We start from the raw sequence: 1153408 nt of genomic DNA, 5'->3' as shown, positions 1-1153408 counted from the left end.
CTGTATTATCATTTCAAAATGCTTTTCTGCCACTGAGGTTAAACTAACTAGCCTGTATTTGCTGGGCTTATCCTTACACACTTTTTGACCAAGGGTGTAACATTTGCAATTCTCCAGTCCTCCAGTACCACCCCAGTGTCTGAGGAGGATTTGAAGTTTATGTCCGGTGCCTCAGCGTCCTTGAATGCATCTCATCCAGTCCTGGTGACTTATCAACTTTAAGTATAGCCAGCCTATCTAATATCTCCTCTTTTGCTATGGCTTGTGGGAAAGCAACTTCTTTCTTCATAAAGACAGGTGTACTCATTTAGTATCTTAGCCATGTCCCCTGATTCTATGCTGGAGCCTTTGACCTGGAAGCAGTAACAGTAAAATTTCTAATTAAAATGTTCAGGGAATCTGTAATTGTTTATACAAAAAAATGTGAAAATAACTTTTAAGAGTTTGTACTACTTGTAAAGGGACCAATTACAATTTTTGGTTAATAAATAGTGGTCCATGTAACCTGATTACCCTTGACCTGGAAGCAACACAACAGAAAGGAAATTAAAATATGGAGGCTGTATGGCTCATAGTTATAAAGAGGAAAAGGGTGAGCTGAAGAGAGGAGACAGTTCTGGTGGTTGAGAGTTGAGAAGGTTCCATCAAGAACACACTATATAGGGAAGATTGCACAGGCCGAACCCTGTTTTTGTGGAAGCTGCTGCCTGCAGAGAATCAGCTAAGTCCTTGAAGGAAAGAGACTGGAATTTGGTTTGGAAGAACTGTGTGGCTGAAATTGGGGCCATACAGGCAGAGTGCATTGCCTAGAAAATTAGTTGAGATAGTCTCTGTTGTATCTGCTTTTCCATGTGAAATTTATTGTTTGAACCCAATGTGATTTTAATTTATGCTGATTCTGTTAAAGTAAAAATTATAAAAAGTGAAATCTTTCCTGGAATTATTTTCAGTTGGAAGATCATTTGGTAAATTTGGTTAGTTTGGTTTATGGATCCCCACATGGATCGTAACAAAATGTAAGCCCATTTTTAAACCCCTATCCTGCCTTACTCCTCCTTTTCTCTCTACCTAATGTCCTTTATCTGTGGGTTGCTTATTATGGCTCAGGCCATGATACCACAATGTAGCAAGGTGAGGAGGCAGGCCGCAAGAATTACCTCAACCAGCATAGGATTGAACCTATGCTGTTGGCATTTTTCTGCATCACACTCTAGCCAACTGAGCTAACCAACCCCTTCATTCCTCTTTTTACCACCTTGTACTATTTATATGGCTTTTGTCATAAAGATGTGCTTTATGCTAAATAATGATGTTTAATCCACCAGCTGGAAACACAAATTGAACATTTAAAAGAGAGACTTTTTAAAACACAGACTAAAGTGACTTGAAGTCACAGCCAAGATAGATAATTTGCATTACTGCATATTCCACATCCCAACCTCACTGAGAGGGAGACGGCATGTCTGCAAACACCCGTCAAAGACAATGACCTCAGAGGAATGTGAATGAACCATATTTCCTATTCCATTATTAGCACAACATTCAGATACTCAACTGGGTGGAGACAAACCACAAAACCTAATCACTTGAACAATGAGACACTGGCTAAGAGGGGAAGTCCCAGACCTGACCTAATCAAGTTACAATTATAATACATGATCATGCTTGAATTACTGATCAATTGAAGGGGCCTGTCACATGACAAGCCAACTCTTTGTATGTTTTAAGCATATGTTTTCTCAGCAGAAACAAGTACAAGCAGCTGAGAGAGATCCTTCCTCCCTCTCTCTCTTTCTCTCCACCCAACTTGCAAGTTTTTTGGGCCCTCTCTGCTTATGTTCGACTCTCTCTCCACGTATAACAGAAATTTTAGAAAGAACTCAACTCCACAGCTGTGTTTCCAGAAGAACAGGTACCTCATCCATCTATTGTTTTAAACTGCCTTGATGCTGAAAGCAGAAGACAACTGAGTGAAAGCAGCAAAACCACCGGATTCAGCCTGAAGCCAGACTAATCACCAGACTGCAGATTAAATTCTAATTTGGCCAACCTATCCTTCCCCATTCTGTAATCTGTATTTGTGTGTGAAAGAACTTTGAGTGTATGCATGGGCAGGAAAGTTGCTACTTATTTTATAATTTTATCTTAAGTATAATAAAGCAAACGTCTTTTTTATTAGATTCAAGAAAACCTGTCTTAATAACTCTTTTATGATCACGTGCATTAACAGTTAAGTACTAACTGAATTGGCAAGTATATCCTTTTCAAACAAAAAACCTGTTGTGGTCAAACAAGGAGAGGGCAAAAGGGGGAGCCATTCGACCCCTCCTCAGCTGGTTGTGATGCTATAGAAGACTTTTAGATTATGTTTTATGTTAGCTTTTTTGTTAGCTGCCGGTCTCTTTTTAAACTCTCTCTTTGCTTCTCTTATTTGTTTTTTCACTTCCTCTCTGAACTTTCTATATTCAACCTGGTTGTCAATTGTATTAGCCATTTGCCATCTGTCACATGCACCCTTTTTCTGCTTCATCTTACTTTCTTTCTTTCGTCATCCGGGGAACTCTGGATTTGTTTGTCCCATCTTTCCCCATCATGGGATTGTGCCTTGACTGGAGCTGAACTATCTCCTCTTTAAAGGCTGCCCATTGTTCTGTTACAGTTTTGTCTACCAACCTTTGATTCCAACATACTCAAATTGATATAAAACATTGACATTTGTTGAAATGAGGAACATCTATAAATGCTTATATAATATCATTACAGATAGCATGTTCATTTCAGAGATATTAATTAAAATGTTAAGATAGTTGAAAATATTGAGATAGTTATGCTGCATAATCACAATGTCACAGCACTGAATGCAACCTCCTCTACAAACCCTCTCACATAAAAGTTTGACTCTGTAACAAGTGCTATAGAGTTCCAACTAACCTGAAACTTCATTAAATACCTTGGAATTTTACAAATGCATTTTAACCTGATTCTGCCCATGCTTTCCGAGCATATTAAAATATATACTCATCGAGGAGAGCATGGATACACAAATTTCCTTGGTGTCTAACCTTAGTGCTACACCTGGTTAAATATTATCAACAATATAATTCCTGGCACACCACAATTCACACTATCCATCACAGACCAGTAACTACAGCCTTAAATTTTGTAGTATACAATTTATTCATTGGTATCTACAGAAGTTATGTCTTAATTGTTTATCTTTTTAACGTTTTGAATGCTTGCGGATTTCAAATTAATGTTAATTTAAATCTGTGATGTATTTGTATTTAGAATAAATTATTCCCATATATAACCTTTAGGGGGCAGTGTATGATAGTACATATGTATATTTTTGACCTTATGCAGTGCTTAACCAGCTTTGGTAAGTAATGATGAGCAACGACCATGTTATGATTAATTCAGTTTTAAAAATTGTACCTTTTTTGTAATTTTCAACTGCAGTCACAATTTATTATAACTTAAAAGAATTTGTAGAAAAATAACATAATTTTAACAAATACTATAATAATGATCCTGTCTGCATGTAGGTAATTCAGATGAATTACTAACAGTGCTGACATTTTCATTTTATTTTACTTATTCCCACCTTTGGAGTTGCTCAAGATTAGTTGGCCAGTAAATTGCTAACTGTATCCTGAGTCTGCATCATCTCTAGCAGGAAGCAGAAGTTCACTCTCATTTTTAAAAATTCTTTCATGGAATCTGGGCATCGCTGGCATTTGTTGTCCATCTCTAATTGTCCCTGAGGTGGTGATGAGCCTTCTTCTTGAACTGCTCAAGTCCATCTGGTGCAAGTACACTCAGTGCTGTTAAGAAGGGAGTTCCAGGATTTTGACCCAGCAACTGTGAAAGAAAGGCAATATAGTTCCAAGTCATGTTGGTGTGTAGCTTGCAGGGGAACTAGTAGGTGGTGGTGTTCTCATCTTAGCTAGTCTTCCAGGAATTATAGAAGTATTTGTCAGTAAGTCTTCAAACCAGGATCTAGAAAATCATAAATTAAATCTGAATTTCTGTTACTGCTAGCAATTCTGAAAGTAACTAGGAACTATGCTAACATGTGAATATGATTGCTCATTTATCACTAGAGGGCATCAGCTCATCAATTGTGTTGTATTTCTTACCATTAAGACAAGAAACAGCTTTAAAATGTGTACAGGTATAAATTTTAGGTGTTTTGCATTTAGGTTCATGGATTTTACTATATTACAAAAGAATACGGACATTCTCTGATGTGTTTATTTTGCAAGAAGAGTATAAAGGGCTGGTTAGCTTAGTTAGAGCCTGGTGCTTAATAATGCTGATGGTATGGGTTCATTGTACCAGCAGAGATAGTTCTCCGGGCCTGCCTCTTCCACTACCCCATTGTGATATAATTATTGAGCCATGATTAGCAACCCTCTCACAACAAGAATGGGACAGAGGGGGAGAAGAAAGAGTAAAAGGACAGGACTGCATTCAGTAGATGATAACTGAAAAGTTACACACATAGGAATTTATTTTTGTTTGTGTCCAAATGAATAACTGAAATTTGAAATATTTTAAAGTAAATCCTTGGTTGGGTTTGGGGGGGCTGCCTTGCTCACCGCCCCCGGAAGAAAAGTCAGTTGTACTCAACTGACTTTAAGTAAAGCCGCCCCCAGTGTTAACACGGTCTGGGTGGCCTAAACAAGCCCTCTAGAAGTCCCAGAACTCAGTAGTGGGCGCTTCTGGGACTGCAAGCAGTTCCATAAAGATCGAGGAAGGAATCGGGATGCAGGTAAGTGCCAGGCTTTTTGGGCAGGGAGTAATTGGGCACCCTCGGGAGGGCGGTGAGGGTACGAGTTTTTGGAGGCTGAGAGGAGGCACAAAAAGGGGGGAGGGGGTAACATCTTAGTGGGTGCTCTGAATGATGTACTCATCATCCTTCCTACCTTTATAACAAATTTGTTAAAAAAAGACCTTTGCACTCTTACCTGCCTTGCGCCGCCCAGTGTTTTACAGCAGCGGTGATGGATTTAGAGCCTTATGTGTGCAATAATTGGCCACTTAAGGGCATCAATAGGGCAGGTGGGCTAGTGGACAACTTACCCATGCCCCATATTATGGGGACTGGGTTGGGGGTGGATTGCAGTGGTGGAGGGGGCAGGGGTGGAAATCATAAGATCCGGCTGTTTAGGAGGCGGCACGGGTGGCAATTTCAATCTAACTTGCACTGTGGGAAACACACCAGATCAGGCTGAATGTTCATTATAGGCCCTGTCCAAAGTTACTCATCAACTTTGACGGTGAGATCTTAAACCAAAACTGTACTCAATCTCATCAGTTTCCTGACCAGTGGGTTAGATTAGAATTGGCTCCAATGGGCAGAGAGTAAAATCAGCAATTAATCTGATCTGGTGGGTTTCCCACCTTGCGACTTGAGTTGAAATTTCCCCCATACTTTCAATTTGCACCACACCAACATTTTCTAATTTATGTTGGTATACCAAATATTTGATTAGGTCTTTTTAATACCCAAATTTTAAGTCTTTTTAAATTTCTGTATAATGGGGAGATGTATTTTTCCTTTCCTCTTCAGAACTATATATTCAAAATGTATTAATAACAATGACCCACAGCTGGAAGAATGTAAAGCTTCAGCAATTTATTTTCATTAGAAAATCGTTTCCCAATCATGCATTTATCCAATCACACATGAAATATTTACTGACATTATGATACCAATATATATATTAAAATTGAATTTAAGCAATTGTCAGTTGAAATGTTGCAAATTATTCTTAAATTATTTCATTTGTTACCTTATTACAGGGTCCAAACCCTAAGCAGTTGTGATGAGTACACTTGGTACTTGATATTAGATGTGGATATTAGGAATATCAAAGTGGATGATGCTTTGCAAAATGTCCCATATTGATTTTTCCACCATGTTTAAGACAGTTGACCCTTATATAGTTACTGAGGCTTGCAATAATCACTGGAAGATGTTTTTTGCAAGTTAAATATAAGAAAATGCACTCATATATCCAGGGTTTGGGTATCTACCATGATTTTGTTGCAGATAGGCAAACAGTTGTTTGCAATTCCAACTGTTAGAATCATTGCTTAAGGTATGTCTAAACTGTAGTCAGGAGAATGGTGACAATGCAGTCATATTTATAGTCAGTTGTAAGTTGAACTGTTGACCACATCAGTGGTGAGGAGATCCTAGTACCTGTTGTCTATGCTTCATTTGTCTAATGACTAACAAATGACAACCCTCTTGGAGGGAGGTAACTTGGGTCTCTTTGAGGTTACAAAGACATTTAAATTATATACCTGCAAATGAAAATTCCAAACTAGATCACAAGTCTAACCAGTGCTCTAAAATGTACAGTAACTTTACAGCCTTCCGGACTGAATATTGAATTCACCAACTTTAGGTCCTGAACTCTCTCCACCATCCCAACCCCCTTCCTGTTTCTTCCCCCTTCTTTTTGTTTTTTCCAATAAATTATATAGATTTTTCTTTTCCCACCTATTTCCATTATTTTTAAATATTTTTAAATCTTTTCTGCTCCCCCCACCCTCACTAGAGCTATATCTTGAGTGCCCTGCCATCCATTCTTAATTAGCACATTCGTTTAGATATATATCACCAACTTCAACATCTATGTGTTCTTTTGTCTGTGACATCTTTTGATGATCTGCTTCTATCACTAATTGATTGTCCCTACAACCACACCACCCCCCTCCACTTCTCTCCCCCAACCCAACCCCCCCACCCCACCCCAACACACACACACACACACACACACCCCCTAAACCAGCTTATATTTCACCCCTTCCTTGGATTCACCTAGTTCTGTTGAAGGGTCATGAGGACTCGAAACGTCAACTTTTCTTCTCCGCCGATGCTGCCAGACCTGCTGAGTTTTTCCAGGTAATTCTGTTTTTGTTATAGTAACTCGGCAATGCTGTGTGCTGGCTGTTTGGTTTTATCTGATTTAACTGGAGCAGTACCCCATTGCACACTAGGACCTTCCTAAGCCTTGACTCTGCCAACCTGCACCTTAGCTTTCTGAACTTAGATTTGTACAATGTGCATTCTGATCTAATCATTGCAAACTGAAACTGTGTGTGGGTTTCTCTATAACTTGAAGACTCAAACATGCTGACGTGTTTCTGCACCTAAGTGTTGTCTACAGAATCCTTCCTGGAAATCCATTCCATGTTTTAGAAAGTAGGTGTCTCCAGAACACAAAAAAAACCCATCAGGGGATTAATTTTGGATTGATCTCTAAACCCTGCCCAAACTATTGTGGTGAAGCATTATGTCCAACAACACTCTGCACAAATAAATTTCTCCTACCCCTTTTCTCCCTCTCTTTGTATCAATTTTAAAATTAAAAATTCTTTATCAGTCTCTAGGCCAAAGGAAAGTTTATCTTTATTTCCCTAATAAAACTCTGATAATTTTGAAAACATGGAATGGATTTCCATGTAGGGCAGCATAGGCAATTCTGTCATTTCTTCACGCTGTGTCTTCAATTTAAAAAAACTATAGCATCCTATAGTTATGATCACTCTGCAAAGTGCTTGAACTTCTTCCTTAGATTTTGGTGGCTGAAACTTTCACGTAGCTGAAGGTGTGGTGTAACAGGAGCACCACAATTTAAGCATGACTTCTTTAAACTTCTGCTGTGTTTTGGTTATATACCTTAGTATGGGATAGTTGTTCCATAATGATTAAACATCCCAACTATTGAGCCTACTAATACATGACTTCCCATATTCATTGTCCTTAGATATTTGGTTACCATTCATTGTGAATGTACCTATTACGCATGTTGCCCATTTTTCTTCCCAATTATTTTCTTCCTATATAGTACTTTACATTTGTATTCATATTAAATTCATCTGTACTACCCACTTACATTTTTGTGTAACTTATCCATGGCTGCCTGCTCAGCTTCAACTGGCCCACTTCCCAAATTGTCATCATTTTTGTAAGGGTACATACTTAATTTGGATTCTGCGAAAATGACATTTGCGCTATTAAATCTGGTCCCATACCCTGGCTGCAAATCTGGGTCTATAATTCTGCCTCTGGAACAGGGACACACAAGGTCTAGTTATAGAAACATAAGGAACTGGATTAAGTATGTATCTTTTAAAATCCAAATTAAGGAAACATCAATATAAGAACAGTCCAAGTGGTTAATGGAAATTAGAAAGAAAAACATTTGAATCAGTGATCTCTTGAGCATTCAGCATTCACCCCACCTCAACTTCACTCTTCCAATAAAAGTGCCTGCTAGTTTTTTACCTTTATCCAATTTCCTAACTAGACCCAGATTTTAGCTTAAATTCTAACTGTTTTAAGTAGTAGACTTCAAATCAGAACTTGAGGTTATTGGAAGTTTAGCTATACCACATCATATCCTTCTGTACAATACACTCAATATTTGGTGGAGGCAAGAACAGGCTGAAGTTCGGTCAACTAGTCAAAGAAGAGTGTTTCAAAGTGAGTCACCATACAATTATATGACTGTGAAGCTTCCAAACTTTACTCATCACTGCTGGAATAGTGAACTCATGGGTAATTTTAAGTTCAAAGCTCACATTCAGCTACTTTGCAGCTCAGCATGTAAGAACACTAACAATATATGCAAACAGCTATCTCAAAAGGATATATAGTAGTACATATATGTAATATTAGAACCCAGAACACGTGGCTAGATTAAAATATAAGCTTTCTTTAGAAATCAGTCAATCACATTTAATTTCACTAAACACAAGTTTTTAAATTTGAGTGATAATCATAGATTGTGGTTCTGCAGCAATGTAATTTTTCACTATGAATTCCTATTGTAAATTGAATAACTGTCAACTATATATGTAATCCATTTAATATCTGCATAAAATACCTCTATATGCATCAATTTAATCAGGTTCTAGAAATTTAATAGGGGACTATTAAGAATCCTCAGGTGAGGTTTATATGTAGCTAAGCTACTTAAAACGTAGTGGGTAAAAATTGGTCTCAAATGGTGGCCCAAATCAGATGGTATTGATCAGTCACCAATTTTATGCAGTGTCCACTATTCAGTTTTATTTGGAACGGAATATCAGGCACTGTGTATAAAGGGCAGCTGAACTAATACAGCCTGATTTGGTCCACTGCCCAAGATGAAGTTCTACCCCTATTGTATATACACAATAAAGTTAACCTCAGTGCAGTAATAGCACTGCTTTATTTTGTTAACTTTGCTAAAATTGAATTAATTTTATTCATTTTTTAAGGTTGCTTTTATTTCAAATATTTTAGTGACATGTTCACTAACTTTAGAATGGAATTATTCTCTGCTGAGAGGCATGTATCACATATTACTGAAAGAAAGAACATATTGGTTTATTATACCTACAATTAAGGAAATGTCTACATTACAACAAATTTAAACTCTAGGAACAAATTGTCATTAGGAAACAAATTTGCAGCAGGAATACCAATATTGCACAACACACCTTATGAAATTGGTGCTGTATTGGGAGAAAAGCAGTTGTCAAGCAGATGAAGATGTGAAAACAGTTAAAGAATAACTTTGCTGATACAACAGAACATAATGTAAACACTGCAATTACAATTAGAAACATTAATAAAGAAATAACTTAAAATTACAATGACCATTATCCATAATGAATGTAGCACAAGGATAGAAAGAAAACTACACACATGCCATGCCTCCACTTAACTCTTATGCAATTAGTGTCTTGCAGTTCACAACTTAAAATTTATCGACCTCCTCCAAGGACCCCTGTATGAATGAATGTCAAAGAAACTGACACTGGAGTGTCCTGGGGCAGCTTGTCTTTGCCATAATATTAGTGTCAATGGAATTCATTTTACTTAAAATCAATTCAGATTTTTTTCCCCTAAACCCCCACAAAATGTTTGTTATTTTTAGAAATATTTCATATGTTTTTAAAAACATACCAAATGATAACCATAAATATGACACATGATCTTATTACAAGTTCAACAAGCTCACCACAGTTCCTACCAGGGTTTAGTTTTAGTTCCAGTATAAAAATCCATTGGCATGCAGGAAAATGTTTATTACAGGAGATTTTTAACAGATGTTCTATTATCTACAAAATATGTAGATAAAAATTCAGCCCAACTTACAAGCTATTTAGCCATGTGAGGCATTTCTTCCTGTTTGCTATAAATTCCCTTTACCTGTGAGAAATTGTAACAGTGGCATTTGTCTATTACCAATTGTGCTATGGTAGTTGTGAGAAAACATTTTATTTTCATGAGATTTGACAATTCCTGGTTCAAAAGGACAGTTAACAGTATGACTTATTGGGAATCAGATAAATACCGCATCCAATTAACTAAACTATTGAAGATAACACTTTGTAATCAACAAAAAAATATTTCTTTTGTATCCTTTTAGGATTTTTCCATCAATTTTACATATAGAATGGATGAATTTTAAAGCTTCATTTTAAATTGTTCAGATGATTGCTCTTCCTGTTCAGTCAGGAAGAAAAGTTTGCTAGATATTACATAAATGACAGCATTAAATTACCTTTAACTCTATCACAAGTGCTTAAATATATGTTGTAATATTATGTTTAAAATGTTTCATGTCATTTAACAAGGATACTTAATTGGCAGCTGCGAGACTGAAGTAGCATGATTAAGGATGAAAAGTATTATCCATTACTATGAACTACAACCTACAATCACAGAAGTAAGACCTTGAGCGCAAACTTTTTTTCTTACTTCCATTGCTTTCCGGCTTATGTATTATAGAATGTGTATTATAGATTAATTATACACAAGAGCACAGGAATTGTGAAGATTTAGGAATGTTATCCTGGCAGTGCATCATAATCAAAACTACTTATGCAAATTAAAAGACCAGTAACTGCTAACTAAAGTTCAATTAGAGAAATAATTCCTGGCAAGAGAAATGTCAAATTTTGTTTGAGTCTCAGTCGATCACTTGTTGTTTTTCATCTTTACATCAACTGTATGAAACAGGCTGAGACTTTTAACCCCCAGGTCATGATCTAACTAAAATTCCTTTTTTAAAAAAATGGACTTGTGGTATTTTTCGCTAGCTTGCTATTTTTCACAAATCACTACCCCACACTCAAACTAGAGTTTTAAGATGGATAAAATGATACACACAAGCCTATTTTCAAGTAACTTTTAAAAGTTAATGCATTTGTTTAAAAAAAGTTTGCCAGTGCTCAAAAGATATTTCCTATCCATGCACCAGCATCAATGAAACTCTAATACTGACATTTTTCAGTAATCTCCAGAAAACCAAAGCAAAAATAGACAAGTTTGAAATGCTATCCACTACGGCATTTCTTTATACATATTGAGCAGGTACAAGATTAGTGACAATCTACATATTTTACAGGGAGATTATGACTGACACTTTTATACATGATCTGCATAAATTAAACAATATTTACAGATAAGCTGTTAGTATGTTTGTCATCCAAAACTAAAGTTCTCTGTACATATATTTTCAAAAAGTATGAAATGCCATTCTTTTAGAACTCAGCATAGTAAGTTAAATTTTTACTTTGTAAGTAGTATAACTTTTGATACATAGTTGCCATGCAACTGAAATACAGTGTCTTCACTGAGCAGATGTCATGTTTTCATTTCCAATGCTGAACGGTCAGCAATTTGGAAGATTTCATCCTCCAGAGGTAAATATTATGCCATGGCTTACAAACAATGCAAGCTATTTGTAATTTTTAATTCTTTGTAAAATCCTAGAACAAATTTAAAGTACAGCTATTTTAGAGTATCATGCTATTGACCCCTATAAAAGTACAAAGTTTTCAAATGTTCATTTTGGAATGTTAGTATTCTACTTTATACTGTTTAAACTCTTCCTGATATAATGTTGTTACCATAAGATTTCATTTCAGTATTATTCCTGTTCCTCTGAGTTTTCCTTGTTGCTCTTTTTATATTTGTTGAGGTGCTGATAACATTCTGTATTTTGAGGAACCACCTAAATTATTTTTACAGTGGTTATAGTCTTTCTAAACAAAATGACCTTGTCTTTCTGGACTTCAATATTTGCTTGGTTCAGTTCACTGATACAAGTCATAGTATATTGAACATATTTTCTTCTGAACTGAATATCCAAGCATATTTGGTTTTCTTTGCAACTATGCTTGCTCACTGTTGTAATGCATCAACTGCTCATTAAGGTTAATAAGATCACTTGACTCTAATAATATATTCCTTTAGCCGAAGGCTTCTTTGAGTTACCCTTGTTCTGTGTCTATTCAGCTTTGCACTCTTTATTGATGTCTTGCAGCTACTTGCAGGTGTGCACGTCAGTCATGGTCTCACATCTCCGACAGCGCACGTAACAGCACCACACAAACTTGCAGTCACACCGCTCCACATGCCGGACTACGTGTGTGTTATATCCCCGGCCACAGCACAGCAAATTGCAACCATCAGCGGCCGGTGAGGTGCGGTTGCATTGCCTCCCTCGGGTCCCGTGGATCCCCACCTTCTCATCCTTCACACAATAATTGGGTGACTTTTTAATATGCACCAGGTCCTCTCTGTTCACAGGCACTTTCCGCTGCACCTTGTCTTTGCGACGCACTTTTTTCTTTGACCTGTCCAGGATCTGGACGCTGTGCTCATATTTCTCTTTTAGATATTGGCCGATTTTGTCAAAGGAAGACATGGTCTTCCAACAAGTCTTCACAGCACATGAGCCGGACACACCATGACAACGGCAGTTCACAGACATCAATTTGGACACTGCCTGTCAGAGCCAACAAAAAGATACTTTAGCACTAGAATCTTTCAAAAATTGCTCAGGAACCAAGCTAATTAAAACAACCAGCAAAGTTAAGTGGTCATTTTCAGTACTTTAAGTTTGTGGTTATATAGCAGTTACTGATCTCCAAACACAGGAGTCATTGGAATTATACTGTTAACTGTGCCTCACTGCCCTGTCACAAAATAACATTTCTTGTGAGTCCTTTGACATGTGCTCAGTCTCTGAATCGTTACTTTTAAAACACGAGTAGGGGAGGGGAGCCTCTACTATCTAACATTAGAAAGTGATTTTATGAAATCGTAAAATGTGGCATTGCACTTAGCTGGGATTATACTGCAAACTCAAAGGTGTTGTGAAATTGTCTTCTAGATGCTCCCCTCAGTTTAGGTCCATTCACATTCAAATTTATTGTAATTGGAAGACCTTTAGCCTTACATCAACTCAAAATTTGTGGAGTGTAAATCATGTTTCAGGACAGGAAATTACTCCAAACCAACAGGAAAAGGTCACTCCTTTTGGCACCAATACCAAGTTGGGCCTTGAATAATGGATTACAGTTGAATTTACATTTTAACTGCAGAATTAATGCTAAGCAAAAGTGCTTTGTACATTATAATTCCAGAGTGAATATATCCATAATGTGCTCTGGATTCAGGGCAGGACCTGACACCCCAGTTAGACTGGCATTGGAGCCCTGGTACTGTTTTAGGTCAGTGCAAAAAATGACATCAACCACAGCCTAAACAGGGCACTCCAAGTTACATTAGTACAATTGTTGATTACATTGCTTTAGCTATAACTATTACAATTGTTAAGGTATGAGCAATACAGATCATAGCTTTAAACTAAATTAATAAGCATGTAAAGTATTTCAACTATTAACTACTAAACATTAATGACAGACTGAATGTCAAATCAAGTTGAAATATCCAGTAAAACTATTAACAGAGTAATATATTGTTGATATAATTAAGGAATAATTGTAAAATTCATCAATGTGCATATTCTCAATGTGCTGCTTAATAAGATAAATTTCCCAGGAGCAGTTTGAATTTTTCTTTGCTTTTCATGATGAGAAGTAACAAATGCAAGTTATAATCTCAACACATTGAGTTCTACCAGTTTTGTGCTATCTTCCTCCAGTATTTACAATACAATATTTAGATACCTGTAGGGATCAAGTTTTCACATAAACCAAGTTGCTAATACTCTCTGAATGATGCTTGCAACATTCAAGCATTACAAATATAGCATCCAGATGGAATGGGAACCTGTTAAACCCATTCAAATTTGGACCCAGCCTTTGGTTTAGTGGTGAAGGGTTCCAATCCCACTCAAGACGGCCCTGGTGAGTGAAGATCGGGTTAACCGCCAGTGGCTACAAAAGATTGGAAGGAGTAACCACAGGATCAGCGATAAAGTTCTGTCTGAGAGTCAGAAGAGTTGGGCTGGGCTCCTATTCCAGACTGCAAGCTGAGACAGGTGCACAGGTTAACTTGCACCTGATGGGTGTGTGGGATCTTTCTTTCCTTACCAATCCCTAGTAAGTGACTCAAGAACCTCATGTGAGAATAGAGTTAGGAGTCATCTGGGAGCGGGTCGCAACGGTGTGGATTCCTACGTTAGGTACCAACCAGTTAAAATGTGCACACTTTTGGGAAATATCATCCGATAACATTGTGTGTTCCTTTCCTGTCTACTTTTACTCATAGATGGGGAGTCTGCCACATAAGTTGCACTGGCGCCAATTTAATTTGGCGAACCTGACTTTCTCCTCCCTCCCTCCCTACCTGCCGGCCAGCCTCGTTGTTATGCAGGACCATGGTTTCCCGGGCTTCTTTCTCGCCCCCGATTTCATCGGTCGAGGCTTCCTCGGTCGAGTGGATGAATTTCCTGCTGAACACCATGCCGTACTGGATGTCGTCCGAGCAGCCACCCCAGTGCCAGCCCTCGTCAGCGGATCCGCCACTCTGCAGGCTCCTGTCGCAGGAGCACTCGGTCAGGTTTCCGGCGCTACAGGCGCGGGTCACCGAGTGCACAAGGCCCGCCGCCATCACCGCCTGAATGAAGGCGCTCTCCTTAGTACCTGAGAAAGACAAAGTCATCGTTACTGGGAGGGAGCAGCTTCCTCTCAAGCCTCCCCAATAATAAACATAATCACCAAAACTATCACCAGCCTGCAATGGTGCCAAATTTCGGGCGCTGCGCATAACGAGCTTGTTTTGCGCCACCCCTGAGCCGAATTTCGAGCGACGGCGGGAGCCGGCCGTCCATTCCCGCGCACCAACCAGGCAACAGGCGCGAAGCAGAGTCAGTGAAGCAGACACTCTCGTTACAATACACGTGTTGGGTGAGTAAGGTTAGCGCGTTTTCCTGAATGAATATTTAACAAATGATAAACTATTATCGGCTTGTTTTATGGCTTTGGTTTACATTTTGAAAGGTTTACGAGAGCAAGGGGGCGGCAGCTACTAAAGAACCCTGATTAGCCTGCAGATCTTCATTTCCATTTTGCTGAAATGTGGTCGGATGACTTCCTGTGCAAACTACACACACAATGCTGGAGAATGATATGGATCAAACACTTCACGTGAATTCATTATTCCCTTTCCCCAGCTGCGGGCTGTGCACTGAACCGCGCACAGAAATGCAGCCTTTCGTGAGATTATGAATGATGGGAAAGGCAGCTTTTTCTTTTGGTGGAAACCTAGCGAGTTTGAAATACAGTTTTAACAAACTTCACCTTTTGTTATCTATCCAAACAAGCCACGTTTCTCTGTATTAAAATCTCAATTCATTACGCCATTTGTGGACATTATAATTAATAATTGGTCGTAATACTTTGATTTAAGACATTAGCAGAGGTGTAGTGATTGTGCTATTAAAATGAAGGAAATTTATATTTAGTACACTTTAGAAAGTAAAATTTAATTCAGCAACTGTATCCTACAGAAAAAATTGTTTAAATAAAATAATTTCATGATCGCTTTTAAAGTGTCAATGCCCTGTGAACGCCTGTAGATTTTGGTTTAAAACTGTACACGCTGTTTTCCTCTAATGCGAGTCTGGGTGAAATACTGCTTATTTTCGTTAGAAATTCCCTTGAACTGTTTCCTTCAGCTTCCTTGCGATTTCTTTCTCCGTGTTCTGAAACTATTAGCATCACAATACAGACACTTGATCAGGGTTAAAACGCTTGTTGAGAAAGTTAACAGAAACCACATGGGGACATTCTGATGAAGCTACATAATGACCTGCACAACAGCCTATTGCAGCTGTTCGCTAAGCAGAATGACTTATTTGATGTTTCACGAGGCAGTCAAGTTAATACACTACCTTAAGAGTACAGTAAAATACAATTACGACAATGAAAGTACTTAGCAGCTGCTGTATTCTATATTACAAAGGCGGCATATGATATGTAATCGATCATGAGAAATATTACATTTTCGCTTTTGTACAGTTAATCATATTACAGTTTGTTCCACGTGATTTATCTGTTTCCGCTTAATTATTAAAACCAACAATTTCGTGCTCTCCCACTTAGAATCCTGAAACATTGAATACTGATTTTTAATCCAGGTGTAAAGACAAAGTATAGATTTGTACATTTGACTTACCACTGGTTAGCTCGTAGCCAAACACAGAGTAGTCATTTGTAATAGAGCAGTTCCACCTCTCGTGTTTAAACTGATTCTGGCATTCGTAGATACCAATGCGTGCTCCTTCTTTAATGGTCGGCAAAAGATTGGGCTTTCTTTTACACAGATCTTTCTGTTTGTTTGAAAGTGGCAAACCTAGACAACCCATCTTCTCCGTAGCTCCACTGGCTGTGGTTCCCAGCCACCTGTCGCGATTATATAGAAACGCACATCACTAACACACAAACAGTGCATCACAAATAAATACTGAATCCGACTCTTTCAATGATTAAGGTTTACTTACATCCAATTTCCTTGACAGTAGTAGGGAAAGAGTGTTAGAATTATTGCGAGTAACACGCAACACCGAAATAATCCAAAAGAAGCCCCTTTCTCCATGACAGAATCATTTATTATCTTGTGCCACGCGAAGGTGTCACGGCTGTTAATGTAATTGAAAATCGGCCCAGATTGTTGCAAATTTATGGGGATTATCCTTCAGAATGGCCACACTATCCATGCTGTAATCCTGTGAGGTTTAACAAAACAGGATTCTGAGACAGAGTGTGAAATAGATTCAGAATAACAAATTCGCACAGAGAGATAACATTTGGGGCAAATCCTTGAGAAAGCACGAATTCGATTCGGCGTTGTGTTGCCTCTGTCTGCCAATCCCCTAGTTCCCGCCCATCCAAGCTTTTCATTGGGCAAACGCAAAGTTAAAATGAAATAGACCGATGTGGCGATTGGTCGATTGTCCTGTGACAACCACTGCTCTTAACAAGTGGTGTTTCATCCAGTTTACCCCTTTAATGTTAACCTCGACCACGAGGGAGCATCAGTCCTGGTGCGGGTGGGAGTGAACTGTTTGATATAAGTATCTCAAGTTCAATTACAGTTGAAATCATTGTTGATGTTCTTAAATTCTGAATTAGATCACAGACTTGTTATCTGCTCTCTTTCTGCGCCATTTATACCGCATTTTCCTCATTAGAACATTTTCACGGGAAGCCACCCCGTCTATCTCGACAATTCTTTCAGTGAATAAGAAGAATTTTCAGCCAATTAACTCTCCATATTTCCAGCTTGAAAAGGTGGAATACAATACCGACTGCAACAAGTGCCATCCAAAAGCCTGTTGAAATGATATACTGTATAATAATATTTAATGTAAAGCAATTCCCCTGACGCCTTGTGCGATTTCTAGATGAAAACGACAATGATTATGCAGAAATGCTTTGGAAGATTGCTCCATTCGTTTCTAAGTTGTAGAGCTAGCGTAGAGTAGTCATGGATTTGGACAAGATGACAAGACGCAAGGAGTGTTTGCTAAATGTTAAACCGACTTGGTTGATGGAAGCGTTCTTTTTAACCCCGCGGGCATAGAATGATATTTCAGCTGTTAGATATCTCACGTTCATTGCAGAGATATAATCTATCAATTTGCAGCTTTTTATTGGAAATATATGTTTTGTAAATATTGAGATAATCTACATCTCAACCAATATATAGAAAGTTTAGGTTAGTTAATACATATGGTTAATTACATATGGTTTGTAAAATGTGGAATGTGGAACATTTCTACAAAACATCTGACTTCATTTTATCTAGAAAACTGACTTCTCTTCATATTCCTGCTTCTAGGTCAGAATGGGATTGTATTTGACAATCAGTTTTACTAATTGTACCGGCGTAGTAGTTTAATAATCATTAACATTGAAGCTGGTGTTTAGTAAAGTGATCGCTATCTAAAATCTGAATTAACATTTGAATGTAAATTGTGAAACTGGTAAGAAAGTTCGATTGCCCTATGTTGGTAACTGTGAAATGTCTTCAAGGTGTTGACGGTGCGGCGTGTTTTCAGCCACTTCAATTTGTAGAACATTTGAAATAGTTGAGCATATCGAACATTTGCAAAGCCAATGGGTTTGAAATTATATACGTTTCTGATCTTTCACTCTTGCATTTCACAACTGGAATATCAATTCTTAACCCTTCAATCCTTAACCTGCACCACTTTCTTATTCAAATTATGGGCACATTGGACCACGCCGTCACCGCACATTTAAGCAATAAGTAGTTTCAGGCTTGATAGAAATCCATTTGCAAATATTAGGTAACCTGAGTTTTTTTAATTGAATATTCGTATATTAAGATTTTTAATCCGAGCCTCCTTTTCGTAACGTTTGTCATTTATCTGTTTTCCTTGATGTGTCGGATCGTTTCAGCGTGGTCCGGATTTCTTGACCAATCTCTCCACAGCACAGCGCCTAATTAATCATTCACTAAAACAATACCTCAGTCAGCATGAACCATTCTGCCAAAGTGATTCATTTGTTACTCGGTATGAGAGAGCTAATATTTCCACAAAGCGTGCATAGGCAATGCAGATTATTCGAGACTTTTTTTGATTTTGAACATACTTGCCCATATTTTTTAATGTTCCTAATTTGGTAGAACTGATTGTTATTAATTTTCGAAGCTGAAATTTCGTAACCCGGAATTAACACCTTGGACACTTATGTTCATTTCCATTTATTTACGAAAGGAAAGCAGAAATATGGCTTGACGCAAGTGCAGTTGGTTGATTTTGTTTCCTAACACGTTAGCGATGGGTAAACGGTTGCTCAGGAACAAGCAGTCTTCCATATCTGACAGATTGACTCCAAGGAGCAGTAAATTTGCACCGAGTACACTCCCAACTTCTCGGCGAAATGTCTTAATCACAGAATCAATTTGTCTCAAACATACGATAGGAGTCAAAAGTGGAGTGAGACACTTGGTTATTTCAAGTCAAAAAGACTTAAAACAAGTTTCATCTTAAATATACAATTAGGAAGAATGACAGAATTGGGGGGTGGGATCGGGGGTCAGAGGATACAGTAGCATTTGAAAACGGTAGTAAAATCTGAATGTATTAGGTAACCACTTCTAACATTTATATTATTTATTATATTGTATTAATATCATGGATCTCCCAGTTATATTTTTATACAATATAGTTCAGGATTACAACTCTGAACGTTGTTAGTGATGTAATTTAATCAGCCCCTTAAGAATACGTTACTAAACTAGCGGATTTTATTAGTTTTTTTTAACAACAATCATAAAAGAGCGTGTTCTCAAAAAAGATACAATTTGTTTTTTTCTCGGCAAATGCTGCAATATAACAATTATACATGCAGCTAAAGTAGTAATTTGAAGTGAAAAGACTGCATACATTTATCAGACTCCATAATTAAGCTTTTCTGTTTTATTTTTACATGCATATATGTATATGTCTTATATTTCACATCATTGTTAAAACATACACATGAATCACTCAGGTGAACCATCAAACTTTCTTAGTAGTCAGCGAAATGTTATTGTTTTATTGCATCTAAGGTTTAAATTATTTATGCAGCGCAGATTGGATTTCCAGAAATTGTTCTTTGTAAACCTTTACCTTTTCGGATGAATTAATATTACAAAGCTAGCGAGAGCTTTTGTACACCTTCCCCTAAATATTCCCTTAATAAACGTCTGCAATTAGCGAAAAATGTTATACTGTTTATAAGCTGTGCCCAATTTATTGTTCTATTTTATAATAAATTTGAATATTAGTGCTTAAGACTAGTGGAAAATGAGGCACTTAGGAATGTCATTGTTAGGCCTGCAAATCTAAATGCCAAAGAACTGCAGTTCCCTATCCATTGCATTTTAAACGCCTGTTGGGCCGCCTAAATAACTACATTTGCCAGAAGTTCTGGATAGTACTGTAGTCCTCCCTCATCATGGGGTATCTGCTAACACCTTCTCAAGGGCAATTAGGGATGGGTAATAAATGCTGGCCTAGTCAGCTTCGCCCACATCCCACGAATGAATACAAATAAAATCCAAAGTTTAGGTTTATCGTCCTATGCATTTAAGAAAGTACGAACCAGTTTAACTTCTTGCTGCCCAGATCAATATTAAGCACTAAGATTGAGAGACACATTTTACTGCAGAAGCATCGATGGCTGTTTTCATGGCACGGTGCCATCTGCTCTACGAATGAAATTAAATATATTTTACCCGCATTAATAGGACTTCAAAGAATGGCATGTGGCATATACCTGTAAATGAACACACTGCATTTGACATAAATGCTGTTTTAAACGGTGGCGCGGTGGGCGTATTCTCTTTCGTCTCCCATTTAGGAATATTCCGCAGTGAAGATTAGCCTAGCTTTTCAAGCGTCTTGGGGGACGATGAACATTAGCAGAATTGAGCCGCCTGGTATGGGTTACTTTGATTTAAGTTGGCGTAACGCTGCTAACCACTGCTTTGGAAAGGGTGATTTACACTGAAGAATTGATTTTAAAACAAGTGTCGACAATTGTCCGCGCCGTTGGGTTGAAACCACTGATTGTAATTGTTACCCATGCAATAATTACGAAAATAATGCTGTAAGATGTACTTTTTAGAAAAGAAAGTTGCTAACGGGCTGCTGCCTGGACTACAGTATGCATTTCACTGTAAAGAGCTGAACGAATGTTCATTGGCGTCACTCCAATCCAGTCAAACGTCAATCTGTTTAACGCTGCTTCCATACGAGGTGAATTGTTTTTAGTCACATTCGGGAAGTTTTGTTTCCATACGGTGTCATGCCTTATTCTATAACTTTCAACAAGGACTTGATCAAATGACTCGAAGAAACGGTTCAGACAACTTTTGCGGGATCGAATTTCTTTTTTGCAAACCAAGTCACTCAAATACAGCGAACACAAACCTTTGCTATACCTGCCAGGATTCAGTTCATTTGCCGTAATTCGGTTTATTTGCAAAACGCTATTTTATTACTATAAACTCAAAATTACAAGTTAAACCGTGTCTGAAGATTTAACACAACCAGAAAGTGTTTTCTATTTGCAGTAGCCTTTGCAAATAAATTATCTGACTGCTATATATTCTATGTACCAATAATGATATATGCAAGCAGTGTGATAAGTAAAAACATAAAAATAGAATTTGTGCATTAAAAGTCTAAATTTAGTATTCTCTATGGAAAGGATAGTACTTAGCATGCAATATGACAATTTGCTTCAGAAAACACTGAAAAACAAATTCAGTTACTTCATATGCTTATGTTTCATCTTAATGAGGCTCCAAAATTCTGCTTGACAATCTCCTGAGGCTCACCTTGCATGAAGTCCAGTTATAACATGGGTATTAATCCTGCCTTTGCCATCCTGCACAGACTTCCTACATTCCAACTGACTTCAAAACCCTTATCTTTATACAAATCCTGCCATGGCTCTCCTCTGCCTACCTTTGCAAATTCCTCTAGCAAATTTTAGTCTTCCAGCCTTGGTTTCCACTGACTAGACTCTAGAATTCTCTTTCCCAAGCCTTTTATCATTCAGTATCTCTTCCCACCTGGAAGAGTCTTCGCAGAATGTATCTCTTCAAATAATTCTTTGTTTGCAACCCCCCCCCCCCCCCACCCCGGCAACCCCACTCCAATTCTTCTTTAATTCCTATTTGGAATCCATTCTCTACCCCTTTTCTGAACTACATTGGCATGTGTTACTATGTTCAAAAGCAAAAGTTCATCATGTTGCTATTGCTGGTGTTATAGTCTAACCTCACCAGATGAGTTGACCAAAATTAGAAATATTTGAGAGAAGTCAGTATAATTTACTCCTCTCCTCTGTGTCCTTCACCCTCACCACCAACAATTGCAAGGAGCTCAAGGACTTCTTTGTTGCCTAGATTGAAGCCACCTGATCAGCTGCTTCTGTTGTTTCATTCCTTCCCTTAGCCCACTGGGACAAACTTTCTCCAAGGATTCCCCTGAACTCACACATTTTCTCTCCTATCTCCCATCATGCCCTCTCCAAGCTCATCTTGTCCATGAGATATACCTCACTCAACCCTACTCCCATTAAACTGCTGACCACCCAACTTCCCTTCGTGGTTCTCATGTTAGCTGATATTGCTAATGGCTCTTTCTGCTCATATGCTGTCCCCCTCTCCTTCAAATCTGCCTTCTTCTCATGAAACCAACCTTTAACTTCACTGTCCTCTGCCTAACTCCAACCTTTCTTTCCTCCCCTCAAGCCCTTAGAATAACATTTACAACATGCCTATCTATGACAGAAGTAAATGATTCCTCCTCAACCTGTTTGCAGCCTTTGACACAGGTGACTACACCATCCTCGTCCAAAACATCTTTACCATTGTCCAGTTGGGTGGGACTGTTCTCAGCCGGTTGTATTCTTATCTATCTAAATGTGGTCAGAGAATCACCTGCAATGGCTTCTCTTCTTATTCTCGTACCATTACCTCTGGTGTCCCCCAAGGACCTATCCTTGGCCCCCTCCAATTTCTCAACTACATGCTGTCCCCTGGTGACATCTTCTGTAAACAGCGTCGGTTTACACATGCATGCTGACAACACCCAATTCTACCTAACCACTACCTCTCTTGACCTCTCCACTGTCTCTAAACGGTCAGATGCTTGGATGAGCATAAATTACCTCCAACTAAATATTGGAAATAATGAAGCCGTTGTCTTTGGTCCCTGCCACAAGCTCCATTCCTTAGCTACTCATTTCTTTCTGTCCATGGCAACTCTGAGACTGAACGAGACTGTTCACGGCTTTGCTGTCATGTTTGGCTCAGAGCTTAGCTTCTGACCACATATTCATCACCAAGACCACCTAATTCCAGCTCCATAACTTTGCCTGACCCAGTCATTGCCTCTGCTCATCTGTTGCTGAAACCCTTATTCATGTCTTTATTACTTCCTAGTCAAAGAGGTAGACTTGATTATTCCAGCACACTACTGACCAGCCTCCCAAGTTCTATCCTCTAAATTTGAGATCATCCAAAAATTATCAACAAAGCTGTCCTAACTTGACCAAGTTGTGCTCACTGATCTACATTGGCTCCTGGTTAAGCAACACCTCCCTTTTAAAATTCTCATGCTTGTTTTCAAGTCCATCTGATTCTTGTCACTGCCTATCCCTGTAATCCCTTCCAGCTTTACAACCCTTTGGCCTCTTGAGCATTTCCGATTTTACTAACTTCATCATCCATGGCCATTCATTCCTAAACCCTTCCACCTCTTTTCCTCTCATTCCTCTTTGATGACACTCCTTAAAACCTACCTCTTTGACTAGGATTTTGGTAATCTGTCTTTATGTAATTTGGTGTTAAATTTTGTTCCATAATGCTTCTGTGAAGAATCTTATACGTTATCATAAACTTTGTACAACATTAAGATTATGTAGGCAATTCTTTGAGGGATAATCCATTTTGCATATGACAAAATCCTGCAAAGCAAGTGAATGCCCAAATAATCTGTTTCTGGTGATGTCAGTTTGAGGGAGAAATATTGGCCTGAGGACCAGGAAAACTCCACTTGTTTGAGTGGTGCTATGAGATTTTTTTTTATCTTTCTGAGCAGTTAGATGGGGCCTCACTTTAAAATTGCACTTATAAGTTAGCACTAGCAACAACAACATAGCATTTCTTCAGCACTGCACTAAAGTATTAATCCAAATTAGTTTTTCAAATCTGCAATGGACTTAAATACATCAGCTTCTGACTTGGAGGGGGAAGTGCAAACTACTAAAATAGGTCTATATAAAATATGTCGTAACTTTTCTCATAAGATTCTCTATTTTGTTTGTTTGCATGTCTTTTTAAACTTAATTTGTGAGGATAAAATGCAATACCAAATAAATATGTGTAAATTGTAATAACAACTTTCTAAAAGAGTACTGAAATAAAATGTATATAGTTGTACAATAGATTATTGCATTTTGTAGCTGTGCAGTTTTATTTTCCATAAGTGTGTTTGTGTATCTAAAGAAATATGTCTAACTATCTATTTATTTACTTACCCACACACACACACACACGCGCACGCACGCACACAGGCACACACACATACACACAGGCACACACACACACAATAGGGCCGTAACTTCCAAGCCCCCCAGTGTTGGATTGGGGTGCGGTAGTACCCCAAAAGATGTGCTACAGAAGCCCACTCGGACCTTCATAGGTAGGGTTTGCACTGCAATTGCCTAGAAGTGCCAACATCCCCTGGACAAATGCCCTGCGCTGGGAGCCATCCGAAAATGTGATTTAAATCACAAACTTGGAATGGCTTTGACTAGGTTATTACAATAGTCACCCAGAAAAAGTTAGAAGAATCAAAACCTCTTCTAGCTTCTGGGTAATTACAGACTGAACCCCAATGGGACTCGCCTGAACCCCCAGGGGACTCCTCCCACTCCGACCAACCTCCCCCGCCCCACAGGTTCCCCCGCACCTGCACGGGATTCGTCCCCCCTCTCCAAGCCTGACCAGGCCCAACCCGAGGTCCGATCCCCCTACCCCAGACCCTCCCCCCCACCCCCACCCTGACCGCCCAACCCAACCTGACCAGAGGCCAGACACATCCCCCCAACCAAGGCGACACTCTCACCTCTCCAAGGCCCAAACTACTCCCCCCTCCCATAAACTGCGACCCGACTTCCCCCAACATGCGATCCCCCTCCTCTGACCTCTGATCCGACCTGCAATGCCCCGACCTCTAATTTTTCCTCCCTGACCTCCAATCCTCCTGTGACCTCCAATCCCCCGACCTCCAATTTTCCCCTAACCTCCAATTTTTCCCTAACATCCGATTCTCCCCTGACCTCTGACGTCCCCCGAACTCTGACACCCCCCGACCTCTGACACCCCCTACCTCTGACACCCTGGACCTTTGATCCCCACTGACCTCTGATCCCCCGATCTCTGATACCCTCTGACCTCTGATCACCCTGACTTCTGATCCGCACCCCCCCCCTTGACCTCCGATGTCCCCACCCCAGAAATCCTATCCACTTACCTTAGACACTTCTTCCTAGCCCATCAATTTCAATTGATTTTAAATCTTCGCTTGTTTACTGCAGCTAGTGCAGTAAAACAAAGGGATGTGGCCTCTTCACTTCAAGTCTTCCGCACTTCGATGATGGGCCTTGAGGACAAGCTGCACTGCCTAGATTTCACCCGGCCTGAGCTGGAAGCTTGGGTAAGACAGGCTGGAAAGAAAAGACATAAGTAATTGGGCACGGAGTGGCAGTCGGACTCTGATAAGGGAGAACCAGTGGATGTGGTGCATTTGGATTTTCGCAAAGCTTTTGATAAAGTCCCAGATAAGAGGTTAAGTGTGCAAAATTGGTTAGCAGACAGGAAACAGGGACTATGAATAAATGGGTCTTTTTTGGAATGGCAGGCAGTGCCTAGTGGGGTACCGCAAGGATCAGTGCTTGGGCCCCAGCTATTCATAATATTATACTCAATGATTTGGATGAGGGAACCAAATTAAATATTTCTAAGTTTGCTGATGACACAAAGCTGACAAAACACGTGGGGACGTGAGTGGTGAGGAGGATGTTACAAGGCTTCAAAGTGATTTAGACGAGTTGAGTGAGTAGGCAAATACATGGCAGATGCAGTAAAATGTGGATAAGTGGGAAGTTATCCACTTTGGTAGGGAAAACAGAATGGCAGAGTATCATTTAAATGGTGATAGATTGGGAAATGTTGATGTACAAAGGGGCCTGGGTGTCCTTGTACACTAATCACTGAAAGCCATGATCATATTGAATGGTGGAGCAGGCTCAAAGGGCTGAATGTCCTACTCCTGCTCCTATTTTCTATGATTGCCACTACGAGGAACTTCAGGCCCATGATCTCTACAATTTTGCCTGCATAAAGGATAATAAGACTAACCAATTACATAGAAGGCTGGATGTTGCAGTAGTTATCACATTTCCTCTGGAGCCTAAATTTGAAACTAATTCAAGTACAAGGGAAGCAAATCAGCAGAGGCATTAGTGGAGTACAGAAAGTGCAGGGTGGAGCTTAAGAAAGCAATTAAGAGAGCAAAGAGGGGATATGAGAAAGCTCTGGCTGATAAAAGTGGGGAAAATCCCAAGATATTCTATAAGTATATCAATGGGAAGAGGATAACCAGGGAAAGAGTAGGGCCCATAAGGGACCAAGGGGGCAATCTATGGGTGGAGCCAGAGGACATCGCTAGAGTGTTGAATGAATACTTCACATCCGTCTTCACCCAACAGAATGAGGATAAAGGTATAGAACTTGGGGAGAGAGACTGCGAGGTTCTTAAGCAAATTGATATAGGGAGTGACAAGGTATTCGAGGTGTTGGTGGGCTTAAAAGTGGACAAATCTCCAGGTCCGGATGATTTGTGTCCCAGTCTGCTGAGGGAAGCAAGGGAAGAGATCGCAGGGGCTCTGACCCAAATTTTTAATTCCTCTCTGGCCATGGGGGAGGTGCCAGAGGACTAGAGAACAGCTAATGTGGTTCCGCTATTTAAGAAGAGTTGTAGAGATAAGCCAGGGAACTACAGGCCAGTGAGTCTCACGTCAGTGGTAGGGAAACTATTGGAGAAAGTTCTGAAGGAGAGTATCTATCTCAGCAAGGTTTGGTCAGGGATACTCAGCATGGCTTTGTCAGAGGGAGGTCATGCCTAACAAAGTTGATTGAATTTTTTGAGGAGGTGACCAGGTGTGTAGATGAGGGTAATGCAGTTGATGTAATTTATAGGGATTTCAACAAAGCCTTTGACAAGATCCCACATGGGAGACTTATAAAGAAGGCAAATGCACATGGGATACAGAGTAATTTGATAAGGTGGATTCAAAATTGGCTTAGTTGTAGGAGACAGAGGGTGATGACAGAAGGATGCTTTAGTGACTGGAAGCCAGTGTCCAGTGGCGTACCATAGGGATCTGTGCTGGGTCCCCTATTATTTGTCATTGATATAAACAACATAGATGATTATGTGGGGGGTAGGATTAGAAAGTTTGCGGATGACACAAAAATTGGCCGGGTGGTTAACAGTGAGGTTGAGTGTCTTGGGCTACAGGAAGATATAGACGGGATGGTCAAATGGGCAGATAAGTGGCAGATGGAATTTAACCGTGAAAAGTGTGAGGTGATACACTTCGGAAGGAGTAATTTGACAAGGAGGTATTCAATGAACGTCATGACACTAGGAAGTTCTGAGGAACAAAGGGACCTTGGTGTGTGTGTCCATAGATCTCTGAAGGCAGAGGGGCATGTTATTGGGTGGTGAAAAAGGCATATGGACCATTTTCCTTTATCAACCGAGGCATAGGTTACAAAAGTAGGGAGGTCATGTTGGAGTTGTATAGAACATTGGTGAGGCCACAGCTGGAGTACTGTGTGCAGTTCAGGTCGCCACATTATAGGAAGGAAGTGAATGCACTGGAAATTGCAGAGGAGATTCACCGGGATGTTGCCTGGGATGAAACATTTAAGTTATGAAGAGAGGTTGGATAGACTTGGGTTGTTTTTGTTGGAGCAGAGAAGACTGAGGGGCAACCTGATTGAGGTGTACAAGATTATGAGGGGCGTGGACAGGGTGGATAGGGAGCAGCTGTTCCCCTTAGTTGAACGGTCAGTCACAAGGGGGCATAAGTTCAAGGTGAGGGGCAGGAGGTTTAGGGGGGATGTGAAGAAAAACTTTTTTACCCAGAGGGTGGTGACAATCTGGAATGCGCTGCCTGGGAGGGTGGTGGAAGTGTGTTGCCTCACATCCTTTAAAAAGTACCTGAATGAGCACTTGGCACATCATAACATTCAAGGCTATGGGCCAAGTGGTGGTAAATGGGATTAGGCTGATAGGTCATGTGTCAGTGCAGACTGGAGAGGGCCTCTTCTGCACTGTGATTCTGTGAATTCAGATAAATAAGGTGAGAAGCTGAAAGAATCCTATGTCATGAGTTTGGACGGATCCAATTCACTTTCCAGTGGCTGTGAATTCACAGTGGAAGATCTTTCATAATTTTGAATAAATAAATGCTAAATTGGAAATTTGCTCCAAGGCTCCACAATGATAGTTCTCGTGGAGAGTGGAAAATGTTTGGTGTTGGATTCCGCACCCCATTTATAGTTAAAGTTTGCTGCTGATTACTTTGTGGTATTCAGAGCAAATTTTCAATTTAAATCTGAAGCATTAACTTTATTTCTTTCTTCACAGTTGCTGTTAGACTTGCTGAGTATTTCCAGTATTTCCGTTTTTATTCCAATTTGCAGCATCCACAGAATTTTGCTTTTGTTTCAATCTAAATCCCTGGCGAGTTGAAAGTTGGAGGCACCAAGTATCATTAAAGCTGACAGTTTCCAGAAATAATTCCAACAACAGTGTTGCCTGTGGTGGTTGTGTGAAAAGTGGCACAGAGAGCATCATTGAGAACATATTAATGGACCCTTGATGTTTGCCAGCATTAAATATATTCAACTTAAGAAAAGATTTATACCACAAATCAGGTAAAAACTAACACAATTTAGTTCAATCGAGAGATCCAACTTATGGCCTCCCATTTTTCACCCATAAAATGGATGTTCGTTTCGGAATTTTGGGTTGCAACCTTTATAGATTTCCTAATTTTCCCTAGTAAATTGAAGTCATTCATAACAACTGCATCTTTTCCCAAACACACTCATTATTTCTACACTATTTGAATGCAAAGTGCTTGGTCCACTTGCTCCTAGAATTTTACAGCATAACAGGGGGCCATTTGACATATTGAATCTGTGCTGGCTCTTTGAAGAGCCCCATTCTCTCGCTTATATGCTTTCTTTCATTCTTGTTTTCAAATATTTATCCACTTCACTTCTAAAAGTTGTTTTGAACACTGCATGAAATACTGTTTCTGCTGGGGGATTTCATGTACTCAAAATTTTCCATTAAAAAAAATCTGCTATCTTCCCTTTGTTCTTTTGATAATGATCTTAAATTTGCCACCTTTTTACTGACTCACTGGTCTGCGGAAATATTTTCTTCTGATTAACCATTTCATAACCTCCTTTCACCTTCTGATCCATAGCAGATGCCCACAGTTAGTTTCCTTCCCCTCATGTCTCTCATTCTTATCAATAGGATTTCTACCTTGTCTGTACTTGGAACTGTTACATCCATCTCCATAATAAGCAAGTTCTCCTGTAGAGACTGATAACTTTTAAAAAGAAATATGAATTTCTCAGCAACTGATGGAAAGAAGCACACAAGATTTCACATTGTAAGACCTTTACTGTAACAAACAAACAAAAATCAAGATCAACCAGAAATTACTTAGTAGGCAACTAATGCACTAAATTACGGAAAAGGTACTTTCCCCATTAACTAATTAACACAACTGAAAACCCCACACCACGTTTATATGTTATTCCACACTCTCAGAAGATATGAAGCCTTGTAGATGAAGTCCCAAACTCCTCCCAGCTATTCAACAGGTTGTCTGCTCCCTGCTGCATTGGGGCAAGTCTTCTAGTATGCTTTGAAAGTCCCTTTACTCAATCTCCTTAGCATCATCGAACTGACCTCCAGCAGCAAGGCACCATCTGGGTGTTCCTGGGTCTTTAAATCTCTACTAGCCTTGTCTCTTCAAATGGGGAATCCATTCTCACCATTCTGCTTGGTGGTTAGCCCAAAAATAGTCTTTTCTTCTGCTTGGCACCTTGGCAGCTATTTTCGATGTTTGTCTCCAGGTCTCTCTGTCTGCTTGAGTCTGAGAATCTGTGTCCAGCGAGACCAGCTGCTCTGTTTTGTGAAAAGGTGTGAAAACTGGCAGTTGAGTTTCTATGTGTCCCCATGGCAACTGAATCACATGGGCCTGTCTCCGGGCAGAGTTGAGCATGATTTCACCATCTGGTCATTAGTGGGCTGGCACAAACAGAATAAACACAAAGGCTATTTGATTGTTTTAAAAATCAACTGGTGTACAAACATCCTTCAAGGAAGGGAATTTGGCCAACTAGTCTCTCCAGTCCCACAGTATATAACTGATTCTTAATACTCTCCGAATAACTAGGAATGGAAAAGAACTACTATCTGACCAATGTAGAAATGTTCCTACATTAAATTTTTTTCTACATTACAATAATGACTACACTTTGAAAGTACTTCATTGGCTATAAAGCACTTAGACATGCCCTGTGGTCATAAAAATTGCATTACTTTCTTTTCATGGTGTGTTACAGAGGAAGAGAGGAATAGGTTGATTGAAGGCTTGGTTAAAGAAATGGGTTTTCATGAGGTTTTTAAAGATAGAAGAAAAAGTAGTACAGGGTTTAGAGAGTGAGTTCCATAGGGTAGGATTACAGTAGCTGATGATACTGGAGTAAAGGGAGGGGAAAATCCACAAAAGGCCAGAATCTGAGGACCAGAGGTCATAGAAAAACTGCTAAGGCCATAGAGGTAAAATGGGACGAGGCACTGAGGGACTTAGAGTTGGGGACATGATTTTAAATTTGATGTACCGTGGGAACAGGGAGTCATTGTAGATCAGTGAAGACAGATATGATGGCTGAATGGGATTTTGTGTGGTACAGGGGGTGGGAAACACAGCCATTGAGAGCAAATGTTAAAACTTTTCAAAAAAAAAATCTGATTCTTCCATTCATAGACAAACACTTACTGATGTTGATGCTCAGTTGTATTATTATGCAACCACTGAATTCCAGATCTCCTCATAACCATGTGAAGTACATTTAACTATATTTTTTATGAGAAATTTTTACTAAAATAAAAGCTTGTGGCCAAACTGGTGTCAGTATTGCTGCACCGGTGGCTAGTCGACAATTTTTATTGAACAACACCTTTGTCAAGCATGAGGAACCAACCACTTCTTGTGATACTGGCACCAGTGATGTACTTAGAAAGAGCCCAATAAAAAATTTCAACACAACAAGAAATATAAACTCAGGAAGCACGGTGTTAAGAAAGAGAAGGTTGATTGTGTCCAGTTTAGAATTGGCTGTGATAAAGTAAAATGTACACTGCCAGGGTGCATAAATTTTGCTGTAGATCAGAGTCACTCTGGAAAGTCTGCACATATTTGGAGCTAACACCTTCATTCTGGTAATGATTATTAGCAGAATCATGTAGGGGGAGAAAGAGTGCTGATGTGTTGTGTTGTAAGGTGGGCAGTGGATTGAAGCAATGTCCCTTTATTTGAAAGTGGTCAGGAAGGAGGTATGGCTGTGGTGCCATAGGTGGACTATGTTCCACGGAAGACCTCAGTGATGAGATGTGCTGTGATGCATCTTGCAGTAAAAGCAGCCTATCCTGTACTACTCTTTTTTTTCCACAATAATGACACAAAACTGTATGCTCGTAGGGAATGTCACACCTGTTCCTAAGAAGCTGTCAGCGTGGCTAGGGGATTGGGAGTATTAGGGGGCGGTTTGACTGTGGGAAGTAGTAAAAAAGAAGTCTGGGCGTATATTGGCAGCAAGATGAAAGAAAGATCATTGAAAAATTTACCCAGCTGCAGAAGATAGTGAGGGAACCAACAAGAGGGAAAAACATACTTGACCTCATCCTCACCAACCTACCTGCCACAGATGCATCTCCATGACAGTATCAGGAGGAGTGACCACTGCACGGTCCTTGTGGACACAAAGCCCTGGCTTCACATTGAGGATACCCTTCATCGTGTTGTGTGGCACTACCACTGTGCTAAATGGGATAGATTTCGAACAAATCTAGCAACTCAAGACTGGGCATCCATGAGGCGCTGTGGGCCATCAACAGCAGCAGAACTGTACTTGAACACAATCTAACCTCATCGCCTAGCATATCCTCCACTCTATCATTACCATTAAGCCAGAGGATCAACCCTGGTTCAATGAAGAGTGCAGGAGGACATGCCAGGAGCAGCACCAAGCATACCTAAAAATGAGGTGTCAGCCTGGTGAAGCTATAACACAGGACTACTTGCGTGCCAAATAGCATAAGCAGCAAGTGATAGACAGGGCTAAGTGATCCCACAACTAACGGGTCTGATATAAGCTCTGCAGTCCTGCCGCATCCAGTCGTGTATGGTGGTGGACAATTAAACAACTCACCAGAGAAGGAGGCTCCACAAATATCCCCATCCTCGGTGATGGAGGAGTCCAGGACATCACTGCAGGAGTACCTCAGGGCAGCGTCCTTGGTTTCACCATCTTCAGCTGCTTCATCAATGACCTTCCTTCCATCATGAAGTCAGAAATGGGGATGTTCGCTGATGATTGCACAATGTTCAGCACCATTCATGACTCTTCAGATACTGAAGCAGTCTATGTCCAATTGCAGCAAGACCTGGACAATATCCAGGCTGGGCTGACAACTGGCAAGTAATATTTGTGCCACACAAGTGTCAGGCAATGACCATCTCCAGGAAGAGAGAATCTAACCATCGTCCCTTGATGTTCAATGGCATTACCATCACTGAATTCCCCCACTATCAACATCCTGGAGGTTACCATTGACCAGAAACTGAACTGGACTAGCCACATAAATACTGTGGCTACAAGAACAGGTCAGAGGCTAGGAATAGTGTGACGAGCAACTCATCCCCTGACTCCCGAAAGCCTGTCCACCATCTACAAGGCATAAGTCAGGAGTGTGATGGAATACCTGGCACTTGCCTGGATGAGTACAGCTCCCACAGCTTGACACCATCCAGGATAAAGTAGCCCGCTTAATTGGCACCACATCCACAAACATTCACTCCCCCCCACCACCACCGACGCACAGTAGCAGTAGTGTGTAGTATCTACAAGATGCACTGCAGGAATTCACCAAGGTTCCTTTGACAGCACCTTCCAAACCCACAACCAATACCATCTGGAAGGACAAGGGCAGTAGATAGATGGGAAAACCACCACCTAGAAGTTCCCCTCCAAGTCACTCACAATCCTGACTTGGAAATATATCGCCTGCTCCTTCACTGTCACTGGGTCAAAATCCTGGAACTCCCTTCCTAAAAGGGTGTACTCACACCACATGGACTGCAGTGGTTCAAGAAGGCAGCTCACCACCACTTTCTCAAGGACAACTAAGGATGGGCAATAAAAGCTGGCACAGCCAGCGAAGCCCACATCCCATGACTGAATTAAAAAAAAACCTCGAATCTTGTGTGTTAAAAGCTCTTCACTCTACCTGCATCAGCTAGTACATCTCATAAATCTCAGTCTAACTACCCAATCTTATTAGCACTGTAAAACTAGGGGCAGAACCAAACACAGCTGGCCCTCATATGAGAATTTTCCCTCCCATCTCAGCTGCCATCCCATGGGCAGAATTTAATGAGCTGGCCGGAGCAGGCATGATGGCAGGCTGAGTTGGAGGGGGGTGGAGGTCACTGGGAGAATCAGGCAGGAGTATCTACGTCTGATTGCTGGTGTCAGGAAAACTGTTCCCCAATTAAGTTGGGGGCAGGAAAGGCTCGACACGGGAATCCCGCCTGCTGGTGGTGGCATGTTAATTAGGTTCATTTTTGAGCCACTTGACACCAATTATCCCTGAGCCCGCTGGAATTTAGCTGTGGCTCAGGTATTAAATGGGTCTCACATGGATCTCCCTTGGCTCCTGAAGGCCACCCAGCAAACCCTGTTGAGTTTGCTGGTGGCCTCATTGGCAGGGATTCCTCATTGATAAGGCGCTCAGTGCCTGATCGAGGGACCTGACATCGGGAGGGGAGGAATGGTACACCTTGCCCCATGCTCCAGTGACCCGCATCCTGTCCCACTAACTTGTTTTCAGGGATACAATCACAGGTCTCCCCCATAGAAGTCACGCAGAGCTCCCACTTGTTCTTGAACCATTGGGGAACTAAATCTCAGCCTGTTATCTTATCATTTCAGGTAATCTTCTCATCTATCATGCTTTTATCTTTGTCAAAACCATCTCCGATTATTTAATATTCTTATACACTGATGTTTGTCCAAACTAAGCTGTATAATGAACTCTCAGCTTTTTGCAATAAGTAAATACACTAGTAATTGTTGAAACTTCAGATCATTGTTTTTTCAAATATCAGAGTTCAAAAAAAACAAATTAAACCAGCAATTAAATACAAGGATGAAATATAGAGATCACAGACTCCTTCAATCTTATGTTGTGATTTTACTCAATTCTGAGAATCTGGGACTGGGTGTTCTGGGACTTTGATTTTGTGGTAAATTGTGTAGTTCATGCCAGTTTGAATAACTGAGTATAGGACTTTTATTCCCAATTGAAAATGTATCAAAATTAGTGGGTCATTATTTCAATACAATGACCTTGATTTCAAACCAGCAAAAGAGAACAGGCCAGTTGTTAGACTCGCAGGAGCTTTGCTCAACTGGAAGGTCCATCATTTCATCGATGTCCAAATGGTGTGTGATCACCACTAAAACATTATGGAAGTCTCTGCCAGTTTTATTACAATAGACAAAATGTTTTATTCCTTTTATACTCATCTATTCTTCCACTATTCTATCCCTGATGAAATGTTGAAAGTTGGCTGCTAGGAGACAAGAAATACCCAGTCAATGTTGGGTTGATGACATCTCTCCATAACCTTACCACACCTTAGCAGCCCCGTACAATATGACAAGGGGATCATCAGGAACAAGTTTAAACACCACTGGCATCTTGAGGCTAAGTTTCCAATGATTAACACAACACATCCTTTAAACTGAATTTATACTTCCAAGTCATTTTTAAAAAATCTTTCATGGGATGTGGACATCGCTGACTAGGCCAGCATTTATTGCCCATCCCTAATTGCCCTTGAGAAGGTGGTGGTAAGCCGCCCTCTTGAACTGCTGCAGTCCCTGTGGTGTTGGTCCACCCACATTTATTTCTTATGCTTTGTGCATCTGCGTACAAAACTCTTATTGGTTAACAGTTCTCATCTTGCCCATATGTTGCATGGGTCTTTTTCTCATACATTTTGTCTTACAGGGGTAGCTTTTCCCTTAAGCAGACTTTGGCCCAGTTCAAGGTCTGAGCCTCATTAGCATCACAATGGTTGGCCAGAACTGGAGAATGAGCACCTTGGGGCCACCTTCCTTACTCCAGGTATGAGAAAGGTATGCCTGTATGTAAGGCCCCGATATTGGGCGAGATGGTGGGGAGATGTGATGGGGGGAACTGCCAGAGGGATCGTGACCCAAACTTTTTTTATGGATCTTGGAGGAGCAGACAAAAAAAATCTCAAAATGTGACAATCATATACTGAGGTGAGTGGAAAATATATATTGTCTCATACTGCACAAGAAAGATAAATTTATATTACAAGTGATGGTGAAGATTAAATATAAACCCAGCTGTGACAATTCCTTTAGATACCATTAGGTTGCACAGTATTACTATTCTGCACAAATTACTCAATGTTTTAAAGCATGAAGTTTGCATGCACAACATGTGGTTCAAAATAGAATTTTGAAAAGTGAAAATTTACACATCTCACATTGACATTACTTTTAACCGTTGAATTGCCTTTCATGTTTTTCAAACCACTTTTTAAACGGTTTATCTGAATATCTCAGGCTCTTCCAATAACCTAGGCTTGAACTTGATATTTTTCTGTTGTATCTATGAACAGAACTTCTGGTGGATGAAGAGTGCAAAGCTGAGGTAATAAATGAGTACTTTGCATCTGTCTTCACCTGAGAAGAGGTTGCAGTCAATGTAGCAGTAAAGAAGGAGATAGTAGCAATAATGATAGAATTAAAAATAGATAAAGAAAAACATGTTAAAGGTTGGCAGTACTCAAAATTGAAATACCACCCAATCTGGATGGGATGCATGGCAGATTACTGAGGGAAATAAGAATCAAAATTGTGTAGGCTGTAGCCACTATCTTCCAATTCTTGTTAGATATTGGGATGGCAGGAAGGTTACAAATGTTACATCCCTGCTGCACAAAGAGGATGATAAACACTGCAACTATAAGCGAGTCAGCCTAACGTTCACGGTGGGGAAACATTTAAAGACAATGGTCAGCATTTTTTCTATGGCAGGCAGGAGTGGGTGGGGGTGGGCGCGGAGCTGACTGCAACCTGCAATCGGCTCCGCACCACCATTTTACGCTGGCAGGCCAATTAAGGCCCTTCCAATGTAATACGTGGTGAGTAACGCTCAGTGCTACCTGTGCAAGTGGGGGGAGGAGGGAGAATCGGGGCCACCGCTTTTTCACGCATGTACATGAAAGAGTGCAGCAATCTCTCTGAGGTACAGAGCTGCCTCAGGGAGATTGAATGGATATTAAAATAATAGAAGAACTGATTTTGAAATTTATTTAAACGGGTCCCCTCATGTGACTGTGAAGCTTTTATTAAATAAATTGATTAATTTTCATGAATGTAAAAACATGCCCCCACTCATGTGACATGTTTTTATATTCATGAAAAATAATCAATTTATTTAATAAAAGCTTCAGGAAACCTCATCCCGTTCGTGGATGAGGTTACCTGAAAAATGTGAAGGCCGCTTAGGCTTTCGGCCTGCCCGCCAACCTTAAGATTGGACAGGCAGCTTTCACAAGTGGCTCAATTGATTACTTAATGGCCTTAACAGGCTGTTTACATTTCAGCCGGCACGCAGCTGACTCCAGCACGCTCCCGTCAAACGAAATATCGCAATGGTGTACGATGATGTCGGGACACATGCCTGATGTCATCGCACGTTATTTTACATGTCGGCATGTCGGGCCTGCCCCTGCACGCCGACCAGATGATTCTGCCCAATAACCTGAGACAAAATTAATTGGCATTTGGAAAGTATATGCAATTAATGGAAGTTAGCATGGATTTCTTGAAGGCCAATCATGTCTGACTAACTTGATCGAGTTCCTTGAAGTATTAAAGAGGGTTGATGAGAGTAGTGCAGTTGATGTTGTGTATGTGGAGTTTAAAATATGTTTGACAAAGCAAAAATTAAAGCACATGGAATTAAAGAGACAACTGCAGCAAGGGCAATTAGGGCTGGACAATAAATGCAGGCTTTGCCAGCAATGCCCGCATCCCATGAATGAATTAAAAAAAGTTAAAAATTTGCAGAGGACACAACTTCGAAAAGCAATAGACAATGAGAAGAATCGCAACAGATTTCGGGAGGCCATAGACAGACTGTTGGAATGGGCAGACACATGACAGATGAAATTTAATGCAGTGATGCGAGAAGAATGCAATACTCTGAGGAAAGATCAAAGAGTTGGCACAGGCAGAATGGGTCAAATGGCCTTCTGCTGTGCTGTAATATTTTTGATTCTAATAATATTATAAAGAATATTAATCACAGAAAGAGAGTGTATGCTCTCATCCTAATTTGCTTTCCTTTTATTGACAAACTGCTGACTTTTAAGGCAAACAGAAAGCCTTTAATTATCACTTATGTTTTGTTAATGGTTCTGAGCGTAGTCAGAAACAGATACAAAAATTGGCAGATGGAGTGATTGTGCTAGCTTCATTTGCTGCCTGGTCTTGCGTATATCTATGTGTGTGTGTGTGTGTGTGGGGTGGGTGGGAAGAGGGGGTGCCCAAAAATGACACCGTAGCCTATCCTCAAACTTCTGCCAACCAAAGAATTTATCATGATCCTGAGGACAGGGCAGAAATTTTAACCTCCCTTGGATTGATAAGTCTGTGTAGGACTTTTTGGCTGTCCAATTCGATTAGCTTTTCAGGGGCGATGTCAGAAGGCACTTCATCACACAAAGGATGGTGGAAATCTGGAACTCTCTCCCCCAAAATTAAAGCTGTTGAAGTTAGGTCATTTGAACATTTGAAATTGAGATTGATAGATTTTTGTTAGTTAAGGCATTAAGTGAAGGTAAATAAAGTTATTCAGCTGTGATCTAACCAAATGGTGAAATAGACCCGAGGAGCTGACTAGCTGAATAATCCTGTTCCCATTTTCCGTTGTATGTGACCCTGAGGCTGGACTGGAACAGTTGCTCCTTTCTATCACTGGGTAGGAAAGGGAGGGCAAGAAAATCAGCCTTCAGTATCATTCCTCATCAGAATTTGAGTTTCTATACCAGATAAGAAAACAAATGAGTTGATCTTTGACTGGGAATTGAAAAAAACTAATTATTATCTGTATTTTGATGATCACTGGAGAAATGTGGGGCTGACTGCCCTGCTGACCTGCACTCCCACCTGCCATGTCCAAACACATTGGAATCCATCGAGAGTTCAGCGTCCTTCCGTGGCAGACTCCAAGGGGTGCATGGGTTGCTTTTGAATTGGCCGCCAGGTCGCCATTGGACCTGGTGGATATCATGCCGCCTCCTGCCCCCTCTCGTAGCTTCTCCAGCTGCCTTTCACGCTGGGCAGGCTTTAGTAGGCCCACCAGCATGAAATCGCGGTCCATTCCCTATCGCGGGCAGCAGTTGGCTTCCTGACTGTCCCCACCAAGCCCGCCTGCCAAGGGCTGAAAGAGAGAGAGAGATACATCCAGCAAAAAATATAAATTGTCTGTGAGGATCCTTTACAAAGCCACAAGTTGCGCTGCAGGATATTGGATTCCTCACACCAAGTGCTGTCAAGACTCTGTCCTCAACCAGCCAAGCCAAACCTCATCCTCAGCTCTGCCAAACCTCAGGTTTGGCTTCTATAGATCAACCAAGCCCCGGATTTCCCTTCCACACAAACTCTCTCCTCTAGACTAAAGGATCGACCAGTCTTGCCAAATCTCAGTAGTTCCACTGCAGTTGTTGAAGATCCAAGGTCCCTACCCAAGTTCTGCCAGATCCCAGGACAACTTCCCAGTGGTACTAATGCTCAGGACCAACATCCACTGCTACCAACCCCAGGGGCAGAATTTTGCCCTTGGCGGGTGGGCTCAGTGAGGGTGGGCGGGAATTTGACCACTGCCTGCAATTGGGGACGGACCGCGATTGCATGCTGGTGGGCCAGTTAAGGCCCGCCCATCGTGAAAGGAGGTTGGGGAAGTTCCGAGAAGACGGGGGCAGGGGCGGGGGCATGATGTCTGCTGGGTCCAATGGTGACCCGACGGCCGATTCAAAAGATACCCAGGCAGCCCCTGGAAGGCTGCCACAGAAGGACGCTGAACTGTTGATGGATTCCAATGAGGTTGGTCACGGCAGGCAGCGGGGGAGGGGGGGTGTGGGGCAGGTTAGCGGGGCCATTCGCCCCATATTTCTCTGGTGAGTGCCTCGCTGCCCTCTTGGAGGAGGTGGCAGTGCGGAGGGAAACCCTGGTCCCCAGGCACCTGAGGAAGAGGCCCACCCTGCCTCACCAAAAAGCCCCCAGAGGAGGTGGCATCCAGGCACACATGGGTACAGTTTTGGAAGTGCTTCAATGATCTGCTGCGATTGGGAAGGATGATTACCTTGTTGGCATGGGTCACTTTGCAGAACAGTTAAAGGCTGGCCATCCTCCTGTGGACCTGAGGGATGTTAGTGTGTGAGTGGCAACTGCCGATGATGCCGGAGCTGGCCAAGGGGGTGAGCCCTGGCTACTTGGACTGAGTGCCTTGTGGCTCCAGGACCACAAATCAGCCGAGCCCTGCCAGGTATTCCTCGGGCGGGTATGCACAGGCTGCAAAGGCGATGCAGGTAGAGAGTGGACTAATCAATGCTCATATATCCTTTCAGGAGAAGACAGCCCATAACAATATTGAAAGGTCACGGACTGGCGGCCTCCTCACAAGCTATGAGCAGGAGGCCCTGGAGCTTGAGAGACGGCACGCGGTGACGTCAACCGGCTGTGGTGACGTTGAGGTGCCAGACGAAGGTAAGAGTGCAGTGCACTGAGGTGAGAACATCCATTATTGCAATCACTCTAGTGTAATTTCTATATTGACGTGAACTTCAAAATTGGAGTTCCCATTGATAATCAAAAGATATGGGCACCATGATGCAGATATCTGTTGTATCACCAGGGTGCCTGGCATGCACAGTGACAGTGTAATGACTTAAACTAATGACATGTCCTTCTTGTCCCTTTTAGGCTCACCAGCATTCGGTCGCAGTTAGGACCCTGAAAGCCCACCCCTGACCCCAGAGGAACACCGTGCATAGCACACACCTGCATCACACCCTCTCTGTCAAGCAAGCACAAATACAGATACTAGCACCTTGGCGGGCATAAGATTGCTGTCTAGTATCTAGGTGCACATTGGTGAGGGCAGCTTGAGCTGCAGGCAGAGGCAGAGGATGTCCCGAGCGCTGGCAGTCGGAGGATTGGAGACCAGGACGATGCTCAGTCGATGGCTGATGATGTGTCTCTGGAGTCTCCCATTAGGCAGCAGATGCTGGCTGTCCAGCAGGATGTGCGGGATGATCTGGTGGAGATACATGAGGGAATGCATGCCATGGTGTCCGCTGTGGAGGAGTCCCTGAGCATGATCACTGTGTTGATCCTCATGGCTGAGCGCAATGCCTCTTCCATGGAGAGAGTGGTGACTCTCATGGAGAGGCTGCTCCAGGAACACAATCAGGGGTCCCTGGGGATGCACTCGGACCTGCAAGCCCTCACACCGGCAATGACCTCAGCTGGTCAGTGTCAATGTGGGAGATGGATTGAGAACCCAGTATCCCAGCTAGGTGCCCATCCATCATTGGTGAGCAGGGAGGTCCAATGCGACCACACGTTGATGCATGAGCTGCTTGGTGTCTCTGCAGGCTCCTCTCAGGGTGCTCCAAATGATGCCAGCAGCTCCTCCAGCCCTCTGCCAGTGACCTTGGCATCTGATGAGGCTGCGGCAACTCCCTCCCAGGCGGGGCCTTCACAGGCTCCACGGGCCAGAGGATAACTGCCAAGGTCATCAAGGCCAAAAGGACAGCAGAGTCAGCAGGCTGCCTCCAATGCCGGTTCCAGTGAGGGGAGAGCACCTAGACGTAGCACCCACAAACGTAAATGTAAAGCACCTTAAGCACAAGATGGACTTATCACGGGTGATATTTTGTTCCCCATTTTGCTTTAACATTTTTAATGGTGTGATAAGCCACACCGGTTAATATTTATTTCAACTCCATTTCACATGCACAATTAAATGAGATTTTATTTTTTGCTGTTGACCTCTATAAGCTTCATTTGTTCAGTAGGTGGGGAAGGCTGTTATGCAATGATGGACTTGTGTCTCTTGAAACTTTATTGCACAGGCACAGAGTGTATGTTGCTGGCCAAGGAAATGGTCCTCCCTGGGATTGAGTATGGAGCCGCAGCCCTGGCATGTGGTGGTGGTTCTTATTTGGTAATCTAGCTGAAGAAGTGTTGGATCAAAGCGTCCCAGATGTCCCTGCCTCCCTGGAGATTACCCAGGTCAGCGTCCATGCCCTCAGTGTTCTCCTCAACGTACTCGTCCTTGGATTCACTACTGGACTCATCACCTGTTGCCTGTGCAGCTGCATCAACATCCCCTTCCTTCTCTGGGTCCCCCCTTTCCAGTGCCAGATTGTGCAGAGCGTAGCATGCAACCACTATCAGTGACACGCACTCTGAGGGGTATTGCAGTGCGCCCCCTGAACGGTCCAGGCATCGGAAGCGCACCTTGAGAAGACCTATGGTTCTCGCTACAATCGCCTTTGTGGAGGCGTGGCTCCTGTTGTAATGCTGCTTGGCCTCTGTTCTTGGATGGTGGAGAGGCGTCATGAGCCACCTTTTGAGGGGATAGCCCTTGTCACCCAGCAGCCATCCATCCAGTCAGGCTGGAACACTGAGGAGCCTCAGCACCTGGGAGTGCCTCAGGATTTAAGTGTCATGGGACCTTCCAGGGTACCTTGCACAGACTTGCAGGATCTGCATCTTGTGATCACACACTATCTGGATGTTCATCAAGTGGAATCCCTTCCTGTTGACAAAGGCACCCGGCTCACCTGCCGGTGCCCTGATGACCATGTGTGTGCTGTCGATGGCAACTTGGATGCAGGGGAACCCAGCAATCTCTGCAAAGCCTCTGGCTCGCTCAGCCTGGTTGGCCTCATCCGTACAGAAATGAATGAAAGTCAATGCACACCTGAACAAAGCTTCTGTCACCAGCTTGACGCAGATGTGGACATCTGATTTGGGATAATCCAGACAGATCTCCCAATGAACCCTGGAAAGAGCCGGTGGCATAGAAGTTGAGGGCCACTGTGACCTTCAGAGCCACTGGCACAGGGTGACCACCAACACAGTCGGAGCTGATCTCAGGCCCAATCATCTGACAAGTGGAGGTGACTGTCTCCCTTGAGAGACGGAGCTTCCTTTGGCATTGCACCACTGACATATTGAGGTAGCTGCATCACCGCCAGTAAATCCTGGCAGCAGGATAGTGGCATTTTCTGTGGCTCCTTCCCCCTTGAATTGCTGCTGGCCCTGCTCCCTTTGTGCCTGCGCCTCTCCTCCCACAGGTCATTCCCCCGGAAGCCGCACTGGGGCACCTGGCCTCCTCTCCCTTCTGCCCCTCTCTTCCTCCTCAAAGGAGATGCCTCTAGCAGAGACCACAATCCCCATTACCGGGGTTATGGAAGACTGTCTGATACCTGGAAGTGCCCACATGGTGTAAATCCTCCAGGGATCTGGAAGACAACAATGAGTCAAGAAATGAAGCCTAGAAATGCTCAGAATGCAGCTCCAAAGCGAGATGAAGCTGTCCAGTTCACAAAAGCAACCAGCAGCACATGATCTCCAAAACTCCTCACAACTCACATTGACAATGCTGCTGACGCTTCTTATTCCACCCATGGATGAGCTTTCACAAATTGTGGCCTGCCCATTTTGCCCGTGCGATGGCCGAAAATTTGCACGGGCTACGTAAACTCGGAGATAATTGGTGTGTCAAGGGCCTTAACTGACCTCTTAATTAATAGTAGGTTCTGCCTCCATCTCCCTTGCACGCCTGCCTAGCGAAATATTGCTCGGCCGACATCAATGCATTTTATTTCACACTCGAGCAGTTGGGACGCACGCCTACCCGCCAAGCGAAAAATTCTGCCTCAGGACTGCACCACTGCCAAGCACTGGGTTGATCCCACATGTAGTCAACCTACCCAATACTAATACAACTAAATACAGTATATACCACTTACTGGTCTATAATGTAGGTTCAGAATTTAAAATGGTATGGAATAAAAAATAAATGCACAGATAAAGGAATAATCTGAGAATTTCATTTAATAGAGATAGAAGTTGAAGTCACTGTAATTTAATGGCACTCACAATATACCCTGAATGGCATAAATACTCCAATTGTTATAAAACAACATATCCTTTAATTCACCATTAGAATGTCAGGGAGATCTACTAGTTTATTATAACATGTGCTTAGATTTTTTACGTGTGCTTAGATATTTTTAGTTATGTAAAAAGATTCAAGATAAAAAGAAAGACAACCCACAATGCGACTGAATGATGCTTTTTAAAAACAAATTATACTCTTTATTCCTATTTTCCAAATACAGTGATAATTAATGCATTCACAAATGATAAAAAAAATTGTCTCCTGTAGTGTCACGTCCTTAAACACTATCAACTTCCATAGAAAAAATAAAAATATATAGAAAAACAGTATTAAAAGTAGATGTACAAAAATATTAGAATTTTGTAAACATAAAACGTCTCTGTGTGTAAAAAGTTTTAAGACATTTGAGAATACAGTTTTCTAAACTATTTTTTGCAGGCCAAAAATAAAGGCAACATAAATACAAACAATGTGAGGTATATATAATTCGATATCCCCAGCAATAGCTGGGGAATGTGATTTCTAGTGAATAATACATACAAAAATAAAAGCTATTCCGAAATACAGCATTATATTGATTTGGCAAAAATAGTGCAGAAAGTGAATGAATATTGCACAGAAAGGATTAAGTAGCTTCCTTAAGGACTTCAAGTCTCTTGTGTGCGTAATCTTCTGCAAAAGACTTTGTTTCGGCTACAGCTGTTTATGCAATTCATCCGGCCAGACAGCGAGTCACATCAATTTTCTGGCTTTCCATCTGCCATTCTGAAGCCTCAAATTTGCAGGGGCACATATTGATTTCATAAAGGTTTAAAACGTGTCACATGTCTTTGATGGTAGCATTCGTAGCCAATCAGAGAGAAATGCAATACACGCCGTGTGGTATTTTGTACTGATCTCCAGGGAAGCAGTAAATCTTAAAACTGTAAAAAAAAAGTCCATTTTTTATAGCTGAGTGGTCATAATATGCAATCTGTTCACACAGACTCTGCTGAGGAAAATTTCTGAATAAGCCTGGTTTATTGGACCATGGACATGATAGTGTGATTTGAAAACAGATAATAAGTCTTGTACCACTGACTGCTTGTTATGACTTGAGTTGTCCTCTCCTGCAAAGGAATAGGTTGAGTGTCTTATTTTTCTACGTATTGTTGATTGGGAAAATTCAAATTTATCTACCTAAAAATAAAGAGTTAAAAGCACAGTTAATTTGTATATTCGCAAAAGAGCATTTATTCAAGATGAGATTCAAATTGTATCTGGTCAAGACTTTTTCAATTCTACAGTCAAAGTAATGCATTTTTTTATTTGAACCAGTCAAATCTGGAACATATTATTCTGGCATCAATGACCCTTCTGCTTGGATTTAAAATATTTAATCAGATAGCTCTAGGTCTTTGGCTTTTAACTGTTGCAATGTCTCTCTGCTTCTACTGCTGTCATTTCATCCTTGTTAGCCTTTTCATTGAAACTGAAGCAGAATTATCTATTCCATATCCCTGCCGTTTCAGCAGTGTCTTCTTTGAGATTGTATTGCTCATCACTTTGTGGACCTATCTCTTAATTCTCATTTTGTTACTTTACTGTTTCTTTTTATATTCTTCCTTATTTAAATTTCATATTTCTTCTTTGCCATACTAATTATTTTTTGACCTCTTTCCTAAGCTTATCATATGCTCTTTTGATATCTCTTAATCCCCAGGGGCAAAAAACTGCAAATTTTCATAATTAAGTTGTCTACTGGCATCTATGCAGAGACACGGTTGTCAAATGTACAGCTCTGCAGACGAGTCCTCATAGGATCAGTGTGGTTTGTACACACGTTGTTGATTCGCTGGCCTCCGCTAAGCTGGTTGATTCTCTTGGCCTGGACATGCTGCTACTGCAACATTGCCTCTACTATGATGGTATAGAGTTGTTTGTCCAGGGAAAAGCCATCCCATGTCTGAAGTTGATTTGAGAGTGGGCTTGGAGGTGGGAGAAGTCCCCCCAATCAATTTTTGGGAAGTGGAAAGCACTACCACAAACTGAAGTTCAGTTGTGAGTGGTTAAACAAATGTGAAGGGAACCTTCCCTTGAAGCCTGTAATAAATAGGAGAGGTTTATGCACTAATCAGCCCACCAACTCCTCAATTACTTTTGTTGAAGTGCTTGGGCGAGCTAATTGACCTTTTTTTGGGCCTAAAAATTACACCAATATCAGGAGGAGCTTAAACCCAAAAACTTTTGCAGACTTTAACAGTGCAGCAACGCAGATGAACTCTCAAGTGGTGATGGGTTTAAGATTTGCATGGTTATAAAGATTGAGGAAATTTGCATTTAGCACAATAAATGCATAAATGCAACCAAATGTGCGAAAATACAAATTTCCTTGACCTTTTCAGTAAAATAACAATGTAATAATGTTGTAAGTGCTTAAGACAATGAGGAAGTTCAGGGCCAATTTTTTTTAAACTTCACCCTGAGATGCAGCAATGCATTTTATCCAACAGCCTTTAAAAGCACTGACAAAACTCACCTCAACTGTAGGATAGATGGATTTGAATAGGCTCAGCACAGGACATTTATACTCGTTGAATAGCAGTATGTAAACACACATTTGCTAATTTTTACATATAACTGGAAAAATATATTGTTGGCGGTGCTACAATATTTGCAAACTTAAAAGCATCTAAATGAGTTTTACTTAAACAAACTATGTTTTTTATCTTTGCTTAATAAAACAGTTAAAGCAAATACATAAACCTAGCTGTAAATTAAAGCCCTGTAATTTAGCAAGATAAATGAACTTAAAATGTCAGTGTAACATTTTAATTCCAAGAAAGCCTCAAGAGAAACACTTCTGAAAAAAGCAAGTTTAGTTACCTCATGAAAATGACATGCACACTTTCCCTGAAGAAATTCTTTATAGCGTCCCATAGTGATACTAAATGTATCAATAACATCATAACCATAGGCCTTTGCTTGAGAAAGTATTTCTGCATTTTCTTTCCACAAATTTTGTACTTCATTCTATAATAACAAAAATGTCAAGCATATGAAAATCATATTAGATGTTTCATGTCTCCAGCGTATTAGCTAAAATGCAGCCTGGTAACTGATATAGTAGACCAGCCTGGGATTAGTTTAAAACTCTCTTTTAGTGACCTATATAGATGCTTTCATTTGTTCTCAGAATGTGGGCAACATTGACAAGGCCCACTTTATTGCCCACTGCTGGATGCCCTAAGAAGTTGGTGGACCTTTTTGAAATGCTGGGGTCTCAGGATTGGCACCCTCTGCACAACTCACTGATTCACAGAATGAAAGTGATTCCAGACTGCTGCAATTTTAAACCAGTTGTATAAATACTTTGTAGGTTGAGTAGTTTTGTAATTTGCTATCATGTGGAGAAGTAAGTCAGTTCTGCTTGAAGATCAGATCCTGGCACCCAAAAGTAAATGTGTTCTTTAATTTGTAAGACATTGTCCTAGTGCCCTTTGGAAGGACAGCCTTAGTTCTGAACTCGAGCTATGTTATGAAACTCTAGTGTATAATGATCTTCACCACCTCTACTAACCATTGAAGGAGGGAAGGGTGGAATTGGCCCCATATGTCTGTTCTTGGGTTAAGGTTTGGGGACAAATTTCCGGGTATGAGAGATCTCCCCCAGAAGTTCCCAGGCTGCCCTTCTAAAAGGGCAACCCTTGAATATGCTAATCAGTGACACAATGCTTGATTTAGTACCCTGCTACTAAATGTGCATTGAATGCTCCACTGAGTTTTCCTGGGTCTATAATGGCTTGTGGCCATCAATGGAAAGAGAAGTAAAACTAATTTTCATTTGTGTTAATGTGGAGCAGAGAAGCAAGAGTGTTCCTCCTGGCTCCAGGACAGAGTAGTACTGTAGGCCACTAACAGCATGGTCTTGCTCTTTCACTTCCCATTCACCACCCCACCCCCCCTCCCCCCCCCTCCCCACGCTCCGCCCCAGGACTTAACTGCAGGTCAATTCCACATCAAGACTGGTCTAATTTTCCAGGGCCACGACCAGTGAGCTGTATCAAGATGCCTGATTCATGACCATAGCACACTGAGCAGATGAGGGCAAACCTAAAGTGAGCCTTTGGTATATATCTTCAGATGCATGGTCTAAGTGCACCATCCACTTATTGCTGTTTTTTGTGTTCAAATATTAATGGAGTATCCATGTATATATCAGATTATCAGGAAAAAATTATGTGCCTGGATGCTATTGGAAATGCTATTCCATCTGTACAAGGGTGGCATTGTAAGAAGAGCAGTAAGGCTGTTGAAAGTTCTGCTTGCCTCCATCATAACTGGCCACAGGGATATCCCTAGCGTACTGTATTTTCTTGCACTGAATTTCCTAGAAATTACAACATGGAAACAGGCAGTTTGGCCCTGCCAGTTAATGTTGGTGTTTATTCTCCAAAGGAGGAAAAGCTTAGTTTGTGAAGTCTCCTGAGATGTATGATGCCAAAAGCAGCAGTACTTCACATTTTAACTTGTCTTACAATACAGGATACTTGCATGTCTTACTCATGTTAAAAGCCTTAAGGTAAACCAAGGGTTTTGCTATATGAAAAAGCAATGTAGTTAACTGGACTGTAAATCAAATCCATTAGTGTTTCCATTTATCACACCTGTTGCCATATCTCCAATGCAACTTTGAGACCATCACACAGCAGTTAAATATTTAATCTCCTGAAATTATACCCAAGGCCTAATTCCATTAGCTTTAGAAAGAGTATTCATTAACTTATAAAATGACCAAGTGGCATATGCAAAGTATGTAGTACTACAAATGTGTTGAGACAGTACTTAAGGGTTTCTTCATGGTTGTCTCCACTTTTTCTACAGTGTTGTAATATATCTGCTATCTTGGACTTAGGGAGTTTGTACATCCTCAGAAAAGCATGAGAAACTTCAGTTTTGGTTCCATTGTTTCATATAAAGGATCATATTTTCTTCTATTTGACAATTTTAGTGAAATATAGACATAAAATGAAAATATAAACAAACAGCATGTGTTAATAAAACTATCCATCAATGTTTAGTGCTGCTATAAAAGTGAAAGAAAACTGATGCAGGAAGTCTCTGCTGCTGTCTGTGAGTCTATACTGATGAACTGATGGATAGATAGTTGCTTAGTGGTAATGTCACTGGATGAGTGATCCAGAGACCCAGGCTAATGCCTTGGGGACAAGGGTTCAAATCTCATCCAATTATGTTTAAATCCAATTAATTACTAAATCTGGAATTGAAAGCTAGACTTTCGTTACCTGGTCTGGCCTAGATGTGACTCCAGACTCTTAACTGCCTTTTAAAATGGTCTAGCAAGGCACACAGTTGTACCAAACAGAAAAGTCAAAAAGGAATAAATCCGGATGCATCACCTGATGGACAACCAACTCAGGCACTGGAAATGACAACAACATACCCCACCCTGTTGATCCTGCAGTGTCCTTACTAACCTCAGGCCACGTGTCAAAACTGGGGGGAGCTGTCCCTCAGACTAGTCAAGTCCACTGGCAGGACAGAGCCAACAGAAGTGGTGACACTGTGGCATACAATTGGGAGGGAGTTGCCCTGGAAGCTCTCAACATTGACACTGGATCCCATGAAGTCTGATGGCAGCAGATCAAACAAGGGCAAGGAAACTCCTACCATTTTCTTTCAGCTGATGAATCAGTACTCCTCCATGTTGAACATCACTTGGAAGAAGCACTGAGGGTTTCAAGGGCACAGAACATGCTCCGGGTGGGGGACTTCAATGTCCATCTTTAAGAGTGTCTCGGCAGCACCACTACTGACTGAACTGGCTAAGTCCTGAAGACAATAACCTGCTCACTGACGCTCAGTTTGGGTTCGGCCAGGGCCGCTCAGTTCCTGACCTAATTACAGCCTTGGTTCAAATATGGACAAAAGAACTGAATGCAAGAGGTGAAGTGAGAGTGACTGCCCTTGACATCAAGGCAGCATTTGACTGCATGTGGCATCAATGAGCCCTGGTAAAATTGAAGTCAATGGGTATCAGGGGGAAAACTCTCCACTGGTTGGAATCATACCCAGCACAATGGAAGATGGTTGTGGTTGTTGGAGGCCAGTCATCTCAGTCCCAGGAAATTGCTACCTCAGGATAGTGTCCAAGGCCCAGCCATCTTCAGCTGCTTCATCAATGACCTTCCCTCCATCATGATTACACAATATTCATTCACAACTCCTCGAATGTTGAAGCAGTCCGTGTTCAAATGCTAGTAACATTTGTGCCATACAAGTGCCAAGCAATGACCATTTCCAATGAGAAGAGAACCTAATCATCTTCTCTTGACATTCACTATCAACATTCTGGGGGTTACCACTGACCAGAAACTGAACTGGACCAGCCATATAAATAATGTGGCTACCACAGCAGAAATTCCGAGGTGAGTAACTCACCTCCTGACTCCCCAAATCATGTCCACCATCTACAAGGCACAAGTCAGGGTTGTGATAGAATTCACTCCACTTGCCCGGATGAAGCTCAACACCACCCAGGACAAAGCAGTTCGCTTGATTGACACCCCTTCCACCAACTTAAACATGCACTCTCTCTGCTGCCACCATGTGTCGGTGGTAGTGTATACTATATACAAGATGAACTGCAGCAACTCACCAATGCTGCTTTGAAATCACCTTTCAAACCCTTAACCTCTACCAACTAGAAGGACAAGAGCAGCAGAACATGGGAACACCACCGCCTGCAATTTCCCCTTCACGCCACACACCATCCTGACTAGGAACTAACTGTTGTTCCCTCACTGTCGCTAGATCAAAATCCTGGGACTCCCTTCCTAACAGCACTGTAGGTGTAACTACACTACATGGACCGTGGCGGTTGAAGAAAGTGGCTCACCAACACCTTCTCAAGAGCCATTAGGGTTGGGCAATAAATGTTGGCTTTGCCAGCAATGCTCACATCCCATGAAAGAAGTAACAAAAAATGTTGTTGATTTTTAAAAATATTACACTTTAGGCCAGCCTTGTTGGTTACCGACTTTAATGAAGGTGAAGATTTCAAAGTATCATCACAGCAGTGGTAGAAATTAGTAATGCACTGGTGTTTGTGGTGAGAGTGCATGAATGTAGCAGCTATGGTTGGTTATATTGTAGTAGAACAGGGACAAAGGGTGGCCCATGAAAGCAGATGGCAGTGGAGGTGTACAATTCACAGTGGTCTGCGCCTTAGCCAAAATAACACTTGGACACTGGAACCGGAAGCCCTGCTCCCACTTCTGACAGATCCTATTTTCACTGGGAGAAGGGAAGGGGGCAGGATGTTATTTCAAACTGGGGAAACCCGAACCCAGCCAGGCTATTTGAACTCAGTGCTGAGTTCAAACAGACTCCAGAGTACCTAACTCTTTCATTACAACTGGGACAAAGTGGGCCTTTTAAACAGGCCGCCTCTGCACTCGACAGCCCCTGTGGAGCCTGCAAACTGTTTGCAGGGTGGGCAGGCCTGACTCCAGCACGCACCTGACCCCGCCCCAGAACAAAAATCCAGATGTTCAGGGATGTTTCTCCGGAAACAGGGGCTGGGATTTTCCAGTCCTGCCTGCCACGGACCTTTGGCTAAGCGTCAGATTTTCCGTCCCACTTTGGATAATTCCCGCTGTTGGTGGAACTGGAAAATCCCACTAGGTATGTGTAGTAATTGTAGCTTTAAGGAATGTAGTGACTGTAGCTTTAAGACTTACTGAGTTGTATAGTATCACATGACAGTGTGAATGAATTAGCTCTAAGAGTGGGAATTCTTCTTCTGGTTGTGGAGCTTGATGGAAGCATGTAACTGCTGCTGCAGTCTGTAAATAAAGTTCGATGTTTCTAATGAGAAACCTGTCTGGAAAAGCAAGTCCATAACAAACTGGCGGCGAGGATAAATCGGGTCTGACATTGTCCCTCGCCCAGCGACAGTGAGTCTCTTGTTTAAACAGAGGAAAAGGAATATATACTCACCAGATATGCCGCATTTTGGCAGGATTTACTCCTTCGAACCATCCATAGAGGATTGGTGTCAATATGTAGAACACCTCGGGTTCTATTTCTAGGCAAACAAAATACCGTGGGAGGAAAAGAGGAGAGCAATTCTCCTAAGCATTTGCAGGAGTAAAACCTATAAGTTAATCCAAATTTTGATGGCTCCAAATGCCCCCAATTCAAAGACCTTCAGTGGTAGACTTCATTAAGGGACACTTTCAACCTAAACCCTCAGTCACCATGCAGAGGTTCAAGTTTAATTTGAGGGTTAGAGCCTTGGGGGAGAACATTGCTACATACGTGGTGAAATTGAAACAACTGTCTGAACAGTGTGATTTCAGGGAGACCCTAAGCGATATGCTCAAAGATCATTTGGTCTGCAATGTGCAAGATGATGTCATTCAAAAAAATAATTGGAAATAGCACTCGTGATGAGAAGCACTGAACGGGACGCACAGCTATACAAGGTGCACAAAATGACGCCGTTTCCAGTTGGGGCGGGAACAGACAGCCAGGTGTGGCGTGAGAAGCCAGGACCCTGCAGCAAAGCAGGAGACAGTCCCCGCTACCCGAAAATTTAAAATAAATACAGGAAACAGCTCAGCAGCAAATCTGAAAATGAATTGTTACCAATGTGGGAGCAATCGTACTCCTGAAACTTGCCATTTTTGCCATAAAAGAGAGCACATACTGAAGCATTGTAAAGCAAGATTGAGACAGCAAACTAAGTTAATCAAAGTACATAATGTGGAAGAACCTGAAATCACCAATTCTGATATTTACTACCTATTTAATGTAAAAGTAAGGAAGACAGAGCCAATCACTGTTACTCTGCAAGTAAATGGAAAACCTTTAATGATGGAAGTGGACACTGATGTTTCAACCATTGTAGTGGGAGAGCACACCTTCAAATACTGAAACAAAAGTACTCAACAATTGAATTTTGAGCAGACTTAAGCCAAATTGAAAACTTGTACTGGCGAAGCTATCCAGTGAAGGGTATTACTGCTGTACCTGTTTATTATAAACATCAAATACCACAACTCCCAGTAATGGTAGTAGAAGGCAAAGGACCAAGCCTCTAGGTCGCAATTGGTTGAGGGAAATTAACCTTGATTGGCCAGCAAAATTTCGAAAGGAAGCAGGAAGAGTTCCTGAGTTGGAAAAGGAACAAGGCAAGGTACTTCAGAATGAGCCTGGAGAGTCAAAGGACCTTAACAGGATGTGAAAGGAGTGGGTAGCCATTCAGAAATCTGAGGAAATGAAGACTGTCTTAAACAGCAGCGTAGAAGAACAACAGAAGAGACCAAAGGAGACTCTATTGAATTACAGAATTCAAGATGAAGCAAGTGAGCTCCACAAAGAAAAGGAAAACCTGTTGAAGGACCTTCACACACTACAAGGATCCCTCAGGTCAAAGTTTGTACCTTTGGAAAATTACAGAAGAAGCAGAAAGAATTTAATGCCACTCTGAACAGACTGAAGAACCAATTGGCAGAGAATGCGCAGCAATGTTCAAGGTTCCAGGAGGAAGCCAACAGATACAAGAAAGAGACAGAAGAGCTGAAGAATCAGCTGAGGAAACAAAAGAGGCATTAGAAGGATAAGTTGTGGAAGTTTCCAAATGCAAGTGGGTGATGAAGCCATGGGTAGCTCAACCTCTGAAGTTGAGGTTTTGCCTGAGAGAAGTCTGGCCGACTGTGAAGTAAAAATGAAGGACAAGACTAAACTCTGTGGTAGACAGAAGACAAGATGGAAGATGGTTAAGAGAAGACAATGATCAACCCCCACCCCCACTACTACAGGTTCAACATTTTCAGAGTTATTTACGAAGCAACACCTTCAAACGAATTAAGCCTGATAATTCCTAATTTTGAGGGGAAGGTGGAGGAAAGCCAAGGGAATCAAAAAGCAACTCATGATTTGCACAGTCGTGAGTGAGAATTTACTGTAGGTGAAGCAGTATACATATGAAACTTCAGTGGTAGATCAAGTTGGTTACCTGGTGTAATAACTCCTGTGACCGGATCCTTGTCATACCACATAGAAATGGAGGGCTGGATCACCCCCAAACGCAGATCATCTGAGAAGAAGGGAGATACCCCAACAAAATGATATTCCGCCTGTAGCCATTGAAGAACCTACGGTCCCTGTTGAAGTTGTTCAACCAAGAATAAACATACCAGATGTTTCTGTCAGAGTAGATAACACTGAACTGCCTGTGCCTAAAAAGGTACATGATGTTGCTGTGGTTCCAGGTAATGTGGATCCTGTAAGAGATTTGAAAGTAGTGGAGCTACGACATTCCACCCAGATCAGGAAACCTAAGAGAATGAACTTATAATTCCATGACCCATGTATATTTATATTTGTATTGTCATGAAGGTAGATGTCCTTGTAAATACAAACTGTACAAAAAAATTTAAAGGGGGAAGAATATAGTAATTGTAGCTTTAAGGAATGTAGTAACTGCAGCTTTAAGACTTATTGTGTTGTATGGTATCATATGACAATGTGAATGAATCAGCTCTAAGCATGGGGAACCTTAGAGTGGGAGGTCTTCTTCTACCTGTGGAGCTTGATGGAAGCATGTAACTGCTGCTGCAGCCTGTAAATAAAGTTTGATGTTTCTAATGAGAAACCTGTCTGGAAAGTCAAGCCCATAACAGTATGCCAAGCTGGGAATTTTCCCAACTCCGCACACCTGCCTTGGGAGTGAAAATCCAGGCCCGTGGAAACCACACCAGACAGCAGATCTCTAAAAGAGTGTCAGCTTCTTGGGTTTGACAGAGGATAATGAGAAATCACAGAAATCTTTTCAGAGAATGATAGCATGCATATTTTAAAGTCTAGCGTAGAGGAAGGTTCTGTACATAGTGAGGCACTAGGGTCAAGTGTGCAGGAGCAAGGGCTGGGGTAAAGGATAGCTCAGGTTCCAGCTTGCTGGAGAAAGCACACTAGCTCTGTTGCAGAGGAGTCAGACAAGGACTTCAATGGGCCAGGCTGATGGACGTACACAATTAAATTCTTGCTGAATTGGAAAGTCTGTGCCCAATTTCAAGAATGGAATTCAGCTCCAACTTGGCACAGGGCTTTTCACAAAAAGAGCTAATTCTTTCCAACATGGAACATGTGGTCTTTCATCAGCACACTTGTGGAACTCACCATGATGTAGTGATGCACTGTCTGATGATTGATGTCACAATTTCCATTGCAACACAAACAACTTCCATCAAAGGTTTGAGTGCTGCATTGAAAGCTCAAACTGCTGCCTTGCAAGCTCAGACTTTTTTTTATTCATTCATGGGTTGTGGGCATCACTGGCTAGGCCAGCATTTATTGCCCAACACTAATTTCCCTTGAGAAGTTAGTGGTGAGCTGCCTTCTTGAATCGCTGCAGCCCACATGGTGTAGGTAACAGTGCTATTAGGGAGGGAGTTCCAGGATTTTGACCTAGCGACAGTGAAGGAATAGTGACATATTTCCAAGTCAGGCTGTTGGCACGGTGACTCTGGGCATCAAAGCAGTTCAATAATCTTTTATGCAACAGATCAGTTGGATTACTGAGACAATCAAAAGGTGGCTTCAAATCAGCATTGCACACTCATTCACTTCATCATCTCATTGCTTTGCGTGGTGTTGGCGTTTGTTCAGCACATGCACATGCAAACCCCTTTAGCATCCTATGCCCTTCTTGGAAGTGCACCTGCAAACTGAGCCCCATTTTTGAGTCTTATGTGGTCATGTAACAGCTAAAAAATGGTGCTCCATAACTCAATTTATTGCCCATTCTCTTTATTGTTGTTTCATGTACAATATTTTTTATTTATTCTATTTTTTTATTTATTCTTTCATGAGATGTGGGCAGTGATGGCAAGGCCAGAATTTGTTGCCTATCCCTAATTGCCTTTGATATGAGTGACTTGCTAGGCCATTTAGGCCAAATGTAATTTGCATAACATTGCAATTCTTTCTTCTAATAACTTTCTTCCAAACATATTTTTGTAATGGACCATTTTAGTTATATATTTATCAACACCATTGGTAAAATGGCTTATTTACTGCTTTGGAAATAGATACACTGTGATTGTCTAATGATAGTTTGCTCCAGCTAGTGAAATTAGGGTTTAAATTTAGGTTGTAAGTTATGAGAGATTTTTCCTATTTTTCTCAAAGGAAAACAAATAATGACGAAATATCTTCTTGCTCTACAAATAACAATCCAAGCTTTTTGTTTTGCACTCATCAGGACACTCAAGAATACCAATATAAGGGGGAAAACAACAATTTATACTAGATGTGAAGAGAGTGCTGATTGGTTGGCAAGTAGCGTTGCCATGAAGAATGCACCACTGGTGGTGACTGACAGTTAACTACCAAGCATTGTTTGAAATTTAAACCAGGCAATTTGACCTCGAATGGTCAAGGCATTGCCCTGAGGAATGAGTCAGCGAATGGCTATCACTTATTTTATTCAGCTGAAACAGGCTGAATGTGTGTACATGTTCTTTCTGTCTGCAAAGAACAGGGCCATGTGTATTAATATATGTAGCTTCCAGTATATGCAAATGTGCCACATTGTGAGCCTGACTGACCATTTTAAATTGTCAGCATATTCTTGGACATTGAGGATAAGTGATGGCTATTCGCTGACTCATTCCTCAGGGCAATGACTTGACCAATCAGGGTCAAGCTCCCTGGTTTAAATTTCAAACAATGCTTGGCATTTAACTGTCAGTCACCATCAATGGTGCATTCTCCATGGCAACACCACCTGCCAGCTGATCAGTACTCTCTTCACATATAGCATGAATTGTTGTTTTCCCCCTTATATTGATATCCTTGTAACTGTCCTGATGAAAGACGAAAAGCTTAGACATGTCCCTTTTTTTCAGCAGTACTCAAGTTCTGTACTACCAAATGACTATTAATAACAATCCAGGTTTTAAACAAGGATATATTGGCCCATAACTTCTGTGGAGTTGCAATCAGTCGGATTGCCACCCCTGCCCTTATTTACTTACCTGGAAATGAAGCTGCTCCTTTCCCATCCAACTTCCAACTTGGGCCAAGGGCAGCAGATTCCCAAGACCTTGAGTCAAGGGCAGCTGAGTCGGAGGTAAGGAAGCCACGACCCATTTTTTTACGGTACTAACTGCTGTAAAACAGTTAATTTTAAAGATTCAGCCACTTTGAGAAGCTGGGGAGAGGGTACGCTTGTAAGGTAAGTGGGTAGGATTCAGGGGTCAGGGTCAGGTGGTCGCTAGGAGGGGTTCAGGTAGTTAGAGGTGGTCAGTGGGAGGCGGTGTTCAGGTAGTCGGGGGGGGTCATGTGGTCAGTGAGGGGAGAGGATAGTCGGGTTGGGGGGTGGTGGGCAGTTGGGAAGTCCTGTGAGGGATCAGGGGGCTGTCAGCGGGTTGTGTGGGTGTCAGGGAATCCCATGGGGATTGGGGGCAGTCAGGGGGGGTGTCGGAAGTGTCGGTGGGGGGAGCACATCTTTGGGGTATTCCGAAATTACCACGACCCAGAGCTGTAAAATTACGCCCCAATATTCTCCCTTTCTTCTTTTCTTCTCTGTTAGCATTTTTCTCTAAGAGGGTGATCTGGAGACCAATATTCTCTGTAGCTGGCTGCTGGGAAATTATCATCCAGCTCCAATGGCAAATACTCCAGTGTCAAATTAATATAGAACTAACATGCAGAATTACATATACAGTTAGGCTACTTGCAATGACACATTAAAAACAACACACAATGACAAAAATTAAATGCCAAGGATTCAGTGACATTGCCTTAAGTCACAACACTATGATAAAGGCTTGGCCAGAAGTGCCTTCAGCATTACAGGAGTTGGTATTAACTTTCATTGATACAAAACATTTTGTAGACCTGCTTTTCGATGAAAGCAAAGAGTATAGGGGCAACATTTTCCCCCCACTGGGGGGAAGTGCGGGAGTGAGTACAGGCGGGCAGGCATCCGATTGGTGCCCTTGGTCAGGGGTGCGCTGCTATTTTAAGTGGGTGGGCCAATTAAGGCTCTTTTGCGTGGAGTGCACAGACCTCCCTGAGGCAAAGTGCTGCCTCAGGGAGATCGGCTCCAATTTAAAACTTTCAATAAAGGTCATTAAAAAATTTCCCAGTCATGTCTCCTCATATGACATTGTCACATGAGTTGGGACATGTCCATAACTTTTATTTAAACATTTAATAAAAATGTAAATACCCTCATGAAACCTCATCCCACCTGTGGATGAGGTTTCATGTTTTTTCCAAAGGCTGCCTGCTCCAGGCCTGCCTGCCAACCTTAAGGATGGACGGGCAGGTCCATCAATCATGTTAATATAGTTTTTTAATGGCCTTAGTAGGCCGTTGACAGTTTGGTGGGCGCGCAACCGAGTCGGATGCATGCCCGACGTATCCCCGCGTCATTTTATGTGTCGGTGAGCGGGCCCTGCCCTCGCTCGCCAACCGGAAATCTGCCCCAGATGCCTTATATTGAGAAAGTAGTAGCTGTGACTGTAATTTTGAAGGAAGGCATAATAGTAAAGTGATTGGTTCTAAGCAAAGGTGGCTTATTGTGGAACATAAATATGCTTGCAGTAGTTATTGATTACTGCAAGCATATTTTAGTTAATAAATTAAATTTTGTAATTATTGAAAAGATATTTTAATGCTGATCTAGCGACATTAAGCTCCAATAGATTCAACAAACATTTCAGTTTTTTAAAAAGTTAATTCATTTTTTGTAAAGATGCAATGTCATTTTTTTCTGTTTATATTTTGCTTCCTGTTTTCTCCTGGCCTTTTGGAATCTTCATTAGCTAAGCAAAAAGGGTAAGCAGCCAACCTGCTCCTTAAGCCTTTGGCAGTACTGGTCTGAAGTGTCAGAGAAGCACAGAGAATAGTCTGGAAATGACTGGCCTCTTTTTGGCATTCTTCCACTGAGACACAGCTGAGATTGAGTACAATACAGTAATTTCATAGCACTGTTTGTCTTAGGAGTTTATCGGCCTGAGTCTCTCACAAATAATTGAACTTAGATCCTAGGTTGGCAATCCAGTGTGGCCTATTGAGGTGTGCATAAAAGCTAAAAAAATGGGAAGGCAATATAGTTGGTTTTCTGGAAGGTTGAGATCAAATGGGCTGTAAGGCCATCTTCATTCAAATCTACAACACAAACTTAAATGTGACTGATTGAACGTACCATTCTTTGAAACACAGCCTAAGTTATTATCTTGGTCTGTGTATTAATCCCGTATGGTAATATTTAATTACATATAGATTTTCTAAAGACCCGCAGTAATTACTTATGAAAATAATTATCATTGCTGTTGGATTCTTAAAATTTGTGCCAATAACTTCAAAGGCAGAAATCTCTAATACTCCATACCATGCTCTTTCCAACACAGCTAGCCTATAAAGAAAATGAAGATTGGTTCTTGGACGCTGCTGGCACAAACAGCTGTTAAGTGTTTGCATGAATTGAAACAAAACACAGTGTTACAAATATTTTTTATTAAACCTTTGGGACATTTTGTTCTGTTGTACATTTATGTACAAGGATATGTATATTTTCAATCAATCACTCAGGTTTGCCGGTATTTATTTATCTTTAGAATGAATTAGAATTTAGAATATGAATTATGATCAGAATTAGCTTCATTCAGGTGACCAACTTCCTAGCCACTTGATAAAGTGTTCATCACTACCAATTTATAAGATTAATGAGCCGGTCTGCTTTGAACATCAATATTGTAAGAAACAGACATTTAATTGTTAAGAAAATTAAATAACTGCTAATCTTTCTGGCTTTATGATATTGATTCTAAGTCAAACTTTCAGATCTTTACATAACTTACTGAGTTCTATTGCAATTAAAAAAGGTTTTGTAACTTAATGAATTGTACCAGCCTAGAAATTACAGCTGGCAATAATAGCAGATAAATTTTAAAATGGTCATATGACATTCTTTGGTTCACTTTAAGGAAAAATTTTAACTCAGTTAAAATAAATTGACTAATGCCTGCACCATAAATCTTAAGCTATATTCTATAGCTACAAATGTTATACTTTTTTGGATTTTGGTTTCATTGCTAATGAATACAATGTACGATCAGATGAATTGATTTGGCAAGGCTCCAGTGGTGGTGTGCAATATGGAGATCAAAGCTGCTTGGATGGGGGTTGCAAACAGAAAGAATGGAGCCTCCCAACTCCAAGGGAACAAAAAAAGGAAAAGTTTTGTGGTATTAAGAGTGTCAGTATAATCAAACCCACATTTGAATTTTACTTTTGGGACAGCCTTTTGAAGGGAGCAAAAGGCTTTCATGATATCTTTTGAGACTCTACTGAAAATCTTGCAAGGACTAGAGGAGAATGTGTAATGGTGCACCTCTGACCTCATGGCCCAAACCAAAATTGTAAGCCACAGCACTCTCAAGGAGGTAACATGTAAAACATGGAAACAACATTTTTTCTTTTCTGCACATTCATTATAGAGAAGACATAGCACACACTTTTTGGAGGGCATATGAACAATGCTTACTGAAATTCAAATTTTGAATGGTGTGCTGAGAACCAACATTGCTACCAGCAATGAAATGCCTGACTTATTAGAATGTGTACCAGGAAGGATGTGTACTGACCATGGGGTTGGATAACTGTGTGGCCTTCCAATATCTAACTTTTGGATGTTTTGTTTTCAAGATAATATTACTCCTGGCCATGGTAAACAGGTATACTCAGGTGGAGGATTACCCATTAGAAAACTGATTTGAAGAAATGATGCTAGACATTTTTGATCTGGAGTTATTCGGTTACCACGCAGCCAATATTCTTCTTTAGCGACTCACTTGATTTGCTTAGTAACAACGAGCTATACATTAATAGTAGCATGCATTATCTTCTCTCTCTTAGAATGTATTCCATTATTTCTCTTTCTATAAAGCCTTTCTGAGATGAGACAGTGACAGTTGATGGCAACCACATTCTGAGAACTTCACAGCAGGTTGCATCACATACTCCTCCTGGCATGAGAACCATCCCAATTTGAGGAGAGTATACTGAGGGGGAAGACACTGAATGGCGCACCCATCACAAATGAAAAGGAATAAATGGAAGTGGTAGAGTATATATGAGACCCAAATAGTTCCTCTAATGAAGGCTTTGAATGGAGCAAGGAATGTCTGTCTGCCGCCTTCAAGACAAATGATGGCCCAGATCTGGTGGTTCCAAGAGGCACATGGTCATGGTTGAGTGGGACCTGGCTGGATCCTTCTCCAACAGCCCCTCCTCTTCCACCCCAACTACACCCCCACCCCCCACCTCCAACCATGTGGGTTCCACTGAACATTGGCAAGCAAGAGCCACAGCTGTGTCTAAGGTGGCATTTGTGCCTGCTTGTCCCATGTAAGTAAAGAACCTTTGTTTTTTATTAGGCAACCCAGTTGACTTTTCTGTTACTACTCACTGTACTTCTATTGGAAGCAAAAGATTAGCCAGAAGGAAACTTCACTTCCTTTCAGAAGCAAGCCAAGTTCTGCTGCCTTCTGGATTTTCTGCACCGCCCCACCCCTCCAGGCAATCATGCTGCTAGCCAGACACCCAGCTGACATTTCTCATGCACAAAGAAATCCGTTAAAATTAGGAAGAAAGACTGGTCTTGCCAAATTGCCTTCCTCACTGTCAGTGTAGATTCACCCAAGCCATAGGTGACACGATCCCGATTTTGCTTCCTTCATAAAATATAGTCTACCTGCATTAAGCAGCCTATTTGATACATAATGCCTCCCTCTGTATTTACTTATTCAACCAAAAAGACCCTGTAAATATCAGTCCCCTAATGAGCCAGATGCATAATTGCAAGTAGCAGAACAATGCCATGGAAATGCCATTAACCTCTTTAAAACAAAGTAAAAGAATTTTTTACGTCATGCAATATAATGCATCCTGTGTTAATAGAAAATCTTGCAGAGAGAACTTTTAGTTTACACCTATAATAGGCTGGGAAATATAATTTTCCTTGTGGCCTAAATTAAATTACCTAATGGCTAATACAAAGATGCCCTTTGTCACTGAAACACTTAAAACTACACTTATGAATGAACTGTGTAACAATGAAGTGCAAATAGAGTGACAGGTAAACTTAATAATTTACTATTCCATTTGATCAGCTAGTGTATCATTTGTTATGTTATACCACCTATTGATCATTTGAAGGCTTTTGACAGACTGCAAACTTGAATTGAAAATGGTAGTTTAAGACTGTAAAGCATGGACAGCAGGACACCACAAAGGCGACCTGCCTGATATAGAGGCCTCTTTGATTTGTATGCACAACAAAACTCAGATAAGCTTCAACCAGACTCCGGCCTCCAAAAAATGTTAATGGATTTAGGCACCAGTAACTTCAAAAGTAAAATAAATGAACTAAAGATCCTGTAATGTTGAGATGAACTCTTCAGGAACAATTGCAGTAACCATACTCACATAATGGCTTCCTTGTGGGGTGGGTCTATAGTATAATGCATAACATTAAGCACAAACACATTGGGAGGAATTTTCTCAGCACCTTGGAGGCAGGTTCGGAGATGTGGGGACCAGGATAATATGCCTATCTCCTCGCACTTTTCATTGGTGGCAGTTTCAGAGCAGTGACACCAATTTGCCAGGCAGCAGCGGGAATTGAGGAGGTAATCAATAGTGATTTTCATAGGACTTCCAATCTTCCCAGAGACGACTGGGACCACCACAGTGTGAAGAACTGGGCAGCCCACAGAAGGCAAGTGAGTAGTGGGAGGTCCCAGCTGCTTGACAGTTGCATGCGATCTCACCTTTACTTGCTGAAAACAGAAAGGCTGCAATCATACCCAGGCACAGGCCTGCCTTTCTAACAGTCGCTCATGAAGGTTGCTGCGATTGATGGTGATAGGGTCGAAGAAAAGTCTTCCAGTGCCTTTAACCTCCATCTCCCTTTCCTCTCACAGCATCCTGTTGCGTCTCGGTCACTGTAACTGCACTCCCACTGCAGCCACAGTGAAGGGGCTGCTGGCCTCCTTCGCATCTCGCAACTTGATTGGCCCTTCCACATCCTTAACCTGCCAGCCATCCCTAATTGGATGCCCATCCTGGAGGAGGGTTCTTAATTGGCCACCTCCCATAAAATCCTCCTGAACTCACGCAGCTGTAGTGAACAGGCTCGGGACTTGAAAATGATCCTGACACCCGAAAATATTGAAAGTCCAGAGGATTCAGCCCCTTGCATCCGACAATTGCATCATCTAACTATTAAGTGGGCTTAATGTTAGATCTTCTCATGTAACTAAGCAATGAATAGATTTTAAGTGATATAAAGCAAGGAGCCAGGTTATCTTCCATGATCCAACCTAAAATTGAGTAAACTTACAGTTGAGAATCCTTGAAAATATGAGCAGTAAGGCATACCCATCACCTCACCCAAACTACCTGTCTCTCCACTACTGCCAGGATTTCCACTAGCCACTCCTTCCCAGCCCAAAATATGGAAGTATCAGTGGTCCCAGGTTCCAGGAGTATTTCCCTTGATTTTCCCCACACACTGTTGCTTCCTGGTGCCACTATAGGGAAGCTGGTGTTAGGTGCTAGGAGCCAATGGTATTGACCCTGAATTTTCCCAATGGAGGGAGAGAGCTTTGTAGCAGTCTCTGCTTCCTCCATTCTGGTCGCACTTGCTTTCTCTTGTAGACCTAAGTCAGAGCCAAATCCTACATGTATGCTTCTAAACCTTTAACTGCAGAACCATCAGGATTTCACAGGTAGGAAATGACACGTAACCCTTTAGCAGCAGGAATGCCACCAGGAACTTTTTGTGTATAGTGGATGATCTACAACACAGGAAAGTAGGTTGGGATCCTGGAGTGGTGGACAGAAGTTTCCCAGCACCACCCACCACCACCACCAATTGCTGAGATAGTATGCCTCATGATGGCAGCCAATCTTTTGAAGCATTGTGCCGGAAATGTACTTACTCTGTACGTGATACAATGATATTCTGGAAATCATGCCTCCACATGTAAGTGCTTTGGTAAACACAAGCTTTGGTGAATAGACTATGCCCTACTCAACTTAATGTAACAATGAGTATGCAGCTTTTCCTTGATCTGTGAACATATTTTGGGAGAAAAGCAAAGTATTGTGGATGCTGGAAATCTGAAACAAAAACAAAAATAGCTGGAAAAACTCAGCAGGTCTGCCAGCATCTGTGGAGAGGAACACAGTTAACGTTTCGAGTCCGTATGACTCTTCATCAGAACTGAGGGAATATAGAAATGAGGTGAAATATAAGCTGGTTGAGGGGGGTGGGACAGGTAGAGCTGGGTAGAGGGCCAATGATACGTGGAGGCAAAGAAGAGATTGCCAAAGGACAAAAGGATGTTAATGGTGGTGATATTAGCTAAGAAATGTGCTAATGGTGACTTTAAAGGTAGAAAGCAGGACGAGCAAGTAACAGATAGCCCTAGTGGGGGTGGGGTGGGGGGGAGGGGATCGAAATAGGCTAAAAGGTGGAGATGAAACAATGGATGGAAATACATTTAAAAATAATGGAAATAGGCGGGAAAAGATAAATATATTTAAAAAAAATACTGGAAAAAGAGGGATCGGAATGGGGGTGGGGATGGAGGGGAGAGTTCATGATCTGAAGTTGTTGAACTCAATGTTAAGTCCGGCAGGCTGTAAATTGCATAGTCAGAAGATGAGGTGCTGTTCCTCCAAGTTTGCGTTGAGCTTCACTGGAACAATGCAGCAGGCCAAGGGCGAACATATTTTGGGAGTTGGTAGCTAATCATAAAAAATATATAACTGCTGCAAGAACAAGGGAAACATGAAGGTAGACTGATGTTACATGTCTTGCAGTAAGAGAGGCTCTAGGCAACAGCAGTTGCATTTGCAATGCTGTGCAACAGTTACTAGAAAGCATGACTACAATACATATGGTTTGACTCAGCTTAGCAGGTGTATACTCATGTTGCCAACTTACATTTCTAGATTTTAGGAGTTCTGGCAGCACTGATCTATAATATTAGAATCATTCACTTAAATTAAATGTCAACTGTGTAAGATGTATATTTTCTGGTCATGGAAAAGAATAAACTCAAAAATGTTATCTCCTGATGTCTATCTATTTTGTTCTGTCAGGCACTGTTAAGGGAGGCATTTTGTCTGCTGGTATGTTTATTTCTGTCAGGGGGAGGTGGCATCTATACAAAAGGACCAGAAGTGAGGTGAGTGACTCAGTGAACTTCACAAAGTGAATGTTTTAAAATTCTTCAGCTTTATTACATTTTCATGTATCTTTGGTACTTCCCGTTACATGTTATGCATAAAATCTTAATATTCCTTTTAAGGAACAACCTTAAAAAAATTATTCCTGCTCATGAATTTTAAGAAAATAAGCTTTAAAGATTGATCTGAATTTCTGTTTCATTTTAGGAAACCATCAGAATTTTAATGTAATGCAAATGCCATAGAAATAAATGATTCTAGAGATCTCTGAATGATTGATAATCAGTTTTCAACCAAGTGAACTAGTGAAAACTATGCAAGGTTAAAATGACCTTGTGAATGATTCTTATGATAAATTAATTCTGTTGAACAAGTGAACCTTTTGTTGACCCTATCCTAACTGTACATATTTCAAAATTTCTACAACACAACACATAAGCTTGCGAGGAGCAATTTTTCTCCTCAGAGCTGTGACTGCGACTGAGTATGCTTGATTCCATATAACAAAACAGTTTACAGTGTTATTGGATAACAATTTCAATGTATAGGAACAGTTTCGCTGGCATTCAATTTTGTAAAGCTATTTTGTCATGAACTGGTGACACAATAATGGAATCATTTAATAGTATAAAATTTGTGAAATCTAAAGCCGGTGAGACCATTCTTATGCTTTTTTAAAATCTAAAAACTCCAAGATATTGTAAGATCTTTGTAATAATACTTTAAATAAATTTACTGATATGCAAACCTCTATTATTCAAGCTTTGGATAAAAATGTTAATTGCACCCAGTCAAAATTGACATTAACTGGAATCAGTTTGAGACAGCTGTAAAATTCCCACATGCTCTGAACAAAACACACACTTTTTAATGAAATTAGGGGTTTTCCATTAACTGCCTTACAAAGCACAGAGTTTAATGCTGGAAGAGGATGGGATCAAAAAGATATGCCAGCGAGATTATCTTGCAGCAGAAATAGACTGCCTGCATCCACTATTATTCTCCACTAAACCTACCAGACAATAATCAAGCAAAAGTGCCTCCACAAGCTCTGGGTCAGCATGGAGTCAGTTACAAAGCTGAGCCATCTGCTTCAAGGCAACAGCCTCAAAATAAAAAGGGAATTACCAGTAAGGTCTTTCCTGAAAGAAGCCTGGGTTTGGACCTCGATCAAAGGGTGCTTCACCACAGAGGGCTCAAGAGTGGCCACAGTCTCCATGGCATTTAACATGGTAAGCTGGGCAGGAAGTGCTGGAGGTTCAATGGCTGCACCAAACTCTATAGGTGATCTGGAGCTCCTGAACTTTAATCTACATTAGACTGTCTTTTAAATTAACCTAATTTAGGAATCAGCTTGAGATAGCTGTAATAAATATCCAGACTAGGATTGACTGGTAGAGTGTCCCTTTAAATTCTGTCACAATATGAAGGCTCACATTTTGCTCTCAGCAGCAAATGAACAGAGGCAGCTCTTCATTACACTTACACTTGCCCACAGTCTTTCTCTTGTGGCTCAGTTTGTAATGCTCTTGCCTCCTGAGTCAGAAGATCATCTGTTCAAGTCCCACTCCAGGAGTTGAGCAGAAAAATCAAGGCTGACACTCTGGGAATGTTTAGAAATGCACTGGAGGACATTTCCATCTTCCAGTTGAAATGTTTAACTGAGGCCCCATCTGCCCTCAGGTGAATGTAAAAGATTCCATGAAACTACTTTGAAGAGGAGCAGGAGTGTTATCTCCGGTGTTCCGGCAATTATTCATCCCTCGATCAACATAATAAAAATAAATTACATTGCTGTTTGCGGGAGCTTGCTGTACACTAATTATGTTTCCTACACTACAACACTGACTACGCTTCAAAAGTACTTCATTGACTGTAAAGCACTTTGAGACGTCCGGTGGTCATGAAAGATGCTATATGAATGCAAGTCTTTTTTAATGGGTATTTGCACTGGAATTCATTGGATTCAAAGGATATTTTGGTGCAGTGCCCTCTCTAAGTGATCTGGTTTCTGAGTGAACAGGACAAGCAATTATGTATAACCAAGCAGATTGGAGAATCCTTACGTGTGTTGTTGTGTGACTGCATGCTTGAGCAGGAGGCACAAAATTGTGAGAGACCATGATGGATTCAAGCTAGCTTGCAGAATTTATAGCCTACCTGTACCTCCTGAAGGGGAGGTTTTCTTGAAGCAGGTGCTGTAAGTCGGTCTAAAAGTGAGTTTGACCCAGGAAAGACACGAGAATGACAACATGGTTGACAGCAGGCTCCATGATTTTATAATGGTGCACTGGGGCTTTGATCAAGGAGGTGCAAAGGAGTAAAGATGTCAACTATTTGCAACTTTCTGTTTAAGTTGCCAGATGTATCAAATCCACTGAGAAAACTATTTGAAAAAGACCATTGAAAAAACCATTGAAAAAACCCATACCATTAGATTGTTGAAAATGATGGGATTTTGAATTGCATTGGCGTTTATTGGAATCCCAGTGTTGAAAGACCGCACAATGTCCTAAGCAGTGAGGATTTGTGTGAATGGACAGAGTAATACTAAAGGAGGCACTGCCTATAGTGTACGACTCATAAGCATTCACACCAGCTCAATTCAGTTTTTGCCTAAATAGAGAAAGAACTTGTAGTTACATACATATTTAGTTGCAAAATGTTCCAATATGCAGACAAGAAATTTTAGTATTACTGAAAAAAGTGACATGCTATCAAAGCTTTTCATCTTGCATTCATCAGGTTAGCTGGCAAGAATTTTCCAACCGTAACAGGGGAACAACAATTTATACTGCATGAGAAGAGAGTGTTGCTTGGTTGGCAAGTGGAAACCTTTGATAGCATGTCTCATTTTTCAGCAATACTAAAATTCTGTGCTGCCAAACCACTACAAGAAATTTTGTTGAGTGATCAGAGACCTCAACATAATTATAAAAAAAGCCATCAATATCGTACAAGACTGCAGGACATGACATTTAAAGTTACAAAAGTAAATTTTGATAGCAGAATGGAAAACAGTTGTGTTTCATACTATTTGCACACTGGGACCTACTGACAACTTCCCATGTCCAGCATTCAGAGACTGGCAAAGGGTACCTCAGGTATAAGATAAAAATGGGTTTGTGCTAGCACTTTGAAAGGATGGCCATGCACAGGCTCCATAAATAAAATTAGAAACGGAGGGCGGAATTTAATATAGGCGACAGAGAATTTAATGTTCACGCCAGCTGGAGAACTGGCCTCACATCATCTCTTTCCAGGAAGGCCGTCGCACTAGATGTCAATCACTTAACTGAGCAGCAGCTGGCCTTTCCCAACATCACGGACTCCAGGGGTAGAAGTCCCACCCACCAAGAGTTGCCAGCCCCTCAGAAGCTGCAAGTACTTCATTGCTCAGCAGCACCATTGGGGAGGTGCTGGTTGCTGCTATTAGTGCACCCACCTGAAGTCCAGGATTGCCAAGGGACCCAGGCCACAGGTGAGTGATGGTGGGAACGGGGGACTGCGGGATGGGGGTTTGCAGGGGAAGAGGGAAAGTGGGTTGGCAACAAGAGCAGGGGGTCCCTCAATGAGGCACTGAGCGTCTTTGCCCCGACAGACTTTGCTTTTCGGGCTTTCTGCATGGCGAGTCCCCAACTGCCACTGGGTGAATATCATCGACGGCAGGATGAGGCCCTTAAGCGATCATTAGGGCCTCAATTGTTGACAGAGCAGGAAGACCGACCACAAACATTTCTGCCATGGTCCTAATCAGGATGGAGGCAGGAAGGTGGTGGGGTCCCCACTCACCACACTTTGGCCTGCCCCCCGCCACCAAACTCGCCATGGGGAGAGGGCATTACATTCTGCCTGTAATGTTTATTTTTAAACAGAATCATTGGTCACTATTTCTTTCTCTGCAGCAGCAGCTGCAGCCTACTGTAGTGTTCCAACCCATGCTGGTGATGTGCTCTAATCGAGGGGTAGGCATGGAAAGTCTAAGCCATGGTTTATCTGCAGCTCTTTAAACTTGCAGCAGCACAGGAAATGTCTGTGTGCATGTTCCCAAAAACACTCAACCACAGGGGCAGAACTTGCTGTGAAAAATTAATATGAGCAAAACCCAGAGGTTCAGATTAAAATTTCTGCACACACTATGTCATGTCACTTGGGCGCCAACTTCCCTCTTGGTGCATATCTATTTGAAATATATAACATTTTTTAAATGGGTTGACAGGGTAGATGTTGAGAAAATGTTTCCCCTGGCTGGAGAGTGTACTCTCTCAGAATAAAGGCCAGCCATTTAGGATTTGGATGAGGAGAAATTTCTTCATTCAAAGGGTTGTGAACCTGGAATTCTCTATCCCAGAGAGCTGTGGATACTCAGTCATTGAGTAAATTCGAGACATAGGTCGATACATTTTTGGGATATGGGGGGATAGTGCAGGAAGTTGGAGTTGAGGTAGATCAGCCATGACCTTGTTGAATGGCCTGCAAAATAAGTGGCTGCAGGCATAGTGGATGCATTGGTTGTAATCTTCCAAATTTCGCTAGATTCTGGAAAGGTGTCAGTGGATTGGAAAACTACAAATGTAATACTGCTGTTCAGAGGAGGGAGGCAGAAAGCAGGAAATTAGGAAATTACAGGCATTCAGCCTAACATTTGTCCTTGGGAAAATGCTAAAATCCATTATTAAGGAAGTAGTAGCAAGACATTTAAAAAAAGTAATGGACAGGATTTTTCAGTTGGCTTCCGGGGGCGGGCCTGACACGCTGACACGTAAAATGACGCGCAATATTTTGATCGGCGGGTATGCACCAATATGTAAACGGCCTATCAAGGCCATTAAGAAAGTAATTGTTAACACTGCCCGTCCAACCTTACTGTTGCCGGGCAGGCGAAAAGGCCAAGTGGTCTTTGCGTTTTTTTAGGAAACCTCATCCACGAGTGGGATGAGGTTTCCTAAAGCTTTTATTAAATAAATACATTTTTTTTCCAAAATATAAAAGCATGTCTCATCTCATGCAACACAGCTACATGAGGGGACATGTTTAAATACATTTTTGAACCATTTATTTAATTTTTTCGATATCGATTCAATCTCCCCAAGGCAGCTCTGTGCCTCAGGGAGTGCACGAAAGAGCGCTGGCCCTGACTCTCCTTCCTCCCCCCGCCTGCACAGGTAGTGCTAAGCGCTACTGCTTGTGTATTATGCTGGACGGGCCTTAATTGGCCCACCCCTGTAAAATGGCGGTGCAGAGCCGATCGTGGGCAGTGATCGGCTCCATGACTTCCCCCACCCACTCCCGCCAAGCCCACCTGCCATCTGAAAAATTCAGGCCAATAATACAAATCATACAATCAAGATAGTTTTGTGTAGGGAAATTATTTTTGACAAATTTATTAGAGTTCTTTGAAGATGTAACAAACAGAGTGGATAAAGGGGAACCAGCAGATGTAGTGTATTTGGATTTTCAAAAGGCATTTGATAATATGCCACATAAAAGATTACTGCACAAGATAAGAGCTCATGAAGTCCGGGTGATGTATTAGCATGGCTAGAGGATTGGCTAACTAACAGGAAACAGAGGGTCAGGATAAATGGGTCATTTTCAGGTTGGAAAACTGTAACTAGTGGAATGCTACAGAGATCAGTATTGGGGCCTCTATTTATGATCTATGTTAATAACTTGAATGAAGTGATCAACTGCATTGTAGTCAAATTTGATGATACGAAGATAGGTAGGACAGCAAGTTGTGAGGAAGATACAAAGATGTTAAGTGAGTGGGGAAAAAACTTGCAGATGGAGTATAACTTGGAAAATGTGAGGTTGTCCAATTTGGTAGGAAGAATAGAAAAGCAGAATATTATTTAAATGGAGAGAGTGAGGAATACTGCTATACAAAGGAATCTGGGTGTCCTTTTACATGAATCATAAAAAGTTAGCATGCAGGTACAGCAAGTATTTAGGAAGTTAAATGGAATGTTGGCCTTAATAGCAAAGGGGACAGAGTATAAAAGTGGAGAAATATTGCTACAACTGTACAGGGCATTGGTGATACTGCACCTGGAGTATTGTGTACAGTGTTGGTCTCTTTAAGGAGAGATATACTTGCATTGGGAGTAGTTCAGAGAAAGTTCACTAGGCTGATTCCTGGGATGAATGGGGTGTTATATAAGGAAAGGTTGATCAGGTTGAGCTTATTCTCCTTGGAGTTCAGAAGAATGATTGAAACAAGAAATACTCTGAAGGGGCTTGGCAGGGTAGATGCTGGGAGAATGTTTCCCCTTGGTGGTGGGTGGGGTGAGGGGTGGGGGGGTGGTGGAATCTAGAATTAGGGGACGTAGTTTAAAAATAAGGGATCTCCCATTCAAGATGGAGATGCGGAGGAATTTCTTCTCTCAGAAAGTAGTTGGCCTTTAGAATTCTTAATCCCTGACAGCAGTGGAGACTGGGTCATTTAATATATTCAAAGCTGAATTAGACAGATTCATGATTGACAAGGGAGTCAAGGGTTATGGGAATCAGGCAGATAAGTGAAGTTAAGGCCACAATTGGATCATCCATGATCTTATTGAATGGCAAAGCAAACTCAATGGGCTCAATGGCCTACTTCAGCTCCTACTTCTTATTCAGAAATAAATCGGATTGAGGGACATTTTTGATCAGTTAATAATTTTCTCTCAAAACAAAAAAAGCATACCATATTATATAGGAGGACCACATATAATTTCAATATTTCTTAAGCATTTCACCACAAATGCATTCAACATAATTATTTATAAAGTTTATCTTGTGATTACATTATCACAAATTAATAAAACACTGTCTAAATTGACCATCTTAGCTGTTAGTATGCGATAGTAAGTTCGGCAGCTGGTATTGGGATACCAAACACTAAAATATTCAGTGCAACAGGTGGAGTTCATACCATATCCCTTCATAGAGGTCCCAATTTTCACCTATGTATTTCAGTTCACATCAATGCACACATTTTGGCTCAAAGAACCTTTAATTGTGGGCTCAGAATACAACTGAAGAAACCCAAAATAAAAAAATCAAACTGACATGAAAATCCCGAGCCAAGCAACACATCCTCTAAATCTTTTTGGAGCGCGTAGGAAGTTTGTTAAAGTTTGCAGCCCCTTTAAATTTTATTGTGTAGTGGCACACACACTGTAACTTAAAGGGCCAACTTGTGTGTGGCCTGCACAGCTTAGAGGGAACTTTTCACACAAGCCCTCCAATCAGTAAGTGATCATCAGGAGATTTAATACAATCATGCTCATTTTATACACTTCAAAGTGGAGGAAAGCAACTTCTTGCAATAAGCATTAAAAATGGTGTTTTACAATAGTCTTTATTCGCCAATATTGGGTGTAGCATGCAGAGGCCTTGATCTGCTAGCTTTAATGTTCACAGTTGTCTCTGAAACAATTGCCCAGAATGGTTGAATGCAGAGACAAGACTGGAACATGTTTATTATGTAGTTCCTTTAATAGCTAAACAATACAGAGTCACTTAGGATAAGATCAGTCAAAATAAACCAACTTTGAGGATCAAGCAAAGATAATGTTGAATCGAAAATGTTATTGTAAAAGAACATGTTGTGCTGAGGGACAGAACTATATAGTATAAGCTCAGCTGCAAAAATAATAGCTTGCTTACCAAAGACAAGGATCGGATTCCATCCACTGGCAGGTGAAATCCCATTCCTATAGATTTTATGATTACAAGAATATTCAACAGATTCTCTCTGCAAAATATAAATGACAACAACAAAGTTAAGATTTACAGTTAAATTAAACAATTTATTATTGTGTACTTTAATAATTCAACATGTTGTACAGTTCTAAAAATAAAAACAAAAATAAACACAAAAAACTGCGGATGCTGGAAATCCAAAACAAAAACAGAATTGCCTGGAAAAACTCAGCAGATCTGGCAGCATCTGCGGAGAAGAAAAAGAACTGTTGAAGGGTCATGAGGACTCGAAACGTCAACTCTTTTCTTCTCCGCCGATGCTGCCAGACTTGCTGAGTTTTTCCAGGTAATTCTGTTTTTGTTTTAAGTTGTACAGTTCAGTTGACTTATTCTTCACTTAAAATACTTTGGGGCTGATTTTTTGTTATCCCTTTTGGGGATGGACAAGCTGGTATTACTCCGATAGTTGTCTTACCACTGCCCATCTCCTATCACCACTTTGATGGTGGTGGTGGGGGGGTGTAGAGCTGCAGTGCTTGTGAAGGGCAGCCAAAGTAAAGTGTGCACCTAGTTATAGTATTTAAATAAGGCCGCAATGAACTCTTCAAATACCAATGGATGGAGTTTGCAAAGTACAAGGTGCGCCTGATCCACCACCTTAAACTTTTACAACTTCCACCAGCGACATACATCGGCAGCAGTGTGTACCATATACAAGGTGCACAACATTAGGAGGACAAGGGCAGTAGATGCAAGCGACCACCATCACCTGCAAGTTCCCCTCCAAGCCACATACCATCCTGATTTGGAACTATATTGACATTACTTCACTGTTGCTGGGTCAAAATCCTGGAACTCACTTCCTAACAGCATTGTGGGTGTACTACACCACATGGACTGCAGTGGTTCCAGAAGGCAGCTCACCACCACCTTCTTAAGGGCAATTAGGGATGGGCAATAAACGTTGGCCTAGCCAGCGACGCCCACATCCCGTGTACAAATTTAAAAACATAGGTTCCAACTAGTAAAAGGTAAATTAGGACATATAACAAAAGATTCTTTTTCATGCAGGGAGTGATGAATATTTGGATTGATGGAACAGTTAGGAAAACATTCCTGGAATCATTTATGAAACAATAGGGGCAGAAACGCCAGGGATTCTGGGGTCCTTCTGCTTTCTTCATTCATAAGTGGTTACATAAAATTATGCGGCCTAAGCAAAATGCAAAATAGTCAGGTTTGAATAGACGTCTTTGGTAACAATAACTTATATTTGTATAGCTCCTTTAACGTAATGAAATGTCCCAAGGCACTTCACAGGAGCATTATGAAACAAAGTATGACACTGAACCACATAAGGAGTCATTAGGTCAGATGACACAAATCTTGTCCAAGGAGGTATGTATTAAAAAGTGCCATGGAGAAGAAAAGCAAGATAGAGGTGGAGTGGATAGCTAGAGAACAGCAAATATCTATAAAGTTAAATACAACACAAACCCTTAGGGTGGAATCATCCCAGGTTTGCACTAAGCGTGGTAGCAGGCAAGAAAAAGAGCATTTTTCCTGCCGGCTGCAATGGTGGGTTTTCACACTGTATCGTCCCAATCCTGCCTCATTAATCAAGCATTCCTGGGAAATACTCCATTTTGATGGCAGGCTGGCCTTCATTCGCCCTTCATGCCGTCACCTCACTGTTTCATCCCGTCAAGCGCCATATTTAAAGTGCAGCCACGCATACACCTCAAAGTGCTTCCAGCCCAGGACTGCTGCACAGAAGACATAGACATGGTGTGAAAAAGCAAGACAACTGCACCCCCCTGCCCCCCTGCCCCCCATCCCGGTTTCATGACGCATCCCTCGAGTGCCTTTTGGATGCCGTGGAGGCCTGCTGTGATGTCTTCTACCCCCGCTCTGGCTGCAGGATGGCCAGCAATATCACCAGTCAGGCTTGCGAGGAGGTGGCAGTGGTTGTCAGTACCAAAGCCCTGCAAAAGAGCACAGCCAGTGTCACAAGAGGATGAACGATCTCCTGCGTTCTGCCAGGTAAGTCAGTCTTCTCATCACTTCCAACTCACACAATCACAAACCCATCACACATCCACAGGAATCTCACTTACTGTCATTTCAAGGGACATCAGCATTCACTGTATCACACACATCTTCATTGTCCTCATCCTGTCCATGGGACCACTCACCATCCACACATGCCAGGCATACTTATCGTCTGGCCTGACAGACATCCCGCTTACACACTCCCCATCTCATGCAGGACAAGCTGGCACACAAAAAGAGGGAAAGTTCACAGATTGGTGGAGGAATGCCTGAAATCAAGACTTTGGAAATAGAGTCATCCAGCTGGCCGGCAAAGATCTGGACCATTCCTTTGCTGACAGTGAGGTCAACAGTGCTTAACCAAGTGAGGATCCATCAGTGCAACATCCATCAGACAACTATGCTGTGAGTTAGTTCCCTATTCACAGTCCCCTGCCATGCAATAATTATCTCTCCTTGCTTTCATAGGCACATCTGGGAGACAGCCGACAGAGCCAATGACCCAGGGCCTCTAACCCCAAAGAAACCTCTGAAGAGGAATCTGAAGGCACCTTAATTTAAGTCCCGTCACAGTGCTCACCTACACCCTCCACCAGCACAAAGACACACACCTCAGTGGGACCTAGCCTTAGAGTAGCCTCGGGATCACAAGCAGTTGAATACATCCACAGCAGGTGGAGGCAGGGGTGTCCCTGGTGTCTGGCACTTGGAGGACTGCTGGAGATCAGAAATCTGCTGAGCCCAAGTCAGATGACGAGCTTCTGGAATCAGTTGTGTCTCAGTTGCTGGAGCTGCAAAGACAAGCTCTGGACCATCAGGAAGGGATGTCCGCTGCACTACTTAGTTGCAAGGCACGATAAAGGAGGCTGTCCGCCTGCAGTCTGAGGTGATAGTGCCAGCATGCTAAAGCACCAAGGTCAACACTGGTAGGATGGCAATCGTCATGGAGACCTTGGTCCAGGACATAGGTCCTGCACTGCTGCAAGGGCTGAACTCCATTGCTTATGCCATAGTTGGCCTCCAACAGTGTGTACTTGAGAGAAGTGTGGGGCAGCTTGATCTTATTCCAGCTCCTCCTTCTCCTCAAGGAGTCAGCCAGGAGCCATCGGGCACTCATAGGGAGTAGGACCAGCTTGACACCCCGGGCCCATCCACCCAGGTGATCCTGGGAGTGTCTGTAGACTGCCTCCACCTCCACTGTGGATGTTGGGGGAGCAGCAAGACGTAGTGACAGGGTTAAGAAGATTAAGAAGATGTAACTCTTTCAGAGTCAAACAATTAAACTAAATGAACAAAATAAGGGATAAAATAAACACAACCCCTAAGTCAGGTCAGCTGTAAAACCAAGGAGTTAAGAAGATGTAACTCTTTTAGAGTCAAACAATTAAACTAAATGAACAAAATAAGGGATAAAATAAACACAGCCCCTAAGTCAGGTCAGCTGTAAAACCAAGGAGTTAAGAAGATGTAACTCTTTCGAGTACAAACACGTTTCCATCTGTTTCAGATGAAGTTACATTGTTTCATAGTTTGCCATTGTGAGAATTGAACTCTTGATCTTGGGGTTACAAACCCAGTACCATAACCACTTGGCTATTTAGGCCAAGCCAGGTTAAGAAGATGCAGTTGCACAGCCTAGGCATGGGTGTCAATCACTTGTACATAATGTTCACTAATGCAAATAAACTCCAAAGAATGTCTCCTTGCCTACAGCTCTTTGTTATGATGAACAGTGTTCCTGTCCCTCAGGTGTGAAACCTTGGTTCCTGCACAAGATAAAGGAAGGTATCTCAGTCCAGGGCCTCTTCCCTGTGCTTTGTTCAGCCTTCAGACCAAAGTGACTCACACTCACTGGACACATTACTAATGCCTTGATGGTGCTTGTCATTGCTGCCAGAATGTTGTGGGCAGCTGTCACAGATTTCTCAATTCTCTCTATGTGCTCTCAGGTGGGGCTGGCACCCATCTCATCAGTACCTGTGACCAGTGACACTATTACTGAAGGGGTCAGGTGTTGAAGGCTGACAAAGGATTAGGTGCATTTAAAGTTTCACGGCTGCATCTCTATGATGTGACTGATCACAAAGCACAAACGATCTGCCCTCGGCCAAACAGGAGTCAAACGTTCACAGATGCAATGTGAGGATCTGTGGTGTCTCCTCACTGCCTGTCATCATCATTCTCCACAAATCTACCAGCTATGAGGGACTCCTGAATGTGCCTGCCTCATCTGGCCAATGCGATGGCCTCATCCCCATCATTGTTGCCTTTGAGGACCTCCTCACCCTCATGCCTGGCGACATCCTCCAGCTCCTCCATCACCTCCTCAGCAATCTCCTCTCCCTGGTGCAGCACCAGGTTGTAAAGGGGGCAGCAGATGATGATGATGAGTGACACCTTCTGTGGACTACATTGCAGGGCTCCACCAGACCGGTCCAGCCAACGTAACCTCATTTTCTGCATCCTAATGGTTTGCTCCAACAAATTGCGAGTTGCAGCATCAGCTTCATTATACCTTTGCTTGGCTGCAGCCTGAGGCTATTGCATGAGTGCCATAAGCCAAGTCCTCTGCAGGTAGCCCTTGTCCCCGAGGAGCCAACCTTACAGCCTCCCTGGACCCTGGAAGATTTCAGAGATCTGAGACCTGATAAGGATTTAGGAGTCATGGACACTCCCTGGGAACTGTGTGCACACCTGCAGGATGCGTTTGTGGTGGTCCCACACCAGCTGAACATTCAGCGAACGGAAGCCCTTGCGGTTGATGTAGTTGACTATTTGTTACCACGGAGACCTGAGTGCCACGTAAGTCAGTGGCACCCTTCACCTGCGGGAAACCCGAGATCTGGGCAAATCCAATTGCTCTTGCATCCTGGCTTTCCTGGTCCCAGGCTAAATACACAAAATTGTGTGCCCTCGCGCAGATAGCATCTGTGACCTCATGGATGCATTTGTGGGAGGAAGCTTGCGATTTCGCAAGCCTGTGGAGCCCTGAAAGGAGCCACTGGCATAAACATTGAGCACCGTGGTCACTTTCACAGCCACAGGCAGTGGATGCCCTCCATGTCCCCATCATGCCAAACCCTGCAGCAGCTGTCAGATGTGACCGACCAGTTCCCTAGACACGTGCAGTCTTCAGCGACACTGGTTCTCGGTCATATGGAGGAATGAAAGACGCTGTGTAAAGAGACCCTGGGTCTAGCTATGTGCCAACCAATTACAGCTCGCTGTGGCTCTTCAGTGGCATGTGCAGGAGCCCCAGCTTCCCCTTCTTCCTGAGGGTGCTGCTCCTCCCTTTGCACAGCCAGGCACCTCAGTCGCTCTCAGTCTCTTCTTCATTTCCACCCTCTGTAAACCGTGAGGCATACAGCGAGGTCACCAGGCTCCATGCTCCTGATGTACACCTCCTAAAGGATGAAAGAGAGAGACACATGGGTTAGCTTGGGTGCACTCAGAACCTCTCTTGGTTAATTCTGAAGGCCACTTAATGCATCTTGGAGAGTGCTGGCCACCACTTGGATGACCAGAGTTTAGTGCGCTGCATGAGACAAATGGGTTAGCTTGGGTGTACTCAGAACCTCTCTTTGTTAATTCGGAAGGCCACCAATTGGATGACCAGAGTTTAGTGTGCTGCATGGCTGCCCGAAAACCAACCCACCTCCGCCCCACTCCACCTGACTGATTGGCGGCAGCTTTGGCCACTGGACTGCATGCTGTGCTCTCAGCTCAGGCACGGGCATTCTCCTAACCCACACTGCAAGCTGCACTGTTAGCTTGAACCATGGGGGAGATTGGTCCAAACCTGAATGATGACATTGCAAGGGGCTGTGAGTGCCTCCACCAGTGATTGCTCCATGGCCAACTTTAGCAAGGAGATTGTGACAACGTGCCCAGTTGTCCAACTGTTCTGCAGTCCATAGAACGCCCATTAGTTTGCAGTCTGTGTCAGAGGGGTGAAAAGTTCAGGAGCATTTGGTGGCACTTTCATGCCTCTGCGTTGCTTGAGTGGGCGGATAAACTAGAGGCCCAACTCCAAGCATGTCAATGCGGCTGCGCCTGAACTGTCTCAGCTGCAGAGGAATGGTCACTTTAATAGGCTTCCCTAATGCGTGGCTACTTCCCTACCCCCACCCTGCACATGCTTGTGCTCTACCAGCAACTGCAGTGCAGCCCTTGCCCACCCCCACACCCCCCAAGTCACCTTGGAAAGACAAGTATGGGGGCTTCTTGCTTGTGAGTTGGAGACTGTTTAGTGTTCACAGTACTCAAAATACAGAACAATATATGTAGCTACAAAATTGAATACTGAATTTCTAAAAATGAAGAAGTCTAACAAAATCCTGATTTATCTTAAATAAGAGGTACTCCTACTTGAACAGCTTTTGCCCTGGACTCCCACAAATGCACGGCTGCAGCCTGTTTCAAATGCCACGATGTTGGATGGGGGTTTTGCTGTTATTATTTTGATTTATCTTTCCTCTGACAGAAAAAATAATGTTTTCTATTGGAGATGAAAGTGACCACGCAATCTACAGATAGGTGGAAAGAATAGCTCTACATCAGTTGGAATTAATGTAAATTCTTCTGGAATTACAGTATCAAAGGTAATGAATGTCCATGGAGGCTGCTTCCACTCTGTGGCCATAACTTTACTGAATTTCTGATGCAACTCCAGCAAAGTCATAAGTGGCACAGGTCCTTTACTTAATTTAGCCTTCATTCATGTAGCAATCCCACAGATTTTCTAACATTTTGCTTCACAGTTATTTCTTGGACATTGCAAATAGCAATTTGTGACCTACACTGACCTGTGCCTTTCACAAAATCATGTTATCCATTGTTGTTATTATTACATGTAAGCCCTTGTTGGTGCACAAATCTATATGCTCGTCTGCAAGCCTCAGAAAAACTGAAATAAAATTCAGTCCTCGGCTATATAAAGTGGGTATGTAAAAGAAAAACAAAGGACTAGAAATTGTTGGAAAATTAATGATGAGTGCATGGCACCCTCCATTATTAGTGCTCAGAAAAAACAAGAAATTTGTGGTGAGGAAGAGATATGTCATGAGCTCCAGTTTGCCACAAATTGCTGGCCAATTTCCACCACTTTGCCATTTGTTCCACACAAACCAATAAATATTAGCATCTCGCCATGAGCCTTCCCATTTGCCATTTCTGTTCGCCTGACCATTCCATTGATAACTTCCTGCAGTGTGCGAAATAGGCTGTGGGTGCTAGTTAAGTTAGTTCTACCAGGATCTACACTTTAAATATTAGACTGACCTTTCTTTTGTCAGATGTTAATAAATTTGCCAAGGTCAGTCTAATATTTAAAGTGTAGATCCTTTTTATGGCCACCCTTCCTTATCTCTCCTTTGATTTAGTGTTTAATTTTGCTCTTGCCTATGTTTAGGTTTCTGTACATTAAATATGTTATATAAATGGAAGCTTCTATTACTGGTAGAACTAACTTGACTAGCACCCAGATGTTAACCTTTCTTTTCCTTAAGAAGCTTATGCACCCACTGTCTATTTGTAGCCGTGGCGGGGTGGGGGGGGGGGGCCTCCATGACCACTGATCTCCTGCTCAAGTTGTCCTTCCATTTTGTGGGTGAACAGCAACAAGGGCAGGGCAACAAGTGCTGGCCAGTGACACCCACGTCCCATGAAAGACTGAATTTTAAAAAGCCTAAAAAATGGCTGCTGCTTGCCCTCTAAATTGGTCCCACCTCCTTTCCAATCCTAGTCAGGTGGCAAATGTGACTCCTGGTCAATTAAGCACAACAAAGTTGAGGCAATTCTGCATTTCCAGGCTGGCATGGATCGGGACCAGGAAGTCCTCATGATGTCAGGATTATGACCAGGAATTGAAATCCTGCCCACTGTGTGAATTTTCTCTTCCCATTCCCCTAACTAGTTTGTTATACAAATCAAACAACTGTAAAGGATCAGTCTTTTTGCATGAAAAGAATAACAATATCTTAGTTTAACCACTAGTCATCATACTTTTCATGTTACTGTAAGGTTTCTGGTGCAGAATAAAGTCAAAGAGTCTGTATATGCAGTGAAAGCAGTAATTTGGAAATATTTTGGCACATAAACAGCTGCTTAACGCTTACAAAAAATTCTTTCAAGGGATGTGGGTGTCGCAGGCTTGGCCAGCATTTATTGATGGTCAGGATGGTGTGTGGCTTGGAGGGGAACTTGCAAATGGTCATGTTCCTGTGCAGCTGCTGCCCTTGTCCTCCAAGGTGGTAGAGGTCATGGTTTGGAAAGTGCTGTTGAAGGAGCCTTGGTGAGTTTCTGCAGTGCATCTAGTAGATGGCATACACTGCTGGCACTGTGCCTCAGTGGTGGAGGAAGTGAATGTTAAGGTGGTGGATGGGGTGCCAATCAAACAGGCTGCTTTGTCTTGGATGGTGTTGAGCTTATTGAGTGTTATTGAAGCTGCATTCATTCAGGCAAGTGAGAAGCAATCCATCACACTCCTTATTTGAGTCTTGTAGATGGTGAACAGGCCTCTGAGGACCCAGAAGGTGAGTTACTCACCACAGAATTTGCAGCCTCTGACCTGCTCTTGTAGCCACAGTATTTACATGGCTAGTCCAGGTCAGTTTTTGGTCAATAGGTAACCCCCAGGATGTTCATAGTGGGGGTTTCAGCCATGGTAATGCCATTGAACGTCAAGTGAAGGTGGTTTGATTCTGTCTTTTTGGAGATGGTCATTGCCTGGCACTTGTGTAGTGCGAATGTTACTTGCCACTTGTCAGCCCAAGCTTGGATATTGTCCAGGTCTTGCTGCATTTGGACATGGACTGCTTTGATATCTGATGAGTCACGAGTGGTGCTGAACATTGTGCAAACTTCAGTGAACATTTCTACTTCTGACTTTATGATGAACCGCAGGCCTTTGATGAAGCAGCTGAAGATGGTTGGGCCATGGATACTAGTGATGTCCCAGGACTGAGCTGATTGGCCTTCAACAACAGCAATCATCTTCCTTTGTGCTAGGTATGACTCCAACCAGTGGAGAGTTTTCTCCCTGAGTCCCATTGGCTCCAGTTTTTCTAGGGCTCCTTGATGCCATACTTGGTCAAATGCTGTCTTGAAATCAAGGGCAGTCACTTTCACCTTACCTCTTTTGTCCATGTTTGGATCAAGGCTGTAATGAGGTCAGGAGCTGAGTGGCTCTGTCGGAACCCAAACTGAGTGTCAGTGAGCAGGTTATTACTGAGTAAGAGCCATTTGATTGCACTGTTGACAACCCCTTCCATCACTTTGCTGATGATCGACAATGGACTGATGGGGCAGTAATTGTCCTGCTTTTTGTGGACAAAACATACCTGGGTAATTTTCCACAATGCCAGGTCAATGCCAATGTTGTAGCTGTACTGGAACAGCGACTTCTGGAGCCCAAGTCTTCAGTACTATTGCCGGAATGTTGTCAGGGCCCAGTGCCTTCAGCTGTTTCTTGACATCATGTGGAGTGAATCGAGTTGGCTGATGACTGGCACCTGTGATGCTGGGGACCTCAGGAGGAGGCCAAGAAAGATCATTCATTCGGCACTTCTGCTGAGCATTTTTGCTTAACACAAATGCATGCTAAATTGAAAAATAATAAGGCCTTGTGGATTGGTTTAAGCTGCTAATAGATTAATTGATGATGTAAATAGTGTGATTAGCTGTTCTCTAATTGGCATTTTTGGATCATTGTGTAAATTATTTTAGTGAGATATTAATCTTGCAGCAAGGGACCAGTGTAGTGTAGCCTCAGTAAGAGTTGAGCCTTAGGGAGAGTTTAGCCTTGGGTTGCAGTTGTATGAAAATTAAATTAAATTGCTGCATTTGAATTTATCCTTTTTTAAGAAAAGGGAAACAATTTTATTTAATATGTGGGACAGCTGAAGTCTTTGACATACAATACCCATATGATGTGGAAAGTCCTGATTGTATTTTGTGTCCCAGGTGATCACATGCACGCAAATATCCCAACTATTTCTGCTCAAGTTTAAAGTTTCCCAGTTTGAGTAACATTCCATCACAGAGGAAGTTGATGGTTTCTGGAATGCACATTCATGAGGAATGCAGTTGATAACCATAGGAATAAGGGAAAAAAGCCAAGATGCACTGCAGAAATCTTCTGAGAATGTTGAATTAACAACCAGGTAATACCTGTGACAGTAACAACAGTGTGGAGAAGGACAACCACAAAAAATATCATGTTATTGTGCAGTAAATTACTGTAAGAGGAATAGGTCTTAAGAACATAAACATTGTAATAAAAAAGCTTCTGTAATTTGGAAGAAGATAGGCACTAATAAGAATGAAGCTCTTGGGAAGAAACAATAAGATATTCAGCCACGTTCAGTAAGAAACAAAAGTTCATGTGCTATTAAAACAATGGATCCATTATTATTATTATTATTGTCTCTTCCTACTAGACTCTCTCTGCTGGTACATGTGTGTATGGTAGGCTTAAGTGGACAAAATGCACAATGCAATTCTCATACACTCTATATACCACAACCAAGAGTCCTGAATACTAAGTTGCCTCCTGGGTACCAGGGTAAGGGATTTAATGGAATGGTTAAAAAAGATTTTAGAGTGGGCAAGAGAATAGCCAGAAATTTTGGTTCATAGTGAACAAATGTTATAAGAAGAAATACAACAGAATGAAATTTTGCAAATGCTGTTTCAATAATTAGGAGACAGATTAAAGAATTAGAGCTTAGTGGTTGTAATTTCAAGATAATTCTCAGTGTCACCTGCTAGTGAATATAGGAATAGCGAGGGAGTTAAAATCATGGTGGCTAGATGGTGTTCATTCCTGGGATGTTGGGATGATCTTTGGAGATGGATGGTTCTGATAGGATTGATTGGCTTAACCTTAACTAGGCTCGGGTAGGATTTGAAGCACTATGGCTTGCCGAGGAAATAAGAACAAAATGAGGAAGCAGAATGGAACAAGGAGGATAAGGAAGGTAAAAAGGAACAGCAGGAAATTGTTAATAGATCAGGAGGAGGTTTAAAACAACTAAGATTGCAAAAAACAACTAAAACAACTAAAACTGACAGAGGCTGGTTTGAGTTGTTTGTCCATCAAAGAACAAAGTATTGCAAATAAAATTGATGAGTAAGAGACACAAACTGTACTGAGGGAATGTCAAAATATTCAAGGAGGGTAGAGTAGAAATAAAAGTAGGGATGCCTGTGTTAAATATAGATTTCACTACAGCTATAGAATCTTATCTTCTAATAGGCATTGTGAAAAAAAGTTTTACGTGTTCTGCATTACCTTTGTAATACTTTTTGTATAATGTGCAAATGATGTGTATTTAACCATTGCACACCACCTACAACCAGAACTGTTTGATCGCTGTTTTCTAAAGGATGTGACCTGAAAGCAAAAACAGACAAGATTCTCAAATTACAGTAACTGCATTGTATTATGTATATTTGCTCACAATTGACTATATAGTTATATGAAGTACTGACAATTTAATAAAACCTTTAAAGGCAAGGTATCAAAATGCTCCCAGTGTTCTATATATAATTACTTTGGAATTGGATTCGTAATGGCTCAGTGCAAATTTACTGAATGATTTAATACAATGCAGTATAGACCAGCAAGATCCCAGCTTTGATACCTGGTCTAGATGATCTCATCCAAAATAGTGGTATGAATTCTTCAATTGGCTATAATTGACATTCTGGGCCATGGTTCTCAAGTGTGACTAGCGGTGAGTATTTGGTTGTCAGATAAGGTAATATCAGCTAGCCCTTGCTGCCTTCATGGTAGAAATGGTTTGCCATCATTCTCTAATTTCACCACAAATTGGGTGAGGTAACACATGACTGTTGGAAACTGTGGAACTGTTTAATAGCTTAGGTCACTCCCTCAAGAGTGAAAAAATAGAAAAAAAAAAGTAAATTTCTTTCAATATTTGCTAGCCAACAACTTCAGAATTTCATTCTGTTTTTAAATAACAGCCAAGCTGCATTACAATTAAGGAATGCCCTAAATTCTGTTAAAGTCAATTTTATTAATTTACAATTATGTGAGTAGTTTTATTTTGTATTGCAAAATTACTGCCTAAATCAATAACTAGTTTCTCAGTTTTCACATATGTTAAACAAAGATCCAATCTGCTTACTTGGGCTGGAAGGGAAAGGTCTTTGAAAAAGAGTAAGGAAGTTATCCTTGGTGTCCTGGCCAATATTTATCCCTCAATCAATATCACCAAACAGGCATTTGGTCAATATCACATTGCTGTTTGCAGAAGTTTGCTGTGCGCAAATTGGCTGCCGCATTTCCATTACAATATTACTTCAGAAATATTTCATCGGCTGTAAAGCACTTTGAGATGTCCGGCAGTCATGAAAAGTGCTACATAATTGCAAGCCTTTCTTTTATCTTCTGTGTGCTCTGTGCCACTGAAGTAATCAAAAATACAAACAGCACCTGAAATACCTAAAATTAGAATATACTCTAAAATATACTTCACTGTTGTAGAAAAGATATTACTGAAATGCTCTTATGTCCTCTTAGCACTTTTCAAATTTGTAATATTTTATTAAAATTGATTTTTTTTTCCAACAGTATTTCTAGAGATTGAATTAAGACCTGAAATTGCTACTGGTGGTTCAGTAAGTTTAGTCAGTGAGTAGTTAATTCACACCACAGGCAGTCCCAATGTAACTATTTAGCCAGATAGCCTGCCAATAGTCAGTGTCAAAGCTTAGATATGCATAATAGCTATTTAGGAAAGGTACTGGCGAGCGCCCATGAAACCAGGCCCTGGCCAAAGAGTCAGTAGATTCATGAGGAGGGGAACAGAAAAACTGGTGTGAAAAAAAACTGAAATTAGAGAAGATTTGTAGTACCTTTGTACAAGTTGCTCCAAAGTCTTTTCAAATGTAGGCCTCTGATTTAAACTCAGCCAGAACTGGGGATAATAAGCATAGCTGGTGAATGTCTTTCCTCCATTTAAATTGGAATAGAATTTAGTGTCATGAGCTTTGTCCCATTCCTGAAGTGTTTCATTTACTTCCTCCATAAGATAGTACATCATTCCCCTGTTGGTTGAATCTCCAATAAAAAGAACCTGATAGGTGAAAAAGAAAAATACATCAAATATGATGTCATCAAATAGTCCCAAGCAAAAACTGGCAAGTAGAGTAACACCTTAGGACTCTAAAAAATGACACATTTTTCACAAACACGATTAAAGAAGAGCAAATGTCTGTAATCAGACATTACAATTAAGTGGGAAACAGGTTTGTCGTATAAAATAAAAACAGAAAATGCTAGAAATACTCAGCATGTCTCAGACTATTATCTGTTTTACTCTCTGCAGGTACTGCCTGACCCACTGAGTAATTATAGCATTTTATGTTTTGTTTCAGATTTCCAGCATCTATATTATTTTGTCTTTGAACAAAGATTTGTTTAACTGGCTTTAAACCTACTATTCATCCCGTATCCTATCCCAGTTTAATTTTGATTATACGTCCTGTATAATTTTTGTTTAGTTACAAAATTCTGCTTTCCTTTCCTTTCACCTGTAAAGGCTGACCACATGTAGTGCTTCAGTTTGGTTCATACATTGTAAAAATGTCTTCATTGTTAGAAGATGGAGGACAATCTTTTGTTGTGAGGAGAGACTAGTGAACTTGGATTTGTTTCATTAAAATAAATGAGTACTAATAGAGAGGCTAAAAATTTAAAGACTCTGATAAAGTAAAGGGAGAAAATCATTTCCACTATTCAGTAACTGGAGAGCTTAAATTTAACAATCAACAAAAGAACAAAAGGAGAGGTCAGGAGAATTTCTTTACACAGAAGCTTGTCAGGCTGCGGAATGGTCTCCAAAAGATTAAAGTAGAAACAGTCCCCATAATGGTTTTAAAAAAAGGAAATGGATCAATACTTGAAGAAGAAAGATGTAGAAGGGAATGGGAAAAAGGCATGCAGGGACCAAACTTACAATTCTTTCAAAGAGCTGGTGTTGGCACAATTACTTCCTATGCTATAAAATAATGATTCTAACAACTTTTATCACAGAGTAGTAGCGTGTAATACTTGCATGCTCTTAATATATTCAACCTGCACTAAATATTCAGTCAGTACATTGTAAAGGTACAATTTTTATTCTACATTTGTGTTGTCTTATTTTCTACAGGTCCAGATACAGTTATTTTACAGCAGTGAAAACAAAAGATGACAGAACTGTTTGCAATTAGCACACAAATCTCTGGTGCATGTTAGCTCTGGTTAGGCCATAACTAGAGCATTGCATTCAGTTCTGGTCACCACACTTTAGGAAGGGTGCGAGTATTTTTGAGAGGGTGCAGAGAATATTCACCAGAATGGTTCCAAGGGTGAGGAATGTTAGCTACAAGATTAGGCTGGAGGAGCTGGAGTTGTTCTCAGAGCAAAGGAGATTGAGGGAAGATTTGACAGAGGTGTACAAGATTATGACAGGTTTAGATAAGATAGACAAAGAAAAGTTGTTCCCATTAGCTGATTGTATAAAGAGCAGGGGACACTGATTTAAGGCTTTGGGCAAGAGATTCAGGGGCTATGTGAGGGAGAACTTTTTTTTTTACACAGTGAGTGGTACTAACCTGGAGCTCACTGCCTATGAAAGTGGTGGAAGTGGAGACGGTGAATGATTTCAAAAAGAAACTAGATGGACACTTAAGGGTAATAAACTTGCAGGGCTACAGGGATAGAACAGGTGAATGGGACTGATTGGATTGCTCTACAGAGAGCTGGTATGGATTTGATGGGCTGAGAGGCCTCCTTCTGTGCTATTACAACTCTGTGTTGTGTTGAGACAGTTATAGCCACAGTACAATTATCAACACATTACAAATTTGCCCACAACTTCTGTTATGTCTTTCTGATCTCACAAATCAATTTAATATATTGTTACTAATCCACAGAACAATTCTTTGGGTATTTCCTCTCCATATGATTACCTGCAGTTACCTCTGCCTCACAAAGCTGAATGTTCCTCCACGCTGTGACAGTGCTGTAATGATGAAACTTTCTATCACAATATTGAATACTACAAAGTAGGATTCAACAAATTTAAAAATCTAAGTTCCGAGTTTTAATTCACAGCATTCATTGAGCGGATTAAAACAAATTCTAATTTGGATTTGAGTGTAAAAATGTTAGAACGGTCATTCAAGATGAAATCATTACATTCACTTGTTTTTTATTCAGCAGGTCCATTCAGAATATACTGTAGTAATGGATATGCTTAAGGTTTCACCACATGGAACATGCAAAACAAACCTTCTTTCACAGAGGTTAGAATTAGGATGTATGGTTAAAACAATTTTATTAACAAAATATAGGTAGTGAAATAATCCCTGTGTTGTTAAGTTCTAACATAGTGAATATCCAGCCTATAAGCATTTAGCATTGGGAAACACATAGCTTAGAATGTTCTATTGCTTCAGCATGTCATGAAATGAAGATAACTTCACAAACTACAATATCAAATTCATTGTGATATTTTTTGACATCATTGTATGTTTTATTTCTTCTTGGGACACAGTACTAAATGATAAAGACTTATTACATATTATTAGCATTTTACTGCATTACCAGAGTTCAGACACAAATTAAACACTGCCTATTTGGAACAATTTTTATTTGAAATTTTACCTTTATTTTCTTTGGCAAAGCCAGTTGGTTACTTTAAATTGCAAGTTAAAAAGAAAAGTTAACTAACAGGTTTGTGCCAATATCTCATAATAATTCACTTTGTGGGAGTAAAAGTGCTTTGTGTGTAATTATTACAGGGTGTCTAGGAGTGAATTTTGTTGTGATTTTTATGCTTGCATTAGCAAAGCAGCCACAATTTCTTTTGTCCATACTCCTCAAATTTCTCACAAAATTAAAGCAAGTGTAAAGCACTTTAATTCACTGATCCGGTGTTAATCTTTTATGAACATAAGAACATGAGTAGCCCATTCAGCCCTTCAGGTGCCTGGAATGCCATTTAATTTAATTAATTTACAAAGACAGGTTTAATTAATAGTTTCAACCCAGTATTATCTTGGTAAATCTGCACCCCCCCCCCACTAAGACCAATATATCTTTTCTGAGGTGCTGTGCCCAGAAATATGCATAATATTCCAAATAGGATTTGGCTGTGACTTTGTTAAGCAGAATCCAATTGGGTCTATGGAAAATGACTCAGAGTTCACTGCAAATGCATACTGTAAGTGGAATTTAATCTAGCCTTAATTAGTGCCTGTGCAGGAAAGCTGTCCACGAGCCTTCCTGCGCCAAACCTAATTGGGTGGGTGAGAAGGCATTAGGGCACCCTCCTGCCCGATTAAATGGCCCCCCACTTTTGCCGCCAGGGGCATTACTTTCTGCCCTATATTTCATAGTTCTGAGGAAAGGAATTAAAAGGAGCAGGATGGTGGCTGACTGTACTGGGAAAACTCTGTAAACTGAACTTTGAATGGCTATGTAAAATTTCACTGTATCCCATGCACTTGTTTTGCTCATCTTCTGTTGTGTGCAACAGCATAGCAGACAGGAATAAACAGTCACCACCTGCCATCTATCTGAGGGCGCGGGACAGAAATATTATTGGTGCTATGCCTCCTATGGAGGAATGTAAGCATGTACTTAAATGCCAGTACACTTACCTTGGCAATTTTCCTTACATTAACAAACTTATTCCTTATTTGGTCTGAGGTACAATGGACTTGGGTATCAAACTGAATCACTCTTTGGCCTCCATCCAGGTAGCTGGAATATCTGCTTGAAGGGTTGGGTTGCTTTTAACTGCAAAGCCCTTTATGACTTGCTGAATTACCCAATTTTGTCTTCTGGTCAATCAGCAGCATTACTGCCTTCCCGCATGTCTTCCATGCATAGATAATCTATCCAAACAAGCGGAAGGGCTTCCCAATGCAACTTTGACCGATTGGGTGCAACATTTCAGGATATACAAAATATAAGGACTTAAGGACCACTGGGATGTAGAGGCATCATGAAGGGCATTTTTGATACTGATTCACTTGTTAATTCCATATTTTGGACAGTTTTTACAGCACTGTAATATAAACAAGAGTTCAATTCCAAATGCTGCACCCCCAACATTTTGGAAATAAACCTTTGGAGGGTTTGATATGATTGGGTAATTCTTAGTTAGGCGACTGGGGTTGTTTGGTTGGGGTGGGTGGGGGGGGGGGGGGGGGGGGGGGGGGGGGGGGGGAGGGGCGGGGGGGGGGGGGGGGCGCGGTGTGGTCATTTGGTAAATTTTGTTATTTTAGTTTACAGTTCCCCCATGGGGATCGTAGCACCTCCTTTAAAATGTCCCAATTTTCAGTGAAGTCATGTTACTTCTTCTTCAACAATCAGAGAGACTTATGACAGATGTTAATAGCAAGATTCAGTTACTAACTGCAAGATTATGGAGAGAATTTAATAAAGTAATGTGGAATTCAAAGAAAGGTTATCAAGGAGCATTAAACTGAACTCTAAAACATTTTATAAACGTACAGGGGGTAAAGGTTGTTCCTGTAGTGCCATTTTAAGCGCTACGCAGACTACTTTGGTTCCTCAAAGGCGTACAGCACCATGGGCTGCCACCTGCTCAGCCTATGTTCTTCAATGCTATCAGCTTGCTGTGCTTTCTGCCCTTGGGAATCGACCTCGGCTTGAAATGGCGCTATGCAAAACAAATTTTTTCCCCCATAATGTGTAAGTGATTAGCTATCGAAAAATTGGAGTCCATTCGGGATCAAAAAGGAAATTTTCCTACAGGGCTGAATTTTCCCTCTGTCAGGCGGGTTGTGCAGGGGCAAGCGTAAATCTAATCGGTGCCCCCAATCGAATGCGCGCCGCTATTTTATGTGGGCGGGCCAGTTAAGGTCCACCCAGTATGACGCACACCTGGAAGGGCTGAGCGCTCCCTGTGTGGGTGGGGGGTGGATTCCCAGAATCGGGGCCTGCACTCTTTCGTGCATGCACGCAAAAGAGCGCAGAAATCACCCTGAGGTACGGAGATGCTTCAGGGAGATTAGTTTAAGTGCTGAAAAATTTAAGAAAGGGAAAAATAAAACTTTAAGGACATGTCCTCTCATGTGAAACTGTCACATGAGCTGGAACATGTCCATTAATTTTTTCACAATATTTTATTTGATTAATAAACCCTTCATGAAACCTCATCCCGCCTGTGGATGAGGTTTCATGAAAAATGTGAAGGCCGCATGGGCTCTTTGACTGCCCACCAACTTTAAGGTTGGACGGGCAGCATGCTTAACAAATTTAATCACTTTCTTGATGGCCTTAACAGGCTCTTGACAGTTCGGCGAGCGGCTGCACGGCCACTGAACTGACATCTAAATGACGCGCGGTGACATCGGGACGCATGCCCAAGTCACCGCGCATCATTTCACACATCGGCAAGTGGGCCCCACTCCCGCTCGCTGACCCGAAAATTCTGCCCATAGAGGCAAAAGACAGATAAAGTATTAAATGAGTACTCTGCATTTATCTTCATAAAGGAAGAGGATGATTTGAAGGTTACGTGAAAAGAGGTGAGGAATGTTATGGACGGGATAGTAATAGATAGAAAAGACATACTAAAAAGCTTAGCATTACTGAAAGTTGAAAAGTCAGCTTGTCCAGATGAAATGCATCCTAGGTTCCTGAAAGAAGAAAAGGTAGAAATGGGAGAAACTTTGGTCACAATCTTCCAATTCTCATTATTTACAGGTGTAATGCTGGAGGACAAGAGGATTGCTAATGTTATACCAATATTCAACAAAGGGGAGAGGGATAAACCAGAAAACCACAGGCCAGACAACCTAACATTGGTTGTGGAAGTTATTGGAAACCATTATCAGGGGTAAAATAAAATTTCACTTCGAAAGGCATGGGTTATTCCAGGTGTACCAACATGAACTTGTTAAAGGCAAATTATATCTGACTAAACTTGAATAAATTCTTCGACAAGGCATTGAATTATTTGAGAAGGTTGATCAAGGTACTTTGGTAGATGAAACATATCTTGACTTTTAGGTGGCGTTTGACAAAGTGCTACCCACGAAGCTTATTAAGAAGATGGAAGCCCATGGAATTATAGGGAAAGTCATGGTATGGATTTAAATATAAAAGTGACCGAGTTAACACTGTCATCTTTTGACTGTTTAATGTGCTATGATTGCAAAGAAATTAATACGTTAAATGAAGCTATTGTTCCTTACATTTAATTCACTTGCATCTAAATTTTAAGTAAATTAACAAAATAATATCCTTATTATGCACAAGTATTAATTGCGATCCAAGTCAATTGATTTAAGAGTATGACTCTGATTTACTTCCATTCTTATACAAGCTATTTTCTACTAGTAGATTCCTTCAGCTATGGGAGTACAACAGTCCACCATAGCAACACCACCTAAAATCACAATAACACTGCTCTATGATTAGTGCAATAGGAGAATTTCTTTTGTTTCAGTTTTCTTCTTGAAGTAGTCTGTAAGGTAGTCCATCTCCATTCAGCACAATACCCATCACTGTGTTGTGCAGTTTTTCTATACCAGTAGAATGCATCATTAGGTGGTTCAAATCTACAATGTTATTTCATTAGGGTATAGCTTTCTATTAAACTTCAATTCATTACGTGAAAAATTTTTTAGAAATTTTTGTCATATTATTCTACTTTGCAGTACATTATTGAATAACGTTGCTAATGGCAGTGAAAAGACATATAGAACAAGCCCTTACCCTCCTTCCATTCATACACTGCTGAAGTTGACTTTTGGTCAGTGTAAAATGTTGACATTTGTCTGGCTGCCACCGTGCCTTCTGCCAATCACAAGTTTGGTTGTCAGAGCAGCTCAGACAAGGAACAACCCACTGCCCTGAAACAGTAACATAAAGAACCCAATTATTATCAAGGAATTAATTTTTGATGTCTTGATAAGATTGGAATCATTTTTAATCTGTTGGCAAGAGTGGAATCATTGGTGCACCATTATACTATACAGTTAAAAACACAGAAGAGGATGCCATTGTCTCCTGTTTTGGAGCACAAAACAACCACTTTCAGAGTGCCAAGACCCTCACCTGAATGATGCTACAATTACACCTAATGCCATATTGCTTTGGGTGATATTGAGGTGTCCTTGGCAACAGCCTAAAACAAATGGTAGGCCCCTTGAATGTGATACTGAAGGGCCTGAGGCCTATTTTACAAGCTTATTCTAGAATTTAGCAGAAGTGGTGGGCATACTCTATTCAGTTTTTCAGATCCTTAGCAGTCCTCAAAGCAGGCCACCATTGCATGCCATAATGTGGGGTCAGGTGGAACATACCTGTACCTCCTGATTCTGTAAATATACTGTGCTCTGCTTGTCAGGCCATTTTACTCCACTCCTGCCCTCGTCTGGCCTCCTTGCCCCAGCCCAGCCCTGGAGACTGGAAGTGACCCTCAGATCAATGTCACAGCCTACCCAGTAAACGAGCCTTAGGACTCCACCTGCTCTCTCCACCGCACCCCCCCCCCCCACCCCCCCCGCCTCACCCCCCACTTCAACACACTTTTCTTTTGCAATTGTGAAATGACAGCACTTAAGGTTGTTAGAAGAGATTACAACAGAGTAATACAATCAACTGGTTCATTTCATTTAATAAGTCTTGAGCATGGTCATCTCGGTCTTGAGAGTTTGAAAATAGCAGAGTACATTTTGCAAATAGTGTTACATGCAGGACTTCGATTTTGACTAAGGGTGCTATTTTGGTGTATAGAAGGCAGGGCAATCAGGCCTGGACTTGCTTCAAGGGCCATCCAATACTCCTAATCATGATTGGACTATTTGCTATTTTTTTCATATGCAATGCTAGTTTGAGTGAGATGTAAGAAGCAGGCATGGTCTTGAACGAAGTTGCAAAACATGCTGTAAACAAAGGAAAATCTGGCCTTATTTATTTCAGCCAATTCATACAGTGGAATGTATGAGAGGCGCAAACCATTTTGATGGTTAGTCCTCATTTGTCTAAGATCGGCAAACCGCCCACAAGTTTTCAGGCACTAACTGAGACTTCACCAAGCAAGAGATTTCCAGTGGTCCTCTTATCAACAGGCCTATCAAGTGATGCTAACTCACCAATAATTTCCATGATGCTCAATTTTACTTACAGTGATGGTTAACAAAATATTTATACTTTATTGAACAGAAATGCATAAATGTTGTATCAGGATCTTTGCTAATATTTTCTACAGGTTATACCTATGCAATCAGATAGAACTGATCAGAAAATTTACCCTGACATGTGAAGTATCCCGCTAGCACAACTTGCATCTAAATCTGGATGGTATCTGTAATATAGCAGTATTGAAATCTAATGGAATGAGTGACCATAATGTGCTTAAATTTAAGGTTATGTAGCGATCAGCTAGAACAAAAGTATTAGGAATGCAAGTGAACAGGGCACTAAGTGGAGCACATACCTCCACTACACTGCATTGATTCAATGTTATCACCATTATGCAGCTCTTCCTTGAGGCTCTGTAGCTACAAAGCCGAAAAAAGAAATATTTTTATTAAGAGCTTCCATCTCACTAAGGAGGTTTCAAGTCAATGCACATCCAACAACCTCCTCTGAAAACTCTGCTCACATTTTGACAGTTGTGACAGTTCTACCACAGCAGCTGTGGCAATCCACAACATTCTAAAACATCAACACCATTCCAAATAAAACAACCCACAACATTCTAAAAAAGTGCCTTTCAAAACTTCTCAAAAGTGCTATTCAGCTACTGAAGTACTTTTATAGTCAATGTTGTTATGTAGAGAATTCTGATATCCAATTTTCACTTAGCAAGACTCACAAACAGAAAAGACCAGATGCTGGGGAATTGGATTTTGGGCGTTATGAGGTCCCTTAAAGTTTCAAAATGGGGTCCATGACACATGCGCACACTTGTGAGTCTGAGTATGCTGAATGCAATATGGGTAAATGGTTTAGTGACCTGATGATTCCTGGAAATATTCAGAGTAGGCAGATCATGACACCAATCAATGAGTAACATTGAACAGGCATAATTGAGGGGAGGGTTACAGGGCTTGGGGGCATGGAAAAAGGAGAAGCACCAGGGCCCCTTGGTTTGTCTCCCTGGCCCTGCCCCCTTCCCAACAACGATCACCTAGAGACCACCCCTAACCCTCGCATCACCAATTAATTTATGCCAGCACCATTTGCAGGAGCACCTGTGAGCAGTCTCCTGCCGATCAATATCCCAATCCCACCTTCCAGCCAGTTAGGACTTCTATCTAATTTTGAATGGGAGACTCTGGACCAACGTATAAATGCAGTCCGGGAGTTAAAATTACTCTGGGTCTCAGGAGGCGCTGTGATGTGAATTTCTGGTAGCCCTAGCCCGTGCATGCTGTATCATGCCCCAGTTAAAATGGAGTCTATAGTATGTACCTTGAAACACTCCTTCATACAAGCAAATCTGAAGGGTACATCTACAGTGGAAAACAGTAATAATTTGCAATAGATCAAACATCAGATCAAATAGAGTCCTGTCAGCAGAGAAGTCATGAAAGGTAAACTGCAAAGTCCTAGTCCTTAAAAGTTAATGATCTGAGTACAGGAGGCTGTTTGGGAAGGTCAAACAACTCCTAACATCTCCCTAAAGGTGTTGCACTTGCAAGACAAGACAGTGCAAACTATCAAGCAATAATCAGAGCTGGCAGCGGCTCAGTCATGTTCACACAGCTCACTGAGAATCAAGAGATCTCAATACTGACTCACTTTTTTTAATGCCCATGGCAGTGGCTACACTTACAAAGGAGGTTCATGCTGCATAAAGTAATGATTTTCCGTGCCCTCTGGCATCCGGTGTGTTTGGCGGTGTGAACGGACAATATGGCAAAGAAAACCAAAAATTGGTTTCATGATGTCATGAAACCAGTTTGCAATCATCCGCTCTACCCATCAATGTTGGGTCACATTTCCCACCATCGGACATTGGGAACCTCATTGTAATACATCTGCATATCATTAGCCCAGCCTGCCAGAATCATCCCCCCACTCTGGATTGCCCACCCATGTCGGCGGGAAAACACACTGACATGCTTCACAACAGCATAAATAAGGTGTGCACTTGGCGGGCTGCATTTTGAGGGGAACTCGGAGGGAGTGCACATTAACATTGTTCAGCACTCGCGAGGATCGCCTGTTGGACTTCAAGGTTGAGGCACTGTACAGTCTGGTGAGGGCACAGGCAAGTTGCTTTTTCCTGCTGGCTGACAGTGTGGTGCCGGGGCAAGGGCGGCGCTGCGGTTGAGGCAATTTTGGAGGGGGGGGGATCCTTGCATAAAGTTACCATTCCTCCACAGCTGAGACAGTTCAGGCGCAGCCACATTGACATGCTTGGAGTCAGGCCTCTAGCTTGCCTGTCCACTCAAGCAATGCAGAGGCGTTAAAGGTGCCACCAAGTGCTCCAGAACTTTTCACCCCTCAGGCACAGACTGCAAACTAATGAGCATTTTAGTGGATGGCAGAACAGTTGGACAACTGCGCACATTATGCAATATCCTTGCTAAACCTGGCCAAGAAGCTGTCACTGCTGGAGGCGCTAACAGCCCCATGCAATGTCATCATTTAGGTTTGGACCAGTCTCCTCCACGGTTCAAGCTTAAAGCACAGCCTTGCAGTGTGGATTAGGAGAATGCCTGTGCTTCAGCTGAGAGCACAGCATGAGTCTGGTGGGTGAAGCTGCCACCAATCGGTGAGGTGGAGTTGGGCGAAGGTGGGTGGGGTCTTGAGCAGCCATGCAGCGTATTAAACTCTGACCATCCAAGTGATAGCCAGCACCCTCCGAGGTGCATTAAGGGACCTTCAGATTTAACCAAGAGAGGTTCTTAGAACACCCATGGTCACCCACACATCTCTCTCTTTCATCCTGCAGGAGGAGTACATCAGGAGCAAGGAGCCTGGTAACCTAGCTATATACCTCGTGGCTTACAGAGAGTGGAAACAAAGGAGATGAGAGTGACGGAGGCACATGCCTGGGCATGAGGGAGGAGCAGCACTCTCAGGAAGAAGGAGCGGCTGGGGCTCCCGCATACGTCATTGAAGAGCCACAGGGAGCCATCGTGGTGGGAACCTAGCTAGACCCAGGGTCTATAGACACCACCTTTCATTCCTGCAGCTGACTGAGAACTAGTGTTGTTGAAGACTGTGCACATCCAGGAAACTGGTTAACCACATCTGCCAACTGCTGCAGGATTTGATGTCAAGGGGACATGGAGGGCATGCACTGCCCGTGGACGTGAAAGTGTCAATTTTTACACCCGTGGCTCCTTTCAGGGCTCCACAGGTGACCTCTGTGGAATATTCCAAGCCTCTACCCACAAATGCATCCATGAGGTCACGGCCGCCATCTTTGCGAGGGCATAGAACTTTGTGCATTTTGCCTGGGACCAGGAAAGCCAGGATGCAAGAGCGATTGGATTCGCCCAGATCTCTGCTTTCCCACAGGTGCAGGGTGCCATTGAGTGCACTCAAGTGGCACTCAGATCTCTGTCGCAATTGTCAATCACAAGGGCTTCCATTCGCTGAATGGTCAGCTGATGTGCGACCACTACAAACACATCCTGCAGGTCTGCACATGTGAGAGTGTCCAAGGCTCCTACATCCTCAGTCAATCACAGATCTCTGACGTCTTCCAGGGTCCACAGAGGCTGCAGGGATGGCTCCTTGGGAACAAGGCCTACCCACAGAGGATGTAACTGATCATGCCCCTGTGGTGGCCTCAGACTGCAGATGAGTGAAGGTATAACCAGACTCATTTTGCAACTTGCGCCTTGGTGGAGCAAATTATCAGGCTGCTGAAAATGAGGTTCCAGTGCTTGGACCGGTCTGGTGGAACCCTGCAATATAGTCCATAGGAGGGTGTCACGAATGGTTGTCACTTGCTGCGTCCTTCACAACCTGGCGCTGCAATGGGGAAAGGAGCGGGTTGAGGTGATGGAGGAGCTGGACATCTCCTCTGATGAGGAGGACACTGATGGGGATGAGGGTGAGGAGGTCCTCGAAGGCAACGACGACGGGAATGAGGCCCTTGCACTGGCTAGACGAGGCAGGCATGCTAAGGAGGCACTCATAGCTACTAGATTTGTGGAAGATGATGATGAGATGCAGTGAGGAGACACCATAGATCCTCACATTGCATCTGTGAATATTTGACTCCAGTTTGTCTTATGCCAGCTCCTGTCTTGGAGATATAGTGGAGGCCCTAATAGTCACTCAGTTGCAGGAAGATGATAATGACATGTAGTGAGGACACTCCAGATCTTCACATAGCCTCTGTGAACGTCTGACTCCTGTCTGGCAAGGGCAGATTGCTTGCACTCTGTGGTCAGGGTCATATCATAGAGACGCAGCTGTGAAACTTTAAATGCATCTGATCCTTTGTCAGCCTTCAGCACCTGACCCCTTCAGGAGAACAGCATCACTGGTCGCAGATGCTGACGAGATGGGGACCAGCCTCACATTAAAGTTACTGAGAGCACACAGAGAGAATGATGGAACTCTGTGATGCCTGCCCATGATATCATGGCAGCAATGACAAGTACTGTCGAGGTGCTGGCATCACTGATGTGTCCACATAGTGTGAGGCCAGTCCATCGCTTTGGTCTGAAGGTTACACACTGCACAGGAAAGAGGCCCCAGACTGAGACACCTGACTTTATCTGGTGATGGAACCAAGGTTTCACATCTGAGTGACACGAACACTGTTCATCAGAACAAGGAACCAAAGGCAGGGAGACATTCTTGGAAGTTTATTTACAATAGTGAACATTATGTACAAGTGATTAACACCCATGCTCAGGCTGCGCAGCAACATTTTCTTAACCTTCCTAACCCTGCCGCCAAGTCTTGGTGCTCCCCCAAATCCACAGTGGAGGTGGATGCAGCCTGCTGACTGCTACACCCTGTTTGTGGTGACTCTGGTGGGCATTCTCTGGAGGGCCGAGACCTGGAGTACCCAGGCCTGCTTTTGGGGTCCTGCTGTGTGGCAGTGGCACCTTCATCGGCCTGTGGAGCTGGAGCTGCTGGGATCACAAGGAGCAGGGATTTGGATAGACCTGGGTGGATAGCTGTGGGGTGTGCACCTGCTAATCCTCCTCTCTATTGGTGCCTGAGAGCTCCTGGCTGACTCCTTGAGGATAAGGAGTAGCTAGAGTGAGATCGAGCTACCCAGCACCCCTCTTGCATACATACTGTTGAGGTCAATTAAGGTGATGGTGTTCAGCCCGCGCAGCAGTGCAGGTCTGATGTCCTGGACCAAGGTCTCCACAGCGGCCGCCATCCTACCAGTGTTGCCCTCATTAACATACTGGTGCTATCACCTCAGACTGAAGCGGACAGACTCCTCTATTGTGCCTTGCAATCTGAAGAGTGCAGTGGACATCCCTTCCTGATGTCCCCGAGCTTGCCTTTGCAGCTCCAGCAACAGGTTAAGTCCAGTGGCTCATTATCTGACTCAGACTCAGCAGATATATGGTCTCCAGCAGTCCTTTGAGCGCCAAACACCTGGGAAATCCCTGCCATTGCCTGCTGTGGATCAGACAGTGATGTGCTCACCAGATTGTGATCCTGAAGCTACTCTAAAGATGATTCCACTAAGGTGCATGTCTCTGCGAAGGTGGAGGGTGTGGGTGAGCGCTGTGACAGGTCTTCAATGAAAGCGCCTTCAGATTCCTCTTCAGTGGTTTCTTTGGAGCTTGAATTGAGGCCTTGGGTCGTAGACTCTGTCAGCTGTTTCCCAGATGTGCCTCTGAAAGCAAGGAGAGATAATTAGTGCATGGCACGGGACCACAGAACAGGACATATCGCTCACAGCACGGTTGCCTAATGGACGTTGCACTGCTGGATCCTCACTTGGTGGAGCATCATCGACCTCACCATCAGCACAGGAATGGTCCAGATCCTCGCTGGCCAGCTGGATGGTTTCAATTTCCTTGAGGACCTTGATTTCAGGCACTCCTCCAACAGTTGGGACCTCTCCCTCTTGTTGTGTGCCAACTTATCCTGCATCACCAGAGAGGGAGAGAGTGTAAGCAGGTTGCTTGCCAGGCCAGATCATAAGTATGCCTGGCATGTGTGGGTGATGAGTGGCCCCATGGACGGGATGAGGACAATGAAGGTGTGTATGAGAGATTGAATGCCCTCGAACCGGCAATGAGTGGGAGCCCTGTGAATGTGTGATGGGTTTAAGAGTGTGTGAGTTGAGAGTGATGAGATGACTTACTCTGACAGAACAGAGGGGATCATTCATCCTTTTCCGGATCTGGGTGGTTGTCCTGTTTTGCAGGATGTTGGTGCTGACCACTGCTGCCATCACCTCCCATGCAGGATTAGTGATGTTGCTGTCCCTCTTCTGGCCAGAGCAGGGGTACAGGACATCATGGTGGGCCTCAAATGTATCCAAAAGGCGCTCGATGGATGCGTCATTAAACCGGGGTGGGGGGGGGTTCTTCCTGCTGTTTGGGGTCATGTCTTCTGTGCAGCAGTCCTGGGCTGGAAGCATTGAGAGGTGTGTGCTCGGCTGCACTTTAAATGTGGCACCTGGCATGATGAAGCTGCGAGGAGATAGTGTGGCGGGCAAATGAGAGCCCTGCCCACCATTGAAACGATGTGTTTCCCAGGAATGTATAATTATCGTTGCGGGTTTGGGACAATACAACGTGAAAATCTGTCATTGCAGCCAATGGGGAAAACGTTCTTTTTCCCGTCCGCTACCACACCTAATGCAAATCTGGGGCGATTCCACCCTTTGTCTCTTTTTAAAGGCATTTGCCTTGAAATCCATTTTCTTTTTCATTTCCTGTAGAATTTTCTCCAAATCAGGACTCCAGAACAAATGGCGCCATGTCTCCTGGCACAGCAGAACACATTGCATCATTCACATTTCCTGCCCCTAGTGCCAACACTCGTAACCCAGGGAGAGAGGGAAGCGTACCTTATGAGAGCAACTCTTAAATTAAGAAGAGACAATGAAGGAATTGGGGGGAAGAAGAGTAAAAAAAACATGGCCACAATGTATGGCTGTTGTTTTGGCAAGGGACTGGCATTTGACTGGGCCTTCCTTTGGGCAGTAATTCTGGAGTAGAAGACATTTTCCATATCCTTTTGAGGCCAATATAAAAAACAAACAGCAGCTGACAAAGAATTTGCAGCAGTGCTTCTCAGATATCATTGCAATTAGTTGGAAATAATTTATGGAACTTGTTTTTAGAAATTATGACTCAAGAGTCATATGGACTCAAAATGTTAACTCTGTCTTTCTCTCCACAGATGCTATCAGACCTGCTGAGATTTTCTAGCATTTTTTGTTTTTGTTTCAGATTTCCAGCATCCACAGTATTTTGCCTTTACCTCAGTGCATAGTCCTGGATCTTGGAATGTGCTGGAAGACCAGCAAGTTTCAAGCAGACCAAAAAGCGTCCTTCAGCAAGATGCCCGCCATCACTAAATTCACCACCTTATTTGTCACAATGTTATTGTGCTGGAGATGTTCTGAGGAAATTCCCACCTCCTTTAAAAAAGATGGCCATGAAAATCCATATTGCCCTTAGCACTCTGATTATATCAACGAGTCAGCAATTACATTCTCAGCTGTTTAGAAATTTCCAGATCTTCCAATCTGCATTAGCAGGCCAGGGGCACTATTCATATGTATCATGGGAGTAATTCATTTGGACAATAGCCTAAGTGTGAAGCAGGTACTCAGGGGGATTATGACCATTTTTTTGTAAAAGCCAACATTTGAAGAAGACTGAATAGTAAAATATTAAAAGAAGCCAACTTTCATCTTTTTATCTACTAATTGAAACTTGATGATCTGAGTGATACCAGGTCAACTTTACCAATCACTGCTCCACCTTTCTTATGCTACTGAGCACATAAAATCTTATATTCTTCAGCTAAGTCAGATGAATCTAGCCAACAAAGAGGCGCCTGGAATTTCCACTGAGGTTTTCCAGCAAATACCTTTCTCACCAAAGCTTTTTGAAGGTTCACATATGAATTGCATTCTGAAAGTTCAAATCCAATGATTAGTATTGTCAAGATGTCTTATTCTTTTCCATGTATTTCAGCTTGGCCCTGTTAATACTTAATTCAACCACACCTTCCTTTAATAGGATATGAAGGCAGAAACTACTGTCAACTTATTTTTCTATGACACACATACTCCTGCAGAGAAGAAAGGCATTGAGGGCACGGTTTAAATGATATATAATCAGAAATTTTATCTGTGCTTTACAACACACTACAGGGATTTCCTGCCGACTACAATTTTTATGAAAAACGTCTCGACTACATAGTGATGATTACCAACCTTTGGCATCGCCTGTCTTGCAGTTTAGAAGCTGCTTCTGAGCAACTGCTGAGAAGGAACTGCTTGACACTGGCTGCAGGCCACAAGGTTCACCAGGCCGAATTATCAATCCACAGTCCTGCATGAAAATAAAGAACAGGATGCAAGATGATTGACTTTCTAATTCATGCAGCATGTATTTTTAAAAGAATAATAATGTCAGGTAGCCCAGTAGTTTTAGGAGTATTATTAGATGAGAAGAAGCCATTGGCAGGGATTGTGTACAGCAGGCCAATTCATGGATTCCACCTCCGTACTGAGTCCCTTAATGGAAAAATCTTACATAAATACTTTCTAGTTTGTCAGAGATAATTAAATGAAACTCCAGAATATTTATCCATGCACACCTTACCACTTTTTAACCTTAACTGGTTTTCTTCACAGAAGATACCCTCCCTCCCCCTCCAGGTCTAACAGTACAGGAACCATTATGTACTGTAGTCAATCATCCCTTCAATCACTTATTCAGTATTTACATATTCAGTCACTTAAACCCATAACTTTCAAATCCACTCCTCTTCCAGTATATTTATCCAACGCTTTGGTTCCTATCCACCTGCTCCTAAGGATGATGGGTCATTGAAAATTATACAAGTACATTTGATACCCTGATCAACAACAGGAACCCTAGAAAATGTTCAGTTATTTTACAAAATAATTTGCCGAACATGAGTTCAAAACATGAATATAGTGGTGGATTTTTGACCATTAACATTAACAGATGGAAAATTATGAAGAATTCCTGGTGTGACTCATAGCATGCAATGCTCCATTGTAAAAGCACATTTTCATAAAATTATCCCCCTATTATCTCCTTGTGGTCGGAATGGCTTAGTTACTATGGCTAGACGGGAGAGATTATTTCACACCCTAATATCTCCTTATATGGCTCTGGGTCAAATTCTGTTTGGTAAAAGCCCTGTGAAGTGTCTTGGAATGGTGTACTATGTTAAATATGCTCTATAAATGCAAGTTGTTAAATGTGCTCTATAAATGCAAGTTGTTAAATGTGCTCTATAAATGCTAGTTGTTATTGCAGTTGTGAAATCAGATACCAGAGGAACTTTCAAAAGGCAAATGAACACATGTTCCAAAAGAACTAATTTGCAGGGTTATGGGGAAAAAGCTGGGGTGTGAGATTGAATTGCACAGCTCTTTCAAAGAGCCAGCAACAGCTCAATGGGCCAAATGACTTCCTTTTGTGCTATGTGCTATTGTGATTCTACTTACTAGGTAAGTTCATTCAGCCATATAGTGGGATTGATAAGCTACCAAACAGATATTTTATTACATTCTTATAGCATTTTCTTTGTTATGTGAAGTCACACAATTGAACAAAGAAACGGAATACGACATTTGTATTTCTAAAGTATTTTTCATGTAAAGATAGACATCCGAGAAAGCTCCACAGGATAATGAATAGCGTGCCCGCTAACATGTAAAGTACATTCATTTAAATAGATGATTATGTCAATAGTTATATCATCACAGGAAGTGATATAATGTCACATGATGCAGCCACTATCTTAGTTTGTGCAGTTAGCAGCACATGTAGCAGCAGTGAGAAGAAACCACCATTAAAGATCTGTGTTCAACCTCCTTCAGCTTCGTTTGCATTAGTCTAGAAAGATAATTTCTACCACAGGTATCATGCCCAGTCTTTGGACACTTAAGTATGTAGGAAAATGAGATGTGATCAGAAGATATTTTTAATAAATTGTGCGAGTGTGTTTTTACATGGAATGTACAGTACAGCATCAGGCCATTCAGCCCAATTGATCCATGCCAATTTTTATGTTCCACACCAGCTGAAGCAATGCTTGAAGTACTGGTGTATTGGACATCCTCCATCTCTTTAATTTTAAATGTTAAATGGCAAAATGACCAGTCTTTGCTTTTGAACTAAACAGGATGTCTGCCAGTATAAATATTGATAGAAGTGTAGCACTTTTTTTGACTTTTAACTGCTATAGCTTGAAATACGATGTGGCACATGTAGCTGGACAGACTTCAGTAGCAGTTGAATTTGTTCTTGGCACAAGGCCTCTTCTGTTTAGCGATATGTGGATAGGTCAGACAAGATGAATCATACTGTGATCAATTGTGTCAGACAGCAATGTTCATTTAGTGTCTAGAGGACTGAGCTTTACTATATTTATTTGGAGGAATTACTCAAACTAACACGGACATCAGAAAGTTCCTACCTTGCAGCCTAACAATTTGCACAGGGCTTCGCAGGGCAGCACGAAATTTCTGAACATTCTGTGATTGCTCTCAACAAAGTGCAACAAGATAACTTAACAGGGATTTGCTTGTTCATACTTGTGCACTGAATGGTTTATGTGTCAAACACAAAATCACCTTAGATTGTATATAAGAATATTCAAGAAATAAAAACATAAGCTGAAGTACATCAGTCGTGATCTTATTGAAAGGCGAAGCAGGTTTGAGGGACCGAGTAGCCTATTCCTGCTCTTATTTCTTACATTCCTAGAAACAAAACTTAATTGAAAGACAGTTTCTCCCTCATTCTCTTCAAATTCGCCTTCTAAAATAAATCACATTTTGATCATGGGTCAGGGGACTGAAATTTTCAATTTCACTAATTTTAGATTAAAAAATAGCAGGTGGCTGCATTGCTTTATCTTTCTTCAATGAAATTGGCCAACACTGGAAATTTGTTATTGTGGTGATAAAATGCAACCTGGTTTATACCTTCATTAGAAGCAAATAATTATAATAATACTTTCTGAACGAAAAAAATGTAAAAGCTGTATTGCTAGTCTTTTCCTTTTGGTTTAATACATTCTGTTTGCACAGCATGCTAATCTCTTCTGATCAAAGAGGTTTCTAATACAGAACGATAAGAGTAGAAGAGGTTCAGCTATTGCTGGAGGTCAGGATATACACATTAACTATCCCACTAAGACATACATTATGGGTTTTGTTAACAGCTTGTGGATTTGTCATGTCATCAACAGGTACTGAGGTGCCATGACATCCCTGTTGCCTTGCATAGAGATGAAACAACTCACTATCTTAGGTATGTTTGCAGACTATCATTCATACTAAAGATGAGATGTGAGCAAGCAAACTAATGCAACCCTTTTTACAGTGACTATTTCTATTAACTCATTTCTGGAAGTCAGATAAAAATAGGTGTCTGGGTTGGGATCAAAAGGGATGAAAATAATGCAGAATAAGCATTTATAAATGTAGATAGATGCTGCTGAATTTATTTAAAGCTCATCCACTGCAATTAATTACGTACTGAGTTTCTGCTAGTGTTCCCTAAGATATCACAACACAGTAGGTGATTATTACAACAGATCTTTCTAATCAAATGCTTATCATAGTTTTCACATGCAGATGCAAGAGCTAAAATACTAATCCAATTGTTGTAATTTAAAACACTATTCTGATTTCACAAAATCAGCTTTAAAATGGTGCCATATGAAGAAGTTCCAAAACTGGCACAGTAAATTCTAACTCATAAATGAAATTGCAGACCATATAAAACTTCCCTATGTCTAAATAAAAAAGCAAAAATGAAATGAAAGATCAAAATATAAGCTTGCACCAGAAGAGAGTTCAAATGTAAATTATATTTTAAAATAGAATAAAAGAGTCATTATTTGAGGACAAAATTTCCCTTCTGATTATACTCCAGTTTTATTAAAATTATCTTTGTGAATATTCAACCACATATAAGGTAAAGCAGCTCTGGGGTTTCCTGAGGCTTAAAGATGTATTGTGTATTGTAAATACATTTGCATTTGCATATCATGAATGTCTTATGTGGGAAAATAGATAATTAAAATAAAATTACATTAATATTTTCAATTTTTATCAAGAATATTTCTCTACAAAGAATGGAATCTAGATTAAATCTATTCCATAATTGGTGAACCAATGAACTCAGTTATGTTTTATTAAATGGCAAGGATTAGGTTGACAAAACAAGAATATATTTGTAGCACACAACTGCAACTTCTCAACATACCAGCCCAACCTAATCAACGCACTCCCTCCAATTCCAGGTGAAACATTTTTCTTTAAGCCAGCTGAACACTAAAAGATATACATTTCTCCCCTTAGAACTATAAAAACTATAGATACATTTGATGACATAAAGAAAGTGAACCAATTGCCTTAGATATATTGTTAATTTATTGTTAATGCATTCATTATGAATTCTCCAAAGTAACATCTTAGTTTCAAGGAAAACAAAAGCAAATTAAATGGAAATGACAAAAAACCGACCAATAATAAAAGTGTAAAGAATAACACAGCAGAAAGAGAAACTCACTATAGCAAGTAGATTGGTAAATTCTGTGTGCCTCAGAATTCTTTATCAACCTGTGACATCATAACAAAATATACAAGAGCTTCATTGAAGACTAACATCCATGCAAATTAGTGTATATAGCTGTTGTGCTTTCCCAAGCTTTTTTCAGGGAATACATTGATACTGCATGAGCACTGGTAAGAAGTGGAATTATTTCCTTTTAAAGTTGATCTTAAAGGTGTGTGCTTCTTGCTAGACTTGAAAATTAGGGGCTAGAAATTTGTGTGCCTCACTTTTTTTTTGCTCTGGGGCATCATGCTTCACCATCTTGTCTGTTTAGATTGAGGTGCGTAACACACCAAGTTGGTGCACCAACTTCATCTGCATGATAGTAGCGTCTGGCTGAGTGATGCCTGCAATGCTACCTCCTTGGGATTATCCCCCATCAGTGGTACCTTCACAAGATCCTCCAAAGAGAGGCAGTCCAACAACACTATCCTCTCCCAAGCCAACATGCCCAGCATCAAGGCAGTCATTCATAACCAGCTTCACCGGGTGGAACATGCCTGACACCAGATTCCCGAAGCTACTGCTCTACTTGGAACTTGATTACAGTAGGAGACTCCAGAAGGGCAGTGGAAATGCTTTAGGGATACCCTTAAAGCATTCCTGAAGAGGTCAAGCATTCCTGCCGACTGATGGGAGTCCCTGCTTGTAACCAACCAAGTGAGAGAAGGCTCATCCAGGAAGGCACCGAGCACATTGAGAGACTTTGTCAGGAATGGGCAGAGGTGAAGGGAATGCACAAACCTCCAAACAACCCATCTACCTGACCCTTCAAGCACCATATGTCACACATGCGGCAGAGTATCAGCCACTTCAGAATCCATCAAACTGGAGTGGAAGTAAGTCATCCTCAATCCTGAGACTACTTTCTTAATGCTGCTGGCTACCTCTACACTCAATAGGGGGGCAATTAGCATTTTTCAAAAACGATGTGGTGTAGCAAGTATGCTCTTCTTAAAGGCAAGATGTCCTGCGTAAAGGGAAGCTGCCCTGAAGAATATCGTTGCAATTTAAAAGATGGAAAAGTGAACACCAAGGCAGACAGTGGGTTCCTGGGCTGCAGAAGTGGTGCTGGAAGCATTAGTAATGGAGGTGGACAAGAGGAGAAATGTTATGGTTCTGCAGGGCGCTACGAGGAAGCCTCCAATTTCTACCTCCTCCAGGATCAGCAACTCATGCAATCGATCTGCATCCCCCACCCCTGTCCCTATAGACCCTCTCTCCCTCAACTCTGTGATTGCCCCACCTCCTGATGGGAACTCACCTGGGGTGGAATCGTCCCAGATTTGTGTGAAGTGCGGTAGCGGCCAGGAGAAAGGACGTTTTACCTGCTGGCCATAATGGTGGCTTTTCACACTGTATCATCCCAATCATGCCTCATTAATCAAGCATTCCAGGGAAACACGCCGGGTCACAGGCAGGCCGTCCTCTCATTCACCCGCCCCACGTCACATCAGGCCTTCGATAAACCAGGCACTATATGTAAAGGCCACCCCTGCAAAGAGCTAGCACTCCAAGGGATAGGAAGCTTCTGCGAACTGATGGCAGCCAAAGGAGGAAATGTGCTGACGCCTCTAGATTTAGCAATGCCTCCCTCGAGCACCTACTGGAAGCAGTGGCGGCCCGCTACGATGTCCCCTACCCCTGCTTTGGGTGAAGGCCAGCAAGCAAGGTCACCAAACCTGCATAGGTGGCAGGGGTGGTCAGCACCAATGCCCTGCAAAAGAGGACAGACACCCAGTGTCACTACAGAATGAATGGTCTCATACGTTCCACCAGGGTAAGTCACTTTTCTCATCTCTTTCAACATTCATACTCTTAAACCCATCACACATCCACAGGGACCTCACACCTCAAGGGACACCACCATTAACTCTCTCACACAGCCTCACATCTCCATCAGGCTCACATCGTCTGGAGCTTGTGTACTCATCCAGTCCATGGCTCCACTCACCACACAGACATTCCATGCAGTCCCATTTGTCCTGCTCACACTTTCTCCATCTATTTTCATTCAGGAGAAACTAGCTGACAACAGCTGGGAGAGGTCCCAGACGAGGGGGAGTGGCCCAATTAGGCCCCTCGCTCACTTTGAGGAGTGTGCATCGCGCTGACTGGTGAGGGCGTGGACTGTACCTGCGGTGACAGTGAGGTTGGCAGTGAACACCCACATGAGCTGCACCACATCATTCCTCTCTCAACGCAACTGAGTGCTTTCTCTCCTGCTTTTGACTCTGCTGTAATGCACTAATCATCTCTACTTTGGTTCACAGGCTCCTCTGCTGAGTGACCGACACCCTCAGTCAGCCAGTCCCTCACCTCCAGCCAAGAAGACACCTCCTCCATTGAAGAGCTGGAAATAAGCAGCCTGGAAGACCTATCACAGTGCTTACCCACAACCTGCGCCAGCACAGAGACAGACACCTTGGTGGGACCTAGATCCAGAGCAGGTTCGGGTTCACAATCTAGTGGTCACCACACAGACGTGTCCGCAGCAGAAGGAGGCAGGTTCAGCCAAGTTCCCCGGCACTCTGAGAACTGCTGGGAAAGAAGCATCTGCGAGGTCCGGCCTCTGGATTCGGCCTTCCAACTCATTCTGGAGAGTCAGCAGAAGGTGGGGGAACATCACACACAGCTGTTGGAAGCCCTCAACAGAGTGGCACGTGAGTTGGAGGAGTGCATCCACCTGCTCTCTGACGAAGTGGTGCCCACATGTCTCCATGGGAAGGATGGTGGACGTCATGGAGACCCTGGTCCAGCAGAACCTGAGGATGTATGTAGACCTGCACTTCATCGCAGTAGCCACGGGTGAGTTCCTGCAGAGGCAACACGAGGGAGAAACTGGGTACATTGACATCCCTCCAGTGCTCCTTCCTCTCAAGGAGTCAGGCCGGGGTCTTCGGGCACCTGAAGGGAAGATGAGTGGCAGCTGGACACCCCTGGGTCATCTACTCAGGAATCTCAGAGGCTGTCCTCTCCGTCTGAGTCCCCTTTGCCTGTGACCCCCCCTCAGCCTTGTCCTCTGTCACTGCAGTTGAGCAGCTGGCCGATAGGGGGACAACTAAGGCAAGCTGGGCCCTAAAGGCCTCAGCTCCCAAGTGGAGCTATGCCAAAGTCATCAGAGGCAACATGGCCAGCTATTGCACAGACTATTTCCACCACTGCAGTGGGTGCCAAGGCAGCAACTAGTAGAGGTGGTAGGCCTAGAAAAGTTAAGAATTTCTGATCACGTGGTTGCATGGATGAAGACATTTTGTTACTTTATAATCTGAAAATATATTCATTTCACTGAATAACGTGTGATGTTGTCTTTCAGGCCTATTGACAGGCTTTGTGAGTCCACCCCCTGCCCCCCACTTGCAGTTCAGCTGCATGCAGCTGACCCACCAGTGATTCTGGAGAGAGAGGTGTGTGTGTGTGTGTGGCAGGGCCTTTTGGAGCCTCATGCAATCACTCTCCTACTCATGCAGATCCTTCCTCCATCACACTCATCTCAATGTCTCAAGCATTTTTAATGCTGCCTGCTGGGGTTCTCTTTCAGTTGTCCAGCTGAGCTGACCTGCATCTCCACCCACCCACTGATCCACTCCCATGATGCACCTGCTCCTGTCCAACACGAGGCTCCACTCACTTTTGATTTTGCAAGATTATACTGAAGTATGTTTTTAGCTCCCCCGTTCTTTCCCCTCCCCGAGTCACCCATGACCTTTCCCCCAATCACTGCTGACCCCCCCTGACATCACCTTCCACCATACTCTACCACTGCCACTTACCAGCCAGGACCCTTTTCTTTCAGGATGTCCATGTAAATGTGCACGTTCCCTACCTTCCTGAGAATCCCGCCCCCATCCACATTGACCTCCCCGACCTTGTCCTTCCCACCCCCAGGGTCCACGTCCGCCTCCGAATCCCCACCAACTGCCCTCACTGTCCCTTCTACCGCCCCCATCGCATCCTCACCCTCCCAACACTACCAGCTCACTCTGCCTCTCTCACTCTCATCATTCCCCCCTACCATGTCTACCCTCATTAAGCTCCCCAGGAGGCAGTCATCAACTTCAGAGACCCTCCCTTGTACATTTACCTGGACACCCCCCACTTACTCCTTCCTCCACCCTTGCTCTTTCCTCCCCTGGACTCCTTCCTACCCTTGGACATCTTCCCCCGGCAAACTCCTTCATCCTCCCGGACTCCTCCTCCCTTTGAACTCCTTCCTCCCCCCAGACTCCTTTCCCCTTGCAAATTCCTTCCTACCCCTAACTCCTTCCTCTCCCTGGACTCCTGCGCTAACCCACTCCAAACTCCTTTCTACACATGAAGCCCTTCCACTTCTGAACTCCTTCCTCCCTCCGACCTCCTTCCTCCACACCTTCCTTGCCCACCCCCCTTACACCTTTCTCCTCAGTTGCCATATTTTGCCCCATTACATCCTCCTCCCCCCATACTCCCTCCACCACACCCCCCAACAACCTCACCGCCCCCCAAGTACACCTTCCTCTCCCAGTCAAACCTAGACCTTCCCCTCCCATCCCCCCGAGTAAACCACCTTCTCCCACTCACAGCTGGACCTTCCTCTCCACCCCCTCAACAATCATCTGCAGCAGTCCACAGCTGACGTCCTGAAGCAGACCCTCAAAGGTGACCTTCCACCTTCCGTGAGCTGCTTCATGGCAGAGCCATGTCCATGAGAATCTACCCAGCATGTGATGTGTGTGTTCCTCCAGGCCCCGGTAGCTGTAGGACTGCAGCATTTTCTGCTCCTCGGGTATCTGTGACCTGAGCAAGGCCCTGACGTTAAGTCCAGCATCTGCACGTCACGCTTGTCAAGATGTGTTCTGCGCCAGCATGGGTGGTAAATTTGATGTGGCGGGGATAATTCCGGCAAGCAGGGCTTATAATGATATGCAGACGTATGAAAATGCAGTTCCTGACATTCGGCGGCGGGAAAGGTGGCCCACCATTGACAATCGCAAATGTGAAACTGATTTTTGGCCTTCCTGGCACATTGTCCGCTCACTCATGCCCACCATGATGCCCAACACTAACGGGTCTTTGAAATGTGTGTGTGTGTCTCCCTCTCTGCAGCATAAGGGAGAATTCTGTACAACAAATATGTATCTTCACAATACAAATTGCAACGCTTAGTGAGGAAAGCAACTCACATCAAAATTCAGTTCTTCATAGTGCATTATAGTTACTAAACAAGTTTGCTGAAGAAGATTATTTAAAGAATAATTATGTCAAAAGCTTGTGGTGGAATTCAACTGCACCTATTACAATTTAAATAATAAGTTATATATACTGAAGTTGAATGTGTTACAAGATACATAATATGCATCTTAATATTTATTATAAGAAAATATTGGCATTTCTCAGTTTTCATATCACAACAATATTATTCCAGAAAAGTTAGGGAAAGAGGCAATTAAGCCTCTAATAAAAGTTGTGACATTTACACAATTTCTGATGTGGGGCAAAACCAATAAGACTTTGCTGATGTTTTCATTAGGTACATTTATTGTAATGCGGGACTCGGTTGAACTTATTTTAACCTCTGAGCTTTGGTCACATTGTTGTAATGTCATGAAATGGTGTGAACATTGTGACTAATGAGAGGGAGCTGAAGTTAGCCACACATACGACCATTTGCTGCTGAAGGAGGAAAAGTAAAGAGAGGAAAAGGTAAGTGCAGGAGGGAAAGAAAAATAATTCACTGACTCAACACAGTAAAAATTGAATCGGAGACACTCCATAGCTTGTACAGCTCAGCTATTGAATGGAACACCTCATTGGGCCACCAGGGGAACCTAAGTGAGGGAGGAGCTGATGGAAACAATCATACCATGGTTTTAGGGCTTTAAATTATTCAAGCCATCTCCTGATCACTAATTGTATTTTGCTATTACTTCCCTCCCTTCACCACTGCTTTAAACTTTTTCCCTTGAAGAGCTTTAGTCATCACACATTTTCAATTTGAAGTCTTAACAGAGTCAATTTGAGTGAAACATGGGATTGCGCAGTTAGGTGCGGGTTGTGATCACAGCCAATTGATCAGGAAACCTGAAAATGGGATGCTAATACTGTGGCTGAGTTAAAAGGCCAAGACAAAACTTGCTTCCTGACCAGCTGCCATTCTCCCCCTCTGTGAGGGCATCAAAAAGTTAAAGTTCTGCCCAACAGGTTAGAATTTGCTAGCGCAGGGAATCTTGCGATGTGTCCGGTTAGTTAAACTTTATCCTGCGCCTTTTAGCTCAAAAATATTTTGTCCTGTAAATTACTGGAAGCACAAACAGATAATGATGTAGCAAGGGCAACGAGCATCTAGGGTCTTGGTGAACAATGAGATTTAAGGTTTGAGAAATAGATTGAGGATTGATTGAGAAGGATTGTAATTAAAGTAAAATCAGGTGCAGCAAGAGAAATTAAGGGAGAGAAACAAAGATTGGAGAGAAAAAAAAGTGACAGACTTTGTAAAAAAATGTGAAATTTTATATTTTTAAAATCTCCAACTACAATTCATTCCCTGAAAAAATAAGACTCCACACTTTAAATTTTCATTTCTGGGCCAGAGAGGTGGTTTTTGTAATCATTAACAATTATCACATTGTTAAAAGGGTACTTACAACAAGTTGTTGTTATAAAAGGGTACTTAAACTATTAATTACTTAATTTTTTATGACAAGTTTAATGGGCACTTAATGTGAAGATGAAGCAACTTCATGACACTCACAGGCAGTTCAGGGTGAGATGTCATTTTTGCAAAGATAAAGTAGTGCAAATCACCCAGCAGCCTGTGGCGATTTGTAATTCATGGGGTATCTCTTCCTCATCATGAGTTACTGGCCAATTTACATATTAATAATAGTGTGCAGCATTCACACACCATTATTTTTTCAGCAAATTCTGGCCCAGTTTAAAAATTTTACAGGGCTATGGGGAAAAAGAAAGGGGCTGGGATTAACTGGATAGTTCCACCAAAGAGCAGGCACAAGCATGATAAGCTGAATGGTCTCCTTGCTGTATAATTTTATGATTCTGATTTCAATGCACAATGGGTAGGATTGTGGCAAAAGCGACCATTGCCGGATTTTCCAGCTCCCATTCATTTGCTCCATCGAAGTGCTACTACCTGTATAGAATAGAGAATCTACCCTAAAGCGAATGAGGGAATCTTCTTCTGGGGGAGTGGTATCTTATCCTGCTCTACATGGTGAACGCTATGGCAGGACACCAAAATAGTTTGTACAAGTACAAAAGAACAACTAGTTCAACTGTGCATGTATACCTGACATTTTTTAAGTAATCACAGAAATGGTAGAGTGCAGAAGGAGGCCATTCGGCCCATCATGTCTGCACCAGCTCTCTAAATGAGCATAATGACTTAGTGCCATTCTCCTGCCTTTTCCCCCCACCCTTGCAAATTGTTTCTATTCAAATAATCATCTAAGGCCCTCCTGAATGCCTCGATTAAACCTGCCTCTAACACACTTCCAGGCAGTCTATTCCAGATCCGAATCACTCATTGTGTGAAAACGTTTTTTCTCACATCACATTTGCTTCTTCTGCAAATCACTTTAAATCTGTCCCCTCTCATTCTCAATCTTTTTATGAGTGGGCACAGTTTCTTGCTATGTACTCTATCCAGTCCCCTCATGATTTTGAACATCTCTATAAAATCTCCTCTAAGCCTTTTCCTCTCCAAGGAGAACAGTCCCAACCTCCCCAATCTATCTTCATAACAGAAGTTTCTCATCCCTGGAAACATCCCTGGTGAGTCCTAGGTCCAGTATGAGACCAATTTGGGTCACATTTAGTTATTAAAGAGCCGTTCCAAGATATCTCAATTTGATTCATGTTCTCAATATGGCTTGGTACTCAACGAGGACCCTCATCTGTAATAGTTACATGTCTACCTAACTAAGCTACATTACTCTTGCTGTTCTTTTATCACCATGTGATTGATAATAAGGGTGAAGTCCTTCCTAAACCCAGTACAAAGATCTGAAAGAAATAAACTATTGCTTCACCACCTCAGCATTTCTACAGTGAAAGGTATTTTAAAAGCACATTTTTCCCACAGTTTGTAATTGCCATGCTCGGGTTAATAAGGCACGCCTGCGCCCGGATTTTCATCCCAGGGTCGGGTGTTCAGAGTCGAGAGGTTACCCACCTCGGTGAACCCAGCCTTCAAAAATAGCCACCCGCAGGTTGGATTTTCGGTCGGGGACATAGAATGAAATAAAAGTCAGGATGGATGACTCCGGAATAAACATGGAGGCTGCCAGGTCTGGGTGTAAAGTCTGCCTCTGTGCTTCAGCACTGTGTTTAAATAAGGAAAAAGTAATAAAACAAAAGACATCCCTCCAGCCCTCACCCCTCACCTCATTCCTCCACACATTTCCTATGTCCTTTCTATGCTAACCTATGCCAACCCATTCCCCTGCCTGCCATGGCCCCATACCCCCATGCCCCCTACCCATCCCCATACCTCCATGTCAACTTTGTGTCAACCCATGACCCTCACCCCACCACACTGTGCCCTTACCCCCTCCATGCCAACTCATCTAGCATCCTTAGACAGTTCTTTAAGCTTTGGCACTTCCTGGACAACTTTGACAGCCTTGATAGCTGGACAATTCTTTGACAGATATTCTTTGAACAGTTCCTTGACAGCTGGGCAGGTCTTTGACAGCTTGCAGTTCCAATGAGTTTGTGCGTAAAAAGTGCATAATTCACTTTTAACAATCCCAAAGGGTGCCTTACCTCTTGCAAAGGGATACCCAGGCTATCCAAACAAATCCACCAAGTTCAGACCTCCTCTTACCTGTTCTATTCTGCATACTCCAGGTTTCACACTCCTGGACTTCCAAAGTCCCACTTCAGAAGAGGCAGCTGGTGATTTAAATGGCCAGCTGCCTATGTGAGTCACGTATGCGTGAACCTCGGCCCGACTCCAGTCTCACGCCCGTGAAAATGGGAAATACCAGGTTCAGGGGCGGGACTTAGAAATTTCGGCCACTTCAGGGATTTGCACCACGATGGAGAGCCTCTCTGTCGTGGGGAAAATCTGGGCACGAGGGAATTAAGCAATATTTTGAACTAATGCATTTTTTTCTCTGATGTGATAACCCAAATTGAGTCTTTAAAGAGCAATATGAAGGAAAAATAGGTAATAATTGAATCTATAACAAAATAGGCAATGCATACAAACAAGTAATGCAAATTGCCATTTGATTCTTCTCATATGAAAGCTACGTTAAGATAATCTAAGAAAGGACACCTATACGTTCCTTGCTGTGTTGCTATAAATATATCCAGGTAGCTTTAAAAGTAATAAAAACAAAATAACTGCGGATGCTAGAAATCCAAAACAAAAACAAAAACAGAATTACCTGGAAAAACTCAGCAGGTCCTCCTTCTTCCTTAACCAAGGTTTTCCACCCACGGTCATTAAGAGGGCTCTCAACCGTGTTCAGCCCATCTCCCGTGCATCCGCCCGCACGCCTTCTCCTCCCTCCCAAAAACATGATAGGGTCCCCCTTGTCCTCACTTATCACTCCACCAGCCTCTGCATTCAAAGGATCATCATCCGCCATTTCCTCCAACTCCAGCATGATGCCACCACCAAACACATCTTCCCTTCACCCCCCACCGGCGGCATTCCATAGGGATCGTTCCCTCCGGGACACCCTGGCCCACTCCTCCATAACCTCCTACTCCTCAACCCCTACTTATGGCACTTTCCCACGCCCATGCAAAAGATGCAACACCTGCCCCTTCACTTCCTCTCTCCTCACCGTCCAAGGGCCCAAACACTCTTTTCAAGTGAAGCAGCATTTCACTTGCATTTCCCCCAACTTAGTCTACTGCATTCGTTGCTCCCAATGCAGTCTCCTCTACATTGGAGAGACCAAACGTAAACTGAGCGACCGCTTTGCAGAACACCTGCAGTCTGTCCGCAAGAAAGACCCAAACCTCCCTGTTGCTTGCCATTTTAACACTCCACCCTGCTCTCTTGCCCACATGTCTGTCCTTGGCTTGCTGCATTGCTCCAGTGAAGCCCATCGCAAACTGGAGGAACAGCACCTCATCTTCTGACTAGGTACTTTACAGCCTTCCGGACTGAATATTGAATTCAATAACTTTAGATCTTGAACTCCCTCCTCCATCCCCACCCCCTTTCCATTTCTTCCCCCTTCCTTTTGTTTTTTCCAATAATTTATATAGATTTTTCTTTTCCCACCTATTTCCATTATTTTTAAATCTTTTACGCCCTGCTAGTCTTTCCACCCCACCCCCACTAGAGCTGTACATTGAACGCCCTGCCATCCATTCTTAATTAGCACATTCATTTAGATAATATCACCACCTTCAGCACCTCTTTGTTCCTTTGTCTGTGACATCTTTTGATTATCTGCTCCTATCACTGCTTGCTTGTCCCTACAACCACACCACCGCCCCCCCACTTCTCTCCCCCCACCGAATCCCCCCCCCATCTTAAACCAGTTTATATTTCACCCCTCTCCTAATATTCACACAGTTCTGTTGAAGGGTCATGAGGCCTCGAAACGTCAACGCTTTTCTTCTCCGCCGATGCTGCCAGACCTGCTGAGTTTTTCCAGGTAATTCTATTTTTGTTTTAGCTTTAAAAGTATTTTATTTTCAGTTGATAACTTTTTTCATCAGTGAATACCTTATTGAACATCTGTTTCTACTTTGTAAAATTATATATATGATGGTATTTATTGCTCACCCAAAAACCAAACCATCACATAATTTGAGGTAAACAATGATAGCCTACCCAGATAGCTATAAAATGCAAAAGCATGAGGAATGAATAGCATAATAACAGTTTATGATCATTACTCAGCTGAACCTTATTGAACTGCCTTGTTTCTCAGAAGTCAACAATATGCATTTGGTTCTCTTTCTATCTGCAAAAGGGGAAAAGAAATATATTATTTTCCCTTTATTAAACATCTCAGACACACACACTCCACTCATAAAATGCTCATTTCCTTTGTAAAATATTTCTTATAAGGTTCTTCAGAAATATTCTTATAAAAGTCTTCTATTGGGTACTATAATATTTTTATATTTTGTTAAATTGATTTTTTTTGTTTTACAAAATCATAAACCAATCAAACACTGTCAAAGAGCAGAAGTCAAAAGTAAATGGAAACATTAGCTTAAGGAAGCTGTCACGCTATCAAGATATCTGACAGATCTTATCCAGAGGATGACTTAAGAATTGTTAACATTCTTCTATCGCATTAACTATCACAGTGAGAAAAGAAAAGCAACACTAATATAGCTTAGTTGGGTAGGCACGTAATTATTACAGATGAGGGTCCTCATTAAGCTACTCATATATTACAGATACTGCTCTCAGAGAGATACTTGTATAGTCTTATCAAGAGCTAACAGTTCCAAGTTCTCCTACGATCTGTTGCTCACATATCAAGCCATTTAATTGAAGCTCCGTGCTTGCCCCCAAGGTAGGCATTTTTTTTTCACTTTATACAAAAGCAAATGGGACATTTGTTCTTTTGTACCAATAGAAAGATTTTAGACTAAGTTCAAAAAATCTGCTGTAGGTAAATGGATTGCCTATATATTGTTAAAATCTGTTTTTATACTGGACAGGAGATATATGGCATCTGGTGTGAAGCTCAAATGATGTGAGATTATTTCGCAGAGGTGGTCTGCTCCTTGGCTCAGGAATCAATGCAGGATCTGACTGCCAAGTTATAGAGCTACTCTTACATAATGCACACCCAAAGCCACTTCACTTTGATATAAAAACTAAAGTATAATGTCATTGTAAATTATAACAGAAATCTATTTTCCAAGGAAAACAGAGAAAGGAATTAATTTCAATATTTTTAAGCAATTATGGTGTACATTCCTGGTTAACAAAGATGAGGACAATGTTGCTGAATATTCCAAAATGTTACCGCTTCTGGTACTCATTGTTAGGATCAATCAGTACTGGGTCACAAATTGATTATTTATAAGCACAAGCCCACCTCCAACCTCCCTTTCCTCTCCAAAGTCCTTGAATGTGTTGAAGCCTCCCAAACCCATGTCCATCTTTCCCAGAACTCCATGTTTGAATCCCTCCAATCAGGTTTCTGCCCTTCCCCACCCCAGTACCAAAGTGACTCCTATCAAAGTCACAAATAACATCTGTTGTGATTGTGATGAAGTAAACAATTCCTCCTTGTCTTTCTTGACCTGTTTGCAGTCTTTGACACAGTTGACCACACCATTGTCCTTCAATGCTTCTGTGCGGTCATCTAGCTGATTGGAACTGCTCTCACTTGGTCCTGTTCTTATCTATCTAGTCATAGGCAAGGTATCACTTGTTACAGATTCTCTTCCTGTTCCTGCACCGTTTCCTCTGGTGTCCCCCAAGGATCTATCCTTAGCCCCTCGCCCCTCCTATTTCTCATCTACATGCTGCCCCTCAGCAACATCATCCGTAAGCAGTGTTAGTTTTCACATGTATGTAGATGACACCCAGCTCTACCTCATCACCACCTCTCAACATCTCCACTGTTGCTAAATTATCAGACTGCTTATCCGACATCCGGTACTGGATGAGCAGAAATTTCCTCCAATTAAATATTGGGAAGACTGAAGCTATTGTCCGCTCCAAGATCTGTTCACTAGCTTATCCATTCCATTCCTCTCCCTGACAACTGTCTGAAACTAAATCAGACTGTTCATAATATTGGTGTCATATTTGACCTCGAGATGAACTTCTGACCACATATCTGCACTTTCACTGTGATCATCTAGTATCCCCCTCCCTGATCTCACCCAAGTTCACTCCTTCTCAGCTCATCTGATGCTGAATCCCTCAATCATACCTTTGTTACTTCTAGACTTGGCTATTCCAACATAGTCCTGACTGATCTCCCACAATGTATGCTCCAAAACTCTGCAGCCTACGTCCTTATGCACACCAAATTCCATTCTCCTATCACCCCTGTGCTCGATGATCTACATTGACTCCCAGTGAAGCAGTGCTTTGATCTTAAAATTGTCATCCTAGTTTTCAAGTTCCTCCATGACTTCATCCCTCCCTATCTCTGTGATCTTCTCCAGCCCCAGAACCCTTCAAGATATCTGTGTCCATCTAATTCTGGTCTCTTGAGCATCCCAGTTTTTAATTGCTCCACTATTGATGGCCATCCCATCAGCTGCTAAGCTCTGAAATTCCCTCACTAAACCTCTCAACTCTCTACCCCTCTTTCTTCCTTTAAGGCACCTGTAAAACATACTTCTTTGATCAAGTTTTTGGCCATCTGCCCTGATATCATTTTATGTGGATTAGTGTTTAATTTTCCTTTATATCACTCATGTGAAGTGCTTTGGGATGTTTTATTTAATTTAAGGTGCTAGATAAATATAATTTGTTGTTGCACTGATAGTCAATTTTGCCCCACAGTTCTCAGCATTATAATTGGGATTCACAATAGACCTTTATTTGTTTACTGTTATATTAGAAGAGGTGGAGCAGCAGGGGAGGATGGTGGAAAGGAGAGTGAAGCAGCATATGAGATGGATGCACCCTTCAAGATGTGACACCTTCCCAAAAGGATTTAAGGGCCATGTAAATTCTAAAATATCTTAGTGAATTTATGTTAGAAGAATGCACTTCATCAAATATGGAGAGCTGTTCAGCCTACTGTACAAAGGCTTGCAGCCAATGACATTGGTTCAGACATGTTTTCTTGTGGCTGTAAAGGTTATGACTGTATTTAAATTTCATGCCACAAGTTGTTCACAACAGCAACTTGCACTTATGCAGCAACTTTAATGTAATCAAAAGACTCAAGATGCTTCAAAGGAACAGGCAGGTGACCTAAAGTTTAACCAAGAGATAGATTTTAAGAAGCACCTTAAAGGAGGTAAAAAATGCAAAGAGGTCTAGGGAGGCAATTTCAAAGTTCAAAGTCTAGTTGGCTGAAGGCACGATCATGATGTTGGGTGGAGGAAAGCATGGGGGTGGGGGTTGGGATGCACAAGAAGATTGAGGTGGAGGAATGTCGAGTTCTGGGAGAGTTGCAGGGCTGGAGGAGGTTATAGATATAGTGAGAGGTGAGGCCACGGAAGCATTTGAGCACAAAGATATGAACTTTAAAATTGATGTGTTGGTGGATTGGGAGCCAATGTGGGTCAGCAAGCACAGGGGTGAATGATATTTGTTGGGAGTTAGAGTAAAGGTAGCAGTCATTTCAGGTTATGTGGGGATATGCGGGTATCTATGAAATGCCAATGAGGATGCCAACTGGACATGTCGCCATCAGGTAACTGACACTCACTCTGGGAGCTGGGGATTTCATCCAGCGTGACACTGCAGCAAGACAGCAGCTTAAATAGGGCAACCCAACTTTAAGGCATTTCTGGGTTTCCAAAAGTGCACGGTCCAATGATGGCCCCTCATTGCTTCACAAGCTCCTACTAAGCATCTTCAACTATATGAACAAAAAAGGCTCAATTTCCAGATTGTCTGTGAAAACTGCAAAATATCCTCCATGTGAAATTTGTTGGAACTTGCCAATGTTTTGGAATTCTGTCCACCGTGAACTCTTCAAGGAAGATAATTTTGAGAATAGATGGTCTGGTAGGTGATAATTCATACTTCTTGCTGCCATAGCTAATAATCCCTCTAAGAACTATCAGAAAAGCAGCTGAGGAACTATTTGATAAACTATTCTAATAGAGACTTGTGTGTTATGAAAGAGCTTTTGGGAACTTAAAGAGGTGCATTTGCTGCCTTGATAGGTCAGAAGGGGCTCTGTGATATCCACTAAATTTCATGTCCTAATGTGCTGCATACAACTTTTGAAGTACTTAGAACTCAAATTTTGGAGCATTCTCTGTACAGTTTCAGTTGTCCAATAAACAAGTAGCCCAAAAACTAAGTTTTAATTAATTTTTGTGCATTGGCAGGAGTAGGTATGCTCAACCTGGGCAGGAACAATGTGAAACACTTACCTTTTACCAGGCTGTGTCTGGCTAGGTCCACCTAATAGCATGATGGCCCTGAACTGGTGGGCTGCCCTGGGAGCTCTCATTTTCCACCCAAAGTCTGCTGAACATCATGCTGATAAGACCTGGCCCTTCCTTTAGGACAGTCGGTTGGCCAACCAGCTATCGAAACACCTCTAGGGAGAAAATCCACCCCCAAAGCTTGATTTAAATTACTTGTGTTTCTGACCATCCAGAAATAAAACCATTTCTAATGCTAATACGGTTAAGTTAATTATTGAAATGATTTTTGAATCCATAGGGTGCTTCTTTAAATGCTTCTGGCACAGAGCTCCATTTTTGGACCACATATTTGGAATTTGGTTGTGGGCCCCCATGAACATGTAGTTCAGTGCCAGAAACACTAAAAATAAAAAAAATGACCACCATATCTTTTATAGTGGCTCTTAGTTATGTGTAGAAGAGTAAAAAAGACATAATGGCCTATGCAGAATGCAAATTCAGTCATGTCCCTTGAGCTCTGTTGCAATGTAAATATTTGTCTTACTAGAACCATCATTGTTTTCTCTAGTCTTTCCATGCAACCTTTCGAAAAATAATTCTTCCAACATAAGTCACTGCATTGCACAATTCTACTTTATGTGCTGGAACTAAAATGCAACAAAACATTTTAAACCATGATAAGAAAACTTGCATGGAGCAGAAAGAAATGAGCTCAAATAGCAGCTGGACTACTTTCATCAAAACAAAAAAAGGTAGAACAAAAGCAAAAACACTGAATATAAGATTAAATCAATTGCAATTTGTCAATATTGTTGGCTAATGAAATTCCCTTTGATTGTAAGATATGCAAAGTTATTTCTTTCCACAAAATTACTGCAAGCATTGAGAAGGCCAGAAAGAAAACTTTGAGTCAGGCACTCTATACTATTATTCATGTTGGACATGCTCTTAGCAAAAAATTAAATGGTTGTGTTAAGTATCATTAAGATTACAAATTAAGACTGCACTTGAGTTATATATGGGCAAAAGGTTTTCCATCAGCTGAATCTCCCCTTCCGTGGCCTTGAAAGTAATCTTACAGTGAACAAATTACAGATCTAACCCTAATCTGCCTGAAGTTGTGCCACTTGCTATCAGTCAGCAAAGCTTACAAATATAGCTCAAAAGGATCCTATTCCTTCTTTTGTGGGCTTAAGCTATGAGGTCGGCTGGCATTTTAAGGCAGTGATTCTTTGAGAAATTGGTCGTAATAATATTTCAGATAAAAACTAGGAAAACCAATTGAAGATGTAAGTTGACCCTGCAGCGCAGTCAACATTAAAAAAAAAACTTCAGCTCAATCTCCTATTTTAAACAACTTGGTCTGTAATATGCTAAAATGCTTTTTTACACATATTGCCAAAACTTACAAATGTTTACAGTCCTATTTGTGGACTGTCCTGGTGGACTCATTGTTTCAGCCTGTTTCACCCCCACTGAACTCATTTCTTCTTATCTTGACTCTATTATCTCTCCTCTTGTCCAATCCCTTCCTACCTATGCCATTTTAACAATTTCCAGTTTCCTAGTCCTAACCAGCTCCTCTTAACAATGGACGTCCAATCCCTCTACACGTCCATCCCTCACCAGGACAGTCTGAGGGTTCTTTCTTGAACAGAGGCCCAAACAACCCTCATCCACCACCACCTTCCTCCGCATGGCTGAACTTGTTCTCTCACTGAACAATTTTTCCTTGAACTTGGCTCACATCCTCCAAATAAAAGGTGTGGCTATCGATATCCACATGGGCTCAGGTTATGCCTGTCTTTTTACGCAGTATGTGGAATATTCCTTGTTCCAGTCCTACTCAGGCCTCCTCCCACAACTAGTACATCAATGACTGTATCAGTGCTGCTTCATGCTCACGTCTGGACCTGGAAAAATTTATCAATTTTGCTTCCAATTTCCATCTGTCTCTCACCTTCACATGGTCCATCTCTAACACCTCCCTTTCCTTCCTTGACTCCTCTGTCACCATTTCTGGTGATAGATCATCTACCAATATTCACCACAAGCCTACTAAGTCCCACACTACCTCGATTTCACCTCCTCACGCCCTGCTTTCTGTAAGGACTCCATCACATTCTCCCAGTTTCTCTGCCTCTGTCGCATCTTGCGTTGCGATGACGCTACCTTCCAAAACAGCGCTCCTGAGATGCCTTCCTTTTTCCTGAGCCGAGGAATCCCCCTGACTGTGGTTTAGCAGGGCCCTCAACCATGTCTGACCCATCTCCCATACCTCAGCCCTCACCCTTCCCCTCCCTCCCAGATACATGATAGGGTGCCCCGTGTCCTCACTTTTCACCCTACCAGCCTTCGCATTCAAAGGATCATTCTCCACTATTTCTGCCAATTCCAGCATTTTGCCACCACCAAACACACCTTCCCCTCACCTTCCCTGTCAGCATTCCATAGGGATTGCTCCCTCCATGACACCCTGGTCTGCTCCTCTATCACCCCAACACTTCACTCCCTTCCTGTGGCACCTTCTCATGCAATCGCAGGAGGTGTAACATGTTGACTTGGTGACCGCTTTGCGGAACACCTTCACGCAGTCTGCAAGTATGACCCTGACCTTCCTGTTGCTTTCCATTTCAATTCACCATCTTGCTCTGATGCCCATATTTCTGTGCTTGGCCTGCTACAATGTTCAAGTGAAGCTGAACGCAAACTGGAGGAACAGCACCTCATCTTCCGATTCGGCACTTTTCAGCCTTTGGACCAAACATTGAGTTCAACAACTTCAGACCATGAACTCTGTGCTCCATTTTGATTTATACATATATATTTTCTCAGCCCCTCTGTCCACAGGGCCAGTTTGTAACTTGTTCTTATGTTTTGCTTTCAGCGAGTGTTAACCCTTGTTCTGCTATTAACATATTATGCTATCTGTTCTTTATGCCACTATTAGCACCTTCCTTAGTCTTTAACGCTATCATTACCACTCTCTTTGTCTTGTGTCCATGACATCTTTGTCAAATCTCTCCTTGACCTTCTCCTTTGATCCACCTGCTCCACCCCCTTTCTTCAATAGTATAAAACCCATCACATTTCTGCCTCTCTTTAGCTCTGAAGAAGAGTCATATGGACTTGAAACATTAACTCTGTTTCTCTCTTCACAGATGCTGCCAGACCTGCTGCATTTTTCCAGCATTTTCTGTTTTTATTGCCAAAACATATTGTGCTTTCACAATACATTAAATTAAATAGATAATATTTAATTGCTTTTGTAATCAAGAGTCACGTCAAAGGTTATACTTAAATGTTCACTTCACAGTCTATAAAAACTAAAAGTGGACCTTTTATAGCCTAAAAGTAGGCGGTATTGTGAACCACAGCAGACTTAGATCAGTCTGAACAAATGGACAGAAACAGATTGCACGAAGACAGTGCCAGTAAGCCAATTTAAGCTGGCAAACAGCAAGCTATACATAGTATACAATAACCCAACAGTTGCTATTTCATTAAGCTCAAAAGCTCAAACAGCATTTGAGTTTTATATACAAGACACACATTTATTTATATATATTGTTTGGTCTGATCAGTTTGCAGCCATTAAATTACTAACGGCTGTGGCTTGAATGAAAAGGATGTGCAACTGGTATGCTGGGGTGTCCGCTGTGTACTGAGCAACACTCAGAAAGGAGTTGGGATCCCTCACCCCAGACTATCCGGCCCTGTATTAGGGTGAAACCTGAACTATTATGATCTGGCAAAATCCCGATGAGTCGAATCCCAGGGGATTTGCCCACAAATTAGTGTTAAGCGGAAAGATCAGGGCTTGAATTTCATGCTTGGCCTGCGTGCCAAGTCAACAGGCCCTGAAGCGGTCACAAAATACGCTTCCCCCAACCCCCACAATTGGCCCTGAATGCAATTTCACGCTAGCTTGCCAATTAACGGCCAGCCAGTGTGAAATGCGCACTGGGAAAGCTTCGGTGCTGCCGAGTGCAGCAGGAAGAGGGTGGATGCTGACAAAAGTGAGGGTGCAGGTGGGTGCTTCTAGCGAGCTCCCTGAAGGCAGACAGATGCTGCAGAGCTGCCTCAAGGAGCTGCAGACCTGTACACATTAAATGAGAAGAAAAAAAATACAGCAAACTATGTGTGTGTGTGCAGCACATTCAAGCACCTGACAGCAGAACTCAAAAAACATCAGTCCCCAGATATCATTTCTTTGTTATATTTCACCCAGACATTTCATCCCGGCCTTAGGATGAGATATCTTTAAAAATGGGCTGTCCGCTTGCCCGTGCGCTGAGCATAAAATTGCATAGGCAACGTAAAACCATGGACAATAGGATTTTTAATGGCCTTAATTGGCCCTTTAATTGTCGGTGGGCACAACTCCGAATCCTACGTGTGCCCTCTGATCTCAATATTGCTCGTGTGTGCGATGACATCAGAAAGCATGCCCGATGTCATTTTGCACAATTCCGCGTGCATTTGGTTTGGGTGCACACCCACCTGATCAACATAAGTTTCTGGCCCAGGAACTTAAAATGCAATAATATTTTTAAAGCAACTTGAATCTATTAAAGGTAGGTTTTTAATCTTGTTTCATTGTAACACTGCCCATTTCAATGCTTAAAAAACATATCACTATGGGTGTTAAAAACTATAAATGGCTAAATGCTTTTCCCTGCAGACATTAGTACTTAAAAAAAAGTTTTCTGGGGTGAGGGCACCACAAGTGAGGCTGCATTTATTGGCTGGATTTTAATGCAGGAGGGCTTGCCCGCTGGCAAGAGAGCCAGTGACAACCTTACTGCAGCCATTCCACACCAGCCCCTTCCCCCCCAACCCAATTTACTGCAAATTAGGCTCTTACCTGGTCAGAGTCGGAGTCCTTGTCATCCTTGGGGAATTTCCACCTCAGAGCTGCTGGCCAATCAGAGGCCGGCAGCTCTCCAGTACCAGCAGTGCTACCAGGAGCGGTGGCCACTGCCGGTACTGAGGGAGATCCTTGATGCAGGATCATTGCTGGAGACTGGAGTGAAGGTAGGTAAGGTGGGCTCACTGGGGCTAGTCAGAGAGGCCCTGGCGAAGGGGATTATCATTTAGGGCAGGCATGAGGTCTTCACCCATGGGTGGCCCCTGCCTCTGACGGTCTCCATTAAGCACGGGCTGCTCAAGTGGGAGGACACTTCCACCAAGCTGCAGGCATAACTGCCAACAGGTTGCCACATGGCGTAGCCCCCACTGCTGCTGGTTGAATACCAGTGGTGGCTAGATGAGACCCTTAAGTAGCCATTTAAGGGCCTCAATTGGCTTGGATGGGAAGGCTATCCTCACGCCTTCCTCCTCCAGATTAAATCAGGGGGAGTCGGGAAGGCCATAGGGTCTCCACCCTGCATATTCCCACCCAATTAAATGGGCTGCCCTACCTTCCAGCTCACCTCCAGGGGGAAATTTTAATTCCACTCATTGTCATCCCTAGTTGCCCTGTGAAGATAATGGTGTGCCTTCCCCTTGAACAAAATTTCAGTGCTTGTGGTGATGGGATTCCCACAGTGTGTTTAGGGAATTCTAGGATACTGACTCAGTGACAATGAAGGAATGATATATGTCATGGTCAGGATGGGATGCGACTTGGAGGTGAGGTATTTCTACAACTTTCCAGCTCTTTTCCTTTTCAGTGGCAGGAGAACGAGGTACTGCCAAAGTAACCTTGATCAGTTGCTACAGCGCATCCTTTAGATTGTACATACTGCAGCCATGGTGCACCTTTGTTGGAAAGGGCAACAATAAAGTAAGCTGTTCTGTTTTGGATGGTATCAAGTTACTTGGAATTGATTTTGTCTGCATTATAGAGTGAAAGAAGCCTCAAAGTGGAGTCAGTAGCCCCCACCCTGTTAACACTGGCACCAATTTAAATGGGGCCTATTGCCAGATGTCACCTAATTCAGGAAATCGGACCTTTTAATGTGACAAACATTTTATTTATCACCATGTTAGGAACTGGCCAGAGTCCTGGGAACCCCATTGTTGCGAGCCCTCTCTTTCACTTTAAACAGCAGCTCCAGTCTGTTTCTCTTTGTCAAATATAGTGAGCTGTACACCGCCCTGCCGAACAAAATATCGAAATGACACATGATGACGTCAGGACACGTGCCCGGCATCATCGTGCGTCATTTTACATGTCGGCATGTCAAGCCCGCCCCTGCACGCCAATGGCAAAATTCTGCCCCAGAACATTTTGCAGTATTAATTGGTAATAAAAACTATACAATTTAAAATTACAAAGAATATTATGAATTTATAGTTGTTTCGTCTTAAGTTTAGAAAACTGAAGGATTTTGGATTTTCAATATGCACTTTTATTCCCAATTTCAAGGAATAGTAGAAAGATTGGATAAGAAACCCTGGATTAGTTGCAAAAAGCAGAATTTAGTTAGCAGTATTAACAAAGGACAGAGCACAGAACTGTTAAATTTGACTGCTCAAGACAGCATGTTAGGAAGTTTGACCAAGATTGAAATTACTAATTATTGAAATAGTTGTTACTATTTATTATTTTGCTTCAGACAATGGGAAAGCTAACCAAGACATGGACTTCCATTGTCCATTGACAATGAGGTTAAAGATAAGACAGCTGCTTGGCTAGGCCTTGAAATACTGTGAGAAACTGTCGTAGACATGAGCAAACTGCTTTTGCATGAGCTAGAGAAGACAATTACTGGCAGCCTGCTTTTCCATCAAGTACATTATAAAACCAACTAAGATCGAGGAGGACGACCCGGAGGAGAGACCAAAAAGGATGTCAATAAAGAAGTAATCCCTAAATTCCCTAAAGTAGAAGAATTTGACTGATTTGAGTTTTAAGTTGCATTATTAATTAAGTTTGTAAGCACCTCTGTCTGTAAGACTGTTGTGTTTTAACATCAATAAAACCAATTGTAAGAAACATTAAGCCTATGTTGATCTTTGACTGTGGGGACAGTTGTAGAAATTGCATTAGCTCTTTGGTGAGATCCTGAGACTCATGGTCAGCCATTTCTGAAATGTCACTTTTTTTTAAAAAAGGTCTTCTGTCCCAACAAGTGCCGCTCTTCCCCCTCAGGTGCAGCAGTGTGACTAAAGGTTGCTCCCAAGCATCGATAGGTTCTCTCTTGCTGACCTGGATCACACCAGGAGCCCACCCTGCATAAATAATCAGTTCCGAACCAGTAGAAAGAATTGGGATTGAGGGAAGTGGTGGTGGGGGGGGGCGGGGTTTGGGTGGGGGGGTGAGGCAGAGAGGAGGGAAGGGCACACAAGGGTTGACATAGTGGGCAGAAGTGCAATCTCCTGACCGTCTTGCTTGATGGAGACCTCTGCATTCTAATGAGCCAGAAACAGATATCCGACATCTTGATTATAATCCACAAGGCTGATTTTGTGCCATTAATGCAAATCAAGTGGAAATGGCCAAAATTCAAGCACAAAGCTGGCAGCAGGCGTCCTTAGTGTGTGTCCATGTGCTATCATTCAGGTTAAACTAATGAAACGAGTTATTGGAGCTTAGAAATGATTGTTTATAATACTAGCACGTAAACACCCACCCTATATTTACCCAAAATTTTAACAGAGACATTAACTAATCTTGCCTGCATTAAAATAAGTCTGGGGAATGCCATATGAAGACCTTATGTCAGGGGTGGCTAAACTGCGCCTTGTGAGCACATGCAGATCTTATGCACATGGAGTGAAGCTCATTCCTTGCTCTATGAAACACTGGAAGGAGGTAAACAGCCAGGTGCAGCCTCAGCCACAAACTGCTTCACAGAGGGAGAGAAGCAACACTGGGAAAAGGGTTACAAACAAGATCAAGAAATTTGTTTCAGCTCATCTTGAATTTGCTCTGCTGCCCATTGAGGCCATGGTTGATTCGGTCTCCACCCCAGCCCTGGTGAGATTCCTATCGTAGTTTCCTGCTGATCTGACACTTGACCTGATCAGCGCCATTATGGAGCAGCCTCTCCGGCTCCCTAACCCACCCACTCACTGCTCTCCCTCCATCCTGAGGCCTCTTTCCGGGAAAGGAGATTTCTAAGCAAAGTTTAATACAAAACATAGGAATGTAAGCAGTGATTAGCCCTGATAACTGAGAGTGTCATCTCACTGAAGGAATGTCACTATTCTGACAGTTATATAAAATAGAATTTAATTTAAGCAAACATATTAATTGAATGTAGGTAAAATATAACAACTAATTCAGATTTAGAATCTGTGGTATATGTACTTTATGGTTATTGAAGTTATGAGAAAACTTAAAGATAAATAAATACATACAGTAGTAAACATTCTTGCATATATATACTTTTAATACTTTTTGCACTTCATTTTTGTTAAATATATTTCCTCACAAAAGTGTGGGCAATAGTGATAAAAGTGTGTCTGTAAAGGTTGTCCCTGTCTTGTGGCTCTCGAATGTCTAAAGATTATAGTATACGGCTCTAAGGTTCTGAAAGTTTGGCCATCTCTGCCTTGTGTTCATCCGCTGATGATGTAAATAGCAATTTTGAGCCTAATAGTTCTTCAAGATACCTTAATTTTATTCATTTTAAAATAATGAATTTCATCTGGTTCTTTATAAAAGGTCCCTTCAGAAATCAATCCCTTCATGCATTACAACAGCAATTCAATTTGCCCATTTCATTAGTGTCTTTAAATATAGAGTAAAGTAGTCCTGGTTTCCATTGACCCTGATGACTAAATGTTCATTCATCATTTCTCATTTATCATACATCTTGGTCCACAAGCCACTTAGAAATCGGTTAACTTTGTTACATTAAAGTTTTGTCAGTTCACTTAATGTAATAAGTCTGTGTGCTATCAGTAAACAGCAGTCTTGGACCTGGAAAAAGAGATGACTGGACAGAGGAATGTAGATTGTGCAGATTGTGTAAGGAGTGGAAAAGAATACTGCTCTCCACCTCCTTAAAGAGGAGTTAAGCTTAAAAATACCAGCAGGCTATGCTAACGGCCTCTTTCCAATAAACCATAATTAGGGGATTTCATGGACTGACAAAGACCACTTCTGAAGGTTTGTCATTGCAAGGCAATCCTTGGAGATTGAACCTTCTTGCTGAGAAAATTAGGCATTTCTTCACACCCTTGAATGTAGGGTGAAAAACAAACTTCAAAGGAATAGTGGTTTAATCAAAGCTTTGCTAATGTAAAATGCAAAGTGTCATCACAGTACTTCGTTAAAAGAAACAATATTATTATGATAGATTGTATTTTAAGATCACCCTTTTAACCTTTGAATCTCCTTTTCATCTTTGAACATATATTCTAACATATGATATTTTGTGAGAATGTGGTCTGTAGAATCTATTGGTGAATATTAAATATACACAAAAAATACAAATCTTATTAACTCACCATGACTCTGGCTGCAATACCAGATTCAATGAGCACAGTTAGTAAATTCTATTTGCTGCAGATGACTTGCAAAGTGTACTGCAGAAATATTGAGTGTACATGGACAATATGCTAATTATTTAGTAAATTCAAGTTTGAACGCTGATGGCATGTCTTGTAAAATTTTCTTTGAAACATTAGTGAAGTAATAGATAGTAGTTTACTCTTTGTTAATATACTTTCTCAAGTTTTGAGAGTCTTTCACTCTCAAGTTTTATATATATTTACCATATTTCTCACTTCAGTAAAGGGGAACTACTTGTATACAGATATTAATTGTCTGTCTACATTTTGGCCATGTTAAAAAAAAGATGTTTTTAAGTTGAACCAATGAAATGGTTAGTAATGGCAGCAATGGCAATGGCAATGGCAATGTCCAGTGGCATTACCATTACTGAATCCCCCACTGGCAACATCCTGGAGGTTACCTTTGACCAGAAACTGAACTGGACTAGCCATATAAATACTGTGGCTACAACAGCAAGTCAGAGGCTAAGAATAGTGTGACGAGTAACCCACCTCTCAACTCCCCAGAGCCTGTCCACCATCTATAAGGCACAAGTCAGGAATTTGATGGAATACTTCACAGTTGCCAGGATGAGTGCAGCTCCCACAACAATGAAGAAGCTTGACACCATTCAGGACAAAGCAGCTCACTTGATTGGCACAACATCGACAAACATTAATTCCCTCCACCACCGACGCACAGTAGCAGCAGTACGTAGCATCTATAATATACACTGCGGGAATTCACCAAAGGTCCTTCAACAGCACCTTCCAAACCCACGACCGTTACCATCTAGAAGGACAAGGGCAGCAGATAGATGGGAACACCACCTCCTAGAAGTTCCCCTTCAAGCCACACACCATTCTGACTTGGAAATATATCACCCTTCCTTCAATGTTGTTGGGTCAAAATCCTGGAACTCCCCTCCTAACAGCACTGTGAGTGTACCTACACCACATGGACTGCAGTGGTTCAAGAAGGCAGCTCACCTCCACCTTCTCAAGGGCAACTAGGGATGGGCAATAAATGCTGGTCCAGCCAGCGAAGCCCACATCCCATGAATGAATTTTTAAAAAATGCAGCAGATTAATTCATGAGAACTAACTCTGGTCTTTCTAGTAGTAGATTATACATTTACTGATCCACTGATATTAGGCAAGTATTCAAATAAAAAATAGGTGATTACTTACCTTTGAAGCATGCTTATAATCATGACATTATTGCTAACAGAGTCAAAGGGAGGAAATAGAAATGGCTACAACTTTGTTTTTCTTCCTTGCAAGTGGAATGCATGGTAGGTGATCTCTTAGTGAGAAAATATTTTCTGTAAGTGTTCAATATTTTTTAAAGAGAAAATAAATTTGTAATATTCTGAGCTGTTTTTATGTGGAATGACTTTCATTGGCTATCAGAGGAAAAAATGAACTAAAAGGTAGCTAGTATTCCTTAAGTTTAACATTTGTTGCTCCTCTGAATTACTGATCAAAATACAAACAAGATGAATGTTAGTTTTTTGGCCTTTTAAGTGTGTGTACTGCTGAATTTAAGGGCAGAATTTTGCCCTTAGCGTGCGGGCTCGACGGGGGATAGTCAGGAAGCTGACTGCTGCCTGCGATCAGCACCGCACTGCGGTTTCACACTGGTGGGCCAATTAAGGCCCGCCCAGCATGAAATGTGAGTGGCAGCGCTCTGGGCTGCCTGTGCGGGGTGGGGGGGGGGGCGGGGTGGTGGGGGGAAGAGGACGAGCGAGGTGAGCGCTTGCGTGTGAGTGAGCGCTTCATAATCTCCCTGAGGCACAGAGCTGCCTCAGGGAGATGAAGAGGTATATAAAAATAAATGTAATAAAACATGTTCCCTTATGTGACTCTGTCACATGAGCAGGGATGTGTTATTAATTTAATTAAAAAACTTTTATTTTATTTTTATTTGCTTTTTGAAACCTCATCCTGCCCGTGGATGAGCTCGGTTGAAAAAAAAATGCAAAGACTGCTTGGCCTTTTTGCTTGCCGCCAACAGTCAGGTTGGTTGGGCAGTGAAAAATTTAGCTTAATTGATTATTTAATGGCCTTAACAGGCCTTTTAATTATCGACGGGCGCACTGCCGACTCTGGCGTGTACCCGCTGACTGAACTATCATGCAACTGTTGATGTCGGCACGCTAGGCCGATGTCAATGCGTCATTTCATGTTCGAGCGAGACGGGCACGCGCCCACCCACCGAGTGAAAATTTCTGCCCTAAGTGATAAAGGAATTGAATAATCCTCTCTGGTTTTAATTTTAATTATTTTATAGCAATAATAAAATTTAAACCTTTAAGACTAAAAATTGATCTGTTATTTGCATATGGAGGTCATGATTGGTGATCTTGTCTGTGTCAGTTCCAGTGGAGGTAAGCTGCATGCAAACAAACTGGCAGTTTGCATCCATGATTGTAGCATAGGGCCGGTCGAGTGTCAGCTGTGCTTCTGGCTGCCTCTGTGTTGAGTGGGGAGCTGAACAGCATTCACTGATAGACTGTGGGTGCAGCCAGCCTCCTGTTCTTAAAGGCAGTATTTCCTAAAAGGAAGCTGTACTGTATTACAGAATGCTGCTGCTAAGAGCCATGGATATGGTGCTGGAGACCTTAGTCTCCTGACAGGAGGAAAGACCCCAAGGTTCCAAGGTGGGGGTGGGGGTCGGTGGAGAAGGGGGGGGGTGGTGTTGTATAGGGGGCAGGAGGCTCTAAGGCCCACCCTCAGAAGAAATTGGAAGCAGGTAGTTAGGGAGGTCAATTCCTGGCATTTGGACCCAGGACCTGGCAACGGTGCCACAAGAAATCTAATGACTTCAAGCAGGTGGTCAAGCTTAGTGAATTAATCTTTACATGATGTCTCTGATGCATCGCCCCGCCACCCTCTCATGCACACTCCCATCACTCACCCAGCAGTTGGTCCCTAGCACTCAGGACTCATGCTGAACATCCAGATACTCCACCTTACCCTTACACACCTTCCAATGATACAAGCCTCACACCCACATCTCACTGCCTCCACAGATTTCCAGTTATTCAGTTGTGACAGATATCACACAAACACAGTGCAATACAATAACTGACATTCATCCCACTCTCTTGCAGGTCAAAGTAGCACAGGATAGAAGGGTACTGAGCAGAGATACCTACATCTTCTAACCCTGCAGAGGTAATGGTTCTCTCCGCATCATGGCGTTGGCTTCAACAGAACTGGTGGCATCCACCATCATTGAGAACATTGAGGATTATGGTATGTTCCTACCATTGGGCATGATGTTCAAGCTGCAGACGGTGCAACCATGGATCTCTGGCTTTCCATCCCAATCACTTCTGTCACCCCAACCTTCCTTTCTGATTTTCTGTTTTCAGACACCCAAGAACTGCTGTCTGCTCAGTCACAGCAACCCCAGGCATAGGGAGATAGCAACAGCTTAGCACAGACGAAGAGGATCTATCACATGATCTGGCACTCATAACCACGAGCTCAGATGCTGGCACTGCACATACCTTAGAGGGTGGTATAGGGTTGGAATCCACATGTGGCCAGTCAGTCAGGCATGTAGGTTGCAGTCCCACAAGAGGGAAAGGATGGTTCGTATGCCAGTTCCCTGGAAGGTGAGGTGACAGATCAGTTCGGCGACAGAAGATTCAGATGAGGACCTCAATGGGGCAGCATCCAGGACAGCAATGATGGGCATGCACACCTAGATGCTGGGTGCTTTCGCTTCTGTCAAGGAGCAAGTAGGAGATTGGCCCCAAGTTGGCACTGGTCATCATGCAAAGCTTACCCTTTCCGCAGGCTGTACTCCATCCCCCTGTTGCATAGCAGACCAAGAGGCACTGAAACTGCAGCCTACATACCTGTTGCAACCTTTATATGGACAGGTGACCTACTATTCTGCCATCCCGGTGAGGATGCAACTCCTGCTAAATCCAGCAACTCACCAAAATGCTTCCAAAAACACTCCTCAGTACTTAACAGACATTTTGAAATGACAGGAACTCCTCAACGTTACCTTGCCAGCAAGTTAAATGTCTAGACCTTTGAATAATGTTAGTGTTAGATCCCTCTTGCAGCTGAATGCTGGATCTTTGCTCAGTGCTGTCTGAATTCTTTGAATGACCTGCCTGAACCAAATTTAGAAAATGGCATCTCATCAGCCAGTAAGGTTGTGACCAGTTCATTTTCATCCACTGCTCGCAGGGGGCACCCACATAAGTGCCCTCCTCAAGATGGTGTGCCCCACAAGTGCTTGGCAGTGCAGGCTGCCTCAGCAAGGTATTTGGCTTAAATAGGACCACCTCCAGCTGCACTACTGATCCAAATTTCACACCTTTGGCATCTAATTTGTCCAGACATTCAAAAAGTTATAATACTAAGGGCTGAATTTTCTGTTCGTTGGGAGGGCAGGCCTGACCCAATCGTAGGCAGGTGCGGAGCTGATCGCCGCCAGCGATCAGGGCTGCACCGCCATTTTACATGGGCGGGCCAATTAAGGCCCGCCCAGCGTGACGTCTGCTGGGAAGTGCTATGTGCTCCTTGTGCGGGCAGAGGGGAATACCTAAAATCGAGAGTGCGCTCTTTTGCGCATGCGCACGAACGAGCTCATTCTTCTCCTTGAGGCTAAGTGCTGCCTCAGGGAGATTGCCTTGACTTTGAAAAATATTAAAAATACGGAAAATAAAAATCCCTTACATGTCCCCTCATGTGGCAATGTCATAATTCATAATTCCCAGAACAACTTTATTACAATTTTTAAAACCCTGCATGAAACCTCATCCCACCGCTGGATGAGGTTTCATGTTTTTTCTAGTTGTTGCCGGGGCTCCTGGCCTGCCTGCCAACCTTAAGGTTGGACGGGCAGATCCTTTAATTGCTTAATTGATCCTGTCAAAGGTCTCAATTGGCCATTGACAGGTCAGTGGGCTCGCAGGCGATTTTGCTGCGCTCCCACCTTCCTGAAAACTTAAATGGGGCGGGATGATGTCAGGGGTTCTGCTCGATGTCATCCTGCGTCATTTTACACGTTGGCAAGTGGGCCCCGCCCCTGCTCGCTGACAGTAAAATCCTGCCCTAAGTGTACTTAACTTCAATTATATACTGTATCTTGCCCAGCATCTCCTCCTTTGCCAATGGGCACTGGTTCCCATACCCCAAAGTTTCAAAATCCAAATCCTTGTCTGCATCCATTAACTTCAATGAAAGTAAAAATTGGGAGAGATGTGAAATGAGCTGTTGATTCATTATCATCCATTTTACACTATCACACAAACTCAACAGCTATAGCTGCTTCTCTGCCTTCTAAAAACCTTCATATTTTCAGCAAGCCATTTTGGATATGCCAAAATTTGAACTTTGAGCTACCATTAATTCTGAAATCTTGATACCAAATTATTTTTTATCTAAATGCAATTGGGCTGAATGCCTTTTCCCTTGCCAATCAACTACGTGAAGTGCACGTTATATATTTATTGAACCTTTCTTGGAAATTAATTCAGAATTGCTGGAGCTCTTCACCAAATTTTAACATTTGTGTTTCTTTCTGGCTGCTAAGAGGCCAATTTTGGGAGCTTTAAGCAATCAACTTGGATAATCTTTGACACTTCATAGAAGATAGTAACTTCTGAAAGCATTTTTTAACATGTATTAATGAATTAAAATATCTGATAAGCTATCAAGATTTATTTATCCACATAAATATATTTTTAAGTGATATGTAAGTGAATTTGTTTTCACCTCATTAATTTCATATGTTAAGAGCTCAGATGATAATTAACTGATAGATTTATTTGATAATTTACATCCTTCAGGTGAGGATCTTTGTTAATAATGACTCTCCTACATCAGTTTATCATTTTTTCAGTCAAATATTTATTGACACAAGATTCAACTATTTCAGTAATTTACATATGTATGAAACATGGGATTTTCTGAAGTAACTTTCTAGTTACCTAGCCCAAGAGGAGAGGCTTGGGTGGACATTGACTTAACACAATACTTACAAGAAGAATCAACTTTCTAAAGTCATGAATTCCCAGTGTTTATAGCTTCCTCCCTTCCTCATTTGCAGTGAATTTATAAAAGGACTTGGCAAAGAATTCATACTTTGAGATGGTTTCACCAGATTATTTCACAGAGAATTATTTAGTGGCGAACTTGCCTCAGTACTGTGCACCTGAATGGAACACAATCTATTTTGCAAGAAAAAAGGAGAATGTTCTCACAGGAAATAAGAGAAAGCTTCACATTGACTTTAAAGTTGCTCGGAGTAAGTGATCTTAGAATAGCTAAATATCTACTCTAAGCTGGCAGCTTTGCATTTAGTATAGTTATGATGTTAAAAAAAGTTAGACGTTTTATAAGAAAAGAGCTTTAAATTAAAATGTCTTGGTGAATTCTGGCTCTCCAAGGGTCAATCCTCTGAATGGGATCCAAAATAATCAATGTTTCCAGCTGCACCTGCGCTTGTAGCATGGCAGCCGGGCCCTGCTGGATTCCATGAAGTTGGATAATTTATACAATCTGAATAAGCCCTCTGCACATTTTTCCCATTCACAAGGAGTGTTCAGTCACCTTCAGAGGAGGGGAAACTGTAGTCCTATAATGCTAAATAAGCTGTTGCACTTGTAATGATAGCAGCCATTTTTGTTTGGAGGTTGATTTACTCTTCATGGCTGGATGATCTGCCACAGTTACTCCTTTCAAAGAGAAGAGTTTGGAGATTTTAGCAAAGGGATTTCCTACAAATAGAGCTGGTGGACAGCTGCATGAAGCACTGAGCACTGTGTTCTCAGGGAGCACCTAGTGGCAGCAAAACTGGCATTGGAGATTTGCACCAAAAGAGTGCTGATTTGCAGAAAACCTGTGGTAAGTAGCAGAAAAACAAACCAGATGCAAAAAGCATGATGAGCAAAGTTCACTTTGGCAAGTCAAAAATAGGAACAAATCCAAGTATCAAAAATCAGTCAAGATAGCTTTAAATAATGAACTCCTGAACTGAACAGCGTGGAGGCCTCTCAGCATCTGTTATAGTGAATGCAATCAGTGAATCAGGAGCTGCACTGCAGAAGACCATAAAAAAATTTGTCATGAGACTAATTATAATGAATTAACATTATTCTGTAAATTCCGTGGAATTCAAGAGCGTTAGGCTACCATTGAAGCAAGCACACCTCAACAACTGTCAAAACTTCTCCAACTGAGTGGGGAATGAAGCACTAAATATGCTGAGGACTACCTGTCCCATTCCATGGATTTTTGAGGGACCACTTCCTGAAAATGTCATTGGGGAAACGACCCTTACTCATTTTGTCATTCTTCTTTGCACTTCTTCTGATTTGCTTTGATTACACAACCTGAAAATGTTTCATATTTATTATTGCTATACTATTTCCATTATGTTGAAATATTCAAAAGCTGCATGATTGATTGAAAGGTTCAAGTTCAATTTTTTTGTTCCATTAATGAGCTCATACTTTTATTGTTATATTAATTACAGTTCTTGCAGCCTGTGTAATTTAGTCCCATCCTGTCTGATGCAATGCTACACATTGAAAAGTAAAACCACGATTTGTTTACAAAGAACACAGAAAACGTTCACTCATTATTTCGTACTAATGATCAACTGGAGCCATCTAAATAATAAACCAATTCATTCACAATTATGGAGGGATACTTATATAACTGCTTAGTGAATAATTAACAAGTGGAGTCAGTGGTTCTGGCTGTACTTTAGATAATTGAGTTAAAGAATTGCAGTGCTTGGGGATGAAAAAAAAAGCAGAATTTTACCAATCCATCAGATGGCCAGAAATCGGGAGGTGTGTGTTGCCGGCACATGTGGGCAACCGGCAGGGCTTGCCCCTGAATGCCCATGCGGCAGCCAATCATGTGGCGGCTGCCAAGGTCACTGTCCTCTTCAGGATGACAGCCCATCCCCAACAGCTGCCGGTTTAATTAGAAAGATCAGCAGTGGCACCAGGAGCAGGGGCCACTGCAGGTGAGGCAGGCTGGAAACCTAGGGCTGGATTTTCCCCTCCCACGACTGACCAGAATTGTTGGGAATGGGTAAAATCAGCCAAATTTCAAACTTACCCCACCATTCCCGATCCCCTAGTTGGGAAAGGTGCCGGGTTGCAATGAAACGTTCCTTTATAAAGACTTAGGGGAAATTTGAATTCCACCCCCACACTATTTTTGTTGTGATGATAGGGATTTGGAAGCTTGTGGGAACCACATCAGATCAGTCATATCATGAACCGTGGCGGCTGAGAGGAGCCGGCTGAGGAGTTGGGAACCCTTTGACAGGTAGGTTTTACCATAAAAAGGTGTCTTTTGGTGCAGCTTGGAGATATCTGACAGCACTAGGGTCTAACTGACTCTCTATTTCTCCTCCTCCCCTCCTGTTTTTCACTCATCCATGGCACTGTGGCTCAGCTTGGAAACCTGCAAGATAATTACAGATAAGGCAGGCATTTGGCCCTTCTTAATTTGACCATCAAAACAATCCTACTTCTTCCATTGCTGCAACTAATTGTTTTGAATTAACCAAAATGTTTTAATTTCACCACACTTCCCAGAAACCCACTCCAAATGTAGTTTCCTATCTGCATGTAAACGTGTTACTGGTTCTAAAATAATCTTTCATTAACTTTAACCTAAGTCCCCTTGTCATGAACATTCACAGTTTAATTTAAAGTCATTTTCTGGATGAACATTCTCCATACCAATTACTACCTTTGCATAGTTATAAGATAACCTATCAGAGGGTCATATTTTATTATGCCATGGCACAATACCCTTATGAAAATGCAATACCATCAGTCCACCGTGGCCATTTTATACATATACGATATAAAAATTCCTCGTTATGTAACGTGATCAGCATTGTAGATTTGCCTAAAATTCTGAGGCCATTGAATTTAATCCTGTAAAAATACTTTTACACATATACAGTTTATTTAATTGGCTAGACATAGTGTTCAAATGAGTCAATCATGCAGTAGTAAATAGATCGATTTATTTTCCATTACTACATCAACAATATTGCAACAAGACTGGGGGCTAAGCTCAGGAATTAATGTTTCTAAGTGTTAAATGCCAATGAAGGGAAATCCCTGTGTACATTAATAAGGAGAAATTAAATAAAAAGTTAGTGATGTGAGATAGATAAAATTAGAGCAACCAAATCCAGGAAAAGAAAACTACTTTTTGTATTGAATATTTTTACAAATGCTTTCCCTTTTTCAGTCACTATCACCCCTTAATCTTTCTCTGCTGAAAATAGTGACTCATGACAGGATATTGTTGGCAGGAGCAACACTTGACTGCCTTGTCCAAACAGCCATTACTCATAAGACCATGCAGGGAGTATTTGTAGGCTATTCAACCATACAGGTTATGACAGCCAAATCAAATTGAATGTTCACCTATTATCCACACATGTTCAGTTGCAGCATTAATCACTAGATCATTTACCTAGAGAATGGTTAAAATGTGGAACTAGCTACCACAGGATTAGTTGAGGAGAATAGCATAGATGTATTCAAGAGGAAGTTAGATAAACATATCAAGGTGAAAGGAATAGGTTAGTCTGGGAGGGCTGGATGAAGAGGGGTGGGAGGAGGCTCATGAAGCATAAACACTGGCATAGACCAGCTGGGCTGATTAGCCTGTTTCTGTGCTGTACATTCTATGTAGATAATGGTGGTGAATGGGAATCATGGCCATTTCTTCTGTCTAATCCTAGGCCTCTGAAGTCAGGTGCATCAATCCTTAATTATACCAACTGAGATCGGCTAACTCAGCACAGCTGAAGGATCGAATAACAAGGGTATTTCTAGACTCAGTATCCATTTGGAATGGCACCATCATGAGACCAAAACCTCAATGGGAAAATTATGGTTTGGACCTTGAAATAGTTGCCCACGTGGGACCCACATTATTATATAGAAATTGTGGCTCGATGATCTACATAGAACCCTAACGCTGGGCAAACATCCACAATATGCAAACCCTCTGCGCCGTCTCACCACCCCACACCCCCACCATAGCAGAACGTATCCAAACCAGAGGTCACTGAAAAAGTTCTTTCCACAATATCAACACCATTCTCCCACCCGCTTATTTGCCTTCAGCCACACCCACTCTTCGGATTGGCCTGATCCTGTTTTGCTTTGGAACTTTCAGATCAGCCTCACAGATGGGCTACTGGATTTCTCCCTCCCTCTGATTGGTAAAGTGACCAATGTGCCAGAAAAGCAGCATGTCTATCATAATGGCTCAGCCCACCCCTTTGGTAATACCAGGTATTCCAATTGCTTTGCCCACCAGCTGCCCAATGCACACTGTGCGGAAATCATCTATTGTGGGTATAAATCACTTAACATAGCACCCACGGATCAACCAGGAGAATTTCCAGCTTTTTCTAGTCATTAAGAACCTCATTAGTAATTATGTAAGAGCCAAAACTTGCACCTTCTCAGCTTCACAGCAGAGCAGGGAATACAAATAAAGCTCACTGTTTGAACTGTGGTGGAAATGAAGTAATGATGTATTCCTTGTAATAATGCAATTCTGGTGACTTGATAAATTGCCTCATACTATCACAAGTGAACTGTTTTGACATTTGAACAGTCACTGTGACATAATAAAGAACGTGAAATATTGGTAAAAATGATCCTTCGGAAATTACATCATTATGCATCTGGTATAATCAGAATTCAGCATTAAAATAACTTGTGTAGTCATGTTCAGGAATTATCATCCTTATTGGCCTTAAGAGCAAAGAGAATCTGTTTCCAATAAAATTTTGGCCACCCGAGCATTATTTCAGATGTTCTTGATTTCATTTCCACCAAATTTGACAAATGTCTGTTTCACACAGCAGGAAGTACCTCAATAAACTCTAAAGGTTTCAGGGCTTTGTGAGCGCTGTTTAGCTTTTAACTTTACTTGGATTTGCTGCTGTACAGCCAGTTTAAGTAGAGAAGAAATGCTTTCTGGTTCTTCTTATGATCTTTCAACTTCAAAGTTCTCAACATTTTATCTTATGGAATGATTTATTGTCATATTATATCTTGATTAACATACCACAGGATAAACATATGCTACACAGCTGATAGAAACACTGAAATTGTTGAAATGTACTTTCCCATACATGTTTTCAAACAGATGTGGCACACTGTATCTGGCTGACAGCCATTTCGATAAGAATAAATTCTGAAAACTATGAACTATACAATTTTCAGACAGGAAAGCACTTGAGCACTGATTTGCTTAACATATTCAGCATATGTCCCACTATTTAAACAGAAATGTTGAACTTTAGAGCAATAATATTGCTCCAGGTTATTTTGAGGTTTCTGAAATATGGGGCTGCGGTTTTGATGTGTAACATACATCAGGTGGGCAATGAGCTAATCATTTGGCGCACCTACTCTATGTTGAACAGCAGGAGGCCCGATCCAGTTTGCTTAACCTGGCCTGAGTCAAACAATCCAAAAAACCAACACCTTGGGCAGGTTTTTGTGCTGAGCGGGTGGGCATGCGCCCAACCCGCGTGAGCATAAAATGACGTGCGATGATGTTGGGCAAGCGTCCCGACATCATCATGCACTTGCGTGATATTTTGGTCAGCGGGTGTGCGCGGGAGTCGACAGCGCGCCCGCTGACAATTAACAGACCTATTAAGGCCATTAAAGTCATAATTAATTACAATTTTTTAGCGAATCGGGCAGACGGCCTTTGGAATTTTTATGAAACCTCATCCACGGGCGGCATGAGCTTTCCAACAGAAATTAAAAATACAACAAAAATGTTCAAATCTCATTTATAACGTACACTTGCTCATATGATGGAGTCACATGAAGGGACATGTTTTTAAACAATTTCCAATTCTTTATTTATGTTTGTAAAAATCTTCAGCTCCCTGAGGCAGCTCTGTGCCTCAGGGAGCTTCCAACGCGTGCACTCATGTATGCGCAAACTTCCATGCTCGCCTTCCTCCCACCCCCACCCCAGCTGTGCTCAGCGTTGCAGCAACGAGGTTCACACTGGCTGGCCGTTAATTGGCCAGGCAGCGTGAAATCGAGGTTGGGGCCCGAGGTTGGCTTCGGGGCTGCTCCCGGGCCTGCCCGCCCGCCGAGATAAAAATCCTGCTCCTCATTTCTTTCAGCGGCCCCCATCCCCTCCAAGGGATGATGGTCTTGCTGCATCTCACTATGTTTGTTCAGCACCTGTACCGCATTTACCCGTCAGAATTTGCATTAGGTTCACTCTGTATCCACCAGGACCCATGCTTACCCAGATCAAAGATAATAGCGACAAAGTGCCTGTCAGTTTTCATGGGCAGAAGTAAGATGGCGGGCAGGCCCCACCAGCTCGGCGGCGGGCGGGCAGCCGGCCCCCCCCCCACCAAAACGGGGCCCACCGCCATTTTGAGTGGGCGGGTCAATTAAGGCCCATCCAGCGGCCTGTCTGACAGGAAGCGCTATGCACTTCCTGTGCAGGGGAAGGGTGGGGTAGGGAAATCCCAACTGTCAAAGTGCGCTCTTTCGTGCATGCGCGCACATCTCCTTGTGACTAAGTGCTATCTCAGGGAGATCAGTGACAGGTAAGAAAAGTCAAAAAATAGAAAAATTAAAAAATTATTAACATGTCCCCCCCAAGTGACAATGTCACACGAGATGGGACATGTTAATAAAAAGGAAATCAACTTTATTAGACTTTTTAAAACCGGACATGATACCTCATCCCGCCAGTGGATGAGGTTTCATGTTTTATCTGGAGCCCGCTGGGGCTCCTGGCCTGCCCGCCAACCTTAAGGTTGGATGGGCAGGTCTTTAATTATCTTAATTAGCCTGTCAATGGCCTTAATTGGCCACTGACAGGTCAGCGGACGGACAGCTGGTTTCACTGTCCACCCGCCTTCCTAAAAATTTAAAGGGACTGGGATGACGTCGGGGGTTCCTCCCGACATCATCCCTTGTCATTTTCCCGTCGGCGAGTGGGCCCCGCCCCCAAATCGCCGACGGGAAAATTCAGGCCTATGAGTTTTAGCAGTGGAGTAGGCAATAAGTTTCACTTTTAACTTCCACCATCAGAATCAAGGGTAGAATTTTCCCCCCGTCAGGGGGGTTGTGCGGGGGCTGGCGCGGACTCGATTGGCGCCCCCGATCAGGTTTGCGCTCCCTGTGCGGGCGTGGGGGGGTTCCCTGAGTCAGGAGTTCACTGTTTCATGCATGTGTGCGAGGGAACGCAGAAATCTGCAAGGCACAGAAGTGCCTTAGGGAGATTAGTTTTAAGTTTTAACAGTTCAATAAAGTGTTGAAAAAATTTTTATGACATGTCCCCTCATGTGAAACTGTCATATGAGCTGGGACATGTGCATTAATTTCAATAAAAATTTGAGAAGATTTAAAATCATTCATGAAACCTTATCCTGCCCGTGGCTGAGGTTCCATGAAAAATGTAAAGGCCGCCTGGGCTCTTTGCCTGCCCACCAACCTTAAGGTTGGACGGGCAGCTCTGTAAATTATTTTAATTGGTAGTTAAATGGCCTTAATAGGTCTTTGACAGTTCGGTGGGCGCACAGCCAGCTTGGCTGCGCACCCGCCGAACTGAAAATCTAAATGACGCGTGGTGATGTTGGGACGCACGCCCGACATCACCCCGCATCATTTTACGCCTCAGTGAGCGGGGGCTGGGCCCGCTCACCAAGCCAAAGATTCTCCCCCATGTATTCCTAGGCAGATTAATATGGAAGTTCAATGTAGCACCAGGATCTTACTATGTTTCTCCACAGAGTTATTTAGACAGATCCTCAAAAGAGTATCCCATTCCCCCCATATCAGTGATATTTCTATTTTACACTGTAAATAAAAATGACAATTATGGTCAAATTATGTTAACTTTTATACGATGATTTTAGATCCTCCGTAACTAATCAAACTTATTTCATTTGAGAAAGAGAGAGAGAGAGAATTAGAGAGATATTTAATTGCACGATCAACTGGATAAATTCCAAGGCAGGAAGTGAAAGGGCAATGCTGGAAGTCATCGTGTTGTCACCATGAATTAAATTTTGGTATATCCACACAGAACTTGATACTTGAAACTTAAATTTTGTACTTTTAAATAATAAATATGTTTACTACAAAGAGCAGGCAATCTAATTAATCGATAGGGCCCACTGCCCACCTAGTCATAATGGTGGGGAGAAGACTGCATTTCTAATGCATTCCAGTCTGCAACTTAACACGTCTCAGGCCCAGAACAGCCTCTTGCCCAAGCAGATGGGTCATTTTGACGGTCAAACATCACTACCGGACATTGCGACACCATTTTAATAAAAACATTCGGAAGGTCCTTATGGGACCAAACCTACCAATTTCATTTAAATATTGCAGCATTGTCATACCCAAGCTGGCAGAAGTGATATCAAGATTGAAGGCCAGAAACAGAAATAGGAAAAGGAGTCCAAGATTGCCAGGTTCCAAAGGGCATGAAGTTAGCAGTAATGGTTTGCAAGTCTGAGGATGGGGTAGCCCAAAGACTCCTTTTAGGGCCCAGGGGAGCACTCTGCTCCTCCAGGTTCACAAGGATTCCACAGAAGATCTAAATTTGCAGAACTAAACCAACTGTGCCACCAAGCCCTTTGAAAACTTCAATTTAATCATAACCATAAGAAAGATTTTCTGTCCACTGTAAAAGATATATAGTGCTAAGGTAGATAGACTTTAAAGGTTTTGTTGGCCTTAATCTTACACAATTGCTTGCAGATGTTTCACATGGACTTCCTTGGATCTTCAGTGGCTGTTTTGCAATTCATAATGCTAGATTGGGAGAGAAGATTTTGTTTACCATTGTGTGACATTTTTTGGTGCAAGGCATGAACTAATCCCATTACTGATAGCTGGAGGTGTTCACATGCCTACTGGTGGTTTGTCTTTGTCAACGTGATATTTCATTTCACTTTGCGCTTGGATATAATATTTTCCTTGTCACAGTGATGTTCAGGGGAATACTTTAAACATGTCTCTTCTTATAAGTTTCATTTTATTTCAATTTTTTGAAATCTTTGATTATAATGATTTTCTGTTGTTGTGGCTGAGATCTCAATGTCTTTCTCCAGATTTGCAACTTTGCATCTCAAGTATTTCACTATATTTTATGTCATCCGTTATTTATATAACACTGCAGGAACCTCATATCCTCAAGGGCAGAACCTTCTGTTTGGCCCCGACATCACTGCACGTCATTCTGTTCTACCATTCGGCGGGCGCGCACAGGAGTTGGTTGCGTGCCCGCCAAACTGACAAAGGCCTGTTAAGGCCATTAATGAATTAATTAAAGTAATTGTCAGGGCTGCCAGTCCAACCTTAAGGTTGGCAGGCAGGCAAAGAGCCCAGGCGGCCTTCGCATTTTTCATGGAACTTCATCCACAGGCGGGATGAGGTTTCATGAAGGGTTTATTAATTAAATAAATTTTTTTTATGGAAATTCATAAACATGTCCCAGCTCATGTGAGGACATGTCTGAATAATTTTTTTTTCCATCTTTATGACTGAACTTAATCTCCCTGAGGCTCCAACTCTCCCTCCTCCCTCTGCCCGCACAGGTGGTGCTGAGCGCTTCCAGGTGCACATCACATTGGGCGGGCCTCAATTGGCCCCTCCCATGTAAAATGGCAGCACCCAGCCGATCGCGGGTGGCAATCAGCTCCGTGCCCGCTCCCAACTGGCCCGCCCAACGGGGAGAAAATTCTCCCCCAAGTGTAGTTTGTTCTGTTGAACAGGCTCTGAGAAGCAGGATACAAATACTTCTATCGTCATTCTTTTCCACCTCTTAATTTCTTAGGATATTGATTCAGTTTTCTCAAAGTTTATTAGTTTGTTTTATATTTTTATATATTTATAGGATTGATAATAGGAAAGCTGATGTTTCATGTGACTCTTAATTTCTCCAATGTATTTCCATCTAAATTTTGATGCTACCATGAATTAATTTCTTGAGAATATTTTACAGATTAATGCATTAGATGGCATATTACTTTAAATTCACTTACTAATGGAATGAGATACACAATGGCAAGAATATTGTTAAACTATCTATTTAATCCACATTATTTGAAAATCCTGGCTTTATTACACCTCTTTAATTTTTCCACTTGAAAATGCCAAACTCTTACAATGCATTATGGACATACTCAAATAACTGCCAACCCACCTAACCTTTCAAATTCTCTTTCCACCTAGTGTAAACAACAAGCTGCAGCACTCAATGTTCTGTTTAACCTTATATCATTAGTGGTGTAAACAACAGACTTCTGCAAAGCAAACTACCCTAAAGTCTACCTTTAAATCAATTAATTAAAATGAAGTAAACTAATTAAACTATACAAAACTTATAGGGCAGAATTTTCTGCCTGTCAGGCGGGCTGGTCGGGAGCGGGCGCAAGCCGATTGCTGCCCACAATTGACTGCGTGCCGCCATTTTACGTGGGTGGGCTAATTAAGGCCCGCCCAGTGTGACGCATGGCTGGTACCGCTGAGTGGTACCTGTGTGGGTGGGGGGAGGAGGCAGAGTCGGGGCCTGCACTCTTTTGTGCGCAAGCATGAAAGAGCGCAGAAATTTCCCTGAGGCATGAAGATTAAGTTCATTGGGAATGTTTTAAATTAAGAAAGATAAAAATTATTTAAACATGTCCCCTCATGTGACAGTGTCACATGAGCTGGGACATGTTTATGAAATGTGACAAATTTATTTACTTATTTAATAAAACCTTCAGGAAACCTCATCCCGCCTGTGGATGAGGTTTCCTGAAAAATGTGAAGGCCACTTGGGCTCTTTGCCTGCTCGCCAACCTTAAGGTTGATCGGGCAGTGTTCTTAATTATGTTAATTGGTTTTTTATTGGCCTTAACAGGCCTTTGATAGTTTGGTGGGCATGCAGATGCCTCCGGCGCATGCCCACTGAACAAAAGATCTGAATGACACATGGTAGTATCGGGACACGCCCGATGCCACGGTGCAACAATTTAGGTGTCGGCATGCCAAGTCCGCCCCCGCGAAAATTCTGGCCATTGAATAGACACACTATTTTGTGGAATAATGGTGGTTGTCCCCAGAAAGTAATGTACCACTAATGCTTTAGGTTTTAAGTAAGGAATGGAAATCGATTCTAAATTTATATGGATTTTCAATATTGCGTCTTGAATTGCAATATTAAAATTGTCTGACAGTTTGACCTATTGACTATAAATGTTTGGTCCATCTAGTCAAATATGTTTAGAGAAAGTAACCTCCCATTATACTCATTCTCAAACTTATATTCACCAATTCTATGTCCCCAGCAGGGAGCTACATTTACAAGGAGCACAGATTGAAGAATTGGCACTGATTGTACTGTGGGCCTATCTCAAGACTTGCATTCATCTTGAGAGCGGAATTAATAAATGTATTCAGTGAGTCATACCTTAGTTGCATTCTATTCATTTTGATGACTACATTCAAAGAGGAAAGGGTTGATTTTCAGATTGGAATATTGGGCGCGGCGCCCAGTGCTGTTGGCAGGAGACCCAATCGATTTTTGAGGATGGGCTTCATTAGCATTATATAGGCAGCTCACTGTTTAAGAGGGCAAAAAAACCTGTAGGACAAAGGCAAAGCTACCCTTAAAGGGGACGGCTATAAAGTTCGGGGAAGGGTTAATAAAGTAAGAGGTTGAAATTAAAATAGAAAATGCTGAAAATACTAGACAGGATCTGTGAAGAGAGAAACAGAGTTAATGGTTAGCAACTCCACTGCAGCCATTCTGGGCCCCCCAACCTGATTTAATGCTAATTAGGCACTTACCTCATAGGTGACAGAGTCCTCGTTGTTTTCAGGGGGAAATTCTTGCTTCCAAGAGCTGCAGACCATTCAGAGGCCAGCACTCTCCGGTACCAACAGTGCCACCAAAAGTGGTGGGAGTTGAACTTCGGGAAATATTCAATATGGCTTAAATGTTCTGAAAATATGAATAAGCCATTACCAGACCTATGATTGATTGCAGCTTAATATTCCTTTAAGTGATATTGTAAAATGTCTGTCTTCTGTCATATGACAGTGGATGTTTGGCATTGCTTTGAATATGAAAGGACATGCATCCACAGGAAATAATGACAGAAGCTTGTTGGCTGATACAAGCGATAGTATGGATTGAATTCAACATTGGAAAAAAAGCACAATTATGAGATATTGTTAAACACAAACTTATTCTTCTCCCTGACTCACAACTATATATCCTCTGCCAGGCCAATGAGCAAGAAGGATATTCTTGTCTTCGAATTTTTTCTGCTGCCCTATAGCCAGGAGTTAGATCATCTGCAGTTTTAACTTGCATAATCCTTATTTGCAAAATTCCCCGCCTCGCAACCTGAATGATAATTACAAAATCTACTTCTCTAAGGTAGGCAGACATGATGGACAAGAAGTGCTGGGACCTGACCTGTGATCTTATCTGTTGTGAAGAGTTTTTAAATGCAGAATACCTTTACAGGACTTTAAAAAAAATTTTTAAAGGCTGGCTGGGCCAGCATTTATTGCCCATCCCTAGTTGCCTTTGAGAAGGTGGTGATGAGCTGCCTTCTTGAACCGCTGCAGTCCACGTGGTGTAGGTACGCCCAGAGCGCAATTAGGGAGTGAGTTCCAGGATTTTGACCCAGCAGCATGAAGGAATGGTGATATATTTTCAACTCAGGATGGTGAGTGACTTGGAAGGGAACTTCCAGGTGGTAGAGTTCCTATCTATCTGCTGCCCTTGTCCTTCTAGATAGTAGTGGTCATGGGTTTGGAAGGTGCTGTTGAAGGAGCCTTGGTGAATTCCTACAGTGCATCTTGTAGATGGTACAGGTTGCTGCTACTGTGCATCGGTGATGGAGGGAGTGAATGTTTATGGATGTGGTGCCAATCAAGTGAGCTGCTTTGTCCTGGACGGTGTCAAGCTTCTTGAGTGTTGTTGGAGCTGCACTCACCCAGGCAAGTGGAGAGTATTCCATCATGTTCCTGACTTGTTCCTTGTAAATGGTGGACGGACTTTGGTGAGTCAGGAGGTGAGTTACCTGTCACAGGATTCCTAGCCTCTGACCTGCTTTTGTAGCCACAGTATTTATATGGCTAGTCCAGTTTAGTTTCTGGTCAATGGTAACTCTCAGGATTTTGATAGAGGGGGATTCAGTGATGGTAATGCCATTGAACATCAAGGGATGAAGGTTGAATTCTCTCATATTAAGATGGTAATTGCCTGGTACTTGTATGGCGCAAAAGTTACTTGCCACTTGTCGCTCAAGCCTGGATATTGTCCACGTCTTGCTGCATTTGGGCATGGACTGCTTCATTATCTGCAGAGTCGTGAATGGTGCTGAACATTGTGCAATCATCAGAAAACAGCAGAGGATAATCTCTTCCTGAGATATGCTGAGTACCAAACTAATACCTGATCCTTTTGCATTGCAGATTGTTTTTTCAAAATCACAACAAACTCTTTCATAGTAGAATTCAAGTAGATCTTCATAAGAAAACATTCAAAATACTATATCAAGGATGGGATCGTGGTATTTTTCATAGTGTCTGACGCAAGTTGAAACTATTTTGCCCCTTTCATGCCATATTGCATGAGTAAATGACAGCCTGCTGCAGTTTACATTGAAAACTATAAAATATTACATGTGGAAACTGAGGGTGTTACTGTGGTGACTTGATTAAGGGAATTTGGGAAATGAATAAGGACAGAACTTATTTCATCTCTCAGATTTATAAAGTAATTTGAGATGTGAGAAGGTATTGTCTAACTTTAATATACGTGATTGTAAAAAAGTGATAAACAATTTTTTGCTAGGTTAGATTAGGAATTAAGAAGGTGAACACCCTGCATCATCTCATAAGATGCAGATGACAAGGAGATTTCTTGGTTTCTTGTTGGAGTTTTTCAAAGTACTATCATACCGAACTAGGACAGGGATGTTTAATCTTTTGGAGACATGGCCAGTTACTTATCATCAAAACCAATGACTGGGCTTCGACTCTCCCTATCCCTGTCACCTCCTTCAGGACCTAGAACTTTGTCCCTGCAAACTCTTAATTTTTCTGACACTAGATTTTTGTACATTCCCCTTCCCTTTGCTTGTTTATTGTCAGTCATACCGTTAGTTGCTTTAGTCACTCTGAAATTCTCTACCTGAACCATCTGAGTCTCTCTTTTCCCTAAAGACCTTCCTTCTCTCTGACTAAGACCCATCTCTTTGACTACTTTTCTGATCAGCTGTCCTAATCTCCTCTTCTTTGGCTCAGCATTTATGTTTTCCTTACACCACTTTGAGGCATCTTGGGGCATTTTTACACATTAAAGTCATGGTATAAGTGCAAACTGTTATTTGGAAATGGAATGGCAAGTCCTATTATTGGTAGTATAATTAGAATAATTTATGAATACGCAGGAGTTATGTTGAGGTTTCTGGCTTTTTTTACTTCACTATTAGATAAGTTTTAATTTACTCTAACCATTAATATTTTGCCACCACATTCTTGTTCCCTGAAGTGGAAAACAGAGGTTGAAATTCATCATCTGCGTCTTCCAACCTAACTGACTCAGTTAACAGTTATGCATGCAGCACCAAGTCTTTTTTTTACATTTCCTTTAGTCTTCCTTCAAATCTTTTTCAGTAATGTTTTTCAAATGCCATTTTCTTCAACAGCTGAAATTTCCAAAGCCCAAAACGAGAGTTTGGACAAAATTAAAAATTAAAAACTAAAAAAAAACATATTTCACACTAACATGTTTAGATTTATCCATTTGTCTAACCATTTGCCAAAAGCCTGAGCTTAGACTAGATACCTACGCCCAAAGCTACCGCTCCAAAATGCAGATGAGGATGTACAACGTAGCTAATTTCCTAGGATGCATCAGCACCAGCCAGGCAGCTATACTGACAGAATATTTTTCTTCAACTTCTAACAGTTGCTGCTCTGTAATTGATTTTGCATCGAATTTTGCTCTCAGCAGTGACTGGATGGCACCAGCCATTCATTGCACTTGCCCACAGACTTTGTATAGGACTTTGCATTGGAATTTACTGTAATTTAGCAGTCAAAAATTGCACAGCACCCTCTACTGGAGATCTGGGACCTGTATGAACCGGGCAAGCACCTGCGTGTCTCCTTACCCAATCAGATTGAAGATTTGCTGATGACCAGCAGAAGTAGGAACAAGGAACTGGAAGTTAGAATACTGAATTCAATGTCATATCAGGTACAGAAAGTGAAATAATAAGAATGAAAGAAAGATGGAATTAAGAGATAGATGAGAAGGAAAGAAAAAGAAAAATCATGCTATTTACATTTTCTTTATTTTCAAAATACCCCACAATAAAATCTGAAGAAAGTGACTCCACACTTGCGAGAGTTAATTGTCAGTGCCAGGGAATTTGGCAGTAATTAAAACTTAACACCCTGTTTAAAAATTTACTTCCACTGGAATGGACAAGCCTTAGTCTTTGTATTTCACATGGGATTTCTCAGTGAGATATTAATATCGTGCAGCTTCTGGAGGAGCAAGATAACTTGGACAGCAACTTCCTGATTTCCACATTTAACTGCACATATGCAGTCGCCAGAAGTTGCTAACCGATTTAAACTTTAATAATGGTGAATGCTATTAGTCTCACCATTGTCTCTACAACAAAATCCAGCCCACTAATTTGGACAAGTTTCAAAAATTTCAAAAATTTATAAGTTTCTTAAACAAAGTGCATGTGTGTATGTGTGAGTGAGAAAAATTATCAGTTCTCTTCTTACACATGTTGTAGCTTTTCCCTTGTGTTCTATAAATTTCTGAAAGAATAGTAAGCTGCGTGAGAGAGACATGCACACATATACATTGGGGTGTGTGTGTCAGAGAGAGAAAGAGAAAAAAGGCAGGGTCAGAGGGAGATAAAGGAGAAGAGGGAGTTTTCCTTACTTAATGTTAATCTTGTTATTTAAAAAAGCAGTTGAATTACATATATATGCCTAATTCAATGTCTCTACCGGCTAACCCAACTTCTAACTGAAAACTACACCTGGGGGGGATAAAATTCATCAAAACAATTTTGAGCTCAAGGTGTCATGATATGTGATCAGCCCTGTGCCTGGTCCCATTGACAGACACTTCATACTGCCTCATCTTAATGATTTTAGCCTGCAGCCCAGCTTGAACGTGCTGCTGACTGGCTGCACACTCAACAGGGGCCCAGAGCATTCATTGCTTGCCTACACCCCCTAAACGGGAGCTGCACTCATTTACTGACGTTGCAGCAGACTGTCTGTGGAAGGAAGCAAAAGCACAGTAATTGGAGTAACAGCGAGAGCGAGAGCTCCCAGGTTTTCTGATGCAGCACTGAAGGCTTTATTCCAGGAGGAAGAAAGGAGGAACGATGCAATGTTTCCACATGACAGTACTTGTGGATCCACTCATGGCTGGTTTTTCAGCTTCCATTGCAGCATAGGCAGAAGCCACCAAACATTTCAGTGCTGCAGTGGAAGCTCAGACTGAGGTCTGAGCTTCCAATACATTTTTTCACTTCCATGATTTTTCTCACTCACTTTGGAAGGAGTAATTTGTCAAGGAAGTATTCAATGAACGGCATGGCACTAGGAAGTTCTGAGGAACAAAGGGACCTTGGCACGTGTGTCCATAGATCTCTGAAGGCGGAGGGGCATGTTAGTGGGGTGGTGAAAAAGGCATTTGGGACACTTGCCTTTATCAATTGAGGCACAGATTATAAAAGTAGGGAGGTCATGTTGGAGTTGTACAGACAGTGATGGCCACAGCAGCAGGTAGTTCTGCACTGGGAAAGGGGGCAGCAGAGGACCGGGGCGGGGGGGGGGGGGGGGGGGGGGCGGGGGGGGCGGTGCCTGGGGGTGATTCCAATCCTGGGTTGGGGCAGGGGTGTAGGTCAGGTCTTGAGGGGAGAAAGGATCAGAAGCCGCAAGAGGCGGGGAGAGTTGGGGAAAGAGAAATTGGAAGACTGGTGGGATTACAGAGAGATCAGCGGTGTCGGGGCGGAGGGAGATGGGAATCAGGGTTTAGTGCATTGGTAGTAAATATGGGGGGGGTTGGTGCAGTGGGGAATGTCAGAGGCCTCAGAGAAAAGGCTGCTCCAGGGACCCAATCATGGAGAGTCCTCAGGCAGGGATCCAGAGGCAGGGCATAAGTGCTTAACTCCTAAATCCACCAAGTTCTTGCCAGCTTACCCAGCACTCAGAAAACTCAACTTACAGAAGTTAAAGTTGAAAACCAGAATGACAATATGGTCCGCAGCCTTATTATCATACTTAAAGTTGCAACCCACCTCCTTAAATGGTCGCCCATCCACGCTCTGGTCTCAGTTTAAGCTGGAAATGGGTGGGCTGGAGTTGGATTTGGGTTGGGAAACAGATTTCTGTCACTTTAACCCCCACAACCTGTTTTTTCTGGTAAAAACTCAGCCCAATATGTGTAAATTATTGCACAAATTAATGTAAATGATGCTCAAAGTGTCGTTACTATATCAAAGCAGCTTCCTGCAGGCATAGAGATTAGCGCTACATGTAGTTCAATCCCTTCTCCATAACAAATCCCATCCTTCTATGCTCATACATTAGAGTCCAAATCAAATCACTAATTTTGTACTGAGTCATGTCAATGCATTGTCATAGTCCTGCAGAATTAAGTGTATTAAATAACATTGAACAAAAAAGAAATTTTTTCAGTTCATTATTTGGTTTGTTTTCCTGAAAAATATTTTCTAACACTTGCAATATTTGAAAACCTAGATAACAATTTAACAATGAGTTACTAGGCATAAATAAAATGGCAATGATTAATGAAAGTGTGCAACTCGATATTCCGCAGATTTCCATCAGCAAGTTGTACAACGCTCTAACATGTAATACTGACTGACTGTTGTTTCCTATCTGTGTAATCTGACAGCAGGAACCCTTGCTCCACTTAATTATCGTTTATAGTACTTACTCATTGCTTTGACTACCCGGCAACATCGCAATTCAAGAAAAGGCTACAGTTGGGTCACGGTAGGGTTTTTATACTAACTCTGGCATCTTGAATAGTTAGTAAGAAAACTTATGGGATGTGCTTGGCTGATCTGGCTTCCATTGCTGAAGTTACAGGTTCTTAAATGATCTTGGTTATACTGACACATTAAAAGAACTCGAAAGGTACCGCATATCTCCATAGCCAATCAGACAGAAATTTCAACCTAATGGGTGAATTTCAAATAAGGAAAACACACTTCAAAATCTCAAATAGCTGGCTTTCACTCTTTGGAAGTTATATGTTCTGTGATTGTAGGATTAAGGTTGTTTCCCAGCCTTCCAAAGGGGCATTCTAAACAAATTATGGATTGTTCTCTAACCTGACAATCAAAGATTAATCTACAGTCTTCAGACATGGTTCAAGATAATATGTTGAAAATCTAATGTCAAAACAATGCACACTTCTGTCACACTGATTTTCTTAAAGAATGAAGAAATTCTGCAATACTGAATTTCTAGTCATCTGATTCTTTTTTTTACAGTTTCTAACCACTGATGACATAGTTACCATTGTATTACCATTTTGATCCTAGTCTGTTCCCTACTGCTTTCAGACTTGGAGGAAAAGTTTCCCAACTTTTTTTTTTGGCAACTTTTGTGCTGCTCTCTGATTTCATGACCTCTGAGTTAATCCTTCTATTCTTCCTATTAGCAAGTCTAAGCAGGCAAACTTCAAACAGCTTCTGATGGGTCACAAGCTTTAATGGGAAGATAGATAATCATCTAAATTACATTTTTGGGGCTGATGAGCTAGACAGGACTACAGAGTAATTTTGCCAGCTTTCACTCCCAATCAGCAGGGTTTGTGCGACCCGGTATCTGCTGTTGCCTACCTCCCCAAGGGGCTGGGACGTACTGACTGATCAGCAATGGCAGCTGCAGAAGCTTTCTGCTCTCACAATATGCACCGCAGAGGCCTGACAGACATGAAAGGCAACTGCTGACACGTCTCAAAGACCAAAAGTTTCCTTCCCATCAATGTGACATAATGTGTCCATTGGCTGTTGATGATGATGATATTCAACTGAGCAGTTGCTGCCAATTTTGGAATCTGTTAATAGTTAGGGGCTACTAGAAAGGGAGGATCTGCTTACACAACTATAGTGTATTCTCTTGGGAAAGTGTCACAGAATACTGTTCTTCCTCTGAAGGCATTATTGTTTCTCCTACGTTGTATGTGTTTAGGATTTAAGCATGATTATCAGGACTTTCATATTTATATTTAACTAGGAAAAATAACAAGACTGGTGCTAGATAAAGAACTAATCCTATCCTTATGATAAAAAGGATGGATAGCATAGAACTTATAAATTAATAAGAAAAATAAATATGCATTATCAGCAACTTTAATTGCTTCTGTTAATTTATTTTCATCATTGCAATATCCGTCTACAATAAAAACTGAACAATGTTTGTGGGGAGGGGGGAATAAAGTACACTGAAAATAAAAGAAACTAATATTCTATGCCTCCATACCAAAGTTTAAGACACTCAAAATAAGTGAGCAAAAACAATAAAGCTCTTTAAGCTTGGTTTACTTTATATTGTTGAAAGTTTTGAAATTTAATGTGCAGAACACTGAATTAATTCAGCAAAGTTTAGCACCTAATATTCACCTTCACACGTGTGACTGCAACACCAACTGAACTGAGCTACACTATTTACTATGCTATGGTAATTTCTATCTTTCTGGATCAGGATGATCCCATTATGTATCAAACACAGAACAAAATTAAAATGAAATGGGTAGCCACACTTGCAACACCATGCACATTCATTAATTAAAACCAGCATGCGCAGCAAGATGGCAGTCAGTGGACATTGGCCAGGATTTTCTGGCTCTGTTGGCATCCAGCCTCATGGCGGACAGGGGAGTGAGGACAATGTGACGAAAAGGCCAAAATTCGGTTTCATGTCAGCGTGGAAGCAGAGCGGGATCATCTGATGGTGTCCGCCATGACGGGATGCCAATCCCACTGGAGGTAGGCGTGAAACAAATTTGATTCCCAGATTTACCAGATGCTAGATTTGGGAAAACACGCCAGCCCAGAACACATCTGGACAAGTGTGAAGTGCAGAAGTTGGGACATATCATTAGGGCCTGGCTCAGATCACGGACATCCGAAGAGCAGAAGATGCTAGAGCCCTACAGCTACTGGATCCTTGACGAACACATGCGTCACATGCTGGATGAAGTCTCATGTTCATGGCTCAGCCATGAAGCAGCTCATGGCAGAAGTGGTCTCCTTTGATGTCTCGAGTTTGCTTCAGAACATCATGGTCCTGGCCATGGGCTGTTATGAATGATCAGCGAGGGGTGAGAAGAGAGGAAGGTGTACTGGAGGGGGTGGGAGAGGAAGGTCTAGGTGTGACTGGGAGAGGAAAGTGTACTGGGGAGCATGAGGTTGGGAGGGGGTGAAACTAAGGTGTCAGGGGATGATGAGGTTGGGAGGTGGGAGGACGGTGTAATGGGACAATGTGGCAAGTGGGGAGGTAGGCGTTAATGGGGAGGATGGTATATGGGAAGGGGCTTAGAAGGGGCAAGGTGTCCAGGGGAAGGAGGGAGTTTGGAGGGAGAAAAGAGTTCGGGGGTAGGAGGGAGTTCGGAGGGGGTAAGGAGTCCTGGGTGGGAGGGAGTTCGGAGGGGGAAAGGAGTCCTGGGGAGGAGGAAGAAATTTGAAGGGGGAGGTTCCCCAGGGACTGGAGGGAAGTCAGGGTGGGGGGGAAGATGCCTGGGGGGGTGCACAAGAGTAAGGTGGAGGAGGGAGTAAGGGGTGGGGAATGTCCAGGTGAACTTCCAGTTGGGGCCTGTGGAATCAATGACTGCCTCCTGGGGAATGCACTGAGGATGGGTATGGTAGGAAGGAGTGGTGAGTGTGAGAGGGGGGCAGAGGGAGCCGAAGGGTGGGAGGGAGAGGGTGCATCGGTAGCAGTAGAAGGGACTGGTGGTTGGTGGGGACTCGGAGGCAGACATGGACCCTAGGGGCAGGAATGAGGAGGTCAATGTGAATGGGAGGTAGGCTTCTCAGGAAGGTAGAGAATGTGCACATCCACCTGGATGTCCTGGAAAGATAAGGATTTGAGTTGGTAGGTGATGGTGGGGAGATGGAAGGTGATTCCTGGGGGTTGACAGTGATGGGGGAAAGGACATGGGTGACTGGGGGAGGGGAAGGTACGGGGGAGCTGATCGAAAACCTGACCACGACCATTGTTGTCGAAATCAAAGTGAGCGGGGCCTCATGTTGGACGGGCATAGGTGCTGAATAGGAGTGGGTGGGCAGTGATGCAGGTCAGCCCTGATAGACAACTGAAAGCAAACCCCAGCAAGCAGCATTGAAAATGCCCAGGACAGTAAGATGAGAGTGATGAATGAAGGCTTCGCGTACATGGGAGAGTGCTTGCACGAGGCTCCGAAAAGCCCTTCCACACACACACCTCTCCCTCTAGAATCACTCATGGTCCAGCTGCATGCAGCTGAAGTGCTAGTGGGGAGGACTGCCTGGAGCAGATATGAAATAGGTGTGCGCTCTGGTGTTAGCAAGGAAGCACTTGGTGTGGCAGGCAAATCTGAGCCTGCCCGCCAGAGATCCAGAGTGTTTCCCGTGAATGCATTATTAATGAGGTGGGACGTGCCAGGAATGGGACGATATGGTGCAAAAACCCGCCAGAAAACAGCTTTCTTCCCACCTGCTACTGCACTTTGTACAGATTCTGCCCATTTGGTCAGGGAAAAGGTACCGTTAGGTGAGAAGAGGGTGTTACGAAGCTGCTCTTATACACATGGGTGAAACTGAAAAAGACACTAGAGGCTCAGGTTAGGAAGTCGTCTGTAATCAGTGAGAAACACAATTGTTACACAGTTGGAATGAAATGGGTGAACTGGGATTGTGGCCTGGGTTTATGTTGGGCTGCTATACCCCGACAGCACTTGGGAAGAAGGAGATCAAGGGGCACTGGGATTATTTTTGGGATGCTTTACTTTGATAACCATGTTTGTAATATTTCCAAATGCAAAAACATTCCAGCCTGCATATTCTGCTCAATTGTCATGTCAAAGGAACTGCAGTGAGTAGGGGCTTCTGTGCCACAAAGATGTGCTCCTGCTACCTGCCAAATTTTCAGGATCAAAGTAACTTTAATAATCTCATGGGGTCTTTTTTGGGGACCTGCCTAGTGGCAAGCTAAAGAGTGGCAAGAATGGAAATTAGGTGTGCCAAACTGGAGAGTCATGCCACAGTGTGCTTTTATTCATTTAGTCTTTAAGTTTTCCCTCTATGGTGCACAGTGGATTTTCAGAATTGTTTTATTTGACCCCCAACTGAGCCTCCGCAAAGACCATATACTTCCACCTCTGTAACATTGGTTGCCTCTTGTCCTATCTGGGCCCGTCTGATTCAGCTATTCCAATACTCTCCTGGCCTGTCTCCGTACTACAACCTTTGTAAACCTCACATCCTTCTGTTCAAATCGTTTTATGGGCTCACCTTTTCCAATCACTATAAACTCCCCCAGCACAAACTCCCTTTTCCTCTGACTCTTGCCTCCTGTGTATCATCCACTCCTTTTAGCCCATCATTGGCAGATTTGGCTACAGCTGCCTAGGCCTCATGATCTGGAATTTTCTCCCTATATCTCATCCTTCAAGATGCTTCTTAAAATAAACCTTTTTGACCACAGTTTTAGCCACACGTCCCAAATAGAGATTGCAATGGAATAATTCAAATATAAATATTTTTCTTTTATTTAAAACTTGCCCCACTGAAACACTGGCTAGGGTGGGAATGGAAAACATGGAGAGCCAGCTGTAAGCCCATTGACTTTCGGCAGCACCAGAAAATTCCAGTCACTGGCAGGGCTGGAAAATTCCGGCCATTGTTTCCATAACTTTACCATTCAGAAAGGCATGCCAATATTACCTTGGAATTCTGTAACTCTTTGACTAACCCATCCTTGGCATTTATTAAGGTACACCTGTCCAAATATGAATTATAGATCAAGCTCCCGGTACCGTAAATACCCTCACCCAATCAACAGTTTGCAAAGTTTTGACCAACAATGGTTGATTTTAACTTACACACCCACCCCCCTCCCTGAGCTCTCAATCACTCTCTATCCTTCCTCCCATTTAGGACAGACAGCTGTCTATTTAGACCAAACGTCTAAATAAAGTTTAGCAAATGATCTAAGGTTTGACTTATTTAAGAATCCAATATGCTCCGGACTAAGGTCTGATTGGATGGATTCTATTTAAATGCCCAGTTAACATTATGTGTAGCTTTAAAAAATACCCACTATTTTCAAATATGCTTGTGCATGCCCATGCACCTAGCATATATATAAAAGTTTAAAATTTTAAAAAAGCTAATGGGGAGGCTATTGGTGTGGAGGGGTAGAGGAAGAGGAAGCAATAGTCATGATGAAATTGAAAGTGGCAAACAGGAGTATCAGGGACTGTCGTCCATTGGCATTTTTTATTGGCAAACATACCTACCCTTGACATGTACCTCATTCACCCTGGTACCGAAAGAGGAGTGGAGAGTTCAAGTAATTTGTATTGGTAAATGAAAGCTAAATTCCAGAATTAATCTGATCTGCTTTTGTAAATATGTCTGAGATTTGGGGATGGAGCCCATATTAAACAAAAGCATTGTATATTACTGTGTAATTTGTGTTCCATCCATTCTCCATTGGTGATATTCAGCTGCACCTTAATTCATTCAAAGTAATGGCCTGGATTTTCACAACGACGGAGAGCCTCTCTGTCGTTGGAGAGGAAGTCCAACAAAGTCCCACCCCCAAACACAGCAACTCCCGTTTTTGCGGGGACGGAAATGGGCCCAGTTTGAAAAGATGCGCAAGCAAGTTTTGTGGAGGCAGCTGCCCATATGAGTCAGCAGCTGCCTCCACTTATGTCCAATCCTGATAACCGAGGTGTGTGAAACATGACCTGCACAGGTTAGACCTGGTAGGAACAGGTCTGAACTTTGTGCAGTCCTTTGGAGATGTGGGGTACCACTTTGTGTATGGTCCTGGGATACTTTTGGGGGAGGTCAGGTGCCCTTGGGGGAGGTCAGGTGCCTTTGAGTTTGTTAAATTTAGGCATGAATGTGTGTAAGAAGTGCATAAACTCATTAACTGTCAAGCTCACTGGAACTGTCAACAGGGTCAAAATGTCAAAGGCAACTGTCAAAAATGTCAAAATGAACTGTCAGAAGCAAGTGTCAAACTGTTAAGGCATTTAAAACTCCTGCCCTTTAAATCTTGAAAAAAAACATGTCCGGAGTATAAAAAAATCATTGCTTGCTATTTCACTCTGTCTGTCGACATAACCCTGAGGTTACCTTTACTGGATTTGTGCTGCATGACTGATTGCATAACCTTCCCTCATCACAATAGGGTGCCTTCCATTTCACAGTTTGACTGACAGCTCTAAGTACTTATAGACTTTTTGAAGTGGAACTATAGATTTCAATGTTTGTTTTTTTTATATGAGATTAAGCACTTGAATGAAATGTTTGTTTTTAATAAGGGGACAAGCACTTGAATGAAAGTTTGTTTTGTAAGGATGTAGTTGAAGGAATGTAAATGTAGTGAATGGGTTTTTACGCATGAGTTTTTAAAAAAAATATAGTCTGCAATAGAAGCTTAGAACCTTATTTTATTTAATCTCAGCATTGATTCGGAGGTCTGCCCATGGTGAATACTAGGTGAGTTGACATGGTAGGTGTAAGGGCAAAGGCTGGTAGGTAATGGAACAGAGATTGGTATAGAGGGTATGAGGGGCCATGGGGGCGGATATAGAGCATGAGGTGGCATGGAGGGTATGAGGGGCCATGGTGGGGTGAGTAGAGGGGCAAAGGTTAGCATAGAGGGTATGAGAGGCCATTGGGGTGATAAGAGGTCATGAAATGGCATGGATGGTACATGGGAACTGGTGTGTGGGGATGAGAGGGAATGAGGGCTAGAGGAGCATTTTATTGTTTTATTGCTTTTTAAAAAAAATCTTGGACCCAGTGCTGGAGTACAGAGGTATGCTACCACCCAGACTGCCTCCGCACCTGGCAGCCTCCACACTTGCTGTGAAGGCGGTGGGCTGACTCCCAGAAAAACCTCTGTCACCATCGCAAAACCCCCCACCCCTTACCCGCCCCCTGCCCCCCACCCCAACCCTAGAATGAAAATCCCAACTTCCAGAGCCACTTTTTCCTGGATTCGGTTTGTGGAGCCAGGAAATGTCCCGACTTTGCGCTCCTGAACCAGGAGCAAAAATCCAGGCTGTAGTTTGACCGGGTGATTTTTAACTTAGTGATGCTTTGTAATACATTTTGATTGCAGCAGTGAGGCTAACTTTAGCTGACCTCCACCGAAGTATGCAACTCAAAAAGGTGATTACTTTCAGTAAATAAGGTACGTGGCCCTTCGGAACTGTGAAGAGTTCACAGAGGATTCCATCTCAGACTGAGGACACTCCCAAAACAAATGTAGCAGAATGTATCTACCCTCCCGCATTTCCATAATTTATCAAGGCAAATTCATAGTCCAATTTATAATTTGAATAATGCATAGCAGAGAGCAGCTTGGCTGCAATGTATGTATTCTTCTGCAAAGCTAGAAAAGCAAAAACAATATGATGTAAAAGATCAGTGAGGAGATGACATAAGGAATGGTAGGATCGATAGACAGCCATCTAGACTGTCAAGGAAATGAAGACCTCAGATGTACATCGATACAGCAAAGCACCATGGAAATCAGACTGATAATTCTCCCCTTCAAGAATTCCATGGGGGCAGATGACTTCTGGTGCAGGTGCATCTACTCACCACAATAAAAATTGGTATTTTGGACACAAAGGGTTGAAATTCTCTCTGATTAGTGGAGGGTAGGACTTCCATCTGCCCGCATGATAGTGCAGGGAACCTGCCGTATTTTCTTGAAGTGGTCAGAATTCATATGCAGGGTAATTTTATAGAGATACCCTCGCTTCGGATTGGTTTACTGCCTCTGGAATGAAGGCAAAGATTGTTCAGTGGCAGCATTTAAAAGATTGCAACTGATTATTGGGCTAGAAGCCCTTGAATTTGGGGAAGAGAGACAGAGGGTGGGATTTTCCGCACCTGCCCACTGCCGGGATCTTCCAGTCTCACCACAAGACTTCTGGCTGGGGTGCCGCCTCGCCTGCGGTGGGTCCCACCCGTGATGGGGCCGGAAAATCACGGCCAGAGAGTAGAAGCAGGCTTGCAATTGCATTAGGGTGGGCAGCACTGGGGCTGTCAGCAGTCGTAGGAGTCCCAGTGTTTCAGATGAACCTATGGAAGTGATACTAGCTGAGATAAGGGCAAGGAGGAACTGGCTCATTGGCACCTTTGAATGAAAGGTTCAGAGACAGGTAGTTTAGGCAGTATGGAGGGAGGTGTCACAGGTAGTCAGTGATAACACAACAATCCCACAGATGGCAATGGCGTGTCAGAAATGGTTCAATGGCCCCGCCAAGTTATCTAATGTAAATCAAGTCATGAGTACTCATGCACAGCTTAAGAGACTACATGATGCACTGCATCTCTGCCATGCCCCCACAGTGTAATCTAACTGATGGATGATTACTCACAAAGGACTTCACATCCCACACACACACTCCCCTATCCCACCATTCACAGCCTCTTATTGCATACACGGATAAAGAAAATGCAGTTATGTTAAGAGTGAAAAATTGAGATTGATAGCGTGCACTTGAAAGCATTCTCTTTGTGGAATGTCTCCAGATACCTGAGCAAAATTAGTCAATCAATTCTCTTACTCAAACTATATTCTCCACACAAAGGAAAAGATCACTGACATTCAACTTGGAAGAAATGCCATGAGGGGAGGAATGGCATCCATCAAGCCCTTAAGTATCCACAAAGAGGAAGCTCCTGAACTCCATAGCACACATGCTGAGAGTGCAGTAGGAGATCAAAAATTGAAGGGCAGTAGCCTGAAACAGGATGGTAATGGTGTGGATCATTTACAGTGCAGTGAGTTGTTAACCTCTTCATTCTAAAGCCTTCTATTATTGTTTGGCCCATTTATCTAAGTTAATGAAAGAATTCCACCTCCTTAAAGCATTCCCTTGTAAGTGGAACATTGCTAAAGCTGACCAGTTGATAGAGTAGCCTGACAGCTTCATAGCAACCACTTATATAGTATCCTCACCTACTCTACCCCAGCATTCCAACAGTAGTTTCAATACAGTTACTCAAGTAAAGGTAGACTGAGAAGAGACATATATTACAAGGTGATATCCATAACATAGGCAAGAAGAAGTTGGAAGAAGAGCCCTCTTGAAGGAAATAAGAATTACTGCCCTTGACTGAGCTGCCTAGAGGCCTAGATCCCAATATGACAACTATTAAAGACAAAGGGTCAGATTATCAAGTCAGAGAGAGAGGGGACTAAATCTGCCATCGTGATCACGCCTTTGTCTGTAGTCTGCCAGCAGTCGGAAGTTTCCAAAGGTCTAGGCCCTAAGTGGCCTGGAGACAGGTCTGCAAAAGGTCTGCCTCTGTTCCCAAAAAATCTCAGCCCAGTGCTCCTGATGCAATCAGCAGCTCATCTATATGCAGTTGAATGTTCTGATCACTTTAAACCCTCTTGCACCCTACATCTTACCAATTCACCCCATCGCCTCTCAACCTCCTCATCCCTTACCCATTATCCATTTAACGTACAGAACACACTGGTCCTATTATAGTATTTGGAATCCATTGAATGGCCCATAAAACTCACCAAGTAATCAAACAGACTTCAGAACCGCTATCTCAATAGATATCTAGACTTAAAATATAAAAGCAATGGGAAAATATTAAACATTTACACATTGTTAGGCTACCCTTTCAAAAGTGTGAAATGTACTCTACATCCATTACATGAACTTTCTTAAACGCAGTTAAGGTTTTTCCACATTTACAATGTTAATCGTTTACTTGACTGCTTGCTGGTTGGCAGATGTAACTAACAATCTGACAAACACAATGTTTAAGGAGTAGTTACATCTCCTAATCACAATACTGTCATAACTCACCTTAATGAACACAGACACAACACATGCTACAGCATTTCATGATGAACTGTAAAGGCGGCAAAACCATTTTATTTACCTTCCAAACATTCCCCCCTCAAATCCATGGTACACATCTCCATGCAGATGGTGTAAAACCCGACAGCTACTAAAGTCTGGCTGCCTCTATGAAAGTTAAAAAAAAACATACCTAAGGCAGACTCTCAATAAGCCCACAATGGTGCCATTTGACTCCTCAATGGGAGCAAGCAGGTTCCAGGACCTGCTTCCTCCTACATCATCGTGAAAATAATAAAGGGCAGAAGTGCTGTTGGGAATTCTGGCCACCCTGCTCAGTGGCCATCTTATTCCGGTCCCGATCGAAACCATGAAAATCCAAATGGTCAAAATACATCGGGGAGGACTTTTGGGTCATCAGGTGGACGTGGTGGGTGGGCCTGAGAATGGCCAGGAAATAGCTCGCCGCTTGCGATCGGCCCCAGACCATGATTTCAAACAGCTCTCATTAATTGACCAGCCAGCGTGAAAGGCGCGCTGAAAAGCTCAGCGCTGCTGGGGTGGGAGCGGCGGGGGAGGGCAAGTGCTGACATCAGACCGGGCGTGGGGTAGCGTGCAATGAAAGGTCCTTGAAGGCAGAGAGCTGCCTCAGGGAGCTAAAGAATTTAAAACCAAGAAATAAGGATGTAAAAATGTTCACATATCGTACTCACTCACCTAAACATATAGGTAATAAAAATTATGTCCAAACATTTTTATTTTTTAAAAAATTGTTATTGAAAACCTCATCCTGCTCTTGGATGAGATTTCCTCAAAAATCTGAAGGCCGCCTGGCCGATTTGCCTGCCCGCCAACCGTAAGGTTGGACGGGCAGTGGAAAATCACTGCTAATTGAAACTTTAATGGCCTTATTAGGCCCCTTAATTTTCGCGGGCACACTGCCAAATCTCTTGCGGGCCCACTGACCGAAATTTCATGCAAGTGTCACCCGATGTAATTGCACGCTATTTTATGCCTTATTGGATCGGGCATGGGATGTAAAATCCTGCCCATTATCTCATACTTCAACATGGATATGATTTCCTTGTATGTGGTGGATTAACTGGATAAGTTGGAGAAATCCATTACCTGCATCTGTAATATACACAGAAAGTTTGTCTGGTCCAAGAGAATGGGGTAGCCCAGGCCATGTTTGATGTGATGAGGCATCAAAATGAGGTATTGTGACTTCCATGGTAGCAAATATGACTACTTCCACAGATTCCTCACAGGGCAGACTTTACATAGCATAGGCTTTCAATACTTAATTGGGACCACCAAGTCTATTCATTAACCATTCGTCCAAATGAACAGTTGAACTACCAATGGGTTAAACGTGTTGTCACTGATTTTTTTTAATCCAGTGATGTATAGACAATAAAGACTTGTATTTAATATAGTACTTTTACAATCTCAGGACATCCCAAAGTGCTTTACAGCCAACAAAGTGCTTTTGAAGGGTAGTCACTGTTGTAATGTGGAGAACAGCTAATTTGCGCACAGCAAACTCCCAAAAATAGCAATGTGATAATGACGAGATAACCTGTTTTAGTGATTTTGGTTGTGGGATAAATGTTAGCACAAACACCAAGTGGATCTCTCCTGTTCTTTAAAATAGTGCCATGGGGCAGAATTTTCTGCCTGTTGGGCGGGCGGGCCTGACCCAATCTCCAGCTGGCATAGAGCAGATCCCCGCCCTGCCATTTTACGTGGGTGGGCCAATTAAGGTCCAGCTAAGTGCAGCCTCAGGGAGATTGCCTGGACTTTGAAAAATATTAATAATAGAGAAAAAAAAATTCCCTTGCATGTCCCCCTCATGTGACAATGTCACATGAGTTGGGATATGTTCATAATTTACAGAATAACTTTATTAAAATTTTTAAAACCCTGCATGAAACCTCATCCTGTTGCTGGATGAGGTTTCATGTTTTCTCTGTTTGCCGCCGGGGCAGGTCCTTTAATTGGTTAAATGATCCTGTCAATGGCCTCAATTGGCCATTGACAGGTCGGTGGGTCTGTAGCTGATTTTGCTGCTACCTTCCTGAAAATTTAAATGGGGTGGGATGACATCGGGGGTTCCGCCCAACGTCATCCCACGTCATTTTATGCGTCAGCGAGCGGGCCGCGCCCCCTGCTTGCTGACGGCAAAATTCTTCCCATGGAATCTTTTACATCCACTTGAGCTGGGGCCTTGGGTTGACATATTCAAAGTGCAGCACTTCCTTAGTATTACAGAGAGGTGCCAGCCTAGGTTTTGTGTTCGGGAGTGGGATTGTGACACTTCTGTGCCTTCCCATTTGCCTTCTGATGCTAGCATATGGAAGAGATTTATACCAGAGCCCAGTAAAAATAAAAATGGTTTGCAGGTGGTGGTCCTTCAGGGACCAGAGCTTCACTGAAATGACTCAGCTCATTTTTGAGAAGCTGCAGCTGCAGAGTCTCAGCTACTCCTCTCTCAAAATTCTGTCACTGAGGGTGGGCCACATATTGAGGTAAGCGATTAGGAGAATGTATTTGTAGCAAAGGAGGCACAAGGGATAGTCAAACCGATATGAAGCAGAAATAGTCACGCGAGACTTACCGAATTGAGAATTGTCAGCTGATATGTATGATTGCGCTATTCAATTTCAATTCATGGATTTTTGTTTATATATGTTCATTGACAGCTCTTTAGTGTAGAAAGTGGTATGAATTTCATCCTTTTTTTTTAGGTATTAGACCCTGCTCCCAATCTGCAGCTGCCGCTATAATTGGTCCTTGCTGATTTTATGTTATCCTGGCATCACCTGAAAGCAGTGTTGTACCAACTTAAAATTGAAATGAATGGTTCTGCACCTGTTTCAGAACACTTCTGCAAAAAAACTAGTGAAAAGCTAGCTGGGTATAGACTATGCATACTTGGACTAGTTTTCCAGGTTCATATCAATCTAAAAGGGACTACTGGAGACCACTAAAAAAAAAGGTTTTTTTTTTACATCCCCATTATGGAGCCAGAAAGAGAAGATGTGCTCCGTCCTGTTCCACCACACTGTTGTGGGTTGCAGCTGGCCCACTCTTAAGCTTCCTGGGTTTTCCTCCTACACCAAGACTTACCTGGGAACTGCTGCCTGCGAAGTAGCAGCAGGCCTAAATTCAATCCCCAATGTCTGCTGAGTTGCCTCTGTAGGCATGGTGGACAGTGGCCTCTATTAGTGAAATAAGGCCAATGGCCCAATTTTGGGTGAGCATCAGTCCTCCGGTTTCACTGGCAGTGAATCACCAGAAAACCGGGCCAAATTTCCACTCCATTCTGCTTAAGGTACATGTATTTTAAGATGATTTCTCACATAATATATTGCTTATCTTATCAGAGAGATAGATAGGCTAGAGGGAGCCTCTGCAGTTGATCAGCAATAACCCATCAATGAAGGTTAATAATCAGAGACCTTGGCCCACAAATTAATTTTGTTTATTCTTTCATGGGATGTGGCCATCACTGGCAAGGCCAGCATTCATCGCCCATCCCTAATCACCCTTGAACCAAGTGGCTTGCCACACCATTTCAGGGAGCCATTAAGGGTCAACCACATTTCTGTGGATCTGGAGTCAATGTAGGCCAGAACAGGTAAGGATGGCAGATTTCCCTCCCTAAGGGATATTAGTGAATCATCATTACTGAGACTAGCTTTCAGTTCCAGATTTATTAATTGGATTTAAATTCTATCAGTGCTGTGGTAGAATTTGAACCCCAGAGCATTAGCCTAGGTTCTGGTTACTAGTCCAGTGACATTGCTACCATGCCATCGTCACCCCGTCATAAACCGAACATTTGTAAAGGTCCTGGAACTTTTAAAAATGTAAACACATCACCCCCCATTCCTAGCTAGTCGCTTTTCCACTTGATATTTCTAATTTCCTCAGCGGGTGGCCATCTTTGATTTACTCCTAGTGCACTCACACCTGCCTTTGCCATCTAAAAGAATGGAGTCCTCACTTAACCCACAAATAAAGGCAGTGTCAATGGCAGAGCTCCCAGCAGATTGAGGGCCAAACTTATTTCCTACAAGTCATTGTATTTTTTGGTGCTGCGTGAAATACTCTTCTTTTTTGAGATATAAACAGGTGTATGAATTACTCTCAATCCAATACATATGTAGCACCATTGTAAATGTTTTTGTGAAGATTTCCACTGTTCATCATTCTTATGTTTAAAGATACTGTTACGATCCCGATAGGGATGATAACATTTAAAAGGAGTTTTGAATTCCCAGTGATCGACTCAAAAGGATCACACAACAAAATTTCACATTTTAAGACTTTTACTGAAACGACCACTCTCAAAGCAACATGGACCAAACATTACTCAGTAGGCAACGACAGCAAAGATAAGCCCTCGCTCCACCCCATAACTGCCTAACAGGGCCAAAAAACCCATGCCACCTTTATACTTTATACCACACTCTTCCCAGAATTGTAGTTTTTACAGGAACCAATCAGAAGTTACTCCCAGCTTCCTATGGGGTCACTTCTTGCCATTTCGCTGGGTCTTAATGTCCAGTGCCCATTGAAAGTTGTTTCACTCAGTTTTCTGAGAATCTCTGAACCAACTTCCTGCAGTAAGGCCAATTCAGCAGCTTCTTCACTTGTCCACACCAGGGCAAATCTTCCAGTGTCCTTAAATCTCTACTGATTCCGACCAGAGAATGTGCTCCCTCCTGCATTCTGCCTGGTGGCTATCAGAGAATATTGTTTTCCTATGCTGTTTGCAGCAGCTGCTGTTCCCATCTCTCTCTCTCTCTCTCTCTCTCTCCATCCCTCTTTCTCTCTCTCTCTCTCCCCCCATCTGACCTGGGTCTCTGTGTCAATAAATTTGAGAGTCCAAAAGTCTATAAAAAGCAAGGCCAGCTGCTTCTGCCTTTGTGTTCATGTGTGAATTGTGGCACACTTGTTTCAATAGGAGTTGACCTAGGTCCCCTGGGTCCCTATGGCAAACAGGTCACATCAGCTTATCGCCAAGTACAACTTGGGCGGGGGGGGGGGGGGGGGGGGGGGGGGGGGTCACTTTTTAAAAATTCATTTACGGGCTGTGGGCGTTGCAGGGCTAAGCCAGCATTTATTGCCCTCAAGAGGGTGGTGATCAGCTGTTTTCTTGAACTGCTGCAGTCCATGTGGTGTAGGTACACCCACAGTGCTGTTAGGAAGGGAGTTCCAGGACTTTGACCCAGCGACAGTGAAGGAACGGCGATATATTTCCAAGTCAGGATGGTGAATGGCCTGGAGGGGAATGTCCATGTTGTGGTGTTCCCATCTATCTGCTGCCCTTGACCTTCTAGATGGTAGTGGTCGTGAGTTTGGAAGGTGTTGCCTAAGGGGGTTTGGTGAGTTTCAGCAGTGCATCTTTTAGATGGAACATACTGCTGCCACTGTTAGTCGGTGGTGGAGGGAGTGAATGTTTGTGGAAGGGGTTCCATCGATTGGGCTGCTTTGTCCTGCACGGTGTTAAGCTTCTTAAGTGTTGTTGGAGCTGCACTCATCCAGGCAAGTAGGGAGTATTCCATTACACTCCTGACTTGTGCCTTGTAGATGGTGGACAGGCTTTGGGAAGCCAGGAGGTGAGTTACTCACCGCAGGATTCCTAGCCTCTGACCTGCTCTTGTAGTCACACTATTTATATGGGTAGTCCAGTTCAGTTTCTGGTAACCTTCAGGAGGTTGATAGTGGGGGATTCAGCGATGGTAATGCTATTGAATTTCAAGGGCAATGGTTAGATTCTCTCTTGTTGAAGATGGTCATTGCCTGGCACTTGGATATTGTTCAGGTCTTGCTGTATTTGGACAGAGACTGCTTCAGTATCTGAGGAGTCACAAATGATGCTGAACATTGTGTAATCATCAGCGAACATCCCCCTTCTGACCTTATGATGGAAGGAAGTTCATTGATGAAGCAGCTGAAGATGGTTGGGCCTAGAACACCATCCTGAGGAAATCCTGCAGTGACATCTTGGAACTGAGATGATTGACCTCAAATAACCGCAACCTTTGTGCTATCTATGACTCCGCCCAGTGGACAGTTTCCCCCGATTCCCATTGACTCCAGTTTTGCTAGGGCTCCTTGATGCCACACTCGGTCAAATACTGACTTCATGTCAAAGGCAGTCACTCTCACCTCACCTCTACAGTTCAGCTCTTTTGTCCATGTTTGAACCAAGGCTGTAATGAGGTCAGCAGCTGAGTGCTAAAGGAGACGATTTAAAACAGAACCATCTTATAAAACCTCACACTTGTAACAAAATTATAAAAGAAGTGTTTATAACTACCAAACAGAAGTAATCTTCACAAATGCATTTAAGATGTTGTTGTTCAAAGCAACAGCAAATCATTTTTTACTGCAATGTAATAAGCATGTTTCCGAACTGTTTTTCACTTTTGTTGTTAATAATCATAAAACATTTCTGTCCGCTGTGAATAGCAACACCAAAAGTGCGGATATTAACTTCAAGCAAAATAAATGGCATTTCAACAAGTGACTTAACTCACTGTCTATCCCACTAAACTACACATATGGGAATTAAATTATCTGGAGGTTTTTCATACATTCTGTTGGCAACAAAAGTACTGATTCATAACGCACATTCTTTGTGTGACCAAAAGCTGAAACCTAAATGCAAAAGAATGTCACTAAGTTTATTACTTTCTTAAGTAGATCAGACTCTTCAATCAATGTCTAATGAGATGCAGACATTAATGTCTGGCAAGAATTTCTATACAATATTAACTCTTCCCTAACTGAATTAGGTCTCTCTGTATAGCTGTTCTCAGTTCATCAAACTGAAGCCATGTTAGATAAAATGGAGGTTGGCTTGACTTAACTTTGGAAAGATGGGAAGAAAAAAGTCAAAATATTTTCTTGGAAGATGAAATAGATTGGGAACCATCCACAAGGATAATCATGGTCTGTGGATGGAACAGGCTTATGTTCCAAGCGGCTTGTGTTCCAATCTTTGTATTGTTTCATTGAGATCACAAGCAAAGCTTTACCTTTCTACCTGATCAGTAACAAAGGCCCAATCTTCCGGTTTCCAGATAATCGGAGATCGGTCAAAGCCCTCAAGGTGCGCTACGCGATGTCTCGGAAGTCCCAATGCAATGACTTGATGGGAATTGCCTGGGAAATTTGAACTTCCGGTGGGCAATTCCCGGGACCCTCCGAAAATGTCTCCTTTAGTTAGAGTAAGAGACTTGGGACACTTTTGACTTACTTACCTGGGCAGTAAACCCAAGCTGACTCCCCCCGACCCCATGAAACAAGCCAACCCAACCACCTGACCACTCCCTCTGATCCCCCACAACTTGACATGACCTGACCTAATCTTCAACTACCCCCAACCTGACCTCAACCCCCCGACTACCTCTCCTGACCCCCTCACTCCCTTCTGATCCGACCTCATCCTCTGATTAGCCCCCCATTCCCAATTAGCCCCCTGACCATCTGACACCTCCTTGATCCTCGACCTGACCTCAGCCCGACTACCCCCCCCACTGACTCCTAATTATCCCACTAACCCCACTATGATCCCGACCTGACCCAACCTCACCACTCTACCCAATTGCCACCCTACCCCCTCACCCATCCTACCACCTCGCCAACCCTACTGCCCATCTACCTCCTTACCTCACCCACCCTACCCTCTTTCCCACCCTACCCCCTTACCTTACCTAACCTACCTCCTTACCCCACCCCCTACCCCCTTATCCCACTCACCCTACCCCCTAATCCCACTTACCTTCTCTCTGTAGCTTTTCAAAGAAACTTTGGGACATTTTAAACTCTTTACTTACCAGAATACGGCAGCTAGTGCCATACAAAGAGGGCATGGCTTCTGCGCCAATTCCCTTTACTGATGTCTCTGAGATTTCCTGTGCTCATTCAGTTTGGAAGGATCCTCCATCGATCAGCTGCCCAGAAAAATCGGAGAAGAAAAGCAAGTTTTTCTTTGTCTGATCAGGGCCATATTTGAATCATTCAAAACCAGAAGACAGCTGAACTGCTGTTTATGGGACAGAAACTGGTGTATTTCAGTAGCACAGGGTTCACTATTTTTTAAAAATGCATTTATTAGCAAGAATGGCACTCTTTCCATTGTTCTTACAAAACTCTCATGATCGCGCATGTCAACAATTGCCAGATTGGTTGCCAGGTGGGGCAACAACTTCTTGCTTGTATTATTTTTTTGGTTGAAGTTTATCATGTCAGCAGAACCATATAGAAGATCTGAGGTCAAGGAGCACACTGCAGTCTGTTGATTGCTCTATCAAATGGAGGAAGGTGAAAGGAGATGGATGATTAATCAAAAGGGAGGAAGACCAAAAAAATAAATAAATCACAGCAGCAACAGTACTTCAACTTTAGAAAAAGATTCCTAATAACAAAAATAATACTGTACATGATAAAATAATAGAATAAAACATTAAGCTTTTGCTACATTTAGAAGGGATTATAATTGTGTTGCAGTGCGCCCTCTTCTGCAAACAAGCAGTACACTAAATTAACTCTTAAATGGAGTGGATTGAGGAAATTATGTACTCGCCCCACCCCTGCTACCTTTAAAAAATATTACTGTTCACACAATTTGATACTGATACTTAGTATATTATTGCAATAACTCTGCAGATATGTAATCACACCAATCTATCCATAATACATTGAAAGTCTTCTGTTTACTAATGCACATTAATCTTACTTTCTATATCACAGCAGAATTTTAATTGCTGGGCAGGGAGGCTCGGAAACAAGTCCGGAGTGGCGGTTAAAGGCCCAGAAAGTAGCATTTGGATCGGAAACCCAGCACGATCCTGCTCACTTGCTGATTTAATTTCACAGGAGTGTTATCGAACAAAAGCTTTACACCAAAGAAATAATAGAAAACCGAAAGCTTGGTCAAAAGAAGTAGGTTTGTGAGTAGAGAGCTACTGGGGTAGAAAAGTTTAGGGACTGAATTCCAGGGCTTAGAGCCTAAGCAGCTGAAGGCACAGCCACAACTGGTGGGTGATGGAAATCAGAGGATGTTCAAAATGCCAGAATTGAAGTACACAGAGATTGGAAAATTGTCGCTTTGGTGGATGGCACAGAGACAGGGAGAGGTGAGGCCATGGAAGGATTGAACATGAGGATGAGAATGTTAAATTCGAGCTAGTGCCAGGTCAGAAGCCAATGTATGTCAGCGAACATAGGGATGATGGGTGAAAAGACTTGGTGCAAGTTGGGATATGCGCAGCAGAGTTTTGAATGAGCTTAAGTTTACAGACAGAGGAAGGCAAGAGGCTGGCCAGGACAGCACTGGATTAGTCGAATTTAGAGTAATAGTTAGTAAGTTCAGTTAAGCAAACAAACTAAAAACGTCACCAAAAATTGACCATACTATTTTAAAGTTATTAAACTTAAGACTAGAAATAATGTCAAAACTAGGGCAAATTCAATAACAGCACACTTATTGATGAATGCATGAACACCTGCTAGCTAATACCAACCATCTCTCTTATAGTCCATCCTAAACATCAAACAAAATTTAGATCAAAAAAACTAATTCCATCTTAATGGCACTTGATCCATGGGCAACTATAAATACCATTGTAAAAGCTTTTGTTGGACTCCAGTTAAAAGGCATTACTGGAATGATTTAGACTAGCTCACTCAAGCACAATATATCCTCAAATATCTCCTTCAGGGTTATCGTTTAAGTACAACATTGAATTAAAAAATTGAAAGCTTTTTCAGTAGTCATGTTGCAAAATGTGAGAAAGCTTGGAAGAAGAAACACAATTGTTGAATTGGAGAAACACATTGGCTGATGTAAACTGACTACTTGTTTAATCTTCCATGTTATTTATTCATCATAGTTTGGCTTCTAAACTCAAAGATTAACGGTGCATGAAATAAACTCTTGCAGAATATTTTACTTTCTTTTAATTCTCTTGAATTTGAAATATTGATGCAAGACATAACTCCAAATGACATACGGGAATGAGAAAATGACCCACTCACCTGAAGCACACAGACTAAAATTTAAGTTGTAGAAATCTCCAAATAGTATTTGCAAAAAAAAAGTCATAGAGATTGAAGAGGTTAGGAAGCTGAGACTAGAAGAAGATACTGGGTCTGAGTTTGCTGATAATTGCTATGATAAATGTGTAAATTGGCCAGCAACAGGTGGTGAGGAAGAGCTATTCTGTGACATGCAAATCGCCACAAGTTTCTGGATGATTTGCACTGTACCACCTTGCAAAAACAATATCTCATCTTTAACCTCCCCATAAGGTTCATGAAGTTGCTGCATTTGAACATTCAATTCCCATTAAATGCACCACAGAAGGTTAAATCTAGTAATTAACAATGTAAGTATCCTTTTAACAATGTGATGATCGTTAATAACAGCCAATCAACTTTGCTGGTCGAGAAAGTGACACGTAAACTAATTCCCTCAGGTAGTGAATTCTTATTGGATTTTTTTTTAAATGCCAAATTTTAATTGTTAACATGTTAAAATTTACCTTTTTTTCACACTCTCTTAACCCAATCTTTCTTTACTTCTCTTCCCTCTTAGTACTTGACTTGATATCTGGGCACAGCAGAAATTTCAAAAATGCTTATCTCCATGATATCAATGGAGAATGCAACATGGTCCATGTAGGTAGCAGCCTGCAGCACCACCTGCCCTTGGGAGAATCATCATAAGTTTGCATAGCGCTGTTAGAAGTGGTGCTACACAAACACATTTCTCCCCTTTAATTTGAGGCAATTCTGGGCAAATAGTCATTGTACTCAGGCAAGTGTCCAAGGGAGGAGCACATCATGTAAACAAACACCTTTTGGGATTTGTTCAAAGATAAATTTGATTGGCAAGCGTTTAAAAAAAACTTACCAAATTTACTTGAGCTAGGAAACAAAGGTTTTCATTAATCTACCTTTTTCAAATCAGAGAGCTGCCTGCAGCCTTCATAGAGAGAGAGGTTTAAGCCAAATAGCTTCTGTAAATGGTGAGGACAAGGACTAGATCAACTATGTACGAATATTACTTATTTTGTAGATTAATACAGTAATTTCAAACTATTTATTTTTTTTTTACTACACAAAGAGCTAACCACACTCAATAACTAAAGAAAAGTATATGTGATGCTATGACTATTATTCACTCATACATTTACTGTTTAATATTTGTTTGGGAGTTAAACCTAACACAAAATGTTGCACCACTCTGCCACATTTTGAAGACAAGGAGAATCACATGAAGCAAAAGCTAAAACCAGTAGCTGAAATAAATTGAAGAGGGTTCTCTGCTTGCTCCCTGAGCATGCTACAGACTTATTTAGATATATAGTGAAGAAAACACATTCTTATAGATACAAGCATCTAAGGGATCACCTATAAAAATAGTCTGAATTACAGAAACCAAAAGTCTAGAATAAAATTTCAAAACATTTTGATTAGACAACTGCTGTGTATAGAATGAATTGGCTCTTGGCAAATGTTCTCTCTGACCTAACATTTTATTAATGAGATGCTTGGTAACAAGCTTCTACAGTGTTCATTACTAATTTGGTTTACAAAAGGTTTCAGGACTTAAAAAACACCATACATGGGAAAAGCACAGGCAGCATAATGTGTTCCTCTTAGAAGCTGTGTTGCTATGAACTGCACACTTTTTAAACTGAGTGGCCTTGAACTTAATCCAGGATTACTCAAATGTACCAGTAGAGGGGAAACAACATCCTTTGCTTCTGTCTTTGTAACCTTCAGCATGGTATCAGTTTGCACTGAAACTTGAATATCCAAATGGGATTAAACATAAAAGAAAACTAGAAAGAAAGGCCCTGGATTAGAATTTGAACTGCTCCTTACTGTGAGAAAAGGCCACATTGCTGTCATTGACCTTTTACTCCTGTGCATGATGCCAGTTGTGCTTAGTCAAGTGTCTAAGGAAGCCTTTATCAATTCACACCGTATTTACCCTTTTGCTGCTGGAACAGGTGTTTGGTTACTGAAGGGACAAGCGTGAAACTTGTTGCTCATTGGCTAAGCAATCCTGCCAGTCTGAGTTACTTCTTCTGTGGGAGAAGAAAATGAACCCAGTGCTGTGATTCAACACAAGCAAAATGATACAGCAACTACTGAGACTCTGCTGTCAGTGGAAGCTTTCATCACTGCTTACAAATTGCACTCATAAAAAATGTAGCATTTGTTTTCAGTCTCAAGAAACAAAGCTTTACACACATATACATGCAGCACTTGATGCAAATATGAGTTACTAAAAATTATGTATAAAGAAGCCTTAAAAGTCTAATAGTCACCATTTCTGTACAAGGTCTAAAATTTAATTTTGAATATGCGTTCATCAACCTTTTGCTTAGAAGGGTTGCTCTAGTTTAAAGAGCTAGAGTATTTAGAGTAATCATCTATTAGAAAATTTGTATTACCTTAGGGCAAAATCTTAACTTTTCAATAAGGGCACAGGAAATACCAAGTGGTTTCTTTTGCTAATGTACATATTTATAGGACAACCATCCCTTGAAAGGATAATTACAGCTAACAATAATCTACAACTTTGTTCAAAAGTGTAGTATGATAGGTACACTATAAAAGTTGCATCGCAGACATACATAGTCTTAATCAAGTTTTGACTAGACATTTACAAAAGTTACTCATTCATACATGCATCCAGCATTTGGGTTTCTTTAAACAAATCCTGAAGACATGCAAACAGTCAAAAATAGAGGAAGCAATAGTCCTGTTTGATCACTTACAATACCTACTAAATAAACACATATTTAGTTCAAGATAATCTAGATAATTTAAAAAACTTTTTCTAAAATTCATTTTTCTCCATTTTGTTTTGATTGACTTCTTTCTGAGACCTTGCACCATACATTTTTCTCTTGCATAAGGGATAGACAGAAAGGTAATCAATGCTGCTTTATAATCAGACTCTAGGGAAGGATGATTCTGGATGACTTGTCATTTGATTTTCCTTCCACTTGCCCTTCAAAGCTATTTGCCCCTGCCTAGCATTAGCTCCTGGCAGAAAAAAAAAGGTCAAGAATACACCACACAAGAATTTCAAGCTTAAGCCTACCCATACAACACAGTGCTGCCAGATTCACTTCTCTAGTGAACAACTAAAGAGCTTTGATTAATATTTTTCTATAATTCTCAAGCATTTTGTGCATTCATTTCAAGTTCTAAATACTAGTTCATTAATCACTCCATCTAAACCATGTTTAGTGATAAGAATTGGTCAAAAATACATCAAAATGGTTACCTGCACAAAACTGCACATTACACCCCCATCAAACACAGGCAGGCTGTGCTGACTGTGCCGGTAAACATTGACAGTGTAAGTTGCTATAACAGTAGGTTGGGCACGAGACTCATCCGATACCAGAATGTGGATTCTGTTATTTCCAAGGCCAAGAGGATAATTGGCAATGCTGAAGTTAACAAAGAAGAAAAAAATGAAGCTGTGCAATATGCTGGAACCTGCAAACTTCATCTCACTTTAGAAACATTATAAATTATAGAACGATAAATGCAATACATTATAAGTTCAGAATGAAACTGAGATTTAAAACTTGCAGCTGTTCATTGTAAAGTTTAGTTGTATAAAACAATCATGCAATATTATCACAATTTTAAGACATGATCTTCATAAAACATGTAAAATGATTTAAAATAAAACAAAATGGTTTAGATTTTGCACTTGTTCTTGCAAAGAAGTGAAAGCTTTGTTGCTTTGCTTCATGATCCACTCGGCATACCTTCTGCAAGTATCATCAGCCTTACTAACATGCAAAGTTATTCTTTAGTACGAAATGTGTACAAATTGCAATTTTTCCAACATATTTAATGCGAGGTGAGATAAATATCTTGAGCTTTGATTTTCTAATTGTAGACTAAATGGGCTGGATTTTCTAGCAGCCAAGAGGGCAAAGGAAAACAGAATGCAATTAGGCAGTGAAGCCTAGCTCCATTTTCCAGTCCAGATCTCAGTTTCCCTCAGATTGACGGGCAGGCTGCAAGATGCCCCCTCCCTGCTTGTTCCAGTCACATGCTGACAAGGCAGCAGGGCCTGGAGAGCCACCCCTTCTTTGTCTCCTTTCATCTTGGGCTCCTTTCAAGCTGTTATAGGGGCTATCACCCAAAACAGCAGTCTTCAGTGTACAGCTGCATCAAATAGGTCACCAATGTCCTACCTGGGATGACAAACCAATCTATCAGCTCTCCCATGTATGCCAGTGCTCAGAATGAGAGATCTCTGAAACTTGCAGCAGTGGTCAACTTCCCTCATGTCTATGGTGTTATATGTTACACTCATGTAGCCATCAAAACACCAGAAGGTGAGCTGGTAGCTTTCATGAACAGGAAGGGTTAACACTCAATTAATGTCCAGCAGCACTGTGATTGCTGCAGAAGGATCTTGGAGCTTTGTACAAGTTTTGCAGGTAGCTGCGATCTTATGACACATTCGTTCCCCCTACTACCAAATTAATAGTATGGCTGTATGGGGACAAGGGCTATACTCTTGACACAAGGCTGAAGGCACTTTTCCACAACCCTATGGCCCCTAACTTGCTCAGGTACAATCACAGTCATGGCATCACCAGGAGCATCATTAAGCACATTATAAGGTTACAGTTGCAAAGGTTCAGGTGCTTGGATAGTTCTGGTGGTTCACTGCAATACATTCTACATATAATTCATCACATGCATCATTGTAGGGTGCCATGTACATGATAATGCAGAAAGGTTTTCAGCTGAAGGAGGCAGAGCAACAAGAAGGGCATCACCCAATGAGGAAGAACTGAATGAAGGCCAGTGACTAATAGAACTGCACTTCTGTGACAATGTTAGAAATACAGGTCGCTTTAAAAGTAAACCAGGACAAGCTTCAGAGTGAATTGAGAGTAGGTGATTCTCATTGAAGCCTGTACTTAAGAGGTGGGTTTTCCCCCAGTAGTTAGCTAGTTTCTGGACAAGGAGAGAATCCAGAAGGGAAAAGTGGAAATTGGTATTTATCCTGAACTATAGTTTAACAATAAAATAGTTGTGATTCACAGAATGTCTTCTGTTGCCTGATTCGAGAAATGGATACCACTTATTAAACATTCCCTGAAAAGTGACAAAAAGCCCTTCTGTTACAACCTTAAAGTGAAAGCTCAATTGCTATTCTTGTGTATCGATTTCAGATGTATATTTGCATATTGTTAGCTGAATAAAATTACTCAAACTTATTATTTAATGTAAGAAATGTTTTGAAAGATCAGAGGATTCTATGCTTGAACATTTCCTCACTATAATCAGTGGTTTACCTGGGTCCTTTTTTCTCATCCAAGTGTACCTGGCAGTGGCAGTTGGCAGCTTCGGCTCTGATCTTCACCATCACCACATCAAAAGGCACTTCAGAATAGTACACTTTGATCTTTGGTGTAAAGACTGGGTTCAAGTTTAACTGTGGACTAGTAAGGATGTGAGCAATGTATGCCAGAGTATGCTTAGCTGTTTAAAACAAAACAAGGAAGTAAACCAATTAACACAATTAAATTCTCTCAAATAAACAAAAGATATGTGATTGTTTAGATTGTTAATGGCAATTAGGTCTGGGTAAATTCCATTAAGACAGGTAAAAAAAAATAGTTTGCAGTACAGTTACATTATTAGTTGATGTACTTTGGCAAATACTTAGGTCATAACTCAACAATGTTCACCTGTTATCATTAAGCTTCTATTTTAAAATGTGAACCCACTTGTGCGATTAAGATCAGTTGTTTTTTTTTAAAAGCACAGCCTAAAAAAAGAGAGGCCCTGACAATTCTCAGCATTCCAGTCCATGTCCCACTGGAGTCTGGTGGAAGCCCCTCCAAAACAGCGGAGACCTTTGTGGGAATTTTGCTTGCCGCTTAAGAGAAGGAACCTCCATCAATTCCTTATAAGGCAAATGATGGTAAAAGGTATAACCAGGGTCAGGTACTCTATACCAGAAGTTCTTGCTCCTCAGCTGAGATGCGACATATCAATGGAAGACAATACATCAAGTACTTATCAACTGGTAATGAAATGCCACAGCCTCCACTTACCCCACAAACTCTGTCTGGTCAGTGAAAAAGTTCAACAGCAGGGTTGGGGCCTGTGGATTGTTGGCCTAGTTATTTTGAATGTAAAAATTAAATATTCTTGCTCATTCAATCCACAACTTATTGTTACCCTTTACGTCAGTAAATTAAATACTGCATTTTCAGCTCAAGGGGCCTAATACAATTTGAGTAGATAACAGTGGTTTCATTAACGTAATCACATGTATGGGTTTAGTAACATTGTCACTCAGCAAAGCATTGCTATCATGACCTTTTATGACTCAATAGGATTTCAAATTTGTACTGCTATCCAAGTGAAAGGGACTTGATATTATCACAGTGCATATGTGGTTGTTTTTTTAAAAATTCAGAACATTGGGAAGGGCCACAAGAATAGGATGACGACATGAATAGAGATGACACAGGGACAGGGGAAGTGGGGCTAAAATATGAGTGAGAACCAGTACCCAGTAATGCACCACTCCTGTCCTGTGATTCACCCGGTGCTCCTTCTGTAAACTCATTGACCTGGAAATTGAATAAAGCTAGCCTGTTGGCAGGACCTGGGTCCAGGGAATGAGCCTTGTACAGATAGTTGTAAAGCACACCTGATCTTGGACCTCTGGCCTCATTGAAATGAAGCAAGCTGCAGACACATGCTTTAGTGTCCTGGAAGATGCTTTTTCTGCCTTTAATAAGAAGGCTGGCATAAGAATGTGCATGTATACAGAAGAGAGACATTTCCATTGAGTTTACATCATCAATGAATGAAGAGCCAGCAGATATGCAAAAGTTGGCACATCCAACTTGGCACTTCTCCCGATACCAGAAAATCTTTTTCCCATCTTCTCAAAGATACAATAGCTATTGAAGACTCCATTTGATCTCTGTCATCTCTTTCTTTGCAACTTGTAACTTCAAGAACAGTCACCTATTCCAAAAAGATTGCTACGTTTCCTGTAGCAGGACTTTCGAGGCATCACCAGCAAAGGTGGGTTCTTTTGCCCAGACTGCTGCATGTAGCAATACCACCAGAGAGAAAATAGGTTGTTTTCAGAGCTAAAATTTGTCTCATTTTTAAGGGCCAGTGCAGTTTTTTAAGAGCTATTGCATTTTTCCACTGGCATCCAATAGGACTGCTGACCATGTATTTTGTGCACGGGAAGTCTCTTCTAATAAAGAAAAGGGTTCTCCTTTGCAAGATAAGGGCAGCATTCTCTGCTATCAGAGTAGCTTTGTTCATTCTATAAATATCCTTGGGAAATTTAGGTTACAATGTGTTGAAATACTCTTTCTTTTGTGTACGTTATTAGTGCTGCAGTCAGTATTGAAATACATGTGGGAATTGCATTACATTTAAGGTCCACATTAGGCATGTGCACTTAAAAGGGCAAAAAGAAATACATCCCGTTCATTTAGAAAATAAATTACTAATGTTCATGTATAATTTCTTGATTTTACTTCACATTGTTTCTAAGACAGTGCAACTATCTTATCACAGAAACTACTGGAAAGTCAGTAAAAAAAAAAGTTAATATATCTATGTTGGCATAGATCTACCTGAAAATCTCAGTGAAAATGTTCCTGCCATCATGTACTGTTGTTAGGGATTATCACTGAACTGATCGACACAGATTCTATTGCTGTATGAAAGGGGTCATTGTAAAGAAAAGACTATAAATGTGAGTTGTGTAACAGAGTCACCTCTCAGCGTGACTATTTGTTGATTTATTAGCCTCCTGATCAACCAGCTTTCAAGAAGCCAGAAATGCTGCTCTTACATTAGAAATACTAGGCAATAACTTTTTAAATTGCTTTAGGTAGTAAATAAGAGATAAGAAAGAGTGATTATAGGGAACTAATCTCATTGAGAGTTCAGATCAGGTCATAACCGTGACAGCTAAGCTTGAATGGTTTGTACCTATCAACTGATCACGGAGAGGAGTTTATGGTTTTGTAACCCATCTAATATATTATATATACTGTGCAAAATCCAATTTATCTGTTTTGTTTCTTTTGGACGGTTGGATGATCATATAAGACTGATAGTTAAGATGTGCCAGATGGTGGCTGCATTACTCCACAGCATTGTCACCACCAGCAGCCATGATTTTGGTAGAAGTCCAAAATGTAAATAAGGCGGCATTGCTGATAACTCAGGAGGATTTCCTAAAGAGACCCGGTTCACTGATGTCAACGCTCCTGTTGGCAAATAAAAGTGGCTATCATTTTTTACAGCCACGATGAGATGGGGAGGACCTGGCAACTAGAAATAAAGTAGTAGCCCACAATTTTTGAAAGAGCTACATGTTTAGTTGCTTGTCAGTTATTCCAATGTTAAAGAATTCATCACACAATATAATACGGGTGTATTCTGCATAGTGGGATCTTGGGCCATTATGGTATCACAAACTGGTGCTGTGGTGCCTAAGCTCTCAATACTGTGGAATGCAAAGAATGCACTGTCAGAATGGCAATGGAAGCATAAAGCATGAAAATATTCATGAGAGCATTAAGTAGATATTTGAGGGAGTGAGTGAGAAGTATTAGTTTTTGAGATCAGTTAGAAGGCTGACAGTCTTTTTGGGCCTTAACTTTCTATGTTCTTCTTGATATGGTTCTGTATTACAAGACTAGAAATTGCTGTCAGCAATAAGCAATTTACTTCCTGGCTCTCTCAGATGTCCATTATTTTTCCCCATTCCCACCTGTTCTATGCCTCTCAGGAATTTAGTGTAGTACCTTTGAGCTGGTGGAGTGCTTTAGCAATCATACAGTACATTATTTTGTAATACCATTTCAGCAAAACTGCTTGTTAAGAGGACTGTGTATTTTTGATTCCAATCTTCCCAGTAAATGTGCTAAATCTATTCATATAAACTGGGAATTACACTAGAGGCATATTCTTGCATGTTGAGAATCAGAAGGGAAATGCTGCAGTTTCATATTGTTTGTGCAGACAGAAAGCTCATTATAATGGTCGTCCTTTCAGAGTTGCCGCCAGTTGATTGATCAAGGATGATAAGCAGGAGCAAAGAAATGCATCCTGAGATATCAAATGCCACCAATACACAATATCCTCACCTGCTAATATGCTTTTCATTATACTTACAGTCCCACACATGATTGCTTGTAACAAATGAAGAGTATTGCCTCCACAGACTCAAGGTGGAATTTTCCTTGCCCACTGGCATTGGGCATGTTTGGTGGCATGAGTAGAAAATATGGCGAGAAGGCCAAAAATCAGTTTCATGATGTCGTGAAACCAATTTGCAATCGTCCGCTCCACCTGTCAATGACGGGAAGCGTTTCCCTCTGTCCGATGTCAGGAACCTCATTGTAATACATCTGCATATCATTATAAGCCCAGCTCACTGGAATCATCCCCAGCATGCTGGATCATCTGAGCACATCGTCGTGATTGTACATAAGTGACATGCACCTTGCGAGCTGCACTTCGCTCGAGACGTCGAGGTTTGTTTGCTTAGACTGCTTCGGTCAGCACTCACAGTCATCAGCGCCAGGCTTCACAGACAGCACCATATTACTTATAGGGTGCCTCTGGGGCCAGTCTCTACCTACCAGACCAACCATAAGGCAGGGGTGGCTTCTCAATGGCATTGACATCCATTGGACAGATCTAGGAGTGTCTACAGCATATACCCCTTAGGTCTCCAACAGCTTTGCTGTGTGCTACATACTCTATAACTTTACAATATAAACATGTTGAAGGTTGTAGTTCTTAATACAACATTGTAACTAGAAAAGCTAGTTCACCAGATGCTCATCCAAGATATACTTAGCTTAGCTGTCCCTTTAATGAACTCTCCTGTTCACATAACTGCAAGAGACACCTAAACTACAGGAAATAGTCAATGACCAAGCTTTCCTGGACTGCTACCTTATTCCACACAATCAGAAAAAAGTTAAATACTGTGCAGCTATTTTTTTTACTCTGCTTAATGTGATATGTGAGAGATTTCGATGAGCTTTACTGTGGTACATATCTTTAGCACAGGTGTATCTTGTGTGCTAACTAACCCCTAACCATTAACCTCTTTTAAGTGAATGCCCTGTGAAAAAATGTGCATCAGTTGGCTGTGGATTTTCAGTGGGGACTAGTTGGGATTCAGGTGATCCTGTATCGTCAACAACTGATTCAGCCATATCCATTGTGTTTTTTAAAAATTTATTCACAGGATCTGGCCATTACTAGCACATTTATTGCCAACCCTTAACAAATCATCTTCTTGAATACAACTAATTGGCTAGCAAGACCATATCAGAGTCAACCATCTTGTGGGTTTTTAGTCATATATTGACCAGACCAAATAAAAACGGCTGTTTCCTTCTGCAAAAAGACATTAGTAAACAAGATGGGGTTTTATGACAATCATGGCATGATTACTGATACCAATGATCCCTCTGTATTTGCTGCACATAGTTAGCTTTCCCTGTATGGCCCTTTTAAGATTGACATGCAACTGTGCCTGCGTGCACCTTAAAGGGAACTTTTGCTTATGAGCAGCCTATTTGTCCCCTGCATGGCATGTTCCCAATTGTTGCTTGACTGCACACCTGTGCAGCTTAAAGTGAGCACTGACTGAAACCTTTTAGTCCAGATATATCTAATTAATTGAATTTAACTTCCTCAGTTTCCCTGCAGTTTGAACTCATTTCTCCAGGCCTTGGGATTACTAGTCCAGTAATAAAGCCACTATGCTATAGTACCTTGTTGACTGGCCCTTCCTTTTTTAATGCGTTGTTTACTGTCACCTGAACAGGGATGCTGTTCAGTCAAATGCGAGATCACCCCAAGAGATAGCAAACTCATGAGTGCTTCCTCCAGCCACATCGCAGCTGCTGGGCACTTCCTCAGTATGTTTACTGATCTGTGTGGGAGCAGACCAGTAAGCCATGAGATCAATCTGATCATACAAGATGTTTAACGTAATCAAGAGGCTCTTGTTGCTTTGGATCATGCAGGGTCCTAACACACATCATGAGAAAAAGCCATCATTCCATCAGCCTGAATACATTTGAACCCAAATCCCACAACTGAAAAGACAACAATGTATATTTTCTGACCATCAGATTTCACATATAAATGCTTAATATCAAACTATATTCCACTGCGTGTTATTTTTTAGATAGTTCTTCACTTGCTAAAAACAATAAATGATTAAAACTGGTCTAAATGTAGTGTACAAGGCAATGTAGTACAGGCATATTAAATGCTCATAGATTAACTTTGCCAATCAATTATTTTTGCTATCTTACAACAGCCAGCTTCCCTAATATTAAATTAATATAAGATTATATAAACTGGATAATGATTAAAAATTCTGGAATTAATTGATTAATTTAACAATACATGAGCAGCACATTTACCTGTACTGCAGTTTTTTTGGCTGTGTTGACCTGCATAAAAGAAACATTATTAGTAAAGCAAAAAATTATCACAAAATGCAATATTCAAACAAGCTTCTTTGGTTTCTATAAAATGTGTATGGGTTAATAGAATCAAATTTTAAGTGAGCATTGAAAAGAAATCTGAAACAAGGTAGTCAAATAATTGCAAATGTATTTCTAATCATTACTACCTGAGGCGTGATTTAAGTTTTATTAGTATGTATGTTCTTGTAACCCTGCTTTGCAATATTCTGCTCTACAGAAAAAGATGTTTGAAGACACTGTTTGAAAGAAATCTCATCATTTGAAAGCTGCAAAAGATGTTCAGTACTGAAAGGCTGATATTCTCTTACTCAAATATGTATGACACACAGAATTAGTTAAATAATTTGAAAGCCAAATTTATGCCAACAGTAAATTATATTGTGAGGCCCTTTGACCCAAAAACAGTAACATTAAAACATGATTGAAAAGGACTTTGAAAAGTTTGCATCAATTTTAAAGGAATTAATTGTAATTTTCTTGGATAATACAGAATATAGGTCCATGTGACCTGGTGACCCCTGACCTGCAAGCAATACCAACAGGAAGGAAGATAAAATACAAAGGAAAAAAAAACTGCGGATGCTGGAAATCCAAAACAAAAACTGAATTACCTGGAAAAACTCAGTAGGTCTGGCAGCATCGGCAGAGAAGAAAAGAGTTGACGTTTCGAGTCCTCATGACCCTTCGACAGAACTAGGTGAATCCCAGGAAGGGGTGAAATAGAAGCTGGTTTAAGGTGGTGGAGGGGGGGGGTTGGGTGGCGGGAGAGAAGTGGAGGGGGGTGGTGTGGTTGTAGGCAAAAGCAGTGATAGAAGCAGATCATCAAAAGATGTCACAGACAGCAGAACAAAAGAACACATAGGTGTCGAAGTTGGTGATATTATCTAAACGAATGTGTTAATTAAGAATGGATGGTAGGGCACTCAAGGTATAGCTCTAGTGGGGGTGGGGGGGAGCATAAAAGATTTAAAAATATTTAAAAATAATGGAAATAGGTGGGAAAAAGAAAAATCTATATAATTTAATGGAAAAAAAACAAAAGGGGTAGAAACAGATAGGGGGTGGGGATGGAGGAGGGAGGTCAAGACCTACCTAAAGTTGTTACAACTTTAGGTAGGTCTTGACCTCCCTCCTCCATCCCCACCCCCTATCTGTTTCTACCCCTTCCTTTTGTTTTTTTCCATTAAATTATATAGATTTTTCTTTTTCCCACCTATTTCCATTATTTTTAAATATTTTTAAATCTTTTATGCTCCCCCCCACCCCCACTAGAGCTATACCTTGAGTGCCCTACCATCCATTCTTAATTAACACATTCGTTTAGATAATATCACCAACTTCGACACCTATGTGTTCTTTTGTTCTGCTGTCTGTGACATCTTTTGATGATCTGCTTCTATCACTGCTTTTGCCTACAACCACACCACCCCCCTCCACTTCTCTCCTGCCACCCAACACCCCCCCCCACACCCCCACCCCCTTAAACCAGCTTATATTTCACCCCTTCCTGGGATTCACCTAGTTCTGTCGAAGGGTCATGAGGACTCATGACGTCAACTCTTTTCTTCTCCGCCGATGCTGCCAGACCTACTGAGTTTTTCCAGGTAATTCTGTTTTTGTGATAAAATACAGAGGTTGTGTGGTACACAGATGCAGACAGAAAGAGAAGCAGAAGTAGAAGTGCTGGGGAGGAGTTGAGAAAGTTATGAAAGGAAGTATGCCATTGCAAGGGCGGAACCCTGTTTACACAAAAACTATTGCCTCTGGAAAATTGGCTAAGTCCTTGAAGGAAAGGGGCTGAAATTCTGCTTGGAAGAACTACGTAGCTGAAAAGGGGACCTACAAGTGGAGTGGATTGCATACTATGTAATTTATAGTCTGTACCAACTATCATTTGCCTGTTAACTTACATTGGTTTTGACTCATGTTGAAGTAAAAGTTACAAAAATTGAAATCTTGTTGGTAATTTCTTAATTTGGGGGAGCATTTGGTAAATTTCGTTATTTTGGTTTACTGATCCCCACAGAGATCATAACAAAATCTATTGAAAAATGAATGAATTTCTTACCCATTTTGCTGTTGTTGTCAAACTTTTCAATTATATGAGAAGGTATTGCATGTGATTGCTCCCTATTAAGAAAATGAACATAACGTAAGAAAACCTGATGATCAGTTTCATGGCTAACAATATGGCAACTGTGTTACTCATCCCTTATATTCTCATTGTTACACATCTCTCCAGTAAATATGATAAAGGTACTTGGGGCAACAATTTAACCAAGATATTTGAAGACCACTACTGATTTGATGAGACTTGTCATTGTGCTATTTTCCCACTGGAGTGCAATCAGGCTGGTGTCTAGGATCAAGCTCAGCTGTACATAAAGTTTTATTTGTAAATAAACCAGAAATTGAAAACCTGCGCACCTTTAGCATTGCAATCCCTCAGAGATGTTCTCTTGTCAGTACAACAGCAAACACTAAAATCCTATTAATATTGATGTTATTCCTGTACTTGCACTTGAGTGGAGCATGAACATCTATCTAACATTCAATCAGTTCTAGCATCACCCAAGAAGAAATAAAAGCCAATATCATTAATTGAAAAAAATCACAACTACAGAACACACTAATTTATAAGATAATCAGAATATAAGAAAACACCTTACTTTTCAGTGAAAAACATGTGATATCATAAACTGAAGCAAGAAGGTAGCAGGGCTATAGTAGAAGAGGAGACCAGCACTGGATAAAGTGGAACAGGTAGCCAGACAGTGAAGGTTGAATATCGTACTAGTTTACTATACATAGAATGCAATAGTCTGGCTACAAGCAAGGGGGTAAAATGTTATCAGGGGGTAGGTGGGAATGTGGAGTTGAGGTTACAGTCAGATCAGCCATGATCTTATTCAATGGCAAAGCAGGTTCAAGGGGGCCAAGTAGCCTACTCCAGCTCTTAATTCATAAGTGCATATATTTGTATGTACAAAATCACAAATACAGTCAGCAAAAGCAGCACCAAATCTTTAATCTCTGGGACATTCCCATTCCTCTTTATTTAATGAGGTTCTCCCATGCCATGCTTCTAATATGACCCCCTCACACAAGTTACCCTAACACTGGTAGAAGTTATTCAAATTATACACAAATATATGAACTCTAATTATATACAAATGTATGATGATCTTCTCAACATTACATTTAAAATATTAAAATAAATAATTCCAAAATCTGGTCTATTTACCATGTGAAATGACTCAAGCTCTGCTGCAAATTTGATGCTTGGAACTGATCAAGTAGCTCTGAAAATAGCAGATGTTGGGCAAGAACAGGTTTTGATTTGGATGAATGATCAAAATTGTGGTAAAGTGCATATAATATCCTTTGGTAATCTGGGTTAATTGATGGATAAAGCTGTAGAAAAAGAACAAGTTACAATCAAAATAAAATAATGAAAGAACAACAATTTTTGACATTTTTTACTGTCATTTTCAAATATGACTTCTGTGCACATTAATTGTGAAAATATACTTTCTACAGATGAACAAAAAATGAATAAAAACAAAGTAAAATATCTGATCAAATAACTGATTTTTTGATTATGACAATACGAAAGGATCATATAAAATTATGAGATTTTCACAAATGTCTAAGTAGATTAAATTGTAATGTAGTATCAGATATATTTAAAGAAAATTTTGCAGTGTAATTCTCTAATTTTTATTAAACCCAATAAGTTTGATCCAAGATACCAACTTGACCTTAATTATATTTCCTATCTATTTACATACCAATTCAAATCTTCCTTGGCTTTTGAACTCCTTTTGAAAATTAATAATGGCAGTTAGCTCTCTTGAAGTCAGACAAAGCTCATGTTTCTGGAAGTGGGTGTGATTCTGCAATTAAAATAAACTGATGAAGAGAATTCAACCACAACTAAGCTAACCTGATATAATTGAATGTAGCCACAACTGTATATGCATACACAGCTGTGGCCAGTACTAATTATTTCTGTCATTTCAAATATGAAAAGTATAAGAGTTGAGGTTTCTGAAAATTGACTTTCATGCATCAAATTCCAGAAACTTCTTGAAATATTTGCCTCTAAGGTCAACGTATGTGCTCTGTACTCAAAGGAGGCTAACATCCTCTAGATAAGCTCTTCAAAGGCTCTGAAAGATTCAGCTTATGGTAAATAAATGTGGGATAATGGACAGTTTCGCATTATATCATCCCAGTGTGCACTTGCAGAGTTGAAGTGAAACATTTTCCTTTATGCACCCAGTTAAGCACCAAGCAGTACAATAATGGACACCCTTTTAACAGTGGTACAACACCCATGTTGGCTGCTTATGCTGTTGGCCGATGGAGCAAAGCAGAGCTCTATGCATGCCTTTCTACTGATAGAAAACAGCTAATGGAACAAGCTGTTCTTTTGCTAGAGGTTGAAGGGCAAGTGCGGGGCATTGCTTGAGTGTTTAGAACCTTAAATATAGGCCAGAGAAACCACTGGAGGGTTTTTGGGGAAAGATTTGAGGTGGACTATGCTTGCTGCATAGATGCACCCCTGACCCCAGCTCACTTTCAAGCATTCATATATTTTGAGTAGGTGCTCACATCATTGATAGGGCAACTGTGGTGCCCGACTCTGTTGGGTGGGTGGAAAATTACTGCAGTGCCTTGCCACAGAGGAATTGGCCCAGCACAGATATTTAAAAGATTAAGAAGATTCTCAGTGATTCAAAAGACCAGTTTCTCTAATGTCTCTCCCTAACAGCATTGCAGGTGTAGCTACAGCACAAGGACTGCAGTGTTTCAAGATGGGAGCTCACCACCACCTTCCCAAAGGCAATTGGGATGGGCAATAAATCCTGACTTTGCCAGCGATGCCCACAACTCTTGAATAAATTATAAAAACAAAGCTTGTCCTCTAATTGATCGTAATAGTGAAACTGACCTCTTACATTTTGAATCCCTCTGATGACCCTTAACAACACTATTCAAGGAATGCACAAGTGTCCAATATTGCTAAGAGAAAAGACCGTATGAAATAGCTTCTTCATTACCTGGTGCCATGAAATATGTTTCCACTTGTGGGTGAGCCCAGAAAACGAGGCATAAGTACAAGATAGCCACTAACAGATCAAATAAAGATTTTAGAAGGAATTTCTTTACACAGAGAGTGTTGATACAGTGGGATTTGCTGGCATGTGGAATATTGAAACAGATAGCATTGATATATTTAAGGGCAGACTTGACGCATACATGAGATGGAAGAGAACACAGGGATACAGAAGTGTGGGATTCACAAGGCGTTCAAACACCAGCACAGATCGGCTGTACTGAATGGCCTGGTTCTGTGCTGTAGATATGTAACAGAATAATATGGTCTTAACACAGCTCTAAGATCTCACCTTCAATCTTACAGATCGTTGTATGTTTTCTAAAGCATCATATATTTCACCCACTACAGAAGTGCCAGATAACAGTAACTTGAAAGTATCTTCCAGTATGAAGTCTTTAGTGATGCGATCTGCAAAAGCTATGCTGTCATCTGCTTCAAAGACAGGCTGTTGGTGCACCTAAGCAAAAGAATGTTAATTAGTGATCTTATTTTATCCATCTCTTTAAAGTCCTTCACAGTATAAATATGTTGTCAAAGTAATTGAATACGTTTAGATTGCTGACCCATGTACTGACATCAAGGCTAAACTATCATAAAATACAGGCACCTGATGTACTGTGTGCCAGGTCACTGACTGATCTGAATTAACTGTTTACATAAACTGCTACCAAATTGATCCAAATGTAAAATTCTCAAATTCTCTCAGAAAGCAAAATTAAAACATTTGGTAGTTGTAATGCAGCAGAATTTCTCAATTATTTTGTCAATTCAATTCATAGGGCTGAATTTTCTGTTCGTTGGGCGGGCAGGGCTGACCCAATCGCGGGCAGGGCTGACCCAATCGTCGCCGGAGATCGGGGCCGCGGGACCATTTTGTGCGTGCGGGCCAATTAAGGCCCGCCCAAAGTGACGTCCGCTGGGAAGTGCTATGTGCTCCCTGTGCGGGCCGGGGGGGGAATCACTAAAATCGAGAGTGCAGCCTCGGGGAGATCACCTCCACTTTGAAAAATATTAAAAATAGAGAAAATAAAATTCTCTTACATGTCCCCTCATGAGTTGGAACATGTTCATAATTTCCATAACAACTTTATTACAATTTTTCAATCCCTGCATGAAACCTCATCCCACCACTAGATGAGGTCTCATGTTTTTTCTAGTTGCCACCGGGGCTCCTGGTCTGCCCGCCAGCCTTAAGGTTGGACGGGCAGGTCATTTAATTGCTTAACTGATCCTGTCAATGGCCCCAATTGGCCATTGACAGATCGGCGGGCACACAGCTGATTTTGCTGCGCCCCCGCCTTCCTGAAAATTTAAATGGGGCGCAGTGATGTCGGGCGTTCCACTCGATGTCATCCATGTCTTTTTATGCATCGACGAGCGGGCCCCACCTTCCCCCGTTTGCTCGCCGACGGTAAAATCCTGCCCATAAGCTATTTTTCTGATTGTCAGTCATCATTACTCAAAATTTATTTTCAAACCATAGACTATAAGAAATCTTCAAACAGCATAAGGTAAAAGAGATTTTCAAAATAGTTCTAGCATAAATCCTAAACAACTGAAATCATGGTTTACAACCAATATATTGCCCCCTAATTTCCTGGAGCATTTTCAGCAGTGGCCACAATGTGAAAGCTGTGCACTGCTATCTCCAGCAAACAAATTCATGTGCAACTAATATGGTTTCACGTTGAAACATTGGAACATACCAATTTGTGGACCATTACCATGGCTTCACACACCTGCAGGACACAAGGTAGGCTAGATTTATGCCCCAAAATGTAGGTGTACCTTGACCTGCAGTGTTCAGAAAAAATGTGGTTCCACATAGGAAAAATGGTGGGACTCCCAAATCTTGAGCCCTTTGGATGTTCAGGAGCACACAAAGTAAGATAAGGCAAGAAATGGAAACTAATGTCAGTTACTGAGAGCTCAATATTGCAGGAAGCTGAAAGTCTAGACAAATATGAAAAGTGCAGGGGTGAAATTAAAAACAAACCAGTTTTGTGACTTGACGGCTGTTTTTTGTGGGGCTTTGCAAGGCTCAGCACTGGGTCCATTGCCTTTTTATGACTTTTCAATGACTTAAACTTAAACTTAAACTTAAATATAGGGGGTATGAGTGAAAAATTTGCAGGTGATACAAAAATTGGTTATGTGGTCAATAGTGAAGAAGAAAGCTTTAGACTGCAGGAAGATACCAATGGACTGGTCTGGTATACAGGAAACTGACAAATGGAATTCAACTTGATAATGCATTTAGCAAGGCAAACAGGGCAAGGGAATGCACAATAAATGGTGGGAGATGGAGAAGTGTGGAGGAATGTTGGAGTGCATGTCCACAAATCCTTGAAGATGGCAGGACAGGTAGATAAGGTGATCAAGAAGGCATGTGGGGCACTTTCCTTTATTAGCCAAGGTACAGAATATAAGAGTGACAGAAAACAAAGGGTAATGATTGATGGATATTTTTGCGAACGGAAAGTGGTTTCCAGTGGTGTTCCACAGGGCTCAGTTGGGGCCCTTGCTGTTTGTTGTACATAGTAATGATTTAGACTTAAATGTGGGGGGCATGATTGGGAAATTTGCAGATGGCACAAAAATTGGCCATTGACAATGAAGAGGATAGCTGTCGACTCCAGAATGAAATCAATGGTTTGGTTGAGTGGGCAGAGAAGCAAATGGAATTCAATCTGGAAAAGTGAAGTAATGCATTTGGAGAGGGACCTTGGAGTGCACGTCCACAGGTCCTTAAAGGTGGATAAGGTGATCAAGAAAGCATATGGAAAGCTTTCCTTTATTGGGCAAGGTATTGAATACAAAAGCAGGGAGGTGATGATGGAACTGTATAAAACGCTGGTTAGACCACAGCTAGAATTTTGTGTACAGTTCTGGTCACCATGTTACAGGAAGGAGAGAGTGCAGAGGAGATTTGCAAGAATGTTGCTAGGGCTTAAAAATTGTAGCTATGAGGAAGGATTGGATTGGCTAGGGTTGTTTTCCTTAGAACAGAGGAGACTAAAGGGTGACCTAATTGAGGTGTACATAGATAGAGTAGACAGGAAAGACTTGTTTCTCCTAGCTGAGGGGTCAATTACCAAGAGGCATAGATTTAAGGTGATTGGTCGAAGGATTAGAGGGGACATGAGGAAAAGATTTTTCAGACAGATGGAGGTGGGTGTCAGGAATTCACTGCCTAAATTGGTAGTGGAGGCTGAAACGCTCAACTCATTTAAAAGGAACCTCGATCTGCATCTGAAGAGCTGTAACCTGCTAGGCTATGGACCAGGTGTTGGAAAGTGCGATTAAAATGAGCAACTGGTTTCTTTTTCTCTTTTTGGCTGCACAGACACGATGGGCTGAATAGCCTCTTTCTGCAACGTAACTTTTCTATGGGGAGAATTTTTTCCCCATGGGGGGGTTAGTTAGGAGTGAGCACAGGCGGGCGCATAGCCGATCGACACCCGCGATCGGCTGCGTGCCGCCATTTTACATGGGCAGGCCAATTAAGGCCTGCGCAGCGTGATGCACACCCAGAAGCGCTGAGCGCTCCCTGTGCGGGCAGTGGGGAGTAGGCTGAATCGGGGCCTGCATTCTTTCATGTATGTGCATGAAAGAGCGCAGAAATCTCCCTGAAGCACATAGCTGTCTCAGGGAGATTAGTTTGATTTTTGAAACATTTAATGAGGAAAAAAATTTTTTTTTTGTCACAGTGTCACATGAGCTGGGACACATCATTGAATTTTATTAAAAATTTTTATTAAACTTTAAAAACCTTCATGAAACCTCATCCCACCCGTGAATGTGGTTTCGTGATAAATGCAAAGGCCGCTTGGGCTCTTCACCTGCCCACCAACCTTGAGGTTGGACGGGCAGCTCAGTTAATTAGTTTAATTACTGTTTAAATCGCCTTTGTAGGCCTTTGACAGTTTGGCGGGTGCACAGCCAACTCTGGTGCATGCCCGCCGAACTCAAGATCTGAATGACGCGCAGTGACGTCGGGACGCATGCCTGATGTCACCGCGCGTCGTTTTACGCATCAGCAAGTGGGCCCTGCCACCCCCGCTCGCCGACCCAGAGATTCTGGCCTATGGTTCTAGTAGGGAGGTTATTCTAAGACTGTATAAAACACTAGCTGAGCCACAGCTAGAGAACTGTGTACAGTTCTGAGCATCCCATTACAGGAAGGATGTTGCCAAGAATGGAGAATTTTAGCTATGCGGTGAGATATTGCATAGGCTGGGTTGAGTTCTTTGAAACGGAAGAGGCTGAGAGGAAATTTCATTGAGGTGTATAAAATTATAATAGGTGTAGATAGAATGTATAGGTAGGACTTATTTCCCTTAGTAGACAGGTTAATAATCAGGGAGATAGATTTAAAGTAATTGGTAGAAGGAATAGAGGGGAGTTGAGAATTTTTTTTCATCTAGTTTGGTGAAAGTCTGGAACTCACTGTCTAGAAGGCAGAAACCTTCATCTCATTCACAAAGAACTAGGATATGCACTTGAAATGCTGTAACCTACAAGGCCACGGACTAAAAGTTGGAAAGTGGGTTTAGGTTATTGGCTTTTTTCAACCAACATAGACATGATAGGCCAAGTGGCCTCCTTTTGTGCTGTCAATCTGGTATCGGTGTAACTGAGATTTCTGGGAGTTTGAGAAAGATTTTCTGTGCAATGTTTTTTTAACTCCTCTTACTTAAACTACACTATAGTTAAGCAAAGTGCTATCAGTCTTAGTGCTCCTGACATGTTTCACACTTTATCCACTCCCATCTTTTCAGACGAACTACCAGCTGGAATAGCCTTCACACGGGCATATCCCTGTTCTGCATAATAATGGAAGAGGGAAGAATTACTGACAATGAAGTGCAATGACCGGGGAAAGCAGTCTAATTACTATAAAAACAAAAACAGAATTACCTGGAAAAACTCAGCAGGTCTGGCAGCATCGGCGGAGAAGAAAAGAGTTGACGTTTCGAGTCCTCCTGACCCTTCAACAGAACTAGGTGAATCCAAGGAAGGGGTGAAATATAAGCTGGTTTAAAGTGTGTGGGGGGTTTTGGGGGGGGGGGGGGGGGGGGGGGGGGGGGGGGGGCGGAGAAGTGGAGGGGGGTGGTGTGGTTGTAGGGACAAACAAGCAGTGATAGAAGCAGATCATCAAAAGATGTCACAGACAACAGAACAAAAGAACACATAGGTGTTAAAGTTGGTGATATTATCTAAACGAATGTGCTAATTAAGAATGTATAGCTCTAGTGGGGGTGGGGGGAGCATAAAAGATTTAAAAATATTTAAAAATAATGGAAATAGGTGGGAAAAGAAAAATCTATATAATTGACTGGAAAAAACAAAAGGAAGGGGGAAGAAACAGAAAGGGGGTGGGGATGGAGGAGGGAGCTCAAGACCTAAAGTTGTTGAATTCAATATTCAGTCCGGAAGGCTGTAAAGTGCTTAGTCGGAAGATGAGGTGTTGTTCCTCCAGTTTGCGTTGGGCTTCACTGGAACAATGCAGCAAGCCAAGGACAGACATGTGGGCAAGAGAGCAGGGTGGAGTGTTAAAATGGCAAGCGACAAGGAGGTTTGGGTCATTCTTGCGGACAGACCACAGGTGTTCTGCAAAGCGGTTGCCCAGTTTACGTTTGGTCTCTCCAATGTAGAGGAGACTAATTACTATTAACCCTATTTGCGTTGGTGCATTTGCACTCCTTTTATGTTGGAATATACATTCCAGCAGAGGCAAATGCAGGCCTCAGAGGATTTGGGCACAAATTATCATTGGTAAGATCAGTGTAGAAATCCGTGTAAATTTTAGTGTTATTTGGGATTAAATGGCTTTCCTGGCCCTCATTCCACTTTCAGATGATAATTTCACCCTAGTGGACAATGGGGATTTTGGAATGTAGGAAATCATATAGTACAATTTACAACCATATACATAACACACAACATTCAGGCTTAATTCTTTAATAGAAGTCACTTTTGGTTGGTTCAGATATGCAAGTCATTACAAATTTTAAAAACAAATCTTATGCATTCATAGTTTTCAAATCCAAGCCAATGGGCTGCATTTTACATGCCCCCTGCCAGGTGTGCTTTGGGTGGGGGGCATGTAAAATAGGGCGGGTGCCCATCCATAACTTTCCCGGCCACCCCTGAGCTCACCCCTGTTATGATACAGCAGTTAGTAAAGGCCGAGTTATTTAAAATCCCAGAGGGAAACTTTAAACAACCATCATAATCTATATTTTTAAGTGGTATGTTTTGAGTTCCAGCTATAAATTCGGGAATAAGACCACCAGTTCTCGAGAGGTTTTTATATCAAATTACATGAGACATCTATTAATTTACACACGTTAAACATATACACATAGCTACAAATTATTACTATCATAACTTTTTAACAAATTCCTAAACTAATCTTCAATAATGCAACAACAAACCATAGGCCTGAATGTTTCAGTCGGTGGGCAGGCTCGGTGGGAGTGGGCGGGAGTGATCGGGAATCCCAAAGGCCACCCAGAATTGGGTGTGCACCACTATTTTACTCCAGGTGGGCCAATTAAAGCCCGCCCAGCGTAATGCATGTCTCCCGAGATCAGCTGGAAGGGGTGGGTTGGAGTAGCAGGCCAATGTTCGCTGGGTGCAATGGCGACCTGGCGGCCTATTCAAAAATGGTGCAGGCAGCCATCCTAAGGCTGCCATTGACTTCACAGATCAGCAAAGCATAAAGTCATCAGCGAATAGGGCAGGTGGGAGGGCAGGTCGGTGGGGTAGTCGGCCCTGAGGTTTTCCGACGAGTGCCTCGCTGCCCTTCTGGAGGAGGTAGCAGCACAACAGGATACTCTTGTCCCAAGGGATGAGAGGAGGAGGCCCCCCCACCTAACCAAACATGCCTGGGAGGAGGTGGCATCCAGGCCCAGCTCCCATGATGCGGTGAGGTGCACATGGGTGCAGTGCCGTAAGCAGTTTAACAACCCCCTGCAATTGGGAAGGGTGAGTACTGTGTTGGCATGGGTCACTAAGCATAGCAGTTAGTTGGCCCCCCCCCCCCCCCCCCCCCGCCCCATCCCCCCCCCCCGACCTCAGAGTTCTTACAGTGTGTGTGGCAAAGTCATGGAGGCAGCATCTGGGCAAGGGGGTCAGCCCTGGCTCCTTGGAGTGCGTGTTTTGAGGCTCCAGGAACATGAATCGGACGAGCCCTGCAAGGTTTTCCTCAGGTGGGGTTGGCCAGGCTGCAATGGCAATGAAGGTACAGGGCGGACTAATCAATGCTCCTCTCTCCTTTCAGGAGAAGACAGCACACAATAATGCAGAGAGGCTGCGGACTGGCACAGGGCCACCCCACCTTCTAACCTTGACCACATACGAGCAGGATGCACTGGAGCTGGAGAGGCACCATAAGCCTAGGTCAACCGGCCGCAGTGAGGTTGGGGTGCCTCAGGAGGGTAAGAGTGCCATGCACCAGGCCAGAATGTCTGTCATTGCAACCAGTCCACTGTTGACTGTATATTGATTTGAGTCTCCAACATGGAACTCCATTGAGAATGGGAAGACAAGGCCACCCTGATCCAGGTGCCAGATACGCGCATTAACAGTGTAACTACTTCAACTAACCACATGTCCTTGTTATTCCTTTCAGGCTCACCAGAACACCCTCAGTCTCAGGAGTTTGAAGGACCACCGCTCACCCCTGAGGACATGGATGATCTGAACGCACCAGCGTCACATCCTTTCAGCCAGGCAGGCACCAGTGCAGATATCAGCACCTCAGTGGGAATAAGATTGTCGGCGAATATTTTGGTGCACAGCGGTGAGAGCACCTCACACTCGCTTGAGGTGCAGGCAGAGACAGAGTGCCCAGGGCACCGGCAGTCGGAGGGCTGCAGGGGACCAGGCACATGCTCAGTCGGTGGCTGATGATGGGCCCCTGGAGTCGTCCCTGAGGCAGCAGATACTGGAAGTCCAGCAGGGCGTGCGGGAGGATCTGGTGGAGATACATGAGGGAGTGCATGTCATGGTCTCCGTGATGGAGGAGTCCTAGCGGAGCATGAGCAATGCAATGACTCTCATGGCCGAGCACAATGCCTCCTCTATGGAGAGAATGGTAACTCTCATGGAGAGGATCCTCCAGGAGATCAATCAGGATTCCCTGGGGTTGCGCTCGGACCTGCAAGTGCTCACAGCAGCAATGACCTCAGGTTGTCACTGTCAGTGTGGGTGATGGATTGGGCACCCATATCCCAGTTAGGTGACCATCAATCAACGGTGAGCAGGGAGGTCCAAAGCTGCTTGTCGTCTCTACCAGCTCCTCTCAGGGCACTCTGGATGATGGCAGCAGCTCCTCCGCCCTCTGCCAGTGACCGTGGCATCCAACGAGACTGCGGAGATTGGGGAGATGCCAGCCTTGGCACTGGCCACACCCTCCCAGTTGGGGCCAGCACAGAGGACACCCGCCAAGGTCATCAAGGCCAACAGGACAGCAGAATGAGCAGGCTGTCTCTAATGCTGGTGCCAGCGAGGGGGGAGCACCTAGACATAGCACCTGCAAACGAAAACTTAAAGCACCTTAGGCACATCATGGGCTTATCACTTTTCTTTTGCCCCACTTTTAAATTGTTTTTAAGTTGCTGTGATGTTGAACACCTTTTCATTTACTTTGATTTATGTATGCCAGGCTGCAAGGCAGGAAATGTGTTTGTTCTCAACAAGCCTCTGGCTGCTTCATTAGTTCTGCAGGTGCAGGGCAGCCCCATGATGTTATGAGTGACTTGTCTGTCATTGAGCTTAATTGAAATGGCACGTAGTTCATGTTGCTGACCAGGCATATGTTGCTCTCAGGTATCGAATGTGGAGCCTGCAGCCCTGGCAAGTGGTGCTGGTTCTTATTTGGTAGGCTAGCTGAAGGAGCAGCGGATCAAAGTCTCCCGGGTGTCCCTGCCACCTTGGAGGTTGCCCAGGTTGGCATCTATCCCCTTAGCGTTCTCCTGTGTGTGCTCGTACCCGGACTGACTATTGGACATCGTCTGCTGCCAGAGCAGCTGCATCAACATCTTCTTCCTCCATTGGGCCACCCTCTTTCCAGTGCCAGATTGTGGAGATCGCAGTCTGTGACCACTATTAGTGACACACAATCTGCAGGGTACTGGAGTGCGCCCCCTGAACGGTCCAGGCATCCAAAGTGAATGTTGAGAAGACGATGATTCTCTCTACCACATCCCTTTTGGAGGAGTGGCTCCTATTGTACCGCTGCTCAGCTTCAGTTCTTGGATGGCAGAGAGGTGTCATGAGCCACCTTTTAAGGGTATAGCCCTTGTCATCCAATAGCCATCCATCTGGCCGGGCTGGAGAACTGAAGAGCCTTGGCACCTGGGAGTGTCTCAAGATGTAAGTGTCATGGGGGCTGCCAGGGTACCTTGCACAGACTTGTAGAATCAGCATCCTGTGATCACGCATTATCTGCCCGTTCATGGAGTGGAAGCCCTTCCTGTTGACAAAGGCACCGAGCTCACCCACTGGCACCTTGATGGCTACATGTGTACAGTCTATTGCACCCTGGACGCGGGGGATCCCAGCAATCACGGCAAAGTCTCAGGCTCGCTCAGCCTGGCTGGCCTCGTCTGTGCGGTAATGAATGAAAGTCAATGGATTCCCGGACAGAGCGTCTGTCACCAGCTTGACACAACTGTGGACAGCTGATTGGGACAGTCCACACAGATCGCCCACCAATCCCTGGAAAGAGCTGGAGGCATAGAAGTTGAGGGCTACCGTGACCTTCAATGCCACTGGCATGTGGTGTCCTCCCACACAGTTAATGCTTAGCTCAGGGCCATGGAGGTTGCTGTTTCCCTTGAGAGGTGGCGTCTCCTTCGGCATTGCACCTCAGACATATTGAGGTAGCTGCATTGCTGCCTCTAAACCCTGGCAGCAGGATAGTGGCATCTTCTGAGGTTCCTTCCGTCTTGGACCTCCTGTTGGTTCTCCGTCTCTGTGCCTGTGCCTGCCCTCCCACAAGTGGCTCCCCTGGAGGCTGAATAGGGACACCTGGCCTCCTCTTCCTTCTGGCCTTCTCTTCTCCCTCAGAGGGAAGCTTCAATCCAATTAAGACACACCGACAGACTAAACCTCTATTTAAAAAAAAAATTTCCAATAACATTATATAACAATAACATTGAGAGCTTCATGACACACCCATTATCAAAGGGGAGTGTGAGCGCTGAAATCGGCAACCTGTCTGCCATATTTGAATAGATTATCAAGGGTCAATTGGGCTTGTTATCAAGCCAGTTGACCCCAATAATATACTGACCACACCATAAAATGTTTGGCCTGGACAGTTGGGCAGGAGTGGGCAGCCCAATGTTTTTTAAAAAATTACTAAGAGTGGGAAGTAGGTTTGGGGGGGCACTATCTTTGGGGGCTGACCTTTGTGGATTGGGGGTGCCCCCCCCCACCCTTAGATAGAGCCCCCCATTTTGTTCCTACCCACCTGGTGCATTAAATGCACCACCACCACCCCTCTGCCCTCTTCCCTACCATGCCCAAACCCTCCCTGTCCAAAACCCCACATTTTCCTATCTCTGGGATCCATCGAGCCCTATCCTTGTTCCCTGTTGCAGTCCTGGCAGTGCCCACGAATGTGCTCTTAGCGCTGTCAGGACTGATGGAGCTACCGGGCAATTGGGGGTGGGAAAGATCCGCACTGCCCCTATTTAGCCCGTCCACAGCGCATTATGGCTGTGGGTCTGCCCCACGCTGACTTTGCTTCTGGGCAAGCAAGCCGTCTGAGTCCCCGCACCCCCCCCCCTCTTCCCCCCACCCCCCCCAATCCCCATCCCCCTCCCGTCATATTCTGCTCAACATCTTTGTGCTGCTTTTTGAGTCTGGGCACTGAAATACATCTCAGCTCTCAGATCACTTATGTTTTGCTGACCTCTAGTGGATTTAGTTATTTTCTGCATCTTCCTCATTGTGTAATGAAAGCCAGAATCTTCCGCACATAGAAAATAATCAAGGGTCAGTGGTATTTCTGGATCTCGATCCTGATGGTGTCTGATGTCTGCACAGCATCACAATCTTAAAGGAGGCAGCCAGTTATGTGCGTTTTCTGCCTAATTAAGGATGGTGGGAGGAACAATGACACTGGAGGCCCAGTGAGACCGTCCACAGCACTGGACGGCCGGCAGCCCCATGGGAGAAATGGTGCTGGTCAGGAAGATGGGTTAGCATGAGGGCTCCTTAAAATAGAAGTGCTTTTGCATTGCTGTGAAATATCTTAAAAATAAGAAAACCCATAGCTGTTCGGAACATCAGTGTGGATCATAAGACCATAAGACGTATGAGCAGAAGTAGGCCATTCAGCCCATTGTGTCTGCTCTGCCAGTCAATGAGATTATGGCTGATCTGATAACCCTCAACTCCACTTTCCAGCCTTTTCCCCATTACCCTTGATTCCCTTACTGATTAAAAATCTGTCTATCTCAGCCTTGAATATACTTAACAACCCAGCCTCCACAGCCCTCTGCGGTAAAGAATTCTACAGATTCACTACCCTCTGAGAAAAGAAATTCCTTCTCATCTCCCTCTAAAGTGGGTGACCCCTTACTCTGAGATTATGCCCCTTTGTCCTAGGTGCTCCCACAAGGGGAAACAACCTCTCAGCATCTACTCTGTCAAGCCCTCTAAGAACCTTATATGTTTCAATAAGGTCGCCTCTCATTCTTCTAAACTCCAATGAGTACAGGCTCAACCCACTTAACCTCTGCTCATAAGAAAATCCCCCACACCTGGGGTCAACCTAGTGAACCTTCTCTGGACTGCCTCCAATGCCAGTATATCTTTCCTTAGATAAGGGGACCAAAACTGTTCATAGTATTCTAGGTGTGGTCTAACTAGTGCCTTGTATAGTTTTAGCAAGACTTTCCTATTTTTATACTGCCAATTTCCATTGCAGCTCAATTCCGGGAAACTCGCCCGAAGTGTGACAGCACAGGGAGCCATCCTGACTGGCTTTTTCAATACTTTCCCAGCCCTCCAAAGCCGCCTTCAAGGGTCCGGCAAGATTACAGACCTCAGGCTCAGGCCTGAGTTATACTGGTGATTGCACCTCACTGAAGGAGCTGTATTTTCATCTGGATGTGGAGGCAAGTTTCATTTGGATTTTTTTTGGAGGAAATCAGATTTTCCTCCACATTCCTGACCGCTCGTCATTTTCCTCAGGAATGACTAGTATGTAAAATGCACATCCACTCTGCTGAGATTGTGTTCCCCATTTTAAATGGAGGATGAAAATCAGATTTCCTCCTGCACACCATTTTTATCTGTTCATGCAGGTTTTTGGAATCCCACTAAAAAAGCATCAGGTTTGAGAGTTTGTGAAGAAAATGGAAAGCCTGCTGAGGAATCTGGAATACTCTTAAAGGGAAGTGTAAAATGGTTAAACACTGTTATGAGATCTAGACTTACCTCATCATCAGGGGGCTGGGAACTATATCTCCCAGCATTCCTCAGGGATTTCTGCACACGTACAGACCGGGAGTGGGCTCTGCATGCGCAGCACAGCATTTTGGAGTTCTCAGAGCGCCTCCGTGTGGAGAAAAAAAAAGAAACTGCGCAAAAACCCCAACCATGTGACCGGGAGCTGAGCGCCATTATCAAAAGAGGAGTCCCAGACACGGGATAGGGAGATGGGACAGGGAAAGGTCCAAGTTAAGAAGAAAGAGGAGCAGAGAAAGAGGTTCCAAGCAGAAAAAGGGCTGCTGTTGTCAGACCTTAAGTGGAGTGGACTCAGGAGAAGCCCTGGTGATTGAAGTTCTTTGAGGATGTAGCAAGCAGGGTGGATAAAGGAGAACCAGTTGATGTAATATATCTGGAGCTCCAACAGGCATTCGATAAGGTGCCACATAAAAGGTTGCTGCACAGCATAAGAGCTTATGGAGTTGGGGGGGTGATAATATTAACATGGATAGAGGATTGGCTAATAAGAAGAAACAAAGGGTCGGGAAAAACGGGTGATTTTCAGGTTGGCAAACTGTAACTAGTGGAGTGCCGCAGGGATCAGTGCTGGGGCCTCAGCTATTTATAATCTATATTATTTACTTTGATGAAGGACTAAATTTGTTGACGATACAAAGATAGGTAAGAAAGGAAGTTGTGAGGAGGATACAAAGGGATATAGATAGGGTAAGTGAACGGGCAATAATCTGGCCAGTGGAGTGTGAAGTTGTCCACTTTGGCAGGAAGAATAGAAAAGCAGAATATTATTTAAATGGAGAGAGACTGCAGAATGCTGAAATACAGAGGGATCTGGGTGTCCCTGTACATGAATCATAAAAAGTTAGCATGCCAGTACAGCAAGTAATTAGGAAGGCAATTGGAATGTTGGTCTTTAATTCAAGGAGGGGGAGAATATAAGTAGAGAAGTCTTGCAACAGCTTTATAGGGCATTGGTGACTTAAGGAGGGATATACTTGTTTTGGAAACAGTTCAGAGGAGGTTTAACGGGCTGATTCCTGGGATGGAAAGGTTGAACAGGTTGGGCCTATACTCATTTTACGTGATCTTATTAAAACATATAAGATTCAGAGGAGGCTGAACAGAGTAGATGCTGGGAGGATGTTTCCTCTCATGGGGAATCTGGAACTAGGGGGCATGGTTTAAGATAAGGTGGTCTCCCATTTGAAATGGAGATGAGGACAAATTTCTTCTGTCAGAGGATTGTTAGTCTTTGGAATTTGCTTCCACAGGAAGCAGTGGATGCTGGGTTATTGAGCATATTCAAGCCTGATTTAGACAGATTTTTGATCAAAAAGGGAGTTAAAGGTTATGGGAGACAGGCAGGAAAGTGGATTTACGGCCACAATCAGATCAGCCATGACCTTATCGTATGGCAGACTAGGCTCCATGGGCTGAATGATCTACACCTGCTCCTATTTCTTATGATATTATAAAAAGAATCTCACTGTACAACTTTAATTAGGTTGTGACATACATACACTCTCTAAATACTGGGCTGAATTTTCCATTCATCAGGTGGGCAGAGCTGACCCAATTGCGGGCTGCGCTGCCATTTTGCACGGGCGGGCCAGTTAAGGCCCACCCAGCATGATGTTGGCAGGGAAGAGCTATGCGCTCCCTGTGCGGGTGGGGGGGAGTCCCTAAAATTGAGAGTGCGCTCTTTCATGCATGCACACTCATCTCCCTGAGGCTAGGTGCTGCCTCAGGGAGATCGACTCTACTTTCAAATATGTTAAAAATAGAGAAAAAAAAAAATCTGTTACATGTCCCCTCATGTGACAATGTCACATGAGTTGGGACATGTTCATAATTTCCATAACAACTTTATTAACATTTTTCAAACCCTACATGAAACCTTATCCCGCCAATGGATGAGGTCTCATGTTTTTTCTAGTCACCGCCGGGGCTCCTGGCCTGCCCGCCAAACTTAAGGTTGGATGGGCAGGTCCACTAAGTACTTTAATTGATCTGTCAATGGCCTCAATTGGCCATTGACAGGTCGGCGGGCCCGCAGCTGATTTTGCTGCGCCCCCGCCTTCCTGAAAATTTAAATGGGGCAGGGTGACATCGGGAGTTCCGCTCGACGTCATCCCACATCATTTTACATGTCAGCAAGCGAGCCCTGACCCCACTCGCCAACGTTAAAATCTTGCCCACTGAGTTCTAACAACAATGAAATACAATAGAATCCCATTTCATGGAATACCTTTTAGGGTGGGGCACTTTCATGCACAGGAATACTTAATTCTATGTAACATTAACAAAAAAAATGTAGCAAGACTAACAATTTGCTATAATGCTGATATATTCTTACCTCAAAAATCACAGGATAGGCAGATGCACCAAAGCTAAGGTCAAAGGCCAGCAGCTGAAAACATGAACAACATCTGAAAAAGTTAAATTAACATCAGTACATTTAAGCAGCACTGCATAAAATACACAAAACGTGACTTCGCCAGAGTTCAAACAATATAGAAAAGTCATCATTTTATGTTTTAAACCAGCTTTGGACAATCAAAACATGAGTAAATATTTTCTTACACAGAGATTGCTTTTATTTTAGTAATAAAACACTATTACATCTTTAAGTAAAATATGTTCCTTTTTAATTTACAAACTAGTTATTGACACTGGTGAGGGGCGGTGCAGGGGGAACGCAATTTTCAAAGTGGGCACAGATGGAAAACTAACATTTGTGGATCAGTCGCTTGTTATATAAAACACTGAGGAAACATTGGAGAGGGTAAATAATGAACATCCAACTTAAAACTCTCAGTTCCCTGCCTGTGCCCAAACTGAAAAAGTCCTCACTATATGTCACCACACCAATGCTTTATAGATTTACACTAGTCAATTTCCTGTGGCATTGCTCATTAGAAGTCACACAATCTCTTACCTGATAAGGTGGGATTATATAGTATACTAAGGACTGTCTAGTTTCAAGCAAACTTGGAAAAGCAATAAGTTGTAATGACATAAAATTGTATGTTTTTTATATATTGATAAAGACATTGTAAAAAAATAAATAACATTCAAGATGAATAAATGTGGAATATTTAGATAGTGTAGTAAAATATATTCACTTTTGTAATGCAATTATCTCTGTGGCACCATAAATCCTGATCCAAGTTACTATTGCAAGTGTCAAAAGTGGTGCAAGTGGTAAAAAGCAGGCAGGACTAGCGAGCTACAACAGCAATAGACAGTGTGAATTAACTCCAAGAGTGAGTACAAGAAAGTACAGGACACTTGAGTTCCAAAAGTATTCCGATGAACAGCTGCAGCCAAAACATTTACTGCTTTTACAGAGGAAGCTCTAAGAAGTCATCTCAAGTTAGGGGTTAGAAAACAATACACTAGTAATAAGGAGAAGCACCATGGACAATAGCACCACCCTCAATCATATATGATATAAAGCTGGTAATAAATAGTTGCACTGTACTTGATATTTGTCCAGAGAATTCCTTCCTGATTGTATGTAATGAGATAGCAGGAAAAAATGGCTGTTAATAGGAGTTGAGGAAGGAATGTAGAGTTGCTTTCAGCAAGTTTATAGGTAGTGTGTGCGTTTGGAGAAGTGCCTTTGCGCATTGTGGCCTGCCAAAGGCTTGTGATCTCCAGTGTCATCCTTGGTGTATAAAGGCTTGAGAGCAGAAGCCATTTCATCCACCACTTGGAACATGGTTGTCAGGAATGTGAAGCAGAAATTGAGGGGCTTTGATAGCTGTTAGAGAGCCAGTAGCTTTAAGAAACAGCAAAGAAAAATTAAAACTTCAGGCTACAACTTTGTACAGGGCATTGACTACGGGGTGAGTCAGTATGGCTTTTGAATAGTCCAGTACCTGCTCCTATGGAGATGAAGGCATGTTTGAAAATAAATTGGAAATTCTTCCAGTCACAAAAACAAAACTATGGATCAATGGCTCAATCGTCAGCGATTTTTCATGGCCTGTCCAACCTTACGGTTGGCGGACAGGCCAATCGGCCAGGCGGCCTTTACATTTTTGACGAAACCTCATCCAAGGGTGGGATGAAATCTCCGTTAGGATATAAGATTTTTAAAAAATACCCGCGGGCAGCATTTTTATGAGATATGCTTTCAGGTGCTTGATTGTGCTGCATGGACATTTTTCGCAGCTTTATTTTATTATTTAGCACGTGCCCAATGAGGGAAAAATTCAGGCCATGGAATTGCCACGGACTTAACCAAGAAACCTGAACAAATAAGAGCAGCAGCTCTGTTATCAGTATTGGGTAAAGAGTGTTACAAGTTGTATTGCACTCTAGATCTCACTGAGGAGGAGAAAAGCCAGTCTTGTGTGAAATTTTGGAGATCTTAATGACCCACTTTGAGCCCTCTACTAATGTTACATATGAACACTATGGGCTGAATTTTGAAGTCGTCGGGCGGGCCCAGGAGCAGCCGGGAAATGGCTCGTTGCCCGCGATCGGCCCCCGGCCACGATTTCATGCTGGCTGGCCAATTAACGGCCAGTTAGCGTGAAACACACACTGGAAGGCTCAGCGCTGCCCGGGGTGGGGGCAGGAGGAGGGTGGGCACTGACATAAGTGTGGGCATGGAGGAGAGCGGAATGAAAGCTCCCTGAAGCCAGAGAGCTGCCTCGGGGAGCTGAAGAATTTAAAACCATCAAATAAAGATTTATAAATGCAGAAAAAAATGTCCACACATCAGAGTCACTCGCCTAAACATATACATTATAAAAATAAAAACAAAAAAATAAAAACAAAAAAAAAAAACTGCGGATGCTGGAAATCCAAAACAAAAACAGAATTACCTGGAAAAACTCAGCAGGTCTGGCAGCATCGGTGGAGAAGAAAAGAGTTGACATTTCGAGTCCTCGTGACCCTTCGACAGAACTTGAGGGAGTTCTGTCGAAGGGTCATGAGGACTCGAAACGTCAACTCTTTTCTTCTCCACCGATGCTGCCAGACCTGCTGAGTATTTCCAGGTACATTATAAAAATTCTGCCCAAACATTTAAAAAAAATGAATGTTGGAAATCTCGTCCTGCCCATGGATGAGGTTCCCTGAAAAATGCAAATGCTGCCTGGCTCATTTTGCCCGTCCGCCAACCGTAAGGTTGGACAGGCAGCGAAAAATCCCTGTTAATTAATACTTTAATGGCTTTAATAAGCCTCTTAACTGTCAGCAGGAGTGCTGCTGATTCTCACGTATGCCCACCAATTGAAATGTCGTGCGAGTCCGCAATGACATTGGGACATTCACCGAACGTCATCGCGCGCTATTTCACACCCGATCACATGGGATTTCAAACTCTGCCCTACGTGTGCAACACCAGAGCTTAGGAAGAGGAGGAGAATATTGATCAAAATGTGACTGCATTGAGATGCCTAGTGGGAAGGTGGAGGTTGGGGAGGTTAACGTGGATGGGGGTGGGGGTGGGATTTTCGGGAACGTGCACGTTCACATGGACATCCCCGAAAGAAAAGGGTTGTGGCCGGTAGGTCACGGAGGGGAGGTGGAAGATAATGTGGGGGGGGATCGACAGTGTTGGGTGAAAAGAAATGGGTGATTGGGGGAGGGGAAAGGACAGGGGAGCAAAAGAAAAACTGTATTACTGCCATGCTGCCTAAATCGAAAGTGAAATGAGAGTTGTGGTGGGCGAAATCAGGGTGCTGCACAGGAGTGCGATCAATGGGTGGGTGGAGATGCAGGTCAGCTCAGATGGACAACTGAAAGCGAACCCCAGCAGCCAGCATTGAAACTGCTCAGGACATTGAGATGAGTGTGATACAGGAAGGATCCGCGTGTGTGGAGAGTGTTTACACAAGGCTCCGAAAGGCCCTGCCACGGACATACATCTCTCTCCAGAATCATTCGTGGGCCAACTACGTACAGCTGAACTGCTAGTGGGTGGGGATGCAGTGGGAGGACTCACAAAGCCTGTCAATGAAGCTGAAAGACAACATTACACATTATTCAATGGAAGTGGATATATTTCCAGATTGTAAAGTGATAAAATGTGTTCACCGTGCAACCAACTGTGATCAGAATTTCTTAACCTTTGAAAGCCTTAGACTCCTGGTTGCTCCTCTGACTTGTGCACCAGGGGTGGAGACAGCCTGTGCAATAGTTGGCCATGTTGCCTCTGATGCCTTTGGCATGGGTCCTCTGGAGAGCCGAGGCCTTGGGGGCCCCGTCTTCTTTTGGCTGTCCTCCTATGGGCCAGCTGCTCCCTCTGCAGTGCTAGAGGACGAGGTTGAGAGACTCACAGGAAAAGGGGACTTGGAGGGAGAGGACAGCCTCTGAGATTCCTGAGTGGATGACCCAGGGGTGTCTAGCTGCTGCTCCTTCTTTATTTGGGTGCCCAGGGGCCCTGGCCTGACTCCTTAAGGGGAAGGAGCACCTGGAGGGACATCATGGTGCTCTGTTTCCCTCTCGCGTTGCCACTGCAGGAACTCACCCATGGCTCCTGTGATGAAGTGCAAGTCTACACACATCTCTGTGTTCTGCTGGACCAGGGTCTCCATGGCATCTGCCATCCCCCCATGGAGACATCTATCCCCGCGCATATGGGCACCACTTCATCAGAGAGCAAACGGACACACTCCTCTGACTCACGTGCCACTCTGTTGAGGGCTTCCAACAGCTCTGTGTGATGTTCCCCAGCCTTCTGCTGACTCTCCAGTATGAGTTGGAAGGCCAAATCCTGGGATTCGTCATCTGACTCAGACCTCACAGATGCCTGTTCCCCAGCAGCCCTTCAAGTGTCAGGGAATTCGGCTGAACTTCCTCCTCCTGGAGACGTGTCCGTATGGTGACCAGCAGATTGTGAACGAGCCTGCTCTAGATCTAGGTCCCACCGAGGTGTCTCTGTGCTGTTGGTGGGTGTGGATAAGTGATGTGATGGGTCTTCCAGGCTACTTATTTTCAGCTCTTCAAAGGAGGAGGTGTCCTCTTGGCTGGAGGTGAGGTCCTGGATGGAGCTGAGGGACTGGCTGACTGAGGGTGTCGGCTGCTTGGCAGAGCTCCCTGTGAACCAATGTACAGATAATTAGTGCATGGCAGCAGAGTCAAAAGCAGGGGAGAGAGCACTCACAGTTGCATTGAGAAAGGAATAATATGGTGCAGGATTCTCAATAGGGTTTTTACTGCTGACCTCACCATTACCACAGGCAGAGTCCACATTCCTCACCAGTCAGCACGATGGCACGCTCCTCAAAGTGAATGAGGGGCCTAATGTGGACCATTCCACCCCCAGTCTGGGACTTCTCCATGCTGATGTGAGCCAGCTTCTCCTGCATGAAAACAGATGGAGAGGGTGTGAGCAAGACGTATGGCACTGCGTGGAATGCCTGTGTGGTGGATGGAGACATAGATGGGATGAGGCCACGAGGTCCAGACGATATAAGCCTGATGGAAATGAGAGGGCGCTTTTGAGAGTTAGTGATGTTGTCCCTTGAGGTATGAAATCCCTGTGGATGTGTGATGGGTTTGTGAGTTTGTGAGCTGAGAGCGATGAGAGGAGTGACTTACCCTGGCAGAACAGATGAGACCATTCATCCTGTAGCGGCACTGGGTGGCTGTCCTCTTTTGCAGGTCATTGGCGCTGACCACCACTGCCACCGCCTCCCATGCTGGATTGGTGACGCTGCTGCTGCCCTGCAGCCAGAGTAGGGGTAGAGGACATCACAGCATCCAAAAGGCATTCAAGCCACACGTCATTAAACCTGGGGCCACAGACTTTTTGCCTTTCAGGGTCATGTCTTCCATGCAGCAGTCATGGGCTGGAAGCACTGGGAGGTGTGCGTGCAGTTGAACTTTAAATGTGGCGCCCTGTGTGAAGAGGCAGTGAGGTGATGGCGTGATGGGCAAACAAGAGCCCGGGAATGCATAATTAATACAGTGGAATTGGGACAATACGGTGTGAGAAGCCACCATTGCAGCCGGCTGGTAAAACTTTGTTTTTCCTGCCCACTACCACACCTAGTGCAATCTGAGATGATTCCATCCCATGTTCTGGACACCATTTGGGATGTACAGATGGTTGTGCATGCCATTTGGCATTTCTACTGTTCCAGAAGAGTATCAACGCAGACGGCATGAGATAGTTAATGATCTTCCAGGAGTGGAAGCGATCGTGGATGATCTGATAGTCTGTGGTTGTGGAGGCATGATAGAAGAAGTCATCACGGACCATGATCAGAATATAGTGAGACTGCTACAGAGAGCTCGTCAGATGAACCTGAAGCTGAATAAGAAGAAACTGCTGCTGAAGGTGACTGAAGTCACGTACATGGGTCATGTATTGACAGTGAAAGGAGGTCACCCTGATCTTGTTAAGTTGTGAGCTGTAGCAGAGATGCAGCAACCAACAGATGAAATGGCAGTGCAACAATTTGTTGGATTTGTGCACTATCAAGCAAAGTCCTTGCCCAATTTGTCATTGGAGTGTCAGCCTCTATGCAAGCTCACTGCAAAGGATGCTCAATAGTATTGAGACACGGAACAAGCAGCTTTCACTTGTACCAAACAACTAGCGATGACAATACCAATGCTGAGGCACTACAATGTTAACAATGAGGTCACCCTGAAGTGTGATGCCAGCGAGACAGGATTTGGTGCAACCCTAATGCAGCAAGGACAAACAGCTGCATTTGCGTTTAGTGTTAATGCAAATTGAATGGCGCTATGCGCAAATTGAGAAAGCATGCCTAGCTATTGAATTTGCTTGTGAGCATTTTAATCAGTGCCTGTTTGGGAGAGACAAGGTGAGACAAGAGAGACAGTCTGACTACAAGTCACTTCAAAGCATCTTTCTCAAACTGCTTCAACTGCACCAAAGCATCTGCAAAGGACATGACTTCTTTTGCGGAGAAATCCTTTGGAAGTGAAGTAAAGCAAGGCAAGCAGACATACATCACTGACATGCTGTCAAGAGTTGCACTCCCTTTGAGAAAAGTTGCTGATCCTAGTACAGAGTGTGAAATCATCCGGGTTCAATGAAAAGCAACAGCACGACCTGCCCTGGAAGTCATCAATGCAGCAGAGACATTGGGTGGAATCTTCCAGTCCTACCAGCAGCAGGCTGCTTGGAGAGCAGGGGGGCTTAATTTGGCTTGAGGCCAAAAATCAGTTTCCCCTCAGTAGGATGAGCTTTAGGAATTAAATTCTAAGGACTTTAAAGGTGGGTCAAACTTCCCGACAAACAATGTCAGGAAGCCCTATTGCATGCATTAGGATGTCATGCATGCTCATTAAGAGGCCACCTCACTGGAATTGAGTTCCCCGTCAGCGAGAAATTAGAACATTCACTTTTACGACTGCACATAACTGGCGTGCACCTGGCGAGGTAGACTTCTTCCTTCGTTAACAGTGGTCTATTGCCGCATTGTCCTCTTTTGGGAGGGTCTGTAAGTGCCAGGCTATATTTGAGACTGGGTGATGGCAGTGCAAGTTGTGTGGAGGATGCCCAAAGAAGGGTTAGTGGGAAAGAGTGGGACAGTGGCCAGGTAAAATTGGAAGGGATAATGAGGCTGTCCGGGTACCCCTTAAATATGGCACCTGGACCTTTGACCCCATGAGGTAACGGCGACTTCCTGCCTGCTCCAGCTGCGAGAATCGGCCAACTCCTCGCAGCTGCATATATAATGAGCTGAGCAGCACAAAATTGTGCCTGGTCAGCTAGCCCGTCATCTCAGAGGAAATCACTCTGACTTCCGCACCCACCACCACCTAACTTAGACTCCAAAACAGAAGATTCTGACCATTGAACCTGACAGACAAGCGTCTTGTTCAGATCAAAAAAACTGCACGACAAGATGCAATTCTCCATGTGCTACAGGAAGTAGTGATGAAAAGATGACCTGAAACCATCAAAGGCACACCTGTTGCTAAAAGAGATATGAGAGTATTGGGCATACTGAGACAAGTGATTTCCCAACATGACATTTTGTACAAAGGAACTAGAGTCATCAGCCCTAAGGAGATCAGGAAAAAGATGCTAAAAAACATCCTTGCAAGCCATCAAGGAATCGAGTCTAGTCTGAGGAAGGCAAGATAATTGCTCTACTGGCCAAACATGAGCAATGAGATCAAGGACCATATCAATCAGTGCAGTGCTGGTAAAGAACATCAAGCTAAAGAGCTGCTTATGACATCCCAGACAGACCATGGATGAAGTTTGAAATATATGTCTTTACTCTCTTCGGAACTGACTATCATGTCACTGTCAACTACTATTCAGACGACTGAAAATTAGACAAGCTGACATCAAAGGCCACCAGTGAGGTTGTGGAATGTCTGAAAGCATGCTTCAGTTGTTATGGCATTCCTGACACTGTGATGAGTAACAATGGTCCTCAGTTCATGAGCGACGAAATCAGGCATTTTGTAAATGATTGGAAAATTCAGCACTACACATCATCTCCACACTATCTCCAGTCAAATGGAAAGGCTGAGGCAGCAGTGAAAATTGCCAAAGGGATCATCAAAAAATTGAGTAGATCCAGCACAGATGTGTACAAGGCAATCCTAGAGTGGAGAAACACACCTGCTGAATGCATGGAAAGCAGTCCAGTTCAGCGTCTAATGACATGTTGCACCCAGACTACTCTTCCAATAGCTAGATATCTACTGAAGTCAGAAGTAGTAACAGGAAGTGAGTGACAAAATCAAAGTGGAATGACAGAAAGCCAAATTTCACTCTGATAAAGCTGCCAAATCATTGCCAGAGCCGAAGTTGGGGAGCCGGTCATAGTGAAAACATTCAACACTCTCAACAAAAGTCAACCCACTTGGCAACTTGGAACTGTGTAGAGAAGTTGTCACCTCGATTGTACATGGTGAAAATGAACGACCAGATGTATCATAACCGCAAAAATACTGAGGAAGCTGCTCCTTCACTGCAGAGAGCTGATGAGGAAGATGTGAGTTCACCAACCACACAAGAAGCTGAATGACCATCAGTCCCAGTGGTCAACCATTCCCCAACAAAGGTAATGGATCAGCAGCAACAATTATCACAACAGCAACACTCGCCATGGCAGCAAAATTCCCTGGAGAAGCAACATCACTCCAGGAACGTACAGACACCAGGCAAACAGCCTATAACAATCCCCATGCGTACCATTAAAAGACCTGAATGCTTTAAAGGTTGTGTACAATGAGTGTGTAGGGACAGAAGAAAGTGAGACAGACTAGAATGACTAGACTTCTGTACATGTGTGATGATTTTCATTTTAGACCATGTATGTGCCTGACTTGCAACTGCAAATTATAGTGTATGCAGGTTGTTTTCCATTTTCATGAAAAGGAGGGTGTTTGGAGAAGTGCCTTGTGCAATGTGGCTTGCTAATGGCTTGTCATAGTCATATGATCTCTGTCATCCTTGGTGTATAAAGGCTTAAGAGCTGAAGCCATTTCATCCACCACTTGGAACAATGTGGGCATCAAAGTTGCTTCTAGGAGCCGTGACTGAATGAATGGCTGGTGTATCAATCTTTCCAGTTAACTGGTATTTTAACAACTACATCTTTTATTTCCATGGGATGATCCCCATAGAGACCATTAACTCTTAAAAAGAAATTTGAACTTCCAGTTAATCACTGATAGGATGGCACAATAAGATTTTATGCTTTAATATTTTTCATGTAACAAGAAAACTAGGAGCAACATTGATGTAACCTAATATTATTTGTGTAGGCAACTTATACTTTAAACTACCATCCAGAACTTTCCCTTTCAGTTTTCACATAACCAAAAATTCTACTTCAGAATTATACTTTGCAAGCTCCCTACTGTAGACATTCAATTCTGCCAGAAGCAGTCCAAAGTGATTCTTAGTTTCTGATGGTTTACTTCCATTTTCTTCCTTTCCCAGCCTGGTAACCTTTAATCCCAGAACTATATTTCACTGTGAGGGTTTTCCCTGGACTTTCTCCCTTTAGCTCAAGCTAGGGAAATCTTGTAGTCCATTTTAAATCCTTACGAATTTGGTCTTTTGGATACAGACACAAGTTCTCACCCACATTCCTGTGGTTTCCAGAAGTTAAGGACAGTTTTAGGACATTGGGACAATGAATGATTACAGTTTCATTGTCATTACCACCACAAAATCAAATTTGAGTGTGATGCAGCAAAGTCCAAAGCTAAGGTCTTCAATTTAAACAAAGCAATATGCAAAGGAATGAAAGGCAATTTGGCTGAGGAAGGTTGGGAAACTGTAGGCCAGTCAGCCTAAAATTTGTTATTGGGAAAATGCTAGAGTCCATTATTAAGGAAGAAATAGCAGGACATTTAGAAAAGCTTAATGCAGTCAAACATGGGGCAGAATTTTCTTGTTGGCGTGCGGGGGCAGGCCCTGCAAACACGCGTGTAAGATAACGCACGGTGATGTCGGGCGAGCAAGCCGACGTTACTGCGCACCATCGCGATATTTCATTGGGTGGGCACGCGATGCTGTCCGATGCGTGCCCGCCATTAGTTAACGGACCACTTAAGGCCCTTGAGGCACCAATCGACCGCGATTTTTCAGCACCCGTGCAATCTTTGGGTCAGCGCATTCGGGGGAAGGCCAGGAGTGCACATTCAGCCTCCAGGGGAGCCACCTTTGGGAGGTCAGGCGCAGGCACAAGGGACACAGGGCCAAGAGGTAGTCCAAGGCAGAAGGCGCCGCAGAAGATGCCATTATCCTGCTACCAGGGTGTACGAGTGGCAAAGCAGCTACCTCAATGTGTCTGAGGTGCAGTGCCAAAGGAGGCTCCGTCTCTCAAGGGCGACAGTCAACTATATCTGTCAGATGATTGGGCCTGAGATCTCCGCGAACCGTGTGGGTAGACACCACATGCCAGTGGCTCTAAGGGTCACAGCTGCCCTCAAATTCTATGCCTCTGGCTCCTTCCAGGGGTCAGTGGGTGATCTTTATGGTGTGTCCCAATCAGCTGTCCACACTTGTGTCAAGCAGGTTACAGACACTCTGTTCAGGTATGCATTGACCTTCATCTTCTACCATTGGGACCAGGCAAGTCAGACACAGTGAGCCAGAGGCTTCGCAGCCATTGCTGGCTTCCCCGTGTCCAGGGTGCATAGACTGCATACATGTGGCCATCACGGCGCCAGCAGGTGAGCCCAGTGCCTTCATCAACAGGAAGGGCTTCCACTCCATGAACGTACAGATAGTGTGTGATCACAGGATGCTGGTTCTTCAAGTCTGTGAAAGGTACCCAGGCAGCTCCCATGATGCCTACATCCTCAGACACTCCCAGGTGCCGGGGCTCTTCAGTGCTCCGGCCCGGCTGGATGGATTGCTGCTGGGTGACAAGGGCTATCCACTCAAAAGGTGGCTCATGATGCCTCTCCGCTATCCAAGAACAAAAGCTGAGTAGCGGTACAATAGGAGCCATGCCTCCACAAGGGCTGCGGTGGAGGGAGCCATTAGTCTTCTCAAGATGCAATTCTGATGCCTGGACCAATCCGGGGACGCACTCCAGTAGCCCCCAGATCGTCTGTCGCTGACAGTGGTTGCATGTTGTGCTCTCCACAATCTTGCGCTGGAAAGGAGGAACGCTGTGGACGATGAAGACATAGACATATTGGCTGCGGCTGCACACGATGAGTCCAGCAGTGAGTCCGAGGATGAGAACACACAGGGAAATGCTGAAGGGTTAGACGCTGACCTGGGCATACGCCAGGGAGCTAGGGACACCCAGGAAGCCTTAATCCAATGAACCTTCAGCTAGCGCACCACATATGGACCTCCAGGACACGCCTGGGCCGTATGCTCCATATTTGAAAATTAAGTGCAAAATCTGCCTGGTTAGGAGCATTAACTAAGGTCCTTGTTAATAAAACTGAATGTCCCACAAAGCATTCATTACATTATTGGAAACCATCCACCTGCAGAACAAAAGCGGCAACCTCAGCCATGGTGACATGTTTGAATTTAATATTGCAACCAAAGAATGAAACAAAATGAAAAAGGTTTTAAAATTCACACCAACTCATAAAAACCTCATTGAGGGCCAACACAAAAGCACCACTGATAAATCCGTGGTGTGCCTAAGGTATGTTATGTTTATGTTTTCGGGTGCTGCATCTTGGTGCTGACCCCTCGCTGGGAGTGGCATCTGAGACAGCCTGCTCACTCTGCTGTCCTGTTGGCCTCAATGACCTTGGTGATGGTCCTCTGGCCCATGGAGCCGGTGCTGGCCTCGCCTGGGAGGGAGCTGCCAGTTCCACAACTGGCATCTCCCATGTGGTCACAGACTCATTAGATGCAACGGTCACTGGCAGAGGGGCAGAGGATCTGCTGCTCTCATCTGGAGTGCCCAAAGAGGTGCCTGCAGAGATGATAGGCAGCTGCTGCGCTGACGTGAGGTCGCTTCGGACCTCCCTGCTCACTGTGGATGGATGGGCACTGAGCTGGGAAACTTGATACCCAGACCATCTCCCACACTGGCATTGACCAGCTGAGGTCAATGCCGATGAGAGGGTTTGCTGGTCAGAGTGCATCCCCAGGAAACCCTGATGGGTCTCCTGGAGGAGCATCTCCATGAGAGTCGCCACTCTCTTCATGGAGGGTGCATAGCGCTCGGACATGATCCACGTATGGCGATGGTCCGCGTATACTCCTCCACCATGGACACCAAGCCAAGCATAGCCTCTTGTATCTCCACCAGATGCTACCACACGCCCGGCTACATTTTCTGCAGCTGCTGCATCGCGGACAACTCCAGAGGCACATCATCAGGCACCAACTGAGCATGTACCTGGTTCCCTGCAGTCCTCAATGCAGTCACTGCACTCAGACTTGAGGGAGGTGGCACCCAGGGGGAAAGCCTACCTGCTGGGTTAAGTGACCAATGCCAACAGGGTACTCACCCTTCCTGAACACAACATTGCGACACCAGACCCAGGTGTGCCGCACCACATTGTGGGAGCTTACCACCTCTGCCACCTCCTCCCAGGCATATTTGGTCATGTGGAGGGGCCTCCTCCTCCTGTCCTGGGGTACCAGGACCTCCCACTGTGCTGCCACCTCCTCGAGGAGGGCAGCAAGGCAATCATCGGAAAAACAAAGGGCACAGTGGCCCCCTGCCCTACCCTCCTGCCTGGCCTGCTCCCCAGCAGCATGGGAAGCCCTTCCACTGGCCATGATCCACAGCCTTGGAAAGTCTGCAGCAACTTTTTAAAACAGGCTGCCGAGTCACCATTGGACCCAGTGGTCACTGAAGTCCCGCCGCCGCCCACCCACTCCCGCTGTCCTCTGGAGCTGCGACTCATGCTGGGCGGGCCTTAATTGGCCCACTTGCATAAAATGGCGTCCACCCGGACCTGCTCCTGCTCTGCACCCCCGCCAGCCAGAAAATTCAGCCCATGGTTTTGTGAAAGAGGTATCATGTTTGACAAATTTGCTAGAGTTCTTTGAGGATATAACAAGCAGAGTTGATAAAGGGGAACCGGTAGGTGTAGTTTATTTGGATTTCCAGAAGGCATTCAATAAGGTACCCTATAAAAGATTATTGCACAAGATAGGAGCTCACAGTATTGGGGATAATGTATTTGCATGGATTCAGGATTGGTTAACATACAGAAGACAGAGAGTCAGGCTTATTGGGTCTTTTCCAGGTTGGAAAGACGTAACTAGTGGAATGCCACAAGGATCAGTCCTAGGGTCTCAATTATTTACTATCTATATTAATGACTTGAAGGAGGGGGCAGAGTGCAATGTTTCCAAATTTGCTGACAATACAAAAATTGGTGATGAGGACATAAGGAATCTGCAAGGGGATATAGATAGGCTGAGTCAGTGGGCAGAAATTTGGCAGATGGAGTTTAATATAGGAAAGTGTGAGGTCATGCACTTTGGTAGAAAGAATCAAAAGGCAGACTATTATTTAAATGGAGAGAGACTCCAAAAAAGTGCAGCACAAGGGGATCTGGGTGCTCTTGTGCATGAAACACAAAAAGTTAGCATGCAGGTGCAGCAAGTAATTAAGAAGGCAAATGGAATTTTGGATGCATTGCTAGGGGGTTGGAGTTTAAAAATAGGGAAATCTTGTTACAACTGTACAGGGTGTTAGTGAGGCTGCACCTGGAGTACTGTGTACAGTTTTGGTCCCCGTATTTAAGAAAGGATATACTGGCATTGGAGGTAGTTCAAAAGAGACTCACTAGGCAGATTCCTGGGATAAAGCGGTTTTCTTATCAAGAACGGCTAAACAGGTTAGACCTTTATTCATTAGAGTTTAGAAGAATGAGGGGTGACCTTATTGAAACGTACAAGATTCTGAAGGGGCTTCACAGGGTAGATGTTGAGATGTTTCCACTAGTAGGGGAGTCTCAAACTAGGGGACATAGTTACAGAAGAAGGGGACACTCATTTAAAACTGAGGTGTGAAGGAATTTTTTCTCTCAGACGGTAATGAATGTCTGGAATTCTCTACCCCAGAGAGTTGTGGAGGCTAGATCACTGAAAGTATTTAAAGAGGACGTAGATAGATTTTTGAAACATCAGGGAGTTGAGGGCTATGAGGAGCTGGCATGAAAGAGTTGAGGCCTGGGGCAGATCAGCCATGGTTTTATTGAATGGCAGGGCAGGCTTGAGAGGCTGAATGGCCTATTTGTGCTCCTATTTCTTATGTTCTAAATTAAAACATACAACAGTAGATAAAGCAATGGCAAATATTTAAAGAAATAGTTCATAATTCTCAACGAATACACATTCCCTTGAGGATTAAAAGCACTACTGTAAAAGCAGTACAGTCAAGGCTCATGAGAGAAGCTAAGGATAGTGTTAAAATAATAATGTTGCCAAAAAGAATAGTGAGCCTGAAGATTGGGAGGACATTAAAAATCAGCAAAGGATGACCAAGAAAGAAAGAATAGAACTTGACAATGATTTTGCAAGAAATATAATAATATTGCATGAGCTTTTATAAATATGTAAAAAGGGAGACATTAATAAAGTAAATGTGGGTCCATTAGAGGCAGAGACAGGAGAAAATATATTGGGGAATAAAGAAATGGCACAGACTCCAAACAACTTTTTATGTTTTCACAGCAGAAGACACAAAGAGCATATCAGAAATTATGTGGGACCAAAGATCTATTGAGAGTGCAGAATTTAAAGTAATTAAAGAATAATCACCAATGAAATTAATGGGAATAAAAGTCAATAAAGCCCCTGGACTTGGTGGTCTACACCCTAGTGTTTTAAATGAGGTGCCTGCAAAGATAGTGGATGCATTGATTTGGATCTTCCAGAATTCCTGAGATCCTAGAACAGCCCCTGTGAATTGGAAGACAGCAAATATAACCCTACTATTCAAGAAAGGAAGGAGCGAGAAATCAGGTAACTGTAGTTAACATAACATTGATAGCAGGGAAAATGCTAGAATCAATTATTAAGGATGTGCTAACAGAGTATTTGGAAAATCATAATATGATTAAGCAGAAATAACATGGTTTTATGAAAGGGAAATCTGCTCAAAAATCTGAAGTTTTTTTGCTATCCTTTACAATATATCAAAATATAAAAATAGTTTTTGCACTACCTTTCAACATACACTGAACCATGAAATTGGATGGTCTCTTAGGTAGTGAACAACTGGCACGGATCCAAACTAATTTAGCACACTCCCTCTGCTGGTGTGTTAATGTCAATGCCACATTTCTTCAGATTGGATTTCAAACTATCTTGGCATCTCTTTCCCTGGCCAGCAACATTCCTTTGGCGGAAGCTCAGTTCTGAATAAAGTAGCTACTAAATGCAACAGGGCTCTGTATATTTTTTTTTTTGCAGTGCAGGGCAATCGACGAGCAATTAACTCAGCTCAGATGGTTTGCTGTACGGTATTGAGGTGACACACCTTCTTCTGATGCTTTCTCACCTTCTCCCTTCTTCTTCTCCTTAGATAACTGCTGCCACTCTGCCTCCTCCAAATGGGGTCCTTGTGTACGGGTGAAACTGTGTAACATACAGCACAACGTGGGAGGCTCTAGGGCCTATTATCCAGACATATTGAGATCCCTGAATCTCTGCTTCAGCAGCACTATAGTGGGCTCAATAATCATCCTGATGGTCCCATGGCTTTGATTATACCTGTGATGCTCAGGCATTGTGGAGTTGCAGAGGGGGTGTCACAAGCTACATGTTGTCATGTAAACCCAATGGCTGCAACGAATTACTTACAGGCATATTGACCTTTTTAAGTAAGACTTGTGTGTTTTTAAAGAAATGCAAGCAAGGACATTGAGCAAAAGATGGCTGATAATATAAAGTGACCGCTTTCTGGAAAATTCCTATGTGGATTATACTGACAAACCTGTCCTGAGAGGATATGGAATGTCACACTGAGAAGGTGTCATGGCCTTCTTCAGGCAGAAACACTTGAAAGAGAGATAGGAAAGATGCAAAAGACAGATTTGCACATCTCAACAGTCACCCAAAAATCAAATCAATCTCCTGTTGATTTATATCTCAGAGTGTGTAAGTAGTTCTGAGATGGATGCAAGGTGACTATTTCCCCTCATGGAATACACAGGAAAAATGGGTTAAAAAGCTAGCTGCAGAGCAATGTGTGCTGGTGTGCTGTGAGCATGACAGCACAAAAAGACCAACTAGTCACCCCTGCAGTTGCAGGCGAAGTCTCTCTCTCTCTCTCTCTCTGTGTTGCTAGAGGCAAGATTCAGCAAAAGCCACAATGACAAAGGAAACAGGGCAGCCTCTTCAGCTACCCTGCAGAACCAAGTATCTCCAAAACTAACCACAAAACTGCCAAAGTCAGCTCTATCAGAATTACCCAACTTAATGGCCGCAATGTACTGCCATCTACACCTCATGGACAAGCCAAAGACTGATTTGTATATTTTTAAAAACTTTTATTTGTGCTATTAGTTTCTCATTTCTGATCTGTGTATGTGTTGCACTTTTATTATTTTTCTTGAGTTTTAGTACCTAATAAACTTACTCCTTTGACTCAAGAAAGCCTGGTTACATTGGCTCTTTCTAAAAAATAAACACATTTGGACTGAGAACAGGTATTCACGTGGGGAAGGGATCCCTTTTAAATTAACCCTGTTGCGACCAACTGAGAGGGTTTAGTAAAGAAGGGGAACCAACTGATCCCTCCTCACCCGGGAGCATAACAAAATTAGGGTCCCATTTTGGAAGTTAACAAATTGGGAGACCTCATGCGGGGACCGATCATAACCATGTGTATCCCTCAGTCCCCAGCAGTAAACCTTCCATGACCCTGGAAAGGGTGGGGGAGGGGGGTGGGGGGGGGGGGGTGGCGGAAGGCTGGTTGACCGTCACATCATGACAGCTGCTGGTTATCTTGTACGAACTTTCACGACCCTGCTTCTGTGATCAGACATCACCTGGACGTTAACAGCATGATAACCTTTTCTATTCATGAATGCTGGTGGCTGGTGTTCTGATGCCCTGATGGCAACATGCATGCAGTCAATATGCCCTCAATATGAGGAAAGTCAGCTTTAACTATAACTTCATGAGCTCCTTCATGTTTTCTGTTGACATCAGTAGGAAAGGTGATGTACTGGTTAGCCCCGATAAACTGGGCAAAGGTGGCCTGCTGAATGTAGATCTGTACCACAAACTGGGAGATGCAGCTGATGTCCCTTCTAGTAAGACTGGAAGGAGCCACTGGCAAAGAAATTAAGGCCTGTGGTGAAGCTTACAGAGTAAAACAAAAGTAAAAAAAGAAACACAAATGTGGAAGCTGGCAGCTCTTCTGACAATCCAATTAGCTCACAGATCCTGTGATCGAATACCTACAGCTCCTCTATATACTGTTTCAATGGCTCTGAGAGACCAATCCCACTTGCTTTTTCTAGCGGGTCAGGCACTGGGCAGGACATCTGTAATTTCATGTTAAAATGTTGTTGTTCCTATTTGCATCACAGTTCTAGCAAACAGGAGCACGTTGGGAATGCAATGATTTGTACTTTTTCTCTAATCTGACGACATGAACTTACACTTTGGTCTATCAGCAGCGAGAGCTGAATTATGAATATGGTTGTTGACATGGAGCATGAGAGAAATATCTCTTGTTCAGTGCACAAATCATACAAACGTTGTGGACAGAGCCTGGGAACAGGCATTGACATGAATGATGGTTACTGACCAGCTGCACTTTTTGTCCTGGTGAAATGTCCTCTGTTTACCTAGGCTATTGCATTTTGACTAATGACCCGGATGGCAACACGGATTCCATCACTCACCTCCTGCACTTTTGGAAATTTATCAATGCACTGTAACTAGGCAGCCCTTGTTCCAGAGTTCCTGCTATTCAGTGGGAAGGATGGTGAGGCTTCAAGACCCCCTCACCTGTTTGATATATCTATGGGCGGCAAATTCGCTGAGACCTCTGATGTTCTCTACATTTGTCTGGAAGGACTCAAAGGCATAGCATTTGAGAGCTGTGACCACTTTGACAGCCATTTATTATTGACTACAGGTCTTCTTCAAGCAGGTGGCACAACTCTCTCTGTTTAATATGAGCACAATGTAGACTGAATCTGTTACCATCTGTCACTATTGAAAGTCCTTTTTATTCCTTTTCATCTTCCTCCATTAAATCAAGTAACAGGAGATCACTACACAAAATTCCCATGGCTAATAAATTAAAAATGCTGCTGGAAGGATTTGATTCCTAACACAAGAACTTGGCTGACCTTTAATGTCTATTTCAAGTTGCTGAGATTAGGGTACTATACACATATGAAGACAGCAATATACCAAGCTTCCCCACACGTAGCATTACAAGCAGATTTACACTGGTAATCTGATAAAGACACAAACTCACCATCCATTGACAAGCTTTAGAATAACTTCAAGCGCTAAGCTCAGTGGGCAGGAAGTTGCTGCGTTCAGTAACTCTCAAAACTTTAAGCCACAACAGCACATATACCACCAACATTAGCCATCATGAAACAGCAATTTGCAGGCTTATGAGAAATATTTAAATTATTTTCATTCTTATTGTGTGGCACTCAAAGTATTAACAGAATGCACAGTTATAGATTGTTTTTAAACTTAAATGTAATAATTACAGCAATTCGGGCGTTAGACTCTAGTTGATGCTATCAACTGTTAGATTACTCACCTTTCTGACGTTCCTCGACTTTTGCTAGAAGATTCAATGTTTACTTCAGCTATTAATAAGAGTTGCGTAATTAACTCCTTCATGTTCTCAAAGGCCTGTGCTGAAGTAGCTGTTCCAAAGTATTTTTCAAAATATGCCCGAAGCTGTTAAAGATTTTATATTTCATTATACAACTCATACTTCGTACATGGATTTCATTATATATGCATGCTTACAATGTTCAAAATAACCAAACTATAAATTGGAGCTTTTTCATAAATGTGTGTTAAGTACAGCTCTTGGCGTGTGCAGGAGCAGATAGCTCATAGCCACCACAGAACATAAGGTGCTGTTCAAACTTCACTCACTTAACAGAAATGAGGAAGCTGCCCTACAATTTGTCATCTGAGCAGTTCCTATTTTAATCACTCCATCATTGGTGGCTGTGCCTTTATCTGCCAAGGCCCTAAGTTCTGGAATTAATAGAAACATAGAAATTAGAAGCAGGAGTAGGTCATTCAACCCTTTGAGCCTGCTCCACCATTCAATATGATTGTGGCTGATTTCCTATCTCAACGTCATACTCCCACTCTTTCTCCGTACCCCTTGGCACCTTTAGTATCTAGAAATCTATCTATTTCCTTCTTAAATATATTCAGTGACTTGGCCTCCGCAGCTCTCTGTGGTAGAGATTTTCACAGGTTCACCAGTCTCTGAGTGAAAAAGTTTCTCTTCATCTCAGTCCTAAATGGCCTACCCCATATCCTAAGATTGTGACCCCTTGTTCTGGACCCCCCCAGCCAGAGGAAATATCAACCATGCATCCAGTCTGTCCAACCCTGTCAGAATTTTATACGTTGCAATGAGATCCCCTCTCATACTTCTATACTCCAGTGAATACAGGCCTATTCAGCTCAATCTCTCCTCATATGACAATCCTGCCATCCCACGAATCAGCCTGGTGAACCTTCACTGCACTGCATCTGTGGAAAGTATATCCTTTGCCTCCCTAAACCTCTCCATCTCTCTTTCTTCCTTTAAGATGATCCTTAAAACATATCTCTTTGACCAAGCTTTTGGTCACCTGTCTTAACATCTCCTTATGTGGCTCAGTGCTATATTTTGTCTGATAATTCCCCTGTGGAGTGCCTTGGGAATACAGACACGAGGCAAAATAAAACACTCATCGAGCAGGCGTGCACTCGACCCGACTGAGCTTAAAAGACGTGCAATGACATTGGGTGAGTGTCCTGATGTCATCGTGCACTTGCGCAATATTTTGGTCAGCAGGTGCGTGTGGGAGTCAACAGCACACCCGCTAACAAATAAAAGGCCTATTAAGGTCATTAAAGTTATAACTGAAAGAAATTTTTTGCTGCCCATCCAACCTTACGGCTGGTGGGCAGGCGAAAAGGCCAAGCGGCCTTTGCATTTTTTAACAAGCCTCATCCACGGGCGGGATGAGGTTTCCGACAGCAAATAAAAATAAAATGTAAATGTAAACATTTCATAAAGAACATGTCCTGAATCATGTGATAGAGTCACATGACAGTCACATGAGGAGACATGTCTTTTAACAATTTAAAAGCATTTCTTTTTATTTCTTTAAACCTTCATCAAACTTCCACTCTTGCCCTCCTCCTCCCCCCCTACCGCCACACACAGGCGGCGCTGGGCACTGCCGTGCACGATTCACGCAGAGCGGGCCTTAATTGGCCCACCAGCGAGAAATTGCGGTCTGGCCCCCATCGCGGACAGCGGTTGGCTTACCAACTGCCCCCGCTCACCCTCACCAAGCCCGCCCGGCGTGGGAAAAATCCTGGCCATGGAAATTGTTGTGGAAGGTCTATTGAGGGAGTGGGAGACAATGTCAAACACTCCAGGTGCTCCAAGTGCCATATATGAAATTCTCAAACTTGACTTAATAGCTCTGGCATCATCTGAAATCCTAGAATGTGTCACTATACTGGAACATTCAGCCTCACCCCACAGCTCCTCCTCCACATAACATATCAGTCAAATTTTTATATTATTATTGCAGTTATAACAAATGCACCTGTAGGCACATAGGCTAGTAGGTTAGTCTGCAAAACTGTCAAAAATTGGATGGAATCATAGTGGCAAAAGGCTTACGATTTATGTGCTAAGTACTAACACCACCCCACTGACCCAATAATGATTTCCATCCTCCCAACTCTACCAGGAGCACTGCTCCTCAGTCTTTCTCTGCGTGCAAATAGAAGTCACGGACCAGCAATACCTGTCATACCTGTAGGTAGTGCTGTAACAGTGGTTTTCTATGCTAACTATTATATTAGTTAACTTTAACGAGCTTTACGGTCACATCAAAATTGTTCTTTCAGTTCCTATTAAAAAGCTTAACTTGTGCCTGCCTGCAGTTCCAAATCCTGACCACTTGGTGTCACTGTGAAGCAGTACCTTCATCTCAGCTCAGTCACTACTATGATAGATTCCTTTTGTAGAGTTTAAGGTTTTGATTTTACAAATAACAGCATAAAATTACTTAACTTTTGTTATCTATCTCCAGAAGATCACATTTCACCCTGATATTAATTTCTATTGTTTTTCTTGAGCCTCTCCATAATCTGCAATGAGCTTTCCATCCCCACATCGGCCCTATTGGGGTCAATTCTGTCTGCTCTCACCATTACCGGACTCATAGTAAACAGGTACTTGGGCTTTGTCTGTACCTACACCTTCTTTATTGGCGACTGAATGTGTCCATTGCCTTCAATTTACTCATCTGCTCACTATAGGGTTGCCATCCCCCCAAGTTGTCTTGGAGTCTCCAGGTATCAAAGAATAATCTCCTAGGGACACAGATGGCAGAAATCCAGGAGAAATCTCATGATGGCTTCAAAGAATATGAGTTTTGTTCCATTTTCCATCAACACTTCCATTTACTAGTTTATTAGTTATAAAACAAATCAGAGATGGAAAGGAAGCTGTTTGTCTCAGTGGGGGGCAGTTTCAGTCAAGAGCTCATGTGATGAAACTTCCAGCATTACAGCAAGCCTAACTCACCCAACACTCTACACTCTCCAATTGGCTCTGGTCTGTGTCTTGGCTGCTTCAATCCTCCTGACCTTCCTCTCATTATGGCGGTCAGCTGAGGAGCTGATCAATCTGTGTCTCCACCACTGCTGCCTGCTCTTCTCCTGTTTTCATTTATTTTGTACTCTTGGGCGCAATCTCAGGACACTCTCTCCCCAATTTTTACTGTTATTTTCCTCTTCCACCTATCTTGCCTTTTTATTGGAAACCTGATCCTATTCTTGGCTTGCTCTTTCCCTAGCAACATGTCTATGATAGTAAAACTGTTTGATCTCTCCTACTTCTTCCCTCCTCAGTCCTTTCCTTCCCCCCTCTCCAACCTCATTACTTCTCCCTCTCATCTGCTTTCCCTGCTGTTCCTTGCACCCTTCTCATATTTTCTATCAGTACATTTTTTTTGCAATTTTTATACTGTGATCAACTCAATTAAATCACCACAATAAAAAATGCCTAAGATGAAGACAGCAAAAGAGAGAGTGTGAAAACAAATGGAAAGTGTATTGGGAAGGAAGGAAGATAATGAATGCTGAAACACAACGCAAAATATGCATTAGAGCTGATTAAATTTGTCACTGAAAAGACAAGCTGCTCGATCCCCCACTCTAACCCATGGAATTGTCCATATTAATCAACTACTTTGGTCTTTAATGCTTCAGGTTGTACTGAATCCAGAGGAAGAGACTGGTTTACTCTGCATCCTACTGAAAGGCAACAACTTCATATTCACAGAACACAGACTTTGTAGAACACTATATGTGGAATGGTGATAAGAAGGGCTATATTTTTTTGAAACAGGATTTTCCCCTTCTATTCCTTTTACTAATTATCCCCACTATTTGATTTGATTTTATAATCCAGGCCAATACTTCAATACAGAAGAGAGAGGGTGCTGCACGGTTATATGAGGTATCAAACTGAGGCCTCAGCTCCCCTTGCAGATGGATGTAAAAGCTCCCATGGATCTTGCTGTGTGAAAATTGGCTCCTATGCTTTTCTACAATACAACAGTGACCGCATTATTAAAGTATTTAATTAGCTGTGAAGCACTTTGGGATATCCTGAGGTCAAGAAAGCAGCTATATAAACACAATTTTTTTCTTTACTCAATCTAGATAAGTTATGTAAAATGAGGTAATTGCAGTAAGTGGGATAGAGGGGGTTCCATCATCGACTAGTCTAGTTTAGGGTATTTATTCTGCGGTTGTCATAATTAATTTCACTATCCACAGTTCGTGAAAGAATACAATATATTTTTATCCATTAATAACTCCTTATATTGTAAGAGAATTGAATGAAACAATCACAAGTGAATTAAATAGATATTAGGAACCTAAACCTGCACAATGTAGATTGGAACACAGGTGCTTTTTCTGACATGCTAACAAACTATCTACTATCTGTCCTATCTAAAGTTAGCTTGTCTGCTGAACAATCTTCTATTCAATAACATGTTGTGCTGTTTAGCATGTTTGACATGATAGCACAAGCAAATATAAGGGCCTGGATCTTCCGAGGAGTGGCAGTCATCATCGGATTGCCACTCCGCTTGAACATTCCCTCGAGTCGACTCTGCTCCCCATTTCTTCTGGGACCTTTCAAACTTAGCTTTTCCAGAAATGCAGAGCACAGCATCCCTCAGAGAGCTCCATCACAGCTTAGCAGATTTGAGGGAAAGACAGAACACAACAATAGTTTTTACGGCACAAGTTGCAAAATGGTAAATTTAAAGGTCCAGTTTGAATGTTATTGAGTGAATGGGTGAGTAGATGAATGAGGGAATGGGTAGGGTGGTAAAATGGGTAGGTGATTGATGTCAGTAACAAGGTGAGGTGGGTAGGTGGGTAGGGTGGTAGGTAGGTGAGGGGATGGGTGGATGGGTAGGGTAAGTGAGGAAGCAGGTGGGTGAGGTGGTAGGTGGGTGAGGTGGTAGGTGGGTGAGGTGGCTGTCAGGGCAGGCTGAAGTCGGGCTGTCGGGGGTGTAGTTGGTGGTCAGGGGGTAGTTGGGGGTCAGTGTGAGTGATTAGGGGTTTGGTTCTGTAGTTACTCAAGAATTAGACTGGTTTTAGTCTGTCTAACATTTCCTGGCTAACTATCCAGGTAAGTACATTGGAACAGTCTAAAGAGCTGACTCTAACTCAGAGTCGGAGACATTCGGGGAGGGTCCCAGCGAGAGGTGGAATTGCCCATCAGCAGTTGAAATTTCCCAGGCAATTCCCACTTAAGTCAGTGCGTCAGGACTTCCACAAGATCCCGATGTGCACCCCACCTCACCAGAGACCAGTTTCTGACAATCTGCAGACTGAACAATTTGGGCCAAGCTTACTGAAGTGCAGAGTGACACAGCAATAACTACAGATCTAATGAACTTTTCAACATAAACTGTACATAAGAACATAAGAAATAGCACAGGAGTAGACCATATGGTTCGATGGGCCATATGATCCACTCCTGCTCCTATCTCTTGTGTTATCGCCATTCAATGTGATCAAGACTGATCACCTGCTTCAACTCTACTTTCCTGCCCACTCCCCATGTTCCTTGATTCCCTGAGGGACCAATAATTTGTCCTTCTCAGCCTCAAATATCTTCAATTGGGGCACATTCACAGCCCTCTGGGGTCGAGAATTCTAAAAGTTCACAACCCTTTGAGATCAAATTGACAAGTAGAAGTTCCACACCTTTTAAAAAGTATTCTGCTTTTCTATTCTTACTACAAAAGTGAATAATCTCACACTTCACCATCTTTGTAATTGGCATAATTACGAGTTTTACTTTACAGCTCAAACTAATCAGAACAAGTGGATCTGATAAAAGTAAAGCTAAAATATCAGCTTTGGATAGCAAAATTTCACCTGTTAGCTTTAAGTCCTCATCATGTAACTAGGTGTGATATAACAGAAGTTATGGAATCAGGGTGACCAGCATGTGATAAATTTTATGTTTAGGTGAATATTTTCTTTTAAAGTATTTTCTTTACCATGCAAAAGGCTAGGAGATTACCACTGCAACATTCAATCATGACTCTGTATAAAGTTAAAGGAAAACAATTGTACAAATCACAGCAAAAACAAAAATGCACTGTAATAGTTTACACTCTAACAAATACCAGAGAATTTGCCACTGTAATCAAAGTGTTAAGTACATTTTTAGAGCATGTTATTCTAAGAGTTTAGGCTGGCTGAAGTATCCCCAATGTAGCCACAATTCCATTGGCAGTCAAACTATAAACATTTATACCTTGGTAACAAAGAACTTCTTATTGGGTTCACTTTGGACAAGTCCTGTTGAATGAATGAAAGCTCGTAGTGGAGACAGTGATGTCACTAAAACATACACTTTGAGAATTGCAGAAAGACCTTCTATTGGTACAGCCTGTGCTTTTGCTGAAAAAGCAGAGTATCTAGAAAAGAACAAATCGTAATAAAATAGACCTGCATAAAATATTTTTAAAATTTGAAACTAAAAATAGGCATCAGTACTACTTGGTGCTAAAAGAAAAATCATCTTCACTTCTCAACAGAGAGAGAGATTTTCCAGAAAAGAAGCTGCAAAGACTGCTTGCCCACTGGAAATTATTTTTGCTGGCAACATTATTTTGATAATTTTTACACATAAAGTTAAATTTGCAACATTGGGCATTGAAAAATTTTGGCATGCAGTGTTTCCATCAACCATGGCCTGATCAGGTAATGCACAGTCGGATTCAGAGTAAAGCTTCCTTAACTCTGCTGCAAAGATATATCATAATCAAAGTGACATATTCCAATTTTCACACCAGTTAAAGTTAATGGTCCATATTTTCAAAGAATCTAAGAAAGTAATAGCAGTGGTGCTATTACACTAGCTAATAATTAGTTAGAAAAAGATGCATTGCAAAAGGACTGGTGGATAGCTAACATTATGCAGATGTCTAAGAACAGAGATAGAACATGTCCAGGGAACAATAAGCCAGTCAGCTTAACATCAGTTGTAGGAAAAATAATGGAATCTCTACAAAAGAAGAAAATAGAAAACAAATCTAGAAACTAAAAATATAATTATGAATAGTCAATGTGAATTTCAAAAGAGAAAGTTTTGCATGATCTATCTCATTGAGGCAACAGAAGTATAATATATCTAGATTGCCAAAGACCTTCAATAAGTTACAACATAATAGAGTAAAGAATAAGGTCAGGGCATACAGAATCTTGGGACAGGTCACAGAATGGATAGCTAGCTGGCTGCAAGCCAGAATACAAAGAGCAGGGGTAAAGGGTAGCTACCCACAGTGGCAGGAGGTGGGAAGTAGGGTCCCAAAAGGATCAATGCTGTGGCCATTTTTTTCACAATTTATATTAATGATTTAGACTTTAAATCAAAAACACAATTTCTAAATTTGCAGATACCCCCCATTTGGGATGGACAGTCATACTGTGAAGCTACAACACTTTACAAGAACACATAAATAAACTTGAAGAATGGGTATGTAAATGACAAATTATTTTCAACAAGAGTAAGTGTGAGGTGGGCCTAAGGACAGGAGGAGGCCCCTTTAGTCACTCGAGCCTATTTGACCAATCAATGTGTGATCAAAGCCTAACTCCACATGTGACCTAACTCCACATATGCACTTTTCCCCCAAATCCTTAATAATGTTAGTTAACAAAAGCCTATCAGTCTAATATTAACAATTGATCTAGAAACATTATCATTTGTAGAAGAGAGTTCCAAACTTGTACAGTGCTTTGTGTGTAGAGGTGTTTCCTAATTTCACTCCTGAAAAAACTGGGTCTTGTTTTTAAACTATATCCTGTTGTTCTAGACTCCCTAACCGTTTTCAATCTATCTACCCTAAATGTTCCCCTTAATATCTTGAAAAATTTGATCAAATCACCCTTGGCTTTAGAAATTCCAGGGAATACAAACTTGGCTTGTGTAATCTCTCTTCATAATTTAATCTGTGGAGACCAACTATCATTCTGGTAAACCTACTCTGCACTAAGAAATTAAACAGTGATTTCAGAAGAAACCAATCTACCAAGAGAGTGGTGTGAATATGGAACTATCTCCTGAAGGGAGCGGCTGCAATGAAAAGTAAGGATATATTTAAGGGGCAGCTGCATAAGCCTATCAGGGAGAAGGGAATAGGGGGTTATGCTGATGGTGTTAGATGAGGACAGATGGGAGAAGGCTTGAGTAAAGTATGGACTGGTTGGGCTGAATGGCCTGTTTCTGTGCTGTATATTTTATGTAATTCTATGTGTTTTGTGTTAAAAATAATGGTGAGGGAAACAGCTTTCAATATTGTTAAATCATAAATCAGACAGCATCTTCTAGCGATGAAATCCAAGATGCTATGTTTCTCAAAAAGCTTTGCTATTTCCATATCTCACTTAGAGACTTGGCATTGAAATACATGGAACAGCATGAGGTTGCTGTAACTATATGATAGATATACACTGAATTCAACAGAAAAGGTTTATTCCAGTATAAGTAAATTTTTAATATTGTTATAAGTCTTAATTACAAACAAATAGTTGCTCTGGTACAAAAACTGAAATTTTACAAATTGGAGTCTCATTCTTTTCAATTTAGCAAAAATCCCATCTTTATTTCTCTCTCTTTATTTGCTTTCTGCACATGAATTGACATTGAATTAAATATTTCCCTGTTTAGATGAAAAGCCCGATTTTAACCAATTCAAAACCCACCCATTTGCAGAGAGTTAAAATTAGCCCCTATGCCTCAGTAAGGATTCTTCAACCTGATGGGTTTGAGCTGCAAAGCACTCAGTTAAAGCAGCCAGGGCTCAGCCCCTTGGCCAGCTCTGCTGTGATTGACAGTTGGCACTCAGACTCTAACACCCCTAAGCTCCACAGGGTGGGGCGGCCAGCCCAAAACAATTCAACACACTGACCCATGCCAACATGGTACTCACCCTTCCTGAGCACAGCAGGTCACTGAAGCACTTCCGGCACTGCACCCAGGTGCGCCGCACCATGTTGTGTGTGCTCGCTCGGGCTGCCCCCACCTCCCATGCCCTCTTTGTGAGGTGTGGTGGCCTCTTCCTCCCACCTCTGGGGACAAGGGTATACCTTTTGGCAGCCAACTCCTCCTGGAGGATTGCAAGGCACTCATTGGAAAAACGGTGGTTGGGGGGGGCAAGTGCCCCCCCAGTGTTCCTTCCCACCTGGCGTTTGCTGACACATTGGACTCCGTCCTCACAACGACAGACAGACGTCCTTCCCTGCCTGGGCCCATTTTAAACTGGCTGCTGGGTTACCATTTGACCCAACGACTGACAGGCCCCGGCCCCTGCTCAGCCCTTCCCGGTCAATGACGAGCAGCATTTAATTGGCCCGCCAACGTAAAATTGTGGTCTGGCCCCGATCACCCACTGGCCCCCACAGAGCCCGCCTGCCCCCGCCGAGTACAAAATTCTGCCCATACAGTTTGCTTGCCGTATTCATGCGGGTCCCACATCTCCTGTAGAGGGTGCTGCACCAAAATAGTTTTCTAATCACAAGTTTCAGTACAAAAGCCCATTGAAATTCTGTGGGTAAGTTTGTTATTCAGGCAATGTTTATTCACCAATAATTGCCAAATGCAGGCCAATGTGTATCTGGCCTTTTTTTTATACTTAATCTGGAAGTCCTTGATGTTTGTGACATTGACTCGAGTCCTGATTTGAACCTGAAGCAGGTTTCAGACAGAGAAGCAATTGCCAACTCACTTCCATCCTCCTAACTCCCCGCACCGCCCCCATTCTGCCCCTACATCAGCAGCACGTGGCCTAGATGATTTTAACTGCGGGCCTTACCTACATGCTTTAACGAGCTGCCCATTCAAAACAGACGGGATAAGCAATTTGGTGAGTTTGTTTAACTTCTTTAGGGAAATCATCTCCTATCCCCCTAATATGATGATTAATATTTACAACTGTCTTCCCCAGAGGGAATATCAGTTATTTCAATTTAGTGAGATAAAGGATCATGCCGATGGAGGACCGAGGACCTTTCTTTATTGGAAGAAGTCGGTGACAATTTCTTGTATGAAGGCCCACCTCCTTTCTTCTGGGATTAACTGCAGCTCTTTATCAGTTCTGATGAAAGGTCATCACCCTAAAATATTAACTCTGTCTTGTTTCCAACAAATGTTGTCTAATTTGTTGAGTATAGCATTTTCTGCTTTTGCTTCAGAATTATTGCTTACAGGAGACTGAAGCTGGTGGTTGTCTAACCCCTCAATTCACAAATGGAGAGCCTTAAAAGTTAGAACATTAACCACTTTTAAAATAAAAGCATGTGAAAAATATTGCACCTCAAAAGTAGCATTTTAATAAACTAAAATATTGTTGATTTTCTTTGCGTCTGTCTTACTGTTTCACACCACTTTCATTGTTCGTATCTTGAAGCTTCACAGGAAGGATATTTCCACCCGGAGAGATTGAGGTTTCAACTCTTATCCTGTTGCTGGTGGTTTTCAGCTCTACATAATGGTCAAAGCACAAAGGTGGAAGAACCACAGGTTGAAGAACTGAAAGATAATGCATAAAAGTACGTTAAATTGTATCTTTTTAGAACTATTTCATCAGGAGTCTTATCAGTACTGCAGCTACCCTGAATTAAAAACAATATTGTTTTTATACTGAGGCAAATCACTTCATCCCCAACAGCAACTTACTAACTTTCTAGTCACAAGTACATTGTATTCATTTGAGCAAGTTCCTCAGCATAAGTGTGGCAAATTTCCAATACAATGGAACATAAACGACAACAAAGGAGGCATTTGACTGGAGTTGAATTATGGCCATCTTTGTCCAACAAAATATGAAACTTTGAAGGGCTGTATTTACTGCCTGCTGATCAGGAATATTACATTGCTTTGTAATGCATCCTATGCTTTGTAATCTAAACAAAACCGTCAAGATTGCCTGAATCATAACAAGGTTGTCCACAACAAAGAATACAGAATTTAAAAAAATACTGTGCACCGTACGCATAACAGAAATACTGCACAAATTATAGGGTGAACTACCATTTAGCAGTGTTACTAATGCCTTTCATATTAATAGGTATAAAGAATAACAAGGCTAGAAAGTTCCCAATAAGAATGAAGTTTCATTAAAGTTTGTGATTGGAAAGTTTGAGCTCACATATGTTGCAGCCACTGAACATATTTTTATTGCAGTTTTCTGACTTTTTCATACTACACAGACTTTTTTCGTTTTCTACACAGAACACGATTTTTTTTTCAGCTATAGTTTAGAACCATCAAAACATGAATAAAAACGGTAAAATCTTGCATTAAACATTTACTGTAAATAATGAACACCGATTTAAGAAATGTTAGTGAGAAGTGTATAGCTGCAACATATGTAAACTATGTTTACATAGTTAAGATTTAATGTCAGAAAAGAAAAAATATATGGGAAATGTTTGGTGATACCAGAAGATTTTCAATTGGACTATTGTAGTAATTATAGTTTTAGGAAATGTTGGACTGTAGCTTTAAGAATACTCCTGCATTGTAAGATCACATGATCTGTGTAAACCAATGTGATAGTAGTGTGGGGAACTTCTACAGAAGGGATAAAATCAAAATACTGCGGATGCTGGAAATCTGAAACAAAAACAGAAAATAATGGAAAAACTCAGCAGATCTTACAGCATCTGTGGAAAGAAAAACAGAGTTAATGTTTTGAGTCTGTATGGCTCTTCTTCAGAGCTAAAGAGGAGTAAGAATGTGATGAAATTTATACTGTTTGAGTGGGGTGGAGCAGGTGAAGCTGGACAGAAGGCCAGCGATAGGTGGGAGCAAAGGAGAAATTGACAAAGATGTCATGAACAAAAGGACAAAGGGGGTGTTAATGGTAGTGGTGAGGGCTAAAGGAGGTGCTGATAGTGGCATTAAGGTAAGAAAGCAGAATGTGATAATAGCAGGACAAGGGTAAGCACTCTGAAAAGAACAACATGAACAAGTGGCAGATGGCCCTTGTGTGGGTGGAGTGGTGGGAAAAAAGATTGAAAATAGGATAAAAGGTGGGGATAAAATAATGAATAAATGAATAAAAATAAATAAAAATAAGTGGATAAAAATAAAAAATAAAAATTTTAAAATAAAAATGAATATTGAAAAAAAGGGATTAAAAGGGGGTGAGGATAAAGGGGAGAGTTCATGGTCTAAAGTTGTTGAACTCAATATTCAGGCCGGAAGTCTGTAAAGTGCCTAACTGGAAGATAAGGTGCTGTTCCTCCAGTTTGCGATGGGCTTCACTGGAACATTGCAGCAGGCCAAAGACAGACATGTGGGCATGATAGCAAGATGGGGTGTTGAAATGGCAAGCGACAGGAAGGACCGGGTCATGCTTGCGGACAGATTGAAGGTGTTCCGCAAAGCGGTCACCCAGTCTGTGTTTGGTCTTTGCAATGTAGAGGAGACTGCGTTGGGAGCAACGAATGCAGTAGACTAAATTGAAGGAGGTGCAAGCGAAGAGCTGCTTCACCTGAAAGGAGTGTTTGGGCCCCTGGGCGTTGAGGAGGGAGGAGGTAAAGGGGCAGGTGTTGCACTTTCTGTGATTGCATAGGAAGGTGCCATAGAAAGGGAGTGAAGTGTTGGGAGTGGTGGAGGAGTGGACCAGGGTGTCCTGGAGGAAACGGTCCCCACGGAATGCTAATGGGGTTTGGGGGTGAAGGGAAGATGTGTTTGGTGGTGGCATCATGCTGAAATTGGCGGAAATGGTGGAGGATGATCCTTTGAATGCGGAGGCTGATGGGGTGAAAAGTGAGGACACACACCTCTGACCTCACACCTTCCTCTCCCTCCCAGAACCGTGATAGTGTCCCCCTTGTCCTCACTTTTCACCATTCTGATTAGGCACTGTCACATGAGTTGGGACATGTCCATAACTTTTACTGAAAGATTGGATAAAAATTTAAATACCCTCATGAAACCTCATCCCGCCCATGGATGAGGTTTCATGCTTTTTCCAAAGCCCGCCAGAGCTTCCGGCTTGCCCACCAATCTTAAGGTTAGACAGGCAGGTCCATTAAGGACCTTAATTAGTTGTTCAATGGCCTCAACAGGCCATTGACAGGTCGGTGGGCACACAGCTGACTCAGCTGTGCCCCCGCTGACCTGAAAATGGAAATGACACGGGGTGATGTCAGGAATTCCACCTACTGTCACTCCGCGTCATTTTATGCGTTACGTTAGCAAGTGGGCCCCACTCACGCTCGCCAACCAGAAGATCCTGTCCATGGAGTTTGATGTACACGTGTAGCTGCTGCTGCTAACTTGTAAATAAAGTTAAATGTTTCCACTAAAAAAAGTTGTCTGAAGATCAACTCTATAACAGCTATATAATGGTGAGGAATGGTGTTAAGAATTTCAAAGCTCAACCAAAAGCTGACACAGACTCAGGACGTACTCCAGTGAAAATGGAACAGTATTTCAACTGAAGAAGATCCAAGGTGGAATATGTGGAAAATTGTGGAATCTAGGGAAGCTGAAAGAAGTAAATAAAGAATTTGTAAGTGAAGTTAACAAAGCACTATAGCTAGAAAAGACAGGGATACCCCAAGACAAATAAGCATTTGAAACATATTAAAGAATCTGTCAAGGAAGAGGAGCAAATAAGGATGGTTTTTAAGAAGAAAAAGGATCAAGAAACCATGGGTTATGACTGCAATGTTGCAAAAGATGGAAGAGTGGAGAAAATGAAAGAATGTCAATACTGAAGAAGGCAAGCTGCAATATAGACACTTGAATAATGAGTTAAGAAGAGAAACAGAAAAGGTATGAGAACAATGGTCAAAAGAGCAATGTAATATACTCGAAGAATTGGTCAGCTAGGAAGGGTAGATCTTATGTATGCAAAAGCAAAGGAGATTAGTGACACTCAGTATAAAGAAATTGAAACAACAGCAATAGAGAGTAAGGACTTTCTTTATTAACAAACCCTGATTAAATAAGATGAAGATGGAAGGAGCATCTTGAAGAACTACATGCAAAAAATAAAAAACCTGAAATGACTGAGCTAGAGGAAGAGAGTAATGTTGACATCAATTTCACTGGACTAGAAATGCTAGAGAATGAAAAAAGAGCAGCATTAAATGAAATAAACAATGGAAAAGCAGCTGGAATAGATGAAATATCTGCAGAGTGGATGAACAACATGGAAAGACGTAACAATGTTCGCTAAGCTGTACAAAGATATTTACTTAACAGGAAAATGGCAAGAGGACTTCATAGAGCCAATAATGATCACCCTAAGACAGAAGCCAAAGGCATGTCAATACTTTGACTTTCATACAATTAGTCTGATTGTTCATACATCAAAGGTTGTGTTGAAAATTGTGACAAAGAGTGTGGGCGGGTAGGTGCAGATCTACATTGGAGATGACCATTTCAGAATGCTGCAACACAGAGGGAAATCTACACGGGACAAACAGCAACAGAGGAGTCAACGAGGACTTGAAAACATATGTCATTGGAAGAAGAGTTCAACAAGCGTGTTGTTTATCACCAATCCCCTTCAATGTTTATGCAGAATCACAAGAGCTGGATTTTTGCTACCAAGGCATGTAGCTTGAGTCAGGAAATTTCCCGACTTGGCAGGTATGACAAGAGTCCCGTCAGGCCCAGTGTATGTTCTGGGGAGATGGGGCAGGATAGACTCAGGCCCAGTGTATGTTCTGGGGAGATGGGGCAGGATAGACTCAGGCCCAGTGTATGTTCTGGGGTGATGGGGCAGGATAGATTCAGGCCCAGTGTATGTTCTGGGGAGATGGGGCAGGATAGACTCAGGCCCAGTGTATGTTCTGGGGAGATGGGGCAGGATAGATTCAGGCCCAGTGTATGCTCTGGGGAGATGGGGCAGGATAGACTCAGGCCCAGTGTATGTTCTGGGGAGATGGGGCAGGATAGATTCAGGCCCAGTGTATGTTCTGGGGAGATGGGGCAGGATAGATTCAGGCCCAGTGTTCACTCTGGGGAGACGGGGCAGGATAGACTCAGGCCCGGTGTTTGCTCTGGGGAGACGGGGCAGGATAGACTCAGGCCCGGTGTTTGCTCTGGGGAGACAGGGCAGGATAGACTCAGCCCCGGTGTTTGCTCTGGGGAGACAGGGCAGGATAGATTCAGGCCCGGTGTTTGCTCTGGGGAGACAGGGCAGGATAGACTCAGGCCCAGTGTTTGCTCTGAGTAGATGGGGCAGGATAGATTCAGGCCCGGTGTTTGCTCTGGGGAGACAGGGCAGGATAGACTCAGGCCCAGTGTTTGCTCTGAGTAGATGGGGCAGGATAGATTCAGGCCCGGTGTTTGCTCTGGGGAGACGGGACAGGATAGACTCAGGCCCAGTGTTCACTCTGGGGAAACGGGGCAGGATAGACTCAGGCCCAGTGTTTGTTCTGGGGAGACGGGGCAGGATAGACTCAGGCCTGGTGTTCACTCTGGGGAGATGGGGAAGGATAGATTCAGGCCCACCACCTCCCTAGAAGCAGGTCAGAGGTGGCCACAGGGTTGGCCAGTGCCGTGGCAGGCTGGTTGAAAGGCCTGCCTTGGTTCTCTGGGACTTCAGCCCAGTTGTTTGCTTATACTTTAAGCCTTCTAACCCTCACCCTTCACACTCTTTCATTGCCCTACCCACTCCACATGCTCCCTTCATGCCAGCTCATGCCCTCCCACCTACACCCATGGCCACTCGTACCCTCCCTGTCCATTCACAACACCTCCATGCCTACTCACCCTATAGCAAAAATGGCAAGTGTGGATCTTCTTAAAAACAATTATTCATAATTTTGTTTAAAAAAAAAACTGCTGTTGCTACAGCCCTATAAATGTGTCAATCAACCAGACCGTTAAACTACCAGTAACGGAAGCTATAAGCACTTGATACCTCTATATCTGGTGTAAATAAACATTGAGCCATTGACAATAACAGAAAAATAACTTATTATAACATCATAAACTTGCCAATCAAGCAAAGTTTCCCCTTTTCTACACCTGTAACATCAAAGTTAGTCCTCTAATGGGAGTAATGGGCTCTCAGCCAAACTTACAAAATAAGGCTTGATTGACAATTATTTTTGATTGACAATGGTGTCATGGGTGATGGGGGCAGGCAGAAAAGTGGAGTTAAGGCCACAATCAGATCAGCTATGATCTTACTGAATGGCAGAACTGTCTCGAGGGGCCAAATGCCTTCTCCTGCTTCTAATTCTTATGTTTTGAATTCCGGGGCGGAAGGGGGAAAAAAGAAGCAATTAGCATCATAAAATTGAGTGGACACAGCTTAGAGTTTGGACAAGAAATATATGTTTGTTTTGTAGATTTTGCCGAAGCATTTGATCAGGTTAGCTGAATTAAGAACTTGACATGGTTGAAGGACATTGGAGTAAACTGGAGAGATGGATGACTCATAAGAAATCTACATGGGACAAACAGCAACAGAGGAGTCAATGAGGACTTGAAAACATATGTCATTGGAAGAAGAGTTCAACAAACGTGTTATTTATCACCAATCCCCTTCAACGTCTATGCAGAAGCAATGATTAAAGAGTCATGTGAAGACACAGAATCTAGCATTGGATAAGTGGTTGAGGGGCACAAATGATGACTTCAGTTAGATTTGCAGATGACAAGCACTTGTAGCAGGGACAGAAGAAAGATTACAAGAATTAATAGACAGACTAGTGACAGCAGGTATGAATTTTGGAATGAGAGTGAACATTGACAAAAACAAAAATGTCTCAAAGTCACCATGAAATATTCATAGATTCATAAAAGGAAAAGAACTAGAAACATTGCAAAAATTCAAGTACTTAGGAAGCATTATATCAAAAGATGGAAGATGGAACAAAGAAATAAGAACAAGGATAGCAATGGGAAGGATTAAATTTAATAAGAAAAGACAGTTGCTAACCAGAAAGCCAAATACGCAATTCAAGTTTGATTTGGAATCTTGTTTTTCATGGATGTGAGACTTTGATCTCCTCTCTCTGTAAGGTCCACCTGCTAAATAGCTTTGAAATGTGGCTTTGGAGGAGAATGGAAAGGATCCGCTGGACAGAAAAAATGTCAAAATGGTGAAGTGCTGAGGAGAGTGAATGAACAAAGTAATGTACTGAACATAAGCAGAGAGAATATTTCAAGGGAGTAGAGAAAAAGGAGGGAAGAGAATATCAATGCTGAATGTGGCTTGAAAATTGAAGGAAGTTATTGGAAAATGACAGAGAGACATGGAGAAGATTATAATCCAAGGACCTGCCTTCAGGCAGAGCACACATGAAGATGATGATAAGTGAGTAAAATATATTTTCTAGCAGCATCAAAAACATGAAGTGAATTTAAAACACTTTATTAAATCTAAGTACAAATTTAAAGTGATTTTTGGGTTTTATGCTCCTGTAGGGAGCCTTGCCTAGTTGGAGCACAAAGCCACAGGATTACTTTTAAATGCCACTAACAATTGTTATTTTCGAAGGGCATATCTTTGATCACTGGACCCCACCATCCAACACCAACCTCTTTATTTTATATTCATTTTTGTCAAGTTATAATGAGATTATATGCTTAGTTAAGTCATGGTATATTTTAGTTTATAATGTGAGGTTATTCACACATGATAGACGAATGATAGATAAAGAATCAGACTCTGCGATAGCCAATCCGGCGATCAAAATTTCAATCGGCAGCTGTTTTAATCCAAGTCATTTATACAATCAGAACATCAAAAATGAGCAATGCTACAGGCAGGCCCTGAAGTATGAGACTTGAGGCACAGCTGGGCATGGGCATTACAGTTCGACATGTGCATCTCCATGTACAATTTATACTGACATACATCTAAAGATAAACTTATAGACAATTGAGGCTCCAGAAATAAGGGGTGTTATGTGGCCCTTAAATGTTTTCCTTTATGCTTAATCATTACTGTGCTATTTTTTGTAAGTTTTAAATTGAATCATCAACTCTTAAAAATACACTAATTGACCTTCTAACAGATAACCAAATGATAGCCATGTATTTTTAAACTTCAAAGATGGATTACAGCTTTACAGCGATCCCAGGATATTATGACAAGCTTTGTCCTAATTCAGAATTCATGGTAGACCTAATTGCATTCTGCTGTCATCTTTTCTGTAGCTGTAAAGAACTAACAGATATACTTCCCACCCAGATATTCCATGAGTAAAAGCCACATAATTCACGAATGATAAAATTAGGAGTGAGTTATGAAGATCTTTCTCATGAATGGGGTAAAATGATATCCCACAGTAACATAATTAATATTTATACTATAAATAGCACACTGAATGCTCTATTTATATTACAAGTTAAATAACACAAGCGTTTGCACTTCAGAGCTGGTCATTAGGTTTCAAGATCATGAACATGACCTAACAAGACATTTATGATGAAATATACATGACCAGTTAGAACCTCAAATATCAGGAGAGTTCTTCTTAACTGGACACGAAGCTATTGAAATTGTTTAGCTCCATGATTAAATCATGCATGTACAAATAAATTGGATATAAATTGAATATCAGTCCTGCATTTTGTTTCAAAACTCCAAACACATAGATCACAGCTTGTGACAACACTAGTGCAAGTGTGGCATGCATGTGCAGAAGCTTTGACAATAGGCAAATAATGATATCAAATAGCCTCTCAGGCTGACTGGATGCACGTTCAGCAAACTTTAACTGCAATAAGGTCCAGCAATGGTCATGTCTTCATCACTCACAGCAGAACATGCATTCAACTACTCAAGGCACCACCCACCAGCACTAATTAGAGATACAATGTAGATGAGGTACTTTTGACTTATGATTGCTCTTGCAAACTTTGTGAAAGTAATATGATGTGTTCTTAAAGGAGTTTTGGTAACTTGCAGGTCTTGGAAGGAAATACTCCTGCATCCTAACAGCTGGGGAGTTTTCTGCCTTCTGTACAAAAATATGCTGGAATTATAGGGAGTGAGGAGGGTGTCATAGTTGCCACCCCCCTTGTCCTATAACATGACAGGGAGAAGAAGTTGAGGCTGCAGATATGGAAAGCTGTGAGGATGAGGAGGGCTCTCCACAGAAGGCCTTACCCACCAAGGATAGGGAGCAGTGCCTGAGGCAACTGAGATTCACCAAAGAGATGGTCACAGATCTGTATCACCTCCTCCAATAGGACCTGCAGCCTTAAAGCAGGGTCAACACGGCCCTGTCAGTGGCCCTCATGGTCACCAACATTCTCAGCTGTTCTGCAAGCGGGGTCATCCAGGCAGAAGCAGGCAATATTGCCAACATTTCCCAGTTTGCTATCCATCACTGCATCAGCGACAGGTGACAGAGGACCTGTACAGGAGCAGAGAAGATTTCATTGTCTTCTCTCTACTCAGAGAGAAGCTGGAAGAGTGGTCATGTGGCTTTGCCAGGATAGCGGGATTCCCAATGGTGCAGGGAGCCATTGATTGCACACATGACTCTGCAGACCCCTAATGTAAACAGGGAGAGGAACAGTGTTCCACTCCATTAATATGCAGTTGATCTGCGACCATGCAATGACCCTTATGTTGGTCAATACCTGTTATCTTGGCATCCGCCATAGTGCCCTCAACCTGAGGCAGCCTGCCATTCCTGTTGTCTGTGGGCACAGCCCTTGTCACCAGGCATATTGTTACAATCCACAAAGAGACCGATAACTTTAACAAAATAAATTCAAACTTCCAGTTGCTAGCTGAAAGGTGACACAACAAGATTTCATGTTTTAAGGCTTACTGTAACAAGCAGACTAAGAGCATTATTGACTAAACACTATTTTTGTAGGCAACCTATACTTTAACTACAGACCAGAGCTTTCCCCTTTTATTTTTAACACAACCGAAAAAACCACTTCACTGGTATACTTTACACTGTCCCTTAAGTAGTCATATGACTTTCCAGTGCACAGTCTAAAGTGTTTCTTAGCTCCCAAAGGTTTATTATCATCCCTATCCTTTCTCAGTCTCGTAAGTTTTAACCCCAGAACTTTCTTTCATGGTGAAGGTTTTTTCTGGTGATTCTCCCTCTTGCACAAACTGGACAAATTTTACAGCTTTGTTTCAAATCCACGTGAATTTGGTTTTTTCAATCTGTGCACAAGCTCCCACCTGCATTCCTGCGTGGGCACCATGGAGACTTTTTCCTCTAGCTGCTCTCTCTCTCCTGTATCCTGGCAGACTGCTTAGAAACTGGAGACAGCTTAGAAACTTTTCCCCTCTAAAAGCCCAACTTAATGGTAACATGAATCACATGGGTCTGGTATCCAGGTAGAAATAATGATTAGCTATTCCTGCGATCATAACTCTCTTTTATACTGGAAGTAAGTGAACAGTTTAAAGTATACCTGATTATAAACCTACATTCTCAACACTTTCCTGGGACTTTGGAGACTAGCACTGTACCACAATAAACACAGATGCTGCTGTCATTTTTTCCAAGTATGAATTTTTCCAACAAAATAATCTGGTCTTTTGTTTAATCTTTAATGGCCCCCTCATCCAGGTAGAAATCAGTATTTCTGTTGTCAGGCAGTCTTCAGAACAGGTCTCATTATCCCTTTCATTTTACCCTAAATTAAAAACACAATCCCAAAACATAACTATCTTATAAAACCTCATGATTGTAACAAAATGGAGGCCACCTTGGCAGGAAGGGTAGGCAGTGAGGAAGCATGTAAGACCCCTTTGTTCCAGATGTGCTGTCAATGAGGCTGACAGAGAGCCCCTCAGGATGTCCACCATTGTTCTATAATTCTATAACTTTCAGTCCATCTACTACATCACGTCACAGTGTCCTCTTGATCAATATCCTATGATGAGAGCCAACAAAAAAACTTTCCTAACAATTTTATCCAACACCACATCCAATAACATATGCAAACTGAACTACCCTTGGCCATCCCCTTAGTGCCTGTCTTCTGGATGCCTGTTCCTGGCTTAGTGCTCCTACGTATTTATATGTCCCAGTGACTGCAGCATGCCTGGTGGAAGGCTGTTACTTTCACTGAGAGAGTCTGCAGATGGCCTTGCAGAACAACTGTCGGGAACTCTGGGCTTTCAGAGCCCAGCTTCAGACTGCACACCCCAGCGTGTGTGGCAGAAGCCTGGGCTGCTGGCTGAGAGCCAACAACAGAGGCACTGGTGAAGAGGCAGTGGTGGGATCATGAATGCTGTCATCCTGAGACAGGACAGCAGGTTCCAGCTCCATTAAGTTATTGGTATTTCTCTGGAATGCTACCTCAGTGACGTTACTAATCTGTTGAAGGTCAGATTGCTGGACTGCAGAGAAAACCTGGGTCAACCTTGCTGATGATCTCAAACACATATGGCCATCTACATTCCCTGAAAAACGTAGCTCAACCATAATTCCAAACCGATCTCTCTGGTGTTACATTTCCATTCTTACACACCCTGGCCAGGAGTTTTCCCTCGGTGGGCGGGCTTGGCAGGGGTGGGCAGGAGCGGTCTGGAAGATGATTGTGATTTCACGCTGACGGGCCAATTAAGAACTGCCCAGCGTGAAACACATGCTGCAGCACTGCCTGTTTAAGCTCCCTGAGGCACAGAGCTGCCTCAAGGAGATGAAGATTTTAAAAATTAAAAATAAAGAACTTTAAAATGCTACAAAACACGTTATTTAATTTTTAATAGCTGTTGGAAACCTCATCCCTCCCGTGGATGAGGGTTCCTAAAAAATCCAAAAGGCCGCTTGGCCTTTTCGCCTGCCCACCAACCACAAGGTTGGATGGGCAGTGAAAAATTTGATTAAATTATTACTTTAATGGCCTTAATAGGCCTTTTACTTATCGGCGGGCGCACTGCCGACTCCTGCCAATAAGTCATTTTACACTCGTTCAGTTCAGGCGCATGCCTGCCCAACGGGCTAAAAATTCTGGCCTCTATCTCTACTCTGAGTAAAATTGCCTGGAATATTGTTACTAGCCAATGCTTAATACTCATCTTGTTTTATACCATGGACTCATATCCACACATATAATCACGTAAACTGTAGAAGCTAGATGAAGAAAATATTATTTTTAAGACTAGTTTGGTAGATTGTTAAAGCAACAGAAACATTTGTGTTGACATGCAGGAGGAAAATGTAGATTTAGACTGTAAATATGTATTCTGGGCAAAATATTAATTTTTGCAAGTTTATATCTAAAATTATTCCAATAAGAAAGTTTGACCAAATATATAGATAGAAAATATTCCTTATTTATTGTACAACTAACTCTAGAGCCTGAGCAGAAGAATTGGGCTGTGAATAGATCCTGGCTCCAAGTTATAGGGCTGATAAAAATATTGCTGCATTTGATTTATGTGTTTTTTTAAAATTGCTTCACAGTCCCTCAGTATATTTCAAAGGTCCATAAAACAATCTCCCGAAAGTATAAAAATAATTATTTGAGGGAAGTGAGTCACAAATGTTACACAGTTTAATGCCTTCAAAAATAATTACAACAGAGTCCCAATTGTCTCTGCTCACAATACCTGCATCTGTAATTATCTATGAACTAGACTAAGAGGAGTTTGCACTTTATTGTATTGCAACTTTCAACATTTGGTTGCAATTCTGGGTCAGGGCTTACACGGTCTTTGATTAATCTTCTGTGTGCAGTTCAAGTCAGGTCTGGTTGGGGGTTTGGAATAGTTCAAGTCAAGTTTTTCGTTGAGTTGTATAAAATTCACTCAGCATAAAGCATGGTGCACAAAACTATTTGAGTCAGGTCAGGTGGCTGCCTTTGTTGAAATTTTTTGAACAGCTGTGTTGCCAATTCAGGTCTGTCAGCAATGCAGCTTGTATGTTTTATGTTTGACAAGGAACCATAGCTCAATTATTCACCAATTGTGACTGTCCACTATAAGGATATTCTCCAGTATGATAGATAATTGAGACACCACTGTATTTTTAAATGGAGTATATTAGATGATCAGATGAATTATAGTGCAAACTCACAAGGCTTTCAGATTATATTATAAACTAAAAGTAATGCTCTCACAGCATGTACACATTGCTATTTCAAAAGGAGTTAAGTATCATTACCCTTTCAGGGATATACAGGTCTTGAAAATAAGGACACTCCATGCAGTTGATATGGCTAAAGGATTAATGACTACGGCAAACTGCAAACATATCAAGTAATTATTATTAAATTATTATTAAAAATAAGGAGTGGTACTTTTATAGAGGAGCAATAGCCTTTAAACAGCTTGTAGGCTTATTTCAATCAAGGCAATACAAATAAACAAAAAAAAAGTTAATTTGAGAAAAGATATTACCTGGCAATCTTTGCGCGATATCCATAATCTGACAAAAGCCATCTTTTCTGCAAAGTGCGTGTTCTAGACCCGGTATTCTATTTACCTGAAAGTAAATCCATAATCTTAAATGATGGTATCAACTATTATTAAGTTATTAAATAATTAGTAAAGAAATACTTTGGTTTACTCTTCCAAATTAAAGCAATAACCGATATTTAATCTATAGTATGGCAACAATGAGATGAATAGTGTTGACTTCACCGTGCTGTCAAGTTATCTTTTCAAACAGCCAATGTGCCCAATGCGACTCTGCAAAAATCATAAAAAGATTAATCTAGCTACTTCAGTGACAGGACCAGATCAATCCTTAGAGGCCTCGGTTTTAACTGGCTGAAGAGAAACAGCCTTTTTGAAGCCAGTTTTAGACATGCAATAGATCCTACTTTCACACTGCAAAATGGTAGCAGAGAAAAAAGAAACTGAGTGAAAGAGATAAATTCAATGCTGAAACTTTTATTACAAAGGGAAATTAGCGTATCAAATTCAAAATAGCGTATATTTAAAATGAAAATGAAGTTCAAACAATAGAAGTAGAAGACTGAGGTAATATGAGAAAAAGGAACGATAGAAAAATGCATTACATTTAATTAGTTCTTTATGACACCTCTCAGAAATGTCCAAAAATATTTATTATAACTATGAGTTTACAATGCTGGAACTTTTTTTAAAGCTGAAAAGGAGGTTAAAACAGAGTGGGAAGAGGTGCTTAGTTTATTTTAGTATCCATGATATATGACACTTGAGAAGCATTATTGCTACTGTAACATTCATGTTTTTTAAAGTATTATAGTGATTCGGATGAGTTGATTTTTTTTAAACAAGCTGGTCCAGCTTAAATTACTCAATGTTACCAGTTATCTAGACATTAAAAGGAAACTTCAGTAATATTGAACTTGAATCAGTCAGTATTGATAGATTCCATAGTTGAAATAACCACCAGCATCATCAACAAGCTCTGAAGAAAGGTCATATGGACTCAAAATGTTAACTCTGTTTCTCTCTCCACAGATGCTGTCAGACCTGCTGAGGTTTTCCAGCATTTTCTAATTTTGTTTCAGATTACCAGCATCCGCAGTATTTAGCTTTAATCATCAAAAAGCCTCTTGCTGCTTTTACATTTCAATTCTGAATGGGGCATTTACTAGTACTGATGAAATATATTTCATTTTCATCAAGAAATACAAAGGTTCTCTTTGGTGACAGAAAACATTAAATTGTTAGAAGTCTATCTGTCTTAAAAGAAAGGCTGCAACCATTAATATGAGGGCATTCACCTACTCCCTCTGATCCCGCTGCCTTCCCAACGTGTTGTGATGTTAGACTGCTCCTTTGTGCAAGAAGGGCAGTGGGCTCCCTCTTTAAATGTGCAAACTGAAATCTCATCAGCACCCAAAAGACCTGAGCTGGAGAGCAGTGATGGCTTTGCTGTTAGGCTAGACCTGGTGGCGGTGGTGAGTCATGGGCGAGAAGAGGAATAAGACAGATAAGTAATGGCTAATGAGGAGAGAAAAAGCTCCTTTGGGCCTAACACGGGAGCACTGGATCTCCCTTTCCATAGGCTAATTCCCCAGCACCCCCACAATTATGTCCAGAGCCCCAAACATCACTTAACTTGAACCCAGGCTGTGGCCTCTTGCTGCCAAATTCCCACTCCCACACACCAGCTAGGGAATGAATCTGGCTAGGTTCCAGCACATTATTGAGAACATTTGTAGTGGTTAAACCCTTATATTATGATCTGAATCCCTGAGTTTGCCACGTTTCAAACCTGACCCACTGGCACTTTAAACTTGGAGCCAAAGATTTGATGGAAGACATGATAATTAAAAACATATAGGCCAGAACTTAATGGTCGGCAGGAGCGGGCAGGGGCAGTCAGGAAGCCGACCACCCCCGTGCAACAGTGAGAAGGGGCGGGCGGGGGCAAGAGCTCAATATCCACTGGGTCCAATGGCGAGCTGGCGGCTGATTCAAAAGCGGCTGCGGGGTAGCCATGCGAGAGCTGTCAGTGAAGCGCACGCACTGCGTCATGAGGCTCATTACTGGTGAACATGGCAGGCAGGAGGGCAGGTCAGTGGGGCAGTTGGCCCCGCCTTTTTCTGATGTGTGTCTCGCTGCCTCCTGGGGGAGGTGGCAGCACAGAGAGAGATCCTTGTCACCAGAGACGAGAGGAGGAGCCCACCCCCCCCCCACCTCACCAAATGCCTGGGAGGAGGTGGCATCCAGGGTGAGCTCTCATGATGTGGTGAGGCGCACATGGGTGCAGAGCCGTAAGCGGTTCAATGATCTCCTGCGATTGGGAAGGATGAGTACCGTGTTGGCATGGGTCACTTAGCACAGCAGTTAGGAGCTGCCCCCACTCCCCCCCATCCCTTAGAACTCAGAGTTCTTAGAGCGTGAGTGACAAATGTCAATGAGGCAGCATCTGGGTGAGGGGGTGAGCCCTGGCTACTTGGAATGAGTGTTTTGCAGCTCCAGGGTCACAAATCATCTGAGCCCTGTGAGGTATTCCTCAGGTGAGGTTGGCCAGGCTGCAATGGCAATGCAGGTTGCGCAGTAACAGTCTGATGACTTCAACTAATGACATGTCCTTGTTCTCCCTTTCAGGCTCACCAGCAGCTCAGCGGGGTGAGGAGCCTGAAGGCCCACCACTGACCCTAGAGGACAGCGACCATCGAAACGCATCTGTGTCACATTCTCTCAGCCAAGCAGGCACCAGTGCAGAGACCAGCACCTTGGTGGACATTAGATTGGTGGCTAGTATCTTGGTGCACATCGCTGAGGACACTTCACACTCCCTTGAGGTGCAGGCGGAGGCAGAGAGTGCCCAGGGCGCCGGCAGCCAGAGGACCGCTGGGGACCAGGAACATGCTCAGCCAGTGGCTGATGATGTGCCCCTGGAGTCGTCCCTGAGGCAGCAGATGCTGGAAGTCCAACAGGGTGTGCGGGAGGATCTGGAAGAGATAGATGAGGGAATGCGTGCCATGGTCTCTGTTGTGGAAGGGTCCTTGTGAAGCATGAGCAATGCAATGACCCTCATGGCTGAGTGCACTGCCTCCTCTATGGAGAGACTGGCGACTTTCATGGAAAGGCTCCTCCAGGAGCTGAATCAGTGGTTCCTGGGGATGCGATCAGACCTGCAAGCCCTCACACCAGCAATGACCTCAGGTGGTCAGTGCCAGTATGGGAGATGGATTGGACACCCAATATCCCAGCTAGATGCCCATCCATTAATGATGAGCAGGAAGGTCCAAAGCATCCTCATGTTGGCGCACGAGCTGCTTGTTGCCTCTGTGGGCTCCTCTCATGGCGCTTCGGATGGTGGCAGCAGCTCCTCCGGCCCTCTGCCAGTGACCGTGGCATCCGATAGGGCTGCGGCAACTGGGGAGATGCCAGCCGTGGCACTGGTGACTCCCTCCCAGGCAGGGCCAGCATAGGCTCCACGAACCAGAGGATGCCCACCAAGGTCATCAAGGCCAACAGGGCAGCAGAGTGAGCATATTGTCTCCAATGCCAGTGCCAGTGAGGGGGCAGCACCTAGATGTAGCACCTGCAAGTGAAAACTTAAAGCACCTTAAGCACAACACGGGCTTATCACTGGTGGTATCTTTTTCCCTCACTTTTACGTTAAATACTATTTGGTGTGATGGATAACACCTATCAATTTAATTTGTATTATGTATGCCAGGAACTACAGGATAAAATGTGTTTCTGTTCAACAAGCCTCTGGGTGCTTCATTAGTTCTGCAAATGTTATGAGTGATTTGCTTGTCACTGAACTTTATTGAAATGGCACATAGTGCATATTGTTCAATAAGCAAATGTTCCTGTCAGGTATCGAGTATGGAGCCTGCAGCCCTGGCATGTGGTTGTAGTTCTTATTTGCTAGGCTAGCTGAAGGAGCGTTGGATCAAAGCATCCTGGGTGTCCCTGCCTCCCTGGAGGTTTCCCAGGTCAGCGTCTATCTCCTCAGCATTCTCCTGAGCGTGCTCGTCCTCGGACTTGCTACTGGACTCTCTGTCTGTTGCCAGAGCAGTTGTGTCAACATCTTCTTTCTCCACTGGGTTCCCCCTTTCCAGTGCCAGATTGTGGAGAGCACAGCATGCAACCACTATCAGTGACACACGATCTGGGGGGTATTGGAGTCCGCCCCCTGAACAGTCCAGGCATCGGAAGTGTATCTTAAGGAGACCGATGGTTCTCTCTAGCACCACCTTTGCAGAGGTGTGGCTCCTATTGTACCGCTGCTCAGCTTCTGTTCTTGGATGGCGGAGAGGTGTCATGAGCCACCATTTGAGGGGATAGCCCTTGTCACCCAACAGCCATCCATCCAGTCGGGTGGGAGCACTGAAGAGCCTCGGCACCTGGGAGTGTCTCAGGATGTAAGCATCATGGGAGCTGCCTGGGTACCTTGCACAGACTTGTAGAATCTGCATCCTGCGTGGTCATACACTATCTGCACGTTCATGGAGTGGAAGCCCTTCCTGTTGACGCAGGCACCCGACTCACATGCTGGCGCCTTGAAGGCCACGTGTGTGCTGTCGATTCACCCTGGTTGTGGGGGATCCCAGCAATCTCTGCAAAGGCTCTGGCTTGCTCTGCCTGGCTGGCCTTGTCTGTGCCGCAGTGAATGAAAGTCATTGTACGCCTGAACAGAGTGCCTGTCACCAGCTTGACACAACTGTGGTTAGGAGGCTCCACAAAGGTCTGCACTGGAATGCTGCTTTGGGCTGCAGTAGAATGTTTAAGTTGGAGTTTGATGGCTGAGGGAGCTCGGTGAGGAGGGAACGAGGCACAGTCGGGTAAATATTTACTACTTTTATCAGATATAGTTTTTAAGGTCTTATTTTGTGGTTCATCATTTGTAAGGGCTCTATTATGTAACAACGAGGAGCAGGGAAGAAGGGGTCTAGAGTAATTGATATTATTTAATATTAAGTATCTTGCAAAAGGTTTAATTTAATTTAAAGAGATAAGTCTTGGCAGGAGAGCTCATTAGTTCTGCAGATGCAGGGTTACCCACGATGTTATGAGTGATTTGTTTGTCATTGAACTTCATTGAAATGACACAGAGTGCATGTTGTTCACTAAGCAAATGTTCCTGTTAGGTATCAAGTATGGAACCTGCAGCCCTGGCATGTAGTTGTGGTTCTTATTTGCTAGGCTAGCTGAAGGAGCATTGGATCAAAGCATCCTGGATGTCCGCGGAGTGCTTCTCCTGCTTTATGTGGGAAGCCAGGAACATTTCCAGTGCCCGGGGCCAGCATTTGTGTGGGAAGTGTCTCCAGCTGCAGCTCCTGGAAGCCCGGGTTTCGGAGCTGGAGAGGTGGCTGGGGACACTGTGGAGTATCCGTAAGGTGGAGATTATCATGGATAGCACATATAGAGAGGTGGTCACACCGAAGGCTAAGAGTCCACAGGCAGGAAGGGAATGGGTGAGTACCAGGCAGAGCAAGAGGACTAGGCAGGCAGCGCAGGAATCTCCTGTGGCTTTTCCCCTGCAAAACAGATATATCGCTTTGGCTACTGTTGAGGGGAATGGCCTCCCAGGGGAGAGCAGCAACAGCCAAATTCATTGCACCACAGTTGGCTGTGCTGCACAGGGGAGGGGTAAAAAGTGTGGAAATGAAATAGTTATAGTGGATCCAATTGTAAGGGGAATAGATAGGCATTTCTGTGGCCGCAAGCAAGATTTCAGGATGGTGCTAGGGTCAAGGATGTCTCTGAGCAGCTACAGGACATTCTGAAGGGGGAGGGTGAACAGCCAGTGGTCGTGATACACATTGGTACAAACAACATAGGTAAAAAAAGGGATGAGGTCCTCAAAGCAGAATATAGGGAATTAGGAAGTAAGTTGAAAAGTAGGACCCCAACGGTAGTGATCTCAGGATTACTACCAGTGCCACATGCTAGTCAGAACAGAAATAGCAGGATATATCGGATGAATACGTGGCTGAAGAGATAGTGTAAAGGGGAGGGTTTCAGATTCCTGGAACATTGGGACCGGTTCTGGGGGAGGTGGGACCAGTATAAACTGGATGGGTTACACCTGGGTAGGACCGGGACCGATGTCCGAGAGGAAATATTTGCTAGAGTGGTTGCGGAGGGTTTAAACTAAAATGGCAGGGGGATGGGAACCTATGCAAGGAGTCAGAGGATGGGGAATCAAGGATAAGAACAAAAGACAGAAATGGGAATAAGAAAAGTGATAGGCAGAGAAATCAAGGGCCAGAATCAAACAGGGCTTCAGTAAAAAATAATGGGAATGGGACAAGTAATGTTAAAAAAACAAGCCTTAAGGCTTTGTGCCTTAACGCGAGGAACATTCACTATAAAGCAGATGAATTAACCATGCAAGTAGATGTAAACAGATATGATATAATCGAGGTTACGGAGACATGGCTGCAGGGTGACCAGGGATGGGAACTGAACAACCAGGGGTAAGCAGTATTTAGGAAGGACAGACAAAAAGGAAAAGGCTGTGGAGTTGCATTACTAGTTAAAGAGGAAATTAATGCAATAGTGAGGAAAGATATTAGCTCCGACAATGTGGAATCTGTATGGGTAGAGCTAGAAAACACTAAGGGTCAAAAAACATTAGTGGGGGTTGTATATAGACCATCAAACTGTAGTGGTGATATTGGGAATGGCATTAAACAGGAAATTAGAGACGCATGTAATAAAGGAAGATCTGTAATTATGGGTGACTTTAATCTGCATATAGATTGGGCAAATCAAATTGTAACAATACCGTAGAGGAGAAATTCCTGGAGTGTATACAGGATAGTTTTCTGGGCCAATACGTTGAGGAACCAACTAGACAACAGGCCATCCTAGACTGGGTATTGTGTACTAGGAAAGGAATAATTGGCAATCTAGTTGTGCGAGGCCCTTTGGGGATGAGCAACCATAATATGATAGAATTCTTCATCAAGATGGAGAGTGACGTAGTTGATTCTGAGACTAGAGTCCTGAATCTTAATAAAGGAAACTACAATGGTATGAGGTGCGAATTGGCTATGATGGATTGGGAAACATTACTTAAAGGGATAGGTGGATAGGCAATGGCAAACATTCAAAGAGCACATGGGTGAACTGCAATAATTGTTTATTCCTGTCTGGCATAAAAGTAAAACAGGAAATGTGGCCAAACCATGGCTTACAAGGGAAATTAGAGATAGTATTGAATCCAAAGAAAAGGCATACAAATTGGCCAGAAAAAACAACAGACCTGAGGATTGGGAGCACTTTGGTAGTCAACAAAGGAGGGCCAAGGGATTGATTAAGAAGGGGAAAATAGAGTAAGGGAGTAAGCTTGCGGGGAACATAAAAACTGACTGTAATAGTTTCTATAGGTATGTGAAGAGAAAACGATTTATGGAGACAAATGTCTCTTACAGTCAGAAACAGGAGAATTTATAATGGGGAACAAAGAATGGCTGACCAACTAAATACATACTTTGGTTCTGTCTTCACAAAGGAGGACACAAATAACATACCGGAAATGTTGGGGAACACAGGATTTAGTGAGACGGAGGAACTGGAAGAAATCAGTATCAGTAGAGAAATGGTGTTGGGGAAATTGATGGGATTGAAGGCCGATAAATCCCCGGGGCCTGATAATCTACATCCCAGAGTACTTAAGGAAGTGGCCCTAGAAATAGTGGATGCATTGGTGGTCATCTTCTGAGATTCTATAGACTCTGGAACAGTTCCTACAGATTAGAGGGTAGCTAATGTAACCCAACTATTTAAAAAGGGAGGTAGAGAGAAAACGGAATTATAGACCAATCGTCTTGACGTCGGTAGTAGGGAAAATTCTAGAATCCATTATAAAAGATTTAATAGCTGAGTACTTGGAAAACAGTGGCAGAATTGTACAGAGTCAGCATGGATTTACGAAAGGGAAATCATGCTTGACAAATCTATTGGAATTTTTCGAGGATGTAACGAGTAGAGTTGATGAAGGGGAGCCAATGGATGTGGTTTATTTGGACTTTCAGAAGGCTTTTGACAAAGTCCCGCATAAGAGATTAGCGTGTAAAATTAAAACACATGGGATTGGGGGTGGTGTATTGAGATGGATAGAAAACTGGTTGGCAGACAGGAAACAAAGAGCAGGAATAAACAGGTCTTTTTCTGAATGGCAGGCATTGACTACAGGGGTACCACAGGGATCGGTGCTGGGACCCCAGTTTTTCACAATATATATTAATGATTTAGAAGAGGGAGCTAAATGTAATATCTCCAAATTTGCAGATGACATAAAGCTGGGTGGGAGGGTGAGCGGTGAGGAGGATGCAGAGATGCTTCAGTGTGATTTGGACAAGCTGAGTGAGTGGGCAAATTCATAGCAGATGCAGTATAATGTGGATAAATGTGAGGTTATCCATTTTGGTAGCAAAAACAGGAAGGCAGATTATTATTATAAATTGAGAGAGGGGAATGTGCAACGAGACCTGGGTGTCCTTGTACACCAGTCGCTGAAGGTAAGCATGCAGGTGCAGCAGGCGGTAAAGAAGGCAAATGGTATGTTGGCCTTCGTAGTCAGAGGATTCGAGTACAGGAGCAGGGATGTCTTGCTGCAATTATACAGAACCTTGGTGAGACCACACCTGGAATATTGTGTGAAGTTTTGGTCTCTTTATCTGAGGAAGGATGTTCTTGCTATAGAGGGAGTGCAGCAAGGCTTTACCAGACTGATTCCTGGGATGGCGGGACTGACATTTGAGGAGAGATTGAGTCAGTTAGGATTATATTCGCTGGAGTTCAGAAGAATGAGGGGGGATTTCATAGAAATCTATGAATAAAATTCACAGGACTTGACGGTAGGTGCAGGAAGGATGTTCCCAATGGTGGTGGAGTCCAGAACCAGGAGTCACAATCTGAGAATAGGGGGTAGACCACCTAGCACTGAAATGAGAAGAAATGTCTTCACCCAGAGAGTGGTGAGCCTGTGGGATTCGCTACCACAGAAAGTAGTCAAGGCCAAAACATTGTATGTTTGCAAGAAGGAGTTAGATATAGCTCTTGGAGCAAAACGGATCAAAGGATATGGGGAGAAAGCGGGAGCAGGCTATTGAGTGGGATGGTCAGCCATGATCATGATGAATGGCAGAGCAGGCTCGAAGGGCTGAATGGCCTCCTCCTGCTCCTATTTTCTATGTTTCTATCACCCACCAACCCCTGAAAAGAGCTGGATGCATAGAAGTTGAGGGCCACTGTGGCCTTCAGCGCCACTAGGATGAGGTGTCCACCCACACAGTCGGAGCTGATCTAAGGGCCAATCATCTGACAGATGGAGGTCACTGTCTCCCTTGAGAGGTACAGCCTCCTTCAGCATTACACCTCTGACATATTGAGGTAGCTGCATCGCCACCTGTAAACCCTGGCAGCAGGAGAGTGGCATCTTCTGCAGCCCCTTCCGCCTTGGACCTCTTGTTGGCTCTGCTCCCCTTGTGCCTGCGCTTCCTCCCACAGGTTGCTCCCCTGGAGGCTGAATAGGGACACCTGGCCTCCTGCCCCTTCTGGCCTTCGCTTCCTCAGAGGAAGAGGTGCCTCCAGCGGAGACCACAATCCCCATTCCCAGGGTAAGGGAAGACGGTCTGATACCTGAAAGGACCCAAGTGGTATGACTCCTCCGGAGTCCTGAACTGAAGCCTCTGATTTCTGTCGAAGCAGCTCTGAAGCAAAACAAAGATGTCCTGTTCACACAAGCAAGCAGCAGCAACTTATAAGCCAAAGTACAAACTACTTGCATTAGCAAGCCCACTCACCCCTCTTATCCTGTCCATGGATGAGGTTTATGAAAATGTGGCCTACCCGCCTGCCTGTTGCGCCTGTGCGATGCCTTGAAAATCGCACAGGCTACATAAAATCACAGACAATTGGTGTCTCAAGGGCCTTAACTGACCTGTTAATTAATGGTGGGCACGCCTCTATTTTCATCACGCGCCCGCCTGGCGAAATATTGTGAGGGTGTGCGGTGTCATCATATTACGTTTGGGCGTGTCAGGTGCACATCCACACATCCAACGTAAAATTCCACCCATAGAGATGAATCTTAATCCTGATAAATGCCAAAAGTACATATCAGGAATTCAACGGCACCCTTCAGAGCTTTTCTGGATATTAAACATTTTATATTCATGTAAATGTATTAACCTGCCTGCATGAAAAATATCAGACACAAGTTTTAATTCCACTGGAATATTTAATAGCTTTGTAGAAAATTACCACCCTGCCCCAACTCCTCTGCTTAGAAACAGGGCTCTTATGTTGGTAAAATAATTTTGATATTATTGTGCCAGGACTTTGTAATGTAAACTGGCTGCCAGCATGATAAATTATCACTAACTGTGTAGAACAGCTACTTTAGGTTTAGATCACAACAGATTTAATTGTTATAATTGTAAATTCAGATAGTCACATGTACTGATTGTAATTTAGAAACCGGAATATTTGATTGATGGCTTTAAACTCATGGACAAATCAGTGTGGCAACTGGAATGACAAAATGATTTATGAATAATGTAATTAGTTACACTTTTCAGGTTTTGAGGGGACACTACAATCTGCTCAGTTTGTGAAGTATTTTTTGCAGCCGGTCTTTACCAGTGATTATTTCTAACAGTGTGTCAGCTGTTACTTGGTTGGTAGTACCTTTTCCTCTGAATCAGAAGATTGTGGGTTCAAGTCTCATTCCTAGCACATGAGCTGAAAAATCAAGGCTTACATTCCAGTGTAATACTGAGAGAGTGCTGCACTATCAAAAGTGTAGTCTTTTGGATGAGATGTTAAACCAAGGCACTGTCTCCCATGCAGGTGAAAGATCTCATAGCACTATTCCAAAGAAGAGCAGGGGACATAGCTCCGGCATTCTAGCTAATATTTTTCCATCAATCAAACCCACCAAACAGTTTATCTAATCATGATCACCTTGCTGTTTGTGGGACCTTGCTGTGTGCAAATTGGCTGCAAATTGTTTCCTACATTACAGCAGAAACTACACTTCAAAAGTATTTCAATGGTTGTACAGCATTTTGGGATGGCTGGTGATTGTGAAAGGTGCTATATAAATGTAAGTCTGTGTGTCTTGAAATGAAGCTTCATGTAAAAACATGTTTTAAATAAAAGATAAGACACTTCTAGATCTGGACTAAATTTGATTACCTTCTGATGAAGCTGGAGTTGATCAAACTCTTCTTTTTGAAGACACCTATTACCATTAAGCTCATTTGAAGTGAAACAGATCAGCAAGTCCCAATGTGCAGTTCCTAAAAAAGAATAGGAATCACTGTCAACCCTGCAATGATACATTTCTACTACATTGAAAAATCAAATTGGCATGGATTTTGCAGGCAGTGTCAAATGAACGGCATAGTTGTTCATTAGATTTATACTTTTACACAGACTTTCTATAGGAATTTTCACTGTGATTTGTATTTCTTAGAAATCCAAAACAGCCCAACCCCCTCTTAAGAGGATTAGGGACCCCTGCAAACAGGGCAATCAACTGTATATCTCCATAACCAATCAGATTAAAGAATCCTTACTGAGCATGCAAGGCCCAATTTTAACTCTGTGACAGTGAATGGGATTTGAGAGAGTTAACATCAGACCCACAGGGTCTAAATCAGGAGGTGTAAATTAGAACATTTAATAGTAATACCAAATTATGTACAGAAAGCAAAATAGAAGGAATATAAAACAGGATTAAGAGAGAGATGAAAAAGACAGTATGAAAAATAAAATACATTTTTATTTAATTATTTGAAATCTCCAGCCATACATAAAAAACTGAAGGAATGTGATGCCACATTATTAGAAGTAAATTTTCAGTGCCAGAAAAGTTTTCAGTAATTAAGAGTTATCATGCTGTGAAAAAAAAAAATACTTACACCTGAATGGACAAGCCTTAAATTTTTCTGGCATGTTTAGTGGGTATCTATTGGATAAGTATCACAACTTCATACACTTCATGGACTTGAATTCCAAATCTCTTGGCAAGATTCTATTGGAGCAAAGCTTCTGTAGGAATGGGGCAACTTTTTCAGCAACTGCTTTATTTCAGCGTTTAACTGCATATGTGCGGACACCAAAAGTTTCTGTCTGATATGGTCCTTAATTATGATGAGCACTGAAACCTCACCATTGTTCATGGTGCAATGTCTGGGCCAATTGCATCAAATTAGCTGTGTCAGCTGTAGTTCACTTGGCAGCATGCTTGCTTTTGAATCTCTGGGTTTAAGTCCCACTCCAGGGTTTGAAAAAAGAAATCAAGGCTGACACTCCAGTGCAGTACTGAGGGAGTGTTGCATGGTTGGTGGTGCTGTTTCTCAGGTAAGATGTTAAACTGAGGCCCCCTGTGGATACAAAAGATCTCGTTGAACTATTTCAAAGAGCAGGGAGTTGTTCGTAGTGTCCTGGCCAATATTTATCCTTCAATCAACATCACAAAAAATGGATTATCTGACCAATATCATCTTGCTGTTTGTGAGAGTTCGCTGAGCACAAAATAGTTGCTGCATTTCTGATATTACAACAATCACTACACTTCAAAAATTATTTCATTTGCTGTAAAGAGCTTTGAGGTGTCTGGTGTTTGCGTGAACAGTGCCAATTAAATCCGAGGCCTAAGTTTCATGCTTGGCGTGCGTGCCAAGTCGGCGGCAGTGGAAATGGATGTGGAATCCATACATGGTCCCGTCATGTTGCAAACACCATTTCACACTGGATAGCCAATTAAAGTCCGCCCAGCGTGAAACGCATCTTCTCGATGGTCGGGAAGGGCAGGGTAGGGGCAGGAGCCTGTCGGGCACCAGGTCCAATGGCGACCCAGTGGGCATTTTAAAACCAGAAGAGGTAGCTCCCTTAACGCTGCCAGGGGAGAGTCTTTGGAATTTGTCCAGGAAACTATTTCATTCAAACAATGGCCTCACCAATGGCTAGAGATGTCAGATGGGAGGGCAAGTCAGGTGGGTACTCGGCCCCCTGTTTCTCGGATGAGTGCCTCACTGTCCTTGTGGAGATGGTCGGTGTCAGGCAGGACACTCTAGTACCCAGGGATGGCATGAAGAGGCCACTGCACCTGACCAAAGAAACCTGGGATGAGATGGCAGCCAAGGTCAGCGGCCATGACATTGTGTGGTGACATGGGTGCAGTGCTGCAAAAGGTTCAATCATCTGTTGCGCTCGGCAAACGTGAGTACCAAATTGGCATGGATCAGTGTAGAGAAGTAAGGACAGGCCATACCCCCGAGGAGCTCAGGGGTGTTAGTGTCTGAGTGTCACTGACACTGGCGGCAGCTAAGGGGTGAGCCCTGGCTGCTTGGCCTGAGAACGTGGCGGGTCATGAGCCACAAGTTGGATATGCCCTGCAAGGTGTCTGGGTTGGTGGGAGTGGGTTGGTGGGGGAGGGGATGGGGGGAGAGCGGGGGAGAGCGGCTGCAGGTAAAGAGTGGACAGATCAATGCTCCTCTGTCATTGCAGGAGAAGAGAAGTCATAACACCAATGAAAGAACTAAGACAGGCGGACGCCCCCCAAACCTCCTCATTCTGATGAGGTACGAGACAGATGCTTTTGGAGCTGGAGAGCCACCACCCACCTCAGTCAGCCAGTCGTGGAAAAGCAAGGGTTTCTGACGAAGGTAAGAGTGCAATGCACAGAGGTGAGAATGTCGGATTGTGCAAACATTCTTGTGTAGACTCATCATTAATGGGAACCTCAAACCTGGAGTCCCCATTGATCATTGAAAGACAAAGGCACCATGATGCAGATCTCCATTGTCTCACCAGGGTGCCTGGCAAGCACAGTGACAGTGTGATGACTTAAACAAATGACATGTTGTTGTTCTCCCCTAGAATTACTAGCTCGCCCATGAACACAGGACCCCGAAGACACCAGAGGACCACTGGGCTTTAGATGCACTTGTGTCACACTCTCTCTTTTCACCAAGCAGCCACACGGATACCAGCACCTCGGTGGGCACCAGATCATCAACTAGAATGTGGGTGCATAGCGGTGAGGGTACTTGTTATAATGCAACTTCTCCTCACACCTTACATTCTAAGACTTCAGATATGTTTAGGTATTTAGCATTTCAAACCCCGCTCTACCTAACTTCTTTTGATACTTCCAAACCTCCAGACCAGCTGTCTCCAATTCAATTAAACCACACACACACACAAATACACAGACACATACACTTTTACAATAATCACAATAATATTATGAACATGATTATACTTTTGTAATACACTTCACATTTGCTTGAGGAGCAGGTGGGAGCAGAGAGAGCCCAGGATGCGGGCAGACAGAGGACTGCTGGAGGCCAGGACGATGCTGATTGGAAGGCAGACGATGAGCCTCTGGAGTCATCCATTGGATGTCCAGCAGGAGGACCTGGCAGAGATCCAAGAGGGTATGTGTGGCATGGTCTCTGTTGTGGAAGAGCCCATGCAGAGCATTAGCACTGTGTTGACCCTCATGGCTGAGCGCACTGCTTCCTCCATTGAGAGAGTGGTGACTTTCATGGAGAGTCAACTCCAGGAACAGAATCAGGGGTTCCTGGTGTTGCGCTTGGACCTGTAAGGCCTCACACAGGCAATGACCTTAGGTGATCAGTGCCAGTGTGGGAGATGGATGAGGCACCCAGTATCCAAGCTAGGTGCCCATCCATCAATGGCGAGCAGGGAGATCCACAGTGACTTCACCTTGGCGCATTGGCTGCTTGTTGTCTCTGTGCCTTCTTCTCAGGGCTCTCTGGATGAAGGTAGCAGCTCCTCCGCCCCTCTGCCAGTGACCATGAGGCATCTGATGAGGCTGCAATGACTGGGGAGATGCCAGCCATGGCACTAGCTGCTCCCTCTCAGGCAGGGCCAGCATGGGCTCCACTGGCCAGAGGATGCCCGCCAAGGCTATCAAGGCCAACAGGACAGCAGAGCCAGTAGGCTGTGTCCAATGCCGGTGCCAGTGAGGAGGGATGCAACAAGACATAACACTCACAAATGTAAATTTAAAGCACCATGAGCACAAGAGGGACTGTTCACAGGCGATCTTCTGTTCTGCCATGTTTTGTTAATATTTACTGGCGTGACCATTTGATGTGACTGCCAACATGATATAAATTTTGCTTTTGTCTTAATGGCCTGAATATGCTTCACTTGTTTTGTAGGTGCAGGACATGCCAGTATCTCATGCTGGATGTGAGTGGCTCTAAACTTTATTGCACAGGCACTGAGTGGATTTTGGGTTCAAAGGAAAGGGTCATTTCAAACACTCGGATGAAGGTGGCACCCCTGGAATGAGATGGAAGCTGATATTTGGCAGTCTAACTGAAGGAGCATTGGATCAAGGTGTCTCTGGTGTCCCTGCCTCCCTGAATGATCCAGAGGCCTACCTCCATGTCCTCATTGAGCTCCTCTTCTGACTCACTACTGGATTCATTATCTGTGCCTGCTCCGCTCCTCCCACAGGTCCCTCCCCTGGAAGCTGCACTGGGACACCTGGTCTCCTCTCCATTCTGCCCCTTTCTTCCTCCTCAGAGGAGGTGCCACCAGTGGAGACCACAATCCCGATTACCAGGGTCACAGAAGGCTGCCTGATACCTGGAAGGGTCCACATTATCAAAATACTCTGGGGCCTTGGAGACAGCAATGAGTCCTGAAATGAAGCCTAGAAATGCCAAGAATGAAGCTCAGAACAGAGGTGAAACTGTCAAGTTCAAATAAGCAATCAGCAGGAAACTATCTCCTAAACTCCTCACTACTCACACTGGCAATGCTGCTGACCCTTTTTATCTCGCTCTTGGATGAGGTTTTGTTAAAAATGGGCTGCTCGCCTGCTCATTTTGCCCATGCAACGAACACAAAATCACACAGGCAATGTAAATCAGGAACAATTGCCTTTTTATTGGCCTTAAGTGGCCCTTTAATTGTTGCCTGGCACAGCTCTGACACCCATGCGCGCCCGCCGACCTGAAGATTGCTCCCATGGGGGATGACATTGGGACGCTCACCCAACATCATCTTGTGCTTTTTCACACCCGTTCGGGTCAGGGGTGCTCCTGCCTGTGAGATGTCTGGCCCAAGTTTTTCCTTTTAGCTACCAATCATTTAGTAGCACAAATTGTAAAACACCAGAGTCACTAGAAGAAGATTCAGTTTAAAGTTCAGATGGCAGAATTCATGTAGAACTTGGTCAATGTGCCCTCAACTGGCTGGTGTGTTTCTTCATTAATGTACATGCCTGTAACAGATGCCCAAGTTATGACAACATGCAAAAGATATCATTATCTTAAAACTGGGGAAGGTGACTGATCCAAAAATATTCCAGCCAACATCATTGCTGAGCTCCTTGACAGGATGTTACTTTGAAGACTCTTGTCATGCTTTAGGAATACATCCATAAGGAGAAATGTGGATTTACATCTGAACAGAATGCCTGAAACTAAATGATTGCACTCAAAACCCACATGAAAGCTGCTCATCTGTTTTGGCTCAATATAGTAGACTTGTCAGCAGCATATATGGTACGGTGAGATCGTTTACTGCTAAATATGTTTAGAATAATACACTGCAAACCAACATCGCACCCACTAACACCCATGCTTACCAACCACAAAGTTCACATACATTTCATGGTGGAGATTAGCAGACTTTTATTATCGAGTAACAGGTACCTGCAAGGTTCAGTCTTGGCACCATCACTTTTTAAAATTTACATTAGTGATATCCACCCACCCACTAATATGGATGCATAGGTGATCTTGTAACAACCGTCCAAGCACTAAATCATACCCAGCAAAACGCATACCTGAAGAACAATTTAAAATAAACTGTGACAGCTTCAGTGAAATAAATCCTCAGAAAAAAGTTTGTTGTAATTTAACTTGAGTAACCAATATGCACAAATTCACTTGAGTGCTCCCTTCTGTGGTAATGAACTGAGAGCACGAGGACATCCCAAATGACCTTAATTCACAAATTAGCTGGAGTAACTGGGGAACAGATGCTCACACTCAGCGCACAGCCATCTTGGCCCTTGTTTTCTTACCTAATATTGCAAATCAGCTTGGGCAGGAAGAGCGCATGCAAATTTTGTAGAGTTCAACTGAACCATCACATGAGAATCATCACAGGAGCAGTGAAACTAACTCTGACAGTTTGGCTCTCCTTCCTCACCTTGCTGTCATCTTTCAGAAGGAATTAAATATGGCTCACTGTAAACTGCATCAAAACTCCATATTAGCACTGCAACTACCTGCTACTTAAACAGAAGATGAATAGTTCTGTGTGTGTATGTGATGAAGCTATCCAAAACATGGAGCATCATTGTTCAATAAGATAGGTGATCTTGTAACAACCGTCCAAGCACTAAATCATACCCAGCAAAACGCATACCTGAAGAACAATTTAAAATAAACTGTGACAGCTTCAGTGAAATAAATCCTCAGAAATAGCTACCAGGATGCATAGAGTGGAAAGCGAACTTGGACATCAACGTTTAATATTGCTTCTCAAGCTGCCATACAAATGAAAAAGGTTGGGTTGATCATTTACTGTTAGCTCTAGCAACACAGTTCTGAAGGATTTTTGCAGTGAGTAAAGAAAAGGAAACAGGATTAAATCGAGAAAAACATAAGTAATTCTTATGAGCTAACCTATTCCCGCCTGACATTTGCATCTAGGTACAGGAATAACCATGGATGTATTTTTGGCCACATTACTTCAGAGACCCTACAAATACAAAAGCTGGAGACGAATGAAGCTGTAAATAGCAAAATGTTCAACACTCTGCCCTGCAAGTGACAACATTCCAAACTCAGCAGTATTACAGTATCAGCAGTTTTGCTATAGGCTGGGATATATTGATATTCTGTTGCAAGATCTAGACTAAAATCAAGTCTTGCGAGATAAATAAAAATTTATAAAAATAAAAAAAAATCATTCATTGGCTATATGGACTGCTCAAGACATTTAAAAGTGATGCCCCTTTATGTCCTATCTTATCTATGACTGGTTCTGCACCACATGGTTGAATGAGTTGCTACAACTAGTTCTGAGCAAGTTTTTCACATACACGACGAGGAATTTCCTCACCTGTGTGAAGACCATACAGGACTTGCATAACGATAGCAATGCCATGCCCATGTGCTCATTCAACATTGCGAGCCTATTTCCTAATTTACCGCTCAAGGAAGCCATAGACGTTTGCACCACATCACTATATCATGGTAATCTAGATGTGTCGTCATTGAACTTATGAAGTCTGCAACTCATGCAGTTGAGTTCAGTTTTAATGACATTATGAATGCCCAAATAGATGGTGTTGCCATGGGATTTACTCTAGATCCAGCTCTCGCCAACATTTTTGTCAGATTCCACAAGAAACATGTCTTCAATGGAATGACTCCTAACCTCTTACTCCTTGCAGATTTCCGATACATTGATGATATGTTTGCTATATTTGAATCTGCAGATGCATGTAAGAATTTCCTCATACATGACGGGCTCCATCCTGCACTCAAATTCACCTTTGAAATTGGAGCAGTTAAATGAGTCCCCTTTCTTTGACATGCTAGTTGAGAAATCTGTCAATGAGTTCTTTACTACTGCCTACCATAAGCCTACTTTCCTTGGTCAATTTACGCGCTGGGATTCCTAAAGTTCCACAAGCTATAAGATTGGCCTTATTGGCCAATTGTAAATAAGGGCCAAGCCATTCGCTCAGCATGAAAGCTTGATGCCGAAATAGGGCACTTACAAGATATCCTGTGGGATAATGCCTACCCTGGCCAGATCATTGCTCACTGTATATTGCATAAACTCATGATTGGGCCTAAGGCTGCCACTTCCGAGTCTGAAAAGTGCCCAGTCTACCTCAGATTACCCTGGAAGGGTAAGATGTCTCAAAAATTTGAGCAACAGGTGAAGCCAGCCATTTCACACTGCTACTATGCAGTAGCAACACAAATGGTATTCTCCACTAACAGGAGGCTGCTGTCAAGCCAAAAAGATGTTCTGCCTACCACACAAATGAGTAAAAGCAAAATACTGGGGTTGCTGGGAATCTGAAGCAAAAACAGAAAATGCTGGAAAAACTGAGCAGATCGAACAGCATCTGCGGAGAGAGGAACAGAGTTAACGTTTCGAGTCCATATGACTCTTCTTCAGAGCTAAAGAGAAGTAAAAATGTGATGAAATTTATACTGTTTAAGGTGGGGTGGATCAGGTGAAGCTGGATAGAAGGCCAGCAATAGGTGGAGGCAAAGGAGAGATTGACAAAGATGTCATGAACAAAAGGACAAAGTGGTGTTAATGGTAATGGTACTGGCTAAAGGAGGTGCTGATGGTGGCATAAAGGTAAGAAAACAGAATGTGATGATAGCAGGACAAGGCTAAGCACGCTGGAAAGAACAACATGAACAAGTGACAGATGGCCCTTGTGGGGGTGGGGTGGAGGGAGGGGACGGTGGTGGGAAAAAAGATCGAAAATAGGATATAAGGTGGGGATAAAACAATGAATAAAAATGAAAATAAATAAAAATAAGCGGATAAAAATAAAAATAAAAAAATAAAAATGAATATTGAAAAAAGGGATAAGAAAGGTGTGAGGATGGAGGAGAGAGCTCATGATCTGAAGTTGTTGAACTCAATATTAAGCCTGGAAGGCTGTAAAGTGCCTAACTGGAAGATGAGGTGCTGTTCCTCCAGCTTGCGTTGAGCTTCACTGGAACATTACAACAGGCCAAGGTTAGACATGTGCGCATGAGAGAAAGATGGTGTGTTGAAATGGCAAGCAACAGGAAGGTCTGGGTCATGCCTGCAGACAGACCAAAGGTTTTCTGCAAAGCGGTCACCCAGTCTGCGTTTGGTCTCTCCAATGTAGAGGTGACCGCATTGGGAGCAGTGAATGCAGTAGACGAAATTGAAGAAGGTGCAAGTGAAGTGCTGCTTTCTCTGAAAGGAGTGTTTGGGTCCTTGGATAATGAGGAAGGGGTAAAGGGGCAGGTGTTGCACCTTCTGCGATTGCATGGGAAGGTGCCATGGGACAGGGATGATGGAGGAGTGGACCAGGGTGTCCTGCAGGGAATGGTCCCTATGGAATGCCAACAGTGGTGGTGGGGGGTGTGGTGGGAAGATGTGTTTGATGGTGGCATCATGCTGGAGTTGGCAGAAATGGCAGAGGATGATCCTTTGAATGCAGAGGCTGGTGGGGTGAAAAGTGAGGACAAGGGGGGCTCTATCATGGTTCTGGGAGAGAGAGGAAGGTGTGAGGGCAGGGGCGCAGGAGATGGGTCAGACACGATTGAGGGCCCTATCAACCACAGTGAGTGGGAAACTTCGGTTAAGGTGGAAGGAAGATATGTCAGAAGCGCGGTTTTGGAAAATGGCATCATTGGAACAGATGCAAAGGAGGCGAAGGAGCTGAGAGAATGGGATGGAGTAATGTGGTTTTTGAATTTTAGTGCCAGTGTGATGCAAGGTACGTAGGCTATATGTCCCAATGACTGGAGGATCATATCAAACAGTATTCATCCAGCCAGTGCTCACAAAATTCAGAACATAGTGTCCAACATTAGATGTGATTCCTCAAATGGGCAACACTTGCTAAACAATCCTGACTGTAGTAAGAATTATACTGACAACTAATTTAAGATTATCAGTTATGTTTACAGTGTGCCTCACTTAGATGTGCTAGAAGCTACAAATATTCACATGCAGGGTCCTGTCCTTTGCCAACAGAGAGAACATGTCCATGCACTGTGCCTTTTTCAACTAAACAATAGCTTGGGGGACAACCATTCCTTGGTTCATTCCTCATGGCCGTGCCTTGACCAGAGTTGACCTGTTTGGTTTGAATTTAAACAGTTAACTGTTCCTTGGTGCGTACTCCTTGACAATGCCTCTACCAATCAGAGTACACTTGCCAACTCATAAGCATCCTCATCTTATGCAAAATAAATTGGTGTTCCCTTTGAGATTTGGAATTCTTGTGACTCTGTCCTGATGAGTACAAGATGAAAAGCTTTGACAACATGCCTCAGTTTTCAGCAATACTCAAGTTTTGTACTACTAGGTGACTATTTTCACAATAGCTAGTGAAGAGGAAGTCACTTCTCCTTTTTCTCAGATGCAGCTTTTCTATTTTAGGAGTAGCTAAAGTATATCAATAGGTGATGTACCAGGTGTTTTAGCCTATGCTAAAATGTATAAATACAGAATTCAGCCAAGTCGGCTATGGTTCAATGGGAACACTCTCACTTCTGAGTCAGAAGGTTGCGGATTTAAGCCCTGCTTCAGAATCTGAGCACATAAATGTAGGCTGACATACCAGTGCAGCACTAAGTGTTGCACTATCAGAGGTGCTGTCTTTTGGATTAGTACTTAATCGAGGCCTCGGATGGGATTTAACTGGCCCAGCGGGGGTCTTGCAGTCATCCCCCACTTAAAAATCACAATCAGGGTTGATGGCATCATGAGACCCTCGTTTCCATATTTATAGAACCACAATGCCAGCTTTAAACATGCTCAGCCATGTGTTCAAACTATGGATAGCCTGACTCAGGCAGCTTTTGGTCAGGTAGGTATCCAATATTATTTTAATTGCCCACAAGTCCAGTCTCCATTGAATGGGTAAGGTTAAAGATGCATCAGAGTATCAGAAATCTGCTTGGAGCAAGTGTGCAGTAATGAGTTGCAGATATGAAAGAGCCTGAACTAGTCTGGAAGGAGTCTGCTGCACAAATGATCAATATAACAGTACGCCTCAGTCATTGGTAGGTTTATTCCAGTCCTAGCAATGGGTTGCAAGTCATTACAAAACTACTCATAGTTCCATTTGGTGTTCTTCAGGAAACAGTCTCTTTAGGCTGGAATCCTCAGTCAGATAAGAGAAAATTATCTTGTACACAAGAATGGGAAAATACAGGGATGTTTAAATGTAATATCTAAGATGCCAGCCTCTTGTCATCCTCATCTTCCCCTACACTACTACAAATGGGAAGATAACTCCCAAGGGATACTCATGATTGCACACAAATGAGCTCAAGAACAGATTCAGCTGTACAAATAGTCACAGAAAAATGATGCACTATGACTGCTGTTTATAAGGATTTGAAGAAATTCCTCTGATTTCTTCTGTCCAACAACACCAAAATAATGCAGAAACAGTGAGTGGCGAACAGATACAGCATGAACAGTAATGCACCTTTAACACTGAAGGTTGAACTGAAGAGAAGTTGAGGAGCAGCCCCTTCAGATAATAAAAAAGGGGCTGCAACCTCCCGCAACCGACACAAATATGGAACGTGGACTCCTCAAGGATGCAGCGGCTTTCTGAAGCACTCATTTTATATTGATTGGTACTCAGCATTGCAGCTATTCCTCTCAGCTCTCAGGGTCATCTACTTAAACTCCTATCGTACAGGACTGCTGCATGAAACAGCCTCCATGCCAAATTTCTGATGGAAAAGGGGAGGATTCCCACATAGAGAGTCCTCCACCAGGAGCCCCCGCCATCTCTGAATGACAGGACAGAACGCCATGGCGTGTCCAGATGGTTGATGAGGGCAAGGAAGTGGAGGGTGTTCAGCAGCAGTCTGTGCAGGAAACACATCCATGCAGAGTGGAATGGCACAAAGAGGATTTCCGTGAGATGGCTCAAATTATGGGACAGGGGTGGCTAAGGAAGGTTTCAGGACCCGGGGTCGATGTGTAATTCCATCCAAATAAGGATCAGTTCAGATGGGAGTCCACCGCACACTTGAGCCACCTCAACACTATGAGTGCAGCTGGGGCTGAGCAACATGTTTTTTAAGGCCCTGGATGGCTTTGGCCACGAGCTGGACTTCGACAGATGCATAACGTGCAAGGTCTTGAGGCGTCATCCAGCCCACTCCTCCGCCATCCAGCACTTCCCCCAACTCTAGTCACCCCAGCAATCCAAGCCTTCTCTTCCGACAGCCACATGAATCAGTATTGGTGGAAGTGTGGATTCCTGAGCAGCGGCTCTCTGAAGCACTCATCATATTGATTGGTGCTCAGCATTGCAGCTATTACTCTCAGCTCTCAGGGTCACCTTCTGTGGCCTCTCTTCATTTGGACCTTTGAAGATCCTTACACAATTTGTGCACCAAATATTTCAACATTGCACTGCCATTTATATGCTGCAATATAGCCTTATTGATTCCTAAATGAACATGCACCAAGCAGTTAGTTTATCTTAATAAGGATTTCCTGTGTCAAAGCCCTAGTTTCAGTTTTCTACTTGCACTTGTCTTGTGCTACAGTCTGGCTAATCACAATCAGCATTCAGTAGATTGCTTTGGCCATGGTGGGATCACTCAAGGTAAAATTGTATAACTGCATAGGATGGGGATGCACAAAGTGAATGTTAGATAGTGCAGGGACAATATGTGAAATATCGTCTCCAGGGAGGTGCTTAGAATTGGAAGCTATTTCGTAGAATTAACATAGCAGTTTTCTTCAGATCAGTCAACTTCTCACTTACCTGGATCTGGGCTGCTGCATCTTGCAGGCAGCATTGATTCTGTCTGCCATTCCCATTGGCAGACTTGCTGCTACATTTTGAGCAAGGCGTCCTTCTGTCCAATATGATTGGGCATCCTTTCCCGCACTTCCCATATTCACACTTAATCATCATAGCAAGCAGTTCTCATCTGGGAAGCCTTCATTTGTCAGCAATGTTAAAGTACTAACCCGTGGCATGTTCTCCCCTACAGGCTGATGGTAATGAGCATAAGTTATAATGATGTTTGGCTGGCTTCACGAAGCAAGATTTTAGTGGCTGTTCCTTTGAAGGGGTAGGGATGGGAGTGGATTGTGCTGGCAAGCCACACTGTGCCATTTTACTCTTTTTAGTAGATCATGATGGACCAAAAATGAATAGCTTTCCAAAAGAAGGATGACAGATTTCCTTCCCAAAAGGACATTAATGAACCAGATAGGTTCTTACAACAATCAATGACAGTTGTCATGGTCATTGTTACCAAGACTAGCTTAATTGAATTCAAATTCCACATGCTACTATGGTGGGGTTTGAACCTACATCCCCAGAGTATATGCCTTTGCTGTAGATCACTAGTTCACTACGCTACTGCCTCCCAACATCCACCCCCCTCCCTCAAAAGTGTAGCTCAAAGATGTTGACCTCAAACTTGAGTCAGAGGGAGGATGTTATCATGCACTCCATGGTTTCATCAGGGTTTCTGCAGTCGCAGGCAGGCAAGGTTTTGAGGTGTATCGGCTATGTACAGTCTGTATTCTATTGAGGGTTGTCCACATTGTCCAAGTGATTATGTCTAATGGTTTTCTCTCCACCCAATTGAATACCCAGATGCCTTATTAATGGGATAGGAGATGGCTCCGTTCATCCTCTTTCAAGGCCATTGATCCTGGAGCAGCTTTGCAGGCAGGTTGTCTCCATTTCAATAGTTTTGGAATGCAGAAGGTAGAGTGATGCAAGTGTGAAGCCATCTTTGACAGTGATCCCAAGTCACCGGAATGTGGCTTTAGTCTTTTAAAAAAAAACATAATTAGAGGCTTTCAGCCAATAAATTCAAAAATCCCTTTTTGATATAAAGCATGGTTTCACAGCAGAAATCATTTATGATGCAATTAAGTAGTCTCCTGAAAGGATACAGCTACATTGGCTGAATGAGCTGATGGTTTTGCTCTTATTTCTACAAATAATGGAATGTTATTTTTATGTTTATGTGGATTAGATAGATGAAAACACTTGGTGTTAATTATAATCTCCAGATGCAACATTTTCTTTTACTACTCCTAAATCAACATGCAGGTCCACATAAATATTAAATATACTTTTTATAGATTAATATAAAATTCCTGAAATTGAAGTTTATAACTTGTCTTTTTTTCAACAGTAAATATGCCATAAACTTTTAGTGGTTTCAAATAGACTTCCTGCTCTTTAGTAATTAGGCATTAACAAAGTTTACTACACAATCAATCAAGCTAGACCAAGGAAAAATGTCAATTATTCTGACCAAGGAGGATTATAAGAGCCCCTAAAGTCCTAAAATATACAGACATGACAATCGGTGTATAGTATAAAACATCTGGTTGTCATTTACAAACAGCACTAGCAATTCAGTTTAGGAAACAGTCGAATTTCATTGGCACAGAAACCAGACACAACTCTCTCTGTTGAGACCATTTATGGCTGAAAGGAAATTCTTTGGTAAAAGGTCATCAGAAAGATCTAAATACATTATATAAGAAAGAACCTTGTCAATGAACAATGTTCAAAAGAAGCACAGTTCGGTCTGGTTAAAGGAAAGGTAAACACTTTTACAGAGTTAAGGCTCAGAAGTAAAACAAACATTTCGACTGCAGAAATGTTTTGTACTATTTCACCATAAAGCAGCATGACTCACTCTGCTGGTTGTAGGGGGGAAAAGCTAATTGTGATGTCCTTATTTGGTATTAAGTCTGCATTGGTGGAATTAGTGATAATCATCAGAACAGATCATAACAATTTTGTCCTTTTCCAGATGACCTGCTATGTTACAAAGAACATCCAATTTAAGTATTGTCATTAACAAATTGGCATAAATTATTATAATGAAGGCAGTTTCTGCAAGCTGTAGAGAAATGATGGGTACAATATTATATACAAAGCACAAGACAAAGGTCTTAACCATTCATGTTTTGAATATGTCCTAACGTTAATGTTCACAATGCATTTTGCACCTTTATATCTAAGTAGGAGTCTTAAGATATTACTTATGATAAATCAGAAGATATGCTGGAAGTTTAAGAAAGAGTGTTGAAAGAGAGTCAGTTTAAAGTTGTTTCATTCAAATAATTGTATAGTTTAATTTTTTAAGATAAAGGACGGAATCGTCCCAGATTTGCACTAAGCGCAGTAGCGGGTGGGTAAAACCATTTTTTACCCGCCGGCCATAATGGCAGCTTTTCATGCCATATCGTCCCAAACCCACTGCATTAATTATGCATTCCCAGGAAACACGGCGTTTCCATGGCGGGCGGGCTCTCATTCGCCCACTATCCTGTCACCCGCTTCATCACGCTGGCACCACATTTAAAGTACAGCCAGGCTCAGTGCTTCTAGCCCAGGACTGCAGCAAAGAAGATATGGCCCCGAAAGGCAAGAAGACTGCAGTCCTCAAGCTCTTTTGGATGCCTTGGAAGCCCACTGTGATGTCCTCTACCCCCACTCTGGCCACAGAAGGGGCAGCTACATTACCACTCTGGCTTGGCAGGCGATGGCAATGGTGATAAATCCAATGTTGCACAGGTGAGATTGGCCAGCCAATGCATACAGAGGATTCATCTGTGCAGCCAGGGTATGGCAACCATCTCATCGCTCTAAACTCACACAATCAAGCCCATCACACATTCACTGGCATCTTACTCACTGCCAGCTCAAGGGACATCACCACCCATTCTCACACACATACCCTCACGTGTCCACCTGGCCTCATCTCCTTTGGCGACTGCCTCCTCAGCCCTCACCATCTTGAGGCCACTTGCACAAATCAAATGTGCCCCCATACACACCCTGGGATACCCTCCTCCCCCAGTACAGCTCTTGCCCTTTAGCCTCTTCCCTTGCCTGAGGCCACTTCTCCCCCTTCCCCAAGCAAGACTTAACCCTGCAGCCATTGAAAAGCCACCCACATAAGGCTGATCTGATAGGTAGAGATCTATCCATGAGTCCTCCTAAAAGTGATGTGGTGCTGTCTGTGAAGCCTGGCGCTGATGACTGCAAGTGCTAACTGAAGCAAGGTGGACAAACAAACCTTGAAGTCCTGAGCAAAGTGCAGCCCGCCCCCAAGTGCACGCTTTATATACGCTGTTATGAAACATGTCAGTGTGTTTTCCCACTGACGTGCGCAGACGATCCAATCGGGGGGGATGGATGAGTCTGGTGGGATTGCCTTATAAAGGTATGCTGATCGATTTTAATGAGGTTCCCGACATCTGAAGGTGCAGAACACAGCCCGCCATCGGCAGGGGAAGCGGACGATCGCAAACTGGTTTCACAACTTCGTGAATCCGATTTTTGGCTTTCTCACCATGTTGTCCACTCACGCCACCGAACAGGCCTAACGCCGGCAGGAAAGGAAAATCCTGGCTAAAGGTTATTTTGAATTAACAGGAGTACAAGCTGAAGTGCTTGATCACTCAAATTTCCTGGCAAGTGAGCAGAACCTGTATCCCTTTAAAATCACAAAGGACAGGATTTTACTTTCGACAGACAGGAATGCACCTGACCCGATCATGTGTGATGACGTCGGGCGAGTATCCCGGCATCATTGTGCACTCTCGCAATCTTTCAGTCAGTGGGCGTGCGCAAGAGTCGGCAGCACACCCGCCGACAATTAAGAAGCCTATGAAGACCCTTAAGCAGGTAATTTGTATTCTTCGCTGCCTGCTCAACTGCTCGGTTAGCGGGCAGGTGAATAGACCAGGCGGCCTTTGCAGTTTTTGCGAAACCTCATCCACAGGCGGGATGAGGTTTTCAATGGCAAATAAAAAAACAGAAAAAAATTTTCAACTTCATTTCAAACATGTCCCCCTCTTCATGTGACTGAGTCACATATGGGGACATGTTTATATCATTTATTAAAGCTTTATTTTCCTTTGTCCAAATCTTCAGCTCCCTGAAGCAGCTCTGTGCCCGCAGGGTGCTGTCAGCGTGCGCTCCCCCACACAGACGCAGACTTCCGCACTCACCCTCCTCCCGCCCCCACCCAGGCAGCGCTGAGCCTTTCAGTGTTAATCGGCCAGCCAGCGTGAAATTGCGGTCGAGGCCCAAATGCAGGTGGCGGTCCATCTCGTGGCCGCTCCTGGGCCCACATGCTGCACCTGTCTGACAAAGGGAAAATCCTGCCCAAAATCTTAAGTTGCTGCCAAAATGTACATCGTTCAGACAAAGATAATTAAGAGGCTTCAGATATCCTAGTTTGGATTCACCTCCACAAGTCTGATATCGGGAATCACAGAAAATTGAAGCAATGATGATGCCCACTGCAACCAGAATTCCTCCTATCTTTCCTGGTGGGCCTACAGCTGGCTGCTCCTTTCCCAACCACCACATGCAAATTGGTTGCAGGGCTCAGGGGTCAGGTGAGGGAGATTTGATGACAGTAAATGTTCCTTGCATTTACCTCTGTTACCATTGCTTCCAAGAGGCCCAGGGAAGTGATGGTAAAGTGTTGAGCTTGTGGAGGGATGTGGCTTTACAGAAACTTCTTATTCCTGAAAGCACAACTTTGAGAAACTAAATTGAAGTGCACATGTTGATGCGTGACTCTTATTTAGTGATTTGTTAAATGCTGTTTCTTCACTAACATGCATCAAGGACACAACAGGGTTTGATGCATTTTGGGATGTTTCTCATCTGGAAAGAAAATCCTTAAAATATTAACATGACAGGTCCCAGGTCTGAAAATTTCAGCAGAAAATGCAGTTATCTTACATGCATTCCCAATAAATAAGTGATGAGAAGAAACTGATTCAAAATACTGATATGTCCTTTGCTTCTTGATCAATTGTTCAACTTCTTCATTAAAATCAATACATAAATCTGCATGTATACCATCTTGTCTCAAAGTTTTGTGTCTCAGCTTGAATAACATTTGAAGTTGCTTGCTCAGTCAACTTTGGGATTTCTAGCTGAATTTACTCTCTGGAGTTACTCACCTCCCTTATGCAATTAAATAAATTAAAGAGAAAACACACCACAAGCTTACCATGGGCCATCAAAAAGAAGAAGCTAATCGACCATGGTGTTACGTATGGGGCCAATGAGCTAGCACAGGACTTCCCAAATCATATCACAAAGGAGGCAGTATACTTCAACCATCTGCAGGCCATCTGCAGTCAAGATTTTATAGAATCCAAAAGACTGGAACAAGGATTAAATGAAAGAAAGTGTAGAGAGAACTTCCTTTAGAATATTTAGCCTCAAGTGAAAATAAGAACTTTTGAAGGATTATTTATTTGTTGAAAGTCCTGAGACTGCAGGCACTTCATGTTATCACAATTTTATCACCAGTGTGATACTTGGTAACACCCGAATAATGTTTATTTGGCATTAACATGGCACTAAAACAGTCTAACATACTCAAAATAAAGTATCCATACTTTCCATTATACTCACCTTTCAGTCCACCCAACACAAGTTGGTGTTGTGCACAGTTTTGAACCTTGATGACCCTTCTCTCCCCACCCCCAGCCAACCCCCATCCCCCGCCATCCTTGCCAAATCAGATAAATTTTATTTTTAAAATTTTCCTAATATCTATTTTTTAATATTTTTAATTCAACATTTTAAATTCTTCTCTGATTCCCTTCCATTTGATCTCCAGCCACCAGCCCAACCTTTTCTCCCAGCCCCTGCCCTCTCTCTGCCTCCTGGCCTACTTATTATCTTTTCCAGTTTCCCAGCAATTGGAAAGCAGCAGTTTACTTTTAGCTCACAGCACTTGGGCCCCCAGCTGTCCATATCCTGATATTTTGACCATCTGGCCTTCAGCATCTGCCCAGGCCTGGTCCTGTTTCCCCTAGCTCAGTTCTAGTGTCTCACAATGTCTCACAATGCTCACTCATATCGCTCTGATGCCTGCCTTATTCAGGCAACAGTAATGGGGACATAGGGCAGATGTGAAAAATATTTGGGTCACAGCCCCTTTTCTCATTCTGTCCACAGCTCCGCTCCCACGGCATGTGATTGCTAGCAAATACATTAGAAACCCTGTGAGTACTTACAAAAATAAATGAGTTTCCTGTTGCCATGCAAAGCAGGCCAAGGAGTGCGAAAGGATAGGAATAAAGCTACAAATTCTTTGTGGAAAGACTGGTAGTGGGAAATATAGTGCAATCATGTTGACTGAAGAGCAACAGGGAGTGAAGCAGACAAAAAGAAGAGTGAGGATGAAGGGTCACAATAAGGAAAAGTTTGATAGAGGAGTGTGGATGGAGCAAGAGTGAGAATCTGACAGGAAATGCTGAGAAAGAAGATTGTCAAGATATAGATGAGGAACAAGGAAAGATCCTGTGAGGTATGAGTGAGAGTGATTAGGTAAACGTATAGGGTATGAGGGAGCATGCAAGTGGATCACAGGCGACAACAGGGTCAGGGCAAAGTGAGACAATAGAATGGACAATAAAATGAAAGTGCAAGACTACTTATGTTCTTATGTTCTTACTAGGCTGAAGGAAAACAGTGAGGGTAGACAGAGATGACAAAAAGGGAGGTATAACAGCCATTAAAACCATAGGGAAATAACTATAATATCACAGTATATAGGCAAGTAAGGACAGGACAAAGTCTGTAAGATAACATAACAGAATGGGATGTGGAGGAGAAAAGGTGGACGGTAATGGAGGACAGCTCGACAATCAAGGCTGAGGGGAGGAAAAGAATAGAAAAATGCAGTTGGGGAAGAGTGCAAAAATAAGGAGGGAAAGGACATTGCAGCAGACAGAAAGTAAACAGAACTAGGAAGTATAATACAGGTACCTTGATTAGCTAGGATAACATATCCTGCAAGTTCCCATGAGTAATGCTCCAGGAGATCAAACAGAATTAAAGAATAACCTTTTACAATGCCATTTTGAGTAATATGTCCCTCATAAATTATTATCAAATAAATTAAGGTGTGGGCAACACTGGCAAGGCATTTATTGCCTGAGGGCACTGAATTAAATTCTCCAACTTGCCACTATGAACTCTGTGGGAATGGGCCAATTTAAATTGAGTGAGAATGTTTCAGTCCCAAGTAAACTGAAATCAAAGATTGGCAGACAAAACTGTAACAGAACAATAGTCTGCATTTACAGAGGAGATGGTTTCGGCTACACAAGCAGGAATGGCTGGGAATTCCTGGATAATGAAAAGATAGAGAGTAAGGGGGTGAAAAAGGATGTTTATGGCAGATGTCAGGCTAATAATACATATATTATATCGAATATAGAAAGTTCAGAGAACAAACAAAAGAAAGGATTAAGAGGCAAAGAGAGAGTATGAGAACAGATGGCGACTAAAAAGGGAATAAATAATAAAAGGATAGTAAGAGGAGGAGTGTAGTCGATTAGGCACTAAAAAGGAGGCTGAGGTATTAAATGAATACTTCGCATCAGCCTTTATCAAGACAGAAGATGCTGCTAAAGTCATGATGAAGGAGGAGTAGTTGAAATACTGGATGGACTAAAAATTGATAAAGTGAAGATATTAAAAGGCTGGTTGTATTTAAAACTGAGAAGTCACCAGAGCTGATGGAATGCATCCAAGGGTTGTGAGGGAAGTAAGGTTAGAAATTCCAGAGGTACTTGCCATATTCTTCTAATCCTCCTTGAGTATGGGATGGGGGAGGTTGCAAATCGACGGGGCAGTGGGGTGGTGTTCGGGGACTGAAGAATTATAAATGTTACAGCCTTGTTAAAAAATAGAATGGAAGCATAAACCCAGAATCTACAAGCCAGTCAGTTTAACCTCAGTGGTGGGAAAGCTTTTAGAAATGATAATTTGGGATAAAATTAACAGTCATTTCCACAAGTGTTGGTTAATTAAGGAAAACCAGCACGGATTGGTTAAAGACAAGCTGTGCTTAAGTAGCTTGATTGAATTTTTTGATGAGGTAACAGAGAGAGTTGATGAGGGCAATGCAATTGATGTGGTGTGCGTGGACTTCCAAAAGGCATTTGAAAAAGTGCCTCATAATAGGTTTGTCAGCAAACCTGAAGCCCATAGAATAAAAAGGATAATGAATCCATTGATATAAAGTTAGCTGAGTGACTGGATAAAGAGAGTAGTGGTGAATGGTTGATTTCAGGCTAGAGCAAGGTATACCATGGGATTCCCCAGGGGTTGGTACTAGGACAACAACTTTTCTGTATATACATTAACAACATAGAACTGGGTGCACAGGACACAATTTCAAAATGTGTGGATCACATAAAACTATTGTGAACTGTGAGGAGGATAGTGATAAATTTCAAGAGGATTTAGACTGACTGGTAGAATGGGCAGACACAAGGCAGATGAAATTTAATGCAGAGGAGAATGAATACATTCTGGTAGGAAGAATAAGGAGAGGCAATAAAAAATCAAAGGTACAATTCTCAAGGTGGGTGGTGGGAGGAACAGAGAGACCTGGGGATATATGTGCACAAATCATTGAAGGTGGCAGGGCAGCTTGAAAAAGAGGTTAAAGAGGCATAGAGGAACCTGGATTTTAAACAGAGGCATGGATCAGATTTTTGCCAAGTCAAAATGGTGGGTGGGACCTAATTCCATGATTCCTTCCCCCATTCACACTTCTAGCAATATTGGTCAGAGCAGGTAGCCAGCCCACACTCAGCACTGCTGTCCTTGCCAGCTCCATTATGAGATTGGACAGTTAAAACTCCATTACATCCTTCCATACATTGAAGTTTTGGTGGATTCAGTCCCCTTCTATAAGAAGACATGGTTCACAGCCTCTCAGAGGAGTCATGAACCATGGGGAACCCAAGTCTTGAGTCAACAACTTAAAAAATTGATATTCATTTTGGAATACATTGACCCTCGCAACTTCTCATAATGCTGTTAATAAATCACAGCCATTCAAAGTATCAATGTCAGAAACTTTTATCCACTTCAGACCTCTTAATCTTGTGTAAGGAAACATATAGGCAGTGAAAAGACTCATCAAAGAACAGCAGATTATTGCAAGGTAAGAGAGATGTCAATGAAACAAAGCTTTCCCTCCCCTCTGCAGCTGTATAAACATTGCTTGCAGCGATCCAAGTGGATTAGCCATTCTTGGAGCTCAGCCAAGCATTCATAATGAGGCCATCTGTTTGGCCTGATTTTTTGATACAGTTGCCAGATAACCTAATTATGAACTCCAGAGGGAGAAAAAGAAAAAAAAGAGAGAAAGAGAAAGGGAAATGCAAAATCTTGAATTGGAATTTCAAAGAGAAAATTTGAATTGGTCAGGGAAAAGCTTCAATTATGGTGAACAGGGAGTAGCAAGCAGATTTGATGATTGGTCATTTAACTGCTGGTTTTGATTTGACAAGGAATATTTGCTTATTGCTTAAATTCAGGGTGGAAGAAGTTGGTATGTTTTTTTTTTGTCCCGTAAGAGAAAATTGCTACAAACTTCGAATGGCCAAAAGAAAGTTGGACAATTTTATTACAACCTGTTTTTGTAGGAAAAGTATTGGAGATTTATTCAACCCTTTCGGATGAACTGTCTGTAGATTATGATACAGTTAAGACCACCGTGCTTAATGCATATGAGCTGGTTCCAGAATCTTAGCAACAAAAATTTAGGAACTTGAGGCAAGGACAAATCATACTTTTGTGAAATTTATAGAGAATAAGAAATGGTATTTGATCAATGGCAAAGATAGATGACATTGGAGTAGGATTTTGAAGACCTTAGAGAGAAGTTGTTATTGGAAGAATTCAAAACCAATGTTCCTGTAGGAATAAAGTCCCACCTAGAAGACCACAAAATATCTAATATAAGGGAGGCAGCTGTTTTAGCTGATAGCTACAACTTGTCCCACAAACGCCTAGGTGGTAGAAAACCATTGTTTGCAAACCCACACAGAAACTGGAGAGATAAACGGGTTGTTAATGAATAGGATACTAATGACCACGAGGGGGATAATAGAAATGAAAAGATAGATGTTCCTCAAAGTAGTAAAAAATACAGTATAAAAGATAAAAATGATTCAAGGAGCCCAACATATTTTTTTCATTGCCACAAGACAGGACATGTAAAAGCAGACTGCTGGAAGTTAAGACCAAACACAGCAGCTTTTGAGAGGGCACCTGGTGTTTCACCAGATAATTCTATACCAGTATGTGGAGCTGGTGAAAAGTCAATTCCATCTAATGTATTTACAATGGGTGTAAAACGGGAATAAGAGATTATTGGGGTTTTATATTTCAGGGTGAAATAACTCCATTTTTGTCTGTTAAAGGACCCAAAGCAATTATTGTCCTTAAGAATATAGGTTTGGCTCAAAGCTTGATATAATCAAAAGATGTGAACTTTTCCCCAGAGAGTTCGCTAAATAGAAATGTTTTGATACAGAGTATTGATAGAAATTGTTTATCTATTCCTTTGTGTATAATGAATTTAACCTATGCTTTAGTCAATGGATCTGTTATTGTAGGAGTGATGTTGGAATTGCCTATTAATCATGTTGATTTTATATTAGGGAATGACTTTGCAGGGGATAAGGTATTGCCATACCTGGAATAGGAGGCAAGTCTACTAAAATTAACAATGTATGCAAAGAATCAGGGACTATTTGTAATTCTGCTATAGAATGTACTATTTTGACTAAAGATGTGCCCACAGAATCAAAAGCTCAGACTTCTGAGAGTAAAAAGCCCTTGAAACGAGAGGGCACAGATTTAAAGTGATTTACAAAAGAAGCAAATGCGATGTGACAAAAATCTTTTTCACACAGCGAGTGGCTCGGGTCTGGAATGCACTGCCTGGAAATATGGTGGAGGCAGTTTCGACCAAGGCATTCAAAAGGACATTAGATGATTATTTTAATAGAAACAATGTGCAGGATTACAGGGAAAAGGCAGGAGAACGGCACTGAGTCATAATGCTCATTGAGAGGGCTGGTGCAGACACGATGGACCAAATGACCTCCTTCTGCACTGTAACAATTGTGTGTGAAACCTCTGACTGGTAACAAAGAGTTAAAGTTAAATGCAGACAAACTGAATCTATCTACTTTGAACTTGCCTGCAAATCCTGAGCCACAGGTGTCAGAACAGAATACAGCAACATTTATCCCAGTGAGAAAGAAATACTCTTTGAGAAGGATGCATCATCCATAGCTGAATAAGGAAGTTAGGATAGTATCAAATTGAAAGAAAGAACGTAATAAACTGCAAAGATTAGTGGTAGGTCAGAAAATTGGTCATATTTTAAGAACCAGCAAAGAATGACTAAGAAAAGGGAGAAAATAGAGTATGAGCAAAAGCTAGCTAGTAATACAAAAACAGATGGAGTTTCTATAATATATAAATAGAAAAACAATAACAAAATATAGTGTTGGTCCTCTAGTGAGTGAGTATGTGGAATTGATAATGGAAAACAAGGAAATGAAAGAGGTGTTGAATAGATATTTTGTGTCTGTCTTCACTGTAGAAGGCTTAGAAAACTTTCCAAAGATACTTTAAAATCAAGAGGTGAACGGGAGGGAGGAACTTCAGACAATCACCATCACTAGGGGAAAGGTGCTGGGAAAACTATTAGACCTAAAGGGTGACAGGTCCCAGGACAAGATGGCCTGCATTCTTAAAAGAAGTGGCTGCAGAGATAGTAGAGGCATCGGTTATAATCTTCCAAAGTTCCTTAGGTTCTGGAAGGGTCCCAGTGTATTGGAAAATAGCTAATGTAACACCTTTAATCAAGAAAGGAGGGAAACAGAAAGCAGGAAACTACAGGCCAGTTAGCCTAACATCTGTCATAGTGAATTGCTAGAATCCTTTATTAAGGAGGTGATAGCAGGATACTTAGAAAATGATAATGTGATCAGGCAGAGTCAACATGGCTTTGTGCAAGGGAAATCATGTTTGACTAATTTATTAGAATTTTTGAGGAGTTAACAAGCAAGGTGGATAAAGAGGAACCTGTAGATGTGGTGTACCATTTGATAAGATGCCACATCAAAACACAAGATAAGAGACCATGGTGTAGGGAGCAACATATTAGCATGGATAAAGAATTGGTTGGCTAACAGGGATAAAGTAGGTTGTTTTCAGGTTGGCAAGCTGTAACTAGTGAAGTGCCACAGAGGTCAGTGCTGGGGCCTCCACTAATTACAATCTATATCAATGACGTAGATAAAGGAACTGAATATATAGTAGATAAATTTGCTGATGACACCATAGATAGATAGGAAAGTCAGTTGTCAAAAGGAAGTTAAAAATCTGCGAAGAATACACACAGGTTAAGTGAGTGGGCAAAAATGTGGCATAAGAAGTATAATGTGGGTCAATGTGAACTTGTCCACTTTGGCAGGAAGAATAGAGAAGCACTATACTATTTAAATGGAGCAAGACTGCAGAACTCGATGGTACAGAGGGATCTGGGTGTACTGGTACATGAATCACAAAATGTTAGTATGCAGGTACAGCAAGTGGTTAGGAAGGCAAATGGAATGCTGACATTTATTGCAAGGGGGATGGAATATAAAAGTAGGGAAGTTTTATTGAAGCTACTGAGGGCCTTGGTGAGACCACATCTGGAATATTGTGTACAGTTTTGGTCTCCTTAATTGAAAAGAGATATAATTGCTTTAGAAGCAGTTTAGGGATGGTTTACTCAACTGATTCCAGGGATGAAGGGCTTAGCTTATGAGGAAAGATTGGGTTTATACCCATTGGAGTTTAGAAAAATGAGAGGTGATCTTATTGAAATATCTTGAGGGTACTTTGCAGAGGGGTTACTGGGTGGATATTTCCTGTTGTGAGAGAGACCAGAACTAGGAGACACAGTTTAGGAATAAGATGAATCCCTTTAAGGATGGAAATGAGGAAAATTTGTTTCTTTCAGAGGGTCATTAGTCTGTGGAACACTCTTTCCTAGAAAACTGTGAAGGCTGGATCATTGAATTTATTCAAGGCTGAGTTTAATAGATTTTTGATAGACAAGAGAGTCAAGGATTATGGGGCCAGACAGGAAAATGGAGCTGAGACCACAACCAGATCAGCCATGACCTTATTGAATAGGCGAGCAGGCTCAAAGGGCAAAATGGCCTACTCCTGCTCTTAAATCCTATGTTCCTAAGTTCTTAGCAGAGCTTCAGGCTAATGAACAACCAGAGAAAGCCAGTGTTCTGAAGCAAAAGGATTTGTTTATAACAAATGTTGCAGCGATGGAATTACAGGGCTGCATTAAAATTCTGGTGTGGAAAATGAAACTCCAAAATGAAGAAGCTGTGGCTCTTGCTCAGAAAAAATTGGACAAAGCTTACAAAAAACAGGAAGACAAAAAACAGAAAGAGTGCAGGAAACTGAGAGATAATTAAAAAAGGGTATATCAAGAATTTTTGTCGGAACATAAACATAGGGCAGAATTTTGCCCTTGGATGGCGTGCGGGCCCCACCACCCACCACTGAAACGGGGCCCGCTGCCATTTTAAGTGGGTGGGCCAATTAAGGCCTGCCCAGCGGCATCTCCGACGGGAAGCGCTATGCATTTCCTGTGCGGCGAGGGGAGGGAATCCCCATCCGTGAAAGTGCGCTCTTTCGTGCATGCGCGCTAGATAGCGCACTGCCCCCTGAGGCAAAGTCCTGTCTCAGGGAGAATACTGAAAGTGGAAAAAACATTTAAAAATTATTAACATGTCCCCCTCATGTGACAATGTCACACAAGGTGGGACATGTTAATAAAGAACACATAAACTTTATTAATTTTTTTACAAAACGGACATGAAACTTCATCCCGCCAGTGGATGAAGTTTCATGAATAATCTGGAGTCCGCTGGGGCTTCTGGCCTGCCCGCCAGCCTTAAGGTTGGCCGGGCAGGTCTTTAATTATTTTAATTAGTCTGTCAATGGCCCCAATTGGCCACTGACAGGTCGGCGGGCGGACGGCTGATTTTGCTGTCCGCCCGTCTTCCTAAAAATGTAAATGGACTGTGATGACGTCGGGGGTTCCGCCTGACATGATCCCGCGTCATTTTCCCCTCGGCGACCGGGCCCCATTCCCAAATCGCCGAGGGGAAAATCCTGGCCATAATCGCAAACAGATTCTTAAAGCAGTGAAGGGAAACCATAATTTTGCATTTAAAACAGGAGGAAAGCAACTTGGGTGGTTGCCTAGCTGAGATTTAAAAAACCTGCAGCCATGAAAGAAAATGGAGATCAAATGTTAAAACTTGCACTAAGCCTGATTCTAAAAGAAAACAAAAGGAAATACTGAATCCAGAAGGTAAAAAATATTATGACAGAGAGTTTCTTCTGAGTCTACATGCTGGCATTCAAAAGCCTGAGGGTCTATCAGGGGTCAGCAATATTATTCTTGACAAAGTTTCCCAAACTGAATCAACTGCCCCGTCCTTTAACCAAGGACATGGAAAGAAAATGGTTTTTAATCACCACGAGAAAAAATCTACTAGCAACAAAGCCACTTTTCCCTTCATTTGAAAGAAAAAACTCAAAGAATTGTTGTAAAAGGAATTTCGAATCTTAACTGTTTCATGTATTTGATTGATAAACATCATGATGCTGCCAAGATAAACCGTTTAATGGATAATGAGATGGCAGAGGGAAAAATATTATTTGTACTGTATGTGGTAACCTTGCAAAGTAAATTAGTTGTTAAAATGTGTAGAACTTAAAGCTGTTGTATTTTGAATAGTGCTTATGGATAGTGTTTATGAAAACTCATCACTATGGTGATGACTTATCATTTTTTAAAATTAATTTACAAGATGTGGGTGTTCCTGGCTAGGCCAGCATTTATTGGCCATCCCTAATTGCCCTTGAGAATGTGGTGGTGAGCTGCATTCTTGAACCGTTGCATTTGGACATGGACTGCTTCAGTATCTGAAGAGTTGCGAATGGTGCTGAACATTGTGCAATCATCAGCCAACATCCCCACTTCTGATCTTATGAGAGAAGGTCATTGTCAGTTGGGCTCAATGGCTACAGTGTAGCCATTTGCGTGTACTGGAAGTTACATAAATTATTGCACAGTGCCCTGTTCTTTGCAGACAGAAATTTCATACATACATTGTACCTGTTTCAGCTCAACAAAATAAATGACAACCATTTACTGGTTCAATCAGAGTCAAGCTGTCTGGTTTAAACTTTAAGCAATGTTTTACAGTTAACTGTCAGTCACCATCAACTGGTGCATTCTCCATACCAATGCCTCTACCTATCAGAGTCCACTTACCAACCAATCAGCACTCTTTTCTCATTCGGTAAAAATGGTTGTTCCCTTTACAAACTGTCCTGATGAATGCAAGACAAAAATCTCTGACAAAAAGTGTCTCTTTTTCAGCATTACTCAATTTAATTATAGTTTGCAATCACCAAAGTTGAGGAATTATCTGATACAGAAGCTGAGGCAAGGGAGAAGGCAGGGCATCTCAGTAGGGAAATCAGCTGAAATCTTGAAATTAAATTTGAGAGGTAGCTAATATTTGATATTTTCTTTATTTTTTTCTCGTTTTTCCCCGTTTTGCCATCATCCTAAAGATTTTGATTCCTCACTGAGCTTTGCTTCCATGGGTGTTTGTCATGTACCGTGTCCAAGTGAGATGCATTCATACGCAAGTCTTTGAATTTTGGCAGGCTATCAATTGAGGGCAATCCTATCTTTGCCAGGCATCTACACAGTGCATTCCCAATAAAAGGGGTAAGAATGTTAACTCAGAGGCCATGGGGGTAGCTACATAGTCCTCATGGCTGTGAGGCTGAGATCAGTTTGCTCAAAAACTGACAGGGCATGAACACTGGAGCTCTCTGGTCCACACACCTCAGAGACATCTGAATAATTGGGGCATTGATATTTTTAGGGAGGCCGAATATGCCTAACCCTCCCGGTGCACTCCTGTTATAACTCTGGTCAGAATCTGGCTGACGGGCTGAAAATTAGACTGGGAGTCAGATACATTGGGCAGAATTTTACATTCAGCATGCGGGTGCGCGCCTGACACGCTGGAACTTAAAATGACGCACGATGATGTCGGGCGTGCATCCCAACGTCATCGCGAACTCGCACGATATTTTGTTCGGCGGGCGTATGCCGGAGTCGGCTGCACACCCACTGATAGTTGAAAGACCTTTTAAGGCCATTAACAAGATAATTAAGCTGAATTTTACGCTGCCCATCCAACCTTATGGCCTTTACGTTTTTTGGGAAACCTCATCCACGAGCGGGATGAGGTTTCCTAAAGCTTTTACAAATTAAATAAAAACTTTCTTTGAAAAATAAAAACATGTCCCATCTCGTATGACACAGTCACTTGAGGAAACATGTTTCATTAAATTTTTAATGCCTTCATTTATTTTTTTAACAAGCGCTTCAATCTCCCTGTGGCAGCTCCATGCCTCTTTCGCGTGCATGCCTTAATTGGCCTGCCCGCGTGAAATCGCGGTGCAGAGCCAATCGCAGATGGTGGTCAGCTCCATGACCACCCCCACCCACTCCCGCCAAGCCCAACCAACGAATGGAAAATCCTGGCCATTGGATCACCGTCTTCCATGCCAGCATCTGTAGGGCTATAAGGGGGACAGAGCTGTCACCTGCTCCAAACAAGTTCAGTGGTGTATGAGGGGGCAGGATTGCCCAGTCTGGGAGTTTTCTCATCCACAGCTTCAGCAGCCAGTATTCCAGAAGGTGTTTTATCCTAACGCACAGAAGATGTTAAGTCTGTCTGAAGTCCAGACCTGCATCAAGTCCTGGATCCCTGAAGTGAGCAAATATTGGAAATAAAATTTCTGTCCCCCCAATAATGCGCATGCACCTCGGAGTTGCTGGAGGGGTGGTGGTGGGGGGTGGAATTGACCATCCCACATGTCCATGACTCAGAACTCTATTTTAACCAATAGATAAAATAATTCTATATTCTGATTCCCCACTTTGTTGCCTTGGAGCTTAACAAAATGACATATCTACTACCTGTCTTGGACACATGCTTACATTTCATTCTGATTTACACCAAAGGAAAATATATTTCTTAATCTTAGACAGGGCAAGTAATAAATCTCCAATCAGCTTCCAAAATAATCATTGTGAACATACGTAGTGCAGATGTTCTGGACTAAATTCCTTATAAATTCCCTTAAAATAAAATATATTTTTTTATTCATTAGTGAGATGTGGGCATCGCAGGCTAGGCCTGCATTTATTACCCATCCCTAATTACCCTTGAGAAGGTGGTGATGAGCTGGCCTCTTGAACGACTGCAGTCCATATGTTGTAGGTACACCCACAGTGCTGTTAGGAAGGGAATTCCAGGATTTTGACCCAGCGACACTGAAGGAACAGTGATATATTTCCAAGTTGGGATGGTGAATGGCTTGGAGAGGAACTTTGAAGTGGTGGTGTTCCCATCTATCTGCTGCCCTTGTCCTTCTGGATGGTAATGGTCGTGGATTTGCAAGGTCTAAGGAGGTTTGGTTAGTTCCTGCAGTGCATCTTGCAGATGGTACACACTGTTGCCACTGTGCGTTGGTGATGGAGGGAACAAATGTTTGTAGATGGGGTGCCAACCAAGTGGGCTGCTTTGTCCTGAATGGTGTCAAGCTTCTTTAGTTGTTGGAGCTGCACTCATCCAGGCAAGTGAAGAGTATTCCATCACACTCCTGACTTGTGCCTTGTAAATGGCAGACAGGCTTTGGGGAGTCAGGAGGTGAGTTACTCACCACAGGATTCCAAGCCTTTGACCTGCTCTTGTAGCCACAGTATTTATATAGGTAGTCCAGTTCAGTTTCTGGTCAGTCATAACCCCCAGGATGTTGATGTTTGGGATTGATGGTAATGCCATTGAATGTCAAAGGGTGATGGTTAGATTCCTTCTAATTGGAGATGGTCATTGCCTGGCACTTGTGTGGTGCGAATGTTACTTGCCACTTGTCAGCACAAGGCTGGATATTGTCCAAGTCTTGCTGGGCATGGACTGCTTCGGTATCTGAGGAGTCCAAGTGATGCTCAACATTGTCAATCATCAGCGAACATCCCCACTTCTGACCTTGTGATGGAAGGAAGGTCAATGATGAAGCAGCTGAAGAGAGTTGGGCCAAGCACACTACCCTAATGAGAAAATTAACTAATGAGCTAGAGAAAAGGTTGAAGCATACTCAGTAAATAAATGTAATGCTTTAATATAGTTAAAAATAAAAGTCGTCAGTACAATCTAAAACAGAAAAATAAATATGGAAAGACTGAAAGGGAATCAATGTTATAAGTTGCTTACTGCTACCTCTAGCCTTTTTTCTTATATTTTTCAGGCATTCCATTTACTTTTCGGAATGAAATCCCTCCTGCTGATAATTTTACTGATAAAGTCAGCATGAGTACAAGATGGGATTTATTTCTTATCACTCCTGATAATAAACAATTTTTTTTTAAACCAACAGAATAAATTTCACCTCCAAAAATCTACCTGAGATTGTGGGGGTTAAAAGGGTGGCATGGGTGTGATCCTTTCTACTAGCAAAATACGTTTACTATTCCCAAAACTCCAGCTACACATGTCAATATCTACATGATCATTTTGACAGGCTTTTATTGTAAGTTTGCCAAATATGTGAAATAACTGTCCATTTGCTGAGCTATGTTTAATTCTGTTCTAGTTTTTATTTTCTCCATTGCTTGTGGCTGGAAATAAGAACAAAAAGAACTTATAGGGAACACAGTTTATATCCTGTGATTATACTGGCATTCTGTAGTCAGGCTGTCTGCTTCTTTTCCCACACTTGCTTTTATCTTTAGCACATAGTATTTAAACATAAGTGCTTGCTTACTTTGAAAGATAGTGAAACAAAAAAATTTAAGCTGTGGATACTTCAGTATTTATAGTTTTACAAAAATGCTGCTTCAACTGCTGGCTATGAAACCTGGCCTGCAGCCAGTAAACATTTCTGAGTAACATCCTGGATGGGGTGGGAGCTGAAAGAAACTTGTGGCCTTTGGGACAGATGTAACTACAGCAAAGAATGCACTCTCAGTATACTCGTGAAAAAAAAACTCTCATGCCAATGTAAACGTTTTGTTAGGAGAACGTAATAAACTAGACCTACATTATTTTCTAAAATACAACAGCACAGCCACATCCAACTTGCTATTGCATTGCATCATTGAATTGTTGGCACAGAAGCAGGCCGTTCAATCCACAGTGCCGCTTACCAGAGTTAACACCACACTGTTCCTAACTATTTCAATTTCCCTTGGTTTTGGGTATGCTGTTTAATATTCTCCATTTCAGAATGGGGTTCATGTATCTTTCTAATTTACTCTTGTATATAGTGATTGATTCCACTTCAATAGCCGCATGTGGTAATGTATTCTGTATTTTAATAACTCTTTGTCAAATTGTTGAACAATGAAGAGCAGTAGACAGGGCAGGAAGACCAGCGCACTCAAAGTATTGTCCTTGAGTAGAAAGTTCGGTTAAGGCTGCCCTCTTTGGTGCACCCTCCTGTGAGGGCAATCTCAGAAAAGCCTGGATACAGGTGATTAAGTAAGTAAATACAGTGTCTCACATCCATGGGTTGTGGGAGCAAGTGAGGAAGAAGTTGTCAGGTTGTAGGAAGTCTGCCAATAAAAGAGTGGCTTAAGCATGTTTACTTAGTACTTACGATCAACAACAACCACCTGCATTTATATACAGCATGGAACATTGGCTCAAAGCATCCTAAAGCGCTAGTATGATCATGGGATGAATGGCACAATACCTTATTTATTAACTTGAGACAGCATCACCATGGCACCATGCAAAGCACTCAAAACTTTCATCTGCTTTACACATCCAGATCATGACCAGGGTACTCCGGGGCAGATTTTGCTGTTGGTACTTGACTATGCTTCTAATGTCAAACACAAATCCTGCAAGTTGTGCCCCTAAAGTCCACTACCAGCACAAGCTGCTTCCATGTTGAATTTTCACGGACTCACCCAAGATGGCAGATAGACAGGTGCACGCTGACAAATGTGCCTTTTCCATTTATATAAGGAACTGCCAATGTGATAGCTGAATTCTGAGTAACAGCAAACAAGTAAATTTCTCAAAGCCGCCAGGTGCTCACTCCACCAAGCACCAGTTCAAGCAGCCAAGTTATTGCGCAGAAACAATCCTGCTTTCTTGTACTGTGTTGGTGGTGCTTTTGGATTAGGAGCATTCTCTTTCCCAGTTATATCCTCCCTCCCCTTCCCTGTGTGAGGCATTGGAGAAAATTGGGGACGTCTGCTACAAATGTTACATCATATAAATACTACCAAACTAGAATCAAATAGTACAGGAAGTGGCCGAGGAGTTGGTTGAACGTGAGATGCCATTATTTCCAGCATGAACTTGGCTTCTGAACTTTACCCCTCTTCCAGCTGACCTCTGAACTGCAGAACCATGCAGAAGGATAGGAGGCTTTTCAGAGAAAAGCTCAAAATAGAACTCCACAACTTAGAGAGTCAGCTGCCTCAGAACAGTCACCAGTTTTCACTGAAGACCTGTACATGGTACATCTAGGAAATACACAAATTTTCTTACCCTTATTTTTGTATCCTCTCTTGTAGCTTGAACCCCCATCAACTTCTGGAGATAGGACAAGTTCATAACCATATTGTACGAAAATACGTTGATATAGTCGAAGGTCAGACGCACTAATGGAATTATATCCTCGTAGCACAACTGTTTTCTTGCGGTTGTTGAAGGCATTAGATTCTATCGGTTCAATCTGTCAAAGATAAATGTTTAACATTTATTTAACTTTGAGCTAAAAGAATATAACTCATTTTTCAAAATTATTCATTTCACAATATCTTTTGCACAAAACATTGGGCAAATCATCCCAGGTTTGCACTAAGTGTGGCCGTGGAGTTTTCACGCCATATCGTCCCAAACCCACCACATTATTTATGCATTCCGGGGAAACACGCCGTTTCCATAGCAAGCTCTCATTCCCCCGCCCGCCATCACCCTGCCGCTGCATCACATCGGGCACCATATTTAAAGTCCAGCCACAAGCACACATCTCAGTGCGTCCAGGCCACCGCTTCTGCATGGAAGACGTGGCCCTGAAACTGAAGAAGACTGCAGCCCCCAGGTTCAGCGACGTGTACCTCGAACACCTTTTGGATGCAGTGGAGGTCTGCCGGGATGTCCTCTACCCCTGCAGGATGGGCAGCAATAGCACTAACCAGGCTTGGGAGGCAGTGGCAGTGGTCGCTGATGCCTTCAAAAGGGTACAGACACCCAGTACTGCAATGATCTCCTCTGTTCTACCAGGGTAAGTCACTCCTCTCATCACTCTCAACTCACAAGCCCATCACACATCCACAGGGCCCTCACTCACTGCCAGTTCAAGGGACATCACCATTCATTCTCTCACACACACCTTCACTGTCCTCATCCCATCCATGGGACCACTCACCACCCACACAGGCCACATACTTATCATCTGGCCTGGCAGGTGCCCTGCTTACACTTTCTCCGTCTCTATTCATGCAGGACAAGCTGGCACATAACAAGAGGGAGAGGTCACAGACTGGTGGCATAATGCCTGAAATCAAGTTCCTCACGGACTTTGTGAACAGAGTCATCCAGCTGGCTGGCCACGATCTGGACCAGACCTGTGCTGATGGTGAGGGTCAAGCAAGTGAGAGTCCAGCAGTGCAACATCCATCAGACAACCATGCTGTGAGCTTTCACAGGCCACTGCCATGCACAAATGATCTCCCCTTGCATTCACAGGCACATCTGCTAAACAGCTGACAGAGTCCATGACCCAGGGCTTCCAATCAAGTCCCAAAGAAACCTCTGAAGAGGAATTTGGAGGTACCCTCCCTGAAGTCCTGTCACAGCACTCACCCACACCCTCCACCAATGCAGAGACACATCTCGGTGGAACCTAGCTTTAGAGTAGCCTCAGGATCAGAATCTGGTGAGCACATCGCACTTTCTGATCTGCAGCAGGTGGAGACAGGGTCTTCCCTAGTATCCAGCACTCGGAGCACTGCTGGAGGCCAGAACTTTGCTGAGTTCGAGTCAGATGATGACCCTCTGGACTTGGTCATGTCACAGTTCCTGCAGCTGCAAACGGAGACTCGGGAACATCAGGAAGATATGGCCGCGGCAGTCCTCAGATTGCAAGGCACGATGGAGGGGTCCATCCACCTTCACTCTGAAGTGACAGCACCAGCATGCCAACGCCATCACTGGTAGGATGGCAGCTGCCATGGAGACCTTGGTCCAGGACGTCGCTCCTGCACTGCTGCGTAGGCTCAACTCCATCACTGATGCCATAGTTGGCCTCCAACAGTGTGTATGCAAGAGGGGTGCCAGGCAACTCAATCTCACTCCAGCTACCCCTGCTCCTCAAGGAGTCAGCCTGGGGCCCCCAGGCACCAGTAGAGAGGAGATGCGCCCATTCATCCAGGTGACTCTGAGAGTGTCCGGTCCATCTGGCTCCCCTCTTTCTGTGGCCTCAGCAGCTCCAGATCCACAGGCCGAGGAAGGTGCCACTGCCACACAGCAGGATCCCAAAAGCAGCCGGGGCTCTCCAAGTCTCGGCTCTCCAGAGGACGCCCGCCAAGGTCATCACAGACAGCAGGCTGCCTCCACCTCCACTGTGGATGTCCAGGGAGCACCAAGACATAATGGCAAAGTTAGGAAAGTTAAGGACAATCAGTTGCAAACCCTGGGCACGGGTGTTAATCACTTGTACATATTGTTCACTATTGTCAATAAACTCCCAAGAATGTCTCCCTGCCTATGGCTCCTTGTTCTGATGAGCAGTGTTCTTGTTACTCAGATGTGAAACAAGATAAAAGCAGTCCAGGGCCTCTTCCCTGTGCTTTGTGCAGCCTTCAGACCACAGCGATGGTCCAGCCTCACACTCCCTGGAAACATTACTGATGCCTGCACCTCGGCGGTGCTGGTCATTGCTGCCAGAATGTAGTGGGCAGGCACCACAGAGTTTTCTCATTCTCTCTGTGTGCTCTCAGCACATTTAAGGTGGGGCTGGCCCCCATCACACCAGCATCTGCAACCAGTAACGCTGTGCACCAGCTCCTGAAGGGCTGAGGTGCTGAAGATGGACAACGGATCGGATGCTTCTAAAGTTTCATGTCTGTGTCTCTGTGTTATGACCCTGATCACAGAGCACAAGCAATCTGTCCTTGGCCAGACATGAGTTAGACATTCTCAGAGGTTGTATGAACATTAATGGAGTGTCCTCACTGCATGTTGTCATCATCCTCCTGCAATCGAGCGACTATTAGGGTCTCCACTGCTGCTCCATGACAGGAGCATCCTCACAGAGGGTATTCATGCTGCCATAAGCCAGACTAGAGTCAAACATTCACAGATACAATGTGAGGATCTATGGGGTCACCGCACTGCTTGTCATCATCCTCCACAAATCTGGCAGCTATGAGAGCCTCACCATCATCGTCGCCTCCTAGGGCCTCCTCACCCTCATCCCTGTCAGCATCCTCCTCATCCAAGGAGACCTCCAGCTCCTCCATCTCCTTCTCAGTCAGCTCCTCATCCCGTTGCAGCGCCAGGTTGTAAAGGGCGCAGCAGATGATGACGATGCGTGACACCCTCTGTGGACTCAATTGCAGGCCTCCACCAGCCCAGTCTGGGCAGCAGAACCTCATCTTCAGCATCCCAATGGTCTGCTCAACCAAGTTGCAAGCTGCAGTATGAATCTCATTATGACGTCGCTCTGCTGCAGTCTGAGGCCGCCGCATGGGTGTCATCAGCTATGACCTCTACGGGATCTGTGACCGACTGAGGATGTAGGTATTGTGCACACTCCCTGGAAACTGTGCGCATACAGGTATGCATTTCTGGTGGTCGCACACCAGCTGCATATTCAGCGAATGAAAGTTGATGTAATCCACCAAGTATTGCAATGGACATCTGAGCGCCACATGAGTGCAGTCGATTGCACCTTGCAACTGTGGGGAACCCAAGATCTGGGTGAATCCAATCGCTCTTGCCTCTTGGCTGTCCTGGTCCCGGGCGAAATGCACAAAACTGTGTGCCCTCACAAAGATAGCATCCGTAACCTCGTGGATGCATTTGTGGGTAGAGGCTTGTGAGATCCCACAGAGGTTACCTGTGAGGCCCTGAAAAGAGTCACTGGCGTAGAAATTGACAGGCACAGTCACTTTCACAGCCACTGGCACTGGATGCCCTCCATGTCCCCGTGGCGCCAAATCCTGCAGTGACTGGCAGATATGACCAACCAGTTCCCTAGACATGCGCAGTCTTTGGCGACACTGGTTCTCGGTTATCTGCAGCAATCCATCAGGGCGAGGGGAACGATTCCGACGGGCTGGCCTGATAATGATATGCTGATGTATGATAATGAGGTTCCTGACATCCGATGGCAGGAAATGTGGCCTGCCGTCGGTGGGCTGAGCGGACGATCACAAACTGGTTTCCCTTCGCCGTAAAACCGATCGCATCATATCCGTCCGATCAATCACGCCATATTCTCCTCTCATACCACCGACCATGCCGACACCAGCAGGCATGAAAAATTCCACCTATTGTGTTTCAATTGTGAAAGTACAGGTGAGCAAAATTCATAGGTCAAAACACAGGATCGAGGTATTCAAAATGTTCAAGTTTATCCACATCACAGTTGACAACATTTCCAATCTTCGTTATCATCTGCAAATTTTGAAATTATGCCTTGCACACTACAGTCTAGGACATTAATATATACCAGGAAGAGCAAAGGTCCCAACACTGACCCCTGGGCAACTCCACTGCAAACCTTCCTAAATGCCTACTTTCCCTTTTATTCCATGTGCTTGAATTTTGCTCAGAAGTCTGTTGTGTGGCACTGTATTAAATGCCTTTTGAAAACCCATATACATCACATCAACAGTGTTTCCCTTATCAACCTTCTGTTACCTCCTCAAAAAACTCCAACAAGTTAGTTAAATATGATTTTCCCTTAATGAACCCATGCTGGATTTCATTAACTATGCTGCGCTTGTCTAAATGACTGTTAATTTTATCCCAAGTTATAGTTTCCACAAGTTTCCCTGCTACTGAGGTCAAACTGACTGTTGCCAGTTTTATCTTTGCAACCCTTTTTGAACAAGGGTGTAACGTTCACAATTCTCCAGTCCTCTGGCACCTCCCCTGTGTATAAGGAAGACTGGAAAATTATCGCTAGTGCCTCCGCAATTTCCACTCTCACGTCCCTCAGTACCCTTGGATGCATTTCATTCGGTCCTGATAGCTTATCAATTTTAAGAAAAGATAGCCTTTCTAACACCTCCTCCTTCTCAATTGTAAATTTTTCTCATGTACCAGTTACCCATGCTCTCACCTCAGCCTGGGTGGCATCTTCTTGCTTTGTGAAGACAGATGCAAAGCATTTGTTGAATACCTCTACTATTTCTCCTGCCTCCACATGCAAGTCCCTTTTTTTATCTCTAATCGGCCCTGCTCTTTCTCTTGCCACCCTTTTATTAATTATATGCTTATAGAAGACCTTGGGATTCAATTTTATGTTCGCTGCCAGTCTCTTTTCATGCTCTCTCCTTGCTTTTCTTATTAGTTTCTTCACTTCCCCTCTGGTCCTTTTATACTCAGCCTGATTCTCCATTGTATTTTGTTGGTAGAATTAGAATAGGCAATAGTAAGTCATTAGAAGGGGGAAAGTAAAAAAGCCTAAATCAGAGCCAATGTGCATGTATGTGAATACACGGAGTATGGTTAATAAGATTGAGGAGCTGCAGTCACAGGGTGACAAATGGAATCTGTCGTACACACACTTCTTCCTTTTCATTTCACCTCTATCTCTCTCGTCATGCAGGGTGCTCTGGATTTATTTGTCTTACCTTTCTCCTTCAAGGGAATATACTTTGACATTGTATTTTGTCTTTGAAGGTGGCCCATTGTTCAGCCACCATGTTTTTTCGACATTTGAATTCAACTCACTCGACTCAGATACATTCTCATCCAATCAAAGTTGACTTTCCCCCAATTAATTATCCCTGTTCTGGATTGTCCTTGTCCTTTTCCATGGCATCTAAGCCTTATGATACAATGGTCACTGTCCCCTAAATATTCTCCCACTTACATTTGATCCATTTGGGCCAACTCATTCCCCAGAACCAGGTCTAAGAGTGCATGTCCTCTCGTTGGGCTGGAAACATACTGCTTCAGAAAATTATCTTGAACATATTCCAGGAACTCTCATCCCTCTTGTCCCTTTGCACTATTCCTATCCCAGTCTATATTTGGATAATTTAAGTCCCCCATTATGATTCCTCTATAATTCTTGTACCTCTATGTAATTTCCTTGCAGATTTGTTTCTCCACATCCCTTCCACTAATTGGTGCTCTATATGCTACACTGATCAATGTTATTACACTTTTTTCATTCCTTACCTCTAGCCAGAGAGATTCCATTCTTGACCCCTCTGGGACAACCTCTCTCTCTAGTACTGTTATGCCATCTTTAATCAATACTGCCACTACAATCCCCAACCCCACCCTTTTCTTCCTTTCCTGTCTCTCTTAAACACATTGCACCCAGGAATATTTAACAACCAGTCCTGCCCTTCTTCGAGCCAGGTCTCTGTTATATAATTATATAGCAATAATATTATGATTCCATTTGTCACCCTGTGACTGCAGCTCCTCAATCTTATTAACCATACTCCATGTATTCACATACATGCACATTGGCTCTGATTTAGGCTTTTTTACTTTCCCCCTTACTCTGACCCCATCTAATGACTTACTATTGCCTACTTTAATTCTACCAAACTCTCGAAGTATTCCATTTACGTTGATACTACTCTCTGATATATATTACTTCCTTATCAGTTAATACTGCTCCATTCCCCACTGCCAGTTTTTCTCCTCTCTTCTCTGAATATTCCTTCAGATTCCCATTCCTCTGCTGAACTTGTTTAAACTCTCCCCAATAGCACTAGCAAATCTCCCTGTGAGGACATTAGTCCCAGTCCTGTTAAAATGTAACCCATTCTTCTTGTACAGGTCCCATCTGCTCCAGGAGCAGTCCCAATGCCTCAGAAATCTAAAGTCCTCCCTCCTACTCCACTTTTCCAGCCACGTGTTGAACTGCTCAACCTTCCTATTCTTATGCTCACTAGCATGTGGCACTGGGAGTAATCCTCAGATTACTGCTCTTGAGGTCTTGATTTTTAATTCGCTTCCTAACCCCATAAAATCAGCTTTCAGTACCTCGTCTCTTTTCCTACCTATTCATTGGTCCCAATACGGACCACAATCTCTGGCTGGTCACCTTCCCCCAAATAAATGCCCTGCAGCCGCTCCATGACATCCTTGACCCTGGCACCAGGGAGGCAACATACCATCCTGGAGTCACATGTATGGCCACAGAAACATCTGTCTGTTCCTGTGCATCTGAGCCACATGTGGTGCCACAAACTTGGCTCTTGCTACAGTCCCCAGAGGAACCATCCCGCTCACCAGTATACAAAATGGGAAAATGGTTAGAGAGCAAGCTAGCTTCAGGGGATTACTGCACTACATTCCTGTTTCTGTTAGATACTTTAGCAGTCACCCATTCCCTCTCTGCCTTTCTACTTCTTAGCTGCAGTATGACCACCTCTCTAAACATGCTATCCACGTAATTCTCAGCCTTTTAGGTGCACCACAGTGACTCTAGCTGCCGCTTGAGTTCTGCAACCTGGAGCTCAAGTTTCTCCAGCTGGTGACACTTCCAGCAGATGTAATCATCAAGGGCAGTTTGTGCCTGCACATCCTGCAGGACGTGCATTCCAAATGGCTAAGCTGCACTGACATACCTTAAACTTTATATAAAGTGTATACGACAGTATGGTATAATGTAATAACTCACCTTTCACTCACTAGGCTGTACTGATAATATAATAACTCACCTGTCACTCACCAATCATCTCCTCTGTACCGAGTCCAAAAAAGCCCACACCTACCAATCAATCAATTTATGGGACTCCTGTGATGTCACATAAATTTTACTTATAAACTCCTGGCTCTCTCTCTCACTCCGTTGTTTTATGGGTTCTCTCTCTGAACTTCCGCTGCTTTATGAGCTCATATGTTGTTCAGTTAGCTAAATTTAATTAATTTCTTAATTAACATAGAATAATTGCTATGTATACCACACCTCTTTACCCCATGCACCAAATTCCCACAGGAACCTAATTTATTCTTAATCTATATTTAAACCTGAAAAAGACTTACCAGAACTTATCACATGAACCTAATTCACTACTCACTTGGTCTCCATCGCACTCCTGCGTACTTGCCTGTCACCTCGCATGTCCCTTGCTGATCAAAGAACTTTGAAACTATGGCTCTTTATCCCCTCAGAATTTAATTTGAAGTAATTTTCTGGATCTATATTTACCATTCTTTGCATAATCATATATACTTCTAAAATAATCTCCCAGATTTTTTTGCAAGGCAGATAAGCCCATGTTTTTCCCTTTCTTCCCTCATAATTAAAATCTCGCAAAGTAGGGAGCAGCCTTGAAGATTTTCTCTCCACTTCCTCCAATAGTGAATTGTTTCTCTGTTTTTGGTGATCAGAACTTAACACAGTTCTGAAGGTGTGGGCTGAAGAGAGCACTACACAGTTTCATCATGACTTGTTCCAATTTATGCTCCACTATTTTGTCTATGCAGTTGGACATTCTAATTGCTTCATATTGGCTAGACATGTTGAGTATACCAATATTTCAAATCTTTCACCTCTTCATCTCTAGTTAACACAACCATTTAAGGAACATGTGTATTGCTTGGTATTCCTTTTTCCAACATACAATAGCAAAGAGCCTATGGTCTAAATCTCATTTCACTGCTGATGGGTAGAACATTATAAGGTGCCACCATCAAACAGTAAATGACAAGCCCAGTCAGAAACTTAACATGCAATTAAAGTAGAGAATGATGGAAATACTCAGTGGGTCGGGTAGCATCTGTGGAGAGAGAAACAGAGTTAAGGGCCAGGGTTTTACCAAGGGCCGGGGACCCCAGACCACCCCCCCACACCACCCCCCCCAACCACCCCCAGCAAAAATGGTGGCATTGAACTCACCCCACTCTGCCAGCTTGCCCCATAGCAATGTAATGGCTGATGGACTGTCAATCGCCTTGAGTTAGGGCGTTCTGCCTCCATCTGTGGAGGAAGCCCCGCCTTTGGAAACAGCTGTCCAATCAAATGGCCGGCAGCTCTCAGGTCCCAGCAGTGGCACCAGTGTCTACTGGTAATTGTCGGTGGAGTCGGATCTGAAGGTAAATGGTGGGGTTGGAAAAATCACTAAGACCAGGCGAGGGGCGGGAAAGGGGATGGGAGGCTGAGGTGGTGAGTGCAGGGGGGCTTGGAAAACAGTGAGGGAGGAAGACCTGTTTTTCCCAGTCCCCCATGTCCACCACCAGCCTGAGAAGTGAAAACTGCTGAGCTTCAGACCTGGTGCTGGCCTCAGCCTGCATGGAGAAAATTGTGACAGGGATGGGAAGAGGCCCTTAGGTGGCCAATTAATGGCCACTCAATGGCCTCAACTGACCCATGGGCAGGTGAGCCATCCGACACTTCCACCGGCACACATAATATTGTGGCGGCGTGGGTGAGGTGGCGCCAAGACTGGTTCCCGTGGTATTGTGCTCAATTTTAAGCCCTCACAACTGCCTACCCGCCCTGGGGGAGAGTAAATTTCAGCCCAAAGCTTCAGGTTGATGACCTTTCATCAGCACTGGAAAAAGTTAAGAGATTTAAGGGATTTTAAACAAGTAAAGAGGTAAGGGAAGGAGAGAGGAGGAAGGAACTAAAGAGGTCTGTGATAGGGTTAAACAATTAAACAGGACATATTAAACAATAGAGAGATGATGGTGCAAGACAAAAGGGGTTGTCATTGGGACAAGTAAAGAAACAAAAGATTGGTCTAAAGGAGGTCTAAATAGCAATAGCAGAATTATTACCAACATATGTTGTACAGAAAAAATGGAAGCAGTGGTTATAATCTGAAATTGTTGAACTCAATGTTGAGCCTGGAAAGCTGTAAAATGCCTAATCATAATATGAGATTCTGTTCCTCTGAACTTCCATTTAGAACAGTATAAGAGTTCAGAGTCAGAGTGGGGCACAGAATTACAGTGACAAGTGACTGGAAGTTCAAGTTCATGAGGTGCTCTACAAAGCAATGATCTAATCTGCATTTGGTCCCCACAATACAGAGATGATCGCTTTATGAGCAGCTAATACAGTATACTAAACTGAACAGCGTACTGTAGGAGTAAATCGCTGTTTAACTGGAGAGAGTGTTTGGATGGAGGGAAGGGGGTGTTAACAGGTCAGGCTTTGCGTCTCCTGTGCTTGCACACGAAGGTCCTTGGGAATGGGAGGGGCTATTGGAGGTGACTAGACAGCAGTTGTTGGGAATGATTTTGCTTTTCCATTTACACCATTCTTTGTTTCTTTACTTTTCCCATTACCAGCCCCTTTTTGCCTTGCTTCATCATTCTTGTCATTTCAACTCCTCTGTCCTCCACCGTATCAGAGATCTTCCCTTTTTGACTTTCCTCCCCTCCCCTCTTTCTCTGCCCCTGTGCTTGCTTAAAACCTGTTACATCTCTAACATGTTCCAGTTCTGATGAAAGGTCATCAACTTGAAACTTTAACTCTGTTTCTCCCTCCACAGATGCTGACTGAACTGCTGAGTATTTCCAACATTTTCAGATCTTAGTACTATTTACATGGCATAACTCCTGCCCAGTTTAAGGGAGACCCCCGAAATCTACACACTGTATCATGTGAAATGAAGCGATGGGAGATGGGACCTACATTACAAATTCGATTATAATTGAGAATGGCAGGCATGGACTGCAGGCAGCCCACAAAACATAAAGTTCATAACTGCATTTGAAGATGCCACCTGGCAGATGGTTGGTCCAGCAGGCATAGAAGTATGGAAACCTGATGTCTCCCTCAGGTCAAGTGTAGTATGAGCCTTTTACTCATTTTGCTGGTGGAATGTTCATTTGGCAGCCCAGTGCAAAGGGAACCAGTGAAACTTGGTGCAATGGCCCCTCCTCAGACCCTTGCTGACCAGAGAATCAATGGGGGACCTGCAGTAGGGAGGTGGAGTAGACCAAAAACTAGCAGGTACTAGTTCTTAGGTGGTAACTGGGGCTTTCTGGCCGCTGATCTCATCAACAGTGAGAAACCCTGGTCCCAGGCCTGGATACTTTCCTGCCTCTTCTGCCTGTCCTAGACCATGCCAGGTGATTGGCCTATGCCATGGGTGCCCACAGGCCATAGTAACACCATGACCTGGGGTATAAAATCTCCTGGGTCTGGACAGGTAGGACCCATAGGTGGGGAAGGGGGAGGGAAGCAAGAAAATAGGGAGGTCATTAATTGACAACTTCATTGAGATACACAAAGTATTAAATGCCATAGCTAAATGAATCCAGGGTACTAATTTAAAATAAAATAAAATAAAAAAGGAGCGTCTGCAATGTTGGGAATATAAATTGAAAACAAAAAATGCTGTCAATATACAGCACGTCCAATAGCATCTGTAAAGTGAAAAGATGGATTATGACATTTTGGGTGCGCACTCGCTTTTACCCTTTATAGATGTTGATCTACTGTTTACTTACAGTATTTTCTCTCTGTTTTAAAGCAAGAGGACATAACTTTATGTGAGGTAGTCCATTAGATGCTAGGGGAGATCAGGATTCAGTTCGATGCTGTGCTCGCTCAGCCGCAATTCTAGAGGGACAGGCATGATGAACCAAGTGGCCTTTTTCTTGTCTTTCATTTTTTTTTTGCTTGTGTTCTTTTAAACATTGTTGGCATTTTGTAATCATTGAATTTAATTTGAATCAGAACATGACGCCAGTCTATTTTCTCTCCAATTCCTCTCACCTCCCTCAGGCAGGTTTGGCCCAAAAGAGAAACTTGCTCCCAAATCATTATTAATTCAGCTGCTAGGAAGAATGCAATGGAAATTTGAAAATGTTCCCCCTTTGCAATTTCTTTTTCTCCAGCAATTTAACTGAAATCAGAAAAACAGTAGTTGAAAGGGAAAAAAAATGTCTTATGTTGTCATACACGAGATTACGCCCAGAATTTTCTCTCTGTGGCAGGCCCCACCCCCCCACCTCACCAGCCACGAATGTGGCAGACCATTCAAGCTTCCATTGACTTCAACAGGACCTGAATATCCTGCCGGCAGGAGGGGCTGGAAAATCCCGCCCTACAGTTTCAACACACTGTCCAGTCACTTCTTCTCTTCTAGCTCTTCACGATATAGCTCCCATTCCTATCCCCAATAGTTGTCACTACCTCATTTTTCTTTTACTAACTTGCTAAGTAAAAAACACCACTGAATTATTTGTAAATAAGACTTCTGAAGTATTGTTCCTGCATACAACGGTTCAGCTTAATTCATGAAAATCAAGGCAAATGGGTAGATGAAATCTGCACCATTAGAGAAAAGAACTTGCATTCCTTTGATGTCTTATAATTTCTTGGAATCTGTATTTTGGTGATGTTAGCTGCGAGAATGTTAGTTGGGCCACCAGGTAAATTTAGTGCTCTTTTTCAAAGAATGTCATGAAATCGTCAACATTGACCTGAACAGGTATAGGGGGTCTTTATTTAACATTTCTTTTGAAAGACAATGCCATTTACAAACATAGTACTCTTTCAGTACTGCAAGGGACTGTCAAACTTTGATTATGAACTGAAGAATCAAGGTGGGGTGGAGGAGTGGGGTGTGGTGGGGTGGGGATGGTGGTTAAACACATCACCTTCTGTCTCAGAGGTAAGAATTCTAACAACTGAGCCAAGCTGACACATTACAAGTAACTAGAATGAATAAAATAAAGATATGCATCTGGTCTCAGGTAAATCTGAACACTGACATAGCTTGATACTATGAGTTATTTGGAGAGTAGAACTATAGACTTTGTTACACATAAATATATGAGAACTGATGTGTGTGTACAAAAGTTTATGTAAATCCTGAGACAACTTTATAACAAGCAGAAAAATGTAGCTGATATAAAGATTAAGGGCCTATCAGGTTTCAGAACAGTAACCAAAACTACAGATTTGGCTCCAAACAGAAAAGGCAGAATCTGTATCATTACCCTGCAATGAGTTTGGGAAAACACTGCTAACATCTGTGGATAGCTATTGCTTCACAACATGAACAAAGTTTGACAACACATATCGCTTTGTTCTGAATTTCTGAAAAAATGTTTTTTGTTGTGGAACTATGAAAAACACATAGCTCTGTTTGAACAATCTCCCCAACAATCTCCCTGCCAAAATATTATATCCCTGACCCCAATGGCCTCTGCTCAAGGACTATTTTAAATTGTGCTGAGAATTCATTAGTGCAAATACTTTCTGTAGACAGTTCAAAATCTGCCTCTTGAATTCAAAGTTAAACAATGTCTGAGGCCCCTGTATGTCCCGAAAAGATGTCAAAGCAGGAGGCTTAAGTTCCCAAGTTTAAAAAAAAACTCTTCTAAATACAGATTTAATCTATCCTAGGGTAGTGCAGGCTGCCAAACCTCAATAGGCCCGACAGTTCAATCTTAACTAGTCAGTCTGAGGATTAGAACAGCCCAAATAAAAAGTTACATTTTTTTTTGTCATTTAGAAATCACCCAAATGGCTATATTCTATGATTCAACATATACATTTCCAAAAATGTTAAAAATAAGATGGCTGAAACCTTGTCCAAAAAGGACACTATAGAAATATTTTTTGCTGTTATCTACTTTATAACCTTATTTACCCTTACAACATCTGGCAAACTTATACAATATTACTTTTACAGCTTATATAAATTCTAAACTACAGTTTAAGTTATTGTTCCATAAGTAAAAGCGTTTAAGCAGCCTATAATACACAATACTCTGTTATTTAGAGCTGTAATTATTTATTCCATCTATACGATGTAAAATTTCAAATTAACAAAGCTTATAATATAAGCTTAATACTAGAAGGACAGAAAAGCCGAATAGATCACCTTTTTTTGTCTTTTTTTGTATAATTTGATTATTTATATTATATAAATTTGTAAATTTGAGGCCATCCAAAATTTTGCAGCCTGTGTCCTTACTTGTACCAGTTTCGGTTCATGCATCACTCCTGCGCTCGCTGACCTACATTGGTCCCTGGTCATGCAAAACTCGATTTTAAAATTCTCATCCCTGTTCAGAAATCCCTTCATGGTCTCACCCCTCCCAAGTCTATAATCTCCTCAGCCTCACAGCCCTCCAAGAGAAAGGCACAAAAAAGTGCAGGAGTGGGTACTAAATATTCCTGAATACAAGGTATTCAGGGAAGATAAAAAAGGAAAGAAAGAAGGAGGGGTGGCAGTATTAATTAAGGAGAAGTGCTGAAGAGAGAGGATGTCCTGGAGGGATCAAGGACAGAATCTATTTTATTAAAGGCAAGCAACAATAAAGATGTCATTACACAATTGGTGTATTCTCCAGGCCAGCAACTAGTGGGAAAGATATAGTAGAACAAATTTGCAAAGAAATTGCAGAGGTTCCAAAACTATAGAATAGTTATAATGGGGGAGTTCAATTATCCTATATAGACCTATATGATCACAAGAAGAAGGAGCACGAGTAAGCCTTTTTTTTCATTCATGGGATGTCGGCATCGCAGACTAGGCCAGCATTTATTGCCCATCCCTAACTGCCCTTGAGAAGGTGGTGGTGAGCTGCCTTCTTGAACCACTACAGCCCATGTGGTGTAGGGACATCCACAGTGCTGTAAGGGGGTGAGTTTCAGGGTTTTGACCCAGCAACAGTGAAGGAACTACGATATATTTCCAAGTTAGGATAGTGAGTGGTTTGGAGGGGAACTTCCACGTGGTGGTGCCCCAGGCTCATTGAGCTTGCACTGCCACGCAATAAGATCTTGACTGATCTGATTTTAGCCTTATTTCTACTTTCCTGCCTGACCCCATAACCTTTGACTCCTTTGTCAATCAAAAATCTGTGTAACTCAGTCTTGAATATATTCAATGATCCAGCCTCCACTGCTCTCTGTGGAAGAGAATTCCAAACCTAACAAGCCTCTGAGAAAAGAAATTCCTCCTCACGTCCATCTTAAATGGGAGCCTCCTTATTTTTAAACTGTGTCTCCTAGGTCTAGATTCCCTACAAGGGAAACCATCCTCTCAGTATCTACCCTGTCAAGCACCCTCAGAATCTTTTATGTTTAAATAAGATTACCTCTCATTCTTCTAAACTCCAACGAGTAAGGACTCAACTTGCTCAACCTTTCTTCATAAGACAATACCTTCATCCCAGGAACCAGCCTAGAGAACCTTCTCTGAACTGCTTTCAAATCAAGTATGTCTCTCTTTAAGTAAGGTGAACAAAATTGTGCACAGTGCTCTAAGTGCAGTCTCAGCAATGCCCTGTAAAATTGTAGCAAGGCTTCCCTACTTTTATACTCCATCCGCTTGCAAAAGGGCCAACATTCCATTTGGCTTCCTAATTACTTGTACCTGCATGCTATGTTTTCTGATTCATGTACAAATACACCCAGATCCCTTTGGACCACAGCATTCTGCAGTCTCTCCATTTAAATAATATTCTGCTTTGCTATTCTTTCTGGCAAAGTGGACAACCTCACATTTTCGCCTATTGTACTTCATCCACCAAATTTTTGTCCATAGTGTAAAGGGAAGAGAGGAAGAAGAGTTTTTGAAGTGAATTCTGGAGAATTTTCTAGATCAGCATGTTTTCAGCACAACCAGGAAGGAGGCAGGGCTGGATCTGATTTTGATGAATGAGGTGGGCCATGTGGACCATGTGTCAGTACAGGAACATTTAGTTGACGGTGATCATAGTATCATAAGTTTTAGGTTAGCTATAGGAAAGGACAGGGAACAAACCAGTGTAAAAGTAATTAATTGGGGGAGGGTCAATTTCAGTGGTGGTAGGATGGATCTGGCCCAGGTAAATGAATCAAAGATGGGCAGGCAAAATTGTAATGGAAAAATTGGCTGCCTTTAAAGAGGAGATGGTTCAGGTAAAGTTGAGATATATTCCCACAAGGGGGAAAAGTAAAACAAACAAAGCCAAAGCTCCCTGGCTGATGCAAGAGATAGCAAGTAAGATGAAACAGAAAAAGGGTGCATATGACAACTGTCAGGCTGATAATACACATGAATACCAGACTGAATATAGAAATTTCAGAGGGGAAGTGAAAAAGAAATATGAGAAGCAAAGAGAGAGTGAGAGAAGAGACTGGCAGCTAACATAAAGGGGGAATACGAACATCTTCTATAGCCAATGAATAATAAATGGGTAAAAGCAAAAAACTGCGGATGCTGGAAATCCAAATAATAAGTGGGTAGTTAAAGCTGCAGCAGGATGAACTGGAACTAAAAAGGGGTTATATGCATGGAGGCAGGGGATATAGCTGAAGTACTAAATATGTACTTTACATTTGTCTTTACCAAGGTGCTGCAGATGTCATAGTGAAAGAGAAGGTAGTTGAGATACTGGATGGGCTAAACATTGATAAAAAGGAGATATTAGAAAGGTTGGCTATGCTTATATTTTATAAGTAACCATGACCAGGTCAGATGCATCTGAGGGTACTAGGGAAAGTAAGAGTGGAAATTGCAGAGGCACAGCCAATACTCTTACAATCCACCTTAGATATGGGGGTGGTGACAAAGGATTGGAGAATTGCAAATGCTACACCTGTGTTCAAAAAAGGGTGTCAGGGTGAAGCCAGCAACTACAGCCCAGTCAGCAGTGGTGAGAAAGTTTTTGGAAAGAAGAATCCAGCACAAAATTAACAAGTCAATTGGGAAAATCTGGATTAATTAAGGAAAGTTGAGCATTATCTGAGTTAAAGGCAAAAAATGTTTAACTAACTTGATTGAATTTTTTGCTAAGGTAACAGAGAAAGTTGATGAGGGTAATGCAGTTGAAAGTGGTGTACATGGACTTCCAAAAGGCATTTGATAATCAGCAAAGTAAATGCCAATGGAATAAAGGGACAGTGGCAGCATATTCAAAGTTAGCTCAGTAACAAGAAATATAGTAATGGTGAACAGTTGTTTTTCAGACTGGAGAAAGGTATATAGTAGTACTCCCCAGGTATTAGACCCACTGCTTTCCTTGATCTATATGAATAACCTTGGCCTGAATTTTTCAGGCAGCGCGCGGGCTCGGCAGGAGCGGGCGGGGGCGGTTGCGGAGCCGATCGCCACCTGCGATTGGCTCCGCACCGATATTTTATGCAGGTGGGCCAATTAAGGCCCGCCCAGCGTAATACGCATGCCGTAGTGCTCAGTGCTACCAGTGCAGGTGGGGGGAGGAGGGAGAGTCGCAAAAGAGCACTTCAATCTCCCTGAGGCAGCTCTGTGCCTCAGGGAGATTGAATCAATATTAAAATAATTAAATAAAAGATTTAAAAAGTTATTTAAACATGTCCCCTCATATGGCTGTGGCACATGAGATGGGACATGTTTTTGTATCTCAGGAAATTTTTTTTTTTATTTAATAAAAGCTTTAGGAAACCTCATCCCGCTTTTGGATGAGGTTTCCTAAAAAACGTGAAGGCCACTTGGACTTTCCACCTGCCCGCCGACCTAAAGGTTGGACGGGCAGCATTACTGATGACATCAATTACTTTCTTAAAGGCTTTAATAGGCTGTTTACATATCGGCGGGCGCACAGCCGGCTCTGGCGTGCGCCTGCCGAATGAAATATCGCAGGACTGCGCGATGACATCAGGATGCACGTCTGACATCATCACACGTCATTTTATTTGTCAGCGTGTCGGACCCGCTCCCACACGCTGACTGAAAAATCCTGCCCCTAGACTTCAGTGTGCAGGGTAATGTTGTAAGAAATGGTGCTTTTCAGAATATTATAGAATTCTTATGGCATAGCAAAACTGTTTCTGTTCTCTCTCTGGGCCTGAATCTTTCTGTGGGGTCTCACTTCCTGTCATCCGAAGAGTCGGCAAGGAACAAATCCCCACTGATTCCGAGTGCCCTGCGGCCATTTCACACCGAATGCGCATTAAATGACCGCAGTTGAGACCTCCACCCCTCACTTGGCAGCTCTCCAGTCCCTGCAGTGACAGAGCTGTAGTGGACAGAAGAGGAAAGTCTGGGGAGCAAAAGTCCAGGTAAGCTGATGGGGTGGGGAGGGTAGGGAAGGCCTGGAGGGGTGGGGGAGAAGGGGCAATTGGGGTCTCGGGTGAGAGAATGGGGGGGAAGGGAGGTCCGGAGGCCACCAGACCTTAAGTGAGAGGGGCGGGGGTGCTCGACTTTAGAAGGGGACTCCTGATGGAGGTGTCCCCACTCACCGCACCTTCCCATTCAAGATGCCTGTAGCTTTTCGGCCTTCTCCCATGCCAGCTCAATCCTCCCACCCACCTACAAATTGAGGCCACTTAAGGGGTTCCACTGGAGCACGGGTGGGCTTCCCATCAGAGGTCTTGCCCACCCCAGCGTTAAATTGCTGTGTGGCTGGGGCAGGTGGGAACACGGAGGGAATCCTTTCCCTTCAATATTATTCTCCCAACCCCCGCTCCACCCCACTGCCTAAAAACCCAGTTCAGGCTTCCATGTTGACATTCCTAAGTTGATAGGGTGACATCTTGTACAGTCTTATCTGTGCAAGAGTTTAGTTAAGGCTAACAAATGGCTCCCTGCATGAGGTAAACTAAAAGATGACCGAGCTAAAGTGAAGGACGGCGGAAGGTGACATCTTGGGTACCTGTCCTGCGATCATTGGCCGGAGCTAATCGAACAAGGGATTGTCATAGGGTAAGCAACCAGCCCCTAGAAATAAAGTATGTTAACTGGTTCTCAGTGGAAAGGAGTAATCCTTGTCAGGCAGCTGCCTTCTTCAGGTGGGGGAAGAACAGGAAAAGAGCTTCCTAAAACATCGGCTACTGAGCAGGAGGCTACCCCCGCCGCAACCTGTCATGGAACATATGCTTTTCCTGTCTGTTTAGCTTATGTATCATATCTTAACTATCGCTTGTTATCTTAAAATCATTTATGAGCTCTCGACCGCCTATTTTGGCTAATCTGTGACTGCCGAACCTTAAAATATACACAATTGCAAATTTTTACAGAATACATTAAACTTGGAAGTGTTGTAAGCTGTGAGGAGGAAAATGATAGACCTCAAGAGGACATAGACAGGTAGGTGGAATGAGCGGACATGTGGCAGTTGAAACTGAATGCAGGGAAGTATACATGATATGTTTTAGTAGGAATAATTAGGAGAGGCAATATAAAATAAAGGATTCAGTTCTAAAAGAGTGCAGTAGTGGAGGGATCTGGGAATGTATGTACACAAGGTGGAAGGGCTGGTTGAAAAACCAGTTAATAAGGATTTGTGACTTTGGACTTCACAAATAGGATCATAGGATGCAAAAGCAAGGAAAATACAGTGAACACTTATAAAATACAGCTTTGGCCTTAAATGAAGTATTGCATCCAATTCTGGACCCCACGGTTCAGCAAGGATGAAAAAGCATTAGAGCGGTTGCAGAAAAGATTTGCAAGAATGATTCCAGGGACATCAGTTATGTGGATAGATGAGATAAGCTGTGGCTGTTCTCCTCAGAGAAGGATGAGAGGAGAATTGATAGAAACCTTCAAAATCAGGAATGGTCAGAGGCTAGGATCAGCAAGGAGACCAGGCCACAGGTGAGTGAGGACAGGATGGGGTTGGGTGGGAATGGGGAAGTGGTGGCGGGGTGGGGTGGGGGGGGTGGGGGGGTGGTTGGCGGTTGGTTTCAGGGTGAGGCATTGCTGAGTGCTGGGGTGAGGGGGGATGGCGGTGGGAAGGAACAGCAGGGTTTGGCTTTCAGCAAGGCTCCCACTTCTTGATGCCAGGTTCCCTGATCCGGCACTGTGCTTGACAATGAGGGACCGACCCTTCACCAGCTTGGTCTCCATGCGTGGCGACTGCCTCCCACTGCTGGTTGAACACCTGTGGAGGTGGGATGAGAACTTTTAGGTGGGGATACTTGCCTATTTAAGAGCTCAGTTGGCATTGGGGTGGAAAGTTCGTCCATGAGACTTCCCGTCCCGTGCTTAATCGGAGTAGATAGAGGAAGACGGTGGGGTCCACTTCTCCTGGTCCACTCCTGAACCCTCTGGTGGGTTCATTGCCAGCAACTACCATCACGCCCATGAGACACTGACAACAATGAAGAGCTGCCAGCCTCTGGTTGTCCAGCAGCTCAGTGTTAGGGGCTGGGATTTCCACATGGTAGTTCTTGATCCTGGGAATGGCATGCCACTGGCCAATTAATATGACAGACTTTCCCAAAGAAAGTGACACAGGGCTCTTGTCGGCTCTCCAGCCAGCGGGCGAGACTCCTATCGGCTGGGTCAAATTCCGTCCTATCAATCTATGATATCTGCACTCCTCTAATCCTGGCCTGTTCAGCATTCCCGATTTTAACTGCTCCAACATTGGTAGCCATGTCTTCAGTTGCCTAGGTCCATGCTCCACAAACAGAGATTTTAAAAAGAACTCCACCTTGCAGCTGCTATCTTCAAAAGAACAGATAATTGTCCATCTACGACTTTAAACCACCTTGAAACTGACCCAGAAGGGCCACTGAGTTCAGCCTGAAGCCGGCGATGTCACCAGCCTTCAAGAACCGTATATCCCTTTAACTTTACTGGACTTTAAGTTGCATAATCTATCCTTCCACTCTGTAATCTACTCTTGTGCGTGTGAATTTCGAATGTGTTTGTGTGTAAAAGTCAGAGCATGTTCATTATTTTTCTTAGACCCGGTTAAATATAATAAAAGCTATCCTCCTTTTTTTCAAAAAGCTCAAGAAGACCCTCTGTGTGGGGACAATTTTATCCCCATCAGGGAGTCTGGGCAGGAGTGGGCATGGGCCCGTGATTGGCTGCGCGCCACCATTTTATGTGGGCGGGCCCGCCCAGCGTGACGCGCAGCCGGAAACGCTCAGCGCTCCCTGTGTGGGCAGGGGGAGAAGGCTGAGTCGGGGCCTGCACTCTTTTGCATGCATGCGCACAAAAGAACATGGAAATCTCCCTGAGGCACAGAGCTGCCTCAGGGAGATCATTTTGATTATCAAAAATTTTAATAAAGAAAAAAAAATGTAAGTGTCACATGAGCTGGGACATGTTTATGAATTTTATTAAAAACGTTTATTAAAGTTTAAAAACCTTCACGAAACCTCATCCCACCCATGGATGAGGGTTCATGATAAATGCGAAGGCCGCCTGGGCTCTTCGCCTACCCGCCAACCTTAAGGTTGGATGGGCAGCTGTGTTAATTATTTTAATTGATAGTTAAATGGCCTGAATAGGCCTTTGACAGTTTGGCGGGCGTGCAGCTGACTCCGCTGTGCGCCCACCGAACTGGAGATCTGAATGATGTGCAGTGACGTCAGGACCCACGCCCGACATCACCGCATGTCATTTTATGCATCATTCTCACACGCCAACCTGAAGATTCTAGCCTGTGTGTCTTTTATAGTCACAGCACATTAACAGTTAAACACTCAATGAATTTTTTAAAAAAAACCTCTTGTTGCCAAACAAGGAGTGGGGAAAGAGGGGAGCCATTCAATCCCTCCTCACCTGATGATAACACTCCATGAAACCTCTTTGACCAGGATTTTGGCCATCTGCCCCAATGTCAAATTGCATTAATGTCAAATTTTGCTTTATAAATCTTCTGTGAAGGACCATCTGACATTTTATTAAGTTAAACCACTATATAAATACAAGTTGTTGCTTTTCTAAATACAGAAATAATGTAACAATTTTTATTTTAAAAACAGTCAGAAGGAATGACTATGGTGTGAATAACATTTTCTTTTTCATATGCTGGTCATCCTAATTTCATGGAACCAAATTTCACCTCAAATGTAAAAGGTACAGCAGAAATACATACTGCTTTCCTAAAAATGGGGTACATTTCAAAAGCTTACATTGACAGCAGTTTCAATCTCTGTCATAGGATCTGGTCATGATTGGCTCAAGAACAAAAGTCTCCAGTGCACTGAGTGAGATGAACTATTTCAGATGCTTGCTGCAATGTGCCCTTTAAGTCCCTTAACATTTGTCTACACTGGAGTGATAAATCTCTGTAACGAATATGAGCATACATATTCTTGAACAAAGAAGTATAACCCCACTGTCCTGCATTCTGTCAGAAAGCTTTTGTCACTCTTCATTTAAATAGTTTTAAATTGTTAGTGCATGTTAGTAATATGATCACATTTTGGACCACAACCAAAGATAACAGTGCCCAGAACTTAATGTGACTGTCACACAAGTCTGATAGAACTATCATATGACTGCTGCACTAAAAGTCTACCATATCTAACACTAAATTAAGTTCTTACATAATCAACTCATTGGTTTAACTGATCAGTTAAAACCGATGAATAAAAGAGAGTTACTACTGTAATTTTAAAAATAGTTCTGAAACCCACAGACTAAAAATTAGACTTACATGACATCTGATTCAGTAAATAAAATGAACATAAATAAACAACTCACTTTTCTCCAATTTTCATTTATCTTTCCATAAATTCATCTTAAACATAACATTACTTGATCATTTTGGATACCTCCAAAGGTCTGTCACAGAAGCATATGTAAACATAAACACATGTTCATATTCTTTGCAATAAACTTGAGAACATTTTCACTACAATTAGACTGTTATTCCTTTAATGAGTTCTCAATTGAGTTCCAGGTAGCATTTATTTCAGACACTTCAAATTTAACAAAAGCAGAACCTGAATAAAATGTATCACATTCAAAATTAAACAAACTACAATAGTTTAAATACAAACCTTATCATGTGTTAGAATGTGAAAATAATTAATAAACCCTATACTGCGTAGTAATTAAAATACCAGGTTTAATTAACCATGAGTGTCTGACTTTATAAGAAAAATAAGCTAATAACTTCAGTTATAGAAATTTTAGCCAATTCTGAAACATCGCTTTACAGGAATAGGACACATATACATGCCTCACTGAGGGTGCCTGCAACTGTAGCTTTTATTATTTTATCGCCGCTGGACTCTCAGCCTTTTGCTAAATACTGACCTGAATGCCATGGCACTTGACCTCCCATTTGGTAAGCTGGTGTGAAAGAATAGAAGCATTCTTCAAGCAATAAATGCTACACATTTTATTCTATGAATTTGGAATAATTTTAAACGATTCTCATATTATTTTTACTAATAATTAGCAGTCTATTAGCCTTCACAAATTCTAGTACAAAATTTATTCAAATAGATATTACAAATTGCTAGTAAGAATACAAATTCAAAATTATAACCTGCATTTTTTAAATGCATTATTCTATTTTTATTTCATATAGAAATGCAGGAAATCAAAACAGGCCATAAATGGCCTTCTATTCTGCAAGGGTTAAGGTTCAAAACTCACAACATTTATAAATGTGCTTCAATTTATTTTAGACACTAGATCCACCTCTACCACTTTTTTTTTAAAAGGTGCAATTTTAAAACAGGAATCCTACAACAAATTGAATTCCTTTTTGAAAGTGAGGTGCATTACCATTATTATGAAGGATAAATAAAAAGCTCAACTGTAAGTACCAATTCAGTGCTGCCTTATTAATGTATTGGTTATTAAGAACATTACATTGTACTAAATTTGTTCAAAAAGTGAACCAAAAAGATCTAATAAATCTTGCAATCTCATGAGTTGTGATGCAGACATCAAAATGAATCTCTATTTTTTGAAGTTGGAGTACTTTGTTTTTTGGCCTGGATATACAGTACACAATGCCACATGGGAAAATTGCTGAGTACAATGTTTATTCCAAAAGTGAAAGTTGCATCAGAAATGGATTACAGATGTTTCCAGCTACAGAGCAAACTATTCTATTCAACAACTCCCTATGCAGCATCTATATACACTTTCAAATACAATTTCAAATATTACTGGTCAATCCCTCACACCACTGCACACAGTAAGATGGAAAATATGGTCACTCTCTTCCTCTGATGCTGTCATGTTGTAGATTCTCTGTTTCTCTTCTTTGTCTCTCTCTTTTTCTCTTCTCTCCTAACTTCCCCCCACAAACCTCACTCTTTGCTTTTATTATTCTTTTGCTTTTCCTTTTAATGTGGGAGGTAATGAGTGGCATGGCATTGTGCGGTGGGCTAAGTTGCCACTAACAACTCCAGGGTATTTAAGGTATAGGTTATGGGTAAAGGTAGCCCTCAGCAGTTCCAATCCCATCCCCTCCCCCAACAGTTTGTGCTCCCTCATCCCCTCACTCTTATAAGGTCTGCTGCCACTTCAAAACTTCATTTTATCACTACCCACTCTGCTGTCTGTTACAATAGAGATATGCTGCCTATTTAATATGTTTATTTTTTTGTGTGCTTTCTGTGGCAGTTTTCAGTATTTGTTACATTCAATCGTAAACCGATAAGCAAAATATGCACAGTCTGTTGTCATAGTGACAGGTAAGCCATCAAATGTTACAGTGATGTATTGTGTTATTTACACAGTGCCAATGTGCTTTGCTTATGATGTGATGGCACAGAGAGACCAGTGGCATTTACATGAAACCAACTGCCGTGGTTACCATTGACATTTGCTAGTGACTAAAGGATGTGCATAGCAGTTTGTCCCTTTTCTGGCAGCAGCAGCTTAAGCAAAATAAAAATATGGGACAGAATGGAATGAAGAAATGTCGCTCAGGACATTCAAAGAAAAGAAAGAATTTGCAATTATATTTAAAAATTTGCGATTTCAGGGTGCTCTAAAGTGCTTTGCAGCCAATGAAATGTAGTCACTGATGTTTCGAAGTACAGCAGCCAATATGCATAGAAAAAAGTCTCATAAAAGCAAAGAAATAAATGTCAAAATAATAGACTGGGTTTTGGTGTATCAATGCCAGTGAGGCTGTCAGGGTTCACTATTATTACTGAGTAAAACTTCCAGCAACTTCTGACATCCACACATGCACGTTTACTGATGTGCAGCTCCCACACAGGATGCACTATTGCAGTCCTTGCTAGTGGAATCTGCATAGAAATCAATGTTTTGGCACAAACATAGGCTAGTTACCCATTATTGCACTTAAGTCCGATGAAAACCTTAAGTATTGTTCAACCATGATTAATAATGTTTTTAATGGTATGGTAAATCAAATTATTGCCTAACACCTTCTCTAGCCCCTGTAAAAATAATTTTGCAGATGTGGAGTCTCATTCCCCCAATGGAAAATTAACATTGCAGCTTTTTAAATATCTTTCTTTGTAGTAATTTGATAGTACAGAACTTGTGCATGGCTGAGAAAAGAGACATTTTTTGTCGAAGGTTTGTCAAACAATGCTTGACAGTTAATGGTCAGTTACCATCAACTGGCAACACAGCAATAACTCTATCACTCTCTTCTCATGCAGTATAAATTTGTTGTCTCCCCTGACATTGGCATTGTCTTGCGAATTGTCCTGATAAGCACAAGGTAAAAAGCTTTGAAAAAAAAGTCACTTTTTTCAGGAATCTTTTTTTGTGGTTGGCTATTTTATGTCTTTCCCTTAATCCCACGTGTGTGACCCAATCTTTATTCTATACCCTGTACATTTATAAATGTAATTTATGTTTCCTGGTTTTTACTTCCTGCTTTGCCATCTGTGAGAATTCTTCAATCTGATTGGTTGAACAGCTTTCTTGCTGCTTGTCCTGCTTACAGATCCCCTGTAGAGGATGCTGAAGTCAAACAGATGTGGAGGTGTAGAAATCTGGGCTGACAAGTCTGCTGAAAATCAGTGGCCGACTATGTGTGAGGCGAACAGCAAAAATCTAGGCCCTTCAGTTTTCGTTGCTGGTCAAGACATACATGTTTAGCAATGATCCTATGCTCTTCATTAATGGTGCAGTTTGGGTCTTTTACATCCATTTAATAGGATAGGGTCTCAATTTAATGATCTAACTAAAAGTTAGAATCTCTGACAGTGCAGCATTTCCTTAGTACTGCACAGAAGTGTCAGCATAAATTATGTGCTCGAGTCTCTGGAGTGAGGATTCAACCCACAGCATTCTGACTAAAATGTGAGAATGCTATCACTCAGCCAAGGCTCAGGTGAAAGCCTGTTCCTTTCGACACGTGTATAATTTGATTTTTATGGATTTTATCAATTTTTAAAAACTTCTCATAGGCCTGAACCTTCTGTTCGGCATGCGGAGGCAGGCTCCGCACGCCGACACATAAAGTGATGTGTGGTGACGTCAGGTATGCGTCCCGGCATCACCACACGTCGTTTAGATCTTCAGTTCGGCGGGCGCACACTGGAGTCAGCTGTGCACCTGCCAAACTGTCAAAAGCCTTTTAAGGCCAGTTAAGTGTCAACTAAAAGGATTAACAGAGCTGCCCGTCCAACCTTAAGGTTGGTGGGCAGGCGAAGAGCCCAGGCAGCCTTTGCATTTATCATGAAACCTCATCCACGGGCGGGATGAGATTTCATGAAGTATTTATAAATCAAATAATTTTTTTTTTATAATTCATTGACATGCCCCAGCTAATGTGACACTGTCACATGAGGGGACAAGTCTGAATTTTTTTTCTTCTTTATTTAAATTTCTCATAATGAAATTAAACTCCCTGAGGCAGCTATGTGCCTCAGGAAGATTTCTGCGCTCTTTCGTGCACATGTACGAAACAGCACAGGCCCCAACTCAGCCTCCTCCCTCCACCCACACAGGGAGCGCTCAGTGCTTCCGGGTGCGCGTCACACTGCGCCCGCCCACGTAAAATCGGCTGCGTGCCCGCCCATGCCCACTGTTGCTCAGCCCCCCGATGGGGAGAAAATTGTCCCCATAGAAGGATCTACAAAGTTGCCATCTGAATCAAAGGTAATGTTTATTGTACCTGACAACATACATGACTGATATATAACAAGTTAAGTTAATAAATCCAATTAATTAATTTTTTAAAAAAATCTGGCATTGAAAGCTAGTCTCAGGAAAGGTGACCATGAAACTATCATCGATTGTCATAAAAACTCATCTGATTTGCTAATGTCATTCAGGGAAGTAAATCTGCCATCCTTAACTGGTCTGACCTACATGTGACTCCAGACCCAAACCAATGTGGTTAACTCTTAACTGCTCTCAGGGGCATTTAGGGATGGGCAACAAATGCTGGCCTTGCCAGTGAGGGCCACATCCCATGAAAGAATACAAAAAAAGGTGCCTTGCATAGCATAAACTTTTCATGATTTCTGCAGCTCATGGGTCCTGAGTCTACAAAATTAGAACTTCTCAATTTATATTTATTTGTATATCCTAAATTTTCAATCCTAACGAGTCAAAAAAATTCTACACGTAAAAGGCAGGAGATTAGCACTAAGTTAAAATGCTCAGAAAGCTGGTGAAGACATGATGGGCTGAATGGCCTCCTTCTTCACCATAACAATTCTGTGATTCTATCAATATTTTGACATCTTTTAGAAGGCAGGTGTTTCTGTATACAGCAACACAAACAACAGATTAGTAAGGCTAATCACACCATATAATAAAAATTGTTTAGCTAATAATAAAATATCATTAAAGTGCATCCTTGTGTAGGATTAGCTTTGAATACTTAATAACATATTGGATTCATTTTCTTTCACCAGCTTTGGTAATGAACATCTCATTTTTTGTGTGTGTTTCCAGAATCACACTTATCCATGTTAAAATGCAATGCATTTCCTCTACTTGTCATGTGGCTACACAGTTGGAAGCAATCAGTACTGTTTATAGTATTACTAAAAGTACACTCTTCCATATCATTTATCATTAATGTAAACAGGTTTCAAACATTTCTCTGTGGGGTCTACTTTCAAATACTCAGAGGGACAATGCCAATATTGACACATTCAAGGGACACTTTGCCCTTACTTTCAAAAGTCAGTGTAAGCTACTCAAAGCAAAACAATACTAGCATTGCATAAATTCTTTTTACACAAACAACATTTTGGTAAGTCAGCAAACCCAAAAATCTGATCAAAAAGAAAACACATGACTGTGATCCCTAGGGCTTGACAAGCCCCCAACTAAAAATCTATAGCTTTTAGAGATTCTTTGCATAATTCTATGATACTCCTACAAAATCCATAATGACCGCTTCACATATCCCTAAAAAGAGCAACAGAATTCAATAATATGCACTTGAATACTCTGCTTATAAACGTGGCTAATTAATGTGCTAGTTCTTGTCTGATGTCTGTTTAAATACTGAAATAACACTGACAACTTAAGTTCTCAATACAGTTCCTGAATATGAGTCCCAGGAACGTTAAGAAGATATCACCAGTAATACCGATGAGGTTGCTATTTTAGGTACTTGGAACAATCCTATATTCTAAATATCTGAGATAGCTATTTATTACATGGAGTTAATGGCCACACATGTTGTATAAATGCATATAGACTTGAAGTCAAATTTGGAACTGTTGCAATATCTAGTATTGTCTGCCCCTCCGAAAAATGACTGGCGACTCAAAAGGTTAAATGCCGCCCTTTTACATCCCATATGTGTGACTTTTAAGTGTCTCAGTAAAAACTAAATTAGATAGTTTCAATTCAGTTTCTGACCAAATAAAGACCAATAACTGGTAACTGTCACACAGCTTAACAATTATTACCAATCCTACTTGGAAACTCCCAAGTGGTGGGAAATTACAAATCCTGTAATGGTGAGCACAAAGAAAATAGGGGCAGTCACGAAAATAAGAGAGATGAATTCCTAATGGTCAACCATGTAATTTCACCATGATCTAGAAACCGTTATTTACTTAGGTATAATTATTGTCCTTTTTTTCTGTACCCTGTGTAAATGACAAAACATTTCAAATTTAAGAATCTAAATTAAAGGACACCTCATTTAAAAGGAATAAGAAAGCAGATACACACCCGGGAGTTGGGGAGTTTGGATTTACTACAAAAAACCCAGGATTATAATGAGAAACAAAAAGTACCGGAGGTAAGACGTTTCACAGTTTTGCGGTACTAAGAAATAGGATACCTGCATGTGTAACATTTCTGATTTAACAAGTTGCACCTACTTTTTAATTTACAGTAACGTGCACATTACTCCAATGCACATTACCAATGAGCATCTAAACAGGGTGCTGCCCACTTGGAGGTTCCTGACCTTTCCATGCATAAACGCTAAGCAATGTTGTTGTAATCGGATCATCGGAAGAATTGATCATCTATCATCTTGCAAGTTTAAAATCAGATCACTAACAGATGCCCAGTCTAAAGCTGTGTTTCCGCCTCCCCACGACATGAACTCTTGAACCAAGTCTTTGGACATCCGCTGGTTGGAAGCGTTGCATCGTGTCCAGTACCAAAAATAAGTTAAACTCTATACCCCCCACCACCCCAATCAACGACTGCTGTCAACTCCTCACTCCATGGGTTATGTGCTTTCATCGCCTTGTTACCGGCATCCGTTTAAGCTTAAAACACAAGTCAGAAAACTTAGACCGGACCTCTCGATTTCCCAGAGTCTGGAAGTTTTTTTACACTGGAAAACTTCTGCACTCTCGAAAAACACGCCAAAGGAAACTTCCAGCCCCATTAATTAGGGGCAGAGTTTCATTTGTTCAGCCTCTTTAAAGCCCCAAGTTCGGATACACGACACACACACACACCTCTAATACGAAATGATCTGTTCCCAGTAACTCACACGTATTATATACTGAAAACAATTTACAGTGCAACTGTTCCCACCTCGATTAGTTTAGGAAGTACATTCAGTCCAGCAGATCCTGATAGGCAATGTGTCTCCCTTGCGGGTTCTTCCCCATTTGATATAACTTGTGTTGACTTATTCCAGGATCCCTGGTTCAGCAGGAGGGAGCTGAGGCTCCCTGCTCGGAGCCGGAACACTGTGAGTGATGGATAGACCAAGCAGACGGCGATCGCCACTACCAACACTAAAGGGCGAGGAGGGCATCTCAAGCGACGGCAAGGCACCAGGGTTTGGCGAACGTACATGTCTAACAGCACTCCGCAATGTCAGAGCACAGCACCGTCACTCCGTTTCACTGGCACGGGGCTTGCTTAAGAAATACGAGCCACCACGGCAAATAACACACACACACACACACACACACACAAAAACCGCCCATCAACGTCAGGGCTCCGTCCCCGGGGGCTTGTACAGCACCTTGCCCAAGTGTCACGGCTCAAGGGGTTGCTCGTTAGGATGTGTTGTTAGCTAACTCTTGAGAACCTCCCAATAATTATCCTTCAAGTGGTATAACGGTTCCATCAAAGCAATCACATCACACACGCCCCCATCAGCAACTAGATCACTTGGCGAGTAGCGTGAGGTATATCCCAGAAAGGTCTTTCGCTCCAGATTCGACCATCTCCCCTGAACAACAAATCAAACTGCTCAACAGACAACATTTTGAATGAAATGGGGACGGCTTCAATCTTCAACGCCAGTGGCGAAGGAACGTTCTTCTCTATTGACACCCATGACAGAAAAAGTTAGTGTGCCGGGTTTTATGTACTTGAGTCAGAGATAAGAGTACGTTAAAATTCTCAAAAGTGTAAACAGTTCAGCATTTCCCCGTGTTAACTTTGCAATCGACCCCGTCAGGAATGCTTTCTAGGGCATTACATAGGTTGCCCTGTTGCACAAGTTTCCTGTCACTGAACTCTTTTTCCTGTTCTCAGTTAAAAATTAATAAATTCAGTCTGCGTCATGGAGCAGACACAGAAAGAGGTGCCTTTGCCTGCGGGAAGTAATTCCTAACTCAATGATTAAATCCAGTTGGAACTCCCGACCTTATTTGTGAGCCCAGCTAATCAAACTTCCACCAGAGTGCATTGTGGCAGGCGATGGCGACTTCCTAAATTGTGAAAAGGAAAAAATGTCAAAAGTGAATAACTTGTTTTATGTCCTCCGTACCCGTTCCTGAGATATCGATCTCCCGCCCGCCCCCTCTGCTTCTTTAAGCAGACTTCACTTTCTAGAATATGGTTTCCGTTAAGTTCCGAAAAATAAACACTGTTCACGATGACACCGCCCTCCCTTGTGTGGGTAGGCAGGAACACTTTCGATTTTTATATTTAAAGTGAAAACGGCTAAATATTTTGGATTACATTTCTTTAAAGTCCCCAACGACGTCACACAAAAACAGTTCGAAATGCCTTAACTGTGTGTGAACCTTTTATTAAGTCAATTGTGCTTAAAATATTATTTTAAAACCCCACACTTTGCCCCTTTAATGTAATTACAGAATTCGAGGGTAATCTGATTGCAACATTGTGCAAGATACACAATATTGGAGAATCTGATCCAGTTGTTTACATTTCTGGCACTAAACCTTTGGGACCAAATAATGAAAATGACAGTTCCAAAAGCATGGTGCAACTGGAGAATGAGTCAGTTGGAAACTGCCTAGAATGTGTAATAACCTGAACTTTGTTTTAATTCATTCAGAGCATTGGGTGTTACCAGCAAGGCCAGCATTTGTTGCCCATTCATAAATGCCCTTGAGAAGGTGGTGGTGAGCTGCTGTAGTCCATCTGGTCTAGGTACACCCACAGTGCTGAAGGGAGTTCCAAGGTTTTGACTCAGCAACAGTGAAGGAGCAGTGATATTGATCCAAGTCAGGGTAGAGTGTGGCTTTATAGTGCAGATGGTAGTAGTGTTCCCATGTGTTTGCTGCCCTTGTCCTTCTAGTGATAGAAGGCATGGGATTGGAAGGTGCTGTTGAAGAAGGCTTAGAGAGTTGCTGCACTGCTTCTCGTATAAGTACACACTGCTGCCACTGTGAACCGGTGGTGGAGAGAGTGAATGCTTGAGGTGATGGATGGGTGTCAATGAAGGAGACTGTTTTATTCTAAATGATGTCGAACTTCTTGAGTGTTGATGGAGCTGCACTCATCCAGGCAAGTGGAGAGTATCCAATCACACTCCTGGCTTGGGTCTTGTAGATGGTGGACAGGCTTTAGGAATTCACAAGGTGAGTTACCCACCACAGAATTCCCAATTTTGAATCTGCTCTTGTAGCCAATGGTTCTGTGGCTGATCCAGTTAAGTTTCTGGTCAAAGGTAATTCCCCCTGGCTGACTTCCAGAATGCTGATAGTGAAGAATCCAGTAATAGTAATGTCGTTGAAACTCCAGGGAAGATGGATTGATCCTGTCTCATTGGAGATGGTCATTGCCTGGCACTTGTGTAGCATGAGTGTTTCTATTAATGTAAGAATTGCTGACTTCCCATCCATCAGCTCAGCAGCAACATTGGGAATATCTTCAACACAAAAACAGAAACACCTGGAAAAACTCAGCAGGTCTGGCAGCATCGGCGGAGAAGAACAAAGTTGATGTTTCAAGTCCTCATGACCCTTCAACAGAACTAAAATATCTTCACTTGCTTATTGTCAAGGCCTGGCTGTTGCAATCATCTGGATCCCTTTCTGTAAAAAGTCACTCTTGACATTCTCTATCCAGTGCTTCCTTGGTCCTGCTTAGTATTTTGTTCCACATAACTTGTATGCAAGATCATGAAAGGCATTCAAGCTGTTTCCATTTTCAAAATGTGCCCAAACCATCCCAGTGGTCTTTCTTCGATCTTCTGTATAAGTGTTATTTCTTGATAGGCATGTTCCTAATGTGTTATTCTTGATTTTGTACATCATGAACAAATAAAATAAAAAAAGGCTTAGCACATTAGTCAGTCACTTATAGAACCTGACTTTGAATTTGACTAATGGATGAAAATATTTAGCTATAAAGTTTCAAAGTCAAATCAATGTGTGCAAACTCAACTTTCTTTCTTGGAAGCATAGAATTTACACCACAGAAAGAGAGTATTCATCCCATTCTACACTAGGTCTCTGGCGAGCTAATCCACAATACAATTTTCCTACTCCTTCCCCATGCCTTTTTAATGTATTTCTTTGTCAATTTTTTCCCTTTTTAAAAAATTCTTCCTCCACCAGTATTTGAGGAGTCCACATCATTTTTCATAAAACCCCCTTGACTTTGGCCTTTCTTTTGAGTGACTTTATTTGCTAATTCAGTTGACAATTTAGCAAGTGAAAACAAATTTATATATTTACCTCATCAAAATCTTATATACTTTTAAATTATGATGTCTCTTACCTTCTCCATCTCAGTGAAATGAATTGCAGTATCTCCTCACAAGACTCCATAATATCACGGTAATTCTGTTAACTGCTGTTTCAATTAACTTTCCTAAAGTGAGATACCAAAGCTTCATAAAATGTGCTAACGACTTGTATTGGCTTATCAGTTCCTCTTTGTTTTTGTACTCTCTACCCTATTTTTAAAACCTAGGACCCCATATGCATTTTATGCAGCCTTACGAACTTCTTTTGGTCTTACTTTGCCTGGGTTCTGAATAGGACATTTACAGTGGGAACGAAGTGGGCCAAGTGGATTAAGTCTCAGTGGGAGAACATTTAGGGGACAGTGATCATTGTTATCATAAGGTTTACGTTGGCTGTGGAACAGGGCAAAAAACAATCCACGTAAAAATAATTAACTGGGGGAAAGCAAACTTCAGTGAGATAAGAATGGGTCTGGACCAGATAGATTGGAATCAAGGTTTGGCAGGAAAAATGGTAGCTGAACAATGGGCTACCTTTAAAGAATATTTAAATTACTATTTAAAGAAAAAATAGTTTGGGCACAGTCCATATTCCCACCAAGGGGAAGGGCAAGGCAAACAAATCCAGAGCTTCCTGGATGATGAAAGAGATTGGGATTAAGATGAAGTAGAGAAAGTGTGCTTATGACAGATGTCAGGTGGATAATATAATCGAGAACCAGGCTGAATATAGAAGGTTCAGAGGGGAAGTGAAAAAGCAAATAAGAGAAGCTAAGAGGGGGTATGAAAAGAGACTACCAGCTAACATTGAATGGAATGCCAAAGTCTTCTATCAACATTTAAATAGTAAAAAGGTAGTAAAAGGAGGAGTGGGGCCGATTAGGGACCAAAGAGTGGATTTGAGGCAGGGGGCTTGGCTGAGGTATTAAATAAATACTTTGCATTTGTCTTTAACAAGGAAGAAGTTGCTGCTCAGGCCATGGTGAAAGAGGAGCTAATTCAGACACTTGAAGTGTATAAAATTGAGAAGGAGGAGGTATTAGATAGGCTGTCTGGACTTAAAGTCGATAAGGCACCAGGACCGGATGAGATACAGAGGGAAATGCGAGTGGAAATTGCAGAGGCACTGGCCATAATTTTCCAGTCTTCCTTAGGTGGTGCCTTGGGTTGGAGAATTGCAAATGTTACACCCTGGTTCAGAAAAGGGTGTAAAGATAAGCCCAGCAATTACAGGGCAGTCAGTTTAACTTCAGTGGTGGGGAAGCTTCTAGAAACAAAAATTCAGGACAAAATTAATAGTCACTTGGGCATACGTGGATTAATTAAGGAGAGACAGCATGGATTTGTTAAAGGCAAATTGTGTTTAACTAACTTGTTTGAGTTTTTTGGAGAGTTAACAAAGAGGGTTGAAAATGCTGTTGATGTCGTGTATGTGGACTTACTTCTAAAAGGCATTTGATACATTGTCACACAAAAGACTTGTGAGCAAAGTTATAGCTCATGGAAAAAAGTGTCAGTGGCAACATGGATACAAAATTGGCTGAGTGACAGGAAGCAGAGAGCAGTGATTAATAGATGTTTTTTCAGATTGGAGGAAGGTTGGTAGTGCAGTTCCCTTGGGACCTTTGCTTATCCCAATATATATTAGTGACCCACACCTTGGTGTACAGGGCATAATTTCAAAATTTGTGGATGATACGAAACATTGGAAGCATTGTGAACTGTGAGGAGGATAGTGCAGAACTTCTCAAGGATATACACAAGTTGCTGGAATGGGTGAACAGATGCCAGATGAAATTTGATGCAGAGATATGTGAAGTGACTCATTTTGGTAGGAAGAACATGGAAAGACAATATAAAATAAAGGGTACAATTCTAAAGGGGATGCAGGAGCAGAGGCACCTGGGTGTATACGTGCAGAAATCTTTGAAGGTGGCAGGACAGGTTAAGAGTGCAGTTAATAAAGAATACAGTATCCTAGGCTTTATTAATAGGGGCATAGAGTGCAAGAGCAAGGAGATTATGTTAAACTTGTATAAAACATTGGTTTGGCCTCAACTGGAGTATTGAGTCCAGTTCTGGGAGTCACACTTTAGGAAAGATGTAAGGGCATTAGAGAGAGTGCAGAAAAGATTCGCGAGAATGATTCCAGGGAATAGGAACTTAAGTTACGTAGATAGATTGGTGGATGGTTGGGCTTGTGGCACAGGGTTAGTATTCCATGCCTTTAAGCCAGAAGCTCTGAGTTCAAGCCTCACTCTGGGACTTGATGGCCATGGAAGGTATGTTTATAATGTGGCCAGGCAGGTGGATTAATGACCTGCAAATCCTTCCAATACACCTATGGCAAGTGGTAAGTGCAGGAGGGTCTCCTGGCCAGCCAGAGCCATGTGATAGCTGAAGTGCAACAGCCTCCTCATGGTAAAAGACTCCATGTGCAGATTCTTGCCACCGGATGTACTCAGTGGCAAGTGTCCTCCTCACTTTGAGGGCCCACCAGAGAGAAAGAGATTGGAGAAGTTGGGACTGTTTTCCTTGGAGAAGTGAATGCTAGGAGGGGTCTGGACAGAGTAGATCGGGTGAAACTGTTCCCATTGGTGGAAGGAGTACAGATTTAAGGTGATTGGCAAAAGGAGCAATGGAGACATGAGGATAAACTTTTGCACGCAGTGAGTGCATGAGAGTGTGGTGGAGGTCCGTTCAACTGAGGGATTCAGGAGGGAATTAGACTGTTATCTGAACAGAAAGTATGTGCAGGGTTACAGAGAGAAGGCTGGAAAATGGCACTCAATGCATTCTTCATTCAGAGAGCTGGCACAGACATGATCTTCCTTTGCGCTAGGTATGCCTCCAGCCACTGGAGGGCTTTCCCCCGATTCTCATTGACTTCGATTTTACTAGGGATCCTTGATGCCTCACTCAGTCAATTGCTGTTTTGATGTCAAAGGCAGTCACTTTCATTTTTCCTCTGTATTGCAGCTCTTTGGTCTATCTTTGACTAAGGCTGTAATGAGTCCTGGAGCTAAGTGGCACTGTCAGATCCCAAACACACCATTGATGAGTAGGTTATTGGTGAGTAAGTGCCACTTGCTAGGTGACATGCTAGCTGACAATGACATATTTTATTGATTATTTAGAGTAGACTGATCAGTCAGTAATTGGCTGAATTGGCTAACTTTTTGTGGAAAAGGCATTTCTGGACAATTTTCCACTTTGTCAGGTAGCTGCCAGTGTTGTGACTGCATTGGAACAGTTGCTAGTTCAGGAAGACAAGCCCTCAGCCAGGGGGTTCTTTGCTGTATCTGGTGCACTCAGCTATTTCTCAATATTTTGATATTCTGAATTAAAATCTCTTGAGCAGGAAAGAGACTTAGGCATTGTAGTCCATGAGGCTCTAAAAGTTAACAATGCCATGGTCACAAGGCTATAATGAAAGCAAATGGAAGGGGATATTTTGGCCAGAGTGAGAAAGAAACTAAAAGGGGCTGTGCTAGTAAGACACGCCTGTTTGAGAGTCCAGGTTTAGCACACAATGTTGTTACTCATTGCTGATTTGAACTTGCCTGAAGGTGCTAAACCAGACATCTGCAGGTTTAGAACTCAAGTGCTGATTTGATGCAATTTCCATGGAGCAGTTTATGTGGGTTCCATGCACCTTCACTGAAGGTGTGGAGTGCGCTGGCTATCTCACAGTGTGGGTTTCAGGATGGCTCGGGCTGTGTGACAAGACACACAGGTTCTCAGGTGCAGTACTGGAGGTTCTGCTGGAAGACGACTAAAGGTGGAGGGTGGTCCACAGTGGGGAAGGATGCCACCCCATCATCCAGTTGCTCTCCTGCAGCAGCTTGTACTGCTGTGCCTGGCTTCATGCCCTTCTCCCATTCCTCTGAGACAAATCCAGACCAAGAGGGTCTCCTGGCAAGATGTTTGTAACCGATCACTTCTGGAATACATATTGCTAGAGAATTGGGGAATGCTTCAGAGGTCTGCTCCACAAGTCAGATAGCTAGTGAACATAAAATGGTGAGCATCACTTGTAGCACTTGAAATCAACGTTAATGCCGTGTAAAACGCCCAAACAGCAGATCGCTATTAGGAGAGGGTGTTAGGACAAGCACGAGCCATGGAAATGCTGTGCCATCTTTTTAATGAGTGCTAGCAGGCATTTAAATGGTAATAAACCCTTGTAGGAGCCTCTGGCAGCTGTCCCTTGTGCAGGATTCAACTCCAATATTAGACTTAATGAGGAAAGGTGGGAGGAGGCTTGAGTACGGCATAAACACTGGCACGGACAGATTGGGCCGAATGGCCTCTGTCCATGCCATATGTACAATGTGAACCTTTGCCAAGATGGTGCCTCACACTAAACACAGGCTAAACCAGCTTTTCATTCAGCTCATAACCCCATTTTGGATCAGCACCACATGAATGCTATTGCCAAAAAATCCTCCCGTCCCCAGTGTATTTAGATGTGTAACTAGGACAATCCAGTATAAAACAAGAATGCCAGATCTTCCTTTTACATGACCTATGTTAGGCTCCATCTTAAATTCTGTGTCCAAGTATAGTCCCCTCATGTGGTGGGAGATATAATGCCACTAAAAAGGTTCAGGAGAGGACCATTAGATTAATGCCAGATTTAAGAACCTAAATTTTCACCAATGACCCAAGAGTGGAATCTTTTGATTAGAAAAGCATAGACTTTAGGGTTACACAACTGAAATATAAATTATGTAGACATAGAACTAGGTTGGATGTCAGGTAATTTATCTATTTGCAGAAGTGCATAGATCTTTGGAATAGGTTGTCAGTTTGCGTATTCAGTACAGATTTGCTGCAAATGCTGAAATAGGAACTGGATGAGTTACTGGAAGCAGCAAATATCAGTGCATACATAAAATTGATGTGGTGTTGGTTGATGTTTCTCATGGTCACTTACCTATTTACTGACTCCCCGCTGACTGCCCCCCAACTCCTCCCCTGCCCCTATAACGCCCCCTGACTTTCTGACCCACCTGACCCTCCTGGCCCTCCAACTCCCCACTCTGACCCTCCTACTCCCCCTGACCCTCTGAACCCTCGACCCTTAACACCCCAACCCTCCAGCTTCTGGCCAAGCCTCCAGCCCTCATAAACCCTCCGACTCCCCCCCCCACTCCGAACAGTCTGATTCCCTCTGACCCTCCACCTACCCTCCAACCCTCTGACTTCCACCCAACCTTCCAAACCCCCCAACACTCCCCAACCCTCTGGCACCCCCTCCCCAATCCTCTGATTCCCAACTGTCCAACTCCTCCTGACCCTCCGTCCCCCCACCCTCAACCCTCCAACCACCCCCCACCCCAATCCTTTGTCCCACCTCCCCTGGCCCTTCGACCCCACGACCTCCCAATTGCCTTGCTACCCTCCAACTCCCCTGCTACCCTCCAACTCCCCTGCCAACCCTCTGATTTCCCTTGCTGACCCTCCAACTTCCCCCACCCAACTCACCCGCACTTCACTGAGTGTGGCATTAGGGAGCCCTAGCAAAACTGGGCTCAATAGGAATTAGGGGAAAACTCTCCACTAGCTGGAGTCATACCTAGCACAAGATGGTTGTGGTTGTTTGAGGTCAAACATCCCGGTTCCAGGTCATCACTGCAGAACTTCCTGAGGGGAGTGTCATAGGCCCAACCATCTTCAGCTGCTTCATCAATGACCTTCTTTCCATCATAAGGTCAAAAATGGGGATGTTCACTGATGTTCAGCACCATTCACAACTGAACAGATACTGAAACAGTCCATATCCAAATGCAACAAGAACTGGACAATATCCAGGCCTGGGCTGATAAGTGGCAAGTATTTTTATGTTGTTTTTAAATTGAACCAATGAAAAGATTAGAATTGGCAGCAATGGCAATGTTCAATGGCATTACCATCACTGAGTCCCCCACTATCAACATCCTGGTGGTAACCATTGAACAGAAACTGAACTGGATTAGCCATATAAATGCTGTGGCTACAAGTCAGAGGCTATGAATCCTGTGGCGAGTAGCTCATTGACTCCCCAAAGCCTGCCCACTATCTGCACGGTACGGGTCAGGAATGTGATGGAATACTTTACCTCTGCCTGGATGAGTGCAGCTCCAACAACACTCAAGAAGCTTGACACCATCCAGGATAAAACAGCTCACTTGACTGGCACCCCATCCACAAACATTCACTCCTTCCACCACTGATGCACAGTGGCAGCAGTGTGCACCATCTACAAGATGCACTGCAGCAACTATCCAAGGCTCCTTAGACAGCACCTTCCAAACCCATGAGCACTACCACCTAGAACAACAAGGGCAGCAGACACATGGGAACACCAATATCTAGAAGTTCACCTCCAAGCCGCTCACCATCCTGACTTGGAAATATGTCACCATTCCTTCACTGTTACTCCCTAACAGCACAGTGGGTCTACCTACACCACATGGACTGCAGTGGTTCAAGAAGGCAGTTCAACACCACCTTCTCAAGGGCAACTAGGGATGGGCAATAAATGCTGGCCCAGCCGGCGATGCCCACTTCCCATGAATGAATAAAAAAAAGCACCCTGCCCACCCTGCCACCTACCACCATTCCACCTGACCCACCCTGACACCCTATCCACTTACCTAACCTACACTCATTTACTAACATAGTGAAAAGCTATTTAAATGATCCAAAGCTTTTCAATATGTTAGTGAATGAAGGCTTACCAAAATACACAGCTAGATGCTTAGCTTTCGTCAACGAGGAAGGATTCCCAGGACAGGACACTCCACATTTCTGAAGAGGCCTAGTTTGGAAGTCTAGGCGGGAAATGTGGAGCTCCGGCACTGTGTAAAAAATAGGAGTGGAGTGGCAATCTGACAGTGGAAGGTTTGGTCCTCTTTCATTTCATTGTTACTTACATTATTTTTACTATGATCTATCTTCAGAAACTATTGTTAGAACTCTGTAGGGTGTATGTTTTTCCATTTTGTCTTTTTTGCTTTATTTTTGTTTCGTTGCCTGTTTTTTTCTCTCTCTTTCCCATATTAGTTTAAACCTTTGTTGTTAAGCCATGTGAGGAAGGATAAAAATGACTTCCCCATCCTACCACTTCAGGTCTGACCAGAGCAGGGTTTTACATGATTATTTGAGAGGATGTGTTTTGCCAATACTGCAGGAGTCTTACTATGTACACTTGCAGATTATAAAGAATTAGCTAGACCAGTTTTCTGAGTTTAAACAGAGAACAAGATAAGGTTATTGACACCACTTCTCGAATTAAAAAAATAAGTAAATCCCAAACACCATTTGTACATCACACACATTCCCTGGGCCCACAAACACATCTTAGTGCAGATGGTAGAATAACAGGATTGGCTTAAAGGTGTTTTACAGTTTGTGAAAAAGATAAACAATCAAGGCAATATACAGTTAACTGTCCTTTGGCTGGGCTCGATACAGTGATTCCAAATTGTGGCCATTTTGTTCAGTTGGCTTCCTGGGTGTAGTTGCATGGCACAGGTTTTCATGTTTTATCTCCAAATGATTTCTGTTCGCAGTAGATTCTTCTTCTCAGGATGATTCCTTTGCAAATCCTGACACAATACTTTTGAGAGAGAGGGAGAGAAATGGCTTCTTTGCAGGACTTCTGTACAGCATTCTGATCTCTCCTTGTGATCTCTCTGGCTTGGTAAAACAGTTCCTAAATGTCTTGTAGGCTGTATATTCCAGAGGAATTTGATTACCATGTCTGCTGTAGCCATTGTTTTGTAGAACAGGTAATTGCATTTTTAAATCTCATCTCAGAAACTTTTGAAGAGTGTCAGGATAATGTGAAAGCCAACAGGAGATGGGGTCTTTCGCACTCATCATGGGTTTTGGGTGTCTGTTCCCTTTTCATCCCATTTGGGTGGAATACAAATTGTATAATCTGGCTGGTTGGCAGCCCTTCATTGTTTTAATAGGATTACGGCTTATTGTTTTTTTAAAATCCAATTACCTGTTGTTAACAGAAAAAGCACAAATAATAATAGTAAAATAAACTAAACTAAACCTGTATGCATACTTTAATCCACACTCTCACATCTTCCTTTTTGCTTTGTTGCTTCTGGTCTTTTGAGGTTCAGATTGTTGTTCCTATATATTTATATTTATATATATATATATATATATAAATATATATGTTTGAGAGCTAGTAATAACCCTAAGGTTTCTTCCTCCTCCAGGAGTAGAATGGTCCTTACTTACTAGCGTCAATAGCTATTTTAAATGCTTTGTTGAAATCTAGAGCTGCCAACACCAATTCATTTCCTAAGATGGCTTTCAACTTCTCAACCAGGTGAGAAGGAGTAAACTGATTCCCCTCTACTCAACCTCTTTGGTTCACCACAAAAAGGTTTAAGTTTCTTTTTCACAAGGATATACCTTTTCCAAATAAGAGGGCAACATTTTCCCCCCATAGGGGGGTAAGTGCGGGAGCAGGCATGAGCGGGCGGGCTTCCAATCAGCGCCCCCAGTTGGGGACGCTCTGCTATTTTACATGGGTGGGCCGTGACATGCGCCAGGAAGCGCTATGCACTCTCCATGTGGGCGGTGGTGTGGGGGGGGGGGGGAATTCCCTCGGCTGAGAGTGCGCTCTTTGCACATGCAGTCGAAAGAGCACACAGATCTCCCTGAGACAAAGTGCTGCCTCAGGGAGATCGGCTCCAATTTAAAACTTTGAATAAAGATTAGAAAAAAATTTCCCTGCCATGTCCCCTCATGTGATGCTGACTTGTGTCCCATAACTTTTATTGTAAAATAGTCTAAATTTTTTAAATCACTCATGAAACCTCAACCTGCCCGTGGATGAGTTTTCGTGTTTTTTCACAAGCCTGCCTGGGTTCCCGGCCTGCCCGCCAACCTTAAGGTTGGACAGGCAGGTTCATTAATGAGTTCAATTGGTTTTTTAATGGTCTTTGTAGGCTGTTGACAGGTCAGTGGGCTCACATCCAAGCTGGATGTGTGCCCGCCAAACTGACAATCTAAATGACATGGGGTGACGTTGGGACACCCACCTGATGCCACCCTGCATCATTTTACGCGTCGGCGAGTGGGCTCCACCCCCACTCGCCGACCAGAAGATGCTAGCCAGAATGTATTGAACTATTTAAGCTATGAGCTGTAAGGGCCAATCAAACAAGGTATTCTTGAGTCAAAGAAAGAGCAACTTTATTAATCACTATACCCGAGAAAAATTATAAAAACGCAACATCAAGCATTTGGCCCTCATGCAGTCATTTTGCGCGCGCACACACACACACACACACACACACACACACACACACACACGTAAAATAATATACAGTTACGTGTCCTTGAGGCTTATACTTTAAATGCTGTGGCCAATATGGGTTAGCTGGTTTCTTGGATGCAATCAGATATAGATGTAGCAATTATTACGAGGTCTCAGTTCACTGGTAGGTTCCTGGTAGAGTTGGCTTCTTGAACCAGGCAATACATTTATTCCAAAGCAGAGAGAGGGAGAAAAAGCCGCCTTCAGCCTGTTTCCCCTGCTGAAGGCTTTCTTGACACATTACATGTCACTTGCAATCTCTCTCTAGTAGCTGGGTAGCCTTTGCATTGGAATACATCACCCATCATGTATTTCCAATTGGTTTTGGGTGTATCTGTCTGTGACAACCATTGTTTCAATATCCAGTACTTTGTATTTAATGTTTCTTCCTTAGACAGTTACGGGTTTCACGGGGTGTCTGAATTATAGGAAATGTCTCTCTCTTCACATTCCCCTGAGGATGACGAGTTGATTTTTCATCTTCATCTTGGAATGTGGCCTTGCATTTTTAAGCAGCTTGCTCTACGTCAGTTCAAATTGCAAAACTTCCAGTCAATTGAAAGTTGAAAAATCATATTATCAAAAATAAAGGGGCACAGCCTCATGATAAAAGTTTGATACCTCTCTGTCCACATTAACTTTGCTTTTTTTTCTGTAATAGATCTGCTAGCGGGGCAGCGATAGTACCGAAGCTGGGGACAAACTTATGGTAGAAACTACACATCCCTCAGAATCTCATTAATTCCCATTTTGTTGTCAGGATGGGAAAATTCACTACCGCCTGTACCTTCATAGCTCTGCACAGTGTTGGTCCTCGACCCACAACATGTCATAGGCAGGTCACCTGCGCCTTAGCGAACTTGCTTTTTGTGAGGTTGAACATAGAGTCATAGAGTCATAGAGGTCTACAGCACAGAAAAAGGCCCTTCGACCCATCGAGTCAAGTATCTAACTTTTCTAATCTCATTTTCCAACACTAGGCCCATAACCTTGTATGCCTTGGCATTGCAAATACATCTTAAACGTTGAGGGTTTCTGCCTCTACCACCATTTCAGGCAACGAGTTCCAGATTCCCACCGTCCTCTGCATGAAAAAATTCTTCCTCACATCCCTTCTAAATCTCCTGCCCCTTACCTTAAATCTATGCCCCCTGGCTATTGATCCCTCCCAAAGGGGAAAAGTTCCTTCCTGTCTACCCTATCTTTGCCCCTCATAATTTTATACACCTCAATCATGTCCCCCCTCAATCTCCTCTGCTCCAAGGAAAATGACCCCAGTCTATCCAATTTCTCCTCATAACTAAGACTCTCCACCCCAGGCAACGTCCTGGTAAATCTCCTCTGCACTCTCTCTAGTGCAATCACATCCTTCCTATAATGCAGATTCCAGAACTGCATGCAGTACTTGAGCTGTGGCCTATGTTCCAGCATAACCTCCCTGCTCTTATATTCTATGCCTCAGCTAATAAAGGCAAGTATCTGACCACTTGGTCAGATGACTGTAACCTTTGGAAGAGGGGTTCCAGTTGTTCTAGGTGACTTTCCCAAATGTCACTGTACATTAGTAGGATGTCTAGGTACACAATTGAGTAGGCCCATCATTACCTCGTTCATCAGACTTTGGAAGGTGGCTGGGGCATTTCTAAGTCCAAAGGGCAAGACCCATCTGGAATTGCGAAGGCAGAGACTTCCTTCACTCGGGTGGTCAAAGGCACTTGCCAGTATCCCTTTAATAAGCCTGCATTACCTACTCTGTCTTTGCAGGCTTCCAGTTGGGGGCTCGGGTAGGAATCAACTTTGAATATAGCATTAATCTTTCATTAATCAATACAGAACCTTGTGGATCCAGACGGCTTAGGCATGAGCATACCTGGGGGACTCCAGCTGCTGTTACTGGGCTTGATTATTTTCTGCTTCAGCATATAGTTGATCTCCTCCCAGTCCTGGGTCAGTTTCCCTGGACCTAGATGGTAGGGATTCTGTTTAATGGGAGGGGTCTCTCCCACATCCATATCATCTAGAGATAAAGTGGTGCCGCCTGGTTCATCTCTACTGATGCTGTTAAATGTGGTGAGCAGTCTTGCCAGGTCACTTCTTTGTTCCGCATTTAAATAGGTGAATATGGTACCTATTTTCTCCAAGGTTTCCATGTTTGTTAAAGTAGGGGGTTCAATTTGGGCCTCACCCAGGCCTCCCCCTAATTTGGCCCCACTATCCCTTTTGTCCTCCAGCACTTTTGTCATCTGACAGACTGTTACTTGCTTGTCCCCTATTTGGCTGTGGTACTGTTTTAACATGTTGACATGACATAGCTGCTGTTTTTTCCTGCGGCCTGGGGTGTCAATTAGGTAGTTTACCTCCCCAATTCTTTTTGCTACACTGTCCAGGCTAGTGAACCGGGATTTCAGGAGTTCACCCTGTATCATTGTCTCCTGGCTGCAGGGTTCAGGCCTTGGCATGTTTGCTTGCCTGCTTTCTCATTGCTGTTTGGGAGGCTTTTAAGCGCTTCTAAGCCACATCTCAGGCTCTCGTGAGCCACTCATGCAACACAGATATATAGTGCAGCCCTTCATTACAACATTCAGATTACCTCTTGTGATTTGCCTGGTTTGGTAAAACAGATCTTTAAAATCCTGTTGGTTGTACATTCCAGAGGAATTTGATTATCATGTCTGCTGTAGTCATTGCTTTGTGGAACAGGTAATTGCATTTTGACGTTTCATCTCAGGATCTTTTGGAGAGTTTCAGGGTAGTGTGAAGGCCAACAAGAAATGGAGTCTTTTACACTCCTCAAGGGGTTTTGGGTGTTTGTTCCCTTTTCACCCCACTTGGGTGGAATGCAAGTTGAATATTCTGGCTGGCTGGCAGCTCGCCATTGTTTTAATAGGATTGCAGTTTATTTGCCCTTTAAAATCCAGCCAGAGAAAGGAGAATTAGAACTTGTATCCTTTAAAACAAAAGGATGCTGCCCAGATGAACAACTTAATCTCCCAGTGTGAATATTGGTCCCAGCCCTATTCAGGTGAAACCTTTTTCTCCTGTACAGGCCAAAGAGGTTTTCAGAGACTTACAGCAGCCCAGCAAATTACTGGAATTGCTGAGATGCCTCCTCAGCGTGGAAGTGGCTCCATTGTGCACAAACATGCTGACCTCGCACCATTGCCACTCTAGCAATGCCCATGCTGTTGCCTCTTAGCCAGCCAGTACAGACTGCTGCCTCCCATGCCAAGGTAGTACAGTTCAAAGCTGCAATCTCAAGGGCCCAAGCCTTTGTGGACGTCTTCCAAGGCCATCCGAAAGTCAGCAGTCTTCCACCAGCCATGCTGCAGCCACTTCGTAGCACATATGATGAACATCTACTTCATTGTTCACATTACTATTTTAGAGGTAATATTTACTTTTGGAAAAATTGTTGTGAAGATAAGGTAGCTAAAATGTTGGGCTTTAGAGATTGCCAGAACGCCTAAAAGAAAATGGAAGTTCAGAAAATTGTCTATGTTTGTTTAATAGAGTCAAAATAGAAGAGATGGAGACATAAAACAGGAGGTGGGCTTACGTAGCTGAAGAACTGGAGACATGATGTCTATACTGCTTGCAAAGAAGTGCAACCCAGAGAGATATTTTACTTTGGGAGTTAGAGCTAAATTAGTTTAAAAGCAATCAGTGAACCCTGTCATCATGGAGATGGGTGGACCTTAAGAAGGATCTCTGGTTTCAATGTATCTGTGAGTTTGCTGGGAGTGGTGGTCAGTTGCAATTTGGACCTCGTGTGGTTTGGAGCTCACAGAGCAGCCCTGGGAGCTGTTAACAGGCTTCAGGCAGTTAGGGGTCAGAGAAGTCCTGCGGAGCTGAGAATGTGGCAGAAGGTTACTGGTTACATGCAAGTCAGTTAGGGCTCAGAGAAGCCCCATTTATAGCTCAGTGCAGGCGGGAGGATGGAGTTCGGAGAATGCCAGGGCAATGCCAGCTTAAAGAAACTAGCAATCTGCAAAAGAGTTGGACTTGTGGCAGTAATTAGAGGTTGAAGTGCAGCTTTGTAAATCCCATGGAACACAGTCTGAGGAGAGGAAATTGAATCATTGGAAGGTGAACAGTTGTTGAGACAGTCAGAGTCAGAATTCCCTCCTTTTGAGGGAATTTGGAGGTTAGATCTTCAAAAGTGAAGAGTTAAAATCCTTTGTGAGAGAAATAGAGTTTTAATCAGATATTGTGACTCACAGTGGTCACTGACATCTGGGTTGGTTGCTGAGAAATCCAACAGATCTGTCTTGGTTGCATTTGTTATTTAATGTGCAGTGTGGTATGTTCAACCACAATTTTCCTGTCAATTCATATTTACTTCATGTTACTTCCGAATGTTAGCATGTAAGATGGATATTGTAGATTGTTTTACTTTTCTGACTTGGTATAGTTAAAATTTATTTTGTTTGTTTAAAACCGTGGAATCTTGTTGCTTTATTATTCAAGTGGGTAACTGGGAATTCAAACTTTGTCTACTTTAAACAAGATGTTACTGGTCTTTAACCAGATCATAATACACTGCATAGGAGCACTAGGACAAACAAAGACACCTGCAAGGGATACTAGAATCTTGTATGTCTTATTAGAAGTGCTGTTGGATAAAGCTGGTATTGGATGGTTCTTTTGTGGAAGGTTTTTTTCAGGGCTTTGGCCAAGACGATGCTGCGATGGTCCATAACAGTGGGATGGAAAGGTGACAAATTATGGAGGAGCAGCAATGTAGGTATTTTTTCAGGGGAACTGGAGTCTGATGAGATACTCAGTCCATCCTGGGCAATGATGTCCTTCCCACACTGGACTTAATCAGGGTGGAGGTGAAAAGACGGCAGGGTCCTTCCATCACTCTCTCACCCATTAAATTCCATCCCACCACCACTAAACTTGCCATGGAGCGAGCATTAACTACAGCCCATTGTAACTGCTGCCAGGATAGTGGGCATTCACCAACATGATGGTCTGTGTGTGGTCACACACCAACTGCATTTTCAGGAAGTGGAGCCTTTTGCAATTATAATACAACTCACAATTGATATGTGGCACTCATCAAGCTGCATGCATTCAGCCATTGGCTCCCACCATTGGGAATCCTGTTATCCTGGCAAAGCCAGGTGCCCACTTCTCTTGATTCTTGTTTAGAGAGAAGACAATAAAATCCCATCTCCTTGTATACAGGTTCTCAGTGACCTTCCTGATGTTGTAATGCACGGCGAACTGAGAAATGCTGGTGATGTTGCCAGTTCCAGCCTGAACAGATCTTGAGGTGTAGAAATTGAGGACCACGCTGATCTTGACAGCTACTGTCAGCATTATCCTTGCCCTGCTCTGCAGCTGCAGGTCTGGTTTGAGAAGCGTAGCGGCATCAAGCACTGCTCCTGGCTGAGCTGGAGGTAAGAATAGTGCCCTCTGAGGACCTGATGTAGCATGGCCTACTGTTGAGAGCTCTCCTCCTTCTCCTTATGTGAACTACTCCTCTTTTCTGCCTCTGCTCCATCTCCTTGTGCTGCTACAGCCCATGAGGCAATGCTATGTGTGACAGAGAGCAAGCTTTCTGCTCAGAGACCTTCAAAATCCACTCCACCTCTTGCAATAATCCAGCACCGCTCCCTTTGGTCTCAAAGTGCTTCTGTGAACACCTTCAACAACACGGTAAACAGTACTTCCAACAGCAGCGAAAGAAAGTCAAAAGCACCTCATCTGAAGGTTGGATGGTAATCCCTCTAATTAGCGCTAGTGGACTTTCCTTGTGACGTGAAACAAATGTCCAGCTCTGCATATTTAAAAGAGAGCATAACAGAACCTGCAGGGTCCAAAATGAAAGGTCAAGCACCAAAGCAATGTTAGATGCTGATTGAAATCGCATAGGAAAATAGGAACATAGGATTTAGGAGCAGGATTGAGCTTTCAGCCCTTTGAGTCTGCTGTGCCATTCACTGAAGATCATGGTTGATCTAGTTGTGGTCTCAACTCCACTTTGCAATTTGCTGCCAATAATCCGTGACTCCCTTGTCTTTGAAAAATCTGTCTAACTTTGCCTTGGATGAATTCAATGACCATTGCTTTCTGGGGAACAGAATTCCACATATTAATGACCCTCTGAGAGAAAACATTTCTCAAAAAATAAGCAACAATCTGTCCAATCTACATGCTTCCATTGTATGCACAGGGTGCCTGGCCTATCACCCTTCCTAACATGGTGAGCAGCACAGGACATGCCAGATGTTGTTCCAGTGGCGTTACAGAGCCAAATTTTGCAGCCACTGAATTAAATGTGAGTAATAATGCATGGATCAGAGGAAAGAGTACAAGATGTTAAGCTTTCCATTATCTGATTCATCCTATACTTGACTGAAGAGAGGACAATATACATTTTTACACTCACAGATAGGATGGTGCTTTAGACAGCTTTAAAAGTGTTAATTCTATTTCGCTTGCGTCAAATCATTTACTTATTTTTGGCCCTCCTGGATTTCATTACACAATTACCTGGAATTTAACCATCAGTCAGATTTTAGTTGACATTAAACACATTTAACATACAAATGAGCCACTTGAACTATACAAATGATATAACTAGAATTGGTGGCAGCTGTGTGAAAAATTGGCCTGTGACAAACACAAGACATAAAGCCTAAATTAGATAGATGTCTATAACATAATTTATGTATTTTCAGTGTTTGGTAGTAATTTTTGTAAGAACAAATGTGGAAAGTGAACTTATAAATTCATCAATATCATATTTAGCAGCAAGCTGAACTAAAAGGTGGCCATCTGAAATAGATTTTTTTATTGTTCAGAAATTTACAGCCGAGGAAATACTTTTTGCAGTGTATTCACCATTGTGATGTAAGAAACACAGCAGCCAATTTACATGCAGCAAGTTCCCACAAATAGCAATGTGATGGCAAGATCATTTGTTTTAGGAATGTTGTTTGAGGAGAAGTTATTAGCCAAGATGCCTGGGCCAGGATTTTACAGCCCTGCCATGGTGTGTCTGCCCCCAACGGATGCGGTGAGGCATTTAAATCTCTGTTTAGTTTAGCAGGATAGTAATGTCCCACCAGGTGGGAGGGGCCGGAAAATCCTGGCCCAGAGATAGCTCTGCTGCCCTTTATCAAAAATAGTGATGTTTTAGGTCCAACTTGAGAGAGCAGACGGGGCTGCACTTTAACACCTCAACTCCACCCCATGCCCTGAGGTAAAGCTATGTGGCTATGCCCCTGGATAGGAACATGTTGCCCATGCATCAGTAACAAGACACGATTATTAATTTGCCCAGCAGACAGCAACATGTGGAGAGGAAGGGACATCCTGTGAATTGTTAATTTAAACAGTAATAACATGTTATTCATATGCCATTATGTTCTCAACAAATTTGAGGGGCATAAGTTACTCTTCTGTTGCCTTCACAAAAATGGCATATCACTGTTAACCTCCTCATGAGTTGCTAATAGTTGCAGCATTTTCACATTAATTCACATTATGCTTGCCATAGAGAGTTCATCCAGTAATTAATAATGTATCCTTTTAACTACTTGGGAATTTTTAATGACTCACAATCAATGTCTCTGGCTCAGAAACTGAACAATTAAAAGTGTAAAGTTTCATTCCTTTGGCTGGTGAATTCATATTGGGGATTTATAATTATCTAAAATTTAAATTTCTTGTTTTTTTTCTGTGTCTTTTCTTTCTCTCATAATCCAGCTTTCTTTCCCTCTCTTTATTACTCTCTCTGTAACTGATTTGACTCTAATTCATCCTTCTTCTTATTCCTACTTCTGTTTATTTCTCAATCCTTGAATCTCATTGGTTACTGGGATATTCTGTTGGTCCGTTGCTGGCCAATATCCCAAATGCCCTGTTGTCCTCACTGTGCCATTATCAGCATGTATTTCCTGCCTCTTACAGGGCAAACAAGTTTTGAGCTGAAGGGTGATGGAGAAAGTTTAACTAATCAGGAATGCCACGTGATGCCATTCTCCAGCAAATTCAAGCTGTATTTAACTATGCAAATATATATTTGCAATTAATGGCAATGGTTGAAATATTTACTTTAATTATTTTTTTTTCTTTCCCTTATTTACTGGAAGTAAACTCACTCAATGTGTCGGCACTCACTCCAGCTCTTCCCACAGTGATCCTCACTAATGGTGTGTAACCAGGGGAGGAAATCGGTCTCTAGGTGACAGCACAAAGGAGCCAGAATCCAATCACACAGCTGCCAGGAAATATGGCACAAAGCAGCCAGGCCCCGCCATTCAAGGTGTTATGGAGTCATTAGACCAGCCTCTGATCCTGGTGTGCAGTCTCACTGGAGAATGCAGGCTGTATATCAGTTCTATCTCTGACCCCACTCCACTGCACTGATATAGCAAGCAGGGATTTCAAATTAACCCCTATGAATTCTGCATAAGACCTTAAGACCATAAGACATAGGAACAGAAATTAGGCCATTCGGCCCATCAAGTCTGCTCCGCCATTCAATCATGGCTGATAAGTTTCTCAACCCCAATCTCCCACCTTCTCCCTGTAACCTTTGATCCCCTTACCAATCAAGAACCTATCTATCTTAGTCTTAAATACTCTCAATGACCTGGCCTCCACAGCCTTCTGTGGCAATGAATTCCATAGATTCACCACTCTCTGGCTAAAGAAGTTTCTCCTCATCTCTGTTCTAAAAGGTCTTCACTTTACTCTGAAGCTGTGCCCTCGGGTTCTAGTCTCTCCTACAAATGGAAACATCTTCCCCACGTCCACTCTATCCAGACCTTTCAGTATTCTATAAATTTCAATCAGACCCCCCCTCATCCTTCTAAACTCCATCGAGTATAGACCCAGAGTCCTCAAACATTCTCGTGAACCTCCTTTGGACCCTCTCCAGGGCCAGCACATCCTTCCTGAGATACAGGGCCCAAAATTGCTCACAATATTCTAAATGTGGTCTGACCAGAGCCTTATAAAGCCTCAGCAGCACATCCCTGCTTTCATATTCTAGTCCTCTTGAAATAAATGCCAACATTGCCTTTGCCTTCCTAACTACCGACTCAACCTGCAAGTTAACCTTAAGAGAATCCTGGACTAGGACTCCCAAGTCCCTTTGCACTCCAGATTTCTGAATTCTCTCCCCATTTAGAAAATAGTCTATGCCTCTATTCTTCCTACCAAAGTGCATGACCTCACACTTCCCCACATTGTATTCCATCTGCCACTTCTTTGCCCATTCTCCTAACCTGTCTAAATCCTTCTGCAGCCTCCCCGCCTCCTCAATACTACCTGTCCATCCACCTATCTTTGTATCATCTCCCATCCTTGAAATTTGAAGTCCCCCCATTCAATGTCCCCCACTCCCCAATGTGCAATCTTGCTTTGGTTACTAAAGAGTCTCCCTTTCTTCATGTCAGGCAGTTTGATTTCCATCTACTTTGGCTTGAGAGCCAAAGTGAGAAAATGATTTTGGAATAAGACAGGCACGTTACAATCCCTTCTATGCACTGAAACCAGTCTACACTCCATTCCAATAATGAGTGCCTGAGGCAATAAGTGAAGGAATTGTCAGTTGTATCAAGTGTTTGGAATATCAGAACAATAAATAGAGAGAGCCAAATGGGAAGCAAATTTCCCTGTATACAGTCCCATTAAATATTCCAGGTCAGGAATAGAATGGTAATGTATACAGTAAGGCTCCTTCTTCACTTTCCCATCAAACACCCCAGGGCGGGTACAGCAGGATGAGATATAAAATAAACTTCCTTAATACTGTCCTGTTACACAGCCAAATCAGAAATAGCACGTGTTCAATCGAGTGTATAGCTCCCCCGAGACTACCCAAGTATACCAGCTCAGGCACAACAGGGTATTCGTACAGAATGAAAATTCCTCTACATGTAAGCATCAGGAGCTCCCAGGTGAGGCAAAGGACTCACATGCAAGTAAAGTTTTGTTCTATTTGTCACATCAGAGGTCAAGCTTTAAACACTTCCCAATAGCTAGTTAGACTCTCACCTTGGCACCATCCTGGATTGATGGGATTCTCAGTTTATCCCTTACATTATTAATCATTAATTATTGTAGCCTCCAGTTCCATCCTGTCTTCAAAACTGGGGGTCTTGGTCCCGGCAGACCTGCTCCATAAACCAAAGTCCATTTTGCCAGTCCCCCTGTGGTGATAATTTGATTTATTTCTATCCACCTTCCTGATATTTTGCTCACTCAAAGAAACTTTTTATATAAAAATGATTTATATTAGTACTTTCATATGTAACTGGAATACAATCAGATTATTTTGTGCCAGTAATTATGGGCTGGAATTTGCTGAAAGAAATGTCAGAGTGTAAATGACACTTGCTATTATTAACATGCAAATTGTCCAGGAACTTATGGTGAGGAAGATCTACCCTGTGAACTTCAATTTCAACAACTTGTTGGAAGATTTACACCACTCCAGTGTTGGCTTCATTAGAGTGGCATCTTATCTTTGACCTACCCGTGAGTTTCATGTAACTGCTGCAGTTGTGTATTAATTTCACAGAGAAACTTACCTCTAATATTTGAAACATAAGTACCATTTTAGCTATCACTGTAACTCCTGATGCCAATCCGTCTGGTGCCAAGAATAGTTGCGCATGCACACTGGGCTTACACTGTTCCTGTCACTGTTCCTCACATTGGTGAGCTGATCTCACTACAAGTTTGTGCCTGTGTGAAATGACATCACTCACTGGCTGCAGCTCATGGAGGCATCCTGTCTGCTGCTGGCCCACTCCCTCCACTGCCTCCCGCTTTCCCCCATACATGACTCTTCTCCCTTTCCAATCACAAGTAAAACTTTTAGTTTGTCCAAGCACAATAGCTTCTTCTCTGGGTTTCATTTGGTTGGCAGAAAACAAAGGCCCAGGTTTTTGTCAAGACACAGACCCTCTCCACCCTGCCAAAAATGGTAGGCAAACCTGGAAGCTCTAACACCCCAAACACTTCTTATTTTATCGGAGGGCAGGACAGGCCATTTAAATCACCAACTGCCTCCACTGAAGTGTGATTTTGGTAGGCCAGGAATGTGAAACCCAGTGTGTGGAGATTAAATCAAGTAAGTGCTGGTCTAAACTTGGTGGATTCATTTAAATAGCTAGGGTCCCCCCTTGGAGAGGTAAGGTACAACTTTGGATGCGGTCCCAGGACACCTTTGGGAGAGGTAAGTCACTCTTTGGTATTGTTAAGATTAAACAAGATGGTGCACAAAAAGTACATAATCTCGTTGGAACTATCAAAGCTGTCAAAGAATTGTTGAAGCTGTCAAAGATCTGTTGAGCTGCCAAAGAACTGTCAAAGGATACTAGGTGAGTTGGCATGAAGGCATAAGGGCAAAGGGTGGGTGGGTGGGGTCGTGGGTTGGCATGAGTTGATATTGAGTTGGCATTGGGGCTATAAAGGGTCATGGTGATATGGAGGACATGGGGGTATGAGAGGCCATGGTGGGGTGGGTGAGGGGTATGAGTTGGCATAGGGTAGCATGGATGGGACATTGGGAGTGTATGGGGGGTGAGGGGGTGAAGGCTGGAGGGCTATTTTTTGTTTTTATCCTTTATTTAATTCAACAAACGCTGGAGCACAGAGACAGGCCTTCTGTCCATCCCACCTCTGCACCCAGCAGCCTCTGCACTCGTTCCAGGATTGGCAGGCCCCACTTCTAATCCAGCCCACCTCCCCAGAATGAGAATCAGAACTGCGGGTTGCCATTTATAAACACTGGGGTCGTGGACCTGGGAATTCACGCATCTCTGTGCACCCAACACGGGAGCGAAAATCTGGGCCATTGTTTCCTCAAACATTGACCTCATTCCTTTATCAAACTTCAAGTTGCTGAGGAAACTAAAAGGGTTTCAAACTCCACTAACCAGTAACTTCTCCAGCTTTAATAACTTAAAATAAGGCACTTTAGTGCCACAGAGATTGATCATATGGATTTGATTCAATAGTTCTTGCACTTCTGCATATCCGTGCTATCTTTGAAGCAGTGTCACCAAGCTCAGCCTTTAACTATATGATAATTGTTAATGACTCTCAATCAATTTTTCTGCCTCAGAAAGTGAACAGTGAGGACAGAGACTGTTGATCCCATCATTCACCAAATTCTCAGGTGCTTTGGTGCTCTCGCTATGCTGTTATCAGCTTTGATTCACAATGCTGCCAAAGCGGCGGCAGAGAAGGAAAGAAAAGGAAGTAAATCCTGAGCTCTGGATCCCACTACCTCATGGGGTGTCCTGTCCCATGTGCCCAAAGATCCTTTGGGTCGAGAAATCAGCCTGTTCAGTCATGTGAAGACCCATGGCAGGTACTCATGACCCTGAGCAGACATCGCCCTCAAATCGAGAGACAGTCAGCAACATTGTTATTTGTATGCACTTCCAATAACTAACAAAGCAAACAGTTTTTAAGCTGGAGTGTGGTATGAGAATGCCAAACTAACAGGGAACACCATATATTGCTGTTCCATCAAATTCAGATTTATTTATATATTTGCAACTAATGACATTCAGTTGAATTACTTACCTTAATATTAAATTGTTCTTCCTTTTCCTTTCCTTTGCTCTTAGGAGCTAAACTCATTCAATCTATCAGTTCTCAAACCAGCTCCTCCCACAATGTTGTGTAACCTGGAGAGGAATCCTGTCTCTAGGTGACATCACAATGTAACCAGAAGCCAATCGCCAAACAGCCCATATTGCTCCAACCTGAGCTGTTACCGGATCACTTGGCTCTGTTCCTGGTGTGCAGTCTCATTGGGCAGGGTCAGTTTGTCTTTAACTTGAACCCCATTAAGGCAGGATTAAAACCTGAAGAAATTACCTTTCACGAATTCTTCCTCCTATTTTCTAAATGTGATTCAATGGTCTCCACATCTACCTCTTGGTTTATTCACCATAAAGATTCCTTTTCTTCATATCAGACTGTGTGTCTCCTCTACACTTTGGCATTTTTGAAAATGATGATGGAATAAAGCAAGTATATTACAACCTCTTGTGTGCTCTGAAATCAGTCTATTCCGTGTACCTGTAAGGGATGTCAAAGGCAATAAGTGGGGCAATCATCAGGGATATCAAATGGTGAGAAATCAGAGTAATAATCGGAGAGGGCAGCATGGAAAATAGTGGGGAAAGCTACCTGTACACCGTTCTATTAAATGTACCTAGTTCAGGAACAGCATAAGTAAGGTATAACAGTAAAGCTCCATCTACACTATCCAATCAAACTGTCCCAAGGCGGGTACAATACATGTTCAATACAGAGTGAAGTGCCATCCACAATGTTCCATTATCCTCCCGAATCAGGCATAGCATGGGTTAGGCCCAATATAAAACTCCATCTATACTGTCCTATCATGCAGCCAACTCAGTTACAGCATGTGTTCAATGCAGCATACTGATCCATTAGCATGATACAATAAAGCACCCCAGCTCAGGTACAGCATTGGATCAATACAGAATAAAAATCCCTCTACATATAAACATCAGGAAATCCTGACTGAGATAAGGGCAAGACTTACATGTGAGGACAGTACTGTCCAAGGCAACACACTGAAGGTTAAGCCTATGGAAAGTGATGAGCAGTTCCTGTCAGCTGGTTAGACTTTCACCTTGGGAAGTGCTGGACTGAGGGCTTCTCAGTAGAGGTCCATACTTTTGCAATCAATATTGAAGCTTTCCATTTTGTCACATCTTTGACACAAGGGGTCTTAGTCCTATGCATCCAGTTATTCCAGTAGGTTAATAACTTCAGTACACTTTTAACTATGAGATAGCTGTTAATGACTGACAGTCAACCTTTCTGGCTCAAAAATAAAAATATAGAATCTCATTCCTTCAAGGAGTAAATTGCTGGAGATTTTCAAAGTTTCAATTTTTCCCCTCTCATCTTCCTTTCCCTCTCTTTATTTCTCTTCTGATTTGATTTGAATCCAATTTACCTTCCTTCTCTGTCTTCCTTCCACGTATTTCTCAATGCTTGAATCTCATTAGTTACTGAAATAGTCTGTTGGCCCATTGTTGACCACAGTCCTAGATGTCCCGTTGTCCTCACTATGCTGTTAGCAGTACATGTTTCTAGCAATTTACAGGGCAAACAATTCTTGAGCTGAAGGGTGCTAGAGTAAGTTGACTAACTGGGAATGTCGCATGATGTTGCACTCCAGCAAATGCAGGCTGTATATTTAATTTCAATATATTTCCAATTAATAATGTTGGTTGAATTACTTTAATATTAAATTGCCTTTTCTTTTCCTTTGCTTTATTTACAGGGAAGAAACTCACTCACTGCGTCAGCTGTAACTCCACTTCTTCCCACAGTAACTCTCACTTATCATGTGTAACCAGGGGAGGAAACTGCAGGTGAGATCACAAGGAACCAGAAGCCAATCACACAGTTGCCAGGAAATTTGTCACAAAGTAGCCCATGCCCATTCAATCAAGGTGTTACTGTGTCACTTGATCAACCTCTGTTCCTGTAGATGTCTCACTGGGCAGGAATGCAGATTGTACATTAAATCTGTCTTTGCCTCTGCTCCTATGCCCTGATATTCCAGGCTCCCTGGACCAAATGTATGGTCCTCCTATTCAATGAACCCCCATCGTCCCCATCCACGTCTTGCTTTACTTACTGCAAAGTTTCCCACTCTATCTATCAGACAGAGTATCTCCCACCTGTTTTGGCCAGCTGAGAGCCTGATTAAGCAAATTGTACTGGAATGAGGCAGATGTATTCCAACCCCATCTGCTTTCTGAAATCAGTCCATTCCCTGTACCAGTAAGGGGTTTCAGAGTCAATCAGTGGAGGGATTATCAAAAGTATCAAGTGGTGAGATCATCAGAGCATTAATGGGAGAGGGCAGCCTGGGAAATAATGTGCAAAGCTACCTGTATAATGTACCATCAAATACTCACAATTCAGTAACAGCATGGGTAGGCTATCCAGTAAAGTTCCCTCCACACTGTCCTATCAAACATTCCCATGGCAAGAAGAGCATACAGATTAAAACTCCATTAATATTCTCCCATACATCAATGTATGGCTCTTTTGACACTACCCAATGATACATACCAGCTCAGACAATGGATGGGATCAATATAGAATCAAAATCAATGTACACGTAAGCATCAGGCACTTCTAGGTGAGGCAAGGGTAAGACATTCATACAGGTAAAGGTCTGCTCTACTCATTACAACAGTGGTCAAGCCTTATGGCTGATGGCAAACAGCTAGGTACTCTTACTTTGGTAGGAAATTAGTCATTATTCTTTTGATTTATTTTAATGCTTTTGGTAGTGACCACATTTCAACTGGATGGTACAGCATAAGGATTGCTGAACGAGCTTTCCGCATGAAATAGAAAATATATTCATATAAGAATATATACTTGTGTTAATTTTGTTCAGAATGATGTTGAGATTCTTTGTCTTTTCTCCTGTATGTTATAGTTTAATTTAAAGGAGAAGAGAGCGTAGAATTGAAAGTAGAAATCCAGAAATGCTAATGGAATTTTGCCCATATGGCTTTTTTCTCAGGAGTGGATGCTCTGCAAAACTGTTGATGTATTTCTTTCTTTGGCACAAAAATACCCTTGGTCCAGATTTATACAGTGATTACTTCCCCCAGTTAATCTGTAATAACATAGAGATCAAGGGTGCAGAATCTCAACACTCAGTTAAGAACAAAATAAAAAATATATATATTTCTGTACAAAGCTGTTCTCGACTTCACTGGGAATGTTTGTTCGGTTCTCCTTGTGCTGTAGTATCTAGTTGAAGTGTAGTTACTGTCATGGTTTGGTTGAATCTTTTTTGGCTCAATGATGCCTTAAGCACTGTTTCCCAGGTAACTACTAATTTAAAGTCAGTGCAACGTCAAAATGTTATTACTGGAGCAATTATGAGCAAAGCTTTTACTTCTGCAAATAACAGAAACATTTTTTGTGTGGTACTGCACAATAAATGATTTAAAGAGACTGTAACAATTTAAAATGTTGCTTGCAGTAAATTAAGACAAGCTAGTGAGTAAATTGGAAATGTGATGAGTCGGTTGGCCTTCAGCAGGCAGAGCTCCAGCACAGCAAGGCTTGAGTCCAGATAGAGTGGACGTGGGGAAGATGTTTCCATTTTAGAAGAGGGTAGGACCCGAGGGAACAGCCTCAGAGTAAAGGGAAGACCTTTTAGAACAGAGATGAGGAGAAACTTCTTTAGCCAGAGAGTGGTGAATCTAAAACCCCCTCCCACGGCACCTTCCCATTGCAACCACAGAAGATGCAACACCTGTCCCTTTACTTCCCCTCTCCTCACCGTCCAAGGGCCCAAACACTCATTTCAAGTGAAGCAGCATTTCACTTGCACTTCCCTCAACTTAGTCTACTGCATTCATTGCTCCCAATGCGGTTTCCTCTACATTGGAGAGACCAAACGCAGACTGGGTGACCGCTTTGCAGAATACCTTCATTCTTACCCAGACCTCCCTGTCGCTTGCCATTTCAACACTCCACCCTGCTCTCATGCCCACATGTCCGTCCTTGGCTTGCTGCATTGTTCCAGTGAAGCTCAACGCAAACTGGAGGAACAGCACCTCATCTTCCGACTCGGCACTTTACAGCCTTCCGGACTGAATATTGAGTTCAACAATTTTAGATCTTGAACTCTCTCCTCCATCCCCATCCCCTTTCCGATTTTTCCCCCTCCTTTTTGTTTTTTCCAATAATTTATATAGATTTTTCTTTTCCCACCTATTTCCATTATTTTTAAATGTATTTCCATCCATTGTTTTATCTCTACCTTTTAGCCTTTTTCGATCCCTTCACCCCACCCCCACTAGAGCTATCTGTACCTTGCTTGTCCTGCTTTCTACCCTTAATTAGCACATTCCTTTAGATAATATCACCACTTTCAACACCTCTTTGTCCTTTTGTCTGTGACATCTTTTGGTTAACTCCACCTATCACTGGCCCTCTATCCAGCTCTTCTTGTCCCAACCCACCCCCCACCCTCACCTTAAACCAGCTTATATTTCACCTCTTTCCTATTTTTCCTTAGTTCTGCTGAAGAGTCATACGGACTCGAAATGTTAATTGTGCTCTTCTCCACAGATGCTGCCAGATCTGCTGAGTTTTTCCAGGTATTTTTGTTTTTGTTTTCAATTTCCAGCATCCGCAGTTTTTTGCTTTTATCCTTGGAAGGCAAGTGTTTGGAAGCCGCTGGGTTATGTGATGCGTCTGAATGTGTTTATTGAAAATGTCTACTCCATGATTAGTTGCTAAGTACAGTAATGCGAAGAAACAGCTGCAAGTAACCATTTGCCAAGAGTCAATATTATCGATCTAATAAGCATGTATATCAGGGTTAGAATAGTGCAGGGGTTGCAATTAGATTTATGATCACGCTGGCATAGAGGCTGCACTTACAACCTACTCGTGCTCTTTCCCTGCCCATGCTTGTTCGAAACCTGTTACATCCATAACATTTTCCAGTTCTGACAACCTGAAACATTACCGCTATTTTTCTGTCCACAGATGCTGACTAATCTGTCAAGTATTGCTAGCATCTTCAGTTTATTTCAGATTTCCAGCATCTGGTTTGCATTTGTAACTTCAAATTAACTGTGGTTGGCATGAGTGAATTCCAATCAATTTACATATCAACTGATCAGTTGACAGAAGTCTGCATGTAATTGAATAAATGAAATTGAATAACTGGAATAATTTGAATGTATACATTCTGGTTATACCAAGAAAATTGATGCGTTACAAGGAATTCACCAAGTTAACCCTTTTTAACTGGACATCAATAGTTGATCCTGAAAAGGGACATGGGTCAGCAACATTTATAAAACATTTTCTCCATTTTCAACCAGTCAAAAGTCACTGGTCAAGCTTATGATTAGAACGTAAATTATTCTCAAAATATTTTTTTACAAGACTCTTAATAAGTTTTGTAAATATCTCAAGATAGTAAGAGCCCTTTCAAAAGTTGGCTTGACACAGCATTGATACACTACATGGTGTCACGCACAAAAAGTAGCATCTAGGAGCAGAGTTCTGCATAGACTTGTAAGGACACATATATAAAGCTCTTTTCTGCTGGCCCATATCATGACACTTCTGTCTCACCTAGTAGTGCAAATAATCACTGTCTTATCATTTAAACTAAGTCTATGAGCTTTGAAAAACAAAATATAGCATTGGTTACACAGAGCTCTAATTTCTAAAGCATTTGATATTTTATCTGAAACACATTATCACATTGGACAATCTGGAACAGTCTCTTCTAATCTTTTTCCTTTTTAGATCGGGTCTGACTCCGGAGTTACGCTGATGACCATGGCTCTAAGCTACATATTACTCCAAAAGCAGTTAAGTAAACCGGTTCCCCATATCTCTGATTAACATTCACTGCTAATATTATTGGAATCTTTTACAGTATCAATTTCTCCAATCTACTTAAAGTTACATTTTGAAGTCAGCAATACGTCCATCCCTGGAAATATTTTGCATTTTATAACCAGCTTCATACTTATATCTTATTTTTACTTATATAATGTTCTGATGAAGAGTCATACGGACTCAAAACATTAACTCTGTCTTCCTCTCCACAGATGCTGTCAGACCTGCTGAGTTTTTCCAGCTATTTTTGTTTTGTTTCAGATTTCCAGCATCCACAGTATTTTGCTTTTATTTCATTACCTTTATGATTTGCTTGAAGGTCTTTATTTGCAAAATAAAACACAATTGAGAACTGTCTAATAACAGTTATAATAGATCTTGAGAGATTTCTTTCAAAATATTAAATTGTTTTTATTATGCAACAAAATAATACCCAAGTGATGATACTCAGCAAGTAGATAGCATTTATGGAGAGAAAGGATTAAGGCATCAGGTTGATAACCTTTCGTCAGAACTGAAGTAACATTGTCACAAATGTTACCTGATCTGCTGAGTACTTCCATTTTGTTTTTATTTTGGACTTCCAATCTTCGCAGTATTTTGCTTTTGCACCTTTTTGATAAGATTTCAAATATGTAGGACTGATAGTTAATTTAAACAGGTTGGTTTAAGGAATTGCTATTTTAATTCCAATAAAGCTCAAAGGTCAGCGCCTCTTCTTTCAAGTAGGCATTTTACATCATCAACAATTTTGGATCATAACCACTGGTCCCATATTTTTCCCCCAACAGTTGGCACTGGTAATGATTCTGCACATCATTTAATCATTCCTGCCTTTCACGCTTTGCTTTATCTATTTCTTTCCCTACGATCCTTTCCCTGTCTCTGTGCTTGTTTGAAACCTGTTACATCCATAACATTTTCCAGTTCTGACAACCTGAAACATTAACGGTTTCTCTGCCCAGAGATGCTGACTAATCTGTCAAGTATTTCCAGCATCTTCAGTTTATTTCAGATTTCCAGCATCAGCCATAGTTTACATTTGTAACTTCAAATTAACTGTGGTTGGCATGAGTGAATTCCAATCAATTTACATATCAAATGATCAGTTGGCAGAAGTTTACATGAAATTGAATAAATGAAATTGAATAACTGGAACAATTTGAATGTATGCATTCTGATTATACCAAGAAAACTGGTGCAATACAAGAATTCACCCTTTTAAGTTAATGGTTCTTAACTGGACATTAACATTTGTCCTGAAAAGGGATATGTGTATCAACATTTAATATATAAAAAGTTTTCTCCATTTTCAACCAGTCAAAAGTCACTGGTCAAATACAACAAAAGACAATAGGCTAAGAACAAGGAAGAACAAGAAGGAAAGAGCAAAATTAAGAAAGTTTTGTGTAGTTTGAGAAGCTAGACAAATTTTAAAGAACCATTGAGCAGTTTTTAAATGCAGGAGTTTTAAGAACCAAAATTCAATCTCTACCAAAGTAAACCTTGTAAAGTGTATTGCCATGGTACCTGATCTCATGGCTCCTGACATAGATTGCTGTTTGCATCAAATGTAGCAGTAGAGACTTAATAAAAACACAGTTCAAGGTGGCTAAACCAGGACAAGAATATGACAAAGGCATATATGACAGCATACTTCCAGAAGTGAATACACAAGACCGCAAAACCTAATGAAGGAACCAGATCTCAACTAATAATGGTAACTTGTCCGCAGCATAAAATCAAGCTTCAAAGCTAACCTTGCCAAGTCATACAGCAACTTTAGACTTGAGCCATAACTTTACTGTTCAATAGTCCAGAAATACCTCAGCTGCAGCTGGGCTAGCAATACACAATGCATTTTCATACCTGTAATTATTTGTAATCTTTACCCAAGTACCAATTCCTCAGTGCTTAACCTTATGAAAATATTAGTATGAAGGTATTAGTTGTTTTAAAGATCTGTAATAATAGTTTATGCATTTCAGTCAGCTTGATCTAGCAAAAATGTGTCAGTTAATCGAATTAATTAGACTAATTGATTGACTTGGCATGTAATTGTTAACATACTTTGGACTGGATATAGAAGTTTAAGGCAACTTAAAATTGCCATTTTTAAATGTTAGAAGTTTGATCTAGTCTGTACAGATAAGTGAGGAAAAAGGACAAAGATTGGTGTGATAACCTTTATGTATTCAAGCTTATTATTGGAAGTTTCAATTGTTCTTGTTTAAAAAAAACCTGATATTTATATAGCACCATTCATGACCTCAGGGCATCCCACAGCACTTTACAGTCAATTAAATATTGTTGAAGTGCAGTCACAGTTGTGCAGGCTGCATTTTTCCATCTGCATCGTTATCGTACAATGTAGCAAAGGTGAGTTAAAAAAAAGTTTGTTCATGTAAAGTTCGGCTAAACTGCAACCCAATCCCAGTTCCAGGCATTAAAAAATGAAATCACACTTCACCGATCATGATGATTTTACTGGTTAAACACTAATGTCATATCTAATACAGGTGAAAAAAAAAACATGTATTTTCCACATACACAAGTCATTATGTTTTTCAATAAGTTTAGTATCAAAGACATACTGATAATTTTATTCTTATATCCTTTATATCAAACGTGCTGCACCAAAACATTGAACACTAATGGCAAACTGGCATTCATATGATATAGAAATGTTTGTTCATCTATCAGGACACTACCATTTGCCAGCTCTACAAGATTTTATTGCCAATATTGCATGTTACTTCAGCCAGCTGAACTTTTAAGTTTCACAGAAGTAATAATTAAACATGAAAGTAAAGCATCTTTAAACAAATATTGATTATATATTTGTGTTTTTTTGCTTCAGTTAGATTGTTTATTAAGAGAATATTTGAATAAAGATAGTCATCTGGTGTTTTACACAAAAAAGTCAATGCAAAATCCAAGTTTCATCAATTTGCTTTACATTCTCAAATAGGAACATAAATAAGTACACTGCAAAATGTCACCTATTGCAGTCATTTGTTGCTCTCATTCAATGTTCTATTTAAAGTTTGCATGTTTGGACAAAGCACCAGTCAAACTAACTCCTCTGCTTTTGAGGTTCATTTGTGGCGACTGCCACGCCTCTTCATTGCTGCAGTGCATTGTGGACAGTACCATTTTCCTTTTGGAGCCTCTGTTAGTCCAACACATCCATAATGGAACCACTCAATGGGACACTTAAAAAAAAAAATTGTTGTTAGAATACATTTCAATATGAAATACTTTAATGCACCAAATGTACATTATTCAGTCACCATGAATAGTGTCATCTTTCATTTATTTCTTACTGCAGTTTACAACCAAATTTTACAGTTTATTATAATGGTTCAAACTGTTAAAAATGCAAGATACTTACATCTTGATTATCACACCCTACCATTTCACCATATGACACCTGAAAAAAGGAAACATACAAACATGTTTTCAGGCATATTTTCATGCTCAGTGAGTTATTCAATTACTGGGGGCCTCAAGCCTAGGCTGACTGTGCTTATCAGGAAATGACACCAATCAGTCTAAACTTCTTATGACACTATTATGTCAAGATGGGATTTTAACACTAGCTTTAGCCTGGTTAAAATATATGATTTAACTATTTGCTGCTGCATTTCTGGCGATTTAAGAAGATTTTCATCCATGATTGGAACATTGTTACAACATTTTATGCCTCACCAGGAAATACATTTCTGATCAGGTTTTGGTGTAGGTAACACATCTGCCAGGTGCCTAGCACCTTTTACAACTGTACTCAAACGTCTATGATTGTGCTGGAATCTCATTCAAAAGTAAAAACTTGTTCTTTACTTCAGTCAGCACTTCATTGAGCATCCACTATATTTTGAACCCACCAAATGATTGGAAATGGGGAAAGTGTGAAAGACAAATTACAAGTTTGAAGTTGAGATTAGATTTTAATTTTGGATTCCCACATCTGTTACTAACGTGTGACAGTATCAGATTTAATTTATTCAAGAAAATCAAACATATTTCTAAAGGTTTGTAATGGGCCATAGATTTTCTCAAATAATGGTTTTTTAATCGATATTTGTCCCAGGTACTTCATATTACATATATTAAAAGGGCATCCCACCAGTAATTTTTTTCATTTTCAGCATCATTAAAAACCATTACAAGTTTATTCACTTTCAAAGTATATATTCTGTGGATAATGTGAATTCACAATTTTTAGAATAAGCACTGAAAATCTAAAGCTAAATTTCTAACATAAAAGATCTAGCATAAGTATACACATCTCCTGGCAACTTGTGTCTATTGCTTTTAAACAAATAAAGATAATAGAACATAAAGCATGTTCAGCATATTTATTCACAGCTCTTGTATTTATTCCAAACTCACCTGATTGCAGATACAATAACGAGGCTCATTGGGATCATATGTCCAATCCACTTGGTTATTGGAATCAGACTCTGGTAAAGCTGGGGTCTGCTGAGGAATCTCTTGTGCTACTACAGATGATGAAGAGGAGGAAGATGATGATGATGATGATGAGGAGGACTGATGGTTTGAGGACTTGTTGCTGGTTCTGAGAAAAACATGGATATATAAAAGTTAGAATGGCATTCAGGCTAGTTTATAGATATGTAGTTCACATGTAATAGTGGTAATATAAATAATAAAATCTTCTTAGATAGACTGATAAGATGAGCAACCGACAGCAGAATGCAATTAAACCAAAGTTAACATTGGTGACAAATGGTCTACCAGCAATGAATCTTATTGGTGCAGTATAGCAAAGTGACAATGAACAGAGTGCATATTACTCCTACATACAGCAACAAGTGTGACTTCAGGCATTCATGGGAATTTTTTTTAAAACAGACATCACCTGTACGTAAAATTAAAATTGTATTGGCCAAAAATAAACTCAATGCAATCTTGTCCCTTCCAAGGCTAAAATCATTCAGTGCTATAGCTGGGGTTCTTATATATTGCAAGTTTTTTGATTGTACAATTCAATATTTGATCCCAGAATTGTTATGATGGACTAATATGCCCACGAACACTGAATTCTAGATCAGCTCCCTATATTTGTCATATGGACTAAATGCTCTTTTACATTTAAGTGGGGGAAGTGACAGGCATTGACAGTTTATCCAAACAATATTACCAAAGCTCAAGTTCCAATTTAAAGCTGGCCTATGGCCTTCCAATTTGGTTGTGCACTGTATGCATGGTGCGCATTTCTGATCTAATGTAATTCCATCCCATTTACTCTTATTTTATTTTCCTGCATCTTTTTATTTCTTCCTTTTGTTATAGTGAGGATAAAATAATTTTCTAATATATGGACCAGGAAAAATCACTTTCTGACACTAAACTAAAAACATAAATATAATCTAAAATTTGATTCTGGGTCTAATGTGACAACAGTGGAACAGAAAGAGACTCAGAGGGTAGAATTTAATGCCCTCTCCCTGTGGTGAGTTTGGTGGCAGGGGGACATTTCATAGGGCGGAGTGTGGGGACACCCCCCACCCATTTGTGTCTGGCGGGTGGGAGGGGGAGAAGAGAACGGTAGGCAAGGCACAGATGGCCTTCCTGTCCACTGCCAACTGAGGCCATTAAGTGGGCCTCAGCAGCAGGCAGGGGACTCGCCATGCCGGAAGCCTGAAAAGCAAACTTTGTCAGGGTTGCTTGCAGGCTCCCGGGCGGGGGTGTTGCTCATTTTAAGCCACTAAGTACCTGATTGACGGACCTGGCATCAGGAAGGGGGTGGAGGAGGTGTTGAGGCCCACACCTCCGCCCTTGTTGCTGATCCCTCTCCCCAGCCTGCAAACCTCCTCCCACATCATTCATCAGTGCCTGGGACCCGTGACGATCCTAGACCATGGGTGGATGTAGTACCAGCATCACTTCCCTAGTGGCACTGCTGGAAATGAAAACTGCCAACCTCTGATTGGTCAGCAGCTGAACAGACTGGACTTCTGCCCCCGGAGCTCTTGATCCCAGGAAAGGGCCACCGCTTCCTGATGGGTACTTAATGCAGCAGGCCTTCCTGAAAAGAGGCGATGCGGGGTTCCCTGGTTCTTCAGCTGACAGGCAAGGCCCCATTGCCTACATTAAATTCCACCCAGAGAGTTTCATTCCAAAGTTAAGTCAGGTCTCAAATCCAGATTAATATTATGCTGAACTGTCAATGCAAATACACCCAGTTGAATGGTATTAGCCATTATTAAAATGAACAAACTTTCAACACGATTGTTATATTTGGCTATTAAGAGATTTATTTTGGCATACAGTTCACATAAACTTTTTTTTTTAAAGAAATATATTCTAAACCTTGTCCTAAACTAGATAAAAATCAAATAACGTAAATTCCTTAATAATAAAAACACTTACTTGTTTTTTCGACCGCTGCGTGAATCTGTGGCTGATGTAGATAATGTCTGTGTCAGTGTAGAAGCTAGGGTTGAGGAATATCCTGTTGATTCTCTCGAGATAGAGAATTCCCGCGTAAGCTGGAAGTCATTGTTTTTGAATGCTTCATAAGTGGCCTTTATAGTAGATGTCCTCCTCCCTTCCTTCATCTTATACATCAAAAACAAAAGGAAAAGGTTACATTTCAGAATTGTAATTTAAGTGCATCACAAATATTTACTATTTTTTAAAGATATCCTCCCTACTTACCAATATTTGTTGCAATAAAATGTTCTTCAAAATACTTGGGAGATTATGTACTTTGACAAATATTCTATATTGGAATGTGGAATACACAACAAACTAAAGTACAAGAGCATAGCTAATGTTGATATCCTCAATTCAAGAGTGAAACATGTTCATTTCTACAGAATAATTATTATAGAATTTTGATGAAATTCATTTTAATAATTTATTTAATGCTATTTATGAATGAATTATCAAGTAGTTCAAGGAAACTATGCTTCTAAGTTATTTCTTAGTTATTTCTACCGCTGGAGTAGGTTTATTACTGTATACAAATGAATGTTCTGAAATCCTTTGAAATTTTCAGCTGATTCAGAATTAAAATTGATGACCAATTACTTATTAATTCTACTGATGTGAATATATTAATACTGTTAATGCCTAGCAGACAAATTATAGAATCATCCAGTACCTAGTTAGGATCTATTTCTAATGGGGACATTACTGACACATTTGGTAATCACAAATGGTTAGAATGCAAGAAAGACTTGCATTTATATAGCACCCGTCATGATCTTTCAGTCCCAAAGCACTTTACATCCAATGAAGCACCTTTGAAGTTTTGTTTATTCTTTCTTGGGAGGTGGGCTTCGCTGGCTACGCCAGCATTTGTTGCCCATCCCTAGTTGCCCTTGAGAAGGTGCCTTCTTGAGCTGCTGCAGTCTATGTGGTGTAGCTACATCCGCTGTTAGGAAGGGAGTTCCAGATTTTGGCCCAGCGACAGTGAAGGAATAGTGATATATTTCCAAGTCAGGATGGTGAGTGGCTTGCAGAGGAACTTCCAGGTGGTGGTGTTCCCGTCTATCTGCTGCCCTTGTCTTTCCAGATGGTATCGAAGGAGCCTTGGTGAATTCCTGCAATGCATCTTGTAGATGCTACACACCACTGCTACTGTGCGTTGGTGGTGGAGGGAATGAATGTGGTGCCAATCAAGTGGCTGCTTTGTCCTGGACAGTTTCAAGCTTGAGTGCTGTGGGAGCTGCACTCATCCAGGCAACTGGGGAGCAGTCCATCACACACCTGACTTGTGCCTTGTAGATGGTGGACAGCCTTTGGGGAGTCAGGAGATGGGTTACTCATTGCACGATTCCTAGCCTCTGACCTGCTCTTGTAGCCACAGTATTTATATGGTTAGTCCAATTTAGTTTCTGGTCAATGGTAACTCCCAGGATGTTGATAGTGGGAGATTCATTGATGGCGATGCCATTGAACATCAAGGGGCGATGGTTGGATTCTCTCTTGTTGGTGGCGGTCATGGCCTGACACTTGTGTGGCGCAAATGCTACTTGCCACTCGTCAGCCCAAGCCTGGATATTGTCCAGGTCTCGCTGCATTTGGACATGGACTGCTTCAGTACCTGAGTCGTCGCGAATGGTGCTGAACATTGTGCAATCATCAGCAAATATCCCCACTTCTGACTTTATGATGGAAGGAAGGTCATTGATGAAGCAGCTGAAGATGGCTGGGTCTAGGACACTACCCTGAGGAACTCCTGTGGTGATGTCCTGCAGCTGAGATGATTAACTTCCAACAACCACAGCCATCTTCCTTTGTGTTAGGTATGACTCCAACCAGCGGAGAATATTCCCCGATTCCCATTGACTCCAGTTTTGCTAGAGCTCCTTGAAGCGACACTCTGTCAAATGCAGCCTTGATGTCATAGGCAGTCACTCTCACCTCACCTCGGGAGTTCAGCTCTTTTGTCCATGTTTGAACCAGGGCTGTAATGGGATCAGGAGCTGAGTGGCCCTGGTGAAACCCAAACTAGGTGTCAGTGAGCAGGTTATTGCTAAGCAAGTGCTGCTTGATAGCACTGTTGATTTACCCCTTCCATTACTTTACTGATGATGGAGAATAGACTGATGGGGCGGTAATTGGCCAGGTTGGATGTCCTGCTTTTTGTGTACAGGGCATACCTGGGCAATTTTCCACATAGTCAGGCACATGCCAGTGTTGTAGCTGTATTGGAACAGTTTGGCTAGGGGCGCAGCAAGTTCTGGAGCACAAATCTTCAGCACTATTGCCGGAATATTGTCAGGGCCCATAGGCTTTGCAGTATCCAGTGTCTTCAGCCATTTCTTCATATCATGTGGAGTGAATTGAATTGGCTGAAGACTGGCATCTATGATCCTGGGGGCCTCTGGAGGAGGCTGAGATGGATCATCCACTGGGCACTTCTGGCTGAAGATTGTAGCAAATGATTCAGCCTTATGTTTTGCACTGATGTGCTGTGCTCCTCCATCACTGTGCCACCGCCTCTGCTGGGCTTACCCTACCATAAACAGGGATGGTGATGATGGCGTCTGGGACATTAGCTATAAGGTATGATTCCGTGAGGATGACTATGTCAGGCTGTTGCTTGTGCAGCCTCCTCCTCCAGTGAGTTGTTTAATTGTCCACCACCATTCACAACTGGATGTGGCAGGGCTGCTAAGCTTGGGTCCGATCCGTTGGTTGTGGGATCACTTAGCTCTGTTTATCTCTTGCTGCTTATGCTGTTTGGCTCGCAAGTAGTCCTGTGTTATAGCTTAACCAGTTTGACACCTCATTTTTAGGTATGCCTGGTGCTGCTCCTGGTATGCCCTCCTGCACTCCTTGTTAAACCAGGGTTGATCCCCTGGCTTGATGGTAATGGTAGAGTGGGGGATATACCAGGTCATGATTGTGGTTGTATACAATTCTGCTGCTGCTGATGGTCCACAGTGTCTCATGGATGCCCAGTCTTGTGTTGCTCGATCTTTTCAAATTTTATCCCATTTAGCGCAGTGGTAGTGTCACACAACACGATGGAGGGTATCCTCAGTGTGAAGGTGGGGCTTCGTCTCCACAATGACTATGCAGTGGTCACTCTTATCCATACTGTCATGGACAGATCCATCTGCGGCAGGCAGGTTGGTGAGAATGAGGTCAAGTATGTTTTCCCCTCTTGTTGGTTCTCTCACCACCTGCCGCAGATCCAGTCTAGCAGCTATGTCATTTAGGACTTGGCCAGCTGTGTTGCTACCATTTAAGTCTCCCATTCTGCACCCTTGCCATCCTCAGTGCTTCCTCCAAGTAATGTTCAACATGGAGGAGCACTGATTCATCAGCTGAGGGAGAGCAGTACATGTTAATCAGCAGGAGGTTTCCCTGCCCATGTTAGACTTGATGCCATGAGATTTCATGGGGTCTGAAGTTGATGTTGAGAACTCTCGGGGAACTCCCTCCCAACTGTATACCACCGCCTCTGCTGGGCCTGCCCTACCATACACAGGGATGGTGATGATGGTGTCTGGGACATTATCTGTAAGGTATGATTCCGTGAGGATGACTATGTCAGGCTGTTGCTTGGCTAGTTTGAGACAACTCTCCCAATTCTGGCACTAGCTCCCCGATGTTAGTAAGGAGTTCTTTGCAAAATCGACAGGGCTGAAATTGCCATCGTCGTTTCCAGTGCGTGGGTCGATGCCAGGTGGTCCCTTCAGTTTCATTCCTTTTTCGTGACTTTGTAGCGGTTTGATACAACTGAGTGGCTTGCTAGGCCATTTCAGAGGGCATTTTAAGAGTCATTGCTGTGGGTCTGGAGTCATGTGTAGGCCAGACCAGGTAAGGACAACAGATTTCCTTTCCTAAAGGACCAGATGGGTTTTTACAACAATTGACAATGGTTTTGTAGCCATCATTCGACTTTTAATTCCAGATTTCTATTGAATTCAAATTCCACCCAGGTCCCCAGAGCATTACCCTGGATCTCTGGATTACCAGTCTAGTGACAATACCACTACGCTATCGTCTCCCTGTGTTTTTTATGAAAATCAATTATAGTTTTGTGGCCTCCATTACTGAGACTAGCTTTATATTCCAAGTTTTTTATTAATTGAATTTAAATTCTGCCAGCTGCCCTGGTGCAAGTGAAACTCGTCCCCAAAGCATTAGCCTGGGCCTCTGGCTTACTAGTCCACTGACATTACCAGTATGTCAACATCTCTCATGGGAGATGTTGACATAGTGGAAATGTCGCTGGACTAGTAACTGCTGTAATGTAGTGAAATCCAATTTGCGCACAGCAAGGTTCCACAAACAACAAATAATCTATTTTTGTGATGCTGACTGAGAGATAAACAGTGGCCAGGGCATGCACCATTTGCTCAATAAAGGCAGTCTGGATAAACTAGGATGGAATGAGTATTCAGGACTAGATAGCCAAATAAAATCTCTACCATTTAATTACCTGTGCCGTTGCTTGAACAGCCTGGGCTGCTGCCATTGTAATAGCTGCAGCTCCTGGACTTGCTCCGGGAGTTAATGAGGTAAGATTGTATGAGCTGAGAGGCTGTGATGAATTAATATTGTACACACTGTTAGAACTTGACGTTAAATTACTGTTGCGGCATCCTGAAAAGAACAGAAAAAAATACAATCAGGAAAAAGTGAAAACACATTTAATTAATTAACAAAATATTTCTATTTAAAAGTAACCATATATGATGTATCACACTGTCTGGTAGCCCAGTTTCACCATACTTTATAAACTGGGCAGACTGATTGATACTTTGCACCCCTAGGAGAATGTGAAATAGAGAATGAATCAGCTTTGGTTCAGATGTTCATAAACATCAGAAATATATATTATGGCTTGGATTTTGCAATGGTAATGATGTGAAACTTTCAGTATTTACCGTCAATGCACCACTGAAACTGACAACAATATCAAGTCTGCACATGTGCAAATTAATGCAGAAATCCAGAAGCTGCTGTCATTACTTCAATGTTCCTTCAGAGGGTATGCTGCTGAGGTTCCCCCAAGAGTGCAATCCCTAAGAAATCAGTGAACTGATGGAAACTTCCAGTAGGAAATTCAGTACCATCAATATGTAGTTACACTTGAATTACCTAAAATACCACCAATAGGGAATTCAGGAGAAATGTATTTTTCAAACAGTGTTAAGAATATGGAACGTGTTGCCTCAAGGAGTAGTTGAAGCAAATAGCATAGATACATTTAAGGAGAATCTAGGCAAGGACATGTGGGAGAAATTAATAGAAAGGTATGCTGATGATTACATAAAGATGAGTGGGAGGAGCTTTGTGGACTTTGAACACTGGCATAGATCAGTTGAGCGGATGGCCTGCTTCTGTGCTGAGGGCTCATTGTACTGTATCTTAATTTGAATGGAAAGAAAATGTGAACTTTATTTTAACACTGCTGACTTTGAATTTAATAGTTTTGTGTATCTTAATAACATTAATCACAGGACATTATTGTGCTCAATAACTGTTGTATTCAAAAGGCACATAAAACATTTAAAAGGATTTTTGCTGTTTTTCACAAACTTTGGAATTTTAGTACAAAAATCATATAAGCAGAATAATTCACTTCACTTTAGGCATCCATTAAGGTAATAAACTAGCATTTATTGCATAAGGGATTAGCAATCATTATTACATTGAGCCATACACATGATGATATAACTAGTAGTAATTTATTATTTTAATATTATTCTACTAATCCCCATATGTGATGGACCATCATAAGCGTGGCCAGTAATGTATGGAAGGATACCTTATGAAGGACTTTGGAATCTACTTAAGTTTCTTTTTACCATAGACATATACTTTCACTCAGCAGTGAGTTATTTTGCCACACAAGCATTCATGACAGAAAAATAAAGCAGTGACTTCTTTAACAAATTAATTGTTGCAGAACCAGCCACATTTGAAACAGAATTGCAGATAAATTTGGACACCTTTATGATTGTGAAGTTGCATTCCTTATGCATTGCTAGTGCTGCGGTTACAAAAGCCAAGAACTGTAAAAATGTCAGCTGGGATGTTTCCGGCCATTTCCAGCACAAGGCAAGCCATGACTGTCAGGGTGCTAGCATAGGTGTGCTGTGCATGTGCTGGAAGCATGGAGAGTGCGAATTGTGACATCATGCAACTTGTAATGCTAATTTGGTGCAAGATCTGCCAATATGGACTGGACATATCCAGTTAAAAGTTTTCTCTTAATCACTCCCAGATGAACAAGTGCTCGGCTGCATGAGAGAGGTAGCCTTCTCCTGACTCCAAATCCTACTTAAAAGGCTAACTATCCAAATTTCAGGTGAGGTGCTTTTGACTTTGTTTGGCTGCAGCAGAGTTACTAAAAGTATTATGTTCAGTGTTAATGGAGGAGTTTTGCAAACATTTTAGATTTACAAGGGATGTTGGATCTTTACAAGGAGGAGCTGGGAGGTCTATCAGAAGAAAACCCACTTCAGTAATGGGGGCTATATTTGCAATTCCATAGCTGCAGTATCTGATGCAATATAGCATGACTTGGAAATGGAGCATAGGTAGCAGAGAGGGCAAGCTGTGTGTAGAGGGAGGGGGAGGAGGACAACTGAATGGAGGATGCTACCCACAAAGGGTCTTCACTGAAGCACTTCTACCTCCACATCATCTAGAAGCAGCATTTGAGGCACATTTTTTATTCATTCCTGGGATGCGGGTGTTGCTGGCTAGGCTAGCATTTATTGCCCATCTCTAATTGCCCTCGAGTAGATGCTGTGCTGCCTTCTTGAACCGTTGGGAGTCCACGTGGTGTAGGTACTCACACAGTGGTCTTAAGGAGGGAGATGCAGGATTTTGATCCAGCGACAGTGAAGGAACAGCAATATATTTCCAATTCAGGATGATGTGTGGCTTGGAGGGGAACTGGTGGTGTTCCCATGTATCTGCTGTCCTTGTCCTTCTAGATGGTAGCAGTTGAGGGTTTGGCAAGTCCTCCTAAGGAGCCTTGGTGAGTTCCTGCAATGCATCTTGTAGACGGTACACACTATTGTCACTATGCGTTAGTGGTGGAGGGAATGAATATTTGTGTATGGGTTGGCAATCAAGCTGGCTGCTTTGTCCTGAATGGTGTCAAGTTTCTTGAGTGTTGTTGGAGCTGCACTCATCCAGGCAGTGGAGAGTATTCCAACACAGTCCTGACCTATGCCTTGTGAATGGTGGGCAGGCTTTGGGGAGTCAGGAGGCAAGTTACTCGCCACACAACTCCTAGCCTCTGACGTGCTGTTGTAGCCACACAATTTATATGGATAATCCAGTTCAGTTTCTGGTCAGTGGTAACTATCAGGGTGCTGATAGTGGGGGATTCAGCGATGGTAATGCCATTGAATGTCAAGGGGGGGATGGGTAGATTTTCTCTTGTTGGAGATAGTCATTGCCTGGCACTTGTGTGGCACGAATGTTACTTGCCACTTGTCAGCCCAAGCCTAGATATTGTCCAGGTCTTGCTACATTTGGACATGGACTACTTCGGTATCCAAGGAGTCGCAAATGGTGCTGAACATCTTGTACAATCATCAGCGAACATTCCCATTTCAGGGTTATGATAGAAGGAAGGTCATTGATGAAGCAGCTGAAGATGGTTGGGCTTAGGACACTACCCCAAGGAACTCCTGCAGTGACGTCCTGGAACTGAAATGATTGACCTCCAACAACCACAACTATCTTCCTTTGTGTTAGGTATGACTCCAACCAGCATAGAGTTTTCCCTCGATTCCCATCAACTCCTGTTTTGCTAGGGCTCCCTGATGCCACACTCGGTCAAATGCTGCCTTGATGTCAAGGCCAGTCACTTTCACCTCACCTCTATGGTTCAGATCTTTTGTCTGTGTTTGAATCAAGGCTGTAATGAGGTCAAAAACTGAGTGACCCTGCCGGAACCCAAACTGAGCATCAGCTTCTAAGCAAAGGCCACTTGATAGCATTGTTAATGACCCCTTCCATCACTTTACTGATCATCAAGAATAGACTTTTGGGGCAGTAATTGGACGGGTTGGATTTGTCCTGCTTTTTATGTACTGGACATAACTGGACAATTTTCCACATTGTCAGGTAGATGCCAATGTTGTAGCTTTATTGGAATAGCTTGGCTAGGGGCACGGTATTTCTGAAGCAAAAGTCTTCAGTACTATTGCCAGAATATCGTCAGGGCCCAAGGCCTTTGCAGTGTCCAGTGCCTTCAGCCATTTCTTGATATCACGTGGAGTGAATTGAATTGGCTCAAGATTGGTATCTGATGCTGGGGACCTCTGGAGGCGGCACTTCTGGCACTGTGGCCCCAAATTTCTGTGCCAGTGGATCCTTCCAGAGGGAAGCAGGCAACATGAGCAACATCTCAGAGTATTCTGTTCATTTCATTGCTACATCAATGAGATGAAAGAGGCCCTGATGGCCTTTTCACTGATCAGAGAGGAACAGGAGATGACAACATATGGCTTTGCCAGGCTAACAAGATTCAGAGTGATGCAAGGTGCCATCGACTGCGTGCACATGGGTCTGCGGGCTCCACGTTAACATGTTAGCAAGGACTATCAGGCCATCAACATCCAGTTCATGTGTAACCATGCCCAGAAGGATCCTGCTGGTGAATAAGTGTTATCATGGCATTCACCATGATGCATTCACCCTGTGGCAGTCGCCTCTATCAAATTTCATCTTAAGTATTCTCTGTTCTAAAGAGAACAGGCCAGTTTCTCCACTCTCTCCACATAATTGAAGTCCCTCGTTCCTGGTACCATTCTATTAAATCTCTTCTGCACCCTCTCCAAGGTCTTGGCATGCTTCCTAAAGTTTGGTGCCCTGAATTGAACCCAATACTCTATCTGAGGCCTAACCTGTGTTTCATAAAGGTTTAGCATAACTTCTTTGCTTTTGTACTTTATTCCTCTATTAATAAAGCAAAGGATCGCATATTTCTTTTTAGAAACAGCCTTCTCAACTTTTCCTGCCTTCAAGTATTTGTGTACCCATACCTCCAGGTCTGTCTATTCTTGTATGCCCTTTAAAATTGTACAATTTACTTTATAGGGCCTCTTTTCAGTCTTCCTAGCAAAACACATCACTTCACATTTCTCCACAGTTGTTTGTCCAACTTACTAGCCTGTCTATGTCCTCCTGAAGTCTTAATATCTTCTCATTGATTACTACATTTTCAAGTTTCAAATCATCTGAGAACTTTGAAATTAAGCCCTCTGAACCAAAGTTAGGGTCATTAATATATGTCAAAAATAGCAGTGGTCCCAATATTAGCATCTGGGGAACATGACTGTATACTTTCCTTTCGTCTGAAAAGCTAAGGGAAAGAAAGCAGGAAGTAGTGATGAACCTAATGGAGATGTTGCTGTTGTATAACATGAGTGTAACACTTGGGCATTCTTTTAATTGTATGGTATATATATACTTGGTCTTTCAGTGCCCCCAAAATTAATTGGTGCTGTTTTTCTAAATTTCATCACCCAGCTCCATTCTTTTGGACAGTACTGCAGGAAAATTTTATTAATACATTATTTCTTTATCAGGCAGGCTGCAGTGCTTCTTTCTAACTAGCTTGACTTTTGCTGCTTCACATTCCACCCACTTTCCGTTATATTGCTCCTGGATCTTCTGGATAGCATACTGTCACCATCCCCGAGTTTCTTGAAACTTCCTGCTACTCCTAAGCCCGATAATGCCTTTCCCACTTTCGTAACACCATCAAGCTTCTCAGCACTTGGTTATTCAACGCTTCCTGCTGCTTCTTTAGGATTGCTTTTTATTTTTGTTTTCTCCTGCCTGGTTCCCAGAGCTGTAAAGCTCTCCATTGTTCTTCCCACAGTTGTTCCCCCCGATCTGAACTGGGAAGCAGGTCCTTTAATTTTCTACCATGATCTTTTCTTCAGCCATTTATAATGAAAGAGGACGAGAGGATGCAAAATGGGTTGGAGAGGAGAAGGAAAAAGTAGAAATGGAGACGGAAACGGAAAGAGGAAAAAGTCAAAAATGGGAATGGCAAGCAACAGGTGCCATGCCACTCACTACCTTCCACTTGAAGAAACAGAAAAGGAAAGAATGACAGGGCTCAGGAGTAGCAGCACCATGAAATGAACAAAACAGGTAAGAGAGAGTCCCTGAGCTTCAGCATACCAATGTAGATCCAAAATTGTGAAATATTAATTTGTGACTGTATTGTCCACTCTGTGCTCTCGGATACAATCAATGACACTACTTCCTGACAATAAAACAAGTATCTTTTCATCAGCCACTTATCATCAATTCTCTCACTCCCTTGTAGTATGCCTTAAGAGGGCATTGGCGACCATTGACATCCATGTGTTGGCCCATGGTTATGCTTGGCAAGGTAGTGATTTGCTGTTGCCTTTTGCAGGTTCTGGCTGACCAGAAGACTCTCTTGCTTTTACTGACTGCCATAGGCTTATTGAAAGGATTTGCAGGTTGATAATCAACCTGTTTTGCCATGATATGAACACACCTTCCATGGCCATCAAGTCCAGGAGTTGGGACTTGAACCCGGAGCTTCTGGCTTAGAGGTAGGGACGCTACCACTCCAACACAAAATCCCTTTAAATCATCAACTAGAATAGTAAAAGTGATTAAATTTTATTCCACTATCTCTATATTTATCTCCTATTTCTCAACCACATGCTGCCCCTCACCAATATCATCCAAAAGCATAGCATTAGTTTACACATGTACAATAATGACACCAGCTCTTGCTCACCACCACTTCTTTCTGGACTCCTCCACCGTTGCTAAATTATCAGACTGCTTATCCGCCATCTGGTTCTGGATGGGCAGAAATTTCCTCCAACTAAATATTGGGAAAACTGAAGCCATTGTTTTCAGTCCAAACTCCATTTCCTAGCTACCAACTCCATCCCTCTCCCTGGCAACAGCCTGAGATTAAGCCAGTCTGTTTGCAACCTTGAGTCATATTTGATCCCGAGACAAGGTTTCAACCTCAGATTTGTGCCATCACTAAGACCGCCTTTTTATACCTCTGTAACATTGCTCGATTTCGTCCCTCTCTCAGCTCATCTACTGCTGAAACCCACATTTATGCCTTTGTTAACTCCTGGCTAGTCTCCCACATTCTGCCCTCCATAAACTTAAGATCATTCAAAACTCAGCTGCCTGTGTCTTAACTTGCAGTATGTCACTTTCCCCTATCAACCATGCGCTTGCTATTCTAGTTGCTGGTCAAGCAACTTTTTGACTTTAAAATTCTCAACCTTGTTTTCAAATTCCTCCATGGCCTTGCCCCTCCATGTCTCTTCCAGTTCCACAACCTTCCAAGATATCCATGCTCCTCTAATTCTGGCCTTTTGTGCCTTTCCAATTATAATTGCTCCACCAATGGTGATTGTGTCTTCAGTAACCTAGGCCCCAAGCTCTGAAATTCCCTCCCAACATCTCTCTACCTCACTTTCATCCTTTAAGACATCCTTAAAGCCCACCTCTTTGACCAGGTTTTTGGTCATCTAACCCAATAATCTCGAAATGTGGCTCAGTGTTGTAATTTGTTTTGTAATGCCCTTGTGAAGCACCTTGGGGCGTCTTTTTCTTTATATAGTGCCTATAACATAACAAGTTATTGTTGTAAACTGATGCTACAATTTTAGCTGATAAACAATTCAAATTACCTGGTGTATTTTCTTTTGAAGCATCTGATGTAAGCGTAGATAAAAGAGCCTCTGATTTGAATTTCTTCTCAGGAATATGGTCTGTAGCATGGTGGGTAGATGGGTTATATTTCCGTTCTGTAAAAATACCACAAAATAAATTGAATACAGATTAGAAAGTAAACACCTTACTTTCCAGCATTTTAATTTGCTCAGTAACAGTAGATTGGGTGTCAGCACCGACAAGTTTCAAAAAGGATCAAAAACAAAAATCTCTGAAGCAGCTGAGTAGAAATACAAGATAACAGTGTGATAATAGTGCCGTTGATGAATTTAGTATTAATGTGATGCGCTAACATTAACTCCAAGGTAGCATGTAACCTTGATGATTTTTTCCCACTATTATTTCAGTTTTTTTAATTCATTTTTTTTTCAAGAGTTTACTAAGATGACATGTTAACTGCTGGGGAATGGAACACTTTTCCACCTGATCCACCCAATGTCTGCACTGAACATTCCTAGGTCAAGTGAGGAGAGTGTGAGAAAAGGGTCCAGAGACAGATAGTCAATAGCACCTAGAAAAGCATGCAAGGGGAGGACCCCAAGTCAGGCAGTCAGCAGCCTAGAGGAGTCCGAGAGGAGAATCCCAAGCCAGGCAGTTAACAGCACCTAGCATCACAGGAGAAACAAGTTCATTGGGTGGTGACAAACTGCTGTTAGGGTGTGTCAAGTAGCTGAGAATTAAGAAAACACATTCTTTTTAAAAGAAGGGGCTACTTACATTTAAGTAAACAACACAAGCAATAGGGAAATAAAGTTAAGTCAAGGCCAGGTAAAATAAAGTTGCATAATTAAACCAAAGTAAAATAAAGTTAAGGCAAGGGAAGTAAATTGAAGCCATGGCAGGACAGTTCAGTTGTGTGGAATGCGTATATTGTAACGTGTGGGAAGTCAAGGACGCTATTGGTGTCCTAGATAACCACATGTACAGGAAGTGTCACCAGCTGCAGAACCTTGAGCTCTGGGTTTTGGAGCTTGAGCAGCAGCTGGAGTCACTGTGGCACATCTGCGAGGCTGAGCTACTTGGATAGCATGTTCAGAGAGGTGTTCACGCCGCAGCTTAGGAGCCTGGAGGCAGAAAGGAAGGCAATGGGTGACTGCCAGGCAGAGCAGTGGAAGAGTCCCCTGGGGTCCCGCTCACCAATCGGTTTTCTGTTTTGGATACCGGTGAGGGCACTGGTTCCTCAGAGGAGTGCAGTCAGAGTTAAGTTTCTGGCACCACAGGCAGCACTGCCGAACCGGAAGAGAGGAGGAGAAGAAGGGATTCGTTAGTTAGGAGAATAGACAGGCTTTTCTGTGGCCGTAGACGTGACTTGAGGATGGTATGTTGCCTCCCTGGTGCCAGGGTCAAGGATGTCATGGATCGGCTGCAGGACATTCTTCTGGGGGAGGGCGAACAGCCAGAGGTCGTGGTCCATGTTGGTACGAATGACTTAGGTAGGAAAGGGCAGGTCCTGAAAGCAGACTTTTGGCAGCTAGGATGGAGACTGAAAAGCAGGACCTCTAAAGCAGTAATCTCAGGATTACTCCCGGTCCCAAGTGCAAGTGAGTATTGAGAGTAGGAGAATTGAGCGATTAAACATGTGGCTGGAAAGCTGGTGTAGAAGAAAGGGAATCAGATTTCTGAGACATTGGGACTGGTTTTGGGGAAGGTGGCACTGGTACAAGCCGGACGGTGTACACCTGAACAGGACTGGGACTAATATCCTCTCGGAGATTTGCTAGTGCTGTAGGGTGGCGGGGTTTAAACTAGATTGGCAGGGGGATGGGAACCTGAGGGAAAATTCAAGGCAGGGGACGGGGAAAGGAGAATTAGTGAGTGACTCTGAAAGACAGAAGCAGCACAGGTTAAAAAGTGTACAGCATAGGAATTTGGCAGTGTTAAAGGGTATATATGTAAATGCAAGGAGCATAGTAAATAAAGTCAATACGCTAGGGCACAGATAGACACAAGGCAGCATATCATCATCGCTATAATGACAGCTTGGCTTAGGAGAGGTAAAAATGGCAGCTCAACATCCCTGGATATAGATTTTTCGGGCAGGGGAGGGAGGAGAATAAAAAAGGTAGGGGTGTAGTTTTATTGGTTAAAGAATCAAGTACAGCTGTGAGGAGGGATGATATACTAAATAAAGCATCACATGAGGCCATATGAGCTCAAAAATAAAAAAGGGGCAGCCACACTGCTGGGAGGGTACTATAGACCCCCAAATAGTGGAAGGAAATTAGAAGAGTAAATATGTAGACAGATTTCTGAGTGCAAAAAACAATAGGGCAGTAATCGTTGGAGGCTTCAACTACCCTAATATCAACTGGGATACAAACAGTGTGAAGGGCACAGAGGGTGCAAATCTCTTGAACTGCATTTAAGATAACTTTTCTAGCCAACATATCACGAGCCCAACGAGAGGGGGCGCAATTCTAGATTTAGCCTTAGGAAATGAAGCTGCGCAAGTGGATGAAGTAGCAATGGGGGGACCATTTTGGAGATAGATACCATAATATAGTTAAATTTAGCATCATTATAGAAAAGGACAAAGATGGAACAGGACTAAAAGTTCTAAATTGGGGGAAGACAAATTTTACAAAGCTGAGAGGTGAGTTGCCGAGAGTGGACTGCATACAGCTATTTGAAAGAAAAACTGTGTCAAATCAGTGGGAGGCATTCAAAGGTGAGATTCTACAGGCACAGTGTAGACGTGTCCCCACAAAGAAAAAGTGTGGTACTGCCAAATCTAGAGCCTCCTGGTTATCTAGAAGCATACAGGCAAAGATAAAGCAGAAAAAGAAAGCTTATGATAGTCACAAAAGACGTAATACTGTAAAAAGCCTAGAGGAGTATAGAAAGTATGGGTGAAGTAAAAAAGATATGAAAAAATATTGGCAAGTAAAATCAAAGAAAATCCTAATATGTTTTACTAGTGCATTAAGAACAAGAGGATAACTAAGGAAAAGGTAGCGCCTATCAGGGAAGTACATAGTAACTTGTGGGTTGATGCAGAAGATGTGGGCAGGGTTCTCAATGAATACTTTGTCTCTATCTTCACTAAGGAGAGGGATGATGCAGACATTTTCGTTAAAGAGGAGGAGTGTGAAATATTAGATACAATAAGCATAGTGAGAGAGAAAGTGCTGGAAGGACTGGCATCCTTGAAGGTGAATAAATCATCAGGACCAGGTGGATTGTATCCCAGGCTTGATGGAAGCCAGGGAGGAAATAGCAGATGCTCTGAGGATCGTTTTCCAATCCTCACTAGATACAGGCAAGGTCCCAGAGGATTGGAGGTCTGTGAACATGTTATTATTATTTAAAAAGGGTGTGAAGGATAGGCCAGAAAATTATAGGCCGGAAAATTATAGGCCAATCAATTTGACTTCGGTGGTGGGCAAATTATTGGAAACAATTCTGAGAGTCAGGATAAACTTTCACTTAGAAAGGTACAGGTTAATCAAGGATAGTCAGCATCATTTTGTTAGGGGAAGATCATGTCTTACTAACTTAATAGAATTTCTTGAGGAAGTTAATGAGGAGGATTGAAGAGGGTAGTGCAGTGGATGTTGTCTACATGGATTTCAGTAAGGCACTTGACAAGGTCCCACATGGCAGACTGATCAGGAAATTAGATCTTATGGGACACAAGGGAAGGTGGCAGGGTGGATCTAAAATTGGCTCAGTGACAGGAAAGGGTAAAGGTCGACAGATGTTTCTGCGAATGGAAAATGGTTTCCGGTGGTATTCCTAAGGGCTCAGTGTTGGGGCCCTCGCTGTTTGTTGTATATATTAATGATTCAGACTTAAACGTGGGAGGCATAATTGGGAAATTTGCAGATGACACAAAAATTGGCTGTATAGTTGATAGTGAAGACAATAGCTGTCGACTCCAGAATGCTATCAATGGCTTGGTAGAGTGGCGGAGAAATTGCAAATAGAATTCAATACAGAAAAGTGCGAAGTAATGCATTTGGGGAGGGCAAACAAAGCATGGGAATACTCAATAAGTGGGCAGTTATTGAGAGGGGTTGAGGAAGTAAGAGACCTTGGAGTGTATGTCCACAGGTCCTTGAAGGTGGCAGGACAGGTGGGCAAGGAAGCATATGGAATGCTTTGCTTTATTGGGCAAGGTATTGAATACAAAAGCAGGGATGTAACGATGGAACTGCACGAAACACTGGTTAGGCCACAGCTGGAATTTTGTGTACAGTTCTGGTCACCACATTACAGGAAAGACACAATTGCTCTGGAGAGAGTGCAGAGGAAATTTACTTGAATGTTGCCAGGGTTTGAGGAGATATTGGATAGGCTAGGGTTTTCCTTAGAACAGAGGAGACTATGGGGTGACCTAATTGAAGTGTACAAAATTATGAGGGCCCTAGATAGAGTAGACAGGAAAGACTTGTTTCCCCTGGTGAGTAATCAATTACGAGGGGACATAGATTTAAGATGATTGGTAGAAGGATTAGAGGGGACATGAGGAAAAACTTTTTCACCCAGAAGGTGGTGGGCATCTGGAATTCACTGCCTAAGTTGATGGTTGAGGCTGAAGTGCTCAACTCATTTAAAAGGTATCTGCATCTGAAGTGCTGTAACATGCAAGGCTATGAACCAGGTGCTGGAAAGTGGGACTAAAATGAGCAGCTAGTTTCTCTTTTTTTGGTGCAGACACGATGGGCTGAATGGCTTTTTTCTGCACCATAACTTTTCTATGGTTCTAAATTGGTTTAAGTGCATGATTAAAACAGTAGTAACCATATATAACTGTATTTACAGTCTTGCAATGTGTACAAAGAACATTAAATGAATCAGCCCAACAAAGCAGCTTATAAAGAGCGCTACTCAGCACTTACTTTCTAATGGGGTGTGAGAGTGAGCATGATGGTTATTAACTGGCTGAGGCGGATTATCCAACTCCAAAGACCCTGAAATAAAAACAAGGGAAAAACAACTAATTAAATGGTTTCTTAACTATATCATGTTAGTGGAGGCTAGGATTCTTTCCACTCAGCTCCAGATAACCATTGCAAGCCATTACAGGGTATGGTGTTCTAGCTACATTAATGGCAAAAATTTACCAGTAATCTGTTCTGGTTAACTTCAGTCTTACCCAGTTAATTTCAGCAGTACTGCCAATACATCTGGGGAACCCTAAAATTAGGCTCTTGCCAACCCGTAGGACAAATTTTTAGGTATACGTAGGAAATTCTACTTGTACTGATTTCTCAATAATTTGGTTTTAATTAACTGTGGTGCTGCTTACTATATATCTGGCTCCCGATTAACTAAAAAGTCAGTCAAAAATGCCTAGTATACTTTTGTACTGGAATTACAATCTTTATTAAAGCTTTGCACTGTAGCATGTATTTTCATTATATTCTGCTTTTAAGATTAATTGTTATTTCTAAAAATGGGCAAAAGTAGTGTCTATAGCATAATCTCTTATCCTTTCTGTCGGCAGGAAATGCACTGAGAACCTTTGGTATTTCTCAAAATACAAAACAAATATAATTCACTTCTATTATTTCTCAGTGTCAAGTTTTGCTAGTTTTCAGTTTAATAATTTATTCTTTCATTGGATTGGGTGTCGCTGGCAAGACCAGCATTTGTTGCTCATCCCTAATTGCCCCTTGAACTGAGTGGCTTGCTCGGCCATTTCAGAGGACAGCTAAGGGTCAACCACATTTCTGGGGTCTTGATATAGATCAGACCAAGTAAGGATGGCAGATTTCCTTTGCTAAAGGGCATCAGTGAACCAGATAGGTTTTTACGACAATGATAGTTTCATGATCACCATTACAGAGACTAGCTTTCAATTCCAGATTTTATTAATTAAATTCCACCAGCTGTCATGGTGGGATTTCAATCCACGTCCCCGGGGCATTAGCCTGGGCTTCTGAGATTACTAATCCGGTGACATTATTACTATGCCACCATATTTAATATAACAGTATATTTTATTACAATATTTAATATTAAGGGTGCTAGCCTATAGCTTTGTATTCATCTGTCAGTCAATCCTATATAGAGGAACTGAGACAGAACCCTTTAGCAAGAAATCACCTATACTACCCTCCACCATTTAATCAGCATTTTAATCAGGACCAGTATAATTGGTCAGGCTCTTGATTCCTATTTAATCTTGGTAACCTCTGCTTTCCTTATTAATTGCACCCTATAGGTACTGTCAGAAAAAAATTCTGACTAGAAATTGAAACAGTCATCAACAGTGCTTGTGTTAAATAATAACAGGACAGCCTCCAAATTGCACCAACTCTTTTAGTAATGTTACATTTCAGCAGAGACTCAAAACTTGCAAGCATTGCTCAAGCACAGATTTGCCACCTCCAAGCATTCCCCCCACCGACCCCTTTTTATCCTTGTAATCAAAGTCCCATTGTCAGATTAATAGGAAAATGCATTGTTTTTCTGCTTTGTTCACAGAATACATGAAAAGTTGAATCTCCAGCGGCATCAGGCTCAGAGGCTGGATGGCACCAGTCGGAATGCTTTTGGATAATAAGACTGGGAAGCAACATTGCTACACAGATCAACACTGCACTGTGGGAAACCAAGATGCTAACATTAAGGTCACTGATGTTAGAGAGTTATAGTTGCACCACGAAAATAGTTCTATGGCTTTGCAAGGAAACTAATAAGCTTGGTAATAGCTCTTGGTTACAGCAAGTCTACTGAAACTATAATTGTCACCTATCCGCTGCTGTTGAACCGCAATCCGATTCAGGTGCTCAAACAGAATTTTGTGTAGGAAAAGGAACTCAATGGTATCTTTTAAATGTATATCTATTAAAATCACTGGGTGGGTTACCAAATTCAATGCAATATTAACCTGCAGGTTAGGTAACAACAGACACTTTATCAGGTCTGTAAATTTGCATGCTAATCTGCAACCCTAGACATTTATGTTTCAAGTATCCATGCAACTCCACAATCTAGCTGAAGGGTGGCTGTGCATCAGTTGATTTTCCTCAAATCAGAAAGACTAAGTATAAGCGTGATTAAAAAAGAATTTTGAGTTTGTCTATAGTTGATTTGATATCATCTGTCACACACTTTACATATAAAGTTTACTAATGTAATAAAATGCCATAAATGAGGGAATTTTGCAATGTATATCTAGCAATTTGGTCCAGCCAAATCAACCATAATCATTTCATTTGACAGTTAATTTGACAGATTCTTTTTCCCATAATGCAGGAGTGAGCAATATGCATTGTTCCACTGACGCACACGTAACCTCACAGACCAATTATCTACTAACCTCTTCCCATAAAATGTTGTTCAAGTTAGCAGGCTCTAAGTTGGGTATCATAGGCCAAATTTTCCAGCTGCCTTCATTGCCATTTAACCCCACACCACTCCCTCCCTAACTGCACTGTGGGTGTACCTACACCACATGGACTGCAGCGGTTCAAGAAGGCAGCTCACTACCCCTTCTCAAGGGCAACTAGGGGTAGGCAATAAATGCTGGCCCAGCCAGCGAAGCCCACATCCCGTGAATGAATTTAAAAAACTAACATCTTTCTCACCTACCGAGTGAGGTTTGCAGCCAATTCCCATCCACCCACCTCCCCTGCCCCAACAGAGTATTATATCCACATCCTCCCACTGACATTTCCCCCACCCCCACCCCACCACCAATTCCATGGAATATGTTTCTGGTTCTACATATAAGCATATTCATAATCAAAAGCCCCACTCATTTATCTTGGTGGTGGTTATAAAAATGGGCAGAAGTGTGCTGAAACCATGGAAGAAACACAAGAATTTTTAAATTGAAGCACTCGTGAACTAGTGGTCAATGTAGATCAATGAGCACCTTCCTTTACCTGCCCAACTGCTTCCGCCACCTTGACCCTCCTGTATCTTTATCCACTTACTTGCCATCCTTTAACTCAGCTTAAATCAGAAAAGTGCACTTAGTCTTGGCTCTCTGTATGCCACACCATAGAAGATTGACTGATATATGCAAGTATCAGCCCAGTTTACCAAAAATAAGACAAAATCTTCACACCAATTAGATATTAGATAAAAGCTCATCCAGGACAGAGATTAAATATCAACCTACTCAACTTAGTGTATGTTAATTTGAACAAACTTAATCTTTCAAATGATTTAATGATGCCAAATGTTTTAATTAATTAATTTAGGACATTCTTCATTCTTAGCTTTAACTTAGAGATAAGAGCGTAAAAAACTGACCCAGGTTAAGCATGGGCAGAATTTGCCCCCTGTTGGGGGAGAAGTGGGGGGGGAGGAGTTTAAGAGCGGGCGCGCAGAAGTACACCTCTGATCGGCACCCCCAATAAGAGGTGCACCACCATTTTATATGGGCGGGCCAATTAAGGCCCGCCCAGCGTGACATCCACACGGAAGCTCTATGTACTCCCTGTGCGGTGGGGTGGGGGGGGGGGGGGGGGGTTGGGTGTGTGTGGGTGTGTGTGTGTGTGTGTGTGTGTGTGTGTGTCTGTGTGCTGGTAGTGGTGGATTCCCTGAGTCAAGAGTGCGCTCTTTCACGCACTCATCTCCCTGAGGCTAAATGCTGCCTCAGGGAGATCGGCTGTACAGTAAAAAATGTGAAAAATAGAAAAAAAAAAATTCCCTGACATGTCCCCTCATGTGACACTGACACATGATTTGAGACATGTCCATAACTTTTAAATGTACTTTAATTACATTTTATAAAACCTACATGAAACCTCATCCCGCCCATGGATGAGGTTTCGTGCTTTTTCTAATGACCGCCAGGGCTCCTGGCCTGCCCGCCAACCTTAAGGTTGGACAGGCAGGTCCATTAATTAGCTTAATGACTCTGTCAATGGCCTTGATTGGCCATTGACAGGTCAGTGGATGCACAGCTGATTCGGCTGAGCCTCCACCTACCTGAAAATTTAAATGGGGCAGGATGACGTCAGGAATTCCGCCCGACATCTTCCCATGTCGGCGTGCGGGCCCCGTGCTCCGCCCGGAAAATCCTGGCATATGTTCCCAAAGAACTAAGTCTTTAAAGCAAAAGAGTTATTTGGCTTTTCTAAATACTCCAATTCGGTAAAAAGCCCTTCCAAAGTGTCAATTTAACATGGTCAATTCAAAGTTTACTATACTTTAACATCATAATGGCTAAAACTTTAATACCTTTGAGGATTGAAGTCACTGAAGCCAACCTGGTGAAGCTACAACATAGGACTACCTGTGCGTGTATGTTAAACAGTGGAAGCAGCATGCAATATGATCCCACAACCAACGGATCAGGTCAAAGTTTTGCATTCCTGTCACATCCAGTTGTGAATGGCATTGGACAAATAAACTAAGCAGAGGAGGAAGTTTCACAATTATCCCCATCCTCATTAACTGGGGAGCCCAGCACATCAGTGCAAAAGACAAGCCTGAAGCATTTGCAACTATTTTCAGCCAGAAATGCCAAGTGGATGATCCATCTCAGCCTCCTCCTAGGCCCGAAAGTCATAGATGTCAGTCTTCAGACAACTCGATTCATTCCATATGATATCAAGAAATGGCTGAGGGGACTTGATGCAACAAAAGTCATGGGCCCTAACATCATCCTGGCAGTATTCATGAAGATTTGTGCTCCAGAACTAGCCATGCCCTTAGCTAAGCTGTTCCAGTACAGCTGTAACATTGGCATTTACTTAATAATGTGGAAAATTGTCCAGGTTATGTCCTGTCCACAGAAAGCAGGACAAATCCAATCTGACTAATTACCACTGGCAACACTTGCTCAGCAGTAGCTTTCTCATTGACAGTTTAGATTCAGCCAGGGCCACTTAGCTTCTGACCTCATGACCTTTTGGCCTCAGCCCAAACATGGTCAAAAGAGCTGAATTCAAGTGGTGAGGTGAGAGTGACTGCCCTTGACATCAAGGCAGCATTTGACCGTGTGTGGAATCAAGAGCCCCAGCAAAACTGGTGTCAATGGGAATCAGGGGGAAACTCTCCACTGGTTGGAGCCAGGCAATGACCATTAGAAACAAGAGAGAATCTAACAGTCTTCCCTTGGCATTCAATGGCATTACCATCGCTCAATCCCCCACTATCAACATCCTGGAGGTTACCATTGACCAGAAACTTAGCCATATAATACTGTAGCTACAAGTCAGAAGATGGGAATTCTGAGGTAAGAAATTCACCTCCTGACTCCGCAAAGCCCAGGCACAATTCAGGACTGTGATGGAATATTCTCCTCTTGCCTTGATGTGTGTGGCTCTAAAATCACTCAAAGCTCAACACTATCCAGGACAAAGCAGCATACTTTATCGGCATCCTATCCACCAGCTCAAACATTCACTCCCTTCACCACCAAGGCACAGTGGCAGCATTGTGTACCACATACAAAACACACAGCAGCAACTCACCTAGACTCCTATTACAGCACCTTCTAAATCCGTTACCTAGAAGGACAAGTACAGCAGATACGTGGGAACACCATCTGCAAGTCCCCCTTAAAGCCACACAGCATCCTGACTTGGAACTATATCACCATTCCTTCACCATAGCTGAGTCAAAATCCTGGAACTCCGTTCCCAACAGTCCTGTGGGTGTACCTACCCCACATGGACTACAGTGGTTCAAGGCGGCGGCTCACCACCACCTTCTCGAGGGCGATTAGGGATGGGCAGAAAATTTTGGCCTTGCCAGCAACTCTCATATACCATGAATGGAACAAAAAAGTGTATTTATTTCTTTCACACATTAAAACTGAAATCTTATGAAATTGCTTTTACATTGTATTTCTTTAGAAGACTGTAGACTGAACTGTTTGTGCATTAACTCCCTGCATTAAAACAGCTAAAATTCCTAATTTTTGAAGTCAGTACCAGAAACATCATCAAACCATCACACTTGCACATAAAATAGGCCCCCACCTGCCTGGGATGGACCGTCCTCCTGGACAAGCTTATTGCTGAGTATAAATGTTGTTGGCATGAATGTGGCACATAATCCGCTAAAAAATTATACAGTATAGTTTAATATCGAGGGATATGAAGAAAAAAAACATTTTAACTGAATCTGCCAAGATACAAGCACCCATGTCATATTAACTGTATAAAATCACACCAAATTAAAATTTTATTTTACTGACATCTACTGGCAACTTACAGTGTTAGCACTGTTACCTACAGTTCTCAACATAGCTTGTAGACTGCCAGAAACATCAATTTAATTCAGTTAATGTCACCAATAAGATCTTGAATTCTAGAATTACAGTACTATCCTGTAACAAATTAACATACTTACTCCTTTCTAATATTTCTGTAATTCCAGCATTATCAGCTTCAAGCTCCATTTTAAATTTGGCAAGTTCTTGGTCCAACTTACGTAGATGTCTATCCACCTAGTTAATCAAAATATAAAACCTAATAAGCAGAACAAGCTATATACACAAAGTCCATAACACTAACCACGGATTATCACAAGCAGTCAAATATATTGGGCAAAGGCCGCCAGCCATTTGCCATTTCTACTGAAGTCAATTATAAAGGTACTGTCTATAACAAATTAAGCATGTTGGCTATTTTGATCAATTCAATAATCTTTTACTGCATTGTTGTTGTTGTACTGTATTTGTTTTTAAATCCCTCCGCCATCGATCATCCTGTGTCTGTTTTTTTCTGGTCTCAAAGCATTTTATTAAGTTAGATTTGGTGGTCATTGGGGTTGTACTTCACTCACCGGCCAGTGAGATGTCAGAGGCAGCATTTCTCCTAAACTGAAGATGGACCAAGTAAGAGGGAAGCAAGGGTGGAAATTGTGGAGGCACTGGCCACATCTTCCAATCCCCCTTAGATACAGGGGTGGTGCTGGAGGGCTGGAGAATTGCAAATGTTACACCCTTATTCAAAAATGAGTGTAAGGATATGTCCAACAACTACAGGCCAGTCACTTTAACCTCGGTGGTGCAAAAACATTTAGAAACAATAATCCAGTAAAAAATTAACAGTCACTTTGACAGATGTGAATTAATTAAGGAAAACCAGCTTGGATTTAACAGCAAATTGTGTTTAACTAATATGGATTGAGTTTTCTAATGAGTTAACAGAGAAGGTTGATGAGGGCAAAGGAGTTGATGTAGACTTCCACATAAAGTGTCACATAAAAGGCTTGTCAGGCAGGTTGGGGCCCACAGGATAAATGGAACAATAGCAGAATGGATAAGAAATTGGAGACAAAACTTGGAAATATTTTAAACAGTGAGAAGAATTGTTGTATGTCCTTTCGAAGTTTATACAAGCTGGTGGGATAGGCGGACAAGTAGCGGATGAAATTTAATGCAGAAGTGTTAAATGATTCACTTTGGTAGTCATAGAGTTTACAAAAGGGAAAGAGGCCCTTCGGCCCATTGTGTCCATGCCAGTCATCAAGCCCCTATCTACTCTAATCCCATTTTCCAGCACTTGGCCAATTAATTAATTAATTCTTAATTGGTAAAAGGAATGAGGAGAGGCAATATAGGATAAAGGGGTGCAACAGCAGAAGTACCTGGGGATATATGTGCAGGGTTATAGGAATTAGGTGAGTTACACTTGGAGAGCCAGTACCGACATAATAGGCCAAATGGCCTCCTTCTGTGCTATAACTTTCTCAATTCTGAGAGAGTGATCAGGCATAGAGTATTTAGATTTATTCCACACAGCATCCACTGTGATGTATGAACATGCAGCTTATTTTAGGCCTAAATATATGGTTGATTTTATTTAGTAGTAAATCTAGACCTTCAGCACATTCCCACAATTCACTTTTGTTGAATGGTTTTCCAGACTGTAAAATTTAACTGTGAATGTGTGAAAATGTTTTGTGACTGAGTCAATGGTGTGCAATGATCGCTGGATATTTACCTCAAAGATGCCGATAAAAGATGATACACCATCCAACACGGTCAACTAAAGTTTTTAGCACCAAGGCGCTCATGATTAAGTGTTAGGAACTACAGTTTATTTGACAGGTAGAGAAATCTGAAAAATTGCTGTTAGACTGAGGAACATGAAAACTTGTTGGAATCATGCTCCATGAGAAGCAACTAAATACACCATCCTACAGCTACCATGCAGGATAGTAAACACTGCAAGTTTGTACAGATATCTTACTACTATGGTTTGAGTGGTTGCAATATGCTAACAGCTGAATGATCAAAAGTTAGTTATTGGAAGGGGTACCCATCTTAAAGCACTTTGGAAGAGAAAATTCCAGATTAAAGTTTCTTACAGGATTAGGCAGGCTTCAGGTTTTCTTAATTGCTTACCTATGTACAATAAACAATTAACGTACACTACGGAAGAAAAACAGGAAATGCTGGAAATACACAGCAAGTCAGGCAGCATCTGTGGAGAGAGAAACTAAGTTAATGTTTCATAGGAACTGGAAAAAGTTAGAGATGTGACAGGTTTTAAGCAAGTACAAAGGCAAGGAAAAGGAGGGAGGGGAGGACACGACAAAAGGAATAAGGTGAAAGGCAGGAGAGATTAAATGACAAAAGCAATGACGCTTGCAAGGAAAAATAGTATGGCAATGGGATAAGTAAAGAAACAAAAGATGGGCCTAGAGGAGGTGTAAATGGCAATAGAATCATTACCAACAGATGTTATACAAAAAAAAGGTCAGATCTGAAATTGCTCAACTCAACATTGAGTGCCTAATCAAAAGACGAGGTGCGGTTCCTTGATTTTCTGGTGGGCTTCATTATAACAGTGTAGGAGGCCAAGAACAAGGAAGTGAGAGTGAAAATGGGGCAGAGAATTAAAATGACAGGCGACTGGAAGCTAGGGTTGTTCTTGCAGGCTGAAAGGAGGTGCACCACAAAGCAATCATCCACCTGGATTTGGTCTCCTCAACATGAAGGATAGCAAAGGCGAAGAAGCAAAAAGTTGGTTATGCACTGATGAAAGCAAAGGAGGGGCGGAAATTGGATGCAAAGGAGAGAAAGTTTTCCAGTTTTGTACAAGAGCAGGTATTGGCACTAATGGAATCATCAATGTACCTGAAAAAGAGGTGAGGTGGAAAACAAGAGTAGGACTGGAATAAAGAATGTTCCAAATACGCCATGAAAAGACAGCAATACCTAGGACCCACACAGGCTCCCATAGCCCCACCTTTTATTTGGAGGGGTGGAAGTTTGAGGAACAGCACATCACCTTTCGGTTAAGTACTTTACAGCTATCTAGACACAACATGGAGCTCAACAAGTTCAGATCATAATGAACTCTCCCTTTTTGTCTTGGACAACAGACGTTGGTAGTGATTGTGCTACTGTTATTTGCATCTCCTGTAGACCATTCCTTTGGTCTTGCACCATCATCCCTTAGACCATTTAATCTCTCCTGTCTTTCACAGACCATTCTTTTGTTCTTTTCTCCCATCAACCCTTTCCCTGCATCTGTGCAAGGTTAAAACCTGCCCAATCTCTAACTTTTTCCCAGTTCTGGTGAAATATAATTTACCCGAAATGTTAACTGTGTTTCTCTCTCCACAGATGCTGTGTGACTTGCTTTGTATTTCAGGCATTTTCTGTTTTTATTTCAGATATTCAGTATCTGCAGTATTTTGTTTTTCCCTTAATGTAAAGCATTGAATTAGTTTGACGGAGAGGAGTGCTGCTGAAAGCACACAGTGAATTCCCTAAAGTCTCAGTTCTTTGGATGTGTATAGCATCATTCTTCCAACAAGTAAGCAATGATTTTTGTCTCAGTCAATTCTTAATTCACAACCTAATTCACCTTGAACTTGAACTGATTTCAGTTTCAGTAGTAATCTTTTGTGAACAGCTTTATCAATTCGGAGGTTTAAGTGCACAATATTATATAATTTTCCACTGTCCACTTGGGATGTCAATTCTTCAAAAAGTCAAGGTGGTTAGTCAAGCAGGATCTTCTCCTCCTAAAACCATGATATGTGCAAATTACTAGATTATTTTCATATAGATAATCCTTAGTTTTTCTTCTCATTGCCTTTTGCAATTTTTTCCAGATATTAGACAAATGTAAGTGTCTGGGTTAGATTTATACTTTTTTTTTAAAAAAATTGTTTGACATCAACTTACCAAATCATAAATTTGATTTGCTAACTGGACTTTTTCATCAGCATCTTCCAAGGCTTTATAGTAGTCCTATAAAAACGAGATTCAAAAAGTTAAACATGCATCTATTTAACTTTAGTGGAAGAAAAAATTGGCAACCTTGCCACTGGTGCAGGCAAGTCAGCACGTATTGGTGCCAGTCCTCAGCCTGCATAAATGAGGAGGGTTAGAGGCTGTAAAACCACCCATCAAAGCCAAAAAAGATAATGATTTATTTGAAAGGTGATCAACCAGCATTGTGGTGACCCCATGTAACACAGGAAAAGCTGAAAGAGAAAGGAAGCAAAGGAGAAAATGGCGAGATCACTTTCTGCCTCTGCATGGTTACACTGGCACAAATTATAAGTGCCTTCAATTATCATCTGCACATACCATTTATTAAAGAATTTGTCGCTATATTCTCGTAGAGCAGCCCCAAAACACAAATCAAGAAGCACTACTGAAAGCAAATATATAGTCTGCTCTGCTAGTACCCCATGTATTTTTAAAAAGGTCAGCATTTGTATTAGAAGTGCTATAGAATTAACCTTTGGCCAGTAATTGCTTAATTAAGGTATAAACAAAATGCCGCTGGATAGTCCAGTAAGATTATCCAGTGATGGAAGTGTATACGTGTGGATGTTGCATTAGCACAATATTAGGTTTGGTTGCAATATCACCATGGTTGAGTAGTCTGCTGGCACTTTCTGTCAAAGCTCACAAATTAATAATGGATTTTTAGGCAAAGGCTAGGTAGCAGCCATAGAACATCTACAGAAGAGAAAAGGAGAAAATTGACAAGAGGAGAAAAATAAACCTTTTTCTTAAAAGTAAAGATTTTGCAATGTCAACAATCAAGGAATTTAAACTTTTTGCAAGCAGTACTTTGTACTACCAGTCATAGAATTGCACTATTCTATTACTACTTGTTTCATCACTGTGCATTTGCATAACCTAAGTTGAGTTGCTCTAATGTTATGAACTGACACAAATTTTCAATTGATATTTTGCTGATAGTTGAAAGAAAACTAACCAAACCACACTTGCCTTCTTGATTGCTTCCATCTGCTCCTCTCTCCATTCTGGCTTGTTTTTTTTCGCATTGACAAAGAACTCATTCACCCTTTGTTCTAACTGATCCATTGCATCTGTGTGGAGAGAAAAGAAAATCAGCTATTTTCACAACATGAACGAGGGTATATGAAGTTGCCAATCTCATGTGCGCACAGTTTTGATCTACATCAATATTTTTGATTTTTCATCATTGTTGGGAACAAAGTGTAGATAGAACATTTAAATGAAACAGAAATAAAATTAAGTGTTCATCCTTATGAGAATGAAATTGACTTTTCTTCACTGAATTCATCTGAGCTTGGAGCAGCTCTGCTGATAATAGGGCTTAAAGCAAGTCTCTAAAAAGCCCTATACTGCTATAATTTGGATATTGATTAATCGATAACTTGATAGCAGGTATCAATTTTTGAAATTGGGCAATGTAAGTCTACAGTCTATGGTATTTAAGAAATCGCACAAGGACTCTCCTATCTATTAGCAATTAAACACTTTCACCTTGTGTTTCATCGTCACCCACCCTAATTCTATTAAGTTGTATGAGAATTTATACAATTTCTCAGTCATCACAGGACATTATTTTACAGGTTACACAGCATCCAACAACTATATTCACAGGAACACTTCCAACTAAGGATTAGTCAACACAATTAGAAAGCAGTTAGAAATAAATGTATAAGGCAGAATGTAAGTGGGACAGTTACATTTTGCAACACTCACTTGGCGCCCATACTGCCACTAAGTGTTTTCTTCTTCAGTAAATATTAAGGGCTCCTAGGAATAGCAATCAATAGCAACTTACATTCGAGTGCAGCACAATTTTTATTATGGTGCCCTCTTAACGTTTTCTTTCAGATTTATTAGATTACTATTTACTTTATTTTCTTTTTTTTTCTGTATCGTTTGTATTTTATGTTTTGAAAAGAGTTAACCATAAAGGGACTCAAGTGGTGTACAAGATACTTAACAGGATCACAAGAAAATTACAGATGAGGAAGGAAATTTAACCCTCCAGCAAAACCCTCTATTTTCAAATCCCTCTATTTTCAGCATCCAATTCTTTGTTAGGTGACAAAGTAAACCTGGAAAAGCTTCAAAAATGCCAGAATAGCACAGGTTCATGGCTGTGATGGTAAAGTTTAGAATAAATACCAAAAGGGATTCTTTACATGGTGATTTAATTTTTTCTTGAAAATTGAATGGGTTGCTAGCAGTAGTGACTGAAATCATGGCATCATGACAAATTAATAAATACTTATAACTTTGCAGCAAGAGGACAGTATTCTAGAAAAAAGGAATTTAAAAAATGCATGGCCTGTTTATACAATAAGGTTGTGAACTGCAGATTGCTACCATTGTAACTTCAAATGTTAAAAAAGTTATGACGTTTCCTGATTATCTTTAAACTTCTTTTGCACTTCAATAAATCTTCTATTTGTTATTACCATATAGTTTCCAAAAAATGAGTCTCTAGAGATCAGTTGTAAAACTTAAGAACTTAATAAATAGCTTTAAGGTTTATTTTCAGCCTACTTTCAGCTGATACTTTCACTGATGTTTACCAAGTAAACAAGACACATTAACAGTGAACAAATTACTCAAAATGACATATACTTGTAGTTGCATGTTGTCTGCAAGGTTGTTACTAAAATTCTTATCAAACTGTTTGCAGATCTCTGTTTTAATAACATAATTGCTATCAATTTGAATTGAACCAGCCTCTTCGGAGGCTCTTAAGAGGGGGTGACGAGTGGGGAAGTAAAGAGGATTTGAAAAGAAAAGTTCATGGCAAAACACCATTACATAATGTAATTTATTAAACTAGTCAGGAAGAAAATCCTTCATGATAACTCTCTGCTTGGTGGGAATAATACTAATGAAATGACATCACTAATGCCCCATGCATTAGCTGGACAACTTAAAATTAATTTTGAATTTTGAAGAGTTTATTGCATTTTTTTGCCAATTGAATCTGATCATACAGAGATTGTTAACACAGTTAGAAGCAAAGTTTAATTTAACATGCATGAAAGTGTTCTAAATAGACTTCTTAGTAACATATCAAATTAATCAAATTCAAATGTTTATACTTGTAACCAAGCAGCAGTGACCAAAGGAACTGTGGTTGGTATTTCTGCTGTGGTAATAAAGGTTATGGAAAGCCAATTCTCTTTTAAGAACAATTTTACTTACATTAGTTATTAGATTGTAGTGATACAATTTAAATTGCATTTATTATAGTACATTTTTCCATTTGATTTACTTTTGTTAAGACTTACAGAATTTCCTGAATCAAATTCTTAAATAAATTTTCAAATGAGAATGGCACAAAACTCAGAAATATTAAAAACTACAAACTTAAAGACCATTCTCTTGTCAGGCCAAAAAACATTTCATTATTTAATATACATATATGCATACATAAGTGCAACATCTTAAGCAAATTTACAGTATCTCAGAAGTTACTTTTAAATGTGTGAAATAAAACACTGCAGGCAGCTAAAAGCCATCGTGAATATACTGCTTGGCATTAACAGTTAGAATGACATCAAAATATTACGTCATTAGGGAAGATCCCAGAAAACATAATACCTTCCACATGTTCACTGAACCCGAGTGAAACAATCGTCCCACCAAAGTGGAGTAAAAAGCATATATTCGAAAAGTTTATATAATTCATCATTTACAAAACACAAATCCAAGTGCGCCTGGCCACTTTCTCAAATGGGAAAGAGCAGTAGCCCACCTAGCGCTGGACCAAGTGATGAACACGCTGTTGCTATTGTGTATGTTGCTATACGACTCTTTCAAATAGAGTTGGGGAAAAAAACATAACATTATCTAAAAGAGAAAAAAACATAAAAAACGAAATAATTATAATAATTGCACATGATCGGGTTATATCCAAAACAATTTGATATCTAAAACCAAAATAAAGCAGGATTTATTATTTTAGCTGAAACTTTTATTTACTGAAGTTTTCAACTTTTACAAGGTGCAATATTAAAGAAGCCCTGGCGGGATTTTAAAAAAAATCAAGTGTGTGTGTGTGTGTGTGTGTGTATGGGGGGGGTGTGTTCGCGATCTTGCAATGTCTGTATTAAAAGTAGGGGGGTGTGTGCGCAGCTGGGCTGATTTGTGTGGCTCTGACATGACTAACGTGGCTCTGCATACTCTGTACTTGCAGGTCCATCTCCCTCATTTCCGTAAACCTGTCGCGCAGATCCATGGGAAGTTGTTCGATCACTGCCGAGAGAGGAAAACAACAACAGCATTAATGGCGGCTCCTCTCTCCGCCCGGCCTGCAAACCAGTTTGAAAAAAAATACAAAATTACAATCTCAACTCCACACCGATGCCTTGTGCTCAATACTCACTCTCCAAGTAATCCTCCAAGTACAACATGTCGACCAAGTATGGAGTTTTAAAACCGTACGATTTTTACTGGGTGTATTTTTTCCCCCCCTCCCTAAAATGGTTCCAATATGGCGTCTCGAGCCAGCGCCGCTCGTTCGTTAAAAAAAAAATGGGGAAGGGGAAAAAAATCCACCGCTTCTCGAGCTCACGGCTCGGCCCGGCCCCGCCCCGCGCGCGCCACAGCCGCTCCGATTGGCGGAACCCACCGGCCTCTGTTGTGTCGTCATGGGATTGGCTAGACACGCCCCCGGCGCCAAGGGCATGCTGGGAGATGTAGTCCAAGCACTTCTAGTTGAGGCGGGAAGCTGGCGCTTTCTGTTCCGCCCCCTCTCGCTGTGTATGGCGAGTAAAGCCGGAGGACGTTGGGTGAAATCGGTCTATAAATAAAGCTAGGAATGGCATCTGCGTGGTTTGGGTTACGCCGGTTCAGCATCGTTTTGTTATCCCTGATTATTGTTTCGTTTTTTTTTAAAAATAAGACGTATTTCCGTTTCCGATTTTAAGGTATCGTGCACGAGCTGGACGGCGCGCTCTTTAATTTGTATGCGTCTCGTAGCAAACTCCATACAACAACTCAGCATTTAATATTTATTGGGATTCGTTGCACAAAAAAACTTGGTACATCTTACAGCACAGAAGGTGGCTATTTTGCCGTTGCAGACCATGCACTCTAACAAGAGAGCTAATTAGTTCCACTACCTTGATCTTTCTCCTTAACCCTACATTGTTTCCTCTTCAAGTGCTCGCTCAATTCCCTTTTGAAAGTTAGTATTAAATCTATGTCCAGCAGCCTTTTAGGCATCCCCAGAGCATAACACTTCATTCCCCAGTAGGGTCTAAAATGAATGTAGTCTTCTTAAAAATTGCTGTTCCTCATGTGACAATCATAGAGACTTTTTAAAATAAATTTGAACTTCCAGTTGATAGCTGAAAGAATGACATGACGAGATTTCATGTTTTAAGAAATTTACTGTAAGAGACTAAAAGCCCTATTGACTATGTATTTTTGTAGGCAGCTTAATTTTCCCCTTTTTACTATTGACACAACCAAAAAAAGAACCAGTTAAATTACACTGTCTCTTAAGTACTCATTCCATTTGCCCAGATCTAGTCTAAAGTGATTCTCAGCTTTTAAGGGTTTACTTCTATTTCTTCCTTTTCCCAGGCTGATAACTTTTAATGCCAGAACTGTCTTCAGCAGGGAGAATCTTCTAGGCGATTCTCAGTCTAGTGCAAGCTTCACGAATCTTACAGACTTCTTTCAAATCCTCATAAATTTGGTCTTTTCAATAAAAGTGCCAGCTTCCATTTCTGCACAGTGAACTGTAGAAACTTTCAGCTGCTCATGCTTCCTCTCGCCCAGAACCTGGCAGATGAACTGAGAGAGTTTCCTGGGATATCTTAGAAATCCTTACCCTGTCAAAGCCTGCCTCCATGGAAATGTGAATCACATGGGCTTTGTAGCCAGGTAGAAATGCTGATTAGCTATCCTTTAGACCCCAATTCTATTCTATCTTGGAATTAAATGGATAAGTTAAAGCATAACTCTTTACAACTTGACATTCTGAACACCATCCTGGGCCTTTGGAGACTATCAGTCTAACCACTGCAAATACAGATGCTGCTGCCATTGTCTCCAAGGCCTGAATTTTTTGCTTGTTGGGCACAAGTGATCGGTGGGCCCAGGAGCGGATGGGAAATGGGCCCACGACCGCGATGGTCCCCTAATCGCAATTTCACGTTGACTGGCCAAATAATGGCCAACCAGTGTGAAGCACATGCCAAGAAAGGCTCAGCACTGCCATTGGGGGTAGGAAGAGAGCGGGTGCCGACGTCACTGCGGGTGCTGGTGAGCACTTCCAGTGAGCTCCCTGAAGGCAGACAGCTGCCTCAGGGAGCTGCAGACCTCCACAGAATAAAGCTAACAAAAATGCTGTAAAATATGCCCATGCAATATAATCAAGCACCTGAAAGATGCCTCATAAAAAAAAGCCCCCCCAATATCTCTTTATTTTATTTCCCCATGGAGATTTCATCCAGCCCTCGATCAAGGTTTGAGCAAAACTGTAAAGGTCACCTGGCTGACTGACTAGTCCAATCACAAAAAATAGCTTCCAATTGCCTCCTTAATGGGTTTATTTGTCGGCAGACACGCTTCAGACTGCTGCGCATGTCTGCCGAGCAAGATATGTAAGTGCATGATGATGTTGGGAAGCTCGCCTGACGTCATCCCATGGCTGGACAGGTCAGGCGCACGCCCACCGCGGGACGTAAAATTCTGGCCCAGGTGTGAACATTTACGCCTTCTACCCAGCAAAACAAATCAAGCTTCCTTTTACCCTTTAACAGCACATTACCCAGGCCTGTTGTCAGGCAGACTTCAGAACAGGTCACATGACCCCCTTCATTTTAGTGTAAGTTAAAGACATGGTCTCAAAGCCTAACAATCTTGTTAAACCTCTTAATTGTAACACTTATTATGACTTGATAAATAACTTATTTTGAATTAAGTAGTTTGGAAAATCTGTGAAATATGAACTTGACACCAAAAGCTTGCTTCTTAAGAATAAGCATATTTCCAATGTGTTTTCTATATTAAACATTGAGTCAAATATGACATCTTCACATTCTGAAGAGTCACTTTCAACTCAAAATAACTTTGTTTCTCTCTACAGTTGCCAGAACTGCGCAGGATTTCCAGAACTTGCTGTTTTTATTTCAGATTTCCAGCATCCACTGTGTTTTGCTTTTGTATTAGTTAGTTATTGCTGTGTACTTTTCCTGCATTACTATACCTCATAGTATTTCATTGTCTTTGTAATGTTGTGGGATGATCTGAGGTTGTGCAAAGTGCTATATAAATGCAAGTTCTTTCCTGTTCCCAATAACTTACATATACTTCCTCTAACCTAGTATATTCTAACTTAATATGCTGCGCATTGTAATTTTTTTAATGAAATGTGTGTAATTATTTGAAAATGTCATCTTTTTTCTCTTTACTCTTTTATATTTAGGCTGGATATGATGTGACAAAAATTGTAAAAAAATATTTGTTCTAATACTTTGGTTTGAAAATATTTTCTGAATGAATGACAAACATGCAAGAAGTTATGAAATAAAAACAAAATATTGGAAAACACTCAGCAGGTCAAGCAGCATATAGGATAGAGAAACAGTTAACTTTCATATTCATTAAGTTATATTATGGATTTCAGCTCCATTCTTCCTGTCACAACTAACCCCCATCACTATCTGCTTTATGTTCAATTTGATCTTACCTAAAAAATTATGTGACTCCAATTTAGGATATATTTGCACTAAGGGAGGCTGTATTACGTGATATGGGGCTAAGTTAATATTCTCATTGACCTGAATCAGGATAGTAATGGGGGAAGAGGAAGGGAATCATATACAAACTTTGAAATGCATATTTTAGGCCAGAGTTTAACTCATTTTAGCTAAAACATCTTCGCAGCATGTGTTTAATAAAAACAATGCCAGCTTGCAGGATCACTTTGACTGGTAAAAAATGCAGAGCTATAAATAGTTTGTGCTGGCAATCCTCATGTGTAAGATTGGCACCAATTGCCCTATTACTCAAACATGTGGAAAACTATTCATCTGTAAGAGCAAATACATCAAAATTTCGGTGACCTATGAAAATATGGTACATTTTAAAACCAAAGCATTTATTTATCTATCATTTCTAATGTATACTGACCAGGCCTTGAGCATGGTATAAGCCATGATTTAATTGATCATCTATCATCCAGTATATATTTAAGGTCAACTTTTAGAACATGTAATTCGATTATTACAGTGAAGTGGGGAATACTTTTGTGTTGCAATTTAGCAGACAATCTTTCGAACAACAAGTATTTTCCTTATGCTAGTCAGGGCAGCTTAAAACAACAAAATGTTAAGAAAATGTTTAACATCTGTGGGCAAATACTATTAATGTCATGAATGTGAGATTATATTTAACATTGCTTATTGCTACCACAGTGTTGTTTTTAACACAGCAGCTGTTCTTTGGATCTTTAAATGTAATTAATATATTCTGTAGTGTTTCCAGTGGAATAACTGAATCAACACAATAACTAAATAATAAACAAAGCAGTGGTGTGAATTTTCTTTACGGTTTTACGAGTTGTGTTTATGCCTCCATCAATCTATTTCATTCAAATATCCGAATGGAAGGAAGAATAACAAATCAGAATAGTAAACATGAAGATTATCTCTGTAAAATTTCCAGAGTAATATTAGTTTATATGTGGATGATGTCAGTTGAATCTATCTGATATGAAGGGTATTGTGTGCATTTTAAGCAATTAACATTCTGTGAAAAAAAAGTGTTGCATCAGTTTAAATTGAATGGAAAGTCAATAGTCCTACTCTTGACTCATATACATGAGTCAAAATAGAATCAGCTGTTCAGCACTTGATGCAGAAAGGAAATTACAATCTGGATCCTTGTGCTGAATACAGCAGTTGATTGAAGGAGAATGGAAAGGGTGGGGAACTCAGAGCAAGTGGAAAACAGCAAGAGACCAGGCCAAGTGACACTGATGTTCCAGAAGCAGAGAGTTTGGTTCACAATCAGTCAAGGAATGAAGAAAATCCAGAATTGGCCTGTAAATTGAGAGGCTGGATCCAGAAGTGACTTGAAAGTATACACAAACTTCATTTTGCATTCTCTTGTGGTCTTCATATTTGTTTCATGTTGAACAAGTAGCTGACTCATTGTATGGTAATGTCCCCACAGTTGCATCACTCATTCAAAATTGTCACTGAAGACATTCATGGCACTTCAGACAAGTCAGAAATTTAGATATTAATATTTTTCTAATTTTTGGTTATTTCAGCTTAAGTGGGTTAGTTTCAAGTTGACTGATATCAAATATGGAATCAACTACTGCTGACATACTCTAATTTTCCCCTTCTGGAAAAGCACCTTGTTTTTGCCCAAGGCACTAGAATTTGTGTTAAACCATCGATGCTGTTACATAATATTTGCTACATTGAAAGAACAAATGTTGGTAATTTAATGGCTCATGAAGTTGTTTGTTTAATAAATTAAGCCAACTGCTTAAATGCTTCTATGTGCTTTTTGTTGACAGCAGATGTTGTATCAGTTTTATTGACCAGAAAACTAATTTAGGCATTGGAAAATTGTTCTTCAGATTTTTACTACCTTTCTCCAGAGAGTTCAACAGATGTCATCCTAAATGAATGCGGGATTTACCAACTTCTTTTCAAGTTTCGCATGATAATATTCTTAGCTATTCATTTATATCCTAAACTGGCAATTGTTTCAATGATTATCATATCACGCCTGACATGAGTGTACCAGACTATCCCAAAACAGCTCATTACATTCAGGCACATACATCTTAGGTGGGATAGCTTGAGGCTAGCACTTATCATAATTAGGATTGCACACTGGAATTTGCATGATTTTCTCATTACATTTTCGGTCTCTTGAAAGACAGAGAAGATGACACAGAATCTGACTGATATAGACTGAAACTACTAATTAGATATATTTCCATTTACTTTACTAAAACAATGATATTAAATAAATATACAATGCAACAAATGGAAATAGTCCTCAGGGAAATAATTTACCTTCTTCAAACTTCAGAGTTGATCTGGATATAAATATACAGTCCAGTCAAAACCGCTTCAAAATTTCCTCACAACTTGGAAGGGCAGTTGCGCTTTGAATAAAATAAACGGGTATTTTGTTGGCATAGAAACTTCAGCTAAAGGTATTATCATTAGAATGTATGAACCTTCAAAGTGTTTGCCTGTACTGTTGTAAATGATCCCAAAATCTACCCTAATGTTTATAAATGAAAAGTATCTATGTGCATTTACCTCTGGAAAACGTTGCTTAAAGCAGGTAATAGAAATTATTGAAAGACTAATAAGCAGAAACAAGTGAATAGTATAGATCTATTTAAGGGGAAGCTAAACAAGCATATGATGGAGAAGGGAATAGAGGGTTATGATGATAGATTTAGACAAGGAAAGATGGGAGGAAGCTCAAATGGAGCATAAATACGGGCATGGGCTATTGCTCCGAGTGGCCTGTTTTTTGCCAAATATCCTTTGTAATCCTAAATGATTTTAAAGCATTGGGTTGACATACAGCATAGCCAGAAAAGATTTTTGCAGTTTTGTGACAACACTTTGGTACAAACATTTCAAATGACACACCGCTGACTGAAGTTGATCTTACATGAAACCATTCTATGGTGAATAATTATCTTTCAGACAAGTTTCTCACTCCTGTGACTGGGGCAGAGAGAGGGGGAGAGAGTTGCTATAGTGTGTACTAAAGGAAAGGTTATAAAAGAGCTGTAGAAATACAATGGATAACCATGTGGAACTGGCTGATTTTCTACTGAAAAATAGAAGTGCCCACTCCCATTCACAAGATTAATTTTATCTGGAGGCAAAGATTAGGATTTTGCAACAGACTCTGACTAGACTGTATTATAAGAAATGCTCCTGAGCATGTGTAGGAATCTGAAGTGTTGCTTTAAGATTCTGTAGTGTGTTCTATAACCATGTTTGCTACATTGTGCCATGGTCTGCTGTTGCACATTTCTGTTCAATGTTGTTACAGGCTAAGACAGAAGAAGATAGCCTTGATCTTATGAAAACTATCCTTCCAATGTCTCTTTCAATAAACCTATGAATTGAGAATTTGCTGAAATACTTTGCTGATGCAAAGTAAGCATTGATCTGCATGACTACCAGAATCAATTCAGGTTTAAGCTGAAGTGTAGCTCTGTCACTGCCACACTCTGAGCCTTCAAGGGCAGTTTTCCTCAGACATTTCCAGGCTGTTGTGTTGGCTGCCTTAATAAGGAACAATATGAGCAGTTCATCTCTGGTGCAATCGAAGCTGCCTCACATCCCTTTCTTTATCCTTCTCTTTCTTGTCATAAGAATAGAGAAAGAGAGAAAACCCCTTTGGGATCTCATATCCAGAAATTGCACTGTAACAACAATAAATGTTTCCGGTACAATCCTGGACAAAAGCAGACAAAAATAAACAAAGTAGCAGAAACATACACAGAGCTGTCACAAATCTAAAATTAAAATCTACTTTCATGTATGCTCCAAGACACTCATTTTCTCAGTTCAGAATATATCTGATTCTGATTCTATGTTTCATGTGGAAAATTTAAGCACACAATGCAATTTTGTAAAAAAAAACAATCTGGGAACCAATTTATTAAGCTGAGGCCTCTGACCATTTTAGCTGACAGTACTTTAGACCAGCCTAGAAGCATGCCAGAGGCTGATGCACAGAATAGATGGAAATTCATTAATTCTTTGCTGCATTTCTGAGCCTTGATAGTGGCAGCATTGGCTATGTGACCAGAAGTTTGGTCCTATGCAATGTATGTCTAATTAGTATATTCTTTTTAGTATCTTGCTATGTCTTTTTGCTTCTGTATGTTGCTTCACCTGAATCTTTCAGAAAAAGCTTGAATGGTTAACCAACTTCCCTTCCTGCTTCCAGCACCCCCAATATTGCTCAGAAAATCTATCTGCCCCGAAGCACTGCCATGACTTAATCTTCAGTGCTCTGAAACCCATTTTCCAGGGCTCCAACTCACTGTCAGTTCTCTGGACCTCATCATCTGAAACTCACTCCCTAGCCCCTCTAATGGGATCTCAGTTGTTATAAGTGCACTGATGGAAGAAATGCCCAAACTTCGATGCACATATGTGGCTGCACATATCATACTGAAAGTCAGATGAGGTGTCTTACATGCTAGGTGCTTGACAGCCGGACCTCACAAACTCACAACTGGCAGGCATGCTACAGGATGATATGTGATTAGTTGCACTTTCCAAGGTATTGAGGTTAATAACACGAAGTTAATAATACAAAATTTTAATGTCGACTTTAGTATATCTTCATAGCATTTCCTCTGCCCACTTCTGTTGCAATATGTGCTCCATAGTCTACAAAAGCTTATCTGCATTAGTTTTGATTTACACACCATTGATGAAGTTTAAAAATGGCGCAATTCATGGGATATCAAATATAGATTCCCCTAACACGGTTCTTGAATATCTTAAGCAGTACCATAGCAAACAGTATTCTGAACAGAGTTGGAGGAAGAACACAACCTAGTTTGACATGGTCAGTGACTACAAGTGGTGATTGCATGCAACCTTGGTCCATTAGTGACAGCAAGACTTCTGGGCCTGAATTTTTCAGGCGGTGGGCAGGTTCAGCAGGAGCGGGTGGGGGGCAGTAGAAAAATGGCTTTATCTAGGTTTTTGAATACTTAGCTCCACCCTTACACTATTTTTACCAGAACTTCTGAACTTCTGTTCCTATGCCTACAAGACTAATTCATCACTACAGGCCCATCTCATTGTGGAAGTCATCTCTACTTGAAAAGTGAATTATTCAACATCAGTCTTCAGCCAGCCATCTCTTAAAGGATACACCATTGGATTTTAATTCTGGACTCATGTGAAACAATAATTCTTATCATCACTATGGTCTTTGCTCCGTACCTCTTTCTTTCCCTTATCCCTCTTTTATTGTATGAATGTACCAGGAGCTATGCAGCGAAACCCCCTCCCATGTTTTGAATGTGTGTAAAATAAACTAACACTTTTACTTCACCTTTTGTTGTGGGGTTATTAATAGAAGTTGGATCACACCAAAACTGAGGGGCTGGGAAATGCGCCATTGCTTTCAAAGGGGGAAGTCAAAAATCAAAAACACCTTCCTGTTTACGGATGGGTGGTGAGAGAAGAAACCAGGGCTGTCTAAATTAAACCCCCACCCCCCCGCCTTGGCCATAGCATAAAGCATCATGTAAATGTGAGTCTTACTTTCTTTGATAATTCGTCAGTTTTATCGACAAAATCACCTTTTATACTTATAACTAGTTTTTGAACACCGAGGCCGGGATTTTCCAGTCCCATCCACAGAAATTTTTTTATTCATTCATGTAATGTGGATGTCATTGGTTAAGCCACCCTTATCACCCATCCTAATTTCCCTTGAGAAGGTGGTGGTGTGCTGCCTTCTTGAACTGCTGCAGTCCACAGGGAGAATTTTCTCCGTCGGGAGCGGGTGCAGAGTTGATCGCCACCCACAATCAGCTCCGCGTGGCATTTTATATGGGCGGGCCAAGTAAGGCCTGCCCAGTGCGATATGTGCCTGGTAGCGCTCAGCACTACCTGTGCGGGTGGGGGGAGGAGGGAGAGTCAGGGCCTGCGCATGGAGCTGCCTCAGGGACATTAAGTTCAGTTTTAAAGTTTCAAAAAATGAAAGAATAAAATTATTCAGACATGTCCCCTCATGTGACAGTGTCCCATGAGTTGGGACATGTTTATGAATTGTCAGAGAAATTTTTATTTAATTAAGAAAATCTTCATGAAACCTCATCCCGCCCATGGATGAGGTTTCATGCAAAGTGTGAAGGCCGCTTGGGATCTTCATCTGCCCGCCAACCTTAAGGTTGGATGGGCAGCTTTGAGAATCAGTTTAATTAGTTTATTAATGGCCCTAACAGGCCTTTGTCAGTTTGGCAGGCGGACAGCCGACTCCAGCGCGCACCTGCTGAACAAAAGATTGGAATGACGTGCGGTGACGTTGGGAGGCACGCCTGATGTCACTGCACGTCATTTTACGTGTCAGCGTGCGGGGCCTGTCCCCCGCACGCCTAATAGAAAATTCTGCCCCATGTGTTGTCACAACACCCACAGTACTGTTAGGAAGGATGTTCCAGGATTTTGCCCCAGCAACAGGGAAGGAACGGCGATATATTTCCAAGTCAGGATGATGTGTGACTTGGAGGGGAACTTGCAGGTGGTGGTGTTCCCATGCATCTGCAGCTCTTGTCCTCTAGGTGATAGAGATTGTGGGTTTGGAAGGTGCTGTCGAGTTGCTGCAGTGCATCTTGTAGGTGGTACACACTGCTGCCACTGTGTGTTGGTGGCAGAGGGAGTAAATGTTGAAGGTGGTGAATGGGGTGCCAATCAAGAATGATAAGCTGGTTATTGATTGAATTTGATGCAAATCAGTAGATTAGAAATTGTACTAAAATCGAAATCGTGCATGATTGTTTTTCTGGTAGATGGATTAGCTTAGCTGGACACCAAAGGCTAAAAATTAATTAAGGCCTAATTTCAACTATGGGACTCATGGTTCACAGTCCACACCCATTCCCAATGAGGCAGGCAACATGCAAACTTTGTGTTGCCTCCTCATGGGAATGATTTTATTGTGCAGCCCAATGCCATTTATATGGCACACCTGCATCCACATGATGAAAAGAAGATTGTGAAGAGTGTGGCTGTGATTCCTCAAGGAGCACTTCCAGTGTGGAATAAGGCTCCAGTTCGGAAAATGCATTCAGAAAATCATCCCCCTTGAGTATTGTTGTCCAGTTTTGATCTAATGAAACACAAAGGAAATAGTAAATAGAGTGAAAAGGTAGATGAGAAAAATTACTTCCAACTAACATGAAGGTAAAATGTAGAGTTGATATCTTCATACAAAGACTGAAGAATGAACTTCCAGGTGGAGTAGTGGAAGGAGAAACCCTGGAATAATTAAAGAAACATTTCAATGCTATTAGAGTGAGGAATGGTAAGAATTTCTAGAATAAATGATCTAAGATGGTTTTTTTCATCTCGTGATCTGTAGAATGGTTTATGTTTGAAAGCTGGCACATTTATTCAGCATGCCAGAACTTACTGATTGTTGCTTTTGGTCTGTTTTAAAATCATATATAATTTGAAAAAAATCTATCTTATTTTATGATTGAATGCGCAGTCTTGTCATAAATTTGTACTTTCTATTGTACTTAAAACTGTATCAAATGCAGCAGCTTTACTGTACAAGCCATTCAGTGAGGCTTGGAGGAAGATGCTATCACTTGCATATCAATTGCCTTTGTTCAATGGGTCTGCATGTAGAAATTATAATGATACTACAATTTATACATGATTTTCCATTTTCTATCAGAAACCTGATCCATAAACAACCATGAGGAGAATTTTCGGCTCGGTGAGCGGGGGCGAGGCTCACTTGCTGAGGGGTAAAGTGATGTGGGGTGACGTTGGGCATGTGTCCCAACGTAATCGCGCATCATTTAGATTTTCAGTTTGGCGGGCGCGCAGCCGAGTCAGCTGCACACCCTCCGAACTGTCAAAGGCCTGTTCAGACCATTAATTAACTAATTAATCCTATTGAGAAAGCTGCCCGTCCAAGCTCAAGGTTGGCAGGCAGGCAAAGAGCCCAGGCGGAGCAGCGCACTCCCGACTCAGGGAAACCCCCCCCCACCTGCACAGGGAGTGCTCAGCACTTCCGGGTGCACGTCACACTGGGTGGGACTTAACTGGCCCGCCCACATAAAATGGCGGCGTGGACCCAATCGGGGGCGCCAATAGAATCTGCACCTGGCCGTGCCCGCCCCCGCACAACACCCCCCGACGGGGGGAGAATTCTACCCTTGGGGAAGAAGTTTGGCAGTCTTTTTATGCTTCCAAGAAAAGTCGCTGAGATTTTCGGATAATCTTTTAAACCATTGTTTGCAGGATATGTGTTGGCCATTACCTTAGGTTGGGTAAGATTCAAGAAAGAAGAGAAAAATTGAACAGAGATTAAATAAAGAAAAAAAAACTCTTATACAAGATTAGAGAGAAAATAAGACCATAAGACATAGGAACAGAAATTAGGCCATTTGGCCCATCAAGTCTGCTCCGCCTTTCAATCATGGCTGATAAGTTTCTCAACCCCATTCTCCCACTTTCTCCCCCTAACCTTTGATCCCCTTACCAATCAAGAATCTATCTATCTCTTAATGACCTGGCCTCCATAGCCTCTGTGGCAATGAATTCCATAGATTCACCACTCTCTGGCTAAAGAAGTTTCTCCTCATCTTTGTTCTAATTCTAGAAATAGTGAAAAATATTGAAAATCTCAGCTGTAAATAAATGCCAAAGAGTGATTCTGAAGAAAAAGTTGCACCTTAAACAACATTAACAAAAGTCTTCCTAGCCACAGACAACAGCCACTAGTGAAAGAGATATTGCTGCTGCAAAGGGAATTTCCCTTCTCTCTAACTGCTACATAGTACATAGATACCAGACAATCCCTCTGTAATCACCACAATGTTGTATGCCTCAAAATCAGTTGTGGTTTGTTTAATCTTACGAAGGTCTTCATAATCTGGTAATATAATTAACATTGTGCCCATATATTTGTATACGTTTTGATTCATTTGTTTGCTAATTACTTTACGACACCAGTGCAAGTATTTTAATTTAAAAATAAAACAAAGAAAACACAAAGAGGCTGAGAGGAAAAGAAAGTAAAATAAAACAGCAAGCCATAAATGTTACATAATATATATATAGGGTATGATACTTCCCTGTAATCTGCAGTGAAATCAATCCCAATAACATTGTGGTTCAAATTATAGTACAGGTATCATGGGTTATAATATCATTCTAAAATATTTAATGTTGTTAAACCTTGTAATGCATTGGACCACTTTTATAACCACATTCAGTTACATTTTTCTATGACTAGTTAAAAATGAGAACAACTCTAAATGATAATGGGATGCAAATATTTTTATATGTATTTACCATACACATACATGTTTTATTTATTCGTTCAAGGGATGTGAGTATCGCTGGCTAGGCCAGCATTTATTGCCCATCCCTAAATGCCCTTGAGGACATGGTGGTGATCCACCTTCATGAACTGCAGTGATCTTTGTGGTGCAATTACACCCATAGTGCTGTTAGAGAGTGAGTTCCAGGATGTTGACCCAGAAACAGTGAAAGAACGGTGACATATTTCCAAGTCAGGATGGTGAGTGACTTGGAGGGTCACTTCCAGGTGGTGGTGTTCCCATGTGTCTGCTGCTCTTGCCTTTCTGGATGGTAGAGGTCGTGGGTTTGGAAGGTGGTGTTGAAGGAACCTTGGTGAGTTGCTGCAGTGCATCTTGTAGATGGTACACACTGCTGCCATTGTCAGTGGTGGAGGGAGTGAATTTTTGTGGATGGGGTACCAGTAAAGCAGACTGCCTTGTCCTGGATGGTGTCAAGCTTCTTGAGCGTTGTTGGGGCTGCACTGGTCTAGGCAAGAATTCCATCACACTCCTGACTTTTGCCTTGTGGACAGGTTTTGGGGGGTCAGGAGGTGAGTTACTTGCTGCAGGATTCCTAGCCTCTGACCTTGTTCTTGTAGCCATAGTATTTATATGGCTAGTCCAGGTCAGTGTCTGGTCAATGGTAACCCCCAGGATATTGATAGTGGGGGATTCAGTGATAATAATGCCATTGAATGTCAAGGGAAGATGTTTAGATCCTATCTTGTTGGAGGTGGTCACTGCCTAGCACATGTGTGGCATGAAGGTTACTTGCCACTTGTCAGCCCAAGCCCAGATATTGCCCAGATCTTGCTGCATTTGGACATGGACTTTTTAGGTATCTGAAGAGTCACGAATGGTGCTGAACATTGTGCAATCATCAGAGAACATCCCTGCTTCTGACCTTATGATGGAAGGAAGGTAATTGATGAAGCAGCTGAAGATGGTTGAATCTAGGACACTACCCTGAGGAACTCCTGCAGTGATCACCCGGAATTAAGGTGATTGACTTGCAATAACCACAACTATCTTCCTTTGTGCTAGGTATGACTCCAACCATCAGAGAGTTTTCCGCTTGATTCCCATTGACTCCAGTTTTGCTAGGGCTCCTTGATGCCATACTTGGTCAAATGTTGCTTTGATGCCAAGAACAGTCACTCTCACCTCATCTCAGGAGTTCAGCTCTTTTGTCCATGTTTGAACAAAAATTGTAATGAGGTCAGGAGCTGAGTGATCCTGGTGGGACCCAAACTGAGCATCAGTGAACAGGTTATTGCTAAGCAAGTGCCACTTGGTAACATTGTTAATCACCCTTTTACTTTACTGATCATCCAGAGTAGACTGATAGGGTGGTAATTGGCCAGGTTGAAGTTGTCCTGCTTTTTGTGTACAGGACATACCTGGGCAACTTTCCACATTGCTGGGTCAATGCCAGTGTTGTAGCTGTTACTGGAACAGCTTGGCTAGGGGTGTGGAAAGTTCTGGAGCACAACTCTTCAGTATTACTGCCGGAATGTTGTCAGGGCCCATAGCCTTTGCAGTATTCAGTGCCTGCAGCTATTCCTTGATATCATGTGGAGTGAATCGAATTGACTGAAGATTGGCATTTGTTACACTGGAGACCTCTGGTGGAGGCCAAGATGGATCATCGACCTAGCACTACTGGCTGAAGATAGTTGCAAATGCTTCAGCCTTATCTTTTGCACTGATGTGCTGGGATCCCCCATCATTGAGGACGGGGATATTTGTGGAGCATCCTCCTCCACTGAGTTGTTTAATTGTCTGCCACCACTCATGACTGGATGTGGCAAGTCTACAGAGCTTAGATCTAATCATTGGTTGTGGAATTACATAGATCTGTCTATCACATGCTGCTTATTCTCTTTGGCACGCAAGTAGTCCTGTATTGTAACTTCACCAGGCTGACATCTCATTTTTAGGTATGCCTACTGCTGCTCTTGGCATGCCCTCCTGCACTCTTCGCTGAACCAAGGTTGATTCCCTGGCTTGACGTTAATGGTAGAGTGGGGGAATATGCCAGGCCATGAGGTTACAGATTGCAGCTGAGTACAATTCTGCTGCTGCTGATGGCCCACAGCACCTCATGGATGCCCAATCTTGAGTTGGTAGATCTGTTCTAAATAGTGCAACAGGATGGAGGGTATCCTCAATGTGATGATGGGACTTCATCTCCTCTAGATCTGTGTGGTGGTCACTCCTACCAATGCTGTCATGGACAGATACATCTGCGGCAGGCAAACTGGTGAGGATGAGGTCAAGTATGTGTTTTTCTGTTGTTGGTTCCCTCGCCACCTGCCCAGCTCACCACCCAGTCTAGCAACTATGTCCTTTCGGACATGGCCAGCTCACTTTGTAGTGGTGCTACCGAGCCACTCTTGGTGACATACACTGAGAACCCCATCCAGAGTATATTCCGTGCCCTTGCCACCCTCAATGTTTCTTCCATTTGGTGATCAACATGGAGGTGTACAGACTCATCAGCTGAAGATGGGGTGGTGGCAGCAGGTGTAATCAGCAGAAGGTTTCCTTGACTATGTTTGACTTGATGCCGTGAGATTTCATGGAGTCCAGAATCAATGTTGAGGATATAGGAACATAGGAAATAGGAACAGGACTAAGCCATTTGGACACTCAATTCTGCTCCACTATTCAATTAGATCAAGCCTGATCTTCTACTCAACACTATTTTCCTGTACTATCCCCATATCCCTTGGTATCTTTACTAACCAGAAATCTATCGATCTCTGTCTCGAATAAACTCAATGACCGAGCCTCCACAGTGTCTCAGGTAGAGAATTCCAAAGATTTACCACCCTCTGACTGAAAAAAAAATTCCTCCTCATCTCAGTCCTAATTGGTCTACCTCTTATTCTAAGACTGTGTCCCCTGGTTCTAGATATCCACCCAAGGGAAACATCCTTCCTGAATCAACCTTGTCAAGCCATGTAAGAATTTTATATGTTTCAATGTGATCATCTCTCATTCTTCTAAACTCTAGACAATACAGGCCTAGTCTCTTCAATCTCTCCTCATAGGACAATCCCACCATCCCAGGAAACAATCTGGTGAACCTTCATTGCACTCCCTCTATGGCAAGTATATCCTTCTTTAGGTAAGGAAATCAAAACTATGCACAATACCCCTATTGCAGTCTCACCATGGCTCTATAAAATTGCAGCAAGTCATCTTTACTCCTGTACTCAAATCCACTTGCAATAAAGGCCAACATATTATTTGCCTTCCTAATTGCTTGCTACGCTTTCGTGCTAGCTTTCAGTCACTCATGAACAAGGATACCCAGGACCCTTTGGACATCAACACTTCTCAGTCTCTCACTTTTTAAAAAAAATGCTCTGCTTTTCTGTTTTTCCTAGAAAAGTGGGTAACTTCACATTTTTTCACATTCCATTTGCCGTGTTCTTGGCCACTCACTCAGCCTGTCCAAATCCCCTCCAAACCTCTTTGTATCCTCCACACCACTCACATTCCCACCTGGTTCTGTGTCATCAGCAAACTTGGAAATATTACATTTGGTCCCCACATCCAAGCATTGATATAGATAATGAGTAGCTGGGGCTCAAGCACTGATCCTTGAGGTGCCCCACTAGTCACATCCTGCCACCCTGAGAATGATTTCTGTTTTCTATCCATTAACCAATTCTCAGTCCATGCCAGTATATTACCCCCAATCCCATGTGCTCTAATTCTGTTTACTAACTTCTTGTGTGGGACCTTATCGAAAGCCTTCTGAAAATCCTGACACACCACATCCACTGTTTCCCCCTTATCTATTCTGCTAGTTATATCCTCAAAAGATTCGAAAAACGTGATTTCCCTTTCATAAATCCATGTCGACTCTGTCCAAACCTACTATTATTTTCTAAGTATTAAGCTTTCATATCCTTTATCATAAGATCTAGCATCTTCCTTACTACCAACGTCAGGCTAATGGGTCTATAGTTCCCCATTTTCTCTCTCCCTCCTTTCTTAAATAGTGGGGTTGCATTTGCTACCTTCGAATCAGCAGGAACCTTTCCAGAATTTTGGAAGATGACCACCCGTGCATCCACTAACTCTACCACCTCTTCCTTCAACACTCTGGGATGCAGATAATCAGGTCCAGGGGATTTATCAACTTTCAGTCCCATTAATTTCTCCAGTACAACAGACACAAAGTAAAATTTGTTTAGTTTCTCTGTCATTTCCTTATTCCTCATTATAAATTCTCCTGTTTCTGCCTGCAATAGACCACATTTGTCTTTTCCTTTTTACATACCTAAAGAAGCTTTCATACTCCATTTATGTTTCTCACTAGTTTACTTTCATATTCTTTCCCCTTTCTTTATCAGTTTCTTGGTCTTTTTTCGCTGAATTCTAAAAAAACCTCCCAATCCTCAGACTTACTACCTTTTTTTTGGCAACTTAAGCCTCTTCCTTTGATCTAATACAATCTTTAACTTCCACAGTTGGGTGACTTTTCCTGTTGGGTTTTTATGCCTCAAGGAAACGTAAATTTGTGTAAACCATGTATTAATTTTTTAAATGCCTGTATACTGTCATAACTTTCAATGAGATTTCTCAATCTACCACAGCCAATTTGCCCCTCATAGCCTCATGAAACATGCTCAATTGACTCCCTGGATAATTCCCTCCTGACTGTATGGCACTGTGCTGCCATCTCTGTTGGGTCTGTCCAACCGTGGGAAGGGACATACCCGGAGATGGTGATGGGGTTGGGCTGGAGAGGAATTTGCAGTGGGAGAGGGAGGATCCAGTTGTTGTGGTCCATATAGCTATGAATGTCATAGGTAGAGCCAGGAACGAGATTCTGCAAAGTCAGTATGAGGAGCTCGGTACCAAATTAAGAAGCAGAACCTCAAAGGTAATGATCTCTGGATTATTACCTGAACCATGTGCAAATTGGCATAGGAAAGTAAGACTAGTGAGACCAACGCATTGCTCAAAGACTGGTGGGGCAGAAGTATGTTCCAATTTGTGGGGCACTAGCATCAGTACTGGGGAAAGTCGGGGCTGCACCTTTGGGACCTGACACCTGTACCATGCTGGGACGAGTGTCGTCGCAAATCACATAACCATGGAAGTACAGAGGGCTTTAAACTAAACAAGAGGGGTGAGGGATCAAGCTTGGGCAGTGGTAGCAATTCAAGGGGTAGAGTCTAGACAGGAGAGCGAAATAGTAATATGAGAAATGAGGATCAGAGAATAGCAGGAAGGGACAGAAAGAAAAAAACCTAAGGATACATCAACAGTCAAGACTAGATGTTACAAAGCTAACAAAGAGACAAAACTGAAAGCTCTGTCTGAATGCATGTAGCATTCATAACAAAGTGAATGAATTGATGGCCCACACTGAAGTAAATAAATATGATCTGATAGTAATTATAGAGACGAGGCTGCAGGACGACAAATTTGGATCTTTAATATTGAAGGGTACATGACAGAATAGGAAGCTGGGTAAAGGTGGAGGGGTAGCACTGTTAATCAAATAGGGCATTGGTGCAACAGTTAGAGATGGCCTTGGTTCAGGGGATCAGGATGTAGAATCGGTTTGAGTGGGGGTGAGGAATAGTAGGGGGGAAAAGTCATTAGTGTGTGTTGTCTACAGGCTCCCTAACAGTAGCCACAGTGTAGGATAAAGTATTCAAGAGAAAATATTGTATACTTGTGATAAAGGGACGGCAATCATCATGGGTGACTTTAATCTACACATAAACTGGAAAAATCAGATTGGCAGTAGTAGTCTGGATGAGGAGTTCTTAGAATGCTTTTGAGATAGTTCTTTAAAGCAGCATGTTCTGGAACCAGCCAGACAGCAGATTATATTAGACATGGTATTGTGTGACGTGACAGGATTAATTAATGACCTCAGAGTAAAGGCACCCCTAGGTAGCAGCGACCACAATATGATTGAATTTTGAATCCAGTTTGAAAGGGAGAAGAGCGGGTCTAAGCCTAGTGTCTTAAACTTAAAAAAGGGCAAATATGTGGGGATGAAAGTTGAGTTAGCTGAAGTGAACTAAGAAACTAGGCTAGAGGATAGATCAGCAGAGAAGCAGTGCAAGCATTTAAGGGGATATTTCAGAGTATTCAGAATAAGTACATTCCTATTACAAAGACAAATTCTAAAGGGAGGACCCACCATCCATGGTTAACTAAAGAAGTTAAGGAAAGCATCAAACTTAAGGGAAAAGCATACAACTCCGCAGAGATGAAGAGCAGGACAGAATATAAAGAACAGCAGAGCATGACTAAAAGGTTAATCAGGAGAAAGAAATTAGAGTATGAGAGGAAGCTAGCTAGAAATGTAAAAACAGATAGCAAAAGTTTCTACAGGTATTTAAAAAGGAAAAGAGTAAGTATAGTGTCTGTCCTCTAGAGAACGACAGTGGGCAGTTAATAGTAGATAGTAAAGAAATGGCGGAAAAAATGAATAAATATTTTGCTTCTGTGTTCACTATAGAGATACAAAAAAATTCCAGTAATAGCTGCAAATCAGGAGGTGAAAGGGAGAGAGGAACTTGGTGAAATTGAAATCACTAGGGAAACGATACTGAGCAAATTAATGAAGCTGTGGGCTGACAAGTCTCTTGGCCCCGATGGATTACATCCTAAGTTCTTAAAAGAGGTGGCTAATGAGGTAGTAGATGCACTGGTGTTAATTTTCCAAAATTCATTAGATTCTGGAAAGGTTTAATCAGACTGGAAAGTAGCAAATATAACCCTTCTATTCTAGAAGGGAGGGAGGCAGAAAACAGGAAACTATAAGCCAGTTAACTTGATGTCTGTCACAGGGAAGTTGTTAGAATCAATCATTAAGGAGGTTATAGCTGGGCACTTAGAAGAGCTCAAGTCAATCGGAAAGAGTCAACATGGTTTATGAAAGGAAAATCATGGGAAGAATTTTCCTGTCGGTGAGCAGGGGTGGGGCCTGCTTGCTGACGCATAAAATGGCGCGGAATGATGTCGGGCGGAACTCCTGATGTCATCCTGCGACATTTGCATTTTCAGGTCGGCGGGGGTGCAGCCGAGTCAGCTGTGCACTCGCCGACCTGTCATCAGCCTATTGAGGCCATTTAAAAAACAATTGAACCAATTAGTGGACCTGCCCGTCCAACCTTAAGGTTGGCAGCAGTTCAGGAGCACTGGCAGCCACCTGAGAAAGCATGAAACTTAATCCAAGGGCGAGATAAAGTTTCGTGACTGAATTAAAAAATTAAGATTCACTTTTATTTAAAGTTATGTCCATGTCCCAACTCATGTGATATTGTCACATGAGGGGACATGGATGGTAAATGAGATTTTCGACAGAATAACTTTTTCACTTTGGGAACTGATCTTCCTGAGGCAGCACTTAGTCTCAGGGGGATTGGAGCACACTTCTGCATTTGGCATTCTATCCCCCCGCCCGCACAGGAAGTGCATAGTGCTTTTGTGCGGACATCACACTGGGTGAGCCTTAATTGGCCCGCCCATGAAAAATGGTGGCACGCCCCCAACTGGGGGCACCGATTGGAGGGCTGCCTGCCCATGCCTGCTCCCGCACTCCCCCACACCATGCACCACCCCCCCAAACTGGGGAAAATGTTGTCCCATGTTTAACAAATTTTTTGGAGTTTTTTGAAGGAATAACTTGTGTAGTGGATAGAGGGGAGCCTGTAGATGTACAGTACTTGGATTTCCAGAAGGCATTGATAAGGTGCAACATCAAAGATTATTACAGGGAATAAAAGCACATGGTGTAGAGAGGTAACATATTAGCATGGATAGAAGATTGGCTGGCTGGCAGAAAGCACAGAATATGCATAAGTGGGTCTTTTTCGGATTGGCAGGATGTGACAAGTGGAGTTCCACAAGGGTCTGTGCTGGGGCCTCAAATTTTTATGATTTACATCAATGAATAAGATGAGGGGAGTGAAGGCATGGCAGCTAAGTTTGCAGATGACATGAAGGTAGGTAAGAAAGTATGTTGTGAAGTGGACATGAGATTGCGGTTAAATTAGTAGAGTGAGTGCGCAAAGATCTGACAAATGGAGTTTAATGTGGGAAAATGTAAAGTTGTTCACTTCAGCAAGAAGAACAACAAAGCAGAGTATTATTTAAATGGAGAATAGCTGCCTAATTCTGAGGTGCAGAAGGATCTAGGTGTTCACATTAGTCACAAAAAGTTAGTATGCAGGTACAGCAAGTAATTAAGAAGGCTAATGGAATGCTATCCTTTATTACAAGAGGGATTGAACATAAAAGTAAAGATGTTATGCTTCAGTTATACAGGGCATTGGTGAGACCGCACCTCGAATACAGTGTGCAGTTTTGGTCTGCTTATTTAAGGAAGGATGTAAATGCTTTGGAGGCAGTTCAAAGGAGGTTCACTAGATTGATACCTGGAATGAGTGGGTTGTATTATGAGGAAAGGTTGGACAGACTGGGCTTGTTTCCGCTGGAGTTTAGAAGAGTGAGGGGTGATCCTGAACGCCCTGACAAGGTGGATGTCAAAAGGATGTTTCCTCTTACGGGTGAGTTCAGAATTAGGGGGAACCATTTTAAAATTAGTGGTCGCCCTTTTAGGAGGGAGATGAGGAGAAATTTTTTCTTTCAGAGGGTTGTGCAACTTTGGAATCCGCTGCCTCGGAAGGTGGTGGGAGCGAGGTCATTGCATATTTTTAAGGCGGAGGTAGATAGATTCTTGTTAGGCAAGGGAATCAAACGTTATCGGGGTTAGACGGGAATGTGGAAATTGAAACACAAGAAGATCAGTCATGATCTTATTGAATGGCGGAGCAGGCTCGAGGGGCCGAATGGTCTACTCCTGTTCCTATTTCTTATGTTCTTATGGTGGTGTCTGAGACATTGTCTGTAAGGTATGATTTGGTGAGAATGATTATCTTAGGCTTTTGCTTGACTGGTATGTGGGACAACTCTCACAATTTTGGCACAGGGCCCCCGATGTTAGTAAGGAGGACTTTGCAGGGTTGACAGGGCTGAGTTTGCCGTTGTCATTTCTGGTGCTTTGGTCGATGCCAGGTGGTCTGTCCAGTTTCATTCCTTTTGTGCTTTGTAGGTGCTTGATATAATTGAGTGACTTGTCAGGCCATTTCAGAAGGTATTTAAGAGTCAACCACATTGCTGTGGGATAGGAACCACATGTAGGCTAGACCAGGTAAGGACAGCAGGCTTTCTTTCCTGAAGAACATCAGTGAACCAGATGGGTTTATACGACAATCAACAATGGTTTCACAGTCACCATTACTGAGACTAGCTTTTAATTTCAGATTTATTTATTGAATTTAAATTGGGATTTCAGCCCACGTCCTTGGAGTATTAACTAGGGCCTCTGGATTACTGGTCCAATGGCATTACCACCACACCACTGCCTCCCCATATAATGCTATCATTTGTGCATTTGTACTGGGTGTATGTAACAAATTTAGAATGCAAAACTCTGACCAATCCTGTTGTTTCCCCCATTAGCAGCTCCCAACACTTCACAATCGCCAACATGCCCAATGGCAAATCTATTTCTTGAAGGAACATACGAATTAGGAGCAGGAGCAGGCCACTCAGCCCCTTGAACCTGCTCTGTCATTCAATAAGATCATGGCTGATCTGAATGTAACTTCAACCCCACATTCCTGCCTATCCCTGATAACTTCTCACCCCCTTGTTAATCAAGATTTATCCACCTCTGCCTTAAAAATATTCAAAGACTTTCACTGCCTTTTGAGGAAGAGAATTCGAAAGACTCACTACCCTTTGAGAGAAAAAATTCCTCATCTGTCTTAAATGAGTGACCCCTTAACTTTAAATAGTGACCCCTAGTTCTAGATTCTCTCACAAGAGGAAACATTCTCTCCACATCCACCCTGTCAAGACCCCTCAAGATCTTAAATGTTTCAATTGTTACCTCTTACTCTTCTAAATTCCAGTGGATACAAGCCTAGCCTGTCCAGACTTTCCCCATAAGACAACCCTCCCATTCCTGGTATTAGTCTAGTAAATCAACATGATCTTTTGTAAGCCAAAAAAAAAGCTTTTTCATATTAAAATGTTGAGACCTGTTCATTTCCAAACACTTTGATTTCAGATTAATGCTTCTTTTTGCAAACTTCTAGATTAAACATTTGAAATTTGAGTTGAGAAAAGCAATCAAATCATCACTTTCCAAAAGTCACCTTCTCCTTTCTCATTCACAGAACAGCTCGTCCCTCTCATTCCCCCAAGTGACACAGCCGGTCTCTTCTCACTGTCCCCCCCCAAAATAATTCACAGAAGTATGCTTACATACATACATACATTGCCCTTCCATGGTAATCTGAGGTGGACGGGGCACTTTTCAGAGCCAAAAGTGACGACTCTAGTTCGGTTTATCAGTTCATCAGATGCTGAAATAGAGCACATGAAAGGCATCTTGCAGGATAATGGCTACCCTGATCAGTTCATTTTTGCCCTGTATATCATGCAAACTGATGAACTGGCCTAAAGTTGTAACTTTCTGCCCTGAAAAGTGTCCAGTCTACCTCAGATTATGCCGGCAGGGCAAAGTATGTCAGAAAATTTGAGCAACAGGTGAAGCTAGCCATTTCAGCTGCTACTATGCAGTAGCAACATAAGTGGTATTCGCCACTGACAGGATGCTACCGTCAAGCCAAAAAGCCTATCACTTAAATGAGTAATATGGTAAATGAATTTCAGTGCCAGTGTGATGCTAGATATGTAGGATGTACATCCCAAAGACTGGCAGGTCATATCGAACAGCATGTACCAACCGCTGTTTGCAACGGGCAGGGTACAGACCGTACCCAGCCAGTCCGTGCTTGCAAAACTCAAAATACAGTGTCCAACATTAGATGTGATTCCACAATTGGACAACATTTGCTTCACAAACCTCAGTGTGCTAAGAATTACACTGACAACCAATTAAGATGGTCAGTCAGGCTTGCAGTGTGGCACATTTGTCTGTATTGGAAGCTACATATATTAGTACACAGGGCCCTGTTCTTTGCAGACAGAAAGAACATGTACGCACATTGTGCCTGTTTCAGCTAAACAAAATAAGTGACAGCTATTCACTCACTCATTTCTCCGAGGCAATGGTTCAATCAATCAGGATCAAGCTGCCTGGCTTAAATTTCAAACAATGCTTGGCAGTTAACTGTCAATCACCATCACTGGCGCATTCTCCATGGTAACACCACTTGCCAATCAATCAGCACTCTTTTCACACACAGTATAAATTGTTCTTTTCCCCTTATATTGGTATTCTTGTGAAGTGTCCTGATGAATGCAAGACAAAAAGCTTAAGATATATCTTTTTTTCAGCAATACACAATTCACAGAGTTAACGCTTCCTGTTCAGGCAGACACTCCACCTCCAACCCCACTTCCATTAACAGGACATTGTTCTTCTCCAAACCCTCCTAACAATCCACAATTGTTCCATTGTAAACTTCAGTGCTCTTCTCTTCCAATAATCACACTTCTGTCTGCAGAAACATTCAACTCCATAATGACGTTCTAACTGGTTATGAGTGCAGTTTCTTCATCATTTTGTTGTGGCACACTTTTAAGTAGATGTGGCTATGTTTTCTATATATATCATTTAGAGGGAAAATGATGCAATGCATCATGTGATTCAGACTTAGTCGCAGTTCATTCTGAGCAAGTTATCAACTCAGACATGTGTACAAGTTCTCCAACTTTGTAATACCGCTACCAGCTTCTCAAATCCTTAATAAATTAATCTACATATTCTTGTGTTAACCAATCCCTTATAAATGGTTGGTGCCTTGGTGTTTATTTATTAAGTAAGCACAAGGAGAAGAAAAACACACGATGCCAGCAGTGGAGAATTTTTCATTTTCAAGCATAAGAAACACAATGCGGTGCCAGTGGAAAAAAAATCAGAAATTTAAAACTGCTCAGTCAAGGCAACTTGTGTGACCTTTAACCAGAGATTAGAGTGCACAGTCTGTGAGTTCAACAGGCAGTGACAGCATCTCGTGAGGATCAGTGCTGGGCAGTGCTCAGTTGGGAAAGCCAAGTATCTGAGTCACTGGCCAGGTCAATCCAGGTAAGGGGGAAGCAAGAAAACTGTGGAAACTGGGCTGAGTAAGGTTTTTTTTTCCTTCATGGGATGTGGATATTGCTGGCTAGGCCAGCATTTATTGCCCATCCTTAATTGTCCTTGAGAAGGTGGTGGTGAGTTGCCTTCTTGAACTGCTGCAGGCCATATGGTGTAAGTGCACCCACAGTGCTGTTAGGGAGGGTGTTTCAGGATTTTGATTTTGCAACAGTGAATGAGTGGCAATATAATACCAAGTCAGGATGCTGTGTGGCTTGGTGGTAGTGTTTCTATGTATTTGCTGCCCTTGTCTTTCTAGGTGGTAGAGGTCGCAAGTTTGGAAGGTGCTGTCAATGGAGCCTTGGTGAGTTGCTGCAGTGCATCTTGTAGATGGCACACACTGCTGCCACTGTGCATTGGTGCTGTAGGGAGCGAATGTTGAAGATGATGAATGGGATACCAACCTATTTTTGTGGAGCATTGTGGTCGATTCCTACCTCAACTCAGTTTTGAGGGCAAAACGCAGAAATGCATGCACAAGTGGCAACAGTGCCACTCATCACAAGTGCTGTGGTGAGCTGTGGTGAGCAAAGGAACTATTAGTAAATGACACACTGCAGTGTATTTGAAGTGTTGTAGGATGTTGTGTGTAGCTTGGTTGGTCTCATGAGGAGTTCTGAGTCTTGTATAGTTTCACAGTGTTTATTAACTACTTGCATATATACAGTATAAGGTCTAAGTTCGGAACAGTCTTCATGCTTGCCTCTTTGTATGTCTCTGACCAGTATAAGACTGCCCTCTAAACTAAAGTCATGTGTTCCTGTACTTCACACTGTGGGCAGTACTGTACCCAATCACACTGTGGGCAGTACTGTACCCAATCCCATGTTAACTCTTTTAGAAAGACCCTTGTAATACACCCCCTACCCCAATTCTTTATCCAGCAGATTTACAATGCATTCCTGTTTACTCAACATATTTACATTACTACTTCTCCCCCAGTCAACCTCTGTTTTTAACAGGGTCAGGCAGTCTGGAGGCCTTGTAATTCTTTCAGATCTTGACTTTACAACAGTTGGGGTTGTACTGGGTAAAGCTTGTTGAACAGAGGTTGTTTTGGATGTGGACATTCTGGCCTTAGGTTGTTTGATCTTAATTCGCTTTTGTTGTTCTTTGGAGTTGAACCGCTCCTTCTCAACTCTCCATCTAGTGTTATCGATAGTCATTGGTTTATCCTGTTCCTTACGGGGAGAACAAACTTGCAGCTTGTCTATAGTGCTCATTCTGTTTTTCTTCCTACATGTGGTTCACTGTGATGCATGTTAAGATAGAAGATATCTCTTCCTATTGGTGTGTGTGTGACTTATTACAGGCTCACCTTGCAGTTTAGCTTTCTGTGCAACGACATTCTCATTGGTTTGTTTCCTTGCCTAAGGTGTGCTGTAGTTAGTTTCTCTGTTCCAGCATGGCCTGACTAATGGTTGTACTGGTCAGAGGTTGCAGTGTCTGTGTCATGGTATATTGATGTATATAACCAACAGATGTCAGAGCTGGAGGTTGAGGCTCTACTTGCTGGTGGTTCATCTTTTGGCTGTCTTCTACTCGAGATGTTGTGGTAACCATCTGAGTGATTGGCTAGTCTGACCAACAAGGAGCTTCCTGCACCTGCAAAGAAAATGGACAAACCGGCTCTGCAAAGAGTGAAGACAATTCAGAGCTGAAGTCTTAGTCGAGAGTGTCTTTTCTGTTGGGGCTCTTGGGAACTTGCAATCCTGTGTAGTTGATGACAGAGGTTGTTTTGCCATCTTCTGCCATTTTAAGAAGGTCCAGGTCAACACAGGCATCTCGGCTCAGAAGAGAAAAAAACTGGATATTGGTGACGTACATGACTTCAAAGATTTGTTTGCTGCCATATCTGGAACGCATCATGCCTATAACCAGAAGTTGGATTCCTCTTGCCCATAGGGTTGTGTGTCTGTCACTCACAGCCAGAAGCCTCTCAGCTATGATTCCTTGTCCAAGAGGGATACTGGCCTCCGAGTTCAATTTAAAGTTTGCGAGATGACCATTAACCTAGATGTCCACATTCCAAAATGAAAATCTCTGACCTATGACCTCACCAGAGAAGTATGCTTGTGTTTCCTCTTGATGGGGTACCTTGACCTCATGAATTGCCTTGGGATCATCTGTGTACCTGGCTGTGTTAGCTTTGCATAGCTTTCCAAAATGTCCAATGTGATTGCAGTTAAAACACTGTGCTGAAACTGTGGACATTGATCATGCCTGTGGAGTCGTTGGCTCCACAATGCTGGCATGGTCGCCCACCCTCTAGTGGTCAGTTAGGTTATTGCTTCCTTTGGCCTGTGGTGTCCCTGCTGTGCTGCTGTTTTACTAGTTGAACAGTGGGTTTGCTCTGAACCATGGCTTGTTTTTGCTCCTTAAAATGGATATGTGCTTTAAATGGATTTTGGATTACCTGACAATTAGAATGGCCTTTTCAAGGGTCAGATCTTCCTTAATTTTAAGCATATCTGAGAGTGTATCATCCGCCACTCCAAACAATAATTCTGTCCGTGATTAGCTCTGATTTCAGGTCACTGTAATCACAGCCTTCAGCCATTCTATAAGCTCATTAATGAAGAGGTCAACAGGTTCTCCTGGCTGTTGGACACGTTTGTTAAACTTTGCACTTTTAAGGGTCTTGTTTCTGCTCAAATTAAAATATGTGCCAAGTGATCTTAAAATTTTGTCAATTTTTGCTGAGGATTCATTGATTCCTTGACTAGCTATTATATCATCGGCTATTGGACCTACCGAATAATGCAGTATGTTAACCTGTTCACCTTCTATCTTTTTGTTGAGACCTGAAGTAATCATGTATCTAAGGAATTGCCTTCTTCAACATCCCCAATCTTGTGACAGGTCTGAGCCTTGGATGATTCCAAACAGGTCTGGTGAGGTAGATATATGATCCATGGTCATTTAAAATTCAAAGCTTTAAATGTTGATAGGAACGTAAGTACACTTTTTCTCAGTGAGGTTTCCCGCACTTGTTGGTTTTGGCTGGCTCCCACAGTAATGGTGGTTGCAATTTCTATGTTTTAAATTTTTGGGAGCCAATCCCTGGATCAACCTTTTCTGAGTCTTCCCCATACTATCTAAGTATTTCCGGGTCGTGAAACTGTCGATTCCTGTCTTTTGCTGGGTCTTTTAACCGCCAATTGTTTGTTACTTAATTTAAAAAATTTTTTGTTCAGAGTGAGCTCAGCCGTCACATGTTCAGGGACCGACTCGAAACTCGGGCTCCTCGCAGTGCTTTTTAAAATGGAAATTCTGACTGATGTTGACTTTAAAGTTTTTTAAAAACTCATTCTGGCCAAGAACTTAAGTTTTTTTCAGCTCAGCCCTGCCAGGTGTTCTGATTCTGCACTCTTAGGTTATTGAAGCTGGACTTACAGGGGATTCACTCTGCTGCTGAGTGTGGAGTTTTATTTCTGCCTTCTGCTTCCAAACCAACTTTGGAGCTTCTCTTTGGCAATCTCCTCCTACTCCTTTGCTTCTGGTGTTTTTTGTCAAGTCACAATGCTGCTTTTTCAATCTCCCAGGTTTTAAATTTCTTCTCCTGCTGCTGTGAGGTTCTGAGTTATTCCAATAGCTGCTGCCATGTTGTAAGATGTTGGGCAGAATTCTACGACAGTGGGATTTTACGTTCCCGCTGAAGACAATGGGATTTATAATGTCTCACCGCATTTTGCGGCCCCGTTCACGCCGAAATGGGACCATAGAATTCTGCCCGTTGTGTGTAGTTTGGTAGGTCTCATGAAGAGGTTCTGAGTCTTGTATAGTTTAAAAGTAGTTTAATAGTTTATTAACTACTTGTAACTATATGGATATATATATACAGTATGAGGTCTAAGCTAGGAGCTGTCTCTATGCTTGCCTCTACACACGTCCCTGTCCAGTACAAGCCTGTCCACTAGACTTGGGTCATGTGTTCCTTTACATCACACTGTGGGCCATACAGTACCCATTCCAACATTAACCCTTTCCATGCCAGGCCCTTATACTACATAAAGTATTTGCAGTATTCGAATCTTGACCCATATAACAGCAGGAGTGTTTGTTTAAGTGGCAGAAAAGAAGAATAGTCTGGGGAATATTGCAAAAATGTTCCCAAAATTTCCAAGCTTAAATTGGAAGGCTGCTGACTGACTCTGAGTTTAAACTATTCAAACAATGCACAGAATTATAGTTTGTAGACTTGGGCATGTTCAAACCAGACCAGCAGGCCCTAAAGATTTGTTTGGCCATTGGAAATGAAAGCTTACGTAGGCTCAACACATCTGGGCTCATGGAATAAGAACCAAATATATTTAGACGACTTTGGGAGACCAGTTCACAGTCAAACTGAATTTCCATATCCATGGCCTAGAGTTTATGATATACTGTTAACAGCCAAAGGAATCCATCGATCATTTTATCAGTCAATGCAGAGAAAAGGGTGCTGACTGTGATTTTTTGGAAGCAGAGCTGGCAGAGGAAATCGCAGAATTAATGATTGCATCTCCTCCAGTAGATGCCTTTCAAAAAGATCTGCTGGACAACCCAAAAGTTATAGCATTAATGCTTTACTCAAATGTGGCCAATATGAGCTGATTATTGCAGGCCAACAAAGCTTGCAGGTCTTATGTGTAACCCAACTGTTGACACAGGGACTGGAATAGACAAACATAGGAAGACATGTGGAAGGTGTGGACTTCTACATGCACCGAAGAGTTGCCCAGCATTTTATGATGTCTGGAAGGCTAATGGCAAAAAGGGTAACTGGCAGCAGCAATGCAAAAGTGCAAAGACTGAAGGAGCCACGAGAGGTTGTGCAAAGGCTCAAGCAGCCCATAAACATTCAATACCACCGAGCAGTATCAATGACCATACCAGATCCCATAGGAAGAACAAGCACAAGGTGGTGGACAAAGCGGACAACGATGATGATCAAGACACTGTGAGGCCGTGGTAAGCACACATTCCACACCATCCATGTCACAGAATACATAGATGTCATTACACCATCAGAAATATTTGCCCTGATTCAGATCATCTGACATTAGAAAGTTGGTAAACATTCACTATTGTCAAAAGTAGACACAGGGGCAAGTACCAACATACCGCCTCTGAGAATTTTACAAGAAATGTACCCACAGAAATGGAAAGCCAAAGTGAAACCCACTACCGTGAAACTTTCAGCATATAATGGCTCAGTAATTCCATGTGTAGGATCTATTTTTCTAGAGTGTGAATACATCCCGTCATCCTTGGTGACACAGATGTTCTAGGTAGTGGAAACCAAAGGCCCAGCGATTGCAGGCCTACTGGCATGTTGAGATTTCACATTGCCAGCCATCCGTGGAATCATGCAGACACTGCAAGACAGATCACCATCAGAAGATACACCCAACACTTCAGTTTGCGACCTGACTTTGCAATATCCCGAGTGTCTTGATAGAATCAGCAGTTTTCAGGGAGATGCAATGTTACACTCAAGGGAGGATGCCATACCATTGATTGATCCACCATGCATGTGCAACAAAGATGTTCTACCATTGACCTGATGAACTTTGCACAACAGAAGTGTCAGCAAGTTCAGGCGGAGACAGACTATTGGCTGGGCATGAACAATGACATTGAAGTCACAGATAAACACTGCAAGGCACATCAGGAAAATATGCTAAATCAGAACAAGGAACCACTTTTACCACACAAAGTCCCTACTCATCCTTGGGCCAAGATTGCTTCTGACCTCTTCCACATTCATGGAAATGATTTCTCACTTGTTACTGATAAATTTTTAAGTATCCTGTCATCCATCAGTTGCATGATATGTCAAGCACAAATGTAGCACACACTCTTAAGTGCTATTTTCAGTTTATCTGGGGCTGCCAAGGAGATAATTTCAGATAATGATTCTCAATTTATTGCTAAGCCATTCAGGGATGTGTGAGATTTGGAGAACAGGTCACACTACTTCTTCCCCCCACTACCCCCAGATCTAATGGTATGGCTGAAAGAATGATATATATGGTGAAATCTCTAATTCTAAAGTACAGACAGAACCGTTCCATCACCATTAGAACTCATGTTTGGCAGATCATTGCGAACAAATCTACCTATTTTTTATCAATCCATCCTTCCAGAAGCCAGGGAAGAACTTTTGAAAAAACAGGGGAGGATGAAAGACATGCATGACAGGAATGCAGGTGAAGAGTTGCCAAGTTTAAAGATAGAACAACAGGTTCAAATTCAGCATCCCACAGAAGGTACATGGCAATGATTTGTCTGCAGTCAAGGTCATATGAGGTTATCACAACCAATGGTGCAACTGTGAGATGGAACAGAGGGCAAGTCATGGAAATACCAAATCCTCAAACATTGGGTAATTCCTTTGCATCCAGGACAAGAACCTAGGCAAAATCCAAAGCAACATCCAAGTGTGACATTCCCACAGACCAGTGTGAGAAATTTCAACAACCTCAAGTTAACATTACAGTTAATAAAACGCAGAATATAAGCACTACTATGCTTCAATGATTTATTTGTCTAGGAGTTTCTTAACTCATAACTCTATAACATGTAAATAGTATTTCCATGTATTGTAAATGGTTATGGCTATTTGTAAGGGGGAGTTTTATTTAAAAAGGGGATGCTGTGGTACACCTATAAATAAGCGTGGTTATGTTCTCTGTATATATCTGCCATGCCGAGAAGGCATGAAGAAAAAAATTATCTTAAAAATGTGTTTCTCTTCCATGTTCTCTTGTTTAAATTCTGTTCTTAAAAAATGGACAAAGACTAACTCATCAACCTCCTGGAATGTGACACCCCTTGCAATGCAGGAACATTTTAGCCAAGCCAAGAAAAAGGACTGGTAGATGGGATGCCTGCACCAGCCAGCTCTGGACAAAGACAGAGCTAGCGTGACTCCTCATCTTCAATGTTGTGCTAATGGTTCCACAGTTATCTGCTCAAAATACAATGGGTCTTAACAAGAGTTCTTAAAGTACATCGTTAGCTGAATGGCTCGACCCAAAACCACCATGTCACATGACCGAGACTTGAGCTGTTTGAATTGCTTTAATTATACAGCTTTTGGACCCTGTTTCCAGTTGCAGTTTAACCTTAAAAGAGAAAAATGGACTCCAGGCTAGCAGCCTGCCTCTGAACTCCATCTCCTTCAAAGTCAGATCTACAGAAAGAATCCTGTATTTCGCTTACAGAGTGAACAAAATCCCAGAATACAAGGATACTTTGCTGCATCTTCAACCGCCTCAACTGAGTTCCTAGGATAAAGACCAGGAATTCTGCCAGACAAAGCCAACTGAAAGAACCTTCATTGGACACTGACTTACGGGACTCTACTCATGTGGATTATCGCCAATACCTTTTTTGTTTTTTTAAGTAACTCGCAACTTGTAACTTCTTTCCCTTTCTTTCTCTGCCTTTCTACCATGTATACTCATGAGCATGAACGTGTGTCATAATCTACCCCTCAGGTTTTGAATGTGTTAATAAATTCTAGTTTTGTTTCACCTCAAAGAATTTGCTGTGGAATTATTTTAAACATTGGACGTCATAAAGCGGGGTTTGGAACGCACTATGGCCCATTTCAATAAGGGAAAGGATACTAAGCGAAACAAATTAAATTATAAATTAAAACTATCACTGCCATGGATAGAAGAGGGGAACAGTTATAATAATTCAATCCACCTCACTCTCGTGTCCATAACACATCACTGGAAGGGAAAAGTGCTCTGTGTCATGTGAGTCAGACACGTGTACAAGTTCTCCAACTTTGTAATACTGTTACCAACTTCTCAAATTCTTAATAAATAAACCCATGTATTTTTGTGTTAGCCAATCCCTTGTGTGACTGGTGCCTTGATGTTTATCTGCTAAGCACAAGGAAAAATAGATTACAATACATTTCATGTGCTGTTGCATGGATGGACAATAAAGCTGGCCTTGCCAGCGATGCCACATCCTGCGGATGAATAAAGTAGGAACCCCTAACTGACTGTAAAATCAAGTTGTCTCACCTGCAAGAATCCATCAGTGGAACAGCTAAAAAGCAGCATCAGGGACCAGCAACGATGAGCATGTTAAAAAGCAGAACCTCAGTGGCCTTCTGGTTGGACCTTTTAGGCCAGTTGCCCATGGAACATAAAGTTTGCATGTTGTTATCCATTGTGCATGTCCCTGATTTTCACATGTATTTATTTAAGAGAAAGCCCGAAGATTATAACCAATAGCTAGAAAGAAATGATGATGCACAGGAAAAGTGTGCTCATGCTATGCCATGTCTACGTAGAAAAATAAATAAAATGTCACATTTCAATAAGACTGATGACACTCAAAATGAAAGAGGTCAAAGTTAATAATGAAGAATATTAAACTAAGAGATTTTTCTGGCATTTTCTGATCAACTGTTGCGAATCAAGGTGCATTCAAGTACATTTTTCTCTCTAAAGGTTGAGATGGCTTGTTTGGAGAACAAGAGTGGATGCTGGAACCTTGCAGTCCCTGAGGCAGATCCAGCACTGCATCAATGGGTCGGGAGCGGTGCCTCTTAAGACCTGGCGAGAGCTGGCGGGTGTCTGGAGGCGTGTAGCTGAGGACAGGGCGCATGCGCAGAGTCAGGGCACTCTTACTGTCAAAAGTGGCTTGGGAACTGGGGCGAGTTTGTGTTGGAGGAAGGGGCGGGGGGACGTGGGAATCGCTCTAGTGCAGGTCTTTACTCAGAAAGAAAAGCGTGCAAGCATCGGGAAGCTTCGCTGTAGAAAGAGAAGAGCTGCTGGGAGCTTTCAGGCTAAATTGTGAAATCGCGATGCAATCTTGCTACTCGGGCGGGGGAGACTGCAAACTCTACGCTCAATTTCCACTTCCAGTTAAGTTCGAATTTCGGGCTTTTTGCAAAGTTTTTATTTTGATTTACAACATGCACTGATCAGGGAAGATTCGTATTTAGTGTAGTCTTTAATGTGTTTGTACCGACTGCACTGTAGGTTTGTACCTATTGCACTGTGAGTTTATACCAAGGACACTGAGTTTGTGTCTATGACACTGTGAGTTTGTACCTGTGGCACTGTGAGTTTGTACCTTTGACACCGTGAGTTGTACCAAGGACACTGTGTGTTTGTGTTTATGACACTGAGTTTGTACCTAGGACACAGATTGTGTCTATGACACTGTGAGTTTGTACCTATGGCACTGTGATTTTGTAGCTAGGACACTGTGAGTTTGCGTCTATGACATTGAGTTTGTACCTAGGACACTGAGTTTGCAGCTATGACACTGTGAGTTTGTATCTAGCACATTGTCTCTTTGTGTCTATGACACTGTGAATTTGTACCTGTGGCACTGAGTTTGTACCTGTGACACTGTGAGTTTGTACCTGTGACACTGTGAGTTTGTACCTGTGACACTGTGAGTTTGTACCTAGGACACCGTGAGTTTGTACCTAGGACACCGTGAGTTTGTACCTAGGACACTGAGTTTGTAAAACAAAAACAGAAACAGAAATACCTGGAAAAACTCAGCAGGTCTGGCAGCATCGGCGGAGAAGAGTACAGTTGATGTTTCGAGTCCTCATGACCTTTCAACAGAACTAAGTAAAAATAGGAGAGGGGTGAAATATAAGCTGGTATAAGAGGGTGGGCGGCGGTGGGGGGGTTGTTGGGACAAACAAGCAGTGATAGGAGGAGATAACTAAAAGATGTCACAGACAAAAGAACAAAGAGGTGTTGAAGGTGGTGATATTATCTAAAAGAATGTGCTAATTAAGAGTGGATAGCAGGACAAGCAAGATACAGATAGCTCTAGTGGGGGTGGGCTGAATTAAGACTAAAAGGGCATAAAGGTATAGATAAATGATGGGTGGAATACATTTAAAAATAATGGAAATAGGTGGGAAAAGAAAAATCTATATATTATTGGAAAAAACAAAAAGGAGGGGGAAGAAATGGAAAGGGGGTGGGGATGGAGGAGGGAGTTCAAGATCTAAAATTGTTGAACTCAATATTCAGTTCGGAAGGCTGTAAGGTGCTGTTCCTCCAGTTTGCATTGAGCTTCACTGGAACAATGCAGTAAGCCAAGGACAGACATGTGGGCAAGAGAGCAGGGTGGAGTATTAAAATGGCAAGCAACAGGGAGGTCTGGGTGATGCTTGCGGACAGACCAAAGGTGTTCTGCAAAGTGGTCACCCAGTCTGCGTTTGGTCTCTCCAATGTAAAGGAAACCACATTGGGAGCAACGAATGCAATAGACTAAGTTGAGGGAATTGCAAGTGAAATGCTGCTTCACTTGAAAGGAGTGTTTGGGCCCTTGGACGGTGAGGAGAGAGGAAGTGAAGGGGCAGGTGTTGCATATCTTGCGTTCGCATGGGGAGGTGCCGTACGAGGGGGTTGAGGAGTAGGGTGTGATGGAGGAGTGGACCAGGATGTCACGGAGGGATTGATCCCTACGGAATGCCGCCGGGGGGTGAAGGGAAGATGTGTTTGGTGGTGGCATCTGGAGTTGGCGGAAATGGCGGAGGATGATCCTTTGAATGCGGAGGCTGGTGGGGTGATAAGTGAGGACAAGGGGGACCTTATCATGTTTCTGGGAGGGAGGAGAAGGCGTGAGGGCGGGTGTGCGAGAGATGGGCCGGACACGGTTCAGGGCCCTGACAACAACCGTGGGTGGAAAACCTCGGTTAAGGAAGAAGGAGGACATGTCAGAGGAACTATTTTTGAAGGTAGCATCATCACAACAGAGGCGATGGAGGTGAAGGAACTGAGAGAATGGGATGGAGTCCTTATAGGAAGCGGGGTGTGAGGAGCTGTAGTCGAGGTAGCTGTGGGAGTCGGTAGGCTTGTAATGGATATTGGTGGACAGTCTATCACCAGAAATTGAGACAGAGAGGTCAAGGAAAGGAAGGGAAGTGTCAGAGATGGACCATGTGACACTAAGTTTTGTACCTAGGACACTGTGAGTTTGTGTCTAGGACACTGTGTGTTTGTGTCTATGACACAGTCAGTTTGTACCTATGGCACTGTGAGTTTGTATCTAGGGCACTGTGAGTTTCTGTCTATGACACGGTGAGTTTGTACCTAGGACCCAGTGAGTTTGTACCTAGGACCCAGTGAGTTTGTACCTAGGACACGGTGAGTTTGTACCGGTGGCACTGTGAGTTTGTACCTAGGACGCTGTGAGTTTGTACCTGTGGCATGTGAGTTTGTAGCTATGACACTGTGAGTTTGTACCTGTGGCAATGTGAGTTTGTGCCTAGGACACTGTGAGTTTGTACCTGTGGCACTATGAGTTTGTACCTAGGACACTGAGTTTGTACCTGTGGCACTGAGTTTGTACCGGTGGCACTGTGAGTTTGTACCTAGGACGCTGTGAGTTGTACCTGTGGCATGTGAGTTTGTAGCTATGACACTGTGAGTTTGTACCTGTGGCAATGTGAGTTTGTGCCTAGGACACTGTGAGTTTGTACCGGTGGCACTGTGAGTTTGTACCTAGGACGCTGTGAGTTTGTACCTGTGGCATGTGAGTTTGTAGCTATGACACTGTGAGTTTGTACCTGTGGCAATGTGAGTTTGTGCCTAGGACACTGTGAGTTTGTACCTGTGCCACTATGAGTTTGTACCTAGGACACTGAGTTTGTACCTGTGGCACTGAGTTTGTCCCTGTGGCACTGTGAGTTTGTACCGGTGGCACTGTGAGTTTGTGCCTAGGACGCTGTGAGTTTGTACCTGTGGCATGTGAGTTTGTAGCTATGACACTGTGAGTTTGTACCTGTGGCAATGTGAGTTTGTGCCTAGGACACTGTGAGTTTGTACCTGTGGCACTATGAGTTTGTACCTAGGACACTGAGTTTGTACCTGTGGCACTGTGAGTTTGTACCTGTGGCACTGTGAGTTTGTGCCTAGGACACTTTGAGTTTGTGTCCATGATACTGTGAGTTTGTACCTATGGCACTGTGAGTTTGTACCTGTGCCACTGTGAGTTTGTACCTGTGGCACTGTGAGTTTTTGTCTATGACACTGTGAGTTTGTACCTAAGACACTGTGAGTTTGTACCTAAGACACTGTGAGTTTGTACCTAGGGCACTGTGAGTTTGTACCAAGGACACTGTGTGTTTGTGTCTATGATACTGTGAGTTTGTACCTGTAGCACTGTGAGTTTGTACCTGTGACACTGTGAGTTTGTGTTCATGACACTGTGAGTTCGTACCTATAACACTGAGTTTGTGCCTATGACACTGTGAGTTTGTACCTTGGACACTGTGAGTTTGTGTGTATGACACCGTGAGTTCGTACCTAGGTCACTGTGAGTTTGTACCTGTGACACTGTGAGTTTATTTCTAGGAAACTGTGAGTTTGTACCTAAGGCACTGTGAGTTTGTACCTAGGGCACTGTGAGTTTGTACCAAGGACACTGTGTGTTTGTGTCTATGATACTGTGAGTTTGTACCTGTAGCACTGTGAATTTGTACCTAGGACACTGAGCTGGTGTCTATGACACTGTGAGTTTGAACTTATGGCACTGTGAATTTGTACCTGTGACTCTGTGAGTTTGTACCTGTGACACTGTGAGTTTGTACCTGTGACACTGTGAGTTTGTACCTAGGGCACTGTGAGTTTGTACCAAGGACACTGTGTTTGTGTCTATGATACTGTGAGTTTGTAACTGTGGCACTATGAGTTTGTACACAGGACACTGAGTTTGTGTCTATGACACTATGAGTTTGTGTCTATGACACTGTGAGTTTGTACCTAGGACACTGAGTTTGTGTCTATGACACTGTGAGTTTGTACCTGTGGCACTGTGAGTTTGTACCTGTGACACTGTGAGTTTGTGTTCATGACACTGTGAGTTCGTACCTATGACACTGAGTTTGTACCTATGACACTGTGAGTTTGTACCAAGGACACTGAGTTTGTGTCTATGACACTGTGAGTTTGTACCTGTGGCACTGTGAGTTTGTACCAAGGACACTGAGTTTGTGTCTATGAAACTGTGAGTTTGTACCTATGGCACTGTGAATTTGTACCTATGGGACTGTGAGTTTGTACCTGTGACACTGTGAGTTTGTACCTAGGGCACTGTGAGTTTGTACCAAGGACACTGTGTTTGTGTCTATGATACTGTGAGTTTGTAACTGTGGCACTATGAGTTTGTACATAGGACACTGAGTTTGTGTCTATGACACTGTGAGTTTGTGTCTATGACACTGTGAGTTTGTACCTTGGACGCTGTGAGTTTGTACCTATGACATTGAGAGTTTGTAACTAGGACACTGTGAGTGTGTGTCAATGACACTGTGAGTTCATACTTAGGACACTGAGTTTGTACCTATGACACTGTGAGTTTGTATCTAGGACACGGTGAGTTTGTACCTATGGCACTGTGGGTTTGTACCCGTGGCACTGTGAATTTGTACCTATGGGACTGTGAGTTTGTACCTGTGACACTGTGAGTTTGTACCTAGGGCACTGTGAGTTTGTACCAAGGACACTGTGTTTGTGTCTATGATACTGTGAGTTTGTAACTGTGGCACTATGAGTTTGTACATAGGACACTGAGTTTGTGTCTATGACACTGTGAGTTTGTGTCTATGACACTGTGAGTTTGTACCTTGGACACTGTGAGTTTGTACCTATGACATTGAGAGTTTGTAACTAGGACACTGAGTGTGTGTCAATGACACTGTGAGTTCATACTTAGGACACTGAGTTTGTACCTATGACACTGTGAGTTTGTATCTAGGACACGGTGAGTTTGTACCTATGGCACTGTGGGTTTGTACCCGTGGCACTGTGAGTTTATACCCATGGCACTGTGAGTTTGTGCCTAGGACACTGTGAGTTTGTGTCCATGATACTGTGAGTTTGTACTTGGACATTGTGAGTTTGTGTCTAGGACATTGTGAGTTTGTACCTATGGCACTGTGGGTTTGTACCCATGGCACTGTCAGTTTGTATCCATGGCACTGTGAGTTTGTGCCTAGGACACTGTGAGTTTGTATGTAGGACACTGTGAGTTTGTACCTGTGGAACTGTGAGTTTGTACCAAGGGCACTTTGAGTTTGAGTCTATGACGCTGTGAGTTTGTGCCTATGACTGTGAGTTCATACCTAGGACACTGTGAGTTCGTACCTAGGACACTGTGAGTTTGCACCTATGACACTGTGAGTTTGCACCTATGACACTGTGAGTTTGTACCTATGGCACTGTGAGGTTGTACCTATGACACTGTGAGTTTGCACCTATGGCACTGTGAGGTTGTACCTATGACACTGTGAGTTTGCACCTATGACACTGTGAGGTTGTACCTATGACACTGTGAGTTTGCACCTATGGCACTGTGAGGTTGTACCTATGGCACTGTGAGGTTGTACCTATGGCACTGTGAGGTTGTACCTATGACACTGTGAGTTTGCACCTATGACACTGTGAGGTTGTACCTATGACACTGTGAGTTTGCACCTATGACACTGTGAGTTTGCACCTATGGCACTGTGAGGTTGTACCTATGACACTGTGAGTTTGCACCTATGACACTGTGAGGTTGTACCTATGACACTGTGAGTTTGCACCTATGGCACTGTGAGGTTGTACCTATGGCACTGTAGGTTTGGCACTGTGAATTTGTGCTGATCACACTGGAATTTGTACCTTTGACAGTGTGAGTTATACATATGGCACTGTAATTTTGGCACAGTGAGTTTGCCGTATGGCACTGTGACTTTGGCAGTGAGTTTGTACCTAGGACATGGTGAGTTTGTGCCAATGGCTCTGTGACTTCGTAACAATGGCAAAGTGTTTGTACCTTTTGCATTGTGAGGTTATACTACAGCACTGTAACATTGGCACTGTGAGTTTGTGCCTTTCGCACAGTGAGTTTATACCTATGGCACTGTGACTTTGGCAGTGAGTTTGTGCTGATGGCACTGTGAGTTTGTACCTTTGGCACTGTGTGAGTTTCCACAAATGACACTGTGTGTTTGTACCTATGGCAATCTGGGTTTGTACCTAGGACACTGTCAGTTTTTGCTTGTGGCACTGTGAGATTGTGTCTGTGGCACTGTGATTTTGTACCTGTGGTGCTGTCGGTTTGTACCTGTGCCACTGTGAGATTGTACTTGTGGCACTGTTGGTTTCTAGCTATTGCACAGTGAGTTTGTGCCTTTGGCTGTGTGAGTTTGTACATATGGCACTGTGTTACAGACAGGAGAGGGTTTAATTTACATTGCCCTTATTTCTTCTCTCACCACCCATCCGTGAACAGGTGTTTTTGATTTTTGATTTAGCCTTATATAAGCGGTAGAATATTTCCCAACCCATCAGTTTTGGTGTTTGTACCTGTGGCACTGTGAATTTGTACCTGTGGCACTGTGAATTTGTATCTGTGGCACTGTGGGTTTATATCTGTACCACTGTGAGTTTGTACCTATAACACAATGGCCTGAATTTTCAACTTGGCGGGTGAGCGCAATTGGCGGGCCCAGGAGCAATGGGGAAAAGGACCACTGACTGTGATTGGCCCCCAACCGCGCACTGAAAAGCTCAGTTCCTGGGGTGGGAGTGGGAGGAGGGCGGACAATGATATTTCCACGGGTGCGGGCTGAGAGAAACCTCCTTGATGGCTGAGAGCTGCCTCAGGGAGCTACAGACCCAAAAACCATGATATAAAGTTTTGAAAATCAGGAAAAAAATGTCCAAACATCACAATAAGGCAGCTGTACATATAGATGATAAAAATGCAGGCCATAGATTTTTATTTTTATTTTATTTAATAATTGAAACATCATCCTGACCTTGGATGAGGTTTTGCAAAATGTGGGTTGCCCGCCTGCCCATATTGGCCATGCTAGGAGCGCAAAGTCACATGGGCAACATAAAATCAGCTTCACTTGGGTTTTTAATGACCTTAAGTTGCCTGTTAATTGATGGCAGGCCAGCTCCGATTCCTGTGCACGCCCACCAACCGGAATATCGCGCGAGCGCAGGATGATGTTAAGACACTCGCCTGATGCCTTTTTGCGTGGTTTTGCACCCGATTGGATCAGGCGTGTTCCCGCCCGTGGGACTTAAAATTCTGCCCTATGAGTTTGTACCTGTGGCTCTGTGAGTTTGTACCTGTGGCATTGTGGGTTTGTACCTGTAGCATTGTGAGCTTGTACCTGTAACACCATGGGCAGGATTTTACATCCCAATCAGGAGTAAAATAGCACACGATGATGTCAGGCGAGCAATGTGAGTTTGTACCTGTAGCGATATGAGTTTGTACCTGTAGCACTGTGAGTCTGTACCTGTAGCATTGTGGGTTTGTACCTGTAGCATTGTGAGTCTGTACCTGTAGCACTGTGAGTCTGTACCTGTAGCATTGTGGGTTTGTACCTGTAGCACTGTGAGTCTGTACCTGTAGCATTGTGGGTTTGTACCTGTAGCACTGTGAGTCTGTACCTGTAGCACTGTGAGTCTGTACCTGTAGCAATTTGAGTTTGTGTCTGTAGCAATGTGAGTTTGTACCTGTGACACTGAGTTTGTACCTTAGAGAACCATAGAATTGTTACAGTGCAGAAGGAGGCCATTCGGCCCATCGTGTCTGCATCGGCTCTCTGAGCATTTTAACTTAGTGCCAATCTCCTGCCTTTTCCCCATAACCCTGCACATTGTTTCTATTAAGATAATCATCCAATGCCCTCTTGAATGCCTTGATTGAACTGCCTTCACCACACTTCCAGGCAGTGCATTGCAAACCCTAACCATTTGCTGTGTGAGAAAGCTTTTTCTCGCCTCGCGTTTGCTTCTTTTGCAAAGAACTTTAAAACTGTGCCCTCTGGTTCTCGATCCATTTACAATTGGGAACAGTTTCTGCCTATCTACTCTGTCCAGGCCCCTCATTATTTTGAAATTTCTATCAAGTCTCCTCTCAGCCTCCTCCCCACCAAGGAAAACAGTCCCAACTTCGTCAGTCTTCCCTCATAACTGAAGTTCTCCTCCCTGGAACCATTCTTGTAAACCTCTTCTGCACTCTCTCCAATGCATGCACATCCTTCCTTTAGTTTGGCGCCCAGAACTATACACAATACTCCAGTTGAGGTCTAACCAGTGTCTTATATAGGTTCATCATAACCTCCCTGTCCTTGTACTCTACGCCCCTCTTAATGAAGCCTAGAATACTGCATGCTATAGAAACAGCTCTCTACCCATCCTGCCACCTTTAATGACTTACACCCAGGTCTCTCTGCTCCTGCACACCCTTTAGAATAGTATCCTTTATTTTATACTGTCTTTCCGTGCTCTTTGTACCAAAGTGTATCACCTCACACTTCTCCGCATTGAACTTCATCTGACACCTATCTGCCCACTCCGCCAACTTGTCTATGTCCTTTTGAAGTTCTACACTATCCTCCTCACAGCTAACAATTCTCCCAAGTTTTATGTCATCTGTAAACTTTGAAATTGTCCCCTGCAAACCAAGATCTAGATCATTTATATATGTCAGGAAGAGCAAGGGTTGCAATACCAACACCTGGGGAACTCCAGTACAAGCCTTCTTCCCGCTCGAAAAATACCCATTAACCATTACTCGCTGTTTCCTGTCCCTCAGCCAATTTTGTATCCACATTGCTACTGCCCCTTTTATTCCATGACCTATAGCTTTCCTTGCAAGTCTTTTGTGTGGCACTGTATCAAACGCCTTTTGGAAGTCCATATACACTACATCAACAGCCTTGCCCTCATCAACCATCTCTGTCACCTCTTCAAAAAACTCCAGCAAATTAGTTAGACACGATTTTCCTTTAACAAATTCATGCTGACTCTTCCAAATCAAGCCAAATTCTTCCATGTTACTGTTAATTCTATCCTGAATAATTGTTTCTAGAAGTTTCCCCACCACTGAAGTTAAACTGACTGGTCTTTAATTACAGGGCAGATCTTTTCAACCTTTTTTGAACAAGGGCGTAATGTTTGCAGTTCTCCAGTCCTCCGGCACCTCCCCCAAATCCAGGGAATATTGAAAGAATATTGCCAGTGCCTCTGCAATTTCCGCTCTCAATTCCTTCAATATTCTTGAATGCACCTCATCCGGGCCTTATCAACTTTAAGTACCCACAGCTTATCCAATATCTCCTCCTTATCAATTTTAAACACTTCTAGTGACTGAGTTTCCTTTTCTGTCACCATGGCCTGGGCAGCATCTACCTCATAAGTAAAGACAGATGCAAAGTATTCATTTAAGACCTGAGCCATGCCTCTTGCCTCTATGTGTAAATACCCTTTTTGGCCCCTTACTGATCCTACTCCTCCTTTTACCACCCTTTTACTACTGATGTGCTTATAGAATAATTTGGGATTTCTTTTTATGTTAACTACCAGTCTTTTTTCATAATCCGTCTTTGCTTGTATTTGCTTTTTCACATCCCTTCTGAACCTTCTGTATTCAGCTTGGTTCTCAATTGTATTTGCTACCTGACACCTGTCATAAGCACACTTTTGTCTTTTTTAACTTAATTTCTATCTCCTTTGTCACCCAGGGAGCTCTGCATTTATTTGTCCTACCCTTCCCTTTTGAGGGAACATACCTTGACTGAGCCCAAACCATCTCCTCTTTGAGGGTAGCCCATTGTTCAGCTACTGTTTTTCCTGCCAACCTTTGATCCAGTCTATCCGGCCCAGCTCCGTTTTTGCCCCGTTGAAGTCCGCTCTGTGCCAGTTGATTATTCTTATTCTGGATTGCACAATATCCTTTTCCACCATAATCCTAAACCAATGATCACTGTCCCCTAAATGTTCCCCCACTGTCACTTGATCTATTAGGCCCACCTAGCAGTGCCTCCTTTCTTGTTGGACTGGATACATACTGCTGTAGGAAATTCTCCTGAACACAATCTAGGAACGCTTGACCCTCACTGCCCCTTACACTACACTATCCCAATCTATATACAGGTAATTAAAGTCCCTATTATAACTACTCTGCGATGTTTACACCTTTCTGTAATTTCCTTGTAGATTTGTTCCTCTATATCCTTCCCACTAGCTGATGGTCTATACATTACACTGAGCAATATAATTGCACTCTTCTTATTCCTTAGTTCTAGCCAAATCGATTCTGTCCTTGAATCCTCTGACACATTCTCTTTCTCCAGTATTGCAATACTCTCCTTAACCAAAAATGCCACCCCTCCTCCTTTTTTCCCTTTCCTGAACACTTTGTAAACCGGAATATTTAGCACCCAGATCTGCCCTTCCTTAAGCCACGTCTCTGTTATCGCCACAACATTATAATCCCACAAGGCAATCTGTGCCCGTAACTCCCCAGTTTTATTAAGTATACTCCGTACATTCACATACATGCAGTGTAACCCTGATTTAGATTTCATTATTTGCTCCTTTGCTCTGACTCCATCTACTAACTTACTATTCTCTATTTTAGTGCTATCTGCCTCTCCCAACATTCCGTGCCCCCGATATTACTTTCTAATATTCTCTCCTGGTTCCCACACCCCTGCTGAGTTAGATCAACCCTCCCCAATAGCACTAGCAAAATGACCTGCAAGGAACTCAGTCCCAGCTCTGTTCTGTTGCAACCCATCTGGCTTGTACAGGTGCTATCTCCACCAGAACCAGTCCCAGTGTCCCAGATATCTAAAGCCCTCCCTCCTGCAGCATCTTTCCAGCCATGCATTCATCTGTCTTATCTTCCTATTTCTGTGCTCACTTGCATATGGCACTGGGAGTAATCAGGAGATGACTACTTTAGAGATCATGCTTGCTACTTTGCTACCTAGATCCCTAAATTCTAATTGCAGGACCACATCCCCCTTCCTGCCTATGTCATTAGTACCAATGTGGATCACGACCTCTGGCTGTTCATCCTCCCCCAGAAGAATGTTCTGCAGCTGTTCTGGGACATCCTTGACCCTAGCACGAGGGAGGCAACAAACCGCCCTGGAGTCACACTGACGGCTGCAGAAACGCCTGTCTGCTCCCTAACTAAAGAATCCCCTATCAGCACTGCCCTTCCTCTCTTCTTCCTCCCTCCTATACAGCTGGGCCACTCGTGGTTCCACAGGCTTGGCTCTTGCTGCACTCCTCCAAGAAGCCATCTCCTTCACCGATATCCAGAATGGAAAACCTGTTTAGTGAGCGGGACCTCTGGGGACTCCTGCACTACCTGCCTCTTTCCCTTGGACTGCCTGACAGTCAACCATTCCCTATCTGCCAGCTTGTCCCTAACTTACCATGTGACACCTCTCTGAATGTGCTATCCATGTAGCTCTCTGCCTCACGGATGCACCTAAGTGACTCCAGACACTACTGAAGCTCTGAAACGCAGAGCTCAAGCTTATGCAGCCGGTTACACTTCCTGCACATGGGCTAGCCTGGGTCACAGGCTTGGCTGAGCTGACCTGCCATACCTTAGCTTTAAACTTTTAAACCACATAATACTTAATAAATCTTACCAAAAAGTACAGTTCCTACTTTATTCTACACCTTAGAAATAGAATAAACCTTAAACACTCACCAGATACTCACCAAACAGCTAACTTGTTCTCCAACCAATCAGATTGCTTCTTTCCTGTGATGTCACAATTTGTTTTTTTTTTCACTTTCCCTTTGAACTCAGCGCGGCCCAATTCCGAGCAGCTGACAGGTTCCCTCCCTGGCTGCTCATCCCGCAGGTCCCCTCTCCGACTGCTCTTCCCGCAGGTCCACCTCTCCGGCTGCTCTTCCCGCAGCTCCACCTCTCCGGCTGCTCTTCCCGCAGCTCCACCTCTCCGGCTGCTCTTCCCGCAGGTACACCTCTCCGGCTGCTCTTCCCGCAGGTCCGCCTGTCCGGCTGCTCTCCCCGCAGGTCCTCTCTTCGACTGTTATTCCCGCAGGTCCCCTCTCCGACTGCTCTTCCCGCAGGTCCGCCTCTCCGACTGCTCTTCCCGCAGGTCCTCTCTCCGACTGTTCTTCCCGCAGGTCCCCTCTCCGACTGCTCTTCTTGCAGGTCCCCTCTCCGACTGTTCTTCCCACAGGTGAGTGATGTGCTCCCTGGGCTGTATTTATTCTCTTACCGTTCCGTGTATCTCCCACATGTTCACCTCTCCAACTGCTCTTCCCAAAGTTGAGTCCAGGTGATTACCTGTAGCACTGTGAGTTTGTACCTGTGGCACTGTGAGTTTGTACCTGTGGCACTGTGAGTTTGTACCTGTGGCACTGTGAGTTTGTACCTGTGGCACTGTGAGTTTGTACCTGTAGCACTGTGGAATTCATGCCTGTAGCACTGAGTTTATGCCTGTAGCACTGAGTTTGTGCCCGTAACACAGAGTTTGTAATCTGTGGTACTGTGCATTTGTGCCTGTAGTACTGTGAGCCTGTACCTGTAACACCATGAGTTTGTACTTATAGGATTGAATTTGTATCTTTAGCCCATTAATCAGTTAATTAAAGTGAAATTTTCCTTACCCATCCAACCTTATGGTTGGTGGGTGGGCAAATAGGCCAAGCGGCCTTTGCATTTTTTGCAAAACCTCATCCGCAGGTGGGGTGAGGTTTTGAAGGGTGATTTAAAAAAAATAAAAATTTTTAAAACTCATTTTTAACATGTCCCTGCTCATGTGACATGGTTTCCTTATTTTTGAAATCTTTATTTCTCATGTTAAAAACCTTCAGCTCCCCAAGGCAGCTCTGTGCCTTTAGGAAGCTTTCACTGAGCGGACTCGCTCCCGGGCCTGCCCGCCCAACGAGGTAAAAATTTTGCCCTATAAGTTTGTACCTGATGCACTGTGAGTTTGTGCCTGTAGCAATGTGAGTTTGTGCCTGTAGCAATGTGAGTTTGTGCCTGTAGCATTTAATTTTTACCTGTAGCACTGTGAGTTTGTGCCTGTAGCACTGTGAGTTTGTGCCTGTAGCACTGTGAGTTTGTATCTGTAGCATTTTGAGGTTGTACCCCTATTGCAGCGATTTTTTTTTTACCTGTTTCATTGTAAGTTTGTACCTGTAACACTGTGAATTTGTACCTGCAGCACTGTGAGGTTGTACCTATAGCACTGTGAATTTTTTTCAACCTGTTTCACTGTGAGTTTAATTCTGTAGCATTGTGAGTTTGTGGTATTGATTTAATGCAGAGAAGCAGGTGTTTTCTGGTTCCTGTATCCTGACAGATAGTTGGATCGCGAGGTATAGACCTGGTAAATAAGTAACACGCCATACGGGAGGAGGGAGGGTTGCTGAGATTATTCATTACCGAACATTCCGGGTTATGGGTTAATCACCCTGTCGAGATTTGCAAAGCAACTGGATGACTCGATCAGCGACAGAGTTTTTTTCTGGAAAGTCGGCAGTGAATTTTACTTGGGCTTCGATAATTTTGAGCATAATGATACGGCTGGTCAGAAATGCCGTTCAGAAATTGAAGCGGAAGAATAGAGAACAATCCAGAAGCTAACTGGTCAGTTTCCAACCTTTTTAAAATATATCCCAGTTAACCAAGATAAGTTCTTGGTGTTACTTTAGTTACATTGACTGTTTATTAATGTACATATAAAATAAAACTTTAAAGGTAGGAAATACTCTGTTCAAGGCGACGATTTGGTTTCTCGCTTTTTAACCAAGTGCCAGTAGAGTAGGATCTTTGGTACAGTATAAGAAGTGAACTTGTACCGATCTGTAACTCGACCTGTAAAACAAAGCTAACATTTGTTTTAACTCTGACCCTAATTTTGAAGCGCCTCAAAGTTTCCTTTCACTGGCACTAAGCCTAAAACAGTTTCTCGTATCTAATGCAGAATGGGATTTTTGACTTGTAAAATTATAATCGAGGGGACCAATCCCATTTATTTATATAGTATATTGCCACCCACGTTTAGAAAATCCCAGAATTTAGATAACTGGGCTTTTGGATCAATGATATAATTTAGAGTTTAACTTTTAATCTCAGATAATAGTTGAACCATCAGCGAAGTTGTTCAGTGTTATCGTTCGCTTCATTTTGTGACATTTTACTTCTGACCCTTTTTAAGGTGACGGGGGAGGGTTCGGTTGTGAAACACAATGATGGGATCAACCCTTGAGCTTCTTTCAGAATGGCCAGAGAAGATTCCGTTAAATGCCTGCGCTGCTCGCTTTATGCTTTGAATTTCCTTTTCTGGGTGAGTACAGATTCCTCTACTTCCGCCGATAGCTCACAGACAGCAGTTAGCAATTCGCTCTGCAAATTGAGTCGCAAATTAATTAGATCGTTTGTGGAAAATTGAGTGAACTTTGCAAAGATTACAATGCCACTGCTACTACAACCGCAACACCTCCCCCCCACCCCCACTATTGAACTAATCGATTTTCACTTGAATTTTGGATGTTCCTGAGGGAGAAGTTTGTTTCTGATAGTTTTAGTGACCTGCTGATAGATATCCCATCAACGTACTTAGAATGATCTTGTTGTTGTTGACATTATGGTTAATGTTTGTAGTGTCCTGATACCGTTGGTCAACAATTCGGAGTAGCAATTTGTATAATTTGGAACAAGTAAAATTTGCAATTCATAGTTAGTGTTCATATTCAAGCAGCTTTTACCAGAGTGCATCAAGAGGTCCTATTTCAGTTAGACTTTAATTCATTGAGTCTGAGTTGATTGGACCAACTATGTTTCCAGGGGATATTGAGACAGCTCCATCAAGACAATATTTTCATAATGTGGTGTAGATTTCCAAGATTATGAATCAGAGAGTAAAGGAATTTGGGGGATTGGGTTTTACAGTATATACCAGCAGTCACCTGATCTGCATCACACTGTGCAAATGTAGCACTATGATTTATACAATTTTATCATCATCAGTAAATTCCGAGAATAGATGCCTTTAAAGGGAACTTATATTACACATCACGGAGAAAGGAGCAGAAGAATATGCTGAAAGAATTAGATGAATAAAGATGGGAAGAAGCTTTTCTGGAGCATAAACACAGACTTGGACTATTTGGGCTGAATGGCCTGTTTCTGTGCTGTACATTCCATGCAATTCTATATAGCTGAACAGGATTTTTTCCTTATGCCTTTTTATATATAGAAAACCATAACATTGAATTGAGAATGTAATCATATATTTAAATAAACATTATATAGGAAAGAAACTATTACAACCCTTCTGAAATTTAGTTTTTTCAGAGGTTAACACTTTTCTTAATACTTCATAATGTACTTTAAAATTCTGTATTATTGTTGGTATTTGATTGTACATCTATAATCTATAATGTCTCCAATCATGTTTGTAACAAAATTTAGCATAGTTGTCATTAGTGTCCGATCTTTCTGATTTTGCTGACTGAGATTCTAAAGAAAACTAAATCATTATGGGTAAAGGGAAGTTGAAATAGGTTTTAATATTTCAGTATGCTCTTTTTCCCTATATATGTGAGATCAAGTCCCACTCCAAGTCTTGAGCACAAAAATCAAGGCTGACACTCCAGTGCTGAGGCAGTGCTGCACTATCAGAGCTGCAGTTTTTCAGATACAACATTAATCTGAGGCCCCTCCAGCTCCTAGGGTGGACGTAATAGGTCCCATGACACTATTTTGAAGAGGAGCAGGGGAGTTATCCCAGGCATCCTGGCCAATTTTTATTCCTCAAACAACAGCACAAAATAGATTATCTGATCATTATCACATATACTGCAACAGTGACTACACATCAAAAAATGCAGATCTCCCTTTTCTTTATAACTTTGCCCACAACCAATCCTAACTGCAAAGTAATATAACACAATTTTCAGTGGCTTAATTCTTATAAGAAGATGAATTACATATAACTCTAGGTGTTACAATGGAATACACTTTTTGAAAAAGAACCACTGAATTACAGTATGGTATCTACATTTACATATTTGTAGAACAGGGATATTTGTGGCTGAAAGCTGATAAGCATTAATAATGGGAGGCCTATTGAGCAAAAGGAAATTGCTGCACAGTTTTAAATATTTGCCTACAGAATAGTAAATAAAAGACATGCATATTTTGCAGCTGATGTCAGTCTGTGTTCTGGGTGTGTCTGCATGGATGAGAGATTACCTGAATAACGTACTTGTGTTAACAACAGAAACCAGGTATGTATAAACTAAGTACTGGATAAATTCCATAAATGCAGTTATTTATTTATTTAGTCAAACATGAATTGTAAGTACATATTTACAATGTGATAGATGCCATCCAGAAACAATTTCTGAGAAGACCAGATTCTGCATCCTATCTGATCCTTGTCAATGATTTCCTTTCACTATGATCCAATTTTAAAATCAAAACTCACAACCTGTAATTTTATGGTCATTTGAGGAAAGTTTCTTGTTTTCATTTCGTTTAGATGCCTTTGTTAAAAGTTGACCAACAAATTAAATCCTTCCATGCAACTAAACATCTTTAAAACAACAGATTACTTTTAGTTATTAAGCTGAATAGCAGACCACAGTTTTCAGACAACTTTCAGTGACAGTATTCATTACTTTTTGAGATGCAGTTTGAAAATATAAAACGTTCATAATTATTATTCTTGGCTTGACTCATAGCAACCAATGGTATCCCATCATAACTTGACTCTAATCTTTTAAACTTGGTTCGAATATGGCATTACTTTGTGCTAAAAGTGAAAAAGGATCTAAATTGTTGCAGCTTTGAGGCTTATTTTGTTTTTAACAAAAGCCTGCACAAAATAATTTTCATAAAGGTTTTGGTTTAGTTGTTCTGTGTGTTTCTGAATAGCAAATTATTTTTTAAAGTTAACTTGCAAAATTTTCTGACTTGTGCCAAAAGTTTGGCAACAGATAGTCATAAATTGTCGCCAATCCCACCTGAAGTAATACTATTATGGGCAGAAGGGGGGTTAATTTAAACAGCACAAATTTCTTCTCTTAGCATCCGTCTGTAAACAGAAAGGTGTTTTGATTTGCTTCCCCCGTTATAAGGGGTGGTGTATTTCCCAACCCCTCAGTTTTGGTGTGATCCAATTTCCTATTAATAGCCCTGCAGCAAGATCAAGATGGGTTGAACTCAAAGGGTTAGTTTATTTGCACACACTCAAAACAAAAGAGGGTCGCAATGTTGCCCCTTTTGCATTCATACAGTAAAAGAGAGATAGAGAAAAGAAAGATTTACGATGCAGAGACCACAGAGATAATAAATATTGTTTAACGTGAGTTCCCGAGTCCAGAATCAAAGTCCACTGAGGTATTCCTTCAAGGAGGTCAGTGAGCTGAAAACTGATGCTCGATAATTCAATTTCCCAGGGGTGTTGGCTTCACATGATGAGATAAGCATGCAGAGGTTAATCAATCTTGTAGGTGATGGTACAGAATTTCCAGTAGAAGCAGTGTATATAGGGCCAGGTATCCAAACTGGGCCAGAGATCCTTGTCTGTGAGGCTGCTAGTCAGATGATAAAAAGACAGACTGAGACTTTGAAGTTCAGGAAGACAACTTTATTGGTTCCATAAGCCAGAGACCCATGCCACATGACTCCCACCTCTCCACAATGTCTTTGGCAAAGGACTTGTATCCCGAGATTGTTAAATGTCTTACCCATTAGTAATTGAAAGGAAGGTTGCGGGGCCCTTTGTCTTTGCAAATGAGGAGACTCCTGTTGGCCAGCCTGGATTATGAAAATGTAGATGGCCTTTGTATAATTCTCTTTGAATTTGGTTTGGGCAGCCCACAGGGGGTCATTAGTGGCTCTTCAGGGATAACAATATGCGAGTTTCTCCGATACTGACAGGTAGCTTTTTTTGTTCCACTGACAGACATAGATTCAGCCATTTTAGGTCTTTGTCCAGTTTGAATTTTTTTTAGAGATAGCAATGAGCATATCTCTATATATTTTATTTAAAAATTATACAGGGTGAGGTCTTAGTCCCACACAATACTATAATATAATTTACATCTTACAGTCATTATGCCAATAAAAGCAAAACACTGCAGATACTGGAGCTCTGAAATGAAAACAGAAACTGCTCGAATATCTCAGCAGGTCTGGCAGCATCTGTGGAGAGAGAAATGGAGCTGCGAAGAAGAGTCATATTGGACTTGAAATGTTAATCCTGTTTCTCTCTCCACAGATGCTGCCAGACATGCTGAGTTTTTCCATCACTTTCTGTTTTTATCCAAAATATCAAGGTGTGTTTCGAAAACCTTTCGGGAAAATTTTTGCAAATGACATTTTATAGAATTCATTGGGCAGAATTTTTGCCGAAACAGGCCCGCCACCATTTTAAGTGGGCGGCCCGCCCGATGGGAAGCGCTATGCGCTTCCTGTGCGGGCTGGAGGGGATAGATTCTTTCACGCATGCGCACAAAAGAGCGCATTGCTCCCTGAGGCAAAGTGCTGCCTCAGGGAGATCGCTGAAAGGCTGGCAAATATAAAAAATAGAACAATAAACAATTCATTAACATGTCCCCCTCATGTGAAGATGGCACACGAGATGGGACATATTAATGAAATAAACAAAAACTTTATTAAATTTTTTAAAAACCGCTATCAAACCTTATCCCACCACTGGATGAGGTTTGTAAAAAAAAAAATCACCTACCTGCCTGCCCATTGGGCCCGTGTGCCGAGCCGAAGTTCGCATGGGCCTCTCAAAATCATTGACGATTGGCAAGTTAAGGGCCTTAACGGGGCCTTTAATTAATGGCGGGCACACGTCCCACTGCATAGCGCACCCACCGACCGAAATATCGTGATGCCGCGCACTGACGCCAGGACACTCACGTGACATTTTTAAGTGCTGGCATGCGGGCTCTACCACCCACCAGCCAGAAGATTCTTCCCATCTTATAATTTATAGCACCCAATTCGATACTTGGTCCTGTAGAAACATATTTTTTGGCTGCTAACAAAATATCTTTGGTGATGCTGTAGGCTATTCTCCATTGGCAGAAACAAGAATCATAGTTGAAGCAGATATGAGTTTCGGACCTGAAGAGAAGAAGAAGATTTGTTTTTCCTTCCTTTTTAAAATGCATTTTTTTTTTTTTATCCCTCTTTAGGTCACCCTGTACCATACACCAGCCCCCTGTGGGAGTAGTTGTCCAGTTCTCTGGTCACTGTTATGACTGCTCTTGAGCTGACATTTATGGGGCAGTCTGGAGCGGTGGATTGCAGTCTCTTGCTGAAGGATAGGTACTTAGCCTGTACTCAGTGACCTGAGACTGCACAGATGAGATTGGGGTATAGAGGAAATGTATAGAACTTTTTAAAAGCATGCAGATGAATCATTGGCACAAAAACCACCTTTATAATGAGATTAGTTTTTAAAAATGCTTGAAAAAGAATATTGTTTGTTAATTGTGTTTAATTGTTTGCAGGCGATGGGCATTAACTGGACATTCACTTTAGCCCCTTATAAATAGACACAGAAGAAAACTGTGTTTTTTGGGCTAAGAGGTGTATGCTTGTAATGCGTAACTCTGAAAATAAATATAGAAGCGTATAAAGATTGGCTCCGGTTCTGCCCTTCACCAACTGGCTTTCTGGAATAGAGCATTGTGAGCAATCAGATACTTTTGTTTGCTATTGTAATTGGCCGTCAATGGTTATGAGGACATATATGGCCTGAATTTTACCCTTGGTGGGTGTGCGCAATCAGCGGGTCCAGGAGCGGCCGGGAAACAGACTGCCGACTGCAATTTCACGCTGGCTGGTCAATTAACGGGCAGGCAGCATGAAACACGCACTGGAAAGCTCAGTGCTGATGAGGTGAGGGTGGGAAGAGGGTGGGCGATGACATCACTGCAGGTGTGGGTGAGTGCTGCAAGAGAGCTTCCTGAAGGCAGACAGCTATCTCAGGGAGCTGCAGACCTGCAAATGATGAAATAAAGGTGTAAAAAGTTGCAAAAAGATGTCCATGCATCACAATCAAGCACCTGAAAGCGTACCTCATAAAAATGCTGTCCACAAGTATTTATTTTTATTTTAATTCATAACGGAGATTTCATCCCGCCCTTGGATGAGGTTTGATGAAAAATGTAAAGGCCAGCTGGCCAGTTTGCCCGTCCACCAACCGTAATGTTGGATGGGCCACGAAAAATTGCTGTTAATTGACTCCTTAATGGGTTCAATTGCCACGTAATTGTCGACGGGCGCGCTTCTGACTCTTGCACGTGCCCGCTGAGCAAAATATTGTGCAAGTGCGCAATGATGTCGGGACGCTCACCTGACATCATCTCGCGCAATTTTACACCTGATCGGGTTGGGCATGCACCCATAATTTTGTTTGTATATATTGAAGATAAAATATTCATCTAATGGTCATCAAGAAGGGCAGTTTCATTATCATAACACAGAATTGTGAAGAAAAGAATACGACATGATTAATATTAACAGATTTCTGTGTTTACTATTTAATCTGAATGAATTAGCTTTTGCTTAAACAGTGATTGCTGGTTGCATTATCAGGGTACTAGGCTAATACTCTCCTCGAACCCACCTGAAATCAGTCAGGACAGCAACTGAAATGGGAGAGGTGGGAGGGGGCATGGTTGGGGGAAGGAAATGGGGCGGTCAGGCTGACCACCACATCCCCATCCCAACTTTGATTTCCTTCCTGTTAGGGCCTTCGCTAAGTTCTCCTCCCCACCCACTGCATGTGAAAATTGCAAGTGAGTAAGGGCAGATCCCAGGTTCCCAGCTGATTTCCTTCCTATTCACCAGTCCGCAGAAGAAAAGTGGCATTTGGCCCGGGGAAGCAGTGGAAAGGCTCCAGTTTCTGTTAATAGAAAGAGAGGTCTAGGAGAGACCTCCTGCCCCTTCAGTTTGGATCCAGCACTTATCTTTCTTGGTCTCTGCTTCAGTCTACAAAGTAGGGAGTTTCCTACATTTTTGGGTCTTCTGCCCTTTTAAACTCCTCATCTGGGCTTTTCCAATCTCACAGCAGTGAGCTTCCTCTTAGCCGTATAAATCCCACTGAGAGTCCATCTGCATCCTTAATGACCCCGATCCAATAAAATAGGTTGAAACCAAGGCCGAGTTGGAAACATGCAAGGAAGTTCTAACCTGGCACTGCTCCACCTCCGAAAGGAAAACCAAGCTCATTGAGTCCAATAGTGAGAGAACTAAATGAATATTATTTAGAAACATACTTATTTTAGGCACGATGTAGCGCCAAATTTGCATATCCAGAGCCGATAGTGATAGTCCCTCTTTTAGTGTGCAGTAGTTCAACTCTCAGTTCGTGCTGAGCAGTCACGCAGATGCCACAGTTGGCTGTAAAATTTCTGATTAGGGAGGGGGATATTGCTCACAATTCCCTCTCCTGACTGCTATACAGTGACCCTGCTGGAGGTGTGTGTGTGAGTTCCATGGATGAGGAAAGCTTTAGGACCAACCCTGGTGTCCTTCACTGTGAAGTGTCAGCTGACACTCACTATTTAGACTCAGAGATTAAAAATAGCCACTTGTACATGGCACCAAGTTGTACCAAGAGCCAGTGATGGTGCATCTCCATGACGCCAGGATTCATTATTAAATTACATTAGTTTGCAAGCCCTTCTGAAGAGAGCTTTTCATCCTCTCATCTGAAAAATCTTGGCTTCATCTTGGCGTCACCTTCAAACCCGTGACCACTACCATCTAGAAGGACAAGGGCAGCAGACACATGGGAACACCACAACCTGGAAGTTCCCCTCCAAGTCACTCACCGTCCTGACTTGGAAATATATCGTGTTCCTTCACTGTCGCTGGGTCAAAACCCTGGAACTTGCTTCCTGACAGCACTGTGGGTGTACCTACACCACATGGACTGCAGCGGTTCAAGAAGGCAGCTCACCATTACCCTTAACTGCTGTCGAGAAGGTGGTGGTGAGCTGCCTTCTTGAACCGCTGCAGTTCATATGGTGCTGGTATACCCACAGTGCTGTTAGGGAAGGTGTTCCAGGATTTTGACCCAGCGACAGTGAAGGAACGCCCAGATATTTCCAAGTCAGGATGCTATGTGACTTGGTGGGGAACTTGCAGGTGTGTCTGCTGCCCTTGTCCTTCTAGGTGGTAGAAGTCATTGGTTTGGAAGGTGCTCTCAAAGGAGCCTTGGTGAATTGTTACAATGTATCTTGTAGATGGTACACACTGCTGCTACTGTGCATCAGTTGTGGAGGAAATGGATGTTGGAGGTGGTGGATAGGGTGCCAGTCAAGTGAGGTGCTTTGTCCTGGATGGTGTTGAGCTTCTTGAGTGTTGTTGAAGCTGCACTCATCCAGGCAAGTGGAAAGTATTGTATTACACTCCTGACTTGTGCCTTGTAGATGGTGAATAGGCTTTGGGGAGTCAGGAGGTGAGTTACTCACCACAGAATTCCTAGCCCCTGACTTGCTTTTGTAGCCACAGTATTTATATGGCTGGTCCAGCTCAGTTTCTGGTCACTGGTAACCCCCAGGATGTTGATAGTGTGGGATTCAGTGATGGCAATGTCATTGAATGTCAAGGCAAGATGGTTAGATTTTGTCTTGTTGGAGATGATCATTGCCTGGCACTTTTGTGCCTTGAATGTTACTTGCCACTTATCAGGCCAAGCCTGAATGTTGTCTAGATCTTGCTGCATATGGACATAGTCTACTTCAGTATTTGTGGAGCTGCAAATTGTGCTGAACATTATGCAATCATCAGTGAACATCCCCACTTAAGACCTTATGATGGAGGATGGAGCATTGATGAAGCAGCTGACGATGGTTGGGTGTAGGACATTACTGCAAGGAATTCCTGCAACGATGTCCTGGAACTGAGATGATGAATGTCCAACAACCACAACCATCTTCCTTTGTGCTAGGTATGACTTCAACCAGTGCAGAGATTTCCCCCTGATTCCCAATGACTCCAATTTTGCTAAGGCTCCTTGATGCCACACTGGGTTAAATTCTGCCTTCCTGTCAAAGGCAGTCACTCTCACCTCATCTCTTTAGTTTAGCTCTTTTATCCATGTTTGGACCAAGGCTGAAATGAGATCAAGAGCCGAGTATCCCTGGCAGAACCCAAACTGAGCAGGTTATTGCTGAGCAAGTGCTGCCTGATAGCACTGTTGATGATCCCTTCCATCACTTTGCTCATGATTGAGGTTGGGCTGATGGGGTAGTAATTGGCTGAATTGGATTTGTTCTGTTTTATGCAGACAGGACGTACCTGGGCAATTTTCCGCATTGCCAGGTAGATGCCCATGTTGTAGCTGTACTGGAACAGTTTGGCTAGAGGTGTGGCGAGTTCTGGAGCACAAAGCCTCAGTACTATTGCCGGAATATTGTCAGGGCCCAAGCCTTTGCAGTATCCAGTGTCTTCAGCTGATTCTTGATATCAAGTGGAGTTAATTTAATTGGCTGAAGACTGGCTTCTGTGATGCTAGAGACCTCAGGAGAAGGATGGGATGGATCATCAAATCAGCACTTCTGGCTGAAGATGTTCGCAAATGCTTCAGATTTGTCTTTTGCACTGATATGCTGGGTTCCCCCAGCATTGGGGATGGAGATATTTGTGGAGCTCCTCCTCCGATGAGTTGTTTAATTGTTCACTATCATTCGCGACTGGTTGTGGCAGGACTGCAGAGCTTAGATCTGATCCATTGGTTGTGGGATCAGTTAGCTCTGTCTTTTACATGTTGCTTTTGCTGTTTGGAATGCAAGTAATTCTCTGTTGTAGCTTTACCAGGTTGAACCTCATTTTTAGGTATCCCTGGTGCTGCTCCTGACATGCCCTCCTGCATTCTTTATTGAACCAGGGTTGATCCCACAGTTTGATGGTAGTGGTAGAGTGGGGGATATTATTGTGGATTGTGGTTGAATGGCTAACAGTACTCTTGGATGCCCAGTTTTGAGTTGCTAGATCTGTCCAAAATTTATCCTACTTAGCATGGTGGTAGTGCCGTACAACATGATAGAGGGTATTCTCAATGTGAAAACAAGACTTCCTCTCTACAAGGACTGTGTGGTGGTCACCCCTGTTGATGCTGTCATGGATAGATGCATCTGCGACAGGTGGATTGGTGAAGACGAGGTCAAGCAGGTTTTTCCCTCTTATTGGTTCCCTCACCAGCTGTCACAGGCCCAGTCTGGCAGCTATGCCTTTTAGGACTTGGCCAGCTCCATCAGTAGTGGTGCTACCAAGCCCTCTTTTGTTGATGGGCATTGAAGTGTCCGTTCCCCCCCCCCCCCCCCCCCCCCCCCCCCACCCCCGCCCCGAGTATATTCTGTGCCCTTGCTACCCTCAGTGCTTCCTCCAAGTGGTGTTCAACATGGAGGAGCACTGATTCATCAGCTGAGGGGTGTGAGGGTATCAGTAGGTGGTAATCAGGTTTAATTGCCCATATTTGATCTGATACAATGAGACTTCAAAACATCTGGAGATATTACTGTAGTACAGAAGTTTTGTCTTCAATATTATTATTTTTTGTTATAATGTTTTAAATAAATGTGATGTCTTTTGGTTACAATTAACTCAGGTTTAATGTTGTTTTGCAGGCTGGAAGAAGCATTCATTCTGACATATTTTCCAGTGATCCACCCCATAATGATTGCTGTGTGCTGTTTTTTAATAATAGTTGGAATGTTAGGCTGCTGTGGAACAGTAAAGGGAAATCCATTGCTCCTTGCCTGGGTATGTATGTTTTTAGTGAAGAATCCCCTGAAACTTAGCTAACTGACTGCTCATGCCTAAAATATTGGACTGAATATTCCTCATCCCATGGTGGCAGATTTGGAGGTAAGGGGGCAGGAAAATAGGGGGGAGCTATGTCAGGATGTCTCCCCGATGCATTCCCACCACTGAGGAACTTTCCCAGGGACAGCCTGGGATGTGTATCGGCTACTTATTCCACAGGGCAGCGGGCACAAAAATCTGCACCTGTGGTCCGTCCATTTTGAGGGGCCTACTGAATTTCCTCTCTGAATTTTGAATTTAAATCTTCACCTCCAAGGGTGCCTCCAGGCTGATGTGCCTTCAAAGTTACTGACCTGCTTCAGCAATGCCCACCCCTGCCAGTGGAGCTGCCAAGAATTACAGCCCTCTGTTTGGGTCAGCAGCATCAGGAGCTCACTCATCATGCTTAATAGGGTGGCCAGCATGGAGGCAGCCAATTTGGAGGCACCTCTGGGAAGATTGCGACGCCAGTCTCACTGCTGGAAAGTACAGGGGTCCCAAAGGCCACAGGAAAATTCAGCCCATTACCTTCACAGCTTGTGCAGAAGAACTAACATCCCAGATTTTGCTGGAACAGGACATTCTGTGTCATGCCCAGTTAATTAGACTTGTTTGCTCTTGTTTAGGGTTTAAAAATTTTGTCCACAAAATTGCTGGAATTGTGAGCTGATAATGGCCCAGCAAGGGCAATAGGGCACCTGGGACTTTAGTGAACAATAGCACAAATAGCATATCACCTTAAACAATGCAATTTAAGGATTGAGAAATGAACTGAGGAAGAACTGAGAAGATGGGTGAGAAAGAGTGGGTGAATTCAAATACAGAAAGATAAATAGAAAGAAAGACAGGGTTAAGAGCAGTAACTAGACAGAAATGAAAAATAAGAAAAATTGAAAAATTTAAAGTTTGATATTCTAAAAATCTCCAACAATTCTCTAACTGAGGGAATCAGACCCCACACCAATAATTGTTCACTTTCTGGGCAAAAGAAGTTAATTGACAGTCATTAAATATTGTCATATAAATAAAAGGGAACACGCATTAATTACTAGGCTTAACTTCCTGTGCTAATGTACAAATGCAGCAACTTCACAAAACTCACAGAAAGGTTGATGGTGAAATGCTGTTTTATTGAAGCTGAAGGTCTCACAGTGCCATTCATCCAGCAACTCGTGATTTGCAGTTCATGGGCTACCTCCTCAGCCCAGATTGCCGGACAATTTGTATATGAATAACACTGTGCATCATTCAGATTTCAGAAAAACTTAGCCCAATGACTTTTTAGTTTAAAAGATCCAAATATATTTTCCTTTGTAAATGAACATTCTTTCCTTGCATTTGTTGGGATTTAATAGCAATGAATGCTGATTTACACATGAAAGTAATACTGAGTTATAGATGGTACTGCAAGAGTTAAAAGATTCCCTAGCTAATTATTACGCCAATAGTTTCTAAATTCATTGACACTGGGATCACGTTCATGACTCTTCTCTGTACCATCTCCATGACTTGAGTATTTTGCTTTTGTCTTGGTGACCAGAAACGAATACTGTAGTTTTTGGTTTTTATGTATTTGAGGAGGGGTCTACAGTTTTAGTATGATTTATATTCATCTGACTAAGCAAAATAATATGCATTCTATTTGCTTTGTTTTCCGATACTGCACAGTAACTTGACATGTTAAGTACCAAATCCAGCTCAGATCTCTTCCCACATCACAGCTATTTTAGAAATGAGCTATTTCTGTATTATTCATGTCATACTTTTGGCACCTATTTCCCCTTGAATCTGCTAACTTCCTGAGTCTTGGGTGTGTACAATAAAGGCAGAACTATATAGGCCCACTGGTTTCCCTGTTGCTGCATTCCTCTAATATAAAAGCACCATCAGATTATACTTGCTCAGTATCAAAATACTTGAGAAAGAGGAAGCCTCTCAGTTTAAAGATAAATCTTACCTAAGGGACAAAACTAACTTGAATGAAACTCTATCTGTGAATTAAAATTATTTGCTTTATGTGATCTGAATGTGAGAGATGAAGCTTAGGTGTATAAAATTATGAGTGGCATTGATAGGGTAGACAGGAAGGAACTTTTCCCCTTGGTGAAGGGATCAATAATGAGGGGGCGTAGATTTAAGGTAAGGGGCAGGAGGTTTAGAGGGGATGTGAGGAAGAGTTTTTTTACCCAGAGGGTGGTGGGAACCTGGAACCCACTGCCTGAAAAGGTGGTAGAGGCATAAACCCTCATGACATTTAAGAAGTATTTGGATGTGCACTTGTGATGCTATGGCATACAAGGCTATGGGCCTAGTGCTGGAAAATAGGATTAGAATAGTTAGGTACTTGTTTAACTGGTACAGACTTGATGGGCTGAAGGGCCTTTTTCTGTGCTGTAGACCCCTATGACTCTATGGCTCTAAGCTGATTGGTATCATGATTTTCTGCATAATTATACAGTCAAAAATGAACTACCCTAATACAAGAAAAGTTGCTGACACTTTGGCCAGGATTTGACCGGCCCCTGGGAAGCAGGGTGAGGCGGTGGGGCAGGGGCCAATAAGATTGTGGGGAGCCGTGTCAGATTGGCTTCTTGATGTGATCCTGCTGTCAGGACGTTTTTAGCGATGGCAGGACTGGATGTGGGGAGGCTACCTGCCCTAATGAGACAGACTTCCATATGTAAAGGGCCTATTAAGGGCCCTTTTACATTATGGTCAGCATTTTACCGATGGTGGAGTGGTTTCCCACCGCATGGGTAGGCCAGCAGCCAGGCAGGGAAGGCCTCATGGGCCAAAGAAGGGAATACAGGCCAGGAAAGCAGCACCTGTAGCCCCAAAGACCTCCCCAGAGGGCTTTCCTCTCTGACCCTTGGCCCTGTGAATTTTTAAAACTTTTTTCTTCACCTGTCTGCTGTAGGTCCAAGGTCTCCTGCATTCCTCAGTAGCAATCACCTCTTCTGGTGGCGCTGCTGAGCCGTCAGAGCTGCCAGCACTGTGATTGGGCTGGCAGCATAGAGACCCCACCCACCATCCTTAATTGAACCGCAGGCCCACAAGTGGTCTATTAGGGGGCAGCCTGTGGTAAATTTAGCGAGCAGGTCTTGCTGCCAGCATGTGCATGCCTGGGATCTGCTTTTTACCCCGATGTCAGGGTCTCAAACCACCCCCTCCTCATAAAATTCAGCCCTTCATCTGAATTGGCTCCGTCAATCAAAATGGAGGAATCTAGTTTAAGCACTTCAGTTGAAGTATTATTTTAAGCTCAATTTTGTGTCAAGGCCCCAGTTTGTTAGTTACAGGTGTCAGAATGTAAGAAATGCTTTTAAGTTATGTCCTTCCATTAATTGAAATAACTTTAAGATTTTGGGTTAATGTAGGGGCTGAGTTAGGATGGATAATAATGTGTCTTTGAAAGGAACAAACAGATTGCTTGGCCTTTTTGAGTTAATACAAGTGAGAAGGATTTACATATCGTGCACTGTTTTCTAAGGCAATGCAACCCCTGATTTGGATTCATTCTGAATGATCTGATGCAAATGGGTTAAATAAGCTATTTTGTGGCTTATTTTCTGCAGCTTGGTGGTTTGCACCAAGAAATGGCTGACTGCATATCGGTATACCAAAGAAATGTTAGAACAATATAAAACTTTGTCATATTGAGGTAAAGTTATTTGCAAAATCTAGCTAGTCTGCTACTTTAGATTTGGTTTATTTCTACATACAAATACATCAATAGGTTTAAAAAGACACGTTCCTTGACTTTATTATTCAATTGGTACAAGTTATTAATTCTAGAGGTGGTGGGTCTAAAAATCTGAAACTTTTGGTGGGACAGAAATGGTTTAGTTCTGGTGTATGAGACAGGAATTCAGTGCACAACTGCTAGAGTTATGCCTGCTCTAAAATACATGTTAAATTCTGGTTGATGTGGCTGCTGGTATAAGATATGCCCAGCCCCATGTGATGTGTATTTGCTAATTACAGAATACTGAGGGCAAAAACTGCTGCTACAGAAATTGTAGTGTTGGGGAGGGGGGTGGGTGGAGTGGGGTAGTCATGGTGAGCGGGGGAGAGTGTTGGCATCCCTGGGATGTATGGAAGCCTGATCTTGCTGGAAATGGCTCCCAATCAGAAAGCTTACATCACTATGTTTGATGTTTTTATTAATCCTTCTTGGTTTGCTTTGAATGATTTTGATGGTGGTCCCCTCCTTTTTGGTATTTCATTTTGTGTCATGCTTCAAATAGTAACATCTGTTTGGCAAATTGTGTGAACAAACCTTGTAATAAACTTATTGAAAAGTAAAATAGCTCTCAGAAAATTCTACTGGTTATTTCATACAATGTTTTAAGCTGTTTCCATCTTATTCTATGACTCAAGATATTCAGCAATTTATTTCAGCTAAGTATTTGGCACACAAAACCAATCCATGTTGTACTTTTACAGTATTTTGGTATCCTGCTGGTCATATTCTGTGTGGAACTAGCCTGTGGAGTATGGAGCTACGATCAGGATTATTTGGTGAGTAGCAATAAGATGCTTGAAAATAAAATTTACATTAAGTACTTGAATTTTAATAAGTAGGTTGTATTTCTCACTAGAAAAATATAAAATATCCTTTCTTCATGCACCCTTACAGTTTATGCAATTTATAGTCCCATTAGTTTCATTATGCGTTGCATTACCCAACTACTTTTCATCTGTGCTCAGGAGTGTGTATAAATTTCCAATTAAACATTTCAGGAATGTGGTAAAAGATTTGCAACAAAATATAATTTAGAAGAATGAGAGGTGGTCTTATTGAAGCATATAAGATTCTGAGGGGGCGTGACAGGTTAGATGCTGAGAGGATGTTCCCTCTCAGGGAATCTAGGACTAGGGGGGCACAGTTTCAACATAAGGAGTCTTCCATTCAAAATGGAGATGAGGAGAAATTTCTTCTCTCAGAAGGTGGTTGGTCTTTGGAATTCTCAATGCCACAGAGCTGTGGAGGGTGGGTTACTGAATGTACTCAAGGCTGAGTTAGATTTTTGATCAACAAGGGAGTCAAAGGTTATGGGAGGGAGGCAGGAATGTGGAATTAAGGCCACAATCAGATCAGCCATGATATTATTGAATGGCGGACCAAGCTCAAGGGAGCAAATGGCTCATTCTTGCTCCGATTTCTTATGTTCTTATAATGTACTTTGATTCGGCTGATACAATAACTTTAGAAATATTTTATGTGTTTCCTTTATCTTTCTGTCATTCTTTGGCACTCTACATTCAGTATTATAAGAAAATGTTTTCAGTTATTTTTGGTACTAGTAAGTTCCAAGAATTAACAGCTAAAGAACAGTTTGAGTAATTAAAATGCAGATTGAAATGATTAGCAGATGGAATGGATGATAGAAGTTATTGTTGTTCCCCTGTCTTTTTACAGATGAGATGCTTTTATAAATTAAATGTAGTCTGTCTTTGAACTCTCTATGTTGTCTCTGTCACTTGCCTTTCCTCTTGTTCTATCTGTCTTTAACTCTTATGATTCTTTTCCTAAATATCTTTGCTCCTGTCTTTCCCCTAATGGCCTCTATGTCTTTTTCTTTCTGTTCAGGTGGGAGGTGATGTTAGCATGGCAGGTTAAGCAGGTTAGCATGGCAGGTTAAGCAGGTTAGCATGGCAGGTTAAGAAACCCTGATGATCACAGGTCCCGTTTCCGGTAGCGGTTGGGTAAAAACGTGAATCTCTCTTTCAATTATCTCTTGCTATCACTTACACTTCTTCCTGATCTCTGAAACGTTTATCACTATCCAGACCTTTTTCCTTTTGCATTACCTGCTCAACACATAATCTTTCCCCCTCCATCTACTGTCAATCACTTAACCCTTAACAGTATCCCCTACTAACTGACTCCCACCTTGTCCAAGATGAGAGGCCAGAGGCACTCCCACCATTCCCACCTCTTCCCTCCTTACCTCCTCCTTTTCCCCTTCACTCTTACTTAATTTCCTCAAGGTGGCGTTATTTGTTTTCAAAATTTAACCATGTTGAAAAGAACTCAAGTTGAAAAAACACAGTGGAGACAACTTTCAATATTGTGATTTGGGTAGTAACTTGAGAGAGAAAATGGTCTGTCCATTGTAGAACTCACTCAGTTTGCTAAAATCAGGCAGAATCTGTAAAAGGCAGTGCTCTTCTCTAAATTATCACTCAGGCAGTGAAGTTAAAATTTACTCCTGTTATCTATTTGCTTGTCTCTATCGATTTGTCTTTCTCAGTGTTTTATCCTTTTCTGTCTCTCTGTCTACCTCCCAGTCTCACATGTGTCAGTAATTATAAAGTTTACATTTTCAAGCTGCCAACAAAACATTGGTAATAATGGTCTTGATTTTCATCTCCGAGGTGAGTAGCAGAAGTCAAGAAGATTCCCGGCTCGGACCGTTCACCTGGTGTCATGTCAGGCTAGTTTAAAGGTCCACCTCGGTGCTGTGGGACTTCATCTCAGTTAAAAGGAAAGCAGAAAGTCCCTCCAGCCCTTGCCTCTCGCACTCCGACATACTCCCCATGCTCCTCACACTCCCGCATACTCCCCATGCCCCTCACACTCCCGCATACTCCCCATGCCCCTCACACTCCCGCATACTCCCCATGCCCCTCACACTCCCGCATACTCCCCATGCCCCTCACACTCCCGCATACTCCCCATGCCCCATCCAGGCCACCTCATGGCTCCCACCCACCACAGATGACCCCACAAGGCCTCTGTGCCAAGGTATGCTTCCCAAACAACCCCTATGGCCCCTCATGCCCCCACCTCAGATCCTGACTGCCATATTCAAAGGGCTCCTGAGTCATCCCAACTTGGTGAAAATCCAGCCCAATAAGAGGGTGTCTGCTTTTTGCTTCAGAATTCAACTCAGTGTTTGGGAGAGAGAGAAGCAAAAATAAATGCCTCAAATTTCTGTATGGACACTTTGAATGTCTCGATTAGATATGGTGGATGATTATCAATGGAATTTCTGGAGAAATGGCCGAGTCATCTATTTACGCCATTTCTTTGGAGATCCACGATCCATTATGGAGTAGTTTTAGCAATGGAAGAGATGTAGGAGTTCAACCTGAAGTCAGCAGAATTAGTGAGCCAAGAATGGCAGCAGATAAAGAAAGACTAAGGGTAAAGTTATTGAAAACAAGGGGTATTAACTGTTGGTCAGATGTATATGAAGAAACTGCCGACCTGAATTTCCTGTAGAATCTTGGACCGCTTGGTTGCCAAAACTTGGATCCCAAGCAAAATTGCAGGGGCTGGGTTATTGCTGTAATCAGAGTGGGTGTCCTGTGCTTGTACAGGAGCAACAGAGGTCTCAGCCCCATCTGTCAGCTAGACAATTAGAATGGCATCATGCCTCACAAATGGCAGTATGCAAGGCACAACTCAGGTAGGAAAGGAGGGTGATGGTGGTGTAGTGGTAATGTCACTGGATTAATAATCCAGGTGCCCAGGCTGATGCTTTGGGGACATGGGTTCAAATCCCACCATGGCAGCTAGTGGAATTTAACTTCAATTAGTTAAAAGAAAAAATCTGTAAATGAACGCTGGTTTCAATAATAGTGACATGAAACTATCATCGATTGTTGTAACAATCCTTTAGGGAAGGAAATCTGTCATCCTTACCTGGTCTGACCTACATGTGACTCCAGACCCACAGCAATGTGGTTGACTCTTAACTGCCTTTGAAATGACCCAGCAAATGATCAGTTCAAGGGCAATTAGGGATGGGTAACAAATGCTGGCCTTGCCTGTGATGCTTACATCCCATGGAGGAACACGTACATCCCATAAAGTAAAGACTTTTCCTGAAGGGAAACTTGACAATAAAACTGGGTTGATTTAGTTATACCAGAATATCTTCAAACCACACCCCCCCCCTCGCCTCCCACCAACACAGTCCTTTGATCTAAGGTGCAGTTAGGAGACACCTTCATCTCCCCTTGCATTACCTTTCTCAGATAAATTATATACAATGGAAAGTTGGATTCAGATTTGCCTCAAATTGCAGTCCTCCTGTGAGCAATTCTTTTACTTTGTGCACTCCAGTTCTTTTGAAAGTTTGAGCCTTGTGACTAATAAGAATTGAAAGGAATGAGAATTTAATTTCCACTTTGAATGCCATGAAACACATCAAGATGTAATGCTTAGTCATTGCGCTATGAGAGCTAAAGGTTATTTGTACTGAGAGCTCCATATTATTAATGCCCTCCCACCTTGGCAAACACGTGCAATGATTCAGAAAAAAAGAGTCTTTTCTTTCTGAACTTGAAACAAAATAATGGCTGCATAATATTAAGTACGGCTTGTGATGTGAACATCCCCCCCCACACAAAAAAAACTGCAAGTTTATTTTCAAAGGACTTGGGGCATTCGTAACAATTTGACAAACGAATGAAAAAATCCATGTAAACAGGTAGAAATGCTTGAGTAAGCCACCCAGTGTGACACAAGACCAAGTTATCAGAACAACCTGCCATTTTGTCTGAACAGTTTGTCAAATTAAACATATAATGAAATACAGATGTCGCACACTGCAGAATATCAACTACAAACATTGTACATTTAATATCAGAGTGTACATGTGCTGTTTAATGAGACTCAACAATTCGATTTCTTAGTGTCAGTAGTGAGGAAATTGGAATATCAAGCCAATTTATATGACAAATTAAAGTGAATAATAGTTTTTCTTTGTATTTCAAGAACATTTATTGCTCTTCTTAAAAAAATAAAAAAAGCAAAAAGAGAAAGACATTTCACAAAGGCTGCGTGAATAGTTTTGCTAACATGCTGTAGAGAGTCACAGGCAGGGATTTTACCAAGCCCTTTGGAGATGAGCTGGTAAAATGGCAACGTAAGATGTTGGGTAGCAGAACTCGGGAAAATTCCTGGCTTGGCCAGCCCGCCTTGGGAGAAAGTGTCTGCAAGGATGGGGATTTTCATTGTTGTGGGGTGGGTATGACCCGGGAGAAAGTTCAGAGGCAGCCACAGGAGTTGCTGGGTGCCAAGCTGGCCTTTTTAAAAGACCTGCCTCAGTGCTGTGGGCCTCTTTCCCAGTTTAAAGTAAGAGAAGGGCTCGCCAGCCTGCACCTTCACATCGCTTTATCCCCCCAGCACACTCCCTATGCCCCATCCATGCCACCTCATGCCCTGCACCCACCATCTATGGCCCCTCATGCCACCTATGTCAAGCCACGCCCCTCCATTCACCCTAATGGCCCCTCATTCCTCCTATGGGTAAGGTGAACTGGGAAACTAGGGGCAGAATTTTCCGTGTCCAATGGCGTCAGGTGTCATGGTAGGCATGAGCGGAAAATATGGCGGAATTGTCTAAAATTGGTTTCATGATATCGTGAAACTAGTTTGCTATTGTCTGCTCTGCCCATCAATGGTGGGCCACCTTTCCCACTGACAGACATTGGGAACTTAATTTTAATATATCTGCATATCATTATAAGCCCTGTTTGCCAGAATCAACCCCCTGCATCAAATTTACCGCCCACGTTGGCAGGAAAACAGGTCGGTGCAGAACACATCTTGGCAAGTGTGACATGTATAAGTTGAGACTTACCATCGGGGCCTTGCTCAGATCGCGGACACCCAAGGAGAAGAAGATGCTGGAGTCCTACAGTAAATAGACCCTGGAGGAACACGTGCATTGCACGCTGGGTGGATTTATGTGGACATGGTTCTGCCATGAATCAGCTCATAGAAGGTCACCGTTGAGGGTCTGCTTTGGGACATCAATATCTTGGCCATGGTCTGCTACAGATGATTGTTGAGGGGGCGGAGAGGAAGATCCAGCTGTGAATGGGAGAGGAAAGTTGGGGGGTGGGGGAGGAGAGTCTAGGTTTGACTTGGATGAGATGGTGTACCAGGGGAGGGATAAGATTGGGAGGAGGGGAACAAAGGTGTTGTGGGAGTGAGGTTGGGGGAGGGGAGGGAGTACTGGGTGGGGGGAGGATGATGTAATGGAGGAGAATGCAGCATCTGGGGAGTTAGGTGTAAGGTGGGAGGAAGGTGTAAGTGAAGGAGTTCAGAGGGGTACAGGAGTGCAGAGGGGGGAAGGACATCGGGTGGAGGAAGAAGTTTGATGGGGGAGGGGCAGGACGTCGGGGGGAGGAAGTTCACAGTGGGGAAGGAATCTGGGGGGAGCAAGGAGTCCGAGGGGAGGCAGGTGTTCACAGGGAGGAATGAGTCCAAGGGGAGGAAGTTGTCCAGGGGAAGGAAGGAGTCCGGGCGGAGGAAGGAGTTCACAGGTGGGAAGGAGTCGAGGGGCAAGAAAGAGTCCAGGAAGTGAGCAAGGAATAAGGGTGTGGGGGGGGGGGGGGAGGAGTCCATGTGAACATGCAAAGGAGGTGTCTGTGGACTTGACGACTGCCTCCTGGGAAGCGAAATGAGAGTGGGCATGATAGGAAGGAATGGTGAGAATGAGAGATGGCAGAATGAGCCGGTAGGGTGGGAGGGTGAGGGTGTGTCGGTAGCAGTAGAAGGGATGGCGAGGGTGTTTGGTGGGGACTTGGAAGTAGCCATGGACCTTGGGGGTGGGAAGGAAGAGGTCGGGGATGTCAATGTGGATGGGGGTGGAATTCTCAGGAAGATAAGGAACTTGCACTTTCATCTGAACATCCCGGAAAGCAAATGGTCCTGGCTTGTAGGTGATGCTGGGGAGGTGGAAGGTGATGCCAGGGAGGTGGAAGGTGATGGGGGAAAGGACATGAGAGACTGGGGGCGGGGAAAGAGCGGGGGAGCTAAAGACATACTTCACCAGTACCATTTTGCAAAATCTAAAGTGAAAGGAGTTTCATGTTGGGTGGAAACAAGTGCTTCATGGTTTTTTTTAAAAATTCATTTTCGGGATATGGCTAGGCCAGCATTTATTGCCCATCCCTAATTGCCCTTGAGAAGGTGGTAGTGAGCTGGCTTCTTGAACCGCTGCAGTCCACGTGGTGTAGTTGCACCCACAGTGCTGTTAGGGAGGGAGTTCCAGGATTTCGATCCAGCGACAGTGAAGAAGCAGCAATATATTTCCAAGTCAGGATGGTAAATAGCTTGGAGGGGAGCTTCCAGGTGGTGATGTTCCCATCTATCTGCTGTCCTTGTCCTTCTAGATGGTAGTGGTTTTGGGTTTGAAAGGTACTGCCTAAGGAATCTTGGTGAGTTTCTGAAGCACATCATGTGTATGGTACACACTGCTGCTACTGTGTGTTGGTGGTGGGAACAGTGAATGTTTGTGGATGTGGTGCCAATCTTTGGCTGCTTTATCCTGGACGGGGTCAAGCTTTTTGAGTGTTGTGGGAGATGCACTCGTCCAGACAAGTGGGGAGTATTCCATCATACTCCTGTCTTGTGCCTTGTAGAATGTGGACAGGCTTTGGGGAGTCAGGAGGTGAGTTACTCACCACCAGGTTCTTAGCCTCTGACCTGCTCTTATAGCCACAGTATTTTTTGGATAGTCCAGTTCAGGTTCTGGTCCATTATAACCCCCAGGATGTTGATAGTGGTAGTAATAGTAGGAGATAGTTATGCTATTAAATGTCAAGGGGTAATGGTTAGAGTCTCTCTTGTTGAAGATGGTCTTGCCTGGCACTTGTGTGGCATAAATGTTACTTGCCACTTGTCAGCCCAAGCCTGGATATTGTCCAGGTTTTGTTGCCTTTGGACATGAGCTGCTTCAGTATCTGAGGAGGCATGAATGGTGTTGAACATTGTGCAATCATCAGCGAACATCCCCAATTCTGACCTTATGGTGGAAGGAAGGTCATTGATGAAGCAGCTGAAGATGGTTGGGCTGAGTACACTACCCTGAAGAACTCCTGCAGTGATGTGCTGGAGCTGAGGTGACTGACTTCCAACAACCTCAACCATCTTCCTTTGTGCTAGGTATGACTCTGACCAGTGGAGAGTTTTCTCCCTAATTCCCATTGACTCCAGTTTTGCTAGGGCTTCTTGATGCCACACTCGGTCAAATGCAGCCATTTTGTCCATCCCTCATAATGGGGATCATTTTGCAAGTCTGCATTTGTGTGAGTTCTTCACCAGTAATAAGGAAGTATAGATCAAAAAATCTCTAAAGAGACAAATCATGCCATTGCTTTGGATTTGTATTGTGAAAGGGCAAGACTTTCTACCAGCATTTAACCCCATTTTCTAATTAGGAGGCCTGTATGCATAATGACCTCATTTGAATTATCAATTTATCAATTTGATGAGAACTGTGAAATGGCCAGATTCTGAACTTACACCACTGCCCTCTAAGGATTATTTAAGCAGTTGGAATAATTAAAGGTAGGTCATGGCATATATCTTTATTCTATATACAATACTCCGCTGTGCAAATAGGATAAACTTGCCAATTTCTAATCGTGTTACAGGTTACCCATAAAACAAGAAAATTACCTGTTACCTCAACCGTGTCTGCAGTTGTTGTCTGGAATTATTTTCTAGTTCCAAGATTCTTTTAATGGATTTGTTAAAGTTTGCTTTTGCCTCTATGAAAGCACTCATTCAAAACGCTTTTATACTTTAAAGTTAATGAAACAACCATTTATAAATGCAATAGTGACTGTGTGACAGCTATTCATATCCTTTGTTGCAAGCTTCTCAAGTATTCAACGAAAGAGCTGGGCAAAAATATATCTGACACATAATCCTCATAATTTGACTGAAGTAGTGCTGGAGGACCTAGTGGTGCAGCAAGTTAATCCTGATATCGGGGTTCAAATCCAACTCATATTGATAGAATTGAAGTCTTGCACTTTTATGGCTATAAGTGACTTTCTCAAAAGCAATGAGGGATAGACAATAAATGTTGGCTTTGCTAGTGATGGCCACATCCCAAGAATTAATTTTAAAAAAGCAGCTTGACAGACTCAGATTTATTCCTAATGGATGTGAGCCCACAGCAATAAAGAGCGAAAATAGAAATCTCATTTATGGAGGGCGAACTCAGAAGGATTTGTGTGGGAAGTAGAATAATTCATACTGGAACAGCAGGAGGCATTTTACTCTGTTTGGGGTGAAGGTGTATTGTTAGGATTAGCTTCAATCTGGCCACTCCCATGGCCTCTAAGTAAGGTCATAGGTTTTAATCCCCCTGTAGATGCTAGAGCACAAAATCTAGGCTGACACTTCAGTGCAATACCAAGTACTACATTGTCAGTGGCACAATCATTCAGATGTAATGTTAAATCATCTGCCTATTTCAGCTGGATTTAAACAAAAAAAATCCCTTAATTGGTAATCGGTAGAGAAGAACAGAGGAGTTTCTCCAGTCTAGTATTTATGCCTCAGCCAATATCAAAACACAGCCCTGATTTTAACCCCACTAGCCTGGCTGGAATGGTGCAGGTGGGGGGTAGAATTTTGGAATTTTTCCAGCCCTTTCCTGTATTCCCCCTGCATCTTACCTTGCCTAAATTCAGGAGGATTGATTGCTCCAAAGTGGGTGGGGGAGGGTGGGGGGTGGGCAGTGCAGTGGTGTAGTTGGTGGGGAGGGAGATCTAAATGAAATTGGGAAGTTGCATCATGGTGCATACCCCATTTTCGCTGTAGGTTGAATATAGGCCACACAGTCTCAAACCCACCAGTAAATGCTGGCTGCAGGCAATATACTGGCCACAGGAACTTCAGGTAATGTCTGGACCAACAGTTAAAATCACCTTGGCCTCATGCTGCAGAGGACCAGAAGGTTTTCAGTTGACCTTGGCCCCTATCTGCACAACTGGCGAGTTAAAATTAACCCTTATGCAATTGGTAATTGCTTTGTTTTTTCTTGCTTATAAGGAATTTTGGGATGTAATAAATACTACTGTTGTATTAAAAATCTCCAGTAAACGTCATAACTCCTTTGCCAGAAAATGCCATGCTGGAAATGGCATAGAAATTTCTGTAAATTGTAGATTAAAATAATTGCCAATTGGCAACTACTTTTCTTCATAATCCATTTAGTCATTCATACTGAATATAAAATAGTTATAAAATAAATCACAAAACTATTTCTCTTAAAAAGGAACTAGGTTGCTAAAAAGATGTCATCAGCGTGCAGAATCTAGGTATTGCAGCATACAGTTACACTGCATAAGTTTGTACTGTGATTTCTCACACAGTAACCTTCTGTTCTCATTTATGCCATCTGGTGGAGTTAGTGAGCAGATGCCAAGCCCAAGCTGGCAAAATCAGAAGCAAATCACCCCAGGCTCTCAATGGACAACTCAAAACTAGCATTTATTTTCCCTTTTCCATTATATTCTCCCCATTACATGCACAGTGAGACAGGCCAGGCCAGAAAGACAGACAGTCAGCCTTTTTCTCAGGTCCTTGCCAAGACTGTGTTTGAATTGATCACAATGAGATTGAGACACCCCAGACTAGTAGGAGTGACTCAACTGTCAATTAACTCTTCCTCGGCACCTTCCGCTGATGACACACAGGAATTGAATGTGCCCTGTATGGCGAATCATGGCCTTAAAAATGCATACGCTCTGACCCAAAACATTTTATTGTGCTGCTTGAATGCATCATGTTTTTGTTTTCGATTTTAGAATGTAGCTTTAGTTGGTGTTAACATGTGCTTTTGTTAGAAAGAATGTTAGACACTTGCTCTTGATTTTATTGACCTTTTTGCCTGTGGCACAAGTCATGCCGTACATGATAATTTTGTTAATCAGGATCAGAAAAAAAAAGGCTGAGAAGAATTGTTTTGAAATAACTTGTTTGCGATTTTAAAATATCTGTTTATGTGAAATCCAACAATCAAGGCTTATATTTGGGAGCAATAAGAAACTAGATTGTGGGAAAAGACATGTACAGCTGATTTATGGTATAGATTAACTGAAGTAGCTGTAATTTACAGAGCATTCTTTGTTTCTTAGAGATACTTGGAGGATAGTATATTGCTTGAATATTATTTTGGTGTAATAAAAGGTTAGTTTAGATTTACGTAACTTTCTGGCATTTATATCAATGAATGTATTTAAGGATAGACTAATCGATATGTGTTGTTAAACCTAGTGCTATATAATACATGTTTTGAACCAATGGTTGGGAAATATATATTTTCTGGTTCATATATATCTTAATCTGTTACAGGCATCATTGAACTATCAGAAAGGTGTTGGTATGTGCTATGTGGTCGATATTTTGCACTTTGCCATACTAGTTCTAAAAGTCACAGTTTAATTATAATGATGTCACTAAGAGGTCGTTCTTTGTGTTTCAGGTCTCCATACAAAGGTCTGATATGCTTGGCTTGAAAACCAGAATGTCTCATTATGGTATGGCCAGGTACCAGTGGTTAACCCATGCCTGGAATTTCTTTCAGAGAGAGGTAGATTTTACAACTTGACATTAATTCTGTCAGTATGGCTTGCTAAGTTTATTTCTGTCGTGGAATGCTATACTTTTTGCCAATACATATATTTATATACTTTTTAAATTAAATTTTCTGCTTGTATAGTGCTGTTTGCTAACAGCACATCCATTGCTATTAATTGGGAAGAGCATTGAGCAGAAAGCAAAATTAGAATTATTTTTTGACAATGGAATCTGGAAGCAGATCTTAGAAATCTAATCCCTTTTATGAGAAGCACTTTTGTGAATTATTTTATATTCCTTGTGCATTCAATTTATGAGTGAATGGTTAATAGGAATAAAACTGATATGTAAGGGTAAATAATGTTTTTAACGTTAAAGGCATCATTATTACTTGCTCCAAAGGTGTTAATCATAGTTTTTCTCTTTATTGGGGAGGCAAGAAGAAAAGGGAGAGATTGAAAACTATCCACATGTTTTCAACACCAACAATAGCGCCTTTAATATAACTAAGGCCAAAATCTTTCGCTCACCGTGTGGGTGTGTGCCTGACACGCTCGAGCGTAAAGTAGCACCCGATGCTGTCAGGTGAGCATCCGATGTCATGATGCACTCGCACGATATTTCGCTTGGTGTGCGTGAGTGGAAGTTGGAGTCGCACCTGCCATCAATTACGAGGCCAGTTGAGGCCATTAAAAAGGCAATCAAACTATATTCTACCTTGCCCGTGCAATTTCGTGCTTGTTGCACGGGCAGAACGGTCAGGTGGGCAGCCGCCAATTTCAAAAACCCTTATCCAAGCGCAGGATAAAAAAGTTCAGCAGCATTGCCAGTGTGAGTGGTGAGGACTTTTGGAGATAGTTTGCTGCTGGTTTCTTATTGGTACTTGGCAGCTTCTTCTCTGTTCGGGGCTTCATTCTTAGCATTTCCAGGCTTCATTTCAGGACTCATTGGTGTCTGCAGGGCCCCTGGAGGATTCAGACCGTGTGGGCCCTTCCAGGTATCAGACAGCCTCCTGTTACCCTGGTAATGGGAATTGTGGTCTCTGATAAGGAAGAGAGGGGAAAGGGGAGGAGGCCAGGTGTCCCAGTGCAGCTTCCAGGGGAGGGACCTGTGGGAGGAGAGGGGCAGGCTCAAGGGTCGCTGGACCAGCAGGAAGTCCAAGGCGGAAGGGGCCACAGAAGATGCCACTATCCTGCTGTCGGGGTTTACAGGCGGCGATGCAGCTACATCAATATGTTGGAGGTGCAATGCTGAAGGAGGCTCCGCCTCTCAAGGGAGACAGTCACCTTCATTTGTCAGATGATTGGGCCTGAGATCAGCTCCAGCTGTTTGGGTGGACACCACATGCCAGTGGCTCTGAAGGTCACAGTGGTCCTCAACTTCTAGGTCTTCCAGAGGTCAATGGGGGATCTTTGTGGATTGCCCCAATCAGCTGTCCACAGTTGCGTCAAGCTGGTGACAGAAACGCTGTTCAGGCAGGTACTGTCCTTTATTCTTTTTTCTTTGGGTGAGGCCAGCCAGGCTGAGCGAGCCAGAGGCTTTCCAGCAATTGCTGGGTACCCCTGCGTCCAGGGTGCAATCGACTGCACACATGTGGCAATCAAGGTGCCAGCGGGTCAGCCGGGTGCCTTTGTCAACAGGAAGGGATTACAGATAGTGTGCGACCACAGGACGCAGATTCTGCAAGTCTGTGCAAGGTAGCCTGGCAGCTACCATGATATGTACATCCTTAGACACACCCAGGTGCCGAGGCTCTTCAGTGCTCCAGCTCGACTGGATGGATGGCTGCTGGGTGACCAGGGCTATCCTTTGAAAAGGTGGCTTATGATGCCTCTCCCCAAGAACAGAGGCAGGGAAGCATTACAATAGGATTCATGCCTCCACAAGGGCGGTGGTAGAGAGGACCATAGGTCTTATGAAGATGCACTTCCGGTGCCTGGACCATTCAGGGTGTACACTACAATACCCCCCAGAGTGGGTATCACTGATAGTGGTTGCATGCTGTGCTCTCCATAACCTGGCACTGGCAAGGCGGGAGGAAGATCTTCATGCAGCTGCACAGGCCACAGATCTTGAATCCAGTAGTGAGTCAGAAGAGGAGCATGGTGAGGAGAACACTGAGGGCGTGGAGGCAGACCTCTGTAACCTCCAGGGAGGCAGGGACACCAGGGACACCTTGATCCAAAGCTCCTTCAGCTAGGCTGCCAAAGATCAGCTTCAACCTCACGCTAAGGCTGCCACCTCCATCCCTGATGTCTGAAATGATCCTTTCATTTGCGCCCAAAGTCCACTCAGTGCCTGTGTAATAAAGTAACCAGCCACTCATGTCCAGCATTACATACTGGTGTACCCTGCACCAGAAAGAAAAAAAGTGAAGTATACTCAGACCATCAGGACCAAAGCAAATTTAATGTTATTGTCACATTGAAAACATGATGACATTACTGGTGTTGATATCCGCACCAGCAGACATATAAACCAAACATAAATGAACAGAAAAATCACCTGTGATCTGTCCCTCTTGTGCTCATTGTATCTTTAACTTATGTTTACGAGTGCTACGTCTTGGTGCCCACCCTTAGCCCTTGCTGGCACTAGCATTGGAGATGGCCTGCTGATGCTGCTGTCTTGTTTGCCTTGGTGGTCTTGGCGGTTGTCCTCTGGCCAGTGGAGCCTGTGCTGGCCCTGCCCGAGAGGGAGCGGCCAGTGCCAAGGCTGGCATCTCCACAGTCGCCGCAGCCTCATCAGATGCAACAGTCACTAGCAGAGGGGTGGAGGAGCTGCTGCCATCATCCAGAGACCTCTGAGAGGAGCCCGGAGAGAAGACAAGCAGCTCATGCGCCAATGTGAGGTCTGACACAGCTCCCTTGACCTCCCTGCTCACCGTTGATGGACGGGCACCTAGCTGAGATACTGGGTGACCACCTGAAGTCATTGCCTATGTGTGGAGTTGCAGGTCCGAGCACAATCCCAGGAACCCCTCATTCTTTCCCTGGAGCTGCCTCTCCATGAGAGTCGCCACTCTCTCAATGAAGGAGGCAGTGTGTTTGGCGCTGCGCTTATGCTCCACATGGACTCCTCCACAACAGAGACCATAGCATGTATCTCTGTCAGATCGTCTCGCATATCCCACTGGACATCCAGCATCTGCCGTCTAATGGGCGACTCCGGAGGCCCATCATCAGCCTTCGACTGTGCATCGTCCTGGTCTCCAGCAGTCCTCCGACTGCCAGCGCCCTGGGCACTCTCTGCTTCCGCCTACACCTCAAGTGAATGTGAAGTGCCCTCACCAATGTGCACCGGCATTCGAGCCACTGATCTAATGCCCAGATGCTGGTGCCTGGTTCAGAGAGCGGGTGTGACGCAGGTGCAAATGAAGCCCGGTGGTCCTCTGGCATCAGTTGGTTTAAAAACAACCCAGGCAGCCCCTGGAAGGCTGCCACGGAAGAACGTCTCCTCTGTGTCTTCAGTATTCAAGTTATGGATTTGAGTGCGGTTGGACATGGCAGGTGGGAGGGCAGGTTGGCTGGGCACTCAGCCGCCTGGTTTTCTGATGAGTGCCTCGTGGTCCTCCTGGGGGAGGAGGCCGCTGCACCTCACAAAGAGGGAGGAGGTGGCAGCACTGGTTGCGACACACATGGTTGCAGTGCAGGAGGAGGTTCGCTCAGGGTGCGCTTAGGAAGGGTGAGTCCCATGTTGGCAAGGGTCAGTGTGCAGAATTGTTAAAGTGTGGCTGTCCCCCGAGGGGTCCAGAGAGCGAGTGCGTGCTGGCAAATTGAAAAGGGAGAACAAGGACATGTCATTAGTTAAAGTCATCACTCTGTCATTGTGTTGCCAGGCATCCTGGTGAGACAGTGGAGATCTGTATCACAGTGCCATTATCTTTCAATGATCAATGAGGACTCCAGGTTTGAGGCTCCCATCGCTGAAGAGACTACATTAGAGAGGTTGCACAATCTGAGACTCTCACCTCTGTGCACTGCGCTCTTAGCTCATCTGGCATCCCTGCATCTCCACAGCCAGTTGCACATGGAGCATGTTAGCTCTCCAGCTCTAGCACGTCCTGCAGCAGCAGGTTGGGCGGGCCTCTGCCTGTCTGTGACCTTTCCAATTGGTTATGGCTTGTCTTATCCTGAAAGAACAGAGGAGCATTGATTAGTCCACTCTCTACCTGCAGCAACATTGCAGCCTGGCCAATCCCAGTTGAGAACCACCTTACAGGGCACATCTGAGTCATAGCCCTTGAGCCACAAGGCACTCAGTCCAAGCAGCCAGGGCTCACTCTCTTGTCCAGCTCTGGTGCCATTTACAGTTGGCGCTCAGATTCTGATGTCCACAGGGGGACGGCCACACCTTTAGACTTCTACACACTGACCCATGCCAACATGGCGCTCACCCTTCCTAACGCGGCAGGTCATTGAACCACTTCTGGCACTGCACCCATGTGCATCGCATCATGTCTTGGCTGCTCACCAGCGCTGCCATCTCCTCCCATGCCCACTTGATGAGGTGCGGTGGCCTCCTCCTCCCATCTCTGGGGTCAAGGGAGTCCCTCCTGGCAGCCACCTCCTCCAGGATGAGGACAGCGAAGCACTCATCAGAAAACCGAGGTTGGGGGGAGGGCGGCGAGTGCCCACCCGACCTGCCCTCCCACCTGCCATGTCCAGCTGCACTCGACTTCATAACTTGAATATTGAAGGCGCAGAGGGGATGATTTAAACATCGGCGCTCATTTACAAATCCTTCCATAACCTCCCCTCACCCTAACTCTGCAACTTTCTCCAGCTGTTGCCCAGGTCCACCATTTGGAATAAAAACAGATTATTCAATAGATGCTCAGCAGATTAAGCAGCTGCTTAGATCGTTTTTAAACCAGCCTCCAGGTCGCCATTGGGCCCAGCGGCTGACAGGCACCCACGCCCCCGCCCACCCTGACCAGTGAGGAGTCACATTTGACACTGGTGGGCCAATTAAGGCTTGCCAGTGTGAAAACACGGTTGGGGGCTGATTGCGGACCCACCCGCCCACCGACCTCAAAATTCTGGCCTAAATGCTCCAAGGTGCTTCATGGGCCCCATTATAAAACAAAATTTGACACTGAGCCGCATAGAGATATTAGGGCAGATGGCCAATAGCTTGGTCAAAGAGGAGGCTTCATGGTGCATCTTAAAAGATGAAAGAGAGGTAGAGAGGTGAAGAAGTTTTGGGAGAAAATTCCAGAGCTTAGGGCATAGGCAGATGAAAGCATTGCCAGCAAGGGTGGAGCAATTAAAATCATGGATGTTTAAAAAGCCTGAATTAGTATTAGAGGAGGCAGATTATCTGAGAAGTTTATGGGCTTAAAGGGGATTGCAGAGATAGGCTGGGTGGAGGGATTTGAAAACAATAATGAGAATTTTAAAATCTGATTTTAAAATTTGATTAACCTGTAAACTTATAACAGATTATGGAAAATAAAATCAAACATATTTGCCCTATGGTTTTGAGTGAAAAGCTTCCTGCTATCATTTATTTTTAAATGTTTTAGGGCAAATTTGGTGAGCAGAGCTTTACTAAATGTCAAAGAATTGGGAGCAATAAATTGTATTTACATGGCACCTTTAACTTTCAAAAATAATCTAGAGAGCTTCACAGGAGATTTGGAAGGAGCAATCAAAATATTGATTGACGAGAAGCTTTTAGGCAGGCGTTTAAAGGCTTGTGGACAAGTTACAGAGGCAGAGATATTTGGGGATGTTGGAACTAGCTGTAAGTTCCAAATAGTTAGATAAGAAGTTAAACCATGCAGATGCTGGAACTCTGAGGTGAAAAGAGAAAATGCTGGATACATCAGAGAAAGGGTCATAGACCTCAAACATTAACCCTACCTTCCTTTTTCCAAAGACGCTGCTGGATCTGCTGAGCATCTATTGAATAATCTGTTTTTATTCCAAATGGTGGACCTGGGCAATAGGTGGAACAGAAGAGTGAGGCACAGGAGTTCAGATTTAACAGTCTTTTGTGAATATGTGTAAGGCTGGAGAAAGTTGCAGAGTTAGGGTGAGGTGAGGTCATAGAAGGATTTGTAAATGGGGGCTGACATTTAAATCTGAGGGGAGATAGTCAAATTAGGCCAATGAAATTAGAGGTGATGGGTGAGCAAGGCTTGGGATAGGATGTGAGTTTGGAAACTTCAATAATTTGGGAATTTGTGAAGGATGGAGGTCATAAGACTGGTAAAGAAGGTTTTGGAGAAATCTGGGGATAAATTGGTACTCATTTTCCCATTTTTCCTGGCGGATCACAGGAGCAAAAAGATCAATTTTGTAAGGCTAAGTCCTGTGCGCCAAAGTTCTTACGGAGTTCTGATGAAAGATCGGCAACCTGAAATGTTAAGCTGAATTTTCTCGTCCCTGTGGAAATGGGCTTGGGTATGGGGAGCCAGGAAAGTAGTGGGAAACCCCATCAGGACAGCTCACTGATGCTGTCCCACCTCCGTGCCACATTCCCAGGGGTGGGCTGTCATGGGAATCAATAGCCCGCTCCACTGAGGTGGGCAGGTAGTGAAGCCAATTAAGGCCCCAATCAAGGGTCATTTTCCCCAGTGGTATAATTTTCCTGTGTTGCACAAGTTCCCTGTTGTGTTGGGATTCTGACAATGCTGTGGAGGCAGCCTTTGTCAGGAGGTCAATGGGCCATGGGCGGCTGAATTAATTGGCAGCATCGGGCAGGGGGAGCGGTGCAGGGGTTGTCGGCTGGGTATTGCGCACAGGTGCTCTTCTGGAAGGGTCAACTCTCCACCCTGAGACCCTTCATAGTACTTTGTCATCTTTCTCACTGCAGAGAGAATGAGAAGAGAATCTGAAAGTCTTCTATAGGTATATAAATAATAAAAAGGTGGTTAAAGGAGGTGTAGGCCCAATTAAGAGCCAAAAGGGAATTTACATTTAGAGGCAGAGGGCATGTTTGAGGTACTAACTGAGCACTTTACTAAGGAAGAAGATGCTGCCAAAGTCATAGTGAAAGAGTAGGTAATTAAGAAACCAGATGGACTAAAAATCAATAAGTAGAAGGTATTAGAAAGGCTGGCTGCACTTAAAGTTGATAAGTCATCAGGTCTAGATGGGATGCATCCAAGGACACTAGGAGAAGTAAGGTTAGGAATTATGGAAGCACTGGTCATAACCTTCCAATCTTCCTTTGATACAGGGGTGGTGCCAGAAAACTGGAGAATTGCAAATATTATACTTGTTCATGGAAGGGTGTATGGATAAGCCCAGCAACTACAGGCTAGTCAGTTTAAACTCGGTGGTGAGAAAGCTTTTAGAAACGACAATCCAGACAAAATTAACAGTCACTTCCACAAGCATGGATTAATTAAGAAAAGTCTGCAGATTTGTTAAGGGCAAGGTGTGTTTAACTGACTTCATAAGTTAACAGAGAGGGTTGATGAGGGTAATGTAGTTTATGTGGTGTACGTGGACTTCCAAAATGTATTTGATAATGTGGCAAACTTAATGCAGAGAAGTGAGAAGTGATACATTTTGGTTAAGAAGAATAAGGAGAGGCAATATATAATAAAATAAAAAATACAATTCTCAAGTGGGTGCAGGAGCAGAGGGACTTGGCTTGTGTGCAAACTTAAAACGCATGGAATAAAAAAGACAGTGGCAGCATGGATGTAAAGTTGGCTGAGTGACAGAAAACAGGAAGTAGTTGTTAATGGTATTTTTTTGGACTGGAGGAACATATACCATGGGGTTTCCCAGGGGTTGATATTGGGACCACTACTTTTCTTGATCTGCATTAATGATTGAGACTTGGGTATACAGCACACAATTTCAACATTTGCAGATGGACACAAAACTTGGAAGTATTGTGAGCCATGAGGAGAAGAATATTAGACTTCAAGGGGACATAGACGAGCTAGTGGACATATAGCAGATGAAATTTAATGCAGAGAAGTGAGAAGTGATACATTTTGGTTAAGAAGAATAAGGAGAGGCAATATAAAATAAAAAATACAATTCTCAAGTGGGTGCAGGAGCAGAGGGACCTGGAGGTATGTTTGCAAAATTTATTGAATGTGACAAGCTGGATTGAATATGTGGTTAATAAGGCATATGGGATCCTGGACTATATAAATAGGGGCTGAGAGTACAAAAGCAAGGAAGTCATAGTGAACCTTTATAAAATGCTGTTTGGCCCCAATAGGAATACTGACCAGAATTTTCCAGCTGCCCCGTGGCAGGCAGGGCCGATCAACCATTGAAATCTCCGTTCACATTGGCGGGACTGGAAGATCCCTCTGGCATGGGCTGGAAATTCTGGCTACTGTGTCTAGTTCTGGGCACTACACTTTAGGAACGATGTGAAGGCTTTAAAGTGGGAATGTAGATAAGATATACGAGAATGGCTCCAGAAGTGAGGGTCTTCCGTTACATGAATAGATTGGAAAAGTTAGGGCTGTTCTCCTCAGAGAAGGTAAGCTTGAGAGGAGATTTGATAGAGGTGTCCAGATTCATGAGGGATCGGGTCAGACTAGATTGGGAGAAACTGTTCCCGTTGGCGGAAAATTAACTGAGGAGAAAGAACTTGCAAGGCGACGGGGAAATGGCATGAGAATTAGCATGGATATGGTGGGCTGAAGGGCCTCCTTCTCAGCCCATTCTGGTTCTATGATTCTGTGATGAATCACTTTTGAAATGTAGTCACTGTTGCAGTGCAGGGTACTATGACATGCAATTTTGCACACACCAAAGTTCCACAAACACCAGTGTGATAAATAATTAGATCATTAATTTAGCTGTGGTGGTTCAGAGAAAAAAAAAATGTTGGCCCCTTTCTGTTCTTTGAATGCAAACCTTATAACACTTACAGGTTTATTTTAGGTAAAGTTAGATGTATAACATTTTATTTTAGTCAGTAAAAAATTAATGAGTATAGCTTTTGTTAGTAATATTTCATGAAGCTTAGAGTGCTGTAAATTTTATTTTTTCCAGTTCAAGTGTTGTGGAGTGGTATACTTTACAGATTGGTTGGAAATGACAGAAATGGAGTGGCCTCCTGACTCCTGCTGCATTAGAGAATTTCCAGGATGCGCTAAACAAGCCCACAATGGGCATTTTATTGAAATTTATCAAGAGGTGAGTGGGCTGACTCCTTGCAACATTTATTAAATAAATTGTAACATGTGGTTAGCCAATATGGTTTGCAAATGGTTGGAAATGGATGCATCTCTCATTTGAAGTGAAGTGCACTCCTTCTACAGAAAGTTTTCACAGTCAACTCACTCATAATTGCACATTTATATTAAAGGGCATACAAAATCTTCATGGGGAAACTGATCGGGAACTTTCCCTCACTAATTGGGCTAGTGGGTGGGAACTCCCTTCTGCCCCTCTAACTCGCCATTGAAAGGATGTGTGAAAGTTAGCTGCATAACTAGGACAACAAGAAGCTACAGAAGAGTAAGCTCTTCATGTTGGGAATGTCGCCTCCATTAAGTCTTGTTCCATTACATTAACTGCCCATTAAATCTGTTTCTCTCTCCATGGATGCTGCTTGACTTGCTGATTAAAAATTTCCACAATGAACTGAATGTTCAAGTCTTAATATTGATCAAGTTAAATTATTCCAGTACATAGCATGGCATCTTCAACTCTGAATGCTCAGTTTAGATGTTTGGATAAAAGAAGCAGCACAAAATGGACAGAATTGATGGAAAATTAGATTTACAAGGATCATTACATCCTTAAGTGCTGATTCATATTTATTCCCCACAAACTGGACAGTCCTCCTGCACCAAATGCTACCCTGGTTTCAGAACTGCAACAGAGACCAAATGAATAGAAGTTTGATGTGGCAATAGAGAATATGTACTTGACGCTCAAATAATGGGCATTCCCAACATGAAGAGCTTACTCCTCTGTAACTTCTTGTTGTCCTAGTTACGCAGCTAACTTTCACTCATCCTCTTTCAGCAGTGAGGGGAAGTCAGATGTTGGTGTCCATCAATGCTAATGCCACTTTATAGTAACCAACAGCAGACTTACTAATTACTGAATGAAATGGAACAAGATCAGCATTTTATTTTTGCTTTGTCTCAAATGCAATGCTAAACTTTTGTGGGGTATCCCAACCAAGAATCTTATCATGTGTGTAATGGGATTATTCAAATATGAAGTAGCGCAGCATCTCAAGTGTATGACTACAGGGAAATGAAGTTTTTTTTAAAATTAGCTACAGCAGCTCACATTGAAATACTCTGTACTGGAAGAAATAATTATATGGTTGAAAAATGGAGGGCCAAGCATAATTAATAGAATGATTAATAGAAATGTACACATTAATTCTCCAAATACTGATAGTTTTTTTTTTACATTAATTATGTATCTTTCTGTAAACTGAGGCTAGAGTTGTGGTGATATATTATTCTCTTCACTGCTGGAGTGATAATCTGCTGGAGCAGATCAACCATCCATTGTAAAATCTGCTGGATTTTCATTCCATTAAAATTATTGGAACATTAGTGAATCAGTAATGTTGCCTGATCCGCTCCTCCAGATTACTGCCCAGGCATCAAAGGCAAATATTTACCCTGTGGACTCTTCTGCCCTCCAGTATCCCATCCTGCTGGAATTATTTCACTTCTACTCCCATTCTTTTCTTATGTCCCTTAAGTCTCTCTATCCTTCTACAATTTTCATACTTTCAAAAGCCAAGGTTAATGTTACCAAGTTGCTACGTCCCAATTTACTTTTCTCAGCATTGGTTCTCTCTCTCTTGGTGCTTAACTTTGGTTTTGCAATAGAATTGGAGCCTTCAGGTGTTAGTGTCAGCAAAGTGACGAGCTGAAATCTGACTTAAGTCAAGTGGTATTGAATTCACTTTGAAGTAATATGATCATGAATGAAGTGTATTTCAATGAAGCTTTTTGTTAACTGGAAAGAGGTAAATCATCCAGAAGTTGTCAACAAATAAATGCCATTTGCCAAAAGAGGTCTCTTAGGAATTTCACAGTTGATATACAAATGATTTCTGCCAGGAAATAATGAACTAAGCTTTTACATTTCCTTTTCCTTTTTCTCATTTTGTTTACATCAAGCATTGGTTAGTGTTCGTATTATATGTGTGAAAGTTCCCACTGCAGCAGCATAAATACACAGTGGCAAAACTGAACCCCCATCATTGGAGTTCTTTTTTTCTGATACAACACACGAAAACCAATATGGAACATGTACTTTTTCCCCAAAAAGTCTTTAGAAGACAATATTAAACTCCAAAAGCAGTTCAAAACCTTTTAATGATACCAGTTAATTGTATGTGGAGCAGTGTAAACAAAGATTTACTTTGGGCAGAATTTTCTGCCTGTTGGGCGGGCAGGCCCGACCCAATCTCCAGCGGGCAGGGAGATGATCCCCACCAGAGAAACAGGCCCCGCTGCCATTTTATGTGGGCGGGCCAATCAAGGCCCGCCCAGCGTGTTGTCAGGCGGGAAGCGGTATGCACTCCCTGTGTGTGGGGGGTGGGGAGGAGAATCCTCAAAAGCGAGAGTGCGCTCTTTCGTGCATGCTCACATCTCCCTGAGGCTAAGTGCAGCCTCAGGGAGATCGCTCACACTTTTAAAAATATTAAAAATAGAAAAAAAAAATCCTTAACATGTCCCTCACATCTGACAATGTCACATGAGATGGGACATGTTCATAAATTACAGTAAAACTTTATTAAACTTTTTAAAACCCTGCATGAAACCTCATCCCGCCGCTGGATGAGGTTTCATGTTTTTTTCTATTCCCGCTGGGGCTCCTGGCCTGCCCGCCAACTTTAAGGTTGGATGGGCAGGTCCTTTAATTATTTAAATGATCCTGTCAATGGCCTCAGTTGGCCATTGACAGGTCGGTGGGCCCACAGCTGATTTTGCTGAAAATTTAAATGGGACGGGGTGATGTCGGGGGTTCCGCCCAACATCGCCTAGCCAGCGGTGCCCGCATTCCATGAACAAATAAATAAAAACTCAGATATCACATGAATGCTGCCTCCTCCATCCCATATCACAGATTAAGTGCAACACTGCAGATCACTGTCTGGAATGTCTGCTGCAAAATATAATGTAAATATACGTTTCCTGTGAAATAAATATAATGGATTGTACACCTACATACGTGAGCTCCAAAAAGAAATGATGTGCATCATAAACATCACAAATTCTGCCCAAGTGCACACGGTTGCAAGGGCATCTTCTAACAAACCATTTGAAGTTTTTATATCAGCTGGTAGCACTCACTTGTAAATATATCCAGCGGCGGGATGAGGTTTCATGCAGGGTTTTAAAAAGTTTAATACAGTTTTACTGTAATTTATGAACATGTCCCATCTCATGTGACATTGTCAGATGTGAGGGACATGTTAAGGATTTTTTTTTTTCTATTTTTAATATTTTTAAAAGTGTGAGCGATCTCCCTGAGGCTGCACTTAGCCTCAGGGAGATGTGAGCATGCACGAAAGAGCGCACTCTCGCTTTTGAGGATTCTCCTCCCCACCCCCCCACCCACACAGGGAGTGCATAGCGCTTCCCGCCTGACAACGCGCTGGGCGGGCCTTAATTGGCCCGCCCACATAAAATGGCAGCGGGGCCTGTTTCTCTGGTGGGGATCATTTTACACGTTGGCGAGCGGGCCCCGCCCCCTACTCACCAATGGCAAAATTCTGCCCTTTGTACTTTGTCATAAGTGCCCTCTTATTTTTATAGCTCTTAAAGCACCAGATTTTTAAAGCTGTAATTTAACATAGACACATGAATGTAAGAGTAAATTCTAAATGTGTGGAGGTATTAAAGCTTGCATTGTAAGTGTTCATATTTCAAATGTTGTTTACAACATAAATGAGGTTTTCAATGACTGTAAAATACATATTATTTTTGATGGTTATGTTTATACTAGCATTTCAATATGGAAAGCAGCAGCACCATTCTCTCTGGACGGGGCATTTTATCAGGTTTTGGCTCAGAGACTGATGCTGAAAAGTCCTTAATGATGCATTAATACTGCTGGTGGCTATTTACATGTCAACAGTAACTTATTTCTAGGTTACTAAAATACTACTTCAATTGTTTAAAGGTAAAAAAAAAACTTGCTCTGGAGCCATATTCCCCAATTCCTATTGCCCCTTTCTTCTTCATCCATTGTATTTCAACTTGTTATTTCTTTATATCATTTTCTATGCACTATATTTTAACTTCGGCTTGCCTTCTTATTGAAGTTTAAGTAAAAATGTTCTGTGTTTTCACTATCTTGCCATTCCAATTTACCTGAATTCTGAAGAAATAAAATTTACCCCTTGACCAACTAAAAACTACTATGGAATTAACCTGCCAAACCTTGACCTAATTTTCAAACTAACATTTGATATCAAGATAAAAACAAAAATAAAAACAAAAAAACTGCGGATGCTGGAAATCCAAAACAAAAACAGAATTACCTGGAAAAACTCAGCAGGTCTGGCAGCATCGGCGGAGAAGAAAAGAGTTGACGTTTCGAGTCCTCATGACCCTTCGACAGTTCTGTCGAAGGGTCATGAGGACTCGAAACGTCAACTCTTTTCTTCTCCGCCGATGCTGCCAGACCTGCTGAGTTTTTCCAGGTAATTCTGTTTTTGTATTTGATATCAAGAGTTTGTTAAGTAATGTGTCAGTACCACAGGGAGCTGAGGACCTCAAAAGCAAAATGATTTAGTCAGTAGTTTTCAAATAGTTAATTTACTATGAATATTTCTGAGCTAGTGACCTATGTACTATAGAATATTACTTTTTAATTTTCAAACTCTGGTAACATCAATTGAAATCTGTCAAGCAAAAAATTATACACAAGATATTCTGAAATTCAATCCTTTGGGAAATAGATCCAGGTGTTTGAAAGGCTGTTCAAGAGATAAGCATGTCAGTCGCTCAGAAATCATCCCATCAGTGGTGATTTGAAATTCCCCCCACTCTATTTATTGTGCGCTGAAGGGTATCACTAACCGTGAACATATTTACAAGTGAGTGCTACCAGCTGATATAAAAACTTCAAATGGTTTGTTAGAAGATGCCCTTGCAACCGTGTGCACTTGGGCAGAATTTGTGATGTTTATGATGCACATCATTTCTTTTTGGAGCTCACGTATGTAGGTGTACAATCCATTATATTTATTTCACAGGAAACGTATATTTACATTATATTTTGCAGCAGACATTCCAGACAGTGATCTGCAGTGTTGCACTTAATCTGTGATATGGGATGGAGGAGGCAGCATTCATGTGATATCTGAGTTTTTATTTATTTGTTCATGGAATGCGGGCACCGCTGGCTAGGCCAGCATTTATTGCCCATCCCTAACTGCCCTCGTTCAGAGGGAATTTTTAAGAGAAAACCACATTTCTGTGGACCTGGAGTCACATGTAGCCCAGACCAGGTAAGGACAGCAGATTTCTTTCCCTAAAGGACATTAGTGAACCAGATGGGTTGCTGTCATTATTATCTTGTGTTTGAAAGTGGATAATGTACAATAGCAGCAGGTGCATCATATGCTCACTGGCAGTGACATATTAAAATGATGTAACCTCAGACAGATTTGAAGTTCATAAGCCCCAAGAGCTGCCAAAGATAAAAATGAGGGCCTCTTTACTATTTACCCCTCAGTGGGACTTAGAGGGAACAGCAACCTATCGCAAAGAAAGATCAGAATATTATCTACTTGAAGGTTTGAGGTCTCCTTGCAAGTACCACTCTCACATATTGGCAATATAAAATCACCTTACATGATTCATTTTTCTTTTTAAGATAGTACAATTTCTGTGACCATATTATTCTGCAAAGATTGGAATATTTATCGCATATTCATGGCACATAAAATTTTTATTGAATAAAGATCTTTTTAAATGTTCTGACTTTCAAATAAATGAAAGATGGTTTCTTCAACTTCCAAATTCCAAATATTGTGTTTCTACATTACTGTTAAAATGAAACTCTGGTGTACAGTAAACAAATTGGGCTAAGTCCCACTTCAGGACTTGAGCACAAAAATCTAGGCTGACACTCCAGTGCAATACTGAAGGAGTGCTGCACTATCGGAGAGGCTGTCTTTCGGATGAGGCCCTGTCTGCCTTCTCAGGTCTACGTAAAATAACCCATAACGCTATTTCGAAGAATAGAGGAGTAATCCCTGGGGTCCTAGTCAACATTTATCCCTCAATCAACATCATAAAAAAAAGATTGTCTAATCATCATTTTGCTGTTTCTGGGACTTGCTGTGCACAAATTGCTGCATTTCTTCCATTACAATAGTGACTACACTTCAAAAGCACATCATTGCTTATAAAGTGCTTGGAGATATTCGGTGGTTCCAAAAGAGGTTACTTAAATGCAAGTCTCTTTTACATTTATTTGGTGCATCGGATGACTTTGATGGAACTGATTTCTGGAGTTTGATAGCAATTTGTTTTCAATTTTTTTCCTTTCTTTTCTTACTGACACTGTACAATACTCAACCAAAGTGGTGATGCTCTCACTTCGTTGGGCCCTTGCCACTCTTCCCACACATTCAGAAGGAATGACCTTGAATTAACCATCCCTACTTCTGCAGAAGGAAAAGGAGTAGCAAGTGCGAGTTGCACCACAGCAGAAGACAGCAGCCAACTTGCTGCATTTTTGCTTGTTTTACACTCAGTTTTATGTTTTGATGGAAGCAATGGGATCTTCAGGAAATTTAAGTCTAAGAGGTGCAAGTTGCTATCAGCAAGATTGATACAGAAACTGCTGTGAATTTCAGCATAATTTTACAGTAAAGCCTGCTTAATTAAGTGTGTGTGTGTGTGCGTGTGTGTGGAGCCTGCAAACTCGGCATTTCTGTGCACAACTTTTGAATGAATTATATTGGCCTATTATAAGTGTGAAAACCTAAGTTTACTGGCAGGGTATTGCACTTTTGTTGATCAAGATATTCAATTAATAAGGATTGAAGTTGAATTAATGGTTTCCAAGTTTAAAAAAAAACTTGAGGCGGGATTTCCGCACCCGCTTGGCGCCCGCAACCTTCTGGTCCCGCCGCAAGTCAGTGGACTTCTGGCCGGGGCTCCGGTCACCCGCAGCGGGTCCCACCTGTGACGGGGCCGATAAATCCCAGCCATGGACTAGAATTAGCTGGATTGGGGTATCATGCGCATGCTTCATTAGTTAAACCTCTTCCCTCACCCTTCAGCTCCAATTTCGATTGCATTACATGTTGCTGGAAATGCGAACTGATAATGACGAGTCAAGGGTAATAGGACCAACAGGTTATTTTCTTAACCAATAAGATTTAAGAATTAAACAAATAGAGGAACAACAGAGAAGGAAATAGTGTGAAGTCAGGTGCAGAAACAGACAGGGGACAAAAGATTAGATTAAGGGAGAGAGAGAAAAAAAGAGGCAGAAGTAAGACAAATATTAAATTATACATTTTAAATTGAAAAAAAAACCTCTCAGAACAATTTACTACCTGCAGAAATGAGGCTTCACAGTTTCAGTTGTTCCGGCTCTGGGAGGTTGATGAGCAATTCGCAAGCATAAAATCTTGCCGTTAAAAGGATCCTAATAATGTTAAGTGCCAGCCTAACTTCCTGCGGTGAGTTTAATTGGTAATTTAATTGCAAATGCAACCATTTCTTGAAACTTGCAAGGAGGTTGACAGTGAGTTTCTGTTCTTGCAAGGTTATCTGTGGAGTGCTCATCTTATCCAACAGCTTGCAGTGCTTTGCAAATCGCAAGTATCTCTTCCTTGTCCTAAATTGCTGGAGAATTTACGCACTAACAATGCCTTAAACTCTGTTATTTTGCCAGCAAGTTCTGGCCTCTTGTGTAGAATTTTTGCAAACGGTAATTGGCACCTTACATATCAAAATATTGATTAGAAAAATGGGGTAGTTGGAAATTTTCCCACTAAGAGTGAGGTCTCAGAAAATGTACTGTATTTTGTCTGTATTATGTTGATGCAGAGCACAGAGCATTGCACTTCAGAGTGTGTCATATGGGAAAAAAACATGTATTTAGTGCAGGCTTCTTTTATGGTTATTCAATGTAACATCTTTTGTTTTTGATACAGGGCTGCGGACAGAAAATGTACAATTTCCTGCGTGGCACAAAACAATTACAAGTGTTGAGGTTTCTTGGGATTTCCATTGGAGTAACACAGCTACTGGCCATGATACTCACTATTACATTACTTTGGGCCTTATACTATGACAAAAAGGAACCAAGGACTGGGCAAAGGATGGGTCAAAAAAAGCCCAGTTCCCAACACCTTGCCTGTCATTCAGTAGAACTAATGAAGTATGGCCCGAAGAACTGTGAACTAAGGCAGGCAGGTGCAGCTAACAACTTTTGCACACATTTTGAAATAGAGGAATTGTAGCTGGAGCTGATCAAGTCAGCTGGATGCTGGAAACATTGCACAAAAATTCCTTTTACCTTTGCACACAAATGTTACTATAAAATTTCAGAAGGACTTTTGAATTCTGTATTACAGCATCATCCCAAACAAGTGGATAAGAGAGTGAGAAAGAAACTTTTCAATGAAGGTAACTGGAAAAGGGTTTATTTTGATTTTGGCACTTTTCCATTGTTGCTACAGAAGGCCTGAACTTTCTTGAGTTTCACTCTCCCTTTTGGTTCATCTTGTCGTCAGTCCTTCATTGGAAACCTCCTCACGTCTTTGCCTCTGACCTTTATTTCAGGACCCCCAAATCAATTGGTTTCCAGGCACCCACTGGAAACCACTTTAAAACCAAGAAGTACAAATGGCAGCAAGAGTGCTGAGCATCTTCCATCAGTAACACTGATCAATGTAAAAGTGCCTTAATTAAATATATTTTTTGCAGATGTTATTGTAGAATACTGAAGTTATTGTGATTGTTCAAGAGCTTTGGGTTGGCAATAATCTTTGCCAGAAAAGGTTCATTGCTGTACTATGAGAATTTTCCAGAAATATAGAATTGATCAAAGCCATTAACTTAAATTTGTTTACATTCTGCGTTAACCAGACATTGGTGTGATTATTTTAATTGATGTACTGTTTTGTGTTATTCACTGGTTTGTAGAGTAATTGTCTTTTAGAATATTGGTCTTTGGAATTAGCTTCCTTTGAATCTTTCTTGTTGCAAATCCCTATCTTTCTCCTATTAAAACTATTGGTGTACGTATGGCCTGTTTACTGTATGATTACAAAAATCCCATTTACGATTACATTCTGTTATTTGTGGATTAGTACCTTTCAATAATTGTATTTTAAACATTGCAAACAATTACATCAAAAGTTTTTGAGACCAGGCCCCTGCTGAGTCCGAGCCCAATGACAAGCCTCTGGACTCGGCCCGGAGAGATGCAGAGACAAACGGTAACTTCAGGGGCCAACTGCGCATTCTGACTGAAGGGTGGAGGAGTGCATCCATGTTTGGCTGCAATTGTAGCTCCGGCATGTGAGCGCATGAAGTCTTCCTGCGAAGGGTAGTAGCTGTCTTGGAGACCCAGGTCCAGCAGTTTCTGCCAGATTTGTGTTCAGACCTACACACCATCGCTCAAGCCATGGGTGCGTTTCAGCAGTGGCTAGGCAAGAGGGGGCAGGGCACCTCGACCTCCCTCCAGGTGCCCCTTCTCATCAAGGAGTGAGAGAAGGGCCATTGGGCTCCAAAAGGGAGGAGGAGGAGGAGCATCATCCAAACACCCCAGGGCATCCACTCTGCTGCTCCACGCCCTCCTCCCCCCCTCTGCCAGTGACTCCAGCAAGTCAGGAGGGTGCATTAGTACCTGATCAGCAGACCCTTAGCAGGCTAGGGCCCTCAAGGCCTCAGGCCACCAGAGGACACCTGCCAAAATCAACACAGTCAACAGGGCATAGTAGTCAGCAGGCTGCCTCTACCTCTGCTGCAGATGTCAGGGCTGCATCTAGACAAAGTGGTGGGGTTAGAGAAATTAAAAAAATATTGAGTGCACACTGGTGGCACGGGTGTTCACTCATTGTATATAGTTTTCACTATTGTGAATATATGGTGAATCTATCCATCCCAAGTCTCATGGATTCCATTTTGATTCAGTTTGCTTCAACGCTACGTGGTCATTTAAGGGTCCAGAATGTTGCCTCCAATGTAGTCCCATCAGGATCTTCATTTGCATAAATTCTCTCTCATTTTCACCACGGTGAGTAGTCTATAATTCCACATCAGCAACATCAGGCAATGCACATCATTTGTGACTGTGCTGCCTTGACCAATAACCTGTCAGCCTATTATTGCAGGTAGCCATGCTTTGGCCTGGGGAGAAGTGCTCATCAAGGTTATTGATTTTACTGCTGCTATTGCACTGATGTCTGTTGTTTGTGGATGGCATGAGTAATTCTTGCAACTTAGATTCGTATGTCCTATGTTTCATTTAGAATGGATTTTACTCTATAAGAAACTGTTTTTGAGAACTGTAATGTTAGCCTTTGAAGTCCTTAAGCTTCTATGCCTCTCTGCAGGAAGATGCAATGTCCACATTTAAGGCTGAATGTCCTTCCTTTGTGATTTCTCATTCTCTGCATGCATGACGCTGAACTAGCTAAGTAACTATCCAACGGGCACCTTAGACTTGACTGAAAGACGGCATTACCTTCCCTGAACAACATCCTGGGGTGGGGGGGGGGGGGGGGGGTTGCCATTGACTAGAAACTGAACTGGACCAGCCACATAAATACAGTGGCTACAAGAGCAGGTCATAGACTAGGGAACCTGCAGCTAGTAACTCACCTCCTAACTTCCCAAAGTCTGTTCACCAGCTACAAGGCACAAGGCAGGACTGTGATAGAATAACTCTTTACTTACCTGAATGAGTGCAGCTCCAACAACACTCAAGAAGTGTGACACCATCCAAGACAAAGCAGCCCACTTGATTGGCACCACATCCACAAACATTCACTTCTGCTACCACCGCCTGGCAGCAGTGAGTACCATATATACAAGATGCACTGCAGCAACTCATCAAGGCTCCTTAGACAGCACCTTCCAAACCCACAACCACTACTATCTAGAAGGACAAGGGCAGCAGACACATGGGAACACCACCACCTGGAAGTTCCCCTCCAAACCACTCACCATCCGACTTGGAAATATATCCTGGAACTCTCTCCCTAACTGAATTGTGGGTGTACCTGCTTCATGTTGACCACAGCGGTTCAAGAAAGCAGCTCATCACTGCTTCTCAAGGGCAATAAATGCTGGCCCAGCCAGCAACACCCACATCCCATGAATGAATTTTTAAAAATGGGGTAGAGTGCATGATTTAAGAGGTGTGTGTTCATTTTGATGAAGCAATTTCCTGACCTCCTGCAAACTTTATTCGGATCTGCATGGCTTTTAGTAAGGCTTTAAGCGATCCTTGGTTAAAGGCACAGCCTCAACTCAATGAGGAATTCATTGAATGACAGGGCACTCATTGATTTAGAATATATAGACAGGAATGGCCTTGTGAGCTGTACCTTCTTGAGGACTGTGATGCTCTCAATGCGATGCAAAGGCGACTCCCTTAAGACCTCAGAGGGTTCATGCAGAACAGAATTACTCATTGGCTGTTGTGTCAAGAATGACTGCTCAAGGTTTTGCCCTAATTTAAAAGTCAACTAGAACAGAGACTGGTCAGGCTTCTGACAATTGCAGAGTCCCAAGTGGTTGTACCTCAATCAAACATTGTCCTGGTGAGGCACTCTCAGTGAGGACAATGCAAACAAGCCTCAAAACTTTACTGTATGATCTAGATGTTAATGGATATTGTTTCCTGATGTGTGAATGGCAACTGGGTTGGGGGAAGTGGGGGGGTGTAGTAGCAAGATGATACTTCAACATTCAGCATTGAGGAGAGCTGGCCTTGGGACATATGGCGCTGTCATGATGCTGCTCCCTGTTGAGCTATCCATCTGGTAATGCCTGAAAGAATACTGTGTGGTCAGGACGCCTTATTGAGCAGGTGTCAGACTGACATGAGTTCATCACTGTATAATTAGGATTTCCAGCTGCTTTATGAGCTGCCATGCACACTGACTTGGAGAGTGCATGGGTGAAAGTACTATACTATGTAAAGTTGCCTAAGGACGTGCGTGAAGGGAGTGCTGTTCAGGGTCTATAGCAGTTAACCATGGTTTAAGCCCTTACAAAGGATGATCCCATCATTAGGGCAGATGGTGAGTACTGGTATTTCCATAATCACTATGTGAACATTGAACTTCCAAGAGAATTTCTCACTGAGATTGAAGTGGGGCCTTTCAGGCAGCAAAGGTGAAAGAAAAGTTTGTGAGAATTTGTCTGCACTTTATTCCTCCTGGAAGCCTGTAGCTATCAAGTTATCACGGGCCTGTCTTCCATGTCGTTCCCGTGAGACGGCCTCTTCATGTGGCTCGTCTACATTCTTGCCCTCTTCAGATCCATCCGCTTCAACATTGTCCTCATTGCAGGAGACTCCTGACTCCTCTATTTCTCACTCAGACGACATATCCTCCCTTTACAGCGCCGGGTTGTGCAGGTCGCAGCAAACAACAATGATGCGGGGACACTCTGTGATGTGTTGGCAAGCCCCGCCTGACCGGTCCATACATCAGAAACACATCTTCAGGAGGCCTATTGTCTGCTCTGTCAAGGATCTGGTGGCAGAATATGCAGCATTGAATCTCTCTTCAGCAGCACTACGTGGACGGCAAACAGGTGTCATAAGCCAGGTCTTCTGGGGGTATCCCTTATCCGTGAGGAGCCAGCCCTATAAGTGTTGAGGTCCCTCAAAGATCTGTGGCACCTGCGAGTGTGTCAAGGTGTAAGAGTCGTGAGAGTTCCCTGGGTACCTAGCACAGACAGGATCTGCTTTCCATGATCACAACTTAACTGGACATTCAGAGTGAAATCCTTTTTGATTGATGAATCTCACAGCTTGCTGCCAGGGAGATTTCAATGATGCCTTGCACTTGCGGGAAACCACATATCGCTCCAAATCCAACAGCTCTGGTGACTTGGCTTCCTGCATCTGTGCAGAACTCGACATAGTGGTGAACTCTAATGAAAGCGGCATCTGTCACCTCCCTTATGCATTTATGTGTCGCTGATTGGGAGATTCCACAAAGATCCCTGGAAGGACCTGCTGGCAAAAAAAGTGGTCACCTTCAAAGCCATTGGTATGGGATACCCTCCAAGTCCTTGTGGCATCAGTTTTTCATGGAGAAGGTGGCAAATGTGAGCTACCACATCCCTGGATAAGCAAAGGCACCTGCAGCAACGTCTTTCATTCATCTCCATATATGAGCAGAGTCTTCTATATATCCCACGGTTGGGCCACTAGTCTTTGTTGAATATTCCCCTCTTTCAGGAGCACCTTGGGCTTCCTGGGGCCCCACTACCCCTTGCAGCTCATGCCACTAATGCTCCAGGACTTGTGCCAATCACCTCATCTATATTGGAGTTATAAACAAGGTAGGGTCACCTGCAGCCTGCATTCTCCACTCCTCTCTGTATCTGTCGACGAACACATTTGAGAATTTAAATGTTCCCTTGACTACCCTCCATCTTCATGGTAGGAGGCCAGTGCAATTCCCTTGGCCTAGTGTCCATCTAGGCATGGCATCTCAGGCCACCCCTTGTAGGTGAAGCACATCCTGGAGGACCACAGGTGGTTGATCCTCCCACTCAGACATCACTGCACACTCATAATGTGTGTCTTGATAGGGTGAATAGAGCCATGTGCGAGAATCCTCTGGCAGGCAATTGCTAGCTTGCCTCCTTTAGTCTAAACACTCAAAATAGATACCATAGCCTTGTCATAATGTCAAAATTTTAAGCATGAAACTATGACTATTAAACTGGAATATTGAGGCTTGGAATGTGCATGTTGCTTCTTTCCAGCAGCCATGGCCCTTGAATGTATTATCTTTTTTTCATTTTTACATGCCTCTGTCAGTAAAAGATGGCCAATCACCCCAATTCAAATATAACCCCAAAACTTGATAGATTCTTGCATGAATGCACTTCATTAGTCAAGGAGCAATGCTCCTTCAATGGGCACTTGGCCCTCAAAACCAGTATTCAGTTGAGCCTTGTTCTCCATTGCTTCAGCAAATAGTTAATAGAGTGCCCTTCACTTGTCTTAGAAGAGTAGTCCTGAATTCCTCCACAGGCTTTGAATCCGTATTGTTTTTTTTTTTTCAAGCTTGTTTTTCCAATTGTGTCATTACTCAGTAAAGGTGAAGATGGTTCAGCTAATATTTGCGGGTGTGACCAAGATCTTCCAACCTCCCCCTGTCACCCACCAAGTTTCTCACATCCTCTTCCAGTCACCACCTCCTAATTCCCAATCGCTCCCATTACCATCCAGCCTGCCCCTGTTACTCTTGACCCCATCATTGTTCATGTGGCTATTCCTCTTCTCCCCCAGTTCCCTTCAATGTCCTTTGTTGAACTGACCTCTCCCCTTCTCAAGGCCACCTGCACCCTTACTTTCAGAGTAAGAGACCATCCAATACCCCTCTATGACTTTAGAATTACTGCCTTACCAGATCAAAATGCTTCCCCTGAATGTGAGTACCATGCCTCAAACTCCCAGGACCAAATGCCTTAGTTGACTGACCGTGCCCTACACACAATTCTGTGTATGACTGCCACTGCACAGAGTGGCCTTCCCCTACCCAAGATCGGACCAAGACATGTGTGGCATGCAGAGCCCTCTAACATGGCCCGTACAGATTGGTCTCATTCCCCAGACATCTCTTAAACCTGTCCCAACAGTGTGGCCTCATTCCTCAGACAGTCTGTTAAACTCGCCCCCCAAAGAGTATTTTACCCTTCCCCTCTGGCCCTCACCACCCCCTGTCCTGACTTCATCTCACCCTTCCTTTCTGCTAGTGCCTCCCATGTCCAGCTTTTGTGCAGATTGTGTTACAGGCACCCGATATGTATCAGTAACGGCACAAAAAGGCAAAAGCAGCATCTACTGACCTCCAAGTAATGGATGAAGTGAAGCTTGCCAGGTGCACGCCACTTATATACAGTCATAAGGATGTTCTAATTAGACGCTGGTGGGGAACTTAATTTGGAGGGAGAATGTGAGTCCAGCAAGTTGGCCTTTTAACGAGCATCCATGAGATGGAAATGAATGCAAATGGAGCTCCTGACATTGCTTAGCAGGAAACTGGATCTGCCTTTAACCCACGTTTAGAATTGGGAGAACAAGATTCCAAACTAATTTCCTGTTGTCGGGAAACTGATGTTTTCATTCACACCAAATTAAGTGCCCCGCCTGCCATGATTTCTGCTGCTGCTGGGAGCGGAAGATTCTGCCCAGTGTTTCAGAAATAGGCTGAGAATCTACTGGCTTTCATTTCTGAAATAAGTTTTACAAAAATGTGACTTCAAAGTTATACAGTGTTGGAGCAGTGATGCACCCAGACTTTGAGCGTTAGAATGTAGATGTATGGCCACAATCCCACAAGTAGTACTTTGCCACTGTTAACCTGGTTTTCAGAGTTAGGCACAAGTCAAAGGCTATTAAGTTATCCAAATGAATAGAGGAAATCTTAGCAGGTCACATTAGAAAGATTTCACGTACCTCATCATGCCACAAGCAAACGATTACTCATTGGAAGAAAATGCAAAGCAGTCATAGGAAAGTCCATAAATTAACACTGGCAAGTTCTGTTACTCTAGCACTGCATTGAAAACTCACTAATTTTGCATTTATGAAGCCCTTACTCAAGGATCACATCCCAGAAGATATGAATTGGGCTAAGAGTTCAACTGCAAAAGACAAGGCAGAAATATTAAGCTTGCTGGACCTCATTTTCTTTGGCCATCCTTACAATATGGGATCAATGACATATAAAAACATGTAGAGACAATAGGATGGACTAAGAATCAGTGGTCTTAAGAGTTATCAAGAATGGAGCAAAACTGCTACAAAACGCATGCACTGAGTTTTACAAATTGCTGGATTTGTAACAAGACGACGTATTCCACTCATGGAGCAAATATTGGGGGAGTGGGAGAGACAACAGAGAGGAGGCTACAAACTAGGATATATAGCTGGAGAAGACAGTAGGCATAAACAGATATAAAACCATGAAGACATTTGAAGAAGAGGCTGATGATTTTAAAGTCAATTCACTGGGGTAGCTGGTAACCAGTGAGGTTTGCTCAGTACGGGGGTCTGCAGAACCTTCTGAAGGATTGGATACAGGTCACAGAGTTCTTGATGAGTTGGAGGTTGTGTAGGGTACAGTTGGGAAAACCAGCAAGGAGATCATAAGAGAAATCAAGTCTCCTGATGACCATGATATGAATAAGAGTTTCAATGGTCCTGGGGCTAGGGTAGAGGAAAGAGTAATCTTTGAGGTGGACCAAATTTATGATTAGAGAGCATTCATCAGCCTGAGTCAACAGGAGGGCAGGGTAATAGAATGGATGCTGGAGTGATCACCATTATTTATGCCCAAATGCCACAGCAACTTCAGCTGAGGACAGGTATGTGATTGAAAGCGGAAATAACAATGTTGTCAGAGATGTGTTGCTTAAACTTTAGCTTCATGAGGACAGCATCTTGCTGTCTGGCTCTCCATTCAAAATGCATTGAAATTCCTGTACTTGCAAGGTAAATGAGAGGTAAACATGTTTCAGATGTTCACATCTGAGTACCCTTTTACAATGGGATAAGTATTAATTACACAACAAAAACAGAATTACCTGGAAAAACTCAGCAGGTCTGGCAGCATCGGCGGAGAAGAAAAGAGTTGACGTTTTGAGTCCTCATGACCCTTCCACAGAACTGAGTGAATATAAGGAGAGGGGTGAAATATATTCACTCAGTTCTGTGGAAGGGTCATGAGGACTCGAAACGTCAACTCTTTTCTTCTCCGCCGATGCTGCCAGACCTGCTGAGTTTTTTCAGGTAATTCTGTTTTTGTTTTGGATTTCCAGCATCCGCAGTTTTTTGTTTTTATCTAAGTATTAATTACTGCCAATTAAGCTCTCTGGCATTGAAAATAAACTCTTGCAAGTGTGGAGACTCGATGCTTCATATTTTAATTGTGGAAATTTTAAAATCTAAAATTCTTTCTGCATTTTTCTTTTTTCACTCAATCTGATCTTTTATTCACTCATTTCTGTGTCTGTACCTGATTTGACATTGAATTCACAATTTTAATTTATACTTATTTCTCAGTCCTTATGGTGCTAAGTTCACAATGTTTCAATCTGATTGGTTAAAGAGCTACCCAGTTGCTCACCCAGTAGAGGCCATCTGGCATTTTCCCAGCAGTTTGCAACATAAAATATTGTTGATATTAAACAGAAAAGGGCAAGCTTAACTAACAGTGGCCGCTATTCATCACCCAGCCACACAAAACTTTGGGTAATTATCTTAAACCAACATCCCTAACGATAACACATTGAGATAAATTAATGAAAACACTGTTTCTCCCATTGTTAATTAAATTCTTAATACTTGATCAGCAGAGTATTATGACATACCATCCATGGCCAATATTACACCTTATTACAGCATGATGTGACTTAATTGTAAGCCGACATGCATTGATGCTCACTCATACCTCTGAATGAGAAATAATACGTTAATATTGAAACCCTAGACAAGAAATAAAAAGGCATTACATGTGCTATTAAATTATTATTCCAAAAAATCATTACAGCATTGGAGAGTAAACACTGGAAACTATGGGTCTGAAAAGTAAATTGCGTTTTTAATTGAACACATATACTTAACATTACATTGTTCATTTGCACATCTGCCAACCATTTGCACACTATTGCCTTTACAATGTTTTGCTGACTGAAAGTGAATTCCAATACTTAAATTTGCTGTCATATGTGACTTGCCTTTCCTCTGCCAATTTGGGTGTTCATTTTACTTAGCTCTTGGGAACTTAATCAACAGCAGCTGAGGGGCATTGATTTCAGTTTTGTTTCGGTAACCTAAATTAATAATGTATCAAACCTTTGCAGAAGTGTGTGTTTGCTAGAGGCTTCCTAACATTCTAGATGCATTTTGTGTGGTATGAATTAATCATTGCTGGATACTGAAAATTATTTAAATATTACATTGAAGACGTAATAGTTGAATTCTTGTCAAGATGTAACAGCTACACCTATGGCCAGGATTTTACGGCCCCTTCCGCCCGGCGGGATAATACTGAAGCCTCTTGATATGTACAATTAATTGAGCCATTTACCAGGTTCAGCAAAACCAGAGGGATCCTTGACCTCTCAGCTCTGCTCTGCCTGGCTCTGCTCAGGCAGCAGGACTGACTCAGCAGCAGAACCTCCAGCCTGGACATCAGCACCGTGGAGTCAGTGATTGGATTCAGTGTAATGTTTGTTGTGATTCTGATCCCTGCAGCCTGGTTTCTGGCTCACATCAAGAGCTACAAGAAGCTGGAGTGAAGGAGTGCCTGTGGCCTGACCAAGAAACCAAAGCTCAAACTTTAACGCTCCATTCTCTCTCCCCTTGAGCTGTCTCTCTAGAGATCAACATTCCACCCAGCTCTCCCAGAACCACTCTCTTTACTGCTACGTTAAACATTTTCTTTGTCACTTGACGCTGTAGCTGATGTCAGTTACAATAAAGCTTATTTAAAATGTAAAACAAACTGAGTTCAATGAAGTTTTCATAATGGCACATATTCTGACTATGCCTTTGATATGTATTGGGCCAGGTGGACTATATATAGATGATTTGTCACAATTATTAATCATGTGATACTGTTGGCATAAGGATGATTGCATTGTCGTCTAGAATTTACTGTGTCTTAGCCCGAAGTACATGACCTGCTCTGAGATCTGTATAGTCTTCTAAAGTTTGAAAAATAATGGACAGTGTTTTTTGATTTCTAAAGTTAACAATAAATTGGAATACTAGTGACATTTAGAGAGCCACAAGGTTTTAACAGTTAAAATGCAAAACCAAGTTAGCACAAGAATACTATCCCTGATAGTAATGAGCTTAGGAAAAGCCACAGAAGATGACTGAGGGCAATTTTGGTTAAAAAGCAGAGAGCATCTCTAATTACTATCTTCACATATATGTTGGTAATTTGGAAACCTCAAAATTACCTCTTATTAAATCTAATACTGACAAAATATGAGGCTAATGTGCCTATGTGGCTGGTGTCACTATGAAGCAGTAACAGCTAACATCACTTCCTTGCGTTACTATATCACTTCTTTACTGCTTGTCCTTTGGAATGTGTCTTGTCCCTCTTTTTTACCTCATTTTTTCTCCTGGGCCATATATTAAGGTCAACCAAGAGGCCAACCAACCCTGACAAGACCTTCCTTTTACATTGTTCTTTTTGATCGCCAGAAAGTACCTGAATGAGCCGGGTCTGACTTCCATATAAACAAATGACTTTCCCTTTATAATAAAAACTTTCATCAAACTTTATGGAATTCAAAACGTAAGGTTTATGTTACTTTAGTTTGATGAACTCGGCCCAATCTTACAAATCCGAGTGAAAGCATAATAGGTCATTAAAGCTGATTTGTAAAATTACTTTTTGTTCTCGGAATGTGGACATCAGCACCAAATCTGTCATCGGTTGCTCGTTGCTAATTGCCCTGCAAAGGTTGTGACAAGTTGCCTTCTTCAACTGCTGTAGTTTGTGTGGTGAATGTACTCCCGTGATGCTGCTGGGTAGGGTGTTCCAGATTTTGATACTGCGTTAATGAAGGAATGGTGATTTGTGTCCACTTCAGGTTGGTGTGTGTGATGGAGAACTTGGAGGTGATGGTGCTGCCATGCAGTAATAAAAATAGGATTGGCAGGCTGGGGTGGGAGGTGGTTTGTGTGGCAAACTCAAGAATTGGCCGACTTGAATGGGACTGAATTGGGAACTGTGGAATACCAACATACCTGTATCAAAAACCAAGTTGGGAACCACAGTCTTGCAGGTTGAGCCTGGAAAGTGGGAGAGATTCCTTGGAACAAAATTGGAGGTGACCGCAAAATTATTCAATGGAGTCAGAATGCCTCCAGTCTAATGTCCAGGAAATGTCTGCGACTTATTTGGCTAACAAGTGAGGTGCTGTTCAAATGGACTGTATTGTCTTGGATGGTCTCAACTTCAAGTATGGTTCCAGGTTCATCCATCCAGACAAGTGGAGGGAATCCATCACATTCCTGACTTGTGCCTTGTAGATGCACCCTGGATGTTGTTCAGGTCTTGCTACATGCAGAAATGGAATTCTTAATTATGTGAGGAATTGCCCATAGAGCTTTACACTGGACAATTATCAGTGAATGGCTCCACTTATGACCTTATGATGAATTAAGGTCACTGCTGAAGCTGGAAGGGTTTAGGACATCACCCTGAATATTTTTAGTTAATTCTTTAACAAAAATTTGCAATTTAACAGTCCTCATCTCCAATGGGTAATGTTTTTAAATTTAATTAAATTGTTTTAATACTGCTAGTCTCCTTTAAGCTAATTTAAAAAATGTTACAGTAGCACTTCACAGTTCTAAGTCAGAGTCGTAAGTCTCAAAAAAAAATTTTAGGTGCTAACATGTTCTTTAGAAAAGTAAAATCTTTTATACAACTCAGTTGAATGCTGATTCTTTATGTAATCCAATTTTCTCTGTATTCTTCCAAAATTATAATTATAAAAATATAATAAAGGGTAATTGAAAACTAATAGAATACTAGTATAAAAAAATGAAATTACAAAATTGTATCAATAAAGCAAGTCCAATTATTTCAATAACACCAAGAAAGTAGGATCAAAGAATATAAATAAAAAGAAGTTAGGAACAGGTGTCAAGAAAAAGACATCTTAGCTCCAAAAGAGTGGTATGTGTTTGGAATAATCTACCAAGGAAGGTAATAAAAGTAAAAACATTGAGGTTACTCAAAATATAATTAGAAGGCGGTAGAGTTGGTGTACTAAAGAATGAACTTTGATGGGTCAAATTACATTTTCTTATATCATTTATGTGATATCTCTAAGACCATTTCGTTAGTAAATCTTCATGGACCAGGAAGCTTCTACATCCATTAAGGGCAGTTTTCTTTTTAAAAAAGATTTTCCCAACAGATTTCACTTCTCTTCTCTTCAAGCATTGTTATTTTGTAATGTACAGCTCCATCGATGTCAGGAATTCCTTATAACCCATAAGTACACCATATTTACATGTGGTCCAAAGACAGTAAATATAACCAAGTTAATTGACAGTCAGTAGCTTAACTTCTGTGCTTTATCGTGTCTTAATCTGACATCCACCCATCCATTAAAAACATAGAAAAGTTACAGCGCAGAAAGAGGCCATTCAGCCCATTGTGTCTGCGCCAGCCAAAAAAAAGGAAGAAAAAAATACTAGCTGCTCATTTTAATCGCACTTTCCAGCACCGGGTCCGTAGCCTTGCAGGTTACAGCACTTCAGGTGTAGATCCAGGTTCCTTTTAAATGAATTGAGCATTTCAGCCTCAACCACCAATTTAGGCAGTGAATTCCAGATGCCCACCACCCTCCAGGTGAAAAAGCTTTTCCTCATGATCCCTCTAATACTTCTGCCAATCACTGTAAATCTATGCCCCCTAGTAATTAACCCCTCAGCTAGGGGAAACAGGTCTTTCCTGTCTACCCTATCTAGGCCCCTCATAATTTTGTACCCCACAATTGGGTCACCGCTCAGCCTCCTCCGTTCTAAGGAAAACAACCCTAGCCTATCCAATCTTTCTTCATAACTGCAATTTTTAAGGCCTGGCAACATTCTTGTAAATCTCCTCTGTACTTCCAGATCAATCATGTCCTTCTTGTAATGTAGTGACCAGAACTATACACAAATTTTCAGCTGTGGCCTAACCAGCATTTTATACAATTCCAACATTACATCCCTGTTTTTGTATTCAATACCTTGTCCAATAAAGGAAAGCATTCTATATGCTTTCTTTGTCACCTTATCCACCTGTCCTGGGCATGCACTCCAAGGTCTCTCACTTCCTCAACCACTTTCAATATCCTCCTGTTTATTGAGTATTCTCTTGCTCTTTTTACCCTCCCCAAATGCAATGCCTCACACTTTTCCGGATTGATATCATTCTGGAGACAACAGCTATCCTCTTCACTGTCAACTACATGGCAAATTTTTGTGTCATCTGCAAATTTCCCAATCATGCCTCCCACATTTAAGTCCAAATCATTAATATATACAACAAATAGTAAGGGCTCCAACACTGAGCTCTGTGGACCACCACTGCAAACTGCTTTCCATTCGCAAAAACATCCATTAACCATTACCCTTTGTTTCCTGTCACTGAGGCAATTATAGATCCAGCTCTACACCTTCCCCTGTATCCCATGGGATCTCACTTTTCTGACCAATGTGCCATATTGGACCTTGTTAAGTGCTTTAATAAAATCCAGAGGCCAGAGGTAAGGAATGAAAAAAGTGCAATAACATCGATTGTGGTATATAGACCACCAACTAGTAGAAGGGATGTGGAGAAACAAATTTGCAAAGAAATTACAGAGAGGTGCAAGAATTCTAGAGTAATCATAATGGGGGGCTTCAATTACCCCAATATAAACTGGGATAGGAATAGTACAAAGGGACAAGAAGGTTGAGAGTTCCTGGAATACGTTCAAGATAATTTTCTGCAGCAGTATGTTTCCACTCCAATGAGAGGACATGCACTTTTGGACCTGGTTCTGGGGAATGAGTTGGCCCAAGTGGATCAAATATCAGTGGGAGACCCTCTAGGGGGCAGTGATCACTGTATCATAAGGTTTAGGCTGGTCATGGAAAAGATAGAGAACAATCCCGAGCAGGGATAATTAATTGGGAGAAGCCAACTTCGATGGGATGAGTCAAGTGAGTTGGAAGCAAATGTTGGCAGAAAGGATGGTGTCTGAACACTGGGCCACCTTCAAAGAAAAGGTATTGCAGGCACTGTCAAGGTATATTCCTTTGAAGGGGAAAGGTAGGATAAATAAACCCAGAGCGCCTTGGATGACGAGAGAAATAGAGGGAAAGATGAAAATGAAGAGGTACGTGTACGACAGATGTCAGGTAGAAAATACAATGGAGAATCAGGCTGAATATAGAAGGACCAGAGGGGAAGTGAAGAAATTAATAAGAAAAGCAAGGAGAGAGCATAAAAAGAGGCTGGCAGCTAATATAAAAGGGAATCCCTAGGTCTTCCATAAGCATGCAAATAATAAAAGGGTGGTAAAAGAAAGATTACAGCTGATTCGGGACAAAAAAGGGGACTTGCATGTGGAGGCTGGAGAAATAGCAAAGGTATTAAAATGAGTACTTTGCATCAGTCTTTGCAAAGGAAGAAGATGCTACCCAGGCCGAGGTGAGAGAGGAGGTAACTGGTACATTAGATGATTTTACAATTTAAAAGGAGGAGGTGTTAGAAAGGCTATCTTTGCTTAAAATAGATAAGGTACCAGGACCAGATGAGATGCATCCAAGGGTGCTGAGAGAAGTGGGATTGAAAATTGCGGAGGCAATAGTGTTAATCTTCCAGTCTTTCTTAGACACAGGGTGCCAGAGGACTGGAGAATTGTGAACATTACACTCTTGTTCAAAAAGGGTTGCAAAGATAAAGCTGGCAATTACAGACCAGTCAGTTTGACCCCAGTGGCAGGGAAACTTCTGGAAACTATAATTTGGGATAAAATTAATATGTCACTTAGACAGATGCAGCATAATTAAGGAAAGCCAGCATGGATTCATTAAGGAAAAATCATGTTTAACTAACTTGCTGGAGTTTTTTGAGGAGGTAACAGAAGGTTGATAAGGGAAATGCTGTTGATGTGGTGTATATGGGTTTTCAAAAGGCATGTAATACAGTGCCACACAACAGACTTGTGAGCAAAATTCTAGCTCATGGAATAAAAGGGAAAGTAGGCACTTGAATAAAAAATTGACTGAGTGACGGGAAACAAAGAATAGTGGTTAGTGGATGTTTTTTGGATGTAGGAAAGTTTGCAGTGGAGTTCCCCAGGGGTCAGTGTTGGGACCCTTTCTCTTTCTGATATATATTAATGTCCTAGACTGTGGTGTGCAGGGCAGGATTTCAAAATTTGCAGATGATACCAAGATTGGAAATGTTGTCAACTGTGATGTGGATAAACTTGAACTTCAGAAGGACATAGACAAGTTGGTGGATTGGGAAGACAAGTGTCAGATGAAATTCAATGCAGAGAAGTGTGGGGTGATCCATTTTGGCATGAAGAATATGGTGAGACAGTATAAAATAAAAGGCGAGACTCTAAAGGAGGGTCTCGGTGTATATGTACATAGGTCACTGAAGGGGGCAGGGCATGTTGAGAGAGCAGATAATAAAGCATATAGTATCTTAGGCTTTAGTAATAGGGACAGTGAGTACAAGCGTAAGGAGGTCATGTTGAACTTGTATAAGACACTAGTTAGCCCTCATCTGGAGTACTGTGTCCAGTTCTGGGCACCATATTTGAGCAAGGATGTGAAGGCATTGGAGAGAGTACAGAGGAGATTCATAAGAATGATTTAAGGGATAAAGAACTGTAGCTATGAGGATAGATTGAAGAGGTTGGGTCTGTCTTCCTTGGAGAAAAGAGGCTGAGAAGAGACTTGATAGAGGTATTCAAGATCCTGAGGGGTTTGGACAGGGTAAATAGTGAGAAACTGTTCCCACTCAAGAGAGCATTAAGATCTAGAGGGCACAGATTCAAAATAATTGGCAAAAGGAGTAAACGTGATGTGAGGAAATTTTTTCACCCAGAGGGCTGTTGGAGTTAGGAATGAACTTCCTGAAAGGGTGGAGGAGGCAGGTTCTGTCAAGGTATCCAAAAGGGAATTGGATTGCTATCTGAAAATAAATAATGTGCAAGGTTACGGGGATAATGCAGGGGAGTGGGACTAGGTGAAATGCGCTTTCAAAGAGCCAGTGCAGACTTGATGGGCCGAATGGCCTCCTTCGGCACTGTAAAGAATCTGTGAACATCCTCCTGGTTACTTCCTCAAAAAATTCGATTAATTTAGTAACACACAATCTTCCCCTAAAACCATGCTGACTATCCCTAATCAATCCGTGCCTTCCTAAGTAACAGTTTATCCTCTGTCTCAGAATTGTTTCCAATACTTTGTCCACCACCCAAAGTCAGACTGACCAGCCTATAATTTTTCTGGCCTATCCCTTGCACCCTTTTTAAGTAATAGTACAACTCTCGCCGACCTCCAATCTTCTGGTACCATGCTTATGAGGATTGGAAAATGATCGTAACAGCATCCGCTATTTTCTTCCTGGCTTCCTTCTACAGCCTGGGATACAATCCATTCGGCCCTGGTGGGTTATCCACCTTCAAGGATGTCAGTCCCTCCAGTACTTCCTCTCACATTATGCTTATTGTATCTAATATTTCAAACTCCTCTTTAACTGGAATATTTACTTCGTCCCTCTCGTTAGTGAAGACAAAGACAAAGTAGTCATTGAGAACCCTGCCCACATCTTCTGCATCAATGCACAAGCTACCATTTACATCTCTGATAGGCCCTACCCTTTCCTTAGTTATTCTCTTGCTCTTAATGTACTGGTAAAACATCTTTGGGTTTTTTTTGATTTCACCTGCCAAAATTTTTCCCATCTTCTCTTTGCTTTGCGAATTTCCTTTTTTACTTCACCCCATACTTTCTATACTCCTCTAGGCTTTTTACAGTATTAAGCATTTTGATACCGTCATAAGTTTTCTTTTTCTCTTTTATCTTACTTTGCATGCTTCTGGATAACCAGGGGGCTTTAGATTTGGCAGTACCATCCTTTTTCTTTGTGGGGACATGTCTACAGTGCCATAGAATCTCGCTTTTAAATGCGTCCCACTTATTTGATGCTGTTTTCCCTTCTAGTAGCTGTATCCAGTCCACTCTCGCCAGCTCACCTCTCAGCATTGTAAAATTTGTGTTCCCCCAATTTAAAACTTTTACTCATGTTCTATCTTTATGGAAAGGGACAATGATGCTAAATCAAACTGTATTATGGTCACTATCTCCAAAATGGTCCCCCACTGCTACTTCATTCACTTGCCCAGCTTCATTTCCTAAGACTAAATCTAGAATTGCATCCCCTCTCATTGGGCTTGTCACATGCTGGCTCAAAAATGTTCTCTTGAATGCAGTTCAAGAACTTTGTGCCCTCTGTGCCTCTCACACTGCTCATATCCCAATTGATATTAGGGTAGTTGAAGTCCCCAACTATTACTGCCCTACTGTTTTTGCAATCAGAAATTTGCCTACATATTTGATCTTCCAACTTCCTTCCACTATTTGGGGGTCTATAGTACACTCCTAGCACTGTGGCTGTCCCTTTTTTATTTCTGAGTTCAACCCATATGGCCTCATTTGATGCTTCACTTATGAACATACGAATTAGGAGCAGGAGTAGGCCACCGGCCCCTCGAGTCTGCTCTGCCATTCAATAAGATCATAGCTGATCTGAACGTAACCTCAACCCCACATTCCTGCTCATCCCCGATAACCTTTCACCCCCTTGTTAATCAAGAATCGATCTAGCTCTGCCTTAAAATTATTCTAAGACTCTGCTTCTTTTGAGGAAGCGAGTTCAAAGACTCACAACCCTCTGAGAGAAAAGAATTCTCATCTCTGTCTTAAATGAGTGACCCCTTATTTTTAAACAGTGATCCCTAGTTCTAGATTCTCCCATGAGAGGAAACATCGTCTCCACATCTACCCTGTCAAGACACTTCAGAATCTTAAAGGTTTCAATTATGTCACCTGTTACTTTTCTAAATTCCAGTATTTACAAGCCTAACCTGTCCAGCCTTTCCTGATAAGACAACACGCCCATTAGTCTAATAAACCTTCTCTGAACGGCTTCTAATGCATTTACACCTTTCTTTAAATAAGGAGATGAGCACTGTACACAATACTCTAGATGTGGTCTCGCCAATGCCCAGTACAACTGAAGCATAATCTCCCCACTTTTGTAATCAATTTCCCTCACAATAAATGATAACATTCTATTAGCTTTCATAATTACCTGCTGGACACTGATTCATGCACTAGGACACCCAGGTCCCTCTGAATCTCAGAGCTCTGCAATCTCTCACCATTGAGATAATAAGCTTCTTTTTTATTCTTCCTGCCAAAATGAACAATTTCACATTTTTTGTCTATATTCATTGTGGGCATTGTTCATGAGACATTCGTTCATGGGATGTAGGCCAGCATTTATTACCTATCCCTAGTTGCCCTAGTTCAGAGAGCATTTAAGAGTCACATGTAGGCCAGACCAGGTAAGGACAGCAGATTTTCTTCTCTAAATGACATTAGTGAACCAGATGTGTTTTTACAACAATTGACAATGGATTCATGTTAATCATTAGGCTTTTAATTCCAGATTTTTATTGGATTCAAATTCCACCATCTGCTGTGGTGGGATTCAAACCCTGGGTCTCTGGATTACTAGTCCAATGACAATATCACTACACCTTCACCTTCCCTTTATACACCATTTGCCAGATCTTTGCCCACTCACTTAACCTATCTATGTCAATTTGTAGCCTCCTTTGTTGTCCCTTTCACAATTTACTTTCTGACCTATCTTTGCATCATCAGCAAATTTAGCAACCATTCCTTCAGTCCCTTTATCCAAATCATTTATATAAATTATAAAATGTTGAGGCCCCAGCACTGATCCCTGTGATACACCACGCATCACATCCTGCCAACCAGAAAAAGACCTGTTTGTGCCAACCCACTGCTTCCTGTTAGCTAACCAATCTTCTTTCCATGCCAATAAGTTACCCCCCGACATAATGAGCTTTTACTTTCTGCAATAACCTTTGAATTTGGTATACAGTCCTTAACTGGTCTGGCCTACATATAACTCCAGACCCACACCAGACAATTAGGGATGGCCAATAGAATGCTGGACTGGCCAGTGACACCCACATTCCATGAACGAATAAAAAAAAACTTCCTCACAGCTGTAATTGATTCTTTAACCAATAATGCTACATCCCCATCTTTTTCATCCCCCTCTCTATCCTGACTGAAAATGCTATATCCAGGGATGTTGAGCTGCCAGTTCTGCCCCTCTTTAAGCCAAGTTTCTGTTATAGCGATGATATCATGCTGCTATGTGTCTAACTGTGCCCTCAGCTCTTCGGCTTTATTTGCTATAGTCCTTACATTTACATATATACCTTTTAACACTGCCAAATTCCTGTGCTGTACACTTTTTAACTTGTGCTGCCTCTGTTTTTCTCAGTCACTCACTAATTCTTCATCTCCCATTCCCTGCTCTGTATTTGCCTTCAGGTTCCCATCCCCCTGCCAACCTAGTTTAACCACCCCCCCCCCCACCCAACATCACTAGCAAATCTCCCTGCGAGTATATTCGTCTCAGTCCTGTTCAGGTGTAGACTATCCAGCTTCCCCATCCCACCTTCCCCAAAACCAGTCCCAATGCCCTCTCTCCTGTACCAACTTTCCAGCCACGTGTTTAATCGCTCAATTCTCCTATTTCTACACTCAGTAGTATATAGGACTGGGAGTAATCCTGAGATTACTGCTTCAGGGGTCCGGCTTTTCAATCTCCTTCCTAGCTCCCTGAAATCTGCTTTCAGGAATTCATCCCCTTTTCCACCTAAGTCATTGGTACCAACATGGACCATGACCTGTGGCTGATCACCGTCCCCCAGAAGAGTGTCCTGCAGCTGATCCATGGCATTCTTGACTAGGGATGCAACATACCATCCTGGAGTCACGTCTATGGCCACAGAAACCCTGTTTGTTCTCCTAACTAATGAACTCCCTATCACCACTGCTGAAGACCGTCCCTAACAACAGTTTCTCACCTCCTCTGATGTCACTGTTGATTGTTTTCAACCCTCTTGTGCAGCTTTTCGACTCCTGGTCTCCTGGAGGCTCAGAAAGAAAGAGAAAGAAAAAGCAAGAAAAAAATAAAAAGCACCCCCCGACCCCAAACTCCCTTACTTACCGAACTCGCAGTAATTCCGCTCTGTCCCAGCTGCGCCGATTTCTAGTAGGGATATTGAACAACATTCAGGAGAATGATCTGTGGTTGCTTTTTCCCTTCCTTGTCATGGATGCTGGGGCCAGCTATAAATAAGATCCCATTTGCTTGACTGAGTTAGACTAACTCAGCACAGAGCTGGAATCAAACCTGGAAACTTCTTGATCTTTAGAGTTCAGCTAATACTTCCCTAATCGCTTAAGCCACAGAGCTCTTTCCACATAAAAATTCTTATTATTATTAAATTTGAGGCATCGGGGACCAACGAAAAGAATGAGGGTCAGGGTGTTGGTTGATTGGCACTTAGTGCAGGATAAAGCATGGGCAGTACAGTTTTGGATCAGCTGATTGGCAGGCGATCTGATGTCTGTGGAAGTAGACAATATTTGTAATGAAGAGGCTGTGAGTCAGAAGTCCAGCCAACAACGTTGCAAAGTCTGTTTCAAATGGAGATCATTGGACCATTGGAAATAGGAGCAGGAGTAGGCCATTTGGCCCTTGAGTCTGCTCTGCCATTTAATTAGATCAAAGTTGATCTTCTACCGCAAAGCCATTTTTCTGCACTGTTCCCATATCCCTTGAGATCTAGAAATTTATCAATTTCTGCCTTGAATATACTCAATGATTGATATTCCACAGCCCTCTGGGGCAGAGAATTCCAAATGTGCACCACTCTCTGAGCTAAGAAATTCTTCATCATCTCAGTTCTAAATGGCCTACTCCTTATTCTGAGATTGTGTCCCCTGGTTCTAGACACTCCATCCAGGGGAAACATCTTTCCTGCATTCTATCCTGTCAAGCCCTGTAGGAATTTTCTATGCTTTAATGAGATCACCATTTATTCTTCTAAACTGTAGAGAATATAGGGCTAATCTCCTCAATTTCTCCTCATTGGACAATTTCGCCATCCCAGGGATCAGTCTGGTGAACCTTCATTTCATTCCCTTTATGGCAACTACATCCTTCCTTAGATAAGGAGACCAAAACTGTACACAATACACCAAGTGCAGTCTCACCAAGGCTCTTTACAATGGCAATAAAGACTTCTTTACTCCTGTATTCAAATCCTCTTGCAATAAAGGCCAACATACCATTGCCAATTAAGGGATTGGAATTGGTGGCGGGGGTACAGAGTTAGTGGCAAGGGTCAAACACAACAGCTTCAGTTATCTCAATATTATAAGTGGAGGAAAGTGCAGCTCTTCCAAGACTGTGTATCAGACAAGCCTTACAGAGAATGGCATTTGGGGAGAATTGGTTCAGAGAGATAAGGCTGACTGTCATCAGTGTAGCAAAAATATTGCCTATTAATATTATATACAATCAAGTTTTATGCTGCTTTAGAATGTAACTATGGTAGATCTTTCACATAAATGACTATACATTGCACCATACATCAAATATGTGACAGTATTATTGAGGTGACAGAAAACACACATGCCCAAAATTAAAACATTTTAATCTCAACTTGTGTACATGGGAATCATTTTCTTTATCATGTCTCCAATGTGCCTTTGTTTTAAAAATTATGTAAAATGCACAATTTTGATCCCTCATTCCAACGAATACTTGCATTTTAACAACACATCTTTCTGAATATATTTTACAGGTGAAGATTTTCAGTTCAAACATTCTCTGTATCTCTTATTTCTATTAAATACATTCTATTTTCCAGTTGCACATTTGGTCTGCAAAAATACTTCATTGTTATCTCACAGTATTCTTCCACTATTTGCCTTGTACAGTTTACCTATGGATAGTTTTACAAGACTTAATCTTTCTGTAGTTAAGAACATGAATGCTGTTGATTTATCAAGCATTATTTCTAGTTACAATACCAACTCTTCCAACTGAAGCATGCAGACATTTTATTTTTCATGTCTAGTTATCCAGCATAATAGGTGGCAAATTATGCTGCTTCACTAAAGTAGAACTTATGAAGGCTGTTTAAATCCAAAACAGTGAAATCATATGATACGCTACAGAATTACAACTACAGCACAGAACATTGCATACTGCAACAGTCATTTTACAACTGAGGACAGTAAATCTGACAGATATTTCTAAGTCACTCCTACAACATCTTAAGGACATTATATAAAAAATGTTAGGAAAGGAAACTTTTGCATAAGTAATACTTAAGTGTAGATGAGAAATTTCCAGATGCAACTTTTGCTATCATTTACTGTAAGTGTTAAGCAAATAATTTTATATTTGCAACCAGATATTCATCTGATCTTTAAAGAAGTATTGCTGTATTACTTTGCAGTGCTTCAGCCAGAGACCAATCTATGAAAACATTGAACAAAAACGCAATATATTTTTATTTTTCTTTCCAAGCAACCTACCCCATTTAACAGCACGTCAACAATGTTCACATTTGTAAACTAGATATTTTAGTCTAAATACAACAGCATTACAAAAAGAAAAAAAATGTAGTGGAAATTCACTGCCTTGCCACAGAAATATCAATCATGCAAACTTGAAGACTCTGTCCTTCTAACCTCTGTTTGAAGCACTGTATCAGTCAGGTATTTTATGTTATTCGTGGGGAGGGGCCAGGGGTTGATAAACAGATTTACTCTGCCGAAACACCCTCTGCCTACTGAGCATTGTCCAAAGAGTGCTGATTATAGTTCTCTTTCCTTTGAGCTGTGGCATAATACCATCTGGTGTAATCTTAAGGAAAATGGTTTAACCAAAATTGCCACACCTAAAATCCCCAGTTTTTTTAAAAAAAGGAATTAATACTGCAATTCAGTACATTTGAAGATACTGATTCAAAAATATACATATATTTATAGGAGGAAGAACAACTTCCACAGCTACAAATGACAGGAGACATAGCTTGCTGAATACCATCCACTAAATCCCATATAAATCTGGGAGACCATGCAGAAAGAACAGTCTGTTAGTCTTGCTACAGCTGCAATGAAGAATGATAAAATCTGTAATACACATCAACTGCAGTCAAGCGCTTGCCTGAAAATTGTTCACACTCATTATAAGCATTATAGTACAAGCTTGTACAGGAAAAAGAAAGTCTGGATAAAAATTTGTATTCTGCTCTGTCTAGCTGCGTCAGCCTCTATACAGTATTTTTAAATCTGAGGCTCATTATTCATAAGGTTTTACTGTAGAGTAAGTGGTTAAGATAAACTAATAACCAAAACTCATTACTGCAATCGGTTTATTCCTTCTAGTAACTAGTGACCATCTAGTCCTCTGGTAATAAACAGACCTGATATTGGCGAAATGTTGTACGTGCTCATTGCATTAAAAAACAAAGAATGTTATGTATTGCCTCAAGGAAAATTTAACATGCAATTTTCTGGTCTTTGTTTAATTTAAAATATCTTAGTCTTCCTGTAGTCTTCAATCCAGTATTTACAGTTACTTCCAGCTTAAACAAGTTCACTTTATTTTTGCTGAATTCATTGCTGCTGCAAAGAAGAAAATTTCCCTTGTTGTTTTGAAAAGTTCTTTTTGTATTTTTTTACCCCATGCACACTTTGCCAGTTCATGTGTACTTTCTTAATAAAACAAGCCTTTGGGGCAGGAAATGTAGCAGTGGAAATGTCTCATTGTGCTCAACTGCAAAGTAATCACTGCAGAACGTTTGCAAGCTTAATGATACCTCCTTTTGCTCATCTCACTGTCAATGTTACATAACTTTGATGTCAAGCTTCACTGATAAATATCTTCAGTGCGATAATCACTGTTGTCATGGACTTCACAATGCAAAACTATCGGGGAAAACACTGATGCTCTCCTCTTGCTCTCCAGTCTGTGATGTTCTTTTCTATTTCTCCAATAGCAGGAACATAACACAGGTGGTCAGATGACTTTCCAGGCTCACATTTGACTTGGTAAGATTTTTACAGTGCTGACACTTTTACAATGTTGCTTTCTGCTTGGCCTGGAGAGTCAGGCCTGTCGTCTCCTTCAGGTGTTGTGGCAGGAGGGCTGGGCATGCTTATTACTGCTGTTGTTATATATGACTGCTCACAATTTAGTTTGACACTTTCCTCTACGTTTGCATTCAAACTGGATCGGCTGCAAGAATAAACACTAATTGTTATAGCTTGTAAGGTACTGGTAAAGCAGGGAGCACCATAAGGTGAGCTATTTAAATAACGTTTCACAAAAAAACTGAAAACAATTGTTACAACGTTAGCTTTTGCATCAAATCGGTTATTAAAATAGATGGTATATTGATTTGCTAAATCCTCCAATTTTTGTTTTATTGTTAAAATGATTTGCAAAAGAAATAGTTGAATTGATTCACATAATTTTTTAATAGCCCTCACCATCTAGGATACCGCACTTTAAAAAGACTAAAAATCAAAATGGATTCCCCAATTATCATACCTATAATCTTTTCTTTCATATAAATGACTCTTAAAGCTTGGAGTGAATCACAAGCATTCAAAGAAATGAAAAGACGAAAACAAACTTAAGGATAGTTCCACAAAAGAATTGATGGGGTCGACTTTGGTCTGGGTCTGTTTCTGGAGATATCGCAAGCCTGAACCAAGAGGCCTGAGGATTGCCAGCATTTGGTCCTCAGGCCTTATCTACACGCTTGGGGTGATCTACCGATGTCTGTCGCTCCTCCACGGCCAGATTGTCACACTCTGGTTTGAATTGTACCAAGTCTCAGGCTCTGATATTCCTTGTTTTCGCACTTGGGAAATGCCTGGAGAGTTCTGGGGCTGCCCCAAAGACTTGAGCCTCTGTCTACAACAGGCGCATTTTTAAGGGCAAACATTAGAATGAGGTAAAGATGTTGGCCCTTCTGCCAAAGTTTCAATTGTAACAAAATGCAGCAGAGTTGGAACTGCTGCATCCAATGCTGATCAGACAGAAAACTACACATTTACTTAGTTACGTTTAACAAGGCCAGACTTCTGATCCATGATGCAGGAGAACTCCCTCAGTGCAGGAATCCACATAGGAGAGCAACAAAGAGAATCAGCGCAGAAAACACACCCCTTTTTACAGCACCAGCTGCCGTAAGCTGTTTAAGGCCAATATTTTTGTCCCTGGGTTGTGTTCGCAGATTTGGGGCATTTCCTGGCTCGGCAAACACTAACTTTAAAAATGGCTGCCCACAGGTCGGACTTTCGGCTGGGGGAGTAGGCTGAAATAGGAGTTGGGGCAGGCAAGCCTGGATTGAGTGCAGACTGCGGGATGCGGAGGCGGGCTGAGCACAAGGCCTGCCTGTGTGCTCCGCCACAGTGTTTAAATAAATAAATAATAAGAAAACAAAACGTTCCTCCAGCCCTCACCCCTTCCTCAACCCCTCCCCCCCAACCACACACACTCCCTATGCCTCATCTATGCCAACCAATGATGGACAGCTCTTTAACAGTTCCTTGACAGCTGGACAGTTCCTTGACAGCTGGACAGTTCTTTAACAGTTCCCTGACAGCTGGATAGGTCCTTCAGTTGGACAGCTCTTTAATAGTCCTTGACACCTAGTCAGTTTCTTGTTAGCTTGACAGTTCCAATGGGTGGGATTTTCCAGGCCCGCCTGCTGCTGGGATCGTCCGGTCCTCCCGAAAGTCAATGGAATTTTGGCTGGGCTACTGAACCCCCCGCAGTGAGTCCTGCTCGGATGGAGCTGGAAATTCCCGGCCAATGAGTTTGTGCATAAAAGTTCATAATCATGGTTTCTTTTAAGAATCCCAAAGGGTGCCTTACCTCTGTAAAAGGTGTCCCGGGACCATATCCAAAGGGGTACCTTGGCTATCCAAACAAATCCACCAAGTTCAGACCTCCCCTTATCAGGTCTAATCTCCACACTCTAGATTCCACACTCCTGGACTACAAAAATCCTACTTCAGCAGAGCAGTTGATTATTTAATATGCCAGCTGCCTCCATTAATTGTGTATGCGCAAACCCCAGTCTGACTCCAGTCCTGCCCCTGCCAAGATGTGAAATGCCAGCTTCAGGGGTGGGACTTAGAATTCTCGGCCATTTCTGTGATTTTCGCCATGATGGGGAGCCTCTCTGTCATGGTGAAAAACCGGGCCTAAATGTCCTGTGTGAATGTTAGTGAATGGGTGAGTGGGTGAATGAGTGGCTAGGGTAGTATGGTGGATGAGGTAAATGGGTAAGGTGGCAAGTGGGTGAGGTGGAAGGTGGGCAGGGTGGCAGGTCAGTGAGGTGGGTGAGAGGGTATATGGGTCGAGGGTAGTCAGGTTGGATCGGGAGGGCTTGTCAGGTTGAGTGAGTAGTTGGGTCAGGGGTATTCAGGTGGTGGGGGAGTCAGGTCTGGTCGGGGGGGGGTGTAGTCAGGTCTTGTAGGGGGTAGACGGGTTGTGGGGGAGTTAGGTTGGGTTGGGGGGGGTGAAGTCAGGCAGTGAGGGGTGGTCAGGTCTGTTCGGGGGTAGTCAGGTGATGAGGGGTAGTCAGCTCTGTTCAGGGGTAGTCAGGTGGCAGGGGCTAGTCAGGTCTGATTGGAGGACAGTAATCAGGTGGTGGGGGTAGTCAGGAGGTGGACAGTCGGGTCGGGTCAGGAGGGGTTGGGTCAAGGGGGGGTGGTTGGGGGTCACGGGAGGTAGTTGGGGGAGGAGTAGTTGAAGTTTCAAGGGGAGGTCGGGGTTGGGGGGGGGGGGGGGGGGGGGGGGGTCAGCTGTATAGTTACCCAGGAGTTAGACTAGGATTTTTCTATCTAACATTTCCTGGTAACAATCCAGATAAGTCCCACGGAACTATCTGAGGTCTCCCAATCTAATGCAGAGTTGGAGATATTTTTGTAGAGTCCTGGGGAGCAGGGGAATTGCCCATTGGAAGTTTAAACTTCCTGGGAAATTCACACGGAATCAGCGCATGGGGTCTTCTGCAGGGTCCCAACATGCATCTTGGGCTGTACGATCTGGAGACTGGAAGATCTGGCCAATGTCGTTCATTGGTTAGAACAATTTAAATCCTACAGTAGTACATTTTGTGTACAAGATGGGTTGATCACCGATGTATTACCAAATAGCTAACAGTGACCTTTTCACTTAATTGATGTGGTATTAGTTTCTATAATTTATAAAGAAGACATTTTTATATTTACTTATGTTAAAAATTTTGATTATTAAGCTTTAATTTACAAAAAAAGAGGCACTTCGAAATAGTTACCTATTGGAGAGACCACTTTGCTGCACACATCGAATCTGAATAGTACTGAGCTCCTGTACACTTCCAACGTGACTGCAAGAAATATTGGAATTTGGAAGGCGGAAAGGCTTTTTGCTGCGTCTTGAGCAACATGTTCCTGTTAAGCCATGTTGAGACGAGAGAGAAGGGCTGTGTGAATTTGATCGATTTCTTGTAGATCCTTCTAGACAATTCTCTTCGTATGTTTGCTCATCCACAAAGTCGTGATTCTAATTGAAAGAGGAAAAGAGACAGAGGAAGAAAAGTATTCTATATATCAGTTTTAAGAAAATTTTGTGCTTCACCTCTTTTTAAAAGCATATGTCAACAGGAAGAATCATGGTTTGAATATTGATTAAAACTGTGGGTACACTGGCTGGCACTTGCTGTTGAATTCCAATCTTGTATATCTGGCTGTGGAGCTCAGCTAGTGGCAGAGGCTGCAATTAGCTAACAAAGTTTTTCCAGACCCTGTCTATCTGTGGTCGCTCTGATCACATTTTATTTTTCCTACTTTTAGGCTGAGATGATAATGGTTTGGAATAAGGTTTTAGCAGCATCTATGCTAAGTAGCGCTTAGTATCGTGTTAGTACTAGTTGCTGAGTGAGTTTGTCATGTGGTAAATTGATGGACTAAACCAATTTCATAGAAGGGGATTACAAAATTTGAACACCTAACGTGGAACTTCTCACACTGTAGTACACATTGGAGTGTGGCACAGAAGTGAGTAGGCTCCACAGGAAAGTTCAAGTGTACTGATCATTGCACCCAATTCCTGACATGGGTCCAGGTGGATGATGCTTTACATTGAGAGCATGGATTTGTAAAATCTACTCTGTAGTACTCTAATGATGATGGGTGGAAAATAATAACAAAAGAAAAAGCGCAAAAGAGATTGTTGCATGAAATCAGGTGCTTTGACACTTGTGTGAAATTCTACTTTGCTACTTTAATGAAGGCTTTGACCTATTCAAAATAACCGGGTTAGCATTCATTCTTAAAATAGCTGACAATGGTGTTTCACATTAACATGTTTGTTAATATTGCACCATAAAATTTTATATCAGTGAAATTAAATTGCTTGTTTCAGTGAAGCAGTAGCATAATTTTTAATACATTCTTTTGTAGAAACACAGCATTTGCTACTGAAGTCCACCAATACATCTGGGCAATCATGATCAGCTAAGTCAATGAAGATTCTGTAGTTGTTGGGAAGATAGATGACTACAGAAAATATCAGTGATTTGAATTACATGTCCAAATTTAAATAGTTAATAATAATAAAATATTCTGCAGTGGACATATACATAGATACATTAACCCCAAATCAACCTTAGTTCTGACTGAGGGAGTCATTGCAAACTTGGAATTTTAAATAGCATTATTATACGCTACTTTTCTGCACTTAGTCACAGATAAGAAATCTGATAGAAATTGCTCATGAAGTTTTCTTGTAGTAGGCCGCATCATATTTTATGAAGTCTTATAGATCAAAGTATAATGCATCCATAGTTTACTGTGCACCAAACCACTAATTAACTCTTAGACTGGTCAATGATGTCAGGTCAAGCACTAGGAGCTAAAGCTGGTCGTAGGGCAGAATTTTTCATTTGGCGGGTGGGCTTGGCGGGGGTGGACGCGGAGCTGATCGCTGTAGCGTGTGCGGGTGGGGGTGGGGAGGAGGGAGAGTTGGGGCCAGCGCGAAAGAATGGAGCTGCCTCAGGGAAATTGAAGGGCTTCTGAAATTACAAATAAAAGGTTTAGAAATTTATTTAAACATGTCTCCTCATGTGACTGTGTCACATAAGATGGGACATGCTTTTATATTTATGAAAAAAATGTTATTTATTGAATAAAAGCTTTAGGGAACCTCACCCTGCTCGTGGATGAGGTTTCCTAAAACATCCTTTTCGCCTGCCCATCAATCGTAAGGTTGGACAGGCAGCGTTAACAGGTACTTCAATTAATTTCTCAAAGTCCTTAATAGGCTGTTTACATATCGGCGGGCGCACAGCCGACTCCGGTGCATGCCCACCAAACGACGTATCGTGGGACTGTGCAATGACGTTGGGACGCACATCCACGTCATCGTGCGTCATTTTACGCATCAGCATGTCGGGCATGCCCCTGCATGCCGACTGAAAAATTCTGCCCCTAGTGTCACAGTAATGAAGTTATTGAAAAGTCAGGAGTAGCCTTATAGTAAATAAACACCCAAAAATAATAAATGCGTTGTGCCAGTCCGATCTTGCATTTTAACTTAACTTGAATCTAGTTAATATAATCTATCCTAACTGTTCGATTATTATTTTTCTGATTTTTAAATATTTAAACAACTCTGTTTTATATATTTTCTCTATCTCTGAGGACCATTTTGGAGATGGGCGATTAATCTGAAAAACTGGTCTCAAGTTGACAGGCAAATGACTCGGAAGCCCTGATTTTACTGGAGCGGGGTTTTGGGGCAGGGTGAGGAGGAGTTACAGTCAGGAAACTCAGAAGTATAGGTTCTTCCCAAATACACTGGAGTTTTAATTACATGGTGTGAGTTGTTTTTTTCAGGCTCCCCACCTAAAAGATCAGCTTGACTGACAGGCTGGCTTGCCCGCAGGCAAGGAAGACTTTCTGATTACGTTGTAGTTGAGAAGCAGGTAGGTTTAGTGGTGGTGGTCAGGTTTCGTAGAGTATGGTTGTGGGGTAGTTGGAAGTAATCACAGGTGGATTGGAGTTAATTATGGGATTGTTGGAGATGATTGCAGGGGGAGGGTTCAGGGAAGCTGATAGATTGTGGGTCAGGGAGGCCAATGGGGAGGGGCTGACGGGGAAAGAGGGAGGGGTATTGGTGGGGGCTCATAGTGTTAGCTTGGTGGGCATGAAATATTACCCCTACTCTTCCTGGCCTCCAAGCAGTGCTATAAAGGCACTTAAATTTCGGATCCAGCCCTTCTTAACTCATTTTACCTGCTTGGTTTCCTGAGGCCCTAGAAACCTAACAATGGCAGTAAAAAATATAAACCCTGTTAAACTCTCCTTAAAAGGTTTCAACAACTAAACCATGTCCTGAGAGTGGATTGGTTGTCTGCGTCTTGTCCTGTCTCCTTCAAAATCAGAAGTGGGTGGATTTGAGGTAGCTTGGATTCCTGTTTGAAGTTTTTAGACTTTGATTTCCCACCTGATCCCAAGCCACTTGTTAAAATTCCCCCAATGGTCAATTTATCAGCCAGTCAAAGCTGAGAGGTGTAAAAATTGGTACAGTCACATTGCAAGTATGATAGCAGCTACTTCCTTTTTCGAGGCCTGATAATTTTACACAAGTCATTTAGTCCTTGCAACCACAGTATTAGTTAAAAAACTAACCAAGGAAACAATCAATATGATGATTTTAACCTGGAACCAGAAAACTAAATAAATGGGAAAATAATTAGTGACATCCCACAATATTATGCTTATTCAAATCCAGTATATGAAAAGTGGCTTTGTATTTAGCAAAAACGCTTTGCATGTTATTTTCATGACAAAATCAATTGTGGCTACACAGTTCACTGAATTTTAGTAAAATGATGAGGAGCATGGACACTGTTACCTGCCCATTAAAAACAGTGGTTTAAAAAATCCTTAAAGTAATATCCCGGTGATTATGCTGGGATTGAACCAATTTGTGTCCTCAACAGGGACCATGGCACAAACTTAAAGGATCAGTGGGAGTGTATGGGACTAGCATGTGCAAGTACCACTGCAGATGGATTTCTGGCATGCATCTGTCCCATGCAGTCATAAAAGTTGGTGTCTTCCCTTTTAATGGTTGCTGGGTCTGGGGATGGGGTGGTGGGTTGCTGATACTTGTTTTCCAGATTCCAGCTATGCTCCCCTCAGCCCTCTGTGTAAAGGCGCCAATCAAAATTTAAAGGAAAAATCGGCACCTTTCTTCGGTTGTCCAGGGTTCCTGGCGTCCTATGGTGGGACCCACTTTAGTCAATCTGAAGGACAGCGTACCACACTTCACTGGCTGTATCAGGTTTCAGTTCTACATTGCGCCCCAAGTGAACCAAAGAAGCAGGAACTTCATTTGCAGAACGTCCCCACTCCTGGTCCACCTCCTGATGCCATTTACTTTGCAATTAGGGACATACAGATGTTCCAGTCTGTACAAGACATGCTGGAAATTCCTAGAAACAGTGGAGATCCAGCAAAACCAGATCCCTGCCGCTGCATGGTGGATTTTGCTACTCTTCTGTTAGTGTTATGGCAGAAGAAAGCAGAACCCCAGGGAATTTTGGAATCATAAATCTGTCAATTTCATGATTGAATTAAAATTTATATATGATGTCAATAAGTGTAAATGGTATATTGAAAAGACAATTCTTGGATCTGGCCCAATATTATCCAGAAATCACTGGCCATATGTTTATATAGATATAAACTTCTTTTTCCATTACTTTTGAATGTATTCTCATTAACTTTAAACTTTTACTGCCCAAAGTTTAAAGTTAGGAATCATTTGCATTCACTTGTCACAATCCCTTCACCAGAAATAGATCATTGCACTTCTATAACATGAAGAGTGAAAATATCTTAAAATTATAGGTCATAAAACCAGTGATGTACTAAATGTATGTGGCATAATATTACCTACCAGCCATCATTTGTCATTATCACTGCCTTAAACATTTATCAAGTAGTGAGCACTAATGCTAAACTGATCAATACATTCTAGAAAGAATGAATCTAAACCCAATAAAACAGCAAAACAAGTAACCAGCAGAAAAGCTTTTGCACAATCACAGAAAACCAGCATACAACACAAACATCTTCAGACTGTCAAAACATTAACAGCTGCAGCACAAATACCATAAAACGCAGAGTTACAGACATTTAAATTCAGATAGTTCTGACACGAACAATCAAACTGGTACCTTAATGGATGCTGAAGACCGAATTGATAAGAGGGGATCATCCACAAGATAGGACAATCCCTATATGGTAACATGCCAACAAAAAAGAAACAATAACTAATGCATCTTAACAGGTTAAAATAAGTATATTCAAATATCTGAACAAAACACCAGCATCTTTTCTGGCACCTTCATTTACTGGGAGTATTACATAGATCATCACTATAAATATCTATGTTTAATTATGAGAAAATGTCAAGTATATTTGATAATAAATCATTACTAGAAAGATTTTAATGACTTCTTTACAAAAGATATTTTTGGCAAATAAAACTTTAAAAATAAACAGGCTATTAAGCAGACAATAATTATCTTTAACGGGCAAATTTGTTTAAAAGTCTCCTGTTTCATTAATCTATGGGAGATGATTGCACTTTACCTACTCTTTCACAAGTAATATTTTTAGAGTTAGCTACTGAACTTTCTTACGGCTTCAAAAAGATACTGAAAATGACTTCAATAGTTACCCATTGAATGCCAAGTTTGTAATTTACCTTTTTGGCATTTAGTCAAAATTATTAAATGGCACTTGGAAAACAGTGTCCTGACCAAAATGGGCTGTGTTAAATTTCAGCAGTTTTGAAGTGATAATTCCCTGATGTGGGGAGGAGGGGGTGGGGTGCGGGGGTGGAAATAGCCAAACCTATTGATGACTTTCCTGAATATTGCAAGAAACCATTAGATTTCCCTACATGGCAGTTTCTTCGAACCAAGCATTCATCAAGTAAAGTGGGCCAAGTAAATTTATTTCTATTCTGTATGGAGTATTTAACATAAATGAGGAATGCTTTATGTGATATAGTTGTGATTTTGAATGTATGTTTGTATTAGGTAACTGAATGGCAAAGTAGGCTAGCACAGCAACCTTTTACTTCTGGATTTCATAAAATAAGCTTGGGTATTGTTAATCCAGTTCCTTGCAGATGTGTATCCAGAGCCAAAAAATATTAAATTAGCAATCCCCATCAGAGAGGTCATAAAGACTACATAGGTGTAAATTTTAAAAGTCACTATGGTGCAGTGTGGAGTTCTTCTTAGGTTAACAGTTAAGGCTCATTGCTGAAGCAAAGTAGAACGTGAGTCTAACCTGTTCTCATATCTGACCTGGAACTGATTGATTCTGAAATTAGGTGCCCAAAATGGGAAATTTAATCCATTGTATCCATTTCCCAGCACTAGCACCTGTTACCTTAATGGGTGCATACATATAAATAAAAATAACATTCGAGTTAGAGAAAAATTATGCAGACAACAAGGACTACAGACACAGTACTACACGCAATAAGATTCCTTGCACATTTCATCAGAAATAATTCCAAGTCATGCAAATCTTTCTTGCAACTTCAGACACTGGCATATACTTTGCCGCAGATGCAAACACAGAGGGTTAATGAAACAGATGGATGGTTTCTGAAAAATATAAATTACTGAGTGATTCTGGGTGCATTCCTCATGAAGGTGTTGAAATTCCTGCGTGATATTTTTAACACTAGTTGACGCGCTTGCAGGAATTTCCTAAATTTATTATTTTAACAAAGTCCTTAACCCATAGTTTATTTTTCATTAAATGTTTATTTCCCAATGCTTCTTCTATTTGTATGGTATGGTACTTTGAAAAGCACTTTCTTTTAGTCAATTGCTGGAGGAAGTGAAACCACTGACTGAAATATTGCAAGGTGACTGTGATAGTGTAACAGAAAGAACTCATTATTCTAGCAGTTGATGCATTGGTCGCAGATTACTCCTGGAATAACATCCCTTACATGCGCTTTTTCTTACTGAATTCAATTACACAAAAGCCAGGATTTTACAGTCCCGCCATAGTGTGTCTCCCCCAGCGAATGCGGCGAGCCATTTAAATCTCCATTCAGTTCGGCAGGACAGTAATATCCCACCGGGCAGGAGGGACTGTAAATTCCTGGCCAAATCTATGGATTGGAAAACTGAAAGAGGTGAATAACAGTTGCTTGTGCACAATATAAAAGATTTGCATTTTCACTTAAGGAAAATAAGCCCAGTTACCAAAACCAATTAAAATCATGGGCCAAAACTCATGATGCCATGGCTAAAAGCTTTGATGATGCAGTACCTCAAGAGAGGGCAGTGATCAGAACAATTTTTGTTGCTTGGGCTCATGCAAAAAAATGGTATCAATATGCATTTATTCTATGGAAATGACTGCTAGCTTTATTGCCCCCATGACTGATATTTCAAAAATGGTATCACACTGGGTGTGAAATTATATTTTCAATGTTTGACAGGAGTGAAAATGTAATTAAGCTTCTAGTAGGAATCATATTTCCTTTAAAACAAACAGAACATCATGCTTGGGAGGCCCTGAAATTGCTTTATACAAGCAAATCATTGGTATGGCTCCTAAGTGCCATGCTATGGATTTATTATCCTAAGGAAATAAATGTGATAAGTTATTGCCTTTGGCAATATGGATGGTTTACCATTCAATAACATAACTAGGTAAATGAAATGTTTGGCTTAGTTTGGTACCTAAAAAAAAACTTTAAATCCTTCTTTTAAAACAAAACCTTTGAGCAGTAAATTATTTTATGGATTTCTTAGTACATTTTTAAAGATGTTCAGCATGCATTTCACCTGAACGACTCAGCTCCAGACCTCATTACAGTCTTAGTCCAAACATGAACATAAGAACTGAATTCCAGAGATGAGGTGAGAGTGACTGCCCCTGACATCAAGACAGCCTATGATTGAATGTGGCATTAAGTAACCCCAGTAAAACTGAAGTCAATTAGAATCAGGGGAAATACTCTGGATGAGCTGGAGTCACACCCAGCACTAAGGAAGATGGTTGTGATTGTAGAGACCAATCATCTCAGTCTGGAACATCATTGTAGGAGTTCCTCAAGGTAATGCCTTCAGCCAAGTTGTTTCAATTCAGTTATACCCCTGGCATCTACCTGACAATGTGGAAAATTACCCAGGTAACTCTTTCGAGTACAAACACGTTTCCATCTGTTCCTATTCAGATGAAGTTACATTGTTTCATAGTTTGCCATGGTGAGATTTAAACTCTTGATCTTGGGGTTACAAGCCCAGTACCATAACCACTTGGCTATTTAGGCCAAGCAAAATTACCCAGGTATATCCACAGAAAGCAAGAAACATCCAATCTGGCAATAATGTCTCATCAGTCTATTCTCAATCATCAACAAGTGATGGAAGGGATCTCTGACATTGCTTTCTAGACCTAACCATCGTCAGTTGCTTCATCAATCACCTTTCTTCCTTCATAAGGACAGAAGTGGGTATGTTTGCTAATGACTGCATAGTGTTCAGTTCTATTTGCAATCCCCAGATAATGAAGCAATTTGCATGCAGCAAGGCCTGAACGTGGTTCAGGCTTGGGCTGAAAAATGGTATGTAATATCTGTATCACACAAGTACCAGCAATGAACATCTCAAACAAGAGGGAGTCTAAACACCTGATCTTGAAGTTAATGGCATTACCATTGTCAAATCACCTACCATCAATATCCTGGTGGCTTACCATTGACCAGAAATTTAACAGGGCCAATTAAATAAACACTATGGTTTCGACAGCAAGTCAGAAATTGGGTACTCAGTGGCAAGGAATTCGCCTTCTGACTCTCCAAATCCTTTCCATCATCTACAAGACACATGTCAGGTGTATGATGGAATACTCTGCACTCACCTGGATGAGGGCAGCTCCAACAAGACTGAAGAAGCTCAACACCATCCAGGACAAAGCAGCCTGCTTGATCGGAACCCCATCCACCATCTTAAACATTAACTCCTCCACCGCCAACACATGACAGCAGTGTGTAACATCTACAAGATGTACTGCAGCAACTCATTAAGGCTTCTTCAACAGCAACTCTCAAACCCATGACTTCTATTGCCTAGAAGGATGAGCGTAGAAGGCGCATGGGAACACCACCACTACCAAGTTCCCCTTCAAGTCAGAAATCATTCTGACTTGGAAGTATATTGCTTTTCTTCATTGTAGTTGAATAAAAATTATGGAACTCCCTACCTAACAGCACTGTAGGAGTACCTTACTACTTGTACTGTAATGGTTCAACAAGGTGCTCACTGCCACCTCCTCAGGGTCAATTAAGGATAGGAATACATGCTATCTACAACCAAGAATGAGTAAATAAAAAGAATGTGTCAAATTTAAATTATTTCATGCAAAAAATGACAAATTTCTAAAGAGATATAACAATCAAACCAGTTAAATCTGATTAATAACCAAAATTTAAAGTATTCAGATTTCCCCAAGATTTTGTACTTTGTATCCTGGAGCAAAAATGGATCCTCAAAGGGTTAATTCTTTTGTTAGATTATTTTAGACATAACTAGATCCTATTACATATTATTTGGAATATTCTTATTTTGACTTATTCCTGCTTCCAGTATATTCCCACAAGAGGTGAAAGTTTGGTTAGGTGATGGAGGTGAAGCAAGAATGATGTGGTGCCATGTAACAGGACATTTTGATAAATCTATTGGTGTATCTTTTCAGTGAATGGGCAAATGATTTTCTGCAAAACGTACACCATAATCTTAGGATAATTAGCTTTCAAGCAAAGATGCAAAACACAAAAGTTAATTCTAAGAGGATCAGCTCATTTTACTTCCAGGTTTTGTGAAGCCTCAGATGTCATTCCTTACCGTAGTTTTCTCCAAACAGTGTAAGAGATGATGATGCTGCCTCTGAAATGAAGACCCTGACTTGCTAACTAGGGCTTGTTCTTCATCATTAGACATCTGGAAAAATCAAGAGACAATGAATTAAAAATGTTGTAGCCAATTAATAGAAAGATTTCAAACTCTGTTTCAACATAAATGGACCCTTGCTTTTACTTGTATAAAATCTGAAAAATATATAAGCACCACCATTCATGAGGCTGGTGAGGGTGAAAAGCCTGTTTCCATTTGGGGGAGGAATGTGGTTTTGGGACATCAGTCGATCTTCCCTCTGCTCCTCCAATGTCAAGGACTACAAAGGAGCACAGTCAGAAGGTTTCAGGGAACAGCGTTTTTGATCTTTATGCTCTTGAAAGGTCTCAGCCAAGAGCAGGCACTTCTGGAAGAAGACCTTTTGGAAGATTTCAAACCTTACCTCGTGTAATTGATCCCAGAAGGGGATTGGATACCTTCTATGACGGTACAGTGGCCAAAGGCTGGAAATGTGTTGCTTGCCAAATTGGTAAAAGCCACTGGCATCTAGGGCATGGACCTGAAACAGGCATTAGTCCCTTTGTATATGCAAATAAGGGACCTAACCCTTGAGGCCGGAAAGTTAGGCTTCTTACAATAAAAATACCTAAAGGAGAGACTGCTCTAATTATTTTGATGTTCTAACACCGAGCCTTGGAACACAATATCCTTTCATAACTCATGTTCAGACATCCAACTGTTCAAACTGTTTCTGATTCTTAAGTTTATTCAGCTGGATATCTGAATGGTCATTTGATTTCTTTATTCACTCTGCATCTTCATTGCTCTTGTCTCTCATGCAGTACTTTGCCTCTCACTCTCCAGTAGATTTTTTCTGCTGCAGTATCCTTTCTCTGCAGTGATTTTTTTTTAAGTCGGCTGCAAATTTCTCCCCTTTCTGTGAAACTTTATTCTTATTTTTCCTTCTTTTGTTTTTATTGTTTTTCGTTGGTTTTTAATATTTTTTGTTGCAATTGCACTACCTCATGATGTTGGGAGTGCGGTGGGTGGGGATTCTGCTGGGGGCAGTGGGAGGAGCAGCAGGGTTGGGAGGGCCAGGAAAGAAAGCAAAGGCTGCTGGAATAATTGGCGTTTTGACCTCTTGGCGCCATCAATTAAAAAAAAATCTTTACTTGAAGAAAGGCTTTTCTGATTTCCAGGTGCTGGGAGCGGTGGGGCAATTTATGCTGTATAGTTGGTAGCCAGGGAGAATATGAGTTCATCAGAATTGTATATTGGTAAAAGAACTGTGTGGGTGTTGGACAGCCTGTCACTGGGTGAAGAATCTGGCAAGGCTGAGGATGTGAAAGGATTACCAATTTTAATAGCATGAATAATATTGGGGAGTTTAACAGCCAGCTAAATCGACTGGCCAGTAGCTGGTAGTGGCAGGGGGCCACAGCTCTTATGGTCCTCAGCAATTGGTGGTGGGCATGTTGGGGTGGTGGTGGTGGTGGCAGGGGGCTCTTCAGGCTATGATCAGGGCTGTAACATGGGGGTTGGGGTCAGTAGAAGCTCTGGGCCACAATTGAAAGCTAGGGAAGAAAGCTAAAAGTAGCTGATTTCAGGCAGTCATGCCTCCCACCTCCGATCTGGTGCCTAGCAGCCGAAAGCGTGGGTGTCCTTCTGACTGACAATTATATCCATAATGTCATCAGGCCATGGCACTTGAATGTTAAATAGCCCCCTGCCTGCCTTTTACAGGAACTTCATTATTGGCCTGCTCGTTAATATGGATGGGATTGAGGTCTAGTTGCTTGATCCTGATATTTTAACCCTCCCCAACATTCTGCAACCCATTATTGGGGGTTGGGAGGGGGGGGAGGATGGGCGGTTTTGAAATTGATGCCAATGAATCCAAAAGCCCATGTAATTCATCTTTAATGCTGATGACGAAGGAATATATTTTGCATCTCAATTTGTTTTTTGATTATATTGTGCATTTTCAAATGAATTTGAATTATTAGACATGTTGTTTAGTCTATCTTTTTAAAAAATAATTGATTTACTGGGGGGATGGTTCTTCAGGAAAGTTCCACTCCATTGCTATAACTTTAACATATGTTGGTAGAAATCTCAGTTGCTTGGGTAGGTAGGGTCTCCGCCCAACTTCTGCATATGTTATGGTGCTACAGTGGGGGAAGCTGCATAATTATTTGCTGATTTCTTGGGGATTGGCTGAGGTATTGAAACTGAGCTATAATGCTTGGTTGTTAATCTGATTGGTCTCTTTCAAGTTCTCACTCAGAGAAGAAGGTGGTCTAAAAAGGCACATCCTGAGGCTAATTACTGATGTTGTTTGAAACATCTCTACATTACTCATTGCTCAGCTTCTTTGGTTGGGGCAGGCTATTTTATCTTAATGTCAGAAAAACTTATAGGGAATAACTTGTCTGTTCTTTTTTGTGCATGTCTTTACACCATTGCTGAAGTTCTACAGTGCAGCAGGAGAATTCCTGAAGAAATTCTTCTTAATTAATCCTGGCCAATTATTAAACATTTTTTAAAAAATGAGAGACAAAACAGCATGGCAAATAATTCAAATTTGAAAACGCGCAATGTAATTGAAGAGCAGCTTTAGGTGCATCATTGATTTGATCTCCAAAAGGCCTTAATTTGGAATATCACATGGAAACCATCACTCCACTCTCTCAGAACGCCTGATTAAAGTTCAGCATTACTTTAATAAAGCACATGGTGTTGTTAGATGAAATGATGAAAGTGTTCAGATAGTGTCCTGAAACCAGACTTGGGTGATGGAGATTGTCGAAATGTTTCAAAAGACCATTTTAAATCCTAAATTCTTACCTTTTTAATAGACCATCTATGGTGGCTCTAATTAACCCAGTCTTTTTCCTTCAGCAAGCTCAAGTTTCCTTGGCAGTTGATTAGCCAATGCTGGCTTTTCTTTGTACTTTTTTGCAGTACTGTTCTGAGGCTGCCTTCTTGCTTTGCTTTGCAGATTTCTATATTAGTTAGATTGTGTTTGACTTTCTGGGACAATGTGACCGCAGGAAACAAAGGGAAATGATTTTTTCAATTTTTTTTTCCATTTGATATGATCAAAATCCCAGTGAGGATTGAAAACATATGGGCTAATGCCAACAAAGCCACAGCTGGAACTGCTGCCATTAGGTCCTGCTGTGCTCGTAAACTGTGCAGCTTGATGCTGCTCAATGGCTTCCTCTTTTGTAACCCTCCAGTGATTGCCATGCATTCATCACATATTGCCAGCTTGTAATAAATCCAAGTTAGAACATCCAGCAGACACTTTCAAAAGATACACAACTCAAAGGGCAATGTGCTTAACCCATTCAGAACATACAGAATACATTCGAGCACCATATTCATGTACAGGATTTCAGTTTCAGTGAAAGCAGTCTCTCTCTGAACATGTAAATGAAAGAAAACAAAATGCCAATAAAACATATTTGGTAATAACAGCTGATTTTGTTTGGCTCAATTCTGTTTTCTGAGAAAGGAAGAATAAAATACAACATTGAGTTCTAAGCAGCCCATTACCTGCTCCAGTGAATCACTTAGTAAGCCATTGTGCTTGCTCTGCATATAAGCATTTGCACTCCCTGTCTTTGCCACACGGATTCTTGCAAGTCTGGCTTTCTGCATAAACAACAACAGACAAATCTATTAATAATTTATCCACACGTTTTCCGTGTTATATTTAACATTGACCATGGAACACTCATATTGAAAACTCTTTACCAATGGATGAGGTTTGCATGAGGAAATTATTTATTAATGATAATTTCAGGTCAGGAACTATTTTTTTAATTCATTCACCGGATGTGGGCTTCGCTGGCTAAGCCAGCATTTATTGCCCATCTCTAGTTGCCCTTGAGAAGATGGTCAGCTGCCTTTTTGAACTGCTGCAGTCCATATGGTGGAGGTACACCCACAATGCTGTTAGGAAGGGAGTTCCAGGATTTTGGCCCAGAGACAGTGAAAGATTGGTGATATATTTCCAAGTCAGGATGGTAAGTGACTTGGAGGGGAACTTCCAGGTGGTTCCCATCTATCTGCTGCCCTTGTCCTTTTAGATGGCAGTGGTCGTGGGTTTGGAAGGTGCTGTCTATGCAGCCTCAGTGAATTCCTGCAGAGCATCTTGTAGGTGGTACACACTGCTGCTACTGTGCGTCAGTGGTGGAGGGAGTGAATGTTTGTGGATGTGGTGCCAGTCAAGGGGGCTGCTCCATCCAGGATGGTGTCAAATTTCTTGAGTGATGTGGGAGCTGCACTCATCCAGGCAAGTGGGGAGTATTCCATCACACTCCTGACTTGTGCCTTGTAGATGGTGGACAGGCTTTGGGGAGTCAGGAGGTGAGTTACTCACCACAGGATACCTAGCCTCTGACTTGCTCTTGTAGCCACAGTATTTATATGGCTGGTCCAGTTCAGTTTATGGTCAATGGTAAGCCTCAAGATGTTGATAATGGGGGATTCAGTGATGGTTATGCCATTAAATGTCAAGGGGAAATGGTTAGATTCTCTCTTGTTGGAGATAGTAATTGCCTGGCACTTGTGTAATATGAATGTTACTTGCCACTTGTCAGCCCAAGCCTGCATATTGTATAGGTCTTGCTGCATTTCGACATGGATTGCTTCAGTATCTGAGGAGTCGCGAATGATGCTGAACATTGTGCAATCATCAGCGAACATCCCCACTTCTGACCTTATGATGGAAGGAACCTCGTTGATGAAGCAGCTGAAGAAGGTTGGGCCGAGGAAACTACCCTGAGGAACTCCTGCAGTGATATCCTGGATCTGAGATGACTGACCTCCAACAACCACCTTCCTTTGTGCTAGGTATGACTCCAACCAGTGGAGAGTTTACCCTCTGATTCCCACTGACTCCAGTTTTGATAGGGCTCCTTGATGCCACACTTGGTGAAATACAGCCTTGATGTCAAGGGCAGTCACTCTCACCTCACCTCAGGAGCTCTTTTGTCCATCTTTGAACCAAGGTTGTAATGAGGTCAGGAGCTGGCAGAACCCAAACTGGGCGTCAATGAGCAGGTTATTGCTAAACAAGTGCTGCTTGATAGCAGTGTTGATGATTCCTTCCATTACTTTACTGATGATTGAGAGTAGACAGATGGGGTGGTACTTGGCTGGGTTGGATTTGTCCTGCTTTTTGTGTACAGGACATGCCTGGGCAATTTTCCACATAGCCCAGTAGCTGCTAGTGTTGTAGCTGTATTGGAATAGCTTGGCTAGGGGTGCGGCAATTTCTGGAGCACAAGTCTTCGCTACTATTGCCAGAATATTATAAGGGCCCATAACCTTTGCACTAGCCAGCGCCTTCAGTTGTTTCTTGATATCAGGTGGAGTGAATCGAATTAGCTGAAGGCTGGCATCTATGATGCTGGGGACGTCCAGAGGAGGCCAAGATGGATCATCCACTTGGCACTTCTGGCTGAAGATTGTAGCAAATGTTTGAACCTTATTTTTTGCACTGATATGCTGGGTTTACTCATCATTGAGGATGGGGATATTTGTAGAGCCTCCTCCTCCAGTGAGTTGTTTCATTGTCCACCACCATTCACGACTGGATGTGGCAGGGCTGCAGAACTTAGATCTGATCCATTGGTTATAGGATCATCTAGCTCTATCACTTGCTGCTTATGTTGTTTGGCATGCAAGTAGTCCTGTGTTATAGCTTCATCAGGTTGACACCACATTTTTAGGTATGCCTGGTGCTGCTCCTGGCATGCCCTCCTGCACTTGTTAAATTATACAGCCTGGTAGACTAAAGTAAAAAGTCCTATTTATATACCAGACAGCTAATATTTTGATTTAGTTTCACTTACCTGTAACACTGGGCGGAATTGTCCCATATTTGCACTAAGTGCAGTAGCGGGCGGGTAAAACGATGTTTTACCCACCAGCCGCGATGTCGAGTTTTCACTTGCCCACCATGCCACCTTGCCACTTCAGCATGCCGGGCATACTTCTCTTGTTTTCCCTTAAGGTATCCACGTTACTTGCCCCAACAAGTTCCACATTCACATGGTAGCAAGCTCCACCCATTGAGTAAGGAGGTTTCTCCTGATTTATTAGTGACCACCTATATCATCCCACGCTATATCATCCCAAACCTGCCACCTTACTTATGCAATCTAGGGAAACATGACATTTCCATGGCAGGCGAGCTCTCATTTGCCCACCATGCCACCTTGCCACTTCAGCATGCCGGGCACCACATTTAAAGTGCAGCTGCACTTTGTGCTTCCAGCCCAGGGCTGCAGCAAAGAAGTCATGGCCCCGAAAGGCAAGATGACTGCAACCCAAAAGAGCGCCTTTTGGATGCCATGGAGGCCCGCTGTGATGTCCTCTACCCCCGCTCTGGCTGCAGGAGGAGCAGCTACATTACCACTCTGGCTTGGTAGGCGGTGGTAGTGGTGATCCGTGCCAATGTTGCACAGAAGAGGTTTGCCATCCAATGCAGATCAGGGATGAATGATCTTAATCGTGCAGTCACAGTATGGCAACCATCTCATCACTTAAACTCACGCTCAAGCCTATCACACATTCACTGGCATCTCACTCACTGCCAGCTCAAGGGACATTACCACCCATTCTCACACACACCCCCTCACATGTCCATTTGGCCTCATCTCCTCTGGAGACTGCATCCTCAGCCCTCGCCATCTTGAGGCCACTTGCACAGATCAACATGTGCTCCCACACACACCCTGGGTGAATATGACCTCCTGCTGAGAACACTTTCCCTTCTCTTCCTCCCTCTACATTCCAATAATGCCTCTTCCCCATCCTACTCATTTCACCCCATCAACATATTCCTTTCTCCCTTGCATACTTCTCTTGTTTTCCCTTAAGGTATCCACGTTACTTGCCCCAACAAGTTCCACATTCACATGGTAGCAAGCTCCACCCATTGAGTAAGGAGGTTTCTCCTGATTTATTAGTGACCACCTTGTTTTATGGTGCCAAGTTTAGGACTGTCATATTTTTGTGCTGTCAAACTGCTGAATAAAAACCTGAAGCTGCACTTACTTCCATTGGTTACTAGTATTGAATATCCAATTCAAATAATATATGGAAAAATAACAGATTTAGGAATAGCTTAGGAAGGTCCTATGGTTATTTTACATAACAGACAATGAAAGGTGAAAAACCTACAAACACGTTTTAAAATGAATCACATTTTCTTTGTGAACCATTAAAAGATAATGCAGCATTTTATGTTTAAGATTAAATACATCATGCTTATTAGAATTTTAATAACTGTCCCTATAGGCTCGAGTATGCAGGCGGGATGTGCATTGCTTTTACCTTGGGCACTGCATCTGATCAAATATTTTGGCAAAGAATTTTGACAGATGCTTTCTGTTTATCTTACTTTGCTGTGTACCTAACACTTAGTATAAAAATATGCATTCACATAAATAACCAAAGGGAATATTAGGCCAGTCAGTTGAAACTACTGCATATTTTATTGAAGGATTCATCTTGACATGAAGCCAATTAAAACAATGTTTTGTGGAACTTTCTTCTTTGAAGAAACAATATAACAACGTCTTTCAATAACACACTCAGCTTTATTAAATATCTTACAGCTTTTGCTCCTCCTGTGAAATACAGCTAGCACCACTAAATGTTACAATTTTTCTGCTGTTAATGGCTAGATATGGTTTTCACTCAAAACAAATGTCGCACAATATATAGGACAAAAAGTTCAAATACCTTATAAGGTAACAGAACCATTATAAAGCTGTGATCAAATCTCAAAATAAATCGCATTAGATGAAAGAAGTGCTATTGGGCTGAACTTGACAAAGCAATGTGAAAGACGTTGAAGAAATTCACGGTATTTATATAAACTCTGCTAATGTAATGTTTTAAAACTTTGCTGAGACAGTATTACCTGTGCTTGGACACAGAATCCATCATAGACACTTATAGGATAGAAGGAGGCCATTTGACCAGTCAAGCCTAAACTAGGTCTTTAAAAGAGCAGTCATGCTTAGTCCCACATCCCACTTTTGTCCATAACCCTGTAAGTTCCTCATCCTCGAGTTCCAGCTGTAAGGAACATATTTTTTAAATTTTTGTTGGACTGTTGTAAAGAACATATCTTTTTTATTTTCTGTTGGAATTTGGATTTTAAAATTACAATGGCTGCAGTTTGAAAGACATGTCCATTGGAACAAGATGAGAGATATATACAACGTTGCAGTCCTGGAACAGAATGTGCCATGAAAGATAGGATGGTGCCAGAAAGGAGTGCTGGACCAAGGGAGCTGCTTGATAACAGCATTTTAATTGGCTGCTGACCAGGTGACCAGGGTTTATGCGAAGAGCAGTGCAACTAAAAAAGCTCCTGGCCTGCAATCTCATTTCCTCATATCTCTATAACCTGTTCTCTCTCTGAGGAAACTCCTGTAAAGAGGAAAAGGGGAAAACCACTGAGACATTGAAAAGCAAGTTCTCAACTAGTGAACTAAATATTGAAAGTGCTGGAAGACCACCTTGTGTCATCAACAAGAATGAAAGGAATTTGGAAGACATTGATCAAAATCGATCAAAATCAACCCATCAAATCCTGTACCCTGGATTGGTGCTATTGAACTGTTTTATCCCACCCTTAAAATCCCTGTTTTATGTGTCTTATGTGTCATGTGAGAGAGAGAGAGAGTGTGTGTGTGTGTGTGTATATGTAGGGATTTAAGAAGAGGGTAGAGTTTAAGGTTATAACGTTAGAAGTTAGCAGTTCAAATTTCTTTCTTTTGCCACTAGTTAAAGACAAGTTGATCAATAAACAGATATTTAGTTATTAAGTTTACAAACCTGGTGCTCATATTCTGTTAACCTAAATTAAACAGTTAAGTAGAATTGGGGCAATCTGGTGGTTTAGTCAAACTTTTTACATTTGTCGTGGCTCAGGAAACAGTGGGGCTTGATATTACAGTGCATTATCCCCAGCAAGTCGGGACACTATCCAACTCCCTTTTAAAATTATTAATGGATTCAATGTCCCCCACCTTTTCAGGTAGAATGTTCCAGAGTCAACTCTCTTTGCAGAATCTTCTGTTTCTGTAAGCAACAGGAATTGTGGCAGGAATTAAATTTGGTGTGAATCCTGATGGTGGGGAGATAGTTTGGAATTTTGTTCTCCTGACTTTCAAGGCAAGTATATAAGTGGCATGCATCTGGTGAGCTTCAATGGGGGCAGGACTAGGGGTCGGTGAAGGGAAGGGTGGAGGACCAGAGGGAAAGGGTGAGATGGAGGCAGGACTTGGCGGGGGGGGGGGGTGGAGGAGAGAGAGAGAGAGAGAGAGAGAGAGGAGGATCAGAGGGGAAGGGTGAAAGTCTCTCTTGGGTTGAGGGGTGGTGGTGGAGCAAGTTTAAGATACTGTCCAGCGAAGGGTCAAAGACTGTCCAGGGGCATGTCTGAGAGAATGTCCTCAGAATGTGGCCAAACTGACGGGGGCAAGTTTAAGACTGTCCAGGGAATGAGGCCACACTGTCCGGGATATGTTAGAGGGCTCAGTGTGGCGCGCATGGCTAGGTCCTGGTCTTGGGCAGGGGACGTATCTCTGGGTGGTGATAGTCATACTGATTATTGTGCAACGGGCGTGTTTAGTCATCTAAGGCATTTGGTCCTGGGGGTTTGAGGCATGTTACTGGGATACAGAGGGCACAGTCGCATTCAGGGGAGGCATTTGGATCTGGTAAGTTGGTAATTCTAAGGTTAAGGGGCGGTATTAGATGGTCTCATGGCGGGGGTGGGGGGGGGGGGGGGGGAAATCCCTGAAAGTAAGGGTGTAGGTGGCCTCAAGAAGGGGAGGGATCAGATTGAGTCAGTGTGTACCATCTGCAAGATGCACTGCAGTAACTCACCAAGGCTCCTTAGACAGCACCTTCTGAACCCTCGACCACTACCATCTAGGAGGATAAGGGCAGCAGACACATTGGAACACCACTAACTGGAAGTTCCCCTCCAAGCCACTCACCAGCCTGACTCGGAATTACATCGCCGTTTCTTCACTGTTGCTGGCAAAATCCTGGAACTTCCTCCTTAACAGCACTGTAGGTGTACCTACACCACATGGACTGCGGCGGTTCAAGAAGGCAGCTCACCACCGCCTTCTGAAAGGTACTTAGGGATGGGCAGTAAATGCTGGCCCAGCCAGTGAAGCCCACATCCCGAGAATGAATAAAAAAAATTTTAAAAAATAGCAATGGGCATGGGGACATCAACATTGAAGGGAATGGTGGGAGAACAGGAATATCCATATAAACTCTCATGGGGTCAAGGGTAATAGTAGAGGGGGCTGGATGGTCATGGAGCGAGTGGAATTAGGAGGCAGTGACTGGAGAAGGATGGGAGGATCTTGGTTGGTGATAGGGGGAGGTTGGAAGGTGTTGGTCACACTCACAAATATTAGCAGAACCGTCTTTGTCTTTACTGAGTAATGGCAGTTAGAAAAAAATTATGTAGAAGGGTTCAAAGTGTGTGGGAGAAGTTCAGGACTACCCTTTTGGGCTGAGTGTAGGGGCACTCTATTAATTATTTGCTCAAGCAATGGAGAACAAGGCTCAACTGCATACTGGTTTTGAGAGTCAAATGTCTATTGAAGAAACATCGCCCCTTGACTAATGGTGCACATTCATGCGAGAATCCAATGAGATTTGGGGCTACATTTCAGTTGATGTGATTGGCTATCTGTTCCTGACAGGGGCATGTAAAAAGGTTTGAAGGTTAAATCATTCAAGGGCCATGGCTGTTGGACAGAGGCTACATGCACACTCCAAGCCTCAGTATTCAAAGCAAATGGTCATGGCTTACAAGGCACAATGCTTAAAGTCTTGACATTATGGCAAGGCTATCTTTTCTATATAGTGTTTGGGCTCATGGGGGCAAACTGACCAGTGCCTGATGGAGGGTTCTCACACATACTTACATTCACCCTGATCAAGGCTCGCATGGGCAGCCATGTCTGAAGGGGAGGATCAGCCACCTGTGGTCCTCCAGGATGACTTCACCTACAAGGGGTGGCCTGAGATGCCATGTCTAGACAGAGGCCAGGCCAAGGGCTTTGCACTGGCCTCCTAACTTGGAGATGGAGAGAAACCAGTCAAAGGAACGTTTAAATAAATTCTCAAACGTGTTCATTGACATAATAAGTGGAGTGGAGGATGCAAGCTGCAGGCAACCCTACCTTGTTTATAGCTCCAATATGGATGTGAAGAAGGGCCCATCATCAATTGGCACAGGTCTGGGAGGAGCAGCGGCATGGGCTGCAAGAGGGAGTGGGACTCCAGGAACCCTAAGATGTTCCCGAAGAGGAGAAAATTAAATGAAAACCAAAAGTATATAGAAGACTCTGTTCATATATGGAGTTTTTCCAGGGATGTGGCAGCTTAGATTCTTTACCTCCTTCATTAAGAACTAATGCCGCAAGGACTTGGAGGGCAGCCCATGCTGGTGGCTCTGAATGTAATTGTCGCACTTTACATTTTGCCAGTGGATCCTTCCAGGGCTCCTGTCAGGACCTCTGCTGCATCTCCCAATTGGCAAGACACAAATGCATTTGGGAGGTGACAGATGCCGCTTTCAATAAAGCTCATCAGTATGTCCAGTTCTGCATGGATGCTGAAAGTCAGGCTGCCAGAGCTGTTGGATTCGCAGTGATATGTGGTTTCCTGCAAGTGCAGGGTGCAGTCGACTGCGCACGTGGCCTGGGCAGCAGCCTGCGAGATTCATCAATCGAAAAGAATTTCACTCTCTGAATGTCCAGTTAATCTGTGATCATGGAAAGCAGATCCTACACATCTGTGCTAGGTGCCCAGAGAGCACTCACAACTCTTACATCTTGACGCAATCACAGGTGCTGGAAATCTTTGGAGGACCTCAGCACTTAAAGGGCTGGCTCTTTGGGGACAAGGGATACCCCCAGAAGACATGGCTCATGACACCCGTTTGCTGAAGAGAGATACAATGCTGCATATTCCTCCGCCAGGTCCTTTATATAGCAGATGATAGGCCTTCTGAAGATACTGATTCTGAAGGGTATGGCATGGCAGACTGAATGCACATCCCTGACTCCTTGAGGACGAGGGGCACCTGGAGGGGGGTTGAGGTGCCCCGCCTTCCCCACCTTGTTACTGCTGAAACCATGGCTAGAGTGATGATGAGCAGGTCCAAGTGCAAATCCGGCAAAAACTGCTGAATCTGGGACTCCAAGGTGGTTGCCACCCTTACCCATGGAGACTTCGATGTGTTCACATGTCGAAGCCACGACTACAGGCAGAATGGGGACGGACTCCATCAGCCTTCAGTCCAGTCTGCCACAGCCTCTGACAATTCCGCCTGACGTTCTCCGGCCTGTCTCTGCATCTCCAAGAAGTCTGTTAGGGCTGAGTCCAGAGGCTTGTCATCAGATGCAGACTCACCAGGGGCCTGGTCTTCAGCAGTCCTCTGAATGTCAGAGACGTCGGCTGTTACTGCCTCTGCCTGCTGTGGACCCGTGTCTGTGAGGTGATCACCAGGTTGTGAACTTGAGCCTGCTCTAGAACTCAGCTGCATGCACAAGAACATAGTGACGGTGCTTCCTCTGAGAATACTATGGCTTCTTCCTCAGAGGTGCCCTGGGGGCTGGGGCTGTGGAGACTGGAAGACGATGTCCCCCAGCTTTTCTTACTGGTACCTGGGAATAGACAAAAGAGAGAATTAGTGATTAACTCAGGCTCATACATTAAAGATCACTCAGTCATTGCCCACATCTTATAGTTGGATACTTGATGCATCCTCAGTAGTTGCTGGGGGAGGCTGATCTCGCCTTCAGTTTGGGCATTGTCTCTCTCCTCTTCTGCCAGCTCTGTGGCCTGTTCTTCGAGGCTAGTGAGGGCATGGATTACTGGGATCCTACCTCCTGTCTTCGTACATTCTCTCTTGTTATATGAGATATCTTGTCCTGTAGAAAGACATAAGGATTGATTGTGAGGTCAGTGGGTCAATGAGCAGTTCAAAAGCACACATGCCTATTGTAGCTGTTGAGTCCTCCCCAGTAAATGATTAAGAAGCTGTTCGTCCAGGCACTAATATGAGATGGACAGCTTAAAGTGGCTGGCACACATTTGGTGCTGATGTCTCCTCTGCTGGCTGTGTGTGACAGCCCTGTGCACTCTAACCCTTAGATTGCCTGATGCCCCTATGAAAGTGAGAGTTTGCAGCGAGTAGGTGTTTCACTTACCTTGGTGGAGTGCAGCAGATCATTCATGCGTTTCCTGTGCTACAGGCAGTTCCTTTTTTGGGCTCCACGGGTCCAGCAATCCGGCGAAAACCTCTCAGGCCACGATGGCCAGGGGGGAGGGCCTCCTGCTCCCAGTTCTCAGAAAGAGTACCTCCCGCCTTTCCTGGAAGGCCTGGAATTGAATCTCCAAGGATTTGTCACTGAAACGTGGGGCTAAAGGTTGCTTTGTTCTCATTGGCATTTTCTTTTAATATTGGATGACAGCCAGACTGAAGATCCTGGCCTGCAGTGAGTGACTGTCTATCTGGGTGCTCTTTAAATATGTCACCAGGACCTTCGACCCCATGTGGTAAAGGTGGGGCAGGCAACTTCCGGCCCACCTCACCGCGAGATTCGCCGAGCTCTTAATGGATGCATAATTAATGAGCTGTAAATCAGAAGATTGCATGTGTTCAACTGTCCTGCTACCCAGCGGGAATCTCTTGAACTTTGCTGCTCGCCACCAGACTTAATTTCCAGAATGGAAGATTCCACTCTCTGAATGAAAAGATTTCTCCTCCTCTTCCTTCTAAATCTTTAGCCAATGATTTCAAATTTATTATGTGTGATTATTGATTCACTTGCCAGAAGGAATAGTTTTTCCCTATCTACTCCATCAAACTCTCATCATCTTGAAAAATCTCAATTAGTTCGTCTTTTATCCTTCTGTTTCATAGAGGGCAGTCCAAAATTTTCCAACCTCTCCTCATCTCTGGTAACATCCGGATAAATCTCTTCTGTACCCTTTCTAAGTTTTTTAAATATTTCCTGAAGCGTCATGCCCAGAATTGTTCGCAATATTCTGGCTGAGGCCTAACTGGTGATTTACTATAACTGCTTTTATATTTGCTTGACGATTTGCTCACACTGATTGGTTTCTGCAATATTCTTACACCTATGAAGAAGTATAACTGAATATTCTAGTCTACCCTAACCTTACATTCCTGCTCCATAGCGTACTCTAGGTCAACTGTGATATCATCGACAGGTATTCTAAGTTCAAGTGGAAATGGATTCTGCAAACAATTTATAGAAAGTGTGGATAAATGATATATTTTTTAGTAGCTGAGACATTTAATACTTATTAAAAATACTTAACAGCTATTCATTGTCAAAGCACCTAACTGTAGGGTGCAGAGGCATGTTTCAGTGCACAAATGGCCACACTTTGATCTTACTTTGAGGAAATCTGATTTTCCTCCGCATTCCTGACTCCACGCTATTTTTCTTTGGCCTTTTTACAGGTCGGGAAACCCCAACGTGCAAAGTATACATCCGCCTGCTGAGGTCGCATTCCCCATTGGAAATGGGGATGAAAACTGGATTTCCTCCTGCACACCATTTTTGGTGGTGCGGGATTTTGGAAGCCCATTAAAAGCATGTCATGTTTGAGAGTTCATGAAGAAATTGGAAAGTGTTTGTAAGATATAATAATGTATGTGTGTCTGTGTGTGCTTTTGTGTGTGTTTGCGTGTCTATGTGTGCGTGTGTGTGTGTGTGTGTTAATTGGATTAAAGGCAGCTGGCCCAAAAGTTTTGATTTAAACATGGTAAACATGGGGGAAGTTTAGAATGTAAGGTGTAAAAGGACATTTGCATTTTTAAATAAACCAGATTAGATGGTTTTCAAAAGAGGGGTGAAATGTGTCACCTAGCCAGGTGATATTTAGAAACTGTGTTTATTTTTCCCAAAGATTACTGGTAAAACTTAGTGCTATGAGAGATTTTTATTATCAAAAAGATAAAGTCCAAAGACATAGTGAAACAATGGGAATTTTCATTCAAAGGGGAAAATATGTATAAAGGAGCGAAGGCTGTGTGTAAGAGTACCCATTTTTAACATCTAACAAGTTTGAAAAGCCTTCACCATCTATGCTTCAAGCTGATGTTTTCAAAGAACTGAAGTTAAGAAAACTCACTTTGAATTTGACTGGTTCAGGGTATTGTGTGTCACCTTGCCTGGGTCTTTTAAAATCTATGTGTCTTACTGTCACCTTAATGAAAGTGTAACTGGGAGTCAGATTAAGAAGGGGATTTAGAAGTTATCATGGTAGTAATTTGTAGATTTATTTATGTGTTTAAAATAATTTCTCTTATTAATAAATGTTTAATCTAGTTTTGTAAAAACCTATAAGACTTGGTGGTCTTATTATGACTGAATTCAAGGCATGCATCTCAAAACATATACAAATTACAAAACAAGTTGTGACAGTTGTTTCAAGTTTCCCATTGGGATTTGAACAACTCAGCATTTACCATTGGCTTGCTGAACAGAAAACTTGGAGAGGAGTTGGGAGTATTTTGAAGGTTAAGTATAAAATGCCTTGACACTTTCAAATGTCACTGTTTGGTGCTCTAGTGTAATGCAGATGTGTTTTTAATGCAGTGCAGGTTCATCATAGGGTCTTGCAAAGGTAAATTGACCCTTACATTGACCAGCATTATGTAATAGTTCACATGAATTACAGTAAGGAAAATCTGTAATTTCTTTAAAATGTTTTGCATTTGTAATTGCTTTTAAGAACGTTTGAAAAGGACTTTTAAGAGTTTATATACATTGTAAAGGGATCAATTGTAATTTTCTTGGATAATAAGAAATACTGGTCCAGGTGGACTGGCGACCTTTGACCTGGAAGCTGTGCCAACAGGATGAAAGTTAAGACCAGAAGATGTGTGGCTGGTAGAGACAAAGGAAAGCTGCAGACACAAAAAAGAGCTGGAGATAGAAGGCGATCAGCACACTGATGCAGGCAGAAAGTAATGCTGCAGCAGGACATAGTTATCAAACTCTGGGTGTGTTTAACAGCATAGAACCATAGTATCTTTACCATGCAGAAGAAGGCCATTTGGCCCAATGAGTCTGCACTGGCTCTCTGAAAGAGCATTCTACCTAGTCCCACTTATCCCCGTAACCTTTCATATTCTCTCTTTTCAGGTAGCAATCCAATTCCCTTTTGAATACCTCAATCTAACCTGCCTCCACCACCCTTTCAGGGAGTTATTCCGGACTCCAACCACCCTCTAGGTGAAAATATTTTTCTTCACATCACATTTACTCCTTTTGCCAATTATTTAGAATCTGTGCAAGCTGAGCTCCCTGCAAAAAGATCAGTTTTCTGTTTGGCAATAGGAAGGAAAATAGAATTCCAGAAGCTCTGGGGGAAGCGATATGCGACCGAGCTAAAAAGGGCTGAATCCTAAGAGTGCTGTGAATGGCTCAGGCATGTGAAAGAGCTAAGAGTTTGCATCAGGGGCTCAGGTTGTGAACCAGGAATTGTTGGTTGAAAAGGAAGTCTGGAAAGCTAGATCAACAGGAATGAGTGACCTGAGTGAGAGAGGGTTTGTAGACGAGCTCGTTGTCAGTGTTAACCGTATGCGGGGTGTGGGGAAATTGAATGGAATACTGCTGCCGGTGAATATGATAAGGCCAAATTGATTGTGTGGAAAAGTGAGAGAACATATGTACCAGAAGCTGAATTAGAGAAATTTGGAACTGCAAGTGGTGCCTTATGCATGTGGAGAGTGATGCTGGTGCTTGTTATTGTGTAAGATGTATCTTTGTTGTATCGACTATTTAAAGTGGAATTTTCCTTTTTATTTTAAGTGCGATTTGCCTGTTAATTTATTTCTAGTTGATTAGTTGATTCTGATCCATGTTAAAGTAAAAATTACAAGAAGTGAAATCTTGATGGTAATTTCTTTATTACAGGCCGTCTGGCACATTTAGTTATTTTGGTTTACTGTTCCCCTATGGGGATTGTAACAGACCGGAATGTGGACATCGATTTTTGGATCTCCACGCTTGTAGCCCAAAGTGAGCCTCAGACTTGAGACACAGGAGTAGGCCTCTGCAAGAGAACATTTCTGAGGATTTCTAAAGAGAAACATTTTATTCTAAATATGTTAATATTTTCATGGCTTTTTAATGAATATACTTTCTCCAATATGAGACTGGACTAGTGAAACAAATGCACTGGCAGTCTCATATATTAAGTAGGAAATTAGTAAGTCTGAAAGGTGAGTTTTTAGGGTCTAAGTATATCTGGATGAAGAAATAACGAATTGACTAAATACTGAAATACTTTCTAACTTGCTTGCATTTTTTGATGAGATGAGAAATAATTGATAAGGGTCATGTGGTTTATGTGCTGTGCATAGATTTGAAAAGGCATTTGATAAAGTTCCACATAATGGGCTTGTCAGCAAAGTTGAAGTCCTTGGAATAAAAGGGACAGTGACAGCATGGATACGAAGTGACAGGAAACAGAGTAGGGGCGAACGGTCGTTTTTGAGTCAAGAGGAAGATACATAATGGGGTTTCCCAGGGATCGGTGTTAGGTCCACTCCTTTCCTTGATCTATATAAATGGCCTAGACTTTGGTGTACAGGGCACAATTTCAAATTTTGCAGATGATACAAAACTTGGAAATATTGTGAACTGTGAGGAGGATAGTGATAAACTTCAAGTGGACTTAGATAGGTGAAATAAGCAGACAAGTGGCAGTTGAAATTTATGCAGAGTAATGTGAAGTGATTCATTTTAATAGGAAGAATGAGGAAAGGCAATATAAGATAAAAGATACAATTCTAAAGTGGGTGCAGGAGCAGAGGGACCTCAGGTTATATGTGCACAAATTACTGAAGGTTGCAGGGAGGTTGGGAAAGGTTAGCAAACCAAATGTGATTCTGGGCTTTAGAAATGGGGACATAAAGTACAAAAGCAAGGAACTTATGGTGAGCCTTTATAAAACCCTGGTTCAGGCTCAACTGGAGTATTATGTCCAACTCTGGGCACCACATTTTAGAAAGAATGTGAAAGCATTAGAGAGAATGCAAAAAACGTTTATGGTAACAGTTCCAGAAATGAGGAATTTCAGTTATATGGATAGATTAGAGAAGCTGGGGTTATTTTGCTTGGAGAAGAGAAAATTAAGAGGAGATTTAATAGAGGTTTTCAAAATCATGAAGCATATGGGCACAATAGATAGGGAAAACTTATGCACTGACGGAAGGGTCGAGAACCAGAGGACACAGCATTGCAGTGATTGGCAAAAGAAGCAACGGTGACACTTATGCAGCATATGGTCAGGATCTGGAATGCTCTGCCTGATAGTGCGGTAGGGGCAGATTCAGTTGAGGCTTTCAAAGGAGAATTGGATAATTATTTGAAGCAAAAACATTTGCAGGGCTACAGAAGGTGGAGGAATGGGACTAGGTGAATTGCTCTTCCAGAGAGCTGGCATGGACAGAACAGGCTGAATGGTCTCCTTCAGTGCCATTTGATGATTCTATAAACCTGTGCAGATGGGTATGCTGTGCAGAAAACTGCTGATCAATACATAACCAATTATTATCTTAAAATACATGCTACCACTAGAGACAAAGTACTGAGCAAACTATTGGGATTAAAGGGCGACAAGTCCCCAGAACCTAATGGCCTACATCCCAGGGTCTTAAAGGAAGAGGCAGCGGAGATGGTGGATACATTGGCTATAATATTCCAAAATTCCCATGATTTTGGAAAGGTTCTAGTGGATTGGAAAAATGCTAATACAACGCCCTTATTCAAAAAGGTGGGGGGAGGGGGGTGGAGACAGAATGTAGGAAACTATAGACCAGTTAGTTTAACGTCTGTCATTGGGAAATTGTTGGAATCCATTATTAAGGAAGTAGTAATGGGGCATTTGGAAAGTCAAAATGCAATCCATCAGCATGGTTTTATGAAGACTAAATTGTGTTTGACTAATCTGCTAGAGTTCTTTGACAAGCAAAGTGGATAATGAGGATCCTGTAGGTGTAGTATATCTGGACTTCCAGAAGGCCTTTGATAAGGTGCCGCACAAGATTAATATACAAGATAAGATCACACGGAGTTAGGGGTAATATATTAGCTTGGAAAGAGGATTGGCTAACCAACAGAAAGCAGAGAGTCGGGATAAAAGGGTCTTTTTCTGGATGGCAAGCTGTAACTAGTGGGGTGCCACAGGGTTCGGTCCTTGGGCCTCAACTATTTACAATCTATATTAATAACTTGGATTCAGGGATAGAAGGTATTACAGCTAAGTTTGCAGATGACACCAAAATAGGTGGGAAAGTAAGTTGCAATGAAGAAATAAGAAATTTACAAATGGATATGGACAGCTTAGGAGAATGGGCCAAAATTTGGCAGATGGAGTTTTATGTGGATAAGTGTGAGGTCATCCATTTTGGTCGGAAGAATAAAAAGGCGATTTATTATTTAAATGGAGAGAAACTTCAGAATGCTTCAGTGCAGAGAGATCTGGGTGTCCTCGTGTATGAATCACTGAAAGCTAGTACGCAGGTACAGCAGGTAATAAGGAAGGCAAATGGATTTTGGCATTTATTGCTGAAGGAATAGATTATAAAAATAGGCAAGTGTTGTTGCAACAGTACAAGGCATTGGTGAGACCACACCTGGAGTAATATGTACAGTTTTGGTCCCCTTACTTGAGGAAGGATGTAGCTGCACTGGAGGTGGTTCAGAGGAGGTTCGCTAGATTGATTCCAGAGATGCTGGGATTGTCTTATGAGGAGAGATTGAGCAGTTTAGGCCTATACTCGCTAGAGTTTAGAAGGATGAGAGGAGATCTAATTGAGGTATGTAAGATGCTAAAAAGGATAGACAAAGTAGACGTGGAGCAGATGTTTCCCCTTCTGGGGCATTCTAGAATGAGAGGCCATAGTTTTAGGCTAAGGGGTGGTGGTTTAAATCAGAGATGAGGAGGAATTACTTTTGTCAAAGGGTCGTGAATCTATGGAATTCACTACCTCAGAGTGCAGTGGATGCTGGGACACTGAATGAATTTAAGGAGGAGATAGACAGATTTTTAATTAATAATGGGTTGAAAGGTTATGGGGAGAGGGCGGGAAATTGGAGTTGAGGCTGAAATGAGATCAGCCACGATCGTAATGAATGGTGGGGCAGGCTTGAGGGGCTGAATTGCCTACTCCTGCTGCTAGTTCTTACGTTATGTTCTATCCATTGCTTGCTTTCAATCAGAACAAAGAATATCACCAAGTTTATATGTCAGATGTTTGCTTGGTCTTGAACACCAGGTAATGGATCAAAATAGTTTTCAAACAATTTGGGTATTAGTAAAAATATAAAAGGGGCTTCTGCCTTCAAAGGTCAGTTTGCACCTCCTTGGAACAAGAATGCCATTCAGTTCCAAAAGGTGTTAAATGCTTTTTATCTGAGATTGTCTAAAGTTATTTCTCATAGGGCCTTTACAGCACACAAAGGGGAGAATTTAATCTCAATATTCTGGGAGGAGTGTGTTATTAAAAAGAAATAAATGGTGTGTAAGTAAGCAGGTTGATCAGGATATGAAAGAAGATAGGTTCATTGTTTGGGTGTAGCTCTTCATTGGAGCTGCTGCAGTTGGAGAACTATATGAAAGAGGGTTGGTTGTCCAGTATGACTATGGCCATTCTAATGAAGGATATATCCAAACATTTCTCTTTTGACCTATTGAAGCTTTATATGCATTCCTGAGTCCTTAGCCCTTGCTATAAATAGCCAAAGTAAAATACTGAAAATAAAACTTCAAACAGGTCAGTCCTGATAGCTTGGTGAGTGAGTGCTCTGCATCATCAATTAATTCTCCCCTCAGCCTCTTCTGTTCTAAAGAAACTCCTCCCATCTTTCCTGGCACCATCTTTGAAAACTTCTGTACCCTCACTATTGTGATCAGATTCTTCCTGTAACGTGGTGATTAAAACTGTATGCCATACTCTATTGTGACCTAACTAAGCACATTGCATATTTGGCCTTGATCCACATAGAGCAGGATAGTTAGAATATTATGTCCAGTTATGGGCGCCCTACTTGCGCGAGGACATTAATGTCCTTGAAACAGTACAGAAGGGATTTACGAAGGTGATCTCAAGGATGAAAGACTGTGGATATCAGGAGAAGCTAGAGACACTGAGGCTCTTTTTATTAGATCAAAGAAGGTTAAGAGGAGATCTGACAGTAATATTTGAAATTCTGAAAGGTTTTGACAAAGTAAATAGGGTAAACAATCTCCAATAACTGGTGAATTGGTAACTAGAATACATAAATTTAACATTGTTACCAAAAGAACAAAAAGAGAAGTTAAGAGTTTTTTGATGACACTTATGGAATGCCATACCTCTCTTGACCCGTCTACAACCTCTGTGTTTTCAGAATGCTTGTTTGGCATCCAGTTTTGGATGGTCTGAAATTTCCTCTAAAAAACAGTTGGAAGAACAAAGCCATCGTTTGTGGCCCCTGCCACACAAACTCCATACTCTAGTCACTGATTCCATCCCCTCCCTGGTCGCTGCTTCAGTCTGAAACAGACTGTTCATGACCTTGGCATCCTATTTGACCCAGAACTGAGCTCCTGATATATCCTTCACAAAGGTCACTCACATGCATATACAGAATATCTGCCCCTGTGTTAATCCATCTGTTGCTGAAATCCTATCTCATCCATGATTTTCTTACTTCCAAGCACGACTATTCCAATATTCTCCTGACTAGCCTCCCATCTTGCATCGTCCAAAAACTTCAGTTCATTGAAAGCTCAAATTTCTCCATGGCCTTGCCCATCTCCAAGAACTCTGCCTTCCTCCACCTCTGACCTCTTGTGCATCTGCAACTTTCTTTGTCCACCATTGGAGGCAGTGGCTTCAGTAGTTTAGGCCTATAGCTCTTGTATTTAACCTTCCTAAACCTCTCTGCTTCTTTACCTTTCTCTCTTCCTTTAAGAGATAACTTGGACCAAGTTTTCAGTCCCTCAAAATGCAAGAATTTAGCCTGAATCAGGGCATTAGTTAGTTTCAGCAAGCCTGTGCTCTGGGAAAACAGGAGTTCTTGCATCTGGCTCAGTTTAATTGGCATTGGATATCACCTTACTATCCTTTTGGGCAGGATTAGCACAATAGCCTGAGAAATCTAAAAGAGATGGATGAAAAAAAAACAGGGATCTCTAATGATATTTCCCAACATTAACTATTAGGCAGAGCTTTCAACCACAACCGAAAAACCATTGAATGGGGTGTATAATGAGTAGCCAATCTGCTACTGCCTCTTTTATTTTAAAAAAACCATTTTTTCATTCGTTCATGGGACATGGGTGTCACTGGCTTGGCCAGCGTTTATTGTTCGTTGCTAATTGGCCTTGTTTAGAGGGCATTTAAGAGTCAACTACATTGCTGTGGGTCTGGAGCCACACGTAGGCCAGCAGATCTCCTTCTGTAAAGAACATCAGTGAACTGGATGGGTTTTTATGACTATCAACAGTGGTTTCATGATCATTATCAGACTTTTAATTGCAGATTTTTATTGAATTCAAATTCCACTAGCTGCTGTTTGAACCCTGGTCCCCAGACCATTACTCTGAGTCTCTGGATTACTTGTCCAGTGGCAATTCCACTATGCCCCCCTTCCCCACGGGAGCTGAAGCTTCTGCTCATAGAATTGGAAAGAAAAAAGTGATGGATGATTTTTACACTTTTTAAAGATTCAAAGGACAATAAGTACTTAAAGGACTAAACTACCTTTCTTTCAGTTGGGGGTCAACACATACAAATCAGGGTCCTGAGCCATAATTACCAATGCTAAGATGACAGTCATTAGTCTTCTTACAGATAACATTTTAAAAAGAATTGAAAATTTTGCAACTATTTTCATATAGTAGGTTAAATGGAGTTGGTACTTATATCGCTAAACTTACTTTTGGAGACATTGCACTCACAAAGCTCTCTACTTAGCCCACCCCAAAAGAGGAAAGTGGTGAAGCACCCCTGCTTTTGCTGATGGGGATTGAAATATCGTAACAGTTGGTGATGTCCTTGTGGGCACAAAAAGACATTTGTGCAAGTAACCAGTACAAACAGGAGCGACCCTAAACTCGTCATAAATAAGTGTCAGATCTGTTATTCATTGTACATTGAATAGAAGAAAAATAAGCAGCAAATACCTTCTGTGCCTTGCGTTTATCTGCCCGTTGGTTCTGATGGTAGATACGGCTGAAGTTTGAGACAATCACTGGGACTGGTAAGGCAATGACCAACACACCACTCAAAGAGCAGATAGAACCAAAAATCTTCCCAGCAATGGTCTTTGGTACCATGTCACCATACCTGCACCATAAAGAAAAAAAAACATCAGGTTTTAACAATAAGGTAACTCCCAAACCTTCAGAATGATGTTTAGAAAAAGAAGATATTTGGCAGATGCAGCAGTATGATCAATTTGATAAGGAACATTTACAATATGAGTACCAGAGTTACAAAAACCAAGTTTAATTTCAGTTTGAATTTCCATGCTTTGTCCCTATCAAAGTCTGACCATATTGCCAAACAATGTGCACTTGTGTTCAATCTGTTTTTTTTTAGTAAGGACTAGAACAGTTTTGTTAAAATAAAACAGCAAATTTGTCAAAAATAATCTCTGAAAAATAAGAAATTATTCTGTTACCTAGCGCTGCCAACTTTTTACAGTATGGACTTGCAATATCTATTCCTTAGACAATGACCACAGCACAGAAGAGACATTAATCTCATTAGCCTCATAACCATTATGGAAATACTGCTGCAGAGTGAGCAAGTTAGGAAATTAATATTTCAGCATACTTGACTTTTAGAAGAGATAGGCAAAACGGAAAAAGAGGCGGGGGGGGCTCTCCAAAAATAAAGAATGGGATAAAGGCAGTAAAGAGAAGGGATCTTAGCTCTGAAAGTCAAGATGTAGCAGTAATTTGGAAGGAGCTAAGGAACAACAAAGGGCAGAAAACACTGATGAGAGTAGTTTTTCAGCTCGCTAACAGTAAATGTAGTGTCAGGCAAAGTAATTTGCAACATTTTCAGGTAAAGTAAAAATAAATCAAGAAATTAGAGGTGCATGTAATGATGATAAGACAGTAATCACGGGGGACTTTAATTTTCATATAGATTGGGTAAACTAAATTTGCAGTAACAATGTGGAAGATGAGTCCATGGAATATATACAAGATTGTTTGCTACGTTATCATGTTGAGGAACCAACCAGGGGACAGTCTATTTTAGATCTAGCAGTGTGCAATGAGAAAGGGTTGAGCAATAAACTTCTAGGAAAGAAGCCTCTAGGGAATGGAATTTTATATGAGTTTGAGACTGATTTAGTTAAGTCAGAAGATCTTAAACCTGAACAATGCAAGCTACATAGATATGGGGAGTGAGTTGGCTACAGGAGATTTGGAAAATAGATTAAAAGATTTCAAGGTAGATAGCAATGGCAAACATTTAAATAATTAATTCATTATTGATATCAAATAAGTATTCCCTTAGAAAATAGAAAGCCCATGGGAAAAGTGATCCTTCTCTAGTGGCTAACAAGAGAAGTAGGCATATAATATTTTCAAAAAGAATAGAAAGCCCAAGGACTCAGAAGATTTTAGAATTCAACGAAGGATTATCAAGAAATTGATAAAGTAAAAGAGGATATGAGACTAAACTAGCAAGAGACAAAAAACAGATTGTAAAAGCTCCACGTGTTTGTAAAAAGAGATTAGCAAAAGTAAATATAGGCCACTTTGAGGCAGAGACAGAACAAATTATAATGGAGGAATAAAGAAATGGCAGAGAGATGAAACAAATACCTTGGGCTGGATTTCTGCAGAGTGGGAACAACTCCGAAATCTTTTAAAAATGGTAGCAGGATCCAATTTCAGGATTTCCACCTCCCTTCCTGGCATCGGCAAATTTTGCTGGCACAGGTTAAGTGTAGCGAATCTGTACCCTGCACTCCCAACCTGGCTGGCTCCACTGCGGGGGATAGGCATCTCCTAGCCCCCTGTGATTTTCAGGCCAGTGTTACCATGACACATTGTTTACGGTTCCTCAGAGCAAGCGTGAACTGTAGTCTGGATTTGGGAACTTATCAAAAGGTTAAGTTCAAAAGTTCTTACCCATTCCCCCCAGCCACTCTCCATGGCCTCCTCATACTCTCCATGCTAACTCATGTCCAAAGAAACTCCTCATGACCCCATAATTGGTTAACGGACAGAAAACAGAATAGGGATAAATGAATAATTTTTGGGTTGGCAGGCTGTACCTCGCAGGCTACTTCAAGGATCAGTGCTTGAGCCTCAGCTATTTATAATTTAAATCAGTGACTTAGATGAAGGGATTGAATGTAATGTATCCCAGTTTGCTGATAATACAAAGTTAAATGGGAAAGTAAGATATGAGACATATGCAAAGGGAGTGAAAAAGGGTAAAAAACAGTTTAAATGAGTGGGTAAGAACATAGCAGATGGAATATAATGTGGGGAAGCATGAAGTTATCCACTTTGGGAAGTAAAATAGAAAAAGTCAATATTTTTTTAAAATGGTGACAGACTGGGAAATGTTTGTATTCAGAAGGACCTGGATGTCAGTGTATACGAATCACAGAAAGATAACTTGCAGGTATAGCAGAGCAATTAGGAAAACAAATGATATGTTAACCTTGATTAAAATAGGGAGTAAAAGAGTGACAAAGTTTTCATAGTTGAGGGCCTTGATGAGACCACAAATGGAGCACAGTGTACACTTCTGGACTCCTTACCTAAGGAAGGATATACTTAACTTAAAGGGAGTGAAACCTGGGTTCACTAGACTGGGATGAGGTGATTGTCAATAATGGCAATTACATTATTAAAAAGGTGATGGGTATTTCTACACCCATAAGTAGGGATAGCTGGGATACTGGTGGGTTGGAGCAGTGTTGACTGTGAACTAAATCAATAAACTCTCTCCAGCAAAGAAAGATGCTTTGTCTTAGTTTTAATTTCAATAAGAGACATGGTTAACAGTGATTACCCTATGAGATTGAGTAGACTACGAATATATTCCTTAGTGTTTAGAAGAAAAGTGAGAGATATTCTCATTGAATCAGGACATTATTAAGAGTGTGATAAGGAAGATGCAGAGAGGATGATTTGCTTGCCTAGGGTGTCTAGAATTAGGGGTCACACTCTCAGAATAAGGGATCAACCATTTAGGACTGCGATAGGAGATTTCTTCGCTCAAAGGGTTGTAGATCTTTGTAATTCTTGACTGCAGAGGGTTCAGGATATGCAGTCATTGAGTACATTCAATATAAGATTACTGAATACTAAGGGGATTAAGGGTTCTGCAGATAGTATGGGAAGGTGGAGTTAAGGTAGAATCAGCCACAATCATATTGGACGGTGGAGCAGGCTTGAAGGACCAAATGCCCTGCTCTAATTTCTTTTGTTTGAATTAACATGCACATTTTAAAGAAAGCTTCCTTTTGGACATAGGAGGAGGTTATGCCTGTAGAAGTTGTTTTCTGATCCCAATCAATCCAAACTGTCCTGATAACATGTTTCAGATCTTTCAGCAAGGAGAATCTCAATTTCAAATTCACCATAATTCAGCCTGGAGTGTGTTTCAAGATTGCAATGCATCTTGGGATTGAGATGGCAGTCATAGCCTGGAAGAATGATGTAACCTCAACTCTTTTCTGCATTATTGCTTTGCAGTCCCAATTGTCCATTATCCTTTACCAAAATCTACATATTAGCAACTTCTACCCTGAAACAGTGAGGGGAATTGTCCCAGATTTGCACTAGGTGTGGTAGTGGGTAGGAAAAAGGACGTTATACCCGCTGGCTGCAATGGCGGCTTTTCACACCATATCATCCCAATCCCGCCTCATTAGTCATGCATTCCTGCTGTCACCTAAGACCTTTGTAATCCAGGTGCCATAGTTAAAGGCTGCTCCTGCACAGAGCTAGCACTCTTCAAAGGATAGGAAGCGCTGCGAATATATGGCTGCCAAAGGATGAAACATGCTGCCCCCAGATTTAACAATGTCTCACTTGAGCACCTACTGGACGCAGCGGAGACCGCCGCAATGTCCCCTACACCCGCTCTGAGCGAAGGCTGGCAAGCAAGGTCACCAATCCTGCATAGCGGTGGCAGCGGTGGTCAGTGCCAACCTGCAAAAGAGGACAGCCACCCAGTGCCGCTACAGGATGAATGGTCTCAACCGTTTCGCCAGGGTAAGTCACTCTTCCCACACTCTCAACTCACACACCCTCAAACCCATCACACATCCACATGTATCTCATACCTCAAGGAACCACACCACTGACTCTCACACACATCTTCACATCTCCATCAGCCTCATATCCTCTGGAGCTTGCATTCTTATCCCATCCATGACTCTGCACACCACACAAACATTCAACACAGTGCCATCTCTCCATCTGTTTTCATGCAGAAGTAGCTGGCTCACAAAAGCACGGAAAGATCCCTCACTCATTTTGAAGAGCATGCCATTGTGCTGACTGGTGAAGATGTGGACTATGCCTGCGGTGACGGTAAGGTCGATGGCAAACATCCACATGAGGATCCTACACCGCATCATCCCTCTCTCAAAGCAGCTGTGAGGACTCTCTCACCTGCTTTTAACTCTGCTGCCATGCACTAATTATCTCCACTTTGGTTCAAAGGGAGCTCTGCCAAGTGGCCGACCCCCTCAGCCAGCCAGTACCTCCGCTCCATCCATGTCCTCAACTCCAGCCAAAAGGACACCTCTGCATTGATAAGCAACCTGGAAAACCCGTCATAGCACTTACCCATACCTTCCACCAGCACAGAGACACACACCTCGGTGGGACCTAAATCTAGAGCAGGCTTGGGTTCACAATCTGGTGGTCACTGCACGGACCCATGTCCGCAGCAGGAAGATGCCTGTTCAGTCGAGCTCCCTGGCACTTGGAGGACTGCTGGGGAGAAGCATCTGTGAGGTCCGAGTCAGGTGATGAACTTCTGGATTCCTGGAGAGTCAGCAGGAGGCAGGGGAACATCATGCAGAACTGTTTGAAGCCCTCAATAGAATGGCACACGAGTCTGCTGTAGTGGTGCCCGCATGTGTGCTTATGGAGGCCTCCATGGGAAGGATGGCAGATGCCATGGAGACCCAGGTCCAGCAGAACATGGAGATGTCTGCATACCTGCACTCCATCGCAGTAGCCATGGGTGAGCTCATGCAGTGGCAACATGAGAGGGAAACTGACACCTTGACGTCTTCTGGGTGCTCCTTCCCCTCAACTAGACAGGCCAAGGCCCTCAGGTACCCGAAGGGAGGAGGAGCAGTAGTAATTCCTGGGGTCACCCACTCAGGAATCTCAGAGGCTGTCCGCTCCCTCTGAGTCCCCTTTGCCCATGACCCCCTCAACGTCGTCCTCTGTCACCGCAGAGGGAACAGCTGGCCTACTGGAGGACAGCCAAAGTAAGCCGGGGTCCCCAAGACCTCGACTTTCCTGAGGACCCACGCTGAAGTCATCAGATGCAACAGGGTCAACCATTGCACAGGCTGTCTCTAGCCCTGCTGCGGATATCAGAGGAGCACCTAGAAGTGGTAGGCCTAGTAAAGTTAAGAATTTCTGATCACAAGTGGTTGTATGGGTGAACACATTTTGTCAATTTATAATCTGAAAATATATTCGTTCTTAGTGAATAATGTGTAACAGTGTCTTTCAGCTTCATTTACAGGCTTCACGAGTGTTCCGCCTGCTTCCACCTCCACTAGTAGTTCAGCTGCACGCAGTCAGTGATCCTGGAGGGAGAAGTATAGGTGTGTGTGTGGAAGGGTCTTTCAGAGTTTTGTGCAAGCGCTCTCCCATGCACGGGGTTTATTCCTCCATCACACTCATTTCAATGTCCTGAGCATTTTCAATACTGCCAGCTAGGGCTCTTTTTCAGTTGTCCATCTGAGCTAACCTGCATCTCTGCCCATTTCCATGCAGCACCTGTTCCTGCCCAACACGAGCTCCTTTCAATTTTGATTTTAGAAGCATCATACTGATGAAGTTTATCTTTAGCCTCCCCCATCCTTTCCCTTCCCCCAATCACCCATATCTTTTCGCCCATCACTGTTGACCCCCCGCATTACCTTCCACCACCCTATTGTCACCTACCAGCCAGAACCTTTGTCGTTCCAGGATGTCCACGTAAACGTGCCTGTTCCCTAACTTCCTGAAAATCCCACCCTCATCCACATTGACCTCCCTGACCTCCTCCTTCCCATCCCCAGTGTCCGTGTCGGTCTCTGAGTCCCCACCAACCACGCTCGCGTCCCTTCTACCACCACACCCTCACCCTCCAACCCTACCAGGACACTCTACCCTCATACTCACAATTCCCTCCTACCATGCTCACCTTCATTTCACTCCCCAGGAGGCAGTCATCAACTCCACAGACCCTTCCCTTGCACGTTCACCTGAACATTTGCCCTGCCCCCCCACCACACCCTTACTTTTTCCTTCCCCTGGACTCCTTGCCCCTTCCAAACTCCTTCCTTCCCCCAAAAGTCCTGCCCCCCTCCCAACTCCTTGCTCCACCTGACATCCTTCCCCACCTCCGAACTTCTTCCCCAATCTAAACTACTTCCACCCCCGGACTCCTTGCCCCCTCCAAACTCCATCCTACCCCCTCTGAACTCCTTCCTCCCCAAAGTTCTGCCCCACTCTGAACTCCTTGCTCCCCTCGAAGTTCTGCTCCCCCCGAGCTCTTTGCTCTCCCAGAAGTCCTTGCCCCATCCTTCCCTAACACCTCCCTCCCTCCTTATATCTACCTCCTCAGTCGCCCCATTCTCCCCCGTTACACACTCCCCCATCCCAATCTCAAACCCCCAGAAACCATCGTTCCCACCCTCCCAATCTCACCAACCCCCCACTCCCGGTACACTTTCCTCTCCCAGTCAAACCTAGACCTTCCTCTCCCATCCCCTGGTACACCGTTTTTATCCACTCACAGCTGGACCTTCCTCTCCACCCTCTCGATGATCATTTGTAGCATATCATGGTCAAGACAATGATGTACCAAAGCAGACGCTCAACGGTGACCTTCCACCTTCCATGAGCTGCTTCATGTCCAAATAAATCTACCCAGCATGTGATGCATGTGTTCCTCCAGGCCCCAGTAGCTGTGGGGCTGCAGCATCTTCTGCCCCTCAGGTGTCCACGATCTGAGCAAGGGCCTGACGGTAAGTCCCGACTTCTGAATGTCACACTTGTCAAGACATGTTCTGCACCGGCATATTTTCCTGCCAACGTGGATGGTAAATTTGATGTGGGGGGGGGGGGGGGGGAGGGGGGGGTGATTCTGGCCAGCAGGGCTTATAATGGTGTGCCGATGTATGAAAAGGAAGTTCCCGACATGCGGAGGTGGGAAATTTGCCCGCCATTGATGGGCAGAGTGGACGATTGCAAACTGCTTTTAATACAGGGTTAAACTGGTTTTTGGCTTTCCTGCCATATTGTCTGCTCATGCCCGCCATGATGCTCGATGCCAATGGGCACAGATTTTGCTCAGTATCAGGTAATTTTAAAAAACAGCATGTAGCTCCAAGTAAATGAATTTACATTAAAAGAACAGCTTTGATCCAGTAAAATAATCAGCATATCATTTTGCACAGTGCTTTTAAATAGGCATGTGTGGAGAACTGGTGCCATTACATAATTATAATACAATTTGTTTTAAAGTTCCTAAAGATTGTGTTATGTACAGCTGGCTATGGTCAGACATGTCTGCTATTCCTACATGTGTCATTTCGGGTATAATATGAGGGGAGATGGTGGCGTAGTGGTAATGTCACTGGGCTAGTAATCCATAGGCCCAGGCTAATGCTCTGGTGATGTACGTTCAAATCTCACCATGGTAGCTGGTGGAATTTGAATCCAATTTATAAAATCTGGAATTAAAAGTTATTGTCAGTGATAGCTGATTGTTGTAAAAATCCATCTGGTTCACTAATGTCCTGTAGGTAAGGAAATCTGCCAACCACACTTGGTCTAGCCTACATGTGACTCCAGACTCACAGCAATGTGTTTGACTCTTAACTTCCCTCTGAATTGCCCACTCAGTTCAATTAGGGATGGACAACAAATGCTGGCCTTGTCTGTGATGCCTGCTTCCCATGAAAGAATAAATAAAAGACCACTGGCCTCAACCAATGTTACTTACAGCAGTAACGATGGTCTACTGCATCATCCACCAATCACATACAGTAATTCACTATGTACTTGTTTCTTTATTAATAAAAGCTCTTAGTTCTAATGCTACAGTTTAGCATTTCACCCTTTTATAGCCAGTTAACATTCCTAATGTATCATACAAGAGAAATTATTTTGTTTGAATATGAATAATAATAGTTATTGCAGTGGCTGATAGCTTCCACTGGAGGGTACATGAACTACATTTTAAGGTGTCTTTATAACCACGAATTTGCACAGCTACTGCAAGTCAATTTAACTGAAATGAGTTTATTACATAATATGGTATTTACTGTTACACTTTAATAGGTGATGCAGTTATTGGCAAAACATGTCAACTCTTCCTAGGCATACAGTCTTTGTATTATATTAAAGGGGCAAAGTAATATGATAGTCATCAGTTGTTCCTGTTTGAATTTTCAACATAAATTTGAATTGCCAGACATATACACTTCTGCTTCTCCTGGCCTGCAAAGATAAATTAAAGCGTATTTGCTGACTCCTGTCAGGTTGGACCAGTAGCAACTATGGAGCAGAGTGTGCATGGTGAGGACTCCTCCATGACAGCCCTAAAATGGCAACTGGCATTGTGTGTACATCATGGGACCTCAATTAGCTTATTAAAAACAGCTGACACAGGTCGGTAGGCCCTGGGGATGAGAGGGACAGCTACGTCATTAGCCAGAACAGACTGTCAAGCAGTGTCCACCATTTTTGTGATACAATTGCCCGCTTGTACCATATGGGAGGCCTCAAACTCTTCCCCAGATTGGTGGAGCTTTTAATTTTGGTGAGCAAGAAAATCGAGTGGTGGCAGATCGACTACTTGCTTGACACCCCGCCTGGTTTTCCTTGGTAACTTCAATGGTGTAAAATGGGCCACCAGTCTGTTACCATCCAACACATGGGTCTGTCAAATTTGAAAACTTTGCCCAATAACTCAATATCGTGCTCTGAGATGAAACAAAAGTCATTTGCAATATTATACATCGATTCCTACAAAGCATAACTTGTCTAGTGATTGCCTCAAAACTTTGAACACAATGAGAAATTGAATTTCGTAATTTTGATATGCTAAGATGCAGTGAAAACATTAAAACTACTAATTTTGTGGTGCTATAGTTGAATAAATATAGTTGAGGATATATTGTGGAAATGATTTATATTTCAAGACTAGCTTGACTAAATCTGATAATTCAGGAGTAACAAAGTTAGTGGTGCATTAGGGTAAACAGCACTACATGACATTCTACAGCTTATAACCATGAAATCTGTTCAATGTATTTGTTAAGCAACAAATTAAAATTATAAAAATAAAGATGAAACATTAAATTTTAAAATGCCAGTATGTTGATCTGTGGATTGTGGATGAGTTTCAGTAATGACAGAAAGAACTGTTTTTGCTTAGTGTCTCTGCTTTCATATCATATGCACAAAATAAGAAAAATCTCATAGTAAACGCACAATATGTACAAAAGGTTTCTGACATAAATCTCTGACTTATGTGATTTATTTAGGTGCAATGACTTGGGACTAAGTATCAATCTCTACTCAGTCTCCAAAACAAGCCCAGTTATTCAGTTAATGCTTTGGAACAAGAGTATTTTATTAATATCTCACTGTTTGTGTCAAAATTCTCTTATTACAAGTATAAACATATATTAAAAATGAATTGGAAAAGAACTGAACCGTAGAGGCTGTGGTGAATGGCATGCCGCTAACTTGCCACAACGACTTTCACTTACAATTATTCCTGAAAAATTTGGAGTGCTGGAAGATCAAGTCTTGACACTTAAAACTGCATAACAAATGATTAAAAAATGATTAAGACTAAACCTGCCTATAATTTAAACTTTTTACTCTTGGATTATTTTGTTATTTTGTGTCAATTCTTCGCACCACCCCCACAGTTTATTGCTTGGCTTGAGGTGGTTGGAGAGCAGGGCTTGGGTTTTCTGGGGCTGGAGGAAAAAATGTCACATTTCTGTGCGTAGGTTTTAAACTGCAGAGAAGGTTAAGGCTCCAGTCAGAGGGCTAGTCACTGCTTAGTTGCATCAAAAGCACTTTTTCAAATCTGCAAGTGGAATACATTTTTTAAATACTTGAGGATAAGGCGCTGCTAGTCTTTATCATGAACAATATATGATTTTATGTTATAGAAAGATTAGGGTTATGAAAACTCTCTCTGCAGATTACTAACATGACATGAATATCAATAATTAACAGTTAGGTTGTTGTATAGCTTTTAAGATTAAAACCTGAATGTGGAGCAGAAAGTAGAATTTGAATCTGGTGATGAAAATTCATGAGACATAAAACGTTTCACTGTTAATCTCCATTTACGTCCACTTTTATGGCCCAGATTTTGTGGTTGCAATGATGTTGAAACTACATCATTACAACTGTGAAATCAACAGCAACTTCCACTGACAGCACATGTGCAAATAAAAGCAGAAATTCAGAAGCTTCTGTCAATGAATGTTTCCCTACTTCTCCATAGAGTGCATTGTTAAAGTCTCTGCAGAAGGCAATCTTTATAAATCATTTGAACTGCTCCTTTCATACTGCAGTATTACTGTGAAAAAAAACAAAGTAATGACAGAAAGAACTGTTCTTGCTTAGTTTCTCTGCTTTCATATCATATATGAAAAATAAGAAAAATCTCATAGTAAACGCACAATATGCAATAGGTTTCTGACATAAATCTCTGACTAATGTGATTTATTTAGGTGCAATGACTTGCAATAACTATAGCTGAACAACCTCTCTGGTCTTGAAAAGCTAATTTTCAATTTGTAGAATGTCAAATTTCTACATTAAGCTATAAATTACATAGGTTTCTAATATAACAATCTTTAAATTTTTAATCCCATGTGTATGTCCCTATCCTTATTTTGCTTCCTGTAAAATTTATAAGTGAATTATAATCAGTGCATTTTGCTTCCTAGTTTGCTGTCTGTGAGAATTATTCAATGTGATTGGCTGCTTAGCTTATTGATGAACTGTTGCTGCATGTGCTAGGATATCCCCTAGACTTTTTATCATAATTGAACTAACATTGGGAAAGGGAAATCCATGCCACAGAGATCTTTATGGTAGCTTCTTCAACGTCAGTGGTGAGCTCTGTCACTTCACTGCTGACTGCAAACTCCAGTACAACTAACAGCATGTAAAACTAACAAGATGTAATACTGATATAGATTTAGTGCAGGGCCCTGCCATTCTGTGAAAATCTGATATAGCTCTCCACCATAACCTTTGGAATTAAATGCCTTTATCAAGTGTCGTATATATATATATATATATATAGTATACTTTCTGTAATACTTCATGGATCTAAGGAGATACCAATGTTTTGCATTAGCTTCCTCGTAAAATGTCTATTTTTCCTTGTTACAGTTCATACAATATAACATTTAAATGTGTTGCACTATGCCTAAAAGAGTACTGTATGTCACAATTCCAGGCAATGTGCATCCATGCTTACTTCAAGAAGATTGTCAGCAGCATGGTAATGCCACATAACCTACATAGTGTTATGTTATTTAATAAGTGTTAACTTATTTCTACACTGTTTTCTTTCACAATCCTGCAGCCATCAAGAAACAACTCAGCTTTCCTGTCATTCCAAGGATTGTTTATGAACTCGTAGTTTCTGCTCGTGTGCTGAGATTTTCAGTTCTGTTCCTAGCTACTGTTAAGTTACTGAATTTTGTTAAAATCAATTGTTTTACTCAAAAAATGTCATGTTTTGCTGCATTATAAATTGCACTTATATTTAACATTTCAAAAACACACATTTTATTTTTGCATACATGTTAATTTAAGTAGTTCTAATATTTTATGATTTATATATTGCGTAGCTGTTGTTCAGATTAGTAAGAGTAGGGTACTTGGAGAACCCAAAATTCAGTTGGATGGTAGAAGGGTGAATTAAAATTTTAGACCTTTCAGGGCCTCTTCTTGTCCTTTTATCATTTATACTAAGCCTCAAACCATCACAAATGTTTCCATGGCCAACCATAATTACATAAAAAAAACACCAATGTTTTGTAACAGAACATTACAGAAGCATGCTAGAAGCAAACACAAGTAATAATTTGAAAATAAAAGTAACCTTAAAAATTAACAGCAAAAGTTGTTTCTTCCCTGTGTGGAGTTTGCACGTTCTCCCTGTGTCTGTGTGGGTTTCCATCAGTTACTCCAGTTTCCTCCCACTGTCCAAAGTGTGCTGGTTAGGTGGATTGGCTGCAGTAAATTGCCTCCCAGCGTATGTGTGTGTGTGTGTGTGTGCATATGTGTATGAGTGTGTGCTCTGTGATGGATCGGCATCCCGTCCCGGATGTACCCTGCCTAGTGTCCATTGTCTGTCGGGATATGTTCTGGCTCCCCACAACCCTGAATTGGATGAAGCGGTTCTGGAAAAGTGAGTGAGTGAGTTGTTTCTTCTTGTTCTAATTAATATGCTTCTATAACATTTCATAGCAGTAAGCATTCTTTTAGCAATTACTAGCAGATCCCCCATGACATTACTCATGGATAATCTCAGGTCTGTAGCACAGTTATGATGTTAAGCTGCTAACTTTGCCTTTGCTGATAAATGGGCAAATCTGGGTAATTATCTAAATTTTTAAACTGCTCATGTCAATCACAAGGCAATTGTTAGCTATCTGTAAACGGCAAACCCCTGATAAATGATCGGCCTCCTCCTTTATTCAGAGATTGCATATATCTGTATCAAAGTGTCCATGTGACAAACTGATACTAGACACAAAACTTATATATATAGATTATTAAAATCCCAGTGGTGCCGCTCACAATAGGTCAGAGTTGCCAGAAGTTTCAACTGTGACAGGGATGTAAAATGGGCAATATGAATTGGTCATGTTATTCACACCGCTCACTTAAGGTCAAAAGAAAACTGGACGCTGTGTGTAACAGGCGACTAATCAGACTTATGTTTGTTTATATGTCATTCCCCAATTAAAATACTGCTGTTTGTAAGGTCAGAAACATTTAACAAGTAAAATGTATGATAGTTAGTCTGTTTAGGACTACAAATTCTAATTACTCTTAAGTAAACACTGGGCTTACACAGAACTCAACTAAGACACTCCCACCGTTAAGCAAACACTGAATGATTTCATACGGATGTCAAGTAAATGACTAAGCACATTCTGGCTCTTGTATTTTGCTATATTTCTGTATAGTTTGTTTGAAATCTGGCACTTGCTGATAGCATGCGTGGAGTTGATTTATCTGTTATAAGAAATGGAGGTTAAAACTGCTTCTAGCATTCCTGTATCTGAGTAGTTGAATAAGAGACCAAATGTTTCAGAACAGGGTGTTCTTATATCATTCTGCTGGCTCAATTTTCAGGATGTTTGTCCAGCCACCTTAGGATACAAATCAATTCCCTATATCTTCCTCAGTGTTGCAAATCACTCTCTGAATGGTTAAGCTCTTTTTATTAATTGAATAGTAATTTGTTTTGGTTAGGGAATATTATTTTGAAGAAACTGCTAGTGTTTATATTTATAACATTTAAAGTTTCTAAATAACTTGTTGTATTGCCATTTATAGTAACCACTTGAATCCAATCGCCAAAATTCTTCCGTGCCTGTCTCGCCTGACCTTCCAACTCAGGCTGGGTGAGGCCCAGGCAGCCCAGCTATCTCTGAAGTCAAGCGTCCATGTCCAGCACTGTTGGAGAAGGACACCTCCCTTTTTTATGACACTAAATGCTGTAAAGCAGCTAAGTTTAAAGGTCCCATTGAAAGGCCAAAGAAAAGGTAAGTGCCTAAGGTAAGTGAAAAGAAATTGGGGGTTGGGGGTGCTCGGAGATTGGGTGGGAATGGGTGGAGGGGGTCGGACATCGAGGGTGGTGTGGGGAGAGTCAGACATCGGGAGCGGGTGCGGTGGTCTGGACATTCGGGGGGGTTGAGGGGTTGGACATTCGGGGGAGTTAGGGGGTCGGACATCGGGAGGGGGTGGAATGGACTCAACATCCGGGGGGGGTGGGAGGCTGGGGGATCGGACATTAGGATCGGGTGGAGTGGGCTGCAGATTCCAGGGGATGGGTGGCATTGGGAGGGGGTTTGGTGGGGGGGTGTGGTGGGGTGGGCGGACAACGGGAGGGGGTGGAGCAGGCCGGATATTCGGGGGGCTGCGGGTGGGAATTATTGGGGGGGGGGTGTGGGTTGACCATGGGAAGTGGTGGGGAGTGGGGTCAGGTCGGGTCAGTGGGTAAGAGTTGGCCTTATGGAGGTGCGGGTGGTGTCGGGTGAGGAGTCCCGTGTGGGTGGAGGGAAATCCATGGAGGGGTCAGTGGGGGTGTGGTTAGTCAGGGGTGGAGGTCCCCTGGGGGTTCGTGGCTGTGAAGGGAGTCCTGTGGAGGGATAGCTCTGGGTCTTTAAAATAGTTACCCAGAGGTTAGAAGAGGTTTTAATTCTTTTAACATATTCTGGTAACTACTGGTATAACCTGGGCAGTACAATTCAAAGTTTGCGATTTAAACTGCATATTTCGATGGTTCACAGCGCAGGGCAATTGTCCAGAAGAAGCGTATAGTTCTGGGCAATTGCCATGCAAACCCATACCTGGGAACATCCCAGAGGGATTCCCCAACGCATCTTTGGGGTACCCCCCCCAAATCTGACACTGGGGAGCTCGGAGGTCACGGCCAATTATTCTGTCCAATCCACTTTAAGTGGATTTGTCCTTTAGAAAATAAGAAACAAAGGATTGATGGTGCTAATTCTATTTGGACAGCTATGCTCCCAGGAGCTCTGATATTAATAAACATAAATAACCTTCACGGGAACTGTATTAGAATCTCTAAATGTAACAACAAGGCAGAATTTAATGCCCCTCCCCAGAGGTGAGTTTGGAAGTCGGCAGGGGCAGGGCGGGGTGGATTTGCATGATTGTGATCCTGCCATCCTTCCCAATCTCCCCCCACCCCGAGCAAACTCCAGCAGGGAAGGATGAAGGGCGACCTTCCTGCCCGGAAGAAACTTGTGGTCCTTAAGTAGCTACTTAAGTGACTCATCCTGATGCCACTGATATTCTACCCGCAATGGACAGGGAACTCATTACCTGGGAAGACTGCCCAGCAAACCCTTTCAGCATCAGGAAAAGGGGTGCCCCACTGGAAGGCATCCCCCACCTTTGTTATCATCCTCACTAACCCACTTGCTGCCACCCCTCTCCCTGGTACCCCCATCTTACCCCGATCCATCATCGTTCCTTGGTGAAGGCAAGTACTGGCAGTAGCCACAGCTCCTGGTGGTGCTACCAGTACTGGAGAGCTCCCGGCCTCCGAATGGCCAGCAGATTTCATGGGTGGAACTTGCACTCTGCTCACAGTTTAATTGCTGCCCAGTAAGTGCCAGATTGCTTTGAAATAGTGTTGGACCCTCTTGAAAATGTTTGATTTGGTGCTCCCACCGGTTTTGCAGCCAATGGACATGATCCCCACCTTGAACACGAAATTCCATCCAATGATTCTGAATTATGTGGCATATATTTGTCTATAATACAACAAATCTGGTTCACCGCTGCTTAAAATATATAGTGTACTTAAGTCTGTCAGCGCCTTTGTAATTGACTTCAGTAGAAATTGCAGTTAGCTGCATTGTGCCAATGCGGATGGTTGCTTGTAGAATTGTGAATGAAGTTAGTGGTCGGAACTGTATAACTTGAAAGTAAGCTGAACATGAAAAGTTGTTAGGCTTGGTAGCCTGTGTTGTCCACCATAATGGAAATCCAGCACATTTTTGACAGGATAAGTGTTTACGGAACTCACCAAGGCTCCTTTGACAGCACCTTCTAGACCGACGACCATAACCATCTAGAAGGACAAGGGTAGCAGATGCATGGGAACGTCACAACCTGGAAATGTCACTGTTCCTTTACTGTCGTTGGGTCAAAATTCTGGAATTCCCTCCCTAACAGCTCTGTGGGTGGACCTACCCTACAGGGACTGCTGTGGTCAAGAAGGCAGCTCACCAGCACCACCTTCCCAAGGGCAGTTAGGGATGGGTAATAAATGCTGGCCTAGCCAGCGATGCCCACATCCCATAAATGAATAATAGTAAAAAAGGATTATTTAAATAATCCATAAATAAACAATAAACAAATAATCCAATACAGAATTCAGAAGAATATTCTTTACCCAGGGCGAGATTAGAAGGTGGAATTTGCTAACACAAGGAATAGTTTAGGCAAATAAGGGAAAGTTAGGGAGAAAGGAAAAGAAAATTCTGCTGGATGAAGGAAGGTGGAAGAATTTATTGAGGAGCATAAACACTGACACAGACCAGTTGGGCTGATTGGTTGATTTCTGTGTTGTAAATCTGTGGAATTCTATGTATGGGCTAAAGTAGACACTGTCCATTCAATTTCCTCAGATTCTCCCTCTTTCCCCTTACACACTAAACCAAACCAACCCCGACCTTCTAGTCCTGCCTGCCAGCCAACTGCTATCTCCCACTGGCTTTGAGTGGGCAAATGATGACATTTGAGAGTCAAAATTGCCCAGGTCTCACACTGAGCTCAGAAGGGTTTGCCACTAGCAGTGGCCCCAGCCAGCTTGATTCCTGTCCCAAGTTAAAATCAGGGCTATGTATCTATTTAGAAGTTCCTTCAACTACGAAAAATGCTGCTTAGATTTCTCTGGATGGAAAAGAACACAATGATTCATGTGATCCTCAAATTGACATACGATCACTTAAAACCTGCTGGTCAATTTCCATTTCCAATGGCTTAGTCCGTTAGTCCTATTCATGGCATGTGGATGGATAACACTTGACTGCACAATGACTCTTGCAAGATTGATTACTAAAGGCTCCCTGGAGGAAATAATCAGCAATAGCTTCCTGGAGACAGGCAGGGCTAATGGATCACTGGCTTGGAATTTATTTTCCATTTTTGGCACAACAACAGTATAAGGGCAACAAAAACAGAAAATGTTGGAAAAACTCAGCAGGTCTAGCAGCATCTGTGGAGAGAAAAACAGAGTTAATGTTTTGAGTGATCCTTCTTCAGAGCTCTGAAGAGAAGTGGAAATGTAATGAAATTTATACTGTTTAAGATGGGGTGGGGGGAGGGCAGGTGGAGCTGGATAGAAGGCCAGCAATAGGTGGGGACAAAGGAGGGATTGACAAAGATGTCATGAACTGAAGGACAAGCGAAGTGTTAAAGGTTGTGGTTAGTACTAAAAAAGGTGCTGATGGTGGCATAAAGGTAAGAAAGCAGAATGTGATAATAGCAGAGCAAGGGTAGCATTGTGTGTGTGATAATAGCAGAACAAGGGTAGCATTGTGTGAAAGGACAACATGGAACAAGTAACAGGTGGCCCTGTAGGGGATGGGGTAGGGGCAGTGACAGGGAAAAAAGGATAGAAAATGGGATAGAAGGGGATAAAACCATGGATAAATGAATAAAGATAGAATAGAAATGGATAAAAAAATAAAAATCAATTTAGATAAAGGGGATAAAAAAAGAGGGTGAGGATAGAGGAGGGAGTTTATGGTCTGAAGTTGTTGAACTCAATATTAAGTCCAGAAGGCTGTAAAGTGCCTAATTGGAAGATGATGGGCATGAGAGCAGGATGTAGTGAATGTGCGGCAGCTGCAGAGTCATGATTCACTGGAGCCCTGCAATGTTTCACTCAGAGGGGGGTGGCAGGGAGGTGATGGGAATTCAGGTACAGGGTGGACTAATCAATGCTCATCTCTCCTTTTCAGGAGAAAACTGCACACAACGCTGCAGAGCGGATGTGGACTGGCGGAGGCCAGACCCAGTTGGCCATAATCACTAGATACGAGCAGGAAGCGATGGAGCTGGAGAGGCACTATGCACCCAGGTCCTTTGCTGGCGGTGAGGCTGGGGTGCCTGGGGGAGGTAAGAGTGCCGTGCACTAAGGCCACCACGTGTGTCCCAGCAGCCAATCCACTGTTGAATGTTCAGTGATTTAAGCTTCCAACAAGATCTGGCGGAGATACATGAGGCTATGCGTGGCATGTTCTCCATGCTAGAGGAGTCCATGCGGAGTATCAGCGATGCAATGAGCCTCATGGCCAAGTGCCATGCTTCCTCCATGGAGAGAGTGGCGACTCTCATGGAGAGGCTCCTCTAGGAGAACAATCAGGGCCTCCTGGGGTTGCATTCGAACCTGCAAGCCCTCACAGCGGCATTGACTTGAGCTGGTCAGTGCCAGTGTGGGAGTTGGTTTGGGCACCAAGTATCCCAGCTGGGGGCCATCCATCAATGATGAGCAGGGAAGTCCGAAGTGACCTCACATCGGTGCAGCAGCTGCCTGTCGTCTCTGCGGGGTCCTCTCAGGGCCCTCTGGATGAGGGTAGCAGCTCCTCCGCCCCTCTGCCAGTGATCCTGGGATCCAATGAATCTGCGGTGACTGGGGAGATGCCAGCTATGGAACTGCTCGCTCCCTCCTAGGCGGGGCCATTAAAGGTTCCGCGGGCCAGAGGATGCCGCCAAGGTCATTGAGGCCAACCGGACAGCACAGTGAGCAGGCTGTCTCAAATACCAGTGCCAGCAAGGGGGAAGCACCCAGACGTAGCACCCGAAAATGTAACCTTAAGGCACCTTAGGCACACCACGAGCTTTTCACTGGTGGTTTTATGTTGCCCCGTTATTAGTTGATTATAAGTTGGTGTGACGATGAACACCTTTGCATTAAGTTTCTTTTCTGTTTTATTTTGTGAATTCATTAAATGCTTCATATGTGAACATGGCTCAGGGTGATTCCTTACTTCTGCAGGTGGATGGGAACCCATGATGTTGTGAGTGGCTTGTTTGTCGCTGAGCTTTATTGACAAGGCACTTAGTTAATGTTCCTAACCAGGCAGATGTTGCTCTCAGGTTTCAAGTATGGAGTCTGCAGCCCTGGCGTGTGTTGGAGGTCCATCTGTGGTGGGCTAGCTGAAGGTTCGTTGATTAATGCCTCCCGGGTGTCCCTGGCCCTCTGGAGGATGCCTGGGTCAGCATCTACCCCCTCAGCGTTCTCTTGTGCGTGCTCATCCTCAGACTCACTGCTGGGCTCATCGTTTGCAGCTGTAGCACCTGTGTCTACATCTTCTTCCTCCACTGCATCCCCCCTTTCCAGTGCCAGATTGTGGAGAGCGCAACATGCAACCACTATCAGCAACACATGATCTGGGGGGTACTGGGGTGCGCCCCCTGAGCAGTCCAGGCATCGGAAGCGCATCTTGAGAAGACCGATGGTTCTCTCCACCACAGCCCTTGTGGAGGCGTGGCTCCTATTGTACCGCTGCTCAGCTTCTGTTCTTGGATGGTGGAGAGGCGTCATGAGCCACCTTCTGAGGGGATAGTCCTTGTCACCCCTCAGCCAACCATCCAGCTGGGCTGGAGCACTGAAGAGCCTCGGCACCTGGGAGTATCTGAGGATGTAAGTGTCATGGGAGCTGCCTGGGTACCTTGTACAGACTTGTAGAATCAGCATCTTGTGATCACACACTGTCTGCATGTTCATGGAGTGAAAGCCCTTCCTGTTGACGAAGGCACCCGGCTGACCTGCTGGCACCTTGATGGCCACATGAGTGCAGTCTATTGAACCTTGGTCACCGGGGAAGCCGGCAATTGCAGCGAAGCCTCTGGCTTGCTCTGTCTGGCTGGCCTTGCCTCGGGGTAGTGGATGAAAGTCAATGTACGCCTGAACAGAGACTCTGCAAAGATCACCCACCAACCCCTGGAAAGAACTGGAGGCATAGAAGTTGAGGGTAGCCATGACCTTCAATGCCACTGGCATGGGGTGCTCACCCACATAGTTGGCACAGATCTCAGGGCCAATCATCTGGCAAATGGAGATCACTGTCTCCCTTGAGAGACGGAGCCTCCTTCAGCACTGCACCTCAGACATATTGGCAGCAGGTTAATGGCATCTTCTGCGGCTCCTTCCGCCTTGCACTTCCCGTTGGCCCTGCGCCCCTTGTGCCTGCGCCTGTTCTCCCAAAGGTGGCTCCCCTGGAGCCTGAATATAGACTCCTGGCCTCCGCCCCCTTCTGGCCCTCTCTTCCTCCTCAGAGGAGGTACCTCCAGTGGAGAGCACAATCCCATTCCTAGGGTAAGGGAAGGCTTCCTGAAACAAGCATGTTCCCAAGAATGATGTTTACTCCAGAGTCCTGAGATGAAGCCTGCTACTCCTGTCCAAGCAGCTGTGAAGAGTTTTGAAGTATTCCTGCTCACATAGGCAAGTGGCAGTAAGTTTAAACATTAAATATCTGCCAAAGAACACTCATGACCCCACTCACCCCTCTTATCCCACCCGTAGATGAGGTTTATAAAAATGTGCCCTACTCGCCTACCCATTGTGCCCGTGCAATGACCTGAAGATCGCACAGGCCTCAAAAAAATCAGTGTCAATTGCTGCCCCAAGAGCCTTAAGTGGCCCGTTAATTAATGGCAGACGCGCATTGGAGATTCGTGCAATCGCCCACCGAAATATCGCGGTGATGTCAGGATGCACGCCCGACGTCACCGCACGTTATTTTACGTGTCGGTGTGTGGGGCCCGACCCCACACGCTGACAAGAAAATTCTGCCCATGATGTTCTTTCACACAATGCTACCCTTGTTCTGCTATTATCACATTCTGCTTTCTTACCTTTATACCACTATCAGCACCTTTTTTAGCACTAACCACTACCATTAATACTCCCTTTGTCCTTTAATTCATGACATCTTTGTCAATCCCTCCTTTGTCCCCACCTATCGCTGGCCTTCCATCTAGTTTCACCTGCCCCACCCCCTTTAATAGTATAAATTTCATTACATTTTCACTTCTCTTCATCTCTGAAGAAGGGTCATACGGACTGGAAACATTAACTCTGTTTCTCTCTCCACAGATGCTGCTAGACCTGCTGAGTTTTTCCAGCATTTTCTGTTTTTGTTTCAGATTTCCAGCATTTTGCTTTTATAACAGCATAAGAGTCGTGTTGCACCATTTTTAGGAGGAAATTTGCACTTTGGATTTTCACCAGAGCCTCACCAAAATTGAATTTTGTCAATCATTTAGGCAAGACTCAAGTTACATTTGTCGAATCCTGTTACCTCATTAAAATAGTTCTACTCTCCATGCAAGAGGCCACAGAACACAACTTTTCTGTATTTATGCCAGCTCTGAATGGTCATAACTTTATATCTAAAGCATTAAGAGCGGAGTGAACCTATTTTGCTGGAACTGAAGTTTCTGGAGTTTGACAGCAATTTTTGTTGTAATTTTTTTGGAAATGTTCTGAGAACTGCAATGTTAATAACCAAAGCCATGTCTTCCAGGATTCTGAAGGACTAAGCAGCTGGAATGGCCTCAACAGTGGGTATACTCTTCATCTGGACAATAATGGATGAGGAGCAGCAGAAGCAATAGGTTGAAGATGGTGCACATCTTTTTACACTTGCCCTATTATCTTTAGAGGTGGTATTGCACTTGCACTTGTTTTCAGCTGTTTTTCATGACCCCACATAGGGAAATCAGTGCCTCAGGAAACATGGTTCTATGTTTCCATTGGCAAATTCAGATTAGAAACCAATGCAGGTTTTAGTATAAATGGGACCAAGGAAATTCTGGATCTATTGTATCTTGCACATATAGTTGCACAGGAACTCTTATTAATTCAAAGTGTGATAAATTTAGATTATGTATTTGCATAAACTCCTCATTGGTACAAACATCTGTAAATTTAACTAGAATAGACATTGTTAATCTATACATTTCATCTAAAATTGCAGCACAAAGTACCTGCCTTGTTTTGGTAGCTCAAACCATGATTAAAAATACATTTTTTAATAAAAGGAAGGCAGTGCATGAAAAGCAGAAATATCATGGAACAACATTAATTAATAGAATTAAAACATGTTAAATATGGCAGCAGGAAATTAGTTATAAGGAGTCAGGGCCACTGGGCTTCAAGCAACAACTTACAGACACTAATATTATGATGCTAGGAACTATAGTATAAAGTCAACCTTAGCATATTTCTATATATCAATCTGAGTATGAGTTTCTTATCATGAAAGTATTCAATATTGTACAACGCACCTTAACCGAAACCCACAAGTCTAGGTTAAATAGAACATTATGCTCATCCCCAGCTGAAATTATATTTTCAATGCAATTTTCAAATTGAGTTTCACATTTTAATTTCTTTTAAGGTCAAAGTTTAATACTAAGAGAGTTTAGAAATCCATTTGTTAAAGATTTTGCTTAGCCAGTCTTTGCTAGCACAGAGAATATGGATCCATTTAGAAATAAAGATTCACTCTTTTGTCTAAATCTGCTCTTTAAAATTGATCCTCCACACATAAAAGCGAATGTTTTAGATTTTAAAAATCTTTGACAATACTTTTATGACTATGTATTCATTCACATTTACATCTTTATCAGCAGTCCCATGGCTAATCTTTTATAAATATAATCATACTTCAAAAGTCTGTTCATTACCATGAGAAAAGAATATATGCAAAATGTTCTTAAGGTCTTCTAAAGGCTAGTAAAGTGTTCTTAAAACAGAAATCTCATCATTCACACATATTTAAAATAAACTTAGAAAGATTTATGATTGAATGGAACACTCTTCTATTTTTATGTCTGTTTCCTTTGATTTTTTTGGATTAAACTGCTAGTGCTGGTGACATCATCAGATTCTGCCTTGGAAGAGTTACCGAACTGACAGATGAAGGAGTTGAATTAACAGTAGTAGATGCAATTATTAACCCAGGGAGCGTCAACAATCTGGTTGTGGGTGTTAGTTCAGCTGCTCGCTCACATTGCCAGGATGAATAACTGTGCCCGGCAAGGTTCCCAGACAATGTGATCAGCACAATGTTTAGGTCATGAATATGTAAAAGGTAACAAAAATAGAAGAACCCCACCCCTGATGTTGAAATTGATCATTCTTTTTAATTATTTACTTTTTTTTAGGTTATTTGGAAAATAATATGGCTGCAGGGCATGTTGACAGAGGTATCAGAACATCAGTTCCATCCAAATGAGCATTTACACTGAAACAGTAACACGCCTTTTTGCTTTCAACAGGCTGATGGACCTTTTGTAAATTTCCCACAATGTCTTTCTTTAGTTCCAATTTTGACCATTTGCAGCTTTATCTGCATGTTGGAACATACGTGCACAGTCACAATTTCCTACATCACTACTGTACCGTCCAGAGAGAAGCTTGGGAACTTATTTATTGTGGGTTGGGAGAAATCAGAAACAAGTTTAGCTCTTATCAGGGATAAATGTGAAGCATGCTACACAACAGAGACAGAAGGTGATACTGGAAGAACAAGAAATGAATTTTGTTGCCAGGAATCCTTATTTAAGACTCACTGTAGCGTTACTTGCCTCAGTCAGGTCACAATGCATCTATTAGCATTTTTATTATAATCAAAATAATATGCTAAAATTGTTAGCTGCCATCTCAACAGATCTTGATGTTTTAAGTTATTATCTATGCCAAAACAAATCAAGTCTGAACATCTTAATGGCATTTAAAAATAAACCTGATAGCTATATAAAGATTTCATTGCAGTTGATGATCAGACTTCAGATAGAAGTTTGGAAATCATGCTAATTTCATGCTAGAATACATAATTTTAATGAAATTGAATGAATAAATGATATGACCTGAGGACTAACTCAATGTTAATTTCTTTACATGGCAACATCAAAGAGAAACCAGTCTGAGCGTAAAGACTGAAATATATTTTGTACCTCATTCTTTGACAACAGCATATAGATTATCACCACAGAACAGCAGAAACAAGATGCAAAATTATGAGTTTAGCCCCACTTAGATTAGTACCAGGTTGCTGTTTCGTTTTACATTGCTCCAGATACCAGCCTTGATTTACTTTAATTGGACGTTTTTTTATACAGGAGTACATGGCAGATTGACTAAGAAAGTGACCCTCAGCAGAATGATAAATCCATATGTAAAAGTATAAAGGCGAGAATTTTTCAGCCCCATTGGCATCGGTGTCATGGTAGGTGGGTGGCGGGAGTGGGGGATGACAATATGGCAAGCAGGCCAAAAATCAGTATCATGCTGGCATGAAAGCACAGTGGGATCATCCTATGGTGTCCGCCAGAACTCCAAACCCGCTGGAGGCCAGCATGAACCCGAAGGTGTCAGGGGCACTGACCTTGAACTTGCGAGGGGAGGTGTTGGGAGCAATGAGGCTGGGAGGTGGGTGATGAAGGTGTTGGGGGGTATAGGGGAGGAGGGACTACGGAGGAGGGGGGTGGTGGAGGAGAGGAGGGTTTAACAGGGGAGAATCCAGCAAGTGGGGAAGTAGGTGTAAGGGAAGGAGTTCGGAGGGAGGAAGGAGTTCAGAGGAGAGAAGGAGTTCGGAGGGGACAAGAGTCCAGGGGAAGAAAGGAGTAAGGGTCGAGGAGGGAATAAGGGTGGAGGAGGGAGTAAGTGGGTGATGTTCAGGTGAACGTGCAAGGGAGGGGTCTATGGAGTCAATGACTGCCTCCTGGGAAACTGAGGGTGGGTGTGGTAGAAAGCATAGGTGAGTACGAGAAGGGATAGAGGGAGCCGGAAGAGTGGGAAGGTGAGGGTGCGATGGTGGCAGTAGAAGGGATAGCGAGGGTGGTTGTTGGGTACTTGGAGGCAGACACTGACCTTGGGGTTGGGAAGGAGGAGGATGGTGAGGTCAATGTGGATGGGGATGGGATTTTCAGGAAGGTAGGGAATGTGCACATTCATCTGGACATCCAGAAAGAAAAGGGTTCGGACTGGTAGGTGACGGTAGGGAGGTGGAAGGTGATGCCGGGGTGGGGGGTCAACAGTGATGGGGAAAAGGACATGGGTGACTTGGGAAGGGTATGGATGGGGGAGCTGATCAGAAAATTAACGACTACCATGTCTGCTAAAATCAAAAGTGAGCGGAGCCTCGTGTTGGTCAGGAGCAAGTGCTGCATGGGAGTGTGATCGGTGGGTGGGCGGAGATGCCGGTCAGCTCAGATGGAGAACTGAAAGAGAACCCCAGCAGGCAGCATTGAAAATGCTCGGGATAGTGAGATGAGTGTGATGGATGAAATCTCCACATGCATGGGAGAGTGCTTGCACAAGGCTCCGAAAGGCCCTGCCACACACACACTTCACCTTCCAGAACCACTCGTGGTCTGGCTGCGTGCAGCTGAACTGTTAGTATTGGGGACGGGCAGGGGGGAGTGATGCAATGGGGGATTTGCAAAGCCTGTAAATGAAGCTGAAAGACAACATTACACATTATTCTGTGAAAGTGAATATATATTCAGATTATAAAGTGTCAAAATGTGTTCACCCATGCAACCACTTCTGATGAGAATTTCTTAACTTTTCTAGGCCTACAACTTCTTCTAGGTGCTGCACTGACATACACAGCAGGGATGAAGACAGCCTGTGCAATGGTTGACCCTGTTGCATCTGATGACTTCGGTGTGTGTCCTCTGGAGAGCCAAGGCTTGAGGTCCCTGGGTTGCTTTGGCTGTCCTTCTGCGGGCCAGTTGCTCCCTCTCCAGTGACAGAGGATGAGGTTAACAGGGTCATAGACAAAGGGGACTGGGAGGGAGTAGACAGCCTCTGAGGTTCCTGAGAGGATGACCCAGGGGTATCCAGCTACCGCGCTTCCTCCATTCGGGTGCCCAAGGTCCCCGGCCTGACTCCTTGAGAGGAAAGAGCACCTGGAGGGATATCAAGGTGCCCCGTTAACTTTTGCATTGCCATTGCAGGAACTCACCCACGGCTACTGGGGTGGAGTGCAAGGCTGCATGCATCCCCACGTTCTGCTGGGCTAGGTATCCATGGCGTGCGCCATCCTTCCCATGGAGGCATCCATACGTGCACATGTGGGCTCCACTCATCAGAGAGCAGGCAGACGCACTTTTCCGACTTGCGTGCCACTCTGTTGACGGTTTTCAATAGCTCTGCGTGATGTTCCCCGGCCTTCTGCTGGCTCTCCAGGATGAGTTGGAAGGCCGAATCCAGACGCTCGTCATCAGACTCGGGCCTCATAGATGCTTCTTACTCAGCAGTCCTTCGAGTGTCGGGGAGCTCGGCTGAACCTGCCTCCTCCTGCTGCAGACACGTGTTCATGCGGTGACCACCAGATTGTGAACCCAAGCCTGCTCTAGATCAAGGTCCCACCAACATGTTTGTCTCTGCGCAGGGCGAGGGTATGGGTAAGCGCTGTGACGGGTCTTCCGGACTGCTTATTTCTGGCAAGGAAGCACTGAGCTCATACCAGAGCAGGCAAATCTGAGCCCACCCGCCAGCAATCCGGTGTGTTTCCATGAATACATTATTAATGAGGTGGGGCACGCCAGGAATGGGGCGCCATTCCCGCCTGCTACTGCACTTTGTGCAAATCTGGGACGATTCTGTCCAAAGGATCAACATGTGTGGTGGATTGATCAGAATGTTGAAAGATTCAAAGGTTAGTATTTGATCCCTATTTGATAATATAGTTGAGTTAAGGCTGAAGTTTTATGTTTAAATTTCAGAATAGCTCTAAAATGCCATCATAAAGAAAAGCATCTGTGAAATGTACAACTCCACCAGTCTGCATGAGGAACCATATGGAACTAAAGAGGCAGAATCATAAGATTATGCACAGAAAGTTATTTCCACAGGTTAATTCAATCAGAATGTTGAACACCTCAGATGTGATGGAAATAATTTGTAAGCCTGAGGTATCTTGTCTCTGTACTGTTAGACTACTTGTCTAACATTCAGTTTTGGACAAGCGGCAATTTCTTCTAGTTAAGCTTTGGAAAGATCAAAACTATCGTCTTTGGCCTACACCACAAAGCCTGTAAACATGCCAACAATTCTATCCCCAACCCCACTGTCTCCAGTTGATCTAGTGTGTTCAGAAAATCTGAATTCTAGGCAAGTCCATGAATCCATGGATCCATGGGCTGGATTTTACAAGGGGGTGCATACTGCTCGTCCCGCCCCCACCCCCACCGAAGGAAAGTCAGTCTTGAACTGGCCGACTTTAAAAGAAGGCTGCCCTGCAGTGATAACACACTCTGGGTGTTCAAAACAAGCTGAGGATCAGGCTTTTACCCCCAGTGGGAGGGATCCCCAGCCTCAAAAGCCAGCAACCTTAGCAGTGCCAACAGCACCAGGACTCAATAGTGGACACTGCTGGGACTACAAGGAAGGCTTGGATGAAGAGGACATGTCCACTGGAAAGAGGAAGTCTGGGATTTGGATGGGGAGCGATCAGGGAGCCTGTAGAAAGGGGCAAAAGATGGGGGTGCTAGTTTTGGAGGACAGGCAGGGAGGAATGGGTGCAGGGAGGTGGTAACACCTTGGAAAGGGTGCATTCCATGTGCACAGGAGCTCCCGAATGATGTGCTTCCCTTCTTTCTAGACTTTTCCATAAAGCTATTTAAAAAACAGCCTTCTCACTCTTCCTTGCCTGCAACTGTGCAGTGTTTTATGGCACTGGAGGTGGATCGAGGGTCTGAAGTGGGCAATAATTGGTTACATAAGATCCTCAATTGACCTAAGGGTGGGCCGGCTAGTGGGCGCCTTATCCACCCCCAATATTAAGGGGAATGGGTCAGGGGTGGGAGGGAAGGCGGTGGGCTGGCCACCCGACATATTTTGTGACCCTTTGCCGAAAACATGCCCAGTGTTGGCCCTAAAATCCAGCCCCATATCTTCACCTAAATAAAAACCACCTAGTTTCACCTCCATAAAATTGCCATCCCTATTCCATCTGCCACTGAAACCCGTATCCATGCCTTTGCATTGCCAGATCTAACTATTTCAATGCTCTTATAAGCATCACTTCCCATTTTCCACCCTCTGTAAATTTTAGCCCATCCAAGAATGTACTGTCTTATGCTGCAATAAGTGCTGCTCACCCATCACCCCTAACCTCGGTGACCTACTTGTCTCCCAATCCCCAACACCTTAAATTCATATTTCTCTTCCTTATGTTTAAATCCTCTCATGGCCTGGCCTCTCCTCCTTTAAGGCAATCCTTAAAACCCACCACTTTGACCAGGAGTTTGGTTACTCTAACTAATATTTTCTTCTTTAACTTGGCATCCATCTTCTGATTACACATCTGTTTTTCTACATTAAAGCTGTTATGTAGGTAGTCCTCACCTCAAATCATGAAATAGAGATGTTGCTGTGATCATGTAACCCATACTGAGTAAAGAATGAAAGTGTTGGTTATCGACTGACTATCTGACCAAAGGCAAACACGTACATTGGAAATCCAGGGATATCATCCCTTCCTTCTGGAAAGAATATGACAATATCTATTTCTGGTTTTGACATCGGTCAAGAATATTGACATCTTCCCTTTCTTGGAATTCTCTGCTACTTTTTCAACTTTAAAACAGAAATCCAATAAGTCATCTGAGACTATTACTCCCTCTTTTATTTTGTTAGTTGATATAATAGTCTGTTAAATATTCAGTTAATTTGATTAGCAACTAGACAATTAATTCACTATTAAGTGGTTAAGTAGTAGTTATACTGTCATTATTCAAATAAATTGCATTAATTTGTCAAGTACAAAGGTTCAGGATGTTCTTCTCAAACAACAAGTTGAAACATTGCAAGTTAGTACAATTTAGCCCTTAGTATCACTGGGAATTTCCAAGTTATATTAGTACATGGTCACTGTTACAGGTGCACTCTTATTTTAGGAACAATTCTATCAATATTTGTACTAATATACTTAGGTACAGGTGGTTTACACTACAGAATTACAATTATATTAACTATATACCAGTGTAAACAGGCCATTTGATTTTTTTATGATACATACCTGTCAAAATCTGTGAGTTTGCTTTGATCTGACTGAAAACTAAAGCCCACCTTTAAAGGGTCAGCAAGTCGATTGAAGTTACCTCACGGTTGGGGTTTTAGGCAGTTCAAGACAAACCTTTTATCAAAAAATCAATATGAAGAGAGGGCACATCTAAGCACACATCAAAATATAATATGATCTGTCTTCAATGAATCATTTAAGTACCAAAGTTAGTCAGGCTTTGAAGCTTTGTTACATGGAGTTCAGAGATTCAAATCCCAGCTGTAGAGAATTCAAATTGATTCTAATTCTTTGTAAAAAGTAATGTAACTTCAATAAGTCCATGGGTATGAATTCCCTTGGAGCTTTCCCACTCTACTGTCAAAGTTTCAACAGAAACCCCCGTTTATGCTGTAAACAAGGGGCGGAATCATCCCATGATTTGTACTAAGCGCAGTAGCGGGCAGGTAAAATGACATTTTACCCGCAGGCCATGATGGCTGGTTTTCACGCCGTATCATCCCAAACCTGGCAATTATTTATGCACTCCTGGGAAACATTCCGTTTTGATGGCGGGTGGGATCTCATTCGCCCACCCGCCATCACCACACCGCTTCATCACACCATGATTAACGTCATATTTAACGTCCAGGCGCACGTACTGCATCTCAGTGCTTCCAGCCCACGGCTGTTGCAGAGAAGATGTCCACAAAAGGCAAAAAGACTTCAGCCCCCAGGTTTAGTGGTGTGTCATTTGAATGTCTTTAGAATGCCGTGGAGGCCTGTCACGATGGCCTCTATCCCTGCTCTGGCCAGAGGATGGGCAATGACGTGACCAACCAGGTTTGGGAGGTGGTGGTAGTAGTAATTTGTGCTAATGCTGCACAGAAGAGGTTGGCCATCCAATGCATTTAGCGGATAATTGATCTCATCTGTGCAGCCAGGGTATGGCAACCATCGCATCACTCTAAACTCACACTCAAGCCTGCCACACGTTCATAAGAACATAAGAAATAGGAGCAGGAGTAGGCCATTCAGCCCCTAAAGCCTGCCCTCTCAGTCACTGCCAGTTCAAAAGACATCACCACCCATTCTCTCACACATACCGTCACATGTCCATCTGGCCTCATCTCCTCTGGAGACTGCCTCCTCAGCCTTCACTATCTTAAGGCCACTTGCACAGATCAACATGTGCCCCCACACACTGGGTTAACTTCCTTCCCCAGTCCAGCTCTTGTCCTGTGGTCTCCTCTCATGCCTGAGGCCACGTTTGCCCCTTCCCAAAGCAAGCTTTAACCCTGCAGCCATTGAAAAGCTACCCACATATGGCTGATCTAATAGGTAGAGAGACCTGCCATGAGCCCTCCTAATAGTGATGTGGAGTTTCATTTGAAGCCTGGCACTGCTGACCGAAGCAAGGTAGACAAACAAACCTTGAAGTCCCGAGCAAAGTGTAGCCCTCCAGGTGCACGTCGCTTATGTGCTGTTGTGAAACATGTTGGCGTGTTTTCCCACCGACGTGGGTGGACGATCCAGCATCGGGGGGGCGGTGGGATGATTCCAGTGGGCTGGCCTGATAATGATATACGGATGTATTACAATGAGGTTCCTGACACCTGTTGGTGGGAAATGCGGCCTGCCATTGGTGGGCTGGGTGGACGATCACAAACTGGTTTCATGCTGTTTTGAAACTGATCGTGCCATATTGTCCACTCATGTGCCCGATGCCGGTGGGCACAGAAAATCCCGGCCAAGGTTTCTGCTGAACTTATCCTGTGGTTAATAATGCAGAAGAGGCCTTGAGGAAATTCAATCTCCATTTAATATTATGACATTTTTGTAGATATGGACCAGGATTTTATGGCCCCGCCGCGACATGTCTCCTCCCCTGGCAGATGTGGCGAGCCATTTAAATCTATAGTCCCGCCGAACTGAATGGAATGTCCCACCAGGCAGGAGGGGCTGTAAAATCCTGGCCAAGGTTCTGTCATTGAAATAAATGCAAGCATCTGATCAAAACGTGTTTATAATTTCCACTGGGTCACACACTGTCTTTCAAGCTCTTAAACCTTTTTGAATGCTCAACATTAATGACCTTCATCAATTCAAATAATATCTAAAAATGAAGAATTTAAATTAGCACACATTATAAAAAAGAACTTATTTTGCATAATTGCTAGTAATTATTTGGAGATGCATAGAATTTACAGCAGAGAAAAAGGCCACTTGGCACAACTGGTGCTTATGCTCCACAGAAGCCTCCTCCTACCCTACTTCATCTAACCCCATCTGCATGTCATTCTATTCTTTTCTCCCTCACACATTTATCTAGCATCCTCTTAAAGGCATCTCTGCTATTCACTTCAATTGGTCCCTGTAATACCGAGTTCCACATCCTGACTGCTCCCTGGGTAAATAAGTTTCTCCTAAGTTCTTTACTGGATTTATTAGTGACAATCTTATATTTATGGCTCCTTGTTTTGGACTTCCCCACAAGTGGAAATATCTTCTCTATATCTATCTTATCAAACCCCTTCATAATTTTAAAGATCTTCTTTAGGTAATCCCTTAGCCTTCTCCTTTCTAATTATTATTTCATTGACACTCTGTTGCATGTTATGTTGTATTACAAGCATTTTCTCCTCTCTATTCATGACCCTTCATTGCCAAGTTAGTACAGTAAGAAACACAGTCATGCTTCAGTCAACACTCAGTTCTGCTCTAACTAGCAGCAAGGATATATGAAAGAGCAGACTCTCACTTTTAATCTTACTTTGCTTCTTTTGCAAAAAATACCTCTCTCCATTTGATCCTTCTGCGCAATTCTGGAATTCAACATCTTCCTTTCTGTCTACAGTACATTGATTCTTGAATATGTTCTGCCACCATTCTGACTTGTGAACCCTGAAATTCCTGGATTGTGGGAGGTTGTAAATTGGTAATTTTGCCTTTGAGAGGCCAGGAATTATTGACAGAGCTGATCAAGCCCTGGGCCTGAATCTTCTGGTTGGCAGGTGGGGGTGGGCCTGACACACTGATCCGTAAAATTATGCGTGATGACGTCGGGTGTACATCCTGACTTCATCGCAGTATTTCGCTCAGCGGGCGTGTGCCAGTGTCAGCTGCGCACCCGCCGAAATGTTAAGGGCCTTTTAAGGCCATTAAGGGATTAATTAAAGTACTTAAGAACGCTGCCCGTCCAACCTTAAGGTTGACGGGCAGGCGAAAAGCCCAAGCGGCCTTCGCATTTTTCAGGAAACCTCATCTACGGGCGGGATGAGATTTCCTGAAGCTTTAATAAATCAAATAAATACATTTTCCCACTTATACAAACATGTTCCAACTCATGTGACACATGAGGGGACATGTTTGAATAAATCTTTAAATTGGTTATTTAATACTTTTCATATCCATTCAACCTCCCTGAGGCAGCTCCCACACAGGTAATGCTGAGCACTACCGGCCGTGCATTACTCTGGGCAGACCTTAACTGGCCTGCCCGTGTAAAATGGCGGCGAGCAGCTCTGTGGCCGCTCGCACCCCTGCCCAGCCCATCCACTATAGGAAAAAACCCAGGCCCTGGAATTGCTGGAGGAACACTATGTCAGAAATTCCATTCAGTTTCAGAGAAAAATAAACTGCCAGTGAATTGGGCCTGAATAACTTGTTCACGATTTGGGCTGGCCAATTACGTGCCAATTTTATTCAGTGATTATTTTTTTCAGTGTTACTGGATTTCATTCTATATCTTCCTCCTCTTTCTTATGTATATATTAGATGATACTTGAACAATAAAATACCTTGGGAGCTAAATTGGATAGCTTCTGAAAATGGGCTTGGGAAATGCAATTATCTCTCGTCCACTGCAGGCAGGATCCCATCTTCGTGCTGCTAGCTCATTTACATGATTTCTGCATGCAGTCAAAATTTAAAGCATTGTTGATTGGCTGCAGGCTACAGCTGGATGGTACAATATTGACGCTTGCTAGCATTTCTTAATTCTAGCTCTGCATTGCTTAAAACTTGCACGCACCTCTTAAAGGGGAGGTGCATTGTGACTGGAGCAGATAATGAGGATGCTATAGAAGCTGAATCTGACTTAGAAGAGATTCCAGAATGGCTTAACATGGGAGACAGCAGGAACTCAGGTTTTCTGACGTTGCACTGGAGGTGTTAGTGGAGAAGGTGGAAAGGGCAAGAGACATTCTGTATCTGCAAGGAGGCCCTCCAGGCACATGGTCAAAAGCCAGTGGGAGCTGATAGCCATGGAAGTCAATGTCAGGAGTCAAACCTTGATGCAGAGCCATAGAGGTTTAATGATCACACATGAGTGATCAAGGGCAGTGAATCCATCTTCAAATGCCACACTCTACCAGCTGTACCAATAGCTTCAGCCACAGCTCAAATCACCACACACCAATCACTCATCCATGAATAATCTCCATAAATCAGGAATTAGGCTTAGTATGCACATGCTTCACACATTTAGTACTTCTGGAAGCCTCATATTCACATCTCTCAGCTTGAACACACTGCAACTATTCAGCCACAATAGCCACATTACTCAAATAGACTACATGGCACTCAATGGCAGATTTCCCTCTCTCTTGCAGGAGAAGGTGCACAACCGAAGACATCAGGAACTAACCAGACAGGATGAGACCCTGAGGGAAGTGTTGGCCATTTTAAGAATGTCCATTGCTGATGCCAAGGCCAACAGCAGGGCTTAAATAATTGAAGGTGATGGTGTGCTCATATCTAATCCTCCTTCACACATCCCAGTTCCTCCTCATCTCATGGTTTCTTCTGACTTACAAGTTGCAGATGTTTAAGCCTAAGATATTGTCCAACTTTCCTCCCCTCACCACAGCCTTACACTTGTGCCTTTCTCCTTTCAGATACACAAGAAATGCAACCTAACCAGGCGGTGAAGGAACATCAATAAGGGAGTGATGATAAAGACACAGTACCATCACTTGATTTCACACACAGCCACGAGCTCAGATACTGAGGCTGCATATTTTATAGGACAGAGGTGGGATCTGCGTGTGGTGAGGTACTGAGTACACTACATACAGTCAGGAGACAAGGATAGCACAGGTGCCAGCTTATCAGAGGATGAGATCACACACATGAGGACTCAGATGAAGCTTCTGATGAGTCAGGCAACAGAAGAACACTGATGGGTGTACACAACCAAAGGCTTGGTGAACTGGAGAGCCTGCCAGGAAGCCTACGTCCAATGTCAAGGAGCATGGAGGAGACTGGCACCAACTAGGCACAGGGCTTTGTGCAGAGCTTTCTAGCATAGAAGTGGTGGCCAACTCCATTTGCACATTTGTAAACTCACCCATGAACCAACATCTGATGGTTTATGTCTCAGCTTCCATTGCAGAACAAGCAGATTCCTCTAAAAGTCTGAATGTTGGAGTGGAGGTATAGACTGAAATCATGCAAGATCAGCTTGTTGCTTTTTAGGTTCAGACTGCAGATAGCTGGTATCATGGCTGCAAATACCATTGCTCAAGAGGCTTGCAGGATATCACAGCAGAACAGCAATCTGTCCTCTAACAGATTACTAGGATTGCTGAGGCATCGCCTCTGGGGGACTGGCAGTGGTTCCATGGAGCAGGTCCTTCTATCCTTACTTCAGGGTGATGGTATTCATCCTCTCAACACATCCACTCATGCGAGATGGGCAGTCTGAAGCCAGGTCATCTAGGTCTAGAACTGCTTGAGGTTGTCTTCCAACAAAAATCTGCAGTCTCCTCCACTGAAAGTCAGCAACCTTCCTCCAGCCATGCTGTGGTCACAGGGATAGCACTGGCTAGGAGCACTAAGATAGGCAAAGACACCTGGAGGACAGACACTAAGGGAATGTACAAGGGTAATTAGCTGATATGTCATGCCTTCGTCTCCCAGTTGCCACCCTTTGGTTTGCCTTGGAGGATGAAATGCAACTGGCTCAGTGGGCTGTCGCAAAATGAAGGTATCATGACTGCTGCTAGGATACAAGGCATTGACTTGCAATATGTGCTACCTATGATCACACACCAGCTGGAATCCCTTTTGGTCTGGAATATAGCAGAGTTGACATGGGGTGTCCACAAAGCAACATGAGTACAGTCAAAGGTAGCCTGAACCATGGGGCAGATTTTAATCCTAGCAAATCCTTGTGCTTGTTACACCTCCTTGTCTCTATCAAGACAGAATGAAACGAATTTAGCTCTCACTGACTAGAGAGTTTCAGTGACCAACCCCCCACCCCCACCCCACCCCTACCCAAACTTATCCAACAGCAGATGTCAAAGTGTGATATCCAGCTCTAGTCTGGAAGAAGCCAGCTCAAAAGATTATCTCCACGGTAAATCTCACAGCCGTTACAGACCTTACCCTGCTCTGAGTTGCAATTGTGTCTGCAGCCGATGGCAGAATTCAGTGAAAACTTCCTTAGTGATGTGAAGAGGTCTCAGATATTGTTCAGATAGGAGAATTGCTCCTTGAATAGTGTGTGCAGTAATGGTGTCCTATTGAGAGCCCTTTGAAGAATACACTGACATTGGAGAGAGTACAGTGAAGGTTCACTAGATTGGTCCCTGGGATGAGTGGATTATTGTCCTATGATGAGAAGCTGACTAAATTGGGCCTATATTCTCTGGAGTTTAGAAGGATGGGAGCTATCTCATTGAAACATACAGGATTCTGAAGAGGTTTGATAGGCTAGATGCCGGAAGATGGTTCCTGCTAGTCAGGGAATCTAAAACACGAGAGCACAGTCCCAGAATAAGGAGATGATCAATTACAAGTGAGTTGAGGAGAAATTATTTCACTAAAAGGGTTGTACATCTTTGGAATTCTCCACCCCAGAGGGTTGTGGATGCTCCATCATTGAATACATTTAAGGCTGGGGATAGACAGATTTTTGGTCTCAGGGAATAAAGGGATGTGGGAGTGGGCAGGAAAATGGAGTTGAAGCCCAAGATCAGCCATGATCATATTGAATGACAGAACAAGCTCAGTGGACCATGTGGTCTTATCCTGCTCCTATTTCTCGTATCCTGTATGGCCTCTGCTCATTCTCCCAGTCATGCTCTCTTCCAAGAGGAAGGCCTACTAACGCATCCATTTCTCAAAGGACCTGGTTTGTTCAGAAGCCTTGAAGTCAGAAGAAAGTCCTTGTCATGGGTCACATCACTCCCTGTAGACATCTATAACTCAAAACAACTATTGAAAGCACCAAAAACCTGTAACAGCCAGATGAAATCATCCAACGATTAACCTGTAGGCAGTTGATGTTCCCTTTAAATTGCTCTCGCGAGGGTAGGTGGAGAGGGAGTGAGGGCTCTTCCTTCTGCTTAAATAATATTCAGCAGTACGAGTTTAAGAGAGAGCATGCTGGGCTCCAAAATGGCAGGACAGAAGTCAAATCCGAGATCTATCTGCTTTCCATGCTTTCGGCGGATGTTCACCATGTCCATTAATGCCTGTACCAAGACAGCATCCAGTGCGCTTTGGCGCAGCATGCTACGTATGTCATTTTACAGTTCTAAAGGCACTGGTAACATCCCAAATGGGCATTATTGAGCCTAATATTTTTACTCCTCTATTTGTCGTGTTGACAGTTTTGATGATTGGTAAGAAATAGTTCACATGATAATGCTCTCCATTAAATATTGACATATTCCATGTCAAAAAAAGGTGAAATGTCGAACATTTCTATTTAAGGCTTTTCAACAGGATTCTCAATATTGTTTCCAACAGGATTATATTTTAAAAAGGTAGCAAATGATTTGGATCAGGTTGAATGAATATCCTTATTAGCTGTGGACAGAAGAAAAATGAAATAGTGTAAAAACAATCCTAATGTAAAACAAATCTTTTTAAGTCCCGAGAGTTAGTAAAATAAAGACCAGGATTTTCCGGTCCCGCCTGTCAATTGACTTTTGACCTCTCTCCAAACTTTTCTGCCCTGTCTGTGATGATTCCAGCCACTGCTGTCACCAGAAAATCCCACCCAAAGGGTCGGACTTTTTTGAAGGAGGCAGGTATTAGTATAAGTTTCTAATTCTGCAAACCCGACTGCCCTTAAGGAGGTCCCCGCCCACCATATATTTGTTCCAGAGAGGCGGCATGTGGGATGGAGTTAGGCCCTGTGCCTCCAGAGGGCAGATGATGAGGCTGGCAGACTGGAAGCCTGCCTTCCATTTATTGACCATCGGTCCAGTTATAATGATGAACGTCAGGCCCTCAAAACCTCACTTCTCACACCCCTTCACTCTCCATCCACCCCACATGCTCCAAATCTCCCATGTCTCTTCTATGACCCCCTCATATTTCCCATGCCCCCATATATCTCCCATGCTCCCAAAACATTCTCCATGCTGAATCTCCCAAGATTCATTATGTACAGAAACAATGAGCCATTGGCAAGATTGGCAAGTCTTTAAATTCCTCAAACTGACACAATAAGCAGAGACTTTAAAAAGATCCTTTGAAAAACACAGCTCAGCTAACAACCTTTGAAGTGTCATTAACTATAGCCATTCATGGTATCAATGTCAGAGGCTTTAATCCATTTAAGACCTCTTAATCTTGTGAAAATAAATGCACAGGCAGTTTAAAAACTCTTCAAAGAGACAACACATTATTACATGGTAATAGGGATGTCAATCAAACAAACTTCCCCTTCCCTCTGCAGCTGTGTAAACATTTCTTGCTAAGATCCAAGTGGATTAGGCATTTTTGAAGCTGAGCCAAGCATTCATAATGAGGCCTTCTATTCAGCCAACTTTTGTTGATACACTTGTCCGATGGCTTCAATATGAATGCCTCTTACCTCTAAATTATAAGGCTCCAGGTTCAAGTCTCAATCCAAGGTGTGAGCACAAAAACCTAGTCTGATGTTCTAGTACAGCACTGAGGGAGTGCTGCACTTTTGGAGGTGTTGCCCTTTTAGATGAGAAGTTAAACCGGGGCCCCATCTACTCATCTGTGTGGATGTGAAAGATTCCTTGGCACTATTTTGAAGAAGAGATAAGTGTAAGGAAGATATAATAATTCTCATAATCTTATTGGAATTTATTGTAAAATAGTGGTATCTGTGTCTGTAATTGTGTGTGTGTGTGAGAGACTTAATTGGGTAAAGGCAGCTGGTCTGAAGGATTTGAAGTAACCATGGTAAACATGGGGGAAGTTTAGAATGTAAGGTGTAAAAGGACATTTTCAAATAAACCAGATTAGATTGTTTTCAAAGGAAGGGTGAAATGTGTCACCTAGCCAGGTGAAGTTTAGAAACAGTGTGTTTATTTTTCCCAAAGATTACTGGTAAAACTTGGTACTATGAGAGATTTTTATTATCAGAAAGATAAAGTCCACAGACATAGAGAAACAATGGAAATTTGCAATCAAAGGGGAAAATAGGTATAAGGGAGTGAAGGTTGTGTGTAAGGGAAGGCACTTTTAAAATCCAATAAGTGTAAAAAGTCTTTAGCATCTATGCCTCAAGCTGCTGTTTTCAAAGAACTGAAGTTAATAAAACTCACTTTGAATTTGACTGGTTCAGGGTATTGTGTGTCACCTTGCCTGTGTCTTTTAAAATCTATGCGGCTTACTGTCACCTTAACAAAAGTGTAACTGGGAGTCAGATTAAGTAGGGGATTTAGAAGTTATCATAATAGTAATTTGTAGATCTATGTATGTGTTTAAAATCATTCTCTTATTAATAAATGTTTAATCTAGTTTTGTAAAAATCTATAAGACTTGGTTGTCTTATTACTACTGAATTCATAGCATGCATTCGAAATTTGTACAAATTGCAAAATAAGTTGTGGCAGTTGTTTCAAGTTTCCCTTTGGGATTTGAATGACTCAGCATTTACCATCAGCTGTGCCATAATGTAGTTGGGGTCTCTTTGTGGGATATGTTTGAAATTCCTTGGCTGGCTTGGAGTGGTGAATCTTGAGGTTATATGTATATGAGAAGCACTTTGAATTCAAGAGTTGGTGTGAGGTTCTTTCAAGTGGTGAGACTGCAATATGGATTTGGCAGTTGCAGAGACTTGTCTGGGAGTTGAATTTATAACTTTGGCCGGTTCACAAAAGATAACTAAAGTTAAGTTAATGGAATTGGCAGATAAATTACAATTCAGGTTATCTGCAGGGGTGAAGAAAGCAGGTGTAACTGAAGGTATAGCATAGTATTTAAAGTTGGAAATGATACCTGACACTAGTGAGTCACAGCTGGAGGTAGTGAGACTTCAATTGAAATGAGAAAGCTTGAATTTGAATAAGCAAAGGAAATGAGAAAACTTGAGTTAGAGCAGCAGAAAAAGAAAAAAAGGAAGAATATTTCAAAGGGAACAGGAAGAAAGGCAGGAGAGAGAAAGAAAACAAGAAAGGGAATTAGCAATGGCGAATTTAGAAAAGGAGGAAAGAGAAAAAGAGAGTTCCAGTTTAAATTGCAGGGAGTTAAAAAAGAGACGTTAGTAGGTAAGGAAGGACTTATTTCCAGACCAGAACCCAGTGGAGAGATGTTTAAATTTGCACAAGCTCTTCCAAAGTTTCAGGAAAGAGATGTGGAAGCTTTCTTTATTTCATTTGAGAAGATAGCTAAACAGATGAAATGGCTACAGGAAAACTGCACATTGTTGTTACAATCCAGGATGGTGGGTAGAGCACATGAGGTTTATGCTTCACTGTCAGAAGAAATGTCGGTGACCTATGATGTGGTAAAAAAAAAGGCTATTTTGAGTGCATGTAAGTTGGTTCCTGAGGCATACAGGCAGAAATTTAAGAATATGAGAAAACAGCCTGGGCAAACTTATATTGAGTTTCAAAGAGCAAAACAAAGTAATTTTGATTGGTGGATATGGGCATTAAAGATAGAAACAACATCTGCAGCTCTGAGAGAGGTCATTCTTTTGGAAGAATTTAAAGATTCAATTCCTTCGGTAGTGAGAACTCATATGGAGGAACAAAGGATTGAAATGGTAAGGCAAGCAGCAGAGATAGCTGATGATTATGAGTTAGTTCATAGAGCCAAACCTTTTATTTCATCATCCTTTTAAATCAGAGTAGTATAGAAAGTGGGAAGATGAAAGGAAGGTAGTCAGGGATGAGAAGAAGTAGAAATTCGTAGCAAGTTTTTCTCAGAATAAAATACCTGGCTGAGCACTTGGCATGTCATAATATTCAAGACTATGGGCTAAGTGCTGGTAAATGGGATTAGGTAGGTAGGTTAGGTGTTTCTCGTGTCGGTGCAGACTCAATGGGCCGAAAGGCCTCTTCTGCACTGTGATTCTGTGAAAAAGGAAGATGCTGAGGGTAGGGAAGGGAACAGCGCTGGCCCCAACTCTCCCTCCTCTCCCCCCGGCTCGCACAGGTAACGCTGAGCGCTCTGGCTTGCGTATTATGCTGGGCGGGCCTTAATTGGCCTGCCCACGTCAAGTGGCAGTACGGAGCCAATTGCGGGTGGTGGTCGGCTCCACAACAGCCCCCTCCTGCTCCCGCCGAGCCTGCCCACTGCCTGAAAAATTCAGGCCTTTGGGTTTGGTGTTAGCATTGCAGCATTTTGAGATTTATGTTGCAAACAATTCGTCAGAGACCATTGTTTATACAGGCCATCATCCTTTGAAGTTTTGGACAAATTTCGAGACACGAGTGCAAGGCTATTCAGATGAAGTTTATTACTACCACCATTTAATCTACAGAATATACATGTAGCGGGATGAGAAATTCTGATTCCAGATGCATTATCAAGGGTTTGAAGCTTAAAGGGAAAATTGGGCATTTAAAAACTGAAATGATGTCTGTTGGTACAAAGGATTTGTGTATATATTGTTACGTTAATGCTTGCATCTGGTAATGTAACAGCCTAAGTATATAGATAAGTATAGGTCCAGTGAACCAAGTTAGATACGATAGTCAGCATCCAGGGACGTGAGTATAAATTAGTGAAGCATAGAACTAGATTAAAAAGAAATATACCCTGACATCTAAAGAGACTTGTTGACTTTCGGAACAAATTGCTGGCCTGTACAGTTTGTGTGGATTTGCTGCAAATATTCAAATTGGAGCTGGCCAAATTCATTACTGACTAACTGCATAGATAAGGTAGGTGGGTATTTAGACATGTGTCGCTGGATTTCTTATGGTCTCTTCAAACTTGTTTGATCACCATCAGAGGTCACAGAAGAACTTATGAGTTAATTCTACTGGACTGGCGTGATTTTTGAGCTTGCTTTTGTTTTTTCCAGGAGGTTGTGGGGGTGATAAATGGGTTTGGATTTTCAAATGGTTACAGGTTGGGCCTGATGCAGGTGGGATTTCAAGATCGTGGTCCCAGGATCCCAGCACCTCCAGGACAATTTCACATTTTCAAAGTGCTGGTGCAGGGAAGGGAAAGGGTCCATTCTCCACCAATTAATGGTCCATTAAGTGCCTTTGGGAGCTCGTTAATGGGCCTGTGTCATCACGATTGGAATTTTCAAAGCTTTTTCCAGCAGCCTGCAGAGTCTGGTGCATGTTACTGCAGAGCTATCGGGTGTACCGTTGGGCGCAAATAAGTTTGTTTTAGAATGTAATTTAATGGGCTAGGTCGATCGCTGCACTGTAACTTGGCGTCCGTGACCAGTTCCCTCCATGTTTCACCTCTTGGCCTTTTCAGGTGCTGAATGCTCTATCCAGCAAGGCAGTGGTAGCCCTCAGCTGGGACTGGGACACAGAATTCAGCCGTGTTGGGTTCCTGACCCTGCTTTAAAAATCCGGCCATTGGATTGGGCTATGTTGGAGATTGTAATATGTATAATTATTATGACTGCTAGAAGTTATAAGATGATTATGTTTCAAACTGTTTCTTTTAATTTAAGGTAAACAGAATGCCCTGGAATGGAGGTTGGTGTGAAGTGGTACTGAATTCTGCCCAGCAACAGGCTCATGTGATCTGGTTGCTATGGGGACAGAGGGCCCATGTCAAGCCCTATTGAAATTCAGGTGCGAGCTTTAACACCTGAATACAAAGGAGAAGGCAGCTGTTCTTGCTGTTTGCAGACTTACAGACTCTCAGACTCAGACCAAAAACAGGTGCTGCATTTCCAAGCAGAAGAAAAGGACTACTTTTGGGTTAATTGCCAAGCAGAGTGTAGTATGGATGGAATTCTTATTCGAAGGAACAAAGCTTGTGAAGAGCTGAAGACCAAAGAATCACAACTGGGTGCCTTGCTGCTGGAAGTCCATTCAAGTATGCTCAGAAAATTGAGTGAAGGTTACATTTTTTTAAAAGGACACTGAAAGATGCACCCAGGCAGGGCAGGCGGTGAATTGCCAGGAGTCATTTGGGACTTTAGATACAAGGTCAGCATCTGCTGAGAACGTGCCATCATGTATAATATGGCATGGATTTTTCAGTTGTGTTAAGAAGTTACTGAGGAAAACTTTTTTGTCATTTAGTGTATTAGTTGCCTGCTATGTAAAGGTAGTCAATGTTGATTTTAATTTATTTATTACAGTAAAATCATAAAACTTGAATTCTTGCTGTGTAATTCCTTTGCACCGGTCGCAAGGAAATTTAGATATTTTTAAATAGTTAATGGCCTCCATGGGGGTTGTGACAATAAGTTGCACTAAGACAGTATGGAAGGGGCTTAATGAATCAGCTGGTCTTTTCCTGTTTGTCCTTTTCACATGTTTGTATACTCATATTTGAATTAAAGGTACAGTTAACACACAAAAATTTAAATGAAGCTTAACTAGATTGTAATGATACCGAGAAAGTGTGCTGCAAACATAAGGCTCATTGTGTGAAGTAGAGCTGAGGCACAACCATGTTCTCAATTCATTGGAGTAATCAATTTAAATGGCATTTACAAAAAAATTACAAATGCTTAGCAAATGAATGGTTATGTTCTGTGATGGAAAAATGGCTTACAATTGATAGCACTAAAGTAATTAATGAGTTTTCAATGATATTAAAATGTGAGCACTGAACAGTTCTAAATTATATCACCATCTGCTATTTTAATATCCATTTAGAAGGACTACTAAAAAATTATAGCAACAACAATCACATATTGTGGTACAAATTAGTTACACCAAGTGCTTTGGCTCCAAATCCAAAACAAGGCAAAAGCTTGGCTCTTGGTTGCTTCCTTAATACTTATTCCAAAATGAAATAATACCATATTAGAACATCATCATCATTAACCATAGCTTCCAGGGGGATTCTACTCTATTAGATTTTCAATCATCTGCAGACAAAAAGATAAAAGGGCAAAATGTGAAATAAAGCCTGAATCTGTTTCCATGGCAAATGCATGCATCAGCATTGCCACTTGGGGTATTTGTTATTGATCAGAATACAAGTTATTTTTAGTTACTAATATAGAGTTGAATGTGCTCCAAAATAGAAGTCAATAAGGCTTATTTTCTTCTTAGGAATAAGTAAGCTTCCTTCAAACTATACTCCCCATAGTGTGATCAGGATGAAAATAAGCAGATTAAAAATTTATTTCATACAACTATATCCACCCACTGCTGTCTAGAAAACTGATATGAAACAGAAGGCAAATGCAAATTAGAAATTGAGAAAACGCACATACATCACATGAAAACACATTCTATTATCATCTATTCATTCACGCTTCTGTCATGATTTTATTTCTTTAGAAAGCTTGTTTTGACAAAACCGGCAGCAATTCCTGAAGCTTGAAATGGCCCAGAAATAGCTGCAGTAGCTGCTTGAGCCATTGCTCTGCTGACGTGATTGTGCCAAAATAACACAGTATGCCATGGATGGGATCCTTACCAAGTTCTGAACCTGAGCAACTTGGGTTATTATGGATTGGTTTATTCTTCTACAAATTTGCACTGTGACATGAGGGTGGGGGACGCAACCAGGATTTCAGTTGTTAGGTAGTTTCAGTGGGGCAGCTGGTTTCAGTTAGTTTGCAGCCTGCTGCAGCAGTGGTGATTTTAACTGCAGGGCCTCGTTAATCTGCTGCTGGTCTCTGAACAAAATCAGGCCATTGGACTCAGCTAAATCAGGGGGAAAGAGGGATACTGGGGGGCTCATAGTAGGTCAAGGGGGGAGGTAGGTTGTGGGGTGGGGCGTGGAATCCAAGCCAAGGGATGCCTAGATTTTCCTTGTGGATCAAGGACAGAAAAATTATTTTCCTCTTGACACCGAAAGGAAAAGTAACATTCTTGTCAGAGGGTCTCTTCTCCCTCTTAATCCTTGTCATCTAGCAGGAAAACAGTGATGTCCAAAGATAACATTGGATACCAATTAGTAAATATGACTTAGGACCCCGCTAACTTTGTATGGGTGGTTTAACCACCTGCCTGGAATGATGAAATTAAGATCAGAAAATGGCAGATTCCAGGTAGCATTTTAGTGGGTAATTAACTGGAGCATTTTAACCACCCACCTATTTGGTGCTACAAGGCTTGGCCAAAATAGCCAAGTGGTTATGGTACTGGGCTTGAAACCCCAAGATCAAGAGTTCAAATCTCACAATGGCAAACTATGAAACAATGTAACTTCATCTGAATAGGAACAAATGGAAACGTGTTTGTACTCGAAAGAGTTACTTGGTGCTACAATCCCTGTAGAGACCGGTAATGGTTTGAAAGAAATTCAAACTCCCAGTTATTAACTGAAGGAATTACTTCAGAAGATTTTACATTTTAAACTAAAATAAACTTTACTGTACCAGAAAGCAAGCTTGATTAAATTAACATCATATTTTGAAATTACTTAAGTTTTAAACCCTGTTGTAATTTTATTTCCATCTAAGAATTGGTCTATACATTACAGGAACCTGAAGGTTCATTCACTTCTCCTAGGACCAAACCAAGGTGTGCCACAGTTCTTAGGAATTCACTTTGCTTTCTCCTGCATGTTCCAGCTCATCTTCAAAATACAACATTCTCTAGGGTCCTTCCGCTAACATGCGGTTAAGTGACCCTCCAACTCTCAATACCTCATGATTGTGGACTCCTCAGTTCAAGCATGGTCTTTAGTGGCTTTTAAATCAGAAACACCCCTGGTTCCCAATAGCCGTCTGCTTCTGGTCCCATAGTTACTTTAAAGCTCCTCGGCCTGTCTCAAAGCTGTTCCTAAGTTGACTGTCTGTTTCTGTGAGAAAATACCCAGATAAAACCCAAAACAAAAGGGTACCTTCCTATCTAACCTTTTTCCATAGCAACGTGGCATATCTGGTATGTGCCAAACAGAAATCTAAACTAGCTATATTTTAATTTCAAAACAACCCTTTGATTCTAGGATTAAAATGAATAATTTGCATCCCGTAATGGACATGACTACCCTCTTACCAGACTCACTGGCCTTCAATAAACCTATTGTTTAGAAGTTGCTTTCAGGGCTCCTTTGATCTGTGGAAACTATAAGAATAATTTAAACCTCTCTGGTTTACACCCCAACTTCAAAACCTTTACTGAGATGCCTTGAGAGAAAGGATCTCTTCCATAGAGATTGAGAGTAGCCACTATATTCCTATGCATGAACACCTTTCACCACCATCTCAGCAACACAATAAAACTTCCCTTTTGAGCTGTAATTACCATAGGTCTGTTTGATTTCCACTTATTTCAGTTTTGTTTACCAGCTTCTCAACCAGAGGTTCCATTTATATACACCTTTAAAAAATGAACACCTAAAACTATAAGTTATACCTCTAAAACATGAGGAATTATGAAATTAGACATTGGAATCGACTAAACCAGTTGGGTTAAAATTCCTTCTATAATGTTTGTTCTGCGTATTTATGCACATGTTTGTGCTTTCAGCTAAAACATTTCCAACTGTAATTGTGTATGGCAAATGAAGGGCTGCCTTTATTTGTGCCCAGGACAGCAGCAATAAGGGTGTACCAGACCTGGGATCAATTGAAGCATCAGAGCTTCAAAAAGAACAATGTGGTGTGAAATAGTGGGATTAATTATACATGGTGAGAAATACAAATGTTAAAGTTTAGCAAGGTGTTATTCCAAGTATAGTACATATTTGTCAGGATCTTTTCCACTCCAACATCAAACATACGGTATAGTGCTTCTGGTTTTTCAGTGATTATAATCTATCTTTGGCAGCAGATCCATTTGAAAATGGTTTTGCATCATTTGTATTGTGTTATTGGAAATCTGAAACAAAAACAGAAATTGTTGGAAAAACTCAGCAGGTGTAGCAGCATCTTTGGGGAGAGAAACAGAATTAACGTTTCAAGTCCATGTGATCCTTCTTCAGAAATGCTTTTCCAGCATTTTCTGTTTTTGATGGAGGAATGGTGTTTTGGTCTGTAATCTTAATATAATTTTTAAATTCAATTTTACCCTTCTTTTATTATCACCTGTAACACCCACCTGTTATCTATTGAATTTGATTGTCTATTTTTGTTAGTACATCATTGTTACATGTTTACGTCTTTAATCTGATACTTAACCTTAATATTATGTTAGTCACACTGCAATTCAGAATTCGGGCTGCAAATGTATTTCTTGAATAAAATATTATTGTTACTATAAGGTACTAAGGGGAAGGCAGACATCTCCCAGCAAAGAGAAGGAGATGCCTGATCCCCATTAGATTACACGTGGCATTGCCAATGATCAAGGAGCAGACTGCACTGTTTCTTGGCCACAGCAGCTGCATTACACACAGAGGCCTATGAGAGAAGAAACTAAATGGGGTAAATGCATACAGTGTTCACATTTGTTTTTTATTCATTCAAGGGATGTGGGTTTCGTTGGCTAGGCCAGCATTTATTGCCCATTCCTAATTGCTGTTGAGAAGGTGAGCTGCTTTCTTGAACTGCTGCAGTCCAAGTAGTGTAGGTACACCCACAATGCTGTAGGGAGGGAGTTCTAGGATTCTGACCCAGCAACAGTGGAACAGCCATGTATTTCAATGGTGAGTGGCTTGGAGGGGAGCTTCCAGGTGGTGGTGGTGAACTGATTACAATTATCTCCTTGAAGAAAAGACTGCTTGAGGTTCCTTCAAAAAACTTGACTGAGATGATGCGTTATATACACATGAAGAGCAGCAGGTTTACATTCGGTGTTCAGTTCCTTAATAAATTAATGTGCTGCATTGTCAGGCTATTTTACCAGGTTTCTTTTATGGGGAAAGGTGGGTGAGCTAGTTTTCCCAGTTCACGAGCATAACAATCACTACGCTTCCAAATAATTGTAAAGTGAAGAGGTTTAAGATATTTCTGAGAGACCTTACAGTGCTATATACATAAATATTTCTTTCCCTTTCACATTAATGCTGATGTACTGTATGAGCAATATAATGTCAACTTAAATTGAGTGAAAAGCTTCGAAAGCAGCACTGCTTCATTCAAATACAGCATGTGGCTTCGAGTTCTGTGTTAAATGCAAAGCACTATTGCACATATTTAGTGGATCTCTGACTTTCAAATGAAACAAGGGGTGTACAGCAAGGATGTCTTGCTTCCCTTTGCCACATGCATACACAAGAACCTCATTACTGAAAATCTGCTGGCTCCAGAGTGTTGGACTTCATCTGGTAAGGGGAATTTGTTCATACTGTATCCGCTGCAAAGTCATACCCCATCATGTGTGGGTATGACAAGAAGAAAAACAGGGGCACTGAATTCAGAGCAATTATTGTACTTTGTTACACTGCCAATTTGGAGCTGGATTTTCACTGAATTCAGTGCTAAATTGTCAGCATAACAGTAGCATTCAAAGATCATATCACTATATTGGGTATGCTAACCACATGGCATACTGTTAATAAAAACGAAGGGTAAAACTGGGTGCAGTGTATTAACTCATTAATGATTACATAGGAATTAAATCATGGAAACAAGCCCAATTAATGCACATTGGTGTTTATCCTTCCACGCAAGCAGTAGTCCTAATTGCATGGTTTACTACTTAGTACTAAGTACTGAATGGTGGTCAGGAATTTCTACAGAAGATGTGAAGGCATTGGGGAGAGTGCAGATAAGATTCACGTGAATGGTTTCAGGGATGAGGACCTTCAGTTACTAAGATAGATTGGAGAAATTCGAATTTTTTCCTTGAAGAGAAGGGTGAGAGGAGATTTGATAGAGATATTCAAAATCATAAAGGGTCAGGACAAAGTAGATGGGGAGAAACTTCTACACTCATGGAAAGATCAAGAACAAGAGGGCACAGATTTAATGTAATTGGCAAAAGAAGCACAAATGATATAAAGGAAAAATTGTTCACGTAGTGAGTGATTAAGGTCTGGTTGAAAATGTGGTGGAAGCAGTTCAATTGAGTCAAAAGGAAATTAGACTATTATCTGAAAAGGAAGAATGTGCAGGGTTAAGGGGAGAAGGTGGGGGGATGGCACTAGGTGAGCTGCTCATTCAGGGAGCCGGTGCGGACACAATGGGCTGAATGGCCTCCTTCTGCGTACAATTCTGAGATTCTGAAATGCTCCCCCTCTGCCGCTGTAACTTCATTACAAGTACAGTGGGAACCCTGTTTATGGGAGTAAATGGGATTTCTGAGGCACTTTTGGTGAAGTTGTGGGGCGATGTGAGAGGAGCTCTGAGGGAATTCTTGGCTGCGAAGGAAGTAACATGCCAAAATGTATTGCACTTTGCATAACTAGCTTTTAGTTGGGGCTTTTTATTTGTTGAAACAGAAGAGCTTGTATTGGAAAGGAGTATTTAAAATTATGAAGGGATGGGACAGAGCAAATAGAAAACTACTGTTTCAGGTAATTGAGGGCTTTTGAACAGGAGACATAGATAAAAAAATTAAACACAAGGGCCAAAACTTGGTTCTTGATTCACTATCAACTCGCTTCCGCTTCCGTTGAGGCAGGTCACATGCAAACTTTGCGCTGCCTCCTCATCTGAGTGATGGTAGCGTTTAGCTAAGCATGACCTAGAATGTGAACACTCAACAGGGGACCCAATATTGTGAGTGACTAGCACATACTCCAGCTAGCTTGCACCTCCTATAGGCAAAACAAAAACAGAAATACCTGGAAAAACTCAGCAGGTCTGGCAGCATCAGCGGAGAAGAAAAGAGTTGACGTTTCGAGTCCTCATGACCCTATTTGTGTTTTTGTTTAGAATTTCCAGCATCCCCAGTTTTTTTGTTTTTACCTCCTATAGGCAGCCTGTTAAGGGGAGCTACACTCAGTAGTAGGAAGCTGCAGCTGTCTCTACAGGAATTTGCTGTAGTAGAAGAACCCCACATGGAGCAACAGGAAAGGGAGATGGCTCCCTGGTTCTCGGTCTTTGTCCAGGAGATGGAGAGGAGGAAAAAGTCAATGTTTATGTGGGGGAGTGGGGGGACATAGGAACAGGAGTAGGCCAATCAGCCCACTGAGCCTGCTCTGCCATTCAACTAGATCATGGCTGATCATCTACTGTAACACCACTTTCCCGTGCTATCCCATATCCCTTGATGTCATTAGTCCCCAGAAATATATCGATTTCTGTCTTGAACATGCTCAATATTGAACTTTCACAGCCCTTTGGGGGTAGAGAATTCCAAAGATTCACCACCCTCTGAGTGGAGAAATTTCTCCTCATCTCAGTCTTAAGTAGGCTGCCCCTTAATCTGAGACTGTGTCCCCAGTTCTAGACTCAACAGCCAGGGTGTCACATCCTGTAAGAATTTTGTAAGTTTCAATGACCTCTCATTCTTTGAAACTCTAGAGAATACAGGTTCAGTTTCCTCAATTTCTCCTCATGAAACAAACTCGTCATCCCAGGAATTAGTCCAGTGAACCTCTGTTGCACTCGCCCTATAGCAAATGCATCCTTCCTGAGATAAGGAGACCAAAACTGTACACAATACTCCAGGTGCGGTCTCACCAAGGCTCTATACAATTACAGCAAGACATCTTTACTCCTGTACTCAAATCCCCTTGCAATGAAGGCCAACATTCCATTAGCCTTCCTAACTGCTTGCTGCACCTGCATGCTAGCTTTTAGTGACTCATTAGCAAGGACACCCAGATCCCTTTGGATTTTAACACTTCCCAACCTCTCACCATTTAAGAAATACTCTGCCTTTCTGTTTTCTCTACCAAAGTGGATAACTTCATACTTATTCACATTATATTCCATCTGTCATGTTCTTGCCAATTCACTTAGTCTGTGCAAGTCCCCTTGAAACCTCCTTGCATCCTCCTCACAATTTACATTCCCACCTAATTTTGTGTCATCATCAAATTTAGAAATATCACATTTGGTTCAACATCCATATCATTTATAGAGATTGCGAATAGCTGTGTCCCAGCACTAATTCTTGTGTTACCCGACTGTGAACAGCCTGTCATCCTGAGAATGGCCTATTAATTCCTATTGTTTTCGGTCTCAATCCGTGCCAGTATATTACTCCCAATACCATGTGCTCTAATTTTGTTTACTAACATCCTGTCTGAGGCCTTATCAAAAGCCTTCTGAAAATCCAAATACATCACTGGTTCTCCTTTATCTATGCTACTAGTTACATCCTCAAAAAACTCAAACAGGTTTGTCAAACATGATTTCCCTTTCAAAAATCCATGTTGATTCTGCCCAATCATATCATTATTTTCCAAATGTCTAGTCATCACTTACTTTATAATAGATTCTAATGTATTCCCTACTACTGACTTCAAACTAACAGGTCTGTAGTTCACCATTCTCTCTTTCCCTCCCTTCTAAAATAGTGGGATTGCATTTGCTACTTTCCAGTCTGTAGGAGCCTTCCCAAAATCTACAGAATTTAGAAGTGCATCCACTATCTCTGTAGCTATTTCCATTCAACACTGTAGGGTATAGCTCTTCAGGTCCAGGGGAATTTATCAACCCTCAATCCAGTTAATTTTTTGAGTACTACCTCTTTATTAATACTAATTTCTTTCAGTTTCTCATTTTCAGAAGCCCCTTGGTTCCCTCATATCTCTGACACAAAGTAATTGTTTAGATTCTCCGCCATTTCCCTAGTCTCCATTATGAATTCTTCTGTCTCCATTTGTCATTGGCCCACATTTGCCCTTGCTAATCTTTTCTTTTTCACATACCTAAAGAAGATTTTACAGTCTGCCTATATGCTTCTCGCTAGCATGAAACCTCATCCATGGGCGGGATGAAGTTTCATGTAGGTTTTAAAAAATGTAATAAAAGTGTCTTTGAAAGTGATGGACATGTCCCAACTCATGTGATAGTGTCACATGAGGGGACATGTCAGGGAAATTTATGTTTCTATTTTTAAGATTTTTTTATTGTGGAGCCGATCTCCCTGAGGCAGCACTTAGGCTCAGGGAGATGGGTGTGCTCTTTCGTGCGCATGCACTAAAGAGTGCACTCTCGGCTCAGGGAATCCCCCCCCCCACCCCGCCTGCACAGGGAGCGCATAGAGCTTCCTGGCAGACATCACGCCCACGTAAAATGGCAGTGTGCCCCTGATTGGGGGCGCCGATCTGAGGCGCGCCTCCACACGCCCGCTCTTAAACATCCCCCCCAACTGGGGGAAATTCTGCCCATTATCTGGCAAATATTGTAGGGCTCTTGCAATGTTGTTCAGGCAGCAGAACCATTGCTTGCATCACTATGTTCCTGGTGACAACACTGCTTTCATTGTATGCCTGTTGTCCTCACTCGGTCAGGTAAAGGAGGAGAGTCATCAGTCATATGCACAAGCAATATCCTTTGTTTCCAAACAGTCAGCCTCTGATTCTTCACGACGGCCTGAAGGCAGAAGGAATAGCAGATTGTCCCAGGTCACGAAACTCCTCTGCCATTCCCCCACCGCTGTCAGGATGCAGCACTAGTTAGCGGTGGGAAGAGTGGGTGCCTCCCATGCAGCTGATTGGCACAAGGTGTCCTCTGAGCCTGGGCAGTCCAATTTTGCAGAATGTGCGTCAAATCAGCCTGACTTGTTGTTTGATGTCACAATCTGCCACTGCGAGAACTTCTGCAAACACACAGCATGTCTGAGCTAGCACCCTTCCCAACATGGGTGCCAGAAGTGGCCGGAAGTGCACGTGAAACTTTGATGGCCTCTGGCTTCCATATCACCACCTCCAGCTGCGCTATGGAGCCAAAATTTCTGGCCAAGAGATTTAGGACGGAAGCGGGAAAAATGTTTTTATGCAGAGGGTTGTGAGGTCATGGAATCCATTAGCAGAGGTGGTTACTGAAGCAGAGACAGTAACAACATTTAACACATTTGGTAGGAGGTTGGAGGATGGATGAATGAAGGAACAGGGAAGAAATTCTTGGCCACTATTTTGTATTGAATTATTAAATACTTATCTGTGAACTGAACATTGCAAATAGGACCACTACCCATATGGAAAATAAACAACAACATTAAAACAAGGTTAGGCTGAACAACCAGTTTCCATTATGTACTTCCTATGTAATTATTGATGAGACAATAACACTACATTCAGGGCTGCCACCAGCAACTGAGAATTTTGTTGCAGGTGTAGCTGTAAAAGGAGAATTAATATCTAGTCATTTCTCTCCACTCATGTTTTCTGCCCAGCTGTGAAAAAATGCAGCTAAGAAACTAAATATCCCACAACTTTGTCCCCTCCTCTGCTCTTGTGGCTTTTTCTATGGTGCAGTCCCACAGGTGATTGTCAACCTCTATATTTTGCTCAATTTGTCTATGAACCTAAATAATGAATTCAATCATCCTAAACCCAATTCTGCTTTTAACTAAGGTCAACATACATGAAATGTCCAGGAGGGATAATCAGTGATCATGAGAAGGAACCCTGCCTGATCTTTTTCTCCAGGCCCAAGGGGTGACAGATGCCAACTATAGCACTCCCGCCACTCCAAATGGTCTAGTAAGGGAACAGCAGGGGTTTTCAAACTTTTTTTATTTGGATTGGGAAAACTAGAACAGAAATGCATCATTTTCTTTATGATGAGATAAGAAACAATGAGCTGAATTTATGGCTGCAGCGGCCAGAAAGCTGGTGGCAATCCTGCTGTGGCCATTTCTGGAGCCCCAATAGGATTAAATGTTAATCAGTCAGTTACCTACTTCCGTTTGGGTTCCCAGGCATTTGAAGATGAAGATCCCAGCTCCAAGACCTTCCAACCAATCAAAAGGCTGGTAAACTCTCTAGTCCCAGCAGTGCCACTGTGAGTGGTGGCTAACGCTGGTAGTGCAACAGGCCCTGCACCAAAAGCCAATAATGGGGGCCTGAGAAGAAGGTGAGTTGGGTGGGCTTTCTGGGGTCAGGCAGGCAGTTAACAGGAAAGTATGGGCGGGGGAGGGAGGTGGGAGGAGAAAAAGATGAGATACCCGCTGTGCAGGACAGAGGGAGGAACTTCCAGTAGGGGGCCCTTACCGCCAAAGGTGGGGGATGGGGTGGGGGGGGTGGGTACCCTCCGTGGCGACAGGATGCCTGATCAGCAGAGATCCCCTTCCCGGTGCCTACAGGGTGTGCCTGCCAGCCTCCCAAGTGACATTGGGCCCCCTCGCACTGGTAGGATACCAACAGCAATGGGATGAGGCCTGAGGCCCTTAATTGGCCACTTAAGAGCCTCAACTGGCCGCTGGGCAGCAGGGCTACCCTTGATCTGCTCTGCCTTTGACTTGATCGGGGGGAATTGGGAAGGTGACAGGCTTGCCACCTGTCTTCCTGACCGATTATACAGCAAAATCCCTGCAAGGAGGGAGGAGGGCATTAAATTCCACCCAATGTTTCAACATGATTTATACCATTACATCCTGTGTTTACAAACAAAATCCATTAAAAAACACATTTTTAAAAATAGTGATCTTCTCTGCACTGTCACAAATTGCCCAATAATATGTGAAAATTTTGAAAATATCTTTTTATATATAGCTTATTGGTTTTACATTTTGTGTACTCCTGTACACAGTGACCAGGTCCCATCTTGTTTACATACCATTTGAACAAATGCTTTATTCTTACTGAAAAAAAGGAAAAGTCGGGGGTGGTGGAGGCTCATTGATCACCGATTGAAGCCACTTGGATTAATGACACTGAACTCTGCTTTTACCCAGAATCCAATCTTTTGGTGTCTTTTCCTAATACACAAAAATATAGGTAGAAATGTAAATTCTAATATTATCAGAAGTGCAAGAGCAGCAGATATAAAGACACAGGATTGGGCTGCCTTTCGATATTGTCACAAAGAAAATGGTACAAAATTTTTAAAAAATTATAACTGTACAGCTACATAAATTTAGCAGATGTTCTTTTTGAGATTTACATGGCAGTAGACTTTTCAATGTTTCACCTGCCTCGAGTTCAAAAGCTCTCAAGTAAAATGTATTCAATATATTTTATTTTTTTTTCCAAAAGGGGGCACTAAACTCCAAGCAAGTTCAGAGTGACGGTCAAACTGAACTTGTTCTGTGTAGCTAGTGAATTTTTTGATAACTAGGTATACTGAAGAAGAAGGATTTTCAACTCGCTGAACCATTTAATGGGTTCAAATCTCATGGACTTGGAGGCTTTTAAAACAAAGGACCTTTCACTTTGTGATGACTAGACAAACTTTTCAGATAATAGATCCACTTAAAGGTCATTCAGACCTGGTTCAAAATCTGTAAGGCCTCATTTGCTACTGCATCAGTGCTGTGGCAATGCTGTTTTGCCAGGAAATAGAACATTTACTGGCCCCATGGAACCACTTTAAAAGCCCAGTGATAGTCATTGTAAATTAACAGGACAGGATGATGGAATGGTAGTTTCCTTTAAGACACCCAAAAGTCTTCCAACTTTACAGAAAGGCAAAAAAAACTTGGCTATACCATTTAAAACAAATTATTTAAACAGTTCTGTAAAAAAGGATATGGCTGAGCCAATGGCACTTTCCAAGGATGATTAAGAGAACTGTCTTATGATATGTGAACATGAATGCTAAAACTTTAACAGTACAGGAAGAAAGCCAACTGTAATCTCAAAGATTAAAGCAATGTGTAACTTGGGGCAGAATTTTCCCACTGGCGTGCAGAGGCGGGCCCCGCAGCGGTGATGTCGGGTGAGTGTCCCGATGTCACCACACACCATCGTGATACCTTGCTGGGCGTGCGCGTGATGATTTCCAACGTGCACCCGCCATTAATTAACGGCCCTTGACTCCCCAACAGATGCCGATTTTTCGGTGCCCGTGCAATCTTCGGGTCAGCGCATGACGCAATGGGCAGGCGGGTAGGACACATTTGTATTAACCTCATCCACCGGCGGGATAAGAGGGCTCACTGGGGTAGTGAGTGTGTACAGTTAAGTATTTATTTCTGAAAGTTTTTGAAATTGCCTGTGTAATTTGTAGTACTTCAAAACGCATTCCAGCTGCTTTTTCTGGACTCTTAACCTTCAGGTCAGCACTCTGCAGTGAGGAATCTTTTCTGCGCCTGCAGGTTTCAGGAAGCCTTCCCTTAGCCTGGGAATAGGAGTTGAAGTCTCCACTGGAGGCAGCTCCTCTGAGGAGGAAGGGAGGGCTAGAAGAGGGAGATGGCCTGCAGTGCACATTCAGCCTCCAGAGGAGCCATCTATGGGAGGACAGGCACAGGCACAAGGTGCACAGGGCCACGAGGTAGTCCAAGGCGGAAGGGGCCACAGAAGACGCCATTATCCTGCTGCTAGGGTATACAGGTGGCGAAGCAGCTACCTCAATATGCCGGGGGTGCAGTGTCAAAGGAGGCTCTGTTTCTCAAGGGAGACAGTCAACTATATCTGTCAGATGATTGGGCCTGAGATCTCCGCTGTGTGGGTGGACACCCCATGCCAGTGGCTCTGAAGGTCACAGCTGCCTTCAACTTCTATGCCTTTAGCTCCTTCCAGGGGGTCGGTGGGTGATCTTTGCGGTGTCTCCCAATCAGCTGTCCACACTTATGTCAAGCAGGTTACATACGCTCCGTTCAGGTGTGCATTGACCTTCATCCTCTACTGTTGGGACCAGGCAAGCCAGACACAGCGATCCAGAGGCTTCGTAGCCATTGCTGGCTTCCTCCGTGTCCAGGATGTAATAGACTGTACACATGTGGCCATCAAGGCGCCAACAGGTGAGCGCAATGCCTTCGTCAACAAGAACGTGCAGGTAGTGTGTGACCACAGGATGCTGATTCTACAAGTCTGTACAAGGTACCCAGGCAGCTCCCACGATGCCTACATCCTCAAATACTCCCAGGTGCCCGGGCTCTTCAGTGCTCCAGCCCAGCTTAATGGATGGCTGCTGGGTGACAAGGGCTATCCCCTCAGAAGGTGGCTCATGACGCCTCTCCACCATCCAAGAACAGAAGCTGAACAGTGCTACAATAGGTGCCACACCTCCACAAGGGCTGTGGTGGAGAGAACCATTGGTCTTCTCAAGATGCGCTTCCAATGCCTGGACCACTTGGGGGCGCGCTCCAGTATCCCCCCCACCCCCTACCAGATTGTGTCTCGGTGATACTGGTTGCATGCTGCATTCTCTACAATCTTGCACTGGAAAGGGGGAACGCTGTGGACCATGGAGGCATCAATGCACTGGCTGTGGCTGCACACGATGTGTGCAGTAGTGAGTCCGAGGACGAGCATGCACAGGTAAATGCTGAGGATTAGACGCTGACTTGGGCATATTCCAGGGAGACAGGGACACCTGGGAGGCTCTAATCCAACGAACCTTCAGCTAGCATACCACAGATGGACTATTAAAACAAGCCTAGACTGTAGGCTCGATACTCGACACCTAGGTGCAAAATCTGCCAGGTTAAGAACAGTCACTAAGGGCCATGTTAATAAAGCCAAATATCCAACACAGCACTCATTTCAGTTTTGGAAACCGTACACATGCAGAAGAAAAGAGGCACCCTCAGCCATGGTGACATGTCTGAATTTAATATGTCAAGCAAACCAACAGAGTTACAAAACAAAACAAATCGTAAGGGCCTCATCTCGGGCCAACACAAAAGCACCAGTGAAAAACCGATGGTGTGCCTAAGGTACCTTATGCTTTTGTTTCTGGGTGCTACGTCTTGGTGCAGCCCCATCACTCGGAGTGGCATCTGAGCCAGCCTGCTGACTCTGCTGTCCTGTTGGCCTTGATGAACTTGGTGGTCATCCTCTGGTCTGTGGAGCCAGTGCTGGCCCCGCTGGGAGGGAGCTGCCAGTTCCACAGCTGGCATATCCCCAGTTGTCATAGCCTCACCAGATGGTATGGTCACTGGCAGAGGGACGGAGGAGCTGCTGCCCTCATCCGAAGCTTCCTGAGAGGTGCCCGCAGAGACGCCAGTAAACTGCTGTGCCGAAGTGAGGTCGCTTTGGACCTCCCTGCTCACTGTGGATGGATGGGCACTGAGCTGGGAAAGTTGATGCCCAAACCATTACCCACACTGGCACTGACCAGCTGAGGTCAATGCGAATGTGAGGACTTGCTGGTCAGAGCACATCCCCAGGGAGCCCTGGCGGGAGTCCTGGAGTAGCCTCTCCATGAGAGGATGCATGGCGCTTGAACACGTGGCTCATTGCTTCAGCAATTGTCTGGGTAGACTCCTCCACCACTGAGACCAAGCCAAGCATAGCCTCATGTATCACCCCAGATGTTTCCATACACTTGACTGCATTTCCTGTGCTTACTGCTTCGCGGACGACTCCAGAGGCACATCATCAGGCACCAACTGAGCATGTGCCTGGTCCCCTGTAGTCCTCTGACTGCCGGCACCATGGGCACTCTCTGTCTCTGCCAGCTCCTCCAGCGACTGTGAAGTGCTCCCACCACTGTGCCCCGGGATACTAGTCGATGCTCGAATTCCCACCAAGGTGCTAGTATCTGCACTGGTTCCTGCCTTGCAGAAATGGTGTGACGCTGGTGAGATTTCAGGCCCCTCAGGTATGAGAGGGGGCATCTGCTGCTCCTCCTCCTGGCCCCGTTATGATGATGCTGAAAGGAAGAACAAGGACAGTGGATCAGTTAACATGGAGACAATATGAAAGTGCATCCTTGTCCCCCGGATCATTATGCGCTCATCCTTCCATAACCAATGGCCAAGCCATGTTGCAAAATTAAATTAATTAACATTCAGCAGTGCTATGGCTGTTGGGAGAACAATGCTGACCTCACTGTTGGGCAAAAATACCTGGCCGTGGCACCCTAGCCTCACCAACACCAGTGGACCTAGGCTCATGGCGCCTCTCCAGATCCAGGGCCTCTTGCTCAAAGCGGCTAAGAATGGCGATCTGAGCCTGGCTGCCACCAGTCCTCGCATGCTCTGCCACGTTGTGAGCATTCTTCTCCTGAAAATGAGACACGAGCATCGAGTAGTGCAAATTGCACATGCAATCTCTTCGCGCACGGCCCACTTTAACTAGAGTGGGACATTTCATGGCTCCACTGCCTCCTCACCTCACTGCTGCCAAACACTCATACGAAGATGCTAGGCTTGCTCCCCCCACCCCGCAACTTGGACACATGCTGCCTACATCACATTCGGCACCACATGGTATTTCCTTCCATAGCAAGAAGGCGCAAGTATGTGGAGCGCAGAACGCAGCAGATGGTTCATTGCCACGACACTTTGAAGCTTCCCTCCCAGCATGTCATCACCCTGACTTGGACATGTCCTGGTGTTCAAACACAGTGCCTAGGTGCAGCTTCTCCAGGTTGCCCCCAGACCAGTCATGTGGGACACAGTGTAATACATGCTGCGGGGGCAAAACTCTTCATCACGCTCTCAGGCTGACCTCAGCATGGGCAGTATCTGCTGGCCCACCCAGTAAAGGAAAAATGCCGTCAATGTTTTAGTGCAGTCACTACACTCAGACTTTGAGGGTGGAGGGGGGCAACAGGGGGTATGCCGACCTGCTGGGTTAAATGACCAATGTTAACACAGCACTCACGCTTGCGACATTGGATCCAGGTGCTCTGTGCCATGCCACCTCCTCCTCCTAGGCTCATTTCATTATGTGGGGGGGCCTCCTCCTCCCATCCGGGGGAACCAGCACCTCCTGCTGTGCTGCCACCTCCTCGAGGAGGGCAGCAAGGCAATCATCCGAGAAACAAGGGGCACACTGGCCCCCTGCCTTATCCACCGGCCTGGCTTCTTCTGCTGCCCTACTCTCAGCCTGGCCTGCTCACCAGAAGCCCTCTGATGAGCCCTTCCACTTGCCATTGTGAGCAGCCTTGCAAAGGCTGCCAGCGCTTCATATAAACAGGCCACTGGGTCGCTACTGGACCCAGCAGACAGTGCACTCCCGCTGCTGTAACCCGCTCCCACTATCCTTGGGAATCGCGCATTACTCTGGGCGGGCTTTAATTGGCCTGCCCACGCCCGCTCCCATTCCGCCCCCTCACCAACCAGAAAATTCAGCCCTTGAACTTTTCTTTTTTACAACAAACTACGCTTCATTTGAGTGCATTTCAAAATGCAACATAATAGAAACAACACAAAAATCATACACCTTCATATACATTTAAAAAGAGAATTTTTGGTTAATTTCTTTATTGCTCATAATATATTACAGCATTACATTAGATAATTGTATGAACTGTTCATTCATTTCTAAATATGAAAAAACATGCATTGCAAAAATAGATCCACCACTAGTGTGAAATCTATCTATTTCTATAAATCACTCTACTAGTTTTTTTGTACAGTTAACAGAAGGATTTCTCCAAATGCAACAACCACACAGATTCTAGAGCAGCATTCACTGCATAACAAGGAGAGACTAGAATCAAAATTGACAAGACGTTTAACCAATGGTCCATTTTAAAATCTTATGGCATCAACCTTATCAGAGAGGGTTTGTGCTACACTGATATTCCCATTCACTGTGACTCATAAACTGATAAATTGTATTCAAACAATAGAAAACATTTGGGGAAAGTATTTTTTGTAATCTTGATATTCCTTTATATATATATATATATATATATATGTGTGTACAATGATGAGATAAAAAATACCTTGGTGGGAAAACTGCTCTGGTCTATTGAGGTGCTTTATCCTTTTTTATTAGATAGCTTAACAGAGCAAAGCTGGAAGCAACTGTAGCAAAGCTTGATAGCTCATGAATTTGAACCTTGCGTTGCGAGGAACACAAAGCAGAGCTGTCAACATTGAGAAAATTCCTCATTGAGATTTCTGTCTTTACTTGCTGGGTATAATCACTATATATATCTCTCTTTGCAAATATGTATTGCTTCACATGGTAGCTCTGTGTTTTCTCTCTCTTTGTTTGCTCTCCATATTGACAAACTGCATCAAGCTCACTGACCCCCTTGGTCACAGCAACCCTTATAGACACTCCCTAGCCTCAATTTCTGAAACATATACTTACATCTAACCTGGCTGATTTAGCAATCCCGTTGAAGTGGTGCTGGTAGCAGGCAACAACTTGATGGGGATGTTCTATAGTTCAAATACAGTTAATGGTAATGGACAGCATGTGTTTACAGTACTACCGTTTTGTCCATGATAGAATAGGAATGCTTATACAGGGGCTGGATTACGGATTTAGACACTTAATCAATGATTGATGCTTGATCGCTTGCAGGTGATGTACATCTTTACCAATCTGCTCCTGACAGTTCGTTTCCAACCTTTCTAGCTCTGATTCTGAGATTCAGTGAGATGTTCCCTCTATCACATAGTCAAAAAATGCACACTTAACTTCAAGAACTATATTATTTTGTACATACAATGTCACAACTTATTGCAAACTATCTTAAAGGTTTGTATAATCCCATTACAACAAATTACTGTATTATAAAGTGCCACAGACTATAGAATTACTGTTAAAGCTCAATTTATTTTCTACAGATTTTATAGTTACTTATATATTGTTGCATCTTCTTTATTATGTGAAATGATTCATTTCTATTTAGCCTCTGTACCTGAACAGCAATTTCAATGAATCATCACATTTTTGAAAAATAAATGATATCAAAGATTGTCACACACTTTCAAATGAATATCAACTTGCAGTTATGTACCTCCTCTAAAACAGTAAAATGTCCTAAGGCGCATCACAGGAGCATTATCAAATAAAATTTGATACCGAGCAGCTTAAGAAGGTATTAGGATAGAGGACTAAAAGCTTGGTCAAAGAGATATGTTTCAAGGAGCAGCTTAAAGGAGAGAGAGGTAGAAAACTTCAGGGAGGGAATTTTTTTAAGAATAGGCAACTAAAGGCAAAGCCACCGCCAATGGTAGAGTTATTAAAACTGGGGAAGCGCAAGAGGCCAGAATTGGAGAAGTGCAGAGATCTCAAATAGTTGTAACGTTGGAGAAGGTTACAGAGATAAAGGGGGCCGAAGCCATGGGGAGACTTAAAAGCAAGGCCGACAATTTTATCAGCTGTGATGAAGAGTCATTATGATCTCGAAACGTTAACTTAGTCTTCCTCTCCTCAGATGCTGTCAGACCTGCTGAGTTTTTCCAGCAAATTTTGTTCTTGTGACAATTTTATAGTTGAGGGTTTGCTGGACCAGGGGCTAATGAGGGTCAGCCAGCATAGGGATAAACAGGACTTGGTACAAGTTAGGTTAGGGTGAAAGATGGGAGACCAGCAGGACAGCACGGGAACGGGGTGATAAAGGCATGGATGAAGGGCTCGGCAGCAGATGAACCGTGGCAGAGCCGGGGTCAGATGATGTTACAGAGGTAAAAGTAGGCAGTCTTAACAATGGTGCAATATGTGGTTGGAAGCTCTCATCTTGGAGTCAAGTATGATACTAATGCTGTGGATGTAATGGTTCAGCCTCAGATGGTTACCAGAGAGAAGGATGGAGGCAGTAGCTGGGAAAGGGAGTTTATGACTGGGCTTTGGTGTCTTAATATGTAATTAGAGTAAATTTCTGTGCATCTAATATTAATTTAGAGACAGTTGCAGGAGGGTGATGGTGGTTGAGAGAGATGGTGGTGAGGCAGAGATGGGTGTCATCAGTGCATATGTGGAAACTGACATATTTTTGAATAATGTCACTGAGGAGCAGCTGTAGGGAAGGAGTCAAGGACAGATCCTTAAGATCCTCCAGGGAAAAAAGAGCTAGCCTGTTCATCCTTTCCTGGAATGTATACCCATACGTTTTTGTTGTCATCCTTGCAAATGTTCTCTGCACCTTCTCCAGTGCCTTTATATCCTTTTCATAATACAGCAATTCGAACTGCATGTAATACTCCAAGTGTAATCTAACCAAGGTTCCATGCAGGGTGAACATAACTTCCTTACTTTTCAATTCCATTCCTCTATAAATAAAACCTTGTGCTTGGTTGCTTGTAAACCTATGTTAACCCTTGATGCAACTTTTAGTGATTGGTGTATTTGTACACAGATCCCTTTGTTCCTCTACCTTACCTAGACTCATATCTTCCAAGTAATAAATTACCTCCCTATTCTCCTAATCATACATCTATCTATGCTGAACATTTGCCAATTATTTGTCCATTCTGCAAGTTTAATTTTTTCTTTGTAATGTAAATTGTGAACAGGAGGAGCCCCAGCACTGATCCTTTTAAACACTCTTCCCACCTCTGCCACTCTGAATAACTACCCTTCTCTATTGCTGCTGCTTCTCTTTCCCTAGCCAGAATAGAACAGCCAAAAGGATGACCAGTTATAGGAAAAGAGCTTTGCCAGTTCCCCAGTTAAAGCAAAAATTCTGCGTTCAAAATTACTGTGAACTAACAGCAAGATGTTGGCCAAATGTTTGCAGTGATTTAAATGGGCACAGGTGATGACCGTTTAACTAACAATGGAGATGGCCACTTCCTAAGAGCTCCCCTAATTAATCTGACTCCCAGTTACACCAGCATTAAGGCAACAATAAAACAACATAGGTTTCAACAGAACAAAAACAGAATTACCTGGAAAAACTCAGCAGGTCTGGCAGCATCGGCGGAGAAGAAAAGAGTTGACGTTTCGAGTCCTCATGACCCTTCGACAGAACTTGAGTTCGAGTCCAAGAAAGAGTTGAAATATAAGTTGGTTTAAGGTGTGTGGGGGGGGCAGAGAGAGAGAGAAAGAGAGAGAGAGAGAAGTGGAGGGGGGGTGTGGTTGTAGGGACAAACAAGCAGTGATAGAAGCAGATCATCAAAAGATGTCAACAACAATAGAACACATAGGTGTTAAAGTTGGTGATATTATCTAAACGAATGTGCTAATTAAGAATGGATGGTAGGGCACTCAAGGTATAGCTCTAGTGGGGGTGGGGAGAGCATAAAATATTTTAAGATATTTAAAAATAATGGAAATAGGTGGGAAAAGAAAAATCTATATAATTTATTGGAAAAAAAAGGAAGGGGGAAACAGAAAGGGGTGGGGATGGGGGAGGGAGCTCACGACCTAAAGTTGTTGAATTCAATATTCAGTCCGGAAGGCTGTAAAGTGCCTAGTCGGAAGATGAGGTGTTGTTCCTCCAGTTTGCGTTGGGCTTCACTGGAACAATGCAGCAAGCCAAGGACAGACATGTGGGCAAGAGAGCAGGGTGGAGTGTTAAAATGGCAAGCGACAGGGAGGTTTGGGTCATTCTTGTGGACAGACCGCAGGTGTTCTGCAAAGCGGTCGCCCAGTTTACGTTTGGTCTCTCCAATGTAGAGGAGACCACATTGGGAGCAACGAATACAGTAGACTAAGTTGGGGGAAATGCAAGTGAAATGCTGCTTCACTTGAAAGGAGTGTTTGGGCCTTTGGACGGTGAGGAGAGAGGAAGTGAAGGGGCAGGTGTTGCATCTTTTACGTGGGCATGGGGTGGTGCCATAGGAGGGGGTTGAGGAGTAGGGGGTGATGGAGGAGTGGACCAGGGTGTCCCGGAGGGAGCGATCCCTACTGAATGCCGATAGGGGGGGTGAAGGGAAGATGTGTTTGGTGGTGGCATCATGCTGGAGTTGGCGGAAATGGCGGAGGATGATCCTTTGAATGCGGAGGCTGGTGGGGTGATAAGTGAGGACAAGGGGGACCCTATCATGTTTCTGGGAGGGAGGAGAAGGCGTGAGGGCGGATGCGCGGGAGATGGGCCGGACACGGTTGAGGGCCCTGTCAACGACCGTGGGTGGAAAACCTCGGTTAAGGAAGAAGGAGGACATGTCAGAGGAACTGTTTTTGAAGCTGGCATCATCGGAACAGATGCGACGGAGGCGAAGGAACTGAGAGAATGGGATGGAGTCCTTACAGGAAGCGGGGTGTGAGGAGCTGTAGTCGAGGTAGCTGTGGGAGTTGGTGGATTTGTAATGGATATTGGTGGACAGTCTATCACCAGAGATTGAGACAGAGAGGTCAAGGAAGGGAAGGGAAGTGTCAGAGATGGACCACGTGAAAATGATGGAGGGGTGGAGATTGGAAGCAAAATTAATACATTTTTCCAAGTCCCGACGAGAGCATGAAGCGGCACTGAAGTAATCATCGATGTACCGGAGAAAGAGTTGTGGAAGGGGGCCGGAGTAGGACTGGAACAAGGAATGTTCCACATACCCCATAAAGAGACAGGCATAGCTGGGGCCCATGCGGGTACCCATAGCCACACCTTTTGTTTGGAGGAAGTGAGAGGAGTTGAAGGAGAAATTGTTCAGTGTGAGAACAAGTTCAGCCAGACGGAGGAGAGTAGTGGTGGATGGGGATTGTTCGGGCCTCTGTTCGAGGAAGAAGCTAAGAGCCCTCAGACCATCCTGGTGGGGGATGGAGGTGTAGAGGGATTGGACGTCCATGGTGAAGAGGAAGCGGTTGGGGCCAGGGAACTGGAAATTGTTGATGTGACGTAAGGTGTCAGAGGAATCACGGATGTAGGTGGGAAGGGACTGGACAAGGGGAGAGAGAAGGGAGTCAAGATAACGAGAAATGAGTTCTGTGGGGCAGGAGCAAGCTGAGACGATCGGTCTACCAGGGCAGTTCTGTTTGTGGATTTTGGGTAGGAGATAAAAGCGGGCCGTCCGAGGTTGGGCGACTATCAGGTTGGAAGCTGTGGGAGGAAGATCCCCAGAGGAGATGAGGTCAGTGACAGTCCTGGAAACAATGGCTTGATGTTCAGTGGTGGGGTCATGGTCCAGGGAGAGGTAGGAGGAAGTGTCTGCGAGTTGACGCTCAGCCTCCGTGAGGTAGAGGTCAGTGCGCCAGACAACAACAGCACCACCCTTGTCAGCGGGTTTGACGACAATGTCAGGGTTGGACCTGAGAGAATGGAGTGCATTAAGTTCAGAGAGAGACAGGTTAGAATGGGTGAGAGGAGCAGAGAAATTGAGACGACTAATGTCGCACCGACAGTTCTCAATGAAAAGATCAAGAGAAGGTAAGAATCCAGAGGGAGGGGTCCAGGTGGAAGGAGAATATTGGAGATGGGTAAAATGATCCGTTGAACTGGGAGAGGACTCCTGCCCAAAGAAGTGAGCCCGGAGACGAAGACGGCGGAAGAAGAGTTCAGCATCATGCCGAGCCCGAAATTCATTGAGGTGAGGGCGTAAGGATATGAAACTAAGTCCTTTGCTGAGCATTGAACGTTCAGCATCGGAGAGGGGAAGGTTAGGGGGTATAGTGAATACACGGCTGGGGTTGGGATTGGAAGATGGGGTGGGGACGGAGGGACGGGCAGGGGTGGAGGGTCCTAGATGGGTGTTGGTGTCGATGAGTTGTTGGAGCTTGCGTTCCTTAGCACTTGAGAAAAAGAGAAAAAGTTTCTTGCTGAGGCGTCGGATGAGCCGAAGAATAAAATGAAACTGGGGGCCCGCTCAGCTTTGAGAAAGGGTACGGCGGTGCTGCTGGAGGGAGAGGTCGAGTGTGTTCATATGGCGGCGCATGGCACTGAGCATTACTTTTAAATATCTTAAAATCTTTTATGCTCTCCCCACCCCCACTAGAGCTTTACCTTGAGTGCCCTACCATCCATTCTTAATTAGCACATTCGTTTAGATAATATCACCAACTTTAACACCTATGTGTTCTATTGTTGTTGACATCTTTTGATGATCTGCTTCTATCACTGCTTGTTTGTCCCTACAACTACACCCCCCCCTCCACTTCTCTCTCTCTCTCTGCCCCCCCACACACCTTAAACCAGCTTATATTTCAACTCTTTCTTGGACTCGAACTCAAGTTCTGTCGAAGGGTCATGAGGACTCGAAACGTCAACTCTTTTCTTCTCCGCCGATGCTGCCAGACCTGCTGAGTTTTTCCAGGTAATTCTGTTTTTGTTTTGGATTTCCAGCATCCGCAGTGTTTTTGTTTTTGTTTTTATCTAGGTTTCAACAGACCCAGGCAAAGCACATAATACCCAGGACAGTGATATTTAAAATTAATTGTTTTAATTTTGATTCCTGGAGACAGTAGCTTGGTACATAGAGGCTGGAGGCTTTTCACACTGGTTAGATCTTAGAATTTCTTCTCCTTACACATAACTTCATTTCCTTCATACATGTTTCTCCCTTTTTAATGTAAATCCCATGGTTCCAATATATCTTTGGACTTTACCTTTCTAATAATAAAAAAATCTTTCATAGTACCAATTTTATCAATAAGCTTTGACAAAAATAAACACAGTTTGGCTGCTTCTGGTGAAGTGTAACATTTCACCCTCTCCTTTGAAATTCAAATGCTCTAGCCTATCTAAAAATGCAAATTTCCTTTACACCTTACATTCTAAAACTTCAGCCATGTTTACTTATTTAGAATTTCAAACCTAGCTTCTCTTCTGATGCATCAAAGCCCCCAGACCAGCTGCCTTTAATTCAATTAAGATCCCCCCCCCCACCCCACACATACACAGACTGTCCGGCTCCCATTATTTCTATTTTACAATAAATCCCAATAACATTATGAAAATTATTATATTGTAATGACAGAAACCTGTTTTAATTTGCAATATCCTACATTACAGCTGTCTGTTTGTACAGATTCATGTGACATCAGTAGAGTTATGATCACACATATTTGTCACCAAATTGTCCACCAGAATGGTACTAGAAATCAATATTGCAAATGAGTGATTTTTAGCATTTCATTAGCTAATATGTGCTGCCACATTGTGTTGCCTCTCATGAATGTTATGTTCAGGCATATTTACATGTTTTATTTTACAGCACATTAACCAAGATTACAATCAAGCAAATATTTTGCATTTTCTAGATTTTCACTGTGACCATTATTTCACTTTATTAGAAAGTAAGATTTCAGGCGCAGGGCTGAATTTTTGATGTTAAAAAAAAACCATAGTTAATTTCAAACTTTCTGTGGAATGAAAAATAGAACGTGGAATGCATATGCAGAGATGTTCAAAATTAGCATTTTCAGCTCAAAGAAGCCCCAAACAATGCTTGCTCACAAAATATTCTTTCATCCTGTACCACAAATTCACAACCAAATGCCAAATGGAATCTGTGCACAGGCAACACGTGTAAAATCTCACCATCTTTGATGATTTTCTTTAGACACCTGGGAGGCTTTGCCCTCAACTTGCCACCAACAAGATTCTTGCAGCATCCCTAATCAAAACATCGAAATTGGCTACTTGCTGATGCCTGGCAAGGTAGCCCTTGCCATTTCCACCCTGCCTCCTGCATGATTGACTGTCACTTAGCTTCCACAGTGGGGTCAATACGATTTCACTTTTGTTTCTGAAAGCAGTCCTGCTGTGTACAATAATTCCATTTTCCATTTCAGGTGAAAATTTAAAAAAGCAACAAAACTGCATACATTTTTTTATCATTCACCAGAAACTGAACTGGACCAGCCCTATAAATACTGTGGCTATAAAAGCAGGACAGAGGCTAGGAGGTCTGTGGAGGTTAGGGTAACTCACCTCCTTAATCTGCAAAACCTGTCCCCCAACTACAAGGTACAAGTCAGGAGTATGATGGAATACTCTCCACTTGCCTGGATGAGTGCAGCTATAACACTCAAGAAGTTCAACACCATCCATGACAAAGCAGCCTGCTTGATTGGCATCCTATCCACCACCTTAAACATTCACTTCCTTCACCACCGCTCATAGTGGAAACAGTGTGCGCCATCTACAAGATGCACTGTAGCAACTCCTTTGACAACAGCTTCCGAATCCGCATCTCTACCACCTAGAAGAGCAAGGGCAGTTGATGCATGGGAACACCAACCACCTGCAAGTTCCCCTCCGAGCCACACATCATCCTGACTTAGAAGCATGTCACTGTTTCTTCACTGTCGCTGGGTCAAAATCCTTGAACTCCCTCCATAACAGCACTCTGGGTGTACCTGCACCATATGGACTGCAGCAGTTTAAGAAGTTGGCTCACTATCACCTCTAGAAGGCAATTTGGGATGGGCAATAAATGCTGGCTTAGCCAGTGATGCCCACATCCCATGAACGAATAAATAAATAAAAAATTACATAAACACCAGAACATGCATGCAGGTTTTCACCAGCTTGGTGTAAACTTTAACAATGTTCATCCAATTTTACTCCAGGAATTGGAGCTGGGTCCAATTTTATCCCTTGGTACAAATAGCTGTTTTAGGGTCAGGCATAGGGAATACAATCTCAAAATTTGTGCTAATACAAAGTAAGAGTTTAGCAAATAGTGAAGAGATGGGCATCTTACCAGAATAAGCAGAGAGGTGACAGATGCAATTTAATACAGATCTGTGAGGCAACAGTAATATGGAAGAAAACTGAAAATTGAGATAAAAATCGAATGAAGCTTAAGGATTTGGATCAACTCAGAGACCCAAGGGATCAAATAGATAATTGTCCTGAAATGCAAGTATATATAGATAAAGGCATAAAAATAATTTTGAGTTTTTAAATAAGAGTAGAGCCATCATATAAAATTTATTCAAAACATTGGTAGACCAATCAGAGTTACATGTGCAGTTTGGGACATCCATTATAGAAAGGACACTAATGTCATAGAGTCATAGAATGGTAATGGCGTGGAAGGCCATTTGGCTCCTTATATCTGTGCTGGCTCTTTGCAGGATCAATTGACTCAGTCCCACTCCCTTGCCTTTTTCCCTTGGCCCTGAAAATGTTTCAGTTTCAGGTACTGATCCAATTCTCTTTTGAAAACCTCAATTGACTCTGCCTCCACCACACTCTCAGGCAGTACATTTCAGATTCTAATCACTTTCTGTGTGAAAAAGCTTTTCCTCATGTCACCATTGCTTTTTTTGTCAATTACCTTAAATCTGTGCCTTATTGTTCTTAATCATTCCAGCAATGGGAACATTTTGCCCTATCTACTCTGTCCAAACCCCTCGATTTTGAATACCTCTATCAAATCACCTCTCAATCTTCTCTTCTTTAGGGAGTACAACCCCAACTTCTAAAATCTTTCTAATAATTGAAGGTCCTCATCCCTGGAAACATTTTTATAGAAAACAGAGCACAGGTTTACCAGGAAGAGGCCAGGAATGGGAAGCTATAGTAATGAGGAGAGACTTGAAAGAATGCAACTGTTTCCATTCCTGAGGTAAAGAGGAGGTTCAACTGAAATTTTAAAAATTACCAAGCTTTTTGATACTGTGTGAACTGTGATAAACTATTTCCACGGGTGACAGAGTTAGTGATGAGCAGCTTTCAATTTAACATGTTGCTAAGAGAATGAGGAGCGGGGTGAGGAGACTTTTCTTTTAATTATGGATTATTGGAGTTTGCAATGCTTTTCCACAGGCAGAGACCATTACATTTTCTAAGGGAAAGCTGGATAAATCCTTGAAAGAGACAAATATACAAGGTTATGGCGAATGAGCAGGGAATTAGAATTAGCTTTGGATTGCTCTAGTAAAGAGCTGACAGAAATATAATAGTCCAAAAGTGGCTTCCTCTGCTGCAAACGATTATGACTCCATGAGCTCTACTTATTGTTATTTTGCTCGTTTATTTCTTTTATCTTTCACAGTGGCTGTACAGCACCTCAATTGCATGTTCATGTTTTTAACGCATGCATGAAATCACAGTAAGTATAGGTAACTCCTGAGCTATAAGAAATATGTACGCCAGACTTATTAACGCAGTGCAGTAGAGGAATGGATATGCAGACAACAGTATCACTGTTGTACAATTATTGAATATATTATAATACAATGTTGGTCTACTGAATATATGAAAAATGTCTTTCGAATCACAGAATTTTGCAATGCAGGTGAAAGCAATTTGACCGACTGGGCCTTTGCCAAATGTTCGCAATTCATTATCAACTGTTAAAATATTGAAATGAGCCCAAGGGAAAAAAAAATATTTTCAAACCTTTTTGAAACTGTTACCAATTAGAAATATATGTTTGTCATCTCACTATTGGTGTTCTAGCTCATAACTCTGATTTACAAATGGTGCTTCCAAAAAGAGGAAAGCAAGTTTAATCCTTTTGAGTACTGAGGCCTAGAGTGGAACCAGATATGGAAGACCCACTCCCATTTCTGACAGATCCCTTTTGAAAAGGGGAAAGGAGAAAGGGCGTGATTCACACATGAGCAAATCTCAAACTCAGGAGGGCTATTTGAACTCAATGCTGAACGCAAACAGGCCCCATTTTGGCTGCTGCAAGGGACTTAACCAACTGTGTGGGAGTCACAAGCTTACGTAGTCAACGTAAAGGCTCTTGAAGGGTAGATAAGGTCTGTATAACTGTCATTATATGAAGTTATTTAAATTTCCATCCCTTTAAAAATGCAAGCATTAGGCCACAGGTGTCAGTGAGAGTGAAAAACACATCTGTTATAGCAGTTTCAATAGCTTTTTGTTGACATTTCCCTAGGGCTCTTTATGAATGCTTGGCTGATTTCTAAAATCTACAAATATATGAACATATGAATTAGGAGGAATAGGCCACTCGGCCCCTTGTGCCTGCTCTGCCATTCAATAAGGTCATGACTGATCCGATTGTAACTTCAACTCCACATTCCCAGCTAATCCTGATTTTCATGAAAGGAAGCCTTTCATTATCAAGTCTATAAAGTAAAATCTGTATTAGATTTTTAGAACTTTAATTTATTTCATTTCCACGTGGCTCTTAGATCTGCCAGGTGGATGCTGGGTTGGCATGGTATCAGAGGCCATGGGGGTATCAGAGACCATGGGGGATGGGTGAGCTGGGCATGAATTCGTATGAGGGTATAAAGGGTCATGGAGGCGGGTGGGGGTGAGGGAGTGTGAGGGTGAGGGCCAGAAGGCCTAAAATCTTACAACACTACAGGGACAAGACCCAGGGAACTGAGGTAGGCCTTCTAACCAGCCCACCTCAGAATCAGCCAACTTTGTGGCTACCTACACTGTGCTTCTGGGGTCAGCGGGTCTGACTTCATCCCACAAGCACACAGCCTGCCCGGAGCGAAGATCATATCAATTGGGAGCCTTTTTTCTGAAACGGGTCTGGAGGGTGGGGACATTTCCCGACTCAAGCTAGCTGCCTTGGTAGTGAAAATCTGGGCTTGAGTGTTTTTTTTATGCATTCATGGGATGTGGGCGTCACTGGCTGGGCCAACATTTATTGCCCATCCCTAATTGATCCTTGAGAAGGGGTTGGGGGCTGCCTTTTTGAACCATTCCAGTCCATGTGATGTAGGTACATCCACATTGCTGTTAGGGAGTTCCAGGATTTTGACCCAGCAACCGTGAAGGAATGGTGATACATTTCCAAGTCAGAATGGTGAATGGCTTGGAGGGGAACAGGTGGTGGTGTTCCATTGTTTCTGCTGCCCTTGTCGTTCTGATGGTAGTGGTCGTGGGTTTGGAATATGCTGTCTAAGGAGCCTTGGTGCGTTGCTCCAGTGCACCTTATAGATGGTACACACTGCTGCCACTGTGCATTAGTGGTGGTGGGAGTGAATATTTGTAGATGTGGTGCCAATCAAGCAGGCTGCTTTGTCCTGGATGGTGTTGAGTTCTTGAGTGTTGTTGGAGCTGCACTCATCCAGGCAAGTAGAAAGCATTTAATCACATTCTTGGCATGTGCCTTGTAGATGGTGGACAGGCTTTGGGGAGTCAAGAGGCGAGTTACGTGCTGCAGGATTCCTAACCTCTGACTTGCTCCTATAACTGCAATATTTATATAGCTAGTCTAGTTCAGTTTCTGGTAAATGGTAACCCCCAGGATGTTGATAGTGGGATATTCAGTGATGGTAATGCCACTGAATGTCAAGGGGCGATGGTTGGATTCTCTCTAGTTGGAGATGGTCATTGCCTGGCACATGTGTGATGCGAATGTTACTTGCCGCTTGTCAGCCCAAGTTTGAATACTGTCCAGGTCTTGCTGCGTTTGGAAATGGACTGCTTCAGTATCTGAGTTGTGAATGGTGCTGAACAATGTGCAATCATCAGTGAACATCCCCTCTTCTGACCTTAAGATGGAAAGAAGGTAACTGATGAAGCAGCTGAAGATGGTTGGGCCGAGGACACTGCCCTAAGGAGCTTTCTTTGGAGCTTTCAAAGCATGCACGTAATCCCATCAATATAGTTTTGACATTTAATCTTCCGTGACAGCATTTGAACTCCTCAGCCAGGAAAAGGAAGCTGGGTTGATTTCTCCTCTCTCCTTCACTTAGTCCTGGGGTGTCCAAGTTAGGTAATTTATTTAGATTATCTTATTTACTGTAGACCAAGGATTAAACAAAGTGTTTTCAATGATCATGAAATTTTATAGCTTGGAAGGAGTCCTTCATACCTACAGTTCTCTGAAATTGCTATCAACTTAAATCACATTGTCCTGCTCTTTGCCCATACTCTGTACATTTTTCTTTGTCAAATACTAATCGACATAACTAAAGCCTCTTGTCCCTGATACCATCGCAGTCATTCTCATCTCTACTTCCTGAGTGGATTTATATGGATTTAGCATTAGCCTTGCTTTAAAACTCAATGCCCTTATTTATATAACCTTGAATCCCATGTGCAATTTTTCTAGCTATCCTATTGTTTTTCAAGATTTGTATTAAGATATTACCTCCATAGTTTAAAGGAAAGATTTTAAATGATGTTGGGATTCAAGTGAATTCCAATTTATGAAACCAACTAAAATGTTTAGGATCCTACACAGACAGCACAGTCACGTCCAGTCTAATGTTTTCCTTGATCCATTAGGAAATAATAAAGTTTACACTGCTTAGAATGATTGGAAAGGGTATTCGGTAGAAAGTCATCTTTTCCTAAAAGAGTGACTGAATAACATTCTTGAATACAAAATTTACTTTTGATTAAGAGACAGAGGGCTAAAATTTCAAAAAGGTTAATTAGCAAGAGTGGGGACTGAGATGTGTGATCACTCTAAGGCTGAGGTGTTTCAGGTAGCACGCAACCTTTATATTGCCTTCTCATCACTATGATGATAGCCCAGCGCTACTGATTGGCTGCACCCTCAGCAGGAGGCCTGAGCATGTGTGTAACTATTACTTACACTTCTTAAACACAACCTGCATCTCTTAGAGGGGAGCTGTATTCAGACTATATCAGTTGGTGGAAAAAGTCCTTCAGAGCAGGAATAGGATTACCAATGGCCAGACCACCAACAAGCGGGCTCCAAGGTTCTCTGATGTGGCACTGGAGGCCTTAGTCCAGAACGAGGAGAGTAGAGGGGTCATGTTCCCACAGCAGGAGAAGAGGCCATCCAGGCACACACAGCAAAGGGAATGGGAGCAGGTAGCCACCAAGGTCAATTCAAAGGCTAGAATTTTACACTCTAGAAGTGGGCACGCGGACGACCCAATTATGCGTGAAATCTCACGAGAAAACGTTGGGCATGCCATATTCCAGTGGGTGGGCGTGCACGGGAGTCGGAAGCTTGTCCGCCGAAAATTAAACAGGCAATTAAGCCTATTAAAAAGGCAACTGTACGAAATTTTGTGGCCTGTGAGATTTAGTGGTTGGCACATGGGCCACACAGCCAGGCAGCCATCCCGTTTTTAATAGAACTCAATCCAGGGCAGCATAAAAGTCAACCAGAGGCATGGCAATGTGAGTTTTGGTGAGAGTTGATTGTAGGTGATTTTCTGACAGTTCATTGCATTGCCTGCATTTTCTGGAGGACTCTGGCTTACAAGCTTTCTTAGAGGTTTTCTGCCGAGTTCACCCTTCGGTGCACTATACTTTTCCGTCTGTATTCCAGGAAATGAGGATTGTCTACTCTGTTTGAGAGACCTCCTTTGAAGAGGATGAGAGGGTCAGAAGGGAGGGGAGATCTGGTGTCCGCAGGCAGCATCCCAGAGATCAACCTGTGGGAAGAGAGGCGCAGTAATATGGGGTGCAGAGCTAGCAGGAAGTGTGCAGATGGGTCCACAGAAGATGCCATTACCCTGCAGGCAGTCTTCAGGCAGTGCTCTAGCTACCTGGACATCTGAGGTCCAGTGTTGAAGGAGGCTCTGCCTCTCCAGTGATACTGTGGACTCCATATGCCAGATGATTGGTCCAGAGATCGCCTCAATCTTTGTAGGTGGCCACCCTTTGCCAGTGGCTCTTCAGGTAACAGTGGCATTGAACATTTTCACCTCCGGTTCCTCCCAAGAGTCAGTGGGAGATCTATGTGGCTGTTCCAATCTACACCTGCATCAAGCTGGTCAATGATGCTCTGTTCAGATGGGTCATGAATTTCATTCATTTCTGGACAGATGATGCCAGCTGGGCTGAGCGAGCCAGAGGCTTTGTTGCAATTGCTGGTTCTCCTGCATCCAGGGTGCCATAGGTTGTATGCATGTGGCCATAAAGGTGCCAGTGGGTGGGCCAGGTGCCTTTGTCAACAAAAGAGCTTCTGCTCCATGAAAATCCAGATTGTTTGTGACCACAAGACTCAGATTTTGTACGTATGCGCCAGGTACCCAGGCAGCTGCCATGATGCATACATTCTGTGACATTCCCAGGTGCCAAGGCTCTTCATCATTCCAGCTCAGTTGGATGGTTGGATCCTCAGTGATAAAGGCTATCCCCTGAAAAGATGGCTCATGACACCACTCAGACATCGAAGGACAGAAGCGGATGAGAGGTACAATAGAAGTCATGCCTCTACAAAGGAAGTAATTGAGTGGACCATTGGCCTGCTCAAGATGAGGTTCCACTGCCTGGACCAATCAGGGGGAGCACTGCAATATCCTCTCAAACTTGTTGTCGTTATGTGCTGCACAATATGGCTCTGTCAAGGAGGGACCCATTGGAGTATGTAGACAGTGAGGCAGCTCCCTAGGCTGCAGAGGATGACTCAACTGATGGGTCTGATGAGGAGCCAGAGGACGCCCAGGGTGAGAGCATGGCTGCAGAAGAAAGAATCCTTGTGGGAGACCAAGGAGGCCTTGATTCTCCGTTCATTCAGCGAGGCATGGGTTGAAAGGGAGGGCAAGGGTGACACCTCCTTACTTAACGTTCCTGATGTGACCTCTATGCCAATGAACGACCTCTGAAATAAAGTTTGCAGCCCTTCCTGTCTGTCACAAGCCATTCCCATGCCCAACACCTCTGAAAAACATGAAGCACATTCAGTCCATGACATAATGTTCTTTTAAAAACCCCCTCTGGGTCACCATTGGAGCTCCTGCTGGCAGTGTTGAGCCAATGTCCGGGCATGTTTCATGCTCAGTGGCCCTTAATTGGCCAGCTAGCATGAAATCGTGTCCGGGTTGCGATCACGGGCAGGAGCGGTTAATGCTTCTGCTTCTGGGCCCGAAATCATGCGTGTGCATGACATGTGTAAACTGTAAAATTCAGGCCAAAAAGTATGGCCCCAAGGGCTTGACACCAGTGCTGCAAAAACCTCAATGACCACCATGAATAGTCAAGGTCAGTGATTGCATTTTCAAATGTTATTGCACCATTTACCTCACATACTGACAAATGTCCACAACTGCCCATTACTCACATCAGCAATCAGGACTCACGCCTTACATTCAAAAGCTTCACCTCACCCTCACACACTTAATAATACTGCAGGCCTCACACCCAGCCATATCTGCATTTCCTGAACCCCTTGGAGAAGACAGCACTCCAATTATTGGGCTGACAGTGACTAAGGCCTTTGTAACTGGTATTACCAGAACAACAGTGTGTTCCTGCCTTATGAACCATCTCAAATTAGACTTCATCTTCATCCTGATATTTGGCATGAGATGCAAGCTGACCTTTTGCTTTCCACCCAAACCTCACTCCCTCATCCTAACCCTCCTCTCCTGCATTTTCACTTTCAGATACCCAATTCATGCTCCATGACCAGCCAATGCAACCGCAAAATAAATGGTGTGAGCAAAAACTGACATCTGATGAAAACGCACTGTCACTTAATCTGATTCTCGCAGCCGTGAGCTCCGGTACTGGCATTGCATAAACATTAGAGCACAGACAGAAGATCAGTGTTGCAGTGGAAGCTCAGACTAAGGTGATGAGATCCATGCTTTTTGCCATGCAAGTCCAGACTGCTACCATCATGGCTCTGGATACCAGTGCTCACAGGTAGTGGCATAACGGTATTGTCACTGACTAGTATTTCAGAGATCCAGGGTAATTCTCTGGGAAGCCAGGTTCAAATCCCATCATGGTAGATGGTGGAATTGGAACTGAATAAAAATTTGGAATTAGAAGTCTAATGATGACCACAAAACCAGCGTCCATCAAGTTTACTAATGTCCTTTCGGAAGGAAGTCTGTCTGGCCCAGCAAGCCACTCAGCTGTAATAAACCGCTACAGAGATACAAAATAGGAATGAAACTGGACGGACCACCTTGCATCGACCTAGGCACCGGAAACGACAATGGCAATCTCAGCCCTGTCAGTCCTTACTAACTTGGGAGAGCTGTCTCACAGACAGACTAGTCATGGCACAGCGATCCTCATGGAATCATACCTTACACATAATGTCCCAGACACCACCAACACCATCCCTAGGTATGTCCTGTCTCACCAGCAGGACTGACCCGGCAGAGGTGGTGGCACAGTGGTATACAGTTGGGAGGGAGCTGCGCTGGGAGTCCTCAACATCGACTCTGGACTCAGGTCAAACATAGGCAAGGAAACCTTCTGCTGATTACCACGTACCGCCCTCCCTCAGCTGATGAATCACTGCCCCTCCATGTTCAACACCACCTGAAGGAAGCACTGCCAATGGTAAGGGCACAGAATGTACTCTGGGTGGGGGCTTCAATATCCATCACCAAGTGTGGCTTAGTAGCACCACTACTGATCGAGCTGGCCGAGTCCTAAATGCTAGACTGGGTCTGCGGCTGGTGGTGAGGGAAACAGGTACTTGACCTCAACCGCACCAACCTACCTGCTGCAGATGCATTTGTCGATGACAAAGTCCCACCTTCACACTGAAGATATCCTCCATCATGTTGTGTGGCACTACAACTGTGCTAAATGGGATAGATTTCGAACAGGTCTAGCAACTCAAGACTGGGCATCCATGAAGCGCTGTGGGCCATCAGCAGCAGCAGCAGAATTGTACTCGAACACAATCTGTAACCTCATGGCCTGGCATATCCCCCACTCTACCATTACCATCAAGCCAGGGGATCAACCCTGCTTCAAAGAAGAATGCAGGAGCAGCACCAGGCATTCCTAAAAATGAGGTGTCCACCTAATGAGGCTATAACACAGGACTATTTGCATGCCAAGCAGCAAGTGATTGACAGGGCTAAACAATCCCACAACCAATGGATCACATCTAAGCCCTGCAGTCCTGCCACATTCAGTTGTGAATGGTGGTGGACAATTAAACAACTCACTGGAGGAGGAGGCTCCACAAACATCCCCATCCTCAATGATGGAGGAGCCCAGCACATCAGTGCAAAAAATAAGGCTCAAACATTTGCTACAATCTTTAACCAGAAGTGTCAAGTGGATGATCTATCTTGCCCTCCTCTGGAGGTCCCCCGCATCACAGATGCCAGTCTTCAGCCAAATCGATTCACTCCACATGATATCAAGAAATGGCTGAAGGCACTGGATACTGCAAAGGCTATGGGCCCTGACAATATTCCAGCAATAGTACCAAAGACTTGTGATCCAGAACTTGCCGTGCCCCTAGCCAACCCAGTACAGCTACAACACTGGGATCTACTCAGCTATGTGGAAAACTGCACAGGTATGTCTTGTACTCAAAAAACAGGACAAGTCCAACCTGGCCAATTACGGCCCATCTATATACTCTCGATCATCATTAAAATAATGGAAGGGGTCATCAACACTGCTATCAAGCAGCACTTGCTTAGCAATAACCAGCTCACTGATGCCCAGTTTGGGTTCTGCCAGGGCCACTCAGCTCCTGACCTCATTACAACCTTGGCTCAAACATGGACAAAACAGCTGCACTCCAAAGGTGAGGTGAGAGTGACTACCCTTGACATCAAGGCAGCATTTGACAGAGTGTGGCATCAAGCAACCCTAACAAAACTGGAGTAAATGAGAATCAGGGGTAAACTCTCTGGCTGGTTGGTGTCATGCCTACCACAAAGGAAGATGGTTGTGGTTGTTGGAGGTCAGTCATCTCAGCTCCAGGACATCACTGCAGGAGTTCCTCAGGGTAGTGTCCTCGGCCCAACCACCTTCAGCTGCTTCATCAATGACCTTCCTTCCATCATAAGGTCAGAAGTGAGGATGTTTGCCGATGATTGCACAGTTTGCCGATGATTGCACAATGTTCAGCACCATTCGCGACTCCTCAGATATTGAGGCAGTCCATGTCCAAATGCAGCATGATCTGGACAATACCCATGCTTGAGCTGACAAGCAGCAAGTAACATTCGCACCACACAAGTGTCAGGCAATGACCATCTCCAAGAAAAGAGAATCCAACCATTGCCCTTTGATGTTCAATGGCACTACCATCACTGAATCCCCCGCTATCCACATCCTGGGGGTTATCATTGACCAGAAACTGAACTGGACTAGCCATATAAATACTGTGGCTACAAGAGCAGGTCAAAGGCTAGAAATCCTATGGTGAGTAACCCATCTCCTGACCCCCCCAAAGCCTGTTCACTATCTACAAGGCACAAGTCAGGAGTGTGATGGTATATGTCCCACTTACCTGGATGAGTGCAGCTCCCTCAACACTCAAGAAACTTGACACCATCCAGGACAAAGCAGCCTGCTTGATTGTCACCACATCCACAAACATTCACTCCCTCCACCACCGAAGCACAGTAGCAGCAGTGTGTACCATCTACAAGATGCACTGCAGGAATTAATCAAGGCTCCTTCGACAGCACCTGCCAAACCCATGACCACTACCATCTAGGAGGACAGGGGCCACAGATAGATGGGAACACCACCACCTGGAAGTTCCCCTCCAAGCCACTCACCATCCTGACTTGGAAATATATCAGAGTTCCTTCACTGTTGCTGGGTCAAAATCCTGGAATTCCCTTCCTAACAGCACTGTGGGTGTACCTACACCACATGGACTACGTGGTTCAAGAAGGCAACTCACCACCACCTTCTCACGGGTAACTAGGGATGTACAATAAATGCTGGCCCATCCAGCGAAGCCCACATCCCGTGAATGAATAAAAAAAATGTCAGCTTAGATTGCGGTCACCAATGCTGAGGTGATATAGTCAGAAGCTGTGTCCCCAAGGCCCAAATGTGCTCAAACAAATGCAAAATACTGCGGATGTTGGAAATCTGAAATTAAGACAGGGAAGGCTGAAATTATTCAGCAGGTCAGCAGCATCTGTGAAAAAAGAAACATTTAATGTTTCAGGTCAGTAACCTTTCATCAGGATTCATGAAAGGTCATTAGCCTGAAATGTTAACTCTGTATTCCTCTCTTCACAGATGCTACCTGACCTGCTGAGTATTTCCAGCATTTTCTATTTAAAATCCAGAGCTTCTCAGTGTTATCCTGCAAGGCCATCAGAAGTGCCCTGCCCCACTGAAATATCTTCCATCAGCCATGCTGCAGCCACTGGGGGTGGCACTGCAAAGCAGCATCAAGACAGGCAAAAGCTCCTACGAGACAGGCACTAAGGGAAAGAATAAATATGAGTATTTGAGTAATTAATGTATTATTGAAAGGGTTGTTGGATAAAGTTGTTGTGACATATTTTTTTCTGGTGTCTTTTATTTTAGGATTTTGCCCAAGAGGATCCCGTGATAGTTTGCAGCAGAGGGGTGGAAATATAGGGAGCTGTGGAACAGCAGCGGTATGGGGATGAGATTCTATTGACTCTGATTAGCTGCTCAAGGACAGCCACCCACAGCAATAGGGTCACATAATCCTTCTCCATTCCTCCTTCTGAGGTCTTCACCAGAGGCTTGGTGGCAATGGCTAATTCAGCATGGCAGCCGGGTTGTGGAAGACATGACAGATCACCACAAATTTGGAGACAAGCTCTGGCGAGTACTGGAAGATGGTTCCCACCATTCCGTGCCCCCCCCCCCCACACACACACACACACACACACACCCCCCCCCCCCCCCCCCCCCCACCCCCACCTTCTGAGTGATCTAGGCAGCAAATATAAAAACTGCTTTAGAACGTTGATGGTTTGCTCCACAACACTGCTGGCTGCAGCATGGCCCTCGTTGTTAACTCATGCTAAGCTGAACTGTTGAAGAGAGGGCATTAACAGAACCTGCGAGGTCCAAAAATGTAAGTTGGGCATTACTGTTAGATACTGAATGATGGCCTGACTGCTCACTCCACATGCTTCCTGCACGTGCCCGTATTTCTGCTCTTACGAGCAGCAATGGATCAACCACTATTGTTGGATCCCTGGAGCACTATGGAGGTGAACTTTGTGGCCGGGGAGTTTTCAAGTAGGTTGTCAAAATAGCTTGCTCTGATCTTCACACTTTTGTGTGATAGCTCACTTTAACTGCCATGCTTGTGCTGCAGCAGCAGATGTCAGTCAGATTCTATTCTTCCAGATGCAGGTTTTAGAATGGTTGGTCATTTCATTCTGCAACACCTTCTTAATTAGTCTCAGTACCAACATTTTTTCAATTACTAAATGGTTGGTTTTGTTTTACACCGGGAGCCACTAGTGGTGCATTTATGTTTGAAGGATCCTTCCTCAAGTGATGTTTCAAAATTGCCTCCGAACCCTGCTGCTGCAGAAACTGTTTACGTTGCTGTCAGAATTCCCAAATCATCCATTTTAGCACTCTATATTTCCTGCAATGCAATACCGCTTTGTTTACTAATGAGTTTGAGCATTCCATTGACAAGTGAGCTATCAAAATGTTGTGTTAGTGTAGTTTATACTGCTATTATCTTCAACAGCTGTGCAGGCAGATAGCCACACAACTGAATCATTAACCTTTCTTTCTCTTTCAGGTGCTATCAAGCTGCTGTACATTTTCTGTGTTGTCATTGTTGTACCTAAGGCGTGGTGGAAAAGCAGCAGTCCATCTTTGTGTACTCAAGCACATGCACAGACAATGAAAGATAAAATTTAATGTAAAAATACTGCAATTAGAAATGCCCCAGTAATGGTAATGAAATGGCTATGAATGAATCTGATAAGCATCTTAAGAGTCTTAGGCCAGGATTTTCCCCTCGGCGATTTGGGGGCGGGGCCTGCTCACCAAGGGGAACACCCGACATCATCCCAGTCCCTTTAGATATTCACTAAGGCGGGCGGACAGCGAAATCAGCTGTCCGCCTGCCGACCTGACAATGGCCAATTAAGGCCATTGACAGGCTAATTAACATTATTAAACACCATGCGCGGCCAACCTTAAGGCTGGGGGACAGGCCAGGAGCCCCAGCGGGCTCCAGTTTATTAATGAAACTTCATCCACTGGCGGATGAAGTTTCATGTCCATTTTTTAAAAATTTAATAAATTTTATGTTTATTATTAACATGTCCCATCTTATGTGACATTGCCACATGAGGGGGACATGTTAATAATTTTAATATTTATCTATTTTTAGATTCTACTTACCTCTCACAAATCTCCCTGAGACAGGACTTTGCCTCAGGGAGCAGTGCGCTCTTTTGCACACATGTGTGAAAGAGCACACTTTGACAGATGGGGATTCCCTCCACCCCCCCCCCCCCCACACAGGAAGCGCATTGAGCTTCCTGTCGGGCAGGCTGCTGGGCAGGCCTTAATTGGCCCGCCCACTCAAAATGGCAGCGGGCCCCGTTTCAGCGGCGGGGTTGGGCTGCCTGCCCGCCGCCGAGTCGGCGGGGCCCACCCGCCCATCGAGGTAAGAATTCTGCCCTTAGTATACTTAATGAATCACATGTCCATTTCAGAACTACAAGCAACAAAAAGTACTGAATTACATAGCTAAAACAGGGAAATATAAGTCAGATGAAGTCATGATCACATTTGTCTGGTCAGACTTTGAATGGACAACTGGATAAAACAGTGGATGCAAAATCCAATTGGATCCTGAAACGAAGGACTAAGGTGGGTTGAATGTTCATTCTTGTCTGTAATTATCTTGTCAGTTGCCATTATTGGTGAAATTTCAAATGGATGGAATTGATGAGATCGTTAGCTACTTTTAAACATTAGAAATGTTAAACTAGTTTTCTGGACCACCTTAGGTTTACCTAAAACTTATGGGGTAGATCTTAAATTCTCACCAGCCATCAGTATACTTGGTCTTGCAGATCAACCATCTGTGTTATACACCTTGCCTGATTTCCCCATCCATCAACTTCAAAAGATGATCAGTTGTGGAGGTGCAAAGGGATTTAGAGGTCCATGTGCACAAATCACTAGTGCACACATACAAAAAAAATGAAATGACTAAGGGAATTTTGACCTTTATCTCAAGAGGCTTTACAGTTCCCGATTTTGAGTATTACTGAAAAAAGAGACAAGTCTAAGCTTTTCATCTTGCACTCATTTTTCTCAGCAATATTCAAGTTCTAGATTTCTACTACCCTTGTGTGAAAAAAGTGAGGGAGTGATATATCAGTTGGATGGAAGCTGTGTTGGGTTCCATCTAGGGTACTGTGTTCAGATTTGTTCACCACATCTCAGGAAGGATGTAGTGGCCTTAGAAGGATATAGAGCAAGTTCACAAGGATAACACCAAGGCTCAAAGGGTTAAATTATAAGGCCAGGTTACAGCAATTTAGTTTGTATTCCCTTGACTTTAGAAGTTATCACATGCTCCACTTGAGGTGTTTAAACTGTTAAAGGATTTAATGGGGTAGACACAAAGGTATGATTTACTCTGGTGCAGCATCCTAGAACAAGGAAGTATAATCTTAAAATTAAAGTTAGGCTGGTTGGCAGAAGGGCAGTGGAAATCTGGAACTCTCTCCTCCAAAAGGCTGTACATTCTGGATCAATTGAAATCTTCAAGATTGATATCAGTAAGAGTTTTTGTTTGGTAAGCATGTCAAAGGAGTTAAAGTAAAAGTGAGTAAATGGAGTACAGATTGGGTATGATTTAATAGAATGGGCAGAGCTGGTTCAATGGACTCAATTACTCACTCCTGTTCCTATGTTACTCAAACATTTGTTCTCTGTCCTCTGTTTAGGGGAGATATGTCCTGGCCACAGTCTGTGGCATACATGTGAGATCTAAATTTCCTCTGAAAACATTGAGATGAGCATCAGGACAGCCATTCCAGACCCAAGCCCATTACTTCTACGTATTTATTTTTCTCTTGCTCCCTCTCACACCCTTCTGTCCTGTACAGTCACCCAGTTATTCCATCTTCCATTTTTCCCCTCCTGGGTAGTTTGTTCCCCCCAAATCCCTACCCTAACCCATCACTATTCCTCAACCCTTGCTAATCTTTGCTACTTTCATCCTTTCATTGTCAGTTCTTACCTGTGCATAGTGATTTTCATATTATTTAGTTTAGGAACCTGACTTCTATGTGTTTTCTCATTGCGTGTTGTCTTTGTGAGGTCAGTTGGAACAGCCTACATCCCCCCTTCACATCTGTATAATTGTAGTACCAACTAACTTCCCAAAAATAGGCAATATGACAGAATGACAGTAAATGCTAGCTCCAGTAGGAAATGAGTGAAAGTCTACCTTTATTAATTTTGTTCCTGACAGTTATCTCAATAACTACCATGGATGTTGATGTTATGTCAGTAAAATATGAGATATTTTCACTGCCATGATCATATGAAAATTCTAATGAGTACAATTTTCAGATGAGTTGTACTTTTCATGTTCAGGTTTATTCAGATCAGCTTATATCGACTGCCCTGATTCTGCTAGCTTTTTTCTCATTTTGCTGATCAGAAAGTACATTTTATCATTAGTTACCAAATGACAGTGCCTGAATCAAATATGCCTATGTAAATAATGCTTCATATTCTGTCCCATCCAAGTTGTAGTTATGCAGAAAATTTGGCCCACACATTTAAAGAAGAATTTGAGGTCATTTGGGTTTGAGGTGATATTAACTAGTGCCTAAGATGGCATAGTTCCTATTTCTTTGATGTATTCTGGAAGCATTAGACTCAAGTCCCAGCTGACGTCCACTATTTAAGTCACATCCCTTTAGCACAGTGATGTGAATTAATTATGAAAAAAAGAAAACTTTACCCTTGATCCTGTCAGAAGGAAAAAAGCTTCAAACAGACAGTAAGAACAACCAAATAATTTCCTTCCTCAGTTGGCAAAGTCAGATTTAAAAGCAAGATAGACACAAGAGTTATTGGGAGCATCGAACCCAAAAGTTAGGAATCAGTTTCATACCCTTACGCCCTCATCTCAATGAATTTCGGGCTCGGCACAATGCTGAACTATTCTTCCTCTGCCTTCGTCTCTGTGCTCACTTCTTTGAGCAGGAGTCTTCTCCTCATTCAACGGATCCTTTTACCCACCTCCAACATTCTCCCTCCACCTGGACCCCTCCCTCTGGATTCTTATCTTCTCTTGATCTTTTCATTGAGAACTGTTGGCGTGACATCAGTCATCTCAATTTCTCTGCTCCTCTCACCCGCTCTAACCTGTTTCTCCCTGAACTTGCTGCACTCCGTTCTCTCAGGTCCAACCCTGACATTGTCATCAAACCTGCTGACAAGGGTGGTGCTGTTGTTGTCTGGTGCACTGACCTCTACCTCGCAGAGGCTGAGCATCAACTTGCAGACACTTCGTTCTACCTCCCCCTGGACCATGACCCCACCACTGAACATCAAGCCATTGTTTCCATGACTGTTACTGACCTCATCTCCTCTGGAGATCTTCCCTCCACAGCTTCCAACCTCATAGACTCCCAACCTCGGATGGCCCCCTTCTACCTCCTACCCAAAATCTACAAACAAGACTGTCCCAGCAGACCGATTGTGACAGCCTTTCCTGCCCCATGGAACTCATTTCTTGCTACCTTGACTCCATTCTCTCTCCCCTTGTCCAGTCCCTTCTCACCTACAACCACGATTCCTCTGACACCCTACATCAAATCAGCAATTTCCAGTTCCCTGGCTCCAACAGCCTCCTCTTCACCATGGACATCCAATCCCTCTACACCTCCATCTCCCACCGGGATGGTCTGAGGGCCCTTAGCTTCTTCCTCGAACAGAGGCCTGAACAATCCCCACCACCACTACTCTCCTCCAACTGGCTGAACTTGTTCTCTCACTGAACAATTTCTCCTTAAACCCCTCTCACTTCCTCCAAGTAAAAGATGTGGCTAGGGGTACCCACATGGGCCCCAGTTATGCCTGTCTCTTTATGGGGTATGTGGAACATTCCTTGTTCCAGTCCTACTCCGGCCTCCTCCCACAACTCTTTCTCCGGTACATCGATGACTGCTTCGGTGCTGCTTCATGCTCTCATCTGGACCTGGAAAAATTTATTAATTTTGCTTCCAATTTCCACCCCTCCATCATTTTCACGTGGTCCATCACTGACACTTCCCTTCCCTTCCTTGACCTCTCTGTCTCAATTTCTGGTGATAGACTGTCCACCAATATTCATTACAAGCCTATCGACTCCCACAGCTCCTCACACATCGCTTCCTGTAAGGACTCCATCCCAATTTCTCAGTTCCTTCGCCTTCATCACATCTGTTCTGATGATGCCACTTTCAAAAACAGTTCCTCTGACATGTCTTCCTTCTTCCTTAACCGAGGTTTTCCACCCACGGTGGTTGGCAGGGCCCTCAACCGTGTCCGGCCCATCTCCCGCGCATCCGCCCTCACACCTTCATCCCCCTCCCAGAACCATGAAAGGGACCCCCTTGTCCTCACTTATCACCCCACCAGCCTCCGCATTCAAAGGATCATCCTCCGCCATTTCTGCCAACTCCAGCACGATGCCACCACCAAACACATCTTCCCTTCACCCCCCTGGCGGCATTCCGCAGGGATCGTTCCCTTTGGGACACCCTGGTCCACTCCTCCATCACCCCCTACACCTTAAACCCCTCCCACGGCACATTCCCATGCAACAGCAGAAGGTGCAACACCTGCCCCTTTACTTTCCCTCTCCTCACCGTCCAAGGATCCAAACACTCCTTTCAAGTGAATCAGCATTTCACTTGTACTTCCCTCAATTTAGTCTACTGCATTCGCTGCTCCCAATGCGATTTCCTCTACATTGGAGAGACCAAACGCAGACTGGGTGACCGATTTGTGGAACACCTTTGGTCTGTCCACAAGCATGACCCAGACCTCCCTCTCGCTTGCCATTTCAACACTCCACCCTGTTCTCATGCCCACATGTCCGTCCTTGGCCTGTTGCAATGTTCCAGTGAAGCTGAACGCAAACTGGAGGAACAGCACCTCATCTTCCGACTAGGCATTTTACAGCCTTCCGGACTGAATATTGAGTTCAACAACTTTAGATCATGAACTCTCTCCTCCATCCCCACCCCCTTTCCGATCCCCTTTTTTTCCAATAATTTATATAGATTTTTCTTTTCCCACCTATTTCCATTATTTTTAAATGTATTTCCATCCATTGTTTTATCTCTACCTTTCAGCCTAGTTCAATCCCTTCCCTTCACCCCACCCCCACTAGGGCTATTTGTACCTTGCTCGTCCTGCTTTCTACCCTTAATGTCACCTATTATCATATTTTTTGGCTAATATCACCACCGTCAACATCTCTTTGTACTTTTGTCTATGACATCTTTTGGCTATCTCTACCTATCATGGGCCCTCTATCCAGCTCTACCTGTCCCACCGCTCCCCCTTAAACCAGCTTATATTTCACCTCTCTTCTATTTGTCCTTTGTTCTGTTGAAGAGTCATGCAGACTCGAAACGTTAACTATTTTCCTCTCCGCAGATGCTGTTAGACCTGCTGAGTTTTTCCAGGTATTTTTATTTTTATTTTTGTTTTGGATTTCCAGCATCCACAGTTTTTTGCTTTTATCTTGAACCCAAAAGTTAGTTGTTTATTTTAATGTTGGGCTCCTCTCTGGTGGTTTCACACAGTAACATAAACACATGCTGAAAGTTACGTAAATTAGTTAATATGCATTTATTTTTCTCCGTAAAATATAATTTTTATACAGAATCACACACATAGATCCCCCTCTCCCTACCTAAAACATATTTTTCCAAAGGTCCTTCCTATAATGAGGCAGAAATCGACTTCAAGTATCCAGTTATTGTAAATCTTCCTTAGCATTTCAGGTTTTATTCTGCTTCCCATTTACCTTTTGCTACAGCTTGAGTTTCATCAATAAGCAGAGAACAGGAATATTGTTTCTCATTTTTAAACGGTAAGTATGAGAACATTTGAACTCTGATAATATTCCACAGTAGTGATGTGAAAATGCACTGCAAAAGATTATAATGATCTCATCAATATTTAGTGGTCTATCAAACAGCAGTCTCTTGTGCAGTGACGCAATAAAATACAAGTTTATGGACAAAGATAGGAACAAAGGGATTAGATTAAATAAACGGCAGACTGATCATTTTATAGGACAACACTACACAGTTGTAAATAGAATTTGGTACAGGTTGAACACATACAACTAACTGATTTATTCCCTGTTGTTTTATTTACATAGCTCACTTGCTTCATCATTGTTCATTGTATAATTAGCCATAATGTTTAACTTATTTATTTCCCTTCCCTCATATTGTACTCTATTGTTCAGATACATTTTCTGCTTGCCTCCAAGTAACAGTCCCATTCTACAATCAAAAGTTCAGACTAGAACAATGCAATCATGGATTTCAAGTGCCAGTCTCAAAATAAAGTTTGTATTTTTTTCTTTTAATTTTCTTCCTGCTTGAGTTAAGTAATGCTCAGGAATGGTTCCCAGGGTACTGGTAAGCCTTGAGTACCTTACTTATACAGTCACTTTTCATTTGAGAGCCTATGCGAATTGATTGTTGAACTATCAGAGGCATCACAGCTAAGTTTGATCCTGCTCTCACCTGCTCTCCACAGCAATGTTCTCTTTGAGCTGTGCAGCAACTGGGAAGGTACTGAATGGGAGACAAACAAACAGTGCACAAGCAACAGTCCCTTTAAGTTGCGTGCATGGGTGGCCATACTGCAATTTTAAAGGGACTGCACAGTGCACCAAATGGGCCAGGCATAGCCAAGGGAAATTAGAGGGAACATTGGTCCACTGACAAGCACTTTCAAATAGAAAAGTAGCTGAACAGGAATAGAACCTGGGATTGAATGTTTTACCTACTAGCCCAAGGACACTGAGGTCAACTCATGCACCATTGAAAGGGATTGCAAAGGGAGTTCCTAATCTATGTGACACTTGGGAATGCATTTACTCACTGAGCAATAAAGGAAAGAAATATTCAATAATAAAGGAAAGTTTAAATTGCTTTGGGGAAATCTGATCAATAGAAAAGTTGTTATCTTTTTTGCTTTCTGTTCTCTGCTCTCTAGAATATATTCATGAAAAAGGAGTTAGAAGAAATAGGTGGAAGTGAATTTATTCAACTTAAAAAGAACAGGACAACACAAAAAATGTCTGCCATCAATTTTCTTTTCAGCACTGCTCATCCAGAAACTGACAGTGATTAACTATGTTGGTAGGTCAGTTTGCAGAAACTGTTGGGGCTGAATTTTACAGGTGAAACAGATGGATGAACATGCAAATTTGGGCACCCTACCATTGGCAGCGTGCCTGCCACCAGTCTTCAAAACCCCACCCCAGCCCCATCACAATTTTGCAGGTGGTGGGGGAGGTGCCAGGTGGGTTGCTCACCTTACGAACCACTTGAGTGGGTGATGAATGCCCAAATAAGGGCCTCTTCCTGCCCCTTCTCTATTTAATTGGTGGCATAAGAGGCCTATGCTCAATGTGTAGCCTGTAGGTTTAACCTTGCAGGCTGGTGGTCAGTGAAAGCCGGAAGGGGGTGCCTCCATCCTGGACCCCTTGTGTCAATTGGAGACCCTCCCTCACAGTTTTGCCTCCCAATGTCCACCCTCCCCTCTCCCCTGTCCAACATGCTACCCCCACCTCAGCTGGCCCCAATGAGATCTCAGACTTACCCGACAGCCCTGCATGCTGCCTCCTTGGCCACTGCTCCAGCTTGGCGCTGTTTGCATGTACAGCTGCCAGCCTTCAATTGGCAGTCAGCTCTATAAGGTAGGGCAGACTCCTGTAGATGGACGGAAGTCCTGCCTCATACCAATTAAATGTCGTTGCCTGAAAAATTAAGGCGGGGTGAGCCTTGAATACTGCTAAAGTGAGTCAGGCTACTGGAGGTTCGAAATGTTTCATCTTGAAGAGAGCAGTGTTCCCTTACTCCTCCAAAAAATTAAGTAAACAATTGAAATTTTGAGAGATACTGGGGCAGATCAGTCATTGATGGTGGCTGATGATACAATTTATGTTCCAGATAGTTTGATGAAGGAAAAGGTATTAATAGCTGGTGTTAATGGAACTTATGAATCTTTTCCCTTGTGTAACGTTAATTTACGAAGTGACATAGTAAACGGACCAAACTCCTAAAAATTACTGTGGCCATCTACAAGAAGCTTTAGTGTTGATAATGAGCAATTGAAGGAAAAATTGATCAGTGTAGAGAAGCAATTTTCACACACTAAAGGTGAGTTTGCTAATGAAAAACAAGAACTGGTGAGAACACAGGAACGTTGGTCACAGGAAGTAAAACACTTATATGAGGGCTTGAAATGTCTAAATGATAAACTCATTGAAGCAAATTCAACAAAGGTAGATCTTCAGTTGAAACCTGATGAACTTCAAGCATCAGAAGTCTCTAGGAAGTATCACCAAGAACAGGAAAAGGAATAGCTGATGAATCAGAACAGTTGGCTGATGGCAGAATTAAAAATCAAAACTGATGAACTGTTAGAGCTTCGTCATGAAAAAAATAATGAGCTTAGAGATAAAATTATGCCTACAGCTACCGAAAAAGACGGGAATTGGGCTGTGGACTTAAGTGAAACATTCTTTGCCGAGTTAAAGACTGAGAGTAAGAGGAAGAAGAAAAGAAGCATTGAGTTATGATAATTCTGTAACATTTAAATCCTGCTAATCCTACTTGTTACATGTTTTGCCTTTTGTTTTGGTTAAACCTTTGTGAATTGTATAATGTGATATGTTTTAATACCCAGAGACACACATATCAATGGATTTCATAACACCTTCCCTTGGAAGAAAGTAAGTTTCACTACAGTGAAGGTTGTAAAGAAACCTTCACTATAGTGAAACTTTCTTTCTTCCAAGGGAAGGTGTCGTGAAATTCATTGACCCGTGTGTCCCTGGGTGTTAAATTCGCAGTCTGTGGAGATTGTAACATTTAAGGTATAGGATGTTCCAATGCTTATTACATTGGTTCCTGCCTAATACCAATGGTGGGACCCTTTGGGAGTGCTTTGATAGGTCAACAGATCAGTTCAATGGTCAGTGAACACCTCGTCATGAAGCAGTCAGTTTCGAGGAGTCTGCCAGCCAAGAAGTGCCACAGACAAAGGGACAGGAACAGGTCTCAGTTTAAGTTAAAGCAAGAGCTGCACGGAGCAGACTTTAAGTAAAGAGATCCGTTGGGGCAAAGGTACCACTTTGGAGCAGTGTTTTTTAGCTTGGCATGGCCAAAGATTTGAACATGCTTGTAAGCTGGATTGAGTATACTCAGAAATCCAGGGAGAAGGAATCTTGGAAGGCAAGATTGAAACCCTGCGAGGTGGATCATTGTTAAAGCTGTCTGAGTGGGAGTGATGTTTGGAGAAAATTTCAAAGCAGGATCTTCAAATGTGGAGATTGGAAACCCTCATGAGAAAGACGAAGTTTCAGTGAGATTGGGTGATTCACAGTGGGTCTAACATCTGGGTGGGGGTGTTGATAAACCTATGGAATCTGTTTTGGTTGCATCTGTCAGTTACTCTGTCATGTGATGAGTTTGACCATAGTTCATCTATTAATTCACATGTACCTCATACTTACCCTGAATGTTGTGAGTATAAGATACATGTAAATTGTTTTATCTTTCTGAATAGTAAATTTTGCTTTTTGCTTGTTCAGAACCTGTGGAATATTGTGGCTTTACTCTTGTATCTCAACCTTCATCTACTTCAAACAAAACATTATTGGTCGTCAAGTGGATCTCCCCCAATGTCCTGGGGTCTGGCCAAGTATTGTAACAGATTTGACAAATCTTCACCAAGCCTTATATTAACCCAATTTTGCATGCTCAATGTACAGAATGAAAATAGCATCCCCAACTGCCACCTCCCCACCCCATCACAAATTTAAGTTCAACTTGTATTTGACAGTGGTTTTCAGGTAAATAGGAATTCATAAGGATTTACAAGGAACAATAGATTTTTGATATTTCAATCCTCTAAATATATATTCAATAGTTCCATAACAATAGGAAACATCAACTGGAATTTCTTTCCACATGACTTCAAAGAATTGGATAGATCAGAAAAATGACATGTCAGAGCAATAGGATGAAAATCTCACCTCTCACTGAAGGTAAGGTAGGGTGACTATTTTCAAAACTAAATCTGGGGGGACACAGCCTGACACTCACCCACACCATCCATGGCCACGGAGCCAACATACTAGACCATAATTTCCGTGCTCTCCACTGTTGGATTTGGGGGGTACCCCAAAGATGCACTGGGGAATCCTTCAGGCAGGTTCCCAGGTAAGGGTTTGCATGGCAATTGCCCAGAAGTGCTAACTTCCTCTGGACAATCGCGCTGTGCTGGGAACCATCCAAAAATGCGATTTAAATTGCAAGCTTCGATGGTTCTGCTGGGGTTATACCAATAGTTACCCAGAAAAAGTTAGAAGAATTAAAATCTCTTCTAACTTCTGAAACCACACACCCCTTAATAGTTAGGGCATTCATTCAGGGATGAGTTTTGTAAATCGGGGACATTTTTTGCTTGGGGACACAGTACCTCATTGGGAGTCTGTCCCCAGAAAATGGGAATGTATGACCATCATAGTGCAAGAGTAGTTTGAAGTGAAATCAATTGAACTGTTTCAGTGGGTATGAATCAGTACCCATTAGTGCTGATCATCTGCATGAAGCTGAAAGTTGCATCCAGAGAGGCCATAATGATGTCTAGCATTGCACACTGTCACAATTTTACCATTCGGTTTCAAGGTTATCTCCAAAGGTAAGGATTGAGGTTCTAGGAAATATGTCCAGTTCCTTGGACAGATTGCACTTCAAAACATTCTTCTTGAAAAATTGAGCTAATTATTAGAGAGTTTCCATTCCACTATGAATTATTTCTATGTTACAGACCTTTCAGATATCGGTCAACTTCATGACACATTCAAACAACTGCAATTTTACAGTCCAGAGGTTATTTAGAAAGTGTGGTTCAGGAGGTTAGTACTCTGACGTTTCTACTGTACAGCCTCTAGAAATATATATGTTTGCAACACAGTAATGGATCACTAGGCTCATGTCTATGGCAGTTCTCTGTTATGGCAATCCAAGTCAAGCAACGCCTAGTTTTTAAAATCCTCATCTGTGTTTTGAAGTGCCTCCATGGCCTCGCTCCTGCCTATCTCTATAATCTCCTCTAGCCCCACAATCCGCTGACATGTCTATGCTCATCTAATTTTGACCTCTTGAGCATCCTTAATTGTAAATGCTCCAGCACTGGTGGCTGTGCTGTCTCGGCCCTAAGGCTGGCTTTCCTGCCCTAAACCTCACCGACTCTCTACTTCAATTTTCTCCTTTAAGACATCCCTTAAAACCTATCTCTTTAACCAAGTTTTTGGCCATTTGCCCTCCTCATATGGCTCAGTGTCAAATTTTGCTTTATAATGCTCCTGTGAAACACCTTGGGATGTTTTATTATGCTAAAAACACTTCATAAATTCAACTAGTTGTTGTTATTGATCAATTCTCAAGAGCAGGTTACTTGTCCATCTCCCAACCTGTCCAGTTAAACTGGAAGTAGGTGTGCTCGCAACAGGTTGTAGTCAGGTTTCCCAAATTTTTGTTATGATTTAATTCCCAAACCCTGTCTGGCAGTGTCCATCATCCTTAGGAGTTAAAACTCCCCACCTTAGATTGGAGAGTGCTCCAATGGAGGTCTTGATTGACCTCTATGGCTTTTCATATCATCTAGAAGAAGTCAGAAGCTGCATTTCCAAATAATCACTTTATTTGCTGAAGCTGTTTTTGTCTGGGCATTGCATCCAGTTCCCACATTGATTCTGATCTGTTCTTTCATAGCCAGATAAGACTTGACCAGGCTAAGCTTCACTATGTCTTACTTTCCTCAGTTAGATCTTCTTACTAATGTTAGAGGGTAAAGATACCTATGGCTTTTTCCCCCACAATAAATTAACTCCTCAAATAAATGTTGCTGTTCTTCTGCACTAACCTTGAAGACCATGCAAATAGCTTAGATATTTTCATCTGTAAATAAGAGACCACAAAGGCAATTTTAACCTGGCCTGTCCAGTGTGAGATTGGTGCGATTGGATTGGCTGCCTGATTTACACTCTGCCTGATTTTATTTGTCATTGACTTTAGTTTCCCGCCAGGTGAGTAAGGGTAGAATCTGCCCTGATGTAAGCAACTGCTTTTGCCCTTACTCCTTTCCTCTCTCACCTGTGGCTTTCTCCAATCTCTCTCTCTGTAGTTCCATTTACCTCATTGCTCTGTAATTGCTCTCCAATCCACCACCCACTCCCTCACCTACAGCATCCTATTTCATAAGACTCACTTGCTGCTTTCTGATCTCTCTGCACTTATCTACTGATCACTCAGCAAGCCATCTGGGATGCCATGCTTTCTGACATTGGAAATGGCTTTCTTTGCTCAGGTACAGTTCATCCCTGTACAAAACTGCTACTTTAGCCCATTTCTCCAAAAACATACATTTGAGATATCTATAGTCATGTGGTAGTAACGAATTTGAGTATTGCTGAAAAAAGAGACATGTCAAAGCTTTTTGTCTTTCACTCATCCAGACACTTTGCAAGAATACCAACATAAGGGGAAACAACAAGTTATATGGTATGTGAAGAGAGTGCTATATTGCTATATTTAAATCCACAGCTGCATGTAATAATTTCCTTACCTGTCTTAATGGGCTCCATCCTGTGCTCAAATTCACCTTTGAAATGGAGCAGTCAAATGACCTCCTTTTCCTTGACGTATTGGTTGAAAAATCTGCCAGGGGGTTCTCCACCATGGTCTACCGCAAGCCTACCTTCACTGGTCAATATACACGTTGGGATTCTTACAGTTCCACTTGCTATAAGATTGGTCTTATCGGCAACCTTGTAAATAGGGCACGAGCTACTTGCTCACCATGCAAGCTTGATGCTGAAATAGGGCACATCAAAGACATCCTGCAGGATAATGGCAACACTGGTCAGGTCATTTTGCACTGTATATCACACAAACTCAAGAACGGGCCTAAGGCTGTCACTTTTGGCCCTGAAAAGTGCCCAGTCTACCTCAGATTACCCTAAAAGGCAAAGTATCTCAAAAATAGGTGAACAGGTGAAGCTAGCTGTTTCATTCTGCTACTACGCAGTAGCAACACAGTGGTATTTGCCACTAACATGATGCTGTTGTCAAGACAAAAAGACATTCTGCTTATCATAAAAATGAGTAATGTGATATATGAATTTCAATGCCAGTGTGATGCTAGTTATGTAGGCCCTATGTCTCAAAGACTAGCGGATTGTATCAAACTGCATATCCCAGCTACTGTTCGCAAAGGGCAAGGTAGAGACCATATCCAACCAGCCTGTGTTAGCATAACTCAAAACACAGTGTCCAACATTAGATGTGATTCTGTGATTGGACAACATTTGCTAAATAATCCTTAGTGTGCTAAGACTTACACTGATAACCATTTTAAGATTGTCAGCTGGGCTTGCAGTGTGGCACATTTGCATGTACTGGAAGCTACATATATTAATACACAGGGCCCTATTCTTTGCAGACAGAAAGAACACATGCATACATTGCACCTGTTTCAGCTAAACAAAATAAGTAACAGCCATTCGCTGACTCATTCCTCAGGGCAATGCCTTGAGCAATCAGGATCAAGCTGCCTGATTTAAATTTCAAACAATGCTCAGCAGTTAACTGTCAGTCACCATCACTGGTGCATTGTCCATGGCAACTTCTCTACCAATCAGAGTTCACTTGCCAACCAATCAACACTCTCTTTACATACAGTATAAATTGTTGTTTCCCCCCCGATATTGGCATTCTTGCAAAGTGTCCTGAGAAGTACAAGACGAAAAGCTTCGACATGTCTTTTATCAGCAATACTTCAGATATCTATTCTCTCGAATCAAAGTAGCAGCTCTTATTTTCTTTTCTCTTTTAGATCCTTTGTGTCGTTATCTCCCAGTTTTTCACCCATCTCTCCCAAAACTCATGTGAGAATCCTAGCAATCTGGATTATGTCCTGTTCACAGTATTATCCTGCCATGCCTACCTTGTCTTCTCTACATCATTTCATAGTGAACCATGCTATTCTCGCTATCACCTGTATTCCAGCATCCGCTCTATTTGATCACTTTTGTGAGGTTCCACTCCTAACTGTCCATGCATAACTAGCATGTTTGCAGAAATGGCTTTTCGTTTCACCCCTGCTCCCTGTGGAGTTTCCTCAAGATACACCCTTGGCTCACCTCACTTCATCATCTACCAACTGCCCTTTGGTGACATCATATACAAACATGGAGTCAGCTTCTACATATGGTGATGATATCCAGCTCTACCTCTGTACCAGTATCACTTCTCTCAAAAACCTCAGTGCTATTTCTATCAGACAGCCTGTCTGACATAATGCTATGGATGAGGCAAAATTTCCTCCAAATGAACACTGGAAAGACCTAAGCTATAACTTTTCACCCTTGTCATAAACTCCAGTGGAGGCGATGGGAATCTCGGCTGCCGCTGGAGAGCCAGTGAGAGCCCCATATCACAATGTTTCTGGAAGGCCTGCCACATCTTGTTCCACTCAGGCAGTTAACAGGCTTTCCCACGGGATCAAGGACTCTGGGAGTGGATGTCCAAAGGCCAGCAGCTCTACTGAATGGCAGCGCCACTGGGGAGGCAGTGGTTTCTGCTGGTATGATATCCACCTGAGGCCCAGGATTGTTACTGGATAGCAGGCCAGAGGTGAGTGATAATGGGAGGGTGTCATGGAATGGATGTCACAGGGAGGGGAGAATCAGCAGCAAGGATAGGGGTGTCGCTCACTGGGCTCCCCCCTTCCTTGATTAGGTAGTGAGCACCTATGAATGAGGGACTGCCAAGAGCTGCAAGCAACCGCGCAAGGCTTTGCTATCATGCTCTCTGCATGGTGAGGCCCCTGCCTGCTGCTGGGTTAATATCAGCAGTGGTGAGATGAGGCCCTTAAGTGGGCATTAGTTATTAATTAGGGCAGGGTTGGAAGGCCATTCAGGGGCCCTCTGGAAAAGGACTTAAATGGGGTGGAGGCAGGAAGATGGTGGGGTCCTCACTCGCCACCCTCCCACCTGATTAAATGCCTTGTGGGCATCAAACTTGTCATGGTGGAGGGCACAGGATTCTGCCCTCCGTTACTAATTCTTGGTGTTATCCTGGTGTCCTGTATAAGCTTGTTGTGTCAGAGAACCGAGGCAGGCCATTTAACTGGCCTGCATCCACACTCACGCTCCTCATGAACTCTACTGCGGCTCGCAAAATGCACTGTGAACCCAACCTCTATATGAAGAGACAAAAATCCCATGCAAAGTCAAGCATAGGTTGGGTGTGCACTTCGGAAGGTGCAAAAGTGCACAGATTGTGTTTTCCTGAGCCCATGGGAAAATATGGCCCATTGTCTCCAAATCTCTCCATTCATCAGCATCCTCTCTCTAAAGCTCCTTAAGCCTTGCTCCCCCTATAGACATAGGTCCTCCAACTGTGGCTTTTGTGTGTCTTTGTCCTCCTCCCCACAAATCCTCCACAATCAAACCCTTCCTATCTTCAGAAAAGCCTAATCAGCTGCTGTAGCCTCTCCTGCAACTCTGCTCGAATCAGTGTTTCTCCAATTTGCTCTCCGCTATCAAAAACCTTCTTCAAATAATGCTTTTTGGGCAAATTTTCAATCTCCTCACCTAACACTTGTGCTATGGTTCGACATGTGCTATTTTATATTATCTTTTTTTCTTCTCTATTTAAAATGTCATGGAAATTTATTTTACATTAAGCTATTATTGATTTGTGCAACAGTACAAGTGGTACTTGTTCAGCCTGTGTACAAAATCATGCTGTTGTAAAAATTTATATCTAAGGCAGCTATTTTCTGCAAAAGCTTTGCAATTCACTTTGCTTCAGGACTAATAATATTTATCAAACTGAGTTGCTTCAAACATCAAAGACATCAGGTAATAGAAAGCAGCCCTTTCCAAAACTTATGCACTATTCAATTGATTAACCTGTTACCTGCCTTAAGATATCTCAGCATTATTGAATTAATTCGAATTCAGTATTAAACATCAACAGGCTGTGGTTGCTAAAGAAACAACATTAATAATTCTGGAAAACATCCAGAATTCCTAGAACTGTCATATTGAAGCAAATGGTTAATGACAAGCTCTGCTGTTTCCCATTAGGAGTGAGAAATTACAAATGCTGCAGTTAAGGGAGCTCATCTGAACTGGGCAATGCCTGGAAAAATGCCAGCATGAGAAACTAACACATTACTCATGACAAAAGGACCTGAGTGGAAAGGACCTCAATGTTTTGGGCACTTTGTGTTCTCCACAGGGATATGGGAAGACTTCTTTGGATCATTGAGAACTCTTCATCTCTGTAAACTTCTCCCAAACTGATCATTATGCACATATAAGCCTTGCTGTGATTTAGTAGCCCAACTGCAGGACCTGGGAATAGGGATATTGGAGAAGAACTCAATTAAGAATGATGAGCTTGTAGATCACACCCAAACCTGCCATTTGGTTTCACTGTTGAACTTTCCATGCACTCCCTTCTGAGGAAACTCACTGAAATCTTGTTAGCTACAGATTGAAAAGTTTTCCAGGTGTAAGTGATAATTTTGTGGATGCTGGCATTGGCGGTGGCTGTTCTGTCTAGAGCATAGCAGCTATCTGAAATGATTCACCTCCATGCACTATGGATTGATGAGCATGGGTTAAAGGTTGTGCAATGAATTATCATGGCAGAGCAGCAACAATGGTATGATGGGAATCAGAAGAAACAAAATTAAATAAAAGTGGCAAACCTTCATAAACACTACCATGGTGCAGATCTGTGGTAGTGTAAGGAAATGACCCCATCTTATGTTGTAACCATGGCCTAAGGACTAACTTACTAGTGGGGCTGAAAATCCATCAGTGTAAGTGTGGCTGAATGGACTCTGCCGTTACTAGTTATAATAAAGTCAGTCCATGCTTACAACCAATATGGATGCATTTTGTATGTCTGCTGCAGGAGTGTGTAGGAATTGGGGTGCTGGATGGTTGATTAAGAGGAGGTGGTTACTGCCAGAATTGCAGGTAGACAAATGGATAGGAAGGGAAAACCAACTCACAAGAAACAAAAATTTCTAGTCATCTTAGGGCTATGATGTTAACCTGGAGGGTTGCAGTTTAAGCAGATGAATGAACTGTATCCCCACAGCGTCCACCTCCAACGTCATAGGCTACATTTGTAGTATGAAGGTCTGGAACATATAGGGTTAATGTGGGACTGAGTACAGTACCGCCCACACAGTGATGTAAGAGAGCACATGACCTGCACCTAGGGTCACTTGAGTGTTGGACAAAGCCACGTATAGCAGTGAGCATGGAGACAGCTCCTAGCTTGCACCTTTTACTGTATATTTGTAAACAGTTCTAAGAGTCAAAAAATACATACAGTTAACCTATGTGTGACAACAAAGACCTCTTCAGATCTATTGAACAGTAACCAATGCCCCACAACATGGTGGCAGCTTGTGGAAAAACCCAAAACCTCACAGAAAATGTAGAGAAAAACTAAAATGCTGGAAGACTGCGAAAAAAAATAACAAAACATTTTGACCTTAAAAGAAGCTCCAGAAGCTGAGGAAAGATTGCCAGAAAACAGCTCCAAACAAAGGCTTGGAAGATGAAGGCAGAGATTTAAAATTCCTTATTGAAGCAGAAGACTCCACTCCATCTTCTTTGGAACTCCAGCTTAAAATCCCAGAGCACAGAGTCAGCAGACGTAGCAAGAGTGAGCTAAATCTTTTAAAATTCCAGGCTTTAGCAAGTCCTAATAAATTTTTTAATAGTTCAGTCAGAAGTGCAGTTTGAAAAAACCCATTGTTAAAAACCTGATCCCTGAGTCGGCACCTGAACACAGTGTCCAAGCTCGCTCCGAAAATATTTATAAATAATTAACTGAATACGCTGGGAGATTCGTAATTTTTCAAACCCAGCTAAGGCAAGCAAAAGCCAGGATTTGACGAACTTGTGACTTCAAACACAAACACTGAGCAAGGCAGCCATTCCAGGCAACTATTCTTGAGAATTTTTTTTCAAGCTGAGCACGATCGCCATTGCAGTGAAGCCTGTCAAAAGCAGCAAGCATGGGTAATCCCTTCGTCACTAAGTGAATAGCGATGCCATCTTTGAAATTTAGAAAGCTCTTTGAGCAAAAGAATCCACTGTGCGGATGAAAAGAAGAATCTGAGTGAAGGCAGAGTCAATGGATCTAGGCAAATCACAAAGGTGAGCAAAATACAGTAAAAAGTCTGAGACTACCTTTTAAATTAGGCAGCAATCAGGATCAGCAAATCCAGAGCGCAGCTACAAGAAAGCTGCAGCAACATATCCATAGCCAGCACCATAACATGTAAGGGCCCAGCTCGACTGAATGAAAACAAGTTTTGAAACTGAAGGCAGGGCTTAAAAATCACCTTCCAGTGTATTTTCTCTGATTTAGAAATCCACTAGATCCAAAGGCCTCTTGGTTTTAAGTTTCCTGCAGAGAGAATAAGTTTTAAAAGAACCAGCCCAGTCAGAGCAACAGAGACCCACCAAAACCTGACCAGTGTGGGAAGAACAAAAAGAAGAAAAAAAATTACTGTGGAGCTATCTTGGAAGAAAAAGAAATGAAGAGGTACTCACCTATTATGAAAGCGGCCATGGATTGTAAATTGAAACTACTATATCAATTTGGACTTATCCAACAGCCAAACCTAACAGAAAATTTGGTGTCTTTGAGAAGAGAATTTCTAAACTACCGGAGTACATCAGGTCCAAGTAGGAAGTTAGAAAAAGTCCAGATTAATACATTTTTACACAGGTTTGGTGAATGTTCAGAAGAGCTAATCCTAATGCAAGACATTGACAAATTCTCAGCCAGCTTTGATGAAATATTAAAAGCCTTTGACGAATATTTTAATCTCCAAGTGGAGTGCACAGAGCTTAAAAAGAGGGATAGAAAACCCCCAGTAAAGCTACAAAAGGGAAAAAGACATTATCTGAGCAAACCACATGAGTGCGCCAGAGAGGCCAAGAACTTTCTGTAAGTCCTGAAAATTTATCTTTTTGGGAAGCCTGCATTTCTCAAACTCAAACAGCAGGTGGCAGTGCAGAGTAAGCAGCTGACTGTGAATGAAGGAAAGCTATTGTCCAAAATACACAAAACCTGCAAAAGCAAAATGAAGTAAGGCAGGAAAATGAAATAAGGTTGGAAAATGTTTGCATCAAAACTGAATTGGAAGATTTGAAACACAAATCTTTGAAAATGCATGATTAAAGTCTTCAGTGAACCAAATTGTTTGAGATCTGAACAAACAAATTCCTGAAGCATCACAAAGGTACCTGGAGGAAATAACAACTCTGAATTCCATTGTCGACAAATCAAAGCAGGAGTTGGGAAAATTCAACCAGAAATATGGAAATCTCAACCAGAAATAAACCAGGTACAACAAGAAGCAGAAAATACACTCAAAGAAGTTGAAGACTTGAAAGAACTGAAGAACCAGTTGGCAGAAAAGACTCAGGAATGTTCTATATTCCAGGACTGAAGCCAAGAGGTACAAGAAAGAGACTACAGAGCTGAAAAAAACCAACTGGACGTTTAGAAGAAAACTTAGAAAAACATTACATCACCAAAGATATATATGAAGAGATGAAAATTAAGAATCTAGGATGACAAGAGCAAGTAGAACTTCTCACAAAAGAGCGTGAAGAGTCTCAGAAACAATTGGCAGCAGTACAAATACAAAAGGTGAGCTTGAAGGATAGCGCAGAGGAATTATGTTCTGCTAAAGAAAAACTGATCAATCTTCTCTCTTTGCAGGGCAGGTTTGTCCCTTCTCATCATAGATGCCAGAAAACCTTCAATGGTCAGACCAACCAACCAGGAGGTAGCCACAATACCTGCAGTGGAGGATGTAAAAGAGAGTGATCAGCAGTACGATGAGCCTTAACCTACAGCTCTGATGACGGTACAGCAGGTCAACACTGCACCCACTGAACATGCGTTGCAACTCCCAGCCAGCATGAAAAAGCCACAGAAGATTTGGGAACCTGGTAGCAGTTATTCATTGCCGACAGCGAAACACTGAGGTGAGTGTACCACAAAACCTCATTCTAGTCACAGGAATGCTCATCCTCAGCCACAGAGGACATTACTACGATTCACATGATGATGGAAGAAGCAAAAGAAACAGGAGACGAATACAATGTTCCTCCACCTCGCAAGAAATGAGTTAGGATAGCAATCACTGACCAGCACAACAGCCGAACTGACCCAGCGCGGCTCAACAAGAATATGCAGATGCCAGAGCAACCCCCAAACCTACAGAAAGAACCAGCAGCAACCAGAGCCTACCACTCCTCCAACAGTAGGGCGAACGAGATATGGAGAGTTTATAAAACTTCCAGACCTCCTGCACCTTTGAATTCCAGGAATTAAAGGAGGGAGATGGAGTAGTGATAATGTATTAATCATCACAATGTAAAGGTATGATGGTGATAATAATGTAAGACATGAGGTAAACAACAATCATTTAAATACATTGCATAAAGACTTGGGAGGTGTAGAGTAAGGGTCTGGCACATATAGGGTTAATGTCGGACTGAGTACAGTACTGCCCACACAGTGATGTAAGAGAGCACATGACCTGCACTCAGGGTCAGTCTAGTGTTGGACACAGCCGTGTGTACCAGCGAGCATGGAGACAGCTCCTAGCAAGTACCCTTTACTGTATATTTATAAATAGTTCTAAGAGTCAATAAAGACTTACAGTTAACCTAAGTATGATTACGATGACTTCTTCAGACTGACCGAACTATAACCAACATCCTACAATAACGTTGAAAGCAAATGGAGGTTTTGCCCAGGCCCCCAGGTCAGAAATCAGCCTGAGGCATTCAGGTCCTGCCTGATTTTCTTCAGTTGCTTCTGCACTCCTTGCTTAACTTAAACCAGGAGGATCCTCTGGCCCTAAAGAAATTTAGGACCACAGTTTATCAAATTAATGGTTTCAAAAAGAGGAATTGTTAGTACTATGATAAACATCGTTACATTCTTATTATCTGATAACTTGAAAATACAAAGCATATTTATTCTATGTTTACATTTATGTAATGTGTTACCATGCTTTTGAAATATTTCAAAACTTTTTTTTTAAAACAAAGAATTAGTTTGAATTGCAGGGGCTGCTGAAAGAAGCTTACTGGTATCTTACTTTGCCTTCAGTGTTAGTTAATTGGGTTCTGATAGCAACACAGAACAGGCATTTGACTATATTGAAGGTTCAAAGACTTTAGGCCAGACGTTTGCTGCTGGGAGGGGTCGGAATGGAAATGGGCAGCCAGAAAAAATGCGCCAATGGTCTGAGACCTTGGCTATGTCTCTGTTCTTGACCCAGGCGATTTTCATGAGGGTGGGAGGAGGGTGAGCAAGCGAACAGGCTATTAAAGAGACTTAAGCAGTTCATTAGGAGCCTGCCTTTCAATCTTTCCAAATTTTCACAGGAAGAGGCGGCCTTTGGGAGTTGTCTAATGCAGACCAGCTCAAGGATAGTGAGAACAGGGTTGCTGCGCTCTAAATGGAGGGGATCAATTTATAAGTGGTGATGAATAGGTTTAATTGAAGCAGTGGGGGCCTACCCATTGCAGGAAAAGTAAAAAAACACAATTAACAAATTCTCTAGTTTCTACCCTACCCTGGGTTCCAGGGCTCTATCTTTCCTCCGAGCTGTGAAAAGTCTATATTTACCATTTTTTCAGATTTAAAAGTTACAGTGCAAACAGCAGCCGTTAAGTGAGTCAGAACGTGACCCATTTTCAGTGACTCACCTCTGTCCCTACACCATTTGGCCACTAATTGGCCGGCAAACTCACCCCAGCCCAACTGACAGCTTACCTCCACCAAAATAAAGTTTCTACTTCCTGGAAACAAACCCGCCTCCTGACTCCCGCTTCCACCACTGTTACAGATCAATACCTTTGAGTACATTAATCATGTAGCTTATCATTGTCACTCCATTGGTTTTCTCATCAAATTATCATAAATGAAAACAATGCAGTTAAAAATATTTTAAAAAGCTAAGTAAATTGTTTAGTAAAATCATTCCATTTGTATTTGCATACCAAAATTTTAGCCATAAGTCAAAAATACATTTTTTTACTTCAAATCACTAAAGGTGACATAGTAGGTGCCTCAAATTTATTGAAACGAAGGGCAGTTAGGAACAAGTAGCGAGCATTAGGCTAGAAGGGAGGCGATCCGATATGCTTCAAGTACGACAAGGCTGCCTACTGTTGCCAAAATTATTTAATCTATACATAGAACAAATATTCAGAGAATTAGGTGTACTTCCAATTGTAAAAATTGGAGGCAACATAACAAACTTGCAGTATGCTGATGACCAGCGCTACTTGCAGAATCAGAACAGGCCCTACAAATTATCGTAGATCAAGTAAAAATTTAGAAGTTTAGAATATGGATTGAGTATGCACACCAAAAACGCAAAACCAATGGTAGTTAGAAGGAACGCAGAAGAAACTAGAGTGAAGATTGAAGTGGATGGTGTCACACTAGAACAGGTAGTTTTGACTATTTAGGACAAATGATAGCAGAAGATGGAAGATGTGATGTCAAAGTGAGTAGGATAGAGATAGCCAGAAGTAATTTTGTGAAGATGAAGGATGTGTTAACAACACGAAAACTTAAGTTTGTAACAAGGAAAAAAACTCATAAGATGCTACTTTCTACCCACTTTCCTGTAGCCTCAGAAACCTGGACAATAAGATCTGTGGAAGAAAATAGAGGCCTTTGAAATGTGGATGAAGACATATGGTCTGTATATGGAATTTTAAATATAAGACAAATGAAGAGGTGCTTGAAATTGCAAGAGTAAAAGAACTCTATAATGTGACATCCAGGTAAAAAATTGTTAGTATTTCGGTCATTTGATCAGAGCTGAAAAGCTAGAGACCTCTTCGAGAGAGAAAAGTGGAGGGCAGCAGAAAGAGGTGCAGTTGGATGACAATGTCTCAGAGCAGTTGCAGACAAGCTACGGTGAACGTGTGAGGATGGTGCAAGACAGACGAGTGTGGCATACCATGGCAGCAGATCTGCTGGCAAGTGTAGCTACAAGCAGCAGCAGCAGAAGGTCATTTGAGATTAAGATAAGTCATGTTGGAAGCTGGTAATTACTTTACTATTCAGAGAAATCAGATTCAAGAATTTAATCAAGTGCTGCTTTTTCTCATGACTCCTGAATGTAATTTGTGCATTTAATAAGTCTGCTAACCAGAAGAGCATAGCAAAGGCTTCTATTTCAAAGCATCAATTGCTATACAAAGTACAAGAGATCATACTTTTTCTTTTAATATAGCATGCTGTTATTATGAAAGTCTAATGTGTGAATGTGTGCTGGCATAATTCAAGTGCCAGCACTTCATGTTGTTAAATGCTACTTTGTTCATGCAGGATAATAGACGGATGGCAGCGAGTTGCAAGGCAGTAATTTAATTGAACCATAATGATCACAAAGTCGAAGTGATTTATGAACGTCAGCAAAACCCCATGACAAAATTATGGCCCTGAGCTCACAAGCACACATTTTTTATTCTTAATAATACACTGTGCATTTTAGAATCTGTTGATTTGTAATTTTTTTAAACTACTCTGTACTTTTGAGAGTGGAAGTATAATAAAGACAACAGTGATAACAGGCAGTGAGGGTACAAGCTATTACAGAGCTACTGTTAAAGCATAATCTAAGTTAGTAAAGTTGATTTTCTAGTAGGCTAACAAACACTGCATTTTAATTTACTAATTTGCAATGCTAGTATACTAAATTCTAATACAAAATAGATAATTCAATCACATGTATTTAGTGAATTGTATCAGCTGCAAGTATTTTTCATTCGCATCATTTGAAAGAGGTTACATCCATTGTGCAAAAAGACAGCTAACATCTGAGAACAGCTGCTACAAGTCAAGATTAATGTTATCCTTGAGGCAGTTTGTTTAAAACAATACACAGACATCCACTAACAAAAGGGTTAAATATGTTGCTGTTTAATTCTCAAGTATTTAATGAACTGTTTGAAACATTGCACATTTATTCAATCTTATAGGTTGTGCCTTGTGGGAACAAATCGAATGCTTAACATATTTACCCAAAGGACATCCGGCAGACTGGGAGAGCTGTAAACAGCAACAAAGGAATACAAAGGAAGTAATAAGATGTGAAAAAAGGGAACATGAAGAAACCTGCAAGCGATATCAAAGCTAACAGCAAACAGTTTGCTAAATATACTAAGAATGGTAAATGGGAATGTGAGCCTACCAAAGATATGCAGGTGAGGGTAAAATGGATAAAGAAATGGCAGACTTGTTAAATGAGCATTTTGTTATCAGTTTTCACAGAACAGGACAAGGACAAAATCCCAGCAGTACAAAGGACAAATAAGTGAAAGGGAGGAACACAGTAAATTTACTGTAAGTAAACAATATGGTAATAGAGCAAATAACAGGTCTTTAGACAAGTTTCCTGGGTCAGGTGGTTCACACTTTCAGGTGCATTAGTCATAATTTTTGAAAGTTCTCTAAAGTCGGTAATTATACTTTTGGATAGGAAAATTGCAAATGCCACTCCATTAGTTAAGAAGGGAGGGAAAAAATAAGCTAACACCAGGCCTGACAATTTTATATTGATTTTCTTCACCTTCAGTTCTCCGCCCGAGGGCAGGTCTGATCCACAGTACCTCCACCAACAGGTCCTGAATCCACCCCAGCCACAATGGGGATTGAACACCATGTTGTTGGCACCAATCTGATCCATATTTGCCATCAGGCCAACTGAGGCAACATACAGTTACATGCATGTTGTAGCCCAGAGCTACGGATAGTGATCGTAGAGGCTCAAATTTTCTTTCCATCACATGATTGACCCATCTCTCCCACTCTTACCGTGGCGTTGGCATATGTTGGAAGGATTTACAAGTTGATACTCAACCAGTTTGGCAGCATTATGAACACACCTTCTATGCTCATGAAGTCTTGGAGGGGGACTTGAACCTAAGGCTTCTGGTTCAGAGGCAGAGACAGTACCACTGCACAACAAGACCTCTGCACATCAATTTGATATCACTAAATTAATTTTATTTCAATCTTTTATATCAATTGTTATGTCAGGAGGCAGGAGGGGAGTTCTTTTTTTATTCATTAGATGTGGGTGTCACTGGCAAGGCCAGCATTTATTGCCCATCCCTAATTGCCCTTGTTCAGAGGGCATCTTTAAGAGTCAACCACATTGTTGTGGGTCTGGAGTCTCATGTAGTCCAGACCAGACAGGATAAGAACAACAGATTTCCTTCTGGAAAGGACATTAGTGAGCCAGATGGGTTTTTACAACAATCAATAATGGTTTCAAGGTCATCATTAGACTTTTAATTGCAGAATTTGATTGAATTCAAATTCCACCATCTGGTGGAATTCGAACCCTGGTCCCCAGAGCATTATGCTGGGTATTTGGATTACTAGCCCAGTGACAATACCACTATGCCATCGCCTCCCCTGGGTTTTGTAGCTGTGGAATTTTTAGCACTTTTATTTCCACAGGTTCCTCACCCTGGAAGCCCACCTGATTGATAGCCTTGAATCCCTGTTGGATGGGGAAACACCCTGGAGGATGATTTAGCTGCAGGACTAGGTAAGGAACCTGCTGCTATGCTTGTGGGAGCACTGAGAGTTGGGTTCAGACCCTTCACTGAGATGAAGCAGAGAGGTGCTCATAATGGCTTCTGTAGGGGGCAGGGAAGAATACCGTTTGTGGAGCATCATTGTGAGGCATGGGTGTGAAAGGGCAATGGACTGAGGATGAGTGTTGGCTACTCAGATGGGGAAGTGAGGTGCTGGCAGAGAGAAGAATGAGTCGATCTGTAAGGTGTGTTGACCTGAGGTGTGTTCTGTAGGAGAATACCAGGCAAGTTAGGCTGTGGGGATAGGCACATGAATCTATGACAGAAATTATCTGTCTCTGTCACGCCCAGCGATGTCCGGAATCCAACCTGAAGACAGTGCACCTCTGCTGATGTCTTCCTTGGCCACTTCCATGCACACCTGCTTGTAGAGATTCTCCTGTTCCTCCTACTCTTGGCTCATCTCATTGCATCCCCTTAGATCCTGTAGAAGAACTTCCAGTGGGGAGCGGAGGTGGGGGATGCGAGGGGGTGTTGGAGAGGCGTAGCCTTCCCAAGTCTCCCCTTCATTCCTGTTGTTGTTGCAACTTGAAAAATCCAAGTACAGGTGAGATTTTCTGAAACATATTGTGGTCTCTTTAACTAGAAATCCTTTGTTTGGAATGCATGCGCGATCCCACCCTCCCTTCCTAATTGATCAGGGAACCCAAAGGCATGCTGTTAATTGGTTTCCTCTGGTACAGAACAACTGTTGGGTATGCAGTGCAAGGTGTTGGGTTCTAAAACCAAAAGAGAGAAATCACAAAGGTGGGTAAATGGAATTAAGCAACAGATCAATCATGATTTAATTGAATGGTGGAGCAAGTTCTTGTGGCTGAATGGCCTATGTCTGTTCCTATGACACTTGCTTACACCCACCTTCGCTCTTTAGCATTGGCTTAGTTGGCTTTATTGTCAACATTTAGAACATATTGATATGTTATAATAAAAACTTTTCTGTAAAGCAGAACATTTTGCTGTAATGGGATCTGCTTCGAGTTGAAAAAAGATATCTGGGGGCAGAAATTTGTTCATGTAGCCTACTCAGACATATTTTGATTCCTTGAGGCAGGCAGCGCCGCAGGCCATGGCTCATGCTACATTCTTCAATGATCTCAATGAAGAAGGTATCGGTTTGTGGCATATCTATGTAGAATTTAATAAGAAACCTTGATATTGTCTTGGGAAGTTCGCAGGGATTGCCGGGAATTATAGCAGATAACCTGAGCAAGCTGCTTGGAAACAATGTCAAGATTACACAGAAGCAGCAATGTTTCCCACTTCATTGAATGCTGCCTTATAGTTTATAGATATTTCTTATATTTATGTATTTATAACAGCTTTTCATTAGACAGTAATTAGAACATCATTTAATCATTTCACTAAATTCATGCTGCAGTACATTTATCTTAAATTTTCAAAAACAACAGGGAATAGTCCATGTCCAAGATTAATCAGGGGATATCTTTTGTAATGAAATCACTATATTTATCCTTAATAAGAAAGCAATAAACCTTAGGTACATCTTCACTTTCTTTTAGATATCATGACTATGAAAGGCGTTGTAGTGCAATGCTGTGAAAGCAAAGGATTGTCGACAAGGAACAGAAGATTACTGAAGAAACACAATGATTGCTGGTCAGTACATGGCCATATTTAAAGAATAATTGGGCTAATTTTTCAGTAGAAATTTTTCCTTCCCAGTGAATCAACACTCACTTATATCATGCTCTTTTGTAACTGAGGTTCAGTTAATTAATTAATTGCTACTAGAAAACAAATAAAAATACAGTTTACGGCCAAAATACCTCACCTTGACTTTAATTTGGGTCACCTCAGAAAGAGGATAGTATATTAACTCACTGTAATGTCTGGTTGCTTTCAGTTGCCCCATGAATGGATTGCATATAAATCCTACATGGATCTTTTAGCAAAATATGGAGCAAGTTATTCTCATAACATTCTGCCACAATCTAAAGGATTATTTGGAACTCACAAATATAGTTAATTTCTTTTGAACTTTTAAACCAAGAGTCCAATTGGCCTTTCAGGCTCTTGCCAGAGGAAGAAGAATATCACTTCCACCATTTAGACAAGTACTTTGATGTTGCATCTAAGTCTCAAAGGGAAATATTTTAATTTCCAGAAGGACTTTGGCTGGAGAGCCGTTCTACTTTCATTTCACTAAGAAGGTAAGGCTTCTTTAAGGCTTTGCAGTATGTCATAGTTTTGCATGAATGGATTTCCATAATGTGACTTGACAAGAGGGCAGTTCTGATGATATAAATTGGACTTGGCTGAGGGGTTGCATTTGAGTGAATGCTCCCATTTTACTTGAATCATTTCCTATGAAGGCTGGTTTAAATACAGCTCTCTCTATAATTCAGAAACATCTGCTTGTAAATTCAGCAAGTGCTTTAGAATCAATAACAGGAAATTGCTTTAACTGTGCTTGTTTACTTTTTCACTATTTTAATTCAGAGAGTATAGAGTAGTCCTATTGGGCACAACTGTTGTCTGCCAAATGCCACTGTGCTCAATCTGTGGTTTAAGAAATATATTGGCAATATACACCAGCTAATTAAAATATAGCAGTTTTAATGAAACCCCCAAGACTTTTACAGTGGGATGCTGCCAAAATCCCATCCATCAACTTTGCCGTTCATAAATTTCAGAGACCTTAACTAGTTCTATGCTAATCATATCAGTTAGCAGCTTGTCATATTTTTACAGACTTATTAGCCACAGTGACTAAAACCTTTTCACTGGCCCAATGTGTTTCTGCAGCAAGACATGTTCTATATCTTGATAGCTGACTCACAAGGAGGTGCAGCAAGAAGCCAGGACGTTACATATTACATTGAATTTACAGCACAGAAACAGACCATTCGGTCCAACTGGCCTATTCCAGCATTTATGCTCCACACTAGCCTTCTCGCTACTTACTCCATCTAAGCCTGTCAGCATAACCTATTCCTTCCTGCCTCATGTACTTATCTGACTTCCTCTGTCTAACAGTGCTGATTTTATATTTATGATTCCTAGGGTAGAATCTAATGCAGGAGGTAGGAGGACATTTAATCGGGTGAGGGGGTATGATGTGGGGACCCCGCTGCCTTCCTGCCTCTGCACAATTAAGTTCAAGGCAGGAAGGCTCCTGGATGGCAGTGGGGGGCCTTCCGTGCTCGGTGGGCACCGCGGGGACTAGGGTGTTTCATTGACCCCTTTAATCACATTTTGATTTAAAGTTTGTAAGGTTCCTTTAAATTTTGTTCTTGGTTTTACAGCTGACCTGAATTAGGGGCTGTGCCTGATTTATCCCAATTTTGTTGCTTTGGTTTAACTGGTTTCACTTACAAGATTATGGCAGTGGGGGGTTTCCCACCTGGGTCCTTAATGGCAGGTAAGGTCCAGTGCTGATCACCGAAGTGCCTGATGGGCACTTCATATGGAGGGCCTTCCCCAACAGAGGTGACCTGGGGCCCAGTTCTCCAGTCGGCGGGCATCTCCCTCCTTGCAAAAAGTAAATTCTGCCCTTAACTCTTCACTCCCACAAAGTGGAACCACCTTAAGTCTATCTTATCAAGTTCCTTCGTAATCTTAAAGATCTCTATTAGATCATTTCTCAACCTGGCCTTTTCTAGAGAAAAGTGCCCCAGCCTGTTCAATTTTTCCTGACAGTTGTTACCTTCTGTTTTCTGGTATCCTGCTTTTATGTTTTTGGTTATCAGTTTCACTTTGTCTGGCGAACGCTAGCTGAGCCCTTGATATTAACACATTAGTTGATGCTTGAAACAATGTAGGCAGAGAGACCAATTAATTGAACAAACACTGGTGGTTTATTGGAACTAAGAACAGAGCACTAACACCATGTGTGCTTATTCAATCACCTCCAGCTCTAGACTTACAGTTACCCAAGAAGCCCACACTGTGTAGCGATTGGTCAATACAGTCACATGATTACCTAACTACATTGTCTTAAAGGTACATAGCACTCCACTTTACCACATCCTTCCCCTTTACTTGAAAGTACAATTGACAAGCATCACAACGCCCCGATTATTTACATGAGTAACTATTTACAAGTCAAGTTTCTCAGGAGGCTTCCTCGGATGTGTTGAGCACCGTAGCTCAATGGCCTCAGCTGGTTTTTCCGAGACCCAGGTTCTTCGGTGGAAGTGAGCAAGTTTGTGTCTTCGACCATCTCGGGTCTAACAGGCTCCACTGGTACTTCCAAATCGTGTGACATTTCTTCCACATGTGGTGCAACCTCAAACGCAAATGATGACGACATTCTTTTTTGTAGGACTGTCTCTATTCTCCAGAGATAATCCACATGTCATCCAATTATTTGGCCATTTACCGATACATTATAGGAGAGAGGTCCTCTCACGGCACTCACTTCACCTAATAGTCAATGGGCCCATCTCCAAAGTTCTTCGCGAGAGCTGTGTCTCCCACCGTGAAATTTCTTTCATGAGTATGGCCATCATGTTTAGGCTTCTGGACCTCTTGGCTTCTCTTCACCCTCTCCCCCAAATTTGGCCTGATAAGTTTGACGGGTGCGGAGATGTCTCTACATGATTAATTCAGCGGGAGCTGAATGACCGTGTGTAACATCATCCGGTATGCGAACAGGAACTGTGACAATCTGGTGCTGATGAAACCCCTGTCTGGCTTTTTCATCCTGGACTTAAAAGTTTGGACTGTCCAAACCATTAGAGGTGGGGTGGTAAGTTGAGGTTTTGATATGAATTATTCTGTTGAGGGTTGTACACCTGTGGAACTCCCCGCTGGTAAATGCAGTCCCATTGTCTGACAACAGCAGCTCTGGTAACCCGTTTACTGCAAAACTCTGTTGCAAATGGTGTATGGTGGCAGGAGACATGGGTGACCGGACTTCCATCCACTTGGAGTGGGCATCTATTAGTAAAAGGAACATTGTGCCCAAGGAGGGCCCCATGTAGTCGACGTGGAGGTGCACTCATGGCCGTCCCGGCCATTCCCAGGGGTGCAATGGAACTAAGGGGGTAACTTTTGTACCAGATGGCATTGAAGGCAATTTTTGACTAGGGTTTCAATTTCCATGTCCATCCATGGCCACCACAAGTAGCTGCACGTGAGCATCTTCATCCTATTAATGCCAGGGTGAGCACTATGTAATTTGGCCAGTAATGGCCTTTGCCCTCTCGGGGGCACGATAACCCTTGCTCCCCAGAGCAATATGCTGTCCTGGCAGGTGAGTTCATATCTGCAATTGAAATAGGGTTTAATGTCATCAGGCTTTGGCCTGCCTGACCATCCATTCAAGACCTGCTCCCGGACGTGAGATGAAAGTGGATCTCAGGTGATTCACTCATGGATTTGTTTGGCCTGAGCAGGGGAGGAATCAAAAAAATTTAGTACTGACACAAGTTCCTGGGGAATTAGAACCTTCACATTGTTATCTGGCACGAGGAGGCAGCTCAGCATGTCAGCATGTGCAACCTGGCTTCCCGATCCATGAATAAAAGTGTATTCGTCAATATCAGTGCCCACCTCTGGATGCGAGCAGATGCAATGGTGGGGGGTGGGGTGGGGAAGTGGGGAGGTATTGCCTTATCCTCTCCAAATAATCCCAGCAGAGGCTTGTAGTCGGATATAATGTGAAAATAGCGACCGTGGAGGTATTGATGGAATTTCCGAACACCAAACACAACAGACAAACCCTCCTTCTCAATTTGAGAATATTATCGCTCTGCAGCACTGAGCGTGCGAGATGTATAACCAATGGGTCATCCGCCATCCAATGTGAAAGAACAGTCCCTACTCCATGAGGGGACCTGTTGCAAGATAAAATCAACTCTTTCTTTGGGTCAAAGTGGGCCAGTAGGGGCGATGATCTTAACAATTGCTTTACCTTCAGAAACGCATCCTGGTGCGAAGCTTGCCAAATCCATTTGTGGTTTTTCTTAAGCAGTGTGTATAACAGAGCCAGTACAGTTGATAGATTTGGAAGAAATCGCCCATAGTAGTTTATCATGTCTAAGAAGGTCTTTAGTTCTGTAGTGTTTCTCGGGCAGGTGTCGCGAATAACCTTGAGCTTTTCTTCCACGGAATGCGCATCGACCTTATGGCTCAAGTAAACTACCTCTTTAGCTTGAAAAGGACATTTTTCTTGCTTCAAGCGCATTCCCACTTGTGAGTATCATTTCAGCACCTCCTCCAAATTAGCTAAGTGTTCTTCGTCAGTTCGTCCAGTGACTAATACATCATTAAGATAAACAATGACACGGGGCAGTCCCTGATGCAGATTTTCGATGGTTCGCTAGAAAATAGCACACGCCAATGAGACCCCAAAAGGTAGTCGAGTATATTGGTACAATCCTCTGTGTGTATTGATGGTCACGAATTCCCTGGAGCCTTCTTCCAACTCTACCTGTTGATAGGCATGGCTCATTTCAAGTTTTGAATATGTGATGCCCCCTGCTAATTTTGAATATAATTCATCAATCTTTGGTATTGAGTGTCTATCAAGTTTGGCCATTCTGCTTACAGTTAACTTATAGTCATTGCTTAAGTGAAGACTTTGGTCTGGCTTCAGTACAGGTACTACGGGTGCCACCCACTCGGAAAATTGCATCGGTTGTAAGATACCCAACTTTTCCAGCCTGTTTATCTCAGTCTCAACTTTGTCCCATAGAGCCTAAGGTACTGGTCTGGCTCTGATCAATCAACATTAGGGTCTTCTACGAGTTAGTAAATATTGTAAAAAACCACCTGAAGCCAAAGCCCTCAGTCATTGTGCAGCGTTTTAAGTTCAATTCAAGGAATAGGCTTCCGGGAGAGACAATCACTGGCTATGTAACTGCTTTGAAGGAACTAATTGAATATTGAGAGTACGGAACTTCAATTAAGGACATGTTGAGAGACTGATTGATTTGCGGAATCGGGGATGATGCTATTCAAAAGTGATTTCTATCTGAAACTAATACAGACTCCAGGAAAGCATTAGAATTGGCAACAGCCATGGAGAGAGCTGTTAGAGACTCGGAGGTGATAAAAAGATACACAAAATGGCACCGTCCATCTTGTAGGGATGGAAGGGCCGGTAACAAAAAGCACGAAAACGTCGGACTCCACAGAAAAGCCAGAACACCCACTATGTACAGACCATTGAAGAACAACAGTACTACAGTGAAAACCCATGACATTAATGAGAGAAATGCATCCAGGCAGCCTTTGGTGATCGACAGTTCAGTAATTTCGATTTTGGCTTGTAGCCCACGAATCCTTCCTAGCTCATCACTGAAAATGGAAGCGTACTTTTGTAACAATTCCTGTAAGTTTCTCGTTCTGATTTGAAAAATCTCGGTCCATTGCAATTTAATCTTTTTGATCCAGTTGCGATCAATTAAACTGGGGCCCGCCCTAGCCTACTACTATAAGGGGTAAATTTGCAGATTGACCCCCATACTGCACCAGGACTTAACACATCTCTTGCACTCTTATTTCTTTGCCTGTATATGTTTTTAATCTAGTATCCGATTGTTCCACACTTAAAGGATGGACTCCTTTATTCAAGTGTCTGAACATATGTTCTCCCATGACAGATACTGATGCACCAGTATCAACCTCCATCTTGATGGGTTGTTCACTGACTCTAATGACTGCCTGGATTGGCTCAGTTCAACTCACTTTCAGGTTGTATAATGAATAGATGTCAGATTCTGCTTCCTCTGATTCTTCGATGAGACAGATTTCGTGATTTCTAACTTTGTTTTTAAAATGCTGTCTCCTCATTACGTGACCATTGAGGTGGCAGAAAAAGCATTCGATATTTCTGAACTATCGATCACCTACAGGCTGCCTGGATGCATTTCTCTCATTAATGTCATGAGTTTTCACAGTAGCATTGTTGTTCTTCAATAGTCTGTACATAGTGGATGTTCCAGCTTTTCTGCGGAGTCCGACGTTTTTGCCCCCTTTGTTACCGGCCTTTCCAGCCCTACAAGACGAACGGTGCCATTTTGTGTATCTTTTTATTGCCTCCGGGTCTCTAACAGTGCTCTCCATGGCTGTTGCCAATTCTAATGCCTTAGTGGAGTCTATATTAGTTTCAGATAGCAATCACTTTTGAATAGCATCGATCCCGATTCCGCACATCAATCAGTCTCTCAACATGTCCTTAATTGAAGTTCTGAACTCACAATATTCCATTAATTCCGTCAAAGCAACTACATAGCCAGCGATTGTCTCTCCTGGGAGCCTTTTCCTTGAATTGAACTTAAAACTCTGCACAATGACTGAGAGCTTTGGCTTCAGGTGGTTTTTTACAATGTTTACTGGCTCATAGAAAGTCTTCGTATCGGGGGTATTAGGTGACGTGAGGTTCAGGTCAGCCCATACGTTTTGCTCCCACATGAGGACAAAAGAATTGCCCTCTTCTTGTCCTCCCCTGCGATGTTGTTAGTGGTAAAGAAGAATTCTAGTCGTTCGATGGAATGAGACAAGTCATCAGAAAAGGGGTCGAATGGCTCACGATGCCCAAACAGCAGCATACTCAATGACAAAAGAGACCATGCTTTCAAACAGCTTTCAAGGTAGTGGCGAAGTAATGTAGCTGGCTTGTTGCGGCTTTCTTGATTGCCTTCAATTGATCCAGTTTTTCCTCATCACCAGTTTTATGTTTTTGGTTATCAGGTTCACTTTGTCCAGTGAATGCTAGCTGAGCCCTTGATATTAACACATTAATTAGTGCTTGAAACAATATAGGCAGAGAGACCAACTAACTAAACAAACACTGGTAGTTTATTGAAACTAAGAACAGAGCACTAACACCAGGTGTGCTTCTTCAATCACCTCCAGTTCTAGATTTACAGTTACCAAAGTAGCCCGTGTTGTATCACGATTGGTCAATACAGTCACGTGGTCAATTAACTACATTCTCTTAAGGGTACATAGAACTCCACTTTACCACAACTGCACAGGATGGTCTAAGAAACCTCCATTTCTTCCTTGAATGGAGGTCCAACAACCACCACCACCACCCTCGTCGATCTGGTTGAACTTCTCACATTGAACAATTTTTTAAACTGCACTCACTTCCTTCAAATAACTGGAGGTCATCAACTTGAAACACTACCTCTGCTTCTCTCTCCACAAATGTTGCCTGACTTGCTGAGTATTTCCAGCACCTGCAACATTTTGCTTTTGCAAGAATAAAATTAAATCACTTATTAATCAACATGACTGGTTCTATTATCAACATTGATTAAACCTCTACCTGGTCTTGTTTTCTGGCTTCAAACTTAACTAGCCCCTTCCTGGACTCTCCAACACTTTCCAGTGCTTCAGCTCTTGCGCTCTGGTTCCACTGTCACTATTCCCAATAGCAGGCCTCACATCCTGCTGCTCTCCACACCTTTCTGCAGCCCTTCCCTTGATAATAAAAATAATTTCATATATTTGGACACGTATATTTTTCCATTTATTTACGGATGTCCAATTTTTATATACCTAATATTTACATGCAGTTTTCTTTATTATCTGTCCTTGATCCTCAATTATTCTATTTCTAATTATAATACAACAAAACACCCAAGAGGCTTGGAATTACATATTTATCTGTTTTTCTAACTGTAATCCATCACCAGAGATTACTTACTTTGCCTAACTATGTTGTGTATTGACATATAATCCATAGCTACTTCCATGAAGACCCATTATAATTTGACACTCATTAAATTCGAATCAACAATTCGTAAGCACACTGTCCAAGTTTCCATATCTTGACTTGAACCAAGACTCATACTGCAATTTTCAGCTCTTTTGGCTGTACATATCCCAACTTGAACACCTGGGGAGATCCACTGCTTTACTTAAAATACTCGTTCAACTGCAACTTTATTGCATTTCCTTCATAATTTAACAGGTATATTGACAAGATTATCATTTAAACAGGAAGCAAAATAGATGAATTTTATAATCACTTTGGAATTAAAGTTTGCAATATCATGATTTCATTTCATCAACAACTAGTGGATCATTTCAATATATATTGGTGTGTTTTAGTGGCATTTGATGTCTCAGTCACTCTACAGCTGTATTACTAGAGAAGGCTCTCACTCTAGTGGCAGCACTGTAAGTTAAGTAACATCTAAAGAAGTGGAAGCTGAAAATGTGTACACCTTCCAGTGCTCACCTGTTATAACTTTGTTAGGAGAGGACCTGAAATTTGGTCTGGACCTAAATATACATAAGTCCTGCTTCCAACAGGAATTCCAGGATAGCTTGCAAAAGCAAAATATTGTGGATGGTTGGAAACCTGAAATTAAAACAAAAAATGCTGGAAATACTCAGCAGGTCAGGCAGCATCTGTGGAGAGAAACAGAGTTAACGTTTCAAGTCGATAGCTTTTCATCAGAACACCAGAATAGCTTACCACAAGCAGCAAAGGCGAACAGCAGCCATGACGGGGCATGCTGTGGCCTTGCAGAGGAAAGCAGGCAGCAACTCAAGAGGGCCAGCAGCCTCACCACACAAGGAAGTGGCCAAGCGGACAAATGAAAGATAACGTGCACGATCTAGTGCAAGACCAGCCAAGCCCCAAAATTTTTTCACCATATTCAAAGAAAACTTTAACTTCTGCCTGCATTGAACCCAACAGTTGTGCATTGGCCTATGTCAGGCTGTTCAGGCTTGCCAACTTACAGATTGAAAATTACCTATCTCTGTGGCATTTTAACAATCTCCTCAAGGAGCTAAATGGGCTGTTACAGGAGGCGAGCAACTTCCCGACTCCCTGCCCGCCCCACCCCCTCCACATCATCACTTTAAAATTTGAGCATGTCCCAGAGGCATCGGGATCCAGCGCATCGCCTTCCAGTAGCGTGGTGATCAATCCACATTTGTACCAGTGCTCACCCCAAAGCGCTTTGAAAGTCCAGCCCAAGGTGTCCATTCTGCATGCAACTTAAAACTATCAATTTAACCTAAATCTAGCAATATAAATGGAAAACTATTCAATGTGAGTGAAATTCAACTTTGGTGGGCCAAAACGGACCATAGCAAATCATCTCCAATTATACAGTGCGCCAGATTTTAATTTTCATAGCCTTCATTTTATGGATGACATTTAGTTTGAATATCAAAATATATTAAAACTGGGGTCCAAAAATAGAATTAGCTTTGGTTTTCTTGATGGCTTAATGGATGCACATAATGTGGTTTCACACTTGGCTAAATCAGAAAGCTTCCAAGTTCAATTCTTAGTCTGAACTGATTTAGTTGATCTCAGCCAGGGCAGCAGCTGTTGCATTACAACCGGTTTCAGTGCCTTGGAGAGAGCAGAAACATCAGTCAAGGTTCCTGCTGCTAATTACTATTCAGTGGCTCCTGCTATAAGTGCAATGGTTGTGAACATAAGGCAAGGACAGTACAAAGTTTATCTATAGCCATACAAGTACATAGTAAACTGTCATTTTTATAATTTTGTTGTCTAACATAATTGGAACATAGTAACGAGAGGCTATTTATTATGATTACTAATTTTCAGCAGCCAGTAAAATTTAATGGAATATAGCTCTATTGTAATTTGGGGACATATTTTTTTTCTGCTAAAATACAAAATTTACAATATTTTGCTTTGAATAGAATTAATTGAGCTGCTGAGAACCTACCTTAAAACTAATAATCAAGAGGATATCGGGACAGTTTTTAATTCCCTTCCAAAACGAGAAGCAAGTTGGCAGAGCAGCCACATGGCCTTCCCAAAGCAGGGGCCATGATGCCTTAACCATTTTCAGGTTTGGGCCTAATCTGAATTTGAATGTAAATATAAGAACATGAGAAATAGGATCTGGAATGGACCATACAGCCTCTCGAACCTGCTCCACTACTCAATATGGCTGATCATTGGCCTTAACTCAACTTTCCCGCTCACTCTGCATATGCCTTGATTCTCTGAATGACCAAGCATCTATCTATCTCAGTCTCAAATATATTCAATGATGAAGCATTCACAACCCTTTGGGGTAGAGACTTGAAAGAATCACAGCCCTTTGAACTAATAAATTTTTCATCTCAGTCCTGAAACTGTGCCTCAATGAACTAATCTGTCTAGTTAAAAGTTTGGTAAGGCAGCTGACTCAGCTGACTCAGTTAACTGTCAATCAGCTGAAGCATGATTAGCGCCCGAATAGGTGTTGATTACTATTTGAACCTTAACTAGTGTGAGTCATCTCAGCTCACCTGAACTCTATTTAAGAAAGGGACTCTTAGAAGCACACCATCATTGAGCTTGTGCACAAACAGGGGAGAGACCTAATCGTGAGTGAAACATAGCCAGAGTGAGTGTGGGTATTGGCAATTTGTTGCACAGTGGGAATTTGGTACCGAGGGGAAGAGGTGCTCTTGGCATTTTTTCTTTGCTATCCAACTTCTTAAATCTTCAGAGAGTGGTCTTGCCCTGCTGCAGCAGTAGAGGCTAGAATGGAGAGAAATGACTGGTAATTGTGGGTGAGATCGGGTAGGTATTTACTACTTTTATCACGTATCATTAAAGGTCTTTTTTGTGGTTTATAGTTTGTATATTCTGTAGTAATGAGGATCAGGAAAGAAAGGCCCTAGAATAATTGATTTAAAAGGTTTAATTTAAAGGGATAAGTCATGACAGGAGAGCTCAAAGCCATAGTGTGCTCCTCGTGCTCCATGTGGGAAGCTGGGAACATTTCCAGTGCCCAGGACCAGCATGTGTGCAGGAGGTGTGTCCAGCTACAACTCCTGGAAGCTCGGGTTTCAGAGCTGGAATGGCGGCTGGGGCCACTGTGGAGAACCGTGAGTCTGAGTGCATTGTGGATAGCACCTTTAGAGAGGTGGTCACACTGCAGCTGAAGAGACTTGAGGAAGGGAATGGGTGACCACCAGGCAGTCCTAGAGAAACAGGCAGGTAGTTCAGGAGTCCCCTGGGGTCCCACTTGCAAATTGGTATTCCATTTTGGAATACTCCATCTGCCACCTTGTTGCCCCCTCACTTAACTAAATCTCTCTGCAGCCTCTTTCTGTCTTCTTCACAGTTACATTTCCACCTAGTTTTGTATTGTCAGCAAACTCAGATCCATTACTCTTGGTCTCTTCCTCTAAATCATTAGCATAGATTGTATGTAACTGAGGCCCTATCCTTGTGTCACTCTACTAGTCATAGCCTGCTAACTTGAAAATGTCCCATTTATCTTTACTCCCTGCTTCCTATATGTTAAGCAATCCTCTAACTATGTTAATATATTACTCCCCAATTCCACAAGCCCTTATCTTGCCTATTAACCTTTTGTGAGGCACCTTATCAAATGCCTTTTGGAAATCCAAATATATTACATCCACTGGTTCCTCTTTTTTTACCCAACTAGCTACAATGTTGGCGGTACACCAAGCACCGGTGCACCTCATACAGGCACCAAGTCAGTTCAGTCAATCGTCTGGTTTTTAGTCAAACAGTGGTGGAGAAGGAAGCTGATCCTAGAAGAGTAGAGCATGTGCTGGCAGTGGTCCATGGTATTTTTGTGGGATCAGGAAGAGATCCATACTTCTGCCCAGAAGAATAAGCCATCCTTTAATGAGTCAGCTGGGACGCCTATCTCTGATTTTTAGCCATTGGCTGTCCATTTTTCAGGTGAGAAACAGGCAGACTGGAGTTGAAAATTAGCCCCAGTTATATCAAAACTAATAAAAATAAGTGTTTCTTTAGAGTATTAGCACACTTTTAGTTTTCAGTCTTGGTTGATGGCTACTTAATTAATTTCCATTTTCATATGCAGTAGAAAAAGAGCTTAAAGAATGCAAAATTTCCTAGAAACTGTTAAGAGACATGATGAATATGAAACTGGGCTTGATAGCGCCCGTTATTTGAGCGCTATGGATGCTGCTTAGTAACCAAAATGGTGTCCAATATGTGGGCATACACTTGTATTACAAATTGCACTACACATCCGCTTGGTGAGGGCATTAGCCCTTATGCAGTTAATGTCTGTCGGAAGTATGTAGAGCATGTTGATCATAACATCAATCAGCATGCAACATGGACTGATGCCAGCAATAACCTTTTGGAGCTTAAAACTGCAGCCAATGTCCTCTCTTAACCTTGTACAGCCGAACACACGTTAAGCAGCAGGAAGGACACCCCACCAGTGCTATTTAAAGAGACTATGGACTACTTACGGGTTAGTTACTGGTTGAAATTAGTGACAAAGATGATCAACGATGGAAGGGCAGTGGATGTTATCTTCATGGATTTTAGTAAGGCCTTTGACAAGGTCCCTCATGGCAGACTGGTTTAGAAGGTAAAGTCACACGGGATCAGAGGTGAGCTGACAAGATGGATACAGATTTGGCTTGGTCATAGAAGACAGAGAGTAGCAGTGGAAGGGTGCTTTTCTGGATGGAGAGCTGTGACTAGTGGTGTTCCGCAGGGATCAGTGCTGGAACCTTTGTTGTTTGTAGTATATGTAAATGATTTGGAGGAAAATGTAACTGGGCTAATTAGTAAGTTTGCATATGACACTAAGGTTGGAGGAGTTGCAGATAGTGAAGAGGATTGTCAAAGGATACAACGGGATATAGATCGGTTGGGCAGAGAAATGGCAGATGGAGTTTAATCCGGACAAATGTGAGGTAATGCATTTTGGAAGGTCTAATACAGGTAGGAATTATACAGTAAATGGCATAACCCTTAAGTGCACCGACGGGCAGAGGGATCTGGGTGTACGGGTCCACAGGTCACTGAAAGTGGCAATGCAGGTGGATAAGGTAGTCAGGAAGGCATATGGCATACTTGCCTTCATTGGCAGGGGTATTCAGTATAAAAGCAAAAAACTGGGGATGCTGGAAATCCAAAACAAAAACAAAAATACCTGGAAAACTCAGCAGGTCTGACAGCATCGAGTCCGAATGACCCTTCAACAGAACTAAGTAAAAATAGAAGAGAGGTGAAATATAAGCTGGTTTAAGGGGGGGTGGGACGTGTAGAGCTGGATAGAGGGCCAGTGATAGGTGGAGATAACCAAAAGATGTCATAGATAAAAGGACAAAGAGGTGTTGAAGGTGATGATATTATCTAAGGAATGTGCTAATTAAGGGTAGAAAGCAGGACAAGCAAGGTACAGATAGCCCTAGTGGGGGTGGGGTGGGTGAAGGAATCAAAAAAGGCTAAAAGGTAGCGATAAAACAATGCATAGAAATACATTTAAAAATAATGGAACCAGGTGGGAAAAGAAAAATCTATATAAATTATTGGGAAAAAAAATGGAGGGGGATCGGAAAGGGGGTGGAGATGGAGGAGAGAGTTCATGATCTAAAATTGTTGAACTCAATGTTCAGTCCGGAAAGCTGTAAAGTGCCTGGGCGGAAGATGAGGTGCTGTTCCTCCAGTTTGCGCTGAGCTTCACTGGACCAATACAGCAGGCCAAGGACAGATTTGTGGGCATGAGAGCAGGGTGGAGTGTTGACCCCACTCCACTCCACCCTGCTCTCATGCCCACATGTCCATCCTTGGCCTGCTGCATTGTTCCAATGAAGCTCAACGAAAACTGGAGGAACAGCACCTCATCTTCCCACTAGGCCCTTTACAGCCTCCCGGACTGAACATTGAGTTCAACAATTTTAGATCATGAACTGTCTCCTCCATCTCCACCCCCTTTCCGATCCCCCCCCCTTTTTCCAATAATTTATATAGATTTTTCTTTTCCCACCTATTTCCATTATTTTTAAATGTATTTCCATCCATTGTTTTATCTCTACCTTTTAGCCTTTTTCGATTTCTTCACCCACCCCACCCCTACTAGGACTATCTGTACCTTGCTTGTCCTGCTTTCTACCCTTAATTAGCACATTCCTTAGATAATTTCAACACCTCCTTGTCCTTTTATCTGTGACATCTTTTGGTTATCTCCACCTATCACTGGCCCTCTATCCAGCTCTACTTGTCCCACACCCCCTTAAACCAGCTTATATTTCACCTCTCTTCTATTTTTACTTAGTTCTATTGAAGGGTCATTCGGACTCAAAACGTTAACTGTGTTCCTCTCCGCAGATGCTGCCAGACCTGCTGAGTTTTTCCAGGTATTTTTGTTTTTGTATTGAGTATAAAAGCTGGGAAGTCATGCTGCAGCTGTATAGAACCTTGGTTAGGCCACACTTGGAATATTACGTGCAATTCTGGTCGCCACATTACCAGAAGGATATGGAGGCATTGGAGAGGGTACAGAGGAGGTTTACCAGGATGCTGCCTGGTCTGGAAGTTATTAGCTATGAGGAGAGGTTGGAGAAACTTGGATTGTTATCACTACAGCGGTGGAGATTGAGGGGCGACTTGATAGAAGTTTACAAAATTATGAGTGGCATGGACAGAGTAGATAGTCAGAAGCTTTTTCCCAGAGTGGAAGAGTCAATTACTAGGGGACATAGATTTAAGGTGAGAGGAGGAAACTTTAGAGGAGATGTGCGGGGCAAGTTTTTTTATGCAGAGGGTAGTGAGTGTCTGGAATTCGCTACCAGAGGAGGTGGTGGAAGCAGGTACGATAGCGGTGTTTAAGAGGTAGCTTGGCAAATACATGAATAGGATGGGAATAGAGGGATACTGACCCCAGAAGTGCAAAAAGTTTTAGTTTGACAGGCAATTGATTGGTGCAGGCTTGGAGGGCCGAAGGGCCTGTTTCTCTGCTGTACTTTTCTTTGTTCTTTGTTCTTTGAAATCTTCTGGTTGTTGCTTTGATTGAACAAATATTTGGTGCATTGTATGGTGTTTTCAAGTTACAAAGTTCTGCAGGGAGTGGTTTGACAGATGCTGAAGTATTTTTTCCTGACTTTAAAGCTTCAACAAAAAATCAGTTGCTCACAGACATAGTTGCAATAGTAAGCATTCCCCTTGGAATACAGCTTAACTAGGAAAATGAGCAGAGGAGGGGCCACGCTGAGCCAGAAATGTGGGTAATAGGGGCGGACAAGGAGAAGGAAGAAGGGCTCTCAGCAGGAAGCCATGTCTATCCATGGTATTCAGGGAGCAATTGGTCTTGGTGAATTAAGCAACGCTGAGGCTAGTAGTGAAAGTGGTAGTATACAATATTGGAAGATGTAGCGATTTTGACCAGTCCTGAGGCTACTGAAACTCTGTGGTACTGCATTCAGAACTTAACTTTGGGACTTAACTCCTGGCACTGAGCTTCACAGCTATTTGCTTCCACTGCCTTCTGGAGGGTCCTCTCTCCCTTTGTGGATATAGGGCATTTCTTTTCCTTTCCACCGCCTCCATCAAGTGCAGCATTCAATAACCTTGACATCTGCTCTCTCTGATGTTGTGCCATTCCTCACTATTTGCGAGGATGTAGTCACTTCCTGTGTGACTCCCAGAACCTTCTGCAGCCACAATCCATCTTCCCTTAAGAGGTGCAGGCTTACCTTTAAGCACTGTAGGCTAGCTTTAAATGGTACTAGGAAGTTACAATTTTGAGCCCCCTGCTGAGGCGTGCAGACAATGAGTGTGGTCGGCACTGGCTACATTTAGAAATCAATATAATGTTGGCATGTTGCCTGCATTTCAAACATTAGGCAAGGATTAATTGTGTATTGTGCTTTCCATGCCTGTTTTCAGGGCCTATCTAATGTAGTCCCAATTTTTTCTCTTTATTTTGGTTCAGTGCAACTATGGACACTTGATACAGATACCAGTGGGGGAATTTTCGCATTTGGAAGTAGGGGGTCAGGAAAATTGTGGAGAAAGGGGTTGCGCTGGTTCCACAATGTGCTCCTACCTTCTCGTGATTGTGCTGGTGGTGGCTTCAGTGCGGTGATGGCAACCCGCCCAGCACCAACAGGAAGCCAATTAAGGCTCACCAGCAACCAATTAGCAGCAATCTTCCTATGTAAATGAGCTTTTACCAGCTTTGGGAGGTGTGTTGTTGCTGCAAACGGGGTCAGGACCAGAAATGGTCCTGCCTGCTGCAAATTTTCAACATCTGGAAGATTCAGCCCCTGTTTTACATTAACTCTTTTTGACTCTGTCTGAAAATACAATTAAAGCAAAGACTTCAAAGTTTACAACAGTCATCAGATACAAGATATATTACACTTAGCTTATCATCCATCTTCAGTCCTGCTTTATGAAACAAAGGCTCCAGCACAACATGACCACAGCTAGAACGTGCAATCAAATACAATGATAGCTCACTCTGTACTTATCCTAACAAATGACTTGTAGTCACCAGTGACACCATTATTACAGCATGTGAAACATGATTCATTGTGTGGTAATATCTGATCTAAATGGAACTAAATTGGACTTCCTTTGTATTGAAAATAGTTCACAATTGGCTTTACTTACTATAACAGGTCAATATTGTTCAAGACATTTATATCCCCAAAAGACCTCAACCAGTTAAAATAAAGCTTCCCATCCAAACAATCGAACATTAGCTTTATCAATTTACGCTTTCACTACAAAAAGCTTCTTTTTAACTTTGCTAATTTGCCTAATAAATCTACAACAACCTTGAATACTTTGACTTGAACAGGCTGCACTAAGAAATGAGGCTGATATTATTACAGCTCACTAATCTGCACTGCAGCACTGTGGAAGTCTCAGCATTTTTTCCGCTGCAGGATGTGTATATTGAAATGTATTTTATATATATTACACACAATTAACATTTGCGAGGCATGCTATGTTTATGGAAAGCATTTGGAAGTTAACCCATGTGAGAGATTAGTTTGATAAATATAGATGCCGCCACAGTCCCCAACACAGCAGGCAAGATTTTCTGCAGGACTAACACTGGCTCTAGAGCTGTGCAGCTAACCATTTTTTAATGAGCTGCTCTGCCAGCTGCCTGCTCATCTCCACCACTTCTGACACTTCCTTTTAAACTGGCAGTAACATTGGCTTATATTTTGCCTGCCCAAGTATGGGAAGGCATATTATTTCCATTAATTGGTTCTCATTATACACCCCAAAACTACGAGTTCTCATATCCCTAGCTCTCAGAGGTGTCCAGCATAGGATGGGCGGTGATATACCTGGTGTAACCAGGCATACTGATCTGCCAAATGCTCGTTATTAGACTTCAACAGTTGGTCCAGTTTGGAATTGCAGCCTTAAACTTTAAAGATAAAAAAGTAAGTTTTGCTTTAAAATTTTTCAAACTAGCTCACATGCAGAGAGGGCATGTGAGTTCCTTCTGAGTGTGTAGGAAGGCAATGGATATCAGCAAAAATATGTCCCCAGTCCTGATGTATTTAAATCCCCATAATCCTCCAAATTACATTGGAATGTGTTCTCATTTTGCAGCAGCTCCCCTCCCCAGTGCAGATTTTCCTCTGCAATTTTCGTACAAACTACATCCAGATTTTACTCAATAATTCCGAAATGATCTACGATACTTAATATGTATGAATTAGGAGTAGGATTAGGCCATTCAGGTCCCTCGAGCTTGCTCTGAGCCTGCATAATATATTTTACATTTCTTTATGTATTGTTGTCTGTAAAGTTAGTCAAATCTATTCATACATGTTATTGAACAGAATTGCTTGCAATTGAGTTTCACCTGTGCTTTTTAACCAATGCCATCAAATAACATTGTATGGTAATTTATTTTACTGGTGTTTGAGGCTTTGCTATGTACAAACTGGCTGCTGCATTTCTACAGTCTACATTGCAAAACTAGTGTAGTTTTTGAACTGTGGCTGTGAAATGATTTGGAATGGCCCAAGGATATGAAAGGCGCTATGTTAATCCGAGTTTTCTCCTTTCCTTCTTTTGCTTTCTTTCCTTTCTCTTGCAAGACATTAAGATATTTAGTCAGATTTAACATTTTATTTGTAGTGGCAAAATGCGGCACCAAAGCACATTTTATATGTTTTGTGCTTTGTTCATGTTCTAATGCACAATGTACGTTTCTGGTGCATTAGACCAGTGAGTGGTCTGATAGAACTTGTACTAAATTAAGTATGGTAACCATCCATGATAAAAGGCTGCATTTGGCTGTGGGAATTTGTTAAAAAAAACTGTGCAACCATAAGGGCAAACTATACTGAGCTGCAATAAAAATGTTTCTTCTTATTCTCAATTATGTTAATGTTCTGTCATGGACTTTCAGTAAAGTATTGGATATACAGTGTTGTCTGCCTTATACTGTCTGGCAAAATTATGATCAATTATTTCTGTGTTGATTTACTTTTAATAGAATCTAGGTAAGGTATAAATAAATTTTGATTTCCTTTTATTTTCCCAGTATAGCCGAGTAAAAGGTCACACAGAATCTTCAGAAACTCTTTGTCTGTTTATGAACGTTCGGCATTACAGAGAAGGACTAATTCTTCTCTCCTTTGTTGCTGGAGCATACTCAAACCATGGGAACAAGCAGTTAGTCCAAGCATCCACAACATTTTGGTTGTCTAGGGATTTTTTGGCGATCCCTCAACAGTCAGTGATGCACCAAGAGAGGGACAATCTATATCATTTTTCTCCCACAATGCCAGAAGGGTTCCCTGAAGTGAGTAATTGGCCACTTAAGGCCTCAATTGGGGTGAGGGTGAGCGAGCTGCAGGCCTCGACCGCCCCCTGTAAAATTGTGGATAAGTAAGGGGCAGGTTCAAACAGGGACAAAAGAGCTGAACTCCAGAGATGAGGTGAGAGTGACCGACCTTGACATTAAGGCAGCATTTGACTGCGTGTAGCATCAAGGAGCCCTAGCAAAACTCAATGGGAATCCGAGGGAAAATTCTCCACTGGTTGGAGTCATACCGAGCACAAAGAAAGATGGTTGTGGTTGTTGGAGGTCAATCATCTCAGTCCCAGGACACCACTGCAGGAGTTGCTCAGGGTAGTGTCCAAGGTCCAACCATCTTCAGCTGCTTCATCAGTGACCTTCCTTCCATCATATTATCAGAGTGGGGATGTTCACTGATGATTGCATCTTGTTCAGCAACATTCGCGATTCCACATATACTGAAGCAGTCCATGCAGCAAGACCTGGACAACATCCAGGCTTGGGTTGACAAGTGGCAAGTAACATTCATGCCGCACAGCTCCCTCCCTAACAGGCGATGACCATCTTCAACAAGAGAGAATCTAACCATCGCCCCTTGAGATTCAATGGCATTACCATTGCTGAATCCCCCACTATCAACATCCTGGGGGTTACAATTGACCAGAAACTGAACTGGAGTAGCCATATAAATACTGTGGCTACAAGAGCAAGTCGGAGGCTGAGAATCCTGCAGCAAGTAACTCACCTTGTGACTCCTCCCCAAAGCCAGTCCACCATCTACAGGGCACAAGTCAGGAGTGTGATGGAAAACTCTCCACTTGCTTGCTCAAGAAGCCCGATACTATCCACGACAAAGTAGCCCACTTGATTAGCACCGTACACACAAACATTCATTCCCTTTTACCAGCAGTGCAGTGGTAGCAGTGGGCATCTACCAGATGCACTATAGGAACTCACCAAGACTCCTCAGACAGCACCTTCCAAACCCACGTCAGCTACCCATCTAGAAGGACAAGGACAGCAGAAAGATGGGAGCACCACCAGCTGTAAGTTCCCCTCCAAACCACCCACCAACCTGACTTGGAAATATATCGCCTGCTCCTTCACTGTCGCTGGGTCAAAATCCTGGAACTCCCTCCCTAACAGCACTGTGGATGTACCTACACAACATGGATGGCAGCAGTTCAAGAAGGCAGCTCACCATCGCCTTCTGAAGGGTAATTAGGGATGGACAACAGATGTTGGCCTAGCTAGCGATGCCCACATCCCGGAATCAATATTAAAAAGGTGGGAGGGTGGAGGAAGGGCCATCCGGGGGAGCATAAAATTCTTCCCCTAGTGTTTCTTGGGTGAGAATGCTATGACTGATATTGTGTTATTATCTACACTACAACTTATGAATATAGTATCTTACAATTTAAGTTGTATGCACGAGGTTGAAGTATCTTTGCAATGTGCAAAATCCATGGGCTGTATTTTACATAATTACCTTGTGGCCACAAAGCTGCTTTTCATCCCTCGGTGAGGCTCCCAGAGTATCATCTGTCTAAATCTCTGATAAGCAAATTAAAACACCTCCTTATTATGGACAAATGGCATTCAAAAACCCCACTTAACCTATAGCAGATGAAAAAGTTATTTAATTAATTTGTTTTCAAATGGAGGGATATTCTATATTTTGCTATTATTTGGTCTCTTGTATGTATGTTTCCAAAAAAAGCTTCTGTAACATGTTCTGCAGCAGATTCCTCTTCCAGCTTTTAGACTGTCCGGCTCTGGGAATTCAAACTAAATGCCGCTGAACAGCAATCTAAAGACTAATTTCTATATTTCACAGAACAGTTGACATGTATTTGTTTTTCAGGTGGAAAACACCAGGTCCAACACATTACTGTCAGCCTCTTCCACCTGCAGCTAATTACTGAATTCATTAGACCAGCTGTCTTACTGCGCCATTTATTCTGAGAAGAACAGGGATTGCATTCCACGTTGTAAGAAAGTGTCTTCATAGTTTGAATATTATTTCCAATAGTTCCTCATTCTAAATACAGGAAACCGTTGTATCTTGATTAGAAGCAGCATGATCTTGGGGTCAACTAGAATATGAGTACAATTAAATAATTATTTCCATTATAGAAAATATGTCAGTGTTTGACGTTGATTATTCTTCACTGTAATTCATAAGCCAAGGTTTTGGACTAACATTAGCACCACATGGTTGGATTCATCCAATGCCAGTCTGCTTACATCCATATCCACAACTACAAGTCAAAAGTGCTATGACCTATATTCTTACCAGCAGAGAAACTCACATCCTCATCACACCTGTCTTTTCCAAGCTCCACTAAATTACTGTGTCCTAGAAAACTAAGCTTATTCTCTTACCTCATCCCTGCCTACCTTTTCAAACTCCTCCAGTATTATGCCCTTGGGTACACCTTTTGTTCTTCCAGGACCCTTCATTGCTTCTCCTTTCAACATTGTGTGCCTGGAACATTCTCATTGTCTCCATCTTAACATCTTCCCAGTTTTCAAAAGCTTATTCTAGGGACTTCACTGCTTTTGCTCGCTCTTTTCCATCTTCCCCTTCTCTCTCTTGATCAGTCTCTTCTTGTTATCCATTGCTTATATAACACTCCACAATTTCTCTCTACATAGTTAAGTACTGTTGAAGTGAAAGCTTTTGTAAAGCTGAAAGTACTTAGTAGTAATTGTCCCATATTCTTCATTTATGTGATTTCTTGGAGTCCAGGAGAAGATGGTTTATTAACTGTAGTTTTAATCATTCTCTGAATGAAAGATACCAATGATAGGGCACATAGCCAACCTAGATATGCCATAGTACCATTTGTTCCTTTCAGATATATTTTGATTGGTATACAATGATCTGCTCTCTCAAGAACAATACAAGTTTCCCTAGGTTCCAGTGTTAGTCCTTTTCAAGGTCAGATCAAGTGTATCATGATAACAAGCAACACACTACAACAAAATGCTTTCTTGTGAAAGGGTGCACTCAGTTAAATTAAGTATAATGAAAACTAAACAAAGGGGCTTAAGAACTGCACTCAATATCAAGGAAAACATTCATACAATGCTTGGATAACTTGGATAGGGGAAAAGCCTTCCTCAATTTTTGTGGCCAGCTTGCTTTCAAAGAAGTGGGAACAGAAGGTCATGTGAGCCATTCGTGCCTAAGAAAACTCACCATTCAGCCATCATGGGATCGATCATTTCATTCTTTTAAATCAAAAAATGTTTGATAACATTGGCAAAGCGTGTACAAGCTGAAATCACAATTTGTGAAATCACCAGAGTGATTTATTATAATTGCTAGATGCAGTAAAGTTAATTTTGAAGATAGGATCTGATAGACAAATTAAATTTGGTTTAGGACATTTAGTTAAAATTGAAATGCATTGTAATGGAAAACACAGCAACTTGCAAGACTGCTGTTTTAAAGAAAAAGAGATCCTATAATTATTGTGTAAAAGTTTTCCCTTACACAAACAGGCAGCACAAAAGCTACTGATGATGACAACAGGAGAAAAAGAACCAAAGATTATCACTTGAGGGCTCCCAATAAAGAGCAAAAGGAAGAGAATCAGGTCAGTTAAATTGGAATAGGCTGGCATAATTTGTCAATTTTCTCATTAATCTGCCCAATTTACTTATGGTATCTGAAGATAATGAAGTAAGAAGAACTGCAGTTACCCCTTAATCCTAGAGATTATTCCAGTCACATCATTTTATCTTGCTTTCTGCTTTGCCAAATGCATTCATCAGAAATCTGTGCCAGAAGCCATTTTAAAATGCATTCATAAGATTATCATTAAGAACAAATGAAGCCGGTAAGTCATTTTGATGCTATATATTCAAGTGATTCTCGAATCTGAGTCTCATGAATGGCCCTTCACCAGTTGAAGGAAGTTATATAATTGAACTATTGTTGCAGAAGTGTACTAAATGAAACCAATTAATTCAGTTTCATGCAAATCATTTTAAAATTATTTGTATCACACCTGATTTACATTGTTTCGCAAGACTGATCACATGAATACATTAAGTCATAAATGAAGAGATGTCATTGTTTTGTTTTGATATAGAAGAGATATGTAATGTGAAGCAAGACACCAACCTTCAGATGCTCTTTTCGTGTCCTTGCTGGCTGTGACTTGTGCAGTTAGAGGTTGCTATCTGTTGATTCGATGCAAGCGCAGATAACAAAAATCAGCAACACTTTGCTGCATATATAATTTATTGATCACACTTTACACTATCACACATAATCAGACAAGCAGTCATTTATGGGAGCAGGTGCTGAATCCATTTCTATTTTAGCTTTCGCTCATTTATCCCTTCCACCCTCCATAAACTTGGTGTCATGGAAAATCACATAACGAGGGCTGTGAATAGGGCTTTAAACCAAAAAGGGTTGGGGGGGGGAAGGTTCAGTTAAAGGGAATTATAGAAATCTGAAGAGTAAAATCAAGGTAATAGAACAGTATAGTGATTTGGGTAAAGACAAGCAGAATGGAACAGGAAAGGACAAGGAGTTTAAAGGTACTAGCGCATTAGTGAATAAGGTCCATGCAAATAATAGTTGCAAGATAAATTACAGGAACATCGTTAATTGATTTCTGGAAAAGACAATGTCATGTGAAACAACGTAAAGCAAAAATAGGCCCAGAGTTTTGCTCCCGGATCAGGTATGCAGAGATGGGACAGTTCCTGAGTCCGTGAACTCAACACTTAAAAATGGCTGCCTGGTTGTCAGATTTTTGGTCGGTGGCAAGCCAAGCAGGATAGGAGTCGGAGCATGTGGCTGGGAAGAAATGAAGAGGCTGCCAGGTATGGAGGTGGGCTAGGCAGAATGCTTGCCTCGGGGCACTGGCACCGTGTCCAAAAATGAAAAATTAAAACACGAAGCATCCCTCCAGGCCTCACTCCTCGCATCATCCCATGTCCCACACATTCCCCATGCCCTTTCCATGCCACCTCATGCCCTGTACCCATCCTCTATGTCCCTCATACTCTCCATGCCAACCTATACCCCAGTATCCACCCATGGCCCTTTACTGCCTCTATGCCAACTTAATGCCAACTCATGCCAGCCTAAGCCACCCACCCACCACCCTTTGCCTTTACACCTACCATGAAAACCTACCTATTATACACCATTGGCAGACATCAGTACCCATGCAGAGATGAGAACAAATAAATTTCTAAGTATCTATTGCAGACTTCACTGTGTTGAAAAAAACACTCATTCACAAAAACCCAATTATTACATTTGCATTCCTTCACTAAATAAAGTCTGCTAGCAACAAATATTTCATTCAAGCGCACACTTATAACAACAAGCATTGAAATCCATAGCCCCACGTCAAAGAGTCAGTAACCACCTGTAGTGTCAATCAATGGATGGTTGCAAAATCAGTCATGCAACACTAATCCAGTAATGAAAGCCCTCAGGATTATGTCAACAGAGTGACATTTTAACACTCCAGGCATTTTTTCAAAGAGTTAAAGCGCTGGTCTTTTAAATGCCTTGACAGTTTGATAGGTTCCTTTTACAAGTCCCTTTGACAAGTGTTTCTGACTTTTTTGGCAGGTGCTTCTGGCAGTTTTGTTAGTTGATTTTGATAGGTCTGTTGACAGTTCCAATGAGCTTGACAGTAATACTTTTATGCACTTTTTACCTGCTTTCAACACTTTTAAACATGACCTACTCCAAAGGGTGCCTGACCTCCACCAAAGAGCATCTTACCTTCACCCAAAGGTGTCCCGGGATCAGATCCAAAGGGGTACCTATCTCTCCAAAGGGATATCTGGCTATCCAAACAAATCTTTCAAGTTCAGATCTGCTCTTACCAAGTCTAATCTAAACATGTCAGATTTTACTCTCCTGGCCTACAAAAATTTCACTTCAGTGAATGCAATTGATGATTTAAATGACCAGCTGTAACTGTCAGCCGCTCGTACATGAAACACAACCCACCCACCCCAAAAGGATGGGACTTCCGATTTTCTTGCATTCCTACTATTTTTGCCATGTTTGAGAGGCTCTCCATTGTGGCAAAAATCTGGGCCATAATTTCTCATAGACGCAATGTTATAATTAGGGATGTCAGGTTTTGAGAACATCAGATCTTGGGGAAGGCTTTTGGAATATCCATACCAACAAGTATATTAACGTCATAAAGTTAAAATGTAGAAAACATCAACAATGAATTTACCCTACCGTGAGAAACTCATCAAGCTGTGAAACCTTGTTTCACTCAGGGGAATGGATGGGTGTTGTTGGAGGTGAGCTTTATGGGTAAAATTAACAAGTAACACCACAATAATTCAAGACAACCAAGATGGGGATGGGGGATGAATTCTGTTTTGTGTGATTTATCTGATTGCAATGTTGATGTACGAATGGGCATGGCACACACTCTACTTGTCTATATAAGGTGGTGAGTATTTGATCAGCAGTCTTTAAAGGGACGACCGAACATCATTACAGAGCAATGCAACCTGGACCCAATACAAATAAAAATCTGGGCTGCATCTGGTCTGTCTGAGGCACATACTGCATCCCCCTCCCCCCCTCCAAGATTCCTTGTTCCTCACCTCACCAGCTTTCGCAGGCTCAACATGGGAGTTATGCGAGAATCTCCAGGTACAGTTTCATGTGTTCAGACAACGTTAATACGAAACACATCAATGCAATATGAAGACAAGGTAATAAATGGAGAGAACATTGTGAACACAAAATTATGTTGTGCTGGAGAATGTTAAGTGAGGGCTTCCTGTAAAGGCTCTTTATCTAAATGCATGAAGTATTTGCAATAAGATAGATGAATTGTGGTACAAATACAGTTAAATGGTTTAGGTCTAAGCACCATTATGGAGACATGGTTATAAGGCTACCAAGGTCGGGAAATAAATATACCAGGGTACACCACATTTTGAAAAGTTAGACTGAATGGAGAGGGAGTTGTATTAACGCTGATAATAAAAGGTAACATAAGATCAGTATTGATAAAGGGTCTTAGCTCAGAAGATCAGAAAGTAGAATCAACATGGATGGCAATTAGGAGTAACAATGGTCAGAAAATACTGGGAGTAATTTATAGGCCCCCCAACTGTCATTATATCATCGGACACAGCATTAAGAAATAATTGGAGTTTGTAACAAAGACAATGTAATAATTATGGGAGACTTTAATCGCCATATAGACTGGACAATCAAATTGGCACAGTGGTCTGGTTGATGACTTTGCAGAAAGCTTTCGTAACAGGTTCTTGGAATCCATTGTAGAACTGACTAGGGGTAAAGCTATTATCGATCTGGAGTTGTGCAATGAGACAGGGTTAATTAGTAAACTTATGGTAAACAGCCTTCTGGGAAAAGGTGATCATAATACAACTGATTTTCATATTAAGTTTGTAAGTGACATACTTCAATCCAAAACAAGAGTCTTAAAATTTAACAAAGACAATTATATAATTATGAAGGGAGAGCTGGTTAAGGTTGATTGGGTAAATTGACTAAAAGGTATGGAATTAAGTACTCTGTTGGAAACTTTAAAGAAACAATTCAAAATATTCAACAAAATTTCAATCTAAAAACTCAGCAAGAAATATCCATCGGTGGCTTACTAGGAAAGTTAAAGATTAGTATCAGATTAAAAGAAGAGGCTTATAATGTGGCAAAACCTAAGGATTTGGAATGTATTAGAAACCAGCAAGATCATCAAAAAGTTGATGAAAAGGGAAAAAAATGGAATATAAACATAAACTAGCCAGGAATACATAACTAGATTTAAGAGCTTTTACAAGTATATGAAAAAAGGACAGTGGCTAAAGCAAACATTGGTCCTTAGAGTCAGAAACAGGAGACATTATCATGGGGAATGAGGAAATGGCAGAGCCATTGAACAAATATTTAATGTCTGTCTTCACAGTAGAAGGCATACATTACAAACCTGAAATAGAGGGTAACTTAGAGGCTAAAAAGAGTAAGGACCTTAAGGTAATTAATATTGGCAGAGGAAAATTATTGGAGAAACCTAAGGCACCAAAATCTGACAAATCCCCAGGTCCTGATGGTCTACATCCTTGGGCTCTAAAAGAGGTAGCTGCAATGATGCACTGATTAAACATTTCTAAAATACCCTTTATTCTAGAACAAATGAAGCAGGTTAGAAGTTAACAAATGTAACTCTGTTATTCAAAAAAAGAGAGAGAAAGCAGGGAGCTACAGGCAAGATAGCCTGACATCAATCATTAGGAAAATACTGGAATTTATTATTTGAAGCCTCAACAATACACGTAGAAAACCATAGTATGATCAGGTTGACTCAACATGATTTTATGAAATGGAAATCGCATTTGACAAATGTATTAGAGTTTTTTGAGGTTGTAATTAACCGTGTAGATAAAGAGGAACCAGTAGATGTCGTATATTTGGATTTCCAAAAGACATTTGATTAGGTGCCTAGCTTAATATATCAGATACAACTCAAAGACTTGGGGGTAATATATTAGCATGGATAGAGGATTGGTTAACGGACAGGAAGCAGAGAGTAGGGATAAATGGGACAGTTTTAAGTTGGCAGGTTTGACTAGTAGACTGTCACAAGGATCAATGCTGGAGTCTCAGCTATTTATGATCTGCATGAATGACTTTGGCAAAGAGACCAAAAGTAGCATATAAAATTTTGCTGATGATACAAAGCTAAGTGAGAATGTAACCTATGAGGTGCACAAAAACAGAAGGCAAAGAGATATAGTCAGGTTAAGTGAGTGGGCAAGAAGGTGGCAGATGTGGAGAAGTGTAGTAGTAGTAAGAATAGAAAAGCAGAATATTTTTTAAAGGCGTGAAAGTTACAAATGATGATGTTCAGAGGGACTTGAGTGTACTTGTACAAGGAACACAGAAAGTTAGCACACAGGTACATCTAGCAATTAGGAAGGTAAACATTATGTTGGCCTTTATAGCAAGCGTATTGGAGTACAACAATACGGACCATTGTGCTATGCAGGGTTTTGATGAAATCACACCAGGACTACCGTGTGCAGTTTTGGTCTTCATATTTAAGGAAAGATATATTTGCACGGAGGCATTGCAGCAAAAGTTCACTAGATTGGTTCCTGGGGTGAGAGGATTATCCCATGATGAGAGGCTGAATAAATTGGATCTATATTTTCTAGATTTTAAAAGAATGAGGGTTGGATCTCATTGAAACATACCAAAATTCTGAAGGGTGGACACTGAAAGATTGTTCCTCTTCCTGGGGACTCCAGAATATGAAGGCACAGTCTCAGGATAAGGGGCCGATCATTTAGGACTGAGATCAGGAAAAATATCTTCATTCAGTTATGAATCTTTGGAATTCTCCACACTAGAAGGTTGTGGATGTTCCATTGTTGAATATATATTTTTAAGACTGAAATAGATTTTTGGTCTCTCAGGAAATCAAGCAATTAGAGAGTGGGTGGGAAAGTGGAGTTAAGGCCGATGATCATCAACAATCGTATTGAATGGTGGAGCAGGCTCGAGGAGCTGTATGGTCTACTTCTGCTTCTATTTCTTATGGCTCTCATGAGCTCATCCAAAATTCAGCTGCCCATATCTGAACTTGCACCAACTGCTGTTTAGCCATCTGCCCTGTGCTCATTGACCTACTTAAGCTCCCGGTCTGGCAAAGTTTCAGTTTTAAAATTCTCATCCTTATTTTCAAATCTCTCCATAGCCTCATCTTTGCCTATTTCTGTAACCTCTTCCAGCTCAGCAATCCTCCAAGATCTCTATATTTCTCCAATTTTGACCTCCTGCATGTCCAGATTTTAATCCAATTTTTGCAGCTGTGGCTTCAGTCATTTAGGGTCTAAGCATTGGAATTCACTCCCTAACCCTCTCCACCTCTCTACCTATTCCTCCTCTTTAAAGGCATTCCTTAAAACCTGCATCTTCCGCTAAGCTTGTGATCATCTATCCGAATATCTTCTTATGTGGATCAGTATCAAATTTTATTGATAACGCCCCTAAGAAGTGCCTTGAGACATTTTACTAAATTCAAAGCATTATTTAAATGCAGGTTCTTTTCATTCAATTCATGTTACATCCTCCTTAAAAACTCACCTGATTTGAACAATAATTTTGAAACAAATTATAAAATTGAATAAATTTGCAATAAGTGCATGGTTTAAGTATAATACTCCATTGAAGCATTGTGCATTGAAAGCCAAAAGGTAATGAACTGTAATGGATTATTTATTTTAATGCAGTAAATGACAATGTCACATGATAGCAAATATGCTAAACGTTCACAAGATAAATATCAATTATACCATTGATCACGATACGTATATTGGGCAGATGTGGAAAGGGACTTAATCAAAGCTTCTTACTGCTATAAATTGTACAATGGCAATACATTTTTCTTGTCATAGGTTACAAATAAGCACTATAAAGGCTTGGAAAAGAAATGTGGTTAAAGTCTATCAAATATACAACATTTGTACTATGTTTCTCAAGTGCTGCAGTGATCATAATTAAGATTTCTTTAACAAGAGTGTGACAAACCATTTCACTCATCCTCTCCTAAAAATTAAAGTTTTACTGTAGAGATCAATGATGAATATTCATTTTGTAAGGTGTACAGGATACAGTCATTTCCGTAGCTTCAACAGATGGAAAAGATTTAAGTTTTGTACAAGAATAAGGGCCATTGTGCTATGCAGGGTTTTGGTGAGATCACACCTGGCCTACTGTACCTTCCAAAATAAAGAATATAAGGACTTTGGGAAAAACACATTCTGACCGCTTGAACCTAATGTTGGCATCAAAGAGCCCAGGTCAAGTAGAGCATGGGTTAGATGTACAGTGACACATGTGTGTTCTGATGGGCTATCATTGTAACCTCTCTGAAAAAGACTGCCAATTGCTGCTAAACTATTGGTACTTTCTTTTTTATTTCAATTAAGGCATTTTCAAGGCTGCAGGGAATGAAGGAAATTTCAACACACTACTCCAAGCTGGATCACTCGCCACAGGAGGACTAAATTTTGGTCACTGTAGCTCCACAGTAAACCATTCAGTTAAGTAGCTAGAAGCTGAAGCAATGTGGAAGAGAAATGTTGATTTTGTTGTGAGCAGATTGACTGGTGTGATAACTTTCTCTGGTATCTGTAGCTAAGTGCACAATATTACACAACAAAAACAAAAATAAAAATAACTGGAAAAACTCAGCAGGTCTGACAGCATCTGCGGAGAGCAATACAGTTAATGTTTCGAGTCTGTATGACTCTTCAACAGAACTAAGGAAAAATAGAAGAGGGGTGAAATATAAGCTGGTTTAAGGCGGGGGTGGGACAGGTAGAGCTGGATAGAGGGCCAGTGATAGGTGGAGATTGCCAAAAGATGTCATAGACAAAAGGACAAAGAGATGTTGACGGTGGTGATGTTAGCTAAGAAATGTGCTAATAGGTGACATTAAGGGTAGAAAGCAGGATAAGCAAGATACATATAGCCCTACTGAGGGCGGGGTGAGGGGAAGGGATTGAAATAGGCTAAAAGGTAGAGATGAAACAATGGATGGAAATACATTTAAAAATAATAGAAATAGGTGGGAAAAGAAAAATCTATATAAATTATTGGAAAAAAGGGGATGGGGATGGAGGAGAGAGTTCATGATCTAAAGTTGTTGAACTCAATATTCAGTCTGGAAGGCTGTAAAGTGCCTAGTCGGAAGATGAGGTGTTGTTCCTCCAGTTTGCGTTGGGCTTCACTGGAACATTGCAACAGGCCAAGGATGGACATGTGGGCATGAGAGCAGGGTGGAGTGTTAAAATGGCAAGCGACAGGGAGGTCTGGGTCATGCTTGTGGACAGACTGAAGGTGTTCCGCAAAGCGGTCACCCAGTCTGTGTTTGGTCTCTCCAATGTAGAGGAAGCCACATTGGGAGCAGCAAATGCAGTAGACTAAAGTGCAAGTGAAATGCTGATTCACTTGAAAGGAGTGTTTGGGCTCTTGGACGGTGATAAGAGAGGATGTAAAGGGACAGGTGTTGCGCCTTCTGCTGTTGCATGGGAAGGTGCCGTGGGAGGGGGTTAAGGTGTAGGGGTGATGGAGGAGTGGACCAGGGTGTCCCAGAGGGAATGAACCCTGTGGAATGCCGCTGGGAGGGGTGAAGGGAAGATGTGTTTGGTGGTGGCATCATGCTGGAATTCGTGGTAATAGCGGAGGATGATCCTTTGAATGCGGAGGCTGGTGGGGTGTAAGTGAGGACAAGGGGGACCCGATCACGTTTCTGGGAGGAAGAAGAAGGTGTGAGGGCGGATGCGCGGGAGATGGGCCAGACACGGTTGAGGGCCCTGTCAACTACCGTGGGTGGAAAACCTCGGTTAAGGAAGAAGGAAGACGTGTCAAAGGAAATGTTTTTGAAAGTGGCATCATCAGAACAGATGCGACGGAGGCGAAGGAACTGAGAGAATGGGATGGAGTCCTTACAAGAAGCGGGGTGTGTGGAGTTGTAGTCGAGATAGCTGTGGGAATCGGTAGGCTTGTAATGAATATTGGTGGACAGTCTATCACCAGAAATTGAGACAGAGAGGTCAAGGAAGGGAAGGGAAGTGTCAGTGATGGACCACGTGAAAATGATGGAGGGGTGGAAATTGGAAGCAAAATTAATAAATTTTTCCAGGTCCAGATGAGAGCATGAAGCAGCACCGAAGCAGTCATCAATGTACTGGAGAAAGAGTTGTGGTAGGGGTGTGGAGTAGGACTGGAACAAGGAATGTTCCACATACCCCATAAAGAGACAGGCATAACTGGGGCCCATGTGGGTACCTTTATCCAACTCTTTTATTTGGAGGAAGTGAGAGGAGTTTAAGGAGAAATTGTTCAGTGTGAGAACAAGTTCAGCCAGACGGAGGAGAGTAGTGGTGGATGGGGATTGTTCGGGCCTCTGTTCGAGGACGAAGCGGAGAGCCCTCAGACCATCCCGGTGGGGGATGGAGGTGTAGAGGGATTGGACATCCATGGTGAAGAGGAGGCAGTTGGGGCCAGGGAATTGGTTGACAGGGCCCTCAACCGTGTCCGGCCCATCCGCCCTCACACCTTCCTCTCCGTCCCAGAACCATGATAGAGTCCCCCTTGTCCTCACTTACCACCCCACCAGCCTCCGCATTCAAAGGATCATCCTCCGCCATTTCCTCCAGCTCCAGCATGATGCCACCACCAAATGCATCTTCCCTTCACCCCCCCCGGCGGCATTCCGCACGGATCGTTCCCTCGAGGACACCCTGGTCCACTCCTCTATCACCGCCTACACCTTAACCCCCTCCCACGGCACCTTCCCATGCAACTGCAGAAGGTGCAACACTTCCCCCCTTTACTTCCCCCCTCCTCACCGCCTGAGGGCCTAAACACTCCTTTCAAGTGAAGCAGCATTTCACTTGCACTTCCCTCAATTTAGTCTACTGCATTTGCTGCTCCCAATGCGGTTTCCTCTACATTGGATAGACTAAACGCAAGCATGACCCAGACCTCCCTGTCGCTTGCCATTTCAACACACTACCCTGCTCTCATGACCACATGTCCATCCTTGGCCTGCTGCAATGTTCCAGTGAAGCTCAACGCAAACTGGAGGAACAGCACCTTATCTTCCGACTAGGCACCTTACAGCCTTCCGGACTGAATATTGAGTTCAACAACTTTAGATCATGAACTCTCTCCTCCATCCCCACCCCCTTTCCCGATCCCCCTTTTTTCCCAATAATTTACATAGATTTTTCTTTTCCCACCTATTTCCATTATTTTTAAATGTATTTCCATCCATTGTTTCATCTCTACCTTTTAGCCTATTTCGATCTCTTTCCCCCACCCCACCCTCACTAGGGCTATATGCACCTTGCTCATCCTGCTTTCTACCCTTAGTGTCATCTATTAGCACATTTCTTAGCTAACATCACCACCGTCAACACGTCTTTGTCCTTTTGTCTATGACATCGTTTGGCAATCTCCACCTATCACTGGCCCTCTATCCAGCTCTACCTGTCCCACCCCCGCCTTAATCCAGTTTATATTTCACCTCTCTTCTATTTTCCTTAGATCTGTTGAAGAGTCATACGGACGCGAAACGTTAACTGTATTCCTCTATGCAGATGCTGTCAGACTTGCTGAGTTTTTCCAGATATTTTTATTTTTGTTTTTGTTTTGGATTTCCAGCATCCGCAGTTTTTTGCTTTTAGCACAATATTACACTTATGGCCATGGAGGTATCTGAATGTATCCAGACTCCGAGCACTGCTACGGATGTTGTTAATGGTTTAACAAAGCAGATTCTTGCTTCTTTTTGAAGCTTAGGATAGTTATGAATGTGTTGAAAGGCCAGCATTTGTGATTGATATGTACCCTGACCTACTGTTGAAAACCTTGCTGTTTGTACTATATATAAGATCCTGTAGACCTGTGGTTGGATAACTGCTGATAAGTTTTACCGCTGATCTGTAACTCTGGTTCCCTGGGTGATATAGGGCAGGAATTTCCTTGCAGGCTTCAGAACCCTGCTATCATGGTCAAAAGGGGGCGAGAAGCCGGCACACTGTGGGAAACAGTCAGTACTATGATTTTCCCAAAATCGGCCAACTAATGGCCAAAGGGCAGGTTTGCTGATGGTGGAAGGGCTTTCGAAGCTGGAGGACCAATAGGGGGACCCTCCAGCACAGAAGAAGTGGCAGGCTGCCATTTCAGGTAAGTTAGGGAGAGGACATGTCAAGGTGGAGGTGCCCTGTCTCCAACCTTTTTTTTAAACTTTAACTCAAAAAATAGCCTCAGGAGCCATGTTACCACTGTGGATGGGGAGGCCCTCCATAGGGTGGCCTGGAGCTACAGCTGCAGCCAGGCAGACAGAGAGGGCCTGTAAGCCTGCTTAGAGCACAAGCTCCCAGGTCTACCACCAGGTGGCTGCCAGCCACACTGTTCGCTGCCTCCGGGGACTGGAATTCTAGTTTGCCCCTGACAATAGGCCTTAACAGGCCTTTAACAAAGTCAATTGACTACCCAAGGCTCTTCCAGCCACAGATTGTTTCTGTTCCACATTTGCTTCAGCAAATAAGCCTCTGATCAGAGGAGCAGCTCCATGCAGAATCTTCCATTCAAACTTACCTGTTTGACTGGCATTTTGAAAACTAGTTCCGGGGGCTGCATAGCGAGGTTTCAGAGTCTGCATCCAGCCTGCGGACTGTATGCTGGACAAGCTTGTCCTAAAGCTACCATTGTTGATTGTTGGAACGTACAGTATTCTTGCCTAGATTTACTTCGTATAATTGTCTGAAATGAATTAGCACCCACAAGTAAGGATATTGCTACTTTATAGATCAATTGTGACAAAACACTAGCAGATGGATGCTAACTTCTGCTACTCTTTAGTTTTGCACATGTTTTGTTGAGGGCACCACAACAGTTACAGTTGCTTAAAAAAAATACCATTTTCACTCAATCTTCATTTCATATCTCTGACATTTTACGGTTCCACATATTTTTCTAGTTTACAACTTCAAAAGGGGACCTCAGACAAGATCTAGAGCAAATCTATTTTTTTCTCGGGTCAACAAATTGTGTTAAAGCAGAACATTGAGTGCTTTAGTGTTACTATGACAACAGTTTCTATTAATCTGTCACTGTCTGGTACTTTTGAGTGTTATGAGTTGAACTTAAGTTGAAATAACAACTTGAAATTTATACTGTTAAAACAAACATGTGGAGTAAAAGGTCATTAATCAGATGTTTCAATTAAGAAGAGTGTTATGGGGTTACAGTGCAACTGTCTCACAGGGACTGATTTATGTATCACTACTTTTCCATTTACACTGTAAAACAGGGTGAGAGACAAGCAATTTAAAAAAGAAACATGTCCACTGGCCATTTGAGGCCTACCTGATTCGATTTCCAAGTGGCCCTTGAAATACCAGCCAGTAAGGGAATAAGCGGGATCCTCATAAATTTTTCAATTGGGGTCCTATGCTCGTGCAGCACCTCAATGCAATATTCATGGACTAATAAACTGGGAGGGAAAGGGAGCATCAGAGAAGTGGATCAGGTTTTTACAGTCTATAAATGGCTTCTTTCTGACCCAATAAGAAAGTGATGTAGTGGTGTTTGCCCTAGTAGTGGGAAGTGGACTTGAGCAGGTAAGAGAAGCATAGGAGAGCATTTAGGAATAGTGAGTACAATATAAAAAGGGTTAAAGTTATTATTGAGAGGGATATGGACAAGAGAAAGACCAACATAATAGATTGGGAAAAATAAACTATAAGTGAATGAGGAAGAAAAATATTGACAGCCAAGGAGATAACAGTGGGCAATTTTTAAAGGAGAAATCAATAGAGTTCAAGGGAAATATATTCCACTAAAATTAAGAACACACTAGCCAAGAACGAGGTGCCCCTTAAGTGCATTTATACTGCTATTCACTTCACCCAGTCCCTGTGGTAGCGCGTTTCATATTCTCACCACTCTTTCGGTAAAGAAGTTTCTTTTGAATTCTCTCTTGGATTTCTTGGTGTCTATCTTATATTGATGTTCTCTGGTTAGGTTCTTCTCCACAAGAGGAAACATTCACTCTCTACCCACAGTATCAAAGCCTTTAATAATTCTAAAGACCTCTATTAGGTCACCCCTCAGGCTTCTTTGCCAAAAGAAAATGGGTCCAGCCTGTCAATCCTTTGCTGATACATCTACCCATGCATTTCCGGTATCATCTTTGTATCTTCTCTGCACTCTCTCCAGTGCCTCCATGTCCTTCCTGTAATATGATCATAACTCTAAGTGTAGCCTAACCAAGGTCTGATGCAGGTTTAGCATAATTTCCCTACTTTTCAATTCTATCCCTCTAGAAATAAAGCCTCATGCATGGTTGTTTTTTTAATGACTAACCAGTGGCTCAACTTTTGTACTCTGAGATCCCTTATTTCCTCTACCCCACCTGGACTTGCACGTTCCAAATAATAAGTGATTGCCCTATTCTTTGTACCAAAATGTTCTGCCTCATGTTTATCTGTGTTGAATTTCATTTGGTAATTAATTACCTATTTTGCAAGCTTATTAAGATCCTCCTGTATTATGTTGCAGTTCTCCTCAGTGTTTACTATCCACCAATTTTGGTGTCATCCGCAAAGTTAGAAATTAAATTTTTGATTCCAAAGCCCAAAGCATTAATGTAAATTGTGAACTGCAGTATTCCCATCATTGATCCTTGTGGAACACCACCTCTCACTTGCTGAATAACTATCTTTTTCTCCTATTCCCTGCTTTCTGTCTTGAAGCTAGCTAGCAATCCATTCTGCCTCGTGTCTCTTTATTCCACATTCCCCAACCTTGTTCATTAGTCTGTTACGGGGTACCTTACCAAAGACCTATTGAAAAACTAGATAAATTATATCTGCTGCCTTATCAATGTCTACTCTCTGTGCTACCTCCTCAAAAAATTCAATAAGGCTGGTTAACCAAGATTTTCCCTTTGGAAATCCATGCTGACTATTCCTTATTACATTTGTCATTTCTAGACATTCTTCTATTCAGCAGAGTAAAGGTCACGGCCCAAAGAATCAAGATTAAATGGAAGAAATTTAGAATAAAAGGTGGAAGAAACATCTTTGCATAGAGTTGTGAGCTGGGGAATTTCATGGTTAGTGGCTCAGGCAGAAAACATATCAATATTCAAGGTTAGATTGAATAAGTGCATGAAGGAAAAAGGTTTAAAAGAATATGGGAACACAAATACGCAAATGTGGAGGATAACCTGCTTGCATCAAATGTCCTATTTCCGTATCGTAGTTTCTATATCATTCCATGTTCTTTAAGTAATTGAAACCTAGCTTTGAAGATGAATTTGAATTATTGAGTACTTTCTGTTGGATGCCAACCATGCAATCATGCAAACTACATCACCTCTTTATTTTGACTATAAAGTCAATAACAAATAATTTTCATTTTAAAGCTAGTATGCCATTTTGGAGTGCAAGACTTTTTTTGTAGATATTTTTGTGAAAAAAACTTAGAAACTTTATAAATGAGGCAGCTTTGAGCTGGACTCATTAATATTGCATGTAGTGTTTTAAAACATCAGTCTAAAGGCTGCTGGCGAGTAGGATAGTTGTGTGGGATGGCTGCTGATGGCTCCAAAGTGGCTGGGGATAGGTTGGGTGAGGAAGGTGGGCTGGAATTGCGTCCACAAAACAGGGCCAATTGGAGGCGGGACAACAAAAAAAAAAGCCGCCAAGCAAGCAGCATTGGTGGAAGTCCCACCTCTATTTTTGTCAACAGCCATTTTGCAGGACGCACGACAGAAAGCCTGCCCATCCAGCCCTATCAAAAGGCCCAAGGTCATATCTTGCAGTATTTTCACTGGGGTAAGCGGGCTTCATAAAAGCCCTCCCCGTCCCCACTGACTGAGCAGAGGAGGGAATGGCCACTGAGGATGGACAGAAAGCCAAGAAACTTAAGTTAGAGGAGTTTTTGGGGCTTAAGGGTGGCATTGGAGACAAGCGAATGTTGAGGAATGTCATTAAGGGAGAGAATAGAGGCAGGGAGATACTCCACATAAGGGTCAAACTTTGGGCAGGCATCATTTTTGATGTGCCAGCAACTGAGACCTGTTTCCGGCACTAATAAAAGGATCATGTAAACTTTTGAAAAAAAAATGGAGGCGAAGGTGGGCCCTTCAGCTGGCCCATTTCAGGGCTGTGGGTTCCCACCTTGGGAGTGGAATTTTACGCCGGCGAGATTTTATGGTCCCACCAAAGTCAATGGACCTTTGAACCGTTCGCTGCAGTTTACAGCCCTGCCTCCTGCCACAAAAAGGCTGTAAAATTCCACCCCAGCTCTGCTGATTGGCCTAACTCTGGCACAGGATGGGGCCTTCTACCAGGAAAATTCAATTTCCTGGCAGCCTGATGACAGAGACGGAATCACAATGGCAGGATTAGGCCTGTCTCCTGATTCCCACCTCTGTCATGAAAATCCAGCTGACAGTCAAGGATAGGAGAGTTTGAAAATGGTCAAGGGTGGTTGCATTCTCCAAGGACCTCAATTCCTCATGACTGCTAGAATCTATTCTCCAATACGACAATGGAAGCAATTGATTTTATTGTGTCTTACTGCAGATTCGAGTTCCCTCCTTCAAAGTGCTCATAACTCCCTATTCTGCCCTTCCAGTGCTGCCTACCAGGACCAAATGCTCTTAGCTCCCAAGATCTCTCTCTCTGTGTTACTAGTTACTAGAATCTGTCCCATACCCTCAAAACCACATTCCTCAATTCCTGAAAAGACCTGGCATAAGAATCCATTCTTACAAAACCTCCGACTCACTGAATAAAGCCACAGGTCATCCCATTTTAGGAATGGCTCATAAAGCGATGACCAAAAACCGAGAACGAATTTTAAAAAAGATAGTGTTCATAAACTTTGCTCATTAACTAGTGACACAAAGGATGGAATTTAATGCCCCCTGATGGTGTTTTTGGAGGTGGAGGGGGTGAGGAGAGATTCAGTTGGGCCACATCACCTTCCTGCCTCCTCCCAAACAAGTACAGGGTGGGAAGACTCATGGATGGCCTTCCTGCCCGGAAGCTAATGGAGGCCCTTAAGTGGGAAAGCCCGCCTAACAGCCTCATCCCACTGCCGTTGAAATTCTACTTGCACCTCTGACAGGTTTGCAGCTCTGGCTGGGCAGGATTTCTGCACCTGGGGTCCTAAATCCCGGGGAAGGCCTGATGCTGGCCAGTAAAGTGCCTAATGGGTACTTAATCCTGACGGGCCTTCCCCAAGGGAGGCAACGCAGGGCTCCAGCTGGTCCTCTGTCAAACGGGGGGAGATCCCCGGCACCAACATTAAATTCTGCGTGTAGTTTTCTACTTTGGAGTAGGAGTAAATTTCAATGTACCATTTGGTATGGGGATATTAGGCCAGAACTTCCATTCCATTTAACTTACCTTAGTCAGGTGCCGCACCTTCCTCACCTGACCTTCTGACTTGGGTGGGGTGTGAAAAATGCAGTGCAGCGGGTTCCTGAGGCCTTCTGTCGAGTGCAGGAGAGTCAGGGGAAAGGGAGCCATGCTCCCTTTTATACAGCACCAACTGCCATAAAGCAGGTAGGTTTAAAGATCCAGTCACTTTGAGAAGCCAGGGAGGAGGTAAGCATGTAAGGTAAGTGGGTAGAATGGGGGTTGTGGGGGAGGTTGGGGGGGTGGGCTGTGTGTGTGTGGATGGGGTTGGGTGGTCAATGTGGGTGTTGTTGGATGGTCACTTGAGGTTGGTTTGGGTGATCTGTGGTGGGGGTTGGTTGGTCATTGAGGATGTCATGTGGTCAGTAAGGAGGGGTCAGGTGATCAATGAGGGAGTAATCAGTGGGGATGTTGGGTGGTCAGTTGGGGAGGGTGTCGAGTCATCAGTAGGGGAGGGGTTGGAAGGGTAGTCAGGGGAGCTGGGGTGGTAGTTGGGGGTGGGAAGTAGCCAGGGGGTAGGGAGGATAGTCAGGGAGGTGGGGGATGGTCGGTGAGTTGGGGGTAGTTGGGCAGGGTAGTCTGGGCATCCCATTGCAGGGTATTTGCCCAACAGAAAACGGAAGTTTGAATGTAATTGCTGTGCAAACCTTATGTGGGGACTTCTGGGGGATGGGGGCTCCCCCAGCACATCGTACCTCCTAGGTACGATGCCTGGAGATCAGAAGTTGTGGCCCATTATGTAGGTTTGTGAATGGGTCATTTGGTGGCATATACAGGCAAAGTATAAACCTCTTCATGAGAACACAGCAGAATCTGTAAGTGTGACATGCTCAAGTGGATTAGGAATTAAATAAGTTTTTACATTAATTTTTAAGGTATTCCTTAGCTGTAAGACAGTGACATACTGTTGGTGTACTAGTCTTTTGCTTAGCTACATATAAAAATATAGAATATGCCATCAATTCATTTACGCATGGCAAGAATGTTCACATTTTGACATTATTTAGATTTAAATGTTTTCATTATGCAGAATAGTATCTGTAACAAGATTTGTAAATGGCACTGTGGATAAATACAAGTCTCTCACTCAGTGGGCTGGATTTTACATGCCCCTATAGGCATGCTTTCGGCAGGGGATGCATAAAATACAAGGGTGCCCCATCCACAATACAGGGGGTGGGTGGATGCCGGAATGGGCAGCCTGCCCACCATATGCAAATAAATAATTAAGGATCAATTGGTCAAGCCTGTTTGCAAGCCAAATGACCCAAATATTAGCCCATGCCATAACATGGTTGGTGTGGGCAAACAGGCAGAAGTGGGCAGCCTGTTCTTTCAAAACATTTTTTGAAAAGGCGGGAAGGAAGGAAGTGGTGCCTATCTTTGAGTGGTGTGCCCTGAAGATGGTAACACCCCATTCCTTCCTCTCCACCTGCATTGCAAAACTCACAACCCTACCCCCTCGCACCCTTCCCTATGGTGCCTGAGAACTCCTGGCCCAAAGCTCCTGACTTAACCTAAGTCCGGGGTCCTTTGGGGCCTTCATCCTTGGCCTGTTTGAAGTCCCAGCAGTGCTCACCACTGAGCTCTGGTGTTGCTGGGACTGCAAGAACTGTCCGTCAATCAGATTGGCCAGCAGCTCCCGAGGGTGTGACATTCTCCTAGTGAGGGGCAGAAGTCCCACACTTTCCTTGTTGTGTTATTGCTGCGGGGCTGACTTCTTTTCTCGTTGGCTTGTTTCCGACCAACATTTTAGTGGGGGGGGGGGGGGGGGGGGGGGGGGCGGAATCCAGCCCAGTATTTCTGATATTGGCCACAAGAAGAGTTGATGTGAGACAAAACAATGAAGGACAGGATGCCCTTTTGAGACTGGGATGAAGGCATGTTTCAAGGTAAATTATAGGAAGTTTTATCCATGCTATAACATAAATTTCTTAGCTTTTATTTTACTGTCTACCACTTATGGCAGGCAGTTTGAAGTTACCACAATAGGCCTGCTATATGCAGTAAAACCAAGAAGGAAAGTAGCCGGTATAATATTTTTAAAAAAGGAAATCTCACTTTGCAACTGTATCTCCTACTTGTTAGTAGTTGCATCCAGAATTGCATCACCAAGGTAAGCATAGTCTAATGAGGTACAAAGCACTAATTGAAACTGCTTAAAGGCCTGATAGATCAATATGTAGAGGGTAAGACTTATTGAGCTGCCTGAAATTGTTGGCAGCTCCAACAATTATAAGCAGCTCCTTCTTCTTGTGTTCTCCATCAAAGGTAAGTCCTTGGAAACTATTTGCCAAACCACAGCAAAGTGCTGTGATTTTTTACTGCAGATAGGCCCTGAAACAGGGATCAAACTCCATGCTGTTGGCATTAATCTGATTTACACGCTATCCATCTCGCCAGCTGAGCTAATCAGCCCCCTATTTGAGTCCTATTGATAATGGAAAATGGTTATCAACATTTGTCTGATGTAGGTGGTTGCCTATGCTAAACATGGTGCTGGGGACTATATTCTGATGTTAAGCAAAAAAAAACAAAGCGCACAAAAATAACTGTACCACCTTGATAAGTGCCTTTGAATAAAATATAAAAATACTACGATGAGAATTGTTCACAACTTTATCTTGCAGGCTCTGCATAAAATAATGTTTCAATAATTTACTATTCAGTAATGCACAAAGAATACACAGAGTTGGATTTCACAGGGGCAGGGGGCCTTTCGCTCTCCCCCACCCCATCCCCATTGCAAGAGTTGGCTGGCAGCCAATGCACCTAAAAGAAGCCTGTCCCCCCAGTCATAATGCGCTGCCTGCGGGGCAAACAGGCTGAGAGTGGAACTTGCACCCCTCAGTGGTAGAAGTCCCAACTTCGAGAGCAGCTGGCCAGATCTCTAGCTGTCCCAGCAGTGCCAGTAGTCAGTAGCCGAGTCTGCTGGGACTTCAAGTCAGCTCACATAGAACTTTGTGGATCCTGGAGCCAGGTAACTCCCTTGCTTTTTGGGCATGGAGTGATCGAGCAGCCTAGGGAGGAGAGCAAATGGGTGAGGGGTGGGTTTTGGAGGCCAGGCAGGGAAGAACATAGAGGGGGAACATCTTGGGGATTGCGCCAAAAACGCACAGGACACACCCCCCCACTACTCCTTCCCGTTTTTTAACCGCTTGTTTTTGAAACCAGCCTGCCCACTCCCACCCGCCTGCCCATGCCAATTCTATTATGGTATGGGCAGCATAATATTGGGGCAATTGGCTTGATAACAAGCTCAATTGATTGTTAATTATTTTATTAAAAATGGAAGGTGGGTTACTGAAGTTCATGTGACCCTTAGTCGCCTGCTGAACTCTCGTTAAGCGATGGAATCGCTTCTCAGGAGTAACACCGGGAGGTTAGAGCAATGGGGACACTGCTTTCCTTCGCCTTCACCTGCTGCAAGTTGTTTTGGAATTTCAATAGTGATCACTTAAATTAGTTATTTTATTATTAACTATGAATGAAAAATTAGGGTAACTACATTTACTCCACTGTTTGGAATCAGCAAAATTCATGGAAAGGCAGAGGCAGATATTAAACTAAACCATCAACAATGATTTTGTATACTCTTCTCATTAAATAATTATCAGTTTCAAAAACTATCTATATTCATTCTGAGTTGTTCATTCTGCTGCACCTTGCATAATGCATTATTGAATGTACTGCACCTCAGTGCAGATAGAACTATGTTTAGTAGCATATTGACTTAAGCAGCCAGTTGAAATTGAAGTCCTGAGTTACTTTGTAAAATGAAAAGAAAATGACAGCAACAGACTGTACAGAGAGTGTCCCATCAGTATAGCACAGTGTGCTGTGAATACAGAGTCACAGTGCCAGCTGGTCCATGCACAAATCACTGGGGTATTACATGAGATCAAAAATTCTAACAATTAAAATCTTACTTCCTCTTATTAAAAAAAAACTAATATACAACTGTAAAATCTGCATATTATTACCTATTTGGGGGGTTTACTATTAATAGGTACAAAAAACATCTTTCATTATTCAAATAATGTATGTCCCAGATACAACCAAAAGGAAGTCAGACATGCGTATGCAGAAACAAATCCCAACAGGCTAAATTTCACAATGATAAGGAAAGCCTTGCTGCATAAGTCTTGATTATGCTCCTTATTTTTAAGGCAAGATAAACAATATAAGGCATTGGGTCAAATCCCAAACAATATGCATCTGTTTACACATTAATATATTTTATTAGGAGAGGATAAATTAGTGGTGTTTAGTAAGTTATTCTAATAATGCTGCAATTCAACATAGAAAAATATACAGAGAAATGTCAGAAAATTAGTTAGTTACCCATAAACAAGGCGAAGTGTGCTAATCAACAAATATCACCAGAGCCTACACCCTACTTAAGCATTTCTATCCTCAGAGTTTTATTTATTGTGTTAATGATAGAGGCAGGTACAAATGAGCAACGAGGTAAAATTTTTATTTTCATTTTCTCCCCTACTCTGTTGATGGCAATGACACATGTTGGATTATATTTCCACAGCGACTGGCAACCTTCCAATAACTCAACAAGTGGTCATACTTCAAATGTGCACCTGTATATTTGACAATGTGAATGGGGACCTCATAGCCAAAACTAATTCTGACATTCGCAATCATGTACTTTGTGTGAGATATTATCCGAATCAGAAGAAAGCATCTTGTCCTTTCTCAGCAGCATTGAGGTCACCTGGAGTGCTACTGTGTATTTAAAATGAATGAACTTACAAGGATCAAGCATGAGATGTTCCTGATCTGTATAGCTCCGTAACAATCAGGTGCCTTGAAACTAGGTTCTTCAAATGCTAGTATACATAAATGCTTTTGAAATTCCTTTGTCTGCTATTTTAATAGAGGCCCTAATCCATTTAAAATAAACGGATAAAAATTGCTGTCAAACTAACACACAAATTTTTTAATAAAATCATAATTTAAACTACAAGGATCCATTCAGCAAATCATGCTCATGTTAGTTCCACATGCAAGCTGTTTACTATTTCTTTAACAGTGTTCAAATAATTACCTTTTAAATGTCATGATCGATTTAGCTTCAATAGCTTCTTGAGGTAATGTATTATATTTGCAAATAGTTGTGTGAAAAGATACCTTTTTAGTACTTCTAGTAATAATGCCTAAAAGAATGTCATATACATGATAAATACTAATGCGCTAACCAATGAGTGCAATTTCATGGCATACACAGTGCCGTTATCCATTTGGCGATTACACATTAAGGTTTTCAATGCCAACAGGCCTTTTCAGCATTCTATGCTTTGTATCATTTTCACAGATAAAAATTAGTGACTAAAATATTTCGATAAAACTATATCATGAAGAGTTAAAGGTATGAATCTAAAAAAAGTCATGAAATATTTGCACTGAATTAAAATATATATTATTTTATTGCAGATGCTTCAAGTATTGTCAAATATTAATTTGACATGAGGCAACTTAGTCACAGGGGGTGAATTTTACGCTTTTCAGGGGCGGGTGGCAGTCCGACCCAGAAGTTGACCACCAGCTTCTGCCCCCGCCTTTTAAAGATGCCGGATAAAGCGTCTTGAAGCAAATTAACAGCTGCCTGCCGGGAAGCTAGTGAGTAATGGTGGGAAGTGTGCGCAACCAGCCATTAAAGGCGAGATGTCTGGAGACAGAGGGGGGCAGATTGTGAACCGGAAGACAGTCACAGACACCCAATTAAAGGGACCCTGACACGGGATTGCGCCAGGTATAGCAGAATTGGTGTTCTGGAGGCTGAGGGTAGAAGACTGAAAATTTAAACTCTGAATTCCATTAACTTATTGGAGAAGCAGCAGCAGCAGGTAAGAGCTCGTTTTTAAATGTTGATGATTATTGTGCTGGGAGTGAATTATTCAGAATCCTTCCCAGGGAGGAAAGAACATTTGAATAACAAGTGTTTAGGAAAAGAGTCAAAATATAACTTTAACTCTCTTTGTCTTTCCACAGATGATTGAGAGGATGGAGCCACCAGCTGCTGAGGGCCCTAGAACAAGTAATGGAACGGTTTGATGACTCCCGCCTCCAGGCTTTGTGTGATTGGAGGTACTCATGTCTGCAGACGGGAAGTGGGAACCTTCCAGCCAGACCAAAGCAGCCTGCAAAGGAGGTCTGCAGCCATAGCGTTATCCAGAGAACTTGGTTACAGTGCCATAAGAGGCTCAATGACCTCTTAAGATCTGCCAGGGTGATTGTGTAACCATTTCAGAGATGGGATCTATAAGGGACGGTGTTAGGGTGACATGGGTCAAATGTGGGTTGCATAGTGTCGTTCCCAAGTGTAGAAGGCGACATGAAGCAGACATGCTGCTCTGCATGGCTAGGGGATATTTCTTTGCAAGGTGTGCATGTGGGGAGGGGTGGTTAGTGCAGAATTGCAACACCTGTTAGTTGGCAAGGAACATTGCGAAATGTTGACTGCTGGAGAAGTACATATGGGCCACACATTTGAAAGCATGATTGTAGCACAGCATATTCATTACAATGTCCTTGTTGTTTGCAGGAGAAGGGAACCCATAATGCCCGAGAGAAGACCAGGACTGGAGGTAGTTAACCCAACATCGGCATTCTCGCCCCGAAAGCAGTGCTGGAGCTCTGGTGCCAATTGATGGAGTCGAACCATTGGGTGAAGTGAGGTTGAAGGAAGGCCCCAGGGTGGTGGGATTCCAAGGGCACAGAGCTCTCTCCTGTAAACAGTGCTTAAGTAGCTTGGGTGGGGGGTGGGGAGTGGATGGAAACCAGGGAGGCTAGTGGGGAGGTAGCATTGATGGCTTTTGACTTTGGAGGCTGGCAGAATTTGAGGAGCAAGGTGTGTCTCAGTGTTGAAGGACCTACGGTTCAAACACTGGCTGCATCGCTCAATGGTGCCAGTGTGCGTTTTAAGGAAGCGTGTCTCTCTGATCTCACCTCAAACGATGATGATACCCTCTCATTCTCCTCAATTTCTTCCCCCATAGGACAACCATTGGCAGCTGCAGCCACTAGCCCTGAGGGATAAATTTTAACCTCTAAGGAGGAGGACAGAGCCAGAAGGGTGCAGTGTCACATCCTTGCTTCGCACCCAGCACCAGTGCAGAGACACACGCTTCAGTGGGTATGCGCTATTCGGCTCTAAGGGATCCACACACTGGTGTGAGCACATCACAGTCGCAAGACCAGCTATCAGTATCTGACACTTGGAGGGGCGCTAGAGCCGACCTAGATCCTGAGCCCCAGTATGAAGACGGGCCGCTGGAGTCCAGGCGACAGATGCTGAATGTGCGGGGCGGGGTATGTGGAGATGTGGCAGAGATTGCAGAAGTAGTTGCATGGACATATATGGACAGTGGAGGAGTCCATCCGGACCATGAGTCTGCGATGACCCACTCTTCAGAATGCATGGCTTCCTTCATTGAGGGACTGGCAGCTGTTATGCAGGGCCCAACCCAGCAGCTCACCGATGAGGTAGTGGGCATGCGTGCTGTCCTGCACTCCATCACCTTATCGCAGAGCTCCAGTGCCCAGGGCCAGGTTGAGAAGAATCAAGGAGCCTGGGATCACATCCAGGTCCTGGTTCCTCTCAGGAAAACAGGGAAAGCCAAATGGACCTCACGGCAGCGGATGAGCAGCTGCTGACATCATCGGGGGGGCACCTCTCCGGGCATTTCTGCTGGGGACCGCCCTTCCTCTGCCTTTGACACAAATGCCTCAGAGTGCCATGGTGACAGATGAGCCCTCCTGCAGGAGGCAGGAAGCTCCCACCATTCCAGGGCCCTCACAGGCTCAGGCGGCTTGAGGATGCTAGCCAAAGTAATCCCAGGCAAAGGGTCAGCAGCCTGTCCCCGGCACAACTGGTGGCAAGTGGGAGCAGCATGCTGTAGCACACATAAATGAGTTTAAAAGAAAAGACCAAAGTAGTCACATATGGGGTTGACATGGGTGTTTTTCACATTTGAGAGTTATGAATATTGTTGAATCATTTTGTAATTAAATGATTGTTCCTTTCACTTGATGCTCTGGCTACATTTGTGTATAATAATCTGTGTGTGATGTGATGGTTTTGAATTGGATTGACTGGATGCTGTTAAGGGAGTTTTGCACTCATGTGGGTCCCTCTGTTCAGCCCTATTTAGTAACTTTACACTGGCTTTTGCAGGTGCGGCCCCGATGCTCATGCAAAGGAGATAACAGGAAAAGGTGACACTGGCCAAAATGGTGTAGTTGAGTAAGAGATACATTACTAATGGAATCTTCGCAGTATTAGAGAATCTTGTGTTTCCTGGGTTTGCACAGCCAACTAGCTTAGTTCACCCTCCTCATCAAACCCAGGATTGGAAGATGGGTTGTTTCCATCAGATCCTTCTCTGCCAGGACTTCCTCTCTCTGGAGGGCCAGGTTGTGCACGGCACAACAGACATCAGCCAAGATTGAGACTCTGCAGGTGCATATTGTAGAGCGCCACCTGATCTGTTCAAGCATCTAAAAAGCACTTTGAGTAGACCAATGGCCCTGGTGGATGCATGGCTCTTGTTATGCCTCTTGTCAGGCTCCATGTGTGGATTCCTCACTGGTGTCATTTAGCCATCTCCTTAGAGGGTATCCTCTATCTCCCAGAAGCCAGCCATCCATAGGTTCCGGGCTGGTAAACATGCCTCGTATCTGAGAGTGCCTAAGATTGTATGCATCATGACTGCTACCTTAACAATGTGCACATACACATTATTCTTTGTTTATGTTCACACACAATCTGGACAGTGATGAAGTGATTTCCTGTTTATAAACGTACCCGGTTGTCCAAATGGAGCCTTTTTGCAACATGTTCAACCAATGAACCCTTAGACCTTTGGAATCTGGCAATGCTACTGAAGCCTTTGGCTCTCAATGCCTGACTGGTGTTGTCCTTGCTAAATGAAACAAACATATGCATCTGAACATTGCATCTGTAATAACCTTGATGCAGTGATGGGTGCTAGCTGTGATATCCCAAAAAGGTCTCCAGATGATGCCTGGAAGGACCATGAAGTGCAAAAATTCAGCGCCAATGTGACCTTCAAGCAATGGCTGTCCACCAACACAATTTGATGCAATCTCCACAGCCAGCATGTCACAGATTGATGTGGCTGTCTCTCTGGAGAGATGCTTTGCCAGTACACTCTGTTGGCAGGATGGTTCCTTCACCTCCCTCTGCCTGCCTGTTGCTACTGTCTCCCCTCCACAGGCCCTTTCTCAACAGCAAGTTGCACAATTTCCTGGACCACATGGTTCACCTGCCCTTGACCAGCTTCCCTCTTCCTTCTCCTCCTCCTCCTCCTCCGGAATACACTATGGGCATTGGAACACTGATCTCAGGGTCCAATAGTGGGGTGCAGGAAATTCACTTAACACCTTCCCTGACAAATAACTCCCAGTGCAGGCTCAAAATGATTTTAAAACTAATTTGTAGCACTAGCCCACTCAAGCACCTTTTCCAGCAGACTCTTCTGCTAAAGTCAGCCACAGTCCCACTTTCATCCTTTATATCTGCCTTTGCAACACTTCTTGATACCTGGCATGACTCCTTCCAAACATTTTTCCCATGTACCCACCGCATTAAGGCATGGACAATGTGATATACCAGTCTATTTGCTTATTAACAAGCTCAATTGCCCTTTAATTAGTTTGTATTAAAAATGATAGGCTGGCCGCCAATTCAGCACCCGCCCGGCTTCCGTATTATTGGAGAGCAGCGTGCTAACATCGGGTTAGCGACCTGGCACCATCATGCCAGACTATGCATGCGCTGGATGGCAGTGATCCTTATTTCTAAACGTAAAAATATCCCCAGGGATACTACACAATGGGATTCCAATACAAAGGTTAGCAGACAAGGTTACAGTGACATTCATAGGTTAGCACGTTCAGCTAAGCATATGGATACTTGATTATAGTGAACAAAAATTGGCTGGGATTATAAATAGAATTATACAACCACATGTCTCAGAATGGAGTGCATCAGGGCATTCCTGCATAATTTGCAGCAGCATGCAGTTCTGACCATATCGCCTCTGACATTCTGATGATTATCCAATATATTTGTACGGTTAGGTGCACCCTCTCAAACAGAAATAAACTGTTAGACAGATGTTTCTGACTAGGCGTCTGCACATGTTCCTGGACCTCTGTAAAAAAAAAAACTCTATGAACCAGTCAGTAGCTACATCACTTTAAGTATCTTGTTATGACCAGGATGGGAGGAGTGTACAGTTTGGCTAGCTCCACTAATCTGCAGGTTCAACCATTAGTTTAAAAGTTTGATTCCTTCACCAAAATGGCCAATTGTTTACCTTTGCTACTATTACCCAGAATAAAACAGACTTTAACCAGGCTTCTTACAATAAAGAAAATTATTAGTTTATTATAAAACATATCTTGTCAAATAGAAAGGCAAAGCTTATACAGTATGAAATGTGTAAGTATACCAATTACTCTTTCGAGATACCCTAAGTGGCTCTCTCTCTCTCTCACACACACACGCACAGACACTAAAAAATAAATAAAAATAGAGGAATTCTGTCAAAGTTTAAAAGTCAACGTTTCAAGGGAAATGGAAAGATGATGGAGTCCCTGATTTGGTGTCCGGGTTATGAGGTTGGTCTCTCAAGGCTGATCTGTGAAACAATCGATGACCCTTGCACTGCTTTTCAGGCGGACTCGAGGAACACCTGCAGGTACTCAATTCCAGCAACTTTGAAGCAGCTTATCTTCATTTCCTGCTGTGGACTGCAAAAAGGCTGCTGTCTTCCTTCACAAGCAGTTGGTCCTCTTCTTAAAGCAAAGCAAACGAACTAGATATCATCTGCACATCCACTTATTGCACACACCCACTTATTGTACAATGACCCACTCACTGCTCGACTTCATTGCGAGGCCCGATGCGGTGCAATATTGGGTAAATCTTCGGTGCCAGTTCAGCAATGCTTCCATTTGGTTGACATACACTTTTTATCCCTAGATCCATAAACTATCATGTGACTCCTTTTGTGCACAGTTGATCATTGTCAAGAGGTTTCCAGCTTCTTTATAACTGCTTAATTACCTTTTCTTGTAAGTGGATATTTCTCCCAAGAAAAGCAATCTGAGTACTTGCATTAACCCTTTAAGGAAAAGTGTCTTTTAAAACACAAATTTAAAAGATGGCAAGATCCATGAAATAAAAAATATCAATGATGCCTTTCCTAGGGAAGATCCAGGAATCAGATGGAAGCTACTGCAGTGCTGATATCCTAGTAGAGGGAAACAAGACATGTTTTAAGTTAGACACAGGTGCTGCAGTTTCAGTTCTTTCTGATGTTGAACAATGACTAGAGAAAAATTCTCTCACAGCCATCATGCAAAAAATTACATAGGCCAGAAGGTACAGAGCTTGAGATCATAGAATGCAACCCTTCAACATAGAGAGAGAAAAATCACTCAAATCTAATATGTGATCCTGAACAAGAGTTGTTCACTCTTAAACAGGAAAGCCTATACCGACCTACACCTGAGTTGCAGAGTAGAGGAACTGGAAAGCTGAGAAGAACAATCTAAAAACTTCAGAGCTGAAGTCCCACAGCTGTTCATCAGATCAGGAAAGCTGAAAACAGCTTATCACATTACTGTACGTCCTGAAATGAAGCCAGTATGTCTGTTCACATCCAGAAAAGTTCCTCTCTTGCCAAAGGTAAAGAAGGAAATTAACTCTTATGTTGAAGGAAGGGGTTATTTCACCTGTGACAGAACCAACAAGTTGCTGCTCGGGGACACTCTCAGTGCCAAAACCCAATGGAACACTAAGTGTAGGAGTTACCCAGCTGGACAAAGCAATTGAACGCAAAGTTCATCCTACGTCATCTGCGGATGAGAGCTTAACAAAATTGTGAAAGAGTTCAACCTTCATGAAGCTAGATGCAAATAGTGGATTTTGGCAACAACCCCTCGATGAAGAGGCTAAGTTGCTCACAACCTTTATTATTTTATTGGGGAGGTTTTGCTTCAACAGATTATCCTTTGGCATCACGTCAGCGCCAGAAATCTTTCAGAGGATATTGTTATGTATTCCAAGAGGACTGGATGGAGTCGTATATCACGTGGATGATGTCATGATCCATGGATCCACTCAGACAGATCATGACATTAGAGTGTAAGCTGTGCTGCATTGCATACAGGGCTTACATTCAACAACAAATGCAAATTCTCACAGCTAACTGTCAAGCTCCTTAGTCATATATGGATGCATCCAGTGTCAGAATTGATACGTGGAAGGCAAGAGCAGTCAAGGAGTTTCCAGCTCCTCGGAATGTTACTGAACTCCAGAGGTTCATGGGTATGGTAAACCAAGTCGCAATGTTCTTGCTCAACCTAGCTGTCGTCAATGAGCCACTATGTGACCTGTTGCAAGACAATTCATGGTACTGGGTAGAAGCATAACAGAGGTCTTTTGAGAAAAAATCAAAGAAATGCTGATATCACCTGATATTTTAGCTTACTATGACTCAGAACTACCCACTATCATTGCTGTAGATGCATCTTCTACAGGATTGGGAGCTGTGCTCTTTCAGATGCATACAGATGGAAAATGTGGAGCAGTTTACTGCACATCCCGTTCACTGACAGAGACTGAACAGAGATATGCAGTGATAGAGAAAGAAGTATTAGCTGCAACTAGGGCTTGTGAAAAGTTCACAAATTTTATTCTTGGTCTCCACTTCAAGAATGAGACAGATCACAAACCCATAGTAAATTCTAAGGATTAGTAAAAATGCCTCCACAAGTACAACGATTCAGACTGAGGATGATGAGGTTTGAAGCAAAGACATGTTTCAGGAAAAAAAGACCACAGCAGATGTTTTGTCCTGTATCCCAGTGGCAAACCCTGTAAAAGGCATTGTAGCCCTTGTTGAAGAGGTAGAAACCTTTGCCTTGACAGCATCCACAACTCTAACAGCAATAAATGAGCAACTGAATGAAATCAGAATGCACAGTATAGGATTAGGTTTTCTTTTTGTTAATATAGTACTATTGGAACTTAGTTGACATATCTTTAAGTATATCTGTTAAAATTGTATTTTGTATGTGACATAACCACAAAGCATGATGGATAAACTCAGTTGAATGTTAATTGAAGTTTTGTACAAGTGATATGAAATGCCAAGAAGCGATTTAAGATGGTTCATTCAATTAGTGCAAAACTTCACTGGAAACACTTTAAAATGTGGACAGCCTCAGGGAAACTTTCGATGTTTTGTCCAGTAAAAGCCTATAAGTATTCCCTATCCAATAAAGAGTTGTAGAGACAGACTGCACATATTGAGCTTTTCAAGCTGCCATTGTTAGGTAAGTGACCATGGAGCCAGAGCAGCAGGAGTGAAAGATAAAAGACATAAGTTGCATAGAGTTAACAATATCAAGGAAATGTGAGCTTGAAGCCCCTGCAAACAACAGAGACACGAATCATTGTTATGAGGGTCTTGAAATATATGCTAGCTCAAGGTGTAACTTTGGCAGAACAATTAGGTAATTACTGACCAATCATATGGTCAGAAAAGGAGTTTTAAATAAAATGGCACAGCCAGGGCTGGAAAAGGATAGAAAGTAAGAACTTGTAAGACCCCAGAATACGCATCATCGAGAAGAGAAGATAGGCATCAATCAAGAGATGAGTGCCACAGTCAACCGGAGGTTGAAGGCTAGTGTTCCACAGTGAATGCAACTGTTACCACTGCCTGTTGTTAAGTATTAAATTTTTGCACCTATTGTGATAGACTTAATAAATTCCACAAAGCCTATGAAAACAGATTCATACCCAGCGTGGTCTGTAGTTAGTTTGAACTGAAAGTCCCTTTTAGATTAGCTCTCCCAACTTATTCTGTAATTGTAATTGACCTAAGTCTTACAATTAAATTTAAATGAATCCCAGATCCTACAACAGGAATCTGATGAAGAATGTGCTCAGGTCAGACAGTACAGTGTCAAAGGTTGGCCAGCCGACTTGCTACACAATCCCATTCTCAGACAGTACTATGAACTGGGAAGGCACCTCAGTGTGGGTTATGATTTACTCATCTATATCAAGAGATTTACCTGGAAAAACTCAGCAGGTCTGGCAGCATCGGCGGAGAAGAAAAGAGTTGACGTTTCGAGTCCTCATGACCCTTCGACAGAACTTGAGTTCGAGTCCAGGAAAGAGCTGAAATATAAGCTGGTTTAAGGTGTGTGTGTGGGGGGCGGAGAGATAGAGAGACAGAGAGGTGGAGGGGGTTCATCTTGCACTTGCACTTCTGAGCTATTGTTCAATTCCATTCAAAAATGGTTTAGCACCATGTGAACTCCTAATAAGAAGAAGACTGAAAACTCTGCTCTCCTACACACACTCATGCGTGAGCATAAGCTGATGACTTGGACAACGTGGGGGAGAAAAAGGAGTATTGTTCCAGCCAGATGTAGAACTACGAAAAATGTCCCAAAGCATGCAACCTACCAGACCTCCAACCAGGAGAGATAGTTTGCATCCGACACCAAGCTCACTATGGACTAGTGCTTGAACAGACACCACATCCATGGTCCGACCTTGTTAAAACCCAAAATGGTATGGTGAGACAGAACAAGCATCCACTAGTTGCCAGACAGAAACCCCCTCCACCTCTCTGTCTCTCTATCTCTCCGCCCCCCACACACACACCTTAAACCAGCTTATATTTCAGCTCTTTCCTGGACTCGAACTCAAGTTCTGTCGAAGGGTCATGAGGACTCGAAACGTCAACTCTTTTCTTCTCCGCCGATGCTGCCAGACCTGCTGAGTTTTTCCAGGTAATTCTGTTTTTGTTTTGGATTTCCAGCATCCGCAGTTTTTTTGTTTTTATTTTTGTTTTTATATCAAGAGATTGGTCATTCCGAGAGTTCTGAGGCTCGATATACTGCAATGTTTCCACCAAGGGCATCTGGGCATCACAATATGTCGCGCCAAAGCAAGATATTCTGTTTGGTGGCCAGGTCTCTCAAAGTTGTTGGAAGAGATGATATCAAACTGTATTACTTCTGCTATTCATCATCAGGAGACAAGAGAGCCAAAGATGTCATCTTCCTTTCCATCAAGACCGTGGGAATATCTTGGGATGGACCTCTTTGAACAAAGGTAAAATGTTCTTGATTGTAGTAGACTATTACTCAACTGCAGAGTCACATTTCTGAATCAGTGATTACATTGCTGAAGGAGATAATTGCAACACATGGAATCCAGACCTTGTAAACTGAGACAATGGACCGTAGTTTGCCGAATACTTAAGGACCTCACAGGATTGTATAGATTTGTCTACATTACCAGCTCACCAAGAGACCCTCAAGCCAATGGTAAAGCAGAAAGAGGGATGCGAACAGTGAGAGCATTGTTGAAGAAGAATGATGACATCCAACTTGCACTTCTGAGCTATTGTTCAATTCCATTCAAAAATGGTTTAGCACCATGTGAACTCCTAATAAGAAGAAGACTGAAAACTCTGCTCTCCTACACACACTCATGCGTGAGCATAAGCTGATGACTTGGACAACGTGGGGGAGAAAAAGGAGTATTGTTCCAGCCAGATGTAGAACTACGAAAAATGTCCCAAAGCATGCAACCTACCAGACCTCCAACCAGGAGAGATAGTTTGCATCCGACACCAAGCTCACTATGGACTAGTGCTTGAACAGACACCACATCCATGGTCCGACCTTGTTAAAACCCAAAATGGTATGGTGAGACAGAACAAGCATCCACTAGTTGCCAGACAGAAACAATCTCCTACACGGTCAAAGCAGTCATCTACCCAACTGAACAAACCAGAGATGCCGTGTTCATTGAGGGATCTAGATGACAACCAGACTGGTGAACCTGAGTCATCTACAAACTCTCCTTGAGAATGAGGTTGGACATGGTTAGGCTGTATCCATTGGAGTTCAGAAGAATAAGAGGTGATCTTATTGAAACATAAAGAATCCTGAAGGGACTTGACAGTATGGATGCTGAGAGGATGCTTCCCCTTTTGGGAGAAACCAGAACTAGGGCACACAGTTTAAAAATAAGGTGTCTCCAATTTAAAACTGAAATGAGGAGAATTATTTTCTCTCTGAGGATTGAGAGTCTGTGGAACTCACTTCCCCAGAGTGTGGCAGGGTCATTGAATATTTTCAAGGCAGAGGCAGATGGATTCCTGACTAACAAAGGACATCAATGGGCATCAGGAGTAATCAGGAAAATGGCACCAAAGCCACAATCAGATCAGCCATAATCTTACTGAATGGCAGAGTAGGCTTGAGGGGACCGAATGGCCTACCCTTGATCCTAATTTGTATGTTTCTGCCCAGCAGAGCCGCCCATGAGATCACATGCAGGACTCAAATCCCCATCCTCCTTCAAACGAGCAGAGGACTCAGTCGGGTAGATTTGTGAAACAGCAATAGCGGTTGGCCCTCTAAAAAAGAAATTGAAGTCAGAGACTGGTTGGGATCGGGGGTGGGAGTGGCGAATGTAGTGTAAGGGGTTAATTCTAACAGTGTGATACGCTCATAAGGCAGTAAGACAGGAAGTGATGCAATGTCTTATGATCTTGCTCTTGTACAAACTCGTGGTAAGATGTAGCCTGCAATAAGAGATGTTTCAATAAAGTTAACATTTTCCTCACCTCAGCAGACTCTGTAAATATTGTGCTAGAACAATGAGACCAAGAATATTATAGTGCTCTTTTCTGCAAATGGGAGGAAGAGGCCAGCCCCTCAAAGCAAGCAGACGTGGATGGAAGTGGCTGAGGAAAGTGAGCAGCAGAAGTGTGGTCCCTTGAACCCGGACATAGTGCCACAAGAGATTCAATGACTTCATAGGGGCAGGAAAGATGCATGGCATCCCACTTTCAGGTGCCAACCCACATTCTGAATTCCCTAGAATTCTCTTGCACAGTATTCCTCTAACCAACACACCTTGCTGCTCCACTCATTCCTCTCTCTGAATGCAACTTCTCACATCCCCATCTGAACAGCCAATGCTCACAATGACCCTTATAATATTGCCATTTCACACCCATGCCCCATATCACCCTCTACAATTGGTATAATTCCCTCCTCTCCACACAGTTCATTTTTCACCGTCATAATTCTCTGATTTCTCTATTTGCAGAAGAGAATGCAGAACTCCAGGAAGAGGCAGAGAACTGGGATTGGTCCTCCAGTGATAGGCACCTTGATGGCCACTGGCAATGTGTGCCCACAGTGATGGAGATCTTGCTCCAGGAAGCTGTAGATGTCAACAACCACCTACTGTGAAAGCCTGAGCGTCCTGAAGCTAATCCTCTGTCTGTAGACCCTGTGTCGCAGGTATTCTTCGAATTTGATCTTTGACCATCCTCTCTGTCCTATGGAGTAGCATGTGGCTGAGGAGAAGGTAGCTGGTGCTGCTGTTCATGCTGTTCCTGCTGCTGCGAGTGTTCATGTCACTGCTCCTCTTGTTCTTCACCAGAAGGCCAAGGTAGAGCTGCAAAAGCTGCTCCAATGCTACAGTGAAGGCTGACAGCAGGGAAGATCAAATTAAGGTGTCCAAGGTAGGTGACATGACATCTGGAAATTTGGAAATCACTTGTGGAATATTAAAATCTGGCTCTCTGACCAAATTCCATTAGCATAAGTTTTTCGCAAAGGCAGCTCAGCAGCTAATTGAAGTTTCACTGTTTAAAAGCTTTCTAGCCTGTCAGTTTCGTTGAACAATGATTCTCCCGCTGTGCTATCACCTTGTTGACTCGGATGTGTTGCACACAACTCCGGAAACTGTGCTGGCTGTTAAAGCTAGAATTCTGGGTTATATTTACAATTAATTGCCTACTTAAGTTTGAGATTATTTACTGACAGTTCCACAGGGGCCTTCCTCACTCACTTACAAAGCTGCCCGGTTAAACCTGAAAGTGGTGGAATCAACTGGGTTTCCAACCTAATGCCACTTTCTGGATTTGTAAACACCTGGCCCACATCCGAACCTGCTCCCACCTTGGCAGTTAAAATTCTTCTTACTGACTCCAACAGCTAGTCACATACAAAGAATAACCAACATAACTTTGAACTGTACCCTCAGTTCTTCACAAACTCCCACAGATACATGTATGTACTGATGGCTTCCGAATCAAAATGCAACACAGAAAGCCTGAGAGTAAAACCTAGGCTACCAGATAACAGAAATAACAGGGAGAAGTAAATTCTCAGAACTACTATGTGTAATATGTGTAAATGTCAGGTCAAGATAATACATCAAATATGGTGTATATTACACTGACTCCAGAAATTCTAGGAGACACACATTGCAGGCCTATGCCAGAAGGATGCACTTCTGACCTCTCATGGAAGCAATTTGGAAAACAACACAAGAGTTATAATCCTTGATGATCTGAGCCTGCTGAATCTACCCACTAAGGAGAAAATTCTGAAATAGATGGAATAGAGCAACTGTCACTGCTCCCCATAAGACAACATACTCCCACTGTGACAATTTGCAACCCTAGCCATTAAAAATATGTAGATAAAACACTGGCAGGACATATACCAGTCAGAGAGGTTATACAGAGAGCTCATACAAGGCAATTCAGAGCTCATTCCCAGAAGCTGACTTGACTTATTTACATACTACATATGCTCAATCTATCCCCCAAGAAATTCAACAATCCTTTTCCAACTGGTCCACAAAAGACAAAAGCTTCGATCCTCCTGCCCAGCGTTCTTTCCTCAGCTGCTGCATTGCCTGCGTCAGTAAACAGATAATAAAAATGTTTCTTAAATTATTTTAAATCCCTCTTATTTCATACTGCAATTGATTACTAGTCAAGGTAACCCTTTCATTTTTTAAAGCCTGTTGCCTCTGCTGTCTTAGAAATTCTGAATGCAAGTTCTTGAATTTGCGCTGAAGTGGCCAAGTCCCAGGAACCACAGAATTGAGTTTCCAGCAGTGCACTATGTTCATGTGCAGAAAATGTAATAACCACCCAATGCACACTTAATACCAAGGCATACCTCTAAGTACAGCTTGATAAATTGCAGAGTAATTTTGTAAGATGCATGTATTTTGAAAAAAAGGAAAGACTTCCATTTCAATAGTACTTTTCATGACCACCAGATGTCTCAAGCGCTTTACAGCCACTGAAGTACTTTTGAAGTTTAGTCACTGTTGTAATATAGGAAATGTAGCAGCCAATTTTACGCACGGCAAACAGCAATGTGACAATGATCAAATAATCTGTTGACATGTTGACTGAGAGATAAGTATTGGCCAGGACACTGGAGATAGTTCCCCTGTTCTTCAAAATAACGCCATGTGATCTTTCATATGCACCAGATCAGGCAGATGGAGCCTCAGTTTAACATCTCATCCGAAAGATCACCGACAGTGCAGCACAATCAGTACTGCAGGTAAGAGTGCTACCAACTGAGCCATAGCTAACATACATTTTAGAAGGATTCAAACTATTAGCCTGTAGACAAGTGTGCTGATAATTTAAAAACCTTACAGGGAGAATATTTCCATATTTTTGCATTAAAAGTATCAATGAAAATAGGCTAGTTTTCACCTTCATGGGCAGGCTCGGGCGGGAGCAATCGGGAAGCCGACTATCACCCACGATCAGGGCCAGACCGTGATTTAATGCTGGCGGGCCAATTAAGTCCCACCCAGCGTGAACGCTGGCTGGAGAACCTCCGAGAAGGGGCAGGTGGGGATGGGGGCCTGTTGCCTGCCGGGTCCAATGGCATCCCGGCGGCCGGTTCAAAAACAGTGCAACGTGTCAGAGTTGCTGCAATGACATGGCTGCAAACGAGGATGCAGAGACCAGGCGGGAGGTGAGATTGGCTGGGCACTTGGCCCCCCGTTTTTCCGTCGAGTGCCTCACTGCGCAGCTGGAGGAGGTGGCTGTCAGAAGGGACACCCTTGTCCCCAGAGGTGGGAATGGGAGGCCCTCGTACCTCACAAAGAGAGAATAGGAGGAGGTGGCAGCTCAGGTGAGCAGCCATGGCATGGTGTGGTGCATCTGAGTGCAGTGCTGGAAGCGCTTCAATGACCTCAGGAAAGGTGAGTACCATGTTGGCATGGGTCAGTGTGTTGAATTGTTTTGGGCTGGCCATCCCCCCGTAGAGCTCAGGGGTGTTAGAGTCTGAGTGCCAACTGTCAATCACGCAAGAGCTGGCCAAGGGGCTGAGCCCTGGCTTCTTTGACTGAACGCCTTGCGCCTCAAGGGCCACGACTTGGATCTGTCCTGCAAGGTGCTTCTCAGCTGGGGTGGCCAGGCTGCAGTGCCACTACAGGTAGAGAGCGGACTAATCAATGCTCCTCTGTCCTTTCTGGAGAAGACATCCCATAACAATATTGAGAGGTTGCAGACTGGCAGAGGAGCCCCATACCTCCTCATCCTCTCCCGGTACGAGCAGAAGGCCTTGGAGCTCGAGAGGCGCCATGCACCTCAGTCAACTGGCCGTGGAGAGGCTGGGGTGTCAGACGACTGTAAGAGTGCAGTGCACTGAGCTGAGAATTTCACCTTGTGCAACCATTCAAGTGTAGTCTCTTCATTGAGTGAGCCTCGAACCTGAGTCCCCATTGATCATTGAAAGACAAGGGCACCATAATGCAGATCTCCACTGTCTCACCAGGGTGCCCGGCATGCACACTGACGGTATGGTGACTTTAACTAATGACATGTCATTGTTCTCCCTTTTAGGTTCGCCAGGAGGCATTCACTGAAGGGCCACCCCTAACCCCGGAGGACCACCATGCTCCCCAAGCACCTGCGTTACAGCCCCTTTCCGAAACAGGCACCAATACAGATACAAGCACCTCGGTGGATATTAGTTCAGCGGCTAGTATCTTGGTGCACATTGGTGAGGGCACTTCAGACTCACTTGAGGTGCAGGCAGAGGCAATGAGTTCCCAGGGCGTCGGCAGTCAAAGGACTGCTGGAGACCAGGACGATGCTCAGTCGAAGGCTGATAATGGGCCTCTACAGTTGTCCATTAGGCAGCAGATGCTGGATGTCCAGCAGGGCGTGTGGGAGGATCTGGCGGAGATCCAAGAGGGAATGCGTGCCATGGTCTCCATTGTGGAGGGGTCCCTGCGGAGCGTGAGCATTGCGTTGACCCTCATGGCAATGCCTCCTCCATGGAGAGAGTGATGACTCTCATGGACAGGCTGCTCCAGGAACAGAATCAGGGGTTCCTAGGGTTTTGCTCGAAGCTGCAAGCTCTCACACAGGAACAACCTCAGCTGGTCGGTGTCCATGTGTGGGATGATGAGGCACCCAGTATCCCAGCTAGGTGCCTGTCCAACACTGGTGAGCAGGGAGGTCCACAGCAACCTCACATTGGCGTAAGAGCTACTTGTCGTCTCTGCGGTCACCTCTCAGGGCGCTCCGGATGACGCAGCAGCTCCTCCACTCCTCTGCCAGTGACCGTTGCATCTGATGAGAATGCAGCGACTGGGAAGATGCCAGCCACGGCACTGGCCGCTCCCTCCCAGGCAGGGCCAGCACAGGCTCCACTGACTAGAGGACAACCGCCAAGGCCATCAAGACCAACAGGACAGCAGAGTCAGCAGGCTGTCTCCAATCCTGGTGCCAGTGAAAGGGGAGCACCTAGACATAGCACCCATAAATGTAAGTTTAAAGCACCTTAAGCACAAAAGGGACTGAACACGGGTGATCTTTTGTTCCCCCATTTTGTTTTTCTTTTTTTAATGGTGTGACTACCAACACCAGATATTGTTCGGTTCAATCCTATGTGAGTTCCAACATTAAATTACAGTTGCTTTTGTGTTATTGGCCTGAATATGCTTCATTTGATTTGTAGGTGCAGGGTAGGCCAGTATGTAATGCTGGATGTTGGTGGCTCAAAACTTTATTGAACAGGCACTGGGTGTATCTTGGGGGCCAAGAAAAGGGTCACTTCTGTGATCCAGGATAGAGGCGGCAGCAATGGCATGAGGTGGTAGTTCTTATTTGGCGGCCTAGCTGAAGGAGTGTTGGATCAAGGCATCCCTGGTGTCCCTGCTTCCCTGGAGGTTACCAAGGTCTGGCTTCATGCCCTCAGCATGCTCCTCACTGGGCTCCTCTTCTGACTCACAACTGGATTCATCATCTGTGGCCTGTGCAGCTGTGTCAACATCCTCTTCCTCCAGTGGATCCCACCTTGCCAGTGCCAGATTGTGGCGAGCGCAGCATGCATCCACTATCAGTGATACCTGCTCGGGGGGGGTTTACTGCAGTGCACCCCTTGAAAGGTCCAGATATTGGAAGCGCATCTTGAGAAGGCGTGCTTCTCTCTACCACCGCCCATGTGGGGGCATGTTTCCTGTTGTACTGCTGGTCCGCCTTTGTTCTTGGGTGTGTGAGAGGCGTCATGAGCCACCTTTTCGAGGGATAGCCCTTGTTACTCAGCAGCCAGTCGGGCTGGAGCACTGAAGAACATTGACACCTGCAAGTGTCTCAGGATATACACGTCTTGGGAGCTGCTGGGGTACCTTGCATAGACTTGCAGAATCTGCATCCTGTGGTCACAAACTATCTGCACATTCATGGAATAGAATCCCTTCCTGTTAACAAAGGCACCCGGCTGACCCACTGGCACCTTGATGGCCACATCTGTGCAGTCGATGGCACCCTAGATATCGGGGAACCCAGCAATCGCTGCAAAGCCTCCGGCTCGCTCAGCCTGGTTGGCCTCATCCATACTGAAATGAATGAAAGTCAATACCCACCCAGATAGAACTTCTGTCACCAGCTTGACGCAACTGTGGACAGCTGACTGGGAGGCTCCACACATAGATCCCCCACTGAGCCCTGGAAAGAGCCAGAGGCATAGGAGTTGAGGGCCACTGTGACCTTCAGCACCACTGGCACGGGGTGGGTTCACACAGCCAGAGCTGATCTCAGGCCCAATCATCTGACAAATGGAGGTCACAGTCTACCTTGAGAGGCGGAGCCTTCTTCAGCATTGCACATTGGACATATTGAGGTAGCTGCATCACCACCTGTAAACCCTGGCAGCAGGATAGTGTGTCTTCTGCGGCCCCTTCTGCCTTGGACTACCTGCTAGCCCTGTTCCCCTTGTGCCTGTGCCTCTCCTCCCAAAGGTCCCTCCACTGGAAGCTACATTGGGATACGTGTCCTCCTCTCCCTTCTGCCTTTTTCTCTTCCTCCTCAGAGGAGGTGCCTCCAGCGGAGACCATAGTCCCCATTACCAGGGTAAGGCAAGGCTGTCTGATACCTGCAAAGGTCCAGATGGTCCAAATCATAAGGGGGCCTGGAATGAGCCCAGAAATTAAGCCTGGAAATGCTAAGAACGAAGCCCCGATCAGAGATTAAGCTGACAAGAACCAATAAGCCACCAGCAGCAAGTTATCTCCAAAACTCCTCACTCCTCACATTGACAAAGCTGCTGACCCTTCTTATCCAGCCCGTGGATGAGGTTTTGCAAATTGTGAGCTGCCCGCCTGCCCATTTGACGAGCGAAAAATCACACGGGCAACGTTAAATCACCATTAACTGGGTTGCCAAGGGCCTTAACTGGCCTCTTAATTTATGGTGGGTGCGGCTCCGACTCCCGTGTGCACTCGCTGAGCAAAATATCACCTGTCATTTTATGCTCATTCAGGTCGGGCAGGCGCCCGCCCAACGAGCAAAAGATTCTGCTCCATATGTAAGCTTGTTCTAATTTAGTTTGTACTGCCTGAAGATTGCTGAACTACAAATGCAAATGACATTCAATGCTCTTGTGTAAAATTATTTGCATAAATACACATTTCTTGGTGCTCACTCAGATGAGTCAAGGGATTATGTTACTAGCATGAGTGAAAAATTCTTTGCAAATCTGATTTAGAGCAAATGGTACAATTAAAGGACAGGGATAAAAATCCAAACAGGCAAGTGATGACACAGTCCAGTCTCTGTCCTCCTCTTGATGGGTTGTTGAACTCTTAAGACCTGAATCTTACGTTCATCAGGCATGCACGATTGGAAGGCCCAAAACATCCTGCGATCAGCCCCCGAACGCAATTTCATGCTGGCTAGTTAATTAACGGCCAGGCAGTGTGAACCGTGAGCTGAGAAAGCCTCAGCATTGCCAAGGGGGTGTGCAGCGAAAAGAGGGGCTGCAGACAAAAGTGATGGCGTGGGTGGGAGCTTCTAGCGAGCTCCCTGAAGGCAGACAGCTGCTGCAGAGCTGCCTCAGGGAGCTGCAGACCTGTAGAGATTAAATGACAAGAAAAAAATGCACCAAACTGTGTCTATACAGCACATTCAAGCACCTGACAGCAGGGCTTAAAAAATCTCAGTTCCCAGATATCTTTTTTTAAGTAGATTTCACCCCTGACATTTCATCCCACCCTGGATCGAGGTTTCAACTAAAATGTAAAGGCCACCTGGCTGACTGGTCTGTCCGCCAACCGTAAAAGTGGACGGGCCAATCTCAATAGGTTTAATTACTCACTTAATTGTTGGCGAGTGCGCTTCCAACTGCTGCGCGCACCCGAGTGAAATATCGCACAAGTGCGTGATGATGTTGGAATGCGCACCCGACACCTTCTCACACGATTTCATGTGCGGTTGGGTCGGGCACCCACCCGCGCAGCCAGCGTAAAATTCTGGCCTAAGTGACGCTACATGAGATGCTCCCGAGGAACAGTGCCCTCAAGTTCACTCTGCAGCATTATTCCATTAGTCAGCACTGCGGTATGCCCATAACTGGGTGTAGCCAAGTTTCAGGCAAAAGCAGACCACTGTTGTCCCTATATCCAGCATAGCTCAAAATATGCCTCTTTGCTTCCCTAGCCTGTGAGAAGGCAGGGTACCATGGTCATTAATTCCCAGGTTGTTTTCTGGCGCCTGCAAAAATGATTATTTGCACTTTGGCAGATTTGGCCAAACAAGAAACACTGGCTGCTAAACACTCTGGCATGTAAAGCATAGCATATCTTAAGCTTCTGTAGAATCTTCCACCATACTAATTAAAGCGGCATTCACATCGTGGTAAAGTCACTGGGGGAGATATGCTGGTACAGTCACCTTCAGGAAGAAAAGCCCTGACTGTGGTAAGGGTGTTTGTGGTCTCACTAAGAGGTCTAGAAGCTTGTACGGTTGAACATAAAGGGCAGAATTTTTCGCTGAGTGGGCAGGCACGCACCCGAACCGCTGGAGCACAAAATAGCAAGTGATGACATTGGGTAAGCGTCCCGACGTCATCGTGCACTTGCATGTTACTTCAGTTCGGCAGCAAATACCCCAGACAAGTATAAAAACATATTAACTTGGACTTCTCCTGATTTCCTACTTATCCTGATGTACTCCTGTAAACTAAAATATTTTTTCTTCATGACACCCAATTCTGCATTAGGTTTGGCCCTTGCATGAATCCAAACTGGTCTGATAAGGTAGATTTTTGATTCATAGTCATTTAAAATTAAAAGCATGTATAGCTTTGAATGCTGTAAGGTGCTGCTGTACGTTTCTTCACAATGAGGTTTCCCGCGCTTGCCGCTTTGGCGGGCTCGCACATTAATAGCGTTCATGATTTCTGTGTTTTAAATTTTTCAGTAGCGACTCCCTGGATCGACTTTTTTGAGTCTTCCCTGCAGTATCTAAGTATTTTTGGGTCACGAAACAGTCGCTCTTGCTGTGTATTTTAACTGCTAATTTAAAAAAAAAATGATATCTTTTTCCATTGGAGTGAGCTTGGCTGCCATGTGGTCAAACTCCTCGAGCTGTTCACGGTGTGTTTTAAAATGGCAATTCTGACTGCTGCTGACCTAAAAGCTTTTTAAACTCATTCTGGCCGAGTACTTATGTTCTTTAGCTTACCAGTGCTCGGTCTCCTGACTTTGCACTCTCTGGGTATTGAAACCAGACTTCCACAAGTTTCAATGGAGTCTTCTGCTGCAGCGTGGAGTTGTATTTCTGCTCTCTACTTCCCATCGTGCTTTGGAGCTTTCCTCTGGTGATTTCTTCTGTGTCTTTGCTTCTGGTGCTTTATGTCAGGTCAGAATGCTGCTCTTTTATTCTTCTAGGTTTTAAGTTTCTTCTCCAGTCTCCGTGAGGTTCTGAGTTGTGATCACTACCATTGCCACCATGTTGCAAAGTTGTTTGGGATCTAAGAGGTCTGGAGGCTTGTATGGTTGAACATTAATTGTTTATTAGGAACTCATACCTACATATATCTTCTGACTAGGTGTTACCCCATGCTGGCTTCTGCTAGACTACTACTGTACTCAGTCTACTAAAATGTGATCCCCTACATCATTCTATATCAGGTACTGTTTACCCAGTCCCATATTAACCCTTACTAACCCAAACATCCTTATACTACACCGACTAATTCAATTTCTTGTTGAAGCAAGGTATGTTACCTCTCTCTGAAAATATGGTGGTATTGATATGGATGGAAGACATGCAGCAACTCTTAAGAAGTTTGAGATGTCTAGCACCCCAATAAATGCTATTCCTTCTTTGAGTGCATCAGCTCAGATGATCCCAATTAGCAAACCCACTGGTACCAATAGAGTGGGATGGTGAAGAACAAATAAATAGGGCTCGGGGAAACATAAGTGTCTAAGCAAAAGGGAAATACAAGAAGCGCCTTTAAAATATGTTTTTAAAAAACTTGTAAAATCTATGGGCCTTTAACTGTTATGCAGGAATGTTCCTCAGAAGGCCAAATCTGTAGGTTTGCCACGTTTACACATACACAGGCATGCAAGGAGTTTGGCATCTGGCATGCCTAGAAGCTGGACAATTGGGCGGTACTCTTCCCAAGTCCCCTTCTAAATTATAAAGGAAGGTTTCACCTGTTTCAGGATGGAAGCTCTGGCCACCTGGACGTCCTGCTCCACTTACCCTTCCCGGAAAATCAGGTAGTTTTGAGGCAAACTGGGTTGGGTGAAATGACACGTCTGAGCCCAAACAGGGCATAATAATAAGACAAAAAATTGCACCAGTGTGTTTACAATATTAATATCCTACAGATTTTGAAACAGATATAATTTCACGTCATTAATTCTGAAGAAACAAACATTAGATAAGGCACTGTAGGAGCTAATCAGGAATACAAGCTCAAACTGAAGACTAATTGGTTTACTAAAAATGTTATGGTCCTGCAAATAAGTTCACATTGTAAGTAAGGCTGAAAATTAATCTCAGTTAGCTTCTGCAATTAACATGTTAATATTTTTTGGAGATTAATTTTTAAATGCTCATTAATCGTGGAAGTTACACAGAGAGTAGCACTGACTAATGAATATCAGCTGAAATTGTGGCATTCCATTATATTTTGAACATAAGTTAATTAACCATTCAAGGACAAAATCCATTTTCAAGAAGGGGAAAACAAATTGTTCTGGAAATAGAGGCTTGTTTAGCCTTGGCGTTTTCAATGCAGTACATTTCTTGGATCCAAGGACTCCTGATGTGGAGGTTTCTAAGTTTTCCTGGTAAAGCTTTTGATACAGTGATAAAGCTAGACAGCCTTTTTGGTTTGCTAAGTGCCAAGTTATATAGCACATATATTTGATGTTACTGATAGTGGTAAATGGATAGGAAAAAATTGTACACAAGGTACAAAAATAAGAAAGGAAGGAACATGACTTGTATTTCTCTGTGCAAGACTTGGAGAGGCCTATTTATTTTCAGACTTAAATGCAGGAGAAGGTTGAAACAAACACAGTTTACCATTCCATATCAATAACTTATATTGCAGTTAAAAGCAAATATCACCATCCTGCCTAATAACAGTGTTTCCAAAAGAACCCTTATAGTGCCTATTAAATTGTTTGGCACACTGTTTTACTAACAGTATAGGGACCTGGTTTACTGAGTAGGATATGTTTTGATTTAGCCAACTACATTAAATTGGACGCATAAAGGGGGAATTTGCCTGGAAGCCGAAGGCAGAAGAAGGGAATGGGAATCTGGGCACAATAATAAGCGAGAAACAGTATTCAGGATGAGAAAGGAATCAATTGCATATAGTAAGAGGAAATTCTCCTACATTCCATTGTATTAATTGTAAATAACTAGTTAAACTGCATCTGCAACAATGTATAATTCCATGTAAATAAATATTAAACTAGGGGAAGACTTTCCATTCATTGGGCGGATGCAATGGACTGGCCAGGGAGTGGCTGGGAAAAGGTCCGCCACCCACAGTTGGCTCCCGACCAGGAATTCATGCTGGCTGGTCAATTAGTGTGAAAGGCACGCTGAAAACGCTCAGCACTGCTGGGGTAGGGGCAAGAGGAGGGCGAGTGCAGGAGTCTGCACATGTGCGGGGGAGCACATGCTGAAAGCTCCCTGGGGGTACAGAGCTGCCTCAGGGAGCTGAACGATTGTACAAAGGAAAATAAAGATTTTAGAAATGATATAAACATGTCCTCACATGTGACTCAGTCACATGAAGAGGAACGTGTTTAAAATGAAGTTGAAATTTTTTTTCTGGCTTTTTATTTACTGTTGGAAACCTCATTCCACCCGTAGATGAGGTTTCATAAAAAATGCAAAGGGCGCCTGGCCTATTCGCTCACCCGCCAACCAAACAATTGAACAGGCAGCAAATAACACAAGTTAATTACTTGCTGAAGGGCCTTAATAGGCCTCTTAATTGTCAGCAGGCTTGCTGTTGAATCACGCGCATGCCCACCAACGGAAAGATCGCAATAGTGCGCGATGACGTTGGGACGCTTGCCCGATGGCATCACAGATGATTTTTGGCCCGATCGGCTCAGGCACATGCCCGCCCGCCAGATGTAAAATCCTGCCTTATAAAGAGGGACTAATAATATGAAACTAGAAATAACAGGGTTTTTATGCTGTGTTATTTACTGGTAATAATAATTGTAATAAAATGAACTTGAATGAGGTTTATGAATTAATTACATCAATTAAGTATGCAATTAAAAGCAGGATGAACTGAGATTAAAATCTCATAGCCCCTGTCTATCACAACTGCCTTTCTTCTATCATTGGTGGCTGTGTCTTCAACTGCATAGATCCCATATTCCTATCATAAACCCCTCAGCTTCCTTCACCCCTCTTTTGCTTTAAAATCCTCCTTGGAACCCATCACCTTGATCAAGCTTTTGCATGCCCATCTTAATATCTCCTTCTTTGGCTTGGCATCCTTTTTTTTTTAAACATAAGCCTGTGAAGTGCCTTGGGATATTCTTCTACATTATGGGCATGATATAACTGCAACTTGTTGCTAACACAGACAAACTTGAGATGGCTTGCACAACCTAATAGTCTACTGCATTCATTGTCCAGCATCACTTGGATGGCTATGAATGGCCAATGCGTGAAGAAATGAGAAACTGACAGAACCATCAATGGAAAAGAAATGTCACGGAGTGGCAGTTTACTGCTTCATGCTTATTGTCCATGCAACAAATTCCAGATCTTGATCTACTGATAGGAGAAGCCATGAAGTATAAGTTGGGTAATCTTCTTGATGAAAATGCAGAAACTGAAGCAGAGTCAGTTTGGGGTGCTTTTATGCATCTTTAATACGTTTGTGCTGAAGCAGGTTGGCCTTACAATTGGAGGGTACTACATGACATGGAAGGTCCCTAACACAAGGGGAAAGAATCAACTTCAAGTTGGGCTCAAAAAGTTTCTGAAATTCTGAAAAGTTTTCAATTTATCATTCAAAAAATACATAAATAGTATCAAGTACAGCTGGCATAGATGTGTAATAAACTTAATCTTCTGTCAGATTGTTGAAGTTATAAAGTAATAAAAAGTATAGATTTCAAATTTTACTCAATGTACAATACAAACTCAAGATCACTTCAAACAAGGCAATGGCCAATGGCCAGGGTGTCTTTTTCATTTCTGTTTATCTGTTTATACTTGCTGCTAAATACATTGTGCTTGTGATACAGACCTAAGAAGTATAGTTTGTAGTGGGAAACATTATGCATGAATAATGCAAACCAGTAATAGTTTTCCTTAAGTTAGTATGTCCTTACTAAATATTTGGAGGTTCAGTGAGGCGGTAGCTCGTTTGTACAGTACAATGTTCAAGGAAATTTAATACAATTTTTAAACTCTGCAGAATGCAATGAGTGTTGAAAATATCAACTTTGTGGGCAGAATTTTTCTGATAGTGGGGTTTGCCACCCCACCGATGCCAGCTATCCCACAGCCACTTAACGCTCTGAGGAGTGTAAGTTGGCTGGAGGCAAGATTTCTGCCTGGATGGAAGACCTGCCTCAGAGAGCTGATTGGCCAGAAGGTCTAAGATCTAACAAGTGTAAAAAGCCTCTAGCCTCTGTGCATCAAGTTGCTGTCTACAGGAACTGAAGCTGAGAAAACTCACTTTGAATTGACTGTCTAGGGTACTGTGTGGCTTTGCCTGGGTGTTATGACATGGCAGATGATGTGTGCCAGGCGGATCAAATTCACGAGGGAAACTTGACCATGCGGTCACAACTGTTTTGCAATTTGTATTTTATTTCGAGATGCGTGCCCTGAATTCATTAGTAATAAGACTACCACGACTTCACAGGTTTTTAGAAAACTAAATTAAACATTTATTAACAAAAGAAAAGATTTCAAGCACATGCATAGGTCTACAAATTACTACTATAATAACTCCTAAAATCCCTAATTAATCTGGCTTTCAGTTACACCCCCGTTAAGGCAACGGTAAAAACAAACAAATTTAAACAGATCCAGGCAAACCCTGGACATTCGAATTTAAAATGAGTTTTCTCAGCTTCGGTTCCTATAGATAGCAACCTGATGCACAGAGGCTGAAGGCTTTTCACACTTGTTAGATCTTAGAATGCATTGCCCCGACACATTGCATAATTTCCTTTATAAATGTTTCTCCCTTTTTAATGCAAATTCCATCGTTCTGATATGTCTTTGCAACTTTACCTTTCTCATAATATAAATTTTTTCATAGTGCTCATTTTATCAGTAACCTTTGGGAAAAATAAAGACAGTGTTTGGCTTAGCTTCTCCTGGCTAGGTGTAACATCCTACCATTACATTGAAATTCAAATTACCCTAATTTATTTATAAGCGCAAATTTTCTTTACACCTCACATTCTAAAACTTCAGCCAAGTTTACATAGTTAGCATTTCAAACCTAGCTTTCTTTTTGATGACTCAAAGTCTCCAGGCCAGCTGTCTCAAATTCAATTAAATTCCACACATGCAAACACACAGAGAAACTATCCAAACCCCACTATTAACCTACTTTTACAATAAATCACAATAATATTATGAGAATTATTATATTTTCATGACATCCTGGCACTGCCACCGGGAGCAGTGGCTACTGCTGGGATTACAAGCAGTCCCTGGAGTGAAAGTGCCAGAACCCCAGGACACAGGGAAGTCTGGGGTCTCATGGTGGGGAGGGGGTGGGGATTGTAATTTGAAGAGCAGGAGGGGAGAGAGCACAAAGTGGGGCCCAAACATTGTGAGGGGCCATCCTATCTTGAAAGGGGGCCAGTAGTAGAGGTAACCACCCCCCACCAACACACTCTCCCAAATCCACCCAAGCCCGAGCAGGATAATCTGCCAGGCTTCCCCTTTGTCCCTAAAATTCATCCTCCAGCCTCAAAATTGAGGCCAGATGGGAAGTGACTCTTTAGTGGGCATTAATTGGTTTCTTAAGGGTCTTAGTTGGAGCATGGGCAGGTGATCCGGCCTAGGGCTTGCCCGCCCCATGTAGAATTGCGGACAGGTCGGGAGAATGCAGGAGGGTAGCAGAAAGGTCACTTGGGGAATTTTACCACCCCACCGCCTGCAAATCTGTCATTGGGGGCCCTTCAAATTCTAAGGATTTATCAATGTTAGCCGAATCATATTTTCATCATTTTATGAAGATACCATAGATGGTAAATTGGGTGTTTCTTGAAATTTGATGCATGTTTTTCTAAACCTAAGATCAGAGATCTACATAATGATACTTCAAATTGCTTTTTAAATCCTATTACAATAATTTTTAAAAATTCTTAAATTAGTTTTTTTTTAAAATTTGCATGAATTATAGAACTCTAATCTGGCATTCTACTTATTTTCTGTGCATCTCCATAGAAACTGTTATCTTATTTATTCATCTCTGCCTCAATAGGGGAAGATCTTCACTGTTCTTATTTATAACAAAACCATAAATGCCTGTTTTTGCTATGAATAATGGAACAGCAAACATTTCCCTCCACTATTATACAAAAGTAGAATTATTTACCATAATTTTACAGAATAGCTAGCTGCATTTGTGATGATACTTCAACCTTTGTTAACATATTTAAGAAACTTTGATATAAAGTTTGATATACATTATTTGCCCTAATGCTGTTGTCGACATTGCATATATTTTTATGCCATGACATGATCTAAGTAGTTTACATAACCACTGTTTCTAACATATCTTAAATATGGAAGATATTGTAAAACCTAATTTCTGCAAACTGCCAAGAGGATCGCACATTAAGAATGCCTAAAGGCCTCCCTTATAATTTAATTGCAAATTTTTGTGAAACAAAATCTTAAAAATTGCTAGGGTTTTCCTTAGCTTTTTTTGTTCAGTGAGCAATTTTGTTTGGATAGCAGAACAACTGGCATCAAAGTATTTTGGAATACTTTCATAGATTATTACTGAAACAGCTGTACCCTCTCAAAATCCTTAAAACATGCAGCTCTTGCACAGGCATAAAAATCAAATAAAAATGACATTTGACCAATATTATGGATGATTATGATGTGAAACCTAGGAGAACATCAGCTTGTTTTAATGCCTTTGTTTTGTGTCAATGCAGTGCAGGAAACTACTATATGGAAAAGAAAACTTTAAAAAATATTTACACTCAATAAAATATTCATAAAATTTGTTTCACTACTGTAGCATCCAAATCCTGTATCTGTAATGTTGTAAGCTAGTGTGTCTGCAGTCAACTTAAGCTATTGCTGATTGGTTCATGACACTAGACCAAATAGAACCCCGCAAGAAATATTTTTTAATTTTTATTTATTCAGGTATCCATTTATAAGTGTTTTTTTTTTGCCCCTTCCTTTACATTATTTTTATTTTACTCCTGCATACTTATGTCCCAACCTCCTCAACCCAACTTGAATTTGCTCTCCTCTCTGCCCATGAGCAGCACCATGGGAAATCAACTAGCACTGGTTTATTTTGAAATGACAAGAAATCTGTTCCAAAAAACAACCAGTAGCAAAGTATTGTATCTCAGAATCATAGACCCAAGGAACAGAATTATACTCCTTATATTTGTCGTCAGGTAATGCTTCAGCATGATGGAGATTAAAAGTTTTATTGGTGACTGAAGTTGAATGGCAGGTCAGCAGTCATGTAGGACCAAAAATAATACAAGGACCTTTGGGATTACTTTACAACATTTAGCAGATGCCTTCTGTGAAAACTAATAACTTACTGCCAGAGTATAAATTTTCTTTCAGCTACCATGCACTTAAGCTGATATAAGCTTGCAGAGCAGGCTGTGGTGATTTATTTTCATTGATGTCTCATCCCATAATCTCCAAACCAGCATCAGCTTCTCATCGTTGACTTTTTATTTTTTTGACACTTCAATTCTTCCTATTTTCATAATGTTTTCAGAATATACCTCCGGAAAGCTACATTTGTTTTTCTTCCTTCTATAGTTTTGATTAAAGTGAAGTTACTGAACAAAATGTCAAACATTTTATGTCCGACACTATGGAAAGCACAATGGGTGTGTGCAATTTATTTTAATGATAACTTTATTGATGTTATATTATGCTGTACTACCAATTGACGTTTACCTTAACCCTTTTCTCACCATAGTATCACAGGAGGCTGCTCATCAGGTTGGCTACTTGAAAAAACTGTCCAATTAGCCCTAGCCCCCTCCTATATCCCCAAAGCCCTGCAAACTTTCCTTTTCAAGTATTTATCCAATTCCCATCAGGAATCATCATTCCCATCAAATCCAATCAGGGAGTGCTCAGCGCTTCTGGGTGCACATCACACTGGGCAGGCCTTAATTGGCCTGCCCATGTAAAATGGCGGCATGGACCCGAACGGGGGCACCGATCGGGTCCATGCCTGCCCCCGCACAACCCCCCAACGGGGGGAAAATTCTCCCCCATGACACTTTACTTAATTTCACTCATAAAAAGCTGAAAGGTAAATGTTTCTGAAAATAAAAATGTCTTAATGACAAGGGATCAAAAAGATTCCAGTGTGGATAACACTGTTGGGGCAATATTGGTGTAGTGCACCAAACCTATATTATATCCAATCTAGCAGAGCTTTGCCCTGTTATTAGGAAAACATGGTTAAATCTCCAGAATTACCATTCTTCATGAAATCAAAACTCCCCACAAACAACTTTTTTTTAAAAAGGTCTGCAATTATGTTAAAATTAAAAGATATAATAGAAATGAAACTTTTATTTTAACTTTCATGTTTTCGGCATTAAACATTGAATTAAAATGTCTTTTGCTCTTATTAAAATGATGGATGGTAGTGCTACTTTTTCTATTTTGTGTTAGTGCCTAATGCTGTGGGTTTTGCAATGAAAATCAGCTATCGTGCTCTGTCCATTCCTCAAAGTAGCAAAGCATCTTATGCTAAACAAAAAAGCCAGAGCATCAGTCAAAAACAGTCTATTTCAGAGTTGTGACTATTGAAAATATTGAAGTAATGACAAGTGGTGTTGATGATTTCTGTGCATCACCAAGTTGATTGATACTGGCAGTTATTTCCTTTTTTCAGTTTGACAAGTTTCTTTATGTAGCCTATCCTCTCCTAGCATTTGGAAGCAATGCTTTTTCAATAACCTATCTATTTAAAGTTTGATAATTAATTATCATAATTTGATTGATCTTCTTCAATCTCTGTCCAAGGGCAGGTCTGACCCACAGTGCCCCAACTTCTGCCATGGATGGGTAGGGCAAGGAGGAAGGTCCCAAATCCATCCCAGCAAGAACAGGGATTGAACCCCGTGCTGTTGGCACCAATATGATCAACAGCAGCTATTCAGCCAACTGAGCCAACCAGCCCCCCAAGGGGTCCAAGCTGCTGTGGTAACATACACTTTTACACGCATGTTGTAGCATGGATAGTGATGGTAGAGGCTCCCACATGCTTTCCTCACATAGCTGACCAGGAATCTCTCCGCTCTTACCACTGCCATTGGAGTATGTTGGAAGGATTTAACAAGTGAATACTCAACCTTCCTTGAACACACCTTCCACGGTCATAAAGTTCTGGAGTGGCACTAGAACCTGAAGCTTCTGGCTCAAAGGCAGGGATGCCACCCACTGCCCCACAAGTTCTCCTCCCTAATTTGGTTACTGGATTAAAATTTCAGAAATGGTAAAATATTAAACACTAAATGAAGGTGCTACAAGGTAAAGCAAGTAAATTGACATTTTACCTGCTGGCCGCATTGCGAGTTTCTCCCTGTATCGTCCTATTCAAGGCCTGTCCCGCCTCATTAATAACGCATTCCCTGGAAACATGCCAGGTAACAGGTTGGGTGGCCTCTGATTCATGAGTGCCATATTTAAATGATGCCCCTGAACAGAGCTAATACACGCTAAGGGATTGGAAGCTGCTGCAAAGTTATGGCTGCCAAATAGTGGAAACATGCTGCCCTCAAATTTAGCAATGCCTCCCTCGGACACAGTGAAGGCCCGCCATGTAGTCCTCTCCCTCCGCTCTGGGAGAAGATCAGCAAGCAAGGTCATCAATCCAGCATGGGAAGCGGTGTCAGTGGTGGTCAGAGCCAATGCTCTGCAAAAGAGGGCAGCCACCCAGTGCCGAAAGAGGATGAATGATCTCCTCCATTCCACCAGCACAAATCAGTCTTCTCATCACTCTAAATTCACACTCACAAACACATCACAAGTCCACAGGGATCTCACTCACTGCCAGTTCAAGGGACATCACCATTCACTGTCTCACACACATCTTCATCTGCCCTGTGGATTGTATCCTCATCCTATCTTGTCTGTCCATGGCATCACTCACCACCATGAGGCATCCTTCTCATCTGGCATGGCAGGCATCCTGCTTACACTCTCTCCATCTGTCTTCATGCAGGACAAGCTGGCACACAACAGAAGGGAGAGGTCACAGACTGGTGGAGGAATGCCTGACATCAAGGTCCTCAGACTTTGAAAATAAAGCTGGCCGGCAACGATCTGGACCGTGTTGACAGTGAGGTGCTCAACCAAGTGAGGGTCCAGCAGTGCAACGTCCATAAGACAACTGTGCTGTCAGGGTGTTCCCCTGTTCCGCAGTCCGCTGCCGTGCACTAATTATCTCCCCTTGCTTTCGCAGGCACTTAGGGGAAGCAGCCAAGAGGGTCCACGAGCCAGGTCCTCGACTCAAGCCCCAAAGACACCTCAGAAGAAGAATCTGACGGCACCCTAATTGAAGGCCCATAAAAGCACTCACCCACACCCCCCATGAGCGCAGACACACACCTTGGTGGGACCTAGATCTAGAGCAGGCTTGGGTTCACAATCTGGTTCTCTTTCAGTTGTCCATCTGAGCTGACTGACTCACTGATTATACTCTCATGCAGCATCTGTGCCTGTACAACACGAGGCTGCGATCACTTTCGATTTTGACAATGATGGTTGTAGTCAAACTTTTTGCTCAATGCCCCCGTCCTTTCCCCTCCCCCACTGACCCATGTCCTTTCCCCCATCACTGATGACCAGCCCCCCCGACATCACCTCCCACCTCCCCACTGTCACATATCAACCTCAACCTTGTCATTCTAGGATATCCAGGTGAATGTGCATGTTCCCCAACTTCCAGATAATTCCACACTGATCCACACTGACCTCCACAATCTCCTCCCTCCCGCCCCCAGTGTCTGTGTCTGCCTCTGAGACCACACCAACTACCATCACTGTCCCTTCTACAGCTACTAATGCACCTTCACCCTCAACCCTTCTGGCTCCTTCACCCTTGCTCCATCCTCCTCCCAGTCTCCTTCCCCCCTCTGAACTCCCTCCTCGCATTGGACATCTTCCTTCCCCTGGACTCCTTCCCCCTTCAAACTCCCTCCTTCTCCCAGACACCTTTCTTGAACTCCTCCCTGCTCACCCAACCACCACTGGGAACTCCCTCCTCCACCCAGAGACCTTCCTCCCCATACTCCTTCCCCCACTCTGAACTCCTTTCTTTCCCCAGACACCTCCCCTTCCCTCCGAATTCCTTCCCTTACACCTTCCTCCCGCCTTATACCTACCTCTCCACTTGTATTATCCTTTGTTACATCCACCTCCCCCTGTACTCCCTCCCCTCCCCTAACCTCACACCCCCTGACACCTTTGTGTCCCTTCTCCCAACCTCAGCCCTCCAACATTTTTGTGTCCCCGCTCCCAACCTCACACCCCTGACAACTTTGTGCCCCCCAATCTCATCCCCCGACATCTTTGTGCCACCCCCCCATCTCACTCCCCCAACACCTTTATGTCTCCCCCTGCCAATCTCACCCTCCACCGACACTACACCTTCACCCTCTCCCCAACAATCTCACCCCCTCCGACATCTTCATCTTCCCCCTCCCAACCTCACCCTCTGCCGGTACACCTTCCTCTCCCAGTCACATGTAGACCTTCCTCTCCCACACCACCCTCCTCACCCCACCGGTACACGTCCCTCTCTCCCACTCACAGCTGGACCTTCCTCTCCCCACCTCGCTGATCATCTGTAGCAGCCCATGGCCAAAACCATGATGTTCCCATGAATAACGGAGTTACATTTGCTATCGTGCAATCTAATGGGACCATCCCTGAATCTAGGCAGTTTCGGAAAATTAAAACCAATCCATCAACTCTCTCACTAACCACTTCTTTTAAGAGCTTAGGATGAAGTCCATCAGGACCCAGGCACTTGTCAACCCGCAGCTCCAACAATTTACTCAGTACCACTTCTTTGGTGATTGTAATTTTCCTGAGTTCTGCCCTCTCTTCCAATTCCTGATTTATAGCTGCTTCTGGGATGTTACTTGTATCCTCTATAGTAAAGACTGATGCAAAATATCTGTTCAATTTATCTGCCATTTGCTGGCTTTCCGTTATCAATTCTCCAGATTCACTTTCTATCGGACCAATGCTCGCTTCGTTAATTCGTTTCTTTTTTAAAATATTTATAGTAACTCCAATTATCTGTTTTAATATTTCTAGCTAGCTTTCTCTCATTCTCTAATTTTTTCCTCCTTATTAATCTCTTAGTCACCCTCTGCTGTTCTTTATATTCTGTCCAATTTTCTGGCCTTCCACCTATCTTTGCACAATTATAAACTTTTTCTTTAAGTCTAATACTATCTTTAACCCTTCTAGTTAACCATGGATGGTCTGTCCCTTGGACATTGTCTTACTCTTACCATCATGCCATCTAATTTAATTATTCCAGAAAAATAACCCTGCTATGTTCATACAATAGCATGTTGCTGTTTATTTAATGATGCAGAGCCCTGACAACCTTTCCTGACAACCTGTTCCAGATATTGGTCACCCTCTGTACAAATACATAATGACACTCGCCATTCTTTTTGCCATTTATGGTTCTGAACATGTAGGGGGAAAATTTGTATTGTGCCTAAAATGGGCAGTAAGTTGGTGGAGCAACTGCTTTGTTTGCCAGACAATGCTGGATGAAAGCTGAAGCCAAATTTGACATCCAGCCTCATCTGAATAGAAGCAGAAGCTTCTCTCTAAACAGCATAAGAAATGGCCACCTCAGGACTTACACCGATCATGACCGGTAGTGGAGAAAGGAAGCGGTGAGGCTGGGAATGTGCTGGCATCATCATCACATCACTTTACCCTGATTTGAATATATTCGCACTATATTCAGGCGAGATACTGGTGTAGTGGCAATATCACTAGTAATCCAGAGGACCAAGCTAATGTTCTGGGGACATGGGTTCGAATCCTGCCAAGACAGCTAGTGGAATTTAAATTCAATTAGTAAATCCGGAATTAAAAAGCCAGTCTCAGTAATGGTGGTCATTGATTATTGTAAAAAACCATCTGGTTCACTAATGTCCTTTCGGGAAGGAAATCTGCCATCCTTACCTGGTCTGGCCTACATGTGACTCCAGGCGCACAGCAATGTGGTTAATTCTTAACTGCCCTCTGAAATGGCCTAGCAAGCCACTCAGTTTGAAGACAATTAGGGACGTGCAACAAATTCTGGCCTCATCAGCAATGCCCACATCCTGTGAAAGAATAAAGGGGAAAGCGTTCATCTGTTATGGATGCTCTGGCTAGTAGGAATTATGTCCTCTGAAGTATCCAGTTAGCTATAAAAGCAGTGTTAAGTGAGCAGGATAACTGATTTTACTGCCCACCTGTGACCACCCCATTTCTGAAAGCAAATGGAGTAGCAAAGAGATGAAAATTGCCTTACGGAATAAAGAAATAGAAGGCAAAATTAGACTTTACCCACTGACAGAAACACCATCATAAAGGTCCTTGACCTGAAACATTGGACTGGTTTTCTTCTTTGAGGCAGGTAGCAGGAGTCGGGAAATTTCCTGGCTTGGCCTCGGGAGGAAGTGCCAGCAAAAACAGGATTTGCATTTCTAGGTTGACGGGTTGCTAATAAGAATCGAGTCCAGCGCCTCTGGATTAAATTCAGAGGCAGCCACAGGGGCTGTCGGCACTCTGGAACTTTGGTGCTCTGGGACTTCGTGCCAGTTATAAATAAAAACAATAAGGTCCTCTAGACTTCACCCTTCACACCCCCTCACTCACCCCCACACACCCACGCCCCTAAGCCCCATCCATGCGACCTCATTCTCTCCAACCAGCCCTCCCCTGTGGCCCCTCATTCCCTTCATGACAAGCTATGTCCCTCTAGCCACCCTCTATGGTTCCTAATACCTTCCACACCATGCTATGCCCCTCCATCTACCACCCATGCCCCTCATATCCTTCGTGCCAAGTTATTTTCCTCCACCCACCCCCAATGGCCCCTCATATTGTCCGTGCCAAGCTATGGCACTTCCATGCCCATTCAACCACTATACACTCTGTACAGAACCAGTGAACTCAATAGTGACAAAAGGATATGTTAAAGAAAAAGTTTTTAAAAAGTCATTCATTTATAACTTTCTGAAAAAAACTCTCCACTATTGCCTGATTAAAATGTCAATCACCGAAGCGCTTTACAGTATCAATAGCAAAAAGGACAAGCACTTGAAACTTCTTTATCTTGTATAAGTAAACATTGTGCAATTAACAGAACAGATCAGAGAGCAGGAGCTATCAATGAAGCAATGTTTTCCCTGTGGCGCAGCTGTTTCAACACTCTAATGGATGTTTGGGCTCTCAGCCAAGCCTTGTTATGCATCCTTGGCAGTTTCTGCTACTGATTTCTGCTATTTACATGCTGCCTTTTGTAATCAATTATATAATCTGAGTCATTAACCATTCGGGTCCAGAAAAATAATGTTTATTTCACTAATGTTTTCTTGGCTGTGAATTTTCTGCAACAGTGATATGGTGACAATTTCCGTAAGTTACATCATTGCATGCTCCAATGGTGAATTTACTTAGAAACATATTAGAATAGGCCACAGTGAGCATTGCAAATCAGAGGGGGCACAGCCACTGGATATCTCTGCAACAAAGGGAATTGGTAAATGTATTCTTGAGATTGAATTTCTTTTGAGTATCCTCTCCCAAGATAGTTCACTTGATTTTGAAAAGCACTGCATTAAAAGGAAGTGTTTTAAATAACAGTTACACTAACAAATTCTGAACTGATTATATTGTACTTAGGATTTAATTAAAAAAAACTTAATTCCTGATAAAATATGCATTGTATTACCATTTAAACTAATCTTGCAGTGTTTCATCAGATTTTAAATTATCTGACCTACCAGGAGAAGGCAATCTGGAAATCGAGATTCCCCCACACGCTGTGGAATGTGGCTTTGCTGATCGGTGCTCTGCCTGGTCACCAGTTTGATTGACAAGTTGCTTTCCAGTCATATGCAGAACAGGTTGGTGGAGGCCATAGGACAGAGGAGATTGTGCCCTGGAGCTGGAATCCATATGGGGAAGGTCAGCACGGCATCAAGCAGCTAGGCAAAAATGATTTGGCAGCCTGCATTGATGTGGTTCTGAGTTTCCCAAACATAGCCGTCCATAACTAAGTTCAAAGTGCTAAATAACAATCAGGCTCACAGCATCCTTGTAATATGTGAAGGTTCAACCTTCACACCTCTGTTCAAGCTAGAAGTGGGGAGGTTGGAGGCAGGTTTGGGCCAGAATTCAGATTCTTAAGACCTTAACACCCCACCCAACCCAAAGGCCTGCTTTTTGTGATTAAAATTAAAGACAAATCATTTCAAGTCCAGGAATCCTTTTAACAATGTGATATGTGTTAATTACTGGCAGTCAACCTCTCTGGCACTGAAAATTAACTATTACAAGAGTGGAGACTCATTCCTTCAGGTTTTAGTTGTTGTTAGAGGTTTTAAAAATGTAATATTTTAATTTTAAACCTTTTCTTTGCTTTTCCTTTCTGCCCCCTTTTCCTCTCTCTTATTCCAGTCTTCCTCTTCCTCTTTATTTTCTCCTTCTGTATCTGATTTGACATTAAATTAACCCATTCTATTTTATACTTTCTTATCGGTCCTGGTGCTATTTATTTCATAATCCTTCAATTTTAGGTGGAATTGCCCAGATTTTGTGATCAGCGGAGAACAAATAGCTCTAGCTGTTCATTACCATTACACTTGCCCACTGGCTTTCTTTGGCTTTTAGCACTGGAAATTGCAGTAATTAGAAATATAAAACAGCACGGCATTCTCTAGAGGACCTGTATGAACTGGTCAAGTATCGGTTTTTCTCCTTAAACCATCAGACTGAAGAATCCTAACTGAGGCACGCAGAGTCTGAACCAGGAAGTCTAAGTTAAAACAGTGAATTCAATACTAAATCATGTAAAAAAGTATTCAGTTTTTTATAATGTTGAACAATAATTAAAATATGAAGAAATGAGACTCTATACTTGTAAAAGTTAATTTTCAGAGCCAAAGAAGATTGCTTCACAGCAATTAAGATTTACCACACCATTAAAAGTTCCTTTATACTTGAATGGGAAAGCCCAAATTATTCTGGTATGTTTAGTGGGTATCTTTCATGCAAGTACTATAACTTCACAGTTTCATTTGCTTTAATGCCAAGCCTCTCATTGAGATATTGTTGTAAAGAAATTTCAGGAGGAGCAGGACAATTGAAAAATTACATCAGGTAGGCCTTGGGCATCAATAGGACAGACTTGGGCCACAATTTACCATTCTGGGACTCAGTCTGGTGGCAGGAACAGGAACTCGGAGGAACTCCCACTGGAGAGCAGGGTGGATGAGCACACCATATTGTGCGCTGCTCACCTAATTAATAATGTAGCCGGGGGTAGTATGTCAAATCACATGGCAGAGGGGGCAGGAAGTCACACACCCTGTTGTCACGTCCGGGGGCTACATTTAAACGGTGTCCAGACAGCTACTCATTTATCATGCCAGGACCTAGACATGGCTGTCAGGAAACAGCAAGCTCCAGCCCCAGGATTCAGTGATGCCTCCTTGGAGACTCTCCTCCAGGAAATGGAGGACAGGAGGGACGTTCTATTCCCCAGAGATGGGAACAGGCGACCAACCCACTCAGCGCTGCTGCCTGAGTGGAGGTCACTAGGGTGGTCAATGCCACAGTTCTGCAGAGGAGGGCCGCCCTGCAGTGCAGGAAACAGATGAATGACTTAATCTCTGCTGCCTAAATGAACACTCTACTCTCCATAATCACCTCACTATTTTCTGAATTGGTCCTGGGACTTCAGCAACAATGGCAAGGCCGTCATCTGTGCTGCCTATCCCTAAAAGCCCTTCACAAGGTGCTGCGATGCTGCTTTATTGCCCCACTGCAATTCATGTGGTCTGCTGGTAGGGAGGTAATTGCGGCCAGCCACACACTGAAGTCAGAGTCATTGTGGTTGGGGGGGGCGGCGGGGGGGGGGGGGGTGCCTGGAGTGGATGCCATGCATCTGTTGCCCTTGTCCTTCTAGCTACTGGAGCTCGTGGATCTGGAGAGTGCTCTGCCAAAATACCCTTGGGGACCAGCAGTAGTGCATCTGTTTTGTGTGGCACACAGAGCTGACAATGGATCAGTGGCCAAGGGACTGAATGTTGTTTGGGGTGTCAGTCATGTGTAGTCCTGCATGATGTCCAGCTTCCTGACTGCTGTTGGAGCTACACATCCAGGAAAGTAAACAGTATTCCCTCAAACTATTCACTTGTGCCTTGCACATAGTAGACAGGCTTTGGGGATTCACAAGTTCACTTATTAGACACAGAATTAGCAGCGTGTGACAGAAGTGCTCACGAACCATCTTCTATCTTTACACAGCAGAAGATAGTGCACAACAGGCGTGAGAGGAGCAAGACAGGAGGGGGCATGCTTGACGTCTGCCTCCTCACACAATATGAACAGCAGGCTGCCGAGCTGGCAGATGAGGATTGTGACCGTACCTGTGGTGATGCTAAGGCTAGCCTCCTCCAGCCATCCAGTGAGGGTGCATGCTTATTCCCTGCAACTCAAAACCTGAGGGTGAGGCACTGTGCAATGTAGGAGGCAGCTTATGCTGTCACTCATTCTCTCCTTGTTTCATTATACGTGCCAGCAGGAAGAGTGTAAGACCAGCCCACGCACCTGAACTCAGCCCCAGCCCACAGCAGACCTGAGGAGCAGACAAGGATAATGATTTTTCATCTTTGGAACGATCACAGCGTTCATCTACACCCTCCACCAGCCCAGAGACACACACCGCAGCAGCTCATTGATTGAGTTTAGGTTGGGGCTCACACTCTGGTGGTCACCTCACAGACATGTGTCCAGAGCAGGTAGTGACAGCCAAGGTCTCCGGCACTTGGAGGGCTGCTGGAGAAGGGGCCCGTGCTAAGTTTGAGTCAGATGATGAGCCTTTAGAAGCAGTCATGGAGAAGATGCTGGAGAAACAGCGAGATGTAGGGGAACATCAGGCAGAGGTGTTAGAGGCCCTCAACAGAGTGTCACACAAGGTGGAGGAGTCCTTCTGAATGCTCTCTGATGTGGTGGCACCGACATGTGAGCGAATGGAGGTTTCCATGGGGAGGATAGTGGATGCCATAGAAACCCTGGTCCTGCAGAATGCCCAGTTTCTGCCGAAAATGTGCTCAGACCTGCACTCCATTGCTGTAGTCTTTTGCAGTGGCTATACAAGAGGGGGATGGGGAACCTCAGCCTCCCTCTAGGTGCCCCTTCCCCTCAAGGAGGGGTCCTCGGGCACACAGAGGGAGGAGAAGCATCAGGCCTTGGAGGCATCCACCGTGGATTCTCTAAGGGTGTCCAGGCATTCCAACTCCCCTCTGCCTGTGGCCCCCTTAGCTCCAGCTTCTGAGACCACTGAGGTTACACTTTTTTTATTCGTTCATTTTAACGTCGCTGGCTAGACCAGCATTTATTGCCCATCCCTAACTGCCCTTGTTCAGAGGGCATTTAAGAGTCAACCACATTGCTGTGGGTCTGGAGTAACACGTGGAAGAGATTAGTGAACCAGATGAGTTTTTATGACAATCAGCAATGGTTTCGAATCATCATCATCAGACTTTTAATTCCAGATATTTATTGAATTCAGATTTCACCGTATGCCGTTGTGGGATTTGAACCAGGGTTGCCAGAGCATTACCCTAGGTTTCTCGATTACTACTCTAGTAACAATACCACTAAGCCTCCACCTGTCCCAGAGCAGGAAGCCCAAAGAAGGCCAGGATCCTCCAAGCCTCAGGCCTCTAGAGGACACCCACCAAAGTCATCAGAGACAAGTGGGCATATTAGTCAGCAAGTTGCCTCTATTTTTTAAAAATTTGTTCACGGGATGTGGGTGTCACTGGCTAGGTCAGCATTTATTGCTCATCCTTAATTGTCCTTGAGAAGGTAGTGGTGAGCTGCCTTCTTGAACCGCTGCAGTCTATGTGGTGTAGCTACACCCACAGTGCTGTTAGGGAGGGAGTTCCAGGGCTTTGGTCCAGCGACAGTGAAGGAATGGTGATATATTTCCAAGTCAGGATGATAAGTGGCTTGGAGGTGGTGGTGTGCCCATGTATCTGCTGCCCTTCTCCTTCTTGATGGTAGTGGTCGTGGTTTTGGAAGGTGCTGTCTAAGGAGCTTCAGTGAGTTTCTGCAGTGCACCTTGTAGATAGTACACACTGCTGCCACTGTTCATCAGCGATGGAGGGAGTGAATGTTTGTGGAAGGGGTACCAATCAAGCAGGCTGCTTTGTGCTGGATGGTATCAAGCTTATTGAGTGATTTTTGGAACTGCACTCATCCAGACAAGTGGAGAGGATTGCATCTTGTAGATGTTGGACAGACTTTGGGGAGTTACTTGCCACAGGAGTCCTAGCCTCTGATCTGCTCTTGTAGCCACAGTATTTATATGGCCAGTCCAGTTCAGCTTCTGGTCAATGGTAACCCCTGGGATATTGATACAGTGTGGGATTCAGCGATGGTAATGCCACTGAACGTCAAGGGACGATCATTAGATTCTCTCTTGTTGGAGATGGTCGTTACCACTTATCAGCCCAAGCCTGAACATTGCATTTGGAGTACTTCAGTATCTGAGGAGTCACAGATGATGCTGAACATTGTGCATTCATCAGCAAATATCCTCACTTCTCACATTAAGATGGAAAGAAGTAATTGATGAAGCAGCTGAAGATGGTTGGGTCTAGGACACTACTCTGAGGAACTCCTGCAGTGATGTTCTGGAACTGAGATGTTTGACCTCCAACAATCACAACCATCTTCCCTTGTGCTATGTATGACTTAACCAGCGGAGAATATTCCCCCAATTCCCATTGACTCGAGCTCCTTGATGCCACACTTGGTCAAATGCGGCAGTCACTCTCACCTCATCTCTGGAGTTCAGCTCTTTTGTCCATGTTTAAGCCAAGACTGTGATGAGGTCAGGAGCTGAGTGAACCTGATGGAAGCCAAACTGACCGTCAGTGAGCAGGTTTTTTTTTAAATGTTTGTGGGATGTGGGCATTTATTGCCCATCCCTAATTGCCCCTTGTTTATTTTTAAGAGTCCCACATTTCTGTGGGTCTAGGCCAGAGCATGTGAGCACCCCTAAAGAACATTAGTGAACCAGATGGGTTTATGACAATCGACAATTAGTCTTTTAATTCCAGAAATTTATTGAATTCAAATTCGAACCCGGGTCCCTGCAGCATTACCCTGGGTCTCTGAATTACCAGTCCTGTGGCAATACCACTGCACCACCATCTCCCCATAAGTTATTACAAAGCAAGTGTTGCTTGATAGCATTGTTGATGACCCTTTCCAGCACTTTACTGATGATCGAGAGTAGGTAATGGACCGGTAATTGGTCAGTTTGGATTTGTCCTGCTTTTTGTGTAGAGGACATATGTGAGCAATTTTCCACATTGCCACATAGATGCCATCTCTGCTGTGAATTTTGGGGAAGTATCTAGGTGTAATGGCAGGGTAAGGAAAATTAAGAAGTATTAAATTCACTCTGGTTGCACAGGTGTACAAGCACTGTAAGTAATTGTTGCATTTTTGTAAATGGATTAATCACTGCACTTGACAGAGGTCTCCTGGGTTTTTCTTCTGCTGCTTGTGTTATTGCCTCGCTTCCCCCCCCACCCCATCCTTTTCTTGTGAGCCATGTGTGAGAAGCCTCCCATGCAGACTGTTCCCTCTCCCTCCACTGCCTTTGAGTCTATAGAGAGACCTTACCCTTGTCAAGATAGATTATCAGATTTCTCGTTCAGTTGTCCAGTTGAGCTGACCTTCAGCTCTGCCCACCCGATGACCCTCCTCCCAAGTAGCATTTCTTCAGCTGGACATTGGGGAAGTGGACTCAGTACTCTGCCTTCGCATGAGGATGGTGTGTGAGACTTTAGAAACAGTATCCAACACCTTCTACAACCCACCCCTCAACCAATTGCCACTGCCTCCCCCCACACAGTGTTACCTTCACACTCTCATCTGTCACCTTTGAACCCCATCACCCTTCAAGCTATCACAGTCACCCTTCAACTGCCTTCCCTCCCTAATGATCCCAGGCCTGTCATAATCCCCATGCTATCCTCATCCTGCCCACTCCTAAGATCCATGTACACCTCCGTGGGCCCTCCAAACACCAGACAGTCCCTACACCCACCAAAGACAGACCCTCACCCTCCCACATCCCACTGCCCCCTTTAACAGTTAAGGTGCTCTTTCACCACCAGTACCCTTGGTTTTCCTGCCAGGATTTCACCGTTGACACCACAGACTCTTATTTCTGAACCTTCCCCCCACTCCACAATGTTCTCTAGTTCCCCACTGCACTACTCCTGGTTTCTTTCCCCCTCCCCCCCACTTTTGCTTTCCTACCCCACCTCTTGGGTTCCAGCATCCCGCAGCCGTTGCACACCTCACCTCTATGTGGACCAGATCGTGGCTTTCCAGTAAGTCCTCTCTTGCCATCTCAACTGCCTTGGTCTGGTTGTGGTCCAGACCGGTGTGAATTCCCACTGGCAGGGCGGATGGTATGCCGGGTGGGAACATTTTGGTCGGCTGCTTATTTGAATTCTATTAATGGTATGCTAATCGGGTTCCTGACGGCCTTTGGTGGGATGGCGACCCCGCCATTATCCCATTATGTCAATCAGGACCATAAGTTCCCACTGTCATTTCTCGCCATCGGGAACCCGAATGTTTTCATCCCCTCCTATTCTCCGTCACCGCCTGGCGGGAGGGGGAACTTCAGGCCAAGGTCACCCCCCCCCTCCACATTTAACTGTTGTCAGCCAATTTATCAGGCGAGAAATGGGCAGCTGGCATTTGAAAATCACCAACATTAAATTTCAAGGCAATCCAATAACATGTATTTTTCTTTTTTTTCACTTTTGCTCTTTAATAATATTCATTCAGTCACAAATTTCTCCAGTTGGGAGAATAAGCAGATCAGAAGGCTGTGAATTTCACAACTGTCTCAGCTAACTTTCTGGCCCTGTTGGCATCGGGTGTTATGGCAGGCTGGGAGAGGGGTGCCATTATGGCGAGAAGGCCAAAAATCGGTTTCACGCCATTATGAAACCAGTTTGCAATCGTCGGCTCCACCCATCAGTGTTTCCCGCTGCCGCAAATTGGGAACTTAGTTTCAATAACTTAGCATTTCATCATCAGTCCTGATCACCGGAATCATCTTCCCACGTTGGATCACCCAGGCACGTCAGCGTGCAATGTTTCACAACTGTACATCAGTGACATGCACCTGGCGAGCTGCACTTCAGGCAGCACTCAGGGTCATCAGCGCCAGGCTTCGCCGGCAGCGCCACATCACTTTTAGGTGGCCTCACGGGCAGGTCTCTATTTACCAGACCCACTGTAAAGGGGGGTGACTTTTCAATGGCTGCAATGCTAGGGCTTGGTTGGGGGTAGGGGAGAAGTGGCCTCAGGCAAGGCAAGAGGCTGCAGGGCGAGGGTTGTACTGGGGAAAGGCGGGGATCCTAGGGAGTATGTGGGGGCACATGTTGATCCATGCAAGTGGACTCAAGATGGTGAGGGCTGAGGAGGCAGTCTCTAGAGGAGATAAGGCAGATCGGTATGTGAGGGTGTGTGAGAGAGAGTGAGTGGTGATTTCCCTTGAGCTGGTGGTGAGTGAGATGCCAGTGAATGTATGATGGCCTTGTGAGCATGTGAGTTTAGAGTGATGAGATGGTTGCCTTTCCCTGATGGCACGGATGAAGTTTTTTATCCTCTTTCTGCACTGGATGGCCAACTTCTTCTGTGCAGTGTTGACACTGATCACCACTGCCACCGCTTCCCAAGCCAGAGCGGTGAGATTGCTGGACCTCCTGTGGCCAGGAGGAGGGTGGAGTTCATCATGGTGGGCCTGCAAAAGGCATTCCAGTCTGAACTCTTCTTGGCTTTCAGGACCACGTCTTCACTGGAGTGGTCCTGGGCTGCAACCATTGAGAACAGAGTGCGGGACTGCAGTTTAGATATGGCACTGAGAGTGAGGTGACAGCCTGGTGGGGGATTCTGAGGTTGCCTGCCAGTGAGATGGCATGTTTCCCGTGGCTGCATAATTAATGAGGTGGGAAGCGGATGATAAAGTGTGAAAACCTGCCATTGCGACTAGCGGTAAAATGTTGTTTTTCACGCCTGCTACCGCACTTACTGCAAATCTGGGATGAATCTGCCCTCGATCTCTGTTTCCAACAGAGTGTCAATGTTAATTTCATACATGATGTAAGCAATGTAAATTGACCCTGAAGAGAACAAATCACCTGGACAAGCAGAGATGGACAAGTAATAACCTTCAGCAGAACTTATACATTTCCCCATGGCAGAACAGTGGGGGAATTACATCCATGTTCAGACAATACACTTGAAAGCCTGTGGAACACAAGGCCCCAAAACAGGCTAATATCTCATCAGCAAGAAACTTAATTGAGTTAAAGGCAATACTACGGGTGGAATATAAAGCAAGTCCAATAGATCTTTATAACATAATCCATTTACAAAATGGATAAAAATCTAATTGCCTAAAAAATTCAAATATAATTAAAGAGGTTGACAAAGGGGTTAAAAAGTTGAATTTAATGGTGCAGCGTATTCTGTGGTTTGGTTCCTGCACAGCTAGGGGCAGAATAGATGCTGATAAGGATATTATTGGCTGGTAAGAGTGAGCAATGCTTTGAATATTTTCTATTTGAATAGATATTATTTTATACAGGTAGTACATCATTTATTTAAGACAGCATTGTAGCAGCTTGCAAACTTGGGTACACTTAACAAGTGCATGCATTGTATCTGCCTATTATCCGATGCCCAATACTTAAACTACCATAATCAATGTGCTTCCTCCAATATTCCATATGTAAACCTCTACAATATTATTGATTCAAAGTGAGATTGATTATTAGAGAAAGTAAACATAATGCTGCCTAGTTTCCTGACATGCCAAATTGCAAGGTGTTTTTAATTTAACCAATTATACTAGCCATAAATGTGTCAGTTGGGGGAGGGGAGGTGGGTGGGGTGAGTAATATAGTTTTTTAAACATCTGTGTTTAAACCATTATATAATACAAATTTATGAACTGCATTTTAACTTCCTCAAACTTAATTAACCAAACCAGAAGAGAACAGATCACAACATGCATCACTCCTGTTGGGCTGCCTACTATTACTGAGAGTCATGTTTAATAACATAATTTAACAAATTTTAAACTAATTTGACAAATGCCAAAGTACATATGTTGTTACAGGCTGGAAGGGTAAAAAAGTTGAAAATTACTCTACTATTAACTCCCCATTCTTACACTCAAGAGGACCAACACTCACTTTACTTACTCTTTTCCTTTTTAAATACCTGTACAAACTCTTGCTATCTATTTTTACATTTCTAGCTAGCTTCCTTTCATACTCGAATTTATGTCTCTTGATTAACCTCTTAGTCATTTTCTGCTGTTTATATTCTGACCAATTATCTGACCTGCCACTCATCTTTGCGCAGTTATATGATTTTTCCTTGTTTGATGTTTTCTTAACTTCTTTAGTTAATCATGGATGGCGGGTCCTCCCCTTAGAATTTTTCTTTACAGTAGGAATATTCTAATTTTGAGTATTCTGAAGTACCCCCTAAAATATCTGTTACTTCTCAATTGATCTATCCTCTAGTCTAGTATCCCAGTTTACTTCAGCCATATCAGCTTTCATGCTCACATAGTTGCCCTTATTTAAGTTTAAAATACTAGTCTTAGACCCACTCTTCTCCCTTTCAAACTGGAAGTAAAATTCAATCATACTGTGGTCACTGCTACCTAAGGATGCCTTTACTCTGGGTCATTAATTAATCCTGTCACATTACACAGTACAAGTCTAATATAACCTGCTCTCTGGTTGCTTTCAGGATGTCCTGCACTAACAAACTCTCTCAAAAGCATTCTATGAACTCCTCATCCAGGCGACTACTGCCAATCTGATTTTTCCAATTTATGTGTAGAGTAAAATCACCCATGATTATTGCTATCCTTTTATCACAAGCACCCAACACTTCTTCTTGTATACTTTGTCCTACTTTGTGGTTACTGTTAGGGGGCCTGTAGACCACTTCCACTAGTGACTTCTTCTCCCTACTATTCCTCATCTCCACCCAAACCAATTCTACATCCTCATCTCCTGAACCAAGGTCATCTCTAACTATTGCACCAATTCCATCCTTGATTAACAGTACTACCCCTCCACCTTCACCTAGATTCCTATTCTTCTTGAATGTCATATACCCCTCAATATTCAAGACCCAATCCTTGTCATTCTGCAGCCACGTCGTCGTAATGGCTATCAGGTCATATTCATTTACTTCAGTTTGCACTACCAATTCATTTACTTTGTTATGAATGTTACGCACATTCAGATTAGAGCCTTTAGTTTTGTCTTTTTGTTATATTTGTCACATCTACTCTTGATTATTGGTGTCTTCTTAGGTTGTTTGTCTCTGTTCCTTCCTGCCATTTTTTAAATTCATTCACGGGACGTGGGCATTGCTGGCTAGGTCAGCATTTATTGCCCATCCCTAATTGCCCTTGAGAAGGCGATGGTGAGCTGCCTTCTTGAACTGCTGCAGTCCATGCGTGTAGGTACACCTACAGCACTTTTAGGGAGGGAATTCCAGGATTTTGACCCAGCGACAGTGAAGGAATGGCGATATGTTTCCAAGTCAGGATGATGAGTGGCTTGGAGTGGAACTTCCAGGTGGTGGTGTTCCCATATGTCTGCTGCCCTTGTCCTTCCAGATGGTAGAAGTAGTGGGTTCAGATGGTGCTGTTTAAGGAGCCTTGGTGAGTCCCTGCAGTGCATCTTATAGCTGTTATCACTGTACGTCAGCGGTGAAGGGAGTGCCAATCAAGTGAGCTGCTTTAACAAAAACAGAAATACCTGGAAAAACTCAGCAGGTCTGGCAGCATCGGCAGAGAAGAGCAAAATTGTCGTTTTGAGTCTTCATGACCCTTCAACAGAACTAAGTAAAAATAGGAAAGGGGTGAAATATAATCTGGTTTAAGAGGGGTGGGGGGGTGCGGTTGTTGGGACAAGCAAGCAGTGATAGGAGGAGATAACCAAAAGATGTCACAGACAAAAAAACAAAGAGGTGTTGAAGGTGGTGATAAGAGCGGAGAGTAGGACAAGCAAGGTAGCTCTAGTGGAGGTGGGGTGAAATAAATGATGGGTGGAATACATTTAAAAATAATGGAAATAGGTGGGAAAAGAAAAATCTATATAAATTATTGGAAAAAACAAAAAGGAGGGGGAAGAAACGGAAAGGGGGTGGGGATGGAGGAGGGAGTTCAAGATCTAAAATTGTTGAACTCAATATTCAGTCCGGAAGGCTGTAAAGTGCCTAGTCGGAAGATGAGGTGCTGTTCTTCCAGTTTGTCCTGGGTAGTGTCAAGCTTCTTGACTGCTGTTAGAGCTGTACTCATCTGGACATTGAAGCGTATTCCATCACACTCCTGACATATGCCTTTTAGATGGAGGACAGGCTTTGGGTTGCAGGTGGTGAGTTACGCACCGCAGGACTCCTAGCTTCTGACCTGCTCTTGTAGCCACAGTATTTATATGGCTAGTCCAGTTCAGTTTCTGGTCAATGGTAATCCCCAGGATGTTGATAGTGGGGGATTCAGCAATGGTAATGCCATTGAATGTCAAGGGCTGATGGTTAGATTCTCTCTTTTTGGAGATGGTCATTACCTGGCACTTGTGTGGAGCAAATATTACTTGCCACTTGTTAGCCCAAGGCTGGATATTGCCATTCTCTGTCTCTCATTTCCCATATTACTATTTTGCTCTCTTGCCTTGACTCTCCCCCTTGATTTGCTACATCAACCAAAGCTCGATTCCTCAACCCCTTGCTTAGTTTAAAGCCCTCTCTACTTACTTGATTATGTGGCACGGTAGAACACTGGTCCCGGCATGGTTCAGGTATAGACCACCCCAATGGTACAGCCCCCACTTTCCACTGTCTTGATGCCAGTGCCCCACAAACCTAAATCCACTTCTCTCACTCTAGTCTTTGAGCCACAAATTAATCCCTCTAATCTAATTCAGGGAATAATTTGAGGTTCTGCTTTTTAATTTGGTACCTAGCTCCTCATACTGACTATCCAGAACCACTTTCCTTGTCCTGCCTATGTCATTGGTACCTATATGGGCCATGACAACTGGATCCTCCCCAATCCACTGCAACTTCCTCTCCAGCCCTGACCAGAGGTCCCAAACCCTGGCACTGGGCAGGCAACACAGCCATCTGGATGCTTGTTCTTTGCTGCAAAGAACAGTATCAATTCCCCTCACTATAGTGTTCCCTACTATCTGTTTGCTCCCCCCGCTTGAAAGGCTTCTTCTTTCACAGTGCTATGGCCAGCCTGCTCATCCACCTTGCAGATCTTGCTTTTGTCCACACAGGTTGTGAGCACCTTAAACCTGTTTGACAATTGCAAAGTCTGAGGCTCCTCCACTACTGTCTGCCCGGTCCCAATACCTGCCTCACTCACGTTTACATCCTTCCGTCCCTCACCACTGACCAAAACAGGTGACCCTATTCTAAGAGGTGTGACTGTATTCTGGAACAAAGTGTCCATGTACTTCTCCCCCTCCCTTACGTTGCACAATTTGCAGTTTGGCTTCCAGATCAATAATCCTGATCCAGAATTCCTCTAGCTGCTTAGAATAATTAACCTAGAATAACTTAGAATAATTCATATGTATACCTCTTTTCCCTGTGCACTGAATTTCCAGGTGAAGCTAATTCGCTACTCACTGTCTCCTACCACGTCCCTTACTGAAACACGGTTAACATTTTGAGCCAATTGTGACTCTTCTTCAGTTCCAAAGAAGAGTCATGTTGGAGTTGAAATGTTAACTCTGTTTTCTTTTCCATAGATGCTACCAGGCCTGCTGAGTTTTTCAAGCACTTTCTGTTTTTGTTTCAGATCTCCAGCATCTAAAATTATGCATATTAATTTATGTTATTTGGTCTTTGGATGTTGGCACCTCAGGAATCCCTAGTTGGCGGTGGCATCACCTGAGAAGGTGGCGGCGTATTGGTTTAATATAACTGAGTGGTTTGCCATACCACCAACAAAAAAGGAGCATAAAATTACTATCATTCAGGCTCCTCCAAAAATTTCCAATAAATCATTGCAAAGGTTTCAACACATTCTTTTACACTGCATATTAAATCTTGTCCACTCCACTCTGTGCATATGTGAAACACAGGAACATTGAACTTAGAAGCATTTGGCCCCTCAAACATGCCCACCATTTAATATGATCATGGCTGATCTGGTTGTGGTCTCAGTTCCACCTTCCTGTCTCCCTCATAAATCTAGATTCCCACGTCTATCAAAAATCTATCCCACTAATCCTGGAATCAATTTAAAGACCCAGCCTCCACCACATTCTGGGGAAGTGAAGTCCACTGACTAATAACCATTGAAGAGAAAAATTTCTCCTCATCTCTGTCTTAAAAGGTAGACCTCATTCTTAGACTATGTCCCCTAGTTTTAGTCTCCCCCACATGAGGAAATAATCTCTGGGTATCCATCCTATCAAGTCTCCTCATGATCTTATATGTTTCAATAAGATCACCTCTCATTCTTCTAAACTCCAATAAGTTAACTTGTAATTTGTCCATCTTAATATCATGCCTGTCATGCACATCAAAGTCTGTTGAGCTGGGTTTACTTTGCAAATTCCGAGTAGTCCATTTGTTCAGCCTTTCTTTACAGGATAAGCCCTTCATCCCAGGAATGAGTTGAGTAGACCTTCTCTGAACTACTTCTAAAGTAGTTATATCTTTTTTCAAATAAGACAACTAAAACTGTACACAGTACTCCAGATGTGATCTCACCAAGGCCCTGAACAGCTGCAATAAAACTTCCTTACTTTTGTATTCCATTCCTCTATCAGTAAATTTTTTGTGATTCATGTACGAGGACACCCACATCCTTCTATACCATGGAGTTCTGCAACCCTTCTCCATTTAAATAGTATACTGCTTTTCTATTCTTCCTGCAAAAATGAAGAAAGTTCACATTAACCCACATTATACATCATCTGCTAAATTTTTGCCCACTTACTTAACCTGTCCAAATCCCTTTGCAGATTCTGTACCTCATCTTCATAACTTACTTTCCTACTTTTCTTTGGTGTCATCTGCAAACTTAGCTACCATGTATTCGGTCCCCTGATCCAAGTCATTGATATAGATTGTAAAAAGTTGAGGACACAGCACTGATCCCTGTGGCACTCCATTAGTTACAGCTTGCCAATCCAAAAAAGATCCATTTTTCCCTACTCTCATTCCTGTTAGCTAACCAATCTTTTATCCATGCTAATGTGTTACCCCCTATACTATGTTTTCTGATCCTGTGCAGTAACCTTTGATGTGGTATCTTATCAAAAACCTTTTGGAAATCTAAGTACACCATATCTTCCGATTCCCCTTCATTCACCTTTAATTTTACTTCATCAGAAAACTCTTAACAGATTAATTCAGATGACCACATTGCAATTTTCTAAATATCCTGCTATAACCTCCTTAATAATGGATTATAGTATTTCCCCTATGACAAATGTAGGCTAACTAGCCTATAGTTTCCTGCTTTTTGTCTCCCTTCTTTCTTGAATAAAGGTGTTATATTAGCTATTTTCCAGTCCACTGGGACCAGAATCTAAGGAATTTTGGAAGATTATAATCAATGCATCTACAATCTGTGACACCACTTCTTATAAGAACCTAGGGTGCAGGCCATTGTTTTCTGAGGACCTGTCAGTCATTATGTTTAATAATTTTCCTATCACCTATTCCCTGGTGATTGTGATTGTTTTAAGTTCATCCCTCCTATCACTTTTTGATTATCATGCATCTTTGGGAAGTTTTCTAAGTCAGAATTTTACGTACTGCAATCAGGCATGCAGCTGATCAGACTAGCGTGAAATCACCTGAGAAAATGATGGGCGGGTGTCCCGATGTCATAGCAATGTCATGCCATATCACAATTGGTGCGCCCACGTGGGAGGTAGAAGCATGCCTGGTGACAATCAAAGTTCCAGTTAAGCCAATTAAAGCCCCATCGACCGGGGTTTTTAGAGCACTTGTGCACTTTTAAGCTTAGCATACGGGCCAATCGACTAGGTGGCCGGCACATTTTTGCATCATTCTCGATCTAGGGTGGGATAAAATTCCCAGAAGATGTCTGAAGGTTGAGGAGTTATGAGAACTGCTGTCAGTTGTATGTAGTTGCATTAGACATAGTTTGCGGCATTTTTAAAGATGCAAATATCCTTTGAACAACACTGCAGCTCCCTGAGGCAGGTCCACAGCAGTTGTCAGCCTTTAGGGAGCTCGTTCTAAACTGCCTGCCTGCACCCTCACTTGTCTCGGCGCCCACCATCAGACTCTCTCTCTAGAGGACCAACACCTACTTTGGTTACTCTTTTCCTATTTAAATGCATGTAGAAACTCTATCTGTTTTTATATTACTAGATGGATTTCTCTTATAGTCTTCTTTCTGCCCCATCATTCTTGCTGCTTCTTAAAATCTGTCTAATCCTCTGACCTACCACTAGTCTTTGCAGATTGGTACAGTGCCTCTTCCAATTTAATACTATCCTTAGCTTCCTTACTTGGCCGCGGATGATGCATCTTTCTCAAAGAGCCTTTTTTTACTGGGATAAATCTTTGCTGAGAGTTATTTAATATCTCCTTAAAAGTCTGCCACTGCAACTCTACTATCCTACCTTTTAACCAAGTTTCCCAGTTCAGCTTAGTCAGCTCTGCCTTCACACCCTCATACGAACAAGGAGCAGGAGTAGGCCATTCAGCCCCTTGAGCCTGCTCCAGCATTTAATAAGATCATGGCTAATCTGATAGTAACCTCAAAATCTGTATCTCACCTATCCACAATAACCTATTGCCCCCTTGCTTACCAAGAATCTGTCCACCTCTGCCTTAAAAATATTCAAAGGCTCTGCTTCCACCGCCTTTCGAGGAAGAGTGTTCTAAAGACTCACGGCCCTCAGAGAAAAACAATTCGCCTCATCTCTGTTTTAAATGGGTGCCCTCTTATTTTTAAACAGTGGCCCTTAGTTCTAGATTCTGCCACAAGAGGAACCATCCTCTCCACATCCTCCCTGTCAAGGCCCCTCAGGATCTTATATGCTTCCATCAAGTTGGTGTTTACTCTTCTAAATTCCAGCAGATACAAGCCTAGCCTGTCCAACTTTCCTCATAAGACAACCTGCTCAATCCATGTATTAGTCTGGTAAAGCTCTGAACTTCTTCCAACACATTTACATCCTTCCTTAAAGAAGGTGATCAATAATATACACAGTACTCCAGATGTGGTCTCACAAGTGCTCTGTATAACTGAAGCATAACTTGCCTACTTTTGTATTCATTTCCCCTCGCATTAAATGATAACATTCTACTGGCTTTCCTAATTGCTTGCTGTACCTGCATACTAGCCTTTTGCGATTCATGCACTAAGACACCCAGATCCCTCTGCATCTCAGAGCTCTGCAATCTCTCACCATTTAGATAATATGTTTCTCTTTTAGTCTTCCTGTCAAAACGGACAATTTCACATTTTCCCACATTATACTCCATTTGCCACATCTTTTTGTTGCCTCCTTATATCCTCTTCACAATTTAATTTCCAACCTATTTTTGTGTCATCAGCAAAATTGACAACCATTCCATCCATCCCCTCATCCTCTCATTCAAGTCATTCATATAAATTGTAAATAGTTTAGGTCACAGCACTGATCCCAGTGGCATAACATTCGTCACATCCTGCCAACTGGAAAAAAAAAACATTTGTGCCTACTCTTTGCTTCCTGTTAGTCAGCCAATCTTCCATCCATGACAATGTGTTACCTACTATGCCATGAGCTTTTATTTTCTGCAATAACCTTTAATGTGTTTATCAAATGCCTTCTGAAAATCTAAGTACAGTACATCCACCTGTTCCCCTTTATCCACAGCACACGTGACTCCTTCAAAGAACTCCAATAAATTGGTTAAACATGATTTCCCTTTTACAAAATCATGTTGGCTCTGCCTGACTGCCTTGAATTTTTCTAAGTGCCCTGTTATAACATCTTTATAAAAGCTTCTAATATTTTCCCTATGACAGATATTAGGCTATCTGGCCTATAGTTTCCTGGTTTCTGTCTCCCTCCCTTTTTGAATAAGAGTTATATTTTGCTATTTTCCAATCTAATGGAACATTCCCCCGAATCTAGGGAATTTTGGAAAATTAAAACCAGTGCATCAACTATCTCACTAGCCACCTAATCATTGATAGGTACGTTTTAATTAAATTGTTAGGACATAAATAATTTAAGATAGACGTCAAATAAATGGAGTTGGGATTTTAAAGGCTAGCATTTGTTGCCCATCCCTGATTGCCCTTGAACGGAGGACTATTAAAAATCAACCACACTGTTGTGGGTCAGGAGTCCCATGTAGGCCAAACAAGGTAAGGATGGCAGATTTCCTTCTCTAAAGGACGTTATTGAACCAAATGGGTTTTTAGGATAATAGTATAATTAGTATCACTAGTTTTTATATTCCAGGTTTATTATTTGAATTTAAATTCTGCCAGCTGCCAAGGCGGGATTTGAACCCATGCCCACAGAGTATTAATCTGGGCTACTAGTCCAGTGATATTACTATTACACCACCATCTCACACAAACACCCTCATAAACTTGGTAATAATTTAATAGTGTCTCATCAGCTTTAGTATGATCTAATTTTCCTTACTTTAAGTAACTCTTAAAGAACTTTTGATGGCTCATAATGCCTATGAGTTACCTTAAAATTAACACACTCTCCAAAAAGGATGTCCCTTTCAATTAGGTAACCCACTTGCATTCATGCAGCTCAGATTAACCTGCTACTTGGATGACAATAGCATAATTTACGAGTATGGCAAGAGCAATGTTCTTTAAAATACTGACTGTGGTTGCGGGTAAAAACTTGACCTTTGTGGGATAATAGTCAAACATATCCATTAAATGCTTTTTGACTGTGATACTACTTATTTTCAGTTGTGGTGAACTTTCAACCTCCATCACAAAGGTTTCCTACTTCCATCTCTGTAGCATTGCCTGTCTCTGTACAATCCTTAGGCCATTGCTACTGTAGTCCTCACCTATGCCTGTGTCACTTCCAGACTTGTCTATTCCAATGCTTTGCCAATCTCTCATTCTACACTCTATATAAACATCAACCCACCCAAAATTCTGCTAGCCATATCCTATCCCAAACTAAGTCTTGTTCACACATCACCTTTGCCCTTGCACCATCCACACAATGCCTCAAATTTAATTCCTTTCATCATGTTCAAACCTCTTTCAATGCCTTGCACCTTTGTATCTTTAGGACCTCCTCCAGCCCTATAATCACCCTCAAACTCTCTATTTCTCTTTTTGTATCCCTCCCCTTTCTCTCTACCATTGATGGCCATACTTTCAACCTTGTAGGTGCAAACAATAAACATAATGCGCTGGATTATGACAGTCGGAACCGATTCCAGGATTCCTGGCATCCTCAAATTTCATCAAGTCGGGGTAAGAATGGGGGCTGACACGGGCCTTGAGCCCTGCACTCCTGACCTAGCCGGCTCGATTGCGGGGATAGGCATCTCCTAGCCCCCTGCAATTTTCATGGAGTTGAGTCAGATTTTCAAAGATTCGTGGTTCACAGCCCCTCAGAGATGTTGTGAACCACAATCTAGATGAGAACACCTTTTGAAAGGCAAGTTCATAAGGTCTTACCCATGCCCCCATGTGAAGCTATACTCTTCTACCCACCCTGCGACGCTATGTCCCTCTAATCAATCCCCATGGCCTCTCATACCCTTCCCGCCAAACTATATCATCTACCCACCCCCATGGCCCTTCATACCCTCCATGCCAAGTTATGCCCCTCTACCAGCCCCCAAGGCCACTCACACCCTCTATACCAAGATATGACGCTCGCATGCCCATTCACCCAGTATATAGAACCAATGATCCCTATAGTAATAATAGCATGTGTGGAAAAGCTTTTTAAAGAGTAATTCATTTATAACTTTGACTTCCTTAAAAAAAACTTTCACTACAACTCCATAAACATGTCAATCATTCAAACCTTTAAAGTCTCAACAGCAGAAACTACAAACTGTTGACACCTCTTTATCTTGTGTAAATAAACATTATGCAATTGACAGAATAGATCACAGAGAAAGAGCTGTCAAGAATACATAATGAGGCTTGGTTGAGAGCCCAGGCATCAATTAGCCTGTTAAAACTGCTGAGCCCCAGGGAAAACATTGCTTAATTGACACATGTTATTGTTACTATGGTGTTCATTTGCTCTGTATACTGGGTGAATGGGCATGAAAGTGCCATATCTTGTTATGGAAAGTATGAGAGGCCAAGAGGAGTGGGTGGAGAGGCATAGTTTGGCATGGAGGGTATGAGGGACCATTGGGGGGGGGGCCTGTCATGAGAAGGCATGGATGGGAGGGAGGGGTCGGGGTGGTGAGGGATAAGGGCCCAAGGCCTCTTTTTTTGATATACCAATATTATTACAACTGGCTGAAGTCCCAGAACACTGAGGTGGGCATTTTAAACAACTCACCTTGGCATCCGGCAGTCCCTGTAGCTGCCTCCAAACATTTTCTGGGGCAATGGGCCTGACTCCAGTTAGCACCCACTCCTCACCACCTCTCTGAATGCAAATCCAGCCTTTGCAGGCATTCACTTTCTCCTGCGGTGGGCACACCTAGGCAGGAAATTTCCTGACTCCCACTAGCAGCCTGTAGGATAAAAATCCAGCTCAATATGTTAAGTTACTCCCAACAAATTGGCACGCAGCATGAAAAACCCTAGAGTCTCTTTATAAGGGCAATGAGTACTATTACTAACCTTCACATGGTGTTGACTTTTTCTGCAGTTAAGATCATTAAAATGAACCAAAGAATGTGTTGCATTATGCAACCATGCCAAAAACATCTATGTTAAACAAAATCTTCTGACAAAATTGAATACAATAAACATGATGCAGATAAAAAATGCATTTGATTTTTCAGCCTCCAATTACTTAAGTTATTTCATGTCGCAACAGAACCCATTTAAATACAATTAACTATATTTATACTCTGCTTAATTTGGAATATAGTAACATATAACTAAGGGCGACTTCTTTCTAAGTACACGCATTACAAATGTAATTAAACTGAAATGCGTTATAGTTGTACACATAGTTCTATTAGAGCATGTTTTTTTAATGAGTGGCTCTTGTTTGAGAAGTGCTTGAGATTATGCAATGTATAATGGAAATTATTGTGGGAATAACACACGCATACTATTATAATCAAAACATAATCAAACACAGTGTAAAAGTAGGATAACACACTCAAGTTTTAGCATCTATGTTTGATATGTTATTGTAAATAGTAAATTGACAGTCATCAAAATTTAGGTCCAATAAAAGAGCTTCTTTTGATGGTTTTAAATGTCTAAAGAATATTATTATAAAAGGGAAAATACTCTCAAGAGAAATATTTAAACCTCTTAGACCTCATACAAATATTACACAAAGAAACAAGATTTCTCCTTAGTTGTGAAAACTGAAGTCTATATTTGGACACTGGATTCCTGCTGTCCTGTTGGTTCGCCAACAGTTGTCATCTGTTTGAGAGGCAGTATTTTCTTTACAAACTGCTATTGTAGTGGGTGATATCTCATTCCTGACAGTTCATTCTGTGTTTTATGTCACTTTGGGAGAAGAGATTTGACTCTGATGGTTACCTGTCCTGTAGGCAGAAAGTGTTTATGTTCTAGAAGATCTCACAGCATCATTCTGTCCTGGCCAATATTTATCTCAACCAACACCCAAGGCAGGTTACTTGGTCATCATTGCATTGTCATGTGTGGGGGTTTGTTCTGTGCAAATTTTTTTATTTTCTATTGTATTCTTTCATGGAGTGTGGGATTTGCTGACTAGGCTAGCATTTATTTTCCATCCATAATTGATGCTTTTCCGATATTACAACAATGACTATGCTTGTAAAAGACTTTGGGATGTCTTGAGGTCATGAAAGGAGCTATATAAATTTCAGTTTTTTTACTTTTTGTAGTCTTTTGCAAGAACTGTATCCCCAGCATCCCACAAAAGCTCATGTGGTACATTACAGTTGATAGGATCAGACATTGGTTTCATGATTTTTCTGAAATTTAAGTGTCCAAAGGCAAAGCTATTATAACTCTGAAAATAAAATCAAAACTCATTTCTCTTTCCCAGGAATTTCTTTTGCACTTTCCTTTGACTTTCAGTCCAAAACAATGGAGTATAAAACTCTAGAGCAGTAGACTGATTCAATTAGCCCAATTTTAACTCCAGGCCAGTTTTTGGTGGGTAACAGTGTGATTAGAAACTCACCTGCTGCTCTAGAAAAGAGGCCCAAGGCATTTTAACACATGGGTCTCAACTAAATTCTGCTGGCGCACTTTCTGCCCGTTCTAGCTGGGAAATCTCACCACCACCCACTGAGGCCAGGTAAGTAACCTGGGCAATTTTAAGTGCCCAACAACCCAGTTTCTGCAAGATGGGGAATGTCGAAATTGTGGCAATGTCTTATCACAGAAGACAATGTGGTGAGGTACCCATTTGGAATAATCTGATTGTATGGATTATGTGCATTGCACAAGGTATTTGGACAATAGTCAATCTATACCCTTTCGCAACACAAGGAAAGGTTGCCATATTGAATCTTTATTTCCACTTTAGAATGGCATTTGTACCTGTCGTTACTTTGTTCAGAAACAACTCCAGTGATGCAGGGAATCAATGCTCTTTATTGTCTTCTAAACGGCATACATTCGAGTATAAAGTTACTGGGAAGTTTGAGTCAATTTGTAATATTTGCAACAGAAATCAATTCAAAAACAATTAAACCAGTTAGGTTGAAAAAAGTGCATGAAAGGAATGTACATACAACAGTTCAGTAAATCTGAGATAAAACAGAAAATGTTGAAGTGTACAGCAGATCTGTGAATATTTATAATAACAGATTAATGTTTTGGATTTGAGCCTTTTATCTGAACTGGGAAATGGGAATTGAACAAAACACAAAGAGAAGGTAGAACAAGAGGCAAAAGGCAATAGCCAGGTATGCTCTTTTTAATCACACAATACAGTTAATGGGAGAGAAATTAGGCTTGTGCAAAAATGGATGGTGGGCCAGTAAAGCAATTGCTTTGTGCACTGCCCGAGTTTCTGCTAAGCTTGGCATTTGTCCTTATTTGAATAAGTTGCCAATCGGGAATTCCAATTCAGTTCACCATTTGGGATTCTACCAGCTTCCAACTGGCAACTTAGTCCTGGGTGGCAGAGGGGAAGGGAGAGGCAAAGCAGAGGAGGAGGAGAGTGAGCCCTGGCTGGCAGCTGAACACAGTACTTCTGTGGAGCTAGGAGCAGCATTATTACCTCTCTTGGCTCTGCATAAATGCAGCTTTTAAAATGTTTGGTGGCCATTTATTGAACAAACTCCAGAGGTCCCTTTTCCAACTGTTGGTTAAGTCAATCCACCACTTGTATCTGGTTCCTAAAACTGGCATTAGGATCCCAATTTCCACAAGTAAGAAGCCTTTTGTCTTGTCAGGCTGGCACCTGGGAAGTGAACTGGTTTGCTTGTAGGGAAAATCAGGTGCTGGAGGTTGCCAACTTTTACTTTTTACACCACACTTAAGTGACAGGATGACCAGCTTTGAATACATCAGTCCCAGCAGCAATGGCAACTCCAAAGTAAACTTGGCACATTCACTGAGAAAGTCCATTTTTTGTTTACAAGTTAGATCTTCCCAGCAATCAGTTTAGCACGTCTATAAATATTACTCAAGGGTTTCTGCTGGCTGTGCAAGGATCATTATGTAGGTAACTGGTACCCTTAAAAAACCTTCAAGCACTGTAAAAATGCAGTTTTAATTTAGTGTATAGGAGTTGGCGACATTCTTTGGTTGTACAAATTAAGCAGCTTTTGTTACCTTAAGGTTACTGAGGAAATAAAATGTGAATTCCCTTGACTTTGTGCATGATTTTCACTAGAACGTGCTTAATTTTTTGACTACACCAAAAGATGCCGAGTAACTTTACACTGACTTAAAATGAGCTAATAAATGTTACCAACAACATACAAACTCCCATCCTGCTGAACAAGTCCTATAGATACTTAGCAGCTCTACTCTAATGAGGTTGACTGCATTTTGCAATAGTAATGACACTGAAACTATTAGCATTTGCCATCATTAAGCCTCTGAAACTGACAGCAACTTCTGGGGCAGAATTTTCTGGTTGGCGTGGGGGACGGGCCCCGCACTCTTGCGCGTAAAATGATGTGCGGTGACATTGGGCGAGCGCCCCGACATCACCACGCGCTATTGTGCTATGTCGCTAGGGGGGGCGAGCAATGATGTCTGACACACACCTGCAATTAATTAACGGGCCATTTAAGGCCCTTGGCTCACCAATCGATGCCGATTTTTCAGTGCCCGTGCAATCTTCGTGTCGGCGCATGGGTGCAATGGGCAGGCGGGTAGGACACACTTGTATTAACCTCATCCACAGGCGAGATAAGAGGGCTTACTGGGGTCATGACTGTACACAGTCAAGTACTTATTTTTGAAAGTTTTTGAAATTTGCCTGTGTGATCTGCAGTACTTCAAAACACATACCAGCTGCTTTTTCTGGACTCTTAGCTTTAAGGTTAGCACTCTGCAGTGAGTAATCGTTTCTGGTCCTGCGGGTTTCAGGAAGCCTTCCCTTAGCCTGGGAATGGGAGCTGAATTGTCCACTGGAGGCAGCTCCACTGAGGAGGAAAGGAGGGCAAGAAGTGGGAGGAGGCCAGGAGTGCACCTTCAGCCTCCAGGGGAGCCAGCTTTGGGAGGACAGGGGCAGGCACAAGGGGCACAGGGCCAAGAGGTAGTCCAAGGCATAAGGGGCCACAGAAGACACCACTATCCAGCTGCCAGAGTATATAGGGGGCGAAGTAGCTACCTCAATATCTCTGAGGTGCAATGCCAAAGGAGGCTCTATCTCTCAAGGGAGACAGTCAACTATATCTGTCAGATGATTGGGCCTGAGATCTCTGCTGTGTGGGTGGACACCCCATGCCAGTGGCTCCGAAGGTCACAACTGCCCTCAACTTCTATGCCCCGGCTCCTTCCAGGGCTTGGTGGGTGATCTTTGCGATGTCTCCCGATCAGCTGTCCACACTTGTGTCAAGCAGGTTACAGACGCTCCGTTCAGGTGTGCGTTGACCTCATCCGCTACTGTTGGGACCAGACAAGCCAGATGCTTCGCAGCGATTGTTGGCTTCCCCCATGTCCAGGGTGCAATAGACTGCACACATGTGGCCATCAAGGCGCCATCAGGTGAGCCCGGTGCCTTCGTCAACAGGAAGGGCTTCCACTCCATGAATGTGCAGATAGTGTGTGATCATAGGATGCTGATTCTACAAGTTTGTGCAAGGTACCCAGGCAGCTTCCATGAGGGCTACACTCTCAGACACTCCCAGGTGCAAGGTCTCTTCAGTGCTCCAGCCCGGCCGGATGGTTGGCTGCTGGGTGACAAGGGCTATCTCCTCAGAAGGCGGCTCATGACACCTCTCCGCCATTCAAGAACAGAAGCTGAGCAGCAGTACAATAGGAGCCACAACTCCACAAGGCTGGTGCCCACACCCTGCACTCTCGACCTGGCCAGTCCATTGCAGGGATAGGCAAGTCATAGACCTTCGCAATTTTCATAGAGTCGGGCTTGCTTTTGAAAGGTGAGTTCAAAGGTCTTGCCCATGCCCCCTATGCCAAGCTATGTCCCTCTACCAACCCTTCATACCCTCCATGCCAAAGCATGCCCCTCACCCACCCACTCATGCCTCATTACGCATTCTTGGCTAAGAGCCCAGGCACTCATTAGGCTGTCGATAGTGCTTCATATAATCAGGCCGCTGGGTCGCCGTTGGACAATGCACTCCCGCTATCCTCGGGAGTCATGCATTATGCTGAGTGGACCTTAACTGGTCCGCCTGTGTAAAATGGCGGCTCAGACCCGATTGCAGGTGGAGATCGGGTCCGCACCCACTCTCGCTCCACCCCACCCCCACACCGGAGTCCATACATGCACAGTTAAAAGCAGAGATCTGGAAGGTTCGATCAACAATTTTATGCTTCTCCAGAGGGTGTGCTGTTGAGGTCCCTCCAAATTTCAATCAATTGGAAATTACTGAAGTGATGAGAACCTCCAGTATTATCAGTCTCGTTGTTAAAACCCTTGAAAAAGTTACACCTTGTTGAATGAGCATTTGTTGGTGTATTAAGTTCATACGGCTGGATTTGTCTCCTCGGGGCGGGCAGTGGGAGTCAGGAAATTTCCTAGCTTAGCCCAGCTGCTTCAGGGGAAAGTGCCAGCAAAGATGGGAATTTTGTTCCAGGGCTGGGGCAGGTGCCATCTGGAGTAAGGCCCACCACCCCTGGAAAGAGTTGAAGGCAACCACATGGGGCCGCCGAGTGCTGAGGTGGGTTGTTTAAGAGGCCTGCCTCAGTGCTCTGGGACTTCATCCCAGCTGCAATAATGTGAGCAAGACAAAGAATTGCCCTCTAGCCCTCACCCCCCAACACACTCTTCCTGCCATAACTCTTGCCACCTCATGTCTCTCATGTACTCACATGGCCTCTCATGTACTCACATGGCCTCTCATGCCCTCCATTCCAAGCTATGCTCCTCCACCCATCTCCTCTAACGGCCACTCATAACCTCTATGCCAAGGTGTGGTATTTCCATGCCCATTCACCTACTATACAGTCTGTACAGAACTAATGGGTCCTATAGTAACAACAGGATGTGTGAAAAATGTTTATCCATTCATAACTTTCTTAAAAACAAACTCCTTTCACTGCAGCCCTATAAAAGCGCCAATCATCCAGACCCTTTAAAGCATCAATAGCTGAATATGAAAGCACTTGAACCCTCTTTATCTTGTGTAAATAAACATTGTGCAATTGACAGAATAGATCAGAGAGCATAAGCTATCAACCAAGCAATGTTTTCCCTGGGGCACAGCTGTTTCAACAGCCTAATAAGTGTCTGGGCTCTCAGCCAAGAATGCATAATGAGGCATGAGTGGATGGGTGAGGTGCATGCTTTGGCATGGAGGCTATGCGATGCCATGAGGGGTCAGTAGGGGGACATAGCTCGGCATGGACAGTATGGGGTTCATGGGAGTGGTTGGGAGGCATAGATTGGCATGGGGGGGCATGGGTAAGACCTTTTGAACTTACCTTTCAAAAGCTAGCCGACTCTATGAAAATTACAAAGGGCTACGACTTGCCTATCCCTGCAATGGACAGGCCAGGTCCAGAGCGCAGGGTGCGGGCACCAGCCCACACCCTTAACATGCACTAGTGAAAATTGGGGGTGCCGGGAATAGGGTTGGGAATTCTGAAATCGAGTCCTGGCCGCCATTTTTATACCTCCATGGAGTCTCCTGACTCCATGAAAACCTAGCCCGTAATTACTGCTGAACAAACTCACTGAACCCAAAAGTGTAATGTTATATTTGTTAAATGTCAAATTTCTTCATTGTGATAAGAAATTACAAGTTTTTAAAATGATTTTTTGAAACTTTTTCATGTTCTAGCTTCAAACTTAATCCCATGCGATCTCAATCGTCTATTTCCCACCTGTAAAATTTTTAAAAAAAAGTGAAAGGATTCAGTGCTTTTTACTTCCTGGTTTGCTGTGTGAAAATTCAGCCCAATGAGATTTTCCAGTTCTCAGCTCCATGGCATTAAAAAATATTTGGGAGTGAATTCAAACACTTTTATCTTCTGGCTCATAAAACAGTACTAAAGTAGTGGGAGAGTCAGCAAAACCTTCACTACTGCAGTAGCCTTCAGGATCATTAAAGTGATAAAAATATACAGCAAAGAGCAAGAAGGAACAGAATGACGATTGAAAAACAAGCAAAGAAAGACGCATTTTCAAACATCAGCTTGTGAAATATCATTGTCAGCAACTTCTTGTAGCAACTGTCTGATATATCTGTGAATTAGAGTGACCATGGGCTGGATTTTACAGCTCCCCCGAAGCCAGGCATGTTTGCGGTGGAGTGGAGCACAAAGTGCAAGAGATGCCCTGCAAACCATCTTCTCGACCACCCGCTGAAGTCAGCAGTACGCTCGCCATATGTAAATAAAGGGCTAATTGAGCTTGTTTACAAACCAATTGACCGCAATATTATGCTTCCCACGCCATAACACGATTGGTGTGGGCATGCAGGTGGGTGTGGGCAGCCAGTTCCTTCAAGAAAGTTTCTAAAAAGGCAGGAAGGGGATATACTATTTCTGGGAGGATAGGTCTTTGAACATCGGGGGTACCCCCCATTCCCTCCTCCACCCTGCAAAACCCACACTCCCACTCCCTTCCCTGAGGCTTCAGATTCCTCCCCGCCCAATATGTCTGACTTTCCTGAGTCCAGAATCGATTGAGGTCTCCATCCTGGGTCTGATGGCAATCCTGGCAACGCCAGCGCTGTTAGGACTGAAAGAGCTACCGGACAATCAGATTCGCTCCCAAGGGCAGGGCTTCCTCCCAGTGAAGGGTTGAAGTCCCACACTGTTGTTGCCATCTGCAGCATGTTATTGCTGCAGAAAATATTTTTTCTCACCTTTAGTCAGGGGTGAGCAGTGGAGTTGAGGCTGGTGTAAACAGCAATTTTTGTAAACAGCCTCTTTTAAATCTAATCCATCTTTTCCAAAAATCGATAATAATGCACAGGTTTCTTTTGAATGAGAATCTCTATCTTTGTGATGGATTCCACAATGTAACAGAGATAGGGCTCAGAACTTGATAACAGGGAAGTGGGAGATGGCGTTACTGCTCCATTGCAGATTTCTCCTTCTAGACTTCTTGAAAGCAACCAGGGGGTGTTGTAATAAAAGACATTCCAGGATAGTTATTCAGGTCACATGACCCCCCCCACCCCATAATGAGTTGGGTATTCCACTGAAGGTAATTGATTAACTCCAGTCTGGACAGGTCTTGGCTATTGTTTTATTGTCTAGCTGATTAATTTTTTTAGTTTCCCAGCAAACAATTTTGAATAGACCATTCTTCCCTATGATGAGCTAGGAAGAACATATCAATGCCTTCTATATTGTCCCGGTAGACTTTCTGTTTTGCCCAATGCATATAGTGAGAGCCATTTACAGTTTCAGTTCATCTTTGAAGTAGTTCCTGGCATCTGCAGGTGTGAAATTCCATAGGAGGCCTTAGTATGTCCTAATTGTAACTCATAATGGAAGCTTCCAGAAATTGACCAACTTGTAAATCCAGGTGTGTCAGGTGGCTTGTGACAGCCATTTTAAGTCAGTGTCTGTTTGCTTTAAAAAAAAAGCCCTTTTAAAGAAGTTCAATATATATTTGATCAGCTGATGAAATTAAAGATTAATATTACAGTTGCACACGTCACATCATCATGACAATATAATTACCATGGATGTAGCATCACATCACTGAAGTACATTCAGACACCATTTATAAGTTATACAAGAACACTGTTCAGGAATGTCAGTTTTTTTGTATCCACTTTCTATATGGCCCAGCCTGTGCTGACTTGCCTCAGTGAACAAAAACGGTAATAGAACTTGAACTCGCATGTGCTGTGAGAATAGCTTTATGTTTAGTGGTACCCTTACATTCTTTTATAGGTGTTCTGCCTCCACTTGAAATGAAAATGCTAACTGGAATAATACAGCTATTTCTTTTCTGGTTGGTTATAAATGTGGAAAATTCTTTTGAAGACAGTTGTTAAAGCAGCAACAGGGCTTTTTCGATTTTCACTTTACACCAAATTACGAATCTTACTTGTCTGCTATGCCATATGCCATTCAGACAACATCGTAGCTATGACAACTGTAATAGTGCTGTACCATCCATGTTATAGAAATAATAATAATGAAATGTTCTGGATGTTTTTCTCTAAATCATGTATTATTATTTAGACATTTAGCAGACATCTTTATCGAAGGTGACTTACATTACATATTCCACGCTGTAGAGTACCATGCATTAAGACATATTCCAACACCAAAAATTAAAAGAATAAACTTGAACAAATTTCTAGGGACATTGTTTGCTCAGGGACATAACACCTTATCCAGGGACTCTCTCTGGAAAACGGAGACATGTAGTCACTCTACTGTAGTAGTGCTGTAATAGGAAACATAATTATTCCTGTCAGGTACCGCATGAAGCTATTGGACCCTTTTATATGCATTGTCATCATTTCACTAACAAATGCAGTACTACACATATTGCAGATTTAGCTCGTATTAGAAAAAAATGCAAATAACTTTATTTTTTAAAATGGGAGCAATCTAGTCCGAGGTGAATTCTTCAAGTAATAGTTGGATTAATGGGGAAGATGGTTTCTGAAAGACGAACAATAAAAATTCTGCACATTCTGGACAAGCTAAGAAATAAATGGTAGTGAATATTGTAGTAATCCTTTCAGATAGTTCTGATGACGTTACATTTAAGCATTCTCAGAGCCCACGGATTGAATTGTAGTTTGTGTTCATTTATAGATTGAGAAATCCTCCCTTTTAACTGTCTCTGCTTCTTTTCTACTCTTTCTGCATATCTCTCTCTATCTTTCCAGATACACATGCTCAGAAAGCAACGGGAGCAGATAATCATGGAGTCAAGGATCAAGGAGCTGGATGCAGTGTCACAAGAAGTCAGTGAACTCACACTAGTTGTCAAAGTCAATGTATATCTCTTCAAATACCATAACCCACCAACTGCGCTATTATGCTCAATTCACCACACCCCCTTAACTCACCTAACAACAATCCTTATTAATCCTTATTACTTCACTGCATCCTCACACTCAGCATTGCTGCAGGCCTTACATCCGCATCTCACAGTTTCAACACTTTGCCAGATATTCAACTGGGACAGCCACATCCCCCAACAAATTGTACGACACTCACTGACACACATCCTTCGTTTTTGCAGGATAAGGTGACACACAATTGGAAGCAGCAGGAGATAACTGGAAGGGTCCAGGCACGGCTGCGTGTCCTAACCCTCAAGGAGGAGATGGTGCTGACCATTATTGGGGTGCCCACTGCTGCCGTTCACTCTTTTTTTTCCCAAAGCCTATGGTTCTTGCATTCTTTTCCCATCATTCACAAACATATTCCACTTTTATTACTACTCTATTTACAGTACAGGGTGCATTGAAAAGATGAGTACCAGGATTGTATAAGGAGGGACTATCATGGAGGTACATAGATTGCATAGCATGAAAAAGAAAGTTGAATTGGGGGAGCTCCTGGTCAGGTTGGGAGGCAATGAAGCTGCAACAGCAATTCAGTAGTAGTAAAAGCTTGGAAATGATTCATGGGAGGGTGGAGAGACAGCTATGAGTCAGGGAAGTTGGTCTGTGGAAGAGCACAGGTTGCGGCCTGATCACTGAGAGATCTATGGCTGAGAGGACATTTACATGGGAAAGATGGGACTGGGGTCTAGGGGTCCTTACAGGGTAGGTATGTGACCTGGAGGGGTGAAGGGGGCAGACACTCAATTTAGGGACACTTGGGAAAGGCTGAGTTCAGATAAATCAGGAAGGGACTTGTATTTCAGCTCTCGAAACATAATGCATGCAGCACTAGGGAGAGAGGCATGGAGGACTATGTGGAAGAATGGAGGAGAAGAGGAGGGAAAATAGTTGGAAGCTGAATGTAAAGGGTTAGGAGCAGCTTTCTCTTCAGATGTAGAACTGAAAGTCTTCATGCAGGCAGGGGACACACCTATCTGCCAAGTAGCAGGAGATGTATTTGTGGGCTTTCAAAAAGGCATTTACTAAAATATCACACAATAGACACTGGGAAAATAGAAGTACACGGGGGTAAAAGCTTGTTTTGAACAGTGGCAGAAAGTGGGCTGTATCAGGTCTTCCACCTTTTATCATTGACTGCAAAGGAAGTACATGTCAGATGCTGTGTATTATGGGTGGCCGATCCAATGCTATCTGAAATGAATTTCTACCCATATCTACCAGGGATGGTACTACATTGGGTATGTAATTAACTAAGGGTTAGGAGACAGAGAACGGTGAACGGATGTTTTTTCGACCAGAGAGAAGTTTGCAATGGTGTCTGGCAGGGGCTGGTATTAAGACTGTTCTGGCCTCGAGGGAGATCATTAACTTTTAAAAAGAAACTTGAGCTCCCAGTTATTAACTGAAATAATTATACCATAAGGTTTCATGTTTTAAACAAAAACTTCTACTTTACGAGAAATAAACAAAAAAAGTACTTCTAACTTAACAATAAATTTCGTAAACATTTATACTTTAAACCCAAAAATTTCAAAGAGTCACTTCCTATTCTGTTTTTATTTCCACCCAAGAGTTCCCTATACATTACAGGGTCTTGAGAGTTCCTTCGCTTCTCCTGGGACCAAATCAAGGTGTGCCACAGCTCTCAGGAATTCACTCTGATTTTCCTCAGTGTTGCTGCTATTCTTTGAGGAATGAGATTCTTTGGGGTCGTTCCACTAGCATTTGGCTATGTGACTCTTCAACTCTCCTTAAACACCTTACGACTGTTGTCACCCCAACTCAAGCATGAGCCTCACTGCTTTCTTGCTCAGTGACTCCAAAAATCAGAAAACAACCTTAGTTTCTGATTGTTCCATGTTTCTGGTTTCAGCAGCTTCCAAGCACCGACTGCCTGTCTCAAGGTTCCTCCCAGGCTGGCTTCAACTTCAACTGCTGGTTCTGTGAGAATACACATAGATAAACCCAAAACAAAAGAGTACCTCCCTGCAACCTATTCCCATGTCTAAGTGGCACACCTGGGATGTCCAGATAGAGATTTCAACTTATTAACTTCACCTTCCAAAATATCCCTTTACCAGCCTGTCACCAGGGATTCATCTTACATCCAACAATTCAATACCCAAACTAAAAGCTATATACCCACAATATATGAATCATGAAATTAGAATTTCTGCAGCAGGACCAAATAGGAAGTGGTCACAACCTGTGTCCTTTGAAGGGATTGCTAGAGGCTATGCTGGGAAACTTAAAAGATAAACTTGGCAAGCATTAATGCCCATCTTGTGCCTTGCTAAATATCCTTCCAAACATTACAATGCCCACCCAGACCTGACTTTGCCCTCCCCTTTATTCTTTAATTGATTATAGCTGACTTGACTCTGTGGCTGAAGCTGTGGATTACCTATCCTCTGCCAGAATGGCTCCTGCCTATCAGGGCTCAGATTGTGCTGACAGCTCATTGCTTTTGCGAAAAGAGACCCAACCATCAAAATTGTTTGTGGCTCACACTAAAGATACTCCATCCATGCAATGTACACTCTACTTCAAAGTTGCCTGTAGCAATTTTATTTTTAAACAGAAAACATTTTTTGATTTATTGGATCAATTGAACCACTAACAGAAACATAATTAAAATGATTGGATAGATTCATTTTATCTGTATTCTTCTTCTCTTATGTGCACATATAGTGCATTAGAATCAATGACATACACGCATGGGACTTGGCTGAGACAAAAGTGTGAAATGATAACCATTCCAGCTGGGAGTTAAAGACCATGACATAACTGGATCATATCAATACCAGTTTTCCTTTCGTGACCTATACTTAGCCGATACTTACTCTAAATTGTGCACCCAAGTACTCTGAAATAAAAGCATACAAAAGGATGTGATCTGTGAAGTACTATTATGGTTAATTAAGCAGATTAGCGAGCGTGAACCCGACTGACGCCTGCGATCGGGTGGGCGCCGCTATTTTACGTGGGCGGGCCAATTAAGTCCCGCCCAGCGTGATGCTCGCCTGGAAGCGCTGAGCGCTCCCTGTGCGGGCAAGGGGGGGATTCCCTGAGTCGGGGCCTGCGCTCTTACCCACAAAAGATCGCAGAAATCTTCTCAGGGAGATTAGTTTAAGTTTTGAAAAATGGAATAAAGGTAAAAAAAAAATTTAAGGACATGTTCCATCGTGTGAACCTGTCACATGAGCTGGGACATGCCCATTACTTTTTTCAAAAATTTTTTTGTAATTAATAAACTCTTCATGAAACCTCGTCCTGCCCGCGAATGAAGTTTCATTAAAAATGCAAAGGCTGCCTGGGCTCTTCGCCTGCCCACCAACCTTAAGGTTGGGTGGGCAGCATTCTTAACAGCTTTAATTACTTTGTTAATGGCCTTAATAGGCCTTTGACAGCTCGGTGGGCATGTAGCCGATGCGGCTGTGTGCCCGCCGAACTGAATCTAAATGATGCGCGGTGACATCGGGATGCCTGCCCGATGTCACCGTGCGTCATTTTATGAGTTGGCGAGCAGGCCCCCCCCCCGCTCACCGACAGGAAAATTCTTCCCTATGAATAACATATTATTCCAAATCTCAGCTGAATTCCCTTTTCTCACAGGCCCCGTCTGAAGCCCAAATTAATAAATATTTTTTCCAGCTTTTTTATTCATCACTCTCACCCCTGGAACCACCTCTGTTCCATATTAAATTATGTATTTTAGCCCATGATATTAATTCTGTGCTGTTGAGCAACTATTAGCATTGTATGAAGGAACATTCTCATTAGAATGCACAACATTCTTAGTTTTCACTATTTGAATTATGTATCATTTCACACTCAATTAGCTAGTCATGTACTTTTGAATACCATTAAAAGAGAAAGCAGGTTATTTTTATATATATGTATGGAATCAGTAATTGAAAGGCAGTGGAAACATCTCATTTTGGATAATTTTCTTACAATTTGTTTTAAAATGGTGAAACTTTTATTTCACAATTAATTAATTGAAACACAGTAAAAACTTCAGATCCATTCTTCTGCATTTTTATAGCTTTAAGCATCCAGGACTATTAAATATTGAAACATAAGCAACGCATTTGAATAAAACACTGGGATATATTATACCTCTTATTTATTCATATATATATCTATATATATATATATATATACTTCAGCCTTTTTTATTTTTACTATGGGTTCATTATTCACACTGTTATCTACCTCCCTAATTTTTAAATGTCTATTTTTATTCCTAGCCCACTTGCCCTCTCCATTCTCTCCCTCTCCTTTGATTGAGAGTACAGAATGAAAGTACAGGGGGCTAAATTTGATAGCAACCGAACATGGATGTGGGGGTCAGGATGTGAAATTAACCTGTGGCTATTGACTGTGACAACACACAAACCTCATACTGCCTGCCCATTTCAATGCTTTCTGTGTCCTGCCAGCACTAACAGTGTTATTGATTGGATGGACGCATGAGCCGTGGCCAATATTGAGTGGTTAGCACCACTTAAAACTAGTCTGCACTTCTTAAAGAAGTGGTGAATTGTGGCTGGAGCAGGTGTTGGCAGTCATTCAGGAACTGCTGCTGACTTGGGAAACATTGAAGAATAACACAACAGAGGAGGCAGCAGGCTGCAAGATTTTTGGATTCTGCACTGGAGGTCCTAGCGAAGGAGGTTGAAAAGAAAAGGGACATCTTGTATCCATAGGGGCCCGGGGGCCCTCCAGGTGCATATGCTCAGAGAGCAATAGGAGCAGATAACCATGGAGTCAAGCATCAAGGAGCTGGATGTAGTGTCACAAGAAGTTCAGTGAATTCACACTAGTTGTTAAAGTCAGTGTATATCTCGTCAAATATCATAACCCACCAACTGCGCTATTAACTTCAATTCACCACACCCCTTTAACTCACCTAACAACAATCCTTATTAATCAGGACTCATACCAGACATTGATGAGCTTCACTGCATCCTCACACTCAACATTGCTGCAAACCTCATATCCACATCTCACAGTTTCGACACATTGCCAGATATTCAACCAAGACAGCCATATCACCCAACAAATTGTACGACAGTCACTGAAACATTTCCTTCTTTGTTGCAGGATAAGGTGTCACACAATTGGAATTAGCAGGAGATAACTGGAAGGGGACAGGAACGACTGCATGTCCTAAACCTCAAGGAGGAGAAGGTGCCGACCATTATCGGGGTGCCCACTGCTGAGATCATACCAGCAGGGGGACCGAAATCATTGTAGATGCTGGTATTCTCATGGCTCATCCTCCTTCTCACACCCACCCTCTCTTCTGATTTACAGCACATGAACTGCAGATGGTGTAAACATGCACTTCTTTCTTTCCACCCACCCCAGTTACCCTTGTGACTTTCTGCTTTCAGATACCCATACCTAGCCAGACACAGATTTATAGCAAGAAGACAGTGATGGTGAAGATACACCATCACCCGGTTTCGTTCTTGCAGCAACCAGCTCAGATGTTGGCACTTCACATAATTTAGAATTAGAACAGATGTGTGATCTGCCTAGAGCAAGATAGCAGGCATGAGTGTCTTGCAGTCAGGTTAGGGGGCAAGGATATCGTAGATGCCAGCTCCCCAGAGGGAAAAATTGCACAAGGATTCTGCTGCTGAGAACTCAGATGAGTACTTAGATTGGGGAACTCTACAGAAGAAAAGCTGGTGGGTATGCAGAACAAATTACTTGGTGCATTGGGAAGCTTGACAAATAGCCTGTGTTCAATGTCAAGGAGCATGGAGAAGTCCAGCATCAACTTGGTACAGGGCTTTGAGAAGAGCTTGGAGCCCACCCTTTCTGGCATGGAAGTGGTGCTATTGCTTCTCATAGGAAGCGCTCTCATCCCAAGAATTGATTCAGTGAATCTTTGTGCACCTCCCCTCTAAGGTTAAGTATATCCTTCCTCAGGTAAGAAGACCAAAATTGTACATTGTACTCCAGGTGAAGTCTCACCCAAGATGTATACAATTGCAACATGACTTTCTTATTCTTGTACTTAAATTTCTTGCAATAAAGGCTATCATACTGTTTGTCTTCCTAATTGCTTATTATACTTACATGCTAACTTGCTGTGATTTGTGTAAATAAGGCACCCAAATTGATCTGCAGACCATCATTTACCAGTATTTCACATTTTAAATAGCATTTGCTTTTTTATTCTTCCTACTGAAGTGGATAATTTCGTACTTCCCCAACATTATAATCCATCTGCCATCTTCTTACTCAAACTGCTAACTGGTCTAGATCCCTTTGCAGCCTTTTTGTGTCCTCCTTACTTTCCACAGGTCAAATGATCTATAGTCCTCTGGTTTCTCTCCCCTTTCTTGAATAGTGAGGCTACATTTGCTACCTTCCAATCCATGGGACCATTCTGGAATCTGGGGGATTGTAGAAGAATAAAATCAATTCATCCACTATCTTTGCAGTCATCTCTTTCAAAGCCCTAGGATGTAGCACATCAGGTCCAAACAATTTGTCGATTTTTCATTCCTCACTCCCATTAGACCCTTGATTTACTACAATTCCATTATGTCCTCTGTGGTCTTCTACTGTGAAGACTGAACAAATATTTGTAAAACTACTCCACCATTGCTTTATTCTCCATTATAATTTCTCCTGTTTCCATCTCTAAGGAATTATATTTACTTTTGTTAATCCCTTCAGTTTTACATACTTGTGGAAGGTCTTAAAATCTGTTTTTATACTTCTTACTAGTTTACACTCAATCTATTTTCTTCATCTTTTTTGGGTATCCTTTTCTGTCCATCTTTTCATATGTAGGTTTGCGTGTTCACACTGTAAACTGGGGAAAGCTTCCAATTTTTTCTTCCCTATTCCATCCAAGTCCTCTGGCTCAAGGAAGCGCAAAATGCCATCTAAAAATACACCTTAAAGTCTTAATTGCTCATGGGCCTCTTCTAATCCATGTCTGTTTTCTCTTGTTATGCAACACCTTGATCTGCACTTAAAGAAACAGAATTGGCCTGATCAGGCCTCATCTATTCCAATGAACCCAAATGCTCCATTCCATGGGAAATTCCTTTTACAATTGCTTTAGAGGAGTCTCAAGAAAGGTTCACATTATTAAAATAGAGAGAAAATGAAGATAATAGTATGTTTACTCTAAGAAAAAGCATGTCAGAAGATTTACCCAAAGAAAGCTGAGTGATAATGTAAGTAAGGAATCTAAATATCCTGTTGCTTTGGCAGTCACATGGCAGTGATTAATAAAAACATACACGTTTGTTTAAAAACTACTCTAATCTCAATGTTGAGTAATTACAGCACCTGAGATGTATCTACTTACTTCACCTGTAAAGACTGTCACTCTTCAGAATGGATCTATTTCCTTCACTAGCACTAATTCTCATAAAACCCTCTGTGAATCCAGAAGTGTTCTTAGCAAGCCATGAGAAATTCCCTGCAAGCGAACAAAATATCTCATAATTTTCCAATTGGCCAAAAAACCCTACTGGAAGCTATATTACTGAAACAAATCCAAATGATTCATCTCAGATGTCAAAGCAACAAAACAAAGGATTTATCATTATATACATTTCTTTCAAAATGCATTCAGTTATATTTTTAATAGTTTAATTGAAGATTTTAAGAGATTAAATATGGAAAATAAAGTCAGTTGCACTTTCAGTTACATTTTAAATGCATTTTACATGAAAGCATCTGGTATTATTCTTTTAAGATGACATACCCTGATGGAGATGTGGTACTAAACCTTAACTGCAATGGGTTCAATTTTATTACAATGTGGCAGTGTTGCAAAGCTTGATTTATGGCTTGAGGCCTTTAATCCTGCTTTTCATAATAAGTTTGGCACCGTGCATGGTAAAACTATGTCAATCCAGACGCTAATGCACAGCTCCTTGTACCAATACTGAGGAAGAATGGCCTGAAGCAGCCCAAGTTAATAAAATAGAGGGGACGCAGGATGAGGAAAGGGAGCAGAATGGGGAAGGGCTTATTTCAAGAGCAAGAAATCACAGTCACCAGTAAATCTCAACATTTTGATCAGCATTGGACTGGCGGGAGGAATGGAACGTGCTGTGCCAAACTTCCATTTCGCATTGTAGTAGTTATTTAAAAAATGGATCAAATAGTTACTTTAATTTAGTCTCTTTAGAATTTAACATAAATATTTTCTAAAGCAGAATATATAAGATAACTTTCCATAAAATTCTCACTTCCAACCACCACACAAGACTTTAGACAATCTGATGAAAGACAAAGCATAAACATACACTGTAATTTCTATCAGAATTGCATTTCCAGGAGGGGTTATCCTTTGTCTGAACTTCATCAGATCTATGGAAAACCTGGAGAAATTATGTAAATAACATGTACAGTTCCTCCAGGTTTTCATGGATCTTCTAGTGACATTATGCCAGGCAATCAGGGAAAATCCTGTGGAAACTGTTTAGATGTTAGTGTCAAAATATTTTGCACATTTACATGGCATATCTTTGTCTATTATTTTAGTGGGTTAATGTCTCCATGATAACAGCGGATAAAAGAATGTAATTGGAAAATGTCAAGTGTAGGCTATTCATGTTAAGCAGTTTCAGCAGAGCACCTAAAACACATGGTTCAAACATCAAACTAAGATCGGTTAGCAGATTAGCAAAACTTTACCTATGTTTTTGATAATGTTTTGTTTTAAATCAGCTATTAACATGAATTAAAATGCAATTTACAAATTGCTAAGGGGCACGTTAAACATTCTAATTTTAACACTTCAATCTATGATTGGCTTCTATTGTATAACATGCAATTACTAAGCTGCTTTCAGCGTGCATTTTAACATTATTGCAGTTGACAAATGTAGGGTTGCCAACACCAGTTGAAAGTATTCCTGGAGCTTTGATCATGTACCCTCTGACCATATTAATCTGCAAATGGTATTAAATTTACTTATCAGTCCCCTTTAGTTGAGTATCTTAATTCAGAGAAGTTCAGGGAAACAGGCGACCTCCTGTGAGAAGGCAAAGAAGGGAAACTATGGCAAAAAGGGAAAACCAACCATTCAAGGGGTATTTGCAGGGTCTGGGAGAGAACCCAGAGATTGAACTTGGATCTAATCAGCAACTAATAGCAACTCACTGAAATTGCATCAACAATCAACATTAACTAGCAGAGGCCTGCAAAATATTTGTGGTGTGATTAGTATCTTTATTGCAACAGTACTTAATCAAATCCTCAATCCATGTCATCCCATCTGTTGTGGTATCACTTTAAGAGAGAATATGCTAATGAGTAAGTAGCCAGGATGTAAACCATGTGATCAGCAGACATTGCTCAGAGTACCTTTCAGTTTTGCTAGCAACATGTGGTGTGAAGTAGATGCAGCTATACTTTCATGTTAACAATAGCTGTTGAATCTTTATAGTAAATCTGTTGCTGAGTAATCCTATACTACACTTTCAAATAAACTGAACCTATGTTTATTTTACCAGTCCTGTGTAAGATTGCTAAATTTGTATTCCCTGCAGATTCATTTATATTCCTCCTTTTTAAAAAATTAAATGGGATGGGAATAATTAATGTTTGATTCATTGCTTCAATTGCCATTTGTGATGAAGCATCTCAAGATCTGATTAGTCCTTATTCAAAAGCCTTCCTTCACCCTCCCCCCTTGGCTCTTCAAGTGAGAATCATCAGTGCCCGTTTTTTTGGTCCTGATTTGCACACCAGTGGAAATGATCTTTTACTATTTCCCCAGAGTAAAGTCCCCAGGTTTCATACTCCTTCACTGGCTGCTCTGCTCTTGATGCCGCTCCCACTCATTACATTGCTGCTGCTGCCAGCTCTGCAGGAAATATTGAGCCCCACAACCAACCCATTCCCCAGTATCCCCCCCCACCCAGCTGAACTACAATCCCTGCTCCGAGTGGGTGCCAATCTCCAATCTCCTTCGCTTCACATTCCCACCAAAATTGCAATGCCCCAGATTTTCCCCCCCACCTGAACCACAATCCCATGGCCCCTAGACTCCCTTTCACTCCAATGTACTGAACCCTTATTCCCTAGTCACCTGGTCACCCACCCTCCCATGTTGCTTAAGAAGAGAAATTGACCCATTTTAGTTTAGCAGTATTGTTTTAGGAGTACATGGTAATTACAAATTCCAAATGATTTAAATTTTTTTAATGTACTTTCTCCCCAAACCAAAAAAAAACCCTGGCTTTCTCTCCCCATCAAAACTTGTCATTTCAACCATGCCTGGGGTAATCCTTCATAACCTTTCTACTACTATTGATTTGCTTTATTAATAATGCAGTGTGCATACAGTCTAAGGGCCATTTTCTCATCGAACTTCACGACTATTGTGTTTTAATGGAATCGTGGATTGGAGGGTGGTGTTGTGTGCAGCATTTGTAGGGCCCCAAGAATTCTTAATGCAATGCAGCTCTGATCTTTTAGGCCTCAGTCTAATCCACTTTGGGGCTCTTCCACTCACTTTACATCTCTAGCTGCCTCTTCCAGTGCTGCAGCAGTGGGACCCCACTTGCTGCAGGATCTCCAGTTGGAGTACATTCTGCAAAGAAATGGCATGGGGTTGTGGTGGTTTCTGGAGTTACCGAAAGCAGCAAGACAAATTAACTGCAGGTTTAAGAAGAAAGGGACCAAAATCAAAGACAGTCACCTAGAGAGGCCTGAGGTAAATGCAGCAAATGATCAAATCTCCAAGAATAAATCTAACCAGAGTTCACAAATCTCTGAAGCAATGAGTCTCAGTTGGGAGCTGTATCCAGCTCACAGTACAATTCCACAGGAGGGCAGTGCCAGAAATAATGCAGATACCTGTGCACTAAGAACTCAAAGATCAGATGACCAAATATGTGGCAAATTGCCAATTATATTAACCAAAGATGTGAGGAATCAGTTTTATTTCCTCTTTAAAAGCTCCACTGTATATGGAATATCTAAACAACAGGATTTTGTTTAATCAAACTGCCTTTACTTCCATTACAGGGCATTTACAGCACTTTAAAACATTTTCATCATGAGTTTTGGAGCAGACAGAATACAAAGTGTGGCAAATGCAGCTCTAGAAGCTATTTGTTAAAGGGTTTATGGGCTTGCATGCTATCCTTGTTAACTTCTTCTGGCCAGATCAAAATTTCCAGTAATTGTCATTCCCATCTACTGTATAAATGTGATACCTTAAGTCAGCAGTTTATTTGCTGTCAAAAACTTTTCAAATCAGTGTTTACAAAGCTGTTTTAGACTTCTGCAATGGAAAATTAATTTCCTGACCTAGACTCCTCAAATGATGCTTTTCCTGGTCCCAGCACAGTACAGCAACAGCACACCCAAAATGCGCTGCATCTATCCAAGCAAGGCCACACCTTAATTTGGTGAGCTGGGTTACCAATATGGTCCGTTTGTACCCTGAGTGTATGTCCGTCGTCATAAGTCCAGTAACTGACAGAACAATGTGCGTGGAAGTCGGGGCAGAAAGGGGACTATAGCTGTAGGCCTGGCTGTTGGCCTTAGGGCACTGGAACACAGTAGCCACAAAGCTCTCAAGCACTCAAAATTGAGTAGCAGACATGCCAACTCTTGCAGATTTATTGCAAAGGATGCAATTTCCAAGTAAAATTAAGCCACATTCACAATTTCAGGAGGGGGCTATGTAATCTCGGCATTTTCACAGGCATGATTTGTTTCTGATAGACTTTTATGGTAGCATCCAGAGAAGTTGTTGGTAAACTTTACCATGGAGTTTGAATGCGTGCAATCTAAATAATATTATTTGCATCATAACACTAGAAGTATTCATAAATATGAAGTATTGTAAAAAGTTCAACTCCTTGAAATATTGGGGTCTGATATTAAATAGTGCTCGATAGTGTGTGACTCAAGTGTCAGAAGACAAAGGGCTGAGGACTACCTTAAATCTATCCTTGAGCCTAAATAGAAAGAACTCCAGTGGGCTGCTGGTGCCAATGGAGCACCCCAGAGAGTTGCAGGTCACAGCCTTCAAATCTCAGTGTTCTAGGAAACCAATAAGCTTGTAGATAAATCCAGGGATGCAGGGGGAATGCAAATGGGTAATTGGGGGGAGGGAGGGTGGGAGGGAGGTGGTGCATGAGATCAGGTCAGTAGTGGCCTGCAGTATTCACGAGGATGCAGGAGGGTAATTCCTGCTTCTCCTGACTCGATCAGGCATGGCAACAAATGACCTTGTCCTCTGAAGGGCTGGGGATCAGCTTGCTGGCTGTCAGGTAGAAGAACCCAGCCTTGTAACACAAAGTAAATCTGACTGCCCCTTACAGCGCCTTCCTCAGCCCAAATGCTGCTCATCCCTTGACTCTCCATAAGAGGTAAACCCATTCAATATTTGAATCGTGCTCCTGTGTTTAAAAACTTTTCTAGCATTGCTGTCTCACACTGCCTTGAGAAGACAGGACAAAGTCAGTTATCTCAACTTCTGTCTTTGTGTATGGGTGGAATTTTCTGCCCTCTCCTGAGGCAAGTTTAGTGGAGAGAGGCCGGTGGGGACCCCACCATCTTTCCGCCTCCAGCCCAATTAAGTCTGTGGCAGGAAGGCCGATCACACTGTTGTAAAATGAGGCCCTTAAGTGGCCAGTTAATGCCCACATAAAGGCCTTATCCCACCGCCGCTGGGACTCCACTATGTGGGGAGGGACCCGGCATTGGGAAAGCTGCCCTTGCCACCGACCCTCCTCATGTCCAACTCTGCAATCCACCTCTCGCCATCACTCCTCTGTGCCTGAGTCTCTCCTCGCTCCGGGGTCTTAGTGAGCGGGTGGGGGGTGGGTTTGGGTGTACTGTACCAGCAGCAGCCATTGCTTCCCTGGCCTCTGATTGGCTGGCAGCTCTCGAAAGGCAGGACTTCCACCCCTGGGGTCCTAGATTCCAGGAAAGTCTGCTGCTGTCAAATGCCTGAGAAGTCCTGTCCACTGACGGCTGCTGGCCAGAGGCCAACAGCTATAATGGACAGCAGCGCCACTGGGAAGGCGGTGGCTGCAGTCAGTGCGACACCTACCTGAATGGGAGGATCCCAGACGACGGAATCATAGAAGTGAGTGATGGCTGGAGAGGGGTTGCGGGATGGTGTCATGGGGAGGGAGCAGCAAGGTTAGGGGGTGGAAGATCATCAGCAACACGGGAAGGGGAATGGCTGGCAGCATTCTTGATGCTAGGTCTCCCCCACCTCCCAAACGCCAGGTCTTCACCCCCAACGCCCCCTAACCCCAGGAGCCCAAAAACAACCCCAAGTATGTTTGTTGTGCTCCCTGCATGGAGAGGCCCGTGCCTGCTGCTGGGTTAATTGCCTTCCTGCCATGGACTCAATCAGTGTGGAGGTAGGAAGGCAGTGTCCCCACCTGCTACCTTCTCAGCTGATTAAATGCTGCCCCGCTACCAAACCTGCCACGGGAGAGAGCATTAAATTCCACACAGTGGTGCTACTTATTTGGACAACAACATTAGCATCAGAAGCAATCAGACTCAATGAGCATTATTATAGCATAACGCTGACTAATGAACTGCTACATACCTTAATTGCCACGTGTGAGTTGAATATTTTAGCTCAAAAGGTATGCTTCAGCATTTCAAAACAATCATTATTTCCTAATGGGTATAGTCATATAAACAATTTGCTCTTTGAAGAAATAACAATGGTAGAACATTTCACAAATATGCCCCTATTTCAGAGTAATGATTGTGATATGTCTCAATGTCACTTTGTTAATGGTATAGGGTCTTCATAAACTTTTTAAAAAAGTTTTCCAAAGTTTCCCATGAAAATGGTTTATCTTGACTGCATATTGTGGTATACAAAAAAAAACCATAATATTAGCATAACTAAAATGTAGTCAATTTGTGACTTCAATGCCAGTGAAGAAGCATTGAGTTTTCAAAAGATTAGTGGTTTACCCAACTACTAAAATTAAAATAAACATGACAGCGATATTATCTAATATGGTAGGATGCATGTTATCCAATTTCCACCAGTCAAACTGATCAGGCGGAATCATCCTAGAGTTGCACTAGGTGTGGTAGTGGGCGTGAAAAATGACCTTTTACCCGGCTGCTGCAACAGTGGGTTTTCGCGAAGTATCATCCGCTTCCTGCCTCATTAATTATGCAGCCATAGGAAACATGCCATCTCGCTGGCAGGCAACCTCTGAATCACCTGCTACACTGTTACTGCTGGAGGGAGTGAACGGTTGTGGAAGGGATGCCATTCAAGCAGGCTGCTTTGTTCTGAATGCTGTCAAGCTTCTTGAGTGTTGCTGGTGCTGCACTCATCCAAGTAAGTGGACAGTATTCCATCACATTCCTGGCTTGTGCCTTGTAGATGGTTGTTAGGCTTTAGGGAATCGAGAGGTGAGTTACCACAGGATTTCTAGCCTCTAACCTGCCCTTGTATTCACAGTATTTATATGGATAGTCTAGTTCAGTTTCTGGCCAATGGTTACCACCAGGATGTTGATTTTGGGGGATTCAGTGATGGTAATGCCACTGAATATCAAGGGGCAATGGTTAGATTCTCTCTTGTTGGAAATGGTCATTACATGGCACTTGTGTTGTGTGAATGTTACTTGCTGCTTGTCAGCCCAAGCCTGGATATTATCCAGGTCTTGCTGCATTTGTACATGGACTGCTTCAGTATCTGAGGGTACTGAGGAGTCGCGAATCGTGCTTAACTTTGTGCAATCATCAGTGAACATTCCCACTTCTGACCTTATGATGGAAGGAAGGTAACTGATGAAGCAGCTGAATATGGTTGGGCCCAGGGTGTTAGCATTGTTAATGTTTTTCAGATTGAAATGGAAATGGCTACAGTAAAAGAAATGGTGCACCATACCACATGGGAACTGAAATAACAATTGGATAAATGAGTTTCTATTATGTGTACATCCAAAGTTATTAAAGTTGCACAAGTATTTCATAAACACCCTGTACAAAGCTTATAATTTTTCCCCCACAAAGTTCAACATTTATTCCAATGGCAATATTATCAATTCTTTGTTTAATGACAATTAATATGCTGTAATAAGAGTCTCTGAAAGCTCTGACATGTTTTATAATACCTTTGTTGCCTACAACGTGTACTAACACATGAAACAGATTTATAATTAACATGCAAAAAATTATGTAGCGATTCCAGGGCACAAGAATTTTGGATTATGGAGCTACTATTGCTGAGCAACAATCCCTTCCATTGAATCCTGTCCCAAACTATAGTAGTCATAGGATTCTCATTACAATATAGCACCCAAGTTTAGTGATGCGCAAATGATAAGTTCTCCTTGATGATAAAACGTGGCAGTGCTTGTAATATCAATTCCAGAATTCAAAGCATTGTATTATCACATAAATCAAACGGGGACCCATTATAAATAGGATCAATAATCAAACAGTTCACACTGGATAAACACTGTCAATTCACTGATATCTGTTCCTTGTGCACATTTCAGGGTTACAACTTAAAAGTCATAGTTGCAGCATTGTAAAGAAATCAATATTTGACAGCAGGACATGCTATATATAGTAATGGAGGAGTCATTACTGACTTATCTACCATTTCACATAGGGAGATTTATAAGTGATGCATATCTTCCACATAAATGATGCATGCTTCCAGAATAAATATTTCATGGTACATGCACCAACATTAGCTTTCATGTAGTGTATACTATACAGTGAACAGATTTGGAAATTCTTTGCAATGCAATATAAGAACTAGCTAAATATACTTGCAACAGATAGAATGGGCACAAAACCACAGCGTTGCAGGGTTCCTCCATCACAAACCTCAAAGGGACATTTAGCACTAACAACTGACAATTTTACTATTTCATTGCTAGTTGCTCAATTATGCTATTTAATTAGTAAGTAAAATTGCATTATAGAAAGAATTAAATAAGGGCCTGTTTCATAGGAAGCCATTTCTCATTCATTTACAAATATAAAATCAAAAACAACCTGCATTTATATAGCACCCTTAACATAATGAAACATCCTAAGGCAAAATGCAGAAGCATAATTGGAACAAGAGGAAGGTTTTAAGAATGGTCGTAAGAGAGAGAGAGAAAGAGAGTTGAGAGACAGCAAGGTTTATGGAGAGAATTCCAGGGCATGGGGCCTAGACAGTTGAAGGAATGGCCAATGGTGTGGTGAGGGAAATGGGATTGCAGAAGAGGGTAGATTTGGAGGAAAACAGAGGTCTCTGAGGGTTCTAGGGCTGGAATTACTATAATTTATAACTAAAATTGTGTCAAAGTGTACCTCCCACCAAACAAGAAAAAGGTTTATCCAAATATTTATTACAGCAACATTGTCCCCTTTAAGATTTCCATCTAGGGTATTGCCCACTAAACTAGAACAATACTAAAGCAACAATGGAGTGAAAATAACCTTTTACTGATGCTTACTTTTTCACTGAAATTGGGGAAGACAGAAATTTTATTCAAATTATATCTCTAGATTATGGTTAAATGAAAGAAACATTATTGCCTGTCTCCAATAAGATAATGACGGTGATTAAACAGCTGGGAGAATAGAGACATATTATATTGGATAGTGTTTTGCAGGATCTAATTTACACCACAATTTGGTTTGCTTTTACATAATTTAAAATGCTTCTAAAACATGGACTTTCCAAATGGAAACAAATTATTGATCCAAGAGTCAATAAACTCTGAACAATGGCAATTGACTATTAAAGGCTCAGGCTACTTACTTAACTTTGCCTTTAACTAGAAACTCTACTTTTGGAAGTTTGCTTTTTCAGTGAGGGTGTAAATCTTTATTCACTTCTTTGTTGGCTCCACAGGAGGTGGGTAGTCCATCTGCTCCCAAACATTTAACAATATTGCCCTGAAATCTTGCTTGAATTACAGCACATACTAGAAATGACTTTCGATTAGAATGTTGCTCCCCTTTCAACTGCAATGAAATTGGCTTTAATTCAACATTTCTCATAAAAGCACAAACACTAGTTGTGCATTTTTTGACAGAAATGCACAAACACAGTTATTGAGCCCTAGGTTATGTTTGAAACCAATGAAATAGATGACACACTTTATAAAAATTATACTGCTATAAAAATTACAGTGCAATTATCTGAAGAACATCAACACATTCCCCAAGACAAGGAATTAAAAATAAATGCTTTTTAATGAGTTTTTAAATGAAAGGTTACAATTATATTATGCCAAGTTGTGTTTTGTGAAGTGCTATATATTTACCACTCTAATCATAGCATAAAATGCTGTTAAAAATGGATTATTTTGAATCTTCTGCACAGCTTTTGAAAATAACTTTCAGTATTTTTGCCAATATGACCCCTTTTAAGGTGATCATCTCGTACAGTTCCAAAATAGTACAATTCAGTGCATAAAATGACCTCACCCTTGAGTTTAAAACAAAGGAGGGGTGGCTGAGGTACATGCTGGACTCGGGAATGTCCACCCTGGAAAATGGTTCAGAGGCAGCCATAGGCTGCTGATTGCCGAGGCAACCTGGTTAAAAAGCCTGCCTCGGTTCTCTGGGACTTGGCCCCAGTTGTTTTCCATGTTAGGTCCTCTACCCTCACTCCTCACATGTGTTCACTCCTCCATCCACTCCCCATGCCAACTCATCCTGACCCAAGCCCCTCCATCCTCCCAATGGCTCCTCATACACTCCATGCCAACTCATAGTACTTCTATGTCCATTCACCCAGTATATACTCTGTGTGCAGAACCAATGGACCCTTTAGTAACAATGGCATGTGTGGGAAAGCTTAAAAAGAACAGCCATTCATAACTTTCTTTTAAAAAATACTGCTGTTACTACAACCTTATAAAAGTTAGAATCAACCAGACTTTTAACTTATCAATAGCAGAAACTATATGCACTTGACACCTCTTTATGTATATAAATAAACATTGGGCCATTGACAAAACAGATCACAGAAAAAAAAATTCAATAAAGCACTGTTTTTCCTTCAGTGCACCTGGTTCAACAAGTTAAAGGAAGTCTGGGAACCAGACATTGCTGTGTGATCTTTGTGGCTCACTAACATGCACGTATCATGTACATGCACATGCCTGAAATATTGCTACCCTGAACCAGCGGGTAATCTTGCAATTCAATAAATGCAATACTCTCTCATACTGTTGGTCATCATCCATGAGAAAAGTAGCGCAAGTTGCTAGCTCTGGAAAGCAAAACATCAATCAGCTGCTTAAGATTGACTGATGTTGCTGGTGTCCCCTGTGGCAGGCTGGAATGAACATGAGGTATTAAAGTTCAGAAGCGAACTGGGCCGTCAGTGACAGTGCCTTGCCAGGTTCAGAGGTTGGCTGCTGGTCTGTGTGCACAACATGGTACAATTCCGTCACTATATTCCTGGTAAACCAGAGCCTTAGTTTGCTCCGATCTTCTGAAAAGTCCACGTAAACCCATTTTTGTCTATACAGCTGATTGTGAAGGTAATATGTCAAAAGCGGTCAGTGGTCAGAGACAGGAGGATGTGACTGTGAGTGAGGCAGGAGTATGAGCCTCTGCAATTGTCCAATAGGTCTGAGGTTCTCTCAGCTTATCTGGATGAGAGTCGGGGCTGCAGGGCGGATGAGCAAACTGACCATGGCCCTGTAGTACAGGATGCCATTCAAGTGGGGGAGCAAAAAGGAATGTAGTGGTAGTAGGGGACAATATAGTGAGGGGGATTGACACTGTTCTCTGTAGCAAAGAGCAAGAATCCAGATGGCTGGGTTGCCTTCCTGGCGCCATGGTTTGGGACATCTGCTCAGGGCTGGAGAGCAAGTTGCATTGGAAGGGGGAGGATTCAGTGGTCATGGTCCATGTAGATACCAATGACCCAGACAGGGTGAGGAAGGAGGCTCTGTAAAGCAAGTATGAGGAGCTAGGCACCAAATTAAGAAGCAGAACCTCAAAGGTAGTCATTTCTGGATTATTACCTGAGCCATGTGCAAATTGGCATAGGACAAATAAGATTAGAGAAATTAACGCATGGCTCAAAGACTGATGTGGGAGAAGTGGGTTCCGGTATGTGGGGGACTGGCACCAGTATTGGGGAAGTGGGATCTGTACCATTGAGACAGTCTCCGCCCAAACTGTGCTGCAGCTGGTGTCCTTGTGAGCCGCATAACTAGAGAAGTAGAGGAGGTTTTAAACTGAATAGTGGGGGCAAGGGATCAAATTTGGAAAGCTGTGGTAAACCAAAGAGTAGAGACAAGGCAAAAAACAATGGTATTAATACAGGAAATGGTAAACAGACTGTGATAGGAAGGGGCAAAGAGTACATCAACAGATAAGAGTAAATCAACAGATAAGGCTAGATGCTACAAAAATAATAAAATGACAAATTTAAAGGTGCTGTATCTAAATGCACGTAGCATTCAAAATAAAACAAATTAACTAATAGCGCAAATAGAAATAAATAAGTATGATCTGATAGCCATGACAGAGGCTTGGCTACAGAATGACATAGATTGGGACCTGAATATTGAAGTGTATGCGACAATTAGGAAGGACAGGAAGTTAGGGAAAGGTGGAGGGGTGGCTCTGTTAATTAATGATGGTATTAGCACATTAGAGAGGGATGACCTAAGTTCAGGAAACTAGGATGTAGAAGCGGGTTGAAATGAGAAATGATAAAGGCAAGAAGCCACTTGCGGTAAGGTGTACAGGCCCCCTAACTGTAACAACACAGTAGGAAGAGTATAAAAGAAGAGATATTGGGAGCTGGTCAGAGAGGTACAGCAATAATCATGGGAGATTTTAACCTACATATAGATAGGAAAAATCAGATGGGCAAAAGTAGTGTAGATGAGGAGTTCATAGAATGTTTTCGGGACAGTTTCTTAGAACAGCACGTTTTGGAGCCAACCAGAGAGCAGGCTATACTAGACGTGCTATTGAGCAACCAGATAGAATTAATTGATAACCTCATAGGGCAGACATCCCTCAGCAGCAACGATAATAATATGATTGAAATTTACATTCATTTTGAGGGAGAAACGAAAGCTCCCAAGACTAGCATTTTAAATTTAAATAAGGGCAATTATGAATGCATGAAAGCAGAGCTAGCTAAAGCGAATTGGCAAATGAGGTTGAGGGATATGTCAGGAATAGATGTTCAGTGGCAGACATTTAAAAGGGTTTTTCAGAATACACTGAACATATACATTCCAATGAGAAAGAAAAATTCCAAAGGGAGGGCTCACCATCCATGGTTAACTAAAAAGTTAAAAACAGTGGGCAGAATTGTCCCAGATTTGCACTAAGTGCAGTAGCAGAAGGGTAAAGCAACGTTTCAACCACTGGCCACATTGGTGGCTTTTTACACCGTATTATCCCAAACCCACTGCATTAATTATGCATTCCAGGGAAACACACTGTTTCCATGGCAGACTGGCTCTCATTCGCCCGCCACACCATCACCTCGCTGCTTCATCATGCCGGGTGCCACATTTAAACTGCAGCACCTCTCACTGCTTCCAGCCCAGGACTGCTGCACAGAAGACAGGATAGCCCCTAAAGGCAAAAGGAATGCAGCCCACTGGTTCAGTGACACATCCCTCGAGTGCCTTTGGAATGCCATGGAGGCCTTTCATGATGTCCTCTACCCGACTCTGGCCGCAGGATGGGCAGCTGCATCACCAATCCAGCATGGGAGGTGGTGCCGGAGTGGTTAGCTGCCAAAGAGAACAGCCACCCACAGGATGAATGGTCTCATCCATTCCACCAGAATAACTTACTCTTCTCATCACTCTCAACTCACACACTCACAAATTCATCACACATCCACAGAGATCTCACACCTCAAGGGACAACACCATTAACTCTCACACACACCTTGACATCTCCATCAGGGCCATATCCTCTCAAGCTGGAGTCCCCATCCTGTCATGGCTCCGCTCACCACAAAAACATTCCATGCAGTGCCACGTGTCCTGCTCAAAATCTCTCCGTCAGTTTTCATGCTGGAGGAACCTGCTCACATCAGCAGGAAGAGGTCCCTGACTAGGGGTGATGAGGCCCACATTAGGCCCCTCACTCACTTTGAGGAGTATGCCATCATGCTGATTGGTGAGGACGTGGACCTTGCCTGTGGTGATAGTGAGGTCGTCGGCGAGCACCCTTGTGAGGATCCTGCACCTTATCATCCCTCAACGCAGCTGTGAGTGCTCTCCCTCCTGCTTTTGACTCTGCTGAAAAGCACTATTTATCTCCACTTTTGTTCACAGGGGGCTCTGCTAAGCAACTGACACCCTCAGCCAGCCAGTCCAGCAGCTCCATCCATGTCCTCACCTGCAGCCAAGAGAACACCTCCTCCATTGAACAGCTGGAAAAAAGCAGCCTGGAAGACCCGTCACAGCACTTACCCACACACTCCACCAGCAGAGACACACACCTCGGTGGGATCTAGATCTAGAGCAGGCTTGGGTTCACAATCTGGTGGTCACTGCAAGGACACATGTCTACAGCAGCAGGAGGCAGGTTCCTGCAAGCACCCCAGCACTTGGATGACTGCTGGGGATCAGGCATGAGGTCTGTGAGGTCTGAGTCAGATGACGAACCTCTGGATACAGACTTCCAACTTATCCTGGAGAGTCAGCAGAAGGAGTGGGAACATCACACAGAGGTGATGGAGGGCCTCAACAGGGTGGCACATGAGTTGGAGGAGTGTGTCCACCTGCACTCTGATGAAGTGGTACCCACATGTGCGTATATGGAGGTCTCCATGGGGAATATGACGGCCATGGAGACCCTGGTCCAGCAGAATATGGAGATGTGTGCAGACCTGAAACTCCATTGTGGGAGCCAGAGGTGAGTTCCTGCAGTGGCAATGCGAGAGGATATTGGGGTACCTCGACCTCCCTACCAGTGCTCCTTCCCCTCAAGGAGTCAGACTGGGGCCCCCAGACATATGAAGGGAGGAACAGCAGCAGCAGCAGCTGGACAACTCTGGGTCATCCATTCAGAAAACTCAGAAGCTTTCCTCTCCCTTTGGGTCCCCTTTGCCTTTGAGCCCCTAAACCTTGTCCTCTGTCACCGCAGAGGGCCAACGAGTGGTTCTGGAGGGAGAAGTGTGTGTGTGCAGGGCCTTTCAAAGCCTCATACAAGCACTCTCCCACGCACATGGATCCTTCACATATCATACTCACCACAATGTCCTGAGCATTTTCAATGCTGCCTGCTGGGGTTTGCTTTCAGTTGTCTATCTGAGCTGACCCGCTGCATCTCTGCCCACCCACTGATCACACTCTCGTGCAGCCCTGATCTCGCCCACCACAACTGTCGGTTCATTTTCGATTTAGACAGCATGGTCTGGATTTGCTTTTTTGTCAGCTCCCCCATCTTTTCCCCACCCCGTGTCACCCATTTCCTTTCCCCTATCACTATTAACTCCCATGGCATCACCTTCCACCTTCCCTCCCCGTGACCTACCAGCCACAGCTCTTTGCCTTCAGCGATGTCCAGGTGAACATGCACGTTCTCTTCCTTCCCGAAAATCCCACCCCCATCCACATTCACCTCCCCAACCTCCACCTTCCCACCCCCAGGGTCCGTGTCTGCCTCCGATTCCCTACCAACCACTCTTGCCGTCTCTTCTACCATGCCGTCGGACCCTCACCCTCCCACCTCACACAGTCCTCAGTCATTCTTATCATTCCCTTGTTCTACGCCCACCCTTAGTTTGCTCCCCAGGAGGCAGTCATGCACTTATCAGAGCCCTCCTGTGGGCATTTACCTGCACATCACCACATCAACCCACCACACCGAACCCTCCCCACTTGGTACACTTCCACGCAGCACCCCCCCCATCCATCCTTTGCCCTTCCCTCTGCGGACTCCACCCCTTCTTAGTCCTTCCCCCTTGGAACACTTCCGCCCCCCCCGCCCCCCGCCCCCCGACCACCCTTTGTCCTTTCCTCTGTGGACTCCATTTAGTCCTTCCCCTTTCCTGACTCCTTCAACACCCTTACTTCATCCTCCACCCTTAGGTCCTTCCCCCTTTCCGGCTCCTTCCTCTACCTTTACTTCTTCCTCCAGTCTTAGTCTCACCCCTCTCTGCACTCCTTCCTCCCCACAGGCTACCTCCCCTCCCTCCTTCCTCCCCACGGACTCGCTTCCCTCTCCAAACTCCTTCCTCTCCATGGACTCCCTCCCTTCTCTGCACTCCTTCCCCCTTCCAAACTCCTCCCCTTACACCTTACACACCCCTTACACCTCCCTCCCCATCCTGACGCCTTCATTTCCCCTCTCAGCCTCACCCCATCCTGATCCCTATCATCCGTTGTGAGCAGACCCTCAACGGTGACTTTCCAACTTCCGTGGGCTGCATTGCAGCAGAGCCGTGTCCATGAGAATCCACCCAGCATGCCATGAACATTCCTCCACTGTGTTGTTGATCTCGGGCTGCAGCATCTTCAGCTCCTTGGATGTCCGCAGTGTGAACAAGGCCCTGTAGGTTATCCCGACTTCTGCATGTCACACTTGTCAAGATTTGTTTTGCACCGGCAGATGGACGATCCAGCAGGGGTGGAGGGGGGCTGAGTCCGGGCTGGCCTTAAAAGGATATACAGATGTATTACAATGACATTCTGATGGTGGGGAACGCAGCCTGCCATCGACGGGCTGAGCAGACGATCACAAACTGGTTTTGTGACATTGTAAAACCGCTTTTTGTCCTTTTCGTCAGCCCAGTATCAAACTTAAAGAAAATGCATATAATTATGCAAAGACAGGTGGCAGGTCATTAGATTGGAAAGAATGTAAAGAATAGCAAAGAATGACAAAAAGATTACTAGGGAGGGGAAAATTAGAGTACAAGAAAAAGCTAGCTAGTAATATAAAGACAGATAGTAAAAGTTTCTATAGATATTTAAATAAGAAATGAGTTAACAAAGTGAGCATTGGTTCTATCAAAAGTGTGTCTGGAGAATTGATAACGGAAAGTAAGGAGATGGTGGATGAATTAAACAGGTATTTTGCTCTGGTCTTCACCATAGAAGACACAAGTAACATCTTGGAAACAGCTGTAAATCAGGAAATGGAAAGGAGGGAGGAACTTGGAAAAATTACAATCACCAGGCAAGTGGTATTGAGTAAATTGTTGGGGCTGTGGGCTGACAAGTTCCCAGCTCTGGATGGACTTCACCCTAAGATCTTGAAAGCAGTGGCTGGTGAGACAGCTGATGCATTGGTTTTAATTTTTCAAAATTCCCTAGATTTCGGGAAGGTTCTATTAGATTGGAAAATAGCAAATGTAACTTCTTTATTCAAAAAGGTAGGGAGACAGAAAACAGGCAACTACAGGCCAGTTAGCCTAACATCTGTCATGGGGAAAATGTTAGAAGCTATTATTACAGATGAAAGCAGGGCACATCTTTTTCAGGATGTGATGAGTGGTGTATCACAGGGATCAGTGCTGGGGCCTCAACTTTTTACACTTTATATAAATGACTTGGATGAAGGGACTAAAGGAATGGTTGCTAAACTTGCTGATGACACAAAGATAGGTAGGAAAGTAAATTGTGAAGAGGACATAAGGAGGCACAAAGGGACACAGATAGGTTAAGTGAGTGGGCAAAGATCTGGCAAATGGAGCATAATGTGCAAAAATGTGAAATAGTTTATTTTGGCAGGAAGAATTAAAAAGGAGCTTCTTATCTAAATGGTGAGAGATTGCAGAGCTCTGGGATTTAGAGGGATCTGGGTGTCCTAGTGCATGAATCACAAAAGGCTACTATGCAGGTACAGCAAGAAATTAGGAAAGCTAATAGAATGTTATCAATTATTGTGAGGGGAATTGATTACAAAAGTATAGACATTAGGCTTCAGTTGTACAGGGCACTGGTGAGGCCACATTTGAAACACTGTATATAGTACTGGTCTCCTTATTTAAGGAAAGATGTAAATGCTTTAGAAACAGTTCAGAGAAGGTTAACGAGACTAATACCAGGAATGGGCTTATAATGGGTTGTCTTATGAGGAAAGGTTGGACAGATTAGGCTTGTATCCACTGGAATTTAGAAGAGTAAAAGTCGACTTGATTGAAACTTTTAAGGTCCTGAGGGATCTTGACATGGTGGATGTGGAGAGGATGTTTCCTCTTGTGAGGGAATCTAAAACTTGGGGTCACTGTTTAAAAATAAGGGGTGCTCATTAAAGATCTCTTTCTCTCAGAGGGTAGTGAGCTTTTGGAACTCTCTTCCCCAAAAGGTAGTGGGAGCAGGGTCCTTGAATATTCTTAAGGCACAGTTAGATAGCTTCTTGATTAACAAGGGGGTGAAATGTTATTGGGGGTAGGCAGAAATGCAGGGTTGGGGCTACAATCAGATCAGCCATGATCTTATTGAATGGCGGAGCAGGCTCAAGGGGCCAAGTGGTCTACTGCTGCTCCTATTTCGTATGTTTGTATGTAAAAGTGGGGAGTTTTGCATCTAATTCTCTGAATGCCTTGAAATGTCCTTTTTAGTGCTTTCAGCTGCAGTTTGATCTTAATATCATAATATTGAAATAATTGGGGTAATTTTCACCTTTAGCACAGGGTGGTAAACTGGCAGAGTGCTTCACCTGCCTGATTTTAATTTCCATTGATTTTGATAAGCCAGGCCTAGCAATCTGCTCCACTCTAACAGATCAATGCTAAAGTGGTGGAAGTGAAGATGACCCGAATGGGAAATGCTACCCTGAGTTAGCATTGTGAAGATAATGAATAGTAAGAAAAGTAAATAAGAGCATCAAAAATGACAAAGAAGTATAAAACAAGAAAACATTATGTTGGACTGAATGGAGGTGAGTTAAAATAGAAAGTAACAAGAAAAACAAAAAATGCTTATAATCCAGTAAATTATGCTCTTCTCATAACGGTGCAAAGAGCGTTCACAACCATTATAGGAAAATCATGATCATTCATCAGCATCACTGTACAATGCACTGTTATGAGGATAAGACCACAGGGAATGAATATACAGGGTACTACATCTGAAACTATTTCCATTGACAGAACTACCTTTCTTTTTTTGAGTTTAGCAATGTCAAATTTAAGAACAGCCATACAGATAGGTCCTATTAAATTGCTCATCAGATCAGGACATGTGGCTTTGGGAAGCAAGATTTTTTGGGAGGGCACTTGTGCTGCAACTTTTACATCACACAAAATCTTTAAGGTTAGCATCAGTAAAAACAGTGCACCTCACCAGTCAGGTCGGTTGACTGACTCATATGTATAACTAAAAGATGAGCAAAATCATCTGTGGAAAATTCCACTGTGTGGAGTACAACTCCAGCCTTGCTCAAAACTGCATTTTAAGGACGATCAGATGATATACTTGACCTCAGAAACTTATTTTTCGACATTTTTATTGCTAAGGGAAAACAGATAGTCCACCTGCTCTTGCCTAAAATTTCTGTGCAAGCTAGAGTTATATGCAGCTGGCTGTGTGCAACTTAGGTGTGTTGGCCAAGCAATTGAGGGTATCTTCAGGATAACTCCATCCTCTAGAACCTTGTTATTGCTGTGCTCTTGTTACTACAGTAATGTTTTTGCATCTGCTGGTTTCAAGGCAGTGATAAATCTTGATATTTTTTGGAAGCTCTCACATAACTTGAAAAAAGATCTTACCATCATCATCAATTTATTAACAAACCTGTTCAACGAAAACATAAGACAACATCACACATGATGTTTCTGCTTCTTATTACTCTCCAATGCGAAAGCTTAATAGTTGGTAAAACTGCAACACAGCACAATAGTTACTGATCCAAGACATCATAAAACACCAATGAACTGAACAGCTAATACAACTGTGCAATCCTGTAATTCAATTATTGCTTTTATCCAGTTGAGACAACAAAAAGTAAATTAAAATGTTTGATATTACTGTATGTACAGCTAGCTTAGACACAAGTTAAAGTTCTTAGTGTAGAATTCTTAATGCAACTAAAGGTTTAAAATCAAACTGCAGCTGAAAGCACTAGAAATGACATTTTCAAGGCATTCAGAGAATTAGATGCAAAACTCCTTTAAATACCAAGGAAGAAAAACTTCTTGATGCTACAAGTGGCAAAGTCAATAACTTAAAAAATTACATATCCAAGAATGATCACCCTTTGCATCAGAAGTTTAATAGGGAGTTCTGAGAAATTACTACTTGAAGGTAAACTGGTAATAAGAAACTGAATAGTGCAGATTTGCTTGAAAATATTATTGCTGCTGTTAGCTCCAATGCTAACTTAGGAGTTGCAATGACACATAAAACAAAAACTTATTTACTGGCACTGAATATTTAGCTGAATATTTAGAACTAATTCTCCAATTTGGCACTTGAACAGCAAGGCTATATTGTTCAGCAAACCAGCCACATGTATTAATTTAAGTAAGAAAAATCATGAGCTATTGGCTCATTATTTCCCAGATAACAGTGCTGGTGACCTCTCTTCACTATAAATTATAAGAGTTCATAATCTGAGTTGCATTGATTGTGGGTGATACTGAAAAGAGGGAATGCATTTTCCCATTGGCAGGAAGAGAATGTTGGAAGACGCACCATTTCCCCCACTTCGAGCATTACTTTCAAAGCAACAATACTCTAGGCCTAGGGGACGTTTTGTCTCATGGCATGAAGCACATGGACCTAGCTTGGTTAAAATGGAAAAAAAATGTTCAAGAAATTTTCTGTTTAATTTGCTCATGGGATGTGAGCATTGTTGACAAAGCCAGCACTTATACCTAATTGCCCTAATTGAGAAGGTGGTGATGAGCTGCCACCTTGAACTGCTGCAGTTCATGTGATGTAAGTACACACACAGCGATGTTAGAGAAGGAGTTCCAGTGAAAGAAAAGGAGCAACAATACAGTTCTAAGTCTGGTTTATATGTGGCTTGGGAGGGAAACTTGCAGGTGGTGCCATTTCCATGCGTTTGCTGCCCTTGTCCTTCTAGGTCAGGGGTCACCAACATATCGATCACAAGTGGCTGGTAACTCGCTGTTTGCCAATGAGTAGCTCACATTAAGATTTGGAAAAATAACCAACAGTATTACAGAATCCAAGTCACATAATTATTTTTCTGCCGCAAGCTAACTAGTTTGCCAACTTTTGTAAACGACACCAGTGCCTGAGTCAGTGTCATGCTGTAAGTGTGGGTCCGACCGCCATAAGTAATAACATGGGTGGCATTTGCAACCTGCCCTAAGTGAGGATCAACATAAGTTAAGGACCATCTGTACTAGCACAATTCTGCTAGTTAGTGTGCAGCAGGAAAAATAATCTATTCTTGTTGACATCATGGATGCAGAGGCAGGTCCATCCAAAAAAAAGCAAAAGACTTACTATTTCCATCAAGAGCAGGAGAACACTTTATTGTTTTCAAGCATTAAAGACAAGTGTGTCTGTTTAATCTGCGGTGTCAGAGTTGCAGTGGGAAAAAAGAGCAATGTCGAAAGGCATTTTGCAACAGTGCACAAGCATTTTGAGAGGGATCTTCCTACAGGAAGCAATCTATGGTCACAAAAAGTAAGTTAACTAAAAGCTGCAGTACATAGACAACAATTTTTTTTATGAAACCAACCAAGAAAGCTAATGCAGCCACAGAGGCATCATTCAAAGTTGCTCATTATTTGATCAAGAACAAGGCAACATTTACAGATGGTGTGATTGTGAAGGGCGTGATGACTCTGACGGCCAAGTCCTTGTTCAAAGATTTCAGAAACAGCCCTGAATTATGTCTGCCATTTCACATGTGCAGTTGGGAGCAAACACCATGACAAGAAGGGTATCTGCATTATCGGCTGACGTGATGGAGCAGCTAGAGGGGAATTTAAGTACATGCAAGTGGTTTTCGAATCAATGTGATGAATCAGTTGACATAAGCAATACTGCCCAGTTGGCAGTGTTCATTTGAATGGTGTTTGAAGACTTCTTAAAGAGGAATTCTTAACATTGTTGCCTCTGAAATCCACAACCAGGGGAGTTGATATCTACAACGAGGTCAAAAATTATTTTGCAAAATATTGCCATTAGAGAAGCTAGTGGCAATAACAACCAATGGCGTGCCAACAATGACTGGGCATCATGCCGGTTTCATGGCAAGTTCTTCAATAATGAGAACTCTGGTCCTTGACAGTTGAACTTACAATTTGTTCCCAATCAAATTTTGGTCTAAATAATCTTTAAATGCTTAATTTAACAAATCATCTGCTTAATTGATCACAATGAAATTGATCCAAGGCTTAAACTGGTGAGTTAATGGTGGCCTATAAAATCTGCTGGACTGGGGCTCTCCAGGAGCAGGGTTGTCTTAATATATATCCTTATCAATCTGTATATTTTCAATATATGTTTTAGTAGCTTGGGATATTTTTCATTAATCAGAAGTAGCTCTCATTAAAGAAAAGTTTGGCGACCCTTGTTCTGGGTAGTAGAGGTCATGGATTTGGGAAGTGTTGTGGAAGGAGCTGTGGCGATTTGCTGCAGTAAGTCTTGCAGATGTTACACAATGCTGACACTGTGTGCTGGTCTTAGAGAGAGTGAGTATTTAAGATGGTAGCTGGGGTGCCAATCAAATGGCTGATTTGTCCTGTTTGTGTCAAGTTCTTTTTTATTGTTATGCTGCATTCATTCAGGCAAGTGGGGAACATTCCATCACACTCCTGACTTATGCCTTGTAGATGGTAGACAGATTTTGGGGAGTCAGGAGGTGAGTTACTTGTCTCAGAATTCCCAGCCTCTAACCTGCTCTTGTAGCCACATTATTTATAATGCTCAGTTTCAGATTAATGGTGATCTCGAGGGTGTTGGTGTTGGTGGTGGGGGAATTCAGCGATGATGATGTTTAATGTCATGGGAGATCGTTACATTCTTTCCTGTTCCGCGAATGTCACTCTTCATTTATCATGCCAATCCCAGATGATCCCCAACTGTGGCAACAGGTGGATATGGACTGTGCTGCTCCAGTATCTGAGGAACTGTGAATGGTGCTGAATAACGTGCAATTATCAGCGAACATCCCAACTTCTGACCTTATGTTGGAAGGAAGATCAAAGATAAAGTAGCTGAAGATGGTTGGGCGTAGGACATTACCCTGATGAACTCATGCAGCGAGATCCTGAGACTGAGATGATTGGCCTCCAACCATCTTCCTTTATGCTAGGTAAGACTCCAATCAGTGGAGAGTTTTCCCCTGATTTGCATTGACTTCAGTTTCGTTAAGGTTCCTTGATGTCACACTCAGTCGAATGCTGCCTTGACATCCACATTTGGATGAAGGCTGTAATGTGACCCTGATGAAACCCAAACTGAGCATCAATGAGCAGCTTATTGGCAAGTACTGCTTGATAGCACTATCAATGTTACCTTCCATTATTTTGCTGACGATTGAGTGTAGACTGATGAGACAGTAATTGTCTGCATTGAATTTGTTCTTCTTATTTGGGACAGGATATACCTTGGCAATTTTCCACATTCTCGGGTAGATATGTCTATTGTGGCATTAGCTGGAGGTGTGGCTAGTTCTAGAGCACAAGTCTTCAGTACTATAGACAGGATGTTGTCAGAACCCACAGACTTTGCTGTATCCAGTGCTTTCAGCCAAATCTTGATGTCACGTGGACTGAATTGAATTGTCTGAAAATGAACATTATTTTTAATTACACAAATAAATTCTGCATTTTGGTACTATATGGATCTTGGAAGCAATTATCTATAGTGTTAAAATTTAGACAAAATATTGAAAATTAACAGATTTTGAACTACCAGTAAATCTAAGCTATGAACTTTTATTATTTGCATAACTAAAATTAAGCCACATGTGGAGCTGAAAAAGCCTTGATGGTTTAATCTAAAGTATATTTTCAACATAATCTGAAAAGCCGTCAACCTTAAACGCAAACTCTGTTTTTCTCTCTCTACAGATACTGCAGAGTATTGCCAACAACCTCTGACTATATTTCAGTATAATAACTGAATTACTTGCCTTCTAAAATGACTATGGACAGGATTTAAAGTACATGCTTTTTAAATATTAGTATGTTTAAAAAGAACGACCGATGGATATAAATTGAATACTCGGCAGATAACTGGAAACCTATTTACATCCCATTTGTTTGGTACCCTTCACAAATAATTAGCAACATTGCCACTTCTGAATTACAAGGTCTTCCACATTGCCAAGATAAAAGAATCCCACTATTTTGTGGAGTTTCCTCTGCCACAGAGAGAGTTATTTTCATCAATAGCCAAACCGTAAAACTGCATTGAAAATGTTCTGACAATCAGTAACACATCAAGATTGTGTCAGGGCAGTAACTCAATGTCAAAGCTTGAATGTCTAAGTAACTACTCAGGACTCAATAGGTTTATTATTGCAATCTAAGGAAGATTATTGCTCTGGTAACCTGTTAATGGTTGTCCAAAAGAGAGCAAAAGCTTCCAGAGCAGTCTTTTAGTTGTTGTCATTAGCTGAATTAATAGATCATAATGAACAAATTCAAAATAGCTGTTAAACCACAAGTTCATTCAATGCAAGAGAAGCTCTTCACAGGACAGAGAAATTAGTCATAGGTGCACACATTTTGGCAACACCAGGTCCAAAATAAGGTTGGAACTTTCTGCTGAGCTATACATTTTGAGCAAAGCACCAAGGGAACTCCCGTACTCTTTTTCAAATGTGCCTGAGAATGTTTTACATCTACTCAAGAGGTCAGATGAGGAATTCCTTTAATGTTTCATCCAGAAGATGACATTTCTGACAGTACTAAACTATCAGTTCTGCAATAAGGTGTGACCCAGAGTAGCGCTTTGAACCCAAAAGGTTCTGATTCAAAAGTGAGAGTGCTACCACTGAGCCCAGCTTGTTAGCCAATTAACATTAATTTATTTCAGTGAGTTTGGAATCAAATAACTTGGGAGAGTTTATACATAATCAAAAGCCCGAATATGTAAAGTGACAGCACATGCCACTGACCTCGAAGAAAGCTGCCTACAAAGATTTAGTGAGTTCTGTGGCATGGATTTCACTTTTTCAGATATTAATTTCATTCTGGTGTTAGGACTGGGGGATCTCTGGCATCAAGCAACAATGATGTCATCAAGCAGCTTCAATAGCCAATCACATTGAAGAATTCTCACACAACAAATCAGGAAGCATTAAGCAGGATTTATTACTCACAAATTAAGGGCCTCATTTGGCATCGGGGCTGGAAGGTCATCCATGAGCGTTCCACCTCTGATTTAATTGGGGCAGAAGTGGGAAGACAGCGGGGTCCTCACCTGCCACCCTCTCATCTCCAAACTCACCTCAGGGGAGGGCATTAAATTCTGCCTGGTGTGCATAGATGAGATATTGTGTGCAAGGACATGCAAAGTGTAACTGCATTTGCCAAATCTTCACGTTCTGTGAACAATAATCCATTTCTCCAATCCCTGGAGATGATGACATACATTCAGTTCTATGGGCACTGGCAGCTCTCCACTATTTCGCCCAAGTGGTAATTCCTAGTACAGGAGTTTTGATGGTGAGTGTCAGCACATACATTTAAGAATAATGGTGCTGTTCTCATTTTTCAGCAGGGGCTGTTGAATAGCAATCTAGTGGATACGATGATCCTTAGGTGGCATTTAGCCACTCTAACACCAAACTTCTGAGGTCAGCTGTTGTGCCCCACTACTAATGCAACTAAGATTTGCTAAATCAGTGTAGATCAGAGATCGTAAACATCTAATCTGCTATGTTCAGATATTGCACAAATCCAAATGACTACTGTATGAGACCAAAGGTTCTCCTTTATTGCTCCACCAATGTACCCGAAGTCCAAGAAGGGAATTTTAATCTTTTCTGCCTGGCAGAAAATGAGACTAATGCAAGTTAAACATCCAAAGGGTAGGTTGACTGAGAGAATGAGCGTGACATTGTGTGTGCGTGTGCATGTGTGCGTGTTTGTGAGTGCGAGAGAGAGAGAGAGGCTTTCATTCCATTAGTCCAGACTGGTTTGAACTCACCACGCACCGGTGAAAGCATGTTGTTAGTGCTGCCCAGTCTTGAACTCTACCTTTCATACATGATCTTCTACCATTGCATCCTACTGTGAAATCATTCATAAAAATGAAATAAAGCATTGTTTACTAGAGAATTTCATCTCTGAATCAATAGCAGCAGCTGAAAACACAAAAACATACAGGCTGGTCTTTTATACACTGTATTGATCAAGAACAAATCAGTTTTTTGATAACTTTGCAATGTGCCCAGTCACTATTTACTTTGGGAGCAATAAGTTATAGATTTTGGGCCCTATTTTGTACCAGAGTTCATGGCACAGGACAATAATCACATTTTTACACAACTTTTAAACGGCGGAGGAGGAGGGTGGTGCAGAGAAGGTAACCTCATCAACGCTTGCACCACTCATCTGTTGGGTTCCGCCAGCAAATCAACAATCACAGTCCCTCTCTACATCTCCTTTCAAAATGTTTGTTTGCGTTCAAACAAGACTCATTTCATCTGTGATCTTATTGTGGATGATTACATAAATATTGTGGCTTTGGTAGATGCTTTGTTCTGGTGATACAGAAATTGAATATTGCTGCAAACAGCTATTGTACTATTTGATACAATCAGTCAGTCATTGGGACATACAGCCTACATACCTGGCATCACACCGGCCTGGCATCACACCGGCACTGAAATTCATATACGACATTACTCATTTGTGTGGTAGGCAGATTGTCTTTTCGGCTTCTTCAAAGCATTCTGTTAGTGGAGAATGCCAGTCGTGTTCCTACTGCATAGTAGCAGAGTGAAATAGCTAGCTTCATCTGTTGCTCAAGTTTTTGAGACACCTTATCCTTCCAGGATAATTTGAGGTAGACTGAAGGTGATGGCCTTAAGCCCATTCACAAGTTTGCATGAAGGTAGGCTTGACATAGACAGGTAGTAGAGAACCCATTAGTGGATTTGTCATCTAGCACGTTGAGAAAAGAGAGCCTGTTAGACTACTTCATTTCAAAGATAAATTTGAGTGCAGGATGGAGCTCATTAAGATCCGTAAGAAAATTCTTACATGCAGCTGAAGATTCAAATATAACAAATGTTATCATCCACATGTCGGAAATATGCAAGGGGTAGGAAGTTAAGAGTCATTCCATCAAAAACGCATTTCCTGTGGAAACTGAAGAAAATGTTAGTGAGAGTTGGGCCTAGAGTGGATCCCATGTATTACCACCTATTTGGGCATACATGAGGAAACGTTGATTAGTGATTTCATAGGTGAAACTGCTAAGTGCAAATAGGTGTACAAAGAAGGCAAACACACTGCTTTGCTTGTGAGCACTAAAGCATCGAGTTTATATGGAAGAAAATGCTACCTATTAGCTTTACATGTAGCAGCAATCCTTTCACTGCGAAAGCTCCCAGCTCTCACTTTCTCCTGAGATTTGCCCATAGGAAAAAATACTAATGCTCAAGCAATATCAATAGCATTCTCATCAATCATTACTGGTCTTGCTCTCCATAATCACATAAACTGTTGAGCACGACATGGTAATTCTTCTAGACAGACCTCCTTAGTCATGACAAGGTCATGGTATTAAATTCATGAGCATCAGTAAGGCAATCTATGTGTGTTTAAACATAATTACTTGCAGCTGGCACCAAGTCGATGGAACCCTTCCAACAACAGCTGCGCTTGCACTGCATTTTAAAAGTCATTTCTTACATTAGAAATTCTGAATTCAACAAAGTCATGTGCAAAGAGACTACTTCATGATTTTACAAATGCAGCAGCATAAAAACTTGTCTTCCTCTAATTTTTTCTCATTTGTAGGCTACAACTGACCACTCCTTTCTGTTTGAAAAATAGCCTGTTGTTTCTTCAAGGTCTGGAAAATAAGTACTGCAAAAATATTGAATTTGATGAATAAATTAGCCCCGTCTATTTAAAAAAATAAAATATAATAAATAGGCTGAGTTAGGCTAACAGACTCACCATTACTGATTTGTAGATTGGATAGCAATTTCTGGCAACCATACGTGTAGGTAAAAGTGTAAATAAGGAAGCTGTTGCCCGAGATGGGCTGCACCTCCAAAAGCTGCGCAATAATGGCATCTCGTGATCTATCTCACCATTCAAAAACATTGCACAGTGTGAAGCTGCTGTACCTGATAGATAGACACCAAACATGTCAGAAAAAGTTATGGCTTATCCCTTTTAACAGTGTCCTAATTGCTGCCAAACAACTACTTTGGCACTGAAAATGAACTTTTACAAGTGTGACAGCTAAATCCTTGAAATTTTCATCATCATCGGAGATACAAAAGATTTAAAAAAAACCTTTTTTTTATCCTTTTCTGTCTCTTATTTCTCTCTCTCTCTTAATCCTTCCTTTGTTTCCCTCTCTTTAATTTGATTCTGTGCTTGACTTGACATTGAATTAAACATTCTAATTGGACATTTTCTGGTTCATATTCTGCACTGTTCATTAACAATTCTTCAATCTGATTGGTTAAGGAGATACATAGATGCTTGCCACATTCACACAGCTCCCTGATCCCCTGTAGAAGGTGCGGTGCTTTTTTGATGGTTGGCTGACAGGAAATTTAAGTACAAAAGCACATAAGAACAAGAAAGACTTGCATTTACATAGCACCTTTCACAACCTCATAAGGCCCCAAACTACTCTACAGCCAATGAAGTACTTTTGAACTGTAGTCACTGTTGTAATGTATGAAACACAGCAGCTAATTTGCATAGACTGAGCTCCCACTAACAGCCAATGTGATAATGACAGGATAATCTGGTTTAGTCATGTTGAGGGATAAATATTGGCCAGGTCATTGGGAATAACTCTCCTGTTCTTCTTCCAAATAGTACCATGAGATCTTTTACATCCACTGAGTGAGCAGATGGGTCTCTGTTTAATGCCTGAAACAAAAGACAGCGGGCTGCATTTTACAGTGCAAACGCTGGGCGTGCTTTCGGCAGGAAGGGTGAAGGCGTTGGAGGTGGACATAAACTCATCTCCAAGCTCACCCCCATAATAGGGGCAGTGGGTGGGCGCCAAAATCAGCAGCCCACCCACCATATTTAAAGAGGTAATCAAGGGTCATTAGGCTTGTTACCAAACCAATTGACTCTGATAATATACTGCCCACGCCATAAAAACATTTGGCATGGGGAGTCGGGCAGGAGTGGGGAGCCTGGTTTTTTAAATAAATTTGGCAAAGGGCGGGAAGGAAGGGGGTTCTATTTTCGGCAGCTGCCCTTTGTAGATCGGGAGGTAGACCCCCTCAGATAGAACCCCCTCCTTTCTTCCAACCTGTCTGCAGCCTGAAATCTACCACCCCCAACCTCCTGTCCCCCACTTCCCATCCTGTTTAAACACTCCCTGACCAAGATTTACCTGTTTCGGGGGTCCATTGGGCCCTCTTCTTCCCTGTTGTAGTCCCAACAGCGCCCACTTAAGCACTCTTGGTGCTGCCAGGACTGATGAGGGCGGTAGTCCCACTCAGCCCTTGTGTAGCCCACCCACAGTTATGGCTGCGGAATGGGCCAACATGGAATGGGTCGGCTCCATGCTGAATTTGCTTTGGGGTGGAGCCGCCTGTGAAGGCCCTGCCCCCATCCTATCATATTCAGCCCAGTATCTCCAACAGTGCAGCACTGCCTCAGTACTGCATTGAAGTGCCTGGCTTAAATTTTGTGCTCAAGTTTCTGGAGGGAGATTTGAACTCCCAAGCTTTTGTCTCAGAGATAAGAACAACAACTGAGCCATGGTTGTCATGCTGAAGTCTTTAGACAAGTACAAGTATGAAGGCCAACTGTTCATTCACCACTGACCACAATAACTGGCCCAATGTTCAAATCTAAAACTGTGAAGTTGCTAGTTAATAACTGATATTAACAGTAACACATGACAAACAAAAGATTTGCAGTCATGTGCTAAATTAAAGTTAGGGCATATGGACTATGAGGAGAGAGTCAGACTAATTGAATAGCACAACTAAAGAGTGGTCACAATTGGCCAAATAGCTTCCTTCTGCGACGTATCATTCTATCATGTGGAGACTGATATAAGCCATGACATGTTTCACTTGTGATCACTGTGCACCTATTATATTAAAATAAAATGACATTAAATTGGTTTGATTTGAAACCAATTTAATCACAAAAGATACTAAATTGTCAAAAAGCAACTTGATTTCTGTAGGGGTTCTCTGGTGCAAGAATGGCAAATAACCTGGAGAAACATTATGAAAAGGTGGAAAGGTTCATTTATGCCATTTCTCCAGGGGTCTGTTGGTCTTCCTCTGAAGTTATGGCAAAAGTTTGAAAGAACCCCACGGAAATCTTGTTCTCGAAATATAAATGTAGATGACCATCTTAGTAGAAATCTGTCCTAAGTGATTGTGCAAAATGTGCAATGTTAGATCAGCCACTCTTTTTAGAGTGCCATATGCAGTTCCATTGACTGCACATTCTCATACAGCGGTTTGATAGGGATATGAAGAATCTTTTAAATAGCCCACTACAGGTGAAAGAAATAGTATGTCGTTAAAAAAAAATTTGGTCGAAGTGCTATAAAGATATTTTATTAAACTTTCCATGGTAGTGCTGCATTTTTAATGTATTCTATGCTGTGCAGCAGACAAACAGCAGTGCTTTGGGTTATTTTGAAACTATTGATTTTACAGAAAATCTTTAGCTAAATTACACTTGCGAATTCAGGTGACAATAGAATATAAATTACATTTATAAGTGTGAATTGAATGATTTTGGGTATACTACACTCCAGCAGAAGTTATGCACCATTGTTCCATTTTTCACCACTCATATCCTCATGCAAGGCCACAATGGCTTTCTCCCAAGGTACTTTGACCTCCACTGTTAGCAAATTTCTAGGAGATGAAAAATAACAGTCTGTTGGGGGCACTACAACCCTGATAATCTCAGTGGACAGCAGTCATGTTGGGACCATGCCCACCAGTATCCTTTAGCACTGATCTGATAGTTGTGGGGTAAATGGAAGGGTATCTAAATTGCATGGGATGCAAACACTATAGTGTTTTCATCTCTGGTGTTGACTTACTATGGTGAGGAGAAGAGGGAGGAGTCAGAGAGGTGGTGTCACCAAATTTCAGCCATAGGCCCTTTGGTTCACTTTGGAAAGTGGCCAATCAGATATTTCAAGATAATTACCATTCTTCAGGTCTGCTTGCTTGACATGGTGCCAAACCTCCTGCCCAATCCCCGCCCCGCATGGTGTTGTCTAATTACACCATTCCAAACACCTCACTGTGTGCATCGCCTTCCACTCCTACTTCAGCTCCTGGCTGAACTTATGAAGAGCAATTCCTGCAAAAAGGAGTCCCTGCACCTGGCTCCATTGCCTACAACAAATATAAGGGGCTGCATCTCATGGGGTGCTGTGATCCCAGCTAAAAAGTAAGGGAAACCCGCTCATTATTCCAATGGCTGCCCCGCAGCAATTTAACACTAATTGCTTTAAGGCAAGACTTCTGCCCCTATCTCAATAGAAAGTCCTGCCTTAGAGAGCTGCCAGCAATCAAATGGCCAGCATCTGCAGTCCCAGCCACAAGCTCTGGCCACTTCTGGGGCTACAGGTAGTCCCACCATGTCGAGGAGCCCAGTTAAGTACAGGGTCAGGGGTCTCAGCAAGGCAGGTGAGGGGCCAGGTTAACAAGGCCAGGGGGGAGGGTTAAGGGGGGGTTGAGGGCGGGAATGACCTTGTTGGGGAAGGGGGAGGTTCTTCCGATGGGCCTAGGGAACCGGCAAAGGAGGTTCCTCCAACCCTAGCCCTTCATCATACTGCTCAGCTAAAGCTGTCAGGCTTCCTGCATGGCATGGGTGTCCATCTGCCATGGGTAAAAAAGTGGCAGTGGCAGGATGGGCCCTTAAGTGATCCACTACTGGGGAGTGTAAAGTCCCGCCCAAGGTGTGGAATTTACGTGTAAAATCTCAGAAGACACTGGAACCCAGCTGAACAGAGCCCTGATGAGTTCCGTCAGCCTCCCCCACCCGGAGTTACGATATAAACCCCAACAGAACCTTTGTAGGTTTTCGTGTTTCCGTCCAATATTCTTTTCCTCTTGCGGGGCCATTTCTAGCCTCTCAGTATGATTATGGAAACTATGTGGAATAAGACCTCTTCTCGAGTTCTGTCCTGAAAAATGTGAAGTGTCTGATTTTAAAAAATTGCACATTCTCGGTATCATTCACAATTTGTTTGGAACAATACAAAAAACCCTCTTAGGTTAACGATATTCAAAGCTGCCTATGTTACATTTAGCTTGGCATTAATCATTTCTGTGATTAATTAATGACGTTTTCATCAACTACCACCCTTTTTTCCAAATTTGATTTGTTGCACGCTCAGTTTAATACATATTGACCACACTTTTGAGAACACCAGCCTTCAAGTTCAATGGCAGCCAATCTTACTATATTGTTCTTTTAAGTAAAACTACACATCCACATTGCATCAAACTAATCAATCGAAAACCACTGTGTGTTCCCTTTGGAGGTTTGTGCTTTTCGCTAAAGATATATGCTTCAATGCTGGAAGATTTATTTGGTTCTCATTAATAAAATAGCCTCTCACTGCAACATTACAACAGCATAAAACTAGACATCCAAAGAAATTCTAGATAAAAAATGGCTTTTAATTAATCAATTAATAGGTAGTAGGCATTCTTTGATCTACACTTATACACAGATTTCTGCACTATAATGTTAAATTATTTCATTAGTGTTGGAAAAAAGATAACACTACAGGAATAAACATTACTGGTAAATTGAATATATAAGACATCTCAAAGCTTACATGGGATAAACGTGTGCTTCTTTCTAACACTGGAAGATTCATTTAATGGTTAAAAATGTGCAATGTGGTTTTATACACTGCTATTATATGCTGCAAGGAACGTAAAGGGATAATTCGACAATCCGGGGGAGGAGCCTAGTTCACAGGGAGCATTGGCTGAAGAATCAGGGCTCCATCTCTGACTCACTCTCCCTATGAACATGGCTGCACCATCCTCCTCCTGTCTTCACAAAAATCATTCCCAAAGCTTACCAGTTCTATTTTTTGAATGGGTCTGCATTGATTCTCATAAGTAACTCTAATTAGGACACGATTTTCACTTCCAGTAAGCAGATTGCATGCACTGCCTGCTCAGTGTTGTGGAACACCAAAATTGCATTGGAGCATAAATACAGCATTTGTGCACAGTGTGCACTTTGCATTGCCAACATCTTCTTCCAGGGCAGACATTGGCACAAGGTATCATGGCACCATCTAAGATCTGGCCACTGGCACCAACTTGGCCTAATAATAACCAGAAGACACGATCTGTGCAGCTTTCTTCACACGCACCTATTACAGTGCAGACTGCGATACTATCACTCACTTGTCAGTAACAACCTGAAGGTGCAACCACGGAAACTAACAATTCCAAACGCATCGGCATGCCTCATATCAACATTCCATGCACAAGGGATGATGACAAATGTCAGAAGTTCTCAGAAGCTCTCAGCTAGGCCCTTCTACCTGAGGACTCAGATAATACTGATGAAGCATGGAAGTCTCTGCAGTTAATCACCTATACAGTAACCGTGTTTGGCAAAGAAAAAAGCAGGAACAAAGATTGATTTGAGGCCTAGCTTGCTGAAATGACTCCTGCCATTGATGCAAAGAGCACAGTTCACCTGACTTACAACCAGTCTTCTAACTTTAAAGTTTAACAATCTCATATTAGCCGAACCAGTTATGAAAAAGGCAGAAAGGTATTGTGTGCCAGCAAGCATTGGGCCAGTCTGTGTGAACAAATACAAATAGCTAGTGATTATGGTAACTTTCACATTATGTATGATGGCACCAAAAGAGCATTTGATCCCACCATCACCAACGTTGCACCTTTGAAATCCACAGATGGGGAAGTATTTACTGACAGGTACAGACAATTGACCTGCTGGGTAGAGCATTACTCTGAGCTATACTCACATGAGACGGATGCCTCTCTGCCTGTGCTAGCTTGATGATCTTCTGCAGTTACCTGCATGCATAAGCTTGATGCAGGACACTCATTATTCGACTTTGATAAGGCCAACACCTCCATAGCAGCAAGGAAAACACCTGGAAATGATGGAATTCCAGCTGAGCTACTCAAGTATAGAAAATCCCACCCGATGCCTTAGCTTCACAGCCTCCTGCTCTGCTGAGAGAAGGCTCCAAAGGGTGATGGATCATTTGTCTGTCCCATGCCCATGTCATGTTCTCCCTCACCATAGGTGTCAAGTAAATTGTAACTCGGAACAGGATGTGGCGTCTCTGCCTGTGATCAGACTCAGCAACACACCACTGGAAGCAGTCAGCAAATTCTGCTACCTTGGATCTATGCTGATAGGCAACCTGTCCCCTGACGAAGAGCTCAGCACACTTTCACTGACTAATAAAACAGGTATGGAAAAATGACAAACTGATCTGCAAGACCAAGTTGCTTATCTATAAGGCCAGTTTCCTCAGCACATTCTGGTATGGCAGTGAAGCCTGGACAACTTATACCTACTAAGAAAAAAGGCTCAATAACTTCCATCTTTGATGACTAAGACACATCCTTGGCATCACATGGAAAGACAAAGTCACAAATGAAGCAAGCCTTTCTAGGGCAACCATGCCAAGAATGCTAGCGCTAATCAAGCAGAGTAGGATTCACTGGCTTGGGCATGTGCACACAATGGAAGATGGACGCATCCCCACAGATATGCTATACGGACAGATAGCCATGTCAAGAGTGAAAAGAGATATGAAATCATGACAATGTCACAGGCAGAGATAAGTGATCCCACAACCAACACATCAGGTCAAAGTTTTATAGTCCTGCCACTTTCTGTCATGAATGGTGGTGGACAATTAAATGGCTAACTAGAGGAGAAGGCTTCACAAATATCCCCATCCTCATTTATGAGAGAGCCCTGCACATCAGTAAATAAAAATATTTATTAAAATTAACGCACATGTCCCAGCTCATGTGACAGTTTCACATGAGGGGGACATGTCATAAAATTTTTTTCACCATATTATTAAACTGATTAACCTTAAAACTTATCAGAGGTGCCTCAGGGAGATTTCCACGTACTTTTGCGCGCATGCACGAAAGAGCGCACTCCCGACTCAGGAAACCACACCCCCCCCCGCACAAGGAGTGCACAAGGCTTCCGGGCGTGCGTCATGCTGGGTGGGCCTTAATTGGCCAGCACCCGTAAAATGGCGGCGCAGACCCGATCGGGGGTGCCAATCGGGTCTGCGCCCATTCCCGCACCACCTGCCCAACAGACAGGAAATTCTGCCCATAAGGTCAGAATTGGGAATGTTCACTGATGATTGCACAATGTTTGCGACTCCTCAGATACTGAAGCAGTTCATGTCCATTTGCAGCAAGACCTAGACAATATTCAGACTTGAGTTGATAAGTGGCAAGTAACATTTGCATCACAAAAGTGTCAGGCGATGACCATCGTCAATAAGAGAGAATCTAACCATCTCCCCTTGATATTCAATGGCATTACCATTGCTGAATCCCCTCTTATCAACATTTTGGAGGTTACGATTGACCAGAAACTAAACTGGACTAGCCAGATAAATACTGTGGCTACAAGAGCAGGTCAGAGGCTGGGAATTCTGCAGAAAATAACTCCTGACTCCTCAAATCTTGTCCACCATCTACAAGACACAAGTCAGAAGCGTTATGGAATATTCTTCACTTGCCTGGATTTCTGCAACTCCAAGAACATTGAAAAAGCTTGACACCATTCAGGACAAAGCAGCCCACTTGATTGGCACCCCATCCATGAACTTAAACATTCACTCCCTCCACCACAGGCGCATGGTAGCAGCAGTATACACCATCTAAAATATGCAGTGGAGCAGCACACCAACGCTCCTTCGGCAGCACCTTCCAAACTTGCGACTTCTGCCACCTCGAAGGACTAGGGCATCAGATGCATGTAAACACCACCACCTGCAAGTTCCTCTCCAAGCCACTCACCGTCCTGACTTAAAACTATGTCGCTGTTCCTTCACTGTTGCTGGGTCAAAATCCTGGAAATCACTTCCTAACAGCACTGTGGGTAAACGTACACCACTTGGACTGCAGCGGTTCAAAAATATGGCTCATCATCACCTTCTCAAGGGCAATTAAAGATGGACAACAAATGCTAGCCTTGGCAGCGTCGCCTGTGAATGAATAAATTTAAAAAAAACACTTGTGACAGACTTTGCCTTTCTAGAATTGGCTTGTTCAGCCATCAAAACAAGTGCAGCAGATGATCTCATCTGACCTCTCCAAAGTCCTGAGGCAGCATTCTCATCATCTCTCACAGCTAGAAGGCAGCTAATTAAGGACCCCAATTTTAATATATTCTTGAGTTTCTTACCTGTTGCATGCAGGAGCACTAGTTGCCTATCTCAAGGCTCCCTCTGAAATTGTGTCAGCTACAAAAATGGCAGGAAGTTTTATTTTTAGCAATTTTTGTCCCATTACATGCCTATTCCCAACAAAAATACAGGACAGTAGCAAGAAAAAGATGAGCATCATTATCCCTTACAGGTAGAACATGTACGTAGTTTTCTAATTCTGCATCCTGAAGGACACACATTTCCTCTCGACATTGGGCCTCCATGCAAATGGTAAAATCCTAGCCTAATTCCCTGTACCACTGAGCCAAATTGTTTGTTTCTTTTTAATTTGGGAAGGCATTCAGGCATGTAAACATAAAGAATTGATGAAAAAGCCATATGTTCAACTTCGTATAGTGAACAGACTTCGATAACTGGCAAATATGACGAACATGGACACATCACTTTTAATTTGAAAACATGTCTCAAACAGCGTGTAATTTTAAGTCTAAATACTGTGAGCATCACAGATGAGACAATGTGCTAGTTTCTTATGGCTGGCATAGCAAATCAATAATGTGAAAATATACTTCAGCTACATGGGTTGATGTGTTCAGAGCTAGTAACACGACTGAGTTGAAAGACATTTTCAAGTCTTATGTCTATTGCTCATATTTTTTCTTCTCCAAATCTGCATAAAATTTTCCCTTTTATAAAGTATGCTTTGAACAATCAACTAGATATTTGTTTACTCAAAACTATTAATTAGTAGTCATTTTCATTAACTAATGTTTAGCTCTTAATTTTTTTTTGCCACAACAATCTTCATACTCAATTCCATGAGTTCAGTACTGCAAAGTGCTATAAATAAAGATAGCTTATCAGTTTTCTCTTGAATACTTACTAATTTATATGCTAGTCAGACAGGTTAGTAAGCCTCTTGTGCATCAAAAAGAAATATTTTGCTATCAATCATTTTGTGCAGGGAAACTAATAATTACTGGAATCGCACACCCAGAATCCTCTACATAACAAAACACTGCAATGTACAGAGCGGAAGAAAAAGGGCCATTATTAGAAGGATATGTATATGAAAAAATTGGAAGGCAAGCCCAGTTGGCTGCTCAAGAATCATTGCTGGTTTCAGAACAGCATTGCCAGGAAGCCTGGGGGCGCAATGTGTAGCAGTCTCTCTGATGAGAACAGTGTGTGCCATAAAAAGACTTAAAAAGAATTTAGGAATAGAAAGGTTCTGAAATTACGCTGTAGGATGTTAATATACAAACACTAAATCACCTGAACTTTCTTTTTATCTCTGCAGAGGACTAACTCATTTAAAATAAATTTGCTACTCATTGTACTAACATTATAGAGTCTATTATACAAAAGTGATAAACATTCATTCGTGTTTCATGTATGAATTCAGGGTCCCAAATTTCACCCTCAAAGGGACAAAAAATACTAGAACTACAGAAACTGGGCAAAAGACCATCTGAAAACTATTTGAATTACTTTAAGATACCATAGCACAAGGCAGACATAAATCAGCATTTCCTGGTTCTTTTGTCATATTTGCTTTTCTGGTTTGACAACTGTTTTGGAGTCCAATTTCATGGAAGAGTTCTCACCAGTTATGCTGATGGGTCACACTGTCCTCAGGAGCGGGCAATTTCACAGAAGTTTAATGACATCACACATCACAATACATCTAGCTAGCAATATACTTTAGTGATAAATATTTCGATCATAAAACACAAATAGCAATAAATAAAGCAACTGAAAATCTACAATCAAATGCAGCTGAATGATGTGAAGTGTAGAATCAATTAGGTAATGAAGCAAAGCCACACATTTATGATAAAGGCCAAATCATAAAATCGGAGTAGAAAATATTTAAAAATCAATAGAACCTAATATATATGTTAAAAGTAATTAATTAAAATTCATAGGAGCAGATTACAGTAATTTAGGCATTTAAAAATGGACCTGTAACTTCTACAGATTTTGAAATGTTGAGTGACAGCGACAGTTAACTAGTAGTCAGCAAGATCTGATGCTGCTTTGAGAGTAGATTTTGAAGGTAGCTTTATTTTTAAGCACTCTCACAACAACAATATGCATTTATTTAGTGCCGTTAACTCAGTAAAATGTCCCAAGGTGCATCATGGTATGTTATCTTCTTGAGTCCCCCCTTCCATGTCCCCTCTACCCTCACCCACAAAAAAAAGTGCGAGGAGCTCATGGAATTCTTTGTCACTAACATTGAAACAATCTGATCAACTGTCTTTTGCTGGGTCCCTCCCTTCCACTAGCCCACCTGGCCAATCTTTATTTAATGCTCCAGTACATTTTATCAACTTTTTGGTTGCCCTTTGCTGGTTTCTAAAATACTCCCAATCCTCAGACTTGCTACTATTCTTTGCAACATTATAAACCTAGCTCCTTGACCAAGTTTTTGGTCATCTGATCTAATATCTCCTTGTGTGGCTCAGTGTCATACTTTGTTTTATAATGCTCCTGTGAAGTGCCTTGGGGTGTTTCATTGCATTGAAGGTGCTACATAAATATGTTTTTTTTTGTTGCTGTTATCAAACAAAATTTGACATCAAACCATGCAGGAAATATTCAGACAGACAACCAAAATCTTGGTCAAAAAGGTAGGTTTTAAGCGGTGTTTTGAAGGGTGCGAGAGAGGTAAAGAGACGGAGAGGTTAAGGGAAGTAACTCCACAGCTTCAGGCCTATCAGGCTGAAGGTATGGCTGCCAATGGTGCAGAGACTAAAATAATGGATGCTCAAGGGACCAGAGTTGGAGGACTATAGAGATCTCAGAGGTTGTAGGGCTGAAGAAGGATACAGAGATAGAGGAGTGAGACTATGGAGGGATTCCAATTTTAAAATTGAGGCATTGCTGGATTGAGAACCAATGTAAGTCAGCAGCAAGTACAGGGAATACAAGTTTGGAGCAGTGCTAAAGTTGTTGTAATACATTTTAGAAGAGTTTTAGGAATTGAGCATTACAACACTGCCAATAACTGTACTGTTATGGAAATATTAATGTAGATAACTGTGGCTAGATATTCAGCTATTGTTCTGAGAACACAGCATTACAGCTGTTATTAACAAGTGCCATTAAGCTTCCCTTTTTCAGAGCTGCAGGAAAACATATTGGACGCTGACATGTAAGGTGAAGGACATTATGGTATTGGGTGGAAATAACTTACACCCAACTATGATCAGAAAGGCAACTGGCTCCATTCAAATGTCAATCTTCTCCCAACAACAATGAAAACTGAACCTACACCATGCTCATAGTCACATTTTGTTCCATTTCTCTTTATTTGATAAACTTTGCAATAATATTTTCTTGCCCTGTGACACTGCACCATAGTTAAAATAATTTGTTAATCTACTTGTAGTTCAAATTTAGCTTTATTGTACCAAGGCATATGGTGTGGGTATGTCTTACTGTTTTGCTGATTGTTAAAGTTTATTTATTCATGGGTTGTGAATGTATCTGGCAAGGCAATTATTTATCGCCCATCCCTAGCTACTTTTATAAAGGTGGTGGTGAAACACCACCTTGAACTGTTACAGTCTACATGGTGTAGATATACCTATAGTGCTGCTGGAAGAGAGTTCCAGAATTTTGACCTAGTAATAGTGAAGAAATGGTGATATAGTTCCAAGTCAGGATGGTCTGCATCCTGGAGGGGAACTTGAAGGTGGTCATGTTCCCATGTGTCTTGTCTCTTGTTCTTCAAGGTGTTAGAGGTCATGGATTTGGAAGGTCTATCGAAGGAACCTTGGTGAGTTGCTGCAGTGCATCTTGTAGATGGCACACACTTCTGCCAATGCGGTGGTAGTATAGGGAATTAATGTTTAAGTTGGTGGATGGGGTGCCAATCAAGCCGGCTGCTTTGTCCTGGATGTTGTTGAGCTTCTTAAGTACTGCTGGAGCTGTAATAATCCAGGCAAGTGAGGGCATTCTATCACACACCAGACTTGTGTCTTGTAGAAGCTATGGAGAGTCAGGAGGTGAGTTACTCACTGCGGAATTCCCAACTTCTAACCTACCCTTGTAACCACAGCTATATGGTTGGTCTTGTTAACACAAGAAATAGGCCCTGCTCCACCATTCAGTAAGATCATGGCTGATCTGGTTGTGGCCTTAACTCCACTTCCTTGCCTTCCCCCCATAACCTCTGACTCTCTTGTAAATCAAAAAACCATCTAACTTAGCCTTAAATGCATTCAGTGACTCTTCTGAGAGAAGAAATTCCTCATCCCTGTCTTAAATGGGAGACCCTTTATTTTGAAACCATGTCCCATAGTTCTAGATTCCCATGAGGGGAAACATCCTCTCAGCAATCACCCTGTCAAACTGCCTCAGAATCATATATGTTTCAATAAGATTACCTCTCATTCTTTTGAACCCCAATGAGAATAGGCCCAACCTGCTGTTAAATTTTTGGCCGATAATAACCCCAGGATGTTAAAGCGGAGTGGGGGGGGGGGGCGGGGTGTAATTCCGCAGTGGTAATGCCATTAAATGTCAAGGAGAGATGGTTAGATACTCTCTTGTTGCAGATGTTCATTGCCTGGCACTTGTGTGAGACAAATGTTACTTGCCACGTATTACCCCAAACCTGAGTGTTGTCTAGGTCTTGCTGCACACAGGCAAGGACTGCTTCCCTATCTGAGGAGTTGTGAATGGAACTGAACACAGTGCAATCATCAGTGAACATCCCCACTTACGTTGGAGTGAAGGTCATCGATGATGCAGCTGAAAATGGTTGGGCCTAGAAATCCTGAAGAATGCCTACAAAAATGCCCTGAGGCTGAGATGATTGGCTTCCAAAATCCACACTGATATTCCTTTGTGCTAGGTAGGTCTCCAGCTAGCGAAGAGTTTTCCCCTGATTTCCAATGACTTCAATTACATCAAATGCAGCCTCGAAGTCAAGGAGACTCACTCTTTGCACCTTTGGAATTCAGTTTTTTTGCTCATGTTTGAACCAAGCCTGTAAGAGATTCTGCAGCAGAGTGGCCAATCTAAAACCTAAACTAAGCACTTGCTTAGCAATAACTGCTCAGTTTGGGTTCTGCCAGGGCCACTTGGCTCCTGACTTCATTACAGCCTTGGCTCAAACACGGGCAAAAGAGTTGAACTGCAGAGGTGAGGTGAGAGTGACTGCCCTTGACATCAATGCAGTCCTTGACAAAGTGTGGCATCAAGGCACCTGAGCAAAACTGGGGTCAATGGGGATCAGGGGAAACCTCTCCACTGGTTGGAGTCATACCTAGCATAAAGGAAGATGGTTGTGTTTGTTAGAGGTCAATGATCTCAGTTCCAGGACATCACTGCAGGAGCTCCTCAGAGTTGTGTCCTGGGTCCAATTATCATCAGCTGCTTCATCAATGACCATCCTTCCATCATATGGTCAAAAGTGGGGCTGTACGGTGATGATCACACAATGTTCAGCACCATTCACGACTCCTCAGATATTGAAGCAGTCCATGTCCAAATGCAACAAGATCTGGACAATATCCAGGCTTGGGCTGACAAGTGGCAAGTAACATTTGCACCACACAAGTGCCAGGCAATGACCATCTCCAACAGGAAAGAATCCAACCATCGCCCCTTGACATTCAATTGCATTACCATTGCTGAATCCCCCACTATCAACATCAAGGAGGTTACCATTGACTGGAAACTGAACTAGCCATATAAATACTGTGGTTACAAGAGCAGGTCAGAGGCTGGAATCCTGTGGCGAGTACCTCACCTCCTGACTCCCCAAAGCCTGTCCACTATCTACAAGGCACAAGTCAGGAGTGTGATGGAATACTCTCCATTTGCCTGGATGACAGCAGCTCCAACAACACTCAAGAAGCTTGACACCATCCAGGACAAAGAGCCCGCTTGATTGGCACCCCTTCTACAAACATTCACTCCCTCCACCACCGACAAACAGTGGCAGCAGTGTGTACCAGCTACAAGATGCACTGCAGGAACTCACCAAGCCCCCTTAAGCAGCACCTTCCAAACCAACAACCGCTACTATCTAGAAGGACAAGGGCAGCGGACACATGAGAACACAACCATCTGGAAGTTCTGTTCCAAGCCACTCACCATCCTGACTTGGAAATATATCGCCGTTCCTTCATTATCGCTGGGTCAAAATCCTGAAACTCACTCCCTAACAGCACTGTGGGTGCACCTACACTACATAGAGTGCAGCGGTTCAAGAAGGCAGCTCACCACCACCTTCTCAAGGGCAGTTAGGGATGGGTGATAAATCCTGGCCTAGCCAGTGATGCCCATATCCCATGAACGAAAAAAAAACATCCACCAATGTGGTTGATTCTTAGTCTAGTAAGCCACTCAATTCAAGAGCAATTAAGGATGGGCAACAAATGCTGGCCATGCCAATGACATCCATGGAAAAAATTTTAAAAAGCTACTTGATAGCGCTATTGATGACACCTTCCGATACTTTTCTGATGATTGAGAGTACCTTAATGGGGTGGTAATTATCTGGATTGGATTTCTCCTGCTTTTTGTGGAGAGAACATACTCCTGAGCAATTTTCCACATTGTTGGGTAGGTGCCAGTGTTGTAGCTGTACTGGAACAGCTTAAATGAGGGTGCAGATAGTTCTGTGCCAGTCTTTGAGCATTCAGCTACAAAGGTAATGACTAACAAATCTTTAATGCACCTGCAGTCCCGCTGGCTGCTTCACATTAAACCATAAAAGTAAAGACAGCTGATGGCCAACAAAATAATGTGAATCCAAAAAAAACTGATATAAGATTGGGAATAGTTCAAAAACAAGGCAGAAAAATCTCTGAATGGGTCTGCTTCAATGAATCCCGTATTAAATAGGATTATCAGAGTACAAAATTTAGCAGTACAGTAATGCTGACTGAAGGAAAAGCTTGACAATTGAAGCTGCTCTGTTGTTCAAGGCAAAATAAAATTAGTTTTTAGCAATTGCTTTTTTATATTTGTCGTTGGTTAATTCTGCAATATTTAATATCTAGCATTTTAAATCTTTGCATATTACAATTCTCCCTATTTCCTACATACAATATCCATTGATTATCCAAAGTGATAGTAGAATCTCTAGGTTTTTAATTAACACTAATATGTTTTCAAAGAAACTAGATGGTTTGGAGAAGGAACTGGGGAAGTTGTATAAGAATTGGCAAATGGATTGCAATATTGGAAATAAAAGGTGATATCAATTTGACCTGTCATTATTAGTTATGAATGGACAAAGCAGAAGTGAGGGGAGAAAAGGGTCACTGCAACTGATAAATTACAGATAAATTAAGATATTTCTGCAACGTAATGAAGTAACTAAGAAGGTGAGTGAAAGATGTGCGCCCACATTGCTAGTGAAGTTTCCCAGCAGTAGCAGAGACTGGTAAGATAATCCCTATAGTATCTCTTTCAAACTAACAAAAGTGACATTGGACCTCAGGATTTTATCTGAATTGATGGCCGGGATTTTCCGGCTGGAGTCTAAGCTCAGTGGCGGGTGTAAAAGTGGGAATGATTTCCGTTGTGGGGGCGGGATGGCTGACTTCGCACGATCTTCAGCTGTTCAGCTCCTTAACTATGTATCCATGAGGAGCTCGCTGATTCTTGCGATGGGGGCAGGCATTACTTCATGGGGTCCAATGTCTGGGCACCATACTTAAAGGACACCCAGACAGCCTGCACTATCTTTTCCACCTTTGCCTGGCCACTGCTCCATCCTTCCTGCTAACCTTTTCTCCCTCCCTTGGGCATCTTCTACACAACTTGCACTGCCACCAGCCAGTCTCAAGCATAGGCTGGCATTTACAGCTGCTCCACAAAGAGGACTTTGCAGCAGCAACTCACCCTTAATTATGGAAGAAGTCAGGTGCACACCATTTATGGGCAGTCGAAAAAGTGAACGCTCTAATTTCTGACCGGCAAGAACTTAACTTGGAGGGGGAACTTAATTCTAGTGAGGTGGCCTTTTAATGAGCATGCACGATAGGCAAATGCATGCAAAAAGGCTTCCTGGTACTGTTCGTCGGGAAACTCGGCCTGCCTTTCAAGTCCAGAGACCTTAATTCCTACAGTTCATCCTGCTGTCGGGAAACTGATTTTTGGCCTCACACCAAATTAAGTTGCCCTGTCTGCCAAACTTCACTGCTGGCCGGACCAGAAGATTCCACCCGACGTGTGTACATTAATGCAAAAATTGCAGATTGTCTGTACTTTAGTAACACACTTGGACCATTGTACCTAGTTTTACACCTGTACTTGTTTATAGATGTAAGCACTGATTTTCTGAACATATGCTGCTGGTGTGGAGCCTTGCTTGCTGGGAGCTCATGATGTATTTTTCACTAAAATTGAGACTTTCTGATTAGCCCCCTCTGCCATCTCATAAGAAATAGGAGCAGGCATAGGTCATACAGCCCCTCAAGCCTTCTCTCCTTTTCCCTTGTCCACCAGGCTATGTTCCCTTCTGTCCTAAACCTGAATTTGCATTTTTCCCTAGTTACTCAACTATCTCCGCTCATGCCCTCCCCAAGCACATTTTGTCCATGAGACCCACCTCTTGCTCCCTCAACGCCACTTCCACTAAACTGCTGGCCACCAAATTTCTCTGCTATGCTGCCATGTTGGCTGATATTGTTAACGGTTCTCTCTCCTCAGGCACTGTCCTTCTCTCCTTCAAATCATCTCCTCTTCAGAAAATCAACCTCACTCCTTCTGTCCTTGCAAACTACCATCCAATTTCCAAACTCCCTTTCTTTGCCAAAGTCCTTGAGCATGCTGTCACCTCCCAAATCTATCTGCACCTTGTTGAGAACTCCAAGTTTCAATACCTCCAGTCAGGATTCCACCTAATATCACAAAACAGTCCTTATCAAGTCAAAAATGACATCCCATGTAAATATGACAAAGATCAACTATCCCTGCTCATCCTTTTAGATCTGTCTTCAGCCTTTGACATGGCTGACCAACCATACTCCTCCAATGCCTGTCCACCACAACCCAGCTGGATGGGACTGTATTCACCTGGTTCCATTCTTATCTACTCAACTGTAGAAAGCAAATCATCTGCAATGGATTCTCTTCCTGCCGTTGTATCATTTATTACCTCCCTTGCCCTCTATGGATCTATCTTCTGCCCCCTACAATTTCCCGTGTGTATGCTGCTTTTCAACAACATCATCCAAAATTGGGAAGACAAAAGCTATTGTCTTTGGTTTCCACCACAAATTCCATTCTCTAGCCACTGACTTCATCCCTATTCCTGACAACTCTCTGAGATTAAACCAGACTGTTCACAAACTTGGTATTATATTTGACCTCTATGTGAACTTCCAACCATATATTTGTGCCACCACTAAAATCACAAATTTCCACCTCTGCAATATCGCCCAACTCCACTTCACCTCAGCTCATCCGCTGCTAAAACCCTCATCTGTGCATTTACTGCCTCTAAACTTGGGTATTCCAACCCATTTCTGGCTGTAATCCCAAGTTCTACCTACCGCAAGCTTGAGTTCATCCAAAACTCTGCTGCCAGTGTACTAATTTGCACCAAGCCCCTTCATAAATCACCCCTTTGCTTGCTGACTTACACTGGCTCTTGGTTAACCAACATCGCAATCTTAAAATTCTTCACCCTTGTTTTTAAACCCCTCAATGGACTCACCCCTAACTATTTCTAGCACTTCACCAGCACTATAACCCTCCAAGATGTTAGTATTTCACCAATTCTGACCTCTTGTATATCCCAAGCTTAATAACTCCATTAATAGCAACTGTGTCTTCAGCTACCAAGACCTGAAGGAATTCCCTCCCCAAACCTCTCTGCCTCTTCTCCTTTACGATGCTCCATAAAACCTACTTCTCTGACCAAGTTTTTGGTCACCTACCCTAATAATTCTTTATATAGTTTGGTAATAAATTTTGTTTAATAACCTTTTTGTGAAGCTTCTTGGGACATTTTACTGTGTTAAGGGTGCTGATAAATGCAAATTTTTGGAAAAATCACAGATGTGTTCCCTGCTATTTCCCTTTGGATTAATGATCCTATAATGTAAATAAATTGGAAAATGCAGAAAATGCAGAAAAGATAAAAAGATAAACACTGCAGTAATACCTAAAAGGTACAAGGATGGGTTAAATGAGTTGAGATAATTCTCCTTTCAGCAATGGAGGTTAAGTGCTGCATCTAATACCCAGAATTTAAAATATTCAGGAAAACTAAAATTAGAAATGCACAAATACTTCTTACAGCCTACAAGAGGGCATGATAGCAAGATTTGGAAGAAATGGATATTAGCTGTAATAAATCCTACTCTCCTCAGAGAGAAGATAAGTACATAACATAGACAGTAACCTAATGTGGTTAATACAATAATGGTAGGTCAATTTGAAAAGGAATTAAGAGCGTAAAAGTATTAGACATCAGAAGTAAATCCTCTAGCTGCTAGGATATGGATGACATATATTTCATCCCCAAGGGTATGACATTAAAGTCATATAATCCTGTATGTGTAATAAACACAGAACCAAAAAAAAAACACAGGAAATAGGAGCAGGAGTAGACCATAGCACTCTTCAAGCTTGCTCCACCATTCAATACGAACATGGCTGATCTTCTGTTTCAATTCCACCTTCATACCCAATGCCCATATCATCTGATTCCCTAAGAGAGGCCAAAAATCTATCTTGGCTTTAAATATACTCAACAATGGAGCATCCACAATCCTCTGGGGTAGAGAATTGCAAAGGTTCACAACTCTGAATGAAGAAATTTCTCCTTCCCTCAGTCCTAAATGATTAACTGGGAGGCTTAAGAGCGTGGGGGGGGGGGGGGGGGGGGGGGGGGGAGGCTGAGAGCGAACCCAGGGGCTCTAAAAGAGAGCAAAAGGAAGCAAGACAAGAGGAAGCGAGAGAAGAGAGGCTTAAAAAAGCGTGAGAGGAAACGTGACAGGGACCAGAACTAGAGGCTTAAAAGAGCATGAGAGGGGGCGAGATTGAGAGTTGACCTGGAGGCTTAAAAGAATGGGAAAGAAAGTGACACAGAGAGCAGACCTGGAGGCTTCAAAGATTGTGAGAGTAGGCAAGACAGAGTGTGGACCCGGAGGCATCAAAGAGCTCGAGAGCAGGCAAGGTAGAAAGTGGACTTGGTGCTGCTGCTGGTGGGGCTCAGTTTGTGGACTGTCCGCATTCAGAGAAATTCAAGTGTGACTTCCCAGGGAACCAGGTAAGTGATTGGTTGGTGAGCATTTTGCTCGCTTATCTTTTAAGAAATGCTACAAATTATTGGTAACTGAAAGGTTTTATTGGTAGCAAGGTTTTGTAATAGCAGGAATAAAGCTTATTGGGAATAGTAGGGTTTACTCATTAAAATAATTGATTAAAAAGTAATAAATCATCAGATAATAAAGATACCAGGGCAGGTGATGTGTTGCCACAGTGGAATGTGAGATTTCTTGGACACCAGTGTGATTCAGGTCTGACAAGTCTGCAGTAAGTGTCAGTGCTTAAGGCGCTTCGGCTCAGAGTTATTCAGCTAGAGGCTGAGCTGCAGGCAGTGTGATGCATCAGGGAGGTGGGGGAAGTTACTTGGACACTGTACCAAGAGATAGTCAAACCTTTTTAGATTAGGCAGATCTGTAGAGTTGGTCACTGGTCAGGGACAAGAAGGTGTGATGGCGAGTCAGGTAGGTAAGGGGATCCAGCTGGTAGTAATGCCCCTGACATTGTCCAACAGGTACAAAGTGATTGCTACCTCTGTGGATGAGGAGAAGGACGGCAAGGTGGATAAGCAGATTGGTCATGGTACCATGGTGTCATATGCCCTTCAAGTGGGGGGTTGCGAAGAGGAATGTGGACGTGATAGAAGACAGGAATGATGTTCTGCTAAGAGAATTTGAGGAGTTAGTATCCAAGTTAAAATGCAGAACATCAAAGGTAATAATCTCTGAATTGTTACCTGAGCCACATGCCAATTGGCATTAGGTCAAATAGATTCGAGAAATAAACGTGTGACTCCAAGAGTGGTGTTGGAAGAAGGGGTTTTGATTCATGGAGCAGCGGCATCGGTACTCAGGGGGCAGTAAGCTATTCCGTTGGGATGGGCTCCACTTGAACTGGGCTGGGACCAGTGACCTAGCCAATTGTATATCCAGAGCTGTGGACAGGGCTTTAAACTAACAGATTTGGGACAGGGTTCAGGTGAAGGGAAATTTAGAAATCCAAAGAGAAAGGTCAAGGCATCAGAGGAGTACAGCAATGTGGGTAAAGACAAGCAAAATGGGACAGGAGGGGACAAAGAGTTTAACAAAATTTGTACTTAAATGAATAAGATCATTGCAGGGAATAGAAGTAAAGAAATGAAATTAAAAGTTCTTTATCTGAATGCATGCAGCATCTGTAATAAGATAGATGAACTAGTGGCACAATAGATGTAAATGATTTAGATCTAATTGCCATTACAGAGGCATGGTTACACGGTCATCAAGATTGGGAAATAAATATTCCAGGATACATAATATTTTGGAAAGACAGACAAAATGGCAAAGGAGGAGGGGTAGGCTTGATAGTAAAGGATGACATTAGGACTTTAGAGAGAAGGGATCTGGCCTCAGGAGATCATGAAGTAGAATCAGTATGGGTAGAAATCAGAAGTAGCAAGAGTCAGAAAACACTGGTTGGGGTAGTTTAAAGGCCCTGTAACAGTAGTTATACCATTGGACAGAGCATTAAACAAGAAATTATTGGAGCTTATAACAAAGGCAATGTAATAATGTGGAGACTTTAATCTTCATGCAGGTTGGCACAAATTGGCAAGAATGTTCTAGATGATGAGTCTGTGGAACATTTTTGTGGCAGCTTCTTGGGCCAATATGTTTTGGAACCAGGGTGGTTCAACTCGGGATGAAAGCATCTTAGACCTAGTATTGTGTAATGAAGCACAGTTAATTAGGAATGTTGTAGTAAAAGATCCACTGACAAAGTGATTGTAATACCATCGAATTCCAGGTAAAATTTGAAAGTGACATACCCCAATCACAAACAAGAATCTTAAACTTAAACAAAGCCAATGACATAGGTATGAGGGGAGAACTTGCTAAGGTAAATTGGGTAAATAGGCAAAAAGGTATAGCTTTAAATTAACAGGGGAAACATTTAAAGAAACAATTCAAAAATTTCAACAACAAAAATTCCATGGAAAACTAAAAACTTAGCAAAAAAGAACCATCCATGACTCACCCAGGAAGTTATGGATAGTATTAGATTAAAGGAAGAGGCTTACAATATTGCAAAAAAAAAAGTGAGGATTGGGAGTGTTTTAAAAACCAGCAAAGGACAACCAAAAAGTTGATAAAAAGGTAAATTAGCCAATAATATAAAAAAACTGATTGTAAGAGCTTTTATAAGGATATAAAAAAGCAGAGAGTAGCTGAAGTAAATGTTGGTCCTTTAGAAGCAGATACAGGGGAAATTATGATGGGGAATGAGGAAATGGCAGAGGCATTGAACAAATATTTTGTGTCTGACTTCACAGTAGAACACACAAGTTTCATTCCAGTAATAGACCTGGGGGCTACAAAGAGTCCAGCCATTAGGGAAATTAATAACAACAGAGAACAAGTATTGGAGAAACTTAAGGGAATAAAATGCGACAAATCCTTGGGGCCTGATAGCCTACAACCTACAGTTCTAAAGTAGATAGTTGCAGAGATAGTGGATAGTAGCTATGATTTTCCAGAACTCACTGGATTTGGGAACATTCCCATCAGAATGGAAGCTGGAAACTTACTCCACTTTTCAAAGAAAGGGTGGAAAGAGAAAACAGGGAACTGCAGGCCAGTTAGCTATAATTAAGGGAGTGTTAACAATGCGCTTAGAAAAGCATAGCACAATTAGAACAAGTTAACTAAAGGTTTTACTAAAGGGAAATCCTAATTAACACATTTATTGGAGTCTTTTAAGAATATAACTAGTAAGGTAGATGAAGGGGAACCAGTAGATGCAGTATACCTGGGCCAGAATTTTCACGTCGGCGTGCGGGGGCAGGCCCAACATACCAATGTGTAAAATGACACACAGTGACATTGGGCGTGCGTTCCGATGTCACCGTGCATCATTCAGATCTTTTGTTCAGCAGGCGTGCGCCGGAGGTTGGCGGGCAGCGAAGAGCCCAAACAGCCTTTGCGTTTTTCAGGAAACCTCATCCAAGAGTGCGATGAAGTTTCCTGAAGGTTTTATTAAATAAATAAATATTTTTTCCACGATTCATAAACATGTCCCAGCTCATGTAACATTGTCACATGAGGGGACATGTCTAAATAATTCTTATCTTTCTTTATTTGAAACCTTCAATCTGAATTTAATTTCTCTGAGGCAGAGAGCTGCCTCAGAGATTTCTGCACTCTTCATGTGTGAAAGAGCTCTGGCCCCGACTCTCCCTCCTCCCCCGCCCACACAGCTAGTGCTACCAGCTGTGCGTCACGCTGAGCGGGCCTTAATTAGCCCGACCACGTAAAATGGCAGTGCACAGCCGATTGCAGGTGGCGATTGGCTCTGTGCCCGCCTGTGCCACTCCCAACCGGCCCACCTGACTGGCAGAAAATTCTGCCCCTGGATTTCCAAAAGGCTTTTGATAAGGTGCCACACAAAAGATAAGCAAGCAAGATGAGAGTGCATGGAGTTGGAGGTAATATATTAGCTTGGATAGAGGTTTAGTTAACAGACAGGATGAAGAGAGTGTTCATAAATGGGATTTTTTCCAAGTTGGTCAGTAATGAATAGTAGCATACCACAAGAGTCAGTGCTGGGGCCTCAGCTATTTACAATCTACATTAATGACTTAGATGAAGAGACAGAGGGTAATGCATCTAAATTTGCTGATAGTGCAAAGCTACGTGGAAAGGTAAGCTGTGGGGAGGACATAGAGAGGCTGCAAAGAGATATAGGTAGGTTAAGTGAGTGGGCAACAGGATGGCAGATGGATTATAATGTAGGGAAGCGTGAAGTAAATCATTTTGGTCAAAAGAATAGAAGAGCTGAACATTTTTTAAAAGGTAAGAAACTTATAAGTGTTGATGTTCAAAGAGAGTTAGTTTGCTCATACAAAGAACACAAAAGTTAACACACAGGTACAGCAAGCAATTAGGAAGGCAAATGGCATGTTGGCCTTCATTGCAAGGGGATTGGGGTATAGAAATAAAGAAGTCTTGTTACAGTTGTACAGGATTTTGGGGGTGAGACCCCATCTGGAGTACTCTGTGGAGTTTTGGGTCTCCACGTTTAAGAAAAGATACTTACATTGGAGGCAGTACAGGGAAGGTTCAGTAAATTGGTGCCTGGGATGAGGGGCTTGTCCTATGGTGAGAGGCTGAACAAATTGGGTCTATTTTCTCTGGAGTTTAGAAGAATGAGAGGCAATCTTATTGAAACCTGTAAGATCCAGTCTCAGGATAAGAGGCTGATCATTTAGGGCGGAGATGAGAGGAAATTACTTCACTCAAAAGGGTTGTGAATCTTTGGAATTCTCTGCCCCAAAGAGTTGTGGTGCTCCATCATTGAATATATTTAAAGCTGGGATGGACAGATTTTTGGTCTCTCATGAAACTAAGGGATATGTCAAACAGCACAGAAGTGGAGGTGAAGCCAGAGATCAGCCATGATCATACTGAATAGCAGAACAAGCTCGATAGGGCCAGACGGCTCCTATTTCTTGTGTTCTTGACTCCTTATCTTGAAACTGTCCTCATGTTCTAGATTCCTTAGCCAACTTCTCAGTGTCTATCCTTTCATGCCTCTTCCGAATCTTGTATCTTTCACTGAGATTGCCTCTCATTCTTCTAAACTCCAGAGAGTATAGACCCAATTTATTCAGCCTCTCATCATACAGCAACCCTCTCATCCCAGGAACCAAACTAGTGAACTTTCACTGTATTGCCTCCAATCTTTAAAGATGGAGTCCAAATCTGTGCATAGTACACAAGGTCTCACACAAAAGCCCTGTACAATTTTTGTATTCCAATCTTGCTATAAAATCCAACAGGCCATTTGCCTTCCTAATTGCTTGCTGTACCTGAATGCTAACTTTTTGTGACCCTTTTCTGAGTCCATTCAAGATTCTCTGGACATCAACATTTAAAAGCTTTATGTCTTTAAAAATATTCTGCTTTTCTATTCTTACTAATAAAGTGAATAACCTCACACTTCCCCATGTTATACTCCATCTGCCACCTTTTTTCCCCACCCACTCAAGCTGTCTGTATCTCTTTGCAGCCTCTTTGTGTCCTCCTCACAGGTGATGTTCAACCTAGCTTATTATCATCAGCCAACTTGGATATATGAAAGTCATTACTATAGATTGTAAATAGCTTCATCCTCAGCACTGATCCTTGCAACAATCCACTAGTTTTAGCATGCCAACTAGAAAATGCCCCGTTTACCCCTGTTCTCTGCTTCCTGTTCAGTAAGGAATCCTTCATCCACGCTAATATATTACCCCCAAGTCCATGAGTCTTGTGTCTGACACATTAACCTTTTGCGTGGCACTTTATTGAATGCCCTTTAGAAATCTAAGTATACTTCATCAATTGGCTCTCCTTTACCTACAATACTCGTTACATCCTCAAGAAGCTTTAATAAATTTGTCAAACATGATTTCCCTTTATTAAAACCTTGCTTACATTATTTGATTTTATATGTGCATTATTAAAACTTCCATAATAATAGGTCGAATATTTTCATGATGACTGATGTCAGGCTAACTGGTCTGTATCTCCTTGTTTTCTCTTCATTCCTTTCTTGAACAGCAGTGTTATGTTTGCTAACTTTCTATTTGCTGGGACCATTCTGGTGTCTGGAGAATTTTGGAAAATCATTACCAATGCATAAACTATCTCTGCAGCTACTGCTTTTGGAACCTTAGGATGCAGGCCATCAGCTCCTGGAGGCTGGTTAATTTTGGTCCCTTAAGTTTCTCTAATAATTTTTTCCTGAAGATATTAATTACTTTAAGTTCCTCACTCCTAATAGCCCCTTGGTTACCCTCTATTTCTGGTAGGTAATTTTTGTCTTCTACTGTGAAAGCAACACAAATATTTGTTCAACATGCCTGCCATGCATATCTTATGATAATTTCTCCTGTCTCTGCCTCTAAGGGACTAATGTTAATTTTAGATACACTCCTTTTTGTACACTTGTAAAAGCTCTTACAATCTGTTTTTATATTCCGGGCTAGTCTACCTTCATTTTCTATTTTATCCTTTTACGCCAACTTTTCGGTCATCCTTTGCTGCTTTCTAAAACTCTCCCAATCCTCAGCCTTACTACTAAACTTTGCAACGTTACAAGACTCTTCTTCTAATCTAATATTATCCTTAACTTCCTGAGTAAGCCACGGATGGATATTTCTTGCTGATTTTTTTGTTTTTTAATGAAGCATATTTTTGTTGAAAATTTTGAACCTGTTCTTTAAATGCTTCCCACTGTTTATTTATCACCATTTCTTTTAGTCTAGTTGCCCAATTAATAGCCAGCTCTCATCTCATACCAATGCAATTGGCTTTGTTTAAGTTTAAGATTCTTGTTCGGGATTCGAATTTGTCACTTGCAAACTTAATATGGAATCTAACGGTTTTAGGATTACATTTTCCCTGAGGATCTTTTACTATTATGAAATTGCGAATTAACCCTGCCTCATGACACAATATCAAATCTAAAACAGCTTTACCTCTAGTTGGATCCACAGAGTACTGTGCTAGGAAGCTTCTGCAAAAGTATTCTATAAACTCATCTTCCAGACTACCTTTGCCAATTGGCTTGTTCAGTCGATATGAAAATTAAAGTGCCCCATGATTATTACATTAACTTTGTCATATGCTCCAATTATTTCTTGCGTAGCGCTCAATCCTATGGTATAACTATGGGTAGGGATCAATAAACTATTCCCACCAGTGTTTTCTGATCTTTATTATTCCTCATCTCTGTCCATAATGATTCTACTCCCTGATCTTCTGAGCCAAGATCCTTTCTCAGTACTATTCTTATGCCAGCCTTCATTACCAGGGATATTCCGCTTCCTTTTCCATTCAGGCGATGTTACGAAGATGGTAATAGGCAGTCTCATATGAGATCAGAAGCTCATCTCAGGACCAAATATTACACCAAGGTTGTGAACAGACAGGCATAATCTCAGAATATTGCCAGGGAGAGAGATGGAATCGATAGCTAGGGGACAGAATTTGGAATGGGGACTGAAAACAATCATTTCCGTCTTCTCAATATTTAACTGGAGGAAATTTCTGCTCATCAAGTACTGGATGTTGGTTAAACAGTCTGATAATTTAACAATGGTAGAGTAATCGAGAGAGGTGGTGGTGAGGTAGAGCTAGGTGTCGTCAGTGTATATATGAAAACAAGCACTGTGCCTTCAGATGATGTAACCAAAGGGCAGTATGTAGATGAGAAATAGGAGCGGCCAAAGATTAATGGTGCAGGAGCAGGAAGAGAAATGATTGTAAGCAATTCTCTGACTACGATTAGCTAGATAAGAATGGAACCAGGTGAGAGCAGTCCCACCCAGCTGGACGACTGTGGAGATATGTTGGAAGAAGATTTTGTGGCCAACCATGTCAAAGGGTACAGACAGGTCAAGAAGGATGCAGAGGAAAAGTTTACTTTTGTCACAGTCACATGGGGTGTCATTTGTGATTTTGAGAAGAACTATTTCTGTACTGTGGCAATGACAGAAACCTGATTGGAAGGGGGGGTGGTGTACATCTTTTGGGAATGCCTTGTGCGCATCAGGAGCAACACCTCCTTCCCCAAGTTGATACCCCACCTTGTGCCTCCCCGCCTGGTCTTCAACACCCACACCCCCAGCCCCCTTGCCACCCCACCCCTCCCTAAGATGCCTGATCCGTGCTGCACATTAAGCCTAGACTTTTACTTGAGTGTGGGTCCTCCAGGATCCATTGCTCTCTTCTTCGTAGGCCTGCTTGCAGTCGCAGCAGCACCCACTACTGAGTTCTGGTGATACTGGCACTGCTAGAGCTGCAGTCCAGTTAGACTGGCTGGCAGCTCTTGAGGGCAGCACTTCCTACCTCTGAGGGACTGAAGTGCCACTCTCTGCTCAGTAAGGCTGCCAGCACCATGTTATCACTATGGGGCAGCCTTTCTAGAAGTCAATTGGTTCACGAGTGACCTTTTTAATGGAGTTCTGGGGAAGATGGGGTGAGATTTGGGAGGCAACAACACAAACATGGACTTTAGAGAGGAAAGGGAGGTTGGAGATGGGGTGGTGGTTTGCAAGGACGATAGAGTCAAGAGTTGATTTTTTGAGGTGAGGGGTGATGACAGTAGATATAAAGGAAAGAGGGACACCTGAAAAGATATTATTGTTAAACTTGCTGTCCTTCCTATCCCATGCCAATAGTTTTTTACCCAAATCGTTATGCTGCTCCATTACCTTGATGTTTCTCTTTCCAATTTCTAAATTTTGTTTAATTCCTCCCTCCACCCCACAACTTGTATTTGGTGCTTAAATATTCATTGTTCGGGTTAAAAGCTGTGAGTGACACAGAAAAACCTTGGGCAGGATTTTTTGGATGAAAGATTTGCCATCCCATCACATGAAGAGGTGCAGGGAACGCCAAGCAGCATTAATTGATTGCAGATGAACTGGTAACTAATCTGATTGGCTAGCAGCTCTGTACTCCCAGCAGCGCCAGTGAGAGGAGCGGCCAGGACTGGGGCTACAAACAATCCTCAGATTCTAAGCCCAGAGTCCAGGACCAGGTAAGTATGTGATGGGAAGATGGGCCCGATGTAGAAAAAGAGAGCTCTTGAGGGAGATGCCATTGCAGGGCTTCCCCCCGCCCCTGAACTCCTCCCAATAAGCTTAAAGTTGAGGCTGAGCGAGAAGCAGAAGCAGCCCTTAAGTGGTCATTTAAGGACCTCAAAAGGCTTGTGGGAAGGATGCCTTATGCCTCATCCAGGCAGGAGGGTGGTGGGAAGGACATCCAAGGAACTTACGGACCACTACCAACCCCCCCCCCCCCCCCCACCTCCCCCCCCGCAGCAGACCCGCTGGCGGGAACGTAAAATTCTGCCCCTTGTTTCATAAAGATTTCTGCTGTGCAAGACATGGAGAATGCCTGAGTTGCCATTAGGTTATTTTACTTTCTATATTCATCACAGAAGAATATAAACTAATCCTTCTTCGGACAGAATGTTATTGGAGATGCATCAAAGACATATTACCCAGGTGTATGATACTCTGTAGAAGTGCTCTACATCTCTACAGGCATGATACTGCTCTCTATCAGGAACAGCCACACACTGATTTGCTTGAAAATAATAGCTGAATATTATACATAAACTCTGCTGGTTCTATTTGGCTGATTGCTATTCAACCAAATCAATTTTGCTACTGAGAAATTCTGTGGGCTTTAAAGGGGATCTTAATAAAAAGACTGTCGAGAGGTGTCATTAGAGAATTCATAAGTGTAGAGTCTAGATGACTGAAGGGACGGCCTTTAAGGCTTGGGCGAAGACAGTGGAGGATGCACATGAGGTTATCACTGCTGGAATCACAATTCTTGGAGAGTTGTTGGGCTGGAGAATGCTACAGAGATTGGAGCAATAACATCATGAAGGTAATTAAACAAGTAGAGAGCTTTAAAATTAAGGCACTGGAGAACTGGGTAACAATGTAAGCTAGCTAGCACAGGGATGTGAGCAAAATTTTATGCCGGTGGTATATAGGATTAGAGTTTTAGATAAACTGAAGTTTTTGGAGGGCTGAGGATGGGAGGTATGACCAGGACAGCACTGGAATCATCAATTCTAGAGATGTCAAAGACATGGATGAAGATTTCAATGGCAAATGGGCTGAGTTAGTGGTGGAGATGGGTAGGAGATGGAAGCAGGCTGTTTGATAATGGAAAGGATATGGGCCATGATTTTACGTTTGCAACTCAGGGCTGCTGTGGTCATGCACATGTGTAATATCCAGTGTGATGGCATTGGGTTATGAACCAGGTATCAACACACCAAACTCGGCAGCCCATCCACCATTTTAAAAAATCATTAATGGACAATTGAGTTTGTTAACAAGCCAATTGACCTGAATATTACAATGCTCGCTCCATAATGCAGTTGATGTGGGCAAGTGGGGAAGAGCATGGAGTGTGCTTGTTCATCAAGTGGGAAGGAAGGGAGGTGTACATCTTTTGGGAGTGCCTTGTGCACATCAGGAGCAACAACTCCTTCCCCAAGTTAATACCCAACTTTGTGCCTCCCCGCCTGGTCTTCAACACCCACACCCCCAGCCCCCTTGCCACCCCACCCCTCCCTAAGATGCCTGATCCGTACTGCCCATTAAGCCCAGACTTTTACTTGAGTGTGGGTCCTCCAGGATCCATTGCTCTCTTCTTCGTGGGCCTGCTTGCAGTCGCAGCAGCACCCACTACTGAGTTCTGGTGATACTGGAACTGCTAGAGCTGCAGTCCAGTTAGACTGGCTGGCAGCTCTTGAGGGCGGCACTTCCTACCTCTGAGGGGCTAAAGTGCTACTCTCTGCTCAGTAAGGCTGCTGGCACCATGTTATCGCTATGGGGCAGCCTTTCTTGAAGTCAATTGGTTCACGAGTGACCTTTGTAATGTGAAGGTAAACAATACGCACCCCCACCCCACCCCCCTAACCCTGTAAAATTTGCCCCATCGCGTCAGTAGCTCAGCTTGGGATCAAATAGAATGCTGAAGCTGCAAACAGTCGGGATTAACCTTAGATAATGTTCAGGCATAGGGCTGAAATAGGTGGTGAACATAAAGAGTTTGCACTGGGAGCTGAAGACCAAAGATGGTTTTGGTCTTCCCAATAGTTAACTGGAGGAAATTATAACACATCCAGAACAGGATTTCGAACAAGCATTCTGACAACACAGAGGCCGTGGATCAGTGGTGAATAGTGAAGAAATAGAGCTTAATTGTCATCAGTGTACATTTGGAACATGTTTGTGGAGAAAATAAGCTAGTTGTTCTCTATGCTTTCCAGGATGATCTTGGAGTAGTGCTTCAGATATGCTCAATTTTTCAATTGAGCAATAAAGAATGGGCACCTATACCAAGGTGAACAATGAGAGTGAGAGTGTAAACGTTTTACTTTGAACAAGGGCATGAAAGGTAGAGGTGAAGGACTGGTTGAGTTCGACAGTAAGCAGATAGGCTGGAAATCATTAACATTGTTAATCTGATAAACAAGTTTCTGCCACTAAAACAGTATCTCAATCATATAGCACACATCATCACATTTGTCTACCATAATATAAAGGTCCTTTAGTCTATGTTGCTTCACTGACACTGGGAATAGCACTCTTTATCCCATCAGGCACATCCGTATGTTATTGCAAATTTCAATTCTCATTTTTAATCTCAACCAATGTTGAAGTGTTTGATTTCATAATATGTTATGCTCCATCCATTCAATGGAAATCATTCCTTATCATTTTGACCAGATTACAGTACAAAAAGTGAAGAAAATGTTTTTGCAATGCCAGCACTATGATTGAATTGGTAACACTATTGACACTACTTCACTTCAAGCAATATTTCGACCATAGCTTCCCTTACCTGCCTTAAGTATAAAGTGAAAACTGTATCAGATGGCAATATGGTCCCCGTAACTAAGGATGTATATACCTGCATTAGAGGCAAGTAAATGAAGGTGCACTGGATTGGTTCCTGGTTTGATAGGGTTGTCCTATGATGAGAGGCTGAGTACATTACATTCTACTGGCTTCATTTTAACAAAATAAATGTGGAAGTATTGTTGAATTATAGGAGTTGGGCTGTTCAAGAAAACTTTTAAACATTTTTGGTTATCTTTTTAGAAGTAGTTTCTGAAATAAGAAGGAAAAACTATTTATGTTTATAATGAGGCCTGCTAAGAGTAAAATTAACTGAAACTATCAAATCATTTACACTCCAACGGTGATCCTGTGCTCAAAGCAAGGAAGCTGTGCTCACACGGGGGTCAAACCAGAGATAAGGCTACAATATTGCAGCCCCAATGCTTTGGTTCTAGCCAAGCCCTGAAGAACACACCTGCCAGACTGTCAGAGAATAAACAGTTTGGCCTTATCCTCACCATTCTACCTGTTGCTGATGCATCTGCCTATGTCAGCATTCATTGGAGTGACCCCGGTATCCTCGTGGAGGTCAAGTCATGTCATCACACAGAGGACATCCCTCATCATGTTGTGTGGCACTGCAACTATGTGAAAAGTGATACATTCAAAATAGATCTAGCGGCTCAGCCACGGGCTACAGCAGCAGCACAATTGTTTGCCAACATAATCTGTAGCCTCATGACTTGGTAAATTCCTTCACTTCTCAGGCCAAATGACCAACCCTGGTTCAAGAATGTAGAATAGCATGCTAAAAAAGAAAATGAGGTGCCAACCTGGTCAAGCTATAACATAGGACTGCACATATGATAAACAGTGAAAGCACAATGCTCAAGAAAGGTTTAAACAATGCCACAATCAACAGTTCAGGTTAATGTTCTGCAACCATTTTATTTGGTGAAATCAGAACCTCCAGAATTGTGCGTAGTTTTGGTCCCCATATCCAAGGAACTGTATACTTGCATTAGAGGCAAGTAAATTAAGGTGCACTGGCTAGGTTCCTTGGATGAGAGACTGTCCTCTGATGAGAGGCTAAGTAAACTGGGCCTATATTCTCCGGAGTTTGGTAAAATAAAGGGCGATCACAATGAATCATAAAAGATTCTGAAGGGATTTGGCAGCATACACATTGAGAAGTTGTTTCCCTTGGCTAGGTAATCTAGAAAATGGGACCACAGTTTCAAAATAAGGGGTTGATCATTTAGGACTGAGATGAGGAGTAATTTCTTCACTTGGTGGGTTGTGAATCTTGGAATTCTCTACCCCAGAGGATTGCAGATGCTCCATTGTTTAGTATATTCATGACTGAGACAGACAGATTTTGGTCACTCAGGGAATCAAAGGATATGGGGAGTGGGCAGGAAAGTGGAATTGAGGCAGAAGATGATCATACTGAATGATGGAGCAGGTTTAAGGGGCTGTATGGGTCCACTCCTGCTCCTATTCCTTATATTCTTATCTACTCCCAGTAATGGCAAACAATAAACTACTAATACGAGGTAAAGGCTTCATCTCCATCCCATCCTCAGCGCTGGCAGAGCCCACCAAAAGACAGGAATAATGAATTTGCAACCATCTTTAGCCAGACATGTCAAACAGATGATTTTTTTGGCTTAATTCCTCCTGAGGTCCTTGCTCCATCACAGATGCTAGTCTTCAACAATTTGATTCACTACACGTGGCATTAAGAAACAGCTTAATGCATGAGACACAGTAAAGGCTATGGGTTCTGACAACATCCAGCTGTACTGCTGGCCACCTGTGCTGCAGAGCTAGGTACACCTTCAGCCAAACTGATCCAATATAGCCCTGGCACTGTCATCTAACTGACAATGTGGAAAATTACACAGGTCTGTCCAAGCCACAAAAAACAGGACAAATCCAACCTAGAAATTGCCAGCCCTATTGGCCTACTCCCAATAACCAACAAAGCGATGGAAGGAATCGTCAACAGTGCTATCAAGTGACATTTACTCAACAACAATAGGCATTTAGGTAAGGCTTGTAATGTAGTAAAACATCCCAAGATGGTTTAAAGGAGCATTATCAAACAAAAACTGACACTGAGCCACATAGCAAGTTAGGACAGAAGCTTTGTCAAAGGGCATCTTAAAGGAAGAAAGCGAGGTAGAGAGGCAGAAGTTTAGGGAGGGAAATCCAGAATTTAGAGCCTCAGCAGCTGAAGGCACACCCACCAATGATGGAACAATTAAAATTGGGAATGTTCGAAAGGCCAGGATTAGAGTGCAAATATCTCAGAGGATGTTCTTGCTAAACCGTACAGCAATGGAAGGTATCATGAAGGCTGCTCATAAGTTATTCCCTGTAACATACCACACATGCACAGCAAAGGTATCGAGCACTGAAATAAACAGATTTCGTATACAGGAAGTTTAGAGGGAACAGTGTTGAGCTGGAGGAGATTACAAAGTTAGGGAGGACCAAGGTCATAAAAGGATTTGAAAACAATGATGAGAATTTTAAAATAGAGGTGTTGCTTAACAAGGAGGCAATGTAGGTCAGCAAATGCAAGGGTGATAGGTAAACAGGACCTGAGGTTGAATTTTACAGCAACCCCCCCCCCCCCACCCCAAGGGATAGGTTGGCAGGTGGGGGAGGGCTTCAAATTACAGTAGCGCTGTGCCCTCCCTCACAAGTATTTTATCTGCAGCGGGAGAAGGTATTGAGTGGCCCACGCGTGCGCCAATTGAGGTTGTTAAGTTGTCAATTTTACCCACGGCGAGGGAAGGTGGTGCTAAGTGACCATACCTCCAGGTGCAGGGCTGGGCAGGCACTGTGCCCATTGATGGCCACCCCGAAGGTTCTCTTCCCAGATCCTGTTGGTCCCACCCGCTTCGCTAGGGCCTGCCAGCAGAACCCGAACTTACCTGAAAGTAAGTGAAAGTAAGTCCGTGGCATCTCCTCTTCAGGAGTGTCTGTAGTCCCAATAGTAGCCACTGCTCCCAATTGCGCTGCTGAAACAAGAGAGTTCTGGCCATCTAGTTGGTCGGCAACTCTTGGAAGGAGGAACTTCCTCTTGATGGAGGCTGAAGGCCTACCTGAAGGCACAGCCAGAAGGCCTTAAACTGTCTGCAGGTCAAACAGGCCAAGCATAGGTGGGTTCACCAGCAACTTTTATGATGGGGGCTTGCAATCCCATCTCTGCATGTAAAAATCAGCCCATGGCATGAGATAGAATACAGGCATGAGAGTTTATGGAGTTGTAAGGAGTGCATTGGAATAATAAAGTCAAGTGACAAAAGCATGGATGGGGAATCCATGAGAAGATGAGCTGAGGCCGATGCAATATTGGACCATGGCACAGAGATTAAAATAGGCAGCCTCACTGACACTGAATGTGGATGGAAGCTCATCACAGGGTCAAAAAAAACAACACTAAGCTTGTGAATGTGTAGTTCTGCCTCAGACGTTTATTGGGGAGAGGGTTGGAGTCGATGGCTAAGAAATGGAATTTGTGGTGAAAACTGTAGGTGGCTTCAGTCTTCCTGGTATATAATTGGATGCAGTACTGGATGCTTGGATAAGCAGTATGAAAATTTAAAGACAGTGGATGTGCTGAAATTTTGACATCATTTGCATTCAGCAGCGTTCATTTTCCTTCATTTGACATCAATTGCGCTCAAAAGCAATCACTTAGCTATCATTTAACATGCAAGTAGCATAACTGATATAACTGTCATCAATTGCCCTCAAACTGCAGTGCTCAGACATTTGCGATTAGCAACATCATGTACTTTAAGCACTCAAACACCAAAAATGATCATTGAGTTTAATTTCCATATTTCTGAATTTCAATAGCTTCAAACATACTAAAACAGCTAACTTTAGAAAAAGCAAACTCTGTTTTAACAAATATGCTTTGACAAGCTAGTTTTATGTTTTTCTTCATAACCTATAACTAATGCAGAATATTGTTACCCCCCCACTCCCACCCTACTTCCCACCGGATTGCAGCAGTTTTCTCCCCCACCCACAGAACAATTTTCTACCACCTCCGCCCCGAACCCCTCCACCACACCCCCAGGTTGCAGCAGCTTTTTTCCCCCATATCCCCCTCTTTTTTCCCTCGCTCACCTCCCTCTCTACCTCTCTCTCTAAACTGCCGTCTCTACCCCCACACCTCTCTCCAGCCCCCTCTTTCTCTTTCCTGATCCACAAATCTAGAGAGTTCAGGTTTCAGGACTAGCTGCAACCGGAAGTGACGGCGAGGCCGGTTTAGCTGCAGTTTTCCAGCCAGTGGCGGTGAGAATGAGGTAGGTATTGAGTTGGGGAAGTCGGGGGTGGGGAGATGGAGAGAGTCATCAGGGGGTGGGGGGTGGGATGGGGGCAGGAGTTCAGTGGCGAGGCCCAGAGCCTGGAGTTCAGTGGAGGGGGCTCAGAGTTTGGTCATGTGGCCTAGGGCCTGGAATTCTGAGGTAAGGCCCGGAGCCCCGAGCTTGGCAATGTGACCCGGGGCCTGGAGTTCAGTGATAAGGCCTGGAGTACGGCAGTAAGGCCTGGGGCCTAGAATTCGGCAGTGAGGCCCGGGACCCAGAGTTCAGCAGTGGCGGGGTGGGTCAGTATAGACCCTGAGACTGAGCGGTGGGTTGAGTTTAGACCCTAAGAATGGTGGTGGGTGGTGGTGGGTGAGCAGCGGGTGGTGGGAAGTATAGACCCTGAGACTAAAATGGGTGATGGGTGTCTGGTGGTGCTCTCAAGCATGTATAGTGGAAATATTTTTTGGGCTAAATGAAAAAAACTGAATACTTTCAGATATTATTTAAGTAAATAATTTCCTTGTATTTTTCAATGCAAAAACACTGCTGACTGCATGCAAAACTCATTCCAAATTAGAATATTTAATGTCAAATGATTGCTTATCGTTTTTGAGTGCATTTGAAAGCAAAAATGTTGTCAAGATTTTTGGGTAGTGGTAGACCTGGGTGACATCACTATACGTGTATACTATAATATAGGATGATGTCAATGAGGGGCAGCATGTAGATGAGAATTAAGAGAGGGTCAAATACAGATCCTTGTGGGGCACCAGAGGTAAGAGTGTGGCTACAGGAACAGAAGCTGATTCTCTGGATTCACTGGCTACTTAAGAATGAAACCAGGCAAGTGAAGTCCTACCCAGCTGGAGGAAGGGTATTGGACAAGAATGGTGTGGTCAACAGTGTCAAAGGCTGCAGACAGTCCAGGAAGGATAAGAAGGGATAGTTCATCTTTGTCACATTCATAGAGAATGTAACATATTCACCAATAATTTGCTTACCAATGCTAGTTTTATTTGCATATTTGGCTCCAGAGTTCACTGCATCTTTGGTCCAAATGTGGACATAAGCACTGAATTCTAGTGGTGAGGTGAATGTGACTGCCCTTAACATTAAGGCAGCAGTTGACCCAAGTGAGGCAAGAAGGAGCCCTAGCAAAACTGAAGTCTACAGTGTCTGAAATTATATCTGGCACAAAGTAGTTGGGTAGGCACTTCCAGGATTTAGAACCTGTGACAAAGTAAAGGAATGGCAACGTATTTCCACACTACAAGGACTGCAGTAGTTCAAGAATGTGGGTCACCTTCACATTTTAAGCAGAGTTAGGCATTGGCAATAAATGCAGGCTTTGCCAGGAATGCCAACATCTCATGAATGAATAAAAACATCAGGATGGGGCGTGATTTGGAGGGGAACTTACAGGTGTTCCCATGTGATGTACAGATTAATAGAAGGCAAGTTAGACTAGCGATAAAGAGTGAAAACTAAATTAATGTTACTGTAGGTACCAAGGAATCTATCCTTATAATTCATAGATTAGAGAGATAACAACTGTCTTTTGCTAGTTTCCTACCAAACCTCAGAGAAAACACAGAAAAGTCAGGTGACACAGATGGATCATTACAGGATACAAACAGTGAGCGCATCCTAGAGTAAATGTACAGCTTGAATTAAGAATTCGGGAGTTCGACCTAAGGCCATCTAAGGTTCTATCCAGCAGGATAACCTAATGTGAGTAATGTGGACATTGTTGTAAGGTGTTGGGTGTAGTTCTGTAGGTCTTATTAAAGGTATTCGTAGTCTTAGGTAGTCCAACAGTAAGTATTTATTACTGGAAACTAGATGTGTAGGCACAGTAAAAGGTCCAAGTTAGGAGTTGTCGCCAAGCTTGATTCCACACGTGGCTCCGTCCAACACTACACTGACTCCAAGGTGCGGATCATGTGTTCTCTTATATCACTGTGTGAGCAGTAATTTACTCAGTCCCACGTTAACCCTTTATGTGCCAGACCCTTATACTACACCTCCCCACAAATCTTTATCCAACATATTTACAAGTTATCCCAGTTTACCCCATGTATTTGCATCGTTACTGCTTCACCATCTCACCCCCACAAGCCTCTGAGTTCATAGGTTCAGGCGGTCTGGAGACCTTATACCTTGTTCTCACTACTATTGGAGTGGTAGTGGGCTCCACTGCTATAGATAAACTTTGTTGAATTGGTGGGTGCACTGGCATCTGAGTGTTTTCCTCACTTTCTCTCTACTGTACAGTGGGGAGGACCCTTTGAGAGAGGAGGAGGAGGCTCCTCCTGTAACGCTTCTCCTGACTGTAACCTCTGGAGTGCCAACCAGACATAACTGGGGTCATCATCTTTCTGGATGATAGTGCCCTCTCTCTCAAGGTCTTTAATCCAGACCATCCTTTTGTAGTTGTGACAAGTGTCTGGTGTGGTACCTTTTGTTGTAGGCAGAAGCTTGTTTCAGCCTGTAGGGCTGCTCTCTGTCTTGGATGTCCTGATAGCAAATTGGACAAAATACTCATTTGAAAATTGGATGTTATTATCGGACACAATCACATCTGGGATGCCGTGGCTCGTGAACACCTCTTTCTACTGCATTTGTGGTTGTCATGTGCAGTTGCTTCACCTCACCCATTTGGAAAAATAATCCACCACAATAAGGAACGATTTGCTGTTAAAGACAAATGAATCAGTGCCCAGCCTCTCCCATGGTAAAGAACTGTGTGGGTATAAGGGACTCGCTTTGGTCCTGCTTGTGCAGCACACACCTGACAGTTCACAATCGTGTCCTCAATTGCCCTTACTGGCCACCAGATGGTGGATTGGGCCTGTGCCCTGCACTTATGCCCAGGGAGCCCTGGTTTTTGAAGGATCTCCATCAGAGGCGAAACTGGGATGACTAGTTACTCATTGTAGACCAGGAGATCATCAATGGCAGTAAAGTGTTTTTGTTGTTCGAAACAAGGGTTCATGGTACCACTGAGATAAAAACAAAAAACTGCGGATGCTGGAAATCCAAAACAAAAACAGAATTACCTGGAAAAACTCAGCAGGTCTGGTAGCATCGGCGGAGAAGAAAAGAGTTGACGTTTCGAGTCCTCATGACCCTTCAACAGAACTATTACAAACTATTATAGTATATCATAAACAAAAACAGAATTACCTGGAAAAACTCAGCAGGTCTGGCAGCATCGGCGGAGAAGAAAAGAGTTGACGTTTCGAGTCCTCATGACCCTTCTACAGAACTTGAGTGAATCCAAGAAAGGGGTGAAATATAAGCTGGTTTAAGGTGTGTGGGGGGAAGGGGGGGGGCGGTTTGGGTGGGGGGAGAGAAGTGGAGAGGGTTGGTGTGGTTGTAGGGACAAACAAGCAGTGATAGATAGAAGCAGATCATCAAAAGATGTCACAGACAACAGAACAAAAGAACACATAGGTGTTAAAGTTGGTGATATTATCTAAACGAATGTGCTAATTAAGAATGGATGGTAGGGCACTCAAGGTATAGCTCTAGTGGGGGTGGGGGGAGCATAAAAGATTTTAAAATATTTAAAAATAATGGAAATAGGTGGGAAAAGAAAAATCTATATAATCTATTGTAAAAAACAAAAGGAAGGGAGAAACAGAAAGGGGGTGGGGATGGAGGAGGGAGCTCAAGACCTAAAGTTGTTGAATTCAATATTCAGTCCAGAAGGCTGTAAAGTGCCAAGTTGGAAGATGAGGTGTTGTTCCTCCAGTTTGCGTTGGGCTTCACTGGAACAATGCAGCAAGCCAAGGACAGACATGTGGGCAAGACAGCAGGATGGAGTGTTAAAATGGCAAGCAACAGGGAGGTTTGGGTCATTCTTGCGGACAGACCGCAGGTGTTCTGCAAAGCGGTCGCCCAGTTTACGTTTGGTCTCTCCAATGTAGAGAAGACCACATTGGGAGCAACGAATGCAGTAGACTAAGTTGGGGGAAATGCAAGTGAAATGCTGCTTCACTTGAAAGGAGTGTTTGGGTATATCATAGTTCCATTGAAGGGTCATGAGGACTCGAAACGTCAACTCTTTTCTTCTCCACCGATGTTGCCAGACCTGCTGAGTTTTTCCAGGTAATTCTGTTTTTGTTCATGGTACCACTGCTTGGTCTCTGTTGTGGTCACCGTTGTTGGCAGTAACGGAGGATGCAGGCACACCCCTCATCTTGCATTTTGTTTTTATTCATGTGGGTGTCGCTGGCTAGGCCAGCATTTACTGCCCATCCTCAATTGCCCTTGAGAAGGTTGTGGTGAGCTTCCTTCTTGAACCGCTGCAGTCCCTGTGCATAGGTACACCCACAGTGAGGTTAGGGAGGGAGTTCCAGGGATTTGATCCAGTGACAGTGAAGAACGGTGATATATTTCCAAGTCAGGATGGTGAGTGGCATGGAGTGGAACTTTCAGGTGGTAGTGTTCACATGTATCTGCTGCCCTTGTTCTTCTAGATTGTAGTTGTCGTGGGTTTGGAAGGTAATGTCTAAGGAGGCTTGGTGAGGTCCTGCAGTGCATCTTGTAGGTGGTACACACTGCAGTACTGTGCGTCAGTGGTGGAAGGAATGTTTGGGAAAGGGGTGCCAATCAAACAGGCTGCTTTGTTTTGGATGGTATCAAGCTTCTTAAGTGTTGTTGGAGCTGCACACATCCAGGCAAAGGGAGAGTATTCCATCACACTTCTGACTTGCGCCTTGTAGGTGGTGGACAGGCTTTGGGGAGTCAGTAGGTGAGTTACTCACCACAGGATTCCCAGCCTCTAACCTGCCCTTGTCGCCACAGTATTTATATGGCTAGTCCAGATCAGTTTCTGGTCAATGGTATCCCACAGGATGTTGATAGTAGGGGATTCAGTGATGACAATGCCATTGAATGTCAAGGGGCGATGGTTAGGTTCTCTCTTGTTGGAGATGGTCATTGACTGGCACTTGTGTGGCACGAATGTTACTTGCCACTTGTTTCAGCCCAAGCCTGGGTATTGCCCAGGCCTTGCTGCATTTGGAAATGAGGAGTCACAAAAGGTGCTGAATATTGTGCAATCATCAGCAAACATCCCCACTTCTGATCTCATGATGGAAGGAAGGTCATCGATGAAGCAGCTGAAGATGGTTGGCTGAGACACTACCCTGAGGAACTCCTGCAATGATGTCCTAGAACTGAGATAACTGAGATAACTCCAACAACCACAACCATCTTCCTTGGTGCTAGGTATGACTCCAACCAGTGGAGATTTCTCCCGATTTCCACTGGCTCCAGTTTTGTTCCTGGCAAATCTGTTGCCATTTACTTGCAGTTGCCGGCAGGTCTCTCCTTGTCAATTGGGAATATGCTTCAAGCTCCTTGATCAGATTGGCATCCAGTTTCCTCGGAAGATTCATTACAGCCCTGCAAAGTGTGTCGGCAGTTGTTTGGTTTTTGTCTTGCACATAGGCACACCTCATGAGGGGTGGGTGGAATCTTTGGATTCAGAGAGGCATCTCTGCCAGCTCCTTCTCATCTAGCAATGAGACCAGTGGCTTATGGTCCGTTTCAATTGTAAGCTTTAGGCCAATGATGTAGTTTTAAAACTCCTCACATGCCCATGTGACTGCAAGTGCTTCCTTTTCAATGACCGCGTACCTTGTCTCTGTGTCAGACAGTCCTCTGGAAGAGTAGTACACTGGTCTGTGACTTCCATTCAGTTGCTCTTGAAATAGGACCACTCCGACACCTGTGGATGAAGCAGCTGCTGCTGTGGTGGTGGGGAGAGATGGGTCGTGGTAGGCCAGAATGTTGGCTGAGATATTCATTTAACCCTTAAGCGGAAGTTTCCTGCCACAAACCAACTCTACAAATCACACACTTCCACAGCTTTTAGCATCTTGAGACACACAGTGGTTTTACAACAATCCACATTGCCTCAGCCTTTTGACTTTTCACAGAGTGTTAAAATTTAAATTTCAACAGTCATGCAGGCATTAAGATAAATTCACCTTCTATAAACCTTCACCTTTCACAACCAGGGAGGTTTCAGGTCAGTATATGTTTTCCTCTTAACAGGGTAGTCTCAATACGGTATGAAAGCTTCAAAGTACTTCAAAGTTACTGAATGCTCGCTGCTCTACTGCAGATCTTATAGGGTTGTAGATCAATTTATTTTCAGTGATGGGCAGGTGGAGTAGCAGATCTTATGTCACTGATTTGGCTTATTCCAGTTTTTCACAACAATCGGCATAATTTTAGCCCACTACTGTTTCTCCAGTGTTGTGTTTGGAGATAGTTTTCACAGGGGAAAAGACTGGACCCTGCTGCATCATTTCTCAGATTGAGAATGGGGACAACAAGCAACAAATTCATGGGGGTAGCCTTGGTGCACCAAGGGTCCCCTGAAAAATACCGGACAATAAATTTGGTCTAATGATTTTTTGGGTACCTCTGGTAGCTTGCTAAAACATTAAGCTCCTTACAGATATAAATGAGGGGACTCTCACCTGGTTTAGGACCTCTCTCCTAAATTGGACAAGAAGAGCAGAGCCTACTTCAGTCAAGATGCAGCTCAACATTGGCTGGCAACAAAAAAGTAAGTAAAGTTTGGCCTGGAAGCTGCATGAGCAGGAGTGCTCCTCCTAGCTCCATAATATTCCTGAGGGCCACTGCCAGCCTGCGATTGGCCTCTCTGCCATTATTCTTCCTTGCCTCAAGTTCAGTTCCAGCTAAGGCCTCAAATTTATCTGCTTGATTTAGACAAGCTGCCTCTGAAGCTGAAAAAGGCACTGGTAGCTCACCCAAAGCATTGGAATTTAAGGTAAGCCTCGAGTCTCCTGATTCCGGTGCAAGCAATCTACTGGTTATGCACTCAAACAGGCCATTTTTTAATCTAATTGGTTTTAAATATTTCCCAAGTCCAAACTTTTCACTCCCTGCCACAACATGTGACTCACACACTGGGCTTAGAACTCTGAGAATTATTCACACAGCCCACCAGTCTCTGCAGTTAATAATATGTTTTCTCTCTATTTTCAGCGTTGCATTCAGTTCAGCTGCCATCTTGGCACTCACAACACTCATGTTGGTGATAAAGATCACCATTTTGTAACTGGACAATGTTCTGGTTATTGTGCAGCTATGACACCTATTATATTTATTCTGGTTTCTCCATCTTGGATATATTAGTTTATTGAGGCTTATATACTGAACATCAAATGTTTCAATACCAGTTGCATTTTAACGTTTTAATATGTACTGCCAGTACAGGTATGTCATATTGTAAAACTTCGGTTAATACTTTAAAAAATCAGAATCAAGCGGTTAAGGTGCTGCAAATCATGTGACTTTTGGCACGTGAACAGTATCAAGTCTCTGGCAAATACCAAATTAAATATGGACATAGGTGAGGGTACTTCACATTCATCCATGGAATTCAGGCATCTCATTGCTTAAGGAAGGGTCAACACCTAAGGCAGAATCAGTCCAGATTTACACTAAGTGCGGGAGCAGGTGCAATAAAGGGCGTTTTATCCGCTGGCTGTAACGTCAGATTTTCACGCTGTATCGTCCCAATCGCAGCTCATTAATTATGCATTCCCGGGAAACGCACCCTTTCGCTGGTGGGGAGCCTCTGCATCGCCATCACCTCGCCGCTTCCATACGTCAGGCACCGTATTCATTGTGCAGCAGCACACCTCTCAGTGCCTCGAGCCCGGGACTGCTGCACAGAAGGCATGGCCCTGAACAGCTAGAAGACTGCAGCCCCCCCCCCCCGATTCAGTGACGCATTCCTGGGACACCTTCTGGATACTGTTAGAGCCTGCTGCGATGTATTCTACCCCTGCTCTGCTCGCGAGAGGCCCATCAGTCTCACCACGCCAGCTTGGGAGGTGGTGGCAGTGGTGGTCAGTGCCAACACTGCACAGAAGAGGTTCACCATCAAGAGGATAGATGATCTCATCCATGACACTAGGGTAAGGCAGCCATTTCATCACAGTAAACTCACACTCACAAGCCCATCACACATACACTGGCATCTCACTCACTGTCAAGAGATATCACCACTCACTCTCTCACACACACCCACACATCTCCATTTGGATTAATCTCTGCTGGAGACTGCCTCCTCAGCCCTCACCATCTTGAGGCCACTTGCACAGATCAACTTGTGTCCCCGACAGACACCCTGGGATAGATCCCCTCCCCAGCAATGTCTTAGCCCTGCAGTTTCTTCTCTTGCCTGAGGCCACTTCTCCTCCTTCCACAAGCAAGCCATTGCCCTGCAGCCACTGAAAAGCCACCCCACCTTTCGACTAGTCTTGTAAGTAGAGACCTGCCTCTGAGCCCCCCTAAGAGTGATGTGCTGCCTGTGAAGCCTGGTGTTGATGACCACAAGTGCTGACTGAAGCAAGGTAAGTAAACAAGCCTCAAAGCCCCGAGCGAAGTGCAGCTCGCCATGTGCACGTCACTTATGTTCAGTTGTGAAACATGGCGACATGGAATCACATCGATGTTCTTGGATAATCCAGCATGGGAGGAACGATTCCAGCAAGCTGGGATTATAATGATATGTGGATGTATTACAATGAAGTTCTCAATGTCCAATGGTGTGAAATGTGGCCCACCATTGATGGGCAGAGCGGACGATTGCAAACTGGTTTCACATCATGAAACCGATTTTTGGCCTTCCCACTCGCGTTTGCCATGACGCCTGACGTCAGTGGGCACGGAAAATTCTGCCCCGAAAGAAAATGAAGTTTCCAGATTCCCTGTCTCCATGTTTCATATTGGACAAGAGGGAAGATCAAAACTCAATGGCCACTATCAACATCTCATTGTATCATGATGGCTTCCCCCATCCAAACTAGACTAGGTGGGCCTCAGAAGTGTTAACCCAGCAGTCATGTGATCAAAACTGGTTTTAGTGATTACATCTTATTACCCCAGGACCCAACAGACTCTGGGACTAGCTGCAAGTCATCAAGCAGCCAAAGTACTTAATCTGTCCCAGTTTCAAAGTTCGCCTGAGAACCAACCTCCTAGGAATTGGATGACAAGAAATTTCAACCTGCTGTGAACCCTTTGCCTTACAAGACCCTCACTTCAACTTTAAATCATTGAATCCATTCAAGAAACCAGAAGCCTGTCATGTGGGTGACCGTAAATCAGATTCAGAAATAATTGTAACCAGTAAAAGTACACTATCTTTATCTGTATCCAATCTTTGTGTGTGTGGGGGGGGGGGGTTGTTGGTGTGCATACACGAGATTGAGTGCGTGAAGTTGTGTTGATTCAAGGTAAGTATATGGCAATAAATAACTTCTTTTATTTTAAACTCATGAAAGCTTGCTGCTGAGTTATTTAATTGGAACACACACTCTAAGGGTAAGAAAAGATACACCTCTTTCCATACAAACATACTGATTATGGGCAGTAAGGCAGCACATCCATTATGTCTGTGAATGTACTAAAAAGTTACCCACAGTTGATGGACATCAATTATGCATACATATATATATAGATATATTGATATATATTTTATATAATATATATACACACACAGGGACATATGGTAACAGAGATGACAGAGTCAGGCAAGACATTTCAGAAAATCACTCCACAAGCCACCCAATGGCCAGAGCTTGAAACTATATGCATTGGTTGGCATAGCAATATTTAATCAGAATTGATGACATAGCATTTACACTGAGAAACGTTGACAAAAAAATGAACAAAAATTGTGGCAATAGGAAGGAGGTTTTGCAAACAGAAAGTATGGACCCAATGCAAGATCTTTTATATATACTGTCTGATGCATATTGTACTCATCACTGCTGGAGAACACACAAAAGTTAAGCTCATGTTTTTATAATGAAGATAAGCCACTACATTTAGTTCTCCACACCAGCTGCTCACTATTATGACAATGTGATTTCCTTATTTTTGTAGCCAATTATGCAATAGCTTTTGTTTATTTCACTGGTAAATAATTTTATTGAATAATTTGGGCACTTTGTTGTTTAATGTTAAAAGTATCATAAGCTGGATTAAACCTATGATGCAAATTGAAAGAAATATTAGAAAACAGTGTTAAATAGAATAGATAACCTTGTACTTAAATATTTCTTTTGGATTATTTCACATTTATGTCAGAACAATTACTACCTATTCCCAGCAAGAGGCTAGTCATAAATAAGACGTACATAATGTAGTGGTCTCTGCTAGATTAACTAATTTACAAGCTTCAATAATGTGTTGGATGGCTGAGGAGAATTTCCAGTAGTTCTGAAGGGAATTTGAAGTGATGACAAGTTTGAACATGTTATAAAATGTGGCTAAAGCAAAATTAAAGGAGCTATCCGGGTCACACCCTCAACAGCAATCAGTGCAACCAAGAGTAAAAGGCACTTACTATCTTGTCAGGCTTTCCACCACCTGCTCTTCACCAAGATGTGCAAGATTATTGCTGAAAATAATAAAAGTTTGCTGGGTGACTATTTATATATTTAGGTTTGATGAGTGCCAACAGGAATACCTAAAATCAAAGGAGAGGCAGAGCTCTGGACTAGCACCACAAGCAAATATATCAGTTAAAATAAAACAATAAGTATAACTACCACAAAGAATACATTTGAACAGAAGTCCACACTTTAGGAGCATTTTTAACTTGACCAGGCCAGCAGAAATTGAGTGGATGTGTAGTTAAAATTTGATGTATAACTTACCCACTGACATCCTGCACCAATCCTGTCTGAAGGATTGAGGCAAGGGCGCCAGCCTGAAATCATCTGGATCCTTCTTTAAATATACAAGTCAGGATTCAATGATTTCGCCAGACCCAAAATGCAATTTAAATGTTGGTCTGTGCAGGAATACCATTGCGAAGATAACAGGAAGAGGTCCTGAATGCAAAAAGGCCCAAACAGGTAATCTCAAGAGAAGTTTAGACTTCCCATGTCTCAGGCTCGCTGTTTTCTGAATTCAAGACCTTTCTGAAACCACCTCCCTGCTATCCACCTGAATTCTGATGACCATTCCTTTAGTGCCAGCTGGCAACCTCATGTTGCCCAAAATTTCTCTGTCTTCTGCTGGCCAGACTCTACTTCCATTCCGGTTTTGGCGGACAGATTTCTGGGGGTGTGGAGATGAGGCCCACGGGTTAAAACTGCCTGGACCTCAGGCTGCCATTGTCAAGAGAGATTCCCATTTGTCTCATTCTCCCTTCCAATTCCCACTCCATGTTAAAACCTAGGCTAAGATTCACATCTAAATTCTAACGTACGATTAAAATGGTAAACAAACTGGTGAAGAATAATTGTGATATGTTTCTCCTTTCTGGAAGTGCCAATTGACTTCTCCAAGCCATATTAAACTGAATTAAGAATATGTGCCTGACTGAAGTGGTGCAGAGTGCCGACAACTGTTGCATGGAGAGGTTTACGCTTGCTTAATTTAAACACTTCCTTTATTTAATCAGAAGTAAATTAATAGTAATATATCTTTCAATTTTATTTAGCTCTTAAATGTTAAAACTCTTGAGTGCAGAGTAGTTGCTGTAATTTTTGAGCACTCTTCAGTGAACGAAGCAGAATCTGAAACATTCAAAAAATTAAGGTTGCCATTTTCCGATTTTATTACTGTGAGAAACTTACCTTCAGGGATTCTAAGTAATAATTCACTTAACTGCAATTTGTTAATCTAAAGCAATTTCAATCAATTATATCATGGACAATTATACACAATGCTAATATTTTACTGTTGCAAAATATAAACACCAACATTGGTTATCAAAATTTCTGCACACAAGTAAATTCCCTAATACAAATTGTATCATCAATAATAATAATAGTTTTTGTCTGTCCACTATTTTCTATTTCACTTTGTGTCTGGAGCATGGCACAAATGGAGGTACGCAGGGCACACGGAGGAGTGGCAAGTGTACGCACGTTCGGCTGCTAATAGTTGGTGGTGGCCACGGCAGCAGGGTGGGGCAGGTATTGGTGGAACAAAAAAACAGCAAAAGGTAAGACGAACCCAACAACAAAGTTATCCTGGCTGGAAGGGTTGGTGAGGCGGGTGAAGAACATGGAGGAGGTGTAGAATGGGAGCAGCTAGGGAGATGGCATGGCATGCAGCATGGAAAGGAGGGGACAGCATGGAGGAGAACAGCATGGGAAGGGAAGAAATGGAGAGGATGGTGGGATGGTGCAGCATGAGAGGGATGGGACGCGAGGACGGAATAACATGGAAAGTAATTAGCCATGGAAGCTGGGATGGCATGGGAATGATGCAATGGAATGGGATGGGGGTGGCATAGGAGGGAGGGGATGGCTTGAGAAACATGGAGTGACATGGGATCGGGATGGAATAGGTGGGAGGGGATGGCATGGCAAGCAGTAGCAAGGAAAGGATGAAATATATGAGAGGGATGGCAATGGGAAGGATGGGGTTGCATGGGATGAGGATGGCTTAGGAAGGAGGGGATGAGATGATGGAATTGGTTGAAAATGCTCATTTGACCTCAAATGCTTTGTTGGAACGATGGAATTGGGGATGGAATGAGAGGAATGGTATCATATGGCATGGCATGGGAGGGAGGGCATGCAATGATGGAATTGGTCAAATGTGCTAAATTTGACTACAAATGTTTTGTGGGTCTCTGCTAGTTGTACTATAATTTGCACAGATACAAGTCGCTGAATGAATGGCTCTTTCCAGCTACTTCTTTGCTGGTGTAAATAGCTTGTAAGGATGTTCATTTCATTTAAACGGTCAGGTCTTTTTGCTCAGACAATATAAAGATCTATCCCGCTTTCATGTGTAGGTGGTCCATCAGTTCTGATAACAAAATAGTCATGGGAATTTTGAATAAAATATTCTGCAAGTTATACAGCTGATAAAAATACATGAAATGCTATATTGGAAATTAAAAATAAAATTTCCATACTATTTGTCAAGAATCACATCAACATGATAATGAAAGCAATACACATGTTTCTAGTATGTGGAACCAGCAGAGAGACTGGTTTACTAAAGCTTGAAAGCGCACTGTGAACAGAATACTGTATACTCCAGCTGCATTCTTAATCTATTACCTGTCTTGCACAATTTGTCACATGACAGCACACAAGCAGAGACACTAGCTGCTAGCAGTCAGCTGGTCCTCCACCTTGGTGTTGTATCGTGTACTTTTGGTTTCAATTCATTTGATTGTGTTAAAATTCAGGGAGGTACAGTGTGTGACATAAAAATTATCTTAGCAACTCTGTCAAGTACAGAATAGTGGATTTGTAGCAATGTTTCGTTGTGCATGCTAAAAGCAACTGCATGCTTTTTATTGGTCTTTCCTGGACTGCTGTGTTATTTGCCGAAAAAAAAATTAAAATAGCCTTTAGGTTTCACTAATTCATATATTGAACTATTGACAAGCTAGATGCTTGACAGAAGTAAACCTGAAGTAATACTTGCAGGTGCACCAGGACACAGGTTCAGGATTGTGAAGGGCAAATTTAGGAATGGCACCAGGCAGTATTTCTTTAAATAATGGGTGATCAACTGCTAAAAAAGGTTTTCCAGAATGCATAGTTGAGATCAGTTCATTGGAATCATAAGCAACAAATATGAATTGTAATCCTGGCCTGGCCTATTGAGTATTTCCAGCATTTTCTGCCCTTATTTAAGATTACAATGTTTTGATTTTGTAATATTTACTTTTACTTGCTGACAGGTTCTATCAGATAGTGTTGGTTGGATTTCATAAGTACTCAAATGCTGTTACATCTGATCTTTTTAATCTATCTGCAAGCAAGATAAAAAATACCTGGGATAAAGCAGAATAAAGGATAAATCTGTAGGCAATGTAACTGCCTTGAGTCACTCCAGTTCAGTTATTGATCAGAAGTGCGAGTTAGACACATTCAAAACATAAGGGAGGTGAAGAGATTTCTAGATTGTTTAATCCAGAGCATAGTGACAGGCCAAAGGAAATCACAAATTCAGGAAAGGGAGAGTGTGACGGGTAAGGAGCTGGGCAAGGGGGACTTAGGAAAGTTTGAGGAGATCCTACATGTCACTTTGCACATCCAACATGCACAATCACTACCTGTGAGGACAAGGAGCGAGACTGCAGGGAGTACAGCCAGAATGCAGTCCGAGACACCAGGAGGCTGACCAAGGCATGAGGAGGAAGAGGTTCTGGGGAGGCGGGGAAGAGGTTCTGGGGAGGCAGGTGGGGCCGGGGGGGAGAGAAAGTGGTGGGAGGAGCAGAAGAGAAATGATAGGGGATTCTATAATCAGTGGGGATAGATGCATCTTCTTCAATCATAAACAAGACACCTGAAGGCTGTGTTGCCTACCTGACAGTTAGGGATAGTTCGAGGTTGGCTGCAGAGGAATTTGGAAAGAGAGCAGGTAAATCCAATTGTTGTGGTCCATGTTGGAACAAACGACATAGATAGATACAGGGAAGAGGTCCTGCGGAGGAAGTGTCAAAAGTTAGGAACTAAATTAAAAAGCTGGATCTTGAGGGTATTAATATCTGGATTACTGCCCAAACCACGTGAAAATTGGCAGCGATACACAGATTAGGTGAGTTAAAGTGTGGCTAAAGGGCTGGTGTGGGAAAGAGGGATTCTTTCTCATGAGGCATTGGCACCAATACTGGGACAGAAAGAAGGGTGTGCCGTTGGAATGGGCTCCATCTGAACAGAGTGGGACCTGTGTCTGGCAAAAAAGGTAAATAGAAAGGCTGCAAATGCTATAAACTAGTAAGATAGGTGTGGGGAAAGGAACCTACAAGAAATGAAAAAACTTTAAATATAAACAAAACATGAAAGGAGAGCATGGCACAAAAAGCCTAACCTAAGGGAAGTCATAAATAACCAGTGAATAACTAGAGTTATAGAACAGAAGTGTAATAAAATGGCTGAAAATAAAGTGAGTGGAACTGTCAATAAAAATGAATTAAATGCTATGTACAGAATTGTACATCGTGTTGTAATATAACTGAACCAGAGGCAATATTACCTTAGGATGAACTAAATAGAGCGGGGTTTACTGAGCCATGACTACAGAACAATCAAAACTGGCAATTAAGCATTGCAGGGTACAACATATTTAGAAAAGGTACAGAGGAAAAGAGGGGAGTGGAGTAGCTGTAGCTATTAGACATAACATAAAGGGGATAGAAAAAAATCAACCATGAGTAAAACAGAAGTAGAACCAACGTGGCTAGAGATAAAAGAAAAAAAGGATTAATCACGTTAACAAGCGACAGACAACCAATTAGTGGAAGGCAGGTAGAGGAAGAAATGTGCAAACAAATTAGGGAAATGAGTAACAAACATAGAAAAATAACCATAAGAGACGTCAACTACCTGAGATTATATTGGCCAGAAGAGGAAGATAAAGAGGATAAGGAAATGGACTTCCTACAACGTGTACACGATTTCTCTCTAACCAAGTGTGTAAGAAGCCCAACAAGGGAGGGTTCACTACTAGATCTAATAATGAGGAATGAACCAGAACAGATGAAGTAAAAGTAGGGGAACATCAATGCAATAGTGACCATATATAATAGTTTAGGATAATAATTGAGAAGGACACAGTGTAACAAAGGTCTGGGTAATAGGTTAGGAAAAAGCTGATTTTGAGAGGCTGAGAATAGAACTTGTGAGAATAAAATCAACTGCAATGTTGGCAAGCTATTGTGTAGAAAATCATTTAAAACATTGTCCAACAGAAATATATTCTGCTAAAAACCAAGAACAAATTAAACACTAATAAGACACCACACCATGGATGAATAGAAACATTAGGAAAAAACTGAGAGTAAGTAAAGAAGCATATACATGGATAGAAGAGGAGAGCAAGGCAAGGGAGAATATGAAGATACTATACGAGAAAAGTGAAAAAGCAATTATGAAGACAAAGAGGAGCTACAAAATTAAGTGATCAAAAAACAAACAAAAAAGAGTAAACCATTCTGCAAGCCATAAATGACAAAAGGAAATTTGGTATTAAAGGACATTGAAGGGCAAACAGGATAAAATCACTGGCAGCGATGGCAAAATGGCAAAAATATTAAATAATTAATTTGCTTCAGTATTTACCAGGGAGATGAACCAAGTGAACATAACATCAGAAGGTGAAATTAGAAATTATAAAATTGCATTTAAAATATAAAGAGGAAAAATAATAAATAAACTAATCTAAAATAAAATATTAAATAAACTAAAAAAGAATGAAAAGTCTGGTCCAAGTGGATTACATCTGTAGTTTCTAAAATATTCCAGGAAAGAGATAGCAGGCCCATTATTATAATTCATTACAAAAGTGTGTAATGCCAGATGACTGTGCCTATATTTAAAGAGGGAGTTAGAACTTACCTAGGAACTATACACCAATCAGCCCAAGGTTAGTATTAGGAAAAATAATGGAATCTCTACTAAAGGAAAAAGAGAAAAACATCTGGAAAGCAAAAACATAATAATGGATGGTCAACACAGATTATAAAAGGGAAAATCTTGCATGACCAACCTCATTAAATTATTTGGAAAGGTAAGAGAGAGAGTACATTAGCATAATATGGTAGATCCAAAGGCCGGAATATTCCTGCCCCATTGGCGTCGGGCGCCATGGTGTGCGGGGGAGGGACAATATGTCAAGAAGGCCAAAAATCGATTTCACACGATCATGAAACGTTTGCGATCGTCCACTGCACCCGTCAATGGTGTACCTCATTTCTCACTGCATATTGGGAACCTAATTTCAATACTTTAACATCTCATTATAAGTCCTGCTTGCCAGAATCATCCCCCCGCACTGGATCATCCAGGCATGTTGGCGTCATTGCATGCCGTGTTTCACAATTGTACATAAACGACGTGCATCTGGCGAGTTGCAATTCGCTCAGCACCTTGAGGTTTGTTTGCCTAGCTTGCTTTGGGCAGCACTTGTAGTCATCAGCACCAGGCTTCACAAGCAGCCCCACATCACTTTTAGGGGGGCTCAAGGTCAGGTCTCTACCTACCAGACCAACCATAAGGGCTGTAGGACTAGAGCCTCCTTGGAGAAGGAGGAGAGGTGGCCTCAGGCAAAGGAAGAGGCTGAAGGGTGAGGGCTGTGCTGAGGAAGAGGGGTATTTCAGGGTGTGTAAGGGGGCATGTATGGGGGTACTTGTGGGTCTGTGCAAGTGGCCTCAAGATGGTGAAGGCTGAGGAGGCAGTATTCAGAGAAGATGAGGCCAGTGGAGATCTGATGGTGGTGTGAGAGAGTAAGTGATGTCTCTTGAGCTGGCAGTGAGTGAGATGCCAATGAATGTGTGATGGCCTTGTGAGTGTGTGAGTTTGGAGTGATAAGATGGTTGCCTTACCCTGGTGGCACAAATGAGATCATTCATCTGTTTTCTGCACTGAATGGCTGACCTCTTCTGTGCAGAATTGGCACTGACCACCTTTACCAACGTCTCCCAAGCTGGAGTGATGAGACTGATGGGCCTCCTGTGCCAGAGCAGGGGTAGTGAACATCGCGGTAGGCCTCTACAGCATCCAGAAGGCATCCCAGGGATGTATCGCTGAATCGGGTTCTGCACTGTTTTGGGGCCGTGTCTTCAACAGAGCAATCCTGGGCTGCAGGCACTGAGAAGTATGCGCTCGACTGCAGTTTAAATATGCCACCCTGCATGAGGAAGGGGCAAGGTAACAGCATGGTGGGCAAATCGGCGGATGCCTGCCAGTGAGATGGTGTGGTTGCACAATTAATGAGACAGGAATGGGATGATATAGCACGAAAACCTGCCATTGCGGCCAGCGTGTAAAACGACTTTTTTTTCCTGCTTGCTACCACATTTTTTGTAGATCTGGGATAATCCTGCCCAATATCTCTAAATTTCTTAGATAAGGCACCACATAATAGACTAATGTTTAAGATCAGAACACGCATAGTCAAGGGTCATGTAGCAGAATAGATACGTGGCTGGCTGAAAGACAAAAGAGTAAAGATAACAATTCAGAGCGGTAGAAGTTAGGAAGTGGGGAGCCACAAGAATCAGTGCTGACATCACTATTGTTCAAAATTTATACTTACAACTTAGACTTTGGAATCAAAAACATACTTCTAGATTTATGGACGACACCAAATTGAGAGTAGTCAACGTCAAGGAATACCGCAAAAAATTACAAGACATAAATAAATTTGCACTATGAGCATATGTGTGGCAAATAAATTTCAACATTGATGTGTGAGGTATTACATTTTGGTGAGAAAAATAAGGATTTTGGTGAGAAAAATAAGGATCTAAATTGGTTAAACAAACAAAGGGTCTAGGAGTACAAAGACGCAAATCACTAAAAGTTGTGGCATATCAATAGGGCTGTAACAAAAGAAAATCAAGTAATACAGTTTATTTCTAGAGGGATAAAATTGAAAAGTAGAGAAGTTATGCCAAATTTGGATCAAACTTTGGTTAGACCACACTTGGGGTGCTACGTACAGCTCTGGTCACCATGCTATAAAAAGGATGTAGAGGCACTTGAGAGGGTGTGAAAAAAGATTTACAAGGATGATATCAAAACTATAAAATTATAACTATCAGGAAAGGATGAACAGGCTAAGCATTTTTCTCTTGAAAAAGGGTACGCTGAGCAATTCCTAACCAAGATCTTTAAAATTACGAGAGATAGAGACACTTTTGGGAATGGATGAAACTAGTTATATAATAGTCACCAAGAAATCAAATAGAGAATTCAGAAAAAAAATGTCATCACGCAGAGGGTGGAGAGAGTGTGGAACTCACGACCATAGGGAGCAGTTAAGACGAATTGCATAGATGCATATAAGAAGCTAGATATGCCTATGAGGGAGAAGGGAATAGAGGGTTATGCTGAAAGAGTTAGATGAGGAAGAATGGGAGGAGGTTCGAGTGGAGCATAAATACCAGCATGGGCTACTTGGGCTGTGGCTTGTTTCTGTGCTGTATATTCTGTGTTACCCTACGTGGTAGGAAGATGGTAGAGTTGGCATTCTGAAAGGATGATATCAAATGGACAGAAAAGCAACTTTTTGTTATAGTAACCATCAACAAAAATTAACCAAAGCTGTCAAATATGATTTTAAATACAGTTTTCTACTTTGCAGTTTTTCTAAACTTCAGCAGCCAACATTATAGTAAAGTATTCCTGAGTTAGTTATGCCGTTTAGAATCACAATCTCCTATGATGATAGTTTACATAAAAATAAAAGTCACCTCATTTTAAGCAACTGATTAAAACTAAGTCAAGATACCACTATGCTGTTACAAACAGTTCAGTAACTCTGCAGCATTGTTATAAGCATGAAGAAAATTGCACAGACTAGACAGTTGAACCAATACTGTAGTTGACAGAAAATAGTACAGTGCAATCAAAAAAGGAATGCAAATTGAGACTGTGCCCAAAATACCAAATCATAAATTGTTGATAATTGCTGGAGGCAATTTTTAAGATGCTTGCCCAAGGAAACCATTATTGGTGTTAAAATGTAATCCCAGGTCCACTGGACCATTACTGTTCTTGTTTCATTGCTAAATGGACCTGAGTAGCATAACTGAGCAATGTTAATTTAAGGTCTGTATGTATTTGATAATGAAGCTCTTGCGTACTAATTACTATAGTAGATGCTTGACATCGTTCAATTCCATATTCTGTGTTTATCATTGCATAATAATTCAGTGTTAATTAGACTGCCGGTCTAACCATTGTGTGTACTGCACACAATATATATAAATTATCTTAACGGGGAGGTGGTGGTATAGTGGTGTTATCACTAGACTAGTATTCCATAAAACCCAGGGTAATGCTCTGGGGGCTGGGTTTGAATCCCACCACGACAGATGGTGAAATTTGAATTTTAAAAAAATCTGGAATTAAGTCTGATGATGACCATGAATTGCCAATTGTCATAAAAACCCATCTTAGGAAGGAAATCCTTCCCTGGTCTGGCCTACATGTAACCCAAATCTGAAGGGCAATTAGGGATGGGCAATAAATGCTGGCCTAGCCAGTGAACAAATAAAAAAACTTGTAACTTACCTCAGGGAATCAAACAACATCAAACAAAAATAGGATCAGGGTCATAGCAATACAGTATTAATACTGTAACTATAGCAAAAATAACAACTGGAGTGATTTTATGCAAATAAAATCATAATATCATAATACTATAATACCATAATATCTTACTATCTCTTGTTTAGCACCTGCCAGGAACTCTGCACTTTAGCTCCTTAACTGCTAGTTCATGATGAACAATGCCTCATTTAACCCGCACCAATCAGTTCATCGCCAAGATTTCTTACTTCCACCTCTATAATATTACCTGCCTTCAACCGTACTATAGAAAGCTTTATCAGCACCTTTGTCACCTTCATGTTGAACATATCTATTGCTCGCCTCTCAGATGCCCACATCCTATCTTGCACTAAGTCCCACTCATCTATCACCTCTATCCTTGCTGAACTCCACTGGTTCCCTTCTCTCCCAGCAAATAGATTCTAAAATCTTAACCCTCACCCGACATCTTCAAGGGGATTTCCTGCCCGCTCACTTCTGAGCGTGGCCTTGTTAAATGTGGAAGAAAACAAGAACACGTCAGGATCCCCATACACCGTCATTTTTCGGGCCTTTAACCCCGCTTCACTCACCTGAGCCCGCCCACCCACTGCCACCACTTGGCAAATAAAATTCCACCCATCAAGTCCGAACATAACAAAAGCTTGGATGAGGATTTCAATAGAAGATCAGCTAAAACATGGGCAGAGATATGCAATGTTATGGAATGCAAATACTTTCTGATCGAGAGGATATCAGGTTGGAAGCTCAGGGTCAAATAGTACGTTAAGGTTAAAAACAGTTCTCGGTCTCCTTGGAGGAGATAGTATTAATGGTAAGAAAATGAAGTTTGTGGTAGGGTCTGAAGAAAATGGCTTCAGTCTTGCAAATGTTGATTTGATTGGGCTGAGACAAGGGGCTAAATTTTACGGGGGCTGACTTTAAAGGAGGCTGCCCTGCAGCGATAATATGCTGGGGGTGGCCTCAGCAAGCTCAGAATGGGACTTTCATCCCCCAGGGAAAGGAAGTCCCACCTTCGAGAGCTGCCAGCCAATGGCCAGGAGCTCAGTAATCCAGGCAGTGCCAGAGTTCAGTAGTGGCCAATGTTGGAACTAAAGCAACCTCAAGGAAAAGGAACATGGATGCTCGACTGAAAGGTGAGTCTGGGGTTTTTGGTTGGTGGTGGTGGTGGTGGTTGGGGTGGTGGTTGGGGGGGGGGAGTGTGGAGGGCTCTGGAGGCCAGGGAGAGACACAAAGGGGATGGTACCATCTTGGGGGGTGCCCACCATAGATACGGCGCCCTCCCCAAAGGAGGTAGCATCCCCTTCCTTCCTGCCTTTTAGCCTGAGTTGGTGAAAAATGGGCTGATCTCCTTTGTTCCATCTTCACCAGCCACACGTATTATTGCAGCGGAAATAGAAACAGGCCCTTAACTGGCAAGGCCTCAATAGGCCTAAGATTGGGCAGGCTGGCTGATGTCTTACCTGCCCACTGTATTGTGGAGGACAGCTTGGGCTGATGATGGCAACATGATGATGAGAAATAAAAAGGGGCCAAGGATAGATGGAGGGGATTTAATGGTGTGGAGGTGCAGAAGCTATTGCAGGCGATCTCGGGCTACAACTGTGCAGGCAAGAGACGAACAGTCTCACTCAGCTATATAATAGAGGAAAGGCTTTGGAGGAGAATGACATAGCTGACCATGTCAAAGGCTGCAAAGAGATTGAGAAACTAAGCAGATTGACGGCTGGAGAATTACGTTGAATGAAGAACCAATGGTCCTCCATCCAGTTGGGATTTTGAAGTCTCCACTGTAAGTGGCTTAGGGAAGCGTATTTTCCAGGGCTAGATGCAAACGGTGGAGAGAATGTGGATGGTAAAGGATACAAGGAAGCACTCAGAGATTTCCTTCTCTTTAATTGAGTCAATGGAATAAAGAAGCCACATTATATGGCAAGGTGGGATTTAAACTTACATTATTTGGGTTTTTTATCCAGGCATTTGGATTTCTAGTCCAGTAAGATAACCACAATGTTACAGGGCCCATTAATACAGTAAGTTCCTTAGTATCCTCACCAACATCCTTCCTTAAGAGACACTGGCAGAAACAGATTAATTAGACATTCATATAATTTGTTGCTTGTGGGGTGTCTAGGCAAAAATAACTGGCATCACTGATCTACATACAACAATAATTAAAATTTCAGAAGTAATTCTTTTGGCGTGTCAGTAGGATGTGAAAAGATCCCATGCAAAAGGAATATCTTTCTGACCTGCTCTCTTGATGCTTTATGAGGCCTTAGCATAACAAGGATATAAATGGGAGAACTCTGCCACCTCGTTCATAGTCAATTGAAGCCAGAGTTAAATACGGACACTGCAATTTTAGTGGAATTGAAGGTCAGTAACAGCATTTTCCATGTGTGCCCAAGGGATATATCAGGAATAAGTTGTTACATGATTTACTGTTGCATTAAAAATGTGACTGCGACACTGCTTTGCCCACAGAACGATAACATAAACTTAGTAGCCAGGCTATGAACAAGGCTGGAGTTCTGTATGCTCACAGGCATAAGGTGGATATCTTCACTGTTATCCTAAGGTGCAGGCATAATTGACTGAACTCATTTAGCACTATCAACTGAAATAGCAATCATTCTTTGAATCGCAAACATCCACATGAAAATAATCCATATGAATGCGAGGCTTTCAAGAGTACATATGATTCATTTATTTTATATCAATTCACTGTTATCCAACTCTTTGAAGAAGTAGGATTAATTAAGGAATGGCTTCCTGTAGACTTGGAATCCCTGGTGAGAGGCTCACAAATCTGAGCAGAGCCAGGGAAATGACAGAATACTGCATTAAAAATGGAAAATGTGGCAGTTGCTCTATACTACATAATATTGCCATTGACTGAAGCTTCACAATATACAACAGTAGCAAGCAGTAACCACAAGACACAGGCAAGTTAGATGATGAGGAGCTGTCAGAGCTTATAGGTGCAGGGGAATGTCATATGTACTTCTAACAGGACAACTAAATAGACAGCATTGATTTTGTACAACAATTATGGCATATAAATGCACAAGTGTTTCACTCCTGGGCAGTAATCTGGCTGAATCCATCACCCACCCATTATAGAACCTGTTTGATTATTATTCCACAATAAAATGACAATTGGACTGGTTCTATAATGGGCAGGCAATCTGTTCTGCCAGATTACCATACAGACAAGTGAAGCTGAAAATTTACTCCAAGATTCCCTGTTTTGTTGAGTAAAACTCTACCAACAAATTTGATAGCTCTGTGTTTGCTAATAGAACTAAAGCATATACAGGTACTCAGTGCATTTGTGTGTCTTTTAAATCTTTCTCCTCATTGTTCTCACATGCAAACTGCATTGTTGTGTGTGGTTACAATAGGCGGAATTTTCTGTGCCCTTTGGCAGTGGGCGTGTTTGGCAGTGTGAGCGGATAATATGGTGAGGCCAAAAATTGGTTTCACAACATCGTGAAACTAGTTTGCAATTGTCCACTCTGCCTATCAACGGCGGGCCATATTTCCCACCGTTGGACGTTGGAGCTTCATTGTAATGCATGTCAACGTGTTCTACACTTGTACATAAGTGATGTGCACCTGGCAAGCTGCAATTTGCTGGGGACTTCGAGGTTTGTTTGCTGACCTTGCTTCAGGCAGCACTCATGGTCATCAGCGCCATGCTTCACAGACAGTTCCACATCACTTTTAGGGGGTGCTCACGGAAGGTCTCTACCTACCAGACTAGCCACAAAGCAGCAGTGGCTTTTCAATGGCTGCAGGGCTAGGACTTGTTTGTGGAAGGGGGAGAAGTGCCCTCTGGCAAGGGAAGAGGTGGCAGGGAGAGCGCTGTACTAGGGAAGGGTGGACTAATCAATGCTCCTCTCTCCTTTCAGGAGAGACAACACACAATAATGCTGAGCGGCTGTGGACTGGCGGAGGGTATCCCTACCTTCTGATCATCACCAGATACGAGCAGGAGGCACTGGAGCTGGAGAGGCGCCATGCGCCCAGGTAAACCAGCCACGGTGAGGTTGGGGTGCCACTGGGAGGTAGGAGTGCCGTGCACTGAGGTCACAATGTCTGTCAGTGCAACCATTCCACTGTTGACTATATATTTATTTCAGTCTCCAACATGGGAACCCCATTGATAATGCAAGAAGGAGGGCATCCTGATCTGGGTGCCAGGCATGCACATTAACAGTGCAATGACTTCAACTAATCAAATGTCCTTGTTCTTTCTTTCAGCCTCACCAGAGCACGCCTGGACTCAGGAGACAGAGGGACCACTGCTGACCCCTGTGGGTACAGAAGACATTAACACACCAGCATCATACCCTCTCAGTCAGGCAGACTTTCCCCCTTACTCTGATCCCACCTATTAACTTACAATTCTCTAGTGCTCTCTATCTCTCCCAGTATTCTGAGCACCTTGTAGTCCTCTTGGATATTATCTCCTGGTTCTGACACCCCTGCCAAGTTAGTTTAAACCCTCCCTGATCACAATAGCCCCGGAAGTAACTCAGTCCCAGCTCTATTTAAGTGCAACCCGGCCGGCCTGTACAGACTTCATCTCCCCCAGAGACGGTCTTAATGTCTCAAGAATTTGAAATCCTTGATTCTACACTAGGTTTCCAGCCATGCATTCAGCAGGTTTATCATCCCGTTTTTGTACTCACTTGAGTGTGATACTGAGAGTAATCCAAAGATTACTAGTTTTGAGCTCCTGCTTGCTAATTTCCTACCTAGATCCCTAAATTCAGATTGCAGGACCACAAGCCTCTTTCTGCCTATGTCATTTGTACCAATCTATAACATGACTGCTAGCTGTTCGCCCTCCCCACTCAGGGTGCTCTGCAGCCTTTCAGTGACATCTTTGACCCCTGGCACCAGGGAGGAAATACTCCATCCTGGATTCACATCTGCAGCCGCAGAAACACTTATCTATTCCCTAACCATCACTATCACCTATCACTATTGCTCTTCTAGTCTTCCTTGTACCCACCTGTACAGCTGAACCATGTGTGGTGCCATGGACTTGGCTCTGGCTGCAGTCCACAGAGGAACCATCATTTGCATCAGCATTCAGAACTAATACTGGTAGGAGGGTGGGATGCACTAAGGAGTTCCTGTACCACCTGCCTGTTTCTACTTGACTGTCTGATGGTCACCCATTCCCTCTCTTCCTACACACTCTTAAGCTGGGGAGTTACCACATTTATAAGTGTGCTATTCACAAAGCTCTCAACCTCACAGATTCACCGCAATAATGCCAGCTGCTGCTCCAGTTCTGAAACCTGGAGCTGAAGCTTCTGCAACTGATGACATTTCCAGCACACATGGTTATCCAGGACATGGGAAGTGTCCTGGAGTTCCCACATAGCATAGAATGTGCACTCTAGAAGTTGGAACAGCCCTACCATTCCTTTATCTGTTAGTTAATAAGAAACTGCTAAGAAGCCTTTACCAATACCATTAAAACTTACTACTACTAATAATAGGTCAGGGGCTAGGAATTGTGCGATGACTAACTCACATCTTGACTCCCCAAAGCTTGTCCACCATCTACAAGGCACAGGTCAGGAGTGTGATGGAATACTCTCCACTTGCCTGGATGAGTGCTACTGCCACAACACTCGAGAACCTTGATACCATCCAGGACAAAGCAGCCCGCTTGATTGGCACCACATCCACAAACATTTACTCCCTCCACCACTGACACACAGTAGCACCAGTGTGTACCATCTACGAGATGCACTGTAGGAATTCACCAAGGCTCCTTCAACAGCACTTCCAAACCCACAACCACAACCATCTAGAAGGGCAGGGGCAGCAGATAGATAGGAGCACTACTACCTTGAAGTTCCCTTCACCCACCATCCTGACTTGGAAATATATTGCTGTTTCTTCACTGTAGCTGGGTCAAAATCCTGGAATTCCCTTCCTAACAGAACTGTGGGTGCATCTACACCACATGGACTGCAGCAGTTCAAGAAGGCAGCTCAACATCACCTTCTCAAGGGCAACTAGGATGGGCAATAAATGCTGGCCCTGCCAGCCGAAGCCCACATTCCATGAATGATTAAAAAAAAATTCCCAATACCAATAAATCTTACTAATACTGATAAACACTACTAATACTTAATACACACTACTACTGGTAAAAAACCATACTGTAAAAAAAAGAGATAAGACTCATCAGTTTATTCCCTAGTTTAGGTAAGTAAACTAGAAAATACTCAGCCAATCACCTTCCTGCTTCCCTGTGATATCGCACCTTGATTTTTCATTCCTCATGCTATATCTCTGAAGCCTTGCCCACTCTCGCCGTTTTATGCCCTGCTGCATCTGTGAAGCCTCAGGTTCTTTCTTGCTGCTTCATTATCTTATGTGTCTCCCATGAGACAAAGAAGAGATCATTTTAGCTCCACTAAACCGATTGTGTTTCTTTCCTTGTCCCATTACCACCTCCTTTGCCTTAAACCATCATCCCTTTTGTCATTTAATCACTCCTGCCATCCGCCCTATCACAGACCTTCCCTTTTGTTCTTCCCCCACTTGCCCCTTAAGCTGTCAGCACTTGCTCAAAACCTTTCACATCTCTAAATTCTTCCAGTTCTGGTAAAGGTCAGCAACCTGAAACGTTAACAGTGTTTCTCTCTTAGACAGGGTGACCTGCCGAGAATTTCCAGCATTTTCTGTTTTTATTTCGGATTTCCAGAATCTGCAGCTTTTGTAATAAAGTTTTAAAACTGTTTTCTTGAGTTTCAAGCACTGTAAGTTGTTTTACCTGACAAATTTCTCAAATTTCAAGGATTGCATTGCCATTCTGAAATTATGCTAATTTGCTGATTCAAGGACAGCTCACTGATGTTTTAAATGTTATATTACTACAGTGCTAATTATAAACAGGAACCTAAGAACTTATTTGTTTAACTTCAGTGCCACTTCCTTATTAATTATAATTTCCATTTTAATTTCTCCACAAGGGACCCACATTTACTTTTGCTACTCTTCCTTTCTACACTCTTTCAGAAATTCTTACAATCTGTTCTAATATTTCCTGTTAGTTTACTTTCATAATCTATTTTCTCTTTCATTATCAACCACGTGGTCATCCTTAGCTGGTTTAGGAACATAGAAACATAGGACCTAGGATCAGGAATAGGCCATTTGGCCTTTTAGCCTGCTCTGCTATTCAATAAGATCATGGCTGATCTGATTGTGGTTTCAACTACACTTCCTTGTCTGTCCCCCGTAACCCTTGACTCCCTTGTTTATCAAAAATCTGTAACTCTGCCTTGAATAAACTCAATGACCCAGCCTTCACTATTTTCTGGGGAAAAGAATTCCACATACTAACAACCCTCTGAGAAAAAAAATCTCCTCATCTCCATCTTAAAAAGAAGGCCTCTTTATTCTTAAACTGTGTCCCCTAGTTCTGGTCTTCCCAATAAGTGTTAACATCCCACAAATATCTAACCTATCAAGTTCCCTCAGAATCTTTTATGAATCAATAACATCACCTCTCATTCTTCTAAACTCCAATGGGTATAGGTCCAACCTGTCCAACCTATCTTCATAAGGTAAGCCCCTCATCCCAGGAATGAGTTGAGTGAACCTTCTCTGAATTGCTTCTAAAGCAATTATATATTTTTTCAAATGAGACCAAAACTGTACACAGCTTTCCAGATGTAGTCTCATCAAGACCTTGTACAGCTTCAGTAAAACTTCCCTACTTTTAGACTCCATTCTCCTTGCAATGAATGCCAAATGCCTTTTGCCTTCCTAATCACGTGCTGTAGCTACATGCTAATGTTTTGTGAGTCATGCACCAGGGGACCCAGATCCCTCTGTACCACCAAGTTTTGCAATCTCCTTCCATGTAAATAGTGTACTACTTTGCCATTCTTCTTGTCGAAGTGGACAAGTTCACATTTTCTTAGATTATACTCCATCTGCCAATTTTTTGCTCACTCACAACCTACCTATACCTCTTTGCAAACTCTCTACCTCCTCTTGACAACTTACTTTTGATGCCATGGCATACGAGGCTGGAAAATGGAATTAGAATATTAGGTACTTGTTTGACCGGCGCAGACTCGATGGGCCGAAGGGCCTTTTTCTGTGCTGTAGACCCCTATGACTCTATCTAGTTTACAGTCAAATCTTTAGTATTAACATTAGGGTTTCAAATTAATCAAAGCGTTTGCAACTTTTTGTTCAAATGTGAGGGCATTTAATATCAGAACTTTGCTATATGGTTAAAATATATTTTGTTTAAATGTTATTGCATTTATCAAAATGCTTTTGTTCTGAACAGCTGCATTCTATAATTATCGAGGACCATTGCTCATTCTACTTCTTTTTGTCAATTTAATCAGAAACTGCAATATTTCCCATGCCATACAAATATTCCTGTGAACGTTTGCCAATTATTCTATGTGAATATAGCAACAGATCTAGTAGGTTGCTTTATTTAGGGACATATTCTTATTTTAAGACTTGAGTAATGACTATTTAAAATTCAATGGTAAGTGTAGATGCAGCACCCAAATTCTGAATGACTAGCAATACCTCCAAACTGGTTGGTTGCCTTTGTGAGCCATTTAGATGCCCACCACAGGGCTTTGTCGGCCAAAGTAAACTTCAAATTAATATTTCCGTTAATTTATAAATACCTTAGGTTGCAGATACCAACAGAGTTTGCTGTTCTGTTTAGGATTTAGTCACCAGTAAAGAACCAGCACTAAGAATGACCATTTAAATCCGAAAGAGCTTATCTGAGTTTTTTTAAAACGGAGGCAGCAGAAAGGAAAAAGAGTGGGAAAAAAATTTAACCCTGCTCATCCAGTAAAAACTGGAAGGCAGTTAAAATTAGCCGGTGATTTATCAACCAATGACCTACACAAAACCCGCTGCCTTCTGCTGTAATTCTGCTCCTCTGAAGACAGTGGGGTCCAGTTTTAAATATGCGAATGATATAATCTGTCCCAAAAGCCTGTGGCCTGAACAGGGAAGCAATTGTAATTTTCCTGCCAGGTGAAGACAGTGGAAAGAGAATCCAATCTATTGCAAGAACGTCTATTTCCACCTTCACAACATTGCCTGCCTCTGCCTCAGCTTCTCTGCATTAAAAGCCTTGTTTCTAAATGAAACTAACACTCCACTTATTGGCTTCCCATCCTTCACCATTCACAGCTCCAGAATGTGCAAAACATTGTCATAAATATCCTGTCCTACATTAGTATCACTCTCCTAACCTCACCAATTCCTCATAGTAAGAGTAACAATCTTTCCTCATCTTTAAATCCCTTCATGGCTTTTCCTGTATCTGCACCCTCTCTCTGTACATTTCTCCAGCCAAATATTCTCCCCACCAAAATCTATAATCTCATGGACAGGCATATTCCTCACTCCATCATTACCAATAAGCCAGGGGATCAACCCTGATTCTATGAGAGGTGAAGGAGAGAATGCTAGGGACAGCACAGGCATACCTAACAATCAGGTGCCAATCTGAAACTGTTACAGCATAGGCTACATGCATGCTAAACAGCGAAGCAGCATGCTATAGGTAGAGCTATGAAATCCTCCAACCAATGAATCAGATCTTCAGTCTTGCCACATCAAGAAATGAATGGTGGTGGACAATTAACAATTCACAGGTTGTAGGCTCTAGAAATATCCCAATTATCAGTGATAGTGGAGCCCAGATGGTGAGTGCAAAAAGCAAGACTGAAGTGTGTGCAACCATCTTCAGCCAAAGTGCAGATGGATGATCCATCTAGGCCTTCTGTTCAGGTTACGAGCTTCATAGATGCCAGTCCTCAGCCAATTTGGTTTATTCCCCCTGATATCAAGAAATGGCTGAATATAATGGATGCAGCAAACAACCCTCACAACATCCCAGCCGTAGTGCTGAAGGCTTGTGCTCCAGAACTAGATGTACCCCGAGCCAAGTTGTTCCAGTACAGTTACAAAACTAGCATCTGCCCAACAATGTGAAAATTGCCCAGGTATGTTCTCTCCACAAAAAGCAGGAGAAATCCATTCCATCCAATTATACCATCTTATCAGTCTACTCTTGATCATCAGAAAAATGATAGAAGGTGCCGTTGATAGTGGTATCAATCAACACTCATTCAGCAGCAGCCTGTTCACTAATGCTCAGTTTAGGTTGCACCAGGGCCACCCTGCTCCAGATTTCATGACAGCCTTGGTCCAAACATGAACAAAAGAGCTGAACTCCAAAGGTGAGATGACAGCAACTGTCCTTGACACTGAGGGCAGAATCATCCCAGATTTGCACAAAGTGCAGCAGTGGGCAGAAAAATGGACGTTTTATCTGCCAGTGTGTCCCACCTCATTAATAATACATTTCCAGGAAACATGCCAGATCGCTGGCCTCTGATTCCCCCGCCCTGCCATCACCTCAGGCCCTCCTTAATCCGGGCGCCATGTTTAAAGTGCGCCCCTGCACAGAGCCAGCACTCTCTAAGGGATTGGAAGTTGCTGCAAAGTCATGGCTGCCAAGGGATGGGAACATGCTGCCCCCAAATTTAGCGATGACTCCCTCCGATGCCTATTGGATGCAGTGGACGCCTGTCGTGAAGTCCTCTGCCCCTGCTCTGGGTGAAGACCAGCAAGCAAGGTGACAAATCCAGCATGGGAGATAGGGGCAGTAGTGGTCAGCACCAATGCCCTGCAAAAGAGAACAGCCACCCAGTGCCAAAAGAGAATGAATGATCTCCTCCAGCCCGCCAGGGTAACTCACTTATCTCATCACTCTCAACTCTCATACTCACAAACCCATCACACATCCACGGGGATCTCAATCACTGCCAGTTCAAGAGACATCACCATTCATACTCTCAACACACCTTCATCCGCCCTGTGGATCATCTCATCCATGGCACCATTCACTACCCATGCACGCCAGCATCCTTCTCATCCAAGGATCATCCTCCGACATTTCTGCCAACTCTAGCATGATGCCACCACCAAACACATCTTCCCCTCACCCCCCCACTGGCATTCCGCAGGGATCGTTCCCTCCGGGACACCCGGGTCCACTCCTACATCAACCCCTACACCTCAACCCCCTCCCACGGCACCTTCCCATGCAACCGCAGAAGGTTTATCACCTGCCCTTTACTTCCCCACTCCTCACCGTCCAAGGGCCCAAACCCTCCTTTCAACTGAAGCAGCATTTCACTTGCACTTCCCTCAATTTGGTCTACTGCATTCGCTGCTCCCAATGCAGTCTCCTCTACACTGGAGAAACTAAACGCAGACTAGGTGACCGCTTTATGGAACACCTTCGGTCTGTCCACAAGCGTGACCCAGGCCTCCCTGTCGCTTGCCATTTCAACACACCACTCTGCTCTCATGCCCACATGTCCGTCCTTGGCCTGCTGCAATGTTCCAGTGAAGCTCAATGCAAACTGGAGGAACAGCACCTCATCTTCCGACTAGGCATTCTACAGCCTTCCGGACTAACATGGAGTTCAACAACTTCAGGTCATGAACTCTCTCCTCCATCCCCACCCCCTTTCCGATCCCCCTTTTTCCAATAATTTATAATTTAAAAAATATATTTTTCTTTTCCCACCTATTTTTAAATTTATTTCGACCTATCGTTTTATCTCCACCTTTTAGCCCATTTTGATCCCTTACCCCACTCCACCCCCACTAGGGCTATCTGTCACTTGCTTGTCCTGCTTTCTACCCTTAATGTCACCATTAGCGCATTCCTTAGATAATATCACTACCGTCAACACACCTTTGTCCTTTTGTCTATGACATCTTTGGCAACCTCTTCTTTACCTCCACCTATCACTGGCCCTCTATCCAGCTCTACCTGTCCCACCCCCCTCAACCAGCTTATATTTGACTACATTTCTATATTTCTTTAGTTCTGATGAAGAGTCACATGTACTCAAAACGTTAACTGTCTTCCTCTCCGCAGATGCTGTCAGATCTGCTGAGTTTTTCTAGCTATTTTTTTGTTTTATATTTCCAGCATCCGCAGTATTTTGCTTTTATCCTTCTTATCTGGCCTGGCAGGCATCCCACTTACATTCTCTCCATCTGTTTTAATGCAGGACAAGCTGACACACAACAAAAGGGAGAGGTCGCAGACTGGTGGAGGAATGCTGACATCAAGGTCCTCACAGACTTTGAAAATAAAGTCATCCAGCTGGTCAGTGACGATCTGGACCATTCCTGTGCTGACGGTGAAATCAGCAGTGCTCAACCAAGTGAGAATCTAACAGTGCAACATCCGTCAGACAACCATGCTGTGAGTCAGTTCCCCTGTTCCGCAGTCCCTGCCATGCACTAATTACTTCTTGCTTTCGCAGGCACACCTGGGAAGTAGCCAAGGGGGTCCGTAAGCCAGTCCTTGATTCAAGCCCCAAAGCCACCTCAGAAGAAGAATCTGATGACACCCTAACCGAAGACCTGTCACAGCGCTCACCCATATCCTCCAACAGTACAGAAACAAACATCTCGGTGGGGCCTAGTTCTAGAGTAGCCTCAGGATCACAATCTGGTGAGCACATCACATCATCGCACTGTCTGATCCACAGCAGGCAGAGGCAGGGACTTCCCAGGTTTCTGGCAGTCGGAGGACAGCTGGAGGCCAGAAATCTTTTGAGTCTGAGACAGATGAAGAGCCTCTGGACTCAGTATTACCTCACTTGCTGGAGCTGCAAAGGCAAGCTTGGGAACATCAGGGAGAGATGTCCGCTGCAATCCTCAGATTGCAAGGCATGATGGAGGAGCCCATCCGCTTTCAGCCTTTGCCTGTATGCCAATGCACCGAGTCAATACTGGTAGGATGGCTGCCAATGGAGACCTTGGTCCAGGATATTGGTTCTGTCCTGCTGTGCGGGCTGAACTCCATCGCTGACGCGATAGTTGGCTTCCAACAGTGTCAACACAAAAGGGATGCGGGCCGACTCAATCTCACTCCAGCTTCCCCTTCTCCAAAAGGAGTGAGCCACGGGCCCTCAGACACCCATAGGAAGGAGGATCAGCAGGTGCAAACCCCGGAGTCGTCCACCCAGGTGCCTCTGGGAGTGTCTGGCCCATCCGAATTCCCTCTTTCTGTGACTGTCGTAGCTCCAGCTCCACAGGCTGAGGAGGGTGCCACTGCCACACAGCAGGACCCTGAAAGCAGGCCGGGGCCCTCCAAGTCTCAGTCCTCCAGAGGACCCCTGCCAAGATCATCACAGACAGGGCATAGCAGTCAGCAGGCTGCCTCCACCTCCGCTGTGGATGTCGGGGGAGCAGCAAGACGTAGTGGCAGGATTAGGAAGGTTAAGAAAACATAGTTGCACAGCCTGGGCATGGGTGTTAATCACTTGTACATAATGTTCACTATTGTAAATAAACTCCTGAATGGCTCCTTGCTTATGGCTCCTTGTTATGATGGGCAGTGTTCTTGTCACTCTGATGCGAAACCTTGGTTCCTGCACAAGATAAAGGCAGGTGTCTCAGTCCAAGGCCTCTTCCTTGTATAGTATGTAACCTTCAGACCAAAGTGATCACACTCACTAGACACCTCAATGGTGCTCATTATTGCTGCCAGAATGTCATGGGCAGGCATCACAGAGTTCCGTCATTCTCTCTGTGAGCTCTCAGCACCTTTAAGGTGGGGCTGGTCAGCACCTGTGACCGGTGGCGATGTGCTCCTGAAGGGGTCAGGTGCTGAAGGCTGACAAAGGATCAGGTGCATTTAAAGTTTCACGGCTGTGTCTCCAGGATATGACCCTGATCACAGAGTGCAAGCAATCTGCCCTCGGCCAGACAGGAATGAGACATTCACAGAGACTATGTGAGGATGTATGGAGTGTCCTCACTGCATGTTGTCAACATCCTCCTAGAATCTTGCGATTTTTAAGGCCTCGAATGCATCTCCATGACATGAGCCTAAGCATTGAGAGTATATGAGCTGCCATCAGCCACACAGGAGTCAAACATTCACAGATGCGAGGTGAGGGTGTCAGGGCTGTCCTCACTGCATCTCATCATCATCCTCCATGAATTTAGCAGCTATGAGGGCCTCCCAAGCACACCTGTCTCATCTGGTCAGTGCGATAGCCTCACCACCGGCATCCTCAGCTTCGAGGACCTCATTATTGTCATCCTCTTTGATGTCCTCCTCATCGGAGGATACATGCAGCTCTTCCATCTCCTCAGTCAGGCCCTCCCCCCATTGCAGCAGCAGGTTGTGGAGCCTGCAGCAAATGGCGATGATGCACGACACCCTCTGAGGACTGTATTGCAGTGCCCTATTGGACCTGTCGAGGCACTGGAACTTCACTTTCAAAAGGCCCATTGTTTGCTCCACCAAAGTCCAGGTTGCGGCATGAGCCTCATTATACTGTTGCAGTCTGAGGTTGCTGCACGGGTGTCATCAGCCACGTCCTCTGTGGGTAGCCCTTGCTCCCAAGGAGCCAACCCTGCAGCCTCTCTGAGCCCTGTAAGATGTCAGGGATCTGAGACCTGCTAAGGATGTAGACATGGACGAGGACTTGGATTTGTGCGTAGACCTGTAGGATGTGTTTGTGGTGGTTGCACACTAGCTGAACATTCAGTGAGTGGAAGACCTTGTGGTTGACGTAGTTGGCTGCTTGTTGCAATGGATATCGAAGCGCCATATGAGTGCAGTCGATGCACATGTGGAAAAGCTGAGATCTGCGCAAATCCCAGTGGTCTTGCTTCCTGGCTTTCCTGACCTCGAGTGAAATGCACAAAGTTCTGTGCCTTTGCGAAGGTGGCATCCATGACCTCCTGAATACACTTGTGCATGCCAGTGTACACACACAGGTCACCTGTGGAGAACTGGAGGGAGCCACTGGAGCCCTTGCTCTGGCACCGCACTGAAAGTCAGCCGGCAAAATGCCTGTGCCCCCCACCCACCCCCCAACAAATGTGCAGTGCCTCTTCCTTGATGTCCTACAGGCGATGCTGATGAGCACTGTGCATGGTCGTGTGCTCTCACCTCCAAGATTCCCTCAAAGTTCAAGTGCACGCCTTTTGGAGGCAGTCATGAAGCTGCCTTTCTGAAGTCATGCAGAAAGCGGTAAATTTGAAGTGAGGGGATGATTCAGTCAAGTAGTGCTTATAATTAGATGCAAGTGAATTAAAATGACATTCCAGGCCTGCAACGGTGGGAAACATGGCCCGCCATTGCCTGGTGGAGTGCATGATCGCAAACTGGTTTTACAAAGGCTTAAAAATCGATTTTTGGCCTAATCGCCATATTGTTCTCCCCCCACCCGCCATAACGCCCAGCCTGAGGCAGAACTTGACGGAATGTGGTATCAAGGAGTGGAAAAATGCCCAGGTGTCTACAAAAAGCAGGACAAATCCAATCCAGCCAATTACCGTATCATCATCCTGTTCTTAATCAAAGTGATGGAAGGTGTTGTTGACAGTGCTATCACATAGCACTTATTCATCAATAAACTGCTTAGTGATGATCAGCTTGGGTTCTCCCAGGGCCACTGGGCTTAAAGTCTTGATCCAAACATGAACACAAGAGGTGAAATCCAGACTTGAGCTGGCCTTGATATAAGAACAGCATTTCTCCAAGTGTGGCCTCCAGGAGCCCGAGTAAAATTGAATCCAATGGGAATCACAGTAGACTACCCACTGGTTGGAGTCATACCTAGCGCAAAGAAAGATGGCTGAGAGTACTGGAGCCCTATAATCTCAGCCCCAGGCCATGAATACAGGAGCTCTTCAGGGCAGTGTCCAAGACCCAAACATCTTCAACTGCTTCATCAATGACATTCTCTCCATCATAAGGTCAGTAGTAAGGATATTCGCTGATGATTGCACAGTGTTCAGTTCCATTTACAAGTCTCAGAGAACGAATCAGTCCTTGCCCACATACAGCAAAATGTGGACAGCATTCAGGATTGGGCTGATAAGGGACAAGCAACTTGCACACCACACAAGTGCCAGGCAATGACTATCTCCAACAAAAGAGAATCTAACTACTTTCCCTTGACATTTAATGGCATTAATATCAATGAATCCCTTATCATCAACATCCTGGGGGTCACCACTAACCAGAAATTTAACTGGACTTAACTGTGATTACAAAAATAGATCAGAGGTTGGGTATTCTGTGGCGGCTAACTTGCCTCTTGACTCCCCAAAGCCTGTCCACCATATATCAAGCCAGGCACAAGTCAGGAGTGCGGTGAAATTACTTCTATTTTCCTGGATGAGTGCAGTTCCAACAACATTCAAGAAGTTCGACACCATACAGAACAAAATAGCCCACTTGATTTGGCCCTCATCAACTTGAGTAAACATTCATGCCCCCCACCACCAACACACTGTGGCAGCAGTGTGTACTTTCAATGAGACGCAGCGCAACAATTCGCCAATGCTTCTTTCACAGCATCTTACAAACCCGCAATCTGTACAGCTGAAACAAACAAGAGCAGCAGCATCACCGCCTAAAAACGTCCCTTGTTGGTCCTTCACTGGCTTAAGATCCTAGAACAGAACTGTAGGTATACATATACCATACAGAGGGCAGTGGTTCAAGAAGGTGACTCACCACTACCTTCTCAAGGGCATTTAGAAAAGGGACAATAAATACTGACCTTGCCAGCGATGCCCACATAACATGGACAAATGAAAAAAACACTTAATTCTTCTGGCTTTGGCATTCTGTGCATTCTTATGTTGTAAAGAGAAAAAAATAAGTTATAATAATAGATGGAAGATACTCACCCAAAATGTAACCATCTGTCTTATGTATGCGCACACCAGTTGTCAACCTTGGAGTCTGGAGATATTCCTTGTCATGACAACTATATTTCCTTTCTGTTTCCTTACAGGTCCTATTATCTTATGTGTTGTTAGCTCTTTGTTAAGCCTGTGGAACTTCAGTACAAAATGCTCTTTGAGCAGAGTAAAACCAAGACAAAAATCTGAAATGGTCCAGCACTGCTGCCAGCAGAATTGGCTCCCAGTTTGCACCATAATAAATGCTTAATGATGCCATTCACACCAGAGAATTACATTTTCTGATATAATTATTACAGATTATGCAAAAATCCACATCCCTTATGGGTCAACTGCAGTCAGAAGTAGGAAGTTCTGTCGAAGGGTCATGAGGACTCGAAACGTCAACTCTTTTCTTCTCCGCCGATGCTGCCAGACCAGCTGAGTTTTTCCAGGTAATTCTGTTTTTGTTTTTGTTTTGGATTTCCAGCATCTGCAGTTTTTTTATTTTTATATAGATATAAATGTGTGTTGATGTATCCTGTCAAATATTTTCCCTTTTTTCTCTGACTGACAGTCTAAGTGATTATTTGCAGTTGCAATATACTTTAGCATTGATCTTCTAAGGTCAGTTTGACTTATCTGTGAACCTGTAATAAAATATTTAGTTTTATGACACATCATCACCAATCTTTCCACTTTATGCACAGTAACCAAGAAAGAATCACTCAAAAGGTACAGCACATCCTTTTTTCCAAGTTATTAGAAATTGCACAGCATTAATATGTTTTGCTTTTTTCAGTACACTGGGATACACCACTATAAATGCGGTAGATTGTTATTAAGGAAAAGGAAATAGTGAAGAATCTTTTGGAGATTTCTGTTCAGCATGGGAAAAGGGACACTACAATCTTAAACACAGTGTGAAGTTTTGACACCACTGGCAGAATCATCAATGTAAGTAGCTGCAAGCACCATTGTAGGTGACCTCACAATTGCTCCTGTTGCCTCTGAACAGAAAAGCCTGATTGATCTTGGTTCTGACAGTGATGACATCTGCACTTGGAATGTGGTATACCATCTGGCTTTTTTAAAAATTCGCTCATGGGACGTGGGCGTCGCTGGCTGGGCCAGCATTTATTGCCCTTCCTTAATTGCCCTTGGTCAGAGGGCACTTAAGAGTCAACCACAATGCTGTGGATCTGGGGTCACATGTAGGCCAGGCCAGTTAAGAACAGCAGATTTCCTTCCCTAAAGGAACCAGATTTTCGGCAATGGTTTCATGGTCATCAAGGTTTTAATTCCAGATTTTTATTGAATTCAAATTTCATCTAATACCACGTTGGGATTCGAACCCAGGTCCCCAGAGAATTAACCTGGGCCTCTGGAATACCAGTCCAACGACAATACCGCTATGCCACTGCCTTTCCTGTGGAGGGAGGGAGGACATGATCTGTCAACGAGTTCTTGAGAGACTAGAGCCCCAATTTTATCCTAACAGCCCCCTGGAAGGAACAGTGTAGGTGTGGGTCAATTTCAATAGAAAATAAAATCCATGGAGCTCCTTACCAAAACCTGCCCACTGGGTGGATTAAGTTAAAATTGGGGCTTACTTGTACAAAGCTGAGGTTACAAAATCAATATAACAAGGAATAAAATATATTAAACCACTCAATTAATTACGTGCATTTGATTCAACATGGGCCTTGTGCTTCACATATATTGTGAAACTAATGTAGTACAATTAGTTTAAAATTAATGTGGCCCCAGAAGGAGTAAAGTTTCAACTTATTCAATGGAATGAGAACTAATCTCACTATAATTTCTGGTGTTAGTCTCAACTAAAGAACACAGATGAATTCCAGGTATTAGAAATGTCTCAGATTGGAAGATTGCCTATTTAGCATCAGCATGCAGCACGCTGCTCCAGGCTTTAAATGCTGAAAAGAACAGCAATAATCCGAAAAACTTTAGCTAGTGACTGTGACAAAACTAAAGCATTTTTGCCTAATGTTTAACTTGGTGTAAACTTCTTTTATTTAATAACAGTATACTAGGGGTTAAATGCCAGCTTCACTCAGAAATCATGGATTGGATTTTTTCACGACAGAGGTGGGTAATGGGGGCTCTGAAATTTCCCACCTCAGGGTGCTTGCCTCAGAAGAAAGTAACTCAAAAGACATGCAGCGGGATCTTCTGCACCCGCCTGCCGCCACGATCTTCCGGTCCCACCACAAGTCAATGGACTTCTGGCTGGTGCGCTGCCTCACCTGCATCGGGTCCCACCCGAGATGGGGCTAGAAAATCCCGGCCATGATTTTCATTTTGGGGGTAGGGGAAAAGGGGGGATGCATGCTGGAGTCAGGCCTCCCACTCCGGAAACAGTTCAGAGCCGGCCACAGTGCCAATGCGGGCTGGTTAAAAGGCCTGCCTCAGTTCTCAGTTTTGTTTAACATTAAGCCCTCTGGCTATCACCCCTCACATCCCCTCAGCCACCCACCCCCAATAGTCCTTCCTATCCCTTCATGCCAATCCATGCCCTTCCACCCACCTTTGATGGGTATGGTCCCCATACCCCCATGCCAACTCATAGCACTGCCATGCCCATTCTCCCAGTAAGAACCCTATAGTAAAAATGGCATGTGGAAAAGCTTAAAAAAACAGCTATTCATAACTTTCTTTTAAAAAATTAGTTATTCCAACTTATAAAAATGTCAAACAACCACACCTTTAAAGTATCAATAGCAGAAACTGCAAGCACTTTATCTTGTGTAAATAACATTGAGCCATGTAAAAAAATAAATCCAAGAGAAAAAAAGCAATGGAATCAATCACGCAATGTTTTGCCTTGTGTGCACCTGCTTCAACAATCTAACGGAAATTTGGGCTCTTGGCCCAGCCTCATTTTGCATACTCCCCGATAGAGCTGCTACTCAATACAGCTGCCAGCCTCTGATTGGCCAGCAGCTCTCACCGGGTGGAACGTCTACCTCCAGGATCCTTGATACTAGGGAAATCCCGCTTACCTCTGACCTAGGTCACTCTGCAATCCTGGGCCTCAAGTAGGTGTATTTCCTGCAGCAGCCACCACCTTCCCGGCGGCGCTGCTGAGCAAAAGATCTGTTGACCTCTGATTGGCCTGAAGTTTTTGGTGGATGGGACTTCCAAACCCTCCCCCCAACCCCCCAGTCCTACACCACCACCACCATCCCCTCTTCTTCTCATATCCCTTTCTGTAGCTCTTACCACTTTGTGTCTTACCTTACATTAGCATTTTTAAGTTAAAAATACCACTGGCAATTTCCTGTTGGTATTCATAATTTTAAAGTCAAAAAGTAATGCAATAAATTGCATTTTAACTGTCCAGATGATTTCTTTGTGATGACTATCAACAGTCCCTATTGATCATTTCTTTGCCATGTATTTAATTCCATATCCATAATGACCTTTCAATTGCGCTTCAAATAACATTCCCCCACAAGCATCAACTTGTTCATGCAATGTGACTTTTGGCTAATAGTGTACTAAAACATAGTATGGAGCAAGAAAAGGCTTTTAAACCTGGTCACTCAACACAGCCTTGTGCAGTTTGTCCTCTCATGGATTCTATTCATCTCACTCAATCTCCTGAGGGAAGCAATCAAAAGCAGATGAAAGCTCAAAGAAGATAACACTTCGCAAAATGTAATCCTTTGTCTTGAAAGTAATCTAGCAAAACCCTAGGATATGAATCAAATCTTGTATCCCACACATTTCAACTCTGGCCAGTTGCAAAATGACTAATTCATGGCTCCTGCACCATAACAGGTAGCATATTGCAAAAGGCACTTTTACATTGTCTCTTTTGGTTTATGTTTGAGGAGGACTACCTGTATGCAACTTGTTGGTTCTGTCATCATAAAATAGTCTCTAATCTTTCTGTTGTATGTTACAGAGACCTAGAATGGGAATCAGTAGGGCCAACTCTATGGGCTGGATTTGATGGTCTCCGGGCGTGTTTTCAGAGGGGGTGGTGATGCACCTAAAGCCATCCCTCGAGCTGATCCCCATAATTGTTAGCAATCTCTTGACCGCGATAATACGCTGCCCACACCATAATGCAGTTGATGTGGGCAGGTGGGTGGAAATGGACAGGCCATTTTTATGGCCCAGATAAAAATCGGCAGGAAGGAAGGAGGGCACCTCAATTGGGAGGTTACCCATTATCATGCCAAAAATATTAAGAGAAAGTGGGTGGTTAAGGGTAAACTGGGTACCTTAACGATAGACACAACGGGGTGAATGTTACAGAGGTGACAGGGGTCTCAGCAACTGTCTGGAGACCTGGTGAGAAACCCCTGCTGCCTCCACCTGGGAAAGCCCACCATATTATGAGCCAATTGGGCAGTTGAGAAGTTACCAGCAGTCCTTTCACAGAATCAGGACCCTGGGGTGGTAGTGTTGGGAGAGGGGTGGGGGGAGGGGGGGGGGGGGGGGGGGGGGGGCGGGGTTGGGATGTCCCATCTGCCAAGAACTGCAAGCCAATCAGAGGTTGAAAGTTCTTTTGACGGGAAGGCGGTGGCTGCTGCAGGAAATACACCCACTTGAGGCCCAGAATTGCAGAGTGACTCAGGCCAGAGGTAAGTGATGGTGGGAGGGGGTTCATAGGGTGGGAGCCACAGGGTAGGGGGATGTAGGGGATTGGCAGCAAAGGTGGCTCTCAGTGGGGCCAGCCTTCCCGATGCTAGGTCCCTTGATCAGGCACTGAGTGCCTTTGAGCGTTGGCTCTCAGCTAAGAATACATAATGAGGCTTGGCTGAGAGGCCAGACATCTATTAGAATACTGAAACACCTGAGTCCCAGGGAAAACATCGCTTGTTGTCAGCTCTGGCTCTCTGATCTCTTTTGTTAATTTCATAATTGTTATACACACAAGGTAAAAGGTTTCAAGTGCTTCCAGTTTTAGCTGTTGATACTTTAAAGGGTCTGGATGATTGACACTTTTATTGACCTAAAGTAAAAAGGAGTTACTTCAAAGTGTAACGTTGTCAACGAATGACTGTTTTTGAAGCTTTTTTTACACATCCTCTTGTCACTATAGGATTATTGATTCTATACTTCTATACAGTGTATAGTGGGTGAATAGGCATGGAAGTGCCATAGCTTGGCATGGGGGGGCATGAGGAGGACCTTCTAGACTAACGTTTCAAAAGGTCCCCTCATGCCGACTATGGTTCACGATACCTCTGAGGTGCCATGAACCAGGACTCTTTGAAATGCTGGCCCAATTCCAAGAAAATTGAGGAGGACTAGGACATGCCTATCCCCACAATGAAGTTGGCTAGGTCGGGAGTGCAGGGTGTGGGCCTGCAAACTGATGCAGCCTGCACCCTTAAGAGGTACTCCTGAAAATTAGAAGCCCCAGGAATGGGGTTGGGAATCCCGGAATCGGGTCCCGGCCACCATTTTCACCCCCTCACTGAGTGCCTCCAAACTCTTGAAACTCCAGCCCTATATCTCAGTGCTCAAAATGTTACCTGACCAGAGGATTATATAGTTTCAGCATGAATTTCTGTAGCTTGCAATTTATACTGTTTTGCTTATATATTTCAATGTATTTGCTTTATTCAGGATTGCTCTATAGAAGTTGCACATCTTTTTCAACTTCATACTCAGCCATCTCAACACTATTTATCACACTGAGGTGGGTACATGCTACTCCAAGGGCAATTCAGTTTAAATCTCTAAAGAGTATAGGTGGAATATCCACTCTATCAAAAAGTATAACTTTTTCCAACCTTTGTGTTAAAATTGAAGAGCCAGGTTTACCAGCCCCCAACTCGCCCCTTGAAATGTCACAGACGAGAGTGTAAAATGGCATGGACGTATTTGAGCCCCATTTTCACTCGCCACCCCCATTTTTACTTAGTTGACTTCAGACACAAGCAGCCTGCCTGCCCCAGACGATTGACAGTCCAATTTAGATGGTAATGTCACATGCATATGACATAATGAAAGTGCGACAGCATTTTAACCATGGGCTTGACTATGGCCTCCAGCTCATCAGAAAAAAATTGACAGCAGCAAAGATTAATTCTCAGGTAAGTACATTTCAATTGTTCTTGAAAATGTTTCTTCTGGGCTAGGAAGGGCAGGAGTGGATCTCCCTTGCTTGAGGATGCCTTCTTCATTCTCTTGCCAACCTCTTTCAGTAAATCCCTGATGGCGGTTTGACCTCTTGCAAATTTTGATCCCCACTCTCTGGTGGTGATGTCATTCCCCTGGCTTCTGGCAGGAGTCAGAGTAGAGGCATGCAAACGAGCTCTGATAATAAAATCTCCTGGCCTTCACTCTCCAGGGTGGAGAGTGGTTTACTATTTGCTTCAACCATATATTCCGATTTCTGTCCAGAATTAAAATAAGCCCTTAAATGTAATTTTGGCATTGAGCTGAAGTTATACTGCAGTAGGTGAAAGCCAGTATGAAATGTTGGGATGACTAAATGCCTCCCATTTAGAAGCCTCAATCCACTTGGTACACTCAGGTGTGATCAGTTTCTGGCTCCCGTGTTATACTGCCACTTTGGACAGAATCGTCCCAGATTTGCACTAAGTGTGTTAGCGGGCGGATAAATCAGCATTCTATCTGCCGGCCGCAATGGCGGCTATTCACACTGTATCATCCCAAATTCACCTTTTAATTATGCATTCCCACGAAACACGCCATTCGATGGAGAGTAGGCTGTCATTCACCTGCCGTGTCATCACCTCGCCGCTTCTTCACACCGGGCACCATATTTATAGTACAGCCGTGCGCACACCTCCCAGTGCTTCCAACCATGACTGCTGCAAAGATGACGTGGCCCTGAAAAGCAAAAAAACTGCAGCCCCCAAGTTCAATGACGCGTCCTCGAGTGCATTTTGGACGCGGTGGAGACTCACCGCGATGTCTTCTATTCCTGCTCTGGCCACAGGATGGGCAGCAACATCACCAATCCGGCTTGGGAGGCAACGGCAGGGGTGGTCAGTGACAATATCCTGCAAAAGAGGGCAGCCACCCAGTGCCGCTATGGGATGAATAGTCTCATCTGTTCCGCCAAGGTAATTCACTCTTTTCATCACTCTCAACTCACACACTCATACATCCATAGGGATCTCACACCTCAAGGGACAACACCACTAACTCAAACACACACCCTCACATCTCCACCAGGCTTACACCCCCTCAAACCCGTGTCCTCATCCTGTCCATGGCTTTGCTCGCCACACAAACATTCCACAAAGTGCCATGTGTCCTGCTCACAGCAGCGGGAAGAGGTCCTAGACCGGAGGTGGACTGCCCCACATTAGGCTCCTCACTCACTTTGAGGAGTGTGCCATCGCGCTGACTGATGAGAACATGGACCATATCTGTGGTAACAGTGAGATCGGCGGTGAACACCCTCGTGAGGATCCTGCACCACATCATCCCTCTCTCTATGCAAATGTGAGTACTCTCTCTCACTCCAGCTTTTGACTCTGCTGCTATGCACTACTTATCTCTACTTTGGTTCACAGGGAGCTCTGCCAAGCGAACAACACCCTCAGTCAGCCAGTCCCTCAGCTCCATCCAGGTCCTCACCTCTAGCCAAGAGGGCACCTCCTCCATTAAAGAGCTGGAAATAAGCAGCCTGGAAGACCCATTACAGCGCCAGCACAAAGACACACACCTCATTGGAACCTAGATCTAGAGCAGGCTCAGGTTCACAATCTGGTGGTCATCACATGGACACATGTTGGCAGCAGCAGGAGTCAGGTTTGTGCAAGCTCCCCAGCACTTGGAGGACAGCTGGGAATCAGACATCGGTGAGATTCAAGTCAGATGACAAGCCTCTAGATTTGACCTTCCAACTCCACCTGGAGACTCAGCAGAGTGTGGGAACATCACGCAGAGCTGAAAGACCTCAAGAGAGTAGCACGCAAGTCGGGGAAGTGCATCCACCTGCTTTCTGATGAAGTGGTGCCCAGCTATGTGGGTATGGAGGGCTCCATGGGAGGATGGCAGACTCCATGGAGACCCTGGTCCAGGAGAATGCGGAGATGTATGCAGACCTGCATCGCGGGAGCTATGGATGAATTCCTGCAGTGGCAACACGAGAAGGAAATGGGGCGCCTCGACGTCCCTGAAGGTGTTCCTTCCCCTCAAGGGCTAAGGCCAGGGCCCCCAAAGGGAGGAGGAAAGACCTGGGGTGTGTATATGCATAGATCACTGAAGTGGCAAGACAGGTGGAGAGAGCTTTATTAATAGGGGCATAGAGTATTAGAGCAGGGAGGTTATGCTGAATTTATATAAAACACTCGTTAGGCTTCAGCTGGAGTATTGTGTACAGTTGTGGGCGCCACATTATAGGAAGTATGTGAACACATTGGAGAGAGTGCAGAAGAGGTTTACAAGAATTGTTCCAGGGATGAGAAAATTCAGCTATTCGGATTGATTGGAGAGGTTGGGACTGTTCACCTTGGAGAGAGAAGGCTAAGAGAAGATTTGATAGAGATGTTCAAAATCATGAGGGGGCTGGATAGATAGGGAGAAGCTGTTCCCGCTCGTGAAAGGATCAGGAATGAGATGGCAGATTTAAAGTGATTTGAGAAAGAAGCAAATGGGACATGAGAAAAAGCATTTTCACAGAACTAACTAGTGGTTTAGGTCTGGAATGCACTGCCTAGAAGTGTGGTGGAGGCAGGCTCAATCGAGGCATTCAAGAGGGCATTAGATGATTATTTGAATAGAATCAATGTGCAGGGGTACAGGGAAAAGGCAGGGCAATGGCACAAAGTCATAATGCTCATTTGGAGAGTCAGTGCAGACACAATGGGCTGAATGGCATCCTTCTGTGCCATTAAAATTCTGTGGTTCTAAGTAGCAGCTGGACAACCCTGAGTCATCCACTCAGGAAACTTGGAGGCTCTCCTCTCCCTCTGAGGCCCCTTTGCCTATGAAACTCTCAACCACATCCTCTGTCACTGTAGAGGGAGTAGTTGGCCAAGCAGTGATTCTGGAGAGAGAAGTGTGTGTGTGTGTGTGTGTGGCAGGGCCTTTTGGAGCCTCGCACAAGCACTCTCCCATACACATGGACCCTTCACGTATTATACTCACCTCAGTGTCCTGAGCATTTTGGATGCTGCCTGCTGGGGTTCGCTTTCAGTTGTCTGAGTGAACTGGCCTGCATCTCCGCCCACCCAATGATCACACTCCCATGCAGAACATGATTTCGCCCACCACGCCTCTCATTTCATATCGATTTGGACAGCGTGGTGCTAATTCCATTTTGCTTTCGCTCCCCCGTCCTTTCCCCTCCTCCAGTCAACCATTTCTTTTCCCCAATCATTGTTGACCCCCAGGCATCACCTTTCACTTCCTCTCCGTGACCTACCAGCCACAGCCTTTTCCCTCAGGGATGTCCTGGTGAAGATACACATTCCCTTCCTTCCCAAAAATCCCACCCCCATCTACATTCACCTCCCCGATCTCCTCCTTCCCATCCCAGGGTCTGTGTCTGCCTCCGAGTCCCCATCAATCACCCTCGCTGTCCCTTCTATCACTACCATCAAACCCTCGCCCTCCCATCCTGCAGCCTCCCTCTGCCCTCAGTCATTCCCACCATTCCCTCATATCATGCCCTCCCTCAGTTCACTCCCCAGAAGACAGTCATGGACTCACCAGAGCCCTCCTTTGCATGTTCACCTGGACAAGCCCCCCTCTGGAACCCCTTCCCCTCTCCAGACCCCTTCTCCTTGGTCCCCCACCACCATCCCCCCTCAGACACCCCCCGACTTAGTCCATCCCTCTTCTTGACTCCCTCAGACACCCTTACTTCTTCTGCTACCCATAGTCCTTTCCCCCCTTCCTGTCTCCCTCCTCCAGCGTTACCTCTTCCTCCAGCATGACTCCTACCCTCTTTCTGATCCCTCAGGCACCCTCACTTCATCCTCCAGCTTTACTCCTTACCCCTTCTCAATTCCTTCCTCCACCCTTACTTCTTCCTACGCCCTTACTCCCTCCCCTCTCCACACTCCTTCCACTTCCTCTCCTTGGACTCCTTCCCCTCTCCACACTCCTTCCACTTCCCCTTCCTAGACTCATTCCCCTCTCCCAGTCGATCCTGGACCTTCCTCTCCCACCCCCTCAACCATCATCCATTGTGAGCATCAATGGTGACTTTCCAACTTCTGTGAGCTGCTTCGCAACAGAGCCACGTCCATGAGAATCCACCCAGCATACAATGGACGTTTCCCCAGTGTGCCAATGCTGTCAGGCTCCAGCATCTTCTGCTCCTCAAATGTCCGTGATAATGAACAAGGCCCTGGTGATAAGTCCCAACTTCTGCATGTCACAGTTGTCAAGATGTGTTCTGTGCTGAACGCGGGGGGATGAGATCGGTGGGCTGGCCCTGGCAGGGAACGCAGTCCGCCATTGACGGGCTGAGCGGACAATCACAATCTGATTTCATGACTTCATGAAACAAATTTTTGGCCTTCTCACCATATTGTCCACTTACGCCACCATGCATGCCCGATGCCAGCGGGCAAGGAAAATCCCAGCCTTTGGTTTCAACACACAGATACAAAACTGCTTTGTAGAGATCCAAAAAATGTCAGTTTAACTGACTTAGAAATTTTGATTCAAAATTTGAAAGCATTTGTTCAGCCTGGTGGTATAAGTAGCAGTCAGTCACTCAGCATACTAAGGTTTCAGATGGAAGCATTTAAAAGATAAAGCCCGTGGTGGGACGCGTCGCGGGCGGGACAGAAAATGTGGCGATCCAGCAAAACGCCCATTGATTTTCAGCATGAATTTCCGGTCCCAGTCTATTGGCCAAAATATATGAGTAATAAAAACTGATATTAGTAAATTGTAATTAGTCAAGAGTAACTTACTGACGAAAACTGCCTATGTTATGGATTGTGTGGAGCATCTGAAAAGGATCATTGTAAATAATGAATTAGATAATAAATAGGAGCAGGAGTAGGCCACATGGCCCCTTGAGCCTGTTCCACCATTCAATAAGATCACGGCTGTTTTTCTACCTTGACTCCACTTCTCCGCCTTATTCTGATATTCCTGAATTCTACATGTAGGTGTCACTAGCTGAGCTAAGATCCATCCCTAGCTACCCTTAAGAAGATGGTGGTGATCCGCTTCCTTGAACCACTGCAGTCCATGTGATGTAGGTAGTCCAACAGGACTGTTAGGTGGGGTGTTCCAGGATTTTGACCCAGTAATGACTTAGTAACTAACTTAGCAATTATCCTGTATATCAATTTGGAAAAAACGTTACAAGGAAACTGCTGAAATTAAATAGGATGAATGAAGAACTAGGAATCGTATACTCTGATTTAATAAGCTCTTGGGTGCTCAGAGCTCCACTGAGTGTGTCATTTGGGGGCTGCTGGCAGACAATCTTCATTCTCTCTGGCTGCCATTGTGCCAACCTGATTTTGAGGAGTACAGTTAGAGCCCTCCCTCCTCTTGACAGAATAGATTGGAACCTATACTTTAAAGCTCTGTTTTTGCACGTGTGTTGCCGCATCAGGATATTTAAAAAAATCTGTATTTCATCTCAAAGTGCCAAGGATAAATCAATTAAGGTTTGATACTTGTTTCAAACACTACAAGTTAAAGTGGTACAATAGTGGTAAAATATAAAATAGCAAACATCTTCTTTTCCCACCATATGTTTAACTATGAAGCTCAGCACCTATCCATCCTGTTGGAAATATCCAAATAAATAACACTCAACATAAGAGTTAAATTAGTCTATTCTGAATACATCAAATTTTCAAAGTTTATTGTCATAAACAGGAGATTAATCTTATATTTCTCCAGTGCTCCAGTCATCATTTTTGGCTATAAATAAGGCATAAAAGGCTTTGATCATTTTAATTTTACCCACTATCTGATGAGCAAAAATCACTGATTGTAACTGAGAGGCAGTAACTGTTTGTTCAGATAGAATTTACTGCTTAAATATCTCCCAGTTTCAGGGCTTCGCTTTCATTTCAAAGTGAGTGTAAAGAACATGTAATTCCCACCACTGGCAGCAAATTAGCCTTCTGTGAGCGCATAATTTTAATATACAAACAATTTCTAATTATCTCCCATTGTAGAACATTCCCAATGGAAGCAAACCACATACATAACATTTTAAAACACAAGTATAAACTCTTTCTAGTTATTGGTCTCCTAATGTTCAGCAGACGGCTGCTAAAATCACACTCAGACTGAAACTTATTTTTACAGCTCTAATCGCTTTTGGTATAATATGTTGCTGTAGAATGTTTCTATTAAGTTTTGTTTGGATTGAATTGCTGAATGAATGAGTTAATGGGCTGTGGCACAGCTCATTAACACACTCATTCAGCAATTCAATGCAATTTTGGCTCTTTTTACATTCAGCTTGGTAGAAGTTCTGATCTAAGCATAATGCTTCTTGGCTAAGTAGTCACACATTTATCAGTAGTCAACTGCATACCCGAGTGTTTATACACTGGGTTAATGTGATTTCATGGAATTTCCCAAAGCAGACTAGGTTCATGAAATTCATGACATTTTCAGTTATTGTGGATTACAAAAGTTATTACATGAAAATCTCAGATCTTCATGAGTTCCAGACCATTATGTATTATAATGTGCCTCTCGCATAAATCTCACTGAAGCTATAATCCACTTTTTCTTTAACCTGTCAAAAAGAAGTTGAGAATTATCTTGCCATGGTTCCGATGTTTGAAATCATTAAAGCCCTGATCTTAACCTAACCTGCTTGGTGAAAATGAGGCTGGTTTGGGTTGAACAACTGATTCACATTGATGGATTTTAATGTGACACTGACAAGGTTGTAGATCTGGCATCCAACTCAAACCTGTCCCATTCTCAGAGACACATACTAAATAAAAGTCAGGGCTTATATTTCATTTGCTTAAGTAACATATTTGCAGCAATGAATTAAGGACAGACATTTTGACTAGCAATAGATTGCAAGTATACAAACATATTTAATAATAAATTTCACTTTTTTAAAAGACAAAGGGACCAACTATATGAAATCCTGTGCCATCATCATAACTTCTGTTGGAGTGGAAATCCAGCCTGCCAATGACTGGCTGCCTGACTCTCTAGTTTCAGGTAATTAGCATAAATTACATGGTACTGATAACATCATTGCTGTATCTTGGGATCCCACTGAGGCAAACAAATGGAAGCTGGTAAATTCAGCAGCATCTGTATGAAGTAGAAATCCCTTATGGGCCAATTTTACTGAGGCATAATTTTCTCTACTGGAGTCATCATAGACTTCACCATCGTCTAGAACATTTTTTTTCCTTTCATGGGCTGTCTAGGCCAGCATTTATTGCCCATCCTTAACTGCCCTTGAGAAGGTGGTGGTGAGCCACCTTCTTGAGCTGCTGCAGTCCATATGAAGTAGGTATACCCACATTGCTGTTAGGGAGGGGTTCCAGAATTTTGACCCAGTGACAGTGAAGGAATGAAGGAATGGCGAGTTCCAAGTCAGGATGGTGTGTGACTTAGAGGGGAGCTTGCAAGTCATGGTGATCCCATGCATCTGCTGCCCTTGTCCTTCTAGGTGGTAGAGGATGCAGGTGGGCCTCACTTAAAATGTTGTACTGTGCTGAACATAAATATCTTAAAAGCACCACTGCACTTAGGGTAGAGGAGGACAGGCCAGCAGGAGTTCCAGCAAGTGACACCATCAAAAGGGTCCCAACTTATTTTGGAATGTTTTTCTACATTAAAGGCACAGGTTTTTGCTGTTGTTGTTGTTATTGTCAGACTTCTAAAGGTCAACAAAGCAAATGGCTCCTCCTGCCGTCAAAGGAAATTCCTTTGTAACTATTGTCAGAGAATAAACTCAGCATTAACTATTCCTACTCCAAACTAGACAGATTATTCTCTAGGTACATCTAGGCCCCAAATAAACCCAGAACCAATATTTCTTCATTCGGGTCTCATTTCTACAGCTGATCTGGATGAGTGAGGAGTGTTGCTGATAGTAAAGTATATTAAGGGCAGGATTGAGGTCGTCAGGTGGGCGCAGTGGGCAGGCCCGGGGATGGCTGAGAAACGGTCCACCACCCACAATCAGCTCCCAACTGTGATTTCACGCTGGCGAGCCAATTAAGGCCCGCCTAGTGTGAAACAAGGCTCATCACTGGTCGGCAAGGGCCGAGTGGGGGCGGGTGCCTGTCAGCCGCTGAGTCAAATGGCGACCCAGCAGCCAGTATCAAAATGGCCCAGGCAGCCCCTGGAAGGCTGCCAAGGAAGTATTTCTCCTATGCGTCTTCAACATTCAGGTTGTGGAGTCAAGTGTGGCTGGAGGCGGCAGGCAGGACGGCAGGTCGGGTGGGCACTAGGCTCCCTGCTTTTCTGGTGAGTGCCTCGCTGTCCTGCTGGAGGAGGTGGCTGCCAGGAGGGACACCAAAGATGAGAGGAGGAAGCCATCGCACTTCATCAAGATGGCATGGGAGGAGCTGGTGAGCAGCCATGATGTGGTGCGGCGCACATGGATGCAGTGCCAGAAATGATTTAATGACCAGCTGTGCTCAGGAAGGGTGAGTATCATGTTGGCAGAAGTATTAAAGGTGTGGCCGTTCGACATGGGCCTCAGGGTCTGAGTGCCAACTGTCAATAATGCCAGAGGCGGCAAAGGGAGTGAGCCCTAGCTGCTTGGACTGAGTGCCTTGTGGCACGAGGGCCATGACTTGGATATGCCCTGCAAGGTGTTCCTCAGCTGGAGTTGGCCAGGCTGCAACGTTGCTGCAGGTAGAGAGTGGACTAATCCATGGCTCACTGTGCTTTCAGGAGAAGACAAGCCCTAATCAAGCAGAAAGGGCACATACAAGCAGAGGCCTGCCCAACCTCCTGCTGCTTAGCAGGTTCGAGCAGGACACCCTCAAGCTCGAGAGTTGCATGCTCCCCGTGCAACTGGGCGTGGAGAGGGGGGTGCCAGAGGAAGGTAAGAACACAGAGCACAGAGGTGAGTTTCAAATTGTGCAACCTCTTTAGTGTAGTCCCTTGATGGGACCCTCGAACCTGGAGTCCCCATTGGTCATTGAAAGACGATGGCATGATGCAGATCTCCACTGTCTCACCAGGGTGCCTGGCATACACAGTGACAGTGTGATGACTTTAACGAATGAAATGTCCTTGTTCTCTCTTTTAGGTTTGTCAGCAATTGCTCTGTGGACCGCAACAGACCATCCCTGATGACAGAGGATCACTGGGCTTCACTTGCACCTGCGTCATACCCAATCTCTGAAGCAGGCACCAGTGCTGATACCAGAACCTTGGTGGGCATTAGACTGACGGCTAGAAAGTCAGTGCACATTGGTGAGGACACTTCACACTCACTTGAGGTGCAGGTGGAGACAGGGAGTGCCAAGGGCACCGGCAGTCAGAGGACTGCTGGGAATCAGGACAAAGCTCAGTTGAAGGCAGATGTGCCTCTGGAGTCATCCAGCAGATGCTGGATGTCCAGTGAGATGTCTGGGAGAATCTGGCGGAGGACCATGAAGGTCTACATGCCATGGTCTCCGTTGTGGAGAAGTCCATGCAGAGCGTGAGCACTGCACTGACTCATGACCAAGTGCACTACCTCCTCCATTGAGAGAGTGGTGAATCTTATGGAGAGGCAGCTCCAGGGACAGAATCAAGGGTTCCTGGGGTTGCGCTCGGACCCGTAAGCCCTCACACAGGCACTGACCTCAGGTGATCAGTGCCATTGTGGGAGATGGATGAGGCACCCAGTTTACCAGCTAGGTACCCATCCATGAATGGTGAGCAGGGAGGTCCAGAGTAACTTCACTTTGGTGCACGAGCTGCTTGTCATCTCTGCAGGCTCCTCTCAGGGTGCTCTGGGTGATAGCAGCAGCTCCTCCGCCTCTATGTCAATGGCCGTGGCATCCAATAAGGCTGTGATGACTGGGGAGAAGCCAGCCATGGCATCAGCCGCTCCCTCCCAGGCGGGGCCAGCGCAGGTTCCACTGACAGAGGACAACCGCCAAGGTCATCATGTCCAACAGGACAGAAGAGTCTGCAGGCTGTCTCCAATACTGGTGCCAGCGAAGGGGGCACACCAAGACGTAGAACTTGGAAACGTAAGTTAAAGGCACCATGAGCACAAGAGGGACAGTTCACAGATGATTTTATGTTCATTTATGTTTGGTTTATCTTTACTGGTCTGGGAATGAGGACCAGAGAAGGTTATGTAAATATTTGTGGTTTGTCAAAATAAGATACATTTTGTTGTTGTCGTAATGGCCTGAGTATGCTTCATCTTTTTGTTTGGTGCAGGTTACGCCAGTATGTAATGTTGGAAGTGAGTGCCTCTGAACTTTATTCGACAGGCAGTGAGTGGACTTTGGGTTCAAATGAAAGGGACATTTCAGACATCCGGGATGGAGGAGGCAGCCCTGGCATGCGGTTGAAGCAGTCTAGCTGAGGGACTGTTGGATCAAGGCATCCCTGGAGTCCCTGCCTCCCAGGAGGTTACCGAGGACTGCCTCCACACTCTCAGTGTTCTCTTCACTGTGCTCCTTTTCTGACTCGCTACTGGACTCATCATCTGTGGCCTCTGCAGCTACGTCTAGATCCTCTTCCTCCAGTGGGTCCCCCCTTGCAGTGCCAGATTGTGGAGAGGGCAGCATGCAACCACTATCACAACCGCTCTGGGGGGTATTGCTGTGCAGCCCCTGAACGGTCCAGGCACCAGAAGTGCATCTTGAGAAGACCTATCATCCTCTCCATCACCACCCTTGTGGAGGCATGACTCCTATTGTAACGCTTCTCTGCCTCTGTTTTTGGGTGGGGGAAGAGGCATCATGAGCCTCCTCTTCAACGGATAGCCCTCGTTACCCAGCAGCCATCCATCCAGTCGGGCTGGAGTACTGAAGAGTCTCAACACCTGGGAGTGTCTCAGGATATAAGCCAGGAAACATCTTGCCAGGGTACCTGGCACAGACTTGCAGAATCTGCATCCTGTGGTCACATACTATCTGCACATTCATGGAGTGGAATCCCTTCCTGTTGACGAAGGCATCTGGCTGACCCGCTGGAGCCTCGATGGCCACATGTGCGCAGCCGACTGCACCCTGGATGCAGGGGAAGCCAGCAATTGCTGCAAAGCCTCTGGTTCGCTCAGCCTGGCTGGCCTGGTCCATACTGTAAAGAATAAAGGTCAGTACCTGTCTGGGCAGAGCTTCTGTCACCAGCTTGTTACAGCTATAGACAGCTGATTGGGACACTCCACACAGATTCCCCACTGAGCCCGGAGGTGTCCATCCACACAGTCAGGACTGATCTCAGGTCACTCTCTCCCTTGAGAGGCGGAGCCTCCTTCGTCATTGCACCTCGGACATATCAAGGTAGCTGCATCACCGCCTGTAGCAGCAGGATAGTGGTGTCCTCTGCAGCCCCTTCCATCTTGGACTTCCTGCTACCCCTGTGCCCCTTGTGCATGCGCCACCCCTCCCATTGATTGCTGCCCTGGAAGCTGCATTGGGACACCTAGCCTCCTCTCCCTTCTGCCCCTCTCTTCCTCAGAGGAGGTGGTGCCACCAGCGGAGACCACAATCCCCATAACCAGGGTAATGGAAGGCTATCTGATACCTAGAAGGGTCCACACGGTCTGAATCCTCTGGGGTCCTTGGAGACACCAAGGAGTCCTGAAATGAAGCCTGGAAATGCTAAGATTGAAGCCCTGAACAGAGATGAAGCTGCCAAGTACCAATAAGCCACTAAAAGCAAACTATGTACCAAACTCCCCACTACTGACACTGGCAATACTGCTCACTCCTTTTATCCTGCCCATGGGTGAGATTTTTGAAAATGTCGGCTGGCTGCCAGCCAGCTTCTCCCGTTGCGATGAGTACAAAATCGCGCAGGCAATGAAAAATCGCTGTCAATTGCCTTTTTAATGGCCTTAACTGGCCCCTTAATTAATGGCTGGCACAGCTCCAGCACCCGCTGACTGAAATATCGCGCGAGTGCATGATGATGTTGGGATGCTCACCCGACGTCATTGCGAACAATTTTATGCCCGATCAGGTCAGGTACGCACCCGCCTATGGGATGTAAAATTCTGCCCTAAGATTGGAAACAGCTTTGACCTGTTGCAGTACTTGCTTCAATAAATTGTTTGACAAACTTTATGAGATGTGCAATCATGTAGAAATCGTACAATTGTATGAAGACACACACTTTAAATCCGCACCAGATTTTTATTCAAATGACACCTTTGAAAACTCGCACTGCTACAAATTTAGGATAACAGGAGGTGATATACTAAAGCTAAACAGGATAAGCTAGGAGAAATTAAACAAAGTTGGGAATTGGAAAGACAGGTGGCAGATGAAATTCAAAGTAGAGAAATGCAAAGTGATTCACATGGGGACCAAAAATCCAGGAAGTGTCTACTACTTAATGGAAAGAAAATAATGTACAGAAAAAACAATAATAATTAATTGAATCTGTCGCAATAATGCTTGGTGGCATGGAGTAGAGTAAATTAGATATTAGGATCTGCTGAAAGGTCAATATTGAGCTGAAATAATGAGGCAATGCTGTCACTCATTTTAATGGAGGCAGGACAGAGGGCAGGCAACAAACCTGCTCACAGGAAGTAGGGTGGTCATTTAAATATTTTATTGAGGTTGCGTGCCTTGGAATTAACTGCCATTTTAAATTTAATCTTGGCCAGCAGGGTTTCCAGAACCTCAGGAAACTGGCAGCTAAATGGAGGCAAACTGCTGGATCCAGGAGCTAAGTGCCTTTCCACTTGCCTGATGGATCCAATTTCCCTGCTTCACCTACCATTCACAAGCAGTCACATGCCCCCATCTCCTTCCAATCCTCCCCCATGCTCCCCCTACAACCTTTCCAATCTCCTCTCTGGTCTTAGATTTCTGCTTCGGACCCCTGATCTTCTCCCAACCTTAGCCTCTGATTTCCCCTCTGCTCCAGCCCCAGCCTCTGATCTCTCCACTGGTCCAGGCCCTTTCCCAGACACTGATCTCATCCTGCTCCAGAACCTGATTTTCCCCCAGCCTGGTCTCCTATCTCCTCTCTGGCCCTCAATCTTGCTCCACCACACAACCCACACCCCAACACACTCTTTGAAAGTTAATAATAATGCAGATTTAGATTGCACAATCCAAATTCAGCTCATGCCATCACACCTCTGGTCAAAAATAGAAACTCCAAGCTCAGGTTTTTGGGAGAAGCTGAGACCTTAAAGTAAACATTTTAACAACTCTAAAAACACAAAAGAAATTAGCAGAGAAGTTTATCCAAGTTGTTATGAAATTGTTTGTTTTAATTTGGTTAAACTCTTATTTTGGACATTAGGGGCTGAATTTTGTGGTTGGCGGGGGGAGCGGAGCGGGATTGGGCATGGGCCTGATCACTGTTCACGATTGGGTCCACGCCACCAATTTACACAGGCAGACCAATTAAGGCCCGCCCAGTATACTTCACAACTCCTGTGCACAGCAGGAGTGGGCGGGCAACGACAGACACGCTCAGGCCGCCGGGTCCAACAGTGACCCGGTGGCCTGTACAAAGGAAGGCCCTGGCAGTCTCAGAAAGGCTGCTCCCAATGGCTGGGCGAAGGGCTGTGCAAAGGGACAATAAAGTTCATTCAAGTCCGGAGAGTAGACCATCAGAGCAAGCCAGGCCAGAGGGTAGTCCTTCGGGGCAGGCCAGGCTGGAGGGTAGGCCAGTGTGCCCCTCGTTTTTTGGATGACTGCCGTGCAGGTTGGCTTATCCCCCTGCTGCCAACCACACCCACCACCGCCTCCCCCCCCCCCCCCCCCCCAACCACCGCCCGTGCTTGCACCTCCTTGCTATGGGTGGATATACTGTGTGGTGCCTAATGTGATGTAGGCAGCATGTGTACAGGGCGGGGGGGCGGGGGCGCGTTAGAACCAGGCCTAGTATCTTTGTGTGACTATTTCACAGCAGCGGGGTGAGGAGGCACTGGAACCCTGATATTCCCACTCTGGTTGAAGTGGGCCATGCGTGAAAAAAGTCCATGTGCAATTTACACTAACCAATGCTTGTCTCTTAGTTTCAGGAGAAGAATACTCACAACGCAGTGCAGCATGTGAGGACTGGTGGCGGGCAGGCGCAGATCACCATTCTTAGCTGGTTTGAGCAGGAGGCCCTGGATTTGGAGAGGCACCATGCACCCAGGTTGACTGGTGTCGGTTATGCTGGGGTGCCACTGCCAGGTATTTATGCCCAACAGTGAGGTCAGCAATGTTCTCCCAACAGCCATTGCACCGCTGAATGTTAATTGATTTAATTATGCATCATGGTTTGACCATTTCTTATGGAAGGATAAGCGCATAATGATCCGGGAGACAGGATTGCACTTTGTCTCCACATTAACTGATTCACTATCCTTATTCTTCCTTTCAGCAACATCGGAGCAGGGCCGGGAGGAGGAGCAGCACAGGCCCCCTCTCACACCTGAGGGCCCTGAAGTCTCACCAGCATCACAACATCTTTGTGAGGCAGGCACCAGCGCAGAGACTAGAACCTCGGTGGGAATTTGAACATTGGCTACTGTCCTGGGGCACAGTGGTGAGGGCACTTCATTGTCGCTGGAGGAGCTGGCAGAGACAGTGGGTGCCCATGGCGCCATCAGTTGGTGGACTGCAAGAGACCAGGACATAGTCAGTCGGTGCCTGATGATGTGCCTTTGAGTTGTTCGCGACGCAGCGGATGCAGGAAATGCGGCCGGGCATGTGGGAGCATCTGGGGGAGATACATGAGGCTATGCTTGGCTTGGACTACGTAGTGGAGTCTACGCAGATAGTCACCAAAGCAATGAGACACATGTCTGAGTGCCATGCGTCCTCCATGGAGAGAGTGGCGAGTCTCGTGGAGAGACTCCTCCAGGAGATCCAAAAGGGCTTCCTGGGAATGCGCCCGGACCAGCAAGCCCTCACACCGGCTCAGCTGGTCATTGCCAGTGTGGGAGATGGTCTGGGCAGCAAGTTTCCCAGCTCAATGGCCATCCATTCACGGTAAGCAGGGAGTTCCAAAGTGACCTCACATCAGCGCAATAGCTGTCTATCGTCTCTGTGGGGACGTCTCAGGGCACTCTGGATGAGGGCAGCAGCTCCTCCGTCCCTCTCCCAGTGACTGTAGCATCCGGCGAGGCTGCAATGACTTGGGAGATGCCAGCTGTGGAACTGGCAACTTCCTCCCAGGCAGGGCCAGCACAGGTTCCACGCGCTAGAGGATGATTGCCAAGATCATCGAGGCCAACAGGACAGCAGAGTCAGCAGGCTGGCTCAGGTGCCACTCCAAGCAATGGGGCAGCATTAAGACACAAAAACATAAGGCACCTGAGGCACACCACGGGTTTTTCACTGGTGCTTTTGTGTTGACCCGAGATGAGGTCCTTATGATTTCTTCTGATTTGTAACACTATTGGTTATTTTTTGCATAAGTTTGTTTGCTTGACATATTAAATTCAGATGTGTTAATAAGTTCAGCACAAGCATGCAACCACTATCGCCGACACACGATCTGGGAGGTACTGGAGTGCACCCCCTGAGGCATCGGAAGCGCATCTTGAGAAGACCGATGGTTCTCTCCACCACAGCCCTTGTAGTGCCATGGCTCCTATTGTACCGCTTCTCAGCTTCTGTTCTTGGATGGTGGAGAGCTGTCATGAACCACCTTCTGAGGGGATAGCCCTTGTCACCCAGCAGCCATCCATCAAGTCGGGCTGGAGCACTGAAGAGCCCCAGCACCTGAGAGTGTCTGAGGGTATAGGCATCGTGGGAGCTGCCTGGGTACCTTGCACAGACTTGTAAAATCAGCATCCTGTGATCACGCACTATCTGCACGTTCATGGAGTGGAAGCTCTTCCTGTTGACGAAGGCACCGAGCTCACCCTGCTGGTGCCTTGATGGCCACATGTGTACAGTCTATTGCACCCTATTTGCTGGAGAAGCCAGCAGTGGCCGCAAAGCCTCTGGCTCAGTGTCTGGCTTGCCTGGTCCCAACGGAAGTGGATGAGGTCAATGCACGGCTAAACAGAGCGACTGTAACCTGCCTGACACAAGTGTGGACAGCTGATTAAGAGACACCGCAAGGATCACCCACCGACCCCTGGAAGGAGCCAGAGGTATAGAAGTTGAGGGCAGCTGTGACCTTCAGAGGCACTGTCCACCCATACAGTTAGTGGAAATTTCAGGCCCAATCTTCTGACAGATATCATTGACTGTCTCCCTTGAGAGGCAGAGCCTCCTTCAACACTGCACCTCAGACACATTGAGGTAGCTGCTTCGCCACCTGTATACCCTGGCAGCAGGATAGTGGCGTCTTCTGCGGCTCCTTCCACCTTGGACAACTTCTTGGCCCTGCACCCCTTGTGCCTGCACCTGTCCTCCCAAAGGTGTCTCCACTGAAGGCTGAATGTGCACTCCTGGCCTCCTCCCCCTTCTAGCCCTCCCTTCCTCCTCAGAGCAGCTGCCTCCAATGGACAGTTCACCTCCCATTCCCAGGCTAAGGGAAGAATTCCTGAAACCTGCGGGCCCAGAAAAGATTCCTGACTGCAGAGTGCTGATCTGAAGGTTAAAGAGTCTAGACCAAGCAGCTGGAATGTGTTTTGAAGTACTGCAGATCACACAGGCAAGTTTCAATAACTTTGAAAAATAAATATTTGACAGTGCACACTCACGACACCAGTGAGCCCTCTTATCCTGCCCGTGGTTGAGGTTAATACAAATGTGTCCTACCCGCCTGCCCATTGCACCCATGCACCGACCCGAAGATTGCACAGGTGCCAAAAAATTGGTGTTGATTGGTGAGTCAAGGGCCTTAAGGGGCCCAGTAATTAATGGCAGGCGCACATCGGACATCATCGCACGCCCGTGAACGAAATATCGCGATGGTGTGCAGTGACATTGGGACGCTCGCCTGACATCACCGTGTGTCATTTTACGCACGGACGTGGGGGGCCCTCCCCCCGCACACCAAAGGGAAAATTCTAACCTAGAAATTTCAACTGTGGAGAAAATGGGGGGGGGGACAAAGGAGAACATTGAAACCTTTTAAGAGAACTGTGGGAACCCAATGATCATACTGCATAACCACAATAATAAGTTTACATAGACATGTTCCATTATAAATATGGTCACACTGACCATGACTGCTTAACTACACAAGTTGCCCTTTTGCCTTTTAGGGGTACATACTGGCTTTATATTTATTACTTCTTTTGAGTACCTCCCACCATTTATCTGCAGGTTTATCCGTTAACAATTCAGCCCAGTTTACTGTGATCAATTTATTTCTGTTGTTCTCCGAGCTGGCCTTAAATTTAAAGCCTTGATTTTTAAGCTTCTAAGCTCCCCCTCAAATTTAGTACCAAATTTGATCAGATCATGACCACAATTTGCAAGATGTTTCCTGGCGTTCAGATTGTTAACCAATTTTAGTTTGTTATTGATCACTATATCTAAGATGGCCTTATCCCTTGTCAGTATTTTGTTCCAGAAAATTATCCCAAATATTCTAGAAATTAATTGTGTTTACTACTCTGCTTCACTTGGTATTTGTGGAATTTAAAATCCTCCATTATAGCCAATTTGTTTCTGCACATTGTAAGAAAATACAATTTGTGGAATGACTTTTGGCTGTTGGCATATAACTACAATATAGGCCAGAATATTGCCATCGGTGTGTGGGGGTGGGCCCAACACACTGACGTGCAAAATGACACACGATGACATCAGACGTGCGTCCCAACGTCATCGCCCATCATTTAGACCTTTCATTCGGCAGGAGGCAGCTACGCGCCCGCCGAACTGTCAAAGGCCTATTAAGGCCATTAGAAAAGTAATTTAGATAATTAACAGCGCTGTCCGTCCAACCTTAAGGTTGGCGGGGCAGGCAAAGAGCCCAAGTGGCCTTCGCGTTTTTCAGGAAACCTCATCCACAGGCGGGATGAGGTTTCCTGAAGGTTTTATAAAGTAATTAATTAATTTTTGCACAATTCACAAACATGTCTAAATAATTTTTATCTTTATTATTCAAAAACTTTTATTATGTACTTAATCTCTCTGAGGCAGCTCTGTGCCTCAGGGAGATTGCTGCGCTCTTTCGTGCACATGTGCAAAAGAGCGCAGGTCCTAACTTTCCCTCCTCCCCCCACCCGCACAGGTAACGCTGAGCGCTACCGGCCACACATTACGCTAGGCGGGCCTTAATTAGCCGGCTCATGTGAAATGGCGGCACGCGGGCTGTGATCGGCTCCGCGCCCAGCCTGTCTAATATGGATAGGTTTCTAGCTATAATTACGATTGCCTAACTTAACATCCAAGATTTTGTGGTGGTAATATTGGTGAAACTATCAGCATTTGCCACCCCATCATTACTCCATTGAAACAATCAGCAACTTCTGAAGGCAACACATGTGCAGAATCACACGGAGATGGAGAAGTTGCAGTCAGTGATTCAATGTTCCTCCAGAGAATACACTTTTGAGGTCCTTTTGGAGTGCAATCCCTAAGCAATCAGTAACTTGATGAAAACTTTCACTTTTATGTTGTTAGTCTCTCTGTAAAAACTCTTGAAAAAGTTGCACCGTATTGAAAGGTGTAATCGGGTTTCTAATAGTGTACTGAGTTCATAATCACCGGTTCTGAAAAACTAATTTTATATTTGTGGAATGTGAGATTCCCCCATTATGATGAAAAAAATTCACATTTAAAATAATGAAAGATTATTTATGCTATTTTATCTTCTACCTTAACCCAAACTTAATTATTTATTTCACTATCTGGAAATATAAATTAAAATAATGATAATCAATGTGCTTTTAACTTCCCGGTTTGTTGTCTGTGAGAATATTTCAATGTGACTGGCTGCTTACCCTGCTCTCTGACATCACAGTAGCTCGATGCTAGGCATCTCCTTGACTTGGTGCCATGCTTAACAGTATGCATCGCAGAGATTGCTATATCCTTGTGAACAGCTTTCTTTGAGGTCACTGGTGAGCGTTTTGCCATTGGCTACAAATCCAGTCATTAAATACTATTTTAGTTTTTGATGTTTAGATAATAGAAATCTGTGTGTAGCTGATAAACATCCTATGATGTTCTCACTTAGCAACACAACTATTCTAACACATTAGGAAGCAGTGTTATTACACCTCCGTTCTGCCTAATTATAGCATGTGGTATTTATATGGGGCATAGTTTTGAGACTGATCTGCGCGTTCTATTATTAGAATAACAGCCAACTTTCATTAGATAATGTCACTATGAGAATAATAACTAAATCACCCATTTGTGACTGTTTTGTTACATTGTGTTCCCATGACTAATTTTCCTCACATTCTATTTCATTCCACATGATTAAAAATGCATAGCATTAAAGCAGAATGGCCTCAGAGCTTACCTTGAACACCTCTAATGTATTACATTGATTATAGCTCCTCTTTCTTCAAACATCTAACAATTAATCTTATAAATGAGAATTATTTTGAAATATCCAACATCTGATAGGGTATATCGATGACCCCTCAAGCTGATTTCTGACACATTTATTATATGCATATACAACTTTCCAATTTTATTTTTGCATCTGTTTGAAAGAAATTTCAAATCACTATTGTACTATTTTAAATATTGTTGAATGAAAGATAATGATACTTGATGAACTAAAATAAGAACAATTTAACATTAAAATGTTGCTCTTAACTTTTAAAAGAAAAAAATAATTTTAATATACAGGTAGCTTAATTCAAAAATGTACCAACACAATTGTAATGCTTAGCCCAGTCATTTCTATGTTCAATAATGCAATGTTCACAATGCACCAATCCAGGAGATGGTGGTACAGTGGTAATGTTATCGGACTAATAAACCAGAGGCCCAAACTAAAGCTCTAGGGGTATGAGTTTAACTCCCACCACAGCAGCTGGTGGAATTTAAACTCTTTTTTTAAAAATCTGGAATGGAAGCTGGTCTCAGTAATAGTGACCATCATTGATTATCATAAAAAAACCCATCTGGTTCGCTAATATTCTTGAGAGAAGGAAATCTGCTGTTCCTACTTGATCTGGTCTTCATGTGACTCCACAGCAAGGTGGTTGACTCTTAACTGTCCTCAAAGAGCAATTAATGATGGGAAACAAATGGTAGCCTTGCCAGTGATGGCCACATCCCATGAAATAATTAAAATAAAACTCACTTTGGAATTTCTCTCAGCCAATTCGAAGGAAACACATGAGAAATAAATACAGTACAGACATTGTGTCAAAACAGAGTTTAACTACATGATCAGAATAATGCAGTTAGAACTTTGCATCAAATCTGTTCTGTGCAATACTTCACCTGAAACTGTTTTGTAATGGTTTCAGATACACCACCACCAAGCATTGTTGTTCCTTAGCTTGATGATCACAGGTACAATTTCGTATTTGATTGTTATTTCCTTATCTCTTACGTTTAAAACCAGATATAATTTATCTTGATGAGAACATCTGAACTGTTAATAATCTTTAAAAAAAGTATGAAGAAAAATTGAGAGTATCAGAAGCTCAAATCTATCTGACATACGTAGGTGATTTCCTAAGTGATTAAAATGATTATAATAAAGGCATAAGTTCTAAATTAATAAATTGAATGTAGGTTTACAGATCTTAATGTGCTATAGATGCTGAGTTCTCTTTCTTTAAAGATAGTGAGCAAATTCTAAAAGTATAAATTATAAAATAAATTAGTACATGGAGTAAGTAAAATAATATGGCCCTTAATTCCCAGAATGCGCTCAGTGGCAAATTTAAAGGTGACAAATTACAAGTGTTATGTGTCTGAGTGGGACTGGTCAGATTGATAACTGTATGGGGAAGGGAGAGGTTTTGAAATATACCTGCAGTGAAATCTGAACTGTTTAATAGGCAAAAGAAATGTTAGACTTTGGACTTATCTGGGCTAGGTACAAATATCAAGTCTGCACTACGTAATCACCCGAGTTCAGACTCTTCTATAAGTAGACCACACATCCCCTATGATTAGAAGTTTTATACTAACTGTTAAATATCTGGTCATACAAATGAGCGGAGTTATAACCTTCCATTATGCAAATTAGATTTTCTTACCTTTCACGTGCTCTAACTTGTATTTCTCATTTCTTCCAGGAAGCAGAATAATAGCCTAGTGAGATGACAGCAAACTAGTTTATTTTGTATATAATAGATAACTGAATGTAATGGAATAATACTTAGTAAATTCTAATCTATTTCAAAATACTTCTTGTAATATTGAAAATAACAAAACATGCCACACTATCAATGCTGAAGAGCTAAATAATATTTTCTGACTAGCTATTCCTTTTCTAGGATCTGTTGTCTCTTTTAAAAATTCACATCAGATTGCAAAAAAATCAAAAGCTGTCTCGTTTCTATTCCAGGTTTCTCTCAACTGTTCCACTTTATCCCAGTTGGAAAGGAAGCCAAAGATTTGCCCTTTGGCCCTCAGCCAGCTTGTTATTTCTGTGATTGGCCAGCAGAATTGGCAATTAAACTGATTACCACCCTGTGAGATGTGAGCTTCTTGGCAGCTGTCATCAACAAACTATGCTCCCGGTTTCCTATATGGAAGTGTCATTATCTCAAACTGATATGGGATGCAAGGAATTGCATTCTGGATAGGTACTTAGATTGGTTCCATTTTGCAATTCCAGTAAGTGTGTCCCATAGATTTAAATCCTTGTAACCTAAATATAAGTTAACAGCAACACCTTTAAAAAATTCCTCCAACTGCAAATAGTTAAAAATCCCAAAATGTAACAAGGGGCTTGAGGTGTGAGTGAAGCGGCTGTTGGAAATGCTTGGGAGGTGGGAGTTAACTTAAATTGTTTCCTCTGAACCTGTAGCAAAGTCATTGGTTTTAAAACTTAAGGAAGTGTAAGTTATCAAGTTGAAAGAGTTGTGCAGAGCTGTCAATCTATGTGGTAGGGTGAAGTGATGGGCATCCTCTGAACTGAATCAAAATGGTACAAGATTTGTACTTGGCAGTATAGTCCAGCCAATTTAAGGTGTGCAATACATCATTTAATTCGAAAAAAAATGCCATTTTACTAAATCTTTGAGTAAACAATTTTTAAGTTTCTGTTTCTGGAATATCAAGGGAAGTGCTGGGAACAAGTGGGGAAAAAATAAGATGCAGATCGGAATTGACAGAATGGAATCCATTAGGAGATTGAAGTAAGAGTAGGAGAAACAATATTACGGTTATAAAAATGAAACAAGTGTGGGTCAGAGGCAAAGTAGCAGCTGGTTTGGAGAGTTGGGATTTAAGAGCTGAGAGTGATGGAGTGTATTGTACCCAAGGATGGGAGCAAATATTTTTCAAGGATGTACCAATTGACCCAGATATCATTGTATGCATGAATCGGAAAATTTAGCCTATTGCACCATGCAGGGACCTTTTAATGGAAATTATTTAATATAGATTCAAATGTGACATATGTCTTTTGAGACATGTGTTGTACAAGGCAAAAGCACATTTTCATTTCAATTACCAAATTATTGTCAGTTTGGATAAATAGTTGCTGTGTGAGAGATTTTCTTCACTAAAATACATCAAAGATCCCTATTTACATATTGGGATAATTTTGTCTTTGTGTTATAGGTGGCTGTAAAATGGGTGATAGTGAATCAGCAGCCCACATTATATTTCTTGCAGTTTTTATTTGAGTTCAATGGAAATACGAATCTGAAGAGATTTAAAACAGGCTATCGACTCGCTGTTACCTATTATTCCTAATTGCATAATGTCATCATGATCTACCCAGGCTCTTTTAAAACACATTGAAAGGAATTGAGTTTTTTTAGTAGGGAATTATAGGATACAGTTTGACTTTTGGGGGTTGAGTAGGGGAGTGTGCCAGTCTGTTCCTGTGGCAAAAAGGCCACCATGACCTTTCCTCCAACATAAGAGCCAGAAGTGGGGATGTTCCTTGATGATTGCACAGTGTTCAGTACCATTTACAACTCCACAGATACTGAAGCAGTCTGTGCTCACTTGCAGCCTGCTGGACAACATTCAGGCTTGGACTGATAAGTGGCAAGTGACATTCGTGCCACACATTTGACAGATAATGAACATATCCAACAAAAGAGAATCTAACCATTTCCCTTTGAGGTTCAATGGCATTGCCATCACTGGATCTCCCACTATCAACATCCTGGGGGTCACCATTAACCAGAAACTGAACTGATCAATGGCAACCTGCAGGATATTGAATTAAGCAGGGTAACTAGTACCCTCCTGTGTCTTTGTAAAAACCAGTTCTGTGCAATGTAAGCCAAGTCCAGAAGGCCAACGCCACCAGGTGATGTCCGGTAAACTCTTTACCAGAGTCCTGTAGAATGGTAAAAACAAAAAACTGCAGATGCTGGAAATCCAAAACAAAAACAGAATTACCTGGAAAAACTCAGCAGATCTGGCAGCATCGGCGGAGAAGAAAAGAGTTGACGTTTCGAGTCCTCATGACCCTCCAGTTCTGTCGAAGGGTCACGAGGACTTGAAACGTCAACTCTTTTCTTCTCCGCCGATGCTGCCAGACCTGCTGAGTTTTTCCAGGTAATTCTGTTTTTGTCCTGTAGAATGGTATTTGTTGATAACTGATGCCCTTGTTCAATACATTCTGTCCTAGATTTGGAACAGATCAAAGGTATGGTGAAACTCATTGTTTATGTAATTATTGTGCATGATATCAATGATACATTGTATGTTTGTCCTTTGGAAAAAGTAAAACAGGTACCATGAGTCTACATGTGACTGCAAAACTCCTACCCAGAAATTTCAAACTCACCCCTTCAAAAATATTTCATTGGGTGGAACTGTACAGGTGACTCTTCTAAATTCTTGCAGATTGCCATTGGCAAGTGAACTCTATAAGACTGTGTGTGAACTTTGGCAATAGTGTGCTTTGGCAATAGTGTGCTGATTGGCAAAGTTTGCTCATTTTTGACTTCAATGGACTTCATTTGTAGCAACAGTGTTATTAATTTTGAATTGCCCTATAATTGTCCAAGTGATCTAATGTATCATGGTAAAAGAAGAGGTAATTCAGATACTTGAACAGTTTAAAATTGATAAGGAGGAGATATTGGATAAGCCATCTGTACATAAACTTGATAAAGCACCAGGACCAGATGAGATGCATCCAAGGGTTATGAGGAAAGTCAGAGGATAGGTTCCAGAGACACTGGCTATAATTTTCCAATCTTCCTTAGACTCAGGGGTGGTGCCAGAGGACTGAAAAGTTGTAAATGTTACACCTTTGTTCAAAACAATATGTAAAGACAAGCCTGGCGATTACAGGTCTGTTAGCTTAACCTCAGTGGTCAGGAAGTATCCAGAAAAGATTATTCAGGGCAAAATTAATTATGACCTGGGTGAATGCAGGTTAATTAAGGAAAGCCAGCATGGATATGTTAAGGGAAATTTGTGGTTAACGAACTTGCTTGAGTTTTCTGATGAGGTAACAGAGGGTTGATAAGGGTACAATTCTAAAAGACATACAGGAGCAGGGGATAAGTGCATAAATCATATAAGGAAACAGAGATAGTTAAAGTAAGTTATATTTGTATTTGTGGGTGTTAGGAATGAGCTCTAGCTTTAAAGTTTAAGCTTGATTTGTATTTCTGTATTTGTGTGTTAAAAGGTCAAGTTAAGTTTTAGTTTCACTTTAAAAGGTGCCTGCATTTCTAATGAGTTTTACGACTCCTAATGAGAAGTTAATCAAAAAAAGAGTAGAAAAAACTACTGTTGCTTAGCAACAGGGGTCCAGAGAGGCAGGTCCCACCCACACACACAAAAACTAAAGAAACAGCAGCTTTGAGTTCAGTTTGAAGACAGCTGCCAAGCAGAAGCAACCTAGAAGAGACAGATAGCCGGTCCCATGTTAAAGTTGGTTGAAAGTAGCTGCCATGGAGAGACTGGTGCAAAAGGGACAAATAATCAGTCCCAAGCTAAAGAAGAAAGTCCCCAAATCCAGGGAAGTGGAACAGCACCAAGTCCCAAGAAGACCTTCTAGTCAAAGGAAAGATCTGGAAAATGTCCTGTTAAATGAAGTTAAAAGTGAGGAGCAGAGAAAGGCTCCAAGCTTCAAGCTTAAAGAGATAAAGGCTTGGGAAAAGTCAGAACGTCCAAAGGGATAACTGAAGGTCTGTAACTCTTTGCTATGGGCATATGAAGCAGTAGTGTACTGTTGACAGCTGAATCAGTGAAAGCGAGCATGTAGAGGAAAGCTTGAATGCATGTGGTGGCCCAGGGAAGAGGAACATTGGAAGGAGAGTTCAAAACCCTGGATGTGAATGTTACTCACAATAAGAGATTGTGGTGGAAGAATTAATCCAGGCAGATCTCTTGGTTAAAGCTGGTTTATTTCCAAGACAACTCCTCAGTGCCTTCCTAGTAGCTTCCACACAAAGTGTTCTAGCTGTACCTTTTTATTCTATTCATTTGGGATAATTAATGCCCATCACCTGTTTAACTACCAAATGATTTTAACAAGATGATTGCCATATTAACAGTGAGTCCTTGCAGAAGGCGTCAGAAAGAAACCTTCGGTTTGGGAGAAGGTTCCAAAGCAAGTTCTGGGAGAATGGAGATTAGAAACTCTCATGTGAAAGATGGAGTTCAATGAGACCTGTTGGCTCATGTGTGACAAGCATCTGCTGGGAGTTGGTGAGAGATCCATAGCATCTGGTTGAAGTGGCATCACTTGGTTTCAGAGTGTGATGTGTCTGACCACAGATTACCTATTTGTTTACATGGACTGTGTACTTGCTGTGAACATTAAAGTATAAAAAGCTTTTGTAACTTGTGTTATCCTTACAAATCTGTATGTATCTGTAAAGGTATAGTTGTGGGTGAAGGAGTATTGTATTATAGTTAATCTTTTTTTGTTTAATAAATGTTATATTCTTTTGTTAAAAGTTCATCAGCTGACTCCTGTGATCCTGTTCAGTAGCCACGCTCCACATGTCTAAAAAAAATAAAAATTAGGATCTATCAAGCTGGGTTCTACCCTGGGATCAGGCTTGTCCAGTTGTAACATCAGCTGGGATCATAACACTCATTGAAAGTGGTAGGATAAGTTGAGAGCACAGTTAATAATGCATATAGCATCCTAGCTTTTATTAATAGAAGCACAGAATACAAAAGCAAGGAGGTTATGTTAAACTTGTATAAAACACAGCTTTGTCTTCAACTGGAGATCTGCATCCAGTTCTGGGTGCCACACTTTAGGAAAGATGTGAAGGCGTTAGAAAGAATGCAGAAAAGATTCACAAAAATAGCTCCAGGGATGAGGAACTTCAGATATGTAGATAGACTGGAGAGGTTGGGACTGTTTTCCTTCAAGAAATGGTTGAGATGAGGTTTGATAGAAGTATACAAAATCATGAGGCGAATGGCCAGAGTAGATAGGGAAAAACTTCCATTGATGGAAGGATCGAGATCAAGAGGGCACAGATTTAAGGCAATTTGTAAAACAAGCAATGGAGGCTTGAAAATTTTTTTCACGCAGTGAGAGTGCACAGCCTGAAAGTGTAGTGGAGGCAGGTTCAATAGAAGCATTTAAGAGGAAATTGGATTATTAACTGAAAAGGAAGAATGTGCAGAGCAATGGGGAGAAGGACAGGGGGTGGCACAAGGTAAATTGATCCTTGGAGAACCAGTGCGGACACAAAGGGGCAAATGACCTCCTTCTGTGCTGTAACCATTCTGAAATTCTGTGGACCAGTCATAAAATACTGTGGAAGGAATCATTCCAGGTTTGTACTAAGTGCGGTAGCAGGCATGAAAAAATATGTTTTAACCGCCGGCCACAATGGCGGGTTTTTGCACCGTATCATCCCCTTCCCATCTCATTAATTGTGCAGCCACAGGAAACATACTGTCCTGCTGGCGGGCAGCCTCCAATTTGCCCACCACGCCATTACCTTGCTGCTTCCCTGAGGTGATGCATTTTGTTAGGAAGAACATGGAGAGACAATATAAAATAAGGGGTACAATTCTTAAGGGAGTGCAGGAGCAGAGGGAGCTGGGTGTATATGTGGATAGATCATTGAAGGTGGCAGGACAGGTGGAGGGACCAGTCAGTAATGCATATAGTATCCTGGACTTTATCAATAGGGGCATAGAGTACAAGAACAAGAAGGTTATGCTGAGCTTATATAAGGCACTAGTTAGACCTCAGCTGGAGTATTGTGCACAGTTCTGGGCACCACACTACAGGAAGGATGTGAACACACTGGAGAGAGTGCAGAGGAGGTTTACAAGAATGGTTTCAGGGATGAGAAGCTTCAGTTATGAAGCTAGATTGGAGAGGTTGGGACTGTTCTCCTTGGAGAGAAGGCTAAGAGGAGATTTCATAGAGGTGTTTCAAAATCGAGGGGGCTGAATAGAGTTGATAGGGAGAAAATGTTTCCACTCATAAAAGGACCAAGAACAAGAGGGCATAGATTTAAAGTGATTTGCATCAAGAGGGCATGGGATGATTATTTGAATAGCAACAATGTGCAGAGTTACAGGGAAAAGGCAGGAGAATGGCACTAAGTCATAATGCTCATTTGGAGACCCAGTGCAGACACAATAGGCCAAATGGCCTTGGGAGCCAGTGGCAGAGGTGGTCAGTGCCAATGCTGTGCACAAGAGGTCGGCCATCCACTACAGAAAAGGGATGAATGATCTCATCCGTGCCGTTAGGGTAAGTCAACCATCTCATCATTCTCAACTCTCACACTCATAACACATTCACTGGCATCTCCAGCTCAAGGGAAGTCACTACTCGCTCTCTCACATACACCCTCACATCTCCATCTGGCCTCCTCCTCTGGAGATTGCCTCACCATCTTGAGGCCACTTGCACAGATCAACGTGTCCCTACACACATCCTAGGATATCCTCCTTCCCCAGTACAGCCTCGTCCTGTGGCCTCTTCCCTTGCCTGAGGCTACTTCTCCCCCTTCCCCAAGCTAGCCCTTGCCCTGTAGCCATTGAAAAGCTACCCCCGCCTTATAGCTGCTCTGGTAGGTAGAGACCTGCCTGTGAGCCCCCTAAAACTAATGTGGTGCTGCCTGTGAAGCCTGACACTGACAACCGCGAGTGCTGCGCAAAGCAAGGTAGGCAAACAAATCTTGAAGTCCTGAGAGAAAATGCAGCTCACCAGGTGCAGGCCGCGTATGTAAAGTTGTGAAACAGATTGGCATGCAATCGCGCTGACATGCCTGGATGATCCAGCATGTAGGGGTGATTCTGGCGAGCAGGGCTTATAATGAGATGCTAAAGCATTGAAATTAGGTTCCTAATCGTGGTGGTGGGAAATGCAGCCTGCCATTGATGGGTGGAGCGGATGATTGCAAACTGGTTTCACACCAGAGTAAATCCGCTTTTTGGGCTTCTCGCCATATTGTCCGCTCACACCCGCCATGACGCCCGCCGCCAACCGGACCAGACAATTCAACCCTGTGGCTACAACAGGTCAGAGGCAAGGAATTCTGTGACAAGTAACTCATCGTGTGATGGAATTCTCTCCATTTTCCTCCAATAAAAGTCAAGAAACTTGATATCATCCAGGATAAAGCAGCCCACTTGATCATTACCCCATCCACCACCTTAAACATTGACTCTGTCCAGCACTGGTACACAGTGGCAGCACTGTCTACAACTTGCCAAGGATCCTTTGACAGTACCTTCTAACCTGCAATCTCTATCACCTAAAAGGACAAGGGCAGCAGACGGATGGGAAAACCACCACCTGCAAGTTCATCTGCGGGTCAGACATCATCCTGACCTGGAATTATTTGATCACTGTGGCTGGGTCATAATGCTTGAATCCCTCCTTAACAGCACTATCAGTGTACCTGTGCCACACGGACTGCAGCAGTTCAAGGAGGCAGCTCACTACCACAGCTTTTCAAAGGCAATTACATATGGTCAATAAACATTGGCCTTGCCAGTGATGCTCATATCCCATGAATGAATAAAGAAAACTATGATTTGCAATGGGGCCTGGCCTCAATTGTGTCTAAAAAAATATCCCTAGCCAGCTCGTCAGTTTTGGGTCACAAGGATGTCAGTTAGCTAGCATATCTGGGGGTTCAGGGAAGAGGGGGGAGTAGCGGGGTGGGGAAGGAGGAGAGATGAGGCCAAGGGAGGCAAGCAGACTTTCAGTGGTTCTCAAAAATAAAGGGAATTGCCTCTTTGGCTGGAGTACCAGTTGATACTGGGCAGAGTACTGATACTGGGGAGCACATTCTTTCCAGTGCTCTCTTAAATACTATTCAGATTTCATGTTTGCCAGAGGACTTTGCTTGCACGTTAAATTGGTCTACTGCATGAATCAAGATGCACTCTGTTTGACCAGCGTTACCACAACAACAGTAAGTTACCGGAGCAGTAAGCCATTCCTCCCAATTTTCAGAATGCGCTTGATCCATTTCTGCCTGATGGGAGGTTGCAAAGCTCAATCTCTTGTTTCAAAAATGCAAACTACAGCAACAACAACATGAATATGTCTTTAGAATATCAATTCACCAGAATTACATAATGATTGCCTTATTTTCCAACACAAGTAGCTTATTCCTCCCTAAATGAGTGTACAAAGGACCCTGTCACAGGTGGTAGATAGCTCCTCAGAAAGCATAAATTAATTTTTCCTTTCCAAAGCAAGAGACATTTATTGCAGATCTGGTGCACAATACTGTTAGATGTATTGTCCAAATCCCGTCAGAGAAGGACAATAAATAGAGCAAGATCAAGCATACTTCAAACATTCTAACAACTAAATGCAATTTGCAAAGTCAATGATTGCTTTAGTGGTTTCGTTCTTGCACTGTTCATTTTGGATTTGAGTGTTGAGGGATGTTGGTTTGAACATTACATCTGCTGCACACATCAATGTCACATTTTCATTTCTAAATAGAACTGTGGTAAGAAATATGTTTGCTACTTGAAACCAGCAAATTGAATATCTACTCACTGAGAATTGTGGAATAATGTTACCGCCCTTTCCTGCCTTTTCATTCAGAAATTTTGAAAAAGCGGCGTATGCTGGATAATCTGATAAGCATTTAGATAACTTAGTCATCTTAGTGAAGCAGTGAGGAAACTATTTACATGAAAATGTGTCTCATTTTCTTGAGGTACATTTGCTATTACCAACTGTACGCCATCATTTGTGTTACTGCACTTTTTGTGTTTTTCCCTTAGACAAGTAACATTCATTGCTAAGTAGTAACAGCAATCGGTCCAATTATGCAAGGACTGTAGCAATGTACAAAGCTACATTCCTGAAGCAATGCACCACAGAAATCATTAGAGAAGCTGAAACATTTCAATTTGTCTAGGACTGAAATCAGGCAGTTCTTTTTCATTTTAGAAGGAAGTAAAGCCATTAGAGAGGGTGCAGAAAAGATTCTCAAGAATGGTTCCAGGGATGAGGAACTCCAGTGCTATGAAAATATAATAATTTTCATAAAATTATTGTGATTTATTTTAAAAGTTGGTTAATAGTGGGATTTGGATTAGTTTCTCTGTGTATGTATGTGTGTAGGATTTAATTGAATTGGAGACAGCTGGTCTGGAGGTTTTTGAGTCATCAAACAAGAAGCTAGGTTTGAAATGCTAAATATGTAAACATGGCTGAAGTTTTAGAATGTGAGGTGAGAAAATTTGCATTTATAAATAATTAGGTTAGCCTGAATTTCAAAGAGATGGTAAGATGTTACACCTAGCTACAAGATGCTAAGCCAAATAGTGCGTTTATTTTTCCCAAAGGTTACTGATAAAATTGGTACTATGAAAGATTTATATAATGGGAAAAGTAAAGTTACAAAAACATATGGGAACAATGGAATTTACGTTAAAAGGGAGAAACATGTATAAAGGAGATGAGGTTATGTGAAAGGTGAAGGCATTCTAAGATCTAATACAAGTGTGAAAAGCATCCAGCCTCTGTGCTTCGTGTTGCCGTCTATAGGAATTAAAGCTGAGAAAACTGATTTTGAATGCGACTATCCAGGGTATTGTGTTGCTTTGCCTGGGTCTGTTTAAATCTATTTGTTTTTATTGTTGTCTTTACTAAGATGTAACTGGGAGCCAGATTAATTAGGAGTTTTAAGAGTTATTATAATAATAATTTGTAGACCTATGTATACGCTTGGAATCTTTTCTATTGTTAATAAATGTTTAATTTAGTTTTGTAAAAAATCTCTAGAGCCTTGGTGGACTTATTACTACTGAATTCAAGGCATGCATCTCAAAATAAAATACCAATTGCAAAATTGTTGTGACCACGTGATCAAGTTTCCCCCATGGATTTGATCTGCCAGGCACGCTTCATCTGCCGTGTCATAACATTTAGATATGTGAGTAGATTGGAGAAACTGGGGTTGTTCTCTTTGGAGAAGAGAAGGTTGGGAGGGGATTTGATCGAAGTATTCAAAATCATGAGGGGTCTGGACAGATTAGATTGGGAAAAACTGTTCCCATTGGTTGAAGGATTGAGAACCAAAAGACACTGATTTAAGGTGGTTGGCAAAAGAAGAAACAGTGGCAAGAGGAAAATCTTTTTTTATGCTGCAAGCAGTTGGGATCTGGAATGCACTCCCTGAGACAGGTTCAATTGAGGCCTTCAAAAGAGAGCTGGAAGAGAAAAAAATTACAGGAAAAGGGGGAGTAAGTGGGAGGAGTCGGACTTGGTGAGTTGCTATTGCAGAGAGCATGGAAGGCCAAATAGCCTCCTTCTATGCTGTAACCATTCTATGATTGTATTCATGCAATACTTGGAATGTGTTTCTGAGCACAGAATTGCAGACGAAAACCTTGCACTAATTTCTGAAATAATTAGAAGTAGCAAAGGGAGAAAATAGGTAGTTCTGCTTGAACGTATTATGATGGGCTGAATGGTCTTCCTCATCCATAAGTATCTTGAGATTTTATGATTAGTACAGGGTTATGGTTAGAAAGGTTTTAAACTGATTCTGCTCACATCTTACAAACCAGACATACTTCTCTGTACTTTGTATGTTGGGGATGAAATTGGACAATGCGATGAGCGCAAAACAGGCTGATAGTGAATTCAGAAATCCATTTTACACTACACCCAATTTTATTTTCAATTGAAGCCAATGGAAAAGAAAATTAGGCATGGTGTTAAATAGCTGCCGATCTGTTAGCCAATCATTTTGAACTACTGATGTTATTCAATTTCGCTCCCTTTATGTCCTAAAGCAGCACCTTACTCAATTGAATGCAACAGGCCTTAGCTAAACCAAGACAGATCCTGAATTTTCGAAGCGTTTTGATCCACAAACCTGTATTTGGCAATCATTATTCTTTATGTTCTCCTTGAAGGCCTAATTCCCCTTGAAGGCATAATTCCAACAGTGTGGCACCATAACCAACTTAAGCAGGCAAAGACCACGTCACTGAATCATATCCACGATCTAAACTATTGGCTGGCCTACATGCTTTGCATGCTAGTGGTGACAATGTTCTAAAATAGTTGAAATCATATACCAAATGACATATGGTAAACAAAATAGCTGAAACATGAAGTCGAGCTAATTTATTTTGATCTACTGGAGTACTTATGTGGAAAACATTGGAGAAAGGAATTGATAAAATTATATGAGACGCACCAGTAATGAACTAAACTATATCCTTTTGAAGTTAATTTTCAACAATGGGTGTGGTACACATGCTCAATATTATCTAGCAATATACATATGACTAATGAAATGCATAGTATCTATTCTGCGACCACAGTTTGTAATAATCCAAAATATCTCATAGGATAACATTTGATATTTAATCACAAATGATCAGAAGTGAAAATAATTCCATCCTTTCCTCACTTCACACCAAATTTCAAATATGAAAATGTTCCAGAGAATGTTACTTGTTAATGAAACTGTCAGTTTTGAAGCTATTGTGACAGGACATGTGAGGACCCTTTGCTTCTTCCTTGAATGGAGGCCCAGTTGGTGCCCATTTACCACTGCCTTCCTCTGTCAGGGCCTGAATTTTTCAGATGACGGAGTCTCGCTTCCCACCATCCTAAGGCCCTGTCGACTCAGAGTGCCCAGCAGTCATGTCATGCTCGAATGAGTATTAAGTGGCTCACTCAGGAGGAAGTCCCACCTTAGACAGCTGCCAGCCAATCTGATTGGCCGGCAGCTCTCCAGTCCCTGCAGTGACAAGAACTGCAGTGAACTGAAGAGGAATTGCACGAGGATGCCTGAGGGTAAGTCCAGGCACTGGAGATCCAGGTAAGTTTAAAGGATTCCAGGGCAGGGAGGCCAGGGAGGACACGAAGGTGGAGACTGGGGTCTCGGAGGATATGTCAGGAGGGTTGGGGGGTGGGCCAAAGGTCCGGAGACCACTGGACCTTAAGGGGGATGAGGGGCACCCAACTTCAGAAGGAGGCTTCTGATGGAGGCGCCCCCCCTTTCCTCCCACGAGATCCAAATCCATTGATTTTTGGGCTTCCCCCACGCAAGGTCAAGCAACCTGCCAGCCTAAAAATTAAGGCTGGGTGGGAAATGGCCCTTAAGTGGCAAGGGCCTCAATTGGGGCATGGGTGGGCTTCCCTGCCTTGCCTGCCCTGGCATAACATCACTGTGTAGTCGGGACAGGGGGAATCCCGTTCTTTCAATTTCACGTCCCTCACCCCCGCCTGAAAACCCACTGGCAGGAGAGCATAAAATTCAGGCCCAGGTTTTTTGGGTTTGTTTGCATATATACATTTTTAATGAGGTTATACAACCCCTGAAGTTAAAGAGATGAGTTGAGGAATTAAAAGTTTAGTGATTTTGGGGAGAAAAATACAAAGTTGAAAAACTTTACTCTTGCCTAGTCAAGCAATACAGGCACAGAGAAAAGACAGAAACAGGAGAGAGTTCAACGTTTGTCAGAGAGCAAGGGCAGGAATTTTAAGCTCTCATTTGAGAAAAACTATAAGGCTGTTGGGACAGTAATTAAATGAATAATCAGTTATAGGACTTAGTAAAGAGATCAGTTCAGCAGAGGTGCGACTGGAAAACTGGGCTCAGGGAACTCATTTTGTTTGTTCTGCAGTTGAAAAAACAGTGATCTGAATTTTGTGCTCACGCACATTCGGTGGGCCGCAAACAGATGTAATATCTGTTCTTGCCTGCGATTGCAAGCTCAATCCGATTTCACTCCAGCTAACCAATTAAGGGCCAGCCAGCATGAGGCGCATGCTGACAGTAGCTCAGTGGTTTCGGTAAGGACAGGAGTATGGCGGGCACTGGATCCAATGGGGACCCGGAGGAGAGTTTAAAAATTGTACAGGCAGCTCCTTGAAAGCTGGCTGGAGTTGCTGAGGAATCTCAGGGAGCTGTTTCAGATTGAATTGAAGGAAGTTCCATTGGCAGGAGTTATGGCCTCAGGAGACACTGCCCATGCCAGGTGGGAGGGCAATGCTGGTGGGCACTCATTGCCTCCAGGAGAGCACGCAGGCAGTCGTCAGGCAAGTTGGGGGGGGCAGTGAGTGCCTGCAGGAGACCCTAATGCCACGGGATGTCAAGGGGAGGCCACCTCACCAAACCAAGAATGCATTGATGGAGGTGGCTGTTCAGGCCAGTGGGCACGATGTTGTGTGCCGCACATGCATTCAGTGCCAGAAAAGGTCCAATGACCTTCTGCACTCCACAATGGTGAGTATCGACTTGGCATGGAGCTGTGTATAGATGTCTTGGAGGGTGGCCGCTCTTCATAGCGCTCAGAGGTCTGAGATGCAGAGCGCTAAATGGCACATATCCCTGTGCCATCCAAGGCTGGGAAATGTGGCTGTTTGGCTTGGATGTGTATCAAGGTGTGCAAATCTGACGGGTCCCATGGTGGTGGTGGTTGTGGGGGGGGGGGGGAGCAGTGTGGTGGGGAGGAGCGAGACAGGAGAAGAAAAGCGATAATGCGCAGGAGCAGATACAAAGGGGCGGTGGGAGGCCAACCTCCTGATCCTCTACCAAGTTTGAGATGGATGCCCTCAACATGGAATGCGGGCGTGGCGCAAGGTCCATAGATCATGGACAGGCAGGGGTCTTGGAGGAAGGTAAGAGTCCAGTGGACAGCTAAGAGACTGCAGGAGTGTGTAAGAGATGTAGGGTTGTGGCATTTCCAATCACAATGTCTCATTGAGGCACTTGTCCATTTTAACAAGCAACCACAGTGCATGCATAGTCACTTTGTAATGATATTAGAAACTGACATTTTCTGTTCCTCCCTCAGATGTGGCATCCTCACGACACACAACAGACCCAAGGACCCCGAAAAGCTGCAGACAGGTAAACCTACATCACATCCTCTCGCCATACGAAGCACCAGTGCAGACACAGGCACATTGGTGGGTGACGGTATGTCAGTCGAGATGATAGTGAACAGTGTTAAGAGCACATCACACTTGCATGAACAGCTGGCGGAGGCAGCGAGTGTCCAAGGCGCTGGCAGTCGGAGGACTGCTGGAGACCAGGACCATACTGAGTCTGAGGCAGATAATGACCGTCTGGAGTCATCTGTCAAGCAGCAGATACTGAATGTCCAACGGGATGCACAGAAGGTCTGGCAGAGATCCCTGAGGGTCTACATGCCATGATCTCAGTCTTGGAGAAGACCATGCAGTATGTGAGTACTGCGTTGACCCGGAGCTCAGAATGCACAGCCTGCTCCATAGAGGGAGTGGCAACTCTCATGCAGAGGCAGCTCCAGGAACAGAATCAAGGCTTTCTGGGGTTGTGCTTGGACCTACAAACCCACACACTGGCAGTGACCTCAGCAGGGCACTGCCAGTGTGAGAAATGGATGAGACAGCTAGTGACTATGCTAGGTGCCCATCCATCAATGGTGAGCAGGGAGATTCAAACCAACCTCATGTTGGCAGACAAGCTGCATGTCGTCTCTGTGGACAATTCTCAGGGCACTCTGGACAAAGGCAGCAGTTCCTCCACCCCTCTGCCAGTGGCCAACACAACTGATGAGGCAGTGACAACTGAGGAGTGCCCAGGAAGGTCGCTGGTTGCTCTTGCCCAGATGGTGCCTGCACAGGCACCGCCAAGGTCATTAAGGCCAACAGGTCATCAGAGTCAGCAGACTGCCTTCAATGCCGCTGCCAGTGAGGTGTGGGGGGGAGGGGTGGGCACCAAGAAGCAGCACCCGCAAGCAGAAGTTGAAGGTACTATAAACACAAGAGGGTCTGTCATGGGTAATACGATGTTCATTGATATGTCTGTTCTGTACAATTTGTGTTTCCAGCACTACAGTTTAAATATCTCCGAACGTGCTTCATGTTTTTCATATGTGAAGGGCATGGGAGTGGCATGTGAAGATGGGAAGGGCTGCAAACTTTATTTCCAAGATCAATACTTGACATAAGGGTAATAAGATGGCCTCATCAGGAACAATCAGTAAGGAGGCGTCACCCTTACTCTCACTTTAAAGCCATGCCTTGGATGCCTAGCTGAAAGTATGGAGAATCAAGGCCTCCCCAGGTCTCCCTGCCTCCCTTAAGGTTCCTCACTGGCATCCACCTCCTTAGCCTGGGCCTCCCTCCTCAGACCCATCACTTGTGTCATCCTCCGTGGCCAGAGGAGCAGCATCACTGTCTTCATCCTCCAATGGGTCCCCCCCTTAACAAAGCCAGATTGTGCATAGTACAGCAGACAATGACAATAAGCGAGACGTGCTCTGGGAGATACTGAATTTCTCCCAGATTGGTCCAGGCAGTGGAATCTCATCTGTGCAACCCAATGGTCCTCTCAATTACCGCCCTTGTAGAGCCATGACTTTGATTGTACCTCTCCTTCTCCTTTGTCCTTCGATGTCAGAATAGTGTCATGAGCCACCTTTTCAGGGGATAGCCTTTGTCACCAGGAGCCAACCAAGTTGGAATGGCGAAGAGCCTTGGCACCTGGGGGTGTCACAGGATGTATGCATAATGGCAGCTGCCGGGGTATCTGGCGCATATCTGCAATATTGGAGTCTTGCGATCACAAACAAGCTGGATCGGAACCCCTTTCTGTTGACGAAAAGTTCTTCCTCATGTCCCCCCTACACCTTCTGCCACTTATCTTGAATCTATGTGCCCTGGTTCTAGAATTCTCCACCAAGGGAAACAATTTTATCCTGTCCACTCTATCTATTCCCCTCATAATTTTGTACACCTCAATCAAGTCACCTCTCAGCCTTCTTTGTTCTAAGAAAAATAACCCCAACCTATCCAATCTCTCCTCGTAGCTACACTTTTCTAACCCTGGCAACATTCTTGTAAACCTACTCTGCACTCTCTCCAGAGCTATTACGTCCTTCCTGTAATGTGGTGACCGGAACTGCACACAATACTCCAGTTTTGGCCTCACTGGTGTTTTAAACAATTCCAACATTATATCCTTACTTTTATATTCTATACCTCTGCCAATGAAGGAGAGCATTCCATTTGCCTTCTTTACAACCTTATCTACTTGAACTGCTGCCTTCAGGAACCTGTGTACTTGTATGCCAAGATCTCTCACTTCATCTACCCCTCTTAGTATATTCCCATTTATTATGTAATCCCTGTAACTGTTTGACCTCCCTAAATGTATGACCTCACACTTCTTTATGTTAAAATCCATCTGCCACTTTACTGCCCACTCCATCAATATTGTTTTGGAGATTATGGCTATCCTCTACACTAACCACTACTCGGCCAATCTTTGTGTCATCTGCAAATTTCCCAATTGTGCCCCCCACGTTCAGGTCCAAATCGTTAATATATAACACAAACAGCAAGGGTCTCAACGCCGAGCCCTGTGGAACACCACTTGAGACAATTTTCCATTCGCAAGGGCATCCATCGACCATTACTCTTTGTTTCCTGTTACAAAGCCAACCTTTTATCCAGCTTGCCACATTACCTTGAATCTCACAAGCTTTTACTTTCCTGACCAATCTGCCATATGGGACCTTGTCAAATGCCTTGCTAAAATCCATGTACACAACATCCACTGCACTACCTTCATCAACCCTTTTTGTCACTTCCTCAAATAATTCAATCAAATTTGTGAGGCAAGGCCTTCCTTTAACAAATCCATGCTGACCATCCCCAAACTAGTCCATGCCTTTCCAAATGACAGTTAATCCTATCTCTCAGGATTGATTCTACTAATTTGCTCACCACCGATGTAAGACTAACTGGCCTAAACTAGTTTGGCATTTCCTTTGATCCCTTTTTAAACAATGGAGCTACGTTTGTATTTCTCCAGTTCACCGGTACCTCCCCTGTATCTAGTGAAGATTGGAAAATCATCCTCAGAGCATCTGCTATCTTCTCCATGACTTCCTTCAGCAGCCTCAGAAACAATCCATCTGGCCCTGGTGACTTAGCAACTTTCAAGGATTTCAAACCTTCGAGTACTTCCTCTCTCTTTATGACAATCCTGTCCAATATCTAGCAGTGTTCCTCCTGGACTACTATATCTACATCCTCCCTTTCCTTTGTAAACACAGAGACAAAATATTCATTCAAAACCCTTCCCACAACCTCTGCATCTACACACAAGTTTCCATCTTCATCTCTGATAGATCCCACTTTTTCCTTAACTAACCTTTTAGCATTAATGTATTGGTAAAACATCTTTGGTTATCTTTAACTTTACTTGCTAATCTTTTTTCATGTCCTCTCTTTGATTTCCTTATTTCCTTTTATACTTTGTCCCTGTACTTCCTATATTCATCTAGGCTATCTGCAGTGCTTAGTTCTTTGTGCCTATCTTACGCTTTCTTTTTCTGTTTGATCTTCCCCTATATTCTTCTAGACAACCAGGGAGGTCTAGGTTTGGCAGTACCACTCTTACTTTTGTAGGTGACATGTCTACTTTGTACAATTAGGATCTTGCTTTTTAGTGCTTCCCACTGTTTTATCCTCCAGCAGTGCTGTCTAGTCCACCTCAGCCAAGTCCCTTCTCATTTCTGCAAAATTTGCCTTCCCCCAGTTCAAGACTTTTACTCCTGCCTTATCTCTGTCCTTTTCCATGGTTCTTCTCTGTTCTTCCCATAAGTTGCACTCTGGGACGCTGTCTCTGGGACACCTGGCTTCCTCTCCTCCTCTTCGGAAGAAGTTCCTGCAGCAGAATAGACAATCCCCATTTACTGAAATACAGATGACACAGTATAGTGCACTGAAGGAGGCACTCGGCAGAAAGCCTCTGAGAATGCTTGAAACCCAAAGAGTTCTCCAGAAAACACAGAAAATGCAATGAACTGTCTGAAAACCACCTTTACACCTAAATTCCTACCTATTCAAATTCCCACGTTGCTGGTCTCCTTTTAACCTGCCCTGGGTCAAGTTTCAATTAAAAACATGTTGGCCACCTGGCCGAGTGGCCCGTGCACTGAGCATTAACTCGCACTGGCCACGTAAGATTCCGGACAATTGCCTTTTTAATGGGCTTAATTGCCCCTTTAGTTGTCGGTGGGCATGTTTCTGACTCCTGGGCTTGCCCGCCGAATGTAATGTCACACAACGGTGCGATGACATTGGGATGCCCGTCCGATGTCTTCTTGCATAAGTTCGGGACTGCTGCATGCCTGATCTGAAGGCAAAAAATTCTGGCCAGTGAGTTTAGAGTTCGGCTTTTGGGTGTCTCAGGGAGAGATACGAGTTGGGTGAGAAGCATCAAGTGAATGCTCAGAACTTCAATGGAAGAAAGCTGTTTCCAACTATGCCATTCCCAAGCGAGAAAAATTTGTGTCAAACTAGTGGTAACACTTTACTGGTTTATGAGTCTGTGTAGGGAAGTCCATGTTCAATAATTTTAATAGTCTTTTTATTCATTCATGGGATGTAGGCTTTGCTGGCTGGGCCAGCATTTATTGCCCATCTCTAATTGCCCTTGAGAAGGTGATGGTGAGCTGCCTTCTTGAACCACTGCAGTCCATGTGGTGTATGTACATTCACAGTGCTATTAGGAAGGAGTTCCAGGATTTTGATCCGGCGACGGTGAAGGAACGGCAATATATTTCCAAGTAGGGTGGTGAGTAACTTGGAGGGGAACTTCCAGATGGCGGTGTTCCCATGTGTCTGCTACCCTTGTCCTTTAGTTTAGTTATATGTAGTAATCAAGTAATCGAAGTCTATTAAACCAATATGATACTATGCTGAATTGTGGGATATTAGCACATCACATGACATGGTCTTTGTTAGCATCTCACTTGCAATTTACAAGTGAGAAATACCACATGGCCCCAAGCCAGTGATACAAGATGTCAAGATTGAACAGTTCTGGTCTGAGACCATCATAATCCCTAGCAATTAAAATTTATCAGTTATATTCTCTAAGTTTCAAATACCTATTGTGCAAAGAACAACAGGTGTTAAAACATTCAGCCTTCTGCATTAAATTGTTGCAGTTTAATCTGTGATGTTTAAAAGAAGCAGTCACTTTCCTTCATAGCATTTAACCATTTTTGATTCTGTGAGTTTAGAATTGAGATTTGTAATTAGCTTTGTGGCTATGTAGTTCTCTTGACTTTTATTACTTTGAAATATGTATTAGTTGAGTGTATCACATTATATTTTTAAGTGAATCTTCTACCTTAACTTTAGCACACCAGTCACTTTCAAGCATTGATTTTTGTATGTATTTTATATAGACATTGCGTAATTTCTATAACTTCTATAACTATTTTTAATTAACTTATACCAAACAGTGGCAGATACAATACAAATAAAGCAGTCCCCACTACCAAATCACATTGATAAGTACCTGTTTTAATGAGAGTTATACAGGGTATACAATTGATCAATTTACTAACATTTGCAAATTTGGGGTGATTTTATGTCCTAGGGTCACATCTGGTAGGAACTACGCTTAATCAGTGCAAACTTATCAGTTGGATTGGGTTCACGTAAGGCCTAAAGGCGAAGAACAGTGTTGGTCCCACTGTTGCGCCAAAGTAACAAATTTCACAGTACATGCAATATGACCTAATCTGTGAAAATAGCATTCACAGCAAATTATAGTTAATTAGACGCTTGGACCAATGAGTCCAGTGTTAATAGACATTACATACTGTCTTATCTCAAATAAGCAGGCATCGAAACCAGCCTAAGGCCCCCATTATCTTCGAAGACAGTCATAAAATTTAATGAAATGACAAGAATGGATATTATGAGGGACGGTCCCAAGAGTAATTAACATAGAAATATAGAAAATAGGAGCAGGAGTAGGCAATTCGGCCCTTTGAGCCTGGTCCGCCATTCATCATGATCATGGCTGATCATCCAACTCAATAGCTCCCGCTTTCTTCCCATATCCTTTGATCCCTTTTGTCCCATGAGCTATATCTAACTCCTCCTTGAAAACATACAATGTTTTGACCTCAACTACTTTCTGTGGTAGCAAATTCCACAGGCTCACCACTCTCTGGGTGAAGAAATCTCTCCTCATCTCAGTCCTGAATAGTCTGCTCCATATCCTTAGACTGTAACCCCTGGTTCTGGACTCCCCCACGATCAGGAACATCCTTCCTGCATCTACCCTGTCTAGTCCTGTTTGAATTTTATAGGTTTCTATGAGATTCCCCCTCATTCTTCTGAACTCCAGCAAATATAATCCTAACTGACTCAATCTTTCCTCATATGTCAGTCCCGCCATCCCAGGAATCAGTCTAGTAAACCTTTGCTGCACTCCCTCTATAGCAAGAACATCCTTCCTCAGATAAGGAGACCAAAACTGCACACAATATTCCCGGTGTGGTCTCACCAAGCACCTGTATAATTGCAGCAAGACATCTCTGCTCTTGTACTCAAATCCTCTCGCTATGAAGGGCAACATACCATTTGCCTTCTTTACCAACTGCTGCATCTGCATGCTTACTTTCAGTGACTACTGTACGAGGACACCCAGGTCTTGTTGCACATCACACCTTACAGGGCCAGTTAGGAGACAACAGGAAATTATATCAGTAGACGACCATCACTCTTAAGAGACGAATCAGACATTGATCATGCATTTAACCAAACAGGGACTGATCTTGTGCTGTTTGGGCCAATCAGAACTAAAGGATACTACTGATTGTGCATAGAGGTAGTTGCTAGCAAGGATTAATAAGCAATAACTTTCAGTTATTGGCACACGCAACACAATATGAAGTAAAAAGGTAGAATTCAGTTAATGGAACATGAGATAGTGCCACAGTCAGCTGGAAGTCAAGAGCTGGTGTTCCAGAATGAATGAATTGATTCACTGCCTTTGTTGAGTATATTAATTTTGTACTTCCTATAATTATCTTAATAAATTCTGTGAAATTTGTGACACCGCACTTGTACCCAGAGTGGTCTGCAGCTAGCCAGGAACTGAGTGGTCCTTTAGATAACTTTCCCAACTCATTCTGATATTTATAATTGACTTAAGTATTATAATTAAGATTTGAGTTAATGCCAGATCTTACATTTGTAAAGATGTTGCTGAGGTAAAGGAATAGTGTGAATTTGAAGCATCTTCTTGTGTTTGTATTGAGATCTTTCCAACCATTTTGTCTGGTGTAATAATGTAGTTCATTTTTCTTGTTTAATAAATATTTTATTCTTTGGTGTTAAAAAATCATCAACAGACTTGTGAATCTGCTCAGTAACTTTCCTCCACAGTTTAAAAAAGTTAGGATCCATCAAACCAGTTCTACTCTGGGATCTTACTTGGCCAGTATTAACATCAGCTGGAATTGTAACATGAGGATTTCCAAAATTTTTTGTTTTTGTTTCAATTCTCCAGCATCCATAGTGTTTTGCTTTAGCGATAACTTATTGACATAGCACATATTGTATCTTGGGAAATACCAACACACAACACTGTAAGTGTGTAAGAAATTGAAGCAGCAGTAGGCATTTTGGCCCTTCAAATCTGCTCTGCCATTCAATATGATCATGGCTGATCATCAGCCTCACCCTTCTAAAATAGACCGGCAGGATCAGGCCGCTGTGTATGTGTTTCATTGGTAAACTCTACCACTATGTCCCTTATTCCAGACTCCTGTACTTCAAAGAAGAGTAATTCCTTATTTTTTGCTATCAAGTTCTTTTGCTATTTGAAACAGCTCAACCATATATTCATGATCCAGAGACATGAATTCAAATCCCATCATATCAGCTAGGGAATTTAAATCCAGTTAATAGATAAATCTGGAATTTAAAAGAAAAGCTTGAATGGTAATGGTGTAATGACTGTATTGTCATAAAAACTAATATCCTTTAGGGAAGAAAATCCAATGTTGTTACCTAGTCTGGCCTGTATGTAATTCCAGACCCTCAGCAATGCCTCCTGACTGCTCTCTGAAATGACAAAGCCACTCAGTTTAGGGAAATTAAGGATGGGTATTAAATGCTGGGCTTGCCAGTGTAGCCCACATCCCACAAATGAATAAAAAGATCAGTCACTCACCATAACTCAGATCCTTCATCCCAGATATCAGCTGGTGAAATGTCTGTGGATTTTCTCTTGAGGCTGGTATGTTCTTTGTAAAACTCAATAAATAATGGAATTTTTCTAAGTCCCCTGGACACACTGGATTAATGGGCACAGCAAATATTGGAAAATTGGGCATGTTGGAGCTCACACTTAGAAAGGAACAAGCCTGATATTCTTCCATTTAAATTAAAGGAAGAAAATTGTGATGGTGCTCGCAGAATGTAGGTATTTCAATGAAGGAATGGTGAAAACCTCAGTAGTTGGCATTGATTTCATAATAACAAATATTAGGACCTGTATGTTCCAAAACTGTGAACTCCAGGAGAATTAAGGGCAATCACTCCATCAAGTCAGCTTCCATAATGAGGTTGCCTGCTCTCATCATTTGGACAAAACAAAGGGAGCATATGACAACATTAGCCTTAATGATAATATTATCTGAATTTTGATTAAAATTTTTTCCATGAAACTGGTGTTGATACCTTGAATTCTTCAGACACCAAATCAGTTTAGGTTAGTTCGGAGCATTTGTGAGCAATTAGAAAATTTCACTCTAACATTACTGAATATTCAAATATTGCTCATTTTAGTTTTGACCAGCAGAACAGAATCAAGTAAGTTGTTTTTTCCCATATGCAAGAGATAGGTGTAGTCATAGACAAAATGCTTCTTTTAGAATTTTTTTAACAAAATTATTAATAAAACACTTCAAAACATTATTACACTGACATGAAATTATACACTTGAAGTATAGACAAAGGTCCAGATTTTTGCTCCCAGGTCAGGTGCACAGAGATTGGAGAATTCCTGGCTCTGTGAACCCCACCTTTGAAAATGTGGCCCACAGTTCCAATTTCTATTCTGGTAGGGGGAGGGGGACAGGCTGGATTAGAAGTTGGGCCTGCTGCCCCCGGAATGAGTGCGGAGGCTGCCGGGTGTGGGTTGGGCGGAAGGCCTGCCTTTGGATTACTGCCTTTGTGGAATTCAATAAAAAATTAAAACAAAAAAACAGCCCTCCAGCCCTCACCCACTCCACACAACCCATGCCCCATCCATGACAACCTATGCCAACACATGCTCCCCACCCCTCATGACCCCTCAGACTCCCTATGCACCCCACAACTCCACGGCCCTTTACAGTCCCTATGCCAACCTAGTGCCAACTCATGCCAACCCATGATTCCCACCCACCATCCTTTACCCTTACCCCCAGCACCCCCATGTCAACTCATGGGCAAAGCTTAAGAGCCATGCTGATATTGAATTAAGTTGTGTACACTGATGACATGACTATTTTAAAGCAAAAAAAAACTAACTGATAAAAAATTCAAAACAGAAATTCCTTCAACTAAGCTTTTATAAAAATAAACATTTCTATTCTATAACCACTTAGAGCAGTCAATCAAGGTGCTCTCTTAACAGGCATCCTCCTGTGATAATGTCAGTTTGTAAAGCCAACCATTGTAGCATAAATCATTTAATGATAGTCCTCAGGCATATGTAAACAGGCAGAATGAAAGATCAAGCACTTTTTTTTGAACTAGGGATCTTTAAAATTTAAAGCCCAGAACAGTTAAACTCATTGACGGTTCTAATGAGTTTGGACAGTTCTTTGACAGCTCTGACAGTTCTCCGGCAGCTCTGACAGTTCTCCGGCAGCTCTGACAGTTCCAAGTGTTTATGCACATTTTACAGAAAATCAAGTTTACATTTAACAATCCAAAGGGTGCCTTACCTTTCCCAAAGGATGCTTTCCCTATCCCAAAGGGTGCCTTAACTCTCCCAAGAGTGTCCTATGACCATATCAAAATGGGTACCTTATCTCTCAAAAGGGATATCCTGACTATCCAAACAAATCCACCGAGTTCAGAGCAGCTCTTACCTGGTCCAATCTACACACCCCAGGTTTCACACTTTCAGCCTACCAAAATCCTAATTCAGTGGAGGCAGCTGATGATTTAAATGGCCAGCTGCTTCTGTAAATTGCACACGTGCGAACTCTGGCCCAAATCCAGTCCTACGCCAGCCAAAATAGGAAATGCCGCCTTCAGGGGCAGGGCTTTGGATTTTTTGGCCATCTCTGCTACTTTCACCACAAAAGTAGTATTATGTTGAATCAATCTTATCTCAGTTACAATGCATTTAACAGCCAACAAAGTATGAATGGGTTTTCACCTAAAAAACTGAAAGTTCATTTTAGTGTCTGGGTCGACTTGGGCCACAATGTAAATGCTCATAAGCAGAATAGGGTTGAATATCTGACTCAATTCATGTACAATTAACAGGGAAGGCTAGTGTAACAGAAATGCTTGCAATCTAAAGCATTCACCCCTATATTATTTCTATATTCTGAGTTACAAAACTTTGTTGTAACTTTCTTGGTGGGATATTCTTACCCATGGTTGAAGTGAAAGCCTGAAATGGCATGCAGAATTGGCTTGAAAGTAGTTAGTCTGGAAGCATGACATTCTTGTAAATTGACAGCTTCCATTCACATTTCAAGTTGGGGATCCACCTTCTCCTTCACAAAGATCACTTAACCTAATGGCTGAAAAGCAATTAATTTCTGAGCAATATACTTGAAAAAGGTAAGTAAATATTAGGTACTCAAGAATGATTACAAGCCAATGAACAACTGCAGGAGCATAAACTAGAACAGGGAAGCTTCGGCAGGCTATAACAGCTAAGTTAAAAACAAATTTGACTGTGGCTTTGAAATCACTCTTAAGAACATTACTGTTATGTACTATGGCACATGGCATGATATTATTTTAATTGGATAAATTGGATTCTTTTCTGGTACAGGTAATGAGTTTCATGATACACATTAGCATGCAGTATAAATCAATCTGGTTGATGCACAATGACCAGACTGGACACAGGTCTTTCCATCACTAAACTGCGGTGCTCTGTGCCTGTTTTATGTCTGAAAAAGCATGTCAATTTTTACTCCTTTCTATCTAGAATTCATGGGCTAGATTATACGCTGAGAGCAGGCTTCCCACACCCCAGTGAAAACGTCAGGGGCGAGCCAGCCTCCGCTTAGCCGGCTCGTCCTGCTTTAATTTTTTGGGCAATGGTCCTTTAATTAGTATGAGGTGGGACTTCTGTCCATTTCCAGGAGCAAGACCCGCCTCATAGAGCTGCCAGCCAATCAGAAGCCAGCATCTCTGCACAACGGCAGTGCCAGCAGGTGCAGTGGCTCCTGCCAGCACTGCAGGTAGGCCAAGAAGCTGGCGTTCCAGCAATAGATCCGGATGCTCAGGTACCTTTGGGTTCTCGCTGGGGCCAGGCTGACAACAACCTCTACCCCCTGCCTTTAAATGGCAAACAGCCCATAGAGTTAAACATGTTGGACTGCACGTTGAAAGCCAGCCTCTCTGGCCGCATGCTAAGGGCTTCAATTGGTTATGTGTGGGCAGCTCACCTGCCACCTCCCATGCTGCTCATAAAATAGCAATGGGGGCAGGCCGGCAGCGAGCACACCACTGATGGCACTGATCCTAATTTATGGGACAATCTGCCTGATTTCCTGCCCACAGGTGGCTTGTAAAATTCAACCCCTCCTTCCTGGCTCAAAAATATCAACTCTAAAAACTCTCCTGTGTTTCTAGCAATAACTGAAGAGCAAGGCCTGAATTTTTCCCACGTCGGCGGGCTTGGTGGGAGCAGATGGGGATGGTCAGGGAGCCGACCACTGCCCGTGATCAGCTCCGCACCGCGATTTCACATGGGTGGGCCAATTATGGCCCGCCCTGCATGGATCACAAGTGGTAGTGCTAAGCGCTACCTGTGAGGGAGGGGGGAGGAGGGAGAGTCCGGTCTAGCGTGCATTTTGTGCATTCGCACGAAAGAGCGCTTCAATCTCCCTGAGGCACAGAGCTGCCTCAGAGAAACTGAAGTGTTTTTTAAAGAAAATAAATAGACATTAAAAATTTAATGAAACAAGTCCCCTCATGTGACTGTGCCAGTTTATGATAGACATTGCTACTGCAAATAACGCTGGAATATGCAAACTGATCCTTCAGATGCATGTTCAAAGTATAACCACCTGAAAGCTTAGAAACTGTTTTTGGCGTAAGTTTTTACATTATGTCAACTAAGAAGTGGCAAGCAGATGTTGGGAGAGTGGGATAGTGCTTGCTTATGCCCATCTTCCAGCACTAGCAAAATTGCTAAAAGACAAATTAATGTGAATGCTAATACACTCAATTTAAGAGAAACCTCAATTAAGATGATCGACTGGGGCATTTCAGAGGCAGTTACCCCACATGACTATCTGAACACATCATTAGAGTAATGTGCTTATCTCAGACAAATGGAAAAGGCAGTATGGTGACTGGGGAGGTTTCAATTAGAAACCTGGCATCTTCATTTGAAAGGTGAATAGATTCATTTTTTTCCTGTTTTGGATGCAATGGGGACTATATAAAATGCTCCACTGTCAATTGGCTTGGCAGTAAAGGACCAAGAATAGTTGAAAAATGGTTGACTGTGTCACATGAGATGGGAAATGTTTTTATTTTCAAAATAAAGGTTTTATTTAATTAGTGTTAGCTTTAGGAAACCTCAACTGCTAGGTTGGACGGGCAGTGTAAATTTCAGGTTAATTAGATCCTTAATAGCCTTAATAGGCCTTTCAATTATCGGCGAATGCACAGCCGACTCTGGCACGCGCCCACCAAATGGAAAATCGTGCAAGTGCGTGATGATGTTAGGACGCACGTCCAACATCATTGCACGTCACATTACGTTCCAGTGTGTCGGGCATGCAACCGCATGCCAAAAGTAAAATTCAGGCTCAAATCTTCCTTAAAATGTGAACATGATAAGTTTTCTAATCATTAAAAAAACATTTGGCATAGTCTATGTTGAAAGTGAAAAAAAACACACCCACCTGAAATATAGATGCAAATTTTGATTTACCTATGAATAAGTAATGTGGGAATACCAACTGGAACGGAATGTGTAATGAAATAAATTCATCATTTGCACAATTTGGGTGAGGACTATGTTCCAATGGTTCCTCAGGCCCTGACAAGTATCACAGACAATTAAGTAAAATGATGGGATGCATTCAAAATCATTTAGAAAATTATAGTCATCAGCTAAATTTTTAGGAAAATGAAGCATTTATAAATAAGTCAAGAATGGAAAACAAGAGTAACAAAACAGTTGAAAATTGTGGAATTGTGGATGGCCACAAGTTTGAAGAACTCATATGACAAACAGATAGTACAAGGTGTATGAAGTATTGTCAGTTTATGACAGACATTGCTACTGCAAATAATACTGGAATATGCAAACTGATCCTTCAAGTGAATGTTCAAAGTATAACCACCTGAAAGCTTAGATTCTGCTTTTGGCATAAATTTTTATACTGTGTCAACTAAGAAGTGGCTAGCAGATGTTGGGAGGGCAGGAAAGTGTATGCTTATGCCCATCTTCCAACACAAGCAAAATTGCTAAAAGACAAACTAATACGAATGCTAATATGCTCAATTCATGGGAAACCTCAATTAATATGATAGATTGGGGCACTTCAGAGGCAGTTACCCCACACGACTATCTGAACGCATCATTAGAGTAAAATGCTTATCTCAGATAAATGGAAAAGGCAGCATGGTGACTGGGGAGGTTTCAGTTGGAAAGCTGGCATGTTCATTTGAAAAGCGAATAGATTCATTTTTTTCATATATTGAACATCCCAGACTAGCACAAGGGCATATATCAGGGACATCTGCAATAAAACTACAAATTCTGGAAATGTGAAAGCAAAATAAATGCAGAAAATATAAACCAGTTAAGTAGCTAATTTAGCTAATTTTCTTCCCACAGTTCTTCCCAGCATTTATTGCCCATCCCTAATTGTCTTTGAGGAGGCAGTGGTGAGCTGCCTTCTTGAACCGCTGCAGTCCGTGTGGTGTAGGTACACCCACAGTGCTGTTAGGAAGGGAGTTCCAGGATTTTGACCCAGCGACAGTGATGGAACGGCGATATATTTCCAAGCCAGGATTATAACTGACTTGGAGCGGAACTTCCAGGTGCTGGTGTTCCCATCTGTCTGCTGCCCATGTCCTTCTAGATGGTAGTGGTGGTGGATTTGGAAGGTGCTGTCAAAGGAGCCTCGGTGAATTCCTGCAGTGCATCTTGTAGATGGTACACACTGCTGCTACTGTGCATTGGTGGTGTAGGGAGTGAATATTTGTGGATGTGGTGCCAATCAAGTGGGCTGCTTTGTTCTGGATGATGTCAAGCTTCTTGAGTGTTGTTGGAGCTGCACTCATCCAGGCAAGTGGGAAGTATTCCATCACACTCCTGAATGGTAGACAGGCTTTGGGGAGTCAGATGGTGGGTTACTCGTTGCATGATTCCTAGCCTCTGATCTGCTCATGTAGCCACAGTATTTATATGGCTAGTCCAATTCAGTTTATGGAGAAAGGTAACCCCCAGGATATTGATAGTGGGGGATTCAGTGATAGTAATGCCACTGAACATCAAGGGGCAATGGTTGGAGTCTCTCTTATTGGAGATGGTCATTGCCTGACACTTGTGTGGTGTGAGTGTTACTTGCCACTTGTCAACTCAAGCCTGGATATTGTCCAGGTCTTGCTGCATGGACTGCTTCAGTATCTGATGAGTCGCGAATGGTGCTGAGCATCGTGCAATCATCAGTGAACATCCCTACTTCTGACCTGATGATGAAAGGAAGGTCATTGATGAAGCAGCTGACGTTGGTTGGGCCAAGGACACTACCTGAGAAACTCCTGCGGTGGTGTCCTGGAGCTGAGATGGCTGATCTCCAACAACCACAACCATCTTCCTTTGTGCTAGGTATGACTCCAACCAACAGAGAGTCTTCCCCCTGATTCCCATTGACACCAGTTTTGGTAAGGCTCCTTGATGCCGCACTCTGTCAAATGTGACCTGGATGTCAAGGACAGTCACTCTCACCTCACCTCGGGAGTTCAGCTCTTTTGTCCATGTTTAAACCAGGGCTGTAATGAGGACAGGAGCTGAGTGGCCCTGGCAGATCCCAAACGGGGCATCAGTGAGCAGGTTATTACTAAGCAAGTGCTGCTTGATAGCACTGTTGATGACCCCTTCCATTACTTTACTGATGGTGGAATAGACTGATGGGGCGGCAATTGGCTGGGCTGGAATTGTCCTGCTTTTTGTGTACAGGGCATACCTGGGCAATTTTCCACATAGCTGGGTAGATGCCAGTGTTGTAGCTGTACTCACAGAATCACACAGTGCAGAAGAGGCCCTTCGGCCCATCGAGTCTGCACTGACATGTGAGAAACACCTGACCTACCTACCTAATCCCATTTACCAGCACTTGGCCCATAGCCTTGAATGTTATGACATGCCAAGTGCTCATCCAGGTACTTTTTAAAGGATGTGAGGCAACACACTTCCACCACCCTCCCAGGCAGCGCATTCCAGATTGTCACCACCCTCTGGGTAAAAAAGTTTTTCCTCACATCCCCTCTAAACCTCCTGCCCCTCACCTTGAACTTATGTCCCCTTGTGACTGACCCTTCAACTAAGGGGAACAGCTGCTCCCTATCCACCCGTCCATGCCCATCATAATCTTGTACACCTCGATCAGGTCGCCCCTCAGTCTTCTCTGCTCCAACAAAAACAACCCAAGTCTATTCAACCTCTCTTCATAACTTAAATGTTTCATCCCAGGCAACATCCTGGTGAATCTGCTCTGCACCCCCTCCAGTGCAATCACATCCTTCCTATAATGTGGTGACCAGAACTGCACAGAGTACTCCAGCTGTGGCCTCACCAAGGTTCTATATAACTCCATCATGACCCCCCCACTTTTGTAAATTATGCCTCGACTGATAAAGGCAAGTGTCCCATAAGACTTTTTCACCACCCCACTAATGTGCCCCTCCGCCTTCAGAGATCTATGGACACACACGCCAAGGTTCCTTTGTTCCTCAGAACTTCCTAGTGTCATGATGTTCATTGAATACTTCCTTGTCAAATTACTCCTTCCAAAGTGTATCACCTCACACTTTTCAGGGTTAAATTCCATTTGCCACTTATCTGCCCATTTGACCATCCCATCTATATCTTCCTGTAGCCCAAGACACTCAGCCTCACTGTTAACTACCTGGCCAATCTTTGTGTCATCCACAAACTTACTAATCCTACCCCCCACATAGTCATCTATGTTGTTTATATAAATGACAAATAATAGGGGACCCAGCACAGATCCCTGTGGTACGCCACTGGACACTGGCTTTCAGTCACTGAAAAATCCTTCTGTCATCATCCTCTGTCTCCTACAACTAAACCAATTTTAAATCCACCTTATCAAATTACCCTGGCTAGGGGCGTGGCAAGTTCTGGAGCACAAGTCTTCAGTACTATTTCCGGAACATTGTCAGGACCCATAGTCTTCGCAGTATCCATGCCTTCAGTCATTTCTTGATATCAGGTGGAGTGAATCGAATTGGCTGAAGACTGGCATCTATGATGCTGGGGACCTATGGAGGAGGGCGAGATGGATCATCCACTTCTGGCTGAAGATTGTAGCAAATGCCTTATCTTTTGCACTGATGTGCTGCGGTCCTCCATCATTAAGGATGGGGGTACTTGTGGAGCCTCCTCCTCCAGTAAGTTGTCTAACTGTCCACCACCATTCACGACTGAATTTGGCAGGACTGCAGAGCTTAGATGTGATCCATTGGTTGTGGAATTGTTTAGCCCTGTCTTTCACTTGCTGCTTGGCATGCAAGTAGGCCTGTGTTATAGCTTCACTAGGTTAACGCCTCATTTTTAGTTATGCCTGCTGCTGCTCCTGGCATGCCCTCCTGCACTCTTCACTGAACCAGGGTTGATCGCCTGGCTTGATGGTAATAGTAGAGTGGGGGATATGCCGGATCATGAGGTTACAGATAGTGGTTGTATACAATTCTGCTGCTGCTGATGGCCTGCAGCGTCTCGTAGATGCCCAGTCTTGAGTTGCTAGATCTGTTCGAAATCCATCCCATAGCACGGTCATAGTGCCACACAATACGATGGAGGGTATCCTCAATGTGAAGGTGGAACTTTGTCTCCACAAATGACTGTGTGGTGGTCACTTTTGTCTCCACAATGTGCAGTGGTTACTCATACCAATACCGTCTTGGACAGATGCATCTGCGGCAGGCAGGTTGGTGAGGATGAGGTCAAGTATGCTTTTCCCTCTTGTTGGTTCTCTCATCACCTGCCGTAGACCCAGTCTAGCAGCTATGTGCTTTAGGACTCAGCCAGCTTGGTCTGTAGGGATGCTACTGAGCCACTTTTGGTGATGGACATTGAAGTGCCCCACCCAGACTACATTCTGTCCCTTTGCCACCCTCAGTGCTTCCTCCAAGTGGTGGTCAACCTGGAGGAGCACTGATTCATCAGCTGAGGTAGGGCGGTATGTAGTAATCAGCAGGAGGTTTCCTTGCCCATGTTTGACCTGGGTCCAGAGTCAATGTTGAGGACGCCCAGGGCAACTCCCTCCCAACTGTATACCATTGTGCTGCCAATTTTGCTGGGCCTGTCCTGCTGGTGGGACAGGGCCTACCCAGGGATGGTGATGGTGGTGTAAGATATGATTGGTATGTCAGGCTGTTGCTTGACTAGTCTGTGAGACAGCTCTCCCAATTTTGGCACAAGCCTCCCCCCAGCGTTAGTAAGGAGAACTTTGCGGGGTCAACAGGACTGAGATTGCCATTGTCATTTCTGGTGCCTAGGTGGGTGCCAGCTGGTCCATCCAGTTTTATGACCTGTGGTTTGATACAACTGAGGGCATTTAAGAGTCACGTAGCGCTAGAGTCACATGTAGGCCAGGCTAGGTAAGGACAATACATTTCCTTCTCTAAAGGATGTCAGTGAACCAGATGGGTTTTTGCAACAAACCGACAATAGTCTCATGGTCGTATCAGGCTTTTAATTCTGGATTTTTATTGAACGGGATTCGAACCCAGAGCATTATTCTGGGTGTCTGAATTACTAGTCCAGCAACAATACCACTACGCCATCACGTTCCTTACACATTATTCAGCAAAGCAAACAACCTCATCACTCTCACCATTGACCAATTGTATTATGAGATAAGAGAATAATTCTACAGAGATGCCAACTTTCCCAGTAATCACCTGCACCCATGTCATCTACATTTGTCCAGTGGGCCATCTACACAACATTGTACCCAATATATTTTTATCTCAATGTAGATATTTTGAGGTCCATATTGTCCTCAGGGAACCTTCTCTGACAGTGTAGATCAGGCATGTATTGTCCAGGATTTTCTGAGCATTCATACGAGTAGTCAGAAATTCACAGGCAGCATACCCCCATATTTCCTGAAGGCACTGTTCACTGGGACCCTCATGCATGTGCAAACTCATAAAATCAGTCATGGTGTGTCTTGGAATCGTCTGTGTCAGCACCTGATTCTCTAGAAGGTCTTACAACGCCTATTTTTTTTGATACAATCATCTGTGACATCCTTATTTGAAGGGTAAAAGTGGAAACACTGAGGAAATCAATTCCTATGCAGTTATGGGTCATGACATACAGGCACCAACCATGGATAGAAGCAAAGCGCAACTGCAACGAAACTCATGCTACAGCACAACATTGTTTCTTTTCTAATATTCTTTCACATGGTGTGGGCATCACTGGTCAGGTCAGCATTTGTTGCTCATCCCTAATTGCCCTTGAGAAATTTGTGGTGAGCCACCTTCTTGAACCACTGAAGTCTATATGGTCTAGGTACACCCACAGTGCTATTAAGGAGTTCCAGGATTTTGACCCAGTAACAGCGAAGGAACAACGAAATAGTTCAAAGTCAGGATGGTGAGTGACTTGGTGGGTAACATGGACATCATGGTTCTCATGATCAGCTGCCCTTATCTTTCTAGGTGATAGAGATTGTGGGTTTGAAAGGTGCTGTCAAAGGAGAGTTGGTGAGTTTTTGCAGTGCATCTTGTATATGGTACACATTGCTGTCACGGTGTGTTAGTGGAGGGAGTGAACGTTTAAGGTGGTGGATGGGCTGCCAAGTGGGCTGCTCTGTTCTGGATGGTGTCGAGCTTCTTGAGTATTGATGCAGCTGCACTCATCCAGGTAAGTGGAGAGTATTCCATCACGTTCCCGACTTGTAGATGGTGGATAAGCTTTGGGGAGTCAGTAGGTCTCGCCACAGAATTCCCAGCCTCTGAGCTGCTCCTGGAGCCACAGTATTTATATGACTGATCCAGTTATGTTTCTGGTCAATGGTAACACCCAGGATGTTGACAGAGGGGGTTTCAGTGACTGTAATGTCATTGAATGCCATGGGGAGATGGTTAGATTCTCTCTTGTTGGAGATAGCCATTACCTGGCGTTAATGTTACTTGCCACTTACTAGCCCAAGCCAGTATATTGTCCAGCTCTTGCTGCTTATGGACATGGACTGCTTCAATATCTGAGGAGTTGCAAATAATATGGAACACATTATACAATCATCAGTGAACATATCCACTTTTGATCTTATGATGGAGAAAAAGTCAATAATGAAGTAGTTAAAAGTGGCTGGGCCTGGGACACTGCCCTGGGGAGCTCCTGCAGTGATGTCCTGGGACTGAGATGATTGACCCGCAGCAACAACTATCTTCTTTTGCGCTCAGTATGACTCCAACCAATGGCGAGTTTTCTCCTGATTCCCACTGACTTCAATTATGCTAGGGCTCCTTGGTACCACGCTCAACCAAATGCTGCCTTGATGTCAAGGGCAGTCATTCTCATCTCACCTCTTGAATTTAGCTCTTTTGTCCAGGTTTGGACCAAGGCTGTACTGAGGTCAGGAGCTGATTGGTGGAACAGTATCTTGAAGTAGTCCTTCCAAAGGCCAACTTAGTACTCCCATTAAATAAAAACACCAGGAATGCTGCATGAGGCACAAGGTGCACAATTTCAGAGCGATGATTTAGCTTCACTGAACAGCTCATGAGATATATTATTTATAAAATGTATCTCTTGAGCTGTTCAGTGAAGCTAAATATACATTTTATAAAATATATAGATAAAATAACTCGTGTTCAGAATGTCATGGCTGGTGACACTGCAGTACCCAATACTGAACTGCTAACAGAGATTGAAACCTAAACGTAACATTTGAAGTCAGTGTTGACCTTTTCAGTCAACAGCAGTACTCTCCACATGTTACACAAGAGCTGCAGGTGTCCTTACTGCAGATGGCAAGCTCCATCTTTCTGAAGTAGAGCAGGTTGTGGCAGTTGTTTTCAATTTAACATTGGCAGGTAGGTATGTTAAGGGTCTGCAGATGGTTGGGACCTGCTGGACTCCCCAGCATCCTTGCTTTTACCTTGTACCACTTCAAACACAAAATGCTGTATTGAAGCAGTTTACAAACTAGCTTAATGTGAGAAAACTGACCCCCAAATATTTGAGAATTATTAATAAAATGTTTAGAAATATGGAAATAATTTTTAATAAAACATATAGAGATGATGCTGCAAATAAAATAATTACAAAGATTTTTTAAGAGTTTCTTCACACATGAAGCCTTCTGAAGTCTGTTTTGAAACAGGCCAATAAGGAAAAATAAAGAAAACTTGGCACAATAAATCTCTCCGAATTGTGATCAGTTTTCAGTCCAATATTTGTGCATGAAATCTATGGCCTGAACAGAGCTAGTGCATAAAATGATTGCAAAAACATCAGTTCACATGAGGAATTGACCAAAGTCTGTCCTCTCAAATTGTTACACCCCCTTCGATGCTTGTACACCTGCTCTCCAGGTGCGTAAAATAACTAAATACACATTTACATGTCTGGACCTATTGACAATAACTTTACAGCCCAACTGTTCCACTGCCCCAACATTCCCCTCACCTAAAGCTGCATGTTTCCTTCATAACTTTGACCTGCAATTCAGCTCATAACCAAATAGCAAATCCATAGCACAGGAAGTGGATTACCCAATAAAGAACTGTCAGCAGCATCCACAATGAAGCAAGGAAACTGGCAAACAGGGCACCAAGTCCAAACACATTCACAAGAGTGCCACAATTAAACCTATATCTATAAAAAGACAAAGTACACCCGTCAAGTATCCATGCCCAAATCACCAAGTTGCACACTTTTGTGCTTAATTCGTCAAACAACATCTATAGCTATCTTATTGTGGCCTCTTAAACAAACTTCTAAATTTCTGTTTCGACATGATATATAACCTATTATTCCTCCCAAGTAATGTTCCTTGTGGAACAATGGGACTAATGGATTCAGGGTTTCACTGCTAGCTCACAGCCATTTACTTAATTGGACATGCAAGAAACCTACATGTAAAGTCATATCAGGCATATCTTGTTTGTCTTAAGCTACTTCCTCCCAAGCCTATGCAGTGAAGCATAAGGAGATGGGAGGGTGTGCATTATTTGATCAATTGCATGCCATTGCTCCTTAACTCTATATAAATCAGGGTCTGTAATACCTCCTGTAAAGTTAACATTCCTAATTTAGCAACCCTGAATATTATAGCAAATTTTCCAGAGTAAACAGCTGGCTTTCGCTTGCCAGTGCTAGTTCAAGTGCTTAACTCTCTCCCAATTACAGTTCCACAGCCAACACGATTAGTGCTTCCTGCTTGGAAACTGTCTATCCCACTATGCAGAAGGATAGCCTATATTTTATTCCACAGGCTGAAAACAGCAATGTTAAGAATAAACCAGTAAGTGTAAATTCTCTCAGAATCTTTTATTAACTTGCAATGTTTTGCTGAATAACACATAACAGTAGTTTATAGATTTATAAAGCCTTTGCACAATCACACTTGCAGAACTGCATCCAATTTGGTTATCACACTATGAAAACACATGCTTGAAGTAATTAAGGGTCAGCATCCTGTAGCACAAAGGAGAAGTGGTGCAAAGAGTGGAGTAGGCAATGTTGCAGATGGGAGAGAGGTAGAGGAGGAAGACCAAGGGGAACAAGCCATCATACAGCCATATAAGTAGACTGCGCAAAACCTGGACTTGAGATTTCAACAGGGTTGGTGAGAGAGGGGAGCCTTGACTGGATGTCTTCAAAGACCTTAGCAAAAGAGAATGATTTGGAAATTGGGATGGTAGTTAGTGATAATAGAATGGTCCAATGTGTGATTTTAATGAAAAGCAGGATGGTGGTGGTCATTTTGATACCAATTGATATGAAAATATAAGGATAGAGGTAAGGAAAAGAAGTTTAGAAGGCAGAAGGTCAATCAGCTGAGGATTCATAGAAGCAGCTCTTGAGTTTCATACCAAATCATATGATCATTTAGGGCAGGAGGTGGAGAAAAATGGGGGGTGGGGGGAAGGTGCAATATGGTGAGATGTGGCTAAGTTTTGAGGACGACTAGGAGGGATGGAAGCACAAGAGGGGAGGAGGAAGCCTTTTTTGCATCTTTGATTTGAGACACAAAGAAATTCATGAGCTCCTCATTTTTAGCACAAGGAATAAGGATAGAAATGGCAAAGGAACGTAGGATTGTTCTTACTCTATAGAATAATCTTGAAGTAGTGGGAGAACTTGGTGACGGAGAAAATGCAATAGTGATTCTTGAGGTGATCAAGCCAAATTTGGCTTGGTCAGGTTGGTGAAATGCAATTAGCTCCTTAATTCTGCACCCTATGCATTGATGCTCATTGTCTCTTATGCAGAGACAGTGGTAGAAATAACAGCCTGAGATTTGGTGAGCACATGGACATTGAATGTTCAGGCATTTGTGGAATCGACCAGTGAATTTGCCAAAATGCTAAGTTGTGAAGGATGAAAGAGGTAGCTTTATTCAAAAGTTAAAAGGAAATATAGGGAGAGAGACAGGGTGATATGTAAAGGGAAAGACATCAGGAAGTGATAGGAATAGCACTGTTGGCACTAGAGACATCTGAGGAGGTGAGGACAACAGATGTGTGAGGGAAAGTTTATGTACAAGGTGTTTGAGGAAAGTGGGAGGGGATGTGGGATTAGGTGAGAAACCAGAGAGCAGATCAAACAGAAATAAGGACAAGGGATCACTCAGTTTGGTTGGATGAGGATGGAAGAGAGGAGGATTTGGTGAGAAAAGCATTTAATGTTTACAGGGGGAGCATGGTAAACCAAAAATATGCTTTATATCGCTTTTGCTGAACCACAGGGGACAATACCACCACCACCACCAACTCCACTGCTTCAAGGACGGACAATAATCAAGTAATACCAATGAATTCAATGGATACCAATATATTGGGTGAAATCGTCCAGTCCCATTGGCATCAGGCATCATGGTGGGCGGGGGACAATATGGCGGGAAGGCCAAAAATTGGTTTTATGCCAATGTGAAACCAGTTTGTGATTGTTCACACTACACTTTGGGAACCTAATTTCAATTCTTTAGCATCTTACTATAAGCCCTGCTCACTGGAATCATACCCCCCACGTCAAATTTACCACCCACATTGGCGTGGCTTCACAACAGCTTGCTTCATGATTGCTTTTAAAAGGCGAGTACCTGGAGACCTGAACTTCTAGAGGAAATTGGAAGTGAGTGCACACAACCTTTCACAGCGCTCGCGTCACCCATAGGACATCAAGGAAGAGGCGTGTGTATTCGAGGAGGGGGGGGGCACAGGCAAATCACTTTTTCCCAGCTGGCTCTCAGTGTAGTGCCAGGTCAAGGACAGGCTGCGGTGGCAAGGCAGCACAGGCTGAGGGAAGTACACAAGCACATGCTGGTGGGAGAGGGGGAGGGGGTGAGGGAAGTGGCCATGCACTTGGAAAAACCTGTCAAAAGTGAGCATTCTTCTGCAGCTGAGACCATTCAGCTGCAGCTCCATGGATATGCTTGGAGTCGGGCAACTGAAGTTTTTCTGCCCACTCAAGCAATGCAAAAGCATGGAAGTGCCACCAAATGCTCCAGAATTTTTCACCTCTTGGGTGCAGACTGCAAATTCATATGCATTTTAGGGGCCAGCAGAGCAATTGGCCAACTGGGCAAGTTGCAGAATCCCCTTGCGAAAGGTGGCCAGGGCACAATCACTGATGGAGGCGCTCACAGCGCCTTGCAACATCTTTATTAAGGCTCGGACCAGTACCCATCATGGATCAAGCTAATAGCGCAGGTTAGAAGAATGCCGGCGCCTGAGCTCAGAGCACAGCATTCAGTCCAATGGCCAAAGCTGCCACCAAGAAGTCAAGTGGATTGGGATAGAGTTTGAAAAGCCACGAAGCACACTACACACTGACTATGCAAATTGTGGCCAGCACTCTCCTGTATGCATGAAGGGGCCTTCAGACTTAACCAAGAGAGGTTCTTAGGGCACGTATGCTAACCCACACATCTCTCTCTTTGATCCTGCAGGAGGAGAACATCAGGATCATGGAGCCTAGCGAGTTAGTGGGATGCTTTTTTTTTTGCAAAAATATACTTTATTCATAAATCTTCAATAACATTTCAAACCATTTCAAAATCACCATCACAAAAATACAATCAGGTTCAACTTTTACAACATGAATCACAAGTGTATCAGTACAAACAATGAATATTACAATCATTGGCAGACATTCATTTTGAGCTGTACATCCCAAGGGGCTCTTTACAGTTCCCAGCCCCTCGGTGCCCTATGGCAGAAAGGTCTTAGGCAGCGACCCTTCCCCATTGCGCCTTTGCGGCGGCTGACCCAAGCTTTAGTGCGTCCCTCAGAACGTAGTCCTGAACCTTGGAATGTGCCAGTCTGCAACACTCAGTCGGGGACAACTCTTTGCGCTGGAAGACCAACAAGTTACGGGCCGACCAAAGAGCGTCTTTTACAGAGTTGATGATCCTCCAGCTGCAGTTGATGTTTGTCTCGGTGTATGTCCCTGGGAACAGCCCGTAGAGCACAGAGTCCTGTGTCACAGAACTGCTCGGGACGAACCTCGACAGAAACCACTGCATCTCTCTCCAGACTTTCTTTGCAAAGGCACAATCTACAAGGAGGTGAACAACGGTCTCTTCCCCACCACAGCCACCTCAAGGGCAACGTGCCGAAGGGATGAGACTCCTGGCATGTAGGAAGGATCTGACGGGGAAGGCCTTTCTCACCACCAGCCAAGCTACGTCTTGGTGCTTGTTGGAAAGTTCTGGCGATGAGGCTTTCTGCCAAATTACTTTGTCAGTCTGCTCGGGGAACCATCCCACCGGGTCCACCCTCTCCTTTTCCCTCAGGGCCTTTAAGACGTTACGTGCTGACCACTGCCCGATGGACTTGTGGTCAAAGGTGTTTCTCTGCATAAATTTTTCCACGAGGGACAGGTGGTACGGCACGGTCCAACTACTTGGAGCGTTCCACGGCAGCTTGGCCAGACCCATCCTTCACAACACTGGGGACAGGTAGAACCTCAGCATGGAGTGACAGTTAGTGTTTGCATACTGAGGGTCTACACACCGCTTGATGCAGCCACACACAAAGGTGGCCATCAGTATGAGGGCGATGCTGGGCACGTTTTTTCCACCTTTATCTAGAGGCTTGTACATCGTGGCCGCCATTTTCAACCTCCCGATAAAGCGGAAGATGGCTCGGGTGATCGCCACCACACAGGTGTGTGGAATGGGCCAGACCTGCGCCATGTAGAGCAACAGCGAGAGTGTCTCACACCTGATGACCAGGTTCTTACCCGCATTGGAGAGGGAGGGTCGCTCCCACATGCCCAGTTTCCTTTTCACCATAGACACTCGCTCCTTCCAGTTTCTAACGCATGCCCTGGTCCCTCCGAACCATATCTCCAGCACCTTCAGGCCCTCAGCCCTGACAGTGAAGGGGACAAAGGATCGGTCAGCCCAGTTCCCAAAGAACATAGCCTTGCTCTTCCCACGATTTACCTTAGCTCCCGAGGCCAGTTCAAACTGGTCACAGATGTGGATCAGTCTGCGCACCGACAGGGGATCCGAGCAGAAGACGGCGACATCATCCATGTACAGGGAGGCTTTGATCTGAGTGCCTCCACTGCCTGGGATCGTCACTCCTCTTATGCCCGGATCCTTCCTGATGGACTCAGCAAAGGGATCTATGCAACACATGAAAAGAACAGACGAGAGACGGCAGCCCTGCCTGACTCCAGATTTAATCGGAAAGCTATCTGATTCCCACCCATTGATTGAGACTGCACTACTGATGTTAGTGTAGAGCAGTTGGATCCAATTGTGAATTCCCTCCCCAAACCCCATTTTGGAGAGCACATCCACCATGTAGGTGTGCGGTATTCTGTCAAAGGCCTTCTCCTGATCCAGGCTGATGAGGCAGGTATCCACACCCCCTGTCCTGTACATAGGCAATCGTATCCCTGAGCAGCACGAGGCTGTCAGAGATCTTCCTGCCCAGCACAGTGCAGGTCTGGTCAGGGTGGATCTCCAATTCCAGAGCGGATTTGATCCGATTGGCGATGACCTTGGACAGAATCTTATAGTCCACATTCAACAGTGAAATGGGTAGCCAATTTCTAATTTCCTCCCTTTCCCCCTTGTGCTTGTAGATGAGGGTGATAATGCCTTTCCTCATGGATTCTGACATACTGCCGGCCAGGAGCATACTCTCGTACACTTCTAGCAGGTACGGGCTGATCCAGTCTTCCAGAGCCGAATACAACTCCGCCGGCAAGCCATCACTTCCGGGAGTTTTACTCTTCTTGAAGGACTCAAGGGCCTTAGTCAGTTTGTCAGGAGTTAGCGCTTTGTCCAGGCTCTCCCATGTACTGTAGTCTAAGACCTCCGTGATAGAGGACAGGAAGGACTGGGAGGCCGTGCTGTCTGTGGGCTTCATGTCATACAATCCGGCATAAAAGGATTTGCTGATCCTCAAAATGTCGGACTGCGATGACTTTACTGAGCCGTCTTCTTCCTTCAGGCTGCTGATCACAGAGCTCTCTCTGTACCTTTTGGAAGAAGAAACGTGAGCACGTCTCGTCCTGCTCCACGGAGCGGACTCTGGAACGGAAGATGATCTTGTAGGCCTCCGAGGCAAAGAGCGAGGCTTGCTGGCTCTTCACCTCTTGGAGTTCTTCCTTGACATCGATCCCCAACGACTGCAGCCGGAGCAGATTCTGCATGTTTTTCTGGAGTCGGGACATTTCCCTCTGTTCCTTTCTAGCTTTCTGGGTGCCTTTGAGGATGAAAAACCTCTTGATGTTTCCCTTGATTGCTTCCCACCACTGTGTTAGTGACTCAAAGTGGGGTTTCACAGTTCTCCAACCTTTGTAATCCCTCTTGAGCTCCTCAATGTTCTCTGGGGTCAGCAGTTGCACGTTTAGCTTCCATGCCCCCCTGCCCACCCTCTGGTCCTTCTCTAAGTGGCAGTCAGCCAGTAGGAGGCAGTGGTCAGAGAACACCAGTTTGACATCAGTGGATCTGACTGCGAACGCACGGGACACAAACAGGAAATCTATCCTGGAATGGACGGACCCGTCAGGCCGCGACCAGGTGTATCTACACCGTGCTCCATCTGCAGGGTTGCTGAAGACGTCGTGCAGTTTGGCATCCTTTACTGTTTCCATCAGGGATCTGGACATAGCGTCCAATCTGCTTTCGGCCCTGCTGGATCGTCCAGCCGCATCGATGATGCAGTTGAAGTCACCGCCCAGAATGACCAGCCTGGAGGTCGCTGGTAAAGGGAGCTGCTGAAAAACCTCCAGCCGCTCAGCCCCTTGTGACGGGGCGAATACGTTAATTAACCGGAGTGGAACACTCTTGTACATCATGTCTGCTACAAGGAGGCGCCCGCCCACCACCACCTTAACCTGGGAGACGGTGAATCTGCCTCCCCGCAGCAGAGTCCCCAGGCCAGAGGAACGAGAGTCGTTTCCTCCCGACCAGATCGATGGCCCATGGGACCACCATCATGACCATTGCCTGTAGGAGCTGGGGTGCAGTATCGCACACTCCTGCAGAAACAACAGGTCAGCTTTGACCTTGGCAAGGTAATCCAAGGTCGCAACACAACGTGTGGTAGATTTAATGCTACGTACATTTATGGATACAATCTTTAAACCCATTTTAAAGCATTTAGTCTCTTACCAAACCTGTTGTCTCTGAGAGTTCCAGAGCTTTGGTCTGCTCCTTCATGCCCGTGGTGTGCTCAAATTGCCTCACTTTGGATGGGCTGAGGAAACCGTCCTGAACCTCCCCATTGGCGATGTTCTGCTCAGGTGGCATCTGGGGGTCCGTGCAGAGAGCAGGGTTTGAAATGTCCTCTGTTGGAGAAGCTTCTCCAATCCTCTCCCCTTCCTGAGGCTGTGGTACACTGGCCTCTTCGGGTTGTGGGCCAAGTTGGGGTGCACTGGTCTCCTCATTGTCTCCAATGTTCTGGAGCTTGGGTGTCTCGTCCTCCAACTCCCTAGTGTTTTGCCGCTTCTTCTGTCAGCGCCGCCCTGGCCCTTCTTCGTCCGAAGAGCTGCTGCTCTTGTTATCCGTGTCGGATGGGAGACGCTTCTTGCCTCTTGTCTGGGAAGTGGCATGGTTTCTTCTTAGCCCCTTCTTCCTTTTGGCTCTCTTCACCAGCTGCCACTCCCCCTGCTGCTTTCCCATTGCTGCCTCCTCCTCCTCCATTGATTCACTCTCCTGAGGAGTGGGAGGTTCAGGGGGCAGTGTTGTTGATTGGCTGTCTGTTACCCCAATCTTTTCCTCCACCTTATCTCTCCCTGTGTCCTCCTTTGTCCCGTTGTTTTCCCTGGGGGCCTTGGTGGTTGGAGTGACATGAGGCATTTCTTCTGCTTCCCCTTTGTTGGCTTTGGTTGCCTGTGCATAAGTACGGCAACGTTTGGGGCAGGTCCTGTAGAGGTGATTTGCCTCGCCACACAGGTTGCAGCACTTAGCCTGTTTACAGTCTTTTGTCTGGCACCCTTCCTGTTTGCAGTTCCTGCAGAGGACAGCGCTGCAGTTGGCCGCCACATGACCAGCCTTGCCGCATGAGCGACAAAGTTTGGGTTGCCCAGCATAGACAAGGTAGCCACGACTTCCCCCAATAGCGAATCTGGAAGGAGGGTGGAAGATGGACCTCTTACCGTCAGTCTTGAGCGTGACCTTAACCTGGCGTTTACATGTCCAAATCCCCAAATCATCTCTAACCGCGGTGCACCTCATAACCTTATCGAAGTACCTGGTAAGGAATGTGAGCACGTCAGCGACAGGGACGAAGGAGTTGTAAAGATGCACCGTCGCAACCTGGTCTCATTGCAAAGGCAGAGCAAAGAGCGGCTCCGCTGTCAGGATCTTCATTTCTGGCAGGTCTTTCTTCTCCTCAAACACCTTCAGGAGCTTGACGTAAGCTGCCATTTGCTTGAACGTCACATCAAAAAATCCAGCGCTGGGGAAGTCCTGTAGGCAGTAGATCTCCGCAGCCTCGAAATCACACAGCTTGAATAGGATCCTCTTGGTGAAGAAGGTCCGATCCATAACTGTTCCTTCCTCGCTAATTATCAGCTGAGAGGGAAATAAGATTCGGAGTGTGAACATAATTCCAGCGAACGGGGTTTTTAATGAGCATTCATAATATGCAAATGGTGCAAATGCAGTTCCCAACATGGAGCAGGAAGAAACTTGAAAGTCAAGAGGGGAAAACTACAATCTATTTTACCGCCAGCAGAAAGCTGACTTTTGCCATCACTCCAAGTTGTGTGCCCCCACCCGCCACAATTCCTGCCACTGGGACCTGAAAATCCTGTACTTTGAATCTGGATTCACTGGAAAGATGAAGACTTAGAGGGAATTTTAGGACCCTTAACATGATTAAGGACATTCAGGACATTTAATATGGTTAAGGAGATTGATAACATTCTAGTGGATACATTGTTTGAGGTGATGTGGGCCCATTTATATTGCTAAAGCCAGGAATGAGGTTGAATATGCAGAAAAGGATGATCAACATGCACTGGCCCTTGCAGTTGTTACAATTATGAGGTTTATAAGGTTATTATGTTTTGGGACTGTACCTTTAAATTTAAGGGGTAAAATGAAGAAATGAAAGGGATCTGTTCTAAAGTCTGCTTGATGAAAGGAAGCCTGGGTGGTTTGATTGTTAGAGATCATAGGAAGACTTAGATTGTTTTACAGGGAAGAATGTGCAAGGGACTTACTGTTGGAGATAATGGAAGCAGCCTTTGTGTTAATAGTGGAGACTGTGAGCAAGCAAAGTCCCAGAAAAACGTTGAGTATGTCAGTTTGTAAACAGTTGTACTTAAACTGTCCATTTAGTTCCAAGGTGAATGAGAGATGGGCTCTCGAGGATAGTTAATTAGCTTTCTGCCTAGGTTCAAGGCCCATGTGATTCACATTGCCACAAGAAAGAATACAGAGGAAACCATTGTAAAGATCAGGTTACAGGTTTCCTCATCTATCACTGAATATCTCAGGAAAAGAAAACTTCAGTACGGCAGTTCTAAGATTACAAGTTACCAGGATGAGAAAAGAAAACAGGAATAGACCCTCAGAACTAAAAATCACTTTGGATTGATTCTGAGGAAACTGAATGTCTATGTAAAGGACAGAGTAAAATATACATGTGAAGTGTGCATCTTCAGTTGGGCTAAAAATAATGAGGGGGGGAATTCTGTTCTATGGCATGAAGTATCAGTTGTCTACTAAGATAATGTTTGGTTAATAGTACTTTTAGTCTGTTGTTACAGTAAACATCTCAAAACATGAAACTTCGGCATATCATTCTTTCAGCTACTAACTGGAAGTTCAAATTTCTTTTCAAAACTTATTCAACTCTCCATGAATTGTAACAGTCCCTAAAGAATTTGTTAGGTGGATTTCTAGAAAACTACAAGATCACTGGAGAAGAAAGGTATGATTTTGGGGAATAAACAATAGCTTCGGACCTACTGTAGTAATTGTCATTAAACTTAGTATACTGTCTCAAAACTTCATCTACTATCCCCATAGTAGTCGCAATAGTAGATGCTTGAGCTGATGTTTACATACAATTTTATAGCTCCAAAATTTATTTTTAAATAAGGATAAATGTATTAATCATTAATTTGAAAGTATTGGAATTGGTTAAGTGACAAATTTGAACAGATTGAAAAAATCATTGACTGCTTTATTTAACACAAAGGACTTAATCTAGACATTTATTTTCCCCTGCCAGTTGTGACAGAATTACACATTATGAATGAGTTATGCTTCTTGTGAAGCAATCTGTATAAGGGTACTACATAACAAGTGAATCATCTGAATTGTGTCCAGGAATGTTACCACCATGACTTCAATTAGTAATAAATGCAGCATCAGATGGTCAAATCATGTTCCACTACTATCTGAACTACAAGTATTTGTTCATATCCTGCCAATAATCATTCTGCTTGAGATAACAGTAGCTGAATATATGATCAGTGCTTAACTGACCCAATTAGCATTCTTTGGTGTAACCTTATTATTTTACATTAATATAAACTTAATAATGGCAGATTTTACATATACATTATATGAACAAATTTATTATAATGAGTTTTGAGTGATAATCCAACACGGCTGTCAGTTCTCAGAGGAATCCCACTGTTTGAAAACTAAGATCATACTGTGAACTAACACTATAGTGTCATGGAAAATGTCAGTTCCTAAGAAAGCATCACTTTTGGAATGTAACTAATCTTTGAAAACTCGAAATTGAAAGGTCTTTAGGCTTTTGTTAACTTTCATATAAGCCCTCACCAGTTCCAACAAAAATTTCCCATTTACACAGTAGTTATTACATTTATTTTTTATTGCTTTGCTTGGGAGTAATGAATTTATATTGATACAAAATATTCATTTGGACAGGTGGAGCACAGAAAACATTTAACATAACTTAGGTGAATCCATTAAAAGATCCTTGACCCATCTTATGGCAGGTAGACAGGATATTTTCCATGATACTGTAGTGATCAAATCATTCATTAGCTAGAACTCATTTTGTTGCTATGCAACTGGAGTCAGTATGGCTTTTGTGTTATGCTAGTTATTAGTATTTTAACAAATGCAAAGCAGTCATGTCACTTATTGGCCAGGAACTTCCTTGCCCACCAGCGTCGGGTGTGTTAGGTGGTGTGAGCAGACAGTATGGCGAGAAGGCCAAGAACCGGTTTCACAACGTTGTGTAATCAGTTTGCGATCATCCACTCTGCCCGCTTTTGGCGGGCCACATTTCCCGCCATCGGACGTTGGGAACCTCATTGTAATACATCAGCATGCCATTTTAAGGCCAGCCCGCCGGACTCATGTCGCCTCCCAACTGGATCGTCCGCTCAGGTCGACAGGAAAACACGCCAATGTGTTTCACAATAGCACATAATCGACGTACACCTGGCAGCCTGCACTTTGCTCAAGACTTCAAGGTTTGTTTGCCTACCTTGCTTCAGTCAGCACTCACAGTCATCAGCGCCAGACTTCACAGGCAACATCACATCACTTTCAGGGGGCTCATGGGTAGGTCTCCACCTACCAGGTCAGCCATATGTGGGTGGCTTTTCAATGGCTGCAGGGCGAAGGCTTGCTTGGGGAATGGGGAGAAGTGGTCTCAAGCAAAGGAAGAGGCTGCAGGACGAGGACTGTACTGGGGAAGGAGGGTATCCCAGGGTGTGTGTGTGGGGGCACCTGTTGATCTGTGCAAGTGGCCTCAAGATGGTGAGGGCTGAGGAGGAAGTCTCCAGAGGAGATGAGGCCAGATGGATATGTGAGGGTATGTGTGAGACAATGGGTGGTGATGTCCTTTGAGCTGGCAGTGAGTCAGATGCCAGTGAATGGGCTTGTGTGTGTGAGTTGAGTGATGAGATGGTTGTCATAACCTGGCTGCACGGATGAGATCTACCCAGAATATGAATCAAGCACTATGTTCTCTGAAAAGAACCCAATTTTATGAAAATAATTGATCTAATGGTCAATTAATCATTTATTAGCAATTCACTATGTTCCCTTCTTCCACTCTTGTATCACCTAAAATGACAGGATTGGTCGCTGGGACAACCTCATAAGGGTCCAAAAATTGGATGGTGTTGAGGGAGTTGGTGAACGGACACGGGGAGGCCACAATTTTTTTAAAGTATATTTATTCATTCATGGGATGCGGGTGTCACTGGCTACATCAGCATTTGTTGCATATCCCTAATTGCCCTTGAGAAGATGGTGGTGAGCTGCCTTCTTGAGCCACTGCAGTTCATGTGGTGTAGGTACATCCAGAGTGCTTTTATGGAGGGAGTTCCAGGATTTTGACCCAGCTACAGTGAAGGAATAGCGATATATTTCCAAATAAGGATGGTGAGTGGCTTGGAGAGGAACTTCCAGGTGGTGGTGTTCCCATGTGTCTCTTGCCCTTGTCCTTCCAGATGGTATCGGTCGTGGGTGTGGAAGGTGCTGTCTAAGGAAGTTTGGTGGATTCCTGCAGTGCATCTTATAGATGGCACACACTGCTGCTGTGCCTCGGTGATGGAGTGAATTTTTGTGGGGGGGGGGGGGGGCGTGCCAATCAAGCGGGCTGCTTTATCCTAGATAGTGTCAAGCTTTTTGAGTGTTGTTGGAGCTGCACTCATCCAGGCAAGTGGAGAGTATTTCATAACACTCTTCACTTGTGCCTTGTATATGGGGGACAGGCTTTGGGGAGTCAGGAGGTGTGTTATTCACTCTAGAACTCCTAGCCTCTGACCTGCTCTTGTAGCCACAGTATTTATATGGCTAGTCCAGTTCAGTTTCTGGTCAATGGTAACCTTCAGGATGTTGATAGTGGGGGATTCAGTGATGGTAATGCCTTTGAACATCAAGGGGCTATGGTTAGATTTCCTCTTGTTGGAAATGGTGATTGCCTGACGCTTGTGTGGTGCTAATCTTACTTGCCACTTGTCAGCCCAAGCCTGGATATTGTCTAGGTCTCGCTGAATTTGGACCATGGACTGCTTCAGTCTCTGAGGAATCGCGAATGGTGCTGAACATTGCGCAATCATCAGCGAACATCCCCACTTCAGACCTTATGATGGAAGGAAGGTCATTGAAGCAGCAGCTGAAGATGGTTGGGCCTAGGGCACTACCCTGAGGAACTCCTGCAGCGATGTCCTGGAACTGAGATGTTTGACCTCCTACAACCATCATCCTTTGTGCCAGGTATGACTCCAACCAGTAGACAATTTTCCCTCTCCAATTCCCATTGACTCCAGTTTTGCTAGGGTTTCTTTATGCCACACTTAGTCAGATGCTTCCTTGATGACAAGGACCGTCAGTCTCACCACACCTCTGGAGTTCAGCTCTTTTGTTCATGTTTGAACCAAGACTGTGATGAGGTCAGGAGCTGAGTGGCCCTGGCGGATCCCAAACTTAGCATCAGTGAAGAGGTTATTGCTAAGCAAGTGCCACTTGATAGCACTGTTGGTGACCCCTTCCATCACTTTGCTGATGATTGAGAGTAGACTGATGGGGCAAAAATTGGCCTGGTTGGATTTGTCTTCTTTTTGTGTACAGGACATACCTGGGCAATTGCCAGGTAGTTGCCTGTGCTGTAGCTGTACTGGAACAGCTTGGCTAGGGGCGTGGCAAGTTCTAGAACGCAAGTCTTCAGTACTATTGCTGCAATATTGTCAAGGCCCATAGCCTTTGCAGTATCCAGTGCCTTCAGCCATTTCTTGATATAGCATGGGGTGTATTGAATTGGCTGAAGACTAGCATCTGTGATGCTGGGGACCTCTGGAGGAGGCAGAGATGGATCATCCACTCAGCACTTCTGGCTGAAGATTATGGCAAATGCTTCAGCCTTATCTTTTACACTGATGTGCTGGCCTCCCCCATCATTGAGGATGGGGATATTTGTGGAGCTTCCTCCTCCACCATTCACAACTGTAAGTGGAAGGATGGCAGAGCTTAGATTTGATCTGTTGGTTGCGGAATTGCTTAGCTCTATCACTTGCTGATTATGCTGTTTGGCATGGAAGTAGTTCTGTGTTGTAGTTTCACCAGGCTGACACCTCATTTTTGGTGTTGCTCCTGGCATATCCTCCTGCACTCTTCATTGAACCAGGGTTGATCCCCTGACTTATTGATAATGGCTGAGTGGGGGATATGCCAGGCCATGAAGTTATAGATTGTGGTCGAGTACAATTCTGCTGCTAATGGCTCACAGCGCCTCATGGTTGCCCAGTCTTGAGTTGCCAGATCTGTTCGAAATCTATCCCATTTAGCACGGTGGTAGTGCCACACAACACAATGGAGGGTATCCTCAATTTGAAGACCAGACTTCGTCTCCACAATGATTGTGCGGTGGTCACTCTTACTGATACTGTCATGAACAGATGCATCTGCGGCAGGCATGTTGGTGAGGACGAGGTCAAGTATATTTTTTCCCACTTGCTGGTTCCCTCACCACTTGCCGCAGGCCCAATTTAGCAGCTATGTCCTTTAGGACATGGCCAGCTTGGTCTGTAACTCTTTCGAGTACAAACCCGTTTCCATCTGTTTCAGATGAAGTTACATAGTTTCATAGTTTGCCATTGTGAGATTTGAACTCTTGATCTTGGGGTTACAAACCCAGTACCATAACCACTTGGCTATTTAGGCCAAGCTGAGATTTGAACTCTTGATCTTGGGGTTACAAACCCAGTACCATAACCACTTGGCTATTTAGGCCAAGCTGTGGTGCTACTGAGCCACTCTTGATGATTGGCATTGAAGTTCCTTGAAGACCCAGAGTATATTTGGTGCCCTTGCAACCCTCAGTGCTTCCTCTAAGTGGTGTTCAACATGGAGGAATACTGATTCATCAGCTGAGGGGGTTGGGTAAGTACATGGTAATCAGAAAGAGGTTTGCTTGCCCATGTTTGCCTGGTGCCATGAGACTTCATGGTCTGGAGTCAATGTTGAGAACTCCAAAGGTATCTCCCTCCTGACAGTATATCACTGTGCTGCCATCTTTGCAGGAATAGAGATGGTAGTGTCTGGGACATTATCTGTGAGGTATGATTCCATGAGTATGACTATGTCAGGCTGTTGCTTAAATAGCCTGAGACAGCTCTCCCAATTGTTAGTATGGAAGACTTTGCGAGGTTGATACGGTTGAGTTTGCGATTGTCGTTTCGATGTCCAGTTCGATGCCAGGTGGTCTGTCCAGTTTCATTCCTTTTTTAGGCTTTGACTCTGTTGTATCAAACCACTACAATCATATTGCTGTGGGTCTGGAGTCACATGTAGGCCAGTCAAGGTAAGGACGGCACATTTCCTTCACTAAAGAACTTCAGTGAACCAGATGGGTTTTTAATGACAATTGACAATGGTTTCATGGTCATCATTAGACTTTTAATTCCAGATTTTTATTGAATTCAAATTTCACCATCTGCTGTGGTGGAGTTCCAACCCAGATCCTAGAGCATTACCCTGGGCCTCTGGATTACTACCCCAGTGACAATACCACTGCATCACCACCTCCCCACATGAGGGAGGCCTAAACTTTCCTTATAGTGCCTAGAGTAGTCGTCTTGCTCCAATTGGCTGCACAAAGAAAGTTTAAAAAAAGAAAAAATTGAAAAACGTACTTTTTATACTGCTTCTATTCCCCCCATCCTCGTCCTCACTAGGGTATAAAACCCATTGCAGATTCCTGCACAGGGCACTGGGTTAATTTTTCAGTCAGCTTCTAATGACATTAAGAGGGTTAGGGAAGGTGAGGACGCAGGACAAAGAGACCAGGGTTTTTTTTTAAACTGGAGTTCTTACGTCCTCATCCTTTTACTGCTCAGTGCAGCCAGTACAGAACCTGGAGCTCCAGAAGGCTCCCTCTTGGGATGGTCCTGCCACCAGTACCTGTTGCTGCTCAATTGTGCTGGGTGTTTTACCATATGAAGATCTCTCTGGCTCACTACCTAAGCCACATGGAGTGCCAATAACAGAGTTTTCGCCTGGAAAAGATCTAATGTTTGAGGGGGCTTCCTTTGCAGAATTGACCTCTTTCGTCATGTCTTCTGCAGTAGCCCCTTACTACCAAGGCAGACCCAGAAAAGAGAGAAAAGAGACAAGAGTTAGGATGGCAGATAAAATCTAGACATTTAGAGGTGAAAGTCCTGGGAATGCAGTTTGAAATTGTGAAGCATGATGTATATTTGCCGAGGTGAATGAGAGGTTAAAAGTAACATGTATAATCTCTAGTCTGCTAAGGTACCAACCTTGCCTTTCCTGTTGCCCAAAGCTCTGCCTGGGTCACTGACTCTGGGTGTTTTGCTTCATTTGCTTAAAGGAAATGTTTGCAAATTCGTCCCTTGGTTCTCTTCCTCGCATTATGTACTGTTTTGTTCTGCAGTAAGTTAATAGTTAAAGAGAGGATGTTGGAAATGTTTTGACTTCTGTTCCTCTTGCCTCTACTCAGTGTGCTGAATGTCATTGCCCCTAAACTCAAACTACTCCACCTTGCTATCCCACTGCTCCCTGTCCTTGTCTTCTGTCCTCTCGTCATGTCCCCCATAGCTCTCTCCTATGTCTGCCACTCAAATTTTCACCAATCAACTACTACTAGATCTCTTTGCTCCCAGTGCTACTCCCCAGCAGTACGCCATCACCAGATATCCATCTGGCATCCAGACTCAGCTCTGCTACAAAGATAGAAAATTCTGTTCTGATGAAGGGTCATGCCTGAAACATCTACATTTTTCTCAACTTTACAGTTGTCTCCTAACATTTTCTGTTTTTATTTCGGATTTTGTGGGGAATCTTTCCCCTCCTTTCATCCCGAGGCTTCAGCCACCTATATTTCTGAAATTTCTTAAGTAAGTCACGCCCTTAACAAAACCTTCCACATCCACATCTGCCATTGCATAGCAACATCCTGAGCCTGACCAGATGTGCCCCACTGATAGCGACTCTTTCGCCTCATGAAAGCCTCCTTTCCAGCTTCACATTACCTTTGCTAGTTACTACAGTGGAAGCATTGTATTTGTTGTGTTATGGGTTTGTTTTATGTCTCAATGATGAGATCTTGAGACTTGTATGTTTAACCATGAACCACTTATTGGTAATCTTGAACTTTTTACAAATCAGTTATTGTCATGCATGGTGCTGCTGCTATGCAGGTAGGCTGCTTCGAGAGTATTCTCTCTAGGCTGTTCTCTCACTCTGTGACTCTATACATCATACCGTGGTGGTGCTGTTCTTCAGATCCACGTTAACCCTTGCTCTACCAAGCACCTTTACATTACAATGGCAAGCGGGCATGTACAACATTCCCCTTTCTTACCAAAAGAAAACTTTCCTCCCTTCCAACTGAGTATAACAATACAATCTTTACTTGCTATCCCTTCCACTCCCTCACCTCATGTCTCTGCCTTTACAAATTCAGACAGTCCTGAGGCTTGACAGTTCTTCCACATCTCAGTCTGTCACCTTTGGAGGAATAGCAATAGTGCTCTGTGTTTCTTGTACTTGGTTATCTCCATTTGATTTGCTTATTGTGCTCATTTGAGTTGTGTTTCTCTTGATTAAAAATCCATCTGCTTTTTTGGACACTGAGGGTTTGTCTCGTTCCTTCTGTAGGGAATGTGCACTCAGTTTGTTGCTAGCGTGGACCTGAATTTTCTTTTTCTGCGGTGTCCGCCATGTTCTTGCTGGACGCGGACATTTTGCAAATGGAACCTTCGTTTCCACTTTTCCACTTGTCTCTCAATCTCAGCCAAAGATTTTTATTTGCTGTTTTGTGTTCAGAGCGTTTTGCAAGTTTATTAATATTTTCATTCAGCTCAGCTTTTTCTTCTTCTAGTTCTTTATGCTTCACTGTCAGATTCACGTTTTCTGACCTTATTTCTGTTTTATCTTTCTCTGTTTGCAACAGAACTTTGTGCATGTCTTTCATTTTGGTTTCACTGTTGGCCACGTCTGTCTCCAGCAAAGTGTTAACCTGCTTCAGTTCTGTAATTGTGCTACTCAATGGCTTTATTATCTGCTCACAGCCTGGAAAGTTCTACAGCTTTTCCTTTCAATGCCTCCTAATTTTCATTCAACTGTTTCTTCAGCTCTTCAGTCTTTTTTGTAGCTTTTGGATTCCTTCTGGAATACAGCACATTGCTGAGTCTTCTCTGCCAACTGGTTCTTCACTTTGTTCAGAGTGACATTAAATTAATTTTACTTCGCTTCGTAATTTTCCAGAGAGATAAATTTTGTCCTGAGAGATTCTTGTAGTGTGTGAAGGTCTTTCAACAGGTTTTCTTTTTCTTTGTGAAGCTTGCTTGCTTCATTTTGAGCTTTCCTGTAATTCAACATAGTCTCATTGTGTTTCTTCTGCTATGTTTCCATTCTGCTGTTTAAGACAGTCTCCATTTCCTCATGTTGCTGAATGAGTCATAGAGTTATATAGCACAGAAACAAGCCCTTTGGCGCATCGTGTCCATGCCGGCCATCAAGCACCTATCTATTCTAATCCCATTTTCCAGCACTTGGCCCAAAGCCCTGTATGCTATGACATTTTAAGTACTCATCTAAAAACTCCTTAAATGTTGTGAGGGTTCCTGCCTCTACCACTCCCTCAGGCAATGTGTTCCAGGTTCCAACCACCCTCTGGGTGAAATGTTTTTTCCTCAAATTCCCTCTAAACCTCCTGCCCCTTACCTTAAATCTATGCTCCCGGTTATTGCCAACTCTGCTAAGGGGAAAAGTTTCTTCCCATCTACCCTATCTATGCCCCTCATAATTGTGTATACCTCTATCAGGTCCCCCTCAGCCTTCTCTGCTCTAAGGAAAACAACCCTAGCCTATCCAGTCTCTCTTCATAGCTGAAACCCTCAGCCCAGGCAACATCTTGGTGAATCTCCTCTGTACCCTCTCCAGTGAATCACATGCTTCTGTTATGAGACAGCCTTTCGGTAAAGCTGAGTTATTTAAAAATCCCAGAGGGAAACTTGTCATAACCTATATTTTTTAAGCGATATGTTTGAGGTGCATCTCTAAATTCAGGAATCAGACCATCAGTTCTCAAGAACTTTTATATTGAACTAAATGAAACATTTTATTAATTTACACAACTTAAATATATACACATGGGGCTACAAATTACTACTATCATAACTTCTAACAAATTCCCAAACTAATCTCCATTAAGGCAACAGCAGCCCATAGACTTAACTAGACACCAGGCAAAGCATTTTCACCTTACAAATTCAAAAATGAGGTTCTTTTCACATTGGTTCCTGTGGAGATAGTTGTAGGCTTATAACTATTTTGATCTTACATTGCCTCTGCCCTTCACACATGAAAACTGCTATCCTTATACCTAGCACAGCACATTGAATGTAAATTCTCATTGTATCACCGGCCTCTTCTAACAATAAAATCCCTTTCATTGCACCAATTTTATTAGTAATATAAACATATTGCTTGGTCTCTGCTTGCTAGGTGCCAGATTTCACCCCACTTCTTGAATGCTCTATTCAAAAAATGCAAATGCACTCTACCTCTCTTAAATCTCAAAGCTAGTACACATCAAAGCATCCGGGCTAGCTGGCATTAATCCAATTAAGACATACCCACAGACTGAACTACTTCAAAAGAAAAATATTTTCCAATAATATTATATACATTAATAGCTTCATGACACTTCCTATAGTGTGGCGACCAGAGCTACACACAGTACTTCAGCTGTGACCTAACTAGCATTTTATACAGCACCAACATAACCTCTCTGCTCTTATATTCTATGCCTCGGCTAATAAATGGTTATGCATTCATTTTGCATTTGATCTTGAAGGACAATCAACTGTTATTTTTCTTGTTGAAATCTTGCCAACCCGCTCTGGGCTTCAATGCACATTTCACTGCTACTGACAGTACCAGCGCAGCTTTTTCTGAAGTAATATTCGATGTCCTTTTTAGCTGCTCGTCTTTCCATGGCTACATACTGATTTTTCAAGGAGTCGCTCAGGATCGCAACTTCTTTGCATGCCTTTTCTGCCTGCTGTTTTGCCTGGCTGTACATCTGGTTGAGCTTTCCCAACTCTTACTTTGATTTGCATACTGTGGAACTGAGGGTCATCATTTCCTCCTGAAAGTTCAGATCTCATACAGCTTTGTTCATTGAAGATTTCAGTTTATCACGCATTTTCAAAGGTATATATTCAGCTTGAATCTTGTGCTTCAAATCTTCCAGTTCAGATCTACTGCGAACATTTTCCTGTAGAACAGCTTAATTTACTCTTTGCACACGTTGGTTCTTTTGAGCTACCTCCAACGGCTCTCCTTCATTCACAGCCATCTGCTCACTCTGCACTACAATCAGCTGTTGCAGTTTGGGTACTGTGTCAAAAAAACTCTATTTTAAAGCCTACTGGCTGCTTCTCAGCCATTTATTTCTTCTGCACTAAACTCTTTAGTTCATGCATGTCACTGCACTGACATGGTTAGCAACCACCTTTCCGTCTCCGCGGCCTCGAACTCGGCCTCAAGGCGAACGCATGAGACGTGGACCTGTTAGTGGCCCAACCGCCTTCGTTCCCGGCACGGTTGTCATCGGGTTGCAAAACGAATTTGACTGCTAAAACCTAAAAAAAGGTTTACTTGGATATTGTTTCCCTCACTCTGGAGTCTTCTGTCATCCTTCCTTTGGGGTCTTTAGTTGTCCTCGCTCTACGGTTCTTTTGTTGCCCTTCGCACTTTGTTGAGAGTTACCTTCTCAGTGGGGTCTCTTGTTGCCCTCGGCACTTTATTGGGAGTTGTCCTCTCTCTGGGGTCTCTTGCTGCCTTTGGCGCTTCATTGCAAGTGCTAAGCCTTCTGCTAGGGTCTGCACTCTCCACAACTTGGAGTTTAAAATATATGTCAAAGCCTTTTAATATCTCATCAAATGTTGTTGAGTATTGATCTATATTTTGGCTGTGGAGTACTTCACCAACAAATGAACCAAAGTCAAATAAAAACTTATCAACTTGTATTTCTTCTAATGCCTTATTTAATCCTGCAGTTCTCCTGTAAGCTAAAATTTGTCTTCTCCAAGACTCCCACTCTTTGGTGTGGTTTAGCCCTTGCCTTAGCCAAAATATGTCTGGCTCTTCTAATTTTCTGTCCATGGCCAATTTTTTCCTTGTAGTTACATCTTTAAATATCATTGCCCCATTAAGGTTACCTGTACAGAAACCATTTTTTTGTCATTCAGGTTGTTTGTGGCCTGTTGGAAACCTCTCTTTTCATTTTTCCCACGCTTCTATGATTTTGATGGGCTTCCCAGCGACTGTGGCCATTTTTAAAAAACTTTGCAGCAATTGCTTCTCTGGGCTGCAAAGACAGATTTCAGGGCTATTCTTTTATTTCTTTTAACTCTGCAGGAACCTTTTTTTTGAATGCCCCACATTCTGGGAGACCTCTCAGCCATTCGACGATCTGCCTTTTTTTAAAACTTAAGGCTACAGCACTTCTTTCTGTTTGCTGTGAAGGGGATTTTAAAAAATCTTTAGGACAGCAGCAATTCTCTTTTAAACTTCACCTCAGCCACCTCGTGTTATATGGTGCTGGTTCACATTGCAACTTGCCTCCACTTGTCCTCTGGACGCTGAGCCCCTGTGACCACCACCTATTCTACAATGCAGGTACAGCTTTTTTGTATTTTTGCTCACCGTGTCATGAACTGTCCAGGTCCTTTGACTCTGAGAGACTCAGGGTTGAGTAATTTTCCATAGTGTTGTTCACCCGACTTGTGATCTGAGCAGTTTCCTTTGCTCTGTGTCACTCAGGGGTCTTGCAATTTTTGTATTTGTGCTCACCTGTCTTTGTGATCTGACCATGTTTTGTTCTTTTTCACTCTGGGGTCTTGCAATAGATTTCCTCACACTCCAGTGGATTCCTCAATCTCTAGGTCTGTGGCAATGATTCTTCAATTGTTTCTTCAAGTTTTCTTCTTAGGTGAACATCTCCCTGGTCAGGCTTCAGCTGTTTTCAGTTTCTCATATCTTGGGATCCTGTTCTGGATTCATCGTTTAAAATACTTTCATATCACCGCTGATCACCATGTTGTGTACCACCGCTGATCACCATGTTGCAAAAGTTGTTTGGTGTTTCATGGAGAGGTCTTGAGACTTGTATGTTTAAACATAAACCATTTACTGGTAGTCTTGAACAATATGCAGATCCCAGTTATTGTCATGCATGGTGCTGCTGTCATGCAGGTAGGCTGCTCGAGTGTTTTCTCTAGACTGTTCTCTCAGTCTATTACCTCGTGACTCTATATATCACACCATGGGCGATGCTATTCTCCAGTCCCACGTTAACCCTTGCTCTGCCGGGTACCTTTATATTACAATGGCATGCAGACACATACAACGGTACTCATCTCCAAATCTCACATTAGCCTGTTCATTTGCTCCTTTGGCACTTACAAACACTTATTCCTTCCCTTATTCAAGAATTGCCTCTTCAGCTTCTCCTTCAGTGCCTTCCTAACTTTTCATCCCTTCTCTCTGACCGTAGTTTCATTTCAGTTTCCAATGTAAGTGGCCCTTCAATCTCCGTGTCCCCAACCCCACTGTACATTCGGACTCATCTAACCACATGGTCAAGATGCTTGACTCCTATTTGTAATCCAGTAGTCCCTGCTTGAAAGCTCAAGTGTACAATGGATAAGGTGAAGATCAAGCTTAATGCTAATGCCATTTTAGTCAATCTCTCAATGCTGACCGTCTATGCTTACATATGAAGTATGAGGCTTGATGGCATCCAAGCAACCATACTTCTGCATGCCTTTAGAAAAGAAAATTGAAAAACAAAATGCTCATTTCATGATGTTTCCTTCTCTTCGATTGACTGCCTACTTTACCAGTTATGTACATGGTGTGGTGATCTTAAAATCCCTTAAGAGCAATGATAAATTAAACTGTTGAGACGTCTTTGTCACAAAGGAAAATATTAAAGAGCAATGGGTTATTTAAGTAGGATGAGGTGTTAACACAGTGACTCATAATAAATAGAATATGTATAATAATTTTTCTTAAAAGAAATTCACCATCTGGGCAATAAAATTCAATAATTTAATTTTTAATCCTGTAGAAATTGAATTTGAACTTCATGAGCTAAAAATTCATCTTGGGTAGTAGCACAAATGCCAGTTATGCCTGGCTGCCTGTTATACACTCCCTCATATTCAGTTCCATTGACTTCAGTAGAATAGAATATAAGGTGACTGGATAACAGGCAACAGATGAGATACAGCTTGACCAAGACAAGTTTCTACCCTATACATTTTTAACTATTTCTGTTTTAATTAAAACAAAGCTAAAACTTAATTCAGGCTTCATGACCCACAACTGGAATTAAATGAGACAGCCCCACAAATGAAATTCCTTGCTGCCTTTAAGGTTGTTACATTGCTGCAGGTTGCAATTAGGTCAGCTACGACGGACTTTTATTCATAAATATTTGGACACATATACAGGCATCTACCCTTCTTAGGAGTGTTTGTTTCCTCACAGCTTTCAAAATGTGGCTTCAAACTGAGGTGGAGTTACATTTTAGCCAAGCAAATTCAACACAGCTTTGCATTCTTTAGGAATAGTGTCCTCAGGCATCAAATTGTGACCAACCTCAAGCTAAACTGAAAGTTGTGTTGACATGCACCAAACTGTAATAGTACAGTTGTAAGAATAGTAACATTGTAAGAAATTTCAAGGTCTCAAATTACCACTCACTCTTGGAAAGATGCATTTAAAGAGTGTTAAATGGCTGTGATATAATTATGTGTAATTGGAAATTGTCATGGATGTATAATAATTTTCATATTTTTCTGGTTTATTGTAAAGTAGGTTTATGGGAGGCTGTATTGTTCTCTGTGTGTGTGATTTCATTACATTTTGTAGCCAAGCAGACTGCAAGCTGAAGTTGTCAGAAGTGCCTTTAATATGCTAATAAGTAAACATGGTTGGGGTCTTAATATGTAAGGTGTAAAGAGGGTTTGCATTTTTAGATAGATGAAGGGGGATTTGAATTTCAAAGCGGTTAATGAGAATAGTAGCAATACGAAAAGATTTATATTATAAAAGAGGTAAAGTTCCAAAGACAAATGGAAAGAATGGAATTTACATATTAAAAAGAGTGAAACATATATAATAGGAGAATGAGGCTATGTATCAGGGAAGGCATTGTAAGATCTCACAGGAGTGTGTGAAATAGCCTTAATGAAGCTCCAACATTTATTCATAAACCTGTTGTCTACAGAGACCCCGAAGCTGGAGAAAGCCACTTTAAATTCCACATTCCAAGATATTGTGTTAATTTGCTGGATCTGTTTAAAATCTAAATATATATATATATATTTTAGATTGTTGCCTGAAAGAGAGTGTAACTGGGAGCCAGGTTAATTAGGGATTTTAGGAGTTATTATAGTACTAATTTGTTATTTTATGTATGTGTTTGAAATCTTTTATTTTGTTAATAGATTTTAATTTTAGTTTCTTTTAAAAAAATCACTAAAATTTTGGGGGACTTATAATGTCTGAGTTCAGGGCACGCATCTCGAAATAAATAAAAATTGCAAAACCACTGTGATAGTGTGATCAAGTTTCCCTTGCGAATTTGATCTGCCTGGCACACATCATCTGCCGCTTCATAACAAAATGTGAACAATCGTGTGTTTTAGGTGTTATAAAGCCATGCTTTATATTGAAAATGATTATTTATTTATTGGGCTGAAACCACTGGTTCAGTTTTTAAAACACTGAACAACAGCACATCAGTGATTTAAAATAGTAGCTTCTAAGATGGCTGAACATTACCATAGCAAATTACAATGCAATTGTTATGGAGCCAGACCGTCTAGAAGAACCCATCAAAGACAATCATCTTAGAGGAATGTGAATGGCCTTTCTCCTGATCCATTCACAAAACATCCAGACAACCTTTGCATTCAACCCAGCATGGAGCAAGCCATTAGTTGCAGCCACTTTGAACAATAGATTCTGGCCAAGAAGGGAACTCTTCCAACCATAATCTAATCATGTCTAAACCATGGACCTGGAATCAACTTGCTATGACTGTGTTTGGGTAACTGGTTGGTTGGTGAAAAGGGATCATGTGATGAGCCAACTAACCCTCTTTTGTGTTTTAAGAAACTATTTTTCTCCAGGCCAAAAGCAGAGAACAGAAGTAAGTCCTTGAGTGGGCTCGCTCGCTTTCTCTTTCACTATCAGTCCTGTAAGCTTGAATCCTGCCTGTTGCTTAACCAGCTATGTGCAGCGGGCAGCATCCAAAAACTAACCTAGCAGCTTCTGACTCCAGGGCCAGAATCTTCAGCTCAGCGAGCAGGTGCGGGCCCCACTCACCGACGTGTGGTGACATCGGACGTGCGTCTCGACATCACTGAGCATCATTCAGATCCTCAGTTCAGTGGGCATGCAGCAGAATCGGCTGCATGCCCACTGAACTGTCAAAGGCCTATTAAGGCCATTTAAAGTCCAATTAAAATGATTAATGGAGCTGCACATCCAACCTTAAGGTTAGCGAGAAGGCGAAGAGCCCAGGCAGCCTTCGCATTTATCATGAAACCTCATCCACGGGTGGGATGAGGTTTCATGAATGTTTTTAAAGTTTAATTAAAAAAATTAATAAAATTCATTGACATGTCCCAGCTCATGTGACACTGTCACATGAGGGGACATGTCTTAAAAATTTTTTTTCATTAAAATTTTTATGAACCAAACTAATCTCCCTGAGGCAGCCCTGTGCCTCAGGGAGATTTCTGCAGTTTTTCGCACGCATGTGCGAAAGAGTGCAAGCCCCGACTCTCCCTCCTCCCCCCGCCCACACAGGGAGCACTCACTGTTTCCAGGTGCGCATCATGCTGGGCAGGCCTTAATTGGCCCACACACATAAAATGGCGGCGCGCAGCCAATCACAGGTGGCGATTGGCTGCAAGCACGCCCCTGACCAACACCGCCCCCCCACCCTCCCCGGACGGGGAGGAAATTCTCCCCCCCCCAGGAGACCAAATAGAAGCCATCTATCAAGATCTTTGAATTGCCTAGATGCAGATTTAGAAAGACCTCTGGGCCCAGTCTGAAACCATCCATGTCATAAATCTACCAAATCCATACAGAACTGCCCTTTTTTGGACTGCAAAAAAACTGCTTAATCCATCCTCCCACTGTGTAACTTACGTATGTACATGTGTGTGTGTGTGTGTATATATGTATGCATATACTCTTGAATACATGTGAGAGAGAGTCGGAGTGTTCTTTTTGGATGTTAAGAGAAATAAACACTATTCTCTTAAAAACTTAAAGGAAGCCTGTTTGTCTCTGTCTTTGACAGTCACAGCACTGAAACAGTTAAACACTCACTGAATTGACAAACATACACTTTAATTTAAAAGAAAACCCTGTTGCATTCAAACAGGGAGTGGGAAAAGAGGGGAGCCATTCCACAGCTTCTCACCTGACCGTAACATAGGTGTGAGCAAAAAGAATAAGGGCAGGTGATTTGCAGTGAGGGATATTCCATTTACAAGGCTGAGTAATGGAATATATACTATAAAATATTAATTTCTACCAAATATTCCTAAATATTGCTGAAAGAGATATAAAACAAGAATTTTGAATTCCCAACTAAGGGGCCAACTTAAATTCCAATTTAAATTGATATTTGGAAGTCATTTGTTTTTAAATTCATTCATGGGACTTGGGTATTACTAAAAAGACCAGCATTTATTGTCATTCCTAACTGCCCTTGAGAAGGTGATGGTGTGTTGCCTTCTTGAACTACTGCAGTGGGCACACTCACAGTGCTGCTAGACAGGGAGTTCCAGGATTTTGACCCAGGGAAAGTGAAGGGACAATACCAAATATAGTACCAAATCAGGATAGTGTGTGACCTGGACAGGAACTTGCAGGCAGTGGTGTTCCCATACACTGGTTGCCCTTCTTATGGCTCTTGAAGGAGCCTTAGAGAGCTGCTATAGAGCTGCCACTGTGAGCCAGTGATGGAGGCAGTTACTGTTTAAGTTGGTGGATGGGGTGCCAATCAATCCTGAATGATGCTGAACTTCTTGAATGTTGTTGGAGCTGCACTCATCCAGGCAAATTAGAGTATTTCATCACACTCCTAATTATGCCTTCTAGATGGTGGATGGGAGGTAAGTTACCGAAGAATTCCCAGCCTCTGACCTGCTTTTGTAGCCACAGTATTTATGTGACAGGTCCAGTTAAGTTTCTGGTCAATGGTAGTCCCCAGGATGATGGGTGGTTCTGTGACGGTCATGCTGTTGAATGCAGAGGGAAGGCAGTTAGATCCTCTCTTCTTGGAAAATGATTCTGGATAGCCAATTTTACGAATGTGCGCTTATGGTGGGGCACCTTATGTCAACCATACATATCAGATAATAAATCATGTGGTGCCCATAACTTACATCCATAATGCACAGAAAATCATAGACAGCACGTCCACCATTTCCCAGTATGTGCAGTTGGATCTTTCTGCTGGTAGTGTGTATTGGTAAAATGTGCCTTGTGGTATTCATCTTTTCCTAGAGGTTGGGTTTGACAGTCTTCATGGACTTGTCTGTGGGTGAAAAAGAAGGCTAATCTGAATGTTCACGATGCAAATCAGAAATGAACCAAGGATGAGACCTAGCTCAGCTAGCACGGATAAAGAAAGAACTGAAAGAAAATGAAGATAAATTAAAAGGAGGGCGATGAGGAAATAAATGTTATTAAATAGTAAATAATGGAACCTCAAAAATGATTTTTATATATTGTACTTAAACCAGTTATAATGGAAAAAATCCAAAATTAACATTTTAATGTATTTCTGGAAATTCGCTTGCAGCATTATGAACAAATGCTCCATAATTGTAGAACACTGTTGAATTAATATAGATTTAAGAAAATTAAAATAAGAACGGGAAAATGTAATTACATATGACATTTTAAAATCACTGGCAGGTATCTGCCCAGATACTTTAGAAGCTAAAGAGGCTCCAAGGTGGTCAAGATGGGGTCTTAAGCTGAAGCACCAGTTTACCCATGTTTAGCCTGAGACACCATCTTCATAAAGCAGTTGAAGCCTGTGCTCACAATGGCCACCCAGGATTACCAAGCAGCTGATTACCAAATAAATTGTCTGCCAACATCCATTAAGGGGGCTGAATGACAATTTGGTGAATGGTACATGAACTAACACCCTTTCCTAACAACAAGCAGCTAATTGGGAATAAAATAGGCATTGCAGGGCATTTTATGAACTACTGAAAGGTTTATTCTATTTTACTACTCACTTGCTGCTGGATATTTGAAGAGAACTTTTGCAACACAACAGCACACTTGTAAAGGCTTCACTAACAGTCTACCAATATTTATTCTGGAAATACTCTTTTTATGTGAAGTCCTCAGAGTAAGGACAATGCTACTTCACCTTATAGCAGTGAAGAGGAGAATGGGAGCACTTGGTTAATGGCATTGTGCTCGCGCACCCCCTTGATATGCAGGAGGAAAGGGCGGAGGCAATGAGGGCAGGCAGAGGAGCACCAGCTGCTGCAGAGGGAGAAAATGGCAGAAGAGTGAGGTAGATTCCTTGCCCCCTGCAGGTACAGGGCATCCTCCTCTGAACCTCCTCTTCCAGGACCTCCAATGCTGTGTCTGAGAATCTATGTACACTTAACCTTCTAAATTCTAGGGAATACAACCCTAATTTGTGTAATCTCTTCTCACAATCTAACCCCTGGAGTCCAGGTATCATTCTGACAAATCTATTTTGCACTCCCTCCAAGACCAATATATTCTTTGTATGGTGTGATACCCAGAACCATTTGGAGTACTTCAAGTGCGTTCTAACCAGCACTTTGTATAGCTGAAGCATGACTTCAAATATCCCCTTCAAGCCCTTTATATTTAAGTCCAGTGTTCCAATAGCCTTTTGAAAAATTTCTATATCTGTTTGTGGCATTTAATGATCTATGTATCCAGAATCCCAAGTCTATTTGGGCTTCCGCTGTTTCATGTAAAACTCCATGAGTTCCGTGCACTTGGTTTAAGGTGAGAGTGCAGGGGGAAACCACACTGCTAAGTATGGTTAATTTGGGGAACAAGAGTTTAATGAAACAGATTTAGATCCAGTGTGAATGGAGCTGGGAGTGGAGGTGAAATGGGAGTGGATTAAAATGAAAAGTTAGTTTTATCTATATTTAAGAAAGCACACAACAGAGGGAGATGAATAAATTAATTACTTTGCAACAACAAATTCCCTGCATCACCATGAGTTTTGCTAGTTGCTAATTGATTGTCCATAGCAGTTTATATGAAAAAAATGTCTTTGTGACTCCTCTCTAGGCACAACAAATCCAAAATTAATTTTGAGATTTATTGACTTTTCCAGAAGATATTTAACTTGCAAGTAGTTCACTTTATATTATTTTCCATTAATTAATCCCATCAAGCATTCTGTGAAAAAGAGGCAACCATCTATTATTAATGCCTTACATAAAAACCATGAAAAGCTGAAAGTTCACTCAGATGCAGTGAGAATGCCATATTTAAATAATACCAATCAGCATTTGTTTATCTTTGTTCAACATGAATTATAGACATTTAGCATCCTCAGAAGCATAATGGGCTTACAATCCATCTTTTACAATACTATGAAAAGTACTTTTTATTTTACATTAGCCAGGGCCATGGAAATTTTAAACTAACAAAACTGAATCTAAAATTATAAAGCAAGGACAACAGAATAATTATTTTTGATGAATAAAATAGTAAACATTAAAATGTAGCTCTAATACAAAAGCAAAATACAAGATTCTGGAAATCTGAAATGTTGCCACTGGTTTAAAAATAAATTGAAATAGCAACACGGGGCAGCCACGTACTGTAGATCTAGTGATTATCCATTGTTTTATATTGACATTTCTACAAACTTAATCATTGCTATTTCAAAATGTACTGTATTAGATACATCTGACACTCTAAAAATCTGAATAAGGTACATTTTCACCAATATCCCAAGTATTACCAGATGGTTAATATAAAGAATATTTCTGAGTCTAGTATAAGTTGATAGCCTTAAGTCTCATTGCATTAATGCACGTACAAGCAATTGTATGTACAAAGTTCTATCCATTAGCCTCTGACTGCTGATGAAATATTCAGTGAAAGAAATAACGGGATAACTAATGTTTTTATGTCTTTAGGAATTTAAAGGCTGCACTGGAGACTACAATTTAAAATCTGCCTATGCCATATCAAGAGTACTTGGCAATCCTGATATAACCAGTGGAGTTCTGTGAAGTGAACCATATAATAGTACACTTTAGCTTCAATGTGACAGATCAAAAATATATCACTGAAACAACTGGAAACATTTGGTTAAGTCAAAGAAATGCCATTTAGTCTGAAGGATAAACAAATGAGCGTATCCCAGTAATTTTGTTGTTGATTGCATGCCAAAAGGAACATTTTTTTAAGGTACTGAAGAGTAGGCTTTTCCCACCAAATAGCTCATGAGTGTAAGAATCCATACAGATCCTTGACACCAGGGAATTTAAAAATATACACCATGAAACATTCTTTGAATACTGAATTATAAATATTGATTGTTGTATAAGACAAACACTTGCCCACTGCAGGCCACTTCAAACAGCTAAAATATAATTGTATTAGTTCTTCTTTTATTATAGAGACAATCATGAAATGATTAACTATTGAATATTAAGGGTATTGCCTTTGTGACAAGGAATATTAGCAGAAATCACATGCAATTTTAGTAATCATTATTATTTGATTATTTCTGCTGTGCTGGGGGGGTAGGGGGGTGGCGAGAATGAGAAATACTTACATTACACAATTAAGTAGTGTTCAATTTCTTACATTTTATAATTTTATGATGTGGAAGTCCCCAAATTGAGGGAAAGAGGCTCGTTCAAAATAACGTGCACAAAAGTTGCTAAAACTGCAGAAGAGAAAGAAGTACATACAATGTCATTAGAGTTCAGCAGCTGTAGACAGTGCATTTGTTGTTGACATCTCAGTGATTTATTCCCAGAAGCCTGTAAAAAAAGCTGTTCTGCTGATGTCCTGCTTTTCTTTGACACAAAGCACCACCAGATTTATTACTGTATTTATACTTCTTGAATTGACTCTGCCCAACACGGGCTATTCAGTTGAGAATCTGTCACTTTTGCTAACTTTCATTAATAAGTGCAAATATTACTTTCTGCATCAGTTGCTTACATGTTTCCTGAAAGGGCATATCTTAATGGAAGCGTTAAATATGCTTATATTAAACTGCTTCCAGAATATTGCAGTTAAAGCACCAAAATTATTGAAACTATATACTCAAAACTTGAAACTATAACCCCGTGGAGACCAGTAATCCAAAAGAACCAAAATAACCAAACGACCTCAACAAGAAAACCAATGGACAAGATTTCACTTTTTATAACTTTTACTTTATCAAACCAAAACGAACAGAATTTAAACAGGAATTAACAAGTAAATTGTGGTCAATATTAACTATAAATTACACTTAAAATAAAACTACATCTCTCAGTTTTACTAGGCAATACACTCAGCATATATGACATTAATTGAAAGGGTAGATAGTGACACTGGTCTAGTCATCCAGAGGCCCATGCTAATGCTCTAGGACATGAGTTCAAATCCCACCATGGCAGCTGGTGGAATTTAAATTCAATTAACTGATAAAAACTCAATTAATTAAAAAAAATGAAATGAAAGCCAGTCTCAGTAATGGCGACCATGAAACTATCATCGATTGTCCGAAAAACCCATCTGGTTCACTAAGGAAGGAAATCTGCTGTCCTTACAGGGTCTGGCCTACACGTGTCTCCAGACCCATAGTAATGTTGTTGACTGTTAACTACTCATAAGGGCAATTAGGGAAGGGCAAAAAAATTGTGGGCCTTGCCAGCAACACCCACATCCGATGAAAAAATAAAAAAAAGTTCAACCAAAGGCCCTTCAAAGCCCTGAACTTTCTCCAGTAGAATTCCAGCTCCTTTTCTTCAAGGATTCAGCCTGATCCCCAGTTGACAGTAGCACCCAACCGACTTGAGTTTCACAGGCATAGTCTTTACCAAAACGGCATACATTTGCAGAATTTCCTACAACTTGCATGTGGAGAATGGCTGCATAGTTCTCAGGTGCACAGGGATCTAGGTGTTCTAGTATGAGTCACAAAAAGTTAGGATGCAGGTACAACAAGTAATTAAGAAGGATAATGAAATGCTATCCTTTCTTACGAGAGGGATTGAACATAAAAATAAAGATGTTATGCTTCAATTATACAGGGCATCGGTGAGACTGCACCTCGAATACTGTGTGCAGTTTTGGTCTCTCTCTATTTTAAGAAGGATGTAAATGCATTGGAGGTGGTTCAAAGGAGTTTACTAGGTTGATACCCGGAATGAGTGGGTTGTCTTATGAGGAAAGGTTGGACAGACTGGGCTTGTTTCTGCTGGAGTTTAGAAGATTGAGGGGTGATTTGATTGAAGTATACAAGATCCTGAATGGCCTTGACAAGTGGATGTTGAAAGGATGTTTCCTCTTGTGGGTGAGTCCAGAACTAGGGGACACTATTTTAAAATTAGGGGTCGTCCTTTTAGGACAGAGATGAGGAGAATTTTTTTCTCTCAGAGGGTTGTGTGACTTTGGAATTCTCTGCCTCAGAAGATGGTGGAGGTGGATCATTGAATATTTTTAAGGCAGGGGTAGATAGATTCTTGTTGGGCAAGGGGATCAAAGGTTATTAGGGTTAGATGGGAATATGAAAATCGAAGTACAAGAGGATCAGCCATGATCTTATTGAATGGCAGAGCAGGCTTGAGGGGCCGAATGGTCTATTTCTGCTCCTGTTTCTTACGTTATGTTCTCCTCAACTCTGCTCACAACCGTGTCAATAGTGTAGGTTCATCAATGGTATCTTCAAGGAACAGCCACAGCAACTGTACATTTACCTATTCCAGGCTCCTGGATCCAACCTCCATCTTCTTCAGCCTGGCCATACTGCACCACTGGGATCTGACCTCAAATGATTATATGTCTTTTTATCTTGCTTCAACCAGTTTCAGTTTTCCTGAATGTTCAGTTTCCCTTTCAGTTAGCTGAAGTTCTGTTCCAGTTCCAGTTCGGGGCTGTCTCAAAAAATACAAGCATTGAAACTACATATTTCATCAACAGTGTCTACTTGTAGACAAACTTCACCGTATCTCGATTATTTTTGCAAGCTGCCACTTTTAATAAATAATTGGATGTGGAAAGCAATTCAATTAAGCATGCATGCCCTGTATTTAAGTAGCTTACATGAAACTTAGCAAAATTATAAATAGCAAATATTTTTGCAATCATAATTCTGAGGTTTATATGAAGTGGCATCCTAAATTAGTACTTCATATTTAAAAACTGAAATAGATGCCTATTTATGAGACTAAAATGCACAGTAATCAATTAAAATAAAATAATGCCAGGAACTTCATCAGTGGAAGATCGGTAGAGACCCCATTTACAGGTAATATATGGGGTTTTCCCAGAGGTCATGGGACCAATGAGGGGAATTCCTAAGGAAAGAGTGAGTTTGAGAGTTCACATTCCAAATAGTTGCATGGTAGTACAAAACTTGAATGTTGCTGAAAAAAAGAGGCAAGCTGTTGAAGCTTTTCATCTGGCACTCATCAGGACAGATTCAAGAATACCAAATTTCAAAGGAAACAATTTATACTGCATGAAAGAAGGGGTACTGATTGGTTGGCAAGTCAGCTCTCTTTGATCAAGACATTGCCGTGGCGAATGCACCGGAGCTATTGTTCCCCCATCCTTTGGTTTATTCAAAAAGGTGCCAACTCACCAAAAATCGAAACCAACCCAAAGACCACAAAATCTATGCACAAATTATATTTAGTGCAAATCGAGTTTCTGTGATCTTTTGTGCTAGAGCTGGTTCCCACTTACAAAACCGGTCACACCCTAGGGTGAATTAATTAACCACCATTGTGAGTTTCCACCAATTGCACCCATTTGCAGCCCTTGAGGAGGCTCTAAAGATTAAGCTTATTTTAGATGTAGAGACATTCTAAAAAGCTTTTGATTTTTAAAAAATTACTTAGAAATTGGTTATTGTACCCCCATTATAACTAGCAAAAGATTCTGTACATGTTTTTAAAACTAATTTTCAATTATTTAAAAACATGATGATGAACTAGGCTCTTTTATTTTTGTGATAATCCCATCTGAGCGTATTACAGTAAAGTCCTGCCATTTGCGGGGGTTACATTCCTGAAAAATTTCGTAAACGGCGAAATGGCGAAAAGGGAATTTGTTTTTGAATGGGACTCAATTAGATAGGTTTCAGTCATGCAAGGGCAGTACTGGACTCTCCAGCAAAACTGTGGTGCAGTACCTGTATGGGACAGAAGGCGGAGCCTCTAAGCAATACATCGGTGAAAAATTAAAATTGAATAAAGCTCTGGACCAGGCAATTCGGACATTTCCGGGTTAATCCCTTCATTCGGGCTGCACTGCAGCTGAAGTCATTCCAATCTCTGCTCTGTCATGGCTGCCATCTCCCCGGGATAAGCGAACATTGTTCACACGATGGGCGATGCTTTGTACAAAATAGGTGAAAACGTAAACAAGGAAGACGCAAATGGCCGGACTTTACTATAATCAAACTGCACTAAGTTACTACTCTTAAATATGTCAAAGAATACTTTATAAAGCAAGATTTTTTTAAAATGACTTTCTAAACTGATGCCCAATTATACTGGACCATGATACATTTTACATTCGTCAATATTCAAATGAATTTGAGCAGCAACTTAAGAAACTTCTCAAAACTAGTGCAATTTTAGGTGCATTTGCGCTGGATCATTGATTGAACCCTAAATGGAAACTCTACCACAACAAGTGATTTGTCTATAAAGGAAACATTCCCAATACTACTACCAATATCAAGAATTCCTAGGCAATCTTAACACAACCTTAAGTGCTCAGTGAGTGGGTAGAGAATGGGGGACAAATCATCTAGATACATTCAAACAGGAAATGATGTGTGATATCGGAAATATAAAAAAAGGGTGAGAATTTTAAAACAGACCAAGATAATTTCATCATTCAAATGCCAAATCCCATGTTGCTACCAAAGAATGCCCTTTTCACTCCACAAAAAGCGAAAGCAAAGGTTTTTAACTGCTATTTACAGGCTTTGAGTACTAGGCTATTGGCATGAACTATGTATTGCGGGGATGTAAATACCGCAGTTCATTATCATTTCATCTTGACATGAATCTAGTCTCCTATTGCAAACGTAACTAATTTAAATTGGTTGCAAGAAATTGTGAAAGCATTTACATTAAGCTAGTCTTTTTATAAAATGTACAATGAGACAGACTAGACCATTGATGTGAACAAAAAAGTTTTGAATAGGATAGTTGTATGTGAAGCCACCTTAAGGTCTTACAAAATACTGTTAAATTGCATAGAAACCAAATCATCTGTAGAACAGTCTGTTCACTTAGATAGAAAAATAATGTATTGATAATTAACAATTTTGAGGCAAAGGCAGCATTTCATCAACTTTGGGTGACATTAAATGCTGGCATATTTTGGTTTCATGTATTTTATAAACTCATAAAATGAATGGCACAGGTGGACTGACTACTGGACCAGTACAGAGATGCTATTGTTTTCCAATTTAGGTTTCAGCCTAATATTCTCTTGTGTGACTGAAAGAAAGGTGCAGTTTATTAGATGGAAAACAATGTTGAACAAGCAGAATTCCATTGTTGCATCCCACCTCAGCAGGACCTTGGTGTACTTTGTATTGCAAAACATAGCTCTCAGAGGCAAAATTCACAGAACATCAGAGCCGGGAAATGGGAGTTTAGGATTCATATGAGGCATCCTTGCAGAGCGCATTATACAATGAAACATAACTTAGAGGAGTGGAAAAATATCTGGAGCTCCTTTGAGGTCCAGAATCAGCACTGTGTAGACAGCCTAACCAAGCATTGATTCTAGGCCCAAAAAGGCCTCGGGTTTCATTTCAGTATGTTTGGTGTCTGTCACACCTCCACAGGCAGCTTGCCTATTTCATCTTCTTTTTAAATTTCAGCCACTTGCCGCGATGGCAGCGGCCCTACCATAACTCCAGGTAGTGGGTGTGCATCAGGAACAGTGGAGGCCCTATACTCTTGAGCTGGAGGAAAACTGCTGCTTCTCCTTGTGGGGTAGATGGGGATTGACAGTCAATAAAATCAAGTAAAGACCAGGAACTATTCCTGGAAGTTAAAATTCTGGGCCCGTGTTTGAATTAGTAGTTGCCTAGAAAGTCATTCAATGCCAAACAATTAAGATAGCCTATGAATGATTTATCACTTTTTTTCTAATCTTAGGACGAAAGACAAAAGGTTGGATAAAAGAAATGGGATTTAATTTGACTGTTGCTCTGTATTTCACGAGCTGATAAACTATATTGATAACAACTTTGTCTCACTAGAGTGTATCCACCAACTGAAAGGTTGGAGAAGAATAAGCCATTGGCCTCCTCCCTGGTAACCATGGCCTCCCTCTCACCCCTTCCACAATTGCAGACCTCCCCCACCTCAGCACTGATGTCTGTTCCATACCACAAACGCAGTCATGGGCAGAATTTTGCCTTTGGCGTGCGGGGGCAGGCCCTGCACCCCCACGTGTAAAATGACACATGGTGACATCAGGTGAGCGTCCTGGCATCACTGCGCGCCATCGCGATATTTCGCTGGGCGTGCGATGATGTCGGATGCGCACCCATCATTAATTAACGGGCCTCTTAAGGCCCCTGACGCTCCAATTAACACCAATTTTTCAGCACCCGTGCAATTTTCAGATCGCGCACAGACTCAATGGGCGGGCGGGTAAGACACATTTGTATAAAACCTCATCCACAGGCAGGATAAGAGGGCTCACAGGGGTTGTGAGTGTGCACTGTCAAGTATTTATTTTTCAAAGTTATTGAAACTTGCCTGTGTGATCTGCAGTACTTCGAAATGCATTCCAGCTGCTTTGTCTAGACTCTTAACCTTCAGGTCAGCACTCTGCAGTCAGGAATCTTTTCTGGGCCTGCAAGTTTCAGGAAACCTTCCCTTAGCCTAGGAATGGGAGCTGAACTCTCCACTGGAGGCCGCTCCTCTGAGGAGGAAGGGAGGGCTAGAAGGGGAAGGAGGCCAGGAGTGTACATTCAGCCTTCAGGGGAGCCACCTTTGGAAGGAGAGGCACAAGGGGTGCCGGGCCAAGAGGTGGACCAAGGCGGAAGGGGCCACAGAAGATGCCACTCTCCTGCTGCTAGGGTATACAGGTGGCGGAGCAGCTACTTCAATATGTCTGAGGTGCGCTCTCTCAAGGGAGACAGTCAACTATAACTGTCAGATGATTGAGCCCGAGATCTCCGCTAACGGTGTGGGTAGACACCCCATGCCAGTGGCTCTGAAGGTCACAGCTGCCCTCAACTTCTAATCCTCTGGATCCTTCCAGGGATCAATGGGTGATCCTTGCAGTGTCTTCCAATCACCTGTTCACACTTGTGTCAAGCAGGTCACAGACGCTCTGTTCAGCTGTGCAGTGACTTTCATCCACTTCCGTTGGGACCAGACACAGCGAGCCAGAGGCTTTGAGGCCATTGCTGGCTTTCCCCGTGTCCAGGGTGCAATAGACTGTACACATGTGGCCATCAAGGCACCAGCAGGTGAGCCCGGTGCCTTCATCAACAGGAAGGGCTTCCACCCCATGAATGTGCAGATAGTGTGTGATCACAGGATGCAGATTCTTCAAATCTGTCAAAGTACCCAGGCAGCTCCCACGATGCCTACATCCTCAGACACTCCCAGGTGCCAGGGCTCTTCAGTGCTCTGCCCGGCTTGATGGATACCTGTTGGATGACAAGGGCTATCCCCTCAGAAGGTGGCTCATGATGCTTCTCCGCCATCCAAGAACGGAAGCTGAGCAGCGGTACAATAGGAGCCAGGGCACCACAAGGGCTGTGGTGGAGAGAACCATCGGTCTTCTCAAGATGCGCTTCCAATGCCTGGACCGCTCAGGGGACGCACTCCAGTACCCCCCAGATCATGTCTCTGTGAAAGTGGTTTCATGCAGCGCTCTCCGCAATCTTGCGCTGGAAAGGGGGGACGCAGTGGACAATGAAGACGTCAATGCAGTGGCTGCGGCTGCACATGATGAGTCCAGGAGTGAGTCTGAGGATGAGCATGCACAGGGAAATGCTGAGGGGTAGACGCTGATGCGGGCATACTGCAGGGAGGCAGGGACACCCAGGAGGCTTTAATCCAACAAACCTTCAGCTAGCACACCACAGATGGACCTCCAGGGCTGTAGGCTCCATACTTGATACCTAAGTGCCAAATCTGCCAGGTTATGAACAGTAACTAAGGGCCTTGTTAATAAAGTTGAATGTCCCATAAAGCACTCATAACATTTTTGGAAACCATATACATGCAGAAGAAAAGAGGCACCCTCAGCCATGGTCACATGTCTGAATTTAATATCACAAGCAAAGAAACTTAATCCAAAAAAATGATAATGGTGTTCCAATTCAAAGCAAGTCATAAAGTGATAAGCCCATGGTGTGCCTTAAGTTTACATTTCCAGGTGCTACATCTTGGTGCTGCCCCATCGCTGCGAGTGACATATGAAACAGCTTGCTGACCCTACTGTCCTCAATGACCTTGGCAATCATCCTCTGGCTATGGAGCCTGTGTTGGCCCGGCCTTGGAGGGATCTGCCAGTTCCACAGCTGGCATCTCCCCTGTCGTCGCAGCCTCACCAATGCGTTGGTCACTGGGAGAGGGACAGGGATTAATCACTATGCTTGGAGAGGCAGGGATTATTCAAGGACAGTCAGCATGGTTTTGTTAAGGGGAGGTCATGTCTGACCAATTTGATTGAATTTTTCGAAGGGGTGACCAGGTGTGTAGATGAGGGCAATGCATTTGACGTAGTCTACTTGGACTTCAGCAAGGCCTTTGATTAGGTCCCATATGGGAGACTGATAACAAAGGTAAGGGCCCATGGGATCCAAGGCAATTTGGCAAATTGGATCCAGAATTGGCTGAGTGGCAGGAAGCAGAGGGTGATGGTCGAGGGTTGTTTTTGTGATTGGATGGGGTTCCACAGGGATCAGTGTTGGGTCCCTTGCTGTTTGTGGTATATATAAACGATTTAGACTTGAATGTAGGAGGGTTGATCAGTAAGTTCGCAGATGACACAAAAATTGGTGGGGTGGTAAATAGTGAGGAGGATAGCTTTAGATTACAGGAAGATATAGACGGGCTGGTCAGATGGGCTGATCAGTGGCAAATTGAATTTAATCCGGATAAGTGTGAAGTGATGCACTTGAGCAGGACAAACAAAGCAAGTGATTACACGATGAATGATAGGACCCTCGGGAGTACTGAGGGTCAGAGGGACCTTGGTGTGCATGTCCACTGGTTCCTTAAGGTAGCAGGACAGGTAGATAACGTGGTTAAGAAAGCATATGGGATACTTGCCTTTATTAGCTGAGGCATGGAATATAAAATCAGGGAGGTTATGTTGGAACTGTATATAACGCTGGTTAGGCCACAGCTAGAGTATTGCATGCAGTTCTGGAATCCGCATTATAGGAAAGATGTGATTGCACGAAGAGAGTGTAGAGGAGATTTATCAGGATGCTGCCTGGCTGGAGAGTTTTAGTTATGAGGAGAGATTGGATAGACTGGGATTATTTTCCCTGGAGCAGAGGAGATTGAGGGGAAATGATTGAGGTGTATAAAATTATGAGGGGCATAGATGCATGAACTTCATTGCCCTTCTGCACAGTCCTTCGCCCAGCCATTGAGAGCAGCTTTTACGAGGCTGCCAGGGCCTTTCGTTATGCAGGCCACCAGGTCGCCAATGGGCCCGGTGGCCTGAGCGTGCCCACTCACTCCCGCTGTGCACGAGAGTCATGAAGTATGCTGGGTGGGCTTTAATTGGCCTGCCCGCATAAAATGGGGGCGCGGATCCGGTCATGAGCAGCAATCGGGTCCGTGCCCACCCGCACCCGCTCCACTCCCCTGCCAACCAGAAAATTCAGCCCCATCTTAACAGATTTTCCTTCCTCTTTACTCTGTATTGTGAATTGCCAGAGAATATGGCAAACTGAGTTGCAGACGCCCTCAAAGATTTATACTTCGAATAAATATTGCTGCTCAAAAAAAGTTACAGTTCAGATGAATTTATCATTTACATCCAATTAAAAGTATTAGATTTTTATTTCCCAAAACTAGAAATGATCTGAAGACTGACTAATTTAATCATATCTATAAGTACTCATGGAGGGGATCAAAGGGTGAAAGATGTGTTTATCCAAGTGAAAAAAAAGGCTTTTATATTAGACATTTAACATTTTGTCTCAGTTCATCTGCTTCATATAATCAGCTGGATGTCCCCAAGGAAAACCATCTTCCTATTTTGCAACTTAGAGCCTTTATCCATTAGTTTAATTTCAGACTGTCAATGATTCAGTAATTACCTTAAATATTTGATACAATGCAATATGAAAATTCCATTTTAGCCAAAGCAATGTTTATTGAGAAACTTGATTCAACTAGGATACTTTTAGAAGACATTTATTACATTTGTAACATTTCTTGCCGCAAAGCAATTTCTATCATGAACTAGAACTGTAAATGATATTTATGAATAGCTTAATTATTGGCTACATATACTATAACCAGATTGGAGCTTTAAAGTAAGGCAGCAACAGCACCATCATCAAATCTGGAATCCACTCAGCTTTTATAGGAACCCATGAATTATTTCACTTCACCCAAACACACTTAGTAAATCTGGTCATAATCACCACAGCCCTGAATTTTTACCTTGCTGACTCGCTGCAAAGAGCTTGAGCTTCATTTCCCAAGGCAGCAGTGCACAGCTATGTTCAGCAAGTGACCTCTTTGCCTCGATCGAGCTGTACTTTACCTTCCCACTGACCTCAGCAGAGAACAAGCCCAAGCTTGCGACTCTGCAGCACTTGCTAGCTTCCCTCATGTGCAGCACGTGACCATCAGGGCACCGCAGCACAACTCAGTAACATTCATCCAGGGTGAGGTCATCATTCTGTAAATGTTTAGCCGTCGGTTAGCTCAAATGGATTCAATCCCTCTGCTGGCTGTGCTAATTCATGGAGACTTGCTTCCTTGCCTTGCACTATGCTTGATGTAGAGAGTGCTGCCCCTCAAGCTATAGAACCACTTTGTTGTAAGATGTATGTACTACAGTCGGTCTCATGAAGAGGTTCTGAGTCTTGTACATATAAGGTCTAAGCTCAGAGCTGTCTCCATGCTTGATTCTACACACGTCTCTGTCCTGTACAAAACTGCCCGTCTAGACTCAGGTCATGTGTTCCTTTATATCACAGTGTGGGCAGTTCTGTACCCAGTCCCATTTTAATCCTTTCTATGCCAGACCCTTATACTACACCTCTGCCCAAGTCTTTATCCAACGTACTTAGAATGCATTTCTGTTTACCTGATATATTCACTTTACTTCTACTATCCCTTCTCCCCCACTCAAGTCTCTGTGTTTACGGATGCAAGCAGTCTGCAAACTTTATAATTCTTCCATAACTTGTCTTTACAACAGTTGGAGGAGTGGTAGACTCTATTGTACTAGGAAACCCTGGTGAATAGGAGGCTATTTTTGGATCTGATTGTTCTGGCATTTGGTCAGTTGATCTAATTCGCTATTTTTCTTCTTTGGAGTTGAACCGCTCCTTCTCAACTCCCCATCTGGTGTTATCAATGGTCATTGGTGTGTCCTGTTTCTTACGGGGAAACAAACTCGCAGCTTGTCTATAGTGATCATTCTGTTTTTCTTCCTACATGCAGTTTATCATGATGCGCACTGGGATAGAAAGTGTCCCTTTCTATTGTGTGGATCTGACTTGTCAACAGGCTCACTTTGCAGTTTAGCTTTCTGTGCAACAATATTCTCACTGGTTTTCTTCCTTGTCTAAGGTGCGCTGCGGTCAGTTGATGGTTGTTTCTCTATTCCAGCATTTTGAAGTATATAACCAATAGATGTTGGAGCTGGAGGTTGAAACTCTTTTTGCTGCTGGTTCACCTTTTGGCTGCCTTCCACTTGAGACGTTGTGGTAACCATCTGAGTGATTGGTTAGTCTGACCAATGAGGAGCTTCTGGCACCTGCAAAGAAAATGGACAAACCAGCTCTGCAAAGAGTGAAGACAATTCAGAGCTGGAGTCCCAGTCGAAAGTGTCTTTTCTGTTGGGGCTCTTGGGAGCTTGCAGTTCTGTGTATTTGATGACAGAGGTTGTTTTGACATTTTCTGCCACTTTAAGGTGGCCCAGGACAACACAGGCATCTCTACCGAGAAGAGAAAAAGACTGGTTACGGATGACGTACATGACTTCAAAGGTTTGCTTGCCGCCATATCTTAATGGTTCCAGCAACATGCCTATAACCAGTATTCGGATTCCTCCAGGCCCATAAGGTATTGTGTCTGTCGTTGGTAGATAGAGGTGTCTCAGCCATGGCTTTTTGTCCGAGAAGACCGTACCACTGGCTCCCATAGGTTTTTGGGGTGACCATTAACCAAGATTTCTGTGTTCCAGAATGAAAATCCCTGATCTTTGACCTCACCAAAGAAGCATGGCTGTGTTACCTCTTGGTGGGGTACCTGGACCTCGTGAAACATCTTGAGATCATTCGTGAATCTGATTGTGTTAGCTTTGCATAGCTTTCTGAAGTGTCCTATGCAGTTGCAATTAAAACACTGTGCTGAGACTGCAGACATTGATCATGCCTGTGTAGTTACTTGGCTCCACAATGCCGGCATGGTCACCCACCCTCTAATGGTCTGTTAGGGTATTGTTTCCTTGGCCTGGAGCGTCCCTGCCCCTTTGCTGTTTCAGTTGCTGGACATTGCGGGCTAATCTACACCATGGCTTGCCTTTGCCCCTTAAGATGGCTCTGTGCTATAAACAAATTTCAGATTGCCTGACAATCTGAAGTTCTGTCGAAGGGTCATGAGGACTCGAAACGTCGACTCTTTTCTTCTCCGCCGATGCTGCCGGACCTGCTGAGTTTTTCCAGGTAATTCTGTTTTTATTTTGGTGACAATCTGAATGACCTTTTCAAGGGTCAAATCTTCCTTAGCTTGAAGCATATCTGAGTGTGTATCATCTGCCACTCCAACAACAATTCTATCCCTGATTAGCTCTAATTTCAGGTCACTGTGGTCACAGCCTTCAGCCATTCTCTACAGCTCATTAATGAAGGAGTCAACAGGCTCTCCTGGCTGTTGCACACATTTGTTAAACTTTGCTCTTTCAAGGATCGTGTTACTATTCAAATTAAAATGTGTCAAATGATTTTAAAACTTAATCAAATTTTGCAGAGGGCTCATTTATTCCTTGTTATGCTATTAGATTGTCAGCTATTGAACCTACTGAATGAAGAAGTGTGTTAACCTGTCCATCTTCTGTATTACTGTCTAGACCTGAAGCAATCATGAATCTAAGGAATTTCTTTCTCCAACGAGCCCAATTTTGTGACTGATCTCGGCCCTGGATGAGTCCAAACTGGTCTGGTAAGGTAGATTTTTGATCCATGGTCATTTAAAATTAAAGATGTATATATCATTAAACGCTGTTAGAAAATCCAGGATGGTGTTGCCGCACACCTCTTCTTAATGAGGTTTCCTACGCTTGTTGGTTTTGGTGGATTCCAGCAGTAATGGCATTCGCAATTTCGATGTTATAAAATTTTCATCAACAACTCCCTGGATGAACGTTTCTGAGTCTTCTCCGCAGTATCTAAGTATTTTTGGGTGCTGAAACTATCGATTACCGGGTTTTTAAACTGCTGATGTTTTTAAAATTATTTTTGGAGCAACCTCGGCTGCCATGTGGTCAGGTGCTGACTTGGGCTGTTCCCAATGCGTCTTAAAATGGAAATTGGGACTTCTACTGACTTAAACTTTTTTAAAAACTCGCTCTGTTCAAGAACTTATGTTTTATAGCTCAGCCCTGCTAGGCCTTATGACTCTGCACTCTTGGGGTATTGAAGCTGGACTTCAATTGAATTCAGTAAAGCCTTCTGCTGCAGTGGGGGGTTTTATTTCTGCCTTCTGCTTTCAATCATTGCTGGGAGGCATGTGTCAGGAGAGAGAGTTAGGAGTAGAGCGCTTGCCGGGAGAGCACTTGCCAAGAGTAGGGAACTTGCTGTGAAGTTAGCAATTGTGCAGGACATTGCCAGTCGACAGGTATTCGTCATGGCTGAGGGGTTGCCATAAGCATCCAGTCTTTGGCTTAGTTAGTGACTAAAGTAACTGTCACCTGGTTGACGTTAGCTGTAAGAATCCAGTATGAGTGATCAGTGGATCTAGCATTGACAAGATTGCCAGGGCTATACTAATTGCCTTAAGAGAGCATGAAGGGAAAACATATATGAATCATTCGGTCAGTTAAAGTCTAGCTTGGGAGAATCAGCACTAAAGTGCAGTCTTAATCATTTTGGGAAAGCCTCAGTCTTTTTGAAAGCTGTTTCCACCAGTATGTGTGTGAGAGAGAGAGAGAGAGAGAAAGAGACCGAGAGAAAGAGAGTGAGAAAAATTGAAAAAGAGAGAAACAAAAGGGGAAAAAGAGAGGAGAAAGAGAGAACAGTCTGCAGTCAGCTGTGAAATCTGCAGCTTCAACAGTTAAGGTGGACTGGAAACTGAGAGTTGGAAAAGGATCCACTTGAGTTGAAGTTTTAAAGCTGCAAAAGGATTTTTATGTTAGCATTAAGTTGGCTAAGCTAAAATCTCGAAGGACTTCATGAGTCGGGGGACCCAGGTTCAAAGAACCAAGAAGAGAAGACCCCAAAAATCCCAGGATCCATAGGAAAGACAGACTGATACACATTGCACTTGTATATCATGCCATGCTGCGACTAATGAAATATTAAGAGTCAATCTTTATTATACAATAAACTTTGTCAGATTGCATTCTAAATTAGTGATTGTCCTTTTTGCCAATATGGTTATTCCTCGACAAGAATTTTCATACTCTGGGGTTTAGCATGGAGTCTAAATCCTTACACTATGGGCCCATGTGGACTATGGCTAATTTTCTTACCATACTAATGTCTAGTTAGTGGCTGAACGTAGCATCAATATCATGTAGGTCTGTGCAAGTTATCCAGGACGCTGTCACCAGGCTTTTATATTCAGATACTGACTACCATCCCCTGCCATCTTCTGAGGAATCTGATAGGATTGCTGCTTGGGGTGTAAGGAATCCTCCTGCAGCACAATGTCTTCCTCTTTAAGCTGTTGCAGCATTTTAATTTCCACAACAACATACAGCTTTCCATCCCACAATGGGAAAACTCAAAGGCAGTGGCATTTCTGATGCCTAGGGTCAACCACAATAAGATGGGTTCTTGAATTATAAGTTCAGAAACATCTAGCAAGCATGAATTACACAATCACAATCTGAAAATCTAGGCTACATAATCCAAAAATCAAAGTAATATTTTCCCCCATGCATTTAAGTAGCATGTTTAGGCCACTGGGGTACTGAAACACAAGCCACGGAAATAGAATTTAGATAGCTCCAGTCAAAGAGTTAGCTATGGCATTGCAAAATGGCCAAATGGTCTTCTGCTGTTATTTTTAGAGCTCTATAATAGAGATTGATTCTTTTAAAAAAAATCAATTAACTTTCATAATTCATATTTGCTTAAACAAGTTAATAAGTAAATGTACATGACAAAAAGAATATTGAAAATAAAATTTCTTAGCACTTGTTTAGAGAGTGGGTCACTGACTATTAAGGATGACTTTTCCCACTAACTTTTCAGATTTTGCACCTACTTTGTATAATCATCCCTATTACTATGGGGATATTAGATTATTCAGAAATTAGTAGAAAGGACTAGAACGTTAAGCAACATAAATCACACTAAAATTAGGCAAGAGAGTCAGGCATTTATGAGCTTTAATGGTTTTGAAATACTATACATAAATTCAACTCTAGTCAATTTTGAATGCTATGACCTTGTCCTCATACTATCAGCCGTTTTTTAAACCAAATACTGCAATAGAATTCTTTTCATGATGTCAAAATATGTACATAAAATAGGAAATTGATTAGGGTTACATTTCAACAAAACAAAGAGCTAAATGATACAGTTCAATTTAATGGACACAATTAGGAAGGAAATATTTAAACATGTGTAATTAGGCGGCAACACAAAGGGTGTGTTATTTCTACATTTCTACACATGCATGTTTCTGATCATTGACAGAATGCCAAGAGAGATTGTCAAATATTGATGTTGCTGGTGAAGTAAATGGTTCCACACTGAAAAAAAATTACCATAATAGCAGTTTCAAATTAAAACCATGACCAAGAAAGCCAATTTCCACATAGCAAACTTGGTGCTTTCAACAGGATGACCCTTGGCAACTGCATCCAAACATTCTTATTCATTCCAAATTTTCACTCACTTCCTATGATGTTGAACAATGCAGAGAATTTATTACACTACAGCAACAATTTTTCATGTAAAAAAGACTTGCATTTATCTAGCACCTTTCAGGAGTACAGGGTGCTCAAAGCGTTTTACACCCAAAGAACTTGAAGTGTAGCCACTGTTTTAATGTGGGAAATGTGGCAACTAATTTGCACACAGCAACCTCTCACAAACTGCAATGCAATAATGCGATGATCTGTTTATATGATTATTGGCTGAAGGATAAATATTGTCCAGGATTATTGGGATAACTCCCCTGTTCTTCTTTAAAATAGCACCATGGTATCTTTTAAGTTCAGCTGAAAGGGGAGACAGGGATCTCATAACAGATTTTGTGCTGCAGATAATCCAATTTTAACTCCTGGACAGGAGTTGTGTGGACAAGAGCCTAGGCAAATGTTCCACAGTTTGAGGCTTGGGAAATTTTAAATCTTAGGCCCACAGAAGGGAAAAACAGTAAAAACTGGGAACTAAGAATACTCCTCGTCTGAACTGGTCTCATATGCTTTAAAATGGAACACCAGTAAAAACCGGGAAATAAGAGTACTGTTCCAAACTGTTTTTTCCTTCTGGCTCATTAGATTCCCACCTGAATCCAGCAGCAAGCCGAGCTGGCCGATGAGTGGAAGAGGAAATTCGGCATTAGAAGGCTGCCACCTGGAACCTGGAGGAACGGTTCCTGTGGTTGAGAGAGTGGTCAAGTGGACATTGGAGTCAGGAAAGGGGTAGGGAGAACCAAGGTTTCCTTCTGGGATCTGAGGGGCACATAGACCCAAAAGGAAACAGAGTAAAAAATAAAACTGACTCACCTTCTAGGCTGCTTCAACCCTCAGTTCCTCTTCCCATCAGGGTAGGCCAGGTGAGAAAGTCACAATGGCTTCCTTGTGCGGGTTTCAGGTTAAAATTGCAGGGTCTTTTGCAGCATTCTCAGGATGTGGGTGAACTGGTAAAGCCATAATTTATTGCCCATCCTGAGCTGCCCTTGAGAAGGTGGCTATGAGTTGCCTTCTTTAACTGCCTTCTATTGGATATGCTAGAATGATAGTTAGCAATGTAGATTTTTATCATTTCTCATCATTATGACACTGGCTCACTACAGGTTCATTAAATAGGAGCTAATTCTGACTCCAATAAACATTAGTACCCTCTTTATGTTACATTCATTTAAAAGTATTACAAATTAATTCAGAAAAGAAATAACTTAGCTCTTTTTTGTTGAAGCCATTTTCTCCACAATAAAATGTAGTTAAATTATGTATTTTTATTTGACAGTGCAAATGGCACTCAGCGGCGTAAAATACACAGAGAGGCCAGTAAAAAAATGTCAGTGCTAAATAAAATACTACACCAAGAGAAAAGCGCACAAAGCAAATCATGGTGATCGGGAACATACTGAAAAACAAAATGGAAGCCTGTCCAATCTGTTCAATTTAATTAATTGCAATTAACTACTGCATAAACAATATGAAATCTTAAGACCAGCTCAGCCTTACTTTAGCTCACATAAAAGCATTAAAGAGTTTCTAATTCCTTGAATGCTAACTGTTGTTATGTGATTGGGAATGGCTTACATTATGTGGCAAATCTGTAAAACTTCCCTGGCTCAATGATTACATTGCAGAAGACATTAACCATGCTAATTTCTTACTTTGAAACTGGCGGCTGAATTTTACGAAGTGAAGTGGGGTGGGGTGGGGTGGGGGAAGCGTATGCAGCGCATCTCCCGCTTGTTAGAGAATCTAAGCAACCTTAAAAAAGGCTGCCCTGCAGCAATGTAAAGCTGCCGGTGGCCTTAACAAGCTGAGAATGGTACTTCCACCCCTCAATGGAAGGGGTCTCACTGTCTTGCTGTCTCAGCAGCACCAGAAGTCAGTAGTCAGAGTCCCACAAAGATGATGTATGGTGTTATGGCACAGTGGATGGTAAGTACTCAGCTGTTTAAATCCCAGAGGAAAACTTGAAACAAATGCCACGACTATTTTATAATTCGTATAAATTTCGAGATGCATGCCTTGAATTCAGTAGTAATAAGGCCTTATGGGGTTCTTACGAAACTAAATTAACCCTTTATTAATAAAATAAAAGATTTTAAGCACATAGATAGGTTTACAAATTACTATGATCACCCCTAGCTCCCCTAGTTAATCTAATTCCCAGTTACACCTCCGTCATGGCAACAGTAAAACACACAGATTTTAAAAGACTCAGGCAAAGTAACACGATACCCTGAACAGTCAAATTCAAAGTGAGTTTTCTTCACTTTGGGTAGACAGCAACTTGGGGCTTAGAGGCTGGTGGCTTTTCACACTTGTTAGATCTTAGAATTCTTTTTTCTTATACATATTCTCATCTCCATCATACTTCTTGTTCTTTTCTAATGGTTCAGTCAATGGAGCAACCACACTGCTAAAATTTGGTACAAATTTCTGGTAAAACCCAATCAAGCCCAGAAATCTCAAAACTTCTTGATTTGTTGTAGGCATTGGGAAATCCACGACAGCCTTGATTTTCACATCTCTCAGAGCCATCATTCCATGTCCATATTGCCCAGATATGTAACTTGCACTATTTAACATTTAAAACCTAGCTTCCCTTCTAATACATCAAAGCCTTCAGGCCAGTTGTCTTTAATTCAATTAAGTCCCCCTCAACACACACACACACCACTATTCCTATCTTACAATAAATTCCAATAATATTATGAAAATCATAATATTTTCCTGACATATGGTGACTGAAATTAGGCAAATCCTGGGCTTTTTGGGCAGGAAGGAACAAAGAGGGGTAGGGGGCACATGATCTTAGAAGGCATGCCCCTGATGCACACAGGGCAATCCCCAAAGTATGTACCCCCTTCTTTAATGTAAATCCCTTTTTAATGTAACTCCCATTGTCCGAATCTGTCTGTTCAACTCTACTTTTCTAATAAAAAGCTTTCATTGCACCAATTTGATCAGTAAGCTTTGAGAAAAATAAACACGCCGTTTGGTTTCTTCTGGCTAAGTGTAACATTTCACCACCTCTTTTGACATTCAAATTACTCTGATTTATTTAAAATGCAAATTTTCACTTTATACTTCATATTCTAAAACTTCAGCCAAGTTTACATTCTAAAATTTCAGCCATGTTTACCTACTTAACATTTAAAATCTAACTTCTCTTCTGCTACATCAAAGCCTTCAGACCAGCTGTCTTGAATTCAATTACGTCCCACACACAATACTCCTACCTTATAATAGATTCCAATAACATTATGAAAATTATTATACTTTCCTGACACCCCCTCCTTACTAAATATGAACCATCATAATTTAAAAATATGGCTTCATTTTCTTAACTCATCTTACATTATCTCCTATACTTATTACGCTATTACATTACCAGATACATGCATTAACATAACATATATACAAATCGTTGGTATCAACAGAAATCATTCCGGTCCAGTGTCAGGTTTTAAATGCCCAATTTTGCCTTCAAGCTTCGAAATCTTGACAATGCATCTGCAATCAGATTTTCTTGTCTAGCCACATGTATAATCTGTAGATTAAATGGTTGCAGTAATAAACTCCATTTAAACAGCCTTGCACTCCTGTCTCAAAATTTGTCCAGGAACTTTAAAGGATTGTGGTCTGTATAAACAATTTTCTGACTAATTGTTTGCAACGTAAATTTAAAAATGCGACCCGAACACCAGACCCAAAGTTTTCTTTTCGATCATTGAATGCCCTGTTGATTTTTCAACTCTATTATCATCTTCCTGTAACAGTACGGCCCCAATGCCTATATTGCTTGCGTCGATGGCCAACTTAAAGTGCTTGGCGTAATTGCTGCTGCCAAAACTGGTGCTGTACTTAATACCAGTCTTCAAACTTTCAAATGCTTTCTGACAATCCTGTGTCCGCTGACACTTCTTGATTTTTTTAAAACAGTTCAGTCAATGGAGCAACCACACTGCTAAAAATTTCGTACAAATTTCTACTAAAACCCACTTATGCCCAGGAATCTCAAAACTTCTTGTTTTGTTGAAGGCATTCGGATATCCACGATAGCCTTGACTTTCACATCTCTCAGAGCCACCTTACATGTCCAATGGCATGGCCTAGATATGTAACTTGTACTATTTAACATTTAAAACCTAGCTTCTCTTCAGATACATAAAAACCTTCAGACCTGTTGTCTTTAATTCAATTAAGTTCCTCCCCACACACACACACCCCACTATTCCTACCTTACAATAAATTCTAATAACATTATGAAAATTATTATATTTTCCTGACATATGACGACTGAAACTAGGCAAATCTGGGCTTTTAGGGCAAGGAGGATCAAAGAGGGGTGGGGGAAAGGGGCATGATCTTAGGGTGCATGCCCTCGATGCACACAGGGCACCCCCCAAAGTACATACTCCCCCTTCCTTCTGCGCTTTCACTAACTTTGATGAAAAAAAAAGAGCCTTTCCTGTTCACACTCTCACCTGCTTTCCACTACCCTGCATATTATTGTGGAAATGGAGGCAGATTAAAGTTCTTAAGTGGCCGTTAACTGGCCATTTAAAGGCTTCAATAGACTTAAGGGCAGGCAGGTTAGTGGGCACTTTACCCACCTCACATATTATGGGGACTGGGTCAGGGATGATTGGGAAGGTAGTGGGCTATACACCCATCGTATTTTATATGCCCCCGCCCCCCCACCCCCACCCCACCGCCCTTCTGAAAACATCCCCAGCGGGGTGCTGTAAAATCCAGCCCTGGATCTCCAGGTGCAAATCCTACTATCTCTAACTCAATTAAGATAGGATGCGAGAAATTAAATAGGAAATCAGAAACAGTTCAGATCTTGGTTTAAATACAAAGCAAAAAAGTGTCAATGGGAAATGAAAAAATTCTCCACTTAATGATAATGGAAACAGAAACATAGGGGAGAATTTTTCCTATGGCTGGCGGGCTGGGCGGAAGCAGAGCCGATCGCCGCCCGTGATCAGCTGCATGCCGCCATTTTACGTGGGCAGGCCGATTAAGGCCCGCTCAGCATAATGCATGGCCAGTGGCACTCAGCACTACCTGTGCAGGTGGGGGGAGGGGGAAGAGTTGGGGCCTGTGCTCTTTTGTGCATGCGCGTGAAAGAGTGCAGCAATCTCCCTGAGGCACGGAGCTGCCGCAGGGAGATTAAGTTGATAATAAAACTTTTTAATAAATAAAGTAATTATTTACTTTTTGTGACAGTGTCACATGAACTGGGACATGTTTGTGAATTTTGCAAAATTTATATAATTATTTTATGAAACCTTCAGGAAACCTCATCCTGCCCACGGATGAGATTTCCTGAAAAATGTGAAGGCCGCTTGGACGCTTCGCCTGTCTGCCAACCTAATTACTTTTTTAATGGCCTTAATAGGTCGTTGACAGTTCGGCGGGCGCGCAATCACCTATGGCGCGCGCCCGCCAAATTGAGTATCTAAATGACGCGTGATGACGTCCGAACACAAGCCCAACGTCATCGCACATCATTTTACGTGTTGGCGTGTCGGGCCCACCGACAGCAATATTCTGCCCCTAAATGATTATGAAACAAAAGCATTCTCTATAACTGCTAATGCAAATATGTTTTTCTAAGAGTTTCATCAAATCCAAATTAAATAAGCTTCTTACACTTATTTTCATGCAAAATGGAATGTTTGTATTTCACATTTCAATGGCTTTGCATATAACAATGTTCTTGCAGGATTTTCACAGAGGAATGAGGCCCAGACTCTGCAGAAAATATGTGCATGAACCATAAATACCGCAGTACTAGTTTTCTATCATAGAGGGAGCTCTGCTAATGTATGGCTGACTGAAGTCTTCAATTCAGAGAAGCCTTCACTGCAGTTTGACTATACAGTAGACAACTCCATGCAAAATTCCAAAGGATTTTTTCAATGCGGCTGAGCCCAGGTTCAAAGCCATTTTATCAATGACTACATTTTGTCCTTAGCTATTAGATCATATCAGTTGTGCAACTAAATCACCACCATAATTGGACATAAATTAAGATGCCATATCGTCTATTTTTCCTCACCTAATTTACATAATTTACAGTTTTTACACAATCAATGTTGTGGAAAATTAAAATGAGCTTCACTTTCTCATGGAAGGCTTTCATTTTAAAGTCATGAGCCATTTTTGTCACTACATTTTGAAGCAAATATTTCACCACTTGAAGCAACTTTTTTTTTTAAATAGCATGCTTAAATTTCCTGCATCAGTACAATTAAGAAAAAGGGAAAATTTGCAAATGCTAAAAATCAGGAACAGAAACACAAAAACTGCTGAGAACACACAACAGGTTCTTCAGCATCTGAAAAGAGGGAAAATGAGTTAGCATTTTGCACACTGATGCTTCATCAGAATTAGAAGTTAAAGATAAGCCAGTTCTGTAATAGTTTAAACAAAGGAGGACTAAAATCCTATCACCAGAACTGCAAGTTTGAATTTCCTGCTGTCTTTTATTAATTTATTCTTTCATGTGATGTGGGTGTCACTGGCAAGGCCAACATTTGTTGCCCATCCCTAATTGCCCTTGGACTGAGTGGCTTGCTGTGCAATTTCAGAAGGCAGTTAAGAGTCAGCCACATTGCTTTGATTTAGAGGTCACATATAGGCTAGGCCACGTAAGGACAGCAGATTTTGTTCCCTAAAGGACATTAGTGAACCAGATAGGTTTTTGTGACAATCAATGATAGTTTCATGGTCATTTTCCTCCTTAAGGAGCAAAAGAATTTGGAGCAACCACATTGCCGGTCTTTCAAAGGGAGTGAACTGCTCTAGTTAATGCAAGCTGTTTCAGAAAAACAAACAAAATGACACAGAATCAGGAGTATTGTGGTTACTATGGGCAGAATTTTATGTTTGTCAGGTGGGCGGGCCTGACCCAATCTCCAACGGGCGAGGAGCCGACCCCCGCTGGAGAAGTGGTCCACACCACGATTTTATGTGGGCAGGCCAATTAAGGCCCGCCCAGCGTGACGTCCAGCAGGAAGCGCTATGTACTCCTTATGCGGGCGGGGGGAATTCCCTAAAAGCGAGAGTGCGCTCTTTCGCGCATGTGCACAAAAGAGCGCATATCTCCTTGAGGCTAAGTGTAGCCTCAGTGAGATCGCTTCCACTTTGAACAATATTAAAAATAGAAAAAAAAATCCCCTAACATTTCCCCCTCATGTGACAATGTCACATGAGATGGGACATGTTCATAATTTACAGATTAACTTTATTAAAATTAACACCCTGCATGAAACCTCATCCCGCCGCTAGATGAGGTTTCATGTTTTCTCTATTTGCCACAGGGGCTCCTGGCCTGCCCACCAACCTTAAGGTTGGACAGACAGGTCCTTTAATTGTTTAAATGATCCTGTCAAAGGCCTCAATTGGCCATTGACAAGTCGGCAGGGCCGCAGCTAATTTTGCTGCGCAACCCCCCCCCCCCCCCGCCTTCCTGAAAATTTAAATGGGGCGGGATGACGTCGGGGGTTCCGCCCAACATCATCCTGTGTCATTTTATATGTCGGCGAGCGGGCCCCGCCCCCTGCTCGCCATTGGCAAAATTCTGCCCTATGTCTCCTGGCCAAACACATGCATACCTGTATCATGCCTGCATAGTCTTTAGTTTGGAACAAAAGAAGCAAAATTTCTAGAAGATTTTTGGTGGGTAGTCCTGCCTCTTGTTCAGACATCAGTACATGTAAGTGGAAGACAGTATAAATGTCTGACCCTTCCTCAATCAGAATCCCTCATCTGCAACAAAAGGAATTGAGAGATACCTGGTGGATCCAAATTCTAGCCCTTCCTCTGGGGTCTGTAACATCCTCACAGGCCCAGGAGTTTCAGGTCATTTTTTCTCTCTTCTTTGCTTTGTTCAGTCCTATAAATAGCCACACTTAGCAATTCTAATAAAGCTGCTACATTTGAAACAATACACCTTTTTTCTTTTCAGGAGTTGTGTATTTTCAACATTGAAATACAAAGTAGACAAACAATAACCAATATTTATGCAGGATCATCTCAGTTTCATCATGAGAAACACTACTTATATGGAAATGTGTACATTTTATATACTGCACCAAAATAAATTGCCATTAATACCTTTGAAGGATATGAGAGGATAATGTTGCCCATAAGCCTAACTTTTCTGAATGTCTTCAGATGCCTCTTCTGTTTCCCTGACTTTTAAGCAAGCCTTCCGCCATCTATTTTCTCAGCTTCTCTATCTGAGCTCCCTTATGGTTTCACTGTTCTACAGGCCTCTTGGCTGCTGCCCCAGTTTCTCTTATAGGTCTCCAGATTACTTCTATGTTGCCAGCTGTGAAAAGATCCCAGTCACTTATCGTAAAGAAATATATTAAAAGAGGAAAGTAAAAGGATGGGTATTCCTAACTGTTAAATGGTTGACTTTTTTTGCTGGCATTTGTAAACTGGATGTGATGAAAAGCTGCTTCGGTATGGTTTTGTACAAATATATAATTAATATCAGTAATCAGGAGTTAAAAACAAGAAGGATAAAAGGAGAAAAATTGAAAGCAGCTTATAATGAAAAAGGGAAAAGAGTGCTAATTAGTAACAGAAAGAAAGTTAATTTAAAAAATTAGTAAATGAGAAATTGAAACTTTTAGAAAGCATGTTCCATCATTTACATCTGATGGAAGCAAATTCTGTATACTAAACACCCCAATCCTATGGCTAATATTGTTGAAACTGCCTCAGTACTACACCAAACCTTGGCAAATCATGTGATCTATAAAAGTGCAATCATTTAAAAATGTAGTGCTAAATGCATGATACTATTTCTTATTGGGCAAAAGGGGGAAAGTTGGGAGAGGGAGAAGTAAAAAACACCAATATTTCTGAATCTGGGGAATGGCTGGCAGGTTCAATCAATTCCTCACATTTCTTTTCACTCAAAAGGCATTTTTACACAGGCCATGTAACCAGGTTGAAAGCTGTGGCTGGATTTTCATGATCCTGGTCAAATCATGAGATGGGGCCAGAAAAAAAAGGCCACTAAGCAGCACACCCAAAGGTCCTGCAGGGTTTCCACACTCAGCCATTTTCAGAATGGCAGGTGAAGGAAGCAGGCCCTGGGACAGGCCCGCTCCATTAAGAAGGCGATTAACAGCGTTAAGGGCTCATTCAGAACCCATTTCGGGTAAGTTTTTAAAAATATTTTCAGGGAGGTAACCGGATTTTAACAGCTGTCAGGTTTCACACAAGCTGCAAGAAGCTGTGAACCATGGTTTGGAGGCTGGAATAGTTTAAAGGGCAAATAAAATGATTTTTCCCCCTTTATTGTTCATCATTCATGTACCTGTGTTCAGGGTCACCACGGGGGGAGCATGAAAAGCAAACACTTGCAAGCTTCGGGCGGGGGATCTTTGTCCAAAGGTACTCGGTGCCTCATCGAGGAACCCAGTATCAGCAAGAGGGAGGGGGGCAAATGAGAGTCATCCCCTGCCTTTTCTTCCACTCACTTCCCCTCCAGCCAACAACCCATGTCTTGCCCTCATTCACCTGTGGCCTGGGTCCCTTGGTCAACCTAGATCTCTCCGAGTGCATTACCTGCATCAGCCACCAAGCCCAGGTCCTAAATCCTGGGAAAGACCCACATTGGCCAGGCACTTAATTCTGGCGGGGCTTCCCCAAAGGAGGCAACACAGAGCTTCAGCCACTTCTCAAACAGTGGATGAGAACCCATTGCCAACTTTAATTTCACCTAGAATTCTGAACTTTTGTTTTTAAGTAGCTCCATCAGAATTGCTCTATTCCATATCTGCACTGGAACAGATTTAATATTGAGTAACATTACAGACCTTTAAAAGCAACAGTGCTAGCAAACTGATCACAATATTCAAATTATTATTGGAAACATTCATCTTCCTTCAACACAATTTTAAAACTCATTAACATATGGAAATACCTGTTATAAATGAGAAATTGTAGAGGTAACCTCCCAAATCTTAAGAGTGTCTGTTAAATAACTGGCTTTAGTGATAAAATTAAGTGTCTCTAGAGCATGACAATGGATTGCAACAATGAGGCAGCTGAATAGCTTAAGAAACTGTAAACAACAACTGATTGTGTTCGATGTATGTACTATTTTTTATTCATTCACGGAATTTGGGCATCGCTAGCTGGGCCATCATTTATTGCCCATCCCTAATTGCCCTTCAGAAGGTGATTTCAGGAGGCATTTTAAAAATCCACATTGCTGTGAGTCTGAAGTCACTTGTAGGCCAGGCCAGGTAAAGATAACAGATTTTCTTCCCTAAAGAACACTAGTGAGCCAGGTGGGTTTTTACAGCAATCGACAATGGTTTCATGGTCATTGTTAGACTTTTAATTCCAGATTTTTATTGGATTCAAATTTCACCATCTGCCATGGTGGGATTCGAACCCAGGAGACCCAAGGTATCACTGTGGGGCCAGGAGGAGCACTCCTGCTCTTCCTGGTCCATAAGGAACCTTTAAAAATATTTTTAAAAAGTTATTTACCTAAGCATTCTGTGGCTAGGCTCCTTACCAGATTTTGTTGGCAGGTTGGAGGCAGAACAGCTTAGTCAGACCTGTGGTTAAATGATTTGCAAATCCCCTGATATCACTGGGACAGAACTCTAATTTAAATTCCCAGTCTGCCTTCAGGAAAGTAAAAACGGTGATGCCAGGAGTGGCGGACAAACTTCGTGTGGAACGCATCCACTCACTCCTCAATCTTAACTCTCATTCCTGCCTTCCCGAACAATGTAGTTGAAAGTGGTCTTTGTAGTTCTCAAATTGATTATGGCCTTGAAAACAATTAACCACACAAAGCAAAACAATTAGCCACATGGAAGAATGCAATTACTGTACAATTTGACCGTTTCAATCATGTTGTCAAAGCAAACTTGCCAGATAATTGCAGGAATGAAATGTGACATATCAACAGAATAAGTACAAGTCTTAAAAAACATGACGTCTTAAAAATGAGAATTTTTGTTTTACTTAAGATGTATTATCGGTCACCTACATAATATCACTACAAATTAAGCCACATTACGAGACCTGACTCAAAGAAGGGCAGGGCTGGGCATTAAATATTCCGGGGTACAGAGTACTTAGGAGAAACAAGAAAGGAAGAAAAGGTTGGGGGGGCGGGGGTGGGGGGGAGAGAAAGAGGGGGGCGGGGGAGGTCGTGGTGGGGTATAGCAGTATTGATTAAAGATGGCATTACAGTACTGGGGAGAGAGGATGTTCCAGACGGGTCAAGGACAGAATCCCTCCTGCTAGAGGTAAGGAATGAAAAAGGCGCAATAACATTGATCGATGTAGTATATAGACCACCAACTAGTGAAAGGGATGTAAAGAAACAAATTTGCAAGGAAATTACAGAGAGGTACAAGAATTATAGAGTAATTATAATGGGGGACTTCAATTATCCAAATATGGACTGGGATAGGAATAATGCAAAGGGACAAGAGGGACGAGAGTTGCTGGAATATGTTCAAGATAATTTTCTGCAGCAGTATGTTTCCGATCCAATGAGGGGACAGGTGCTGTTGGAACTAGTTCTGGGGAATGAGTTGGCCAGAGTGGATCAAGTATCAGTGGGAAAGCATTTAGGGGACAGTGACCATTGTGTTATAAGGTTTGGGTTGGCCATTGAAACAGACAGGTAAAAATCCGGAGCAGGGATAATTACTTGGGGGAAATCCAACTTCGATGGGATGAGAAAGCATCGAGTGAGTTGAAATCAAATGTTGGCAGAAAAGGCAGTGGCTGAACAATAGTAAATCAAAAAATTAGTATTGCAGACAAGGTCAAGGTCCATTCCTTTTAAGGGAAAAGGTCGGGCAAATAAATCCAGAGCGTCCTGGATGACAAGAGAGATAGAGGTGAAGATGTAAAGGAAGAAGTGCGTGTACGGCAAATGTCTGGTAGAAAATACAATGGAGAATCAGGCTGAGTATAGAAAGACCTGAGGGGAAGTGAAAAAATGAATAAGAAAAGCAAGGAGAGAGCATGAAAAGTGACTGACAGCTAACACAAAAGGGAATCCCAAGGTCTTCTATAAGCATATAAACAATAAAAGGATGGTAAAAGAAAGAGCACGGCCGATTAGGGATAAACAAAAAGGGGACTCGCACATGGAGGCAGGAGAAATAGCAGAAATATCAAACAAGTACTTTGCACCTGTCTTTACAAAGGAAAAAGATGCTACCCAGGCCAAGGTCAGAGAGGAGGTATCCAGTACACTAGAATAATTTATAATTGAGAAAGTGGAGTTTTTAAAAAGGCCATCTTGACTTAAAATTGACAAGATACCAGGACCAGATGAAATGCATCCGTGGGTACTGAGGGGCGTGTTAGTGGAAATTGAGGAGGCACAAGTTATAATCTTCCAGTCTTCCTTAGACATAGGGGTGGTGCCAGAGGACTGGAGAATTGTGAATGTTACACACTTGTTCAAAAAGGGGGTGCAAGGATAAAACCAGCAACTACAGACCAGTCAGTCTGACTTCAGTGGTAGGGAAACTTCTAGAAACTATAGTTCAGGACAAAATTAATAGTCACTTAGACAAGCGCAGGATAACTATGGGAAGCCAGCATACATTCATTAAGGGAAAATCATGTTTAACTAGCTTGCTAGAGTTTTTTTGAGGAGGTAACAGAGAAGGTTGATAAGGGAAACGCTGTTGATGTGGTGTATATGGATTTTCAAAGGGCATATGATACAGGGCCACACAGACTTGTGAGCAAAACTCTAGCTCATGGAATAAAAGAGAAAATAGGCACTTGGATAAGAAATTGGCTCAGTGGCAAGAAACAGAGAGTAGTGATAAATGGTTATTTTTCAGATTGGAGGAATGCTTGCAGTGGATTCCCCAGGGATCAGTTTTGGGGTTCTTGCTCCTACTGATATATATTAGTGACCTAGACTGGTGTGCAGGGAATTATTTCAAAATGTGCAGATTATACAAACTTTGATAGCGTTGTCAACTGTGATGAGGGTAGTCTTGAACTTCAAAAGGACATTAACATGTTAGTGGGTTGGGCAGACAAGTGGCAGATGAGGTTCAATACAGAGAGGTGTGACGTGATTCATTTTGACTGGAAGTGTATGGAGAGACAGTATAAAATAAAGGGAGAAATTCTAAAGGAGGTGCAGGAACAGAGAGACCTCAGTATATATGTACATAAGTCATTGACATTGGCAAGGCACTTTAGGAGAACAGTTAATAAAGCATATAGCACCTTAGGCTTTATTAATAGGGGCAGTGAGTACAAGTGTTAGGGGGTCATGTTGAACTTGTGTAAGACACTAGTTAGCCTTCATCTGGAGTACTGTGTCCAGTTCTGGGTGCCATACTTTGAGGATGTGAAGGCATTGGAAAGAGTACAGAGGAGATTCACAAGAATGATTCCAGGGATAAAGAACTGCAGCTATGAGGATAGATTGGAGAGGTTAGGACTGTTTTCCTTGGAGAAAAGACGGCTGATAGGAAACTTGATAGAGGTATTCAAGGTCCTGAGAGGTATGGACAGGGTAAATAGTGAAAAACTGTTCCCACTCAAGAAGGCATCAAGAACGAGAGGGCTCAGATCCAAAATAATTGGCAAAAGGAGTAAAAAAGCAACGTGAGAAGAAATCTTTTCACCCAGAGGGTGGTTGGAGCCTGGAATAAACTTCCCAAGAGGGTGGTGGATGCAAGTTTAACTGAGGTACTCAAAGGCGAATTGGATTGCTATCTGAAAAGTGTGCAACGTTATGGAGATAAAGCAGGGAAGTGGGACGAGGTAGAATGCTCTTTCAGAGAGCCAGAGTGAATTTATGGGCCGAATGGCTTCCTTCTGCACTGTAAAGATTCTGTGATTTTGTGAGGTAAGACTAGTCAACTCTGACAACAATAAACTGGCCACATTCCTACCAACATTTAAAATTAATTTTAAATTAAAAAGAATTTCAAACAAATAATCTGAAGAGGGAAAATTGGATTTCTATTACTGAATAAGACTTGGCATTCAATTGTCATGTTAATATAATATAACATAATAGATCCCCCAAGGACCTATCCTTGGCCTTCTAATTCTCATCTACATGCTGTCCTTTGGCAATATCACTGGAAAAAACAGCATTAGTTTTCACATGTATGCTGACAACACCCAGCTCTACCTCACCACTCACCTCTCTCAACCCCTCCACTAAAACTATCTGCTAAATTATCAGACTACTGATCAACTTCCAGTCCTGGATAGGCAGATATTTCCCGCCAATTAAAAATTTGGAAGAGTGAAGCGATTGCTTTCAATTCCCGCACCAAATTCCGTTCCCCATACTGATTCCATCCCTTTCCCCGTCAATAGTTTGAGTCTAAACCAATTTGCTCACAATCCGGGTGTCATATTACATCACAAAATTTGCTTCCAACCCACATATTAGCACCTTAACTAAGACCATCCTTTTCCATCACCCAACTTCTACCCTGTCTCAGCTCATCTGCTGCTGAAACACTCATTCGTGTCTTCCTCTGGACTCGACTATTCCCATGCACTCCTGGCTGTTCTCCCACATTCTACGCTCTGTAAACTTGAGATGATCCAAAACTCTGCTGCTTATGTCTTAACTCACACAAAGACCTACCACCCCTGTGCTCACTGACTTACCTTGACTCCCAGTCAAGCAATGATTTGATTTTAAAATCCTCATCCTGTTTTCAAATCCCTCCATGGCTTCAATCCGCCCTATCTCTGCAAACTCCTCCAGCCCCACAACACTCTGAGATATCAGCCTCATCCAATTCTGGACTTTTGAGCATTCCCAATTCTAACTGCTCCACCATTGGTGGCTGTACCTTCAGTTGCCAAGGCCCCAAGCTCTGCCGTGTATCTCTCTGCCTCACTTTCCTCCATAAAGACACTCCTCAAAGCCTAATGATAAAAGCAAAATACTGCGGATGCTGGAATTCTGAAATAAAAACAGAAAATGCTGGAAAACCCCAAGTAGGCAGCACCTGTGGAGGGAGAAACAGTTAACATTTTGGGTCCGTATGACTCATCCTGTGCTAAAGAGGAGCAGAAATGTAATGGATTTTATACTGTTTAAGAGGCGGTGGGACACATGGAGCAAAATAGAAGGTCAGGGATAGGTGGGAGCTAAGGAGAAATTTGACAAAGATGTCATGGACACAGGACAAAGGAAGTGTTTATGGTAGTGTTAAAAACTAAAGAAGGTGCTGATAGTGACATAAAGAGAAGATAGCAGAATGGGTTAATAGCAGAACCAAGTTCAGCGCTCTGTGAAAGCACAACATAAAAACAAGTGACAGATGGTCCAATGGGGAGGGGGGGAGGGGATGTGGGGGTTGGGGAAAAATAATAAAAAAAAATTAAAAACAAACAAATAGATAAACCTCCAACCTGTCTCCTTCTGAACTTACTGCACTTCATTCTTTCAGGTCCAACCCTGATTTTGTTATCAAACTCGCCGACAAGGGTGGTGCTGTTGTTGTCTGGTGTACTGACCTCTACCTTGCAGAGGCTTAGTGCCAACTCTCAGACACTTCCTTCTACCTCCCCTGGATCATGACCCCACCACCAAGCATCAAGCCATTGTTCCCAGGACTGTCACTGACCTCACCTCCTCTGGAGATCTTCCCTCCACAGCTTCCAACCTCAGAGTGTCCCAAACCTGCACAGCCCGCTTCTACCTCCTTCCCAAAATGCACAAACAGGACTGTCCTGGTAGACCCATCATGTCAGTCTGTACCTGCCCCATTGAACTTATTTCTTCCTATCTTGACTCCACTCTCTCTCCCTTTGCCCAGTCTCTTCCCACCAACATTCATAATACCTCTGACACCCTTCTCATATCAACAATTTCCAGTTTCTTGGCCCTAGCCGCTTCCTCTTCACTATGAATGTCCAGTCGCTCTACACCTTCATTCCTCGACCGGGATGGTCTGAGGGCTCTCTGCTTCTTCCTTGAATAGAGGCCCAAACATTCTCCATCCACCACCACTCTCCTCTGCCTGGCTGAACTTGTTCTCTCATTACACAATTTCTCCTTTAACTTGTCTCACTTCCTCCATTTAAAAGGTGTGGCTATGAATACCCACATGGGCCCCGGTTATGTCTGTCTTTTTGTGGGGTATGTGGACCATTTCTTGTTCCAGTCCTACTCTGGCCGCCTCCTACAACTCTTTATTCGATATGCCGATGACTGCTTCATGATCTCATTAGGACCTGGAAAAATTTATTGATTTTGTTTCTAATTTCCACTCCTCTCAGCTTCACATGATCCATTTCCAACATCGCCCTTCCCTTCCTTGACTCCTGTGTCTCCATTTCTGGTGATAGACCGTCTGCCAATATTCATTAAAAGCCCACTGAGTCCTACAGTTACCGCAATTGCACCTCCTCATGCTCTGCTTCCTGTAAGGACTCCATCCCGTTCTCCCAGTTTCTCTGTCTTTGTTGCATCTGTTGCAATGATGCTACCTTTCAAAACAGTGCTCCTGACATGTCTTCCTTTTTATGAGCCAAGGGATCCCCTGACTGTGGTTGACAGGGCCCTCAACTGTGTCCAACCCATCCCCCGCACCTCTGACCTCACCCCTTCCCCTCCCTTCCAGAACCATGATAGGGACCCCATTGTCCTCATTTTTCACCCCACCAGCCTCCATGTTCAAAGGATCATCCTCCACCATTTCTGTCAACTCCAGCATGATGCCATCACCAAACACATCTTACCCTCACCACCCCCCACCAAGAAAATTCCTTGGGGACCATTCAATCCATGACACTCCGGTCCATTTCTCCTCACCCCCAACTCATCATCTTCCTACAGCACCTACCCATACAATTGCAGGAGATGCAACAACTGCTTTTTACCTCCTCCCTCCTCACTAAAGGCCCCAAACACTCCTTTCAGGTGATGCAGTGCTTTACTTGCACCTCCTTCAATTTGCTCTACTGTACTCGCTGCTCCCAATGTGGTCTCCTCTACATTGGGGAGACTAAACGCAGACTGGGCAACCACTTTGTGGAACACCTTCGCTCAGTCTGCAAGTATGACCCAGGTCTTCCTGTCACTTGCCATTTCAACACTCCACCCTGCTCTCAGGCCTACGTGTTCGTCCTTGGCCTGCTGCAATGTTCCAGTGAAGCCCAACATAACCTGGATAAACAGCACCTTATCTTCCAATTAGACACTTTACAGCCATCCGGACTTAACAGTGAATTCCACAACTTCACTCCATGAATTCTCTCCACCATCTTTATGCCTTTTTTAACCCAATTTTTAAAAAATGTATTAGTTCATTCTTGCTTTATTTTTTTAAATCCTTTTTCTCCAACCTCCCACCCCACTGCCAACTGGGCCACCTGTCACCTGTTTTCATGTTGTGCTTTCACAGAGCACTGACCCTTGTTCTGCTATTAACACATTCTGCTATCTTACCTTTATGTCACTATAAGAATCTTCTTTAATTTTTTAACACTAGCATTAACACATCCTTTGTCCTGTGTCCATGAAATCTTTGTCAAATGTCTCCTTAGCTCCCACTTATCCCTGACCTTCTATGTTGCTCCACCTATTCCACCCCTTCTTAAACAGTATGAAATCCAACATATTTCTACTTCTCTTTAGCTCTGAGGAGTCATATGGACTCGAAACGTTAACTCTGTTTTTCTTTCTCCACAGATGCTGCCAGACCTGCTGAGTTTTTCCACTATTTTCTGTTTTTACTCCTTAAAGCCTACCTCTCTGATCAAGCTTTTAGTCAACTAGCCTAATACCTTCTCATGTGGCTTGGTGTAATACATCGGTGAAGTATTTTGGGACTTTTTATTATGTTAACAGTGCCAAATAAATATACATTGTTGTTGTTGTATAATCCTAAATCTCAAATGGCACTAACAACCCTCTGAACTTAATATTTTAAATGAAATGAGTAAATATCTCGCATGAACCACTGTTATCCTATTTTATTTTAAAGTAAATTTTAAGTGTTAAGTTATGAACTGAGAGCTCCTCCAGCATAGTTGTTCAAGCTGTGGGGTAGCTCCCTTCTTAACCTCAAGCACAATGGATCAGGTCAATTATGACAAAACTACGAGTCAGTGTAATATACTATTTAGCTTAACAATTAACTCCATTAGCAATAACTTTTTGATTTAAACTATTTTCATTCTTTGATTCTTTCCCCCAAAATATAATAATTTCTTTTAAATTCTTTAGCAATGCGTACTCAAAAATGAAGTAATAGATTAGATCTAATGCATTATAGATAAGTTCTCTTACCCCTCTGCCATTACATCAATGTTCTCTTTTTACAGACAGCAACCAACCATGAAGGACATAACAACCAAGGCTGCTCCTGTCCTCAACTGATTATTACACATGCACACCAAACCGCAAGGGTTAATGGAAAACGTTCAAATCAACGAAAGTTTTTCCCTCCTCCCTAGCTAAGGTATATAGATAGCATAGAATTATAACACTGTATGGAACAGCAGATCATTTGGTCCCTCACCTGCACCACCTCATGGAAAGAGCCCTCCACTTACAACTACTCTCCTTCCCCCTTTTCCATTCTTTTTTGATCTACTATTCACTTCCAAATATTTATGCACTTCCCCTTTTCAGGCTCATCTGTTCCAACCATATGCAACTTCTGGGTTGCTGTTATGTTGTCTCCCACCTCTTTTCCCATGCACCACAACATCTACCATGCCCACAGTTGATATCCTCATTAGCAGAACAAGGGTTCAAATCTACCAACTTGGGCCTCATGCCCTCCCTTCATCACCTAACTTCTGACCCCTCTGGCTTTCATACTGTGTAGAGCTTAGGGAGAGGGGCTTTAAGAACCTTCATTCCTGCACTCTGTTCTTATGTAGGGTTGAGATCCTGTTGAGACTCAGTCCCATGAAAGCATCAGTGGCACCATGGAAGAGCACATATGCTGTCTTCTTTCACCATGACAGCAAGTCTAATATCCCCTTGGTGCATCGATCAGGGCCCTTGTTGGTGCTAGAGAGCCGGCTGGACCAGAATGCCCTGCTCCTGCTGAGATGATCAGTTTTCCACAAGAAATGTGCATATTTAAATAAAGTGACTCACAACCACAAAATATTTCACAGATGGACAGAAATACCCTATTACTTCTAAATCAGCAACATATTCAAAATTGTTTACTTTATTATAGTGACCTTAGGGAATGATTTTGGTTAATCTCTATAAATATGTGGCTTCAATAAAAGGTTTAAGTGTGGGAGTTATTAATTGATTTATTGATCTCCCAAACAGACTTTCCATATTTGACTGGTAGTTAAGGAAGTTTCACTGCCAAAAATGACTATTTCATTTTTCAAATGTTACAACAATTTTGATTCCAAACTCAGTGACATCGGCCATGATATTTTATCTTGCTTTATTTAAGATTATAAATGTAGATGGTTGGAATGGGGGGTGAATACAAAGGAGGAAAATTAGATAAAGCCCATATTCAAGCAAGAGAATTGCAATGCAATACTCCACATCTGGTCGCATTGAGGCAGGAGCACCGAAGTTTAGTGCTGCCTGCCCATATAAATGGTTTCAGTATGTAGCCCAGTGCAGAATGCACTGCTGACTGGCTGCATGTTTTATAGGGGGCCCAAAAGCATGCACAGCTAGCATGACAGATATCTAGCTTGATCCTTTTAAAGACAGCGTTACTACACTCATGCAACAGGAGCTGCTACAATTGTCTTGGGAACACTTGGCTAGAAGGAAAACCAGGCAAATGGAGCAACAGGCATAAGGGTCCCTAGTTCTGATGTGTGTTGGAGGCATTACTGATGCAGGTGAAAAGGAGATATGCCAGGAGGACAAGGCACAACTGAGGAGGGAAAGGGAGCATTTGGCCAGGGAGGGCAATTCCCAAAGTCTGGCTTTGAGAATCTGGTTGCATTGCCTCAAAAAATTAAATGACCTTACACAGGCGATCAAGATTAATGAATGCATCTTCACATGACATCTCCTACCATCACACCACCAACCTCTTACGCTGTTCAATGCACCACATCCACATCACTCACTCAGCAGCAATCAGGACTTATGCCTAACATTCAGAGACACCACCTCACCCAAGTACCAATACTGCCAGCCTAACACCCACTTCTCTTTGCTTCCATATCCCTCCAACAATTCAGAAAAAAGACTTAAAAGATTTGCGTTTATACAGTGCTTTTCATGAACAGCACAAGTTTCAAAGCATTTTACAGCCAATGAAGTACTTTGTTATAATATAGAAAATGTATTAAGCTGAGGCAAACATATTTCCCAAACATATTGAAACGCCCTCATTGATATTCTTTACTCCTTCTTGCACAACAAATTTGTCCCATAAATGTAGGGAGTGGCATTAAACCAGCAGGCAGGTCTGCACTGACTGAGCTCCCAATTAGACACAGTGCTCTGCAGCATGGGCCTGGCTGTGACTGAGGCCATTGTAAACAATGTCACAGAGGATGATTGTACGTTTCTGCACTACATCCCTTCTCAAATTCCACCTCACACTCATCCGTCCTGCTATTTGGCATCAAGTGTAATCTGCATATGGGCGACATTGAACCTGCTGCTTTGCAATTCACCCATCCTCCCTAACCCATGCCTTCTGCATTTTCACTTTCAGGCACCCAAGAAATGTTGGCTGGCCTGTCAGTGCTGCCCCAGAATGCAGATCGACGCTACATCAGATTTCTGATGAAGAAGCACCACCATCTTAATCTGACAATTGCAGCCACCAGCTTAAATACTGGTACTGCACCGATTCTGCAATATAGAGTCAAGACCAGCACATGGTAACTCCACAGGCACTGGTGGGCTACAGCCAGGCCAGATGAAAGGTTTTGTGTAAGCTCCCCGACAGGTAAAATAGCAGTCAAGTTCTGCTGCAGAAGACTCAGATGAGAACTTCAATGAGGTGGCATTGAAAACATTGATGGGTATGCTCACCAAGATGCTTGTTACATTGGCAGATTTGCTAGAGAATGTTGTCACTGTCAAGGAGCATGCAGGAGTCCAGCTTCAGCTTTGTACAGGGCTTTGCATACAGCTTGAGCCCATTCTTTCTAGAGTGGAAATGGTGGCCACCACCATGACAGCACCTGCAGATCCAATGCAATGTTGCAACACCTGATGGCTGAATACTCAGCTTCCATTGCAGCACATGCAAAAGTCACACAACGTTTCAGTGCAGTAGTGAAAGCTCAGGCTGAAGTCATGAAATCACTGTTACCTTTCAAGCCCAGCTTGATGTCATGCAGGCTCAGACTGCTGTCATCCTGGCTGCGCAAAGGTGCATGTGATCCGTCACAGCAATTCAGCAACCCGTCGAACAGATAACTAGGATTGCTGAGGCACTGCCCCAGGGAGTGGTAGTAGCACCGTAGTGCACAAACCTGCTGTTCTCTCTCAGGATGACAGCATTTGTCCTCCCATCACTGCCACCCCACCAGTGCCATCCCTGTTACCTCTCCGCCAGCACACCCAGGTTATTGTCACCCCCTCACCCACCCCATGTGGTACAGTCCAAAGCTAGTCCGACAAGGCCAAGTTGCTTGAGGTTATCCTGCAAAGCCAACTGCATTCTTCTCGAGCGAAAGTCAGCAGCTTTCCACCAGCCATGCTTCAATGACTGGGCATTGTGTGCAGCCAAAGGCATCCACAAGACCAAAAGGGTGCACTAGGGTAAATAGTTAATTTTTGTTTGTATCATTGGAAGCATTGTTAGAAAAGTTTCTATGTAATGGTTCTTTCATTGGTGGCTTTTATTTCAGGGTTTTGGCCAAGAGAATGCTGTAATGATGGGGGACTGTGGAGCAGCTATGATGGGGGTATGACATTTTAGAGCAAATGAAGTCTACTCTCAGACAGCTTGTCTAGAGAAAAGGGACCCTTCTGTTTCCTCCCTTCCTCCTCCTGAGGTAGCCTCTATGCCCTTAGGAGATCACAGTTATGAAGAGACATGCTCCAGTGAGTACTGGAGGGCTCTCTCCCAGCAGTCCAGGCAGTAGAACTGTTGTTCAGCAGGATGATGGGCTGCTCCACAATGTTCCTGGTTGTTGCATGGCTCTCACTGTTGACGCTCTGTCTTTGCGTGGTCAGGTGGCTGATGGGATCCACTAGCCAGATATAGAGTCAGTATCCCTTGTCACCAGCCTCTAGTTCTTCATGCCGGGCAAAAGATGGTGGGTACAGCTGACTGGTGTAGGATGAATGCATGTAGCTGGTGCCAGAATGTAAGTATTCACTGAGAGGAGCTTCTGGGCATGGTCACACATTAACTCGACCTTAACAGAGTTGGTGCCCTTGTATTTATAGAACAGCTCCTTGTTACCACATGGGAGCCACAGAGACACATGCATGCATACGATTATATCCTACAATTGTAATCTTGTCAGCCTGCCAAATCCATGTGCTCTCTCTGCATTGACCAGGGAGAAGTATGAGAAGACGATGAAGTCCCCACTGATAAGAACATAAAAAAATAGGAGCAGGGGTCAGCTATTTAGACCTTTGAGCATTCTCCGCCATTCAAAGCGATCATGATTAATCTTCAACCTCTACTCCACCTTCCCACTCTATACACATATGCCTTAATTTTCTTTGGGCAGAACTTTCCAGACTTCAACCGTTGGGACCATTTTCAGGTAGCCTGTTCACAACAGTGGTGCACCTTCCAGTTTAATTTTCAAGAGGGTGGCCAGTTAAGAGCCTGCCTCTGGAATCGCCATCCAATTGGGGATGGTGAGCGGCCTGAAGAGGTGGGAGATCAGTTTTTTGTAAGGGCAACCAGAAACCTTTACTGCTTCTGTGTGAGTGTAAGACTGAGGGAAAGGCAAGAGAAGCGGGAGCAACAGAATGGAGGCACAAGTGGAGTGTGATGAGAGCAACCAATGCTACCTGAGACACCAGTCTTCAGAAGCTTCTCAGGCAACAGCAAGCTTTTGCCTGTGGAAGACATGAGCCTTGCCATTCTTTTTAAACCATTAAAATTTAGAAAACCTTGAACTCTCACCCTAATAAAACTTGGTCCTGCCTGAAAGGATACACTGGCGTGAAAACTGAGGGAGACACTGACCTCGACAGCCACAGGCAGAAGTATCCTTGTCCTGATATGAGGTTGCAGAAGGCAGCAAGGTTCAGTCACAACCTCCATGATGAAACACAGGTGCCTCACACATTGGCTTCTTCCTGAGATGGAGGCAGAAGTAGTAGTGCTCCATAAAGGTCCTTGCTATGTATGGCTCTCCTCCTCCTTCCCTCCGCACACTACTTGTCCTCTCTGCTGTTTCTGCTCTATTTGCACGTCATGCTGGGACGTCATGTGCAAGAGGGACTGCAATAACAGCACCCATTAATGAAGCAGACTTTCTCCTGACAGACCAACTAACTCCTCAGACCTCCTTGTCAGGATCCAGCACCACTTCCTTGGAAAACTTTTCCAATAACATAGAACACAGTACTCTGCACCAGCAAAAATAAATCAAAAGCACCTCACTAGGAGTTCTGATAGTTAAGCCCTTAAATAATGATGGTTGGGGGCTCATGCTGCTGAATGCGTATTCAGCTGGGAATGATTAAGGCAACATATTAACTGGATCTGCATGGTGCAAAATGGCAGATCATGCACCAAATCAATGTTACAGGCTGTTTGGCGCCACAATCTGCCCACTGTGCATGCTTCTGGTGCACATACAGCACACTTCCACTAGCACAAGACAGTGTGGGCCTTGGCAGAAGTTGCTTGGAAGTATTCTAGGCAACAATTTCTGAGTTTGGGGCTTGTGTAGCTTGCATGGTAATACAGAGCTCAATTTCATAGCAAATATTTACAATGTACAATAATGATGTTGTGCAAGGCAGCTGAAAGATTTTCTTTGTTTTATTTTATTAGGTTGTAATATTTAAATTGCTGTGCATATCTAATTTGCCTGATAGACCGAAAGAGCCTTCTTTCACAATGCAGGACAAAATCAACATAAAATGATCTGAAAATATGGCTCCATGTTTACGTAGACATCATTCTACTTTATGCATGGGGAGTTTTAAAACTTGTTTTTTAAGATGTTGAGATATTGCTGTGACATTGTTCCTTCAGGAATAGGAATTCATTTGAAATAAAATATAAGTATGGCATAGCACCAAGGCTATGCAACTGAAGTCCTATGTTTATTAACAGTGAAACACATACAGTCTTAAAAAAATTAATTATATTTTTGTTGGCAGGCATAAGCAAAATATAACACTAAATGGGCCTCCTGAATGTTGAATTGGACATGAAACAAACATCATTAATAAAACATTTCATTTATTTCAAAATGACTACAAAAACAAAATCATATTGATGTTTGGTGCTAAAAATAATAAACTAGACGGAATTTGATGGGATGCAAAATTGGCTTTGTTGTAAACCGTTATGCCTCTGATTCATTTTCTTTTTGATGTTGCCTTCAACACAAATAAGCTAATATTCAGAGAAGAAATTTGTCCCATCTTCTTCCTTATTGTAAAAAAAGGTTGGTAAGAGATGTTATCTACAATCTAACCATTTCCCCTTGACATTTAATGGCGTTACCATCGCAGAATCCCCCACTATCAACATCCCACAGTTACCATTTAACAGAAACTGAGCCAGACCAGACCAGTACTGTGGCTACACGAGCAGGTCAGAGGCTGGGAACTCAGCAGCAAGTAACTCACCTCTTGACTCACCAAAGCCTGTCCACCATCTACAAGGAACAAGTCAGGAGTGTGATGAAATACTCTCTACTTGCCTAGATAAAAATGCAGCTCCAACAAGATGACATCATCCAGGACAAAGCAGCTCGCTTGATTGGCAGACCATTCACCACTGAAACATACACTCTCTCCACCACCGATGCACAGTGGCAGCAATGTGTGCCATCTACAAGGCAGCAACTCACCAAAACTCCTTCAACAGCACCTTCAAAACCCACAACCTCTACCAAAAAGAAAGACAAGGGCAGCAGATACATAGGAACACCATCCCTGCAAGTTCCCTCCAAGCCACACACCATCCTGACTTGGAAATATATTGCTGTTCCTTCACTGTCACTGGGTCCAAATCCTGGATCTCCCTCCCTAACAGCACTTTGAGTGTGCCTACACCACATGGACTGCAGTATTTCAAGATGGCAGCTCACCGCCATCTTCTCAAGGGCAATTAGGGATGGGCAATAAATGCTGGCATAGCCAATGATGCCCATAAAAAAAAATCACTTCAGAGGCCACTCTGCCACATCTTTCTTAACACATCAAGATTAAAACAACTGCGATGACATCACAAAGAGATATAAATATCAGCAAGATAATTTTAAATTTGAGCTGTTGGGTAATTGTTACCTTCTTCTATTCAGTGTAAACATACCAATAATATGACATGGGTTAGTAAGCAATAACATGGGTTGTTTATTTTAAGATATGACTGTTAATCTTAGATAGGAAACTAAGTTTACATGTCTGACATCTACCATCTGCTGCTATGGACTGAACACAAGTCATGGGACTAATATCACATCTTGCTGAGGTGGTAGTGATTGGCAGAAGTTTTAATTACTCACCCTTAAAGATACATGGGCATCATATCACAACAGCCAAAATGGGTTACTTAGCATGAATAGGGGTGATGAGAGAATGAATTTGATGCTGGACAGGAATGGGCAGGAGAGTTTTAGACAAGCTGAAATTTATGGAGGATGGAGAATGAGAGGTTGGCCAGGGAAGTACTGGAATAGCTGAATCTGGATATGACAAAGACATGGATGAAGGTTTTGGCAGCAGATGGAGAGATGAAGGGGTGGAGATGGTAAATGTTATGGTGAGGAAGTAGACAGTTCTTGCGATGGAGAGGATACATGTTCACAGCTCAGCCTGGGGTCACATAGAACACCAAGGTTCAAAACAGCCTGACTCAACCTGAGACAGTGGCTGGAGAGGTGGTTACAATCAATGGTTAGGTGCAATGTTCATGGTGGAGGCCCAACCCTATGTCTGTGATGATATCACCATGTAGATGTAGTGGACCAAGAATAAGGTAAAGGGCAGGAAGAGAAGCTACTGCTGAGGATGCTCTAGCTACTGTTGGATAAGAAAGAGTGGAGCCAATCAAGGGAAGCCCCATTGAGCTGGAGGGTGGAGGGGAAGTGTTGGTAAAGTGTAGCCAACAGTGCAAAAGTCTGCAGAAAGATTGAGAAGAATGAGAAGGGATAGTACATCACGGGAGGTCTCTTATGTGACTGTCATTGGTGCAATTTTACTGCTGCAAAAGGGACACAAAACAGATTGGAGAGATTCAAATATAGAGTTGCGGGGAAGAAGAACACAGATTTATTTTCAAAGTAATATGTAGCTTGTGAGCTTTGGAAAGGAAAGGTTGGTTGGAGATAAATTGCTAATTTGCAAGAACATTGCGGGTGTTGGTGAATTTTTTGAGATGGGGAATGATGATGGCAGTTTTGAAAGAGAGTACCAGAGGAGGTGGAGCCACGTGCAATGTCCAATAAGCATAACAGCCAGGAAGACAAGTTGTGGGATCAGAAGTTTATTGCTCGTAGACTCGATTGTTAAGGATATGGGTCTCATGTGCAAGATGAGCAGGATAGGAACTAGCATGAGTCTAGTTCTGGTCGAAGGGTCAAGAGGACACGAAACGTCAACTCTTTTCTTCTCCACCGATGCTGCCAGACCTGCTGAGTTTTTCCAGGTAATTCTGTTTTTGTTATGAACAATTCAGAGCTACTTCAGCTAACAGTAAAAATTCCCAACGGAAAACTAATGCAGGGACAGACCAGGCACTGGAATAGAGGGAGTGCAGCAGAGCATTCAATCACTGGAGTAAAGCATGATAGATCCAGAAGCCAGTAGAGAAATCACCTTCAGTCCAGGAGAAATTAATTTCTGTCCAAGACTCAACATATCTCCAGAGTAAAGCTGGGAAGCCAGTAGTGCATGGAGATGGAGACATGAAGCTCAACAGGTATTAGCAGCAGGTTGGGGTGGATACAACAATCTTGAATAGGTTACCCTAAAACTTGGTACAAGTTGAGTAACAGGGCAGAATTATGGTAGCCGAGTCTTACAGTGTGAGTCAACAGAGTAGCATTTGGCAGAAGAACCTAGGAATGTAAATTTGAACAAAGTTCCAGCCATTGAAAAGAGCACAGTAAAAACACAGAACAATAAATGGCAGATAATGGACAATTTGCTGAAACTGGAATTTTAGAATAAAGGAATTGATTCCTAGAAAATCTAAGCATAAACTCTGATGTTATTTGCACAACAATAATAATACTACAAGTTACTTGGAAACAAAGATGACTAAAACGTACAAGTATAGGAAAGAGTCATAGTAATTGATTGCGAGTAAGCCAAAGTAATAGTCATAGTCTTGGGTTGGTTTTGAAGCGTGTGGTGCACACTTCACACAGAAAATTTCCAGATTCCACAATCTTTGACAAATTTTTGACCTCGCGTGAATGTCATATTCCTTAAGCCCTCAATTCAGGTTGTCCATGAAATGTTTTGTCTGACTTCCCACTTTATATTTTCCTGTCATTAGCTGGATTTTGGAAGCAGGCTGTCCATAATGACGGCAACATGTCCAATCCACCAGAGCAAAATGGCATCTCTATAACTATGACTTTGGTGGCAGTCATGTGGGATCACTGCAACATTTCAACAGCCACTGCTGTATCCTCCCATTGCATTTTCAGTAGCCATTTTAAGTAGCATTTGTGGAATCAATGTCACAGCTGATTTCAAAGAATCCAGATTTCACATTTGTACTGAACAGTCACAATACTGTCTTTAAACTATAGACCATACTATCTCCAAACACTTCAGTACAACTGGGTCAATGTGGCACTGGCTTTTTTGATGCAACTGTTGAATTTGTTATCGAACTATACAACACAGCTGAGGATATAAATTAGTCCACTGCTTTTATTTAATGCCCCTGTCATGTTTGTTTTAAAATTAGCCCATAGCAATCTGCTTTCTTTTTAAAACAGATTCACCATAACTGAGCAGCTTAAGGATAGTCAAGTTAAATGAAATCATCAATGCCTGAAATGTTCATGAATGATAAGTTGCTTATCTTAATTTCAGTTCAGTCTGTTGTGGTCGAATAATATGCCCTTTTTAAAGTCTATAGCTACATTGTTGAGCCATGCTGTAGAAAAAGGTCGGTAGCAAGAATACAACTCCAAACCATTTGTTATGGGGAGGGGGCTTATAGTTAACAAACAGCAGTGATATCCACCCATTCTGTTGTGGAATAAAAACAGAATTCTGGAACTACTCAGCAGGTCAGGCAGCATCTATGGAGACAGAATCAGAATTAATGCTTCAGTTTAGAAATATTCTGATGAAAGGTCATTGACCTGAGCTGTTAACTGTTTCTTGCTCCACAGATGCTGCCCGACCTGCTGAATATTTCTAGCATTTTATTTTATTTTATCTGCATAATTTGTGTCTGTGTGTTATTGTGGAATTGCTCTTCAGTATTAATGATCTTGTCAGAACAGCCAAACTTGCTCAGCAGATTCCAGATTTGTCCTTCAGCTAATCTTACAAAGGCCTCAGTTACATTAATTAAAATTAAAAGATTGTCATTGTTCCAGATACTGACATAATCTCCCGTGATTTCTGAACATTTGAGGCTACTTGTTTTTATTTGAACTCTCCATGTGAAGTTTGGAATTATGGATTGCCTGTCTTTGCTTTCACTCAACAGGCGGAATTTATAACTTTGACAAGGTCGTAAGTCAGTCGGTTATGGGTCAGCCTCTCATTATACACAACCCCGTGTATTTTCCCTTCCTCTGAAGTCATGCACATCACCCCTCCTAAGGAGTGAGCATTTGTGAACAAAAACTGGAACTTCTGGAAAAGATTTCCCAGGGCATGGCTCCAATTTCTGATGCAGAAAACAGAGATGCTAACTTCAGGGTCCAACTTCAAAGGGAAATTAATTTTGGCAATTCTATAATGTGCCTGAAAGCTGTTTGCAGACCTTCACCTGGATACCCAGGACCTCCACAGCTGCATCAGCAGACCTAGAAGTCCTTGCAGAAGCCATCTATCATGGAAAGTTTAACACAAAATGTTTTTAAATTTAATACATACCTCGTTTTACGAAGTTAAAGGTCATGTTAATTAGGCATTGGGTTTTTTTGAAACCCCATCCTCCAAAGTGGGGAGCTACTAATCAACACTACTAACCCATGGCCTATGCAATATAAATAAAGCCAACCATCCAGGGGGTTTCATATCTCTGATATTGACTGCCTGTCTGTCTGACTGCCTTGCCCACTGCTTGTCCAGTGTAAATTGACCCAATGACAGGGGTAGCCATTTATCTTTACCGTCCACACAATAATCTGCCAGTGTGCATTGCCTACCCATCGGAGAGTCCACTCCATTTTCATTCCTTTGGGATCAATGAAATAAAAATGCCATTCGTTCTACTAAGAGCGACAATTCACTTCCGCAGATTAATTTCCAGGCCGAAAATTTATAAATCTGCCTCTAGGAATTTCCTTTTATTCTTTCATGGGATGTGGATGTCACTGGCAAGGCCAGCATTTATTGTCCATCCCTAACTGCCCTTGATTGAGTGTCTTGCTAGGTCATTTCAGAGGGCAGCTAAGAGGCAACCACATTAACATGGGTCTGGAGTCGCATGTAGACCAGACCGGGTAAGGATCACTAAAGGACATTAGTGAACCAGATGTGACTTTATGATAATCGAGCAGTTCCGTTACCAGTGGCACTAGCTTTATATTCCAGACTTATTTCATTAACTGAATTTAAATTCCACCAGCTGCATGGATTTGAACTCATGCCATCCATTAGCCCGAGCCTCGGGATTACGAATCCAGTGACATTACCACTATGCCACTATCTCCCCATCTAAAGTTTATCAATTTCTACCAATTTATAGTTGTGGAATTGTTTTTTCCACTGCTGTTTCCCACTTGGATTAGAATCTAGGTAGCTGCTCTGCAAAGGAGACTGGTTATTATGTTAACGTGTACTTATAGTAGCTGTTGGAGTATTTAGCATTCATATGAACAACTGATTACACTTTTCTACTGACACATGATAGGAGAATTCTAGCCCTCCCATCCTGTGAGAGCAAGGCAGACACACACGGCTTTTAAATTGAATTTTGCTTTTTTACACAGAATTTCACAGAAAATGTAGCAGAGAAACAGGCCATTCAAACTACGTGGTCAATGCCAGTGGTTGTATCTCGCTATGACTACATCTGACCGGGAAGCAGAATAGTAAGGAAAATTTGTAACTTTGAGGCTGTTTTTGCTGCCAAAGCTGTGCATGTGCAGTTGTACTGTTTTACTCTGTGACGTCATTGCAACACCACTATGAACTTAATCACAATTGTCAGGTCAACTCAGTACAGTTAACTGCTTGCTTCGTCAAATAATTGGTTAAAAATGAGCATTATGTAGACTGCATATTTGTTACAGCTTTAAATGCAAACAGTTATTTAATCAACAAAACAATAGTGTCTTTAAAGTTTACTTGTGGCAGCCGGGATCTTAATTTGAGCTTTAGTGATTTTGCTTCAGACTTGATCACAGATTGAACTCCTTTTTAAAAAACAACACATTAAGTGTTGCTGCTCCCACCTAACATGAACGTTCGCCTTTCCAATGCAATCTATATTTAAGTGCTGACCACTTCACTTTCAGCCGGAGCCGGAATGGGTGGGGAGGGGGCGGCGGTAGGGGTGCTTTAGCAAAACGTTACCAAAGCAATCCTTTCGTTGGTGTGTCTGAGTTATGGGGCATCCAGCAGCCAGCTGGATAAACATCAATATTGGGAACAATGCACAAGACTAGCAGGGATGTCAGCCTTTTTGAATTGTCTGTAAACAATTAAAGGTAATTGTAAAGAAGTCACAGGTGAGCAGAAAAGAATCCAGATCTCTTCCAACCTCAAGCCAAAGGTAGCAATACCAATTACACACAGTGAAAAAAAAAGCCATGCACTCGGGCGCAGCATCATTGGTTTTCTGTCCATGCACGAACCAGTGTTGGCAGGGACACAATGTTTTTTTTGAAAAAAGTATCTGTAATTGTTTCTAAGAATGTTTGAAAGGGGCTTTTAAGAGTTTGCTTCAATTGTAAAGGGATAAATTGTAATTTTCTTGAATAATAATAAATACTGGTCCTTGTGACCTGGTGACCCTTGACCTGGAAGCAGCACCAGCCAGAAGAAAGAAGCCATGTGGCTGGCGGACACAAAAGAGCTGCAGGCATATATGAGAGCTACAAGTAGAGGAGCTGGAGAGTAAAGCCAATCAGCGCACACATGCAGACACAAAGAGAAAATAGACAGAGACAGAAAGGAGGAACACAGAATTCTTGTGTGGAAAAGAAGCAAATTACTCTCAGGAAGAGGCCAGTTTAACTGTTTGGCAAAAAAGGGGACAGGAGCTCTTTGAGATACTGTGCGAGGTGGCTAAGAAGATCTAAAACGAGGAAGGTTGTGTGAATAGCTCGGAGATGCTGTTGGGTATTTTCCCAGAATTGGTCAAACTGTGTACCAGGGTGTTATTGGTTGGTCAGTTGAGAAGGAACTCTGGAAAGTTACATCATCAAGACTGGCATAATCCAAGAGACAGAGGGTTCACAGAAGTGTGCATTGCTGATGATAATCATACCCGCAAAACTCTAAGGTGAAAGCTGTTGTCGGATAGGACTCCTGACCTACTCTGTGTAAATAAAGAACAGCATATTGTGAAACTGGGTAGCTAAGTAGTGCCACATTTGTGTGGGGAGTGATGCAGGTGCTTGTGGTTAGGTAAGATGTACCTTTGTTGTATCAACTATTTAAAGTGAAAATTTAACTTTTATTTGAAGTATCATTTGCCTGTTAATTTATGTTTAATTTGTGTTGGTTCTGATCTGTGTTAAAGAAAAAGCTACAAAAAGTAGAATCTTGTTGGTAATTTTTTCACTTGGGGATCATTCAGTAAGTTTGGTTATTTTGGTTTACAGTTCCCCAACAGGCATTGTAACACCCAAACAAGCTTTTTCACACTAATTATCGGTTCCCACTTCATCGCTATATCCCTCAATTCCCTTCCTTCTCATGTATGCATCAAGTCTCCTCTTAAGTACATCAATGCTATCATTTCATCTACTCCATATAGCAGCAAGTTCCACATTTTCATCTGTCTCTGCGGAAAGACATTTATTCCAAATTTTTGAACTGATCTGTCAATAGTGATCTTACATTTAAGCCCCCCTGATTTTGGACTAGGGTGGCCAACTTTCACTGGACATATTCCAGAAGGTTTAATCATGGAACATCTGAACATGTGACACCTGATCACACGATACCTGCTGCAGTTAGCAGATGCTATAAAGACTGGGTCTGCTGTAGCTGAGTGTCTTTGCTCATGGTTTTGTGCCAACAGCTGGTGCTCAAAAAGATCTGAAAACCATGATGCTGCCTGCAAACAAAGGTTTGGAAAGGTTTACTGCACCATTCCTGCACTGTTCCGGTATGTTAAGTGCCCATCTTTTTTTCAGAATTTTAGGCACCAACAACAGCAGGAACCACATGGATGAAGACAAATCGAGATCCTATGATGTGATTAGAACTCCACTTCATTTCTGACACTTCTGAAATGGCACAGTAAATCTGTGCAGAATCGTTTTCAAAAGTATGTTTCAAGCAGTATTCAAATGGGCACTCACCAGCAATCACTCAGAGAATAGAGAACTGTTTGTTGTTGTTTATTTTGGGATCTCCACAGAACAATTTTCTTTGGGAATTGACTTATTCTTGCATTTATTCTGTCTACACACACTCAATAATAATGCAACTTAAGATAGTTGCGCTTCTTGATATTTTATCTGATTGCATGAAGAGGAGGGAGTGGAGCAGGAGCTGCAGGAGGCTGCTCTGCCACATCAGGAATTGGGCACACTACAGCACTCCTGAAACTACAGGTTTGATGCCTGCTAGATAGACCGAGGGCTCACTTCAATACAGCCCACGGATAATCTCATGCATCATGGGGTGTGCTGCATGTTGCACTCTCACAATTTAAAGAGGATTGCACATAGAGGAGGAAAAGCAAGAGGGACATTCATCACCGACCACGAAGAGCAGATGACAGCAGATGTTTGCTTTTTATTTAATTTGCCATTTGTTAACAATTAAATTGTAACACTTTTTTTGTGATGATGTTATCAGTAGAGAGTTTCTGTAGTTGCTATGGATTTGGCAAAACCAAGTGTCACAGGATGGTCAGTGGAATTTTTTAAGTGTAGATTGATTGTATCAGACAATGCGTTGAGTAGGAAAAGGAAGGTACAATAGGAGTCGGGGTAGGGAGAGGGTCATTTAGGTCAGTTGATAGCTAATGAGTTGCTGGTATACAGCTCAGCTTGTAAGCTGACGTTGCAAGACTCCTGCTGCTATATCATTCAGTGTTTCCTTCTTCTGGCATGGGTTGATCATCGGGTTGCTCCCATCATTCTGGCAAGAGGATTGGGGGTGATGCAAGGAAAGAAAGTCATTTTGGAGGAGATGGATGGAAATGCTCTTTCCAGTGGATGGGAGAAGTATGCCAAGGCAACTAATGTGGCATCAATGGGCAAAAGGGTGGCAGAGCAGTTGAATACGAGGAGCCCAGGAATCAGCAGTAATTCCAAAAGAAATTAATATAGCTGGTCAAAGCTGCTAATAAGATTTCTATTCACAACTCCCTTACTCACATCTAATTAGCCCTGCACAAACTGTAGACCCAACACTCATATCTCTTTCATTTTCCATCATTTTCCACATTCACAGCAGCACACTTCACTACTTTTATTCGTTCATGGGATGAGGGCGTCACTGGCTAGACCAGCATTTACTGCCCAGCCCTAACTGCCCTTGAGGAGATGGTGGTGAGTTGCCTTCTTGAATCGCAGCAATCCACATGTTATAGGAACACTCACTGTGTTGTTAGGAAGGGAGTTACAGAATTTTGACCCAGCGACAGTTAAGTAACAGCAATATAGTTCCAAGTCGGGATGGTATGTGACTTGGAGTGGAACTTCCAGGTGATGGTGTTCCCTTGCATCTGTTGCCCTGCCCTCATCCTTCTAGGTGGTAGAGGTATGGAAGGTGCTGTTGAAGAAGTCTTTGTGGGTTGCTGCAGTGCATCTTGTAGATGGCACACATTGCTGCCAGTGTGTCAGTGGTGAAGGGGGTGAATGTTTAAAGTGGTGCATGGGTTGCCATCATGCAGGCTGTTTTGTCCTGGATGGTATCAATCTTCTTGAATGTTGTTAAAACTGCACTCATCCAGGCAAGTGAAGAATATTCCATCAGGCTCTTGATTTGTGACTTGTAGTTAGTGGACAGGGCTTGAGGAGTCAGGAGGTGAGTTACTTGCCACAAGATTCCCAGTCTCTGACCTCCTCATAGCCACAGTATTTATCTGGCTATTCCAGTTCAGTTTCTGGTCAATGGTAACCCCCAGAATGTTGATAACGGGGAATTCAGCAATGGTAATGCTACTAAATGTCAAGGGAGATGGTTAGATTCTCTCTTGTTGGAGATGGTCATTGCCTGGCACTTGTGTGGCGTAAATGTTTCTTGCTACCAAGCCTGGATATTGTCCAGGTCTTGCTGTATATGGACATGGACTGTTTCAGTATCTCAGGAGCCACGAATGGTGCTGAACATTGTGCAACCATCAATGAACATCCTCACTTCTCACCTTATGATGGAGGGGAGGTCATTGCTGAAGCAGCTGAAGGTGATTGGGCTGAGGACACTATCCTGAGGAACTCCTGCAGCGATGCCCTGGAACTGAGATTATTAACTTTCAACAACAACGATCTTCCTTTGTGCCAGGCTTGACTCCAACCAGTGGGAAGTTTTCCCCCGATTACCACTGATTTCAGTTTTGTTCAGGTGCCTTGACCCCACACTCAGTCAAACGCTGCCTTGATGTAAAGGGCAGGTACTCTCACCTCTCCTCTCGAATTCAGCTCTTTTGCCTATGTTTGGGCCAAGACTTTAATGAGGTCAAGAGCTGAGTGACCCCGGCAGAACCCAAACTGAGTGTGAGTGAGCCAGTTATTTCTGAGTTAGTGCCACTTGATAATGCTGTCGACAATCCATTCCATCACTTTACCGATGATCACTTTATTGATAGTCAAGAGTAGACTGATGAGGCAGTAATTAGCCGGGTTAGACTTGTCTTGCCTTTTGTGAACAGGACAAGCCTGGGTAATTTTCCACATTGTCGGGTAGAAGCCAGTATTGTAGCTGGAGTGGAACAGTTTGGCGAGGGGTGTGGCTAGTTCTGGAGCAAAAGAGTTCAGTACTATTCCAGAAATATTATCAGGGCCCATAGCATTTGCACTATCCAATGCCTTCTGTCATTTCTTGATATCATGTGGAGTGATTTGAATTAGCTGCAGACTGGCATTTGTGATGCTGGGGACCTCAAGAGGAAGCCAAGATGGATCATCCACCTGGCAGTTCTGGCTGAAGATGACTACTATTGCTTCAGTCTTGTCTTTTGCACTGATGTGCTGGGATCATTGAGGATAAGTATAGTTGTGGAGCCATGTCTTCCTGTTAGTTGTTTAATTGCCCACCACCATTCATGACTGGATATAGCAGACAGCAGAGCTTTGATCTGATCCATTGCTTGTGGGATCACTTAAATCTGTTTATCGCATGCTGCTTCTGCTGTTTCGCATGCTGCTTCTGCTGTTTCGCATGCTAGTGGTCCTGTGTTATTGCTTCACCAGGTTGACACCTAATTTTTAGTTATGCCTGTTCCTGCTCCTGGCATGCCCTCCTGCACTCTTCATTGAAACAGGGTCGATCCCCTGGCTTAGTGGTAATGCTAGAGTGGGTGATAGGCAAGCCATGAGGTTATAGATTGTGGTTGAATACAATTCTGCTGCAGCTGATGGCCCACAATGCCTCATGGAGGCCCAGTCTGAGTTGCTAGATCTGTTCGAAATCTATCCCATTTAGCATCGTGGTAGTGCCACACAATACGATGGCAGGTATCTTCAATGTGAAAGCAGGACTTTTTCACAGGGACTGTGAGTGTCACTCCCTATCAATGCTATAATGGACAGATGCATCTGCGACTGGTAGATTGGTGGAGATGAGGTCAAGTAGATTTTTCCGTCCTGTTGGTTCCCTCACCACCTGCCGCAGACCCAGTCTAGTAGCTATGTCCTTTAGGACTCTGCCAGCTTGGTCAGTAGTGGTGCTGCGGTGCCACTCTTGGTGATGGACGTTGAAGACCCCACCTAAAGTAAACAGAACTTCCTTCTCACTGTATGCATTCTCCATTATCTAACACTGTCTTCACAATTACTTCCCTCACTTCCCTACATTTGGGCTTCCTCACACACCATCCACACTATCCTACCCTAGCACATATATCGTCACAACCTTTCAGTCACACTGTAGTGGAATTCCCTTCTGCTTGTAGACAATCTGACAAATAATATCATGGAGCAGACAGGAACAGGAGGAGGCTATCAAACCTCCTAAACATTTTTCTTTTGAAAAAGATTGCACTGGAACTAGTGGAGAGAGGGCACATCAGGAACATCGAAACGGTAAGACTGAAGGATATGTCATGCAGGCTTTTGTGCATGTTACCTTGCTTTTCTCTTCTCAATAACACACCTTCCTTGCACCTGACAAAGTGACGGCCTTTGAGCTACCTTTCATCTGTCACTGCCAACCCTTGCTATTAACTAAGCTATGCCCATTATAATTAATGATTCCAGCTGCAACAGAGGAACAATAGAACAATCCTCCTAAAGATATGAGGGGTCTGGACAGAGTAGATACAGAGAAACTGTTCCCACTCATGAAAGGATCGAGAATGGGAGGCCACAGATTTAAAGTAATTGACAAAAGAGGCAAAAGCGAGATGAGAAAAAACTTATTCCCGCAGCGAGTGGTTAAGGCTGGAATGCCCTGCCTAAGAATGTGGTAGAGGTAGGTTCAATTGAAGCATTTAAAAGGGAATTAGACTGTCATCTGAAAAGAATGAATGTGCAGGGCTAGAGGGAGAAGACAGAAGAATGGCACTCAGTGAATTACTCATTCGGAGAGTCAATGCAGACACGATGGGCTGAATGGCCTCCTCCAGCACTGTAACAATTCTGTGATTATGTGACATACTTTACTCAACCTTACACTGACAGGAAAAGCAGTATTTTAAAGACAAATCTCATATAAACACTTATAAATATATTTTTCTTCTGCCTTTTAATGAAGTTTTTCAGCCACACTCTCAAAAATCATATTATCTGACTATCTTGCCTAGAGTTATATTATCATGACTTCCTGGTATTCATTATTCTGCTACAAAAGTGAAAGAGAGCTATATAACTTGCTGATGACTTCATCACTCAAGTTATTTGCTTTATCTCATTAAATGAGTAAATTACACATCAGTCAAAACAAAGTCAGTGTTGTACTCACTAGGAATATAATGTAGAGAAAATATAACTGAAATATGTGAAAAAGTCATGCATAGTAGAGACAAGTGTGCACAAAGACCTTGTGATCCATTCCAAACTGCATGGGTGTAAAGTGATCAATCACTAATTACCTATAGTGCAGAGATAAGTGTATTGCATTTATTCTGCTCACACAGATTAACTCCCCTGTTCTGTGTCAGGTTTCAGTAATACTATAACCAAAAATCAAAACTGAAGGGTTATAGGACCCTGACAGTAAAACTGTAATCATTATTCTTCCCAACAGAATCAGTGACAGCTTAAGTGATAATATTGGCTGATGTTTAACGCCGTCAGTAATTGCGGAGTAATTTTACCACTGACATTTATGCTTCCTAACCTGCAGAAGAGCCATTGCCAAATTTCAGATATTCCCTCCCTAGTTTCAGCAGTTAGGAGTTAACTGCAAAGTTTGGTGAAGAAGTCTGACAACCCAATCTGCTTTACAAACTACTGCCCAGTCATTTGATTATTCATTCTATGGTAGTAATACCAGCAGCAGGACCTAAAACCAATAAAAATGGCCTATTCCTCACAGTTCTTTTAAGGACATCATGCGCATAGTTGGGAATCCTGCCCTAGTTACCTATATTTGACCACTAATTAAAACATTCAGTTACTAATCACTTCAACATCTGAACAGTGGTAAGCCAATATTAATACGAATTTTACTTATATAGAAAAAGGAAAGCTTTAAATTCTAAATAGCTAGAAGTAAAATGCAATAACAAAGCAATATATAACTTTTCAAAACTTTTCTAAAGTTCCATTGCCCATTTAAACAATGACGAGGTATTACCAGTCCACAAGAGTATGCACAAGCCTGGGAGAAATCAGGTGCCTGATGAGAAAAGGTCAGTTTTAAAGTCTGGGGGGAAAAAGATCATTGATTGTAAAACTACTTATTCATTCAAATATTCTAACATAAATTTTCCTTAACATAAGACTAACAAAGTTTCTAATGCTTCAGAATTGGTTCAAACATCAAAAGAGCTGAACTCAAGTCATGAGGTGAGAGTGACTGCCCTTGACATCAAGGCTGCATGTGACAGAGAGTGGCATTAAGGTGCCCTAGCAAAACTGGAGTCAATGGGAATCAGGGGAAAAACCCTCCACTGGTTGGAGTCATACCTAGCACAAAGGAAGATGTTTGTGGTTGTTGGAGGTCAATCACCTCAGTTCCAGGACATCACTGCAGGAGTTCCTCAGGGTAGTGTCCTAGGCCCAACCATCTTCAGCTGCTTCATGATTACCTTCCTTTCAGAAGTGGGGACGTTCGCTGATGATTGCACAATGCTCAGCGCCATTCGCAACTCCTCAGGTACTAAAGCAGTCCACGTTCAAATGCATCAAGGCCTGGACAATATCCAGGCTTGGGCTGACAGGTGGCAAGTAACATTCACACCACACAAGTGCCAGGCAATGACCATCTCCAAAAAGAGAGTATCTAACCATTACCCCTTGACATTCAACGGCATTACCATCACTGATTCCCCCACTATCAACATGCTGGGGATTACCATTGACCAGAAACTGAACTGGACTAGCCATATAAATACTGTGGCTACAAGGGCAGGTCAGAAGCTAGGAATTCTGTGGCAAATAATTCACCTCCTGACTCCCCAACGCCTGTCCACCATCTACAAGGCACAAGTCTGGATTGCAATGGAATACTCTCCACTTGCCTGGATAAGTACAACTCCAACAGCACTCAAGAAGCTTGATACTGTCCAGAACAAAGCAGCCCACTTGATTGGTACCCCATCCACAAACATTCACCCCCTCCAACCCCGGCACACAGTAGCAGCAGTGTGTGCCATCCACAAGATGCACTGCGGAAACTCACCAAAGCTCCTTAGACAGCACTTTCCAAACCCACAACCACTACCATCTAGAAGGACAAGGGCAGCAGACACATGGGAACACCATCACCTGGAAGTTCCCCTCCAAGCCACTAACCATACTGACATCACCATTCCTTCACTGACGCTGGGTCAAACTCCTGGAACTCCCTCCCTAATAGCACTGTGAGTGTACCTACACCATATGGACTGCAGCTGTTCAGGAAGGCAGTTCACCACCACTTTTCAAGGGCAAATAGGCGTGGGCAATAAATGCTGGCCCAGCCAGCAACACCCTCAATCCCATGAATGAACTAAAAAAAACACTAAAACCATGACAAGCATAGTGTAAAAAAGATATTTGTGTTAGAATTGAAAGAAGTAGAAATATCATATTATAGCAAACAAGCAACCGATTATTTCTAAAATGCAGAAGGGGTCAACCACCTGAGCAGGAACAAAGTCAGTGCTATAACAGTGAAGACGACTGAAATTTCATCAGCAAGTGCACCCTGACATCAGCGTAACTGCCCAGGACCACTGGGTACCACCAAAGTCTATGCGGTTAGGGGCATGTCTCTTTGTTTGAATGACTATGGTAGGTGTCTACACCACTATGGGTGCACTTCAGCCACGTGCCCTGCAATGCTGGCATTGTGAGGGGGGTGTGGGGGGAAAGTTTATAATGCACTTCTTCCAAAGTTTTCATGCTTCTGGCCTCATGTCCATCACTTGCAGCACAGTCCCACCAGAGTCCAGAGTTTGCTGGAAAAACTACAGAGTTTCACCCCTATTTGAATTCTAGTATGGACAGACACAGTGGCTTCGTAAAATTACCATGAACTAGGTAATCTGATAGGAGAATTTTGTGCCTTAAAGGCTCATGCAGGTACAAAGACCTCCTGGTGAATAAAAAAAACATTGCCAATAGAAAACATTCAGATTTCAAGTCATTGGAATATCGCACCATGATGAGCCAGAAAGGCAGCTTGTTTGTGAAAAACCCACAGAAAAAAAGACAGAAACTAGACTGTGGGGCAACAGGAAATGAAAAGGTAAGCAAATCTGAAATAGTTCAGCAGGTTCATTTTCAAAAGAAATACAAATGTATTGTGAAGACAGCTAGCATAGTAGGAAAACAAAAAGATTTTCTTTACATAGATCTGAGTAAAGAAGCCCAGTTCAACTCCTTTAATCTCATGGAATAGCAATTTTACAGTCTTCCCACTCCAGCTTTAACATCCAGGCAAATATGACCATAGTTTAATGTCAGTCAAAGGATATCATCTCCTAACAATGCAGCACTCCCTCAGTGCTACACTGGAGCACAGAACTAGATTACATACTCTTGTGCTACTGTAGGGTATCAACCCATAACCTGATATGGAGACAAGAGTGCCATCACTGAGCCACTCTAGTACAGATTGACTTAGAATTTTGGAACAGCATGAACTTCTATCAGAGTAGATTAATGACTATAATCTTTAGGAGCAAAAACTAATAGCACTCCAAAAAGGGCGTGGGGATCGTGATGCACAATTAACCCACTCCTATTGCTTCTGACACAGGCAGCACACAAATGCAGTGCCACTTGCTCGTTTAAATGTTTGAAGCACAGAGGCAGCATTCAGTGTGCTGTTGGGTTGCTGCACGCCTCAGTAAGGGGCGCAAAATCGTGAGAGGTAGGCACTAGTTCAGACTAACCACCACCACTTAAAGGGAGCCTGAACCACTTAAACAGAAGGCACATTTTTGCTGTGAGAATGTTCAAGATCACTCTAGAAGCCAGTTCGACCTGGGAAATGGCACAACAGAGAGCAAGCTCCAAGGTTCCCTGACACAGAACTGAAGGCCTTGGTGCAGGAGGTGAATAGGAGAGATAGGTCCCCTTTCCAAAGTAGGCCAGGTAAAGCACCAGAAAAACTCTGAGAAGGCAATAGGACCAGACAGCCAAACAGGTCAATGCCAACATTATAATCCTGAGGACCTGGATCAATGACACAAGAAGTTCAATGACCTCACGAATGGCCAAGGGCAGGGAATGTATCTTCAAATGTCATATCCTACCAACTGCACCACTAGCTTCACATTCTTTTCAATGCAGTATACCCCATGCCCCACATCAATCACCTATCAACAATCTCTACCAATCACAACTCATACCTTAGATTCATAGCTTCACCTCACCCTCACACATTTGGCTCTGCTGCAAGCCTCCCAGCCACATCTGACACCGTACACACAATGCCAGCTATTCAATCATGATAACCACATCACCGGCCAAACCTCACTGACCTACTTTCGGAGGGCAATTTTGCATGGGTCTTGGAGCTCATCCTTTCCAGAGGGGGAGTGAGGGCCAACTCCATTAACTGTGGACCCAATCTTGATGTGCCTGGTGGCTGATGTCTCAGCTTTGATTGCACCACAAACAGAAGTCACCCAACATCAGAGTGCTGCAGTGAAAATTTAAACGAATGTCATGCAAGCTTTGCTTGTTGCCATGCAAGCTCAGACTCTGCCATCATAGTTATGGATACAAGTGTTTAGATGGTTTGATGGGTCTCAAAAGAAGCCCAGCAATCTGTCCTTGAACACATTATTAGGCTTGCTGGCTCCGTGGAGCACAAATCTGATTTCTTCTCTCCAGATAGCACTGTTCATCCTCCCACCACTGTCACTCCATTAGGGCCCTTGCTGTTGCATGTCAGCCAGCTAGCCCATGCTGAAGTGAAGAAGTCCAAAGCCTGGTCTTCTAGGACCACAGCTGCTCAAGGTCATCCTGCAAGGCCACGTGCAATCTCCCCCACTGAAGGTCAGCAACCTTCCACCAGCCATGTTGCAGCAACTGAGGTAGCACCATGTAGGAGTGCTAGGCTAGATAAAGCCACCTCCAAGAAAAACACAACGGGAATGCAAGGATGAACAGTTGACTTTTTTACTGAGCATTAGGTGGTTTGTTTGATAAAGTTAGCTTAGAATGCTTGTTTTGTGGTGGCTTTTATTTCAGCATTATAGCCAAGAGGACGCTGTGATGGTCCATAACAGAGGGATGGTAAGATTTGGGTCTGTTCTTAAATGGGCAACTGGGGTTGCATACGCTGATACTACAGTCGAATGAACCAATTACGAACAGCCTGGCCAGGAAGAGGATCTGTCAGCTGCTTCCTCTTCCCCGACTGGTCGCTATATACCTGCTGGCAAGGGCTGTGCTCTCCTGATGAAGTTGTGCAGGATGCAGCAAACTATGAAGGTTTGTGACACACGCTATGGAGAGTACTGCAAGGTTCCTCCAGAGCAATTCAGGCAGTGGAGGAGTTGCTTTAGCACCCGAGGATCTGCTTGATGACATTCCGTGTGACAGCATGCCTCTTGTTAAAAGCAAGTCCATGTGTGTACAGATTATACATAGTCATGAGCTAAGTGATCAGTGGATACCTCTTGTCGCTCAATAGCCACCTCCTGGTCTCTCCTGTTGGCTGAACTGTTGTGGATATAGCAGACCGATACAGAATAAAGACATCACGACTTCTGGTAGGATAGCGGACATTGACCTACATGAAACGCTGAACATGGTCTCACAGTGGTTGGATATTGAGGGAATGGAAGCCTTCATGGTTGCAATACATCTCTAAACTTATATATGGCACCCACAAAGCAACATATATATACTGTCAACAACATCCTGCACCATGGGTTAAGCCCACTATCCAAGCAAAACCATATGAACACTCCACCTGATTCTCTCCGGAAAGAGAGAAAGCAGTGTTTTCTCTGTTCTCTTTATATTCAGTGTGTAAGTATCCTTCCTTATATAACAACTATATACAGTGCACTGTGGGATATTGGAGATGGCGCCTGCTCCAGCCTGGAAGGAGCCTGATGCAAAGAGGTTAATGGCCATTGTCACCTTCACAGCCACTGATGATGCCACTTTCACTGTGCTCTGAAGCTTCCTTTTTATATAAGGAAGGATACTTACACACTTAAGTTGAAGGAGAAGAATTAAACCCTGAAGACGCTAGGTAGACATAGCCTCCACTGAGAGCCCTTCTCTTCTTTCTTTCTCTTTGAACAGCTTGTCCTCTTCTCTCATGCCTGCCCTTTCTCACTGAAATGTTGCAGAGCAAGAGATATGGAAGCTACACCACCCTTGACTAGACTCATGTGGCCTTAACAGAATCTTTGGAATCAGGACCAAGGCGTTCACTACATGCCACACCAGAACCTTGGGATTTCATTAAGTGACAGTACAAACCAGCTAATATCCCTATTAACTCAGCAGCAGCCGGTAGAAATCAATCTGCAACTAATCTGTTAGTGGTTGATGATCCCTTTAAATGGGGGATGGGCCCCTCCTGCTGCTGAACATATATTCAATTGTACGAGTTTAAGATGGGGCATTAGCTGGAGTGTTGAGGTTGAAAATTGCACCACCAGCGTCAAACCAGTGTTATACAGTCACATATCAAATTTGCCTGCTCTGCATTCTTTCAGCACACAACCATGAAGTAGTACTACTGATCTATTCAAAATGGCATCCAAGTTGGCATGCACTAGAAGTGTTCATGTTCATAAGTCATTTTGGATGCAAAATGGCATCCATAGCATTGAAATATGGTGCTGAATTATGTGATCTTTATCTTCTTACCTGTCACTTGTAAGTGGAATGTTTTAGCCTGAAATTAGAAGCAGATTCTATAAAACATTGATAAAAATATAGTTGTCACTCAATTAAGAAACAGTATTAACATTTCAAAATCTAACCAATGGTCATAAAAATCTGAGCACCACTGGGAATTTTACTGCACTAAATGCTAATAATCACAATGATGTTGGGTCATTCAAGCACAGAGAAATTAATGTTATCAGTTCAGCCCAGACAAAACAAGAACACACAAAGAGCTTTGTGCAATGACAGAAAATTACGAACACCTTGTATATGATTTTGAGAGTTATATGTAGCACATTAGCCCTCAATGTACAGTACAGTTTAGATTTCATGTTCATTTGTCAATAGAATTCAGTGTTGATGGCTCTGCAAATTAAACAGCACACTTTGTGGATTAAATGACCAAAATTAGATTTTCTTTTGAACATACACATTTATTGATTAATGAACACTAAGTATTGCTTCATATGTAGTACTTTAATAATCTCTGTCAATTGAGCAAACACATAATGAGGCAAAAAGGCTGAGGTGTGTTTGTCTTAGCAGGGTAAGCAGCAATGAATGTGCTGGATAGCCCCACTTTCTTAAAAAAAACATCCAGCTAGTGTTTGATCTCCTACCAAACAATAAAGGCATCATGGCTGCTTCCGGAATAGCTATCACACATTGGTATAATGAACTTTTGTGGTGAGGTGTCACAGCAACTATAATTGAGTGCAAATCCTTTCTGTTGAAAGGCTATGGGATTGATACAAAGACATCTGATGCTTATTTGGTTAGCATTTATGGCATTGTGTACTTGAAGGAGCCCTACCACCCATTGATAGCTTAGTGTCCTGTCCACAGGAAAAGTGATGAAGTTGTTAATGCTTACAAACATAGCACATGTCACTTGCTTGTGTGCGCACTGTTTGATGTAGCAGATGCCTCCTGCACTGGTTTGAAAGAAAGCATGAAAGCTTCGAGCAGTGGTAACCTTCACTTCTACAGCATGGGCCTCCTCTTCAGCAGGTCATTGTGCAGCAGGTGACACAATTCTACAGCAGCCTGTCTTGCAATGAGCAGGCAATGAAAACGAGTCTCCTCTGACATAATCAGGTATATCCAGAAGTATTTTTGGCAGAGGTCCCAGAGCAATGACAGGTGTCAAAGCACCACAGGGATTGTTAAGCTTGCAACACTGGCCCCTCATCTTAATTGTGCTGCATGTTTAGAACTTCTACCACTATGTCCTTGTATGCTGCGATTTCAAAATTGCACCAATCAAGAATATCAAAGCTGAGTATCACTGTGGTAAATTGCAAAAGTGAAGTGATTACCCAATAAAACCAACTGATGTACAGAACAAATCGCAACATGAGGGAATATAAGTGCAAAAGAAATTAACTGAAACAGAAACCACAGTTAACTTTGAAGATGTTCACTAGAGAGAACTAGATTCTGGATCTTGCCCATGAGCAGATTTTATGGAACAAAAACAGTAAATGCTGAAAAAAAACTCAGCAGGTTAGATAGCATCTGTGTAGAGAGAAAAACAGAGCTATATGACCTTTCATCAGAATGTAATTACATCTCTAACTTTTCCCAGTTCTGATGGAAGGTCACATAACTCTGTTCCTCTCTCAACACAGATGCTACCTAACCTGCTGAGTTTTTTTTCCAGCATTCTCTGTTTTTACTTCAAATTTCCAGCCTTTGCAGCACTTTGCTTTTCAAACAGCTTTTATGGGTAAAGTTCATGCTGTGGACAGAGCCTACAAAAAGAAATTCAGTGAGGGACCTTTAAATGAGGAGATTAAAACATTCAAATGAAGCTGCACACATCAGTCAAGGTTGCAGCCTCAATTTTGTGCCACAAAGCACCCATCAGAACATTGAGGTTATTAAACAGAGGAACCAAACTGGATCCTTATTCCGCTGGCAGATTAATGGTGGGGTAGGACTTCCATCTTTCCAAGTGATTTCATCACTACCTGCTAAACAAAGGAGAAGCCAGAAGAACACATGAGGGACAAAGGAAGAGGATATGTTTACGAGATTGGATGAAGAAGAGTGAGAAGAGGCTGGTATTGAGCATAAACACCAGCATGGAACTGTTTGGCTGAATAACCTGCTCTTGTGTCATAAATACTATGTGTTGTAAGGTTACATGCTGTCTCATGAGGGGGTCTAGAAGCTTGCATGGCTGAACAATAACTGTTTATTAATAACACGTAACTATATACATACAAACAGGATACAGTCCCGACTAGGTGCTATCTTCATGCCGACTTCTATCAGACTCACTACTGTACAGTATTACTCCCATGTGACTCTCTACATCATAATGTGGGTGGTTCTGTTTCCCCAGATCCACGTTAACTCTTACAGTGCCGAACACCCTAAACTACGTATGTAATACTAAGTCATCTGCTCCCATTAGTTATGAGGGAGGTGTTTATAAGGGTAAAAACACAACCTATTGGTTTACTATAGTTAGAGGGAAGTGAAATTTAGAGCTGCTGCAGTTTTACAGCATTGCAGCTGATGAAAGGGATATTTCTTTGGCAGGGTACAGCAGAACAGTGCAGTACTGCTGAGGGTTATTAAAAAGGCATGTCGGTTTACTGGTGCTTCATGCGTGTCCTCCTAGCAGGAATAGGGCTCTGAACTGGATTTCTGGGAACTGATGTGACAAGCTTCATAACATGATGGCCCAGATTTTGTGGAGGAAAGCAGCACAGGCAGTGAGTGTAACCTCCACCATGCCATAGAGGTTACACAAAGAGGTTTAATTACTTCACAGAGTTTGGTTAAAATCAGTAAAAGTATTTTTCACCTTACACATACTGTGGGAAAAATAAAGGCATAACTCACATCCTTACTTCTCATGTCCTTTGGTGATATTACCTTAGTAACAGGTATATTGACCTACTCATAAGGAAACTCAATAATGTACTATTAAATCTGAACCACTGAGAACTCACACTGCCTGCTACATTGGGTTTTGCTAGTCTTAAAGGAATTATTTAAACATATGGGTGAACAGAAGTGTCCTTATAACTTTACTATAACCTTTCTTCCATCATAAGGTCAGAAGTGGGGATGTTTGCTGATGACTGAACAATATTCAGCTCCATTCACAAATCCTCAGATACTAAAGCAGTCCATGTCCAAATGCAGCAAAACTTGGACATTATCCAGCCTTGGGCTAACAAGTCTGCAAGTAACATTTGTGCCACACAAGTGTCAGGCAATGACCATCTCCAACCAGAGAGCAATGACCATCTCCAACCAGAGAGCAATGACCATCTCCAACAAGAGAGAATCTAACCATCGTCCCTTGACATTCAATGGCATTACCATCGCTGAATCCCACACTATCAACATCCTGGGAGTTACCATTGACCAGAAACTGAACTGCACTAGCCATATAAATAATGCAGCTACAAGAGCAGGTCAGAGGCTCAGAATCCTGCGGCAAGTAACTCACCTCCTGACGCCCCAAAGCCTGTCCAACATCTACATGGCACAAGTCAGGAGTCCACTTGCCTGGAAGAGCACAGCTCCATCAGCACTCAAGAAGCTTGACACCATCCAGGAGAATGCAGTCCACTTGATTGGAACCCCATCCACAAACATTCATTTCCTCCATCACCAATGCACAATGGCAGCAGTGTGTACCATCTACAAGATGCACTGCAGGAACTCACCAAGCCTCCTTAGGCAACACTTTTCAAACCCACAGTCACTACCATCTAGAAGGACAAGGACAGCAGACACAAGGGAATGCCATCACCTGGAAGTTCCCATTCAAGCCACTCACCATCCTGACTTGAAATATATCGCCATTCCTTCACTGTCACTGGTCAAAATCCTGGAACACCCTCCCTCACAGCACTGTGGGTGTACCTACACCACATGGACTGCAGCGGTTCGAGAAGGCAGTGCGCCACCACTTTCTCAAGGGCAATTAGGAATGGGCACTAAATGCTGGCTCAGCCAGCGACACCCATATCCCGTGAACAATCTTTTTTTAAAATTCACATTCCCTTAGCTCAGTTCCTATTACAAAGAACAGGGCAGCACATAAGCAGCTTCAAAAATCTTCATCGAGATCTAGAAAGCCTAGATTTTTTTTAAAGAAATCTGTCTAACACCTGCTTCAAGTGTGGGCACTGGACCACTGTTTTTCTCCTTGCCTGACCAGGATAGGTGGGAGGAGGGTGCACTTTCAGATAGAAATAAGCACACACTTCTTATCTGACATATTGGACATTTAATAAGCCACTATGCAATTTAATTTACATACCTTAAAGTAAAGAAAAAACGACATGAACATCATATTTCCCAGAATCAGAAGTGTGACACAAATTTATAAAATGTAAGCATGTTTTTTCAGCATTAAAATCACTACCAGCTCCAGAAGAATGGACGATGATTTCTAAAATATTAACAGAATTCAAAAATTTAAATAGGCATGTTGTAAATTAAGCTAAAAACGAGGCAATGAAGAAAGCTGCATCAAATTTCAAGAAGATCTAAACCACACTTAAGAAAGCCACCTCCATATTACCAGAAGAAATGGGCGGAGAGAAAGTTCATCCATAACATCCTATTTATCTGGCAATTTGTTTCTCCCTGACTTATTTCCTAGTATTATGAGAGTAATAAGAAAGCATTGTTAAAAAAAATTTACCTTAATCAGTTTTTGCAACTATTTTCTAAAGTAACTAATACACACAAGTTAAGTCTTTGTAAACAAACCAGTTTCACTTACATAGGTAATTGTCTAACTGCCTGGTATCGGTGGCATCCTTTCTTCATTTCATAATCCCCCCATGTCACTTTGTCCCACAGAGCAGTACTATTATCCAGATCTTCTACATCTCTGGAGGTCAAAATAATGGTAGAGAAATACAAGGAAGCTCACTACAACAAGGTGTCTACTGAATCATCCACATTCCCTGAACACCTACGAACCTCACATCCCCACCTTCCCAAACCCCACACCCTCCATTTCAATTGTTAGTTCCATTACTTACACAACTGTAACTCTTCGCTATAATGGCCATTCATGGAGTAATTATTTTTCTGGAACCTTCAGTCTGATATGACACTTTTTATCCTAAGTGCTGCTTATATTCTTGTCAAGAATATTTTGGCTTTTGCCAGTTCCAGCAGAATCTTTTTTCCCTTCCATATGTATGTTGCAATTGTATCCATTCAGAAGATTACATTAACATAAAACCATGCACAGAGAATTTATTATGCATACAGCAATGTCTATCAACAGGAGAGAAAATGAGCAAGATTAATGCACAATACCTCCACATATATCGGAGTTCTACAACATGCTTCTTTTTAATAAATTATTCTGAACAATTAATTTAAAAAAAACTTCAATTGTACTGACTTCACACCAGTGACATAGTTCATAGCTCGAGTAGAGTTTTCCATATAACTATTCAGAATTTTCAGAAGGCCCAAAGTGACTCAGACCCAACCTTCAACAGTGATTCAATTAATGTATTTCCCTGGCATTAAAGATTTGTCTTGCTAAAGCGATGTTAGCATTTGAATTGACATAAGTCCCACCAAAACTTTAGTTTTCTGTGCAACAAGTTGGCATGAAAATGACTGCAAATGAGAAAATTATCCTCTCCTCCTCTAAAAAGTTTAGACTCTTGCTTGAAGTTCAAATTTGCTATTTGTAGATAACAGATGACTGCATCAAACCATTCAGTTCTCTTAAATACTTGCTTTAGTCAGTGATAGTGCTGTGTATGTATTCACTTCATCTATATAATGACTAAGCTGCTTACCACTGTGTTAGTTGTGTTTTATTGATTCCGAGTTGACCTGCTTGATGAATGCCTCACAAATTGCCAGGGGTGGGTGGGAAAGGAAAGGAAATCAACAGTCCTCTGTTTTGTCTCAGTCCATCTAACTGCAGTATTAGTGGACAATCTTGCCGTCAAGAAAAATAATAAATTAATTTGATTTGATTTTCCCAGATGTGTGTACTCATACATCTAAATTAGCATCAAGACATAACACTAGATGTTTTCTACAGCACACAATGTTCAAAGTCCTCCGAAAATAAATCCCTACAGCTAGAATTATTTAACCCAAACTCCAGTGCAAACAGCAATAACTGCCTAATGCAAACGATGAGCCATCATAAATTCTATTGATAAAGGGGACTGCTGCCTAAACAAATTATTAAAGATTTGAATGCAAATCAGGAGAAGCTGGCTGATATTCAAGTCAGAAACAATGAAGATCGAATGACTCACTCTGTACACAATACATAAAAGCAGGACACATTATCACCTGAAATAAGACAAACGCCTGTAGGCTGCAAACTTCTATCAATACCTTGGCCAATGACTAACGAGTATGAGCAATGCCACAGGTGGGGAAGAGCAAAAATGTAAATACAAGAGAAGTAATTAAAACAGAATGGGGAGTAAAGTTAACACAACCTACTCAGCAGGAAACTAATGCGATCATAAAAGCCACCCGTTTCTTCCATTTATTTCAATAAGTAGTATAAATGAGCTGGGAGTAAAATGGGTGGCAGATTTGATCCCATCTGTTTCCTGCGAAGTGAAGTTAGTTTAAATTTACCCCCAGGTCTTAAAACCAAGGCAAATTAAGGAAATGCATGATAAGCTAAATTTTTAAACAAGCAACAGATTACATTAATCTAGTTATGGCTATTTTTTTAATGAGGAAGAAGAATCTTATTTTATCCCACTTAAAATAAGTTATAAATGTAAGAACAATTCCTTTGCAGCTAGAAAATTTAGACCAAACAAATCATTTTCTAGCTTTATCCCCTATTTGAATGCATTTATGACATTAGTATATAGGCTTTTTACCACATGAAGAGGCCATTCGGATGAGCTTGGCCAACTCTTGAGGGTTGATTTTATACAATCCTATTTTTCTGCCTTTTGCCTAAAATGATTTCATTTTACCATTTTCTTTCCATTACCATTTTATTTCTGTTCCTCCTAACATCATAAAAATGAACTAAATCATACATCTCATCTTCGGCTACACTGCTTGCTGAATCTGAGTAGTGTGTGCACAACACATGTTTCACTCCTATGCACATAATAGTACCTGGATTTGCGTATTAAAAGTCCTACCACTCAATTCAGGCAGGCAGTCTGACCATCTAATGACAGGCTCTTGGGAAAATAGCATCAGTGGGAATGCAGCAGTAGGTCACACCCCACCATTTTCTCATTTCCATCTGATAGGCAGCCTGAAAGTCTCCCCAATATATTGAAAGAAAGAAAACAAACTTCACAGAATTATTACGGTGTAGAAGGAGGCCATTCAGCCCAACGTGTCTGCATAGGCTCTCTGTGCATTTTAATTTAGTGCCAATCTCCTGTCTTTTCCTTGTTACCCTGCACGTTGTTTCTATTTAAATAATCATCCAATGCCCTCTTGGATGCCTCAATTGAACCTGCCTCCACCACACTTCCAGGCAGTGCATTCCAAACGCTAACTACTTGCTGTGTGAAAGTTCTTTTCTCACCTCACATTTGCTTCTTTTGCAAAACACTTTGGTGCCCTCTGGTTCTCGATCCGTTTATGAGTGGGAACAGTTTCTCCCTATCCACTCTCTCCATACCCCTCACGATTTTGAAAACTTCTATCAAATCTCCTCTTAGCCTTCTCCTCCCCAAGGAAAACAGTCCCAACTTCTCCAATCTTTCTTCATAACTGAAGTGTCTCATCCCTGGAACCATTTTTGCTAACCTCTTCTGCACTCTCTCCAATGCATTCACACCCTTCCTATAGCGTGGCGCCCATAGCTGTACACAATGAGGTCTAACTACTGTCTTATATAAGTTCATCAAAACCTCCCTGCTCTTGTACTCTATGCCCCTATTAATGAAGCCTAGAATACTGTATGCTTTAGAAACAGCTCTCTCTACCTGTCCTGCCACCTTTAATGACTTATGTACATATACACCCACACTTCTCTGCTCCTGCACACCCTTTAGAATAGTATCCTTTATTTTATACTGTCTCTCCATGTTCTTTGTACCAAAAAGTGTATCACCTCACACTTCTCTGCATTGAACATCATCTGCCACCTTTCTGCCCACTCCACCAACATGCCCACTCCACCAATGTGTCAATGTCCTTTTGAAGTTCTCCTCACAGTTTACAATTCTCCCAAGTTTTGTGTCATCTGCAAACTTTGAAATTATCCCCTGCACGCCAAGATCTAGATCATTTATATATATCTCAGGAAAAGCAAGGGTCCCAATACTAACCCCTGGGGATCTCCGCTACAAACCTTCTTCCAGTCTGAAAACTACCCATTACTCTCTATTTCCTATCCCTCAGCTTGCAATGATATAACAGCTTTCATATCCTTAAGTTAACCAAAATACTTCACAACCAGTGAAAATATTTTTGAAACCAGTTACAGTTGTTAAGGAAATATAGTAGCCAATTTGTATACTGCAGGATTCCACAAATGAGCAGTTAATACATTTTGTTGATATTGGTTGAGGAGGAAAATGTTGGCCAGGACATCAGTGGAACTTCCTGCTCATCTTTAACTGGTGCTGTGGGATCTTGGTTTAATATCCTTTGAAAGATAACAATTTTGCCAACAAAGGATTCCCCGAGTACCGCAATGAAGTGCCAGGCCAGATTATGTGCTTAAGTCCTGGAGTGGAACTTGCACCTTTTGACTCTGAGGCAGGAATGCCAAAATTGAGCCAAGCTGACACTTCTAATATTTTTGTTCAGTTAATATGTCACACTCAAAATTATTCCTAAAAGGCTTGACTAAGAACAATAGATAAACAGGAAAATGAAGGCACAAACATAGACTTGTCTACCTTCTGGCAAATTGTTGTCCTCATCAATGTGAAGGAAGTCCATTGTGAGGATTAAATAATCTTTCATTTCAGTGTCATCTTTAAACACTCTCAGATTAGCTGGAGCACAGTCAGATATGCAAACATATGAAATAGGAGAGGTAGGCCATTCAGTCCAACAAGCCTGCTCCACCATTGATTAAGATCATGGTCATCCAAGCCCAATAACCTGTGATTTCCTTGCTGAACAAGAATCTATCTACCACCACCTTAAAAATATTCAATGGCCCTCTCCCTCCACCGCTTCTAAGGCAGAGAGTTCCAAAGTCGCACAAACCTCAGAAAAAAAAATTCTCCTCATCTCTCCCCTAAAGGGCGATCCCTAATTCTAAAACAGTGCCCCCTAGTTCTGGACTCACCCGCAAGAAGAAACATGCTTTCCATGTCTACCATGTCAATATCGTTCAGGATCTTATATACTTCAATCAAGTCACCCCTCATTCTTCCAAACTCCAGCGGAAACAAGCTCAATCTGTCCAACCTTTCCTCATAAGACAACCCACTTATTCCAGGTATCAATATAGTAAACCTCCTTTGAACCACCTCCAATGCATTTACATCCTTCTTAAAATAAGGAGACCAAAACTGCACACAGTATTCAAGATGTGGTCTCACAAATGTCCTGTATAACTGAAGCATAACATCCTTACTTTTATGTTCAATTCATCTCATAATAAAGGATAGCATCCATTAGCATTCTTAATTACTTGATGTACCTGCTTACTACCTTTTTGTGACTCATGCACTATAACACCTAGATCCCTCTGCAGCTCAGTATTCTGCAGCTATTCTCCATTTAAGTAATACTGTTTTTTTATTCTTCTCGCCAAAGGGAACAACTTCACATTGTACTCCATCTGCCACATTTTTGCCCACTCACTCTACCTATCTATATCCGTCTGCAATCTCATGTCCTCTTCACAATATAATTTCCTACCTATTTTTGTGTCATCTGAAAATTTAGCTAGCATGCATTCACTCTCTTCATCTAAGTAATTGATAATAAATTGTAAGTTGAAGCCCCAGCAGACCCCTGTGGAGCTCCACTCATCACATGCTGCCAATCAGAAAAATACCCATTTTACATGCTCTCTGTTTTCTGCCAGCCAGCCAATCTTCTATCCATGCTAATATGTTGCCCGCTACACCATAAGCTTTTATTTTCTGCAATAGCCTTTTATGTGGCGCCTTATCAAATGCATTCTGGAAATCCAAATACAGTGTGTGTGCAGACCCCCCCTTTATCCAGAGCTCATGTTATTCCTTCAAAGAACTCCAATAAGTTGGTTAAACCTGATTTCCCTTTCACAAAACCATGCTAACTCTTCCCGATTACCTTAAGTTTCTCTAAGTTCCCAACTATAACCTCCTTAATGATCGATTCTAACACCTTTCCCATAACAGACATTAAGCTAACTGGCCTATAGTTTCCTGTTTTCTGCCTCCCTCTCTTCTTGAATAGAGGGGTTATATTTTTTACTTTCCAGAATCTAGGAAATTTTGAAAAATTAAACCCAATGCATCTACTACCTCATTAGCCACCTCTTTTAAGACTCCAGGATGAAATCAATTGGGACCTGGAGACTTGTCAGCTCACAGCTCCATCAATTTGCTCAGTACTGTTTCCCTAGTGATTTCAATTTCACCAAGTTCCTCTCTCCCTTCCACCTCCTGATTTACAGCTATTACTGGAATGTTTTTTGTATCCTTTATAGTGATGACAGAAACAAAATATTTGTTCATTTCATCTGCCATTTCCTTATTATCTACTATTAACTCCACATTCTCACTCTCTAGAGGACCAACACTCACTTTACTTAGCTTTACCTGTTTAAGTACCTGTAGAAACTCTTGTTGCCCGTTTTTAAATTTCTAGCTAACTTTGTCTCATACTCTAATTTCTTTCTCCTGATTAAGATTTTAGTCATTCTCTGCCGTTGTTTATATTCTGACCAGACACTCATCTTTGCACAGTCATGTGCTTTTTCCTTAAGCTTGATGCTTTCCTCAACCTCTTTAGTTTCCCACGGATGGTGGGTCCACCCTTTAGAATTTTTTATAGGAGAAATATACTTATTTTGAAATATTCCCTTAAATGCCTGCCACTGCTTCTCTATTGATCTATGCCCTAGCCTATTTTCCCAGTTCATTTCAGCTAGCTCAGCTTTCATACCTACATAGTTGCCCTTATTTAAGTTTAAAATACTAGTCTTAGACAACTCTTCTCCTTTCAAACTGGATGTAGACTGGATAGAATAAACCTTCATTGCCTCTGCCCCAACGACATACCTCTACCCATAACTTAAGTCTGAAAATACATGAATACATTTTAATTCTTTCCTTAGACAAGATTGTCAGTGTACTAAGAATCTTTGGAGTTCTGTGTTATGGTCTAGGCTTGCTAAGAACTGGGTTGAGACTATCCAAACTCATTTCATGTTGGACTCTTGCTGCCAAATGGCATAGGAAATTTTTAATCCAACAACGGGATTTAACTGAGTGCAAAATGAAAGAACAGCATCCTTACTTATTGTACCACTCAGAACCACTACACCAACATTTTCAGTGAAACAGTCTTTGTATAGATTTGGCGAACAACATCAACATTGACTTAAACATTACCATTTATTCCTCGTTAGGGCAGCAACATAGTGTACAAATTCAAGCAGGGTGTGGGACACATCAATTGTAAACTTTCATTTTGAATAATTACCTACAGTAGAGAAACAACGCCCCAGTATCTTGCCTTATAAGAATTGGAAAGGTTCTGATCTTGGTGAATTTAACAGCTGAGTCACAAATATTCATCCCAAAGAAGTTCAGATTCTGTAATTTAGAGTGGTGTCTTAAAGTTAGTCTATTTTTGTCTCAATTTTTCAGAGGAAAAAGAAGCACTGGCACATACAGAAGATGCACATAAACATATAAATCTGTCACATCTCAATGCACATACTAACTTTCTGTCATATTATTTATGACTTTATAAAGATACCAGTTATTTCCTATTATCTCTTCAATAAATAAGTAAAGTGAGGCATGTTGTAGAAATACAATTCATTAATAAGATGGACTACAAAATCGTCACAGTGTCTAGCCTCAAAGGCTTGCACAGCATCTATCTATTAGATTTCACCTCAGCGCTGAAGAGTAATTGGATTCCTTCCCATTGACGTGTTGCAACCTGACAATTTGGGCAGATTTTTGGACAGGAATAGCAAATGCCCTTGAAGATATTCACTGATGGCTTTCACCTTATAATAGTGAAATCTCAATTTTTATTTATTAAAAAAAAGCTCCCATGTAGCTACTTGCAATTTTTGTCGGTGGTTTACCCAACTTGAGCTTTATTTCAGCATTGTGGATACGATTAATGATCTAAACTGGCAACACAAAATTACAAATTTAGCCCAAGTAGTCACTTATTGTACCACATAGAATTGCTACACTAACTTCTCAGTGATACAACAGGAATGTGGCAGACTCCAAACATATACAGGGGCTAAACATTACCATTTCTTCCATTGTTGGTGCTATTATTGTAGAGCCGTTAGAAGCTAACAACACATTTTACCGCCTAACAAACCACTTCAAGGTTAGGTGTACAGTTCATGTTACTGCTATTATGAAAATATAAAAGCTATCCTTTCTTTGATTCACAGCTGCAAAAAGGGAAGCAATGGTGACTTTGAATGGATACACTTGCCTGTGCAAAGCCAGATGCAGGGTAGCATCTGAAACAGAAATAGAGTACAGTATATTTTATTAGCACAAGCCACCAAAAGTAGTGATGATTTATGCCTCAATTTCCAATAAGAAACTTGGGAACAGTCAAAATACTAGGTGGTACAACATTCTAATAATAAACATGAGTTAATACTAGTGCTCTTCAACTATGCGTCATTAATGATGGCATAGCTGTACTATAATTCAGGTTATTTTTAACCTATAGTGAAACATGAAAACTGCATATTTTAAGTATTCTAACTTGCCTATTTTAAACAGCAGTTAATAATTTAACATCTGACCCGGGTCTACCGTGACGAATTCTAATGACAGTGATCAGTTCAATATGCCTCTCTATTACTGCATTTTTTTGCCTGCAGAACCTATGTATTCTGTCATGTACAAAATGAGCTAAGAGACGAAATGGTACCTTTTCCTCAGCTCACTATTTCTGGAGACAAAGTAGATGCAAATATAAAGCAGGAAGACCACCTACTATTTATGCTTTATTTTGTAATTGAACAGAGAAAAATATACTTACAAACTTATCAATTATCTAAGCCAATACCAATGCTTAGAATTGCTATAGTTTGTCATCTCTAGATGTAAAGTTTTAAACTTGAAATAACCATCATTTTGTGGTTATTTAGGCAATCAATTTGTCCAGCTTTGTACCTTTACTTTGGTAATAGGCTAAGTGAACCTTCTAACAAGTTCACAATATAGTACTTGCACATAATAAAAAAATTATATATTTCTTGACATCATTAACTTCAGAGAAAATTGTGTGCACAAGTACAGAAATCTCCCAAATCACTTTGTAATTCTGGCATACACTACGAAGCAAATTATTCTGGAAAGTTGCACTTTGCCGTAATGTATAACAGGACCTTTGAATTCAGTCAGGTTTCCCAAACCTGATCACTAATTAGCAAATGCTGCTGGAAAGTTTACATTCAGTTATGGTAGGAGCTGGCTTGGTCATGAGGACACGTATGGGAAATCACCATCCAACTTGCAATACAACATGAAGAATGGTCACTTAGGTAAAATATTAGAGCACTGTCACTCATATTCTCCAAAATGAGTATGGACCTCAGGGTACATAAGAAATAGGAGCAGGAGTAGTCTATTCAGCTCCTCAAACCTCCTCCACCATTCAATAAGGTCAAGGCTGATCTTCAACTTCAGCTAAACCTTCCCACCCTAATCCCATATTCCCCAATTCCCTTCATCTCCAAAAATCTGTCGATCTCTGACTTGCCTATACTCAACATCTGAGATCCACTGCTCCATGCAATAGAAAATTCCAAAGGTTCAGAATCCTGTGAGTGAAGTAATTTCTCCTCATCTCAGTCCTAAATGGCCAACACCTTATTCTAGGATGAACATCTCCAGTTCTGGAGTCCCCAGCCATGGTAAATATATTTTCAACATCAATCCTCTCAAAGCCCTTAAGAATTTCATATGTTTCAATGTGATCACCTCTCATTCTTACAAACTTGAGGGAGTATAAGCTTAGACTACTCATTTTTTCTCATAGGACAATCCCCTCATCCCAGCTAGCAGTCTAGTGAATGTTTGTTGCATTTCCTCGAAGGTAAATATGTTCTTCTTTCGGTAAGGGGACCAAAATTGTACACAGTACTGAAGGTGTGGTCTCACCAAGGCCCTATACAACTGCAGTAAGACATCTTCACCCTTATATTCGAATCCATTTATACTAAAGACTAACGTACCATTTGCTTTTCTAATTACTTGCCATACCTACATGTTCACTTTTGTATAAAAGAGAATACCCACATCCTCTAAATACCAACATTTTCCCAGTCTCTAACCATTTAAAAAATATTTTGCTTTTTTGTTTTTCCAACCAAAGTGGATAACTTCATATTTCTCCACTTTATATTCCATCTGTTATATTCTTGGCCACTCATTTAGCGAGTTTTGATTCTTTTGTGGCCTCTTTGTATCATCCTCACAGCTTCCTTTCCCACCTAACTTTGTACTGTCAGCAAACGTATATGCATTATACTCCATTCTCTCATCTAAGTCATTGATATGAATTATAAATAACAGACCCAAGCACTGATCCTTGTGATATCCCACTAATTACACTCAGTCACACTGAAATGATCCTTTTATTCCTATTCTGTCTTCTGTTCACTAACCAATCCTTAATTCATATTACTACATTACCCCCAATTCCATGAGCTCTAATTTTGTGTACCTAACCTCATGTGGCACCTTACTGAAATGCTTTTTAAAAATCCAAATACACTACATCTACCAGCTCCTCACTTATCCATCCTACCTGTTACAAACTCAAAAAACTCTAATAAATTGGCAAAATGTATTTCCCATTCTTAAATCCATGTTGGCCATGTATGCCCAATCACATTATGATTTATTTACTAAGTGCCCTGTAACCACGTTCGTAATAACAGATTTCAGATTTCATCATTTACCCTACTACTAATGTCAGGCTAACTGACCTATAGTTCCTGATTTCCTTTCTCTCTTGAATAGCACGGTTGTATTTGCTACCTTCCAATCCACACAGTCCATTCTAGATTCAATAGATACAATAAAGTTCCCCACGGCTCGGAACTAGAACCGCATCTTTTCTTGTTATATATTAAAGTCCCAGACTTTGGTGTTCAGGGTGCTATTTCCAAATTTGCAGATGATAAAACTTGGCAGTATTGTTCACCTAAGGAGAAAAGTGATAGGCTTCATGAGGACATGTGCTCATGGTATGGGCAGGCTCCTGGCAGATGAAATTTAGTACAGAGAAGTGTGAGGTGATACATTTCTGTAGGAGGAACAGAGAGTGGCATTAATAAATAAAAACACAATTCAAAAGCAAGTGCAGGAACAGAGAGACCTTGGGGTATATGTGCACAAGTCATTGAAGGTGGCAGGGCAGGTTGAGAATGTGTTAAAAAGGCATACAGGATCCTGGGCTTCATAAATAGAGGCACAGGGTACAAAAGCAATAAAGCTTTGATGAACCTTTATAAAACTCAGGTTCGCTTCAACTGGAGTGGTGTGTCCAATTCCAGGCACTGCACTTTAGGAAGGATGTGAAGGTTTTAGAAAGGGTGCAGAAATGATTTATGAGAATGGTGTCATAGATGAGGGACCTAAAGTTACATGAATAGATTGAGAAGCTGGGGTTGTTCTCTTTTGAGAAGAGAAGGCTGAATGAGACCTGATACAACTGTCTCAAAATCATGAGCTGTCTAGGCAGAGGAGATAGAGAGGAACTGCTCCCACTGGCAGAAGAGTCAAGAACTAAAGAATATCAACTTAAGATGATTGGCAAAAGAACCAATGGCAACATGAGAAAAATCTTTTTTATGCAGTGTGTAGTTAGGATCTGGAAGGCACTACCTCAGAGTGCAGTGGACACAGACTCAATTGAATCCTTCAAAACAGAATTGGATAATTATCAGAAAAGGAAAGAAATTCAGGCACTGCGTTCTTCCAAAGAGTCAGCACTCACATGACAGGCCAAATGGCCTCCTTGTGTTCTGTAACCATTCTACGATTCTAAAATTATAAGTTTCCCAATTTTCCTACTCTGCCTCTAAAGGACCCATGTTTATTCTAATCTCTTCCCTTTTAAGTACCTATAGAAATGTTTTTATGTCCCTAGCTATTTTATTCTGATATTCTATTTTCTCTTTATCAGTTTCTTTGTCATCCTTTGCTAAATTTTAAAATCTTCCTAATCCTCTTGGTTAGTCCTTTTTTTGATAACTTTATAAGCCTTTTCCTTTAAACTAATACTAACATTAGTAATGTAAATTAATAAAAATCCAATACAAAATATATATATGCTATGTATTTTGTATTAATGATAATGCAACCTGCTCTGAAAAATACTGATGACTGTTTAATGCAAAAGACTTTTTAAAAATCACATCAATTACAGATAACTGCATTGAAATATTCACCTTTTCATAGCTTTCCAACAATATGCCTTCAGAGTCAAGCCTGCTGTTGAGCTTATCTTCAGAAATTAATATGGTCTACCCTCACATACATGGCTCTTATCCATTCAATATTCTGTTGGATGTACCCATGTATTAAAGCTTCTCATCAAATAACAGCACATTCATTCCACTCGAGACATGTGCATGTTTGATCTAAACTGCGCAATGTTTTGTAAAATTAACTTACTCTTGTTTTTAAATGTTATACATACACATGTACTTAGTTTACAAAACAGAACTAAAAGTTTATAACTATTGTTGGAAAACAGGTTTAATGCAATATGTACAATGAACTACAGCAGAATTTCATTTATCTATATCACAATTGTTGCCTGTCCTAATTATCACAAGATTTTTTGCAGCAAAGTTTTGAGTAAGACATTAATCACCTCAGTGCAATGCCTATTAACAGCCGTCACCTCCTGTCTACAAAAATTAATTTCACAGCCCAGGAAAGATAAAATGCAATGTTTTTAGCATTGTGGGAGCATCGTTGAAAGTAGCTGAGAAGAGATTGAAATAGTATGGTCATCTGACGTAGAGAGAGAGAAAATTTGGTGAAGCAACTGATAGAACTGCAACTGCCAGGAAGAAGAGGAAGGCCTATGACCAGATGGAAAGATGTAGTTGTGAGAGACTTAAATACAGCAGGATTGGAAGAGGGAGGAGATGAAGGCTGATCAACCAGCATTGTGGCAACCCCAACTAAAGTGGAAGAAGCCAAAAGAAGATTGTCTTCATTCCAATAACTATGCTTTTGCTAGGTATAATGGAACAAAGGTTGATTCTCATCATCCGCTTGGGAAGATGTCTGTTTTGTTCCAATAGATGAGACAGAGGTACTATTTTATATTTAATTGACACAGCATGACATTATATAGCATTTGATGCTCCCAGCTATGTTTTACAGAAAACTTATCAACATTTGTTGAGTTAAAAATATACAATGCACCTTGTCTAGAAAACTAGTTGTAACTTTGCATACCAACATTTCAAAAGTACTGTGCTTCTGTCACACCTCTCCTTCCCAGTAGAATTTGAAGCTCAGTGGCAACACACTGATGTGAGTTGAAATAAATCAACGCTTATTTAATTTGTCTCCAAAAACATCACTTACAGAGTTATAGTAATTGCTACAATGCATTGTTAAACTATGGACATAGGTCAATTATGTACTGAAACCATACATGTTGATGGCTGGGAAAGAGGACAAGATCCAACTTTCCAAAATTATGTCAAGTAATCAGAGTTAAATTATCAAAACATTTCGATGAGCTTTTTGCTGGCTTCCCTTACTTGCCCATACCGATGTGTGAAACTGGACTCTTCACTGCTAGCACATTATTAGTTTAGTACTGGTGATTAATTTCACACCTTCTCCAGATCATACGCAATGTAAGAATATTGAAAGTCCAGACCAAGGCTGGCCTATTCGGTGAGGGACTGGCTCCAAAAAACAATTCAAAAGGACAAACAAAGCTTCCAGTTGACCGACAATGATACCTGACTGTGGCAGCCACTGAATCAGAGGAGCTCCACCCAAAAAGAAGCAGGAGGAGAAACAAACGAGTGGCCTAGAGAGGCACTTACCCCAGGGTTGTCATGGTGACGATGGTGTACCAGAAAGCAGCCGGGATGCTGGTGAACTTGGTGGCGGAGGAGCCCTTCTCGGCGTAGAACATGACGGTGGCGAAGATGATGATGGCCATGGTGAGGGAGAAGAGGAGGAAGCCGAGCTCGGAGGCGCAGCTCTTGAGGGTGTAGCCCAGGATGCGGAGGCCCTGCGAGTGGCGGGAGAACTTGAATATCCTGAAGACGCGGAAAACCCGCAGGGTGACGAAGGCGCCGCTCACATCCTCGTTGTCGGTCATGACCAGGCCGATGTAGTAGGGCATGATGGCCACCACGTCGATGATGCTCATGACGCTGCGGACGAAGCGGTAACGGCTCGGGGCCGCCACGAGGCGGAGCAGGTACTCGACGGTGAAGATCATGACGCACGCTGTATCCAGGCAGAAGAAGGCCAGGGCGTAGCGCTCTCCACACGGCAACTCCTTCACACTCCCCGGCACCAAGCCGCACGGCACCGTCTCCACCACGTTGGCCATCACCGAGACGGCGATGAAGAAGCCGGTGACGTAGTAGAAGACGAGCGCCAGGGTGCTGGTGTGCGGGTTCTCGAAAGCCCGCCACACCTTCTGGCGGGCGGTCATGGACGGCAGCCGGTTCTCGCTGCTGATGTCGTCCTCGGCGTCGTCCATGATCCGCTCGACGTTTTCCCGCTTTCGGTCCTTGTACTCTTCATAGCAGCAGTCGCCGATGATCTCCGGGATGATGCCGAAGAAGGAGAGCTCCTCGTCGTAAGCCGAGATGCACTCGTGCCTCGGGTAGTGCAGCTTGCCGGTCCGGTAAAAATTCAGGATGCTCCTGAAGATGTCAGGGTCCCGGTCGAAGAAATACTCGCGGATCTCCTCGTTGTAGAAGAAGTCTTTCTCCGAGCTGCCCAGCAGAGTGTCCGGGTACCTCTCCAAAGTGCTCCTCCAGGTCTGGAAGCGCCTGCCGCTCACATTCAGGATGACCAGCCCGTCCTGAGGCCGCTTCCTCTCGCTGGGGGCGGCGGGCATGGGCTGGCTCGCCACCGGCATCCATCCGATAGCGGCCGCCCGGGCAAAGGGGAGCCAGGCGGCTACTCCCGCTGCCATAGCTCCGAGACTTACCGCCTGCCCTGCCTGGCTGGGAGGGTGGCAGAGAGAAACAGGTCGCTTCCCCCGATTCAACACCACGCTTGATGCTGCACGCCCCACATCTAGAGAAAGATAAAGGAGACAACCCAATGTAATTTGCAGACGTGTAAAATAAAACAAAAACTCCCAAAGGCAAACCATTGCCCAGGCTCAGAATATTTATTTTACACAAATCCCCATCTCTTTTGTTTTCTGTATATATATATATATACACACACACATACTCACACAAACACACATGCATTTTAACAAGTACCGTCTTATTATTGCAGTTGTGCTCCCACAGACATCAACTTCAAAGGCAAACACAAATTTACCAGGTGTTATCAAAAGAACATTTTAACTGTTTGTTGTCTTACCTCTCTGGAAAGTCGGCCACTTGTCGGATGCATGAAGGTTTCGGTCCTGTATCTGTTCAATCCACTATATATATATATATAAACGAATGTACATTATGTGCAGAAAATGCGAAGAACCTGTACCGGAGCAGTGACAGGAGAATTCCTCAAATAAAGCTTTTCAGTCCACCAGCAACAAGTTCAAGAAACGTAATCACGCTCGACGATTCAGTAGGCAATACGAGACCTCAACATATTCCACTTCTCCACACTGTTTGCAGTACAGTACCTCTAAAAGAAGGCGAGATCGTTTGCATATACATTTATGTACAGAATATAAGGAGCCACTCGCAAGACTGAAGGCGCAGTGGAACTTCCCTGCTCTGAGATCGTGTGGGTGGTTCATAACCATCAGCTATTGTGTATTCAAGGGGACCTCGATGTAAAATCAAGACCTACAGTTTTTTTAAAATGACAATTAGGTTCTGGTGGATATGCCACTGGAGCCAGAACTTGCGTAAAATAAGATCGGTTGCTGAAACGAGAAATTGCGGAAATATGTAACGTTCTTATAGAAATTGACGAGAGTTCATTCTGTTGCCCAGTGCCCGGCGTTTGTAGTGCCAGATGTGCTCCTTTACCGTCCAATCGTTTTCTGTACCGTTTATAAACAAATAATGCAGAGACAACTCGGGAGTGAGTGATCGTTTCAGCCACTCCAAGACGTGTTTCGGCTTTCTCAATTCATCTGAGTATTTAATTCTGTTTCCCTTGTTACAAGCCCACAGCAATGAGTTCCACCTGTAGAGGGCGATGAGATTCAGGATAGACGCTGATCTATTTGAGCATGGCAAACATAATCAAAACGGCTGCATGTAATATAGGCGATTTAGGAGATCATTAAAGAGGTTGGTGAGGCCTTAATGTTATACCATATACTTCGACGCTGAGCCGTTTTTAATTTCATAAATACTGTCAAGATTTCTCAGAATTTAATGATTAAGTGCCTTAAGTGATTAAGGATGAAATCACTTCAATGATAAGAGATAAGCAGGCAGTAGAGACTTTATGGGTAGAATTAAGAAATAAAAAAAGGATTTAAGACGATCGGAGGTTGTGTATAGATTCCATGGTACCAGCCGTGAAGTGGTAGATTGTATGAATAACAGAGATTACAAAGCACGTAGCAAAGTCAGCATGATTTTAATGGGAGATTTTTAACTTTAATTGAGATTAGGATAAACAGATTAGCACATGTCAGAAAGGTAGTGAACTTCTTGTGTGTGTCTGGGATAGGTTTCTCCAATATGTCCTAGAGCCAACAAGGGGCTATGGATATTAGATCTAGCAATGAGTAAAGAGCCAGATTTTGTGAAACAGTCTAATGGTGTGTGAACATTTTATCTAATATGATCAACGTCAACATAGTGGTTGAATGGGAGAACAGCTACTAAGATTCTAGGTTTAAGTAAGGCTGACTTCAATGCGATAAGACAGACTGTCCACAGTAAACTGAGCAAATCTGCTAATGGGTAAAATGACAGAAAATCAGTGGAGGTGTTCAAAAAAGAATTTGTGACACGGAGCCAGTTTATACCCCTAAGCAGAAAGATCTCTACTTGCCAAGAAAAAAGCCATACGTAGCTAAACAGATAAGAGACAACATAAACTAAGAAAAAGCATATAAAAATGCAAAACACAGCACAAATCCTGGCAAATGGAAACAATACAAAGAACAGTAACCGTGGCAAAAATAGACTACAAAAAGGGAGTATGAAAAGAAACTCAAGCAATATCAAAGTGAACTCAAAAATAAGACGGTGGTCTGGGCATGTGAAAAAACTGCTAACGGCGACATGAAAATAAGGAAATGACGGACATATTGAATAATTACTTTGTCAGTATTTACAGTTGAGAAAGAGCTCAGCATTATGGACATCACAAGGAAGATATTATTGAATTAGAGAAGGAACTCGCCAATATTAACATAAGCAAAACAACAGTAATGAAGAAAATTGTGCCCAAAATGGTTGATAGCAAAAAATTAAGTTGGTTCAGAGAGCCCTAGGTGTCATCAGAGTCAGTCCCTTAGCTCGTTAAGCTCTCTCCCCTCTCCGGTCTCATCCCAATCTCACCGCAACCACTATTACCTGGCTGGACCTGCTCACGTCAGCACTCCCGCTCTCCCCATGCAGCCTTACCTCGCACCATCCCTGCTCTTTCTCCTTGTGGCAGAAGTACCCAGCCCAGTGTGGCTGCGCTCCAGCCACAAAGGGCCGAAGGTAACGACTAGAGTCCACTCCCAAATCGCCACCTTAGAGACCAGAATTCTTCAGTCTGTCAGCAGCACCAGACTTCGTGACACAAATGGAAATGCGGGACAAAGGGTGTCCCAGGGCGACTTCCGACAAATATTAAAAATATGTGACAACCCCATAAAATATGGGATGGTAGGTCACCCTGAAGAAATGAATGACATTAAAGAGTGGCAAACCCCCAGGACCAAATGGTTTCTATCCCAGGATTTTGAAGGAAGTAAGGGAATATTGCAAATGCTCTCATAATTTTCCAAGATTCTCCCAATTTGGGAACTGTTCTTCTAGATTGGAAAATTGCTCTTGTCATTTTGCTATTTAAGAAAGGAAACCATAGAATTATAGATCAGTTAGCCTATCATCTGTTGTCAGGAAATTACTATTATCTATAATTAAGGATACGGTTACTGAATACCTTGAAAGTTTTCAGCTGATCAAATCCACATGAATTTGTAAAGGGTAAGTTATGCCTGGTGAACCTGATTGAATTGTTTGAAGAGGTGACTAAAATAGTAGACAGGGGAATATCAATGGGTGTTATTTATATGGACTTGCAGAAGAGATTTGATAAAGTTCCTCATTAAAGACTGTTAGCTAAAATTGGTGTTCATAGAACTGAAGGCAAATTATTCACCTGGTTAGGAAATTGACTGAGCGGATGCACAAAGAGGAGGGATAAGGGGTAGTTATTCTAATGGGCAGGATGTAACTAATGGCGTCTGACAAGGATCTGCGTTGGGCCCTCAACTGTTCACTTTATTTATTAATGACTGAGATAATGGGAGGGAAAGCTTTTCCAAATTTTCCAAACATACAAAGGAAGACAGAACTGTAAGCAAGGTAGATGGAAGCACAAAAAAAGGATAGAATAGCTTCCTTTCAAAATGGTGAAAAGCTTGAAAAGTGGAGGTGCAAAGAACTTGGGGCCCAGGTACATAGATCACGGAAATATCATGACTAGGTCGTATTAATCCCTATGGAAAACAACAAACCAGAATTTACCGAACGATCCCAACGAGAAAACCAATGGAAAAGATTTTAGTTTTTGTAACTTTAACAATCAAACTAAAATCAACAGACATTAAACCATGAATTAGCAGGCAAATTGTGGTCAATATAAGCTTTAAATTACACATTAACTAGCAGGCGCAACAAAGATAGGTCTCACATATATCTGGCAGTCCACACACAGCTTATATGGCATCAATTTCAGCCACACATTCCTGCAAGACTCTGATCTTCCTCACTACGGGTTCCGCTTCTCTTTTTCTAGAATTTAGCCACTGATTCTCATGCAACAGCAGTTCACAATCAACCCAGGCACGATTTTCACCAAAATGGCACTTCCACAGAACCTTCCCAATCCTGCTGATGACAGTCTTGATGTTGTGGAACTACCAGAAACCTTCATCCAAACCTTCAGTGACTGCCCTGTGTACTGCATGGCTGAGTTACATCAATCAGTTTCTTAAAATGAAGCAACTGCAGTAACTTTTTTTTTCTTATCTCCGACCGTAGATCCAGCTTTCATATTCCTTCGGCCTGCCTGCTTTATACCACTAATTCATCTGAGCTAAGATGGCTCTGTGTATTTTTATCTGGTCTCAACCAAATTCAGTTTCCCCAGAAACCTGAAGTTTTCATGGAAACCTAATGGTTCCATTCCACTTTCAGTTAGAAACTGACCAAAAAAGTTCCCATTCCTCAGGTACTGTCCCCTCCCTTCAAATCTGCTTGATCACTCTTCTCAAAAAAACACTCTTGACCCCTCTATACCTGAAAACTATTGTCCCATTTCCAACCTCCTTTTCCTCTCCAAAGTCCTTGAATGTATTGTTACTTCCCAAATCATTGCTCATCTTCCCCACAATTCCATGTCTGCACTTCAAGTTTCCAATGTGACCACAATACTGAAATGACTCCTGTTAAAGTCATGAATTATATTCTTTATAAATGTGGCAATGGACTATCCCTTCCCATCCCTTCTGAAGCTTTCACAGCTGTAGACCACAATATCCTCCTCCAAGACCTCTCCTTCATTGTCCAACTGAACTGCCCTTGCTTGGTTCCTTTCTTACCTATCTTCTCTTCCCACTCTTACTCTGTTACATCTGGAATTCCCAAAGAAATGATTGCTAGCCCTCAGTGATATCATCCAAAAAAAACCCCCACAACTAGTTCCAGGTGTATGCCAAAACGACTCAACTCTATCTCACCATTACCTCCTCGGACCCTTTAGCTATCTCTAATTTGCTGCAATGCACATCTAATGTCCAATACTGGATGAACATAAATTTCCCCAACTAAATATTGGGAAGATTGAAGCCATTGCCTTTGGTTCCTGCCACAAACTTCATTCCCTGTCCAACATTTCCATCCCTGGAAACTGTCTCAGCTGAGAAAGACCATTTGTAACCTTGATGTTATGTTTACGTTTAATACCAAGTTGAGTTTCTGAGCGCATATCCACACCATCACCAATACTGCTTATTTCCACCTTCCTAACATTGCTCAGCTCTGATCTTCCCTCAGCCACCTGCTGCTGAAACTCTCATCCATGCTTGACTTGACTCTAGACTTGACTGTTCCAATGCACTCCTGGCTCCTTGATCCCTACAAGCCTTTGAGATTTTTACATTCATCTTTTTATAATTCATTGCATATGGGCAGCATTTATTCCCCATCATAAAAGGGCATTTAAGAGTCAACTACAGGTAGGCCAGGTAAGGACAGCAGATTTCTTTCCCTAAACGAGGGACCATATGGGTTTCCACATTAATCATCATTAAACTATGAATTCTAGATTTGAATTCAAGTTCTACTATCTGCCCTGGTAGGATTCAAACCAAGGTCCACAGAGCATTACCCTGGAAAACTACTCAGTGACAATACCACTATGCCACCGCCTCCCCTTGACAGCCCTTTTTTAACTGCCTTGGCTCTAAACTTTGAAACTCCCTCTCTAAACCTCTCTGCCTCCACCTCCACCTCCTAAAAACCTATCTCTTTATGCAAGCTATTGGTCATCTTTCCTGATTTCACTTTCTATGCCTCGGAAAATGTCAAAAATATTTTTAAAAATGTTAAATATGTTTTTATTAATATAGCTATTATTAAGCACCTTGGGACTTTTAGGAAGTTAAACATTATAAAAATGTAAGTTGTCGTTTGTTGAGGGATACATATATTGGCCAGAGCAACTGAACCATGGTGGTGAACAACATTGCAAACATGGGAGAAAAAACACAATAATACTAAACAATAAACAAATTTAGTTTACTTTATGTAACTTTATGAAAAACTATTATGAAAGAAGGACGATTATCAATTTCAATACCTGAAAAGATCATACATTACACTGTTATGCATCAAATTATATTAAAATTGACTGAAAGGGTAAATAGCTGAGGGCGGAAAATTGACAATGAATAATCTCAGTTACATATGTGATTATGTTAATATTTCTAGGCACGCCGCAGACACTTTCAATGTTTAAACAAAACTCCGGCGAAGAGATGCATTTAATCTGAACAGGGTTTATTAATATTTGCTTGTTGTTAAAACAGACTCGGATTAAGTATAGTGAAGTGAGAATTTAAAACAATCTTGGAAGAGTGCAGTGAAATTCTTTGCCCAAGCAACAGGTACTTCAAAGGAATCCGTTTTACAAACGAATGGTTTAAACTCGATTCCGATTAACCGTGCAACACATTAAATCCCAGTTGTTACAGCCTTGAAGAAAAAGCAAACATGCAGCAATATAATATTGAATAACATAAAGTTATCACCAGACTGTAAGAAGTTAGATGAAAGTAAGTTATTTTTATTGAGGTGCTTTTTTTTCTTGTAACTGACTGACGAAGTACAACGAAGCATATTATTCACACAAAATTAATTTGCTATTTATTCCAAATTGGTGTTTATTTTGACTATGTTTTGGTAAAACTTTTACTCCACGTGCACAATGAGAAACATAAGTCAATGAATAGTTCAGATGCATTTGCCATCGGTTTGAAGGGACAGCGCTAACCATTTTGCATTAGGTACAGTGGAAGATTGCAGTTTTCATAACAATCATATTTAATCCTTCATTACAGCAGTTAATAGATAATTCTGATTTTTTTTCAGTTTATCAGTATAAAACATAAATGGGTTCATCAACGATATTTTGCAATAAATCAGCTTTTTCTTAATTTGATCGAAACGTCTCCCTGAGTTTGATATATCTTTAAATGGCTTATTTTGAACGAGAATGCAGATTTGTTAACATAAAAGTATATCCACCTGTAATTATCTTAAAAGGGAAATAATGATATTTTGCTTGACAATGATATTTTCCTTGATGACAATTAACCAGGGAAGTTGGATGCTGCTGTACCAAATCAATTCAGAAAGTGATACTCAATGTTGGTGTATATGAGTTAAAAAGTTCTTGTCACATCTATATATCAGGTATTCGCATGAGCCATGCGCGAAATTCAAGTGTTATAGTAAAGTTGCACATAGTATCTGGAAGCGGCACCTGTGCGGTAATGTTCTAATTCTTTTTAGGCTCACCTCTATCATCAATGTTAAAATGTCAAAGCCAACTACAGATTGCGTCTCCATGGTTACCACCGTATACTAATTTTCAGGGTTGGCAATATAGTGTAATGCAAACAGGGAATGCTGGAAGTTCACAGTAAGTCTGGCAGCACCTGTGGAGAGAGAAACAGAGTTGATTTTTCAGGTCAGTTGCCTTTCATTAGAATTGGAAAAACTTAAAGATATAACATGCCTTGTAACCTGTTCCATCAATAACATTTTCCAACTCTGATGAAAGGTAATCGACCTGAAACGTTTACTCTGTTTCTCTCTCCTGTGTGACCTGCTGAGTATTTCCAACATTTTCCGTTTTCCTTTTAGGTTTCCAACATCGGCAGTATATTGCTTATATTGGTAATGCAGTGCTTTGTAATCGATATAAACGTTTCTCCTAATAAAAAGCAAGAAGGAAGCGGAAAAAATCTGACATGATTTAAAAAAAGGCAACCTCCTCTGCAGAGCTCCTAACGAAACACTCTTTAATTAAATAACCCGAAACTATCAGCAAGTTGAAGACCATAAGTAACATTGCGGACTTCGGAACTCAGCATTCGAAAGAAACAAAACTTAAAATCACGGAAGAAAAAAATACCCTTTTACCTGCCTCAGTTTGTAAACGAACATGTTAAGAAGGGGACAAATTTATGCAAAAGAAAAATGCTGCCGATTCTGGAAATTTGAAATAAATACAAACTGCTGGAAATACTCAGCAGGTCAGGCAACATATTGGGCGAAAGAAACAGAGCGAAAGTTTCAAAGCGATGGGTTATCTGTTAATACAATAGGGGCGATTTAACAAAGCATGCCCAGACAGCACCGGTAACAAAGCCATGAGTGTGCATAAAAAGTTGGGAGCATCTATTGTACTTATTTTATCTAACCCCTGAACGTCTGTCCCATTGTATAATATATATAAATGCGACTCTTCATTTGTAAGTAATGGTCATTGGGGAATACAAATAAAGAGATCATGGAATTTTTGAAGGCATATTGTATTAAATCTCTTTCAAAGACCAGAAGCTCTTTGGTCTTGGTTCAAATGATCCTTGCAGAAAGCAAGTTTACTGTCTCAAAGTAAGCTGCTGAATAAAGTGTTCCTGCACATGCATATCGGGATTAAAAAAAATTGAACTTCCATCTCTTTGAGGTCACCACTTTCTGGAAGACTTATGCCATTGACTTACTATCGGACCTTTTTCATTCCAATCATCCTTAGCAAATAGCTCAGCAATAGAATAAATAATTTCTGTTCCAAAGAAAGTTGAGAATATCCTAACTGTTGGTGTGATTGATCTCCTGATGTTACACCTCAAACTATGAATATTTTCAGCACAACTGCTTGTTTAAATGCCTAGTAGAATGTGTCTACATATAGACTCTCCCTTATCAATAATGACTGTCAGGGTGAAGCTATTTATCTTATCTATATCCAAATAATGAAGACACTCAATCAGGATTTTTGCTAACCCACACATAGGGCACACCATATGGTTTCTTCAGGATCATGGACTTGAAGCTGACCTTGCCAGGCATCTCCGACTATGGATCTTTGCTCCACCTTTTTTTGAATTCAGCTAGAAAATAGCTCATCTCAGGGCTGATACACTATTTGAAGTTGTATTCTTCCATTGCATTCATATTTCATGGCTTATGCTCAGAATTTTTTGGACCTTCTGGGATAATTTGGCTTTTGAAACATCAGCACATTATTTATTTTCATGACATTCTCTTCTCTTAGGATTATGATTGTTGATTCAGCTTCCACTTATCGTTCTCCTCATACTTGGCTAGGTGTATGATAATTTGTTGGTTTTATTACTTAACTGGACTTTACCAACTTTGATTAATTTATTGGTATTTAACAGCTGGTCCAATGGGTTTTATTTTTGTATCTAGATGTAAAAACCCACCCAATTTGTTGATTTCCAAAATGTCCTTAAGGACTAAATGTTATTAGGTAATAAAGTTATACTGTCATTTCTGCATTGATAAAATTACTTTTGGTCATGCATTGATGCAAAAGTGGCAATATATCTCCAGAGCCAGGTTCTAATCTGATTCCAAAGTTGACTAAAAATAAGTGATTCTGTGACATCCAGTCCAAGCAATTTAATTTCAGTGTGCTATGAATCTGAGCTTAAAAATTTGGAGCTTCTGTGTGCACCACAGTTTGCAAACTTACTGAAGAATTTTTTTAAACATTTTGATGAAGTAGATACTCCTACTTGCTCCATGCTCACGCTTCCCAGACAATAAAAAGAAGCCACAGGGAAAGTAAAACAAACACATATGTGTAAACATGCATGGATTCTCAACTGATGAAGCTTGCAATATAACTCTGGTGGTCTTGATTGTGCTTCATACTCTACCACAACTCTTACATGGGTAGTGCCATAAAACTGCAGCTTTAGTCAGATGATATATCCAATTGCAACCCATTATATCTCACAACTTATGTTTATAAACATAAAAGGCACGGCAGTACATTCTGCTTTTGGTCAGTTAGGAAATTAAAGGAATTCAGCCCCACATTGATTGACTGTGATGGAAAGGTTAATGCAAAAGAAGAGTCTCCATCCAAAAACCCTGTCCATGTAATTTTCCTTATCAAATAGCTGACATTGAATTAATCATGTTTAGGTTGAAGATCAAACTTCCCTTTTTCTATCTCATTTAACCGCTGGATGCATACCTTTGACACATTCTCCCATTAATTAGTGGAAACCCTACCATGGTGCCTCAGCAATAACCAGATGGTCAAAATAGCTTGGTTTTCAGATCTATTAATCTTATTGCTCTCTCTGGTATAACCTTAACATCATTTATACATTTTTTGTACCACTGATACTCCTCACATAAAAATGGTACTCCTCATAGCTATTGCCTTAGCACTCTCAGGGGACAAATTCTTTTGCGTTGCACTGCTAGGCTTACCTCAATTCCCTTGGGGGCAAGCAGCTGGGGGCTGCTATATGTGCAAACTGCACAATGTTCTTCAACTATGTTAATGATAGAATTCCTCCAGGAATCGAGGTAAGTCTCCATACAAAACAAGTTTCAACCCCAAAATTTTAAATCTATGCATTGTTTCCATCCTCTAAGTCAACTATCAATTTCTGAAGAGCTATGCAATCCACACTTCCAAATCTCCATTTTACATCTTAGCAGGATGGTTGTTCTTCCCATCTTGACCCCTTCCCCTCAAGCCTCTCAAAGTTTCATTAATTTTTATGCTATTTGAATGTAATAAGTATTCATAAGAACTAGTAGTTCTTACATTCAGAGGTGGTTGAGTCACTCTAAGAATTAAAGTAAAGAAGAAAATCCTCAGGATACCAATACAGGCTGTCTCCAGGCGAAACCTTAACCTGTATTCGATATTTTGCTTGCTTGTAGCTCAAAAAATAATTCTCCCTTTGGACCAGGGTAGATTAATGCAAAGATATTCAACTTTCTGAACAGAGCAGCGATATGGAAGTTTTCCCTTACTCAGTCAAGCACAAGATGGATCTAAAGTTTCAATGGTTGAAGCCTTTGATCATAAATAACGTCAAACTCTTGTATATATATATATGTCCATTTGCTCTTTTTTAAAAATCTCTCCCTCTCCACAGTTGTCCCTGTTTTTTTACATCCGTATGCTCTAATCAATTACTAAAGATTTTTAAGGGAAGACAAATGGTCACAAGCACTTTAACATTTTGTATTAATATTTAAATGAAACCAAACTTCTTCAACACTTGCAAATTATAATTATACTTGGAAAGTGCTTGGTTTCATTTTTTCATAAAAGAGCATTGTGATTGACAAATTTGATAAAGTAATTTGAGGAGGTGACAGATATAATAAATGCCAGAATTGCAGCAAATGTCATGTACATGGAATTTAAAAATGCCTTTGACAAGATACCACATAGGACATGATTGGAGAAGATGGAGGATAGGCTAGAAAATTGTATTAAAGCAAGGAGCTAGAAGGGAGAAATTAAAGGCAACTTCCCTGTGTGGTTGGAAGTGGGCATTTAAGATTCTCATCTGGAAGTGCTTCTGTTCACTATGTAAATCTGTGATTTAAAAATAGGTCTAGAGGGAATGGTGTCCAAATTTGCAGAGTACATTAAAACAGGGGACATAACAAATAATTCTAAGGACCTGCAAAGTGATACTGATAAGATGGTCCAGTGGGAAAATATGTGACAGATGGAATTCAATATCAGTAAATACATAATGCTACATACTTCCAATGAGGGAAGGCTGAGTAATATGGAAGAGGATTTAGGATTTCAGCATCTCAAGAGTTCTCAAGGGCAATAAGCAATGGCCAATAAATGGTGGCCTAGCCAGCGATGTTTCCATCCCATTAATGAATTTTAAAAAAGACAGGACAGTAGATCTGAGTGAGACGTAGATCGGGTGGACAGTTGGGAATATGGTTCAGGTGAGAATTGGGTACAAAGAAATGCTTCTTCTACTTTTTTCAGCTTCCAGTAGTTGGTGAATTTCCTTCCTTGTTTCCAGACTAGGTGAGAGCAATTCTCTATTACTTTAGCTGTGTATGTTATTAACTAATTGACTAATTAAACATATAAGATTGGACAGAAATGGCGGGGTGTGCTATGACTGCAGCATGTGGGAATCTGTGGAATTCACTGCAATCCCAGACAACCATTTCTGCAGAAAGTGTCTGTAGCTTAGGCAACTTTGGCTCCAAGTTGCTGAACTGGAGTCTGAGTTGCGGACATTGTGTGGCATCAGGGAGGAGGGAGAGTTAACTGGGCACTTTGTTCCAGGAGGTAATCACATTCCTTAAGTTAGGCAGAACTTGAGAGTTGGTCAATGGTCAGGGACCCAAGGATGTGACTGCGAGTCAGGCAGGTTTGGGGATCCAGCATATAATGATGGAGGAGACACAGCCACTGGCTTTGTCCAACAGGTATGATGCGCTTGCTACCTGTCTGGATGAGGAGAAGGACTGCAAGTTGGATGAGTGGACTGGCCATGGTGAAGGATGCCATTCAGGTGGGGGGAGGGAAGAGGAATATGGTAGTGAGAGGAGACAGTATAGTCATGGGGCTAGATACCATTCCGTGCAGCTATGACTGGGGGGTCCAAAGGTTGTGTTGCCTGCCTTGTGCCATGGTTAAGGACATTTCCTCATGGCTGGAGAGGAACTTGGAGTGGGAGGGAGAGGATCCAGTTGTCATAGTCTACATGGGAAGTAACACATAGGTAGAACCAGGAATGATGTTCTGCTAAGAGAATTACAGGAGCTAGCGACCAAATTAAAAAATAAAACATCAAAGGTAATAATTTATGGATTGTTACCTGACCCACGCTGAAATTGGCATTAAATTAAGCGGATTAGCGAATTAAATGTGTGGCTCAAAGAGTGGGAGGGAAGAAAGGGTTTTGGTTTATGGGGCACTGGCATCAGTACTCAGGGAAGAGTGAACTATTCCGTTGGGATTGTCTCCACTTGAACTAGGTTGAGACCAGTGTCCTGGCCAATTGTATAACTAGGGCTGTGGATAAGGCTTTAGACTAATTGCCTGGGGGAATTTTGCTTTATAAATCAAAAGAGAAAGGTCGAGGCATCAGAACAGTATAGCAATGTGGGTAAAAACAAGCAGAGTGGATCAGGAAGGAACAGAGAGTTTAACAAAATTTGTGCATTGACGAATAAGGATAATGCAGGGAATAGAAGTCAAAAACTGAAATTAAAGATTTTTTTTATCTGAATGCATGTAGCATCCGCAATAATACAGATAAACTGGTGGCACAAACAGAGATAAGTGATTTAGATTTTAATTACCATTACAGATACATGGACGGAATTTTCGCAGAATTGCATTAAGTGTGGTAGTGGGCGGATTAAATGGAGTCCTACCGGCCGATGAAAATGCTGGGTTTTCATGCGAGATCTTCCCGAGCATGCCTCATTATATATTCATTCCCGTTAAACACACCATTTCCATGGCGGGCGGGCTCTCATTCACCCACTCGCTGTCACCCCGCTGTTGCATCATGCCGGCTGCCATCTTTAAAAGGCAGCTGCCAGCAGAGCACTCATCGCCACCAGCTCACCACCGTTGCCTGGGAGACATGGCCAGCAAAGGATAAAAGACTGCAGCTCCCCTGTCAATGACAGGTCTCTTGAGCAACTGCTGGATGTTGTGGAGGCCCGCCAGGATGTGCTGTACTCCGACTCTGGCTGCAGGATGGTTAGCAATGTCACCAACCAAGCTTGGGAGGCGGTGGCAGTGGTGGTCAGCGCAAACACCCTGCTGAGGAGGATAGCCGCCCAGTGCTGCATAAGGATGAATGATCTTCTCCATTCCTTCAGCATAAGTCACTCTTTTCATCACTTCCAACTCACACACTCTCAAACCTATCACACATCCACATGTCACTGCCAGTGCAAAGGACATCACCATTCACTCTTTCACACACACCATTATTGCCCTCATCCCCTCCATGGGACCACTCACCACCCACACAGGCCAGGCATACTTATCATCTGGCCCAGCAGGCATCCTGATACACTCCCTATCTCTATCCATGCAGGACAAACTGGCTCACAACAGGAGGGAATATTTGCAGACAGATGGAGGGATGCTGGAAATCAAAGTTCTGACAGAATTCAAAAACAGAGCCATCCAGCTCACCAGCGATGACCGGGACCAGTCCTGTGCTGACGGTGAGGTCGGTGCTGCTCTACCAAGTGAGGATCCAGCAGTGCAACATCCATCAGGCAGCCTCTTTCACAGGCCACTGCCATGCACTAATTATCTCCCTTTGCTTTCGCAGGCATATCTGCCAAACAGCCGACAGAGTCCATGACCCTGGGCCACCAATTAAGTTCCGAAGAAACCTCTGAAGAGGAATCTGAAGGCACCTTCCCTGAAGTCCTGTCACAGTGCTCACCCACGCCCTCCAGCAGTGCAGAGACACACACCTCGGTGGGACCTAGCTTTAGAGCATCTTCGGGATCACAATCTGGTGAGCACATCACACTGTCTGATCCACGGCAGGTGGAGACAGGGACTTCCCAGGTCCCCAACACTTGAGGGACTTTTGGAGGCCAGAACATTGCTGACTCCGAGTCAGATGACGAACCTCCGGGCTCGGTCATATCACAGTTGCTGGAGCTGCAAAGGCAAGCTTGGGAACGTCAGGAAGGGATGTCTGCTGCACTTCTCAGATTGCAAGGCACGATGGAGGAGTCCGTCCATCTTCAGGCTGAGGTGATAGCACTGGCATTGCAATGCACCGAGGTCAACACTGGCAGGGTGGCGGCCGCCATGGAGATCTTGGTCCAGTACGTCACTCCTACATTGCTGCGCAGGCTTAACTCCAGCATTAATGTCATAGTTGGCCTTCAACAGTGTGTACGCAAGCGGAATGCTTGGCAGCTTGATTTCACTCCAGCTACCCCTTCCGCTCACGGAGTCAGCCAGGGACCCTCGGGCACCCAATGGAAGGAGGCTCAGCAGGTGCACGATCCGGGGCCATCCACCCAGGTGACTCTGGGAGTGACCATCCCATCTGACTCCCCTCTTCCCTTGACGTCCACAGCTCCAGCTCCACAGGCTGAGGAGGGTGCCACTGCCACACAGCAGGACGCCGAAAGCAGGCCAGGGCCTCCAAATCTTGGCCCTCCAGAGGACACCCGCCAAAGTCATCACAGGGCATCACAGTCAGCAGGCTGTATCCACCTCCGCTGTGGAAGTCCGGGGAGCACCAAGGCGTTGTGGCAGGGTTGGGAAAGTTAGGTAAAAGTAGTTGCACAGCCTGGCCATGGGTGTTGATCACTTGTACATATAGCTCACTATTGTCAATAAATTCCCAGGAATGTCACCTTGCCTATGGCTCCTTGTTCTGATGAGCAGTGTTCTTGTCACTCAGATGTGAAACATTTCTGCACAAGATAAAAGGCAAGTGTCTCAGTTCAGGGCCTCTTTCCTGTGCTCTGTGTGGCCTTCAGACCACAGTGTTGATACAGCCTCACACTCCCTGGAAATATTATTGATGCCTGCACCTTGGCAGTGCTGATCATTGCTGCTAGAATGTAGTGGACAGGCGCCACAGAGTTCTCTCATAATCTCTGTGTGCTCTCAGCACTTTAAGGTGGGGCTGGTCCGCATCACACCAGCATCTGTGACCAATGATGCTGTGCACTAACTCCTGAAGGGTTGAGGTGCTGAAGGCAGACACAGCCCATCCTCATCTTTGTAATCTCATTCTGCCCCACAATCCTCCAAGATATCTGCACTCCTCTAATTGTGGCCTGTTGGACATTTCTATTTTAATTGCTCCACCATGGTGGCCATGCCTTCAGCTACTAAGGGCCTAAGCTCTGGAATTCCTCTCTAAACCTCTCCATTTCTTTACCTCTTTTTCTTCCATTAAAATACTCTAAAGCCTATCTTTTTGACCAAACTTTTGGCCAACTGCCCTAATATCTGCTTGTGGTTCAGTGTCATATTTTGCTTTATATTGGTCCTTGTGAAGGGCTTTGGGTCATTATCATGTTAAAGGTGCAATATAAATACAACTTACTTTTAAATCTGGCACCAAGAGATTTCCAGGTGTCCAACAACTGTGACATCAACAAGTAGGTTTAGCAGTTAATCACTTTGAAACATTCTCACAGACAGCAAACAAGGAAATGAATTGAACATTTTTGACTCTTAATTATAATTTTACAGAGAGCGTAATAAATAATTAAAATACACATACAGGATTAAGGTAGATGCTGAAATATTATAAACAGCACTTAAAATATGAATTTAAAAATGTTAATTTATTGATCATAATGGAGAAATTTGACATTTCACAAATAAATAATTTGTTTTTTATGGTCAGTGAGTCTCTTCAGCAGTAATTATAAAATTAGTGTGCCATTAAAAGCCCAATTTCACCTCATTCAACAAGTTATAACTTTAAGGTTTTTGCAGCAAGACGAATAGAGTATAAAGGCAAATTCTTACCAGTTCAGTGATTGCAGTCTGGGGGAACTTCAACCATGCATCCTATGGGGTCTCTACAACTAATGAAAATAACTTTGATTTCTGCATTTAATTGTACTCAAGAAGTTGCTGACAGTTTCAGAGGAGTGAATGCTGACAACTTCACTATCATTACTACTGCAAAATCAAGGCCAAAGTGATTAGATTTAACCTTAAATTATTCTCTGCATCTTTGAGAACCTTATTCCTTTTAACTTGAAAATCTCAGAATCGCTCAAAGTCTGGCCTTAGACTGAATTCTTTTCCTTTGAGTTTTGAATCTATTAGTGGAAGAACATTCTTAGAATCTGAACTTTTGCATTGAGCCCAATTTCCCAGGACACATTAGAAGGACTTTCATTATAATTGGAACAATATTACTTTTCAGGCTATAAAAATACACGTTTGCTTTTTAAACATTATTTGATGAAAAACTAAAAGACAAATATCAAGTGCGTTTTTCCCCTGAAGAGGAGAGTTTTGTGTACTCTTTTGCAGCAGATATTTTGGTTCCATGTTGCAGACTACACTTGTTGGTGAGCTGTAGCTTTTTAAGTAATTGAGAATCTTTCCATTTGTCCTGATATCTAGTTAAAATTCATGGCACAGTCAGAATAGTGAGCAGAGGACCGTTTTTTCTAATTGTTCAGCTGATGGTTCTGTCCTGTGCCTCCACAGAATCCTCATTGCCTTTAAAAGCATCAGAATAACACCACAGTAGACTTGTTTTGTGTTTTAACTGCAAAACTAATATACCGAACAGTAATAGAACAAGCAGATAATAGAAACATAACATGAATATTTATAGCCTTGTTACACTCTGGTAGCTCCTCTGCAAGACTTCAAATGTACTACCATCTATCGCTGGCCCCAACAAATAGCATGAATTTGCCTGCTCTCCCTACCTTCCCAGAAGTTTTTCATCCATTTCATGACGTCCTCCAACATTACATCAGGGAGGCAACACACTATCCAGAACTCCTGGCCATGACTGCTAAAAACACTGTCCATTTCCTTGACTGTAGAATTACCCTTGCACATAGCAAGTTAGCTTGGCGGGATAGCTCAGGTTATTTTCAAAATGGTACTTTGCCTACAGAATAAGAAGTGGCTGTATATTTAATGCCTAAGAATCAACCACATATTGGTGGGCTTGAACTGAATTATAGATCAGACCAGGTAAAGATAGCTGCTTTCCTTCCATAAAGGATATTAAGGAACCAGATGGGTTTTTACAACAATCCAACAGCTTTATGGTCACTTTGCTAATTTTTATTTATAGGTTTTTATAAACTGAATTCAAATTCTCAGACCTCCATGGTGGAATTTGAACTTACATTCTTTGGATTATTAGTTATTCTCTAGATTGCTAGTACAGTAACATAGCTATATTATTGTACCCATTTAATGACATTTTAAATGGAAGAATGTTAATTAAAGGCAAGAATAATTATTGCTGTCTATCACATTATGAGTATCTAGCAGTTTTGTTAATATATCCCATTGTTATTATAAACCAAGTTCTAATGCATTAAGCTATTACATAGTTATGTCACCAAAAATGATTTTGTGAACCTTTCTCTTCCCTTGGTGGTTTCATCACTAGCCTTTCCTTCACTCTTAACCTTCTCTCTTAAATCCTTACTGATGGATTGTTCAGTGGGTGCCAATCACCCTTTGGAATCTTGTCCAAACAGCTATTAGTTTGAAGTTTGAACTTGCTATTTGACTATAGGGATCATTACAGCTATGCTTGATTCTACCCTTGCCTAACAAACACAGATACTTCCAGCAGGCATCACTACATAGCAATCAGTTGGGAGGCCTCAATTAATGCAAATGACACAATGCAGAGATGCTTCAGTGTGATTTGGATAAGCTGAGTGAGTGGGCAAATGCATGGCAGATGCAGTATAATGTGGATAAATGTGAGGTTATCTATTTTGGTAGCAAAAACAAGAAGTCAGATTATCATCTGAATGGCTATAAATTGAGAGAGGGGAATGTGCAACGAGACCTGGGTGTCCTTGTACACCAGTCGCTGAAGGTAAGCATGCAGGTGCAGCAGGCGGTAAAGAAGGCAAATGGTATGTTGGCCTTCATAGCCAGAGGATTCGACAACAGGAAGGGGGAAGTCTTGCAATTGTACAGGGCCTTGGTGAGACCACACCTACAATATTGTGTGCAGTTTTGGTCTCCTTATCTGAGGAGGGATGTTCTTGCTATAGAGGGAGTGCAGCGAAGGTTTACCCGACTGATTCCTGGGATGGGGGGACTGACATATGAGGAGAGATTGAGTCAGTTAGGATTATATTCGCTGGAGTTCAGAAGAATGAGGGGGGATCTCATAGATGCCTATAACTTGTAACAGGACTAGACAGATAGATGCAGGAAGGATGTTCCCAGTGGTGGGGAAGTTCAGAACCAGGGGTCACAGTCTGAGGATATGGGGTAGACCAGTTAGGACTGAGATGAGGAGGAGTTCCTTCACCCAGAGAGTGGTGAGCCCGTGGAATTCATTACCACATAAAGTAGTTGAGACCAAAACATTGTATGTTTTCAAGAAGGAGATAGATATAACTCTTGGGGCAAAAGGGATCAAAGGGTATGGGGAGAAAGCAGGAGCAGGCTATTGAGTTGGATGGTCAGCCATGATCATAATGAATGGCGGAGCAGGCTCGAAGGACCAAATGGCCTACTCCTGCTCCTAGTTTCTATGTTTCTATGTAATTCCCGCTTCCTAAATTTAAAGGGGTCAATTTTATCTTACTCCAGTCAGTGCAAGAAATGCAGTTGCAGCCTAAAAGTTGCAATGCCCACATCACCACTGCATTCGAACTCCCAAAAGGCTTGCTCCACATTCTGTAGGGTTGTGACAAGGGCAGCATGTTTTCTGCATATTTCCAGTGAGACCCTTGTTGCAGTATACAATTAGGTTGCTATGGCATGCATTGGTCCCTTAAAGGGACTGTTCCAGGTTGCTTGCACAAGGGTACTTTTTATTTTTTTTAACATTTTTATGGGGCCAAGAGGAGCAAGAATGTTTGCCTGTTCTCTTGCCTCAGAAAATCTTCCAATTCCTACCTTTCCATCCTCCATGATTACCTTACTTCAGAATAAAATAGCTATCTCAGCTCGACTGACCTCCAGAATTTCCTCCAAGACTGCTGGAGTTTTTGTGAGTGCTAGAATAGTGCTTGCAGTTCACTGGCCTAAAGAAATAAGGCCGAGTGCTCAAACCAGCTTGGTCATTGTTTCAGTATCTATACCACCTTCTACCCTCCCAAATACAAAAGTGATGCTAAAGATGGTGACAAATTTAGGTTTGAAATATACCTCACTGCTTTATTTAAAAAAACATAGAAGCCAATTGTTCTGGCCTGATTGTGATTGTTGTTTACATTAATTAAAGTAATAATATAGGGCAGCTTGGTGTCTATTTGATTAGAATAGGGCTGGAATTTTATTGCCATGTCAGGGGCCCTGATGATGGACCTGAATTCTGAGGCCATCTGTGGGGCCCCCAGATACATTTTACAGCATCAGGGTGGGGGTAGGGGTGGGGGTTGGGGGGGAGTCAGATAACTAGTTAGGTCTGCCATTCCTTTAAAGGACAGCACCAGCCCTGAGGAACTGCCAGCCAACTGGAAGGCTGGCAGCTCAGCATTGCCAAGGATTTGCTGACCATTGCTGGGACTTCAACTGGAAGAAGAAAATGTCATGGAAGGATGGCATTCTGCTAAGCATGTAATGGAGCCTGTGGATGCTGGGGCCAGTAAGGCACTTCGTGGCAAGGGGAGGTGTTGGTGAGTGTGGGTGGCACGATTGCCGCAAGGAAGGTCATTTCTGATGGACACGCCTTCTAGGCCCAGATGCCCAAATAGGAAGGCTCATCCCTGAGCCCGCAGGGAGGCCACCATACGAACATACAAATTAGGAGCAGGAATAGCCCATTTGACCCCACAAGCCTGCTCCACCATCTAATAAGATCATGGCTGACCTGATTGTAGGCTCAAATTCAGGTTGCTGTCTACCCCCGATAACCTTTCACCCCTTGTTAATCAAGAATCTATATAGCTCTGCCTTAACTATATTCAAAGACTCTGCTTCAACCATCTTTTGAGGAAAAGAGTTCCAAAGACTCACGACCATCTGAGAAATAAATATTTCTCCTCATATCTGTCTTAACTGAACAACCCCTTATTTTTAATCAGTGACTCCCTAGTTCTAGATCTTCCGACAAGAGGAAACATACTCTCCACATCCATCCTGTCAAGGCCCCTCAAGATCTTAAATGTTTCGATCAAGTCACCTCTTACTCTTCTAAACTCCTGCAGGTACAAACTTAACCTATCCAACCTTCCCTCAGAAGACAATCCATTCATTCCTGGTATTAGTCTAGTAAACCTTCTCTGAACTGCTTCCATTGCATTTACATCTTTCCTTAAATAAGGATAACAATACTGTACACAGTACTCGAGATGTGATCTCACCAGTGCCCTGTACAACTGAAGCATAACCTCCCTACTTTTGCAATCAATTCCTCTCACAAAAAAATGATAAAAACATTCTATTCGCTTTCCTAATTACTTGCTGTACCTGCAAATTAGCCTTTTGTAATTCATGCACCAGGACAACCAGATCCCCCGAATCTCCGAGCTCTGCAATCTCCCACTATTTAGATAATGAGCTTCTTTTTCATTCTTACTGTCAAAATGCACAATTTCACATTTGCCCACATTATACTTCATTTGCCAGATCTTTGCCCGCTCACTTAACCTATCTATGTTCCTTTGTGGCCTCCTTATGCCCTCTTCACAATTTACTTTCCTACCCACCTTTGTGTTATCAGCAAATTTAGCAACCATTCCTTCAGTCCCTTCATCCAAGTCATTTATTTAAATTGTAAAAAGTTGAGGCCCCAGGACTGATCCCTGTGGCACACCACTCATCACATCCTGTCAACCAGAAAATACCCATTCATGCCAACTCTCTGCTTCCTTTTAGCCAACCAATCTTCCATCCATGCCAATATGTTACCCCCTACACCTTGTGCTTTTATTTTCTGCAATAACATTTGCTGTGACACCTTATCAAATGCCTCTTGAAATCTAAGTACAGTACATCCATGGCTTACCTGACGGTCTTGCCATGCGGTGGTGGGCTGATAAAATGCCATTGTTGGTGGTATTCTACTGACCACTCAAATGACTGAATTGGCCCTTGTGGGGGAGGGCAGTCCTTCACCTTCCCGTCGCTGGTAGAATGGCGTGGAGGTAGGAAGATGATGGGCACTCCACAACCCACTTTCCCCTCTCCATTTTACAGATGGACCTCTCCCGCCAAGGAATGGATGTGAAGTCAAATGATATTTGCTGTTCAGCTTTCCTCAATGCTTTAAGCCCAAATACGAAATAGGTAATTCTGCCCTGTTGAGGTTAAAGGTTCTAATAAAATCTCTTTGGGCTGATGTGGCATACCAAGATATAACAGTAACTGTTGTCTTTTTGGATGTGTCTGTTTTGCAGTGATACTCCATTGATTAAAACTCATTTGGTTCCTGCACACATACTGATATCTTTGCATCATTCAATATTGAACTTGATACAAGGATTTATGAAACCTGAATTGTAATCTTCTGTGTGTAAATTCTCTGTGAAGGGAAGCCTAGTATACACATAATGCACACATCTAAATGTCTTTTAATGAGGAATCTATACACTATTGTGCCTGGGCTAATATTATACCAAAATATTCCATGCATAATCATTGGTATTGATCACATTGTGGTGGAGTTAAATGGTGATTTTTAAATTTTAAATCACAACTGATGTGTTAAAACAAAACAATAAAAATATAATTCAGCAGAGACCTTTGTGGCTTGCTGTGGAATGTGAATGTATCCAAGGCAAATAAACAGGAGCTGCTGTTTCATTTATATCAAATTTAAGACTGTGATTGATTTTGTTGATTCAAGTGCTCTTTAATGTCTCATTTTTATTAAAAAAAACAGACATATCAACAGATATGAAAACAATCTCAAAATGTTCATATTTTATGAGCCTGTGCATATTATAAGTTGTGTTGAAATACCTTGAGGGAAGTATGATCAATCACAATGACGTTACATAACATGATTTAAAATCCAATGCCCTAGTAATTTGGGTACACCTATTTTTGGGCACCTTACCTGTGCAGTCTTAACAGCCAGTGTCAAAATGACTTTGGGCCTCAGACCTCATCAGAATGTAGGTGGTATTGCAGTAGTAGCCCGCTGACAGTCATCCCCCAATTTCCACGTAAGCGAATGGACCAGATTGTGGGGGGCCTGAAGGAAGAATTGGTAGGCCTTGGAGTCCATGATGGGGGTTCATTACTTGCAAGAATGGGGGGGTTGGGGTGGTGGTGAGTTGAGTAGGAAGATTGCAACCTTACATTATTGTGGGGAGGGGGTCGGGAGTGATTTTGGAGACGTGTAGGAAGATTGCAGACCTTAGAAGTACTATTGGGGGTTGCGAGTGCAGTCTGGGGGTGGAAGTTGGGGCAGGGAGCATGGGGATGGGAGGGCCCTGGAGGTCGGAGTTGAGAGTGAAGTTGGAGATTTCTGGATGGGGGCAGGCTGTGAATATGGCAAGTGCTTAGTTTTTTGCACTTACATGGTATTTAGCATTTGATTTCCCAGAGGCATTCAGCATCGAATTTGGCTGCCTCAGGACAAACCAAAGTTACAGCAGGAAATGAAAGCTGGCATGAGCCCCATATTTGCATAGGTAAATGGACTAACGATTGCATCAGATATGGGTATAGGAAGCCTTCTGTTGGTCCTTTACGAAGATGGCACCTTGCATGATTCACAGCAGAAGTGTGCATGTGGACATTGGACTCCAAATGGCATACTTAGCACTCAAGCAACAGACGCTACCAATCCCAAATTTTGTGCCCAGCCAGTTTAAATAACTGTTCCAATGATTTGGCCTTTACTATTGACAAGATGCTTTACGAAGTTTTGAGTTTTTACTTAGTATTCATGGAGCAGCAGAAATAGAAAAAGCAGGATTCTTTGATTTGTGAGAGGTCTGCAGTAGCAGTGTTGGCTGCCAACTGCAGGGCTTTCTGGCTGATGTTCAAAAACACAAAGCAAAAGGCCTGCAGGTCTAAAGACCCAAAAGAGAAAAAAAAAACCTACCTTTTGGGACCTCCATTGCCTTTCTGTCCACCCTTCTCATCTCACCTAACTTAAAGAGCACAATGCCAACTGCTTCAACTCAAAGAATCCAACAAAATGGTGTTAGCAGATGAATTTAATGAAAGCTGGAAAATGGCTAGGAACCAAAGCCAACCAGACCATGAAAATGTTTATTTAAATAGAATATTCCTAAGCACTGATAAGGAGGCCAGAGATAAAACATTTTATACTTTACCTAGTACTCTATAGAACTCTTTGTAAAAGAGACTGATAAACTAGGAGGGATTAAAAACTGAGTCTGATCTGTCAATGTATCAACAGCATTTCATCAATTTGAGATTATTCAGAACATGTACATGACTATTAGAACTGATGAACACAGAAAGAGAGATCCTTTGGAGTCATGTGCCACTCATTTTCATCAATTAAATAGAAAGGGATTTGTCTTTGAATTGATGGCTTATAAGAGGGTGATGGGCAGACCTCTCAGAAAATTCTAAGTCCAGGCTTTTTATGAAATCAGAAAGGCTCCATGGACCTTTAAAAGTGTCGGGAGGGATCCAGATGTGGACGTTCTGCCCCCATTTCTGACAGATCCAATTTTTGTCGGTAGAGGGAGGGGACGGGGTGTGATTCAAAGAGGAGGGAAACCACAACTCACCAGGGCCATTTGAACTCAGGGCTGAGTTCAAACAGACCCCATTTTGGCTATTGCAAGGGCCTTAACCCACAGTGTTGGAGTCACAAATTGTTAGATTAGACATAAGCGCTCTTGGAGGGTGGGAAAGGTCAGTTTAAGTCTAATGAAATGAAGTTTTTAAAAAAATCCACTGGTCTTTAAACATGGAGAAAAAACAGGCTTAAGCAATCAGTAAGAGTTTAAAAAATCCTCTACTGAACTGCTTTGATTGACAGGCGATCTGGTGTAGGTTGGAAAAAGACATTGCCATTTGGTCATACAGTTTCAACAGAGGTCTTTGTTGACATTTCCCAATAGGCTATTATTATGTCATTATAAATGCTTAGCTGAGCTACAAAATCTACAATTATCTTAACAGGGTGCTCTGAGTTCACAGCTTAACAGTTTGAAGAGGCTATTCATGAATTAGCTATCTTCGATGTGGGCTCAGAATTGAAGTTTGTTTGATTTTATAAGAGATTGACCCCTTCAGGAGATTTAAAAGCTTTAATTGGGTTTCCTGAATGGAAATAATTTTTCAGTATCAAGTGTGTAGGAGTGAGAACTGTACTGGATTGTTAGAATTATTTTCATCTCCACAAGGCTCCTGAGTTTCACCCTTGGTGGATACTGGGTGAGTGACTATGGAGGTGGCTTGAGTGTATGACATGGCATAAGGGTATGAGGGAGGCGAGTGGTCTTGAGGGGTGAGAGCTAGACGGCCTAACAGCATCTAAAATAACTGGGATAAAATCTCAGAGAACCAAGGTGGGCCTCCCAATCATCCCACCACGGCATTGACCCACCCCTGGTGTCTGCTTCTGGGGTTGGCAGGTGCAACTCAATCCCACCACTGGCCTCCCCAGAGTGAAAACTAGGCCTAATAGGGTTTTAAACCGAGACTTGTCTGCTGAGTCGGGAAATTTTCCTACTTGAGCTAACCACCTCGGTAGCAAAAACTCGACCCTAACTGTCTGATGTAGAAATAGATCCTCATTATACCCATTTTCCTGGGGGAAATAGGGGCAAAAGGAGCCAATCTAATAAGCAGTAACCCATACCCAACCTGTTCCTGCATAATAAGAGTCACCATATTGTTAAATGCGGTTTAGTAGATGTCCCACAATTGCCTAAAACAGGGTGTTATCCTCCTTGCGTACATTAATAAGAACAGATTTCCAAGATGGCTTCTGTGTATTCAGCTCCCTAGGGAGCTCCTCACAATTCCCATCTACTTGTGGCCAACTGATGCCATCCGGCGCACTTTCTCCCCTCTAAGTTCTCACTTCTGCTGATTAAGTTCCCCTTATTCTAACAGTGGGTTCATTTTAACCCAAAGTACAAGTTAACTGTTAGTTTAAACAGCATCTGCCAGATGATTCAAAGCTCTGTTTGCTGATCTTCTGAGACATTTAAAGTATCTGCAGTCAGTCTCCTGCCCTTCCCCTGTCACTTCCATGATTGAGGGATTTCAGGCTCCAGTGAGCTTGTGTCTGGCTATTGGTTCAACTGTTTCATCAGCTTCAGTTTGTAACTAGCCACAGGTCACAAAGGCACCTACATGGACTGTGCTAATGGCTCCCAGCAGAGCCTGGCCTCCAATCATCTTGGAACCCCCTTGCCGGTGGAACAAGGCCCCGCTCTGGATACTGTGTGGTAGTTGGTGTGCAATGATCACCCTATGTTAAAAAGAAATCACACAAAGGCAACTTCCACTCGCCAAAATTAAGTTTGAGACCTGGAACGTCAGGACCCTCATGGACAACAACAACAGTGACAGAGCTGAGTGCCACACCACCATCATAGCTAGAGTACTCGGGCACCTCAACATGGACTTTGCCACCCTAAATGAAACACAACATGCAGGAGAAGGCCAACTGAAGGAGCAAGGCGCTGGGTACACCATTTTCTGGCCTTCCAGAGGAAAAGCGCCTCCACGGGTGGGCTTTGCCATAAACAATGACCTTGTCTGGTGCCTCAGTGTAAGATAAGCAAGTGCCTCATGACTGACTGACTCACCCTAATGAGGAATCTGCATGTCACTGTCCTCAGCGCATATGCTCCTACACTTGAGGCAATGGATGAGACCTATTAGGGATTCCGCACTGACCTTGATCAATTCCTAGCCCGAATCCCAGCAAGTGACCAAGTGATCCTCCTCAGAAATTTCAACGCCAGAGTCAGGAAGGTCGTAAATCGCTGGAAGGGTGTGATAGGCAAGGAAGGAGTAGAAAAAGCAAACTCCAAAGGAGTCTTTCTCCCGATGAAATGCCTAGAACATGATCTTCTCATAACCAACACCCTGTTTTGCAAGCAAAAGAAACACAGGACCTCATGGCAACACTTATGTCCAAACGTTGACATTTGCTTGACTACATATTGTTCAAGCAAGGTCTCGCAGTGATAGCCACAACATCTGCACCATGACAATTACTAATGACTGCTGGACCAATCATCACTTAACCAACGTACCCTTCAGCCTGGTCCCCAAACAGCAGAGGCAACAGAAGCAATGCCACAAGAAAATTAACATTGAAGTCCTCAAAGATCCCACCAATGCGGCCCTTCTCATTCAGCACCTCACTGCCGATCTCTCAACCTCCTGCCACCTTGTTTGACTACAGCCTTCACTGAGATAGGGTCCATATGGTTCCACTGATAGGGATCATGGTTTGGATGTCATGGTGGAGCTGGTGGAGGATGGTGATTTCTGAGTGCAGCCAAATTTGAGAAGGTTACTCCTTAAGCCTTGTGGTTGACAGAATCAAAGGCTTTTAAGAGGTCACACAACATTCTGCCTTTGAACTATATTGCCACTCCTTTATTGTCATTGGGACAAATCCTAGAATTCCCAATCTAACATCACTGTGAGTGTGCCTACACCTCATGGACTGCCACAGCTCAAAAAGCAGTTCCCTGCTACCTTCTCAAAGGAAATTTGAGATGGGCAATAAATATTAGCCTTGTCATTGACACCCACATCCTATGAACAAATATAAAAAGTACATCACATCATTTTCCAGCGAAGACAAGATTGTTCAAGGTGAGAGAGTGCTAGATATTTGGGCCCAATCCTTTCAATCAAAGGATCTATACAAGGGCTACCAGCAGTCTTATGGCACTTTGCAGGTAATTTACTTTGACCTTCTAAGATCCACTGAGGAGTTAGAACTCATCTGCCAGCTGTTTCTAACAGACGCTAGCATGCCAAAAGCCAACAGGAGTTTACACTTCTACAGTCCCTATAGAAGGCCTGAAGCAATATAGAACTTCCCTCCTCTGATCTGATGTAAGCCATTTACATCAGCCAAACCAAAAATATGACCAGGTTCATTTGAGGTCAAATGAGGTGCTTGTGAATATCAGGGATGGAAACCCTGAGTCACTTTCTTTTACAAAAAATAAATGATGGATGTAATGTTAAGTTGTTATTGTTTAGACGGTGTTTGTATTTTGTGCTCTTAGGGCATTTATAACAAACACATTTTAAAATAGTTTCAGTAAAAATGCAAATTACCCATTTTTTTAATTTAGAAAAACACATTAAATGTGTTTTACTATTAAGTAATTAACTGCAGTAAGCAGGTGTGATTAGGCTGAAATTCACCACATTCCCAAAGCCTATGATATTTTAACCATACAATTTAAATTGCTTAGAAAAATAGGTGATACATCAGTTATACTGCATGAACATGCAGAAAAGAAAAATGTACCTTTGTGACTTAAACTCTGGTAAACACTTCCAATGTTATAAAACAGAAGAAGCAATAAATTTCAATAATGAGATGGCCTGTGTAAGAACCTGAATCATTCAATTTTTGTGAGTCTTCATATAATGGGGTACTTTAGATGAAATTGCAGTCAGGCACAATCTCTTTGGCTTCAGTGATAGAAGCTTCTTTTTCAAATAGCAGCCTTTCTAGTGATAAAGCTACTCCAGTTAAAAAAAAAATCAAAAGGGCCTATGAAAAGGGGAATGAATATGTTCATTTTTTTTGCAAAACTTAATTTTCCGAGAACAGTCATTTTCTAGATTTTTCCCCCAGTGCTACCAACATCAGTTAAAAAAAGAACTATCTGGTTATTTATCACATTGTTGTTTGTGCCAGCTTGCTGTTTGCAAATGCTGTGTTTCCTTTCATTACAATAGTGACTACATTTCAAATGCACTTTATTGAATGTAAAATGCTGTGAGAATTTGTGAGGTGGTGAAAGACACAGTTACACAGTCTTTCATTTTTATCTAATTTTATAAATTTAAAAATGCATTCTCCAGGCAGTCAATCTACAGGAAGAAAAACATAGAATGCAGTTAGAGTGTGAAGTTTCCGAAGATTAATTACAATTATACGATTTCTATAGATATGTATCAAAAAGAGGATGAGCAAAATTGTGATGTGTTTTCAAGTTGCTACACGTAGCGCAAGAGAGATATAGGATGTGATTTTCATCTTCACTACCTAGGTCAAAAAAATACACAAAAATTGGTGGGGTGGTAAATAATGAGGAGGATAGCCTTAGACTATAGGAGGATATAGACAGGCTGGTCAGATGGGCTGATCAGTGGCAACTGGAATTTAATCCGGATAAGTGTGAGGCAATGCACTTAGGCAGGACAAACAAGACACTGGAATTCATGATGAATGGTAGGACCCTGGGAAGTACAGAGGATCAGAGGGACCTTGGTGTGCATGTCCACTGGTCCCCGGTGGTTAAGAAGTCATATGGGATACTTGCCTTTATTAGCCGAGGCATAGAATATAAGAGCAGGGAGGTTATGCTGGAACTGTATGAAACGCTGGTTAGTCCACAGCTAGAGTATTGCATGCGGTTCTGGAATCTGCATCAAAGGAAAGTTGTGATTGCACTAGAGAGAGTGCAGAGGAGATTTACCAGAGTGTTGCCTGGACTGGAGAATATTATTTATGAGGAGAAATTGGATAGACTGGGGTTATTTTCCTTAGAGCAGAGGAGATTGAGGGGGGACATGATTGAAATTATGAGGGGCATGGATAGGGTAGACAGGAAGGAACTTTTCCATTTGATGGAGGGATCAATTACCATGGGGCACAGATTTAATGTATGGGGCAGGAGGTTTAGAGGGGATGTGAGGAAGAATTTTTTCACCCAGTGGGAATCTGGAACTCACTGCCTGAAAATGTGGTAGAGGCAGAAACCCTCATAACATTTAAGAAGTATTTGGATGTGCACTTGTGATGCCATGGCATACAAGGCAATGGGCCTAGTGCTGGAAAATGGGATTAGAATAGTTAGGTACTTGTTTGACCGGCGCAGACTTGAGGGGCCAAGGGGCCTTTTTCTGTGCTGTAGACCTCTATGACTCTATGAGGTGGTGCAGATCTTGTGAGGCAGATTGCTCATCTTTGTTTAATTGACTGACCTTCATTCCATTGAAATCATTAGAATAAAATTTGGGCTGGTCCTATAATGGGCCAGCATTCTGCCTCACCAGATTACCTAAAAAATGAATGAAGATGAAAATATATTCCTTAATGTTCTGATTTTGTTAAATTCTTGCTTTCTTTCAGCTGATGCTTTTACAACTCTATACTGGTGAATTTTCTGTCAATTGCTCCCATATTTCAAATTGCTTTGAAAAGCTAGCCCACAAGAAGTTGTCAAGTCTCTGCTGAAAGGTAATCAGAAAAAATCTTCTTGTAGTCTTGCTCAGGATGTGACAAAGGCTAAGTTTTTACTCAATCATATATGTCAGTTAGTTTTATGAAAGAAGACCAACATTTTAAACAGACTGACTAAGAAAATGTCAGATGTAAGGGGATGGAGGGATTAGTGGGGTGTGGAGGTGGGAGAATGTGACTACATTCAAGCTTTTGGCCGTCTGACCCAACACTTCCTTATGTAACTTGGTGTCATATTTTGTTTCATAATGCTTCTGTGAAGCTCCTTGGCATGTTTTATTAGGTTAAAGGCACTATACAAATAATGTGTTGCTGTTGTTAGTAACTCTGACAGATCTGACTTGATTCCTGTTGGCATTCACAACCTGCTGCAACACCCATTGATAGCTCTGATCCAACCAAGCTTCCACTGGCAGACCTCACCCAATTCATTCTGGCTACCAACTGGCACTGCTGAGCTCTAAGTTTATCTATTTCAGTGTGGCATGGGCTCACAGTTATTTTTAATATGGTGGGGAGCGATATATACAGTAAATTAAGTTCCAAGTCCATTTTTAAATATATGGATTAAATAACTAATTACTCAAATGAATATAAATTCATTATGGTAAGTTGTTTGACCTGTTAATTCATTTTATTGAATGTTAAAAATAATATTTATAATTACACTGCCCCATTACAGTCCATTCCATTCACTTTAAACAGCAGACTTGTTCACTGAAAGATCATCCATTTGAATATTTGACAAGTGAGTTTTGGGTTGAGCCAACGCTTTTTAAAATTCTTTCAAGTGATGTGGGCGTCGTGGGCTAGGCCAGCATTTATTGCCCATCCTTTCTACTGGAAAGTTGATTGACTCAGGAATGCCACCAGAGCTTAAGTTATAAAAGGGAGTACAGTAACATTCCTATAAAAAAACAAAAAAACTGCGGTTGCTGGAAATCCAAAACAAAAACAGAATTACCTGGAAAAACTCAGCAGGTCTGGCAGCATTGGCGGAGAAGAAAAGAGTTGACGTTTCGAGTCCTCATGACCCTTCAAAACCCAGCTATGCCTGTCTCTTTATGGGGTATGTGGAACATTCCTTGTTCCAGTCCTACTCCTGCCCCCTTCCACAACTCTTTCTCCGGTACATCGATGATTACTTCGGTGCCGCTTCATGCTCTCGTCGTGACTTGGAAAAATGTATTAATTTTGCTTCCAATCTCCACCCCTTCATTATTTTCATGTGGTCCATCACTGACATTTCCCTCCCCTTCCTTGACCTCTCTGTCTCAATCTCTGGCGATAGACTGTCCGCCAATATCCATTACAAACCCACTGACTCCCACAGCTACCTCAACTACAGCTCCTCACACCCCGCTTCCTGTAAGGACTCCATCCCATTCTCTCAGTTCCTTTGCCTCCGTCGCATCTGTTCCGATGATGCCACCTTCAAAAACAGTTCCTCTGACATGTCCTCCTTCTTCCTTAACCGAGGTTTTCCACCCACGGTCGTTGACAGGGCCCTCAACCGTGTCCGGCCCATCTCCCACGCATCCGCCCTCACGCCTTCTCCTCCCACTCAGAAACATGATAGGGTCCCCCTTGTCCTCACTTATCACCCCACCAGCCTCCGCATTCAAAGGATCATCCTCCGCCATTTCCGCCAACTCCAGCATGATGCCACCACAAAACACATCTTCCCTTCACCCACCCCATCGGCATTTCGTAGGGATCGCTCCCTCCGGGACACCCTGGTCCACTCCTCCATCACCCCCTACTCCTCAACACCCTCCTATGGCACCACCCCATGCCCACGCAAAAGATGCAACATCTGCCCCTTCACTTCCTCTCTCCTCACCGTCCAAGGGCCCAAACACTCCTTTCAAGTGAAGCAGCATTTCACTTGCCTTTCCCCCAACTTAGTCTACTGTATTCGTTGCTCCCAATGTGGTCTCCTCTACATTGGAGAGACCAAACGTAAACTGGGCGACCGCTTTGCAGAACACCTGCGGTCTGTCCGCAAGAATGACCCAAACCTCCCTGCCGCTTGCCATTTTAACACTCCACCCTGCTCTCTTGCCCACATGTCTGTCCTTGGCTTGCTGCATTGTTCCAGTGAAGCTCAACACAAACTGGAGGAACAACACCTCATCTTCTGACTAGGCACTTTACACCCTTCCGGACTGAATATTGAATTCAACAACTTTAGGTCGTGAGCTCCCTCCCCCATCCCCACCCCCTTTCTGTTTCCCCCTTCCTTTTTTTTCCAATAAATTATATAGATTTTTCTTTTCCCACCTATTTCCATTATTTTTAAATATTTTAAAATCTTTTATGCTCTCCCCACCCCCACTAGAGCTATACCTTGAGTGCCCTACCATCCATTCTTAATTAGCACATTCGTTTAGATAATATCACCAACTTTAACACCTATTTGTTCTTTTGCTCTATTGTTGTTGACATCTTTTGATGATCTGCTTCTATCACTGCTTGTTTGTCCCTACAACCACACCAACCCCCTCCACTTCTCTCTCTCTCTCTCCCTCCGCCCCCCCCACACACCTTAAACCAGCTTATATTTCAACTCTTTCTTGGACTCGAATTCAAGTTCTGTCGAAGGGTCATGAGGACTTGAAACGTCAACTCTTTTCTTCTCCGCCGATGCTGCCAGACCTGCTGAGTTTTTCCAGGTAATTCTGTTTTTGTACAGTAACATTCCTTACTGCTTGGTGCCAAGTTTGAATTGAGCTCTTTCACAGGACCTTTCTGTCCTGATCTGTAACTCACTAACATCTTACTTATTACTTATTACTCTATTATCTTTGGTGGAGAATCCAAAACAAGCAGAGATCATTTTAAAATTAAAGCTGGGCCATTAGGAAGGAAATCAAGAAACACTTTTTCATGCAAGGGATAATGGAAATATGGAATCACCTCCCTGAAAAGCTGTGAATTTTGGGCTAATTTAAATTTAAGATCTTACAAAGTATCATTGGTAGATTTTTAACAGCACTATCAAGGAAAATAAAGAAAGAACAGGCACATGGAGTTGAAACACATAACAGCCATGAGCAAATTGAATGGTGGAATAGGCTTGAGGGGCTAAATGTCCCACTTATGTTCATATGGCAGAATTTTCCCATCCCAGTGGACACCAGTTTGGACGTGGTGGTGGTGGCAGGGAGAACGGTGAGGAGCCATGTTGGGATGGATTCCTCTGATTGAACTTCCAACCTCCCTGGTCCACCTGCTGCCCTTAATTAGAAGGGCTCCCAGGGGCTGCTTCTTAATTTGATGCCTTTGGAAAGATTACTACCAACATTGGCCACGGTCACTTCCAAATCCAGCCCTTGAATTGAGGCCAACATTTCAATTGCCCCTCAACCAGTAAAATCCACCCTAAGTTTCTAAACTTTTTCTATTTCAGCTGAGGCATCTGCATTCCACAGTTGGGCAAATTAGATATTTTCTACTTGTGCAAATTATGTGCCAATTTAGACTCTGATAAATATGAAAGCAGCAATGTTATTGGTACATAAATACTACTTGGGACTAGTGATATATTATTAATTACCAGAATAGTTTAACATGGAACAAAAACTTTAAAACTAATAACACATAACCATCATTTTGACCAAGTTTGACTGAAGATACAATATAAGGACAACCCTCCCTTCATTAGTATAAAGAGCAAAATATATCCATAATCTGACAAAATGCCTTGTTATTGCATGCAATTTAAAACATTCAAAAGTAAAACTTTTTACAAGAACACTTCCTGATGCAAAGTCACAGAGAAGCATGGCAACCACTGTTGCAATAGTAATGAAAATTACAAATACCAGTGACAAAAGTTAATAATCAGAAGTTAGGAGATGGTGAAAAGGAACAGAAAACTGTATTCCGGGAAGATAGCTGGGAGCATGCTCAAGGCTGTGACACGCTTGGGGGTTTAGATGTCTTTGTAAACCACTTGCGTTCACCCATTGTGTAGTCTTACAGTTTACATTTTTTATCTAAACGCCTCAAGCACTCTCAACACGTTGTCAGTAATTTTAGCCAATACATGCAATAGAAATTTCATGGCTGATACCCACCATCAGCATTTTAAAATAAACATTTTTTGATTAAAAAATATGGTTTTGATTCCTCCTGTATTTTGGTTTAATTTTAAACATTATTTGAGCAGTGCATGCTGAGAACAAAAGCAGATAGCTTGGAGGAACCAATGAGCTAAAATAAACTATTGCAGATAAGGAAGATAAACAGAAAAATGATTATTTTTAACAGCGAGGTGAATGTTATTTGGTTAGTAATTATATGTTCAAACCTTGATCATTTCCAATTAACATTGCTATCTGGCAATATTTATTTTTAATATAATATTTCATTGAATTACACATCCGAACAGAGCCTACTTTAAGTGTAGAATAGAACCATCAGAGCACTGCTGGATTGGTAGATTGTAAGGATTAATTATATTTAATTAATATATTCACAAGTCTTGTATCCGTGAATAAAAAAGTATAAAGCTTTATCTGTTCAAATAGCCTGCGAAAATGATTTGACCTCATGGTCATTAATAGGTTGCCATATTAGAAATACAATGTACATTCAGTTTTGATGGAAAAGCGTGAATAGAAATGATAAGAAGTACAACCGTTTGCTTTGTGATTGTGCTTCCTATTCAAAGGTCTATATAATGAGTGACAGTAAAAGGGAGCTGATTTAGGAGCATTGGTTATCATTAACCTAGAGTGTTTGATTAATCAACTGCAATAGGTTCACTGAGTGAAGTGATGACAGAATGAGGTTTTGTCGAAAGAATATAAAAACAAAGGTTTGCCCTGAACCTGTGTTTTCCATTGAGACAGAGTGGAGTAGAAGACCAGATAGGTACATGTTGACAGCATAGTCTTAAGAGGATTTAAGCAGACTGCACAAATTAAAGGTAATCAAGTTGCAAGAGAACAGCAGAATGAGATGAGCCATAGTCTGATTAAATGGTGGAACAGGCTTGAGAGGGCTGAATGTCCCACTGCTGTTCCTATGAGAAGACAGCTGAGTAAGTACAGGGAGTTTATTTTAAACTGATGTTTGGCATTGAAGTCTCATTGGCTTGAAATTACTTTGGCTATTTGAATGACTAAGTTCTTTGAATTAATTTATTATGGCAGAACAGTGGAGACTTGTGTACATGAAATGTGGTTTTCTGGAAACTATGACAGTCCAGGGTAATCACAGGTGTAAGAAATATCTGCAGGGGACTCATTTGAACATACTGAATTTGAGAAACGACTGGAGACAGGCTACAGGTTTTGAGAAGAAGGAAGACTTCCTACAGTACACATTTCAAAAGGTGATCACTCCACCATGTAGAGAAGAATAGTGAGGCTGAAGAATGGAAGTTAATGATTATCCTTGAATAGGGAGGATTGAAAGGTTAGTGAGAAGGAGGACTCATGGGGAGCAGTGAAGGAAACTCTTGGCAGTGTTCTGAGACAATCTGGTAGGTAAATAATACTGGATATTCATGATGAAGATGAGAATACCAACTCAGGGAAGGGAAATCATAAGCAATACCTTAGCACCATGGAGCCAAGGAGGTAAAGGGAAGTAGAGCACTAAAATGGTTGTGGGAAATACAGTGCCAAGAGCAGCACAATATTGCTTCAACAAATGTAACTGTGAATCCAAAATAGTGGTGGCTACAAGATATCAGGATAAGAGCCATATCAGAGATGGTACGGAAGCTCTTCAAAGTGAAGGGGGATCAGTAGAATATCAAGGTTCATGTCGGAATCAAAGGTATAGGAAAGACTAAATGCATACCCTACAAAGAGAACCTATGCAAAACTAAGGGGATCCAAATGAAAATTTATCACTACTAATACATAGATAATAGGGATCAAAATTTGTGAACTAGATTCATTGATTAAAATATCAAATTAAAACAGAATGGTTCTAAGATTTGCCTGAGTGCCTTCCAGTGTAGTCTCATTTGTTTTTAATCTACATATAAACTGGAAAAATCAGATGGGCAAAGGTAGCCTAGATGAGGAATTCATTGATGTTTTGGGGATACTTTCTTAGAACAGCATGATCTGGTGCCAACCAGTCAGCAGGCTGTACTAGACCTGGTATTGTGCAACGAGATAGCATTACTTAATGACCTCATAGTGAAGGCACTCCAAGGTAGCAGCGATCATAATATGCAAGTCCTGTATGGTCTTCACAATTGTGAAGGAATCCTTCAACTTGCTCAAAACTGACTGTAACAATTTTCCCAACCATTTGGCCAATTCATGATGTGCAGAACTGGTCATAGATAAGAATGTAAAGGGACATCACTTTTGTGTGTTTTGGGAAGCCCATAAATATGTGGACGCAGTAAACTGTGAAGACAAACCCTGTCATATATAATCACATGGCAACTCGCCGCTAAGCGGAAGCAACATGAGTGGTATTCGCCACTAACAGGATGCTGCTATCAAGCCAAAAAGACGTTCTGCCTATCACAGAAATGAGTAATGTGGTATATGAATTTCAGTGCCAGTGTGAAGCTAGGTATGTGGGTCATACATCCCAAAGACTGACAGATCATATCAAAGAGCATGCTCCTTCTGTTGATTGCAATGGACAAGGTACAGATTGTACCCAACCAGCCCGTGTTTGCAAAACTCAAAACACAATGATGTGATTCTGCAATTGGATAACATTTTCTAAATAATCCTCAACAAGAATTATGTTGACAACTAATTTAAGATTGTCAGTCAGACTCACACTGTGGTTCTTTTGCATGTACTGGAAGCTACATGAAATAATACACAGGGCCCTGTTCTTTGTATACAGAGAGAAAATGTAGACAAATTGTGCCGGTTTCAGCTAAACAAAATAAGTGACAGCTGTTTGCTGCTTTGTCCCTCATGGCAATGCTTTGACCTGTTTTAAATTTAAAAGAAGCTGCCTGGTTTAAATTTCAAACAATGCTTGGCAGTTAAATATCAGTCACCATCAACTGGTGCATTCTCCATGGCAACGCTTCTACCAATCAGAGTCCACTTGCCAACCAATCAGCACTCTCTTCTGATACAGTATAAAATTGTTGTTTTCCCTCAATCTGGTATTCCTGGGAATTGTCCTGATGAATGCAGGATGAAAAGCTTCAATAAAATGCCTCTTTTTTACAGCAATACTCAAGTTTTGTACTACGAAAATGACTATTTGATTATAATGTGATTGAATTTCACATTCAGTTTTAGGGAGGAAGAGTGGGTCTAAGACGAGTGTTTTATGCTTAAAATAAAGACAATTACGAGGGCATGAAAGTAGAGCTAGCTAAAGTGAACTAACAAATGAGGTTAAGGGGTTGGCCAATAGAGATGTGTGGCAAACATTTAAGGGGTTATTTCAGAATACATAGAATAGATACATTCCAACGAGAAAGAAAATTTCCTAGGACAGAACCCATCATCTGTGGTTAACTAAAATAGTTAAAGCTAGTATCAAGCTTAAAGAAAACGCCTATAATTGCACAAAAATGGATGGCAGGTCAGAAGCAAAAAGCAAAGAATGACTAAACGATTAATCAGGAGGGAAAAACTAGAGTACGAGAGAAAGCTAGCTAGAAATATAAAGACCCAACAGTGAGAGTTTCTATCGATACTTGGCAAAGAAAATGAGTTAACAAAGTGAATGTTGGCCCTGTAGGAAGTGAGTCTGGGGAATTAACTGTGCATGTCTAGGGGCCTGCTGGCTCACAGCTGCCACTTACTGCAGGACGTGGCGCCAAGGGGACATGAAGGACATCCACTGCCAGTGGCTGTGAAAGTGACCGTGGTGCTCAATTTCTATGCTAATGGTTCCTTTCAGGGCTCCACAGGTGACCCCTGTGGGATTTCATAATCCTGTCACCCACAAATGCATCCATAAGGTCACGGGTGCCATCTTCTCCATGGCACACAACTTTGTGCATTTCGCCCGGGACTGGGACAGCCAAGATGCAAGGGCCATTGGATTCGCCCTGATCTCAGGATTCCCACAGGTGCAGGGTGCGATTGAATGCACTCATGTGGCGCTCAGGTCACCATCGCTACACTCAGCGGACTTCATCAACCGCAAGGGCTTCCACTCACTGAACATGCAGCTGCTATGTGACCTCCAGAAACGCATCCTGCAGTTATGCGCATGGTTTCCAGGGACTGTGCATGAAGCCTACACCCTGAGTTGCTCACAGACCCCTGCAGTCTTCCAGGATCCACAGAGGCTGCAGGGTTGGCTCCTTAGGGACTAGAGCCACCTGCAGAGGCTGTGATTGATGACACCCGTGCGGCGGCCTCAGACAGTAGCAGAGTGACGCTAGTATGAGTCTCATGCAGCAGCTCACAACTTGATGGAGCAGACCATCAGGATGCTGAAGATGTAGTTCTGGTACCTGGACCGGTCTGGTGGAGCCCTGCAATACAGTCCGCAGAGGGTGTCACACATTGTAATCATCTGCTGCGCCCTTTACAACCTGGTGCTGCAACGGGGAGAGGAGCTGGCTGAGGAGGAAAAGGAGGAGCTGGAGGTCTCCTCAGATGAGGGTGACAGGGCTGAGGGTGAAGGGTCTTTGGTGGTGATGATGACGGGGATGAGGCTCTCACACTGGGTTGATGAGGCAGGCGCACTCGGGAGGCCCACATAGCTGCCAGATTTGTGGAGGATGATGATGACATGCAGTGAGGTGTCTCTGTAGATTCTCACATCGCAGTTCTGAACGTTTGGCTCCAGTCTGGCTTATCGCAGCACCAATACCCTCTGTGAGAATGCTCCTATCGTGGAGATGCAGTGGAGACTGTAATAGTCGCTCGATTACAGGGGGATGATGACAACATGCAGTGAGGACACTCATATAGCCTCTGTGAATGTGTGATTCCTGTCTGGCTGAGGGCAGCTCGCTTGCGCTCCATGATTAGGGTCATCTCAGAGATGCAGCCATGAAACTTAAGGTGCATCTGATGCTGTGTCTGCCTTCAGCATCTCAACCCTTCAAGAGCTGGTGCACAGCATCACTGGTCACAGATGCTGGTGTGATGGGGGCCAGCCCCACCTTAAAGGTGCTGAGAGCATGCAGAAAGTATGAGAGAACTCTGTGGTGCCTGCCCACTACATTCTGGCAGCAATGACCAGCACTGCTGAGGTGCAGGCATCAGTAATGTTTCCAGGGAGTGTGGGGCTGGACCATCACTGTGGTCTGAAGGCCGCACAGAGTACAGGGAAGAGGCCTTGGACTGAGACACCTGCCTTTATCTTGTGCAGAAAGGTTTCACATCTGAGTGACAAGAACACTGCTCATCAGAACAAGGAGCCACAGGAAGGGAGACATTCTTGGGAATTTATTGGCAATAGTGAGCATTATGTACAAGTGATTAACACACATGCCTAGGTTGTGCAACTAATTCTCCTTAACTTTCCTAACCCTGTCGCTACATCTTGGTGCTCCCCAGACATCCACAGCGGAGGTGGAGGCAGCTTACTGACTGTGATGCCTTGTCTGTGATGACTTTGGCGGTCATGCTCTGGAAGACCGAGACTTGGTGGGCCCTGGCCTGCTCTTGGGGTCCTGCTGAGAGGCAGTGGCAACCTCCTCGGCCTGTGAAGCTGGATCTGATAAGGTCACAGGAGGAGGGGAATTAGATGAGCCGGTCATTCCCAGAGTCAACTGGGTGGATGGTCCCGGAGCATGCACCTGCTGATCCTCATCCCTATGGGTGCCCGAGGGCCCTTGGCTGACTCTGTGAGCTGGAGTGAGATCGAGCTGCCCAGCACCCCTCTCGCGAACACACTGTTGGAGGCCAACTATGGCATCAATGCTGGAGTTAAGCCCGCGCAGCAGTGCAGGAATGATGTACTGGACCAAGGTCTCCAGGGTGGCCAACGTCCTGCCAGTGTTGAAATTGGTGCGTTGCAATACTAGCACTATTACCTCAGCCTGAAGACAGATGGGCTTCTCCATCATGCCTTGCAATTTGAGGAGAGCAGTGGCCATCCCTTCCTGATGTTCTCGAGCTTTCTTTTGCAGCTCCAGCTACTGTGCCATGACCGAGTCCAGAGGCTCCTCATCTGACTCAGACTCTGCAACATTCTGGCCTCCAGCAATCCTTCTGGAGACCTTGGAAGTCCCGGCTGCCGCCTGCTGTGCATCAGAAATTGTGATATGCTCACCAGATTGTGGTCCCGGGGCAACTCTAAAGCTAGATCCTACCGTGTTGTGTGTCTCTGTGCTGGTGGAGGGTGTAGGTGAGCACTGTGACGGGACTTCAGGGAGGGTGCCTTCAGATTTCTCTTCAGAGGTTTCTTCGGAGCTTGTGGCTCTGGGTTGTGGACTCCGTCAGCTGCTTCCCAGATGAGCCTGCGAAAGCAAGAGGATATAATTAGAATAAAATAAAGCATTTAGAAGGTTAATTATAAAAACTAATACTATAACTTGGTTGGCAAGTCATTTCCTTTTTAATCTCATTGATATTCCAAGATTGTGACGATACATGTATTTGAAGTAAAACTGTTAATTTTTGCATAAGTCTTGACAGTAGGCACTGGCTGACTGGATGATTAATACAGAAAAAAATTGCAAACGTAATTTTCAATTTCGTCCATTTTCTTTGGTTCAGTGTTATACACAATTATACAATACTAAGCACAGACAATAAAACAAAGGGGGTAATTTTAATCTAGCCCACCCAGATGAAAACTGTGGTATTGAATTGATCGCTCATTTTATACGCTGTTTGACCTTATTTTCCATTGACTTTTAGAGAATAAAATCAGGCAGGATGTAAAATGAGCAGCTAACTCCATCCCATTTTAAGTTAGAGTTAAAATTACCTATTTAGGTTTGAACATTCAGACAATATTTACAACCTTCAATACCAACAACTTGGTAATTTCCTCTTTTAAAAGCATCAATTGTGTTTTTTTCTGGTAATGTTGCTTCACTTGTGGATTTGTACATATATATTAATCAAAAATGCATGATTGCAGCACTAGTAATAATAGCACAGTTTAAATTACATGGGATTATGCAAACTTACTTCTTAAAGATGTGGAGAATGAATTCTATTAACCTCTGAATTGCCTGCCTGCAACATGCCCATTTTAAAGTGATGTATTTGCAATACTTTGTAAATACTATGATCAAATTGGCAATTTTCTTTCATGCACATCACAATGAGTATTCATTTTACTGCCTGAATGCTTTTATAATATTCAAATTGTAATGTTCTTGGCAGTGATAGCTAACATTTTACACTATGGTGGAAGTAGGAAAATTGCAATATTGACACAAGCATTCTTAATTTTAAGAATCGGGGAGAGACAGGATACTTGAAAAGGAGTTATAACTACAAAATTAAGGAGTTATCTGATTTGGTTTTATTTGTTGTATTAGTTGGCTTAAGGTCAGTGGAAACTAGTTTAATGGCAAAGTAAGTAACTTTCTCAAACTGAACTGTGGGAGTGCCGAATTTGCTGATTCCCTAAGCCCAGCTAATAATTCTTGGCACAAAAAGTCATAAGTATTGTGTATCAGTGTTATTTAAAGGGATCCTAAGTTGCATTCAGCTAACTCTCTGGTTATTCTTTCTAGTCTGCTCGTGGACTTGTAGGCCTTTCTTTGGTGGCATTGGCTGATTTGGCTATGTTGAAAATTTTGAGACCGTGTCCTTATGGAGGCGCAGCACCCTCTCTGTTCTTCTGGGAGCTTCAGCTTATTACCAGGGGAATGGGTGCTTAGTCTGCTATTGGAGCTGGAGGATGAGGAGAAGGAAGAGCAGAAAAGGAAACCAGTAGCTACTGGAGAGGAGGACAATCTGAAATCAAACATCTTACGTTAACTTAACTGAGGAACATTGCACCCAGCGACTCCGCTTCACAGGGGAGGCATGACATAACTGCATTACTTAATGCGGTAACCCCTGCTCAACACATCACTGGCTGTGGATATAATGGCAGCTGTGGCCCTGAAACTTTAGACCTCAGGACCAGTTCAGACTGCAAAAGGCAACAGCAGCATCATGCTCCAACTTGCAGACGGTTGCTGCATAAATAGGTCACAGATATCCACCTCTCCGAATGAAACAGATTTATCACCTTTACAATGGCGGCAACAGAATAAGAAAGAAACTCTGGGCTTAATCAGAATTGCAGGCTTCCCACAGGACATCATCAACTATATCCATATAGCCTTGAATGCTTCATCTGAAGATTAAGGTTATTCCTAAACAGGAAGGACTTCTACTCCTTGATCATCCAGCTGGTGTGTGAGAGTAGGCAGTACATTGTGCAGGGTTATGTCCGATATCTTGGCAGTCTTCTTCCTGCACAGGTCCTTAATTCCCAGCATCTCTCCTTGACTATTTGGCCCAGACCATTGAATATCAGGCTGTCTGCTTGAGGTCAACAGGCATCCCTTGACCATCCAGAGTCATAGGACAGAAATTTATCATTGCAATGGGGGTCTCAACAATGGACCATAAAGCCAGGGGTGACCCCACCTTGGCCATTTGTGGGCCACCTTGCCACACTTTATAGGGATCGGGCAACAGCCGCTGACCTCCAGATGCTGCTGGCCAGTTGGAGCGCTGGCAGCTTGGCAGTATCAGCAGTGTCACTGGGAGCTGTGGCCACTGTTGGGGCAGCGTCTGTAAGAAGAGGATGCCATGGAAGCCCTTTGCCCTCCCAGGGGTGTGGGGAGAGGGTCTTGATGATGGCAGGTGGCACCATCACTGTGGAGGTGGTCATTGTCATGGGTGGGGGAGGGCGGCCCTCCATGACCAAAGAATATCAGGCTAGGAGGCCCTCACTCCCCAACCTGCTAGGAGGCCACCAGGGTTTACATGGCGGTCTTCCTATGTGGTAGAAAGAGACCTGTAATTGGCCGCTTGAGTGACTCAGTTGGCCTCTGGGCAGGAGGTCTGTCTTCCACCTTCCCCGCCACTAGTAAAATACAATGTCTGCAGGAAGATGATAGGCTTTCCACCCCCTGCCTTCTCTTTGCATGTTATAGGCCCCCTGCCTCCTAGCCTGTAACCAGGGGGCTGGTAAAATTCAGCCCATAGAGTCACTACAGCAAAGAGGCCATTCAGCCACTTCCGTTAATGCTGGCTCTTGAGCAATCCTATCCATCCCATTCCTCCTGCTGTATCTCTGTAATGTTATAGGTTTATTTCCCTCAGGTGCTCACCCAATTTACTTGGCTAGCTCTTGGCTTCTGCCAGGAACCTGAACAAATGCTAAAGAGTTCCAAGATGAAACACATGTTCCTACCAGAGCTCTGATTTGGTTTTCCAAAACAAATGTTCTGCTGGCTGGATACATCTGGAGGCATCTTTTAGTATTGCTCTGAGTGTATCCAGATTTGTGGTTGAAGACTTGTGCTCGAGAACTAGTCACGCCCCTAGCCATGCTGCTCTAGTAAAGCTACAACACTGGCATCTACCTGGCAATGTGAAAAATTGGTCAGGTATGTCCTGTCCTCAAAAAGCAGGACAATTCCACTCCAGCCAAATACTGTCCAATCAGTCTATTCATGACCATCAGCAAAGTGCTGGAAAGTGCCACGACAGTGCTATCAAATGGGACTTACGGAGCAATAACCTGCTCACTGATGTTCAGTTTAGGTTCCACCAGGGCCACTCAGCTGTTCACCTCATTACAGTCTTGGTCCAAGCATGGACAAAAGATCTGAATTCTAGAGGTGAAGTGAAAGTAACTTCTTAACTGAATGTGACATCAACTAGCCCTAGCAAAATTGAAGTCATTGGGAATGGGGGACAAGTCTTCACTGATTAGAGTCATGTGTAACACAAAGGAAAATGTTTGTGCTGCAGGAGTTCCTCAGGGTGGTGCCCTAGGCCCAACCATCTTCAGCTACTTCATCAATGACCTTCCGTCCATCATAAGGTCGGAAGTAGGGATGTTATCTAATGTTTGCACAATGTTCAGCACCATTCACAACTCCTCAGATACTGAAGCAGTCCATGTACATATGCAGGTAGACATGGACAACATTTAGGCTTGGGCTGATGTGCCACTTAAGTGCCAAGTACTCAATCTCCAACAAAAGTGAATCTGACCATTTCCCCTTGACACTCAATGCTATTGCCTTCGCTGAATCCCCCACCATCAACACCCTGGGGTTACCATTAACCAGAAACTGAACTAGACTAGCCATATAAATGCTGTGACTATATTGGCAGGTCAGGGGCTGGGAATTCTTTGGTTACTCTCCTCCTGAGTCTCCAAAGACCTTGCACCATCTACATGGCATAATTCAGGAGTATGAATGAATACCCTCCACTTTCCTGGATGAGTGCAGCTTCAACAACACTTTAGAAGCTTGACACCATCCAGGACAAAGCAGCCTGTTTGATTGGCACCCCATCCACCAGCTTAAATTTTCACTTACTCCACCAATGAGTGACAGCAGTGCTTACCATATACAAGATGCACTACAGCAACTTGCCAAGCCTTCATCAACAGCACCTTCCAAACTCACGATCTCTACCACCACAAGGACAAAGACAGCAAATGCATTGGAACACCACCAACTCCAATTTCCCCTCTAAACCACATGCCACCCTGACTTGGAACTATATTACCATTCCTTTACTGTTGCTGGATAAAAAATACCAGGAATTCCTCTCTAACAGCACCATGGGTGTATCTACATCACATGGACTGCAGCAGTTCAAGCAGTTGGCTCAACATTACCTTCTCAAGAACAACTAAGGATGGGGCAACAAATGTTGGGTCTGTCAGTGATGCTCACATCCCGTGAAAGAATAAAAAAATGTTGCATGCTCCATAACTTTGCCCTGCAAGGAAACCAAGAAACTGCAATGCTGTCAGAGTTCTATGGCAGCAAATAATAAATTAAATGTTTTATTGAATCATCTCTCTTCCCCGCCCCCCACACCCATCCCCCACTAATGCATCAGTCCTTTCTATAATCATACACAATTCTTACATCTTTCAGACAAATGGTATCTTATTGTACACTTAACACCAAGCTAGGAAACTGCATAACAACAAAATGGCCCATTATTGTACATTTAACAATTAAATACAATGCAGTTTGGAAACTGAAAACTACCCTGCATCCTGATCTTTTGCTTTTCTGGTGCTCCTATGAATCTCAGTGTCTCAAGCATGGGAAGTAGAAGGCCATTGAACTTTCACTGAGGATTGTCGAAATGGCCATGATGAGTAACCTTTACAGGGCCTAGCTACAGATTGCAGTATCTCCATTCAGTCTGGCCCACTGGCTGCCTGGCATCAATAGTGCAGTAGTTGTGAGGCTGGCAGGGAGATCTAAGTGCTGTCATTTTGAGAGATTATATGCTCTACCTATGTTGCCAATGCCACTGTCATGCACATCAGCACTCCCACACTCTCCATGTTCTAAAAGCAAGAGAAGTTGGAAAACAGTCAAGAGGGCAACAGTCTGAGAAAAAACGAGACTTGCATTTAATTTGAGCTTTTCATGACTGGTCACAAAGTGCTTTACAACCAATGAAGGACTTTTGAGTGCCTGTTGTAATGTAGGAAATGTAGCAGTCAATTTTTGCATGGAGCAAGCTCCAACAACAGCAATGTGACAATGACCACATAACTTGCTTTGATTTTGATTGATAAATATTGGCCATGGCACTGGGGATAACTGCCCTGCTCCTCTTCAAAGTAGCGCCATGGGATCTTTTGCATTCATCCAAGCAGGCAGATGAGGTAAAGGAAAAATACTGCAGATGCTGAAAATCTGAAACAAAAATAAAAAATGCTGGAAAAATTCAGCAAGTCTGACAGCATCTGTGGAGAGAAAGACAGAGTTAACGTTTTGAGTCCATGTGACTCTTCTTCAGAATAGAAGCAGGTGAGGTGTTGGTTTAACAGCTCATCCAAGAGATGGCACCTTTGACAGTGCAGCACTCTCTCTGTACTGCACTGGAGTGTCAGCCTTGATTTTTGAGCTTAAGGCCTGGAGTGGGACTTGAACCCAACCTTGTGCTTCAGAGACGAGAGTGCTACCAATGGAGCCACGAATGACGTCAGCCTTCAGGAGCTCCCATCAAAGGTGCTGGAGCTGTCACCAGAGCCTTCATAACTGTATGCCCCACTTTAACATTCATAGAGCAGACAACATGCTCGGTGGCTGACTACATTGTTTCCAAGCTCTTCCCATAAAGCCCACACAAGTTTGAGCTGGCCTTCTCCACTCTCTCTGGCATTGTGTGCAGAGTTACTGTCAGGCAATCCAATGCATTCAAAAGTTTATCATGCATAGTCAATGGTATTTTTCTATAGGTTGGGCCTTCCAATAATGACTAATGCCCTCTAGAATGCAGGCTCACCCTGTGATGAGCTGGTTTCTAGGCCATCCTATTGCCCTCGCATTGTTCTTGCACTCTTTTGAGCTGTGTGAATATCCTAATGCAGGTTACCTCAAAGTTATATGGGGTGCCAGTTTCTCAGCTGGTGTTTACAAGAGTACAAGAGTAAGGTTATTGATGGTCTTCTTCGACTTCAACTGAATCCTCTATCCTCTGATTTCTGGAAAAGGAAGAGGGGCACTAGGATTAGTGGCAAGGATAAACAAAGATCAATGCGATGCAGGCTGCCTTTAAATTGCATAACTGGCATCAGATTTTCCACCCACTACCTTAACACTAATTAGCAAGCTGCCAATAAATAATACAGGGTGTGTTGACTGCTTTCTAATTTATACTAAATCAGACATGTGCTTCATTTTTTGCGTGCCTCCCTCTGACGCCATTCCGCATGAGTTCTGATTATACCACCTATTTCATGTTGGTATCCAGTGCCAGAAGAATTTCTTCTCCAGTTTTCTCTCAACTTTGTGCAGCATGGAAAGCATGCAGGCAATCTTTCAACTTTGCATCCTGCTCTGTTCCTGCCATTTTAACATCAGGAGTTTTGATGGCAGATGAGGTACCGACTGGACTCCATTAAAAACTGCTGGTTAGATAGCATCAACCTCAGAAAAACACTTGTGATGTCTGCCCCACCCAGTCTCTGTTGAGTTTGGTAACCCTAATGTGCACTTCACAGCCATAAAACGGATGCAATTGAGATAATTTTCCTCCATGTAATGTACTTTCACAAAGAGGAGTCACCAGGATCAGATACACTGGGCACACAGCCACCTCTCCATATTAAGGAGAGTAACATCTGTGGAGGTGGGGGGAGGGGTGGGGGCTGCAGGGAAATTGGGGAAATAAGAAATGTGAGAGAGGAAGTGGGAGAGATTGGTACTAGTTAGAATCCTTGTATCTGCAACAACACCTCTTACTGTGTCACCTGTGCTGCACAACTTTCGTCAAGAAATTACAGTAACTGTATAATAATTAGTTGCAACCTTCAACTAAGATATGACATGGGGTGCTAAAAAGTAAAACAGGTAATTTTGCTCTATTTCACAACCCTGTGTTAATACTTAGAGCCTGTCTCAATCTTCTGCTCAACAAACTGAGTCAAACAGAATATAAAAATTAATTAATTAACAAATTCCATTCCTGAGGACCATTCGTTCTAGTAAATGTGACTAATTTTGAGGACGTTGTTTTGGCAAGAAATTTTGAAGATCTTTTTAACCAACTACAGCAAAGGATGTCCTTTTCAACATCTGTATCCTATTCAACATCCTATCTTATTGAGACAAAATATATGGTGGCATTGCTGTTCAAAGTAACCTGTAAGAAGGCGTAACAGAACAATGATCCAGTCCCTTTACATTTTAAATCAGCTGCTGTCTAAACTAATTTGTAATGCAGTGATAGAACAGATGCTGAACATATTGCTTATTACCTTCATTGCAGACAATCTTCATTATTCTACCAGAGTTCAGCAGCAAAAGCAACGGATTGATGAATGAATACAATTGGAATTTGTCATCTTATATGCAATACTACAAAATTTTGTGAATGTGAGCATTTGGATCCAAAATATAAACATCTCAGCATTTATTTTTCGAGCTGTGGGATAAGGATTACAGTTTTAGCAAAGCTGGTGTATGGTTTTATGGGTTATCATTTGATTACGATTGGAGTGTTAAGGGCACAGTGTGCAATCAGTATTTTTGTACCTCATCCCTCTTGGCTTTTTGTAGTTCGCAGCAAATCACTTTGCGACATCAGTATCACCAAAGTGCATCGGATAGCTTTACATACATACGAGGTGTATCATCTTTCTTGTTACCTGTCATGATTACTTCAATAGCGTAACTGTTAACTGATAGTAATGGTTTTATATAATTTTAAAGTGCTTTCATATGTGTAAAATGAATATTGCTGTCGTTTGGCTGCCATTTTCACCATTTGGAGACATCACTTATTTCTGCTTGTGATCTAAAAACCCACATTGTGCAACATTTAAATGAATAATAAATGAATATGACTAATGCTTTTAATACATGTTGTCACATCTAGAGAAGGTGACTTTGGTCAGAAAAAAACACTCATTCTATCTTCAGCTCTCTGTAATCGCAAAGGCCCTAAAATCCACATCTCTAGTGCTGATAATGGAGTGCTTTGTGGGCGGACAAGAATTGCTTTTAGGGGACATCCAATTATGTAATGTCGTCTTTCCTGTTTCCATTGAATAGTTCAGCCACAGTGGGCCCACAAATGAATAGGTATATTACAATATCGTGCAATTAAGAGAAATGCATTCTATGATTTAATTTCCTCTATTTGCACTGTAGCAACACAGGCTGCAAGACACATCTGTAAACTCCTGGTGTCCAGCTTTATAAATGCCATCAGACTATTTAAAGTTTAAAAGGCTAGTTTTGGTAATGTAATCAACTACAAGCCATGAAATGTTCTGTGAAATAACATTTTTAATGAATATTCCAGATACCATCATAAATTCTGCCCACCATCCAAAATACACATAAGAACATAAGAACTAGGAGCAGTAGTAGGCAATTCAGCCCCTCGAGCCTTCCCCGCCATTCAATACGATCATGGCTGATCTAATTTCGGCCTCAACTCCAATTTCCCACCCTCTCCCCATAACCTTTCGACCCGTTACTAATTAAAATCTGTCTATCTCCTCCTTAAATTTATTCAGCATCCCAGCATCCACTGCACTCTGAGGTAGTGAATTCCACAGATTCACGACCCTTTGAGAAAAGTAATTCCTCCTCACCTCTGCATACCTCGACAGACAGATCCTGAACCTTTGAGCTGTGCTCTCATTGTTTGATTAACCACTGTTCTATTCAGTTTGGTTCAAATTATTTACTTTCATAAATAACTTAAAGGAGTTTAAGCAAATTTTAAATCAGACATTTCTATAGAACATAGATAACAGAAATGACAATCTTAAACAAAGTGGAATCACAAGTATTGAGTACTTCGCATTTTTAAAAATATTTATTCATTGAAAATTACTACTTTGACCATGGAGAGAGTGTGTTGACATTTGGCCTGGAAGCAGTAACAGCAACAAAAACTTGTAATTAATTTAAAATGTTTGGTGAATCTGTAATTGTTTGTATCACTTATAAAGGGATCAATTGTAATTGCTGGAGAATAAGAAATACTGGTCCATGTGACCTGAAACCCTTGACCTAGAAGCGGTGCCAACAAAATAGAAGTTACAATATGGAGGCCATGTTGCAGACAGAAAAAGAAGCAGAAGAGCTGGAGAGGAGAGTTGAGAAGGTTCCGGAAAGAAGTGCACCATACAGGCAAAATTGCACTGGCGGAACCCTGTTTACATGGATGCTGCCTGCCAGATTGGCTAATTCTCCTTGGACAAATTGTGTGACTGAAACTGGTACCCTACAAGCAAAGTAGACTGTCTACTAAATCAATGAGATAGTCTCTGTTATTCCATTTGCTATTCCATGTGAAACTTATAGTCCATAATGACTATATTTTGCCTGTTACTTTACGTTTAATTTATGTTGATTTGATTTATGTTAAAGTAAGTTACAAAAAGTGAAATCTTGTTGATAATTTCTTCATTTGGGGGCCATTTAGTAAATTTGGTTATTTTGGTTTACAGTTCTTCACAGGGACCACTACAAGAGTATGCTCACTTATGGTTTATAAAAGAGACTCTAGACAGATTGCATAAGCCCATTAAAAATAAAGTTGTGAAACATTCTGAAAGAGATGGTGGGGACAAAATTCGATAACATCTGATTATGTGTGCTATCTTCTGTTTTATATGTTTGCATTGTCTATCCAGCACTAGCTATGCTGTTGATACATGAGGAGGGGGTTCAATATTGTGAGTGGCTAGCATCAGTTAAAATGAACCTCACTGTTTAAAGCTAGTCTGCATCTCTTAAAGGGGAGGGGCATTGTAGCTGGAGGAGGCATTGGGTTTGCTTGCTGAATCTGTCGTGGAAAAGACAGAACACTGAAGAGTGTAGAATCCAAAGTTTTCCGACATTGTACTGGAGGCTTTCATGGAAATGTGCAAAGGAGGATGCCCTATAAATGCAGGGGTCAAGAGGCAGTCAAAAGGGAGTGGGAGCATAGAACCGTGTAAGATCAACGCCAGGAATCAAACCCTGAGGACTTGGATGTAGTGCTGCAAGAAGCTCAATGACCTCACATGAGTGGTCAAGGTCAATGAATGCATCCTCATGCTATGCCCTATTAACTGCACCGCTAACCTCAAATACTGCTCAATTCACCACACCCCCCATCACTCACCGAGCAACAATCTTTATCAATCAGAACTCATACCTGGCATTCATATGTTACACCTAACCCTCACATACATAGCATTTCTGCAAGCCTCACACCCACATCTCGCAGCGTGCACACACTGCCAGTTATTTAACCATGACAGCCACATAATCCAAACAGATTGCTTGACATTCAGTGACACATTTTCCTCCCTCTTGTAGGACAATGTGGTGCACAATTGGAGGCATCAGTTAACCGGAGGGCGATATGCATGACTGTGAATCCTGATCCCGATGGAGGGAATAGTATTGACCAGTATTGGGACGCCCACTTTTGAGGACATGGCTAGCGGTGGGCTGAAACCATCAAAGCTGCTGGAATGCTCGTATCTAATCTTCCTTCTCGCATCCCACGTCCCAGGTTTTCTTCTGCTTTACAAGCTGCTGTTGGTGTAAAGATATATCTCTTGTTTCCCCCACTCCACACCACAACCTTACCCTTGTGGTCTTCCCCATTTCAGATACACATGAAATGAAACCTGGACAGGAACATCAAGAATCCTTCCAGTCATGTTTCCAGCTCCTGCCAGAGTACCAAAACAGCTCTTGTCAAGGCCATAAATAACATGCTATATGACTGTGGCAGGCAAATTGTCCCTTCTTGATCCGTCTGCAGCCTTTGACATAGTTCATTACGGCATCCTCCTCCAGTGCCTCCCCACTGTCATCTAGCTGGGTGGGACTGCACTGGCCCAGTTCCATTCTTACATATCTAATTGTGGTCAGAGAATCGTCATCAGTGGCTTCTCTTCCCATTCCTGCACAAGTACCTTCTGGGGTGCCTCATGAGTCTCTCCTTGGCCCCTTCCCATTTCTTTTCTACATGCTGCCTCTCTGAAACAGCACCCAAAAACACATCATGTATGCTGACGACACCCAGCTTTACCTCACTACCATCTCTCATTCTCTCTACTATGTCTAATTATCAGAATGCTTGCCTGACATCCCCCTCACCCTCACCACTCCCTGTAAAATTCAGCCCATTGTCTTCGGTGCCTGGCACAAACTCTGTTCCCTAGCCATCGATTCCATCACCCTCCCTGATAACTGTCAGAGTCCAAATCAGACCTTTTGTATCCTTGGTGTTATATTTGACCCGGAAATGAGCTTTCAACCACATTTTTGCTCTATCACTAAGAACGTCTGTTTCCACTTCTGTAACATTGCCCGACCCCACCCTTGCCTTAGGTCTTCAGCTGCTGAAACCCTCATCCATGCCTTTTTCACCTCCAGACCTGACTATTCTAATGCATACCTGGACGGCCTCACACATTCTACCCAATGTAAGCTGGAGGTCATCCAAGACTCTGTTGCCAATGTCATAACCCGTACCAAATCCTGTCCACCCCTCACCCCTATTCTTGCTGACCTACATTGGTACCTGGTTAAACAATGTTTCAATTTTAAAATTCTCTTCATTCTTTACAAATTTTTAAACGGCCTGGCCTCTCCCTACCTGAGTATCTCCTCCTGGCTTGCAAGTGCCCAAGATATCTGTGTTCCTCTAATTTTGGCCTCTTGAGCATCCTGATTTTAACTGCTCCATGATTGTTGGATCAGCCTTCAGCAGCCTAGGTCCTAAGCTCTGAAATGTCCCGCTCTGCACTAAATTTCTCCACCTGTCCAGCTCCTTTAAGAGATTCCTTAAAACTTAACTCTTTGACCAAGCTGTCTGAATGTCAAATTTTGTTTTATTATGCTGCTGCAAAGTGACCTTGCATTTTATTATTTTAAAGGCATTTGGTTGTTGCTAGCTCTGTAATAAACTGGAGGACTAATTTGTCACTTACTTAAAATAACTGGAATAAAAAGAAAAAGAAGAAAGGGAAACCATAAATAATTGCACCAATAAGCCAAAATAGATATCAGTCAACAACAAATTCCCTCTTGACATCCTTTAATGACCAAAGTCTGATATAGGGCAGAATCGTCCTAAATTTGCCCTAAGTATGGTAGTGAAACCCGCTGGCCCCAATGGAGGGTTTTTGCGCCATATCGTCCCCTTCCTCTTGCGTCCCACCTTATTAATAATGCATTCACGAGAAATACGGCAGGTGGGGCCGCCTCTGATTCGCCCACCCCATTGTTACCTCAGGCCTTCAATGATCCAGGGAACATATTTAAAGGGCTGTGCTGCAGTCTGAGGACACCACACAGGTATCATCAGCCACGTCCTCTGTGGGTAGCCCGTGTTCCCGCGGAGCCAACATTGCAGCCTCCCTGGACCCTGTAAGATGTCGGGGATCTGAGACCTGCTAAGAATGTAGGAGTTGTGGACGCTCCCTGGCAATCATGCAGAGACCTGTAGGCTGTGTTTGTGGTGGTCGCACACCAGTTGAACATTCAGCGAGTGGAAGCCCTTGCGGTTGACGTAGTTGACTGTTTGTTGCCATGAAGATCTAAGTGCCGCATGAGCACAGTCCATGGCACCCTGCGCCTATGGATAACCAGAGATCTGCGCAAGTCCTAGTGCCCTTACTTCCTGGTTTTCCTGATTCTGGTTGAAATGCACAGAGTTCTGTGCCTTCACAAAGATGGTGTCCATGACCTTCTGGATAACTTGTGCTTGGAGACTTGTGAGATCTCACAAAGGTCACTTGTGGAGCACTGGAAGAGCACTGGCATAAAAATTGAGTGCTAGTGGTCACTTTCACGTGGATGCCTTCCATGACCCTGTGGAGCCAAATCCTGCATCAGGTGACATATGTGACTGACCAGTTCCTTAGACAAGCACAGTCTTCAGCGACACTGGTTCTCAGTCATCTGCAGGAGTGACAAGCACCGTCTATAGGCCCTGGGTCTAGTGAAGCACCTACGAGCAATGGCTCTCTGTGGATTTTCTGCTGCGACTCTGCTGCCCCATCATCGAGGGAGGTGCTCCTTCCTTTGCTGAGCTAGGTACCTCTGCCACACCCTTCTTCTTCTTTGTTCCCTGTAACCATGAGGCATACCACTAAATCACCAGGCTCCATGATCCTAATGTTCTCCTCCTGCAGGATCAAAGAGGGAGATGCATGGATTAGCGTAAGTGTCCTAAGAACATCGCTTGGTTAAGTCTGAAGGTTGCTTCATGCATGCAGTAGAGTGCTGGCCACCACTTGGATGGCCAGTGTGTAGTGCACTTCATGGCTGTCCGAAACCCCACCCACCTCCGCCCCACTCCATTGGTGGCAGCTTTGGCTACCGGACTTCCTGCTGTGCTCTCAGCTCAGGCTCAGGCATTCTCCTAACCTGCACTGTAAGGCTGCACTGTTAGCTTGACCATGAGGGATACTGTTGCAATCCTTAATAAAGACATTGCAAGTGGCTCTGAGTGCCTCTACCAGCCATGACCACCTTTTACAAGGGGATTCTATAACTTGCCCAGGCGGCCAATTACTCTGCTGCCCCCTAAAATGCACATTTATTTGCAGTCTGCATCCGAGGGGTGAAAAGATCTGGAGCATTTGATAGAATATTTATGCTTTTGCATTTCTTGAGTGGGCAGAAAAGCTTCAGAGGCCCAACTCCAAGCATGTCATTGGAGCTGCCTCAGCTGCATTGCTGCAATGGTCTCAGCTGCAGAAGAATGCTCAAATTGACAAGCATTTCCAAGTGTGTGGCCACTTCCCTCGCCCCCTCTCCCCCCCACCACCCCCAGCATGTGCTTGTGTACGTCCTTCAGTATGTACTGCCTTGCCCCCACCGACCCCTTCGGCAAATGCTTGTGTACGTCCTTCAGTATGCACCGCCTTACCCCGCCACCAACCTCTGTATTCAAAGGATTACCCTTTGCCATTTCCACCAACTCCAGCATGATGTCACCACCAACACATCTTACCTTCACCCCCCTGTCGGCATTCTGAAGGGATTGTTCCTTCTGGGACATCCTGGTCCACTCCTCTATCACTCCCAACACCTCATCTCCCACCCCACCAATGGCACCTTACCATGCAATTGCAGAAGGTGCAACACCTGCCTCTTTACCTCCTCCCTCCTCACCACCCAAGGGCCCAAACATTCCTTTTAGGTGAAGCAGTGCTTCGCTTGCATCTCCTTCTATTCAGTGCATTTGCTGTGCCCAATGCGGTCTCCTCTACATTGGAGAGACCAAACACAAACTGGTTGACCTCTTTGCGGGACACCTTTGGTCTGTCCGGATGCATGACCCAGATCTTCCTGTGCTTGTCCTTTCAACACATCATCCTGCTCCCATGCCCACATGTCCGTCCTTGGCCTGCTGTAATGTTCCAGTGAAGCCCAATGCAAACTGGAGGAACAGCACCTCATCTTCCGGACTTAAGATTGAGTTCAACAACGTCAGACCATGAACTATCTGCTATATCCTCACCCTTTTTTTTATCCCTGTTTTCAATATTTATTTTTCTAACAAGCTCTCATTATTTCTTCCTTTAGGCTCCACCCTACCATGTGGTTGCTATTAGGGGGCCTGTGCACAACTCCCACAAATGACTTTTTGCCTTTACCATTTCTCATCTCTACCCAAACCGTTTCCACATCCTTGTTTCCTGAACTTAGGTCATCACTCTCTATTGTCCTAATATCATCATTAACTAACAGTGTCACCCCTCCACCTTTTCCTCACTTCCTGTCCTCCCTAAATGTCTTATAGGCTTTAATATTCAGGTCACAATCCATGTCCTCCTGCAACCATGTCTCTGTAATGGCTATCAAATCATACTTACTTATTTCTATGTGTGCTCTCAGTTCATCTGTTTTGTTTTGAATTCTTCGTGCTTTCAGATACAGAGCCTTTAGTTTGATCCTTTTATTATTTTTATAACCTCTGGTCTCATCTGTTGATTTACTGTTAGATTTGTGCTCTCTATCCCTTCCTGTCATGGCCTGTTTTTCATTTCCCATAATAATACCTTTCTCTTTTGCCTTGTCTCTACACTTGATTTACCACATCATCCCAAATTTGATCCCTTGCCTCCACCACTTAGTTTAAAACCCTCTCTACTTCCCTAGTAATACAGTTTGCAAGAACACCGGTCTCAGCATGGTTCAGGTGTAGACTATCCCAACGGCACAGATCCCAGTTTACTCAATACTGGTGCCAGTGCCCCACAAACTGGAACACACTTCTCCCACAACAGTCTTTGAGCCACGCATTCATCTCCCTAATCTGATTTGTTCTATGACAGTTTGCACATGACTCAGGTAATAATCCAGAGATTATGATCTTTGAGGTTCTGCTTTTTAATTTGGTGTCAAGTCCCTCATGCTAAGTAGAATGTCCTTCTTTGTCCTGCCTAAGTCGTTGGTCCAACATGGACCATGATGATAGAGTTCTCCCCCTCCCACTGTAAGTTCCTCTTCAGCCCCAAACAAATGTCCTGAACCCTGGCACCAGGCAGGCAACACAGCCGTCTGGACTCATGCTCTTTGCTGCAGAGAATGGTGTCAATCCCTCTTACTACACTGTCCTCAATTACCACTATGTTCTTTGTAACTCCCCTCACTTGAATGGCTTCCTGTACCACAGTGTCAGGCCAGTCAGCTCATCCACCTTTCAGCCCCCACTCTCATCCAAACAAGCTGAAAAAACCTCAAACCTGTTGAATAATTGCAAGGGCTAAGGCTCCTGCACTCCTGCCCGCTGGCTCCCTTTACCTGCCTCATATGAAGTCACACTCTCCTCTCTCTGACCACTGACCAAAGAAGACCCTATGCTAAGGGATGTGACCAACTCCTGGAATAAAATGTCCAGGTAACTTTCTCCCTCCCTGATATGCTGCAGTGTCTGCAGCTTGGACTCCAGCTCCTCCACTCGGAGCCCTTCAGCTACAAACACTTACTGCAGATGTGTTTGGCCTGGATACACCGGTATCTAGAAGCTCCCACATCCTGCAATCGCAGCACATCACTTGTCCTACTGTCTCCAATATGTGTTAATTAATTAATAATTGCTAATTAATTAATTATAATCAATAAAGCCCATGCCTCTTCCATGCCAGGTTTTGGCATTGCCAGTAAACTTTACAATACTGATAAAACAATACAGTACTTACAGTACTGATAACACTAATAATACCAGTTACTGGTTTACCTGCTCCTCCTGCTGCACCAAAGTGGAAATCAAATACTGGAGGCTGAAAAAGAGTAGAAGAAAGAAAGCACCACCTCCCCACCCTTCACTGAATTCCCCACTCAGCACACTTTACTTCTTGCATTAAACCTTACCTAAAGCACCTCGTTCCCCCTGTGGACCAAATGCCCACTTTGAACCAAATTCCCAAATATACTCACTTGGTCTCTGTCTCGCTCAGGCTGAAGCCTCCCCTCACTGACCGTGTGCCTCTAATGGCTGATACCAGGTCTTATTGAAACATTTAAGATTTTGAGCTGGGCTTGACAGGGTAGATGCTGAGAAGATGTTTCCTCTTGTGGGAGAATCTGGAACTGGGGGCACAGTTTAAAAATAAGGGGTCTCCCATTTAAGATGGAGATGAGGAGAAATTTCTTCTCTGAGGATCACTAATCTTTGGAATTCACTTCCACAGAGCGAAATGGAGGCTGAGGCATTGAATGTATTCAAGGCTGAGTTAGAGAGATATTTGACCTACAAGGGAGTCAAGGGTTTTGGAGGGAAGGCAGGAAAGTGGAATTAAGGCTACAATCAGATCAACCATTACCTTATTGAATGGCAGAGCAGACTCAATAGGCCAGATGACCTACTCCTGTTCCTATTTCTTTATGATCTTACAAATGTAAAATTTCCCACCTAGTGCCCAAATCTTTCAGTGTCTGAAATTGGGAGATGCATGTCAGGACCCTGCAGGCGTCCTGTGCGCGCACACACACACACACACACACACACACACACACATACATGCATGGAAATTGCCTCGGAAATTTAAACTCTCAATGAACTGATTTACACTGCCTGGGGCCTTCTGTGAAATACTCCGACACTGAACTCAGGGCAGAGACTTACTTGCATTCTTTCCCTGGAAACGTTACACAGTTTAATACCTGATCTAACTGAGTGATTTAGTCAGCGTAAGTGAACTGAGCTTCACACCAATGCCCCCGACAAACCACTTGACTGCTCCCCCAGCCACCCAACTATCCCTTGATGAGAACTAACTACCCCCCACCACCCAATTACCACCCACTCATGTACCTTGCCCATTCACTAACCTGTTCACCCATTCACTAACCCTCTCATCTATTCACTCACCCACTCAGCCATTCACCCACTCATCCATTTACTAACCCACTTAGCCATTCAATCATCCACTCACCCATTCACCTACTCACCCATTCACTCACCCACTCACCCATTCACCTACTCACCCATTCACACACCCACTCACACATTCAGTAACCCACTCATCCATTCACTAACACACTCACCCATTCATTCACCTGCTCACTCATTCAGTAACCCACTCACCCATTCACTAACTCACACTCATTCATTAAAAGACTTGAGCCCTCTAAAAACTTACCTGAATACAGTCGCTACTGTCGTAAAAAGGAAACGTGACCTCCTTCCCTTGATGCTCCTTTGCTTGTCGGTCTTCTGTGTGAAAGGCTTTGCTGGTCCATTTTCTGCTTCAGCAGGGATTGGAAGATTAGAAGTATCGTCGGATTGGAGAAAACTTTGCAGGCAGGGGCAAAGTGCTCAGCTTTGCTGCTGACGGAAGGTTTGGCCATACTGTATAGATGAAATGATAAGTAAATAATGCTGTTTAACTCATTATTAGGAGCATTTAAAATACAAAATGTTTAAAGCTTTGATATTTCTTAAAATGCTGTTCAGGTTTACTTTCAAGCTAATGCATAGCTATTGGGATTTCAGTCTCTATTGACCCTCCAGTAAAGGCAAGGCTTCTTCATTTGCTGCATGGACTGGTATATAAAAAAGTTACTGTATTACTGAGCTGGCATCAATAATGACAGAATGTGAATGGCTAGCTGTTCATTATGTAAAAATGCATCAATAAATTTCGACCTTCTCCAGTGATAAACAAATCCTTCAATATAGACACCTTAGGCCAGATTTTAAATTTGTTACGTGCTGGGAACTGGGTTGGGATGGGATTCTGGTGATGTATTGGAAACCTGGAAGTAAATGCAGCACATCTATCAATGGCTTTTTAACCCAGTCACTGCACTATCATACGACTTCTGGGTTTCCGGTCTAGTTAGCATCAATGGGCATGATAATTATTGGTATGTAGGATTTCAACACCAGTATTTAAACAGACACTTCAACTGTGCAATTTGAAGGAGTTTGGAATTGGGAACAAAGGAGAAAGAAGTGCCAGATGGAATTGAAGAATGCCTCCTGATCTATCCAGGCACCTGAAGCACAACTTCAGCATTCCAATGCCTTGTTTGATAACGCATCTGGTCATCATATGGCATTCATTGTATCATCACATTTTAAGTGGGTATCCCTTTTCCCCAAGCAGAAAGCTAGTAACTCTGCTTCTGAGTGTGAAGACATTTTGGATGGTGGACTGCTCCAGGAAGAAAGCATCATGGTGGCTGCACTTGAAACATGTGCTCACCTACTTAAAGATCTTCTTGTGGTTGTACATCTGCTGCACATTGAACCTCGAATGAGGATCAAGATGACCAAAGCAGCAGGAATAGAACCAGCAATTGCAGGAGCTGCACCAACAGCACAAGAGCAGCAGGGCCTGCATCAACAACAGCCTACACTCACAGACCTGCAGCACCACAGGACAGAGGGGATGAGCAGACAGGTGCAGCTTGCAGGAGGCCAACAATAAACTTCCTCAATATATTGGAATATCAGTGTCTCAGGAGGCTCAGGGCATCATTTCAGTGGGGCCAGACGGAAGCCTTTGTGGTTGATGAGCTCTGTTGGGTGATTTGTGGTGCATGGATTGCCACAATTCTGCAGTTGATGATGCCCTCCAGCCACAAGCCCGACCACTCGCTCATTCTGACCAACATCACTGGAGGACGAGTTGACAAAATTGCCAGAAATGGCAAAGAAACAGTTAGTCACCTGTCTTATGCATTTGTGAGCCTCTGATTATGAGATCTTGTAAAAGTCTCCAGCATTGCCCTGGAGGGGTTCAGAGGCAAAAACATTGAGGGTGGTGTTGACTTTGAAAGCCACAGGTAAAGTATGGCCACCCAGGTCCAGTTAGCAGCAAGTCTCATTCCAGCAAATAGTAAATGTCTGGCCCTGCCTGAAATGATGCTCTGAGCCTCCTGAGACACTGATATTCCAACATATTGAGGAAGTTTATTGTTGGCCTCTTGCAAGTTGCACCTCTCTGCTCATCCCCTCTGTCCTGTGGTGCTGCAGATCTGTGAGTGTAGGCTGTTGTTGGTGCAGGTCCTGCTGCTCTTGTGCTGTTGGTGCAGCTCCTGCAGCTGCTGGTTCTGTTCCTGCTGCTTTGGTCATCTTGGTCCTCATTCGAAGTTCAACTGAAAACAGCATAAGCAGTACCCATGCTGGTCTGAGAGATCAGAGTTCCAAAGTGAAGCTGTCTTCAAAGATCTCTTCCTTCAAAGTCTGTAAAGTAACCTTTCAGCCCAAGTACTGTGAACAAACCCTTTCACACAAGCCGGTAAGAAAGCAGTTATGAGCACTCGACACTTATTAGCTTCAGCCTCCATAACTGCTACTTTCTTCTCACCTTGTTTTCACCCAGGGACCTATGGAGCCATTGTTAAACTCCTGAACCCAAGTTAATGTTATTGTAATTGAGTGGCAACATATTTGAAATTGGCAACAAACTCTCTCATGGAGGTTTGTTTGCACGAAGCCTAATGCACTTCAGTTAAATGTAGACATTGACAGTTTGAAGCCTGCATTCACCTTTTTCCAAGATAATTTCAGCCCTGCCACCTGCACCAAAACCACATGTTCCCGCATGCTAAAATTCCCCCCAATTTACTAGAAGAAGAGATCAACAAAAATAATTAAGCTATAAAAGACCAGAAACTTATCACATTAACCAAATAGTTGACAATGGTACAAATGAAGTGGAAGGGCATTGTTCACACAAATTCAGTTTCTCCTGATAGGAAGTGCTTCAATTACCTCGCACAAGCAGCAGTGATGAATATAACAAGCAGAAGCTGTGGACATCTGCATAGTTGGGTCTCGGGAACATTCAAGCCAGGTTCAGGCAAAGATTGTAGGAGGCTGATTGGGAGTAATTTTATTTAAGTCAAGGTATGTGGCCACCGATATGGGGAGGCATAGCAGTTTAGTTATTTTGTAATATTATGTAAAGGTAAGAGGGTAGAAATTGGGCCTTCTTGCTTCTGTTTAATGTGTATACAATGGACAGGGACCAGTGTCCCATGTCCAAGGAAACCTGAAAAACATTTGATATAAAATTGGCATCAGATCTCTTCCATTTGTCTGTGAGGGCCGAACACCTGTTTTAGGTCCTCTTACAGAAATTGATGTGCAACCTGTGTAGCGAAGTCACCAATTCAAGATAAGTTTTTCTTTGAAGCACTTCTCCCAGCTCAGCAGTATTCTTGCCTGTGGCTGCTGGCTGCAGTCCTCCACTCCCCCACCCTCCTAGGACTTAACTGAGGCAGCTGCCAGTAGGCATGTGGCCTGAAATTCATTGCTGCAGAAAAAGTCAGCTGCCTGTGGAGACACAACAGATGCCAGTGTCTGACCCAGATTATTTAGATCAGACCTTCTAATATGGGCATGCTTTGCAGCTGCATTGTTACCTGCATGGCTAAAACTGGGCACCAATGCATTTTCACCCCAAGTTGTACTGTTTAAGTATGTAAACCTGAACAGAACTGTTGCTCTTATGTTCACATGTTGTGAAACAAAGCAGCTTAGTGATTCATAACTGGCCTTCTTCTGCCAAGTGTTTTCTCAGTCTGTCTTCAAGTAGGTTGAAGAAGAAGCACCCATATGCAAGAGATGTGAATATCTGGTTCACATCACAAAAGGGTACAATTGTCATACCCCTGGATTTTCCTGTTGTATAAATATAGGTGTTTGGTCTTACAGCTGCACCGCTAAACTTTAGACACCCTGTCTATTTTTTGGGTCTGACTGGCTTTGCTGTACCTGACAGACTAAGGTAAGACTCTAAGCTTGTGACAATCACACAGATACACAAGCTGAAGGATGGTTGGACTGGGAAATGACAAAAATGTCATTATGGTGCAGTGGGAAATGTTACTGAGATTGGGCATGAGGCACAGCTGAACAGAATTGAGGGAACTCCGCACTTGGTTTCTCTCTACCTGACCTGGAAGTGCTCCATGCTGACACTGGTCATTGTTACTGATGTGGAATTTAGCCTTACAGAATTCTAATATTATGGAAGATGAAATAACCTGGAGATGAAATTGTCAATAATTTTTAAAAAGACATACAGATCCTTTCACTAAAGACACTGCTTTGTGTTGAATCAACAAATGTATGGCATTCCTTACTTCAACACTGACGAAAACCAATGACCAAGAGCAGGCACATACAATTCACATTGCAATAAATATTCACTTAAGCATGGTTAGTTTACTGTGCGATAGTAGGGATATCACTAGGAAGATCTATAAAACTCTTTAGAAATTTTGTTTGGGGCAATCAAGGTATGTAACAGAAAAGGGAATTATAGGTTTTTCAAGCTTGCTAAATGGAGATTGACGGCTAGTTTACGGTGGGCACTTTGAAAGCTTTAACAATATTTTTAAAATCTCAAGTACGATAATAGTTTGCTTTCAAAATTTAAAACAGTATTATTCCTCTATATGGCTTGTACAGACTAATTTCTGCACTAATATCGCTTAATGAATAATCAGATTCATGGTCAAAGCTTCACAAATAACAATATGAACTCTGATTAATTCTAATGGGAACCCAGCTCCTTATAATCATATCTTCTACTTCTAAATTATTTTCCTACATCATGATTTGGCTATGCTGGAGACAATGACCAGATATTCAGCTTCTGACCTAACTGGTTTACAATATTCTGTTCAATCAAGCTGAATTATTGAAAATTAAGGTGTCAGGTAGTGCACAAAAAATCCCAACCAGCATTTAATATTAACCAGCAATTCTGAAATTGTAACTGAATTCTATGTTTGTATCTCTCTGTACTTTTGCACAAATAGGCCTAAAAAGTTGGCCCATAATGTCATGAGTCTCAGTGCTACAGGTCCCATTTTAGTACCACACTATTTCCACTCACTGTTAGTGCCTCACACACCAAACACCATCTTGGTGAGCGTGAGCATTATGAGCATACACGGGAAGTAGGCAGGACAGGCAGATTGTGTTGTCAGTCAGCTTGCAACACTGATTGGCAACTGGCTCTAGTTATTGCCTTCCCTTAAGCGTGCACAGCTAAACATGCCTTCAGCAGCAGGAAGGAACCCACCTCCCACCAGCGCTATTTAAAGGGATCATCAATAACTTGCAGATTATTTTCTGATTATTTTCTACTGGCTGTTTTTGAGTTTGTATAAGTCCTGGGTGTCTTGAGAAGTTGGTTACATTTGACAATGCCTGTATGAGGTGATGCTGCACATGGGGAAGGCGTTGCTTGTGACTGCAAGGGCTCTCAGTCAAGGATGCTATAATTCCAATTCCCTTTGAGTTGCAGTATGAGTGGTAGAGAGCTGACAGAGGCTCTGTATGCCAGGAGAGGGGACTTTATTCTATTCTCTCTGAACGAAATAAACAGGGAGGGAGTGCACATAGCTTCACCAGAAAAGTGGGCTTCCCCGTGGAGTAGATCCTACTGATTGCATGCGTGGCTTTGTGGGTGATGTATTACAATGCTGAGATATACCTTAATCGCAAATGTTACCATTCTTTGAATGTGACCAAACTCAGCAAATCATGCAGGTGAATACCCATTACCTTGGCAGTAGTCATGACGCAGTCATTCTGCTCTGGTTCACTGCGCTATCATTCTTTCAGCCACAGTGTCAGGATAGAGGGTGGCTGCTAGGCACAAAGGCTATCCACTTCATATCTGGCTTATGACTCAACTTTTGTGCCTCCACTCTGCCACATGGCTAGCGTGCATAGGATGAGAGACAGGCAGCCCAAAGAAACATTGTTGTACGGAAATGACTTTCAGTGGGGGACCTTTTTGATGGCCTTGTAGCAGCTCTGGGCCTAGAATGCCTAGAAGGCTTGGCTTTGGGCTGCACCACTTTAGAATAATTGATAGCACTCTGGGCTGGCTGGCTGAATGGCAACAGGAAGGGCACTGGCAGAATGGTAGGGTGGGAAGGTGAATGCCATCTTACTGAGAGAGGACAGCATGTTCATAATCCATGGAGACACTATCATCTCAGCAATCCCAATAATGTTTTGGATGACAGATTTCTGGACTGTTGGGAGACACTGGAAGCCCCTTTAAGCACTGAGTTCCGTAGCAGTCCCATCCTGTGTAGCAGCAAGCTGAGCTTGTATGACATTCGTCTGAATTTCCACTGCAATCTTCAAATATTGGATGGATTCTGCTTGTTCTGCAACGCAAATTGAGACATTGGCCATGGATCACTGGAAATTATGGGCTCCAAGCCCTCTGCTAACCCTGTGCAATGTTGGAGCTGGACTCCTCCATGTTCCTTGACAGTGACAACGGACCTTCTGGTAGGACAGTAAGTGCACCGGGCATTTCTGTGTGTATGCCCATCAGTCTTTTCCTATAACCCATCAAAGTCCTCATCAGAATCCTCTGCAACAGAACTTGACCTCTGGGGAGCCGGTACCCAAACAATGGGCAGAATTAGCCCTTGATGGGCAGGCTCGGCAGAGGCAGTTAGGAAGCTGACTGCCTCCCATGATCGGGGCTGGACTGAGATTTCATGCTGATGGGCCAATTAAGGCCCGCCCAGCATGAAATGCAAGTGGCAGTGCTCAGCACTGCCTGTGTGGGTGGGCGGGGAGTGCGAGCATGAACTTTGCGCATGCGCACGAGTGCACACTTGCAAATCTCCCTGACGCACAGAGCTGCCTTAGGAAGATGAACATTTTCCAAATAAAAAATAAAGATTTCAAAAATGTAATAAAACATGTGACTCTGTCACATGAACAGGGACATGTTATAAATGAAATGCAACATTTTAAATTTTATTTTTATTTGTTGTTGGAAACCTCACCCCGCCTGTTGATGAGGATTCCTAAAAAGTGCAAAGGCCGTTTGGCCTTTTCGCTTGCCCACCAACCGTAAGGTTGGACAGGCAGTGTAAAATTTCTTTTAAGTACCTTTTTAATGGCCTTTTATTTGTCAGCAGGCATGCTGCCAACTCTGGCATGTGCCCGCCAACCGAAATATCGTACGACTGCGCGTTGATGTCGGGATGCTCGCCCAATGTCAACATGCACCATTTTACGCTTGAGCGGGCCGGGTGTGTGCCCGCCCACCAATGTAAAAAAATTTTAACCAATCTTTGCCCCTGCCCTGGCTGCAGCCCATCTGTGCCAAGTGACAGACCATGTGCAGATCCCAGCACTATGCTATGCCCTAAAGTATATGCAGTGCCGATATCTGAGCTGGTGACTGCCAGTGTAAAACCAAATCATGTGTTTCTTCTTCATTAGTCCCTTCTTCCTCCAGGAGTTCAACCTCCCGCACCACTACCTGGCCAGATGGCAATTCTTGAGTATCTATATCATAAAGGGGGCAGTGTTGGGGTGAGGGGAGGTGGCAAGCAAGAAGTGCATGCAGCTTGTAAAATGAAAGGATGAAAGTGGAAGGTGAGAAGTTGGACTATGGAGGATCAAACTGTCCTCTTCTGTGATTTCAATCCCGCTGCTGACCATAGCCTCAGTGAAGGCATGCCAATGATTTCTAGCACTGGCTCTTCCATGGGGGTAAGTACGTGTAATCATGATTGCCCCTTTAAATGCTGCCGCCTCCAATTATGTGTCACTTTATCCCACGAGAGAGGCAAGTATGTCACTGAGTGTAGTGCAATGTGTTTCATGTGCCTGCCGCAGTTAAATAGCTGGTAGTGTGTGCAAGTTGTGAGGTATACGTGTCAATCTTGCAGCAGTGTGAAGAGTATGTGGATGAGGTGAGGCTATAAATGTAAGGTATGTGTCATGATTGACAGAGATTGTTGGTGGGTGAGCGAAGAGGGTGAGTTGAATTGAGCAGTCAGTGTGTGAGGCTAGTGGTGCAGTTGATAGGTTATGGCATTTGAAGATGTATTTACTGACCCTGACTGCTCATGCGAGGTCATTAAATTTCTTGCAGCACTGCACCCAAGTCCTCAGGGATATACAGCTGGCATCGACCACGATGGCTACCTGCTCCCATGACCTTCTTACTAACTCTCTGGAGGGCCTCCTGACACCCGAAGGAAAAGGATTCTGTGCCCCTCCTGCACCGAGGCCTCCAGCCCTGCATCAGAGAACCTTGGAGCATGCTCTCTGGTCTGTTGCACCATTTTTGAGGACTTCCTGTTCTTTAACTTCACTTTCACCACTTCCAGCCCCTGCTGTAGCCAAAGTGCACCTTGCCTTTAAGTAGTGAGGGCTGGTTTTAAGTAGTGCTAGCCTTGCCCAAAGTTGGGTTTTGTGCTGAGGCGTGCAACTACTCAACAGTGTATTCAGCACTCGCCTGCCTGCCTCTGACATTATAATGAGTAGGCAACACAAATTTTGCATGCTGTCTGCGTTACATTGAACGGGTGGGGGGTAATCATACATTGTGATCCTTGCACCCTATTTGAGGTGCCATCTAATTTAGTCCCCATAATGTCTAATGATTAATATTAATCATTCAAAATGAACTCTATCAGAAATAATTCTTTCTTAAAAAGCTATTTATCTTTAAGAATGTTTCTATTAGGATTTTACATTAAGCCCAAGGTTTCTGGGTTTTGAGGAAGTATTTTAAGAATTTTGAGTTAAACGTTTAACCCAGGGCCTCTTAGCCTCTAGATATTCTAAATTTATTGCAAAGAGTTGCTTGCTTGCTGTACCTTGCAGTCCAATAATAATTTACAAAGTCTTTGATTAATTACTGTGGTTCTGAGATATGTAAATATTCCACTTTCAGAGAAACACAGCATGAAAACCACATCCTTGAACAATGTGGTTCATCATCATCAATGTTTCAGAAAAAATAATATTAGTACTTCTGATTCTTTCTGCATGATGTCTTTGAATTGAAAAGATTATTCCTTAGATTCTACTAGTTTGTCGGTTGTCTGGATACAATGGAATGCATAATTTCTGCTAGAATATGTGACAATACATTTTGATCTCCATTGCTAATATTTTAGTAATGTAATATAATGCAACATTTATATCTATGCATTGATACATGGGGCGGAATTTTCTGGTCCTGTTGGCATCAGGCGTCATGGTGGGTATGAGCAGACAATATGGTGGGAAGGCCAAAAATCGGTTTCACAACATTGTGAAGCCAGTTTGCAATTGTCTGCGCCACCCGTCAATGGCATTTCCTGCCACCGCATGTCGAGAACTTCATTGTAATATATCTGCATGTCATTATAAGCCCAGCTCACTGGAATCAACCCCCCTGCCCCCCCCCCCCACCCCCCCCCCCGCCACCCTCCCAACCCCGCCCATGCAGTTGGTACTGACAACCTCTGGCACTGCCTCCCAAGCCTGAGTGGTGAGACTGATGGGCCTCCTGCGGCCAGAGGTGGGTAGAGGACATCGCAGCAGGCTCCAAATGTGTCCAAAAGGTCTCCCGGGGATGTGTCACTAAATCTGGGGGGTTATGGTCTTCTTGCCTTTCGGGGCCATGTCTTTCGTGCAGCAGTCCTGAGCTGGAAGCACTGAGAGGTATGTATTGGCTGCACTTTAAATATTGTGCCTGGCATGATGAAGCAGCGAGGTGACAGCATGGTGGGTGAATAAGAACCCGCCCACCATCGAAATGTGTGTTTTCTGGGAATGCATGATTAATGAGGTGGGATTGGGACAATACAGGATGAAAATGCCACCATTGCAACCGATGGGTAAAATGTTCTCTTTCCCCACTCGCTAACGCACTTAGTGCAAATCTGGGACGATTCTGCCCATAGTGGCAGCATAATTTTGGAGTCAAATCTTAATCTGGACCTAGAAATTTGACCACACCTGAAAATGTGATCCAAAAGAGCATAGAACCTTTATTGATATATTTGTTGAGGTTTATATACTTCCACTGTACAGCCTGGGAATCGATGGAGGAGCCTGATCCTATATAATTTTCTGGGGTGGAATGAGCATGCACATACTGCCTGCCATTTTGGAACCTTAGTCACCTGTAAAATGGGTGAAGCATGATCGAGTGCCTAGGCTGTTAAAACCAATTGGATGCAATCTCTTTCACGAGGGTATCTCAAAATATGGTAAAAAAGGTGTGAAATCCAGGCCAATGTATTAAGTGAAAATTTGCATTTGGTATTTAAGTTTAAATTGCAAAACTTGCTTGAATCTCAGGAATGTATTGCACATATGAATACAAGTTATGTGCAAAAGAGACTAACATACAAATTTAGATTTTATTATGTGATACTGAATCCTACACATGCTGACAATTTTGATCTCGGTTTTGGTTCTGGAGAGTTTTTGAATTTTCAGCACTGGATAACCTTTAGAATACGATCAAAGGTTGAGTTATGTATATAAAATCTGCAGTGAATAAAAGCTGTCTCAAGTGGGATGTTTAATCCAAACATAATCTTCATATTTAAAACTCTAAATGTTTTTTGCCTAGCTTTCAATTCTCATTCTAGAGAGGGCAATCAAACTTACAATATTTTATGGTTAGGAAAGCAGTAATTTCTGTAAACATATTTTACATTTCTGTTTTATGTTCCATTTCTACAGCGAAATTTATGAGTTATAGCAGAGATTTTTCCAGGTCTGTGCCCAGGCACAATTGGCGGAGTTTAATGCTGCTCCCTAGAGGCAAGTTTGGAGACGGGGAGAGACATTTGATTGGGCAGGAGGGTGCAGGGTAGGCATCCTGTTACCTCCCCACCTCTACCCAATTAAATCAGGGGCAGGAAAGTTCCTGGATGGCTTTCCTGTCTGAATGTTGATTGATGCTCTTAAGTGGAGAATTAATGCCCTCTTAAGGGCTTCATTCTGCTGCTGCTAGTATTCAACCAGTGGTGGCCGGGGGATTTGCCTTGCAAGTAAACCAACAAGCAACCCCTACTTGGGCAGTGGGGGGCAGCGGTCCCTTTTTCAAAGATACCCAGTGTCTGATCAAACAACTCAGTAGTGGGAAAGGGGGCACCTGCTAAAAGCTACCCCACCTGCCCTTTCTTCTGAGCCCCCCTCCCTTCCTTAGCTGATGACCCCTCCCAGCGACCCCCGTCCAGTTCTCACCCACCTATGGTCTGGTTCCTTCGGCAATCCCAGGCCTCTCTCTGGGTGCTTAACAGCAGCAGCCACTACTCCTGGTGGCACTGCTTGCAATGGAGAGCTTCCGGCATCTGATTGGCCAGCAGCTCTCTGTGGACAGGATTTCCGCTGCGGTCCTAAATCCTGGGGATGGACCAACACTGGCCAGATAAGTGTCTGATCGGTACTTATCCCGTTTGGCCTTCCCAGCAAAGGTGATGTGGAAACCCCACAAATTCTCCAAGCAGCGTGTGTGACCCCCATTACCAAGATTAAATACTGCCCAACTGTATCTCCTGCGAGCTGACATATTTGACTACAGCAATACATAGAAGTTGCAATCATGGAAACAGGCCATTTGCTTTCACCAGTTCTCATTGGCATTTACTCTCCATGCAAGTATTGCCTCACTAAAGAAGTCATTCTATTTGTGTGAGGCTCTAAAGTCAGTGCCCACAGTCTCTGCAACTGTGGAGGGTGAAACAGAGGCACAGCCATCACTCAAAGCACCGTACACATGTACTCTTTTCAACATAGATCACTACGCTGTAACCAGGAGCTGGAGCTTTGGCTGATTTTGCTTTCTCTCTTAACTTTATTACTCAGTTGTTGCCCGAGTTGAGATCAGCTAACCTAGTAAAGGTGATGGATTAAATATTGACTTAAAACTACAAAAACATTTTTATTAAATATAAACTCTTTATTTACCCATTCTACTCTTCCCATCATATTTCCCTTAATGTTAACTATACTTTCCCTGTCCACAGAAATTTCGCTTATCTATTTCACCCTTTCTCTCCTAAAGAAACAAACGCCTTTTATTTAAATGTTTTCTTCCTCTAGGTTCAAACTGTCCATTTGGAGATGGAGCAATCTCCAAAAAAGTCCAGTGTATGGCTGTAAATGGAATCTCATGGATGGCTTTTTCAGTCAATTAAACACAGAAAGTTGAAAGATTGACAATGGTCAGAAGAGGCCAAAAACACAAAAGATCATCAGCTGATGCTGCAGGTGCCAGTTCCCGGGAACAAAACATACTTTGGTAAGATACAACAGAGATCCACAGCATTGAAAACGAATGTTATCATATCCTTGACTGCATTTTGATCATGCTTGATTGTCTTAGGGGTGATACTAGTTCGAATGTTTGTGTCTCTAAACCACTGGTTTTCAAATTAGGATTTGCTAAACCCTGGGTTTCAGGGAGATTGTGATGCAGGGCCTGCCCATGGGTGGGTGATATGGTTGACCTCCCAGGGTAGTGTGGTCAAGAATAAGCAAGTGAGTGGCGGCCCAAGGTGTGCTCTGCTGCCATGTGCTCCCTGCTCTCTGTACTCCTGCTCCCTTCCGGTCTCTGCGTGGTGATCTTCCCAATTGATCCTGCTCTCTTCCAGATCCTTCAATACTTTCTCCTTGTTCTTCTATCCCCAGGCTCCTGCTTTCCCCACGCTCTTGCCAGATAGACAGACTCTGCAGTGAGAAGCAGTCACACCCATCTAACTGATATCTGTAAGTAACCACCTGTTTTCTTATTAGCATTATTGAAACACACTTTACATGCAAAATTTACACATTATGAAAATTATGTAGTGTTATATTTTAGCTGGGATGTCCATAATTATTATTGCATTTGAAAATGGTCCATCAGCCAAAAATTTGCAGATAGGAAAGAAACCATTTTGCTTGTTCATGCAGGAGAATATGTTATGACTGCAGGCGCTGTGCATACTTTGTATCCACACTTTAAAACAGTCCAAAGAAATTATAGCTCATGAATACAAATAGATAAAATTAATTTTTCCTGAAGCAAAGTCCAACTGAGTTATATAGCTCAGTGGCAACAGTTATATAACTCTATGGTATCCTTCAAAGAATTAATGGATAAAAAGGAAGCCATAATGTCTTGCTGGTGATGATGACTCTAAGATTGCAAGCTATATTTTACCATAGCACAGCAGCATATTATTCAGAACTCTTGGCAGACAATTTTGAGCATTAGTGTCCTTGATATTAAAATTAAAATTAGAAAAAGGCTATCCAATGTTGTATGTGCAAAAAGGCATAGCTGAAGTGGGCTGTGTGAAATATTACAGATCAAGCAGGTAAGATGGTATTATGAGTTGTTGAAGGTTACCAGCATCACTTGACCTAAACTTGATTCTGTCCCTAAAGCAAAAGCCTGCACTAGAACTGTTTTGTTCCATATAAGGTGTACAGATGATGTTCATAGGCTGTGTTTACTTAGATTCCAACAAATGCTTTCTTTACTGGTGGTGCTAATACTAACAAAGTTAATCATAGATCTTGTTCATCTTTCAAGGCAAAGATGATCATGTTCTTTGCCTAGGCCATTTGGCAGGGTTCCAGTGGATTGTAGGTGACGGCTAAGGCCAATCTGTGCCCAGAAGGTTCTGCTACAAATAGGACAGGATACTTTAGATGATTGAGTTTTGGATGAGTTGCTGGCCCAGAGTTTCCTCACTTTATATTTTCTCTCTGCCTCTGCTATGTGCTTGTTTCCAAAGGAGGCCACACACTTTTTTATTTGGTTGTGCCAGGCGCTGTGATTTTTGTTTTATTATGCCTTTGTCCTCTAGAAGGGGTTCTTTGGGACTTACCTATTCTCCCAGAGTAAGGTGCTTGAGGCTGAAGTTTGTTAAAACCATTACTCTTCGTTTACAGCTACTATGTACAAATGTGGAACTCTACATGAGGTTGGAACTTCTCCTCCCTCTACATCTCAGTTACTCAATGATATGATGCTACATCATCATTACATTAGCATCACGTGCTTCTACTTTACTCTACATCTCCCCTAAGTCTTTACATCCTCCTACAATCCTGAGCAATCTTCACCCAGGATTCAAAGTCGATAACAAAACTCCTATATTAAGCCTTTAGATTGTCCTTGTAGCGCTTCCTCTGGCTACCATGACAGTGCACCCTAGACTTAATCTCTCCATAGAAGATTTGCTTTGGCAAGTGACAGTCAGGCATTCTGGCCACATGACCAGCCCAACTCAGCTGCGACTTTCTCAATATGGTGCGGATGTTTGGCATGCCAGCTCCAGTGAGCACCTCAGTGCCTGGTATTTTGTCCTGTCATCTACTTCAGAAGCTTCTGAAGGCAGCTGAAATTAAAGTAGTTGAGCTTCTAGGCATGATGCTGGTACACGGTCCAAGCCTTACATGCCTACAGCAGATGGGCAGGACTATTGCTCTACAGACTTTCAGTGTGGTAGGTAGACTTACTCCTCCTTGTTCCCAGACCAATGTTTGAAGTCTACACTTGCTTTGGCAATTCTTGCATGTGTCTCTTGGTCAATATAGACTGCTGGAGAGAGCTGGTCTTGAACTGAAACATTAGGCTCAAAATAGGACTTTCCTGGAACAGGCTGGTACATTACTTCAGTTTTCTTCATCTGATCATAAGGCTGAAGTTGTCACATACATGGGAAATCATGCTACATTGCCTGTCCAGCTCTGAACAGCAGCTAGTGCACAGGATTTGGCAAACAGGAAGTCACACAATATTTCCTTAGAGGCCTTGGATAGGGTGAACTCTCAGCAACAATTTATGTGGGGACTTTGCTTATCTCCTAGCTGCTGCAACATACCATTTTACACTCTTTTTCTGGGGTTTTCAATGATCCTTCATGGTCACAGCAGGTGATTGGAAGAATCCCTTTGGAAACTGTACCCATTTAAATTTTTCTTCCATAGGTCTTAGTGAAATGACATGTTAATTGCATTCTTACACATTCAAAAAGAATACTGTTCAGAGTGCCAAGCCATTTTTAATTCTAAAGACCATATTTTTGCTGAATGGGAATCGGATGGTGGGATGGAGGTAAGCATGAACACCAAACATTCAGTGCCGTGAGCCCTGGGAGATTCTTAAACCCAGGAGACCGCTGGCCAATGCCACCGGGAATGATTTTTGACATTTAGCTAAGTCACATTGAGGGAGCTTTTGGGAAGATCTTGTGGGTGGGAAGCAGTGGGGGATGGGTGGCACCAGGGCAGGATACTCCTAAGCTTTCCTTGAAGGAACACTCCTGCTTCTCCTGGTCCCATAAGGAAAATTTGATCTCTTCTGACTTTGACTCCTCTTACAACTAGCTTCACCTGGTGGGAAAGTCACCTTGTTTCCCTGCTCTAAGCATCAATTGAAATAGCAGCTGGGGCCTGAAGCTGACATCAGAAACCCATCTGCAAACTTAAAGAAGGATATTGTTAGTTCCAGGTTGGTGTAGTGCTGGAAATAGTCTTGGAATAAACATACGTTTAATGGTCAGCCTGAAATAGGTAAAGGAATAAGTCAGTTCTGTCCATTTCACTTTCCTGGAAACTGCTTAAAGTTTAATTTCTCTAGAAACAAAGCTAGTGAAATAATATTCTTATGTGAATGACAACTGTAACTAACCTAAAAAGGGGGTCTATTATCAAATGAGGCCCCTGCAATAGTGGGAGGGCAACTGGATAGATACTTAAAAGAAATCATCACATGTCAACGCTGTGTTAGGCTTTTCATTTAAACTTTCTTAATAGGGACACTGCTGGAATGTGCAAGTTAATTAATGTGCGGAAGTATAATAGGAGTTACTTTAGTGAACAATCCTATTGTTCGATAGTCTGATGAGAGATAAGAACAGCTGATATGAATAGCCAGTACAAGCAGCTTGTTAACAATCCTTATGGACAACCTTAGACATAAATAACTGATTGAAAAGGTACAAATAACCTCCGCAAGTTAACTTTAAAGATCGGAGGTGGAATGTTTCTTGGGGGAATGAAGCTGATCAATGTGAACAGCCTGAGATGATACAAGGAAAGGCTAATGTAAAGGCTGATTGATCAAGGACAGAAGGTATGTGCAAAGGCTCAAGAAGTTAATGGCAGCTGGATAACATTAAAGGTGTATAATAGCATTCAAGGTAGGTTTTCACTCCATGGTTTAGACAAAGAATTCAATGGGAGAGAATTTTCTCCCTGTTGGGCAGGCTTGGCAGGAGCAGGCACGGTTGGGCATGCAGCTGATCGCTGCCCATGATCGACTGCGTGATACCATTTTATGTGGGCCGGCCAATTAGGTGCTACCTGTGCGGGCTGGGGGAAAGAGGGAGAGCAAGGGCCTGCGTTCTTTCGCGCACATGCACGGAGCTCCCTCAGGGAGATGAAGGAAAGTCATAAAAATGTGACAAATGAAAAATAAAATTATTCAGACATGCCCCCTTATATGACATTGTCACATGAGGATGAACATGTTTATCAATTTACATGAAACATTTTATTAAATTAATAAAGCCTTCATGAAACCTCATCCTGCCCATGGATGAGGTCCCATGAAAAATGCAAAAGCCGCCTGGGCTCTTTGCCTTCCCACCAACCTTACAGTTGGACGGGCAGCCCTGACGAGTGCCTCAATTAGCTAATTAATGGCCCTAATAGGCCTTAGACAGGTCGGCGGGCGGGCAGCCGACTCCGGTGTGTACCCACTGAACTAAAGATCGAAATGACTTGTGGTGACGTTGGGACACACGCTGGATGTCACTATGCATCATTTTATGCATCAGTGTGTGGGCCCACCCCTGCATGCTGACCAGAAGATTCAGGCCAATGTTTATTGGGTATTTCAAAACAAGTTTAATCTTTATAGGACCGTAAGCCTGCCAATAATCCATCCAGGCCCACCCCATACAGAAGACCTTGTAAAAGGCTATGGGAGATCTCAATGCAGTATATGATGGAGAGAAACTCCAAAGAGGAGACCAATGCTAACACCCTTGGGTAGGTTGAGAAGTTGTGAAGACATGATGCACTGAGAAGAAAAGAAAAAGATGGAAAAAGAAAGCTGTTCACATGTCAGCTGTCCTGCCTGATCTGGAGCAGTACTCACTACTTATAATCGTATGTTTTTGCTGTATAACTATTGTGTTATTTCCATTTTAAACTCTGATTAAACTCAGCAACTCCACTATATTGCTTGCAGTTGATCCTAATTGGTTAGTTATTGATGAAACAACAAATGCCCTTCTTGATTCTGCTCTGATACCCCACAATATAAGGCCAACAAACACACCTGTACTTATGTTGAGAGCTCTGAACAGTACAGAAATTGAAAGTGGGTCCTTTTTGGTTTATGTGGAAAAACAATGATTTTTATTCTGAAAGATATTTGCAAACCTTCAAGTTGTTATGGGTGCATTATATCCATTCAGACTGGAGCTATAAGACCATTTTACCAAGAGTAATAAAGTACATAAAAGATATTTATTTTCTATTGCAAAAGTAATACACTGCACATGCTGGAAATCTGAACTATAAACAGAAAATGCAGAAAATGCACAGCAGATCAGGAAGCAGGGAGGGGAGGCAAGAACGAAAGAGATAGTCTGTGATATGGCGGAAGGCATCTTCCATACAGGTGCTTCTGATGTGTCTTCCTTTTTAATCAAGTGAGGATACACCTCTACTGTCCTTGATGGAGCCCTCGACTGTGTCTGTTCCATTTCCTGTGCTTTTGTTCTCAGCTCTTCCCCTCTCCCCCAGAACATTGTTAGGGTTTCTTTTGCCCTCATTTTCCAACTCACCAACTTCCGTATTCAATGGATCATCCTCCACCACTTTTGCCATATACAGCATGATGCCACTACCAAACACATCTTCCGCTGCCTTCCACTCTCAGCACCCCAAAAAGGACCGTTCCCTCCATGATACCCTGGTTCACTCCTCAACCATGCACAATGCCCCCTCCCCTTCCCACAGTGCAGGCACAGGGCATGAAACATCTGCTGTTTTAACTCCTCCCTTCTGGCATCCAGGAGTCCAAACATTACCTTCTGGTAAAATTGTACTTCTTTCAACTTGGTATACTGTATTTGCTGCTCATGATGTGGTTTCCTCCACACTAGGGAAACCAAATGCATATTGGATGAAGCTTTGTGGAACACACTTCCATTCAGTCTGCAAACAAGTCCCTGAGCTTTTGGCTGCTGTTATTTTAATTCTCTGGCCCACTCCTACTCTGACCTCAGCCTCTTATATCATTCCAATGAAGATCAACATAAGCCTGAGTAACACTTCATCTATTGGCACTCAACACTGGACTCAACACCGAATTCAACAGTTTCAGGTCATAACTACTGCTCCCATTTATCGGACAGCAGCTGCAGGTAACGATTCTTCTACTGCCATTTACACTTCCTTTGGACCCAACTTTGGTTTCTTTGCATGTCCTATTATCATCCAATTTTGCCTCACATCATCATCCCTTTCATAATTTAGTTTCTTGTGCCTTCCACCCTCCCCTCCTCCTTTCCCTGCCTCTGTATTTGTTTTAAACATGTTACATTTCTAACTTCTTCCAGTTCTTATGAAAAGTCATTGACCTGAAGCGTCAACTCTGTTTCTTTCTCCACAGGAGCTGCCAGACCTGCTGAGTATTTCCAGCATTTTCTGCTTCTAGTTCATATTTTATGCCTGAGTGAAGAATATAGATGGTGACATACAAACTTCTGCCTTCTATATATAGTTGGAAATACTGTTAAATATGGAACTGATAACCATCTGGATATTTTTGCCATTCCTAAACTGTGATCTAACTTTGAGCCTAAACCACGCTTTGACAACCCCTCTTAAGTTCAATGCAATGTTGATCTTTTATGCCAGAGGGACATTTGTCTCCTGAGGAGGCTGTGGAAATTTGTCAATTCTTTATTTTAAAATGTGCCAATGGGTAACAGATGCATTAGCAAAGTGCTTGGTGAGGTTCATTTATTTCTCTAGCTTTCCATAGAACATAGATCAAACCAAAATAGATTTTCACAGTTGCTAGCTTTTCCAAATATAAACAGGACAATGAATTATGGCACAAATTTATTCATGCTCCACTCAGTAAATCAAATGATTTACAGAAGCAGGAAACAATATAATTTATTAATATCCAGGCAGTCGCTGGTGGCATTTGTATTATCAATGCAGTGGTCAAATTTGTTGCTAATTCCCATGTACCTTATATTCTTGAAAATTTGGCTTTCATTCATTAATTTTAAAAGTCAAGAGTGAAACATGTAGGGAGTTGTTCTTGACTATGTTATAGATGTTTCACATAAAAGTAATAATTTATGGCATGGGACCTGCACGAAGAGATATTGAGTACTTTTCAGATATTCACACTTTGACAATGGCTTCAAGCGAAAAGCCTGATTCATTACATAAGGAACACCCAGCGAGTGAACAAAAGAAGTGTAGCAGCACTACATGCTCTATGACTCCTTGTACAAATCTTTTGAAGACTGATTGGTTTCATGAGTTAAAACACAGATTGTCTCATAGATCTGGATTTGAATTCAGTGCAACCTGATAGAATCAAAGTTGTCTTTCTCAAAATGATGCATTTTATGTGAAATTAGTTACCAAATACAAAGAATTTTCTAGTCTGTAATTTAGCCATTAAGTTACTAACTCACTCAGAGAAGGAGGAATTGTGTAGAAAATGGAGATATCACATCAGTGAGGTTGGGGTCAATATATTGTAACAGTGAAAGAGCTCTATAATACGTCCAACATATATTGTACCTGAATTAAGAATATTTGATACCAGCGATGGGTAAAATAAAGCAGGAAAAAAAAATTAATTCCAGTTCCAAGACCCCTTATCCATAGAATGTCCTTATTTTAAAGATGCTGATATCAAATTGTTGCTACAGGCCTGGAAAATTATGAAACCTATGTCTAATTTGCTGTACTGGCTTACATGGTTAAACCTCAGCCTTCATCATTGCAATAAACTTACAATAAATAGTATATATAATTTCTGTCAGAGCAGGAATCCATGTCATGAGAATGAGCTGAATTTAATGACTGGGATGATGGCCCTGTCCAGCGGCTAGGAAGTCAGTGGCAACCCCACTGCAGCCACTTCTTGGAGCCCTGATGGGATTAAATCCCTATCAGACAGTCTGCTTCCTGCCGTTGAGGTTCCTGGCGCTTTCAAGATGAGGATCCTGCCTCCAAGAGCTGCTGGCCAAACAGAGGGTGCCAGTGGGAGGGCTGGTCACTGCAGGGACTGCAGTTAGCCTGGGATCAGGAACAGCGTCAGAGTCCCAGAGGTGAGGAAGTGGGTTGGGCTCACTGGTGCCAGTGTCATGGCAAGGGGTGGGGGGTGTCAGTGTGGAAGGTGGTGAGGGAAACTTCAGTACCTGGATGAATCCACTTGAGGGCCTCAATTGTCCTAGGGGGCAGGAAAGTCATTGTCATGCTTCCCCGTCCCTGAGTTAACTTGGGGGAGTAGGAAAGATGATGGGCCCTCCACCATGTACCTTCCCATACCATTTAAATGACTGGCTCCCAGCCTCCCAGTCCACTCGTGAGATTGGGCATGCATTAAATTTCACCCAATATGTGTGGATCTGATATGAAATAAAGCACGGTGACATTTTTTGTCCTGCTGTGGGTTCAGAACATTGTTTCAACTGCAGCTGTATTTGTGTAAAACAAATACTTCATCCTGTGCTACCAAAACAAAGGTTTTTACCATCTGAATAAATGTCTATGCTGTATTTAACACATTATGTTTTTCCAATGTAAGTATCATTATTTGTCTTGCATTAGCATTGGCTGAATGTGTTTGCTATAGCTCTATTTTGTTTTTTATTCCTATCTTCCCTAACTTTTGTTATCATCTATATGTACATTGATGTCATGTTCTGGCAGACAGCCCAAGCTGAGTAAAGCAAATATTACATAGAATAAATGCTCTAAAGCAGTCTGCAAAATCATGGGACTCTCGCTAAGAGTTAAATCACAGAATTTGAAGCACTTGTAGATATTAATCCATTTCAAGTAAAACATGTGACATTTTACATTATTGCACAAGGATTTTTAAAACAATTTTGTAAATTATTACCTTTATGTTTCCAAGGAGACAGAATGGTGCAGAATATGGTTGAAAACATATTAGTTATGAATAAATATGAATCATTTAGAATGATTTCAGTTGACAAATGTTCACAAATTTGTTAAGGTCTACAGGATTTTTATATTAAAATAGAATTCTGAAAATTGGTGATATTCAGCAACAGGAATATTGATATTACAACAGCTATTCTCAACTGGATTAATTTAGTACAGTACCTGTAATTAAAATGTTAATGAACTATTGCTACTAAAGACTATTTTTTGTCATTGCTGCAATCATTTTATTAAATGGTGACAGTAGGTGTTGTATCAGTATTGTATCAGTGCAAGGAAAGAACATCAATAGGCAAAGGATTAGCGTTTCGGGCAAGTAATTACCAATGATTTATGACTCCAACACTTCACCTCAAGTGGGTTTCTGCTCAGCTGTCTTTAAAGCCTGCTACTTAAATGAGAAGTCAGAAGGATGCCTCAAACATCTTTCATGTAATCTAAATTGTCCTACAGACCTTGAAACCAAGTAACCCATTTATTGACCTGTGCTGTGTGTGTGTGTGTGTGTGTGTGTGTGTGTGTGTGTGTGTGTGTGTGTGTATGTGTGTGTGTGTGTGTGCGTGTGTGTGTGTGTGCATGTGTGTATATGTGCATGTGAGAGAGAGAGAGATGGGGTAAGTGAGGGAAGAGAAGAGGAAAGGATACGTGTGACATTGCGAAATTTACAGTATCATTTTGATCATTGTTGGGTTTTTCTAGATTTTGGTCATGAATTCTGTCAAAATGAGTTATACTATTGTTAAAAAAAAAACTTAGCAAAAGTGGCCTGCAGAGGGAATTGTAGAGGACACTTCACCCTTACTCTTACCAGTGAGGTTTTAAGTCTAGCTCGATGGGTGTAAGGGCAGGGCAGCACAGGTTACCACTGACAGTGGGAAGGATTATTGTATTCTATTGGTCAGTGTTACGGCACAGCAGTTGGTAATGGCTCTTATTTAAAATCCCAGAGGGAAACTTAAAACAACTGTCATAACCTATATTTTCAATTGGTATGTTTTCAGTTGCAGCTCTAAGTTCAGGAATAACACCACCAGTTCTTGAGAGGCTTTTATATCAAACTAAATGAAACATTAATTAATTTACAACAAGTTAAACACACACACATGGCTACAAATTGCTATTATCATAACTTTTAACAAATTCCCAAATTAATCTCCACTAAGGCAACAATAACTAATAGACTTAAACAGACACCAGGCAAAGCATTTTCACCTTAAGAATTCAAAATGATGTTCCTTTCAATTTGCTCTTGCACAGACACAATGGTAGGTTTACTTGCTAAATCTTATATGCCTCTGACCTGCACACACAAAACTCCTTTCTGTTATACCCAGCCTTTCTCTTTGAATGTAAATTCTCATTGTATCACCAGGCCCTTTGAACTCTTTTCATAGTACCAATTTTATTAGTAATATAAACATTGCTTGCTGTCTCCTAGATAGGTGCAAGATTTCACTCCCACTCTTGAATGGTTTACACAACAAAATGCAAATATACTCTTTACTTTACTGTTTACACCTCAAAACTGCTATACACCATAGCACTCAGACTAACTGACTTCAATCTAATTAACACATACACAGACTCACAGACACAGACACAGACTAAACCTTGTTTAAAAAAAAATTCCAATAACATCACATATATTAATATCTCTTCATGACAGTCAGTCACCACCTGCTTCAAACTGGGCAGTGACAACCAATAAGGTACTAACCTGCCAACACCTGCCTTTTCTATGGGTGCACGAGGATTAAGGATCCTAATTCTGACAAGCGGATAAGTGGGTACCCAAGGAACAAAAAGTGAAGATTCTCTGGCTTGGAAGCTGGAGCGTTAAGATTATGGTGTTCTGACATGCAACTTGCAGTCAAAGACAATGTACATAAGGCTGCATTTATCGACTGTGAGCTACACAAGTTCAACATCAACATTGCTGCTCTCGAAGAGACTAGGTTGGCCAATGTGTACTAGATCAATACATGAGAACAATTATACCTTTTATACCAATTATACCTTCTACTGGCATGGCAAAAATGCAGATGACCATCGTGAACATGGAGTGGGCTTTACTGTCAACAGCAGATTAACACAGATAATTGAGATTACTGTTGTGACCTCTGAATATCTCATATCTCTTCATTTACTATCAGGTGGAGATTTTGTCACCATCATGTACCTTCAAAGGCCAACATTGAATGTCAATGCTGAAGACAAAGATCACTTCTACAGCATGAAAGCGTCCAGCACATAGATAAAAGTTATTTCCCCTGGGGATTTTAATGCAAGAGTTGGATCAGACAGAGTATCTGAAGGGTTCTCAAAATTACCACATTTTTCATATCATCAACAAGGATATGACCTTTAGACTTTTACCTGAAACCAGACAATGGGAGGAGACAGAATACGTATTCTTCCCTTTAAAACAATCAACCCAGAGAAAGACATGAAACTAAAGTCCATCAAAATCTTGCATAAATAATCACTACTAACTACTAATGCAGGAAGACAACAATCAATGCAATTATGTGAACCCATCGATACTCCACACATACAATGGCTTTCAGTTCAAGACTAGTTACGGGAGCAGGAAGACAATGATAAACATCATGCGAGCACATTCAAAACAATGAGACAACAATCACATGGGGAAACCCACCAAAATCAAACAAAGAACTAACCTTGATTTGGATTGAGATAAGAAATTTGAAAAAAAAACAGTATAACTGGGTCAGGAGATTTGAAGTGAGCAGTTTTGGGCAGTGAGCAGTTGGGAGCGGCTGAAGCAGAGTTTAAGGAGGTAGCTGAGCCAAGCGGAGGGAGGAGATCTGGAGGTTTTCAGGCCCGCAGGCAACATCAGGGCAAGGTGCACAGGGTGGCAGGATCAACCAAAGAAAACAAGGCCGCAACCGCAGCTCTTCATAAAGATCGACCACCCACAACCGTGCCCTCCACCCAACTGAAGAACCTTCGCAGATTCCACAGACCGGGACCACGTGGGGATGTCAGGCCCCAGAGGACACAAAGAGCATGCACCAAAACTGTAACCAGCTTACCTGGCTGGATTTCGAACTGTCAAGGAACCCTGGTTGGTGAGCATGATCCCTGACCTCTCCTAGTTCAATTTAATTAGGTTTTGGGGGGTGAGACAGGGGTAGGGGGTTTAGTAGCATGACTTTCCCTTGTTATGCCATGTGTTCTTCATTCTTAACTAAGTGTACTTTGTAAGTCTGTATAATCTCAGTGTAATCCTAATGTTATAAGTTCATTTGTGACTTCCACAGTATTTTTCTTGCACCAAAACCAGATGTCTGCTGCACTTTGTCACAACCCCCAAATAAGTCCAAGGTCTAGAACCCAGGGAGTGGGAGCGATTCAGACTGCTCAGAAGTCAGAGGTGAAACTGACACACATACCACCCCCTACAGAATGGCAACCGCGGTAGGACCTTGGCAAAAGGGATGCAAAGCAGTGGACACTGATTTGGAAGAGAGAACTGTAATGGAAGAGAGGATTTCAAATTATGTGTTCAGTAAGGTGAATATGGAAAAAAGAAGGGTCACTAATCTGTTAAAGGCTGGGCATCCGGTAGATGCTGCAGCTAAATGGACAGAAGGGAAGGATCATAAAAAATCCATAGAAAAGGCAGTCTGGCTGATGTGCTTCAAGAAACAGATCCAGCTTTTGGACAGGTTCGTTGAAGCACAGGCAGCTGAGATTCAGGCGTCAGCCCTGGAAGTCCAAAGGCCCAAGCAGGGGAGAAGTTACTGTTAGCATTGCAGGCTCTGAACCAGGAAAGGGTGCAGTTAGTGGGGGAGCATATGATCCAGCAGGAATATTTACAGTGTCAGGTCACCGAGGCCAAGAACAATGAGCTGGGGTTGCGGGAAAAGAATGCCCGCCGAGCAAGACAAGTAAGAGAGCAGGAGGAGAAAGTAAAAAGCTTACAGGCAGCCTGTAAGATAGTGAGCGCACATGGGTTTGAGGATGCAGACCATGGCCCCTGTCAGAAGCAGATAGAGAGTCTGAACCCTGGTCTAAGGATGGCTCTAAGGTGTGCCTCATAAGCCCTGGTGCAGCCCAGATCAACTTCACAGGGAACCTGGGAGGATGGTTCAGACACCACAGGTAGTGCCAAGGGACTACCCGGTTGAGGAGCAGGAGGGCCCACGACCACCAACCGTAGCGTCAAGCTTTAGCAAAATATGGCAGGGGGGGTGAAATTAGGTGCAGAATCTGAGGAGGAAAACCCTCAGCAAGAGAGGCTGGGACCGGGGCCGATGTGCCCGGCCCGGCAGCCAAGGTTTGGCCTGCCAGCTGATAACGGGGATGAGGGACCACTACAAAACCAGTTCGTAGTTCCCCATGGCACCCAACAGCTTAGGGCCATGGTAAGCCATTTGACTAAACTTGCAGCAAATGGGGATCCCTTGGTCCACTTCAGGGAAGTGGAACAAGCAGCAAGCATCAATGAGTGCAATGATCCTGATCAGGCCAAAACGCTGCTATTCTCCCTGGAGAGTAAGCTCTTCCAGTCCCTCTCTGACCAATGTAAGATGGGACAGTGTGATTATGGGGAGCTCAAGGAGGAAGTTCTTGAGGCCATGGGAATGACTGAGGGAAGTCCTTTCTCCTGGGTGGAAAAAACAGTGCAGATTGTAGGAGAACCCCTGCAGGCTTTTGCAGACAGGTTGTGGCCGGTGTATAGGAGCACATGCAGTGGGATACCTAACCGGGCTAACCTGAACCAGGATCAGCAGGCGCACTGGCTCTGTTGCCTGGTGGCAAACAGCTTGCCACAGGTCAGGGCCGAGGCAGGAATGTGGTTTTACCCAAAGAATCCCCTGACTACCGAACTCACAGTGATCAGACGATTGACCATAGCTTACCATAATGGTAAAGGAACCGATGCACACCCACCTAATGGAAAAGTGCATGAAATGAAACCTGGCCAGGGTAGGAAGGAGTGGCATCAGGAAGGGAATAACCCTTCCAGCACAAAGCTCAACTGTTATGTGTGTGGGAAGAATGGACACTGGAAGAAGGAGTGTAAGGATCCTTCAAAAGATAACAAGGGAAAGAATTCCTCAACCCCAGCCCAAAAGGCAGAGACAGGAATCCCTCCAGCCACAGTTGAGTCATTTTTGGATGGCATGAGAACCCTATTGACTGGCCCAGGGAAGGTAGCAGACACCACCGGCGCGCTGACCCCATTAGCCCCATCTAACCCACAACCCTGACTAGAGCCAGCAGCAGTGGGGGAGGAAGGGGAGGTTTTCATCCATAAGGTGAAAGCCCATTCCTCCGCAGAAACCTGGAGTGAGGACAACCGGCAGGCCGAAGTGCTAGCTAAGGAGGGTGCCCACAAGGCATTTTCTGGGACCCATATGGATCCCGTCCTATAGCAGCAGTCACGGGTAGGAATGGGAACCAATGTAAGTTGTTTAAATCCGAGGGAAGGGAACAGTCAGTTGGGGCAAGGTCTGAGGATAAAAATCCTCAGCCTGCAGCAGGAGCAAACTCACAGACTGCACGAGCAGGTGCAGTGGCTTGTTTTAAGGGAAGGGCCATCCCACCCGCCATTTGGAACATTCCCCCACCCATCTGGGACTCAGACGAGGTGGGACCTGAGGGCAGAGAGTCACCTGCCCCTGACACAGGTTTAGAAGAGGTACTGCCTGAGGATAGAAATCCCCTGCCAGCGGCAGTGGAGGTTCCACAGACCGCACAAGAGGGGACAGTGGCTCGGGTTGAAGACCCACCAGCCAGAAAACCCCCACCAGACAGAGTCCCTAGAAGGTCCCCACAAACGCCACGGCCAAAGAAACCGTGGTCACCGGCTCCCCAGTTTAAAAGGGCAGCCCCTCAAGTCAGGCATCGATCTGAGGACAGAGGTCCCCAGCCAGCAGCCGCAGGCTGCGAGGGACCAAAGGTACAGGACAGGGTGGCCAGACCGAAGGGAGTAGTGTGCTGTAGCCCGAAAAGGGATTAACCTGGCCACCCGGGGACAGGCGGCCGGATGTACATAGCTTCTGTTATTTAATTTTGAGATTGTTAAGTTTGGGTGTTTTAGTTAAATTTTACATAAGGCGGTTGGTAGTTTACGTATTATTGTTTAAGAGTGTTTGTATTGAGTCGAGATTGCAAGACTCGACTATGCTTTACCCAAGCCAGTGAATCTTCGGGACCTGGCTGTATGTTCTTATGTCTTCCTACAGAAAGGATTTCGATAGGAAGGGGGCATACTCCTACTCGCCCTGATAGGAATGGCCACTGGGAGGCGAGGTGACGTGGGGGACTCCCACATTTTTGGGTGCTCAGGGGAGAGAGCACCGGTTGTGACTGTGAGGGGCAGTGAGGGTAACGTGGAGGAGATCACCACCTATTCCCATGTGGGAAGATGGCCAGGGTGGCTGAGACCTAACTCCACCCGATACTCCAGTCAGACTGGGTTCACCCATGGGGAGGCATACACGTTGTGGCCACACGGGTCGAGGTCGCTGAGGGGAAACGAGTGTGCCTGACCTGCAGAGGACAGATTCCCCTGGGAAGGTGGTGGTGGCTCAGGAAGCTGAGCAGAGACATGGGGGAGGGTACAGCTGACTGGGAGCGACTGGGGAATGACACCTGTCGGACTATTACTGGGAACAATGGGGGGATGAGCGTGTTCTGCGACAAGTGGTGGAAATCGGAACAGGGAATCTATATCTGCATGTGGGGATCGCGGACGACCTGCCCCACGGGCGTATCCATTATCTTTTCCGCAGCATTGCTGGACAAGGGGAAGGGGGTGGAATGGGATCCCACCTACTAACTTGCATAACCCCATTCTCTCCAGCCTCAGTTAAGGCCACTGAACTCATGGCAGGCGCCCAAAAGCTCCTGCCCATGGCCCCGACAGTAAGGACACATATGGAGAAGTGCCCTGCCACCATCAAGGGACCAGGGAATGGGCTGGTACTAGTGCCAACCGAAAAGGTGCTGTACGAGGGGTACACTAGGCAGTAGCTTCTGCGATTCTAAACCTCACGGAGGTACATTTACCTGAGTGGTGCCCCAAGGAGACAGAACAGCTATACCAGGCCCTGTTAAGAGAAATGTTCAGGAAATTCTACGAGTTCGATTTTGCCATTGTAGACTACCCACACTGAGTACTTTAGCAATGTGGGGAGACAACGAAGGGGAACCTGGAATGATGTTTTCACAGCATATAATACAGGATACAGCCTGGATGACATAGAATTGCAGACACAAATAAATGATTTAAAAACACAATTACGAAAAATCTTAACAGAGGAGAACACAGTGATAGGCTCAGAGCTACACGAGGACAAGGCCATGACGGTCCATTTAAAGGAGATTATTGCTGAGTTGGAAAGGCACATCAAAACAGTGAATGCACTCATTTGAGAGGATAGGAATGCATTGGACCCGGTTGCACAGAATGAGGTGTGCATGCTGCATGGGACATGGTTGCTGGGTGAGGGCCGCAGCAACCTGGAGGATTTAAAACAAGTTTTAGTCCCCTCCTGGATCAGCAACAAACACCTCGCAGCCCTCCACCCATTTGAGAATTCACTAGGCCTTTTTCAGTTCCGCCTAGCCTCTGAAGCCTACCCTAACTCAGAAGATGGTGGGTTCTCCAACCACACCATCATGGGTATAGTAGTGAGAACGCCGGGCATGGGTGGGACAGCCCGACCTGCACTGGTACAAAGGGTGGAGAACATTGGAGTCATTCAAGGGGGTGCACACGCCCGTTTCGCAGTGGTCCCACCTTACATCATAAAGTGAGAGCACATGATGACAGGTACAGACCTCTCTGGATGCTGGAGCCGGGTGCACCCAGCACTTGAACGCCTATTCCAGACCACAGTGCAGGTTTAAAACTGCTGGTGCACAGCCTATAAACTGTACCATGGAGGTAATGACATAAGGCCATGTTCCCCAACAGGTAGCATATATAGGGGGCAGGACATATTGTGTCACCACAAGTGCACCCCACTACCAGCTTGGACAGCACATCCGGTGTCCGGTAAGTGACAGCAGTTTTTGTTTTAAACCCGAGGCAGAAGTTCAAGTGGCCCAGGAACAGATTGTCCCCATTCCTGAACCCTCCACTGTTCACCTCACTGTTAGGGAAAACATTACCAACCTGCAGAGCTCTGTCACACAATTTGGTTACGAAATTCCCCCTCTACCAGAACATCTTACCAAACTATTAAAATCTGTAGAGTTATCACAAAAGTGTTTCTATACTTTGGAACAGAAAACACACGAGATAGATGGAGAGATTCAAGGTATCACAGTCCTACCCTGGTGGGACATTTTCAAAAACATTTTTTTTCTTCATGGGTCAGAATGGCTTCTCACATCCTCGTGGTTTGCCAGCTGGGAATAGTGTTGTACCTGTTGAGCTCTCAGTGCAAGGGAAAAGGCAAAATCCTAGAGTTCCAAAACAAAAGGATCTGGAAGAAGCATTAAGCTAAGGTGGAGAGAGATACACCTGTTTGAACCTTTCGTATATTTTTTTGGTGTTCCTGAATAAAGATTGTTGTTTGTTGTTTTTTGTTTTGTGTGTGTGTTTGGTTATTTTTAAGAAAGACTTTTACGTGTTGTTTTCTTTTAATAAAGATGTATGTGCACCAAGCGGGGTGTTTGACCCCCTAAATGTTTGCATGTATGTAAATAACGGCATTTTGCCTATGCATGCTTACATACACCACATTTTAAAGAATGGGGAACGTATGTGCCATGAGATCTTAGATAGGTAATTACAGGGGAAGATTGACTATGGAGGGTTGGGAGTTTTGTTTTTTTTTCCAGTATGATACTTGAAGCAAGGTTTAAGTATCAGAGGGGGGGCTGAAGGGTTCTCAAAATTCCCACATTTTTCATATCATCAACAAGGATACAAACAACAAACCAGACAACGAGAGGAGACCGAATACGCATTCTTCCCTTTAAAACAATCAACCCAGAGAAAAGCACAAAACTAAAGCCCATCAAAATCTTGCATAAATAATCACTACTAACTACTAATGCAGGAAGACAACAAACAATGCAATTATGTGAACCCATCAATACTCCACACATACAATGGCTTTCAGTTCAAGACTAGTTAGGGGAGCAGGAAGACAATGATAAACATCATGCAAGCCCATTAAAAACAATGACACAGCAATCACCTGGGGAAGCCCACCAAAATCAAACAAAGAATTAACCTTGATTTGGATTGAGATAAGAAATTCGAAAAAAAAAAAACAGTATAACTGGGCCAGGAGATCTGAAGTGAGCAGTTTTGGGCAGTGAGCAGTTGGGAGCAGTTGAAGCAGAGTTTAAGCAGGGAGCTGAGCCAAGTGGAGGAAGGAGATCTGGAGATTTGGAGGCCTGCAGGCAACATCATAGCGAGGGGCACGGCATGGCAGGATCAACCGAAGACAACAAGGCTGCAACTGCAGCCCTCCACGAAGATCGACCACCCTCAACCGCGCCCTCCACCCAACTGAAGAACCTTCACAGATTCCACAGACCAGGACCACGTGGGGATGGCAGGCCCCAGAGGACACAAAGAGCATACCCCAAAACTGCAACTGGCTTACCTGGCTGGATTTTGAACTGTCAAGGAACCCTGGTTGGTGAACATGATCCCTGACCTCTCCTAGTTCAGTTTAGTTAGGCTTTGTGGGTCGGACAAGGGTAAGGGGATTAGTAGCGTGATTTTCCCTCGTAATGCCATGTTTTTCTCATTCTTAACTAAGTGTACTTTGTAAGTCTGTATAATCTCAGTGTAATCCTAATGTTATAATTCATTTGTGACTTCAATAAACACAGTCTTTTTCTTGCACTAAAACCAGTCGTCTGCTCCACTTTGTCACAACCCCCAAATAAGTCCAAGGTCTAGAACCCAGGGAGTGGGAGCGATTTGGACCACTCCGAAGTCAGAGAAGTCAGCTGACACATACCACCACCCCTTACATTTCATGGCAAACATGTCTCTGTCATTGTGGCATTTGCAATTTGAATGAAAATGGACAGCAGCTACTAGAACTGCATGCACACATCAATGGCATGCTGGGCATCAACATTCCATGTATGAGCGATGACGACAAATGTCAGAAGTTTTTCCACCAGAAGGCTCACCAGATAATGCTGATGAAACATGGAAGTCTCTGTGGTCAATCATCTACAAAGCTGCAGTCATTTTTGGCAAAGGAAGGAACAGTAACAAAGATTAGTTTGAGGCTCACCTTGCAGAAGTAACTCCTGTTGTTGAAACAAAGAGCACAGCTCACCTGGCTACAACCTATCTCCTTAACCTTAGAACATGTGACAATCTCATGCTATTCAAGACAGTCATGCAGAAGATAGTGAGGTACCGTGCCAACAAGTATTAGATCCATCTATGTTAAGAAATACAACTTGCTACTGATAACGGTGACCTTCACATCATATATGTTGCTGTCAAAAGAGCACTCGGCCCCACCATCACCAAGGTTGCTCCTTTGAAATCTACAGATGGGGAAGTATTCACTGCCAGGAACAAACAAGTGGCTCCTTGGGAAGAGCACCACTCTGAACAATACTCACATGAGATGGATATCTCTCTGCCTGTGCTTGATGATCTTCTGCAGCTTGATTCAGAGCATTCATTACTTGAGCTTGAAAAGGCCATTGACTCTCTAGCTGCAAGGAAAACACTGAGAGCAAAGAAGACAAAGAGAGTGATGGAGGTGCCTGGCTGTGCAGACGGAGGAGCTGTACCCTCAGGAAGAAGGGGAAGTTGGAGCTCCTGCACATGCCACCGAAAAGCCACTGCGAGCCATCACTGGTTGGCGCCTAGCTAGACCCAAGTTCTATAGAAACTGCCTTTCATTCCTGCAGATGACCGAGAACCAGTGAAGAATGCACAATGGTCACATCTGCGAGCTGCTGCAGGATTTAGCGTCATGGGGACGTGTAGGGTATCCACTGCCCGTCACCATGAAAGTGACCATGGCGTTCAATTTTTACACTCCTTTCAGGGCTCCATAGGTGACCTCTGTGGAATATCACAAGTCTCCACCCACAAATGCATCCCTGAGTTCACTGATGCTACCTTCACGAGGGCACACAACTTTGTGCATTTCGTTCGGGACCAGGAAGGCCAGGGTGCAAGAGCGATTGGATTTGCCCAGATCTCAGGTTTCCCATAGGTGCAGGGTGCCATCGATTGCACTCACGTGGCACTCAGAAATCTGTCACAAAAGCAGCCAAGTATGTCAACTGCAAGGACTTCCATTCATTGAATGTGCAGCTGGTGTGTGGCCACCACAAAGGCATCCTATAAGGCTGCGCACACTTTCCAGGGAGCGTGCACGACTCTGACATTCTTGATCGGTAACAGATTCCTGACATCTTCCAGGGTGCACAGAGACATCAGGGATGACTTCTCGGGGACAAGGGCTACCTACAGAGAATGTGGCTGATGACACCCGCGCTGTGGCCTCAGCCTGCAGCAGAGCGATGGTATAATGAGGCTCATGCTGCAACTTGCAACCAGGTGGAGCAGACCATCGGGATGCTGAAGATGCGGTTCCAGCACCTGGACCATTCTGGTGGAGCCCTGAAATACAGTCCGCAGAGGGTGTCACGTATCGTTGTCGTCTGCTGTGCCCTTTACAACCTGGCACTGTAATGGGGAGAGCAGCTGGCTGAGGAGGGGATGAAGGAGCTGGAGGTCTCCTTCGATGAGAAGGATGTTGAAGGGGATGAGGTGAGGAGGTCTTCAAAGGCGGCAATGATGGTGATGAGGCTCCCACACTGGCCAGACGAGGCAGGTGCTCTCAGGAGGCCCCATAGCTGCCAGTTTTGTGGAGGATGATGACGACATGCAGCAAGGAGACCCATAGATCCTCACATTGCATCTATGAATGTTTGACTCTGGTCTGGCCTATGCCAGTGCACATAACTTCTCTGAAAATGCTCTTGTCATGGAGACACAATGGGGGCCCTAATAGTCGCTTGATTGCAGAAGGATGATGGCAACATGCAGTGAAGTCACTCCATAGATCTTCACATAGCCTCTGAGAATGTCTGACTCCTGTCTGGCCGAGAGCAGCTCGCTTGCGCTCTGTGGTCAGGGTCATATCATGGAGATGCAGCCATGAAACTTTAACAACACCTATCCTTTGTCAGCCTTCAGCACCTGAACCCTTCAGGAACATAGCGTCACTGGTCACAGGTGCTGACAAGATGGGGTTCAGCCCCACCTTAAAGGTGCTGAGAACACACAAAGAGAATGAGAGAACTCTGTGATGCCTGCCCACTACATTCTGACAGCAAAAACGAGCACCACTGAGGTGTAGGCATCACTAATGTGTCCATGGAGTATGAGGCCAGTCCATCACTCTGGCCTGCAGGCTGCACAAAGCAGCAGGGAAGAGGCCCTGGACTGGACACCTGCCTTTATCTTGTGCAGAAAGGTTTCACATCTTAGTGACACGAACATTGCTCATCAGAACAAGGAGCCATAGACAGGGAAACATTGTTGAGAGTTTATTTACAGTAGTGAACATTATGTACAAGTGATTAACACCCATTGCCCAGGCTGTGCAACTAATAGCCAAGTGGTTATGGTACTGGGTTTGTAAGATCAAGAGTTCAAATCTCACAATGGCAAACTATGAAACAATGTAACTTCATCTAAAACAGGTGGAAACGGGTTTGTACTCGAAAGAGCTACATCTTCTTAACTCAATAAGAGTTACATCTTCTTAACTTTCCTAACCCTGCTGCTACACCTTGGTGCTCCCTGGACATCCACAGTGGAGGTGGAGGCAGCTGCTGACTGCCTGAATGTCCTGGGCAGGCATCACAGAGTTCCGTCAATCTCTCTGTGTGCTCTCAGCACTTTTAAGGTGTGGCTGGCCCCCATCTTGTCAACATCTGTGAACAGTGATGCAGTGCTCCTGAAGGGGTCTGTGATGAACTTGGTGGGCGTCCTCTGAAGGGCCAAGACCTGGAGGGTCCTGGCCTGCTTTTGGAGTGCTGCTGTGTGGCAGTCTCACCCTCCTCAGCCTGTGGAGCTGGAGCTGCTGGAGTAACAGGAAGAGGGGATTCGGATGGGCTGGATACTCCTAGAGTTACCTGTGTGAATGACCCCAGGGGGTGCATCGCTGATCTGCCTCCCTATGGGTGTCCAAGGGCCCCTGGCTGACTCCTTGAGGAGAAGGGGAGGCTGGAGTGAGATCAAGCTGCCCTGCACCCCTGTTGCGTTGAAGGCCAACTATGGCATCAGCGATGGAGTTGAGCCCGTGAAGTAGTGCAGGAGTGACGTCCTGGACCAGCGTCTCCATGGCGGCCGCCATCCCACCAGTGTTGACCTCAGTGCATTGGCATGCCAGTGCTATCACCTCAGCCTGAAGGCAGACGATGTCGTGGAGTCTGAGGAGTGCAGCGGACATCTGTTCCTGAATTTGCCGAGCTTCATTTTGCAGTTCCAGCAACTGTGACATGACTGAGTCCAGAGGCTCGTCATCTGTTGGAGTCAACAAATTTCTGGCCTCCAGCAGTCCCTCGAGTGCCAGAAACCTGGGAAGTCCCTGTGGTCACCTGCTGTGGATCAGAAATCGTGATGTGCTCACCAGATTGTGACACTGAGTTTATTCTAAAGCTAGGTCCCAATGAGGTGTGCATTCTCTGCACTGTTGGAGGGTGTGGGTGAGGGCTGTGATGGGTCTAAGGAGGAGTGCCTTCAAATTCCTCTTTAGAGGTTTCTTCAGGGCTTGATTGGAGATCCTGTCTCGTGGACTCCATCGGCTGTTTGACAGATGTGCCTGCAAAAGCAATGGGAGATAATTGGTGCCTAGCAGTGGCCTGTGAAACAGGACATATCACTCACAGCATGGTTGCCTGATGGATGTTACACTGCTGGATCCTCACTTGGTAGACCAGCGCCAACCTCACTGTCAGCACAGGAACAGTTCAAATCCTCACCAGCCAGCTGGTTGGCTCTGTTTTCAAAGTCCATGAGGACCCTGATTTCAGGCATTCCTCCACCAGTCTGCGACCTCTCCCTCTTTTTGTGTGCTAGCTTGTCCTGAATGAATAGAGTTGGAGAAAGCATAAACAGGATGCCTGCCAGGCCAGATGATAAGTATCCCTGGCCTGTTTGGGTGGTGAGTCATCCCATGGATGGGATGAGGACAATGAAGGTGTGTGTGAAAGATTGAATTGTGATGTCCCTTAAATTGACAGTGAGTGAGATCCCTGTGGATGTGTGATGGGTTTGTGAGTGTGATCAAAAGAGTGACTTACCTTGGTGGAACGGAGGAGATCATTCATCCTCATGAGGCATAGATTACAAAAGTAGGGAGGTCATGTTGGAGTTGTATAGAACCTTGCTGAGGCCACAGCTGGAGTACTGTGTACAGTTCTGGTCGCCACATTTTAGGAAGGATCTGATTGCACTGGAGGGGGTGCAGAGGAGATTCACCAGGATGTTGCCTGGGATGAAACTTTTAAGTTGTGAAGAAAGGTTGGATAGACTTGGGTTGTTTTCGTTGGAGCAGAGAAGACTGAGGAGTGACCTGATCGAGGTGAACAAGATTATGAGGGGCATGGACAGGGTGGATAGGGAGCAGCTGTTCCCCTTAGTTGAAGGGTCAGTCACGAGGGGACATAAGTTCAAGGTGAGGGACAGGAGGTTTGGGGGGATGTGAGGAAAAACTTTTTTACCCAGAGGGTGGTGATGGTCTGGAATGCACTGCCTGGGAGGTTGGTGGAGGCGGGTTGCCTCACATCCTTTAAAAAGTACCTGGATGAGCAGTTGGCATGTCATAACATTCAAAGCTATGGGCCAAGTGCTGGTAAATGGGATTAGGTAGGTAGGTCAGGTGTTTCTCACGTGTCGGTGCAGACTCGATGGGCCAAAGGGCCCCTTCTGCACTGTGTGATTCTGTGATTCTGTGACTCTTGTGGCACTGGGTGGCTGTTTTCTTTTGCAGGGCATTGGCGCTGACCACTGCTGCCACTGCCTCCCAAGCTGGATTGATGATGTTGCTGCCCATCTTGCAGCCAGAGCGGGTGTGGAGGACATCACAGCAGGCCTCCACTGCTTCCAAAAGGGATTCAAGAAACAAATCATTAAACCTGGGGGCTGCAGTCTATTTGCCTTTCGGGGCCATGCCTTCCATGCAGTTGTCATGGGCTGGAAGCACTGGGAGGTGTGCGCACAGCTGTACTTTAAATATGCTCGGCATGCTGAGGTGGCAAGGTGATGGCGTGGCGGGGCAATGAGTGCCCACCTGCCATGGAAACAGCGTGTTTCCCAGGAATACATAATTAATATGGGGGGGGGGGGGGATTGGGACGATACGCTGTGGGAAGCCGTGTTCCCGGCCGGTGGGTAAAGTGCCGTTTGTCCTGCCCACTACTAGACTTATTGCAAATATGGGATGCTTCCAACCAAGAATGCTGTCAAAAGAGGCATGAAAACCCTCAACATCAATCACATACATGTGGGGGACTCTAGCTGATGACCGATGCAAATGGCAAACCAGCTGTGACAGGAGTTTGCCAACGCAATGACATGTGGTTTCCGAAGCTCCAAAACAGATGCCAGCTCTACAAACATGGTGTCAGCAGAGACTTTCCTCCACCCTCAACAAGGGACAACTTCATCCGTGGCAGATTTTGCCTTTCCGGAATTGGCTTGTTTATTCATCAAAAGAAGTGTAGTAGATGATCTCACCAAAATTCTGAGGCTGCATTCCCTTGTGGGACAGTCTAGGAGCAGAGGGCATAATCTCAGAGTAAGGGAGCGCCCATTTAAGACAGATATGAGGAGGAATTTCTTCTCTCAGATGGTAGTTAATCTGTGGAATTCTTTACCGCAGAGAGTTGTAAAGGCTGGGTCATTAAGTATATTCAAGACTGAGATAGCTAGATTTTTAATCAGTAAGGGAATCAAGGCAGGAAAGTGGAGTTGAGGATTATCAGATCAGCTATGTTCTCATTGAATGGCAGAGCAGACTCGATGGGCTGAATGGCCTACTTCTGCTCCTATGTCTTATCTTATCGTCTCTCAGATGGAAGGATGCCTAGCAGTTCCATCATCAAAAGATTTCATGAGGTCATTAAGGCTAATGCTGTCTGATTTGGCTTCAATCAAAAACTTCACAATCTTGTATCTCCAATTACTTCTTCCTCCTTTGTTCTTTGCTTAGGTTTTGAATCCAATAGTGTGTATGCTTGGTGTCCTCTTTGAATATGGTGCTTTATCTCAAACCCAATATCTTAGCAATCAACAACCTATCTACTTTGGTCTCTGAAGTATTGCCTGTCTCTATCCTAAGCTCACCTTCGTCACCATTTCAAGACTCACCAATACCTTCATCACCTCCAGGTTTAACTTCTCGAAAGCTTTCTGTGCCGATCATCACCTTACCTAAAGTTCAACTTATCCACAACTCTAGACCCATATCTTATCCCTCAATAATCCCTGCTCACCTGTTTCCCTCCACCTTACTGACCACCATTGGGTCCTCATCCTTTCACCCAATGTGGTCAATTCATATTCTTTCCCAATGTTTACAAATCCTTCCATGGACTCATCCACTGGCAGAGATCCACAGGTAGATCCTTGGGGCGGAGACGATTGCTACGGGGCTGGCAGTGACCCTTAGGAATCCCAACTCCATGTTAAGGATATTTTTATTAAAAAAAACATTTTGAAAAGCTTACCTTTTAGGTGTTCATTTTCAGTGGCCCTTTTACGAATCAATTGTTAGGCTGCATATAGACCAAGTGCCATATACTTCAAGACATTATCTACAATGCTGCTTTCTCAACCTATGGGAAGCAAGAGTGGAAACTTGCTGACTGGTCCAATGTTAACATCACTGTTATTGAAGCAAAGCGGTCCGCTCTCATTAATTTTAAGAGAGATCCGAGTGAGTAAACTCTGAATGCACTAAGAGCCGCTCAAAGTAATGTAACAGGCTGCTAGATAGCTACTGGTTACAACTTTGGCAGAATATCCAGATGTCCTTTGACACAGGGAATATCAGAGGCGTGTGTGAAGTGTTCAAAAAAGCAACAGGTCTACCAGCAAAGAAAATGTCTCCATTGAAAATAAAGGCAGGGAGGCCATCATTGACTGTACTAAACAGTTGGAAAGATGGATGGAACACCAGCTTGAGTTGTACTCTAGGGATAACACTGTCACCCAAGAAGCTCTCAACACCATAGAAAGCCTGTCTATCATGGCAGAGCTGGATATTGAACCCATAGCGGAGGAGCTTAGCAAAGCAATTGACTTGCTTGCCAAAGACAAAGCTCCAGGTGCTGATGCTATACTACCTGAACTTATCAAGCACAGGAAATCGACACACCTGCTGTTTCTACATGAGCTTCTCCATCTCTGCTGGAGAGAGGGGGAAGGGCCACAGGATGTGCATGATGCAAAGATTGTGACCCTGTACAAGTACAAGGGTAACTGTACTGTAGTGATTGCAACAACTAGTGAGGTATCTTCCTGCTGAACACTGTAAGAAAAGTTTTTGCCCTTGTTGCCCTTGTCAGTCTGCAGATCTTGGCTGAACTCATCTATCCCAAATCCCAGTATGGTTTCAGAACTGGAATATCTACAATTGACATGATCTTCTCAGTCTGGCAGCTGCAAGAGAAATGCCGTGAACAACAGAGGCCACTATATATTGCCTTCATCAATCGCAGCGAGGCATGCAATCATGTGAGCAGAGACATTCTATTTAAGCTGCTAGAGAAATTGGCTTCCTGCCAAAGCTGCTCAACGTGATTGCCTCTTTCCACAATAACATGATGGGTAAGATCAGCTATGACGGAGCAACATTGGAACATGTTGAGATCCGCAGAGGGGTCAAACAGGGTTGTGTCCGACACCAACACCCTTTGACATATTCTTCTCTTTGCTGCTGTCATAAGCCTTCAGCTCATTGACAGAAAGTGTCTACTTACATACCAAAACTGATGGAAAGCTGTTCAATCTTGCTCACCTAAGATCAAGACAAAGGTGCACCAAGCTCTCATCAGAGAGTTGCTGTATGCCAACGATGCTGCACTAACATTCCATACTGAGGAACACCTGGCATGGCAAATAGACAGACCCATTCACGGCAAATAGGCAAACCCATTCACACCTGTAAAAAGCTTTGTTTGACCATCAACATCAGGAAGACAAATGTCATGGTCCAAGATGTTGCCATACCACCATCTATCAGCATTGAAAGTTGTTGATAGCTTCATATACCTAGACTCCACAATCACCAGCAGTTTGTCACTTGGTGCTGAAATCAACACATTGATTGCAAAAGCTGCAGCTGTTACGTCTAAGCTGAATAAGAGAGCGTGGAACAGCAACAACCTGACTGAGAACAGCATACTGTGAGTTTGTCAAGCCTGTATTCTCAGTGCACTCCTCTACAGTGGTGAGCCCTGGACAATGTATGCTTGGCAGGAGAAAGGACTGAATAGTTTCCACCTTCGTTGTATCCGATTTATCCTCGGCATCCTTTGGCAGGACAAGGTCACCAACTCAGAGGTCCTGGAGGAATTCCATCAACATACACTCATTGCTAAGCCAACAAGTTCTGCACTGGCCCGGCCACGTTCATCAGATGGAATGAAGGCCGTTTATCCAAAGACTTTCAGTATAATGAACTGGCTACCTCCTGGGTGTCCATACCTTCACTACGGAGACACCTGCAAGCAAGAAATAAAGATGGTGGATATTGACACTGAGAACTGGGAGACAGTTCCTGATGGCCCAGACCTCTGGAGGCTGACTGTTTGGAAGGCCATTGGAAGAGGTGAGCAGAAATGAAAAGCTCAGTTGTCTGGGAGGAAGGCCCAGAGAAAACAGAGGCCAGCAAGCCCTGCACCTTCTCATCCCACTGCCTTCCTCTGCATCAAATGCAGCAGATGCTGCCATGTCAGAGTGGGATCCCTGGCAATGCTTAATACAGAGATCACCATGGCATAAACCATCGCGGCAAGCTGCCAAACAGACCAATTAATCATGAGCAAAGTAGGCTCCACGTCTGCTCAGGGCTATCCAATTTCCCTTTGAGTTCTAAAACATGTGTTGGGCCCTTGATTAGCATATTCTTGAGCTGATAACAGGGGCCTGCTTCAAGGATGTTTGAATCAATGTAGTCTCAATGTTAAGGTGCAGGAAACCGCTCTCTCAATTGGACCTCAGGTTCCTCCTGTTTGCAAAAACAGGTGCAATGAGGCCCAATTCCAATGTTGATAGCCTGGAACAAACAATTTATTTTGTCTAGCCATGATTTTATAAAATCCCACTCAGCACCATAAGGTAATTTTGCAAATAAGGTCAATGACTTGATATTGATTGTGAATGATAATGTCAATTTGTTAGATTGTTTATAATTGTGTTCTTGGTGCTAGTCTGACATTAGGGCTTTAATGTGATCCAGCCACAAATTCAAAACCAAAATGAAACAAATACTAGCAGGTCACTATTTATTGTGCAGCTGAATCCAAAATAGGAGACATTTTCTGTGCAAGCTATTTATCCTTTAAGTACTGCATATCTGTCTTTGGTTGTGTACTATGTTTTTCACAGAACAGACTAGCTCTTCTGAAATGGTCCCTATATGGTTAATTCCAGTACTTTGACTATAATATGATGCATTAGTTTGTATTTTATATGATCATAATTTCCAAATTATATTGGCCTGGATTTTGAGTCAGCGATGAATGAACAGCACTTACTCTTGCATAAAGCCTTTCACTGGGTTTTTACACTGTTTGGGAATAATTAGAGAGCCAAAATAGACCGTGCCTTCTACAAGGGATCTGGGACCTCTGTTATCAGGGTAGGTAACGAGTTCCCTCAATCATTCTAACTGAAGAATCTTTAATGAGATGTTCAGGGCAATTTTAACCACTTGACCTGCCGGGAGCTTTTGGAGAGTGGGGTGGATTGGGTGTGTCTGGGAAACCCAGAAGTTGGAGTTTCCCTACATGTTGTGGAATTATGATCCATAGCCTGCATATGATGTTACTGGCAGGCTCCCTGCCTGGATGCCAGTCTGATTGACAGGCTTGGCTTTCAGTTGAGTGAGAAATGCTGGAAAAAAGGCTACAAGATCAGGTGGGTCTTAAACTCCAATTCCTTGGAGGTCTAATTCCAGCATCATTAAAAGTGCCAACCCACTTTGTCAGAGTGGGTTGGTTGTCCACCCTCTGTCTTGCCTGCGTGAAAACCAGAAGTTGACAGATTGGAGCAGGCTGCCCAATACCCTCCCATTCTTTGAAAATTTAACACCCACCCACACCCAATCCCTCCAACGCCCCAATGTTAAAATCCCTCTCAGAGCCGAACGAGGAAGTGTAACTTAGGATATTTAACTCAATGTAAAAGCATGTATAGAAAGTGAAAGAAGGAGAGGAAAAGATGGGATTAAGACAGAAAATTGGAAAAGAAAAAAATAAAAAGAAATAAACAGCATTATTTTATTTTTTAACTGCTTATTAAAATTAAAACTTGTAGGAATGAGACTCTACGTTTAGAAAAGTTACATTTCAGTACCAGAGAGGTCATTTGGCAGTAATTAAGATTTAAGATGTTGTTTAAAATTCACTTACACATGATTGGACAAGCACAAACTTTTTCTGGCATTTTTAGTGGGTACCTATTGGGTACGTACTACAACTTCACGTTGTTACACATATGTGAATACCGGATTTCTGGCAAGGTACTGATGAAGGTAAGTTTGTGGAGGAGCAGGGCAACCAAGGCAACATCTTCCTGATTTCTGTGTTTAATTACGCTGGTACAGGCACTGCAAGTTGTTGTCCGATTTACTCCTTAATAACGGTAGGTGTTGATCATTATTCTTACTGCAAAATCTGAGCCAATAAAATGTGGTGCATAAAATTCCACCTTTAAGCAAATTTTATGACCCTAAATATGGGTGAAGCTAATTTGTGTGTAATCTTTATCTGCTTTGGAGTAAAACTCACACATGTAAGTCACTCATCAATTCTCACAGTACAAATTACTCTGTTTCAGTCTTTCATTTAATAAATTGCATGCTTAGAGTTTTTTCTTTCTCTAGTTATTGACTGTTTTCAGAAATGTTGTGGCACATCCACAGAATTACCATTCCAAATTGTAGCCAAAGCAGGTATGTGCATCAGAGATTAGCAGTTATGGTATTGGGGAGAACATTATAGTTTTCAGACTACAGCCAGTGTTTAGTCCAGGAAGAGACATGCCAGCGCTAGAAAATCATTATTCCACCACAAAGAATAATCATCCCAAAACATAGTAGGCATGAAATAGCTAGACATTAAATATTTATGTTATAAAATGCATTCAATCAATATTTACAAACTGCCCATGAGGATAATACTTTTCAACTGAGAGATAGTGGGTGGAATTTTCCATTTTTGAGACTAGGTGAGGTAGTGGGGAGCGGGGTAGGGTTTGCCAACATTTAGCCCACTGCTTGGAATGCCAGGAACTCACGCCCGATTCTGCTCTTGAAAGCTCATTAATTATGCACAAGCGAGTGTTGGACCGAATCACCTGGTGGGCTGGGAGCTGATTCATCCACCTGCCATTAGCTGGCAGGGTCAAAGTTCCAGGTGCCATATTGAAATGTCACCCGAACACATACATCTTACTCTCTCCAGCCCATCGGTCCCCAGGGCATGCACGGCGATGTCGTCAAGCCAGAAGAAGGTTGAAAGCTTCAAGAAGATGGCTGCAGCCTGCTTCACCCACCAGGCCTTCAAAACCTTGATCGGGTGTGCGGGCACACAGGAATGTACTGTAACCCAAGGGTGGGTCCAGGAAGCATGGTGGCCTCACATCTGTGGCCTGGAAGACCATCGCAGGGAGCATCAGTGAACTGCGCCAGAAATGCCATCCAGTGCAGGAAAAGGATGAATGGTCTTATCTGCTCCACCAGGGCAAGTCATCCTTTAATCCCCTCCAATATCAAACTCTCATCATGGCACCATGCACTCAAACGGTTACTCTCTTCAGGGATCTCACACGACCAATAGCGGGGGACACATATCAACACATTCTCTCATCGAGGCTTTCACATCACCACCATCCTGTCTGTCATGTTGCTCACACTCCATCCTCAGCCCCTTTTGGAGAGGACTTGCCACACACAGGGGACATGCATCTTACCCAACCTCTTCTCCATCCCTTCCCACCACATGCCTTTTACCTTCATCCAGGGCAAGCTTGACCACAACAGGCAGGAAGGATCACAGGCGGGGAGGGATGGCCCACATAATAGCCCGCATACTATTAGAGGTGAGTGCCACCGAGATCACTGGGGAGGACAATGGATCACTCCTGAGGGAAAGAGGTGATCGGATTACCTCAGCAACCCAGTACGGATCACATCTCCATTAGTTCATAACATCCTGACAATCTCAGTGAGTGACATGCAGTCTCATCATCCTCATGCTCATCAACTCAAACTCTCTTCTCTATCTTATAGGCACCAGCAGATTGAGGCCCACAAGGGTGCCCACAATAAATCTCAGCCCCCAGACTATGTCTGAAGAGGAAGCTAAAGAAGAACTGTTGTGGCACTCATACACACTTTCCATCAGCGCAGAAACACACACCTTGGTGGCATATAGTTCTAGATTAGGCTCTGGAGAACACCTCACTGACAAGCTCCCACAACCGTCGGAGGCAGGGACAGCCCAGGTCTCTGGCACTGAAGGGCTGCTGGATGTCAGACACCTGCTCAGTCAATTCAGATAATGAGCATCTGTGAGCAGCCGCCAACTCAATGCTGGATGCAGCAACAGGCAGCAGAACATCAGGCAGAGATTCGGCAGTCACTCAGCACGCTAAAGCGAAGGGTGGAAGAATCCATCAGTGTTCTCGCTGAAGTTGTGGCTCTAACATACCGGCATCCTAAGGTTGTTATGGGAATATTGGCGATCACCATAGACACCTTGGTCCAGCAGGTTTTGCCAGATTTGCGCTCAGCCCTGGACTCCATGCCCCCCCACTCCCCCCCCCACCCCCCACCCCAGGGGGCACCATCAAGATGTAGGCCACAGGGAGATGAGGCACCTCACCTTCTTCCAGGTTCAGAATCTCCTCAAGGAGTCGGGGCAGGGCCCTCAGGCACCCACTGGGAGGATGAGCGTCAGCCGGACACCTCAGGGGCATCTTCGCAGGGCAGACCAAGAGTGATGAGTCGCTCCAAATCCCCTCTGCCTGTGACACAATCCACTGCAGCTGCTCAGGCTGAGGAGGCGCATCTGCCCTGAGCAGAAGACCTTATCAGGCTGGGGCCCTCCAGGTCTCAGGCCACCAGAGGATGGACACCACAGTTATCACAGACATCAGCAGGCTGCCTCCACCTCTGCTGTGGATGGACCCTCTTATTTCGAGTTTTATCCATCCTCCCACTCAATGATAGTCTCCCTCTGTGAGATTAACATTCATGAGATGTCAACCTCACTAAAGAAAGTCTCCAGATCCTTGTGTGATGTCAAGGGGATGTGTTAAAATCTTTATTAAAAGTGTGTGATGTATGCACTTCTAACTCTTCTTCCTCACGCAGGACTATTGTGTGAGGGTTGCACATCAGCCTTGATTAGCCAGCAGCAGTTATGTCTCCTCAGTCGTAGTGGAAAAAGACAATTCATGGATGGCAGGAGGAGATCCCTAGCCATGTCCTCTCTCACAGGCCGTTGTAATTTCACCATTACCTGGTGGCGACAGCTTCAAGTCAGTTCTCGCATCGAGTCATACGGACTCGAAATGTTAACTCTGTTTCTTTTCTCTCCACAGATGCTGTTAGACCTGCTGAGTTTTCCAACATTTTCTATTTTTGTTTCAGATTTCCAGCATCCGCAGTGTTTAGCATTTATCTCACATCGCTCTTGTTGCTCAATGGGCTCTCACTTCTCAGAGTGAACGCATAAACAGGGCACCGCAGACCTTTGCAGAGATCATGGTCTGGCAAATCATGAGGCCAGAAGGTATAAGTGTGAATTCTGGACTCATTTTCGTTGCAGATGGCTGGACATCCCCTGAGATGAAAGGGAATGGCATTGAGGGCTAGGAGAAATGTGGCCATCTCCCCTTGCCTTCGCTTTACTCCTCTTGGAACCTGTTAGCGATTAAAGTATAACAGGCACATCTCTCATGTCTTGCTTCCTCCATGGCGTTGTTGCTTTCAAACTGACCTTCAGCACAATCTTGAGGTTCCTAGGCCTCCAGATCTCCATGCTCCGATGAGCTCTCATCCTCTTCCATTCGACCCTCTGGCAGGGGGGTCATCTCTTTGAATTGGCAGATTGTGAAGGGTGCAACACACAGCGATGATGTGTGAAACCCTATTGGGCGTATACTGTAGTGCGCCACCTGAGTGGTCCAAGCATCGGAAGTGTATCTTTGGAATCCCTAAGGACTGCTCTATTAGGGAGTGTGTGGAGCTGTAAGCAGCGTTGTACCTCTCTTTGGAATGACTCTGAGGGTGACGCACCACTATCATCAGCCAGCATTTCAGTGGGTACCCCTTATCCCCAGACAGCCACCCCTGCAGATGGAATGGCCCCTTGAAAATCTCAGGCACCTGGGAGTGACTCAAAATGTAGGAGTCATGGCAACTCCCAGGGTACCTGGTACAAATGTGCATTATGTGTTTATGGTGATCACACACCAGTTGAACATTGATGGAGTGGTAGCCTTTGCAGTTTACAAGCATTAGAGGCTGCTGCCATGAAGCCCTTAAAGCCACATGGGCACTATCGATTGCACCCTGCATTCTTGGGAAGCCTGAGATTGTGGTGAAGCCAATGAATCTCGCAGCCTGGCTATCTTCGTCCAAAGCAAACCTGACATACTGATGTGCCTTCCTGGAAAGGGCATCTGTGACCCACCTTTATGCATCTAAGTGTTGCGGACTGCGAGATGCCACAGTGGTCCCCTATCAATCCACAGGCAAAGAAATTGAGTGCAGTGGTCACTTTTAAAGCCACTGACAGGGATAGCCTCCAACTCTACAGGGCATCAGGTCTTCACAAGGAATGTGGCGGATGTGATTCACCAAAGCTTGGGACAAGCACTGATGTGCCCGGCATTGTCTCTCACTCATTTATAAATAGGAGGGTCTTTTCTGTGTACCCTTGGCCTGATGCCTCACCTCCATTGTCTGGGTGTCGCCTCTTGACCCTCTTGTTCTTGCCCTAATTCCCCTTGACACTGGACATCAGGTGGGGCCTCCTTCTGGAACTGTGCTCTCTGTCGCCCCTCCCTTCTTCACCTCCTCCATTGCATTAGGACCCTCAGAAAGGTAACATTGAGCTCTAGATCCATTTCATCTTTGATCTTGTCTCTGAAATGCAACACTGCAGACATCAATGAGGAACAGTTCTAGATAATGAAACTCACAATCTGCGACCTATATAACTGTAATGGTCTGTAGTAGTTTCTGCCCTACTTGCATTGTCACTGATACTGCCTTGTCCTTGGGGCAATGCCACCCACATTGAGGTCATCAAGCTGCCATCTCTGGAATGTGACACCTGAATCCCTCATCGCTATGAGAAGCTTTGAATGACCAGTGCTACATAACCTGGCTCAGGGCTCCAATCTATGATTCAATTGATAATAGATTGTCTCTGATAAATGACTGGATGCCCTTTGGCCTGCTAGGAACGCCGATTCAGGGGATGCCATTACAATCACCATACCATCTGCATCCCAGCACAGAGACTGACAAGCCCATGGACAGCGACTGTGAGACTGCCCTGCACACCAAGCTGTGAATTATTCCTACTGAGCACACAGCCCTTGCCACTCCCTGGCGCTCCTAATGATTACTTTTGCAGCATGACCACTGCACTCCATGACTGTCTCCGCTGTCTGACTGTTGACTATGACATTCACAAAGCCCATGGGGTGTCTCTGCTCTCTGGCTGTTTTCCACTAAGCCCCGGGGTGCCTGTGCTTTCTGACTGTATTCCACTAAGCCCCTCCCCCTCGATTTCCTTGCGTAGCCTTCCTGCCCCATGCCTTCCATTGTGCCCTCTTCCCCTCTTCCCCAATCCCTTGTATAGCCTTTCTCCCCATTACCCTATGTGTTCACCCTTCCCCACCATATCCCTCCACAACCCGATGTAACCTTCCTTCCCCATTGCCCCTTGTTTGCTCATCCTTTCTTACCATACCACCCCCTCCCAAACCCCTCCCAAACCCCTTCCCCAGTTGATATCCTAGTTTCTGAATGCTCAGCCCCGTCTGTGTACCACGGCACAGTGCTGTCCTTCTGGAAAATGGTGACACCCACCAGGAGCAGACCACGAGATTTGGCAAGAAGCTAATTTAATGAGCACTCATGAGATGGAAATGAATGCAAATGGTGTTCACACCACTAGTCGGTGGGATAGCTGAGCTGCCATTGGCCTGCCATTTGGAGAATCACAAACTATCTTTATGCTGGCTGGTTTCCGGCTTTTTGCCAGCTGCTGGATTCTCTGCTCCTACCCACCACGAAACCCACCACGGGTGGGATGGCCCAGTATTACTAGTATGGCACTACCTAGTAGAGTCTCCACTCACTATTAGAAGGATGCTTTGTACTTTCCTCTGAGCCTATGTTATTATTGCTCTCTTCTTGGGGCCATGGGGCTGATTTTCTGCCTGTGAATTTTGAGAGCGTGAGCCTGTTTCTTGCTGAGAACTGAACGCTGAAGAATGCAATAAGGCATGTGGCTTTTGTACCCTGAGTCAATGCTGAAATTGCATTGCATTCTGTATTGGTTACATGACACTTATCTGAAATAAAGGTTAGGTTTATTGTTCGTGTAAATCATGTGAGGAATGTGATATTTAGACTTTTTCTGTCAATTTAGATCCAGTTTGATCACAGCATGTGGCACACATGCAATAATCAGCTTTCTTGGATTAACTGCTGTAGTTATTAGAGGCTGGCGCCAAATAGGTAAATATAACATTTTGCACTGAACTGAATGTGAAGCCAAGAGGAGCTCATTAAAACTATATTTGGCCTACGCTTTCCTCCTTCCTCCTGATTGTCACCCCCACCTCTTTCCCCCAGGCTTACCTTGGCTGATGTTCCAGCCACCTACCTCACCCTCCCCCCAACCTCCTCACACCACCCACTGAATTGTCCCTGTGGTCACAACTGGCACCCATGGATCAATAAACAAATGAGGCTGGGAGACAAATTTAGTGTGATCTTGCATGCAATGGCTGCTGCACCCACATTGTACCGAAGTTCGAGTGCAAACCCAACTTCGAGGCCAAGCTACTTAGAGTGATAATTATTGTCTAATGAATATAGTTTTGCTTTTGAGGATATTAGATACAGATATTTTTATTCTGTTTCACCTTTCTGTTGGTCTCTGTGTGTCACCCTGGAGGAGAAGGTGGTGCAGAATCAATCTGTAGCCATACTCCACTACAGCCACTCTTTATAACAGGAGTGAGCCCTAGGGATTATTTCCCTCTGAGGAACAGTTCATAGTTACTGCTCCGCAGTTCTCTGTGATTGCATGGTTCAGCCTGATAACGAAGCATGAAGGAAATTGCTGCAATCTGTGCTTCCTTGGAACTTCAATGCGGCCTGTATTGTGAAATGTTCTAAAAGCCAAGCAGCAGATATATCTTTCAAATGAATACAAACATTAAAGAAAAATATTGTACAGGCTCCCAAGAGTGTTTGCGAGCATTACAATGTAATCAAGGTCCCACTAGGAATCATACAGATATTTGTATTGATTTGGTCTGACTTTTCCATAACAAAATTATCAGCTTACGCACCAAGTTCTCAGAAATTTTAGCTTTGACTGGCAGACTAACAACTTAAAAGACTTCAGCTTTGGATCTCAATCTACAAAACAGCTTGTAATTTTGTAAGCAAAGCAGCAGACACAATCAACATTGACAGCAATGTAATTCCCAAATGAGAAAAGGCCTTTCAAATAAAATAGTTACTTTGGCAACTAAAACCAATTGATTTATAATAATCCCTTTTTATTTAGCATCTCAAACAGCTTTATAATGAATCCATTATGTATTAACACTTGAGCACAGTAAAATTCGATTTATAAAATTGCCATTTCATTAGTTCAATGTTTTGTCGATTCGTGCTAAAGAGCAGATTCTCAATCCTGTCAGCATCCCTCTTGAACTAAAGTAGATTTTGTTATGTTATGTTTTAAGTTATAATTTAGTGATTTCTGTTGATGATGAACTCACATATGTAAAAGTGCAGAATCTGCATGATGGGGTTTTTCAGTAACTATTTATCCTTTATAAGCTTGCAAAAGGAAATGATAATGACAGTCAAAATGATCAACCTGTAGTGGTGTTTAACTTAGCTGCATACGGTAGACATCAGGCATGTATCAATGATTATTTTTTGAAAATCAATTGATTTGGAAAGAAATAAAAGCTGAGTGAGCAAGTTAATTTCACAATGTAGAATCTTGACAGAATAAATAGAGACAAGAAAGTCCCGGATAACAATCTAAGCTTAAACCAGGTGATGGTGACTTTGTACCTATAATAGAGCATGACTTTCCCTCTCACTGTATGAAGTGAATGTGGCAGAGAAGACTGACTGTCCAGTTATAAAGAAAATATTGGTGTAATGCTTATGGGGTACATCGAGGGCAGCACTGAAGACAGAAAAACATACTGCTAGCTAAACAAAGTGTCAGTGTTTGAAGGACAAGAGAGAGTAGCTCAACATAAACCATTTTCAATTAAAATCCCACCTTAAAGAAAGTCCTATCTTAAAGTACTATGGTGTTGGGCTGATGGTAATTGTGGCATTGTGTTGCTAGCGATCAGAACTGTGAATCTGCATGTAGGTGGCTTGAGACTCTGGTTGCTCAAGGTTAGACTTTGAGTGCAGTGTTATCCACAATACGCTGGATAGCATATTCTTCCTTGTGCTGTTATGGGGCACCTTGTGCCTTGTTTGCTTCCACTAGCTGGACCACTATACATGCATCATAATTATTACTCCCAGTTATGGAAAAGTACAAGAAAGAGAATTTGAGCAAAGTAGCATAAAGCATTAGAATGATTTAGGTTTGCCAAGAATTCTGTCACTCACTCTTAGCAAAGGATGGCACTATTGGCCAAGTAACAATTTGGTATAATAATGGCCTTTAAAATTATGAAAAAAATTGATAGAGTAGACAGAGAGAGTGTTTTCATTTGTGGGGAAGAGCAACATAATCAATATAAGATAGTCAAAGGAAATCAAATAGAAATTCAGAAGAAACTCCCTTAGTCAGAGAATGGTAAAAGTGTGGAACTCGTTATCGCAGGGAATAATTGAGGTAAATGGTATAGGTGCATTTAAGGGGAAGCTAGATAAAGATATGAAGGAGAAGGGGATAGAGGGTTATAATTAGAGTTACCTGTGGAAAGATGGGACAAGCCATGATTGGAGCATAAACACTTGCATGGACTGGTTGGGTTGAATGGCAGTATCCTGTGCTGTATATTCTATGCTTGATTGGAATATTGCTGTAATAAGTGAAACAGTAGTCATCAACGAAGCTGAGATCACAAAATCACATGTTCAAGATCACAAAATAATTGTGGATAAAGGAGTCCATTTGACAATCTAATTTCATTCATTAAAAATGACCCTTAAGTCTCCCTCATTGTACCATCTAATTCTTTCATAAATGATTCCATTGCCTGTCCTTCCATGACTCTCTCTGGAAGTCTATTGCACACAATGATCATTCTTTATGTAGAATAATTTCCAGATATCAGTCCTTAAATTACCAAATATTAGCATGAATCTCAAAAGTACAGTACCTATGATGTTTTCATTCATTTATTCCCATGATGAAAATTAATAAATAAAGATTAAGATAAATATTTTTGTAACGTATTTAGAGGAGGCCGATATACTCCTAGGACAAGGTAGGCAGAGCTTTATCCTCAGTCTATCTAAGGCTATGCTGGACATTGTAGCAATTGAATGTATAGCCTTTCCTACTGCCTATCAGGTGTCACGTAATTGTTCTTGGAGACTCCGACCAATGAGCCTTAAGTGCAGGTAATCCAGGGTGGGGGAGGGTGTTCTAGTCGAGGACCTAGTTCAAGCATGTAGCCTCTGAAAAAGCTCTCTGAAATAAAGTTATCTGTTTCAAGGACAAACCTGTCTGGTACGTCAAGTCATTACATTTGGCGATGAGGGTAAAATAGCGTTGATACTATACCTTGCCTTGTGAATGTGTGTACAACAGATCTTAAGAAAAAGAAAAGTATACTCACCAGTCATGCCACTCTTTGGCAGAATCGCTCCTTATGACGCAACTATGGAAGACTGGAGCCAGTATGTAGAGTGCCTTGGTTTTTATTTTGTGGCAAACGAAATTACTGTGGAGGAGAAGCAGAAATCCATCCTTTTCAGTGTACGTGGTAGCAAGACATACAATCTCATTCATAGTCTGACAGCCCCCAATGCGCACAATTCTAAATCCTTTATCGAATCAGTAGACCTCATGAAGAGACATTTTTGGTCAAGTCAACAGTAATAATGCAGAGGTTTATGTTTACCCCAGGGTAAGGGGCTCAAGAGAGTCCATCGCAACCTATATAGCGAAGTTGAAGCAGTTGATTGAGCACTGCGACTTCAGAGACACACTCAAAGATGTATTGCAGGACCAATTCGTTTGTGGAGTTCACGAGGATGCCATTCAGCATCAGAGTTCATTCAGGGTCATTCATTACTCACAGAAGTCAACATCGATTTGAAGCACGCCATGGAAATAGCACCAGCCATGAAAAGTGCTGCTGGAAGCTCGCAGGCTTTACACCATGGACAATGTGGCACTGTTCTTCATGTGAGGTGGGGACCTATTGCTGGGCGTGGCGCAAAAAACTGATACACAGCAGTGAAGCCAGAGACAATCGCTGCTGCTGGAAAAATGAAAGGTCTAGTGAAGCATTTCAGCAGCAACTCTGAGGTTAACCTGTTATAGATATGGGGGTAACCACATACTGGATACCTGCAGATTCAAGGAGGCAGAATGCCATCATTGCTATCACAAGAAAGTTCACACAATAAAGCAATGCAGGGAGAAATCAAAACAACCCATAGGGCAGCAGACCAAAATGATTGAAGTGAATAATATAACAGAACTTGAAGCTGCCAACACCAACATCTATTCCCTATATAATGTCACAGTGGTAAAAGCCAAACCTATTACTGTCACAATCCAAGTGAATGGGAAGCTACTAATAATGGAGGTAGATACGGGAGCATCAACCACAGTAGTGGGAGAGCGGACATTGAAATACTTAAAGGAAGGTACCCTGCCGCTGAATCTGGAGCGAACAATGGCTCAATTGAAGACATACACTAGGGAATCCATACAGACAAAGGGCATTGCCACAGTACCTGTGTCCTATAGGTAACAGTCAGCCCAGTTTCCAGTGATCATAGTGACAGGTGAAGTCTTCTGGGCTGAGACTGATTACAAAAAAATTAAGCTCAACTGACCTGAGATATTTCACTTGAGAACATAAGGAGTTCCTGAACTGCTAAGAGAACATGACAGTGTATTTCGGAATGAGTTAGGAGAATTGAAGGACCTTCACATGCTGCAAGGATCAGGTCAGAGCTGATTCCTCTGGAAAATCATAAAGAGAAACAAAATGATCTTAGTGTCACTCTGAACAAACTGAAGAAACAGCTGGCAGAGAAGATTCAACAATGTTCAATATTCCAGGAGGAAGCCAAAAGATACAAGAAAGAGACTGAAGAGCTGAAGAATCAGCTGAGTGAAACAAAAGAGACATTAGAAGGGAAAGTTGTGGAACTTTCCAAGATGCGAGTGGATAATGAAGCCATGGGTAGCTCAACCACCGAACTGAACCAAGTTAAGATTTCATCAGAGAGAAATTTGGCCGACTGTGAAATTAAAGTGAAGGACAAGACAAAACCCTGCAGCAAACAGAAGAAGAAAGACAGAAATAACATTAGAAAGGCCAAGTGGCTATGTCTCCAGAACCATCTTTGGTGCAGGGAAGGGTTATTCCTAACTAGAAAAGGAAGGCATATCAGTGATATTTGAAGTGAAGAAATTTCACCAGTATCTGCATGGATGACATTTCACCATTGTGTTGGACCACAGACAATTAATGGGTTATTCAGTGAGACTAAGGCCATTCTGCCAATAGCATCAGCAAGAATTCAACATTGGACTTTGATATTATCCGCATATGACCAAACCTTAATGCGCCATCCTGACTTGTATGTTGCAAATGCGGATGTATTGGTCATCTCCCATTACCAGATAGCATTGCACATGCTCCAGTGCCACAAGAAATTGTGCTTGTACTGAATTTCTTGGATTCTTCACCTGTGTGAGCGAAGCAAATTAGGAATTGGACAAACAGAGATCCTATTTTTTCAAAAGTTTGGGCCCTTGTATTTCAAGGGTGGTCGAGTTCACCAGTGTCCGAAGAGATGAGAACATTCCATGCCTGAAAAACAGAATTGTCAAGATGGAATCTCATTGAGGGGATCAAGAATCTTCGTCCTTTCGCAAGGAAGAGAACCACTCTTGACAAAGCTTCACAGTGCACATCCAGGCATATTCAAGATGAAAATGCTTGCATGAAACTATGTCTGGTGGCTAGGCATAGACAGTGACATTGAAAGCATGGTCAAGCACTGTCTCTAGTTTCAGCGACAACAGAAGTTGCCTGTTTCAGTTCTACTGCACCTGTGGGAGTAGCCTGGTTGACCCTGGGTTAGACTATATATTGATTATAGGTACGATGTTTTTATTGATC

General features: G+C 42.7%; 5 protein-coding genes and 1 long non-coding RNA gene across 12 annotated transcripts; 2 read left to right on the top strand and 4 right to left on the bottom strand.

Annotated features, from left to right (window-relative positions):
• Window positions 1-12341: 12341 nt before the first annotated feature.
• Window positions 12342-16864, bottom strand: wnt16 (wingless-type MMTV integration site family, member 16). The gene is made up of 4 exons (XM_041216149.1): window positions 16770-16864; window positions 16445-16671; window positions 14615-14910; window positions 12342-12806 (listed from the first exon to the last, which is right to left on the bottom strand). The coding sequence occupies exons 1-4, from the start codon at window positions 16862-16864 to the stop codon at window positions 12342-12344; spliced, it is 1083 nt and encodes a 360-aa protein (XP_041072083.1).
• Window positions 16865-43658: 26794 nt separating this feature from the next.
• On the bottom strand, window positions 43659-322641 carry cped1 (cadherin-like and PC-esterase domain containing 1). 2 transcript variants are annotated; one of them, XM_041216372.1, is made up of 22 exons: window positions 322205-322641; window positions 292944-293130; window positions 259848-259951; window positions 248634-248718; window positions 235693-235849; window positions 231572-231734; window positions 225281-225423; window positions 206482-206554; window positions 191944-192111; window positions 190321-190425; window positions 189774-189943; window positions 188598-188659; window positions 186464-186493; window positions 180311-180497; window positions 178264-178432; window positions 101912-102029; window positions 92278-92414; window positions 85392-85612; window positions 83803-83904; window positions 72423-72510; window positions 46353-46499; window positions 43659-44666 (listed from the first exon to the last, which is right to left on the bottom strand). In XM_041216372.1, exons 1-22 carry the CDS (start codon window positions 322469-322471, stop codon window positions 44433-44435), a joined length of 3117 nt encoding a protein of 1038 aa, XP_041072306.1. In that variant the 5' UTR covers window positions 322472-322641; the 3' UTR covers window positions 43659-44432. The 2 variants fall into 2 exon arrangements, with proteins under 2 accessions (XP_041072306.1, XP_041072307.1); XM_041216373.1 differs by lacking the exon at window positions 46353-46499.
• Window positions 322642-355796: 33155 nt separating this feature from the next.
• ing3 (inhibitor of growth family, member 3) lies at window positions 355797-391251 on the bottom strand. Of its 3 annotated transcripts, XM_041216264.1 has the most exons (13): window positions 391071-391248; window positions 390869-390940; window positions 390441-390535; window positions 387671-387771; window positions 386609-386674; window positions 382813-382909; window positions 376389-376460; window positions 371505-371621; window positions 364265-364428; window positions 359731-359918; window positions 357727-357913; window positions 356726-356764; window positions 355797-356546 (listed from the first exon to the last, which is right to left on the bottom strand). In XM_041216264.1, the coding sequence occupies exons 4-13, from the start codon at window positions 387764-387766 to the stop codon at window positions 356430-356432; spliced, it is 1143 nt and encodes a 380-aa protein (XP_041072198.1). In that variant the 5' UTR covers window positions 387767-387771; window positions 390441-390535; window positions 390869-390940; window positions 391071-391248; the 3' UTR covers window positions 355797-356429. The 3 variants fall into 3 exon arrangements, with proteins under 3 accessions (XP_041072198.1, XP_041072196.1, XP_041072197.1); XM_041216262.1 differs by lacking the exon at window positions 390441-390535 and having other exon boundaries at window positions 391071-391251; XM_041216263.1 differs by lacking the exons at window positions 390441-390535; window positions 390869-390940; window positions 391071-391248 and adding an exon at window positions 390287-390415.
• A 160-nt stretch (window positions 391252-391411) lies between these two features.
• On the top strand, window positions 391412-395244 carry LOC121293253. The gene is made up of 2 exons (XR_005946469.1): window positions 391412-391614; window positions 393786-395244. It is a non-coding gene; the product is annotated as an uncharacterized LOC121293253 (long non-coding RNA).
• A 29389-nt stretch (window positions 395245-424633) lies between these two features.
• On the top strand, window positions 424634-483085 carry tspan12 (tetraspanin 12). 4 transcript variants are annotated; one of them, XM_041216045.1, is made up of 8 exons: window positions 424634-424804; window positions 438926-439054; window positions 440917-440999; window positions 449376-449511; window positions 454000-454074; window positions 464802-464909; window positions 473878-474021; window positions 481994-483085. In XM_041216045.1, exons 2-8 carry the CDS (start codon window positions 438989-438991, stop codon window positions 482300-482302), a joined length of 921 nt encoding a protein of 306 aa, XP_041071979.1. In that variant the 5' UTR covers window positions 424634-424804; window positions 438926-438988; the 3' UTR covers window positions 482303-483085. The 4 variants fall into 4 exon arrangements, with proteins under 4 accessions (XP_041071979.1, XP_041071982.1, XP_041071981.1 ...); XM_041216047.1 differs by lacking the exon at window positions 424634-424804 and adding an exon at window positions 436562-436939; XM_041216046.1 differs by lacking the exon at window positions 424634-424804 and adding an exon at window positions 438048-438354.
• A 23738-nt stretch (window positions 483086-506823) lies between these two features.
• kcnd2 (potassium voltage-gated channel, Shal-related subfamily, member 2) lies at window positions 506824-1041715 on the bottom strand. Its single transcript, XM_041216173.1, has 6 exons — window positions 1040604-1041715; window positions 543018-543180; window positions 523293-523391; window positions 519723-519818; window positions 510081-510328; window positions 506824-507001 (listed from the first exon to the last, which is right to left on the bottom strand). The coding sequence occupies exons 1-6, from the start codon at window positions 1041713-1041715 to the stop codon at window positions 506824-506826; spliced, it is 1896 nt and encodes a 631-aa protein (XP_041072107.1).
• Window positions 1041716-1153408: the final 111693 nt, after the last annotated feature.

This window comes from Carcharodon carcharias, chromosome 21, assembly GCF_017639515.1.
Source record: "Carcharodon carcharias isolate sCarCar2 chromosome 21, sCarCar2.pri, whole genome shotgun sequence".
NCBI classification, from domain to species: Eukaryota; Metazoa; Chordata; class Chondrichthyes; order Lamniformes; family Lamnidae; genus Carcharodon; species Carcharodon carcharias.
The sequence above is the reverse complement of the archived record's forward strand: the minus strand, read 5'-3'. Positions and strand labels throughout refer to the sequence as shown.

What these genes read in the sequence shown, in the direction of transcription:
- wnt16 (XM_041216149.1), bottom strand. Translation starts at nt 16,864, where the DNA reads ATGGAGAAAGGGGCTTCTTTTGGATTATTTCGGTGTTGCGTGTTACTC. An exon ending in TACTGTCAAGGAAATTGGAT is followed by an intron (nt 16,672 to 16,769) that starts GTAAGTAAACCT and finishes TAATCGCGACAG; the next exon opens with GTGGCTGGGAACCACAGCCA. An exon ending in ACAACGAGGCTGGCCGGCAG is followed by an intron (nt 12,807 to 14,614) that starts GTAGGGAGGGAG and finishes TGGCTCTGACAG; the next exon opens with GCAGTGTCCAAATTGATGTC.
- ing3 (XM_041216262.1), bottom strand. Translation starts at nt 391,098, where the DNA reads ATGTTGTACTTGGAGGATTACTTGGAGA. An exon ending in GATGGACCTGCAAGTACAGA is followed by an intron (nt 387,772 to 390,868) that starts GTATGCAGAGCC and finishes CTCTCCACACAG; the next exon opens with ATGCAATGGATCAGTTAGAA. An exon ending in GTTATTGTATCTGCAATCAG is followed by an intron (nt 356,765 to 357,726) that starts GTGAGTTTGGAA and finishes TCCTTTTTTCAG; the next exon opens with GTGTCATATGGTGAAATGGT.
- kcnd2 (XM_041216173.1), bottom strand. Translation starts at nt 1,041,715, where the DNA reads ATGGCAGCGGGAGTAGCCGCCTGGCTCCCCTTTGCCCGGGCGGCCGCT. An exon ending in GTCACCATGACAACCCTGGG is followed by an intron (nt 543,181 to 1,040,603) that starts GTAAGTGCCTCT and finishes TTTATGGTGCAG; the next exon opens with GTATGGTGACATGGTACCAA. An exon ending in ACTGTTTGGAGAAAACTACG is followed by an intron (nt 510,329 to 519,722) that starts GTAAGGAATGAC and finishes TCTTTCAATTAG; the next exon opens with AATCACGACTTTGTGGATGA.
- tspan12 (XM_041216045.1), top strand. Translation starts at nt 438,989, where the DNA reads ATGGCCAGAGAAGATTCCGTTAAATGCCTGCGCTGCTCGCTTTATGCT. An exon ending in CTTTGAATTTCCTTTTCTGG is followed by an intron (nt 439,055 to 440,916) that starts GTGAGTACAGAT and finishes CATATTTTGCAG; the next exon opens with CTGATGTCAGTCTGTGTTCT. An exon ending in TTATTGAAATTTATCAAGAG is followed by an intron (nt 474,022 to 481,993) that starts GTGAGTGGGCTG and finishes TTTTTGATACAG; the next exon opens with GGCTGCGGACAGAAAATGTA.
- cped1 (XM_041216372.1), bottom strand. Translation starts at nt 322,471, where the DNA reads ATGTACGTTCGCCAAACCCTGGTGCCTTGCCGTCGCTTGAGATGCCCT. An exon ending in AATGAAAGTGGTGTGAAACA is followed by an intron (nt 231,735 to 235,692) that starts GTAAGACAGACG and finishes GTTCTTTTCTAG; the next exon opens with ATACTCTGCTTTTTCAGCAA. An exon ending in AGTGTATGAATGGAAGGAGG is followed by an intron (nt 85,613 to 92,277) that starts GTAAGGGCTTGT and finishes TTCACCTATCAG; the next exon opens with GTTCTTTTTATTGGAGATTC.